This window comes from Candoia aspera, chromosome 12, assembly GCF_035149785.1.
Source record: "Candoia aspera isolate rCanAsp1 chromosome 12, rCanAsp1.hap2, whole genome shotgun sequence".
In the NCBI taxonomy this organism is placed as follows: domain Eukaryota; kingdom Metazoa; phylum Chordata; class Lepidosauria; order Squamata; family Boidae; genus Candoia; species Candoia aspera.
Window position 1 is genome coordinate 7,706,951 of NC_086164.1, and position 1,153,433 is coordinate 8,860,383.

The 1,153,433-nt window shown below is 38.8% G+C and overlaps 1 protein-coding gene across 1 annotated transcript; it reads left to right on the forward strand.

Moving 5' to 3' along the window:
* The first annotated feature begins 217,088 nt into the window (after positions 1-217,088).
* On the forward strand, positions 217,089-728,617 carry PCDH11X (protocadherin 11 X-linked). The gene is made up of 6 exons (XM_063313613.1): positions 217,089-217,628; positions 256,526-256,573; positions 263,441-265,927; positions 443,827-443,898; positions 584,575-584,773; positions 728,241-728,617. The coding sequence occupies exons 1-6, from the start codon at positions 217,089-217,091 to the stop codon at positions 728,615-728,617; spliced, it is 3,723 nt and encodes a 1,240-aa protein (XP_063169683.1).
* The last annotated feature ends 424,816 nt before the right edge of the window (positions 728,618-1,153,433 follow it).

Sequence of the window (1,153,433 nt, forward strand, 5' to 3'; positions counted from 1 at the left end):
GAATCCATTTCTAAATGGGCTTAAACACTGGCAAAGGTGGCACGGATGGAATGGATTAAGCCTCTGCAAGGTTTAATGCACCCTGCTTGCATCTTAACCCTCCCAGCCTCCCCAAATGCCAAATGTTTCACCCCATCCACTGGAAGGCCCTCTGGGAGCCACAAAAGGGATGCTGGTGGGCTGAACCTCACCTGTGGGCTGCACTTTTTACCCTTTGTGCTTGGACAGACAAATAGTTGGATCAAACTTACCCTACAAAGAACAGAATAATATGTTTCTTAATTTACTCAATACTTCTTTGTATATAGCATGGGACTCACCCCTAGACCAGAAGGCGTCATTATTCTGCCTGGTCTTTTTTGTTCTGACTTGGCTCAACATGGTCCTGCAAGTACTTGACTGGGCCTCTTCTTTCTACTCTATGGAAGCCATAAAACTCCAAGAACATGCCAGAATTCCTCCAGGGAGCTTGAAACCTTTCACAGAAAGGTGCTCACTCAGCATGACAAAAGAAGGAATGAGACCCAGGTATACCTCCACCCCCTTAAAATATAGGGGAGGCTTTTCCCCTCCCCCCTTATTAACTTGCCTAATTAATTCTATGATGTATCAGCTTTCTCAGTTTAATTCAGAGTTGTCAGACTGCAGTCACTTTTTGAAATAATACATTCTGTAAGGTTAATTGCATTTAGGGAAGACCATTTTTTTCTACTGGGAGAGTGACTTCAAGCTGATGAAAACTGAAAATAGAGCCTCCCAGCTTAAGCCTGGCCTGTAGAAATAGATAGAATGTGCTGTGCCTGAAGGGAAAGATGAAGATGTTTGCAATCTAGTAGTCTGCATTAGTAAAGCAATAATGGAACTTTAATTTTGTATGCATATATGCTTATGGTACTGTTGCATGTAACCCTTTCAGAAGAACTGTAGGTGATTTTTTTTTTTTTTTTTTTTTTTTTGAGATTTGCAGGACTTCCAAACTTGGGAATATGTCCCAGTTTTGTGGAATATTTACACCATTAAAAGGAAAAAAAAAAGTGTGTTTTCCATGGACAGCAAACTATACAATCTCAATATTTTAGCTCTTTGCTCTGATATCTAACATTAGCTCATGTATTTACAGTAGGTGTCAAAATACAGTTCCTAGGGTAAATGTTTTGCGTTTAAGATTACCACGAACGTTTCTCTGATGTGAGTCTTTGAAATTAATCAGAAGAAAATCTATAATTGATTACAGAATCATAAAAACAAAGAAAGCAGGAAACCTCTGGGGTTCTGACATGAAACCTAACATTACACGTCTAAGCAGGAAAAAAAAAAAAGAACTCCCTAGAAGTAATATGAATGATCAATACTACACTGCAATGACTTGTTGTACATAATTGAATAATGATATACCCTAATTTTATGTCATGGCAAAGACAAAACTCTACTCATATTCTCGCTGCATTCTCTTGAATTGATTATGATGATATGCCCTCCAGTCAGGGTCAACTCTTAGAAACCACATAGATAGATTTTCTGCAGGACATTCTGTTCCTAACCTAGTTTTTAGGTCTTCCGATGGGGCATCCATTGCCACTGTAGCTGAATCCATCCACCTTGCTGCTGGTCGTCCTCTTCTTCTGTTTCCTTCCACCTTTTCCTTCCCCCAGAAGTGCGGTTAGCCCCCTTCCTTCTGGACTTCAGAAAACAGCTGAAAATCTGGTTTTGTCACCATGCTTGGAGTGGGGAGAGGAAGAGCCATTCCTGGGGTTGGTTGGCTCCCAAGTCCTGCCGGGACCGGTCTTATCCCCTTATGGGTTGCAGTAGATCTGCCATCACCTGAATTTTATGGTATTTTATGCTGGTATTTATTGCTTATTGATACTATTTATGATTTTATTGAATTTTAACTGCTTTTATTGTGGACCGCCCAAGGTCCCCCATGTGGAGGAGATGGGCGGTGATAAAAATATGATAAATAAAAAATTATGGACTTCTCCAGAGGGGTAGGTCTTCATACAATGAGTCCAAAAGTAGGATAATCCAAGCCTGATCATTTTTGCCTTGGGTGAGGACTCTGGACTGATTTCTTTGATGATCCATTTGTTTGTTTTCTTGGCTGCTGCCCAGTATAGGTGCCTGTTTGCTTTAACTGTGCATCTAGAATGACTGTTACACCTTGGGTGACCCTGTAGAGAATATATACTCTTGGCATACACTCCTGACATTCTTTGCTGATCCCTTCCAGGAACTCCCCACCACCACCACCAACAAGACTTGCAGGGCGGGGATGTCTTCTCTTGCATCTATAGATGAAAATTATGGCTAAGCATCTGATGGGAAGGCAGTGAAAAGCAAAAGTGGAAGTCAAGTGCCACTATAGTGGGATCTCAGAATGGAAGTGTACACTGGAGATATGATCATGGGGATCCAAGAAGTGTGTATCAGAGGCTACAATCTGATTGTATGCTAGTTCAGTTGGAAGACATGAAGATGTGGCAGGTGGGGGCTGTGCTACTTTTGGCAGAACTGATTATGAGATTCGCCTACAGCAATGTAGGGACAATGGTTGTGTAGGAATTTCATGGAAGTGCATGTACCTTTTTGGGGCAAGAAAGAAATAAGGACATGGTTGTTCTTCAGAAATAAGCAAGTGATAAAGGTAATGTCCTTTCATCACAGGTTCTCTTGGCCTATAAGCATTAACAGAAGTGTCAAGTGCCAGCACTACTTTTATACTACCATGAATACATCAACATTCTGTGATACCCACCAAAACTTCCAGGTTAGGGTGTTAATGCAAAGTGCCTTTTCAGAGTGACTGAAACTGTAGGGGGCCAAATCTAGTTTTCATGGTCCTGGTTCATCATGTGGAGGCTGGCCATTTTTTTCATCCAATCAGAAAGCAGCATGAAAAATCAGCTATCTTTACTGAGCTGTAATACTGTTTAATGTGTTTAATTCTTTTTCTGGCTCAGGTCCTTGGCTTGATCCCCAGATCCTGATTTAGGACTATTGTATCTTGGCTAAAATAATTTGGATACAGAAAACCTCAACTTTTTGCTGCCATTTTGTGATGGCTGCAATTTTGCAGCCCATGTACAGTAGCCTCATGGTCATCTTTACCTGTGGAACAAAGGGTACCCAAATCCTGGAGGCAACATTTTTTCAAATAGCCAGTTTGGTCTAGTGGTTAAGGCACCAGGCTAGAAACTAGGAGACTGTGAGTTCTAGTCCAGCCTTAGGCATGAAAGCCGGCTGGGTGACCTTGGGCCAGTCCCTCTCTCTCACCCCAACTCACCTCACAGGGTTGTTGTTGTGGGGAAAACAGGAGGAGGAAGGAGTATTAGGTATGTTTGCCCTCTTGAGTTATTTATAAAAATAATAAACTCAGGATAAAAAAAATCTAAATCTAAAAATCTAATAGAATTAAGGAACACCTGGTGTGATCATCAGAAGAAACAAAATAGGAAAACAATGTTCAGCAAAAATTAAGGTCCTTCATGTCAGATTCCGTTTATTCCCCTCCTTCTTCTGCAGCAACTTAGCATATCCGCAATTCTTATTTTAGTGCTGGAATTCTTTTATAAAGGCAATGGTTTGTTTGACATCTATTCCAGTTTGCATTCTTTCAAAACCTCGTTGATATGAGGAAGGAGTTCCTATTATATTTTATAATAGGAAGGCATGAGTTTATTCCATTACTTACTCGAGACTCTACATATTGGAGAAATAATGAACCAACCAAGGAGCCAGACATGCTAACTAGATGCACACCTATACAACCAGCCAGTGTAAATGTAATGAGACATATTGATTTTATATCTATAACCACCTAATGCATTTTACAGCAGGATGGTGGAACTTTTTAAAGATGAAAATGGCTTAGGCAAAATCTGTGTGGAGCAAAAATTATGTTTGTGTGTACAACATTAAAAAAAAAAAATCTTTCTGGAGTTGATCTCAATTCTGGGGATTCCCTTGATGCATCCTTATAGTTTTCTTGGCCAAAGTATAGAAGTTGTTTGCCAGTTCTTTCTTCTGGGATATATTTGTTTCTTTCTTTGTTTATTTCCCATTCTACTCAACTATTCTGGGATTTTCTCATGGTCTCACATCCATTATCTTGCCTTATTTAGCTTTTTTCAAGATCGGGCAGGGTCAGTTAGATCCTGGTACCTGTACTTTAAATTATTTATGTTGATACGAAGCTCAGCATCTACCATGGGTTTCACTTATGCACCTGCAACTGGTTTGTGTGTTCATCAGTAAAAGTTCATGGAAGTTTGATCAACATTAATTGACGGTCCAAGTCCATTCCCTTGTCTCACTTTCAAATAAATCCTGTTTATGTATGTATCCTGGCCAAAGTGAGAGTACTGGTGTTCGGTTGTTGTCGTCGTTGTTTTGGTAGGTTTTGCTCTTGTGGGCTGGAGGGGTCTTCAGTGAACTTCTTTTCCTTTAGAGCTAGTCCTACTTAAAGAAGATTGATGTCATTCCCATGTCTGCCTGTACAAGATTGTAAGTAATAAAATATTGTTTCTTTTAAAAGTTCGTCATTATTTCTGGGAATAGAAATACAAAAAGGGGAAGGCTGCAGCAGGCAAAGCAAACTGCCATTTCCTATCCTGCAGTGTAGGCAAAACCAGTGGCAGAAATGAATTGGGTAAAGAGAAAATAAAAGTGCAAGAGAAATCAGTGAGGAAGGAGCACTAAATTGTAATAGATGCTTTTAAACTTTCATATAGAATCTATAGACCTTTACCACAAATACATTTTAGACTGACATTGTAATTGACTTCATCAGTCCTGAAAATTGTCATTACTAGTCAGACAGGCTGCCTGCACAATTTCTGTAGTTGGAAAATAACATTAGCAAATGCTTATTGTTAAATGAAATTTTCTAGCTACAATTTATTCCTCAGAATGGACTTTATTTCATTGTATTTTAAAATATGCACTGGAAAAATAAAATAAAATCGGCAGTACAGAGGAAGGCAAGATAAAAGTTTAGCAAGCATGAAAAGCTGCTTGGTAAAAAGAGATCCACAAAGTTCACAGCATCCAGGCACATCATTTAAATACAGTTAGTCCTGTCACCACTGGCCCTTGACAATAGAATCTTCCTCAATAATGGAAGTTGGAGAACTTCATTTGGTCTCTTTCTGTAAGCAAATGGAAGTAATTTGCAATTAGACGAGCCTATTATGTGGACCGAAACACAAGCATTATCCCTTGAATTGTGCATATCTCTAAATTTTGCTATATGATACATAAAGCATGCATTGGAAGAAAAATTACATACAATTTAAATGCATTATTATGCTTAAAAATTAGCAGAAAACAGAATGCAAGAGATTAATGATTGCATGGACATTCATGGATCTGTTCATCCCTGTCCTGAATGTCCTTACCTAGCTAGGGAGGATGTTTTTTGGGGGGGATATGAAGTTGATAGACTTCCAAATTAACTGATGTTTTTTCTGACACACTAGGGAGACACCACTGCAAGTAGGGAATGGTATTTTTCTGGATGTAAGATATTTACTGATTCAGTAGCAAGTCTCAATTTTCACTATTTAATCACATCCCTTTTCCTTTCTTTATCCTGGAGAAGTTCCAAGGCATAAGAGTGCAGAAGATACATCTCTAGCAAGCAGAGATGCATCAACAGAGTTCACTGACTCATAATGGTTAAGAAAATAACTGAGATTGTTTGTTTGTTTGAGAGAAATGGTATACAAATATTTCACATAAATATGCAGAGAGGAGAGTGGAGAGAGACTTCTGTTTTAAAATCACTGTCCTTGAATGATTATATTCCTACATTATTTGGGGCTAGATTTGTATCAGTTTTTGATCCATGTAATCATGTTCCTTAGGTATAGCCAATTCCCTCAAGATCTACTAACTCATAACTTCAAACTACATATTTTTTATGGGGAAAAAATCTATACTGACCCTACAATCCATTAATGATTCCATCTATGTTGCTCAAGACATATTATTATGGATTTATTCCCTTTGATGGTGGTGGATACGTTCCAGAGTCAGAAATATAAGAACTATGATCCTGGCTAATTTCAGATCAGCAGCATGAAATGAAGATACCACAAATGAAATCTACATATCTATTTATGCATCTGTCTTCACATTTATTAAAGTTATATCATTTTAACTTACAAAAATCAGGGGAAAATCAGATTTCCAACAATAATAATTTCAGCAGTGCATCAAAAAACTCCATAGTTATTACAAAGTAAAACTTCAGGTCAATAGTTAACTTGCCACTCATTACCTATGGCTTTAAATGTCCTTTTGTTATGATGAACAGGATCTCAATACCAAAAGACACCTGTGTGGAATAGCTGTATTTCTCTACTTGCTGACTGCTTCTGCTCAACCAGCAAAAATGTAATCTTAATATTGAAAAAGTAGAATTGCCAGAAATAGCAAACTTTGTCAGAGATAAGAAGTTGGGAACATTTAGGAGGCCAAATTGAGAGATGAAGACCACAAGCAGTCAAAAGAAAAAGAAAAACTAAAATAAATTCTGGAGATGGATCTGTTTCTCCTCCTAACCATCTTCACTTATTCACACTTATTTTTTTTCCTATTCAGCCTACACATGCACAGGAATAGATACACGCTATTGGAATCAGTAATTACTCATTGGATCTATTCTTGGAAATAGTAATAAAATGGAAGTATTCAAATTAGTGGCCTTCTAATCATCACCATGACACGCTGTTCTTGTATTTGAGTAGAGAAGAAGATGATAGTCCATAATAAGAAGACTTGACAAAGTGTCTACATTCCCATGGCATGGGGATGATATGATTCCTTGAGCTTAAAACCAAACATCTGAACTACAAAGATTTGCTTAACTGCTATGTAACAGAATGGGAAAAAAAATGTCTGGTAGAAAGCTTCAGTTTAAAAAAGAAATTGTTTTGTAAATCTTGTAAGACATCAAATCCCAAATGGAATTGTTGTCTGCAGTGTGGATAAGTGTTTATCATCAGTCAGTTCAGCTAACAATAATATTGGTATCACAAGATGGGGACATTGCAGCAACATAAGTGAGCACAAGTGTTCAAAATATGTAAACATGTTCTTGTGCAAATTTTCTTGAATTCTTTCTGTAAATAAACATTTGCACATTATCTGGTTTGGTAAAATATGCTAATGTATAATGAAACTCTTCAGAAAAGGATCGTTACTTTGTCATGGTGCTGGAGCTTGAGCACCTCAGTGATGCCATGACCTAAACCGTGAAGGGCCACCCAAGACGGGAACGTCATGACAGAGAGGTCAGACTAAATATGATCCCTGGGGAAGGTAATGGCAACCCACCCCAGTATTCTTGCCGTGAAAACTAAATGGATCAGTACAACCAGAGATATGTCAGTATACCATCGGAAGATGAGACCCCCAGGTCGGAAGATGGTCAAAATGCTACTGGGGAGGAACAGAGGGTGAGTTCAACTAGCCCCAGATGTGATGACACAGCTAGCTCAAAGCCGAAAGGACGGCTAGCGGCCGACGGTGCTGGTGGTGAACGGCGAATCTGATGTTCTAAGTATCAACACACCATTGGAACCTGGAATGTAAGATCTATGAGCCAGGGCAAATTGGATGTGGTTATTGGTGAGATGTCAAGATTAAAGATAGGCATTTTGGGCATCAGTGAACTGAAATGAACTGGAATGGGCCACTTCACATCAAATGACCACCAGATCTACCACTGTGGACAAGAGGACCACAGAAGAAATGGAGTAGCCTTCATAATTAATAGTAAAGTGGCTAAAGCAGTGCTTGGATACAATCCAAAAAATGACAGAATGATCTCAATTCGAATTCAGGGCAAGCCATCTAACATCACAGTGATCCAAATATACGCCCCAACCACAGATGCTGAAGAAGCTGAAGTAGAGCAGTTCTATGAGGATCTGCAGCACCTACTGGACAACACGCCTAAAAGAGATGTTATTTTCATCACGGGAGACTGGAATGCTAAGGTGGGCAGTCAAATGACACCTGGAATTACAGGTAAGCATGGCCTGGGAGAACAAAACAAAGCAGGACATAGGCTGGTAGACTTTTGCCAAGACAACTCACTCTGCATAACAAACACTCTCTTCCAACAATGTAAGAGACGGCTTTATACATGGACTTCACCAGATGGACAACACCGAAATCAGATTGACTACATCCTTTGCAGCCAAAGATGGCGGACATCTATACAGTCAGGAAAAAACAAGACCAGGAGCTGACTGTAGTTCAGATCACGAACTTCTGATTGCACAATTTGGGATCAGACTAAAGAGATTAGGGAAGACCCACAGATCAGCTAGATATGAGCTCACTAATATTCCTAAGGAATATGCAGTGGAGGTGAAGAATAGATTTAAGGGACTGGACTTAGTAGACAGGGTCCCGGAAGAACTATGGAAAGAAGTCCGCAACATTGTTCAAGACGGGGCAACAAAATACATCCCAAAGAAAGAGAAAACCAAGAAGGCAAAGTGGCTGTCTGCTGAGACACTAGAAGTAGCCCAAGAAAGAAGGAAAGCAAAAGGCAACAGTGATAGGGGGAGATATGCCCAATTAAATGCAAAATTCCAGAGGTTAGCCAGAAGAGATAAGGAATTATTTTTAAACAAGCAATGCATGGAAGTGGAAGAAGACAATAGAATAGGAAGGACAAGAGACCTCTTCCAGAAAATTAGAACCATCGGAGGTAAATTCCAGGGAAAAATGGGCATGATCAAAAACAAAGATGGCAAGGACCTAACAGAAGAAGAAGAGATCAAGAAAAGGTGGCAAGAATATACAGAAGACCTGTATAGGAAGGATAACAATATTGAGGATAGCTTTGACGTTGTGGTCAGTGAGCTAGAGCCAGACATCCTGAAGAGTGAGGTTGAATGGGCCTTAAGAAGCATTGCTAATAACAAGGCAGCAGGAGATGACGGCATCCCAGCTGAACTGTTCAAAATCTTGCAAGATGATGCTGTCAAGGTAATGCATGCTATATGCCAGCAAATTTGGAAAACACAAGAATGGCCATCAGACTGGAAAAAATCAACTTATATTCCCATACCATAAAAGGGAAACACTAAAGAATGTTCAAACTATCGAACAGTGGCACTCATTTCACATGCCAGTAAGGTAATGCTCAAGATTCTGCAAGGTAGACTTCAGAAATTCATGGATCGAGAATTGCCAAATGTACAAGCTGGGTTTAGAAAAGGCAGAGGAACTAGGGACCAAATTGCCAATATCCACTACATAATGGAAAAAGCCAGGGAGTTTCAGAAAAACATCTATTTCTGTTTTATTGACTATTCTAAATCCTTTGACTGTGTGGGCCATAACAAATTGTGGCAAGTTCTTAGTGGTATGGGCATACCAAGTCATCTTGTCTGCCTCCTGAAGAATCTGTATAACGACCAAGTAGCAACAGTAAGGGCAGACCACGGAACAACGGACTGGTTTAAGATTGGGAAAGGAGTACGGCAGGGCTGTATACTCTCACCCTACCTATTCAACTTGTATACAGAACACATCATGCGACATGCTGGGCTTGAGGAATCCAAGGCTGGAGTTAAAATCGCTGGAGGAAACATTAACAATCTCAGATATGCATATGATACCACTTTGATGGCTGAAAGCGAAGAGGAACTGAGGAGCTTTATGATGAAGGTGAAAGAAGGAAGTGCAAAAGCCGGCTTGCAGCTAAACCTCAAAAAAAACAAGATTATGGCAACCAGCTTGATTGATAACTGACAAATAGCGGGAGAAAATGTAGAAGCAGTGAAAGACTTTGTATTTCTAGGTGCGAAGATTACTGCAGATGCTGAGTGCAATCAGGAAATCAGAAGACGCTTAATCCTTGGGAGAAGAGCAATGACAAATCTCGATAAAATAGTTAAGAGCAGAGACATCACACTGACTACAAAGGCCCGCATAGTTAAAGCAATGGTGTTCCCCGCAGTAACATATGGCTGCGAGAGCTGGACCATAAGGAAGGCTGAGCGAAGGAAGATAGATGCTTTTGAACTGTGGTGTTGGAGGAAAATCCTGAGAGTGCCTTGGAGTGCAAGAAGATCAAACCAGTCCATCCTCCAGGAAATAAAGCCAGACTGCTCACTTGAGGGAATGATATTAAAAGCAAAACTGAAATACTTCGGCCACATAATGAGAAGGACACCCTGGAGAAGATGCTGATGCTAGGGAGAGTGGAGGGCAAAAGGAAGAGGGGCCGGCCAAGGGCAAGGTGGATGGATGATATTCTAGAGGTGACAGACTCATCCCTGGGGGATCTGGAGGTGTCGATGACCGAAAGGAAGCTCTGCCGTGGGCTGGTCCATCAAGTCACGAAGAGTCGTAAGTGACTAAGCGAAGAAACAACCAATAATGAAACTGCCAGTGTAATGAGACATTAGTTTCTTCTCTTCTTTACAAGTGAGGACTTATTTTACCCTTGGTAAAGACATCATATCTGTCCAATGCATAGCACCATGACACAATTAGATAGACAATATATTCCCTAATTGGCTGAAATCATGCATCTAAGGAATAAGGATATGGACATTTATTCCTGAATCACTTATCTCCCATCCATGTTGCTATGTTCCAGCTACGTTGTTTTATAATATGCCTTCAAAACAAGACCTAGAAAACTCATTATATCACAACACTGGATTTATATGAGATTTCTAAGGTATTTGACTATGTACAGTCTTACCCTGTGCCATTTCCCCATTATGCTGTTTATTTTTTCAATGAAATCAGTAATGCTAATTCTCCATCTTCTCATTGTTGTTTATTCGTTTAGTCACTTCCGACTCTTCGTGACTTCATGGACCAGCCCACGCCAGAGCTTCCTGTCGGTCGTCAACACCCCCAGCTCCCCCAGGGACGAGTCCGTCACCTCTAGAATATCATCCATCCATCTTGCCCTTGGTTGGCCCCTCTTCCTTTTGCCTTCCACTCTCCCCAGCATCAGCATCTTCTCCAGGGTGTCCTGTCTTCTCATTATGTGGCCAAAGTATTTCAGTTTTGCCTTTAATATCATTCCCTCAAGTGAGCAGTCTGGCTTTATTTCCTGGAGGATGGACTGGTTGGATCTTCTTGCAGTCCAAGGCACTCTCAGAATTTTCCTCCAACACCACAGTTCAAAAGCATCGATCTTCCTTCGTTCAGCCTTCCTTATGGTCCAGCTCTCGCAGCCATATGTTACTACAGGGAACACCATTGCTTTAACTATGCGGGCCTTTGTTGTCAGTCCATCTTCTCATAACAACCCCATTAATGCATGTTATTACTACAGTTCTGCTACTGTGTGTCTGAATGGAGTCAGTGTAATCTGCTTCAGGGTTTAATTGCTAAGTGGTTGCCTTATGAATTGCAAATCTATCCATTAGGAGGAGATTCACCAACCATTTATGTGATGGTTTTCCCTTTCATTTCAATGGGACAACAAAGGCATGCATCTTTTGTGAACTGCCCAACTTAAACAACATAATCTTGATACCAGTGGCCCTCACTGTTTGCTGGGGTTCCATTCTAGCATAAAACTACAGACAACAAAACCAGAAATCAATTCTGTGTCTATAGTAATTGGGGGGTTAGGTTTGGGACTCTTTTCCCCCAAGCACCTTCTCCCTCTTCTTCTCACTGCATTCATCTGTGCAATGTACTTGTATTTATTCCTACTTCTCCTCACTTAATAGTGGTGGATCTCTCTGGGTCAGCCCAGTTATGAAGCTAAATAACAGCTGGCCACTTTCTTCTTTGGAATGATTTATTTGGACAGGGAAAGAGGGAGACAGTTTGCTCATGCCAAGTGTTTTTTGCTGGCTTCTCAGCTTTGAAAGGTTCTTTTATAGTCTCTATGGAGGGACCTCTTAGTTGTGCCAGTGGGTGCTTGAGTAGCCCATGGATAATGAGGGACACCTTTATTGGAATAAAGATACTTATTTCTGTAGTAATAACAAGATCCTCCACCCAATCACTTACTGTATAGGAGTGAGTTTGTCAAGAGCTGGGAATTCAGACCTCAATTTATCTAAAAGGATCCAACAAGTGATGTCCTTCAAGACTTTTGCCTCAGGAAAACCTACAGAACTCCAAGCTGTTGAGTCTTCATAACAATAGAAGCTGTTGTGCCAGCTGTTCCCTTACATAATTTACTCCCACTGTTAATTGTGGTCCAGTTATTCCTCTGATACAATCCTTACTGTGCAGTTTTGATCTCATGGAGGATTGTATCAGAGGACACATTCAGCTGTTCTTCTTCAGATTTTCTCCTATTAATACAAGGAGGTCAAGATGGGGCTGAGACCATGTCTCCATATTACTTTGATGCTTACAGTTAAGAATGAAATTGTTCCCTAATTTCTAAGCTCACAAATAGGGTAGAGGAATTTGCACAAAGCAGTTGTCTAGAATAAGCCATAAAAACATGGGATGGTTAGATATTACCCATGGGGTCAGTTAACATTTTGGATATTTCTATTTTGCTTGCATTTGTTTTGCTCTCTGGTGCTCTGGGAAGTCAATTATATAAACCAAGATTAGAGAAATAATGCAAAGAATATTCAACTTTTGACATATTTCTGCATATACGCACTGGGTCCCAGTCTGCTTCTGGGTCCAATTCAAGGTGTTGGTTATTACCTTTAAAGCCCTACATGGCACAAGACCAGGATATCTGAGGGACTGTCTCATCCCAATTATATCGACCCGCCCCACCCAGTCATGCAAGGAGGGCATGTTATGGACCCTATCCACAAAAGAATTCCATCTAGTGATGTCTCAGAAGTGTGCCTTCTCTGCAGTAGCTCCCACTCTTTGGAATGTCCTTCCCCCAGAAGTGAGACAGCCCCCCTTGCTCCTGGACTTTCGAAAAAGATTAAAGACCTGGTTTTGCCAGCAGGCTTGGAATGGAAGGGGGAATAGCAGTACCTGGGGATGGCTAGTGCCCTAGAGTGAGTTCAGATGGGCCTACTATACTCATGGTCTGATAAAGAACTGTTGCCCAACTAGATTCTATTACATTCTATTTTTACTGTATTTATTGTATTTATAACTGTTTTGACTTTTTAATTCTAATTTATTGTAAACTGCCCAGAGTCCCTCCTTGTGAGGGAGATGGGCGGTGATAAAATTTGATAAATAAATAAATAAATTACAACAATTTCATGATCCTGCTGGATTCAGTCTTGTGACCTAACATTTAGGGACTGTGTAACACATTATGTTAACTGAGTGTTTGTTTGAATGCGAAGTCCTGCCATGTATGCTAATAAACATTTTTAAAATTACTCTACTTCCTCATAATTCCTTTGGTAAGGTTTTCCTATTTTGTATAATGAATTCTGCATAACTGCATTATGAGCAATGGCGAGATGTTACTCTGCATGCCAAAGGCCTTTTCTGGATCATGGACATCTTGCTGTTGAGGCTTCATCAAAAATTACTCAACTTTTGCAGGAGTCTCTTCTTAGGAAACTAAATTGGGTTCACCACACAGACTCTATATTTTGTATTCTGAAACAGTACCATGCCAATTGCCTTGTCTATGATGCTCAGGGCATACAATTGACTAAAACAACTTCTTGACCCAGGTTATACCTGAGACTATCATGCTAACAAATATCAAATTCTAGAATATATTATTACTAATGTGAAATGGTCGTGCAGCAGAAGAGACTGAGCTGCATGAAGCAATTTCCTTGACATTTTATAATAAGCAGGAACTGTGTTCCTTCAACATAGGCAAAGGTTGTATCTCTGTCAATAGATTGCCCTGCCTTTTGTCTTCATCCTCAGCTACTGACCTCAAGGCTTCTTCTTTATTTAGTTTGAAATCTGCACTTACCACTTGTTTTACAAAGAATTCCTCTTGTCTAGACCCCAAGGCTGCTGGAATAAAGATGCAGTGTAGTATGGAAAGTAATATCCAGATTAAGACATGCATAAATTCAAAGAGACAGACTATAAAATCCAAAATTTTATATTAATGAATTCAGGCTAAATATGAAAACAAAATATGTATTTGTGTAAACAGTTTTTTTTTTTCCTTGTACTTCCCAAATTAAAATCATGGTAGCATTTTAGACTGGGCACATATTTCAGATGGACGGATTCATCATCAAAGCTTAAAGTTTATAAGATCAAGTAATGACTTTCATTTGTGAATAGTCCTAAATAGGCAGATAAGGAAAAATAACTTGAAAGCAACACCATCTCTATTTAAGACTTCAGGAAAAACATTCATATCATCCAGTCATTTCAAATGCCATAATTTTAAAACATATTTCAATTGAGTCTGTTCGTCCAGAGTTCCTCTCTATTCTGCATTGATCTGCTGCACCTAGGATATTGCATCCACCGTTGGACATCATGTTTTAGGAAGGATATTGACAAACAGGAGTGTATCCAGAAGACAGCAACCAAGATGATAAGAGGCCAGGAAAGAAAATGAGAAATGATTGGAGATGTTGAATGTATTTAGCCTGGAGATGACTGCAGGGAGGCAAGATAGCTGACTTCAAGTATCTGAAGGTCTGTCATGTTGGAGATGGAGCAGGATTGTTCAGAGTTGGTCCTAGAGACAGGCAAAGAACAATGGCTTTCAATTACAAGTCTATTTTGGTTGAACATCAGAAGAAATTCAAAATGACAAGAGCCGTTTAACATTGGAACAGATTATCTCAAGAGGTGGTTGACTCTTTTTTGTTGTTAAACAGAAGCTGGATGGCAATTTTTCTGGAATGTTGTAGTAGTGGAATCCTGCATTGAACAGGGGGTGGGACCAGATAGATACCTTGCCACCCTTCCATTACATGATTGTAAGAGAAACCTCATAATATATTTGTATGTGTGAACCATCCCAAAGCCTTCCTCATGGTTCTTCATTATTAGGGAAAGCAATAGTTAACCCAGATATTGACAGGATACAGCATGGTTGATATCCACGCACTAATACACAGATAAAACATGACTGTTCCTTCAGGCATAGCACTTGGTTTTATGGAATCAGCAGATACATTTGTCTGAAGTTATGAAGCACACAGTCCAGGAGTGAGGAAAACTAAGTTTAAATCACTACACAGACCCCAAAAACTAACAGTTAAGGTGTTCAACATCTCTGAGCTATGACAGCTTGCTCTGTGAATAAATCCGAGGATGTGCAAGTCACATATACCATACTGAGCTCCTTGGAGGTCAGAAGCAATTCCATTTGCTTTGGAAATGGAATGGAAGGCAATCATTTGATCTACTTTAACTTTTTTTTTAAAGGTGCAACAAAGTATATCTTGTTTTCCTGGCATCGGCATTTTAATGGCACATCCTGAAGATGCACTTTCAGGTGTGTCTAATGAACACGTGGGCCCTTAAGCACCACCTTGAGCTTCCAAATGGAAAGCTATTAAAATGCTGTTCGGTGAATACTGGGGGCCCTGAGCAGCAATTGCATTTTTACTGCTCAGATAAGAGTTGAATTTAAAACAGTTGTACTGCATAATCTGTTTTTGTTAGGCTTTTTTTTTTTTTTTAATATACATGGGCAACAGTAATTAGAAAAGTCCTGGTCAGAAACTTTCCGAAGATCATAAACAGAGGATCGGTTGGAGATTGTGTTGAGATGGGCAATTCAACAGCTCCTGCATGAGCACTTTGGCAGCACGTGGACCCTCTCCACTCATGCCAGTGAAATGCAGCTTTTCTCCCTAAATTTCAGGGCAAGCTACCATTTATAAGCTGAAAGGCTAATTTAAATGTTTTCATATTTCACTTTTGCCTTATTTTTACTCATCCACTGATGTTGCATCAGAAGCCTTCTCACCATGATGCCTGACTGAACAGAAATGCCAGCTGTTGTCTTTGGCCATCTAAAGGATAGTCACCCCAGAATAAAGAAAGTGTAACACAGGCTCCAGAGATCTTTTACTGTGGATCCTGTGTTACACTTCCTGCATCATCATCTCTTTGAGGTCACCGGAGGAAGTAGAACCAAAGATGTAGGCTCCTTTTTTTTTTTTAAAGCATGTTTAAGGGACAAGATGAGACAAGATAAGCCACAGTGCTGTATTCTAGGTCCTAAAGTAGAATGTTCGAAAGGTACAATAGATTAGCAGAACCTAAACGGGTTGTATTTGGGATAGGAGCATATCATAACAGATTAGAGATGGGGAGATAAAATGTTTATATGTCCTCCCATACAGTTATTTACCATAGAAACAACACTTGCATAACAGGAAAAGATGCTGCATCCTCACTCAGAGGCATCTGCAAGGAGAAGACAGTGAGGTGGAGGGCAAATGAAATAAACAGCATCATGTTGTGATGACAGCTTTGCCCATGTTGTATGAAAGGGATGGAGTTTGCATCATGATGGTTCAGTGTTGTGTTTGTTAGTTTGTTTGTTTACAGAAGCATGGGAACCTGCAGATGCCTTGGTCTCCAGCCCTGGCAATTCATTACCAGCACAGTAAAGAAGAAAGATGGTGCAGGGGAATCTTGATAGGCTTGTATAAGAGAAGTTCATCTGCCATTTTGGAATATGTCAAATAGAACTCTTAACTCAAATCCAGGATTGGGTTGATACAGAACATCTCAGGTTCTTGATTGGTAAAACAGATAGCTAAACAAACCACAACAAAACAACAACTGAAAAATTGGATGGGTTTCAAAGCAACAACATTGAAGATCATTTAGAAGATGTTTGAAGTTGAAAACAACAGTTAGAACTAAAGTATTCAGCTTTACTTGGTATTTAGTGCTCTTTTTAGGTGACATAAAATCCTGTTCTTCCAGCACAAGATTCTGCTCAGAAGGGGTAAAAATGCATTTTCCATATATTTCTAAAAAAAGAAATAGGAGCCAAAATTACCCAAATTTGTTTGAGTCTGTAGTGTAAATGGAAAGCCTTGTTAAGCATGTTAAGTCATGCTGTTGTCTATTCAGAATGCAAGTTTGTTTTTTCTAAAGAAGCAGAACATTGATATTTTGAAAGCAGAGACTACAACTTGAAGTTAAAACCACACATTTAATCCAGTTTTCCCCTGTTTGATTTCTTTTCTTTGCTTATCAGTGGGGTATAGCACAACAGAAGATTTCTCCATCACCTCCTCCCCCACCCCTTAAGCAATGTAGTGACATCACTGTAATAGCTAAGAACATAATCTGTTGCCTGAGCAACAATTATTATGGCCCAGAAAAAAAGAAAAAAAGAAAAAAATCAGTAATTGCCCAGGACAAAAAAATAGTGCTAGCAAGGAGAGAGCATCAGGTAAACAGATACTACTGCAAAACTCTCTGCAAATCCTAATGGTGAGGAACCTGTACAGAAAGAAGGGAAGGGAGGAATACAAAAGAATAACCCAGTGTTTTAGACATATAATTAAGAGGCAAAATGGAACTAAAATGAGTGGGATTCTTCCCCTATAACAAAGAAGCTTTCAATTTCAATTTCAAAAAAAAAAATCTTTCAGTTTAGGGGAACGTAAATAATAGAGTAATCCAATAGACAATGACTGTGAATTAAGCCCCAGTGAGTTGATGATCAAGGACTGTTCTAGATTTTTGAATGATGTGCCTGGACCATATTCCAGAACTGAGCAAGGCTAAGATGGTGAAGTGGCCAGTAGTTAGACAATCTTTAGTACGGAGATGTATGTATGTATGTATGAATTAAAACTGTATATAGACAGATTTAATTGACTTTCTGTCAAATTGTTACTGTATTAAATATCTTCAGAAGATTATTCTTGCACAATTTAGGATCAGACTAAAGAGATTAGGGAAGACCCACAGATCAGCTAGATATGAGCTCACTAATATCCCTGAAGAATATGCAGTGGAGGTGAAGAATAGATTTAAGGGACTGGACTTAGTAGATAGGGTCCCGGAAGAATTATGGACAGAAGTTCCCAACATTGTTCAGGAGGCGGCAACAAAATACATCCCAAAGAAAGAGAAAACCAAGAAGGCAAAATGGCTGTCTGCTGAGACACTAGAAGTAGCCCAAGAAAGAAGGAAAGCAAAAGGCAACAGTGATAGGGGGAGATATGCCCAATTAAATGCAAAATTCCAGAGGTTAGCCAGAAGAGATAAGGAAGTATTTTTAAACAAGCAATGCGCGGAAGTGGAAGAAGACAATAGAATAGGAAGGACAAGAGACCTCTTCCAGAAAATTAGAACCATCAGAGGTAAATTCCAGGCAAAAATGGGTATGATCAAAAACAAAGATGGCAAGGACCTAACAGAAGAAGAAGAGATCAAGAAAAGGTGGCAAGAATATACAGAAGACCTGTATAGGAAGGATAACAATATTGGGGATAGCTTTGACGGTGTGGTCAGTGAGCTAGAGCCAGACATCCTGAAGAGTGAGGTTGAATGGGCCTTAAGAAGCATTGCTAATAACAAGGCAGCAGGAGATGACGGCATCCCAGCTGAACTGTTCAAAATCTTGCAAGATGATGCTGTCAAGGTAATGCATGCTATATGCCAGCAAATTTGGAAAACACAAGAATGGCTATCAGATTGGAAAAAAATCAACTTATATCCCCATACCAAAAAAGGGAAACACTAAAGAATGTTCAAACTATCGAACAGTGGCACTCATTTCACATGCCAGTAAGGTAATGCTCAAGATTCTGCAAGGTAGACTTCAGCAATTCATGGATCGAGAATTGCCAGATGTACAAGCTGGGTTTAGGAAAGGCAGAGGAACTAGGGACCAAATTGCCAATATCCGCTGGATAATGGAAAAAGCCAGGGAGTTTCAGAAAAGCATCTATTTCTGTTTTATTGACTATTCTAAAGCCTTTGACTGTGTGGGCCATAACAAATTCTGGCAAGTTCTTAGTGGTATGGGCATACCAAGTCACCTTGTCTGCCTCCTGAAGAATCTGTATAACGACCAAGTAGCAACACTAAGAACAGACCACAGAATAATGGACTGGTTTAAGATTGGGAAAGGAGTATGGCAGGGCTGTATACTCTCACCCTACCTATTCAACTTATATGCAGAACACATCATGCAACATGCTGGGCTTGAGGAATCCAAGGCTGGAGTTAAAATCACTGGAAGAAGCATTAACAATCTCAGATATGCAGACGATACCACTTTGATGGCTGAAAGCGAAGAGGAACTGAGGAGCCTTATGATGAAGGTGAAAGAAGAAAGTGAAAAAGCTGGCTTGCAGCTAAACCTCAAAAAAACCAAGATTATGGCAACGAGCTTGATTGATAATTAGCAAATAGAGGGAGAAAATGTAGAAGCAGTGAAAGACTTTGTATTTCTAGGTGTGAAGATTACTGCAGATGCTGACTGCAGTCAGGAAATCAGAAGACGTTTAATCCTTGGAAGAAGAGCAATGACAAATCTCGATAAAATAGTTAAGAGCAGAGACATCACACTGACTACAAAGGCCCGCATAGTTAAAGCAATGGTGTTCCCCATAGTAACATATGGCTGTGAGAGCTGGACCATAAGGAAGGCTGAGCGAAGGAAGATAGATGCTTTTGAACTGTGGTGTTGGAGGAAAATCCTGAGAGTGCCTTGGACTGCAAGAAGATCAAACCAGTCCATCCTCCAGGAAATAAACCAGACTGCTCACTTGAGGGAATGATATTAAAGGCAAAACTGAAATACTTTGGCCACATAATGAGAAGACAGGACACCTTGGAGAAGATGCTGATGCTAGGGAGAGTGGAGGGCAAAAGGAAGAGGGGCCGACCAAGGGCAAGGTGGATGGATGATATTCTAGAGGTGACGGACTCGTCCCTGGGGGAGCTGGGGGTGTTGACGACCAACAGGAAGCTCTGGCGTGGGCTGGTCCATGAAGTCATGAAGAGTCAGAAGCGACTACACGAATAAACAACAAATGACTATGTGTATGTGTATGTATATGTATATGTATCTCTACAGTGTCTCTACAGTATCCCTGTCTCTGTCTCTGTCTCTGTCTCTATCTCTATCTCTATCTCTATATGTAATTTCATTATAGGATCATTAGTATTATAGACAGAGCCAGTTTGGTGTAGTGGTTAAGGCATCAGGCTAGAAACTGGGAGACCATGAATTCTAGTCTCACCTTAGGGACAAAGTCAGCTGGGTGACCTTGGGACAGTCACTTTCTCTCAGCCCTAGGAAGGAGGCAATGGCAAACCAGTTCTGAAATCTTGCCAAGAAAACTTCATGGACCTCTCCAGGCAGTCACCAGGAGTCAAAAACTGACTTGAAGCCCCTCCACCCCCACCACACCCCCAAAAATGTATTATAGAAGCAGATAACACTTGGTTTAGTACTTAGGAATAAATGTAGTCATTATAGTCATTGGTATCAGAAAAAGGATGAAACACAACAAGGATTGTTGTAGCCTTGCAACCATTTAGCAGCAAATGAGAAGTTGAGCACAGCTGTCAACATATACTTGTGGACTGGCACAGGAAATTAACAACCAGAAGCAGATAAAGTACTGTGATTTTTTATCTATCATTATTGCAAAGACATGAGGGCATTTAGGTGGAAGAGTAGAAATTCAACATAAAGAAAGCTGATTGCACATTGCAAGATGAAAATTAATCATCTCAGTAATATGACATGGAAGTCTACTCAACAGAGTTGTCCCCCTCCCCCCCCCCCCCCACAGTCTTGGCAAACACTTTATAGAATTATTCTCCTTATTTTTATTTTTATTTTTTGGACAGGGGGTTAGGTTTTGAGGGAGCTGTACTAAGAGAAACTGAAGCTAGGAAAAACAAGACCAGCCTTTGGAGTGCAATTGTGTCTTCAAGAAAGCATGATTGAGCTGGTTCTTCAAAGCAGTGTGGGAAGGAAATGGGACTATTGAAGCAGAAAGTGGGGATATTACAAGTCTCTTTCTTCTTCTTCTTGCCTTCCAACATCTATAGAACACAAGTTTTATAGACCCAAAGCTATCTTTGCTGCACAGACTAAGCAAAACAATAATAAGAAATATGCCTAGTGGCCAAGGAAAATCTAGGTAGATTTTGTGTTCTGCTGAGAGAACATAAAGCTGTATCACAGCATCCTGTTGTCAGAGTTGGCTTTCCCATATGATTCTGGGAAACTCACACGCAGGTAAGAGCCTGTTGAACCTTAGGAAGTGGACAGAGTTCTTGTAGCTGTTAGTTTGGCCACTTCTATGTTAGATCCATGCCCCTCCTGGCTAGTCAAGGCTGCCTGGGAGAGGACACGTGATTGGGTCTGGGAGGTGATTAATTCCTATTTGAGGGAGGGGGTGGTCTCACCAGTTCTTAAGGAAGCAGTGGTGCACCCCCTTATGAAGGGGCCGCTTGACCCAACCAATCTGGATAGTTCCTGTCCAGTCTCCAGTGTGGTCACACGGTCTCTGGATGAAGTGGATTGTCTAGACCCCTTTCAGTCAGGGTTCAGGTCAGGATATGGGACTGAAATGGCATTGATTGCACTTTTGGATGAGCTCTGGTGAGAGTGGGATGCAGGCAGTGAGACCATCCTTGCTCTTCTTGGCCTCTCGGTGGCCTTCAATACCATCAATCATGATATCCTTCTGGATCAGCTTCAGGAGTTGGGGGTGTGTGACACTGTGCTGCACTGGTTCTCCTCCTTCCTCCAGGGTCAGTTCCAGTTGGTGTTAGTGGGAGGGGAGAGGTCCAGTCCACGGTCCCTCCTGTGTGGGGTGCCTCAGGGTTCGGTTCTCTCACCCCTCTTATTTAACATCTAGATGAGGCCGAGGGGTGTGGTGATCCAACAGTTTGGGGTGAGGTATCATCAGTATGTTGATGATACCCAGCTTTATATCTCCACCTCAGGCTGTCTGAGTGATGCTGTGGATGTCCTATCTCAGTGCCTGGAGGCTGTAAGGGCCTGGATGGGGAGCAATGGGCTCGGGCTCAACCCAAGCAAGACTGAGTGGCTTTGGGGGTTTGGGCATCCCAGTACCAAGGTTTTTCCATCTTTGGTCCTGGATGGGGTGGCACTGCCCCAGACAGACCCGGTGCACAATTTGTGGGTCCTCTTGGACTCACAGCTCCTGCTGGAACCACAGGTGGCAGCCGTGGCTAGGAGGGCCTTTCACACCTCCAGGTTTATTTATTTATTTATTCTTCAAACTTCTATTACCACTCATCTCCCCCAAGAAAGGGGGACTCTTGGGGTTGTGTGTCATTTGCAGTCATTCCTAGATCAGGAGGCACTACTCACTGTCACTCATGCCCTTATGACCTCCTGTTTGGACTATTGCAATGCACTCTACATGGGGCTGCCCTTGAAGAGCATTTGGAAGCTTCAGCTGGTACCAAATGCAGCTGCCTGGGTTGTAAATGGTGTTGGCTACTTAGCACACGTAACACCACTGCATCAGGTGCTGCATTGGTTGCCAGTGCATTTCCTTGTGCAATTCAAGGTGCCCATTGTCACCTTTAAAGCTCTTCATGGCTTGGGACTGGGTTACCTGAGATGATCTTTTCCCTGGTTGTTTCTAGCTGTCCAATGGGCATGCTCTGGGTCCTGTCAGCCAAGGAATGTCAGCTGGTGGGAACCAGGAAATGTGCCTTTTCTGTTGTGGCACCTGCCCTCTAGAACATGCTTCCTCCTGAGATTAGGATGGCCCCAAACCTTTTGGCTTTTTGGCAGGCCTTGAGGACCTGGTTTGCACCTGGGCCTGGGGCCCCGAATGTGTGAAGGGCCCTGTTTCATGGTTGCGCTAACACCAATGGCTTTTAAGGTCTCTCGGCTGTATTTATATTTGGTACTGTTTTTTATTGTTTTTATTGTTTTGCTGTTTTTATTATTGTTAACCACCCAGTCACTGGTTTGAGATGGGCAGCTATGTAAATTGAATGAATGAATGAATGAATGAATGAATGAATGAATGAATAAATTTGGAAAGTCAGGTTTACCGAAAGCATAAGATGGTTCCATGCCCTGCCTGTGACGAACCATACTTTGGTAAATTCCATGTTGGATTATTGCATTTCATTAAATATGGGGAAACCTTGGAAAGGCTCCTGCACTAAGGTTGCTAGAATTCTGATTGATAGGCCTACATGAAGAATAAATAATATTAGGAGAGATGGACAAATAGTTTGACCTAACATAAGCAACTTCCCATAAATTCTACACGATAAATTACCAAGAACTCTTCTGAGTTGCAGTTGTTTCCTTGGAAAGAGATAATTGCTCATATGAGCTATAATTTGCCCATCATTACTGCTAGATATCACATTTTCCCTTAATCCCTATTTGTCCCTCATTCACACACACACACAAACACACAAATCCAAGTTGATTGCAACAGAAGTGTGATAGTGTTTACTGTATCAGTCTACTGAACAGCACTGTGGCTAATTTAAAGAAAAGAAGCAAATGGCTTAAGAAAAATCTAGGCACCAGCAGCCCACTATTCATTCATATGCAGATCAGGAAAACATAGAGTTTCCCCTTTAAATTTAGAAATAAAATTCAAATGTAATCGATGTTGTTCTTACCACCAACCATGGAAGCATATGCAACCCTCATCCTCCAGGCTATCCTTTTCTCTTATCTTCTCATTGTAGTTGATAACAAACACAGTGTATAATTGGACTCTGATTTTGTGTAAACTCGTTAAGATGTAGCTTCGGGTAAACCAGTTGGAGTGCTTTTAACTCTTTGCACTGTTTCAATCCTTCTCCTTCATCATGCGTACAAAAAGTTATGGGTCATAACGAGCAGGATTAAAGGAAGGAAGGAAGGAAGGAAGGAAGGAAGGAAGGAAGGAAGGAAGGAAGGAAGGAAGGAAGGAAGGAAGGAAGGAAGGAGCAACCATTTTAAATGTAAGATCAGAATGTTAAAATAGGCCAGTATTTAATGATGGTTTTGAAACAAACCTTAATTGTTCAAGATGAATTGAATGATAGGCACACACATATACATTCCATTTGACAAGAGATGGCCGAAGTTCTGAGAATTGCTTAAATTTGTAGCTGAAACCATCAGACTCCAATAAGCCAAGATAGCCAAAAGGATATCTTAGGCTCAATTTCCCAAACTAGGCATGAATCTAAAATGAGTCAGTCAGGCTCTTGCATACCATTTTTCACTTTCTGGCCCCTCAGAAGCAGTTTGAAGGTGAGCCATGGCCTTGGAATTGTGAGAAAACCATGATCAATGTAAAAATGGGATTAAATGAATGTCTTTGCCCTCAGGCTACATTTTAATTTCAGGTTCTATATATTTTCTTTGGTTATTTCTCCCCAAATCTAAGCCATTGTAGAAGGGGTATCTGCAAAACTACCAAAGAACACTGTCAAATAATAGTGATGTTCTGCTACATCACAGGAACTGGAAGATGGATAGAACAAAAGCTGATATTAAAGAGAAACAGGCCATCTCTAACAAGTTTAGGTACCTCAACGGGGAAATTGTTTTGGTTCTTGTTCCTTTTTTACCTGCCAAAAAGTTTTTGCCTGCCAGTGATAGTCATGCACCAGTCAATTGCATCCACTTATTTTGGCTGTCTCATACTTTGTGCCCCACAAAATGGGTTAGGGCTTATTGACTGATGGTTGACAGTTATCTCTGCAATGCATGTATCCACACCATAACCATAATGAGGGTATCCCACAAATTGATTATATCCGTGGTGAGCAAAAACTTGTTGGACATGAGATTTTGAAATAGTATGTGGGAAAGACCTTGGGAGACTAAGCAAAGATACACTGCGAAAGGAATGGTCAGATAAGAGACATCATAACCTGCAACTGGATAGTGGACAGGGCAAGAGGCTCAGAAGGGACCCTCCCTAGTTTCTCCAACTGTAAAGGGGTGGGGGGAGGATTGTACTTTCAGACTTGCAAGATTCTGTCAATGTAGCTTTACAATAAAGTAGAATTAGCTCATCTGGTTGTGATTCCTATCTGGTTTACCCCAGGAGGCTGACATCAATCTTGCAAGTCTGAAACTACAATCCTACCCCTCTCATTTCCTTTACAGCCTGAGAAACTAGGAACAATCCCTTCTGAGCCTCTTGCCCCACCCACTATCCAGTTGCAGGCTAAGCCGTCTGTTATCTGACCATTCCCTTGGCAGCATCTCTTTGCCCAGTCTCTCAAGGTCTTTCCCACATACCATTACATATTTTAACATTAGTGCCAGACAAAAAAGGAACAAGAGCCTTTCTTCCAGTCATTATGAACAGAAATGATGTTGAGAGTTCATGAGAATGCAATGATAATCCAGGAGCAGAGCAAACAGCATGCATGGAGGAGAAATTTTAAGTGTTTCCACAGCAAGGGAGAAAAGGGGTTAGACCAGTGTTTTTCAAACCTGGCAACTTTAAGATGTGTGGAATTCAACTCCCAGAATTCCTCAGCCAGCAATGAAGTTGAAGTCCACACATCTTAAAGTTGCCAAGTTTGAAAAACTCTTAGTTAGACAGTCCTCTTTGAGTATCACATTTCCAAGCCAAATAACATGCAGCTTCTACTGTGGGTTTTCATTATTTTAACGTGATGCCATTTCAGACAAACCATTTCAGATCTACTTAGATTTCCAAACAGACTTTTGGAAGTTCTTAGATGCATATTTTGCTGGTAGGATAAAAACTTGACTCCCTTTTTGCCAGTAATGCTTGAGTGAGAACTCAAGGTCTGACACAGTACTCTAAGGAGCTTTATGTCAAGCTGTTCTTCCAAACTGAAATTCCAGGCTGGTCCAGAATATCATTCACAGTTCACTGTCTGCAGCTAACAGAACAGGGCATTTCATGCTCAACTTTCATCATCACTGCTAACAATTGATTTGCTTCTAGGCTTGATCTGAGGTGCTTGCTTTAACTTTGAAAGCCCTGAGAGACCTCAGGCCAAGGTTTCAGGAACTGTTTCTATGAGAATTTAACTCAATCTCTAAGTCTTTTCTGTTGCATCCCCATAGAGAGAAATTAAACAGCCTTCTGTTCAAGTGGTCCGCAAAGCTTTGCCAAGACGTGAGGAATGGGACAAGAATGTGGGCAGGATGGTGCTTAACACTTTTGAGAGGCCTGAGGACTGTAAACTGGATGGCGCCATCATCACACATGTGGGTGGAGTTGGACTTACTGGGGACTATTAAAAACAAAACAAACAAAAAAAGCCACATGCTTAGTCTAAGACTTGGGGCACACTTTTCATTGCTCTCCCACCTCAAACGGGAGGAGAAATGGATGACTAATTTCAGCCACCATGGTAAACGTTTTCTGAAGGCTGCTGAAAGTGGACTTGGGATGTTCAGGCTACCCTAAAACATAGGGAGATCTTCTTAATGTGACACTGATAATTTTTATCTTCTTTCTTTAAAAAGAGAGAATTTTTGTTGAATGCCTCTCAGATTAAAATTTTCTTGCCTTCATGAGTTGGAGACCAACATGACTTGGCCGCATTTTTGAGTAATTTTGCTACAAGTGGAACCTGGCCGAATTTTGAAATCCATTGTCCTTCCCACATTAGAGGCAGCGTTTTAAAGGGGCAGACTGAACCAAGAACACCAACCAAAGTACAGGTGTCTTATTTTCCATTGCTTCTCTTGCCAGCAATTGGAAACTTGGCAAGGATTTCTCCCTGATTAGTTTTTAACTCACACCTGAAGGGATTAGAACAAAGTGTTTCAAAATGCCTATTTTTAAATCCCATTATCTGTTAACGCTAAATCTCCACAGTGTTTCTTGCTGAAAAGAAGCAACCTCATCACTTGAGTGAAAACCTGGATTCAGAATTTCCTCTGTTGCTTCCAAATATTATAAATCAGCCTAATTGAATTGAATCTAAACTGACAGTTGCTACCAGTAAATACAGACTGTTTTCCTAAGTCTTGGATGAGGATGCAACAAATGAAAGAGAAACGCACACACACACACACACGTTAGAGCTTGCTTCCTTCTGTGCAGCTACTTTATTGTGGTGTTGGGAAATCTGGTGTTCCACACAGCACTGACAACAATCTATGGAGCCATTTTTATTTTCTTAGCCTGAAATGCTGACCCCATTTGGGTAATGGGAATGCAGCAAAAATGTTGGGTTTCCAGCAGCTCCAGTTCTATGATGTGAATAAAATCACAAATATACTCAGTGAATGACTGCCTTATCATTCTCTTTATCAAGGGATTCTTTGGCATGATGGATATTTTTTTCTGCCAAAGAGACAGAAAAAACTGCACACAACCACAAAACTTACAAAATGATCCAGGGGGATTAGAGCAGCAAATACCACAGGCAATAGAAGAAATATTTGGTATTAATAAAATATAGTGTTCTTTTCCTCAGCACTATGCATAACTATAATAAATAAGAAAGGGGTGGGCAGGCCCCAATAGCTAGTTTCTGAGTGATTTGATACATTCAAATGTAAAAATACATTTTCCCCATCCCTAGATTATCTGCACATTAGCTCCGTGGAAGAGTAGAAGATTTTGCATACAGAAGATACAGGTTTAACCCCTAAAAGGATCCTATATGAAAGTTGTGAAACCCACATCCAATCAGAGGAAATCTGACAAGTGATCTAAGGCATTATTATTTCCTCCTCCTCCTCCTCCTCCATTTCTCTGTTTATATAAATACTCAAGATATTGTAGAACAACAAAACAGCTTACAGAATGTAAAACACAGGAGTAAAATAAATACAGTTTAAATCAATATTATGCTTTCTTTATATCTCATGCTTCCATTCTCCACAAATCTCTTTCCTTACATGTCCTTCTTTTTGGTCATAACCCAGCCTAGATATTGTGTGATTTTTTTTCCCCTTCAAACATCCTCATTTTACTTTATCCCTCCCAAACTCACTGACATTACTTCTCTCTTGCTTTTCCACAGGCTGTTGACTACCAAATTCAGCTTTTCAACCAAATTCCTACTTTGCTTTTCTCTCTCTGCCACTTTGTCTTCAAAGTCCTCTCTTCACACCGATCTCTTTGTCTTGCACAGTGAAAGTGGAAGAATGGATGACTTATGGAGTTTGGAATTCCTGTCTGGACCAGAGTTCAGGTTATGGAATGGATGTAGAAGTAGATTCAGTCCAATTTTGTGTGTAGACACAGCTCCTAATCTGAGCAGAAGCATCACAGCTGGGTAAGGAACAAAAGGGTGAATGGCAAACTATTTTCTAGAGGAAGCCATTTCATCGCAAACCAGATTTATTTATTTATTTATTTATTTATCATACTTTTTTCACCGCCCATCTCCCCCACATGGGGACCCTGGGTGGTTCACAGTAAAAACAATTTAAAATTCAATAAAATTATAAATAATATTAATATTCCAATAAATATAAAATACAATAAAATCCAAATAAGGGCAGATCAATTCAGCCTATAAGGGATAAGGCTGGTCCCTGCAGGGCTAGGGAACTAACCAGCCCCAGGAATGGCTCTTTCTCTCCCCACTCCAAGCATGATGACAGAACCAGGTTTTCAGCTGTTTTCTGAAGTCCAGAAGAGAGGGGGCCAACCTTATTTCCGGGAGAAGGACATTCCAAAGGGTGGGAGCTGCTGCAGAGAAGGCCCGCCTCCTGGACCCCGCCAGATGGAATTCTCTTGCAGACGGGATCGGTAGCATGCCCTCTCTGCATGACTGGGTGGGCCGGGTAGATGTAATGGGGATGAGACGGTCCCTCAGGTGACCTGGCCCCATGCCATGTAGGGCTTTAAAGGTGATAACCAACACCTTGAATTGGACCCGGAAGCAAACTGGTACCCAATGCAGCTCACGGAGCAGCGGAGTTATACGTGCTGATCTTGAAGCACCTAAAATCATCCGTGCAGCTGCATTTTGGACCAGCTGTAGCTTCCAGATACTCTTCAAGGGTAGCCCCATGTAAAGTGCATTACAGTAGTCTATATGGGAGATGACCAGGGCATGAGTGACCGTTCGAAGGGCTTCTCGCTCCAGAAAGGGGTGTAACTTGCGCACAACATGAAGTTGCACAAAGGCCCTTTTGGCCACAACTGCCACCTGCTCTTCGAGCAGGAGTCATGAGTCCATGAGGACCACGAATTATGATGAAGCCTAGAAGGATCACCTCCTGGGAACTTTATAAGACAATATTAGAGACTGAGGTAGTTGCTGGAGGCAATGTCCATTTCAGCTCATCGTGTGTCCCAAACCCCAGAAGCTTTGATTGTGAATTACTTATCCAGATGTTTTGACCTTCACCTGAACTTCATCATGCTTCTAGAACAACCCTTTTTGTGTAAGTTATTATCTTTCTTGGCTCTTGATTTATGGATTAGTTTTGGATAACTCTTTGTGGTAATATCTCAGTAGGACTGATTTACTAGTTTTTGATCTCAGCCCTCTGATTATTATTTCTCTTATTCTCTGCATCTTTGTGGAGAAACAGGGACATTATCTTAGGGTAATCTGTTTGGGCCACAAACTAATGGTGGGGAAGAATGAATAGATGGGAGTGTCCAGAGCAAAAGTGAATGATGCCAACCATTTCTTCTCTTGCTGACATCTCTTTTTCTTCACTCTCTTCCCTCTTCCCCACCCCCACCCTCAACCTTTGAATGTGCTCTTCTATCTCAGAAGCAGCAGGCTGCTGGATAGCTCCTACAAGAACTCTGAACTGTTGGCTTCCAGAATTGGAACATCACACCTGGGCTGCAAAACTCCGGATGATCACTAGGTGGCAAGAAGGAGATTTAACTATTTTCTGCCATCTAGTGGTGCTCCAATTATTTCAGTTAGGCTAACAGACATAGAGAATTAAAGCCACAGGTTGCCCACCAATATTGTTAATTAATGAAGGTTAACCCAATTTAATAAAGAAACAGACAGCTGTGAAAGTTTTCAGGTGATTCTTTAAAGAACTTTGAGAATTTGGGGGTTTCTCTTAATGGAGAGTTGCCAGCTAGAGATTAAAGGAGTACAGCATTCTTCAGTTAATGGAAGCACTCATTGGACATTTAAGCCAAAGCTGTACTTCTGTTTCTCAAATGACTGGCTGGAGTCATCATCACTGAATGATGACCCAGGAAACCTACGTGGTTATAGTGTGGAACTCTTCCTTTACTTATGAGCTGTCAATCTCTTTGTTCTATGTTTGGTTTTATTTTATTGTTATTCCTGCTGCTGAGGAGTCTTTTAAGCGACTAAGGAAGAGTAATGTTACAGGCACTCCCAAGTTTGACTTATGGTCCCTCACTCACACACTCACAGCCTCTTGAGGCACACAGATTTTGTAAGCCCGCCCCCCTCTCCTTTCTACCTGGGTTTTCCAGATAAGTGCAGCTAGAGCAGACAAGACACAGCCCTGGTCAATGGCCAGGTAATAATTAGGGACAGACACAAATCACTTTTAGCTGAACACTGAGGCACAACAGGTTCTTTGGAATACACAGAGACCTAGTGAATTTAAAGTAACAGCAAAACTTTACTGGTTATAATGTAAATTTGCTCTTTCTCATATGCACAAACACTCATCCACACCTACCCATGTCTTTCTCAACTAGGCTGCCAGGCACTAGCTAGAGGAATGAAAGCCAACAAATCTGAATCCAAAGATGACTCAAGGAGTGGGTGGGCTTCAGGACCCCTTTTTACCCCCAAAGTTCTTGTTTTGTTGATAGCTGGGATTGGGGTATTTCTCCATGTGCTCAGGCCCAGCTTCCTTTGTCTGGTTCAGGTGACATTTTTTCCTTTGTTTCCTTAATGACTTGGTTCCTTCTTAATTACATCCCCAAAGTGATCTTTTAGGCAAGATTCCTGGCTTGTTGTCCTCTCTGCTTACAGGCCTGCTTCATCTTTAGTTACAGCAGTCTCATCCAAGTCTCACTGTAATGAAGAGAATAGCTCTTAAATCATATATTTTGATGATCAACAGTCCATGGCACTTCACTGGATATTGTTTGTCAGGGCAAGGACAGAACATATAGGCAGTCTGTTTGGTAGTTGCAGTTGAGAAGGGGAGGAAAGCTGTGTTTCTTCCTTGTGCTGCAGAACCTATCCTTTTGATTCTGGAGGTTTGAAGCCAGAGGAGAGATCTACATGTTGTTACTTAGCAAACATACATTTTCCAACAATACGTTTGTTGTTCAACTATAATGCACACCTATGGGGTGATTTTGCAGGGAGGTGTAGTTAATAATACTTCTATCTCTGCCCATTAGTGAAGGTGGCCTCAAACAGCTCATTTAAACCCCCTGCTATCTCATAACATCGTCCAGCATTGATTAGGGAGGTAGATGCAAACAATTGCCAGAGTTTTGATTGAATGGAATGAATTAAGCATTGCCAACTTTTCTCTACAAATGACCATTTACACCATGTTACCATTACAAGGCCAGCACTGGATTGTTGGACCTGTAAACAAGTTTTTACAAAACTGCAGAGCTGGCATTGCCTGAGTGTTTACTGTGGCTACCGCCCCTTAACTTTTCTACTCATGCACATATAAATAAAACAGATTCAAAAATACTCCGTATTTCTCACCCCCAAAGCAAAATGAATACCTGCTCCCCTGAACTTCCCACCTGTACCAAGAATTGCATCAACCCTCTTGCTTGTTTATCCATTTTTTTCCAAAGCCCATGCAGCTTGTTCTGTGCACCAGCTGTTTCTAAATAGTGTGGTTGTTGCACATGGACTCTGTGTGTGTGGGTGTGTGTGTCTCATTGTTTTTGCCCTGCCCTTTCTATTATGAGACTAATAAAGAAAGAATGGATAGAGGGAGGGGGAATCTGCTGTAGTAAAATGGGGGGCCACATACAGCTGTACTCAGGACCACCAGCATTAGCCATAATGACTTCTTTCTGATCTTTGGTTATGAATTTGTCTTGGTAACAGCAGAGCAGTAGGTATCTCTTAAGCAACCCTTTGTGTTCTGTTTTAATACTTTAAAGTTTAGGCTGGTGGCCCAGAACATAATGAACATATGTTTCTAGGTGACAACAGAGCAACACAACATTACATTATCCAGTTTCTGAATGGCAGAAAGGACCACCAAGGGGAAATGGAAGGGCATCTGTCTGCTTTCAATGTTTGATGTTTGTTTCCACCCCAAATCTATGCACATTTAGCCAGGAGTAAGTGTTGCTTTGTTTAACTGAGCTCACTTCCAAATAATGTGCATAGACCAAAAGCAATGAAGCTAATCTTGTGTGCATTTACTAAGAAATAAGTCCCAGTTGGCTTAGTAAGACTTAATCTCTAAGAAAGGTATGTAGAAGTGCCAACGGTAGAGGGAGGGGATTGAATGGGCTTAATGAAATATATAGTTTAACCTTTAAATTCCACCATTTTAAACAAAGGATGCCCAGTACCCTAGAAACAGTAACTAAGTGGGTTGGAATTGGCCTTAAGCATATAAATGTCCATTTTCAAGCAGATTTCTTATAGTTCACAGATTTTCAGCAAAAATGAGATGGAGACCTGAAAGTGAACACATGCAGGAGTGTTGCTTGATGCATCTAGGAACTGATTTACCTATTCTTCTAAGTGCCATGCAAATGTAGTATAAAAAATGCTGTGAGCTATTTTGGGGGGAGGGGGGACAAGAATGGATAAATCTAAAGCCTGTGACTGGTAGAATTAGTGCCAAAAATCCATCCTCTATCCCTTTTCTGGAACCCCTCTTTCTTTCACTTGTTTATATTTTCAACAGTGCAAAACCTTAACTGTATGCTTTACTGCTCAAGTAATAGTTAAGGCCTTCTAGAGGAAATACTAATGTTGGCTTCACAATAGAAGTAATATATAACTTTTTTTTTCCCGTTGGAAGCCTTCCTAAGTCCCCAGAAAGTCTAAGTTCATCTAATTGCACCCCTTGCTATTCTTCTTCTCCTGCCAAGTGGGCTATCAGAAGGTGGGAGAGGGCAATCACGCTTGCCAGATTCCTGAATAGATACTTGTAAATGACTTTTGAAATGAAGGCAAGAATGGCCAGTTACCCACTCCTTTTCAGTTGGCACCATAGGGCTCTGGTTTATAGTGCTTGTTGTAATTGTGAGTGCCTGTTATTCTCAGGAAAGAATGCATGAAGCCATGAAAGTCTTTAAAATGCACGTAAAAAGGTGTTTAAAAATGCCACTCAGCTTTCCATGATGTCAGCCTATTTAAGAGTGTATTTTACTCTCCTAACTACTTTCTTCAATTGTCAAGAAGCTTCACATTGCAAACAGCATCGCAGAGGTAGAAAAGATTCTGAAAGGACACAAAATCAGGGGGTTGAACTAGAGCATCTTCTGTAAGGGGGGAAGAAAGGAGCATTTGATAGCTAGTTTTAATTTTGGTGGTGGGATGTGAATGCGACAAAAGTCCATCTTGTAATCCAAAAGTACAGAGAAAGTGGGTCAAAAGATTACTGTTTAGTACTGAGCAGAAACTGTCCCTCCAAATTTGCTTCACATTGGAAGTGATGAATATGGGCCCAGTTGTATGATTTGTTAAGGATGTGTGTAGGTAGGCATGCCTACACACAAAGCAGAAAGTTAGTTTCAGAGTTGGGGGTTCTTCCAGCATTTCAGTCACAGGATATTTCATTTTACCTTTTATTTGCCTTTGAACTAACATTTACCAAGAACTACCTTCAGGCCCTACCTTTGGGCTTCTCAGAGACATCAGATAGACTATAAGGGTAAGCAGATACCTGAACTAGATGGGTGTTTAATCAGATCCAGCAGGGCTGTTGTTAGAAAATAGTGCTTTACCACTGCCATCAGCTATTTCATAATAGCTGCTGTTTCTCCCCCACTATATTCCCTGGAGCTATAGCTATCAAGCTCAATTTCACTCTGTGTCTTATTTTTCCAACTTTTCATTCACTTCAACCCATCTCTTTATCAGTATGAAAGCTGGATGGATCTTTTTGTATATATTTATACTTTTTAACATATACTTTTGTAAATCCTTTGCAAGATCTATACATTTTTGCCTATTACACTGTGATTTTGTTTGCATTACCTCTCCCCATGTACACATTTTTATATGTCTTAAATTGTAGATTTTATTGTACAAAATTCAGTGCATAACTTTCTGAAAGGCAGCCAGTCCTAAATATTAAAAAAAAAAAAAAAAAAAAGGCTAGTGGACCTGAAGGATTCAGCCTTCAATTAGATTAATTGAAGGCTGAATCCAAACTCCTTCCTATTTGAAGGGGTGGGAAATGTTTAAAATAGTGTTACTATTTAACACTGCAAATTATCTAAGATTAACTTGAGCCTGCTCTAACTTTGTGTTGGCATGGTGGGTTGTCATTCCTCTTCTCTAACTGGGTTTTGGATAAGATGTAATTTACTCCTTCTCTTGACCCACCATTTCAGTCCCCCCCCCTTTTTTTTTTTGCCTTGCGATGTCATAAATATACCCATGTAGTTTTCTTAGCAACAAAGTAGAAGCAATGTCCCATTCCCTTTTCCAGAAAGTTAGTTCAACTTCCCAGTCTAGTCTAAAGCCTTAGTATTCCCTGCGGAACTCCTGGTAAGTATTAACAAGTACCAACCCTGCTTACTTCCAGGTTCAAAGAAGGTCAGCCAAGTACCGCCATCTGCAGGAAAGCAAAGGATGTTTACACATCTAAAATAGAACAGGAAGTATACTGGCAGTGGCCAGCACTGCACTCAGGGGATTTGTCTCACATTTAGAATCAAGCACAAAGATGGCTACCCTATTGAGACACTAATTTCTAGTACTGCTGTGTAATTAAGCTCTCATTAGTTAAATACACAACAGTGTCAGATGGAGAAAAACTGTGGCATTTATTGCAATTATTGTGATTTTCTTTTTCTTTTTTTGTAAATGCTAAGTGGTCAGAAATGTATCCTTGTGTGGCGCAGAGTGGTAGGCAGCAGTATTGCAACCAAAACTCTCCCCGCTACCTGAGTTCAATCCCAGTGGAAGCTGGATTCTCAGGTAGCCGGCTCAGGTCAACTCAGCCTTCCATCCTTCCGAGGTCGGTAAAAGGAGCACCCAGATTGCTGGGGAAGGTGACGACTGGGGAAGGCAATGGCAAACCACCATGCTATAGTCTGCCAAGAAAATGTTGTGAAAGCCCCCAAAGGGCCAGACATGGCTTGGTGCTTGCACAGGGGACCTTTCACCTTTCACCTTTTTTCAAGTGGCCAGAAAGCACAGCTTGAAGGAACATTGGCTTCGCCCTAATTTATCTTATAGAGAAGCTATCTTCTGCTGCTGTAAATGAGAAGTGAATGGATGTTTAAGTTACTTTTCAGGATCATTTCAGAATGATCAAAAACATGCCTTCCATTCTCTCCCCCTTTGGTGATTTCTCAAGTGTTACTATATGTGGAAAGGAGTCAAAAACAGCTCATTCTTTCTCAATAAGGCCAATGTTTCATCCATCAGTTTTCATTGATATAATTATTCTACTTTCTTACCTTCTACTTTTTCCACTACAACTGGAGCTCCTATGTTTTTCAGAGCTTTTCCCCTAGGCAAGTTCCATTTTCCCAATAGTTTGAATTCAGAAGGTGTTTACTGTACCTTTGTTCATGCATGCATGGGCTGTTGGTTTTATCTTGAATTACCACAAAGCTTGTGATCATTTATAAAAAATCAGAAAAGTCCTCCTTTTCCACATAGAAATAATTAATCTCTGCAGGATCCAATACAATGGTGTCCATCAGTTGTGTGAATTTAATCTAGTAATGCAGATTATTTTGGGACCATTGCTCTAATTTCTGTACCTAGTCCCAATATACTAATGACTCAACAGTAAAATACATTGAAGACACAGAGGCGTGGGGTATGTTCAGATCCATGATAGTAGTCCTAAGATTGGAAGCCTGAAGATGCAGTACTTGAAAGTCCATACCAAGTTCTCCCAAAGGTTCCAAAATCCTAGGATCTAAAACTCACTAAATCAGTCAGCTCTAATTCTTGATCCACTCCTTAGGCAACCAAGTCCTCAACTGCAGAAGCATTGACTGGTCCTTTAAGGATCCCCATTCTGCATCCTAGGCTTACAGCTAGGAATAGTCAAGGGTTTGAAGATTAAAAATCCACAACTGGGATTATGACTCCACCAGTGCAAGCTGCTTGTGCCTAATGAGCAGATCTATGTCCATAGAGTTAATTTCTGTTGGAAGTTGAATAATATTTCATAAAACCTGAAGGGCTTCAGTTTAGAGAAGGTTGGGCTAGTCAAATAACAAATTGAACAGTAATCTTTAGGGGTTAATAAATAATGCCACAAAGAAAATGGTAATTATAGTCCTTTAGGTAAGGCAACTAAAAATAGCTGGTTGATTCGATTAACTGCCAGGCTTTAGTTAGAAACTTCATTACTATCATTGTACACCAGGCATAATGTGGAATGACAGAATGTGAGTTGTTTGAGCTGTTAAAACCTTCCTCACTCTTCTAACCTCCATTAGTCCCAAACCCTGTTACTATTGAATCCTTATTTTGTTAGAAAATTGCCAAAGAGAGAACATCTCTAATGAATGATGCAATTGCTAAATACTGGGAGCAGCAAAGTTTGATTGGTTTTACAAAAAGAGCTGATGAGTTGTCCTAAGCTTGGTGTTAATGTCGCAAACAGGCAACATGATTTCTCCACTCTTGTTCACTAGTCTCATTTCTGATAAAAGAAGGAAATAACGAGATGACTGGGCTGTTCATGAATAAGAATGTGTTTCCCAAAATGTCTCAGTTAAAGCTGCAAAACAAACAAAAAAACTAAACCCTGATTATTGCGTATGTGTGGGGTTTTTTACATATCTTATTTAAATAGCTATCCCCTAACATAAGTTATATTCATGGCTCATAAATGAATAAATCATTAAAATGCAGCATAAACCTGGGAGACTCAAACACTCTTAAGCTTCTGCCGGAATAGCCATCCTCTGAGTCTGGGCAATTCACTGACCCCTAAATAACACACAAAGTGTTAAACCAACAAAATTGGTTAAAACCAGCCAGGTTTAGCATATGGTGGGTTGAGAATACAGTTCTTAGGAACATAACTGACCTCATAAAATACATTATGTGAATATAGTTACTACTTTTCAGCCAATCTACTTCATAAGGTATTACTGTGGGGATAAAGAGGAAGTGCTATGGGCATCGATGCCACCTTGAGTTCCCAAAAGAACCCAAATCTAAGGAATAAAATTCACAAACAAACAGAAAGTCTTCTCATTTATGTTTATTGATTTTATTTTAAAAATGTTTGCAGACCACCCCAATCATTTATGACTCGGTGGTGAACAGCAAGGCAAGAATAGAACAGGAGAAACAATGGTAACAAAATAATCAGCAATGCAATGAACAACTTAAAACAAAAATGAACCGAAAGTCGCAGCCAAAAAAGAATAGATTATTTAAAGGGCCTGAGTAAATAAAGGGTTCTTATTTATCCAGTGCCAGTTCTTTAGTGCAGATGGCAACAAAGACTAGAGGGCACTGCTACCCACAGTTCTCAGCTCCAAGCACTCATAAACATCAGCATACACTTGGGAGAATTACAGAAGGATCAGCACATATTTGGAAAGTCATATTTAAAAACCTAATGTCAAGGCTGAGTCACATTTAACTAAAACTCACCTGAGGAAGTTGCAGAGAATCAAGGGCACATTACAGAAAGATACATAAAACCAACATTTTTCTAGCATGACATGTTAGCAGATTGCTAGGAAAGCCTTTGGCCCAGGAGAGATCAGAAAAGTCACGCACCAGGCATTTCTATCAAAATAAATTTATTTACAGAAAACAAACATATTTAAAGGCTCTTGCATTCTTACAGGCTCTCAGTGAGAGCTGCTTAACTCTCTACATGCCTACACAGAAGGGAAATTGAAACTAAAACAAGTCCAGCCAAGTTCTTCCACCCAGGTGCAAAAAAATTAACATCTGAAAAGGGGATAATTAAATTCAACCTCTTCACCCGCCAAAATGATTAGTCACCATAGTAACCTTAATCTGTAGTAGAAAACATATTAACACTCCCCTTTTTATACTACAGAATAAGATGCAAACCAATTTTCTTTGACAACTCTGTATGTCTTTCCATTCACATTATTTTACCATTATCTCCCCTTTGGTTTAACAGAAAGCTACCATCCTTCTTCCTGTGTATTTTCAAACCTAGGTTATTTGTTACAGTTCCAAGGCTTTTTGTGAAATGGATTTTCATGCAGGCTTCAAAATCAAGCCTTTGTTTTTCTGTTGATGTGAACAGCAGCAAATCATCAACATAAATGCACAGATACATACAGCCTTGTTTGTCCTTCTTCATATATACACATGGATCTGCTTTTCCTTTTTCAAAACCAAAATTCTGCAGTTTTTCATCTAATTTTTGGTTCCAGGATCTAGCAGCTTGTTTTAACCCATAGATTGACTTCTGCAGTTCACAGACTAGATTCTCCCCTTTTTCATAGCCAGGGGGTTGCTGCATGTATAATTTGTGGTCTAAATCACCATAGAGAAATGCAGTTTGAATGTCATAGTGGTGAACTGACATTCCTTTGAGTGCAGCAATTTTTAACAGTAATCTAATTGATTCACCTTTAGTAACTGGTGCAAAAGTCTTGTCAAAGTCTAAATCTTTCCTTTGAGTGTTCATCCCTTTTCAGTTTGAAAACCCACCTACAACCTAAACAGCATTCATTTGGAGGTAGATTTACCAGTTTCCATGTTTTATTTTCTTTCAAGGATGCTAACTCCTGTAGCATGGCAGAATGCCAATTTTGTGCAATCTCAGGTGGTAAAGCATTCACTTGTTCTAAAGACTCAGGTTCTGTGAATATGTGAAAAGCCTTTACTGTTTCAGCATGAAACTGTGATGGAGGAACGCCTTTATTACTTCTCTGAGATCTGCGAGGTAATACAGGGCTTAAATTTTGACTCCTATCACTTTCCTGAGAAGCATCTGTCTCATCAGACAGATCTTCAGTTTGCTTTTCTGGTTTAATGTCCTCATCAGGCAAAAGATCACCATCAGCAAGTCCTTGCTGTTCTCTTGTGGTGGTCAGATCAACTGGAGAGCTAGAATTTAATCTCCCCCAGTTTTGTTCAGCAAAAGAAGTGCGTTTGCTAATTATCAGTTTCTCTCCCACTATGAACCTGTAGCTCCTCTGGCTTTGTTCATAGCCAACAAAGATGGCTTTCTTTGTTGTGGGGCCTCCTTTCCTTCTCTGTTGTTTTGGAATATGAACCCAAGCAGTGCTACCAAACACTCTAAGATGGTTTACCTTTGGTTTCACACCATAAAACAAATGGAATGGAGTGTCCTGAATCACAGAGTTATACAATCTGTTTTGTACATAACACACAGTAGATATTGCCTCTCCCCAATACTTAAAGATAAATGTGAATCTTTAAGCATGCATTCCATTGCATTTTGCAAGGTTCTGCCCTTTCTTTCAGCAACACCATTTTGTAAGGGATGTAAGGGTTAGAAAGAATTTGTTCTATCCCCTTTTCCCCTAGGAACCTTTTGAATTTGTGAGAAAGGTACTCTCCTCCTCTATCACATTGGAGTGCAGATACAGGCCTAGGGAATTTTCTATTTGCCCATGTCACAAAACCTTTAAATTTCTCAAATGCCTCATCTTTATGTTTTAAGATGTAGATAAATGTGTATCTTGAGAAATCATCAATGATGGTCATTGCATACCTTGCTTGTCCAAGACTTGGAGCAAAAGGACCAATAATGCCAGAGTGTACAATTTCCAAAGGTCTAGTTGTAACTCTGTCACTGTGCTTACTCACAGGAGCTTTTAGTGTTTTGCATTCTTTGCAAACTACACAATCTAAGTATTTGTCCCAGGGTTTTATCTTTAGGTCAGCACACAGCTGTGGCATTTGTGCTATATACTTGAAATTAGCATGACCAAATCTCCTGTGCATCAGGTGTACACATTGGTCATGATATGGAGTGTTGCCAACTGCAGCCTTGCAGCTTGGCTTCCTTGCATTTTGCACAATGTACAAGGAGTCTTTTAATATACCAGTAGCACACAATTTTCCATTTTTACGTATCTCACAACCATTTTTCTTAAATGTGATGACATACCCTGTTGCAGCCAATTGTGCCACAGATAAAAGGTTTGATTGTAAATTTGGCATATACAACACACCTTTTACAGTTTCTCCCAAGCAGGATAAATACAAGTCACCTTGTCCCATAATTTTGGTCACAGACCCATCAGCCAAAGATACACTTTGTCTTTCAGTTTTAGACAGTGACACAAAAGAGCTTTTACAATTACATAAATGACAATTGGCCCCAGAATCTAACACCCATACATCAGAATTACCCTTCTCAGCAACCTGGGCAATTTGGGTTGTCTGAAGAGCCTTCTTCTGTGTTGCCCTTGTGTTCTTCTTCTTTGTCTTTCTACTCTTGGGTCTCAAGACACAGTCTTTCTGCAAATGTCCAGCTGAACCACAAGTGAAGCATCACTGGCTGGCTAGAGCTGTGGCCTCAGGTTCCTTTCCCTTCTTTTCCCTTGTTTTCTGGTACTGCAGCTTTCCAGAAGAGATGGGGGGGGGATCTTTCCTCTCTCTTCTCCCATTCAGCAAGTAAGCGCTGTGTAACATACGATGAGGTGAGGTCTGCTTCAGGCATAGCCTCCAGGGTACAAATCAGTGTGTCCCACGTTTCATTCAGTGAGGACAGGAAGATATAGGATTTTGTGAGAGGTGTAAATTCCATTCCTCTCTCCTGCAACTCAACAAACAGCTGCTGAATATAATGCAGGTGCTCAGGAAGGCTATCTCCTTCTGCAAGGTAGGATTTGTACAGCTTTTTTGTCAGGGTAACTTTACTCCCTGCTGTTGCCTTTACATACAAGTCTCTCAAAGTGTCCCAAAGTTGCTTTGCAGACTGCATACCTCACATATGGACTAGCTGATTGTCCTCAACTCCCAGGATAATGGTGGCTCTAGCCCGCTCATCCTGTCTCAGCCATTCAGCACTGGGATTTTGGGGAGTTTGCTCACCAATTGGCAGCCAACAATTCTCTCTGCAAAGATACATCTCCATCTTCAGGGCCCAGTTCAAATAGCTGGTCTCTGATAGGTGCTCTAAAGGCATCACTGAGGGCTGGGAGGTAGCCATGGCTTCTTCCTTCTTTTGCAAGTCACCTCAGCTGGCTTCTTTGTCCTGTGGACTGGCAGTTCCTGGAAAATCTCCAGGTGGCTCCAAAGAAAATCTTCACAGGTCTTTGCTACCTGCCTTTAAATTGTGCATGAGGTGTGGAGCTGATCTCTCTATTCTCTCTGGGTTTTATTGGGCTTACTGGGCTGTTTACTGGGCCCATAACCTGTTGGCAGATTGCTAGGAAAGCCTTTGGCCCAGAAGAGATCAGAAAAGTCACACACCAGGCATTTCTATAAAAAAATAATTTTATTTACAGAAAACAAACATATTTAAAGGCTCTTGCATTCTTACAGGCTCTCAGTGAGAGCTGCTTAACTCTCTACATGCCTACACAGAAGAGAAACTGAAACTAAAACAAGTCCAGGCAAGTTCTTCCCCCCCAGGTGCAAAAATTAACATTCAAAAAGCGGACAATTAAATTCAACCTCTTCACCTGGCCAAAATGATTAGTTACCATAGTAACCTTAATCTGTAGTAGAAAACATATTAACATGACAAGTGGGTAAAAGGACAGTGAACTCCTTTGCCTGTAATGTACAGTAATCCAGTTGCAGAAGCTTCCATAACTGCTGGCTTTGAGGGGAGAAAAAGATGGAAAAAGAAAGATGTGTTGAAATTGGCATACGATTTGATGTTGATCCTTTATGTCTTTTGAAAGGAAATGTATCTAATGAGATGATGATTTATTTATTATAATTTAAGGTGGCGAACATACCTAATACTCCTTCCTCCTCCTATTTTCCCCACAACAACAACCCTGTGAGGTGAGTTAGGCTGAGAGAGAGTGACCAGCCCAAGGTCACCAGCCAGCTTTCATGCCTAAGGTGGGACTAGAACTCTAAGTCTCCTGGTTTCTAGCCCAACACCTTAACCACTAGACCAAACTGGCTCTCTGATGATGATGAAGAAGAAGTACTTCAGGATGAGAAAATGTACTGTCTTTTCATATTAGCCTTTGTCATCCATGTTTTTTTGAAATTTTCCACATAATTTGTAGATAGAAAAAAAATGGGTAGACAATTTCTCAAAATTTCTCCAGTGGACATTGAAGGTCTCTAACAATTTCTCAAGGACAGACACTTCCTTCTCGTGGGGACAGTACCTGCTGCTAAGAAATGAAACCTTGGGAGGGAATTTCCTCTTGTTCTCTTCCCTTGGGAAAGAATGAAAGTGTAGGAAGCCAGGAACATTGAAGACTCCAGCGAGAGACTCTGGAGAGATGACAGTGCAACGAAAGGGGACATTAACAACCACACCTTAGTGACCTTGGCTTTAAATAAGTACTTCACCCCTGATAATTTCACTTGGGAGGGAGGGAGGGAAGGGCTACAACTAAAACACAGAAAACTTGTAGGGGAAAATAGCAAGATAATTTTTCTGCTGGGCAAAACTCTTTGCAGTTTTTCTTTCTTGTTCATACTCATCTGCTTATCTTCTCTGCTTTTGTACATGTACTTCCTCATTGTCACAGATTTATTACCCCCTCCCTTTCTTTAGCCCTGTGTGAAATTTTCTCCTCCCAATTCTCAGACAGGATGCAATCATTCTGTATAAACTATTACATTCATGTAAGATTATACAGACTTGGTGGAATGGGGGAATATAATAAACTGAGCTTAATTATTCATTGAGAACAAATGAGCCCTGTGAATCTCATAATTGACATTTTTTATCCTGAAAACCTGCTCCACTGTGAACTGCTTTGGTTTCTGCCCTGCAAAGGATTGGTCATAATGTTCTCATTTTGTTCACCTTTTGATTTCAAGGAATCAAAGGTGTCCTGTTGAGCAGTGTTCTGTGAATGAGAATAAGGTCCAGAATGAATTGCTCATACAATCCATGCCAAGCTAAGTCCTTGATGGCTCCCAGTGGCTGTGTATGCCTTTAACACAAAACTAAGCAATGCTTGGTCAACCTTATGGATCCATCAGCCCTTCCTAAATAGGTCAGCAGAGAATACTCCGGTTTCCCTTTCCCTGTTGTAGAACTAATGGTCTATCATTCCCACAATGCAAATAAAAACTAATAATTGTTCTTGTGCTACTGAGCATTTTTCTAGGAAAGGCACTTCAACCTGGAAGATTTGAGGGTTTTTTGTTTTTTGTTTTTTCCTAGCACAACAGCTTCCTTACTATTAACTAATTCAGAGCTGAGCTGGCACAGAAGCTGAAAAGCAATGGAATATGGAAATTTTCTGCAGCCTGTTGGACTCAGAAATGGTGATGCATGTAAAAAACAGAAATATGTCACAGGAGTAAATCAAAGTGATACAACAGAGTCCAGAAGCAGCGAATCAACAAGATGATGATCAAATGGTGAAGAAGGCCCCAAAAGAATGGCTGGTTACCAGCTGAGAGTGTTCTACTAGCCAGAAGTTTATCCTCTTGCCCAGAGAACTCAAAAGTAGAATGCAATTTTTGTCTTTACCTTTCCAATTTGTCTCCTGAGATCCCAAATAGAAAACTCTATTCCTGCCAAAAGAGCTGAATGTTGCCTCCACCCTACTTGGGAACAGAGATGTGGAAGAAATAATCCCTCCTGAGAAATTTGATTTTGGTGCAGTGCTGAATCTATATTGGATGCTTTAGTTCCATGCTAGACTGCCTTTTGGGCATGGGGATGGTGAACCAAGTTCTTATAAGCATTTGATTTCTTCTTCTCCCCACTCTTCTCCAGATAGATAAATAGATACTTTATTGATTTAGTCTTTTGACCATATCAAATATGAAATAAAATAAAATAAAAACCATTATAAATATACACATAAAATGAGTAGATACAAATAAAACTGTAATACAAATTCATATCAATCCGTCACCCCTACAGTCAACTCCAATCTGATCTAAATAATCTGTCCTCTTCAAGATTGCCTTTGATATGAAGAGTGCAGTCTTGCTGGTAATGAGCTGGTTCTTATCCTGTAAAAGGTAAGAAAGTTTATGCTGGCTGCTCCAGTATTTTTTGTTTTTTTAAATATAACTCTAAGCGGTCGGTCCTTTCTACAGAGTATAATTTGCAGTCAAATAAGATATGTGCGGCATCTTCAACAGCTGGGGCACCACAAATATAGAATCTTTCTTTGTATGGAACTCCTTGGAACCTCCCAAATCATACCATAGAATCTAATTGGTCCAAACAAGCTCTAGTAAAAACTCTTCTGAGATATTGGGGCAAAGAAATTGTTAAATACTTTTCTAATTGAAAGACTGATTTGTGTTGGGCCAGCCACTTCAAGGACTTGACATGTGTAGGGGATGCTATATCCTCTTGGGCAGCCATGTCCAAAACCCTTTGTTTGAAGCTTTTCTTGGCCTTCAAATCTAACTGGACTGGAAACTGAATTGAAAATCCATATTGCAAGATGGTATTGGTTAGTCCTTCAGCAAAGGATCGTTACCTTGTCGTGGTGCTGGAGCTTGAGCACCTCAATGATGCCATGAGCTAAACCGTGAAGGGCCACCCAAGACGGGAAGGTCATGACAGAGAGGTCAGACTAAATGCGATCCCTGGGGAAGGTAATGGCAACCCACCTCAGTATTCTTGCCGTGAAAACTAAATGGATCAGTACAACCAGAGATATGTCGGTATACCATCGGAAGATGAGACCCCCAGGTCGGAAGATGGTCAAAATGCTACTGGGGAGGAACAGAGGATGAGCTCAACTAGCCCCAGACGTGATGACGCAGCTAGCTCAAAGCCGAAAGGACGGCTAGCGGCCGACGGTGCTGGTGGTGAACGGCGAATCCGATGTTCTAAGGATCAACACACCATCGGAACCTGGAATGTAAGATCTATGAGCCAGGGCAAATTGGATGTGGTTATTGGTGAGATGTCAAGATTAAAGATAGACATTCTGGGCGTCAGTGAACTGAAATGGACTGGAATGGGCCACTTCACATCAAATGACCACCAGATCTACTACTGCGGACAAGAGGACCACAGAAGAAATGGAGTAGCCTTCATAATTAATAGTAAAGTGGCGAAAGCAGTGCTTGGATACAACCCAAAAAATGACAGAATGATCTCAATTCGAATTCAGGGCAAACCATCTAACATCACAGTGATCCAAATATACGCCCCAACCACAAATGCTGAAGAAGCTGAAGTAGAGCAGTTCTATGAGGATCTGCAGCACCTACTGGACAAAACGCCTAAAAGAGATGTTATTTTCATCACAGGAGACTGGAATGCTAAGGTGGGCAGTCAAATGACACCTCGAATTACAGGTAAGTATGGCCTGGGAGAACAAAACGAAGCAGGACACAGGCTGATAGAATTTTGCCAAGACAATTCACTCTGCATAACAAACACTCTCTTCCAACAACCTAAGAGACGGCTTTATACATGGACTTCACCAGATGGACAACACCGAAATCAGATTGATTACATCCTTTGCAGCCAAAGGTGGTGGACATCTGTACAGTCGGTAAAAACAAGGCCTGGAGCTGACTGTAGTTCAGATCACGAACTTCTTCTTGCACAATTTAGGATCAGACTAAAGAGATTAGGGAAGACCCACAGATCAGCTAGATATGAGCTCACTAATATTCCTAAGGAATATGCAGTGGAGGTGAAGAATAGATTTAAGGGACTGGACTTAGTAGATAGGGTCCCGGAAGAACTCTGGACAGAAGTTCGCAGCATTGTTCAGGAGGCGGCAACAAAATACATCCCAAAGAAAGAGAAAACCAAGAAGGCAAAATGGCTGTCTGCTGAGACACTAGAAGTAGCCCAAGAAAGAAGGAAAGCAAAAGGCAACAGTGATAGGGGGAGATATGCCCAATTAAATGCAAAATTCCAGAGGTTAGCCAGAAGAGATAAGGAATTATTTTTAAACAAGCAATGCGCGGAAGTGGAAGAAGACAATAGAATAGGAAGGACAAGAGACCTCTTCCAGAAAATTAGAAACATTGGAGGTAAATTCCAGGCAAAAATGGGCATGATCAAAAACAAAGATGGCAAGGACCTAACAGAAGAAGAAGAGATCAAGAAAAGGTGGCAAGAATATACAGAAGACCTGTATAGGAAGGATAACAATATCGGGGATAGCTTTGACAGTGTGGTCGGTGAGCTAGAGCCAGACATCCTGAAGAGTGAGGTTGAGTGGGCCTTAAGAAGCATTGCTAATAACAAGGCAACAGGAGACGACGGCATCCCAGCTGAACTGTTCAAAATCTTGCAAGATGATGCTGTCAAGGTAATGCATGCTATATGCCAGCAAATTTGGAAAACACAAGAATGGCCATCAGACTGGAAAAAATCAACTTATATCCCCATACCAAAAAAGGGAAACACTAAAGAATGTTCAAACTATCGAACAGTGGCACTCATTTCACATGCCAGTAAGGTAATGCTCAAGATCCTGCAAGGTAGACTTCAGCAGTTCATGGAGCGAGAATTGCCAGATGTACAAGCTGGGTTTAGAAAAGGCAGAGGAACTAGAGACCAAATTGCCAATATCCGCTGGATAATGGAAAAAGCCAGGGAGTTTCAGAAAAACATCTATTTCTGTTTTATTGACTATTCTAAAGCCTTTGACTGTGTGGACCAGAACAAATTGTGGCAAGTTCTTAGTGGTATGGGGATACCAAGTCATCTTGTATGCCTCCTGAAGAATCTGTATAACGACCAAGTAGCAACAGTAAGAACAGACCACGGAACAACAGACTGGTTTAAGATTGGGAAAGGAGTACGGCAGGGCTGTATACTCTCACCCTACCTATTCAACTTGTACGCAGAACACATCATGCGACAAGCTGGCCTTGAAGAATCCAAGGCTGGAGTTAAAATCTCTGGAAGAAACATTAACAATCTCAGATATGCAGATGATACCACTTTGATGGCTGAAAGTGAAGAGGAACTGAGGAGCCTTATGATGAAGGTGAAAGAAGAAAGTGCAAAAGCTGGTTTGCAGCTAAACCTCAAAAAAACCAAGATTATGGCAACCAGCTTGATTGATAACTGGCAAATAGAGGGAGAAAATGTAGAAGCAGTGAAAGACTTTGTATTCCTAGGTGCAAAGATTACTGCAGATGCTGACTGCAGTCAGGAAATCAGAAGACGCTTAATCCTTGGAAGAAGAGCAATGACAAATCTCGATAAAATAGTTAAGAGCAGAGACATCACACTGACAACAAAGGCCCGCATAGTTAAAGCAATGGTGTTCCCTGTAGTAACATATGGATGCGAGAGCTGGACCATAAGGAAGGCTGAGCGAAGGAAGATCGATGCTTTTGAACTGTGGTGTTGGAGGAAAATTCTGAGAGTGCCTTGGACTGCAAGAAGATCCAACCAGTCCATCCTCCAGGAAATAAAGCCAGACTGCTCACTTGAGGGAATGATATTAAAGGCAAAACTGAAATACTTTGGCCACATAATGAGAAGACAGGACACCCTGGAGAAGATGCTGATGCTAGGGAGAGTGGCAAAAGGAAGAGGGGCCGACCAAGGACAAGATGGATGGATGATATTCTAGAGGTGACGGACTGGTCCCTGGGGGAGCTGGGGGTGTTGACGACCGACAGGAAGCTCTGGCGTGGGCTGGTCCATGAAGTCACGAAGAGTCGGAAGCGACTAAACGAATAAACAACAACAATTGGTTAGTCAGGCCACCCAGACACAAGATGACATATTATGCATCTGCTCTTCAAAACAAAGCTTGGGTAATCTGTCTGAGTCCATGGCCAGGATCTTCAGCCAATAATTAGATACTTCTGTTACCGAGTGGCTTTGTGTGGGGGGTATACCTAACTCTGTTCCTACTGCTCGAGTTGATGTTGACTTGTCCAGTTGCATTTCAGAAAAGAGGACTGTATCTGTTCAAGCAAAGGGACATTTAAGGGACCCCTCAATTCTGCACCATATGTGATCATTGGGACATTTTTACTGTTATATACCTTTATAATTGGGGTTAACAATCCTGGGTAGCTGTGGTTGATTAGCTGCCTTAAGGCATTGGCACAGGCTGTAGCCTTTCAGGAACTCCTCTTGAAATGAGGGAGCCATGATCCAGTTCCGGTAAAAACAAGCCCTAAGTATACATAGGACTTAACCTGGTCTATATGTTCCCTGTCCAGGGTCCAGTTATACCTGATCCTCCTCTTCCCAAAAACAATTACCTTAGATTTGTTGATGGACAGGAAGTTAAGTGTGCAATACATGCTAATCCTGTGTAGCAATCTTCTCATTCCTACTTGGGTATGTGACATCAGTACCATATCATCTGTGTAAAGCAGTATGTTTACATGTTTATTTTTGATTTTAGGCATATGTGTATCCATTGAACATAAAAACTTCAGGATGTCACTTATATATAACCCTAACTCTTCTCCAAGGACCATGTGGTACCCACCCTCCATTTGAGCACAATAGCATAAAAGCAGATGCTAGTCAGCATTGTTTTTTTTCCCCCTTGTTCTACCTGGCTGGTCATTTTTCAAGGAAGTTTTTCCACCTGCTGCACATTACACATTCCTATGCCGCTTTCATTAAGGTTTTTATTGAAAAAAAAAACACTTTCACTTTTTTTGTGTACAATGCCCTCCAATTTATTCATTTTGGATTTTTTTTTTAATTATTAAAAGGCATTACAGCATTCAGAAAGATAAAACTATTGAAGTTTAAGCACATTTTGATTTATCTATAGACTGGAGCTCTGTGATTTAGGTTAAATTTGCATCAAATAAAGACTGGCCTAATGTGTCCTCCATTCTCCTAACCACAGCCCTATCCTGTGGTTTTTTGTCTTTTTTTCCCCAGTAAGGAGAAGTGAAAAAGGTTCTCCCATATCTGCATTCAGTTAGCAAAACTGAAGGAGGAAATTTCTTTTTTAATTCAAACATATTTATGGAGACTCCCTACTGGTTCTCAAGTCTACTAAAGTTTATTCATCACCTGTCATTTTTCTTCACCATATTATTTCCTGGCCTTCACTGAAATGAACAAACAAGGCAAAATACAATACAATTGTGGTATATTTATACTTTTTACATTCTCTGTCTTTGAGCATTAGTTTCATTGTCCTTTAATGGTTTGTCCTGCTGAGGAATATTTCTATTTGTATCATCTTCTGTAAAAGATAAACCTTAATTACACCTCCAACAGGCCCAGAAGAAGTCTTAATATAACAGGATAAAACTTACACCTAGATTAAAGCAAGTACAACCAGTTTAGCCTATAGTGTGAACGAATCTGATGTTCTGGTTTATTATTTATTGGGAACAAATGATCAAATGAGCTCTGTGAATCTCAAAATTGAAGTATTTTATCCCGAAAACCTGCTAAAGTGTGTTCTGATTCATACAATAGGCTAAACTACAAACCCTCTTTTACCTTATTCTGGTATATTCTGCAAACTACACAAAAAATGATACAATTTATTTATTTGTTTATTTGTTTGTTTATTAGATTTCTCTGCCACCCATCTTGTGTACAATGACTCTGGGCAGCTTACAAATAATAGAAATAGCAAATCACTAAAACAATTCAATATAAATAAATAAATAAATATAAATACAAGATACAAGATAGATATAAAATATAAGATATAAAATTCAGGATGGGAAGCTCTTAACCTTGGTGCCCTCACAGGGCCAACCACCCCCATGAATAGCTGTCACCCCTCCCATCCCAGGCCAGGTGGCATAACCATGTTTTTACTCCCTTCCAAAAGGCTGGGAGAGTGGGGGCCTGTCTTACCCCCGGGGGGTAGCTTGTTCCAAAGGGTGGGCGCCACGGCAGATAATGCCCTCTTCCTGGACACTGCCAATCAGCAACCCCTCATGGACAGGGTCCATAACATGCCCTCTTTGCTTGACCGGGTGGGACGGGTCAACGTAAATGGGGTGAGGTGGTCCCTCAGGTATTCCCTCACCTTCGCTATTTCCCAATATTTCATTCCATTCTTCCTTTCTTTACATTTATTTATATGCTGCATATTCTAGTGAATTTAGGCAGCTCATATCATATTTTTCCCCCCCTTTTTTAATGTTTGAACCAGCTTTTCTCAGCCTGTTGGCCAATTTGGCTGGCAATTTCAGGAGCTGTAGTCCCAATGTATTTGAAATTCAACAGGTCGGGGAGGGCCAGTTTAAACAAAGGTGACAGGGCACCAATGATCAAAGAAATCTGCTTTGGGGATAAATTTATTCCACTAGATGGCAGTCCTTTTATCTAGATGTTCATGGGTATTGCATTTGTTGAATGGATACATTTCAAAGACAAAGGAAGAACAGATTTAATTTCTTTATGGAGATTTTTGTCCGTTCTGAATTGAGGGCAGTTTCTACTTTGAGCTCCCTGATAACCAAACTAGCTGATCAAGAGGTGGTGTGAGGGCCACAATATAATATATAGCTTCAATATTCACCCAACCCAGTCAACCTGAAGGGTCAGTAACAATGGAGAAAGCTTAACAAAACAAAACAGAGGCTGAACGTACCCCTGGACTTCCAGTGGCATATACTTAGCCCTAGAAAGTTCATAAATATGCATGTGATACTCAGGAAGCTACATAATATTAAGGACCCTTGAATCATATTTTACTGTCAGATTCTGCAGTGTTACCCTTCACTTATTTCAGTGGGATCTTAAAAGTTAAGGACACCAGGCTGGCCCCAGGAATCTCATAACTTTGGGCACCTGTTCATACCTGAAAATGAGAATGAACCTGAATACATTCTCATATAGATGCCAAGATGAAAAACACAGCCCCTTTGCTTTCATTTAAATGGAGGGGACCAGAAAATAACTGATTTATAACTTTGATGTTTCATTTAGTTAGCAAATCAGAAGCTTTGCCAAGTTGTTTTCCAGCTTTGGAAACCTATCCTGGTATTTCTACAAGATTTTTAGTTACAAGGGACTTAGTTTTCTTTCATCCTAAAAGCATTCTGAGAAAACAGTAGTACATTATATCTTTGAGTAAAGTTAAAGCTATCATAGTAAAAGCAACCTCCATCTGAAGAGACATAGAAATGATCAGCATTCTTCCCATAAACATTTTGGCTAAAATGAATTGTCATTACGAACACTGAGAAAAGGATCTATTTTTCTATCGCAAATATTGAAAAATATGCAAAGCTTGCTACTTGCAGCTGCCACATTCTATGGTTCATCTGCAAACTACTGTCAATCAAATCCTGATTTTGGGTAAAGCTGAATTTAGTCTGGGTTCAACTAAAGCAAAAGTTAATATTTGCTTTAGGTACTTTAGGGTGTTTTCTTCCTGTTCACAAAAGGTTTAATGTAATATGAAATGAGACTGTTATATCTGAGATGATGCTAAAGTAATATGTGCAGTATTTGTTTTGTGACTTTCAGTCATGCAGTCTGAATATGCAGTCACCCAGTGATGAATGAACACCTACAGGTAGTCCTCGCTTAATGACCACAACTGGGACCAGAATTTCAGTTGCTAAATGAAGCAGTCACTAAGCCAATCTGACCAGATTTTACAATCTTTTTTGCAGCAGTTGTTAAGTGGATCAATGTGGGCATTAAGCAAACCATGTGGTCATTAAGTAAATCACACAGTTCCCCATTGACTTTGCTCACCAGAAGTCGGCCTGGAAGGTTGAAAATGGTGATCACATGACCATGGGATGCTGCAATGGTCATAAAAGTGAACCAATTGCCAAGTGCCCAAATTGTGATCATGTGACTGTGGGGATGCTGTGACGGTTGTAAGTGTGGGGACTGCTTGCAAGTTGTTTTTTTCAGCATCATCCAAACCATCACTAAATGAATGATTGTGTCAGGGTATAGAGCTAAGAACCATGCTGAGACCCAAAGATCAAGCTCTAGCATTTATTGTTCTACTCTACAAGACAAAATCCTGCTAAACTGAGCAGGCACTAGCAAATCCTACTATAAAACCCCAGAAAGCTAAGGCGGTTCTCTTCTGGTCCTCTTGATTGGAAACCAAAGAGATTCATTACTGTGTGTGCACTTTTCCCCCTGGAGAAGGCCCCCCTCCTCTTCACCAGCAATCTCCTTAACAGATTGTTAAGTGAGGACTACCCATATAGACTTGAACATCAAATGAAGTGATGTATTTGTATGAATCAATTTTCAGAAAATTTATGAAAGGCAGAAACACTTTAGTTTTGGAGTCTCCAAAGTCCTTCTCTCTCTCTCTCTCTCTCTCTCTCTCACACACACACACACACACACACACACACTGTTCACACTGTTGCAAAAAATAAATTGTCCTGTCAAGGATCCACTTTTGATTGAAGCAGTTATTCAGCCATAATAAAGAAACTGCTGACACCGTGAGCAGTGATCTCTTTGGGGAAAGGCCTAATACACTGATAGCGCACATACTTTATGTGCAAATGTCCCAAATTCAATCCTTGGTGTTTTTCAGATAAGGCAGAGAAAGGCACCTGAAGTGTTCCTGTAAATCACTGTAGGCAATTCACATAGGGTTACCACCCTATAGGTTGATCAAGTACGAAGCAGGTTCCACTGATGCTCCAGAACCCTTTGTACAAATGAATATACCTATAAGTGAATTCCTATCCCAAACTCATCATTTGAGGAGTCTAAATTCATGACGTCTTACTCAAGTACTTATATCACTTCATTTGCATGATGATGTCATCATGAATCTATCATCATTTCCCCCTGCCCTCCTCTTGTAGATGCCTTTTCAGCCTCCAATAATATTGACTGTGGACTCCTGGATATAATATCTATAGCAATTCATATATTAATAGAACTTGTTTTTAACTTCCCTCACTATTCCTTAAATATTCCTATTCATAAAACAGCACTCCATGTCCCCTGAGACTTCTCATTCCACAAAGCAACTGTGTCAAAAGCCAGTGTAGACCTCATAGGATTACATAAGCATCTTCCATTTACTTGGAAGCCCCCACCCCCCCAAAAAATGCATTGCTATCTTATGCTCCTAGAATCCTCTCTTGTGTCAAAATGGACATAATCTATATATTATATCTATAACATAATCCACCCTAACTTTCAGATCCTCATCAAGGATGCACCTTTCATGTCCTCATCAAGAGCACATTACAGTAATCTGGTTTTCAGGCAAACTTCTGTTCATGTGGGAGTCATTGCATCGGCTTCAGAGCAGCATATTAAAGAAGATCCAATTACAAAAACAGCATAGCACAGCATTTACTTTAAGGGAGATTATTCTTGGGCATTAAACTTGTCACATTCTATGACCACAAGTTGACGCTGTAATAATAATACTAAAAAAATACTGAACATTTCAATAATGCTGATGAAGTTGACTTGATGAACACATGTTCAGTCATGAGCAGTGGCACAAGGGGGTTCTCTTTGCACTAGCAAAGAGGAAGAAAGGAAGAAAGGAAGACAATGTAATTAGCATAACACATAATTACCATCACATTGTGATGCCAAGTTAGTTCGGGCATAAATGTGTCAGCAGTGACAGCTTACATTAAACTGCTCCTTGCATTTGGATAGAATCGTAACATGATGCTAATGATCAAAGCACTGAAGGAAACAGAAGTCCCGGTACCGAGGCATAAAAGTAATCAAAATCTTCACATCACTGCAACCATTCTCTGGGTACATTTGCATGGACCTAGCAGTGCTATGAATGGCATTGGCAAGTTACAGGATAAAGAGATCGACGCCTGGCTTTGGAATGCATTCACATTCTGGAGTAGCAGAACCAGATGCATCCCAGAACACTGTTTTAGAGAAAAACACTGTTCCAGCACAAACATCAAACACAGAGGGACAGTAGTAATATCAGTACCGTAACTAATATTGACTTCATTTTGAAAATAATAATAGAGTTACTACAGGCAACATGTGCAGAATAATAAATTAGTAGTACTGGCATTAGGCTCAGAGGAAAGTATTAATAATAATACAATCATTGTTCTTAGAGTCCTAGTAATAGCATTGCAGGCATCAGGCTCTGGAGGCTACTACTAGTAGTACAGAATACTAATAAACTTGTACAGGCACATAAGTCTATTAATGCATCCAAGTCAGAGAAATAGCAATACTACAGGCATAAAACCCAGTGGAATAGCAGTAGTATAAGTTAGGGCTACCAGATCTGGACTGTAAAACTTACATTACCACTAGAAATAATTATCCAACAATACTCACCCTTTACTAGATTTTGCAAAGCTGCTTTGCAAAATACGTTTGCCAGAAAAAAAAATGAAAACAAACAAAGAACACTGCTTGCAAGAAATGTGTCCATTAAGAATAGTGTGAATAAAAATACTTCAGTTATAAGTATTGGCATCATGGAAACTGATGCAAAATGGGACAGAAAAACAAATGAAGCACTGGAAAATGAGAAGATGAGCAAGATCAAACATGACAGGTTCATCCATCCCTTGGCATTATAAATTATTCCCTGATAATGTCTCCCAGGAGAATGTTTAATTGTGGAACTCTTCAAACAGTTCTTGGTAAGTCCGTGTTTCTGGTCATGCTGGCTCAGATATTGGATAAATGTATTCTGTCTATACTCACTTATAAGCAATTGATCTCAAGAGAGAGAGACATAGAGCTTATATTTCTGGAAGGGTATTTTGAAAACATTGGTGGAAATTGCAAAATCTATTGTAATTCTCCATCACAAAATTGCTTCAAATCAATCTAAATACAATCTTCTTTGGAAGGAGTTCACTTTTAACTCCCATTTCCATGATTCAGGATGTGACTCTTGGTTCCTGGAAGTCTTCCAGAACAAATGTTGACTTCAGACAAATGCTTTCTGACTCTGGGATATCTTTGTTTATCTTGCAACTGAGATTTATTATGTTTTTTTTTTTTTTTTTATTGGAAGCTCAAATATCTTTCCAGTAATCTTACACTGACTCTGGGCTAGGTGTCTTCAAGGGATAGATCTAGATTTGGGACAAGGGGACAATATACATGGGCCTTCAAATCTTACTGAACTACAATTCCCAGCATCCTCCATAGGTTATTACAGGTTTTGCATTCTTGATAATAGTTTAAAACAAAGTTCCTAATGGGAAACATATACCAAACACACAAGATTGATCTTCTGATCAGAACAAGCTTTTAATTAACATCTGGTGTGATAAGCCAATTAAATCATTTCACACAATAGGTACCAAAATGGCTAAAAAGGTAGAGCAAAACTGAATTCCTGCAGGTAAAATTGGAGGTTTCTTGAGGTATTCAAGAAAATCATATACAGTACCTGTGGCTGGCTGGCTGGCTGGAGTTAAATAATTAGCTATTTGCAGGACTCCCAGATTGTTATAGGCCTCTACAGCAACACAACTGGCTGACAAGTTCAAGTGATTAAATGGAATTGTTTGAGGAAAAAAAGAACTGAATTCCAAGGAAAAACAGTGAAATAGGTAAGTTGGATCTTCAATGGAGTTAAGCCGTTCTTTCTCCTAGCCAGTCAGCCATGCCCTATTCCAGAATATTTTATTCCATTTTTACTCCCTGGTAGATTTTTGAGGTATGACACTTCTCCAACAGCCTGCCAGTCTTACATGCCAATGAACAGGAATAACAATCACTAGGTATACATAAGTCACCAATGAAAGTGAATATTTGTAGCTCAGGGTTGAACTGTGGAGTCCTTGGTGCCCTCTGAGCCTTGTCGTTTTCTTGCAGACGTTTCAGAAGTTGTTCGCAATGAAGATCTTGCCTAGTCTGGCAATGAAACAACTGCAAGAAAACACCAAGGCTCAGAGAGCACCGACGCCATACCTAAGTCAATTTGTGTCTTGTTCATTTCAGTTTGCCAGTTACTCAAGCATAAATTTATGTTCCATGCCCCATAAGGAGTCATTAAATGTTCTTAAATTTCTGCACCAAACAAAATATTTCAATACCCCTATTCTTCATCTGAACTTCTTCCCTAAATATATCACCAGAATACAGATTCAATCAATCAATCAATTGATATGGTGGGCTTTTTTTGAGGTATTCTTCAGAGACTGGAGTTCCTCTGAGATGCATAATCTCTCATTTTTAAGGTAATTATTGCCATTTAGGCTATTTAAGGTCTACCATATGGATAACTTGGTTTGTAATCAGTCTGATAATATATATTGATACAACAATATAGTGAATTAGGTGAGTTTGATCAAACACGTCAGAATTTCTGATTAAACCTTTCTTACTGTTTAGATACAGTAAGTAACTTCCCAAACTAGATTAGAACCCCAGCATGTTTCTATTTTACTGCTGCACTGACGTTTTACGTTTATTTCATATGTGTGTTTTTTTAAAGTAAAACAATGGGATGAACATTGTATATGAAACAAGCTTTGTGAGATGAATGTTGTGAGTTGCTATTACTAAAAGTGAGAAGGAAGGAAAAAGAGACTCATTCAGTAGGACTTTTTACTGTAAAAAGATAATACAAAAGAGCCTCTTGCATGAATTTAATTACGAAAGGACAGACTGGCAAATGCTGTAATTTGGCTAAAAAAATAGTCTGAAAGTTTTTTATTTACAAAATGTCCATTAAAAAGATGCCACAGTGTCTGTGAATCTAAAATTAATGGCCTACCAATATAGAAGCCCTGGAAGTTTATGCTTACTGTCCAATTTTAACTCTCTTCGCAAGTTTATGCTGGAAAATAAAGGGCAAAAGCTATAATGATTTGAAAGCTGTTCTTGGGTGTGTGGTTGTGTCTGTGTCTGGGTGAATATTTCTAAGTTTATTCATGTATAGTGTGTGTGTGTGTGTGTGTGTGTAAATTGAGCAATGTGACTGAATCACATTTCCATGATTTTTTTCACCCTAAATTTTAAGCCATTGGCAAGGGTGAGTCAAGGTTCCTGGATTGTGTGAATATGTTTCACTTTTGTTCCTGTCCAGTTCTTGAAATCCTTTCCATCTTTTATTAATTTATTTTTTCTCTCTTATTGTATTTTTTTTTCTTGTTTTTAATGTTTTTACTTGTGAGCTGCCTAGAGTCATTGGGTGTCAGGCAGCATACATAGTCAATTAATTGATGATGATGATAACAAATAAACTGAATGTGCAATGTGTACCTCCATTAGGTAGAACATTCTCATTGCATTTGAGATTACGTCCAGTGATACAATTCTGGTTGTTCAAACATGCTGCTGATGTCTTAGCCATGCTCAGAACTAACCTCTTAACAGAGTTGTGGGGAAAACAAAATGTCTAAACTCTTATTTTCCTCTTACTGATTGTAGGCCCTTCTGTGAAAAGTGATTTCCCCCCTGCCCTCTCTGTCTTTCCCCATTTCTCTGCTCCCAACAGTAATATTGAGGTCTTCATAGAATAGGAGAAGTTATGACAGTTGTGAGCAATATATGGAAGAAAAGACAGAGATTAGAACTAAAGGTACAGAAAAATTCCAGAACTTCAACTAATGGCTGTAAGATTTTCACCATAACAATTACACCCAAAAATGTTCTCTGAAACAATTACTTCTAAACACTTTTTCCCATCAAATTGCTTTTTTTCCCCCCTTTCTAATGTAGGAAAAAAAATTGGTACATGGGTGTGTGTGTGTGTGTGTGTGTATATATATATATAGGAATTTTAACTGCAATAGTAAAAGCTAATACAAACTAAACTTAGAGAAAGAGAAGAAAGAGAAAAGAAAGAATATAATAATGAAAAAGAAAGGATTATACAAAGAAGTGACTTCTGACTTTTATCACAATTATAAACATATAACTCTTCACCCCTTAGTTTCTAAAACCATCACTTATCTTTTATTATGACTTGCAATAACCAGGATAGCCAAAATAAGTATGTTTCCCATGAGAAGTTTTTTATTTGTTATAGTTAATTCCAAAATCTTATAGTAAAAGTCAATATTCCAAATTTATCTGGACCCTTAATCCATTTAAAACTTTCTTAGATTAAAATCTTCTTTAGCTTTTTGCTCTTTATTTCAAATTCTTTAAGTTCCTAAGCTTATAATTGTCTTTTCTTTTGTTCATGGTTGAAGATAAACTCACTTGATGAAGACTTTTCAAACTTGTCATTCTGAATGTCTCTAATAGCTTTAAGGTGGGCAATTTCTGAAAATGATTAGAAAATGCGGTTTGCGAACTTAGTTTCCTTTAAAAGGCTCCTCCTTTTCCAAGCAAGATGGCTGATCCCATTGTCTCCTGGTACTCAAACCCATGGCAAACCACTGTCCTGTGGTCTCCTTGTGAGGAGAAGCCATCCAGAGCACATCCAGAGCACATATAGGAGGCAGGCCTTCTTGGCAGTGGCACCTGCCCTCTGGAACATTCTGCCCCTAGAGATGAGGCAGGCCTCTTCGCTCCCAGCCTTCTGAAAAAACCTGAAAACCTGGTTCTGCTTCCTCACCTGGGGTGGAAGGGGCAACAGTTCTACTTGTGGGTGGCTAGTACCGTAGATATCTCTCCAACGAATAAGATCTTTGCCTCTTGGATTTTATATTTATTTTATCTTTATTTATTGGTTTGTTATATTGTAATTTATATGTTTTTAATTCTTGATTTTATTGTAAACCACCCAGAGTCCCCCTTTTGGGAGAGATGGGCAGTAATAGAAATTTGAAAAATAAATAAATAAAAATAAAAATGTAGGTGATCTCCTGCCCTCTCCTTATCCAGAGAGGTTCCAAGGAACTGGTCTACTCACCAGTTCCTTGGTCTTTGCCGTGGTCATCAGCTCCACTTTTGCAGAACCATCTTCAGTTCACCAAACCTCCCCCAGAAGTTGGTACACAGAGTTTTTGATGTGGGGATAAAATCAGGGAATACCCCAGATTCATCTTCTTGAATTCTCGAAGAAATAGTGGTATTTATTGTAGAAATGCAATAAATACAAATAAACAAGCATAAAGATGGAACATAAAGATATGCACTTGAATGGTCAAAGGTATACAGAAGATAGGGTAGAAAATGCCAGTTACTGAATCCAAATAGGGGAATTAATTTTATATGTCATCCAGAAAATAGCAAGATTGGATGACACCTAATCTTTCCACCTTAATCTTTGGGACTCTTCAGGTAAGGATTCCCAAAATCTCAGTCTTGTTCCCTCCAGACACTTTTCTCTTCTTCTGTTGTTTTGAATATGACAGCTATCTGGCTTATCAGCAATGACCCATTTTAAAGGCCATGAGCATAGAAATAGAAATGACCTTTAAAATTATTGTCATCTGCCACCCAGAAGAGTTGCACACAGACCTCGTATCTGATCAAGTAGCTGGTTGCAGTAGAACTCTTTCTCCTAATTCATTTTTGAGGGAGAGGGGGCAGAGGAGACAGGAAGGATGCTACAGTTCTGAACAAAGTGAAGGTTTGTTAATGTTGAAATTGTCTTCCCTGTATAATAGGGTGAGTTTCAACAGTCATTTGGGAAATCCATGCATATTGATGTCCTTTAAGTACAGAGGTGTTTGGTGAGACAGGGCAGAACTTTTGGGAAAGTATAGATGCAAGATGCTATAAGGATGTTGGAGATAATGCTTATAGTGCAGCAAAGGGCAATGGAAATGGATGTTGAAGCATAACCTATTGAACCTTTTGCTCTTCAATAGAACATTCCTTCCACATTATGCTCCCAAAATTGTCTAGAATGTGGAAGGCGACTGAAATAACTTGAGATAAAAGTACAGTCTTGTTGCATCTCTAAAAGTACATTGAAACCATTAAAAGGGAGGGAGGAAGGGAGGGAGGGAGGGAATATTTGCTTTGGAAATGTATAGCAAGGCCAAGTCATATCATGGGGGATACCTTGGGATGGTTTCTGCATGCAACTTCACAGCATTATGACTACAACATCAGATGGTTACTTGCATGTCTGAATGGACTGTGATGGATTGATCTTTAGAGACAGAACTTTCCTATCACTTCACAGCACGTGCAATGATTCTTGCTTGATTTTAATTGTTATAAACTACTCATGCTCTTTCAGCAAAAAGAACTGCTTTTCCTACTACTGCTCATCATTATCACTGAGTTAGCTCAGACAACAACCGTGCAGTTTATCATATGCAGCATAAGTACATATTTGTGTGAATCAGGTTTTAGTGGGATAGCATGCAATTTAGAGGGTGAAGTTGGTGGAAGATCAAAGCAGAACAATTTTATTATGTAAATTGAATTTCTTACCTTAATACTTGATATTACACAGTGTTGTTTTATAGTAGTCTATAATGGATTATGTTTTTATTAAAGGGTCCTAAGAGAGGGGGGAATTACAGCATTCTAGAGAGGCAGATTCCCCCCCCCCTGATTTTTTTCTTTTCTTTTACTTAAATACCTACACATTTTGAGCATACATTATCTTGTGGATGATGGCAAAAGACTGAATATTAATCCTAGGGCGAATTAGATCAAAAAGACTATGAGATACATTTAAAGGATGATTTTATAAATCAATCATGAATTGTATTTTATAAAGTCTAGACTTCACTGTAGCAAAGAGGCATTTAGGATTATTAATACTTTACGAAGCTTAAAAAAATATCAAGGGTTAGAGTGAAGAGAGAGCTCTCCAAACAGTAACCAATTAGCAAATAAGTAAAAAAAAAAGTGGGGCCAGGGGGGAGAAGCTTGGAGATATGTCCAATCATGATTAACTAACCTCACTGAGTCAGCTAAGATGAGCTGGGTGCCATTCAGAGAGACACAGTAATCATGTATTCCTCATTTGTGTATGTGATTCAACCTGCATGCTACTAAAACACTGTGAATGAAACATGAAGTAGAAAATTGAAAACTGGAGAAGTATCTTCCATTGCTTTACCAAATGACAGGTGTCTTCTTCCTTGGCATGCACTGCTCCCATGTGTCAGACCTCCAGCTAGGCTTGATGCTCCAGACACTTCACCCCATATTCAGAAACTTAAAGCAGAAATTTATAATCATGATATGGGCATGTAAGTTGTATTATAGATAAGATAGGAGCCAGATCGACCTACTGAAGAACCCAGGGATCCTTATTATCTCTCTCTCTTGCCACACAGACATAAATACACACATCTCAGGATTTCAGTTCTAGGTCTCTTTTTTCTACATTTCTGAATGAATGGAAATTTGGCTATTCTCTTCCCAATTTTGGGAGATTTTTGCTCAGTGTTTATCAAAAGATTCTGCCTACCTTGAAGTCCATCTCAGCCATTTCAGTCCTGATACCATGGAACACTTGTTCTTTGATTCTGTGAGGCAATCATCTCCATATGGGAACTATAGGAGGACCGGGAGACTTATCCAATAAGTCAGTTGGCCTATAGGATATTGATGTGATTCATCAAATAACCTAGAAAAGTATGGATAAAATTTCAGTGGGGTCAGATTACCAGGCTGGAAAAGAAATACAGCATAGAACATATCCTATTTTTTCTTGCTCCATTCAGTTTGGCTGCTTGGATTAAGTTCTAAGACAGGCTGGGAGAATGAGGTCAGTGCCATTGTCACAGAGTTGCTGAAGAAGAAGGAAACTCACATAAGCAATACAATGTCCTTGCCAAGCTTCAACAATTCACAGAACAGGATTCAATGTATTCCTCAGTCAGAGAGTATGCTTAATCCATGGCCAGTTGGAGAATCACTTCTTTGAAGGCTACTGGATTATTTATAAGCAGGTCAGTTTATATATAATTTATTTTGTTTGTTTGAAACTTCCAATCAATTATACATTGAGATAAAGCCAATGTAAATGTTTCTTCAACAAACCCTTGCATCTGGTTCCATACACAAACATATACACAGTTGTTGTTGCAACATAAATGGACTTTTCACTTAAGAAGAGCCAATGCTATTTCTTCCCAGATCTTCCTCAGAGGCTGGATACAGGCTAAATTTGTGTGTACCACACTGTTTCCTCTTGGGTTGGCTCATGCATTTGGTTTGGCTACGTGGATCTGGAATTCTTTGTGGGTGTGATGCTAATATTTTTTGACAGATAAACAAACTCTTCCATGGCTTTAGTCTTCTGTGCTGCAAATGTTATTTTAGAAGGATGAGAAGAAGAGGGCCATAACTTGAAGATAGAAAGCATTGTCTCTCTCTTGGCCAATACAACACATAAATAAAACACTTGGTTCAAATAAATGAAAAGTAGTTTGTTTTTTTTTTTAAAAAGTGGTTTCCGATAACCCAGCAGTGTTAATAGTTTTTTTTTCTTTATTTCTCATATATACTTATGAAATTTAACAAAAAAAGGTCACATATACTTCCAAACCGCTTATTTTCACTACTTAGTTGGATTTAGTAACCTCTCCATATAAAAAAACAGTATTTTTTTAATCATTCCTTCTAAATTTCACTTCCAAAATTTCCAAAACTGAGATGAAAGGAACGATTGCAGTTTTACTCGGGGAATCAAAGGTTCTACTGAGTAACAAGTTAAGTTTCCTAAGAACAAGAATAAGACAGAAGTTGGGTTTGTGTGTCAAGATAAACTATAGTGCAGTGTGTTTGGGTTGAATATAATATGTTGCCTGACCTGCCATCATGGCATATAAACTATAGTTTATGCTTAAGATTATACTAACTCAGCCAACAGTGATTTATTCAACAAACCATGAGTAAAATAAATCATAGCTAAATAGTGCATGAACCAGGTCATAGATTCTTTAAATGTAGAGATAAAGTCTGCTATGATATCAACAGCCAGCCATGATCAGGCCTGTGGATTTGAGCTGTAAGTGGCTTGATCTCCAGTTTAGTGTTTTTGCTTTGTGGTAAATAACTCACTAGAGTTTAATAAATAAGATAGTTGGTATTTGCCACACAGAAAAAGTGTCTAGAATGTATAATGTTATTTTGAATCTTTGCTGGAACACAAAGGGACATTTTATCATGTTTGTTGGACATGTAAAAAAGCCAAAAAAATTGGATACAAATACATATATTAATTCAGGAGGTTTTAAAGGTTAAAGTACAACTGAAACCAGAGACTTTTCTTTTGGGACTAATGGACAAGCGACTAGAAAAAAGTCATGGAACTTTGTTCTTATATATGATAACTGCAGTGAGATTATTATATGCACAACAGTGGAAAGTTTCAGCACTACCCACAATGGAGGAATGGCTGGTGAAGATGATGGAACTTGCAGAGAAGGCTAAATTAATGTCCTTGATTAGAGAAAAATCAATAGCTTAATTTATGACTGACTGGAAACCCCTTATAGACTTTTTGCATGAAATGGAAAAAAAAATGCACTTATGACTTGTGGTTTTGATGATTAGGAAAAAAAAATGATAATAGAAAAAAGTGAGCTTTTTTGTCTAATTGTAGAATAAGAGATGATTTTGTAATCATACTTACATTTGCTGCAGAGAAAATTGGAAGCTTCTTTCTATTACTTTTTATTCTTTCTCAGTGCACTTGTGTGTTAGAGTCTAATAAATAAGCACATTCGTTATTTTTTTTTCCCTTGGGAATTGGGTTACCAGGAGTCAATTCACTAACAATCTAGCCCAAATGAATTACAAATATGAATTCTGAACTTTGAAGTTCTGACCAAACTTTTTTTTGTTGTTCAAATTTACAAATGAATTGACCTTCAGCATGCATTGGATGGTTTCCTACCTGACAACGCTGCTGGGTAGTTTTACCTTGAAGTTTTGTTTATAATCAATGAAATGGGATTGTCTTTGATAGAGAGGAAGAGTAACTTGGCATGAGATTGCCTAGATGTCAGATTCAGCATTAAGCTTCCGTAACTATGTCCCTGATGATGGTACTTGAGTGAGCTGAGGGTTTTTCTTGCCATTTACTGTCAACAAGATATACAGCATGTAACAATTACTGTATCCTCCACATCAAGCAAAGCAAAATTCTGTCCATTACATCATGCATGATTTGTGGGGTTTTTTCCCCCCTAGGAACTCAGAAATACATCTTTCTTGATGGATTTGGAGCTCAGCTGCCCACACACACAAAAAAAGTTTTATTTAAAAAAAAATCCATCAAGACATGTAACCAAAAGTAGATTTGTGTCTGCCAAATCTTCTGGCCCATGGTTTTTATCAACAATTTGCAATGGCCTTGAGCACAATAGTTATGGGTGTGACAGCAATTCTATTACAGAACAGTGTTTGTTATTCAGAGGCTTAACAAACCAGTCCTGCTCTCAAATTGGCACTTACAGTGGGAGACAGGGGTAAAATTTATTTGGACAGCATTCTACCTAAAAAGATCTTTTTGCATTAAATTGCAGTGGGTGAAAAATGAGTGACATTTCTCATCCAGGAATATTTATATTGTTCAAGAAGGGGAGAAATCTTCAGCCAAATATTTATTTCTTGCTGAAGACCCTATGCTAGCAGCAGAAAGTGTATAAAGAAGATTTCAAATACAACTCATAAAAGTACTATAAAATTGTTCACTCGGTGGAATGTGTACTAAGGTTTTATGAATATAATCATACCTGCCATTTCTACCATGTTCACATACAGCCTTTTTTTCCTGTCTCTGTTTCTTGCAACAATCCTCTCTGACTCTGTCTCATCAGAAGATGCGAAAAGATTGTTGTTCCAGAGGAAGCCTGTTTGTTCTGGACTCAGATGGAATTTGCGGACAGAACTAGTGTTTTCTAATTCCAATTCCATGCCTACTAGCTAGACACCTGTGTTTGAAGATCCTTCTCAACTGCCATGCTCATGACAGAAATGCCCCCGCCAGGAAACAAAGCAATGCACAGAATGGCGAAGTACAAGGCTTCAACTTCTTTGAGTGGTGGCCAGGGTTCTTTCAAGAATTAGTTCTTTCTGACATCAAGAACATTAATGAGTTCCAGCTGAATTTGAGTGGCATTCTCTACTGCTTCTGTATATAAACTCAGGGAAGAAGGCAGATGATTGCTGAAAAATTCTGAATACTTTTCTGTGAGTTTATGATCCAGAGTCTTCCATTAAGTTCCTGAACTTTGATCTGAAATAAGACAACTTTTTATTAGTTTATCATTGTCTTAATAAGGAGGAAACTCAGCCAAAGGATTCATTTGAAACTCTCCAGGGTCCTGAATTCTGCTTCTCTCTCTTCATTGCTCGCCTTGACCTTCCTGCTGTTCTTGTCAATGCTAATTTCTCCTGGCTTAACCTTTTCTGTTGTGCCCAATTTCCTCAGAACCTCAGGATATGCTGATATGCAACACACACCCATGTATCATGGTTCCTCTGTTTCAGTGCCAAGACCTGAAAATCACAAATAATCCACTAGGGTGGAGCACATGAAGCAAGACATTTGTAATTGTGCTTGTCCAATTACTTGGCTACTGTTGTATCTTCTGTGCCAGCCAGCTAGCAAAGCTGAAGAATGTAGCTAATCATTTATCAAGAGCCAGCTGGCTTGCCTCTCATAAGATGTTCTTATTAGATAACTATTAGAAATCACTCATCTGGTCCAACATGCTGCCCTTTGGTAAACAAAGCACCCACATTAACATGATGCAGTCATGATGCCAACTTTGAAGAAGACATAAATCTGGTACTGAGGCTGAAAGTAGGAAAGCATGGAGGAAATAAAAAGCACAACTAGAACTTATGTAGCACATGGTTAAAATCTTTCTCCTAAAAGCTGGAAGAGGAGACCTATATGAATAAATTGGCTTTGATATGTATATTCAAATGGGCAACATCAAATTGGTTAGATGCCCTTTTCAATACAAATGGTGACCTGGATCATAAATGAGGATGATTTTTACAACCAATGGAGTGCTACTGGAGCTGAACCAATGTAGACAGAGTCATCATTCAATCCAGTAAATACTACTCCAGAGAGTGAAAAATATGCAAATAGGCGATAAAGACAATGTTGATGATGATAGATATAGATAGATGACAGATGACAGATAGATGATGATAGAGATAGATGGACAGACAGACAGACAGAAAGATAGACAGACAGACAGACTCCTGACAACTATATGGACAAGTCCATGTGTTTTTCTAGGGAATTTTTCATAAGTGACTTGCCATTGTTTTGTTTTTTTCCTGGGGCTGAGAAAAAGTGACTGTCCAAAGTCAAACAATTCATTGGTTTCAGTGCCTAAGGCAGAACTAGAATTCAGATCCCCCTGCTCCTAGTCCAGTACGTTAATTACTACTCCAGACTAGATTTCAGAATATGAATAGTCTAGTACTAAAATGGGAAGAAAAAAAAATACACCTGCTACCCTTTTCTTCTTCCTATTTAGGCAGAGAGGAGCTGATGTCTTTTGAAGTAATCCTTGCTCCCTACTCTTGACAATTTCAATTACAGTGTGTAAAAAATGCAAGGAAGGAAAGCTTTAAAAGTGATAACATCTTGGATACTTCAGGCTTTTTCTATTATAACTTGAAGAATGGAAATTTTTAAAATCTCAAATAAACAAATAAATAGGAAACTGCCTCTGAAATAGAGCATACTGCATGCAGCTTGGACAAAATTATCTTTTCGTAGTTATAGACAGGTAGACTATTCCAGGTTCACCTTAATAGCACACTAATTAAAAACTGGAAAAAAAAAGCTCACTTCACTTTCGTAAGCAAAACTGTCACTTATTTTAATTTTTTGCAATTAAGCTTGCTTAAAAAATATTCAGATGACTAAACATTTGCTTGAAACCAGAAAAACTTCCCTAGCAAGAATTGTCATTAAAATGTAAGAGTTTCTGAAGTTGTTTTTGATGGCAGCTGAGATTGCATTTAAAATTGGGGAGGGTGAAGACATTTAGAGAACGGGAAATACCGCTATAGGAGACAAAACAATACTTTGTTAGCTACACGTAATTATAATTTTGGTTGCCTGTAGAAACAGCTCTCAACATATTAACCAATCATCCTCAATTTAATTGAATTTTGGATTGCATACATCATTTAATCTCTATCGGATAATTAACTGATTGTGTGTTCTGCAGTACCCAAAGAAAATGTCTGGCTTTTAAATTAAAATGCTACAAAGATCATGGGAGCCTCCAATGACCAAGAAAGACATCGAAGAAAAACCAGAATCAGCAAGAAGCTTTGCGTATTTGAGAAGATATCATGCTCAAAAATAATTTTATTTTACTTGATTCAATTTCACTGGAGCCAAAGCTCTTTTATCTGGTGCCCCTAATGGATGTTGCCTGAGTTGTTCATCTGTAAATGATATAAGGATTTTTTGAAGGCTTACAGAAAACAAATGAATAATTAAATTAAAAGCAAGACCTTGAGAAAAAGAGAAACAAAACTACCCAGGGAGTGAATAAGAAATTTATCCTGTGGGGCCATAGTTATGCTGGATCTATGGGCTGAAAGAAGGTAGACCAGTAAAGTGGCTAAGGATCAAGAGGGAAAGCTGATCACACTGCCATTTGGTGCATATAACGGAACATGATTTATCTAAATGTAGTTTGCATATGATGGTCTGTCCTTCATTTTGCCATATAATGAATTGAGTGCCCATGTACCAAACAAGAGATAGGATGGCAACTATAGGATTTAGGGTGGCAACAGTGCCTTGTTTTATCCCATGTTGGCTTTCTGTTCATTCTTCTACCACTTAGAGATCTGTGTGTATCAGTCAGACTGGAAATAAGGGCTGATTTATAAGGCATGTGATTTATAAGCTGACAGAAATACACTGTATCAGATTCTCTTGCCACTTGGATTTATCCATATTCTTATTTTTACTCTTATTTTTATATTTATTTATTAGAGTAATGATATATTTATATATTGTACTTATATTGTATGTTCACTGTTTTAATTGACTATTTTACTGTAAACAACCCAGAGTCTCCCGATGGGAGAAGATGGGAGGGGACAATTTTAATCAATCAATCAATCAATCAGTCAGTCAATCAATGTTTACTGTTTGTTGCTTTTTTACTGTGTTTTTAACTATTGTTATCCACCCACAGTCACTTATTTGAGAAGGGTGGCCATATAAATTGAATAAATGAATGTGCAACTGGCAGATAAATAGGGGAAGTTATAAAGGAAACATTGAAGGGTCAAGGGAGAACATAACACTTCACATTACCAAGGAGGAAATTATACTTTTTTTTCCACCTCCCCCCCGCCCACCCCGATCTTTTGGTGAATCCAGAACAAAACTCAGCAAACTAAATAAAAACAGAAATATTTGTATATATTTCTTCTAAATTCTTCCAATTTGCACACTTTTGCATGCATTTTTCAGTGTAGTTCAATGCTGTTCTGTGTATAAGTGTACATTTATACATGCATATTGTACATACATAATAATATACTGTCTCTCTATCTTTCATATAGAAATACAAGTGCACACAAACACACATTGACTGAGTTCTGAAAAATATGAATTTCAGCATTCACATGTCTTCCAGATAATATATTTGGAAGGTCTGAAATCAAGTGCAATTTTTTTACAGAAAACACTTCAATGTAATGCATTTCCCATCCATTTGTACCCATTGCTGATTTTCTTCTATAAGCCATCAGTTCTCTGCATTTACCCAGGAGACATATGCAATATATCAGCCCTTCATAATATCTGGAAGACAAATAGGAGACTTTTCCAAGGATATGTCCAAGTACCTACCATTATCAAGCAGTACATTTTCCTTGAAGATGGTGTATCTAAGTCTTGCAAGTCAGTTACAATACCTTGGAGCCATCTCATCCATATAGAATTTTCCTGGCCTGCGTGTGCATGTAGGGAGGAATGATTAGGGTCCTGTCCCTGCAAGAAGACAAGGGGATATAGATCTGAAGCCACCCATTTTCTCTTATGGTCCCTGTGCTTTGGAACACATTGCCCCCCAAGGAATACCTGACACCCTCCCTATTTATTTGTATATTTTTTTAAAAAAAAACTGTACAAATGTTTGCATAAATAAATAAATGCACAAATGTCTTCAGCAAGGGAGGTAAGATTGTTTCAGTCAAGTGGATGGATGGTGGTTGAGTACCTAGGGTGGCTATGTTGCTTTTAATTCATTCTGATTTTGATTGCTTCATTATGGTTTTAATATGTTATTATTATTATTTAATTGTAAGCTGCCAGAACTCCTCTGATCTGGGTGATATACTGTATATTTATATAAAGAATTGGAATATTTCCTACCAAAAGATTACAGCTGTTTTCTAAGAGCTTGCTAAATAAGGACAAAAAACAAATTAAGGTGATGAGGGAGGCTGGGGTGGGGATTATCATCCTTGTTCAGTTGGATGCTTTCAAAAAAGGTGAATTTTAGGTTTTTGGAAAAAAGAACAGTGCCTTGCTTTACCCCATGTTGGCTTTCTGTTCATTTTTCTACCATTTATAGGTCTGTGTGTATCAGTCAGACTGGAAATAAGGGCTGATTTATAAGGCATGTGATTTATAAGCTGACAGAAATACACTTCAGCTTTCCATTCCTACTGTTCAGTAGGTTTGTACCTACAGGAATTTAATTTCTCTTCCACTTTTTCTGTCATCTGTGCTTTGAATTATCATTTGGTATATACTCTATTATTTACCTTACTTTACGCTACCAAAATCTATGCATGATTTCCCACAGCTGTATTTACAAAGAATTTGCTGTTTAAAACATAGGAGGTGGAATAGCATACAGGCATGTGGCTTTTTCTTGTAACTTCCAAGGTGACTCAAAAATCTGAAAACACTGAGGTGGGGCATGGTGTGGTTTTCAGTGCCAATACTGGATCAAGAATTCATGTAGCCTGCATTTGAACATTCAGTGCATCCCAGTGGAACATTTAAATTCTGGATCTCAAGAGGCAAACAGAATGCAGCATAGTGTGAGAGTTATACCAATGGCTGTAGCATCAGCAGCTTCCCTATGAAATGGGAGGGATGGAAAGGGGGAAAAAAGGCACATTTTAAATTACAGTATAAGCCAACTCTTTCCAACTGCCCCTTGCAAGTAAAGCTGCTGACAAGCTGTATGACTTGAAGGCAAATTAACAGCTGTCTAAGCTGCTCCGATTTGGCATCCAGATGTTTGCAACAGTGGGTTGTCTCCCTAGAAGCTTCCTTGTTAGATTTTCCTTGCAGCATTTATGAGCTAGGAGGAATAGATGTTGCCAGCTAGCAGTCATTTGGTTTACTGCTGTTTCAACAATTTGGATGACAGGCACGCGACTGGCAATGATGGCATTCAGTGTGGCTTAAGCTTGGCTTGAAGAAGACAGAACATTCACTTGTAATTGGCCTGAATACATCCAATTTATTTATGGGGACGGAGGAGAAACCTCTCTTTTGGCTTCATCCTCTTGTTTGTTGAAGCAAACCAGGATTGCTGCCAGCCACTCCCCAAAAGAGTGATAAGATTGTATTTGATCTTAGAGAGATCCTAGGCAGACTTTGTTCCACACCAGGCCAGCAATGCCCTTAGGTAAACATGGGAGCTTCTCTGCAGAGTGCAGTTAGATAAATCAACAGGAAAGGAAGAAAGTTTGATGCACACTGAAAACTGCTGGGGGAAAACTAAGGCAGCAGAATGTAATTATCTCAAGTGCCATTTGTCTAAGCCAACACAATCATCATCACCTTGGCAATTGTCAAAATGATGGGAGGATCTTCCAAGATAGAAAATACTTAATGCCTGATAATCAATGACAACAGAGTGAAAATCACAGATTTAGAGGGGGTGGTGGTGGAAAGATGTCCTGTATGTTGTTATCATTGCATCCTGGTGATGCAGAACAGGATGGAAAGTCTCAATATGCAAAAGCAAGAGCTAAAGAGCTAAAACATTGTGTTGAATTTAACCTGTAGGCAACAAGAAAGAGTCAGTCAGTTTTCAGATAAGAAATAATTGTGGAAGGCAAACCCACTCTGGTAATAGATCTCACGTAACTCTGCCATAAATGTCTCTGGTGGGAGAACTGTCTCTATTTATGTTTATTTTATTACACACATTTGTATACTGCTTTGCTCAACATGACTTGACACAGCCTGATCTAGACCCATTATTAGAAATCTTGTGGTTAAAAGGTCTACATGGAAAGTTGGAATATAAACATACAGTACGTGGTGGGAAGAAGTGGACTTGTTCTGTATTGCCCCAGAGGGCAAGGCCACTACGAATGGCCTGAAACGTTGGGAAAGAGATAGATATTAGGAAAAAATTACTGAGGGTAAAAGCTGTCAACTGCTGAAATAGACTACCTCATGAAATGGCATGTTTCCCTTCACTGGAGGATATCATATAAAGGATGGATGGCCACCTGTCTGAAATGTTTTAATGGAACTTGCACTGAACAGGGAATTGGACTAGATAACTTCTGAAGTCCTATGATTCAATCAGATAGAATGCCAGCTGCATGGCAATTCTTATATCATTAGTACGAGACTTAGAGTGAGACCTGGAAGAGAGAGAGGCTAAACAATGTGGGAAATATTCTGAGAAGGACAGTCCTCCTGTCTCCCATAACGCTACTCTGATCTACACAGGAAAAAGTTCATAGAAATGAAACGTCTATGATTCCTTCTTTCCTTCTTTATTCAAGAAAGAAGGGTTATTGAGCTGCAAATGAGAAAGAGCAAGTTGTCATATACTAACACTTCTCAGTGGACTGAAAAACTTCTATCAAGTTTGAACCTGAAATACATAATGAAAGAAACAGTATTGAACAAATCACACAAATGGTACACATTCATTAATGTTCAAGCTGTCTTATTTAGGACATTTCTCATTTCTCCTTATGGGGAAGAATAAGGAAATGAAGGTCACTAAATTCACAATAGATCCAAATGAAAAGCAAACTAGAACAGATAATGCAGAATATGGAAACTAGACCAGCACCTGAGGATTAAGTTAGAGGGTTAATTAGGAGCTGGATTTCTCCCTCCATGGCACAATAGGAACCTCTCTTGATCAGTAGAACTTGGAAGAAAGATGAGGGCTTTTCCCTCCATACTTTTGTTTATTTCACCCTTGGATTTTTTTCCCCTTTCATTAAGCCATAAACCATGACTTATAAACTACAATGGTTCATATAGCATGCTAAAGCTAAACCAGATAGACCATAGCTTGATTTCACACAACCTGTGAACCCCGTTCAGAGTTAATTGACTGGTTGTTGGAGGAAAGAGAAGGGTGGACTATGTTTCACCCAGCTTTGAATTTCAACTTCACTGACACTTAATGATCACTAAACTATTAATGTGGACCTCACCTTAGAGACACATAATACTCAGCTTCTGATCCAATGTCTTAAATATTCTTTGCTGTTTTGTCCTTCTTGTTCCCTTTATTGTTTTGTTTATCTTATGGCCAGTTGGCAAAAGAGGTTGGGGTGCAGAAACTATATGCTTACTCCAGTTCCCTACATATCATTTGCTTGCATGTTCCAGAGAAACATCTGTGTTTGTTCACTTTGTAAATGATCAGCAGTTGTCCCCTGAGTGAGGTAGGTGCTCTAAGAAAGAATAAATATGAAAATCTTGCACAGAAACAGATACTGCAGTATCTACAATGTCTACTGTTTCTAAAAGAACTTCACTTCCAAACTGTGCCAATAGCATACCGAAAGAGATTTTAAAGCCAATTTTCATTTTCAAAGGACAATATCTCAGTATGGCTGTGCTATTTTGATAGGATGAACTGGGAAATGTATGGTCCGTCATGCAAAAAGGAGCATGATGGAAACCTATATTCATATATTATTGTGAGCCAGCAGGATTTAAGGAGCAAGCTTAGGGAACACAAATAGGAGGTTTTTGTTTGGACTCACAAACTTTACAAGGAGAGAAAGACCACAATAAAAATAAAAAGTTGCCTTTCATGTAAAAAAAAAAGCTTCTTATGTGATCATTTCATTTTATCCTGACAAAACCGCCCAGAGTCCCTCAGTTCGGAGGAGATGGGCGGTGACAAATTTGACAAATAAATAAATAAATATAATCCTATGAATGGTTCCTCCTCCTCCTCCTTTAGCCTTGAGGTCATTTTTTTTCACTCCTGGCCACTACCTTGCCAGTTTTCCTGGCAAGATTTCAGAAGTGATTTCTCATTGCCTCTTTCCTAGGGCTGTATATGTGAAAGACAGCAAGAGGCTCAGAAGGGACCCTCTCTAGTTCCTTGGACTGTAAAAAGGAGAGAATGGGAGAATTGTACTTTCAGACTTGCAAGATTCTGTTAATGTAAAGACAAGATTCTTTACAATAAAGTAAAATTATCTTGTCGTGTTTTCCATCTGGTCTACCTGATAAGGCTGACACTGAGACAGAGGGACTGGTACAAGGTCCCCAGCTGGCTTGGTCTCCTGGTTTCTAGTCTGGTGCCTTAACCAGTACACAAGACTAGCTCTGTGAATGGCTTAGGTTGAGAATAAGTGACTGAGCTTTGTGGCTGAAAGGAGACTTAGGCCTTCATGGGTCCAGTCCCCAACTCCCTGTTTACCCTAGCTTTTATTTAGGGCTGAAAATGACCAGTTTGATTAGGAACAGAAGCATATTGTGTAATAGTTTTAAAATACAGAGTGAAAGAGAGAACATTACCCCAATAAACATTCCTAACTGGAACTCTGAGGGAATAGCCAATATATCAGACTGGAGGAAATTGCACAATTCTGGTCAAGTCGGAATGGCAGGAGATGAAACATGATCTCTCCCCAAAACTACCACAGGTGAACATAGCTGTTTTCCAAGAAAAAAATGAAATATGCATTTTCTTCCTCCCTGTTCACATCAAGTCAGGCCAGGTCTCTGTTCCAAGTTGTACACCCTAATACGCATTTATTGTTGTAGTCTGCTCCTTCTAAGCACAGATGGCAAATCTCAATTCCAACAATGTAGAATAAACAGAACTTAATTTGAAAAAGGGAAAAGGAAAACCTCAACCATGGTCCTGCTCTCTCAGATTTCCATGATTCTGTTTTCTTTCTCATCTTAGAATGTGTACCTCCAGCTTCTACTCAACATGTTAAAAGAGGGGGGGGGGAGGAGGGAGGTAAAATAAACTTGAGAAAGTCTGCAAGTTCTTTGTGAAAATATCTTCTTTTATTACTCCATTGGCCCAACCACCTCTACTACCAATAGCCTGGACAGCTTTCATAGCATACTGACATGTTAACTATTTCCTCCTCTCTCACACACGGTCATGATTTTATACAACAGGCTTTGTCATAAACCATGCTGGCTGGCCTTGAACAGCTAGAATTGTTGCCCACTCTCCCATTTGTGCTTGGAAAGGGAAACAAAATGCCAGGAAGGAACACATATATTTCATCCTCTTGGCATCTCTGGTCCCATTGATATGTACAGCTGCAAAAATGGGTAGGTGGCCCTTTTCCATGTAGCTCTAGCTGGATTTGGGGCTGGAGGAATGGACTAAATCTATTCAACAAAGGCCACATAACCCACAGAAAATGCTGTCGGTTGAGGATATTTGCCTCCTACCCCCAAAAATAAAATAAAATAAAAATCTCTCTGTAGCTTGCTTTTCCAGCAAAAGTAAACCTTTGAAATCAAGGTACCAATGAGTAGAGTTTGCTTACCAAGAGTAGTGCATGGGTATTTCCTTCCTTCACTGAATTGGCCTGAAGAACTACCAGAACTACATAGTCAACATATTAATCAAGAAGAAACTGTCATGTAAGAAGTCAGGCTATTGCTTGCTGTAGCTCTCAGCTAAGCTATACAGGATATTCCAAGGTGCTTCTGTATTGAGAGGATTTGCCGGTGATGTCACCGCTGCCCGGGGGACGCCCGAGGGGGTTCCTTTCATGTCCCTGTTATTTTTCCACTGAAGTGGGAAATATCAGTAGTAGATATCAAGTAGATGAATAGGTACCCACTGAAGTGATATCTATTCATCTACTTGCATTTGCATGGTTTTGAACTTCTAGGTTAGCAGGAGCTGGGACAAGTTGACGGAGTGAGCTCCCGTGCATGGCTTGCACTCTCAGGTTTCGAACTGCTGAGCTGCCAACCTTAATGGTCTTCTGACTCAGCATCTTAACCACTGAGTCACTGCGGACCCTAGCAACAATGGTAAGGCTACACATTGAGTTTCCCAAGCAAGCTCACTATCATCTACATCAATGTTTCTCCAGCACTGTCAGGCACAACTTCTAGACATGTGGACTTCAACAACCATAATTCTCAGCAATATCCATACCACTGAAGTCCACACATCTGGAATTTGCTAAGGTTGGGAAATTCTCATCCTATGGACTACATAGACTAGTAGCAGATCTTCAGAGTATCAAGCAGGTATCTTCTCAGAACTTCCCAGGGTTTTTGGGAATGGAACTTGTGAGTTCCTGCATGTGGAGTATATATATTACCACAGACTATTGCTGTTCCCATGAAACTCAGATCCTGGTCTATAGATAGGAAATCTGTTTGAAAAAAAAAATACATATGCATATACATATACATATATATACAGTATACATGTGAAGGTCTATCTATGTAGTTATCAACAGTTGACATAATTTGATGACATATGATCTATGTTTGTGTGTGTGTGTGTACTGTAAAGGGAAAAAAAGAAATTGGAAGTTTTGGATTTTTTACAGAAATAGGAGTGCTTTTTTTTTAAGGCAAATAGGTGTAAAAAGTCTCTAATGACCTAGTATCTTCTGCTTTTCAGACAGATAGCTGCAACTGTGATATGTTATCAAAAAATTAAATCAAAAATTAAAACATCAGGGAGTTTGGCTAGCTGGTTTCAGGGACACAACAGTCAATATGATCCACTTCTTTTCCAATTTTCTGTTAGAGGAGATTTTGCTGAAATAGCTTCAGAGTTACATTATTTGCAACAAGGCTGCTTTTTCCATGATATTTTCTACCATTAAAGTAAAGGTATTAATTAAACAATTGGGACGCGGTGGCGCTGCGGGTTAAACCGCTGAGCTGTCGATCGGAAGGTCGGCGGTTCGAAACCGCGCGGCGGGGTGAGCTCCCGTTGCTCGTCCCAGCTTCTGCACACCAAGCAGTTCGAAAACATGCAAATGTGAGTAGATTAATTGGTACCGCTTCGGCGGGAAGGTAACGGCGTTCCGTGAGTCATACTGGCCACATGACCCGGAAGTGTCCTATGGACAACGCCGGCTCCAAGGCTTTGAAACGGAGATGAGCACCGCCCCCTAGAGTCGGACACGACTGGACTTTACGTCAAGGGAAACCTTTACCTTTACCTATTAATTAAACAAGTATTAATCAAGTCATATTTAGTCAAATTAATAGTGTATACAAATCTTATGCTAAAATACTCAGAAGTTGGAGTATTTTTGCAACACAGATAAGCAACATGTTCAGAAGGGAAGGGGGAACAGAACAAGAGGAAGCATAATTAAATTGAAAATCAAAGGACCCAGAACTTTCCCCAGGGGCATCTGCAGGGAGAAATAAAAAGGTCAAGATGAAGGCTGTGACCAAGTGATCACAGTTCCACCCCGTTTTACATCCCTCCTAAAAGGGGCAGGGCTTTGATTGCTTGCTTGTGGTTGCCACCTTGACTTTTTTCATCCCTCTCCAGAATACTCTGCCATTCTTCTCTCCAGTAAGAAGTCAATGTCATTTGCCAGAAATGTGACTGACAGAGTGGCTACATTCATCCTGGAGGCCCCAATTGTATATGATAAAAGCATCATGGGCATCAACCTTCTGCCAGGAGTGTTGCTGTTCCAAGGAAGCAGTAAATCCCCAAATACTGCATTCCAAAGGTAGATTTTCTTGTGAGTCCTCAGGATCAGACTTCATGCATTTGCAAGCCATGGGATAATTTAGATTATAACAAATAAAAGAAAATGTCTAGGACAAAAACTGTCAGTGACCCCAAAGGTGCTAGGAAATGAAGGAATAATGAGAGGACAAGACCATCCAATATAAATTTGTCTTATTTTATATTTGAGAAGTTGGGTTCTTCCAGTGTCAATGTTTCTAAAGCAGTTCAACAAACAATACAGAACAGCAATAATACAAGCTGAAGATGGAAAGGAATATAGAAAATATAATCTCACTGGTCGCTACTACAACTCTGCTCTTACTACCACTGTGTCATGAACCTCCCAAGCTAATACTCTTTCCTTCAGTTTTAAGGGTCAAGGGGAGTGAAGAAAAAAAATCCAACTAGTGAAGTCTTCTACTATATCATCTTCATGGATTATTTGCTATTACTCCTCCCTTGTGTTCTAAATTGTTGGTGAGGGTTGTAGCATTATACTTGCTGAGCTTTCATGAAAACGACTAGATACCTATCCAGGTAGTGCATTCTTAGGAGGTTAGAAACCAACAATATTCCTTCTCCTCCTCTTTGAATTTGGCTGATTCTTCTTAACCAGCCTAAAGGCTCAGCTTATCTCCTTCAGACAGAAGGCAGTCAAAGGCTCATGATTGCTAAAGTCCCACCAACTTCATTGACACATTCCAGAAGATGGGAAGGTTGACACAACAGAGAAGCTATAGTATGTGTGCTTTTGGTGCTAAAGACCAGTCCCACCAGTAGAACCAGGGACCTTTTTTCCTTGTAGAATTAATGGGAACCAGATCCTGGAGAAGGAGAGGAGCTGAAATTCTATCTGAGATAACTTGTGATGTCTTGGACACTTTTCCTCCAAAAGCCTTCTTTGTACTATATATTAATTGTATCCAGGAGTAGGGAATCTCATTTCCGATATTTTCAGCTACAATTTCCACAATGTTTTGTCATGGTTGTCATACCTGGGAATGATAAATAGTGAAGTCCCAAGCAAATAAGTTGTCTTCCCCTAATATAATAAATCCATCTTCAGGCCAAAGCCAAAAAAGCAACAGTATTTCTTAGATAATCAGCATTAATCTAACAAAAACTTGAAACCTGTATTGTAAATATTAGCAAAAAAAATGGACTAAGGAAGAATGGCAGAAACATAGGTTGTAATGTGCAGATAATGGTCCAGATAAAATTTCTGGATTAAAAGTGCATATATCACCTATTGTGATACTTTAAAAGCACAGTGAAGTGACTATCTATTTAGCTATATCTCTCCTGGAATTTATACAGCAGAGAGTAATAGAATATATATTTACTTTCAAATGTCCTAAACCCATTAAAATACAAACAGATATATTCTGAATGGTTTCTTTGGGCTTAAATCCAAACAACACCATAAAAGGATATCATAATTTATCAAGAGGAACACATTTGCATTTAAATGCATATTTTGCGGAAGGGAAGGGAGGAAGGGAGGAAGGGAGGAAGGGAGGAAGGGAGGGAGGGAGGGAGGGAGGAAGGGAGGAAATTCCTGCTTACATTGTACTTTTTATTACCATCATCTAAAAATGAGGCAAAAAATTGAGATGGTGAACTCAATACATATGTAATATCAGTAGCATTTTCCCATTCCCCATTCTTTACAAGGTAGTATATTTTAATGAAACTTTGTGAAAACAAAGTAGCTCTTCTGGTTATGTAGAGGAAACAAATTGTCTTTGAGGGGTTTTAAAAAGGCTTTTTTAGAAAAGTGAATAAAGATGTCTCCATTCCCAAATCTCTATGGAGTGTATTCCAAAGAGAGGGAACAGCAACAGAGAACCCTCAATCTAAAACTGCTGATAGATTAGCTCATGGCAATGATAGACAACCTTCCTTTGTTGATCTCAGTAAGGGTGGAGGTTCACACAGAAAGAGGCATTCTCTCAAATGGCTTGGATTGAAACCATGTAAAACTTTAAAGGTAATGCCAGCACTTTGTGTTTCACACAGAATTGTCTTGGCAGACCATGCAAAGTTTTAACTACTGGTGTAATATGCCTCTTCTCCTGTTTCCTGAGACCAACATGGATGCCATGTTGGATACCAATTCAAGTTTACAAACAAGATTCAAAGGAGCCCTCTGTAGACCTATAGCCAAGACTGGAAGTTACCAACACATCCACCAGAGTTTTAAAGTCGTTCTTTCTCAGAAAGAGACCAGTTAGAGCATCAAGAGCATGAAGCCGATAAAAGGTATTCCTCACTATAATCTCCATCTGAGAAAGCAGAGAGAGGCATGGATCCAGAAGCTCCCCGAACTGTATCTGCTATTTCTAGGAAACAGTAATCCCATTCAAGATAGACAATCTACTATCGTCCTGAATTATCACACACATACACACATACACACACCCTGAGCAGCTCTATCTTGTCTTGAATCAGTTTCAATTTATAATCCCTCATCCAAGCTATCACTAACAGCACTCAGGCAGGCCGTTGTTTAGTGGACCCACATTATTTCCTGAAAGTGTCACAAAGAAACAGACCTGGGTGTCATCAGCATACTGATAGCACCCAATTCCAAATCTTGTGATGATCACCTGAAGGAGTTTCATGTCATTATTGAAAAACACTGGAGACAGAATGAAGTCCTGAGGATACCCTGTAATAGGTCCTACTTCAAGAAACTGTCTCCAGGTAACACTTGGAGACTGAAGTGAAATCGCTGTAAAGCTGTGCCTCCCATTCCCATTTTTTTCATGGACAATGGTAATAAAAGTTGTTGAGAAATCGAGGAGAACCAACGTATGCCCTGTGTTGATCCAGAGACAAAGGGGGGTTACAAAGTAATTCTTGTATTTGCAGACTCTGCTTTGTGAACCAGTCTCAGCATTAATATTTGTGGAAATACAAAATAGGTATAAATTGAGCATCACTATATCCTAATTTGAAAATGTGGCCAGTCATCTTGCATTTGATAGAAGGTGGTAATATTGTTACAAATACGATTTCCTTTGTTTCTTAGCATTTTTATATTTAATTTGACAAAAACAAAAACAAAAACACTGTGACAGCTATCAAATGAATCACTGTAAACTATTACAATAGTTTATTTGCTTATCCTCTATGTTTAAGTAAATATTTTATGCCTGAAAGTATCCAAACTGGAAAAAAAAAAAGCATCTCTGTTTTTGCTTTAGCAGAGATGTTTGAAAGGCTCCTTGTTTTGTAATGTTTTTCTTTTGTTTTACTGTTTCATGGAGATTCCCTTTAGACAAGGGATAACCCTTAAAATCTACAGTTGCTTGTGTACAAATTCTTTTGCTGGTATTATATGCATGGAAATGCCAGGAGACTCCAGTGGGCTGACATTTAGATTCCTATAAAACTGTTCCCTAACAAAAAGAATTGAAATGCTATTTTAGTTTCAGGTTTCAAATAACAACAAAATTCATTGACATTTGTTGCCTGTCAGGTGTTCTTCATTTCAGAAATATTCCAGTTTTATTATATATGATATACGGGAAAATTAATACCAAATAGGATTTTTTTCCCTGATGTTATTAATAATAACTGAATAATAGCTCAGCTGGTTGTAATGATAGGCTAATAAAGAAACAACTAAATGAGCTCGTCCAAAATGCTTATTAGATTTATCATTGGGATCATAGCATTACATCAGATATAGATCTTTATATAATATTACATGAGTGAGTGAGGAAGCAAAGGAGCATCAAAACATTTGGAGACAAATTATTTGGATAAGGTGATAACATTTTTCCATAAGATTCAGCAGCAATTCTCTTTTGTGTAATGAAATCAAGGATTCTGCAAAAAAATAAATATTACTATGAAGAGAAACCCCTTTGTTATAGGAATGAATTATTTAAAAAAAAATTCAGTTCCTGCATCAACACTTAAAAATATGATCAGTGTAAGTGGAGATAGGGCAAAGAAAGTATTGTTTTGTTGAAAAACAACTCAGCTTTGTCAATGCCTTGGAAAATAACCTACAAGTTTATGTACACTCATATAAAGTGCTGGGAAATTTGTGATATTTTAGGAAACAATCATGAACAATATCTAGTTGAGAAATAGTACTGGAATGTAAGATGTAACTGGGTGCAATTGAATGTGATGTATTTCACATATCTATGTTTTCTAATGTAATACAAATAAATTTAAAGGCTTCAGTGAAGAGACCTAGTCATCTTTGAAATCTATTCCAGAGATCTCAGTTAGCAATTCTTTCTTTCAATCACAGACCACTATAAAATATAAAAAAAATTACACCCCTTCCAGGAATAAGACTTTAGGATTTAGGATAACATTAATAACCATGTCATAGAGATTACTAACATAGAATTGTAAAAGTTATAACATTATGATCTATTATTATTATGTAGATTTCTTATATATTTGTTCTTATATAATTATAAGAATTGAATTTACAATTAATGTGAAAGCTAGAAAGACTAAGATGTGGTGATACAACAGAAACAATAAAAGAGTAGCATAAAATAAATGAAATAACTTTAAAAAAAGCCCTCTAAAATAGTGCACAGGACCATCTAGGCTATATCGTCATCTTCTCATGGATTTCATGACCTAAGAAATTCATGAATACTGTAAGACCACTACAAACAATTACAGGAATTATAGTAGATGGCCTACTGTTCTGATGGAATTTCTAATAATGGATTTCCTTAGGGTAGGTAACTAAGACTTTGTGACAGCAATTTTCTCAGTGTTGTCTGTAATATATGTACCTAATTCTTAATCTATTAATTCAGTCTACCTGGATTAATTTTTCCTACTGCTTCATTCCAGAATAGCTATAGTTCAGTGCATGAGCAGAAGTTCCTAGTTTCTAATCCAGGTACTTATTGATAGGTCAGGAGGATATCTGGAAAGCCACCAGTGAAGCACTTCTAGGCTAGATGGACCAATAGTATCACATCAAACATGAAATAATTTTAAACAACGATTTGTTGAATAAAATATCTGATAAATACATTGAAAAATCCAAAATAATACATGGCATCAGACTTCAACCATCCTCCAGAAAAGCTCTTTTGTTTTTTTTTATACTTTTTCTGGAAGGCAGACAATGTTGGAGATAAATGAACCTTTCATGGGAGGTCATTCCAGAGGACTGTCCTCATCACAAAAAAACAGCCCTTCCAGGATTCAGCCTTCCTAACCTTCTGATAATGGGGGACAACCAGCTGCTTCTCCTTGGCATGATCAATCTGAGAGGTGGCTGCGGGACCTCACAAGGATTTCCCAGCAAGAAAAAGCAGCATGAACACCAATCCAGAAGCCAGTGCAGCACCCACAAAACAAGTGTAATATGTGTCCACCATTAAGCACCCAAGAGTACCCAGGCCACTACATTCTGCCCCAACTGAAGCTTCTGGTTAGTATTCTAATAGGCGGTGATGAGGGCATAAGCCACTGTAGTCAGATCCTTCTGGCTCAAGTAAGGATGCAGCTGGTACACTAGACAGTGCTGGGCAAAGGCCCCCAGGCCATGGCCTCCGCCTGCTGATCCAGCAAGAGCCACCAGCCCAGAAGGACCCTCAAGTCTCAGACCTGCTCCTTCAGGGTCAGTTCATATTTATCCAGAGACAAAACAGGAGGTGTGGAGGAACCCCAAGGTGCAAACAGTAGCTCCATCTTGCTAGTGTCAATTGAATCATGTTCTGTCCCATCCAAACTCTCAGAGCACTGAAATACCAGGACAAGACTTCAACGGTATCTCCAGTGTGGCTCAGGGTCACTATATACAATTGGGTATCATCAGATATTTGTTGTGTGCATCAGGCCTGTGCTGTAGAAAAGAAGCCTAGAAATAAAGAAGAAAATAAATAAACAAATAAAGCTGCTGTACAACCAGAGAAAGGGGGAAAGTCCACCTCCACATATTACCAGAATTTCATATTCTTTGGAGCTCTCCTTGGGTGCATAATATAAAGATGAAAGGAAGAAGCTCATTTGTAATTTCTGTGCTTGGAGCAGAATATGCAGCTTACATTTTGCTTCTGTAATCAGATCCAAATATTTTCATTCTCAATTTGAAATGTGTCTGCCTTACTACTGAGGCTGTCTGACACATTTGGGGGTTTTAATAGATTGCTACAATAAAGTGACAAGCTGTTTAAGGGTTATTGTGTTGTTTTTCCCTGTTTGTAAAAGCAGTTACAAAGGTCATGGTTTTACAGTGGAAAATTATCAGTTTGCAACTGAGCATTGATCTCACAAAGGCTAATTAATTGCAGTGACGTGATGTCACAGGGAGAAGGAAGCCCACAGATAGTAGATGGCTTAGTTTGTGTAAAGAGGGAATGAAGTGTGTTGCCTGCTTCACTTTTAAAATATTTGCCCATGCCTCTTCTTTTTAAAAAACTCTGATATTTAACAAAAAGAAAAAAAAAAATACATTGGTGCATGATCTAGCAATAAATAGAAGCCAGATCGCTAAAGCCAAAACACTTTAATCACCAGAGAGGTACATACCACATCAAGGATAAAGTATGTTATATACATTCAAAAGATTAAGCTACTATATATAAATGGAGCAAAGGCCACACTCACTCGCACTGATGGTGTTACCTAGTTGGGTAATGAAATGTCTGCAAGCAAACAACCAAGTCAGAGAGCATCAAGGACTCCACAGTTCAACCCTGAACTACATATATTCTCTTCTATTGGGATATTCAAAAGAGCTGGGAAAGATTTGTCTGAAATCTTAGAAAGCTGCTGTTTCACTTACAGGTAGACAACACTGAACTGTATTGGCCAATTATCTGAATCAGTTTGAAGATATCAAATTTCACAGTGCCTTACTCATTTTAATGAAGAACCTGATGCATACTCTGACTTTTCCTTGATAGCATCTGCCATTTTTTCATTCTCAAAATACCTCAGAATGATGGTCAGGCAGTAGACAGAGAGGGAGGGAGGGAGTCTCTAGTCTCCTTAATTTCTCTGCCTTCACCAACTATGGCAGAGAATTACAAGAGGCTATTTATATTTAGCTTTAATTGCCAGGATAGCAAACATGCTTTTAGTGAGGTTCTTTCCCTAAATTACAATTACTTGTTCCTTATCATGATTCCTGCTGCTTTTTCATTTCCTTCTCCCTCAGTGTTTAATACAGGCCATCTTCAAATGTGCACAGGTGGACTGTTCCTCCTCCTCCTTCTCTTCCTCCTTCTCTCTCTCTCTGTCTCCCATTTCTTTATGTTTAGAGAAAACTTTATCCTAATCCTTGAAAGGAAGCATCAAAGCTGAGTAAAGGCAGTGTGACCCTCACAAATGGGCAACAAGGTTAGCCCTGGAATTCTGTTTCTTCTCTACTTCGTTAGACATATATGCAGTCTAGGTTGGGGCCCATGAATGCTGGAAACAGAAAGTGCAAAATAATGAAGGGATTGGGGGTGGGGGTGTGATGAGGAGGATGGGAAGAAAATAAAGTTCAACTTGAGTAACTTCATTCTCTTCCACCCAGCCACCAGTTTTCTTTTCCCCTCTTGCCATAGTACTTTGTATCCTACATTTCTGTTTTTATTGATCAGAAGAGATCAATAGGTGACCTCACTAATGAAAATGCTACTCAGTTACCTATCTCAGTTCAATACCAGATTGAAAAGGGCACATTCTCCAATCTTTTCATCAATGCATGGACAATCAGTTCTGATTGTTCTTCTGCTATGCTGTACCAAGAGTGCAAGAAAGTTAATCCTGCCATTATGTGGAAGGGTAGTGTTACATTTTGACATCTGTGTACTTTTTGCAGTTCTTTTAGATTTCAGTGCAATTTTGGCAGAGGGTTCTAATGTTGTGTTTTGGGTTTACCGGCTCCTGCCTTGAGAAGCATCATTATATGCAGAGATATCCATTCAATAAAAAACTTTTCAATAGGAAATGTTCTATCCTACCACAAAAGTGTGTTGTGCAGTAACAGCTTCCCTATATAGTACACTGCCCAGAGCCCCACCTCATGGGGGAGATGGGTGGTGATAAAAAATTGATAAATAAGTAAATAAGCAAATAAATAAGCAAATAAATAAATACATACGTACATACATACATACATACATACTTCTATATACAGAATACCATGCAGCTCAAGTAAACTAGAAACTGGCTATTATACAACAGGTTAAGATGGGAATACAGGGTTACTTGAGGGACCATCTCTCCCCAGCTGTTTCTACCAGTCTGATGCAGTCAGCCACTATGGGCATGCTTTGGGTCCCAATGGCTAAAGAATACCAGTTGGCAGGGCCTAGAAGACATGTGTTTTCTGCCATAGCACCCATCCTATGGAACATTCTCCCTCTAGAGATCAGGATGGGCCTGACCCTGGTGCCTTTTCATAAGTCCTTAAAGGTCTTTGTGCCCAGGCCTGAGGCCCTGAGTGTGTGCAGGGACCAGTTTCTTGGTTACATTAGTGATTATGTTGTATGGTTTATTCTCAGCTGCTATGTATTTTATTTTTTCTAATGCTTGTAATAGTTTTTTATTTTATTGTAATTCTGTTCACCACACAGAATCACTTGTTGAGATGGGTGGCCATAGAAATTTAATTAATAAATAAATAAACAAAGGAAAGAAGTTGTCTTACCACAAGTCTAATTATGTTGCCCATTTTTCTGATAAAATTCTTGGATTCCCTGCCGTCATGGAAGAGAAGGCCTTGATCAGATGGATGACTCCCAGATGTTGATGAACGATCATGACATGATCTGTGGTTCTGAGATAACCCAACAATCAAACTAAGAAAATCCAGCATAGCATCCTATGTGGTGTGCATGTTTGTGTACAAGATTTCCCAATGTGCTTGTTCGGTATACTTGTTTTTCCTGAGAATCATTTCAGAAAATGGGGAGAAACTCTGGACCTTCAAATTCAGTTTTTTTGTTTGTTTGTTTGTTTGTTTAAAGAAGTATATATTTGACAGCAGGAAGGTGCTTTCCCAATATAATTCACCTAATAAAAGCCAAGGTTGGTTTTTGCCAAGTTGTATAATCATGCCAGCCCAGAGAGGGAAGTATCTGGCAGTTAGAGTCCACAAAGTGAACATTCCTGCCTTGATTTCCAATGTGTTAAAAAAACAATACAAAACAAAGTACTTCCTTTGCAGTAGTTTACGACAGATTTGACCATCTGTACCTTAGCAAGCAGGCAGAACTGGCTAAACTGATTTCCTTTGTGACCTTTTCAACTGTCAGCTCAAAACAATTTAGTCTATTTTAAGTCATTTGAGAGCACTGTAAACATTATCCATGGGGATCAGGAAGGGCTGTCTAAACCCTGACCTTTGAAGCTGATGCTGCAGGGTTGGATGGAAGGTATTTGGCTTTTAGTTATTTTAGAGCAGGATGATAAAGGTCTCCTAACCCATAGAAACAGTGAGATTTATTTTGGGTGGATGAGGAAGAGAAAGCAGAAAACATTCATGCGATTTCCAAATTTTAGCACAGTGGGGGTGGGGGGAGTAGCACTGCATCCATATGCAACAAAGACCCAGTGGTCATTTTCTGCTCTAAATAGCTATTATTGTGAAGGAAAAAATGCAGCGGGACTTTTGAAATTCTGCACTCTAGCATAGATTAAAAACTGGAAAATACATGATGATGACAATGATGATGATGATGATGATGATGATGATGATGATGATGATCTAACCCAAACTGTAATCAAAACAGTTATCATATAACACACAGGAAATCAAGCATTTTTGCATCCTCTCCATTCAAGTGACCAAAATGAAGACTGAGCTTTAGTTTGTCTTAGTTTTTGAGGGGAAAGCTGGGCAATTAGTGGATAGCGGCCTTGTGCAAAGAAGAGAGCTCCTTTTTTTTATAATAACTGTATTAAGTTTTTAAAAAATAAAAATAAAATCAACAGGAACGAATAATCAAGAAAAAGAATAGAAAAGAGAAAGGAATTAGTTCTAGAAATAGCTCTAATTCCCGTTCTAGTTCCCATTCTTGTTCTAGTTCTAGTTCCGGCTCCAGTTCGGGTTCCAGCTCTAGTTCTTAAAAGAGCACTTTAATCCAGAAACAGTGTACAGAGTGGAAATAGATTCTCCCCCCAACTCCACCTGGAATGAATGCTATATATCCTGGCTCCGGTCTAGCTCTAGTTGTAGTTCTAGGGTTCTAGTTCTATGGTTCTAGTTCTATGGTTCTAGTTCTATGTTTCTTGCAGTTCTAGGGTTCTAGTTCTAGGGTTCTAGTTCTATGGTTCTAGTTCTAGGGTTCTAGTTCTATGTTTCTTGCAGTTCGAGGGTTCTAGTTCTAGGGTTCTAGATAGAGCTATCAGAAAGATCACCTCTTCACCCTCTGTTTCTAGAACTGTACAGCACACAAGGAAACAGCACACAAGGAAAGACAGATGGGGAGAGAAGAATGGAAAAAAGCAAGCTTAGGTACTACTTCAAATCCCCCTTCTTATCATGGAGAGCTGGGATGAAAATAGTCTGAGAAACAAGATAGAAGATTACAGGCTAGGTAATAGCTGGGTAGAGCTATTTAGAGCTTTCTATCAGAAGTTATGTAATAGCCTTGCTCCTCTCCTCTCCTCTCCTCTCCTCTCCTCTCCTCTCCTCTCCTCTCCTCTCCTCTCCTCTCCTCTCCTCTCCTCTCCTCTCCTCTTGCAAGGCCCAATGGACAGATAAGAATGCTTCTGCTGCAAACTGACAACAGAGATCCAGCAACAGGTGACATTCATTTGCTGTCCTGGTTCTTAATACCAACTTACCTCCTCACCATTTTGTTGGTGATGCTCATTTCTAAGGGCAGTAAATTATAACACCACCATATTAACCTCACCCAGCAGACTGAGGCAAAGACCAGGGGAAGATAGGTTTAGAAATTAGGACAAATTGGATCATTTTTCTCTTGGAATGTTACATTTCTGATATGGGCCGTTAGAAAGTGATCACTCTAAAACTAGAACGATAGAATTACAATAGCAAATTAAACCACCATCTGCTGTTAAAATGTAAGCATGCTTGCTCTGGTGATATGCTATTAAAGCAGATTTCACTGAACAGATTTCCGTTAGTGTTTCTTTAAATGACAAAATAATGAATTACTTTCTTTTATCCCAACAATTCATAATATTGCCAACAGAGACAGCAGCAGTCCAAGCATGGTCTTGGGATATATAGCATTCATTCCAGGTGGAGTTGGGGGGAGAATCTATTTCCACTCTGTACACTGTTTCTGGATTAAAGTGCTCTTTTAAAAAGTTCACACAAAATTTTCACATTTCATTAGTATTTAATTACATTCTTTTAAGCTAATTTTCTCTCGACATGCATATTTCTCAAAGTATTTTCTCTCAACATATTTTAATGCCTTTTGCTATTTTCTTTCTTTCTTCTTTCATTCCTTTTTTTTTCTCTTTAAAGCCTAAACATTTGGAGAGAGTGGAAGCTGGCGAATAATTAAATTCTGATATAGTCATTATTCAAGGAGTTATGAATGAGTTCAGTTTTTATCAGGACTCCCAAAGTTGGAATTCCAAATATTGTTAGTTCTAAGGCTATTTAATAATCAGTCTTTTTAGAAATACAAAATCTGTTACCTTATGTCATTCAGGGCTGGGTGCCTCTAGTGTTTAAGGAATCACAAAATACAATGTAGATTTCTTTGTGCTGAAATACACAGTTGACCTACTAGAGTGGAACCAGACTAAGACAATGAGTGAAAAATGCAGACACTTGTAGATGCCAAATTGGCAGATCCCTGTTTGGAATTTCATTGGTATGTGGCAGTCATTATGCAGCTACTCAATTAATGTGAATTTTAATGGGCAGCTGCCTCAGGATGTTGTACTGGTTGAATTCCAAAGAAATATCTAGGTCATGGGCTTGATAAAGTTTCTTATATGCTTAGCATGGGTTTGAAATAAAATGTCTCATATTCAAAAGGGGGGAAATTGCTCTCTGCAGCATTTTGAAGATGGCACTGTTAACTTGCACTGTTTCACAAACTTGAACTCAATAAATATACCAGCAACATTGCAAAGAATTCTACTCATGCTCAGCTGGTAGTGTAAACTTCAGCAGAAAGGGACACCTCTTAGTAGTGGAATTATGCTGCTGAGAAAGGGAAGAAGAATTTGGGGCTGTAGTTTATTGGTAAAAGTGTCTTCTTTGCACACTGAAGTTCCCACAGTCAGTCCTTGATATCTCCAAATAGGAGATTGTCCCTGGAATTTCAAGTCCCAGCAGGGGATAATAAGAACCAAGAATGGCCAGGAACTTCTACAAGCAATTCTCATTTCCTCTTTCTGCTGCTTTCATTAACAGTAAGATCTAGACGTTTCTTTGTAATTTGGGATACTGGTTGATTTGGCCTTTATGAAAGTATCAGTGCGGGTTTGGGAAGGAAACAGAGGGTGAAGAGGTGTTCTTTCTGATAGCTCTATTGCAACACTTGGCATTTGGCCAAATGGGAGAATGGATATATCTCCCCCCCACCCCCACACAGGAGCATTGTTATACAGATTGAATTCAGGAATTATGTCCTTCAAATAACACTTAGAACAAAGCATTCCATTAAGGCTGCTACATGAATGGAAGTTGTCATCCAGCATCTGCCAGAGGCTCTGTTTGGTTGAATCTCATTGAAGTTTGCATTCCATTGATCTTTGATATATCTAAATGTGTCCTTCTAGCAAAGTGAAGCAACTAATCAGAGCAGTGTGAATCTCACTGTCCACCTTGCTGTTTTTTGACATGCAAGCACCACAGTGGGTCACTCCAGGGAGCATACTCAAGATAGTTCCACTAAATGGTGTTACTTCATGAAAGCGTAGAATGGGATGATAGTTGTGTTTAGTAATATCCAAGGCCCTTACGTATGCCTAAAAACAAGGAGGTACACTGGAAATATTTGGATATGTCTCAAAATGTGATTCTTCTAAACCGCCCAGAGTCCCCCTCTTTGGGGGGAGATGGGCGGTAATAGAAATTTGAATAATAAATAAATAAATAAATTCTTCTTCCCTTTCTCAGCAGCATAATTGCACTGCTAAGAGGTGTCCCTTTCTGCTGAAGCTTATACTACCAGCTGAGCATGAGTAGAAGAGTTCTAGAGCTGTTGCTTCAGCAATGGTATAGGATCATATTGATTGATTGATTGATTGATTGATTGATTGATTATGTGCCATCAAGCCAGTGTCCACTCTTAACAATGACATAAATTTTCTCCAGGAGGATCAGTCCCCAACCCAGTTCTTCATGTCTTCCAACAGTGCACCCATCACCACTGTAATCTTGCTGCTGGCCGTCCTCCTCTTCTCTTTCCTTCCACCTTTCCCAGTATTAGAGCCTTCTCCAGAGAGCTAGGTCTTCACAGAACATGTCTGAAGTAGGATAATTTGACCCTAGTCATGTGTGCCTTGAGTGAGAATAGGGTCACAGTAAGAAACAATATATATGCTAGAGACCTTATCTTGTTGCTATTCAGCCACACAATCTCAGAAGAAGTATATTTCTCATGCAGCAACTGGATATTTTGCCACCAGCCCTGAAACTCCTGCATGGCTTATCCCCTTGAAGGTGATGAGTGTGAGCTTGAGATTCCTCTAGGACCCATAGAGATAGCTTTCTGACCTGAAGTTGAAATATTAGAATCCAAAGCCTGGGCAAGAACATAAGCTTCTTAGGGTTGAAGCTATGTTACAGTTCTCAGCTTTAAATTTAGGAACTGGGCATAGGTTGTTCTTGAAACCAGGTAAATATGAACAAACTCCTCTAGACAGTAGCATAGAATGACAGTTTCAAAAAGTAACATTAGCACACATTAAACATCCAGTTTCAATGGAAAGCATGCACATGCAAGTGGATCAAGCACCAGTGAAAACTCAGTTTTCATTGTCCACATACTTAGCTGCTTAAAGTCCACACTGAGATGGTTTAAATAAGTGTTGTGTTCATTGTTCTTTGACCAGTCACAGTCCAGTCATCACTATAATTGCAACAGTCACTGGAAAACAATGCCTAAACAGAGTGGTGTAATTAAAGTTGGATATGGAACATGCTCCGTTTATGTTCTTTTCTTGTTAGATGTCAGTGGAACAAACACTTCACACTTTACTAATGATATTTAAAAAAAATAAATAAATGATGTGGAGACTACCAAATCAGTGTGGTGTTTTGAAGTAACTCATATACACCTTCAGCATCCCTGGCTGCCACTGAGTACCCTTCTCCCATCTGTTCCTTGTTCCGTATTTGTTTCATTGAAAGCACTTTTCAATGGACTTCTTCTCCTCTTTTCTCACAGCCTTATACTGGCAGCTTTTGGAATGGTGGGATGATATTTGTTAAAAAACAAGTTACAGGACCATTCTGAAATGGTAACACTGGAAAGTAAGAAGATGCTTCACAGGTGGCTGTATCCTGAAGCTCATTGTTCAATAAATATGTAAATCAATCAATTTATTGCTCTCCTCAGGCAGAAATGTTCCACGCATTTATGAGTATCACTCTCAAATGCACGGAGGACACTGCAAGAGTTTACTGAGGGGCAAATGAGGGTAAAAAAAAAAGACACTGAAAAGAAAAGAGTATTTAGGATGCTGCCTGGTGACAACTGTCTTTCCTCCAGTATATTGTCTTAAACAAGAATTCTTATGGAGGCCAGATATGAGGTAGAGATACGGGTGAAGGCACATTCTGCCTTACTATCTTTACAATCAGTCCAAATATGTGGTAGAAAAAAATCACAGCAAGTTTCCATGTTGTTTTTATTCCTTTGCTGTTTGCCTTTGTTGTTCATTTTTCCTTGTCAGCATGTGATTAGAAAAGAGTTTAACTACCCCCATTATATTTTCACCTCTTTACTCAAAAGGGTCCAGACACTTAATCACCTTCCCCTTCCACCTACAAATCTCTTTGAAATTCCAAACTGATTTCCCCTATTTTGTAAACGCTCCCAGTACAAAGCAATCTTCATTATGCTTTCTCATTTCAGGTTCAGGCTAGACAGACTCCTTTAACAAAATAACATTTGGACTGTAAAAGGGAAAAAAGGTTTCACATGTATTCTGTGCCTGAATTCCAGTCATGGTTTTGATACATTATAAAAGAACTTAGGACTTGCTCTGAAAGAATGAGCTACTGAAGACTTTTTAAAGGGATGCACATTTTGTGTCAAAGGAAGCTTGTGGGTGAGAATGGCTTGATATAAAAATAGGGATTAAAATGCTACAAGGTTCCATTTTGTTTTCATTACACTACTTCTCAAGTAACTTAGAAAAATGCCATTCAGATTAAGATGACAAAAATGTGCTTTAAAGACAAAGAAAGGAACAGGCAGTGTCACAGAAGTGGAAGGGCCTGACAATTTACAATGACCCAGATAATTTGATATAGTTCTATAGGAAGGAAATGTAGGGAAAGGCAAGGATAATGAATGAGTTCTGAGTAACTAGGGGCTTCAAAATATATATATACATGGAAAGAGCAATAGAATGCCACCATTTGGCAAGAATCATTGCCATCTGATGAATAAGTGGCAGTCATCTTGAAGGAACAATTTGATGTTCTAATACATTCCTTCTTTCTCCTATTTCCCCTACTCCCCAAGATAGATAAAGTTCAGTTTTAAGCTTTTCAAACAATAATAATAACAGAAAAGGGCCACTTCAGCTATAACCACAAGAGTACAGAAGACACTACCTGAAATTACTTTCTACTCTACCATGAAAAATAACATTTGCAAGCCAGAAATCATGTAGGTGGGACATTAAGTATGAGTCATTTGCAATCAGTTCTCATGCAGACAAGAAGGTGGCTAAGAGGAGGATGGAGAAGACCAGTACAATTTGTCTGAGGCATATTATTTTGACATCATCAATCTCCAGATGACGTAAGGTGAAGGAAAGGCTTATTACTGACTACTGAAAATTCCTATTATTCTTGTGAATGTTCTTACTATGTACTGTGCTGACAGTGTTTCTGTGTTCACTTCCTACACTGATTTCATTGTTTTGCTGCTGCATTTTAATTTAATGTGTCTTTCAAAAGTAAAATGTCTAAGAGAAAAGCACTCCTCTAAACTCTCTGGGAAAGAAGAGAAAGTCATATAAACAAAATATAACGCCAATAATAAATGTGGAGATATGAGCATTATTATTGTATGAGCATTATTAAAACTAAGGCTACCAGTTGTGAAGAGGTTTGGGTGTGTGTGTGTGTGTGTATGCAAGCAATTTCAATTGCTTTAAAATAAAGTTACCACCTATATGGTGCAAAAATTCAGATGATGACTATATCATAGCAAAAAGATACATTTTTGCTGTCCCCTAGATTTCGCATTCCTGCTATATTTTAAAGCAATTGAAATTGGTTGCTACTCTACAGAGATTTTTAAAAACAAGGTACTTGCTTGCAGATTTTTGGTGATCCATTGTGTGCATCTCTGCATCTGTGCAGAATGATATTATATAAACCATCCACAACATCTGGAGGACTCCAGGTTAACTACATTATATGAACAAGATTAACTGTGTTACAGAAAGACATTAAAAATAGGCAGTCCAGAAGAAATTACTGAAGTGTGATTCAAACATTAAGTATTTCTCTCTCTCCAATAATCTATCTCAAGTTGCTTTCAGCCACCTATCAGAGGAATGCCTTTTAGAATACAACGTGACAGAAATCGAAACTGAAAACAATGGTTTTGACAGTGGAAACTCTAAAATTAGCAGTTAGTTCTCATATTGCTTAATTGGTGACACTGAAGTGAGGAAAAGTAAAAAATCCAATTAAAAAAATCACTAACTCACATTTCAGCCATTTGAAGCCTTTCATTTGTCAGCCTTTCAAACAACTGTTCTACTCCAAAAATGACACCAAAGTCTAGTAAGGAAATATAATTACTGTTTTAATTCCTTAAGTGAGCTACACAATTGCAAGTATTTTAGGCTTTAATTAAAACTTGAGGAGAATACAATAAATGTACAATAAGCTGTTGATAAAAAATGTCTTTGGTTTATGTGTTCCGGTAGAAGGATTATAAGTAGTTTGGAACCCCCCTGATTCATTGTATGTTCTTTTAGAAAGCAGAAACATAAACCACAAGTATACATAAAAATATTATTAAAAATGCAATATATATTTGTGTGTTTGACTGTTAGCTTTGGCAGCCCACCGCAGTTTTATTGGGGGGGGGGGACATTCAAGACAAGGGATTAATTAATTTTTTTGCATTAGCAAAGACATTCCTTTGCTCCAAAAGTAATTAAGGGTCTGGAATAATCGGACTGAATGATATGATCATAGGTGTCCACTCTCCAGTTTAATGTATCTGTCCCTGCTACAACTAACTTATAAGATATGGATACATATGGAATAAAAATTGCATAACAGTCTCACATAAATATTGGAAATCCAAGAGTAGTTTATTGTATTTCCCTATGTGATGAAGCCACTTTGGTGTAGTGGTTAAGGCACCAGGCTAGAAACTGGGAGACAGGGAGTTCTAGTTCCACCTTGGGCACAAAGGCAGCTGGGTGACCTTAGGCACTTTCTCTCAGCCCTAGGAAGGAGGCGATGGCAAAGCACTTCTGAAAAACCTTGCCAAGAAAACTGCAGGGACTGGTCCAGGCAGTCTCCAAGAATCAGACATGATTGAACAGATTTTTTTTTTAAAATGTGCTGACAGAAAGAGATATAATAATGGGAAACTAAGTTGTGGTATCATGCCTTTCTATTGTCACTCGTTCTCCATAACATCTTCAGGTAAACAATCTGGAGATGAGCCGTGCTGCACAAGGAAGGTGGTTTTGACCTACAACTTCTTTGCCACGGCCAGACTGGCTCAAGATGATGGGAGTTGACGCCCCAAGCAATTAGAGGGCCCTTGATTGCCTATCTTTAGGCTATGTTATGTGGATATTAAATTAGATCTTCCTATCCTGCAATACTGTGAACTGATTCCCAAACTGAAAGTCATCAGAAAACAAGCCATATTGCACATTTTGTTTGTCCCTTGCTAAAAACCCTCTAGAATAATTGACAGTTCCCCCATGATCATACTCCCTCTTCAATAGTTTCTCTGAAGACATGTCTATCAGAAAAAAAAAAAAAAAATCTGACAGCTATGCTGAGGAATGGCTGCAGATCTAAGAGCTGGCTGTGGATCTAAGAGCAGGCCCTCGATCATGTTGGCTCTATTCATACCTCTCCAAGTCGCAAAACAGGCTAGTGTTGTATATCCAGACTCCAGCTTACATTGCTTGTTCTTTCAGCTGCAACATCTATGATAAAAATGGGGATATGGATTAGTCACCAATTTCCATTCAGGATAGGGACAACGTGAAAAAAATCAACAAAAGTTTAATCTCCAATGTGGTAGCAGCATACAAATGGATCAGGAGTGAAACATTTTGCCCCTGATAGTAACATTGGTGTACAACTAACGTGATTGGAAAAAAAAGTATGAACACATCATCTTGTCTCATCTCATTAAATAAAGTACTGACTTTTTAAAAATTGCTAGCTGCAATTACGGACTCTCTCTGGTTATCTTACTCTTTAAGTAAGACTATGTAACTAACTGTGGATTCTGTTTCTAATTTAATTTGCATTTGCTTGAATACACACATACAGTAAAAGTTGAAACCTAGCAATTGTACTTGTAGTGGGTGCTTTTACACCTGCAACTCCTGCTGTTTTGAGTTTATTATGTCTAACCATAAGCAAGGCAAACTAGGGCAAAGTTGCCAATATTTGAAAATGATGACTCCCTTCCTCAAATATGGGAAGTTTACTCATCAGGAAAAGTAAACAGTTCCATGAGTTACACTTGAGTCCTGGGAACTATATGGACATTTCCACATAGTTTTCTTGGCAATAATATAGAAGTGGATATGGATTTCCTAATGATCTCCCATCCAAGGTCAGATCCTGCTAGGTGTTTTGAGGGAATTAGAGATAAATCAGTGGGAGAAGGATACCCTTGTCATATCTTGCTTGTGAGTTCCAAAATATATATGTTTGCTCATTACATCACTCAGAATGTTGGACCAGATAAGCCTTTGATCTGATTCAACAAGATTTATAATACATTTTTTTTATTTCCTATTCTTTCTGTAGACTGTTGTCCACCCATCATAAAGTGGCCAAGATTGAGAAACACTGCTGTAGACTGTTTATTTGCACTTATTTCAACATTTTTTTTTTCATTGCAGTTTTCTAAGATGGTGTGAGCTGAGGGTCAATGTTAATTTCAAATCTTGTCTCTGCCATGAACTCACTAGCTAACCATATGACACAGATATAAATGACATAAATATTGTCACCAGAGAGGTAGATCAACCTCTTCAAGCAAGACTATAGCTTCTCATCTGGCTGTATGGTATTTACATTTTTCTAAGTCCCCTTCTAATTGCAATATATCCGGGCTTGAGTTTTCATTCTCATGTACTTTATAGGTTTTCTTTCAAAGCGTAGAAAATAGGTTCTTTGAAGACAATCCAGATAGCTTCAGGTCCCTGAGAAACAATTGCTCCTGAAGTATCAATCAAAAGACATTGCCCTTCTGATAAATTGGGGGCAGAAGTTCTGCGTAACCAAAGCTGCTTGTGAAAGCACCAGAGAGGATGGAGGCCAGATTCAGAGAACTGGAAAGCAAACCTACAAAGACCATATGTAGGAAGAGGAAATAGCCTTTCTCCAAGAAAAGATAATGAACATCAGCAATCACTCAGTGATAGGTGGGTGGGGAGAAAGAATGGCAAGTGATCCAGCCTGACATCAAGTGGTTCAAGGCTTGCAAGGAAGAAGTGACAACTTAAGAAGTAAATCTTCACTCAGCCCACATTCTTCTAAAAGGTTCTGAGAAAGACATCAGGCTGCCAAGAATATGCCATTCAAAGATAACCAGCTACGGATTCAGACTGATATTCTGTGTCACATGTGGGGCATTCAAACTCCCTATATTTTGACCCTCTAAGGTACTTGTTAAGAAGATCACTGGAACATTTTGGTTCCAGGTACTTGTTAAGAAGATCACTGGAAAATTAGCCATTCATAAAGAAGCATTATTATCATTATCATCAGAGAATCTACTGTTTGCATCTGGTGCTTCTGGATCCAGTGCTGTTGTTTATCTCTGTAATGATTTTTATCACTCATGTTTCAGGCTTGGATATTTATATTTATGGACACTGTTTGCAGGGATACAAACATCCTGAAGTTATGCTTCCCATACTCAACAAGAATAAATATTACATGCATACATACATGCATTCAAGAGCCAGTTTGGTGTAGTGGTTATGGCATCAGGCTAGAAACCAGGAAACCATGAGTTCTAGTCCTGCCTTAGGCACAAAGCCAGCTGGGTGACCTTGGGCCAGTCAGTTTCTCTCAGCCCTAGGAAGGAGGCAATGGCAAACCACTTGTGAAAAACCTTGCCAAGAAAACTGCAGGGGCTTGCCCAGGCAGTGTCCAAGAATTGGACATGATTGAATGGATGTGTATGTGTGTGTGTGTGTGTGTCTATCTATCGATCTATGTGGGTGCATATGTATATGTATATGTATTACACAAAAGTTTATCCTTAACAGTAAACCCTGGGAATTACTCCCAAAGCCTGTTTATTTATCTGTCTGTATATTAAATGGGTGACTTCCCTTCCTCTCCTTCCCAAGGGTGTTGTTAAATTTTAATTAACATTTGTTGTTAAGAAATCCTTGAATTAAGAGTGCAATGTAAGTGTGATTATTATTATGGGCTAATTATAGCCACTGCCATCATAGCAATACTGTATTTAATTGCATACACATTTTGGAAATCTGAATTTAGTAAAGTAAGGACTGTGTACACTCCTGCCAATGAGAGAGAAAATCAAAAGAAGGCCGAATATGTCAACAGAATGTGGCTGCTACTGTTGCCTCTGGATTCCTCTTTCCATAATACATATAAGACCAGAAGATGAACAAGGCCATATTTGTCAGTCTGATTGAAGCTGGTATGGCTATTACTTAGCAATGAGCCCTGTTATGTTCAAAGGGGCTTGCTTCCAGCAGTGCAAACATATGTATTCAGGTGAACCTCTATGGTAGACTTACTTTATCTAGCCACAAAAATTCAGGTGCCCATTAGTTGGCAACAAAAAGTAGCCCTTTTCTATGGAAAAACTATCAGGATTGCATCTTTGGGCTGGATTGTTTTGGTCCTCAAATAGCAAGGAGGCTCAGTTCTCAGGATTTTCCTAGCAAAGACAGAATCATTCTGATCAGCATCAGTGCACAGATACTGCTAGCCAAGAACTGAGCTCGTACATCATACTAAGATGTAGTTTAAACAAGTTGTTTTGAATTAATCCTAACTGGCAGGATTGACCCAATAGGCTAGTCTATGAACCATGGCTTGTATATCATAATGACAAAGTTCACGCAACATGCTAAGCTAAAGCCATTGTTGACTACACTTGATTATATAGACCACTGATCTGCCTTGATAAAAGCCAACTTCCTACATTGCTACATTCAGCTAGGGTTTTTTTAAAAAAAAAAAAATTCTATCCCGCCTTTATTATTTTTATAAATAACTCAAGGTGGGGAACATACCTAATATTCCTTCCTCCTCCTATTTTCCCTACAACAACAACCCTGTGCAGTGAGTTCGGCTGAGAGAGAGTGACTGGCCCAGGGTAACCCAGCCGGCTTTTATGCCTAAGGAGGGACTAGAACTCTCAGTCTCCTGGTTTCTAGGCTGGTGCCTTCACCACTAGACCAAAGGATTGTTCCTGAGAATTCGATGCATGTTTAGCTGTGACTCTGTGTGAACCGGTTCTCAGGTTTCACATATTTTCACAACATTATTTGGAAATTAATTAGCATTCTGCTTCTTTTCTGAAGATTTGTAATCATGCTCATTCATTCAGCTTGACAGAAAAGGACCGCACATTGCATGGATCCTTCAGTCTGGGCTCCATGTATTGGGTGAACCTAATCATTGCAGTTAGTAAACCATGGTTAATGTCTTCCTGTGATGAATGAATACTGCCAACTGTGGGGATTTCAACAGACTGTGGATAAACATAATGGCTTAGTATAAAGCAAGACTTTAGGTGCCCTTTTTATGGAGTCACCTCACTAGTACTGTATAGCTTCTTAGTTCTCTACATTTTAGTGAACTTCCAATGGAAGATACCTGGAATACCTGGAAATTGGGAATTGGAAAGGACCACAAAGATCATTCAGTCCAGCCCTCAGCCATATACAGGAAAACCACATAAACAATCCCTAAGAGATGGCTGAATGAAATCTTCTCATGGATCTGTGTTAGAATAGGAAATATGAGTAACTGGAGAGTCTGCAGATTGTGGAAGAGACATGCAATAAATCAAAAAAAGAATTCTCAGTCACGTCACAACCTTGAAAAGATCTCAAAAATGCCACCAACATCGCAATAAATTTTTTCAAAGAGGAAAAAAAAAATCAAGGAACTTAGAAAACTGTTCTAAGTAATAAAATAATGTTAATAGCTTTTTTTAAAATAGGAGCTTCTCCTGGTAATATAATGCTAGTTGCAAATGACCAATGGGGGACAAATTTCAACATTGAGAAAGAACACGTTTGATGCAAGAAATAATTGCAAGCTCTGACAAGCAGATTGTTGAAATGGGATGTAATCTATCCAGGGGTTCCTTTATTTCCACAGAGCATTTTGTGACTGCAAAATCTGATGATTTTTTTCCCCATCATGATTTCATGTATTTTGAAGAAAATAAAACCTCCTCCCCTTAATATCCTAAATAATGGTTAGATGGCTGTGATCCTTTGCTGGGCATAACAACAACAACAACAACAACAACAGCTAATCATCATCATAATCATCATCACTGAATCTCAGCATAGTCAGGCAAACATGTTCAAGGTTTCTTTCCTCACAAATCTACAAGCTGCTGAAAGATCTTGGCTGTTTTTCTATGAACATCTTGTTGTGACTGCCCCATAGTGGTGTATCCAAATATAAATGAAGGTTGTTTTGTCACTCCAATCCGCTCTTTCTACTATGATTGCTGGTTTAGCAGCTGCATGAGAAAGGGGAAGTTAAGGTGTGTGTGTGTGTGTGTGTGTGTGTGTGTGTGTGTGTCTTTTGAGCAAGCCTCTGTATCCAGGCTAATCATCTACATTTATAATGGAATACATTAATAATCCAAAACTACATTTTATTTTTTATATTATTTGATATTGATATTAACATATTTTAAAGATATCTATTTTGATATTTTATTAAAGATAGATTTTCCCCATTTTAATAGGCACATTAGATTCCTCATCTTCTAAACAGCACGTTAGAGAGCATGAAACAGTGGTGCATGAACAAAAAGAAACCGATTTGGAGATCAGACGGTGCTGGTCATAGCTCAACATCTTTCACCGGTAGTTTACATTCTTCCTTTTTTTTAAAAAAAGACTTTATTAATGTTTCAAAGTATAGATCATAAACAAAAGGGAGAAAAGAGAGAAGAAGGATTAAAAGAAAAAAGACCAACTAAAAAGTGCAAAAAAAATTAGGAAGAAATACAAAAAGAATGACTTCCTACCTTCTCCAGCACAGATACAAATACATAATACATTAACCTCTTACTTTAATTCTAACCATAATCAACATTATTTCTATAAACTATAACAACCTAATCATCAAAGCCCAAAATCAAAACTTCATTTTTTTTCAGATACAAGCAAAAAGTCCAAAAGCTGTTTCCACATAGAGACAAATCCTGCCAAATTATACAGGTAGTTTAAAGTCTGAAAGAATTAATACACATCTGTATTTATAAGCACCTCTCACTATTTTTTTCTTAATTCTGGATCAGAATCTGCAAATAACTGTCTGAACAATGCATCAACCTGGCTTGAAGGATGACAAATAGGTTAACAGGACTTTGACCTCTATTTTAACTGTCCAATTTAACTTACATTTTAGGGCAGAGTTTCTCAACCTTGGTCACTTTAAGATGTGTGGGCTTCAACTCCCATGCTGGCTGGGGAATACTGGAAGTTGAAGCCCACACATCTTAAAGTGGCCAAGGTTGAGAAACACAGTTTTAGGGTGTAGACAAATTTACAGGACAGTGCTGAGCAGCCTTATTTGTGGTGGAAGAAACACACTTTGGACTGAGCGGGTGGTTGGGTGGGTGTCATAGAGAAAACAGAGGTGATGTTGTGAGTGGGAAGGAACAAAATTTTCTGCTTCATCTTCTGAGAGCTATAAATGCCTACCTCAATCTATGTTTCTTCTCCAGGCTTGTGGTCAGGGTTTTCAAACTATATTTGGAAATCACAGATAATGGACTTGGGCCTTTCTGCACACAAACAGGTGAACTATATAGTCAACTGTGCCTCTTCCCTGAAGCCTCTGAAGCTGGAGAATTGAGGATTAGGGAAATCAGTAATGGTGATGGAGGGATGGGAGAGATCTTATGCTCATAAAAGCCATGCTCTTGTTGTTTGCTATCTCTCTGCAACTGAGGAAGAACATAAATACCCAGGTAGCCATATTTGGAAACCAACCCTTGGGCTGCTAATTATAATAGTCCATGCTGAATAGGCTGGGTTCCTGATGTTTATCCTCTTTTGTTTTGTTTTTTTCAATTCCTGTTATTTTAATCATTCAAATGCATTCTCTTTCTACTATGGGATAAGTGAGCAAGTATACCTGACAAATACAATAGGTATGTACACATGAATGGGTGGGTTTATCCTTGATTTCCATTGATTCCCAACTATTCAACTGATTCTTTCTGACCCTGCTTTTGTAAGGTATATTTTAGCAAATTTCATGTCATGTCATGTCAGATCTTCATGGAGATTTAAAAAAAAAAAAAAAAATCAGTGTGCCTACCTACCATTATGCATGTTGGTCACCTCTTCTTTGCCTGTCAGCCCAACAGTGATCATTGTTGCTTTCAAACAAGGAAGTGGAAATTACTCATTTTGAATCTAGGCAGATGAGTTTTCTTCAATATTTTCCTACTGTGATGCAGGACTACAGACAGGAGTCAACTTTTACTAGTCTTAGTGCAAAACACATAACCTTCACCAAACAGAATCCAGATCTTTAGGGGCAATTTACCTGGGAGAACAATTTAACCCAAACCTAGGTTATCAATGCACCTCATGATTGGCGATTAATGAACTGTTTATGAGTCCCAGGCTAAATTTTTTGAATAAAAAGTTTTAAATGAGCAATGGGCTTTTTTGGTACTTATTTGAGTGGTCTTCAAAGTTTTACACATAGGCATGATCCAAGTGCATAATATGAGTTACACATTTCTAATATACACAATGTTTTCTACCCTTCACAGCCTTCACAGTCTAATGCAACTCAAGCCATTTTCTCTGACTCGCTATCATATGACTTTGTTTTCGGTAATCAAGAACTGAATACGAACAAGATGGACACATGCTTAAACATGTGCAATAAACATGCCCAGAAAATGTAAATTTAGTTTGCAATGCTTCTCCTTTTGAATTAATAAAATATTAATGTTCTTTGGGACAAGTATGGGCTCATTGGACCCTGAGGAAATATGAACCTGATTTACGAAGAGAGTAATTTCCTGGTTTGGCAAACACATGCCACTTTCTAAGTAGCGTTGAAGAGAAGGGTTCCCCCCTCTTTGTCTTTTCATTGTGCAGGCAATCCCTCAAATTATCAGCCCAAAGCTCTATTATATAGACATATTTCCTGGCTGGATAAAGCTCTAGTAGCTGGGAAGAAATGGATAGAAAACAGAAGCCAGATGCTTGGGCAAAAGAGCTGTAAAATAACCAGGAGGATTTCAACTGTTTCCTTGTGTTAACATAAATTAAAAATGTGGACTGATGCGAACAAAGCTATAAGTACACTGTGAGGGTTCCAAGTGGCATAATAAACCACTTAAGCTGTGTTCTCTGGTTTATTACAATGTCAAATCCCTTGATGTGAAAGCCTTTATAATTCATAGCAACCTGAAGTACTTTCTCAGTCTCTTTTTCATTGATGGAGCTGCCAGGAATCCCAAAGGCTGGATCTGGATCTATGAACCTCATGATTGCTGTGCTCCATTCACAAGGAAATAAGCTGGATTCACACATTGTAGTTCCATCATTTGGCTTTGCTTTGTTATGAGAACCCAGCCCCTATAGTTCATCAACCATGGTTTATGGCTTAGCACGTACTGTGAACCCAGCCATTTGTGATGTAGCCATAAATCAAAGTTAAGCAAATCATGGTATGGTGTGCTTTGTGAATCCAGCCATAATGTTTCCCTGGGTTTCTACATTTCCCCAACTATCTAGTTTGGTTCTGACTTCATGGGGAACAGACAACATGGCTTTGTTCTCTTATTACTTTTGGATGTTATCTCCCTATTATCTCCATTCCTTCCACAGTCTGCCTGAAGAAACTTGTACTTGCTGCTTAGAATTGGCCCAAGAGATTTTGCTACCTAAGGAAAAATCTTTTCCTATTTCCATTCAACCTATTTAGACCATGTAGGAGAACTCACAGAGGCTGGGAAAGAAAAAAGAACATTTCAAAACATGACAAATAAAAAAAACTGATGGACCTGTCTCTCTTACCTAGGGAAGAACTGTTAGCCCTTCAGTTATGTCCTAACAAGCAGGAACCACGCTGAGATGAGGAGTAGGTCTCTAGTGTTTTATTACTGCTACAGTAGACAGAAAATCCTACCAAACTGGAGAAGCGTGAGAAAACCCAGACAGATAAACCCCCAAAGTCAAGGTGGGTCTGCTCTGGTTCTCTTTGAATGACAGCTCAAACTCTCTAAGCTACGTATGCGTTTTCCCCCCTGGATAGGGGCCCCCTGCTGCTCACCATCAGGACTCATGACAAGTTATATGAGAAAGACATTCAACCAATTCTCAGAGGCCCAGTAATAAATGAGGGCTGGAATTTTCATAAATTCATTTTCCAAGGTTTGGTATCCTAACCCCTCTTTTTCCTGGGATTAAACCTGATTACTGAACCTCCATGTGAATCTTGCTTCCTTGTTGTGTGTTGCTCTTCAGGGGTTTGAAAAGCCAACTGAAGAGGCCTTAAAACTTATTTTAATCCTTAGTAAGTAGTCCTCTACTACAGTTGAGGCAGTGGGCTGGCTGAGGTAGCATAATGCACAGTATAAGGTTGTGCCATTTAACAAAGAGAAGCTCAGAAGAACCAGTCAGGAAGGTATCACTGTGGTCTCCCAGAATCTATAACCAAAGGTCATAAACCTCACTGTACCTAACACTAGGACTAGTTGTAACTCTGCCAATTTCTAGCGTGATTAATACTGAAATGTCCTGAGAAAAAATATCTGGTCTGTAGCCAATATCTTACCACATAGCAGCTTATCCAAATTTGAATTCCTTTAGCAGTTTCCAATAGTTCTGCTTTTTTGAAATGCTTTGTGTAAATGTTCCTGTCCAAACTCTGATCCTAGGTACGTAACACCAGCAGACAGTTGTCAAGGAAAGTGGATATATACCAGAACATTTATAACAGAGCTTTGGAACTCTGGAATATATCCACAATGGGATATGTAATAGGCTGAGATAATGGGTCTTTTGACTGAAAGAAGAAAAAAAAAAGGGGGGGGAGCTTCCCAATGGTATTTATCTACTCAGATCTATCAGAAATAAAATGTCACATTCCTAGGCTGCTTCATTTCAAAGTAGCCTGATTTTGGAATGACATCCACTTAACATGGCTCCATATGTAAGATTATATTTGTGTGATATGCATCCTTCTGTTCATTCTTTAAAAAAAAAAGTTTGTGCATGTGAGATTCTTGATGCAGAACATTGACTTGGGGGGGGGGGGGGTAGGAGAATTTCCTTAAAGCATCCATCATCACAAATCAAATCAAATCAAATCAAATCAAAATCCTTTATTATGGTCAATGACCAGACAGCCTTCATTTACTGTTGTATCACATAATTCCTCTGCATGATCTCATACAGTATATTTCATATGTTTCCATATGGTGGCATTTTTAGCCAGGAAGTCAAGATGTCAAAATCTACAGATAAACCAAAAGTATTTAGTAATCAAGGAATCAAAGCCAAAGTACAGGTTGCTGGCCAATCCAGGTACGTACTATCTGATATCCGTGGATATCTGACATCCGTGGATATCAGAGAATAAATCTGACAGCAAAGTTATGAGAACCCCGGTAATACAGTAGGGAACAAGAGGGGAAAGCAGCAGATTCTAGAGAGTGGGAGTTTCCTAAGCATGCCATCTCAGGTGTATGGAATATAAAGTTCAATGGGACTTATTCTAAGGCATTTTCTTCCTTAAGTCTGCAGTATCATTTCTGTAAGAGCAGTAAACCTAGGCCTTCATCAGAGTATTTTGAAACACTGCATATTTTCAATGTTGTACCTGATACAGGTTAGCAGGACAGAAATAGAGAAAGTGAAGAAGTTGTTTTTCATCTCTCTCCCTGCCCCCTGATGTGAGAAAGAATTAGGTATCAGGGCTTGCCACATTTGGGGCTGAGATTTCTAAGGAACCTTCATTGGCTCCTTTCAGAGAAGTATGCTCCTAGTTAATGTCCAAAGTAGCCAACCACAGAGGCAGGACAGAGAATCTAATGTAAGTTTTCTTCCTCTTAGATCAGAGACTTCCTTCTGACTTCGGAGGTCAGATTCCAACCAATCTGATAACCCGATGGATATCATCTTGGAGGTGATGGGACTGCTTCTCTATCTCAAAGCAAAAATCACCCTTCAGCATGAAAGATGATGCAAGAACTGAAAGGAGAAAAGAGAGGGCTTAACTGAATGGCCCATGATTTCTATTCCATAAAACCCAAGTTACTCCTTGCATCTTTTGTTTAAAAATGATCAGGTAGCAGGTGATGGGAACAACCTTTCCATAAGACCCATAAAGTCACTGATGGTCAGGACAGAAGTGAGCCTATCAATTTCATGAATATGCATGTGGAGGTAGGTAGGTAGGTAGGTAGAGATAGGTGTGTGTGTGTGTGTGTGTGTGTTTACACACACACACAAAAACCTTGCTGATGCCTCTCAAGTTAAACCTAGGCACTATGTATGCATGTGTCTCAACTGAGACCATTGCATTCTGACATACTTCACTCAGATATTGTGTTTGGTTATAAATTGGTATACAGTTCACTCTGAGTTCCTGTATTACTCGTGAAAGTGACAGAAGCGATACTTAAATCACCAGTGGTTAACTGAAAATGAAAAGCTTGAAAGAAATCTATCTGCTTTCCCCTCTCCTCTAAAAGAAAAGAAAGAAAATGCTATTTTAAAAAATAAGTATGGCTTTTGTTCTCATTGACTAATATTGCCTGCTACTCCCCCTAGTGAAGCTGCTCTAAAAATGAAAGTTGTTTCTAAGATTTGCCTGAGCAACTTCAGTTCCTCTTCTTAGTTATAGCTCTGAATTAACATCTTCACAGCTTAAAATGCAGTTGCTAACAACACTGGGGAAGTGTGGCAATAAATCATATTCATCTAAGCAGTAGGATCAAGAATGGCAAAATGTAACTTTGGGCCCAATTTGTTGCAGAGGGAATTCCAATTACTGTGATTATTTTCTTGCAATTGCTGCTTGATGGAAAGTTGTAACAATCTCAGGGAAATGCATTTCCTCCAGAAACTAGTCATTTTTGATAACTAGGGCCCAAAATGTGTTAACTGCCTTTTCACAATGAGCAAGATCGGTGCTAAAGCATTGGGAATTTGTAACATCACTGGCACCATGCTCTGTGTGAAGCAGATGTTTGCAAATCATAAATACAGTGTACACACAGAGAAAAACCTTGTGGTTTATAAATTATGATTTATGGCTTAGATTTCTGGCTGTATGAAGCAAGCTTATTGTAAACTACGGTTAATAAACCATGACAGTATAATGTGTGAACAGTTTTGGTTTTTTTTAACAAAACTTAAGATTTGATAAACATAGTGTTCCGGTTTTCCCGTTACACTAAATTATTGTGCATGGGTTCACATGTCATACAAATGTCCAAAAAATCCCAAGCCACATTACTGCTAATCATTATATATAAATGATACTACAGGTACCAACCATGCACAATTTATTTCTCATGTTACTTCCATAGTTAAAACAGTTAAAAGAACCACTAGCATGCAAATCTTTCCTTTCTTTTTCTCTTCCATTCTCACCTCTTCATGTTTTTTTTAAGAACCCTCAAACTCCCAGGCCTCTGGTAGAGCACCTGAGGTTGAGGAAGACACATACTAGCTATAGGGGTAAAAAGGGAATTTTTATATACATACATACATATACACAGTATACATATGATGTGCCTTGTGGCCTCAAACTGAATAACCTTTTCTTCACCCCATATCAGGAAATGCAAAACTCAGGAATTCAAAGCTTATTTGCAAACACCTGCTTATTGAACGACAAATGGCTTCTGAACATGCAGGAAGAGGCTTACAGCCTCAACCTCAGAGTGGGACTGAGTTCTATTAATGGGGGGGGAGGGTAATTAAGAGGATAGGGTATATGGTATCATGGAAGAGAATGTGAAAAAAAAAAAAAAACTGGGTAAGGATTTGTTGCAAATACAGTGACTAAGTTCTTAACAGCTGCTATCTCAGTCAGAAGGAAAATCCTGGGGGTTTTGTCCTGAACCTGTGGAGATTTTGTTACCCGTTCTCTGTTATTCTCTAGTTTTGTTCTGCTTTACTCTTTACTTACATTATACTTCGATTTTCACTGTATTTTATTCTCTTTTGTTTTGTTTCTTTTGTTTCTTTTATTTTATTTTATCTGCTGGTCATTGACCATTTTATTAAAATAAATATTAGAACTTTTTTTGGGGGGGGGGCTCTTCCTGTTGTCTATAAAAAAGGGGGTAAAATCAGAACTTTAATCCCTAATGCTGTAAATCTTGCTTTGTTTTCCCTTTGGCTTCTGAAATTTCAGCCGGTGTGGGAATATGGTTTTCAGCTTGACTGCACAGGGATTGAAAGGCTGGGGGAAAAAACAAGAGTTGTAGGTCTGTCTTTTTTGGTTTAGTTTGCTTTAATGAAAATTGAGCTTCACAGGATGCTGAGGCCTGCACTGGAGATCACACTTCTATGAAACAACTAAATAAGCACCAAGAAAAACCCAACATTGCCTTTTCTTTAGTTGTGCTTTCTGGGGGCAACATCACAGAATGGAACCACTCAAGTTCTGTTTCAGACTGAAGGCCCATCTAGTCCAGCATGCGGTTTCCAACAGTGACAAGCTAGATGCCTCCAAGATGTCTGCTGGACTTCTCCCATTGCTAGATTTATCCCTCATTAATTTCTCAAAGCTCTGTTTTGATCCAATGAAGCCAGTGACCATCTCCCCGTGTGGAATGGTAATTCCATATAGGTTCCATGCATTATGTGAGTAAATGTCTTGTTTGTTCTGCCGTAGCGTCCTGCCAGTCAAATTTATTGCATAAGGGGAAACAGGAACAGCTTTCTACTTTCTCCACATTGTGCACTAACAGTTAGTGACTTTTTAAGAAGTTAATTGTTCCAAATACTTTAGCCTTCACTTTCTCCCTAAAGACAAAATGGCAGGATGTTGGTATAGCTAAGGCTTCATACTGTGCAGAACCTTGCCTAACCCAAATGTTTGTTGATGTAAATAGTATTCTTACAATAAATCTTCTGGGACAAACGTTTGTCTGTTTACTTGCTAGTCTGACTTTCTGAACTAAGTAACACTGGAAAATATTGCTTTGCACCTCAGACAACAGGGAACTGTGTGGCTATATTTAAATTGGAAACCAAACAAAAATTAAGTGATTCACCACATCTCAAGGGTGCCCTGGGTTTGCAGAATGAGCTTTTCTATACCACTTAAGCATTGCGGGCTGGCATTTGCCAGCATTTCTTTGAAATATTAAAAATAGTGACATTTTGTTGTGGGAAAGAAAACTTCACCCCTTCCATGACTTGAATCATTTTATCAACTAAACAAATCTATTTCATTGACAAAATAGATTCTCTTGCACATTAATTTCATAACTAAAGCTTGGTATGGTAAACCATAATGGGAAAAAGGTCAGTAATGACTAACCATAAGGGGAAATGAACATTTCTGGTATTTGTCAGTGAATTAGTTTTAATATTGAGCAAGTGCAAGAAAATGGGGTTGCAGGGGGGAAGCTAAATGAAGGGGAAAAAAAAAAAAAAAAAACTAAGAATGGTTAGCCATACTTCAAATTTTGAAGCCAGGTCCCATCTGAGTTCTATAACAGCCAAATCTAACATATAACCTGTAGTTGTCACTGGTCTGAGATAGGCGGCTATACAAATTGAACAAATAAATAAGTAGATGTGCGTAATTAAAAGACCTGGCTTCTCCACAGTAATAGAGTAGGTTTTATTTTTTTAGAATGAGTTTTATTCTTTCTTGATTGGCAGTTCTATTTTCTTCTAGTAGAAAAGCCTGAGAAAGAATTTCTAGGGAAGCCCATCTCATATTTTTCCATTTTAAATTCAGCATTGGGGTTTACCTGAGTAAAACTATTTAATGCATGAATCACCTCTGAGTGCTTTCTCAAAGTAAAATTCATCTCAGATTTGCCAGTCAGAGTGTGTTTTTGATACCACTGACCTCAGGGAATTAGTTAGGGTGGGCGATGATCAAGAGACACTGAACAATCTCATATTGTTTCTGGTTCTACTTAATTATCCATTTGGTATCAGTTGCATTACTGTCATGTTCACTGTTTCAATGTGCACTGTACATCGTAACGTTTCACATGCCGTGGTGCTGATGCGCGTTTCTGTTTGGGAGGGAGCTGCTGTGAAACCTTGTACCAAGCTCTGTAGGTGAAATCAGTACAATGGAATGTGTTTGGGTTATGTTCTCTGTTCAAGGACTTTTCCCACAGACCATCAGAAGCCGTTAGGAGCACCTGGGATTGTAAACTTGGGAAGATTCTATGGGGGGAGGGATCTCATTTGTACCGAGGGTTTTTAGTTTGCATTTGGCGCGCTTTTATCATTCTCAGCTTTCTTTGTGATCCTGCATGCTATTCTTTAATAAATCATATATCTTTGCATTCCTGCTCATGAGTCTGAGAGTGTTTTAGAATAGGCATTCATTACATAAAGCTGAGAATTAAAAACCCTCTTCACTGCTGAGCCTATTCTACAGCACCCCAATCCTGAACGCCCCTTTGTGGTCCAAGATGATGCTTCTGACTCCTCAGTTGGGGCTATATTGTTACAGAGATATTCTGAAAATCACTTAAGACCCTGCGCTTATTTGTCCAGAAAATTTTCTGAAACCAAACGCCGGTGGTATGTTTGGGAAAAGGAGGCTTTTGCTGTAAAAGCCACTTTGGAAGCCTGGCGTCACCTCCTGGAAGGCGCTAAATGCCCTTTCAAAGTTTGGACCGATCACAGGAATTTGGAAGCCCTCCGAACCCCCCGGCATCTCAGTCCTAAACAAATTTGCTGGGCTCAATTTTTCAGTCACTTTAACTTCCAGTTAAAATTTATTCTGGGAAAGAAAAACTTTCTGGCTGATGCTTTGTCACGTTTACCTCAGGACCTTGACCACATGGCAGATGTGGTTGGGACTGTTCTCACTGAACCACAACTGGGCTTAGTTGCTGTCACCTGGAGCCAGACCCGTGCGCAGGCATCCCTGCCCCCAACTCAGTCTGGGAAGTGGAAAGTGCAAGTTCCTTGCCAATTACAGAAAGAGTTTCTCCAGGCACTGAAATCTGACACTTGGTTGCTAGCTAATAAAGACACTGTTTCTTTTGAAAACGGTCTGGCATGGGTGCAACACCACCTTTATGTACCCAAAACTTTACGACCTGACATTTTACAGCGTTCCCATGATGATAAACTTGCTGGGCATTTTGGTTTTGTTAAAACATTGCATTTGGTTCGTCATCAATTCTGGTGGCCCACCTTGAGACGCGATGTAAAAGACTATGTGGCTTCCTGTCCTGTTTGTGCAATGTCAAAGCGAAAAGGGGGGAAACCGCAGGGGCTTCTGCAGCCTGTGGCCAGCCCGTCCCATCCCTGGGATGAGATTTCTATGGATTTTATTGTGGATCTTCCTCCCAGTCAGAAGAAAACTGTCATTTGGGTTGTAAAAGATTTTTTTTCCGAACAAGCCCATTTCATTCCATGTGCGTCCATCCCATCGGCCCCGCAATTGGTGTGCCTATTTCTCATCCACATCTACCATCTCCATGGTAGCCCATCCTGTTTGGTCAGTGACTGAGGGACACAGTTTACTTCCCAGTTTTGGAAATCATTTTTAAAATTGATTGGCACCAAACAGGCGCTGTCCACCTCGTCCCATCCTGAGACTGATGGATCTACTGAGATTTTGAACTCTGCCCTTAAACAATTTCTTAGAGCATACATTAACTACCATCAGGACAATTGGGTGGACTTGCTGCCTTTTGCTGAAGTGGCTTACAACAATGCTCTCCATCAGAGTACCGGGCAAACCCCTTTTCGTGTGGTTTCTGGTCACAACTTTGTTCCCATCCCTGAACTGCCACAACCCCCTCCCCAAACATGTTCTGCCTCTGACTGGGCTGTTAAGCTTGCTGATTCCAGGCCGGTGATTCAACAGGCTTTGGCTGATGCCCAGGCTGCTTACAAGTTTCAAGCCGATAAGCATCATTCTTTGCAACGTGGTTTCAAGATTGTGGATCAAGTGTATCTATCTACCAAATTCTTCAAGTCCCCACAACTGTCATGTTCCCCGTTGTAAGGCATATGTGCATCACAACGGGGAACATGCACATTAGGAAAGAGGAAGGGATAAGCATAATCCCTTAATCACTCACATATCCCTCAAGCACCCATATCCATAAAGGAATCACCAACATAATAGAAATGCCCCTCAGACCGGACTTGGCACCCATAGAAAGATCGGGGGAATGCCTTCCTATTACCCCAGGGGACACACCTGCACCAGACGAAGGTGAGGAAACAAAGGAGAATGCCGGAGATCGCCGGAATCGCCCATCAGCAGACGCATCACAGTCCCAAAAACCCATCTGGTCCTAGCTCGAGGGTCAACAGGGGGTGGAGTAGGACAAGGTCTGCCACCGGGGTATAAACAGGACACTCTGCCAACACATAAGGATTCCCGTCTTTTTCATTGCATGCATACTGTTCCAATAAAGCCAGAAATCCTTAGACCCTCTAAGTGAGTCCGTGTCTTCCTTGGAGCAAGGCTGCCCTTGACAACAACCACCTAAAAAACTTGCTCCCAAGTTCATTGGTCCTTTCCCTATTGTTGGTCTTATCAATCCAGTTACTGTTAAGTTGGATCTACCTCACAATTGGAAATGCTTGCACCCTGTTTTCCATTGCAGCTTGCTCAAGCCTGTCCACCACTCTTTCCGCTGGCATCCCCAACCTCCTCCTCCTGCTCCGATCATGATTGACAGCCAACAGCACTTTGAGGTCAAGGAGGTTGTTGATTCTTGCAAGCTTCGCAGCACCCTCCAGTATCTGGTACAATGGAAACACTTTCCTCATCCTGAAAGGGTGTCTGCTCGTCATGTTAATGCTCCTGATTTAATTCGCCATTTCCACTTGGTGTACCCTTTAAAGCCTGCTGCTTAGTGTTTTCTTTCTTTTTTTGGGGGGGGGCAGTATGTCATGTTCACTGTTTCAATGTGCACTGTACATCGTAACGTTTCACATGCCATGGCGCTGACGCGCGTTTCTGTTGGGAGGGAGCTGCTGTGAAACCTTGTACCAAGCTCTGTATCTATGTTCATTTCAATGGAATGTGTTTGGATTATGTGCTCTGTTCAAGGACTTTTCCCACAGACCATCAGAAGCCGTTAGGAGCACCTGGGATTGTGAACTTGGGAAGATTCTATGGGGGGAGGGATTTCATTTGCACCAAGGGTTTTTAGTTTGCATTTGGCGCGCGTTTATCATTCTCAGCTTTGTGATCCTGCATACTATTCTTTAATAAATCATATATCTTTGCATTCCTGCTCATGAGTCTGAGAGTGTTTTAGAATAGGCATTCATTACAATTACAGAGGAAGAGTTGGATCTTTATTTTCCCATTCCATCTAGGGTTTCATTATTTTCAGATTTTCACTTTATTTGTATAATATGTAGTGTTTTGAATTATCCATGTAGACATTGTCATGACCTTCAGCTCTTGGCCTGTTCAACATGCAGCTGGTGATTCTGATAATGCTCAGGTTTCTTCCTTTAGGGAAAGGATAATCAGTTCTATATTCAAGCCCTTACTCAAAGAATACAATCTTGCCATCACCCTCTGACTCAAAACTTGAACTCCCTATTCCCACCATCGCTATCACCACCATTAGCAGGATCTCCGTTTCCTCAGATCTCAGGAGTCTTTTAAAAGTGGGGACATTTACAACTGTATTTGTTTGTTTGTTTGTCTGTTTGTTCATTCATTCAATTTATATACCGGATTTATTTATTATTTATTCAATTTATTATACCAGATGTTTTTGACCATCCAAAATAGTATGGAAATTGGGTAAAAGTTTTGCTCTGGATGGGGTTCCAGTCCTCCTGAAACCCTAAGTGCACAAAAGGGAAATATTTACAGGGTCACCTTTAGTCACTAGAAGGTCAGACAGCATCAGTGGCTTAGAACTTGGGGTTCAGATTTTGTTATTCTCTCAGTTGCGACTGTTCCTGTAGAGGGACAACCTGGCCACAGTAATTCTTCCTTCAGTAAATGTCAAGTTTAAAGAACTGCAATATGCTCTGTCTGGGGCTGCCCATGAAAATGATATGGAAGTTGCAGCTAGTGCCAAAAAGGAGGGAAAAAATGCAGCTAGACTAGTCAGAACAAAATTAAGAATCTATCTTTCACAGATTTTGAAGAAGCTATATTGGCTGCCCATGTACTCCTGCTCTGAGCACAACGTGTTTGCAATTATGTTTAAAGCCCTAAATGGTTTTAGGGCTTTAAACATCATTGCATTTCCCACTGTATACATCCTCCAGAGTATTAAGATCAGACAAGGAGGCCTTCTTCTGTATTCCACTGTTGAAAGCAGCACATAGAGATGTAAACGAGGACTTTTCTCCTTTGACATACTAATTGAACTATGCTTGCCAGCGCCCAGGTCAGTGCCAATATTGGTTTTATTGCAGCATCCAATGTAGATCTGGCTATTCACCCATGTTTTCAGATCTTAGTGACGATAGATTGGTCTTTTTATGCAGTTACATGGAGTGTTAGTGCTCCTGGGCTGTTTTATTGGTTGTTTTTTGTTGCTTTGTTTCAAATGATCATGTTCCATCACCAATCCTATCGGTAAGGAACAAAAATATGCTCATGTTAATAAATAAAAATAGTACTCTCTGTTCTGATTATCAGAATAAACTCAGGAGGCTGCATTTCTGAATGGAGTTTTCATTTAGTTACTCATACGGCATCTCTGTACAGTGATTCTGTGCCAATTTAGCCTTCCCCAAGCAGATTCAGGCTGTTCAGGTTTTAGATATTGGTGGATGAATGGGGGTTTCTACCATACCTTAATCTTTATTAAAGGCATTTTATTATAACAGTGCCAATTGTCAGGAGTCAGTTCTGCACTGGGCAGTATAGAAATGCCTGTAATAAATAAATAAACAAACAAACAAATTTGAAAGTGTCTCTAATTCTACCATGTCAGAAAGTTGAGCCACTTTATTTATGGCTCAGTAATGTTGAAAGAGCAGCAAAACAGGCTTCATCCTGTTTGGTTTTAGATGCTGGATCCTTGCAAATCTCTATTTTCCTCTTGGGTAGAACTCTTGCCTCATCCCTCCTCCTGAGTCTAGAGCTTCAGGTCCTGAAAGGAGAAAGCTGGCTTGATGGCTGTACAAGTTACTCTCAGTAGTCTGGCTGAAGCCAGATGAGGCCATGCTCTGGCAGTGTCCCTTTCTCTTTTCCAGGAGACCAGAAGATGAAAAATATCCATCCTTCCTTCCTTCGCATGAGGGGCTTTTTGTTCAGATAGAAACTTTAGCATCATGCAGTGGGGCCAAGGATTTTCACTACTTTTCTGATTTGATAGAAGTGGATAATACCAGATTAAAGGTAAAGGTAAAGGTTTCCCTTGACGTAAAGTCCAGTCATGTCCAACTCTAGGGGGCGGTGCTCATCTCCGTTTCAAAGCCGAAGAGCCGGCGTTGTCATAGACACTTCCGGGTCATGTGGCCAGCATGATGACACGGAACACCGTTACCTTCCCGCTGAAGCGGTACCTATTGATCTACTCACATTTGCATGTTTTCGAACTGCTAGGTGAGCAGGAGCTGGGACTAGCAACGGGAGCTCACCCCGCCACGCGGTTTCGAACCGCCGACCTTCCAATTGGCAGCTCAGAGGTTTAACCCGCAGCGCCACCACGTCCCTAATACCAGATTACCTTCAAACTATTTCTGACTACTTCAAACTATTTTCCTTTTGGGCGGTGAAATCAGAGATGAAGTCTAAGTGATCGTACCTAATGGCATAGATTCTATGGTTGTGATTGTCTCTATTAATAGTAAGCTATGAATGCATGACAGTTAGTTTATTGTATGACTGTTGATTTAATGAAGACATATAATGCTGAATAGGTTTGAATTATGGACCGTTTTGCATGAATATGGAGTTGAAAGTTGGTTCCTAAATCTATTAAGAGTGGTATATGGTGGAAATCAAATATCATGCTTAGCAAATGGTTCAACAAGGATCAAGGAGTAAGACAAGGATGTGTAATGTCCCTCTGGTTGTTTAATGTATTTATGGATTACATAACGACCACTTAAAGGTTTGTTTGTTGGAGACATGATTGTGCAAGTACTTTTAGATGCAAACAATGCCATATTGTTGTTTGAAAATCCAAATGATGTGCCGCAAATGTTAGATTATGTGATGCAATGAGGAGTATGGATCTGAAAATTAATGTATCAAAGGTCAAGGTACCTCTGTTGAGACAGGAAAGTGGAATGGATTACTGCAAGCTATATATAAATGGTGAAAGCTAGATCAACTAGATGAATGATTACTAAAGATGTGAAAGTGGATGGAGAGATTTTAAGACATGCAAATTCTGATAGAATTTAGTCTGTTGCAAGGAATCAAGTTTGTTTTTTTTTAAAGAAGTGGATATGGTTGCGTAGAAAAGCATGCTTCTTTATACTTTGTTATATGGAAGTGAGAGCTCAGTATGCCAGGAGAAACATAAATGTAAGCTACATGGGTTACTTAAGTTTGCGGTAGAACAAGCAGAATTACGGATCCAGAATTGGTAATGAATGTGGATTGGATCCAGTATTTAACAGCCACCACAAAAGAAGCCTATTGAGCTGGTTTGGTGATACAGAGAACATAAATTAGGGCTGAACTGCAAAGCAAATATGTGACAGGAGCATGTATGGGTTGAGAGGAAAGGGAATACCAAGAAACTCCTGGCAAGATGGAGGTGATGTAATCATCAAAAAGAGAGAGCTGAGGTGTTTGAAAAAACAAAAGGCAATGTTTGAAGCCTCATACAGATGTGGTAGAAGAAAGGATGGTTTGCAAACATAGAATGATACGGAGAGGTATGTTGTTGGAAATTAGATACCAATTTCCTTCTCTTTTCCCTTTTCTTTTGTCCTTCATTTCTTTTATTAGTTCTTACTCCTTCTCTCTGCTTTGCAAAATGTTGCTTACTCTGATGGGTATGACGGATACGACATGTACATATGTATGTAACTGTTATCTGAGGCTGTGCCCATCGTGGGGCAGAAAATTACATAATTGTATCTGTGACGTAGAAATGACCTTTACTTCTGTCATTCTTTCCCCAGGAAATGTCTCCCATATTACCAGAGGAGAAAATACAAATTCCCTCCTCCTGTTCAGTTAGACAAGCTTCCATCAAAGCCCCTCATACCTTTGTTTCCTTTTTTGGTTTGTATATATGCCTGTCCTAACAGCCAGGAACCATGCTGAGACAAGGAATAGGTCTCTAGTACTTTATTACTCTTCAGCAAAGGATCGTTACCTTGTTGTGGTGCTGGAGCTTGAGCACCTCAATGATGCCATGAGCTAAACTGTGAAGGGCCACCCAAGATGGGAAGGTCATGACAGAGAGGTCGGACTAAATGCGATCCCTGGGGAAGGTAATGGCAACCCACCCCAGTATTCTTGCCGTGGAAACTAAATGGATCAGTACAACCAGAGATATGTCGGTATACCATCGGAAGATGAGACCCCCAGGAAGATGGTCAAAATGCTACTGGGGAGGAACAGAGGATGAGTCCAACTAGCCCCAGACGTGATGATGCAGCTAGCTCAAAGCCAAAAGGACGGCTAGCGGCCGATGGTGCTGGTGGTGAATGGCAAATCCGATGTTCTAAGGATCAACACACCATTGGAACCTAGAATGTAAGATCTATGAGCCAGGGCAAATTGGATGTGGTTATTGGTGAGATGTCAAGATTAAAGATAGACATTTTGGGCGTCAGTGAACTGAAATGGACTGGAATGGGCCACTTCACATCAAATGACCACCAGATCTACTACTGTGGACAAGAGGACCACAGAAGAAATGGAGTAGCCTTCATAATTAATAGTAAAGTGGCTAAAGCAGTGCTTGGATACAATCCAAAAAACGACAGAATGATCTCAATTCGAATTCAGGGCAAACCATCTAACATCACAGTGATCCAAATATACGCCCCAACCACAGATGCTGAAGAAGCTGAAGTAGAGCAGTTCTATGAGGATCTGCAGTACCTACTGGACAACACGCCTAAAAGAGATGTTATTTTCATCACAGGAGACTGGAATGCTAAGGTGGGCAGTCAAATGACACCTGGAATTACAGGTAAGTATGGCCTGGGAGAACAAAACAAAGCAGGACATAGGCTGATAGAATTTTGCCAAGACAACTCACTCTGCATAACAAACACGCTCTTCCAACAACCTAAGAGATGGTTTTATACATGGACTTCCCCAGATGGACAACACCGAAATCAGATTGACTACATCCTTGGCAGCCAAAGGTGGCAGACTTCTATACAGTCGGTAAAAACAAGACCTGGAGCTAATTGTAGTTCAGATCACAAGCTTCTTCTTGCACAATTTGGGATCAGACTAAAGAGATTAGGGAAAACCCACAGATCAGCTAGATATGAGCTCACTAATATTCCTAAGGAATATGCAGTGGATGTGAAGAATAGATTTATGGGACTGGACTTAGTAGATAGGGTCCCGGAAGAACTCTGGACAGAAGTTCGCAACATTGTTCAGGAGGCGGCAACAAAATACATCCCAAAGAAAGGGAAAACCAAGAAGGCAAAATGGCTGTCTGCTGAGACACTAGAAGTAGCCCAAGAAAGAAGGAAAGCAAAAGGCAACAGTGATAGGGGGAGATATGCCCAATTAAATGCAAAATTCCAGAGATTAGCCAGAAGAGATAAGGAATTATTTTTAAACAAGCAATGCACAGAAGTGGAAGAAGACACTAGAATAGGAAGGACAAGAGGCCTCTTCCAGAAAATTAGAACCATTGGAGGTAAATTCAAGGCCAAAATGGGTATGATCAAAAACAAAGATGGCAAGGACCTAACAGAAGAAGAGATCAAGAAAAGGTGGCAAGAATATACAGAAGACCTGTATAGGATGGATAACAATATCGGGGATAGCTTTGACGGTGTGGTCAGTAAGCTAGAGCCAGACATCCTGAAGAGTGAGGTTGAGTGGGCCTTAAGAAGCATTGCTAATAACAAGGCATCAGGAGACGACGGCATCCCAGCTGAACTGTTCAAAATCTTGCAAGATGATGCTGTCAAGGTAATGCATGCTATATGCCAGGAAATTTGGAAAACACAAGAATGGCCATCAGATTGGAAAAAATCAACTTATATCCCCATACCAAAAAAGGGAAACACTAAAGAATGTTCAAACTATCGAACAGTGGCACTCATTTCACATGCCAGTAAGGTAATGCTCAAGATCCTGCAAGGGAGACTTCAGCAATTCATGGAGCGAGAATTGCCAGATGTACAAGCTGGGTTTAGAAAAGGCAGAGGAACTAGGGACCAAATTGCCAATATCCGCTGGATAATGGAAAAAACCAGGGAGTTTCAGAAAAACATCTATTTCTCTTTTATTGACTATTCTAAAGCCTTTGACTGTGTGGACCATAACAAATTGTGGCAAGTTCTTAGTGGTATGGGGATACCAAGTCATCTTGTATGCCTCCTGAAGAATCTGTATAACGACCAAGTAGCAACAGTAAGAACAGACCACGGAACAACGGACTGGTTTAAGATTGGGAAAGGAGTATGGCAGAGCTGTATACTCTCACCCTACCTATTCAACTTGTATGCAGAACACATCATGCGACATGCTGGGCTTGAGGAATCCAAGGCTGGAGTTAAAATCACTGGAAGAAACATTAACAATCTCAGATATGTAGATGATACCACTTTGATGGCTGAAAGCGAAGAGGAACTGAGGAGCCTTATGATGAAGGTGAAAGAAGAAAGTGCAAAAGCTGGCTTACAGCTAAACCTCAAAAAAACCAAGATTATGGCAACCAGCTTGCTTGATAACTGGCAAATAGAGGGAGAAAATGTAGAAGCAGTGAAAGACTTTGTATTTCTAGTTGCAAAGATTACTGCAGATGCCGACTGCAGTCAGGAAATCAGAAGATGCTTAATCCTTGGGAGAAGAGCAATGACAATTCTCGATAAAATAGTTAAGAGCAGAGACATCACACTGACAACAAAGGTCCGCATAGTTAAAGCAATGGTGTTCCCTGTAGTAACATATGGCTGCGAGAGCTGGACCATAAGGAAGGCTGAGCGAAGGAAGATGGATGCTTTTGAACTGTGGTGTTGGAGGAAGATTCTGAGCGTGCCTTGGACTGCAAGAAGATCAAACCAGTCCATCCTCCAGGAAATAAAGCCAGACTGCTCACTTGAGGGAATGATATTAAAGGCAAAACTGAAATACTTTGGCCACATAATGAGAAGACAGGACACCCTGGAGAAGATGCTGATGCTAGGGAGAGTGGAGGGCAAATGGAAGAGGGGCCGACCAAGGGCAAGGTGGATGGATGATATTCTAGAGGTGACGGACTCGTCCCTGGGGGAGCTGGGGGTGTTGACGACCGACAGGAAGCTCTGGCGTGGGCTGGTCCATGAAGTCACAAAGAGTCGGAAGCGACTAAACGAATAAACAACGAACAAACTTTATTACTGTACATTAGACAGAAAATCCTAACAAACCGAAGAAACGTGGGAAAAACCCAGACAGATAAACCCCAGTGGTTAAGGCGGGTCTGATCTGTGTCTCTCTGAATGGCTGCTTAACTCCTCAGTACTACGCATGCGTTTTCCCCACTGGATAGGGGCCCCCTCCTGCTCGCCATCAGCACTCATGACATGGCCCTTGTGAAATGAGTGTGCGAGAGAGAGAGATTGAGAGAGAGAGAGAGAGAGAGAGAGGGAGCGCAAATGACCAGTATTATAAGCAGCTGCCTCTTGCTTAGGAAAATTTGGAGCCCTTCAGTAACCTTTTGACAATGGGTTTCTTCAGATCAGCATCTCATTTGGATGCTGCCTCGAACTCATCAGAAATTCTGGATGCATACTTCAACAGGAGAGCCTTCACTTCCTTGAAAAAGCAGCAGTGATCGTTCTTCTTGGCTGAGATGCTGTAGATGACTTCCTGGCTTCACCAACGTCCATTGTGCTTCTCCCGAAAACACTTCGTTAGTCAGATCTTGCTTTCATCATAAAGGGAGGGGGGGTGGAGTTATATTATTCATTATCTAAAGGGAAACACATACACATTACAACAAGTTCAAAGTTAAAAGACACAATGAAATACAGGAATTCTACCGGCATCTGGTGATGTTGTGGCAGGTAGAATACTGGGGATGCCAGGGAAACAAAATAGTTTGTTCCATCTATATCTTGTTGATTTATTTTGCCTCTGGAAAGAATAAGCCAAGTAAAGGCCAGGCCACTGGCAGGGTCTGTGTTAAGTACAGTATGGAAAATTTAGCCAAGCATGATATGATTGTCATATATTTGACAGGTCATTCACTATGACTTCAGGCATTTCCAGCTGGAGAATTATATGAAAATTATGTAATAACCCTGACTAGTATCTTCTGTACTATTTCATTTCATTTCAGTGTTTCTGTGCTGACTTTCAGAGCCAAAGTTCTCAAGATAGACTGCAATCAGTGGCTTAAAAACAATTTAAAAAAAGCAGCAGCAACATATTAAATCTTAAATTAGAACAGCAGTATAAAGCATATCCTACCCAGGAGTTAGATAAAACAAATTAAACAATTTAATTAAAATAGAGGAACAGCAATAATTTAAAATCCAGATCAGCATCTTTAAAAAAAACGGGAGAGAGAGATCAAAGTAAAGTGGGCCATAATACTCTTTTAAAAGAGATGTAAATGCTTCAGAAGTGAGTTTCTCCAGTTTGGGGTCACAACTTAAATCTTGTGGCCTCCACTTAGATTGAAATTGGGGGTCACCAGAGGTCCACTGATCAGAGTTGGAGAACTAGTGGCCTAGAACAGTTCAATGAAAACTGAAAAGAAAAAAGAAGGGAGATATTAGAGATGAGAACTCATAATTCAGATAGCAATTGAGCTGTTTGTGAAGCTTTTCAATTCTCCAAAATGTTCAGCCATGAGGTATGTGAGAAGAGACCCAACTTCTTTAGGTACATCAAGGATGCATGTTTGCATAGATCAAGTTTCAGTCTAAAGAAAAGAGGAATTCTTACCTTTACATTTCAAGAGGCAGTAGCAAATTAGAAATGTGGGACGACTTTATGCATGTCAAGCATGTGCTTATCTATTCACATGTAAAACAGGAACGTGGGGTCTACTTTTTTGCACAAAATAAAGCCTTCAGCATAGCAGAACATCCGTTCTCAAATTGTCTTGTGTTGAGACTTTTTTCCAACTCTGCTCTGACATCAGAATTAAACCAGGCAAGGAGAAAATAGAGAATGTTCTCACTCTATGTGGTAATATGACAGAACTGTAATAAGATTTTTTTCATTTTAAGCATAAAATCTTTTCATGGGTGGCATTTTTTAGATACTGAAGTTCCTTTAAACAGGAACTTTTAGAAAACTAAGTAATGCGAATTCATGAACTTATCTCCAAGTTAAAGAGTTATATAACCTTGCAGATACAGCTGTCAGGGAAGAGGCATAAACATCTCAAAGACAAAGCAAAAAGCCACTGGAAGCCATGCTGATTCCATTATTTACGAGACACTGATGTCCATGCTGTAATGTCTTCCATCAGTCGAAATGCTGGTGGAGGCCATAGCTGGGTGACCTTTGAAAAATCCCACATAATGAAGTCAGCATATTCTGCAATCCCAAGATCTTCCTAAACTTGCGTACCAGAATTAGTTCCATTGATACTGCAGAAGCAAAGGAGGCTTCATTCGTACATACATACATACACACTTCAAGCCATGGGTTGTATTTCATGAAATGCACTGCTATAAAATGAAATCTTTTGGAGAATGGACATAGAAACAACTGGGAATTTGCCTGGTCAAGTTTATCTGTGATCAGGGTTATGAATGCAAATTTTTGAGAGGGTAGAAATAGAGCAGACATTATTAGTGTTTATATGTGCAACTGCAAGGCTGTAGATTAAGGGCATCCATTGGGGAGGCAAATGATGAAAGCAGTATTGCAACCATATGATGTAAGCTTTATTCATTGTGTAGATGAGTCATGATATTGCAGACTAAAAGGGTGGAGCTGGCATGCATTGATGCAACACTGCTTTTGTCATTATGACAGAAGCTTCCAATCTTGTGCAAGCCTCTAGACATGCATGCCTATTGACACATGCAAATTTGAAGTGTACTTGTGGGTGTGTATGTATACATACAGTACACACATGTCCCTTTGACATTACCGTCATATGCATCTGGATAGTGTTGCTATCCAAAGTGAGAATTTCAACAGATGCTTATATTTCATTCTGTCTTTTGTTATGGTGTTCCATTTGGGACCAAGATCTTTTTGTAGTCCATTTCTTTATCTTGTAGCTGTTACCTAAGGAGGACCATCACCTATTTTCAGGTAAATGTATCATGTGTCCTGCCTATTTATATTTCCATTTTAATGCTATGTTGATGGCTTCTTTGAAGCTTCCTCATTTCTGATTTGATCTCTGAGAGAGAGCTTCAGCATTTGTCTTTCCATTGCTCACTGCATGACTTGAAGCTTCTTCATCAGAGTTCACATCCATAGATCCACACTTCACATAGATCAGGGCTGGAAGGATCATGGTGCTGAAAGTATACACATGCAGGCATGAAGGCCCTGAACGTTATGGGAAAAAAAATGTACAAGATCAAGAATTACATTTTGTGTGTGAACCCAATCAAGATACAGTGTTTGTAAGCTTCACTGAGTACTTGGAAATATAAAGTATTGAAAATCAATCTGACCTTGTCTCTCAAAAGCCTTTCACTAGTTGTCTGTTAATATATTATTTAGAAGAGACAAGAGGAACTTTTGGCCCCAGATATGGCTGGAGTCCATGTTCCAGCAGCCTCAGCCAACATGAATATTGTGCAGGAGGACATACTACAAACTTACATAAGGCCAGGAAAAGATGGAGTTTAACTGGATTTAATTATAAATTTAAATAAATTTAAATGAATGAAGTACCACCAACCTTACATTACAATTGTGTAATGGGATGTGGGAATGACCTTGGGAGACAGGAGGAAGAGCCACAGACTAGATAACAGTCAGATAAGCAGCAGCTAAGTCCACAGAAGGAATGGGGGAGTCTCAGAAGGGGCCTTCCCTAGTTTCTTGGACTGTAAATGCAAGGGAGGAGAGATGTACTTTCAGACATTCAAGATTCTGTTAATGTAACCTTACAATAAAATTAGAGCTAGTACTTCTGGGTGTGCTTCCGGTCTGGACTACCTCACAAGGCTGACCAATTGCTTCTTATGTATTTAATAATGTCCTCCTTCTGACACATAAAAATGACATTTCAGTGCCAACCTTTAGAAAGGAACAAAGGGCTATATCCAAAGTTTTGGTAGGCAGAGTTTGAAATCTAATCTCAATCTTATGGAAGAGAAGAGGCATTCAGCGAATAGCCCATTGTGCCCAAATGAATTTTTGCTTAGAAAAAATAGGGGGGGGCTATTATTATTCCAGTGGGTGCATTCTTTTGGGGCCCAACAGAAGAATTCCCTGGTGGGTGAAAAACGTTCTGTCGGCTTTTCCTCAGAATAATAATCAAGGAAATGAAAGACTTTCTAAGAAGAAGTTTTTAAATGAATCTTCCTGTAATTGCTGGGTACCAACACAATTTTAAATGAAAATAGCAGGTAACAGAATCCTTTCTGATTGAAAATACCTTTTTTCAAAAAGAATGTAATACATAGGATACCTACAACAAGCTGTGCTGGGTTAGCATGTATTAGTTTGAAATGTATAGCTTGCCTCTAAAAGTTAATTTAATGTTACAATAAAGGTATTGTTTGTTCTTGAATTTTTGCATGTCTAGACTGCTCTTGGGATCTATTTTTCCCTCTACCTAAGATGTGCCATAAAGCATAGCAGAGAGAAAATATATTTCCACATCCTCATGGACTGCTATTATTTTACAAGCCATTAACGCCCCCAGAGATCTTTAAAGATTCAGAGAGCAGTGTGGTACATGACATACAAAGTTTAAAAAGTTGGCTTTAATGCACAAACGGAGTGGCTTTTCATTGTGCGAACAAGGAGAACCTTTTTAGTAAGGGGAGTCAGTAAAAGTGAACTTGGTAAAGCCTGTGTTATGCCTTCATTGTATAACTTTAAAGTTTCTTGACCCCACACCAATTTCAGTGTTGTCATTCTATTGATTTTTCTTCTTTTTTTTTTAAGTTGTCCACAGAATGGAGGTGTGATTGACTTTGCGCCTCTAATTAAGCTTTGCTTTGAAATTTTCATGACAAATTCACTTCTCAGAGTCTCCTTTTGTTCAGGGGTTTTGAACATGAGAGCTGTAAAACACACAATACATTCCCTTTCACCTTGAATTCAGTGGAGAGAAGGAATTCTACTGCTAAAAGATCAGCTCCTCCCTTTGAAATATTCTGTGTCCTCAACGTATAACCAAAATCTAAAGAATATATGCATTAGCATAGGCATTGGCAGATGGGTTGGTGGCAGGAGCAAATGCTGTCATCACCCAGATTATGAATCTCATGTGCTTGCATCAGATGTGATATTATATAAATGTCATTTGTGTGATATCATGATTCATGTGTTATTTTGACATCATGTGGCCTGTAATGTACATATCTGTGCACATCTGCTCTGCGCACATCTGGGATAATTTGGAAGAAAGACTTTGAAATGCATGGGAGCATGAGTGCAGCACCTTTTTAAAACCACTGCATCTTTTTTTTTTTACAAGAGCCTGAAAACAACTGCAGCTGCTTTAAATAAACATATTAAAGATATGGATACTTTAATAAATTAATTCCTTAAAGCACTCATGTCTATTTTTAGGTTCCTGTGGAAGCTTGAAAAAAAGATATGGCTGCTTTAAAGAGATGCTACACTCACATCCCATGCATTTCAAAGCTCCCCTTCCCATTTTTTAAACACTTACAAACTAGTGTTCATGCATACATTTATGTTGATTGAGATTCATACCCTTGTTCTTGATTTCATAGTTATAAATAGTATCTCTTTGAGGAAATTTAGCCATTTAGGAGACATTCCCCCTGTAAACATACAAGTTACAAATTGAGAATAAAAGTTTTATATGTGGTGGGTTGCTTCTGCACAGTAAACTACTCTGGGCCTTAGGAAGTATTCCTACATAATAACATGTAAGATTAAGTTGTATGACATGAGATGTTTGCAGCAATGATCACTGGCTTCAAAATGGTGGATGTGACCAGATAATCAAAGCCCCACTCCTTTTTTACAAGTATGTAGTACATGCAGAGCACATTGAAAAAGGGCAAGGCCTCAGTTGCATCCACCATTTTGAAGCAGTGAATGTTGCTGATGTCAGCCCTCCCAGGTAAACCAGGCAGGAAAAATGACCAGATGAGCTAATTCTACTTTATTGTGAGGCTACATTAACAGCATCTTGCAAGTCTGAAAGTACAAATCCCCCACCATCTCTTGTTATAGCCTGATCAATTAAGGCAGATCCTTCCTAAGTTTCTTTCTCTTGCCGTTAAGCATCTGTGGGCTCCTCCCCCTTTTATCTGATCATTCCCTAGGCAGCATTTCTTCCCTTTATCCCCCAGGGTCATTCCCACATACCATTACAGCTGTGGACACCTCTGACATGGCATTAAAAATAAGCCACAATTTCTCCTTTCTTGCCCAATGCAATGAAGTCCTGAGAGATTCCATAAAGCATCAGCCTCTGCAGAGCAAATAGACGAAACCTCTACAACCACAGAATCTCATCTTTTGAAGCATTAATATAGTTAAAATGAACCCTTGCTAATGGCTACCTTTAGAAATATAATTAAAATGGGTGGCAGTCAGCAATGTGTTTTACCATGCAATTATGAAGGTTTTCTCTATGGTCCTTCTGATGTTGCGGGACAACTCCCATCATCCTGGGCAGCTGAGCCTCCTAGATGTTACAGTCCCACAAAATGCAGAGGACAAGAGTTTGCCCACCATTGATTTGTTCAAGAGGGGCAGGCAAGAAATGAAAAAGGGAAGGGGGGGGAGCATGATGCATTCACTTTTCCTTTGCTTAATGAGATTCATTATGGCAAAAAAAAAAAAAAAGGTAATTACATTGTCATCACCAAGTGAGCTCATTTGCTTCATGAAGCAATATTTACAGTTTTGTGCCTCCCCCCATGTCTCTAACCCTGAAATATAATTAAAAATCCAGCACTTGGTCAATGGTGAAATCAGGTCTCTGAGGCTTTGGTTAAAACCCAAGTGTTGCTGTTGGTTCACAGTGGTGAACACTGAGGAGAATTTTTCCTCACCTTTGCTCTCTAATTAGAAATCAAGGGAACTGGCAAAAAACTCACACCGCAGCAGAGGTGATGAGGAAGGGAGAAAAAAAAATATATATCTATATCTATACAGCACAAAAAAAAAAAGTGTCCCAAAGTTTCACATCTATTTTGAACCATACCTAAGTAAGTGGCAATGCTTCCTTTCTTTTTTTTTAAGAAAATGTAATCAGTATGCAGTCAAACCCTTAACAATTTTAAAGAGCTGTTTATAAAGTATCTCTAGATACTTTATAATCTCTAGAATATTTTTTAAAGCTTTTGTGCATGATGTATAGCAAAAATTCTCTTTCTTACGTGTCTATCCTGCACTGACTTTACAAGACTAATCATGGATGGAATTCATTTTAACGAAAGTTAAAATAATCAATACTAAAAAATAAACCATGTAATAATGAACAGCATCCTGGAACAATCCCATAAATAGAAATCATGGTTGCTTTTAAATCTTGGACAAGGCACTTGGCTGAAAATTCCATGTTGGAACTCAATGCACCTGATGACCACCATGTTGAACAGTGCTCTTTTCATTCATGGGCCATTTTGACACAAGCCCATATCTACTTACTAGACTTCATACCCCAAGCCCCATCCCTCTCCATTGATTCAATATTATCTGGTGGTGTACAACTCCCACCATTCCTGTCCAATTGAATCGATGAGTATGTTGGCTGAAGGAATGGTGGGGGGTGAAATCCAATACATCTGCAAGGCTGGGGGGTGGGGAAGCCTGCTTCAGAAACCCATTTTACCAGATAATCATAATCTTAACTTTCCCTGACAAAAAGGCAGGAAAGATTAGCACAAAAACACCCCAGGAAATCCCTGCATACAGTAATTTCACCAGTGTAAATGGACTGCACATACAATATAATAATAGCCAAGGCATGTGATGTTGAGTCATTTGATGTCTGAAACAGCTGCTTCAGAATCCTTCTTGATCATCCTCACTAATTCAGCAGGCACGTACTGGAAGGCAGCAGTGATATTTTTCTGATATTTTGAGAAATATATACAATGCAGAACTTACGGCATGATGAATGCAGCGGGGAGGTTCCTAACAGCAGATTCTACTTTTCAAGGCATCACACCATGTTTGTCTGATACCTCTGTGTGTTTTTGTTTTATTTTTTAATCATCACATGCTTCCTCTAGATAAGAATGTTAGGAAAAGAGAATGCTAAAGCAACTATTAATCATTTTGTTTAGCAAGCATCAAACTTCAGGCTGATTGTAAATCTCAGCACAAGTCTAAGCAACCCTCCCAAAATTATGAAATACTAAAAATTAAGCCAGACTGCCATTGTTTAAAACTGCACCTACCTGATTTTGTCTTATCCCAAGCAGGGATGAACTGCATTAATACTTGAACTGGAGGCCACGAAGAAATCGCAGGTTGGCAGGCTAGACCAGGAAGAAATACATGCATAAATAAATATTCCAGAAGGCCATGACAAAACCCTTCCATACTGTTACCAAACAAACAACAACCTACATGGAGTCATCCATGAAATTACAGGATTTTATCCAGAATTATGTTTCTATTAGGGGATTTATTTTTTCTTACTACCTTTAATAGCAATGCTTTTCATAGCAGTTTGATCTGCACTAAGTAGCACCTGTAGTTTTTAGCTTCGTGCCATGAAATGCTCCTTCACCTATATTTTAGCACCTTAATTTTGTGTGTTGGGTGTGTTTTTTTTCCAATCAGTGTAACATATAACCACCAACAACTCCCAATGTTTATTTCTACACCATAAGAAGTTTCTCCTGCAAATTTTGCTACAAGCTTCCACCGAAGACATAAGAGTAACTTGACCATTTTCTCAGTCTGCTGGCATATCTAGATGTAAGCTGTTGCTATTAATTAACATCATCACTGTGATTATCATTTATGCCTCATTTTTTCTACATGCGATCCTCCCAAAAGCCTTACAAGGTAGGTTGTTTTCTGATTGTGTTCACACATCACACTGAGCTATAAAGTGGTTGGATTTGGGCTCAGGGTCTTGGGTGAATGTAGCTAAACCAAAGTTCATTAAAAGGGCCTTGGAGTAGCAAACTATGCTTAGCATGAATGAACTAGGTCAATGATTGTTTCATAATAACCTCCTGAGATTCACAGTTGAATGGAGTTTGAACCTGAATCTGCTCAGTTTTAGACTAACCACCACACCTTATTAGCATAGGAATTGAAAGTGGTTGAAGACGAGGGAGCAAGAAGCTAATAGCAACTGTCAGGAAGAGTGAGACAAAGTATCTGCTGCAGATTTTAAGGTGGAGTGTGTGTGTTCATCACATTTCTCTGCTTTCAGCAGCTTGATAAAAAAAAGTGCTCTGAGGTGCATGGAAATATAATGGGAAACAATCACAGGTGTGTTCCTATATGGAAAAGATTGTAACTCAAAGGCAGAGGGTGATTTTACTTGCTGAGGAATCCCTGCTCCAACTTCACTTTCCAGCCAGGGAGCAGGCCAGGAGAAAGACACCTGCCAGAGATCTTCTCTATTTCTGCTATGCAGAACCCCACAAGGCAGGCAGCTTTCCATGGAGAAAGCATGGCAGTTCTCTTCCCCATCATAATGGAGTGATGAGCTGCACTTGCAGAAGTTTCTTTGCTGCACCACAATGAAGCCTGCAGAAATGGGGTACAAGTGTTGTCCTAAGACACGGCTGGCTCAACCCTGGTTCGTTGAGTGACTCACCGCTGCTGGGTTTAGCCAACGCACTAAGCCAAAAACATGTTCAGGACTGAGGCTGACTCTCCTTGGACTCCTGGATGCTCAAGACAGAAGAGTATGAATGGGACAGGAGTCTCCCCAAAGCAATTCGGTTGTCTGGCTGAGCTATCACTCTCTTTGCGCAAAAAAACAAGTTAATCATTTTAGTGCTGGGTGGCTATCTGGGATTTCTGGAAGTCCTGAGAGTCACCACCCAATTCCTCCTGGGTCTTTCAGCTTCCAGAGCGGGGAGAAAGCAAAATGTTAGTTTAATTGTTTGGCGGAGTCCCGGCATGTCAGAATACAATTGGCTTTGTGCGGGCGGCTTGGCATGCAAAACGAACTGTAGAATACCGTGCGACCACAGCCTGTGAGTAGGGAAGAGGATGGAGGACTTTGTATTCATATCCAAGCTCAGCCATGAAACTTCCTGGGGGGATTGAAGCCCTTCCTTCCTTCCTTCTTGCCCAGACACCTCCCGGAGCTATTGTGAAGATAAATCTGACCTGTCTATGGAAGAAAGATGGGTGGGAAAAGAGATACAAATGAACGGACGACTTTTCTCTCTTTCCAGAGGAATCCCCTGTTGCTATGAGTGGAGCCATTGCGGGTTTAATCCGTCGCAGACCCAACTTCTCGCTACTTCCACCGGGAATACCGCGCTGACCCAGCTCTAGCAGACGGGCGCCTTCTCCATCGGAGCCATCAAGGAGCGCCGGAGACCGCCCTCGCTTTCTCTGCCCTGCGCTGGATTCCTTCACTTGCTCGCCGCGGAGCTGAGAAGCCGCCGCGGCCGCTCGCAGAAGCCTTTAAGACCACGGGGGGAGGTGGGCGAGAATGTATGTTTAAAAAAAGTCCTCCTTCTTCCCCCCCTCATTTGCATTTCCCCCTGCACTCCCCGCCCCTTTTGCAGTGATGTCAGTCGCGGCGAGGACTTGCTGGCGCTGTCGGGGAAAGCGGAGTTCAGACGCCAGCAGCTGAAGCGCGGAGCCGATGCAACCGCCGTGTGGAGCCGCGGCAGCGGTGCTAGTAGCGGCGGCGGCGGCGGCGGCGGCATCAGCAGCGCGTAAGCTCCGGGCGGGAGCGTGCTCCGAGTTTCCAGCTCGCCTTCGGGGGCAGTTCTGCGGATCCACGCGCCCGCCGAGCCGTTTGCGCGCAGGAAGGGGACCTCCGGCTCTCCTGTCTTCTTCTCGTGGGGAATATCGCCTCGCTTCGGGCGTCGCACGTTTCCCCGCCGGTAGCAGCGGCAGCCGAGAGTTCTCTGGGGGCGCGCGCCTGCCAAGAAGACCCGTTTCAGCCGCTTGGGGCTGGCAGTAGCCGGAGGATTTTTCCGCTTCGCCTTCTTTCAAGTTTGCGAATCTCCTTGTGTAAGTTAAACGGAGCCGCTCGGCAGCTGCCCGACTTGGTCGCCGTCTTTTCTTGCGAGCATTCCTTTGAATCTTGGCGAAGGGGCGGGGGGCGATCTCACTTTTCCTTTCCTTTATTACAGCCCTAACTTGCCCGCCCCTCCCCGCAATTGCAGAGCGGGGGATGTTGGCATCCCCCTTTCTTCGCCCCTGGATTTCACTTTGGGGGCACCAGAGCCCCGTCCCGCTCCCGTCACGTTCGGTCCCCCCTTTCTGATGCTAGGGAATCTCCTCCCCTGTCTTTCCATCCCCGCTCTCCTCCCTTCCTCTTTAAACGTTGAGCAGACCAAGGATTTTCCCGTGGTGCGCTTTGGGTCTGACTTGAAGGCAGCGTGGCGAAGCATGGATAGGAAGCTGATTTAGCTTGGTTTGCACGGAGAGAATTCAAGGTAAGGGAGGGGGGAACCGGCTGATGGAGATAGAGAGGGACGGAGAAGGCGCTGAATGGCGAGCAACGGCGATTCCCCCAGAGAAAGCATCTCTCCCCACTCCCCCACCCGTATTGAAGAGCCTCCAGGGAATGCGCCGCGATGAAGCGAATGGGTAACTCTTCCATCGGAAGAGAGCCTCGGCGGCACAGCTTCGCAGTCTTCTAGGCATGGGCTGATCTGTCGGGGCCCGTTTGTGCCTTGCATTTCGCCGGTGAGGAGGGGCGGGAGGGGTGGAGGAGAAGGCAGAAGACAGGATAGAGTGCTCAGCTGCTGGGAGGGTTGATCAACTTGTGGATTAGAGATAGGGAGACACACGGGCACCTATCTTCCCTCTTGCCTCTTCCCTTTCACAGTGCAACACCTTCACTTCGATGAAAGCAGTGCAGAATTTGGGGGCCGGGCAGGGTGCAGATTAGGGTTGGGGGTGCAGGAAGGCTACATACCAGTGGTGGGTGAGTAGAAGGCCAAAGATGTGGCATCTTTGGTAGGTGGAATGGGAGTCTTGTAATGGAGGCTGCATTTGACACAGATTGCTTAAAAAAAAACAAACACCACACTGCTGGAGTACATGCATGTGTGTGTTTGTGCAAGAGAAGAGGAAAAAACTAAGCAATGTGCTGGATTGTAACTGAAGTTCCTTAATGGAAGGATTTTCTTGAGCTCATGTGATGAAGTTGCTTATTTGGAGTCTTTGAATAAGATGTATCGCAGCTAGGAGGGGAGAGAGAAAAAAAATATATACGGATATACAGTCCAGACATTTAGTTGATTTGGCTGAACCTTCAAATGGGTGGAAAAGGAAATCCAAGCATGGCAGTGTTTAAGCTGACATCTTGGGGTGGATGTTCTGGGCAGAGAAACTGGGAGGAAGATACTTTTGTTCCTAGTACTGCTTCTTTGTCATTTCCAGCAGTGGTGAAAGGAAAGAAATAAGCTGGACTTACCACATCATTCTCCACCTTTTAGAAATTGGCTGTGGCATGCCTCTTTATTCCTGCTGGCTTGAGCGGAAATGTAGTTTGGCTACAGGGCAGAGGTTTCTGCTGGCAACCTTGGTACAGTAATAACTTGTAAAAAGTAGTTTTGAAGGTCAGTAATGAGTAGGCATTACCTTCTCCATGACCTTGGGGGGCAGGAGAGAGAGGGAAGGAGGGGGGGTGGACTATGGAAACACACAGCATTGCCTTAAATAGCTTGAGCTCCACCATGTCTCTACAATGAGCAACCAGGAAACTGCTGGGTCTCAAAGTGTCAGAGTTTTGTTTCGGTCTGAGAAAGCGGGTTGACGAAGGGATCAGGTTCATCCAAAATGCAAACACGCCTCTCTTTAAAATTTAGCGTACTGACCTTAGGCAAATGGAAATGATAGATGCCTTAAAAGCCAAAACCATATGCAAGGAGAACTTGTGCCATAAGCAAATCAACTTTTTTTCCCCCTGTTTATGGAGGGTTAGCAAATGCAAAGTGAAAGTTGCTATGCCAAGTGAAATATGCCCAATATGGAAAAACAGATAAGTTTTTTTTTCCCCTCTGTCCTGAATGCCATGATACCTTTGTGCATATATAGGCAATTATCCCTATATTGGTTACTGGTAATGTGGAATGAATTATTTGTTCTTTAGGTGGAGTGACTATGTAAGCCTGCAAGTTACACAGGCTTCTTGATGGCTCAGGAACAGCTGCCTCTTTGGTAAAACCATCAACAGAACCATGGAGCCCTGTGCTAATTTCTAAGATGCAAATTTATCAGAACAGATTCTAATAAAACCCTCTTGGATTGTCAAAAACTATTTGTTTCTACATTTAAAATGTGAATGGGAGCCTGTGTGATGCCTTCATCCTTGAATGCTTTCAATACTGTAAATTTTGCATAAGAAGGGGGGAAAGAGAAACAAGCCAGAATCTATAATAGAGGAACTCATCTAAGCAAATAATCCCACCTATACAGAGGTACTGTTGGAGGGGGGTGATATGGGGGGAAGAAAACAGGAAGTGTGTTCATTGCAAAGACTTGATTGGAATATTAATGACTAAAATCCTGAGAATGCAAGAGTTAGCTGATAGGAGAAAGGCAAGAGTGAGCTGAGAGGGAAGACTTTTTAAATTTCTAGGCATGTTCTGCTTCAGCTGTGTCTGTAGCTGAATCTGAAGATAAAATTGAACATTACTTAAGCCAATGATTCTTGAAGTCTTTTTTTTTTAAGGTTATAAGAGGATCAACTCTATTATGGGAGGCAAGTAGCAAACTGTTGTTGTTGTTGCAGGATGTGTGAATGTTCACTGTTTAAATTATTCTGTCAAATGAAACTGAAAAGACACAGATTTGCTTCTCTCTCTTTCTTCCCCTCCTTGAGGTGTTTAACCATTCAGATCTTTGTCTGCATTTTAATTCTTTTTCCCACCTGAATGAAAGGTGTTATTGCTTCATAGCTCTGTCATTCCTCCTAGCAAGATTCCTTTTCCCTTAAATGTGAGCAGGAGAATACTTTGCTACACCTAAAGGATAATTTATATTCAGCATAGAAGTGCCTGCTTAGTACAATTGGCTTTCTACATCATAGCTTCTGCAAAAAGGGAGATCAAAGATTTGGACCTGTAGCTGTGCAACACATTTGTATTCTGTAAGGCCTAAAGGCAACCTTCTACACATCCTCCTTCCCTACCAATAGCCAAGATAATGTTAGTTTCCTTCCTTTCTAGTATTGACTGGTTTGCGGGGGTGGGGTTGGGCTATAATTTAGTCCTACAACTTGTATTCTGACCTGTAAGTTGAATGAATGGAGTTCCCATGCTGCCTGCACTATTATGTTCTTGTACAATATGTTTCTGATGAGCAAGGAAGCACCAAGTGGTGGAGACCTGAGGATTTGCGGGGAAATATCTTGATAATTTTTTAAAACTTGCATTTGCCCTAAGTTCTAGACATCTAGTTGAATCTAGATGCTTGCTTCTGCAATACATGGGTGCTTTGCTTGATTTAGCAGGGTATCACTGTTTTTGAAGTAAAGGAATCATGAAATGTCAGATCTTGCTAGATTTGTTTTCTCTCTGGATATGCTAATGTTTGTAGACTAATTTCTGATAATATATCTGGATCTGTTACTGGTATTCAAACTGAATCAAAGTCTACTGTAATAGGAAAGGAAGCCATAAACACCAGCTCAAACAGTTCAGTCTCAAGTTATTATAGCATGGTTTTTTTTAATTTTGAAGTGCCTTAAACCTACCACCTTGTTCAGGAAGCCAACTATGGTTAAGGCAGCTTAGAAATTAATGCATCTACTTTACTGGTATGTTATGTAAAGCTTTATTGTCTCCAAGAAGAGAACAGAGAGTCTTCTACATATCTCTAGAAGAATTAAACTCTCCTTTGTCCTGGATACTTTCTGGTTTTAGTAACCTTGGGTTGCTTTATCTGCAGTACAATCCTAACTTTGAAATTAACCCTATTGAGTGTAATGGGGCTCATTTCATTCTAGCATGATCTAAGATTCCTACCTGAATAAGAGTGGTATAAATGACTAAATTTGCTAGGTTATAGTGGAAAACACACAAACATGCATGTTCCAAATCCTATAGAAATACATTGCCCAGTCTGCAGGCTTGTTTCTTTTGCCATTCCACACATGGATACCTTGTATTAAACATTCTGCAGTAGGGCTTCTTAGCGTAGCAGAGTGAGGATTTTGAACATGACGCCCTGCTTTGCAGCGGCTCTTTGTTCTCATCTTAACTGTGCTAAGAGTATCCCTCAGTAGATGCTTCTATGTTAATTGCTATATAACTGGAGGCAGTTTTAATAGGAATACCAACTGAATCAGTAAGGAAGCAACTCAGTTACCCATGTTTAAGATCTAACCCTACATTCCCCTGAGCTTGAGTCACAGGAAGATGGGAAGATGTTAGAGATCCTGGTTTTCAGTTACAAGAACAGTTGCCCTTGATGGACCACATGTCCTTGGGAAGAAGATGATTCTTTGTGCTGAGAGCTCTTTGTGATCCTTGATCCATTTACAGGTCTCGCTGATGTTGAGTTCACAGCTTGGATAGTCCTATCATGAAGTAACTGTGGCACTGAAGCATCAGATTTTCCGCAGTTGCTTTGTTTGAGAACAAGTCTTGGTGATGATGTCATTAGTATGTATCCCTAAGCATCAAATGCTGCAGCCATTTTGTTGGCTACAATGGCCAGGTGTGTGAGACTGAACCTTAGCACCAACTCTTGTCAAAGGCGGATGCTGCCAGAGGAATGAATTGCTTAGACACAAGAATGAAATATGGAACAGAAAATTTTTAATTGGAGAGGTGCATTCCATTATCCCAGGAGGCTTGCAAAGGAGAGAGAGCTTTTCATTATTCCAAATAGTTTGAAAGTCAGTCTCTTTCAATTATTGTCCCTGAGTTTATTGGAGAGACTTGACAAGAAATTGTATAAGTTGCTATTACTCCTTTCTGCTTGTAAAATCCCTGTTAGCAGGTTTTAAACTTCACTTGTAACTCTTTGCTGTAAGTTATGGAATGAATAAAAATAGTCTCTCTGGAATATCACACAGACATTTTGTTTTATTTTAGACTCAATTTTTTTTATCCCACACCAAATTGCTAGGGAAAAAAAATCAAGTTGTACCACTATGCTATTTCTAAATATATGTTAAAAACTAGCTATATGAGTCTATTATGTTTCAATGAGAAAGAAGAACTCAGAAAATAGCAAGCATGTATATATATATACAGTATATATATATATATAGAGAGAGAGAGAGAGAGAGAGAGATTGTGCGCCTGCACCTTGGAATGTATCTGGAAATCTGCTTCTAAGTTAACCCAGACCATTGCTGTTAAGCATGCACTGTATACATTTTGCTTCATTTTTGATGAAAGGTTTCCTTCCTGGGAAGAACGGGCATCATTCATTGGTGAAGCACTCAATATAGGATGAGGAAAGACTCAACCACAAAACTCTGGGGATCTACTCCACCTGCTGTACTGAGTTCTTGTCCTTTAAAAAAACAAAAACAAAACTAGGTTTATGCATCTTGCTAAATCTGGTTTAAATCTGTTTGATCAAACCGCAGCAATCTGGTTCATTCAGTGTTCGCTATACTTTATGTACCATAGTAAATTAAAACCAAACTATGTTAGGGTTTAACATGATGTATAGACCTAGCCTAGAGAAGCTACTTTACTGGCTCACTGAGCTTATCTTACCAAAATATTGATATATTTGTTGCCTAGGACATGAAGACATAAAGGGTAGATTGTATTGAATTCATGTGATAATTTCAGTGGTGTTTCGTCTTCGAAATTCCTAAGATATTTTGCAGGAAGAGAGGGCTCCCAGTTTGGCTTCTGATGTGTTTTTGTGCAGACAATAATTGTGACATTTCTTTATAGCAAGGAAAAACAACCTGTAGCCTTGAGGTTCGTACCATTCGGTGACAATGACCATGTGCAGTGAGGCAGCTGGGAGTTAAAAGTCCAGCATTTTGAGGGAACACTGTTTTCCCATTCTATGGGAAAAGCTATTCCATGTACTTGTTTTCACCGCGTTAGTTATGGAATGAATACGCGTTACTGTGTGTGACAGTGTTGCAAAGTGAGTTGAAGCCACAAGTTCCACTTGTTTTTGAGGAAGCTACAGAAGGCAGGAGAAGAACTTTTTAAAATTAAGGTCTTGTTTCCACTGCATGAATTTATTTATAAATCTTTGCCCCCCCCCCCCTTGTTTTTCTTAATTGTACAGTCATCTCTGAGGAATTTAGTTACAACTGATGCTATGTAGAAGAATTAATAGAAAGAGTTGACTGCAGCTTTGGCTTCTATCAGTACAGTGGACTATGAGCAAAATGTCAGTGAAATTGTGGTGAAGAGCCTGATTGACCTGATGACATTCAATATAGTGATGCTTTATTCATTTTTCCCATCAAACTTGCAACAGAAAAGATTGTGGTTGGGTTCGGACACTGCACTAAGCCATAATGTGGCTTACCTGGTTTGGATTTTTGGTGTTGTAGGAACTCATTCAATTATGTATTCAAGAAATGGACAATTTAGGACCCCAATTTGTGCATTGTACTTTAGAATGAAAGTTCTAATGAAGAGAGAGATACAAAGAGCCAGTTTGGTCTAGTGGTTAAGGTGCTGGGCTAGAAACCAGGAGACTGAGAGTTCTAGTCCCACCTTAGGCCTGAAAGCCAGCTGGGTGACCTTGGGCCAGTCTCTTTCGCTCAGCCCAACTCACCTCACAGGGTTGTTGTTGTGGGGAGAATAGGAGGAGGGAGTATTAGGTATGTTCGCTGCCTTGAGTTACTTATAAAAATAATAAAGGCAGGATAGAAAATACATAAATAAAATCCTGCTCTGAAAACTGGGTGGTGAGTCTCTTGGCACTGCCTGCCAAATATTGTAGCATTGCTGCAGATATAGAGCTAAAGATGAACAATATGGGATTGTTTATTGGAAAATAATAAAGTTGGGGAGACCCTTGATTAATGGCAAAGCACATGGCTTGCGTGTTAAAAATCCTAGGTTCATCTCCATGTAGCAGTCATTCTCAGATCTGTCTTAAACCATATTGTGAGTGATAGTAAGCAGCAAAGTAATACTGTACTCAATGTACCAAAATCTGATTTGAGATATGCAAGGTGAAGGGGTAGCATACCAAAATTAATACTGGATATAATTCATGTAGGATGAGCATTACCTCTTGGCTTTTAAGGAAGAGTAAATAATAATGACTATGTTCATACATCACACTTAGCCATCACAGATTTGCTATTTTGTATTTAAGGTATTGTGTGAACCCAACCTGTTGCAGTTTATTCAGTAAAGCATTATAAAACAAATGGTAACCTAGTGTGATGTGTGAACCTTGTCTATGCTGGACATGACCTCATAGTCTGAATTGCCAGGGATAAGAATTCAGTACAGTATGTGCAAATTAGTTTACTGCATGCGGGGAGAGAGAAGAAATGGAATGTATACTTAAAAAAACTCAGTTTGCTCTTTGATAAGCTTTGCCTGCATACCTGTTCAGAGGTATATTTGTATACCTGTTTCTAAATCAGCCCTTGGCAGTTTGAATTAAACTATCACTGAAATAAGGCATTGCAATTAAAATCTTAGCTTGTGCTATAGAGCAGCTTGCAATAATCAAACACATATGGCAGTTTTCTTTCTAATGTCAGCAATTCTGAGATTGTGCGGACCAGCATGGTGGTTTAAGGAAGTTTTTAAGCAGCAGCTCTTAGAAATAAAGAACTTTGCATTTATTGAGGATGGATGCACTCTGTGGATAATTTCTGCTTCAGGCACTGCCACAAGGCTGTGTGGTGTTGGCAGTCAAGAAGCTCTGTGTGATTGGACCTGTTTATGGGGTAAAAGGCTTGCAAAGGTTATAAGCATATAAGAGATCCCAGCTGTGCTTGGAGTGGTTTTATGGTATGGCTCTTTGCAGTTAGTGAGTCTCATCCTACTTTTTTAGCTGAAATACTACATGAGTATGTCTTTTCAGCTGTTCAAGGAGTTACAAGACTGAAACATGAAGTTAAGTTGTGACCTTGTGACTGCAGAGAAAGCAAACTTCTAATGTCCACACATCTGTGCCTAGAAACTTAAACATAGAGCTGTACATCATGAGTAAGGATAAACTCAGGCATGATGCTCTTGGGAAATCTGGTCTTCTTTACCATGACGTTGCACATGCTGCTCATTTGCATGGTGTTTGTTGTTACTCTACATGCTGATATAAAGTTTGCCAGCATACAACCAGGCAAAGCCTCCTGTCTTATCTCTTATACTGAGGAGTTTTATGTAATAGAGATATAATGCAGCTACCAGCATCAGCCTTTAAAATATCCCAAAGTACTTACAGTGTGGTTTTTTCCCTAGAGGAGTTTTTACTGGTGAAACCACAGGCTTTTCATCAGCCATCCCTGGGTTCAGCCTTCCTTCCTTCCTTGTTGATGGAAATATTGTTTGTTCTTATTTGGACTTTCAAATGGCAAGGTGAGGGAAATGGGATCAGGTGCAATGGGCAGAAACACCATCTAGCATTGTTAAAAAATACTATATGTTAGCATTTTTGGTGCTCTTGAAAGCTTTACTTATTTAATAATGCATTTATAAACCGCTTCACATGAAGCAAAATATACCCTGTGAAATAGAGGATGGGATGTGAGAGGGGAAAAGTGTCCCCTCCCCCCCAAAATGTAGAAAATAAACCATAATTTAACTATCTCTTTTGTTTTGTTTGACATTTTGGCTGCAAAAATATGCCAGGGATTAGGAAGGATAGAACAGAAGATGGAAAATGAAATTGAATCTTCCTTTTCTGGATGGAAATTTCATCTTTGGGGTCTTGGTTCTGACTTGAAACTTCTATTGGAAATGCTACGATCTACTGAAACAGGGTGGGAACTTCTATTCAGAGGACTTATATTGGGGGCCTCTGTCTGTATCAGCTGCAATATACAGTATAGCTGCATCCCTGATAAGCTGGAGATGTGAAATCTGAAAGAAAAATACCGATGCATTAATGGAGTAATTGCTTTTACTCTGTCAGTCGTTTAAGTGAATATTTATCTGGCAGTTGGTTTTCAATGAAGCTGCTTTATAAGGGCTCATAGTGATTTTGCTAATATAATGAAAATATTTCATGAAAGAAGGCAGAACTCTTTTCTTCCCTGCCTCTACTTTTCTTTGGGTTGACAATGGAAGATCTTTGAACAATTTCTCTTCTGAATTCTCCAATCTGGCCAGTCAAAACGGTTTCTTGATACTCTCTTTTTGGTAAGTGGTGTTTCGAGAGACAGTGTCAGCTCATGATTACATTGTGGGACCCAAGTTCAAGTCTCTGTTCACCCATGGAGTACATTGGGTCATTCCCTCAGTGCAGCTTCCTTCACAGGGTTGAATGTTCTTTGGATAAAATGACTCCTATGAGTTCTCAAGAAATAAAATGGCAGAAAAATGAACATACTCTACAGGAAGAACTTGCTGTTGTTTTTAACACATTAGTCCAAAGAAGTCAATAGCATTCTTTACTTCTGTGAACAGAAAAGTGAGGAAGCTAAAAAGAATTAAGGCAAATCATTCTATGTCTAATCTGTTGCTGTTTAATAATAGCAGGTCTGCTTTTTGGTGTCCATCCACTTAACATTTGTTTGGATGGTGCTCATTTACTTTCAGCTGGTCTGTTGAGGTCATCACACCTCCTGAATGACTTCCCAGAATAAATCTCTGTATATTCCCAATGAGTATCTTGTTTAAATTAGTTAATAAGATTTATATAGTTGCCCATCTCTCACAAGTGGCACTGGGTGACTTACAAGATTAAAACAGACAAACCAAACAGAACCTCCCAGTGCCCAAAGATAAACAGTTGACCCCACTCACCATCAATAGTTACAGTGCTCATCTCCACCTTGACCCAAATGCTTGGTGAAAGACTAACAGGGTTGGGGCTGCCCAAAGTCACTTGTTGAGATGGGTGGCTATAGAAATCAATCAGTCAAATAAATAAATAAATCTCTGTGGGGATGCTAAAACAAAACAGCAACCTTGGTTCTCTTCTGGGTCTTTTATCATGGAAAAATAAATGTAGTATCCATGTGCTTTTTGTGTATGGATTTTTGGTTCATACCAGGGCATCTGTAGTTAGAAGGCTCTTTGATTAAGAATTTCTGGAGGCAGGGGAACTGTTTACTGAAGTCTCTGGAGAACAATTAGGATAGTACTTTATAAGTATTCAACTGGTCACAAGGCACCATCATATGTTCATTCATATCGTTGTTCTCTGTGGAAATTTCTTTGTTTTTGGCATTCACACATTTGTTAAACCAGGAGGCTCCTGAATTCTTACTGGAACACTTGAATCAATCTCTTGCTGTCAGAGAACATGAATCCAAGGGTTTGAATCTTGGAGAAGCATGACTGTTGTTGCCTTAACTTTGTGCTTTTCTAGAGTAGCTACCATTAGAAGAACCAGTATGGCTGCAATTGCATAACTCATGCAGAGGCACTGATTCACAAAATGAGTAATTCCATGTGGATCTCACAAAGTTGCATGTGCAATTGCATTCCTGCTGATCTCTCCATGGGAATCATGTGTTGGGAGCATTCCTTGTATGAACCAGTCCTCTGATTAATGCTAAAGGTGAATACTCAGGCAAATGAAACTTGTCTTCTGGGAACCACAAGGATACATCTGTGAAGTTCTGTTGTCAAGATTGCCATCTTCTGATATGCTTTCTAGTCTTCCCCATATAGCCTCCAACCTTGATGGCCTCCCATCCAAGTACTATCCAGGTGTAAACCACCTTAGCTTTTTTTTTTTTTTTTTTTGGTGATCAGCCAAGGTTGGCCAGGTTCTGCCTCCTGCTATTACTTATTGACCCTTTTTCTCAACTCCTTCCTTTTAAGTAGCTCAGGACCCTAGAATCTCAGGTTGAGGTTTATTTTGCTTGTTTTGCAGGGCTACAGCAACATCTGATCATAAAATAAAGATACGAAGAGCTGATAAATGTAGTCTTGTCTCTACTGAGAACAAAGTACCTGTGGTAGCTTCTTGGGCTTTTGGCTGTCACCCAATTCCTTTGACCTATTATTCATATCTGACATCTTCAGGGTACTTGTAACATGGCATGTTATGTTCCTACTTGTTTTGTATTTTTTTTTTAAACTAGTGAAGCCATTCAGCAAGTTCCTTGAGAAAGCAAAAGAGAAGATGGTATGCTATTTACTCAAGTAAGTGTGTTCATGTGCATGTGAGATTATGGTAGGTGTTCAAAACTGTCGCTAGGATGAACTAGAGCCAAGGTGAAATTAAACCTTATTTAAGACATGGTAACCTTCCACACTACTGATTTATAGCATCACCCAGCCATCACTATGCTGATATAAAGCCTGTCTACCTTATGATATATCGCCACAGCGATGACTGGTTGATGCTATAAATTGCTAGTGTGGAAGTCCTCATAGTTAGCAGTTCTATCTTTCCTCCCTGACTCAAATTCAAGAGATCTAATTCTGAGCAGAACCCTAGTGTGTAGGTGGAAGTTGATAGGAAACTGTAGCTGATTGTCTAATGCTATTCTGGTCAAATATAGGGCCTGGTACTTGTCATTTTTAGTGTTACAGTAGGATCTGTGTGTTTTTAATGCCAAGGAAGTTGAGACGCAAGAGCCAAAATAATGATGAAAAACCTAATATGGTGATGGGAAAATAGAGAGAACTTTGTTTTGAGTTAATATATTTTATCCCTACCCATTAACATCACAATTAGCTAGATCTTTTGGCTGCAGGTGGCTGGCTCATACACAACTGTCGTTGTTCACCTCCAGCTTTTGAGTTAAGGCAGGGAAACCTCAAAATAAACACACTAACCTGTGAACTTTTTCCCATCTGTGCAAGTATCTAATTTGTGCTTCCAGTGAGCTGAAAAAAGCAACAACATCAACATCAACTTGCTTTTCTTTTTTTCTCTCTCTCCCACCCTCCCTCCCTCCATCCATTCCTTCCTTTTAATTTCTCTGGCTGGATGGATTTCTTGTTTGCTGAGATTGCCTTTCAATTGGGCCAGTAATTTCTCAGATTCTGAACTTGAGTTGCCAACCGATAAGAGTTTGTTAGAAGGAGGGTTGCATTCTGGTTTTAGTGTAATTCCACTTTATTTTGGTGGTGGATTAGTGTGAGAAGTAGAAGATCCTAAAGCCTTAAATAATATCAGATTTATACAGATGGGTATTTGAGTGACTTCCCCATAGATCACGGTCTTCAAAATACACAGGCTTGTGTTTCAAAGCTGAAAGTTTGCAAGGCTGATCCAAGATCACTCGGGATGATGATGGGATCTTGCCATTTTAATCACAGTGAGAATGCCTGGATGTGTACCAGTGTCTGTGCTTATTTTGTTATCTTCCATACTTATCTGCTACAAATTTGAGTTCCTAGGCTGAAGCACTAGCATTTGTGTAATTTGGATATCCCCATCTCTTTATGACTTTGCAAAGACCTGTTCATATAAAAACATGGTGTGCTCTAATGCTACAAGTTCATGCTGCCCTATGGCTTTGCAAGTAAGGCATATACGTCAATACTATTTCCATGTTTGTTTGTTTGTTTATTGTGTTTTTATACTGCTCATCACAAAATGACTCTGGGTGGTTTGAAACAATAGCAATTGAATCTATTAAAAAGATACTCTATAAAAATATAAATCTACAAATATAATCACTCCAAAATATCAAATATCAAATAAAACATATAAATCCAAGATGGCAAATTTGCAGTCTTGTTGAAATTTCCTGAGGCTGCGTCAGGGCGCCAACCACCCCCATGACGAAGTGTCCCCCCTCTTACCCCAAGTGAGGTGGCATAGCCACGTCTTGAGGCCCTTAGGGAAGGCCAGGAGAGTGGGGGCTTGCCTTATCTCTGGGGGTAGCTTATTTTAAAGGGCGGGAGCTATGTTCATTGTTTTCATGCACAACAATGTTGCAATGAAACCCTTAGGATTGCTGGTCATTGTTATAAAGCCTGTGCTGCTATGAGATCCAATGTATCCGTGTTATATTTCTTTTCCACTATGACAAATGCTCCCAAGGCATGGCACAGTAGAAAGAACCATGAATCGGAATGCTTGAGGAATTAGTCCACTGTGGCTTGTGACACAAACTAATCTGATACCCATCTCCCTGACTAATGTGCAGCTCAGCATGCAGTTGCCCTTTGGATTTCATGCTTCTCCAAATTCTGCAGTGCAACTCTTGGCTCAGGCATTTGGGAATTTCTTACACAAAATAGCCTGATGTGCATATGGTGTAAAGGAAAAAGCATTTTTAAATGCAGTTGGTACGTATTGTGAATGTTTGTGCCTCCTCTTCTTCTTCTTTCTTTTTGAATACAGATTCCTGTGAAAATGGGATGAAATGGATTGAAGCAACAAGCGAACATGATATAGACTGCAGATAAAAAGATCTCTCCCTCTTTAGCCTATATATTTAGTGTATATATTTATATATTTGCCAGTCACTTTCTCTCAGCCCTAGGAAGGAGGCAATGGCAAAGCACTTCTGAAAAGCCTTGCCAAGAAAACTGCAGAGGCGTGTCCAGGCAGTCTTCGAGAATCGGACATGATTGAACTGGGGGGGGGGGGTAGACACACACGTCACATTCCAGAAAATGTGATACACATGTCTTCTTTAGCTCACCTTGAAAGGAGCTTGATCCTTCATGTGTATGCCAAGCCTCTCTTTGGTTACTGACAATATTTTTGCTCATAAAGCATTTTAAAAGCAGACAACTTCTGAAACTGCAAACTGGCATAAACAGAGCTAAGCCCAGCCTCCTTAGGGAAAACTTTTGATTTAAATTTTCTGAGGACTCGTTCCTTAAAGGCTGATCCTCACAAAGGTTGGAGAACCTTTCCTTCCTAGGAGAATATCTGGTAAAATGTATTTGTCTCACCATTCGCGAATTTACCACTTGCAAATTTACCACTTGCAGATTGTGTAGGGACTTTCAGCAACCCATTTACACTCAACTCTGAAAAGTTTTAAAGAGGTGGGGAGGGGGTTGGCATTGAAATGAAATCAGCAATAGGCAAACATAGTTGGCAGGTATAAGCTTTCCATCGACAGAATATTCTCTCTATACATACATACCAGTTATAACAACTTGATCTGACTATGCAAAAACACTTGAGCTGAGCTAAATTGAATCAAGTTGGATGAATAATATATGGATCCACACACCTGGAACAGAATCTGTTCCCCAACATAAATGAACAGAGTTGAAATGTATCTAAATTCTCCTCAGACTTTCAAAAGACTGCAACTCTGGAGGAGAGTAGAAATATGCATGCTGAAGTCCATCATCACCAGCTCTGACCACTCGGTTTCAATGGCAATAAAGTAAAGTAAATTGAACTGAATTCTATGTGGTTTGCTAAACTATTGAATAAACCATAATTAGCTTGATTATTACAAGCCAATACTCAGCCATCATTAAGGTTTCATATAATGTGTAAATCCAACAATCAAAGTGTTTGCTATATATAAAACCCTGTATTGTTTTGTTTTGTATTGTATTATATTATATTCAGTATTGTAAATGGCTTGTGCCAGATAGGTTCACAATTAACTTTTCCTACAGTTCTGAAGTCTGTTTCTGGTCGTCTTTGGAACTTTCTCCCCCTCTTTTTCTCTCTGCCAAGTTTTTGAACCCTTCAGCAGTTCAGAAACCTTGTCCTTTGGTGTATTGAATATTAAGGTTGCTGCCTTTATGCAGCTTGACCTGGGAGTTAGTCCTATTGATTTCATTGATTTTAATTCTGAGCAGTCATGCAAAAACACTACTATGAACACAGGGAAGCCTTAACAATGTTGGCTGCACTTACTTTCTTTGGGCAGTGCCCCTTGATCATTAGCACCAACTTTTGCTAGAAAGCAGCCAACTGAATTCCTGATACTTTTCAAATGACTAGATGAATTAAGATGAAAGTTGGTGCTCAGTATGTTGCTGCTTGACACACACTGATAGTAATGAACAGCGATTGAAACCATGTTCTCCTTCTGGTGCTCAGATGCTGGAACAGACAGTATGTTTCTATAATCCTTTGGGGCATAGTTTTTTTCCGTTAACCTTTCAATTACAGTTTAGCATTAAAAGGTCCATTTGCCAGAAACTCCTATTTGGATATGCCCTTAGTTTCACCTCCCTGTGTGTAATTCATCTTGGCATGCACATTGCTTCCAGAATTTATTGTATTACAAACTTTTTGAAGGAAATAATTGAAAAAAAAAGGTTTTTAGAGTTAGTGATTTTTAGAACAGGGTGGCAGGTGGTGCCATATGACTCTTGCAGGATTAACAAAGTTCGGAAAATGCTGTCATTTCAGTGTATTGGATCTCTGTCATGATTGAGTCATTGTCAAGCAAAAAGTCTTTGCCTTTAGCTGAACAAATTGTGGTAGGCATTAGTGGATGGCGGTATCAAACAGAAACAGCTGAGCACATTCTGATCAGCTTTGGAATCTTAAGTGATTTAACGAAGGAAGGAGGGAAAATAGAATTTTGGCTAGCAGAAAAAGTCTCCTGTCACTTTCTACTTTCATCCTAGCATTCAATGATATATAATATTTTGGTCTGAAAGAGAACGAGAAAAAAAAATGCACACATAGACACACCAGAACAAGAATAAGAAAGAAGAGGGAGCAAAATCTTGGTTATACTGGGATATGATGAAAGAGAATTTCAGAGGGGTTCAAACTCTTAAAATATACATCTTAGGTTCCTTAGGTACTCTTGTGCTTATAGGATGTGGCATAAGGTTCCTGAGGTGGATCGAGCAGAATTTGTTTAATGCAAGCCATCTTCCTGGTTTCTATTGCAGTTATTTTGAGGTGTGAGGGTGGGTGGACATGAGCCACCGAGAGGCATCTTCTCTGCTGTGTGGCTGTGATGGGGAAGTAACTGTAGTGATACTTCAGTGTGGGGACTAGAGAAGGATGGGCCAGGCTCTAAATATAAATGAAGAAAAGGAATTGAATCATTTAGCATGTTGCTTCTAGGCAGACTGACAATGGAAAATAAACTAGCTCTGCCTTGAAGTTGCTGAAACTAACCTACTCTATTACGTCAGGGCACCCAGCTCTTTTAAACTGTTGAGTAAGTTCTTAAGCTGAAGATGTGCTATTTCTCCCTCCCCAGTCTACGCCTCATACCTTCCTCTGGAGTCATTTAGTGACTAAATGACTCCAGTGCCTTCCCAACCAGGTATTCTCTGGCGTTAGACTTCAATATCCAGATTGGCTACAGTAGCTCTAATTATTAGCTGAGAGAAGGGATGGGGAAAATCAGTTTAAGACCAGTTCTCGGCAGCAGGCCTATACTGAAGAGAGTACATAAGTATTCCCTCTGGGTTTGTTCTTGCAAATTTATTATTAGTTGTGCATCATAGACAGCAAATTCATATCAAGTTTCTCAGAAGAGATAGCAACGGAACTGTGATCATTAATTTAATTGACATAACTGAGATGAAAGGTTCTGTTATTAACTGCCCAGCTTATCTGTCTTTTGTTGAGTTTTGTTTAAATACAAACATTTATAGAAGCTGCATGTGGCAAATGGTGTAAAGGTGTGCTCCTGGCTCCCAACTAGGTATAATGTGTTAATTTTATGTGCAAATTGGCTCATGTGCAAGTTTAACAGCTGACTAAATTAAATCTTGTGCAATTAAAGATTAGCTGACACATTTCTGCACTGGTTATGTGTGGAAAGGAGGGTCTTTCTGTGGTTACCTGCATTTGTGTGCCTTGGTTTTGAACCACCAATTTCTAGGTGGGTTCCATCTGCAAAGAGATCACCCATTGTGGGGGGTAGATGTGCCCTTTCCGAAAGGATATGGTCTTTTCCAAAGTTTTGCTTACAGGTGAGTGGTTTGTAGGTTGCAGTGGTACTGCTTAACAGTAGTTGAGGTGGTGACACACTGAAGGTTCCTTATTACTGTTTATAGTACAGGTGCCTTGCTACTGATTGACGGGTACATTATAGAAAAGGGAGGAAATAATTTGTCTCTGGATTTTAGCAAGGTGTTTGACATGGCATTTCCCTGAAATATTGGCAAGATAGCAAGGGTATATTTTATATCTTCTAATGCAAAATTGATGTGGAAAATGGTGTGCTGCACAGTCTTGCAGAATTGAAAAATGTTCCTTCTTGGTATTAGAAACAGGGTTTATAATGATGATGTTCGTTCTCTGAAACTCATTTGTAAGGAAAACTAGCTAGATCTGCCTTTGGAAATGTATTTCAGGAGTGACACAATATATTTCTCTTCTGCATTTCTTGGAGGGTTAAAACTAGACATTAGCTTTTTAGCAGGTTTGTAATTCTTGCACATTCTTTCTGTATTTACTGGTAAAACTTCCAAAGCTTCTGCAGCAATTCTGTGTTTGGGTGGGGTTGGCTCAGAAGTTATGTCAACTTCAAACTCACTTGGTACCATTAAGTATCCATCCTCTTGGTCTCTGTTGCAGCATATATTTAATCCATATTTGTGATTGCAAGACTTATTATTTGCAAGAGTTATTGAGAAGAATGTTGATACTTTCTTGTATCCAGATTTGCAAGTTCTAGGAAGGAAGAGATGGGAAAGGAACAGCCAAGATTTACATGTAAACTAATAGGTATTCATATTAAGGATATTTCATCTGTTACAGAAATAAACACATTCAACTTTAAGGCCCTAGAAGTCATGGGTCTATGCACACAGACTGTGCAAAACATTTTTAAGTTAAATGCACAAAAGAAATATACTTACCATATTTCTATAATATGTTTTAAAAAGTAGCTAAGTAATGAAATTAAAGGAGATGGAGGTAAGCCCTGCTGAGTGAGACTGGGGAGATCTCTAATCTTGTATTCAGTTTCTCACCATGACTGAGCAGGCCTCTTGGAGAAGTTTGCATTTCTTGTTTATAGGCCACAGACTGCACCTTAGCAAATAGTATCAATAGCATGCTGGTATAACCCATGGGTGTCAATTATTCAAACTGCTTGGCCAAAAAACATAGTGAAGGTTTGACAAAGGGCGGCCCTACTGTTAGTGAGGTAGCATGAGATGGTCATCTTGGTGAAGAAATCCTGGGTTTTGGAAGAAATGAGTTGTGCCATGTTGCTTGCTCTACCGTTCCTAAGCCAATCTGCTGCACCCAGATGTAGTGATGAATTCCATCCCATCAATAGTTTTGAAAGATTCAGCTGCCTGGCCTGGGGAAGGCAATGTTTTATTCATTTTCATCAGCAAACTATGTTGACCCAGCTCTGCTGTGAAGAAGGATCTACAAAGCTGTTGGCAAATAATTCATTTTTTTAAAGTTACCAACAACTCTGATTTAGGAATTGGCCAGTTATGTTGCAAGATTATATTTTTCCTTCTGAGGAACTTTGTTTTGTTGATGAGTCAATGGTGCCTCCTCTTTTACTGTTTTAGAATGGCCATTTTCCATGGATAATGTTCTCTTGTACACCATCCTATTTTTACTTTTTCTGGTCTTCTACCTCCACTATCTTTCAAACTGGAGTGCTGAAGTTCAATCATGCAACATTACCTTGGCTTGATTTGTCAGACGCACAGGGAAAATATGAACTCTAATTTCCCTTGAAACAACTTCATTATTAGAAAGCATTACCAGAATATCATTTGTTGTCAAGAAAAGCAATCCCTGTTTAGGTTTTTAATTAATCTCTTGAGAGACTCTGCAGACTTATTGATGGAAAATATTGTAAATACTCTTGGGGGGGAGGGGGAAGAGGAAGAAGACAAAAGCACAGGTTTTTAGAAATGAAGAAAATGTATAATTCACAAAATATTTCATTTTAAAATTGTATCTTGGAAGCTTTATGAGGAACAGACCTAGTCTTGCTTGAGCACCTTCACTAGGAAAAGCATTGGTAGACTTTTAATTTACCTTAATAGGTCAATTTCTTGATGGTCATTTGGAGATCTCCTGAACTTAGGTCTAGCTGTCCAACCTGACTTCTTCACTGACCAGGGCTGGATTAAGGCGAACTAATGCTCTAAGCATAGCCCAACTGTGGTACCCCTTCATGGAAGCAAAACTCTCATGCCATGAGATGGAAACAAATGTGGTATCTGATGACACCTTCAAACCAAACTTTGAAACTTTAGTCACTCACCATGCAAAATAAAACATTTTTTAAAACAATGCAGATCAAAGTCAAACACAACAGGTTAGGACAACTACCAAAAAAAAAAAAATCAACTAAAGTTGAGTGTGGCAGTGAAAGAGTTAGGAGCATGATAGCTAAGGGAAATTTTCTGTGTTGCCCCCCTTTCCTTGGTGCTGTAAGCACATGCTTATTTTTGCTTAGTGGTTAATCCAGGGCTGCCACTGGCGACACAGAGCCATACTTCTATGAAAATAAAGCATCAAACAACTCTTAGAATTCTCCCTGCAGAAGTGTCAGTGGTTAGACATGGTGTTGATGAGTAGGATGCCTTCTATCATTTGCTATTGCCAAAAAGGCAGCAGAATCCAGAAAACTGGAGGTGAAGGCACACTCATAACACTGCTCTCTGATCATGTCAGATGAAAAGTCACAGAAAATTGCCACGTTATTAAACAAAGGTGATCGTCTTCTTCCTCACCAACACACAGAGAAAAAGGCTGAGAGCAAATTCAAGGATTGGAAGAATAAATACTCTACTGAAATGTAATTAACAAACCTATTATTTTAAGCTAACTTTTCTTCATGTCTCTTCCAGGCAAGGTAGACCTGGAACTGAATATATATACAGCACTCCTAAAAACCTTTTAAGGTGATACAGAAAGTTTAACTAGCACAGAGGTGATATGTTTGCAAGGTGCTCTATGGGGCTGCTGAAAAATATGGACTTTGGAAGCTCTTTCCAAAATGGAAATTTGAAGGAGGGAAAATAACGGCTGCCTATCAGAAATAGAGGGGGAAAAAATAACTTCCCACCATCCATGTCAGATTTTCACAGTTAGCTTTTACCCTTCTCTGCTATGCAAGGACTGATAGGCAAGCAAGTATTTAAGAACTACAAATGGTTCTTGAGGATATGTGGTAGGGAGAGCCCCCAACAGTTCATGGAAGAAGAGAAGAAATGTCCTCTTTGGTTGTGTCAACTTTGCATGTTCCATGGCTTTCATGAAGCCATGGCTCTTTAGGCACTGGGGACTTAGCTCAGTTTGGAGGATGGGCATTGGTATACCCCTCTGTTGTCTGATCTGGACCTAACTAATCAAGTGAAGCCAGGAGGCTTTTCTGTGCTGCAGAACCCAGGGATCAACAGGGACTGCTCTGGGATCTAGGAAGACTGTGTTTCTGAGGTTTAAGGAAGCAGCATGCTAAAGGAAGTAATTTTACCTCTTGAACGACTGATAAGCTTCCTTGGTCTGTAGCTTCAAGTCCATCTCAGCATAAGGCTTCAGCAGGCCACTGTCACCTTTCTGGTCTAGGCTCAAGTCTTGTTCAGGAGATCTGACCTTAGATGGTTCCAAGAGCTTTCTTTGCAAAGAAAGAGGACCCAGAGCTAGCCACCAAGAGGCTGCAGCTTCCTCTTGAGTGATTTCAGCTAGATATGGAGAAAATTAGGGTGTCCCCCCACCCATCTGGCTGGTCAAAAGTGAGTCAGTGTGTGTTGTTCAGAGGAGCTTCTCTGTCATACTCTTCTCAGGGACAAGTGCACAAAAATGAATCTTAATATTGCCTTTAACATTTTGCCTTTTGTAATCAAGGTGATCAGCACTGACAAGATTTGTAATCCAATCAGTTTTTCAAGCAGATTCCTGTGAGCTCGCTCCACTTCCAACACTGGAAGTTTTATCCTTATGGGAAACATTGACATTAAATCTGAGCAGAAACTCACATCAGCAAGTCAGGGAAGGGAAGTTGAAGGAGGAGAATTCCTCATAAGTGTTGTCTTAAAATAACCCAATGTTGCCTTTAATATATGCCATGTTATGAAGACTTTTCTAAAATGCTGCAATATTACAGTTTCAGAGATGAGAGTCTCTCAGGACCAGTTGAAGGGCAGAAGGTTTCTTCTTCAATTTTAGGTTCTATTATACCTCCCGGTTTCATGCAAGGCTCATCTCCTCCCCCCTAAAAAAAAAAAGTTATATTTCTAATTGAAGTTTTTCAGATGTCTAGATCAAGATGACTTTGACCTATCTAGTAAGCAAGATGCTCCCTGAAGCAAGAGTCAGATTTAAAACCAAGCAATGCAGCGATCAATTGTGGAAGTCCTTTTTGGCATTTTTCCTTGTCATCAACTTTACCGGTTGCAGTGTCTTATCTAGAATGTTCTCCATTCAGCTTGCAAGAATTCAAAAGCTTATACATAATGCCTAATTAAGCATGCCTTCAAATAATTCCATCTGATTTCTGAGTCAGTTGATTTGTGGACACCATGCTTCTAATCTGTCTATTGGACTTGTACAACTGGGTCAGGTCATCCTTCAGAAGCTTAATTATTTTATATGCATGCAAAGCACTCCTGAAATGTTGACTCCTCATCCCTCCTGTCACAAGAGCTTGCAAGTTTTTAGGAAGAAAGCCAGAAACTATGCTGAGATTTTGGCAGCTACAACCAAGTGTTAAGGTTAACAGCTTGCAAGTAGCTGCATGTTGCCATTATCTAAAAGCCCTGCTGTTTGGTGAAAATGATGGCCCTAATAAGATAGCTGCATCTTCTTTTTTTCCTCCTTTTATTCATTTGAAGGGGGAAAAAAAATAAATCTTTGCCAGCTCCACAGTGACACTTAACCTGAACACCAAGATTTAAAAGTTGGACAGCTCTTCCAGAGTCAGTTAGAACTATTAATGAATTCTGTGTGTGTATTTAGTTTGCCTGGGGGAAAAAAAAAAGCTTGAATACCACACTTGGAAATAAGTCTACTCTAAGAAATGAAACTGCAGAGAACATAATCCACAGTTTATCTGTTAATGACCTATGTTCTCCAGCATGGTTAGTCTAAAATGATGCTGAGCTAGCTGTGTTACTGCAGCATTATTTAAAATGAATCTGAAGCCAGATTGCTTTTTCCCTGCATGTAAGACAATGCAAACTTCAACATATCCATCTTTTTTCAGCCTGGCAGCAGCACAGACAATACTGTTGGCACAGATTTTTTTTTTTCCCTTTAAAACCTCAGATCTGCTTTCAAGGGTTTGAGGATTCTCTTGAGCAATTTTGTGATTCGTACATAGAATTTCAAAGAGGGAGAGGAAAGGGGAGTCCCACAGTGTGAGCAAAAATCAGTTTAAGGAATGCTGGATGAAACCTGGAGAGTTTCTCCCAAGGGAAGCTGGGAGAGTGTTGTTAAGGCAAAATCTCCCATCACATAATATTAACAATAACAATAATTCCATATCTTCTCTGCTTGGGCCCTGTGGGGAATCTGTAACTTGAAATATTTATATAGCATAGTAAGCCATGATTTGCTTTCTATTCCTAAATCCAATCAGTCAGGTTCAGATAACAAGTGGAGCCATAAGCCATAGTTTACAAACCAGAAAAACTTAGAGTGCCTAATGTGATAAATCAAAACCAATGAACCACACATTATGGCTTATGGCGGTGTACTGTATGAATCTAACTGTACCTTAAGGAAGTCGTGGAAAAAGATTAGTGCTGAAAACTTACTCTCCCTCTTACTAATTTGTTATGACTTTGATCATTCAGAGATGAAATTTCTAAGATTTCATTTGCACATCATGCTAAGCCGTGGTAGGCTTAGCACTGGTTTACTGAATAAACCATAAGTAATGAGATATCAGCCTCCCAACCAAATGCAGACTAGTTAATATGATCATATTTCCAATAGCTATGTATGGTTGTGAAACTTGGACTTTGATGAAGGCAGATAGGAGAAAGATAGATGCTTTTGAATTGTGGTGCTGGAGATGACTGCTATGCATCTCATGGACAGCGAAGATTACCAACAAGGAAGTCCTAGACAGAGTCAAACCAAAAATATCCCTGGAAGCCAAGATCACCAAACAAAAACTGTCATACTTTGGTCATGTTATGTGAGCCGACTCACTCGAAAAGACAATTATGCTGGGATTGGTCAGTGGTAAAACAAGAAGGCACTGCCCTAGGACTCACTGGCTTGACACCATCAGAAGGGACACTGGAATGACTTTGATGGAACAAAAGGAATCTGTAAGAGATAGAAAGGCATGGAGAGCATTGATCCACAGAGTGACCGAGAGTTGGACAAGACTGAATGGATAGACAAGACAAGAAATGAGATTTGCAAACAGAACACATGATGGCTTAGTTTAAAGTTGGGGAATCTGTGGCCCAAAGATCCTTTGATGCCTTATTTTTTTTAGTAGTATAATGGAAAAGGAAACATTTGATGCTTCCTCTCATCGCTTCTTTTGAGATAGGAAACAATATGAAAACTGTAGAGTAAGTTCTTGGGTAGGCTCAACATCATTCAGAATAAAACAAAACAATGAAACAGACTTCAGGAGGAAATATCAGGCCTACCTATTTTGTCAAAATCATTGTGGCCCTTGAATTCCCCCAAACATCAAGGGAAGCTCCCTATCACCAAAATGGTGTTCCCTGCTGACATAACATATAAATGCAGTAAATGAGATGGGCTGTGTTGCCCACTGAGGGTGTCCATTTTAATTATTTACTTTATTTGCTCATTTGTGAAATCAATAGGGAATCTCACCAAATCTTTTAGTCAAATAGCAAATATCAGAGCCCTTTTGCTCCTCACTCGAGACATTGGGAGACTGAAACCCCCTGGTAGTAGAAACTGTATTTGGGTTCAGTCTAGGGCAGTTTCCCATGCTCCTAAATCCAGTTTGAATGGAAGATTCTACTAGGAATTAGGTATCAGTATTCACACATGATACTGAGCTATGACACAATTTGGTTTTTTTTTTGGCTTAATGTACCTATAGCCACCTACTTAGCTAATCACACCATTCCAGCTGAATAAACTATGGCTAAAATGAGGCTCAGTGTTATATGAAAACCCAGTCAGAATATTTAAATGTTGCTGTGCTTGAAAAATGGGAGGAGCAATGAATCTTCCTATCTAGATGCTGAAAGAATGCACAAACTGAAATCACCATTGGTGTCCTTTTAGCCTTGGGCAAGGGAGGCACATTAATATAGATTTTTTTTTTTTAAAGGCCATGCTTTGGCTGAAAGCTGAAGTGAAGTCTCTTAAGGCAACTTCTTGGATGAAGAAAGTGCCTCTAGCAAATTTGGAGCGGGACCAAGACAGCAGGAGTTCTATTTGTTTTCAACCCCATGATAATCAATCTGAATTTGGAGCTCCCTATAGCATTGTTGATGCAGAAAATCTCTTGTAAATTATGCAGCTTAAACACCACAGAAAAAACAAGCCTGTTTTTAGCCTTGTTGGAGCTGTTAACTCCACTAACATGTTCTTCAGAAGGTAAGAATACAGTCATTCTGACCAAACACCATTGGAAAGCTCCAAGCTTGAGGCTAGAGTCAAGGCGAGTGTTGAGTTTTAAGCCAGCACTCCAGCTGCTTAACCTGATTTTTAAAGGTCTTTATATGAAGAAAATTCTATTTTTCTTCTTCCAAATGTGAAGACAAAAGAACCTGGAAACACTCCTGGCGTGCAGCGTTTGTTTCAGCCACTGTGAACAAAGGTGTCCATTTTATATTCCCCCTCAGAGGTGGGGAGAACAGTTGGTCTATTTTTTTTTTCTTTGATAAATCTGACAGATCTTGAGGCTTTATCCTTGGCTGATATACATTTGTACAGAAATTCCTTCACTTGCATGTCTCTCATCCCCTGAAATACGGAGAGTTAAGGAATCTGGGCTATGTCATTGCAATGAAATAAAGATCTTGTCTTCAGTTTTCACATGCCCTGTAGGTGGAGCAAAAAAGTCAAGCTGTTTCTCTAAGGTGGTGAGTTACCTTTCTATGTACATGAATTCTGTGCCAGCGAATGTTCAAACAAGCCTGTTGGGTTTCCTCTGTAAGAAATAAGCGTGCACGTAGCTGTCTTCCAAAGAGAAAAAAGAGAAGAGCACATGGAGGATAGCTAGAAATACACACTCCATGTTCATTTATAATTTATGTAATCACAAGAAGATTTGCATTCAGCTTAACACAGACCTAATTGTGCACATTCATAATAGTTGCATGAATAATGGTAATCGTATTTGGCTGAGCCATGATTTGTTTCCTTGTGGGGTTAACACAATATGCTTAGCCAATCCAGCCACTGATTTTCTCATGAATATGGAAAAAAAAATATATGAATGGAAGGCACAGGCTGGAGAGCCCATTGCAAATTCACTGTCTCCTGCTTTCACAGATAGGCTTTGGAATGATTATTATTACACAGTTGAAAATGGTTTGATGTCTCTGTTATTTGGGTTTACATATCATGGTAAGCTGCAGTGTAGTTTGTTTGGGCTTGGCTTAGTGTGTTGTGTAAATCCAGTCAATTAGGGCTTGATTAACAAGCATGGTTCAGCAAGCAGTGGCTTAGCATGGTCTCCAAAGGTAGCTTGTATGCATTTCCTCTGGGATGTTACAGTTGTATTTTGCCTGCTGATTCAACTGCTGATAGTGGAACTAATTACATTTTACTGCATGTGTTCAAGCAGAAGCTGGGCAACCATCTGTCAGGATTGTTTTACTTTGAACTTCTGCACTGAGCAGGAAGTTGGACTTGATGGTCCCAATGGCCCCTTCCAACTTTATAATTCCCATATAAGTTCCTAAATGGTGAAATAATTAGCAAGCATTTCAGTTGAAAGTGGTGAAATCACTCAGCAATTTTGTGGTTGGAAGACCTGAAGGACCAGGTGGAAGACAGATCATTCTGGAGAAGGTTGATCTATACAGTTGCTAAAAGTTAGCACTAACTTAATGGTGCATAATTAATAAGCTGTGGAGCCCACTTGAAGTTGCTGCAGTGCTAACAAAGGGATTGAGTGTAACGACGTTTACAAAAGCAGGGTTTTTCCTGATGTATTAGGAAAATAATATTACAGGGGAGATGGTTGGGAATTTATACTTCATGGGAGAACAAAACTTTTTCAGCCATAGCCCATAGTGAAGAGGGGAAATTCTTGGAACGGTTCTGCATAGAAACAATCGTTATTTAGTAAGAAGGCATATGTTACAGTAGACTTGTTTTCCCCAAACTAAGTTTGAACTCCACATCACCTGCAATGGAGTTATTTGGGCCATCTCTGAATTCAGTTTTGTAGTTTCCAAATTAGTTTCATGCCTCTCCTGTGGTACTCCAAAGCACCAAAGCCTTTTAAGTTGTATGATGTAGATATAAATCAAAGCTGCACACTCCTTGTTTAACTAAGCATGACTTTGTACCTCTAACTGGTGTATTTCTAATCCCTTTGTATCTCATTGTGATCTTTTCTAAACTAGATAGATGTTAAGGAAATTTACCTGCAATGGCAAAAGCACTGTCTGTTTATCAAAAATAGAAGGTTCGTGTATGCTCAATACTGTATTGAATGGTGATCGGTAAAAGTCATAGCAAGGAAATAAGACATGTGGCAGTGGCTAGATATTTTAAATGAACTGGAATGCCCTACTGCTTCTCCTGGCAAGGGTGCTGGGAGTTGTAGTTTAGCAACATCTGGAGTGGCATAAGTTCCTTGCCCCTTGAATAGGTCCTGGAAAAGTTGGAATTTAGTTATGAATTAATGTGGCCAAACTTAGCCAGAATGGCAGGGTTTAACCTCCATGGGTGGTTTCATTGGGAGCAAGTAGGTTATAAATATAAGAAATATTAAATAAAGGTTCCTCATTCCAGTCAAAGTGCCAAGTGATTTCAGTTTGCATTTACAAATATGGCAGTGTAGAATAACATGTTATAATTGCTCAGTGTTCTATGCAAAGGAATGCTCCCTCTTTTTCTATCCTTGATAATCAAGACTCCCCAAATTCCTATTTTCTAGTTTTGGAATTTGTTTGCACTGATTTTTTTTTTGGGGGGGGGAGTTAATAGTTCTATGCCATCTCTGAGGAGAAACCTGCCTTTGAGAAATGGTTCAGGATTTTTTTCTTCCCCTTGAGAAATGGAGAAAAATGGTCTTCCCGATTTTTCTGTCCACCAATTGCAAATTGCAGAATGCCAATTGAGCCCAGCTGTAATTTTAATGCTGTCTGCTGCAGGCTGAAATAGTGTCTCCTGTTAACAATTTCAGAAAACTGTGCCTGAAGATTATCTGCTGATCCTTTGACAGGATTCCACATTCATAAAGGAGGGAGAACAATTCTGGCCTTGCAAGAGTGGCACTTAGATGTATCAAATGTTCATTTCTAGGCCTGTTTATGGAATACAATTGACTTGACTGTGGAGGGCTGGATTTGTTAAACAGTTACCATAGTAACCTGTTACAGCAGTACGTTGGATTTTTTTGCTAATAAAATGTGTCTTCCTTCTTTATGCTTTGATAGGCATATCTATCCATCTAGCTGTATCTGGTTTAATAGGCATATCTGTCACTGATACAAAAAAAGTTTTTTTCTTTGTGGTGTTTTCAGATCTTTTTAAAAGAGCTGTATATGGTCCCCCCCTGCCCTTGTTGCATTCCAGTTTGGAAATTTTTCCAGGAGAAAGTGCTTTTAGGTTCACTACTTCATCTCTAAAGGAGAGCAACAGCAACTGCAGCAGAACGTTGCTTTGGGTTCCTTAAAACTAACAGTTCGAGGTGGGTTGTCTTTACTGAATAGTCTTCCTTTCCAACTCCCTTGTAGCACCTGAGGCAATTTGAATACTTGAGGTGTCAAACAAGCATCCCTTCTGGTGCTTGTTATTCTCTTAGAATAGCATGGTGATGCAGAAATAATGCCATACATAAAGTATGGAATGTCATTCTGTAACAGCCAAGAAGTAAAAGTAGATCTAATGCCTATTTTAAGAAGATTGTTTTCCTCAACCTAAATACAGCACATGTCCTAATTAGATTTCAGTGATGAGACTGCAGGGATGTGAAAGCAGAACAGGTAAGTTAGGACCGCGGATGGGCAATGATGTCAATGTCCATGTTTGGAAAGACATGAACCAGATATGGAAGCTTTTCTGAAAGATGCAGGACAGCAGTAATCCATGACTGGTATGGTAGGAGAAAGAAGCTTCCAGAACTGGAAAGTTCCTGTTTTTTGGAATTTCTATTTTGGCCTGAATTGTTTGCATTTCCCTTCTTTTGTCAGCTGCCATGATGATACCTAGGAGTTGACGTCTTGGCACAAAGTATAATTTCAGTATTATTAGGTGTTGGTGGGGATACCCCATATATACTTTCCAGTTCCTGGATGACCAGCCAGGGCCCAATACCACCATTCATTGAACAGTTGCACGGCCACTTGCTGCTAATAAAAGTAAGTCTACAAGAAGGTGTTCCAAACTGAGCTTGGTGTGATCTACTGGATGTCTTATCTTACTTTAATTCCAGTTCCTTGTCTGCAATAAAAAAACATGCCCAAATAAAATAAAGAGCTTTGTAGTATAAAAAGCAGGAGATATGTTCCTTTCCTTTAGAAAGTGGCTTGTTTATGTTCCATACACACGCGCGCACACACACACTTGAGGCAGAACAGCACACAGATACTCATGGTTTTAACTGCTTACAAGTCAGCATGCTAGTCTGTTAATGATGATGGCAGTGAAACTACTATAAGATATTGATTGTCTGAGATTAACTGAACAGCATGAGGGTGTGCCAGAAAAAAAGTGTTTTGTAGAGGTTTCTGTGTTAGGAGTGTTGGTATGAAATAGCAGTTAATGATGAGAGAGGATTGAGTGAGTCTAGAAAATACTGGCTTTTCTTTAGGGGCCAAGATGAAATAAGCAGTCAGAACTCAGCTCCCATGGATTTTTGTTTGTCTGTTTGCATTGTACTCTGTTGATTCCAAACTCAACAGTAATTTCTGCAACTTTTCTTAGTTTCAAAAGGTGTCTGTCATACATCAGGAGAGCCACAAAACTCACAAAAGCTCAGTGAGTGATCTGGGCCCATCATTCTTTCTCAATCCAACCTTGAGTTCTTGAATGAAAGAGAAATTAAATAAATACAGAGAGGTTCACACACTAAAATATAGCTGGCTTAATTTGGGTTTAACCTGTTTAACCTGTAATATAGCTGGCTTAATTTGGGTTTAACCTGTGGTAATAAAGCCATGGTAGTTGGTATGACGTAATGTGTTGTATGAATCCAAACACTTTTTTTCCCCATAAATTGTGATTAATCAATTCATGGCTTATGATGATGTGTACACCCAGTCATTAAGTCAGACTAGCTTGTGAAGCTTCAGCAAAGGATCGTTACCTTGTCGTGGTGCTGGAGCTTGAGCACCTCAATGATGCCATGAGCTAAACCATGAAGGGCCACCCAAGACGGGAAGGTCATGACAGAGAGGTCAGACTAAATGCGGTTCCTGAGGAAGGTAATGGCAACCCACCCCAGTATTCTTGCTGTGAAAACTCAATGGATCAGTACAACCAGAGATATGTCGGTATACCATCGGAAGATGAGACCCCCAGGTCAGAAGATGGTCAAAATGCTACTGGGGAGGAACAGAGGATGGGTTCAACTAGCCCCAGACATGATGACGCAGCTAGCTCAAAGCTGAAAGGACAGCTAGCGGCCGACAGTGCTGGTGGTGAACGGCGAATCCGATGTTCTAAGGATCAGCACACCAATGGAACCTGGAATGTAAGATCTATGAGCCAGGGCAAATTGGATGTGGTTATTGGTGAGATGTCAAGATTAAAGATAGGCATTTTGGGCGTCAGTGAACTGAAATGGACTGGAATGGGCCACTTCACATCAAATGACCACCAGATCTACTACTGTGGACAAGAGGACCACAGAAGAAATGGAGTAGCCTTCATAATTAATAGTAAAGTGGCTAAAGCAGTGCTTGGATACAACCCAAAAAACAATAGAATGATCTCAATTCGAATTCAGGGCAAGCTATCTAACATCACAGTGATCCAAATATACGCCCCAACCACAGATGCTGAAGAAGCTGAAGTAGAGCAGTTCTATGAGGATCTGCAGCACCTACTGGACAACATGCCTAAAAGAGACTTTATTTTCATCACAGGAGACTGGAATGCTAAGGTGGGCAGTCAAATGACACCTGGAATTACAGGTAAGCATGGCCTGGGAGAACAAAATGAAGCAGGACATAGGCTGATAGAATTTTGCCAAGACAACTGACTCTGCATAACAAATACTCTCTACCAACAATCTAAGAGACGGCTTTATACATGGACTTCCCCAGATGGACAACACCGAAATCAGATTGACTACATCCTTTGCAGCCAAAGGTGGCGGACATCTATACAGTTGGTGAAAACAAGACCTGGAGCTGACTGTAGTTCAGACCTCAAACTTCTTATTGAACAATTTAAGATCAGACTAAAGAGATTAGGGAAGAGCCACATATCAGCTACATATGAGCTCACTACTATCCCCAAGGAATATGCAGTGGAGGTGAAGAATAGATTTAAGGGACTGGACTTAGTAGATAGGGTCCCGGAAGTACGATGGACAGAAGTCTGCAACGTTGTTCAGGAGGCGGCAACAAAATACATCCCAAAGAAAGAGAAAACCAAGAAGGCAAAGTGGCTGTCTGCTGAGACACTAGAAGTAGCCCAAGAAAGAAGGAAAGCAAAAGGAAACAGTGATAGGGGGAGATATGCCCAATTAAATGCAAAATTCCAGAGGTTAGCCAGAAGAGATAAGGAATTATTTTTAAACAAGCAATGTGTGGAAGTGGAAGAAGACAATAGAATAGGAAGGACAAGAGACCTCTTCCAGAAAATTAGAAACATTGGAGGTAAATTCCAGGCCAAAATGGGCATGATCAAAAACAAAGATGGCAAGGACCTAACAGAAGAAGAAGAGATCAAGAAAAGGTGGCAAGAATATATGGAAGACCTGTATAGGAAGGATAACAATATCGGGGATAGCTTTGATGGTGTGGTCAGTGAGCTAGAGCCAGAAATCCTGAAGAGTGAGGTTGAATGGGCCTTAAGAAGCATTGCTAATAACAAGGCAGCAGGAGATGACGGCATCCCAGCTGAACTGTTCAAAATCTTGCGAGATGATGCTGTCAAGGTAATGCATGCTATATGCCAGCAAATTTGGAAAACACAAGAATGGCCATCAGATTGGAAAAAATCAACTTATATCCCCATACCAAAAAAGGGCTTCAGCAAAGGATCGTTACCTTGTCGTGGTGCTGGAGCTTGAGCACCTCAATGATGCCATGAGCTAAACCGTGAAGGGCCACCCAAAACGGGAAGGTCATGACAGAGAGGTCAGACTAAATGCGATCCCTGGGGAAGGTAATGGCAACCCACCTCAGTATTCTTGCCGTGAAAACTAAATGGATCAGTACAACCAGAGATATGTCGGTATACCATCGGAAGATGAGACCCCCAGGTCGGAAGATGGTCAAAATGCTACTGGGGAGGAACAGAGGATGAGCTCAACTAGCCCCAGACGTGATGACGCAGCTAGCTCAAAGCCGAAAGGACGGCTAGCGGCCGACGGTGCTGGTGGTGAACGGCGAATCCGATGTTCTAAGGATCAACACACCATCGGAACCTGGAATGTAAGATCTATGAGCCAGGGCAAATTGGATGTGGTTATTGGTGAGATGTCAAGATTAAAGATAGACATTCTGGGCGTCAGTGAACTGAAATGGACTGGAATGGGCCACTTCACATCAAATGACCACCAGATCTACTACTGCGGACAAGAGGACCACAGAAGAAATGGAGTAGCCTTCATAATTAATAGTAAAGTGGCTAAAGCAGTGCTTGGATACAACCCAAAAAACGACAGAATGATCTCAATTCGAATTCAGGGCAAGCCATCTAACATCACAGTGATCCAAATATACGCCCCAACCACAAATGCTGAAGAAGCTGAAGTAGAGCAGTTCTATGAGGATCTGCAGCACCTACTGGACAACACGCCTAAAAGAGATGTTATTTTCATCACAGGAGACTGGAATGCTAAGGTGGGCAGTCAAATGACACCTCGAATTACAGGTAAGTATGGCCTGGGAGAACAAAACGAAGCAGGACACAGGCTGATAGAATTTTGCCAAGACAATTCACTCTGCATAACAAACACTCTCTTCCAACAACCTAAGAGACGGCTTTATACATGGACTTCACCAGATGGACAACACCGAAATCAGATTGATTACATCCTTTGCAGCCAAAGGTGGCGGACATCTGTACAGTCGGTAAAAACAAGGCCTGGAGCTGACTGTAGTTCAGATCACGAACTTCTTCTTGCACAATTTAGGATCAGACTAAAGAGATTAGGGAAGACCCACAGATCAGCTAGATATGAGCTCACTAATATTCCTAAGGAATATGCAGTGGAGGTGAAGAATAGATTTAAGGGACTGGACTTAGTAGATAGGGTCCCGGAAGAACTCTGGACAGAAGTTGGCATCATTGTTCAGGAGGCGGCAACAAAATACATCCCAAAGAAAGAGAAAAGCAAGAAGGCAAAATGGCTGTCTGCTGAGACACTAGAAGTAGCCCAAGAAAGAAGGAAAGCAAAAGGCAACAGTGATAGGGGGAGATATGCCCAATTAAATGCAAAATTCCAGAGGTTAGCCAGAAGAGATAAGGAATTATTTTTAAACAAGCAATGCGCGGAAGTGGAAGAAGACAATAGAATAGGAAGGACAAGAGACCTCTTCCAGAAAATTAGAAACATTGGAGGTAAATTCCAGGCAAAAATGGGTATGATCAAAAACAAAGATGGCAAGGACCTAACAGAAGAAGAAGAGATCAAGAAAAGGTGGCAAGAATATACAGAAAACCTGTATAGGAAGGATAACAATATCGGGGATAGCTTTGACGGTGTGGTCGGTGAGCTAGAGCCAGACATCCTGAAGAGTGAGGTTGAGTGGGCCTTAAGAAGCATTGCTAATAACAAGGCAGCAGGAGACGACGGCATCCCAGCTGAACTGTTCAAAATCTTGCAAGATGATGCTGTCAAGGTAATGCATGCTATATGCCAGCAAATTTGGAAAACACAAGAATGGCCATCAGACTGGAAAAAATCAACTTATATCCCCATACCAAAAAAGGGAAACACTAAAGAATGTTCAAACTATCGAACAGTGGCACTCATTTCACATGCCAGTAAGGTAATGCTCAAGATCCTGCAAGGTAGACTTCAGCACTTCATGGAGCGAGAATTGCCAGATGTACAAGCTGGGTTTAGAAAAGGCAGAGCAACTAGAGACCAAATTGCCAATATCCGCTGGATAATGGAAAAAGCCAGGGAGTTTCAGAAAAACATCTATTTCTGTTTTATTGACTATTCTAAAGCCTTTGACTGTGTGGACCATAACAAATTGTGGCAAGTTCTTAGTGGTATGGGGATACCAAGACATCTTGTCTGCCTCCTGAAGAATCTGTATAACGACCAAGTAGCAACAGTAAGAACAGACCACGGAACAACAGACTGGTTTAAGATTGGGAAAGGAGTACGGCAGGGCTGTATACTCTCACCCTACCTATTCAACTTGTATGCAGAACACATCATGCGACAAGCTGGTCTTGAGGAATCCAAGGCTGGAGTTAAAATCTCTGGAAGAAACATTAACAATCTCAGATATGCAGATGATACCACTTTGATGGCTGAAAGTGAAGAGGAACTGAGGAGCCTTATGATGAAGGTGAAAGAAGAAAGTGCAAAAGCTGGTTTGCAGCTAAACCTCAAAAAAACCAAGATTATGGCAACCAGCTTGATTGATAACTGGCAAATAGAGGGAGAAAATGTAGAAGCAGTGAAAGACTTTGTATTCCTAGGTGCAAAGATTACTGCAGATGCTGACTGCAGTCAGGAAATCAGAAGACGCTTAATCCTTGGAAGAAGAGCAATGACAAATCTCGATAAAATAGTTAAGAGCAGAGACATCACACTGACAACAAAGGCCCGCATAGTTAAAGCAATGGTGTTCCCTATAGTAACATATGGCTGCGAGAGCTGGACCATAAGGAAGGCTGAGCGAAGGAAGATCGATGCTTTTGAACTGTGGTGTTGGAGGAAAATTCTGAGAGTGCCTTGGACTGCAAGAAGATCCAACCAGTCCATCCTCCAGGAAATAAAGCCAGACTGCTCACTTGAGGGAATGATATTAAAGGCAAAACTGAAATACTTTGGCCACATAATGAGAAGACAGGACACCCTGGAGAAGATGCTGATGCTAGGGAGAGTGGAAGGCAAAAGGAAGAGGGGCCGACCAAGGGCAAGATGGATGGATGATATTCTAGAGGTGACAGACTCGTCCCTGGGGGAGCTGGGGGTGTTGACGACTGACAGGAAGGTCTGGCATGGGCTGGTCCATGAAGTCACGAAGAGTCGGAAGCGACTAAACGAATAAACAACAACAACAACAACAACAACCAAAAAAGGGAAACACTAAAGAATGTTCAAACTATCGAACAGTGGCACTCATTTCACATGCCAGTAAGGAAATGTTCAAGATCCTGCAAGGTAGACTTCAGCAGTTCATGGAGCAAGAATTGCCAGATGTACAAGCTGGGTTTAGAAAAGGCAGAGGAACTAGGGACCAAATTGCCAATATCCGCTGGATAATGGAAAAAGCCAGGGAGTTTCAGAAAAACATCCATTTCTGTTTTATTGACTATTCTAAAGCCTTTGACTGGGTGGACCATAACAAATTGTGGCAAGTTCTTAGTGGTATGGGGATACCAAGTCATCTTGTCTGCCTCCTGAAGAATCTGTATAACGACCAAGTAGCAACAGTAAGAACAGACCACGGAACAACGGACTGGTTTAAGATTGGGAAAGGAGTACGGCAGGGCTGTACACTCTCATCCTACCTATTCGACTTGTACGCAGAACACATCATGCAACATGCTGGGCTTGAGGAGTCCAAGGCTGGAGTTAAAATTGCTGGAAGAAACATTAACAATCTCAGATTTGCAGATGATACCACTCTGATGGCTGAAAGCGAAGAGGTACTGAGGAGCCTTATGATGAAGGTGAAAGAAGAAAGTGCAAAAGCTGCCTTGCAGCTGAACCTCAAAAAAACCAAGATGATGACAACCAGCTTGATTGATAACTGGCAACAGAGGGAGAAAATGTAGAAGCAGTGAAAGACTTTGTATTTCTAGGTGCGAAGATTACTGCAGATCCTGACTGCAGTCAGGAAATCAGAAGACGCTTAATCCGTGGGAGAAGAGCAATGACAAATCTCGATAAAATAGTTAAGAGCAGAGACATCAGACTGACAACAAAGGTCTGCATAGCTAAAGCAATGGTGTTCCCCGTAGTAACATATGGCTGCGAGAGCTGGACCATAAGGAAGGCTGAGAGAAGGAAGATCGATGCTTTTGAACTGTGGTGTTGGAGGAAAATCCTGAGAGTGCCTTGGAGTGCAAGAAGATCAAACCAGTCCATCCTCCAGGAAATAAAGCCAGACTGCTCACTTGAGGGAATGATATTAAAGGCAAAACTGAAATACTTTGGCCACATAATGAGAAGACAGGACACCCTGGAGAAGATGCTGATGCTAGGGAAAGTGGAAGGCAAAAGGAAGAGGGGCCGACCATGGGCAAGGTGGATGGATGATATTCTAGAGGTGACGGACTCGTCCCTGGGGGAGCTGGGGGTGTTGACCAACAGGAAGCTCTGGCATGGGCTGGTCCATGAAGTCACGAAGAGTCGGAAGCGACTAAACAAATAAACAACAGCAACACAAGCTTGTGAAGGCTGATGCATACTGTTCCTATGACTTTCTGGATTCCAAGATTATACTTGGTCATTGTACTGAAAAGAAATGCAAAGCATTTTCATTAATTCCTGATAATCGTTGCTATAATTCTCTAAGGTAGGTGGATATTAGGCCCATGTTTTGCTAGTGGGTGCTTGCTGGTTGTAATTGAGTAGATCAATGTTTCTCAACCTCAGCAACTTTAAGATGTGTGGACTTTAGCTTCCCCAGCCTGGCTGGAGAATTCTGGGAGTTGAAGTCCACACATCTTAAAGTAGATTAGATCTCACTGAAGTATGAAAAAAAGTGAAAGGTCCCCTGTGCAAGCACCAAGTTATTTCTGACCCTTTGGGGTGACGCCACTTTCACGACATTTTCTTGGCAGACTATAGAGTGGGGTGGTTTGCCATTGCCTTCCCCAGTTGTCACCTTCCCCAGCAAGCTGGGTGCTCATTTTACTGACCTCGGAAGGATGGGAAGGCTGAGTCAACCTGAGCTGGCTACCCGAGAATAGGGTGTCTAAATCTGCAGTGTAAAAATGTGGGCACCCATTAGGAGGCAGCAGAGGTACAGAAAACCCTGTACCACCACCATCTAAATTTGTTCTCCTCTACTACCAGTCTGCTACTCCCTATGTTTTGTGTTATCTTAGCATGTGGATGAGTAGGAGAGGGGAGAAAAGATCAAATGGAAGTGAAATATAGCTGCAGATGGCACACAAATCTTGGTAATGAAACTTGTTTTGATGGTTTTTTTCTTCTGGAGCAGCATAGTCGGCTAAAATGTGTTTATCACAGCTCTCCCCTTTCTGCCCTTTCATTCCTATTACTTATTTTCCTTTGATGTCTTCTGTCCTCTGGCAACCCCTCACTTCCAACACACCATCTCACTATCTTATCAAAATGATGCTTAATATATGTCTCTATCTCTATCTCTATCTCTATCTCTATCTCTATCTATGGCAAATATGGAGGCATCTTAAAGGAACATTGAGGCATATATTCATGTACCCCAAAAGCCCATTCAGTTAGCATAAGCATTGCTTCTTAGTTTTGACTTCTCTAGCCTTTATATAGGAAAATGCTCAGTACAATGTAATCTACACATTTCTAAATGAACAAAGAATTGACTGTGGATATTCTTTTGATGTTCCCTTTTAGTGTTAAAAATGATATTGTCTCTGGCTGAAGATCAGTTTGGATGCATGAATAACTGAGCAATTGCTATAAATGAAGGCGTAAACTGCCTCTCAGAAAGAAAATTGTTCTGGAGCTAATACAAGGCTACAGTGCTGTTTGGCACTTCTTGATCTCCTGATTCCAAGCAATGCGTACCTCTATATACAAAACCATGATTTCAGCATCAAATAGTCTGAATAGATGAAGGATAGGCCCTGTTGCCCCTAAACAATGCACTTGCCAAGTATCATATCTGGCCTAGGGCCCAACTAAAAGTGGCACCGTTTATGCAATTAGAAATTGTGTGAATGTGTTTTGTAAATCAATAGTAAATTAAGAGTTCTGATTGGATTCCTGCTCTAGTAATGGGTAGGGAAGTTTTAAGTATTTGCCTCTCTTCCAAGCAATCTCTGTTTAGTTGCAGAAAACATTCATGCTGTTACTAATTGTGTAAATATCATTTCTAACTTTTACTTGAGAGATAAGCAGAGGCCCTGAGATGTGTTGGTGAAAGTGTTGGACTAGGACTAGTGGTTCAAGTCTATCCTCAAACATCCCAAAGCAAATAAGGCCATGTTCTCAAGTGACAATTTATATAAAAAAAGACTTAAATATTTACACAGAAAAATGCTAGAGTACAGTGGGCTCAGGACTTGCATTTCATAGCATTCTGAATCTGCCTCCCTTGAGCTTTCTAAAATGCATAATTAGTTTGTATGAATGTAGTTTAAAATTATTGACTATATCTGCAATCTTGTATGTTATATACTACTTAGGGTAAAGAAACTCTTGAATATTTTGCATCTTGTTCAAAATTCTTCAGTGTATCATTGCCTACTGTAATTTCTTTGATTGTTGTGAGCCATCCAGAGTTGTTGAGAGTCAGGTAGCATCAAGTTTAATGAATTATTATATACAGAACAACATGAAATCACAGCTGCCAGTTCTTTACCTGGTGTTGGCCTTCATTTGCATCAAGTTCTTCCCAAGAACCTAAGATGTCTTAATGTATTGACCTAGTATACATGTGGATCCAAGCAGTGTGGCCTTTTGTAATTGACAGATGGAAATTTTGTCAATGCACAGATTTTCTAAGTGCCATCCAAGGATTTTTGGTAGGGCACCCAGTGTGCCGATAATCACTGGGACCACCTTGGCCAGTTTATTCCATAATCTTTCAACTTTGATTTTCAGACCTTGATACTTTGTGACCCTCTACAATTCTTTGTCTTCTATTCTACTATCCCCTGGTATTGCCACATCAATTATCCATACTTGCTTCTTTTTGTTATTGCTATTGCTATTGTTATTAGCAATAGTACTTCTGAAAGACTAAGACTAAAATCTTATTCACAGTTAAATTCAGTAGGGCTTTGTTCCAAGTAGACATGTGTAGAACTTCATTGTTCAGCTGCCATCTTCTACTCCAAAAAAATCATTCCATTTCTTGGTTGTGACTCTGAAGCATGTGCGGTTTCAGTTAAATTTTAATAATCAGCTTTCCTCCAAGGAATCTTGCTTATGTGATTCTATTTTTTTCCACCTCCATTTTTGTCTTTCTGCAATGTTGATTATTCTTTTGCCAGGCTAAATTTTCCTGGCTGCAGCATCTTCATTAGCAAAAGTAAAATATTTTTCCCAATATATTCTTCCTCACCAAACTGACCAAGATAATTGTGGTGATGATGATGATGATGATGATGATGATGATGTTGCTGAATTTTCTATAAATCAATATGCTTCTTTCATGAATATAACTTCTGTCTAGTCTGGTGGAAACTATATAAGAACATAGAATATCTATCCTGTTTTAGTTCTGAAAACTTTTTTCTAAGTTTGCTATTGCTGCATTAAGTTTTTCTTATTAATAAATAAAAACGTTTGCTGCCTTTTTACAAAAAAATTGCTAACAGGGTATTATTAATAAAATGAGTCACTCTAATAACACATTTGGGATATATCTCATTACACTGTTAACACCACAATTTGGTATGTGGCCTGTAGTATGATTTATAGCTGGTTTGTGGTTCAGGGGATTAAATAATTATGGCATAGATGCAGGGACAACATATGGACAAGACAAGAATGCTTAAATTTTTCTCTCCTGAGGTTTGCCATGAGTGTCTCTACAAATCTTTTTTTGACACAAGAATATGTGGATACCATGAGAATTGGATGAGAGTAATCCTTTTATTTCACCACTCTGAATTCCCCATTATTTGAGTTATTTCTCGACTATACAAAGAGCTTATTTCTCCAAAAAGAAAGAAAAATAAACAAAACAAAATCCCTCATGTTAGCTTGTTTTTCTACAGTGAACAGCTCTCTGATAAATTCCTTCTGATTTCTTCTCAAATTTCATTACGTTCCAAATCACTCTATCGCTGGTTTTCTTTACATACTTCGTAGGAGCTGGAATCTGGCTACCTTGGGATGTTAAGTTGGGACAGCTTTTGGTGCTCAGTATAGTAAATGGATAAAACTTAACACACTGGTAAAACAAAGAGTTGCACTTCATTGCTGCTATGGATGAAACTCTGCCTTTTAAAAAAAAATGCTCATTGTGTTCTTTGTATATTTCACTGGACCAAATGAAAGTTGGTGGTAGTGGATTGGGACTCTATGAGCAGAGTACAAATTCCAACCTGCAGAAATTTGAAAACATATTTTTATAGTGAATTGCCCCATTATCAAAAATCTTCCATATGACGAGTTGCAATTTATACTTGTTTCCTGGATCTTTTAAGTCAGACAAATAGGAAGCTACTTTAAGTAATTGTGCCATTATTTTTCATAGCAAGTTGAAGGGTCTGTTGTTTGTAAAACAGTGAAAAGTAAAAAAGCAGCTTGTGGAGGACAATACCTTTTAGGAATGGAATGGAATGGAATTTCCATTACCATCCAGATCGTCTGAATGCTAACATAGATGTATTGCTTATTGCTTATGTATTGCTTATTGGGTGTTAGGTAATTCTACAAGCATTTGCTTCCTCAGGCAAAGCGCTTGTGAAGGAACTGGTCCACCATCTATTTGATTATAACGTATAAAGGCTTTAACGTGTACTCATTGCACATCTCAATACTTAAAAGAACTGCTGCTTGGACTGAAGGTTATCTGGTATTGAGATTTTGATCCACCAGTAAACAGTATTTAATTTATGGTTTGATGGGTTCTCTCTAGAGTATTCATATGGTTTTGTGTTGTGGCAGCTCACTTTTAATCAATCTGATCCAACTGGAACATCATTTTGATTTTTAGACAGCACAGTGAGATACGATTTAGCTAATATGTCATCTAAAATTACAAAGGATTGGTATTTGTATGCTTTCTGTACGCTTAATGCTTTATTCCCCTGCTATGAATGCATATGCCATACTTTCAAAGGAAAGAAAAGGTTGTGGAGTGCTAGGATATATTTTATACAGCTGCGTATAGTTTCTAGAGGAACAGATAAGCATTAAGGCTTATACATCTATTGCAGTCCAGTGGTGGTACACATCTTGACCTCTGGTGAAGCTACAATAAAAAGACTAGAACTAGATTGCACAATTCATGTTATTGCATTCTTGCCTTTCAAAAAGCAGGAAATTGCAAACTGAATGGAATTGCTCAGACCTGGATATATCCTTGCTCCTCTGAAAAAGCCTGGCACTCAAAAAAATTACTGTCATCAGAATTTTGATTACATACAGAAAATAAACTTTCAATTTTGTCTGTCCCAGGATAATTCATAATGACTCTCAGGATCAGCCACTGCAGTGGGTAATACTTGTTTTGTGGGCTTCTTTTTCAATGCCTTCTCTGACGTATAATAGGTCCACAGTTTGTTGTGACATATAAGCAAACCTTGGCTTACTGGGAGGTGAGAACACCTCTGTGCCTAATCTTGAATTGTGGAGTCCTTGGTGCTCTCTGAGCCTTGTTGTTTCCTTGCAGACGTTTCATTGCCAGACTAGGCAACATCTTCAGTGCAAGAGGTTCTTCAGTGCAAGGACTCCACAGTTCAACCCTGAGCTACAAATATTCACTTCGATTGGCTAATCTTGAATCTCCGGCAGGAGATGAAGAGTATAAGTATAAGAGTTAATTAAATGTGAGGGCTGATTGAGCTATGGCCAACTGCTATAAAGCAGTTCTTCTACATGGCCAATCTAAAAATCACTCTTTTGTGAACTGATAAGAAAGCCCCATGTATCTGTAACTATTATTTCAGATACAGTGTTTGTAAGATGAATGTTCTGCCAAAAAGCACTTAAAGCAGTTTATTGTGGGGAAAAAATTCTATCTTATCCATCCATCCATTTATCAGTTTTATATATTGGAATCAACCATTGTGCTTCTCTGGAGTTGATGTGGATTGTGGGCAGGAAAAGTTCATTCTTGGTGGAGGTACCATCCTAGTGGAACAGCCACCACCCAGAGTCCCTCTTTTGGGGGAGATGGGTGGTAATTAAATTTGAAAAATAAATAAATAAATAAAATTTACCCATATTCACAGAGATCCTTCTGGTATGAGCCTTATGAGAAGGGTTATGAATATTTTAAGTTTTTGTTTGTTTGTTTTAATAATAAAAGTGGATGCTAATCTACTGATATTTTTGTAACTTTAATGTTAGTTATCCATTCATAAATTAGGAAACAGGACATTGGACTAGATTTGAGCTTGGTTATTTGTTTTATTTATTATGCACCACTCTGTGCTTCTCAGCTGCAAAACTGGTGGAAGAGGGGTTGTGCAAAAGGGATATCTAGATGCAAATCTCAGGTAAGAATAATCTCTGTAATTCTATGAACCTTTGATTCTGGCCACACCACTTGCTGAAATGCTGGCTATGACAGACTTTGGCTGAGGAAATCCAGCTCAGTAGGAAAACAAACAGAACTAGCAATCTATCCTTTAAATGCTGTGGAATTTAGTTTTAATGGCCAATGGTAAAGCAGTGCAGTGATTATGGTCTACGGCCTCTTCCAAGCTGTCATCCCTGTTCAAATTAGTTATGTGAATTTTGCTAAAACCTATGGTTGCAGAGAAATGTATATACAATTAGTTATGTGGAATATTTGTTTATCAATTTTGCATGCTATCATAATCACATAATACCCTTCTGGTGTCATAACAAAATGGCATAAAATTCATAATTCACATTCACAACAGCTTAACCAACCAAGTCAAAGTGAACACTTTCTCATTCTCCAAACTATTTTCACTAGCCTTTGGAATCTGGGTCAATGTCTGCCCCAATCTGGCTTTTGAAAAATGCTGCTTCTAGGCCCCTACTCCCATATCTCCCCAAAATGAGGGAAATATAGTAAGAAACCTGTCTGTCTGTCTGTCTGTCTGTCTGTCTGTCTGTATCTATCTATCTATCTATCTATCTATCTATCTATCTATCTATCTATCTATCTATCTATCTGGTTTAATTCTACTTCGCAGAAGCCATCTTGAATGTCTTTATCCTCTGAGATAAAGGGCCACAGTGGCTCAGTGGTTAAGGCTCTGAGTCAGATGAACATTAAGGTTGGCAGCTCGGCAGTTCGAAACCTGAGAGCGCAAGCCATGTGACGGAGTGAGCTCCCATCAACTTGTCCCAGCTCCTGCTAACCTAGCAGTTTGAAAGCATGCAAATGCAAGTAGATGAATAGGTACCACGGTGGGAAAATAACAGGGACATGAAAGGAGCCCCCTCGGGCATCCCCCGGGCAGTGGTGATGTCACCAGCAAATCCTTTCAATACAGAAGCACCTTGGTAGGTGCTTCTGACACACACACACACAATCCCCTGGGAGCCAAGCCATGGATTAAAAACAGTGCTTTGAATTGCACCCAGCCACAGCCCAGGTATAGCACAGTTATCTCAGTACATGGTGATCAAAACATGAACCATAATTGACAGGATCTCCTGCTCTAGGGAGGACCACAATTGGTGTGCCAGACACAGCTGGCAAAGCCCCCCTGACCATGACCTCCAGCTGTCCATCCAGCAGTAGCTGTGAGTCCAGGAGGGACCCTGGAGTAGTGTTTCACTATCACAATCAGTAGATAGTAGCAAGTAACCTAATTTATTACAATGATGTTGGGATAGCTTTAGGCCCAGTGGTAGGATTTAGGAATTCTTAAAGTGTGAGAATGTATCATGGGCAAGTTCTGTTTGATAAATAAATTTCACTTCACAAATTAAACTGGGTCCCCAGAACTATTTTTGGTTGGGCCCCTTTAAAAGTTACTTTCACACAGCTAATAAGAAGGTGGACTTTAATATTGTATTGTCTCTTTTTCTATCTGTTTATATTGTGTTGCTAAGTGAAATGTACCAACCTATGTTTTGGGAAGTGCACATCTCACATTCTGCCCTACTTTCTAAGAACTCCAGATTGTTTCTAACTGGAGTCTCTAACTTCAATTCATGCTTCTAAATGGAGTTCACTTTGTGCCACACTTAATTGAAAATGGGCTTCTCATGAAGATGTCTTAATATCCATGCCTACATACAGTATTCATGTTTATGCATTTAACATGAAAACAGAAAAAACAGATGCAGGTATTTAAGATATCAAAATCGTATATTTACAAAAGTAAATTATTTCTAGATACTTCTTTCTGGAGTGTAGGAGTTATCAAGATTTTACATTGGTATGGGGTTCTTTGAGTTGGAGTTGATTTGGACCCTAATGGTGCAATTAAAAAAAAAAAACATTTTGGCTTGTTGCAAGTAAGCCCCATTTATACCTCTAATGTGAGACCTGGCCTCTGTGACACTGAGCTGGCCTAGAACTTGGTCACTGACGCCTCCACCACTTTATCAGTATGAGATACAGTAACTGTTCCAGCAGACTGGTGACCTTACTTTGCTTGGTGCTGTTATAAGAATGCAGATCAACCATCTAACCCCTTCATTTTCATAAATGAAAGTCAGATTTGGTAGAAAATATAATATAAATGGACACCTTAACCATATTATTCCATTGCCAGATGGAACTACTGTAAGAAATGGCATGTAGGTAACCAAACCCATATCTGGGTTTTACTTTTGACGTGTAAGGAGCTGAATAGTTTCAGATGGAGATTGTTTACTCAGTAAGTGCTGGATCTTCTCTGTTTGCCACAGGTGGGCAATTACAGGTAGGTTTTCTCCCTGATGATGCCTGCTCTCTGGAATTCTTTCTCCCTTGATTGACATGTGGTACCTGTTAACATGGGTTGTAGGTGCCTGCTGAAGGTTGACATCTTCCCTGTGTGAGCAGTACAGACAAATGTGGGGTTTTTCCTCCTTTCCCCCCACCTTTTTAATGCCAATGATTTTATATTAACTTTTTTAGTTGTAATTTTACTGTAATTTTACTCTGTAATTTTACTCTGAAAAGATTGCATATGAAGTGGTATAAATATATATGTTAAATAAAAGGTTAGATACATTTTTCAATTTTTTTTTGCAAAAGCTGGAAAGGCACTCGGTGAACTGTGGCTCCCATCCTCCTCCTCATTGGCTATACTAGCCAAGGTTGCTTCAGTTTGTAGCTCAACAGCATCAGAAGGACTGTAAGTTGCCTAGCCCTGTGTGGCAGGCATAAGAATCATTTCTCCCCTGTGCTCCATGTTTTACATCATTCTGGATGTTACCCTAAAATGACATAGTTGTTGAATGGGAAATCTGCTATATCTTACACAAAAAGCAGAATGGCTAGTTGAATGCGAATCAAGTTTGATTAAAATTAATGAAAGGCCCAGACCCAACTGATTTTAGCTAATACTAACAACAACAAATCAACAACAAAAGCCTTAAATGTGACCTTGATTCATGTATCCTATTTCAATTTAAACATGCCTCTTAAACATTTTGATTTGAAAATCTGTTAATATTGCAAAACTTGGATATATTTCTCATGCTTGCCAGATATATAGTGGTTATTCTGGCAATTTGTATTGGTTCTGTGTGTCATCTGTTCCCATCTCTTTTCTATAGCTCTGGATCACAGAAGTAAAGTCAAGGTATAACTCCAAATTAAGCCAGAGGATTCTCACCTGTTTCTTATTATTGAACATCAAATATTCTATCTGTGTGTAAAGATTTTCATATAGTTCAACAAGCTTAGGTACCTTTGGGCATGAGAGAAGCTTTGCAAAATTATGATTTTAAAGGCTCACTGCAGCTCTTCCAATTATGTATTTCTCCCCATTGCTCAACTAGGAATTCATAAAATGGGAATAAAACTTTCACTCTCAAACAGTTCTTAAATTTCCTGTCCTTGTTCTTGCACCTTAGAGCATATAGTTAACCTCTGCCACTATTGCAGAAACAGCTATGAGTTTCTGGGCAGGGGGGAGAGAAGAAGACCAATTTTGCCCTGAAAAGGTCCAGGTTGGGCAACAGCTTTAGAACGAATAACCATGGTGTCACACATGAATATACAAGCTTTTCAACTCTCCATAATTCTACAACAGACCAAGCCGAAGAACAAAGCAAAATAGAACAATGAACTAAAGTCCAGAAGTCAGTGCAAATACTGTGTCTGTGACATCTCCAATGCTTAGAGTTGGGCCTCTTTCACTGTCCTTAAATTATTCAGATATATTCTGCCTGTTTCTATCTTGAGGCTGAATTTGTGTTGCAAACACATTTAAAAGGGCAAAGATTTTATTTTTTAAAAATCAATCAATCAATTAATTAATTAATATTTCAAGTTTCACCACCTCCCATCTCACTCAAAGAGCGACTCTGGACAGTTTACAATAAAACTAAAAATAAGTACAGATTAAAATACAATAGAAACTGTGTTTCTTAAATAATATGTATATGTATATGCAAAATATAAAATCCAAGATGGAGATACTAAAAGTTCTTAATTCATGTAAAGATGCATTATCTGTTGATCCAGGGGAGAGGACTTGTCCTAATAAATGTAAGTTACAGAGGGGTAAATTTTGGCTGGACGTTAGCAGTTGATTGGGAGAAACACCCAAGGGTGATGGGCTTTCCTTCCCCAAACATCTTCAGATGGAGGCAGAATAACCATTTGGGTGTTTTCATTCTGAATTTTGTGCAATGAATAGAAAGTGGACTTCACTTACTACTCATTTTGCATGCTGCTCCACTGAAAGTGGACTTCATTTACTACTCATTTTGCATGCTATGCCACTGAAAAGACTGACTGACTCATTTATAAAAATCCAAGCAAAGTAATAAAAATAATAAATAATGGACAGTAAAGTCAGTCACTAAAAAAACTGGCAGAAGATCACCTCCTGCTGTCCAAAATCTCAGATGAGAATAAAAACCTTAACCAGCTACCAAAACTGAAAAGTTGCTGGGCTAGAACTGTGTCCACCTCCAACTATATCATCTATGGAGTTTCCTACAGTTCAATAGTAATTATCATTTTTTTCAGCAACTTTGGTTTGCAAAATAAAGATGGTGATACTGTACTTGCTCACCTTGAAACTAATTGACTAAGTTCCTGAGAAAGGAACTATTATGAGTGCTTGGAAGCTGTTCTATAAATGTTAGGTAGCAATATCATACTTTTGGTACAGGTTTTTTAAACTTTCCATCAAATTTATAAAGTGCTACCTTGGCTGTCCCACAGGCAAAATATGAAAGGATGTTAGGACAAAGAAATATCACAATGCTCTTTAAAAGTACGGTAAAGCATGAATCAAATTGAAGAGTGTACTGTGACTCTGATGGGGAAAGATGGAGATCAGCAAGCAAGTAGCTGCGCTTGAGGAAACTTGTTTAACATCAGGCTTGCAATTTGTTACAAGATTTCTGTAACTCAGCAGATGTGTCCTGTGATCAATTATTGAATTAGCATACTCCTATAACTAGACATATATCAGTAAAATCAATAACACAGCTATTGTGCACACTAATTAAATACAGATCATTATAGCCCCATTTGTTGATTGGAACTGCATGGGTGGTGTGAGGATGAGTTGGTAAAAGTCATGCTATGGTCAGTTAAGAAGAAGTAGATCAGTGTTGGTGAATATGAATGAAAGGAGGAGTCCTTTGGGAGGAAGGAAGATATGTATATATCTAGATGATATAGAGATATATAGAGAGAAGGGGGAGGAATGTTGCTACAAAACAATCATCTTAGCTGTCATGATGCACTTAAAAGAGGTATCACACTTCATTTAGAAGGGATCTGAAACTTGGGCTTTTAGGCTGGCATTCCTGCAGCTATGCCATATACTCATCCTGGCCCAGTGGCTCATAAGCCAGAGCATTTTATTTATTTATTTATCATATTTCTTCACTGCCCATTTCATGTTGCATTTTGAATTTAATGCTCCAATGAACCCTGATCCTTACAATGTTTTACACTAAAGAATGGTATAAGTAAACAAACAAAGCAATAGTGTACAAGAGTAGAGATAGCAACGGCTTTCTGTCTTACTCTTATGCATTTTATCCCCACTCTGACAAATTATCTCCTTATCCTTCTCTTTTGTGCTGGGATAATAATAATTAAAAAATAATGACAGTAGCAAAGGCTGAAGGTATTATTTCTTGCTTTCTGCACTAGCTAAAATAAGGTTGGTTGGTGTTAGCTAAGCTATTACTGCCCTTCCTCCTCTCTGTGGTGTGTCATTCTTTGTCCAGTGAATTTGTTTCTAATACTTTTTTGGTGTTTGACACCTTGTCCAAAGTTCCTTGTCCAACAGGATTCCTTCCTGATTCTGACTACGTCTTATTTTTTTAGTCATGAATATTAAAAGAGGAGGTTTTTCCCCTCAGAGGTCCAAAACTGAAGCCCACAGGGATTTGTTAAATATTAAAGGTAAAGGTAAAGGTTTCCCTTGATGTAAAGTCCAGTCGAGTCTGACTCTAGGGGGCGGTGCTCATCTCCGTTTCTAAGCCTTGGAGCCGGCGTTGTCATAGACACTTCCGGGTCATGTGGCCAGCATGACTCACGGAACGCCGTTACCTTCCCGCCGAAGCGGTACCAATTAATCTACTCACATTGGCATGTTTTCGAACTGCTAGGTGAGCAGGAGCTGGGATTAACAACGGGAGCTCACCCCGCCGCGCGGTTTCGAACCGCCGACCTTCCAATCGACAGCTCAGCGGTTTAACCCGCAGCGATTCACATATACCACGAACACATAATATTCTTGGCATCTTAACCAGCAGTTTATTTTCGGGAGAGAAAAATCTCTCCCTTCTGAGTAATCTGGTATAAAATTAGCCTTATTCTGATTATTGCCCTACATGCTACAGATGAATTTGAATATTATTTGTAATCTAAAGTGATTAATTGGATATAGTTCTTACTTTTCCAGTCTAATAAGGTGTGGTGGACTTCAGTGCTGCCGCTGATTGATTGATGTGGGACCGGACCAAGAAATGATGCTGAGTCAGTGTATTCCAACCCTAGTTCTTTAATGCTCTCACCGAATAGACAGAATCTTGCCAGACTAAAGCTATCCTAACTCATCTATGGGGAAATAACCCAGGAGAGTCTAGGGCAGGGCTACCCTGACTCTCTTTGACCCCCTGCCAATGCTTTCCAAACTCTGAGCCCTCTTATCAGCTTGGAATGCGTTCCCTCCTTCCTGGGAATCAGCGGCAGCGCCAATTCCACCACATAAGGCTTATTAATAAATATACTTGCAAGGCAGATACTGCATTCAGTTTGAAAAAAAAGGGGGTGCAGTTTCTTGAAAGAGATAGAAATGTTGAATGAGATATATTTTAAAGAAAAATCTTAAATCTCTGCTTACGTGAGGTGTTATGTCTGCACTGGTTTGTTTTCTGTTCTAGAAAAAACAGCTCTATACTCGGAGTGGTGCAGCAAAATCGAAGCTTTCCACAAGCCCAATTTTGATCGGAGTTCAGCACTAGGAAATCTGTCAGACACACACGTGTTGAAAAATTCCTCAATAGATCAAATTTTCTATGCTATATAGAGATAATCCACTCTGCAGTCTACTTACTGTACGTGTTTCTCACATTTCAGCAAATGAGACTGTGTTCACAAAAATCTTCTTACCCATGCTTTTTAGAGCCATGGTTTACTCAGTCCAGTTTTTTGGATTCACACAACACCTTGAACCATTAACTGAACTCATGGGCTGGTTTCAGGCAACTCATTAAACTAAGGTGTGGTTAGCTACTTTGTTTCTGTTTGTCATGAATGTGTACATTACATCTTCTCCTCTTCTGACTCTGACATCCTTGAAATATTTTGAGAATTCAGTTCTAAGATTCTGAGATTCCAATTTAATGAGTGTTCAACATGTGGTTCTACCCTCACTCACCAAGTTTGCTTTAATGATATCAGATTCCTGCAGGCATTCCATGTTCAGTGCAGTTGTCTATAGGAGTGGGCCTTAATCCTGCTGCACTCATGTGGTGAGTATTGTTACATTTGGTAATGCCTGAATGGGGCTAAACATAAAGTAGAAGCTCAACTGACAGATATGGAACTCAAGGGATAATGTAGCAGAACTGAGGAATCCATTTATCCTTTTTCGCCCTTTATGTATGTTTTATTTTAGCTAATCTAGTTGCATTGGAAATGACAAGGCAAAATCTTTGCAAGCCGAAGTAAAACTAAGACAGCCATTTCCAAAGTTATGACATTTATTATCACATGCATTTGTGTGGACCATAGTCCATTTGACACATGCAGTCCTGAGAGAGGAATATAATACAAATGTATAATCGCTGGTGTGAGGTGGGGGTGGCATCCAAAACAATGAGATTTCAGAAACAGTGAGAATGACTTACAGTATATATAAAATAGCCATGGATGAGAGAATGGATGAATGTGGCAGCAAGTTTCTGTCCTGATAAGGTAGGAAGGTGACTTTTCCACTGGGGATTTAATGCTGTGTTAATATGATGGTCAGTGGTGAGGAATGCTTAGAGATGTAGTGGAGCAACATCTAATAGGTCACAAGCAGGGATGCCAAAATATGATCCACCAGCACCCTTTTCTGGCCCCAGACTAGTGGTGTGTATAAATGAACAATTTGGGGATAGAACATTGTGCTGTCCTCCAGAAAACGCCAATCCAACTATTCCAAATACTGTGAAAATAGACCTCTCTGGTTCCTGTCTAAAGTAGCACGAACCACTTCCTGTTCTGGGTGAATTGCTTTTTGGAAAGTGTGGCCCAAAGTAACCAAATCAAACATTCCAGTGATCCTCAGAATCTTCCGTTCCAAAGCAGGATGCTTTGCATATCCATTGTCCGGATTCCCTGAGTAGGGTCATGCCATTGGTATAACTTGGGGCTGAGGGGTTAAGAATCTAAGTGTGTGTCTTTAGCTTTACAGAGGAGTAATGTGCCATTTCCTCCTTTTAAGAACCTGAGTCACCCCCAGACTGGGATCCTGGCTTTACCAACTTTCAGAAGGTGGCAGGTCATGCAAAGTAGATCTATGGTCTGATGGAACCTGTACATCCATGTACTAAACTAGTATTCCCAATGTGCTGCATTTAAACAGTTCTGGAAGAAAAGCAAATGTGAGAAAAGCAACCGGCTACTCTGTCTTTAATCTTGATTATTTTCTTTGGCATCACTGGAGGAGGAAATAATGTTAATTTGGGGCCTCTCATCTATATCTTACAAAGAGGTGACAATTTTATATAATGAGCCATAATGGTGACAAAATACCTTCTCTAGTCTTATGGGCAAACACTGTGTCATTTTTCCTTAATTATGTGCCTTTTTATTGAGTAGAGCAAGTGATTTAGAGCTAACAAATACCGAAGTAAACAAAAGAACCCAAAGACTCAGATTCTTTCAAAGTTTCACTTACTACATTTGAGTAATTCTACTGATACCTAAACTGAGCCTAGTGTTTGATTGCATAAAAAAACATTGATCTCATCTTGTTTCCAGGGGTCTTTCTTAGACCACTATTATCTCCTGCTTGCTTTGTGTTTACTGTATCTTTAATAAACTAGATAACTGTGAAGTCCATATTACATCAAACTAGATTTGACTTCTGTAGAGATACAAAGTGCGTAGAGGATGAGGATGATATTCCCACCAGTCAATACATATCTAGGTTGTTCACAGGACAGAAAACAAAAATGCGCTTTTAAAACATGCGATAACTAAAACAGAAAGCTGCAACAGAAAGCAGAATACAGCAGACAAGCCTTAATTTCTAACAATAGCAGAATAAAATTAGCATCTCGGATGACCCATGTGCTTGTATTTCAGAGAAAGTGCCATTGAATGGAAGGAAGCTTATTGCTGAATAAACGTACATGGGATTACACTGTAGAGTGGAAAGGAGCTAAAGGAACTCTGTCGATAAAGGTCTTCACTTGGTGCTGAGCCCACTCCCCAGGCATAATGGTTATTGGAAGGAGGCAATGGATGAGAAGTAAGCTTTCATGGTAATTGCTCATTGAGTCAGTATAGCACTGAGTGAGTACAACAGCAACAACAGGCTTCCACTTTTATAAAGCTCTCTTTAGAGCACCCAGATTTTTGAAAGTTAAGTGGGGTGAAAGAAGCCAGGAGGAAGAAATATTAATATGTGAAATCTCTCCTCTTTTTTTCAGTGCTTTGAAGATGACAATACATAAGGAAGATGTTAAAAGGGTTTAATTTTAACATAAATTGACCTAATCCATACTTTCTGAGCTAATGTGTACTACAGAACACAATTAACATTCTCCCCCCAATTGCTTTTTTTTTTTTTTGTACTTCTTCAAATTTCATGATGTATTCTTCAGCTTAAAACTCCATACAAAAATACCCTTGTTTTACAAAAACACAACTGCTGAGATAAAACTATGTACAAAAGTATATCACAGTTATGAATCTGGCTTACCATTTATTAACTGGCTGGTTCGTATTTATGCCAAGGGAATGGGTTCCCTCCCCATCTGAACAGATTTCAAAGTTTAAACAGGGCTTGTTTGTTTGTTTCTTTATATGTAATTAAGATGTCAACCCAAAATTCTCACTCAAGGCGCACAAATGACTAGGCTCAAATTATCCTTCTTTGGATATATTGTGTGAAAACCTAGCTCTCTGGAGAAGGCTGTAATGCTGGGAAAGGTGGAAGGAAAGAGAAGAAGAGGATGACCAGCAGCAGGGGGATGGACTCAGTTACAGTGGTGATGGGTGCACCATTGGAAGAGCTGAAGGACCAAGTTGGGGACAGATCGTCATGGAGAAAATCTGTGTGGTTGCTATGAGTCAACAATGACTTGATGGCACATAATGAATCAAAATCAATATGAGTGCTGAAAATTCCCAACCCAGACAGTGCAGTTTAAACAGGAATTTGGCAGAGAAATCTAGTGCCCCATTTAATAGATTGAGTGAGGAGGTCTTCAAGTATCTGACTCAGAAGAGTGGAATTCATAATACCAAGTTGCTTAATTACATTACTACGTCCAGTGGGAGAGTTCCTTCAAAATAAGTAAGCCTTCAAATCTGATTTAAAACAGAGCTGGCAATAAACAGACTCACAAGCAATCTTAACAGTGTTGATCTGAGAAGTCTCTCTCTCCCCCCACCCCCACAATACACACAAGAAGTGATGTGTAAACTCGTTGTGATGTATGGTAATTGCCTTATGCTATTATGATCTCCCTAAAGTCTTTGTAATTGTTCTTCTTTCTTTACAAATAAGGATGAACACCTGCAGTTTTAAAAATACTTGTCACTGAAGTGGTTAACCCCTCTGGGAGTGTCCTGTTTTAGAAGCTTACTCACTTCTTTTGTAACAAGCATCTTTGTCTTTCCTCCTTGTGATCTCTGTCTTGCACACTCGATGTACGTTTTTGCTTCCTGGATAGAAGTGGATGATGGGATCAAAGAGGAACCCAAACATCATTGCTTAAGCAGGGCCTCTGCCTTCCTGGAAAACATCCAGAGTGGCATTTTTGCTCCGTAACAACCCCATAATGTAGATCTCTGGCTGATAGTGGCTTGCCAAATGAAGGCTCATAAGTTAAGTGGTAAGTGCCTTTGCCACAAATATTTACGAATGCTTAAGTCTGTTAAAAAGTAAAGTGATAATGCAGATGTATGTTTGCAAATGCACAATTAATGCATACAGAGAGATCTTATCCACTTCTGCAGTCTAAGAGGCATATCACAGTTTCTTGCATGGCTTGCTGGCTGCTCATCTTAGGATCATGATCGGTGCAAGTATCAGTAACATGAATACAGGCTTAAAGTGACCGAGAACAGGACAGGTTTCTCTATTTTTAAAAGTATATTAGGTAGCTCAAAGATATGAGGCTACGTTCTTAATGCCTCAATTTATTGCCTAAATGCATTAACACCCTAGCTCTGATGGATATATCAAAACCTGCTAACCACCTCGCAACTGGCTCAAAGAAGCTGCTATTGCAAATATTTATTTGGTATTAAAGGTCTGTCAGTTTTGGGGTTATCCCTGCATAGTTAGAGCTTTGTGATGGTTATCTGTCTGTCTGTCTGTCAGTCTTTCTTTCTCGCTCACTCGCTCGCTATCATTTAACTGGTTTCAACTGTAGGACTTGCCTGGTTAGATGAGAGACTGAATTTGAGCTGACACAGAATGTTTTCAGTCCTTTCAGCAGAATACCTAGAAGCAAGGGGCTTGCTTCTGAAGGATGATTTTCAAAGTTCTTCATCTGATCTGCAGTTCTCAATTTATCTTGAACCCTTTTCAACCCTGCTGAATAATGCAGTATCTTTTGCCTGATTTGGAAGTTAAGCAGGAAGCTTTTCATATAGCTAAAATGGCCCTGTGCAACTTATCCAGGAAGCTTTTTGGCAGTGAAATGCATTATCAAGGGATGAGATGATTCTAACTTATTTGGCAATGTCCCAGAAGATTCTGGACAGATATTTGTTTGTTATCTTTCTGCATTAAAAGTGGAATTGGACAAGAAGACTAAAAAGTTTCTTCCTGCTAAGCCTCAATGGAGAAATTTGGTATTCTATCAAAGAGCAGTGCTCAGGAAATGGGCTTAGTTGTAGAAAATTCAATTACATTATTTTTTAACTCATGCAGCCACTAAAATGAGGCAGAGATTGCAGGCCCATGAAACATATATTTTGGTCAGCTCTTTAGATTTCATTATAAGAGATGTCCTATGAAGCTAGCCTTTCTCTAAGGAGGTCAACTGCAGTAAATTTGGGCTATGCTTTAGGGGGAGATGGATTTGCATATAGCATAGTGCTCAGCAACTTTTGGGGTTTAGCTAGACAAGGAGCTAATTCTCAGTAATGAAGTCCCACGTAGGCAAAAATAAGTATTTCCTATTGTTGAAGATGACAGGGCTGAGTACTGATCTGGATTAATTTTAAGTGAGATGGTCACAGTTCCTGACTTTGAAATGCATATATTCTCGCCATGCAAATATTCTACTTCTGAAACCGATAATTCTGTTATCATTAAGAACATACAGTAATCCAAGATACTTAATTACCTTGCCAACAGGAAAAGGTAGGAAGGAAGATCTACAGGGTGAATAAGGGGAAACATATTTTCAGTGTAGCTCAAATCCTGAGTGCATTTTGCAGGCCTTTGCAGTGTTTTTTGTAGTATTCTATCTCATATAATTAAAACTGTGTTTTCTTTTGTTTGGGGTGTATAAAGGGACAGTAGATAACCATGCTTCTTTAACAGATCAGGCAACTGCTTTGCATCCATTTTGGCAGTTGCAATAAACAGGGGAATTTAAATCCAATAAACATATATGGACTGTGTAGGTCCATTATTTGAAGAGTGCAGTGTTAGGAACAGCTAAGATACTGCACAGAGTCCTCAAACTCCCAGGCCTTTGGTAGAGGACCCGAGGTGGAAGAAGACACATACCACCCATAGATGTGAGAAGGGAATTTTTTATATATATATTCATATTCATGAGATCATGAGTGATTGGAGGCCATGCAACAGAAGTACAAAGTAAGTTAGATGGACTTAAATTATGATACCGGTGAAATACAACATGGCATCTCTTGGAACCTAATCCCTAGGTATTGTACGAAAACCATAGTAATAAAGACAGTCTATGATTTTCTGTGTCATTTTATAACACATACTCTTACATTCTGCCTCCTACTCATCCCTGCATTATTCATTCTTCAGCACAGAAAGTCAGTCTTTTTAATTCATTATATATATATATATATTAAAAAAAATAATTTTAATCCATTATAGGTTATAATTGCAGACTTGAACATGCCCAAGTTCATGGGTGCAATAATACAGTTTTCTTAGAGATATTACAAAATCAACTTTTTAAAAAGAAATGTTTTGTTTACATTAAACGGTTCTGATCCTCCAAGGAGCTCTATCTTCTGTGGTTGATGGAGGAATCCTGGAAGATACCTCAGGTCTGTAGTCACTCTTTTATCAGAACTTTATTGTAAACATGGTGGTCCTTCATTACAGGACTTTCAAAGCTCTATCACTAGAAGAAGCCATCCATCCTATATGAACCCCCACAAACACACTCTTATAGTTCTTATGCCTCCAGTATAAGGTCTTTTTTAAAAAATCTATCTTTTTTGTATATTTAGACATATTTGCATATTTATTTATAATATTTGCATATTTAGAAACATGGATTTTTTTTTCATATCCATTACATATAGATACATACTTTCCAAATTTTGACTAGAGGAGAATACTTCTTAGTTACTTATTGTTAATTTGTTTTGCTCTCTTTATTGTCAGAAACCATAAAAAAAACTAGTAGACTTGATCAAGTAATGCCATACGTATTATGGTGGAGTCCATTTTGCCTGCTCTCTAGATCTTTTCCTGTTGCATGTTTCTTTAAAACTATAATTATGGAATTGATATTTTGGGCTTCTGAAGATCACAGAAAAAGATGGCTTGAATAGTTAAGCCTTCTTTTGGAAGAAACATGATATATGCTGATTGAAATATTACAGTATTTTTGACTTGCACAATGAATAGCAATATTACATTTTATTGCCCAGGTTCCCTCCTTGGGAGGGAGATGGGTAGTGATAAAGTTTGATAAATAAATAAATAGCATTAGTATATTCCTCTATAATCATAAGATCCTATATTAAAACTTTCTGAGCAAAAGATGCATAATAAGCAGATCTCCAATGCAGTCAAAGTTGATGACAAAGATATGGTCAGCCTGAAGGAATGTCTGTTTTCCATTTTATTTAACGTTTTATCCAGAATGTCATTTTTTAAAATTTTTATTATTATTATGGATGGTCAGAGATAGTTGTGGCATTATTCGTTCACGTTCATAACTTCAATAGATATTCAAAACCAGCCATTTATAATCAGCATTTAAATTTGAGGCCCTTGCAGTATATTTGTCAACTGTAATAGATTCTGATTATCCACCTTTCCCCTACTTTAAAGTGGGCAGCTTTTCAGGAATTGAATATGCTTTCATCACATGTTATTCTCAAAATAATGTGGCATCTTTAATAATACAGTTAGCTTGAAAGCCATCTGAAATCTCTAAGTAAATTTCTACTGTCCAAAGGACCATGGAACATAATGGTAGTTCATATTTATCTAGGTTTGCTTTAGGAAAAAAAAAGTCAGAATGACTTTCCATTCATCATAATGCCATTTTATCTCCTTTTCAAAATAAAGGGATGGATGGATGGATGGATGGATGGATGATAGACAACTAATAAAGCTGAATATTCTGATATAGCTTCTTGTTACTTTAGAAGACATTTTGTCTATTTGCAGTGGGTTGTGCTCAATATGTTGTACAAGCACACAACTATCTGGAGGAGACCCATCTATCCCTGACTAAAAGAGCACCTGGCCTGCTGATCTTTCATGTTGCCTTCAACTTCAGTCTGCATTTTGAGGTTGCAGGAAGTCAGCCTCCCAAACAACATTTGACCTGTAGCAGAACTGGGCTATTTCCTGCATGTGAGAGACCTCACAAACACAATTTTGGAAAGAGCAGGAGAGTTTTAATTAAGATTATGTATCACTAAGATGGAGGATGTTCACAAGTTTGGACAAATGATTGCAAATGTGTTGCTTCAAACTACTTACCAATACATCGGTATTAAGCCTCAACACAGGTACCTAACCTAGTGTTTCCCTTGTAAGCCATATCTAGAACAGGAACAGTTTAGGAAAGGTTAGGAACAATTGCTTTACCCATGCATCCATTTAGCAGGCTTAGTGTATGTATGCCTCCTCCTTGACAACGTTGCTAACTTGGCAGTGCTGGCTCCTGATTTGGATGGGTTCTTTGAGAAGTATCCTGTAGCTAAGGGATCTTGCTACTCTCACTAAAACCAATCCACTGTGCCATCCTCCTTGGAGAACAGTCTGCACTTCTAACAGGTGCACAGAGGAGAAGCTCAGGTGCACAGGGACAAGTTCTATAGTATTCTTTTGTCTTCCTTTTGTTGTGGTTTGTTCAATTAAAGAGGTCAGATGAGTAAGGAAGGACAGGAAGGGAATTAGCATTAGGTCCTTTCTTTAGCCCCTCATCTCTATACGTGCATTTTTGGATTTACATTATCCGATCTCCAGTAGTAGAGAATAAATGTAGTTGAGAGTTGAGAGGTTGGGTTATTGGTGATCCCCAGCTTTGTTTCCTAACAGACATTTTCATATAGATGGACAGGTTAGGTAACATCACTGAGGCATGGGAGAGTGGAGTTTGCTAGCCATTTGTACTGTATATCGCTTGCCCTGCCAGTCTTGGTAGGGGTGTCAGGTTCCTCCAAAAGATAAACATGGAACAGCACCACATCAATCAATCAAGGAAGAAACAATGCCCTAATTAAGGAACCATCAAGGAAGAAACCACATTGCTTGGCACAAATACCAGATGCTGCAAAAAGAAAAGAAAAAAAGAAAAGATGAGGACATGTTATGCCTTTCCTTCCTAGTTCATTTTGGCCTCTGCTGCATAAGAAGCTTCCACTCCTCCCCTCCTTGAATAGCACTGTTTTATTAGAGACATAATCATCATTGCCAACATGTAATTTTTCAGTTTAGAGCTAGAAAGCCATTGATATTTTGTTGCATCCCTTGTAGGGATGATTATAGTTTAGTTGACAGAGATGCTACAAAGCAGCTGTGGTCTCATTTCCATCTTTCTGTACTCACTGCAGTAGACTGTGATGCTGTAAGGCTGAGGGGAAGAGGATGTCTTTCCAAAGGGCAGGTAGCCACCCTTTAAAAGGAAGAAAGAGCAGATACTTTAAGTGGCTTAGCTTATGACTAAATGGCCAGGAAGATGCAAGAATGGGAATTTTCCAATGGATATAGATACCCTTTTGAAGGGTGGAAATCCATTCATAATAATGTGAGCCATAATGTGTTGAAGTGGGCTGGGCTAAGGTCCCCCCCTCCCCCCCTGTTTTTTTCTGGTAGCTTTTCCATGAAAAAAAAAAAAATGAAAAAGGTACAATTATAATTTGTGCCATCTTTATTCTTTTGACATACAGCAAAATCACATCTTGCTGCTTTTAATTGATAGGAAATGTGCTTTTCTTTTCTGGAAAGCAAGTTCCTCTTGTTGGTGAATAAGAATGTCGCAATGTCAGACCAAGAAATGCTTTAGAAATGCTTTTGTAGGCTAACTATGACATAATTATTCTAGTACAGACTGTTTAAACAGTCTGCGTTACTCTGTTCAAAACTTTTGCTTTAGTTTCATTAATATCAGTTGAAAGTACTTAACAACCTAAGCTCAAAAATGTTTGAAATTTTGAAAGCGTCTCATGAGCGTTCCCACCAAATGGTTGCCAGGGGAGGCAGTTTATCATTTACTGTACAGGTAGTCCCTGTTTAGTGACCATAGTTGGGACCGGCAGCTCAGTTGTTCAGTGAAGCGGTTGCTAAGTGAAACCCGAGCGCACTTATCTTACTTCAGCCTTCCTTTGCTTTACAGACCTGTGAAGGTTGTAAATGCAAGGATTGGTCATCAAGTTACATTTTCTTCGCCGTGGTAACTTTGAATGGTCACTAAACAAGGCAGTCGCTAAACAAGGACTACCTGTAATCTAAGTGGTGAAGTGGTTTTTTGAGCATCTTCCAGGATCTTGCTTCTTCCCTATTTATTTTACCCTTTCTCCTGTTTTTTGTTTGTTTGTTTGTTTTTAATGGGCAGAGAAACTATATATCCAAACAGTGTTGTAGCCATTTGCAATGTTTATTTTCTCACAATGCCTCTGAGAGGTTCAGATGCATGCTTGCAAACAAAGGTTATAACAGAGGCAGACATTTTGCTTAGTAGCTTGCCAGCTTCCACTTTATAAATAAATAACTGATAGAAAACAGAGGCTGCCTTGGACTAAGCCCAACTGCTGGTCTCAATAGAATAATAGTGTTGATAATGGCTGGTAGTGGCTCTCCAGAGTTTCAGGCTGGCATATTCCAGTGGTGCTCAGAGGTGCTGGACTTCTACATGGAAACCTCTGATACTGAGCTCCAGCTATTCCCTAGGACTCTTTGACTGAGAAACATCACAGCAGCACACAGCCTTCTGTCCCTCACTCCTTATTTTAAAAGATCTTTATGCCATGAGCCAATTTAGAGTAGTGGTTAAAGGGACCAGGCTAGAAACTTGGAGACCATGAGTTTTAGTCTTGCTTTAGGCCCAGGGGCCAGCTGGGTGACCTTGAGCCAGTCCCTCTCTCTCAGCCCTATGAAGGAGGCGGCAATGGCAAAGCACTTCTGAAAAGCCTTGCCAAGAAAACTGCAGGGACTGGTCCAGGCAATCTTTGAGAATCAGACACGATCGAACAGATTAAAAAAAAAGAAGCCATAGCTTTGTAAATCAGTAGAGTTTAGCAAGTTTACATTTGATCCTCAGGCTTCCAAACTTGAATAGCATCTCCCAAATAATAAGGGCATTTTTAAAAGGGGGGTTGTATGCATAGTTTAGCAGGGCAAAAATATGGGGTATTTATTCTCCAGAGTTATTTTTAGGCTCATTTGATTTAATGTCAAATTTAACATAACTAAGGGCATTGGCAGAATCCTTTGAGTGAGAGAAGTGGGTGTGCAGGCCACTCGTTATCCCCAGGCTGCAGGACAATTAGTGCTACAATTTTATAATAGAGATGGAAATGGTGTGTTACTGTTATACATGAAGGACATAGACTTTTGTCAACTTTACCATTGCATTGTTATTTCCATTTATAATAGAATGAATTATATTGCCCATGACATTGTTTGCCATTCTGTAATAAAAATAAAGAAATAGTGTCCTAGTGATTTCCAAAAGGATAGTGGAAAGATAATTATTTTTCATTTGTGTTTTTCTAATAGATGCTGCAGTTTCCTTTCCTTTCCTTTCCTTTCCTTTCCCCTTCCCCCTTTCCCCTTTCCCCTTTCCCCTCCAACATGATGGAAAAAGCAAAAACTGTCTGCCAACAGAGTTGATTATGTCAGATAAAACTTTGGCTACTGTTAATGGTTATCCCTTTTCCCCTGGAGACATTCAGTGAAATGATCTTTCAAATTTCCCTTCCACTCAAGACGTTCAGGAATCTTAGAATCATAGAATGTAAGGTTTGGAAGTGACCTTAGAGATCATCAGCTCCGAGCCCCTGACTGGTGCAGGAAGCCAGTACTATTACATCTGTAACCATGGCCAACACTTCTAACAAACAAATTCCACCACCTCCTGAGTGAGTCTAACCCACTGTTGGACAGATCTTACATTAGGATTTTTTTTCTGATGTCCAACCAAAATCTGCAACCTTGTAATTCAAGCCTTGTAATTCAAGAATAATTTGTTATTCCTGGTCTTCTTCAAACAGCTTTGAAGAAGTTTACTCCACCTTCTAGTATCTAGAACATCTAGTATATGGATCTATATTGAGTATAGTGCTAGTATCCCTTTAATCAACTTTTCCAGGCTAAAAATTTTCATCTTACTTTCTCTCAAGATGGTATAGAATAATATCTTACTACATTTTACTACTTTTATGATAGTATGTAGTTATTGCCTTAGTATTAACTCTGAAACATCACATATAGATTTCACATTCATATTAATTATAACTTACATGGTAACTTTTGGTTTTAGTTCTAGTTGCCTTGTTCATAGTCTACATTCAATATATAGATTGTTTTGGGGTGTGTGTGTCAAAATTCTATAGTTTTAAATCTTACCTGATACTGACTTTGGACAAAAATAAATACGCTTTTTATTGAATCAAATACAATTTGACTTGATTCAATAGACCTCAGGCTGTCTTTGTATTAGTTGTTTGAGATATAGGTTTGCTATTTAGATCCTACTTGAACGGATCTCAGACAATGATGGGCTAGAACTCCTTTTTTTTTTTACCAGACCAATAAGATATACAAGGGTATTCTGTACAGCCATATTCTTTAGCTGAGATAATTTTTGTTCCACTGAAAAATTTCATCATTGATAATTTCCAGTGAAGCAGAAAATAAACTGCTTAAATTCATTTTAAAGGAAGGTTTTCTTTCTTTCATAGCATCTTCTTACACTGATTCTGCATTTAAAGTGATGTGGCATCTAGCTTGTGCTTAGGGGAAAGTGTATTATAACTTGTATGGGACTTTTTCAACAAATGGGTTATGAATTTGTACAGCTAGTTGGCAAGGAGGTATGCTATCTTGGATGCATTTTGCTATGTTCTGTGGAAACAGAACACTCCTATAGGGATCATGCTAGGCCACAATTGGTTACTGAGCTCCCTTTGATACTCTGGGCAGAAAGGCAGGATATACATTGGAAAATGAAATGAATAAAAATAATCCCTATGCAAAGGAGTCTTATGAAGTTTGGCTACTTAATTACTTTCTACTATAATTCTTCTGTATCTATAGATTAATAGGAATGGCTAAGATTTTATGATCTGGGAATTAATGAGAATTTCTAGAGCTACATCTGGTCAGTATGGACCATTGTTTTTATAATTTTCTAGCAACATCCCACTTTTTCTAGAATGCTGTGGAAGAGTTTCAGCAGGAAGAACCATCTTGACCCAATGCAGATCTTTCTTTGTCTACCTCACAAAGTTTGAGGCCCACTCCTGAAGACTCCTGTTCAAGAATAAACTAACTCTGTGCCATTTCCTTTTTCACACATGAAATCTTTAGGTGCGCTATTGAACCTGTTTTTATTGGATGCATTCAGTTTGGATCTATACTGAGTTTCCTCTGTTTTGCTTATTGCTCTAGTGCGATCACTCTGCATGTACTTGCCCATGCCACATCTTTCAAGCTTCAGCCATAGAAACTGTTGATTAGTGTGACAGAGTGCTATATGTGGAAATAAAATGGTCCTGCCAGTACGCTTTGCCAACATGCATTAAAATTTTGATTTGCAATTTCAAGACTATGTTTCACAATAATTCTGGCTGTTGTTCTTACTTTGAGTAGAAGAAGTAATACAGAAACATGAAGTCCAGGAAATTGCCGAGTATGAGGCAGTTTGGAAAACAACGAAAATCCCATTTCAGAAGAGATTGCATCTCCCATGGTCACTTCAACAAATGGACTACATAAGTCTGCAGCTTTGTTAGCAGTATTTTTTTCATTTCTGCTGGGTTCATCCTATTAAAAAAAAGGAGGAGGAAAGTGCTGATAGTGATGTGTCTCCACATTTAACACAAAATTGAAAATGGTAAAAACGTGTTGTTGGGTGTGGATTGACCTTCCCCCCGCCCCCCAGGATAAAATTAAGGAAGGATGCATACCTTTCTTTGAAAGATTATTTATTAAATTCTGCCTTTGAAGAGCTAACATTTTGTTTCTCTATGGAAATGATGCTTAGTATAATAATAAATCTATTTTCTAGGGCAGCCAATCAAAAAACTAATTCTCAGGAGTAAATAATTTATCTTGGGCTAATCAATGGATCCCTGATATGTCTGTTGCCAATTGTTATTCAAGGATATCTACTCAGATGGAACAGCAATAGAGTAAAATAAAACACAATAAAATACAGGTTTTTTTTTTTCTTTTTTCCCCTTAGCCTTGGAGTGCACTGCAGCCCCCAAAGTTCTTCACTGTTTTTGAGACCAAGGCTGATAAGAATTTGAGTTTAGGCACATCTGGAAAGCGTGTGTGGGACTTTATCAAACTGATAGCTGCAAAAGTTTTGGGATGCCATGTTGAGGTCATACAGCCTGGTGTTATGCCTAATCAAAAAGATAAAATGGGAACAGAACAACACATTTTATTTATTTATTTATTGCTCACATTTATATGGCAGCCCATCTCACACTAGGCAGCTCTGGGTGGCATACAACAACTATAAACACATAGCTTAAATGCTAATAGATTTAATGATTTAATGATACATACAAGTTGTTTCTTGAGAGTAGGTGAAGGAGTTGAGTGGGATGCACAACAGAGAGGCAGTGGTGCTGCAGGATTTGTTTCTGGCAGGAAGAAAGGAGTGTGGGTTTAACTGCAGATGTTGGAATGGAGGAGACAGCACAGAAGAGGCTGTACCAGCAGAACGGTTGAAGAGTGGGAAAAGGGATAAGGGATGATGGATGTGGTAACAGGATTAACATTCCTGAAATTTGACGACAGAATTTGGGTGGATGCTACGAACCGTGCCTGAACCCTCAGTGGACAGTATGTGAGTTGTTTACCTATGATGTAGAAGGCTGCACATAATACTATGCTATCTTCAGTTGGCGGCAGTGATGGGACCATGTCCTTCCAGGACAAGACAAGCTATACCAGTTCTGTCTGGATGATTAGAGATATTCCTTCTGTATCAAGGAATCCTGGTTAACTTTTCACCAGATTTTGCAAACTAGCACTTATCCCTTGGGTTAAACTGTTCTTTAAAGATAACCATAAAAATATTTCTCCCAATTTATACCCCAGTGACTTTTTCAATACTTTCAGTAAGAGAAACAGAATTTTGGAGGAGTACTTAAGAGAAGGTAGGCACAAACTTGTCATGTTTCTATGGCTGCATATTCTCAGTGTTTATATCTCTAGTTAGGAGGCTGAAGATTAGTGGTTATTAGCAATGAAGTGACTTGATCTTTTCCACCTCCAGACTCATGCAAAACTCCATTGGAGCAGTGAAGCTACGGGATTCTATTTCTGCCACAAATGACAGAAAAATTAGGGTTCTGTTTTTCAACTTGCCAATATGATAAATGTTACAATCCACCATTCTTTGCCATCTTGCAACTACTGTACTTAAGTAGAACAAAGAAGAGGTATAACATCCAGTGCAGGTCCAGCATCAGCTTGAGTGAAAGATATCCATCTTCTTGTAATTTTTGATATTATTAGTCCCATTTATAAGGAGTTATTGCTAAGTAGGAGGTATATGTAAACAATGAAAGGGAAAAAAAAATGTTCTTTCCTGAAAGGCCAACCTCAAGAACCAACTCTGAACTTTTCCAATAGCTTGAGAATCTGTTTATATATGAAACTTGCTCATAAATCTTTTCCCAAGGAAATGCTGTTGAAGTTCAAGGATCGCATCACCAGACCAACTGTATAAAGTTGTAGTAGCTCCAGGGGAAGAAACAGACTTGGTAAATTTCAGTAATTGCCTTCTACCCTAGACAAATTCTCTTACCCTGGTGTTCAATTTTATCAATTATTTCTTTATTCTTTTCCCAAAGCTATTTTAGAATCCTGTTGCTGGCACAGAATTCCAGTGATGTGAAGAACAATCCCTCCACTTAGCACCTATAAAGTACTTTGGGGATCTTTCAGGATGAAAGGAACCATATACTTAAATTGCACTATTAAGTAGGAGCAGTAGCAACATTTTGCAAGGGTGGGCTTTGAAAACAATGGGATGGTGAAATCTTAATCTATTTTTTCCTTTCATTAGCTACAGAAAAAAAAAATCACAGATGAAGATGGAATGTGTTTGGGCACAGAAAGTTTCAAATATGTTCAAAGAGAACCTATTTATTGTTTAATAAATGATTTTTGGGGTTTTAAATAATGATGAATTTCACCCTCTAAAATTAATGTGTTATTGCTAAAGATGAGCAGATGGCTTCTATCTTCTTAAAAGCACTAGTAAATGTTGAAATCTCATGAGAACTTGATGGACTCATTTAGGGTCTTTCGTATTTCCGTTTTTAAAAAAAGAATAGCCATTGCGTCCATTTAAATTATTTTCTGGTTTGTTAAATATTATCTTTCCATCACTTTTAGTCTTGATCCATTGACATTTCTGTACTTTCAGTTACATACACTAAGTCCACTGGTTCATTTCTAACTCCAATAGAAGAGAATATCTGAAGCTCAGGGTTGAACTGTGGAGTTTTTGGTGCACTCCGAGCTTGGTTGTTTGCTTGCAGACGTTTCATTCCCAACTAGGAAACATAATTGGTGCCCATTGTTATCTCTATCTACCATCTAGATTTGTATCTCCATGCATTATTTTGCTGCAGTTAGTTGTAAAAAACTTCACCCAGCAAAGATGGCCTTTTAATAAGCAGAAAGCTAATGTTGAAACAGGCATGGAGCTGATCCAGAACTCGGTTTAAGGTTTCCCAAAGTATGTGTGTGTGTGTGTGTGTGTGTGTGTGATTTGAAGTAAACTGATGCTTCCTGAATAGGAAATGTAAAGTAGGTAAAGGACAGAAAAGAAAACAAACAAAAAAATCACTCCAAAACTTGTGTTGGGTGAAATAAAAAAGCATGATGATGTGTGTTTGTGTAAAACAAGTGTGAAAGAGGAGAAAAAAAACAAGCCTATGCAAATAAGAATTATGAAAGACTACTGATCGAGAGTTGGTGTTTTAGGAAAGAAGAAAACATGATTTTGATAATACAGTTAAGAGGGATGTTTCAAGTCTATTGGTTTTTGAGGATGGAAAGTTTATTCAACAGTTTTTCATTACCTTGGCAAGATATATCTGTCAGCAAAAATTAGCATTTTATGTTAGGACTTTGATGGAAGGATTAAGAGAGAGGCCCCAGAATACTGTCTGTGGCTCCTTTTCTTTTCCAGTGATGGTCAATATATTCTGCCATTTGGAGTATTTTTTTTTAAAAAGCAAAAGCAAAACCAATCTAATAATAATGGCAGAAAAGGACACTTCAGTGATAAAGCACGTGTTTCACATCTGGAGGACCCCAAGTTCAGCCTTTAACACATCCACAGGGAAAATCCTTGTCTGCTACACCAAGAAACAGCTCCTAGCTAAGATATTACTGAACTAGATGGACCAGATGTCGTTAGATGTCTTTCTGCATTTCATATCTTTTTATAGAGCCTTCTTACATAAATTATAGATCCTTAATGGATTTGGATGGCCTGGGGAAAAATAAAATAGATGCAGTGAGAAGACTTGAGCAAAAAAGATAATATTTGGTGTTGCTCACTTTTGCAAGAAAACATTTACTTAATTTGACCACCAGTATTAAAGGCCTGTAATTTGTTCTATGAATTCTGTATGTAGAAAGTTGGGGCTTCTCTTCAATTTTACTATAAGGTGCTCTGGGATTAAGGCTTAAGGATCATACAGAGCCATTTGCCATTTGTCATAGACTATTTATTTCAATTTGAGGACTAAGCCCAGATGTCTGAAGTAATTTAAGTCAATGAAGGTGCTGGATGACTTGTTTCCCACTGTGACCCCTTAGCTCTATTCATCCCAAGGTCATACTATTGTTTGCTAAGCTAAGTATCATGTGTTATCTAGAAATACAAGGAAACCAAATGTGAATAATATTTGCAGCATTCATTCCATGTAGTAGTGATAAGAACCAAAAGTTTGTGCCATGAAGACAAGAACTTAGCATCTCCGCTCCATCCCTGAGAGTTTTAATGAGAAAACGAAGAAATAGAAATTAATGGGTACGCCGTAACAGGTTTCTCAAAAAGAGAGCAATAAAAAGAAGGGTGGTGGGTAAGTGGAACAGCTGCACTCTCTGACTTCCAGCTTCAAAGGAAGGGGAAGGAAAAAGAAATTATTACTGTGAAAAGTAAAGAGAAGGAGGGAGTTACTACCAGTCTGTCCTCTATTCTGTCTGGAAACTAGGCAAGGGGAAGATGATTTGTAGTACTGCATATTGGGCACCCAGCTGGAAAGCATGCAAACTTAACAGGGGAGAAGCAGAGATTCTGGAGAGGAAATTATTTATTAATTTATTAATTTATTTATTAGTCAAATTTCTATCACCGCCCATCGCCCCGCAAAATGGGGGGACTCTGGGGGGTTTACAATAAAATTATCCTTTTAAAAGGATTGGCCTATAAAATCACAAAACAAACAACCAAAATACTAAAACAATAAATATAAGTATAAAATCCAAGTGGGGGAGAATTCCACTTCTCTAATTCCATTAATTAATTAATTGATTTTAATTCCAGGGAATGTTGGTATTTCAGGGCAGTTACAAAGTTTGGCAGTTGAAGGCCATAGAAATAATGGAGTAGTCCTGAAATAGCAGTCGCAAGGCATAGAATGGAATGCCAAGCTTAGGGTGGGTTTGAAAGTGGAATTGGCAAGACATCTTTTACAGCCCTCAACTTCTAGAGCCGTGTTTCTCAACCTGGGCAACTTTAAGATGTGTGGGCTTCACTTCCCAGGGCTAGCCAGGGAATTCTGGGAGTTGAAGTCCACACATCTTAAAGTTGCCAAGGCTGAGAAACACTGCTCTAGAGTTTTAAGTAGCAAATCCAACAGGCAGTGCAATAAGGCTTGAGATCAGAACAGGAAGGAGGTGTAAATGAAGAAGTCTGCACCACGGCTGAACAGATAATGGAAGACTCTCCTCTATTTCATTAGGGAATCACATTGGAGGACTTGCAGCTTGAGTCTAGATCATTTGGACAAGAATTTAAACAGCTTAAGTCAAAAATGTGCCAGCGTTTTGTTCTCTGAGAAATCTATCTACTGGTTATATAGCGTTCAATGCGGCATAAAACACTCTTGGTTTCTTAGAATGCACTAAACTCTTTAGGAAAATGTTTTGAGTTAGGAACCAGATAATACTATTTGCACTATTTTAATCCCTACTGACATTATTTATTATTTTCCCCTCTGTTCTGTTCAGCTTTCACATTCTGCCAGAGGAAGTGCTGTAAGAAACTGAAAAGCTCTTTGCTTTGCTCTTTCATTTTTTTTTCCAAGTTGGACCTTTATGAAGATATTATGCTCTTCTTGTTAATGAGAATGTTTGCAACTGCTGAATAAAATATATACTTGCTGCTGCTTAATGCAGAAGTTGCATAGCTAAGCTTTTGATTATGATTTCCAGGCTCACAAAACAAAATAAACCCCTTTTTAAAAAAAAAAAAATGTACACTGGGAAAACTTTAAAATTTTTGCAGCTGTAATAACTTTTAAGTTTATGTGCTTCAGACAGACAGACTATGAATACTTCATAAAGAACACTTGCTGTTCATATTATGTGGGGAAAAAGACAAAAAGCAGTGCAACTAAAACAAGAGAAAAAAAAAGTTCTCATTTCATGGTGGTTTAGGATATGGAATTTAGACTAAGCAAATTTAAAAATGAGACAAAATAAACAATATTTTATATTAGCAAGAAAGCTATTTTAATAAAGATTATTTCCTTAGGATTGTCAAAATGAACATGAGATGTTAGTATTTCCTGAGTTGTATTGACATATAATAAGTTATTGGGATTTTGCAATAAAGTACCTGAACTGGAGTTTTTCTTACACTTAACAGCAAAGGAAAGGACTCTTGATCCATGCTAGCTTTAAATCCAGGATTGTCCACCTACCCAATACCAGTCTCCTAAGGCCTTCAGAGATTCCTTCAAAGAAATCCAGGAACCTGGTTTGGAATTCTGCAGGAATCTGCCAGAGATCAAAGGCAGCCTGTAGAATTTCTTTTCCGGACTGCCTCATCTGAACCTACGATAAAACTTTCATTCTTAGCAAAAGCCTACTCCATCTGTAATATTCTTTAAAGTCTCTTGTTTTCATGAACGGAGGCTGCAGCAGGCCTTTGAATCACCTCTGGCATTCAGTAGTAAAAGGTCTACCCAGAAGACAGACAGTAGTAGGAAGGAGAAATCATCATCATCATCATGTTTATTACAGCCCTAAGGCCAGAGACAATAAAACTATATAATAGCAACAATCTTACATTAATATATACTACAATCCAAAATTAATTAAGAATGAAAACACTAAAATGAATTGAAATAAAATCATATGTTAAGAAATTCAGAATCTAAGTGATGGTGCAGCGTATTGTGCAGATGGTAGCACAAAACTGGGCAACCTCGGAGGATATTTTTGGGTCCTTGTCTGAAAGAAGTGCCATTAGGTAGAAGTCACTCTCCCTGCCTGGAAATTTCTTCAATAATGGATATATAAGGATCTGTCTAGAGCCCTTATATAGGGAACAATATAACAACATATGGCTTAGGGTTCCTACTGAGCCGTCACCACATGGACATAGTCGAAGGTGCATAGGAGTACCCTTGAAATGTCCAAAAAGGACTGCTGAGGAAGGAGAAAAGAATCCATCTACAAACAATGGTTAGGGAAAGGAGGAGCTTGAACTTTCTATAGAAAGCTCCTGGTTTTGTCCTGGTTTTTGCTGAGGCAACAGGTTTCCTTTTGAGCTTGTTAATATCAAGTTTCTTGCTTCAGTCTCTACACCAAATGCCATGCATATTAAATGCAGAATGCGCGTTAATTGTCACATTTAGTATGGCTCTCTATGCAGCCTTGATTCAGAGACTTTATTAGATGTGCCTAGAAATGAAAATTGCATAAACAAGCTGCTTTATAGGTATGTCCAGGGACTTCAACACATTGTAATTCATCTGAGAGGGGAAAAGAAAGGGGGGAAGGAGAAAATCCTTCCGATCAAGTGCTTTTGTTTTGCTTTGTTTTGTTTTGTTTCTCTTCCCATATCTTATCAAAGCAGAAACATTTTCTTAACAGATTCTAGGAAAATTATGAAGCTATATAGACAATTCCAGGAGTAAGTAAATGGAAAAAAAAATGTTGCATTTTTAACTTGAAGGTTCCTCTGTGGGCTCTGTCATCACTGTACTGTTCTGACTGTTCTTGCAGAGTTTTCATTGGCAGAAATGGATGGCTTGTTTGACATTTCACTTTGTGGGAAAGTGCTAAGAAAGAAATGTAAAACAAAGAAGAGAGAGATCTTCCTACTGAAGAAGATGGAATCTGAAAGGTTCTCCTCAACAACTAAATAGAACAAAAAATAGACAAAACCCCTCATTCATTTGATGTCATGGCTAATAGTATGAATTGGAAGGCCCACTATTTAGTTTTTTCTGTTGGGAAGAGCCATTTCTCTTAACTCCAGATGCTGTTTATAAAATGGTTATAATAATTGCTAAGAAACCTCCTTGACAGAATTGGTTGCAAGGATGAGTCAAGTAATATTTGCTTTGTCACCTTGAGAAATTGGAAGTTGTATGTATTTAGGCCCTATAGTTAGAATTGCATGAATCTTAAAGGGGGCATTTTTGCTTTGTCATTTTTCTGGTTGAAATGGAATCAAAACAGCTTGTTGAGAAAGGAGACTCTACCTTGAGCTTTATCAAAACTCAGGATCTCATTGAAGCAGGTCCTGGATGATTCATGTTGATCTAATTATTTAATTATTGAAATGGACAGAAATTCTTCCTGTTGGTTGGAGATGTGATAGAATGTGAAGGTGACCTTGGAAGATGGGGAGAAAAGATGCTGCCTAGGAAAGAATCAGATAAAACAACAACGGACTCATGGCCAGAGAAAGAAACTTAGGAAGGACCTGTTCTAACTACTCAGGGAGTAAATAGGGAGGGTGGGAGGTTTGTACTTTCAGACTTGCAAGATTCTGTTAATGTAGCCTTACAATAAAGTAGAATTAGCTCATCTAGTCATATTTCCTGTCTGGTTTACCTGGGAGGGAAGATTTATCTTTATTTATTTGTCACATTTTTATCACCGCCCATCTCCCCCACAAGGAGGGACCCTGGGCGGTTCACAATAAAAACAGTTTAAAAAATCAATAAAAATCATAAATAATACTATTAATAAATATATAAAAAATATCAAATCCAAGTAATGGCAGATCTAGTTCAGCTCATAAGCCTGTAAGGCCAGTTGAAGGCTGGACTAGGGAACCAGCCAACCCCAAGAATGGCTATTCCTCCCCCCAGTCCAAGCCTGGTGGCAAAACCAGGTTTTCAGTTTTTTCCTGAAGTCCAGGAGAGAGGGGGCTAACCTCACTTCTGGGGGAAGAATGTTCCATAAAACAAGATAAGTCATAGAAAAGGCAGCCCATCTAATTACACCCCCCAGTTAAAAATCTAAATGAAGGAAGGGATGGGTGAATGATTATGATTTTGCTCAGTTTGGTTTTTTTCATCATGGAGTTTGTTCCATTCCAATTCTTCATAGGTTCCCTTCTGCCCCCCAAAGATCTGCATATTAAGTTGATGTATACTTCCACATGCATGTTCCTCAGATAAATCTAATTTTGTAAATATATTTTTCTACTACATAAACTAATTTACAGTTCGGGGGGGAAGGGAGAAACTACGTAAGTATCGACACACTGTATAACTCTTATGGCCTATATATAGATTTGTGGCTGAAAATGATAGGAGCTGCAGTCCAGGAAATGCATCTGATGGTTTTTGGGGAGATCTGATTTGGAATCCCTGATCGCCGGATATTTGGGGCTTCAAAACTAGACACCAGGATTTGAATTTAACCCAGGGATTTGGTTTGATTTTGCTGTTACAGTTCTATATTGAATTTTTCCCTTGGTATAATTTCACTGCCCTGGGAAGTCCTGGAATTGAAGCTGTGACATAAAAATCTAGTAGGGAAATACAATCACCAATATAGTGCTAAAATGTAACAGTCCTACAGGAGGCACCATTCGTCATGCTCCAAATGACACGAGAAACTGAAAATCAACAGGATTAGTTGTAGGCTGTTAGAATTAAGCCTGTATAGAGGTGGCATGGTCTTTGCAGCTGAGGCTTCATAAGGCATTGCAAAGTTGAGCCCTTAATTCACCATCATGCAGAAATGAGAACAAGAGAAGGAAATGGTACGCTTACTGTGCACTCAATTTGAAATGGCCTTAAGATGACGGGAGAAAGAAACCAATATTAAAATAAATTTTCCCCTTAACAGTATTAAGCTGTAATCTTGCAATCCAATTTTAGAACAGCATATCTACCTTTTGTGTTTATTGGAAAATAACACTATGTTCGGCTTAGGTTCAGTATTGGTCTCTTTTCTTCTTCTCTCATTCTTTGTAGTGTCACATTTCTCTTTGACAGACTGTTTTATGAATATATTTATGTATAAGAAAAAAAGGGTGTGTGTCAATTGTTTTGACAATCTGGAAAAGGATACACACACACACACACACACACAGGCTAATTTATGCACACGCATACAACAATATGGCTATAGTGATTAAGGTGCTAGACTAGGAACAGGGAGATCTAGATTCTGGTCAGGCATGGACATTTTGGGCCAGTCATTCTCACACCTAGACTGGGAAGTCAAAAAAACATTTACCTACCACCCTGTGCTAGGGTATTGTGATAGACTATAGTCCATAACCTTGAATGACAGGCCCTTTTCCTGCAGTGAATTGATTTGGCCATCCCCCCCGCCCCCTAAAGATAGTAAATTATACATCAACGTCCTGAGCCAAACCATAGATGCTGTGGAAGTCCTGAGGGGCTGTGAGGATATGTAGGCACAAAAGAGCTCAGAGTAAACAATCAAGATGGAGTTATTAGTTGTAAGTATCTTGTAACATCAGTCCCAGTAGTTACTCTGCTTTGGGTCATATTACCCCCAGAGGAGGCAATTCATGACTTGAGAAACCTTCTGGACTCTTGGCTCCTATTCAAGCAGCAGATGGAATTCATTGCCAGAGGGCCCTGACCTAGCTTTGGCTGGTGCATCAGTTATGGCCCTGACCATAATAACTCATGCCCTGATTGTTACCTGACCGAACTACTGCAGCATGTTCTACGTGGGGCTGACTTTGGAGATGTCCTGGAAGCTAAAACTGGAACAAAATGTTGTAGCAAGAGTGTTGGCAGAAGAACCCACCAATGTAGAATAACACCTATACTAAAGTTGCTTTGTTGGTTACCAGTAGGCTCCTGGGCCCAATTCAAAGTGCTGATCATTACTGTTAAAGCCCATATGGTGCAGCATCAACACTGTTGCTGCATCTGCCTTTTAGAATGAGCACCTTTTAAGGTTTGGGCTGCACTGACCCTATTAGCCTTTCATGGAGCCGTGAAGACCTGACTTTTCTCCTGGGTACTCTGCCAGGGTGGTCATTAATCCCATTCTGCTGTGAAAGTGAGTATCTCACTTTTCCTGTGGGCTCAGGTACAGGAAAGTGACTGAGAGTTGGTTATTTTTTTGTTTGATTTTGACCATTTTAATTTTTTAAAATTGATGTACGCCCCCCAGAGTCATAGATTATGAGTTGGCCTTATACAGTACATTTTCTACCTTCCTAGGTCTATCTGGGCATCTAACGGGACCCTGTTAAAAGTCCACCTCCCATGGGATTTGTGTGGTATGGGATACATGACTTTTCTGGACAGCTCCCATGGAGGTACACACAGTGCTTACCTTATTAATCTTCAATAAGCAAGTCAAGGTTGTATTGTTTCAATGAGCCTTTGGCCCTAAGAATTTTATGAGCATGTATTTTTGTTTTATGCATTGCTGTACAACACCCAGGGTCCTCCAGGACCGGGTTGGGTTATAAAACTTGTAAAGAAGTGAGGAAATAAATAAATATAGTGACAACTTCTTAAATCTTTGAGCCTAAGTCCAAACATTCAAATCTACAGTGAATACTAGATGCAATACCTGAAGAATAAATAACTTGGGGAAAAGTTATGAATTTTTGAGGGGAAAAACAGCAGCACAATATTTGTATATTGCTCTAAGTCAGTGTGTGCTAGTATACAAATTTGTTTAGCTTCTACACTGAACCTATTTGGTGTTGCTTCAGAACCCAGGAGTTCTTGGGTCAATAACAAACCGCTTTATCAATACTGCTTTATCAACTTGTTTGGATGGATTTGACAATAATTACAGATTTAAGACATATTGGAAAACTGTGCTTTTTTAGTTTGTGTATTCATTTGCATTTAGGGCAAAAAGACATAGAATAGTGGACTGCACGCACACATTTTTTGCTGGGTCTCATTGTCATATATTAAACCATGATTTCTTTTTTAAACATGGCATCCAAATGTGAACATGTGTATACCAACTTTCCCAAGATGAATAAATATAAACACCTATTTTTTTCACTTACCTAACCATATGTGCATCATGCTTGATACACCTATTATCACCCTTCACTTATTGGTGAAGGTTTTTCTGGCTTATAAAATGCATTCACTATCAATTAGGCACCTTTCTTGCTGGAAGAGAAAAACCGATAATGGTTGATAATGTGATTTTATTTATAGACTTTCTTTTCTGCTTGTTCAATATTAAAACAATTCCAAAGCAAGATAAAAATAATGAAAAACAAGTACATGGTTTCCAATAGGTTAAACAATTAAAGAGTCCCCCTTTTAGGGGGAGATGGGCGGTAATAGAAATGTGAATAATAAATAAAATAAATAAATAAATAAAAACTCTGCAGGCATGTTAAAAATGTGTGAAAGTGTTAAACATGGGACAGTAATTCCAGAGAAGGTCAGATAGGTTCAACAACACAAGCCGAAATAAAAGTCTAGCAAGTTTGTTAATGTTAAGCCGGATCCCAAAATATAGAGGGCTCAACACCAATTTTAGCCAGCAGGAGTTCCAATGGATATGTATAACAAGAATTTCCTCTCTCTGGTGTCCATAGGGCAAATCTGATGGAAACATCTACTAGATGTGAGCTGGTGGTAGATATATATGGGAGTCATATATGGTTTTGAACATCATTGCCAGTACCTTGAACTTCACTCAGTAGTAAGCAGTTATGTAAATCTTAATGAAGGACAGTATCTTGGCCTTCATAGTTAATTAAAGCAAGCAGTTCAAGGTTATTAATCAGTAGTAGCAATAAACGCATAAAACAGAGCTGTAGTTTCTAGCTCAATTTGAGCTACGCAGTTCTTAATAGGAGCCCGAACTTTTCTATGTAATCATTTCTGGCTTTTCACATGAAGGTGGTGATGTTCCTGTGGACCAGGTGGACTGTATTCTAATTTCCTCATCTTGGGTCCTCCACTGATTGGAGAATTAACACGTACATTACAGAAAAGCCGACCCACAAGCTCATTATGTAAAGAGGGATGGGTGGTCCAGGTGAATGGATTTATGAACTCTAAGAATAGGAACAATGGTGGATTAGCACAACATAGGGTTTTTTTTTTCTTCCCTTGTGTAACTTAATTTTGAGAAATAATAAATATGTCTCTGTTTTGTGAAATGATCCCACTGTGGATTTGGGAACATCTAGTTTTGGGAATATTGCATCACAACATTGGGATATCATTTGACTTCTGGGTGTCAGAAATTGTGCCACAGAAGTCCAATTTCAGCAACTTAACCATAGTCTTATAGATTTTTTTTTTCATTTGAAAATTATATGTTAGGTATGCTGATCTTTTCTTGCATTGTGTTTTTGGTGCCAAGTGTACTGCTTCATTGCTTTAATTGCTGTTGGTAAGTGCTGTGTTGAACACTGATCTGTGCCATTTTCCTGCATTACAGACTTTTTAATGGGCTGTAGTTTTTCCATCTAAGTAAATTGGAGTAGATGTCTTATCAGCAGGGAGTGCTTCACCTTTTCTTCCATGCTTTTTGTCCTCATTCTGTGCATCTGATGCTCAAGCACAAGGCCTGGCTGTTTGCTTGTGGTCTTGCTTTGCCCTCTATTTTCAGAGTGTTACTTGTTTATCAGAGAAGTTAATGCAGCATGTGATTATTAAACGGATGGCAGTTCAGTATATCTCAAATATTTTTAGCTCAAGTATCTTCCCCAGGCATCAAAAATGCAAGGCTATTTGAGGGCCAGGAGGAGGGTTGTTGGAAAATGCAATGTAACCCTACTTTGAATATACCCACATTGGAGCAAAAAATCATTTTTAGGTGCTAGATGACCCAAAGTATATATTTATTGCAGTTCCATTGCCAGTAAAATGAGTTAGGATAATGATTCTAACTTTCAACTTCTGTACTTCTCTAGTTTCACTTGGCCCATCATATTTCTGGAGGAGAATTCAGGAATTTGAACAGCTAAATTTTCAGCCACTTTTATAAGATGCCTGATGCCTGCAGAAAGAATGAGAACATGGCAGAATATTTGGTCCTTTTCTCATGTTCAAGTTCATAGCAGCAAGGAAACTGCTGCAAAATGCTGTATTCCTATGTATTTAAGTATCTTTCAAGCCTTGCAGTATTAATTTCTTGGCATCCATTTTCACTGCCCATCCCTTAACTTCCAAACCTGAGGTATACACTTTAAAAAATAAGTGTGTGTGTTATAGTGATGGCAAAATTGAACCAAGCCCAGGGTCTCCCAGGGTCACAAAACAGTAGCGTCAACATGAAAGCCCTGTTGAGTAGGATCCTGAGAATTGCAGTCCCAATACTTAAGAAAGACATCAGATAAGGAAATTCCATTAGAAAATTAATATTTTTGGTAACTCATGCTACTCAGTGGTAAATGTGTTGTTTGCATGCAAGAATGTCCCAGTATCTCCATTTTTTTTTTAAAGGACAGCTAGAATATGAAGGTGAGAAAGACATGGTGCTTCTTATTCTGAAAACCTACTTTTAATAAGAATAAGTATTACTTCACAGACTAGACTGAACTATTAAGGGGTACAAATTCACTTTTTCTGTCTCTGAGGCAGGCAGTGGTTCCTCCCTCCCTGCTTCTTAAGTAGCAGATACCAGAACTGGCAGAGTAGACCATTCATAGCCTTCAATTAAACAGTAAATAGCTGAAAAGTTGTGTGCATTTGCTTCGCAAGTTCTGTTTCTGCCTTGGTTCAAGGAAGGTCTTCTCTCCCCCGCTACTTATTTTTCTTGCTTCTCTTGATCATTCCATGTGTCTCCTGCCCCTTGTTTTTACCCATCCAAACTGGCAAAGAACCTGAATAAAACATGACATTTGAGATGTTGAAGAATGATGTTCATTGTTCGCAAGCAAAACCTTTCTGGATCTCCTCCCCACCTTTTGCAAACAGACTAAGCCACCAGACTCCTAATAAATCTTGCTGCTGCTGTCCATGGTATAAATTTGATAACCAGCTGTTGCTAGCCATCAGTGCAGTGAAGAAAAGAATTCTCATCACAATGTTTTCTTTTTGCTCTTTTTGGCTTGGAACTTTGCTACATCAAGAGCTTGCTCCGTGGGGGTGGATCTAGAAGGGGGAGTTGGTGTGGAAGGTTCATGCTCTTTCTGAGTGCACGCACATCCTACTAGGGCTTGAGTGACACAGATTGCTTGTTGAAGGAGTACTTGGTTTTGACACGCTGATCTGAGCTTCAGCAATGTTGGAGTCCAGTATGGATCAGCAACAAAAAACGGTGTTGGAAATAATTATCTCCCAAGTTAGAATGTCTCCACAATAGCCCTGATATGAACTGGTTAAACTCAAAACCAGAAACATATAACTACAAGTAAGAATTCTCCTTTCAGCTCTCCCAGTTTTTTCACCCCTTGCCCCACTCCCAGTAGTTTGCTCTAGCTGGTGGATTTTTCCTCTAAATATTTTTGTTGTATTTCTGCAGTTCTTAGGGTTTTTCTGAGCATGCTGGTATCTTCTTTGTGGATGTGGGTGGTGTTGTTTTAGCTACATACAGGCCAACCAATATGTAATACAAAGTCACAGCTGGTATGTATGATTTATTATTTTTATATAGCATCCTAGCAGAGTGGGGTATATACTGCCTGACTGGGCATGCTAGAAAGCTGCACTCTCATCTCGTGTTCCCCAACACATTTCTTTCCTCTCCAACAGGTGCCTGGGACCATGGGATGATGGAAAGTGAAAGAGAAAGTTAAGGAAATTTCAAGCCAAAGCTGTGCTTTGCAGGAGTCCAAAGTAAATAGATGTTGTGCAAGAAAATATGATGTTAGAAGAGGAGGAAGAGTTTGCACTGCTCATGAGTGGAATGTTGCTGGCCATTTTTAACATTTTTGTGAACTAAGTGCCTGTTTTCTCAAGGTGAACTCTGATGAAAAATATGAAGCTGTTTTATATGGAGACACACATACTGTAAGCTTATATGGTTGGGATTTGGTGGTCAAATTTAGACTAATCCTGAAATGGTGACAAGGCTTTAGGGAGAAAGGGCATGGTGAGATTAAACACAGATATATATATTAATTTTACTTTTCAACATGATCAGTAGGATTTCCATGTTCTTTCTATCTATCATCTCTCTATATCTATCCATCCATCCATCCATCCATCCATCCTTCTGAAGATACTCTTTTCAAACAATGTCTACTTAATTTATGTAGTTATCTGTCACAGAATATGTCCTAGGATAACCTTAAAGGGGACTAGTCTTTTTTTTTTTTTTGATGGGGGGAGTTGTCAATATTAGCTATGATAGCAGTGGCAACCAGAAGATACTAAGGAGCATCAGCAATTCCTTTCCTATCCTGCTTGAAGGTTTGGTCATTGTGAGAGACAAGTGCTTGAGTATAAATGGAACTTCCAGAATTGTGCTGCAGGCATCTTCTGCACAAAACTCAGTGGTTTCCTAACTTCTTTGTACCCATCTTCATTTTTCAATTTCTTTAATATCTTGCCAAACATTCTTTGTTGCTAGACAACACATCTCCTCCTTCGGTGGTTGTTTCCATAGCACCCCCTTCAACCAAGCTCAAATCTGTGGGTATGAGATTCTGCCTCTTCTCTCCCCCACTCCACCCCAAGCATTACACTGTTCTCCTCCTAGATTGACAAGAGGCTCCTTCTGGTTAACTGAACTGCTAGAAAGTTGTCACTCTCAATATTTTAAAAGTTGCAAAAGCTTCAGCTGAATGAGTTTGCAAGGCAAGGAACAAATTCTTTAGTTCCAAATTGCACCCACTTTCAAACCTCTGTTACAAACCATTGATGGCAAACACTGCTGTAATAAAAGATTGTTCCCCATTCAATATATACAGTAGATGTAGGTCAGAAATGTGTCTTGGTTTAAATCAGCATGGATTGTGGAAGGTCATATTTGTACTGACTTGACAAAAGGTTCAAGATTAGGATCACAAACATGAATGGCCTGGTCCAAAGACTTATTCTGCCAGCAAATAACTTTGAAGGCCAGTTTAGAAAAGGTGTAGATACATATGTAACTTTTTTGCAATTCTGGAACATTTCCTGTAATGCATTATCATACAGAATAGAATGAATGACATTGTTAATTTGAAAGCAAATGTTATTTGGGGCGAGGGAAGAGAAGTAAAAGGGAAGATATAACAAGCTGCTGCAAACATTATTTCAGGAATCATCCTGAAAATATAAAAGCAGTTCAAGGAACTTAAGTTTATAATTTATCTGCTGAGTCTTGCTTTGCAATTTAACTCCCTTTCTTTTTAGTGGGACCCTCCACAAATTTGGGTAGTTTGTGAGATACAAAATTAGTAGCTTGTCAGGGGTACTGTGATGGCTATTACTGCAAGGGGTTCTAATGGTATACATGCACACACACATAAACACACAAACACACACAAACACACACAGATACGTATACATATACATGTATACATATACACACACGAGTGCATAGGTGAAAATGACCTGGGTTAATAAAATATGCTTGTTATTTAATTTATATGGCAATCTTCCTCCCAGAGGTCATTATTAGGTTCAAGGTGGAGAAGATATCCTAGATTACTTGATCTGATTAAAGTAGACTGCCCAGTGATAACCCTCAACCTAATTTTTCCAGACAGGGCAGATTCATGCAGAAGAAGATAGTTCTTTAAAGCCTATGTTTGAATCCATTCACCTCCCCAATGGGAAATGTAAGTCATAATTACAAATAATATTATGAAGGTATTTCCTTTATGGGACTCAAGCTTTACTATGATAATTCTGTACTTTGTAGTTTCTCAAGTTTTATCCCCCTTCCCCCAAAATGCTTGTATGAAGTGGTCCTTGGACCAACAGGTAACTAAATAAATGCAAAGATGCCATGTTCTGTCCATGAGAATTTCATGAAAATTCTCTTCTCCTTTCAGAACTTCAGAAGCAAATTCCTTTTCATAACATTTATTTATTTTCTATCCCACCTTTATTATTTTTATAAATAACTCAAGGCGGTGAACATACCTAATGCTCCTTCCTCCTCCTATTTTCCCCACAACAACCAACCTGTGAGGTGGGTTGGGCTGAGAGAGAGTGACTGGCCCAAGGTCACCCAGCCGGCTTTCATGCCTAAGGCGGGACTAGAACTCACAGACTCCTGGTTTCTAGCCTGTTGCCTTAACCCCTAGACTAAATTGGCTCTCCAGTTTTGCATTGGAAAAATGTAGGATAAGGCCACTGATATAAGAACAGTGCTATCAAAGCTAGTGAATCCTCAATAATTCTCTTGAACACTTGTTTTCCACTGAAAATACTTGACAATATAATAAACTAGTGTGCTGCGTTTCTTCTTTGTTTGACAAACCACCTGCACCATATGCTTGGGGCTTATCCTTATGAGAAATTCTAGGATTATATTTTTATATTATAATGCTGCTTCTCTGTTTACCATTTAAATTAGATAGTCTGATACTATGGTCTTTGTTTCCTGGTGACCTTTCCAAAAGTTGTATTTAAAAAAAAAAAACTTTTATATGAATATTTTAATGATAATTGTATTAAAAATAACAAACTAAAAAGTAAAAGAAAAAAATACAAGGTGCAGAAAAGAAAAAAAAAATAGAAAAGATCAAAAATATAAGAATATAATAAAGAAAAGGAAAAGAAGTACATAAAGAAATGATTTCCCCCTTCATCCCAAGTATAAACAATTGTAGGAAGTTATCACCTTCTCTTAAAATACAACAAAATATCTCTTCTTCCCATATCCCATCTCTTATCTATAAACAAATCCATAAAATCTCATCATTTCAGTCCTGATGTCAGTGAAAGTCCATTAAGGGTTACCAGAGATAACAACATATCTATTTTAACCTTGATCAAACAAACCAACTTTATATTCCTTCCTTTTACTTCTAACAATCTTGATCTTTAGTCCCTTCAAATGATGCCCTAGAATTTGATTTATTTTCATTTTATCTTTGTCAGAAGAATTCACAAAATTCTTCAAAGCTTTAACAAGCCTTTTTTTTAAAAAAAATCCAATATAGGAAAACTATCCAGGTCACTCTCTTGGTTTGTTATTTGTATATCCCTTTTAATTTTTAAGACATCAACCAGTTTCCTTCATATGTCCAGTATAACATCTTCCATATCATTCCTGTAGCCTGTCATTTTAAAATCCACCTTCAAATCAGTCTCAATGTTGTCAGGTAAAACTTGTTCCTCTTCCATAACATCTTTTAAACATGGTCTATCTATAGAGGCAGACACTCTTACAATTAATTTCTGGATCCATTCTTCAAAAATATCCTTCAATATGTCCCATGTTAAAATATTTTACTTCATTCACTATTTGTAAGTAGAGTTTGAGTGTTCTTCTCCTTTAATTGTAATCTTTAGTTCCTTCTAGTTCCCTCTAATGCCCAATTTTTAAATTCTTATCAAGTTTTTCTTTTAAGAATTTAAAACAAAAAGATGTTTTCCATAGGAAGGATTCTTTATAAGTAATTCTAAAACCTTATTTCATATTTATCTGGACCCTTAGTCTATTTGTAATTTTCTAAAATAAAAGTTTTAATCACCCTTTTGCTGCTTATTCAAAACAAATATGCTTTTTTAAGTCCTTAGACTTGTATTTAGAACTTCTTTTGCTAAGGGTTGAAGGAAACTTACCCAGTGCTATAAAACTAGCCAATCCAAAGCTTCCTAATAGCTGAAAAGCAGTTAACAAGGGATTTCCAGAAGTGTATAGAAAAGGAAGTATGCAAACCCAGTGTCCTTTTAAAGGGGCTGGCTGCAGTTTGAGCAAAATGGCTATTCCCTTGTCTCCCAGAGCTGTAAATCTGCTGGAGACCACTATCTTGTTGTCTGGAGTGCTTGTGGGAGATCTCAAGTCCTCCCCTTGTCCACAGAGGAATTATGGAAGAGCTGGTCTACTCTCCAGCTCTTTCTTCTGTCATGGTCATCAGCTCTGCTTTTCATGGACTCATCTTCAGTCCACCATTTCTTCCATGGAAGTCATGAACATTTTTTTTTTTCCTCCCAGAAAGAAACTTGCTTGAACTTCTACGCCCATCCCAATATTAACAAGCAAAAGAATTGTGGGGCAGAAGTTTGTAGAGCTCGCATACAATTAATTTTCGCTTCCTGAACCAGTATATGAATGTTCTTTCCCCTTTTTTTTAATTGAATTTTGTTCTTGACATTCAGTAGCTTGTATATTGTGCAAAACTGTATACAAAGCTGCATACTAAAACTAATTAAATAAAAACATACAAAAACACATACAGATTTATCATTTGCATAAATGATAAATCAGGAAAAAAATGAGCAGGAAAAACTTCATTTGAAGAAATCTGCATGAATGTTTAAATGGAAAATTTTGCAGAAAAATGCAGAAATTCAACTTGGTATAATTTCTTTTTTGCTGCCTACAGACCTTTGTTTTATCTTTATAGATTTACAAGCATGTTGAGTACAGAAAAATACGTAGAAGGGGAGAGTCTGTATTGAGCTGTCTAATCCCAATGCTCAGATGGCAATTGGTCATTTATTTTAATAAATGGATAATTTATTAACCATTTATTTGGTTAATAACCAAGCCGTATCTCGTAATCCCTCATTCTCGATTGTTTAATGCGTCTTTCTTTTATTGTTTGGCTAGCTACAATACAGTCCAATTTAAAAAAAAAATGGAAAAGAAATGCTTCATGAACACGGAACAATATTCAACTGGGAGGGGGAGAGGAAGAGACCATATTTTTATGGTGTTTAATTCTTCCTTGCAGTTTTGCTCTGAGAAAGTATATATTTATTGTACCCCCGTGTGAGCATAAATCTTCTTCAGCCATTAATCTGCAAGTGCTTTGTAATCATGAAGGTATCTAACCTCACCATAGATATACAACAGACACATCCTATTGAGCACCACCATGGCTGTTTCCTGACTTGACAATCTATGTTAGTTATCTATCTATCTATCTATCTATCTATCTATCTATCTATCTAATTTGTCCCCGCCCATCTCCTCCTGCCGGGGGACTCTGGGCGGTTTACAACAATCGATTAAAAACAATAACAATAAAACACACAGAATAAAATACAATAATAAATAATATAAATAAAGGTAAAAATAAAGAATCCAGGTGGTGAAGAATCTAAAACAGTCCAAGTGTGGGAGGAGTGGTCTATAGCAACTATCCCCATGTAGATCTATTCCCCTCTCCACCCCAAGCGAGGTGGCAGAACCAGGTCTTCAGACTCCGCCAAAAGGCCAGGAGCAATGGGGCCAATCTCACCACCAGGGGCAGCATGTTCCACAGGGTGGGAGCTACTGCAGAGAAGGCCCGCCTCCTGGACCCCGCCAGATGAAATTCTCTTACAGCCAGGGTCCGCAGCATGCCCTCTCTGCACGATCGGGTGGGACGGGTTGATGTAATGGGGAAGAGGCGGTCCCTCAGGTAACCTGGCCTCATGCCATGTAGGGCTTTAAAGGTGATAACCAACACCTTGAATTGGACCCGGAAGCAAACTGGTACCCAATGCAGCTTGTTCAGCAGTGGTGTTACATGTGCCCTTCTGGGGGCACCAAAAACAGTTATGCTTGTGCATACACTAAACTTGATCTAGAATATAAGGATATGCCAATCCTAACATGCACAATTTGCAAGCTGCTTAAGCTTTATATGTGATGTGTAGTTGTCTTACCTGATGCTTTAAAACCGCTGTTGAACCAGAGGAAGTGTTAAGAGGAAAACAAACAAAGAAACAAACAGATGAAAAATACTTCGGGGAGTAGCTGGGGTTTTCTCTTAAAGGAAAACTTTAAAAAAAATTATCAGTGGTCTCACCTGAAATATTTTTGATTAAAGAAGTTGTACTGAGTTTGATACACTGAAAAGGAAACACACTAACTGTTAGTTTAACTGACAGTTTATGATTTAATAAGTATCACAAGTAAATGTATCTTACTTTTGAGTAACAGGGATCCAGAAATGAAGTGTTTCCCATACTTTTAGATCTCAAGCAAGGAGAGGGTATGGACTTCTGATTGACTTTTGTGCACAACCACAGAACTACAAATAGCTTCATGCATCAAAAGGTGGCTAATCAGAATGTGTAGACAGATATATCTGTCTTGATTCAACATTGATCTGGGCATACTAATTTTCTGTGTGGATGGGATATGTTTGGGTCATATTTCAATATAAACTGACATAAATTTACCAATTCTTAATGAGATATGGAGTCATAGGATTGGATTGGTGAAGTCATAGGATTGGATCCAGACTTAGTCATGCTTACAGAAGATATGTTGAACAGAAACCTTAGTGTATTAATCATTCTTATATTATCCCTATCCACATCCAGTCAATGGATTCATTCATTCATTCATTCATTCATTCATTCTGTTTATGTACCATTTTTCCTCCCAGTGGAGCCCAAATAAGAGAAAGATTGCCATGCAACAGGTACCCAGAGTGAAATTAGTAGGAAATAAAATGACTTCATTGTCCTTGTTTATTCTGAAATAAGAGCAAATCTCTGGAAGAGACGTAAGCTGTGATAAAATAACGTGTTTGAGTGCTTGAGTGCTTGGACAACTATCTGTGGTATCCTGCAGTAGTTCTTAACACATGGTATGTGATCCTAACAATAATGGATTTTACAGATTATGGGTACATTAAGTTGGAAAGCAATGAGCAAGGTCAATGTGTGGCATGGAAAACTTGTTACCGGCCCACAACCAGCCATGATCTCTTCTCTACAGAAGCCAACAAAGGTAGTCCCTTTGAAATGGGGACTAAGCCAATTCTTTGCATGATTATAGACAAACTTGCCATTTGTTTCTACTTTTGGAAGCTCCATTTATTACTTCCAAATTCCTTTCATCTGCTCTGGGCTAAATCCTGGCAGATGGGCATCACTGTGATTCACTCTGCCTGCCTCCCTGAGTGTTTCACATGAGAAAACAGACAGGACTATCTGTGCTTTTAAGAACCATCAGGCAGCATTGGTCTCCTAGAAGCTGGATGGAAATCAAAAGAGGGGAGATTGTTTTGTCACTTTCCTGAATAAAAAAGTCAAGTCAAGCTAAGCTGAGCTTGATTCCTGGTGACTTCATGAACATATGCATGTAGATTTCTTGACAGCAATACAGAAAAGGTTTGCCACTCCCCCCACCCCCCAATATGTTTTTAATGTCCTTCCCTAGCCTATAGCCATAGTATTTAATGAATGTTTCCCATCCAAGTATTAAGTAGTCCTGATCCTGCTTAGCTTCTGACCCCAGGCAGGATACACTAAGTGCTGTCATCCATATGTCCCAAAGTTTATGGTCATTGTGAAAGCAGAACAATGAGAGTAATAACTTTCTGTGGTTGTTCATGGATCCTCTTTGGGGTACTGGGCATTGCCTTCTGAATGGGGTTCCTTCTTTGGGGAAGCTGTATTAGAAACTACAACTGGATGCATGAGGCCAAACATCTGCTTAGTGAAAGCCCTGGTGTAGATAGGATTACTGATTCTTCATCTCGGTCCTTAATCGCTAAAGACATGATAGGCATGTTCAGTCTATTATCAAAACTTGACCATTGAGCTAATGAGAAAAGTGGGAAGCAATTTCTGATTGTATCGATTGAAACCCTTCTGAGAAATCCAAATGGATACACTGTGAAAAAGTAGCAACTGCAACTGTGATGTTTGACCTTGGTCTAGTTTCTAAATGAATGTTGACTATTATGGTACAATTTCTTGGTGAACTGGGATTAGCTTCCAGGTACAGGTGGCTGCTGGGAAAAAACAAACAAACGGATCACTAGAATTCCCTTGCCAGTAGCCTGAATTAACTGGATACAGGGTTTCACTGGGTATGTTTTTTTTTTATCCTTTATATGCTGTGCAGTCCTAAAGGTTATATTTCTTACTGTCATGATTTGCTGCTTCTTTCCATAGGTGTTGATGAATGTATGTGGTCCTGTCCTGTAATGATAGGGGGAAAAAAACATTTGAGGTTACTGGTCTCTCTCATTGCATTTTTTAATCCAATCTTTTTTCTCTGTCTCTCTTTTTTTCTAGCTCTACTTGGTGTTCAGCTGGACAACACCTTAGCTGTCCTGGAGATGGACTTGCTTTCTGGGACTTACCTCTTGGCAGTCTTACTAGTCTGCATCGTGTTTCAGTCGGGTGCTCAGGAGAAGAATTATACAGTCCGGGAGGAGTTACCAGAAAATGTCCTGCTTGGCAATTTGCTCAAGGATCTCAATCTGACACTTGACCCTGATGTGCCCCTTTCATCTCCTCTTCAGTTCAAACTTGTGTACAAGACTGGTGATGTTCCACTTGTCCGTGTGGAGGAGAATACCGGAGAAATATTCACCACTGCCAATCGCATTGATCGGGAAAAGCTTTGCTCTGGCATTTTTAGTGAGAACCGTTGTTTTTATGAGGTGGAAGTCGCAGTTCTTCCTGATGAAGTCTTCAGACTGGTCAAGATTCGATTCCTGATTGAGGATATAAATGACAATGCTCCTCTTTTTCCTTCAACAGTCATTAATATCTCTATCCCTGAGAACACAGCTATCAATTCCCGCTATTCTGTTCCATCTGCTATTGATCCTGACATTGGAGTGAATGGCATTCAACACTATGAACTCCTTAAGGTGAATGGTGGTCCTTTTCCTGAAAAGAATACTCTCAGTTTTTCCCCATCCCTGTTCTCTTACTTTTCTTCCATTTCCTCTCTCCTCTCCTCTCCTCTCCTTTTAACAAAGGAAGGCAATGGAATGGTTCTCAGATAATCATCTATTTTCTAAGCATTTATCTTCTGAATGTCTTCTGTTACCATGTACTTTTCTATTTGGCTGAAAGACATATCACTAAAAATGGTAGGATGGGGGAGGCCACTTTGGCTTGTGGGCTGCACCAAAAGTGTGTGTGAAAGTGACTGGGTATGCACTTGCTTCTTCTCATCTGAGCACAATTTATGCATTATCAAAATTAATTCTCCATTCTGCGTTTAACCACTGGCACGTGCCATCTATCATGTGGGAGAGTTGCAATGTGGGAAAAAAAAGACTTGGCAGAGAGGAAGGTAGATAGGAGGAAAAACATAATCTCCCCTTGCTGCCATCAATGTGTCCTCAGAATCCCCATTAAGATGGATTACTGGATATGGTAATTTATCCAGTCTTGCCATCCTATAATTTAAAGAAGTAGGGAAATTGTGTTAAGTTCCACACAGCTGGGCAAGTTCAAAGAAACGAGATCTGCACAGATTTCAGTAAGGTACCTTTAATATTGTCTGGAGTAAAAAAAAAATGTGAGGAATTTTCCAGCCTCATTTATAATGATTTCATTCAGGTGGACTCTCTTTGAATGATGTGAAATGCTTCTTTGCATGTTTCTGGCCCCCTGGGTTGTGTTGCTGTTTATGGGATTAGCTGCCAATGGACTCCCCTTCTGTCTTTTTTTGGCCATGTCTACTCACCCTTTCATTCTTTTCCAAGCCTCCCCAGTCTCTCAGACATACAACCAATTTGCATGCCCTCTCCCACTTTGGTACTACTGCGTGAAGGCTAAATGGTCAGCTCCTTAAGAGATGCTATGCTTAGATATTTTTCAGAACTGGAAGCCTTTAAAAAAATATGATTAATTGCCAGGGAGAAGCTGGATGTAGGGATGATGCTTAGTGAACATGGCCAGCAGCTTTAGCTGTGAAACATGAAAACCAACAAGGGAACCCCGTGGAATAGATATGCACTGAAGCAAATTAACTTTCTCAGAGAAGCAAAGATGAAGCTTTCTATCTGACTAGCTCAGTCAGCATGCTTTGGTAATGCTTGGGTAGGTTAACAGAAAAGGGAAATGAAATCTTATTCCTTTACACACAAAGGAACCCTAACTAGGCCTTTTCTATAAAAAACAACCAGAATGGCTGGCTTACAAATAGGTGTTCTATGCATTCTCTGGGTGGTTCTCTCTCTCTCTCTCTCTCTCTCTCTCTCTCTCTCCCTCTCCCTCTCCCTCTCCCCCCCCCCCTCTCTCTCTCCCTCTCCTAAACTTGACCATACTGATATATGGGAAGAAGAAGGAGCTGTTCACAGTAATTCTATTGAAAAGAAAAAAAAAAAAAGATGGCTGTTACTTCTGGTATTTTTGCTCCAAGATACTAAGGGAATAACTTTTGCTTCTTTGCCAGTGTCAGTGATATATTTCAGCCCTATACATCTGTGTAGAGAGGAGGGAGGAAGTATCCTATCTTCTTTGCTTCTCCATGCATTTCGACTAAGTGACACTCAGTTAACCCAGGGCTGTCCATTCTGACTAACTTCCTTTCTCCAACCTTCTAGGAATTTCTGGAAGGTCCTAAACATGAAAAGATTGGGACTCAGACTTGGCGTCATATTCCTCCTATGTCCATTGTTCCTCTTTCACTAGACATTGGAAATCTCCTTTTACAGATCTAATCATTGGTCTATCTTGCTCATTATTATCCTTCCTGTAGAGCAATGGCTGTTGCTCTTTAGATTTCAGACAAGAGTTTTTCATGCCCTACCTGAAAAACCAAATCTCTTAAATGCAAAGCTTTAGTTTATTTGCATCTATCTGCTTCCTTACTTGGAACTGATTGAGATCTCATATTGGAAATTGCTTAATGGAGGTGGTTCTGACTCTCTCTTTATCTTCCATTCTGATCCTGTTGTGACAGGTATAAACACCCCCCCCCCCCCTCAGATGGATACATAAAATCAGTCTTTTCAACTAAGGGAATAGTTTTGATCCTTTACTTGCACAGATTTTTTTTTTTCCTTTATGAAATGACTGAACTGATCGGGCTGTGTCAAGAGCAAAATCTTGTTTAGTTTTGCTTTCAAATGGTTTTCATTACTGGAGCAATTTCTCCCATGCTTTCTGATTCTTCAAACTTCCTTCTACAAGTAAACTGCAAGATAAATTTCCCAACTTTATATCTTAGGAAGAGTTTGATTCCTCAAATAAATATCTGGGCATTCGTGGAAAATAAGAACACCGTCCAATAATTAGATGGTCTCTAAATGTTTTGCAAAATGTATCTTAGCTTCAGAGTCTATGATAACCAAAGCAACAGTAGCACACCTGTTACCTGTGGACAAACATTGTCTAGCTTCTTGCTGGTTAAAATGAAGATTAATGAAAATTGTGAGCAAAATGCATGGAATTTATTCATTTGTTTTGGAGATTTACATAAATAGATCTTTGTAAAAAAGGTAAAGGTAAAGGTTTCCCTTGACGTAAAGTCCAGTCGTGTCCGACTCTAGGGGGCGGTGCTCATCTCCGTTTCAAAGCCTTGGAGCCGGCGTTGTCCATAGGACACTTCCGGGTCATGTGGCCAGCATGACTCACGGAACGCCGTTACCTTCCCGCCGAAGCGGTACCAATTAATCTACTCACATTTGCATGTTTTCGAACTGCTTGGTGTGCAGGAGCTGGGACGAGCAACGGGAGCTCACCCCACCGCGCGGTTTCGAACCGCCGACCTTCCGATCGACAGCTCAGCGGTTTAACCCGCAGCGCCACCGCAAAATGCATGGAATTTATTCATTTGTTTTGGAGATTTACATAAATAGATCTTTGTAAATTATTTAAAATGATGCATTTTTATGTGTCATAGGGTAAAAATTCAATTCAGTTGAATAGATGGAACAGGAAAAGAAAACAGCAGGATTCTTCTTCTTTTTAAGTAGACTTAGTTGCTTTTTGCTTGATGGGAAGAAGAAAGTGCTTTTGTAGCTCAGCTACAAATGCTTCCAGGGAAGAAGAGGAGCCATTTAATGAATGAGAAGATATTAATGAGGGTTTTGAAACAGCTGAGTTATTAGATAGCTTTTTTAAAAGAAAAGTAAAAGTAAATGGAAGAGCAAAACGAATCTGACTTTTATCCAGCAAAAGAAAATAAATAGCATAGTAAATAAATGGCTTTGCCAAGAAATATTTGCCAGCAAATATAGAGGGATAATGGAATAAATGAATGAATGAATGAGTGTGTGTGTGTGTTTGTGTGTGTGTATGATGAAAGGTGAAAGGTCCCCTGTGCAAGCACCGAGTCATGACTGACCCTTTGGGGGGACGCCACTTTCGCAATGTTTTCTTGGCAGACTGTAGTGGGGTGGCTTGCCATCTCCTTCCCCAGTCGACACCTTCCCCAGCAAGCAGGGTGCTCTTTGCACCAACCTCGGAAGGCTGAGTCAACCTGAGCCAGCTACCCAAGAGAGAATCCAGCTTCTGCTGGGATCGAACTCAGGTCGTGGGGAGAGTTTCAGTGCCACCTACCATTCTGTGCCACATGAAGATAGATAGATAGATAGATAGATAGATAGATAGATAGATAGATCCATCCATCCATCCATCCATCCATCCATCCATCCATCCATTACATTTGCTTTGGCCAAGAGTAGCAGTTCTGGTAAACATTCTGTAGGGTTGGCTCTGCTATTTAGTAAAGGTGAGACAGCTGCTTCAGGCAGCATATCTCGAAGAACAGTAGTAAGTGGTTTGGAATAAAAGTTATGAATGCTACTCATTGTGCATCCCATGCACACAATAAACTAACATGTTGTCTTTGGATATGGTGGAAATTACTGTTTTTTCTCTAGTACTGAGACCAGATTCAACAGCCATTCCAAGCAATATCTACTCTTGGAGTTGATAGGCATGAATGTCAGGTTATATAACTCATGATCTAGGATTCTTCAGGCAGTGTTTAAAAGCTGGTCTAATGGTGTTGAAACTAAATCATGAGATGTGAATTTGAAAGTCCTAGTTGGACTCATATGTCTACTATGAACTCAATCAGGGCTTTAGTGAAAAGGTTTGTTCTGCAATATGGGAAAATGTTGAATACATTTATAAGGTTGCTAAGTAATTCTTAGAATATAGGACATGTAGAATTTTTTACAGTGTGCAAAAGTGCTATCAGAATTGATGACTGGATTTCACATCACATGGTTTGCTTAAGCATGGTTTATTTGCTGCATTGGGCTCATAGACTTCTCAAAATATACTGAGCCAACTTGTTGAGGCCATTCAATCCTTTTTTAAAAAAAAACTGTTCAATTCTCAGAGACTTGAATTGTGTCCAATTCTCAGAGACTTCCTGGACAAGTCCCTGCAGTTTTCTTGGCAAAGTTTTTCAGAAGTGGGTTGCCATTGCCTCCTTCCTAGGGCTGAGAGAAAATGACTGGCCCAAGGTCACCCAGCTGGCTTCATGCCTAAGGCAGTACTAGAATTTATGGTCTCCTGTTTTCTACAGTAGCTTGTTGCTTCAACCACAACACAAAACTGGCTCTCTGTTCAATCCTTACTAGTGCATTTATTTTGCTGGGAAGGCTGGTTCTTTCATTTAGGGATTTTTCCCATTTGATTTGTTCTTTCTGCTGATATTTCTCTCTTACAAGAGAACATGATATTTTGGATGTGGGGTTGGGAGCAGACAGTATCACAGAAGGAAAAAGAAGCCCCTCTTCATTCATCCAACCTAACAGTGTAGCCCAAGATCCACCTGGATCCACTGGTGTATCTGTCCTTTACTAGTGTGACTGCTTGCAACAGTGAGATTGTTGTCATAAACTGTACCTCTCCAGCACATTTAGATGCATACTATAGCAGACTTGATTTAACAGTGAACTTTTCAACTCATTAACATAATCAATGCATTGCACTGCTGCCAATTCTATCCTTAGACCTCTCCAAGCACTCCAGCAAGATTTCATTTGCTTGCTTTTAATAAACTTAAGGTGTTGGTTGTTGATGGCTCCAGACCAAGTTGTTGAGAAGGGACACTAATACAAATGTAAATGCTGATGTGCCAAGAAACTGAAGAAATCACTCAGACCTGTTTCACATAGGCATTGATGAAGTCCATTAATCAGTTTGTGAATATGATGTGAACAATTTTTTTTAGTAGATGTCATTGTAAAATGATAATAAAGTGAGTCAGAGCCAGATTCTAAATACTTTTAATTGAGCTATAGGGAACAGCTATAGTAAAGGATAAAGGGAAAACCCGCTAAGAAGATATTTCTATTTTAATACCATACAATTTCTTAACAGTTATGGTCCACATGTCACAATATAAATGTCGAAATACAGTCATGAGAGAGAATCATAACCATAAAAAAAGTCCATTTGACTCAGATGAATAAGGAATGAGTTCATCTCTTCTATTTTGAATGATTAAAATGCATGGAATTCATGATATAGCGATGGACCATCTAGCTAAGTGTGTGTGTGTTTAAATAGTTGTGATAGCAACAAATAGTTGTAATAGCTAGAAATATTTATTTGTATAATGGGAGTATACCAAAGGCCAGGTGTCAATAAATAAGGGTCACCATCTTCCAAAAACCAGCCTGCAACTGGTTGATTCAATAATGCTGTTACCATGTATTCATGGCAAAAGATTGGGACATGAATCCTAAGCATTGGATTTTGGTTTGGCAAATTGAGGATGCTTCCCTTTTTCCCTTTGTTAAACAGTTTCCCTTTCCTGCTCACTAGTTTATTTTAAAGATTTATAAATAATGTTTTCCCAAGGCAGTTTACAGCAACAAACTCTTATGCACCAAAATATAATGATAATAATCATACATTAATACAGTACTGAAATGCACACAATAGAAATCTAATAAAACATTAATAAAAGAACTGCAGTTAAAAATATCACCACAGAGTATTAAAATCCAATTCTGTTATAGCTAACACTTAAAGTGAAACATTCACACCCATTCAGGGGTGGCATAAATAAATAATTAGGGCTTTATTAAAAGTGGGCAGCACGAATCTGACACACCCCAGATGGTAGACTATGCCCAAAGTCTGGCGTCACTGTGGGAAAGGCCTCGTTCTTTGGGGGTTGATGAACAAGAACCCTAAAGGGAGGGTGAAAGAGAAGAGATTCCTTTCTAGTGTGAGCAGATTCATGAAGTTGATTCAGTCTTTCAATTAACTCAATCCCAAAGTAGTGAAGACACTATACTCAACAAAATCATTTCTACCTAACGTATCTGTCTCTTCCCTTGTTCCTCTCAAATACTTATATCACCATGTCACTCCCTTTATGCATCAAATATTGACTAAGAGTCCCCAGGGAAGGAATGCTATTATGAGTATTGCCAAAAAATGATATGAGAAAAACATGAATGCTAGATTAACTATAGACTTGCCACCTGTTCTGTTTTTCAAGGGACAGTTCATTACCTAAGATAAAATGTAGTGTAGTGTCAATAAGTAAGGTAGTTTGCTCCTCCCCTTGGCCTTGGGAGACCTCAATGTTGGCTTGAATTTAACCTGAAATCCATATAAATTGTTTGTGTTATGTCATTCAGCTCTGCTATTTGCTTTGAATAACTATGGAAAAAAAATGGAGCAGCATACTCATAAGAAGCACCATTGAACACAATGAAACAATCATGAGCCATTTAAATCTAGTGATCCAATAGGTCTAAGTTACAAGTAATTTAGCCTGAGTGCTTCTCATTCAGTGTATAACTATGGTAAATACATTTTAGATGTTACAACATTTTCATGTTCAATGACATCTGGCATACACCATTTTATTAAAGCCTTACAAGGTGTTCTATTATTCTGAGAGCACTTCAAGTGGCAGGCTTCTTTAGTTATGATACAGAATTGTATGAGTCAGTATTTAGGGCTTTAATCAAGCTCTGTGGTGATATAGTTCCATATCAAAGTGCCGAAAACTATCTTATTGTTAATAAGTTGCTATCCCTCAAGCTCCTTTCAAAGTAGATTGGAAAGGCATTGTGAAATCTTTGAAGATACTTTAAACAGCTGGGGAGGAGCATTTCAGCAGACCCCATACGTCTTCAGTTCCCCCCCCCCATCCATCAGAATGAGTTAACTAAATAATGTGTGGGTATACACACCCTATTTATTCAACTTGGAAAGGCTGCAGAATGACCATCTGTCTTGGAAAGAGAATTTGTATGGCCCTATTCACAACAATGTCTGCTTTTTATAAAGCACCGGAAACACTCTGCCCTGTTTTTAACTTCTAAACAGAATATTTCAAGGCAGAGGGTGCAACAGAATGTGTTGCTGTTGTGGCACTTTAATTCAATCAGCAGTGTAATTCCCCATAGGAGTATGTTGCAGATTCAAAATATTCATGGATGGGCATGTCATGCTGTCATATCAATTCCCCACAATGATTATAGCAGCATTTTCTCTTAATTTGAAGGATCTGTGCCTCAGATTTATAGCCCCACATTATGCATTTTCCCAATCATTTGTGTTTGTGTGTGTGATTTATTTATGTTTATTTATGCCTTCATTCCCTTCAGCATGGAAGCCATCTGGGTCACTTTGGGCCAGTCACTCACTCTCAACTCTAGCCTAGGAAGTTAAAAAACATCTACCTACTAACCCACACTGTCATGAGTACTGATGGCGAGCAGGAGGGGGGCCCTATCCAGGGGGGGAAACGCATGCGTAGTACTGAGGAATTAAGCAGCCATTCAAAGAGACACAGATCAGACCCGCCTTGACTTTCGGGGTTGATCTGTCTGGGTTTTCCCACGCTTCTTCAGCTTGTTAGGATTCTGTCTTATGTAGCAGCAATAAACACTAGAGACCTACTCCTTGTCTCAGCGTGATTCCTGACTGTTAGGACACACACTGGGCTAGCATCATAGGTTATGGTCTATAACCTTCAGTGAAGAGGCCTTCATCCTGCAGTGGGTTGATTTGGGCTCTGTGTGTGTGTGTGTGTGTGTGTGTGTGTTAAATTAATTGCCAAATGAAGGTTATGAATTCACAAAAGGGTTTTGCAAGTAAGTTCTTTATGTGTGTATATCTGCATGTGTAGCAATGGAAAACCACTTCTGAGAAATCTGGCCAAGAAAACTGCAGGGACTTCTCAAAGCAGTCACCAGGAGTCACACATATACTCGAACACACATATATGTATTATACTACATGTGTGTGTTTTTCATGTAGTTTTTCTTGGCATTAAGAAATGCAGGAAAATGGAACTGGACAGAGACTGTGTTATCCTCTGTTTCTACAGATATGTCCATTTCTTTAAAAAAAAGCTGAGAAGTTGCACTCCCATTTAAAGCAAGTTGAGGGAATCGGTATATGTAGCACATACTATAATTGTAACAGGTTTGATTGCCACCAAAGGTATTATTGTCCCCATTGACAGAACAGTATTCAAAGTCCTCTTTATGGCTCAGGTCAGATATAATGATCCCAGCCCTATAAACTCAAGAGTTATTGAGCTGTGAATAAGCCTTTGCCCCTTCCATCTTCATATTCTTAACCTGATTTATTTAAATGATAACCTCTCATTATACTAAAATTGAGAAAATTGTCTTTTTGCAAAGCAGAATATAGTATATACACCTTACTATGGTCTGAAAAGTGGAATTAGTTAGAGAAAGGTAGATAACCATGGCACTTATAGTACATTATAAAGAGGTGAGCCACTGAACTAAGAAACTGAAAAATCTAAAGTTAGATGGTATTTTCCACCCATCAAGCACTTTTGTTTCTTTCTCTTGTGATTCTTACTCAATGGATTGCCCTATTTGGATGGCTGCACTTTGCTTATGGGGGGAGGGTACCCAAAATTCTCTTTAATAGCCTGATTTCAGAACTTCTATCTTCTATCAATTATCTCTTGTTTCAGCATTCAGAGAGCTAAATATGGTTCCATTCTAAGTTCTGGTTGCCCCTATTCTTAGTATTTTCCAGTTACTGGGACTATAACTCCTTTCCCCATGCTGGCTTGGTTTGGAGCCCAAAACATGAGACATAGGAGGCCTATGCCCGCTAAAGGTTATTTGTGGGTTGTGCATTCCCTATTCATTTTTTTTCCCTTTTCCTTTGTAAACAAAGCAAAATGCAAAACTGGTATTACAAAAATAAATATCATCAACTCTTATATTTATGTAGGTAGTTTGGGGTGTAACATCACTACCTGAAGAGCTTCACTGGCTGCAGTTCAAGATTCTGGTTGTCACCTTGAAGCCTGACATAGCTCAGGGCCTGGCCTGAAGATCCCCTTCTCACTGCTGAATCTGCCAGTGAAAATCTATCCAGTGAGATCTGGGACAGAAGTCTTGTTAAAAGTCCTGTCTCCAAGAGACTGTCATCTACAGTGATCCCCTTGTTGAGTGATGCCCTCCTTATTTCTTTATTTCTTTACTTATTATTCAAATTTCTATCACTGCCCATCTCCTCCCTCCCAACAGGAGGACTCTGGGCAGTTACAATAAAATTAACCATTTAAAACCATCAACACATAAATTACAAGGCAGGCAACTGACATAATAAAAATAAATAAATATAAAATCCAAGTGGCAAAGATTACATTTGGTAGGGAGGACTCTACAACACCAGCCACCCCCAGGAAAAGCTATTGCCCTTCCCATCCCAGGCGAGGCAGCAGAACCAGGTTTTCAAATCCTTCTGGAAGGCTAGGAGTGAAGGGGCCTGCCTCACCTCCGGGGGCAGAATTTTCCAGAGGGCGGGTTCCACTGCAAAGAAGGCTCACCCCCTGGACTCTGCCAAATACAGTTCCCTCACCAACAGGGTCCATAACATGCCCTCTGTGCATGACTGGGTAGGACGGGTCAATGTTATGGGGATGAGACAATCCCTCAGGTAACCTGGCCCCATGCCATATAGGGCTTCAAAGGTTATAACCAACACCTTGAATTGGACCTGGAAGTGAACTGGCACCCAGTGCAGCTTGCACAGCAGTGGTGCCACATGTGCCGATCTTGGGGCACCCATAACTGCCCACATGGCCGCATTCTGGATCATCTGAAGCTTCCAGATATCTTCAAGGGTAGCACCATGTAGAGGGCATTGCAGTAGCCTATATGGGAGATGACAAGGGCATGATGATTGTTTGGAGGGCATCTCGATCCAGGAAAGGACGTAACTGTCATACAACACGAAGTTGCAGAAATTCAGACCTGGGTCTGACTGCCACCTGCTCTTCGAGCAGGAGTTGTGAGTCCAGGAGGACCCCCAAGTTCTGCACCAGGTCTGAATGGGGCAGTGCAACCCCATCCAAACTAGAGATGACAACTTCCCAGATACCAAGGAACCATAAATCCACAGCCACTCCATCTTACCAGAGCTCAGCTGAAGCCTGTTGTTTCCCATCCAGGCCCCCACAGCCCCCAGGCACTGAGAAAGAGCAGTCACCGCATCACTTACCTCACCCGGGATGGAGATATATAACTGAGTATCATCAGCATATTGATGGTATCTCATCCCGTGGTGACGAATGATCTCACCCAGCGGTTTCATGCAGATGTTGAATAGGAGCGGAGAGAGAACCGAATCCTGCGGTACCCCACAAAGGAGGGGTTGAAGGTTGGCTCTCTCACCTCCTATCACCACTGATTGAGACCAGCCCTGGAGGAGGGAGGTGAACCAGCGCAAAACCACGCCACCCACTCCCAACTCCCTGAGCCTACCCAAAAGGATACCATGGTTGATGGTATCGAAAGCCACTGAGAGGTCAAGAAGAGCCAGGATGGATGCACTCCCTCCATCCCACGTCTGCCAGAGATCATCCATAAGCATGACCAATGCAGTCTCTGTCCCATATCCCAGCCTGAAATCTGACTGAAAGGGGTCTAGATAATCTGTTTCATCCAGAATCCTTTGGAGTTGTAACGCCACCACTTTCTCAACCACCTTCCCCAAAAAAGGGGAGGTGGGAGACTGGATGAAAATTGCCCAGCATAGTTGGGTCCAGTGATGGTTTCTTGAGGAGGGGGTGTACCAGCCTCCTTGAAGACAGCCAGGACCACCCCCTCTCTCAAGGATGTACTAACCATCTCCTGGACCCAGCCACATTTTACCTCCTTGGCTGCCTTCACCAGCCAGGAGGGGCATGGGTCTAAATGACATATGGCAGCCTTTACAAGCCAGAGGATCCTGTCCATTTCCTCAGGCCCAACAGGATCTAACTGTTCCCAGATAACAGGGTAAGTCCATTCCCTCGGCATCTCCTCAGACTGTGCCCCATGCTTAGAGTCCAACTTGGAATGGATCTGAGCGATTTTATCCTGCAGATGGTCAGAGAACTCCTCACAGCCCTGTAGGTGGGACACTGAGTCCACCTTACCTAAAAGAGATTGAGTAATTTTAAACAAGGCCATTGGGCGGCATTCTGCAGATGCAATAAGAATGGAGAAATATTGTTTCTCCACTGTTATCACCACAAGGTAGGCCCTGATAGTGGCTCTAGCTTGTGTCTGGCCAGATTCGGCCTTTGTCTTCCTCCATCTCTTAACTCTCTTCAAAACCCGCAACTCCTCCGTAAACCATGGGGAGTGTCAGGTAGAGAGAGGCAAGAGAGGCCACACAAGTGTGATCCAGCCAGGACTGTTGGCAGATTGCTAGGAAAGCATTTGGCCCAGGAGAGATCAGAAAAGTCACACACCAGGGATTTCTATAAAAATAATTTTATTTACAGAAAACAAACATATTTAAAAGCTGTTTGCTGAGAGGAGAGATTTCACTCAGCTGCATATTCTCTGCAAGTCTACACAGAAGGGAAACTGAAACTAAAACAAGTTCAGGCAAGTTCCTCCCTTAGGCAATGCAACCATTAACACGTGAAAAGGGGACAATTAAATTCAACCTCTTCACCTAGCCAAAATGATTAGTTACCATAGTAGCCTTAATCTGTAGTAGAAAACGTATTAACAAGGACCTCCACTGGACCATGCAGCAGATCCTTGGGTATAACCCCCAGCTTCTTCTGAAACCATACTGGGTCCATTAGTCACTGGGGGCAGACCAATCAAATGGGTCCTGTCTCCATGAGCAGTGGGATGGCACAGGAGAATCTCAGGGCCACAAGGGCATGGTCTGACCATGATAATGGGGACAGGTCTAACTCTCCCCTCAGATCACATTGCCACTGCTCAGACAAGTAAACCAGGTCCAGGGTGAGACCCTGTCTCGAGTCAGGTCCTGAATAATCTGGGACAGGCCCATGGCTGCCACAGTAGCCATGAGCTCCCAAGCCGCCTCTGAAGCATGCCCCAGGGATGGCAGGTTGAAGTCCCCCAGAACCATAAGCCCTTTGAAGCTTTGTTGAAGATGTTGAGATTTAGCTTGCCCCTGGTAGAGGAGAATCAAGTGGATGTTTGTGGATAGGAACAGTCTTGATGGTTGCAGGATTATTTATATATATATAAATAATATATATATTTCGGATTTCTGTCACTCCCCATCTCCCCCGAAGGGGGACTCTGGGCGGTTTACAACACAATAAACAAATTAAAACCATAAAACATAGATTACAATACAGACTATCATTATAAATAGATAAATATAAGAACCTTCTGGCGAAAAGCTCTCATTCAATGGTGAGGGCACTATGGCACCAACCACCCCCAGGAAGAGCTGTTGCCCTTCCCATCCCAAGCAAGGCAGCAGAACCAGGTTTTTAAATTCTTCTGGAAGTCTGGGAGCGAAGGTGCCCGCCTCACCTCTGGGAACAAAATATTCCAAACGGTGGGCGCCACTGCAGAGAAGGCCCGCCTCCTTAAAATTGTGTTTGCTGGTGTCGGTAAGCAGTGCAAAGCCTTTGAGAACTGAACAGCATAGAAGTTGCAATAAGTATGTAAGCAAACCAATCCTTAGTATCTGTTTGCAGTAGTTTTGTGGTAACTTTTCCAAAACATTTTGTTGTCTGGGGATTGGGAGATTTGCATCGAAAGCTTTGCATTACCAGCATTTGAAAAAGCGAATAGAGAACTTAAGCCTAGCTTGTGTTGCGGACGAAATAAAACAGCAATTGGTTTTGTGATTCATACACTGACAAACTTGACAGTTGTAACTTCTGCAATTGTGGTTCCATAAAACCTTAGCCATTGCCATTTACATTTCTGTCTACTGTTTCCCAAGTATGGTTCAGTTAAATTATAGCATATATTTCAGTTTGGGAATTCTTTGGGTTTCTCCCTTACAATTTAATTTCCTAACCTAGCTTCTTTGATTTTGAGTTAGGTTAATACTACATTTAGACAGTGACATGCTGTGCCTTTTCTACTGCCATCAGTGTACACAACCATGAAACACACAGACATGATTTGTAAGCAACAGCTGTATGCAGATATGAGGCTGAGGTTATTGCCTTTAGCTGGGTTTCGTAGTTAAATCTAACTTTATAACACTTTGGTTATGAAAGAAATCACAGTTTATGAGCCAAGCTAGCAATCCTGATTCAAATTGATTGGGCAATGGAAAATAACAACAGTGGAGAGGAGAGAAGGACATACAAAATTAATTTTTATGGCCTAGAGGATGTGATTTTTCTTCACTTTACACTATTGCTGCTCAGAGCTACTTCCTGTTAATATCTGAAGGAGGCAGAAAAGGAGGAGGGAGACATGGAGACAACGGATGTTACTGATTTCAACTGCAAATACCACCCTTGTGGCAGATATAACAACCTAATGGAATAACTCTGACTTGAAAATAAATTGAATTCCCATTACAACTGGCCTGATTTATATTTATTTATTTTGTAGAAGCCGGCTGCCCAACCACTATAGAGTTGTGCTGCAGACTCTTGTTTCCTGTGGAGAAAAGCGCGAATGATAAGTTTCTTAAGCCCACCTTGGAGATGAAGCGTCGCATGTACCTCCCTAGCTCAGCGATTCATATGCATGGATTCTCAGTCCAATGTGCTGTGTGGAGGGGGAGAGATAGGAGGACAATGAAGCTCTAGTCTGGTCCTTTAAGTAGGTCATGGACTGCCTAGAGTGGTTATTATCAGCAACCACCTTGTGTGGAAAACAAAACCTGTCAATGTGGAACTCTCTCTACTTGTAAACAAACCTTTATGAAGGCTGGCAGGACTTGCTGAAAAATATGGAGTTTGGCATAAATAGGATTAGGTAACTTCTGACTTCATTACTGCAGGCTTCTTGTAAATAAATGGCAACCTGCTTGTGCCCTCTCCTCTTTTATGCACTGTGGAATCTGCAGTGATGACTTCTTGCTGACTGTATCTCTGAATAAAGAGTCCCATCACAGTAAAACAACAGTGGTAACAGCCACCGGTGGTAGAAATGCCACATTTTTATTCTGCTAAATGGAATGAGGTACACTATCAAAATCCTGCTGCAATGACTAATCTAATGAAATACGTCATTTTTCAATAGTTCCAGCACCAAACAAATAAACAAAACCTCTTTTGTTGACTAGGACATCATTTGACTTTGTTGGCAGAAGAAACTTCCTGGAATAATAATTTTTTTGTTTGTTTGTTAGGGTAAAAGATAGTGGATTAAAGTGCTTTTCAAAGGTGATAATCCTTATCCTAGAGAAAACGGGGAGTGTTGCATTTGACAAAGAACAAATAGAAGAACTTTACAGGAACTATTAAAAACTCTCCGATGAAAAAAATTAGGAGACATGAGGCCTGCTATGAAAGGTATGATCCTAACAGGAAGAAGGTGTGATTACTTGGTTAATCTCTATAGCTGGTTTACACAACTGTGATCTATTGAGCTTGAACACACAACTCATTTCTCTTCTATAGTGGACTGACAGTTCTTGATATTTCTCTATTGAAAATTTTAGGGAGATACTTCTTCCTGATTTTGTAATCCAGGCAGGGAAAGGAGATAAATGTAGGCTCAGATCCAGGGCTGTGGCCTCCAGTTGCCCCACTCATTTCTAATTTGTGCAGGCCTGCACTCTAGGTATCCTTAATACTGTCCATTGATTTTTATGGGAGTGCTCTGTGCATTTAAGGAATTGAACACAAGCCTTGTTGCAGCCTTGAGTTTCCATTAACATTCCCACTTTTTGGACTCATGAGTTCAAGTTTTGACAGAACTCATGTAGTGTTTAGACATGAATTTTTAAAAAGGCCATTATTGGCTATTCCCTAGCTTGCTCGCTGAGTGTGCTTCAAGCGACTGAACTAGCTCCTACAAAGAAGCCGGGAGATTTTCTTACTAGGTCTGAAAAATGACACCTGGAAGACAAATGGGAGCTGTCATAGCTAAGCCTCTGAGGAATGCCTTGCAAGCACAGTGGCTTTACATAGCTAAATTTCAGCGTGCCGCATCAAAAGGTTCTTGCCCTGAAGGTGCTTACGAGGGTTCTTGCCTCTGTCAGGAATCATAACTACTGTCGATCATAAATTTATTTTAAACATCTTTCTCTTCTTGGGATTTTCAGGGCAGTTCCCCTAGGGTTTATCACAGTATACCCTATATACAGCTCTCTGTAAATGGCTAATTATAAGCTGTGAGCAGAAGGAAATATGGTTGACCACCAACCAGTGCACCTTTACCTTTGGTTACACTTTTGGGAATCTGTATAGAATGAGCTTAAGCATCTTTTCTTAAAGCTCATCACCGTAGAATTAGAGATGAGAACATCCCAATTTTTTTCAAGATCACCCATCTTGTGAGATTTCAACCATAGCGCCTTGAACCTCATGGAATCTTGTGAGAGTTTGGCCTTTCTGTGAGAATTTTCCATGAGCTTCCTATTTCTGGTGATAGTGCAAGGTATTAGCTTCTTCTTTTAAAAAAAAAAATCAATTTCAGTATGGCTGCAGACCTCACATGGAGATGCAATAAATGTCCTGCTGATCATAAATAAAATGGAAATCACTGCAAAGTTCAAATTCACAATACTGTCTGTTGCAGCATACTGCTAACATATCTATTTCATACTGTTTTAACTTCTCTACCTTCCTCATAAGTTTTAGGAAATCGTTATAATACTTTGCTTTGGGATTATAGCAGGGATCTTGAGGGTCAAGAAAGCTATAATTCCAATGGTTTCACTGTGAGCATGTAGAATGTAACTAGGTCTTTAAGGGAAACCAGAAAAGAAGAAGGGTACATTAATTAAATATATCATTTTAGGATTTCCATAATTGAAATCACTACATGACCTAAAACAGCCACTGCATAATCTTCAGAAATGTAGGCAGTGTCAAGATTCAAGCAGTGGATATTTTGGAATGTAGAAACCATGAAATTTAGAAAACTTGAGATAACTGATATTTTCCTTCTTACTTATCTCCTTGTTTCGATGTTTCATTACTCATTGTGATTTTCCATGTCATCTATCTCCCTGTTTCCATAGATGGCAGTTTCTGAAAGATTCAGATAAGCCAGCATTCAACACTTTCTCCATCTTGTTTTTGAGAGGAGGGGACTCAACCTTACTGTACCAATTATTTCTTCCATCCTTCCCACTTCTTTAGCCAAGTGCACTGTGCTTACACCCCATCCTGTTTTTACTTGTGAGTCTTCTGAATCAACTTCAGGTGACCAACATCAGCCTATCCCAGTTCCTCCTTTGGCTTGGATAGCCCTTACCTGCTTGTGACTCCATTCAAAACCAGTGAGCAATGGGTACAGCTGTCTTCATTTTTCCTTCCATTGCCTGGAATTTTCATTGCACAAATCTGGGCATCCTCAGCTTTCAACATTCCCCAGCCAGCATGGCCATTGCTGAGAAGTATGGAAACTAACATCTCCATTGAGGACACCCAGACTGAGAAGGGCTGCCCTAGGCATCAATCCATTCTTGGGCACAACTTGGGTCATGACGTAGAATTGTACAAACCATTTACAGGGGCATTTTATGGAGGCGCCACCTCCAGACACATTGTTTGGAACAGCAAGGATTTGCATAATCATGAAGGTTCAGCAGTGGCACTCAGAGGATCTCCTCATCTAAACATAGCATGTGAATGCACAGAAAACTCTTGCTTGTTCATTACATTTATATCCCACCTTTATTTTGTACACTTTGAGGTGGTATATATAATGTTCCCCCTCCCACTTCTCTACAACAACCCTATGAGTTGAGATACGCTGAGAGAACACCTGGCCCCAAATCACCATGATGGCTTTCATGCCTAAGGAAAGAACAGAACAGAACAGAACAGAATAGAATAACTTTTATTGTTCTGTTCTGTTCTGTTCTGTTCTGTTCTATTCTGCTTAGTGCTTGATTTTCTTGGGTATCTGAGAATAGCTGGGCCCTAGGCAAGTACAGATCAAGCCCTTGGAATCCCCTTTATTAAAATCAGGTTTAAACCCAGAACACATTGATAAATGCAGAAGATACTTTCATATCAAGAGTTAGGGGGTCTCACGATGTTTTCCCTAGTTCCATTGCAAAGCTTACATCTCTTAAAGGTTTTAAATAATATTGTCGTCTCCTACTGTATTATAGTTAAACGTTATGGTAATTGAAAAATCCACGGCATGTTGGTCAATAACACCATGCTCCTTCAGGGTATTTTAAGGCATCACAGCAGGGCAATAAATAAATAAAATCCCAAACTGTCAAGTTCTATTATGTTAACATTCCTACAGGGCATTGTCAAAGACAAAGAAAAGTTGCTTTCAGGCAGGGAGGTTTGGAAATTCAGGGCAAGGGGACAAATCAGCATATCCCTTGACTTTCAGGGAAGTGGTTTTCTCACTAGCTGTCAGAGAGAAGTAGTGAACAGCTTAGCTTGTCTTTGTGTAGGAGGGATGATAGGCTGAAGCTGGAAGGGACAAAATTGCAATGTGGCAACTCTCACTTCATCTGTCTTAATGCGAGCTCAGTCTTTTGCTGATGTCCACGAGGATCAAGTTCACTGGGAATTACAACAGGCTCAAAGGGGAGAAAAAGGGGGTGGCAGTGGCTCATTGAACCCACTTGTAATCATCACTTTACAAATCTGAACTTTCTGCTACTTTTCTTTTTAACCTCCTAAAATTGGATTAAAATGTACATTTCCTCTGCAGAAAAGCAAAACAATCAATAATAGGAGCCTTCAGGCCCACACCTATAAATCACTATGAAAGGCTGAACAGAAAACAAATCGTATGATACGATGGCATGATAGTGCCATGTGTGTGTACGCACACAAAATATAGCTGCTGGCTTTTGAATAACAGTGAAAGCTGCTAAAAGTGAATGCAATCCTATATACGTTCTCTATAGGATTGATTTTACATCCAAAGGATTTTCATAACCAATTATCTATAAGCTTCCTGTGAACCTTCTAAGCTGTAAGAGGAATTTCTGTAGGAATGAGATGAAAGGCCTGGAGACAGATCATAAACAATAACAATTCTAACCTTAACCCAAATTCAACCAGATTGAACAAGGAGCAATTATGGAAAGAGACACATGAATAGGTATTTGTTAGATGACTTGTTTGTTGATCTTACAGTATTCTTTCAGCTTAGAGCAAAGTTAGGAAACCCAATACTCTCCAAAGCAAAATAGTTTAATTTCATTCTCTTACAATAGTGCAAGGTAGTCAAAGCATCTGGATGGCAAGGCTTTACCTACTTCTGGGGCAGGTTATGTTGATGAAATACCAGACTGAATTCATGCCCAGTTGCCCCTTACTATAATAGCTTTTAAAGGACATTTTCTAAGGCTTCCAGTCCCAAGACAAGTGGTGATCAGTGATGACACCTGATATCTGGAATTCTCTTTGCAAAACATTCCTTAAGCACAATATGAGGTTTGTTTTAGGAGATACAGATCTGTTCATTTACCTTGAGTTTTCAACTTCCCGTAGGTGTCGCTTTTAATTTGAGCAGTTTTGGCTTTGTTATCAAGTCATTTGTTCTAGAATATTGTTGGACCACTCCAGACATAGTTCGATCAGCATGATTTGGAAAAGGAATGCAGTGTTCTAGAATTCTCCAGAATATTCAGTTCCCAAAACAATGGGTGTGTATACCTAGCAAATTTCACTAAATCAGTTTTATAACTCATGTCCTGAAGCTCAGTTGGTGCGTTCAAAACCATTGCAACAATTGCTACAATTTAGAGGACTTGGCTGAATTCCTGTTCAATGCTAAGATAGGATTTTAATGATGGTTTGTTAAACAAATCATGGCAACATGCTTACTAGGCAACACTAAACCATAATTGATGGGTTGATGCATTATTAGGTCAAAATTAAAGAAAACTCATTATGACTTAGAACATGCTTGAGAGCCCTGCTTCAAAAAATGGATGGGCCAAGGCTTGTTTTCAAAGCAGATTTCAGGAATTGTAAGGGGTCAAAAGGGTGGTTTAAACATCTGTGATATGCGCATTCTCCAAACCCACAAGATTAAAAAAAAAAGTTGAATGTTTGACCCCATCTACCTGGGATGGGGTTCTGTAAGGCTGCAAAAGTAATGGGTTATGGTGAGACGTATGCATCCCCTGAGCTGTTCTTTTTGGCATGCTAGCTTCTGCCTAATAAACTAGATGATTAACAAACAGTGACTAAGTCAAAATTCTTAAACTTCTGGTCCTGCTGGATTAGTAAAAAGAAAAAAGAAAAGGCGGGGAACACCCACAAAACTAGTTTACATATAGCAACACTAAGCCACTTTCTATCATGACTTTGCAATGCGGCCATAATGGTGTAATTATAGGGGTGAACTGGAAGACATTGTGTTTGTTTTCCTTGAAAGTAACATTCAGCCACTGTCTCTTGGCATAAAAACCCAGGCATAAATTGTAATGGACTCAGTGAATCAGCCTTGGTGGGATGTATTCTTTCATGGGTCTGATTTATTTAAATAGGATGTGAGAAACTTACAAAAGGCATGGCCATTATGCTATATGCTTGGGAGCTGACAGGAGCATTAGGTGCTGCAGTTTGCAGGTGCAGGAAGCTTAAAACCCTGCTTTTCTAGTTCTCTAAATTTTGCATTGCTGCAATGAATTATAGGTGGTTCTATAATTGTTGTGCTTTACCAAAATGAATTATTGGCAGTTTTTTTCAACTAGCAACAGCTTTAGTGCGCTGTGTAGCAGTGAGTTATTGAGAGATTTCCCAGATAACTGCTTAACTCCTACCTTCTTTCCCAGTTTATCAATGGTGGTCCCATGAATAACTGTTGGATTCAGCTCTTGCCATTGTGGTTATCAGCTTTTCCTTAAAGGGCTAACAACCCTCCAGGGCTCTGCCCCTGGAGTATTTATGGACCTTTCCTTGATAACTGCCTGCTTTGGCTTTTACTGGAAGGATCACAAACATGAATGATAATGGAGACCTTCCCTCAGTCTCAGTGGGCCAGATACAGGGCCACCTTAATTTCTCTCCCCAGCAGATTTGCCATTTCTAAGCCCCACTTGTTTTCTGCATCCAGAACTTTATTTCTTTCATCTTTTGTCATTACTGCCTTGTTCTTTCCTGTCTTCCCCACTGTCAGCTTCAGATTGTAAACCCTTTGGGGCAGAGCAATATCTCTCTGGGTGTTTGTGTATATGATTATGCAGGCTGATGACACTTAATTATTCTGCCTGCCTGCTTTCCACAGCAGTTAGAGGGGTTAGAGCCATCATGTTTAATTTGCTTTGGATGAGAGAGTGCATGGAGACAGAAGATGTCTTGGTACAACTGGCTTCAGATGTGCAATCAGAAAATGTGGAGGACCATGGCAGGCATGGCTTCCAAGCTACAGTTTCAGCATCAGACAGAATATCACAGAAATAAACCCTGTATTTAAGATGCCTTCTGCCAACTCAGTTTCTCCATGTCTTCAAAATTACCTTCTACATGTACAGACACAGAAACATGTGTACATACTTCTCTCCTCTAGTGTTTGATGTGTATTTCATATCAATACACTGATTGATTGGCTTTTGATAGTTATCAGTGTCCTTAGCTTTCACATCCAGTGGTGAAATTTCAATCAAATCTACTGAGTTATTAAGTTATTAGCTTTTCACGAGAAATGCAACAAATCTTGCAAAGGATTGTTTTTAATTCAAACTTCTAACTTGAAGAAGGAACTCCATCAAAGAAAACACTTTTTTAAAGTAAAGTATCCACCCTCTACTTGATTATTTCCTTCATCCTCTGCCTTCTCCTCTCTGCTTGTTCCTCAACAGTACAAAAACTTAATAGCCTTGTTATCACCTCATTAACTTGGCAGAGCTGAAAGATATATGCCAATTACATTTGCTCTTCAAGAGATGACATGATTAATGTTGCTCTACAAAGGCAAAGAAAAATTCCTGGAGCTGAACTGTCCTGTATTCTCCCTTTGTTACACCACCATTTTCTGTCATTAGACTCTACAACAGTTTGCTCAGATTCTCCTAAAGTACCTGGGAAGTTAAAGCTACTCAGCAAAAGCAGTGAACATGGAAGATTAATCATTATAATGTGCCCAATTGCACCTAATCCATGAGGAAATTTCACCCATATCTCTTGAACTTTGACCAGTGTGGGAGAACAATTCATTAAGAGATTAATTTCTGGATCAGGACCATTCTTCTGTTCCATAATTGCTATTGATTCAAGGTCTGATCTGAAGCCCACTGAAGTTGAACATAGCTTTTGGCTTCTTACCAAGATATTTTGAGCTGTAATTATATTTAGGTGTGATATTCCACCCCCCCCCTGCACAACTTTCCAGTATTGTTTTCTTTTGTTCTGCAGCCCACAGACTGCAAAAGGATGGAAAGAACTAAACAGGTGGCCTGCTTTATTTTTAAAAAATAATTCAGAAGGTTGGGAGGGGGGTTGCTTAAAAAAAAAGGAACATAAATATTGATGCTTTTCTTGCAAACTATTGAAGCAGTTTGTAGAATCCTTTGGAAGAAAAATGCTGTAATCAAGATGGAGGAATTGAGGGCTCAGGGTAATCTATCTTGTTTGCATTGTTGCAGAACCACGCAGTGCTTCGCTCAAACTTGTTATAGCTTATGGACGTTGTTTGGAGAATATCAGAAATAACAGTCCCTGAATGCCAAAGCAACTTTTGTAAGCAATGATTTTGCAATCTTTATGTTTCAGCCCTAGCTGCAATTGAGAAACGGTTTCCTTCTGAAGAATTGGGCTTGAATGAAATAGTTCCAGGACTGTAGAACCATCAAGATATATATTCTTGTGTCTCAGCTTTATGGTTAGCCAGTGTCCTGGTTATAAGGATGCAGTTCAGTAGGTCAACATTCCTACTGTGCATGGGTCTGGAACATACCTGGCTTATAATAGGAATGGGTTATCAAATGGTTAGGTCTGTTTCTTGGAGAAAACAATCCAATAAAAGTAACAAATGAAGATTGTCGAGAAAGGCTGAGGGGTGAACCAAGCAGGAAAGAAGTCAGAGAATACTGTTCCATTGTGCTAACTCATCCTTCACTTACTCCACAAGAGATTTTCTGTGTCTCCCCAGCATGTCAAAAGTTAGGGGAAGCAAAAAGTATTTATCAATCGAATATAATCTGGAATTAGCTGCCATGGCATGAAGTAATGATCCATGGTTTGGATGGCTTTGAAAGAGAACGTATCAAATGAAGAAGCAGTTCAGAGTTAGTACGCTTCTGATCAGCCTCTATCAACCCATATTCAGTCCACATCAGTTTCCCATGTTTTCAGTTGGTAGTTCATTTTGTCGAAGATGTGGCTCATTCTGTAGTTAAACAAGGGGACAACACTAAGAAAATCTGCATGGTTTTCGCAGTCAACTTTGCAAACTGTATGGAATTTTGATGCAAGACATATTTGAGATTAAACCTAGTGCTTGCCAGTGCCATGACATGTTCTGTTTTGAAGATCATGCATTTCTGCTGGGGAGGGGAGAGGACGGCAGGGGAAATTGATTTCTTTAGCAGCCTCTATACTAGCAATTGCTGGAGAGGAATAACAAGAGAGAACTATTGTCTTTCTATTCTGCTTTGCCCCAAAAATATCAACTTGCCCAGAAACAGGTTGATTTCGGTGACGAGCCTTTTCATTTAATTCTGCACACTTCATATGCTTACGTAAAACAGATTCTGCTCCCATAATATTGTCATATCAAAGATTAACACTGGCGTGCTTGTTGTGAGCTAGTTTTATTTTGGTACTCTTCCCTTTTTATATTCTTGTATGTACTGATCTTTTTTGCACAATCCATAATAGATGAACTGCACAAGCTATTTGCATCAAGGCTCAGTTGGAGACCATGGTTTGAACTGTACTTGCTGTGACAAATTGAAGGCAAATCATGGCTTGCAGGAAGCTGTGAACCAAGAAAAATGAGATTTTCAGAATGTAAAGGGAGGGACATTCAATATTAAGCACATATACTAATTCTTTTAATTTATTATTTATTTTTAATCAGTACTTTGGCACTTGAAGTTAGAAGATAATGCAACACCTATGTTTTTTGGAAACTTAGGCATTTCCTAAAGTCTACTTGGCTATGTCTTTTGAGAATGAAGGAGGCTTGAGACAATACATCCAAACATAATTGCATGGTGTGCAGAAAGATGCATTCTCAAGTTCAGAGTGATGACCAGCTTTAAGGACTGTGGTTCTCTGTGATGAAACTTAGCGCACAGTGTCTAAAAGTGAGTTGCTCTTACACTTCTCCATTTGTAGGAACCATGTTGGGAATAAATTCTACTTCAGAATATTCTGATAGAATAAATTTATTGACTAGCCTTCATACTGGTGTGTGTGAGAGTAGTATTGGTCTGCCAGGAGTTTCTGCAATAGCCTTGGCATTTCTCAGTCTATCTTTATACACAGCACAGAGTAGAAGCATTTGTGGACAAGGCTCTAGTATGTGAGTGGAATTTTAATTATGCTAACCCATTTCAGAAATAGGCCATTTGTTTCGGTTAAACAGCGCTATCTACTTCCAATTAGGCTGTGTTAGCGTGATCAAAGATTTTATCTGTCGTGTGTGTGTGTTATACAACCCCCTTCAGTGTTAAACTTTTCATCTGCATTAATGATGGGGAGACTCCCATTACTGGTAATCTATGTTTATTTATTTTTTTCCTCATTCAGCAAACTTGGAATAAATGGGAAGAAAAAAATAAATAAATCTGGGACTGTGTCCTGTAGATACTTAGATGTGTTTTGCCATTCTGCAGAATTGATATCCTTAGACAAACATTTGGTTGATGATTATCTAGCATGAAATAGAAAACATTTGGTACATTATATGGCATGACTGATACAAATACCTTTTTAAAGTTCTCCAGAGAATTGGTGGACAGAAAAGTTGGGTGAACATTTAAAAAAAATGTATATATCCAGGGGAAGGAGGCAAAGAGATTGCAGATCACTGAAGTGATAATGGTATAAGGAAAAGCAGGATGTTGACACGTTGCTTTGGTCACTTTGTGTAGAAGAGTACAGAAATAGCCTTGGAGATTCAATATGGAAACATGAACTTAGCCCAGAAAACAGGAAGGGGTGAAAAAGAAACTCAAGATTGCTCCATCTTCACTCTCTTTGGTATAAGAAGGAGGGAAAGGGAAATGGTATTGAGCTTTCAAGATTCTTTTATTATACCCTTTAATAGTAAAGTAGAGTTCTAATATTTCTTGTGGTAGCTGTTTCCTGATCTGGACTACCCCAAAGAATTAACACCGTGCAACTGAGTTATTTCAAGAATACAATAGTCTAGCTGTGAGAGTTTTGTGGAAATTCTTCTTTCAAAGGTTTACTAAAGCAAATTCTATTTCCTCAATTAAATGGGAACTTTTAGTGAACACCTTCAGGGACATTTCACTGACTGATGCGGTATCTCTACTTTCCCCAATCTAGTGCCTTCTAGGTGCACTTCTCTTGCTAACAGAGAGAGTTATTTCTTCTCTGGTTCCTGCCAATCTAAGGGATGAGCCAAAGAGGAAGAAACACAACAATATTAGAAGGCTCTGGAGGTTGGCAGCCTCCATGTCATGCACTATGGGCTTTGGCAGATATTAGATTAATCTGATCGCTGACCCAAAGCTCTTGTCTTGCCCCAAATCCCATCCTTCTGGGCTCCCATCTCTTCATAAATTGCACACTTTGCTTTTTAGTTGTTAGCAGTATTACAATTGTATGGAGTATTTTTTTTTTTTCATCTGTCAGCAGTATCAAGTAGCATTTCAAAAAATGCAAGGAAAAATGGCAGCAGCACCATGGACTACCAACCTTATTTTACAATGGCTGTGTTTCTTGCTTGCTAGGAAAGTTTTTGGTCTATGTGTCTCTTCCACCCACCTCTTTCTATGCAATGATATGACAGACAATACGTGGGTTATAACACAACTGCTAGGTTATAACCCAAGATACGCAACAGAATTCAGGTCATGAAAGGTTGCCTAGCAAGAATTTGACCCAGTTGGAGTTCTGGGGAAATGACAATAGATTTGTCTATGATTTTATCTCCCACTGTGGGATTAGGCTTTGAAATGATCCCAGAGCATTCTAAGAGCAGAATGATATTTCCCCCCTTGTCTCCACAGTAAATGCTTGTGTTTATTTTGAAATGCTCTGTATTAGTCAATAATTTAACTTCCTGTGACATTGAATATAATCAGCACTATAAGAAGAAAGATAGCCATTTTTTAAAAAATAAAGAACTTTATTATTTTTCGGCATATAGTTAAAATACAAAAATATAGAATACAGAAAAGCTACAGTACAGAACTAAAGAAAAAAGAAAAACTGTAGAAGTGCAGAACAGAGAGAAAATAGAAACAGAAAGTGACTTCTGACCTTCTCCAGTATAAATATGAATACATTCACAAATGTAATATCTTACAATTAGTTAAACCTTAATAGCATTATTTCTATCAAATCAAACCATTGAATCATTAAAACCCAAAATCAGAACTTCATTTTTTTCTGACACAAGCAAGTAGTCTAAAAGTGATTGCCAAGTAGAAAGAAATCCAGAAACGGTATTTTCTCTTATCAATGCTGTTAACTTGGCCATTTGGGCCAGCTCCATCAATTTAATAATCCATTCTTCCACTGGAGGCATTTGTGGATCTTTCCATTTCTGTACATATAAAAGTCTTGCTGCTGCAATCAAGAGATAGCCATTCTTATTTGCTGCTTAAAGGAGGGCTTGTCATTTTCTTCTGGAGATGATGATGCCCTTGACCTGCAAACACTTGTCAGAGAAGAATGAGGACCCTGAAAACCTGAAATCCTGCTGGGAGGTCCCAGAACTGAGCAACAGACTTGGGAATTATCTGTACCATAGCATTCTCAGCTTGTTTAGAATAAGAAACCTAATTGTTTTCAGACCAAGAGCTACTCTGGAGAACTGTGTAGGGCCAGGGCCAGGCAAAGACTACATTTGATTTATTTACTCCACTTCTATTCTGCCACAACCTGGTGACTCTCAGTGGTTACAGGGTCACAATAGAAACAACAACAGGAATAAAACAACATAGAATCCAAATTGCAAAACCAAAATGGTTGGAGTAATAGTAAGAACAACAAGAGGTGCAGGTGATGCTACTGAAAGGTTCTTTGACAATTTGCCATTTTAAATGACTTCCTAAAAGTTACCAGGAAGGGCCCAGTCTGATCTCAGCGGGAAGCCCATAGTGTGGAGAACCATCATGTTCTAGCTTTGGCTCCCCTGACATCCCAAAAATGTGGGACAACAAAAAGTCCCTACCTACATGGTCTAACACACTGGGCCAAATCCAGTTGGAGGAGGCACCCGTAGGAACACAAGTTCCAAGTCATGACTTTATAGGTTAATACCAGCACTTTTAATCTGTACTTGGACATGAACCTGAAGTACAGGGGCCACAGTTAAGACATGGGCTGTTACATTCTGAACTAATGGCCATTTCCAGGTAGTCTTTAAAGGTAGCCCCATGTAAAGTGCATTGCAATAGTCTATGTGGGTGGTAGTGAGAACCTAAATTACTGTCACTAGCTTTTCTGCATCAACTAAGGAGGCAACTGGCCAGTGGGACTAAATGTAATATGTTGTAATGAATTGATTAATTACAGTTCATATGACCACTACCTACTTTTAAGATAACTTTTTGTTTTGTGTGCTGTTTTTGGTGGAGCTCTGATGGTTGCATTCAAAGTTTTTAGGAGCTATATGTAGTTCTGTTGTTTATCTCCAGTTTACAATCTTGCATCATCTTCCTTCATCCAGAACATTTCAGGTTGGTCCATGACAATGTGCCTAAAATGTTTCACCCAAATATAGAAGTGCAATATAATAAAACAACAACTATATATATATATATATATATATATATATATATATATAGAGAGAGAGAGAGAGAGAGAGAGAGAGGGAGAGAGAGGGAGAGAGAGAGCAAACTGCTACAGCTTATGCAAGTTAACATAATAGTAGAGGGAAACATGCTAAAAGTCTAAAGACAATCTGACTTCCTTAAAAGAAAGGCAGTTTATGTACTTAATTAGAACTGCCAAAACATGGACAAGCACATTCATAGGGTCATTCCCTTCAGGTTTGGAATTCTTTTCCCTGGGACGTCTCCAAAACCTGCACATCTTCTGGAAGCAGTGTGAGATATTTTAACTCAAAATGGCTTTGGGCAGTCAGGAATGGGATAAATTGATTAGCATACTTATATCAGCCCATGGATCAGGAAATACTAAGGCACTGCAGAGCTTTGAGGAGATGCTTCATTTCAGAGACACTTCAAGCATGGAATGTCTTTGAAGTTCATTCACAAACCAACAAATCCCTCTGGCTTCTAAAAGCAAAGCAACTGCCCCGCTTTGATCTTCTCCACAACTTCCTCCAGCCCTTGCAGTCACCCAGAAAGTCTTCATGCACAGTTTTCCACAATTGCACCTAAGCCTCTTCTGGTGTTTGCAAGCACCTTGGTGATGTAGGTTCTGTTTGCGTCTTTGCCTTGCTTTAGCCACCTCACCCAAGCCCAATAGTATGCAAGTATGCTTTAATGCTTGTATTGAAAGAGGAAATACACCTATGGATGTTTTTGAAGAGACATGGGAAAAACCTCTTGTGTGTTGGTTTAACACCAGGTACTAAAGATGCAGTTAGATCTTTATCTCAAAGAATTCCAGGCAATGTGCCTAGAATCATCTTTCTACCTGGACCCACATTTGTCCTTTTCCTGCTTTGCTCATTTGTTCCCTTTACTTTTCCCAATCTCATTTCCCAATTCCAACCTTTCCAGATGTTCTCCAGCCTCATAATTATTAGTTTTACCTGAATCTTTGAAGACTCCTCTTCCAAATCTGCTTAAGGCCCAACTCACAGTATCCACATAACAACCCACCCTGTGTAACATTAAACACTGAACTCTTTCTAGTTCTCTGGTTGTCCATCATTACCTCCATTCATCTCCATGGCTGATGTGCAGAAGTACAGCTCTTTCAGAAATGTACCACTGCTTTGTACCAGCCTGAAACATGTTGATGATAAACGGATGAGCAAAATCTGTTATCTGGAATTATCTTCAAAAACAGGCAATAATAAAAACATTAACCACACACATCAGAGAGAGAGGCATTAATCAATGCAAGGAAAAAAGGCTTCTTCCTTTTAATTTCATCTCAGGAAGGTCCTTTGAAAGCCACAGTTTAGGTATAAACCAATTAATTTTGACAATATTATTTTCCCTTTCTACCTTAGGAGATTAATAGAAAGTATATTATAGGCTAAGAAAAGACAGATTAATATATGGTTTATGGTCAAACATGGAAATCATAAATCTACGTAACATCTGTCTCCAACTTGACATCTTCTGGTGATGTTGATTCATATCTCCCATATGTAGATATTACAGGAATTGCAATTCAACGTGTTTGGAAGTCATCAAGTGCATATTTATGCATATATGGATTACTACAGCTGGTTCTGCTCCTTTTATCTGTTAGCACTCTGTGAGGTTTAATCAGTACAAAAGACAGGGACTTGATCATATCACCCTTGTTAAAGAAAGCTAACTAAACCTACTGGTTATTTTAGGCATGTAGTAGAATCTTTAGAAAAATCTTTTGGAGATTGGTTAACTGGATATTTTGTAATCTGGTTGCTTGAGAGTTTTCTTCTAATCTATCTTGAATATCCTATTTTGTTTCAATTTTTATTTATTTAAAATATCTAATCTGATATTGATTTTTATTGATCTTATTTAGCTGCTTAATGATGAAAAGGTAGGATGTAAAGGTTTATTAAGTAAATCATACAGGAATATCTATATTTATAAAGGAACTGAGTAAACAAGAAAATTGAGTTTAAACATCAATCTAATTCAATAGCAATCTTTTATGAAGATTATGTGTTTTTTCTGCAAGGAAATGCTCCAAGTCATCTAACTTAATTTTGAGTCACCAAATAATTCTAGTGTCTAATGAAACAAGTGTTTTAAAAAAAAATGGACAGAAGGGAGAAAAATTTTTGGGAGGGGATTTTATGTTATTTTCATGCTAATAATTTCTATTAAAATGATTTGTCCTCTGATTAGTTGTTATTGTTGTTCAAGAGCTGGAGACATTCATTCTAATCCAGCTAAATTTAATGTACACTTCCTTAATTTCAAAAGTTTGAACTAATATCTACATTTATGGCTGACTGGAAACCCCTTATAGATTTTTGCATGAAATGGGAAAAAAAAATGCACTTATGATTTGTGGTTTTTATGGTTAGGAAAAAAAAAAAAGGATAAAAGAAAAAAGTGAGCTTTTTTTGTAATCATAGAGTAAGAGATAATTTTGTAATTGTACTTATATTTGCTGCAAAGGAAATCAGAAGCTTCTTATTTCTATTTCTTTTTTATTATTTCTGCACTCCCTCCCTCCCTCCCTTCCCTCCTCATTAGTGTGTGTTAGTTTTATGTTCTTTAAAAACTTTCAATAAAAATTATTAAAAATAAATCCAAAGTTTGAACCGATGTGCAAATAAAACTGTGCACTTATCAAAATTTTCTGATGCTGTTTTCAAAGCCAAATACATGCATTAGGGACGTGTGGGCCTAAAAATGCATACACGAAAATATGTGTTCAAAATGCATTGCATTAAATACTTTTTTTTGCAAACCTATTTGATCTAAAAGTGTGTGCAAAAAGAAAAGAAAAGAAAAGAAGGAAGGGGAGCTATGTTAGGACAATCTTGTCCAAAACTGTATACAAATGCACATGCAAAGCTTTGCACACTTTGCTGTTTTTATGTTTAGTACAAGAAAGAGTGTTCTCTACCTTCATCTTTTTTTTTTGTTAAATGTTCTTGGGTCTATGTGAGAAAGGCAATCTACTCTAGCTAGTCCAACAACATATGAAAATTTAGGGTCATCATGCCCTAGCCTTCTCTAGCATTATTAAGGGGAGAAAATAGAAATTTGGCTATTGTTTTAACTAAATTAATAAAGAAACAGTAATTAGTCTATATAGTTAATTGATAAAATCACTGCAGTCAGAAAATCAGAAGACGTTTAATCCTTGGGAGAAGAGCAATGATGAATCTTGATAAAATAGTTAAGAGCAGAGACATCACACTGACAACAAAGGTCCGCATAATTAAAGCAATGGTGTTCCCCATAGTAACATATGGCTGTGAGAGCTGGACCATAAGGAAGGCTGAGAGAAGGAAGATCGATGCTTTGGAACTGTGGTGTTGGAGGAAAATTCTGAGAGTGCCTTGGACTGCAAGAAGATCAAACCAGTCCATCCTCCAGGAAATCAAGCCAGACTGTTCACTTGAGGGAATGATATTAAAGGCAAAACTGAAATACTTTGGCCACATAATGAGAAGACAGGACACCCTGGAGAAGTTGCTGATGCTAGGGAGAGTGGAAGGCAAAAGGAAGAGGGGCTGACTAAGGGCAAGGTGGATGGATGATATTCTAGAGGTGACGGACTCGTCCCTGGGGGAGCTGGGGGTGGCGACAACCGACAGGAAGCTCTGGTGTGGGCTGGTCCATGAAGTCACGAAGAGTCGGAGGTGACTGAACGAATAAACAACAACAACAACAAAAATATATTGTCGTCTTAGAATAGTTAGGGTTAGGGATCAGACAAAATCTTAAATAAGACTTAATTGAAAATAACAACAACAACAAATTTCTAGTGAGTTTGTGTCCCAATAATTGTCTGTGTGTGTTTGTGTGTATCTGTTTGTTTATTTACAAGAAAAATCCTGAGAAGAAAAATCTATTCATCAACCATGTATTATTCACATTTTTTAAATCATTGTCATGCATTCCTGCCATATTTCAGTCTCAAGAATCCCATCATCATTTCTCAAGAGGAGCTAAGATGTTACTATGGTATCATGTCAGATCACTTTCTTTACTTTGAAATCTGGAAGGTTGTGAGCATGCAAGATACTTTATATATATAAAAGGACAAAAAAGAGTTGCTTGGCTTTGGCTTCTCAGTAGACAGAAGAGATCCACTGTGAATAGATTTTTCTTCTTAAGATATTATTATTATTATTATTATTAATAATAATAATAATAATAATAATAAAATTTATATACCACCCATCTCACTATAAAAGTGGTTTTATATTAGTGTAGTTTTATGTATACTTGCCTCTATAAAAGAAGAACAATGACCATTAATCCATTATCATGTCTGGATTTGGGTGTTGATAGAATGAAGAGGAACTGTTTGATTGTAAGAGCATAAATGAGGTCAAGAGATAGCTATCTTGCATCCTTTTTTTCATGCAGTGACCAACCAAAGAGGTTGGAAAACACAGTTGCCAATCAGCTGCAGAGCTGAATCAGTACAATGTCTCACACTGGCACAGGATCAAACTATGTGAAGACATCTCTTACACTGCTCTAGTGTTCTCTCCCAGCACAGCCAAAACAAGGGTTGAGAATTCTGCAGTGACTTTCTATCCAACAATTACAACTTCCATGCATGGTATGTAAGATCCAGTATATCATACATGGCTACAAATTGCCAGATAAATGACTGAATAGGTAATACCTGAGTGAGAAGGAAGCAGCACATTAGACTGTAGTCTTTTGATTTCACATTCCTAGAAGCCTGAATATCATCAGAGAGAGAGAGATTGAGACACATTTAGACTTTTAATATTATATAGATGACAAGCCTACTGAAACGTATGAACTTTCTTTATGACAGATATCTAAGCCCACCTTTTATTGAGCTAAACCTGACACATCAAGCATTGCAACATAGCATGGTTATACAGTCTTCCTGGAGAGGGGGAGAGATATTCCTCCTTGATGAAGTGACTCTCTATTTTTTTCAAATAAAATAAATACAATATTCTGCAGTTTTTTAAAACTGCATCTCTCTACCTTTCTTCTCCCAAGAGCTCATTATGATTAAATGGATTCTTCCTACTTTATTCCTCCTCTTATCATGTCTACAGTATGATTCTATGTAGCAGGTGACCTCAGTGAAACCTCAGAATCACCATGTAATGCTTGGATGACTGAATCAAAATATGAATCGAAATTTCCCCAATCTTAGTCTAACCACTGTCTCTGCTTTCCAAATCTTTATAGCTATGATAACAAGGCCCATAAAATATCGTGTTGTATTTCTCATCAATCAAGTGACCATTCAGCATCAGCTAGTCTTATAAAGTACAGCGAGATTCCAGTAGATGGTTGTATAATAAAGTAACCAAGAAGAAATGAATAAGAAAAAAGCTTAAACTCCAGTCTCTTCCAAACCTTAACAGGCTTAACAGTGAAGAAAAAGAAAGAAATTGTCTCAACTTATAGTCTGTCAGGATCATCTTTTTCTACCTCCAAGGGAATCCCCATTCTTCAATTTAGCAATTATATCCTTATTGTAAGACAGATAAAATTACTTTTGGAAATCCTTCCCACTCTCTAATTCCCTTGCCATTTATCGAAGGGAGTTTTTGTCATACTGTGGATTTTCTTTGGTGACTTGGAAGTTTCTCAGTTCCTCCTGTCCCCAGTTTTCGAACTATTATAGAACAACCTTCCCTAATTTGATGTCCTTCAGGTTTATTGAAAATTCAGCTCCCAGAACTGGAGTTGAAAGTTGTAACCAACTTCCTGGAGGGTTCAGAGTTGGAGTTGGTGGTTCTAGGATCTGTTCTTAGCATATTCAATAGTAAACAATGCTAGCATATTACTTGCCTTTAGTGTTTGCCTTTCAGTTGACAGTCTAATTTCTTTCTCTATAGTAAATATCTATCACTGTTCTTCCATACAAATGTGCATCCCACCTTCCTTTCAGCCAACAGATGGCACTCAAGGCAGTTAATGAAAAATACCAGCGAAGTTAAAAAGCACAATTAGCACTGTAATTAAAAGCAAATTAAAACACAACCACAAGAAGAGGAAACATTTCCCCTACCTAGTTGCTCGTATCCACAAAGACAACAGAAACTGTCTGATTTAAAAAATGATGGTGGAAAGGTAATAGATAACTGTGAATAAGGATCAGATATCCTGCCAGATGTTGCCGGACTTGAATTCCCATCAGTGCCAACAATCATGATGAGTGGTTAGACTAGCTGAGTTGGAGTCCAGGAATATCTCTGCAATTATCATTCCTCACCCAGTTAAGCAAATAAGATGTGAAAGCTATAAATATATAAATAAAGATGCAACATCACTTACTTATTTAGAATTTCTCTGTAGGTTTCCATTTTAATCAGAGCTGTGCCATGATATATTCAGAATGGAGTGAAGTTATATTTCACGATTTGCACTTCGTTCTTTTATTTCTTGTATACATTTCATATTGCAGTTTGCTTACATCTTTTCCAAAAAAGGGTTCAGTCAAATAAAAAGAAGAAAAGAATAGAGTGAAGTGCAGGGGTTTTTTGTTGTTCTTTTTTGGGGAAGGGTCAATTACATAAAATAATAATGATATAAAATAAAGGAAGAAAAATCTGTCAGTTAAGAATTTGACTTAGGTGCTCCAATCTGACAGTTTTGTAAAAGATAAATCTAAGAGAAGGGACTTAGGGATTCAAAAGGAGACTGGTAAATGAATGCACTGTACTATGAGCTTTATGTTCAGGAACCTACCTCGTTAGATCTTACCTTACCCTCCCTCAAGTCACATTCAGTTTTCAAATCTTTTTGATATCTCTTCCTCAAACCTTGGTCAGATCTTGCTGACAAAGTACTTTAGAGATGCTTGCACATCTGTTCTCTCTGCCTCCCCCTCTCAAGTTACTAACTCAAAGTGACGATCATTCTTAAAGAGAGAAAAGGCAAAAAATCTAGAAAGGGTTGATTCCTACTCATATTTAAGTTAAATATAACTGATTCCCATTCTGCATTTTTTGTCACTTTCAACCTGAATGCTAATGACTGCCTTGTTGTCAGCTACTGAGTTGCATAAGTGATGAGAAGATTGAACTCAAGTCTCCTTTGTCAAAGTCTGGCATTATCAGCATAGCATACATTGCCCAGATGCTTCCAACCCTTCCTGATGCAATGAACATCATTTTGCCAGAATGGTCTGACAGTAATTGCTTCTGTAAGTTCTTGCAAGCTTCTGTCTGTATTGTCAATGAAACATCTTGTCTTCTGTCAAACTGTGTGTGTTTTTTTTAATTGACTGTGATTTTTCCAAGCACCAGGGTCTTCTCCAGCAGTTCTTGCTTCTCTTTTTTTGATTATGGATTTTATTAAGTTTGAAGAGAAAGATAAAAGCTACAAACAACAACAACAAAAACCTACAAAAAGAGAAAAGAAAAACTAAAAAGGTATGAAAACACAAAAGAAAAAAAAATCAACATTACAGAAAGATGTGACTTCTGACTTTTAGCAGCAAGGATATATAATTTTTTTCCATAATCAATCACTTACTCTACATTAAACCAAAATCACATTATTTCTATAAATCATTCCCCTTTAGCACATCATAAAAATCACTAAGTACAGTTACTGACTCCCGTTATATTAAAATAAAGAAAAAAGAATTCATGTAAACCTGTAATGGTTGCCTATCCTAAAATACTCTCAGACTCACAAGCAAAAGCTTAACAAAATATGGTTTATTTAAGAATAGTATGCAAGTACAAAGAAAGCTGAGAATGAGAAAAGCACGCCAAATGCAAACTAAAAACCCCTCGGTACAAACGAGATCCCTCCCCCCATAGAATCTTCCCAGGCTCACAATCCCAGGTACTCCTAACAGCTCTTGACGTTGCGGTGGAAAAGTCCTTGAGCCGAGCACATAACCCAAACACATTCCATTAAAATGAACATAGATACAGAGCTTGGCACAAGGTCAGTAACATGGCATGTGAAACGTTACGATGTACAGTGCACATTGGAACAGTGAACATGACATACTGCCCCCCGAAAAAGCTAAGCAGAAGGCTTGAAAGGGTAAGCTAAGTGGAAACAGTTTACTAAATCAGGAGCATTAACGTGGCGAGCAGGCACCCACTCAGGGTGGGGGAAGTGTTTCCAGTGGATGAGATAGTGGAGAATGCCCCAAAGCTTGCGGGAATCAACAACCTCCTTGACTTCCAAGTGTTGTTGCCCATCAATCATGATCGGAGCAGGAGGACCTTGAACCTATAGTCCAAGAATTCCCAATAAGTCTCCCATCCAAATACTAACCACAGTAGTCCCTGCTTGGGTCCTGAGAATAGCTCTGGGTAGCTGCTGTTATCACCTATTCAGGGCTTAAAATGCAACAAGATGACATTAGCTTCCTGTTCTCATAGTTTTCAATCTCACACAGTGTACTTGGGCTTTCTCTTTACTAATTAAAAGATGAAGTTATTTATGGTTGTAAAAGTTGTGCAACACTGACATTTTGAGTCCAAATATGTCCATTTACATTCATGTGTTGGAATCTAGAGCTATTATTTTACCCATTAAGTAACAGAGGTTATGTTCAAATTTAGGCCAGTCACTATCAGAGGTTGTGAATATAAAATGGAGCAGAGACAGCGCGCACGCGCACACACACACACACAACTTTCTCTATATATCTATATCTATATCTCTCTATCTATATCATCTCTCTCTCTCTCTCTCTCTCTATCTATCTATCTATCTATCTATCATCTATCTACACACACACACACACACACACACACACATTACTTTGAGCTCCAGGGGAAAATGTAGAATAAAAATCTAACAAATTACAGTAAATAACATGAGAGCAGATGGTTTTTGAACATGGCAATCAGCAGCCATGCAAGAACACTCATTTAAGTTTTTGTCCTTTTTAGATATTCTGTTGGTAGCCTCAGACCTCCTGACAGCAGTGCCAAGCCTGTGGTCTAGAGACTCCATTTATGGTTTGAGATTGGAATGTAAGGAGAAGGTTCCTGGTCCATTCCCAAAGCACTACACTCAGGGATCTATGTAATATTACCAGTTTGGGGGCTAGGCCCTGATATTATGTTTGTTGGGAGTATCTAATCAGATATGAGACCACCACATTACTTACATCATCCTGCCTCCCTTTATATGAGAGTCACAAACAGTGGCATCCCACCACCATAATTCATTAAAAAAAAAATAGTCAGACTTCAAATGGCCCCTTGGCTGCAGAATCAAAAGTCTTGAGATGAATTTTAATGTGCTAATAGCACTTCACTTCTATGGCTGTGGGATAAGCATATTATACAACAGCAAATACTTTCCTGTTAGCTTTTATCATCACAGCAATATAAAAGTGGAAAATACACCTCCCCGCCCCCAAAGGAAATTTGATGTTTCTGGAATCTTCCTTCGGGCTGTAGAAACTGCTGTATTTAGAGCAAAGCACAGTCATAACTGATATTCTAATCTGTCTTTCAAACATGGAATCAGTCTCCTGTTTTCTGTGGTTTATATAAACACCTCTGTACAGAGCTAATAGTGTGTGATGGAAAGAAGAATTAGTTTTTTTTTTTTAATTCTTCATTCCTTTTCAACTTTTAATTCCTCTGACTTTGTGTGAAGCAAATCAAGCAGAGACCATGGAATGACCTCTACAGATTTTCATTATTCTCTTTAATAATTACTTAATACCAGAATGAAATGGTTAATTTGTATACACATTGCCTGTGTTCCTGATATGATAGTTAATGACAGTGTATGGCCTTACATTTCAGAATTTATGGAAATCTGACTACTTCCAGGGTACATCCCAGAAGACAGAGGATCTGGGCCCTTTATTACATATTGTCTAAATGAGAATCTGGTGGGATCAGTTTCTATTAATTGTCCTCTGGGCTGTGTCTTGACAAATATGGTATCTCAAAGGTGTTGTCACAGATCACCATACCTCATATCACACTAAAGTCATTATGTGATTGGTCTGGACTTAGCATGTTATGTAAATGCAGTTATGGTGTGCAAACCATGGTTTACTGCAGTGTGCAAAGCCAATCTATGGATATGCAGTCTGCCTTTCCCTCAAGTATAATGCATATGTTTTCAGCATGCTTAGCTGGGAAGATATTTCTGCAGAGATTGATGGGACTTATTCAAACTCATTGGCTTGCAGACTTAATGATGTTATTAGATAAAGATCTTGTTCTCCATCTAACACAGAGTATAAAGTGCTTAAGCTGATTGAAATCAATGTCTGAAGGCCACTTAACTGGATTTCGACTACTGTGTGTTACAGTTTGCATGAGAGTTTGGTGCAGTCTACCAGCTAGTCCAAACTTGACATGATGCCAGACAGCTTGAAAACTGGCGTTGTCCATTTAGAAGGAGGGTTGTTGAGTCTCTAAATATGTTATCTCAAAATACTACAGCTTAATTTTGTCATCTCTGCAGATTCTGCACTTGGGCAGTTCATTGCAGAATACAGTGATATTTAATAGTGATTCTGGAAGCAAATCAAGTTGTATAACTTTAGATTGGTAGCCCAATAAATACTGTACATCATATACGATGGTCACTGTGTTCAGTTTTTCCTGCTAAAGACTTACTACATAATTGCATGCATCAAGAGCAAGGATTGCTTCGTAATTCTAATTCTGCTAGACCTATTACAATATTTTTGATGCAAGACTTGACAACTTTAAACAGCGTATATTCTCAAACAACCCTAATGTAACCAGCCATTTGAATTGCTCTTCCCTTGAATGAAAACTGTGCTTTTCCCGTCAACCACCCTTATATTATTTTGAGTTTACGCTTTACTATTATTATCCTGCATTAGAATGAATAGTTGATATGTTACTTAGAAAATTCTGCACAGGTTTGCATCAGGGAAGCAACAGTTATGTTAGAAGTATGCTAGAGCTCTCCAGCAAGGCTTCCTGTTCTCTCTCTCTGTCTGTGTTCCAAGCAACACTGATACTATTTTCTGTTTTGGCAGCCCAACAAACATTTGGTATTGCTTATAAAAGTAGGAGAGTTCTAGGACATCATGGATTTGCAACTCACCCCGCTGCAACAAGTGAATGCAAAATCATTGGCTGATATTCAACAAAAAGTCCTTCTTATTTGGGTTTGATGGGGAAAAGCAATTTTAGATTTTCAGATTCTAAGAGGTAGGAATTTGCAGGTGCAAAGAAGAATGATGAGACTGTGGACTATGTCTATATTGCATGTTTGAATTGGCCTTATTGTTGAATCCTGTGCATTTTTAAAAATCCAAGTTTATTCTGTATTTCAAGATCTTGGGTTGCTCTACCATCACTATAAAGAAATAGTAGGGAGATGCTGAATATTGAATATTTTCCTTTAGATTTCAGCAACATAGCTGTATAGGAATGAAGGAATAATTTTAAAAGTTTTATTTGGATTAAGAATGTTCTTTTTTTCTCCTTAAAAAAGCTGATTCCTTTTGAACCATTTAAAGAGATACTTTCTCATTTTTGTATTTACATGGCAGCCCAAAACAGCTCTGAAAAGAACCTTTGGATCCATTACAAATGAACAGGTAATTACACACCCACACTCAGATACTCACTCCCCTTTTATTATTTAAATATAATCAAATAATTGTGTATTGAAAAGGCCACGGGCATTTTTCAAAATGCTAAATCTGAAAGGGTGGGTGTTGAAACATGATTTGAAAATGAATGAAATGTTTATCTAAATTTGAAATTGTGACGGTAAGTGTATATATCAATAAGTCAATGTGTTATTTAACATCTTCAAAGAATCTCAGTAGGAAATTAAGTTTTTTTGGTTCCGCGTGCCATCTAGCATTAGAGCTTTTTGATACCTGCATATACATCACTAAATGTCACCTGAAAACCCATCATTTGATAGCTTGAATAGGTTCTCACTGAAAAATAATTATATTTCAGGTGATGTGATGCATCTGTGAAGTGACGTGTCCTTCATCTGTACTGATTGTTACTTACTGTAGCAGTCATCAAATTATTTATATTCTGATCAGGAAGACTGGGATACATTAGCCATTGTCATAGCAAGATTGTAGAACTCATGTTTAAAATGGAATAGTGGAGCAATCTTGACTGTGATGCTGAAAGGCCCAGTGTGGAATATATGTTTCGCCTTCCTGCATATGAAAGTGGGGAGAAGCATGATGAATCCCAGTTTAAATTTATTTATTTCTTATTTTTTACTATTTGCCTGCTCTTATGCATGTTTGCCATTACACACTGACACATTCTTGCTGTCGCATGCTTGCATATGTTTGCTGCTGTGCACTAATATAGTGACTTAAATAATATTTTCCTCTTTTAAACTTTTTTTTCCTCCTGCTGCCCCTGTGCAAGTATTTTGAAATCTCAAAAAAAGGGGGGAGATTTGCATCATGAGTCTCCCCAACCTTTAGAACTTCATTGCTAGAGTAGAGAGAGGACAAGTATCTTGCTTTTTCTGATACTTTTTTAAAAGAAAAAAAAAATAAGGCTCTCGTCATATGCATGTGTTAAATAAAAACAAAATGGAGAGTCTCTGTGTGAATTAAATTCTCTGTCTTGTAGTTGCAGAGCTACAGACAGAATAATCAATGCATGAAGGTCAGATTGCATACAAATAAAAAAGTGTATGGGACACTTTCTCCCACTTCTATAATCCTTCCTTCCTTCCTTCCCAGTTCTGCAAGCAAATAAAAAACAAATCCCCCAAATGTGCCTACAATTATCAAACTGTTTACTGTAGTGCAAATCCTTTTGAAATGACTGGGATTACTTTTAAGTAAAGAGGCTGAGACATTTTTAAAGATGTGGCTGACTAAAAGCATCAGGTCCTTCATGTATACCCGGCCTTTGGTGTAGGCAGCCCAGCTATAAAAAAGCCCTTACAGTGGGATTTACAATCAAAGTTCAGGAAAAGGGAGAGAGAGGCAAATTAGCAGAAGTGTGGACAGGAAAGATGCAACAAGGGCTGGATATGATCAAATGTTCGATATATTTAGATTTAGAGTGCCTTGGGGATTAAAGCAGAGGATTAAGTGACAGCATTAAATCAAACCACATGAGGATGACTTGTAACAGATAACTGCTCATTTAGTATATGATCTGGAAGAATTCATACATTAACTCCAATATTTATTATACCAACTTGGATGTTTAGGCATTTTCAGCAGGTGGCAGCAGCTAACCAATCCTGGCTGATCTTGGAAGATAAGCAGGGTTAGATCTGGTCAGTAGTGGGATGGGAGAATAGGAATTCCAAGTGAGAAAACACCCCATCATAGGGCAGTGGCAAATCACTTCTGAATCACTGCAAAAGAATACTGCAGTCACCAAGAAGTGAGTTTGACCCAAGGGCCTTGTAATCTTTTGCCATTGTGGTAGAGTTAGATCTCCTAGTTGTAGCTTCCACCAAGCATGATCGTTGCATCTGTGGGATCACAAAATGTTCTTGTTGTTTTGAGCTGAGTTGAACTGTACCTGGCTGAAGTGATGTCCAACAAGACGCATAGTGATCCCGTTTTATGCTATGGTAGGTGCGCTGATACTCTGTGGAGCTTGGGAATGGACCACTTTACCATGGCACAAACTCTTGATGAAGTAACCACTATTCACACAGATATTAAGCTGCTGTGGCTCAATGCTATCATTTTTCTGCTGTTTAATACATAGAACAGGGGAATGGTGCATCAGTAACTTTTCGGGTTTGTGAATGCTTTGATATTTTACACGCCAAATAAAACAGATTCAGGGCAGGGGGCATTGTTTGGATGCTGTTTTTGCTTCCTCCTTTGGGTCAGCTGAAGGACACACTGATTGCCTCAGGTGCATTTTCTGCATGTTGAAGTTGGCAGGAGCGAGGACAGTTGTGAGCCAGCTGGAAACTGTTTCTATGTATTTAGGAACTGGAAGTGGTGGTAATGTGAAAGAGACTTAAATTGTCTCAAGCCTCACATGTGAAAATGCCCAATGAGTTTGTTACACTTTAGACTACAAAACTGTGGGCTTCTCTGCTCTGGACTACAGGATTGCATTGCACCAGGGAATGACATCTAGGAACAGCAAAGAGAAAATTGGATGCCCCTTGTTACTTGTTTCATGTTTTCACCTGTCTTTGGTGTTTCTCTTTTTTATATATATATAGTAAATTGCATTAGGTTTCAAGGAGAATAAAAACTACAAAAAAACAAAAAAAACTACAAAGAAAGGGAAAAAACTAAAAAAGTGGAAACACAAAAGAATTTTGTGGCTTCTGACTTTTAACAGCAAGGATATACCAAAATTTCCATAATCAATCTCTTACTCTATATTGAACCAAAACACCACATTATTTCTATAAGCCGTTCCACTTTAACACATAATAAAAAAACACTAAGTACAGTTACTCCTCCCCCTTATATTAAAATAAAGGAATAAAGTTCATATAAACCTCCTAAACATCTTTCTCCCCTCCAAAAGATAAAACATATTTAATTATTCCCTTCTTACCACCATTCCATACCTTTCTGTCTACCACTGTTCTATGCATTTCTGTTTTAATTTGATAAGAATCAAATTAAAAATCACATAACTTGTCTGCTATTATACTTAATAATACAACAATTTTAATAATCCCAATTGTAATAAACCCCAAAAACAAAGACAATTCAAAACAGTAAATCCAAATCTTCAAAGGCAAATAGCATCAATCAAATCCTTAAAGCAAACCAGATGAACATTCTTCAACCCTTATCCCACTTCAGAATAAACCAAAGCAGTTACATATCTCCAGAATGTGCACCGAGCTTTCCTCTTGAAAGAATTAAACAGCCCAACTGCCCCGCTCGAAGATTCCAGGTTCTTTTCATGGCATTCCACCAGAAGATCAATTTCACTTATGGCTTGCAGATCACTCTCTCCCTTAGTTTTATCCAGCTGCATTATCCAACCTTCATCCAGCTTCTCGATAAAAATCCCAATCTCAGTCTTTCTTTTTCAAAAAAACCCAAAACTTTCTGTTGCTCTTAAATTCCTCAATTTCATCCACCACATCCCCAACCTGATGGCACATTTTAGATCTCATATTTTCCACAATGTCTGTCATGAGTAAGGATGGCGAGCAGGGGGCTCCCATCCAGACTGTTAAGCACATGCGTAGCACTGAGGAATTAGGTAGCCATTCAAAGAGATACAGATCGGGACCGCCTTAACCTTTGGGGTTTATATGGCTGGGTTTTTCCCATGCTTCTTCAGTTTGTTAGGATTCCTGTTATGTACAAGCAATAAAACATTAGAGACCAGTTCCTTGTCTCAGTGTGTTTCCTGGCAGTTAGGACAATGTCCTGAATATCTTGCATAAAAGCTTGATAGAAATCAGAAGAAATCTGTTATATATAGATATGTAAGATATGTAAGATATGTAAGATATGTAAGATATGTAAGATGGATGGATGGATGGATGGATGGATGGATGGATGGATGGATGGATAGATAGATAGATAGATAGATAGATAGATAGATAGATAGATAGATAGATATTTGGTGATTTAGAAACTGGGTGGCTGGTCTTCGTGTCCCTTTAAGGCTACAGCATGGCTTGGAAAGTGATGAAGTCCCCATCTCCCAGCTGGCTCTTATCAGTCACACACGAAACACTGTTTGCAATCTTCTGGCTACAAGCAGCCGTCCGGAGGACAGATGGGGTGTTTCCAGGTATTCTCCTTGATCCAGAGAACATTTCTGGGCTTCAAGAAAACCTGCTTGAGCCTGAAAAAAGTTGCCGCATTGCCAGCTCCACCCGCTGAACCAGCGGGCACAGCTGTTCAGTCCGCCATTCCCACCGGAATGTCTTTGGTGTTTCTCCATTATCACTCTCTTCTTTGTTTGTGGGAAAGCAGAACTGGCGCTGTTCCTTTTGGTGCCTGTCAGCACCATTTTCCATCACTCAAAGAGATCCTATTGATCAATGCTAATCACTTCTTCCTCTATCTGGGAAGTGTTTGCTGTTTTACTTTTTCTCTTTACTTTTTTTTTTTTCCAATGGGAGGGTCACCATTCCCATGTTTATATGCCTATCTGGCACTGAAATTCTTGTATTCCTCACTAGTTCTACAAAAACATTGTTCTTGTATGCTATAGGCAGAATTCATTTCTATTCCTGCATATTTGTTTTACTATAACAAGGAGATACCATGCCATGACCAACAAAACCTATTGCTGGTTCCTTCTCATTCACCATGCATTGATAACGGCTGCATTATTTGTAATATTTGGAATGCAGATTTTTACTGCAGCCATGAAAGGCACGATGATAAAGACAATTAGGAGTCCCTGTTTTTTTTTTTTTTTAATCTTGATTGGCTTATAACAATCCCACATGATTCAGTTGTAATTTGGCCATTTCTGTTTCAGATGAAAAGTTGCTGGGAATTTGTACTTTTTAAATAGGGCAATCCATGAATATGGCAAATATTTAATGACAAAGAATATTCGATGACTGGGGGAATCATGTTGAACAAAATAGCTGGCAGTCAGATGTTAGATATGCAAAGCAGCTGTACTGTGTGACTGAGGACAGCTGTATTGCCTGGAGTCTCATATTCATCCATCCACAAGTTTTTCCAACTTAAAGATGTGTCACGTCATTAGGCTTTGGACTTGTATAAGAGTTAGGGGACATTTAAAAAGTTGAAAAGTGCTGAAAAAAGCTGATTTGTTGTGAGAACATTTCACAATTCAGCTACTAAGCTTAAGGACATGGTTAAAAAGGTTAAAAAGATAAAGTCTCCCTCAAGTCAAGCTTGACTCCTGGTGACCTTACGGACCTGACTAGTTCTTTTCTCAGCAACAATACAAAATTATTGCTTTTGTTCTTTTCAACTTGCTTGTCTAGCCTACAGCCTTGGTATCTCCTGGCAGACTCTCATCCAAATACAGCTTATGTCTGATTCTGCTTAGCTTTTTTAACATCAGCCAAGTTTACTTAGGTTCTGCCACTTGCTGTAACCAGCTGGGTTGCTGGAAGGCCAGTTTTGGTGTGTTAAATACTGGACTAGCATTCTGAAGCTTTTTATTGTACGTCTACAAAGGTAAAGCTTTTAGACAAAAGAGGATCCCACCCAGAAAAAAACCCACTAGTATATATACTATTAAATGAGGTGGCCATCTGTTCTCTGTTACTGTATAATGTTTCCATTACTCTTGTTAGCACATCACTGTTTCTTCTTTAACAAAGATGGTAAAGAAATAAATGTGCAAGGTGTAAACAGGAGGAACACATCAGTCAAAAGGCATGTAGTCCATGTTTGGATGACATGATGGACATAGCTTATGGTTAGTTGTGAACATGATTGATTGCAAACAACTTCCTTGTTTAAAGCTTCTCAAATTCCAGCTATCACCAACCAAAGAAATAAACCCCAAGGAAAGAGCTGATTATTTTAGCATGTGTCTTTGGTTAGTGAAGGTGGGAGTCATGGGTTGATGGTGCAATATGCCTTAAAGAAGTCAATGGCAGATGTTTTCATCTGTTGTCATCCATCCAGAGTCACTATACTGAGATGGGCAGTTCCATAAACTTCAATAAATAAATAAATCTTTGTTGATAAGCCCATGAGATGATGGGAAGGAACTACCCAGCATATAGATAACCAGAAGCTATGCTTGCCATGTCATCGACATACATCCATCACTGAATGCAGATACATGCTTCTTTTTGCATTTTCACCAAATACTGTCATATATAAAATAAGTCTTTCTGAATTGCTTTCTTTCTTTTTCTTGCTGAATATATTTTAAAGCATTCCTAAACCTTATTTTCAAAATTGTCTATATCCAGTAAACAAACACCCTTTTTATCTCACAGACATTTTTTTATCACAAAAAACACTATTAGCTATTTATTATTACTATTTTTGTAAGCTTGTTGGTTCTCAATTATCACCGCTTTCTAAGTTTTGGAAATCTCTGCAAATTATCCTTTGGAAAATATATTGATGAGTGCCAGGCCATTTGGTGGTAGGGATGGTGGAGGGGTGTGTATTAGTGACATTTCTAAACAGGGATAACCACACAACCTCAAGCCCATATATGACTCTTGAATGAATACCAGCTCATTGGATACATAGCTGATGTCACAATATTCTTGAGTATACTGAAACTTAAGAATTTATTTAATTCAAAGTACCATAACCTGTAATTACATGTTAAATCATTTCATAGCCGGGTTTACTAAACAAGATGACCCAATGAATTAAGCTGGATTTATTTCCAAGGTCACAAGTACTTAGAATTGCATCTTCTTTAGTGGTGTCACACCAAGCATAAAAATATGTGAGAAAAAGCACATTGATATTTTTCAGGGGGGAAAAAAAGGTATGTTCTGTTTATAAGAGATCTATGCAATAATATATTCCCTTCTCTATTTCTATGGCTTCTAGGGTCAAAATGTATTTGGACTTGATATAATTGAAACACCAGAGGGAGACAAGTGGCCCCAGTTGATAGTACAACAAATCCTTGATAGAGAGCAGAAGGACACCTATGTGATGAAGATTAAAGTGGAAGATGGTGGAAACCCTCCACGATCCAGCACTGCCATCCTCCAAGTCACTGTCACTGATGTTAATGACAACCGTCCAGTATTCAAGGAGAATGACATTGAAGTCAATGTTCCTGAAAATGCACCCGTGGGTACCTCTGTTTCTCAACTTCATGCCACAGATGCTGACTTGGGGTCAAATGCCCAGATTCACTTCTATTTTAGCAGCCTGATCTCCAGTTTGGCCAAAAGGCTGTTTGCCATAGATAACACCACTGGCCTTATCACTGTCAAGGAGCCATTGGACCGGGAGGAATCTCCGGTACACAAATTAACAGTTTTGGCGAGTGATGGCAGTTCAACACCCTCAAGAGCAACAGTAACGGTGAATGTCACAGACATTAATGATAACATTCCGTCAATAGACACAAGGTACATTATCAATCCAGTGAATGGGACTGTGTTATTGTCAGAGAAAGCACCACTCAATACTAAAATTGCCCTGATTACTGTAATGGATAAGGATGCTGATCTTAATGGCAAAGTTACTTGCTTCACAGACCATGATGTACCATTCAGGTTAAAGCCAGTGTTCGATAATCAGTTTCTACTGGAAACAGCTACCTTCCTAGACTATGAGGCCACCCGAGAATATGCCATAAAAATAGTGGCTTCTGATTCAGGAAAACCACCCTTGAACCAATCTGCAATGCTCCTCATCAAAATCAAAGATGAAAATGACAATGCCCCAGTGTTCACACAGCCTGTTATCGGTCTCTCTATTCCTGAGAATAATGCTCCTGGAACCCAGCTGACCAAGATAAGTGCTACAGATGCAGATAGTGGCCGCAATGCTGAGATCAGCTACATGCTTGGATTGGATGCACCCCCTATTTTCAACCTGGATCGCCGTACAGGCATTCTGACAGCAGTGAGAAAGCTGGATAGGGAAAAACAGGATCGGTATTCATTCACAGTGCTGGCTAAAGACAATGGCATGCCACCTTTGCAAACCAATGCTACTGTGACTGTTTCAGTTTTGGACCAAAATGACAACAGCCCTGCTTTCACACACAATGAATATAACTTCTATGTGCCAGAAAATCTACCCATGTATGGCACTGTTGGACTGATCACTGTGACAGATGCAGACTCTGGAGAAAATGCAGTAGTGACCTTGTCTATATTAAATGGCAAAGATAATTTCATTATTGATCCTCTCACTGGAGTCATAAGGCCCAATATTACTTTTGACAGGGAGCAGCAAGGATCTTATACTTTTCAGGTGAAAGCAGTGGACAGTGGCCGGCTACAACGCACATCAACGGCTAAAGTGACTATCAATGTAGTTGATGTGAATGACAACAGGCCTGTTTTTGTCATTCCTTCAACAAACTACTCATATGACTTGGTTCCAATGTCTACTAGCCCTGGTTCTGTAGTGACAAAGGTGTTTGCTGTTGACAATGATACTGGAATGAATGCTGAGCTCCGCTATAGCATTATTGGCGGGAATTCACGGGGATTGTTTATGATTGATCAGTTTACAGGCAATGTCACTTTGAAAGAGAAAGTCATATCAGCAGATCATGGATTACACAGACTAGTAATCAAAGTCAATGATTTAGGGCAGCCTGAATCCTTGTATACCATAGCATTAGTACATTTATTTGTGAATGAAACAGTCACCAATGGGTCATATGTTCAAGAGTTGGTGCGCCGAAACATGGAAACACCAGTAGGCCAAAATGTTGGTGATGGAGACATTACCCCACAAACCAATGACTATGTCAAAATCATCATTGCCATTATTGCAGGCACCATGACGGTGATATTGGTCATTTTTGTGACAGCTCTGGTACGTTGTCGCCAAACACCCAGGCACAAAGTTGTCCAGAAAAGCAAGCAGAGTGGCGAGTGGGTTTCTCCAAATCAAGAAAACCGTCAGATCAAGAAGAAGAAGAAAAAGAAGAAGCGCTCTCCAAAAAGTCTTCTTCTAAATTTTGTGACCATTGAAGAATCTAAGCCTGATGATCCTAGCCATGAACACATCAATGGCACGTTGGACATTCCTGTAGAGCTAGAAGAACAGACTATGGGAAAATATAACTGGGCCACCACACCAACCACCTTTAAACCTGACAGTCCAGATTTAGCAAAGCACTACAAGTCTGCCACTCCACAGCCCACATTTCAAATTAAACCTGAGACTCCAGTACCACCGAAGAAACACCATGTCATACAGGAACTCCCTCTGGATAACACTTTTGTGGTGGGCTGTGATTCCCTCTCCAAGTGTTCTTCCAGTAGCTCGGACCCATACAGCGTCTCTGAATGCAGCTGTCAAGGAGGATTCAAGGCTCCTGGCTCTGTTCACACCAGACAGGTAATGCCAACTTTTGTTTTACGTCTTTCTGTCTGCTTTATCCCCCTCTGTCCTGCCTTATTTTCTTCTTTTTATTACATTCTGCCCTTAGAATGTTTATGTTTGTATTTACACACACACACACACACACACCTGAACATTCATGCTTGGCTAAAGCACTGAGAAGTAAATAGTTTGTGATTCATCAGTACTAAAAGAAATGAAGTGACTCTTGGCTATGAGAAAAAATTGATTGCTGAATGAGCATGTTCGGGGGTAACTCTGGTCTGCAGATGGCAGTGTGGCACTTCTTGCTTTGCATAGCGTAGAGAGCAGATCTGCAGAACAAAAGAGAGGTTGCAGTCCATTCCATACTAGCATGGTATGCTTGAGGATCTAAGGAATCTGGGCCAGATGCGGTAAAGCTCTGCAAGATCTCATAAGTGGTTCTTAACACTAATGGAGTCTGGAATTGCAGACTCCCTTCATTTAGTTGGATCAGTTCCTCAAGGTCTCTCAGAAGCAGACCAAAGTTTATCCCTCCCCCAATATAATAATTCTTAAGGGATTGAGTGTTGTTTACAAGACTAGAAACTTACACTGCTGTATAGATTCCTAAAAGTTAGGTGTTCGACACAATCAACAGAATGAAACAACCCTGAAGTTAATCTTGGGTGTAAGTAGGGTAATCACAAATCCAGCTTTTGGAAACAAGCACACATGTAAATCCATGCTCTTGTCTACATATAGGCTAAATTGTAGCTCTGATTTGCAGGTTAGGATAAAGAAGAGAAAATGGACTCTTGTTAACATGTTGCTTTTCATTTGGTAAAGATAATGCCATTGAAGCACAGTTCTAAATAGACATGGCAGAAAGTGATGCTGTGTTAGAAGTTTTCAGATGGGAACATAGATGTTCCTGTAATTGCTGGAGACTGTCACTTTTAAAGGAACCAGAATCTCATTTTTATTGGTGTGCACATTTGTCACTTGGGAGAGCAAGATAAAATCACATTTGAACTTTTGTGGGAGGAGGTAAAAAATTGTCACCCAAAACTGTTTCAGCTAGGAATTAAGTTCTTTAATTTTGCTTACTTTTTTGTATGCATCTGTCCATTTGGAATGTAGCAAATGTTGAAGGAAATTGCAATTGTGGCCTTCTTAACCTTTAGAATAGGATGACTGTACTTTCTCTCACAACTAAAAACTGTAATTTCAGGGCCATAGTAGTGTTATAAAAGTGGCCAATTTGTCTTTAATGCAAATGGTCCCAAACCAACATTCTAACTGTACAGCTAAAGTTTGCCTTAAGCTATAGAGTAGGCATCAATACTTAAGATGTCTCCCAAAATTTGGCAACCAGAAAAATCCCTGTCCTACTTATTTTATATTGTTGTGCTGTCCATGCTGGTCCCTGATAGCAAAAATATACCCTCTAAAGTATAAACTCCAGGTGCTGTTTTTTTTTTCCCCCTGCTTCTTTTATACATATTTTTTTACCATTCCTGACTATTGCATTTTATTCTTTCTATCTATCTATCTATCTATCTATCTATCTATCTATCTATCTATCTATCTATCTATCTATCTATCTATCTATCTATCTATCAAATTTGTCACCACCCATCTCCTCTCACCAGAGGGACTCTGGGCAGTTTACAACAAGATAATCAATAAAACAATAAATATACAATAAAATTACAATATACAAAAGTGCACCATATAAAAACAATTACAAATAACAGATAAATATAAATAAAGTCCAGATGGCTGTGATCTAATTTGGTCCCTGCATGGGAGGGGCACTTTAGGGCACTAGCCAACCCCAGGCATAACTATTCCCCTCCCCGCCCCCGGCCAGGTGGCAGACCCAGGTCTTCAAGTTCCTCTGGAAGGCCAGCAAATTTTCCAGCAAAGCTGCAGTAATTAAACCAGAAACCTTTATGTTGATTCCACTGCTTGTTTCAATATTTTCTTTGTGCACATCCATTCTTCTCCCAGGCTGTATCCTCATGTTATGTCTCAATATAAGCAGTCCAAAACAAATCCCAAGAAGAGCGTGAAGCACTGTCATCTTGGTGGCAGTAACATCACTTATGAACAAATAAGTTCTTTCTAGGTTCCTTGACTTTAGAGAATTTCAGTAAAACCAAAGGATCAGAAAGGGTTCTGAAGCAGAGAAGGGATCCCTTGGGTATGTGATATCTTATAATGATGTGAAAATTATATTTACAAAACTTGGAACCTGCTGTACTTCAGACAGCAGAGTCTAGTGGACTTATGGCTGACTTATGTTAAATAATGCAGTTCTCCGGGGACATATATGCACAACAAACCTATATTGTTTTTTTGAAAAGTAATTCACTTCACTGGTCATTGCTTTTCCCACTGAATCTGGGGATTCTAACTATTCAGTAGAAAATGCAGCAACTACAGTATTATCCAAAGATCCTGGAAGGAGAAGAAAGGGATGTTGAAGCTCATGGTACACCTTATATCCTGCTAGGACAGTTTACATGGATAATTGTTCTGTTGAGCTGAACCTTCCAAATCCTCTGTGAACACTATATTTTAGCTATAGGAGGTCAATGGCTTTTCTTCATACTTTGCTAATTTGCTCAATTTTTTTTCTCCCTATTTTGCTTCTTATTTTATAATAAGTAGTACTGTGCCAAACATTACTTCTGTATTTTTCCACCACTTTCATTTGTTTTGGTTTTAAACATGCAAAAATCAGTGACATTCTCATGGATGGGTTATAAGTTTCTTTAACTTACCTCATTTATGGGGTAGCTAAGGGGCGTGTCATGGGGGTTTAACCATCTCCACAACAGTGGGCAGTCTCCTGGGCTTTTGATACCCTAGTAGATTGCAAGGGAAGAGTTGGACAAAACACCTCCAAAATTAGTGATAGAGGGATATCATCATCATCATCATCATCATCATCATCATCATCATCATCATCATCTCCAGCCCTCCACTCCCAAAACTTGTTCCAACTATTTTAACACTGTGAGAATGAGATAGAAAAAAAAAATTAGTACTCTTGCATAGGAGTAAAACTTTGGGGAATTTGGTGGACAGATTTGGGTCAGTATTAATATAAACTGAATTATCAACAGTCTCTACTTTACTGTAGCCAATATTTAGATGTGGGAGATGCCCCCAGAAAATTGCAGACAAGGAATAATCCCCGCCCCACATCTATCTAAGGCAAAGTGCACTAATTCAGCCAAATTAACTGAGCACATAGGGCAGATTATGAGATCACTAGCCAAGTAAGTCCCTGACAATAAACAATCAGGAATGAATGATTTGCTCTCATTGAATGATGACAGTTGCCTGAGGCAGACAGCTCACTCTACCTAATGGTAGGGCCAGGTCTACTGGCAGCTGATATTCGACAAGCCAGTATTTAAAATAATGAGGGGAGATGTGTTGGTTAAGGCAAGGGCTTTTCTCATGCTGTTTCTCTGTTTGCCAGCTCTGAACGTCTTCGCATCAGCTGTTAAGTACTGAAGTCGTACACAATGATGTTAAGCCAGCAAACATGGAAATATGGGCATAGCACGAGAAAGCCCTTTGTCTTCCCTCCCTGATTGCTGAAGAATTTTATCGTCTGACCTCCAGAGGGGTTTTCGAAGTGGCGCTGCACTGTTCAAGCTGCCCTACTGAAAGGTATTCAGGGCAAGAACACTAACAATTGCAAGGCATGCAAAGGAAAGGAAAGGAAAAAAAAAAGACAAAGAGACTTTAGAACATTGTGCTTTAGCTGTTCTATAATGTAGGTTTTTTTGCTAACAGAAAGGGGGAAAAAGTGATATTCACCACCACTCTGTGTGAATGGTGGTAACTATGAGATAAACCTTTCATTCTCTTCTGTTGCTTGTAGCTGCATTGTCCTAAACTGATTCATTCCCTTAATTTATTTATGTTCCCAATATCTGTGATCCATTCCTCCCATTCCTTATTCATATTGGAAAAAGGAGCAATAACACTTATGCATATACACTTTAAATAGACAATGGTAACTTTCTTTATACTCTCTGCATTTCTTGATAAAATGGATTGCTTGTGTGCTTCACAGTGGAGGGAAAATGTTATTTATTTTTGGAGTATTTTATAGGAAGACATGGTCACTCTCAGAGTAGCTGAATGCAGGGTGGTTGGGTTTTGTTCTTTATTTTAATTTACAGACTTAGTCGAGATTGGTTCATTTCAAAGCTGGTGATCTTCTTGGCATGATGAAAGAGCAGTTCCTCACTCATTCCACATATATCGTATAAGATAGGAAAGAAAATTTCCATGTACAGGCTTCTCTTTTAAGAAGAGAAATTCACAGGATCATCCGCCCCCAGATTAGAAAGAGTCTGGTAGCACCTTTTCAGGCTTACAAATAAGACATACCCCAGGAAATCAGATTGGCCCTGAGTCTGCTGGCCTTTCATAAAGCACTGAAGACGACAATGTGCTTCAGAGTCTGGGGATCAGGAAGCTAGAAGGCTTGTTGATTTTTTTGTTTGGGTTTATCCTCAGTGATCTTTTTTAAAAAAGAAAAGAAAAGAAAAGAAAAAAAATCTTTACTAATAGTGTTTTTTTTAAAATGTTTTAATGTGTTGTTAGCCACCTAGAGTTACATTCATGAAATGGGCAGCCCTATAAATCAATGTAATAAATAACAAATAAGTTTTTGTGAGCTGCTGCTGTTGTTGTCTGAAGCTCATCTGAATATACTACCAAATTCCTTCTGATTTTTGGATACCATAGATGCTCGCCTCCTACAATCCTATCCAAGAAGAGAAAAGAAAAGGTATGGGAGGAAAGTGATAATGCAAACTAGTCTTATGTGCATATAGAGGGGGTATGGGATATCCTCCTGACATGTTGTGCTCATTACTTAGGGTGAAGTTAGTATTTTAAAGAGAACCTACACTGGTACAATTTACACTGAATTCCACTTCTCAAATATTTATATAAAAGTGCTTGCATTTAATATGATATAAGGCTGTTAAACATGGGAAAAAATAACTATAAGTATTGCAAATTTATACTATTGCTACCTAATGTTAAAATGGCTTCCATCTTAGTCAATTCTGGGGAGAAAAAACCTCCTTAATCTATCTTTATTGGCATAAGATGGTTTCATTCTTTATTGTTGTTTATCACATATTTAAAATGTGTACTGCTATGTCTGGTGCAATTGCATCAGTATGTTTCCTTGTCTCATCTTTCAGGCAATAAGAAGTAAATCATTGTATACTTTATGTAACAATCCTGCCTTTGTTGTAGAATGTAGAAGGCCCACATGGAAAAAAACAAACACACAAAAAATATGACAGTGGATGGTCCTCTGAACAAACAGGCTCTCTGCTTAAACAAATTGATTCTGTTCTTTCCTATAGGATTTATTGGATAGAACCTCTGCAAGCTTGCTCTTGTTTTCCTTTAAGCAGAAAAGGGGCATAAGGCTATTTTTATTTTTTTAAACTATTATTATATGGGTGCTATTAGAAAATCCAGTTATTAGGGGGAGAAAAGAGGACTATGTCCCAATCAAATACTTTTTATTTGACTGCCAAATAAAAAGGAAGTCTTTTTGCACATTTTCTTACTGTATATATACCAGGAAAGCAGAAACACACACACACACACACACAGTTTTATCATTATATGGATTCCATGTCTTTGTCTGGAGTTGTCAGGAATTTGCATTGAATCTTCAGAAAGTGCAATGTATAGTGAACACTAAATGCATCGTATGGCCCCATTTCTTTTCCAGCACACACTGTTAAGAGTGCCTAACTGAAGCTTAATATAGTCTATGTAAAAATGCTTCCTCCACTTCAGTTCTTCCATTAAAAAAGAAAAGAGCTGTAAATCCATGATGAGCATAGGAGCTTCGTATGTCCACTGGAATACACAGTCCTAAAGGAGGATCTTGACCTTTGGTATGTCTGAATAAAAACACTTGCACGCAATAGCCTTTATATTTAATTGAAAACTCAATATCTAATGTAACCACACTTTAAGCAGATTTGCTGTATGATTGATTCCACTTCCTCACCTGTCAAACAGTAGATTGTAAACTAGATTTTAGCACGAATTCCCACCATATATTGACTATTGAACTCTTCTAAAAGGAAATGGTTATTTGGCTCTCTGGTTTGAAAAATATAATAAATCATACAAATATTGATATATTGCCATTGATAATATTGTGCAGCATATTTTTAGATTTGGCTGTGTGGGGGGTGGGGTGGAATATTTAACATGTTACAAGGAATTGAATCTCTTTGGTTTCATTAGGGATGAATTTCCTCCCTAATTATCTTTCATGTTTTCATATTGAACATAGGATCCCAACTGGAAGAAACTGCTGGTTGTAAGAATACACCTTTTTAAAATACAGATATCACATGCATACAGAATAAAGAAACACAAGTTTTTCCTCTCTCTCCTAATTAAATGCAGATATTGTGTTTCAAGACTTGCTGTTCAACATAAAGATTATGTTTGAAGCACCTTTCTCCAGATCACGTGCCCTCCAGATGTGAACATTTCAACTCCCAGAATTTTCAGCAATGCCCAGTTGATCTCTACACATTTGGGTGATGTCCAGATTGGGTCAGGTTCCAAGAGGCACAGACAAATCTGTTACTTTCTGTGATGTTCACATATTTTCAAGCATCAGGGAATTCCATTCTGTTTTAAATCTGTTAGTAATGTGTTGTTTTTTTCAAACATTCTGCATGGATATTGGTGCACATTTTATTTGCAATGTATTTTGTTACAAAGCCTTTTTTCCCAATGTACACAGTTCCCTATAATTCACACCTGTAGGTTTTATACACACACACACACACACACATTTATGTATGGTGATTTTTACTGTAGAACTGCATCACAAAATTAGTGTGAAGTCTGAAGGATAATTATCTTACATTATTACTTTGGAATGTGTAAATGAGCTGAGCTTGTATTAAAATGTAAAGTAAATGAAATTCATCCCCATGGGGATCAGGTGATGGCAGGAAGACCAGATGGGCTGGACTGTAGACTATAGGACATGCTTAAATTTTAATTCAGTTGTGATGATTTTAGGAAGTGGCTAGACACAATAAGATAAGCCAACTGGTGGGGGGAAGGAAATGCCCCAAGAAAGAAGGACAGCTATAGTATGGGAAATAGTCCATTGATTCAGCTATCATTTACTTGGGTGGATGAAGTATAGTGCTAAAGCTACTTTGAAAAAGGACTCTGCTTTGAGAAGATGAGAGTATTACTCGTGATCACAGCTGTATGCATATTGAGTTAGCAATCTGGTCTAGCAGGAGAGTTGTCCACCCAATTCAGAGTTAAGATAAACATGTCTATGGAAAGATGCACTAGCAACTAATAGGCAGATACTGTATGCTAGTTCCCACAAAATGCTAAGCCATAACACAGAAATATAGAGGTTTAGATGAAGGTCTTCAGCCCTTTGAATCCAGCCTCTGGTCCAAAGCAGGAATCTAAATTAAAGTATCCTTGACTGATGGCTTGGTTTGAAAGAGAGCCCATTACCTCTCTGGATAATTGGTCCCACTGTCAAACTGCTTTTGCTGTAAGGAAGTTTTTGTCACATTCAGGAATCTGCCTTCCTCCACTTGAGCCATTATTTCATGTCCTGTATTATTCGACATATTGTCTTGAGCTTGAAATGTGGGATCTACCTTCAAGTACTTAAACAGTGCTATCCCACACAACCCTCTCCTTGTTTTATGTCAAGGCTAAATGTGCACAATTTTGTCTTTTTTTTTTTCATAATTCTCTAGTCATTCTTATTAGCCTTCCCTGAACCCTTTTCCTCAATCTTTTTAAAAATGTGTTCCTTAGAACTCAACACAGTATTCAAGGTGGGGTCAGACCAATCCAGAATATAATTATGCATTCATGCATTTTGGAAACTGTTATTCCTGATGCACCCTAATATTGCATTTTTCTGTTTAGAAGTCACACGACAGTGTTGATTCATTTTAAGCATGTAAACAAGTAGAATTTCAAGATTCTGTTCACAAATATTACTGCCAGTTCAGATACCCGCCCCCATCCCATTCTGTGTGCTTTATATCTTTGTTCTAAGTGAAAAGCTTTGCATTTGTCTCTATTACATTTCCTTCTGTTATTTTTAGCACATTTTTTTCCTAGACTTTGAAAATTATTGTTTCTGTCTTCTAGGATATTATCAGTATCACCAATCTTGTGACATCTGAAAATAACACATTCTTTCTCTACAACTTTATCCAATTCATTAATGCAAATGTTGAATACCAGGCCCTGAACCAAATCTTGTGGTCTCCTAACCAGTTCAAACTATAGTTTGGTTTTGGCTGACGTTTGCAACAGAGTACAATAGTTTATTTGACAAGCCATGATTTTTTTTAAAAAAAAAAGACGGGATTTGTATTATGTGTCAACACAGCCTGTATTTTATATCACTTCTAGCAGTTAATGCTTCTCAGTGATCCAGGTGATGAACTTCTGTATTCTTCCTCCCTTTGAAGAGGATTGAGTTCAAGAAAGCTATCTTTCCAGCATTTGGCTTTGCCGTGGACTTAAGTCTGCACCTTCTCCTGTTGAACTGAGGATGTAAATATTATTAGAAATTTGGCTATTGGACCTGGATCTTAAGTAGCAGTAGGGAGAAGCAGCCCATATATACTGTAAACCTGTTGCTAAAAATACATACTAAAAAAAAATAAATAAAAAGTTGAATAGAAGTGGGTCATAAAAAAAAAAAAAGTAAGAAAGTTTGTGGTGGTAGAAAAACCAGGGTAACGTACCTAACATTTTTTCCCTGTGTTTCCCTATATATCACCTGTCACTATGTCAATTGTTAGGTGAAGAAGCATGCTTTAAATAGTGTTACATCTTTTTGTCGTATTTACTGACTTCTATCTAATATGTTTGTCTTTCCAAGGGCATTCATCAAAGCCAACAGCTATTATCTTGTACTAAGGCCCAGTTCACTGAGGCAGTGAAGAGACACAGAAGTTAAGAGGAACATAGATTTCTTATTTTTAGATCGTGTAACTCAGCCACAGCATGTGGCTTTGTGGCATCCCACAAAAAAAAAAAAAAATGTTCTCTTCCTAAACCTTGTGTGTACTTTTATGAATAGCACAAATGGATGAAGAAAATCAACTTTTTTTCTCCCTTTGTGTAAGCCTTCGATCCTGCAAAGCCATTTGAGAACATCAGCTCTGGTCCTAAAGAAATAAAGGGTTTTTTTTGGTGGGGGGGAGGTGGGAGATACAGGTTTATAAATGCTTAAGAGTAGACCTTGATTAATTGCTTTGTTAGCTTGGGGAGCTGAAGTCAAAAGCTAAGGCCTAGATCTTTGTCTAGCTGTGGCAAATCTTTTCTATTATTAGTTCTTCATCATTAGATATTAAATCCCCAGAGACTGATTGCCATGAGCACACATATGTTCAGTGGGTCACCTTAGCACCCTGAGATGGAGTAACATTCCACACCTTTGAGGTCTGCAGGAATTTGCACTCAACTGGCTCAATGTCTGCCTGTTGAGTGTCTGTCTCCTGAGTATCTGTCTACTCAATGTCTGTTCATTGATGTCTGTCTACTCAATATCCATAGGCGAGAGCAGTAGGGGATGCAGATCACAGGCAGGTGGCCTTGATGAGATGCTTTCTCTTCTGGAGGCACCTCATCCCATATATCTAAGATGTCTCACACCACACACAGGATTATGCCTTGACTTTTTCTTGAGATAGAGCCCACTGTCCTCAGTAGGCGGTTCTGTCTTGCAAATGGTGATTTATGTGAATACACAGTGCAAGTGATGGAGATACTCTTACTGATTGGGAGTGGAGCGGCTCTCCGTTTCAGAGAAGCATTTTGAAGGGATGGTTCAATCAAATACCACATACACCAATGTGTCCCTTTGAAGATTTTCATAACCCTAGTAAATAGCTCATTTTATTTGCTCATGGTGGACATTAGAGGAATGCAGTTTTCTGGTTTGAACAAGGATTCAGGTGGTTTGATGCAGCTACACTCATTCCTAGAGAAATGAGCAGATGTTAAAAATAATCTTCTGTTCTTGGGTATGGGATATTAGTAATACATGGGCATTTTGGTATCATTTGGAAGAACAGTCTCTGCTAATTCAGCAAGAAGCTTTAAGAATGAAACAAAGTGGCTTTCCCCACCTTTTAGGCAATGCTAGTCTTCCAAATCTTGAGAAAGACAGACCAATTCTGATGGTGTGGGAAACATAGCTGGCCTCGTCATTAAGCATGGTGAGGCACTCAGCTCAGACACCAAATTGTGCCCATGATATGAATGACTTGTACTTTCTTTCTCTTAATCAGAAGACAGCAGTGTGGGCCAGCAACACTTAACCAGGATTTGCTGAGTCTATGTTGTGGCAGTGATTTTTACAGTTTTCCACCTAGAGAGAGCCAATTTTCATAGGATCAGTGTAGAACTTCATCTTGATCACAAGAAAGGTAAGGGACAGTAATACTTCAGTGAGCTGTTTTCATGATGCAGTTGGCTGGGGGAAGTGGAAGTTTGGTCTGTTTAAAGCTAAACTGGTCCCATCAATTAACCTCTTTTTGAAGTTCCCCCATTGACTCAGTGAAGCCTCATGATACAGAGCTTGTGAATAATACTCGAAGATGTTCTTCTTCTGGGAGGTGATCGTGGTGATGAGAAAGAACACCTCCAACCCACTCCTTTATCTTACCAAATAGGAAGCTGAATTAGTAAAAGTACTGTAAATTACCTAATACTGCATTGGGCTTTTGATTTGCCTAATACAGGGTCATCTACTCCAGCATGGACATTTTGAGAATTCTGGGACTTGAGGTTCAGACAATCAGGAGGTTACTAAAGTTGAGAAATGCCAGTAGCATCTCTCCAGATATCATACAGGACTTTGTTTTGTTTCTCTCTGGAGTTGCCAAGGATTAAACCTTTGTGCACAAAGCACAAAACTAAGGGCTTTATTTATTTATTTATTTTCATACACTCCATAATAGCATCATGCTTCCTTGTGAACAGTTTTGCAATGAATTTTTCAGTGTACTTTAGAGTGGGGATTTTACAGTGTGATTAAAGAAAAAGATAACCATAATGCAAAGCTTTTTTCAAATGAATGTCAGAACTCAGGTACCCAAATGTCTACTGAATGGCTTCTCAAATGCAAGGCAGTGGTTCTTTGTAGAAACTGGACTGGAAAATGAAACTCAAAGATAGAAGGCAGTACTCTTAAGGCCTGTAGTGGACAACCTAATGCCCCAAATTGATCACTGAGGATGAGGGGAAAAAAAATAAAAAAAAACTCCATTATAGGAAGTTTGGCATCTTGTTTAGTCAGTCTCTGTTCCAGGAAGTAAGTATACTCAGCTTCCCTCCTCTGAAAATTCAAGGACACCCTCATGTTAAGAATTGTGATGTCTTATGTCTCTCCATGTGAATAATGCCAATTAACAGCAAGTCAGCTTTCAACAGATCAAAGCAAAGACTATCACCGGTCATTCAAAACTGAATTCTGCCAGCTCAGAAGAACAAACAAGCCGTGAGTTTCTGCCATTGAAAACAAACTCCTGCTGGTCTGTTGGATAAATGCCACATTTATTTATTTATTTTATTTGATGGGTGTCGGGCTGTGAAGGCTTAAAGTGCACAAACTAGAGCTGAAGGGTGGAAATGTACCCCCCCCCATGACAGAAGATGGAAGACTGTAAACATGCTCTTCTACCATTTGTTGCTCTTCATGATGAAAAGCACAGGCTGTTTTAATATTTATGACCTTCACAGTCAAAAGCTGCCCAGTAATATTTTGTTGCATGCATTTGTAAGTTACCTGTAATTTTCTTAAGTTCCTTGGGCTCAACAACGTATTAAAAGGAGGGAATACATTTGGGCTTGAACAAGAAGAACACTTTGTTTCAATGAACATATATGTGGAAGCCTTTAGTATCTTTGGAAAAATATTGCACAGCAACATCAAGTATAAGATTAAGGACTCCTAGTGCAGGAAAAAAAAATCTGTAGGGAAGCCTATGATGAGCCAGTTCACAAACATAATTTTGGGAATGGAACTCACATGTTCACCTAAAGCCTAATGAGTTTGCTTGATTTATTTTTGTCTTTTTTCCACAAACCTTATCAAAACAGTAGCATTCGTTGTTCTTAACAGACATACTGATTATTCCTAACATGATCAAAGCTACAGTATATACAGACACATGATTTTTGCATTCTAGTAGGAAATTCAAGAATCACAGCCAAGTGAGCATTGCATCATGGAAGCTTACATTTAGACATATTATTTTTATAGGGAAGATTAGTTATGGAACAAATAAAATGAAAAGTGTAACACGGTTGATGACAATAATATAAGAGAGTTTCCTTGGCTATATGGCAGGAAATGTGCACGCAAATCCTTTGAAATATTATGTCTATCATATATGGCAGCCTAATTATTAAAAAGCATTTAGCAACCAAAAATGATAGATTGGTTACAGTTATTTGGCTTTAAAACACTAACTTGGCAGAGATGAATATGTGCTTAGTTGTTTACGAAATTCCAGCATCTGTCCTTACAATCCTCTTATGAGGGAAAAAAAAAAAAATCATTTCAGAATTAACAAATGGCAACACGGATTTTGAAAAGGAGATGAAATCCAGCAGATTATCCACCAGGGAAAGATTTTTGTTTTTCCTCTGTTAACTGCTTTTAACCTTTCTGTTAAACTGGATTCATAATTTGTAATATTTCAAACGTTACTGAGACTTCAGCCGTGAAAATTTTAAAAAGGCACTGGATAGCTTCAAGAAAAGCTAAAGATACATTTACTAGATTTGCAAGACAGACGAGTGTGTGTGAAGTCTTAAAACATAATTTTTTTTGTAGATGAGGTTACTCATCCTATTCCAAGGAAAGAAGAGTTCTTTATAATTTCTGAAGAACCTTATTAAAAACTGTTTTCCTCCAAACTTGCCTTGGGCATCCAGGGGGTGATGGTCAAAAAGTCAAGATGGCAGCTATGACTGTGTGATCAAATCTCCCCCTCCCCTCTGCTTATGCCCCTGTTGATTCCTATTCCAAATTAGGTCATATACTATACATAACAATACTGTAAGTGAAAACCACAGGGCTTTAATATTGAAATGTTATTTATTTGTGCATTAGATATATGTCCTCCCTTTTATTCAGGAATTCAAGACAGCATACACAATGCTCTCTCTTCCTATTTTTCCCCATGTTTGATTCCACACCCACAATAAAAACCTTGTGAGATGGATTGAGTTGAGTGTGTATGACTGGCCCAGATTCACTCAGCGAACCTCCATGAACCTCTGTGATGGTGGGAGAATAAGAGTCTGGGTCTCCCCATTCTTAGTCCAGTACTTTAACCACTACACCACAGTGACTCCACATACATAAAAGCCATCACACAATCCCAATTCAGGATGCTAAATCCAGTTAAAGAATCAGATTTATAATCTGAGCTGTTAGATTTTACATATGCACCCCTAATGTGGGTATTGTACTTCTAACAACACAAGGCATACTTTTTCTCTAGCTGGATTAATGCTCCACCTGAGGTCAAGGCAGCACCAACCCTTTCGGTGTTCAGGAGTGCTACAAAGATCTGACTGTTTCAGAAAGCGTTTGGGGATTGGTGGTCTTCTCCAAGCCATTCATTCATTCTTCCTTTAGTTCTCTGTTTTACTTTTGTATTATTGAAAGCTTCTCAAAGTTTTGAACTTGAGTGGCATATCAGTTGCAGAAAGAAATAAGTAAAATAAATAATAGTCTGGATAGCTGGAAGGTAAAGCATAGACTTGGTTCATAGTTTAGGGATTATTTTAACCTTGATTTTGTGAACAAACCATAGTAGGATGGTCCGCAAATAATCTTGTGCCATAAGCCATGTTTACAAATTAAAATGTCTAGGGTATTATTCACTAAGCCAAAACCAATGAAACATATTATGGCTTAGCAATTAGTTAATCCAAGTCATTATCTCACTGTTATGCATTGCATACAACACACAGGTTGAATTAGAGACTGATATTAATGGATCCATCTCAAGGTAGGTTTCAAAGATGAGCTGTGCCCTTTCAGTTTAGATGGTAGAATACCATAATCAGCTGTAGCTTTACAGGATTACTTTGGGGGCACAGCTTGAATGATGCTTGTTTGTTCATACATCTGAAAATTTAAGCATTTTTATGTTTGGTGGGGAAAGAGTAACCAGGATAAAACTGAGAAGGTGACGTAGTCCTCTAAAAAGGAGTGCTAGTGTTTGTCGAATCCCTAGTAAGACTGGATCAAGACTTGCTTTATCCAACCTGATTTCAACATAAGGAACTGGTTCAGGGCATCTAAGCAAAGTACGAACTGTGAAGAGTGGATGGTCATTAACATTTGGGAATAGACATTGAAAAAGGTCCCTCTTATAGGATGGGATACACAGGATGGGAGAATCTGTATAGTCTATTGGAAGGATGACTGCTGAAAAATATTATTTGCATTTTTTATGCTTATATAATGATGTCCTAAAGGCTCCTGATGTTCTCTATAGTATACGTTGTTTAATCTTAATCTTGTTGTTTCATGCTTTTCCCTCTCCTCCTCCTCCTCCTCTTTCTCCTTCTCCTTCTTTCTTTTTGGAATATTCATGGGATGGATTATGAGATGTACAGTACTTTACTGCCATGGTTGTGGCAGTAAATATAATGCCTTATGTATCATATCATATTACATTATTCATTCTGTCTTCCTGAAAATGCACCTACAATGAAAATGAGCGATATTCTTACTCTGGTCCCTTATGTAGCACATTTAAATGAGAAACAATGTATCCTTCAAGGTACATTAATTTTGTTTTCTTTTTGCATTAGGCATTGTACAATTTAGTAATCCTTTAAAGAAAAAAATGGCAGGCAGGTATTTCAATTTAGTAACCGATTAGAACAATTTCCTCCCCTCAAATGTCCCAATTTCTAATGGCTCACAGTTCCTTTCCTTTCAAATGTTTGTTGCTAGTGTAGGAATCCACTCCTGTGTCACTGTCTTTCTTTTCTATCTCCCTGAATCCTAAAATAATACGAAGGGTTATTAGGTAGGTTTAAGCAAAGCGACTCTCTGGAGCCCATCACTAAATATCCTCAAGGCTTCTGAAATCACAAAGAATGGTCTGTATATATGCATACATGTATTTAAGGAATGCTGTCCTGCCATTCTAATACATATGCATTATTCAAGCTAGCCTGTGACATCTAGACATTCAAAATCGGTGCAATGTTGAAAATACTTGCAAAAAATCATTTGGAAATATCATTTGTGTGTGTGTGTGTATGTGCGTGCGTGCAAGAGAGAGAGAGAAAGAGAGAGAAGCAGGAGATACACTCTACTAAAGTGTATTATGCTCATGGAAAGTATGTCTGCCTAAAAAAGAAAAGTCTTAACCCTTTAGTGGAACACAAGCAGAGCAAATACCACAGGGCCAGTTTTAGACCTAAGCAGCCTAGGGCACCAAATTTCAAGGGGCACAAACATTGAAAAGGCTTCCCAAATAAATAAATAAATAAATAAATAATAAAAAACCCCAGTATCAGCACATTCTGTGTGCCAGCATGCCCTCTCGAGGGTTCAATGTAATTTTGTAGAAAGGTTGCCATATGACAACAATGGGTGCCGATGTAATTTGAAATATTTATTGTGATTCACAGTAATCGGGTGACAATATCCAAGAAAAGAAGCAAATTGTCCAGCATAAAGCTCAAAAACTAGAAGAAGAAGAAGAAGAAGAAGGAAAAAAAGAACGAGGGGGGCCCTTTTTGAAATTCCTAATAAAATTGGAAGGTGAGCCAGAATATGACTTTGCCCAGGGTGCCAAAACGTCTAGAGCCATTCCTGAGTACCATTTGGTTTCCTGTGATAGGGACATCCTAAAGGTAGATGTGGGCACTGAGAAAACCCATTTTCTTGTCCCAGGCAAACAGGCTGCTGCCTCAAGCATTGACATAGAAGAAGGTGGCTCCATCATATCTTATGGAGAGGGCATTCCTCGAAATATCCTGGGCCTAAATTCTTTTGGGTTTTGAAGGTCATCACACTGTCTAGGACTGTGCTTAGAAACAAACTTAGAAACAAACAATCCCATAAAAAACTGGTGTGACATAGTTATGTTTGCAAATGCCATCAACATTTCCTGGCTACATTCCAGACTAGGTACAGTTTCTCAAGGTTCTCCAAAGGTAGCCTCAAGCGGAATATTGCAATTATTCATTCAGGATGAAATTACAGCATGTGTCTCCATGGAGACCATCAGGAATAGACATGCTTGGTTTAGCCGCTGAAGCTGAATGAAGGTACTCCTGACTACAGCAACCACCGGAGCTTCCAGCTGCAAAGCTGAATCCAGAATAACCACAGACTGGGAAAATGATTCTTCTAGCCCATTCCTAACAGGTTGAAGTCTCATTATGTAGTTGTTCATGTGTTCTTCTGTCTTTTCTATATGGTACAACAATCCATACTCTGCTACCTGACCCATAACAAAGGCATCCATTGTATGTATGTGTCAAAATCTGCAGTCTTTTGCACATTCATGCACATACAGAAAGGGTAGGACTTTGATTGTGATGCCCACCACTAACTTGCAGATTTTATCCCCCTCCCCCCAGATGGGGAAGGGGAGAGAGAGCGACAGAGAAAGATACAGGTAGTCCTTGCTTTACAACCACACTTGGGACCAGAATTTCAGTTGCTAAGTGAAGCAGTCATTAAGCAAATCTGACCCAGTTCCATGACCTTTTTTTGCAGTGATCATTAAGTGAACCACATGGTTGTTAAGTGCATCATGCAATTCCTCATTGATTTTGCTTGCCAGAAGCTGGCTAGGAAGGTTGGAAATGGTGATCCCATGGGACACTGCAATGGTCATAAATGCAAACTGGTAGACAAGTGCCCAAATTGTGATCATGGGGACACTGCAATGGTCATAAATGCGAGAACCACCTGTAAGTCTTTTCTTTTCTTCAGCACTGTCATAAGTCCATACCATCACGAAACAGATGGTTGCTAAGTGAGGACTACCTGTATGCCTTTGTGTCAGTGTTGACTACTGGGGGCTGCTTGGACAAGTGCCTGCCATTTTCTTGGCAAGATTTCAGAAGTGGTTTGCCATTGCCTCCTTCCTGGGGCTGAGTGAGAGGGACTGGTCCAAGGTCACCCAGCTGGCTTTGTGCCTAAGGTGGGACTAGAACTCCCGGTCTCCCGGTTTCTACCCTGAGGCCTCAATCACTAAACCAAACTGGTGTTTTCCCCTTTTTTATTATAGGGGTAAATTTATCTTTGTTTTTGTTTTTAATATTACTTCATTAGAGAGCCTGCCAAACATCTCACTGTATAATGCTGTGCCCTAAATGATAAGAATGTAAGAAATAGTCTATTGACTATCTATCTCTCAGAGATTTTGGAGTGATGATAGGGGCTTGGTGCTCTTCAGTGTACTATTTTTCCTTTCCTTCCAAGTCAAGCCAACTTCATTGTTATGGCAGCAATAAACATTTCCAAAACGTAACAGAGTCTCTTTTCCTATCAGGGTCCAGGGAACCTCTCAGTAGGAAAAATACATTCAACATTAAAATGTTGCAATTAATCAAGTAAAGCCCAAAGTTCAACATCTTTTCTGGCATCTTAGCATGTCTAAAGCTATGTTCCTTGGCCTTAGAGGAAGGGCCTCAGTAGAGCAGCTTGCAGCATTGAGGTGTTCCCAACACTGATGTCGCAATAGGTTCTCAGGTCTATTACTCCTATAGCAAAATTGCTAATGCAGAGAACTGATGAAGACGTATTGCTTGATTTCCTTAGCATGGATAGGAGTGATGTTTGAATGGTTATTTTTCCCATAGAAAGCTACACTTGTTGACCTGTGGCCCATTTTCAGTCAAGGATTACTATATGGCATTCAAAACTGTCTGTTCTAGAAGTTGATTCAGTAAACACGTATCAACAAAGGTGCATTTGTGCATCTGTGCATACAAATATTTGTCAAACTATTCAGTGCTTCTGTATAGACAGAATCTGAACACAATTACAATGCATCAATAAAGAAAAAATGGTTTTGACTTGAGTGCCTTTATAGTCTCTGAATTGCAGTTCACACCTCTCTAGCGGTGCAAGCAATTTTTCCATTTCTTCTAATGCCTCAAAAATTATAGTCTTTTTCTCAACAATAAATCTAAATTACCATCTTCCTCCTGCCTCTGTCTTGTGCCTCCGTCCTACACATGCCTCATAAAAATCACTTCTGGAAATTTCCAGGCTCATTCAACAATGACCAGTGTAAAAGCTACAACAAATTTTGGATCCCAGAAGGGGAGTTCCTGCATGCACTTTGTACTGCACAAAGCCATACTTAAAAATAAAATAAAATAAATGGATGGATGGATGGAAATCAACGTCTATTTAAGAAGGAGATGTGTTGTTCTCGTGGACTTGTAAAAAAGCCCGAAGTTTCTGGGTTCAAATACATATAATGATACAAAGAATTTTAAAGATCAACGTTCAATTGAATCCAGAACTTTTCTTGCTGGGATTAATGGACGGCCAATTAGAAAAGAGCCACAAAGGATTATCTTTATATATGATTACTGCTGCGAGATTATTACATGCACAAAAATGGAAAGACTCTGAAATGCCCACAAAGGAGAAATGGTTTGTGGAGACCACAGCATGAGCAGAGATGGCAAAATTAACTTGTTTGATTAGAGAAAGATCAACAACTACATTTATTGGTAACTGGAAACCCCTTTTGGACTTTTTGCTCTAAAAAGAGAAAAATGAACTTGTGATTTATGGGTTTGAAGATTAGAAAGAGTAGCTCATGGAAAGAAGGAAATTGTGATGTAACTTTGGAGAGAGAGGGCAAAATATAAATGTATTTATAACTGCAGTCAGGAAGATCAGAAGCCGATTCTTTAGAATGTTCGTCTCCTCTCCCCTCCCCTCCCCTTTCTCCTTTCTCCTTTCTTTTCCATTATTTACTATTTTTTGTTTTTATCTTTATTTTCTTTTATGGTTTTTACTTGGTTAAACATTTTGGATGGAGGGATGGAGGGATAGATTGATTGATTCTTGTCTTGTTTCATGTCAGAAATGCAGGAAATAGAAAGGAGGAAAGTATTAATTAAAAGTTAAAAAGTTAAAAACATTTAATAAAATTATAAAATTTATATACTGTAGCTCTAGCCCAATACTGGGCCACATTGATGGCAGAGGTGTTTCCAACCAGTAAGTCACTCTGTGGGCATGTTGGTCCCAAAGGGCACTATAAAAGATGGGTAGTTGTTTGAATATTGCTGCATTCGCAGCACATATCCTTGCCCTCAGGGAGAAACCCCCATTTTTCCATATAATCTTTAGTTCTGGTTAAATCAGTGTGATTCTATCCAATTATGAAGGTGTTTTACTTGAGATATCCATCTCTTTAATTGTTCTGTTTGAGGTGTAGCAGCAATCTCCTCAGTGCAGTCTAAGAAGCTCCTTCTTGACTTCAATCTTTTTGTAGGAGGTACTTGGTAGGGACGCGGTGGCGCTGCGAGTTAAACCGCTGAGCTGTCGATTGGAAGGTCGGCGGTTCGAAACCGTGCGGCGGGGTGAGCTCCCGTTGCTAGTCCCAGCTCCTGCACACCAAGCAGTTCGAAAACATGCAAATGTGAGTAGATTAATTGGTACCGCTTCGGCGAGAAGGTAACGGCGTTCCATGAGTCATGCTGGCCACATGACCCGGAAGTGTCTGTGGACAACGCTGGCTCTAAAGGCTTAGAAACGGAGATGAGCACCGCCCCCTAGAGTCGGATACGACTGGACTTTACGTCAAGGGAAACCTTTACCTTTACCTACTTGGTCAAATAATGGGTGTGCCAGATTGTGTAACACCTTTCCATGTTCCACACCTCGTGCCACACTCCTTCTAATGCCTGGCAGATGGATGGATAGATAGATAGATCATTTGATGTAATTGAAAACATTTGATGTATGTGAAAACATTTCATTGAAAACCATGGACAAAATTAAAAGAAGAGAATGCTCAATTTGCTGGGAATTTTAGGTATATTATCTAGGAAAATCCATGTCAATATTTCCCATGCTAAACCCAAACATGTCTTGAATGTTCCTGTTTTTAAATTAAAAATGAAGCTATGTAATAGATTGATTTTCAGTAAGAAGGGTCTCTCAAACACCTTCTCTTAAACTGAATGTATGAGAAGAACAATCACTCTTAGAATGTTGCCTGCAAAGAAATCTGATTTGTGAATACATTTCTGGTGAACCGTAAGAACTAAGTGGAGGCCAGTCACAAAGAACTAATAAAGTAAGAAACATGCATGCATGCAACGTTGCTTGTATGTACAGCTTCCAAGTACTACCACAAGTCAGTCTTTAACATGTATGAGCACTGTTGCTCTTCTGGTGGAACTTTAGAAGATTTTAGGAGGATTTGGAAAGAAAGCTGAAAGCCCAACAGTCTCATGAGGGCACCAATCACTTTCTATTCATAACCTAATGACAGATTTTTGAAAGCATACTCTGTATCTGCAATTTTATGTAGACTGTTAGGAAAGATTATATGGACTGCTTGAATGTGCCAGACAAAAGCCATTTATCCATTTTTGGATTCTTACATTTTAACTACTGAATGCACAGTGTTCAGTTCACATTTACATCACAGAAAAGTGCCACTATTTACATTCCCTGTATGCAGAGAAATGGAAGAGATGATTTCTCTGGGGATGAGGGGTGAGCAGGGGGGAAGACTTCCAACATTCTCTCTCTCTCTCTCTCATTTTTATTAAAAGTTTTAAAAAGAAAGATAAAAAGTACAGAAACTAATATAGAATAAAGGTAAGAAAGAAGAAAAGAAAGACAAAGCCAAAAGTGCAGAAAAAAGAAAAAAAAAAAAGAAAATATAAAGAAGTAACTTCCAATTTTCTTTACAGCAGTCATAAGAAGAAGTATAAATTTACCTCTTACTCTATGGTTACAGTGTAACTAACTTTTTTGTATAATATATTTTTTTTCTAATCATCAAAACCATAAATTATGGTTTTTCATTTTTTCTGTTTCATGCAAAAAGTCTGTAAGGGGTTTCCAGGCACCAATGAAAGTAGATCACCCTACGAGAAAAGTGTCTTTTCTCGAATCAAAAATGTCAACTCACAGGATTATGATCTGAAAAGGCTTTGGTAAAATCTCTACTTTAGAGATCTTAGTAACCAAATCCTTTGAAATCCAAAGCATGTCTATTCTTGAAAAAGATGTATGTCTTTCTGAAAAATAAGTATATTCTCTTGAATTACCATTTTTCTGTCTTCATATGTAAACTAACCCAAAATTGTCCATCAAATTAAAAAAAAAAAATGTTATTGTAAGCTGCCCAGAGTTACTGGTTTGAGATGGGCGGCTATATAAATTAAATGAAGGAATGAAGGAATAAATAAATAAATAAAGCTTGAGTTGTTTTAATATTTTTCTCTGAAGTTCTATCCAGTTGTGAGGAAATCACTCCATTCCAATCCCCCATCAAACACTATTTTTTATTAAACCATATTAGTCTCTCTATAAGTTGTGTGTAAAATGCTACTTTATCCTCATTTGGGTCATAGATTCCCAGTACCATAGTCTTAACTCCATGTAAGTCAATTTCCACCCCAATGAATCTACCATGCTCATCAGTCAATACAAGTTCTGGTTTTAGTTGGGAATTGAAAACAACTCCCCTTCCTTCCTTCCTTCCTTCCTTCCTTCCTTCCTTCCTTCCTGTTCCTGCTGAAATAAATTCTTCACCCAAATGTTTATAACTCAGATATTTTACATCCTTTTTTCTAATATGAGTCTCTTGTAGGAAAATTATCTTGTTTTGTTTTGTTTTTTTTAAATGATGAAAAATATTTTTTTCTCTTTTGAGGAGTATTTGCTCCATTTATGTTCTGTTAGGCATTTGTAATCCATGATCAAGCCAAAAATTTAGAAAAAATCAATACCTGTAGCGCCTAGTTCAGTATCCTCCCTTTCGAAACTCTGTTGCCTCTGTCGTAATTTTTGTGTAGTTTCTTCTGATACCTCCATTTGAATTTCCTCCAATTCTTCTTCAATTTTTTTTTTCTAGAAATTCTCTCACCTTTAGAACAGAATTCAAATGGAATCTGAATTCCATTTGCTGTTAAAAAGTAAAAATCACACCTTCCAGTTTCTCCCATTTAAATGAAATCTTTTTCTGCATTAATCTTTCGGTAAAAAATATGTATTTTCTCTTATAGAGAATTCTAACAGGAATTTCTTTTAGGACAATTATATCTGCATTGTCAATCTTCAGTCTTGTATTAAAATGCTGCTGCAAAACTTGATCCCTTGTCTTCTACCTAACAAAATGCACCGAAACATCCCTTGGAACATTTTTTGTTCTTGCAAGTCCTGAATTTATTCTATAAATTGTGTCTATTTCCACCTCTGTATCCTCATCTTCCCAATCCAAAAAAAAAAAGCCAAAGCTTTTATAGTTTTTTTTCCCTAATGTCTCCATCATGTCTCTAGGATAGCTCTAAGTCTCAAACAGATTTCCTTCTTTGTCAATTCCAATAAAGCTGGATTACTGAGTTCTCTTTCCAACTTTCTATCTATAATGTCTTTCTTACTCTCCAAAATGTCCACTTTGTCATTAATTTGTTTTATATCTCCAGAAACTTGTTTCTCAGAATTTTCCATCTTTTTAACTTCTTTCATTTCTTCTTCCATTCTTTAGAAGTCTTTCATCTATTCTTTTTTCAAAAGCTATAATTTTAGTATATTCTAGAGGTGACGGACTTGTCCCTGGGGGAGCTGGGGATGTTGACGACCGACAGGAAGCTCTGGCGTGGGCTGGTCCATGAAGTCACGAAGAGTCGGAAGCGACTAAACGAATAAACAACAACAACATAATTTTAGTATCAAGTGACTCAGCTAGTTTGCTACCAAGTTGGTCAAACATCTTCTGAAGTTAATCTGGTGTGATTCCTCTTACTGCTAGCTGTTCTAACGATCCCCTCTTCCCCTCCTTTCTTGTTGCTTTTCATGATGTTACCATTATATTGTAATCCAAAAGTGAAAGTGTCTCAGACAAGGGAAAAGGAAAACACCCCCCCCCCTTGCTCTTTTATCTTCCTGTGCCTTTGATGCTTTAGTTTCTAATGACACTGTAATTTCAGTCAACGTCATATCCACATCTCCATAGTAACAGTCAACCACATGATCTACTCGAATTACACTTATCTTTCATTTTGTACAATCCACCAATTGTCTTCTAATGAGAGACAAAAAGCTTTCCCACAGACATCCAGTTAGCTTGCCTAAATTAATTACAATTTATTCCAATGCACTTTCATGAAAAAATAATCTTTAAAAAAATCTTACAAAATATGTCGCCTTTTTACATTTTAAACTTTCTTAAATCATATCTTGGTTAAGCATTTTTTCCCCCAAATCTTTAAGTCTTTAAGTCCTTGAAGCCTCTTTTTAGTTTTGTAATCCAGAAAAAATGAAACTCACCAAGAGGAATCTCTTAAATGTCGTAAGGAAAATATATCTTTATCTGTAGAATAATTAAATCTAAAAGTGAATAAGAAATGAGGTTCAGGGCTTGTTGTCCATATAGGTTACATTACAGCTGTGAGCCCAGAAGGTATCCCATGAATCCCAGCCCCACAACCTCTGTTCTTGCAGTTTACTCACAAGGAACAGCTGCCTGGATTAAGTGGGTTATCTCATGATTTCTCCTTTATCTGGAGGGATTTCAGCATCCAGTGTTCACCCTCTGGGTGCTGATCTCTGCTGTAATGCTATCTTTGCTTCTAGTCCACCATAGACCTCACAGGAAGCTCCTGATTTCCAACAGTTTCTCAAGGGAGGACTTTCCGTAATGGTTATGCTAACAATCAAGACTACTGAAGGTCCTTGGGAAGAGTCAACTCCTGATGTCCTGGCATGAGAATCATTGGCAGCCAAAGCATCCTTGCAGAGGGGAAGGTTCAGTGAAAGACAAGCCATTCAAACCCAAACTTTTATTGAGTTGAATTAAACAATGCAAGAACATCCCAACCCTCTTCCCCATGAGAATTAATTCAAAACTCTTTTCTACTTTGGACCAAGTTCAAAGCAATGTTTCCTTCATCAAATTGAACTAGAAAAGGTATAAAAAAATGCAAATTCCCACCCTCCACCCAAACTTGGCACTTTACTTTTTCTCATGGAGAAAAAGACACCTTGAAACTGTATTAAATTAAGAGAGATGTTCCTCTTCCTTATGTATTATATTTCTAATCCACCTAATAACAAGAATGTCTGTCCAATATCTTACTTCGGCCAGCTTACATGTCATCCTCCACATTTATCATGCATTTAGCTTTACTTTCAAAGGGGTACATTCACAGCCTTTGGCATGGTTAAGGGGAAAAAAGGTAACCAATTCTGCCATAGTAGTAACATACTGTACATTGTAGGAGATAAAGCTCATTAAAATTTGTCATTTTTGTCTAACAGGATAAATATCCTGCCAGTGACACTGGGCAGACATTAATAGGAACTGATGGATGGTTTCCTCTGTGAGGTTAGCTATAATTAGAAAGAAATATCAAGGCAACATTATTATAAAGCATTGTCATGTTGGGCATTTACAATTATTGTTCTGTGATATCTCCCAGTGTGCCATGATTGGCTGTAGAGTTGGCTAAACAATAATTATATTTATATGCATTCACTGGTGTTCTTTGGTGCTGGCGAAAAAGTCTTTGGGAAAACAGAATTTGAATAACCTGGAATGGGATTACTGTAGTCTGATTAACTTCAAGGAAAGGATGAGATGTGATCCCTTGCAAAAACCAGAAAGATCTGTGATGGGTTATTACTGTTTATGTTGTCTTGCCATCTTCCTAAATCAAATACATTTTCTCTCCAGGCAAGTGGAGTGGGGGGTTGGGGAGAGAATAATCCAAGAATAAATCAAAGTTATGCTATAAATGTCTGTTAGGATGAACACCCAGCACCTTTGCTTTTGTCTTATTAAGATGAAGAGTTACTGTCAAAGTTTGATGAAGTTCAAAGTACCAAGACTGTCACAAAACACAATGTATATCAAATGCATCTAGCAAGGAAAAAAAAAGAAGAAGGAAAACTGCTTTATTAAGATGAAATCCTGATGAAAAATGCCATTTAGCTTTGATTTCCTAGCAAGCGGGTCCTGAGAGCATTCAAGACTGTAAATTATATTTAATGGAGTTCATTTGTATAGATTGAACTCTGAAGAATCCATCACCCAGTTTTTTTAATATGAGGAAAGCAGGTTGGCTGACCTTGGTGACAGGAAAAATAGAAAATGTCACCAGCCTCTATGTAGTTGTACATGTCATTACAAACGTTCAGATGCTGGATTCTTTATTTAGCACATTGGGCTTAAATGTGATGATCCATGGTTCAAGTTAAGGATGAGCTGACTGCTATCTGGGGATGTTTGATTCAAATTCAGGGCTGGAAAATGGGGATAAAAGGCTTCCTCAAATTGCAAACAGCAATTTCCCCAGAAGATCCAGTGGGTAATGTTATATGATAATACGGCATCGGTCAAATGTCTTAGAGGGCATTTCTGGTAGGAATAAAATGGTGCTCATTTATTCAGATTACTATCACTGAGTATCTAGCTTCACATTTCTCTAGGACACTAGTGGGGGGAAAATCAGTGAAGGATCAAAGCAGTGGCAGACTTTTATATAATAATTAATAAAAAATGAAATATAGATATTTCTAGCCAGTCATAGCAAGTTCTTAGTAAGCCCACCACTTCCTAGTAAAGGATATGAAAGAAATCCATAATGATTTTTTTTTTCCCTCAAGGGAAATGGTGTGATTTACTAAAATGAAGTCTGTTGTGGCATAGATAACTATGATCATGAAGTCCATTATTGTTTAAAAGCAGTAGACCTATATATTATGCTGGATAGTTACATACAAATACAAATACAAACACTGGAATAATTATGTAAATCATGGAATCAGCCAGCATTATATTATGCTGAACAAACAAACAAAAAATGTGGAACAACACATGCAGATTTTCACTCTTTAAAAAAAAAAAAAATGCAACACTGATGGAAAACATTGCCATACAAATATATTCAGCAATGATGATGATGACTGAAGCAATAATGGCAATCGTTGCTTTTGAATGTTCCTGTGATGGTTGCCCTTAATCCAATAAAAAAACAGATTCACCAGCCAGGGCTAAGAATATCTGGTTTATTGAGAATTAGCGTTGATTGCCTCTGTCCTCTTCCTGTGTCCGGAGCAGGTGTGTCCCCCGTGGTAATGCAGAGATGTCAGGGAGATAGGATGATGGCTTCCCGGGTCAGGGCAAAGGTATGGCTCCTTTGTCCTTTATCTGTATTGTCTTTCAGTGCTTAAAGGATTAGCACTGATTCTTTCCTCCTTCCTTCCCTTATCCGGAAAGGCATGTTCCCCGTTGTGATGTATGTGTACATCACAACGGGGGACATGACAGTTCCTCAAAGACACTGCCTCAGTCCTCCTTTGGTTTGACCTTCAGATTCTTTATAGGTTATTTCTAGCAGTTGGTGGGTGATTTCCTCTTGTACCTTGCTTGGCCTGGGGGAGGTTCAAGATTGAGGTTTCCAGCCTTCAAGCCTTTGCCTGTCAATATCTTCATGGCCCTCGAGGTACAGGATCTATCCTCAGGCTTTCTTGGCATTGATGGCTGTTAGGTTTTCCTTGTATGTGGATCTCCCCATAAGGTGTTTCCCATTCCTTCTACTTGAAGGAGTTGTCATGGGCAGCCAGTAATGACTCAGGCTATATTTTGCCTGATCCACTCATCCCCAAATGTATCCAAGAATCTCTTGAATCAAAAGTCTCATTTGGAATGAGATGGTGCTAAAATTTAAACTCAGCAGCTTCATTGTAGAGTCTCATTTGAAATTATTCTGTTCTTGTCACTGTGGAAGCACAGCAATTTTCAGGATTGTTAGATGGAATAAATGTGTTCTTTTATTCATCTTCCCCCCACCCCCGTCTAAGTGTAGCTGCTTGCAATGTCTGACTTGTGCTTGTTGTGTATAAACAGTCCAGTTTAGCAGAAAAGTTTACCCTGGCATATTAGGGATCCAGGTGAGATTAGGATTGTGTTAAAAGGTATCACGGTTGACAGAAGTAGATATAATATAGACTTGGTACCAACGTTTAGGTTAGTTTCTAGATTGCTACTTCTTTGTTGGAGAGCCTGTTTGTTCTAGTGGTTAAGGCACCAGCCTAAAAACTGGGAGACTGGGAGTTCTAGTCCACCTGAGGCACAAAGCCAGCTGGGTGACCTTGGGCCAGTCCATCCCTCTCTCTCATTGCCTAGGAAGAAGGCAATGGCAAGCCACTTCTGAAACTTTACCAAGAAAACTGCAGGGATTATTTGGTTGGTACGTTGCTGCTAATGAACTGTTGTTTCAGGTTAGGAGCTGTCTACAAGGAAGGACAAGCTGGATGACCAAAATGTAGAAAGACATGTAGCAGGTGCACAGAACCTCCCCTATGATTATTGGAACTGCTGGAGGAGTCCTCGAAAGAGAAGCAAAGTGAAGCAATTTGGGTGCTTTGCTTCCCTTTTAGAAATGTGGGGACTGTGTTTTTTCTTGAAGCAGCTGTGAAGAAATGTTTCCCTTGAGTCTTTGTCAAAATGAAATGCCCTTTTGAAGATTGGCACAGCCCTAATATTCATGAAGGGATAAGTGATGGTGGAGAGAAGAGAGAAATAGCATTTTCCCTTATCCTCTGCCAGTCTCATTAGAGTTCGGCAGATTAGTGAGAGTCCTTTGACAGTGAATGCTGAAAAAGACCTCTCTTTTTCTGCTGTCGGTACTGAGGGGGCCATCTGTCACCCTCAAAAGCTTTCTTACATTTTCAACCATATAGTATCTGTCACCTTTTCATAATTAAGATGAAGTTGAAGAGTTCTGATTTAATGGAGAGGTATTCTCTCTGTTCAGGTTTCTTCTCTTGGCTTTTAAAATTTGGATGATGGATAGATCCAATGCATGAATCTGTAATAGCTGCACTATGACAGCTAAATAGATGTGCTTTGGTCTTTGTTTTCTTTTGTGAAGGAAAGCCATTGCTAGCATATGTAATGTTCCTGAGTAGAATCCACTCAGTGTCTTTCAAATCTAAAGGAACCTCTGAAAGGCACGGAATTAGCAACTGGGATTTAGGAATTGACATACAAAAAAACAGAAAGCAGAGGACAGATCTCAAACTCCAGGGTGATCCTCTTCCTGGAGCATTTCCCATTGCCTGGCCTGCATGTCTACACAACACACAACATGCTGGCCTGCTGGGCAGCATCCACAGCTTGTACTGACTGTTGTTGCAGGCTGCATGCAGTGACCTGAAGAGCAGAAAGTTTGAGACTTCCAAAGTAGAAATTCAGTAGGGCTTGAGGAAAATATGGTTAGATCTCAGTTTCTCAAACTTAGTTCTGGAATGCTGAGAAGAACAACTCTGAGGTTCTGCAGAACGTCCTTTTTTTTTTTTTTAGCCCAAAGTTGGTATAAATGGGCAGACCTTCTGGATGAGAGGTTAGGAATTCTAGAGTGCTGTGCATGTCTCTAGGACAGGGGAATTAGATGTTATCCACTTTTCTTTTAGTTCCTGTTTGGTTTGGATTCATGTTTATTGCATGTAAGATGGAAAAGAAAAAGGAGTAAGGCTATGTAAAACATCAAATGTGTTTCTCTGTGGCTTACAAAGCTATGAAACTACTGGGTGAAGCAATAACTTCCACATACTTCAAAAGGCAAACTGGGGAAACTCTGTTGTTTCAACCTCACCTTCAGGATTTCTCTAGCAGTCCTGGTGTCTGAAAGATATTTCTGTGCATTTATTCCCTTGAATCTTCTGAGTGCTGGTTGTCACCTGGGCCTGGCCCACCTCTGTGTCTGCTTTCTCCAAATTCAATCTGTCCATCCAGTAAGATTTGGGAGAGATGGCTTGATGAGGATTCCACCACTGAGGGAATGTCATCTTCAGGGACCCCAGGCTCAAGGTATCTCATTGATGGACCCCTCTGTTCGGAACAGCTCCCCCAGATATCCAGACCATCACCTTCTTACCACATTTCTGAAGAGCTATAAAAACTTTTCAACGAGTCACTTATGGATGAGTAAGATCATGCTATCCCCAAATGGTTGCACATCATCTTATTGACTTTAGATGTAGGAATTGGTTTTAATCATCTTACATTAATAATGTAAGGATGCTTAAAGTCTTTTGAAATGGAGCAACCTATAAATGCCTAAACATCTGGCTGACAGTGTGAAAGAGAGAATAATTAGTAATAGTAGCAGCAGCAGCAGCAATAACGAGTTTTATGTAAAGGAAACCTCAGAACCTGTTATCTCCTCTGAGGCCAGAGGACAAACAATGCAAAATTGAATTACATTTATTTGTTGGTTATGTTCATATCCTGCCTTTTCTCCAGAACCTCAAGACAACTTGCATGGGAACCTCCTCTTATTTTATCCCCAGAAAAATAATTCTTTGAGGTAGTTTAGACTGAGAGATATTGATTTATCAACCCAATGATCGTTCATGGCCAAGACTAGATTTAAACCTGTGTCTTTAACTCAGTACAGATACTATCTCTTATGCCATAATAATTCTCCATATGTATGTATTGAACAATATGATCTTATATATTCAGTTAACTAAAAGACCACTTTTCATTTCGGGAAGCTCCTTCTCCATTAGATAGGTAGCTTCTAAGATGGTCTTTCTCTTTCAAGAAAGCAACAAATCACACAAAAGCCGAATGTAAATCAGAATAAAACAGGATTTATTGAAAACTAGAATGAGCTATAGGCAATACTAATTTGGGGTCAGACAATAGTCAAAGTTCACCAATAGATGAGAGGTGTTACTATTTTTCAGAAAACAGAAGTGGCCAAAGAGATTGTCCAGGGCTAGGACTTACTGAGACAACCCTGCCCTTAAGATCTCCACTTTAACTTCACAAAAAGAAAAGCAAATTAAGCTGTAGTGTCAGTGTGATAACAAATCAAATAAATACATTTCAAGGATATGCTCCATTAAGCTACAAATTCTTTATATGAGAAAATGAAGGAAACAAGGGGGAAAAAATCTATTGCTATTCTATTAATGGCCTTCTTCTCATTTTATTAAAGGGAAAAAAAATGACATTTCAGTCCAGTAACTGTCATTTAACGGAGAGATCATTGCAGGTGCCCCCTCCCCCCAGCAGAAAACTGTTGACATATCTCAGTGAATGGAAGAAAAAAATTCTTGTTATCTATATTCCCCACCCCGCTTTCTTCTCCCTCTTTTTTTTGTTTTACTTTATTGTCTGTTTGCTCCTTATTTTATTTAATAATTTGTCTCAAGTGAGATTCGTTTACTCTTCTGGAATCTTCTTCGACAGGGCAATGATTACAGAAGAATTCTATTACCTTTGCAATTTGTGATAGGGTGGGAGGAAATAATTAAAGAAGAAAGGGAGTGTTTTGTTTAGCACAGTAAGCCATATTCCTCAGAAATGCTGGCAGCATTTGCAAATTGTTATCTGCTGTATTTTTTCCATCCTAAGGCAAATTCTGCTACACAGCCTCCAAATTCTGTTATCAGTATGAAGAACATCATATATGCCACCTTTGCAGCATGTTTTTTTTTTTTTCCCCACTAAGAACAAGGAAAGATGTTGCTTTATGCAATGATGTACTTTTCTGTACTTCATTCCCTACTATAATGTGATTATGGCACTATGCTTCTCAAATTTCCAGGTGTTATTGTCCCAGTCCCATTAATAACTCATGGTGTTTTATTGATTCTCTTCCTCCACTTCCCCATTATAGTTCTTGGACTCATGATGTTTTATGGAATCCTCTTCCACCACCACTACCACCCCTAACAATTCTTCAGCTTTCCCTGAACCTTCTGATATCCTAATCTGGTCAGTGGGTATCGTTTTGTGGTAGATTCAGATCTTCCCATAGATAATTAGTTCATGTCTATTTAGGGCAATAGGAACAGACAAAATCTGTTGTGAATCTGCATTTAAGTTGAACTTGCAATATGAAGAATGGTATCCATTCAATTATAACTGGTGATTTAAATAATTAAATTGAAGCAGTTGGAAGGTTTGATTTAATAAAAGTGGAACTGCAAATGCACAAACATCTGTCAGATCTTCAGGTCATCTTGATTTGATTCTGCGTCTCAATTTGATTCCAAGAGGTAATACAATGAAATCCCCTTTGAACCCAATCAAAGCTTTATACAGTCATAGTATTAGAATATAAGGAGTTCTTTCTCCTCTTTCTTCCACTATTAGTATTACCATTACCATTATTATTTATGTCTCTCAGTTCTACCACAGTTAACAAAAACTGCTACATTTTCCTTTTCCTTTGCAATAGATTATGTACACAGTTTCTCAAACCGAAATGCTACAAATGACACAATGAATGTCACAGTGAATGCAGCAAAAATCTTCCCAAAAGCTAGGAGTAAACAGGAAAAAAAAAAAAAAAAAGGTTGTGCCCACATTTGTGTCTTTGCATAATTGTTCCCCTACAGCTGTGGATCCCCGGGGTCTGTCAAAAAGGTTAAGAACAATATCCCAGCCACCAAAAGATTGCCCAGCTTTGCTTCAATTTTCCTATGAAAAACATCTTTAAGAATATGGCTAAATCATTCTTTTCTTAAGAAAACTGTCTCTCCAAAGTTTGACCTCACTGGTAATTGTGAATTAAGGCCAGTCCCATTGTGAGTAGATCAGAAATGGAAACCTTTAGAAATGATAAATTGCTCTGTCGAATGTTACCAGTTTATCATGTATTTAAAGAATTTGAATGAGTTTTATGGGGTTCTTGTAAGATGAGATTTCATAATATTGAATATATCTTCTTAGAGCTAACCATGAAAGCATTTTCCTCTCTAATTCTACTTGTCATGCTCCAAAAATGAGGAATAAATCCTTAAAATCTAAAAGAGAAACTTCTGATGAGTCACTTTCATTTTTCTCCCAACAGTGAACCACAGTTAGAAGGAAGGATTCCAATAGAAAATGTAAAATGTAAGTGTAAAAAGATGAGTTTGTAATCTTAAAGGGTTATATGGGGTAAAAATACTCAGATACTTCCCCCCCTTATTCCCTCTTATGATTAACATTTCCTCAGTGGTACCTGGTGAATAGCATATCTTACACCCAGCATTTGTTTGCACTTCTGATTCCTCATTAAATCTAGGAATATTTGCAAGGAAGTAAATCTGCTTCTGCATTTGCATACAATTAGATTTGGCTTGAGAAGCACACTGAACATCCACATAACATCACCCAGACATTGTTGAAATATAGAAAGCCTGTGGCCATTACTATTATTTTGGCACAGTGAGATTTGGATGGCTCTATAAATTGCTGGTGAAGAAATGAACTTCAAAGCAATTACAGTCATCCTGTTTTTCTGAAAGTTGTTTGGGGGGGTGGATTATGAAAACTTTGCTGATAAGGAGAAGATGGATGTCGTTATATCACTGGGAATATCTATATCTATATATCTATATATCTATATCTATATCTATATAACTATATATCTTCAGCAAAGGATCATTACCTTGTTGTGGTGCTGGAGCTTGAGCACCTCAATGATGCCATGAGCTAAACTGTGAAGGGCCACCCAAGACGGGAAGGTCATGACAGAGAGGTCAGACTAAATGCAATCCCTGGGGAAGGTAATGGCAACCCACCCCAGTATTCTTGCCGTGAAAACTCAATGGATCAGTAAAACCAAAGATATGTCGGTATACCATTGGAAGATGAGACCCCCAGGTTGGAAGATGGTCAAAATGCTACTGGGGAGGAACAGAGGATGAGTTCAACTAGCCCCAGACGTGATGACGCAGCTAGCTCAAAGCCAAAAGGACGGATAGCGGCCGACGGTGCTGGTGGTGAATGGCGAATCTGATGTTCTAAGGATCAACACACCATTGGAACCTGGAATGTAAGATCTATGAGCCAGGGCAAATTGGATGTGGTTATTGGTGAGATGTCAAGATTAAAGATAGACGTTTTGGGTGTCAGTGAACTGAAATGGACTGGAATGGGCCACTTCACATCAAATGACCACCAAATCTACTACTGTGGACAAGAGGACCACAGAAGAAATGGAGTAGCCTTCCTAATTAATAGTAAAATGGCTAAAGCAGTGCTTGGATACAATCCAAAAAATGATAGAATGATCTCAATTCGAATTCAGGGCAAGCCATCTAACATCACAGTGATCCAAATATACGCCCCAACCACAGATGCTGAAGAAGCTGAAGTAGAGCAGTTCTATGAGGATCTGCAGCACCTACTGGACAACACGCCTAAAAGAGATGTTATTTTCATCACAGGAGACTGGAATGCTAAGGTGGGCAGTCAAATGACACCTGGAATTACAGGTAAGCATGGCCTGGGAGAACAAAACGAAGCAGGATATAGGCTGATAGAATTTTGCCAAGACAACTCACTCTGCATAACAAACACTCTCTTCCAACAACCTAAGAGACGGCTTTATACATGGACTTCACCAAATGGACAACACCGAAATCAGGTTGACTACATCCTTTGCAGCCAAAGGTGGCGGACATCTATACAGTCAGTAAAAACAAGACCTGGAGCTGACTGTAGTTCCGATCACGAACTTCTTATTGCACAATTTAGGATCAGACTAAAGAGATTAGGGAAGACCCACAGATCAGCTAGATATGAGCTCACTAATATTCCTAAGGAATATGCAGTGGAGGTCAGGAATAGATTTAAGGAAGTGGACTTAGTAGATACGGTCCCGGAAGAACTATGGACAGAAGTTCGCAACATTGTTCAGGAGACGGCAACAAAGTACATCCCAAAGAAAGAGAAAACCAAGAAGGCAAAGTGGCTGTCTGCTGAGACACTAGAAGTAGCCCAAGAAAGAAGGAAAGCAAAAGGCAACAGTGATAGGGGGAGATATGCCCAATTAAATGCAAAATTCCAGAGGTTAGCCAGAAGAGATAAGGAATTATTTTTAAACAAGCAATGCGCAGAAGTGGAAGAAGACAATAGAATAGGAAGGACAAGAGACCTCTTCCAGAGAATTAGAAACATCAGAGGCAAAAATGGGTATGATCAAAAACAAAGATGGCAAGGACCTAACAGAAGAAGAAGAGATCAAGAAAAGGTGGCAAGAAGACCTGTATAGGAAGGATAACAATATTGGGGATAGCTTTGACGGTGTGGTCAGTGAGCTAGAGCCAGACATCCTGAAGAGTGAGGTTGAATGGGCCTTAAGAAGCATTGCTAATAACAAGGCAGCAGGAGACGACAGCATCCCAGCTGAACTGTTCAAAATCTTGCAAGATGATGCTGTCAAGGTAATGCACGCTATATGCCAGCAAATTTGGAAAACACAAGAATGGCCATCAGACTGGAAAAAATCAACTTATATCCCCATACCAAAAAAGGGAAACACTAAAGAATGTTCAAACTATCGAACAGTGGCACTCATTTCACATGCCAGTAAGGTAATGCTCAAGATCCTGCAAGGGAGACTTCAGCAATTCATGGAGCGAGAATTGCCAGATGTACAAGCTGGGTTTAGGAAAGGCAGAGGAACTAGGGACCAAATTGCCAATATCTGCTGGATAATGGAAAAAGCCAGGGAGTTTCAGAAAAACATCCATTTCTGTTTTATTGACTATTCTAAAGCCTTTGACTGTGTGGACCATAACAAATTGTGGCAAGTTCTTAGTGGTATGGGGATACCAAGTCATCTTGTCTGCCTCCTGAAGAATCTGTATAATGACCAAGTAGCAACAGTAAGAACAGACCACGGAACAACAGACTGGTTTAAGATTGGGAAAGGAGTACGGCAGGGCTGTATACTCTCACCCTACCTATTCAACTTGTATGCAGAACACATCATGCAACATGCTGGGCTTGAGGAATCCAAGGCTGGAGTTAAAATTGCTGGAGGAAACATTAACAATCTCAGATATGCAGATGATGCCACTTTGATGGCTGAAAGCGAAGAGGAACTGAGGAGCCTTATGATGAAGGTGAAAGAAGAAAGTGCAAAAGCTGGCTTGCAGCTGAACCTCAAAAAAACCAAGATTATGGCAACCAGCTTGATTGATAACTGGCAAATAGAGGGAGAAAACATGGAGGCAGTGAAAGACTTTGTGTTTTTAGGTGCGAAGATTATTGCAGGTGCTGACTGCAGTCAGGAAATTAGAAGACGCTTAATCCTTGGGAGAAGAGCAATGACAAATCTCGATAAAATAGTTAAGAGCAGAGACATCACACTGACAACAAAGGCCCGCATAGTTAAAGCAATGGTGTTCCCCATAGTAACATATGGCTGCGAGAGCTGGACCATAAGGAAGGCTGAGAGAAGGAAGATCGATGCTTTTGAACTGTGGTGTTGGAGGAAAATTCTGAGAGTGCCTTGGACTGCAAGAAGATCAAACCAGTCCATCCTCCAGGAAATAAAGCCAGACTGCTCACTTGAGGGAATGATATTAAAGGCAAAACTGAAATACTTTGGCCACATAATGAGAAGACAGGACACCTTGGAGAAGATGCTGATGCTAGGGAGAGTGGAGGGCAAAAGGAAGTGGGGCTGACCAAGGGCAAGGTGGATGGATGATATTCTAGAGGTGACGGACTCGTCCCTGGGGGAGCTGGGGGTTTTGACAACCGACAGGAAGCTCTGGCGTGGGCTGGTCCATGAAGTCATGAAGAGTCGGAAGCGACTAAACGAATAAACAACAATATACACACACACACACACACACAGAGTGTATATATACATATCCCTTACTGAGTGTAGTGGTTGGATTTGACACAAAAGAACAAGGAAAAATCTACAATTGCTTATTTACTGGGCAAAGAGAACAAAATGAGGTATTTAGGGTCCAGGAACTTACAATAAAAATAGGTTTTATTGTGTTTGGCTTAGCATGTAGTGTGAACTCCTTCCCCATTGTGCTGTATAAACAATAGTTTAGGCGATTATATGGACCAGCCAATTCAAGATGGTTGCACTAGAGAGTGTACAAAATAGGAAGGATGTTCATGTACTGTTCTGCTTTAACCAGATGTGGGAACGATAGTTCAGGTGACAGAGCTGATGAGGATATTAAATACATTTTAGTTGCAACTGGTTCAATATGCATAATTAGTGATTAGTATAGTAGTAAGAGATTTACTATTCTGGCTCATTCTAAATCAATCTTAATTTCCTAATTGGGGTTTCCTGGTTTGTTGGACAGTTCACCCAAATAAAATCAGAGCTGAAATGTAATCATCCAAATTATGTGTCCCACGGAGTTCCTGGTTGTTGTAGAATTTGACCTGTGGGTTCTTCTGCATCATAGTTTAATCCTTTAAGCCCAATATCAGGTGTATCTTAATGCTCAACACTCCCTGGATACAACCTTGGTTTCACCTGCTTACTGAAAGAGAATGTAATGAGAGCTGAGAAAAGTGCAATTAGGAAATCTAATAGCAGGAGACAAGTATTTCAAATGTAGTTTGGGTAGTTTGAGATGACCCACCCTACTGAAGCAGATGGAGAGGGGACAGTTTTCTAGGTTAACCGACTCTCCCAAACTGATCGTATAAATAAATCATCCAGAAGTCTGAATAACAAAGCTTTGATGAGTAAATCTATCAACTCACAACTGATTGTTTAAATGCAGAACTGCCAAAGACAGTGGGCAGATGGCAAGACTGGCTTCTTCTCACTTAGTCATAATCAACCAGTTAAGTTTGAAATCTCCCCAAAAGATGATCTACCTTCCCAAGTTCTTCCCTCCCTCTCTTTCCTAGTCTATTTCCTGGTCTATTTTCTACCATAGTCATAGCTGCCCAAAGGAAGGTCTGCTGGAAAAGATCAGCCTTCAGCATGTCTCTTCACAGGAAATATGTACCAAAAGACTGGCATTGCTACTGAGAAGCAGTGTGTCCTGTTCTCAGCTCCTTTCACCTCCCAAAAGTGAGGCACTAAGATCAGTTTTTCTCTAGCTGAATTTTTTTTAATATATAGTTGTTCAGTTGTGTCCAATTCTCAGAGACTGCCTGGACAAGTCCTTGCAGTTTTCTTGCCAGGTTTTTCAGAAGTGGTTTGCCATTGTCTTCTTCCTAGGGCTGAAAGTGACTGACCCAAGGTCACCCAGCTGGCTTTATGCCTAAGGCAGGACTAGAACTCATGGTCTCCTGGTTTCTAGTCTGATGCCTTAACTACTACAGCAAACTGGCTCTCTAGATGACATAATAATTTGGTCCAATTCTGGTTGAACAAGCAGTCCTGTAGGTACCCAGTGCCAAGCCATAAAGAGCTTTTTAGATTAAAACCAGCTCTTTAAATTGCACCATGACTATAACTACTTTGGATCTCTTGGAGAAAGAACAACCCACATTCATTGCAGTTTACAAGCTGTAGACCTTTGTAAAAACCAAAACTCATGAACACATCATCTTTCTTAGAGGAAGGAAGGAAGGAAGGAAGGAAGGAAGAATGGAGGAAGGAAGGAAAGAAAGAAAGAAGGAAGGAAGGAAGGAAAGAGGGAGAAGGGAGGGAGGGAGGAAGCTTTCCTCCTGACCCCTCACTTAAACAAACAAAACATATCCCAGTTATTTTAAAGGCAGTGCCAGTTTTAATATTCTTAAATATTTACATCTAAATCTATTTTCTTTTTACACAAATTCATCATCTCTATCCTTGTAATGAAAAGAACTAAAAGGCAGGGAAATATGTAGGCTACACAAAGAGAAAATAAATGATCAGTTATTGATTTTGTAGAAAATAATAAAAAAAACCTTGTGTGTGCAGGAAAAACAATTATGGAAAGAACCTGAACTTTCCATGACAAAGTTAATTTGGTCTTAAAGTAATTTGTACCAGCCCTGGCAAAGGTTCAGATTGACTACTTTGCCAAGACTCAGATGATGGATTTTTTTTTCTCTGCAGCAATAGATAATTTGGATTCTTTTCATCGTTTGCAAAATAAGTGTAAAAGTAACACTAATTAAAACCATTTCCTACTGAATAATCTCATGTGCATCACCATCCAAAATTTAGCTTCAAGGGGCTTACAATGACAAAGCACACCCAAATACAGTCTATTCCTTTCAGTTAATTTCATTAGCAGGACTTCTCTTTGACTTGATGGGAATGCTCTGATTTTCCTCCAGAGTACATTAGAGCACAGAACGATTAACAGAGCTGTAGAAGTAACCACAGCTTGGGAACAATGTGAAGAAGCCTCAGGGCATTGCACAAGATCCAGGACAATTTGTAGATGTTCAGTGCAATGGAGTATAAAATAGGGATCCCCTGCTTATACTGGAGGCATTTTCTTGGGGGTTCCAGCCAAATCCCTGATATGCTAAACAATTCAAGCTTATAGTTTCTCCTTTATACATATTGAGTGTGTGTGTGTATCTGTACATAGATTCAATGGAACATAATAAACAGGGCCTCTCTTTTCCTTCTTTGTTCTTCGGACATTAGCAAAAGGATGACACATTCTCATTCTCTCTCTTATATACAGCAATTTTAAAGTTTCAGTTCCCCTGGCTTTCATAAATATTATACTCAAAACAGTTACCATACAACTGGACAGATTTTCTTTTTATGAAAATTCGAGCTTGTATGTACAGTACAAAGTTTCCCATTAAACGGGGGTTGAAGAATCCCTATGAAACACCAAAAAGCTCCTACTTTTGTCTAGCCTGTTGATTTCTGTCTATTTTTACATGGGACGATGTAGGACTGGGAAATGGTAACGATGTGGCTTTATCATTCTTTCTTATTATCTACACTGGTGATTTCACACTTGTATTGGTGGCTTGCTGTGCTAATAATGAGGGAGGTGGTAGGCCCATTTCTCTTGGATAAATTCTGTTAGGGATGCTTGATGTGGATTTCTAGTAGGGGTTAGGCATGTTGGTCTAAATGGCCCTTCCATCTTAAGGAATCTATGAAACTTTTAAATGGCTTCCTACATTAAGTCTCCTTCTGCTGCTCCTGTTCCTTGGATATGCAGCAGGATTTTTGCTGTATTTGCTTGGTTATATAGGCATAATACAAACACCCCACCACAATGGGGAAAATAAAATAACACTATTATGTTAAGCCTAACTACTTTTGTGGGGGGGTGCCTTCGAGTCAGTTTTTGACTTCTGCTGACTGCCTGGACCAATCCCTGCCTGGACCAATCTTTCTTGGCAAGATTTTGAAAGTGGTTTGCCATTGCCTGCTTCCTAGGGCTGAGAGAGAGTGACTGGCCCAAGGTCACCCAGGTGGCTTCGTGCCTAACACAGGGCTAGAATTCATGGGTGTCCCAGTTTCTAGCATGATGCCTTAACCACTACACCAAACTGACTCTTGTCCAATTTGGACAAGCTCAAACTATTCACACTTCAGCCAGTTTTGCATTGCACAGAGAGCCAGTTTGGTCTAGTGGTTAAGGTGCTGAGCTAGAAACCAGGAATCTGTGAGTTCTAGTCCAGCCTTAGGCATGAAATCCAGCTGGGTGACCTTGGGCCAGTCACTCTCTCTCAGTCCAAAGTGTTGTTGTTGTCGGGAAAATAGGGGGAGGAATGAGTATTAGTATGCTCCCTGCCTTGAGTTATTTATAAAAAAATAAAAAAGTGGGATAAAAATTAAATAGATAGATAGATAGATAGATAGATAGATAGATAGATAAATATTGGTTGAGTTTGGGGGAAAATAATGCTGAGCCTCAACTTTTCAGAGCCCAGCCAGTATAGCACTGCATGTTTTTTTTTCAGTTTTTTGGAGAAAATGTATACTGGGATGCATAACTTTTATTAGTGGAGAGAGGGCCTGGATAGGCTGAGGACCACACTTCGAAAAATAATCAGGCCCAGGACACAAATTAAATGGAATTTCCAAAGCAGATTGTACAATAAGTCTGTATATATTTAAGAATTATCCATTAAATAACTGTCACCCAGCTGGGCAAGATTGTGTAATCAGAATTACACAGATTTCAGTAAGGGATTTTAAATGCTCATCTTGTAGTAAATACAGAACCTTGGAAATGGCAAATAAAGTTTCCAACCTCCATTTATGTTGAGTTAATTAAGGAAGAGTATCTAGGAAACTTCTGAGTTGTTTCTTTCCACATTTCTTGCCAGCAGAACCTACTGGCTGATTATGACATAAGCTACCAGTGGAGTCCCCTTGTATCTCTTGGTGATTTATGTATAACTTTCCTTCCATCACTCCCAACTTGGTGACATTTTTTATCCAATCTGGTGACAGTTTTTGGCTGTACCTAAATCTTTCCCATGTTTTACACTGCCCTTCTATACCTTTGCTTGCTATTTATGTATAAATGGAAATCTGCAGTTTCTCATGCAATTTTTTATTAAAAAAATACACTTAAGAACATTATTCTTTGAGATCAGTAGGCTGTGGTTAACATTTTCTCCAAGCTAGACTATTTCACTGGCTTGTGTATGAATTGTTACTTTAGGGGTGGGGTTTGGGTTTGGTCTTTTAGAGGATTGGGGAGATTGTACAACGAAATCCCATAAGGTTGGTTTTGCAAAACAATAAATAAATATGGGGGTGGACCCAAAAACCCTGCAAAAAACTCTAATCAAACTATCTGCTGCCTTTGATTTAATGGAACCTGTGAGGCAAAATGTAGAACCACCCTGTCTTATGAAAGTAGAAGATAGTAGAAGGGAGAAAGGACTGCTATTTATCAGTAGTTATTTAAAAGAAAATGAATATTAGTCAGGGAAATATGTAGAATGAAGAAAGAAAAGAGAAGAAAAAGGCTGCCAGACCCTGATTAAAATAACTCCTGCATATGTGCTTTGGCGGGGGGTGGGGGGGGACATGCACCTGGAGTGAAAATAATTTGATTAAATGTCCCATGTGCTAAGGTAGCTAGCAAGTAGATTTCACACTGTTAAGGAAAGATATTCAAGCTATTCAGCAACAGGATGTAGGTTTTTGTGTGAGTACGTGTAGGCATGTGTTTAAAGTGTTCATCTATGTCTTTCCCTATGCTTCTATGAACTGGGCCTTTCCCCCTTCTTTTTAGTTTCTATTCTGCATCTGTTACAGATAGAAGACAAAGGTCTTCAGACCTTGCGGTTTGCATCAAGAAGTTAGTTCCAAACCCTGCACGCTCCCGTTTCTTAATTGTTTCTGCACATTTTTGCATCTGATCCTGACTCCCTGATCCTGCAGGATTCTGGATCATTTTCTTCCACTCCTATCCAGGAGAAGTCAGAGCAAGAATTCACATGATTGCCTCTACTCATTCTGAATCCAAATCAGAGTGAGGGTAAGGAATCTGGAAGATAGCAGTGGAAAGAACTTGAATGGAGGATAATGACCTGGAGCAGGAGAATGAATCATTGTAACTTGTTCCAAGTGGGGTGATCACTAACATTCCCAACTTTTAAAATTTTTTTCCAAGTCTGCAGACAGTGGATGAGGTGCTGAAACTGATGGAAATGGTGATCTCTAGATGTGTCTATTTTCATTTTTCTCTCTGTGTCTCTCTCAAATAGAACAATTTAAATCCTGACAGATATCTATCAGTTGATTGTTTAATAAACATATCTCAGTCAGCTTCTTTTTTTCAGAGACATGAAGGGGCTCAATCAGAACATTCTCCCATATGCAAAAATCCTACTTTGTTATAGTTCATGTTGAAGTCCTTGTATTTTCTCCTTCTAGGCATTATCGTTGCTGGTATTACAATTTTCCTCTATCAAAGAGTGTTTTAATTAAATTATAATTAGGAAGTGAATGCATACTATGCATATTTTGTCCTGAAAGGAAGTATGTAAGACCCAGATGTTGTTGATTTTTTAAATGCATACAGGGAAGTTTTAATTTCCCTAGACTTAGAAGGGATCATTTGATTTATGATTTATGATTTCTTAATTGATGGGTTCTGTTTCTAAAGCCATACCTGCAAGAAGAGAGACTCTCAGAAATGTCTATCTCTGGCTCCTCCTTTTGAATTTTAATTTCTAAAAATTAAATCTCCTGCCCTTTAATTAGTGAAGATTGGATGCTCCCCAATATTCACTCTGTAAGTTTGTCCACTCCCTGAAGTGTTCTGGTGAATGAGTGCAAAAGGCATTAGAACAGCAGGAAGACATGGCCAGAAAGAAAGAGAATGGATTCACACTTCACACTAAGGACACATCCAGACATCCAGTTGAATGTGTTTTCCACCAAACTGTGAGGGGCACAGGAGTATACTGGCATAATTTGCTCTCTCTACATAGCTGGTCTTTTTAACAGCGAAACGTCATCCATATCCAAAGAATAAGGTGTACTCATTCCTCAACTATTCTCCCCAGCCGTTTTTTTTTTTTTTGGGGGGGGGGGAGTTGTGGAGTTTTGTTTTTTACTCCCTGTGAAAAAGAAGGAGGAAATACCCCTTCAAAGAGAGTAATTAATGCTACCAACTCTGTATATAGGATTTGGCTCACTGTTAATTTAAAATATAGAGAGGGCAGGTGGGGAAGGAGATTACTATCTCAATGTGTACTAGTAATGTGTATTACTAATCAATACACATGCAGATTTTGCCCTTTGCTTTAAGCAGCAAAATCTTTTTATTTATTTAATTTTTTATCCCCCCTTTATTATTTTTATAAATAACTCAAGGCGGCAAAAATACCTAATATTCCTTCTTCCTCCTATTTCCCCCACAACCCTGTGAGGTTGGTTGGGCTAAGAAAGAGGGACTGGCCCAAGGTCACCCAGCCAGCTTTCATGCCTAAGGCAGGACTAGAACTCACTGTCTCCTGGTTTCTAGCTCAGCACCTTAACCACTAGACCAGACTGGCTCTGTTTTAGGCTAGCTTTGATAATAATTATCTTTAGTGGGTAAGCAGCCACATATATTAGCTGGGTATCAAAACCATTAAAAAAAACCCTTAATGAAATTAATTAACAGAGGACCCCGCTCCTGATAGTGAGTTACTAACCTTTAAAAAAAATTAACAGGACAAGTGGAAGATACTACGTATGTGAGAATCGGATGCTTAATCTTCTAGTTTAAAAGTAGCTTTGGAAAAAGTTTAATATATATGTCTCTTCTGAGAACATTTAATGCATCTTTCCTTATTCATTTACTCTCAATCTATAACCTCAGGAAAGACACAAAGCAGAATTTTAAATGTGAACATTTTCAGAAGTGTTCGCTTTTTTCCCCTCTTCAAACTAGACAGTGGCATCTCTGTTACTGATTGAAAGATGGATTTATCCTTAAGGTCTCCCCCCCCATTTTGTCTCTTAAAGAAGATTTCCTTTGCCAAATCAACTATCCTTCCTTTGTCCCCTAAAATCTATACCTGTTTAGGAATTACAAACACTTTAGCTGACATCTTAATTACTGCAATCCCATCTGAAAACCTTAATTTACTTGCCAAACAAGAGATAGTAAAAAAAATAAAGTGCCTCAGTTGTGTTGTACCTTATGGGATCTCGAAAGCACAGGAACATCAGTAAAAGTGTATTTCTTCCCCTGCAGAAGAATGTGTGCTACACTTTAAAATGAAAGAGAAGATGGAACAAAACAAAGCCAGCAAAAGCAGATGGCAAAAGATGGTGGCATTATAGTTTTCTGCTTATCTCATGAGAATAAAAAAAAGAACAGTTGATTATAATCAACATTGTTTATTTCGCTGCTTGACTTCCTAAATACCAGCGGCTGGATTATGAGCTTGTCTGGGGATAATCAGTAAGGGACTAGAATGGTTCCTGTTTTGAAAATCCTTTCTAACCAGTTTGAGGAGGAATCTGTGCTTTGCAAAGCTGATGCTTTTAATTCCTGATTAGTGCTATTTGAAAAGCTGAAGAAATTAACTGGGCAGACAGTAATCAGAAAGCACAAAAGAGAAACAGTGAGGGAAGATTGTAGGAAGATATTCTCTCTTAGTTATTAGCCTGATGAAAAGGCACTGTTTGCCCCCCTTTGTGATGCCAAGGAGACATAGATTTGAATGGTAAGAAACAGAAATCCTTAAAGCTTGCATTGGATTTTTTTTTTTCTCATTTAAAATACATATCAAGAGTAGCCCTCCCCCAGAAAAGTGTCAACAGTGGCATTGGTGAGATTTAATACCTTACTAATAATCCATTCTAATAATTAATATGGGTAAACAGGGGCATGTTGAAATCTAAACTGTACCCCCTCTGAATAGCTTTATCTACAGGAAATAGTTTGAAATAAGTTCCATAAACTTGCAACAGTTCAATTAAAAGCCACAAGGTATGTCTGATTCACAGCAATTATATCTCTGAACAGTGTGTCTATAGCGAAACGTAGTGTTTAGAATAGTATCATTGTATTATGAATGTTCCTGCATTCTAACTCCTGCTGATGACCGGAGATGTACTCTAGATCGGTAATATGATGACTGCAGCAGATGTGACATTAGTATTTGGTACTGTCAGGCAGCTATGGAGAACAGATGTTGAAGGAAGGCACATTACCAATCAGATACCTCACTTATGAATTGCTGGTGGATTCCACCATTGATGCTGTTCCTTGCGATTTTATTCTTCTTTCTTTGGAGCTTCTCTTATTTCTTACAGGTTTATCAATCACCTATTGTCCTAACAGTCAGGAATCACGCTGATACAAGGAGTAGGTCTCTAGTGTTTATTACTACTACATAAGACCGAAAATCCTAACAAACTGAAGAAGCGTGGGAAAACCCAGACAGATCAACCCCAAAAGTTAAGGCAGGTCTGATCTGTGTCTCTTTGAATGGCTGCTTAATTCCTCAGTACTACGCATGCGTTTTCCCCACTGGATAGAGGCCCCCTCCTGCTCGCCATCAGTACTCATGACGCCTATGATACCTTAATCTCAATTGCCAATTCAATTGTCAACTCAGTTGTTAAGCCAGACCTCAAAATTTAGTTTAAGTCAAAATGTTGTGGCATCTGCTTCTTTATGAAATGCATCTGTTATTGGGAAGCATGCATAGACAGACAGACAGACAGACAGACAGACATGATAGATAGATAGATAGATAGATAGATAGATAGATAGATAGATAGATAGATAGATAGATACTGTAGGTAGGTAGGTAGGTAGGTAGGTAGGTATAGGTAGGTAGGTAGGTAGATGAACCTGAAAGGGATAAAAATCCATATGACTAAAATGTTTAATCAGAATGTCAAATGAGGACAGGGTTTTAAGATACTGAATATGTTTAAACTCAGGACAGTGAAAATTCTTCCATGCTACCATTTCCATTCCCCAATGAATGTGCAAGGCTTCTTGCAAGAGCAGGTAGGAGTTGAATGATTGCCTCAAAACTGCCTTGTGAAGTAAGAATTTCCATTAATAGGAGAATGCTTCAATATGCAATATGTACAAGCCAACATCATCTGATCAGAAAAGGTCCAGAGCTGATTTTGAACTGGTCCAAAGTCCTCATGAATATATGCCCATAGGTAAAAGGGGAGTTGCTGAGATACAAACAATAGAAATGTCTTTGAATATATATTTCAGATCTACCAGATCTGGGCTGCAAATATATGGGTAATCAGAAGATAGCAGCATGGAATTAGAGTTTTCTGAAACTGTTTGCTCTCATTTAATGGTCATCTGGATCTGGTATCTAATACATTTCCTCTAGGAGTATGAATCAGAAACTCAGATATTCATGTTTAATATAACTTGATTTTTATTTAATTCATATGCGAATTTGGGGTAAGCAACATTTCCTTATTGCGGGAATAGACATACTAGGACAAGGGGAAAAAGTTGAAGAAAATAAAGATAGACATCTGCAGGTGGATGTCACAAAGTCCTTTTCATACAAAACAGACTTGAGAAAAGGGAAAAAAAATATTTAGGTCATAAATCTCTGTCAAAAGAAGACTTTCCTAGTATGTTAATTAAAACAACAACAGAATTCATTTATCCAGGCACCCTTTTCTTTCTTAAAGGACAGCTAAATGTTATGCATTAGAACAGCACAGATGAAGCTTTGTTTTGTCATTTAATGAAGAATATTCACTGGCAATTTAGTATATCAAAGTTTATAATTCCAGGGTTAGTAAAATAATTCATTCTTCTTTTTGTGCATTTGGGAAACCCAGGGAAGTAATGTTACTTAAGCAGAGATTCTACTGTATAGACATTTGAACTAGCAATATCTAGTAAATCAGTTGCCATAGAAATATACATTTTTTAAAATTTATTTTTAAGCCGAATGCCTAATAACAAGCTAAAAGGCCAAGGAGTGATTTTGTTCCACTGATTTTGTCAGGAATAGTTGTCCTTGAAAAACAAACAAAACAAAAAACAAAAAACAGTGGTATTGCATGGCGGAATGTTGGCCTAGGATGTTGGAGATCCAGATCGTAATGCTCACTTATCTTGGAAGCTCACTGGGTAACCTTGGGATCACGAATGTCTTTTAGCTTAATCTACTTTCAGCCTTTTCATGTTGATACAGTTGGAGATGTTTATTATTGATGGATGGATGGATTGATCAAATTTATATAGCTGCATCTCACATATGTGAAATCCTGCACATCATCTTGAGCTCCTGAAAGTAAAGGGGGATAAAAACCTCTGAGCTTAAAGTCAACTCTGTACTGTAATCTATGTATTCATTCAAGACCCACTTCTCAATATAGGAAGCTATTTCCTCTCCCCTCTTGAATCTTTTGATTAACTGACCCAAAGTCTTCCACTGAGTTTCATTACTGTTTGTTTTATAAGAACAACAGGATTGGGTTGCCTGTCTACCTCTATTTATCTGTAGAGAGCCAGGAAGATGGCCTTGAGGGAAATAGGCAAGAACTGTTATATAAGCAAAGAGGACTGAAGCATTCCTTAAGTCCTGGGAAATGAGGTAATATTTGGAAAATGCTTTAGGAGGCTTCTCCCTGATTCACTGGGATAGAAGAGGGAGGGGAGGTAAAACACAATCAGGCTTGTAAGATTGATGTCAGCCCTTCGAGGTAGACAAGATCAGGAAACGTAATACTAGATCTATACTTTATTGAGACGTGCTATAATAACAGAATCTTGCAAGCCTAATGCTAACACTACTACTACCAATCCATATACTTATATGGGCATCAAATTAAACAATTCAAGGCAGTCACAATCGATCACGTTCCAAGGCTAACTAGAACAATGGAAATACAGCTGTAGTTTTCATGATATATGCTACATATAAGTTCCTGTTGTATGGGACACGGTGGCACTGCAGGTTAAACCGCTGAGCTGCCGATCGGAAGGTTGGCGGTTTGGAACCGTGCGGCGGGGTGAGCTCCTGTTGCTAGTCCCAGCTCCTGCTCACCTAGCAGTTCGAAAACATGCAAATGTGAGTAGATTAATAGGTACCGCTTCGGCGGGAAGGTAACGGCGTTCCGTTCAGTCATGCTGGCCACATGACCACGGAAGTGTCTTCGGACAAACGTCGGCTCTTCGGATTTGAAACGGAGATGAGCACCGCCCCCTAGAGTCGGACATGACTGGACTTTACGTCAAGGGAAACCTAAGTTCCTGTTACTTATTTATTTATTTATTTAAATCTAAACCACATTCTGGGTATATTCCTAGGCCCATCACATATATTATAAAAGTTTATTACCATATATTCTAAGTAGGAAGAAATGGGTGGCTTCCATCCTCAAAGGATTTCATAGGAAACATTCCCACTGTTTTTTTTTTTTAGTAGTTTCCACCTTAAGGGTAATAGCCTAAGTCAATCAAATCTGCCCCCCCCCAAAAAAAAGGAAAAAAAAATACGACCCAAGAACTTACGGGACTGATCTGTGCAAGATCCATATATCTCATTTTCCCCCAATGAAGCAGAATTTTTAAAAAGGGGTGTCAGGGGCTTGGCAAGTACTAGTATAATGAATAAATGCAAAGCAACTAGAATAATTTATCTTAGTTCTATATTTGGCAGAATACTTGGAAAAGAGAATATTTATTTATTTGAGGCCAATTTTATAAGAAGCAGCTTGGTAAATCACATACTAATATAATGCAAGAAACCCAGTTTAATGAATGCTAGAAATCTGAAAAGCAAGCAACAGAGGATAATTTGCAGTATACGCTGATCCCTTCAAAACAAGAGGCAACAATAAGGATATATATGAACATATACAGTATGTTTATCAAAGGTATGCACAAGAGATAAAGTTTGGATCAGGGCCTGCTTTACAGCTTTAGAAAGAGTCCAGTTTATCCTGACCTGATTTGGAGATGTTCCACTTTGAATTGGGCCTGTATCCAAACCTTCTTTACAAAACTCTGAAACTTTACAACTCTTCTCTTTTACTACAAAGGGGGGATCAATAAATAACACTAACCTTTCTGCTTGTGGACAGAAGTGAATGAAATATGTAAGCATATTGACCCTTTAGAAATTGGTGAAATCACCTTCTGAAATGTTTGCTGATTGGTGCATTCTGAAGGGCTTAAACTCTATGTTTTTAAAACATCCTAAAAAGCACCTTTTTTAAACACACAATAATTCCTTTTTAATGGCTTCGGTTTGAGTTTTGATTTCCTGTTACATTATAAGCCCCTGACAAACCTCAGTAGTTGGTGGAGTAATAAGTTTAATACATTTTTTTTTTAAAGTTATTTTAAGAGAATCAGGTATAATTAAATAGTTTTCAGATGAAATGCTTAGGCATGGTTATCTCATCCAAAGGGTCAAAACTTGCTAAATTTCAGACACAATAAGTTTTTTTCTAGAAAAAATAATGTATTATTATTATTATTATTTAAAAAGGAACTGATTAGTTTGGGGAATTGACTTGCAAAACATCAGAACAATAAATTTAGGTATATATGCAAGATTTTGGAGGGGGTAGTTATGATGGTTTTATGTAAATGGCGCATATTACAGAGATAAAGTAAAACAAAACTCTCCTTTGAGACTTGAATAGGAACTGTCTTTTGGCCAGTGGAGGGGAGAATCACTTCATGGTTGCCTGAAGAAGTGGCAACGACCTGCTTCATATATACCACTAAGTCATAAATTATGCTTTAAAATATAAATTGGAGACTAGCTTGCCTCTTCAGTAGCGTGAAAGTTTTCAGTAGCTAAGAATGAAAGGATGTTGGTGGGGAAAATAACGGTCCTGTACAGAAGATAGTTGAGGATGGTTTGGACTGGCTTCAAAAAAGAAAGCCGCTTTGGTCTAGTGGTTAAGACTCCAAGACAGAAACCAGGAAAACTGAGTTCTAGTCACGCCTTAAAGTTTCTGTTTGTTTGTTTTTGTTTTTAAATCTGTTCAGTCATGTCCGATTCTTGGAAACTGCCTGGACCAGTCCCTGCAATTTTCTTGGCAAGGTTTTTCAGAAGTGGTTTGCCATTGCCTCTTTCCTAGGGCTGAGAGAAAGTGACTGGCCCAAGGTCACCCAGCTGGCTTTGTGCCCAGGATGGGACTAGAACTCATAGTCTCCTGGTTTCTAGCCTGATGCCTTAATCACTACACCAAACTGGCTCTCTGCTCTAAAGATACCTTTAGCTTGATCCACAAGTGTCCTGTTTTTAAATTAAAATGCTAGCAGACACAGCTTTCATCATATAAATAATGCAAACAACACTATGATTTAGGCTGCATTGTTAATTCAATCACTTAAAGCATTCTCATCACAGCTATAAATGTTACAAGAAGCCTCCCTTCCATTTCTTGTACTTCCCAATTCCACGTAGAGTCAGTTTTGTCAATTATTTGTCCAGGTCAGGTCATTTTTCCTTACCTACCTTTATTTTCTCATGTAAATATGACCTTTGTCTCTCAGTGTATTGAATTACATTTCATTAAGGCCACTTGTCTAGGTTAGGAATTAGTTTGGGGGAGAAAAATGATCTCAGTAGACAATTGACAGTTGGGTTGCTCCAGCAAAACCTATTTGGGAAGAAGAGAGGAGAAAAAAAAAGCCTACGATTTTACAGCTCAATTTACTTTCTCAAAACAGCTGTCTTCCAATTTTGAAGAAAGCAACAGTTTCTGACCTGGGATCCTTATCATAGGTGTATTTGGTATGGGCATAATAATTACTATATTTCACCCAAAATAATCCTTCCCCCACCCCCCAAAAAAATAGTATATATTGCAAATGGCATAGACAGGATAGATTCACTGATACAGATTTTTTTCCCTTAATATTCCCATTTTCAGGAAGTCTCATGTTCAGCCCTGTCTTTATTTTGGGTGAATAGGAATAGGCAAATTTAAATAGTGGGCATGGTTGATACAGAAATATTGGCCTCTAGAATTCAAACACCAGAAGTTACAGTGGGTGAGAACTACATGAGTTGGAATTTTTTTAGACAGACAGATGATAGATGGATAGAGATTTCCCCTGCCTCTCAAATAACAAATAAGTTGTTTCATATGTGCATTGTCTGGCAATGCGAGGTTTTGAGTTTTATCTTTTGCAGGCATTGCAATAGGTTCTTTATGCCATGTTGTCAATGATTCCATTTAGTAATATTCACTCTAATGGGTCTGCAGCTATAATCCAGTAGCACCAGATGCTTCAGTGTGTGCTATTAAGTGCCAATATAAAAAACATCTCAGTTCTGTAATTTAGATTCCTGGAACATAATTCTGAGCTAGATGAAAAGATAGAACTATTTCCCTTTCCCACCATCGTTAATATATATTAATATGCTTGCTTTACTTATATCTCATTTGTCTACATTTTGTAAAGCAGTTGCTAAGATCATTAGAAAGATGCTGAAGTTTCAGATTAAAAATGCTTTATTTCAAATGTCAGATGTTTCCCAAGAAATAAGAATAGCACTAAAACGCTTGCTATGTGATTGAAATGTTTTATATACTGCTAATCATAATTATGAAAAGACACATGAAAATAAATTTTAAAACCAGAAAGGATTAGTTAATACAGATTTGTTTAAAAAGGTGAAACAATTTTGTCACTTGACTGAGAAAATTAGATAGGTTTGAAAGAAGATTATCCAAGTGTACCAGTGATGCTAGTAAAAATAGCACATGTATTCTCCCCACTGAATATTGAATACATATAATAAAGCACAATAAATGGAAAGTATCTTATGATGATACCATGGACATGGCCTCTGAGATGAGCATGTGCAGAACATACTGCTCAATATAAGTATATCCCATTTTTGAAATATTCAAGGTCCAAATCATTTAGAAGAGAGATGGGAAGTCTGTGACAATTGTTGAATTAATTGTTGCTCATAAATATCTGGAGGTTTCCTGCCCTGATTTCCTGTCCCTGATTTAAGTCTTTAAAACATGATAGCCAGATAACAAGGGAAGAATGGGGTGATATTCTCAGTTGTTGAATGCCACTCAGCTCTGTAGCCCCCTTTTTGTTCCATCTACTTAGTTAAATATACATACATACATACATACATACATACATATTCATATTCAGTCCTTAATTTCTGGTAGATTTGCTTGCTAATCATAATGAGAAAGAAGACATTAAACAGCTCCTACATCCTACATTCCTACCACAATGCATTGAAATATAAGCTACTTTGTTGGTTTCCCAGGAGGCCATTGTGGTGGAACCTGGTAATTATAAGTTAGCTAGTACTCTACAAGAACCTGCCCCTGAGTTAATAAAGCTGGTGAACCGTAAGGAAAGATGTTTTGTGACAAAACTCATCAGAGCTATAGACAGCAAACATGTTTCTTGATTACTCCAAATGCTGTGGAACTGATATATGGGGGATTAATAAGCATGGTCCTGGATGGTCCATGATAGGCACAAAAGTTGTGTGTTTCTTTATTGCAGGTCCTAGTTGGAGCCTCTTCCCATTAAAGTTGATTTGTGATTTTCTATACATCTATTCAAATATAGAAATCCATATCTATCAGTGCCATATCATGTAAAAAAGGCTCTGAATTTCTTTCTCATCCATCCTTACATCTACTCCACCACAAAAATGATTTTTGGCATGATTTTCCCTTCAGGCAGAAAATATTCTTGGCTTATAGAAGGCAACTGAGTGTTTTCTTCCGGGGGAATACTTGAGTTTCAAGAGTCCTGATTTAAAGCAGACTGTGAGCCCTATAAGCCAATGCTTTAGCAGAAAGCTAGAAAGACCCTGCCCAGGGGTGACTGATTGAGGCTTTGCCACAACCAGATTTCCTTGAGTGAATGTATTATACACTGAATTTATATAAGTCATTTTGCTGCCCGAGGCAAAGGACAACATAGCAATATACCCTCCCTCCATCTCATAGACAAAAGCCAACCTTGCAACTGGATTGTACTTCAGCTCTGGCAATCAGATAGGGTATATCCATTATCCTTGAAGTAACTGTCTGTTAAGGAATGCAGCATGGGCTAGCGGTAAAGAGAACACTCTTCTCCAAGACATGAACAGTTTGGGAAGCTTAGGAACAACAGCTCCTGATTCACTGCCTTCTTTTTGCCCAGTAGTAGGGCTGGCTCTATATTTCTTACCATCTTTCATTCTGAATTAAAATATTTCATTCTAATGTCTATATTAACTGGATAATCCCACTGCTGCTGCTGCAAATGTGTGTGTGTGTTGTGTGTGTGTGAATGATATCTCTTGAAAATGTGGGGTAGCCAAGTTAATACTGACTTCTACCCTGTCTTTTTCCCAATTACTCTAGTTACCATGATACAACAATGTTTTCTGAGATATGGCGAGTCTCCTACACTTATCACCTGCATTACAGTGCATCCACCCTTCTCAGGAGGATTATAAACATGTCTATATATTGTGAGGAAAGGAAACAATATGGGGAGTCCTTAATCAGGAGGACAAAGCAGACTAGGCAGAGATTTCGAAGTATTGTTTAGCCTTCTTTGAGGCACGTCAGAATTACTCCAGCCTGCAGATAGCTGGGTTCAACAGTACAGGTCATTGTGTTGACCCGCAACACTTTATCAAATGAGTGCATGCCCTGACACTTGGTTTTATAAGACTTTTTTTCTTTTTTCTTTTTGGCTCTGGTTTTCCAAGGTCTTCCTTTGACACGTACTAGCCTAGAAAAATGATTAAAATCAAATTTGTCATTGAAATGGCTTGCTTGCACAGCAGCTACATTGTGTATCACTCCCATGACAGTTGGCTGAATCATCTATGTTGTGAATAGTCTTGCAATATATGGCTCTTTTGTGGCAATACTAATCACTACCCCAAGATCTGTAGATCCTGGGAGAATTAATCTCCTGCAGGTTGGTTGAAGGGGGAAAGAATGTAAGACAGATGGCAAAATGAAATAATGTGTGAAGTTTTATTTTATAAACTGTGATTAATTCTATTTTCATTTTAGAACCCTAGGGTCTAAAGCTTTTTTCTTTTAATCCCCAAACCTTATGTGAGTAAATATGGTGGCACTTAAAAAAAAATATCCAAACTAGAGCACAGCATTAGCTGCTTGTATTTATATTAGCACATGCAGGTATTCAGGATTAGTCAGGAGACTATAATTTGCATCTGAATGTGTAGGTAGATTTTGAAAACAACAGCAATAACAAAGATTCTCAGATAATTATGAATATTGCTAAATAGAATCTCTAACTTGGAAGCAGATTAAAACAATATACTTGTTAAGATTATTGATCAAATAGGCAAATTGTGTTTTGTTACTGAAACAGAGAGTAAGCATCCTATTTGTTGTTGTTATTGTTAAGATAACCATTGTTAAGTAAATTTAAGACTTCTGCCTGCCAGATACTGTGCACTACCTTAAAGGGGGGAGAGGAACTCTCAGTGAAAATCCCTGCCCCACAAGAATAAGTGAGCCTCCATTTATATTATTACCTGCCTGTGCCATAAAAACATATACCCCAAAAAGCAGCCTATATTTTTGATACGGACACAGAAATAAATCACCCAACTATTTGTTACAATCAAAAATCAGAGCACAGAAGCAGAAATGTTTTAATTCACCTCATTCTAATCCTGCTCATTTTTCAAATTAGGTTCAGTGATGTTTCCAAGGTTCTAATAACATCATATGAGAAATGGAAAGCCTATGGAGCTTTATAGAAAACCTTACACCAGTTGATCAGAAGCAGGACAGCAGAGAATACAGAGAACATGAGCAGCTGTTGTTGGGATGGAACTAAAAATGAAACTCAACTATGCAGACTCATGAGTTTAGAATATTTCATTATGTTTATTGATAATTTACAATTTAAGGATGCCCAACTCAACGGCAACATTAGTTTTGTTATCCCTGAAAGTGTCATAGTGTACACCTATTGCGGCAGGTCATGCCTTTTTACAGACAAAGCTAATTTATCCTTTGCTTCAGAGAGCAAAATGTCTGGGAATGTTACTATACAATGTTGCATAATGGAAAAAGTAAGAAAAAGATTCTTAGTCTTGTTAGTGTGCTTTCTGTGCTTTAATGGAGATGGAGCCAGATGTTGTGCACCCAATTCTGTTATTTAGCACTACTTCCAGGTCATAAAAGGATTATGAGTTAGAAGGCATATTGAGTTTAACTATCTGTAGGGTGTTCTGCTTCAGATGATCACATGCTTGAAACCTCCCTCATTGTTACAAGATGTCTCATGATACATATAAAAGTCTGCATGTTTTTGTGACTCAGTAGTGTTTAGCTCAAAGAGAGCATATTAAGAGGATTTTTTTTTATATAATCAAATTGACAACCCAGGAAAAGCTGCTGAATGCCATTGGGGCTTGTGGTTTTGTTGTTAAGCTTCAAAGATAACTTTACATTGTTAATCATATAAATAATTAGCATTTGCTATTCACTGGGGCCAAGCATTTACCAGGTTTTAGCAGGAACTAATTTGGGGCTTTTCCCAAATGTTCTCCATGCTTCTGTTCTAAAATAGCACTTGAGGAAGATGAATTTTCAAATTTTCACATGGATTCAAACAGAGCAATATAGTTTGTTCATCTGTTGTTACAGCTTTCCCAATATTCCTTTCCCAAGTGACTAACAGTACAAGTGATAGAGAACAGGTCATTAGAGACAGTTCCCCTTCAGACTGTCTTAGATTAAATGTAAGCAGAGTTGCTGTTGTTTTATTTCTGAATTAACCGTAAGTCAATAAAGCCCTCTTCTTTCCTTCCATTACATTTCTTTTTTCAAATGGTCCAGCTGGTTGTGAGTTATTTGAGAAAACAAGGCAAGAATATTCACCACTTTCTTCTAATCTTCAGTGATAGGATATAAGGCTTTGCAATGTCTTCTACTTGAACATGTAGTTATCTGAAGTCCTACTGTAATATAGCTTAGGAACACTGCATTTCCCTGGCAGCAGTGCCAAACCTCCTGAACGGGGGATGGCAGTAGGGAACAAGTTTCTTTTTCTTCTTTCCTGGAGAATTATTGTCATGTTCTGTAAATGAAAGACAGAAGAGATTTCTGATCGATGGATGGAGAAGATAAGGAAAGGAATTAGTTTCTTGACTGGAATAGTGGTGGTGGTAGTGGTGATGGTGGAGGGAAGTAAAGTATAGGATTGGTGCATTCATCTCGACTATGAGTAGGATATTATGAACACCCTCCCCTTCCCCCTGAGCTCACATACTTTGAATCATGTAGACTAACTTTATTTCTTAAAGGAAAAAAAAATATTGAAAGTTGAAGGGTGTTTGTTTTACAAAGGGCCTTCTAAAATTTCATTTCTGTCCGACTTGAAAATGACTACTTTGGGATTAAAATACCCAGTACTCTTAAAACAATGTGTTTTCCACTTCTACAATGTCAAGGGTTTTTTTTTGTTTTTTTTTCCAGACAAGGTGTGTGATTTTATGTTAGCCATGCTTGAGATGAGCAGCTTTAGGCAACATTTCATGGCTCTCATGAATATTACAATTTCTGCCTACATTTTTTCCATCTCTTAGAATTCAATATTAGTTCTACTTCATTTCACCTAAGGCTGGCCTACTTGAAGATTTCTTGATTTTTGGTTTTTAAAATGCTGAAGTATTGCACCTGTTAATTCTACACTTAAAAGCATCTGCTCTGTCAAGGCCTATCACAGTGAACTAGATTGCTCTACTTTCTTCCTTGATGGTAACTAGATTAACATCCTACAGTGGATCACTTGATTAACAATAATCTGTGAGCAGAATAACTAGTACCCTGTCTAAAATGCAAAAATCAAGTTGGGAGTTCAAGCAACACTGGGATAGCTGGGGCTCCTTTCCAGGGTATTTAAGTGTGGCTCCACTCTGCTGAAGTTCTCCTGAATGATTCTGCTATGTGTTACTGTGATTAAATGTGTGGAAAAACTTAGGAAAAGTGTTCTGTAGTTAATAAGAATTATTACAATTTTTGTTTTGTCTCAGACAAAACAAAACATGGAACTGTGTGAAGACTGAGGTTCCTGCTGGCCTATGCTATGTATCTGGCAAAAAGGGAAACAAACTCAGAACTTTCATTTGTTTGATCTGTCTGTGCTGGTATGATAATGAGCATTTTATTTAATGTTCTTATTTAATGTCTTCCAGATAGGGAGGAGGCCTGCATCTCCATTAAAAATGCAAGCTGTCAGAGGTAACAGAATATTTAGGAATATTTGGGACTGTATTAGAGTGTGAATAAATTAGCATTGGCTGGGTTATTCCCCTCCCTCCACTTTCTTTATATAGTCCTATCTTCAAACAACAATAATACAAATAATTGGGTTTTCTGCTATTGAAAACCTGGCAAGATGGTAATTTCAGGCAAAAGGGTGGGGGATGAGGAAAGTTTTGTATGCACATGCATTCTAAGAATAGCCCTGTGAAATGGTGTGGAATGCAGAAAGACACAAACTCATAGGAAGAACAAGTAATTAGCATTCCCAGTTTAATGAAGCCAGGTTTCCTTTGCACATTTTCCAGAGATGGCCATCCATTACAGTTAAGTTCACAGCAACCCCAAAGCAATGTAGTCAATGTTGGTACCTCCCTTCTTCCTCAAATTCTAGCTGACTGCAGCTGCATAACCTGGAGCAAATCTAGGGCAGATTGACCACTACTATTTTACCCTTGAATAAATCTGTGTCGCTAAGAAAATATGCCTCTTTTGTGGATCGGTGTCTAAGATTCCAAAAACGTGAGTTCCAAACGAAGAGTAAAGATGGTATCTTCACAAAACTGTGTCTGCAATGATATTTGGAGGGAGTGAAGGAGGTTAAATACTTTTAAACCAGATGTTGTTGATTTACATATCAGTTTCTTGAATTGACATTTTGGCAGAGCTCTCAGAATTATAGCTCAGCAACATCTGGAGGACCACAGATTCTACCTTCTTGCCATAATTGGCTGCCAAACATGGCCAGTGCACAACACAAAGAGCTCACTGAAATGGCTCAACATTTCAAATTCTCCTTGAATATCACACTTTTAATTAATACCTAGTTGATCAGTTTCATATTTTTATATAGGAGGGCCGGGAAATGGACCTTCATAATCCACAGGGGCGATCAGAAAGTTGTAGACCGCTGGAGAGTGGAGAGTGTAATGAAAGACACAGACATAGAACTTGGCTACCTTCTAAATACAACAACTGTGCATCTCATCCATGAGGGTTTCACTGGCTTTCACCCAGGAAATGGAAAGAGAATGAATTGCAAAAGAAAGACATTTTCAGTACAGGTAATCCTCACTTAACAACCATCCATTAGTGATGGTTCAGACTTACAATGGTGTTGAAAAAAATGACTTATGACCAGTTCACTTAATAACTACGTGTTCACTTAATGCACACAATGGTTTGCTTAACGACTGCCATAAGAAAGGTCATAAAATTGGGTTGGATTCGCTTAATGACTGCTTTGCTTAACAACTGGAATTCTGGTCTCAGTTGTGGTTGTTAAGCAAGGACTACCTGTATGGCATTAGAACTGACTTTTTGACTGGAGCTACTTCCCCTTTGCAGTGCACCCCTGACTGGCTGAATCCAGGACATTTAACATGCAGACCAAGCGTTCCCTGATCCAGACTGGTATTTAAGATTGTTGCTGGGAAGAGAATTGTGTGAGTTTCACTCTCCTATTTTTAGTGCAGGGATTTGCGCTGACACCTATAGACACCAAAAATTAATGTTGATGCTGTTATCTGCATGAATGGCAGCAATAAATTAACTTCCCAGTGCAGCAAACATTAACTTGACTATTCATCTTGACAGAAATGTTGATTCTATTAATACGGATGAGTAGAATGAATTGCAGGAAGGGTAACACTTTGTTCATAATGGCATTGTTTTCAAGAGAGATGCTTAATACATATTTATTTGTTCCATTATTGATGTCTGCCTCCACTCTGCTTTAATAGGAGTCATTGCATAGAATGCATGCATGTTACTTTTTTAGAAAAGGTAGTTAAAATAAGGATTATTTGAAAGAAATGAAGTATCATAAGGTGTTTAATTTCAGTTCTTGCCAGCATGTTTTAAGAGTACTTATGAAGCCATCAAAACTCCTGGTTTTTGTTTTTTTGTTTTAAATACTACTTGATGGAAATGACAAGACTGCAGTACAAATTTTAATCAGGAAAAAATAGTTCATAAGCAATAATAATTTGATTGTCTGTTTGAATTAAATGCCTTTGCATGATTTCCTTGCTCTTCCATATTTTCTTTCTTATTAAGCTTAATAAGAAGAATAGGTTTTTAAAGTTTTTTTTAAGGTATATCATAGGTTGGATTTTGTTGCATGGTTTTTTTTTCCTTTTTGACAAGCCTCCCTCATATCGTACTAGTAGCTAAAAACTAGAGTTTGCAAGAGCTTGTTCAATTTAAATGGTGCTGAATATTGCTAGATTTTATGGGTCACTGCATACTTTCATATAGTAAGCTTGGTTTTTCCTCCAGCTGTCTTTGAATATAAGATAGATAACTAAACCTGAAACAGCCTTGAAACCCTTTATTTCATTTATATATTTAATTTTTAAACTCAACCCAATTTAATTTGATTTGGGGACTGTAGCATCACACTTTTATGTATGTGTGGTATTTAACAGAGTAGGATGCAACAAACAAAGGATTTTGCTTTTCAACAATTCCCTCTGGAAGGCATAAGTAGTTAGCAATTAAGAAAATAAAACAAAGCTACCCTGAACATCTACTGCAGGGGATTGGCAAGCTCCATTGAAATGGACATAGATGACAATAGTGTATGCTTCTGAGAGATGCACACAAAAAAAGTCGTTATCATTATTATTATTTAAAGAGGAAGCTCACATCAGAGAACTGTATATTAACAAGTCTGTGCTGAAGAAAGGTATATATATAAAAAAAAGACTGACATGGATTTTTTTAAAAAAATTGTGAATTGTAGTTTGTAGCTATGTACATTTGAGGCAGAGGGATATGAACATGAATGCATTTTTTTCAAGATTTCTTTTTAAAACACTCAGTTTCTTTAAAAACTCAGTGGATCAGATTTGTGTCATGCTAACGTGAAGAGTAAAACAGAGCAGATGTATACCAATCTGCAGATCCATGTAATAATTATTGAATAGGGCAAAATCCACTGAACATGTGTTCCGCCCAAGACTTACATTAATGCATATAAGTCCTCATGACCATACTGGTGCATATTCATCTCTTATTATGACTGTCTGTAGCTTCCCTTTCTTTTTTGTTCCTCCCACGCCAATACTATGACACTGTGACAGTCTTCTCAAGGAAGGAACTTTATTTGCACATAATGCTTTGTATAATTCATTTTAATATTAAAAATGAACTTAACAGTGCCTCATAAACAGTAAGTTAACAAGGCCCAGAGATGGGGAACAGATTTGTTTGGTTCTTAGCAAGACAGGATCAAATAAAAAATCTACGCCTAGTTAATACTTGCATAAGAAACTACCAGAAAAATCCAGGGCTCTCACTAAAACTGGGTAGTTGAAAAAGCAAGCTAGGCAAGGGGAATGGTAAACCACTTCTGCATCTGTGGCCAAAACCATATGACTGCATCCATGTGGTCACCATGAATTGAGATCAACTCAAGAGAGACTTACTATCAGATTTCACCATAAATGGGGCCACCGGGGAACTGTAGTGTTATATATGTATTTATGTATGTGTATGTGTGTGTATACACACACACACGCACACACACACAAACATACATACATACATACATACATGGAAATGAAGTGGGCTGTACTGGCCAATCAGGTCAAGAGCCTTTGAATGCTTAGCTCTTGAGAGTCCATTTTTGATTAGCTGTGTCTGAGACACACCGTTTGAATATCATGTTTTTTCCTGCAAGGTTTGTGATATTTAACAGTTGAATAGCAGCCAAGTTAGATAGAAGATACCCCTCACAATGCTGGGAATATCTCTGTACAGTGATTTTGGTTGGGGCAGGTTATGCGAATTTCAGTTGTAATAAGATCTTACCCAAACATTCTCATAAGCTAGATGGAAATGATGTGAGATTTTAAGGGGAAAGATAGGACAGTAAGGATCTTTCCACTGGTTCTCTAGAAACCTACAGCCACCTTCTTCCTTTTCCAGAAATGCCTCCATCAGCAGCCATCCATCCAGATTGCATGGTGAGACAGGGATGCCCAATCACTGGTTCCTCTTAGACCACCTGCCATTAAGGTGTGTCCTTTTTTGCAGAGTTGTGACATTACTTCATTAAATAGTGTTATAAAGAGCATTTGTACCATTTTATATGTTCTATGCTCATTCCACAATTGTTTTCTCTATAGTTTTTCTCTGTAGTTGTAACCATGTGTATGAGGGTGTGTGTACACACACAAACACACATGAAACATGATATGACATGAGAAACACAACTTTATAACATCCTGTTCTCACAGCACTAATGATGTCTGGTGGTCCCCACCCACATTACTGATTTCCAAGTTCTCCAACTGCTGAACATTGACTGACTTTCAACCTATTCCAACACACACACTTAAGAATATTTTAGCAGGTGTATAGTACAATTGTGCATCTGTCTCCTCAGATATCAGATCTATTAAAATAAATGGGATTCATTCTCAGGTAAGTTTATCTAGGATAACAGACTTAAATTCCCAGTACACTGGGAACTTCAACTGCATACATTTATTATCTGACATTGCATACACCTGAATTTGCATGAATTTACACCAGTGCCAATAAACGTTTCATCCCCTTCTAATTTGACTTCAACTTCTGGAAGAGTTGAATGCAAAATAGGGTAAATCCCTTGGAGTTTTGATAGAAGGTGATCCTTTTGTGTCATCTCACTAAGATGATGAGGAAGAGCAGGGGATTAGTAACTAAGATGTATGAAGACAGATTGAAGGAACAGAGTATATTTAACCCTGAGAAGATAAATTTGAATGGGAATATGACATCACACACAGGAAGGTCAAAAAGCTCAGTTCATTGTCATTCCAGAGATCAAGATAAGGAACCAGAGTCCTAAATTGTATTAAAGCAGATTGCAAGTGAATGTTAGGGCAGAGTTCCTAACTGTTTAACAATGGTACCGGTTCCTAGAGATGGTAGGCTCTCCTTCACCAGATCAGGCAGAGACTGGGCAGCCATGTATCAGGGATGCTTTAATTTCCATAGAACAGCTGTTGGATTCAATGGTCAAAATACTCCCTTGCAATTCTATTATCTTTTTCTAGAATATGCAATTCCTGTGTTGAAAAAAACATGCATGCATAATACAGTGCCCTGCAATGCAGTTTCCCTATTTACAGATTGCAGATGCTGATAATCTTGTAGGATAATTGTGTCCTACTATTCTATCATCAGTGAAAGAACCTTCTTAGCTTTTAAAGAGAGTGGGGGTTCAAGAGTATCGTTGAAAAAAAACAAATACTGCATACAGCAAGATGATTAAGAGCTTTCAAGCATGTGTAGTAGTGGACATGATGGGATTCATAGGCGCTGGAGCTTTGTAAGTACATCACATTTTAGCCTACACAATATTGGAAGATGTGAGCACAGTGGAGCTTTTGCTATCATTACAGCCACTGAAAACACTAAGTAATAACAATGTGGGGTTTGCAAACTCCTTAAATTCTCTTTGCCTTGTCATAATTGGAAGCAAAATGAAAAATATTGAATGCAATTCATTTTTAGGAGATACATACAATTGTTTTTAAAACATCATTCTGACAGTATTACTACTACTCTTTCTTGGTCTATAGAAATATAAACTGGGCAGCAGAAAGCAATGCACATATCAATAATTCTATTTACTAAGCAAACATCTTCCAATTCCTTTCCAGTCTGCAGTGTGAATTGTCATGCTGTTTCTTTCAATGCCACCACCAACAGGCAGATGGGTTACAACTGCTACCTGTCTAGTGCCATGAGGAACTAAAGGGAAGTGCAAGATGGTGAAGGTTGACCCAGAAACCTGGAGGAGGATTTAATGTTAACTTAAAATGTGCAATTCTACATGCATTTTCCTGGAGGTCCCTGCCATTGACACAGTGGGGCTGTAAAACAGATTTGCCCTATTAATATTGTTATGCATGGTGCATAAAGGACTGGGTTAATTTGTATTTATGTAAATATGTGGAATGCATTATTGTATTAGGTTGGTAATTGGGGGCAGAGAATTGGCAAGGATATTTTCTTCATTGACTTTTAGCATTAAATACAACTCTAAAGAAAGAGCAGGACAAAACATGTCTTTCAAATAAATTCAAAGAGACTTTCTTTTCTTCTGATTTTTTTTTTCTTTCCACCTGGGGAACATTGCTTCATCTCTGCCTTCAAAGGGTGCTGAGACTTCATTTAACAATAGCCTGAGGTATGGTAGCAAAACAAAAAGACTTTCAATTTTGTATCCTTGAAGGTTTTACTTATTTATTTTAAGAACCCCCACCAAATCATCCAGAAGAGAGTCTTTGCTTGATCTTTCTTGGATGGAAATGAATGTAGGGAAAGCTGAAGGATTTTTGATTTGGAAAGAATTAGTGCATAAAGTCTGGATGTGAAGGAGAGTGGATGGGAAGGGGGAAAAAAGTCTTGGAGCTAAAGATGAGAAAGGGACACTAGGAAGACAGGGGAAAAAAAAACACAACTCCAGGCTTGCACTTGTTTTAAAAGCAAGAAGCGAAGTTCCCAGCTACAGAAGACTTGTCAGTTACAAGGATAATGAATCCAGCCTAGAAGATAAATGCTTCATCTGGAAGAAGCTGGCTGAAATTTCGATACAAGGGGCTGTATGTTCATGAAAGCTTTGTCCGTAATGATAACACAGCTGTTACTTCTCAAAAAACCGAGCTACCTCACCTTTAGCAAGCAATTTGTCTTCTTGACTCAATGCATTATCCTTTTAAGTGACATTATTTTTTGCCCTGATCTGCAGGTTCACTTGCAGAGATTTGACAGCAAACTGCAAACTAGTGAGTAAAAGTGTGTGTCTTAAGTGCTGATAAAAAGTGGGCTGACTGGAGGCACATGCATGCATACTTACACACTTACAAATACTCACATACAAAGAGATATTTGTATACATGGGTTGGGCTTGAGCGTAAGCTGGAGACATGAATGCAAACCTTTTTTTTTGGAGGGGGGAGACAAAACAACAACAACCCAAAACCTTTCAAAGCCACAAATAAACAATTGCAAAACTGGCTGTCATTTTGAAGGATCCTTAGTTCTGTATTCCTGGGTGGATCTAATCATAGATTAGTCGGACTAATTTAATTTCATTCTATTTCTCATCCTCCCTTTCTCTCTTCCCATTTCTTCACTGGTCTCCGCAGAAACCTGTCTGCATTTTTGTGCTTATTTCTCCTAATAGACACATTCTGTATACATTTTCCCCAACATGCACTTTTATTTATTTTTTTGTTTGTTTGTTTTTGTTTTTAACAAGCAGTATCTCACAATACAGGGCTTTTTAATATTATTTACTAATATCACATTTCTATAGAGTTCCCTCTATAGTCTGCATTTTGTAAGCATATAATTGGCATTTCAGCATCTGAAGGGGAAGAAAAGATAATTATCACATAGCTGTGTTTCAATTCTCATATTGGTTTGGAAGTGTAAATGAGGTAAGACTGAATAACTCTCTTCCCATCCCTAGCTTTGTGGGGTTTCCCCTTGGGAATCTCCTTTGACACACTTTGCAAGGCAGTAAAACTGATCAGTATCAAACATAAGGTTGATTAGCAAGGCCATAGTAGGGAGCTATGAGTTAAACTCTGCCTTACAGAGTTCCTTACATTTGGGTCCCAATTCTGACTGGGCTGTTTTTTCACTTTAAAAAGGAAGAAAGAAAACTCAGCAACATATTTAAAAGAATCAGTGTGGTGTAGTGGTTAAAGTGAATCAAAGAAGACCCTGGTTCAAGACTGCCCTCAACCATGGAAGCTCCCTGGATGACTTTGGGCCAGTCAATCTCTCTCCACCCAGCCTACTACAGGAGTGGTTGTTTTGGGAAAATAGATGATGAATGCTACATACCCTGCACTGGGTTCTTGGAGAAAAGGCAGGGTGAATCAATGAATTTAAAGCGGAACTGCACACCTGGGGACCACTGAACGCATCCCCAGGAGAACTCCAGAAATGGTTGTAATTTTTGACAAGATTGATGATTGATTATGCACTATCAAGTCAGTGTCGACTCTTAGTGACCACCTAGACAGATTTTCTCAAGGGTGCACATTTTAACATGAGGGGAGGAAAAGTATTAAATGGAGATCAAGATGTAATGGGCTGTGAGAATACCTTGAGGAACAGGATGAAAAGCTATAACCACGACAACAGTCAGATAAGAGAAATCTGAGTCCAAAGCAGAAATGCAATTTGAGAAAACATCTTAGCACTGACCCTCCCTAGTTCTCTTGTGGATTTTTCTGTTTTATTTTTTTTTCCTGTTTTCAGACTTGCAAGATTAATGTCAGCTTTTTGAGATAGACCAGGCTTGAAAACCAAAGTTATAAATACTAAAGCTACCTTTGTTATAAGGTTACAGTAACAGAATCTTGCAAGTCTGAAAGCACCCACCCCCTCCAAAAAAAACGCTTTTGATTTGAATGCAAACACTTAATACATTTTATTAAGAACATGGCTTTGCTAATTAAGGAAAGTGCTCAAAAATACTTATTGTGTCTAGGCTCTCTTAATCAGTGCATCACAGAACTTCAGATATGAACTTGCATGAAAGCCCATTCTCTTCTGTGCTCCATTTTTTGCTACTAATTAACAATGCTAATGAGCGTTGTTTTTTTGGAAGTGCCTGCAAGGATGATTAGGCCATAATAGGGACTGGTTATTAGGGGTGTGTGGAATAGCCTACATCAGATCCATGTCAGTATCACAGATATCACATTACCAGGGTGAGGAATGGGTGGGGACCTGCACATGTTATGTACAACTTTTTCTATTCTATTCAGTTTTGTAAGGAACTTACTTAACTGTTGTCTGAAAGGTTGGCAGCTCTGTTTGAACAACTGTCCAGTCCCATCCCAGATTAATGGTAAAGAAAATTGATTTGGAGTCTTATATAATCAAGAGAACTTCCTTCCTTCCTTCCTTCCTTCCTTCCTTCCTTCCTTCCTTCCTTCCTTCCTTCCTTCCTTCCTTCCTTCCAATGTTGTTTGCATTTTGACAGACTTGGCAGGTAATCCATCCCAAATATTCCTCCCAATCTTGGAGTGACTGAGTAACAATTCCCTGTTTCACTGCAAAAAGTATTCAAGGCCTCCTCTGCAGCTTCAGGATAAAATGTTGATCTCCTCCCATTCAATAAACAGTAGTGGCACACATACTGTGTTAAGCGTAATGAACAGAAATGTGGAAATTTATCTGAAAGTTGGGAATTACAAGCATTGAAGTAGCACCTTTATCCATGAAATTAGCAGTTTGGCCATGTCCATAGACTCAGCCCATTATAAATGCAAAGCTAGCAGTACACTTTATGAGCTCCATAGATAGCATTGAAATATCCTCCTCACATATTTCCAGTACACACTTATCCAGTCTATGGGGCACTAATTCAATAATTGGAGTACAAATTAAATAACTGCTGCTCTTGGCTTTTTTGTTTGTTTGTTTTGTTTTGTTTTGTGTCTTTGAATCATTGTTGACTCCTGATGACTGCCTGGAGAAGTCCATGCAGTTTTCTTGGCAAGATTTCAGAAGTGGTTTACGATTGCCTGCTTCCCAGGGCTGAGAGAGAGGGACTGGCCCAAGGTCCCCCAGCTGGCTTTGTGCCCAAGGCGGGACTAGAACTCCCAGTCTCCCAGTTTCTAGCCTGTTGCCTTAACCACTACACTAAACTGTCTGTCTATTCATGTGGCTTACTGAACCATAAAGTAACCACATAATTCAATTAGAGCATCTAATGTTGATGATGATGATGACGATGATGATGATGATGATGATGATGATGATGATGATGATGAGTGCTTTCAATCAATGTTGATTCCTGGCAACTCCCTGGACTAGTCCCTGCAAGATTTTCAGAATAGGTTTGCCATTGCCTCCTACCTAGGGCTGAGAGAGAGGGACTGGCCCAAGGTCCCCCAGCTGGCTTTGTGCCCAAGGCGGGACTAGAACTCCTGGTTTCTAGCCCAGTGCCTCAACCACTACACCAAACTGGTTCTTGCTCTTGGCATTGGGGGATGAAACATTTGCTCTTCAGATACTGATTCAAAGGTAGACTTTTGCCACATACCTTACTCCTGTTGTATACGTGTAGCCTGAGCAAGCCCTGTAGCATATTTTGATTTAATATTGTCTTTCAGCCAAAATTATGTACTCTTCCTAATTACCCTGATAGTGTCAATTTAGTTTTGGGTATTTTGGATATTTGAATACTGATTTCCTTGTGCTGGTTAATGACCGCAATAAAGACTACTACTACTCACTCCTGTGCTTTGCCTTTCCATATTGCCTTTTCTTTGGGGTATTATTTACACTCTTGGTTTGCCCTCAGTATGTTTCACTTCAGTTGTGGATTCCTTAGTACCACAAAGCCCAGGGTGTAATGTTTATTTAGAACCTAAATGTTAGACCAATATTGTTCACATTATGCCACAAAATGGAGCATTCAAAAGGAAGTATGCTCCATCTGATTCCTCTTGTCCTATTTCTGGAAATAAAGATTTCTAATTTCCACCTGCTTTTTCTGTGGGGAAGGTTTGTTTCTTAGCAGTTACACCTGCATCAATTTTCTTTGACAGAGTAAACAACTATCACCATAACCCTATTTCTATGCCGCTGAATCTATAATTTTTCCAACCCTGGTTCACTTAATTGAGTTTACAGTTGAAAAGAACAGCAAGCAAAATCAACAGAACTCTTTTTTCTCCATTTTCACTTATTTATCCATTCCCCTCCCCCTGCCTATGCCTGAACATAGTTTTCAAACTGACTATTTTTATAAAGCCATGGAAACATTTGACATATTAAACTAAAGAAACTTTTATGCAGGAGAGCTGATATCTCCCTGTTTTCTACTATCCATTTTTCCTCCAGAAAACCCTCAGGAGAAATCTGTTGTTGTTGTCGTTTTTTCTAAACGTATTTCATCAGAAAAGTGGCAGCTGAAGAGTTGCAGATGGTAAGATTATAGATACAGATATAATATTTGTTCTGGTTGAGATTAAATACATTTTTCACAAGAGGATTTAAAATCAGAGCGGGAAAGAACAGATGAGGAGAGGCTGAGAGCTGACACCACTCCAGAAACTCAAAAGATAATTCTAAATTTTGCTTCTGTTATTTTGAAGGAATTTGAACTGGCATATTGGGTGGGGGACACAGAGACACACACAGAACTAAAATGCCAAATATATTGCCAGATAGAGAGTTCTTAATACTGCAACAAACTATTTATTTATCACTTATTGTAAGAATACATACTGTATATCCTATCTTTCTCCAGAAATTCTTCACAGAGGTATGCTTGTAGTAGCTTTGCTGTAAATGGACTCTTGCACATTTTAGTTTAAGTTAACAACTAATTTTGAATCTTTGCGTGACAACTTTTTAAACCATGGAGATGATTACTTTTTATAATAAGAACAAAATTGAGATGTAATGCCCATATTATCTTAGAAAAGTATGTTAGGCTTTCATAGATTGTAATATTGTGAGTACAAGGTGAATTATTTAGGCAAAAGTGGATTTATTTAAATGAAATCCTCTTCTGAAACTCCTATTCTCCCTTTTCTGAAGGAAGTCTGTACGGTCATGAAAATATAGTCAGTTCAAAGTGAAAGGCCCAACAGCTGTTGTGAGAATCATAAAATCACAGAATTGTGGAGCTGAAATGGCACAATGATATTCTAGGCCAATCCCCTGCAATATACAAGGGGGGAAAAAAGATTTAAACCATCAACAAGAAATGGCTGTCTAAACTCATCTTAAAACACTCAAGAGATACAGAACCTACAACTTCCATAATGTAATAATCTCTCATAGAAATTATGCAAGAAAACTCAAGGAACATATTATTGTACACAGAAAGTCTTCTCAAAGATTTCTTAAATAAACATGTCTCAGGGTAATGTGAGATATGTACCTAACTTTGAAAAGAGTTTGAGCTGATCTATGGTCACATTTGACAAGACATCACACCAGAGTTTGAGACTGCTCATGTCAGAGCTTTTGCTTTGAATTACTCTAAGTTTTATTGGGCTCCCTCCTCCTGCTGAATAGGGAAATCAAGATGGAAAAATGCTGATGTTTGGAATGAAAGCAGTGCCTTTGAAGGTGGGGTAACATAGGACATGCCTTTGAGTCTGTGAAATTTGCACATTCATTAAAATAATGAGCTTTCTGAAATGGGTAGCACTTTTAACTGCAGTGTTAACAAATAGGAGAAAATGGGCTCTTCTTATCTTTGGCTGTATTATTGTGAGAATCGTTTTAATAACTTTTAGGTTATTAAGGGAGAACATAGTTCAAATAATTCAGCCTGCTTCTGTGTCTGTAATAAGCTGGTGGGATACATGATATTTCACATAACTTGTAATATGCTGATTTTCTATACGTCATATTTTCTTCCCAAAAATATAGTAAGAGTGCAAAGTGTGCTCTTGTTATTTGATAAAACCATAACTTTTAAATTAATATTGAATGTGCAATAAACAACTAGATATCTACTGCACATATTATAAGTCTGAGCTTTTGACAATGTGTTTATTGGGAATAAAGTCAGATTCTTCAATAGAATTTGGCATGCATGCTACAGATAGATAAAGTATCTAATGAGAGTCAGTTTGCCACCAAATGTAATCCACAGTGCCATTTATTAAGACATCCGTAGGGATTTTGCTTTGATGCTAAAATATTTTTGGTGCAGTCCACAAACTTTCCATTTGCCTAAGTGACATTTTGCATAAAAGAAAACTACAGATGAATGTTTTACAGTTCTACTTCCTAGCATGTTAAAGTTCAAGGGAGGTTTTCAGCCACAAATATGATTTGCAAACATCTCTTATGCAGATGGAGGAGAAAGTGAAGCTCAGATTCATTGGGATTTTGACAAGCTGGTACAATCTTTGCAGGTTAGATGCATGACCCCCTGTTCTCCACAGGTGAAAAAAAAATGTGGAGGTTGAAAGATGAAGACATGGTTTCCCTCCTCCCCAAACCCCATGTTTAGCAGAGGCAGAAATTCCAATTTTTCACTTATTTTTCACTGAGTTCTGCCTTGCTTCATCAACCAGTTGTGTACCTTACCAGCATTTCTCTCTTCTGACTTTCTGGGCATCATTTATCAATACTGCCAATGCATTTTTCCCTCTTTTGTCTTTTTTATCCAGCAGACTCTTCTGGCTGCTTTTCATTATTAGAAAATCTTCCTTAGACCCAAATCTAAAATTTTGTCTCCAGTGTGTGTGTGTGTGTGTGTGTGTGTGTGTGTGTGTGTGTGTTAAAGAGGGGGAGTGGCATTTTGCTAATCCTAACTCCTTTCCTATCCAAAATTACTAAAAGAAAAGACCTTAGTGGCCCAATTTATAGACAAGTAGACAATGAGACACATAGTTGTTCATTTGCTGTACCATCTTTAAAAATGCCTGTGTAGAGTAGAAGTAGAAGATTTAGCTCTTCAAAATCTGGGTTTGAGTCTTTGTCTGTTCAGCCATTTTGGGGAATAACTGTGCACGTTAAATTTGATCAGAGCCTATCAGTGGGCATGTCATTCAATCCATCAACTTTTGCAGAAGCTTAAGATTCAAAATCATCATCATCATCATCAAGCTTTGGATAATTCAATATATTAGGCTGTAGATATAACCAATGCATGCATCCTCTAGAATGGATTACAATCACTGTACCACCGTGGTTTGAGCAATATTTTTCCTTGACCTAAAGCCTGTCAAATGTGTTGAGGCTCAACTACCATAATTTCTATGAGACCATGTCCGTATTAGCTAGGAACTACAGAAGTTGATATTGGGAGGGCCTCAAATAAAGAGGGAAGCTGCTTCAGAGATACCCTCTAAGGAACTATACCTGGTGCCTATAGACAGTTGTTGGAAAACCTTCAAGAGCACAATATAAGGAATGCCATTTCCAGGTTAATAATTTCTTGCCATTTTTGAAATGACATTAACAGTAGCTTTCCCCAAGAGTTATGCGCTAAACACAAGCTTTTTCCTTGTACTAAATATCCAGGAAAGGTTATCAAGTGAAGCTACAAATCATGGCAGACAAGTTGGATTGAAGCAGTGCCTCACTAAACAAGTATAACAACTTGCCAATGACTCTTAGATCATAACATCATAACATCAAATCCAATTTGCAATTCATTCCCAAAGAGTCATAGCTCCAAAAATGGATGCAACAGAGGATTTAATTCAAACAACCTGGGATTTGTGCAACACAGCTGTTTCCTTGCTTTCTGTAGGGATTTATATCACTTACAGTAAGGACAGCAGATGCTTCTTTGCCTTTCAGCTGGCTTCAGTCCTGAAGTCTGTGTTTCCATCAAAGCTTTCAATGCTTTGCTCAAATTAGCTTATTTCAGAAATGTTAGTCTCAGCATCTCCATTAAAGCCTTTTAGCAGAAGATTTCCTTTGAATAAGACAGGAAAAGATTGAGTCTGAAGGAGCCAAGGTACCACAGGGGAATTCAGCAAAGGAAATGCAGGTTTCACTAGCCATTCTTGTAAAAGGAAGTAGAGAGAGAACCATTCTAAGTGAAGGAAAGGGATCAAGCAAGAAAATGAAGTCAGAAGACAAAGGGAATGTAGAGTTGATGTGAACTGGTCTCCATATGAGTCAGGAGATAGTAGAGAAGCACAAAGAATTCATTATACAGAATAATTCAGGCTATTTGTATGTTTATGGAGGGTTCAAAGTCTACTCTTACCATGCAGATCATGTCCTACTGATAGATACTGATAGTAGGTCCTTTAATGGAACAAAGCCATGATGGAGATTGTAGCTCAGTGGTAGAACACTATCTTCCAGTGGTGGAAATTATGCCTGATTTCTCCAAAAGTGGCTTGAAATCCTACAATGCTAGTGCAAGTGGACAAGTTGAGAACTACATGCAAGCTAGGATAATCTCCAGAGGTTCACAAGGTGCAGATAGTACTGTTTATTTGGGGGAGAAGAGAAGTTATTTCATTTGAAAGAAAGAAAAAATGATCATCTAGTTTGAAAGGATGAGTTTAAAGTTTCTTAGCAAGAAGATGTGCCAAGTCTCTGTAGGTCAGAAAGTGACAGAATGTGGGTCTTGATGCAAAAACTACATTTATGTACTTGCATCAGACATTAGCAGACAAGTATTTAAAGATGGCATTTAAATTAGAATGCCGCTGTGCCTGGGCCATCATTTTGATCTCGGTTAGCTGCATACACTCATGTAAACATGTGCTGTGAATGTGTTGGTGACAGTGATTGTGGGTGTGAATGTGTGTGGCTGTGTTTGTGCAATGTGATAATATAATCTGTACAGTGTTTCTTGTCTGTGGCTTGGCACAATGTAAAACCTAGCCATTGCAAACCTTAGTTTAAGACTATGGTTGTGTGAATCTAGTCAATGGTGATCTTTTTTCAATAAAACAGGGTTAAGCAGACCATCTGTGTAAAATCAGCATTAGTATACTAGATTTTCCTATGTCCCCCAAGGGTGGCAGTAAATATTTTGATATATTCCTAGGATACCCTGATGCTCTTTATAGATAGAAAGGTGTTGATACAAGGCACCAATGGGGAAAAAAAGGACACTAAAACAAAGATGGGGAGTTTGGAGGTCAGTACATCTAGGCCACAAAGTTTGGGAGAAATAATTCTATTGCCACTAACTCATTGACAATGGCATTTTCTGAACACCATGTCAAAGGGAGAAATTGGGGTAGCAAATTCACACTTGGAATATAGCTTAATATAGCTTAAAACTGAAGTTGGTAAACCAATTCCAACCATTCTGTTGTCAAAAGTGACAAATCCTCTAGTGAGACTAGAGGCATTGCTTTTTTGCAAGTCCAAGTGTTCATGGTCTTGCGCTGGCGCTGTTTCTTTCACTGGAGCAGGCATAACACAGAACCATATGAAGAATGAGTAGTTGTAATGGTTGCCTAATCCCAAATAGTCTCACAAGCCTGGGCTTAAAGATAACTGATTTATTAAAGGAATAGTATGCAAATACAGAGAAAGCTGAGAATGAGCAAAAGCGCACCAAATACAAACCTAAAAGCCTTGCCTTCAATCCAGTCCCGCCCCGAGCACTCGTCAGCCACCACCCCCTCCCAGGTGCTAGCAACTGTTACATCTGCCTGGGAAAGCAACCTTGAACAGAGTTGCAAACCCAAACATACATTCCAAAGGAGCAAAATAAGGAGCACAGCAATAATGGAAAATACCAGCAAACGTTCAAGCATGTAAGACACGGAAGAACGGTTTGACATGTGAAACGTTACGATGTTAACAACGCATTGAAATGGTGAACATGACAGTAGTGCATGGTATAATAAGATCTTCATTATGAAAGCTATCAGTCAGGGGAACCTTCCTTTAGCTTCCTCCCTTTGATGAACTGGATGAAAGGAGGTGGTAGAACAGAGGAGAGATATAGTCTTTACAGGAGATTCCTGGGATTGCTTGTTTCTTTGATTATCGTGGAGCCATCTGCCTCCCTCAAGATTTTCTTTTGGGAACTTGAACATAAACAAAAGCATTAAACCTTCTCTTGAAGTACTAGGCCTTGTCTTCTTCCTCCTTTCCCTCTCCTGCAATAGGGTGGGATGAAACCCTAAAGAAGCATTAAGAATACTTGAACTTTTCTAGTCAGATAATTTAAGCCTCTGGAAAATGCTAGCCTTGTTCTCTCTCTGGGTTCAGTCTATGCTTGGAAGACTAGGAGGGATTATGTCAGCCAGCAACAGTCTATGTCTGCACCTTCATCTGAAGGTTAATTTGCTAGAAGATTGTGCGTTCTGACATACCCCAGGATGCCCTGATTTTAAATAGCCTTCCAGTGCAGTTCCATTGTCAGATTTGGAAGAAGGACTTCCTTGTCTATGCCCAGAGTGTTCCTGGCTGCCCTCTCAGGTGACCCTTCTGGTGGCATGGGCAAGAACAAGTAAAGGCATCTGTAGCTTAAAGGTTGGAGACTTCCTTCAGTTCCAGGCTGAGAAAAAGGAATACCACTTTTTCTGGCTCAGGTTAGTTACTTCTACAGGTAGTCCTTGACTTATGACCACAACTGGGACTGGAATTTCTATTGTAAGTCATTGTGGTCATAAATCGAGTCACCGGACCTGATTTTACGACCATTTTTACACCAACTTCAGCAAATCCAGCTTCCCCAATGGGCGTTTTTTTGCCAGAAAATGTGACTGTGGGATGCTGCAACCGATCATAAATGCAAGCCAGTTGCCAAACGCCTGAAATTTGATCATGTGACATTTTGTGACACTCGGAAGTTCTTTAGAGGCTGTAAAGCACCCATTACAGGCTGTGGTAGCTTTGGACCATCATTAAATGAATAGTTGTAAGTAAAGGACTACCTGTATCTATAACTAATAAACTTGCAAACCTTACTGTGCTTTCTGAAAATTCAGTTTGGTTAGGGAAGTTGTTTCAGTTTTGGTGGAATCACAGAGCTAACCTTCGTGAGTCAGTGTGAATCCTGAACTTTAAGTTTATATATGAAAAACATACCAATGATCAAATAAACCAATGCACAGAGAGAAATCACCTCCATTCCCCCCCCCCCCGCTCTAATATCTATACTTTCCCACAGTAAATTTTGAGCATAATCTGAAATAACCTGCATGATTTATTTTAAAGCTAGACTGATTCTTCCAAATCATTTTGTTTGTTTTATTTGTTCCTGTAATCTATGAGACTGTTGATTTGTCCCTCCACTACCACCTCCCACATACAAATAATCCAGTGTAATTATTGTAATCAGTTTACATGCTGTAATCACATTAGTGGAAATGATTGTAATATATAGACATCACCTGGACTGGTATTTGTTTTAATATGAGGAATCAATAATTCTCAAGTGAACACAACTGTGTGCTGATTATGTATTCAGATAATCAGATATTAGGTTGCTTTTGATTAAATTAACTGTTTGGGAGTTGGTTTTCTTTAGGTTAATAACCCATTGCAATTATGAGGCTTGCAGATTACATGCCTCATCCTTCTCTATCCTGATGCCTTCCAGATGCATTAGGACTGTAAGTTCTCAATTTCTGGGAATTGCCATTATTTGGACTATGAACCTTTTGGTTGAAAATGCATACCCATGATGCACGGAGAGCCACAGATGAAGCTTTTAGCATCCAAGATAAATCCTTCCTCACCTGGATCTCCATAATTAATATTGATGCAACAGCAAGCACTTTCATTCCCTACGACAGGTTCAAACTCCAGATACTAGCATCTCTGGTAGAACGAAGGCATTCATTCTCTCTGGAGAAAAGATCCTTAGAGAGTTTCTCAACTCCACTACTTCAGCAGTACTGGGGGTTCAAACCCTTTGCATAGCCCTTCAGTCCAGTCTGTATGGCACATTGAAATGTGTATTGAAAGGGGTTCTTCTGCTTTTATTCTTTTTTTTTTTTGGGGGGGGGAGTAAAAATAGTAAGGCCAGTGTGATGAGAAATTGCTACCCTTGCTTTGATTTGGCTGCTGGCCCAGATAACACCAAGCTCTTGCAGATATGGCCCATGAGGAAAATGGAGCCATGGATTGCAATAAGGTCATATAGAGCAGGAGGCAGTATCTGGAGGATTCTCTCATTAGGAAAGCTCCTGTCCTAACAAGGTACTCTAGTAGCCCAATCTTTTAAGAACTTTAGGATTTCTGTATTCTGGTTAGTGTGTTCTCCATATTCTTGGATCCCCAAGTAACAGGATAAAATGGTGAGGGCCGTTGTCTCAAAAGCAACTTGTCTCAAGGTAGGTCAGATCAGGAAACCAGTTCTAGAACTGAAGAATTAGAACTCTGCTTTACCAAGATAGGCTACAATAATGGAATCTTGCAAACCTGATTGTGCTTCTCCTCCCTCTTATACCACAGTGAGTCAGGAAGTGACTCGCCTGAGTCTCTTCTTAACACCATCTTCCTTTTCAGGACTCCATGAATTCTTCTGTCCTCTTTGATGACATAATGGTTTCTGAATATTTGCTTCAAGTCCGTGTCCCTGCACTCTACAGAAAACAAAGTTGTGCAGAAGTTCACATTCTTAGCCTGGGAGTATATAAAAGGAAGTGCTGAAGATCCTCCCTAAATTAGGGTAACCTGTCTCTTGCCAGATTTTGAGTTCCTCTTGGATTGATCCAAGTCTCTTGAGTCAAGTCCCATTTTCAAAGGAATGTCTATGACAACTTTCCAAGAAGTGTATTTTAAGAGTAGATAAAGAACTCCAGTGAGAACATCTCTAAAAAGTAGGTAAGTGTAACTGAAATATAACTTACTACCATCCCCGGTCTTTTCTTACAAGATCACTCCAAGGGAGAATAGGAAGAGTGAAATCTTATTATAAAGAGCTTATGACCTAAGCTATTTCCTCAGTCGTTAGCATTTTCACCAAAGGTAATGTGAATGCAAAATGCTAATTTTACATTCTATTATTTTAAGAAAACTAGAGAGCTGGTAAGTGACTGTTCTCTGAGAGGGGGGGGGGTGTTTAGTTCCTCTGCTAAAGAGTCCAAGAACCCTGAGCCTGAATAATCCAAACAAATGAATTTGATTTGCATACACAATCTAATTTTGCATGTATATTGTGTTTGTGATTTAATTATGTCAGTAGCTGGACAGACAACTATTGTACTTCCAATCATTTTTATGTCATAAATTGATTATTTGATAGACTGTGTTCATGACTTTTTGTTGAATACATTAAGTAATTTATCACTTAATAAAATTACAATTAGATCATCCCTGTACTCCTACTGGGACATTAAAAAAAACCATAATAGCAAGCAACAGCATTACACATGCACTCACAGTCAACATCAACACACAATCAACACACAAACAAAAGTCCAAAGACAAATTCATCAGTTCATTACAATCATGCTTCTTACAGCCTATATCCTTTAAAAACGTAATTTACATTTAAATCAACTAGCTACTCAGACTGCCAAGCTCAGTGACAAGAACAACAACAACAACTGGAAAAAAAAAATTACAAAATATTGGGACTTGCAGATTGAAGCTAAACACCTATGGAAAAAGAAATCCATTGTTATATCAATCATGATTGTTATACCAGTTGTGATCAGAGTAATACCTAAAGGACTCCCTCAGTATCTGGAAACATTGGATTTATTGGACCTGAACACCCTAATTTTACAAAAAAACAAAAACAAAAACACCCAGCTTGGAACTGCCTGTATTCCTGGACGCTACCTTAATAATTCTTAGGTCCTTGGTTAGGACTTGAATTATTAAGTTTCCACCAGTCTTAGACTGTGAATCTAACTGTAGATTACCCACAAATCATGATCATGATCATCATCATCAGTATGTCGCCCAATGACTCTGGGAGGTTAAATTGACAAACTTGCACTGTATACTGGTTCAACAGGTAACAATAGTGGGAACCTACTAATTCCTGCATAAACCATAGGCCATTGCAATACTTTGCCAAGCCAATAGAACTGAAAACCAAGAATAACTTCTAAGGTAGCTGAGATCTTCTTTTCCTAAGTAGAATAATCAGTTTCAAAGCATTTAGTTCCAAAAGTGGGAATCAATATTGGAATTGTATTATTTTACTGATGGAAATTTGCAACTAGTAGAAGGTTTTGAACCAGTGGTGGGCTGTGCTCAATTCTGTGTAATGAGAAAACCATATCTTGTGAATTTAAGAATGAAACAAACCAAAACTAGTGGATGTAATTTAATTACACTTCATTTCCCATTTGATTAATCGTAGCTTTTGTTATAGAACATTGAGGATGGGATTTTCCAAAGGATAACATTTGCTGTCAACAAGTGATGTCAGATATCACTTTCAGGCAGAAAGACAGGATATAAATCCAATAAATAATTAAGTAAATGCATATAACATACAAAATTTACACACTGCCCCAGCTAACCTTGTATATTATTTATAGTGGGCTTTTCAACTTAGCTAGGAACTTCCTCATTCATCCCTGCTCTGAAATGATGCCCTTGATTCACAACCTTGGCTTCAGTATTTCTGAAAATAGTCTTAGGGGATAGTTACATTAACTTAAAGCAAAGCAAAATTTTACTGCATCTAATCGAATGGGGTTAGAATATGACAAATCATTCTTCATTCAAATGGCCATGCTGCTTATCACCTTGATGTTTATTAGTAAATCCAATCATCCAACATTAACATCCCCGTACTCACACACACACACACACACACACAGTCATGCATGATTGGGAAGGGTTATGAAATTAAGAATCATTAGTCAGAGAGTGAAATAAAGAGTGTGCTTTTTGTTTGAGATTTTTGTTTGATTTTTGTTCTAATGCATCCTAGCATCTGAAATATAAATATGTGTGTTCCATATGTTTGCAAACTTGGAAGATTTCCCAGTGATTAAGATACTCAACCTTTAACACATGTTAAGCATTAAAATATAATTGTCAGTAGAATTTACTGACATGCTGAAGAATAAAGAGTTAGGGAAATGAAAAAAAAAAAAAGCAAGCAAGCACAGAAACTGCCAGGATATGAACATCTCTGGGTAACACCAGCATTAGTTCCATACATGGATGGGTTTTCTTTCTTTCTTTTTTTTTAAATTGCTCTTGTTTATTCTGTTATCCCATTTTACACAGTGTAGTGGTGTAGCAGTGTAGTAATGAATTAAGAAGAGATAAAGGCATACTGTGATGAGACAGTGATGGAAGCTGATGCTACCTTTCTGCAAAACACATTGTTAGAGTTCTTGGTGCTCTCTGAGCTTGGCTGTTTGCTTGCAGACGTTTCATGATGTTACCTAGCTGGGTCATGAAATGTCTGCAAGCAAGCAAGCGCGATTAGAGAGTACCAAGGACTCCACAGTTCAATCCTGAGCTACAGAGATTCTCTTCTATTGAAACATGTTGTTACAAGTATACCAGGTGAGCAGGTGGGAAGTTAGCACACTGGCAGGCAGCACTAATTCCTAAAACATCAACTGCTGTGCAAGACAATGAAGATTACTAAGGCTGTGACCAATAACACTTCTGTCTCGATGCAAATGGAAATTGCTCATTCTCTTATCTTGTCCTGTTCCTTCGTTTCACTCACCCCTCATAATATTAATTGTCCTAGCTTCACTGATAGCAGGTTTGCCCTGACTTCTTATTTGACTTTGTCCACAAATCTGCATTGGCTATTAGTAGCCTCATCCTACTAATTACATTAATTGCTATGCGTCACTGAGCTAATACTGTTATTAATTCCATACTAGCTAAGATGCGAAGAACACTGTCAAAAGTTGGATTCTCATATTTAGTTCTTCTCTGGGTTGCACCTGTGATATACATCAACTTTTCTCAAAATTTGCAGAAACCCAACCCCTTAGCATGCCAACAGAATTTATGTGACATACCCACACCCCAAACAAAGCTGATGATTGTGTGGGCACATCAAGAACCATGTCAAAACTTGGGTTGCACTTGGTTTTCTAATCTGACCACCCAAGATGGGAATGAGCACTCCTGCTTTATCTGTGCAAGTCTGATCATCTTTGTTTTTTTTTTTTTTTGCACCCCCTCATTTTTTGGGGGGTACCACCTTGCAGCCCTCTTGGGGTCACTACGCACATTTTGATAATCCCTGATCTACACTAATCCAGGACAAAAGCCTCTATGTAAGAGGGATTATGAAAATAAAATGATCATAATTTTAGTCTCCCATGATGTAGTTTCTCTTAAATAAAGGAAATGGTGAAATAAATTGTGCACAGATGTGAACAGTTTGTTTTGTTCAGGGAAACATATTAAGCTGGTTATGAGTTTGAAACCTCTAAGCAGATGGAACATATATCTGATTTAAGTAACTATTCATGTCCTTTTTTTTTTCTCCCAGTGCTTAATGGTTGGGTGTCCTAAAGTGGTCAAAGAAAGATTGGTTCACCAAAAAGAAATGGTTGCATTTGCCTTCACTGCTGGAATAGTTGGTATGTTTGTTTTCCCAAGTCATCACACACCACACAAGGCTGTGGCCTAGTTTGGAAGCTATTTTGTCCTCTGAGTGGATCCCCCCTTTTCCCACTGTTACTGCACATTGCTAAGACATATCTCAACCTGCTGTTAGGTTCATTTACTTTGCAACAACATAGCCTCTATTGATTTAAAAGCTAAGTGGGCATTTGTCCTTTTGGTCAGAGTTATACTAGAGAAACATAATTGTCCTAAATAGCTTGACAACAGTACATAATTGATCACCCCAGATGTAATATATGAAACAACAGACTGTGTCTTGCCATTCATGCATGTTATAGATGCTCAATCTATCTTTCTAATTTTACCTAATGTAACTTAATGTTTAGGGACTTGAGGAAATCTTAAAGTTACCAGGCTTCTTGTCTCCAAAGTTCTCTCCTTTCCCCATGCAACACAAATTACCAGGAAGAATAAACATGGGTCTCCATGGCATAGAATATTTGGAGAAATCTTGAATTGAATTTTCAATGGGACTGTCCTTGAAGGTCATCCAGTAGCTACCATAGGTCCAGAATGCAGTGGTGCAGGTAGTTATGGGTGTCCCTCGATACATCCACATAACACCATTACTCCATGAGCCTCACTGGCTTCCTTCAAGCTTCTGGGTACAATTCAAGGTGATGGTTATCACCTATAAAGCCCTACGTGGTATGGAATTGGGTTATTTGTGGGACTGTCTTCTCCCAATGATATCTATTTGTCCCACATGCTTTAACAGAGTGGATTTCTCTGAGTCCCCTTCCTGAAACGATGTTATCTTATGGAACTGTGGATGATTCTGCCCCCTCCTCCAACATATGGTTGGGTCAAACACTTCAGGCCTTTAGAAAAACAGTCAAAACTTGATCCTGTTTCCTTGGAACTTGAATCAGGATGATTAGCGCTCCTGTCTGAAAGAGTACGGTAAACCTGAGTATCTGATTGCCTATTAATTGTTTAATTTGTTTTAAGTTAGTATTCCTTAATTTGCTTTTGACATCTTTTTTTATTGGTTTGCTGTATGCTACCCAGAATCACACTGTTCAAGTTGGACAGCCTTATAAATGTTTTAAATGAACAAACACACAAGCATATACATACTTGGAGAAGAGAGAACTCTGTAAAGAGAACACAGTAACTAAGGAAGATCAGATCAGCCTTTTGAGCAGTTTGCATGTTAATTTATAATCCCCTTTTTATCAGATTGTTAAAGTAATAACATTTTTAAACTCCTGTAACTGCTATCACTTGTGTCACCATCACCCCAGAAAATTAGAATTTATTTCAGTTGGTGAATTTGAGCTTCTAACTGGCATCACAGTTTGAGCGCCTAACTTAGCACACAGTAGGACATAAAATGTTGCACCCTAACCCTGGGTTAGCAAAACACAATTCCTGTGTTCACATAGCATGCTATGCCCAAACAAATCAACCATATAATGACATAATCTGGTGATCTGGTTTATCCAACAAACTAAAACTGGTTCTGGGCTCCCACAAAATGCTGAGCCTCAAACTAGCCAGCTCCCTTTTAGCCTAGGCTAGCATAATATAGAAGGTCTGCCACTCTGTATTTCCTGATGGCTTATCCTTGTCTTTCCCCCTGTTCCCTGGTTTATATCTTATGATCTTTAGGATCATGAAAAACAAATAATCACTGTTTCAGCCAGTATTATCTCATTGAAACCATTCTCTGCATTTGTCCTGGATTCAGCCTGCCCCAGAAAAAGGATACGCAGCAATTAGGCTATGCATTAAACTGCAAAATTAAAATGAGGTTCATGAGCTGTAAAGGATCTACATAGTGTTTGTTCCTCCTAGAAAAGAACATTTGTAATTGGAACTGGAAAGGCTTGTATAATTAAATCAAGCCATATAACATAGACAACTTTATGCTGAATGGAGAGAAAAGAAATTAACCAGGCCCCAAGATTTTGGTTGATAGATCGAGCTCTTTCCTATAAGTTTCAGAAAAAACGCTTGCCTTTTCTGACAGAGGCTTCATAAATTGAAGCATATTTTCTCCCTTCTATTTCAGAGCTGTTGTTTTTTTTTAAATAAAATAAAATTACAAAGGGTCCTGTATAAAGGAACAACTGTATTTACATGACCCTATGGCTGAGATGGTGTCAGGACAAGAAGCTAATTATTGGTCCTTACTAATGTTATTTAGCTGTTTTCCTGCCTGGCATACCATGTAAGGGAAAACAGTGTTATGGGTTTGTATACCGTAACTTATTAATTGGTGAGAAAGTGACCTAACTAAGAACCAGCTTGCAACAATTAAAACAATAAAAAGGAACAACATTGGAATTTCAGAAGGATGTTTGCACTCTTGCTGCATAATTATTTAGTCCCCATTAAATTCTCATCAACCAGAAAATGCTCCCAGAACTCCTTATAAAGTTTGAAAATAAGTGCCCTCAAACATATAATATAAAAGACATGACCCAAGAGGAAAAGATATTGGGAGGCAAGAAGAGAGAAGTAAACTCAGACACTACATTTTTAGAATGAAATCAATTCAAGGCAAAAGAGCGGTCAAGAAATGCTAGTCTCAACTGAGCCAATGGATTGGCCTCCCCCCCCCCCCCATCTGCTATAATACTATGACAGTTGGCGGGCAAAATCAGATGGAGTTGGCTTCTCATCAAAGCTGATGCTGTTCCCTCCTTTTCTTCCAGATGGAGTTTACTTCTTAGCAACATCAATAGTGTTCCTGCTTCTTGTTATTGTCTCTGTTGTTGCCACCTATATTGAGAAGTTTGGTATATTCCATTGAAAATAGAAAATAGTCATGTGCTATAACAGTTGTGTTTCTCTACGCACCTACGACTTGTCCCTTCCTCCATCCCCTTCCCCTTTCTTCCATCATCTAATAGATAGAAGACATTTGTGCATAGATAAAGACAAGCCATGATAGAGATGAAACCTTCTTATATTTAACATGCTTGTGTACCTAAGAATCTGGCATTTGTTTCACATTATCCTCCTTTCTAGTTGGATTATGACCAAGCATTTTAAAATAAATGTAGATTAATGAATCCCTGCATATAAGACACACTCCCTTCCTAAATGAAGCCCATTTCATGGTATTGAACTGGTCTCTTACTTGATTTTGGTAAGAAAAAAATTTGTACCATTTTTTTTCCCACTACTAAGTGTGGTTATTTGGAAGAACATCCTTCTGTAAGACTGATCAGAGCTGAAGTCTTCATCCTGCAATTTAAGATTTTTTTCAGTGTGAAGTCTGATACACTTATATTGACCAGTCCAGATCTGTTAAGTTTCACTTTTCCATAAGAAGTTCAGAATGCAGGGCACATATCTTATTGAGAATCTCAGGCCTTCCTCTTCTGCTTCGTTTGCTTGTTTCTAGTCCATATGAATGTAAAACTGCACTAAATAACTAGATAAGATTGTAATTGATTGGGAATTTTATTATGCTTGCTTAATGCCTCTTGTGACTCACAAGCCTGCAATAATTTGTTGCAGAATAAATAGTACCCATTTAAGATCCATTTGCAAGATGTATATAAATTTTGTACTGCCTGAATGTTTCAGTTTTCATTTCAGCCTTGAATTTGATCCATTCTGTTTTCTTGTTAAGTTCTGCGGCTTCTTTTTTTCCTCCTAAATCTAATTGATAATATCTGTGCATTTTTTTCCTTGCATATATTTATATTAACTTTTTTCTTTAAAGAACAAATTTCTAGCAGGAGATTTTCCCTAATATGTTGTGATATCCACATCTCCTAACATATACATTTTGGGCCATTTTCCCCTAATATAAGCAATTTTCTTTGCATTGCATATTTTTAGATGTGAGCTATGTTACAAAATTCAGTAAAGTGCAGCTTTTACTGTATAATTCTGTTTGGATATGCATTCATGTTTGAAAAATATGAGTTGATAAGTTTGCCTTAAAATGCAAACCAAATGGAAGAGAGATATAGATAGCTAAGTATCCTAGGGACTTCAGGATTGTTGAAAACAGATACATTTTCTAACTGTTCTTGGTATGATTTATAAGTATGAAGTAGGTTATGATTTATAAGAACTATGTACGGTGTCTTAGAGAAGAATAAAGCTGATGTATGGGCTCTCAATGTTCAAAATCTCTCTTCATGCACATTTTTTGCTCTCATGATAAGCAAACCAATATAGGTAACCCTACTTACTGGAATGGCAACTTTCTTTGCTAAGGCAGCCTGTCCAAAGGACCTTTTTTAAAATTTCCATTTGATCTTCCTTTTTCTCCACAGTGCAATAATGGATGATGCCATTTTTAGAAGCTGACATGTTAGCTAGGCAAGATGGCTTTTCAATGTCCCGCAAAAAATGATGAAAGCTTAATGAAAGTTATTTTCTCATAATAGTTCCAAATTGGTTTTCTTCTCTGAGCAAAGTAGCCTGTGGATTGGGTGTGAACTTTTGCCCTGCCTTGGTAATCCAAAAGTGGCCGTGGTAAATGCAGAAAGCATTGTAAATGTGAAGCTTTGAGAAAACACAGGATTCACAGAGCTGATTTGTGCTGAATGTATTCTGCACCATCCCCATAGGAAAGGAGAGTGAGATTTCTATAAGGAAACTGGAAATGGGCTGGAATTGTGAACAGCAACCAGAGTCTGTTTTGGTCAATAGAGGGGAGGTTCACTACAGCACAAAGCAGTGAAACACAACACTGAAATGTATGATGTAAACTAAAGACCTCTTCATCACCCAAACACAGATATCAAATAAATCCTTGAATTAAACTCATCATAAATGCACCACAGTGCCTAGCCTGATGGCATTAAAGTAGTGATGCGGAGGTGGTGGTGAAGAGGACCCATAAACATCTTACCTGGCAGAAAAGTTAAGAGTAATAATTAATAGACCACTTTACAGTTCAGAGTTCAGGAATTTATTGCTTCACCCCATTCTTCATTATAAATGGCATCATAAAAAGACAATGGAATCTATTCACACCTTGATGCACCCACCTGAATTTCATTAGCACATCGGTAAGTTCTGCATATACATTAAGAAGCCAGTAAAAGTCTTCACTAGATTTGGAACACTGAATTATGCAAAAAGAAAGACAGAGCATAGACACAGAAACTGGGTTTTCTTTTTGTCTAAGACAATATGTCTGATATTGAGATAGAATAAGGGCTACACAATCTGGGCTGTAACAATCTGAATAATCACCAGGTGGCAACCAAAAGTTAGAACTTTCTTTATGTCTTTGCATCCATCTAATAATTGTACAAATTTGGTCAGTCCAGATCAACTGTCCTATCTTAGAGTGAAGAACCATGCTGAGATGGTAGCTTGAGTCTCTAGCATTTATTGTCCTACTCTACTAGACAGAAAATCCTGCCAAACTGAAAGGCTGTGGGAAAACTTCACAGATAAACCCAAGAATCAAGGCGGGTCTGCTCTGAGTTTCTTTGAAGGAAAGTTCAAAGCCTCTAAACTACACATGCATTTTTCCCCCTGGTTAGGGCCCCCCTCCTGCTCACCATCAGTACTCATGACATCAACTACCTTTAATATGCATGATATTACGCTGTCACACAAATGCAGGACACTTGTCAGTTAGAGCTTCTCTATTTTGTCCTCCCTTTTCTTGATTTTTAGAAGTGGTTTGCCATTGCCTCCTTCCTAGGGCTGAGAGAGAGTGACTGGCCCAAGATCACCCAGCTGGCTTCATGCCCAAGATAGGCCTAGAACTTACAGTCTCCTGGTTTCTAGCCTGGTGTCTTAACCACTGCACCAAACTGGCTCTCTAATATGTATTTTACTATAGAATAATTACTTCTGTTTCGTGACCATATGGTTGGCTGAACTCTTGAAATGAAACTGATAGTACAAGAATGTACATAAAGTATGGGTTATAAATCTTATCAAAAAATCCAGCATGTGGCACTGCATAGGCCTTGAAGGTCCCTTCTGTTCTTACTGTTGTAGATTCATTGCTGGAGCAGACCTAGGCAAGGCCACAGGTTAACTCTTGCTGGGGAAAAGAGTGCTTATGCACTACAAAAATAAACTTTGTTTCAGGGAAACTTGGGCTGCCCACCCACCTGGAAAAGCTTCCTTTAGACTGAGTATACCAGGAGCTACTTATAATTCTTCATTTGGAAATGATTAGTAGAATGAACACAGAGGCAGCTGCTAAGACCAACCTTCTCACTCTATGATTTGTTCAAAGTGTCAATATAAATAGAATATATCGTTAGGAAATACAGCAGTCTTCTCACATTTTCTTCACTACCAATAAGCAGTGAAAAAAGAATAGTGTAATGTTCAGTGAACATAGGAAGGATGTTATTTATTCAAATTCCAGCCTCCTCTCTCTTTGATAGATATGATAAAAGAAACAAGAAATAAGAGAAACAAAAACTCTGTGAAGGAGTGGCAAGTTCATTCTGACAATGGCATAGCTTTATCCCCAATTCCATAGTGGTCAGGAACTGGAATGGGCATGTTTCAAACTACGGTGTGAGGATCAAGAAAGATTTCATTTATTAAATAGTTTATAGTTTCATGAGCCTTCTTCTTTCAACATAAAGACCAACCTGATAATAACATACGGGTTTTAATATGTGGATCAAAGAGGGGAATTTCATAGCAGGCAGGGGTGTCTGCAGAGGGTGATTAAAAAAACATCAGGACAGTGGCCATAAACTTAAGATTGAAGCTCTGCCTGCTTTTTATGTGCCAAGGAAGGCCCTTGAGCTTTTGTTGATGGAAAACTTAGTGGCCAGACTTTTGCCTTTGGTCACCATGCAATCATGTTGATCTTATGCCATTACCAGCTTTGCTGAATTTCTGTTTGCTACTTGCCTGGTTTTAACTCCCTATACAGTTTCAGAAACCACTATCTGATTGTTGGAAGATTCAGTGGGTGAGCATAAGAGAAGGTTTTTTCCTTGTAGTGCTCATGATAGAGGGGAATGCACTCCCCATGACAATATTCTACCTTCCCTCTTAGAGAATCTATTCCCACTCATTTCCTGAAGACTTTAGTTTCCATGGACTTTTAAAGTATAGGATTGATGCCAGTTTTAATTGCAGCAACTACTGACTAATAGGTCAATTTTGCAATGGATTTCTCCAGCTGTTTTTAAAAGACCACCTATGTCTAGTTTCTACTTGCTATTTGATGTGCCAACATAAACATAGCCCATACTTAGGACTGTAATTATTGATCATCTTGATCCCTTGCAGCCTTTGTGGCAGGAGGGGGAATGTCACTGCAGCCAGTATCCCATGGAGGACATGATTGGATGTGTTCAAGCAGAGGCTAGACAGTCATCTGTTATGGATGCTTTAATTTGGATTTTTGCCCTAAGCGGTAGGTTGGCCTCAATGGTCCTGTCCAATGTTATGATTCCATAATTCTAAAGGCAATCATCCTCTGAAACATCAGTTTTGTATTCAAGGGGGAAGGAGAAGAGTTGGGCACTCAAACGGCTGAATGTTTCTTTTTATAAATATGAGTGGTTTTTTAATAATGAACTATTATTGTAATAAATATGCCAATCAGCTCAACTTTGATTTCTGCCCACTAAATGAAACCCTTTATACATAAGCCAAATAGATTTAGGACTTTAGACTGTGCTATACATTATTTCCTTCCCTCTTTTTTTTTTCTCTTTCTACTGTAACCAGAAAGTATAATAGAGGAACAATTAGGTTGAATGCAGAAACCAATCTTCGGTAAATGTTCTTCAAGTTTCCAGCAAAGAGCCTGAGCACTCTTCATGGGGTAGGATTATTTTTCAGAAGTAATATTAGAATCAAAAGTTAATCTGTGCAAATTGCTTCTTAAGATAATAATAATTTTGCATAGAGATACAAGACAAAAATTATAGGAGTAATGTGAAAAAAAACGTAGGAGCCTTTAGAAGGAGGGGGACTTTGCCACATCCTCTTTGAGTGCTTAAAATAATACTAAAATATAGTAAAACAACAAGAAACCTCCAAGATCTATACAGACCTTTGCTACAGTTGCAACAGAATCTAGAGGAAGTAGATTATTTGGATCTCTTGCAGTCAAGATTATGGTTATGGGTGGTAACGATATAGGTTGCTTTTGTGGAAGACCTCTGCAGTGACCATCCTGTCCTATTAGGGGCAATTGATACCACAGGCCATCGTATCCTGGTGGACCGCCTGTGAGGACCGGAAATTGGTGTCACTGTTTTGCCATGGTTCTACTCCTTTGGAGTGCGCAGTTCCAGTGAGTAGCGATGGGGAGAAGTAAATACTGTAAGTCCTTGGTTAGTCCGTTATGGGCTTGCCCTTAGTCAGGGCTCCACTCTTTCCTGTGTGTTAATTAATCTGTTTGAGATTTTGAGAGCAGGTCACCCATTAGTTTGGGGAGAGGTATCATCTGTATCTTTCCACTCTGGGCCAAGCAAGGGATGCTTTGGAGGTCCTTACTAAATATTTGGAGGCAATAAAGAATTGGATGGGACACAAATCCCAGTAAGACAGAATGCTTGCTTTTGCACAAATTGGTTTGCTGCCAGCCCCATTCACTCTGATGGGATGGCATTCTCTGAAAGAATTCGAAGGTCTCCAGACTCACAGCCAGGGACCAGAGTAACCTTTGTCTGGTTCTGGCTTGTCTACCTTTTTTTTTTAGAGCCGGAAAGCTTAGCAATGTTGATTTATGACTTCATCCAGGGATTGCTGCAATATGCTCTACTTAGGACTTCCTTTGAAGACCCCTCAAAATCTAAAATTGATGCAGAACAGAGCAGCCCATATACTATCAGGTGACACCTGCTTTAGCAGTACAACAGTGATATAGTAGGGACCAGTGTTACCAAGTCCAATTCAAGGTGTGCTAATGACTTGTAAAGCCCTATGTGGCTTGGTCTGGGTTAACGTAGGGATTACGTCCTCCATATAGAACCTGCCCATATTGTATGTGTCACTCAGGGGAGAATCCTGGAGGTTCCTACCCATCACAGGACTGGAGACATCCTTTGTAGCCCACCCAGAGAACCAAATGTCCCCAGTGCTATTAAAACTTAGGAAAGCAGAAAGATCCAGCTTTTTCAACACAACCTAGTTCCTTCAACCAAGACATGTTTTTTTTTTTTTTTTTTAAACTCCTTTTGTTAAGGATACAGTGAAATCTCAATTGATTAAATAAAACAAACCAAACAAGCTGGGCAGGGGTGTCCACAAAAAGTCAAGGTGGTGGTGCACATAAAAGTGGGTGAGCTTCAGTTGCACCTTGACTTTCTTTTACCACACTCTGCAGATACCTTGATGCTGTGTTACACATACCTTACATACATTCTTGTACCATCAATTTCATTTCAGCAGTTCAGTAAACAGATACAACTAATCTACTGCTGAAGCCTATCAACTTCGAACAAGGTTGGGGAATCACTGATCAAATTTAAACCAAGGGGGATAAATATATAATTAAAAGATGATTCCCTGGAAAAGGGAAGCATCCTAGGCTAGCTTGCTTGCTGATCTCCTAATCCCTCCCCTATTCAGGATATTTTCATTTAAATTTAATCAACTTAAAATGTATATGAAGCCTAAATATGTATATGAAGCCTAAACATACTAATAATTTAATCAGGTCTGCCCCATGTACAGAGCTGTGAGACGGCAGATTCTGAGTGAACATGGCCTGACTCTAGCCAGCATGGTCAGTAGCAAAGCTGGGCCTGGGAACGACTTATCAGATGGTGCTTGGTTGAAGCAGATCTCTATCGGTACTGCATTTTGTACTGCAAAGCTTACATGTTTTGATGGCTTGCTCTTTCATCTCACTCACAACTCCAGACTCACTTGTCTTCCATCACAGACAGCAAAACACACTGCTCATTGGTATTCCCTGTGCAACAATGTGTCTTCTCCAGCACATTGTAGTATTTCAAGAGAAAGAAATCTATTATAGATTTCTTGTTCACCCTGAGCTATATATAGTGTGTTGAATAATTAAGCGATCAAAAATCAAGACATATACTTTCTTACATTAAGGAATGAATCTCTCTCTCAGCTTTAGAGTCATGCTAAGCAAGCCGAAATACAATCTCCTTGGCCACATATAAAATTGGCTAAGAAAATTAGTAGATATCAGAATGGAAATAATGACAATATGAAATAATGATTAACAGGAAGCTATTGAAACTTATTGATCAAAACTGATAGCATTGTATTTGCAACGTAGCAGTAACAGAAAGAAGTGATCAAACTGTAATCTCACATAATGTATATCTACTCTGGATGTGCCAGATTGCAGGTATTCACTGGAGCTAGAAATGTGACATTGTCACTGATTACTTCATCTGAACAGGAAAGTGAGGATATGGCAATTAAATATCACAGCTTTTCATTAAGAAAACTCTGCAGTTTCAACTGCTAGATGCTCATTTTCCCCCTCCTCAAAGATGAGGAGCAGACCAGGAAGAAGCATCAATATGACTGAGAGCTAATTCAACCACAGAGAAGTGGGTGGCGTGCAAAGGACACAAGCAGGGTTTTGTTGTTATAGAAGTGTCCCACACTCCAAAACTTGGCTGGGTATTTCAGACACTCATTCTTGTCCATTTTTCTCTCAACGTTTATCTTCCCCTTAACTGCCCATTCCCTCTCTCTCTCTCTCTTTTTAATTTAAGGTTCCTTAATTCTTCTTCCAAGCTGTCTTCTTAGATCCCTACTTATAAATAGGAAATTTGTGCCTTCAAGTCAGTGTTGATTCCCAGTGACTGCCTGGCCAAGTCCCTGCAGTTCTGGGGGCAAGATTTTTGGAAGTGGCTTTCTGGAGCCATCTTCTTCTTAGGACTGAGGACTGGCCCAAAATCACCCAGCTGGCTTTGTACCTAAGGCAGGATTAGAACTCAGCCTCTTCTGGTTTCTAGCCTGATGACGTGTGACATACTCATCTAAGAGGTCTAGACGGAATGCAAATTCTCTCCCCTATTTTTTTTTTTATTTTCTCACAGCAACTCTGTGAAAGAGTTTCCATGGAGAGACTACAGGTAGCCCCAAATCACGCAGGGAGCTTTGTGGGGTTTTAAACAATGCGGTCCTATCTGTCCTAAACCAATACCCTATCCATCACGTTGAGGCTATGGGTTGGCCTTTGCAAGTGCCTCAGTATCAAGTTTATATTTCATATTATATCATAGTATGCTTTTTTATTATTATTTTAGCTTAATACATTAGGTTAGTCCAGGCATTGTGGTTTGTAAACTGTGGTAACTGATTCACCATGTTGTGTGAACCCAGATAATTGTGACTTATTTAACAAACCATGGTTAGGTGCACTGTGGCTGAATGTGATGTGATAATACAGTCATAATGCAATAGTCCCTCCTTTCTTTTTTCAACCGGAAGAGTGACCTTTATCAAAATGTGTCTGGTGATGAATAAAATGCCCAGGTTCCCAAAGACAGACAGACATTCTCCAGGGATTTGCAATATGTTTTGAATCTTAAACAGTGATTCTGATCACCCCAGTTGTGAACTTGGAATGAAGCTGTTTGAAGCTCAAAGGAATGTCTAAAATGGCTGGAAAAACTGTATTAAACTTGAAATAATTATTTCAGAGTTGAAATGGAGTATTTTCAAGCTTGAAACATTTGGAATTCCAAATGTTTTGCACATCCTTCATGTGCTCTCATAAGAGGTTATTAGATTAGGGCATAGCTCCTGGGGACAACGGTGAAACATTAACTTTTATAGTACATGTTTGTTTTGTGCCTAATTCTTAGCATTCATAAGTCTGAACTATTCTACTCTATTTCTGATATTTAGATATCCCTTTTCAGAACTAATTGGGTAGTACATAGCCACAAAATGATATATGTTAATCACATATATGCCTGTCCAATCCTTTTATAACCTCTTCTGCCCAAGCATTTGTGGTTCTAACAACTGTTAGGATGTGTTTTAATAGGGTAATATCAACCTGGACAAGTATTTAAACCAACACTGATTGATTTACCCTGTTTGATGTATAATAAATCACACAGGAATAAAAATCACAGTGAAAATTCCATTAAACTTCTAAGGCAAAAAGGATCCATAAATAAAACAGTATGAAATGCCAAGACAGCTGTGGTATGCTGTTTCTTTATCTTTCAAAACTGAGATTTAAGTTTGTTGCCAGGATCAGCTTGACATTTTTTTTAAACATGAGAAATAAACACACTTTCTCCCAAATCAGTTACTTTCCACAAAGTTGCATTCTGAAATGAAATAACTTAGCTGTGCATTTTTTCCTCCAATTTTTAAGTGTCAGGCATATCTAAAATATAAAATATGGAAAAGTTTAAATGGATTACAAATGATGGGTGCAAAATGGGGATGAGAGGAGCCTTAATCCAACCTTGGATGAAACTGAGGTAGAAGGAATGAAGTTTAAAAGGAGAGATCTGTGGAGAGATCTGAATATACTAAATGTCCCTGACCTGGATCTCTCCAGTAATGTTGGATTTCAAGCCATATAATTTCCCATCAGCCTGACTTTGGGTCATACAAATGACAGAATTCTAACACCTGTGGAGGAATCCAATTTGAGAAGATTTATTAACCCCATAAACTGTCCTCAAACTTTACACAAGGTTAAGGCATCCATGATTTCTGTATGGCCACTATTTTGGATGCCTGAAGGACAATTTGTCCTTCAATGACACATGGAGCAATTAAGACATGGAAGATCTATTTTTTCCTTCCTCTGGAGAAATTCAGAGGAAGTGTCTATCCAATTTCTCTATCCACAAATGTGGAAGGGCATTTTGAAAGGCCATTTGTACCTTGCTCAGTATTCATTCTGCTATTTCATTATCACTAAATTTCTTGATCATCCTCTTTCCGCAGATACACTGAATGCAAAAATCACAGTTAATACAATGCTTTTCTTTAAAAATATTAATACTATATATTTTGACTTTTTTTTCTTTTCCTCTCTTCTTTTTCACTAAAGACATAATACTCTCTTAATATTCTCCATATGCTCAGATTGTTTCATTATATCTTCCTGAAATAAAATACTCATTTTGGTTTCACTGGTAGCATCAAATGATGACAGGGCATATTTTATTGCTTAATTAATCCACACCCTGGGTGTACTAACAGTCAGAAGCCTTCAAACTGACACTCCAACTACTGGTCTGTGCATATTAATAGGGCCCTAAAACATAATTCAGAGTGTTTTAATGTTCCTGATACTTGATACTATTACAATAGAGCCATTATGCTGAACAATTTATTTTATACTAGTGACCAAATATCTTTACTTCTAATGTAGAAAGAAATGCATCTTTGTCAGCAATAGCCATTTTGATGAGATGGACACATGGAAAGATTCAGATCTGTTTTGTCCTTTCCTTCTGTCACTTCTAGATGGGATGTGATTGGTTAGGTTATATTTATTTTGGAGTTCCTTAAACTGAGATACAGTAATTCATTTAGCTTCCCTTGTGACTGCCAAAGACTGGGCAGAATGCCACTCACTATATATGGGCAGGATATATATTGGCATTGTTGCTAATAGTAACTCTGAATTATCACAGTCAGTCAATGAGAGATACATGTTTCTACTGACTTGGTCTCTAATTGTATCTAGAAAGGTGCACATACCTGGACTGGGTGAATGCAGGAAATTTGGTAGTCCCTTCTGCCAACTCCATTTGATTAACTCCACATGGATGAATGGGTGAAAGTCATATAGTCATCTATCTGGAAATGTTCTCACTGTGTGTGGTGAAGCTGGCAAGGCTGGAATTTGAGTCTAAGACCAAACAAGTCTGATATGAAAACACTGTGCAGTTGCTTTTAACATCCAAAGCTGAGAAATGATCATGAAAAGTTCATTACCATGTAAGGGTAGGAGAAAGAGATGCCAGTTTAAACTCAAAAACGGACATACAAATGTGACTAGAGCCCTAGATTCTAGAGTAGTTGATTTTTATTGTTAAAAGAGCATTTATGCCTGCAATAAAAACAATCTATCTATCTGAACCAGGTCCTTGAACTTTCTACTGTTAAGCCCAGGAATGCACATTTTCATTCACAATATTTACTACTGTTCTGAGGATGAAGCTCTCACACTCAGTTTCCTCACATACAAGACTTTTCTAAAGTAGAGTTGCCCAGCAAAAAACCAGAAACAAACAACCACCCAAAACTTGACAGCTCAAATTTTTGAACTACTTGTTTGTCTACTGTGTATCTGTATCTGTATCATCGACATCAACATCATCTATATCTACATCTACATTTACATCTACTGTACATCTACCTACATCTACATCTACATCTACATCATCTACATCTACATCATCTACATCTACATTTACATCTACTGTACATCTACCTACATCTACATCTACATCATCTACATCATCTACATCTACATCTACATCATCTATCAAAGCCTATATTTGGGACAGGTCAACAGAATATTTGGGCAAAAATGAACATCAGGAGCTGTATAGTTGGGAAAATGGAATTGAAGGAATACAGAAACCTAAAGGATAAGCAGAAATTTAGAGCATTCACGGAGAAATTATGTTGGCTTGCCTTGATTTGCCTATAAATTGTTTAAGGTAGAAGCTTATACCTTGTATCCAGGCCACATCAAGCAGAAAAAAAACTTGTTATTAGCATTGTTTTTCCCAGAATTCATCCGATCCAAAAATACATCCTTCCTGCATACTGTGCACGTGTGTGTGTGTATGTGTATACACACTTCAGATCAGCACAGTTCTTTTCAGGCAACAATAAAAATGAAGAAGTAACCTTTGCAGGCCTCGCTTGTCTGAAAGTGTCTCAATTTGTGATAACTGTAGAGCAAACTTTGATTCATCAATTCTATCTCACCAATCCATTTATTTTCATATTAAAATTGCATATAATATGCTAGAAAATGTGAAACTTCTAAAAGTATCCATTTTTCATTATGCCTTGGTGTTGTCTTTGGAGAAAGATAAATACTGAAGATAGAAAATTATTTCTGAACTTGTGTGTATGGCTATATTATAATTTCAAACTAAGCCACGATTTTACAACCATTTTCCAATAAATCCTTGAAGAAAACATTTTTGGACTGCGTTACTGACATAATTTTAATTATATGTCTGTGATTTGCATCCTGCTTTATATATATATATATATATATATATATATATATATATATATATATATATATATATAGTCAGAAAGCCCACATTCAATTAAGTGATTATTGCTTGCAGTCAGTTTCCATTAGAGATGATTTCATAATGGTACCTAAACTCTAAAATGAAAATAGGTTGTACAGAGAAAGTGATGATGTTCTTGAAATTAATGTCCTCTTGGGTTATGTGTGTGCACGCTTAATTTATTTGTTTTATATGGATACAATACTTGGTGCTTAAAACAGACTTGACTGATAGGTAACATTCTGCATAAAAACATACTGATTTCCTGGAAGAAGTAATACAGATTGAATCTATTTTTCCCTCTTTTTGTTGTAAGACAATTCTTTTCAAGCTGTGAAATGAAATATAAGTGTTATTTTTTTGCCAGGGCTGGGAATCTGTATGGTATAAGTACATCTAACTAAATGCTTCATAAGCCAACAAGTGCCACTTTGAGGCACTTGAGGCTTCAACTTATTTTCATAACTCCTTGAGCTGTTGTTGTACTTCAAAATTTAAACTGCAAAATTAAACATTCACACTGTATTTCCAGGAATTTGGACAGTTCCTTGTTCCAAGCTATCATCCTAATTTTATAGAGGTGATGCATGGCTAAAAATTGGAAGTAAAAAATTATGCAAGTTTCGTAAAGTTAAGCTGTACTATCCTACCACCAGTACCTCATCTCCAGCAAGCAAACATTAAACAGAGGTTGAGCCTTTTCAAAGTTTGCTGGCTCTGAAAACGGCAAAGTTTATTTCTTATATATACAGTATATTAGGTGCAAGGAGAAAATGACCCACGTTCAGTATTTATGTAAAAAACTGAAACATCACATTTATAAAAACTCATGTTCTTCAGTGGTGTTCTCTCAACTGATACCTGGAAATATCTTGTGGTCCAAAAGAAGCAGAGAATAGATTAGCTGGTCAGAATACGAACCAATCTCCTGGCAGATCCTTAAAGTTCTACTTAAACCACAGATTTGGATTTTAGTGGGTTTCTACACAAGGAGTTGCTCCTTACCATTTATTTATTTATTTTATTTTATTTTTACCCCATCTTTATTATTTTTTTATAAATGAGGCGGTGAACATACCTAATACTCCTTCCTCCTCCTATTTTCCCCACAACAGCAACCCTGTGAGGTGAGTTGGACTGAGAGAGAGTGACTAGCCACAGGTCACCCAGCCGGCTTTCACGCCTAAGGCGGAACTAGAACTCATAGCCTCCTGGTTTCTAGCCCAGCACCTTAACCACTAGACACAACTGACTTTGCCTTAAGCATAAAAGTTATATACAGTGGCAATCAAATCACTCCTGCAAATATATGTAGTCATATTTCACAGTTTCTTGGCTCAAAAATAAACCTTGACATTAGTATTTTGATTCCTTAATTTTTCTCTGGCTTAGATATTAGAAGAAAATTTTCCACCTATCAACCTTTCATCTACTCACCTGCCTTCCATCTAGCTATTGTTTTAGCCCAAAGAAAGAGGTCTGTTTTATTCTAATAAGTACAGTGAAATAAGGGAAAAGGGAGAAGGAAGGAGGGTCAGTAGATGCTGTACAAGCAGAAAGTAGGTGGCCAGCTAGGAACCATGGTGCAGCTTTAAAACACAGCTTGGAAAAGATACTATGCAAGGACCTTTGTTGAAGTGAAGTGCTTCTCTGAGGATCTGCACAACTGTTACCTCTATCTATAGTAGAACAATCAGGGCATTCTTCAGAGGCTATCTATCTGTCCTACCCTTCGGTTTCTGCACCACTCAGGTACAAAACAATAAAATATTCAGGCCTAGTCACTGACTGTAGTAGTGGCTGTTTCTCATTCTATCCATTTGGATGATCCTCCATATATACTTTAGAAGCAGGGGGTTAAAAAGTAGTATGTAAAAACATGAGGCTCCAGGGCCTTAGCATACAGATGAAACTCTGCAGTAGATAGAGTTTAATTGTGGGAAAGTATGGTACGGATCTGTCTGGGAGAAGCTTCCTTTCTCTTTTTGAGCATTTTGAACAGAGATTGCTCTCATTTAAGGCTAAGGGAAAGAACAGCTAAATGTTCTGTAATGTCTTGGCTCTGACAATAATTTTAAAAAAGCCCAGTCATCAAAGGAACAGAAAAAAATGTATATACTAACTCTTAAGATCTTAAGAGCTGGCACCAAATTTAAAAGGGCCTGTGTAAGGGCCAGGATTTAGTCAATGATCCTTAATAATTTACCTGGTTACAACAGAACACTGTAAGCAGCACTGAAAAACTTGTTTTGGTCTGTCTAGTTCTCATAATCCTTAGTGACGTAAGATCTAAAGGGAATCAGAATTCTGGCTAGATCCACCTCTGCCTTCTAGCAGAAATGGCAGGAATTTGATGACTCCAGATTGGCTCTTTTCCTGCTAACAGGAGCAACTAGGCAAACCATGACTTCTCCTTCTACGGTTTGTTTATAACAATGTAAGAGCTTGTTAGGAAGAAAATAAGCCAGAGTTCTCAGCTTGTGCATCACATTAAGCAAACCACAGAAAAAGCTTCCACATTTTGGTTAGTTGCTTGTGCTGGCAACTAAACACTCTAATTTGTTCATGGTAAGGCAGAATTTTTCAGATGGTATACATGGCAAAACACAAGACAGGAAGATGTAGACAAGTGGGATCCAGGAGAAGCATAATTATCCATGTGCCCTCATCATCTACCCAAAGATACCACATGTTATTGGCAGGAACAAGTACAATTTCCTTTAACTGTTCTTTTGGGTGCACCATTGAAAATGCAACTTGTTCACTCAAGCTTTTAAGATTCCCTCCCTTCGTTTGTTTTTTAACGTTTTTTCCCTTGTGTTATTTTATAGTGCTGCTTTTAGGCACGTTCATTTTCTTATTGGTGTTTGCTTTTTTAGGCATGTTCATTTTCTTATTGGTGTTTGCTTTTTTTTCACGGGTGGAATGGAATGGAAGGCTTCCAAGACTGAGAGATGGGATGTGAACATTTCAAGCGAATATGTTAATATAGGAATAGCTGATGAAATGTTAGAAACTGAGCGCGTGTCCTTTTCTTAGGACAATGTGCTTCATACCATCTTCCCAAATTGCTGATCCTAAGCAAAGGCAGAGTATTTCACTCTGAGGCTGACTATGAGGAATGTGACTGGATTACTTTTACTTGAAAAGGCTCCCTCTACGAAAGGAACTCATACCCTGAATACCATGGTGCTCCCTGCATGGAAGCACTTCTAAAGTGGACTGTTTTTCTATTTGAAGGAGAAGGACAATGCAAGAGGGAATACTTTGGGGGAAAAAAACTTAGAAAAAATGGTTTTCCTTCCAATTTGTTCCCATACAGTAAAACTTGGTTTAAAATACATGTGCGTGCACACGCACACACACCACACACTTATTTGGTAGTTAAAGCAAAGTTTTATTAGGCCAGTTTTCCACTTGGGTTCATCCTATTTCTTTTAGGAAAATTACACTGGTCAAGGGAGGTATCATGTGTAACTAGGCCAAAACTTTGAAAATAGCAGATGGGTTAATGAAGTCCAATAATGTATTTTGTTAAGGGGGAGAACTGATTAATTAGTTTCTTCTGTTTGTTTATCCATCTTACATTTATGATCTTTACAGGGGAATCAAATGCAATATGTAACTATATTTCAAGGACAGAAAATCTGGTATCCTTCAGAAGTTTGAAAGTTAGGCTCACATATCCTTTGCTATTGGCCTGGATGGCTATGGCTGATGGAATTTGAAATTCAAAACCTCTAAAAGGGAGCAGACTTCCTATTCTTGCTACTTGGGAAACTGTTTGATGAAGTTACCAGTAAGTAGTATAAAAACCACTTTGAATTCAACCTAGTTCAAGTTCAAGGTACCTATTTTGACATGGAAATAATTGTTTCAGAGTCACAATGGTCCATTTTCCATTTCCAATGGGCTGTTACAATGGTTTTGGATGTACATCAAGCCTGAAACAGCTTGGTTGCATGTTTGAGGCCCTCTTCTTTGGAAAAAACAAACCAACAAACCAACAAAAAAGGAAATCTTCCACAGGAGTCTAAACAGGTCAGCTGTTTTTAAAACTAATAGATAATTCATCAGTTGATCTGAACCCTACATACCTCACAAACCATATCCAAGTTGTTCACAGCTGCTAGAATCATCTATCCCTTCCAGAATTTTCTAGGGACGGTGTATGCCATGAGTAGGCCTGTGTCAGCAGATCTTTTCTCCAGCCAGTCCTTGTCAGCCTTTACGTGATAGGCCAGACAGGAAACAAAACCAGATGAGCTAATTATATTTTATTGTAAGGTTACATTATCAGCATCTTGCAAGTCTGAAAGTACTTTTCTCCCCCATCCCCTTTTAGCCCCAAAACTAGGGAGGGTCCCTTCTGAGCCCCTTGCCCCACCCGTATTCCTGCTGCAAGCTAAGCTGTCTTTTATCTGACTATGCTCTTGATTGCATCTCACTGCCTTGTCTCCCAAGGTTATTCCCAAATACCATTATAGCCCTGGATTAACCATTAAGCAAAATAAGAACATGCTTAGAGCACCAGGGAAAGTGGGGCATCACAGCGTTTTTTTTCTCCCTAGCTATTATGCCTTTACTTCTTCCGCTGCCACACTGAACTTCAGTCATTTTTTTTGAAATCGTCCTTATCTGCCATGTTCAATTTTAACCTGCATTGTTAAAAAAAATGTTTTCTTTGGCATGGTAAGTAACTAAAGTTCAAAATTTGAGTCTTAATGCCTTGTCAGTTAAGCAACTGACTTAGAGGGACCCTTGTGGGCTATGCGTAGGGCATCACTTAGCCTTAATCTGGCCCTGTATCCAGTGTATCTGCACACTCTGGTTGTTGACCAAAGAACCATTAAATAATAACCTTCAGTGTTCAAGCATTATTAGCATTGATCATCATTCTGTTTATGGTTTATTCTTAATACATAGGTGTTCTTTTATCCTTTAAACACCAGTACAGTCTTTTGCTTATCTATTCAGAAAAAGTCCCATGAGTTTTAGTTGGGTTTTATTTATTTATTTATTTTTATTTATTATTCTCATTTCTATTACCGCCTATCTCCCTCCAAGAGGAGACTCAGGGTGGTTTATTCCTAAGTAAATATGTGTTTTATTTATTTAACAGTGAGGGGCATCCATGGGGAGGTCAAAAAAGTCAAGATAGTGGCTGCAATCATGTAATCAAAGCCCAACCCTTTTTATGTGTGTTGCATGGGCAACACATGTGAAAATAGGACAGGTCTTTGCTTGTGCAGCCCTCTTAACATTTTAGACTTCTCCAGATGCCCCAGTCACAATTTTTGTAACCCATCCAAATCCATAGATTCCGATAAAACAGAGTGAATTTGAATAAAAAGTAGAAAAACAGCCTATAATTAATAGAAATCTCCCAGATGGCCAACAGAAACCTTCAATCATAGCTAAAAATATGTGGAAACTGTGTCCTTTTAAAAGTTTTATGAAATATCAGTAAAGAAGGTGCTGCTGGAACTTTCAAAGACAAGTAGTTCCCAAATGCAGATGCCATAACAGTGAAATTCGGACGCATGAGTCATGTCCCCTTCACCCTCACATAGAACAGGATCTCTAAAGAGGCCTTCTTGGAGTGTCTTGCCAGATAAGCAGTGGCAATCTTGTAGTACCTGATGTGCAATATTTGCATCCAGCTTGTAATTAGCGCTTGATTGCTTGTGCTTTCACACCTTACAATCTGCAGTTGTCTCTAGTTCTAATAAGGTACATTAGTTTCTTTATAAACATTTGACAAAACTGGGCAACCCATATGGAACATAAGAACTAACTTTTGCTTTCCTTCCCTCTCCTTCTCCATTCCTTGCATCCCATCCTGTCCCTCCCTTTCCCACCCCATCCCATATTATTTTGCTATGGTTTTTGGATTGTTTAGCATGGATAAAAAACATCTTGTCTACAGATAAATTAAGGACATCACTAAATCCATTCCCCTTTCTTTCTTTTTCTTTCTGTTTTTTTTCCCCCTAAGTCCATCTCTTGTAGGTGCTGGTTTTAAATGTGTCTGATATAATCCAGAGTTTTCAAAAGGGCAGGGAGGTGAGCAAGAAGCTGTCAGACTGTTGCTGTCTTAAAACCTGATCCTGGATTCTGCTTTGAGTTCAATTCTCTGTTAAAAAAGAAATACAGAGAAATCTGTGAGACCTCTTGAAGCCAGAGAGTACAACCTCATGTTGTCTCTTAATAGTATTGCCAGACTTTATCTCTTGGGACAGAAACCTAGGGTTGTTTTTATGTGCTCTGAATTAGAAGTATTCCTGAGGGCTAGTTCACAGATGCTCGTACATCACTTCATTATGGTACAGACCTCTGCAGATATCCATTATAAACATGGGCAAAGTTGATAACAAAAACACTCGTTCTCCAGGGCTGAAAAGACACTGTTTGCCTGTCAATGCCTCAAAGCTGGAACACAGAGTATACATACATTAGCATTTTTGAGCCAATTTGATTTTTATGTTTGAGTTGTGTCCTGGTTAATAATATCCATGGTGCCTTAATCTAGTTTCAAGTAATTTGAAACTCCTGTTCCTGCCTCTATTTTCTAGATTTTGTATGACATTCAATGGGGAGGGGTAAAAGTAAATATGTAATTCAGTCAAGCAAGACTCTTGGTGACTATATCAACACCAAGACCTTCTGGGAGGTATCATGGAAGTGGCTTGTAGCATCTTCTCCAGGATCTGTTGTTATTGTTGTAGTCATTTGCTACTCAAGTCAACCATATTAAAATTTCCAGGTACAGCTTACTCAAGAATTAACCATGGCTGACCCTGCCTGGCTTCCAAAAATAGCCAAGATCAGTTAGCTCCTTCTGAGATGCTCTGTGACACTGTCTCTTTGATGGTGTAGAAGCAGAAGAATATAGAGATGGTCTACAACAAATCTACAGCCTCAGATATAAAATGCAGGATTTCCCTCATTCTGCAGCAGTTCACACAAACATGCATGCAATTATAGCCAAATGTCTGAGAAGTGATTTGGGAATTTGCAGCAATTCATTTCAGACTTGGAACAGTCAAGCTAGATTCATATGCATGTGTGATGCAACCTTACTGAAGTGGCTGCTGAGAGTGTTAACTAACTCCCCTACAGGGGGCACTGTTGGAAATGGCATTAGGGATCTTAACCATGGTGATACATGTTGCAAATCGACACTGGCTATCATCAGAAAGGGACATCAATGCACAAACCAAGTTGATATCCTTGCAAGAGTTTCCTTAGAAAGAGGCATGACTATCTCTGATATTTATTTTTTATCATTTTTTTTTTAAATGCAGGCGGTATAAATATCCCTCATTAGTGCAACACAGCCTGATCTGTGAATATTGAATATCGCCAAGCTGAAATATTATAAATGCTAACTAACCATTTCCAAAGATCAAAGCAATCAACTTGAATAATTTATTTACATGTAACATTGGGGGGAAAAGAACTTTAAAGAGTTTTCATTTCATGAAACATCTTGGGTTTAGATAATTGCCCCTCTGGAGGATTATCATGCACACATAGTCTCTCTCTTCTTGACCTATTTTTTTTTCCACCCAGGGGTGAAGATCCTTCTGACCTTTTAGTTTACTTCAGCATTTCCACTCCTTAGTGTATCTTCAATCACAGACATGATTGCCACATACTGTCTTCCACACACCATTTTTCTAAGGGCTACTGGGAAGGTCTGATCATCCTTTCCTGTTTGATTATTTGCTTTTAAATTAATGATCTGTTATTCATCAGATCATTTGCAAGCCTTTGTGGCCATACAAACATTACCCTTGTAAAAACACCACAGTTCTGCCCAAGAAGTCTTATTCATTTTTATCCTATCTGCTGCTGGATTTCCTTTGAATTAATTCACATCATAATGGAACTTACATTTCTAGAACTACATCCAGAAATGTAGAAGTCGATACCATGGAGTGATCTGCACTTTTAGAATCTCAGTGTTTTTATTTTTTTTTTTAAAAATAGTCCTCTTGTCACACAGAGAAGCTTGAAAATGAGGGGGCGCTGGACAATGGCAGCTGAAAATCCAATAAGCCATATCAGAGATTAATGATCCATTTGTCACAGATGTAAAGCTCAGAGCACTATAAAACTTTTTTTCCAGCAGCAGTTCATCAACCTCAGCTTTCCCAAAACCCTAAATAGGTTCAAATGTGGTTAGTATTTCAACAGAAGGCCACAAGGAAATCCCAGGGTAATTGGCTGGACTGGGAAGATAAACAAAAGTGGGGGTAATGTAGAAATTTAATATTTGTAATACATTTTTGAGCCAGCTAGTGCAATTTGAGATGAATAAGGCCCTGATTATTATTAAGCTCTGCCAAAGTGTGGTCTCAGAATAGAAGGAACAGAAGAATATACACATACAGATTATTGTGACATGGACTGGATTTCTACCAAACATCTGTTGCTACAGCCAGCAATGTTAGTGTATTGACAGTTTAGTCTCCATTTAAATCATACACTCAACCCAACCGAGCATTGTTCCAAGATATTGTAGATTAAAAGATCCCACTAGAGAAGAAAGTATTTATGAGGAAGAAAACCAGCAAAGTAGAGGATTCAAAGAAAGAAAGAAAGAAAGAAAGAAAGAAAGAAAGAAAGAAAGAAAGAAAGAAAGAAAGAAAGAGTGTGCATGTGTTTTTAATGACTTCTCTAGTTGAGTTCTGTTGTCCCTCTCTGCGCATATACTTACCCATCTCTTTCCTTTTTCTCTTTCGTGTTGTGTTTGATCTCCTCCTAAAAGACACTTGCTCTAAGCATGTACCAAACGAAAATCTGAGATAGCATTATAGCATAACATCTGTAAATTATTTAAATTTCTTATCATAAATTTTAATTTTGTACTGAGCCACTTGCTAATCCGACATGAAGTTAAGCACTCTTTGCAAGATCTTCCATCTTTGTGAGTTTTAAGCAGGGCAGGCTAGCAACGTAATCTTCTTTCTGAACTTCCAGCTTCTTAATTCCACTGTGAAATAAATTTAATACTGGAGAAGGTTTAAAGCACTTACATTTGCCAAATGTGGAAAGCACTAATAAATTCATGCAGAAAGCTGCTTTTGCATGGTAAAACGACTACTCAAAATACAGCAGAGAAAGTAGCATTAAGATTTCTATGAGAATTCTGCAATGGAATGGAATTTCTGCTTAAATAAGCTTCTATTTCCTCTTGATGTGAAGACAGCCTCCAATATTGGACATCTGAAACATAACGATTTCTTCAGATTGAACAAGGACTCTTCTATAATCATCTTGGTGTTACAAATAACAACAAACTTATTCACAGTTTTCTTCCCCCCAAAATGCTTTCTGTATCCCCCCCCAAAAAAAAAAACTTTAGCTGTCCACTATAGGACATGGCTGGACAAAGATCTTTAAAAATCTCAGCAATGTTAGAAGAAAAACCAAAGTTTGAGCCCTGGTAAGATGATAAAATTAATAAGAGCAGGGTCAAGAATCAGAGTCAAGGGCAACCACTTTCTTAATTGTTCCTTATTATTTTCTTACAATGGATGTTTTAATGCTGCATAGTTTTTGGATTTTTTTTAGTGTTGATAACCTCCAGAAGCCCTTGCAGATTATGGCAGCATTAACATTAATTAATGCCAAGAGTTTAGCAACTGGAAAGCATCAAGGAACTTAATTTAGCAGAAGCTGAGTAAAACAAGATTCCTAACATTGACTGTTCCATAAAGTTCACGCTTGGGACTTAAGGTTGAGCTGATAGATTTGAGCACCAAGGAGTTCTACCATAATAGAAACCTTAAGTTATAGTTAAGTTGTTTATGCTATAGGAAAGGTGTTTCTGAGAGAGGTACCAAGTACATTCATGAGTTTGTTGCAGGATTCCATGAAGACATGGAACAAACTTGATTCTCTGCCTGAAAACTGTAATTCCTCCTCTGTCATCCTTGGTGATCCTACCATTACTACTTGTCATGAGTAAGGATGGCGAGCAGGGGGCTCCCACCCAGACTGTCAAGTGCATGCGTAGCACTGAGGAACTGTTCAGCCATTCAAAGAGACACAGATCGGGACCGCCTTAACCTTTGGGGTTTATATGGCTGGGTTTTTCCCACGCTTCCTCAGTTTGTTAGGATTCTTGTTAAGTACTAGTAATAAATATTAGAGACCAAGTCATTGTCTCAGTGTGTTTCCTGGTAGTTAGGACACTACTGTTGCTATTAACTGTCTATTCTAATCTGACAGCATTCATCCCACTGGCCTCCTTTCTTGGAAAATCCACTGAATAAATAAATAAATAAATATTTATTTATTTGGGTACCAGTTTGTTTCCAGGTCCAATTCAAGGTGCTGGTTATCACCTTTAAAGCCCTACATGGTATGGGTCCAGGTTACCTGAGGACCCACCTCACCCCGATCACATCGACCCGTCCCACCCGGTCAGACAATCCCTATGGAGCCTGTCCATGAGGGATTGGCAATTAGCAGGGTCCAGGAGGAGGGCCTCCTCTGCCATGGCTCCTGCCCTGTGGAACAGCTTACCCCCAGAGGTAAGACAGGCCCCCACCCTCCTGGCCTTCCAGAAGGAGGTGAAAACATGGCTATGCGACCTCACTTGGGATGGGAGGGGGGATATCCATTCTTGGGGGTGGCTGGTACAGTGATTGTGCCAAGTACAAAATCTGATTCCCATCTTGAATTTCACATTTTATATCTGATATTTTTTATAGTTTTACTGCTATTTAAGTATATTTATACATTATTGATTTTATATTGTATTGTTTTTTACTGACTGCTATTTTATTTGTAAGATGCCCAGAGTCATTGTGTACGAGATGAGCGGCAGAGAAATTTGATAAATAAATGAATGAATAAATGAATAAATAAATAATAACATATCCCGCTTCTCCTTATCCTCATCTTTAAGGAAGAGCAGGGCTCCTCCAAGGCATTTATTATATTATTATATATATTATACATATATTATATATTATATATAATATTATAATATTATATGTTGTTATATTATTATATTAGCATTTCTTCTCCATAGGACATTGGCCATGTTTGCACACCACCCTTACCTCCATAGCTTATTGAATTATCCCAAGTCAGGAGCCAATGAACTATAATCTGGGTTTATGAGCTGGATTTGCACTATTAAGATAAGATGTCATTGGCTAATTCATGGTTCAGTATATTGTTCAAACACAGCCATGGAAAAGGACAATATATATTTGTATTGCATTTTAAATCCACAAGTCGCTTAAGATGCCAAATGTCGTGTACCACATCAGGAAGGGATGGGAAATATGTAGATCTTCAGATGCTGTTGGATTGCTGGTTATCACTACTGGGAGCTAAAATTGAAGTATAACTGGAATTCCATATCCAAATTGCCTATCCCTGAATTAAGAACTGACATTTTTGCCTCCACTTGTGGCCAGAATGTGCTATTCCTTCAGCCTTCAGAAACAATCATCCCTATCTTCATCCAAGCTGGGATGAAAAGATAGGCTCTTCTTTCAACCATTTGCACAACACATTCCAAGTACATTTAACTGTTTTGAATTTAGCCTTCTAAAATGACAGTAGTCGAAAGAATATAATTATAGCAAAGAATTGCCCAGTTTTCCTATAAATCTCTCTCCCCCTTGCTCTTTCTCAATAGCATGGGCTCTGTTCCTAACAAATGGAGGTAGATTTAAGAGAGTCATTCTTCATCTGACAGGAAATAAAACCATAACAAGTGGTTTTAATTGCTAATGCACTTGTCTTAAAAGGGCAATTGCAGGCAATTGTGTTATCAATAATTACTGAGATATGGTTAAGGAATAGAGCAGAAGGTTTGCTGTTTTCATCCAAATGGAGATCCAGTAATTGTCTGCTATATCCAATTGTAAAGTATAATGTTTTCTGAAGGTTGAGGTTTATGAGAGCAGTTCATTATGCGTGCCAAACAATGCTTTAGTTTGCTATTGTTTCTCTTCCAAGCGGATAGCAAGTGCTGGAGCTGCAATTGGGCTCCAGGGAGCCAGTGTCTGCTACTTGGTTAACCTTGTGACATTCCACTAAAAAGCACCAGCATCATTTTTTTGAAATACATAATACATGAACTTCTCTGATTGTCTAGCATTGATCAGCACTTGAATAAATTGAGCCACTGTCATAGGAAAAGCAGCAGCAATGTTTTGGTGGAGATACTGGGGTTTGTTTTATTTTATTTAAATTTTCCCCTTGTAGTAGATCAAGTGGCTTAGCACTTTCTTCTAAAACAGAAAGTCAATTTAAATGGTGGCATAGTTAAAAATCCCCTTACAAAAAACGAGCAAATGTTGTGGAGCCCTATTGTTTTGATGGGACACAGCATTCCATTTTCCTTCCTAGATGAGTCTGCCAGTATGGATTTGTTTTCAGACTTCTTGTCTTCAGCATTGTCAGATATGTCTATCTTTGCATTTTTCTCTCAGCGCTGAAACCCAGGTAGGCTCTCTAGTAAGATAATTGGATGGTGTGTCAACAGGCAAACCAATATAATTTGCCTGCTTTAGTACTCGACAGGGGATAGCATTAAAAATTCCAGCCTTAACTCTAAAAAAATCCAAGAGTCAGGCATATTTTTGCAATAGATAGATAGATAGATAGATAATTTCCTGTATAAAAGGAAATTTAAAAGAAAATATGCACAAGTAAAATCCTACATCTAACTGTATAGGGTAGCTTATTTAATTTGAGGCAAAATAGCTTTAGACTGTGGTTCCATTAGTAATCGGAAATATTTGCTTCTGGACTGATTCAGAAGCATCCTGATGATATGTTGTTTCATTTGGAAATAGGAGTATTTCTGATGAGAAGGCATGATCTCCAAGAAATCTTTTCTCCCTGTTGGGAAATTAAAATATGCCTTCAAGGCAATCTCTTATTTTAATTGAACAATGTCATGCTCTCTCCAACTTGAACGGCCAAGATTGGATTGCTTTAGGTTGTCCATTTTATCAAATAATTCTGGCTTTAACCAACAGGGCAAATTGTGTTTGAGGTAAGTTTCCCCACTGAATCAGTGGGGAAGGTGAAACGGAGATCTGTATAATACGTGACTTTGCTTGCTTCCACATGCTTTTCTTGATTGCTTGGGACTGGATCCAGATCCTTGTTTGGTTTTATGTATCTCTGTTGAGTAAGAAGGCTTGTGTTGTAAATCATATAACATGCTTTCTCAGCTGAGTTTCCAGCTGAACTTCTTTGATATTTATGCTTCCTATATTGTGGAGGAACAATCATGAGAGGTAGGTCAGAGTAGGAAATCTCTGGATGGTGATGCCCCAATTCCCAATGTATTTCAAGAAAATTGGACTTGTGAGCTGCAAGACAAACTGTTCCATGAAGAGTCTTTCTAAAAATAGAAAATAATAATAATTAAAAAAGAAAAACCACTGGAGGAAGTAATCTGATTAAAAAAAATAAACTTTAGCTTTATTAAAACATGCAAATAAAGAAGGATGTAATTTTGGCATTTATCTGGAGCTATTCTTGATCAAATTTCTCTTGAGACTGAAATGTTGAAAGTTGGGGGAGGCCTACTTCTCATACAAATTTCCATTCTTCAGGATGATAATTGAGTTTGTAGACCCCCTTAATGTTCTGAGATAGTGGCAACATTGACATTTTCTGAGAGTGGGCTTACCCATACTGTTTCTGACAGGGCTGGTTTTGAGAATGTAGATAAGTTTTTCTGGCTCTAATGACCCACTAATTATCTATTTAACATTATAACCCATACCACAGAATTATTCAGCAAATAAGACAAAAGGGCTATCAGGCCCTAGTGAACCTGTTTGATGAGTAGTGAAAGAAACAAAAACAACATGCATTAAAAAACCCTCATAAGTAGAGTTTGGATGACAACTTTAACCTCTTATCCCATATGCTATTCTAGGTTTTCCTACTGTTATAGAACAATAGCCCCTGCAATGAAGGCAGATAATTGGCTTATTCTGTTTCCTTAGTACTAATGCCTTTCAAATCAGGCACATGTTGCATACAGTTTGTCCAAATAAAAGCAGAATTATCAGAAGTAGGGAAAGACAGTGTCCCCTTGATTTACAGTTTGCACACATGGATGCTTCTTCCTTATCATATCCAAAATGGTTCCCTGGATGTCAGCTACTCCTGCCAAAGTGCTTACGTCCCTCCAGTCTTTACGGCACTTCCTAATAATTCATTTTGGAGTTAGCTGGGCAGTTTGCAGCCACTTTATTACCTATTAAGTCTTGGTTTTCATTTTCTGTATACCAGAAGAATTGGGGTGGGGGTGGAAACAAAACTGGAATCGCCATCCTGCTAAATATGACTTTCACCCCCCACCCAATCCTCTCAGTTATAGAAGAGACATTCATTGTCTACCTCCCTCTCCCCTCAAGCTGCATTCTCAGATTCCCTGTTTAGAATTCAGATGCTCTGTCTTCTCACTTGTTTGGCCATCTGCCAACTGGGTAATCCAGCTAGCCAAAAGCAAGAAATTGGGCGGAGTGAGGAAACTTCAACAGCATCCCAAATGTTGTAATTTCTAGGCTGAGAGAAATACACATTTCAACATCCTGAATATAATTCTTTACTTTCACAAACTTTTTTTTTTTTTTTTTGCTTTTTGGAGGATACTGTTTTATTATCAGTGTCCCAAATGTGCTTCGGAAACATAGTGACACGTGATAATGGCAGCAATTTCTGCAATTCAGTCATTTTCACTTGTGATGAAAGGTTAAATTGTTTTCAACTCAGATGCTCGAAGAGTTTGCTTTCCAGCCTGCTAAAAAGATTTCAGGCCTGTAAATATGCATTTCTCCTTCCTTGTGCTATTTTGTGTTTTGATGTTCTTCTTTTGGGGTGGGGGGTAAGTCAGGGGAGACAAACTCTCAACCCAAGGTCTTTCGTTGTCTTCAGTATCTGTGGTCCTGAGCTCTTTTTTTCCGTTCTTCTGAAACAATGAACATCTTTGCAATTGAAAGATTTCAATTGTGTTTTCAGAAAATAACGTTACCTTCTCCTTTTTCTGATTTAGCTTTTAGCTTAACATGTTCTGTATATGACAGAGCACAATATATGCACTTCAAACTAAAACTGCTTAATTACTCTTTTTTTTCCACCAATGAAACTCTGGGAATTATAGTTCTATGAGAGAAAGAATATTAAATTCTACATCTTTCATGATGCCAGACTATAATTCCCATGATCTTTGAGGGAAACCTGTGGCAACCGCTTTATTATTCTTACTGTTCTCCTTATTGCTGAATTCATGCAGACTGGTGGAATCGCTTCCGTAGACCTAAAGTCTGCCCATTTGCCAGCATTTGGGAATGATAACAACATCCTTCATGACTGCAAAAATATGGAGAGCCCATGTTGTGAATTCCCATGCCCATTTGTCCTGTTGACTCCGATCATAGTTCGTGAGGATACTGAGGTTTGGGGTGAATATTATTCATGTTAATGAGAAATGTGACCGTTAATTTGTCCCCAATTAATTTGTGCAAAGCTGTGAGAGACCCAGCATGACTTTGCCTCAGAATGCTTTTGACTTCCTATTCCAAGGAGAATAGCCTTGCAGCATTTTTTTTTATTTTTGCTTTTGGTGCCTTCAAGTCAGGGTTAACTCCAGGGACTACTTGGACTAGTCCCTTCAGTTTTCTGGCAAGATTTGTGGAAGTGGTTTGCCGCTGCCCGCTTCCTAGGACTGGCCCAAGGTCACCCAGTTTGTGCCTAAGGTGGGGCTAAAACTCACAGTCTCTTGGTTTCTAGCCTGTTGCTTTAACCACTACACCAAACTGACTCTCTCTTGCTGCACATGGCACATGCATTCATGACGGTTATTGGGTTGCAGATACTGTGAAAAGGAATCTTTAATCAACTCCACCCAGATGCCAAAGATTCAGGGATTGTGACTTTTAGGGTTGGAAGTACAGAAGGAGATTTTCATAGTGTGAACAAATCCAGCATTCGGTCTTCATTATGAATGAGGACAAAAGCAATGCCTGTATTAGACGTATATAGTCTGTGAGTAAAGAGCTTCTGTGCAAGGAAAGAAAGAAAAACATTAACACTGGTCATATTTTATACCAAGGGTTTTTTTTGTGTGTGTGTATGTGTGCTGTTTGCATGGTTTTGAAAATGTGTTTAACTGTGTGGGGGTGGAGGGATAGTAGAAGAACCATATTAAAAGGCAGTAATGTGGTCGACCTCTTGACCTTATTTTATGTGAATATACACCACCGTTTCCTAAGACAATAATGGCTCCCTTTGTAAAGAGTAAGGAATAATGAAGAAAGTGTTAAAAGCTCCTAGATTAATTAATATCAGTTTAAATGAGTTCTTACTCTGAAAACTTTAAATGATAGAGCACATTCATCTGAACTTTAGGCACTGGATTCACAGCTGAGTCAGCATACTGTGATCCATGATGGAGTCCATTATCTTTTTTTAATCATCAATCCTTTTTTTAAAATATATATATATATATATATAGTGAACAGACTGGGTTTGTTGTCTAAGGATTTGAGTGCTTCTTGTGATGAGAGCACAAGATCCGTTGCTATTCTTCCTCCTCTTCGTCCTCCTCCACATCTCCAATTGTTCTGTCTTCAAACCACCCACATGATTTTACCACATGTACTTCCTTCCACCTGCTATCTCCTGCTGTCTTCTCCTTTCTTCTACCTCCTGCTTGGATACCCTGCTGCTTTTTCTCCCAGCCTCCTCCTTCATTCAGGAGTTCCTGCTGGGTGTTCTTCATTTCTCCCTCCTTTTATTGTTGTCTGCACCCAGCATCTCTTTAATTTCCAAAGTTTGTAAGCATGCTGTTCTCTCTCTCTTTCTCTCTTCCGCTCTCTCTTCCTCTCTTTCTCCTTCCTCTCTTTCTCCTTCCTTCCTTCCTTCCTTCCTTCCTTCCTTCCTTCCTTCCTTCCTTCCTTCCTTCCTTCCTTCTGTTTTGCCACTAACCATGTCTTACTAGCACTGGTTGGAGGTGGCCTAAGGATGCATCCAATAGTTTTTTTTCTTGGTTATGGCTGGGAACCAAAAGAAACCCTTGATAAGCTAAAGATAATCCAGTGTTGGCCAGCCAGAAATGGAATCAAAGCCAAGAAGATTGCTTTGACAAGCTGAAGGAATGTGCATAGGAGATCCAGAACAAGCCAAGATCATAAAGAACACATATGCTTCTCCATGCCTAATGTCAGATAGGGATTATTGTGACTTAACAAGCAACTGCAGTGTTAGAAGCATAGAGCGTCATAAAGAACAGGCATAAATGCCACAGTCAGGGACTTTTCCTAGGTCCCAGAAGTTGCTGTTTTGGGGAGTTCCTCATCATGTAAGTATCAAATAGTAACTCCAGCAATTCCTTCTCATCCATAGATTCCTTTTTGGTAGTACTACTCAGCACAATTCATCCCTATTTGCAAGCTGTAAGCCTACTGGGTCACTTGTACCCTATTTGCAATTGCTCTACCTCCTCACTTAAGTCAGGAGTCTGAAGCACTTCTTCAGATTTACAAATCTTATTAGAAGGTAGCTCATGAAATCTTATGTCTTTTCATAAAATGTGTTAGACTGAAAAGATACTACCAGATGCATTGTAATTTCTGGCTATGGACTAACAGGCTCTCCTTCTATGACATCTCTGTACTTATGAACAATGACAAGTGTATTGTTTCCCACAGGAGCCTTAGATTCATGTACCACTTCTTTCCTTCCTCCCATGGCATAGGTAATAGATGGTAAGTTGGGTTAGAGTATGTTATTTCATCCGCAACAGAGACAACCAACATATGAGCCTCAGCAAGCATCCATAGGAGTCCCCTACACATTATGGTCAGTGGTGAGCTATGATGGGAGTTGCAATTTAGCAACATCTAGAAGACTAGTATATGTTCAATAAGTATAAGGTAGTCAAAGTGGCTCCCCACCTCCCCCAGTATATTGATTTTGTATTGCATCTGCAATAGTCTAAGCAACAAACATTACCAAATGTTGATCTTCAAACTGCAAAGGGCTATGCTGTAGATTATGGCCATGTTTAACCCTAATCAGCAGCTAAATCCTTTTGTTGCATACAATCTACATGCCAAATTTACCTTGCAGCACATGCCTTATACCAAATGCACTCTTTGCTTTGCATCTTGAGCAGCTTCACACAGCACCAGCCTGTTTCCCTCATTTGACCAAAGAGAGATCACTGAAGCTCTGCTTTTAATTGAGCTTTATTTCTGCTATATTTGGTAAGGCAGGGATCTCTGTGGGCTTTCAGAATGTTTGATTTAAGCCCTCTACTAACCTTAAACATCCTGATCTGGTTTTAAACCATTTGAATACTTTTAATGTTCTCTTAATTATCTCAACATTCCACCTACCTAGCAAGTTAGCATATTTGGTCCTCAGGATGAATTAAGGCTATTATTTCAAGTGACTCTGAGGCATCTTTCTCCCTTCCCTCTTTTACAGGCACGCACCAACACACAATGGGCAATTTTGAAAGCCTTAAAGACGTACTGTATACACACTGCGTTCTTAGCTCCTTGATCACAGGCTCTACGGGCTGTTGCTTGTCAGTTCAGCAATTGTCCCTTGTAATTAAAATCCAATACTGCTTTCCCAGAGTTTTTGCTTACAGTTTGCTGTTCTTGCATTGTACATTTTTCCTGTTTTCATCTGAAGCTCTTAATTGTGTAGCTTTCAAGCACAGTGAGAGAGTGAGTTTGCTTACAGCCTGGTAAGCCCCCTACCACCCACGCCCCCTCCTCCCCCTCCTCCCCCTCCTCCCCCTCCTCCCCCTCCTCCTTCTTCTTCTTCTTCTTCTTCTTCTTCTTCTTCTTCTCCTCCTCCTCCCCCTCCTCCCCCTCCTCCCCCTCCTCCCCCTCCTCCTCCTCCTCCTCCTTCTTCTTCTTCTTCTTCTTCTTCTTCTTCTTCTCCTCCTCCTCCTCCTCCTCCTCCTCCTCCTTCTCCTTCTCCTTCTTCTCCTTCTTCTTCTTCTTCTTCTAGCAAGGCTTTCGGTTCCTATAAAATGTATAGTGCAGATCAATCATCTGAATGAAGTATATAAATAGGAATCTTTCTAATAGTTTATGATTAATTCTCTACCTAGGGAATCTGGAAAGTCAGTGTGGGTAGAAGGTTCTTCCATAACAGTTCATACAAAGCATTCTACTGATGGAATTTCTGAAAAATACACTCATAGGGGAAAAAACAAACAAACCTGGAATGCTTGAAGCTTAATGGTGTCCAGAGTAGTGAATTTTAGCATTGACATGTAGCAGACAGTTCTGAGCTACAGCACCAACACATTCAGAGGTCACCATGTTGGGAGAATCTAGTGTAGGTCATGATTTAAGAGTTCACATTAGAATTGCTTCTGGATTTTTATCTCATTTTGTATATTCCATTCTCCTCCTCCAAACACTACCTTATTTCCAGTCAGTATTTGTCTACAATATCCCGCAATATAAAAAGAAGTTTGGGAGTGAATGATGATTAATTTTAATACATCTGAAAACAAAGTTGGTATACTTGAGGCTTTATACTCTTCCCTTCTCATTTCCTTGTCCTAACACCTTTCTAATGGCTACAAATAAAGGCTACTATTATCATAAGTTAAAATAGAGTAGAAGTTTTATTCAGTCTGGGCCACTGACCGTAATACAGAATTTGATTTGAATTTGATATAAGTAAAATAAAGTAATTACATCAGAAGCTTTGGGGATATTGTCCTAGGCTACAAAGGGAAAGGTGAAGCCACTAAAAGTACTAGAGATTGTCTTGGAGGCTTGTGTCATCCATGGAGAAATGGTGCCATGTTTTCATTGTCCATTCCCTGCCAGGTGCCTAGTCTGGGCCATCCCCTGAGCAAGCTGTTTCATATCAAGATTATTTTCAAGCTGATTATTTACTGAAATAAAGACGACAGCCTATGATGATTAGAAATAGATAAGTTGGCAGGACTCCATATTGTCAGAAACAGAAAAAACCGGATCTAAGCCTAATAAATTGCAAACTATAAATTTGACCGGGAAAGGCTCTTTACTTAATTTTTTAAAAAATTACTTCTTCTGTGGGACTGAAATCTTTCCTATAGGCTCTCAAATGATAACAGACCACAAGTGTTCTTGGGAGTGTAAGTGTGAGAGTGAGTGCACATGACAAGAGAGAAAGAGAGAGGGATTACACATCCAAACTTACATACTGCATTAGTCTGATATGAAATCAACTACATTCCACTTCTCAAGTTGAACTGAACTGCGGAGCAACCTTTGTAAGGAATTTGGGGATACAGTGAGATGCAGAAAGATGCTGGACCTGTTAGCCCCCTTCCCCTGCAAAACCTGTATTTTGCATTTGTTTTTTATAGAAAATGGTAGAGTGGGGGAGAAGGGGGGAAGAGGCATTGAATGACTGAAAAGTCTACCATCCAATTAGAGGGCCAGTATAGCAGGAGTTCTCCAATTATCAGAAGACAGATTGTTGATTTTTACATAGTTTTCTTCTATATTATACTCTGTTTTTTGTCAGAACCAGGCCAAGAACCACGGACCACTGAGTCAGTCTTCCAACTCTAGTTCTTTGTTGTTCTCACCATATAGATGGAATCTTGCCAGACTAAAGCTACTCTAACTAACCCAAGCACAAATAACCTGGGAGACTCTAGGGCGAGGCCACCTCGAGTCTCTTTGCTTTCCCACCCACAGCCCCCGGACTACTCAGAGTTCTCTTATCTCCCTGGAATGCGCTCCATCCTTCCTGAGAGCTAGTGCCCGAAATCCACCACATCACCCCCCCACCCTTTCATGGATGCATTCCATCACATTTTGTTCTCTCTGATTTAATGGAGGATAAGGTTTGAAACAAGGGACGCGGTGGCGCTGCGGGTTAAACCACTGAGCTGCCGATCGGAAGGTCGGCGGTTCGAAACCGCGCGGCGGGGTGAGCTCCCGTTGCTCGTCCCAGCTCCTGCTCACCTAGCAGTTCGAAAACATGCAAATGTGAGTAGATCAATAGGTACCGCTTCGGCGGGAAGGTAACGGCGTTCCGAGTTGTCATGCTGGCCACATGACCCGGAAGTGTCTATGACAACGCCGGCTCCAAGGCTTAGAAACGGAGATGAGCACCGCCCCCTAGAGTCGGACACGACTGTACTTTACGTCGAGGGAAACCTTTACCTTTACCCTAAGGTTTGAAACGATTGCTGGAGTCAGAGTCAGAGGACAGAGATGGATGTAATTTGTAGCTGTTTTGCCTCCCTGATTTTTTATGTACTTCAGGAATCCTTATTCTTCAAACCAATCTCAATTGTAACTTTTTTCTCCCCTGAAGTCCAATGTTTTTGGTGTTAATCCATTTCAGACAATTGGCAATGAGATGGGATGTGTTGAAGCGGGGGGGGGGGGGGAAGTGCCATTAATTCAGTTTCACCACACCCCATGCCTAGCCTGCCATTCTGTTATTGGCAGAGTGCTACTTCCATTGAGATGCTCCTATGGAACAATTGGATACTTGTATTAAAACCCTGAAGTTTTTATTTCTATGTGTCTTATATTTTAGAAAACTTAATCATTTCTGTTTCAGCTGCTCAGGAATAGTGTGTTTGTGGTGAATGTGGTTAAAGGCAGAAGGCCGTTAAGACCTGGCTGTTCCCTCAGACATTGGGTCAGGATGGGAGGTGACCCCAGAATTTTTGTTGTTGTTGTTGTTGTTGTTTTTTGAGAGTTTTCTGCTATGGTGCTGATGGTGTGTTAGCGTTTTAATCTTGTGTTTTTGTTATTTGTGTGTTTGTCAGCTGCCTAGGAATGTTTCATGTAGTACAGGGGGCCATATAAATAGTTCAGGTAACTGATTAAGGCAAACACAGTATTTATATCATCTTTGGAATGAGAATCCAGTGGTTAGGGCAAAACAGTATTTAAGTTACATTTAAAAGGAACTTCATTTAGAAAGAGATGCAGCCATCTAATTTACAGATCAATTCTATAGGTGTGCCTAGGGTTTTTTTTTTTCCCCTTAAAAAGAAACCTCTCTCTACAAACTATGTCACATTCCTTTGTGCTTTGTGCTGAAAGCAGCTTAAGCAAGCTGCACAAGACCATGTGCAAATGGTATATAGGACCACCTTTGCATATTAATGAGCAGAGCAGAAAAACTATTCTAGCTCTTCTACCCTGCACCCAGGAAACATGGCAATTAGAGGTAGGCTGTAAAATGGTCAGGAATGGATACACACACACACACACACACTTCCTGAACATTCACAAAGCTTAATTAATTCGTATTACCCTTTGCATTCACCTAATGTCAAAACTGGACTTTGAAGAAGCAGGATAGGAAGAGTACTGACACCTTTGAACTTTGGTGTTGGAGAAGACTCCTGAGAATACCATGGGCAGCCAAGAAAGCAAACTGATGGGTCATCATACAAATCAACCCAGGTTTCTCACTCAATGCACAAATGACCAGGCTCAAATTATCTTACTTTGGACACATTATGTGAAAACCTAGTTCTCTGGAAAAGACTCTAACTCTGAGAAAGTTGTAAGGAAGGAGTAGAAGAGGATGGCCGGCAGCAAGTTGGATGCACTTAGTTACAGTGGTGATGAGTGCACTATTGGGACTTGAAAGAACAGATTAGGGGTAATTTGTCATGGAGAAAGTCTATCTGTGTGGTCACTAGGAGTCAAAAATGATTTTATGGCACATAATTGAGAGCCAGTTTTGTTTAGTTGTTAAGGCAATGGGCTAGAAGCCAGGAGACTGAGAGCTCTAGTCCCACCTTAGGCATGAAAGCTGGCTGGGTGACCCTGGGCCAGTCTCTCCCTCTCAGCCCAACTCACCTCACAGGTGGGGAAAATAGGAGGAGGAAGGACTATTTGGTATTTTCACTGCCTTGAGTTATTTATAAAAATAATAAAGGTGGGGTAGAAAATAAATAAATAAATAAACAATTGATCAATCAATCAATGTCAAAACATTAGTAGCATAATATATTTGCCCTTAACATTTTCAAAAGGTATAGTTGAGCATCATGGGCATCTCTTATATTTTTCCCTTTCTCAAGTGGCCTACGCTAGCTCCCTGGATCCACAGAGTTCCATATCTATTTCTTCCAGTCTGATAATACATAGAACACATCTTCAAACAAAGTTAATCTCTTTTGTCATAATATGGATGCTATTTAAATCTTTGATGTACTCTGTCATTAATAAAGTATGTCATAACATACAGAAGAAGGTAATATAAGGAACCAAAAGGATATAGCAGCTTTATGCTGCCTGATAAAATCCTTTATAAGACTTAAGAGGATTACCATAATATAGATATAGAAAGCCAGCTTTGTGTAGTGGTTTAAGGCACCCAGCTAGAAACCAGAGGACTATGAGTTCCAGTGCCTTGGACTGCAAGAAGATCCAACCAGTCCATCCTCCAGGAAATAAAGCCAGACTGCTCACTTGAGGGAATGATATTAAAGGCAAAAATGAAATACTTTGGCCACATAATGAGAAGACAGGACACCCTGGAGAGGATGCTGATGCTAGGGAGAGTGGAGGGCGAAAGGAAGAGGGGCTGACCAAGGGCAAGATGGATGGATGATATTCTAGAGGTGATGGATTCATCCCTGGGGGAGCTGGGGGTGTTGATGACTGACAGGAAGCTCTGGGCTGGTCCATGAAGTCATGAAGAGTCGGAAGCGATTAAACGAATAAACAACAACAAAATGAGTTCCAGTCTTGCCTTAGGCACAAAGCCAGCTGGGTGAATTTGAGCCAGTCCCTCCTTCTCAGTTCTAGGCAGAAGAAGGCAAGGACAAACCACTTCCCAAAATCTTGCCAAGAAGACTGCAGGGACTTGTCCATGTAATTGCCAGGGGTCAAGATTGATTCAAAGGTGAGACAGAGATTGACAGACCAACCTATTGGAAGGCTTCAGTGCAATCTAGAGCCCTGTTATACTGTACAGAGGATCTCTCTTAATAAAGGAACCTTTTTATTGTAGATGTCTTCTATGGATGGAGCATGACAAAAATGATATGCTCATCCTTACTTTTAATCCCTTTCTCTGCCTTCTACTATAATAACTGAAGAGTCATACATTTTGATGAGCAGCTATATAACTGAAGGAAGGAACTCCCCATCTGCTGGATTTTCTGGATACATAAACTACAAATAACTAACTGGTCAGTCTGTATACCATCAGACTTTATTGTTATAATGGCCTTTTTCCACATTTTGCTTAGCTTTGCAATATCTTTATTACACACGCACACACACAATCTTTATAAGAAGTTACAAGGCTCAAATTTAAAGAAAAATAAAATTTCCTGGAACATTAATACAAGCTTTTTTTTTTTAAAAAAAGGATTCAAACTACTAACTCCTATTAATACAAAAAATGAAATGCTAAGAATCCTAAATACCTAAAACTAAATGACTAAGTTATAACACTCCTTGGTGAATATACTAATGTAATGTGCTAATGTAATGAGTTACTAAACTACTAAGTGAATATACATCCATATATGTAAAACTTCACATCTTCTCTTCCATTTTCAAAGTGTGATGTATTTTCTTCTGTAAGGCAAAGGCAGCTGAAATAAATGTTGCAACTGTCCTAAAAATGTTACGATTCTGGTCTGACAGTAAAAAGCAGAAAGATTGTTGCTGTTCAAAGGGCAGTGAAGGAACACCTGGGTTTTTGTCTCAGGTTCCTCCAAGTCATAAGGGAAGGCTTGCTCTGCAAAAGAAGTGATGTAACACATCTTCCGTCTAGTATTGCAGAGGGCAAGACATTAGAGTGGGCCACGGTAAAGTTTCTACACTGTGTTGGAGTGTCAATACTAGGTTGAAGAGTTTCCTGGTTATTTCCTTCCAGATTTAATTGCCTGATTTACTCAGCTCTACCTGGAGAGCTACGTCAAAAAAACAATCCCTGCTGGATCATGACTCTGTGGTCAGGATAGCTATGTGGAAGTTACGGTAGCACAGCTCATTCCGAATTCTGGCTTTCAGAAAAAAGGGGAAAATATCAAGAAGGATTGTGGCAGCCTGGGAATCACTGAAAAAGTGAAACCTGAACCAGAAAAGGAGGTGGTTTGTGAGGACCTTAGATTCCAGAGGAATCACCCAGCTTCTAAATAAAGTCCTGCAACTGAAAATACAGGAAGGTATGCAGAATAGCCCTTAGAAATCTGGACTGAATGTTGTCTAAGGGCTTTAAGGGCCCAAGAGTCATATAATATCTGGCAGATAGATTTGCTTTAGAGAGGTTTATGGAAGGAACATTCTTGCCTCTTTTAGTGTGAACAAAGCCCAATAGGTCCTGGTCAAAAATACATTTAATTTGTTTGCCCCAGATTCCAGATGGTTGGAATACTATCCCAAGCTATTTAAATGAGGAAACCTTATTTATATTATTATTGACATTTACCTGCCATTGATGTTTGTGGCATCTAAATCCCTTAAAAACAACAACAGCAACCACATGATTTTTGTTTTAGAATACTTTATGGCAAGCTTTTTCTTCTGTATAGTGATCTGCTACAACCTGTAGGCTTCTTCTGAGGCCAAGCTGAGTTAAGGAAAGAGTGGCTACATCATCAACATTGAGAAGCACAGTAAGTTGTCTGTTGTTAACTTAGGATATGTGTGTGTGTAAGATTCTGCTTTGGTTAATGTGGTGACCACACAGTTTGAATAAATGTTGAACAGTGGGAGGGCCAGAATTCGCCCCTGTTTCACTCCTTTCTGAATTAGATATTTGCATGAATGGCCACTAATAGCACATCTAATCTGTGTAACCTGTTTCATGCAACATCTTAATTAAGTGAAGTAAACTCTGTTTTATGGATAAATGAAACAGTGTCCACCAGAACTTTTGTCTAGGGATGGAGTCAAAAGGTTTACTTATGTGCATATTATTCATATAATTTACTTGGAAATATTCCATGTATGAAATACTTCCTCTTAAAACAATCAGAAGACAGGCATGTTGAGGGATGATGTGCACCATCATTAAATGCATGATGTACACCATTATTTAATGCAGTTAAATAAATATGTCTATCTCTCCCTCTCTAATTTTATTTATTTGACAGTACTTATAGCTCATTCCAATCCCAAAGGACTGGTGGTGAACAACATCTACAAAATTAAAAGCAGAAGAATGATAAGAAGTTCACACAGACACCACATTTGATTTTAGCCCAAAGGCCAAAAAGCAATAAATTAGAACAATAAAAGGTAAAGGTAAAGGTTTCCCTTGACGTAAAGTCCAGTCGTGTCCGACTCTAGGGGGCGGTGCTCATCTCCGTTTCAAAGCCTTGGAGCCGGCGTTGTCATAGACACTTCCGGGTCATGTGGCCAGCATGACTCACGGAACGCCGTTACCTTCCCGCCGAAGCGGTACCAATTAATCTACTCACATTTGCATGTTTTCGAAGCTGGGACGAGCAACGGGAGCTCACCCCGCTGCGCGGTTTCGAACCGCCGACCTTCCGATCGACAGCTCAGCGGTTTAACCCGCAGCGCCACCGCGTCCCTTAATTAGAACAATATCAAATAATAAAAAAAAAAATCACAACCATAAAAAGCAAAGACATTGCTCAATAAAACCCATATCAGGCACCTGCAATAAGTCAGCTGGGACCAAAATCATGCTGGAATAAAACAATTTTAACCTGTTCCTGGAATTACAGCAGGGGAGCAATGCATTTATTTCTGGGAGAGAATCCAACATAAGGTGGGAGCTACTGCAGCAAAGTCCTGCCATTTCACCCATGCTCCATGGACTCACAAGGGGAGGGAGATCTTAACAGGTCCCCTCTCAATGTCCAAACTAGATGGGCAGATACACTTCTGGCAGAGCATTGCTTGATGTATCTGAGTGCTGGGCTTTTTAGAGCCTTAGAGGTAATGGCAAGTACTCTGAATGGTGCTCAGAAGACTTATGGCAATGAATGCACTAACTGTAATATACTATAAACATTCTATATTGCTGGGGCTGTTCTGCGCATAATCTTGCTGGTGGATTTTGTACCAGCTGCATGTTCCAGGCTGTCCCCAACCTCTATTTACACCTTTATCTCTGTACCATTTTGATTGCCAGTGAATGCGTGCAATTGCAGGTGTACATTTTCCATTTAATTAGCATTAACCTTAACATATGGGCCATGCAGGAAGAACATGATAAATCATATATCACACACAGACTATTACTAATGCAGGTTTACATCACAAAAGGATAACGAATTAATTTGCACAGTGGTCCGACTGTAGATTTCCAATTCCAAATTAGCAAAGACACCATTATGCTGATATTTTGTACTTAAGCAATTTGTGCCTGGAATCCTCCTTCCTTTGGCATTTTGCAGCTTACTCCTTTAAAAAGGCTTTAGAAAAATGGATTTCTTGGAGGCCTTTTTTGAATAATTGAGATTTATGGAAAAGGCGACGCGGTGGCGCTGCGGGTTAAACCGCTGAGCTGTCGATCGGAAGGTCGGCGGTTCGAAACCGCGCGGCGGGGTGAGCTCCCGTTGTTAATCCCAGCTCCTGCTTACCTAGCAGTTCGAAAACATGCAAATGTGAGTAGATCAATAGGTACCGCTTCGGCGGGAAGGTAACGGCGTTCCGAGTCGTCATGCTGGCCACATGACCCGGAAGTGTCCTATGGACAACGCCGGCTCCAAGGCTTAGAAACGGAGATGAGCACCGCCCCCTAGAGTTGGACACGACTGGACTTTACGTCAAGGGAAACCTTTTTTTTATGGAAAAGGCTGACATACTATCTTCTATCACTTTCTGCATATTGACATGGAGTTCACAGTTAGTGATTGCACAGTAAGCAATCAACAAAAGGCCAAAGTTCTAAGTGTCTATATTTTAAATTCATTCCACTTTGTTTCCACATCTTAGATTTATCACTGAAGCTTTCAGTGTAGATTATGATAGCATACCCTTCAGATGTATCTTTCTTCTCTGATGAAGGCTTACTTGTAATCCCTCAGACCTGGTAATTATATAATGTGAAGTTCACATTCTAAAGGCCATAGATAAAACTCAGAAGGATAAATTGAGAAGACCTTCAAGATTACCTGGAGAAAAATAGTTGGCATCCAGATTTTTTAATTATTAATAAGTGTCTTCCTTGTTAGAATCGTACAGGTAGCTTTTTTATTTCTTACAATCCTTAACCATTTTTTTAAATTGTAGAATATAGTTGGCTTACAATGACTTCTAAGGGGTTCTCAGTTTGTTGGCTGTGACCCACTCAGAGATTATTAACTATTTAAGTAGTGGTCACTTAAGAAAAATGATCAGGCTTAAGTAGGCAGAATGGAAGCAAGATCAGAATTAATTTGTGCCTAGCATGGGCAGAACTGCAGCAGACCAGGATCTGCCTATGAATGAGTTCCGAGAGGTGGTTAAACCCACGGGTCTTGTCATTTGTCAAAGCTGTTTGCCAATCACAGCAGTGCTATCTTTGTTAGATGGTTGTCTGCCAGCTGGTGAAATTTGACATATTATTTAGAGTGCCTGAGGAAATGCAGGTGTTAGTGTTTAGTGTATTTATTTATTTATTTTCTACCCCGCCTTTATTATTTTTATAAATAACTCAAGGCAGCGAACATACCTAACACTCCTTCCTCCTCCTATTTTCCCCACAACAACAACCCTGCGAGGTCAGTTGAGCTGAGAGAGAGGGACTGGCCCAAGGTCACCCAACCAGCTTTCATCCATTAATTTAAATTTCTAGCCACTCAACATGGAAAGGGTTTAGTTGGGTGGTGAGAGAAAGTGAAAAATCAGTCTGTGATCTGCACTGATAAAAGTAAGCTTAAGCTTTAGTCAAGAAAATATGACTAAATATCATTCAGTAACTGGTACAATTATTTCTCATCCAACTTCACTTAAATGAAATAATTCAGTTATTGTTTTAGTTTAAGAAGCCTTCTTGTAAGGCATTCTGAATGTGTTTGTGTATATGGCTTTAGCTATATTGAAGTATATTGAAGTATTTAAGAAACCCGGAAGTTTAAAAGGTCCTTCTTCAGGTTGCTTATTTAAAGAGGCTAGAATGCAGTAGGGCAAACTTTGTGTATGTAATTGTCCACCACTATGAGATTTTTCACCTTTCTGTTAGCAGAAATCTGTCAGACATACAGTTGGTGTACTACGTTCTAAATTTCCTTCATGCAAATGACTCACATTGAAATGCCAAACATTGTATCTGTCATTAGTGTAAATGGGGCCATTTGATTGTAACAGTTAATTTAATACTTGTTAGCAATTTATTCAGTGCAGTTAAAGACGCACAGAATTAATTCTCCAGAGCACTCATATTTGGTAGGATTTGCTGTAATGCACATTGAATTCTGAATCTATGCATACGGTAATTTAGTAGTCAATACTTTGGGCATAAATGCATAATATCAGTTATTAGCATGTTGAAGCAGTTAAATCACTGCATACACCAACATGTTTTGGAGGATATAAACACCTAGCTATACTTCAGTTAAAAATGGTTCCGATAATTTTATTTCCTTATTAACCAGCACCCACCCCACCGCCAAAAAAAGGGTCTAGATTTTCTCAGATGAATATTGCAGGACAACAAGTTTTGTTTTGTTTTATTTTGGCAAAGAACTCTGTAGAGGTGTTCCTGAAAAAGAGTTTTGGGTGTCTATAAAGACAACGATCCTGCTTAATCCTAGTAACTGGCTGATATAGCATGCTTATTCTGAACAATCATATATCAAACCTATATCCAAAGCTGTATTAAATTAATAGTTCTAAAATATAGTAAACTGAGTGGGAAGCGTGCTTCTGTAACCAACATTAATTTCAACAATACATTTTTTTTTCCAACTGAGATGCAATCATACAATCAACTGCCTAGGCTGACCCATTGCAGTTAGATGTTATGTTGTTTGATTGGCTTAGAATGATGTGTGAATACAATAATTATGGTTTGAAAACAATTTTAATGGGTTAGTATAATGTGTGAGCCAGACCCGTATGAGATATTTAATAAATCATTATTAAAACAACTCATGACTCAGCGTATATCAATTCACTGTGGGAAAGAGAATCTAACTTGAAGTAACAAAGTTAGGAAAGAACTTTGCCTAACTATCTGAGATCAGAATATCTTTATTTATGAGCAACAGTCTGCAACATGTCTTTTCCATAGGGATGCATTAGGGGATTTTAGTCTGATATAGTTCATTTTCAAACACACTCATTCTTTTTCCAGCTTCTCCCCCAAATTTCATCCCATTCTGTCCAGTTTTTAGAGAGTTATCCTGCTGATGGACAGACAGATGGACAAAGTCCTGAGCCCCTTTTCCTAATTTTTTTCCAACATTCTTTTGTGTTGGAAAGAATAAAAAACAGAAGCTGTCAATAGTTCATATGAAAGTCAATCCAATTACAATATCAACAGCTGTATGTCCACATTACTAACAGAACAATTATTGAAAATATTGATTAACCAGTTGGAAATGTTCCTTGACAGTGGAATATTACCAGTATAATGGCCAGGAAAAGAAGCACTGCAATTAGCAGACAGATATCCCAGGTTCATTCTGGCTGGATATGATAGGCACTAAATTATAATGGGAGTCATTTCTCTATTCTTTAACACATTATGCCCTGGTAGAATACTTCATTTGATCCTAGATAAGGGGTAATGTTTTTATGAATGTGATAATGACAATGTTATTACGTGAGAGAAGCATTTTCAGAAGACTAATCTATAAATGTTAAAGGTAAAATTATTTTAAACTTAGCTGTGTACAACAACCTAAAGAAACTGTAATACAAAAAACACAACCAAACCCAATTTATATATTTACTACTTGCATTCTGTCACATTAGAATGTAAGTGTGAGGATGGATGGATGGATGGATGGATGGGTGGATATTCTCATTCCATACAGCAGGGTTGTTCTGCTAATGGTTTAAAAGTTATTAATTGTTGCTGTTTACCAAGATAGTAATATGACAACAACTGTTCTATTTCCTCTGCAGTAAATGTGCAGAATAAATCTTTTATTTGTTTTCCCATTTGCAACATCACATATTTATTTATTTATTATTTAAATTTATATCATTACCCATCTCCCCCAACGGGGGACTCTGGACGGTTTACAATAAAAGTAATAATAAAAACATATAAACCTTAGTTACAATCTAAAAATATAAATAAGATAATAAATATAACATCCAAGAGGAGATAGAATCACAATCAATAGGGGATGCTATGGCACCAACCACCCCCAGGTAGAGCTGTTATCCTCCCCATACCAAGCAAACCAGCAGAACCAACATATTATAATCCATGCCAGTTTTTAGAAGCATTTAAAAATCCATGCAAAAGAAGACAGGATTTGGGTGGCAAGTTGTATATGTTTTTTACATTAAAAAACATGCCAATGAAGCTCAGATCCAACTATGTTTTGCTTGTTGATGTGTCTTTTGTGTTTGTTTAAAAGCAGTCCGTCTGCCAATATTGTTCAGAGGATCTCAAGAGAATAGATGCTTTATGTGGTTGCCAAGTAGCATCTCTTTGATTAAATACATCAATTAATTCTGCAGTAATCTAAATAATGAGATCCCTTAAACTCTAACCCTGCTTAACACAGTAAGCATGTTTTAGATATGGTGTGTTTTGTGTCTGCTCATTTTCCATTACAAGTTGGACATGGATTGACCATGATTATTTTAGAATATTTATTTCCTAGTCAGAATTCATGGATTCCTAAATGTAGAGAACAGACATCTTGTATACAATCAGGAAATTCTAGTTGATATCAGGCAGCTTCAGATCAGGGGTACACAAATCTGACAAGATCCCATTTGAATCTGTGATTTGATTATATTCAATTCAGTTGATGTAGCTGAGTCAATTCAGATTCTTGGTTTGGAACATTGACTCAAAGAAATTTTAAAAAATCAGATTGATTTAATAAAACTATATGTGCTAAAAGTCAAATTGGCAATTGGAAAGCTTTTGATTGATTCACAGGGATGAAGACAGATCTTCAGAGCAAAGCTTAGCACATCCCTTACTACAACCCAGTGGTCTAATTTAGAACTTTGATTAAAATGGATGAGCAATCTATCTCTCTCTTTCCATATGAACCCCGTGGTGTCTTTTCCCAGATTCATTGAATAGCTGTAACAACAACAACAACAACAGTAACAGTACTTTCATTTTTCATTGTTAAAAAATAACCCTAACTGGATTTATTGTAATTACTTTTGCATCAATTTCTGTATCCAGCTGATACCTGCTTCTTATAATGTGCTCTTGAAGAGTGATCATTGTTAAGGATCACATTATATTTCTATCTTGCTTCCTTAAGGATCAAACCCCTAAGAGGAGTCAAGTTGAGTCACTCAGATTCAGGTTGAAATAAATTATGTTTAAACAAAGGTAGACAAGCAGATCAAGTCAGGTCAGATCACATTCTAATAAGTCAGACCCAATCAGATATGTCATATCAAATCAAACAAGGCACAACAGATCAGATAAGTTGGATCTCATTGGCTTTGTCAGAGTAGATTCCAGTGAATCACAGTCAGCACCCTGGAGAGTACTTGATGCATTTTGCAAAATAGCTGGCAGGAAAAAAAAAAAGGTGACTGAGCAATGGTTAAGATAATCCCTGAGCTGAGTGCATTTCCTGGTGACAACATGATGTAGCCTTACTGTATTCTTAGTAACAGTACAGAATTAGTTTGCCATTGCCTTTTAGCTTTCCAGACTAGTCTATAAACTTGATTGGTCTCCCATCAAAGTATTAACTAGGCCCAGTCTTCCTTAGCATTCAGGCATAGATAAAATGCCAGATGCTGTGACTTTCTGGCACATATTTAAAACCAAACCAAACCCTGGAAGTGAAATAATTCCATCTCTCTGGAAGAGCTGTCATTGGTCCTTAAAAACTTATACATGATCCAGAGCCACCTTTTCCTACATGCCCTATATTAGAGCTGAGGAATCTGTGGTCCATAAGATGGTACTGAATTACAATTCCCAACAATGCCAGTCTGATGGTTAATGGTTAGAGATGCTAGGAGTTGTAGATTACCAATATCTGGAGAAATACTGGTTCCCTACCACACTCCACTTGCTTCTTCAGTACACCGTCATCCTCATCTCTCACATCAGAGTGAAGGTAACCTATCTTTCTTTATATTTCTTGACGAAAACCTACAACCAAAATTAGATTTAATCAAAACAGATTAAGAAACAAAGCAATGAAAACAGTCAATGCCCCCGCATTATGTAGGGTTGGAATGCTGAACTAGTTCTGTGAGACACAGCTTCAGGTCCAGTATTATTTATAGAAGCTCAGTGAAAAGTAGTCACTTAATCACTGCCTCTCAGCCTAATTTATCTAACTTGTTTGTTATGAGGATAAGTTTCAAGCTGAGATCCTGGAAGGGGAAAGGTTGGATACAAATCTAAGAAATAAATCAGTAAATGAAGAATAAAAACCAACAATAAAGTCATCTGAATTCTTACAGCATAATATCTGAACTGATTCATAATTAAGCCAAAGTGAAAATGTTTCTTAACCTAGTTTCTAAAACCTAGAAGTATAGGAGATCAGTCAATACAAAAACAAAAACATAGGAAAAAACAAAAGATAGGATTGCTGGAGGCTTAATGTGATTAAGGATCAATTCAATCATAGATCATTCTAAATGGGGAAGAGGTCCCCACACAGTATAGTTTGGCTGGGTTGCTGGAGAAGCCAATTTGTCCTCAATCCAGATGTTTAGGAAGCCCCTGCATGAATTAACCTTATCTCACTCATCACTCAAATGCCATAGCTATTGCTGGTTTTGGTTCCAATCACACTCTGCTCCAGTCATTCTTCTGTAGGAATGTCATCTCCTGATCTATATAGGAAGGATAGGTCATTTTTGAAGACACTCCATGGCATCTTTCTTTTGGCACTTCTTTATGTGCTAAAATAGCTCTTACCTTGTGCTGAGACAACCTTGCCAGGGCTGTGAAACTGCTGTGCCAAGTCTTCAAGCACAAATCAAATTGAATTATTTGCACAGGCTGAGTAGTTTTGTGGACAATCTAGAGGAATGGTAAAATAGAAATGTATCTGTTATAATACACATTTTAATATATTCATGAGGAAATAAAGATACATTAAAGATTGAACTTTAAAGATGGCCAATAATGAATGGCCAGATTGGAAACTGAATCTCCATGCACTGCTAATATTCTTCTGGTTGTATTCTTGATGTCATAATATCCTTTCCCCATGAGAATACTGCTTTGCAATGCATCAGTTTGTTGTGCTCTAACCTACAGTATTTTTCTAACTATGTCGCTTCAAATAAATGTTCTTTTTTGTTGAAATTGAGAATAGTGTGTTGTTTTTTATCAATCTGGCATGAGTCCAGATCTGCCTATGGGGTGGGGGGATAAGGGGGGGTGAGGGGAGTAGCCAATTCTGTATTTTGTCCTGGGTGCACAGTTAAAGCAAGCAGGCATATCCACATCTGGACTGAAAGGGGTTGGCCTTTTGAATGCTAAAAAGAATGGAGTTTGGCTGTACAAAAGAGCCCTTTCTTTACTCAATTGATCGCAAAGGGATTGACAAAGTAATGAGTTAAATACTAGTAGCGACAGTGACTTGGCAGGCAATTGGTACAGAGATTGTGCATGGAACAATAGTTCACTCTTTGCCTTGGATGTTAATTACATAAACTATTCTGTTAAAAGGGTTGGGGGGAGAATGTTGGATTCTAGAGAAGCTGCTTTGTGTGAGAACTTACACTGATGCACAGCTGTAAGCTCTCTCCACCCTAGGGAGAAATCCCTGAGACATGGATGCATCTGCGTTCAGTAAGATTCAGATGGAAAAAAAAAAATATCCTTTAGAGTAATTCCCTGTTTACTAAATTCAGCTCACCAACTGATCAGCAAGTCTAACATTACCTACCAGTAACTGTTTATTATTGCTTTCTCCAAGACTTAGATTCATTGTGAACACAGGTATGTGTAGTTATCCTTGCAAGGAAAAACAGCACCTGCTTATCTAGAACTGCCCTCCTCTTGAGCTATTGTTCTGTTCAGCCTCTGATTAGATAGGACAGTGCTGTTTTCACAGAATTGCCTCTTCCTTGGATTCGTCCCCCAAATGCTCAATGTGAGAGGGAATCAGCTGAATCTTTGACCTCCTGTTTTGCAGACACAATAAACCCATAGCTGTGATTACCTTTCAGACCAACTGGATATCTCAGAGTATTCTATATGAGCACTTTTCACTTATTGAGGCTTTGATGCTCCATTTTGGTTCATTTGGGATTTATAAAAAAACAGGGATGAAAGAAGAAATGAAGAAAATTGGATGATTAAAGAGAACAGAATGATGTTTGGTTCAGTGCCCAGCCTGGAGCATGAGTCCCTTGAATCTATAGGGACTTATTCATTCAACCATTGCAGCAAAGAGTAAGGGACTGGAAAGGAAGGAGAAGGTGCTTAGATTCACTGACTTCATAACACATAAGGGCCTTGAGCTGTCCCCAGGGATCTGACAAAGCAATGCAAAGGCTGAGCTCTGAAAGGGAGGTGGAAGGAATGCATGCCTAAGTCAAGAAAGTAATTCAACTATTTGCTTCTCTCTCAAATAAGAATAATGCATTTAATTAGTTCTTCATTGAGACAAATAGGTTGTGATGAGGCAGTGGAATATCCCAGGAGAGTGATGCTAATCCCACTTGTAGTTTTAAAGGCACTGATGTGTGGGCAAAAGACAGATCACCAAGTTTATTGGGAAGAATGGGGAGAGGGAGGCAGGGATTCCTCCAATAGAAGACAACAGATATTTATCTTTCAAAAATGTAATAGCTGTTTTTTCTTCCTTTGAAAATAAAATAAAATTAGGGAAGGTGGGAAGCTGTTTTGATGGAAGAAAAATGGGATGTTAGATCTCTCCCTAGGTTTGTTGACCCAGATAAATGGGGGAAATTTAGAAGTGAATGGCGATCATAACTAATTGTATTCTGTTTTATGTAGGCTTTTTTTCTACTTTATATGATCAATTTGTTTCATTATCTGAATTCTGAACACAGTATCTTACCAGATAATGTATCAGTTGCTTTGGTATTTAATTAACTTCCTTTTGTCCTTGCTTTTAAAACTTCAGGTTGATTTACACACCCTCAAATGGAAAACATAACCAACAGAGTTCCACAAACACCCCAACCCCAAGGCATAGGAAAACAGCCAAGTTTATAAAGCCGTTCGCAACATCATCAAGGTGGGAACCTCAAGCATCTCAGATAGGATATCATTCCAGACAACAGAATTCATTTCTGATTCCTAAGGCTAAGGAAAACTATTCTAGAGTTATGTTACTATTTCCATTTCAAGTGCCATACTTTTATAGTGTTGATTCTTCACCTATTGATTATTGATATGTATGGATATTTTTCCATGGGAAATGGCCTACATTTTTCATAAAATTATTAGCAACCTGATAGATGAATGCAAAATAAATCCAACTGAGCATTTAGAATGGATGTGATTGAAAATTGTAAGGTACTTTTTAAGGGGAACTATCCTTAGTACATAATTTAAATGTATATGCCTACAACTATGCATACATATATACATGTATACATATACATGTATTCATATTCATATATATTCATATAGTCTTTTCTAAATAATGCAAGGGAAGTTTAAACTATAACCCAGGTTTCCAACCATTTGAAATTAAACTTCCACACTGGGTATGTTTAAATATAATATTTCAGTCACATGTTGTATTTCATTGATTTATTTCTCCCACTTATTTAAGCTCCCTCATAATCAAATACTTTAAGCTATTGAAAAATGTTTAAACATGTACATTACATAAGTTATACAGTAATATTTAATATAAAAATGCATGCGTGTTCACTAAACATATATTCGATAGAATGGATCACACATACATCCCAAATTTAGTTTGAGATTGGCACCAGGTAATTGTGTTATATTGAATTATCTGATTTGTTCCCTGTCCTTCTATCTTAGTAAAAACTTAAGAGCTGTTATAACACATAGATAAATAAATCACAACTTAGTGTGATATGGGGAAGTTGACTTATATCCCACAAGGATTAACTAATTTTCAAAATTATAATTTATTTACTTATTTATCAAATTTGTCACTGCCCACCTCTTCCCACCGGAGGGACTCTGGGTGGTTTACAATAACATAATCACTAAAACAATAAATATATAAAATGCCTTATAAAATTATGTATTATTAATAATATAAATAAGAGTAAAATCCCAATGGCTTCACTATTCTTTGAAATAAATCATATTACACTTTGCATGATTAACAATTAGATGGCAGGGGAAAAATAATAATCTAAAAACACCCAAGCTAATACTGGCCACCAGTCACTGTAACTTACCTTCAAGGTTATTTGAATTCTTCACAATCATTGTTAAGTAATTTGATAATTAACAGGAGATGTATTTTTTATCCCAGCCACCTTCTAGGATGTATGTTCCAGTGCCGGTGCATTTATTGTTTTATGATGATTATCTTGAAGGATGTTCCATAGCATACAGATTCTGTGGATAATGAGTTTGATTACTACCTTGCTAGTTAAATGACTGAGCTTAAACAGGATTTTTCTTGCTCAGATGTGTTGCTTAATTCACTTTCTTCATGAATGCATGAACTTTCTGTATGCTGTACACTTCATTCTTAAAAAAATATGTCTGTGTGTGTGTGTATTCGGGAATTGCAATGAGAAAGTTTTCTTTTCTTTTTAACAATATTATAATAAAAGAAAGTAAGTGAACAAAATACTACAAGACATAGGTTTGAAGAAAGGATTTTTAAGGTGTATGTACATAATAGAAAATATTTTGTTCTAGGTACACACCATTCTTTTCAGTACAGTGATATATAAAATATACTTGAGAAATTTGCAAATTCAGAAGTATAAGCGTTTTGTTCCTGATTTTATTTTTACCTCTACCTATAGCTAATATATTTCCAAAGATCAATTACATAAATAATAGTTGGTAATTATTAAGTTATACCTGGGAATCAAGGTCTGCATCAAAGGGCAAAGAATCTAATCCTACCCCAAGAATAACCAGGGTGTGTTTGCGTACAGATAAGGAGGTATTTTTCCAAATGAATGATTTGGTTTCTAACAGTGTCATCAATTGTGGTAGGACACTTCAGTAATTTGATGTGAAATTGTCCCATGCTTTTATAAATAGTTTGTATTCATATTCTTGAGGATCATTATCGCCCCATTTTTCAGGGTATACTTGGCTGTTAAAATTGGCAGTGCTTAAAAGTCAGATCTTGTCATATTTATATGAATTGTTGCTCAGACCAATAGCTGGATCAGCAAGTATGCACAAGAACGAGACAAAGTACTTAGTTTATTAAAGAGGGGTGGAGAAGAAAGCTTTATGTTAAGGGATTATTAAATCCTCATCTATGTTGAGCAAGGACACTCTTTAATTTTGGAAAGTGAATCTATAAGCCATATTCCAAGATGACTCTTTCTTTCTAGTCTGAAAATATTGTCTGTGTTTTAAGGAACTTTCAGTTGTTAATAAGACTAAAAGGTCATGGTCAAATGCTGCTAAAAGTCTTCAGTTAGACAATCCCTATACATTATTGTGTGTGTGTGTTTGCATGTGTACCTTAGAATCTGTGCAAGTCCTAAGTCTACTGTAGGAATGCTTCAGGATAACTTTAACACAGCTAAAACAATATGTGGGGCAGAACAAACACTCCACTTCAGAAGAGAATGGACAAAATAAATAGGGGCTTATCCATTTTTAGCTTCTAAGGCTCTTTGGAAAGTGAATACAGAAATATCATGCTTGCCTTTCCATCTTTCTATCTTGCAGCTGTCCACTGCACATCTCTTTTCCACTCTGTAAAACTGAAATTTCATGCCAGTTGGGAATGAGGTCAGTCTGATGTACTCCTCCCTCTCTTTTATAACTCAGAAATAGAATCCTTGGTGGTTGCACAGACCTCACTTCAACTCAGAGCGTGTAATGTGAGGAAGTTAAAGAACAGAACTCACAGGAGGGTTATTCATGTGTTGTAGGCACTATTTATTTCTGATATGCAGTGGGAGATCTCAAGGATCTGTTCTATGTATAACTGAAGTACAACTGGAATAGGGTATGAGATGATTTGGATTTGCTTCCTTCTTGCTTTGGAAGACAATTTTTGACAAGTAATAAATATTTCTCAGCCAGCATAACCATCTTTCACTCTTCTATTTCTTTGTGGATTTTGCTTTCATTTGATTTATTTAGTTTCCGATTGAGCTCAAACAGGGAAGTGCTACCTTCAAGGAGACTATCCAGCTCTGCAAAACAAACAAACAAACAAACAAAACAGAACAAAACCACTAATGAGACTTTGACAGAAATAGAGCAAAGCCTCTGTCAGTTTGCCAGTGTTTAACAAAAGAGATGCATATGTGTATTAACTTAGAAAAGAAGCTTAAAAGGGTCCAGTCCTTGCATGGCTGTCTAAGATCCTTAGAGCTTGTTGCAAAATCTGTTATCCATCAGCTCTATGTAAAGTGAGAGCAAAATAACAATGGAACACCTTCTTGACATGATTGCCCCATGCTAAAGATGTTGGAAGGAGGCAGCAAAGTATTGGAAGAGAAAGGTACATCACTACTGGATTTGTTTTTCAGTTGTGTTGAAGATAGTGCTCAACATCAAAATTAAAGACAATGCAGTTGCTAGCCCAATCAGCTTTTGCACATAGAATGATGCTTATTGAGTGTAGAGTACCAGCATGTTGTTTATCTTTTGCAACAGATATTTGAAGCTGGGTCTTAATATTTCACACACACTCTCACACATACTACATTGAGAGAGAGATCTACAAATATGGGGCCACCAGAAATATGGAGCAACTCCATACAGATTGCCTATCAATTCATTTGATTTTAATAAGGAGCCATAAACAGAATTTCTGAAGTTTGTCTTATGGTCACACAGGCACACACCAAATACAGATACTTATTCTCTCTCTCTCTCTCTCTCTCTCTCTCTCACACACACACACACACACACACATACATGTGTTAAGTCTGATCCTAACAGAGTTAGATATTTTGACTGAGTTTGATGTATTTTGCATTGGGAACATTGAAAAAAATGTGTTCCTCTTCTCTGCTTTTTTTGCTTCATCCTTCCTCTGAACTTGATCACTCCATACTATGCAGGGGAAAAATGACCCTTTTCTTCTTCATGGTGCATTACATATAGCAGCCCCAATGAAAACAAAACGATTGAAGCTAGTTATAATTAGTTTAATTTCCACTGCTTTCAGTGAGTCAGCTAGGGGTGGATTGGCTCCAGCACGGTGAAAAAATAATTGTGTTGCAGATCAACCATTTTTTTTAAAGTAACGTATTTTATTAAAAAAAAAAAAATGTTCAGAAAACTTCAGCATGGTTGGAGCCAGGAGCAACAATACATATTTCTTTTTCTTAACACCATTCCCTTGTGAACAATTGCCATTTTCAGCAACAGCCACATAAGACTTGTAATACTAATTCCATTCTGAAGAAGCCATCTGTACAGAATGCAATTCAAATTGGAGCCAATTCACACATAAACATACCTTTCCCTTGTAAACATTTCCCCTTAAAAATAGATTACATTGTCTTCTGAGTGTATTTCCTTCAGTATTAAACATTATAGTGTAGTCTGCTAACTTTAGATTAAAATCTTTGCCTTCTTGAATGTTTATTCAAAGCAGATGCAGTCTGCATAATGAAATTAAATATTCCTTTAGATTTCTGATGTATTTTAGACAAAGAGAGGGCTAGACTTTGACTAATATCTTTGATGATGTTGACTTTCCAGACATGGCATAGATCTGGGTTTTAAAAAATTAAAAATCCGAACATCAAAATACTATTTAAAAAAAGTTCAAAAAAAGTTCAAAGCTGTAAAAGTTCACAGGTTTTGCCAGATGGTTGGCTATGTAAGCATATAATATGAAGGGAGGGAGGGAGGAAAAGACAGGAAGTATTGTTTGTTTTTTATTTTCAGAGCAGAGTAAAATGGTGGAAGTTTGTCTTGGCACTTTTCCCTTTGTTCCAGACAAAAAGCAGAGACAAATTATTTTATTATTGCGTAAGATAAAATATATATATATATAAAAGTTAAATCATAAAGGATAGATGGTTTTGATATTTTGGTTCCATAAGTGGAGCAGGGTTGGATGCCGTTGTCATTAAAAGGAATAATCACTCTGAAAACATTCTTCACTGTTGACTATTCTTTATCCTGTCACTTGCAACATGCCTTTCAGTGGCCAGTGAAAAGCCCTGGTGATGGTCACAAGGAAGAGATGAAAACACATTAAAAATTGTTAATCCAGTTACTCAGATTAGTGGTCACTGCCACACTTTAGTAAGAAATCCTGCAAATTAATTACAAATCACAGGGACAGAGCAGCATGAAAGAACCAAGAAAAGTTACATGGAAAGCTGAAGAAACCTCATGGAAATTTTAAGAATGAGAGTGGCTTTGGAGGAAGACATCAAGGGGGCTTCCAAACAGAGAAATAATGGAGGACAGAAAGAAAGATATCGTCACAAATCTACTCCTAGATTCTGCTTTCTGAATTGTTTGATCACAGGGATAAATGGAAAGGCATTCAGTTTAATGGAAAAGCTTAGAAAAGGTCCATTTGTGAATGAAACTGCAAAAGTAAATCTGGCAAAATACAGTCTAAGAGGCTTTTGTAAAAGGATAATATTATGAGTAAAAGGAAAGATGACTTTTTGTAATGAAACAGGTGCTTTCAACTTGGCACTGCTGATTGCCAAGTGTTTAGGTTTTCTTTTCCTTTTCTTTTCCTAGAAAGGATGTAATTTCCCATATTCTACAGCTTTTCATATTAAGCTGCCACTTGGTTGGCACCTGTGCTTATTTTGACCTGGCAGTGTGTATTGTGGAATGGGCATAATGTCTTCCTAGCAGATGTCTGTTGTGGGATATTGGCCAGGAAATTGAAAGATACTAAATCACTCCTGGGAAACCTTTCCTTACTTTTAAAATATAGAATGGCTCAGAAGCCATTTTTGCTCTCCTCGTAGGAAAATTATCATACAAAGCCATAATGCTGTTCTTTATTTGCATAAAACCAGCCATTGTTGTTCATAAACCACAATTTATGTCTTAGCATCCAATGTTGTTCAATCAATTGGGGCTTGTTCAATGAACCAGTGTTAAACCATGGTATAGATGTGTTGTGTGAATCCAGCATAATTGTCTCTTGCTTATGTAGTGTCTACTACTCTTTCTGGATTACAGGCACTCCATAAGCTGATTTTTGCATACATTGGATCATGTGTCTCATGCCTGTGTGGACCCAACAGCCACCATATTTGTGCCCTTTTCTATTAAGTCAGAGGCCAAGTCTTAGGTAACATGGAGACTGCTTGTATTTAGGAATTTTGGTCAAGCTACTAATGCATTTTTCAAAAGTTTTGCTTTGCATTCCTATTTGGAAATCGTGTTTCCTGTTTTAGTTTGTTTAGTCAGTTCTTTCTCTGAAACCACTTTTAGAAAAGTGTGCTTCAGCTCCATATGTATATGAACACATATATGGGGGGATATTTATTTATGTATCTGGGTTCAGGTTTTGCAAAATAGAAAATTGCATGTGATAGGTACTGTCTCAGCACTGTAAGAACTTTGTATCTGCAGGCACCACTGAGTTTTTGGAATGTTATAAGGTAATGCCTTTCTCTTAGGAAGAATGGACAATTTGTAGAAGAATGGCCACATGCAAACCATCCTGTTGTGATCCATCCTTGAGACCTGATGCCCTCAGAATGCAAACCTTCAGAACCTCTTCTTACTGTTTGAGAATGATGGAGTAACGATGAGCAAAGTTGTAATGAGACAGAAAGAAATTTGGCAACCGGAAGTTAGATCCGGACCACGTCAAATCGAATCCAGTAGTCTGCATAACAAATAATTTGACCTAAAGCCTTAATGAGACATTGAGAAACCAAATGAAACCAAACCAAAAGGAGGGAGGAAACAAAAATGGCATGTTATATTATGATGAATACAGCCCTACTATATAATGTTAAAAAGAACAAAATGTGGTTTGGAACTGTAGGACTAGGAATATCTGGGACACATCCAATTTTTTACTACTCTCTTTTCAGAGATCTCCTTCTTCTGCCATCTAGACCACAGCCAATCCTATTCAGAAAATACTCCCTGACCCTTTATGTACCAATTTTGGGTATCTCTAATAGTAATATAGGAAATAAGCTGCAGAAAAGTTGGCTTGCACTATTTTCCTTAAGCTTGCTTGTAGCTGTGTTTCACCTGTCCTTTGATATTTGTTAAAAAGTCCCTTTAGGCATGAAGGAACACAAACTTCAGTCACCTTGATGAAAACATTTTGATGAGATTGCCTGTTTGAATCAAGCAGACTTTGCTAAAGAATATACATGTTATTGAAATTCTGCTTGAGGAAAACTTAAATGTAAACCAGAAGAGAACAAATGCATTGTTGATGAACCCTCAAATGTTCTTTGTGCTATTTAATTTGCCTTCTTGATCACAATCAGCTTCTTATTCAGTAGCTCAATCAACAGCCAGGGATCCCCCCCCCCTTATCTCTGACTTCCTTGGTGTGTGTGTGTGGGGGAACCCTTTCAATATGGTGTGATTTTAATTATTTTCCCCTCTTTACTTCCCAACCATGGCAGTTTGTGTTGTAGTTGTAGGTGTAATAGTAGTTGTATTATTATTGTTGTTGCTGATCTCATAGTCAACAACAACAATAATGCATTATTAATGTATTATTAATTTATTATTAAGGACCTGGGACAGGCAGATGTTGTTGTTTAATAATATTGAAGGTATCATCACAGGATGTGAGCTGTTCCAAGTAAAGCTGCCTTTTGCAATTGACTGATGGTGATTTTGTCAACACTGATGGTATTCAAGTGATGTTCCAGATGTTTTGGAATTGCACCCAAGGTGCCTATTACTACTGGTACTATCTTTCCCTACTTTTGCCACAGGATCTATTTGCAGGTCTTTATATTTTGTGATTTTTCTCCAGTCCTTTCTCTTTTATTCTGTTGTCTCCAGGCATTGCCGTGTCCACTATCTAGACTTTTATGTCTTTCTTATCAACAGTTGTTATGTTTGGGGTGTTGTGTGGCACATGCTGGTCTGTTTGAATTCTAAAGTCCCAGAGTACTTTAGCTTGTTCATTTTCTATTACTTTGTCTATTTTGGGGTCCTATCAGTACTTGCTTGCAGGCAAGTGGTATTTCTTGCAGATATTCCAGTGCACCATTGTTGCTTTGTCATCCCCTTGTTTGTAATCAGTCTGTGTGATCATCTTGCAGCAGCTAACCAGGTGGTCCACTGTTTCTTCAGCCACTTTGCAGAGATGTCATTTGCTGTCCGTTGCTGTCTTCTCAATTCTGGCATCATCATCATCATCATCATCATCATCATCATCATCATCATCATCATCATCATCATCATCTTAAATGGCAGAAAACATATTCATGAGTTCCATTCCCAAGGTCTTAAGTTTAATTTGTATGTAAGTCAGAACATACAATATTTGTATGTAAGCCAGAACATAGAATATAAGTAGTATTGTGTAATTAACTCAAACCATTGTGTATTTAACTTGAATCATTGTGCATTTAACTCAAATTTTGCTACAATACGCTCCCTTCTTAACTATGGGCCATCTGTAAACTGGACATTCTTAACCCGGGGACTACCTCAGTATACATCAATCACTGAGTGATTAAATATAGTGATGGTAATGAAGGAAAAGAACTCCAGTTGAGATTTTTGTTATTAAAGGCCTTTGTATCCTTAAATTTTAGAAGTGTTAAGGGGATACTTCAAAATATCCTCTGAAAGGAATGTAATGTGCTGTTGATTATAGCCATGTTTGAATAATTCAGAGCCAGATTAATGCTTCCTGCCAGAAGGCTGTACTTAAAAAAAAAAAAAGTACAAAATGTGTGTCTGTGACTTTGGGATTAGGTTCAGAAATTAAACTAACCCAGCATTCCAAAAACTGGGCTTCATCTGTATATTATCGGCCAACTTTAAATGGTGGCTATGAGGAAGGGTGTACTTAACACATTGTACAGCTTGTTTTCTTATAGCTTAGTCACCTTTCTCAACTTTTTGACCCTGGAGGAACCCTCGAAATATTTTTTCAGGCCTTGGGGAACCCCTGCCCATTCAGGCTCAAATATAGGCCAGAAGTTACAAAATTATTATATTTGTTTCATGGGTAGGCCTGTATATGCATTAACAGTGTTCTTAAACTGAACATAAGGAATGAACCTTACCTCTTTGATGTGAAGTTGCCCAAATTTGAAATATTTTTTTAAATAAATCATGATCTCCCAGGGAACCCCTAGTGAACTCTCATGGAACCTGAGGGTGCCATGGAACCCTGGTTGAGAAACCCTGGCTTAGTGTATTCTATGAAAACAGTCACTTGTAGATTAGAAACCATAGGTTATAGTTCTGTATATGTTATTGGCATTGTCCTCTGACTTTCTAGAATCCACCTTAATGTGTTTTCTTTGTATCTGCCTTCCTCTTCCTGGTGTATTAATCATGCAGGCTAGAAATCATGGGAGTGGCACCCTTGCTTTCCCTGAGTGTATTACAGTTCCTATAAGATTCAGCAAGACATGATGTTCTTTTGATAGGCATTGGACAAATGCATCGAATTAGAAACTGGATAGAGCCCATAATGAATTCCATAATGGTGTTCTCTCTTCCTTAAATGAAAGGTGAGACAGTGTCTTGCTTTTGTTGTTTTAATTTGTTTGTTTAATTATGAAGACTAGGAAAATCTGAATGGAACTGTAATTACTACTTTGAGACAGAAAAAGTATGGAGTAGTCATTAGTTCCTTAATTAGGATGGAGTTTTGGATAGAGTTTTTAAGCTTTTAAACATGATGATGATGATGATGATGATGATGATGATGATGATGATGATGCCAGAATTGGAAAGACAGCAACAGACAGCAAATGCCATCTCTGCAAAGAGGCTGAAGAAACAGTGGACCACCTAGTTAGCTGCTGCAAGAAGATTGTGCAGACTGATTACAAACATGGAAATTCTGGTTTGGATTTTAGATTAAATTCTAAACACACCTGAAGGGCTGGGAAATATGTGACCATCCAGATGTTGCTGAACTATAGCCCCAACTTCTGTTTCCATGCTGACTAGAACAACCAGTTGTGCTTCAATTTTGGAAGATTACAAGTTCCCCTCTGTTACTCTAGCAAGCGATTTTTAGTATGGACTACTGTATCTGGAGTGCAGAAATCCATTCAAACCATTAGATAGCAGCAAAGTTATAGAGAAAATTACCAGCCCTAGTACCCTCAGTATCTCCCTACTTGGTTTCTATTGCATATTAGATTGAAAACATGCATTCCAGCATTTATTTAAAAAGCTGAATCTTGGTGAAGAAAACCAATAAACCCATAGGGGAGAGAGAATACAGGCTATCATGTAAATCCTCCTTAGTTTGCGGATTATAAAACTGATATAGCATAGCAGCTCTTTCAAAGCCATTGCAAGTCTATTGTGTCGCCATGCATGTGACAGCTGGATTAAGCCTGTGAGCTAAGAATTCACAGTAATTATTTTCTTAATGCTAAATAGCATATGTACAGTATTTCATTCATACACACACACACGCACACACCACACATACACAATCACACACACACAATCACACACCATTTTAGAGAAAATATAAAAACACGGAAGGAAGAAAAAAACACAAAGAAGGGATAAAAGGGTAGGATAAATATCTATTTCTAAATATCTAACTCTACCACTCCATTGCCTTTATAATATGCAAATGCATGAGCCAACACTAGAGGACAACTGACCTTCAAAAACTGTGAAAGGATAAGAATTTGATGCTTTCAAGAAAATTTCAGGCATTTAAGGCGTTCAACTGGCCCTTTACAACTTTCAAAAGGGTGGAGTTAGGTAAACCGTGGCACATTTTAAACATGATGAGTTAGCTATAATAGCTCAGTTTATAATGCTGTTGTCAGGGGAACGGCGAAGAGAACCATGCTGAGTCAGATGCAGACTCTAGTTTTTTTATTATTCTCTACAGGTCCCTTAACTGAGCTGAAGGGAAAAATCCTCTTGTCAGTCTAGGGTGGGCACATCTAACATTCTTCCTCGGTCCCTTCCCCTTCTCCAAGGAAAACAAACTATGAGAACACTTGTCAGCCTGGAATGCACTTTCTTCTCCCACCATGCTGATCTCCATCTCATCATCCCACCCCCCCGGCCTTCAGGGAGAAATTCCACCACATCTGTATCATAAATTGTGATTTGTCAACCATAACAATGAAGTTTAATGAGTGCAGCATGCATTCCCAGTATCACTAACTAAAGGTTTTAAGATAGCAGGGTGGGGAAAAATCTCTTTGGGGACTCTGTCATCAGGTTTTCCATGCAGTTAGAAGTGGAACCAGCCTGGCTTACTGCCTATTATTAAACTGCACTAATGGCTCAACCACTGTGATGCCATCTTTAGTGGAGTATGGTTGAATGGATCAACCTGCATTCCACACCAGATTCACATATACCCATTCATCAGTCCATTTCATTCCATTTCTACATTAACGTGTTAGTAAATACTTAGTTTTGTTTTTTTAAAAAAATAACAAAATATACAAAATTGTTTTTTTCTCCCAAGTTGCAGATTTCTAAATGCATTTTAGCCTAAAAAATAGATGGTTTAGGGGTGGGAAGCTGAGAATTGCACTACAATATTCAAAAAGTGTGAAATCAGAAATATAACCACATTCCAATCTGCTTGTTTGTGCAGTGGGTGCGGATCATGTGGTTTTACTTTGAAGTGTGAGCTGAACAAAATTCTGCAACGTCCCTAAACTGGAATAGTCCAGCTGTCTCATGGTGGAAAATATGAGAAGACTGAAAATGTGAGAACTGTAACATAATTCATATTCGTTGAAATCCACTCTACTTCATAACAGTTTAATTAGCCTTTGCTTCCTGTCATGTAATTCTCTTTAACTGTGATAATTCATCTCTGAAATGTATGAAAGTTAAGCTCTTATAACATGAGTCTTAAGTGAAAACCCTGGATGGTCCATTCTGATCAAGTACTGCAATTTATCATCATTTTAAGCAAGGCATTCTGGCTTAATCCTATTTTATTTTGTATTGCCTGGACTGCCTATCTTCCTGCCTGTTTGCTTGCCTGCTCAGGTGACATGTTAGGAGTGTCAATAAAGGAGGCCCTTTATCAGTGGCCCTGTCACACATCATATACTGACTGGAAGTCACACTAAGTTATGCTTTGTTTACCCTCGGTTTCTTAAATAAATCACTGTTTGGTTGGGCTTTCCCAACACACTTAATACATAAACCATGTTTTACAAAGCACATTGTTTGAGATCACACAATGCACTAAGACCAAACCAAAAAAACAAAAACAAAAAACATTACATGGTAATTTAGTGTTTTGAGAGCCAATGAGTTGGAAAGCCAATATTTTTACCAAGAATATTTGTATAGGCTCCCTTTATGATCATCTTGAATTAACATCATGCTAAGCCAAGTTTCTTTTATAATAATGGTTTGTTGAACATGCCATAGCACCTTATTAATTGATTGATTGCAATTGTTTGTATGCCACCTACTCTATGGAATCAGAGTGGTTTGTGGAGCACCATAAAAATATCACCCATGAAATATTGTCAGAATCAAATAATAAAGAACCAAATCAAAAATCAACAAAATCCTCTAAAGCAAAACAAAAGAAAAACCACATCCAGAATAAAAACAGCTGCCCAGATGCACCACTACCATTATTTTCACACCTTCTGAAAGACCAGTTTGGGAGTGAGAGGCATCTTTCCCAAAGGGAAAGATGTTCCCTGATGTTACATTTGCAGCAGAGAAGATTTGCTTTTGGTCCATAATCTTTCAGCTCTTTTGGTGATGGTAGTTAATTTGGAGGATATGATTCCAAAATGTCCAGGAACCGAGCCATAAATGACTTTATAGGTTAAAACCAGGGTTTTAAATTGGACTGAGAAACCCAGTAGCAACCAGTGCTATGGCTACAGGATGTTATACTGCTAAAGTAGCTTACACTAATTAGCATGGGCATTTTAGACCACCTACCCTGCATTTTGTTTTAGACCAACAAAAATAGTTGTGAATTGTCTTCAAACACAGCCCTACAAAATGCTGTTGACTTAGGATGGGATCACATATTGAGCTATACCACTATAATGTTGGTTTTGATTTGCTGTGCCATATGAGCCCAATCTTTGCAATTCAGAGATTTATTATAAGGTATAAATTGTGGCTTAGTTAGCAAATGGTTAAATAAACCATGGTTTAATGCAATATGTGATTCAGGTCTCACTCAGAATGATAAGTCATAAACTGTTTTATAGTCTGCCCTGGCTGGATTTAGGTACCATATTAAGCTGAAACCAAGTAGACAACATTATGACAATGACATATGTGAACTCAGCCAGTGGCTGAAAAACCAGGAGATTAAATCATGAAGCAATCATGCAGATAGAATAGGCTCCTCATTGCAGATATTTGTCATCTATCTTTTTGATGCAAAAGATCAATTTCCCACAACCAGCTTTTAATATTAAATTGTATGTCTCTAAAGAATGAAGGTACTCTTTTCAAAATCTATCTGTCCCTCACTGTTTCTGGCTAGAGTTATTTTTGTAATGTGACATGGCAGTTTTCATCACCGAATCTTGAAAGTACTATATTGGAAAAAAAAAAAATGTCCAAGCTGGACTTTGACTTCCTGCGAGTCAGCATCAACTAAATATAATTTGCTCTTTTTTCTTGCTTTTTTCCTAGCATAGCCTTTCTAGATCGTTGTAGAAGGTCAGAGCTACCTAGAAAAAACCACAATTGGTGGCAGTGCTGCAATAAAGTTAGAAGAATTGAGCAGTCTGTGATGAAAGAGCCCAGGCAGGATGAGTTTGCAGCCAGCATGACTACCTCTAGAGATCTTTAGAAAAAGAATCCATGCCTACCATCTTTCGGTTTGCTGAAACATACAAGTCCCCCGAATAAAAGCATGTGGTCCTTCATGTGTGCCTAGGACCTAGTTTTATTATTTTAGGCTCTATCTATCTATCTATCTATCTATCTATCTATCTATCTATCTATCTATCTATCTATCTATCTATCTATCTATCATCTCCATTTTTAATGCTCCATTCCTTGGAGATGATCCATTATGAATATGATGTTACACTTAGGCTGGGATGAGACTACCCAACCTGAAAAAGCATTCTGGGCCAGGGATGCTATTGCAAAGCCTCTTTTAGGAAGTACCTTTTGGGCATTTTAATGTGTTAGAATTCTAAAGAAGGAAGGACATCCATTTTACTTTATTGGATCAAGCTAATCATTCCATCTAGGAAACACAGGTTATGTAAAATTTGAGGTGAACACCTTTGGAAGCTGGAGGTTTTATTTCTTGGTTGATTGAACCTTAATCCTCTAGATAGATCAGTGTTCTTTGAGCTGTATAAAGATAAAAATACAGCAACTAAATTTTGCAGTGATTGCCCAAATAAATAAAATGGGGTTTGGAGATGTGGGTATCTGATCACTTGGAACTGCTTCAGCATTCAAGCTCAGGGATAGCCCTCAAGTAAAATGTACTCAGGACCATACTCTAGGCACCAGCAAATTTGGGGAGAAGATTCAAATTTTAGTGTAAATGACAGTAAATATTCCTAATGTGCATCTGTACAATAAAGCTAGTGTGTGCAAATATAAGCCTTGGCCTATTTACTTATCTTTTTCCAGCCTTCTCTAAGGGCCATTGTTCCTTTCTTTTGCTTTTGCTTGGCCTCTTTCCCTCCAGTTTAATAGGAAGTGACTTTCAGCTGTAACTAGATGCATGGAGGAAAAAAATGAACACTGCTGACATCCCTTAGTTCTTTTCTGTAACCCCAAAGCTAAGATTTGCATATAAACAGGGGAGATCTTTCCCAGTCATGGCATTCCTTCTTATCTCTAATGGATTTGGTATTTAATAGTATATGCCCTTAGGATCCAAGAAACCAAATTTCCTACTTGAGAAAGCAACACCACACTTGAGAACATTTAGGTTTGGTGGTGCCTGTTTTTGTCCTCATTGTGTGCTGAGCTTCATTCTCTCTCCCCCACCCTGTTGTAAGAAGAAGTGAGTCCTAATGTCATGTGAAGGGAAGAACAGCTAAAAATGATTATATAGGTACTGTCCCCTACCCAAGAGACAATAAATATATCCTTTAGTTTATTATATAGTGACTGGGAAATTGTTTCATAACTTATCTGCCTTCCTTCTTCCTTTTGTTTTTGAATAGAAACAAGGGTGGTGTTAAGTGCTTTCCAAGGTTTGAATAATAGTGGGGGGGGGGAAGACCCTGAAAAAAATAGTATGGTGTTAGTTTTTTAGTTTGTTTTGTTTTCTTCTTTTTTATTTTTTTTAAGGGAGAGAAACTACCATCCATCCATGATGGGTACTGTATGTCTTCTTGGCCAGACATAATTTGCTTAACATTGCTGTTATCACAGAAATTCATACCTGACAAAAGAGGCAATTAGTTTGCTGAATGACAACAGGAAATGTCAGCACTAGTTGTAAACTATGACTCTATTCATTATTATGTTGGCAATGCTCATCATTAGGAACAGTGCAATAATCAGTTTCCTGTCTCTGGAAATCTGCAACTGTTTTTTTTTCCCCCTCCCCTTCCCCAAACACCTTAATTTCAGTCACAAGTACTCTTGTTTCACCTGCTATTTTTACGCCACCTCTTTCTTCTTCCTCTGGCCCTGGGATGAGACAATAATCTCAGATGAGAAGCTGAAACATCTCCCAAAATGGGTATTAAAAATGGAAGGTGTGAATGCTGACATATCCAGTCTTTGCTAAAACACTATTAATAGATGTCTAATGAAATAGGAGACCCAAATTTGTTTGAAAAAAAGAAGGATAAACACCATGGAGTGAACGTCAAAGCCACCAATGTATCATTAACACACAGACGTTTCTTACACTGGAGCTGAAAGCAAGCAATTAATATTTTTTTGGATTGCTGAGTCTCCTTTTTTTAAAGATGCAGTATCTTGAGAAAGGATTTCAGGGTGTGGTTTTTAGAGAACTTTCCTGCTGATGATCATTTGTTGGTCATCTGGTTAGATGCTTTGTACAACTCCGCAGTGCCTGAGAACTTTCTGAAACCATCCTCTTTGAGAAGACAGTGTTTGTGCAACTTTGCTAAGAGGCAACCTGCCAACAATTATCAAAACAAAACAAAACAAAAATGCATAGAAATTAGAAATCAAAAGAGGGCATTTAGACAGTTTCTGGATAACCAATCTACTTTAGATTAGAGGTCCCAGTGTCTTCAACACAATGTAAGTCCAAGTATAGTTAGATGCTAGGTGGAATGTTCAATCTTTTGACTTGCCATTAAGTTCTTGCTTCTAGAAATAGACTTGTTGATCGTAGATTTTTCTAAACACTATAATGATGTTACACATAAAAAGGAAAAAAAAAGAAGTATTTATCTCTGGGGCAGAGAAATACATGAAGTGTTAACAGCTACTGGACATTTCAGAAAAAAGATAGCAGAGCTAATGGCAGAAGGCTGACATGCCGCTTAGAACTCACCCACCACCCAGAAACAATGGGGGTGGAAATATATTGGAAAGGAAGTTGTGACTATGCCCAAAATGTGTAGGGCAATTAAAATAAAATGTCCATCTGGCACACTGAAGAAAATCTGTTTTTTTTTTTTTCTTTTTCTTTTGGTTTTGTCAACCAATGGCCCAACCTTATTATTGTCATTGAATAGGTAGACATTATTTGTGTTCACCTCCAAGCTCTGACTTTCAGTTTTCACACTGTTAAATGGTTATATTGTTTCATATTCCTTGCTCAGGTGTCTTTTGTGGCTTGGTATACAAATAAATCTGAGATGATATGGTTTATGGGCTAGATGGGACATAAATCACGAAATATTCATATTTCTGGGCTTCTTCAGAAATTAACATAGAGTAAGGCTCCATAAAGGCTCCTTTAATTGGCATGACTTTACTCTTTCTGATGTGATGTGTTTCGTATCATTTTGCTCATTATATTAGTCCCATTTTATTTCTGATACCCAACCTATACTTAATCTGTGCATTGCTCTGTTTTTCTTAAACCAACCCATTTTTCCTGCCCTTTTCTTTTGTGGATGAACATTGTCAAACAACAGTATTGGTCCAGTGTTAGTTCTTTCTCCTTCTGTTCCCAGTTTTTGTTGTAGCTAATTTTACCAGTGTTCTGTAATATCTAAACTAGGAAACATGGTCTAATCATTACTCTGAAGGTGGCATATGAAGTGATGGATGATACTGTCAGTGAGCATTTTATGCTCACGACACATTTGGTGATAGTTAATATCAACCCCACATATATGAAGAACATTGTCTTCATTTCAGATTCTTTGGCTCTGGCTGCTTGAGGTTCACTACTGGAGATGACGCCAGATTCCAGTTGTGACATCCATCAGCAAAATTGCACTCTAATGACCTGTCAAAACATTACTTATCTGGAAAGCATACAAGTCCCATTGTTTTCACTTGACACCCTGGATGGCTGCCAGACATGAGACCTGGGAAAGGCAAATGTGCCTGAAGAGGGATTAACTAAATACTTTGGCAATAACTTTCAAAAGTTGGTTGCAAGGCAAATGTCAGTAACTGTATTTGGCATTCAGTGATTTTCAGGGATGTTAACTTTCAAGCTCAATTGACTCCCTCGCAGCTATATTTTATCTTGAGCACAAAAGTTTGGGAAGTGAGGCTAAAGAGCTATCATCCTGTGTTTCTTTCCAGTAGTCTGCATAACTCCTGTCAAGTGTACAATGGTTTCCTGGGCCAATATTAATAATAATATCAGCGGCCCATTTCATTCTGCATGTTTATATGTTGAACAATCTAAAAACAATCAAAGCTGTACCAACAGTTGGCTTAATTGTGTCTTGGAAAATCTAGAAGCTGTTATCATTGGTGCAGTTCAACAGTGAGTAATTGGATGAGTTGAAGCAAAGGCTGGACACCCATCTGTGTGGGATACTTTAATTTGGATTCCTCCTTGGAGCAGCAGCTTATATTCAATAGTCTAACTATACCCTCCAACACATAACAATGAAAATTGAAAAAAAAATAGAAATAAAAACCCCATTGGTATTATCATATATGTGATTCACAACCTGTAAACTGAAGAGCAGTATAGATTCATTGATACAAGTGAAGAAAAGAAAATATTCAGCTTTGGATACAAAGCCAATGTGGCATTGTCCTCTAACCCGATTTATTTCCAATAAACCTTTTGGATTACATCTCTCATAATTTCAGAAATGAAACCACACTAAACCACAGTCTGGTTTATTTCAAAACTATTTCATGTTTTGAGTGAATTCAGTCACTGAAGTTTGTAAATCATGGCTAAAACAAGCTTAGCAGATGGCATATGTTTCCTTTCCCATTGTTAAAACATGAGATGGTTTCTGGTGTCATAAAATGGCACCATTTCTTTGGAGTTTCCTGATTTATGGAAGAGGGATATAATTCATTTTAACATGGTCCCAGGCAAAATAGTTCTTCTGATTTAAAAAAAAAGATAGTTGCACATGGACCTAACTTAAGCCATCTTTACACTTCACCTCCAGGGGACCTGATTGTTCTATATTTGTAATACATCTCTCCTTTTTTTTTCCTTCATGAAAGAGAGTCCAATGATTCAGCAGGCAGTTTCATCCTTGTACTTTTCTGTTAATCTTAAAATAATAATAAACATACCTAGGTTGTCCTAACATGACATGTCTGTACCTTTTCCAGTTAAAGCAAACATTTTTTCTTGTATTTAAAAGGATCCTATCCATTATTCATTGGTAAAAGCTTGCTGTTGGGCTGAAATACATAAAGAAAAAAAAAAGATTACAAAAGGAGACTTTACAGAAAAGTAGACCTGTGAGATAACAAAGTTTAAATCTGTGACTGTAAAAGCATTCTACTTTCAAGACTGAAAATCCTTTGTATTTGGACTGGCTGTCTAAAAGAAAGCACTTTTTGTTTGGTTTGGTTTTTCATGCCATAAAAACTCCCAACAAAACTCTGGATCTTTAAGTTCCATGTTCCAAACACTGAAAATGTAGTTTCGCTTTTGATGATGTGGCAATCAACCTAAATTAGGCTAGTAAGATTTTTGTCCTGAAAGATAAACATTCTTTATTGATCTATGTTGTTTTCTTTTAATTTTTATTTGTGGTATTGGTGTGTGTGTGTGTCCAGACACATGCACACACATGCACACACACACTAAACCCCCTGTAAATTAAGTTTGTGCCAAGGCATGTTGATTCAAGCCATGCTGAATCCTAGACAAACAATTTAGACTTCAAAACAGTGTGAACATGGGTTGTCTTCTTTAATTATTGGCTGAAATTAATGTTTATCCCAACCGAGGTGATTGATCTGATAATCAAGAATAACTTTCAATCTACAAGGAAGGTACATATCAACGAAAAAAAAGTGGCTCTATATGGCTTCTCTTGTGAGATATTACAAAGGATGGATATGATCAAGCAAAAAAAGCTCTGAAGGATGACAGCAAGGTATTAATAAGGCCCCAAGGCAATATAAGTCTTAGAGGATGATCTTCATTCCTATGCCAGATGATTATTGGTCAATTTCTAATGAATTATAGAGATTCAGATCATTCTGCCCAGGCTTGATGCACTACCTTTAGCGGTCACTGATGGCAGATACCAAAAGGATCCCCACCATGAACTCCTCTATCTATGTGACTCCCACGATACCCGATGTGTGAGATATTGTACTATACTATAACTTTTATTACGACTTACAGTATGTGCCATATTAATTGGACACCTCATGAAAGAACTGCCAGGTAGAGATAATGAGTAGTATATTCTTTCCACCTAGCAGACTAGAGAGATATTGTTACCCATGATGAGGTCAAATTTTACCTAAATGCTATGAGAACATGCAGCAAATATTATCCAACATGGCTGAGGGTTGTTGTTGTTGTTGTTAATATTATTATTATTATATTCTTACATAGATTATTTTGTGTTCCTTTTGGGATCCTCCTTTACCACTTAATGTACAAATGATTAGGAATCTTATGTGGATTGACTATTCTGAGCCCATAATAAAGTTATTCATTATATATACTAATTAAGCCCTTGTAAAGTAGGTTTGTGTCAAAACATGTTGATTCAAACCATGTTTAATTCTGAGCAAACCATTTAGACTTCAAAACAACCTGTTTCAGATGTGAAATCATTCTGTCTGAAATGCAGCATGGGCTGTTGAGGGGGGCAGGATGTTTTGCTACTATCCCAAGATCAAAAGAGAGTGTTTTGAGCTTAAGATACTCTCCATATGCCCAAAACAACCCATTTCATGCTTGAAAACAGCCAATTTGTTCTCAGGGAAAAGGCCATTGTGAACAGAAAATGGGTCATTTAAAATAGAGATGTTTTGAATGTAGAACAAAGTCAAAACATTTTGCACAGCAGAAGTCATAATCATTGGCCAAAAAGGTCTAACGTGGCTAACAGTGAAGGGCTTCACTCAACAAATTAGTGTTCTGAACTCAGCCAGATTCCATAAGGACATGGAAGACCAGAGGCCTTAGGCATTGGCCCTTAAGGTAAGAAAAAGGCATATGAAACAAGGCAGTAGAAGGCCAAGCCACTGAGACCTAAAACAGACCAGAGAAGAAACAAAATAGGAAGAAGTTAATAGCAAATCAGCAAGTACTGTCAAAAGTATGCTTTGCAGTCCCCTAGCAGTGATGAATACTGACACCCTGAAGAGTTGCTTCCCTGAAATCAGAATTTTTGTCAAGGCAGTCAGACAATTGTGTACACATTGTTTCATGACTGGAAGGTGAAGCTGATTGTATACAACAGACAGTCATGTCTGAGGAAGGCCTGCATTTTTCAGCACAGTAACTAGAAGGGATTCGCACACCAAAATGATATTTTTCATGCCAATAGTGGATCAGGAATTCTGGTCTACTGATTTATAGCCCTAATGTTTTCCTTCCCTGCTAGGACTTGCATCATTTCCTGTTTACATTTCCTGTGTGCAAGGTCACTCAAATTTTCTGCTTACCATTACTTTATCAGCAGTGATTTACTTCAATATTTTGTGACAGACCCTTTGCCTTCAGAAATGTTAGAACCTAATGAATGTTTCTGTGGTATCATCATGAACATCTTTTGAGGAACAAAATCCTTAGCATTTGTCTATACTATACCTTGTTAGGTACTCTATTTGTGGTAGGAAATTGTGCAAATCGTATGCATCGCTACCTTGCAAAAAAGGTTGGATTTCTGTGCTTGTGGGGTGTTTAATAAAATGTGTGCATCCTGGGGAACTATAAATAAACATGTAAATGACTAATGCTCTTCAGCAAACCTATGCAGACACTTGGCAAGAGCTGAAAGTTCATTGGTTGCATTTAGTTTTAGTTTAGCCATAATAAATGAGTCCTGAGATGAATCCGTAGTGAGGGACATACATTTTCTAAAGCAAAACTGAGGATGCTAGCTATATATCCATTAATGATCTGAATACTGCTGCCTGCCTTATGTTAGTTGCTATTTCCAGAAGGCTTCCTGTTTTTTTAGGAAGAAGGTTCTGCAGTCAAACAAACCACAAAATACACAGATAGATAGACAGACAGACAAATTCATTTTATAGATTTTATCTTCCTGTTTTCTGGCTGTAATAAATGATCTGATTTGAGATAATTATGTCTCTATGTGCTTAACAACATTGTTCCTGTTTTCTATTATCACTGTTTGGTATTCAGTTTTCCCATCTTTCCAATAATGGCTATTCTCAACAGAACCGTAAATGAAACCAACAGGCTGAGTTTGCACAAAATATTAAGCCATAAAAAAGCAAACCAAGATTAACCCAAATCAAACATAATGTATTATACAAATCATCTTAGAAGTCCTCACCAGACCTGTTTTGAACACAACCAATAAAAAACCAGCAACATGAAGAGTCTTTGGTCTAATACTCATAATAAGTAGAATAAAGGTGGTGGTTGTTGTTTTTGCTAATGGGGAGGCTCCTGTTTTCTTTTTCTTAAAAGAAAAAAAAAGTCCTACAAAAAGGAAACCCACTTTTGCCCCCCTGAACATAATTTTACTTTTAATATTAATATTGAAGATGCCTGGATGCACATTACTATCACTACATAAAATGCTTCCACATATTTTAAAATTGGGAATGCATCCAAGAACCTAAATGCCAGACAAAAATATAATGTTCTCAGGACTAGAGAGAAATGAGTCATTTGTTTCTTTTAACAATGACAAAAAGAAGAGTGTGCAAGAAATGGGAATGAGAATTGCGTAATTTCCTTTTAAGAGTTTCTCTTTTATTAGGAGTACTTTGATTTTATTTAAATTATATATAATGGTTACAATATCTGGATGGTACACTTCTTTAAAAAGGAGAGGCACCTTTTAGGAAGTATCAAACTGCTGGTATTAAACATGCTATGTATCTGTAATGTGTGCTTTGATGGACTACTCCTTTTCAAGTAGGTGTGAAAAAAACAAACTTTTAACATATTTTGCAAAAGGAAGCCTCAGTGTGTTTGGTCATGCTGAACTAGGGATAGTATTGGCTAATATGAACAATTCTTTAGCAATTTATTTCTTTTTTTAGAGTTATATTCTGCCTTTTGTCTGGAAGCTGAAGATGGTACACGTAATGCTCATTTTTCCCCTCAACAGTGACCATGTGAGACAGGTTAAGCTAAGGGTGATTGGCCACAAGCAATCCAGTGAACTACCATGGCTGAGGATGGACTATTGCAGATACTGGGTTATAAGAAGCTGAACGTCGTATGAGTGTGTAGAAATGGAACACATTTCCTTTAAGTCCTATAAATGACTATTCTGTTTTTTGCATAAATCTGCCTCCTAATTTATAGGACAGTCATTTAGCCTGTGTACAACGTTAAAACAAGTGGGCAAATCCTTAGATTACCACCTACCGAAGTTGACAGTTTGCTACAAGGAATGAAATGAAAACAATAGTTTCATGTTCCCCGTTGGCAGAATATAGATTTACTTATTTCATTTTCATAATATTGCCTCTGGTTATATGTGGAGAAGTAGACAATACAAAATTCCTATTAAATCTTTGTACATACACAACAGGGTGGGAGAGAAGAAAAGTGTGAGCAAATTGATATGGTTTGTACCGTACCCTGCAGGTTAGCTCACATGATTTATTAAGAGTTATCAATATTCTATAAGGTATAGAAAAGCAGGAGGAAAATACAAGAAAACACTAGTAAAACTTCAAGGTTTTCTCAGGGGAATAACAGTGCAAGGGTATATGGTTATCTAGAACGTTTAGATGATGATGATGATGATGATGGTGATGGTGATGGTGATGGTGATGGTGATATTTTTAAAAAGCATCCTTCTACTTTTCATGGCTGACATTTTCCCCCCAATTTGAAATCAATTTTTGCCTTCTCAGCTGGAAAAATTGCATAGTTGACTTGAATATAATCTTCTTGGATATATCGTATTTTGGCCCTGAGATTTTGAGAGAGCATAAGAGTCGAATCTGGTGAAGTGGGAATCTGATTCTCTGGCCAAAGAAAGGTGTTTATAAACAAGAGACAGACCTTCAAGGCTGAAAAACAGCTATCTTAATGGCTATTGGCTTGGAAAGGTGGAACGAAGAACCCCAGGATTTAAAGCTGGGGACTTATAGGGAGAGAGTGCAGGAGCTTCGGAGGTTTCTGAATTCACAGTGAGAACCAGCTTGGTGTGGTGGCTAAGGCATCAGGCTAGAAACCAGGAGACCGGGAGTTCTAGTCCCGCCTTGGGCACAAAGCCAGCTGGGTGACCTTGGGCCAGTCCCCTCTCTCAGCCCTAGGAAGGAGGCAATGGCAAACCACTTCTGAAAAACATTGCCAAGAAAACTGCAGGGACTTGCCCAGGCAGTCTCCAAGAATCAGACATGACTGAACAGATTAAACAACAACAATGACAACAACAACACAGTAGTAAGTCTACTTATCTAACCTTCTTGTTTCTAGCTGGGATATGGAACAGTATGAGAGTTTAATCACGGTAGCTGATATGAAACCCTGACACAGAGACCCAGTAACAGGGGCAGAATCCACAATATAAAGGCAGATAGAAAACAAGGGATCTCAGGTTTACTACTACTTCTATACTGTTGCCAAGAAAACTGCCCAGCTGTATTAAGGATGTCAACAGCAACAGCAACAACAGCAACAGGATTTGAACTCACTTTGAGGACATTGTTATTATTTTAGAGCTCTGCAAAGCATTTGAAAGAGATGCTTCAGAAGACACATTCGTGTGAACAAAGCACCTCTCTTCAGAATGTTAAAACAGGCATATCTTTTGCAAGGCTCGTATGACTGCTTCAAAAATCCCAGTAGAGTTTTAGTCCATGCATTGCGTGCACACACACATATGCACACACACACAAAAACAATGGGGGAGGTAAGGTGGGAGGGAGCACTTTTTTGAAGACCCCTATGAGCCTTGCAAATATGTGTGCCTCAACACTTCAAAGAGAAGTGCCTGGTTCACACTAGTGTACATTGTGCTATCAACCCCTGGAGGCTGCTGATACGGGTAGTATAAAAATGCTCCCTGTAAATTGAAGCATCTCTTCTAAATGCTTGCACAACCATGTTACTGTGAACTTGATGCATTCCTCTGTGCATAAGCTTCCTGGAGCTTGGTTGGCTGCATTGGGAAAGTTTGTTTGTTTGTTTTTCCTTTCACCCTTAAAGTCCTTTATTCTTCACAATTGGTAAGAACAGATGACTGTTTTATGTCAGCCAGAGAACCCTGGTAAAACCTGAAATTAAAAATGGTCCTCTGTTCACCTTTATTTCCCCCTTCCTTTGTATTAGGGCTTTGTATCAGGTTCTGTTTCAACAGGCTGAAGTGCTTCTTGTAATGAAATATGTCTAGTCACGCTGCAAGTCTTCTTACAGGATATTACTTCCAGCATGAAGAAGACACCTAATATGTGCCCAGGTTTACAAGATTCAGTATAAGTTCAAGAAGCAAAAGGTGGACATAAAATTATTAGCGTGGTTCCTACACAAACACAGAGATTTTTTTCCCTCTGTTGCTTGTTTTGTATTTGTTTTTAGTTCAGTCATGGCAAGAGGGAAAATGGCAGTGCAGGGGTATTGCAAATTATCTCTTTCTAAGGAGCAAACATACCTCCATCCTGAATACTCTTTGGAAAGCAGTCAACCTAATTTTTCTGCAGCGTCTCCTGCTTGGGTTGGCAAAATGAGGCATTCACTTTTTAAAATAATGTTTATACTGTATATCTTCATCACTCACAGTTAGCATGCACATGCTTGATTCTGGGAGGGGAAAGTATTTAAGATTTTATGTGCTGCCTGCAATGTGTTATGTTTATGAGTGGACCTCAGAGTGGGGCATAGGCATTTTGTCTTATTGATTGATTGATTGATTGATTGATTGATTGATTGATTGGTGCAGAGAGAAGGTATGCTCTCTCGCTGTTGCTGGTATGTAGAAGGTAATATATCAGTTCAGCTCCAGCCAAGCAAACTCATGGGGTGACACTGAGGCCAGTCAATCTCTTCTAGCCCAAACTACTTCACAGAGGGTTGGTGTGGAGGTGGAGGTGGAGGTGGGAGTACCATGCCTGCCATCTTGAACTCTTGGAGGAAAGAAAAATAAAACAGAATAAATGCAAAAAAGATTTTTCACCCAACTTGTGCCTAAGAAATTGAGGGGAGGGTTTCTCTGAAATTCTGCAGGAGAAGGAGAGTTGTAAACAATTTCTTAAGAATAGTGTTACGACTGGGGGTGTGGCATTTAAGAGAGTTTCCATCATGATTCCTTTCTTTGGGAAGTATGAGAAACTAGGGAGGCTCCATCCAGGAGAGGCTGTTGTCCAATAAAAGCCAACATATTCAGACACAACCCTTGGTTTGTGTTAGAATTAAATAATGCACAAAATACCACAGTCCATCCTTGAGGATTTATCCAACCATCTCTTTGACCAGAAAATACGAAGTATATTCTCTTTCACCAAAAGGAGAAGTGAAGGGAAAATGCAAGATTTTTTTCTGCCTAGCATTAATGTAATATTGTTCCAAGGCATTCTGTTGAAAGGCAAATGCATTTATTGATTGATTCCATTTGTACACCAGTCCTTAAGAAACAAACAGAGAGGTAAGAGTAATACAACCATGATCAAATGTAACTGTCAGCCAGGAAGATTGCCCAGGAGTTTTGTCCCTATCTGGAAAATAGACAAAAATGCATTCATATCTTGCATCTGTAAATGTTGCTGTGAAATGGACAAGAGAAGTAGCAGGTGAATTTAAAGACAAAGAAATGGTAAACCATTTCTCCGCCTCCATTATTATTCTTAGTTGATGATGCTCACCATTTAATTCAACTTTCTTTTTTAGTATAATGTTATTAATAATTTTGATTCTAATATGAAAATCTAATACAAACTAAATTTAAAGAAAGAGAATAGAATAGAAAGAAAAGAAAAAAAAAGGTGCAAGGAAAAAGAAAAAGAGAGAGAGGAGAAAGAAAAAAGTAAGAAAAGAATAAAGAGAAAAGAAATATATAAAGAAGTGACTTCCAACCCATTTAATTCAACTTCCTATCAATCTGTGCATATAGCCTGCCCTCTACTGATTTAAAAACCAAGAGGAAGATTGCCCTTTTGATTAAGATAATTAACGGCAAACTGTTCTAAATATATCTCAGCAGCTGCTGTGTGAGAAATGGAAGGCTGCATACCACATCATTCTTTACCATTTATGTCCAGGCAATTACACGTCTGTGTGCTACAGACAGCAGGCATCCATTCACTGGTTTGAACTATAACGTCTAGAAATCTTAGGGAGCCTTTTCATGTCCAGGGGAATCTAGATGTATGGACATCAACTCCCAGAATTCTTAGTTGGATTTCATACATTTGGAGTATGCTGTTTGGAACAAGCTATCCTGGGGAGAGGGTTCACTGAAAACTTTAAGAAACAAGAATAGGACAAACAAAAGAGGTTCTGTGACTTTCTAGGGAAAAGCGTAAGAAAATAGAGCAGATTGTGTTATGATTCTGGATAGGTTACAATATTCACAGTTGCATCAGAATGTGAGGCCTCCCAAAGGCAAATATTTGCAGATGAAGATTTGCATTCTTCACTTATGAATCCACCTTTTATTTCCAATCTTCACTGGAGGACCTGTAATATGTTCACCACTTGCAGAGGATGTGGACCAGAACACTACAGCTGAACATTTTCTTTTCAATTCTGGAACTCAATGCATTGATGTTTGTCTTTGATCTTAACTGTTTTGCTTGTTGGTGTAACTGTTGCTGTTTTTATCTGAATTTGGTAGATTGTCTTGAGTGCGAAATATCCAGAAGTGTGATTTAGTTGTATAATGATAATTCATAATTCATGTTTAGCCTAGTTGTGAGAACTGAAGACACAGCTGTGACTTTTTTGCAGCCATGTGATCCTTGTATAAGGAGGACTATTACCAAACCATTTATGTCTCTGTGTAAAGTTTTATTGCTTTGGAGAAGGTACCATTTCTTCCAAAAGCAACACAGAGGATTGTCTTGTCAGTTTTGAGTTGTAAACGTCATGTATGAAGTCAAGCCATCTGAGTTCTGTAGACTGCACAATGCTTGCTAATGAACTGGATGTTTTGCAAACACCAAGGATTTCATTAGAGCAGAACAGCTGAAATGTGAAGTCCTGCAAATGTTTTTGTCACTATTTCTGAATAAGAAAACAACATTGCAGCAGTAGATGTTCACTTTAGCAAACATTTAAAAATTACCAGGGATCAGACAGTGAGGATAGCAGACATTTAATAGAATATTTTTAATGACACCTCTATATACAATATGGTTTATAGAGAATAGGCAGCATGCTTCTGTACATTGACCAGTGAGCTGATGCACCCTGCTTGATTGCTTCCACTTGATCAATAACAGGAACCTAACAGCTAAACAAATCTTAATATTTGCTTCCAGGATTGTGTGTGATGGAATCCTTTTTGGAGCCAATGGATAATTACTCTACAATCAAACATTAATTTGAGAAGAAAATGTTCTCAAAGCTACAGATGTTGAAGAAAGGGTTCAAGTTCATTTTTGTTTCCTGCTACAATGATTTACTCATCCCATAACTGATTTCAATGTCCATCTTAAAATAACTGTACATTCAGTAGACCGTCTGTGTGGTTTGATCCTGAGATCAGCTATGGATGACCCATCTCTCTCTCTCTGTCTCTCTCTCACACATGCACACACATATATTAACTTTCAGTTATTTTAATTTAAAACTGAGGTAAACCATGATTTAGAGAGAAGTAAAAAGCACAATGATATATGGACATATGACAGAGGAAGGAAAATAACCAAGTGTTTGCATAACTTTGCCATATGCATTTTGCTTTTGCAGAGGAAAACAAGGGATGCAATTATACTCTTATATACCCAAATGAGTGATATATTTAAAAGCTAACATACAACAAACCAGAAGCAGCAGTCCCTGTTCACTGCACAGTGATGCAATAATTACCCAGTAAATATTGACTAAGATTGTGGATAACACAGAATAATGGTTCATCATCTGCTTAGAGCTGGATCAGCCATTCCTGTTCAATTCTGCAGAAGATGGAGGGTTTTCCTGACCTTTTCACAGGAATGCTTGCAGCATCTTCTTGTTTAGTGGGGCTTTTGTTTCTTGCTATTTTCCCCATATATTCTAGAGGTGACGGACTCATCCCTGGGGGAGCTGGGGGTGTTGACGACCAACAGGAAGCTCTGGTGTGGGCTGGTCCATGAAGTCACGAAGAGTCGGAAGCGACTAAACAAATAAACAACATTTTCCCCATGCATTCCAACTACAGAACAGTATAAGATACATGGTAGGATTTTATATATAGGTTTTGGTGGAAAACCTGCAAATCGAATTAGTTGTATGCATGTTGGCAGCTGGTCCCTGTGACAGATACTTTCTTCTCTTTCTCATTTAGAGTGATGAAAACCCATGATCCTATCATGATGGACAGCTGCTGCAAATCACATCTTAAAATGCCAATCAGAACTCAACTGCATTAGGTTACCCAAATAGCTTCTCTTCTGATATTGCCATGCATCACTGGATTAAAAGTAGGATGATTATTATATACAGTTCAGACTTCTTGGAACTTTAGCAAAGTTACTTTAACCTGCCCAGTAACCATCTCCCTTGAAATTTTCCAATCTTCCTGAAAATCACTGATTAATCAACATATTTCCTTTATGTGCCATCAAGTCAGTGCTTACTCTTAGCAACCACATACATAGACTTCTCCAGGATGATGTATCCCCAGCATGGCTTTTCAGCTTCCAACAGTGTACCCATCATTGCTATGATTGAGTCCACCTGCCTTGCTGCTGGTTGCTCATTTCTTCTATTTCCTTCCACTTTTTCCAGCATTACAGACTTCCCTAGAGAGCTAGATCTTCTTATAAATATGTTCAAAATATAATAATTTGAGCCTGGTCATTTGTGCCTTAAGTGAGAACTCTGGGTTGATTTGTTCTATCAATTTTCCTTTTTGTGCTTTCCACAGAATCTAGATGCTAGCCTGATACCAGCTGATCTCATTATCCTCCTCTGAAAAAATAGGAATGTGTTAATTCGTGACACTTTTATACTTCTTTTGTTTATGTGAAAAGAAAAGAAAATAACAGTGGAGTGATATATAGGTTACTATTGACTTTAGAAACTTGTATGTTGTTATGATAATGGGAACTTAGAAAAAGAAACTGCATGGACATTTTGCACAATCAGTTGGTCTTTTGAGAATCTTTGCACCTAGATTTCCCACGTGTAATACAAAAAGAAGCCATTACTTTTGGCGTTTCTGAATTTCATCTTCTCCCTCGAACAGATCAGGATGAGGATTAGAAATCACGTGTGGTAGTAGGAGAAAAAAATAGATGCCTTGGGAATTCGATACCACACAGACTAAATGACGGACGAAGGCTGTACTTTGAGTTTTGATGAAAACCTGGGAAAGTTTTGAAATGAGAAATGTACGTCCGCTCGTAAAAATGTTCTGCTCATAAAAATGTGCCTTGTCAGTCAGTGCAAACAAGCCCATAAGTAACTGCAGAATTACTCAACATAGCAACAGCTGCACCCCAGTTCTGTGGACAAAATAAAAATATTGGTCCCCTTGATGAAATTTGGTCCTGTTACAAAGAGATTGGCTATGTAGAAGAAATAGTGCTTTCTTTTGTGTTGTATTAAAAATTCTTGCCTTTCCAATATAAATTGGAGATATAATAGTATGACCTCCCTCAATAGAGATTGCTATAATCCAATCAGATCTGGAATTATATATAAATCATAGGAGATGACAAGGTAAAAGAACAGAACAAGGGTACCACCTTATGAAAACAAGCATAAAATAAGCTTTACTATATGTTAATAACTCAAAATAACTGTTGGGCTGCTTCAGAGTGCCTTTCAATAAAAGGGTTGGCATTTATGTAAGGGTCTGCAGGGTTAGCAATACCAACATGTAGATGCAGTTTTTTAAGTGGCTAGTAACAAGATATAAAATTAATTTGTGTGTCTGTGTGTGTGTGTGTGTGTTTGAAAATAGGTATATCATGGATGAGAAAGATACTTTTCTCAGATGTGAAAGTTGATGGTTTCTGCAGGGATATATCAGTATTCCTTGAAAAATAAATTGGCTTTGACACTGAGTTTCCTAGTCATCTCTTCTGAAGCTTCTTCAGAGCAGGTTGGACTGGAAACAGACAGACACAAATTTCCATGAGCTTCTGATGCAGGAAAGCAATGACACCATCACAGAATATTTCTACTGGTTCCTGAATAACAGAATGCAAGCTGTATTTAGAATAATCAGTATTCATTTTCCTGTGCCTTTTTCTCCTGTTCACTATACATGAAAAGCTACAAGCGATTCTCTTTTGGGCTGGATATAGTCTCCATCTGGCTTGTTTTGGTAAAGACCTGATATAACATCATGTTGTTAATTTTTGCCTATGTGAGAATTAGCTCTCCATAATTTCCATTGTACTATAGGATGCAAATTTATGCACACTTATCCATGAGTATTCTATGCATAGAACTGGACTTGAAACAACTAATCCAATAGGTGTGTCTCAGATCTACCGGCATTTCCTTGCTACTAATTGGAGTGTCAAGAAATGCTAAATGCCATTCTTCCTGCTCCTATTTTACAACAGAATGACTAGTAATTCATTGCTTCCTAAACCTACTCTCCCTAAATCTGTTTTTGTGTAACGTGGATGCTTCTGTAGCTATTGGATCCCTGTGCTGAAGGCTTGAATCATTCATGGCATTTGATTCCTTGAACTTCTCAGCATTCAAGCATCTAGATAATAGGAAGCATGCTATGCAATCATTACTTGTCAATTTTCTTCATAATTTGGGCTATTCTTTTTTTCAAATAAATGACTTGCAGTGAATTTAACTCTTTGAAGGTAATTGCATCTGTAAAAGGCAACAACTACCTTGGCTTGCCAGTTTGAAAGGGTTTACATATCATCTCACAGCTTCTGATTCATTACCTCCAATATTTCAGAACAGCTAAAACTGAAGGACTATAGCAGTGTTTCTCAACCTTGGCAACTTTAAGACATGTGGACTTCAAGTTGAAGTCCACATGTCTGAAAGTTGCCAAGGTTGAGAAACACTGGACTATAGGAACTTTCACAAGTTAAGTACATGCAAACACTGTGCCTTCTTATTTTGATGTTCTCTTATCTTCTTCCCTAATTATGCATTTGCATGGAAAACATAAAGAGGGGAAAAAGGTTTTCCCTAATGCCCTGAGTCCTCATAAGCTGATCTCAAATATATGATCCAGACATCTCCCCAGGTGTTACTATGACTGTAGCACTGAGTTCCATGCAGATGCTAATGGCATTATTCCCACCCACCACCCTCAAATTGCTTTTAAGAAAATACATATTTGCAGTGGGTGACAGAAGGTTCAGGAGCTGTCCATCACCTGGAACAATTCCTGGGATAGCAGCTTGAGAATGTAATGGAGGAGGCCTTTTCCTGAGTGCTTACATTAGCAAAAAGGTTAGGCATCCCCGTCATTCCTCATCATCTCTTTGTTGTTCCTACCAATATATAATAGGACATAAAATAGGCATTCACCTTATGTTAAATGTGCATCACTTGGTCTGCTTGCCCTATGTAACAATGTTGTTCCGCCTTTATTAACAAGTAGCTTACTGGGGGAAAGTAAAATACAGTACAGGTAGTCCTCAACTTACAACTGTTGGTTTAACGATGGTCCGAGGTTACAACAGCTTCAGAATGGGTGCTTTATGGCCTGTAAAGCACTTCTGAGCATCTCAAAATGTTGCCCCCCCACCATGATCACATGATCACATTTCAGACACTTGGCAACTGGCTCACATTTATGACCAGTTGCCACATCCCATGGTCATGTAATCACATTTTGTGACTTTTTGCTGTTTTCTGGCAAAAAACACCCATTGGGGAAGCTGGATTCACTTCACCACCATCATAAAAATGGTCCTAAAATCAGGTCCAGTCACATGGTGAGTCAACTTATGACCACAACAATTTATGATGGAAATTCTGGTCCCAATTTTGGTCGTAAGACGAAAACTACCTGTATGCATACGGGGCAGCTTTGTAGTGATAGCCGAAACTGCACTTAGTGTGGTTTAGTTTCCATCAGCTGAGACATCATAGAGACATGTTGTAGCAGAAGATTTGTGTTAGTCTCTAGTAGCCAAAAATCAGGAGTCTGATAGCTCCTTTTTTAAACAACACATTTTATTAAAAGGCATAAACTTTTTGAACTAAAGCTCACTGCATCAAATGCACACAGGGAATGTGTAGCACATCTTTCTGAATCTTAGAAGTCACTCTGTTGCAAAGGTCATGCAATATTTCACTTCCATCATCTTCTGACCCTGATATGATGTCAACACTTGCACTGGAGAAAGAGTAAGGTGGAAATATCGAGGAGCCACAAAATCAGGGTTTGATGACCTCTTTTCTTTTTCCCCCTACTGAGACCTATATTTCCTCAGGGAAAACAGTTTGAATGACACCCTCTTTTTTTTATCTTTCTGACACTTCCACTCTCTCCTAAGAGGGGCAGATAACCAGAGGTCTGAACTCATCTTTTGCAGACAGTTTTTGGAAATCGATCAAACGTCAATTAGCCTGAAGGCCAGATGGATATAGTCTTGTATTAATAATTTCTAGACCAGGCATGATGACTGAAGGGTGAGGGGACAAGGTAAACATTATGCTGTACTTTTCTGTCTCTTTTGTTCATTTGGTCGGTTTCCCATCTTCACACTTATGCCAGCCAGACTAACACTGTCAGTGACCTTCCCTCATTCTGAAGAGGAGGCTGTATTCACCTGGTTCGAAGAGTAATTCCTTTTTCACCTTGCATTGAGATGTTTTGGACAGCTTAGCAGGAACCCATTTCGGTTCCCCCTGCCAATCCTTATTGTCTTCATTGCTCTGAATTGGTCTGGCTAGCTCTCAGTTTTCCAAGCAACATCAGGCTTACAGAATGCTTACAAACCAAAGAGTCCCTGATGGATCTCATGGGATCTTTTTTGCAGCAGGCAGTAACAATATATCAAACCCATTTAGAATCAGCAGGAGCCTCAATCTTCACTGCCAGACTGAGTCCCATCCCTCTATTTACTTGCAACACACAAGCTTTGATCTTTCTTTCACTGCAGTGCAGGAGCTTTGATAGAAAGCTTGGATACACATTGTCAGAACTGGGGGCCCTTGCCAGGGGAAGTCAAAATTTCAAAAGACTTTATGCTCTGAATAGAATTATTCATTTGTGGGGCTGTCCATCTGCTCTCACCATGGACTGCTGATACCACCCAAAGAATAACTAGCTCTTGTTTATTTCACTAACTCGGCTAATGATTGCCAAAGGCGTTGGGAGAATCAGCAAGGTGACTCTCATTAAGAAGACAAATCACTTTCCCTCCCCTATAATTTTCATTTGATTGCATATTGGTGTGGCTATAATGGAACAGTAATTTCCAAACATATTAGGAGCAGATTGTGCCTTTAGGCAAAGCCCTGAAAAAGGTGATGTTAAATGTACATAATCCAAGGGGGGGAATGGGAGTGCCTTTGTGCCACTTTGGACATCAGATCATTTCAGAACTCCCTCTATTTTAATATCCTATTCCAAACTTCCATTGAAAGCATTATTTAGCAGTGCACTGGGCTCTGCATAAGATGCAAGCATATAGAAACTGACAGAAATCTTTACAATCTACTTATGAAGAATCAGATAGTGCAAGGAATCCAAATGCAGTAAAGAAAGGTGAGACTGAGGATCAAAATGGAAGCTAGGTGAGGATCAGAGAAGTTTCTGTAAACAGGATCAGATGGATGGGATGTGTGAGAAAATATCATTCAAAGAGACCGAGGAGGAAATAACTCTAAATGTTATACCATCCAAAGGAAAAACAGCCTATGTGTAAAACCCTTATTTATTTTTGGGGAAGAGGGCAATTGTTTTAATCCCATTAGTATTGATACTGATTTTGATTGATGTTGATTCTGCAGTACTATACCATGTGAAAGTGTAAAGGGGAATTATAAGTATTTAAAGCTTTTATTTGTTTCACTTTCTGATAGTGAAATGACAAATACTGTGTTATTTTTACCATTTTTTCTGCTTTGGTTTGCAAACTAAATACAAAATAATTACGATGTTAAATTAAATCAATATTTGACAAAGAATATGTAAGTTTGATTTTGACTTGTTTCAATCTTAAAATAATTCTGTCTAAGTCTATCTGCTGAAGATTGTGAGAACTTGGCCTTTTCCTAGCTATGAGTTAGCCTATGAAACTTTCCTTCCTTCCTTCCTTCCTTCCTTCCTTCCTTCCTTCCTTCCATCCATCCATCCATCCATCCATCCATCCATCTTTCTCTATCAGAATGAGTTGCTTGACTTTCTCCTTTGAGTTCCTGTTTGATTATATCACACATCTATTTTTCCTTAGATCCAATATCAGGGGGGGGAAAAAAGGGTCCATCACTATTATCTCCTGCTTTGGCAATGTTATATATTTGAGTGAGTGAGTGAGTGATTGATTTTGTGGTCAAAGATAAAAATAAACATACCAGAAATGCTCTCTCCTAACAGTTAATAAAGTGAGGCATTATTCAACTTATCTTTTAAAAAAATGCTCATAAAACAGAGTTTCTTTGGTATTGCTTTCTCCTCAGGGAGTTGTAGAGCGTGGATTGGGTTTCTCTGCTTAGGACAGTTTGGATCTTATAGTGACATTAAAAATCACAATCTGCTGCGTGAATATTCACCAGTGGAGGGATTGGTCAGAGCTCTAAGTTGAACTGCATTATTCTTGTCTAGATGACCTCTTTGTGTGGCGTGATCACGTCATCCTTCTTGACATCATTATGTTTGCTGTGGAAAAGGGGAGGGAGAAGAGGATGGTCCTGCAGGGCGCCATCATAATAACATGTAATATTCATCCTCAGTTTAGCTGTGATTCAAGAAGTCTCTGCTCATTTTCAGAAAGTCTGGTCTATAATTTACCAGCATCAACCTAGCAAAAGAGCAAAAAACTTGAATAGGGGGTGCGGCCCTTAAAACTCTTTCATAAAGATTAGTGTAAAGTTTGACAATCGACCATAGAAGCATCTGGCAAATCTCATGGAAGGCTTTGTTAAACTTCCTTTTGAGCTTTCCTTATCATGTTAGTCATTCTTCCTCCCACCTTACCCCACTGCTAACTATTATTTTCCCCAGACCTAAATCCATACTATATTTAGAGGTAACTGAATATATGGAAGAGCAAAAAGATGATTCCTCCCTCCCCATTTGAAGGTATCTCAGAGGATTCAATCTCATTATATTGTGTTCACTGAACCTCTTGAGGATCCTACTATAAGCTTGCTTGCTAGAAGTGATGTTTTTCTGTTATGAGAGAGATAATTTCAATATAAAAAAAGGTTGCTATTGGCTACAGCAGTGGATATGTTCGTTGGTTAAATTTTCAGCTGTGAAGATGAGTTGGAATAAAGGAAGAGGTCCCTAACTATTATTGCTCAGCTGAAATACTCTAATGGAAAACTTGCACAGGAAGAAAAATCCTATGGAAATTTTACCAATGCAGATCCTACATAGATTATGCATCTTGCAGAAGTCACCCAGTGCTAAGAGTTATTTAGGACAGTACGTGAGTTGTATATTCAACCAATCAATCAATTGATTAGCCCTTAGGCCACCTCAGAATGTATATTAATCTGGGCAAATATAGAATGTTCCACATAGGGCTTTAGCATCAACCCCATAATCACATCCTCTTGTCCTCTCTGGGCAGCTGAGCCAAGGTCTCCAGAATCAGCTGCAGCACAGCTCAAAACTGCCATTTTGGAATTTGCCTAGAGAGTCTGTACTGCAGCTGACAACAATGGGGAAAGTGCCTACCTGCAAAATTACAACAGTATGCCATTATCTTAGCTTTCATTGGGGATTTATATGTAAGAGGAATGATGCCTTGATAGCTCTGCTGCCAACAGGTCACATTCTGTTTGCAAAATGACCAAATATACACACAGCACATTGAAAAATAGGAAGCGGGAAGATTAGCTATTTACACCCCCCTTTCCCATGAAGAGCAAGAAATGGGATTTTTGTTACTGCAGGAGCTACTGCAGCCCAAGAAGCAGAGCAGTAAGAGAATACTGATTTTTTTCCCCCTACTCTCCGATTGATTGGTTGAAGTGAGTGCTGACTGGCTTATGTTGTTCTGTGCTTATATCCCAAAGTCTTCAGAAGTGAAAATGATCACATAGCCAGCTTCAGAATCTTTTGAAGGGAACAGGAAATGAAAATAGTTTTATGTAAAAGTGTCCATAAAGAGCTCTGAATGAAGTTTGAAGGGATATTCGAAATAAATGTCCAAAGTGTTTTTCGTGAAAGACAGTTTCCTGTGAGTATCTGAATGTAAAAAAAAAAAGATCCATTATAATGGACCAAATTGGTTGGCTAAGTTTAACCTGGCTTTCAGTCTCTCTACATCTATTTAATAAATGTTCCAGTTAAATAAGGAGAAAGAGAGTAAGAAATCATTCCATAGGTCTGAAGAATATATTTTATATGCAAAATACCCATAATACTTATTCAATCCTCAATATTTCCAAGTGGGTTTTGAAAAACTCCTACCTTAAAACTTTGAAGAGCAGCTGTGTGTCCATGCCAAGAATAGTGGTTAGAAAAAAACAGTGTTTTGATCTAGCCTAAGTCAACCCCTTAAGTGTAATGTCTGTTAAGGACTTACTTAAACACCACTCCACTTTTGTCTTATCAGTCAACGGGTTGACGAAGAGTAGTTGGCATGTGATGGAAACTCAATTTGGGTGTCAGAACAGAGAAAAACTGACACAAAACAACATGGTTTTCTGCCTCCACCCACCCCCAAAATTGTGTAAGTCCTGTTTCTTCTTTCTGAACTTTGATTAGGAATTGGATCTGCTGAGTGGTTAACCCCTTAGTCTCAGCTTATACATTAACTTCAGACTTCATCAGCTTTTGCTTTAAGCATAAGTTGGCAGTCACTTCCCCTTACTGAAATGGCTACAGTTGACCTGGCCACTGCTGCTTTTGACAAATGTCTCCAATTAAGGATAGCACTAAAGAGCTACAACCATGTGGGTTGAACCTAGGTATCTTAAGGGAGATCCATGACCTTCAAATCAACATCAAGGGCTTTTCTGTGTCTTACCCCTACTGGTAAGAAAGGACCTTCTTGGCTATATGAAATTCCCTCCTTTGGTGCCACCTTTAAAACTTCCTTATTCACATTCTATGTCAAGAAACATGAAAAGTGTTGCTGGTCTTTTCATAATTAATAATGTTTTTTTTAAAAAGGGTAGAATGATAATTTCATGTTAGTCATCTTGTCAGAAAGGGCTCTGTAACCAAAAGATTAAATAAATGATATCCTTCAGCTGTCTAAGAGCTATATTGATTCTTCAATTAAGTTCCTTTATTTACTTACGTTTTTTTTTTTTCTCCCCAAACACCAAGGACAACTAAAGTGACACTTTATGGTGCCATACACTTTTACAGATGAGTGTGCAATAGTTGAATAGAGAGATGAAGAAGGACAAAGGATACTTTTGTGCAGAAATGTGATGCATGAGTACTCTAAACAGTTCCTTCCGTTAGAAGCTTCCCTGAGGCATGCAGTTTGAGCCTGTAAAGCTTTTTTTCCCCCACATGTAAATAAATAGATTATCATTTCACTCTTATGTAAGTTGTCTCCTTCTCTGCCTAGTAGTGACTGCAGGCAGACATGATTTGCAATTCATGTGTTTTATGGCATCATTTAATTGGTTGATCTGAAGGGGACAATAAGCATATTTCTGAACAAACAGACACTTGACAAAACAGTTTTAGATCGAAAAGAGGCTAGTGCTGCCTCTGCAGAATGGTTCTGAATCATATCCTGCCTGTGGTGATGAGTATTTGGTCAGTCACAAGAATTACTCGCTCAAATAGATATGACAGAGTTGCTTGTAGAAATAATTTCCATTATGGAAAAATCTTACTCCAAACAACTTCATTTCCTGCAAAATTAGTACTTTGGTGAATGGTCCCATCATTGACATAGTCTCATAGTACCATATCCTGAGTGTTTCCAGGGAAGAAAAAATTGTGTCTTCCAAAATGATTCATTCTACAGGATATCTATCACTAATCCATAGTTAAAATGGGTGGATTCCACATGGAGAAGGTCTTTATTCTATTCCTATTTTTATTTTATTTATTTCTCAATCTCCATTCAAGATGCCAGAGTTCCTAAAAAAAGCCTGAGGTATATAAACAACACAGTTCAACACAGTTCAACAGCAGGTATACTCATGAATTCTCTTTGAAGGAACAACTACCAGTTACAATCAGGCACCATTTCAAACTACCCATCAGGAGCAAATTCCATTAAAAAGCCATTAAAAGACAGATTCCATTTTAAAACAAGCAAAGGCCATTCATAAGGGGTCAAGCAGATTTTCTGAAGAGGAAAATATAGAGAGAAGGACCACTGCTAAAAAAGTGTCTAAGTGGGTAATAACTTCAAACATGTCTGTAAAATAGTGACAGTTTTATACAGGTACAGACATCCTTCGAATAATCTGAACATCAATGAATTAGGACTTTGAAAATCAAAGCTTGTGTTTCATATTGGGCCAAGAAATGCATTGGTACAAATGTCACAGGATTTCAGTAATGTAAAAGCTTAGCCTCCATGTAACCTAGATGACTGAATTCTGAACCAAGATTTCTAGTCCCCAAGATTATTAACCATTTTCAAGGATATACAGTAAGTAGGATGCAATTTAGTGATCTCTTCTGGATGTAAAGCTAGCACATATAATTAAACCCTTGGTTACTCTAAGAGGTTCCCCACAAATATTGACTCAGATCTTACAAGGCAATGTACAAGGTGAATCCATCTATTCAAATTCATGGGTGAAAAACAGAAATAAAATTGCTATCCACATACTGGTTTCAGCATAGCCTAATGTTCTCTAGTGTCTCATTTTAGTTGTAGAATAACATGAGAGCAAAATATAACTTTACAGAATATCCTCTAATTAAAAAAATAAATAAATCATGAAGTAGGGAAGAAATTTCCCAGCTTCCATGGACTTTTTGCTGAAAATAGATAAAAATGAACTGGTGATTTCTGGATTTACTGTTTAAAAAGGCCTGTCTATGGAGAGAAGGAACTAGGTTATGCAGTTTTGAAGGAGGAAAATGGTGCCAAGTATGTCTATAATTGCTGTAAAGAAGATCAGAAGTTGCTTCTTTAAGTATCTTTTTTTCTTTTTTCCTTTTCTTTTCTTTCTATTGTTTCAACACTTTTTTATCTTTCTTTTTTCCTACTTTTCTTCTATAATTTTTCATGTTTATCTTTTAACTTTGTAAAAACTTTCATACATACAGACATACAGACATACAGACATAAATATCCTTCTCACTCCTATGGGTGGTCTGTGTCTTCCTCAACCTCGGGTCCTCTACCAGAGGCCTGGGAGTTTGAAGGTCTTGTGCAGGATCTTAGCTGTTCCTAGCACTGCACTCTTCTGACCAAAGAGCTCTGATGTTGTTCCTGTGATCTGTTGGAGCCTCTCTCCCAGCTTGGGGGTCACAGCCTCTAGTGTTCCTACCAGCATTGGGACCACTTTGGCCTTCATTTTATATCCCCTCTCATTAGGTCTGCTGTTGTAGTAGCATTCCATCAATTCCAAGTTCTCTGTCTTGTCCATGTATGGTTTGTTCCAGTAGCCCACTTATTGTCAGATTGTCCTAGTTCCCCAACATCTGACACAGACCTTGTTAAACTGGGCAATGTCTGAGCCAGCATGACTCTCTTAGTTCATGTCACTCTCATATTTGAGGTAGACAGGTGAAGCGTTAGGGGGTCTTTGCCCAAGGACTCCTACTGGTAAAGTAGGTAGAGCCCCCAGTCTCCGGCCCCAAAGATGGCATTCTAACCACTATGCTATCCAGCTGCTACAATATATATATATATATATATATGAATATATATATGAATTAATATACAATATACTGTATGTATGAATTAAGACTGTATGTGTGTGTGTGTGTATGTATGTGTGTAAGTATGTGTGTGTGTATGTATGTATGTATGTGTGTGTGTATGTATGTGTGTGTATATATATATATATATATTCTTAACCCAGGGACTACCTGATTTATGTTATGGTATGTTAATATTATTTATATCAGGTAGTCCCCAGGTTAAGAACTCCTGGTTTACGGATGACCCACAGTTAAAAACAGGGCCTATTGTAGTAAAATCTGAGTTGAATACTCAATGGTTCGAGTTAATTACACAATACTACTTAGAGTATACAGTATTATACAATAATACTGTTCTGTATTACAAATTCGGCACGTATGAAGTTTCCCAGTTTCTGACTCATCCAGAAGATCAGGGCTACCCAGCATTACATTTTTCAAAACCGGCTCAGCCAAAGTATTGTACAGGAGACCACAATCAGACCCTAAATTTGCCTTGCCTTCCCTAGCTTGGGTGATACCTGCCCCTCCTACATATAGTAGCTCTGTTCATGGAACCCGCTTACCTACAGTTAGCTGAACCATAGTTACTCAGTTATTTGCATGACACATAAAATCATAAATTATTAACATGCCTGGGTTCATGCAACATGTAGGTTAAAATGTGGTTATCTAATTTGGTTCAGTGAATCATGTTAACACATCCTCTGTTTTTGTGAAAGTATCTCTGGACCTAATTTTTCACAAGGTTTGTAAACAGATTCTAAGTAAGGCTTAAACTAGAGCCTTTTAAATGTGATGGGTAGAACTCAGCCTAGTCTTGTTTTGCCCTAATTGGTACAATTAGCACTTAAAAGGATATAGAAATCCATTATCTTTCATTATGAATATAATGACCCTTTCACTGTGTGAATGTCGAAGAAAACCACTTCTGTGAATGCTCTTTTGGATCCTTATTTCTTCTGTGCTCTCCAAGCATCCATACTCAATCTGTTTGCCAGTTACCCTTGTAGGTTATTTCAAAGTGCTATAGTTTTAAAAAGTTACTTGAGATTTAGTTAAGCATGCTATTATGAGAGCCTGATTTCTGCTAACATCCATGCTTCATTGCCAGGGAAAATTTTATTGGTCCCAGGATTGGGGCTCTGGGAGCTGTAAGCATGCTGTTGAAGCTATAATGTACCATTCAGATCAAAATCAATCATAGCATCTTCATCTCATTATGGATTTAATTTTCTTCTGTGTATTAAGCTTAAATGTCAGATGGCTAAGAACATAAACAAAGGAACAGTGGTTCCCTTGTTTCATGAGATCAGGAGCCAACAGTTCTTTGTGGTGGAAGTGAATATCTGCAGGTGTGTGAAAGAATAAGAAATTGCTGGAGGCTTGTTCACTTGGAATTAAAGCAGCAAAGACATATACTAAATCTTTTAGTTTCACTGGTTTCCAGTAGAGTGTGGTCACTGTTTGCAGTGAAGGAGAGCTAGTATCTCTACATACCTTTAGAAGAGAATTTAAGTTTTGTTCTGTGAAGGAGAAGCTATATGTGATGTGGTAGATTTCTCTTCTATCTTTGGCCAGTCTGCTGCACAGAACTGAAAACCCAATTCAGTTTCTGAGAAGATAGTCCCATGACAGATCAAGGACTGAATGGTGAAGAGAACTGAATGTAGACATTCTCCTGGATTTCAAGTGTAGGGCATTTAGAAGACTATAGTGTGGAGTGGGCTTCTAGGACCTGGGCCTCTGTCATCCAGCCTGCAGGGCCTTACTTCTTGTACTGGTCCCTCTATATCTGTCCTTCAGGATTGTGTGAATATTACCATGCCAGGAAGATGGGCAGTTAAACTTCAGCGCCAATTCAGACACCAAACATTATGAAGCCTTCCCATGCAAGCCACTTTCTCAGAAACTTAAGTACCAGATTCATTGAGGTTCATAAATGTCACATTTTCTATATTCATATTTAGAAGGTTACAGGCAATATTTTGAGATGTGTATTGAAGAAAGAACTGCTGTAAATAACTGCTTTTCCCTTGGTTGGTGATTTCAGTTCTGCACCGAAGCATATAATGTCTTCTGGGATAGGATTTTTCTGTGAATTTTTGTTTTCACTCTAGTTTCCATTACATCAACTACAGTTCTTCTGTAGAGTCCTATTTCTGCATCAGTTTGTACTTTTGTCCAGGAATGCATGAATATTTGTATGAAATTTCCTGTTCATTTCTCCAAGTATTCAGATTTTACATTCACTTTTTTTGGCATGCTTGAGTTTGGCAGACATATTTTTCCCATTGAAAATACACTTTTGTGTGTGATTTGTGCTCTCAATTTGTTATGTTTTAGTGGCCAACTGACCCCAACATTATAGGAGCTTCACCTTCTCAAATGGACATGCATTTTGAGTTGTTTATATTTGGCAAGTCCTAAATTGGTATATTTAGGTAAGCCTTTTTATCAGATGGGAATCTAATTCACTGTACACTGCTTATAGGAAGTGCCAAATCACCTTGGAATACCAACAAATGGGTCCCATAAACAGATGAATTATTTATTTATTTTTCTGCCCCACCATTATTATTTTTATAAATAACTCAAGGTGGGGAACATACCAAATACTCCTTCCTCCTCCTATTTTCCCCACAACAACACTGTGAGGTGAGTTGGGCTGAGGGAAAGTGACTGGCCCAAGATCTCCCAGCCACTTTCAGACCTAAGGCGGGACTAGAACTCTCATACCACGCCTGATTGGCTCTTGGGCTGAGAGAGAGGGACTGGCCCAAGGAATACCCAACTACTTTCAAGAAGTGTCCCCAGTGAAGTGTCCATTATCTACAATGTTGTAAAAAGCATTTATCTGGGATACTTTTCAATACTACTACTACTACTACTACTACTAATAAAAATAATAAAAATAATGGTAACCTACAGTTAGATTCACAGTCATAGGCTGGTGAAAACTTAATAATTCAAGTCCTAATTGAGGATTTAAGAGTTATTAAAGTTATCTGAGGATATGGGCAGTTCCAAGCAGGATATATCTTTTTTTGTAAAAAAAAAAAAAACGAGGGTGTTCAGTCCAATAAATTCAAAATGTCCAAATAACAAGGGAGCCATTTAGGTATTGCTCCAATCATGATTTGCATAACAGCAAATTTCTTTTTCCATAAGCATTCAACTTTGATCTGCAAATCCGGATATTTCGTAATTTTTTTGGATTGCTTTTCCTCAATCCTAGCATCATCCGATATAGCAACATCAATGAACCAGACTTTCTTCTTTTCAATGCCTGTTATGTCAGGCATGTTATGAACAAGATGCCTGCCTGTTTGGATCCTAAAGTCCCATAAGATCTTAACTGACCCATTTTCTAAAGCATTCTCAACTTGATGGTCCCAGTGGTTCTTGCTACATTCAAATCCAAACCTCTGGCAAAGTTTCCAGTGATTAATTTTGACAACTCGGTCATCATGCTGCTTATAGTCAGTTTGTGTAATTTTGCTGCAGCCACTGATTATATGGTCAATTGTTCCATCCTTTTTACTACAAAGGCAACATTTGCTGTGGTTCGTTACATGGAGAATTTTCGCTTTTGTGCAATTAGTCGGCAAAGCTTGTTCTTGAGCCACTAAAATAAAGCCTTCGGTTTCTTTCTTTAACACTCCTGATCTTAACCAGCTCCATGTGAGGTTTTTCCTTCTATATCCTTCAAGTACTGGCCATGCATTGGCTTGTTCTTCCAATTAACAAATCTGCTTTTTATTGTTTCTTTTCTATAGTCCCCTTTTCGGGAGAGATGGGCAGTGATAGAAATTTGAAAAATAAAAATAAATGAATACTCAGCCTTCACCTTTGTTGTTTTCAGAAGCTTTCCTTGATTGACTTCCTTCAATAAGGGTCCTTTGCTTTTCTTGATATAGTCATTCAAGCCATATTTTTCTTCCTCCATAGCTTGTTTCACCTATGAGTCCTCTACCCACTTCAGCTTTTGGCAAATGCAGCCAATCAATGTCATTTTTTGGGTGTAAAGCCTGGCACAATGTCATTCGTTTTCTTTTTTTCTGATCCAAGTTATCAAGTTCCATCTAGGTCCACTCATCAATTCTGGCAGTATATCATATAAAAGGGATTGCCCAGGTATTGATTGCTTTGATGATGTTTCTACCATTTAGCTTTGATTTCAAAAAAAATCCAAACTCATTTAATACATTTGGTAGAAGTACTTTTTTTTTACTTGATTGTCAATAAATTGGAGCTTCCAAACCTCCCAAATATGTGTAGCCTTCTTCTGGTGCTACTGCCTTTATCAAATCTTCGTTGTCAAGCTGTATTCCATCATCTTCAGCAATTTTGCCTGCCTTTATGATGTAGTTGCACACTTGTCAATGCCAAATTGCATTCCAATATCTTTGCTGAATTCTTTTGTGCTTTTTAGCAAGGAATTTAGTTCAGCCTTTGTTTTTCCAACTAGTTTTAAGTCATCCATATAGAGTAAATGTGAAATTCCTACTCCTTTGCCATTGCTTGCTTCCTAGGGCTAAGAGAGGGTGAATGGCCCAAGGTCACCCAGCTGGCTTTGTGCCCAAGTTGGGACTAGCCTTAATGATCTCCCAGTTTCTAGCCTGGTGCCTTTAACCAGTACACCAAACTGGCAGCTATTACTTATTGTTATTGTTATTGTTATTGTTTTATTGTTATTGTTATTATTCTCTGTGTGTGTGTGTGCGCTCACCTCTATATCTCACCCTTTTTCGAAAGCTTTCATCTAATATGTCTTTGGCTGCTTAAAATCCTAGTCAATGCCCTTCAGGAAATCAGGAAAACATTTGCTGTTTTCCAAATCTATGGTTCCACCATATAAAACTCTTTAAACAGAGGTTGAAACTACTTTCTGGTGTTGGAGAGGAGAAGGAACAGTGCAGTGTTTGCCATTCACTGCAGGCTCTGTGTCTGGGTGAGGACCTGCAATATATTGACACAAGACTTTAGTGAAGACACTCTGGAGGCTGTGGTAGCACCTGGGTCCCTGGGCTCATCAAATCCAGAGCATTTATAGGCGGAATTGAACAATCATTATGTACATTAGCAGGTTTTTGCAAGGTGGCTGGAAAATGAGATCTAATTTCGCTGGGGAAAGGAACAGCCTGCCTCAGCAAAAGAAATGGTTTCCAAATGACATCGATTCATTTCAGCATGGAGTATTTTCAAATTCCATTCTCATTCATTTATTTATGTCTAAATAGGGACCAGCCATGGATTCAGGATTCTGTAAGGTGGAAGGTCAATCAGCTATTAAGTTCCACTTTATTTCCCAAACACGGTTGCTCTTCATTAAAGGCACTTTCTTTTCTTTACTTTTTTTCCGGAGCATGTAGTAAAACCACAACAGCAGCAACAACAACAATCACTGTGATTCTGTATATAGATGTGCCTGAGGGAACTGTGACTGTATCTTCATCTCTGTATTTTTGTTTTTATCATAGGCTGATAAATTTGGAGGGAGCCCTCAAAGTGGAAAAGAGAATTAACTTCCTCCCTTGCCCACTATCATTCTGCAGTCAGCAGATCCAAAGTGGTTTTGTGCGTGTGTCTACCCGTCTGTGTGCATACCAACATATCTACAGAAATTATGTCTCAAGGCATTTCATTACATACTTCGTGTTGTTTCTGTTGTTTACAAATCATATAGGTTCCTGAAGCAGCCACCTTTTCATTTTAAATGAAAGAATCTGATTCCTTGGTTTGCATATGTAGAAGGGATGTCCTTGCATTTAGACAAACCTGGAACCATCAGTTGAATGAGCAGATCCTTAATTAGATTCTGAAGCTGCCCAACATGGGTTCCTGTCCTGCAGTTGGAGGATTTTCTTTTCTTCAAGATAGCACTAAAGAAATTCTTCCCTGTGTTTCTCTACTGCAGTGTATTAAAAAAAAAGAAGAAAGAAAAAAGTTACCTTTCTCTGAAGTTCACAACCCTATTATTCTTATGACTGCACAAGTTATCTCAGATATTTTTTTTCCACAATTGTAAATCAGATCTGTGTGTGAGCCTCTAAAATAACTAACCACAACTATTTTCCTCTGTTTCTCTCTTTCTTCTCAAAAGCATTCAAAAGATGTAGGAAGACCTCAGACACCATTAAAAGAGACAAGTCTAGAGTCATGGACCCAACCACCGGTAAGCAAGAACATTTAATTTAAGCATATGTTGCTTATGCTTTCCTGGTAAAGGAGATGGAATTCAGATGCTTCAGTTTGAAACATGCATGAATGCACTGGAATAACCCAGTGACAAAGGTTCATGGGGATAATATTTTTACACCAAGCTGTCCCCTCTTATCCTTAGTAGATGATATGTTATATTATAAACCACCATGTAGAAAGCTCTCCTGAATGTTCTGCTTATAGAACACTTGATTGAGGACATTTCTCCTTAAATCTTATTCCCCAAAGATAATGTTAATGAAGAAACCTATTTCTTTGAATGATTTTTTAAAAATATTTATTTTGGAAAACATTAGCCAAACTGTCTTCCATAGCCCTTTTCTCCAATTGTTTTGGGCTACAGTATTCTTACTCACTGAACATCCTCACACGGACTGATGGTTGAGTGTACTATCTGTTATTTGCGTTATCTTTAACCTACTACATATCAGCAGGAGATTATGCCATCAAAGATTATTCCACAGTTATGAGGATCATACAAAATATTCTGGTGGTGCCCTTCATTGATGGAGGTTTCTCCAGAGAAGTGGGCATGCATTAAAAAGCCTTTTTGTTCACTTATCCACTATGGCCTGGAGAGATATGTTGTTGGAGAGTTATAAAACACTTAAATCCATATACCTAACATGGTTGGGAGGTTAAAGAAACATATTACTGAGTCCTGCTTCACCACAGAGATGGGGAAAAAAGTCAAATCATTGATTTCTTCCACATGTATGTAAGCTCTCTACCGGCAGTGTTAATACCTCCCCTTAAAAAAAAAAACACTAATTTTCTCAGGACTAGCATAATCGGTTCCTTCTCCAGCCATGTTGCTGGCTTTACTTCATCACATTCTAATCTTTCTTCTTCAAAATCAGCCTCTTTATTGCTGGGATGTGGTGACGGTAATTAGTAAATGGATTTTGTTTAAGTTAAGTTTGGATAGTATTTCTATTGTCTTAAAAAGGATCATCAAAATTATAAAATAAAATTCCCTTCATACCCCTATGGGTGGTCTGTGTCTTCCTCAAGCTTGGGTCCACTACCAGAGGCCTGAGAGTTTGAGGGTTCTGCGCAGGATCTTAGCTGTTCCTAGCACTGCATTATTCTGGACAGAGAGCTCTGATGTTGCTCCTGGGATCTGTTGAAGCCACTCTCCCAGCCTAGGAGTCACAGCCCCGGTGGTCCCATAGGTACCACCACTGGACCACTTTGGCCTTCACTTTCCAGATCATCTCTAGTTCCTCCTTCAGGCCCTGGTACATACATACATGCATGCATGCATACATACATACATACATTTTTCTAATGAAAACTATAGATGCCATAAGTCTGATAGGACATGCTGTAACTCAAAAAGTACCAGTGTAAACTGGGAAGATGGACTGGGATGTTTTATTAATGAGACAGACCCAAGGTTTCCTTACAAGGAGAAAGGAAATGGTGGGGTGAAATAGTAGAGAAAGGCATGATTCCTAGAAGGTCAAAACAATTTTTGATAAGAATTCTTGAAATCTTTCTAGAATATCAAAAGGTAGCTTTGTGGCAATAAAGACAATTCACAGTAAATTTTCAGTTCAATCTATTTCAGTTCACCCTCCAGTCATGTTAATGAAACTTTATTTTACATGGCTTTAGAGCATCAAAAATTACTATCAGAACCAGGGTTTTCATTTTTCTAGCCCATTTCAGATGTCAACTTTACTTGTAGTCACAAAAGCTTTGTTGGCTTCCATCTGAATAAATTGCGAAGCTCACAATTTATGGATTAGTTCTCCAATTTGTGTCAAGGATGTACTTTAATGCTATTACCAAGATATATGTGGGATGTGGGGCCACACAAGCCACATGAGTGCGGACATATGAACATGGCTCATAGTCGGTACGATGATATACAAATTGCATTGGTGTGGAGCAGAAGCTACCCTGTGACAAACAGAAATGTACAAATTAAGTTAATGTCTGTGGACAGTTATGAGCAGCTCATTAACTCTGGGGATGGAATTCTATTTAAGTCTGCACAATGACAGTTAAAAGGTGAAGGCTTTTCAGATGAGCGTTTGAAAATCTTAAGGTCCATCAGTTTTGACCCGCCAGGAAAGGAATTACACTCATTCACTTCAAGGGATGGGGAAACTGATGAATGACAGCATTTGATGCACAACATTTAACTTGAAAATTGTATAATGTATTATAAGCAGATATTTCGGGATTGGCTATAGGGCTTAGAATTGTTCTGCGACTTATAGAAAAGCTGCTCCATTTTTTATAGTCGTTGTTTATAGATGATCTTACCCAAAGAAGGGGAAAAGGAAACAACATTTGGATTTGCTTATAATGACTCTCTTGTTTTGGTGAGCTCTTTTTCTGTCTCCTTCTCAGAGATCCTGGCAGTTGTAGCCTAACATATTTGAAGGGCCACAACCTGGAGAAGGTGGACCTACACTGATCCTGAATAATTTGCTCTGCTGGGTTTTGTCTTGACCTTTTTCATGTCATTTGGAATTATTTTTGGTTAAATGTATTTAGGTTAGAGTTACTATCATACTTAGTACTTGCATCAGAAATTTCCTCTTCAACAGGCATGTATTTCTTTTTTTTATTTGTACAGCTGTGTTCCTTGAGATAAATTGCAATGGATAACTCCTGTAGACCAATGTGTGGGTGCACATGCCATACTAAGCCACCATGTGTTGGTTGATTGTATCTTACCATGTGTGAACACAAAGCTGTTCATGAATTGTGCTTTACAACTTAGTGTTATGTGAAAGAACCATCCATGATGGCTTGTTCAGGAAACCATGGCTAAAATGAATTAGGTTGATATGTTGCCCCTGATATAAGGAAAAAATGATTGAAGATTGTTTAAAGCAGAGGCTTTAAAGTTCTTCTTTTTTTCTTGAAAAAATGTAATTCAGAACAAGTGCCATTGAAATTATGATGTATAATTAAGGTAGAGGAAATCCTTTAAAGCCAGACGAATTTCTCAATTCTGTCTGCTGTAACCAGATGAAATGGCAGCTTAAACATTTACAGTCTTTGATGTGTATCGGGTTCATTGTAAAGGAACTTTAGTATAATACACAAAGGCTGTATTGTTTGAAATTGAGAAAAAAGGCTCTATGATGATCTTCCTTTTCTTTTCTTTTCTATGACCCATCAAAATTACAATGTATTCTCAAATTATAGCTTTCTCTTTGTTCTAGAAGATCACCCAGTCTCTCATCCATATCATCATTTGCTGTGTTTATGCTGCCTTTTGAGAAGGTATGTGTTAGCTTTCTCTTGCCTAGAGACACATTCAGACAAACAAATCTTTAAAAATTGCAAAATGAGTGAGCTCCTTGAACTTACAGGCAAATGCACTTCTCTTGCACTCAGAAAACTGTAGAAAGAAGCTAACTTAAACCCAGTTAACCTTACCTTTCTGTTCTGCTCACACCATAGTTAATTGTTTCCAAACAATCCGTTATATGAATCTATAGGTTAAATTTAGTTTTGTAACATGGGTTTTTTTGAGGCACTTATTTTCTACTTTGGATACACAGAGAAATCCTCAGACACATGCAAACAGTCCTTCCTTCCCTCCTTCCCTCTCCTCATGCAACTGAATGGATGAATGAATAGCCTTTATTATGTTCACTGACAAGTAAAATGTACAGTTTTACAATTAGCTGCATATCCCAGAGAAATACGTAATTGTTCCTATAAAATGACACTAAATAATGGCAGATGCTAATAGTGAGACAATAAGAAGAAACATGAAGAAGAAAGCAACTAAGATAATTATACGGCATTAAGATCCCCATGAACTATGATACCTACAGTATAAAATACCTTAAATAATACAATAGTTAAGTACTGAACTACTACTTTAATATGCCATTATTTTAATATGCTACTAAAATTTTAAAATTTGAAATACTAAAATATTTAAGGTGAAAACTATCAAGACACTTTATTGAATTATTTATTAAGATTTCAAGTCCATGCCACTAATTGACTTCCATGAGTACAGGAATGTAATCCAGTAAAAATCTTAACTTATTTACATAACTAAATCTGATGATTCTCAAGGGACTGCTGTATTTGGCATACCCTTACACAGAATTTTGCTATTTGCAAAGTAAGTTTTGAAACCTGAGAATATCAAAGCAAGTAAGAGTGAGAACACCATGATTTGTTGTTTATTCATTTAGTTGCTTCCGACTCTTCATGACTTCATGGACCAGCCCACACCAGAACTTCCTGTCGGTCATCAACATCCCCAGCTCCCCCAGGGACGAGTCCGTCACGTCTAGAATATCATCCATCCTTCTTGCCCTTGGTCGGCCCCTCTTCCTTTTGCCTTCCACTCTCCCTAGCATCAGCATCTTATCCAGGGTGTCCTGTCTTCTCATTATGTGGCCAAAGTATTTCAGTTTTGCCTTTAATATCATTCCCTCAAGTGAGCAGTCTGGCTTTATTTCCTGGAGGATGGACTGGTTTGATCTTCTTGCAGTCCAAGGCACTCTCAGAATTTTCCTCCAACACCACAGTTCAAAAGCATCTATCTTCCTTCTCTCAGCCTTCCTTATGGTCCAGCTCTCGCAGCCATATGTTACTACAGGGAACACCATTGCTTTAACTATGTGGACCTTTGTTGTCAGTCTGATGTCTCTGCTCTTAACTATTTTATCGAGATTTGTCATTGCTCTTCTCCCAAGGATTAAGCGTCTTCTGATTTCCTGCAGTCAGCATCTGTAGTAATCTTCGCACCTAGAAATACAAAGTCTTTCACTGCTTCTACATTTTCTCCCTCTATTTGCCAGTTATCAATCAAGCTGGTTGCCATAATCTTGGTTTTCTTGAGGTTCAGCTGCAAGCCAGCTTTTGCACTTTCTTCTTTCACCTTCATCCTAAGGCTCCTCAGTTCCTCTTCGCTTTCAGCCATCAAAGTGGTATCATCTGCATATCTGAGATTGTTAATGCTTCCTCCAGTGATTTTAACTCCAGCCTTGGATTCCTCAAGACCAGCATGTTGCATGATATGTTCTGCGTACAAGTTGAATAGGTAGGGTGAGAGTATATAGCCCTGCCTTACTCCTTTCCCAATCTTAAACCACTCCGTTGTTCCATGGTCTGTTCTTACTGTTGCTACTTGGTCGTTATACAGATTCTTCAGGAGGCATACAAGATGACTTGGTATCCCCATACCGCTAAGAACTTAGCTCAATTGGTTATGGTCCACACAGTCAAAGGATTTAGAATAGTCAATAAAACAGAAATAGATGTTTTTCTGAAACTCCCTGGCTTTTTCCATTATCCAGCGGATATTGGCAATTTGGTCCCTAGTTCCTTTGCCTTTTCTAAACTCAGCTTGTACATCTGGCAATTCTCGCTCCATGAATTGCTGAAGTCTACCTTGAAGGATCTTGGGCATTGCCTTACTGGCATGTGAAATGAGTGCCACTGTTCGATAGTTTGAACATTCTTTAGTGTTCCCCTTTTTTTGGTATGGGGATATAAGTTGATTTTTTTCCAATCTGATGGCCATTCTTGTGTTTTCCAAATTTGCTGGCATATAGCATGCATTAGCTTGACAGCATCATCTTGCAAGATTTTGAACAGTTCAGCTGGGATGCCATCGTCTCCTGCTGCCTTGTTATTAGCAGTGCTTCTTAAGGCCCATTCAACCTCACTCTTCAGGAAGGCTGGCTCTAGCTCACTAACCACACCGTCAAAGCTATCCCCAATATTGTTATCCTTCCTATACAGGTCTTCTGTATATTCTTGCCACCTTTTCTTGATCTCTTCTTCTTCTGTTAGGTCCTTGCCATTTTTGTTTTTGATCATACCCATTTTTGCCTGGAATTTACCTCTGATGGTTCTAATTTTCTGGAAGAGGTCTCTTGTCCTTCCTATTCTATTGTCTTCTTCCACTTCCGTGCATTGCTTGTTTAAAAATAATTCCTTATCTCTTCTGGCTAACCTCTGGAATTTTGCATTTAATTGGGCATATCTCCCCCTATCACTGTTGCCTTTTGCTTTCCTTCTTTCTTGGGCTACTTCTAGTGACTCAGCAGACAGCCATTTTGCCTTCTTGGTTTTCTCTTTCTTTGGGATGTATTTTGTTGCCACCTCCAGAACAATGTCCATAGTTCTTCCAGGACCCTATCTACTATGTCCAGTCCCTTAAATCTATTCTTCACCTCCACTGCATAATCCTTAGGAATATTAGTGAGCTCATATGTAGCTGATCTGTGGATCTTCCCTAATCTCTTTAGTCTGATTCTAAATTGTGCAATAAGAAGTTCGTGATCGGAACTGCAGTCAGCTCCAGGTCTTGTTTTTACTAACTGTATAGATGTCCGCCACCTTTGTCTGCCAAGGATGTAGTCAATCTGATTTCGGTGTTGTCCATCTGGGGAAGTCCATGTATAAAGCTGTCTCTTAGGTTGTTGGAAGAGAGTGTTTGTTATGCAGAGTGAGTTGTCTTGGCAAAATTCTATCAGCCTATGTCCTGTTTCGTTTTGTTCTCCCAGGCCATGCTTACCTGTAATTCCAGGTGTCATTTGACTGCCCACCTTAGCATTCCAGTCTCCTGTGATGAAGATAACATCTCTTTTAGGCATGTTGTCCAGTAGGTGCTGCAGATCCTCATAGAACTGCTCTACTTCAGCTTCTTCAGCATCTGTGGTTGGGACGTATATTTGGATCACTGTGATGTTACATGGCTAGCCCTGAATTCGAATTGAGATCATTCTGTCGTTTTTTGGATTGTATCCAAGCACTGCTTTAGCCACTTTACTATTAATTATGAAGGCTACTCCATTTCTTCTGTGGTCCTCTTGTCCACAGTAGTAGATCTGGTGGTCATTTGATGTGAAGTGGCCCATTCCAGTCCATTTCAGTTCACTGACACCCAAAATGTCTATCTTTAATCTTGACATCTCACCAATAACCACATCCAATTTGCCCTGGCTCATAGATCTTACATTCCAGGTTCCGATGGTGTGTTGATCCTTAGAACATCGGATTCACCGTTCACCACCAGCACCATCGGCCGCTAGCCGTCCTTTTGGCTTTGAGCTAGCTGCGTCATCACGCCTGGGGCTAGTTGAACTCATCTTCTGTTCCTCCCCAGTAGCATTTTGACCATCTTCTGACCTGGGGGTCTCATCTTCCGATGGTATACCGACATATCTCTGGTTGTACTGATCCATTTAGTTTTCACGGCAAGAATACTGGGGTGGGTTGCCATTACCTTCCCCAGGGATCGCATTTAGTCTGACCTCTCTGTCATGACCTTCCCGTCTTGGGTGGCCCTTCACGTTTTTGCTCATGGCATAATTGAGGTGGTCAAGCTCCAGCACCACAACAAGGTAATGATCCTTTGCTGAAGGAACACCATGATACTTTGGGAAAAAATAGTTATTTGGGAAAAAATAGTTATTTGTGTTGGCTGTTTATGGAGTACATATGACTAGCTAGAAATTCTGCTTTGGTCTTCCTGCTGTCCATATCAATTAGGTTCCATTTCAGTATATTCTTTCCATGGTCATGTCTCATTCTACCAGCTTTCTATGCCATTTTTGCCATACCCTAACTTTCTAATGTTAATGGAAGGATTCTGCCAAAATCAGCAGTGCTAAGCATTATGATAGGAAATTCAACTTTAGCCAGACATTACATATCTTCACCCAGGCCCTAGTATTAAATTTGGGCAGGCTTACCTCCAGGTGGAGTGCTGCACTGGTTATACAGCATGCCACTTGGACTGGTCATGCAAAGAGTAAAGTGAAGAATCTGCATGCATCTTTATGAATCTGTCAGCCTTGTGAGGTAGTCCAGACAAGAAGCACACCCAGATGAGCTAATCCTGCTTTATTGCAAGGTTACATTAACAGAATCCTGCAAGACTGAAAGTAGATTTCTCCTCTCCTCTCCTTTTAGTCTCTGGAAAACTAGGGAGGGTCCTTTCTGAAATGCTTCCCATGCTTTTCCTCCACCTGCAGACTGAGCTGCCTCTTATCAGAATGTTCCCTAGGCTCCTACTGTCTCCCAAGGTCATTTCCACATGGCACTGCAGAATCTTGTTCCTATCTTATGAAGCTGAGATGTTGATTATCTGAATGCTGCTTTGGTTGAATTCTACTAATATGTGTCACTGATGTCTAACATGCACCAACTTCCACTACTGTTGTTCATTGTGCAGAGCCATTTATTTTTATACTGATTGTTGGATTGTCGTATGGATTTTGAATACATTGAATTCAGATGACAAACATCAAACTCAGTCTATCCGTCTGCATTGTACAAAGGAGATTTTCCACAGTAGAAATAGTATTTGTATTTATTAATAACAATGTAAAGACGGTATGGGATATCTTCTCAGTTTTTTGTTAATGGGTATGGCTTTAAGATAATCACTTATATTCTGTAGGTGATTAGAAGGTGATCTGAGGCACCAGTTATTCCGAATCAGTATTGACAGTTCTGCTGAAATTTACTATAATTGATTTTACAAATGACTGTGGGTACAGTGAATTGATTATGTCCAACAGTTAAGTGTCCACCTTGTGTCTGTCATCATAGCATTGCTGAGTTTTCAGAACATGCTGGGGACTTAAACTGAATAAATAGGCTTTTTTTTGTCAGGCTATATTTAATAAGGATGGGGAGCAGAATGGCTCCAGCTAATTTCCCTGTCTGGACATTTTTTTGGCTATTTGAAATGAGCCACAAAATCTCGTGTGTTATCCATACTTATATGTGGGAAAACGCAAGTGTTGTACTGGATTTTCGGGAAAATATAGACATTACTGGCAACCTTGAGCATCAGGTATAGTTTTACTAAGAATTATTACTCCCTTTGGTCATTTTAGCGTCTTCTGTCTGAGTCATAATTTGTGTTTTCCCCATGGTCCATGCTTTTTACAAATGCCAGTGTTATAAGGAGGCCAATGAGCCGGTAAGTTGGAAATTGAATCCCCTTTCAGAAAAGCTAGAGTACAACATGTTTACTCTTTTATTATTATACTTTCCCTCTGTAACTTCCTCCCTCTTCTAATGATACCATATCGCTACAGTGGCTGGAACATTGTTTTGCATGAAAATCTACTGTGGTTTGGGATAGTTCAAATGCCTTGTCAAAGCCATTGAGCTATAAATGAAATCTTTAGGAGAACACCCACACCCCCAGCAATCCATACTAAGTAACAGGAACTGGGGAGTTTCTTCGAACCTTGAGATCACTGTGGTAGGAAATGGATGGGGACTTATCACAATATCCTAGAAAGGCAGATTTATTTAGTTTTAAAGGGGATGGGAAATCATCCCATCCGAGTATTACATGGGTATGGCACCCGCAATGTGGCTGTATTGCTAAGAAAATTGAGTGCATTCTCCTGCAGATTATTTTAATATGATTTTTTTGTTTTAATTTTTTTAATGATTTTTGTTGTTATGTTTTTGGTTATTTTGTTGTATGGTTTTGTGTTTATAATGTTGTATGCCACTCAGAGTATGTATGCGAGATGGACAACTATATGCATTTACTTACTTAATTAATTAATTAATTACAGAGCAACCACTCATTCCACAATGACCTTTTATATTAATAAAAAGAAGAACTTCTCTGGAATGTTTTCCTTTCCTTCCCATCATTCAGCATCTCTACTTCCTTCAATATGTTCATGCAAACAATGCCCAACAAAACCTGGAAATTCTACAGGAGATATTCAGGAGTGTCTTCATTCCCATGTGCATGGCGTATTAAAATGTTAAACAATACGGCATTGTTTCACTTATGTTTTCCAGATCCTCTATTAAGTATGTGGCTGGCTAGTCAGCTCTTGGCAAAGATGTTTCTGCTTTCCTGTTAAAGGAAGCCCATAAACCATTTCTCCTTTACAGAGGTCAGTTAGCACAACATATCCTGAGTTTCTCTATAGTTATATTAGCTTAGGGAGCGATCTCTTTTAAATTAAATTTTCTGCAATTGTGTCCTAGATGCTGAGATCAACAAATATCCATTCAGAGGCAGAGCACACCAGTTTTATCACTGGCCACTACATTCCTCAGCTGCTTTTAAGTGGTCCCATTGGCAGGACATTCCTTGATGTTTAAAGTAGTGGCCATTATGAAGGACTATAATAAATTGATAAATAATTCCTGTGAAGGAACCTTGTTCCTTGAATCAGAATCCCAGTCAAATCTCCTTACCATTGATTCTGCCACCATACATGGCAACTGGATAACAACAACAACAACAACAACTGAAAATCAAAGATGAAAGATTATGGCATAAATCAGCTATGGTGGTCTCTGTGGTTATCAACACACTGGGTGCCATACCAAGAAACCTTGGACCACACTTAGAAAATCTGCACATTGACAGAATTTCCATCCATCCATTACAAAAGGCCACACTGCTTGGATCAGCACATATTCTACACCAATACATTATGACATCCTAGGTTCTTGGAAGAGCTTGATGAGAATGAAGGCCAACACCAGGTAAAGAACTGGCAGCTGGGATTTCAAGTTGAGGTATATATAACAACAACAACAACACACTTATGGAAAAAGAAATCTGATGTTATACCAATTGTGACTGGAGCCCTTGGAGCAATACCTAAAGGACTCCTTTGATATTTGGAAACTTTGAATTTATTGGACCTGAACACCCTAATTTTACAAAAGATCACCCTAGAAACTGCCTATATTCTCAGATGCTACCTTAATAATTCTTAGGTCCTTGGTTAGGACTTGAGTTACTAGGTTTCTACCAGTCTCAGACTATGAATCTAACTGCAGATTATTATTATTATTATTATTATTATTAATAATAATAATAATAATAATAATACATTAGCAGCCAGTATGGAAATACAGAGTCCTTGTCCATTTTCTTCAGGGAATGCCTAATATTCCATGATCTCTTGTGCCAAAATAGCAGGTTTGATGATATCATTAGTCTCTTCCTTGCTGACCACCCAGGAAACAGACACCTTTGGTAGTTGTGTTTTTGGCTGCTTAGTCTTAGCAGTTAGTTTTGTAATGAAGGGGCTTAACCCATTAAGCCCCTTCATTACAAACTCATTCTTTGGCACTTTCTTGGTTAAATGGTTGGATTCAGGAGTCCCCATGACAGGATGGACAATGCAGAATTAGTTCTATCCTGTGCATAACTGGATCTGTTGTGGACCAGGTTTGGTGTTCTGACAACACACTAACTCCCCATTGATCCACTTAAGTGCATTGTGGGACAGTCCCGTACATTTCCACTATTCCACTGTTACATTAATAATAAAATAGCAGATAACCAATGATATCCTTTCCCTCTATCTTCTTTCACACTTATCCGTCCTTTTAATTTCAACCAAATAATAATTTAACCTCATTTACCTTCCAGCCATTGGAATTATCTTACTCTAAAACACAAGAGTTGTGTTGTGATTAAACAGGAACACTTTTCAAGGGATGTTCTCAAGGCTGCGTAGTGCTGCCAAAGAAAAGTGTGTGACTGCAGTTGCCAGGAATCAAACTTGACTTAAGGTATTCTTCTTCAGAGCTTGTGTTTCAGTTAGTACAAAAAGTTGCCCTTCACACATTGTTCTTTTCAGACTTATAGGTGTGGCATAAGAAAGCAGGTGAAAAGGATTGCCTTTACCTCTCCATTGTATCTATTTTAAATATTGGCACAATCCTCAAATTCATAATGGAATTAATTTCACATCCACTTTGCCAGTTTCCAGTTGAGGCATCAAGGTTATCAGCTAATCACTAGTTGATCTGAATGGCCTTCACAATAAAGCTGAAGATATGATAGTTGCATGATATAATTGTGATGGTAGGGGGGAGGAGATGGAGTGCAAAGAAAGAACCACCTTAGTAATAGGAGGTAGGGCAGCTTGGCTCATTGCTAGGATAGGAATTGGCTCAGAAACACAAATGCAGAGCCTAATTGTACTACATTACAGCATAACTAATTGAGTGGAATGACTGGTGATTGTGATAGGCATGTTGGATTTTCCCCAAACACCATCTGCCAAGGTTTCCAGTATGGCTACTGGAGACAGAATTTCAAGGCATTCACTGCAGAGCAGTCTGCCTCCTAAGCACTCGCAATACCTCTTGATATATTTCTATGAATAGGGATCAGTTTCATTTCCAAGAAAATTTAATGTATTCCAAGAGCACATTGACCAGAGTAGAGAACATTGGCTCTGTGATGCTAATTTATGGTGCCTTCATCATTTCCTTTCCAGCTAGTTGAGCATATGCTAGTGGACAGGGCCTAGGAGTAAATATACTTCAGACAGAATTGGTTGCTCCGTTTGGAAACCTAGTTTAATAGATGCAATAATATATGAGCACTCATGTCAGCCACTGCATATCCACCTATCATCCCTTTGAGCTGAAGTCAATTTACAGGTGATACTGAAGGTCACAACACTCATTCATAAAATATTTTCAGGAAAAGCTTTCTTAGTATTTTTTTTCCATGCCTACTGATTAAACTTGCATTTGTAATTGTTTCCAGCTGGTATACTTACATCTGTGAATGCTTTATAGATTATGCTTAAATGCTAAATTCAGAACACTGGATCTTTTATTAGCAGTTGCCCTTACTTAAGTGATTGATTGGCCATGTAATAAGATGCAGGAGAAAACAGTCAGCACAGGAGATTTTGCAAAGATGGGAGGGGGGTTACCTTTAGGGACCTAGGTTACAATAGGTTTAATGTTCCAACATTCTCTATGGCATTTATTATTATTATTATTATTATTATTATTATTATTGGCACCCAAGTAGTGTGTTCACTATTAAGTACTACTTGAGTACTCTACTGTGCAGAGACTTGAGATATATTTGGCTTGACTGTTTCAATGAACACATCTGTCTTTTTTTTTCCTTATCACATCTCCAAAGGGGGTTGTAATAACAATCCCTAATACACTAAGATTGTAAATCCTGACTATATACTGTAACTGTATTGATAAAAAAAAAAGTCAGCTATACCAGCTATAGAACTTATTTTCATTTCTACTTACCACCATTTCTATTTTGCCTTCATCTACTTTTTTGGGTAGACACATGAAGGAGAATCATCCATTCTTGCATGAAAACTCTTCTCCTCTGCAATGTATTTTATGCTCTTTACAGTAGAGCAGCCTTTCTCAACTTTTTGAACCTGGAGGAACCCTTGAAATATTTTTCAGGCCTCGGGGAACCCCTGTACATTCAGGCTCAAATATAGGCCAGAAGTTACAAAATTTTTATATTCGTTTCCTGTGTAGGCCTGTATACATGCATTAACAGTGTTCTTAAACTAAAAATAAAGAATGAAACTTACTTCTTTAATGTGAAGTTGCCCACATTTGAACTATTTTTTTAAGTAAATCAGGATCTCCCAGGGAACCCCTGGTGATCTGTCGTGGAACCCTTGTTATGAAACCCTGCAGTAGAGGAATGATTTAGACTCTATTGCTCCGGGATTGTTATTATTTTCCAAGGTTGGGACAGAGAACTTTCTGTCTACAAACTAGTCTATATAATAGGGTGTGCATAGTAGAGTTATATGGAATCATGTGTAGCCTAGAAAATTTGGCTGGAGATTTTTTTTTTTTTCCCTTCTCTCTCACGCAGTTGGAATTTGGAGTCTTGAAGTAAAGTGCAGAGAAATGATGCTGAAGAAATAACTTTAAGACAACAGATAAATCCCAGAATTAGTTGCCAACAGATCTGTGGATGGCAAAGTCATTTAGAAATTGTAGACAAATTCCTGGATGAGAAACAGTATGATTTTACATCTTTATAACAAAACAGACAGATCTCAATTAGGAAAAAGTTCTGTAGCAATTTCAAGAGATTACTGGCTGTTTGTGGGGACTGGATGCATTTAAAGCAATTGGATTCTTTCCCCAAAATGATAAAAGGCAGTTGAGTCAAACTCAGCATGTGGTAACTAAATGGACATCAGTGCTGTCCACAAGGGAGGTTGGGCCAGAATTGGCAAGAAAGTCTCACGATACAAGCATTGCCACTTTTGAACATGTGTGCAACATTGATGCATATATAAAAGGGATGGGGCTTGCATTGTGACATTCTATCTGTCACCTTGCCAGTTTTGATACACACAAACCATAGATGCTGTTGATGGACACATCCATCCATGAAATTTTCTTGGCAATGGAATAGAAGTGGATTGCCACTGTCATCTTTTGGGATGTTTTTCAAGTTCCAGTGTATGACTTGGAAATTTCCTAGAGGAATCCCATTCAAATAATAAACAGGCCCAATTCTGCTTAGCTTCCAAGCTCAGACAAGATCAGTAGGTGCTGCCACCTGCTGAAATAGGAAGCTTGCTTGAAATAGTCTGCTCAGTCAAAAATTTGTAGAGGTGTTCCATTTGATAAATTTTCTTTTTTCTTTTTTTCTTTTGGTGGAACTGGGAGTGAGGCTATGAGATTTTCTTTCTTCATCTTGATGAGTTTGAATCTTTAATACAATTTCAATTACTGGAAAAGAATGGCTGAATAACATTTCTACAGCGATATATCTTCACAGTCGTCTTGCTTCGTTATTCGTACTACATTTCTTATAAGTCATTTTAGAAAGATTTTATTTTAGAAAGCTGGGTTATACATGATTTAAAAGAAGATATGAGAAAAAGCAAACTACAAAAGTTGCAAGCAAGAGGGGAAAATGGATTATCTTTACCTCTAATAGGTACACGTGCTCTGTGTTTGTGCACACTTGATACTGTCTAGGTGTTTTGGACTTCACCTGCTATCTGTCTCTACTAGTATTTATTTATTTGTTTGTCATATTTATTTACCACCCAACTCGTATTGTAACAGTTAGAGATTGCGGGTGCAACAGTCACGAAGCAGCTACGAATGCCAGCTTGCCTACCTCTCCTGTATCAGAGATTCAAAAACTGTCCAATCTCAGGCAAGTCAGGCAGAAATTGTGCTGGTCAGGGATCACCAGTCTTGACTTAAAATAGAGACTTATATAGGCTGATTTTTGTTACTGTTTCCTATGGAATCAGAAATCGCAAAAACAGTCTCCAGGTATCTCCTATTCATTTCGTTATTTTATGCTGAAATTGAATGTCAAGGCTTAATAAATTCCTTCCTTCCTTTCCATAAGGACAGAACTGTTAATTAATGTTTAAGATGCATTAGTGACCCTGGCAACAAACTCTTGTCACTACTTAAACTTTGACAGCACCTGCCAGAAATACTGGAGCCACTTCTGGTGCCTTCAATATCTGAGTCTGTTTCCAATGGCCGTTTGGGTAAGATGAAATAGCTTAAGGTAATGTAATCCATTCTGCTCTTTAGAATAATTAAAGCAGAGCCAATTTCAAATGGGATTTATTAGATTCTTACTTGAACACGTTGGGCTTCTAACCTGTGACCAGACTGGATTTGTTTTTAGAAAGTTCCTCTTAATTCGGTGGGGAGCTTCAGCAGATTTTAACAATCGGACTCTCCTCTCCCTTTCCCACCTCTCCTTCCACCACTGAAGAAAATGAGATTTGTTAATGACATCCTTTATTTTGGTATTCCTTTCTCTAATTTAAATACCAGGACTGTGTTCCCGATAAAGGCAGGTGAAAATACATTGTGCCTCGCTCAGAAAGAATTCTGAAATTGCCAAGTAAGAACACAATACACAGATGTGTTAGAATGATTTATACTAAATTACAGCCCCAAAAATTTCATGAGAAATAGGACTATTAGACAAAGAGCGTGTTTAGAAATGACTGTAATCTAGTATGTTGGGATCATTTGTGAGCCCTTCAAGTCAGAATTGTGCCATAAACTTGATAGCAGTCTTAGGCTAGTCTCCTTTATTTCAGTCTCCTTTATTTCATGTTGGCTTGCAGCATGGTTATTAGACTCAATAAGAGTATATGAGTATGCAATGCAGGGCTGAAAAGTGTTTTCTTATATTAATTTATGCAAATTGCACCCAAAATGAAACTATATATATATATTATCATCCTTGTAATAATTGCATGCAGAATGCAAAAGGTGACCCATTGAAACAGATTTGGCCCTTGAGTATGAAACTATGTTGGCAGTGCATTTTAATTGCACTCTCAGCCAAAAGGTTAGTCCAGCAAATGGACAGGTCGACTTATAATTTATTAGTATATTTATAATGCCATGAATTATGTGCATACAAACACATACACAATGTTACTTTTGCACACGTGGACACACACACACACACACACATCGATCTGTTTCTGTGTCTGTTACAATAGATCTGGCTACAAGATGGAATAGTCTGAAAAAGCCAATTACAATATAATTGTTATTGTGCTGCATGATAAAGCTTATTATGGGTTTTGTCACTATAATCTTGCCAAACTCTCCTGTAGTTAATACATTTACAGTATACTAATGAACTGATGTGGACATAGGAGCTCACACACAACATGCATGCCAGACCTGTCATAAGTTCATTTTCCCAAAGAAGTAAAAGCCCAGAATATACCTGAATCAATACAGAGTTAAAATAAATGTCAAAAACCATTGGAATGCTGTTAAGATTCAGAAAATAAAATAAAACTGAAGCTGATGGATTCATTAGATGGAAAAGACCCAACAAACTGAGCTATGAAAAAGAAACATTGCCATGATTGGTTCTTTAAGAATGATAGAGTATTGTCAGCTAACAGCAAAATATAAATGTTTAAAAAAGGGGGGTTGGTAGAATGGACAGACAAGGCATGAATAGAACCAGGTCAATCAAACTGGGAATGGTGTAAACATTGCATAATATTTCTGTGTTTTGCGTGCTTACAACAAATCTTTGTCATGATGGTAGTTAGCTAATGAAGGTGATTTTTTTTTTACTTTATTTTAAATTTTTTCACTGCCTTTGTGTGTTTGTGCATGTGTGTTCTTGTTAAGGCATCACTGAATGGGTGCCTGTTTGGATTTCTCCTTCTGCTTTTGGGCAAAAAGACAGTTCTTCCTAAATGCATAAAGATGCATACCATTCAGGGAGAATGGCTAAACTCACGTGTAAGCCCCATTGAACACAATGAGGTTTACTCCGTAGTACTTGAATAGACCATCTCCAGGCATATTTTGACGAACACACAGTGTTTTCAATCAGACTTATTTCCCTTTCTGAATGAATGTCTAGTTGCTGATTTAATGAATAGAATTGGTCACTAGGCTACAAAGTGTTTTAGATCTGGGTATATGATTCTGTGATGACAAAAGAATTGTTTCGAGCATATTCTTCAGCCAATTTCCAAACAATCCTAAAAGTATCAATGATTTAGGGCAGTGTTGCTCAACCTTGTCAACTTTAAGATATGTGGACTTCAACTCCCAGAATTTCCCAGCAATTCTGGTTGAGTCCTGGGCTTGCAATTGGAGTATACTATGATAAATGGAAATTGGTCCTTGAAGATTGGGAAAAAAGGGTATACATAAAAATGCTAAATGGTCTTCAAGCCTTACAAATCCAGTTCCTGGGAATTTTGGCTCAGATGGGAGCAAAAGTTAGGATATGTTCAATTTTCCTAGAAAAAGAAAGAACACAGAAATAACATGGAAAAGATCTTATCTGGAAAGCTGAAATGGAAGTTGTCAGACTGAACATACTGTATGTAGGAGGAAGGAGAGGTAGAGTAAATTAAGGACACAAAGTAGATATGGTTTGTTTTTTCCTTTTTAAATTGTGATGATAGATCAGAAAAATAAAATTTAAAATATAAATTACAGAACAAAATTAAAATTAGTTGAGGGGGTCAGCTGACATTGTCGCTTCACTGCTGCAGAGTAATAGGTGGCGATTCTCCTTGTAATCTCTTGATTAGTGTCTGATAATAATAGTTTAGTATAAAATTTGTCTGTTTTGCCTGGAAATTGCTAGAAGATCTGCATGGTACTTTTGGAAAACTCTGTAGTAATTGCAGTAATGACTGTTGATGTTTATACAAGTAGGACATGCCCTCAACCACATGTAACATCATTTCAATTATCCTAACTGCAAGAGTAAACTTACACAGTGCACTTCTTGGGTTACTGAGCTTCAGGACTCCCCCATCTACTTTCTCCCCAATACCAGTCCATAAAAGAATTCTAATGCCTACTGGAGGTTCTTGCTTAAACATCTAAGACATGCAGTGGGAAGGTCCTGATACAGAGCTGAATAACAGGCTTTAATTATGTCATAAGTATTTATAGAATTTGTTCCCTAACATGCCAGAGAGATGTTGTAACAGAATGTACCACGCGAGACAGTTTATATTTGTCTGTTTTAAAAGAGAAAAGATTCATTATTTAACCACACAATTCTGAAAATGAGCCATGTGTGTTACATCTTGTCATAATCCTCGTTGTTGTTGCTGAAGTTATTGTCATTTGTTATCTTTTTGTTTCAGTGAGTTTGGCTATTTCTGTGGAAAGGTGGGGAAAATGCATTTGAATATAGAGCTAAAATGTAGGGACTATGAGCTAGAAACAAGCATTATACATTCCTTTCTTATTTCCTGGTTAATGCTTAGAGTGGAGATTTTTTTTTTTTTTCCAGTGATACTCTCCTTCATGAGTCAATGTCCTGTGCCCTTTCTTTCTTTCTTTCTTTCTTTCTTTCTTTCTTTCTTTCTTTCTTTCTTTCTTTCTTTTATTATTCCTTTTTATTTTGTCATTATGGGAGCAGAGCTGTGCCTCTGAAGTCTACGCAGGATTTTTTTGTTGGCACCTGCCAAGAGGTTGGTTCACCATCAGAAGTTGCCTTTAGAATGTCCCTTTTCCTCAAAGGGAAAGTAAAGGGGCAAAAGGTTCACTGTTCCAAGAAGCAATTTTGCAATGTTGTACAGAGCAAACTTGAGTGCATTCAAACCTCAAGCATTAAATAGCTGCCAACTACAGAACAAGTGATTGCTGATCAAACAGTAGCGACTTTACAACATACCTTGCAGCGTATTTCATCACATTCTCAGCTCCTTTCTGTGCAGTCGTTGTCAGCATAAACATGGGAGCTGGTTATTTTTTGTTTTGCTTTGTCTTTTTCTCCCCCCTTCTCTCCCACCCCAGAAGGGCTTCAGTTTCCTTCCAAAGTGCTTGCAGTAATGTCTGTTCATTTTACAACTGACTAATTCCTTCCACATCAGCTTCTGGAACTGAAAATGCATGCTTTTGAAAATGCATCTTGCTCTGGGGGTTATTGGAGACAGCTTATTTCCAAACAAGTAATTGTAACTGATAGGTGGGCCTGCATTTCAGGAGTATTTCAGATTAGTAATATTTTTCTGAAATTATTTGTCATACACCTCTCTGAATACATCCAGTATTCTGCACAAACCAGTACTATATGGTTGTGTTATTAAAATTATATTTAAAAGATAAATAGAGAGGTATAGGTAAAGGTCTAATGGTTAAGAGCCAGCTTGGTGTAGTGGTGAAGGCACCAGGCTAGAAACTGGGTGACTTTGAGTTCTAGTCCCACCTTCGGTACGAAGCAAGCCGGGTGACTTTGGGCCAGTCACTTTCTCTCAGCCCTAGGAAGGAGGCAAGGGCAAACCCCTTGTCATGAGTCCTGATGGTGAGCAGGAGGGGGCCCCTATCCAGGGGGGAAAACGCATGCGTAGTTTAGAGAATTTGAGCTGTTGTTCAAAGAAACCCAGAACAGACACGCCTTGACTTTTGGGGTTTATTTGTCTGAGTTTTCCCACGCTTCTTCAGTTTGGTAGGATTTTCTGTCTAATAGCAGTAATAAAACACTAGAGACTTCTTCCTCATCTTGGCGTGGTTCTTGCTTAGTCAGGACACCCCTTATGAAAAACCTTGTCAAGAAAACTGCAGGGATTTGTCCAGGCAGTCTCTGAGAATTGAACACGATTGAACAGATTAAAAAAAAAAGTATGGATATAGGAGATACAGGTATTAGGGGTAGAGGTAGGGGTAGGGGTATGGATGTGAATAGAGACAGAGAAGAGATAGAGATACACACATAATTTTGCAATCGGAATAAAGTATGAAGGATTTTAAAAATAGTTTTGTTCAATTAGCTCTCCTGTGCATATATGTATACAAAGACAGAAATAAAAGGAATGTATGAAAGGAAGGGAGAGGCATAATGTTGTTACAGAACTTATCTATAACAGTAAGGGCTAGAACATGAACTTTCTATGCTAAAAGAATAGATAATTTATCCAGATTATATTGTGTGGGTGGAATACCACCACTCCAATTAACTTATTATGTAATGTCTAGATGCTATATGATATTATTATTGTTGTTGTTGTTGTTGTTATTTGGAAATATGAAAAGTTCCATGACTGAAATGCTCAATCTTTCAAACTTTTTGAGTTTGAGAAAACTGTTCCGGGTTCAGTATATTGCGGATTTAACCTTGAAGGATTTGTTAGAAGCAATTGTAGTAAAACATCATTGTTTAACACAAACATATGCTGGTGTCACCCCTTCAAGGTAGACCAGACTAGGATGCCAAAGTTATGAATGCTAATACTACTTTAATTATAAGGTTGCAGTAACAGAATCTTGCAAGTATAAATGTGCTTTCCCCGTCCCTCCTTTTATTTTCGTGAGAACTAAGGAGGGTCATGTCTGAGATGTTTTTTTTCAAATTACATGTCTAGCCTGGACTCAGATTTCTTTTATCTGACTGTTGTCTTGGTTGCAGCTCTTCCTCCTGGTCCTCAAGGTTATTCCTACTTCCAACTAGCTTATTTGATGTACTGTAACTCCTGCAGTGCTAAGCCTCTTTGCAGCAGTAAACTAGTTAAGTGTATGAATTTCAGAACCCCATTTTGACTTTTGGAGGTCTCCCATTCAAACATTAGCCAGGTTCAATCTTGTTCATTTAAGAAAAAAATAGTTAAGATTTCTAGATGCTGCTACCTATGGCAATCCCATGGCAGGAGAATGGAAATCCACAAGACAGCTAAACTTGCTACCAGTAACCCTGATACTTTGGCAGTATTTTCTTCTGCTTGTAGAGGTTGTTTAAATTCCTCATCAGAAGAAAAAAAAAAAAAAACATTGCTCATTTCCAGATAATTTTATTTGAAATTTCACATGTTGGCTCAATACATTTTTAATTTTTGTAGTCAGATTAGTGCAAGTGTGCTCTCCCTCCTCTTCCCAATTCTGCTTCTCTTTTCCAGCCAGAAGATAAAACAGGGCAGGTAAAGCCTTCCGCTTTAATTGCTGACAATTAAAAGTCCCAGTAGACCAGTTGCAAAGTCTCCTGTGGCCATCCCACTTCCCATCCCCAGATCAGCTGTTGAATGGCTATTTGTAATCACAGTTTATTGCAATAACATTGATGGTTTATTTGTACTACAGGGGGGTCCTGCTTAATATTCTGTCCTCTGCTAAAGTGTGTGCTTTCTCTAATCAGAAGGGACCAGTTCTCTTGCCACGTTGGCATCTGACCAGGGACAGAAACATTCACTTTCCATTCATAGAAATGATGTGATGGCATAAGGAAAACTGGCCATGCGGAGACTGAATTGAATCCTTCTGATTAGAAGCAGATGCTGACAGTCTTTCCTATGGCAACATAAGCCATCATACAGCACAGTGTATACTGCTATCTCTGGTTGGGCATGTGTACACCCAGAGGGAATTAGCTTCATTTTGTCTTTTTGTCCATCCCTGATTCCTTCTGCTCTGTGTTTGTGATGTGAAAGGAAGAAGGAACAGCTATAAAGTGAGAAACCAGGAGCTGACATTTCTCTTCAACCTGATTACTAACAAGAATATGACATGTTGGCTCAAATTAAGAAGTGAAATGTCTACTTGCTGATATTGTTTGGCTGCTCTGAAACTAACCAGTGGTCAACATAAATATATATCTCCTAGGTTGGTGACACATATTCTATAGTGTTCAGATTGGGTAGCTGGATCCAAAGCCTGGTGTTCTTCTCAGTTCTAACTGAAGACACCACATATAAAAACATGGCACCCCTCCTAATAACCTATTCTCTCTCATCTACTCTTAATTGAACTCAAACTTGGTCACATGCTTGGTTCCAGGAACAAAAGAAGATGCCCCAAATGTGACAATGTTATTTGTCCATTAAGTCTAATATTGTTCAGTAGATTAGTGTAAACTTCTCACTTCCAAGACCCCAATTTTCCACATCATATCTTAAATGGAGATTTATAGATTGAATATGGGGTTTTTATTTATTTATTTATTTGTTTATCGAATTTGTCGCCGCTCATCTCCACTGAGCGGAGGAACTCTGGGTGGTTTACAGTATAAAACAATAAATATATAATAAAACTTCAGTATAAAACACACTATAAAACAATTTCACAGAGCTACCAAATATAATAAAATCCAGATGGCTGTGATCTCATTCAGTCATTGTATAGGAGTGGCACTTCAAGGCACTAACCAGCCCCAATTATGACTATTCTCCTCCCTACCCCAAGCCCCAAGATGTTTTGCATGCCAAACATCTTCCACTAGTGAATGATGGCTCTTCCTTATGAGGCATCTTCAAAAAATGTATCTCATTGTACATTGTGGTTCTTTTTTTCCACAGGTACAAGGATATGCTGGGATATGCTGGGAGGTAGATTGAAAAAAAAAAGTTGTCCTTCTACTCTGTGTGTGGGTTTTAAATAATTTTTTTTATATGTTGCATTATGGATCTTAGGCTTCTCTAATCCTCTTAGGTTACACCACAGGAAGAAAATTCCATAATTGCAGCTGTCCTGAAGGATGTTGAGTTTTATTTACACTTAAGATCCACACCCCCAAAAACCCCTGTGTTTCAGGGTAACACAATTTTACATTTGTAAGCAACTTCTCTTTGATAACCAAACAAGGTCATTTTCCCTAGGAAGTAAAATTTAGCTGCATTATATAGGCCTGTGGATTTATACCAGTCTCTTCTTTCTCCCCTCCAATATGTAAGAAGAGGTCAAACATGAGGTACTTTAATAGCATCCAATTCTAACATTCAGGCAATCTGCACTTATCTCCAGCTTTTTAAAATACGTTTTAATTCAGAAATACTGCTTTGAGTTCTTGAGCTTCATTTCACCTTTATATGGATATACAATATATTATTCTATTAATTTGATAATCACATTCTAGCTTCACTTCATGGTATCCTTTCTCTAAATCAAGCAATTAACGACCGTTTAAAAAAAACATATGATTCCATACAATGGATTCAGATTTAATACAGCTCTAAAATCCAGTGACAGAAACCAGCTGGAAGCTAAATTAGAAGCATAGAAAATAAGATTTGGCATAATATGCCTAAAGGTAAAAAGTCCCTTGACTCCTGGTGATAACATGGAGACGCTCATATTGTCTTCTTGACAACCATATGGAAATGGCTTTTTATTGCTTTCTTTATCCCAGTCTACTCTTGGTGGTCTCCCATGCAGATGTTTAATTCTCCCAAAACAACGTGTTAATCCAGCCCACCTACAGGCACTACTGTCTTTTTTGCACTGAGCATTACAAGCCAGAAATACCATAAGTGTGTCCTAAATATGTATCATTCACTTCTTCTAGAATTTTTGTCCAAGAGCCCTGGATTTTGGAGTTGGCACTGCTTTAGGCTTCTTCAGCTGGAACAAAAACTCTCTGTTTCATATGTTTGGGGCACCCTATTTTTAGCCATTCTAACTCAATTGTGTATCACTTTGTTCCTCTGAATTTCCAGACAGCCTGATAGATAATGCTGGCCTTATCTCATGCAGTAAATGACAAGATGTCTGTCTGAACAGTGTAATAGAAACCTAGAGCACTTTATTATTCCCCTTTCATCATTCATTGTGGTTATTTATTTACTCGGGTAACCCAATTTAGCCCCTTCCAGCACATCCTGGACGGTGAGTTACATCACTATTTGGTGGGTAAAATCTTTTGTTTTCCCTGGGAGAATGCAGCATTGGATTGTGATAAATTAGTGAGCATTAAGCCTTTCTCTCATGGTATTAAATCACATACTTTTGCAACAAGAGCATCAGATGTAATTTTAAAATAATGATGTTCCCTGCAGTACAGTGTTTCATCTTTCTAACTTCAGAGCCCCTTCTCTACAATGAATGGTCTGCCAATGAATCCCTGTGATTTGAGAATAATTCTTAGTAGTGATGCACGAGTGCTGTATTCTGTTCAGTTCTGACCCAATCTTGCTTTCTGAGAACTAAACTAGACCTTCCCAATCAGTCCTCCTATTTTATCTTCTCCTATTCCCAAATATAATTTAGGAGAGAAAGAGAGAAATTAGCGATAATTCCAACCATCTTCTTAAGTCTCACCTTCCTTGCTGTAAAAGGGTGCATACTAAGAAAAGTATCCCTTAAAATACTTTGCACCTACTTCTGTAAGCTGATGCAGAAATGAAGAGAAAAAAAAATCCCTATATCAGCACTAGAGATATTTATCTATTTCTAGTGGAATCTGCTATAAACTGAGAAAACTGGTGGGAGAAGGAACTAAGCAATTAATGTCTGAGCTCATAATTTCCATGCTGCTAAGGAAGGTTTTTAGAGGTGGACAAACCACTAGGAAAGCTGCCTGAACTTCTGAGAAAAAATCTGATAGGTTTCGGTGGAACTCCTGAGCAAATTACTATTCTATACTAGAGAGATTTTCTTCCTCCTTCTACTTGATATTTCTTTCCTTCTATGCTTACAAACAAGCCAAATGGTGTGTTCGTAGTGCCTTGACCCACATTAAATGGTTAACATTTCCCATGCTTGTAAGGCCTATTAGCTTAGAAAAGAGGTGTTGCCTAACATATGATATGGAAAATGTTCTTTCAAAGCAGCCAACACATTGAGTTACTTGTATTGCAAAAAGAAGGAAGGAAGGAAGGAAGGAAGGAAGGAAGGAAGGAAGGAAGGAAGGAAGGAAGGAAAACAATGTCCACCCCTCCAGAAATATTTCTTAAACTGTGCTGTGATTTTTAAATCCCTAAATTATGCACCTATTTTATTTTTTACCCAGGTGCAAATTACTTTTCTTATGTCATTTTAGTCTGTAGCTTCCTTTTGACAAATTAATTCTTACTTTTCTTTATTGAAGTGTGTAAATATTTTGGAGGGGAGGAGTCAGCCAACCATGCTTATTTAAAATTGTTACAGGTTTCATTGGGAAAATTCAATCTTTTCTTCAAGATAGATCTTTCTTTCTTTCCCTCCCTCCCTTTTGCCTTTGTTCCAAGAAGACAGTAAGTAGAAGAAGTCCTTAAACTCATAATAAGAATGACCTGGAGATGACTGTAATTGGAGAATAAACAACTTCCGTGTTTTTTTGTTTTTTTTTAATTTATTCATTAAAAAGTGCCCACATTTGTGCAGGATAAACAATAAAATAAAGACACCCCTCCCTCCCCCCAAAATTGCCTGACTCTCTTTTTGTGAGCTTTTCAGTTCTGTGGCTGCCCAAACTAGGTACTTGGAAGATTCTTCCTATGTAGTCACTGATGTCATAAGTTTGTCTTCCACATGTTGCCTTGCAGTGATGGATATTGAAGTTGAACACATCTTTGGAATGACATTCTTAAAAATATATATATATATATATAATGATAGAGCTTCTGGTTGGTATAAATCAACACTCTTCATCAATAGGCAGTGTTGACTATATCTGTCTTTTATTAACTTATTTTTCTCATTTGTGTTCTTTTATTAAACTTATGAAAGTGCTTAATGAAGATATATATTACTATTTTTTTTTAAAAAGCTTTATCTGAAAACTAATACTACTTTCTGTTTCTAGTAGGAACAAGATGACCAAGAAGAAAAACTTGCTGCACATTTTGCTCTTTATCCAAAGCTAACTTCTCTGTTAATACATTTTGTCCATGATGTCTTTCCTCCCAACCATGTAAAATTCTTCAGGGGAAAAATATTTTTCTTCACACAGTGCCTCTGATGATTAATACTGAACCAGGTGATAAATGCACACAAAAGGGTGGCAATTACAATTCCATTAATCACTTAATAATTGGGGTCTATTGCTCAGTTACAACTTCAGGCTGTTGCATCCAAAGGAATTAGGAGAAAATTCCTATTCATCACCAAGGTCCCTGGCCCTCATAAAGGACTGTTGCTAACAATAGATCTAATCATTTTGAGATGTGCTACAATTAAAAGGCTGTGCGATAAAGGAGACACAGCCCTTGTCTCATAAGACCTGGAGAAGGAACCTCTTCCTTTACATCACTGATTTAACATTAAATGTCATCCATTAAATCTCTGAGTCTCTAGAGGCTTATAAATGTTTGAAATCTTTAATAAACCCAACTTAACGTGCTGCCTGAAATCAGTAGAGCAAGCCAGTCTCCAGTACAGAGGGATATTTGTTCTCTGTAACACAAAAGAATCATATTTTCTTTAAACTGTCTTTTGTTTCTTGTGCATATAACAGTCAAACACATGTTTTACTAATTGAAGAACCATGGGTTACAGGCAGGTTGGCAGCACATGAAGAGCTCTTTTAGATTGGATTGGACCAAAGGGGCGTGTAATCCATTCTTCTGGACTGGTTCCTATACTGGGCCAAAGTATTTGTCCCATGTGTCTTTTAGCATTTCATGGAGGCAAATCAGAAAACGTCCCCTTGAAGATTGAGCTAGTCTTTAGGGGAAAGAAAATTAACATTCTAGTTCAGACTGTACATGTAAATTGCCCTATGCACTTTTATTCTAAATCTCTATTGATGCATCTAAACTTTATCAGTGAATGAAATAACCATCTTAAAAAAAAGATGTCTAAGAAAACCATCTATTACATGTTAAGAGCAGAAAGAAATGGTGACTGGCCCAAAAGGTGTTCAGTGAGATTCCATGGCAAAGGATAAATTGAAACCTCTTATCCTTGGATTGAATCCAAACCTTAACCACCAACAAACACACCTGAAGAAAGAAATCTATTCCATCTTTACTGTGTATCTGCTAGTAACTATATAGCATTTATAGAGATACCATTTTGAAAACCAGATGAAATTAAAGAGCGTAAAAGGTAATTCAGCTGTTCAGTAGAAATCACTGCAAAAGCAACTGTGACATGTTCACTTACAGGAAAAGCTATATTATTGATAATAACCTTAGGCTCAGGTACTTTGCAGAACTCAGTATTAGAATTTTACCATGGCATTCCCTATTAATAATTAACCTGAATTAATCTGAAAGTGTTTACAAAAAGGTTTTTTTTAAAAAAAAATCAATAGTATTACCACCACACTATCCTAAGAATATTTCAACTATGTCCACTTCTTGGAATAGCCTGCTACCTAGCCATGTTGCTTGGATTCCTGATTGTTTGTTTTTGCATGTCCTGTTACTGGTATGCCACATTCCCTTTTATTCTGATCCAGCTGAAATGTCTATCTCCAAGGACCGCATTCTGAAAAGATCACCTGCATATAAACCATCTGTCCTGACTACATTTCAGATAACCCATTGGCCACTATATAACTTTCTCTTCTTACCACTCAGAATGTGCTTTGTTTCCAATAATCCCAAGCACTACAGCAGTTATCCTATTCATCTCCCATAACAGAGGACATCGGTTTTATGATTTGCATGATTCATGCTCTTGAAAAAAAGTCCTTGGGCATTTCTGTGCAGTAACCATGCCAATGCTGCATGCTATGCTGTCTCTTTGATGAAAGGGGGACATACGTGGTCCACACCCTGAATATCTCTAAACTGAGCATGTGTTTCTGCTGCCCTTCTCAGTAATGCTTGTGATAATGTTATGTGTGATATTTCTAGTCTAGTTTTCACATCTGTATCTGTTTTCCTCTCCCCCATAAATTAAAACCGATTTCTTACATGGTTTTATTTTTTGGATGCTCACAACAATGTTGATATTATGACTCATCTTCCACTGAGTTTATTTTGCATTATCTCTGGGTGTCATCCCTAGAACTTGTTGGCTGCAGATGAGTTGGATAAGAACACAAAGATTTCAATACAAGTTCTTCGTGTGTCAAGACTTGGGCATGTCAGTGACTGTAAATTTGATTTTATTGCTAACCCTGTGCCAGAAATGTACTTGCTGGTCTGTGCAATTTCTTGCTGATAGTTCCTCAGCTGTTGTTTAAACAATTATGTCTATAATTTCTATGGGGAAAAAGAGGAAGCCTGGCAGTGTTTTCCTTTCTGTTTTCTGTTTTCTGTTTTCTTTTTTTAATTTACGTTTTAAATGTAGGTATGCCTTACAAATTTTTTTTAATGAGAAAATGTGGTTAATATCCTTATAAATGCCTTTTAAGTTGTCATCCTCTCCTCCTCCCACAGGAAAAAAAAAATCTGTTTATTGACACAGAGGGTATTAAAAAAAGTAGCAATGTATCTAAAGTACTGTTGAAATATAATTTTCTGCAACTCGAAAGTGTTACATTAAAATGCATGATTTTACAACCAGCCAGGTGGTAAAAATGCAACTTTTATAAATGAAGCATACTATTGGAGAAGAAAAACATGAAGTTCTGATGAGAAATATTGCCCAAGTGTTATGGTGATGCAAATGTAGAAGACTGGATTGTGAGAGTGCAAGTCTCTCCAGGACTTTAGAGAACAAAGAAAGCAGAGACACAGGGTAACTTTTGGCATCGCCAGGCTTTTTTTTTTTCCCCCAAGAGACCTTTCTGGTTGGGGAGAGGGCAAGCATTGGAGGAATGCTAAGAGAAAGAAAAGGCATAGTAGCAAAACAAGTATAAGGGTGTGGGGGGCAGGGGAACAAATTAAGTCTGTATATCTTTAGATTATCCCTGTGTTTTCCTTGTAAAAATCTTTCAAGGAAATGTAAAGGCCGATAATTAAGACAAGCAGAATTTCTCAGGAGGATCTGAAAAATCTCTGTGTAGAGAAGAAGGAGCTTGTGGCTGTAGCTGGCTCAGAAAATATATGGCATTAGGGACCCAGAGCTATTAAGAGAGATTAAGAAGCTGTGACTGAGACTGTGTGCGATTGAGATGTAGATCCTCGATGTAAAGGTGTGAATACACCTGCATTTGGAGCAGGAGGAGGAGGAGGAGGAGGAGGAGGAGGAGGAGGAGGAGGAGGAAGTTCCCTCTCCCTCACACACACACAGGCTTGGAACATTGGCCCAAACTGATGTATACTTTCAGTGAAGTTTATACTGATTGTCTTAATGGGCTGTTTTTACATCAATGCTTAATTGCCATGCATTAACAGGATGGAAATGGGTGGTTTATCTTTCCACATCTCATTTTAACACTGCAGTAATTGAGAGAGATTCCAACTAGTTCCCTAAAGTAATATTCCCAGAGTTCACTGAAGAGAGTTATGAAAGCTTATTTGATTTAAATATAGACATATTGTGAATATCTTTCAGGGGGGCTTATGCATGTATGTTATACCTTCATCTGGGAGAGAGGATAACCTTGAACTCCATGAACTGAATCCGGGTTCTTGCATGAAATAGATGCTATGTTACTAGTAATTAAGCCAAAGCCACCATATTCTATTAGAAAATTAACTTCTTGGCAGTGGCAGTGAAAGAATCCATCTTTTGAATTTTTTTTTAATTTAAATATTTTTGGTATTTTCGGGTTGCTGCCTAGAGTTACTATGATAATTGAAGCACTTTATAAGTTGACTACATACATAAAAATGCTTAAGGGATAGAAATTTTTGTATATTGGACTACCCAAGAAGGGCAGCTAACCCTGAGTTTTGTGTCCTTTGTAGGCTTTGTTGCACTGAACATTTCAGCATTACCTTACTGAGGATGCTTTACAAATTACAGGAGAAGTTACAGATTTTACACATGCAGTGAAATGAGATTAGAAAGCCAAACTTTGCTCTGAAATAAGGAAGCAGAGGAAAAAAGATTTCTTCTTCTTCTTCTTCTTCTTCTTCTTCTTCTTCTTCTTCTTCTTCTTCTTCTTCTTCCTCCTCCTCCTCCTCCTCCTCCTCCTCCTCCTCCTCCTCCTTCAGCCAAGTTCAGATCAAAGGTTCTATAAAAGGAGAAATAATTGTTACGTTGTTGTGCAGGTTGAATATCTGTCTTCTCCATGATACTGGCAAATAGTGTAGACTAATAGGCATATAATAGCACTCTGTAAGTGCTTGAGATTCAAAAAGTGCATATGTGTTTGAGGGACTATTCTTGCCCATGGTCATTGTTTCTTTACCTCTTGTCTCTACCATTTGGTTAGAAAATGAGAAAGCAAGCAAACTAATGCACACCTAGATTACTCCAAGTATTTAATAACATTGGCTATGCCATTGCATCATGGCTCCCAATATATAAAACTGGTCCATTTACCAGAAGACTACTGCTTCTCTTCCAATATTCCATTGAATGTAGATATTCCACTGAATTATACATAGAGAGCACCAATGTTAACTTCTGTATTGAATATAATAACAATTTAAAAAATAAAAAGGAAGAAAATGTTTATTTATTTATTTAGCACATTTTTCCACCACCCATCTCAAATGTGACTCTGGGCAGGCTGGACTCTGGACTCTCTGCTTGCATCTTGCTAGATCCATAGGAAAGAAAGGATCTAGCAATTCCAGATACTGACTTCTCCTCCTGTTAATATTTCTGGAATGAAATTCGTACACATCCAATAGTTGATTGTGTATGCATGCACATAGGCATGTATTCACTAAATTCTGATTAGGTTTATACCCATTCTTCCATGCATGACAAAGATAATTATTTGAATAAAAATATAATTAAAAACACTGTGAGATTAATGCATGGAAGGAGATGGAGATCCTGTTTTGCCAGATGGAGCTTGTTCGATTTCTTTTAGTACAGAGTATGAAAAAAGAAGGTTGAACGTGAAATGATTGAATTCCCTTTTGATTTCAGCATCTCTTCAATGTGCCTCCACAAATCACCATGGCACCTCACTTCAAACTAGCAGAGCAGAGCAGATGCAGTGTCTCATGTGGCTTCTCAGTCCCATCAGATCCAAGGGGCTGAATGAGGCTGATTGACTCAGCCTCCATTTTTTGCCATGCTGATGTGGAGTCCTGTCCACATAAGGCAAACAATCTCATCACTGTTGATTGCAGTCCAGGCAGGTCTATTGTTCAGTTATAAATCTAAGCAGCTGCAGTCAAGCAACATATTAAGCTCAGTTTCCCCAAAATTCCTGTATCACAATGTCCATATGGATCAGGTGCAGTTCAATCCATAGAGCTTTTTTCTTTTATTTTTTGGTTGTGCCTTTTATTCTGATTTGACATCATGGCTTCTTCAGCTGTGGTTCTTCAGTAGTCTCCCAAGTTGTACTGAACAATTTTACATAACTTATGTTACAGCTGGGAGAAACGCTAAAGTCATTAATTCCATAGCAGAAGTTTGCTATTGAGTACCACAATTTGCTTCATGTTGATTAGAAGGTCACCATCATGGGACAGAATGGCCATTTGCAGTGGTAACCTTCCTTACTTATGAAAAATGTTGAATGTTTTATTCTGTATCACATTTTATTATATTAAATTTCTGGTCAAGACCATAATGAAGTCTAACTAACCTGAAGAGAATTAAGATTATTGTCCTTTGCCACAGTAAGATGTTCACAGAAAAACAGGAAGGTATCTTATGCCAGATTAGACCATTTGTACATGTTGGCCCAATATTATCTGTTACTACTGGTAGAACTTCTCCATGGTCTTAGATTTTTGCATCCTTTCCTATCAGTTCTACATAAAGGATCAGGGAGAAACTGGCTGTCCCTACCTATAAAGCATGGACTCAACTATCTGTATCAGAAATTGCAGTTTGGCTGAGAACCTATACCATGGCTTAAATATCAAGTGTCTTCAAGATGTCACCAGTTGCCTTTCCCCAAAAGCCCAGATAGGAGATTCTCAGTTATAGAAGATACTGCGAATACCATTCTGCCTGACCATGTCCACACTATTCAGTAGCTACTACTCCAAATTTTTGAGAAGGGGCATTTACATGTAGATCCTATAGGAACATCTACATTTCTAATTTTTTTGCCTTGGGGTGACATAGACTTAATGATATTAGAGCAGAGCTTTTAGATTCCTGTTTGGCAATTGTGCTAGCTCTAACCTGTTTTCCTGTGGGAGCCCCAGCTCTACTCTATATGCTCTCTTTTAATAGAAATATTGGATACTGCATCCCTAGAGATGCTTGGAAAGCTGGCCATTAAATGGAAAGTATAATATACTTGAACATGTGTCTTGCCAGGCCTGAAAAGTATATCATGTGAGTGTTATAAATAAAATATAAATGTTAAGGGTAATGGAATAGGGCTGCCTTAACTTTGCTTTTCTGTCCTCATAAAATTTAACATCTTTCAAAGAAGTGAAAGTCAGCGGTGAGCTCTTTTTGTGTATGTGCATCGAAATGCCAACTTTAAAGTCTATTTCAGTGGGTAAAACCAAACAAAAACAGGCCATTTGCAGTTATTTAAAGGAAACTACTTCGCTGTACACTGCTATTTTTTTCTCCCTCACTGACATGAGTGGGTTTAAATGTGAGCACTTTGGCCTCCTGCTCGGATGTGGTTTTGGTGTTATTAAATATGTCTGAGGAGGTGAAAGCATAACAGAGTGTACAAAGCCCAGTCCATTGCCTCTCTCTATAATTGGTGATTATGGATCAAGTTTGCTGATGATAGATCTTGATGGTGCATGGTGGATTCACATTTTACAATGTCTGCAGAGGAGAACAACACTGTCTCAGTGATTTGTGCTTGGTGTATACTGTGTTGGGAAGGCTTGACTGTTACACAGGCAACACTAAAATCAAATAGAATCTTGTGCAATAAAAAGTAGGCTCTGGGCAAATACTAAAAATGAAAATTCAAAAAGGCATGGTAACAGATTTTCATCTCAACCAAGGGTTGGGGAGAAATAAATTAACCTTTTAATGAAAAATAATCTACATTTTGTTAGCTGAATCTATATGCAAATGCAATTATCCTCAGTTATGTGGACTTTTTTTTTTTTTTGGATTGGGCAATGCACTTTCAAAACAAAACAAATGCTTACAGAAATGCATGTTTATGGGAGAAGGGATTACACCATGCAGATTTGGGACCATAGCTTACATTTACTTGGGGATAGTTTCTGGACAGTCAGTGTGGATTTTCATATGGACTTAAAATAAAAGGCAAATAGATGCAGAAGTAAGATGATATTGAAATAACAAGGCTGTATCTGTATCTGTTCATCATCACTATCACTAACCATGCTCCATTTAGAGAAAAACTTCGTATAACACATATGTGGTAATGCTATATCTTAATAACATCTTTGTTATGCCAGTTGACTACTGCAGATCCAATGTTGTAGATGGAGATATTGCATAACTTGTTTTGTCAAACCAAATTATATATGAATCAGTTCAACTGAACCCCACTCAGTGTATTAACTGCCTTGCATTTCAGGGATACAAATAATCTGCCCATGGTATTAGGGAGAAATGCAGTCATTGTGAATTCTGATCTTACCTTCATAGTCCTGGGTGCCTTGGGAACACTTACTTATCCAACAGCTATTGCATTTTTCTGCCTGTGTTGACCTTTATTGGGTCAACCTAATACATATATTATGGCAATTCAAATATCATGAAAACATAAGCAGAAGTTTGGAATTTTGGGAGGTTTTTGTCAGGCAAGATAGTACAAGAAGCAAGTATAGGAGAAAAAGGAATAAAACTGGCTTGTTCTTTAAGATAACATCAAGGTTTCTGAGTGGCAATAAATAATGATTGATTATGGCACCTCACGGAAAGAGTTTTGAAAGACCATAAAAGTGTGTGTGTGTGTGTGTGTGTGTGTGTAGGGGTAGGACTTTACATTCAGCAGCACTTCAGAAAACAAACAAAGCAGTTTTCTGCACCCAGTGGTTCCTCTGGATGAAACATTTGAGGTATTGCATCCTTTTAAAAGCTCACTGCAAATACACCAAGGAACGGCAAAGTCAGCTGAGCAGATATGTGCATTCATAGAAGACAATTCTGCCAGAATTGCTACTGATGCAGTGATTGGCTTCTGTTAAGCACCATACCCAGTTGAAGTATCTTCCCTTCATGTACAGACATCACAGAGGAGTCATCCAAGTGGCCACACCAAGCCTTCAAAATAACCAGTGTCTTTATGTTTTGAGCTGTACGTCTAATTCAGAGTAATCCTCTGGATAGTTCACACAGTTCTGGTAGCAGGTGGATGGATGGTGGTGGTGGGAGATTTCTATATGTGATCCCTTCATCTAAACTTAATCTATGATATTGTGGTGAGCTCTTGCAGACACTTGAATGTACTCAGATTTGTTAAGTTTGTTTCCTGTGTCAAAAGAGAGAGAGAGAGAGACAGAGACAGAGACAGAGAGACAAGATAGTGCTGACAGTATCATATTATTTTGGAACCTTCTATAATAGTTATGTTATGATCCATTTCATCAATAAAAATGGGCCATTTTGGTGTCTGTTTACCATTTAGCCGTGACAGCAAAATGCCTGTAAGTTGAAGCAGTGAAAGGATGAAGCAGAGCAATGGGAAAGTCTTCCAGGGATGGCTTTGCCATGTAGTATCTTGCCCTTGGCTCACTGGAATACATCTTCTATGTAGCTTCTCCAGTGGTACACTGTGCCAGTCCTATCTTTTTGCTCTTTGGAATCAATCATCCTCCCCCTTCCTTTCCTATTTGCTTTATTGATTCCTGGCTTAAAGTGCACATGCATGTGTTTAGAATATCCCAAAGGTGTTTTGAATAGTGTCCACCAAGCTAAAGGGGAAAATGCACACACACATTTTGTGGCAGGCACTGTTTTTGTTTGTTTGCTTGTTTTCAGAAATTAATCTAAAGGTAGCACATGAAGATCTGATCACATCAGAAAGGTGCTGTGGGTTTGAACTGAAGGTACAGTAAGGGACATAGAGGTTTAATTGGAAGTTGTTTTTTCTGGGAAAATCTTCATGAAAAGAAGGCCATGCATTTATTGAAAACAAGAGGCACTCTAAGGTCTAAGAAGACCACATGAGGTCTTACCATTCTCCTTTGGCCATTCTTTAGATGTTTTATCCAAAGGAGGAACTTCAGTGTCCATAAGGAGGATACTTCCAGCTGTACCTATCACTTGCTGAGCCTAGGGCCAGTTCTGCTGTTGGATAGATTGAGGTGGCTGCTGAAGGGAAGCACAAACTGTTGGATGGGAGGTGTGTGTAACAAGTGGCTTGCCTCTGGCCCCACGATGGAGCCTTCTGTCTTCAGAAGCAGTTACATTCTGTTACATTCTGCTGTTGAAGTGTTATTGTACATGGAAAGGAAGGGGCACTATTTTTGAGGTGGGGAGGATTAGGCAAGCAAAACATTTTGGGCATGCTTGACTATGCTCTGTTGGACAGTATATTCAACAGGTTTTCCAGCATCACAGTATAAGGCATCACTAAAATGTCTTATCCATGTTTGTACAGTTGAGCATATGTATATTTTTCCCTGTTCTATTTGTGCCCACTATAAGCATTAGGGGTTGCTATTTAAGTACACTTACATAGAATAATAAAATAACATAATTTGCTAATTTACTTTTTACACAGTTATTTTATTTCTGACCCCTATTTTTAATTTCTGTAAGTTACCTTGCATGATGCAGATTTAGTAGATGGGTGGGATATAAATAACTTTAAAAAAACCCACAAAAACTGTATTGAAATGTTCAATATCAATACTGCTGTTTTTCTGGACTCTGGTGTTGTTAAATACCAGACAACACCAAATAGTGCAAATAGTGTTGTTGCCTTCAAGATGAATAGACCACTTAAAGATTATTTACAGTCAAATTCCCAAATATAGATTTAGTTATAAGGAGTATATGGGGGGCATACAAGGTTATCTTTATTTCCTGATCTTTTATTTTCTTCTTCTATTTTGTAAAAACCTCACAATTATACATTTTTTACAAGGCAAGCAATTTTGGCCTTCCTCTTTCAGAAGCTCAGCCTCAGTAAAGTATTTTTCCCTAAAATAGCCACATTTTCCCTAAAACAGCTAACCTCCACATTTAGCTGGCTAGAAATCTACAAGCTTGTACAACTCTCCATGTTCAGTTGCAGGAAGAAACATTTCAAGGTGATGTGAGCCAGAAGAAAAATATCAACAATCTGGACCTTCTTTGACTCAGCTTGCTTTCTTAAGGCCTGCTAAGTTGTCTATGGCCAGAGCAATCTGTGTGTGACCTTGAGAAAAGTTGCATCACTGGCTTGCACTTTGCACATACTATATAATGACAGCACCAAGCCAGAAACATCACAATTCTGTGTCTAATTAACTATTCTTGTTTGTGAAATGGAACTGATGTAGCTCCCATTCATCCATGATGCTGCAATTCAGTAAAGCTTCCATGGCTTCATAACATTTCGAATTTAGATCAATTATCAGAAGATGGAATAATGCTTTCTGTGCAAAGATACTGTTTTTGCCATACCCCAGTATCTATTTTAATGTGGATTTTGTCATTCATGCTCCATTTACCAGGATAATGTTGCTTGCCTCATTATGGGGGAAGTATATGAAGATTATGACCACTATGTCTGTTACAGTTGCGACCTGGTAGCTTAATATTTTGAATCATATTACTTTTTTTTTTTGCAATAGAGAAGGCTGGGAAATTTGGCACAATTCATTTGTTTTCCTTTCCAAATATTGCAAATACATTTTCTGCAACTAGCCACACTATTGCAGACAACATTTTTTCTCAGTGAAATGTATTCATCATTCAAGCAAAATGAAACAAACCAGCAGTGATCATGATGAAGCTTTAATATTTAAGATTAAATTAAATATTTCATATTTTAATTTTTTTTTTAAATAATCAATAGCAGATTGATAGCCACCAAGTAACATGATGAGTCATGTTGTTGGAGTAAAGTGGTTTTCTGAAGCTTTTGGGGCCAGTTCAGTGAAATCAACCCCAAATATTTATGCTTTCATATTCCATAATATAATGGTTATCAACTCTGGAGTAATGGTAACCAACTTTGGTTATTCAGCTTATTAGTAGACAGTAGTTGGTCATCACCATGATCAGTGATCAGCTTCAGAAGAGGCAGCTACTCTGTGAAGTATTTTGAGTCTTTATAGATGGATGTCCTGGGGTGGTGAAAAGTGAAACACTTTCATTAGCAGATGTACACTAATAGTACACTGTGAAAAAAGTTGACTGGGCCATATCATGGTGTTATGACACCTCTCAGTTTTGCTCAGTTCCCTGGTTGTTGAATATACTTTTCATTAGCATCAGCACCAAAATAGTCAAAAATATCTGCTGGGAATCAAAACTTGTTTTGCCATTATATAAAATTAACTCTCCTGGTGTGCTTAAAATGGCAAAAACCACAACCAAGAAGAAAAGGAAGAGGCTTTTGTGTAGGTGATCTTGTGGTCATGATTCTATGTTACCATAAAAAGAAGCCACAATGAATGGGCTTCTTTGTTTCTAACTATCTTCAATCTTTGGAGCTTATGGTGCATTTTGTTATTTCCCTCTTGCTAAAATTGCTCCTCACCTCACTTAGATGGAGAGTCAAAATGGTATCCCCGTTCAGTTTCCTTCCTGATTTGGGCTGATTGAACTCCATGTTGGCACCTTTTTGCTTAGGTGCTAATGTCAGAAACTTGAGTTGCCCTCAGGCCAGAAACAAATGACCACTCTTGTAAAAGAACATTCACCAAAGCTAAACTAAAGGTGGCAAGAAATGAACTGAGTGGGATTTCTCCAAAGAATACTATTTCTTATTTCAACATATTTGCCTGGGGTGAATTTACAGAGTGGCTTCTATCAAGCTTAGGTGAAGAGGGAACTGAAATACTAGTTTTTGGAACTGTTAATGTAAAAGTCCTCACCTGCCTCTGGCCATTCTTCTTCAAAACAGCTGTCACCTGTGTAGTTGGTGTATTTTGTAGAATACGATGATATGCAAGCATTTGAATGAACATATGTTAGACCACACTGTTTTTTCCAAGTGTCACACTGTGTCCTCCCTCCCTCCCTCTCTCTTCTGAAATATGAATTTCATCTTCGTGGTTTACTAGGGGGAAAATAGTCCATGTTCCTCCTTGGACATCTTCACCAGGTTTCTGTTGCCATGCCTACAGTGGATGAGATCTTAACTCCAAGAATAGCTCTGCATCAATTTAAGAGGCTTCTCCTCTTCTGAAATATGAGGAAAGAGTTAGCATGACAGCTAAAGCTGAACAGATTTTTTTTTTGAATCTTTGAAGGATAGGAACAACAACAACAACAACATGACAAAGAAGCAACAATGGTGCATTGAACTATCTGCAAGAAATGCCACTTGCCTGTAAACCAGAACTGGTGGGACCACGAAATAGACAAAGTAATAGAAAATGAAGAAGCTAAACTGCTCTGGGATTCAAACAAACCAGCATTTGCCACACAACACCTCAGACTTAAACAACTGTTGATAAGAGAGTCAAAAAAGTCTGGTTAGTGGACATGGCAATACCTGGAGACAGCAGAATGGAAGAGAACTGGAAAAAAATCACAAAATATAAAGAGCTGCAAATAGAAGTAGAACAACTGTGACAAAAGAAGGCAAAGGTAGTAGCAATAGTAATAGGCGCCTTGGGGGCAATTCCAAAACATCTGGAGCATCACTTGAATATCATCAACATTGACAAAATCACTATCAGTCAATTGCAAAAGGCAGCTTTACCTGGAACCGCTCACATCCTGCAATGATACCTTTAATATTGTTAAACAACATCTGTCTATCCCAGGTCCTTGGGAAGGACTTGATAGGTGGACAAAAATGCCAGTCTAAACATCTGGCTGACTGTGCGGCCAACCATAATAATAATAAATGTTTTGTTTAGTGTTGAGAGAAATATCTCTTTGGGACAGAACCTGCTAAGAACAACTAGCCTCTGGTAGTGGTATTTTTGTTTTAATGTATCTCTCTCAGAGATAGAGACAAAGACAGAGATATAATTATCAGAGTTATAGGAATAGGCAGATATAATTTTTCCATGGGAATGTGTAGTTTTTGAAGTATGGGGCCACTGCTTTCTTCCAACACTGTTTCTGGAATTAGGCTGTTTCAAATGTATTTCAAGTGAAATATGCTTCTCTGAGAGACACAGTGGAGGCTACTCATTGAATAATAAGTATGGTAGATAGATGACAGATAGCTATTCTCAATCCTTACGAAAACAGCAGAAGAGTTAAGTTCTCTTTGGGCCCAATCTGAATACATTAAATATGTAATCTTAATACATCAAACATTAAATATTAACATGTTTAGGCTGTATGCCTATGTCATGTTTTGCTTAGTTGCCTGCCTGCCTGCCTGCCTGCCTGCCTGCCTGCCTGCCTGCCTGCCTGCCTGCCTGCCTGCCTGCCTGCCTGCCTGCCTTGGATAAAACAATGTGGCACAGTGCACATTAAAAACATATCAAGCCCAAAACAATCCATATTTTGACATAGCACAGTTTGTGAATCAAGTCCTCTTCTATGGTCATGAATGCTTATAAGTTTGGTGCTATTTGACTCAATATCAACAGAGATACAAGTATGGAAAATTCCTATGTGCAGTGGGCCACCATCTTTTGGCTCTGATCTGTTGTGTATTGTCTGGAGTCCTTCATTATCTCATCTCCATGGTTCTGCTCTCTGAAGGTACAGTACTCGCTGTTTTTTTTGGGTTTTTTTTGCAAGTCATCTTTATTCCAATCACACACAATGGACAAAATCAAACATAAAAACCAACTTGCAAAGCCAAAGCAAAGCAAAGCAAACAGAGCCTTGCAAAGTAATGAGGATTGCTGATATGCCCTTAGTTTGCTCCTCAGCTCACTGCCTTATCCTGTTCTGTTCAACAGCCACAGATCCTTCATAAACTGCATCAGAATGAACTGGAATTACATATTGAGTTAACCTCTCAGTTCACTTTAGCACTTCAAAGCATGAATCAGAAGTTGAGGTGTGCTGAAGGTTTAACAAAGTCCTCAAGGGCCCTTGATATCTTTTGGATGGTGGAATTAGGGGGTCATCAAAACAGCAGGAAAAGTGTTATCTCTACATGTGCCTTTTGTAATTTTATGGTCAGGAAAGTCTGGCTTCTGAATGACCCTCAGTAGCTAGCAGGGGAATTGTTTCTGAATCAACTTGGAAATTGTCCATCAGCATTTAGGCAGAAAGTTATCTCAAACAAGACAAAACAAAACAAAACAAAACGTGAATGCTAGAACATGCACACTCATCATTTCATTTCCAAGTTAGGAAAATTATCATGCTTCACATTAAAAGAGGATAAGAAATTAGCTCTTCATCTGTCCTAACAGCCAGGAACCACGCTGAGACAAGGAACAGGTCTCTAGTGTTTTATTGCTGCTACATAACAGGAAAATCCTAACAAACTGAAGAAGCGTGGGAAAAACCTAGACATATAAACCCCAAAGGTTAAGGCGGGCCCAATCTGTGTCTCTTGGAATGGCTACCTAATTCCTCAGTGCTACGCATGCGCTTTACAGTCTGAGTGGGAGCCCCCTGCTCGCCATCCTTACTCATGACATCATCTCAACCCTAAACCAGTCTTCCCCATTTCACTGCCCTCAAGTTATTCTGGGATTTGAGTTTCTGGAATGTTTAACCAGACTTAGTTAATACTACTAGGCACAAGACTGGAAAAAATATCAGGTTGTTTTTTTTTGGGGGGGGGGGTTGGTCTATTGTAGCAAAAACAAGAAGTTTTGATGTCAGTCTTTAAGAAAAAACAAATCTACCTTTTTGTTAATTTTGATCCTCTTCAAAATCATATAGTCCTCATTCCACCCCAGTTGTGAGTGTCTCAAACATATGGATAGGAATAATAATCAGTTTCATATGTTTAATTTGCTCATGTACTTAAAATTGGGGAGTTAATGTAATTATGAATGCTCAGCTTATGATCTTATAATAGTAAGGAGGGAAGCTCTGAAAAGAGCTTCTGTGGACATTTTTTTCACCATGAGCAAAATATCACCATGTGAATTAGGCAAGTCTTCCATCAACATACTCACCAGGTGTGAACTTGCTTAGCCTTTCAAGATAGCCAAGATCAGCTAGATGCTCCCACAAAAACCCTTGAGATCTATCTCCCTCTCTTCTCATCTCAAAACAAAAACAGACACCATCCATGTATCCCTAGGCTATATATAAAAAATAATATCTGCAGAATTACATCCGCCATAGATCTTCCAACCAAACAGCTCATTACCACTCTTTAATTAATGAATAAGAATGTATGTGAACCAGGACTTACATTTAAGAAACTTGTCCAATGTAATATATGTTTGTAAAGAAAAAATATCTGACATGGATAAGCAACATGAGCACACATGCTGCATTTCCTATGAATGGGATATTGTTATTTTATTTTCTTTGGCAGAAGAGTTTGGAAGTTTCATAGTAACTCTGAAAATGTGTTAGCATCTCAGCAAATTAGCTATTTTTAAAACTGAGGTGATCAGGAAAAGGTGTGCACTATAACAACAGAAGAAGGAGAAAAGGTAAAATAGATAATTTCCTGAGGCCTTGTAATAAAGTCCATGAGAAATAACGAAAAATAAAATAAAAAATAGGGAAATATATTTTAGGAATATGACTTCATCAACTCTTTTAATTCACTGTAAGGAAGGGAATGAGAATTGTGCATGTCTTTGCGCCCTGAAATGAATATTTGAATCATGAAATTGCAGGCACTAAGTGGGACTTCCTAACCAGAACAAGGGGAAAAAGTCTATTATTGACAGTGCAAGCTGCCATATGCTCAGTTTGATCAGAATGGCAAATTCAAATGAGAGTCCTGCACTTTAAACAAGGTCATTGGAAGCTTTAGGCAAAATGTGATGGGCTGAATTACCTCTTTTTTTTTTTTTTTTACGAAACATATTCTATTAACAAATAGCTGACAGTTCTAGAATTGCGCTGCCTGATCACAAAATGATTTGTTGAGACCAGCTTTATAGTTTGAACAGTTGATGCCATGATGGTATTCCTGCAGTTGTTTATTCTCAAGATCCACTCTTTAAAGAAAAAATCCAAAGAAGTTTTCTGCTCCCTATTCGTTATTCTCTTCTTCCCTCGGTTTTGATGATTTTGAAATGCAGTACTAAGAAACAGAGAGAAAAGACCAGCTAGGCTGTGCAATGGTGGTGCTGAGCCTTTTCGATCAATATCTTGTTGAACACATTACCCCATGATGTCTGAAACTTCTCCTATGCAGGGTCCAACAGAGGTATTCAAAGTATATATTTATTGTGTATTGAACTGTGCAGCAACTTTGCATTATTGTTGTTGCTAGTTTTTCTGACAGAGAATGATATTATTTTCATTGGAGACTCCCTAGTGGTGTCTTTAACACCAAAAGTATGTCTGCATTGAAGAATGCCAGACAGAGCTACAGATTTCTGTTATGCACTTGTTTTGAACAAACTTCCCAGAGCAGCCAACCATACAGTTTGTGCTCACTCTCTCCTCTCACTTTTCCTATCTCATGAGCATGCACACACATACACACTCAGCTATCAAGGATATGCAAAATTGGATGACACTTTCAAGCATGGTAGCATGCCGGATGTCAGACCTCCTGGTACAAGAGTATTTGTGCTAGTGATTTTAATGTTTTTTAGAAGAGCTTCTTCTTGCTCCCACACTCAAGGTAGGTCAGGTCAGGAAATAGATCCCACAAGGACTATTGAAACTCTACTGTTGTAGGAAGTAACAACAACAGAATCTTCTGTTTCTTTCTGTTTTCTCTTATGCCATGCAAAACCAAGGTGGGGTTGTTTTAAGTCTCTTTCTCACACTTCCTACTTTCCCAAGGCTGAGATTTCCTGTACAGTCTCTTTTATCTATTAATGCTCTTTCATTCCTTTGCCAATGTTATTGCTGCCTTCCTCAGCTACACCCACAGCATAGTAGTACACTGGTAGTACACAGACATTTTTATAGTAATGGTGGGGGAAGGCGTTTTTTTCCCCTTGTTTCTCAAAACCTCGCCATATGTGATAGTTTAAAATCAGTTCTACATATTTTAGTCCTTGCAAGGAAAGACACACCTTCTATATAAGCTATAGATTCCAGAAAAGGGGGGGGAGTGATGAATCTCAAGCTTCTTCTGTGGGGTGATAAACCACAGCACTATAGCTCCAAAGAAGGGCCAGCCAATTAGTCATTGGTGGATTTCATGTTTTGATTTCAGCCTGTAACACATCGAGTTTGTTATATACAATTTTTCCCCTTCAGATCTTAGGTGTTACTTTCGTTCACTTCACTTTTCTTGCATGTTTTCCTGTTCCTCATGCTAGTCTCCTCTGAGGATGTGTGCTGTACAAGTACTATTTTATAATAAAAGTTCTCGTTTCTTTACTGCAGCTTGAAATAAGTGAACCCTTCTCCTTCCCACAAGAAGAAGGTGTATGTGTGGAATATTTACTAATTTATGTGGTTTGTCCTGTGAGACTAGGCTGAAGCTGCCATAACCGAAAGATGAAGCAGGCACGTAAGCAGAGAGGACAAAAGCCAGGAATCTTGTCTAAAAGATCCCTTCAGGGAGGTAGACAGGAAGGAAGCAAGTTGTTAAGGAAAAAAATGTCACCTGACATGTCAACTAGACAAAGGAAGTTGGGCTTGAGCACAGGGAAACCCCCACCCCAATCCCATCAACAACTACTTGTGAATCAACAAAGCAAGGACTTTAGGGGATAAAAGGGGTCCCAAAGTCCACCCACTCCTGTCGTCTTTGGATCCAGACTTGGCGGCTTCTGTCCCTCTAGCTACTACCTGGCAGCCTAGTTGAGAAGGACATGGGTAAGTGTGAATGAGCATGTGTGTGTGTGGGAGGAAGAGCAAATGTACCTTGCAACCAGTAAAGTTTTGCTGTTACTTTAAATTCACTGGGTCTCCGTGTATTTCAAAGAACCTGTTGTGCCTCAGTGTCCAGTTGGAAGTTATTTGTGTGTGTGTGTCCCTAATTATTTCCTGGCTGTTGACCAGGGTTGTTTGTCTTGTCTGCTCAAGCTGCAAGAGTCACTTGTTGAGATGGGCGGCTATAGAAATTGAATGAATGAACGAACAAACAAATAAAGGAAGAAAGAAAGAAGCCGCCCCTATCTGGAAAACCCAGGTAGAAAGCAAGGGGGGCTGACAAGATCCACATGCTTCAATAGGCTGTGAGCGTGCAAGTGAGTGACCATAATCTGAACCAGGGAGCAGCATGTGTAACAGTCCACCATCTGAAACCCAAAGGACTTAGCTTATAGAACTTACAAACTGAAACACAGTATAAAAATCACTGTTATCATTGATTAAACTAGTAAAAACTAACCCCAAAGGAGTAACTGTTTGATATGATGATGCTGGTTATAATTCATTCAGAAACAGCCATGTTTTCACCTGCTTCCATGATGGTAGAATCCATCTTTGCCTGAGGGGCAAGCTATTCCAAGGGATGGGACCTGCAACAGGAAATGCCTGCTATCAGGCCCCGTCCCTTTGTTTGAATACATTAAGCAGCAAATTGATTAATTGATTAAATAATATGACCACCCATCTCACAAGAAGTGACTCTGGGTGTAAACGTTGGGAAAGGCAGTCCCTAAGATACTTAGGCACCAAACCATGTAGTGTTTAACAGGTAACCAAAAGCATCTTGAATTGCATAAACCTACTTGTAACTAGGGCAGCACAACAGAGGTGCAATATGGCAGTATTGCAACAGAACACTAAGCATGCATGCCCCTGCATTCTGGACCAGTTAAAGTTTCCAGGTAGTCTTCAATGGCAGCCCTATTTAGAGGAAATTATGGTAATCTAATCCTCTCTAGGACAATGGCATGAATGATTGTCTTCAGTGCATCCTGCTCCAGGTAAGGCCACAATTAGCTGAAACTGGGTGAAAGTCCTCTTGACCATACCATTTGCTCTTCAAGCAGGGGCCATGAGTTCAGGAGAACTCTGAGATCACATGCCTGCTCTTTCTGAGTAGCATAACCCCATCAAGAGCATAGACGCTACAGTCCTGGAATTGTGCAGCTGCTAATTCAACAGCCACTCCAATTAGGTTGACTCTACCCCTGTTTTTCCCCCATCCAGACCTTGACAGCTTCTAGACTCTGGGCCATAATTTCCATTTCATCTCCCAAAGAGCCTGAAGTAGAGATGTGTAGCTGAGTTTCATCTGTGTATTGATGATATCTCACCCTGAACTGCTGGACAATGTCACCTAGTGGTTTGATGTTGAACAGGGTAAGGCAAAGAACTGAACCCTAAGGCACACCAACTAAGTGCTCATGGGTCTCACCTCTCCCTTCAAAACTAGGGGGCAAAAGTAAGGATTGGGACCATCACTTTTCCCCTGAAAATACCCCCCCCATTCCATCACTATCATTACCTTCTTCAGTTAAACTCCCTCTGCTATTGATTTCTTCCCACTCTCCCCAGTATCTAATGTAAGTCACATGGCTATTGTAATGCTAGGGACACCCATTTTGTCCAAAACTAGCAAAAGGGGAAGGCTGAAAAATTTGGTCTCACCAACACTAGGATGTGTTCTCTGTGCTCCAAAGAAATTCCAGTGGGCTGAAAGAAATCATAATGGGGCTTCTCTGCTTTCGGGTTAGAGGGTTCCTAAACCATTCACTGTGATTTATAAACCACAATTTACGCCATTGTGTGATGTGTGAACTCAAATAAATATGGCTCATTATGCTTCGTTCTACCTTCATTTGTTGTTGAGTTTGTACTTCATTTGCTGCTATATTGAATAACGTGTCCAGTGAATCTTACTTTAAGGCACTTTGGCTATTATTGGCATTGGGGGTGCATTTGAAAAAAAAGCTTTTTCATCAGAAAGCCGGTAATCAACAGAGTCACTAAACTTCTGAAAGAGACTTTGAGTGGATGATCCATCACTGCCATTTGCAACTTTAAAAATCCTCGGTGCTTTTCAGCTCAAACCAATTGTCTATGTCCTATTGTCTGTTAAGAAAATATTAAGAATAATGGTGCTTTAATGCAGCATCCTTCCTTATTTGAAGCAACATTTGATGCTGCTTGATGGAATATGAAAGCAAAAAAAAGAATCGAGTGTTCCATGGGGGTGGTTCAGCTGAAGCAAATGGAAGCTCCTAGCTCTGTTTTCATTTGAAGTGGAGAGGGAGGAGAGAGCTTGAATGTAATATAGTACTACTAAAAGCAGTATAGTTTGAGTATTTTCCATTCTCTGCTGCATTTAATCTCTGCCTACCACTTTTTTTCAAGGTAGCAGTAGCTGTATTAAGTTAACAAAGACAATTGCCAACAAAGAAAAGCAACGCATTTTGCACATGGGGTACAAGGTGGAAAGAAGGGCAATAAATGGAATACATAAAAGTATATTTTACTGTGTGTAGGATTCCAGGCAGCTTGTTGTCATTCAATATTAGCAGCAAAAAGATGTGTTGGAACAAAGACATTTACATTTGCATGAACCAGTGCCTCAAAGAGACTTGAACTTTAATGTCAGATTGGAACTAACCTATGGCACAATTCAACATCTTAGCTGCAGCTCAAGTACGTAATTGGTGGGCACCTGCTCACTGGGTTCACTAGTTGCTTATGAACTGTGCCTAATTCCAAGGGTTTAGCGATTATTATTTACTTCCTAACTTTGTATCTTTCCTTTCTGTTCATCCTGAAGAGGATTCATCAAGAGGAGCAGAAACAAAGTGCAGTTTTTTCCTTCAATCATCAGGTCCCAAAATGGAAGTGAGTTTAAAGCATTAATTAGCAGATGGGTGGATGAACTGTGTTAACTGTAGGGAGAACAAAAATGATGCTTTTGTTTCATGGGTTGAAATAGTAAAACAGCCTGGTCATCTAAAGGAAATGTTTCTTTAAGGATTGTCAAACTCTGTGATACCACATCCTCCTAAAATCATATGATTTCAGTGACAGAATGGCCAGCTTTTGGTGGCACAGCATTTTCCCCCAACAACTAACAATGGGAATGAGAGCAGGATGTCCCATTTCCACCTTTTAAAATCCCAGTTTCCTTCTCCATATATCCCAATGTGAAATGTGGCCTTTTGCTGATGAATGTGTTTCTTTGTTATTTTGGGGGGAGAGTTGGGAAGGAGCGGTTGAAGAATGTTTAAAAGTGGGAATAGAAGCAGTTTGCGTCCCAGAGGCTGATCACTCCCATTTACATTATTTTTTTTTAAAAAGTCCTTAAAAAAAGAAAACAGGAACAAAAGTCAAGATTTTGACCCTCACCAACCCTCAGGTAAAAACACCCAGCCATTGATCTTTCCATTACAATGAATGGGTGGGAGAAAGAATCTGAGGATACATACAAATATCCAGATTCTTAGCCTTTGTAGAAGCTGATTTTTACTGTGAACTAAGAGTGCTTGCAACAACTTAGTCACAAGCTTTAGTGATGTCAAAGTGATAGCCTGTGCCTCATGACATCATCGCACAAAAGGGTCAGTTATGGAATAGCATCATGGCCTCTGATGCAAGTAGATAGACCACATGTGTCATCACTCCCCATCCACCCGTTCCTGCAGACACCAATGGCCGATTGTATCTCCAATAAAATATCTTATCTACTCAGGCCAAGGGACGCGGTGGCGCTGCGAGTTAAACCGCTGAGCTGCCGATCGGAAGGTCGGCGGTTCGAAACCGCGCAGCAGGGTGAGCTCCCGTTGCTCGTCCCAGCTCCTGCTCACCTAGCAGTTCGAAAACATGCAAATGTGAGTAGATTAATTGGTACCGCTTCGGCGGGAAGGTAACAGCGTTCCGTGAGTCATGCCGGCCACATGACCACGGACGGGTCCTTAGGGACAACGCCGGCTCCAAGGCTTAGAAACGGAGATGAGCACCGCCCCCTAGAGTCGGACACGACTGGACTTTACGTCAAGGGAAACCTTTACCTTTACCTTTACCTACTCAGGCCAAGTCCTTGACTTCCTTGAAAATGCCAAGTTCCTAGAGAAACAAACATTGCTGGTTTGGGGGCCAACTGACTCTGACTTCTGATCACCATCCAAAAGTTATTGATCAAATAACATGAGTAAGGGACAAACCTTTCAACCTTTCCCAACCTTGTAACAGCAACCATCATATCAGGTAGTGATGTAAATGATTGGGGATACCTGAAATTGTAGCCCAAATAATCTAATAAGTATCTCCAGAATGGGACAAGTTAGGGTAATTTAATCCTGCCTTGCTGGAAACTTCAAGAAAACATATGTCAATGGATGGAGACAGAGTTCCAAGCTACAATGGTAAAATAATTCACATACAGCTTCCTATTAAAAAAAAAAAATATTAGTATGGCTTACACATAATATTAGGCACAAATGATGTTTGACTGTTATGCAAGTGGGATGTGCAAACCCATCCAGGCTATGATATGGATGAAAGTTAAATCCACACTATTACGGCTTGTTTAACACATTGTAGCTTAGTGATATGTAGGAACATGACTAATGGCACATGTTAAGTATTGGCCAGTAAGGCTAGATGAATTTTTGTTCCTGATTTCTATCTGTGCCATAATAAGCTGCCTCACCTGGTTGCTGGAAACACGAACAAAATAAGGATTAAAAAAGCAATTGGTACAGTAAGAGCTCTCCAAATGAACACCAAGAATTGTGATAATAACAGATGAGTAGCTTCTATTTTGTTGTCAAGTGGCAGCTGAGTTCAGTTGGCTACAATCAATTCAAATAATCAGGTGTCTTTGAAGAAAAATACCCTCATTTGAGGATATGTGGGTGGGTTGGGTTGGGTAAATATAGTTATACCCAATCACAAACCTATTCTAGTTCAATCTAACTTCCTCTTCATCAGCTGGATTTCATGTATACTTAAAAATGTGAACATAATAAATACCCAGATTTCTTTTCTTTTTCCTTTTTTTTAAAGTGTGCATGTCCGTGTAGCATTATATACAGTACATTATTACTATTTAGCATGATTGCTGTTCTTGTTATTCTTATGTGAACATAGTAAATACCCAGTTTTTTTTAAAATCCTTTCCTTTTGATGTATGCACTATTCAATCATACATTTGGTATGGTTGGTATTGCTGTTATTATTAATACTTGTCATGAGTAAGGATGGCGAGCAGGGGGCTCTCACCCAGACTGTCAAGCGCATGCGTAGCACTGAGGAACTGTTCAGCCATTCAAAGAGACACAGATCGGGACCGCCTTAACCTTTGGGGTTTATATGGCTGGGTTTTCCCACGCTTCTTCAGTTTGTTAGGATTCTTGTTAAGTACTACTAATAAATATTAGAGACCAAGTCCTCGCCTCAGTGTGTTTCCTGGTAATCAGGACATCAATCCTAACAAACTCGTACTCCCATCGAAAGAGGGAGGAACAAGCAATTAAACAGATACGTTTAGAAATGTCTTCAGAAAACCAAGAAATGCGGCTCGCCATCCAGCAATTAGCAGCAGCCCTACAGCAACACCAGCAACAAGTAGATCTCCAGATCAACACATTACAAGCTGCCATGCTACAGCAGTTGCAACAACCAGCTCCGATTAACCCACAACCGGCACCAGCAGCAGCAGCAGCAGCAGCCCCACCGGTAATGTTGAGATCACAGGGCAGTCTACCAGAGAAATTTGGAGGAGAAGCAGGACAGCTGAGAATCTTTCTCACACAGTGTACTATGTTCTTCGACAGCAGACCCGCAGAGTTTCCCACAGACAGAACCAGAGTCACCTTCATCCTAGGCCTGCTGAAGGGACCAGCGGCCAAATGGGCTATTCCCATGGTGGAGAACAACGATCCGATTCTCAACGACTACCAGAACTTTTTGGCAGGCTTCCGAGCACACTTTGACGACCCCATCAGAGAGGCCACGGCCAGCCGGGAGATTCGGAGGCTCAAGCAAGGTAACAAGAGGGTGGGACTCTACATTGCTGATTTCAAGTTGTTAGCAGGAGATCTGGACTGGAATGAGAGTGCATTAAAAGACCAATTCAAACAGGGGCTGGATGAGGAGATTAAGAATGAATTGGTGCGCCAGGGAACACCAGCCACATTAGAAGCCCTATATCAGCTATCGGTGGTCATAGATGCCAGGCTAGAGGAGCTTAGGCAGATGCAGCCGGGGAGAAGCAAGACCCTCCGAGCGTTTTCAGGATTCCCAACTCCCCTTGTAGCAGCCTCTCACTCAGCACAAGAGGAGCCAATGCAGATTGGGACAAGCAGGAGACTGATTTCCGAGACTGAGAGGCAGAGAAGGAGAGAGAGAGCCCTGTGTTTCTACTGCGGAGCCCAGGGGCACATGGTGAGAACTTGCCCAGCGAGAGGCCAAACAACCCAAGTAAGACCCCCAGGGCAAGCAGCTGAAACAGGACCCATCCCCGCCTCTGTTTCCAATCAGGGAAACTCCGTTGGTCTCCCTCCCAAGAGCTCAGCAGGGAGACCGTAAATCAATTAAGGAGGGCTCATTCCGAAGATTCCAGGCAAGACTTTTACTACTTACCCGTAAAAGTCCAAGTCAACCCAGAGCACCAGGTCAAGCTAGAGGCCCTCGTGGATTCTGGAGCTTCAACTAATTTTATTGATGCACAGACCGTACAAGACTGCAACATACCGACCAGGGAATTGCCATGCCCCATAGAAGTAGAGACCATTGACGGCCAGCCCCTCAAGGCAGGGCCGATTAGAAGGCTCACAGAACCGGTGCAGCTGACAGTGGGAGACCACACTGAGTGGATCCAGCTTTATGTTACTGCAGCGCTAAATGTGCCGGTAATCCTAGGCACGCCTTGGCTGAGGATCCACAACCCGTTGATGAACTGGACTACAGGAGCAATCTCCTTCCCAGCTAAGGAATGCCAGCACAAGAGTCAAGCCGCTCCACACTCTCCAGCAACCAACGCAGTCACAGTAGCAGGGGGGGTCCACTTGCCAGCCAAGTATGCAGATTTTGCAGACGTTTTCAGCGAGCAAGAGGCCACAGCACTACCCCCCCATAGGGACTGTGACTGCACCATTGAGTTGTTACCAGGAGCCAAGATCCCAGCAAGGAAACAATATCCCATGTCCCCCAAGGAGTTAGCCACCTTAAAGGATTACTTGGACTCCAATCTCCAGAAGGGCTTCATCCGACCATCTACGTCCCCAGCGTCTGCTCCTACCTTCTTCGTACCAAAGAAGCCCGACCCGTTGGCACCTGCAACTCAAGAGACACCCATGAGAGTGGTCCACGACTTCAGTTTCTTAAATAAACAAACAAAGAGAGAATCCTATCCTCTGCCCTTAATCTCGGAGCTGCTAGATCGCTTGCAGAAGGCACGCATGTTTACCAGGTTGGATCTCAGGAGTGCGTACAATCTGATCCGGGTGAAAGAGGGGCACGAATACCTGACTGCCTTCGACACCAGGTTTGGCAAATTTGAGTACCTTGTTATGCCCTTTGGCTTGTCTAATGCAGGAGCCATATTTTCCAGATTTATGAACCACGTTTTTGCTGATTTACTAGACAAGTACATGGTCGTTTATCTAGATGACATATTAATTTTCTCTGAGGATGCCACAACTCACGTAACCCATGTACGTAATGTTTTGCAAAGACTGAGAGAGAACAGGCTGTTCGCCAAGCTAGAGAAGTGTGCCTTTGATTTAACTGAAGTACATTTCCTGGGCTATATAGTATCCACAGAAGGCATATCCATGGATCCTGCTAAGGTCCAGGCAATTCTCTCTTGGCCACCCCCCCGAAATGTTAAAGAGATACAAAAATGGCTAGGATTCTGTAATTTCTATCGCCGTTTTGCCCCGGCCTATAGTCATCGGACCAGACCATTCACACAGCTCTTGAAGAAAGGCTCAAAATTCGTATGGGGGGAGAGGGAGCAAGCAGCGTTCCAGGAGTTGAAGCAGCTTTTTGCTTCCCAACCGCTCTTAAGGCACCCTGACCCCACGAAGCCATTCATAATGTACTCAGATGCTTCAGACGTTGCCATTGGGGCAGTGTTATTGCAATATACAAACAGGGCAGAGAATACATTGCTTCCTTGTGCCTTTTTCTCACGCCTACTCTCACCAGCAGAGAGAAACTATGATGTGTTTAACAGAGAGTTGCTGGCAATTAAAGCAGCATTCCAAGAGTGGAGGCACTGGCTAGAAGGGGCAGCCTTTCCGGTGAAAGTTTGCACCGATCACAAGAATTTACAGCTTCTACAAAACACCAGATCCCTCACCCCACGCCAGATCAGATGGAGCCAGTTTTTCTCCCGTTTCAATTTTGTCATTTCTTATGTGCCCGGGGCGCAAAACTGCTTGGCAGACGCCCTGTCTCGATCCTTTCAGGCAGACCCCCCCACTCACCAGGAAGTACAGGCTGCTATATTACAACCTCACAACTTTGATCAGCCGATGAGGGGGAGCCAAACGGAGAGTTTAGCAGCAGGCAGCCAAGCAGAGGACCTATTTGCAAGAGCCAGAGCTCAGCAGCAACAGGACCCGTATGCCAGGGCCAGGATGGATGACCTCCAGAGGGCCCCGCAAGACACTGCCTCCCCATTCAATGTGGAGGCAGGAATCCTCTGGCATAGTGGGCGATTGTACATTCCCCCTTCATTGAGGGAAGAAGTACTGAGACTGTGTCATGACCACCAAACAGCAGGCCACGGAGGCGTTTTCAAAACTCTCCATAGAGCTCTGAGAGACTACTGGTGGCCTAAGATGGTTGCAGACATTAAGGGCTACGTTGCTTCTTGTCACACCTGCAGACGAGCCAAGCCTCTCCCAGGGAAGCCCACAGGACTCTTGCAGCCCCTACCCACCCCCAGTAGGCCTTGGGATACGATCTCCATGGATTTCATCACTGATTTACCCCCGGTCCAGGGCCTGACTTCCATACTGGTGGTGGTGGACCTTTTCACAAAGATGGCACATTTTATTCCTTGCAAGGGCCTCCCATCTGCACCAGCCACCGCGCAGTTGTTCATAGACCACGTTTTTAGGTATAGAGGCATGGTGAATCACTTGGTGAGTGACAGAGGCCCACAGTTCACTTCCAGGTTCTGGAGGGCCCTTTTCCAGTCATTAGGGGTCCAGATCCACCTGTCATCAGCGCATCACCCTGCCAGTAATGGGCAGGCCGAAAAAATTAACCAGTGGTTACAGCAGTATCTCAGGTGTTACACCACGTATCGGCAAGACAATTGGCCAGCCCTGTTGCCCATGGCAGAATTCACTTATAACAACTCTGTGCAGTCATCTACCCAGATGTCTCCGTTCCAAGCGCTCTATGGGGTTAACCCTCAGGTGTTGCCCACCTCCTCCCAGCAGGGAACTGTTCCAGCAGCAGCTGATTTTCTTAAAGAGCAACAAGCCGCACAGGAGTTGTTAAAGGAGCAGCTGAACAGGGCAAAGAGTGCTTACAAAAGGGCGGCAGATGCTCACAGGCAGGAGGGGCCAGCGATCGCAGTAGGAGACAAAGTGTGGCTCTCTACCAAGTTCTTGATCTCTACCAGACCCTCCAAGAAATTGGACTCTAAGTTCGTCGGCCCTTTCACTGTGGTGCAGCAGATAAATCCAGTAGCTTATCGTTTACAGCTCCCACCATCCATGAAGATCCATCCAGTGTTTCACAGAGCCTTGCTAGCCAAAGACCCTCCCCCAAGTAACTTGCGATCGCAACTACCCCCCCCACCTCCAGTAATTGTGGAGGGAGAGGAGGAGTACGAAGTGGAAGAGATTCTGGACTCTAGGAGGAGGGGAAGGGGCATCCAATATTTCATACACTGGAAAGGGTACCCTGAGGAGGAGCGCACGTGGGAGAATGCCAGAGATGTACATGCTCCAGCACTGGTTCATCGATTCCATCAGCTTTTCCCTCACAAACCCAAGCCTCACACTCTACCCGAGATTCCTCTTTCGGCTGAGCAGGCCGAAGAAGCCCAAGCTGAGGAGTTCGTGAGTGTGTATTTCCCCCCGCCCCTGCCTGAAGCCTCGACTCCAGTTACAGAGGAGGTGGGGGAACCACAGCCCTCAACCTCGGGCTTGCATTTCCCAGGGGGGAGGGGGGCTGACCCTGCTAACTCTCTAGATGTTTTTCAGCAGCAGCCACCTGGCTCGGAGGCGTTATCGGATTGGGAGGGCAGCACCGCTTCATCCGTGGAGGAGTTGTCCTTTGAAGAATTGCCTTCTTTGCCAAGTTCTCATGAGACTTTACAAGCAGACAACATATCTTATCAAGACTCTGGAGGGGAGGGGTCTGAAATGGAATATCAATCTGGAGGGGAGGGTGATGTCATGAGTAAGGATGGCGAGCAGGGGGCTCTCACCCAGACTGTCAAGCGCATGCGTAGCACTGAGGAACTGTTCAGCCATTCAAAGAGACACAGATCGGGACCGCCTTAACCTTTGGGGTTTATATGGCTGGGTTTGCCCACGCTTTCTCAGTTTGTTAGGATTCTTGTTAAGTACTACTAATAAATATTAGAGACCAAGTCCTCGCCTCAGTGTGTTTCCTGGTAATCAGGACAATACTCACTGCTTTAGTGGATGAAAACTGAGAGGAGAAAATCTGATACGGAGTTCTAGATAGCGTACTTACCTGATCTTGGGAAGGAAAAAAAAAAACTAAACAGGATTGTATCTGGTTACTATTTGGATGGGAGACCATCAGCAAATCTCAGAAAACCCTGGGCAACTGAAGAAACAGACCCAAAGAATGTAATGCCAAATCATTTCCACATTGTTGCCAAGTAAAATATGCATGTCCAGAAATGGAACTCAATTTGAAAGAGTCAAATTTACTTTACTTGCATGTCTAGTTCCTTGATGAGATTTTGTATTACTTCTTTTTTGTCCAAATAGTTCCTCAAGTTTCACTAGAATGGAGTTGATACAATTTAACCTGATTTGCACTCATTCAAGACCCAGAGTGCTCATTAAAGAACCCTGCCATTAGGTTTCTGCTTGAGGTTAATGTACTCATTCAGTGGGATTGCTTGTGAGAGCTGATATCTTCTCAATGAGGGTGCAGGTAGAGCCTCTTGGTTTCTTGGGGAGTAATCTCTGTGGTGGTGGTGGGAAGCATACCAGAATCACACCAATTGTGTAGGTATTTGCCACATTGGAGTACCAGCTGAAATATAGATCCATACAGCTTCCTTGCCTCAGAGTGAGGATGCCCCACTTGCCATTTCCAGAGACATGTCCACATGCCACCATCTGTATCTTATCATCTTCTTGCAGCTGAGGGTGGCTTTTGATGTTTCACTCTGGAATTGGTATTTCCAGATGCTGCATGCAATGTTGGGTGTATTGATGGATATGGGGGATGCAGCCTGAAAAGATATGTGGCTGCAATTGATTCTTCTACTTTCCTGTGGGACAACCTACCCATCCATCTTGATCTGTTCTCCTGCTCCTTAACCCTCTTGTAGATGTGAGGGAGACTGAAACTGTGGCTTCTGCAGGTTTCCTTTCCTTTCCTTTCCTTTCCTTTCCTTTCCTTTCCTTTCCTTTCCTTTCCTTTCCTTTCCTTTCCCAGAGCTGCTGGGAGCCAGGTGGCATATACAATGATGATTACAATGATGATGATGATGATGATGATGATGACGATGGCAGATTGGTCACTGGTCAGCCTTGGGAGTTCAAGTTCCTAAAAATGATTAGCTTGTTTGTAGTTTGATGCATATAATTGAAAGAATTTGCCTTCTCTAGCTGCTTATAGCCCTTCCAAGAAGCTGCTGCCCCCAGGAACTCTATCTTCTCACTTCTTCTCTTCAGACAATGTTCTTAGGATTCCAAGGATAGTTTACAGCCCCCATCTTGAACTGCAGAGCAAAACCCATTTCTCTAACACTACCTCTTGTCCAATGGTTGCACATATCTGGACAACTTGACAGTAGTCCATAGATACGAACAACTCTATCTCTTTGTTGCCTCCAAATGCTCAATAGGTTGACTAGTCAACCTGTTGTTATAACATTTTTTTTTTTTAAAGAAAAGTTTGATTGGCCAATGGTACAATAGGAAATAACAAAGCAAAAAACACAGTGCAAAAAAAGGAACCAAAGCATTATGCAGGCCAATTGGAGGAGAATTTTCTTATGGTGAATGAGGTTGATTGACTGGAATTTTAGGTGAGGGAACCACTATATTGTACATTAAAGCTGCCTGGACAGCAGTGTAACGAAGGCCAATTCCAGGGGGTAGCAAGATTCAGGACAGCATGATTTCCTGAGATGAGCATGGCAAATGCAGCTGTGGCCATTGCAGAAACCCTGCATGTTTTTCCAATACTTGCTTTGTGGACATCCACAATGTCCACAGTCACATTAGTTTCAACTCAACAGTTCTACCAGCCATGCAACCAGAATTAGAGAATCATATCCTTTGGAAGAGATTCAAGAGAATCTCCAGGAGACTCCAATAGCCTGAAATACTTTGTTCTTCCCTTCCTCTGTAATATTAAGTGCCACCTTTTATGCTTATCTTTGTAAGTGAAGCAATATCTCACCTTTACCAAAAAGATAATGATAGTGTTTGTCACTCAGAGTAAAATAGGTTACATAGAAAACATTATTACATCTGTTATTTATTTACCCTTTCTCATCTCCACCCTTATTTCTACATCCTGCATACCCATATGTACCTAAGGAGATACATTTTGTGCTGTGTGTGTGTTCTTGTTTTTTTTCAGTTTCTTTGAAAAAATCTAGATGGTGAAGTTAGGTCTTCCAGCCTGCATTAATTCTTCTTTAAATATGAATGATATTAACATCAGAGTGTTCCATCATGACAGCTTATCTCAGGCTGCCAGTGACGAATGAGGATAACAGGACCACAAGAATGACAGGCCTAAAATCCCTCCTTGAAAGATCAGCATATAATATGCCACATATTCATCAAGCTAAGCACCCACCTTTTCAACATCCAGGACTGCATCCCCCATAAAGCTAGATCGTAAGTTGCTGACTGGCTGAGTACAGCCTTCTGTAGCAGAAAGAATAACATCTCCCCCTGCTGGCTGTTAAAAAATTTGGACTTAGGGCAAAGAGGAATGTAGCAATGTCAAGACTATTAGGGTCACCTAGTAGAATAAATTTGCAAATCTTTGGAAGAAGGAAAAATGTGCACAGTAAGGAAAGAAGGGGCTGTGTTTCTTGGAAAAACTTCCGTGAAAGAAATAAGTAAGCCCTGATGTTACTGTAGATACTGAATTTGCTGAAAAGGAGATATAAGTTGTTTACATGCAATGGCATACATCTTGTTTCCCTCAGCAGCTTATATTTTGATAGTAAATTTGATTCTGGACTGCACATCCCCTGTATACCTAATTGGGAGTATGTGTTGCTGAGCACAGTAGAATTTACTGCTGAATAATCATACATAAATTTTTGGTATTCAATTGATTATTTTTGGTCTTTTTTCTTCAGGTTTTGGTCCTGATTTTTATCCAATCACAATTGTGGATCTAGGAGTAGATGTGAACTTTGTTAAGTCCCTACTTAATAAAACTGCTTGCAAAAATTTGTACAGCTTTGTGTATTTTAGTAGAATTGGCCACAAGTATTGTTTGTTTTATGAGGTAGAAAAGAGGACAATATTCTGCTTGGAAAGAAAGACTGGAACCAAGATGGACAGACCTGTCTATCCCCCCATATTGTGTTGCAGTTCTCTTTAGTTCAGATTATACTCTTGGTATAGGTGGCTGAAAATATTTTCCTGTTTGTAATTTCAACAGTGTGTTTACTTCATAGATTTTCCCTCAGTTGCTTATATGTTAAATCCTAGTAATAGTACCTTGACAAAGGATGAGACTTTTTCCATTCTAAAACTTCAAAGCTCTTAAGTATTTACAGTTGTGCAGTTGAATCTATGGATTGCCTATGTCAATTTCACATATATTGCTTTGCTGTTGTTGTTATATCAAATGTCCTATGTCTTTTTAAACCACTGGATAAGCCATTTATCATTTGCACTTTTTCTGATATACACACTGTGGTATAGGGATTCCCCATATGTTCACAACTACACTTAATAGGCACATTCTAAAAATACAAATTACATGTACATGTACACACACACACACACTTCCCTCCCTCCCTCCCTCCCTCCCTCCCTCCCTTCCAAAATGCATGTTTGATATAAATGTTGGGGCTTTTAGCAGGACTGTTTCACTGCTGTTTCTCCAAGACCCAACAGGTTATGGTTTGAGAGATCATCTCACTTGGAGCCGAACCAAATCAGCAGTAGAGTTTAGGGCTGTGCAACATGTTGGGTTCAAAGGCAAAAAGGCCCTCTGGAGTGTGTGGATGTGCTCCTGTCTAGGATTGTACAGCTGCCCTCCAGAGTTGCAGCACAACCCAGGAAAGGCCATCTTTGGTTTAAAGAGTTGCAAAAACTGGTGTTTACAAGTGACATCCATATAATATGCCACAACTTAGAATGTCATAGTTTTTTTAAAAAAAATCTTAAATGAAATTACATCTTTTCAGTACGAAAAGCAATCTGGAAGAGAGAGAGAGACCAGCCAAATGTGTGTGATGCTAAAAAAAAAAAAAACATTTGGCATGGAAAAAGTGCCCAGGATCTGTCCCTCTGTAGCAGATAGCTGGGCTTATGGGAAAAGAGAACATCTGAACCCTAGACGGATGGGTAGTTTAACTGAACTTAAACCATCTTTGTAGAATCTTATACAGAGTGTTGGACCACCTGAGTATAATAAGGTAATGTAAGCCAAACTTTCTCATGATCAAAAGTGATGTGTTCACAGATGGTCTCCTTTCCATTGTTTTATTGGTGCTGACCCAAATGTACTGTTGTTTTATCCATCTGTCTTTGGCCCACAATACACTGGAAAAACACAGTTAGAAAGCCTAAACGTATTACAGAAGTATTATTTGGTTGGCTTGGATATCTACCCCCTTTGAAATGGCTGACATTTTATATCAACTTATCTAAATAGGCACACAAGCCTGCCCCTGAGTTAGAAACAAAATCTTCTGTGAGCTACCCTAACCCGTCCTTGATGACTGTATTCTCCAATATGAAAGCTGGAGAGTTCAGTCTGTGTTTGCGATGGTTCTGTTCTTTTCCCCAGATTTCTTTGTTTTGCTTCGTTTTGGCAGTTCTTCAAATCTGGATGGATAGAATTGATAGTTTCTTTTAGGAAGAAAACTCACAGCTTGGAATACCCTGGTATTCCTTGTCTCCATTTCTTTCCGTGATTTATCAAAACTGCTGTGGCTGTTTTCCAAATGCATCAGATACTTGGAAGAAACCACCAAATTTGCTTCAGGTAAAACTTGCATGCAAGTATGGAATGTTATTTCCCTACTTTTACCTAATCACTTCCCAATCAGTGCCAGGCAAAATATTTTGTCTGCTATGTCCTCATGACATTGCTTCTCCCTTGCTTCCAGTCGCTGAGAGAAACAGCCTTAAATTCTCCCTAGCTGTCCCAGTGTTAAACAGTACCTACTTCCTTGCCCTAACATTGTCCAAGGTCAGTTTCAAAGTTGATAAAATCTTTGTCATGTGTAACTTTGACTGCAGAGACATGAAAGAAGGCAATAGAAGGACCAGAACAGCAAATGTCATGCCAATTCAAGTATAGGGGGTAACTGCAGATCAGCAGCTGGGAAAGGTCTAAGTCAGATTCATGTCTGAATAGAAAATTGAACCAAGGTCTCCATGCCTTTAGTCTAATATTTGATTGAAGGGATCTGTGGTTTCTGGGATACCTATCATTCCCCAGAGCTTTGGGTGTCTCCTAATAAACCCTTAAAAACTAGCCATTGGATTGTAATTTTAATGTAACCCAAAGGAAATGTGATTAAATACTAAATAATTAATAATTAAAATAGTAGGACATTACATTCTTCCAGGAAGTTTTTTTTCAACCTCCCAATCTAGTCTCTTATCCATTCTGCCAGCCTGCTCCAACCCTGTTTAGCTTAGCTTAGTTTAATTTAGTTCTGTTTTTTTCTGAGATCAGCCAAAGACAATTAGATGCCACCATGTAGAATTACATGGTCCTTACCGAAAAGCATCCTGAACTGAAGACACTACTTCCCTTGAGCAGAAGAACATTTTAGCTGCTATTTTATAATGCACAGATGATGCTGTGAATCAGATCCCATATTATAAGTGGTTAGAAGCATGATGCTCTCTGAGAAGTGTGGGGGCATTATAACAGTATAACAGCCCCCAAAACTTGATACAAATATTTAAAATCAGGGTACTAAAACATATTTATCACCTGCCTTGTCATTTTAATCATGTTTACAAATACATTTTGTTTTCAATTAAGTGAAGGTGAACCCCTTTGCTTCATGTTGCAAGAATACTGCCGTTGTAATTAGTTCCTTGCATGGACTTTATTACACTTAATTTTGCTGTTATCTCACATAATTATGCATTTCCAATTATGTACCTTTTTTTTCCTGCTACAGAGTTTCAATTATTATTTAATTTGGAGTAATTTTAGGGAAGATCTCACAAGTTGAAACTCATTGAGACAATATTATCATTGGTCTAAATACCCAAAGCAAGTTGGAATGATTCCATGGCATCAAACAGCAGGATCCAATTTTTTCCTTTGGGATAATCAGCCATATAGAATGAATTGAAATTATTATGATTATTGACAGAATTAGATGGCAAGGAATACACAATGTCAACATAGCTGCATTGGCCGTAAGTCTGGACATATCTTTTGAATACTTTGAAATAGCTCATTGGATTTCTGTATTGGTTTGCAAATACATTGGCAAAATGTATGTATTAAATTTAATACAGTCACTCAACATCTACTTCTCTGCAATAGCTCCCGCCCTTTGGAACATCCTTGCCCTGGAACTAAGGTTAGCCTCCTCCCTTCTGGACCTCAGGAAATGGTTGAAGACCTGGTTTGGTCACCATGCTTGGAGTGGGGAGAGGAGGAGCCACTCCTGGGGTTGGTTGGTTCCCTAGTCCTGCCAGAACCAGTCTTGTCTCCTTTGGGTGGAATTAGATCAGCTGTTACTTGGATTTCATTATATTTTATACTTATATTTATTGATTATCAATATTATTCTGATTTTACTGAATTTTAAACTGGTTTATTGTGAACCGCCCAGGGTCCCCTGAGTGGGGGAGATGGACGGTGATAAAAATGTGATAGATAAACAAACAAACAAACTCTAAACCTTGGTTAACAAAACAACTGCTATCTTCATAGAAGATGTTCGTACCCAAACAACCATGCCTTATTTTAACGATCACCCAACATGGTGAGACAATGGTTGGGTTCCTGTAACATATGGAACCGCAAACTTCCCCATGCATTATAGTCTACTGCATTGTGAAAATCTGCATTTTATTGAAAATACAGCAATAGCCTCAAATCTTTAGAACTCTCTTCCCTTTTGGCTAAACAAAGTCTTATTAAAGATCTGTTGAGCTTCACAACTCTTCAGTTCTCTAGGTTTGGGGGGTTACATTTATCTCATGGTGAGACCCTGACCATGAAGCCTTTAGCAAGCTCACTTGTGTGCCCAGGCACATGATTCAGTAACTTTAAGTAATGTTGAAAAATATATTTGCGTGCTTTGAAAAAATAGAACCCTAAGTTAGCAGAAATGTGTAGTGAAGTCAGATTTTCATAAACCTCAGTCTTGAAGCACAATGAGATAACCACCATGAAGAAGGTTACTTCTAACAGAATCTCCCTTGATTTCTCCTGGGCTGTCCCCATTTATGAAAACCAAACTTTTAAGTTTGAGATAATTTTACTTCCAGTTTATAAGTTAAGGATTAGATTTTATTTATTTATTTATCTATCAATCAGACTTCCCCACTGCCCAACTCGTATACGATGATTCTGGGTAGTTTACAAATAATAAAAATAACATATCACTAAAAAGATACAATATACATATAAATATATATTTATATTTATATTATTTATATATATTTGCTGTGAAACCTAATCAGTAAAGTATGCTTCAATGGCAAGTAAGAACATGTCACCCAACAATACAGAACGATAAGGGGGGGAAAAAAAACTTTGTTCCAAAACATGTATCTAAAATATATTTTTCTTACAAATTAGATTATTAAGAAGTCAATTATATAATTAGTACCTAATAATGGCATTTTCTGGATCATTTCTTTCAAACAGAACCCAGTTGTAATTAGATCACATTAATGCATTACGATTAAGCTTCTGTGAAAAGCTGCTTGACTCGTAATCATGCCTACATGTATTAATGGTGATACATGGCAGGAGTTAATGCTTTCTATTCTTTCCTGTCCTGTCTCCATGCTGCTTGTCTTTAATCACGAAGCTGGTGTTTCCTGGGCACATTGCAGAATCAAAAGAGGGAGATATTTCAAAGCAAAGAGGGAAAACAGTTCATGTTCCTACACAATAATGAGGATAAGAGCTTTAAAGATCTGGTGACATGGGTTGCTCTTTGTCGCCTTTTGCAAATGTATCAGCTCGGGTCACAAGGGTATTTCTTTTCCCCACATGTCTTTTCTCAGCTAAAGGTAACAAGGAAAGTTAGTTATCCAGTGTGTGTGCATTTTTCTGCTGAAAGTTCATCTGGCCTGGTTTCTCTGGCTCTGCTTCAGGCCAATGCTGCAGGAGGAGACCCTGGTCAGCCTTGTTTGTTTGTTTGTTTGTTTATTCATCAGTTTATCAAATTTGTCACCGCCCAACTCCTCCCACCAGTGGGACTCTGGGCAGCTTACAACAACAGTAGTCAATTAAAACAGTACATATAATACTGTTTAGTATTATATTTAGTATAATACAATATATATATATTGTAGGTTTGGGGGGTTACATTTATCTATATATATATATATACATTTATCTATCTCTATCTCTATCTCTATCTATCTATCTATCTATCTATCTATCTATCTATAGTATAATACAATATATACAAATATAAATACCATTAATAAATAGTGGCCTCCTTCAGCTTCTCCAGGGCAAGTGAGCCATGGAGAAAATACAACTCTGTTGCTTCTCTGTTTTGAAGAAGTAATGTGTTCTATGTTTTACTATCATTCCTTGAGGACTTAATGGGAAAAAATTAGACAAGAGAAGGTGTTGACCTCAGCAAAATGCTCCGCACAATCCATTTTTGGCTTGTTTTGCTTTTAAATGAGAAGACTCAGCACAATGAAAGAGGTATTGACTATGGTGGATGTCACAGACTCTGAAGACTTAAACATATTATCAAGAAAGTCTTCTTGCATGTCCTTTTCTTCTTTCATTGGACAACACTTCTGCCTTTCCTAAGTTCATACCAGAACTTTGGTTACTGTTTTATCTATTTATCTCTGCTCTTACCTATCCCTCTCTCTCTCCCACTGTGTGCTGCTTCTTTCTAAAAAAAATGTATCAACTTGACTCCTTGCACTTTTGCCAAAAATAAATTACTGTGATTTTTTCCAAAGGGTTTTAACAGCTTGGATGGTCCGTCCAAGGGAACTTGATCCTGTGCAAATAGAAACAAATTAAATACAATTTTCAAAGCAATTTTGGACATGGGATACAGTTTGTTCTCTTCACATATTAGATATCAGGCCTTCTAGTCTACTTGATATGTGGTATGAACACCCTAAACCATCTCTAATATGCTACCAATTTTCATTTTCCCACCATTTTAAGGCAGCAAATGCATGACCATTTGTAACGTATAAAATAGGCTTCACCATTTAAAAACAAGGGGTGAAACAACATGCAAACAGAGAGAAAGAGAAAGAGCAAAACATTATGTCCTGTTCACTAGCATGTTACACTCTCCCCCCACCCCCCAAAAAAAATCACTGACCAGGAGAAATTTGTCTGACCCTGTTGTAGTTGCTTAATCTGACATTTAATTTTGTGCCCTTGATCTGTGATTTAATAGTATGACTCAGGCATAGATTTACAATCATAGTGTGAATGTGGCCTTCATCAATGTCCAGGAATCACTGGTAACAGTCAAGCTCTCCTTGATTAAAAAAAAGAGTTAGTTAGTTAGTTAGTTAGTTAGTTGTAATGGTCTGTGGGAATGACCTTGGGAGACAGAAGGAAAAGCTGCAGAATAGACAACCTTCATGCAAAAGGTATCTTAGCCTACAGATGGAGAGGTGGTGTGGGAAGTGTTTCGGGAGTGACCCTCCTTAGTTTTCTGGAGAGTAAAAGGAAAGGAGAGGAGAAATACTTTCAAGCTTGCAAGATTCTGTTAATGTAACCTTACAGTAAAGGTAGTGTCAGTACTCATGGTTTGTGCTAACATTAGTTTATGATCTCTGGCTGCAAATTAAAGTTGTTTGCCAGAGTAGAAGGTTTAATTGTGCATGCATGTTCTTTAAAGAGAGATAACTTCTAGATCCATTCTGGGACAACTTACTTTTCAAATGCTTCACTCTGGCAAGCTTTCTCACTACAGCCCAAGCTTCAAAAGCTTTCCAGGCCACATATGAGTCCTCCTCCAAAACACTTTAATGTACCTTGGATATTTATACAATTACAGTCCCTCTTCTTTTTACAGAGACCTTGTCTTGACCAAATTTGGAGCCTGGGGGGAGAAATATTGAAACTCTCTGTTAAAACTGGATAGCTGATATGAGATCATGTAGCTGTGTGTGAAAACATTAGGAGGAATGAGGAACGATCTTTTCTGTTGTACACAAGTAATGTGCAGAGCTCACAGCTGGAACGGAATACAGATTGTTAGTCACCACAGTGTTTCAAGTCATTCCCCAGCAACAGAGGATACTAAGGGCACTGAGAGAGAGAAAGAGGGAGTAATTTGTCAGGCCAATTCAAGGAACTTCTGTTCCCTACATCTTGCCATTCCCTGCCTCATATATTTCAATGCTACCTTCCCATTTTGTAAAATATATATAAAAAAGACAGAAAAATGGCTTGAGCTTTCTTCTTGTAATCAGCATAGGGAACAGCATATGGAAGGAGTGAGGGAAGAGGGGTTGAGCAGTTGCCTGCTTCTGGGCTGGGGAGAGAGAGATTAAAATAGAGAGAGAGAGAGAGGGATGTGAGCAGGCTAAAAGTGTGGGGGGGCACTTTGAGATTTTCAAGATTGTTGTCAGCTCTTTGAAGTAAGTCAGACTAGAAAACCAAAGTCATGAATACTAATCCGACTTTTATTATATGGTTACAGTAAGTATCCAGCTTAATTTAGGGGAGACGAGAAAAGCTACCTAGCATACAGAATTCTACTTCTTGTTCCTCTCTTCCATCCCAAATAGTCACTTGATTCTCTGTAATGTTAGGCTGGTATATCATGAGGTTGAAACTATCACAAATCAAACTCCACAGACAAGATTTTTTTTTTGTATCAGCTCAAATAGTTATTTTCAGTGGAGTCAATTAGATCTTCAGATGATGTTGAATATTGGATATGCAGCAGTAATCGAGGGATTTTTTTTTAAAAAAATGTTTCTTTATTTTATATGGCTGCCCATCTCAAGTACAAGACTCTGGGCAGCTAACAATTAAAACAGAATAAAAACAATAAGCAAAATTATAAATAACATAAAATTGCAGCCAAGCAACTGCACTAATGGTCATCCCCAATCAATATAGTCAAGAAATAAAGCTCACACTATCAGGACTTGATGGCAAAACCAGGTTTTGAAGGCCTTGCAAAAAGCCAGTGGGGTTAGGATGAGCCTACTTTCTGTGGGGAGGAGGCTCCAGAGGGCAGGCACCATGATAGAAAAGGCTCTCATATATAAGAAATGCTGAGAACCCAGATTGTTAATTCTGTTTCAAGAAGCTCATGTAGATGATTCTGAAGCAGTCGATCAGATCCGGAACAAGAAATAAAACCTCATTAGTGTTGACTTAACTACACAAAAGTCGCAATCCTATGTACCTTATCCTATTGACATTCATTCCATAAAGCTGAATAAGATGATGTGAGACTGCAGTCTTCTCCATGTGTGCTCAAAAGACTGCGGTTTTAAATCTTGCTCATACATGCTTGTGGAACCCATGTCATACTAGCTGGCTGAAGCTTTGAATAGCACTTTATGATTCAGATGCACTTTTTCTAACATTATTTTGATGTATCTCCTTCCTTCATTTATGTTTGGTGATATAAAATAGAGGTGAGAGAGATACATTACAACGTGAAGCAAGTTTTTCCCTTCCAGGTGTACATCTGTCATAAAGCATATTTCACTTTTTTTCCCCCTTAATGAGAGGGATTAAATTTCTATCCCTTACTGCATCCACAAGCCATTTGTATAGACTTCACATAGCCGCAAACCAAAGAAGATCCATCAAGTTCAATAAGAGCTTTCTTATATACCAAACTTGTGTTCTGCCGTTGAACTATGGCAGATATGAATAATACTTGTATTTCCCTTTAGCGCCAAGTTTTATTCAAGTTGCACAGAATCAGAAAATCATCTTGACTTCAGCCAAATAATACCATCCATCTGGAGTCCTGAGAGCTAAGACCCATCTTTTTATCACAATATTGTGCTCCATTATAATATTATTTCTTAATAGAATTGATTTCAATACAACGGGATAGATACTGAAAACGCTGCTCAGAAGGCAGAATTGAAACCTTGCCTTCCTGCCTATCTTTGTCTTTTCCTCCCTCCCACACTCTAAAATCCATCTTGTCTTAAGTTGATCAGATTGTCCATGCTCTTGGATCAATGGTTGGCAATTTGCAGGCTGTACTGCAGATAAGGTTGTCACATTTCTGGCAATCTCATCACTGCCAGTCAGCATGGCAGATATGTCCCTTTCAGGCAGACTAAGTAGATAGAGGAGGGAAGGAGGAACATGTAAAGGGTATAGTTTGGAGTGTGAGAAGGTAGACCAACGTTGAAGTGAGAGAGTGCACAAATTGCAAATTGCACAGCTTTGCAATTTATATGTGCATCTTCCAAGCAGTATCCACAGGAATGTTTTTAGATGTGTTAGGAGAAAGCTTTACCTGTCTTTATATGGGAAACAGATGAGATAATGTCATTCTTTCAACAGGCCAGCTTTTCTTCAACAACAACAACAACAAAATAGGAATTGACATGAGATTGGAGCCACTGTGAATTAGAACAGTCAGCAATAAAGAGAATAGATGAAGCCAATCTAAATCCAAGGAGTCAATTTGCACCAAACAGAGACATGGACATGAGAAGGCCTAGTTTTGCAATCCCTTTGCAGGAACAGCAGCTTTAATTGCTGCCATTGACCAAAGAAGGTTGGATTTTTGTGTTTTCTAGTGAATTGCTAATTGACATATCTCAGAAAAGAAATTGCACTTGTGGAAAGTCAAATATATTTTGATGGGGAAAAGAACTTGTAAAGCAAAAGATTCAGTTTATCCACATGTATGGTTGCTGATTAAGTAAAATGTTGGTTTTGTTTTCATTTTTTCTTTGCCTCTTGCAATGTTCAGTATTGACCAGCCTTTTCCATGGATCAGCTTGTGTGTGTGTGTGTGTGTGTGTGTTCACATTTCTAATTCCTATGAAACAACAAAACCCTTTCAGGGCTAGAACTGTCTATGGTCATGTCAAGAACCAGATTGGTGCTGTGTGGCAGAAGACATAAGCTGCATTCAGCTAAAGATGTAGCAGTAGCCATGATTTGTGTTCAAGGAGTGTCTTGGAATACAAGGAGTGTGTTCTACTCTAAATGTACCAGATATAAGAAGGTCAAAGGTCAGATATTGGCCACTTTGGGGAACCCTGCTTAAGCATCTTTTCATATCTAGACCAACCCAAGAACTAAAGTCTGTTTGGAGCTTCAATTCTTTTAACTCTACAGCTTCCAGCCCTGAATTAGGCTATGGTCATTCTTAGCCACTTTGGGTACTGATGACACAGCTGCTCTGAACTCTTTTCATCTGTGAAACTTTACAATGCATATATGGATGCAAATGAGTTGCAGGACCATGACCACCTACCCAGTTCCATAGTAGATGTATGGAAGAATTGTATAGGCTTATAAAAGCACATACACTAAAGCCCCTTTCTGGAGAAGCTGCAGCACAGTTTTCCATCTGTGTTCTGTGGAACCTTTGGGTTCTACAAGAACTTGATGAAGTTCCATGAGACACTAAGATCCCCCAAATGTTCATTTATATGCAGCCAATTTTCAATCACTAGAGTCTTACCTCTTGATCAGAAACTCCAGTATTTTTTTAAGCAATAGATACTGCATCCTGAAAAAAGTTTAACAATCTCTGGGCTAGATGGTATGTCTCAATGGACACATTCTAGGCTTCCTTCCATGTAACTAAGGAGCACCAGACATTTCTACTTCTGTATGTGCACTCTGCTTGCTTACTGAATACAGACAACCAGCATAAATACATGCCTGTAAATGGAAACCCATGCCTTGCTCAGATTGACTTAGGAGAAGAGATGGGGGTGCCCTGGGTGTTCCCTACATTTATAAAGTATTCATTCAAGGCCATCAGTCATTGTCAGGGACAGAAAGTGAATTGTTATAACATTAGGACAGGAACAATGAGGGAGAAAGGGAAGAACCTCCTTTTGCTCTGGAACAGTGAAGATGCAGACAAGCAGTCCAGTGAAAGCTGACAGACATTGTTTATATAATTCCTCCAATTTGTTCCCCTTAATGAAACAGCATAAGGTTTTGAGTGACTGTTAATTAACACAAGAGAGCCTGTCTAGCAATCCTGCCTGTTGGAAAAAAAAAAATGTTGCCCAGATCGATGGCAGACTGCATGGGGATCAACTGGCATTACTGGGACTTTACAAAATTACTTTTTTTTTGTTTAAAAAGAAAGAAAGCTGGATTTATCACCTGCAAAGTTGCCTAGGCATCAACTTCCATGGCACATTTCATCTCCTGGAAGGTAGGATGGAGGGAAGTAGAGTAATGCAAGCATGCTCAGGCTACATTAGCTTAAGCCAGTCAGCTCTGATCTGGCAATAGCATTGCCATTCTCCCCATCAGATGACCATTAAACACTATTTTACTTGAGAACTTAAAAGTTAGCATATGATTTGTTTTGTTTTCCATTTTCCTTCTCCTTCTGTTATCTCCAGTCCTCGCTGAAGGAGAAAGCAGAGGAGTGATGTCAGTGAACTTTTTGACCGCCTCTTGACATTTGAGACTGAGTCCTCCTTCTCCTTGCTGAAATGGTCCACATGCTGGGGAACCCTGATAAGATCAAGTCTGCAGTTGTGCATTGTTTTATAAAAGCTTTCAATTGAAGTTGGTTACATTGTCATTTAAAAAAAAAAAAAGTAAATGTACTTGTTCAGAGTGGGAAGGGCTACAGTGTACCTTTACTTGATAAATGTTAAATACCCAAAGATGGCCACTGTCAAGTTTCATTTCGTTTTGGACATTCTCATATCCACTGTGAATTGCTAGCATCACGAGGGAGTTAAAACCAAGGAGCACGGATTATGGTGCATGCACCCATCCTCAAAGTCTTGGAAGTTGCCCCAAGAACTGTTCCAAAGCTTTTTGCTGAATTGCAAATGTTTGTTAATATAACAGAAAGTCTGATAATTTAAATATGTAGGAAATATGGGTATTGGTGATATGTACTGACTTTAATTTTAATGAAAAATAAACTTACATTAAGTTTGCATGCTGTTCCTGTCCACCTTTGTTGTGGTCTTGATTCCTTTCTGAGTGTGGGCTGTAATATTCTGCACAAGGTCAGGAGGATATCACCTTCTTCTTCTCCATGCATCAATTAGTTGCTGGCATAATTTTTTTAATATTCTCTGAAACATTATTGCAAGACTGGGACTGAACAGGGAAAGCTTCACTGAAGCAGTAGGACATCTGGTGATTGTGGGCAAGTATTGCCTTTGTCAGGGAATTACAGGGAACTGGCCAAAAAGGATGAATATGGATACTGGGAAGATAAATTCTTCTCCACGTCGTGTTTCAAGCAGCCAGTGAAATCTCAGTGTCTGTGAACAGAATAAAGGAACTTGCTATCTTCCTGGAGACTGGACATGGATTTGGCTGTTTGGTGGAATATTCAAAAGCTTTGCCTACAACTGTGTGCAATATCTGTATTTATAAATGAATGCAAATACTATAAAATGCAAATAGGTCTCCAGGGAATGCCTTTAAAAGGAAACCAAACTTGAGTAAATGCTGTGCTTCTAGAACTTCCTCCTAAGTTAAGAGATGAGGTCTACCATCCATCGTCCTCCTCCTCCTCCTCCTCCTCCTCCTAAATAACAGAAGCAGATATTCCCTGTGTGTGCCCTCCCCTTTGGTTCTGACTTTACCTGAAAAGGACATAACTTCATATGGGGCAGAACTGGACGCATTATGAAGTGCAGTGCTCCTGATATGACTGAGCCATGCAACTGAGATATGTCTGTCAATTCTGAGTGAATGGCTCTGTGTCAGGGGGACCTGAGTTCCACACATCCAGCATTAGTTGAAGCAACGAGCTGAAAGCCAGACCACAGTGTTGATATTTTCCACCATAGTTGCACATCTCCTCACACATATGGTTATTCCTCATGAGCAGGCTCTAGAATCAAGAAAGGTGTGTGCCAGTTTGGCACAGTGATTCCCCTGTCGATTTAGCATTTAATTTATTTAACAACATTCTCCTGTGGCTACTCAGGATCTGCATTAAAGGACTACTCTTCTCCTTTCTACATTCTAAGCTTTTTGTTCATATTTCAGTTCCTACTCATCTTTTTGTATATTTATGGGGGGGGACACCCCTCATAATCACATACATTCTGTACACTTCACTTTCTTCCCTATCTATCTCTGAAGTGGGATTGCCACATTTTCAGGTCTGATAGAAGGGAAGAAAGCAGTCAGAATTTTGGCATCAAATCTAGATAGTTACTTGGGAGAAAGGGCCACAGAGCTGAATATATATATATATATCGACCGACAGGAAGCTCTGTCATGAGCTGGTCCATGAAGTCACGAAAAGTCAGAAGCAGCTGAATGAACAAACATATATATATATATATATATATATATATATATATATATATATATAATAAAAATAAAGAAGAGATGTATAGGATTAGAACAGTCCACCTTTTAAAAATGGCTAAATTAAGAATTAAAAACAGCATATCAGGAGAGAGGGAAAAAAAATCAAGAGAAAAAATTGTTAATAGCTGAGTAGATTAGATACAGATAGGGACAGGAATATAGAAGAAAACTAGAGAAATTGTGTTGGTCATATCAAAATAATTTTGGATAAGTTCACTTGGAGTACTCTATAGTCCTGTGAGAAGAAATATCCAAAGTCCATCTGCTTCTCTTCTTTATGAATTTACTAGTAAACTACTTGTGCCTTTCAAATGAATAAATTTCATCCTTAATATTTCTCCCTTTTATAGTCAATTTATAACACTTCCTTTACATCCCCCAGTTTCCCCCCCCAGTATTTCTGTGATGACGTCAGTCAACCAGGAATGCCCAACCAGTATTTCAGGAACCCCTGAAATATTTCACTGTTGTCTTTTGAAGCCCCCCACCCCTGAATTTTACTGTTGAATTGTCATATGAAGGGAATAATGGTAAATAGGTATTGGATAATCATAATTGTCTTTAATTAGTTTAAACATTCCCTTCTTTATCCTGACTATTTACTTTACCAGCTGTGGCTCTTAATTCACAAAAGTTTGCACGTTCTTGCCAACTCCAACTTTAAGTCTTCTAATGCTCTTTCTTCTCCAGTGTTTGGAGTTATCTCCATGCTATTTCAGTATCGACTCCATTTTTCCCCTTTATCCTTCTTTTATTACTTTGTTTGCAATAATGTTACAAGCATTACTCTTTCTCCTTTTTCCAGTTAATTTTCTGACTTAGAAATTATCTCTTTCTCAAAATTGTCTCAGACATATGGGGCAGTCACATCCAATGTTCATATGCCATCAAAACAATATTATTACCAAAACACATGGATTTTCTTGTGCCTACAGGAAGCTTCTAATGGACTTTTAACCTGTGAGTTTGGGATTTGGGATTATTTTCCCACTAGGAATACTGGGATTTATCAATTGAATCTCCACCCCAATGGAGAACATTGAACTTGCTCTGTATTAGGTCAGATTATTAGTTCACTAGTCGTGCATTATTGATGTTAACATTGATTCTTCACAGTTTCAGCCTGATGTTTCTCCTGCCCTGCCTGGAAATGCTCAGATTTTTTTTTTTAATTAATACAAAGGATCTATGTCTGTGCAAAAACTGAAAAAAGGTAAAAGGTGAAAGGTCCCCTGTGCAAGCACTGAGTCATGTCTGACCCTTTAGGGGGACGTCACTTTCGCGATGTTTTCTTGGCAGATTATAGCTGGGTGGTTTGCCATTGCCTTCCCCAGGAAAATCCAAGGAACAAGGAAAATCCAAATTTAGAACTAAAGATAATTGTTTCTCTTTCCTTCCAAATACATGATGACCCATGATTCCTTCTAATTGAATCTAGTAAAATGTAGTTAAAATTTAAAGAAACAAAATGTTGCCAGAAGAAGATGCTTATGGGTAGCATCCTTGCCTGCTGCAAGGATACATTTGCTGTAAATTAATAACAAATATAAACTCTCTTGATAAAACAGTTACCATCGCTGGCAAACACAATCATTTTAAGACCCCTTTATGTCTGCCATGTTATGTGCCATACCAAGAAGGGGAGAGAAAGTTTTAAATGAATTTCTGAGACATTCCAAAACATTTCAAACCTATAGGTGTCCTTGAGTTTTGTTTTGCAAAGACAAGTGCACATTTGGGGGGGGGGGGGAAATGTTGCATAATGTTTGCCTTTCTTTTGATTCAATCAGTGCGGACAAAACAGAAAGACACACTTCTTGCGAGTGGCAGTGGTTTCTCATGCTGCTGTGTTCTGTTGTTTGTTTCACAGTGTCCTGGTCTTTGCAAACAGCAGTAGCAAAGTATAGAGGAATGTCCTTCACTGGAGAATCCTTTACTCTGACTATCCAATCTTTCTTCTATGGCACAGAGGGAAATAAAGCTCAAAGAGAGTATTTGTAGCTCAGGGTTGAACTGAGGAGTCCTTGGCAATGAAACATTTGAAAGAAAAAAACAAGGCTCAGAGAGTACCAAGGACTCCATGGAAATAAAGCTCATAAAGACAGCAGAGAAGATCCAAAGGCGGATCCATAGCTTAGGTCCATGTGTCCTGTTTTCCCAAAGCATTATGGCTGAAGCACTGTACATGTCACTTGGAGATCATGAACACATTTTACACCATGTCTTTTTCCTTTGACTCAAAAGCTACTGGGAGGAAGGGTAGGAAAACAAATGAGTAAGGAGCAAAACCAGAAATGTCCAATAAGATACCTTATCCCTTAAATGGCAGTGGTTGCCGTGACTGTTGCTACGTCTCGTCTTCTTCCTCTTTATCTTTCCACCTGATACTCTGTGCATTGTCTATTTCATGCTAGAAAAGATAGGCTAGATACATTTTCACAGTTCAGGTAGGTGTATGCAGGAATACTCAATTTATTTCCAGGACCATGGGCAGCAAGGGTTATGATAGAATCCACAGAGTTATAAAAAGTGAAAGAAACAATAGCTTGCAAGCTGTGAAAATAGTTTTTGAATAATTTAGTATCCCTATAACTTAGTTCAGGTAGTCCTTTCCCTTCCCTCCTGTTCTGTCACTTTATTTCATTTCATTTTAAATCAAAGATGTTGGTACTCCAGGCTTCTGCACAGAAGTGCAAGGAGACTACTAAAAAAAGAGAAAAGGAATGGCCTTTGTGAATTTATGTAACGGTATGAAGTATTTGCTTATCACAATGCACTGGGTTGTTAATTGGTTAGTTACTTGCCTAAGCAAGCAGATAACATGCAACGGATGGGGTTATTACTTCAAGATGAGATGAAGGGTCAGGAAGCAGGCAATCCATTTCAGGTTAATAGCCATCCCCAGTGGCTTTAAGAGAAGGGTGGTTTTGAATGCAGGTGACTGGGAATGAAAAAAGAACTTATGTAATGGATTAAAGAGCCATGACTCTAGCAAAAGCTAGTGATACATACTGACTAAAGAGATGAAGTCATAACTTCATGCTGTCTAGAACATGCCTGATTTTTTTCCAACTTCATTTTAGCTTCAGTTTGCTATTGTTGTTGTTGTTGTTGTTCTTGACATGGAAACACAGCTGTCTAGGCAGCTGTAGTAACTGTATTTCAAATTGCCCCCCTTCCTGATTTATCAGGGGAGAAGGGTGGGGATGGGATGGGAAGGGAGGGAGGGAGGGAGGGAGGGAGGGAGGTGTAATGGGCAGAAGGAATAATCTTGAAGAACAGGAGGAAAACCACTACCAAGACAATGATCAGATAAAAGAAATCTGAGTCCGGGGCAGAACTATAATCCAAGGAAGCATCTCAAACAAGGCCATCCCCAGTTCTCATGAAGATTAAGGAAGGAAAGGGAGAAGTGCATTCAGACTGGCAAGATTGTGTTACTTGCAAGTCTACCTTTTCAACTTGCAAGTAACTTAAAAGTAGTATTAACATTCATGACTTTGGTTTTCTAGTCTGATCTATGTGGGAGAACGGAAGGAAGGAAGGAGATAAATAGGAGCTGCTTAGTGTGTTTGAGATTTTTTACAAAACCATATTTCTTTATAGTCACATGCTTGACAATTTCCACAGCTGGAAGACATAATATGAGAAAATGCCAACTTATCAAATACCTACCTGAATGCTGGTGAATTTGATGTTGCTAGTCTCTGAAATGTGTTGCATTCTTAAAGAAGAGGAAGTTCAGAGTCTTTTCTTTTCTTTTCTTACAGAACAAACCATGCTAGAGGTTTGAAGGGCATAGCAGGTATTACTATTTCAGACCCTGAATTCAAAAGGAGAAATGCCACTTGAGGGGGAAAAAATCAATGGTTATTAAAAAAAAAAAATATCACCATCTGGACATATGAAATTATGTCACATGGAGTCATTGCTCCATTTATTCCAGCACTGCATTCTCTGAACAGAAACAGTTCTCTCACATTAACAACAGAGGGAAAATATGTCTTTTTTTTCAGCTGTAGTACTCAAGATGCTCTTTACCAGAGTCATGTGAATATTCGATTTAGAAGACTGATTTGAAGGTGATTTGATTAAACCTCTAAATCTAATTTACTTTTCAAATTGACTTTTTGAATTGAATCATCAAATTGAATTGGATTCCTCTGGAGCCATATGGCACATACACAAATCGTCTATTGTTCAAATTGAATTGGTAGCCCAGAATCTAATCTACTTGATTCGATTATTCATTTCACATACCTGAACTGAACAGATTTTCTAAATCAGTTTGACGGTTCGGATCAAATCAAACCCATTATCCAAATCAACAATTTCGATTGGGTCTGACTTGATTCACACAGGTCTACTTTTTACTACTGATCTCAAGGATTAAACTTAAGACTTGCAAGGTATGTCTTTAGGATGTCCTTAGAAGGAGCAGATCACATTCATTTTGAATTGTTCAGACATCTCATTGGAAAACCCATATTCACTGAGGAAGATCATCTGTAATAGCAAATGCCACACTGTGTCAACTGCTGTTAAGAGATTTCAGGAGCGATATCACTTGAAAAACTTAAATCTGGCAAATATACAGTATGTCTATGTGTTTCCTTATCCAGGAATTTTAATTGCTGTAATATTTTGAGGATCTATACCTGTCAACTGTACCATTTCGGCTAGCATTACACTATTTTCATATGAGTTTGACTCACCAAGGAATAGAAATAATAGCATGGTGCTTTACTTCTAACACATAACTCTTGCATGAACAACCTGGTTGTAGATGGAGATCTAGTCCTCCTGCAATAGAAGAGAAGGAGAGATTCATCCTACTTTTCTCTTGTCAAGCTTACAACTTTGGCCATCATTGAGTTGTTCTTTCTTTCATTTGACTGATCCTCAACAATCTATACAGCAGTTTTCATAAAATCTTGAGGAATGAAGAAGTCCCTTAAAACTATTACAAACACTCATTCTTCAAAAGTGCAATAGCCAGTAAGAGACCGTCCAAACACTGAGTGACTTTCACTAACTAGCAATAACTTGGATACATTTATGGTTTGTGTTTTAAGAGTTTGCAGGTGTCCTAAAAGCTGTTGGTGGACTTCCTAAGGGTAAGGAAGGAAGGGAGTAGAAGTGTTCAATTAAATTAGATTGCTTGGAAGCTATCAGTAAGTAATAGTTTGTAAAGTTGCATGCTTCAAAAAAGAGAAGGTGGAGAAGGTGGTGGTGGTGGGGAAGAGGAGTAGGAATAGGAAAAAAAAAACTTTTCCCAATTTACATTTTTTATGTATACTAAGACTTCTAAAAGAAGTGGGTGGCCCAAGTAAACAGCACTCAGTTCATCTCAACATTTTCTTATTCTTTGGGATCCTCACAATTTACAGAGATTGGGGAAAATGGATAAAGCTTTCCAACCCCTAGCAGAATTGCTTTCTGTGTTAATGATTTGGGATTTTACCATTGGTTCAATTTCGCTTTGGACTTAGGAAGCTTTTAGGACGTTCCACCTCTCTGTGGCCTGAGGAGTGACCATTTCTCAACTCCTCAGTCATCTTCTCCTACCTCCAATCTAGCTCCACCTTATGGCTTAGGACCTGAATTGAGAATCAAGATGGATTTATTTCCATTCAATTGTTCCATTTAAGTTACAATTGCTATAGAAATATCATCTGTATGCCATACTGTGAACATTCAAAAAGTAATACATATTTAAGGCTTATGAAATTAGCTTATTTAATGGGGCAGATGGCAAGCAGAGCTAAATGAGCAGACTTTGTAGGTTTAGTGGCCTGTCTATCGAGCACTACCCAGAAAGGCATTTAATTCAAGCACTGTGAAAGTAAATTCTGATTCCACAAGGATGTTATCACGAAAGAAGTTGTGTTTACTTGTCCCTTCTCTCAGTGGCAACTTCTAGCAGAGCTTATGGATGTTTACAGTGTTCAAAAGCAATTACTTTATCTGGAGAAACCAGATTGATTTGGAACATGCAGTCATGCCACTGAGACCGCCTTTCCCAATTATTGTTGTTGCTGTTTGGCTTTCTCAGGCAAAACTTTGCTTTGGTTGTCTTTCTAGCCACTGATACTGACACATGCAAAGTCAATTTTTGAAGCCTTAATCATTTGTCCTACTATGGAATGGTAACCCATGAAAAAGTAAGGAGTTGACAAATTGTTCAAGCCATGGCCAGGCTGATTATTGTATTGCAAAGTTGGCTTGATCCTACCATTTCTCCAACTGTGACATTTGAAGAGATCTTGTTCTTAGCATTTCTCCTGCTTAGCTGCAAGGCCCATTTATTTCTCACCATGCTTGTCTAGTTCTTACAGTGAAGCTTATCAGTATATGGTGTGACAAGAGAAGTGTTTTTTTCAGCCTGCCTGTCACGGAGCCTGATGCTGATTAGGGCTGAAACAGAATGACTGGCCCAAAATCCCCCAAGGAGCCTCCATGCATAAGGAGGAACTAGAACTTAGGTTCCCCTGCTCCTAGTCTACTATAGGAGTCCCCCATTAGGAGGAGATGGGCAGTGATATAAATTTAATTAATTAATTAAATAAATATTAACCACTATACCATTCTGGCTGAGTAGAATTGGATATTCTGTTTCATACAAAGTGTTCAAGAAGCTGCAAGGAAAGTCACAGTAGTTTTGATTAAAGTAATAGAACATTTTAGGCTTACCAAGACAGTGTGATTCTTATGATGCTGTAAAGTCTTTTAAGGATGGCAAACTTGAGAAACAAGAACCATTCAGATTTCCATAAAGATCTTTATTGCTGGTAGGGCAAAGTGACAGAGTCTTGAAAACCTGCTGAAATAATTCTCCATATCAATTTATACCTAGCTTAATTATGGTGGAGTTACTATGAGTGTTTCCCCCATGATTCTTCCTTCCCCTAGGCTGAGGTATCTCTCATGTAATGGACCTGTGTTTCCTCTGCCCACCTCCCAGGACCTGCTACACATTCCATCACAGATATAAAGAAGACCCACTTCATTTCTCAATGGAATGGTAGCCTCCATCTCTTTGTTAGACTACTGCTAAAGTAATCCGATGCTGACCCAAGGTGTCCTGGCAGGAAAATTTTCCCAGCTATCATGGCAGAGAGTACATGCAATATTGAGAGAAGCCTTTGGTAGTTAGTGATCTCCTGTGGGGCCACTCCCTCTCATTCAGCTGAGGGGCTCTTTCCCTCCATGGCCATTTTTGTTGCAGTTGCCAGAGAAATGGGACAGCTGGACACGTCTCTGGTGCAGTTATTTTCTTCTCTGTCTGTCTCCATGCCTGTTGGAGAAAAGACCTCACTGCTTTTTCTCCATATCTAGTGAGTCTCCATACCTGCTGGTAAGGAATAAAACCAAGCAGCTGAGATTACTAGTAGAAACAACAGCCTTGTGGAATGTATTTGCAGAAGCCTGCTATTCCTACATGAGTCTAAAAAGGAACAAATAATAATAATAATAAAAAAGGTTGCCAGAAAACTTCCAGTCTCTCTCATGGCCAAAGAAGAAAGGGCCATGGAGGCACAGAGCCCAAGGGCTGGATTGGAAGGGGTGGTCTGTAGCAGGCCAATTGGAGCCATGCAGGTTGCCAGGTCCTCTCCACTCTCCTCCATGTGAATTGAAATGTTGACATAGGAGGTTGCATTGCATTTTCCATTGCAAAACTCCACTTCCCTGCCAAATCATGTTGATCTGGTTTCAGCCTGCCTCTGTGGAGGCACGCAGCCTCAAAAAGGTTAGCAGGCCATCTCAGCACCAGAGTAATGAAGGCTTTTGGGTGAGACTTTAGTGAGTTTTGGAGCTGAAGGTGATGTGAAATCTGGGTCTTCCCTATCCTAGCTCAACCCTAATCAGAAGAACAGATGTTGGCAATTATATATTAGAAAGATTCTGATCCAGTTAATAGAATGACATAATTGGTGGCCAAAGTAGACAGTGCTGACTGAAGAAAACAATATGGAGGCTTTTACCTTGAAGTCTATCCTTCTCTCACATTCCGTGCTCTTTATATGGAAACAGATAATTGTGCAGAGAGTGCTGCAGTGAACACATTTCTCCACATTGTGGCTTATTAATTATTTGCTACGCATCTGAGGATTAGGTTCATTATAGTCTCTTGCAGAAAACACTATTAATATGCAGCACAGCTGAGAACTTGTAATAAACAAACTGAATTAACAAAGCTATTAAATATCTCCGGCAACCAGTTTCTTTACATACATGGTTTATTTGAAAAGCATTGCCTCCTAAGATCTAATCATAACATTTCTCTTTTATACTTCAAACATGACAAGGGTATCAGCTTTATATAATTCTCCCCCCCCCCTTTAAATGTAAGTGGCAGTAGAACATTGAGAGATGTAACTAGGGCTAGGTCCTTCAACTAACCAAAGAGAAACTATGGTCTTAGATGTAGGAAGGCAGAGACAGTTGACCTCCAATGTCTTCCAAAAGTGGCATTCCAGCTACAGTTTCTTCCTCTCTGTAGCAAGTGGGCTGACTCTTTCATACTGCTGGGCATCTTTTCCTACGTTATTCTCTGTAATGTACCACTATAGAAAACAGCATGGGGAAAGGTCTCCAGCTAAATCCACAGGCAGAGAAACGAGCAGCTATAAGGCATTCTCTTGCAAGAATCAAGTCTGGACAGGTGTTGGACTGCATTTACGTGATTCTTTTGCTTTTTGTTCAAGTAATGCCAGTCAGAGCAGTAAGGGGCTAAGGGATGCTAGAGGACGAACCATCCGAGTTAAGAGTATGGCCCATAAGACGTTTGCAATCCAACTATTTCCAGTCTCTGATAAATGCCAGACACCAAAGAACATTCTTTTTTTTTTTTCCCCCCTAGCCAGGCTTGGCCAACTGTTATTAATGATAGACATCATTATCCTGAATGCTTTTGTCCTTGTGGTCCTCCTGGATGTAGGTCACATCTTTTTTATATTGCAATTGCTCTACGACTTAGGAGTCACCTTAATCACACTTTTTCTAAAACACCTGGCAGAGAAATTGCATATACTTTCCTTCTTCCTGGCATGTTGTTGGACCAACGTTATACGTCCAGGAACCAAATTTTTGCTTAGCAATCATGAAACCACACACAGCATTGTGGAGTATCCACCAAATACTTAAAACTATTCTGATGGCTACCCAGGCTGTTGCTACAGGTCTAGGTAATAATACACAACATCTGATTTGATGTCTAGGTTCCAGAAGTGAAAGCTTGTACAAATTAATCTGTTTGACCTCATATTAACAGGTCAATGTGACTTTTCTCTCCCCCATTAATGGTTCAGCTATTGTTGTTTCTTATTTTTAATGTTCTATATCTTTTGTTGTTGTTGTTGTTGAATTTCTGTTTGCTGCCTCTGACTGGTCAACAACTGTAAATAAAGTTTGCTACAATTATCATAAGATATTTGTGATTTCCTCTTCATTGTGTGATAAACATTCTAGCAAATGGCTGCTAAGAGAAACAGCACTGAAGAAGTAGGACATCAGGAACAGAAGGGAGTGGTCACAATGAACACCCAAAGGACAAATAGCCCCCCAAGACACACACACACCCCCCGCAAATCAGTGGTATTCAGAGGTTTTGACTCATTTGGGAATAAGAAGAAGTTCTTAGCTTTGTGTAGAGCCATTGGAATCTGCTCTGGAGTGTCTTCTGGAACAGATCTGGACACATGTTGAATGTTTCATTTATTAATACTGTATATTAATATGCGTTATTAATTAATGACACATATTAATTAATTAATACATATATAAATAATATTAATATTTTACCTAGCACATTTGCTTTTCTAAGCAAGTAACACCTAATATGATGAGTTGTGTATATATTTTCCTCTTAAAAACACATTTATATGTTTGTCCATTTCCTTGAAATACTTAAAGTATCCTCTGTAAGGATCCTAGGATTCCACCCCCCCACACACACACTATAACTCCTTACCTGGTAAAACTCCCAGGATTCTGAACATTTTTAGGCACAGTTATTTTTATCAGATCAGTATGATTTAGTTTCCTTGAATGTTACCAAATCCTGATATGCTGCCTGAAAATTTAGATACACTTTGACTGCCCAGAGATGAATCCACCAACAGTTATAACATTCTTATCATGTTTTGTGTTTTTATTCCTATTTTAGTTTCACAATATTTCATTTTAATTGTCTATCATATTATTTCCTCTGTCTACTGTACAACAAATGGCCTCACCTAATTCTAAAAAGTGTGGATCATGCAAGTTCTGCTTTGCATATAATTTTGGAAAGTGGGAATTGGGCAATATAAAAATTCAGCCTAAACAAATGTCTATTTTTCTTATGTATGACATGTTTATTACATCCTATTAAGGCAAGATGACTCTTAACAGCAACTTATATTTCCAATACTTTCTTCTTTTAATTTCCCCTGTACGATCTGGAAATAGCCAGCTTGATTCCATGAAACATTTGTGAAAAATAGGTTTTGTATTGCTTTCCTTTACTGAATTGTGTAAATACTCTTCAGAGAAGAGTCTCCAAGTATAGATAGACTGGATTACCATTGAGGTGTTTGTTCATCTTAACTGAATTCAGAAATAATTAGGCTTGATTGTATTTATGCATACAGTATTCTGCTTAAGCATTAAGACTTCCACTTAAAATCATGTTCACATTAACAACAACAAAGGTGGACTATGCTGTAATCTGGTAGTTGGTAATTTTGCTCATTAAGTGCATCCCAGCTGCATTTTCCCATTGTAGCCCAGTTTGGAACCCTCTGTGTCCTCTTTTCTTTCTAAATATTTCATTGTAAATTGGAACAGGAGAGAAAGAGAGAGAGAGAGAGTGTACGCAAGGGCATTAAGCTTTGACTCAAGAATTGTTCCTTTCTGAATTGTGAATGGGTTGAGTTTCTTCTATAATTGCCTATATTCTCCAACATATGTTAGTCACAGTTGGTGGTGGCAATGAAATACAGTCAGATGATGAAATAAAGGCAAGGGCTCCCTCTATCTATCTATCTATCTATCTATCTATCTATCTATCTATCGCTGTTTCAATTTATCAAATCCATGGGGCTTACAACTCATAACATAATTATCACATTAATAACAAGCCAGTAAAATGCATAACAACATAAAGTTCAAAACTCCACCATAAGCACAATAAATCCTCATATCCTAGCACCCATCATTCAACCCTTCTGTAAAAGGCATAACAATATTGTGACTTTTAAATAGCAGGGAAAGAAGTACTGAATCTTCTGGATGGCTAAGTTTGGATCCCCTTGTTAATATACTGCAGATTTAGGGCAAAGACAGAACTCTTCAAATATCTATATTTGATTCCAATGATTTCAATTTTGTTCTCATTACCTGGATTCTGCATTCCTTCTAACAAGCTCCTCTGTATCATTTATCAAAGCTATCTCTCTCCTCACCACTAAGTTCATTTTGGAAAATAAAAAAATGTGCTTAAGCACTTCCCTATTATGACTCTTAGTTTAATATTTGCTCTGCATTAATGTTGCTTTTGCAGACATCTCAGTTTGCGTATCTACAGTTATGCACAAAGAGTTCCACTGAAGCAGAAAATGAGTATCCCAAAGGCATTTCAGGAAGCATGGTTCCTGTCTGGCAAGACAGCATGTTGCTGCCAAGTCAAATATGTGAATTAGTCAGGTATGCTGTCATGAAAAATAAAATGCCCATAGCTTTATGGATTGCACGATCTTAAACATACCCTATGAACTAGCTTTTGGGAATACAAGAAGTAGGGTGCTTAGTACAGAGAGAACTTGCCTCCCCTTGCATTGCTGGTAAAGTTTGCTGCATTGAAAACACTACTTGAAGGATACTTGGGAAAGATTCAGTATTACCAGCAGGGGATGGTTTGGAAGGCTGGTGGTCTTTATAAGTGAGAGATGAGGAAAGGATAGAAAGAGGAGGTGTAATGGTTGCCCAGCCCCAATACTCAGACTCACAAGAGGTTGCTAAATGAAATCTGATTTATTAGGGATCTTAGGACAAATACAGAGAAAGCTGAGAATGAGCAAAAGCGCGCCAAATACAAACTTAAGACCCTCGTTGCAAACATACCCCGCCTCCCTACCAGCAGAGCCGCCCGTCCCAGGTGCTGGCAACCGTCAGAACTGCTAGCCTGGGAAAGTAACCTTGAACACAGGAGATAACCCAAATACATTCCAAGTTCACAGCCAAATACATTCCAAGTTCACAGCCAAAAGATAAATCACTCCCAACAGGACCCATCCTCCCGGCACAGATGAAACACGCATCCAGCTAATGACATGCGAAACGTTACGATGTATCAAACACATTGAAACGGTGAACATGACAGGAGGCCAGGTAAAGGCTGGGATGTGGTGCACCTGGGGGGGCCAGGCTGCCTTATAAGAGGGAGATATAGTTAGCCTTTCAGTGGAGAAGGAATGGCTTTCATGATCTGTTGTTCATTTCCATGTTTTTCTCTTTCATCACATAGGACAGCAGTTAGCTAACCTCCATGGGAGGCAACCAGAAAATTCTAGGGATAAATGCTAGACTGGGTAATTAAAGATCAACAGAACCCCTTATAATTGTTGCCAGGGATGTGAGAAAGGAGTTCTCACCAAGACCACCTTAAGGGAATCTTTCACTTATTGGGCTTTAAACTACTGGATTAGATTTATTCATTTTTTTATTTTTGCAAACTGTGTGGTATTTGTGTATTACTTGCTTGTTCTAGTTGCATGGATTGATAGACATTGCTACTTTGTATGTGCTGCTTGCCATAGAAGGAAGGGGTAGGGGAAGAGGAAGGAATATTTGCATTAGTCGTGTTTCAAATAAGTTATGGGGAGTTGCATTAAAACATATATTAAGGAAGTTGCATATAGACACGGGTGCATTTAGAGCAAAGGTGTTCAGATCTATCGACTTTTATGACATTATTAGTATTATTCCCAAGCAAAATTATGTGATCCTTTGTTAAGGCAATATTAATTTGGAAAAAAAAAGATGTTTCCTTGTGCAGAGTTAAACTGGTCTGTATAGTCAATATTCCAGTACTGACTGATGGCAGCTTTCAGGATCTCTCTCTCTTTTCCTGCTCAATTAAACCTGGGGAAACAGGGATGCAGAGCAGGTGCCCTACCATGATGCAATTCTCTGACTGGCATATCCATGTATTGACTGCTGTCTTGAACTACCTGAAACAATAAGCCAATCATGTCAAGCTCCCCCTTGGTTGCCTCAGGTATGGATGCAAATTTCTCAACACTGAGCAAGGGATGTCTAGTAAAGAATCTCTATTGTACACTCAGACCAAAGGCATTTCAAACAGTTGATTTCCTTCCGAGTGAAGGCTGCTGCCAATATTTTATACCCCCTTGAATTTAATCTCAGTGATTTTTCTTCCCATCCTTTCCATGGCTTAACAGAAGCCCTGCTTTATACTTCCATGCTGTGTGCTACATAGCAGTGAGTTACTTACATTTTCAACATTTCTGGCTTGGATAACCCTAGGTCCTAACATATTTTTCACGTGTCCTCAGAGCTGCATTAATTAACTATCTCATTGTGCAAACCAAATTGCCAATGAAGGAAAGTTTTGTTTCAGATAAATTATTCCTGGTTCATAAACAGTCACCCTTTTAGCTTCATGCTTGTAACTTCCCTTCCTTCACTCCCCATTATTAAAAACTTGATACACTGAGTAAATAACACAAAACTAATGTCAGAGGTCATTTTCCAAAGAATACAATGATTATAACCTGATTGATCAGGAGCAGAAATGTCTGTGATGGTTCATCTGACTGAGTTGGGGAGTGGTTGAATAGGGACCTTAATAAATTTGTCCATGTATTCCCCTTCTTATAAACTACAGGCATAATGAGATTATTGTTTAGAAACACATGTATAAAGTTTGAGGCAGCTCAGTGGGAAAAAAAATAATAAATTCACAGCTGTTCACCTTCATGTACAACAGATTGGAAATAAATTATTAATCAGGAAGTGGAAGAAGGGTAAATCTGTATGTTATCAGAAATTCATTTTTGATCTTTACAAGAGTTGGGCTCATGTGACTAATCAATTAATAATTGATTAAAGTTTCTTCCCAGTTTAGCAAGACTGTATATAATGTTTGTTTATTCTCCGCCGAGAACCATTTCCTTCTCTCTCTCTAGGGGGCCATGGCCCCATTTTTAGAGGAACAGTAGGTACATCTTTGATTCAAGTAAGTTTCCTCAGTCCATTCATATCACAGGAAACTGCTGGAAAATCTGGGAATACTTACGATAACTAGGATTCATGCTAGGGAGCAAAGATAAGCTGCCCGATTAAGTTTTGATCAGCTGCTTTTGTGATTTTTTTTTTTCCTGAGAAAAGTGGCAATTGCATAGGTACTGGGGAAGGCTGATATGTTTCACTGATTAATAGATTGTAATTTGCTTATTTAGAAGAAAATAGAACAGATGAAAACCAGCCTGAAGTGAACTAACTAATCATTTTATTTTTTATTTATTAATCAAATTTATCACCGCCCATTTCCCAAAAGGGACTCTGGGCGGTTTACAATAAAATCATCATATATATACACAGGACACAGGATTTTTACCAATATTATACAGAGATGCCAGGGACTAAATGAGGGAATCTGTTCTTTGCAAAGCCTTACCACTGACTGTTGCCTTTCCATTGCCAACTTTTAAGGCAGTCCCCTATAAAACACACTGTAGTTGTAGTAAGAACATAAGGATCCTTTTGGATCAAGCCATGACTATCCAGCATTTTCCTTCTTAGTGGCTAACCACTAGGAAACTTGCAGTTAAGAGATAGGACCCTATTCCTCTCCCACTGAACTTTCCCTGAAATTAATAGTCTTTGATAGAATGGTCCTCCGTGAATCTGTCTTCTTTAAGAATGTAAGGTAGCCATATAGGATTAGGCTAAGTCCCATCCTGCTCCAGCAGTTTGCCATTATATCCAACTAACTAGATGTCTCTGGTGTGCTCATAAGCAAGGATAGAGACATATCTTTTTCTCATTATTCTAAATATAGTCCTCATGCAACCATATTTAGAGGCATGTTGCCCCTAAGCCAGGGGTAACAGTGGATCTTCAAGACTAATAGCTCTGGACAGACCATCACAGGCTTTAGAATGAATGGCCATGATCAGGCATTTCAAAATAAGTCAGCTGTTTAAATCTTAGTGGTTCAATGCAGTGTTTGAAATGTAAATTCAAGTTTTGTCCTAGATGGACTTCTGTCTTCTAATTCTAGTATTAAATGTCCCCTAAAGAACATTTTCCATCCAAAGCAATAGATGTATGTCTTGCACTGACAAATTCAAAAATACTGTCTATGAAACAATTTAAAGCTCTCTCTTAAGTTGGAAATACTTTAGAAAGGTAGAGAGTGTTTATGTAGATACCTTGTTAGGTTCTCAGTTAGTAAGACATTTCTCCTAGAAATCCCATGTATAATCTCATGAAATCCATATCCTTGGCTTCTGCCAGTCCTTCTTTGTTTTGTACACAGGGCCCTGGGGAAATAAATGCATTTTTCAAATCCAGCTCCATCATTTGTGGGAAAGAAAGTGTGATCTATCTCTGGGTCTTTAATAGAAGATAGTTCAACAACATATTGGCCTTGTGTCAGCCCTCCCAGGTAAACCAGATGGGAAACACTACTAGATAAGCTAATTCTATTTTATTGTAAGGCTACATTAACAGAATCTTGCAAGTCTGAAAGTACAAACCTCCTATCTTCCCCATTTACAACCTGAGTAGTTAGGGCAAGTCCTTCCTAAGTTTCTTCCTCTGGTTGTTAGTCTGTTGTGGGGCCCTTTCTCCTTTATCTGAATGTTCCCTAGGCAGCAATTTTCCCCCCATCTTCCAAGGTCACCCTCACATTCTGTCACACCTTGCATCTCTTTTCTTTGAAGTAATTTTAGACAATTCAATTATAATATAAATAGTAAAGTCTCCATCAAGTCAAGTTCAACTCAGGGGACACATTCATGCTGTTATCCTGCAATGTGATTCAAATTCCTCTATTATCCAACAGCCATGGTAGTTTTGGCAGGCCTCCCACCCAAATACTAGCCAGCCTTGACCCTGTTTAGCTTCTAAGCTAGTCAACCAGGTGCTGCCACCTGTTGAGAGCAGCTCTGCTCTGCCTTGATTTGTTCATTTGCATTCTAATGCAGTCTGTTTATGCATCAATCTGTGATTCATGCTGTTTGGTGTCCTAAACCTGAGGCAAGAGAACTGATTTTTTTTTAAAGGCTTTGATTTTATACTTGGTCAAAAATAAGATGTGGAGTTGTTAGGAAGAAGAAAAATCTTAGAGGGGGTTAAGTTCAAAGACTTTCTTTGAGTCAGCTCAGCTGTAAACGAATTCAGTCAGAACAGCATTAAATTATACTGTTTGAAATTATATATAACATTTTTATTATTATTTTCTTTCTTCCTGATTATTGGATTATTTTCTGTACTCTGCAGTAATTAAAACAAACATTTAGAAAGATTGAGTTTTTTTTTTAAAAACCTCTGCTAATGAAATAATGTGTTCCTTTTTAATCACTCCCATTAAGATGTCACTATTTGTTAATGACTTCCTTGAGCTAAAAGCAGGCAGAACCCTTGATGTCGATACTCTATATTTTACATTTTATCTTGTGAGAAAAAATAAAACCATTGGCTTTGACCCACTGAAATAAAGACTGTGGTTACTGTTACAATGAGGTAATTATCAATTCATTCAACTGCTGGTGGCGATTTCTCTTGAGACTCAAACCTTCAACAGATCACAATCCAGGTCTATCCAAAAAGACCAGCAGGAAGACTTGCATAATGGTTCCTTCAAAGCAGGACTTTGCAGTAGATTTTGTTGTTTATTTGTTCAGTTGCTTCCAACTCTTTGTGACTTCATGGGCCAGCGCAGGCCAGAGCTTCCTGTCAGTCATCGCCACCCCCAGTTCCCCCAGGGACAATTCCGTCACCTCTAGAATATCATCCATCCATCTTGCCCTTGTAGATACTCCAGGCTATAACTCTACAGTGAGAACTTGTCAATGCAGCAGAGTTCTATTGTTCCTATTATCAGCTCAACACTGTAATGTGGTGTCAATTAAATAAATAAATAAATAAATAAATAAATAAATAAATAAATAAATAGGTAGAGGTGCCCTCAAATCAAGTTTCACACTTGGGCCTTGCAAAGGCACCCAGATAAAGCAGTTTTGGCAACAATATTGTTTGCATTGCCTTTTTAAAAACTTTTTTCCCTTTTACAGTCCTTTGATTTCCTTGGGTTATCTCATCAAAGTGCCAACTAAATCAGTGATCAGTTTAGCCCCCACCTTGTTGAGTTTTAGGAAAGCTATTATAACTGGACTTTTTAAGAAAAAAAGTCTGGGAGGGGATCCTATATGTGTTGGCACCCCCACTCTGAAATGTGTCTGGAGATTTTATGTTCCTTGGTGTTCATAGTTTTCTGTGTAGTTTTCTCTGGTATTATTAGCTTCTTTTGTGATATTGATTTGTTATTTCAACCTTTTTATCTGAAGGAGTAGACAATAAGCCACTCAGAGTCCTTCTGAACCAGAATGGCATATAAGTCCCAATAAATCAGTCTGTCAATCAATCAATTAATCTGACCCTGCTTAGACTTTTCAAGGTCAACCAAGGTTGGCTAGATGTTACACCTCTGATACAAAGTGGTGGGGTGGTTTTTATATGGAAGAGGGAAGTATTGAAGTTATCGTGTTTCTCTCAAACATTTCATGGCTGAAACTATAGATGCTTACTTAATCTGTTCTCATATTGAATTCCATCATCACACTGTTTTGTCATCCCTGCTTTGTTTTTTTTCCTAAAGGGCAAAGAGCAATGAACAGAAATAAATCTAATAAGTAAAATGGGTCAAGAGAAAGGATTCATCACCCTTCCCCAGTGCCTCGGCATTTAAAAAGAGATGGGAAGTCTCTTCAGTCTGCTTAAATATCTGCACTGGGGACATATGCTACTCTCTTTCATTCGGATTGGTTTTAACCAAACCTTCCATTTTAGGGGTAAGCATGAAAACCCATCATTGGCAGAAAACTTGCTGTGTTTTTTTTTTTTTTCCTTTTCACCTGAAACCCCTGCTAAATCCCCTCTTTTGGCTCCCCCAAGGAAAAGAAAAAAAGAAAATTGTGGTCTAGCATATACCACTATGCAGACTGATGCATAAAACAGTCAATAAGTCTGGAGTGGTAAGCTAAATGAGTGTATAAATAGGCAGCATGCTAAAAGGGTCTTTTGTCTTTTGTTAACTGACATTCTGATGTTGTCTCAATTAGGCGAGGAAGAGATTCCCATGGTGGTAATGCTTGTAATATATTACAAAATAAACAAAATCTTACCCTGATAATGAATCTCTAGTTCATATGGCAAAGCAGGAATTATTATTATTATTATTATTATTATTATTATTATTATTTACCATTGTTGACATTTTAAGGGAAATTAATTTAACTGTAAGTAAGTGGAGAGGGAGAAGAAAGGTCATGGTTTTTGTATTTTTTTTAAAGGCATTCATTGTCCTGTATAACAGAAATGCCTGTTTAATGTCACCAAAATCAAGTAGAACTGCCTGGGCTATTATAATAAAGCAAAGTAGAATGATTATCCACACAGGCACAACTGTTTTGAACTCAGAATGGACACTGATTTTTGTGTTTGGATAGCAGTACATGAAGACCAGTATAGCTTTGATGCAGACCATCAAATTTTCATGGAATCATAGGATTGGAAGGGACTTTAGAGGTCTTCCAGTTCAGCCCCCTGCTGAGGTCAGGAACCCTCAGACCACCTCAGCCAAATGGCTATCCAACCCTTGCTTGAAAACCTCTAGTGATGGAACACCCACAACTTCAGGAGGCAGTCTGTGTCCCATTGCTTAAAAGCTCCAGAAAATCCCTCCTTATTTCAAATTTGGATCTATCACTGTAAAGCTTCCACTCACTGATTCTTGTCTTACTTTAAGATGCTCTGGAGAATAAATCCACACCCTCTGCCCTGTGGCATCCTTTCATGAATTGGAAGACTGCTATCAGATCTCCCCTTAGTCTTCTCTTCTTAAGACTAAACACCCAGTTCTTTTAACCATTCTCTGTAGGATTTAGCCTTCATAGGACTTAACCTCCAAACCCAGATAACTGGCATTGCTTTTCTTTGCACTCTTTCCAGTTCCTCAGCATTCTTGTATTGTGGTGACCAAAACTGGACACAGTATTCAGGGTGCCTAAGTGCAAAATTAAAGATCATCTGTGCTATCCCTGTGTCGTGTTGTGATCGACCAATATTGATTAGTCACACTCTGCCTTGGAGTTTTCATTGTGCTTGAGAGAGTAAACCAAAGAAGCTTTTCTGCCTGACTTTCATATCCTTACATAGGCATGCATTTTTAAGACCCTAGTTCAGATCTCCTTTCAAGTTTCTCTCCAGATTTCAGATATTGCTAACCTCCAGCTCTTAGTCAAGTCCTCTGTTGTAGCAATTAACTGCAGGAATGCAGGGTTGAAAATAACTCCCAGGATGGTATAAACAACTTAACCCCAGTTCTGGATGTGGAAAGAAATGAGAATATTAAGACTTTAAAGTGGTCCTCTGAGAAAGCGTGTTAACTGGGAATATTTTTTTTCTTATCTTCACCATCTGCCCTCTTTTTCTGAGAATTTTGCCCCAGACATTTCCAACCTGCTTTTTAATATGAATCAATCACTATCGCTGCAAAGCAAGGTTTCTGTTCTGCTCTGTAATTCTTACAGCTGATATAAAAGACAGAGAAATTTACTGTTTGGCAGTCATTATATTATAATTATAGTTCTAATAGCTCAAGGTTTTCTTTTACAGTCTTATTGTGAGGCATTTTAAGACATCCCTTCACTCTGCATAAATAAAGAAGAAAATTTGGTACACTTTAGATTACAGTTGAAATGTTTGTGGCAACATTGGGGGAAAACAGAGTTCAGAGATAATGATAGTAAAGTACATACATATAAATTTCTGGCTCACATATTTCCATAGGAAACGTTTATTTCTCCATCCAGTTAAATACAATTGTCATTATGTCTGAGCTTGTATCACAGTTTCCTGATCATGGGAAAGGGCATTGGTGCTGTAATGGTGTTGCCATCTCACAAACCTCAAAGCACCTTTTGGAGACTGAATCCAAAGCCCTTTGCAGCCCCAACAAATGTGATACATTACAACAAGCAACATTTATATGCTACTTTTAAAAGTGTTTCTCCCCCCCCCCCAATCAGGAAGTCATAATTAAGTCTAGCCACAGCTTGATTCCATCCTAGTTAGTTGCAATGAGAGTTAAGGGTTCTGATCTTCTTCAATCCATATTGAAAGCAAAATAGAACAAATATCATCTGCCTGAAAACCACCTAGATATATCTACACTGGTTTTACCCATGCCAATAGAGAATTATGGGAGTTACCTTCCAACATAAATACAAGGGATCAGGATGGAGAATAGAGCTGCCCACTGGATTGGAGGCTTACAAATTACTTTAGCAGCATTGCCTACTCTCAATGCAAGCATTGCCCCTTGCCTGTGTGTGTGCAATGTCATGATGCCTGCCCCAAAATGATGGAGCTTGTGTTGCAACAATGTCATACTGCTTTTGTCATTTGTTTTCCTCTGTCCTGTGGATTCCTCTGGTAGAGAGGCTTGTGACCCAAAACACATAGTTGCACTGAAAAACAATTTTGGATATGATCGTCCTGTTTGCTTTTGCCTGTTCATATTTTAAGATTACAAGGGTTAAATGTACAGTGGTGATGTTCATCCATCATTCTTGTAAGAAAGCAACTGCCAGGTAGTTAGATATTTTTATTTTATTTTATTTTTTTTCTTGTAAATTCTCTATCATACTTTTACTTTTGAAAAACCTTGTTCTAAATTTCCTCTTTGCTGATTTGAAATCATTCATGTTTTTTTGTTGACGGCTTTACGTTTTTTTTTTTTTACTGTTTGTTTGTAAAACACAAAAAATGGTACAGAAAAAAATGTAAAAATAAGTAATAGAAAACATCTGTTCCAAATATGGTATTTACTCCCTGAATATCATTGCTCTTGTTTACTTATATACTTTGTCTTTTAGGGGCATCTTATCTACAGCTTATTGTTTTTTAGAAGTAAACCTTGAAGTTTTTTTTTCCCTTCCACCCATGTCTTTAGATATTACAATTTGGATAAATGGGAAATGGATTCTTCTTGTTTCTTATCCATAGCCTACTCCAAGGATGGGCTGTCAAGGTTTCCCATTTTCTTATATATTAAACAAAAATATTTTGAGTCAGCATATAAGTTAAACAGAAATTATCACCTCTTTTCAGAATCTGCCTGTAAGTTGTGATTGTTTTTTTTTTGTTGTTTTAAAGAGGAAGAAGTTGTTGTTTTTTTAATTTTCAGAAGACCATTTTTATTTTTAAAGCTGTCCAAGAATACTTGTCTATTTTAGAATATTCTCCGATCCTCTTTTTATACATATATATGTATTTTATTGGTGAAATATAACAACCAGAAGACATGCTGAAGTACAACCAAAATATAACAGTGCTAATAAAATCAGAAGAGTATACAGATTAGTGATTAAATGAGTTACATTTGTAGAAACTAAAATATATATCCATAAAGTGTTAATACAGAACAGGCTCAATCCTTTAACATATTATAAAATCTAGCCTTATAGACCATCTACAGTATTGCTCCATCTTCTCAGTTAGATACAATATGTAATTTCAATACAATGATATACTCTGTGTGTGTGTGTGTGTGTGTGTGTGTGTTACTTAGATTCTTAATATTCTATTACTTAGGTGCCTTAGAGTATTGAATATAGATAAAAGAAATAAAAAATGGATATTGTATCAATATTAATTACAGTTTTGGGTATTAGGAATAAATATTTTAAAACACAACATGGTTTAATGCTCTTCACGAAGAAGGCACATATAAAGAACATGCTAAAACTTTTTTCTTGAATAACTTCGCTAACATTTTGAAAACTGTTTTGGCTTTCCCCCAGATTCCCTAAAATTTTGCATTCGCAGATATCTTCAACCACCACCATTTTGCTTCAGATGGTATCCCCAGGTCAATCTATCAAACATTTTCTTTTCTTTTATCTATTCTGTGTTTGCTTTTTAAAAGCCAAAGTAAGACATCAGAATATAACTCACCTTACATTTGCAGAACCCGAAAACTCTGGAATGTAATCTGTAACCAGAGTTATTGTTATAAATAACATGCTTGCACTATTCCTGGCAATAGCTGGCAAGTGTTATTAAATAAGTAATGATTGGGACATCTCATTCAGATTAGCACTAACCCATTAAGTAATCTTAGAATTGATGGGGAATTGCACATTATTACACATTCATGTGGTTTGATTTTAATGCAGTATTTGATGCAAAAATGTGACATTAATGGCTCATAACTACCATCCTGTCCTCTCTGTACAATTTTTAAAAGCCTGGCTTGAGAAATAATTAAGTGTTAGTCAAGGTCTTTGTTAATCTTGGGAATTAGAGAAAGGAATAGTTAGAGCCAAGAACAGCCATGGGCGGAAGGAAAGAAGATTAAAAAGAAGATTAAAATCAGTCCATTTCACTGCATCTTGAATCAAGTTCCTAAGTGGCAGAACATTCAGAATGTTGCTCTTTCTTTCAGTGCAAACATCCATACTTATAACTATTTTTGAAAGTTGCCTTAGAGGTCGTTTCGTACAACCCCCTGCTCAGTGCAAGCTTCACTAAAGCATCTGTCATAGATGATTGTGCAGCCTTTATTTTGAAGACTTCAAGCAAAGAAGCTGATACAGTCAGGAGCTTCTTTCTGATGCCTAACCTGAACCTCCTTTTAACACATTTGTTCTGGTTCTTCCCTCTGGAGCAATAGAGAATAAGTTCATTCCTTCTTATATGAGACATCCTGCAGACTGCTATCATATCTCCTCTTAGTCATCTTCTCCATAGGCTAAATATACCCAGATCCTTTGACTTCCACAGGCTTGGCTTTCAAACTATCCACCATCTTGGTTCATGTCTTCTGAACTTGCTCCAATTTGTCACAGTCTTTTCTGAACACCCAGAACTGGACACAATATTCCAGAAGAGGTCTGAACAGAGTGGACAATTATTTCCTCTGATCTGGCTCTTGTGAATTTGCCATTTTAGCAGCTGCATCATATTGCCGGGTTATGTTTAACCTGTGGACACCCAGATTCCTTTCACATATACTACTGCCCAGCTATGTTGCTACCATCCTGTGCTCGTGCCTTATATTCCTTTCTAACCAGATTCAGAACTTTATATTTAAGTAAATTCCATCTTGTTCATTTCATCCCACTGATCAAGCCTGTCTAACCCTCTTTTTGAATTTTCTCTTTCATCTATGTAACTTATTAGCCAGCTTTGTCTAATTTGCAAACTTGGTAGATGTCCATTGAACTCCCCCATCCAAGTAGAAAATGTTGAAGATCCCACCAGTCAATGCTTCTCTCCCAGCAGGATCTATTAATGAGCCCTCTTAGGGTATGATCATTCAGACAGTTATTCTCCTGTCTCAGGCCAAGCACACAAAAGTACACGTAGAGGTAGTTGCAAACTTTTACTAGGTGAGGTTTTAAGCAATAGCAAGCAGCAAGGGAAGGTTATGTGCAAACGGACACATGCAGACAAGAGCAATCAAGTCCCCACAAGTCCAGCAAACTTGCCTAAAGAGATTAAAGAAGCAGGCACAAGAGTGGTCAGGGAAATCCAGGGGTCCAAAGAGTTAACAAGGTCATCACCTGGTCCAGGTTCAGAATCACGGTCCCACGAGTTCGCGTCCAAAGGCAAGGTTCACAGAGTCTGGGCTCGTGAACGGTTGTTTCCAACAAGAGGCTCAAGCTCATGGCTCTTCTTAAATAAGAGCAGTCCTGGTGTGGCTCATTTTGGAGGGTGAGGCTGCTTCCTAGCGAGTAACCTTGCTGAATTCCTTTGCTTTGCTCTCTCTGCCACTCGCCGAGCTCTTGGGTTGGGAAGGAATGCCAACTCCATGCCCTCCTCTTCAGGGAATGATGGCAGCTGACTCTGCTGATTGCTGGCCAGCCACGCCTCCTCTGCCTGCTCAGGTGGCAGTTCATCTGGTGACCATGGAGCTGACTGCCCATTATCTATGGCCACTTCTGGAGGTGGCTGCCCTCCTACATCTGAATCTGACTCCAAATCTGAGCCCACCATGACAATTATTAGTCCATCTAACAGTAGTGTCATCTAACCTATCGCTTTTTTGAAGGCTTTGCGAGGTCTAGATTTTATTTATTTTTTAATCCATTCAATCATGTCTGATTCTTGGAGACTGCCTGGACAAGTCCCTGCAGTTTTCTTGGCAGGTTTTTTTCAGAAGTGGGTTGACATTGCCTTCTTCCTAGGGCTGAGAGAAAGTGACTGGCCCAAGGGAGGTCTTGATACACCATGTCTATACAATTCTTCTGATCTACTAAACCCAGTGAAGGATATTAGGTTATCTGACTTGATCCTGTTCATTAAAGCTAATTCATGAAGTTGATATCCATGGACCAGAATTAAAAAGCACAAACAAAATATAAAATTCCAGCACCCTTGCTTAATTCTGAGTTAGTATGTGTCAGGATCAGTTCCAACAATAATGACATACAAAATACTAACTCAAATATAGTAATTAATGCCCTAAGTCATAGAATCCATTTTTCATCTGAGCTTTTTAATATATGGTTTTCAAAAAATTACATCTTGTATTTTAATTATTCTGAGCCACTTTGATTAGAAGTGTGGGCTTTACTGTAAAGAAATTAACACGAGAGAAGTTTTGCTTCGCTATGGAACTGAATCTGAGCAGCAAACATCAAGGAAAGGTCACTTCTTGATGTTTTGTCTGTATCCTTTTTTCTGAAGCTTAAACTCATCATATTGGAACAGAATGTTGGATTACACAGATATTTAATTTGATGCAGCATGTTTCTTCCCATGTCCTTATATTAATTTCACTCTCAGTGAAATCTGGTGCAACCAAGGAATGTAAATTACTTGTGCATCCCCAAAGAAATAGTTGGCTGGTTCTTCACTACTCAAAATTCTTCAGATCTTTTGATAAAGCAGACATTTCCAACCTTGCTTTAGGAGAATTCTGCTGCACCTCTACATTCAGTGGGTCTATTCTGTTCATTCCTTTTCTAGAAGGAAGCCCCATCCCTTTAGGCCATCTCAACCCTGGAAAAGAGTAATAATGCTTGTCAAAAATGGAATAGGTCAAGTGAGCCAATGGTGCTGAACACTGGTAACTGCATAACATTTGGCCCTACTTATATTCCAGCAGACTGCTTCCTTTTCACATCCTCCCTTGAAGGGCAACAGACTAAAAACGCATGATGTGATTTGCTGTCATTTATATTATTTCACATTCCTTTTCAAATCAAAACACATAAATGTCTCTTGGACTCCTGGGGTAGCTTTTTAATCTTCTTAAGTATTAAAAAAAGATTTATTGCAGGGTTTATTGTCTTCCTCCTTCTTTACTTTTAGGATAAGCATTAAAGTTTGATAATTGTGTTAATTATTTTTCATGCATACTCTTTTCAGTCAATAAAACAGTTGGCTAAGGATTTTGATGGGGGGGGCTTAAGGGATGGTTTTAAAACCAATTTATTTTAATTGAATAAGATGACTGCTGGAATGAATAATTTTAGATTGTTCACTGTTATGGTACAAGACCTATACAGCACTAGACATTCATATCTACACCCATATAGAATATATTGTGCTTATATTCAGTTGTTGAGCCACCTAATATGCTTTTGTTTTTTGTTTTTGTTCATTTCTAAATCAAAGTAGTTTTATTCTGGTATTTTAATTAACGATCAATCCTATTTTACATGTGTTATAAAACTGCCAACATCATCCCATTGTCATGAGTGCTGATGGTGAGCAGGAGGGGGCCCCTATCCAGGGGGGAAAACACATGTGTAGTACTGAGGAATTAAGCAGCCATTCAAAGAGACACAGATCAGACCCGCCTTAACTTTTGGGTTTTATCTGTCTGGGTTTTTTCCCACGCTTCTTCAGTTTGTTAGGATTTTCTGTCTAATGTAGCAACAATAAAACACTAGAGACCTATTCCTTGTCTCAGTGTGGTTCCTGACTGTTAGGACATCAATCCTAACAAACTCACTACTCCCATTGAAAGAGGGAGGAACAAAAAAAAAAAAAAGGAAGAGACATTTGGAAAAATGTCTTTGGAAAACCAGGAAAATCGGCAAGCCATCCAACAACTGGCAGCAGCATTGCAACAACATCAACAACAAGTAGATCTCCAGATCAACACATTACAAGCAGCCATGCTACAGCAGTTACAACAACCAGCTCCAATTAACCCACAACTGGTGCCAGCAGCAGCAGCAGCAGCAGCTCCGCCAGTAGTCTTGAGATCCCAGGGCAGTCTACCAGAGAAGTTTGGAGGAGAAGCAGGACAGTTGAGAACCTTTCTCACACAGTGCACAATGTTTTTCGACAGCAGACCGGCAGAGTTTCCCACAGACAGAACCAGAGTCATCTTCATTTTAAGTCTGCTAAAGGGCCCAGCAGCCAAATGGGCTATTCCCATGGTGGAGAACAACGACCCGATTCTCAACGACTACCAGAATTTTCTGGCAGGGTTCCGAGCATACTTTGACGACCCGATCAGAGAGGTCACTGCCAGCTGGGAAATTCAGAAGCTCAAGCAAGGCAACAAGAGGGTGGGAATTTACATTGCTGATTTCAAGCTGTTAGCAGGAGATCTGGACTGGAATGAGAGTGCCTTGAAAGACCAATTCAAACAAGGGCTGGATGAAGAAATTAAAAATGAATTAGTGTGCCAGGGAACACCAGCTACCCTAGAAGGTTTATATCAACTGTCTGTGGTCGTAGACACCAGGCTAGAAGAGCTCAGACAGATGCAGCCAGAGAGAAACAGGGGCCTCAGAGTGCTTCCAGGATTTCCAGCTCTCTCCGTAGCATCTCTTTACTCAGGACCAGAGGAGCTGATGCAGATCGGGGTGAGCAGGAGGCTTATTTCTGAGGCTGAGAGACAGAGAAGGAGAGAGAGAGCCCTCTGTTTCTACTGCGGAGTCCAGGGGCACATGGTGAGAGCTTGCCCAGTGAGAAGCCAAGCAAATTCCATAAGAGCCCCAGGGCAAGCAGCAGAACCAAGAGCCACCTCCACCTCGACTTCCAACCAGGGAAACTCTGTTGGTCTCCCTTCACAGAGCTCAGCAGGGAGACCATCAATCAATTAAGAAGGGCTCATTCCGAGGATTCCAGGCAATCTTTTTACTACTTACCAGTCATAATGCATGTAAACCCAGAGCACCAGGTCAAGCTAGAGGCCCTCGTGGATTCCGGAGCTTCCACCAATTTTATTGATGTACAGACTGTACAAGACCTCAACATCACGACCATAGAATTGCCACATCCCTTAGAAGTTGAGACCATTGATGGACAGAACCTCAAGGCAGGGCCAATTAGAAGTTTCACAGAACCTTTGCAACTAACAACTGGAGACCACACTGAGTGGATCCACCTTTATGTTACTGCATCACTTAATGTGCCTATTGTCCTGGGCACACCTTGACTGAAGATCCACAACCCATTGTTGAACTGGACTATGGGAGCAATCTCCTTCCCAGCTAAGGAATGCCAGAACCACAAGATTCAAGCCGCTCTTCTCTCTCCAGCAACCAACGCAGTCACGGAAGCAGGGGGGGGGGGGTCCAGTTGTCAGCCAAGTATGCAGATTTTGCAGACGTTTTCAGCAAACAAGAGGCCACAGCACTACCCCCCCCCCATAGGGACTGTGATTGCACCATTGAGTTGATACCAGGAGCCAAGATTCCAGCAAGGAAACAATATCCCATGTCCCCCAAGGAACTAGCCACCTTAAAGGATTACTTGGATTCTAATCTCCAAAAGGGTTTCATCTGACCATCTACTTCCCCAGCGTCTGCTCCTACCTTCTTCGTACCAAAGAAGCCTGACCCGTTGGCACCGGCAAACCAGGAGGCACCCATGAGAGTGGTGCATGATTTCAGTTCCCTCAATAAAGTCACAGTCAAGGAAAATTACCCACTCCCTCTAATATCTGATCTGCTGGATCGCTTACAGAAAGCACACATTTTTACTAGGTTGGACCTCAGGAATGCATACAATCTGATCCAGATGAAAGAGGGGCATGAATATCTGACTCCCTTCGATACCAGGTTTGGTAAATTTGGGTACCTTGTTTTGCCCTTTGGCTTGTCTAATGCAGGAGCAATATTTTCCCAATTTATGAATCATTTTTTCTCTGATTTACTAGATAAGTATCTGGTCATTTATCTAGATGACATATTAATATTCTCTGAGGATGCTACAACTCATGTAACCCATGTACGTAATGTCATACAAAGACTGAGAGAACAAGCTATTCGCCAAGCTAGAGAAGTGTGCCTTCGATTTAACTGAATTACATTTCCTGGGCTATAAAATATCAACAAAAGGCATATCCATGGATCCTTCTAAGGTCCAGGCAATTCTCTCTTGGCAACCCCCCCAAAATGTGAAAGAGGTACAAAAAATTCTAGGGTTCTGCAATTTTTACAGGAGATTCATAAATAGGTTTAGTGACAGGGCTAAACCTCTCACACAGCTTTTGAAGAAAGGATCAAAATTCTTTTGGGAGGAGAGGGAGCAAGCAGCCTTCCAAGAATTTAAGCAGCTCTTTGCATCCCAGCCGCTTTTGAAGCATCCTGATCCCACAAAGCAATTCATAATGCATTCAGATGCTTCAGATTTTGCTATCGCTGCCGTTTTATTGCAATATACTAACAAAACAGAGAATACATTGCTACCTTGTGCATTTTTCTCCCGCATGCTCTCACCAGCAGAGGGAAACTATGATGTTTTTAACAAGGAGTTGCTAGCAATTAAAGCAGCATTTCAAGAGTGGAGGCACTGGCTAGAAGGTGCAACCTTTCCTGTGAAAGTTTGCACCAATCACAAGAATTTACAGCTTCTACAAAACACCAGATCCCTCACCCCACGCCAAATCAGATGGAGCCAGTTTTTCTCCCATTTCAATTTTGTTATTTCTTATGTTCCCAGGGCACATAACTGTTTGGCAGACGCCCTGTCTCAATCCATTCAGGCAACCCCTGCCACTCACCAGGAGGTACAGGCTACTATATTACAACCTCACAACTTTCAGCAGTCTATGAGGGGGAACCAGACAGAGATTTTAGCAGTAGGCAGACAAGCAGAGGGCCAAGTTATAAGAGTCAGAGCTCAGCAGCAACAGGACCTGTATGCCAGGGCCAGTATGGATGACCTCCAGAGGAGCCCGCAAGACACTGCCTCCCCATTTAATGTGGAGGCAGGAATCCTCTGGCATAGTGGGTGATTATATATCCCCCCTTCATTGAGGGAAGAAGTACTGAGACTTTGCCATGATCATCAAACGGCAGGCCACGGAGGTGTTTTCAAAATGCTCCATAGAGCTCTGAGAGACTACTGGTGGCCTAAGATGACTGCAGATATAAGGGGCTATGTGGCTTCTTGTCATACCTGCAGATGAGCCAAGCCTCTCCCAGGGAAGCCCACAGGACTCTTGCAACCCCTACCCACCCCCACTAGGCCTTGTGATACAATCTCCATGGATTTCATCACTGATTTACCCCCAGTCCAGGGGATGACTTCCATACTAGTGGTGGTGGACCTTTTCACAAAAATGGTGCATTTTATTCCTTGCAAGGGCCTCCCTTCTGCACAAGCCACAGCACAGTTGTTCATGGACCATGTTTTTAGGTATAGAGGCATGGTAAATCACTTGGTGAGTGACAGAGGCCCACAGTTCACTTCCAGGTTCTGGAGGGCCCTTTTCCAGTCATTAGGGGTCCAGATCCACCTGTCATCATCGCATAATCCAGCTAGTAACAGGCAAGCTGAGAAAATTAACCAATGGTTACAGCAGTATCTCAGGTGTTACACCACTTATCAGCAAGATAATTGGCCAGCCCTGCTCCCCATGGCAGAATTTACTTATAACAACTCTGTGCAATCCTCTACCAAGATGTCTCCTTTCCAAGCACTCTACGAGGTTAACCCTCGGATATTGCCCACCTCCTCCCAGCAGGGAACTGTTCCAGCCACGGCTGATTTTCTTAAAGAGCAACAAGCCGCACAGGAGTTGTTAAAGGAGCAGCTGAACAGGGCAAAGAGTGCTTACAAGAGAGCTGCAGATGCTCACAGACAAGAGGGGCCAGCAATTTCGGTAGGAGACAAAGTATGGCTCTCTACCAAGTTTTTGACCTCTACCAGGCCCTCCAAGAAGTTGGACTCTAAGTTTGTGGGCCGTTTCACTGTGGTACAGCAGATAAATCCAGTGGCTTATCCATCCAGTTTTTCACAGAGCCTTGCTAGCCAAAGACCCTCCCCCAAGTACCTTACGATTGCAAATGCCCCCCCCCACCTCCAGTAATTGTGGAGGGGGAGGAGGAATACAAAGTCGAGGAAATTCTGGACTCTAGGAGGAGGGGAAGGGGCATCCAATATTTAATACACTGGAAAGGGTACTGTCATGAGTAAGGATGGCGAGCAGGGGGCTCCCACCCAGACTGTCAAGCGCATGCGTAGCACTGAGGAACTGTTCAGCCATTCAAAGAGACACAGATCGGGACCGCCTTAACCTTTGGGGTTTATATGGCTGGGTTTTCCCACGCTTTCTCAGTTTGTTAGGATTCTTGTTAAGTACTACTAATAAATATTAGAGACCAAGTCCTCGCCTCAGTGTGTTTCCTGGTAATCAGGACAGGTACCCTGAGGAAGAGTGCATGTGGGAAAATGCCAGAGATGTGCATGCACCAATGCTGGTTCAACTATTCCATCAGCTTTTCCCTCACAAACCCAAGCCTCACACTCTACCAGAGATTCCTCACTTGACTGAGCAAGCAGAGGAATCCCAAGCAGAGGAGTTCATAAGTTGGCAACCTCCACCCCCGCCAGAGGCTCTGAGGCCAGAGAGAGAGGAGGAGGGGGAGCCGCAGCCCTCCAACTCTGGCTTGCATTTCCCAAGGGGGAGGGGGGAAGAATCTTCTAATTAACTAGCTATTTTCCAGCAGCAGCCACCTGGCACAGAAGCGTTATCAGACCTGGAGAGCAGCACTGATTCTTCCTTGGTGGAGTTTTCCTTTGAAGAATTTCCATCGTTGCTCAGTTCCCATGGGAGCTTGGAGGGGGAGATGAACTCTCATGAGACCCTGGAGGGAGGGAGGAACTCTGGAAGGGAGGGGGCTAAAATGGAATGTGAATCTGGAGTGGAGGGTGATGTCATGAGTACTGATGGTGAGCAGGAGGGGGCCCCTATCCAGGGGGGGAAACGCATGCGTAGTACTGAGGAGTTAAGCAGCCATTCAAAGAGACACAGATCAGACCTGCCTTAACTTTTGGGGTTTATCTGTCTGGGTTTTTTCCCACGCTTCTTCAGTTTGTTAGGATTCTGTTTAATGTAGCAGTAATAAACACTAGAGACCTATTCCTTGTCTCAGCGTGGTTCCTGACTGTTAGGACACCCATATTATGATATACTACTATGTTGCTTTTGTACATGGTTAAGTAATCAATGCATTCAAGTATATGTGTGTGTGTCTTCCAATGTCATAAAGATTTTTAAAAATGTGTATAAGAACACAAGGGCTTGCTGTTCCTTAATTTTCATTAGTGACTAAGTTTGTGACAAAGCTTGCTAATGAGAAACCAAAGCTAAAAGCAGAAATCAATAAATGAAAAAAACTGGTTGTTTCCAAAAGTTTCTTCATCTAAATTCCTGAATTTTGGAGTCTTATTTTAATTTCCCCATTAAACCATTATCATCACTGTCATCATTTACAACAGAAGATAATGTGCAGCAGAAGTAGCATCTACTGTTCTTTGAGTTCATTCTAATTTGCAGTTCTTTTCTTTCCATTTTTTATTATCCATATTTATACCACTGGTTACACCCAAGATATTTTTAAAATACAAAGCATAAATAGGGTATTTTAATGTTTTAAACTTAAAATTTATCATTCACACAGGGAAGGCCAGGGTAGAAAGAGAAGTCTCTGTGGTGTGGCAAAAAAATATTATGAATTATTTATCTTCAATATTTCCTCTTTCTATATCGATGATCGGTATATATACATTCTTAAGGCAATGGGTATACTCCCACGGACAACAACCTTGAAAGGATGGCATACATAATTTTATCTGGAGAACACTAGCCTAGTATTTGACCAATGTCTAAGAAGGCAAACTGCAACAGTAAAACAATGAGCTACAACAACGAATATCTTCAAGGTTCCTTCCCTGGCACATTAAGGATCAGGTTCCTGACATGCTGGCTAATTGCATTTTACCACAACCTGTGAGCTAAATCAATGTAATCACCTGGTATAATTAGTCTCTCATTCAGCTTGTTGGACAAACTGGGAGAATTGGGTTGAGTAGACCATGATTCATGCAACCATGTATAAGTGGTATGTACATATACTAGTGTTGGGAAATATACAATAGGATTACGTTTCACTCTCTTCCCGGTGCTTTATTAAGTTTTCCAGCCCATACCTGGAATATCAAGGTGACAAAGTCTGGATGCAACCAGAGGTTTGGGGGGGAATCCTATCATCACTCCACCCTTGATATTAGAATTGGAATACTGAGCTTGGAACTACCATTAAAAAAAAAAAGTGAGGTGAGAAAGTAGGTTCCTTTGTAGGTCAAACTGGGTAAAGATGTCATAGCCCATCACTAGTTGCAAGCTAACATTAGCACATGATGAAAAATGTGCTTGAAAAGTCAGCCTTGATAGTTCTGGAAAGTAATTTCTGAAGGAAAAAGGCAACTGTGCTGTGTTATTATCTCACCTGATTGCAGCACAATTCATTCCCCCATCTAAAATGTAAGTAATTTTGTTCCAAGTAGAAATAATTATACATAACTAGAACATGAACTTCATTATGGAAATGGATATATTCAAGGTGGAATTACAAAGAAAACCTTAGCGTATTAATAAAACACGTCAAAGATGGTTATTTTCCCCTCCCAAAACTAATATGATTGAAACAAGTTTGCACTGCAGTAGCAATTATAAAAGAGCAAATGAACATTTCTACATGCAGATGCAGTGCATGCTGGCATTTTCCCAACATCTGTGTCACCATCAATCTGCCTTCAGGTATGCTGCTCAATGTGTGCAATGTTGTTAACAACAGACATAACATTATAAAACTACAATTAAATGAAGGTGGTTTGAAGACCCATTAAAATGTCATCTTCTGTTAGAGCCCCATTTACAGAATTTTAATAGGGTCTACATGGAAATTGCAAATACTGTTTCGTTCTGGAAAAGGTATAAGACATTTGTGAGTTCCATATGAGCTTAAGAACTGTCTTGCTGGATCAGATCAAAGGTCATAATTGCTACCTTGGTACCTTCAAGGGTGTTTTACTTACTAAACCCATGTCCCTTGGACATGCTAACTTAGAGTAGATCTAAATATCTGAAGATAACCAAATTACCCCAGTCAACGTTATATTCCTAAAAATGCCTCACTCCACAATGGACAATTTGTGGTCTTTAAGATGTTGGTGAACTACAACTACAACATGGGCGATATGAGGGATCACCGAGGTTGCAGTTCAGCCACATCTGGAGGATGACATTTTGCCAGAGACCAACTTGCAGATGCAATTGTATCTCTGTGTTTCCCATGGAGTCAGACTCGGAAACAAGAATTGCTTATGGAATTCTGGTCTCACACTGCAGCAAATAAAGCAGAATGTAATCTGGCTTTAATATGCACACTTTTCTTCAAGCAGCCTAGGCAGGCATTTCTCTTGTCACTCTTGCATTTTCATACTTGCCCCAAAGTCACATTCCCATTGCATCTCCTGATCAGACAGGGCAGATGTCTTTCTCTGGGACTGTATTTGATAAATGATTAAACACTGCCTTTAATTCTCCAAAGGAAATACAGCAAGGCAATCTGAATTACACAGTTTTTGTTCTTTGATGTGGGAGGACTTCAATTTCTGTCTTCACAAAACTGTGTGGCCATTTGAAGCAAGCAGTTTCAATTGCTCTTCTACAGGGAACCCATTAAACAACTTTTTGGTGCCCTGGAGCTATGGGAGCATCATCAAGGAAAGTCTGTTGTTCAGAACTGTTGTTTCATTTCTGGTTGGTTGGTTGGTTGGTCAGTGGTGCCAACAGTTGTGACATTATGGGAATCATTTTCAGAACTTTGCTTCATGTTTTTCCCCCACTGCTTGAAATAGTCTCCAACCATTCTTTCCTTGTACTCTTATCCTAGACATAATCAGAAGAGCCAAGAGCTTTTGTGAATGTTTCACGTTACTGGAGGGAAGACAAACTCCCTGTATGGTCATAAGCATTTCAGGATCTTTTTGCTATCAAGAGTTATAGCATATTTAGCCTCATTTTTAGGCAGGCAGCATCACTCTAGGATTGGGCCATGGCTACTAGAACTGACCAAATGAACAAAAAAAGCTTCCTGAAATAGCTTTGCTATTTGTGGCAGGTGAAATTGGGAATGCTATTTTGCCAAGAATCTTCTGGGCAGGGGAAAATTATCCAGCAATTTAGAAAAAGACTATTTCTCTGATCATCTGCCTCTGTTATATTCATTCAGTATTTGACTGAAATTTATGTTGTTAGTTTGTACTGGGTGATGTAAGAAGAAAGGAATTAAGACTGTTCAAGACTGACATTAACAACATATATGTACTGTAGGTTACAAAGTTTTATGAAGAAATAAAAATAAACAAAATAAGACAAGAGGCCTGAAAGGAGCAGTTGTCATGCTTGTCATTTTCTTCAGTAATATTAATGAGTTTATTCCCAGATGAACGTGACATCCTGAATCCTTTTCACGGTGGAATTTGGTAGTGGGAGTATTAGGTTTCATTTGAACAAGCTAGGATCTAAAGTTACCACCCATAAGAAACCAATATATTAAACAATGGCTTACAATTGGCTTATTTTGTAACTGCCATCACAATTCCCCAGTTGGGATGAAACATAGTGGGCCAGAAGCTTTCTGGCTTAATTGTGGCTTATGCAAAAGGAAGAATGAAAGTTGTCTATTTGAGGTCAAAAGGTTCACTCATAATTTATTAAGCCAAGGTATGATCATATGGATCAATTCACAGAGTCTATGGAACAATTCTTCATAAGGTTTATAGTAACTCTGAAGGATCCCCATGTCATTCTGTAGCAGCCTGTGTGGCTGTCTTTTAACTAAACACACCACACTTTTTTTTTTGCCCCACCTGATTTTATTTTTAAAATATTTCAACTTAAAAATGAATAGAGTGCTTGCATATAGGAATGAGTCATGGGTTTGTAGCATCATCGTGAATAACCCATCTGAACCCATTGACCCCATCTTAGAACATAGGGTACTCTGCTTGGCAGTGTGTCCATCTGGGCTGTCTGCAGGGGAAGAGACTCAGCCTTATTCCTTTATTTGCTTCACACACCTGGTGCAGTAATAAGTATGTGCTGCATTGCCTGATATCAGTTGTTTATGAATGGACATCTTCACTTTGGTAACCTGTGGGGTCCGTGTGCTACCCAGCATATGGCTGAAGTCCTTCCATAACCAGGACCTACATTGGTACTTATGTAGTGTTGACTGGAGATTATTAACACTCTGATGTTTAGATAACTTAAACCTTTAAAGACAAAGAAAAAAGTAAGTTTACGTCGATATTAACTTGATTTCTAAAATGGTAATGTTGACCACACAATCCATTAACTCCAGGTCTGCTTTGTATCAGTACTTCCTCAACTGCCAGCTCTGTCAAGTGTATATCCATCACAGTAATCTATTTGATGTATGGATTTTTAATCTCCACTTTTTTTTTGTTCTTGCTTTCTGTTTTTGTTTTGTTTTGTTTTGTTCTTTTATACTGTTGTCATTGTTGCTGTCTGACCTCTTTTCTTGGTCTAACAATATACTGGAGGCTTTTATACATGCTGGTTGTATGTCAGTCATCTTCATACTAGATCATTCCCCCCCTTCTTCATTTATGAATGAAGGTTTCAAGAGAAGCTTATTTTGCAATAAATAAATAGCTTTCATAACATACCGTTTAAAAACATGTTTTTAAAAATTCATGCTGAATGGACTTTTAAATCTCCTGGATATCACTGTAATGTTTCTCATTTAAATGGCACCCCATTCCTGTAAATAATGGATTTAGCTGGAGGTGAGACAGCAGAAGAGGTCACCCCCCCCCCATTGCTCAGCCTTTTCCAGAAACACAGTTCTACTTAGATTCTAATGACCTGCTTTTGTTATTCAGCAGTTCACATACCTCTGACCAATCATTACCCAATGAACATTATTTTGTGGGGATTGTCTATCAGTAACTCCTTCTTTCAATTCTTTTAAGCTTGTGTGGTCAGCGATGGTACTGAGCCATTATGTCTTCTTTTAATAGTAATTTTATTAAAAATCACAACTACAACAATAAAAAACTAATACAAACTAAAAAAGGACAAATAAAAAATAGAAGGAACAGAAAAGAAAAAGAAAATAGAAAATAGGAAAGAAAGAAAAATAAGAATCTAGTAAAGAAAAAGAAAAGAAATATATAAAGAAGTGACTTCCCCCTTCATCACAAGAAGTATAAACACTTTTAGTAACTTATCACCTTCTCTTAAAAAATAACCTCTTCTTCCCATGTCCCATCTCTTTTCTATAAATAAATCCTTAAACCCTGGTTGTTCAGTCCTGATCAGCAAAAGTCCATTAAGGGTTACCAGAGATAACAATATATCTATTTTAACCTTGATCAAATAAACCAACTTTATATTCCTTCCTTTTACTTTTAACAATCTTGTCTTTTGTTGACATCTTTTTTTATTATTTTCTTCAGTTTTTTCAAAGACCTTCTCAATGACTCTTGCTTTCACCTTATGTGTCCTAACAGTCAGAAATCACGCTGAGACGAGGAGTAGGTCTCTAGTGTTTATTACTGCTACATAAACAGAATCCTAACAAACTGAAGAAGCGTGGGAAAAACCCAGACATATAAACCCCAAAAGCTAAGGCGGGTCTGATCTGTGTCTCTTTGAATGGCTGCTTAATTCCTCAGTACTACGCATGCATTTTCCACCCTGGATGGGGGCTCCCTCCTGCTCGCCATCAGTACTCATGACATTATGTGTCCAAAATATCTAAATGTTAGCTTCATTATTAGTGCTTCCAATATCAGAACTGAATTATATTTCTTGCAATCCAAGACGTTCTCAGTCATTTCCTGCCAACACCACAACTCAAAGTCATAATTTTTTATTCAGCCTTTCTGATGGGCCAGCTTTCACTGCCGTATGTTAAAGCTAGGGGAAGTATGACCTTGATGATATGTAACTTTATTGTCAGTGTAATGTCTCTGTACTTCAATATATTTTGTCTTCATCTGTCATACTCTTTCTCCCAAGTAGAAGACATTTTTTTTTTTTTTAATTTCACCATGCTTGTGAATTTTGGAGCCTGGGAAGATAAAGTCTGTTACTATTTCAACTAAGTAGTGCTTTAACTACCTCCCATTAAATCAGTGTGTTGAGATATTTCATCCAGTTACAGGACAGTAAACTCTTTTTCCTCAAGGATGTCAAGATGATATACATGAAAGCTCCCTTATACACATGTGTATACCCACATACATTCTCTTTTTATCCTCACAACAATTCTATGAAACAATTTAAGCTGAGAAATAGCAGTTAAAGTCATCCAGAGAGCTTCATGTCTGAATTCTATCTTAAAATTGGTTCTCTCTAGCCTGACCCCAGGAGTTTAACCACTATATTCTGTTCTCCAAGATCTCAGTTCAGTAATCTGAATCATGTGCACTACAAGATGTTAGGCTCCCCAGAGATATGGACAAACATAGCTAGATCTATATATTTACTGCTGACAACTGATAGTTTCAGAGAAATTGGGAAAGTTAGTTCAGAAGTAACTCAGATTTTAAGCCTTGCAACACTGACCACTATAAATAAGAGACCTACAGTTCCTTTCACCTTTAACCCTAGAAAGATCTTTTGGATACTAAATTGATACTTGTCAACATTCTCTGCATTTCTCATTCTGATACTGTAAATCTCCAAGTTTCAACAGAACTTTCCTGCTACTAACTGAACCCCAGCACCAGCTGACAGCCTTAAATCAATTGTCAATTATCTTTAGCTATAATTACCAGACATTGAATCTGTGATCTTTTTCATTGAAGTACTGCATTTTGCAATGAACCTGCTTTAATAGACATGCACCACTAATATTTATTAGACCTAGCATTAGTAGTAATGATCAGGTTTTCAGGAGAAAACACACAGACACATATTTTTGGCCAACTTGACCAGTGCAAAGAATTACAGGTCTGCAGTTATCTCATATGTAACTCTTCTTAAATCAGTAATTATCAGATAATGGCTTCTTCTCTCATTTCTGCCCTTTAGGACTAAATCTGGTGATGCTAGTGAAATGATTGTAAGATATATTTTAAAAAAAAATGAAAGAGAAAGAGAAATCTGGCAGGTAGAAGCTCAAGTTTTAAAAAGGCATAGATTATTCAGTTTGTCCTTCAATGAATACTGGACTATTCCCCAAAGGGCATTTTATTACATTATTTATCTCTAGTCTCCCACAAGCGTACAATCAATAAAACAAAATGAGGCAAACAACATGAAACAGCAAAGTAAACCAAACCATATTGAATCTTCTGTAGATGGACAATCCCCATGCTCTGGCATATATTGAGCAAGAGAATAAATGTGCCAAAGCAGTCTTAGCACTGAAGTTTGACGAATCCAGCTTGCCCTTCTATGATTACACATCTTTTTTTAGGTTCAACCCGTAAAGGATTCAAGCTGACAGAGGATCTCCATTTGTCATACTAAAGATGGGGGTTGTGAAACGGGACATAGTTATTTGCAGAAGGAAGTCAGCCGTGTTCCTTCTGTTGTTCTCTGAAGGAATTGCAGTATCTAATCACACTTCTTTAATTCCAAGTCTTGGTGAAGCTAACAAGATCTATTCCAATGCCTGCCAAAACTTTCTGAAAAGCAATAGTGTAATTCTGTTTCTAAAAGGTATCAAGAATTGCAGGTAGACCCATCAAGAATATAGGTTCAGTTGTACTGCTTATTTATTTATATAGATGACAGAATAACAGCGAGCGCCAGGTCGGTGCAGTGGTTTAAGGCACCAGGCTAGAAACCAACATACTGAGAGTTCTACTCCTGCCTTAGGCACAGAGCCAGCTGGGTGACCATGAGCCAGTCACTCTCTGCCAGCCCTAGGAAGGAGGCAGTGGCAAAGCAGTTCTGAAATCTTGCCAACAAACTGCAGAGACATGTCCAGGAAGTCTCCAGGAGTCAACACTGACCGAAAGGCACACACACACCCAAAATAATAACAGAAAGGAACTCACCAACTAAATCTTGCTTTCTTTCATTGCATGTACTGTTCATGTTTCATTGCTGCAAAAGTCCCTGGCAATGAGTTCCCACTTGCTTTGTCTTTCAGGCTTCTCTGTGGTATTACAGCTTGAAAGAACTATTACAATCTCAACTCTGATTCTATAATTTCTAATTAAAATTCCATGGTCATGGGCTAGAATGGTTGGGCAAAAAGTCTGCTACCAGCCTATGAGAATGTCAGTGGAGTTCACTTGAGTTAATATTGGAGGTCTTTTTAAAGCATGCCTTTAACTACAGGTTCTTTTTGATTAAAACCGAGTGGGAAAAAGATCCATCAAACTCCATCAGTCTTTTCAGCACCACAAATCCCTCCAGCTCCTCCCCACCAAATACTCTCCATTTCTTCCCTTCCTTTCTTTCCTTTTCAGGTCAGACATTTGGAAGGAACAGTCTTTTATAACTATAAAATAATGTTTCCCTTTGCTGCCTAGGTCTCTGTCCACCTGATGCTTGTGTTTGTACTTCATCCTAACCTGTGATCTAATGTGTTTGTTTTTGGCTTCAACATGTTATGTTCACCAAGTCATTGTGCTTGGTTTGCAACTTGGCACAGATTTCCCAAACTGAGATTCCAGATGTTTGGACTTCAACTCCCAGAATTCTCAGCTATAAATATTCTTTTGGGGAATTCTGGAAGCTGAAGTCCATACATCTGAAAGATATATAGGCTGGGGAAACTGTCTTAGCATGTGGCTCAGCCCACTGTGATTTATTCAGTAAACCATACTTTAGCAAACCATAACTTAGTAAGATATATGAACCAACTCCATGTTGGGATGCAGTGTTTCGGTGTAGTGGAATCAAGACAACAGAAAGTCAGTAATGATCTAGTTTCCCTGTGACACAGAAAGGGAAGGCAAGAACTTTTAATGTTTTTTATTTATTTATTTATTTTGCCATAGGTCTGCCACAAATGCTAAAAGTAGAATTTAATTTGCAACATTAATACATGCATCAGGAAAAAAAAAATGTGACTAATTTGCTTTGGGATACTTAAGTAATTGATTCTCTAGCATTTTCTATGCATGTCACTGCATAGAAAGAATGTGCAATGCCACTGTTCTTTTTCTGTTAGCATCTCACCCTGCCTTTCTCAGCCCTGTCCATTTCTCTGTTGTTTCTTTTCTCCAGGACATGTGGTTATGTCATCATGCACTGTTGAGAGAATAACACCTTGAACTTGCAGAACATTAGCACATATCCTGTTGGTGGCCAAGTCATCTTCACCACTGAAAAGCTTCCCCTTTTTTCTTCTTTTCAAAGTCATTTTATGCTACTTTGCAAAGCCTCAATTCCCTTGGAAACCATTATGCTCATAAGTTGGAATTGCCCAAGTGAGAGTTGTTATGGTCTCACACTGAAGGTGTTGTGGAAAGAGATGCCGAGAGCTTGCATGAATATTTAACACACTAAGAAGGGTTGAATTATTTGCTGCATAAACCATACAAACAGTTTAAATTGCTAAACCAGAACTATATAAATTTACTTATGGAGTTGTGCTGTGTTAATGTGTTCTTTTCTGGGGATTTTGATGATGTTGTTTCATTGTCCATTTCCCAGGAATATATTAACAGAACATATTATTGAGTGTTAGCTTCTGGTAGTATCAGTTATGATGGGGGTAGCTATTCTTATTTTAGCCATTTATTTTCTTTTCATTTGTGTTCAAGAAAGCAAGACAAAGGGTAAAATATCATAAAAACATAACACATTGCAAAGCATGGTAGCAATTGCCAAAATCTTAATACATGCTGAATTCAAGGAGAGGTCCATTAAAACAATCAATCGAAAAATATAAATTCAAAGCAGATAAATTACAAGCTCCCTCAACTCAAAATTAGATTGCAGTAAGATGGACTTTGTCCTGATGTTCTCCCTGACCATGTCCTTGAAGCCCAACTATATCAGAGATTTTGGGGAGGCTATGAAACAAAACAAAGCGATAGCTTTGTGTACTAAATGGAAACTCAACCCAAGTGGGAAGAAATCTTGGAAGAAGCATTTCCAATTATTCAAAGGGACTCCACCTTAAATGAATTGATTATAAATGAAGCTGGGAAATTCATCTTACAGTTTCCAAGATTCTGTATTTGTCCCATATGACCAGTAAAAATGTTTTTTTCTTTTTTTTTCTTTTTTTCTGAAATCTAGGTAATTCTTGCTTCCTTGGTCTTGCCCAGCTGTTTGGGGCTCGACACTAATTATGTCCCTCTATCCACTTAGAATAAGGGTGGCCATCACATGCCTTATGGGTATATCCCACTCAAAAATCCTTCTTGTGGCTACTAAAGCTCCACAGAAGATGCCTTTGGGTTTTAGAAGGAAGGGCAAGGACATCTGGGATAGATAATCTCAATGTGAATTGGACAGAGGAGAAAAAAAAAAGAGGACTGGAGAGGTAAAGTCAAGTTTCTTTCAATTTTTTTCAATTTCATCAATGTGGCCACATAATTTTCTTGGCAGCAATGTGAAAGTCGTCTGCCATTGCCTTATTCTATTTTGTTTTTAATTGTTTGCTTATGTATTTTGTTTTGTTTTTCTTTTAATTTAGCTTCTTAGGATCATACAGTATCTTAGTACTAATTGGGACCAACTCTGCTTAGCTTTTGAGCCTAGACAGGTCACTCAGGTCCTGAAAAGGACAAGTGTTAGTTAATTTACCCACATGCTACTTCAGAGGCAGAAACAGGTCTGGGACAATAGGGATTAAGCCAAAAGCTTCATTGAACAAGGTGGCAAAAGGAAGTGTGCCTGTTGCATACAGCTGTTTGAACAGGAAAAAAAATCCTAATAAGTTTATGTACCTCTATCTTTTTCTTTTCTTTCTTAAGAAAGATAGAAGGAAAAAAGGAAAGTGAACTCACCCCATTCTTGGTTATAATTTTTATTTCTACTATTACCATTATACATTTCTACTGAGTTTTTCCTCCCAAACTCCCTGCTTATCAGCAATGATCAAGAATATACAGTAGAGTTAACATATCTGGACAACAAGTGTGCAAGATACTAATGAGGATTTCTCATTCAGGTTGGGAATGATGGGAAGTCTAGCAAGGAGCAGGATAAAGCCACCACTTCTTTTAGTGCCTTTGAAAAAGGAGTAGTCAATATGCTTGATGAAACAGCTGGATTTAAGGGTATTTTAAAAGACAGAAAGCATGAACTAAATGTGTTGTGCTATCAGTGTTTTTCTGGACTCCCTTTCCATCAGATTTGTTAGCAATGATGTAATGCAGAAATAAAGCATAGCTTCTAGAACTACTTGTATTAAAGAATAAAATAACTCTAGGAACTTGTCATCCAGTACAATCTACATGGTGAATATAGTTGACTTGATATATGTGTGTATGTGAGTGAGTGAGATAAAAGCTTGATTATTTATAAGGCATGATGAATCCAGAACTCAGAATTCTTGGATAAATGAAATATCTGAGATTCATAATGCATAAAAAGCTTTGCTTCAATTCACCAAACTTTAAGACTAGGCTCACTTATTGCATTATGACATAAACTTTTTCCCTCCTGGCTTAGTGTGTTTTGTGAACCTAGCCACTGCTGTTTACAATCTGTTGTTTGTAATGGAACCAGTCAAATTGTGGTTGATTCCATAAATCATGGTTAAGCAAATGATAGGTTAATGTGCATAATTACAAATTATTGATTTAACAGCAAAGTTCTGCTATTTCTCTCTAAATGCTCCATTTTTTTTTTTACTTTGAAAGAAATTAGAAAGTCATATCCACCAAATCATATCATTTTTACTCTTCCGCTACTCTTCAGCAAATGAACTGATTTAAGATGATATCATCTGTCATGCTTGAAGAAACAGACTTGTCACTCTGTTTTTTTCTTGTTAGCAAGATTTAAACTTATGTAAATTTTGGATTGCACCAGAGGAATCTGGGGAAGACAGAATTTTCTCTATGTGTTCAGCCATTGATTGAACTTGCATTTTACTCGTGTCCATGATTAATACAATGCATAATGGCCAAACGGGGAAAAAAAGGGGTGGGTGGGTGGGAATCCTGCATGCTTTATTCAGACAGGGATAAACTGTACAATTCCAGGCTGCTCACACCGTATTTCCAAGATTCATTCTGAAATCTGAGCTGCGAGAACCTTAGTTCTATTTATAGCTTTATGTGCAGATTATTCATTAAGAACAGTTACATATGCTGTTTATGGGTCTGTTGGTGATGAATCTAGACATCCAAGATTTAAGTATTTGGGAGTCATATGATATTAACCCTCCACCATCTGGTTATCATTTTGGGTACAAATCAAGGTTATGTTTTACTTACCTGTATGCTATATATACTGCCTTTATGCCAATGAACTGAAAGCAAATCACAGTATAAAAATAACATCATAATATTTTATAGATACAATGCAAAACAAGTAAATGTAGATACAGTAACAAGGAGCATACTTGACTGATATTGCTAATCAAGCCAATGAATGGAGACTTGGACCATCTCTACCTCTCCAAGGTCCATAGCTTGAATAATAATAGTGATAAAACAAGTTCTGAAAAGTCTAACTATCCTCACCCTTGGAACCATCCCACAACAGCTGGCGTTACTGCTGTAAGATGAGTCTTCATAAAATAATCTTGTGCACATACATTATTATGAAAAGAATAATAGGCTATCATAGGCTACGGCAATGCTTTATTTGTTATCGACTCTAAATCACGATAATCAGGTAAGGGGTATTCCATATACAAGCATTTAATATATACTGCTAAATAGGCAAATAGAAATGCATCTTAAGTGCTGTTTTAAAAGCATGTTCCTGCTTTCTCCTCATTCTTTCTTCTTCTCATTTATTTAGCCAGGCTTTGCTGTTTGCAGTTTTAGATAGAATTATTTTGAAAGTCTAATTTCGGATAGCAATTCAACCAGAACTGTCAGCTTACCAATGAAGTGATCTAAACTTGCATTTTCATCAGTTGCCATGATGCCACGAATAAGTTAATAAGGCTATGCCAAGCTTTTATCCCTTCCTCTGTATAAGAGTTATTCATCCCTTGGTTTTCTATCCATCCCTTTGTTTTCTACTTTTGACAGACACTCAAATTATATATATATATCAAAGGAGTAAACACATTAAATAAATAGTGAAGTGTCTAAATTTCCTTTTATTTATAGGTGTTTCGATCAAGTTAATCACTACAAAGTTACTAGGTGTCACTTCATCAGGAAAAAAAAACAAATGTTATGTCAGATGATCTGTCATCTTTAGATACATAATTTAAGTCTCTGGATCTCGCTTCACTGAGAGGCTCTCAGTAATTTTATTTTATCATGCTGGAACAATCCTCTACCAGACAATCATTATCATAATTCAGTGTCTTAGAAGCTTCTAGCAGCCTAGGCACACATCCATTCACTCCCCCTCCTCCTTGAACATTAAAGTAAAGGCACAATTCACTCATATCATAGAGAAAAAGACATTTAATTATGTAGTATTTAAGAATGAGAGTGGACTGTTTTCAGAGGAACCTACCAATTCTTGGTATTCACTAGTAGGAGAATCTGGGCAACTAGCAAGCTGCATGCAGAACCCAGCACTATGAACCCGCCCCACCAAAATTCATTGGGAAAATTCCAAATTTTTCAACACTATTTCTTCTCTTTTGGAGTTTTTATCTCTGGCAGACCTTCTGCTCCCAGCCTCAACATTACCACCAAAAGGCCAAAACTGGGCTGAAAAGATATCCTTTAGCCATGGCAATGTTAATAATGGTATCTGGTATAATATGTGTTGTTTGTGCCATAGTGAAGAAATAAATTTTATTTCTTTTATTCATTCCATTCTCACTAATCCATAAGATAACACAGAACTTCAGAGTTCTGGTAATTCATCCCCAAAAGTTACCATAGAGTGTCTATACTATTGTAGTAAATAAAAAAACTAAGCACTGAGGAATCTGGGTTACTATAAACATATACCACAAGTGCAATATTAAAACCAACATTTTGTTCCATTTGGAGGGGCGGGGGTAGAGTGGATGTCCTTTTGCATTTAATGGACTCTACTTTGTTTGTTTAAAGTAGGGCTCCAGATGCTAAAATCCAATAAAAGTGATGGATAGATTAGAATCCAATGAAAGTAATGGATTATTCATTAAAACTGCATTTCTGTTCAGTTTTATAGCCCATCCAATCGCTATTATTGGTTTAAAAATGCTTATCTTCTACTATTAGGGACTCGATTAGGTTATTTTAGACTCTGGATGCAAGAGGTCCTGGCTCTTGAGATGACAATGTGTATTACAGAAAAACTGTGATCAACCAATTCTACTATTCTTTCAACTAATTTTGCTGATGTAATGTAGAGGCTCTGGGTATCTGCCCCAAAATCTGCACCCTCCAGAACTGTGCAATTTACGCAGCAAATTATCTGAGGCTGTGCAACTCAGTTTAAAAAAAAAAAAGTTAATTCCCTCCTTCAACCCATACATCCCATTCCTGCTCCCCTAACTTAAATGAAATAGTTGAACATTACCCAAGAAAAAATTTCAGGACAGTCTTGTAAACATTCAAGGTTTCCATAAGAATTTATCCAGGTTGACATGATAATGCAATGCAAAAATGTACTGGTGGGACCATTTTAGCCTTTTACCTGCAAACTGTTGTTTCTCTTACTGTCTATTCTGTGGTTTTTGTTTATTTAGGGAAAAGTGGTACAGCTCAAAGTAAGAAAACATGGTTTGCCTAGAAAAGGTCCCAGGTTTTCAGACTGTCATCTCCAAATCCAGGGGCGCAACTAGGGTCTATGTCACCCAGGGCAAACATGGATTCCGCACCCATTTTGGTGCCCCCCAGTGCTTATTTTGGCACCCTGCCAGCATGGTGCCCAGGGCACATGCCCCGATTCCCCCCCCCCCCAGTTGTGGCCCTGTCCAAATCTGAAAATCTCAAGAGCAATTTGGCAGGACTTTGATCATGCACAACCTATGAATTTTGCAGCCTAAGAGGAAAACCCCTGAGCATCAAATTCAGAAAATTGTTGTTTCCTACTGTTTCAACCTATTATCTAAATACAGGATATACTGTGGTAAATCATGAGAAGGACATTGACCAGGTATGAGTACCTTGACCATTTATCTCATTTGCCTTTCTGATCTTCAAAAAGTATCTTAAACCGAAGTTTACTAAACTTCAATTTACTAAAAAGTTTAGTAAAAAAACACATGAAAACCAAACTTTTGCTAAATAGCATTTATTAGATCTAAAGCCTTAGTCCTCTGACTTGTTGGTATTAATCAAATAGTTCTTCATTTTTCAGATAAGCATTATTTCATTATGAAAGAAAGGAAGGAGAGACATCACAGGTAAAATCCAACATGCATGGAACAGTGAGCAGTCCCTTTCCACTTCCTCTAAATCATATTGACTGATGTCACTGAAAAGGCAATCTTCACAAGTGTAGAATAGTTGTGTACAGCAGGAGACCTTTGTGAACTGGAATCCTGATTGTGCAAGATTTGGAACCATGTATGGGAAAGCTCCCTGTTGCAGTTAATCATGCTGTACTCCGAAAGAGCACCTCTTCTGTGACATCACCAACGTGACTTGGTGAGATGTACAGTAGATTCCTCACTACTTTTTTGAAATTCTACGCAGGACCATATCATTGGATTAGGGTTCTTGAGTATAGATTGCCAACTCCTCCCCCTTCCCTTATGGTAACTAGCAATAAAGTAAAATAAAAAAGAACAAATGAAAAATTCTGGTTCACTAAGCTCATACCTTGTTCTTCCCTAATGTCTACAAAGACACCCATAGCACAAATCTAGCTTGTGCTTAAATTGGTTTGAGCACATTGCTTTTATGACTTTAAGAGAATTTCCACAAAGGGTTAGTGAGGGTAATGGCAACATTGCCATGCCAAGGGAAATATTTTATGAATATATTTCCTTGTCTGCATTACAGCTCCTAACAGACACAGTAATTGAAAATATATCTAAAAGCAATTTGTTTTTACTTGTATCACTCAAGTTCTGAAAGTCTCAGCAGCCCAAATTAAGTTGTTGAGCTTACAAGGGAACAGAGGAAGCCTTTCACCCAAGTAGTTGAGAAATCAAATGTTGTTAAAATTCCAATGCACACAATAATAAAAATAAAAATGGGTAGCAGGGTATCCATTGTATGAAATTGGCCTGACCTTGTCTGGCATGCAGCATTTCCAGTCTTTGAGTTAAGCAAGATGTTACAGGATTTTGTGGCCTTAGGTGCAAATAATCACTTTGTTTTTTTTTCCATTGTTGCTCTGGTGCTTAGAACAAGACAGCTTTGGAATGGATGCCAAATAAATTAATCTGGGTGCTTCTTGTGTGTAGCTTGAAAGGAAAGAGAACAGAGCAAAATTCAAAATGTTAGATGTGACATACAATGGATCTTTTCAAGAACTGCAGAGATTTCCAGGAACATGAATATAAAACTTTTTTTTTTCTTTTTTGAAGCTACAGAATGAATGAACTTTGCTGTCATGTAATTATGGCTAAACAAGTAACCACAGTTATCCAGTTTGAAACATGTGGGTATACTTTATCACTTGTTTGTTTTTCTGACTTTGACTCAGTGTTGACTATTGGCAACATTTTCAGAAGTGGTTTGCCATTTCCTCCTTCCAAGGGCTTCCAAGGACTGAGCAAGAGGGACTGGTGCAAGCTTAGTGCCTAAGGTGGGGGTTGTTGTTGTTGTTTATTCATTTAGTCACTTCTGACTCTTCATGACTTCATGGACCAGCCCATGCCAGGGCTTCCTGTCGGTCGTCAACACCCCCAGCTCCCCCAGGGACGAGTCCGTCACCTCTAGAATATCATCCATCTACCTTGCCCTTTGTCGGCCCCTATTGCTTTTGCCCTCCACTCTCCCTAGCATCAGCATCTTCTCCAGGGTGTCCTGTCTTCTCATTATGTGGCCAAAGTATTTCAGTTTTGCCTTTAATATCATTCCCTCAAGTGAGCAGTCTGGCTTTATTTCCTGGAGGATGGACTGGTTTGATCTTCTTGCAGTCCAAGCAACTCTCAGGATTTTCCTCCAACACCACAGTTCAAAAGCATCTATCTTCTATCTTATGGTCCAGCTCTAGCAGCCATATGTTACTACAGGGAACACCATTGCTTTAACTATGCGGGCCTTTGTTGTCAGTGTGATGTCTCTGCTCTTAACTATTTTATCGAGATTGGTCATTGCTCTTCTCCCAAGGATTAAGCGTCTTCTGATTTCCTGACTGCACTCAGCATCCGCAGTAATCTTTGCACCTAGAAATACAAAGTCTTTCACTGCCTCTACATGTTCTCCCTCTATTTGCCAGTTATCAATCAAGCTGGTTGCCATAATCTTGGTTTTCTTGAGGTTTAGCTGCAAGCCAGCTTTTGTACTTTCTTCTTTCACCTTCATCATAAGGCTCCTCAGTTCCTCTTCACTTTCAGCCATCAAAGTGGTATCATCTGCATATCTGAGATTGTTAATGTTTCTTCCAGCGATTTTAACTCCAGCCTTGGATTCCTCAAGCCCAGCATGTCGCATGGTGTGTTCTGCATACTAGTTGAATAGGTAGGGTGAGACTATACAGCCCTGCTGTACTCCTTTCCCAATCTTAAACTACTGCATTGTTCCATGGTCTGTTCTTACTGTTGCTACTTGATTCTTCAGGAGGCATACAAGATGACTTGGTATCCCCATACCGCTAAGAACTTGGCACAATTTGTTATGGTCCACACAGTCAAAGGCTTTAGAATAGTCAATAAAACAGAAATAGATGTTTTTTTGAAACTCCCTGGCTTTTTCCATTATCCAGCGGATATTGGCAATTTGGTCCCTAGTTCCTCTGCCTTTTCTAAACCCAGTTTGTACATCTGGCAATTCTTGCTCCATGAATTGCTGAAGTCTACCTTGCAGGATCTTGAGCATTGCCTTACTGGCATGTGAAATGAGTGACACTGTTCAATAGTTTGAACATTCTTTAGTGTTGCCCTTTTTTGGAATGGGGATATAAATTGATTTTTTTCCAATTTGATGGCCATTCTTGTGTTTTCCAAATTTGCTGGCATTTAGCATGCATTACCTTGACAGCATCATCTCGCAATATTTTGAACAGTTCAGCTAGGATGCCGTCATCTCCTGCTGCATTGTTATTAGCAATGCTTCTTAAGGCCCATTCAACCTCACTCTTCAGGATGTCTGGCTCTAGCTCCCTGACCACACCGTCAAAGCTATCCCCGATATTGTTATCCTTCCTATACAGGTCTTCTATATATTCTTGCCACCTTTTCTTGATCTCTTCTTCTTCTATTAGGTCCTTGCCATCTTGTTTTTGATCATACCCATTTTTTCCTGGAATTTACCTCCAATGTTTCTAATTTTCTGGAAGAGGTCTCTTGTCCTTCCTATTCTATTGTCTTCTTCCACTTCCATGCATTGCTTGTTTAAAAATAATTCCTTATCTCTTCTGGCCAACCTCTGGAATTTTGCCTTTAATTGGGCATATCTCCCCCTATCACTGTTGCCTTTTGCTTTCCTTCTTTCTTAGGCTACTTCTAGTGTCTCAGCAGACAGCCATTTTGCCTTCTTGGTTTTCTCTTTCTTTGGGATGTATTTTGTTGCCGCCTCCTGAACAATGTTGCAAACTTCTGTCCATGGTTCTTCCGGGACCCTATCTACTAAGTCCAGTTCCTTAAACTGATTCTTCACCTCCACTGCATATTCCTTAGGAATATTAGTGAGCTCATATCTAGCTGATCTGTGGGTCTTCCCTAATCTCTTTAGTCTGATCCTAAATTGTGCAATAAGAAGTTCGTGATCGGAACTACAGTCAGCTCCAGGTCTTGTTTTTTACCGACTGCATAGATGTCCACCACCTTTGGCTGCAAATGATGTAGTCAATCTGATTTCGGTGTTGTCCATCTGGTGAAGTCCATGTATAAAGCCATCTCTTAGGTTGTTGGAAGACAGTGTTTGTTATGCAGTGAGTTGTCTTGGCAGAATTCTATCAGCCTGTGTCCTGCTTCATTTTGTTCTCCCAGGCCATGCTTACCTGTAATTCCAGGTGTCATTTGACTGCTCACCTTAGCATTCCAGTCTCCTGTGATGAAAATAACATCTCTTTTAGGTGTGTTGTCCAGTAGGTGCTGCAGATACTCATAGAACTGCTCTACTTCAGCTTCTTCAGCATCTGTGCTTGGGGCGTATATTTGGATCACTGTGATGTTAGATGGCTTGCCCTGAATTCAAATTGAGATCATTCTATCATTTTTTGGATTGTATCCAAGCACTGCTTTCACCACTTTACTATTAATTAGGAAGGCTACTCCATTTCTTCTGTGGTCCTCTTGTCCACAGTAGTAGATCTGGTGGTCATTTGATGTGACGTGGCCCATTCCAGTCCATTTCAGTTCACTGACGCCCAAAATATCTATCTTAAATCTTGACATCTCACCAATAACCACATCCAGTTTGCCCTGGCTCATAGATCTTACATTCCAGGTTCCAATGATGTGTTGATCCTTAGAACATCGGATTTGCTGTTCACCACCAGCACCGTCGGCCGCTAGCCGTCGTTTCGGCTTTTAGCTAGCTGCGTCGTCATGTCTGGGGCTAGTTGAACTCATCCTCTGTTCCTCCCCAGTAGCATTTTGACCATCTTCCGACCTGGGGGTCTCATCTTCCGATGGTATACCGACATATCTCTGGTTGTACTGATCCATTTAGTTTTCACGGCAAGAATACTGGGGTGGGTTGCCATTACCTTCCCCAGGGATCGCATTTAGACTGACCTCTCTGTCATGACCTTCCCGTCTTGGGTGGCCCTTCATAGTTTAGCTCATGGCATCATTGAGGTGCTCAAGCTCCAGCACCACAACAAGGTAACAATCCTTTGCTGAAGAAGGTGGGAGTAGGCCTCACAATCTCCTGATTTCTAGCCTGGTGCCTTAACCACTGTATTAACCTAGCTCTCAGTTTACCACTTGCATTTTTAAAATGTCTGTACTGCCAATTTTTGTTTTGGACTGCTGAAACAGGCTGTATTGATTTGGTAATTTTGATTTTTGATGTGAAAATGGGTAGTACAAAAAAAGTCCATCTCACTCTCTCTCTATCTCTCTCTGTCTTGTTTATGCATATATGCCCTGATCTTCCCTTGCTTCAATTTCAGCCAGTTACTTGACCCATTAAAATAGGCCTGAATGTCTTTTCTTTCTTCAGTAGTGACTCTCATTTTATATGGGCTTGTGATGTCATACTGATACAGGATGAAGATTTACTTACTTTTCAAATTCATCATCATCATCTTCTTCATCATCATCACCTGCTATTATAGCCAAAGGCCAGAAACATAAATACTACTAAAGATAATAGAGGATAACAATGAGATGGGCAGTACGTAAACTGAATTACAATTATAAGAGACCTTGCATTAATTGGTGCCTCGGTTTCACTGGCATAGACCAGTAAAGGTAAAGGTAAAGGTTTCCCTTGACGTAAAGTCCAGTCATGTCCGACTCTAGGGGGCGGTGCTCATCTCCGTTTCTAAGCCTTGGAGCCGGCGTTGTCATAGACACTTCCGGGTCATGTGGCCAGCATGACGACACGGAACGCCGTTACCTTCCCGCCGAAGCGGTACCTATTGATCTACTCACATTTGCATGTTTTCGAACTGCTAGGTTGGCAGGAGCTGGGACGAGCAACGGGAGCTCACCCCGCCGCGCGGTTTCGAACCGCCGACCTTCCGATCGGCAGCTCAGCGGTTTAACCCGCAGCGCCACCGCGTCCCGGCATAGACCAGTAGTTTGGTACAAACCAAAGAAACCAAAGAAACCTAACCCTAAAGAATTTGAAAGTTGAACAAAGTAAGCTTATGCAAAAGTTGTCTGTTCTTCTAAGGTACTGGTGAAGAAAGGGTAAGATATAAACTTTAAGAATGTCCCCATATATTAGGGTCCCCCAACTGGTCAATATTGACCCCCAAGGGTCAGTGGGACTATCCAAGGTGGTCGATAAATGGCTGGGGGTCAATAGGTGGTTGATAAATGATGGAAGGTCAGTGGGGGTCAATTAACTTTTGGGGATCTCTAGAGCTCCACACCAGTCCCTAGTCTGGAAGGTGAAGTGGCTAGTGGTGAGACAGTGTTACCCAGGGTGGGATGGCTAGCCATCAGTGAGAGCAGCCTTGAGTTGCCATTATTATTATTATTATTATTAATTATTATTTTCATTTATATAAATGTTCAGGGGTTGTGAACAATCTGAAATGCCATAAAGGGGTTGATGAGCTGAAGAGTTTGAGGACCCTTGTTATAGATGATACATAAAATAACACATATTGGGCATGTTTCAGTATCCCTGGTTCCATGTCATAAAAAAAAAAAAAAAACCCACCTGTAAACATTTCAGTGCACTTTTATTTTCCATTATTCAGCTTTCTGCATTTTTTTTCCCCTTAACATGTAACTACCCCTCCATCACTATCCCATAGTGATGGACTTTCTATCTGGTATAGAAATCTCTGCAAGACAAATGTCAAAAGGTCAAAATGGCAGGCATAACCATGCAACTGAAGCCCCAGTCCTATTTATATGCATGCCACAGACTTTTAAAAGTGGCAGGACATCAATTGTGCAGTTGTGCTCACCCCCTTGACTTTTTGGAACACCCCTACTGGACACCCAGTAGGTGATTTTTGAACTGCAGCAAATAAGGGAATGTGGATGTGAGTGGACTTAACTCTTTGCTGCTCAGTTCACGCTGTAGCAAACTCCATTAAATCTGTAACCCACTTAATTTATATAACCCCTAATGGCAGGGTCTGTTTCAGGAAAACAAGTAGCTGACTTCATGTGGGAACTCTTTCTGAGGATGGTATCTTCTTTCAGATTGGCCATAAAGGGCACTAAAGATAGTTCCACAAATTAAACTATTTCTCATGCTTCCCCTTCAGAAACACGACCCCCTTCCTCTCTCAGAACTGAATCACAGTTGCACATCACATCTTTTTTAAGTAGTTAGTTTAATTGTTCATCAGTTGGTATGAGCTTTTGTTCTTTTGCAGCTCTGAAAACTTACTCACATCTGCTGCCTGTGTGGACACCTATCTGTAGCAATTATAGTAGTGGGGAGCACCATTCATTCATTCATTCATTCATTCATTCATTCATTCATTCATTCATTCTATATGGCCACCCATCTCAAACAAGTGACTCTGGGCAGCGAACAATCATAAAATCAATTAAAAACAAATTACAAACACAATACACACACACACACACACACAATATAAATATATACATCAGCCAAGCAAATTATAATCCATAGATCTCGACGTAGTTGTGCCTCTCTGTGGCAGATTTAATTGTAATCATTAGTAACAGCTCTAATTCTCTCTCCTGCAATAGAATAAGTCTCCTTCTCCTGCTTATTGGAGGTTTACACAGACATCAATCAGGGAGTTTTTAGGGCAAACATTGGGACTGGCTACATTTGTGTGACTCGCTGTAATTCATCCTGCATCTATGAAGAGCTCTATATTGAAAACCATTTTCACAGCTGATCTGACAGTACTTTTGTCGCCTTAGTGAACGGCTCCTTTGGTGAAAGACCCATTGTGGTTTTAAATGAAATTCTCCCTACCAGAGCAGAGCCAATAAGACTGGGTGCATTGTGACACCTAATCTTTCTCTTCCAGGTTGCTACCAAGGCAGTCCAATATTCACTTAGAGATTGCGCAAATGAGTGGCAGGAATGGGGTAGGAAGGGCCCAAAACCAGAGATGAAGCATTTCAAACACCCTCCACCAGCTCAGACCTCTTGTTGAGATTATGAACTTCTATAGCCCAGGAGAAAAAACTGTGCCATTCAGGCTGAGTTAGTTTTTCTCAGTTCTTGGAGCTGTTTAGCTCTTATTTGAAGAGCTCCTTTAATAAAGTTATCTCTGTTAGTCACTGATGCTGAATTTGGCATCACACCTCTTTGGCAGCAGCCAATTTTTCTGTCTTGTTAGAGCAGATTAGATCATTATTGTTCTATGAGTTGCATACACATGCGTGTCTTAGGAAAAAGTGCTAATAGCATCTCTGGAGTCCACTCCCACCATTGGAGTATGTAGAATTATGATTCATGAAGTTGTCTTACAGGTTAATTTGAACCAAAAGCTATGCCTCTCTATTTTAACAATCTAGTTAATGTTCAGCTCTACACCAAGTTTGTCTGTCATTTTCCCAGTTTGTATGTGTAGATATTTCTCTGAATGCTGCCAGTACGTAGATACTGTCCTCAGGAAACAATAAACAGAAAGATGCTGGAGTTGCTTGTTATCCAAAGCAGACTTTCCCAACCAAGGCATCATTTGTTGGACTTCGGTTTTCATGTTTCTGACCCACAATGGCCACACTAGCTGGATAATTGTAAGGCTGAAGTCCAAAGTTTTGGAAGACAACAAGACGGTGAGGGGTACTATAGATAACTTTCTTGTCCTACGTATTCTTTTCCCATTTGCAGAGCAAGAGTGTTCTTGGCTAGAGTTGGGGGAAATGCATAAAAGTTTAAAAAATGGGGAATTGCTCATTTCCTTCCCTTTGTCTCTATAGTATGTAATGCAATTCTAAAATCTTTCAGTATCCAGAACAGGCAATGTAGGTATTCAGGATAATTCCTAAAAATCCTTCTGAATACTGTTGGAATCTGCTGGTGCTATGCCTATAATACCTGATCAACTTTTTCTCTGCCCTCTCCCCCCCCGCCCCCCGGCATCCCCTCTTTTAAAGAGTCCTGCAGAACTGAAAAGCTTGTTCCTTATATTTGGTTGTCTTCCTGTAATGTTTTGTTGTGGGACAAGCTACTCTACTAACAGTTTTTTATTAAATTTACAGGTTTCCAGAGATATAAGCATTCAAGTTTAATTTGGCACCTTGTTCATATTTCAGCAAGGAAGAAAATGTCAGGCACCAACTGGTTCCAATGATAATTTGTCATGGCAACACCTCAAAATGAAAAACATGAAAGTAGTTAACTGTCAGGGCGTACCAATGCATCTTTTAAAAAGATGTATTATTTCAACAACGATAAAGTAACAAGCATTAACCAGAGCAATCCATCCAGGATTGAGATACCTTTGCCCAGTCTCACTTTCACTCTTTGTGAGTGTCTTCTTGGTGCTCTTCTAATGTTTTTTTTTTTTTTTTCCCCTCTAATGGATTTTAGAAAAGATGAAAGAGTATTTTACATTGCTCCTATTTTTAACCATATTGTTATTAACTGCATGCAGGCATGGACTAAAGTCTTCTTGGTTGCCTAGAAGTCTTTAGTGGAAGACTGGGATTTAAATAATACAGCCAATGGGGGTAGGGAGAGAAAGAGAGCGATTTCATCATGGAAATGAAGACATGTAATCCCAATATTTACTTTCAATTGTTTGTTCTGCTCTTTTCTCCATGTGAGAAAAAGAGACTTTCACCTCTTCCAAATCACTTTGGACAGACGTCCTTCCCAAGAGATGTCGCAAAAGTCTCTTTAAGAAGCTCACCCATATGCTTTCAAGATTGATAAGCAACTTTGCAAGTTAATACACTTGGAGGTCTATGTTTGGTTGGAGTGGCAGGGAAAGATATTGATTGGGAGTAGCAGCTCCTCTTGCTGCAAATTTCTTGGTGTTTTCCATTTGTGCTGTGGTCCCTGGAGGGGTGTGTAAATGTGAATGAGACAGCTTTTTGTTGTATGGTTGTGTTTGCAGTCTTTACTGGGAAGAAATCAGGAGCATTTCTCCTGACATTGAGTGGTTAACAAGACTGGAATGCAAATGATTGCTGGCTTAGGCAGCACTTAGGCCAGATTTCAAAGGCTAAAGGAAAGCATCCAAGCATTTAATGCAAACTGCACTGTAAGTACTAACTCTGGGGAAAAAAATGGGGTGGATTCTGTGGCCACTATTAAGACAACCACAAAAATAACACTGGCAGTGAAGCTGAAATCAGCTTTTCAGTGATGACTTGGAATCTGCTTACACAATGCCTAGAACACATGGTGAGATCATTAAAATATATATTTCTGCAGGATGGCTTTTAAAAAAAAATGGAATTCAACATTTATCTTCCTGTCTTTGACTTTTCAGTCATATGATGCTGGTGGTGTGTGTGTGTGTGTGTGTTGCTGATGGTAGTGTTGATGAAAATACTATTATACACATAATGACTTATAACACATTAGAATGATGTTGATATATTAATCCACTTGCTATTTTTTCTTCTAGAAAACACTCCAAACTATAGGCACTCTGTAGCATTCCTGTCTGAAATACAATTCCCAACGCTCCTAAGACATATGTCCATTATGAAGGACATAATTATTATTTATGAATTATGAAGGTTGCCAGGATATTGTAGTTCAGTAATATTTGGAGCAAAATATGTTACCTGCTCATGTAATGGCGGTTCTTTCCTTTGCTTTTTAAAACCCCAGTCCTATATAAAATTAGAACAGCATTTTTTTTCTGGCTGTTGAGTAGATCCAGAGTGGTGATTTTCTGCAAGATAGCATTTTTAGCTCCTCATAACCAGGGTGACTGTCCAGAAGATGTTTTTCTTCACTTAATATATAATATTTATACTTGCAGTGCAGATGACAAGGAGCTGGTTTACAGATTAAAGACAATCTTTATCCATAACCCCCAAGTTTGGTTTCAACCAGTGGCATCCACAGAAAATTGCAATTATATCAATACTTTATATCACATCAATACAATTATATCAATATAGTATAAGATGTGCCCAGTGATGCCCTTTGGATTTCTGCCCCAATATAGGTTGCAAAAAGTTTTTCTTTTAATAATGTTCAAAAAGCTTTTTCATGACAATGTCATCATGCTGTACACATCATCATCATCCCCAAATCTACCTGTAGACACGCATGATTTTAAACTCCAATCCAAGGTGGAATAGCTTATGAGAGAAGTAATAGGAATTCTCAGCATTTTTGCAGAAATGCTTTTTCCCTTCTCAGCTGCTGTCTTCCTTCAGAAATATTATGTAAAAAATAACATGGAGCAACTGCAGTTGTTAAATATGCCTGTTCTGGTGAGCACTGGTAAGCATTGCTGCCCTCCAAAATCAACAGGCAGTGCTTCAAGGGACCCGATCCAGCTTTCCTTTGAACAACAGCTGTTCTTTAAATGTTGTGGTTTCTCGCTTCTTAGGAAGAGAAGCCACAACTGCTACAAATTCAAAACAATGTTCACACCCTGTATTGCATTCAATTAATTCCCTATCAACAGCAGGCACATTTAAAAGAAAAAGGCTGTGGTTGTTTGGGAAGAGATTATTAGCACCTGCTACAGCAGATAAACTTGGGAATAATCAGAGAACACAAGTTAGGCCAGGAAAAGAAACAGAATTATTAAGAGTCGTCGCTGTACAAGAAGCTGATGATCTTCCCACCGTTTGCAAGACAGCAAAGCAAAGAGAAAGATATGGGACATTGACTGGATCATCACCTTGGGCTCAAATGCCTATTAATACTACCATGGAGGATCCTGTCTAAGACTCCCCATCTGCACTGTAGTGGTGCTGGTGGCCTTTATCTCAAAATAGTGATTTCTTGATAGTGAAAGATAGTATTTCCTTGTCTGAGCTGTAATACTTCCAGATATAGATGGCTGCATGACTAAGTGTTCTCCCATATATAAAATGAATGAATCTGTACAGATAGAAAAGTATCAAGCAAGGGAAGGTGGTCTTGTCTTGTCCTTCAAGAGCCAATTTTCTGTGCTGAGAAATCATTGTGGACTTCATGGCGAAGCCCAAAGGAAGTTGGTTGGATGTGACTTCCATAGAGCTAAGCTTTTAAAGAGTGGAAGCACCTTTTCCAGTACTTCCAGGAAAGGCACAGGGAATGTGCAGCATTCCAGGAAGTGGTAGGATTGAAGACTCTTCAAGGAAGCGTGCTGCTGAAAGCTTACCTTGCTCTTGTAGGTTTGGTTTCAGTTTTGCTCTAGCCATTTTACAGTCATCAGGACTCTCAAAAGTATTAACTGTGGCCTCTGACCACCAAGAGATGGCCTGCCTATAAAGCATATGAGATGATTGCTGTATCAGTCACAGGTCACATTCCTCTGGAGAATAATTTGAGGAGAGCTGCATGTCAACAGACCCTGAGCTAAAACTGCTTTCAAAAAAAAAAAAAATCAATCCTTCCTTCCTTTCTCTCCTTCCTCTCCACATAAAGCAAGCTTTTAAAACTGGGCTTGTAAAGAGGTTTTAAAAAAAAAAAAAAAAAAAACTTAGGTTACAATGCATAGGTTGCCCATCTTTGACCTAGTTAATTATTATTTAGTCTGACAAGGTCATACTGAGCTCAGAGTTCTCAGATGAGAATAGCAGGACCTGATTGGAAGGACATGGGAAACAACATTTGGGCCAATCAGTTCTTGGAATTGCAGGGCCAAATATTAAGTAACATTTAAGTGAGACCCAAAAGTAGAGGGACTGGACCTGCTGAAGATTACTCCAAAGTTTTTCCCAGTGCTGCTATTTCAAATCTCTTTAACTGAAAATATCAAAAGTACACTGTGGACTTCTGAATTAAAGCTCTTTTCACCTCAACATGCATGAATGCTTTGCTGATCCCATATTAGAATGGTCATCAAAGCTATTACACTATTCATGTATTCCAATTGGTGTTGAGTGTATGTGTTTCTATTACATATAAACTTCTGTTTCTAACAGATAAACTTTTACTGCACATACAGCTTTCTGGAGCAAAGGCAAAAAGTGACAGAGGGTCAGTGATAAAATCTTATCGTTTACTGAGTAATGTTTAGGCATAGCAGGCTTATGGAGGTGCAATTGAAAAGAAGGGAAATGTACATCTAGAAAGTGCAGAAGAAACATTTAGAACAGAATAATCAACCTGGTCAGTGAATGAAGAAAATATGGTTCTGGATGTATAGATATTCTGTCTCCACTTGGCCATAATTCAGTTATACAGCAGGGACAATATCTATTTATTTCTTTGTTCGACTACACAGATAGAAGGAAGGAAACATTTTGCCATCTCTGTTCTACTCCTGTTAAGTTCAAAAAAGGGTTAAAGTTGGATAACCAAAGGCCAGTCCCTTTAGGACTGTCCATGCTAATTGCTTGAAACATTGTTTCCAGTGGCTCTGGAAAGTTCTGTGCCTTTTGTTAGATAGGTTTGTAGATAAAGATAATGTAGCTGTCATATTAATCTCTCTGCACTTTTATCTCTTGCCTCTTGTTCCCTCTCTTCTTCTTTTTGCCTGTCTTTTGTCCTGTTCTGTCAGTTAACTTTTGATGTTTGCTAATGTTTAAATAAACATCATACTATAGCTTTGCTAGCCGAAACTTATTTATTTATTAATAATTAAACATCATACTATAGTTTTGCTAGCTGGACAGAGTGGTATATGTGCTTGCTCAAATCTGGATATGCAGATTAACTGGGAATATGATGGGTGCAAACTAAACTGAAAATTACCCACACTAATTTTCCAGCAAAAGATAGTTGTGTCTAACTACTGTCCAGTTTTTATTGCCTGATGCATTCCCCCAAGCCAATAAGACTGAGAAGCTTCTCATATTTTGTTTTATTACATTTTCAAAGAATTAAGGCTCCGATCATTCATATACACACTCATAAAAGTAAGTCCCATGAAACCCTGAATGCCTTATTTATAAGCAGATATTCATAGAAATCAGACTGTAAATGCAAAGCCAGTTACAACATGGGTATGAATCGCAGAAGCCACTGCTGGGATCAAAGCCGCCATGAGATCTTACCTTGTTCCATCAATTTGTATGTCCTCCTCCATTTAAAGCTTCAGTTCCAAACCCTGGTTTTAAAGTCTTCCCTTGAACAGAAAGAAGCATTGCCTGTCTTTTGATTGTCATATATTTTTCACTCAATGGCATTGAACAGTATATTCAGCTGATAAATTTGCTAATGGTGCATAGTCAGGAAGGATATTTATTCAGTATTGATGAATGATACTTTAAAGAATGCAAAGGAAACAAGCACAGCCAGGCTTAAAACTACAACGCATAACACAGGGATGACACAAGGAGAACAATACAAATATTTAACTGAAATGGGGCCATAGGTGCAATGGCCCCAAGCAAGGACATAACTAAGTTCCAGTTCAAGGAAAAAAGCTGGGACATACGAGAGTGACCAAACAGCAGTCTTTCCACTTCAGTGATGATGATGATGATGATGATGGTGATGATGATGATGATGATGATGATGATATCCACATTATGGAGGAAAGAAGAAGAAAATGAACACATGATTGCTGTTTTTCTTGGGAACAAATTGAATGTTGTAATACCAATTTCTCCCTATATACGCCATGTTTGTTATCCTACTGATGATAAATAGTTAGAGGACATTGCATACAAGCACTGATACCCAGTATTTCTGCTAAGTCTTCTTGGAAGAAGCAGGTGGAGAGAAATCCACCAGGGATCATTGCCTTCATGCCAACTCACATCCCTGGCTTTGCAGTTCAGACTGCAGTTGTAATTATAATTAATGCCAGCTCCATGGCTCACCATGCTAATTGATGGCATCTGTGAAGCTGTCTAATGGCTTCAGTTCCAGACTGGAGGTCAATAGGTAAACAGAGAACAGTTTGTTATGATAGATCTCACACTGGTTTCTGCTCCAAGATTGAAAGGAAACAAAGCAGGAGAGTTCTTGCCCTTCTCTCCACATATTGAAAGGCAAATACAATAGAGAATCTTTGGAGATCAAAGAGAAGTAAATAATAAGTTGATTTCAAAACTATCATAACTGTTCCAAACCTTCAGGTTTTTTCTCCCCCAACTTCATTTAATAGGCAGTGACATTTGTGTATGTTCTGGTGCACATTTCTCTGAATGTATGAATTTCTGTTTACAGTTTTACAAAGTGTAGAGCTCATGAAATTTCCTCCGATGGCTTCTATTTTTATGCATTATTTTAATCAATGTGTGCATGAAAATTTGGCCAAATTTCAAGTGGGAGCAGAACAATAATTATAGCTTTATATTTGTTTATGCATTAATTCAACACGAAAAATTAAATAAGATTGCTTTCAAATAGCAAACTAAAGACATTTTTCACCATCAAAATATATTTTTGTTGTTAGGTAAGTTAAATTGGGCCTCCTTTGTCATGGATATGTACTCCTTCCTTCTTCCTACCTACCTGATTATGAATCAAAACAGATGCTTCCTTTTCTTTTTCTTTTTTTAACTTTCCTTGGGAATTAGTATGGGATGCTTATGATAAGTTCTTGCAACACATCACAGACTGGGTAAATAAGTCACATACTAATATTATGCCATCAAATGTTTTAGAATTTTTAGGGAGATTTCTGCCTGTTGACAGAATGTGCTGATCTTCAGCTTTATGGATAGACTTTATTACATGGAGATCTAATTGGCAGAATTTAGGGATAGGAAGATTTTTAGCAATTTTAATAGCCCTAATGAAAGTCTTTTAAGAAGACACCTTTAAAATTTCTTGGACACAATGTCCTTTTATATATTCATTGATTATGTGCCATCAGGTTGACTCTTAGTGACCAGTGAGAAAAATGTCCTCATGATAATCTGACCCTAACCTGGTCCTTCATGTCTTCCAAAGATGCACCCATTACCAATGTAACTGAGCCCCTCCACCTTGCTGCTGGTCATCCCCTTTCTCTCTTTCCTTCCACCTTTCTCCAGAAAGCTAGGTCTTCACATAATGTGACCAAAGTAGGATGATTTGAGCCTGGTCATTTGTGCCTCAAGTGAGAACTCTAGGTTGATTTGTTCGATGATCCATTGGTTTGTTTTCTTGGCAGCCCATGGTATTCTCTAGAGTTTTCTCTGATACCTAAGTGTTTAAAATGAAATTCAAAGACAGGATAACTTTCTAGGTAACTTATTAATGCAATAGTGTACAAAATAAAAAATAATGATAATGAGTCAATGGGTTGCTGCCTGAAGTGGGAGCTAAAAGAATATCCTTCATGCTACTTTAAATCGAAGAATGACTAGTGACTTCAATCAATTAAATAGTGAGCTGAATGATAGGCCAGCCCTAACGTTAGGCAGAGTGAGGCAGCTGTTTCAGGTGACATATCCTGCAAGACTTTAATATATCCCCCAGTCAGTTTTATTGCCTTCAGTGGAGAATACTACATCATAGCAATAAGGAAGAAAAGATCAGTGTAAGTTCAGTCTGTTTGCATACAATGGGAGATGTGCTCTTTTGTTCCTTTCCTTAACCAGCAAAGTCATTCAGGCCTTGCTAATGGCCTTTTTTATCATTAAGCATATATTCTGAAGGATGCTAATGAAGGCTTGGGAAGTGAAGCACCCACCAACCATCCATTAAGTGACTGAACAATTAGGATTGGTTAGAAGTGGGGTTATGAATAGAGGCCTAAACACAGGGTGCTTCAAGCTACTTGGGAACCCTCCTTAGTCAGGATTCATGTTCAGTTGGAGTTGTCCTATATACTTATGTCGCCTATCTTTCTAAAGTCAATGTTGCATTTATATCAATCTTTGTTAGTGACAGGAACTTTCTGCCTTGCCTCTAGTTGAAATGGTGAATTGCTAAAGGATGGAGAAGAGGCTACACTTTGGAAAATGACATTTATAGCATGGCCCAGGCTGTGAGATTTGAATAAAGCATCACCAAAAGGCAAAACTAAGAACTGTGATTTATTAAAGACAGGGAGCAGAAAATAGGACTGGCCATGATAAATAAGGGCAGCCTGACTTCTTGCACATTCAGCTGTTCTGAAAGTTTTAGGACATCTGTCTTCACATTCAGAGTTGGAAACAAAAATTGCTTCTTCAGTCATACATGTCTACCTACCTTCAATTTGCTTTGCTCAGGACAATTTTAGGGGCTATCACCGTCCATATGGATCTGCCTTCATAAAGATCTGAATTTCCATGTCCATGGAAATTAGGCTGATAAAAACTGAAAAAAGGGGCTTTATTGTGATGGGACCCAAATTATGGAACTGTTATCCTAATGCTCGTAAAGCTTTATGTAAATAATTAAAATATGTTTGTCTGGGGGGTTTTGTTTTGTTTTTAATAGACTGTATGCTGGCTTGGAATTTTGGTAGGTGCCACCCCAAAAATCTGGAGAAAGCAAAAGGCATGGGAAGGCTGAAACAGAATAACCCAAACCATCCTTAAACTGTCCCCAGCCCAAAAAACACAGTATAAAAATGGCTGAAAAATGAAGATATGAACTAAAATAGTTTGAACCACATTTCAGCTGACATTGTTAACACCTGGGAAGTGGAATAGATACATTTATTTAATGTTAGAACTGCAATCTATAAACCAGGCACCGGTTAGTTATGTAGCAATGTAACATATTGCAGGGGCATTAATTATTTAATTCTGCTATTAAGCCTCATTTCAATACCTAATTAGCATACAATAACTGCCTTTCAAAAGTTAAATTAGATATCAGTGACATTTTGAATATTGCAAGATTGTCCTCCTCTTTTTTATATTTCCTGTTTTGTTTTAGTTATTTGGCTCTTTTGCGCTGTTGGTAAGGGTAAATGATGATAGTTTAATTCAGAGATGTTGTTTTGAGGGGAAAAAAATGATTAACACATCAAACTTGTTATGTTTTATGGCTTGAAAGAGAATTAGAATGATTGGGAGGTAATCACTTGGGTTTGTCTAATAAATAATTTAAGGTCACCTTTGATCAGTTTCCCGAAGAAAGACAGACATCACAACAATCTTCTTACTGTGTAAATTATTTCCAGAGTTCTGCTTTTTAAGAAAACTGCTATAACATATTGGAGGACCTTGAGTGATAATTTAGGCTAGAGCATGTTGAGAATTTTGCAAACGTAGACTCAAAGATGCAACAGTGACTGTTGCTGAAAATTCACCAATGGTTTTCTTTTCCCCTTTCCAGAAATGTGAATATTATGGAAAATCTAAGCTCCTGATTCCACTGGAGAGTTCACTGCCACCAAAGAATGGTTCAATATGTCAAGTTTGTTTTGGCTCAGTTCATCATGTCTCTAGCCTTCAGTTTGTGGTGTCAAAGTTCTGCATTAATTTGTCAAAGTATGCACAAAACTGGCCAGGTGCTTTTGCATGCATTCATGGCCTGGTATTGACATTTATGCAACCCTTTCCCTAATATACTTTCCATTTATATATGTTTAAATTTATTGTGTTGCTAAATACATCTTTTCTATAGGGCACACTTGTGAGTGCATGGGTAGTTGTGAACTGCATGGAAAAGTGAAAAAAAAAGTGTGGATGTTATCCTATGGCTGCATGGTGATTTCCTTCCTTATATGTTCAGGAAGGGCAAGTTTGCATTAAATTGTGATTCCCCCCTGCCCTTTAGATCTTCTTAGTGATTAACAGGAGTTGTGACAAAATTTAGGTTCAAGAAAGATGAAGCCCCCAAGGAGGATAGACAGTCTGTGGTTGCTCTTCACTTCTAAAGTCTCACAAGTTCTTCTTGTTCTTTTCCCTCGTTTCCCTGAGTATTTTCTGTGGGAAAACGAGATTTAGCAGCAAGAAGAAAGAACGTGTTGGAAGTGATGTGACTGCTTGCGGCTTGATTTTCAGATGTGCTAAGTACCAGAACACTGAGAAAAGTAAAAGAAAGGGGGCATTTCTTGATATTCAGTGCCTCTGACAGCCCATCCCCAGGTGAATAGGGCATCTTTAGATCTTGCTGGCCTTTTTCAAATAATAATGATAAAAAGAAGATGCAAATAGAAGTTATATGGCATTATTTTTGTTATTACTGATGATTTCTCCTCCTCCTCCTCCTCTTCCTTTCTCTCTGTTAAAGGAATGGTTCACCCAGGATAAAAGCCACTGAGCATCAGTGCATCCTGTGTCAAGCATCTCTTGGAGTTAATTAAGCATGTTGAAGAATAGTCAATGTCAACGTGGCTTTGCTTTAAAGAGTTTTTCCTTTTAAAACTCAAGATGGGGAAAATGGTATAACTTCTCTCCTCTTTTGAGGGAATTCAGAATTTTATTAACCTTTCTTTAAGGGTGGGATAACCTTTTCTGAATCTTAGATTGGCACAGAGAAGGATGTGAGTCCCTTTCTTTTTTAGGGAAGATAAACTTTCCAAGTTATTTTGAAAACAGCAAAGTGATGTTCATCAATAACACTGCTCAAGTACATTTAATAATATAAAAAATCCCTATGGGTGGTATGTGTCTTCCTCAGCCTCGGGTCCTGTACCAGAGGACTGGGATTTTGAGGGTTCTGCGCAGTATCTTAGCTGTTCCTAGCACTGCATTCTTCTGGACAGAGAGCTCTGATGTTGCTCCTGGAATCTGTTGGAGCCACTCTCCCAGCTTGGGAGTCACAGTCCCAAGTGCTCCCACCACCACTGAGACCACTTTGGCCTTCACTTTCCACATACCCTCTGGTTTCTCCTTCAGGCCCTGGTACTTCTCCAGCTTCTCATACTCCTGCTACCTGATGTTGCTGTCACTTGGCTACATCTACCACCATTGCTGTCTTCTGGGTCTTGTATACCACCACAATGTCTGGTTGATTGGCCAGTACCTGGCTGTCTGTCTGGATCTGGAAGTCCCACAGGATCTTAGCCCTGTCATTATCCATGACCTTGTGTGGAATATCCCATCTGGACTTGGGAGGGTCTAGCCCATAAACTGTGTAGATGTTCCTGTACACTTGGTTGTGCCATTCAGTGTATGCTGTTCCTGACTGTCTCTGAGGCCTCTCTGCACAGTGTGCCCTTCGGGTCCTGTCTAGTGTGGTAGACCCCTGCTTCTATGGATCTGGTGCTTAATGCCTGTTCTTGTGCTGCTATGATCAGTGCCTCAGATATATATATATTTATTTATTTATTTATTTATTTATTTATTTAGACGCGCACACACACACACACACATTCAAGTTTGTGTGACTCAGATTTCTGTTTTTATCCACTCAACACATACAAGCTGAAAGCTTCTTTTCACTTCTCATGTCCATTCAGCAGTGAGGAATGAGGTTCATTTTTTACAGTTTTCTGGCCAGCAATTGGAAAGGAGGCTTCAAGCTTACAGTGAACTGAGGCCATAGGACATTTAAGGCTCTTAGATTAGTGACTGGAAAGATAGGACAATATTTTGATACCTAGGTTTTCTAATTTTCTTGGAACAGGCATGTCCAATTAATGAGATTAATTAGAATTCTATGAGAAATCTCATGAGGAGGGACATCACTTTCCTTAGCTAGGTTATGAATGGACCATCCTCATGCAAAGGTTGTTGAATGACAGTCAAAGAAGGCATTGAAGAACTATTTCCCCTTTTCATCATTTGCCCATTGATTGCTAATGTGATGTAGTGGTGAAGGTGTTGGTCTAAGAAGGTGAGACCCAGGTTCTCATCCACCGTCATCCACAGAGGTTTCCTGGGTGGCTTGATAAAAGGAAGAAAATGGGAACCCTCAGAAAGGATTGGGAATATCCATTCAAATTTAGTTCTGATGTCAATGAGAAATTGCTTGGTAAAGGTGTTAAGCAAGCAACACACATTCTCAATGTTATAATTAAGGTAGGACTATATTGTTATATTAAAGTTGAAGTTTTACCATCAAAAATATAGTTTGAAATCCTAGGGATCTGAAAAATTAGTGTTTGTATATTGATTAACAATTTTGGACAATATTTACTCAGTGATGCTTTCTCAAGCCTCATTTCTATAATAATTATTTAATCCCCAAATAAAGTCCTAAATTATTCAGAAATATAGCCAGTGCATTGTGATGAAAGAACTTACACTAAAGAAACAATGTCCCGCATCTGTGAGCCTGATTTGCATAGGAAATATTTCAGATGTGCTTATATACTCTTAATTGAAAGTGAAGCTCCTTAAATCAAGTATAATTACTATAAGGGCATCAGTAAGAACAAAACCTTTATTTTCTCTTTTATATTACAATGAAGAAATTGGAACAAAATGAAATGAATCAAAGAACATTTCACACTTTAAAGAAAATATACCTTATTGTCTCCTTATTTAAATAATAATTTGGAACACTTCAGCATTTAATCTATTATTCAAACTAATTTATTTAAAAAGTTTAAAAGGTATTTTTTGATAATTGCACAACAGGGTATTTTTAAATATTTCTGGGAAGAAAATTTGAAGTATGAACAAAAGTATAAAATAACTTCTAGTTTGAGAAAACAGGCTTTAAATATTGTCATTCTTAAATTTTTACTTCTGAACTCCTCAACTGCTAAAATCTTAAATATTGTCTTTATATTATATGTATTAAAATAGTTAGCTGTCATTTTGTCTCTGCTGTCTTTTGAGCACAAAACCCTTCAATCAATTCAGTTTTTAAAAGGATGTTTATATTATCTGCATTATTTAACATGTGAAATATAAAATAATACCTAGAGACTTTTCAGAAGAAGTGTCTTGGATAGTGGCTATATCAAAATAGTGGCTATATCAAAAATAAGACTGGATTGATCTATCTTGTACACAACATCATTAAAAAAAATCCTTCTTTTGATGCACAGACAACTGACACATACTGTATACCATACGCACACACTGTTCTTCAGCTGTTTTATAGAACTGTTTCCTAGAATGATTAAAGCTAATATGTATAAGAGAACAGAGCTTCACATGTTGGCTTTTTCCCATATCTTCTCCACACAAATCCTTTAGGATCCACAACCTCTCATGGAACAGAAAGGAGTAAAGAAAGGCTTTATGTTTATATGTTATATATAGAATTTTGGCAGCATATTTTGGGTGTTGTCATGATGAGAGTATCAGTCCCAAAATTCCTTCTTAGGCATTTTGTCCCTATAGAAACCAAACTGGTGACGACAGTTTCCACGTTCATCATCTCCAAAGGATGTTCTTTAGCAGCCACTGGCTTACCTTTATTGTTGCTTGTTGGTTTGGTCAGACTTTTCCTAGATAGATAGGTAGATTTCCAAATTGTGGAGTCCTTGGTGCTCTCTGAGCTTGGGTGGTTGTTTGCAAACATTTCATTACTCAACTAAGTAACATCATCAGTGAGAATGTGGTGTTTGTTGCCTGTTTATATGCAGTAGCTTTATACAGATTTCCTAATTGCAGTAATATTTGTCAGATCTCCCTAGAGGGCTGGAAAGACGAGCAAAGCAATAATTCTCTCTGAGCTCAGGTTAATAAGACTGATTAGGGAAAAAAATAATAATAATCAAGGAATAATACAAGAATCCCAGCAAGTAACTTTGCTTTCAATGTGGAACCTATACATAGGCAATTCAATACTGTTAAATTCTGGCTTTCTTCCTCCCATGTTTTTGGTGAAATGGGGAAGATTTCAGTCTCTTCTGAGAAGGCAAATTATCTGCCTGGGTTGCTGTTTTCACAATCAGTGTGGGAATCTTCTCTTGTGCCACCATTTGTTTGTTTGCTTGTTTTTTAATAAATTCATATGGAACCTATGAGAGCCAGTTTGGTGTTGTGGTGAAGGCACCAGGCTAGAAAGTGGGAGACCGTGAGTTCTAGTCCTGCCTTGGGCACAGGGCCAGCTGGGTGACCTTGGGCCAGTCCCTCTCTCTCAGCCCTAAGAAGCAGGCAATGGCAAACCACTTCTGAAAAACCTTACCAAGAAAACTGCAGGGACTTGTCCAGGCAGTCTCTGACAGTCAGACATGATTGAACGGATTAAAAAAAAATGGAATCTTTAAAGAGCCCAAAGCATCCAAATAAAATAAATATGATGCGTTGGAGTGGTACTTTGCTTTACCAGTTTCCTGTGTAATTAATGAAGAAAAAAAATATCAACTTGGTCAGGGAGTCTGGTGGATGCTAGGGAAAGTGTTTGTAAACACACTGGTGGCCTCTGCCCTCATATTAGACACACCAGAAACTAACCGTAAGTAGTTAAAATAATACATTCCCGGTGTTGGGAGGACTTGCCAATTCCTTGGGAACACTGTTGGAACTCTGTGATTTTCTTCCTTCTGCAGTCCCAGCGCCGAGTTACATTTCATCTCCCCGATGGGTCTCAAGAAAGCTGCAGTGACAGTGGGCTGGGAGACCATGAGCCCAGCAGTACCACCAGTATGTCACAACCTTTGCCACTTGGTTTCCCGCAAGAGGATTACTATGAGCAGACCTCACCCAACAGTCGGACCGAGGGAGATGGCAATTCAGATCCGGAGTCCAGTAAGTTTATTGTATCTGGTCATATTTCCTTTGAAACCACTCCAGGGGAAGCCTGGCACGAGAGGGATTTAATCCAAGAGAAATGATCTTTAACTGGAAGCAACCAAACAAGTTAAGGTAAGCAGCTCATAATTCTGCCCAAAGGTGACTTGCTTTCTCTACCTGCAACTTTTAAAATTATTATTTTATCTTGGTTTGCTCGGTGTTATTATGAGACTCAGATGATGGATCCCAACTGTAACTTTTGCTCTGAGATGGGGGAAGTATAAAGCTTGGCAACCTGTAAATTTTAAAGCATACAGTACTAATTTTGGGAGGAAAAAAATCAGAGAACAAAATCACTAGGAATCAGGAGCACTACTGCTATAGGATCAAGAAAAGGGTAACATTTGAGCAAAGCCTGGCCTTGAGTGGTTCTGTTTTAATTTCAGTTACATTGTTGGGCAGAATACAAAGACAGACTTTCCATTTTGACTGGGCAATTGAAGAACCTAAAAATTTCAGCAAAGTTGACAAAGGTATGATACCCCAACTGAGTGATGATGATGATGATGATGATGATGGTGATGATGATGATGATGATGATTTGAGTGTAGCTGATGCTTCTAAACTGCATTTTTAAATATTTATTAATAGATAAAATAAAATTTTATATGATTTGTTTTGAAATTCTTATTGATCCAGGCAACCAATACTTCAGTTCTTACATTTAGAAAATCCTGAATTATCATGTTACTGTTTGATTTTGAAGCTACAAAACTTGGCATGGGAAGCTGTTGTTCATCAACTCCTTTGCAGCTGCTCTGAGATAAAGCAAAAGCCCAGAGTCCCCCAATGGGAGGAGATGGGCAGGGACAAATTTAATAAATAAACAAATAAATAAATAAATGTTTTTTTTTTAGCATCCATTGAAAAGCCAAGATGAATTATTGTTACTATTTTAGGCATACTGTATTTATTTATACTATTTTTAATTATGTGAGGGGGGCATCCCACTTGAAGCAAGTGCTGTATTGGTCTGTCAAAGACTCTGTTTGAGCTCTTGAAAATGATTTATTATTCTAAGTCACTCAGAGTCACTGGTCTGAGATGGGCAGCTATCTAAATTGAATGAATGAATGAATGAATGAATCAATCAATCAATCAATCAATTAATCTGCATTAAGTTGAAGAAGTCCAAACACAGTAGAAGGGGAGGATACGATCCCATCTGAAACAAATGAAATACTACATGGAGCCAAAGCATATCTACTCCATCTACTATTGTTAACATAACTACCTACTACAGGCAGTAGATATATCTTTGGATATGAGAAATTTTCACACAGTTTAGACTCACCTATATTTCTCCAGTGACTAATTATCTGACCCCTCATGTCGAAATTCAATACCAAGGATAATTAGTGTTGTGTAATGAAATCTTTTATATCCAGTTAATGTGATTTTGACTTCTCTAATCACTAATGTGATTTTACTATGCGCAATTGATGCATTTCCTGATAGTTTAGGAGATCTGAAAACTACCAATATAACAGAAAATAGACTCAAACACCCACAGTACAGTATTAGTGAGCTGTGTCAACAACATTAGTCAGAATAAGTAGGGTTAACCTCCAAGTGTTATTTCAATTTTTTTTCAAATGGGATTCCCCCTCCCCTTCAATCTTGCTTGGAATTATTTAACTTGATGTACATCTTTTATAATTTTAATTTTAAATAGAAAATATCCACCATGAGGATTACACTGAACTTCAGCAGGTGAATATAACAACTATTTCATCTAGCAATGTAGCATAATAATGTAGCAAATGTGTTTAAAAACAAGTACCTGGATATGGACAATCTATCAGACACTGTTTTTCCTGGACTTTCAGAACAAAGTACCATGCCAAATACTCCTGAGTAAACTTAGCAATTATGGGATAAGAGAAAATAACCTCCTATGGATTGGTAACTGTTAAAGAAAATAATGTAGGAAGAAAATGACATTTCTCATGATGAAGTTCCATCAATAGGGAAACTCTCCAAGCATATGTATTTGACTGGTGAATTTTAACAAGTTCATTAATAATATGGAGTTAGAGATGAGCAGCTAAAACAAAAAAAAAGAAGCAGCAAATAACTCCAGAAGTAATTCCCTCAAATGGGACCTGGGTAAGCAATTATAAAGTGGTGTTCCTTTGAGCAATCAGTTATTCCTAATTCTGTCTACACATTGTTGTGGGTTGAGCCAGTAGTGGCTGCAAAGAAAGGAATCTTGGAGTGAAAAAGGCCAATTCCATGTTGAGGATTAAAAGGAAGGAAAGGAATCAGAAATAAAACTGCCCAATATCATAATGACCTTCTTTAAAGTGAAATTATTTTGGAATGGTGTGTGCAGTTCTGGTCCCCCTGCCACAAAAAGGGTGTTGTAATGCTGTAGAGATACAGAAAAGAAAAATCAGTTGGTTCGCAGGGATGAAGCAACTCCCTTATGAAGAGGGGGAAAGGGTTATGAAATTCAGCCTGGTATGGAAAAATAATGGACAGGAAAAAGTTTCCTCTCTCTTTAATAATACTAGAACTAAGGGACAGTCAATGAAACTTAGTGGTGGAGACTTGGGATTTTGGTACCACTAGAGATGGAGATAGCTATCAATTTATACCATTTTCATAGAGGATTAAGCTAATTTGGGGAGGCTAAAGCACTGAATAACTATAGGCATAATGACTATTAGAGCTGAGCAAATTGACAGTGTATGCTAATGAGTACAGGGATGGACTGTACAGAACTAAATCAGTTCTGCATGAATGAAAAAAGATGTGGTTACTTTAATACTTGGAAAACAGGTGCTTCATGCCTGGTCCTGTAAATTGAAAAACACTTATTCCTAAGGATTTGCACAGCCATAATGCTATACATTGCTTTCTGTATTAAAACAGTCAACAGCCTGGAGGATGCAATTGTATCCTGTTTATCAGCTTCCCCTATGCATCTGGGAGGGGAATGTGTGAACAGAATGTTGGGTTACCTGGGTTGTTGATCTAGTCCATCACAGTTCTTCTTATACTATTAATTGACAATAATCTTGAAATACAATTGAGATTACATGTTGTTGTTTTTTAATACTACTAGACATATTATACATAATCAAGTGGTAAATGCTGTTACAGAAAATAATTACTTAGAAGGGTCATGTTTTGAAGGATGACTATATGCATTCTGTCTGGGAGCTGTCCCTTAACTGTACTGGTTTACACCATCTTCAAAGTGGCAAGCTAAAAATTAGTTTGCAGAGATGGAGCAATTAATCTTACCAAGACACTACTTTGTGATTGATTTTCTACATTTAATCTAATTACCCTCCGCATAGGTGAGAGAATGTAATGGCTGAACACTTTGCTACAGGCTTTGAAAAAAGTCAACCTTTTATGGACAACCTACAGTGAATGTCCCCATACATCATTTATAGGGTACTCGTTACTCAGATATTTGAATTAAAAGGGTGGAAATTGGTGAAGATCAAAAGATCACGGGTTGGGTTGAACATTCCCATTTTAAATTAGTGGATATTTTGTACAGTCATAATAATAATGTACCATCCTGTCTAGAGAACATGACATCTTAAGTCTTTAGGAGGTAGGTTCTATCAGATGCATCCATCTTTCTTATCACAGGGGAAGAATTAAGAAGCAGTTATGTGACGTTAAAAAAACAAACAAAGCAGACGAACTTCATAAATACAGATTGGCACAGATGTTCAATTCACACTTTGAACCAGCATTATGTGCTTTTTCCTAGGTGGAGTATTTTAGGTCCAGATATATACTCACAGATCTTTCTAAGAATGTAAGAAGAATTCTGCTCAGTCACACCAAAGGCTCATCCAGTCCTCTATTTGCAATGTTCAACAATTTTCTTGGTAAATGACAAGCAGGGCATAATAATTGGAAGATATAGTCATGATCATGCTAATATCAGAAGGATCATTTCTGTGAAACGTATCTTACCGCTAGTTTTTTTCAGTACTATAAAATAGAGTTCCATAGTTAGTTCTTGATTCATCCTTCAGGTTTATCTCCCTAACTAAAGGTCTCTTGCTCTCTTATAAAACTATATTTTGCTGCCCTTACATCTGCAATTTCTACAAGAAAATTTACTACTGGTGTCTTTACAAATTATTATGCACCTGTGCAGCTTAACAACCCTGCATCTATAGGTAAAAAATCATGAAATAAAAGACTGCCTATGAAAGAAAGCTGCTGCTGCTGCTGCTGCTGCTGCTGCTGCTGCTGCTGCTGCTGCTGCTGCTGCTGCTGCTGGTGGTAGTTAGGAATCAAGACTGGGAAGTCCTCTGGTTTCAAGGAAGGCTTGTTACTTGCATTGACCATATTTACTAGAGTGATTCATGTATTAATCACTAATGCATCCAAAATCAGTACGCCCTTGAAAGTTATCCAAAACTTCAAACAGTGGGAAATGCTGTGCCCAGACTTCCAACAACTGTATGTTTGATTGGTTGTATTGTAGAGTTCTTTTCTTGAATAAATTCCAGGGACATTCAGTTTGTTTCAGATCACAGTTCAAAGTCCTGATTCCTGCTGTAAATCCCTAATTAAACAGGGCCAGAATATATGGAAGCTAAGGCCTATCATCTATAGAGAATATGAGAAGATTCTTCCATACTCTAGCACTGAACATCTTCCACAGGGCACTTACATGACTGTGCAATATTAAAGATGCTTTTGTTCTGTTCAGTCTCTTGTGATTCCTAATTGTTCCTCTATTGTTTTGGATTCCTCTGCCCTGTGATTTTACATCAATTGAGATTTATTATCTTTATGTATCACATCAAGCCTCTGCAAGGGGAGGATCATTTGTAAATGTGTTAAATAATGCCCAGGTCAACATGGACAGCCATTCAGATAAGAAGTTCAGAGCTGAACATTCAGAATTGTGTTTTAAGGTGGGCAGCCATACAAATATTTTAAATAAATAAATAAAATAAAATAAAGTTATATCTTTATGCAGAAAAGTTAAACATGATGATAGAGGTTTTTTGTTGGCAGTTTGGGAAATGAGATTATTTTGGCCACCTTAGACCCCATAAAGATTAGATGCAATGCAGGTTTTGTAAGGGAAAGAGTGCCTGCTAGCCCTGAGTGTAGCAAGCCCTTATCTTGTCAATTCTGTTTGAAAATGGCAATCAAAGGGCTTGGCCAATAGAAAGTTGATGTCACCAAGGTCTGGAGTGTCACTGGGTGAACATGACACTGGGAATAAATAACTGTCCTTGCCAACAGAGAATAGGGTAGCCCTTCTCTTCCCGATGAACTTTGCTTCTTCTTCTTCTTCTTTTTAAGCCTACGCCATAAAATAAAGTTCATATGACATTAATATTTCTCTTATTTATGAAGGAATGAGGCAATTCTTTTTATGACTTCCTGTTTTTATTCTTACTGCCCTACCCCATCATTCACTCTATTTTATCTCAGGCTCCATTTTTTCTTGCTCATCTTTTGAGAATTAAAACAACATTGTCTTCCTCGGGGTTAATGTCTTTTATGTCTTTTCCACAATTCACAAGGTCTGGAAGCCAGGAATGTAGTTTCTCATGACATGTGTTTTTTCCCACCAACCTGCGCCAGCAGCCTCTTCAGAGGACATGAGTGAAAGGATGAGAGGAATAAAACAGGAAAGTTTTCTGTTTGGACATTAAAATCTCCCACATTTTTGTAGCCTTGTTTGGAAACCACCAAGTAAATGAGCAATTTTACCTACTTTACAGCAAATTTAGGCAGGGAATGAAACTCACCAGCATTCTTCCTGACTTTTGCTGCTGTTAAATGTCCAACATGTATCTCCATCCTGCCAGCAAAGAACAATACTTTGAAATAAAACAACAACAACAACAACAACAATAATACCTTTACTACCTGTGTTCAAATATAGGACAACAGTCCTGTATTTATTCACAGGATCTGTTAGGGTCCTACCATCTCTGAAATTAAGCAAATGAACGAGCCATATAAAGAAGACTGATATTCCAACTAACTTCCAAGGCAAATGGGTTCATTAAAGATCTCACCACATATGAAATCGACTCTTGCAGGGAGAGGATTTTTCAAGAAGAGCATAAATATATCTAAACTACAAATCCTGTTACATAGAAGTGAACATGTACCAAACCTAACTAAGTGCTCTTACAGCAGATATTCCAATCTACAGTAAGGGAATAGGCACAATTTGATGCAATCAGTATGCATGCATGCATGCATGCATGCATTTGAAGTGCTTATAACCAGGCCCAATCCCAGTGGACTTTGGGTGGTATACAGCAATATAATAAAATAAAAATACGTAATGAACATGATGATGAACACCTCTACTTTGAAAGAGAACAGAATATAGTTTGATACCTTGTTGTTTATTCATTCAGTCGCTTCCGACTCTTCATGACTTCATGGACCAGCCCACGCCAGAGCTTCCTGTCGGTCGTCAACACCCCCAGCTCCCCCAGGGATGAGTCCGTCACCTCTAGAATATCATCCATCCACCTTGCCCTTGGTCGGCCCCTCTTCCTTTTGCCCTCCACTCTCCCTAGCATCAGCATCTTCTCCAGGGTGTCCTGTCTTCTCATTATGTGGCCAAAGTATTTCAGTTTTGCCTTTAATATCATTCCCTCAAGTGAGCAGTCTGGCTTAATTTCCTGGAGGATGGACTGGTTTGATCTTCTTGCAGTCCAAGGCACTCTCAGGATTTTCCTCCAACACCACAGTTCCAAAGCATCGGTTTTCCTTCTCTCAGCCTTCCTTATGGTCCAGCTCTCGCAGCCATATGTTACTACGGGGAACACCATTGCTTTAACTAGGTGGACCTTTGTTGTCAGTGTGAGGTCTCTGCTCTTAACTATTTTATTGAGATTGGTCATTGCTCTTCTCCCAAGGATTAAGCGTCTTCTGATTTCCTGACTGCAGTCAGCATCTGCAGTAATCTTCGCACCTAGAAATACAAAGTCTTTCACTGCTTCTACATTTTCTCCCTCTATTTGCCAGTTATCAATCAAGCTGGTTGCCATAATCTTGTTTTTTTTTTGAGGTTTAGCTGCAAGCCAGCTTTTGCACTTTCTTCTTTCACCTTCATCATAAGGCTCCTCAGTTCCTCTTCACTTTCAGCCATCAAAGTGGTATCATCTGCATATCTGAGATTGTTAATGTTTCTTCCAGCGATTTTAACTCCAGCCTTGGATTCCTCAAGCCCAGCATGTCGCATGATGTGTTGTGCGTACAAGTTCAATAGGTAGGGTGAGAGTATACAGCCCTGTCGTACTCCTTTCCCAATCTTAAACCAGTCCGTTGTTCCGTGGTCTGTTCTTACTGTTCCTACTTGGTCGTTATACAGATTCTTCAGGAGGCATACAAGATGACTTGGTATCCCCATACCACTAAGAACTTGCCACAATTTGTTATGGTCCACACAGTCAAAGGCTTTAGAATAGTCAATAAAACAGAAATAGATGTTTTTCTGAAACTCCCTGGCCTTTTCCATTATCCAGCGGATATTGGCAATTTGGTCCCTAGTACCTCTGCCTTTTCTAAACCCAGCTTGTACATCTGGCAATTCTCGCTCCATGAACTGCTGAAGTCTACCTTGCAGGATCTTGAGCATTACCTTACTGGCATGTGAAATGAGTGCCACTGTTCGATAGTTTGAACATTCTTTAGTGTTTCCCTTTTTTGATATGGGGATATAAGTTGATGTTTTCCAGTCTGATGGCCATTCTTGTGTTTTCCAGATTTGCTGGCATATAGCATGCATTACCTTGACAGCATCATCTCGCAAGATTTTGAACAGTTCAGCTGGGATGCCGTTGTCTCCTGCTGCCTTGTTATTAGCAATGCTTTTTGATACCTAGCAATATACATGTACATATACATACACATATATTCTGGATTGGTCTTGAAGCATACTGATGGTCTTCTAGGTGAAAATAAATGACATACTCTGTATGGTTTGACCTTTAAGTAAAGCCCTGGATTAAATTGTTTAACCAATTTCAGTTTGTGCAAAGGCCAGATTACATAGTAGGTATGGATGGGATTTTTTGTTTGCCCCCAAAAATGGATCTCATGAAAATGCACATTAAAAAAAAAAATACAAATGCTAAGGAATGTAATCCATTCATTCTTTTAATGAATGAAAGAGAAAGAGAATTGACAGATGTGTCCATCAAGGCAATTGTCTAAGTGTGGTATTTTTTTTTAGATGTTTTAATCCCACGTTTATTGTTTTTTATAAGTAACTCAAGACAGGGGACATGCTCCTTGCTATTCTATTCTATTCTATTCTATTCTATTCTATTCTATTCTATTCTATTCTATTCTATTCTGTTCCTATTTTCCTCACAACAGCAACCCTGTCTGGTGAGTTGGGCTGAGAGAGAAGGACTGGCCCAAGGTCACCCAGCCAGCTTTCATGCCTAAGGCAGGACTAGAACTCACAGTCTCCTGGATCCTAGCCTAGTTCCTTAAACACTGTTGGTGTTCTTTTAGTTCATAAATGTGAGGCTTTTGAATACAGCCATTATTGTGGCATTCTGTTACATTGACACTTCCCTCCTAACCCACCCATCTGAAAAGTTTCATTTTCACAGTTGTATAGCCAGTAAGTATAAGCATATCATGGTGTTTTGTATGCTAGAATTAGCTGTATCTGTTGAATTTGGGCAGTGTGTATGGGAAAAAATACTTTATTTATGTTAAGCATGTATCAAAGTTCTTAAAGTTCACAAACAGGATGTCATAAATATTAGATTAAAACAAGAGTGTAAGAGAGGGAAAAAAATGGCCACCTTCATATAACAAGTGCAGAAAATAGAACAGATGTCTTGAATTTTGTTAGCTATTTTCAGGGGAGACTTATGCTCTTAGAAATATTCTTCAACCAGACTTGGACAGTCAGACTACAAACCAGTATGCACCATTTTAAATAAAAAAGTAAATCTCAAATATGTTTCATTTTCTTTTTTCTTTTTTTTTTAACATTTGTATGCAATATAATTTATCTTTCCATCTTCCTGATTCTGCTTTCCATCTTCCATTGGATGGAGATATATATATATTTTCTCTGTCCTTTCACTCCCTGCCTTCACCTTCAATTGTCCTACAACAATCTATCAGAGAAAGCATCTATAACATAAAAGAGCAAACATTCTTTGGAAGAAAAAGTTTTTTTTTTTAATAGATTGCACCGGTCTCCAGAAGTGATACATTGATTGAAGTAATTGAAGGTTAATTTATTTATCATAATCTATGGATATGTAGTTATTTGGGCACTTGTAAGTGTGTGTGTTTGCATGCCTGTATTGGACTTAAGTGGATGAGCAGACTTGGTATAAATGAAAGAGAATGACTCAAAATGATAATTTAGAAAATATTTAAATCTTCCTCCTTTTCAGTCCAACTGACCAGGACAAGTTACTGATATGATATTAATAATGTACTATTAATAAAAGTAATAATATAACAGAATTGAAAGGCAAAATTTGACCATTTGATAAATGGTCAATGTTCTCCATTTTAGGATGGAAAAAAAATAAAGCTTAGACAAACAGCCAAAATGCTTGGAAAACTCAAATGAGATAAGTCAAGGCACAAAACAGATAGAGGAAATGAGTTTATCAGTAAGGAAGATATATTGATGGATGTTTCTAAGGTCATGCATGACACTTAACAACAGATATATTGTGATGTTTCTGGAGTGCGGAAGAAGTTGTGAATAAACTTGGAGGTATTAAAGATATCAAGGTTGAAAGGCTTGTGTTGGGAAATGAACGGAAAAGATAAAAATATCTGAAAGGCCCAGCTCTGGGGAAAAAAATATCAAAGAACACAATTTCAAATTTCAATTTCAAATTCAATATGGTCTCAGATGATACGGGAATAAAATGTTCATCAGAAATTTGATATTGGCAAAAGAGGTTGTGGGCCATAACACAGCATGCTTTATTGGCTAAACAGATAGTTGTAGTTCAGATTATTATTCCCCAGCGTTTACAGGAGAAGATGGCACCACAGAACCTACATAGATAGGATGAGGACAACTTCATCTATACAGTGATATTGAATGTTGTCAAAGCTGTATCTTCTGTTATGGTCAGATGGAATTTTGAGATGTCAACATCAGAAGCCTGCCAAATGTAAAAGAGGTTCTCCAAGAAGAAGGTGGTACACCCTTGGAAGGGCAGCCCTCAAAGGAAGATATGTGTTCACTGTGACCTTGTCTGCTCACCTAATCAGGCCTGCAATGAACTGTTACAAATCAACCAGATATTAATGGTACCCATTGTTTAAAATTACTTAATTATAACAAGTATTAAAAGGGGCAAAATCCTGCAAGTGGGTTTTCTCAACAAGTGAAAACTCTTGTTATTAAATTAATATCACCAAAGTTTTAATTTTCAACAATGAAAAAAATGGAGACTGAGGAAAGTTTCAGTAAGATTCCACTCCTGTCAAAATAGAAGTTTCCACAGACCAGCTAGATTCAGAAACCTTGCCCTCAATTTTCTCTGTTAATAATGTATATGAGATGGGCAAGGTGAGGATTATCATCTGTCAAATAATGCATACAGTTGACCTCTGTTGCTGTTGAAGCTTGGGCTGGTGGGAGGGTATGAGATAGGAGTCCTGATCTAAATCTTCCATAAGACAGAGCGAAGCCTCTCTTACCAGCTCTGGAACATGGCAAAATGTTGGGTGGATAGAGTTGTGGGTTCTACATGACATTTCCTAATGTTTCTAACAGTCTGTTGCTTGGATGTTGTCCTCTGCCCTGTACTGAAATAATATAATATATACTGAAATAATAACTTATATATCCAGACTAGTTAGCTTCTGTTTAAACAGAAGTGTGCTACCATCCAGTTCCTAGGATAAAGGGACAAAATGCTCTGGGCAGGCCCTCCTGTTTGGGCCTGGCATTCATGGAATCCAGATCATCCCTATAAGCCCATAGATAAACAGAGATAGAGAATTTGTAAACTATGCTTGCATGGTTCATCCTTCATTTACAAAAAAGTTGCTATACTGAAAAATGCTATTCATAATAGCAGTAACTTATAATAAATATACCACTCAAACTGTCCATATTTAAACCTGTACAGAAAACTATTGTCTAGATAATACAAATCAAACCACACATTTCATTTCTTTCTGTTTAACTAATTCTCTGCTCCAGCTTTAAATGTAACTATTTTTAAAAATTCTTTGTAAACCACCCAGAATCGCTTTTGAGATGGGCAGTGTAAAAGTACAATAAATAAATAAACAAATAAACAAATTAATGGGCCAGTGACTGAGAAAATTAGGCAGTTACAGTTATACTAACAATGGTTGGACTTACCCTTTCCTTCCTTCCTTCCTTCCACATCATGTAGCTTAGAAGTGTGTTGTTTTTGGTTAAATCAAATATAAACTGCTGAACTCTTCCTACTGTGCCTCTGCAAAAACATCTGCACGTAAAGATGTGCCAAAGATGAACTGAATTAATTACACAAAGAAAAACAGAAGATTAAATTAAAGTCTGAGTCATTCCTAATGCAATCCAAAAATTCATATCATAGGTAATGAAGTTTGCAGTGATTTCTCTTCACTTACAAATCAACATGACATTTTTTTGTTTCCTTCACAACCTCCCTTTTTTAAATTAATGTGTTTCTTTCACAAGTGAAAATTGTTTTAAAGTATTTTTATTGTTGTTGTTATTGTTAGTACTTAACCTTAGGTTGACGGAGAAATTCAACGTAACTATAATATTGAATAGAGTTTGGGTTCTGCCAGTGCTAATTCATTCTCAGTCATTGTGCAATAAACATGGTGTTATCATTGTGTGAGAATTCTTGTAGCTAGATTGGCAATTTTAAGAAAATGCTTTAGATCAAATGAAAAGATCTTAAGTATTATTCTCATTCATTTCCCCAGCCTCTATTGAGCTCAGCAAGGCAGTGACAAAAATAAGCTGGAGATGCAAATCTTTTCTGAAGGAAGATGATGAGAGGGGGAAAATATTTTAGAAAGTTAGAATGCTCTGCTAAAATGATTTTCCTGAGCACACAGACATTGTGTAATAGTGGCTGTGTATTATGCATAGAGGAAGGATTAAAAATAGGGTTGCTTCCTGGCTGCCATGAGGGTTCATCAGATGTCTTTTAAGATTCCCAATGAGGTCAGTGTCTCCTCCAGGTCATAGTCTGACCTGACCACAGCAACTAAGTCCCCATTTTCAATTTTCCAAGTTGCTCCAAGTGCCTATGTGATATCCTTATGAGCCACAGTAGAAAATAAAAATTATGCCTTCTCCTAGATTCACCAGAACTTTAAGTTAGCAGTTAATATATAGTGATAATTTATTATAAGACAGACTTCTTGGCAGATTCTGGACATTGTCCTTTTGTGCTGCCAAAACTTGGTGGCCAAACCCAGAAAAACAGGGACATGGTTTCCTACTGTTTCAGGATTATTTCAATGTGATAAACCTTAGAAAAGGTGGAAAACATTGTGATAGGCTGTAATACTTTCAAAATAGGACACACATACATGCACACACACAGAAACAAATAATAATACAAAGTTCCCCAAAATGTATAGATCTGGGGAGATGAAAACAATTCACCATGTGCTACTACAGTATATTGTGACTTCTGCAGGGATATTCAGAATAGTTTTATCTTATCCTTACTGCACTGATACCCAGGAAGAATGGATAATTATCATGCAATCCTCCTTCTCTCATTCTGCTCTTAGAGGTGAGCCAGGTTAGGAAATAGACACCACAAGAAATACCGTAACTCTAATTTAATGATATAAGCTATCAATAAATCTTGAAAGCCTGATAGCCTTTCTTCTTCCCTCCCTCTTATACCAGAGAGAATCAAGTGGGGCAGTCTTGAGTTTCTTTCTCATGCTTTTCTAATTTCCTGTTTTATTAATTGTTGCCACATATTATTTTCTTCAAGGTCAGCTGCTTATCTTCTACACTCAGATGTGAATCATCTATCACCTGTTGTACAGATCTAATTTTTGTGTGGTCACAATGAAAACAACAGCTGATGCAGGCTGAACACAATTTTCAATTAAATTTTCTTTTTAATTATGTTTCATGTATCAAAATAAAATCAATGGTATTATATAGCAGATCCCTCTAGCATAACGTAGTCATTGCATGATGCTTATCTCTATCCCCAAGAAAATGCAGACCTCAACATTCCAAAACTTACCCATTCCTGCTCTAGGGCATTGTTGGAGATTAAAAATGGAGTCTTGTAGTCAGCCTACCTGACATGAAGGGGGATAGGCAATCAGTACATGGATCACCGGATGCATTGAGCATGTCAAATATACATATTTCAGGAAAGGTCAAGTCACAGGAACTCAATGAAACAGGTCATGTTATCCAAACTCTCCTAAAGAGACTGTACAAATCATCAGGTGCCTAAGAAGGTTCATATAAATTTTACTTTAAGATCATACAAATTCACATTTCTAGAAGATATATAAAATGATCATGCCACTCTTTTATCCCAAGTTCCATTTTCCCCTCTAAAAAAGTTGATGATGGAAAGTTGATTTTCTTTTTAAACACTTATCATTTTTATTTTCACACTTCTTTATTTTATCACTTTCATCACCTTGGTGTCTGATTGCTCACACTTGGAGGAAAATAAATAAAGAAAGAAAAGGTTGGGTCATTGTGTTGCAATGTGTAGAATCTGATAAATTCTTAATGTGTCCATAACATTCCATATGACTTTTATTGTGGAGTTGCTTGTCAAAACCCCATCAGCTTACCTGGCTGAAGACGCATAAATGAATAATGATAACCTGTTACACTGTATAATCAACTCTGCTCTGATACATTATTAAACATTTGCTCCTTTTTTTCCTGGTAGAAAAGCTTTTGAATGACAAGTATTTGGGAAAGAAGGAAGCTTGCTGGGTTCATATTTTGGAAACTAATCCTGTTCCATTGTTGAATCCATGAATTTCTAGTTTGTGATCATGAGCAGGTACCTTTGTGCTTTAAAATCCTTATGAGCTTTCTGACTGGAATTGCCAATAATTTTACTGACCACTGTAGTAAAATGTATTTTCTTTTTTTTTCTTTTTTAATTTGTTCTGGTTGTTCAAGTCTAAACTTAATGAGTGCATCTTTTATTTGCAAGAATAGTTAAGGTAAGACGAGGTAATGAATGTTCCATAGGCCTGGGATCTCACTGGGAGCAATTAATTCTTTGTTTATACAACAGAGTATTAAAAATATTTCTCAAAATATTGCTAGAAGATAAAGGTGCATGGATGGACACATGCACAAAACTTGATCTAAAAGAGAATTATAATATCATACTATTACCCTTAACAAAGCATTAAACATGATGGATCCTTTGTCCCCACTTTTCTCCTTGTTGGCTGTGGAACCAACAAATAATGTCCCATGCTTTACTTACTTATTTTTCTGACATATATGCTGCCAGATTTCATGGGACACCTGACAGTTGACCATGCTGTACAGATAAAACAACCCCAGTAAATAAATATTAAAACACCCATGGTAATGATTTGAAAAACAAAAACATAAGACACTCACAATAAGAAAACTAAACTAAATTAAAATATTCTCAGTCCTAAAGAATCCATACATACAACCTAGATGGCATTGATCTAATCTATAAATGTTGTCTGGAAGCATTTTCAGCAAAGTTTAGAATGAAAGCAAGGTGGGGACAGGTTTATTTTCACCTGGGAGTCTATTTGAGAAGGCAGATCCTGCTACCAAGAAGGAGTGCCTCTGTGTCTCAGCCCCACTCACCTAATGGATTCAGGGTACAGCCAGAAGCGTCCCTTGGGACAATGATGTCTGCTAGGTAGATTGTGTTTTAAGATTGTGTTCCTGCACATATCCAGGTGCAGCACTTTGAATTCCACAAGTATAACTGGCTCTCAGCACAAGATGTTGGTTAGCAAATAGGTTGCTGCATTTTCTACTTACATTTGTTGTCAGGGATGAAAATCTAGGTTCCCTTAATTTCCGGGCTTCCAATAATCATCACTGACTTTCTACCAGCTCCAATGCATAAAATAATAAGCAGAGTTTTACTGAGTTTTTAGTTTCATGTCTATGATCAGAAAGCCATGCTGATGAGCTATTTATGCTACAGCTGGACAAAGACCCTAAGAACAAAGTTCTGATTTCTTCCTAGGTAGAACTGAAAACTTCAGAGAAAGCCTGATAGAAAAAAATTAGAGATTAAAACTCTATGGAGGAGAGATGGTCATAGAGAACTCATCACACTTCTGTGTTTCAGTACTTCAATCTGGATAATTGAGATAAAAAGACTGAACCCCCTCAGCTGTTGCCACTCAGTTCCTTCCCAAACAGGATTTATTTCCTTCATCACTCATTCATGGATGGAGATTTTTTTTTTAATCAGTTCAATTGTATCTGATTTTCAGAGACTGCCTGGACACGTCCCTGCAGTTTGCTTGGCAAGGTTTTTCAGAAGTGGTTTGCCATTGCCTCCTTCCTAGGGCTGAGAGGGAGGGATGGGCCCAAGGTCACCCAGAAGGCTTCATGCCCAAGGCAGGACTAGAACTCACGGTCTCCCAGTTTCTAACCTGATGTCTTAGCTGCTACACCAAACTGGCCCTCTGGGTGGAAATTAGGACATACCTTTTCTGCCAGCTATATTAGATGTGAGCTAGAAACCCCCCAATGATGGCTAGATGGCCACAAAGAGGTAGAATTTTGTGTATCCTTTGCTGTCAGCCAGTGATCATCTGGGATTTTTGCAGTCCAGATCTAGGAGTCCTAGCTAACATTGGCAGCAACCACTGACAACTGTTGTTTTATTTTCCCAGAATGGTCTCAGAAATTACATTATTCTGAAACATGTATGGCTGCTATGTGCATTGCATAAGTTGTCTTTTTACAAAAATTACCCTCTGGAGCATTTTTCTCAAAAAATTAAATGGAAGCTGATTGGATTCTATAAACAAATTCAGTTTTCTTTCTGCGTGTCAATAAAGTGGGCAGAAATAATGGCTCAAGCAGATGGAATAACAAAGAAATAAAAAAGTCCTGCCCACTTGAACAAGGAAATAAGGTTTGTTCTTGATGAAGATTTGGAACTTATGCCCCTCAAACCTGACCCTGCCTGTATTTGCAATTTGGAATCTATTTGGGAGTCTTGCAAGTTTTGTTTGTTGAGAATATCTTTTTGTTCTCTTTCCCCTCCTCTCCTCCTTGAACAAATTTCCTTGTCATTGACTTTTAAGGAGAGACACAGTTTAAAAAAATGTTCAGCTTTCAGAAAATGAAAAAAAAAAAAAAACTGCATGGGGAAAATGTGTTTGAGAATGTATCTCTTAAGGATCCCCTTATTTACATACACAAATCAACTTCCTTCAGTATGTAAGAGAAATCCTGCTGTGCAAGCGATTTGTAGGACAGACATTCCCTTTCATCTGGAAAAGACAAAAGCAATTTTGTATTGGTGCTGGGTTTAGCTTCCCTTCCTTCATTCCCTTCTCCCATCTTATGGCCTTTCAATTGCTGATTAGAAGTACTCTTAACCAACAGAAATCAGCATGAAGCACTCCAGTTGCTTGGCAAAGTGAAAAGTTCTTGGTTCAGCATTTGGGTTCCCAATAGGCTTTTAATCAAGGTTATGGGAAAGTCCATAAACTTTCTGCTGAATATTTAACAAGTTGGAGGTCACAGCAAACACAACACTAGCAAGGACAAGCAAAATGAGATTGCAATCAGAAGAGCAGGAGAGACCCAGTGTTAAGCAGGTCTTTGTCTCTGAGATAATATCTGGCAGCACAACTATCAGACAGACAAGTTTCCCCCTCTCTTTCTTCAGGTTTCTTTTGTGAGACTTAATTTTCCATGTGTAAGCTGCCAATAAAGCAAAAAATTGATGAATAGGACTCAGTCGTTCGATTGATTTTAGTCACTGGCTTTTCTTCAAAATTGTGATTGAAATCCAGGCTAAACAATGCCAAAGCAGAATGGTTGTAACAGGCTTTTGTGCATTTTATTTTTCACCACACAAGTTTCCCCCACTTAAGAAAGGCTGGTTTTGCAGCCCATAGAGTTAGAGGAATAGCAAAAATAAATAAAATAAAATAAAATAAAATAAAATAAAAATCTAAGTCAAATATTTCCAAGCAGTGTTCCAGTATCAAGACAATCTGGTACCAGGACTGGAATGTAGGGTTTAAGTTACATGCTGAACATCAGCTTCCATTTCTTTCAGAGGACTGAACATTCACCCAGTTCTCATTATTTTACATAGACAACCCAAGTTAATAATTTAATCAGATGAATGATGCAAGACTCTGAATTGGCCAAGCATGTTAAAAATACTAGATTCCTGGTCCATTGTTCTTCTCAACCCCAAACCCTGATTTTAAGGTTCCTAAGCTAGTTCAAAAATGTGTGTGGCAAGTGCTGAACTGTGTTGCTAGTTTTTACCAAGTATGGTCACTCCATGGTTGGTCAAACTACAATCCCAACAAAATGAACCAAACTTCTAACCTTAACATGTAACTGTGCCAAAAATATCTTTCCATTTCCTCAAGTTTTCATCCCCTGCAAAAGATGTCTGGGTTTTCTTACTTTGTGTGAGAATTCATTTTAGTAGTGCTTATGGGTTTTGGAAATAGGGACGCGGTGGCGCTGCAGGTTAAACCGCTGAGCTGTCGATCGGAAGGTCGGCGGTTCGAAACCGCGCGGCGGGGTGAGCTCCCGTTGCTTGTCCCAGCTCCTGCTCACCTAGCAGTTCGAAAACATGCAAATGTGAGTAGATCAATAGGTACCGCTTCGGCGGGAAGGTAACGGCGTTCTGTGTCATCATGCTGGCCACATGACCCGGAAGTGTCTACGGACAACGCCGGCTCTAAGGCTTAGAAACGGAGATGAGCACCACCCCCTAGAGTCGGACATGACTGGACTTTATGTCAAGGGAAACCTTTACCTTTACCTATGGGTTTTGGAAGGTCGTGAAAAGTTCTTTTGTTATACAGTATATCGCTTGATGCGTGAATTGCTGCTACCCCAATCTGAAAAATAAAAAGGTCCATTAGAGGAGTTCCTTTGTGACATCTTCTGTTTGAATTAAACTGAATGTTGAGAATCCATGGACGTTGTATACCATGGAGAAGATTACTTGATCGTGAAAGATGGGACATCCATATGCCTTTCTCAACCAATTCCTTATTTATGTGCCAGAAGCCTTCAGCATAAGAATGTTGCTAAAGCCTTCTTCCTCTTTGGGGATGGGGGGAGAGATAAAACATAATTAATTTGCATGAAATTGAATTAAAATGATAGAATTAAAGGCCCAGGAAGTTTTCAGCACAGCACTAGCATAAGCAAATGTTTAATCATCTTTAGAACTACAACAAAATTGGATCTGCTAGAGAAGATATGTGCTGGGCATTGTTTCATTCAAAACATCAAAATGATTTGCAGTGTTCTTACTAAGTCCTCAGCTGTAGCAAGAATGCCCAGTCACCTCTGAAAAGATAGGCTATATCAACCCTCTCTCCAGCAAGCAGACAGAGAACAATGTCCGTGAGCCATATGCTCTTCCACTCAAATGCATGCTCTAGCCAAAGGCAAAGTTGGATGGAGGGCATGCAAGCCTTTCTCTTTGCAATTCCTCTTTATAAAATTGGAAAACACAGCAGGGTAAAATGAGGGAGGAGTTCTCTAGCTACTAAATCTGCCACGTCTAAGAGCTCTGGAAACTTACTGGAGGAAAATGTCCAGCAGGAGCAAAATGATTCCTTTAAGAAAAAAATGGTTCAAAGCTTTAAATCTGCTTTTCCCTAGCTGATATTTGCAAGTTGTTGCCTGGCAAAACTCACTGCTGTTTCTATTAGTAGAGTTTTCAGAATGTATGCATTCTGAATCTCAGAAGTCAGAACCTGAGAAACAACCAGGGATATAGACTATGGCTTATTACTGAGATGCAACAGGGAGCTTTTTTTTGGGGGGGGGGGTGTCACTTCCTAGGAAGGAAGATTCCCTAGGAAGATTCAGTAGACAGCCTAGGGAAATGGAGTCAGCTCAGGGATTAAGACTGCCACCTGCAATTCAGTAGCTTACCATATGAGATAGCTGTACTTAGATTCCAGCTCCTCCTGTCACATGTTATTTGTCCAAGACATTGCTAAGCCATCATCAAAGTCCTCTAAATCACTCAGCAGCACTTCATCTTTTGACAATAAATTCCAGAAATTAATTTTACATTGTGGTGAAGAATTATTTCTTTTGGTTTGCCTGGAATCACTTGCAAATCCATTTTATTAAAGGGCCCTGAGTTCTAATATACTGGCAGAGGGAGAGGGGGAAAACAATGTATATCTACTTTCTGGGACCTGCATTGCAGGGATCATAGGACTGGTTGGAATGCCCCTTCTGAGGCCCAAGTCAGGGCTGCCATTTTGCCTCTCCCACCCTCACAGCAGCTTCTGACTTCAGAAGACTTTCTTCCCAAATAAAAGCCTGTTGACCACAAGTGAATGGGCAGGTCAGAGTCAGCGTTCTCCTTAGTCTTCTCCCCATGTCCTCAAATAGCATAATACTTAGACCAGCTATTTCAAGCAATGGGAAGACCACCTTTAAAGATGGGATCTTTTCTTCCTTCTTTTGTTTCCATTTTCCCAACTTACAGCCAGCAGGGATTTTAAGCTTGTAAGAATGCCCCAAGTTTTTGGCCCATCCCTTTCTTCCCACACTAAAAAAGTGTCCAGCTGTTTTCAAAAGTAAAATGTGCCTCAAAAATATTATTCTCTCATTCAGAAAGGAAGAGTTTTGATGTTCTACCAAATCCTTTCACTGGTAGCGCCACACACTATCCTACATATCCATCATGATCTTGCAAATTCCATATTTAATTTTGGGAAGGGCCAGAAAGAAAGAATGATTTGGCTGTGTTGCATTCTTGGATGGGAGTCTAGGATCCAAGTCTATGGGGGCCGGATAAAAGTAAATTGGTTGCAAATCAGTCCCTTTGAAATTGCTGCATATGGTTAGTCAGTTAGCTTAAATCCTAGAGTAGAGAATGGGACATATCTAGAATTATCTTTGTTTGGATCTACTTATTAGACATAATAATGGACATAAATAAAACAACCACAATGAAGTCTGCTAAGAGACATTTTCCCATATTATCAATCTAAACCCAAGAGTAGACTGCATTGACAATTTTGATTTTTGCAAATATCAATCTACCTCATGTCTCCAACTGAATCTTCTTAGTGAGAGAGGGGAGGGGGAAAAAAAACAGGAAATATCTGTTTTAATTTAAAAAGTGAACTGCATGTGGTAGAACATAGAGATAAGTGAGGTTTGACCTGGTTAGGACATGGATGGGAAGCCATCAGGAATTACCAGGATTGGGGGCTAGATTGGGTAGCTGAAAAATAATCCACAAGAACTCAATAAAAAACCACTTCTGTCTCTGCGAAAGAAAACTACATGGACATGTTCATGCAGTGGCCAGGAACTGAGCTCAGCTTGAAGGAAACTTTACCTTCATTTTTTAAAAATTTCTCAGAAGAAGAAAAGCTTCTACATTCAAAAATCCATTTATTATTTATGATCAGTTTCTGGAATGAACTGTTATAGTTATGTCTGTTCTTCAACAGAAAGGCTGAAGATGCTGCTCTCCCTTTTTTTTATTCCTGTAGCAGTAAAAAAGAAAAAGAAAAGAAGGAAAGTGGGGGGAAGGGATTCCCCAAAGGGAATTGAAAAAAAATCCAACATCTCTCTTGGCTCCAAATAATAAAAGGCGCAAATGCTTTTTACAGAAAAGCTGTTTCCAAGCCTTACACTGGATTTTGTCTTGAATCTCTGACATGAAAGTGCTAACAACGCATAAGACTCTTATCATTATTCATTCCAGACCTGACACGTGCCCTATTCCAGGGCTCAGAATAGTGGCTACAGCTCAGTCTTTGAGAAAGATAAATTTAATATGTTGGCAAATATTCTCTGAATGGTTTCAGAGATTTATTTTTATCTATCAACCCTCTTGTTTCTACCTCGCCTTCCATCCCCAACTCAAGGTTCAATACATCACATTCTCTCCTTCCAGTTCTCCCCACAATGGCCTGTGAGGTAGGCTGAGCCGAAAGAGTGACTGGCCCCAAATCCCCTCCCAGGGGGCTTCCAAAGCTGAGGATGGGCTAGCCCCAGGGTCTCCTGCTCCCAGTCCCAGTGCATACTGGCCTGCAAAGCTGGTTTGCTTCACTGACCAGGAACTGAAGCTGGGCTGCTGCTCAGGAGGCAGAACATTTACCACGAACCCTTGCTACAGTGCATGGGCTTCATTTTCAGCCTTGCCCAGGCAATCAGAGGAAGCATTTCCCCTTAAAGATGGGGCACCAAGTGCAGGAGCCACATGGGAATGAGTCAAGGCCCTTTTAAATCAGCTTCTGCTAACATTTCAGGACTCCTTCCAGATGGGCATGAGGGTCCTTGCATCTTCCCCCCACTGTTCCTCAGCCAGTTACCTCTGACAGCCTCTGCTTTCTGGGGAAATCTATAACCCATAACCTAAAATCTATGGCTTTTAATTGTTTAATTGTTTTTAATGTTTGTATTGTTGGTATGGCTGTTTTATTGTTTTGGCACTGTTTATGTTTTAATGGTAAGCCACCCAGAGTCACGAACAGTTGGCTGTATATATTGAATGAATGAATGAATGAATGAATGAATGAATGAATGAATGAATGAATTGATTGATTGAATGATTGATTGATTGATTGATTGATTGATTGATTAAGTCACTTGGCCACTGATTGGTCTTCGTCAGCTGGTTGCTTTGATGATAAATTTGATCTTGGATACAATTCTTTGAGATGGGAGGCTGTCCATTTACTGCCTTGACCATTGGGTGGAAAAATTTGGAGCTTCCTTTTCTAATTAAGAAATCTGCTGTATGGTCTCTACCCCTATTATAGAGAATACCATAATTAGTCTCTTATTTTAAAATACTGAATTTACCAAGATCCATCACTACCTTTCAGCAGTCATATTTTTTATTAGTCTTATTAATGCTGTTTTTCTAATGTGAAACCCAGAACTTTTGTGGTCTGCATTGGGAACAGTTAGACAAATTTCTAATTAAAGCCAAAGGATAATATGAACAATTAAATGGTAGTGAAAATGCATTTTAGCCTGACTGCTGTTGAGCAGATTTTAAGGTCACTGATTTAAGAGCTAGATGAGAGATAAGCTATCCCAGTTAATTTGAAGGGAAAAGAGGGAGTGTTCTTAATAATCACTTGAAGTTCTTCTGGAGGCTGTTACAAGCTATTTAACCAGTCATATAGAATAAAAATATAAGATGATCATTATGATATGGATGTGAGACTCCTGATTGCTTTTAATAATTAGCCCAGCTATATATTCATTGTGATTATGGGTTCTATATATAGTCCTCCAGGTTGCATTATTCAGGCCACAAGAAGAGGAAATAATGGGTTTAAACACATCCTTCTGAAAAATTCCTCACCAATGGAGAATTATTACACCAGAAAGACTAACCAGATACTTTGCTTTTTTTTTTCCCCTTGAGGCACTAGTTTTCTTTATAAAATGTAATTTCCTTCCGGGGGAAAGCATTAACATTTCATTCCCCACCTTGAAGTTTAAATGAACTAGTCCATGAAAGGCTGTAACATATGATTTTACTGCACATAAAGATCAGCTGTAAGTAATTCAATTCAGGGTTACTGATTATTAGAAGATTTAGGATTAAACTTCCTAAATTATATTTCTGGGAATAGTTCCACTAAATACTTCTTACCATGCATGGAGGAGGAGGAGCAGGAGGAGGAGATGGTTAGGAAGGAAGAGGAGGAGGGAGGTGGAGAGAGGGAGAGAAGGAAGACAGGAGAAAGGAAGGGGAAGGGGGAGAAGAGAGACGAGCAGGAGGAGAGTGGTGAGGGAGAGGGAGAGGGAGAGGGAAAAGGAGAGAGGGAGGACAAGAGAAGGAGAAGGAGAAGGAGAAGAGGCAGCTGGGCAATTGTGCCTTGCTTTAATCCCTTTTTTTGAGGACAGAGCTGAAGAGTGACTTCCCCACAGGCACAGAAGCTTGTCTTATTAAATTAAGGAGACTCAACAATCTGATGACCTTGCCCTGTCATCAGGGCAGTCCACAGGAGAGGTCAATGATGTCAAAATGGGGGGCATCACTGGGTGATTGAACCCCTGCACCTTTTTATCTGCATGTGATGCATGTGACACACATTTTTTTAAAAAAAATTCTCTTCATTTTGATGTTGTTGACACCCCTCCCACCATGACCACCCCTGCAGATCCCCCGGCCTGTCACCTTGTTAATGTGGAATGTTTTGCCTGCACAAGGCAGCTCAGGTGCAACAAAAAGAAGAAGTTAATGACCCATTATTTTTCTCATGCTAGACTGCATGCGAAAATTCTTCTGGAACTTCAAAGTACCCCATTTTCTAGTTACCTTTTCAACTGTCCAGGCTGTTTGTTCACTGGGCATATATAAATTTATCTCATTCACTGCTCCAACAAAAGAGGGAAACTATTAGCAAAGAAATGGTTATTAAATACTGTATTGTTTTGGGTTGTTTCTGTTTTGTTTTGTTTTTGGCTAAACATCATCTTTAATGTGTTACTAATTTGTTATTGTTTCAAATAGTGATAAGTAAAGAAGATAGGGTTTCACTAAGTTGGAAAGAAAGAACACCATTCAAAATTGGTAAGGAGAAATAATTGGTGATTTCTATTTATAGGATGGAATATGATAAAAGGCCAATTATTTCTCTCCTGAATTCCAATTTTCAGTACAAAAAGGTATATAACAAGTGTAAGTCATAATGTTAGCAAATCACATTCATTAGTCAGTAGGTTAAGCTTTGTGTCTGAAATAAGACTGCTTTCTTCAAAGGAGGAAAATCATATGACTGATAGCAACAAGGAGGATTTTGTCTGATTGGTAGGCAAACAGATAAATTTGGACTTTATTTGGAGATACAGAATTTTATTTATCTGCTTATAAAATGTTTAAACCACCTCTGTCTTAAAAGACTGTAGTGACTTCTAGTGAGCCTCAACACTGATCTATTTAATCCAGTGTTAATACAACCTAACCATTCTTTTTTATAGTCACAACAGATTCTCTTGTAGCCTAATCTAGAGTTGTTATGGATTACCTAAGAGGTGTGTAATGTAATGCACCAGTTTTCATTTGTGTAAATCTCAAAGCAGTTTGCAAACAGAACTTTTAGGGTTTTATTTACCTATCAAACTATGAATTCTGCATATGTGTGTCTATTCTGAAACACTTGCAATGGCCAAAAAATGGTGGCTACATTCCAGACTACATATAGTAAAACCTTGATTTAACAGACCATTCAGAGGAGAAAGGATCTGTTACTCCTGAATGTCCATTAAATCTGAAAGTACAACATTTACAGTAAATTATGTCATTTGTGCAATGATGCCATTATGCAAATGAGGGAAATCTTGTCATTTGAATCAATTTACATCATTTGTATAATGTTATCACTACACAAATAATGTAAATTGATGCAAATGATGTAAATCTAATGTAATTTAAAGTACATTTGACTGCCCCAGCTGGATTACTTTGGATGCAGTAGACTTGTCCATTGCTTGAAGGGGTATCCAGATGGAGATTTTTTCCATTATTTTCAGGGTGCATTAGATCAATTCAGTCAATTTCTGTTGGAAATTCATTAATATAGTCTGTTAAAAAAAACATAATGTGGCAAATATTGTTGTGAGGCCTTGGGGGAAAGAAAGGATTAGAAAGGGTAGAGGTGCTGTGATTCATGCTGGAAAGTAAGCTACAGATACATCATTATCTGTAGTACAATTAGTACGACTGCAGTTCATTCAAGCTGCACCCAAGTAGGTGACCAGAATGATAAAATTTATCTTAATGAGAGCCAGATTAATAATCACATAACCATACTTTAATCAGATGACAAATTTACATACTGTAATTTATCTTAATGTTTGGAAGCCAGATTTGGAAACTAATCAGAATAAGCTATGGTTTAGTCCTTGGGAATTCCAGTGGTGTGGGTTAATTTGGGAAATTCAAACCACTTTCATTACTGCAAGAAAGAAAAAAAGAAAGAAAGAAAGAAAGAAAGAAAGAAAGAAAGAAAGAAAGAAAGAAAGAAAGAAAGAATCTCCTTGTATGTATGAAGAAGAATCAAAAGTATATTTACTTAATGGTGTGATATAGATTGGTATCAGTACAACTGTGAAGATAAATAGGAGGAAATAATTCAATGCATTTCCCTTTATTCGAATAAATGTGGTTCATCTTTTAAACTTGCGTTCAGGAAGGTTAACAGCATGATAAAACCTTGGTTTTTCAAAAGCTCTTATGAGAACAAGAAAATATGAAGAAACTAATTGCACTGGTATCATTGTTTGAAAAATAAACTAATGGGAAAGAAGATAGTTAAATTGTTTCATTCATAGGTTTTTCTATCATTTGTTAAACTGGATCTCTGGCTCTTGATACTGAAATTTACTCTCTTCCAAGATTTTAAGTCAAGCCAGCAAAAAGTGCACAGGTCTGGACTCATCAGCATAGCGCAGAACCAAATATGAATACACTTTTCTCACTTTAGCTATGTGGATAGTAGTACTTTGTCACCTCCAGTGACGGTGTGACATTTCAGACAAAGGAGCATGCAGTGTTGTCCTTCCTCCACTGCTCCATAAGATGTTTAAAGAATCTAATAAAATAAAGATTTAAAACAATCTTTAGTTGAGGGGAAAATATGTGTATATTTGAAATATATAAAATACATTAAATCTCACTATAGGTTTTAAAACCCCTTGTGTTGTGTATGGGTGGAGAAATTCTGTTTGCCACCTGGATGTTCATCGTTTTTTTACATAAAAAAAAAAGAAGTTTACACAAATATTTGTATGTTTGTTTGGCACATACTTTTGCTTAATATAGGCAGTTCCCATTATAATGCGTTTTTGTCAGTCTTTGTAATTAGAAAATTGTATTGCCAAATTTTAAAGTGCCCGTTTCAAAGGATAGCTTTGTTTGGCTTTGTTACTGCACAATTTCATGTAAGTTCATATTAAAAAATCAGTCAAAGTACCCCATTCCTATTTATACAAGTATTGTTCAACTTAACAAAAGCATGTCCAACACTCAGGATCCTAACATTGTTAGACTCTCATATTATAGCCTTACCTCCCTTTCCTTTCTCTTTCTTAAAAGGTAGTTCCTTGTGTTGCAATAGATGCCTTTATTTTCCTTTGTCATTCATGTGAACTGCTGATGAATTATATATACTACTCAAATGTCGCTACATTATCTATACAATTTATTCCCATAACTGTCCCTCCATTCTCTTTAGCCACCTAGTCCTCCATTGCCCATGCTGCATATCGGATTCTCATGAAGTTAGAAGTAATAATTCATAATGTAATTTGTTAACCTGGGAAGACCTAGCAGAAAAATGTCATTTCATTATTCTGAAAATCATAAAATGGTAACCTGACATATAATTAGAACAAGGGCTAATATTTTCTCTATACTCTGTTTATAACAATGTCTCTCCATTTGCACAGCATTGGGGTTTGCTTCCTAGTCATGTTTGTTTGATTTGCCTAAGATGATGAAAGAGCCACATTAGGTTAACACAAGAGAAAAAGAGAACCCCATATAGTAAAAACTTAAGAATATAAACAGTACCCTGCTGGATCATATCCCTGCCCCATCTAGTCCAGCAGTCTCTTCTCCCAGCGGCCCATCAACTGCACAAGAAAGCCTGCTAGTCTTCCAACAGATGACCTTTTGAAGCAGTCACCCTGCCATCAAGGCTAATAGCCACTGATCCCCATGACTTTCATGAGCTGGTCCAACCCCTTTTTTGAAGCTAGCCAAGCTGATAGCCTGCACCAGATCTAGCAGTAGCAAATTCCAATGTCTAATCACACACACACACACACTATATATATATATATATATATATATATATATACATACATACATACATACATACATACATACACATACATACATACATACATACATATATATATATATATATATATCCTTTTGTCTGTCCTGATTCTTCCAAACTTCAATTGTACTGGGTCACCTCTGTTCTTTTTTTGGGGGGAAGGGGAAAATAGCTTTTTGTTGACCACTTTATCCACACCATGCATAATTTTCTTAACCTCAGTCATGTCTTCCCTCTCATTCACCTTCTTTTTAGACTAAAAAGCCCCATATATCATGAACTTTCCTCATGGGGAACCTGTTCCAGCCTTTGATCACCTTAGTTGTCCTCCTCTGAACCTTCTCTAGCTTCACTGTATTGTTTTTGAGATGTGGCAACCAGAACTTCACATAATATTCCAGATGTTGCACCATTCATTTATATAAAGTAATTATGATATTGGCACCTCAAACCCAGATGTTGTTTCTTACTATTCTTTCTAATTACTGTTTCTTATTATCCCTAACAATGCTGTTGGCCTATTTTTTTTTTTTTTTTTTTACAGTGGATGCACCCTGGATTAACACCTTCATTGAACTGTTTACCATTATCCCAAGATCTCTTTCCTTATCAGTCCTGGCTAGCTCTGATCATATTCATTTCTGTGAGTAGTTAGGATTTTTTGCATCATTGCGCATCACTTTACACTTGCTCACATTGAATAGCATCTGCTGTTTTTGATGTCCACTTCCCTAATGTGCAGAGATCCTTCTGGAGATCTTTGCAGTCCCAGTTAATTAGTGATGGTGCAGCATTGTCTTAGTTTTAGTCAGCCAACATAATATGAGGATCAGAAGTATCAGCACAAAAATAACGTATGCGATGAAATGGAATTGATGGTTTGATATAATTATAAGGGGAAAGTTTTTGTTACATTTATTTTAAACCACCCTGATGGATGTGGGTGTGTATGTTGGTGTGTTTTCCCAAAAAGAGAAGACAATTTGGGTGAAATTCTTATGGTTGAGGGGTTCTTCAATTTACCCTATTTAGCTGAAGAGCATTTGCAGTTTTGTCTTCCACTGAACAATCACTCTCCAGTGATTTGCAGACTTGTTTGCTTCCTACATGTCAAGGGCATCACAAAGTAATCCTTCTCATTGGACTTTTTCTCCTTAGTGTGAACTTCCAGGGAAGACTACTGATACAAAGATATGCAATAACAGGGAAAAAATCCAACACAGATACACCATACTTCCACCTTATAACCTTAATATAAGCTCAAAGGGCTACCTAAAGAAGTTCTAGAGGCCTTTGGTAATAAGTATGTGGGGAAGTCACAAGTATGGAAGACCTTTATAAGCTAGAAGATTTTGAGCTGAGAACAGATTGTTCTAAGCTTTCTGGAAGTGTTCTAATCTCAAAGCAGACCAAATTAAAAGTGTTTTGCAACCCTCTAGTGGAAATGCAGAAACCTCTTTATCAGGAAAATTAAACTTTGGGAAAATCAAAATATTTCATCACAGTGTAAGTATGATGAGGAAGAAAGATTGCATACCAGTGAAACTATGTAGGAAGGAAGCCAATGATAATTAGCATAGCTGTTAATGTTCTTCTTCCCATTGTTTAAATTCAGTGGTTGGTGGACATCCACTTGGTACTATTCCTCCAAAATCCTTGTTGCTGGCCTTTGCTTTACTATTGAAGTGTGATGATTTTTTGGAGAAATGTGTGGTGTCTGGGTGACTTTTTCTCCCTCTTCCCTCTTCCCTTTGTTCTTGTTCTTGTTTTTGTTTTTGTTTGAATTGTTTTATTTAGATGCTGCATACGCATCTGTCAGACGTAACTTATTTGAAGCAGAATCAGTTTTCAAACAATTGTGGTACTGTTTCATTTCCTCTAGCCACTGCAGTATCCCCTTCCTGATATCTGAGAGACCACAACTATTTTAATTTTTCATAAAGCATTCATGACCTAGTTGTTTCAGCCTTTGGGATGCAATGGACTGGTTTTGCTCCTTCTGGAGAGTGAATGTGTTGTAGGTGTTGCTTGGCACTGGGGTACTTTGTATGGTTATATTGTTAGTTTTTAATCTGATTGGTGTTTAGAGGTCTGTAGGCCACTCAGTGTCAGACATGATTGGAACAACATATAAGCCTGAGTAAGTAAGTAAGTAAGTAAGTAAGTAAGTAAGTAAGTAAATAAATAAATGTTTTCTCTAGAGCATTAAAAGTAGGAAAGACAAAAGGGAGATAGATATTTGAATCTTGTAACTTCTGAAAAGGAGCTGTAGGGTTACATCATAAATTTCAGAGCATTGCCTATTAAATATGCATGTGATCTCCATAAATGTAATGGGGAAAGTGGATGTCTGAATATTTTCGGATGTGGAAGGTATCTTGTTTTGCATTAATACAGTACAGTTTCAGTTACAGATGGTAACAAGGAGACAGGAGAAAACCAATAGGACTTAGTTTCCAAATATATTTGCTATGGAAGAACTCTTTGATCAAATGCAGAGATATACCCTTATTTATGTCAGCTGTTACCAGGCTTTTAAACTTTTCTAAAAACTGTTTTAAATGGATAGTTTAAAATCGGGAAAATGTGAAATTAAATAAAAAGAGAACGCCTTCTATATTTTGTGAACAAGCATTCCTCCAAGGAATGGCAATCTTCTTGTGGGTTTTGAATAGAAGAACAAAATATGGAACTTTAATGCAATTCTTCAGAATGACTTTTAGTGTGGTATAATGGTTAATGCAGCTTTCTCCAATCTTGGTGGCCCAGTTAGATGTTTGAACCTCAGCTTCCTGAATTCTCAGCAATGTCCAAAGGTAAGATACTAGAAGGTTGAAATTCTTCATCCAGAAGCTGACTGGTGACTTTGGGTTAGACCCTATCTCTCAGTCCAATGTGCTTTAAAGGGTCTTTGGGGGATAAAAAGAGAAGATGGAAGACATTACCTTGAGCTCCTTGGAGGAGGGTTAGCTAGAATATACCAGTCATGTCATAGTTGTGTAAGTTGCCCTTAAGATCATCTGGATACCTGAAAAATTATTGCATACGTTTCACAATAATAAAGGTTATGCAGTTTGATATACAGAAATGTTATAAGCTTCTTGGAGATAAAAAGAGGTATTTTATTGTTAATAATAGTAGTAAACTAAATAATTTCATGTTGGAATGACTTAGAAGATGCACATGTATTAATTTTACATTGAATTAAATGTAAGTCCTCAATTAGAAGCCACACAAATAATTAGGAGTTGTTCTTCAGAGACCTTAAAGTAAACAGCGAAACCCGGTTATTTACCTTCCACAGTTAGAGAGGGGGTCAGGGCTGATGTCACTGGCAATGCAATGAGTAAAGGCTCATCTTTTGACTATTTGTGTATTCAACTGCAAGCTACATTCTACTTGAGCTCAGTGTTAACATCCTTGACCCTTACTTGGCTATAAATAATCAGAGATATTCATCAGTTGAGAGCAGAGACTGTAGAGAAAGATGGGATTTTCTTTACAGAGCACTGGGAGAGAAATAGTCTGCCTTCATATTAACTTTCATATTAGTGGTCCAGTCTACCGAGAACCTCCTTTAGTTAAGGCATACTTCAAAGAGTGTTGCACTGAAGAACTGCTAAATTCTGGAGAAATTAGCCAAAGAGTTTACAATATATACTTCAGTACTAGTGGAATGTACTAATGAAGCCAGTTTAGTGCAGTGGTTAAGGCCCCGGGCTAGAAAGTGGGAGACTGTGAATTCTAGTCCCACCTTAGGCACAAAGCCAGCTGGGTGATTTTGGGCCAGTCCCTCTCTCTCAGCCCTAGGAAGCATGCAATGGCAAACAACTTCTGAAAAACCTTGCCAAGAAAAGTGCAGGGACTTGTCCAAGCAGTCTCCGAGAAAGAGAAACAATTGAACAGATTAAAAGGGAAAAAAAACAAACAAACTAATGGACTACCCAAAGTGAACCTAATGTTTTAAATAAAAATAACAATGAATCTTTTGGCACCATACTGATTAACAAATACGTCACTGTAAAAGCTGTTCTGGAGCATGATCCACTTCATCAAACACATGGAGCAATAAAGGTGGTTATTAGTACTTTTGATTAGAGTCATTCCAGGTAGGGAGAACAAAAATGGAGGAGGAGAGAGAGAGAAAGAGAGAGAGAGAGAAGTAATTCTGGATATCTGGAATGTAATCTAAGGGTTCAGCTAGGACTTCATAGTTTTGTGTTGTTGTGCTGCTTGTTTATTGTGTTCTCTTACGGCACAACTTTTTTCAGACAACCACTTTTGTATATGCTATGAATGCGGTGGCCTTCTTTCTGTACTTTCTGTACTTCTGTACTATTTTCTTTAAAAGAAATCATATCCATCAACCAAAATATGGTGAAACCAATTTAATTAAAAATGCAATGTATGTCTCCTCCAGATGTCGTAATTCTTTTATGTAAGTAATGCTTATGACTCTTCTCATATTTAAGAATGGACATGGTGGCTTCTGTTAATTTGGGAGGTCAGGATGACTGATTATCCACATTAATTTAATGTGTGTGTGTGTTGAGGAAAGATGTGATAGGTTTACTGCAGTGCAATTTTACTTTGATAAATGAAAATTGCGTTCGTTTGGTCTTTCAACAGAAACTGTATCCAAGATCCTGTGAATAGCAATGAAATTGATTTTGTTTCCTAATCTAAAGAGGTTACATTTTCTCTAATGCCAGTCTTGTGAACACTGCCAAAAACAAGGAAAGGAACATTTCATAGTCAGGATTTCCCTTGAAAACAGGATGGAAATTCATCGAATTTTTCGAATGAGAAACTTAAAAAGAGGTCCAAATAGATTTTTTTTTCTTACATTTAAAATATACTTTAAATATAGGGGAGAGTTTCCTCAATTCATTTATTGCTAAAATATAAACATCTGCATATATTGGTCCCATTTTACAGAGTATTTGTTATCCTTTTTTTCAGCACAACTGCTATTCTCATACCTAGGAGGCTTTAATTCTTGCTGATGGGAACAAACCAAGAATCAGCACTGGACCCTTATTTGTATCAACAGAAGGCCCTAAATGATAATTTTAGAAAATGAGGGGAGGAAACATCTATAGTAGAGTAAAGAAAGAAGCAGGATAACACAATTAAATCAAAATTTGGAAGGAAAATACTAAAATTTCCAATCTGTTGTATCTATGGCATGACAATATTCTGTTAATCCACCTAAATTTTGATAGGAAAAAAAAAAAAGCTGTATTGCTGAAAAGAGTTTTTTATTAGCTTTGCAAGACAAAATTCCCATTAATAAAATACAATATTCCTTCTAGTCAGGAATATATTTACGTAAAATGGTAACTAGCTAATATCATATTACAGTATTGATATTTTAAAAATGCAAGCTTTAAAATCCCATTTGTGTGTATTTGGTGCCAGATCATTTTACAATAAAATATTATGCACTGTTGTGTTGACTATTAACTACGAGTCTTGGTACTTGTCTTTCAGTTTTCAAAGCATCAGCTTTGTAAAGTCTGCAGAGACAGAAATTAATCCTTCAATTATGACTGAAATGAATTCCATTACTGGTTGGCTACAACTGATTCTGCAAAATGCAAATCCCATTTCAGCCAATATGCTGCTCTTTTTGTTGTAAAATGGAATATATTATGGTTGATAAGAGAAATTCACTTTATAGTAGGTTACTTTAATATTTTGCGTGTAACAAGTCATGTCTCTGTGCAGATGTACATTGTAAAACTCCAGATTCAGAAATACTGAACTCATCTCATTATAGAGTTGAAATAATGTAGGCATTTACTTAAGATTAACGATGCATTCAGCAATCTGCTAAGCCATTTTTCCCCTGTGTAAAATGATCAGTCTGAATCTTCTGACTTCATAGAGACAGTCTATATGCAAACGTATCCTAGGCTTTTGATGCTGCTATTGTTTTCTCATACCACCATTCATTTTACTTTGTTTTATTCTTTGACCCTTTTTTGATTTGGCAGAGTGAATTTCCTCCCCACTAAAGGTACCCCCCCCCCAAAAAAAAACAGCTTTGCAAAGGGCTAATGCTCTGGCAGAGTTTGCATCCTTGTGAGCAAAGCTTTCCCGCTTTTCAAAACTTTGTGAAGCAATTTCGATGCTTTTTCAACCTGACATATTAAGGAGAAGTGCCAAGTTCAAGGAAGAAATGGGGACATCTCAGACTGGGGAAGGGAAAAGGTGTAAAAAGACTTTGCTGGTATGTGCATTGATCTCCCATGTGTCATTTTTTTTTTTTTAAGAAGCAAGTGTGAATTGTCTAATGCAAAGACTCCCTTAAGACACTATCCTCTTTTGGAACAACTGCTAAATGCACAAGTCCATTTTCTCTGATTGTCACATTCACTTCAAGAAGCTTACTTCTTCTCTCTTTCACTTACTAAAACAGATGTTCAGCCCTCAGTCTCAGATTGCTGTCCCCAGATTACTATCCAACATGTGCTACAAAATGGCCATATAGATCTGCTGTAAAGGGTATATAAGAAGCATAAGTTAAGGCTAAATGTAGAAGCTGCTTCAGGTAGGACTTGTCCAATTGGCATCTCTTTATCTTTATTTCCAGTGAAAAAGGGGATGAAAATGCATTGATTTTCTGGAATGAGATATTTAATAGGTATATAGTTAAGAAGTTATCTAAGGGTTTTTATTTAGTGCCTCTAATTTCTCCTTCTTCTTCTCTTCCCATAATTCCTTGAAGGTAGTGTCTCTCCAGAGGTAGAATCATGGTTACCATCACCTATTTTGGAAATAATACTGGAACATACCTCAGACAGGAGAGAAGATAAAGTGGTAGTTGTAAGAGTTAAGGTGGGTGAAATGTAACCCAGTGGTTCCCAGGACAGAGATGGCCATTATGTGGGCATGCAAAATGATTGTTCAGTTTCAGGGCCACAAGTGGTATGCCATGTATACATTCCTTTGAAAGGATAGGAAGAGCCTCAGGTTTGAAACCTGACAAGATTATATTCTTTTACATCTTTCCAGTGCAGTGGGTAATCAACTGCTGTGTTGGAGGCTTCATTCTTGTGTTCAGTAAAGATTCTGATCAAGTCAAGCTGTGCCTGAGCTGTGCCTGAGATATTCAGCCAAGTCAAATTCATACTAAGCCATACTTCTACTTGGGACTTGTCCTGCCCAAACCAAGGTCAGGAATCCTGTTAGTGGTACTGTTTCCATAAATAATGTATTAATATTTAGACTGCATCCACAGAGATATGCATGCATGCTCACACGTGGTATACCTCTAAGGATCCCTGAAGATGACATCTTCATCTCCCATGTAGTACCCACAATATACTCGGGGGATATAATAAGCAGACAGCATTACTTTCAAGAACATTTTAGTCCAAACTTTAAACTCTAAAGAGCAGCTGAGTTAATAAGTTGTCTGGAATAGCTCTTAGTGTTCAATGCAATCCTCAGAGGGGGCAAAGGGAGTCAGATCAATGAAGGCAGAGTTGTGGCACTGAGATGCAAATCCCACTTTCTTTCTATGTGTTGCAGTGTTACACGAATACCCCAAAGGGGTGCAGCCTGTGGTAGAACATCACAACACTGCTTTCATCTATCTGACAAAAGCAGTGAGATCCTGTAGATAACTGCTGTTTACATCCTTCTGCTGGTACATGTTACCTATATTTCTTTGAAGAGTTTTGGTATTCATGCAAAGTATTAATAGTATATTTATGACACTTCTACATAGGTGTCACTATGCTTAAGTTGTATTCATCAGAGTTTCATAGCTTCTCCTGTCTCCATACTTGGTTTTCTTAGGTGTAGATGTTGACTTACCTCAGTGACACATTATAGAAGACCACAGTGCAGCTCTAATAAAGATTCAGTCTTAATCAGAAAGATGGTCAGTTATTAACCTGCTAGGGAGCCTGCAGATTCAATAGCTCAGAACATTTGTTGTGGTTATAGGCTGAGGAATGGAGAAGGATCACCTCGCCCATGTTAAAAGTTCTTTCACATGCTTGTGCTTGGTTTCTTGAGAGTTCAAATTTATTTCTGAATGCCTGACAGAAAATACATTTTCGTAATCAAATATTTAATGACTCTGCATCTCACTGGGCATACCTGAAAAATAGTAATCATTTTGCGGAAGACCCTTATCTTTCTTAAGGTTCTTCAGGCAATCAAACATTCAAGCAAAATCAGGATATCTCATTTAGAGGTCACAATTTAATTTGATTTATACCAAATACATGTGTGCACACACCCACACACACAGACATGGCTGTATAGAGGGACTATTGCTGGGGCAAAAAAAAATAAATCATGGAAATGTAGTCTTTAGTAATGGCTATCACCCAATTGCTTGTGTAGGAACCCATCAGTGGATTCTAACTACTGCCAAATTACACATCATAATTGTACTTTTCCTGCACATTCGTGAATTGCAAACCTTGGATAAGAAAGCTACAGAAATGCTGGAAATGAACACAAATGGGAAGGTGTGCTTGGAGCAATCTGGCAGGAAGATAAAGGCTGAACTTACGCCTTGACTGGAATAACAGAACCTGTCCTATCTTAGAGCGAAGAACCACGCTGAGACGGTATCTTGGTCTCTTGTGTTTATTGAACTACTCCAGTAGACAGAAAATCCTGCCAAACTGAAAGACCATGGGAAACCCACACAGATAAACCCAAAACTCAAGGTGGGTCTGCTCTGAGTTTCTTTAAAGGAAGGTTCAAAGCCTCTAAACTACGCATGCATTTTTCCCCCTGGATACGGGTCCCGTCCTGCTCACCGGGTTCTGTCATGAACCTGCTCTCTCAGAACCATGAGAGAACCTGAGAGCCTGGGATGGGGGTGAGAGAATATCTTCATAAACTCATCCATTCCCTTCCCATGAGCCTGAGATGAGGATGTATTACTAGCATGTCTGCAAGGAAATAACTACGTAATTCAACCAGCTACATGATAACTTTCTATTCAGTTTAAGTTGAATGAGAAGCACATCCTTGAAAGGGAATGTATGAATTGACCTACACTGCTTGCATGATAAATTATTAAATAGAAAAGAATATATGTAGCTCAGGGTTGAACTGTGGAGTCCTTGGTGCTCTCTGAGCTTGGTTGTTTGCTTGCAGACGTTTCATTACTCAATTAGGTAACATCATCAGTGCCCAACCAGGTAACATCAACATCACTGATGATGTTACCTAGGTGGGTAATGAAACATCTGCAAGCAAACAACCAAGCTCAGAGAGCACCAAGGACTCCAAAGTATTAAATCTTGTTTTGTTTTGTTGTTGTTGTTTCAGCGGTGCAGTTTAGCCTTTGAAATGCAGCATGTTAAGAGACTGTGGTCTTTAATCTGGGAATTTGGTCTGCTTGCTTTGAAAAACTCCCAAGATGCTTGCATTTGATTCCATTACTAATTTATCACAATAAGCTGTGTGAGAGAGAGAGAGAGTGTGTATGTGTGTAATACATCTGTTTTCCAGTTAGCATTCCATATGGTCTGCGAAATGTCCTATCACTTGGACTTCTGTTGTTGTTTCTAAATAAGAGATGAGTGTAACACAAGATAGCCACTGCCTCTTGAGAGGAACTGGATCTTCTGTTTAAAATATAGTCTGACAATAGAGATTTGAAGTAAATTTCAGCAACAAAAGTAAGACTTTCTGTCTTGGAATTATATCAGTAGTCCTCAAAAACAACTGGCATCATGTGTGAGATCCAAATTTCCCTGCTGCAGGTATCTTTTGCAAAATGTCTTCTTAAAGCAACAAACTGTAAACCCAACTTACAGACATAAGCTCTCTTTTTCCACCCATGCTTTTGTGTTGATCTGGATATTAAAGACATACGGCAAAATGTTCCTTGCCAGATAAAAACAGGAAATCATAATTACTAAATGGAAATACATACTGCAATGGTCTCTTCCACATTACTGTGAAAATTTCACTTCTTGGGAATCTAAGGCTTATGTCTACAGCTTTAAGCACCTGGGACTGGAAGAGCATGGAACACAAGGGAGCAAATTTGCTCATCTTTTTAGTATGCTGAGACTCTAATTCAATAAGAGCCCACAGGGCAGATTAAAGGAATCCATGAAAAGTTCAGTGTATCATACTATCCAAAAGCCCACTTGTGAAAAACTACATCCTAGTTTTTGAGTACATAAGGAACTGGCATGGTTGTTTCTTTAGTCCATGGTTGAATTTTTGTTTGGCTTCTTTTCATGAGAGCTGCTCATAGAAGTTTGCATAATGCAAAAGCATTTAAAAAATGCATTGACAAGCTAAAAAAGCAGTAGTATTAGCTAACTGAGGTTTTGAAATTGATTAAACATCCAGGTCATCATGTAAAGATATGAAGTAAAGAGATGTATAAATAGAGATACTTTAGATTCTTTTTCTTTTTTAATGTGTGCTATGAAAGCTAAACCAATGGACTTAAACCAATGTGAAGTTTCTGTTTCTCTCCCCCCCCCCACCCCCACATGCATGCAGAAGAGATATATAACTACAGCCTTTTTAAAATGATTTTTATGCTTCCCTTATGAGACATTTTACAACTTTCAGAACAGGGACATAATTTTCTTTTTATATAGGAAGAGTAGATAATTGGCATTGGATCACATAAAAAAGCTTCACTCACCAAAGTGTGATATAGAAACATACAATGGAAATGACCCCCCATAGCAATGGAAACCTGTGGTCTTTATGCATATAACAAACTTCAATCCATGTACCACAGCCAAGCATTTTAAAAATAAAACAAAACAAAACATGGTGCTATCTGCTTGTACAAATGAATATAGAATGAGATACAAGATCAAAAATATATCAACAGATTATCATTTGAATTGATTGCTGCAGTATCTTAAGAATAAACAGTATCAGGGTTGGCATGTCATATGCAGACTCTCCTCCACAAGCTAAAACTATCATGTGAATCGAAGTAGCTTACTCAGGAGGTTGTAACACGGATTTAGGAAGAATATGAAAAGAGAAGGTAGACAAGTTCTTCTGAAAATAAAAAAAAAATGTTCATGACTTGGGACAAGTTTCTTCTTACAGGGAACTTCTGCATAAACAGGAGATGAATCCAAACCCACTTCAACCTCAAGGTCAGAATTTTGAGGCAACTTAGCTTTTTTTTCTAGATTTTGCAATCCTTCTGAGTCCTTATTTAGGAGGCCTCTTTCTTTAGGAGACAAATAATACAAAAGGCAATGAGGGCATTGGAACTGGCATTTATGACCCCAAAGCTGAAAACTGCAGCCAGTACAAGGTGCAAAATATTTATGTATGTGTTTATTATATTAGACTGCCATTTTGATGGCTCCCCCATGCTTTCCAATCCAATAAAGATAGATAGGCAGAAAAACTGGAATTAAAACATTTATCAGTAAAACCAGTGAACAAAAGTAACAATCAAAATACAACTGAGACACTAACTTGAACTAAAGGCTGCTGCAGATGGTTTCTGGTGGGAAACTAGTCCACTGCTCCACAAGATGAAAAATAAGAAGAAATGCTAGTTCTACCTTAAAACACGTACACACACACACAAACAAATCTAATTCTGGAAATTCAGTAAATGGAAATTTCTATCATTGCCTTTGAGAATCTTAATCCCTTGAGTCAACTGACAAACTGTGGACAGATTTTTTTTTTTTTAATGATGGAGTTATCTGGCATAATGCCCCTTTAAGTAATCATTGCAGAGCTCATTTTAATCAGAACTAAAATAACTTTTTTTTTTCTGTAAAAACAGGGTTTTAGATGGAGAAGAGTGGGGAAAAACTTATGAGATATTACAAAGCTTCCCCTGAGTTTCCTTTAAAGTTCCATGTTGGAATATGTTTTCAGAATTGTAGGAGTGGATTCTTCATTTTACCAGGCCTTTAAGTCTGTTCAAAGTGGCCAAGGCAACCATAAATGGAAAGGGTGGTTTCTGATATAAACTTAATGATAATGATAATAATAGATTCTGTGCCTTATTAGGATTTTTTTTCAAAATACAAGGGGGCTCAGTTTCTTTGACCAAGCAGAATTGCTCAAAATTCTTGCTAATTATATCTATTTATTTTGCCCTATAAACAAAAACGGGCAGTCATTGTGCTGCTTGAGGCTGTATACATAACCCCATCATTGATTTTGTTTCTTGGTCATACCTCCAAAATCCCTACCTTATCCTCTGGCTGCAAAGGTCAGTGCAAAGGTCAGTGGGAATTCATACTTATAAGTACTCTATATTGCTATTTGTATGTTGAAGGGGTATGGAAATTTTGACAGAATCCTGTCCACCCTTCAGCACAGAAACTCAAGGAGTGACTTTACTTCAGTCACATGCTCTCTCAGCCCAACCTACATCACTGTGGGGACATTGTGAAGGGAGATGGACCACCATGACTTCTTAGAAGAAAGTTGGGATATACAGTAAATCTATTCAATAATGTAGAAGCATAATGATAAAGCATCATCAGAAGCGGGAATAATGCTTCCTTTGCTCACTGAACAACCTGGTAACCAAAGTAGTAGTAATAATTATAATGAAAGCAAGAAATAAGCCTTCTATGGTAGATGAATGCCTTTTAAGAGCATAGGACATGACTTATATAGTTTATTAATCAAGGTGTCCTGTCTGAAGTATCTTACCAACATTGGCCAAATTCACCAGAGGAAGACCATATTGTATCTGTTTCTTATGTCTCATACAGTAAATGTCCCATATATTTTTCTTTGTCATTAATTGTTCATTCATAAATATCAGAATAATTTATTGTGATTAAGTCTCCAGCACCAACCCCCCAAAAGAATGGCAGAAGGAATAAACTTCTGAGACATCATACAAAACATCTAGAAGGGCAGTCCTGATCTGTGCTGCGCAAAAGAAATACCCCCAGTTGTCACAGGGAGACTTGTCAGGGGTTAATGCCAAGATTTGATGCTGGAAAAGTTGATGTTAGGATCTGCCTGCAAATCAAGTGTTTTGTCATTGAGCTGTGGCCCTTCTGTGAAACATCCTTGTTCTTTGTGAGAAAGGAACATTGTTTCTTAAGACACTTACATCGGGCACTAATGCAGGGAAATCAGTGTGGTATCCAACAGGTAGACCAAAACTTTCAACAATATGTGATAATAGCAAAAGGAAGAGAATATATATTCAAACGTGCTTCTGAGATGTTCAGCTAGAGAAGCCAGAAGTATGCAAAACTATGCCCATTTTCATCTGAGAAATGCTAGAGGGTATTTGAATTTCTTTAACCAGCTTTGGTATGTTTACTATTAATCCACAACACTATTCTTATACTGATATCTGGCTTTTTCTGCTAACTTCTAAAGGGCATAGTTTTTAGGTGTGTCTTCCTCTTCATACTGTTGTATGTCCAAAACCACACACAGACACACAGATACACACACACACTTTTTAAAAGGTCCTTTTTGAAGCCTTTATTTTGTAGCTGTCAACAGTTGAGTATCTTGCAGCAAGTTTATTTGCAGTGATGGGACCACACGTTTGAAATATTTGGCTTTGCCTTGAACCTCCTGAGGCACTGAATGAAGCCTGTGATGGAAATTAGGCTTACTGATTTTGCCAGAGCACTCCAAGGCTTAGGATATGTTATTACTAAACAGCATGGAGTCCAGTCCATCTGTTACATATTTCAGCCCCAAGTAAAACGACAGTCAGTCAGAAGTCATTTGACCAGTTTTCCAGATAACACACATACATGCTTTCATTTACGCATTCACTGAAAACTACTCTGCACAACTCAGTTTTCCAAATTCCAAAAAGTTTTTGTCCCCCCCCCCTCCCCAAAAATACTACCTGTTTTCCTGTCCCTGGCCCAAAGTGCCTTAGAATGTTTTGGCGAGGTGATTTTATCATTATGAGGATGGAGTGAAGGGTGCTGCTATTTGCTACACATGTCTTCATCATTCTTCAGCATTTCTGACTACCCATCATGCTGGTCTATCCAAGTGAGGTAAAGCAGGCCAAGCATGACTTCTGGAATTCTTTCCAACCCTCCAACTCCATAGTCAGAGGAGGCAAATATTTTCCAACCCTCCAACTCCATAGTCAGAGGAGGCAAATATTTTCTTCTGTGTAACGAAGAACTGTTTTATGACTACCTGTATTGATTGTGACATTCTAGTCCTGTGGTTAGAGATGAGAAAAATAAATAAATAACCAAACAAATAAATGTTTGGATTCCTTTTTAATGCAAGCTTTCCAGCTCTTGCCTTAGCAAGTGGCAATTCCTTATGGAGCTTCTCTGGACTCATAAGCGAAGCAAAAGTGGATCCTGTTAGTACTTAGATGGTACTAAATGATACTAAGTCACTTGCAAACATTAGGTCACTGAAATGGCTGGCTAAGAACAAAATGTCTTTTCAAACAGAAAAATACCTGACAATGGGTTTGACTCAATACCATAGGATAGCTCTTACCAGAGCAAGATTCGAGCAGCTAGATTCTATGGTCAAATATGGATGATTCCACCAAGTGCCGTATTTTGAGAGAACATGTGTTTATGGAACATCTGAAATAGAAGACATTGTGCATGTCATATTTAATTGCCAATTATATGCCCCAGCAAGGCCTTCAGACACTACTTGACAGAACTATTGGGACTGTAACAAATGACTGTTACTTCCTTCAGGGCACAAACACATATGTAGACACTAGAACTGCTAAGTTTATGGTTAGGGCTGTCCAATTGAGAACACATCATATAGAGCATATTGGGGGTGGCATGCAAAGGTGATGAATTCACCTAAAGATTTTTTTTGTGTGTGTGTTTTATTAATCATCTTATTATAAGCCTCTTCATTATCTTATGGTCTTTTATCTTACTCTTTTATCTCTATTTCATCTTACTGTATTTCATCTTATTTTATTTCACTCTAGTCTATTTTATCTTATATTACTGTATTTTATTGTGGCTGATGCCCAATTTTTTGATCTGGTCAATTGACTAATAAATAGTTATACTACTACTAGTACTAGTACTTAGATCGGAGACTAATAGAGAATATGAGTGCTAGGCTAAAGCCTAGATGGGTAGTCAAAAAAATATTGTAGACAAAGGCAATCACAACCCGCTTCTACATTTTTGCCAAAAATGTCCATGAAATCACTCTTAAGTTCAACTTTACTCAAAAGACACCTTACATTTTTTTTTACTTTACTCAACTCTTTCTCCTAAGACTTAAGTTATATATTAACACAGACATTTTTTTTTTCAAATCTTGTAATACAGTTTCCAACTCAAAAATGTTGAGTTTAAAAAAATCTAGGAAAGCATGTGCCTTCAGATATAAGCACTGGGAAAAATGAATCATTTTAGTAAAAGTCAAAATATTATTGCTTTAGAAAATATGTCTGTGGTTGGGAAAAGTAGATACAGATTTACATATATTAGGAACTGAAAATGGACTCAACAAGAAACTGGAAGGGCATCAGATGAAGCAGTTTCACTGGTCTTGGCCGTAAGTTGACTTTGGAGGTAGAGTTTGCTTCTTGCTCAGAAGCACAGATACTAAGTGGCTGCTGTTCAAAATGTATGACCAGTTGCTCAAATGGTATATGAACCTTCTTGGTAGTTAGGGATGGAAATTTGATTTGGTCTTTTAACATTTTTCATGACTAAACACTCAGCAATCTGTTTAAGTACAGTAAAATGGGTGCTTATTAGCGTTGCAATCAGCGGGAGATGTTGTAGGGTGACTTGAATTATACATCAAGAGGGACTGAATATTTTTGCACCTGTGGAGGAATGCTATTAAAATTAATATTGCTCACCGTGAAAACATATCCAGCCATTATTATGGCACATCATGTTTCAGTCTGTATTGTTTTTTGTTCTGACTTTACAACACGTTTTGACCTTCAGAACAAGCATTTTTCTGCCTGATCAGGAGAGGGAGGGGGGAAAAAAAGGGGAAAAAATCCAAGAGTTAGTTCATAATAAGTAAGTCTGGAATTTAAGGGAGACCAATTCAAGGCTCATTGGCAAACAACAGCACGTGGGGCATTGTCTGTATGAGAAGGCACTTCTATGTGCAGATATTCACCAAGAAGATTCTTCTGCTTAATATTTTCCTTCAGCAGGAGTGGCTCTGTTAAAGAAGTAGGCTGTGGAAAATATGAGGTTGACATTCTTGTTTTCATCTGGATTTCCCAGAATGTTCCACAACCAAGATGATAGATCTGTGCTGACTCTGCTCAAGATTTTCATTCTAGAAAAATCCATGTGCATGATTGATTTGATGATGACACATTCTACTCTAACAGACCCTTCTGGATAACCTTTGAAGATCCATTGTTAATTGTGCTTCCTTTTCTGTAGCAGAAATAATACCCACCCACCCATTTATCTATCATCACTTCTGCTAATCTGATGACTGTCTCTGCAACTTACTTTCTGGCTACAACAGGGCCAATCTGCTTGCTTTTTCAGCATGTGATTAATTTATAAAACTGTGTTTGTCTTCCCCTTCAGGCACCGAGACTAGATCTTTGACAACTGAATTAATTTAGTGATGTGTGTGCACTTCATCTTCTGTAGAAAGAGCCTCCCTGTCCTTCCATTTATTTTGAAAATCAAGCCAGAAAAAAATTGTGCATGTGCATGCAATGCCTGCGTTTTGGCCTAGATCAAAATTGCAACAGAAGTAACCAGAAGTTTACATTACAGGCAATGCTGCCAGTAAGACAGAGTGAGACAGACGTTCCTGTATTTGCCATAGAAATGTGTATAAAACAGCTGATGTAGCAATAAATTGCTAATTCTTCATGAAAACAAACGGGCCAATGTATTAATATATATATTTTTAAAGTACACTCCTAAAATGAAATTAAATCACACTTCTCATTCTTCCCCTTGGATATTTGTTTTACATAGTAAATCCAGCATATTAGCAACGAAAAGCAAAGCCTGTTATTGAGTTTAGCCTGCCATGTTCTTATATACTTGGCACCCATATAAAATCACATTATTCATAAGCTGTGCATTTATGCAGGAAGGGAAGCAGGTGCTATGCCTTTTGCTGACATTTCTATAACGTGCTGTGGGAACATTGCTTATGCCATCATTAATCCTCCTGTAGTTTAGGGTTATGATATAGAATTAGCATACTGTCTTAAGAGTTATCTGCCTCAAGTGTTAGATGGCATTTAAAGTAGGTGACAGGAGGCCATATATTGTGCAGCCTGCATTTATTATCTTATACACAGAAACACACACACATGCACCCTACTCCAGCAGTGAGTAAGTATTCCTCCAGTCATATTCTTCCGCTCGTGTAGCTTGTGAACCGAAGCCTGAAACTATCCTTATAAAAACCCAAATGTGGGTTTGTAAAGCATCAGTTGCCTTTCAGTTCCTTCACATTGTGGATTATTCTTTTAAGATATTCCATCACAAGGAGAAAGGGAGTGGGGGGAAACCTCCTATTCTACAAATTGATCTGATAATCCTTCAGAATTAATGTCTGGAATAACTTTCTCCGACACGCACTACAGAGCGTTCTCTGTAGCAACCCCACTTCCTCTGGAACCATTTGTACCCTGACACATGTGTGCCATAGTGTGACACCACTTTTTAATGGAATTCCAAGTTTTGTACTTGAAACGTAATTTAAGTCTTCATTTGCATCCTCTTTTGAATGCTTAATTTCTGCTAGCCACCTAGAGTCCAGCTTGTTTCAGGTAGTTAGACAAATAAATAAAAATGTACTGGTTTTTCCTTAGATATAGAGGGAATTTGTTTTCTGCAGATATACGGGGTAGATTGTACAAAACGTTTCAAATCTGAAACTTTTTGAACTTTGAGCTCCCTGTGTCAAGCTCGAAGCAGCTGATTCAAGTGCAAACAAGTTGGTCTGACTTTACAGGAAGGGTTCCAATGCTGATTTGACCATTTTGATTTGAAACGTTCCCATTTTATACTGGAAATGGGTGTTTTCCACTTAAGATGGGGCTGTTCCAGGCTTAGAACATTTCAAGGATATTCAAGGCAGCTGAGTGTTCAAGCTCAGAAAATAGTGGGAAATGTTTTGAGATCAAAAGATTTTGCACCCTGTGAATATCAGATCATGTATCATCTGTCCTCAGTGAGAATGAGGCCTGTAAGATACAGCCATTTCAGTGAGGAACTTGTAAGTTATTCATGAAATTATTGTTTTATTTTCTTTTGCAGGAAAAAAATCATTTTCTATCTTTAACTCCCTCCTGCTTTGATTTTAAGGAGGTTGAAAGACAGAACATCCAGGTTGTTGTTTATTCATTTAGTCGCTTCCGACTCTTCATGACTTCATGGGCCAGCCCACGCCAGAGCTTCCTGTCGGTCGTCAACACCCCCAGCTCCCCCAGGGACGAGTCCATCACCTCTAGAATACCATCCATCCACCTTGCCCTTCGTCGGCCCCTCTTCCTTTTGCCCTCCAATCTCCCTAGCATCAGCATCTTCTCCAGGGTGTCCTATCTTCTCATTATGTGGCCAAAGTATTTCGTTTTGCCTTTAATATCATTCCCTCAAGTGAGCAGTCTGGCTTTATTTCCTGGAGGATGGACTGGTTTGATCTTCTTGCAGTCCAAGGCACTCTCAGAATTTTCCTCCAACACCACAGTTCAAAAGCATCTATCTTCCTTCTCTCAGCCTTCCTTATGGTCCAGCTCTTGCAGCCATATGTTACTACGGGGAACACCATTGCTTTAACTAGGTGGACCTTTGTTGTCAGTGTGATGTCTCTGCTCTTAACTATTTTATCGAGATTGGTCATTGCTCTTCTCCCAAGGATTAAGCGTCTTCTGATTTCCTGACTGCAGTCAGCATCTGCAGTAATCTTTGCACCTAGGAATACAAAGTCTTTCACTGCTTCTACATTTTCTCCCTCTATTTGCCAGCTGGTTGCCATAATCTTGGTTTTCTTGAGGTTCAGCTGCAAGCCAGCTTTTGCACTTTCTTCTTTCACCTTCATCATAAGGCTCCTCAGTTGCTCTTTGCATTCAGCCATCAAAGTGGTATCATCTGCATATCTGAGATTGTTAATGTTTCTTCCAGAGATTTTAACTCCAGCCTTGGATTCCTCAGGCCCAGCATGTTGCATGATGTGTTCTGCATACAAGTTGAATAGGTAGGGTGAGAGTATATAGCCCTGCCGTACTCCTTTCCCAATCTTAAACCAGTCAGTTGTTCCGTGGTCTGTTCTTACTGTTGCTACTTGGTCGTTATACAGGTTCTTCAGGAGGCAGACAAGATGACTTGGTATCCCCATACCACTAAGAACTTGGCTCAATTTGTTATGGTCCACACAGTCAAAGGTTTTAGAATAGTCAATAAAACAGAAATAGATGTTTTTTTCTGAAACTCCCTGGCTTTTTCCATTATCCAGCGGATATTGGCAATTTGGTCCCTAGTTCCTCTGCGTTTTCTAAACCCATCTTGTACAGCTGGCAATTCTCGCTCCATGAACTGCTGAAGTCTACCTTGCAGGATCTTGAACATTACCTTACTGGCATGTGAAATGAGTGCCACTGTTCGATAGTTTGAACATTCTTTAGTGTTTCGCTCCTTTGGTATGGGGATATAAGTTGATTTTTTTCCCAATCTGATGGCCATTCTTGTGTTTTCCAGATTTGCTGGCATATAGCATGCATTACCTTGACAGCATCATCTCGCAAGATTTTGAACAGTTCAGCTGGGATGCCGTTGTCTCCTACTGCCTTGTTATTAGCTATGCTTCTTAAGGCCCATTCAACCTCACTCTTCAGGATGTCTGGCTCTAGCTCACTGACCACACCGTCAAAGCTATCCCCGATATTGTTATCCTTCCTATACAAGTCTTCTGTATATTTTTGCCACCTTTTCTTGATCTCTTCTTCTTCTGTTAGGTCCTAGCCATCTTGTTTTTGATCATACCCATTTTTGCCTGGAATTTACCTAGGATTTTTCTAATTTTCTGGAAGAGGTCTCTTGTCCTTCCTATTCTATTGTCTTCTTCCACTTCCGCGCATTGCTTGTTTAAAAATAATTCCTTATCTCTTCTGGCTAACCTCTGGAATTTTGCATTTAATTGGGCATATCTCCCCCTATCGCTGTTGCCTTTTGCTTTCCTTCTTTCTTGGGCTACTTCTAGTGTCTCAGCAGACAGCCATTTTGCCTTCTTGGTTTTCTCTTTCTTTGGGATGTATTTTGTTGCCGCCTGAACAATGTCCATAGTTCTTCCAGGACCTACTAAGTCCAGTTCCTTAAATCGATTCTTCACCTCCACTGCATATTCCTTAGGAATATTAGTGAGCTCATATGTAGCTGATCTGTGGGTCTTCCCTAATCTCTTTAGTCTGATCCTAAATTGTGCAATAAGAAGTTTGTGATCGGAACTACAGTCAGCCCCAGGTCTTGTTTTTACCAACTGTATAGATGTCCGCCACCTTTGGCTGCAAAGGATGTAGTCAATCTGATTTCGGTGTTGTCCATCTGGTGAATTCCATGTATAAAGCCATCTCTTAGGTTTTTGGAAGAGAGTGTTTTTATGCAGAGTGAGTTGTCTTGGCAAAATTCTATCAGCCTATGTCCTGCTTCATTTTGTTCTCCCAGGCCATGCTTACCTGTAATTCCAGGTGTCATTTGACTGCTCACCTTAGCATTCCAGTCTCCTGTGATGAAAATAACATCTCTTTTAGGCATGTTGTCCAGTAGGTGCTGCAGATCCTCATAGAACTGCTCGACTTCAGCTTCTTCAGCATCTGTGGTTGGGGCATATATTTGGATCACTGTGATGTCAGCTGGCTTGCCCTGAATTTGAATTGAGATCATTCTATAGTTTTTTTGGATTGTATCCAAGCACTGCTTTAGCCACTTGACTATTAATTATGAAGGCTACTCCATTTCTTCTGTGGTCCTCTTGTCCACAGTAGTAGATCTGGTGGTCATTTGATGTGAAGTGGCCCATTCCAGTTCATTTCAGTTCACTGATGCCCAAAATGTCTATCTTTAATCTTGACATCTCACCAATAACCACATCCAGTTTGCCCTGGCTCATAGATCTTACATTCCAGGTTCCAATGGTGTGTTGATCCTTAGAACATCGGATTCGCCATTCACCACCAGCACCGTCGGCTGCTAGCCGTCCTTTCGGCTTTGAGCTAGCTGCGTTGTCACGTCTGGGGCTAGTTGAACTCATCCTCTGTTCCTCCCCAGTAGCATGTTGACCATCTTCTGAACTGGGGGTCTCATCTTCTAATGGTATGCTGACATATCTCTGGTTGTACTGATCCATTTAGTTTTCACGGCAAGAATACTGGGTTGGGTTGTCATTACCTTCCCCAGGGATCGCATTTAGTCTGACCTCTCTGTCATGACCTTCCCGTCTTGGGTGGCCCTTCACGGTTTAGCTCATGGCATCATTGAGGTGCTCAAGCTCCAGCACCATGACAAGGTAATGATCCTTTGCTGAAGGAACATGCAGGACTGACCTATTTATGCTTTGTCTGAAGCATCAGTTTCATCCATTGAGGAATCTAGGGAAGAAAAAAAAATCTGCTGGATTAGACCAAAAACACATACAGGATTTTTTCCCTCTAATATCTAGCATTTAAAACATGCTACTTATGATTCTGGTGTTGGAATTTAGCCAGAATTAATAGCTCAATCTCTCATATATCTGTTAGTCTCCAATGATAGTGGAATTACTGCATTCAGTGATAGGAAATTTCACAATTTGTCTATACAAAAGACTGAAAAAAGAAGATTGTAAGGACATTTGGTTGGATGGACATACAGTTCTATGCATGTCTAAGATTCCAGTTGCACATGGAGAAAAGGTTGACCCAATTCTCTTTCCCTTACCTTTTCCCCTCTTTTCCCCTTTCCATCTCTCCAGTTGTGGTGTATATTTTTTAAAGGACATGCTTATTCTAATATGTAATATTAACCACCCAGAGTAACTGAGTCAGATGGCACAATGTTTAATATTTTTTTTTATTAATTTGATCATAAAATATGATAATAAAATAATTAATTTGATCACATTTTTTTTATTTCAGTACTATGGACAGCACTGCTCAAATTTTGTTTAGGCACGTTCTTCTGCTATTAATCTATAATACATTGGGAGTTAGTCCACTTAGATTCAAGGAGTAAAGAATAAACATCTCCTCAGTGAAGTGGGGCATTTTTGCACTTCTTTACTTAAACAGTGTCCAAGAAGACCATGCAGATGTACATCAGTTTACCACTTCCCTAACTTCTCATGTGCCCAGTATACTCCAAGAGAGGATAGCATGCAGGAATCCCTTCCATAGGACATTTTCAGATTGCTAAGTGTGGACAGAGGGGCTGCAGTGTGATGGGAAGATATGTCACAAAAAAACCAAGAATGCCAGCTTTAGCATTTTCTAATAATAATTAATAATAATAATTTCTAATAATCAAATCAGCTCAAAACACCATCAGCAAGGACCACACCTTGCAAGATGACACCAGCAGTTCTCAAGCTAAACCGAATAATTATATAAGCATTGAGGAGATTTTTCCCAACCTTAACATTGGGAAATGACCAAAAGTCAATTGATTCAAAAAGGCAGGATGTGAAGGACTAGAGTTTAAATCCTGGAACCATACACTGATAGCTAAACTTCTGTGTTCTGTAGTACACAGTTTTTCTGTGCATATATGACTCCATTCTTATCTACAGTAAAGTAACTGATGTAGTTCTGTTGAATGTGTGAGCTTTAGCTAGTGTTTGGTTTTAGTTTGTTTTGTTTTGTTTTGGGCCTTCAAGTCAGACTTGACTCCTGGTGAATACATAGACTATTCCATGCAAGTTGTTAGGTATTTTCAGAAGTGGTTTGCCAATGCCTTCTTCCTCAGGCTGAGAGAGAGGGACCAGCTCAAAATCACCCAGATGGCTATCATGCTGAAGGTAGGACTAAAATTACCCAATAGACCAAACTCTCGTAAGCAAGTTCCTAAATATGGGGTTAATTATCAGGAGAGTTAAGATTTATTGCCATGCCTGACACCCCAAGAGAAATGGAAAAGTAAGCATCCAAGAAATTAGACAGAAAACCAGAGTCCTCTTTCACATAGGAAGAATATTTCTGAGACATTGCAAGGCATATTTCAGCACAGTATTTGTTTTCTTTTAAGGGGTTGGCAAGTTCCTCTAAGGCAGAAAATATAAATCTTAACTGTGTCAGACAGTTCCTTCCTTTCTCTTCTTTGCCTCCAGCTTTAAGCCTTCACACTTTGATACTGGCAACTCATGAGGTCAGGTGAGGTCAGTGGATTGGACTCTAAGAAGAACCCCTGCCGTTTAAGGGAATAGTTTCTGCGAAAGGGTCTCTCTCTTGATTCAGATCATTATATCAGAAGGCTACACTGCAGAGATGGTTGTAGTATAATGTCCTGGATGAGTGAACTTTTTTTTTCTATGCTTGGTCATGACCCAAGAGTGGTTTTAAGGAGCAAAGGGTGGAATCAGTTGAATTATGAATAGGTGTTTCTGTAGCCATGTTCCAGCTGGAATATTGCATACCTAGCTCACAAACCAGAAGATTTTGTAGTAGATTGCCATCCATAAGATAAAACCATAAAATCAAATAAATAATATTTTTTTTAAAAAACGCACAATAATAAACAGGTTACCTTGACAGAGAGTCACTTAAAGGAAAAAGGCATGACCAGGATCTGAGCGTGAGAATCAACAGTTTGGCCTTCACTGTCCTCCAGGGGAAGGAGATTCCCAGTCTTGGGTGCCAGATCAAAGAAGGACCTTTCTTGGATCTCTGCCTAAAAAGTGGACTGGTGGTAGGTGGCTCCAAAGAGTATACCTCCATGTTTACTGCTGTAATTTTTGCTAGCTGAGTCATCTTCAAAAGCAGATTCAAGCATCCAAGATTGGCATGACATTCTAATGATTTTACTGAAAAATTAAAAAAAAAATACATACAGGACAGTCTTTGATTTTAATGGTGATTAGGGTTTATGGCCGTGGTTAACTGGTTATCCTATTAGAAAGTCCATTTATATGATTTAAACTTGAACACTGATGGAGCACACAAACACATACACAGGTTCACACAGGAGCACAGATATTGGCTTGACTCTTCCTACAGGGTGGTGGCAAAACTCCAACCAACAAGGGAAAAAAAAAGGTTGATTGGAATCTCAAAAATTCACTTGTTTTTCAGCCTTTTTGCTAAGAACAAGTATATACAAAAAATAATTATTTACAATGTATTTAAGCAACAATAAATCTGGGGAGTTTTTTCTACTTTTTTTAGCTGTCCCTTCCCACTTTTTTATGCTTGCCAAACTGATATTATCTCCTTGTTATCCAAATATTTTCTATTATGATGTTAGGTTTCAGGTAATCACATTTAAGATCTCTGTGCCATTTCGGTATCAATACAATCTCTTTTTCTCCCTTCCTAAGGCTCTTCACTTCATTGGCACAACTCTTCCAGTTCATCATGAGATTAGAGATTATATTTCCTATTCTCCCACCTGTCACTCCTCAAAATTATTGTTGGATTTATCTATATACATAGTTCTTAGCTGATTGATTTTGGTTGAATTTTGCTAAGGTTCTTTTTTTCTACTTGAAAATTTATGCATGTTTGCATGTATTTTTCTCCTACAATATACATTTTTTTACAGATGGTTTCCCCTAATATGTGTTTTATTGCCTTTGCCCAATAAACAGTATTTTTTTAAAAAAAATCATGAACTGTGTTACAAAATTTGGAGAGGGGCAGATATGAAAATGTAAACGTATCCCTGTAAGTTTTAAAAATTCTAACTGGATATATTTATATTAAAGCATATCAATGAGTGCCATCTAACAATAGAACTGTGAAATACTATCTCTTTTAGTGTGTCTGTGGCTGAATTTTGGTGCTGAAAAGTGGCATCCAATTTATCAAAAGTGTTCTTCCCCTACAAGAGACAGCTCTTTCTTTGCCTTCTTAACTGAACATTACTGGGTTCTGTTTTTCATTCTGAAATTCTGCTTAGATCAGGATAATGGGAAATGACCTTCCAGTATTAAAAAAGCAGCTACTGCAAGATCAAAATTCCTTAACTTTAAGGTAATGCTTGCAATATTTAAGAAATGTCAGGGGGGGAAAAAATCTTATATGATACAGTACATGCCAGATTGCAGCAATTATGTGTCTAGGTATTATTTTTTACCCACAGTTGTTGACTCCACAAATTCAGATGCTCCTCTTGTCATGTCAAACCATGTCACTTTCAGTGTTCTCTGGCACTGTTTTCTGATTTGGTTATGGGTCTTAAAGTCAACTGCTTTTCCAGGACTTGTGTTTACACTAGATTTGTCCTAGAAAGATGTCATTACAGTGACCTTTTGGCATGATCTGAATATTTTTGAATTTATTAGAATACCTACTATTGTCTTGCTTAGCATCACAGAGGGAGAAAAATCCATAGAATAGCTTGTTTATAGGCATTGCGATTGATAATGAATTGCTGTCATTAACATGTCCTTGAAAATATTTGCCTGTTACCCCCCTCCTTCTCCTGCACAGCTTAGCAACAGATCTTTGCATTCTCCAAGCTTCTGCTATGGCAGCTAGATTTTTTTTCTCTTCCTAATGTATGCTTGTATTTTTTTTTCCCTAAAGAAAGATGGGCCATCTTCAAAGCCATGGTTTATAGAAATTTTGTTACTTTGTTATGCAAAAGTAATGAGGCAATTAATCCATATCTCTTGAATGCACCTTCGGTTCTTAGAAATAATCATCTTGTATGCTGCTGTTGTGTACATAGTCTAAACAGTACACTTGTCAAATATAGCAATAATCCTAAATGATACAGTGTTCTGGAAACAAAGGCTGAAAGTATTTTAATAGCATTGCTCATTACCCAATGAATATTAATTATAGCAGAATCTACAGCTGATTGGCTTTATGTGGCAGGAGAGGTTATATTTCATCTCCAATGTCAAAGTGTGTTGAGAAAATGCTGATACCAAATTTTATCTGGGAGGCTGCAAATGACTCCATCCTGACCACTCCTGAAGAGAAAGGTTCTCCGTAAGAAAGCTACATCCATGATATACAAGTACACAATTCTTCATTTGGGCATGGATGTACAACATCATTTCCTATTTCTAATCTTGAGTTTAGCAAGTATCTTCCCTTGGAATTACAAGGCATCACTTAACTCTCTGAGTCAGGTTCTCAGCTGTCTAGCTTCAGTTTGGTGAGAGAATTTTGTTCTTTCACCTGTTGAAACAAAACACCTTGTTTTGATTTTACTTGCTAAGAGTTTACGTTTATTCAGGAAGACTCTTCAGATGAACCCTTTCCCCCTTATTCTGGTCAAGAGAATTTGATAGCAGAGGGACTACTAGGTAGCTGTTGGGCAAGGACAGTCTTGTTCTTCATTCAATTGACTGATTCCTTTTTAAAGCCTTCTAAGCTGGTGCCCATCATCACATCATGTAGTAAGCATATTGCACATTTTAATTATAAATTGTATCAGTTTGTTTATCCTGGATCTCAATCATTTAACTTCATTGGATGATCCTGAGTTCACTATTATAAGAAAGGGAGAAAACTCACCTGCATCCACTTTCCAACCATCAATAATTTTACAGATCTCTGCCACACCTTTGCAGTCATCCAGCATGTTCTGAATATATTATACCTCAACTCCTACAATCCCAAGATCCAATTATTCTGAAGGGCATCAACTGAGGAAGATTGTTGTCACTTTTTTTTTTTAACTAAGAAAAAATGAAAGAGAAGTTGTTACTCCCACCTTCCATGTAGATTATTCTTGCGGATTGGATAATACATCCATTTCTAATACACCATCTGGGGTAAAACCATTTAGACAAAAGCATATTCTTATATGGGAATAAGGATGAATGTGTGTCTGTGTGTTTTTTTAACTTTTAATTTGAGATGCTGTCTACATAATTTCCAATTGAAACAGTAATTTCCATAGCAGAGGTTACAATGCTGGTATCTTATTCTTCTCAACTATGCTGCTGTTTATTTGTTCAGTCGCTTCCGACTCTTCGTGACTTCATGAATCAGCCCACGCCAGAGCTTCTTGTCAGTCATCAACACCCCCAGATCCCCCAGGGACAAGTCCATCACCTCTAGAATATCATCCATCCACCTTGCCCTTCATTGGCCCCTCTTCCTTTTGCCCTCCACTCTCCCTAGCATCAGCATCTTCTCCAGGGTGTCCTGTCTTCTCATTATGTGGCCAAAGTATTTCAGTTTTGCCTTTAATATCATTTCCTCAAGTGAGCAGTCTGGCTTTATTTCCTGGAGGATGGACTGGTTTGATCTTCTTGCAGGCCAAGGCACTCTCAGGATTTTCCTCCAACACCACAGTTCCAAAGCATCGATCTTCCTTCTCTCAGCCTTCCTTATGGTCCAGCTCTCGCAGCCATATGTTACTACGGGGAACACCATTGCTTTAACTATGCGGACCTTTGTTGTCAGTGTGATGTCTCTGCTCTTAACTATTTTATCAAGATTTGTCATTGCTCTTCTCCCAAGGATTAAGCGTCTTCTGATTTCCTGACTGCAGTCGGCATCTGCAGTAATCTTTGCACCTAGAAATACAAAGTCTTTCACTGCCTCTATGTTTTCTCCCTCTATTTGCCAGTTATCAATCAAGCTGGTTGCCATAATCTTGCATTTTTTCAGGTTTAGCTGCAAGCCAGCTTTTGCACTTTTTCTCAGCTATGCATAGGGCAAATCTGAATACAAACGTAGACAGTAGGCATAGAGAAATATCTACAAGTACTTCTTGTGCATCAGACCAATGTGATATATTGACTTCCTGGCATTATGTATTGTTGCAGTGACCCTTTGCAACCCACTGTCAACCTTTGAACAGCCACTAATTAAGTTAGTTCTGTCAGAGGCAAAGGCCCAGGTCTCACATGATGATGATGATGATTGGGTTTTCTCTTTTTTAACCTTTTCAAAGAAATGCACTTCAAATTTCTACTAGCATCTTGAAGCAGATAAGAATACTAGGATTTTTGACTTTGAAAAGTTCATTTGCTTGGCAGCAAGGAGCTATAATTAAAACAAGACTACAAACACTAATCTATCATTCAATACACAAGGGCTTCTTCCAATCTTTGGGAAACAGCAACAAACCCCCAGCAGTAACACTTAACATGGGAAGACTCAACCAGTAATTTTGTTTTAATCTTTCTTTCTTTCTTCTTTCTTTCTTCTTTCTTTCTTCTTTCTTTCTTTTTCTTTCTTTTTCTTTCTCCTTTCTTTCTTCTTTCTTCTTCCTTCCTTCCTTCCTTTCTTCTTTCCTTCCTTCCTTCTTTCCTTCCTTCCTTCCTTCCTTTCTTCTTCCTTCCTTCCTTCCTTCCTTTCTTCTTCCTTCCTTTCTTCCTTCCTTCCTTCCTTCCTTCCTTCCTTCCTTCCTTCCTTTCTTCTTCCTTCCTTTCTTCTTCCTTCCTTCCTTCCTTCCTTCCTTTGATGGTACAGGAGTGGGAAAAATGTTGAAGTCTGAATCTAAAAAAAAAAGAATCTAGAGAGGAAAGGAGGATTTAGTGAAAACTCAGCAGCATACAACTTCTCAAATGAACATGGGAATTTATTTTACTTTATTTTTTTTTTACTTCTCACTAGATGCTTTAAAGCTTTTCCATGTAAGACCCAGTGAGGTGGAGCTTTATGTACCCACACAAAGCATATAGAAAAAGTTGCAGAGTTTCAATATGCAAACAGGTAAAAGTGAAATCTAAACAGACTTTATTTGTGAGAAAATCTTGTTCTGTTGTGACCTTGCTGCCAGCAAATGCATTGTTCATGCCTGAATGACATTTCTGACAAAATCAGCAGACAATCATGAACCATTTATCAGAAGTTCAGCTGAAGGAGATACATTCACAATGAGCCGTGATGGGGTCACTTTGGAAATACATTCAGATGTCCCATAACAGAAATATGAAAAGGTCTAATCCGTAAACCCATATTTAAGCCAATTTAGTTTTGTTAAAAGGGTTTAAATAAGAGGAATGCACAGTAATGTGCAGTGGTTAGTTCAGTCAGGAAAAAAAGTACCATATTATCGTTAGTCAAATTGCTATAATCTCCTCTGGAGTCCTTGGTGCTCTCTGAGCCTGGTTGTTTTCTTGCAGATGTTTCATTTCCAGACTAGGCAACATCTTCAGTGCTAGAAGGAAATGGGGTTTGCTCTCAGTTTATATATGATGGCTTGTCCTGCTTATGTTGGTGGAGGTGTTGTTCTCTCCTTGGGAGTTCCTAGACTGAGCTGTTGTTTGCTGCTTGGTTGATTGCCTGAGTTAATAGTTCCTTGATTAAGGTATATTGTGCTGTTTGATTGTTCATCTGGTGTTAATCCTAGTGTTAATCCTTGCATATCTGGGTGTTGATTGCTGGTGAGAAGGTGTTCTGGTCTTTTGGCTTTTCTATTGTCTCTTCTGAATGGTACATAAATGTTGTTTACCTCTATAATCTCCTCTTTATATGTTCTTCTCAGTTGTTAACAATGTACCATTCCTGGTTGCTACATTTAATTTCAGTACAATAAACTATCCTCACCAAATGCCTGATAATATGTAAGTCTCTACCTTTCAGTTGACTCAAGTGAATACTCAAGTGAAGCTGGTGAATACTTCCTTTAGAATGTCCTCTTGAGGATTTCCTATCAAGATGAGAGAGAGAGAGAGAGAGAGAGAGAGAGAGAGAGAGAGAGAGAGAGACAGAGAGAGAGAGAGAGATTTAAGACTGATCCACATGAATGTTAGATTCCAACTGTATGTTAGGAGATAAAGTGAAGGAAGATCATCATGTAAGTACCTTTTGCTCTATGAGAAAAGGTGAGATACTACATCTGATCAAATAAATTTGTTCAGATAGGCAAGAGACCCAGGTTGGTGTAGTGGTTAAATCACCAGACTAGAAACTGGGAGACTGTAAGTTCTAGTCCCACCTTAGGCACAAACCAGCTGGGTGACCTTGGGCCAATCTTTCTCTCTCTCATCCCTAGGAAGAAGGCAAGGGCCTTCTGACAAACCATGGCAAGAAAACTGCAGGAACTTGTCCAGCTAGTTGCCAGGAGTCAACAATGGCTTCAGAGTTGGTGGTTAAACTCAGAACATCTGCATGCTGACATCTTCTTTGATAAGCTCTGACAACCCAGCTTTGGATTACTGTGAAATACATAATTGGTTGACCAGAACTTGAATCTTGGCATCTTACATTTTGAATTAGGTCAAATTGAACGGTGAGAATCGGCTGTTCTGATTTTGTGATTGGATTGATGCATCAAATGCCAATGCTAACATCCAGTTAATGAGACAGCTGATGATAGAGATGTCCTCCCATGTTAGTTTCACTTCCCAGATAAGCCTCTGCTCAGCCCGTTTTGATTGCAGCTTGTGGATGTTGCTGATAAGCAACCATGTTTGTTATACACAGCTATTAAAAACCAGCATACAATAGCTTGATGCTATTTGGATTGATGTGAAATAACATTGAGAGCAGCTGTTAACATCTAAATGCATTTCTACAATTTTTTTTCTACAGCTAGGAATCTGTAACAAAAGCTGTGATACAAAATTAGATTTTCTATTGCTTTTAAGGCATAAAAGAATCTCAATACTTTACTTCCTTCTGCTCCTTAGCTGCAGCATTCTGCTCCGCTCTTCCTGTTTGTGTTTACTTTTTGTACAGCTTTAGTGTCTGATGACTGGTTGCCTCCAGTGAAATGAGTCTGACACCTTTCTTCTTCTGACATATAAATCCAACTTCACCTCAGAGTTTTCTTTACTTAAGAAAGACACCATTCATGGACTCTAAATTCAATTTACCATGTAGCAAAATGTATTCTATCCTTTCTCAGTTACAGGAGTATGCTGAATAACAATTTCAATGTTATTTTGGGGGGCATTTAACTTCTGTGTTTAAACCTATAAATAGTTCTCCATTAGTTTTTTTTGTTGTTTGTTTTTGTTTTTTGTTTTTAAGAATTTTTGATTGGGAAAGATTAGTTGTCTTTGAATGGCAAAATACAAAGAGGAATGTTTATGCAGCACTCATCTTTTGCAATGTCACCATGGGATAGAACCACTAGTTTCTAATAACTGGGTTTACTCAGAAGCAAGGAAAGGGAAGGTGAAAGTTATTGGTGATATTAGCAAGAGAAGAATTATAAGAGATCTGAGCCAATATTTTTAGCTCTTTTTGTGGGGGGGTATGTTTTTTTTTCCCCCTGGCTTTTCATCTGTACACCCTTCAAGATATCTTTGCAGAATTTTCTCTAAATATCTATCACTTTTAAAATAAACATATCTACCCCAAGATCTACCCATATGGTATAGCAAAATTAATTTAGCTCCAATACGTTTTGGAGCTAAGCTACCAAAACAGTTACACTCATGTCCTTGGTAATATTGAGCCCCACTTAAAAACAAACAAGCAAACAAAACTCTTTCTGCTGAAATCCAGTGAATTGGTCCCCTGAATCCTACCAACAAATAGGATTTAACACCTGCTCTTCACCCAATATATAAAAAATTCTCTTCTCACTCCTATGAGTGGTCTGTGTCTTCCTCAACCTCGGGTTCCCTACCAGAGGCCTGGGAGTTTGAGGGTTCTGCACAGGATCTTAGCTGTTCCTGGCACTTCACTCTTCTGGCCAGAGAACTCTGAGGCTGCTCCTGGGATCTGTTGGAGCCAGTCTCATTCATTCATTCATTCATTCATTCATTCATTCATTCATTCATATACATACATGCATGCATACATACATACATACATACATACATACATACATACATACTAGTATACTGTATCTCCCATATATATATATATATTAGTTTTGTGCCTTTTATAATTTTTAAGGTTTTTAATAACAGTATTAATATTGATTTGTATACATTGTTTTAGCCTTGTTGTATGCTGCCCAGATTCACTTGTCTGTGAGATGGATGGCCATATAAATATGACAAAATAAATAAATAAATGACTGCTTGCCCTTCTTCCCTTCCTTCCTCTCTGGTTATCATGCATGGGCGAAGGGAGAATGGTTCCCACTATGTCAGATGTGTCATGGATGCTTGTTTAAGAAACTGGCAACTCTGGGAAGCCATCCGGTGGGAAGATGCATGAACTGTTAGCATGTCTCTTACTTGAGCATCTAATTGTGGGAAGATGGATATTTCTTCTTATACCCCTTCTGTTCTGATTTTGATGAATCAAGTGTGGAGTGAAGCTTATTAGAAACCTGCCTCCTACTAGGGCCATTTGTCCCAGCCGGATTGAACTGGTTGTGTTACTATTTCTTTCTCACTTTGCCTTTTCTTCTTGTTCCTAGTTTGTTCCCACATCTTCTTTCCTTTTTTCAGACTCATTTTGTGCTGGCCTGCAGTTTTGTTATAGCTCTTTCTCCTTTATTTGTGTCTTTTTACAATTGTATTACCTTCTTCAGGTTTTAAATTCCCTTCTCAAGGGCAAGAAGACCCCTTCTTCTTCATCATCTTTTTAATAGTCCAGAGCTGCATTTAGCATTTTTAAGGGGCTGAAGACTGCAGAGTCTAGGGCCATAGCGACAGTGATCATATGTCCTTTATTATAAAGGACAGTCCATTATTTCATAAAGCTGTCCGTTAGATTTATTTATTTTCAAAAGCTCACTTTTGTCCTTCGTTTTGGTCATTTAACTATGAAAACAGAAAAAAAATATGGAAACTGAATTGTCTTTTTAAAATAATTTTACCTATACTGTTTGATTTTAGATATTTATGGGAATATGCGCTTTTGTAAAGTTTTTCTTGGTTTTGCTCTTGAATTTTCCTTCGTAAAGCAAAGCTATAAACATAAACAATTATATGTTTTTTTATCCTTATGGACCTCTTTCAGATTTGCCCCTTTTTCAGGTTTGTCCTTTATTTTTTTCTTAGAAAATATGGTCACCGTAGCCATGGCATACACATGGGTGGAGCTGGGTTTTGGGGATTTATTGTGTTTAAACTGTGATAAATCTATTTTTAGGCTTATAATATAGTTTTCAAATGTTTTTTTTACTTTCAGTTTTTAGCACTCATAGACTTCCAAGGGCAACCAAAATAGGACTCAGGCACCACCTTTTTTTTACTTGACCCCAAATATAGATCTGCTTCCATCTTATCTGATTTTTATCCTTAATTCAGTTACTTTCTCCATCAATAAAATGGGACTAATACCTCAAAGATAATGAGATAGAATGATTCTTGAGCCTTCTGCGTGTCTAAAAGTATATTCTTCCTAGTGGCGATACATTGCCAAATAATAGAAACTGTTTATGGCTTAGATTTAATTATGTCAGCCATGCTACATGCATTTTTTTTTTGTTTTTACATTTTAATTAATCAGTACAATCCCACTAATTAATGTTAGTTAGACTTCCGAGAAGGGAGGGTCCCCAACGTACATCTTGGGGCTTTCTACTATTTAATTAGCAAGACCCATTTCAATTCTACCTTGTTGTTCCATGTTAATGACAATTAGATATTATTTCTTCACCTTTAGATGTGATTTGTTTACACTGAAAACAAGGCTACAAACAAAGTCATCACAAGCAAAGAAAGGCTGTAGATGAATGAGTGAGCATGTGTTTCCTGTGCTGAAGATCCCAGATTTCATTCAAGTAGAACTGGGAGAGCCTTCTGTTGGTTTCAACAGTACTGAACTGGCTGGATCAAGAGTCTTAATTGATCTAAGGAAGCATTTTCTAAGGACTTCACTAGAGTGGTGAATAATGATAAGGGTCAACTTACTCCCCACAGTGATGTTCTCTTCTTATGAACCCAGTTACTTGCCATAAAATAATACTTTTCAGAAACTTTCTATTGAAATGGGCAAATTAGATGCATTTGTGAAAGGTTTTACATATTTTTCCAGGACATCAAAGCTTTTTGCAGACATCCGATTAAGGGATTCTTTCCTGAAAGTTCATATCTTGACAGGTAATGTTGATATGACTCATTAAGAAGGATTTGAATCGAAGGGAACTGTGCTTTTGAAAAATAAACAAATAAATGCAGCCAGTCATGGCAGCATTCTGTCATGCTTTTGAGTGAAGCAAGATGGAATGACATTTCAACCTTATTTGTACAATGATAAATCAAGGATGTGATAGGAAAGCCAGCTTTGTAGCCAGGTGTACGATGTTTCAAGATCCTGGAAAATGTGGTTATGCATATGTAACAGATTGATGTGTTTTCACATTTTCTTAGTAAGTTGCAATAGAACACATCAGTTTCAAGATCCATCAAGCCCATTGCATCTGAGACCAGCAGCTTCCTAAGGCCTTGGCCAATGGGTTTCTCCATCATTTATGTATTGATTAGAATTCTATTCCACCTTCACACAAAGTGATGCATAGCCAGCACACCTTCCTCCTATTTTTCTCCACAATAACCCTATATTGTAGGTTGGACTGAGAGAGAGTGACTGGTCCAAAGTCACCCACCCAGCCTCCATGACTGAGGGTGGGCAAGACCTTGGTTTTCCCATTCCAAAAACAGCACCTTAACAATTACATTACACTGACTCTCATCTGCTGTCTGATCATTGGCTTTGGGCTGAAAAAAAATTATTGACCCTGGGTCACACCATTTATTTTGGTGTTGTTTTCATGTATATAGATGGTACCATGAAGTCAAATTTTCCCTGTTAGATTTTAGGGGTGAGTTGGAGCTGGTGGATTTGTGTGTGTGTGTGTTTTGCTTTATAAACTATGTTAAGCCTGTTTTGAATTACATTTTGTGGAAAACATACTACCTATTGTTGATCTTGCTAATAGTCAGATTAATGGCTTGACAAGGTTCTAGAGTTAAAAACAAAACAAAACTAAACTAAACAAGTTCAGGGACTATAGTGAATCATGGGACCATGGATTGTCCATCTCTGTTGTAGAGAGGTGATGAAGAAGAAAAAGTTACATCAAGGATACCATATTGTAATAAAAGGGGAAGTCAAATCCACTGTATGAAGGGAGGAAGGAAGGAGGGAAGTCTAAAGCTCTCTAAGAATGAGGAAGGAAAAGCAGACATTTTTGTAAGGAAAACAACTATCAGAACAGTGAAGGATAGATTTCAGTACACTCTTCACAAAGAATTTGGGTGTATGTGTATTAAGATACAGGTTTCCCTATATCAAACCTAATATGATCTTTATTAAGAAAAAATTGAAAACACGGTGTTGCTTTAAATTTATCTGGGAGGACACAGTAGAAATAACTATTTTAAGTTGAGTTCAGCAAAGAAAAAAGAAATTGCATTTTAATTGCATCAAGATAACAGTTAATCTGTTGGGGGGGAATCAAAGCGTGCATCTGGAACTGGGCAAACATTCTCTTTCCTTTTGAATAAATTTGTTCTGAATATGCTGTGTCTTCCCATAGAGACTTTGACTTTATGATTTCCTCCCCCTCCTCCCTTTCTGCTTCATTTATCTTTGACATTTAATTTCCAGATGGGTCCATAATGTGACGGATACTTTATTTCTTAAGATATCCCAGTAGTGAAATCATTTCTGAAAACCCAGGAAGCTGATAGCTGCCAAATAGGTAGCTGTGTTTCACCCTCCCCCCACACCCCAGATTTGATATGTTTGCTGATTGTTCACGATTTATTTGGCAAGGTAGGCAGTCCGACTCCAAAATCAGGGGTTCATGTTATTTGTGTCCTGAAGCATGGCACAAGAAGAAACAGAAAATCATGATTTGACTTTTATTTTTTGCCTTAAAACTGTTGTACTCAATCAATTGCAACAACTGTATTTCTAAGCAGCGCATGATAAAAAAAAAAAAAAAGGTTTTATTGAAAGCCAGATTAAGCAGAAGAGAAGCATAAACATGTTTTAATATGATTTATTAATTCAATAATGCAGTGAAAAGCACTGATAATGAAATAAGAAAGAATATTGCCTTACTGATAGCAGGGAATACTGCATGGGCTATGCACATCATAAAGGTAGGAACTAAGTCTACATTTTTTATAACATATTAAAAAGCGTTACTGTATGTGGAAGCCTCAATTTATGAAATCCATGATGGTCAATACTATCAGCCCATCTGTGGACAAGTATGGCATAGGGAAGATTTCAACTTGGAATATATGAGAAGTGAATTAATGAATGAAATGTGGTGTTTGGATTAAATTGATGAGGTCCTCCGAAAAAAAGAGAAGTGAGGCATTTAAGACAAACAGCAGGTATAAAGCAGTGTACAGATATGGTGGAACCAAAAGATGATTTGCAAGTGAAGAAAAGTTTTGTACACTGAAAAATATTGGTATAAACTAATTTTAACTGCATTTCTTTTTCTTATCTCAAATCTTTCCTTCCTTTGGCTTGCTATTTCTTAGTCTTCTGCACTTTGCATAACATAGCATGATGGGATGCATATGCATGAAATATGAAATATTATTGCACACTGACTATCAGATATATCAAATGGATAGCAAGTTTATATATTAAATGCCCAGCATTGTCATGTATGGCTACCATAACAAATGCCAAAATTAAGAATCTAAATCTAATACTGAAATCAGGTTTTAGAGGATGTCAAAAATAGATACAATGCATTTTGTGAATTTGGGCAAATGAGGTAATGAGATTATCTGGTCAATCATGCATTTCAGAAATAATGTAGTTGATATTTAACAAAAATCAGCTATAAGCCCTCTCCTTGGCAAGAGGGTAAGTTTTTATCTTTTACCTTTATGCTAAGGGATCTGTAAATTATTATTTAACAATTGGCTTTTAAGTTCACACTGTTTTTTCCCCATTTTCCTTTCTTCTTTGAGCTTTTAAAATGTTATTTTTTCCAGCTCTGTAATGTCTCCCACTCTTTCCTTCTCATTAGCCTTATGATTCTGGTAATTTCCTGAAGAAAAGTTGAAGATAGTTGAAAAGTTATGACAAAGCTCAAGGAAATAGGGCACATTTTTACAAGAGGAATAACTGAGCAGTAAAAGCAAGAACAAAATAAATGAGTCAGATGCAAAGAAAATGATGTCCTTCTTGTAAAATCTGCCTTGTAAAATCTATACCATGTTTAATGTTGTGTCTGGATTGGATATGTTTTTCATTCTTGTTGTTAAAGTCCTGTCTTCTGTTCCACATGACTATGGTCTATACTTTTTTTTTTCCTGTTGCATTTGTCCCCTCCCACTTTTTTTTTCTAAAACTTTTCCAGGTCCTACTAATTTTGAATTATGTTCTCCTTCATTTTGCAACTTGGCCTTCACTGTCCAATGTGGCTTTGAAAGAATTCCAGCCCTTGGCCACCAAAAGTTTCCCCAGTTGTGCATTAGAAAAGAAGGGAAAAGATTCTAATTGCATATTGACCCTGGTGTGTATGTGTGTGAGAGAGAGAGGGAACTGTTAGAGAGAATTGTACAATTAGGAAGAGCTTAAAATGAAATGGGTCAGCATGAGGGGCTCCTTCTGTTAAAGCTCTTACCAGCAATAGTGTCATTAAAACAATTCCCACTGACAGTCCTCCGTCTCCTTCAAAATCCCTTTCAAACAACAGCAACAACAAAGGTAAAAGCGCTAATTATTTTTAGGTATGGGCAAATAGGTTGAGTGCTTACAATTGTTTAATGCAAAGTTCACGTATACAACTACACCAAGAGCCTGCTTTCTGGTGTATTTTCCAGACATCTGGAAGAAATTAATGGAGCAATGCCTAATTATCTTTTCTCATATTGAAGTGGGGGGGGGGGGGGGAGAAAGAAAGGAGAGAGACCCCCCCATTAATTGCATCTAAGCTTCTGAGTGACTTCTCAGAGGTGCTTTAGAACAGCTGACATTCTCCCCCTCCCAATCAGGAGATAAAATAAAACTCTAAACATTCTAGGCATTTGAATGATTCCTATTGATTTTTTTTTTTTTTTCCCAAATCGGCTTTTAACATTTTGTGTAAATACCTTCTCCTTTCCTGGGGACTGGGATAGAAATGCAATGATGTTTGGATATCTACAGTACATACCACTTCTCAAGTTCTGCAGTAAATATCATCCCTGTACCTCCCTTAGGTTTCTCTTGAGTAGACATTGCTCCAGGATTTTGGAAGGGAAGAAGTTGCCTTTTATATCAGAAACTCTCCTTTAATATCCCTGATTTGGCAATCCCTAATCTTAATCATACAGGTGGAAACAAAACCAAAACCAAAACCCCACCACCTTTTTCTGTTTTGGCCCAGAGGTATCTGACCTCACAGCCCAAATACATGCAGTGCATCTGTTTCTCAGAAAAGGCACTAAGTTTTGAAAACAGCAAATAGAACAATAATGTCAAATGCATACAGAAGACTTGGATGACTCGGTTTGAGAATGCCAGGAACTGTACCCCCACCTCTTCTGGAGGCCAGAAGATTGGGGGAGGTTATTTCCAGAAATGTACAGAGCTTTAAGGCATTCTGGATATGGAACCTATTCACCAATTTGGGGAAGCTATTTCATTTTATCTCAGCTTTTAAAGGTCTGTAGCAAAGAGCTCAGTGTTCATGATCCCTCATGAGAGCGTGGGGGCTTTGCTGAGAAATTGTTCTCCAGATGAAAACCGTAGCCACCATACCATATGGCATTAATGGATGTCCTCTTCTGCACTGAATGAACACTTTAAATAAAAGAAAACAAACACATGTGGCTGAATAGAGTTTAGAATGTTAAAGATACAATGATCTTACCCAGCACTTGCTAGCTCTGTGTATTCCCAAAGCTCCAAAGGAGCACATTAATCCACCATGATCCCTGTGAAGCTCATGCTGTAAGTAAGTATTATCACCCTATTACACATGATGAGGCTGTGAGAGAAAGGTTAAATGACTGTGCCCTAAGATAGACATGGTAATATTATATCAAAGGAACTTGGGATAAAAGTGCCCTGTTTTGCTTTCCTATATTATTCACCCTGTGGGATTGCCTTATTATCTGTGGGCATTCACATGCATATTGGATGCTTCTGAAAATTTAGCAAATCGAAGCATGACTAAGGTCTATAAATCTCTACCACCAAACAGTTTATTGAGCATGGAGTCACACTGTCCCCTTTCTCACAGCTGGTTGGACTGGAAGACATATCCTTTGATCTGAAAATATTTTCTCAAGTACAGTATCCATCATTTAGTTGCTCCTAGAGATGAGAAAGGCAATCTATGCTAGAATTATCATCTGTATCTTTATAGATTGTTCAAAAACATGGATTAGAAATGTGTTGTTGTTTTCTACAGGAAGCTGTGATTTCTGGGTTGCTTAATGTTATGTCAGAAAATGTGTCCTGTTTTTCATATTGCCTGCAACAGGGTGCATTCATATTTGTCCTTAGACATTTTCGGTGGAGCAAATCCTGTGTATTTTTTAAAAAAATTGTTACTGTTAGTAATTGTCTTCCCTCTTGTAATCTCCAGGAGCATGGGATAGCAGACTCTCCTTAATAATAATCTGTACTTAAAAAACAAAACAAAGCAAATGAAAAAAAAAATGATGATCCCCTTTCTTCTAAGATTTAGGTAAAAAAGGATGCACATGGTGAACTGTATAGACACTCTTTTGAAAACTGCAAGCAAAAGGAAAGGAAATGTGAAAACCTGGCTTTCAACTCCCCTATCTACAGATACTTAGAGCACATGCCTGAAAATGGGAGTAGGCTACACTTTGAACAAAAATAATCAGGTTTCATATTTCTTTTCAATGGCAATCTGGCTCCTGAACTTTGCTTAGAATTCATACCCACTGGACTCCATTCTGTATTATGCTCTATGGTTTAGAATGAGAAACTAGCAGAGAAGAGAATGGAATGTTGTAAAGTATTATGGGCTTTTCAGAGACTGTGAAAAAAGGCTAGTGGTTTCATCTGCACATTCTTTTTTTATCAGGAAAATGGGTAATCACCTCCCTGGTGCATCATTCAGTGATTAGCAAGAGGATCAAGCAGCCGGTTGCCAAGATTCATGTAACCTGATCCCCTTTCAATAACCCTGGTTAAAGGGGACTCTGTGAGAATCTTGCTTTGGGGTAGCAGATGGCTGCTAAGGGCTTAACCAGAAGGTGTCACAGTGGAGTGGGAAAGTGGCACTGGATGTCATTGTTATCTCCCTCATCCATTGTTAACATGTGGTGGGACAGAGGATGCTGACTCCTCTGTTCCACTGTGAAGCCGAATGGCTGTGTCAGATTATCCTGTGCCATTGCTTTTCATTCTGAAAAAGCAGGACAAATTGATCCAAATGAAATTCATCTCAAATTCATAGATCGGTATTGATGTTGCTCCTTCCTCAAGACTGATTTTTGTTCATAGCCTAATGACAGTCTCTTTCTAAAAAAAACATTTATTCATCTGATGTAGTTTATCCTGTATATAATTTCAGCTTCAAAGCTCCTATGTTACACTATGTCATGAATTACAAAAGCCTTTGCTGCACTTTGCCAAATGAATGGAATTTCCTGACCCAGATTGTCCCTCCACAAAAGCCCTTAAAGCTCACAATAACAACATTAATTTTAAGTTTATTCAAGCACTGAAAAGAAAATGCTGACAAGCACCTCAATTCAAAGAAGAAATGCAACATTTTAAGTGTTTCTATAGCTACATTAGAAATTATAGCTTTGAAATTTGGTGAATAATCACTTCACCAAATGTCTTTGTTTACATTAAGAGTGGAAAAATTGTCTGGAGTTATTTCTGTGCTATATACATAATTGCAATTTTCAAATATATATGGGTGATACAGATTCCTTTTCTATTTAAAAACCTCGAGCTTCCTGTTAAAGTCCTGGGTTCCTGAATAAAAATAACACTGAATATATACATCCTGCAAAAAAAAAAAAAAAAAAACCTGTTTCACCATTTCACTGTTTTTCGATTTGTGATGGTGCATGGTTATAACCAAATAATCATAAAGCAGATTTCTAATATCTAAGAATTCTCTCCTTCATCTGTTCATTGTGTTGGAAATGCTGGTCTCCTTAGATGCATGAGTGGTCTAGTACGTTCTCAAATGACCTATCTCATTTTGAAAAAAAAGGAGTAATTGAGTAGGTTGAATCTGCAATGAAGTATTTCAGGTTCCTTAATTGCTGCTTTCTTAAATATTCTAATTCTTCCAGGTTTATAGGGCTATAAAAATGCAAACCAACCATCCATCCATCCATCCATCCATCCATCCATCCATCCATCCATCCATCCATCCATCCATCTATCTATCTATCTATCTATCTATCTATCTATCTATCTATCTATCTATCTATCGGTGGGTGATTTTTGTTGGTTTGTTGGTTTGTTTCCTTGTTAGTAATGATATCATTTGTATCACAAGGATATTTTGCCTACTGGCCAGGTATACTAGATTATATCCACAAGACAAAAGATTGGTCTCTGCCTAGCTGTCATGAGTGCCGTTGAGCTAAAGTAATCAGCGCAATGGCACTCATGACAATGACAAGGAAATAGGTGAAGGGGTACAAGTTAAGTAGCCATCAACCCACAACGACTAACGGCTAACAAACAATAGATAAACGGATCACGGAGCCACCCAAGCCATCAGCAGCAATACCACGGGGATCGCCCAGCTGAAAGCAATCAGCAGAAGAATGAAAACCTGCGGATGGGCGATCCTAGAAACCCTCAACCAATGGCAGGGCAACGCATGGGACAAAGGGGGGTGACGTGACCGAGAGCGAGGGGGCGCTGACCGGCGCGGGGTATTTAAACCCCGCACCGGCGCGCTCCTGTCACTCTCAGCTTTTTCTAACAACGTTGTACCTATCCTGAAATAAACCAGAGCCTGCTTTGCAACCCAGTGTCTGAACGTTATTCAGAGGTAGGCAGCGCATGACATAAAGCTGAGAGTCATAAACTCAGCCTCGCCGAGCCCCACCGGACGACAACGAGCCGCGGGAGGAGTAGACGGCGAGAAGACCAGCAAGATGAGGCCGGAACGGCGCGGGCAAGGAGGGCGAGCCGCGCGGCAAGAGACAGAGGAGGACCGACCGAGGCCAGAGGCACCGCGGACTCCCGGAGCCATGGACGCCCGCCCCACCCGACCCGAGCCTCAGCTCCAACCCCAAGGGGAGATGGCGACGGAGGCAACCCGACCGCGGGAGGGAGCAGCACGACTTCCGAAACCAGCGGAGGACCCCGCGCCCCACATCGCACCCCAGCAACGGGCGTGGAGCGTCAGCCCCACGGTGCTCGACACGGAGGAGGACGACGGAGACACCCATCAGACGGAGGAGGAAGCGGACCCGCGGCGGAGGGACGATGAACCCCCCCCCCCCGAGGACGCGCCAACGGAACCGGCCCCAGCGGCGGTGCGGGCTGTGGACGAGGAGGCACGAGCTGAACTCGCGGCCATGCGGGCTCAGCTGACGGAACTCCGGACCATGCTCCAGGCGCTTATGCCCCCCGCGCCACCCAATGACGTCCCCGCACAAGCCCACACCCCGAGCGAAGCACCGAACCCACACGAGCCAGCGGAAAGCCAGCAGACGGCACAGGCGGCCGACACCACATCCCGGGAAGCGAGAGGCGGGGCCGCGCAAAACGCCCGGGCCCCAAAGGACTTCCCCATCTTCTTCGATGGGACCCCCTCAAAACTCTCGTTTTTCGTCACCAACGCTAGGGAGTTCATGGGGAGGCACGGACACTCCTATGACTCCGAGGCCGACAAGATCGGCGCCGTGGCAATCAAACTCCAAGACAGGGCGGCGGACTGGTACGTCCAACTGTACGAGTCCAGCTCCCCCGCCCTCGCCACCTTCCCTGCTTTCATCAACGAGATGAAAAACTATTTCGAAGACCCCCTAGCCAAAGTACGGGCGAAAAGCGCACTCCAGAGACTTAAACAGGGCGCACGCACGGTCCCTGACTACGCCCTGGAGTTCAAAGCCCTCGCGGGAAAGGTCTGCGACTGGTCTGAGACCACCCTGCTGGAAATCTTCAAAAAGGGGCTCAACCGCGACGTTCTCCAATGGGCCCTCTACCGCGACGACCCAGAAACGTTACACGGGTGGATCCACCTCGCGGGGAAAGCCGAACACGCGCACCGCACCTTCCTTATGACAACCACGGAAGACACAAACTACGTCGGGAAAAAGGTACCCGCACCACACGGGGGGATGGCCGGCCCCATATACCCTAAAAAGAAGTTCAACCGGGAGCCCTGCGGGAGGTGTGGCAAATTAGGGCACAAGACGGCGGACTGCTTCGCCAACCGACCGCCGACCAGCGCGCCCAAGCCCGCCCCGAAAATTAGCCCCAAACCACCCAACCCGGGGCCGCCCCCTCACCGCCGAATGACCGTGGCCACAGCGACACCGGAAGAGGGCTGGGACGCTTACTGGGGAGAAGAGGACAATACCGACCCCGACCAGCCGGCGGGAAATGCTCCCCGCTTGCCCTGAAACGCGTGGCGAGGCAGGCGGCGGGACAGCAACGCGAACCACCTCAACGAAACGACAAAAGCTCCGTAATATTGGCAGCAATTCAACTCTCTGCCGGCAACGGAGCCACCACGGCCGCGGCACTAGTGGACTCGGGGTGCTCAAAAAACCTTATCCACCCCGACCTAGTCGCCAAACTCGAACTCCGCTGCTTCCCCCTCCCCACGCCGCTGGCATTCCACCAGCTGGACGGCTCCACAGCGGGGGGGAAACCAGCCACGCTACAAACCGAGCCGGTCACCCTGCAAATGGGCACTCACACCGAGCGCACATCGTTCGTAGTCACGCCCATCGGACGGCCCATTGCAGTCCTGGGGATGCCATGGCTCGCGAAAAACAACCCGCGGATCAACTGGGCGACCCGCACCTTCACATTCGGCGACGGCGAGTATCGAGCACCAGTACCAGCTGGCAAAAGCAACCCCACGGTAGGACGAGCGGAGGCGACCACACAAGACAACGCCGCTACCACTGCAGACCTACCGGAACAATACGCCGACTTCTCCGAGGTCTTCGGAGAAGCAGAGGCAGACCAACTACCCCCCCACCGCAAGACGGATTGCCGAATCGACCTACTGCCCGACGTCCCCCTACCTAGACCAAAGATCTATTCGATGACCCCGAAGGAGATGGCAACCCTCCGGGAGTTCATCGATAAAAACCTAGACAGGGGATTTATAGAGCCAGCATGCTCACCGGTCGGAGCCCCCGTCCTATTCCGGGAGAAGAAAGACGGGACCCTACGGCTCTGTACCGACTACCGGGGCCTAAACGCGGCTTCCCTGTCCAACAAATACCCCTTACCCCTGGTGAAGGACATGCTCGCCCACCTGTCCACGGGCAAAGTCTTTTCCAAATTGGACCTGCGCGAGGCGTACTATCGCATCCGAATCAGGGAGGGGGACGAATGGAAGACGGCGTTCAACTGCCCCCTAGGCGCTTTCCAGTACAAGGTACTGCCCTTCGGACTCGCGGGGGCCCCTGGGGTGTTCATGCAGCTCATCAATGAGGTACTGCATGAACATCTGTTTAAAGGGGTCCTGGTCTACATCGACGACGTCCTTATTTACACAAAAACATACGAGGAACACGTAACCTTAGTCAGGCAAGTCCTCGACAAGCTCAGAAGGGCGCAGCTCTATGCAAAGCCCACAAAGTGCGAGTTTCACAAAGACCGCCTAGACTATTTGGGGTATCGAATCTCCGGGGACGGCATCGAGATGGACCCCGCAAAAGTCGAAGCGGTACTAAACTGGGAGCGGCCCCGCAACAGACGGCAACTACAGAGCTTCCTGGGATTCGCGAATTTCTACAGGTCCTTCGCCCGGGGGTTCGCTGAGATAGCCCTACCCTTAACGGACCTCCTCAAAACCAAAGGGGTGGGGGACACCAGACGCGCCAAGAACCCAGGCACAGTGCTGAATTGGACTCCCGCGTGCCAGACCGCATTCGACAAGCTGAAAGCGCTGTTCACGACGGAGCCAATCCTCGCGCACCCGGACCCAGAACGGCCGTTCGTGGTCCAAGCCGACGCCTCAGACTTCTCCCTGGGAGCCATCCTCCTACAAAAAGACTCCACGGGGCTCCTGAAACCATGCGCCTACCTGTCAAGGAAGTTCTCCGAGACAGAGAGGCGGTGTCTGAACGTTATTCAGAGGTAGGCAGCGCATGACACTAGCAAAACCAACCCAACAAATGAATCCTGAAATTTAAGGGGAAGAGCTTTAATAATCCACAAAGAAAGATTGATACAAATGACCAAATAAAGTCTAAATTTAGAATTTATCATTGCCACACAACTTGCCAAAAAAAAAAAAAAAAGAGGCTACAAAAGTTTATGGATGGGTTTGGCATGGGCTGATTAAAAAAGGAGGGGGGTAGAGGCAGGAAGAATTAAAGTGCTGTAGAAAAGAGCAAGTGAAATGAATGAAAGAAGAACCCTACTGAATCTGGCTTATGGCCCATTTATTGCAGCATTCAGTGTTGCATGGTAGCCAGACAGATTAATTCAGAAATGTCATACTCATGGACAGGATGGAACTAGCAATTCTGGTGACATTTCAGCTTTCTTGTAATTTTTGAAGCAGTAAACAGCCATCAGGAGGAACAGCCACTGAACAGTCAATTGAATGGATCAAAATTAATTTGTCCATTTCTCTTTTAAGGCCATCTAAAACTGGTGGTCATCACTAAAACTGATAGCAACAATTTTCATCTTTATTGTGTAACTATGTATTTATTTCCTGCTCACCTAGCAGTTCGAAAACATGCCAATGTGAGTAGATCAATAGGTACCACTTCGGCGGGAAGGTAACGGCGTTCCGAGTCGTCATGCTGGCCACATGACCCGGAAGTGTCTATGACAACGCCGGCTCCAAGGCTTAGAAACGGAGATGAGCACCGCCCCCTAGAGTCGGACACGACTGGACTTTACGTCAAGGGAAACCTTTACCTTTATGTATTTATTATAAACTGCCCAGGATTTTGGATAGGGTGGTATACAAATAGTTATAATGGATGTCCCTGAGTTCACCATTCTGAGAAAGGAGGAAAAACCTACCTATATCATGCATTATTTTAAATAAAGTACCCCTGTCATCTTTCCCCTTCCACCTCTGCAACCTAAAAAGCCACTGATACACTAGGGTTTTTTCCCCCCTAAGGGAGCTATTCTAGACCCCTTGTAATTTTGGTTGCCCCTTTTGTACCTTTTTATGGTGACTTTTTTGTTTGTTTGTTTAGGAACTTAAGTCATTTATTATTTATATTCGTTTTTTTTTAAAAAAATGTATATGTCTCTTATCCTTTCTTGCTTGATTTCCAAGCAAAGATCAAGCTAAAGCTTTGATGACCTCATAGGACAAGGATCTATCTGGGGGCCAAGGCCTGCAGGCTCCCCCATAAATCCTGCGTATGGTTCCCAGCAACTTCAAAGTTGCTGCTAAAGAGTCATTTTTAAGAGGGAGGAAGAAAGAAATTATTTGGTACACAAAGATTAGTTATTGTCCTAACAGTCAGGAATCACGCTGAGATGAGGAGTAGGTCTCTAGTGTTTATTACTGCTACATAAGACAGAATCCTAACAAACTGAAGAAGTGTGGGAAAACCCAGACAGATAAACCCCAAAGGCTAAGGCTCTGTGATCTGTGTCTCTTTGAATGGCAGCTTAATTCCTCAGTACTACACATGCGTTTTCCCCCCTGGATAGAGGCCCTCTCCTGCTCACCATCAGTACTCATGACATCTATATTCATTATGATTGATTAATAGGACTGAATTGAGCTTTGTTGTTCTTTATTCTTAAAATGGTTTGCAACTGTGAAGCCTGCTTGTGTCATCAGGATGGTATCTAGCCACCCTGTCTTTCTTCAGCCGCTTTCTCAGTTGCTTGTGGATTTTTTCAAGCATAGGGGTCTTCTGTAAGGACTCTTGCCTTTGATTTATGGGTCTAAAATATTTAAGCTTTAGCTTTGCTGTTAGTGCTTCCAGTGAGGAGTCTGGTCTTACTTCATCTGGTACTGAATTATTTGTTCTTCCTGGGGTCAACAATTTTCTACATCACCACAGTTCAGAGGCATAAAATCTTCATTCAGCCATTCCGATGGTCCACCTTTCACAGCTGTATGCTGTGACTGGAAAAACAGCGGCCTTGACAATGCATTCCTTTGTTGTCAGTGTGATGTCCCTGCACTTTGATATTTTGTCTACAGAACTGAACATAAATGAAATCAGATTTAGTTGTTGTTTTGAGCTTGCTCACATCTCTACTCTGGCCTCTCTTACTCCTTGAAGCATGCCCCTTGCGTGCTATTCAAAGGCTAATTAGCCTGGAAAAAAATGCACCCTATCCTACAGGATGACTCCTTTTAGAGCTTCTTTATTGTACCTTGACTGAACTTTTATGATTTCTACAGCACACCTCCACAATATGTAATTTAATAGAGGTGTTGACCTGTTTTTAATTATCAATGCAATAAAAGAGGCATGCAACCAAACAAAGCCCTTAAGCTGATGTTATACCGAGTGATGCTCAGCGTTTTCTCTTGGTAAGGTCTTAGACAAGTGTTAGAATTTTTTATATTTACTTATCAGGTTGGTTTCTGAGCTGGGACCAAAGAAACAGGCAGTTGCATGAAATTAAGTTCTTTATTCTTCACCCAAGAGCAAATGCAACAACATCAAGCTGTTAGGTGGGTTGCCGTGCAGGACCCCCTTCTTACAGCACATTATATATTCCATTCAACTCCTCCTGCAGAATACCACCCCTTACTCAGTTACCCATACTCCACCTTAACCTCATTCCATATTAGGGATTTCCTTCCTTCCCTCTATCATCATTCCATATAAGGGACTCCTTCCATCCTTGCTAGGGCACCTTGACTGTTATTAAACAATGCCTTTCCTCTGGAGAAGCTATCCTTGGAATGTATATCTGATCTTGTTTCTATGCACACAGCTATCTATCAAGGCCTGTAGGAAGGAAGAAAGTAAACAGAACTCTTCTAGGAAATGCAACATGGATTCAGGGCCATAATACAAGTGCAAATGTTTCTAACATATGAATACTACATAAATATATATACACACACACGCGCACACACACACACACAAATATATATATATATATATATATATATATATATATATGTTTGTTGTTTATTCGTTTAGTCGCTTCCGACTCTTTGTGACTTCGTGGACCAGCCCACGCCAGAGCTTCCTGTCGGTCGGCGACACCCCCAGCTCCCCCAGGGACAAGTCCGTCACCTCTAGAATATCATCCATCCACCTTGCCCTTCATTGGCCCCTCTTCCTTTTGCCCTCCACTCTCCCTAGCATCAGCATCTTCTCCAGGGTGTCCTGTCTTCTCATTATGTGGCCAAAGTATTTCATTTTTGCCTTTAATATCCTTCCCTCAAGTGAGCAGTCTGGCTTGATTTCCTGGAGGATGGACTGGTTTGATCTTCTTGCAGTCCAAGGCACTCAGAATCTTCCTCCAACACCACAGTTCAAAAGCATCGATCTTCCTTCTCTCAGCCTTCCTTATGGTCCAGCTCTCGCAGCCATATGTTACTACGGGGAACACCATTGCTTTAACTATGCGGGCCTTTGTTGTCAGTGTGATGTCTCTGCTCTTAACTATTTTATCGAGATTTGTCATTGCTCTTCTCCCAAGGATTAAGCGTCTTCTGATTTCCTGACTGCAGTCAGCATCTGCAGTAATCTTTGCACCTAGGAATACAAAGTCTTTCACTGCTTCTACATTTTCTCCCTCTATTTGCCAGTTATCAATCAAGCTGGTTGCCATAATCATGGTTTTTTTGAGGTTTAGCTGCAAGCCAGCTTTTGCACTTTCTTCTTTCACCTTCATCATAAGGCTCCTCAGTTCCTCTTCACTTTCAGCCATCAGAGTGGTATCATCTGCATATCTGAGATTGTTAATGTTTCTTCCAGAGATTTTAACTCCAGCCTTGGATTCCTCAAGCCCAGCTTGTCGCATGATGTGTTCTGCATACAAGTTGAATAGGTAGGGTGAGAGTATACAGCCCTGCCGTACTCCTTTCCCAATCTTAAACCAGTCAGTTTTTCCGTGGTCTGTTCTTACTGTTGCTATTTGGTCATTATACAGATTCTTCAGGAGGCATACAAGATGACTTGGTGTCCCCATACCACTAAGAACTTGCCACAATTTGTTATGGTCCACACAGTCAAAGGCTTTAGAATAGTCAATAAAACAGAAATAGATGTTTTTTTCTGAAACTCCCTGGCTTTTTCCATTATCCAGCGGATATTGGCAATTTGGTCTCTAGTTCCTCTGCCTTTTCTAAAGCCAAATTGTTCATCTGGCAATTCTCGCTCCATGAACTGCTGAAGTCTACCTTGGAGGATCTTGAGCATTACCTTACTGGCATGTGAAATGAGTGCCACTGTTCGATAGTTTGAACATTCTTTAGTGTTTCCCTTTTTTGGTATGGGGATATAAGTTGATTTTTTCCAATCTGATGGCCATTCTTGTGTTTTCCAAATTTGCTGGCATATAGCATGCATTACCTTGACAGCATCTTCTTGTAAGATTTTGAACAGTTCAGCTGGGATGCCATCATCTCCTGCTGCCTTCTTATTAGCAATGCTTCTTAAGGGCCATTCAACCTCACTCTTCAGGATGTCTGGCTCTAGCTCACTGACCACACCATCAAAGCTATCCCCGATATTGTTATCCTTCCTATACAGGTCTTCTGTATATTCTTGCCACCTTTTCTTGATCTCTTCTTCTTCTGTTAGGTCCTTGCCATCTTTGTTTTTTATCATACCCATTTTGGCCTGGAATTTACCTCCGATGTTTCTAATTTTCTGGAAGAGGTCTCTTGTCCTTCCTATTCTATTGTCTTCTTCCACTTCCGCGCATTGCTTGTTTAAAAATAATTCCTTATCTCTTCTGGCTAGCCTCTGGAATTTTGCATTTAATTGGGCATATCTCCCCCTATCACTGTTGCCTTTTGCTTTCCTTCTTTCTTGGGCTACTTCTAGTGTCTCAGCAGACAGCCATTTTGCCTTCTTGGTTTCTCTTTCTTTGGGATGTATTTTGTTGCCGCTTCCTGAACAATGTTGCGAACTTCTGTCCATAGTTCTTCCGGGACCCTATCTACTAAGTCCAGTCCCTTAAATCGATTCTTCACCTCCACTGCATATTCCTTAGGAATATTAGTGAGCTCATATCTAGCTGATCTGTGGGTCTTCCCTAATCTCTTTAGTCTGATCCTAAATTGTGCAAGAAGAAGTTCGTGATCTGAACTACAGTCAGCTCCAAGTCTTGTTTTTACCGACTGTACAGATGTCCGCCACCTTTCGCTGCAAAGGATGTAGTCAATCTGATTTTGGTGTTGTCCATCTGGGGAAGTCCATGTATAAAGCCATCTCTTAGGTTGTTGGAAGAGAGTGTTTGTTATGCAGAGTGAATTGTCTTGGCAAAATTCTATCAGCCTATGTCCTGCTTCGTTTTGTTCTCCCAGGCCATGCTTACCTGTAATTCCAGGTGTCATTTGACTGCCCACCTTAGCATTCCAGTCTCCTGTGATGAAAATAACATCTCTTTTAGGCGTGTTGTCCAGTAGGTGCTGCAGATCCTCATAGAACTGCTCTACTTCAGCTTCTTCAGCATTTGTGGTTGGGGCGTATATTTGGATCACTGTGATGTTAGATGGCTTGCCCTGAATTTGAATTGAGATCATTCTGTCGTTTTTTGGATTGTGTCCAAGCACTGCTTTAGCCACTTTACGATTATGAAGGCTACTCCATTTCTTCTGTGGTCCTCTTGTCCACGGTAGTAGATCTGGTGGTCATTTTATGTGAAGTGGCCCATTCCAGTCCATTTCAGTTCACTGACACCCAAAATGTCTATCTTTAATCTTGACATCTCACCAATAACCACATCCAATTTGCCCTGGCTCATAGATCTTACATTCCAGGTTCCAATGGTGTGTTGATCCTTAGAACATCGGATTCGCCGTTCACCACCAGCACCGTCCTTTCGGCTTTGAGCTAGCTGCGTCATCACGTCTGGGGCTAGTTGAACTCATCCTCTGTTCCTCCCCAGTAGCATTTTGACCATCTTCCGACCTGGGGGTCTCATCTTCCAATGGTATACCGACATATCTCTGGTTGTACTGATCCATTGAGTTTTCATGGCAAGAATACTGGGGTGGGTTGCCATTACCTTCCCCAGGGATCGCATTTAGTCTGACCTCTCTGTCATGACCTTCCCGTCTTGGGTGGCCCTTCATGGTTTAGCTCATGGCATCATTGAGGTGCTCAAGCTCCAGAACCACGACAAGGTAACGATCCTTTGCTGAAATATATATATATATATATATATATATATATATATATATATATATATATAAATAAATGAAATATATTTGTATTTAACTTCTATATACTGTATGTAAAATCTTCTATCACAAGGAAGGCCAAATAGCAAATATCCAAACTGACCACCTCAGTACAAATGTGCCACTGAGTGAAGCACTGATAGCATTTAATCACTTTTGGGAGGACAAAAGACTTCATTTAATTTGTATGGACAGCTGGGGGAACATAATATTTAAATAGTATTGCTTCACAATTTCCTCACTTCTATGAGAAGTGGTTTTGGTGGGATGAGGGAAAGGGGAAGGTTTTTAAAGGGTGAACATCAGAGAATATTAGAGATTTAGGTTATAATCCTGGCAATAAGACCTGCTGAACTCAATGAGATTTACCTCCATTGAAATGTCTATATGTATCATGGTATTTCATTTTATTGTATTTGCTTTGGGGGGGGGGTAAATATTGGAGCTATGGGATTAATAAACACCAGATGACTCTAATCTATAAAGGTGTATTGGTTTCTCCCAAACCAAACAGATTACAGATCTCAATATTTATGCAGGCTGCTGTTTGTTATCCAGCTGCAAAGCTCAAGTGTCTGACTGCTTATCTGTTCCCATTCCAAGCACAAAAGCCTTTCCTTCAACCTTCACCCAAGCAGGCTGATCTATTCCTCCTATAGCTCCTTGCCTCCAGCCTGCATGTGCCGTTAATTAAACAGTTGCATCTAAGTTGTACAAAAGTTTTTCCCTTAGCAATATTTCTATATAACTTTGCATGTTTCTTTTAAAGAAATGTTGGATTTGGGATTTTCCTCCCTCCCAGTTATTTCCACATTTATCACGGGTGACCTTATAAGAAACACACATTATGCCTTGTGTATAATGTTATATATATATGCACACACAAACACATACACAGGTGCACAAACTTGAACCTTTGCAGCATTGCAGCCCATATGGTATGCAAAGCCAGACACACTCTGAGAATGCCTGTGTGTTTAAACAGTGTGTGATGGCTGAACTCCGAGTTTTAGTTTGACGGTGAATATTTTAGCTCAGAAATTGAGCAGAACCCTTACCAGACATTTTGCTTCTAAAAATAAGATTGTTCTTATTCTTCCATGAATGTGGGCACTGATGCCCATGAATGCATAGAAGTCCCCCCTCATTCTGTTCAGATGGGTGTAGGAGGTTAGGTGAAAGTTTTCTATTGATCATGCAAAATGTTATGCTTTTGAAGCAGAGAGAAAATTATTTGTAAGTAAGGGAATGCACTATGTCAGTGGTTCTGTATAATTCCAATTCTTCTCACCTTACAAAAGGAATCAAAACTTACCTTTTCAACTAGCCTTTTAAGGTGGTTTTTAAATATTCATTTGTATTTTAATTATGTTTTGATGTGCCTTTATTCTATCATTACTTAGCTGCATTTTTCATGCATGCATACATATACCTGTATGTGTGTGTATATGTCTATAAGTGTGTGTGTGTGTGTGTGTGTGTGTGTGTGATATAAACAGCCCTGATTGCCCTGCTTGGGCAGAAAGGCAATGTATCAATCAAAGCAATGATTTTTTTTTTACTCAACAAACTATATAAGTGGAGTTCTTTGTGCTCTCTGAGCTTGGTTGTTTGCTTGCAGACATTTCATTACCTAAATAGGTAGTGAAATATCTGCAAGCAAACAACCAAGCTCAGAGAGCACCAAAAACTCCAGAGTTCAACCCTGAGCTACAGATATTCTCTTCTGTTGAAACTGTATAAGGTAAATTAGTATCATGGAAAGCAAAAATACAAGTTCACATCAGTGCTCTTAGATTACTGAAGTCATCTAGAAATAGAGCATTGCAGGTTATTTCCACATGGTCCTTCTTCTAAAGAGGCAATCCCTACTCTGAATCTTGGGAACATTTCAATCTGTATGTACAGTACTTCTAAGTAGATAGGATCTGAGCAACAAGGCTGTATTTAGATTGGATCACCTAGCTTGTAAAGAAGAATACCAGCATGCTTCAGGTAGAACAGGTTTTTGGTTGTCCTTCTGATATAAAGGCTGAATGTGACAAAATTGATTTGTACTGCTAGCAGGGAATTCTCCATGTGGTATAGGACTGACTAAGACTAATAATCAGGTCTATATTTTCCTTATATTATTATGTGAAAGCTTCATTTGACCAAAGCCATAATGAGCAGTGGAGCTTGTTATCTGTGAGCCCATCTGGTGATGACCATGGCATATGGAAGAGTGTGACTTGGAATATAAGAAGAGTGTACGGTAATGAGTTCAATTTGACAATGAATGAAATAGAAATAGATACATTGGTGTAAATCTAAAAGAACGCTAAAGGGCATAATAGATCTGAATGAAAGTGGGATGTTGTAGAGTGGAGCTGATGAATACACACTTGGGTGTCAATTTCATTATGAAAAACCTCAAATTACTGTCAGCAAGTATGTCATTTACAGTAGGTTGTTGTAAGTGGGCATGAAGGTAGGAATCCATAGCTAGGTGACAGTTACATGCTATGTTCCAGTGAATGGTGTTAATGGACAAGTCAGGGATGAACTTGCAGAAAGACTGTCTAACAGTCAGAATGAATGAGATCCAGGTGAGGGGGGAATCTGTTAGATGACATAAATGGATGGTAGAGAACAAAATGAGAGTAGAAAAAGGTTACTGGACCATTTGAAGATTCAGAAATAAATTAGAATGGTGACTGCTGAGTAACTGCATAGAAAAAAGGCCTCTTTGTTTTGAATACCTAGTTTAAGCATAAAGTCTATTCATACATACACATGGCAAAAGGAATGTTTATAAATCTAAAAGCATGATTGATTTGATTGTTTATATGGCAAGATTAATTAGTGAAATATACAAAAGTAATGAAATCAGGTTTTGGGTTGTGTCAAGAGATGTTGGGGATGAATGGATGTGGAAGAAAAGGACAGTGAAAGTAAAATGACTGCAGGAAGGGAAAGTATGGGGGAAAAACAGAAGGCAGTTTAACCTCCCAACAGAATGAATGGAAGGTGGATATAAGGAAAGGGAAAGTGGAAGGTCTTTGGAGCGGTACCAAAGTGATTATGTTACAGGATGCCACAGAATTGTTTGAGTTACACTAATGGGAGAAAGGATGCTTGCTGGAATAAGGGATTAAAAGCAAAGGAGAACATGAACAACCCAAGTAGCTTGTTGCTTTGCCCAGTGTCTGATTCTCTGTACAAGAGAAGGGTGACATTTCCACCCCTTCTTCTTTGGTCTAGGCTATTCAGGGTAAACACAACACTATCAAGCTAGCATGTCCCTGAAAGATCTGAAGCTCAGGAAAGTGGTGCAGAAGTGAGTGAGACAAGAGTTTCTTCCACTGGAGAAATAGTATTTCACCCTCTCCCCACTCCACCCCCCAAAATAGAAAAGGAGGAAGGAATATTGGTCTAGCTTTGTGTCCAAGAGGGAAATAAATGAGCTCATCTCTTCAGTATTACTAATCTTGTGGGAACACAATGTTCCAGAGCTGCTTTCAAATCAGCACAGAATCCTTGGGTGGAACTGCCTTTATACAGTGCTATCAACTAGACCTACCAAGGCAGGTAGCTGAAAACTGAGGATTTGAGTGGCCTGTGAATGACTCAGCTGAAGATTGCAGTCCACTTTTTCTCTGATCCTGAGAAACAGATGATTTATGAAATCAGAATATTTCTTCTACAGCTTGACTCATTTCTGAGATTTCTCACCAAATCAGTGGGCAGAGCAATTGGATGGATGATTTATTTGAATTTCTCCAGGAGCAGACATCCAACAATATTCCACCCATGAACATTTCTCCAGAATCTTATTATTCTTTTGTAGATTTTTCTAAAGCATTTAAATAATAATAATAATAAATTGAGTAAGAGTCAGAATGGGGGGGGGGGAATCGCAGGAAAACATCTTTGCCTAATGCTGATTCATTCTTCTAGATGCTAAAGCCTTCCAAATGCAATGGATGTATGCATCACTGAGATATGATAAAAACAGGAAACTTGGAGCTGGCGGAAGAAAACAATTGAGAAAGGAAAAAACAACAACAGTAAAACCTTGGAGGAAAAAAAAATCCAAACTATTCTATCATTTTTTAAATTATTTTTCTCTTCTTTCTTTTTTTCTCCTGTTTTATTTTGGTTTGCTTTCTTTTTCCTGATCTTTCATATGTCTTGAGGAGCCCACATTTCCTCAGGATATCATTTTCTTATTGACAAATAGTAGCAATGAAGTTAAGCTATTTGCCAAGAGAAGGCAACCAGCATTCATTTATATATTCCCGCAAAACATTGGGCTTTTCTATCCCAGCACCATGATTTGGATAAACAGAAAATGATACATCCTTTCAAAAACATACATTTTATACATATCTGTTTTGATTATTATCTTACTTTGTAAAAGTCCAGCAGAAGCAAGGCATATCAAAATTTAAAACAGAAAATCATTTACCAAGGTAAAGCTGTGGAAAGTAAAGACTGACAACAGTTGTTGAAGGGAACTGTGCCTCTTGACACTAAGCTATTCTGTCACAGAGCATCAACTGGGCCATTATGTGGCATGAGAGAGCTATAATAAATTGTCAGATTTGCTTCTTAGCTGAAATGACGGGACGGAAATTTGCTGTGTGTTTCAGGATGGAGAAAAGGAACAGGGGTGGGATATATCCCAAACAGCTGATTTCTACTCCTGGAGGACTTCAGCTTGACCTTCTGTATTGCTGCTTTAGGTAATACATAAAATGGATCCTTCTGACTGCCTCTTTTTATTTTAACTAGAGTATTAGTTTGCCTAGACATCTTTTTAGCTCTTCCTGCTTGCAAGATTACACGGTGTTTCATGCAGAGGAACAAGCCATTGCTAAGGATGTTTTGAGGACATGGTTGGGCTAATACATTTGATCCACTGCATTCTGGATGAGATGTAGGCCAGAAAAGATCACATCCCTGGAATGTATTTTATATGGAGATTTTTATGATTGTGATTGTGATTATCATCATCTTCATCATCATCACAGGTGATACTTCCTGCAAGTAGCAAAAATATGATAATGCAATTACATGCATTAAAAGGGGGCTACAGTAGCAATCATTTTTTTCCCCCCTACAGGTGCATTTAGAAGGAATTTTTTGCACCCCTGTCCCTATATATACTGACTACAGGGAAGTCAGTTTTGTTCATTTGTGGCCCAGTGTTATTAACAGTGCAGCAGAGACACCTTCTAAAGATTTGAAAATATCTATTATCTATTAGAAACAGGATGTGTTGGTATTTTTAAAGATTAAAAACTTCATAAGCTTATGTTTTTTATGACTGTACATATATGGTAAAGGTAAAGGTAAAGGTTTCCCTTGACATTAAGTCCAGTTGAGTCCGACTCTAGGGGGCGGTGCTCATCTCCGTTTCTAAGCCTTGGAGCCGGCGTTGTCATAGACACTTCCGGGTCATGTGGCCAGCATGACGACTCGGAACGCCGTTACCTTCCCGCCGAAGCGGTACCTATTGATCTACTCACATTTGCATGTTTTCGAACTGCTAGGTGAGCAGGAGCTGGGATTAACAACGGGAGCTCACCCCGCCGCGCGGTTTTGAACCGCCGACCTTCTGATCGACAGCTCAGCGGTTTAACCCGCAGTGCCACCGCGTCCCTATTACATATATGGTAGTTTGATGTTATTTTTCAAAGAGGCAATTTAGTTAATTTGCAGAATGGACTTAACATGTTGATGTGAATGTGCAGTTTGAAAGATACTTTACAAGGACCTCCATTGGTCCAAGCCATCAGCTTTTTTCTTCATAGTCCAATTTTTGATTGCTTATTCTTTGGAAAGTGATGGGGTGATACTATCTGCATTGTTTATGGGGCCTTCTCCCACAAAAGTGGAGAAGGACATTGTCCTGAAAGTTTACTCCTTTAGATGATTGGGAATCTCTGTTTGCAGTAGGTCATGCCAACTGCTATCGAACAATGGTGAACAATAGAATTCATCTGTTCTGTTTTGAGAAAGGCAGCTCAGCCAGTTTCCTTCACTGTTGGAAGTTCCAAGAATAGCCTCTTCACTTAATCTATTTCTTTTTTATGTGATAGTTCTAGAAACCTGTGATGTCCTTATAAGTATTATTATAGTCTTTCTTCAGAGTTATAAAAGTGTATTATATTGGAAGCAATACCCCTTCAAAGGTATTAGATCACGTAGTTACTGCTTGCAGTCCAAAGATACCTACTGTTTGTGCAGCCTGTGTAACCCTGGGGAGTCAGGCCTACTTCCCCCTACAACTCAACTGAAGCTGATTAGAATCAGTGGAGGGGGCTGAGATGCTTCCAGCATGCTCTCACTCCGCAAGTGAAGATCCAGAAAAAAAAGAAAATGTTTCCTCCTTTTGATTAGGTGAAACACTGATTTTGCCTACATCTTAATCACTGGAAGAACCTTATAAGAGGCAGTACTTCTACTACTAGTTGCTGTTAGAAAAGCACTATCTGCTTGGTGGCTTCTCATAGAGACCTAGTGGCCCCTGTGAGAATAGGTTAAATTAGGTAGGTCTGTGTTCTGTTGCAATATAAGTTGACTTACGTTATTATGCCTTCAAGATCAAGAACTAACTAAATGTATGAATTTTGAGATAACCCTGAGCCAAGACCTTTGCTCAATGACAATTATATAAGCTGCAGCTGGTTTTTTTAGGAAAAAAAAACAGTCATAGTAAGCAATAGAAATGATACAAGACTCTCACTCCAGTTTCTTGAAAGCTAATATAACCATTTGAAGTCTACACTGTAAGATTTCAAACACAAATTTATGAGAAGAAGTTATTTTTTTAAAAAATAATCAACCAGGAGAGTTCACAACTGAAGTGATGCACTAACAGATGGATCCATGCTTGCATATATTTCCAGTGCCATGCAATGAGATTGTAATCCCTTGAATCTAGCTCCCATTTTCAGCAGAATGTCCAATTTACAAGAAATTAAATGTAAATCCGTTAGTGAATCAGACCACAGAAAAATGTGCAATTCCTCTACACAGACATGAACTTCTGGGGATTGAAAATGATGTCATTTTTGCCAATTGAGTAATATTCTAAAAAGCACTGGGTGGACTAGTCAAGGTCATTCATTACACAACTAATAGGCACAATAGAAAAGACACTTGAACCCATCCATCTTATATTCCATTTTAATGTTCAGAACAAGCCCCACTAAAATGCAGGAAAAAAATATATATATTTTGTGCATTGTGTTGCATGTTAATCGGTCTCTAAATGGACAGAATTTGAGTTTTCACTTCAGGATTCAGATACATTAATCTCAGCCTTGTGCTCTGTTGTATGTGTCTCTCTGTATATGCAGAACTTGATACAAAGTTTTATCTTTGCAGATAAAGAAAATTTATTTTTTTCAGCATATTCCCCCAGGTTTCTTAGTTGTTTGTTTGCTTTTTTTTCCCCTTTAGTTTTTGGTTTCCTGAGTCATTCCACTTGTTTTTAAAAGAGAAGGGAAGGCTTCAGGTGGAAACCTCTACTTGTCAGTGATGGAAAAGTTAAGTTTCTTGAAGATTTCTTGCTTTCTCTCTGTCTTTAAAGTTCCTTTTGTGCAACCAGGGGCCATTTCTATCAAACAGAAATAAAATAAGGCAGGAAACAGTATGTAACAAACAAGAACATGTCTTGAAAAGTCTTAGCTGTAGGGCTGTCATGTCCTTGCATACTGATTTTTTTTTTCCTTAATGCCATCGGCATATTTCCCATCATTTAAAGAAGCTGTTCCCAAGCAGCAATGTAAACCTTTCTTCATCATCATAAAGACATTCAGCTTTCCCCAAAACACGGCACAAACACCTTACAAAGAAATACTTTTATTTCATATGAAGGTCTTCTCTAACCTGCTGATTAATCCTTCAAGTATTATAGTCACCTCCATCTTTTGCTGTTTTTCTCTAACAAATACAGTACAACGCAAACATTGGGTGCAGTTATGGCTACCTCATTTATGGAAGACATTCAGTTGACTTGATTTATATTTCAGCTTATCAAACAAGTGACAAACTTGAATGAAGCCTGGAACACTTCCAGGATGGTCCGAACAGCATCAAAATATCCCCAGTAAGGTTAGAATAGCTCTTTCAAACTTAAAATGGAGTGCTTCAAGCTGAAAAGGTTTGAAATTTAAATGTCTTTGCATACAACTAGTGGTCTGTAAATACATCTTTACTAGGTGTGCTCAAGTCTGTATGTCCTAAGTTTAAATTTTACATGATCTAGAAGTACCTTGACATTACTACTTCTGTTAGTGACTCAGCAACCCTGCCCCAAGCATGATTGAAAGAAGGTGAGAACTAAGGTGAGAACTACTAAGCCAGGATTAAAGGGCAGTACTTAACAGTAGCAGAAATTGTTGTCAGCTTCTAGCATTGCCTTAGTATTACACATTTGAGTTAAAATATGTCCTTCAAATGACAAAAAGGCATTGGGTCCATGCCAACCTTTTGGAGAAGTCTTCTGAACTTGCCCTCAGAACATCAAGTTGTCATGACCCTTCAAATCTTGATACTTTGTCTACTATGTGTGCATTCACATGCTCAGACAATGTGCTCAGATGACGATAGGCATACTTCCTTGTAGCCTTGGGCATCTGGTTAAAAGGAACACCTCATATGCTTCTAGAAGGGCTCCATGAATGATTTACATTGTCCAGATATTTAATATGAAAGTCCTATATTCAGACTGGGATTGTATCAGCTGCCCCATAACAGTTCTAGACACAATCTCAGGCATGACATATTTTGTTGGACACTCACCCCAACCCTTAGTTTTCCTGGGAAGAATAAGAAATGCTTTGAGAACATTGATTGTAACAGACCATAATTTCAAAGATCCAGATCATCCCAAAAATCATATACATAAGATTTCCTTAGCATCAGTCCCAGGAAGTCAAAAGCCATCAAAAGAAGGATTTTTAGTAGTTACTGGAGCTGTTGGCACTCCCTACTCATAAATGTAATTCCACACCAGAATGGGATCAAAATAAATAATGGCACTTATAAGTATATATAAATGTAAGTAGCTTTCACTTTCCAAACATTGATCCCCCAACCTGGGGCTCTGGAAAAATAAAGCAGGCTGAAAAATCTAAATGCAGAAGAGTGAAGCAGTTGCAGAGCTGACTGCAGCCTTCATCTCAAGTTCTATTAGATGTTTCAAAGCAAGAGGGAATAATGTCTGTCCACTGAAGCAAAAGTTTGGCAAGATGATGCAGGGCAATTTTAAGCCAATGGGTTTATGGCCAATCCAATACCTACACCTCCAGCAATTTCCACCCTATAATAACAAGAGCACAGGCTTGTTGTTATGCTTTTGTGATTAGAAGTCTAAGCTTTGGAAATGGAGTAAAATGAGAAAAATAGCAGATTAATCTCTTTTGGGCTGTGTAAACATAATTCTGCATATTGAATTGAGGGGACTGCTTAATCCCTTCCAATCATGTTTCTTCCAATTAACTCACAAGCTTTAAATACTTTCAGCTGAAGAAGCATGTCCATGTGTGCAGAAAAGAGAGGCGGGTGCTAATCCTGAATTAAAGTCCTTTCTGTTGGCACAAAGGCAAGCCACAAAACAGAAGTCCTGAAGTGGAGGCATTTGGAAAACAAAATAGAACAACAAGGAGGGAGGAGATTTTTAAACAATCCCAAGTGCTTGAAATGGGACAGAAGAAGAGCTGAGTAGGGAGGAAAGAAAAACAAAATTAGCATTAAAAAAAGCTTAACTTCATTAGAGTTTAGAGTTTGCTGTCTGAAACACTCACTGATAAGCAGACTATGGAGTAGAAAGTTTCTTTTTGTTTTTTTTAAGGGAGGATTTTTTATTATTATTATTGTGCAGTAATTTGGTTGTTCTTCCCCCCAACACAAACACATTTAATTTTATCAATTCATTTACTACAAATATTTGTGAGCCTGTTTTTCAGTCTAGGGTATCATACAAAGCATGGCAATGACAGTTAAATGGACTGAGTGCATTTATGTGTGTGTGTTCCTGACGTATTGGGGCTGGACAGACAAGAGGTCATTATCTGGATGGAAAAGCATCAAGAAACACCAGGGTTTATGAACTAGAACAGTGTTTCTCGACCTTAGCCATTTTAAGATGCTGGTTATGGTATTCTGGAAGTTGAAGTCCACCCATCTTAAAAAGGCTAAGGTTGAGAAACACTGAACTAGAAGGAGGCAGAGGAGGAGGGCAGCAGGGAAAACTCACTTCCATACTGTTGCCAGGAAAACAGAAAAGTGAATGACCATGTTGTCATCCGAGACTGAGCTTCACTTGAAGACATCTTTCAGTAGAAAAAAGAATAAATGGTAAATCATTAAAGGTCTATATCAGTAGGAGGGTTTGGGAAAGGATAAGGGATAATGAATTATTATCACATTGTTGGAAGAGAGGAGAGCCAGTTTGGTCTAGTGGTTAAGGCAACGGGGTAGAAACCAGGAGAGTGTGAGTTCTAGTCCTGCCTTAGGTGTGAAAGCTGGCTGGGTGACCTTGGCCAGTCACTCTCTCTCAGCCCTAAGAAGGAGGCAATGGCAAACCACTTCTGAAATTTTGCCAAGAAAACTGCAGGGACTAGTCCAGGCAGTCACCAAGGATTGGACATGATTGAATGGAAAAAAAAAAAAAAAAAGAGGAGAGTCTATGGTGGCAGAAAGCAGAAGGAATCTAGGAGCACCTTTGCTGACTAATACATTTTATTAAAAGGCAGAAGCTTTTGCAAGCTATAGTTTACCTCATTAGATGCATTAGGTGCATGTAGGATTTAAACTGGAGTGAACTGAGGAAGGGAAAGGTAGTAAAGGTAAAGGTTTCCCTTGACTTTAAGTCCAGTCATGTCCGACTCTAGGGGGTGATGCTCATCTCCGTTTCAAAGCCGAAGAGCTGGCGTTTGTCCGTAGACACTTCTGTGGTCATGCGGCCGGCCGTTATCTGCCCACCGAAGCGGTACCTATAAATCTACTCACATTTGCATGTTTTCAAACTGCTAGGTTGGCAGGAGCTGGGACTAGCAATGGGAGCTGGGACTAGCAACAATCCCGTCATGTGGATTCGAACCGCCAACCTTCCAATCGGCAAGCTCAGCGGTTTAACCCGCAGCGCCACTGCATCCCTGAGGAAGGGAAAAGGAGGGGAAAATAGACTAGTTATGCAAATGCAAGTTGTGTGAGACAGATTGCAAGTACTTGCAATTTTAACATTTTTAACAATTTCTTAAAAACAGTTTTAACTTTAATAATTTTGAAGTATTAAAAGCCCATTATGTATGTTGAAACCTTCTGAGGTTGCCTGCAACCTTTTGATGTATGGTATGTGGGTTCACCAATCTCTCACTCAGTGGTGGAGTTAGTCCTGTTTTTCCAGAACAGTCAGACTGATGTCTGCCATAGTGTCTGGGAGGTTGAAACGCTTAGATACAACTTTGTTTTTAGTCCTGGTACAAAATTTGTGTCCATTAGTTCTTTTGTGCAGGGTTTGTCCCATTTATCTTATGTAGAATCCAGAAGGGCATTTTGGGTAGATGATGGAATATATCTCATTCAAGGGACAGCATGTGAAGGGGACTTTAATCATGTATGTAGCCTGTGGTGGTGCTGTTGGTATAAATGTGAGCAATGTTGACATCTGGATTTGTTGCAGGGTCTGGTCCCCATGTTAGCATCATTGTCCTATTGTTTCTTGTTACTTGTGAGCATCTGCTTCTGGTTGAGTGGTTGTATGTATGCAAGTAAGGGCCTGCCACCCAGTGCCTGAGAAAGTACAGAGTTATTGTCCAGAATGAGCTGTGGCATAATGTGTTTGAGTGGTTTGAGTTGTAGGCTGTAGGTGGCACCAGTGAGGTTCTGTTGTTCAGTTTCTGAGGTCTACTGTTGTTGTTGTTGTTTTTAAAAAAATCTTTCCTGGGAATTGATCTAGCTGTATTGATCTGTCTATTGATTTCACTGGGTAGGTAGTTCTGCCTCCTGACTGCCTCGTTTGATTCCATCAGCTGAGCACCTCTGTCAAGTAAGTCAAAACAAATGTGGATGTAGCATAGAGCCTGGCTATAGGTAATAGATTTGGTGGTGAGTTCTGGCTGGAAGCATGTAAGTATGCATGGTGACCTGCAGGATTCTGGAGTAACATGATATTTATACGTCCGCTGTGTAGTTCATTCAAATTCAACCAATTTTCTATTGCAAGAACTTTGCCCCTTTAACAGGGGTTCCAAGAATTTAAAACAAATAAGCAAGCAAGCAAACAAACAAAAAATAACAGGTTTTGTGGCCTGAAAAAGTTTAAAGCCATTGCTCAAGATCATTCAGAGGTCTTTGTGAACTTTTTATAGATCCTACCTTCCATAGTTGGCAACTATGTGTAGAAAAGACTGCTATCTGAAACCCATCCTGATGCAACCAATCAATACAAAACTTAATGGCCTGACTCAATATAAGGCAGTTTTCTATCACTCTTTTTGCAGATTTCTTCTTCATGTGGGCAAACTGTTAATTAGATCACTTTCTATCTCCCCTAAGAGCATCTCTATCATTTACCCTGATGGTCCCTGCATCCTTCAAAGTGTTCACCCTTTTTCCTTTCCTTTCCTTTCCTTTCTTTCCTTTCCTTTCCTTTCCTTTCCTTTCCTTTCCTTTCCTTTCCTCCTCCTTTTTTCCTTCTTCTTTCCTTTTTTCCTTTCACCTGTGGTTTTAAAACCCATCCTTGTGCCCTCAAAACTGTTAACCTCAAATTTGGCACTTAAAGCACGGAAGCTTCCTGAAAGTCAGGGATACCTATAACTGAATTAGACGTTTTGTGATTCGTGTGTGAGCAATTTTTAATTGAGTTGCTTAAGTGATAAAGTTTAATGAACTAAAACTGAAAGCTGCAAGGGTGTCCTTCACGGCACGTCTGAACAGTTAACCTTGTTATCCTGCTGCTGAACTCTTCTTCCATTCTGTGTTCCTTTTCTGAGCTGTGTAACCTGCCTTTTGTACTTAACCTCATTATTTTTTAGAGCGATGGTCTTAGTTTCAAAGTGTTAGATAACGTCAAACCTAGTTTCTCCCTACAGACAACTTTCTCTCCTGGAGGATGTATTTATAGACAGGCACCAGCAGCTTTCTTTTGATAATGTTTTCAGGAATATGCATGCAGGAAACTATTACGCTAGACTAGAAATACACAGGTATTATCCAGACAAGATCCACTATGCATTACAAGGTCCACAGTGTTTCCATTTCAGTGTTTCATTTCACGCATTTATTTTTTTCCCTGGATTATTGTAGAACATGAAAAATGTTTTGTTTTCTAATTTTGACTTAAAATATAGGACTGTGGAACACTAAATATGGAACACAGTTTTTTGCTTTAAAAAGAGAGCTGGGGAAGACTAACACTAAATAATCCAAGACTGTACAGTATGCTACCTGGGCTACCATTTTATGGAAGTTTACACCTTGGGCCATGTAGTAATTTCCCAGAAGAGAGGGCTGATCATGATTTAATCATTGCTTTTGAGCATTGGTGACACAGGTAATCAGAAGGAGCGGTGCACCTCTTCTTCCTCTCTTATACATTCATACTAAATCTGTCCAGTTCAGCTCTTTGTCAAATGATAGAATGCACCAATGGGAATGAATCTAGTCAAGGAAGTTCTTTATAATCCAGATCCGTCTATTGTTGCTGTCTCTTCTAATGTTTAGGACTGCTTTGATTATTCCATCTAAGTCTTCACTCAGCAGATGCATTAAGTTCCAGTCTGCCCCATGCTGCCACCCCTTTATATCTTGCGAGCTGCCTACTTAGATCCAGCCTGCTGCCTGCTTTTTGGATTTCCCTTGTTTATGCTATCAGCCTGCCAGCCCTGATAGTTTGCAAAACAAAGAGACAATGTCTCTTTGTTGGTGCTGAGAGCCAAGAAAAGTTACTGCAATTAAAGTTAAGAGCAGCAAAGGCTGGTGTGGATGGATTCTCATTAAATTATTTGCTTTGTCCTAGTTGGCAAACAAAAAGAGATAATTAAATTGTGTTTGCAACAGTTAGAGTTTAACAATCTGCCTCTATTGCTTAGACAGAGAAGGAAGGACCCGTCCCTGCTAGAAACTTCTGAAACTCACATATAGGAACCAAAATATTTTTTAGCAGTGAACACATATATGTCCATTTGGGATGATAAATGGTTATGGTCAAGATCTCTCTCAGGCTATCTGCAAGGAGAGTCCCCATGCTGATGATTCCTGCTGAGCAAGTGGGATCTTAGTGTGCAGCCAAAAATTTCTTTGGCAGTAGCAATTTTGTTCCTATCATTATTTTATTTACCTGATTTTTATCACCGCCCATCTCCCCCACACGGGGGACCCAGGGCGGTTCACAATAAAAACAATTTAAAATTTCGATAAAATCATAAATACTACCAATAATCAATCGGTATAAAATGCAGTGAAGTCCAAGCCACGGTGGATCTGATTCAAACCATGAGGGAATAAATCTGGTCCCGGAACTAGGGAAGCAACCAGCCTCAAGAATGGCTCTTCCCCTCCCTATTCCAGGCAATGTAATGATTGCCTATTCAAAAGCACTATCAGACTCACACAAGGCTTTCATGGATATCTGATTTAAAAACGAATAGTATGCAGGATCACAAGCAAAGCTGAGAATAGTAAAAACGCAGGATGTCTCCCAATAAAACATCAAATGGCTTCCAGTCCCTCCCCACAAAGTCAACACAATTCCATGCCCTGCAGGTGCCCTTAATGGTTCCTGATGGTCTGTGGGAAACATCCTTGACAAGGCGAGATAACCCAAATGTGCATTCTTCACTCCTTGCATCACAGCCTGGTACAAGGAACAGGAGCAGCCCCCTCCCATACAGCAACTTGTGTCAGCACCATGGCATGGGAACCCATTACGATGTTTTCCAGGAACATTGGAACAGGGATCATGACAAGCAAGGTGGCAAAACCAGGTCTTCAGCTGTTTTCTGAAGTCCAGGAGGGAGGGGGCTAACCTCACTTCTGGGGGAAGGATGTTCCAAAGGGCATGAGCTGTTGCAGAGAAGGCCCACCTCCTGGACCCTGCCAGATGGAGTTCTCTTGCAGACGGGTCTGCAGCATGCCCTCTCTGCATGATTGGGTTGGACGGGTTGATGTAGCAGGAGTGAGTCCCTTAGGTGACCTGGCCCCATGCCATGTAGGCCTTTAAAGGTGATAACCAACACCTTGAATTGGACCTGGAAGCAAACTGGCACCCAATGCAGCTCGCAGAGCAAAGGAGTTACATGTGCTGATCTTGAAGTACCTAAGATCACCCGCGCAGCTGCATTTTGGACCAGCTGTAGCTTCCGGATATTCTTCAAGGGTAGCCCCATGTAGAGCACATTATGATGGGTTCTTCTCTGTAACGTTCTTCCTTCACTTGACAGATCCAAATCATGTGTCTCAGGACTAATTAATGCATTTATTTTTAGTGTGCTAAAATCTTCATAGGTTATACAAGAATTTTGGTGAAATGACCTCCATATTAAAAAGGCTGGTGGAAATAATCATTTCTTAAAAAAAAAAAAAGTTTATTATATGGGGAAGTGTAGTGCTCGTCTTCCTTGTTTGAACCATTTCAAAGGGACATAATTCGTGAAACTCCTCAGCGTTGGTCCTTCACTACCTGATCACACTGTTTTCTCATATGGCAGTCTGAAAATTGTGTGTGTGTGTGTGTGTGTGTGTGTATTTACACTGCTCTAGGAATCACTGAGAAATTTAGCTCTTTGTGAACAAAGATTCACACTGACTTAATGTGTTACTTCCAAGCTAATATATGGACTCGAAAGTGGATTCATACTTTCTGTGTATTTTGTCACAATTTTGGCTCAAAAAAAGGGTATCAGTAGATATTGGGGAAAATGCACCCTTTTAGAGAAAACATATTTTAAGCTTAGGATTTACAGTAAATATGTATTTAAATGCAGGTTGTGTGCATAGTTCAGGTTAATGCAGAAAGAGGATGAACAGACTTACAAGTGAACCCAGGCAAAAGGCACAGAGAAACTAATTTCCCTGATACTGGTAAAAAAATTCTCATCCACTTGTATTCACATCTTTGCTTGTGTATTTGTAAATGTTTCACGGATGGGTACAGTATAGGTAGTCCTCACTTCACGATTACAACTGGGACTAGAATTTCGGTTGCTAAGCAAAAAGGTCATTAAGCAAATCTGATCCAATTCTATAACCTTTTTTGCAGTGGCAGTTATGTGAATCATCATGGGCATTAAGTGAACCAAGTGGTTGCTAAGTGAATCATGAAGTTTGCCATTGATTTTGCTTGCCAGAAGCTGGCCAGGAAGGTAGAAAATGGAGTCCCGTAACCACGGGATTCTGCCATGGTCATAAATGTGAACTGGTTGCCAAGTGCCCAAATCGTGATCATGTGACTGAGGGGATGCTGCAACAGTTGTAAGTGTGAGGACTGGTCATAAGTCATTTTCGGCACCATTGTAAGTCTGAACTGTCACTAAACAAATGGTTGTTAAGTGACAGTTATGGAGGACTACCTGTACAATGTTTCACTGAAGTGTATAGATCTGTGACAGAAATATTCACCCCTTCTTCAAGTTTCATTAAGAGTGTCCTTATATATCAGTAAGAATCCAATGGATCTCTGGTAACTTTCAAATGGCAAAATATGTGAAAATTCATAAAATCCCATCAGGAGTAAATACATTTTCACAGGAATATATACCTTTGCAATCTGCATTCCCTCCACTATTCCACATACTGTAGGGTTGCTTTTCTTTTAAATCAATTTATTCATCGATAACTGTGTCATTTCCTGATCTGTAAACAAAAACAAGGAAGTTATTGTTAAACATTACAGAACATGCAGCAAGAATGTCCATATCCATCAATCCATTCCCTACCCTACATGTTATTTATAAGAATTTTAGTCTTTCAAAATGACATACGCTATAAATGCAACCCTACCCTTCAAGAAGAGATATGTCAATAAATGCACACCGTTTACACATGGGTGTGCATTTTGGGAGTCCCCAGCTAGAGCATACTCCCTAACAGATCTGCCAACAAGTATAATGTAACAACATTTTCATTTCCAGGTGGGTTTTTCATTTTCCAATCAGAGATTTAAGATAACATAATTCACAGGTTTGCCACAAAAATAGAACATCTCCTGACAGCTGTCACCATCACCTGGCAGGGTGCAGGAAAGTGTGAAGCGCATAGCACTTCATGCCAAAATCATGCTTGTTTAACAGAGTTTTAGGTAGCTGAAGATCTTTTTGACAGCTGCGATGAGATTGGCTCTTTTGGCAGGTTGACAAGGGGCTGTGCCCAAAAGCAAGAGTGAAATCAAACAGCCACTTTATTGCAAGATTTAAGAAAGTCTCAGTGGTGACTCTGGTTGCCTGGAGAAACAATTGTCCATCCCTTTAACACTTGTGATATACCATGTATTATCAAAGCTGGGGAGTTACAGAAGAATGAATGGAGTGTGAGGATGCTGATCTCACCACATGTGGTCACTATCTCATAGAATATGCTAAACTATATGGAAATCGTTTTTCCTTATCATCTAAGCTGAGAGGCAGGCTCTAGATCAGGTAGACAGGATGAAGGCTGATCAGAGGTTAGACCCTGAGAAGATGGATGACTTTTGGATGGGTAATTTCTGGATGATGGAATTAGGAAGGCTAGCTGTTTTGGAATGGTTTGCATTCTGCCAGAGGAGAAAATCTATAGCCTGGGAGTGTTCCTGTAGCTCCCAATCATAATGGAAACATAAATTGCCTCTGTGGTATTTTTTTTTTCCCAGCTTCAGACTGGGATGAACCAGACTTGATTGTGGATATATATACATATACATATACATATACATACATACACACACACACACATATGGATATGGATATCCTATATATATATATATATATATATATATATATATATCCATCCATCCATCCATCCATCCATCCATCCATCCATCCATCCATATGTGTGTGTTGGATATGGCTATATATATTGGACTACCTTTACAGCTGGTCCAGAAGCTACAATAAATGCCAAATCCCATGACTAGCTTGATGAATGAGCCCTCTAGAACATTTTTTTAAACCTTTCTGAAAGCATCATACCTATAACAACACAAAATGGCAAAAAAGCAATTGTGGTTCAGTTGTAAGTAGATTGTAAGTAACTTTTGCCAAATGATTTCAACAAATAAACAACGCTAGTCTCTTTCATCCCAAAGGGCAAAACTTCCCAGTAGTTAGTTACCCTTTTGCATGGATCCATGCAATTTCCATTCTTAGGCCCTGAAACAGAAAGGAAGCCATTAAAAAGATAAACCAATTTTTACTCCCTTCAATTTGAGTTCATTTGTTGTCCCTCATGTTAATGTCACACATCTTCAAAGAAATTACATTGATAGTAGTAAAAGGTCAGGTCAAACAAATGACCTTTTCTGCCTTGTCGTGTTTATACCACAGTTGTAATTAGTGTGAATTGTTCATGCTCTTCATTCCAAGCACTTGATCACACAAAATGCTTTGGCTGGCAATGCCAATTTGTCCAAAGCAACATCAGCAACAAAGAAGTTCAATTTCCAAACTCGCAATTGAAGGTTTTCGAGGTTTTAATGTTATGCTTTTCTGTCTGCTTTGCATGCAATGTTTAACTTGGATGATAAATAATATTTACGTATTCCCACATGCTCAGCCACATTTGCCAACACCTGCAGCCTCTCTTTTCTACATAATAATCACAATGCTTGCTTTTGAGTGGAACGTAAGATGACATACACTCAAGAGCATCTGCTGTGCAATGAAAGATCACCAAGAGGTATGATCCCATAACACCATTCATTTCCTCCATTCCATGTTTTATAAGCCTCAGCCATGTCCCTCTTAGTCATCTGTTTCCCTGTAGGCAGGCTGAAGCCTTTGGCATAACTCTCAAGACATTGGAGAGTAACTATCCTTAGCCACCCAAATTTTACAAAAATGATAAGAATATATTATTTCTCTATTTACTGTTGGTTCAGCTTACCTTTGACTAACCCTTTCCTATTGTTTTCCCTATGTGAACTAGTAGAGCTAGTTATATTATATGTTCAGTTATATATCCTTGGAATGTACAACTGAACATGCTTCAGCTTAACCCAGGGGGTGTGAAACTGGGTGGTGCTGTGACCAGTTTAAAGCAACTATTATTGGCTTGCAAAACACTGTCTCTCATTCGTTTGTTCGTTTTTATTATGCCAGGGTGCTGGATTGCCCAGACAGAAATAGTTAGCTCTCTTGGTGAATGAAAGTTTATAGAAGGATCTGAAGTATTTAACTCTGGAGGCATCACTGAACCACACTATGAGGATCAGAGGTGGGGGAAAAATGAGAATAATGGCTGAACATTCAAAATATTGCAGGCTATATTTTTAACCACATTGATTATGAGCACTATCATACATTCCTCTTTTGTTTATTTATTTGTACTTGGTTCTGCTTGTATATTAGAGGGGAAAACAATATTGTCAAAGCAAGTTCTGAGTGTTTTTTTATAAATCTTCAGTGTGTTGTCAGTGTTCAAACCACTTTCCATCGATCTTCCCAGCAGTATTCTGTCAGCCCCAGGAAGACCTATGGCAGAAATCCTCTCTACATCCTCAAAATGCTTGGTCTTTTGCTGCCTTCCACCCCACCCCACTTCCAATATTAAGTGGATTGGAATGGGATACACATCCAGAGCTAGAAGGTGAAATATTAAGATCTGCAGAACTGTATACTCCTTTGATCAAACTATTAGTCCAGATGATGAAAATCTAGGCTGTAGATGAAATTTCTATATGGGTGCAAAAGGGATTGTTTTAAAGTTCCAACATAACAAGAGAATGAGTCAATATTGATTTAGTTGGGAATGAAAGATCATTGACAGATTTCTCAAGATGATGAGCACAGATTGGTTTTCCTTGTTTCCTGCCTTTTTAGAAAAGCCCAGGAAGTATTCCTTTGCTTTGAGGTGGCTGCTTCATGCCAAGATGAATGGGCTTCCAACAATGAATTCCCATTTCTTTCATTGCTCAGAGTGATAGCGGAGGAGCTGAACACAGCTGTGGCTCTCTGCATTCAAGTGATAATCACTGCCCATTGCCACTCATTTTGAATGAAGAAACCACTGAAGGTTAATTTTATTGCCCTGTTATTTATTGGCACTCATACATTTTGATGAAGGGCAATAGTCATAGCATGCCGGCAATAAATTTGTAATTGATCAATGGAATGAATCAATCTCATTTGGCATAGCCTAAACACTACAATCCAATGGGGCAGGATCAAGAGGAATAAATTGCAACCAGGCAGAAACAGAAATTAATTTAAAAGGTTTTGTTGTTTGTAAGCCTAAAGCTGACAATCGTTCCTGTGATTTCTCTGGTTCTTATTATGATTTATGGCTTAGTGGATATCTTTTATTCCACTGTTTTGCATCTGTAAATTAAATACTGTGCAACAGTTCTTTCTTTTTTGAAACCTCTTAATTGCCCGTGTCATTTTGTTATTCTCCTCTTCCTGGAGAGGTTGCAAAAGCTGGTAATGCAAAACCCCCTCCCCATCCCCTGGTTGGGACCCTGCTTTTCATTTTCTTTTTTGCTGAAATACACAATGAGTTTCTGAAAAATGTTATTCCTAAAGCCAAGAGCTGATTAGATTATCCAGGAGTTGTTTGTTTGTTTGTTTTGTTTTTGGAATCAGTGATTGCATTAGCTGCTGTTCTAATGACCAAGGAAGCGATCTTCTGGAACGCAGGGTTTGCTCTTTCATTGTTTATTAGTAATATTTTTATACTGCCTTGTTTGCTAAAAGTCATCCAGGCAGTTCATAAACCTAGAGTAAAATGTTATAAAACATTTAAAAAATCAATAAACCCATTAGGATATTAAAACAATAAAACACACAAAAAATATTTAAATGATCCCATTCATGAGTCTTGAAATTGAAGAGCCAAGTGAATGGAGGGAGATGTGATTGTAATTCTGGATTGAAGAACAACCATTTAGAAACCACTGTTTCCTACTTGTCTGTCAAGCTTTCATCTGCAATCTGTTTTGTCCTTGAGAGAGTGTCTGTTTAGCAATACCTTCCTTGGTAAGATCCCACTTCACCATGAGACAAATAGTTTAATGCATTACTTGCACCTAAGCTGTTTAAAGTTTTAAACTGAAGTCCTTCACTCAGAACTGAGCCAGAAAACAAATGGAAACCAGTTTCAGGTCATTCCATACTGGTGCATTATGTTCTCAATAACCATGACCTATGTAATTATGTACTGATTGGAAGCCTAGCTATCACAGTTTCCATTAACTGAAGCTCAAGCATGGGCTTCAAGAATAGCTCTCTTCAGAAACTATTCCAAAAGTCTGAACATGATGTAACTGCACAGTTGTTTTCAGATAAATTCAGTTTCCAGTGAGTAAGCCATGGCTTAGATCAGCCTTTCACAATCTAGGTGCCCTCCAGATGTGTGGATTTCCAACTTCCAGGATTTTCAGCAATGGTCTTGCTAGTTTAAGAATTCTGGAAAAGAAGACCCCACATCTGGAGGGCACCCAAGGTTGAGGAACACTTGACACATGAGATAGCCCACAGCTTTAAAGAGCAATACTTCTAGGTTCAAAGATGCCATTTTTTTTTAAGTGTGAACATCTGGCAATTCTTGTTTCAAATTACACATTGTTAAGGCTTGTACCTAATGTTGAATCAAACATGCAAGGGTTGAGCTGCTGGCCAAGATTTCCTAGTTCCTGTGCCAAATCCATTACTGGATGGAAATGTTTTCTGTGTTTCCCCTGTAGGAATGATCTCTAAATGTAGCACAACTTCCCTCTCATGAGAAGGCCTAGTCACTGGACTCACACAGAGGTTTTGTGGTTGATCCTTTTATAGTTCACTCTCCACACTTTTTGACTTCCTTCTAGGCTTTCTAGGCACTGTTCAAGGCAATATTGCAAATTCCTTGCTTACATAGATTTAAGGTGATTTTAGGATAATGTAAGGATTATTCTCCAGGGCTCCCCCCACCAAAGCTAAGTAAAACTGAACAAAACAAACTCCTAATATTATCTGAAACACAGATAGCTAAAGGTAAGATTGAAGTAGGTAAAACTATTATGGCAACAATATGGAAGTCATGGACTGCAAGAAGAATTTGATATGGGTTCTACACAGATTCAGGGCAGAATGCATAATGCATAATGCTTGCCAAAATGTGCTATTTGTAATTAATTGATTTAATTAGAAATCTTAGATCCATTCTCCATTAGAAGTACTGTACAAGCAACTTCAGCAACAAGCTTGTGTCATGAACTCTAATGGATTAATCCTTTTATATTACTTGGTTTAATGGCCACAGCTCAACTCTTATTTACTTTTGACTTTATGAACACCATTATTTGCTTTGCAGAAGTCCCCGAGGAAGAGCATTTGCTGTGATACACCATTGAAAGCTCTAAAAATGCCAAAATAGCTCAATGAGAAATGATTACCACTTTTATTTAACTTTAGCTTAAACACCACAAATGGGATAAAGTCTGGTAAGATAAAGGAATGTCTTTTGTGCAATCCTGATACAGCCATAATAGACCAAGCATCACAAGGTATAATTACTGCTAGATGGTAAACCTCCTATAATGAGCTCCCACGAGCAGCAGTGCTGATGTCACATGCGTTGCACAATTACATCATTTGCATCATGACATCAAGATTCAGGTGGCATCACTTCTTGCCCTTGCCTTGCTGTAAGTGGGGATAAGAAAGTTAGAGAAAAATGTGTGGGTGTGGATTCTTATATAGAAGGATCTAGCTTTTCTCTGAATAATGTTCAATTCTCAGGTACACTTCAGTGAATGATTAGAAGTTTTAAGACTCAACCTCAACATATTCTCAGACTTTAAGAAGTCCAACTCTCATTAGCGGCATGGAATTCAAACCCTGATTTTGCCTAGCCAAACAAAAGGACTTTTGTTGTCAAGAATAATTTTGCCTTATAATTTGTTGCTTATGTAATCTAACAATTAGACAGATGTGACAAGGGCAGCAGGAAGGAGATTCCAGTGAGTAATTGAAATTTTAAAAATAAAGACTTTCTATAGCATCTATAGACTGTCTTTCAATCCATATAATAACTCTATTGTGTAAACCAGTATGATTTCTATCAAAGCCAATATTTACATATATATATGTATGTATAGTGTCAGTCATAACACCAGTGATGTACGTAGGTGCATTTTATATTTCTGTCATGATATCATTGTCACTTGCTGTCCCTTGTCACCCCATAGACAGCCACAGCTTCTATATTGTACATAGAAGGAGAGAAGTGGCTAGCTTCTCTGTCCTCTTAGGAAGTTCATAGCAGAGGTAAAATTTGAACTGTCTCCTTGTTCTATTTTTCAGTCTCCTGGGGACCAACTAGAAAGGAAAGTTTAAGCTTTTTATCTTTTTGCCCATCAATACTTTCTAGATATGCAAGCAAAGCTGTTTCCAAGTCTAACCTTTTGTGGGTTTAATTCCAACAGTGTTTAAATTAAATATTCTAAATCAGGGAAAGTAAAGATAGTTGAATTACAGGACACTAGCATGCCATAGCTTTCAATTAGAGATATCAGTTTCATTCTCATCACTTGGATGAGAACAAAACATGTATGCCCATGGTGCTCCTTCACCAGAAGGTCAATGGAATTTCTTCAGCTAGCATCAAGGGTATGATGCTGGCTGTTTACTTACTACAACTGTGAGAAAGTAAGGTGAGTTGTAGTAAGTAGGCAAAAGGTAAAGACTCCATCAGCTCTGGTGAAGACACAGGTACGTCCATGGCATTTTCTTAGCTGCAATACAGAGGTGGTTTGCCTCGTAATTTGTTACTCATGTAATCTAACTTCTGGATCTTTTCTTTCAACTTCCCATGTAGCCTACAGTTTCAGGAATTCTTGGTTGTCTCCTGTTCAGTATGGATACTGCTATCCCATCCACATGTGACCCATCTTACATTTTTGAAATTAGCCAAATTCAGCTATTGCTTCCACTTGGAAAGTCAGAAAAGTTGCCCTCAGGTTCAATTATGTCTCTGCTTAGGTTTTCTGGGATCAGACAAAATCAACTAGGCACGGTCACTTCTTGTGATAATATGTAAGAGAAGAATGAGGAGGAGGAGGAAAATAATAGCATCAATAACAAAATATCTTGGAGGTAAAACATGATGATTATGAGATATTCCTTCTAGATTCAGAGGAATTTAGTCTGTGTGGTAGTGTATCTTAAGCGTAATGGCTGAACAGGATCTTTTGGCGCAGCGAGGATTCAAATCGTCAAACTGAACTGTAATGGCACTTTGAAGAACAAAGTCAGTCCTCAGTGGCTGAGGATTTGAAACCATAGTTATTATAACTTATCATTTCCAATCTTTTCCTTCATCTCTCTGTTGCATCCTTGCATCTGTATCATTCTTCATCTGTCTTCTCGCTTTACCACCATCTACGCTTAGATTTCACCTTTGCTCTTCTTACCAGGGCATCTATTTTTTTTCCCTTGATGGCCACAATTCCTTAACTACTCTTCTGAAAATCCTTGGTACAAAAGCTTGCCTTTAGCATAGCATTTAGAGATACCTGGATAAGACTACCCCACCTTATCTGAATGGGTATTACTTAGCCTATCCTACAATTGTTCAAGTAAGGAACAGAATATACACAGACGCATGCACGCAGGCTAAAACTCCAGTGAATTCTTAGATATTCTGAGATAAGATAGAGGATACCTTTTTTTTTTCCCTAGAAGTTTCCTTTGAAGCATTGACATGACAAAAGTTAAATGAATTGCTAGAGAAGATGAAAGTCAAATAGCAGAGGGATAAAATATGGAGGCAGCATTGCAATATACTGATGGCTGCCTCTGATCTTGGAGTTCTGTTTCATCTACAAGCTAGTGCATTGATTTCAGAAATTTGGAACACTGCAGTGACTTCAACTTTATTGGGAAGCTTCAGCTTTTTCAAGTAAAATTTTCAATAACGAGCCTTTTGCCTGTCATGTATCCACTATCCATCCTTTTGCAGTTAGGATACAGCACCTAAAAACTAAACATGAAAAACTTGGAAATGTCCTATTATATGCATAGATTACCTTTATCTACACAGATAAGTAATTAGAGATAAATAAAGATGTACATATAATTTGGAATTTGTTTTTTTTTTCCTTCTTTTTCCTTCTGTATCTTGTCTTTAGATTGCAGGCCCGAATACTGATGCTGTGTCTGTCTGTCTGTCTGTTGATTGAACTGATACATGGACTTTCATCATGTAAGGGCCTTTAATATTGGGTATGGTATAGGAATCATGTGCTGTATTGCAACTTTTAGAAAAGTATGTTCCAATTCACTTATAGGTTCAGAAAATAGAAACTGGTTAAGGGCAACCTGAAATGCAAACAGTTTCTCTGCCATCCTAATGTCCATGTCCTGTAGTTAGAATAAAGGTTTACAAGTATCTACTTATTCAGTGTTCTTGGGTTAGTGTGTGTGTATATGTGGTAACGGCGTTCCGTGAGTCATGCTGGCCACATGACCCGGAAGTGTCCTATGGACAACGCCGGCTCCAAGGCTTTGAAACGGAGATGAGCACCGCCCCCTAGAGTCGGACACGACTGGACTTTACGTCAAGGGAAACCTTTACCTTTACCTTTACTATGTGTGGTTTAACCATAGAACAGAATGGGTCAATTTCAGATTTCTTTCTTGAGAATGGCCAGCCTTTTCAAGATATTCCTTGGTCACATTTTCTATCATGTGACTTGCTTCTATCAGCTTCTATTCCTGGTATATGTGTTGCTAGTCTTCTTTCATAAGAGAGTTCTCCAAAGAGTTCTACAATTAAAAGCTTTCTCCATTAAATTCTCATTCTGCTTAAGCAGTGGTGGGAGGGTGGGATCTCTCTCCAGTCTATAAATACTGCATGCAATAAATGGGACTAACTCTTTGTTCCATGCAAATCAGAGTGGGATGCCTTCAAAACTTCATGGAAATGTGCCTTGCAATCTCTCAGAATTCATCACTCAATTTCTCATCATTCTTTAAGGGGCTTCTGCCTTTCTGTCTTGTTCGTGGACTGCTTAAATGCTTATTTTGAATCTGGGTGATGGTTTTGAGCTGGCTTTATCAAAAGAGGTGGTGTAGGGTGCACCTGCTTCACATGTTTCTATCATTCTAAAGCTTTCCCATATTTCTCAGTCTGAAAAAGGCCAGTGGGAAGAGGGTGGTGCATGTGATTATCCGTTCCTATTATTTTGAAAGAAACACACAGAGAGTGCAGCTGTACATATTTGGTTGTAAAGTTAAAGTGTCTACATGGGTCTGTGGGATTGGTTGTGAGAGCATTTTTCCAGAGTTGGAAATCTGCTGTTTTCAAGTCATCAGTCCACTGGAGACTGCATAGAGACATTAGATGATTTTAGGATGCTGAATGAGTAAGGGCATCATAGTTAAGAACTGGTGGAAATGTCATTAAAATGAGAAAGCCTTTTAATGGTGGCAATAATAACAACAACAACAACAACAATCTATACTATAGGAATTCTAGCATAATATTATTTTGTTCCATAAAACACTGACCTGTTTCACATACATCCAGAAGTAACATCTTTTAAATGGCCAAAGAGAACAGGCACCCAGTTTCCTTTGCATTCCAGCTGCTTTTTCAAAACTGCAGCTATTTAACAAGAGCAATTGAAATGAAATCTATTACTGCCAAGCAGTTCAGATTAGATCAATTATTATCTGGCCAGAACAATTTTCCCCCCATTACCGAAAGCATGAGAATAGCTGCCTCTAATTTGCAATATTTCTTTTTCACTTTCTTCTTTTCTCAGACTAGAGTAGAGGTACAATTTTGGGAAGGGATTTTTTTTTTAACCAATTTTAGAAGAATCTATTATTTCTTTTTCTTCCTGCAATCTAATGCTGAGTCAACCCCCCCCCCCCCAATTCTCTACATGGTTTTATATCAGCCATCGTTTCCCCACAAAATTCTGAAATGACATTACATATGGGATCAAGACTCTTGTGATACACATCAGGCTGCCAAGACAATTGCAAACTGATTGTTGTAATTTTATTTCATATAGTAATAACACAGTCATATATGTGTGTTTGTGTGTCTTCACTGCCTTACTGGCCACTGGGAATTATAGCTGCTCAGGCCCAGGATATCTGGAAGTCACTGGGTTGGAGAGAGCATCATTGATGCAAGCTTGGCCACTCTATTCTAACTTTTTTTGAATTCAGGAAAATTGTGAGCTGCTTGGCATAACTGATAGTTAAACTATAAGTTAAATACATGAAGGGGCATAAAAGATTAAGCAAGAGGAATGTGAAAAGAAAACAACTTTATTACTAGCTGGGCAAGAAAGAGCTGCAGTTAGTAGCTGAGTATACACTAAACTCATTCTCAGATGTGTGGAAGCAGGAAGCTACAGGCTGACTAATATAAAAGCAAACCAGAATGAACAACTTGCCAGAAGACCCCATTATTTGACTCTCAACCTGAGCTATGTAGCTGTCACCCCAGGATCCAGGCTTGAGCCAAACTAGCTTGAGGGTGGTGTGTAAGTTGTATGAATAAGTGAATGCTTGCTTGCTGGAATCAATAATGGTTTATTGTCACTGAATTACTATGTCCTAAATTTTGCACTGCAGAAGATCTGGTTACCTCTCTCTGGAAGCAGTCAGCTGCCCCTATCCCCAGCAAGGCAGTGTGGAAGAAAGCAAGGGTATCCTTCTTGGAGCTAAATTCATGAGTAACGTTAATCTCTACTTGAAGTTTTAGGAGGAGTAAAGTAAAGCAAGCCTCTTGTGGCGCAGGTGGTAGGTGGCAGTACTGCAACCAAAACTCTCCCCATGACCTGAGTTAGATCCCAGGAGAAGCTGGGGTCTCGGGTTGCTGGCTCAGGTCGACTCAGCCTTCCATCCTTCCGAGGTTGGTAAAATGAGGACCTAGCTTGCTGGGGAAGGTGACAACTGGGGAAGGCAATGGCAAACTACCCCACTCTATAGTCTGCCAAGAAAACGTTGCAAAAGTGGCATCCCCACAAAGGGTCAGACATGACTTGGTGCTTGCACAGGGGACCTTTCACCTTTCATTCAAACAAATATAAGACTTGGTTGTAAGGATCATTGCATCTTAGTCAGGCAAGAGAAAACTCAGATTTGGCCAAAAAAAGGTGAAATTGACCCATGAAATTGACTCATGAAGAGTTTCATAAAATGATTCCTCAGGTTTGTCTCATGGAATCATTTCACTGATTCATCACAATGCAGAAGGAAATAAGAAACACATCCCACCCAACCCTTCTGATTAAAGACAGATTCTATTGTTATCTTTGATAGAGCCTGTTTTCTTTTTAATCCTTCTTCCTTCCTCCCTCCCTCCTTCCTTTCCTTTGGCTTAATGTCCATTATACTGTATAGTCAGCTGTCAGACATGGACTGGCTTTTATTGTCCATAGATAAACTGAACACTGCATTAAAGATGGATTAAATTATGAAAGCAATACTGATAAATAAAAACAATTCTTTTCACAGGATTTCTTAGGGCGGTGCTAAGATTTGAAAGAGATGCTTAGCAAAGGGGGTGAATGCAAAAGAAAGATTTGCTTGACAAACTTCCAATGCTGTCTCCGGTGAACTGTGTGCGTAGTGGGAAAACGCTTCCCTTGGTCTCTTAACAAAGCAAAGTTGATTTGCATATACACATGTCCACAGCCATCTGGGGCCTGCCTTTGAAACAGCCACGTGAACTTGAAAAGGCACAGTTGCTGCAATGTTCTGAGGAGGTGTGCTTCATCCCCACTAGCCCATTTTAGAGAACCTCTTTTAAATGATGGTAGTCTTTGAATCATTTGAAACATGGCAGAGATGATGCTATGCAAGGATTTCTCACTTAAATCCATTCTCATTACAAACTGTTTAGCCAGCTATACACCAGTTGTGACAGAGTTGGCACCTGTACTATGCACAAAGACAACCCTGGCAATAATGGACAATGTTGGTGACCCTCACCTTGGACCCAGCAGATGAGGTGATCCAGAAGCCCTCATTACAACTATAGCAGAGTACATTTATTTCCCTTCTTTGAGAACAAAAAGCTTTCATGGTCATCTTTCTTCATTTTCTATAGTTTATTGGTCTTCTCTACTGACAACTTGTAGCGTCTGGGAAAAAGGGAGAGAGCAGTGAATCCAGTAAATTGATGAAATCATCATCTACGCTCAAGAGGGAGGCATGCCAAAACTTACAGGAAAAATTACAGAGATATAAAGAGAATGTGGGGCAAATAATTAATCCACATTTTCACTGAAGCTCACTATATAGCAATTGTTCTACCAATAGCGAGGGGGAAGAGAAAGACCATCCAGCCCAGATGAAATGATAGGTCACATTTCCCACTAAACCTGCTGTGTTAGGAATACATCACGTCTGCCAAATATGTCCTCTGGTTCCCAAACATTATCATTTACCAAGGAAGATTCCATTTTTTTCTGTGCCATTTACAGGGTAATTTACAATGTATTAATCCAGGATAGCAGGTTTATTTTTATCTTTACTTCCTTTTTGTTCCTCATCTCCCCTTTGGCCTGCAGCCCCTTTGACTGCCCTCAACTCCTTATTTAGACAGCTTCATGGAAAGCATTTTGAGCTGATGCTTTCCCTTAGATTTTGACAAAAGCATGGGAAACCAGAAAGGGCTCAGACCACTGCAAAAAGGACACATAAAAGAAAATGCAGGATATTCAAATACAAGGACATGCTGTCTGCCTTGCCAACTGACTCATGAACGCTTTGTCTTCCCATCAAGGGAGTCTGCAGGGTGAGCTCACAAAAGCCAAGGAGGCAGCCACAACATAATAATTGAAGCTCCACTCATTTTTTAAGTGCAACCCTTACACAAAATGGGCAGAGTTTTGATCGCACTACCATGGCCTCCATCTTGAGTTTTTTAACAATGCCCTGCAGATACTTGTGTTTCCCATCATCTTCCCTAGGACTAAGTAACTATTTAAGTCTGTAACCTTCGCCATGCAAAGATACTCTACTTCTGTGCCCCTTAATGCTGCAAAAAGAGCTATGTTAAACTCCCTGTGTTTAATCTGGCTCTGTTGGGGGCGGTGGGAATACCTTGACTGTTTCATTTGCATCTACAAACTTGCTTTGATTTTTGGTGGGCTAGGTTAACAAACTACAATAAATCTTAAACCAGGTTAAGAAAACACAGAACCCTTTCTGCCTTCCAAATAAACCACAATGTTCACACAATGCTCTTATGGCTTAGTTTCACAACACAAATTATCCAACCCAGTATAGCCTAGCCTAGCTGTTGTGCCAACCCAACCACAAGAGGTATGTGCTATTCCTGTGGCAACTAAAACACTCAAATGTTGTTCCTGTTCTTTGGTATTCTGATTTGAAAGTCCATTGGAGCATCACTGTCTGGCATGTGATAAAAATCAACCTTACACTTTCCTTCTTGGAAGAAGAACTTTTTTGTGAATACTATCTGCCAAAAATCCTGGATGTTGAATTACATCATTTCTAAATGTTTTAAATTGAATCAGATTCTGCTTTAAAAAAACTAATAATGTATTTTAACACTATCTTTGGCCAAAGGATCTAGTTATATTTAATTTAAGGTATTAGGTTTAATTTTGTTGCTAAGGATTGCTGATGGCCTCCTGGAGGGTGCTAGTAATTTCTAAATTGCCTTTCTCTTTTATATAATATTGGATTGAGTAAGTCCATTTTATTCTAAAGCTGACCTATTATTTTTATTTTATTTTATTGGCACAGCATTTTTTTTTATAATGAAATTAACTAGTAATTGATCTTGTTTTCACCTTGCTACTGTTCATGTCTCGTTAGCATTAAGGTGCAGCTTAGTTTTTGTGGTTGAAATGGTGGGGACTTCCAAGAAATGTAAGCCAGCTAGTAGTGACTGTGAAAATCAATGGGCTGGTCTTTTCCTGGCTCACATACATGTGGTGTTCTTTCAGACATAAGTCTGGTCCATCCAGAACTCTGCCTTTTTTAATTACACAAATATTGCAAATTTTAAAATATGTGAGTATTCCCCCCATGAATTCTGTGCAAAGGGATTGCCATTTTTCTATGCTACACCACAAGGAATGTTGGCAATTGCTGGTTGTGTATTTGTAGCTTGTGGTCTTCCTGAAAACATTTGTTTGACCCCTGTTGGGAAAAGTAGAGAATCTCTGATCTATCTAAAGGGTTCTTTCTCTGCTCTTATGATGCAAAGAACCAATACCTCTTTGACATTTAAATCAGCAGAGACAGGCAACTGCAGGATAAATACACTGGGCATCCAGACAGATGTGCATATCTGTGAAAAGGTGGGTCAGGCAGGAATTCCTGGCATTGGAGGAAGTGTTAAAAACTGACCCTGATTTTATTTAGAAGCTGGAAGGTGTGAATTGGCTGGGCTTTCATATATACTACTTTGAACCTAGCCCTAATCTCTTCAACCCTTTGCTTGCACTACTCCAGTTTCATATAAGCCAAGGAACCTGGGCAAGAGAGAGTAACCTCTAGGTCACAAGCCAGATCCAATCATGGCCTGGCTGGGTAGAGTATTTGTGTTTTCAAACAAACAACCTGCCATGGATCTGAACTGGTTTAAAGATGATTGTCTTCTCCGGGAAACTAAATAAAGGATTACAGAGAACCAGTGAAGATGGCTGCTGTTTCTTGCCAAGATGCCTTGATAAACTGGTTTGAAAGTGACTATACAAGTCGTGAGGGGATTAGGGACAGCCAGATTAAGATCTGTAATAAAACACAGTAGCAGCTAGAATGTCCTGTAAAAATGTTGCTTGAGGTACTCGTTTGATATTGGAGGGTGGGGGGAAAGAAAAGAATTCTATTTAAATGCAGATTAGAGCTTCCACCTAGGAGTAACAGCTTGACTTTTTTTTTTAATGCAATTCCTTTCCCACTACCTCTCTTCTTTTTAAATTCCATCCCTTCAGGAACATTATCACTTTATACCATTTCCAGGTTTAAATATACCTGTCACAGCAGCATGATTTTGGACCATTGTTTCATTCTGTGGGGAATGTGTTGTCAGTAAGCAGTGGCAGGGGAAGAGATGAATTTGCCTCGGTAAGTGGTAAGGCACAGATCAATCACTGAGATTCACTGTTGGCCACCAGCAGTGAAGATAGCAGCCAGAGCTTTGCTTAGTCTGGATGATTGCTCAGAAACCGAATGGTGTTCAGTCATACCTGCAGCCAGTGCTGGCACTGTGGCAGAGGAAACGGTTGAGTTTCCCATTCTGTTGGTGATTAAATGGGCATATCAGCAGCCAAAGGTCATAGCTGTGTAGTAAAGCAGAAAGTTCCAGGTTCAATTCTCAATGCTTCCAGAAGGGGCAGGGGATATCCCTTGCTTGAAATGTTTAGGAGTCATTGTCCATCAGTAGTTCTAAGCTTGGTAGAGTAATATCTAAACTAGCCCAGAATAGCTCCCTATGTGGTACCTGAAGTAACACCCACTCATAGAAGGTGGTGACTTTGAGAGGATATTTTTTTTACACTGAACCAGAGCCATTTGCAGCTTGTTCCTCTGTTGGGTCAGGAGAAGATGAACATTCTTTAAGTCAGGAAGTTGTGAGACTATCACAATCACTTTACAAATTCTTTAGAGGTCATATGGTAAGAGAATCAGCTAAGACTGCTTTGCAGAGTAGAAAATAGTCTCAAGGTTAACGAGTTTGGTCTATTGGTTAAGGCAATGGGCTAGAAACCAGGAGACTGAGAGTTCTAGTCCCACCTTAGGCACAAAGCCAGCTGGGTGACATTGGGCCAGTCCCACTCTCTCAGCCCAACTCGCCTCACAGGGTTGTTGTTGTGGGGAAAATAGGAGGAGGAAGGAATATTAGGTATGTTTGCCACCTTGAGTTATTTATAAAAATAATAAAGGCCAGACAGTAAATAAATAAATAAAATGATTAGGGTTAGGGTGAAATTCTGACATTCAGTATCCCCTTGGGCCAAAATCATTCCTAATATCAACAGCAAAAAAATATTAACACAATATACAAGCTATTTCTCTGAAATCGGGTAGGTAAGTAAGCTTATCGTTGTAACCACAGGTTGTAGCAATATAGCCTGGCTGAAATCAAGTCAAATAAGGGGGAAGGAAGTGTGTGTGTGTGTGTATTTATTTGGGAGCATCATCTGCAAACCTTGTATTTTCTGATGTGAGAGGCATGCACAATTTCATAAAAAATGTGCTGGTCATATGAAGTCTCAAACTCCCTGGACTACAAGCTTGTATATACTGCAGTCAGTTTAATTCACTGATCTATGTCTATCTCAGACGGGTGCAAACTGTTTTGTTTAGTCAATGATAAGGGAAGACATAGATGTTTCCATGTGTTCCCCTAGTAAGCCATAACCATAAAAACAGGATGTGAAAGATTCCATCTTCCCTCTCTCCAGACTGAGTAAATGATTTATTCCCTGCACAGTAACGTAATGCTGTGTGAAACCCAATTGTTCTTAAGATCTGTTTTTAAGGTGCCATATCATCTCCCCACTCAAGGCAGCAGAAATGAAGAGTGCTAGAGTCAATGATACTAGATTGGTGGAAAGTGATTTAAAGTGATCCGAAGTCTTTTAAGTTAAAATAGACTCTGTAATACCTAGAGCTCTGAACAAAAATATCCATGGTAGGAATAGCATGATTGTTATTCGGTGTAGGACAAGATTCAGAATAACTGTGTTTTGCCGTATTTAATGCGAGCAGCCTATTGCTATGGAAAATTGCCAGATCTCTTTTTAGAGGGGAGGGGCGGCTAGGATTTATAGGAGGGGGTGCTTTCTTTTATCTGTCATCCTGGTGTTTTATCGCAGTCATCTCCCGTGACACTCACTGATCTTGTCAAAGCTAGAGTAACGTGATGTGCATTCTCCACAATTGAAACTCTGTTAATCTTAGCCTCCCTGGTTGAAAGGAAAGCTGGCAATGTCAGTCTTTTGCCCTTCTTCTTCTTCTTCTCCTTTTTTTTTCTCCCTCTGACTTGCTTGCCATTATTTCTCTGTGAATTATTGACATAAGTAATGACACTACTCCAATTCGGTGAATGTCATAGAATGTCATTGTATTGTGGGAGCCAGAGCAGGCTGGTAATGAGAAAAGGGCTGTATTTGATTCTGGAAAAAAGCTTGGATTGGAGTCTCCCTTCCTCATGTTAAGTCCTCATGTCCTTGGACAAGTTGATTCTCTCTTTGCCTCCATTTCTCATACACAATCTCAGAATAATAGTAGTAACTTAAGCACAATGTATATCATTGTCAGTACTTGAGAAGCTGATTGTCATTTGTGCCCTGTTAAATCTTTTGGTTAGATGGATGTTGCATTAATACACCCATTACTGAACATTTTCCTGCTGTCCACCTATATAGTTTGATTTGAATGATTTGAAATGCAAGGATTCCACCTCCCCACCCAACCCCATCCCAGGACCAGCTTCCTCAGTATCTTCAAAATTAAGGCTTTGGCTGGGGTATGAAGAATGGTGATGATATGAATAGATACGACATACTGATCTCCAAATTTTCTGATATAACTCCAGAATTCAAAGCATTTCATGTCTGACAGCACTTATTCATTCTTAATATTGTCTGTGATCTATTAGCAGTTGGGGATGGGCAAATCAAGCTATTTCATCTATGTGACTATTATGCATGCGTTTATTATTTTATTCCTATATTGACATCAATATTTGCTTAAAGAATCTGCACAAATTTATACACACACACACACACACTGAACATCCTTTCTCAAAATAATTCCAGTTCTAAATTTGTGTTTTGTTTTCATACCAGCAGAATAAAAGTGATTTTTGTAAAAAAAAATTTGAGCAGAGAATGACATTGTAAAAGTTGGGGAAGTGTACAGTCTGAAACAACATTATTTTAACATTATTTCTAAAGTACTGTATGTCTACCAGCAATTTAATTAATTAATTATATTGAAAAGATTTGTACAGCCACCCATCTTAAACACAACTCTGGGCAGCTCAGTTGCACTGCAGGTTCTTAAATGTATGAAGGAACCCTAAAAAACAGTCAACTAAACCAGGTAGAGAGAGAGAGAGAGAGAAAGAGGAGGAGAGAGATGGATAGACAGACAGACAGACAGATAGACAGGACAGACTGAAAATGAAGCTGTAAGACTTTTCAACCATGACTCTATTTAAAAGTCTAGAAAGAAGGATATGCCTAATTCTCTTCATGACCAGCTTTGGGTAATGCATTTCCTCTCCCCTTGCAGTAGACATTGAATTTGTCACCACATGGATTCCTAGCCTCATGCTGGGATCCATACAAACTCATTTCATAGCTGTAATGTGAGCGTGGAACATGGGCAGATGATCCTTCAGAGTTTTGCTTACATGAACAACCCACTCCAAGGGGTCCATTTACAGGGACTGCTAATGGAAAACCACCTACAGCTTTGGGGTTATTTTTGCAAGCTGCCAGGAAGCGTCTTATTCTCTTCCATTTATCTTCATCTTCCTCTAGGGAGTAAACTTACTACCAGATTGCGTCTGCTCTTTATTGCCCTGCTCTTATCTGTTGGGCAAGAGCTTCCTTCTTTTTAGAACTAGCACAGTGTGTAATTCCTGAAGTCTGACGCATAAAACACAGTACAGAAGGGATTGGAATGCAGAGCAATATAAAATGGTTGTGGGCCCTTGCTCTGTATTAGAGCTAACAGTAGCTCTTGAAATATTTCACTGGCAGCTGTTGGAGAAGACAGGGATAGCCTTCAGACTGCTGCCACTGAAAGGTGGCTATAACAAAGGACATGCACAGCAGTATGCACTCATGCAAGTCCTTGGTTCCTGACTGGCTAGCTACTTTTGCTGGTATAATCAGCTCATGTAGGTAAATAGCCAATTAGCATATGAATACAATGGATATACTGACAGAAATGCCTCCCCTGCCATTATCTGTCACTTTCTGGTAAGGATGCATTGGATGGCTTTGTGTTAACAAGCTATTCCATCAGCCATGGGCAATGAACATTCAGAAAGGCCTAGATAACATCTCTGATGCCTGAAAGTAAAAGTGTGCTGAATACCAGGGCTGGGAAAGTTGGAGATTTGCTATCTGTCAGGATAGACCAAAATGGCAATATGGACCAATTGCCTAATCAATACACAATGACAGTGTAACTTATCTGAGAAGATCTGTCAAGATCTCTCATCTTGTGAAAGATAAACGGGGAAAAAAAATAATTTGGGGCTATCGGCTGAGCTCACTGCCCTGGTTTATATAGCATGCCAAGCCATGGTTTGTTTATCATGTTTTGAATAAACCATAGTGGGTTGGGGTTCTCAAAGACATTAAGCAATAAAAACCCTATTTGAATACCAGAATGGCTTTATTCATGCAACACAATTAAAACCAAATTGCGGGTTCTGCAATGTCTGAATCCATCTTTCCTTGGTTTGCAATTATAACCAGGATTTATGTGTGCTATTTCCTAGAAGAAAGGGGTTGTCCCTTGGTCCCCCAACATCTCACTCAAGTATCATACACACACCACACAGTATAATATCATCTTTGGGTTTCTCAAATCTAGAAATAAACACACACAGAGAGGGGTGAACAAATACTGTATATACTTCTTAACTAAGAATTACACTTTATTAGATGTAGAGGTAGAGATATAGATGATGGAGGTAGAGGTAGAGGTAGAGGTAGAGAGATTTCCCTAGCCAAAAAAAAAAATCTCTTTTGCCTTGTTTACTCTTCTGGCATGGATCGCCAATAGCATGGCATTTGTTATTCATTGTGATAAAGCCATTAGGCCATTGTTCTCCAGCAGCAGCTACATCATGATTTGACTGTTGGTTTGTACTTGTGATTAAAAGCAAACTTGTCCATTCTATCCATCTCATTTTCCCCATCTTCCTCCCCCCCATACTCTATTGTACTATACTATATAAACTAGGACTTAATATATTTTGAGTTGGTTGGCTGAACAACAGACTGCAGACAAGTTCATTAAAATTAGAGGAGTCATGAGAAATTTGGATATTGGTTTACCAACAAAGAACTTTATTAAGTCATTGACTTTAATTAAGCTAAGGTGGGTAATATCAGTAGGTATACATCAGAGTTTGCTGCTGATATCTTCTCATCTCGATTCATTTACTTGAGTCCTTTTCTAAAATGACCTTTATTAAGGTAATTGATTAACTCTTTGTGGCTAACAGGGTTTTTTGTTTTCTTTTCTTTTTTCTTTCGTAGAGAGAAGATTAGACTTCCAGCTTCGTTTATAGGATTCTTAATGACTGTGAAAGGCAACTTGGGCTTGTTAGCGTGTCAATTACAAATAGACAAAAGCTTAAAATCAATGGAAAACATTGATTGTTTCAGTTCAAGGGTTTCTTTAATTTAGGGCATACACATTTAGCAGTGGAGTTCTAGGCTTTGTTACAATAGAAAATAAGATGCAAGAATTCCATAAGACTAGAATGAAACATTACCTTAATTTCTAGAATTCCTATGTAAACCTAATCAAGATGTCTAATGCTAATTTAAAGAACCATCAAGCACCAGCGTGGTGTGCAGAACAATATTCAACTCAGCTGAGTCAGGAAACTGACTGGATCATCTTGGGTCAGTTGTATATATATGTGTATGTGTATGTATATGTATATACTGTGTGTTTGTGTTTGTGTGTGTGTGTGTATTTATAAATCAATATATTATTGATTATATTCTTCTGAGAATGTGTGATTTTCTCGTATCAAACACAAAGGTTATTCCCTCTGACCTTCTTGCCCCACAACATAAGGTACTCGTCAGAGATTTAAAAATAACATGCCCTAAGCAAATGAGCGGCACCACAGGTCCTGAGAAGATCAAATGGTGGAAGTTACGGAACCTTAAAGAAGTGATGATCAGGAAAATCACATTTCCACCTATTGATACCGCCTCGAGTGACACCACATGGGCAGCATTCCTTGACTCTGTTACCACCATCGCCAGAGAAATCCTCGGCGTCACACAACCGGGCTGCTGACATACTGATAAACAAGCATGGCTGTGGACCAAACCAGTAGAGGAGGAAGTGCAAGAGAAGAAGAGAGCTTTTAAGAAATGGCAGACAGATAAGACTGAGGAAAATTGGCAGTATTCTGTGACTGCCAAAGGAGCAACTAAGAGGGCTGTTGCCAAAGCCAAGGCAGAACACTACCAAGACCTATATGACCATCTGGAAACAAGAGAAGGGGAGAAGGACATCTACCACCTGGCCAAAGCATGAAAGAAGGCCACCCAAGACATCGAGCACTATATGTGCATAAAGGACAAGGATGGCAAAAGACTTCAGGGCAAGCAGGAAATTCTGCAATGTTGGCATGATCATTGTAATGAGATCTCCAATATTGAATTCCCACACCCACCAATTCTGGTGGGCACACCAACCTATGGACCAATTTAGCCCATTATTACTACAGAAATCATTAATGCAGTAGATAGTATGAAAAACATGAAAGCCCCAGGACTTGAAGATCTACCTGCAGATTTCTGGAAATTGCAGGAATTCCGCGATATGGGGATACATTGGCTGACTGAGTTCTTTAATGCCATAATGAGTAATGGCAGTGTACCAACTGATTGGTCAACGAGTATAACAGTCCCCATATTTAAAAACAAGGGCAACCCAGCAGACTGCACCAATTACCGCCCAATTCGCCTCTTGTCCCATACTATGAAGATCTTGGAAAAAAATTTGGACCAGCACATTTGCAACATTGTCCAACTCACCATCAATCAACGTGGCTTCATCAAAGGATGCGGGACTGCCGATGCATTTTTGCAGCTTGCCAGCTTATAGAGAAACACCGAGAAGACCCAACCATTGCACATGGCATTCCTAGACTTGGAAAAGGCTTTTGACTGTGTTCCACACCAACTGATTTGGTATACCTTTTGTGATTGTGGGGTGCCTGAATTACTCATTGACTGGGTCAAAATACTATACAAGAATAGTAGTAGCAGTGTGCGATGCTCAGCTGGCCTCTCTGACAGTTTTCTGGTGACTGTTAGAATACACCAAGGCTCTGTGCTGTCGACGCTCCTATTTTTATTAGTCATGGATACCATCACACAAGACCTGCAGTGAAATGCACCCTGGACCATACTCTACACTGATGATGTCATGCTTGCTCCTACTACTAGGAATGAACTGCAGTGGCAAGTACAGGCATGGAATGACCAACTCAGCCATTTTGGACTCCACCTAAACATAAAACTGAGTACCTGGAGACTGTAACCACCCATGGGACACTTCAAATAAATGAAGAAAACTTAAAGAAGGTGGATATCTTTTGGTACCTTGGTTCCCATTTCCAAGATGACAGTGGCATCAGTAGTGATGTGCGAGCGAGGGTGAATGTGGCCTGGTTGCACTGCCGAGAACTCACCTGTGTGCTTTGTGACAAGCAAATACCAACGTGTCTCAAATCTAAAATCTATAAGACGATCATTCACCCTGTGGCACTGTATGGAGCTGAGTGATGGGCAGCAACAAAGGGTATAGAGAGCCGCCTCCATGTTATGGAAATGCATATGCTCCATTGGATATCAGGCATCTCCCTCCTCGATCAGGTCACAAATGATGACATCCGACAACAACTAGGCATGTCATTAATTACAGAGAAGATGAGAGAAAGATGGCTTCGTTGGTATGGACATGTCCTTAGAGCGGAACCTTCCACTGTCACCAAAATAGTCTACCATCTTAAAAGTGATGGCCAGTGGCCACGTGGGCAACCAGAACAGAGAGGGCAAGACACCATCAATAAGGACATACAAATTGAGGGTCTACGCCCCAAGGATGTGGACGATTGGGCAAAGTAGCATTTCAGGATCTAAAAAGCAGACCCCGCAATAGTGGGAAAATGCTAGGAAGAAGAAGAAAATAAATAAATAAATAAATTATATATATGTGTGTGTGTGTGTGTGTGTGTGTGTGTCTTTCTTTCAGCATTTGAAGACAACTAGAAATGTGAGACTTATTATGGTGCCTCTCACAAAATCTCTGCTATGGTGGAATGACTACTCACAGAACACCCATTTACTGGCAAACTAGTGAGATTACTCTCCATCGGCCTTTCTAGCATCTTCTGCAGTTGTTTTCTACTACAGCTTTCCCTTGTCTTTTTTTTTTCCCTGAGCGTCGAGGCATAGCCGCCCACCATTTTTATCTTCTCAGAGTAGCTATAGGTTCCCATTTAATCATTTTTAATTTAAAACAAAACTAATTCAATTGTTAAAGTAGGATGCCTGTGGGCACCAAAGGAAATATCTGCTGGTTCCCCAATTGCTTAATCTAGTTCACAGAGCTCCTGAAATGCACACCTTCCCTCAGGAAATAGCTGGAGAGGAACACATATAATCTAAAGCCTCATCATTTATTCAGGGGCTTCTAGGGAGAACTTTTCCTGAGTTTCACACACTGCTGACAAAATATCTGCTCCTTTGGAAACACGTGATGTTTTTCCTCAGGGATCTCAAATAATGGTGTTGGAGAAATCCATTGTGTGATTTTATACCAGATCCACTAAACTGTTATCATGGCCCTAAAGTCCCAATGTCAGTTAAGTATTTGCTTTCTTATATTTCTCAGCTCAAAACTATATATCAAAATGTGATATTTGGTGGAAGGGAGGTACAGAGATATCATACCTACACCAAGTAATGGATTAGGGAAAGAAAACTGTGTGTGGAGTCCTTGGTGCTCTCTGAGCCCTGTTGTTTTCTTGCAGACATTTCATTGCCAGGCTAGGCAACATCTTCAGTGCAAAGAGGGAGTGGGCCTTGTTCTCAGTTTATAGACCGTGGCTTGCCCTACTTATGTTGGTAGGGGTGTTGTTCTCTCCTTGGGAGTTCTTTGATTGGGCTGTTGTTTGCTGCTTGGTTGATTGCCTGAGTTAATAGTTCCTTGATGAGGGTGTATTGTGCTGTTTGATGGTTCATCTGGTGTTACTCCTAGTGTTGATTTTTGCATAACTGGGTGTTGATTGCTGGCAAGGGAGTGTCCTGGTCTTTTGGCTTTTCTATTGTCTCTTTTGAATGGTATGTAAATGTTGTTTACCTCTATGTGTCTGTTGATGGCTGCTTTGTCTGAGTGCCAGGCTTCCAGGAATTCTCTGGTGTTTTCGGATTTGGCTTGGTTTAGGATGCTCACAGTTTCCCAGTTGAAACTATTGTTGAGTCTGTTGATGTGTTGTGAGATTAAGGAGTTCTCATTGTGTCTTCTGACTGCTAGCTGGTGTTTGTGGTTGTGATCTGCTAGTCTTCTGCCTGTCTGTCCTACATAGTGGCTGTTACAGTCTTTGCATTATATGTTGTAAATAACTCCTGTTTTTTCTTCTCGGGCTATTGGGTCTTTTGGGTTGCTTAATATGTTTTGAAGAGTTTTAGTTGGTTTATGTGCTACAGTGATGCCATGTGGTTGTAACAGTCTGTTGGTGGTTTCTGAGATGTTTCTGATGTATGGCAGAGTTCTCCTTTTCATAGTTTCCATTGGTTGGGTTGTAGTGGGTTGGGTGGTGAGGCCTTTTTGATAAAGTTGAGCAGGTATCCATTTTATTGGAAGTTGCTATACAGAAAACTGTGTGTGTTGCAGAAATTTGCAGCATTTAAGCAAAATTCCTGGAAGAACTTCAGTAAAATCACCAAGCAGTTGAATGTTTGATCCTGGAATAGATCTGGGCATAGCCTGGGTGTACACATTGCTCTAACCATGGTGTGTTTAGAAGCTGCTGCACAAACAGCCAAGCCTGTGCAGTTGGCTGTTTGTGCAACAGCCTAAGCCAGTACTAAAGAAACCTCATTATGGCATAGTGTAATGTAGGGAGATGATCTTAGACTTATCAGTATAGAAAGCCATTTTCCATTCCAAAGGTTCATGAAGGATTTTATCAATTAAAGTGATTTTATCAAGTGCTTTCTCATGGATCTGCCTAGACCAAAAGAATATTACAAAAATCACATTTTTGGAGGAGCAGTGTTTCTTTTGAAATGGCCGACCCCACTTTTTTTCTTCCCATGTTTTATTTTCTATTCTTTCCCCCTCCCCGACACACACACACGTTTGCATATTCTCTCCAGTTGGCATATTTTCATCTTGCAGCTTTCAAATAGCCCAGTTGGTGGGAAGCCTTTTTCCCAGCCATGATAAATTATTCTCTGTCAGAATCTAAATCTGCCTTTTCAAGTCGCATCATTTGTGATGAATATATTCTACTAACGTGAATGTGAATTGAAGCACTAGCTCTAGAATGAATTAACTCTAAGCATATTAATGACATTTTGAGGGGAAGACAGATGAATTCAAGGGCCAAGGAGGTGGGCAGTGCAATAGCAGATGGGTGAATTTTTAATAGACATGGAATCTGCCATTTACTACTTTAAGCTTTGTGGGTAACTTTGGAAGAAAATGCAAATTGACTGGCTGCTTAAGTTGCATGAGAATTTTAAGCTGCCATCAGGTTTTGCTCTGGAAATATGAGGTTTAGAGAATGGGTATAATGGTTGCCTATTCTAAAACACCATCAGACTCATGAGCAGGAATTCAAAGATATCTGATTTATTAAAGAATAGTATGCAGGATCACAGAGAAAGCTGAGAATGATGAAAGCGCGCCAAATTCAAATTAAAAACCCTCGGTGCAAATGAAATCCCTCCCCCCGTAGAATCTTCTCAAGTTCACAATCCCAGGTGCTCCTAACAGTTTCTGATGGTCTGCGGGAAAAGGCCTTGAACAGAGAACATAACCCAAACACATTCCATTGTACTGATTTCACATACAGAGCTTGGTACAAGGTTTCACAGCAGCTCCCTCCCAAACAGAAACGCGCATCAGCGCCATGGCATGTGAAACGTTACGATGTATAAACTACATTGAATCCGTGAACATGACAATGGGATGGATCTGGGGCAAGTTTCAGATCATCTGGAAATGCTTGTTGTCACCTTCTTTACTCCCTTGCAGGCTTTCAACCAGTGGTCATTTCATTTTCCTAAAATGTTCCTGTGGGGACCTTCAAAGTAGCATGAGGATTAGGGCTGTGCAGCACTTCAAATGAAAAGGCAAAAAGGTACTTTCAAGTATTCTTGGTTGCATGCATAATACCTCTCTTAACTCCTTAGGCAAATATGGAAAGCTATTCTGTACCCAGGAAAGATGCAGCTGTCTTGCAAACAGGATCATTCTTGGGCATTGAGGACCTTCTTCTTCTTCTTCTTCTTCTTCTTCTTCTTCTTCTTCTTCTTCTTCTTCTTCTTCTTCTTCTTCTTCTTCCTCTTCTTCCTCTTCTTCCTCTTCCTCTTCTTCTTCCTCTTCCTCTTCCTCTTCCTCTTCCTCTTCTTCTTCTTCTTTTTTTCTTTTCTTTTTTGGCCTTTGAATCTGAAGTGCTTCACAGCCCTAGTAAGGATTCCACATACTGCCATCCTGTCAACTCTGAGTTGCTAATTGTATCTGCACAACACACCTATGTGTTGTAGTCTACTGATCTGACCCAGTGTTGAGATGTTGAGAAAGAATGTTTTCCATTCCTGAACTCATAGGGGCATGCCTATTCCATAATCATCTTTAAAGTGAATCAAGATGTAAACTGAATCAAGGTGTAAACATTGATCCACAAACTCTGTCCCCACATGCATTTAAATTCCAGATCATTTTTAATTGATACTTATATTGGAAATAAAACAGTGGGTTGCAAAGTCAATAACCTTCTCAAAAAACCATTCTCTGTCTGTGAACAGACAATGCAGTCCAGAGAAGTAAATGACCTGGCTGGTGGGCCAGGGGTGGGAAGGGGCCAAAAATATACTGTTGTTCTACACTTGCACTAAATTCATAAAGCCATCACTCGTCCAACATACAGGATTTCTAGGGGGAAAAAGAGGTTTAACTCCCTTCATGCAAGGGCTCTGATTTGATCCCTCATATTTCCAGGTGGGACTCAGACAGAATCCCCATCTGGAATGTTGCTAGTTAGAATAGACAATAAGTTGAGTAGTCTGTTGAAGTCTTCTTTCTGTGTTTCTTTGCTGATGAACCCTTAGCAATACTTAGCACTATCAGCAAATGAAATTGACTCAGACCATCAGCAGTGAGCTGTATTTCCCTGCCTCATCTCCTCACCCCTCATCCTCCCCCTCATCCTTGTCCCCCTCCCCCTCCTTTTCTTCTCCTCCTTCTCTTCCTTCTCCTCCTTCTCCTTCTCCTCCTCCTCCTCACATTATCTGCTGCACTCACCTGTATTTAGAGCCAAGATTGACCTCTCCTACTGATGTTTATGTGGGGGCTTCAGGAGTTGCTTGAGGATTCTTGCTGTGCAAGACCTACAGCACATATCTGCCTTGGAAGATTGATTACACACCTCCAATCTATGTTATCTTTGCTCATATCATTCTGAAATCTACACTGCCGTGTTTCTCTATTAGTCTGCAAACAGTATTATTTCAATATGTATAATAAGGATTATTTTGTCTTAAAATCACAAACCTTTTATTGCAACAAAGGCAACACATTTCACTTCATTGAAGCATGGGGTGATGCACTTTTCTTAACAAGGTTCTTTTCTCAATCACTTTTGGTACTCTCCGTAGCCAGAAATGGGCTTCTGCAAATGCACAGAAGCCAATTTCCTTCACGGAAGCATAACAGCTGCTTTGTCACCCAGAAATGGGAGGCCATGTTGTCTCATGAAGCTGCTTCAAAGGATGTTTCTCATTAATCTTTTTCAAAGCAAATTATCCATTCAAAGTTTTGCAGAATAGCAGCAGCTGACTGGTTTCATCTGGACTTGGAAGTCAAGCAGAATTGGGCTTAATTAGCACTTGGATGGGAGGTTATAAGGGAATCTCAGGATCATACGCTAGGCTGAAATATAGAAAGACCTCCATCTGAAATTGTGATGAACCTCTTCCACAACGTTGCCAAGAAAATGTAGACTGTCCATGAAATTATCAGATGTCTGTTCTAGCATGTTTTAAAATTAAGAGTGTAGCTCTCATGTTATATATATTCAAAATGTTTTTTTTTTCCCCTTCCAACCAATGCTAGTGTATAAATGAATTGTCTCCTTGCATGTGTTTCTAAACCAGCTTTCCTCAAAATGGTGCCTCCAGCTGGGTTGGATTTCAGTCCCTTAATTCCCAGGCATCTGGGACAACAAACTGGTAGTAAGGGTGGGTAATTGTAGTCCATGTTTGTACAGCACCAGGTTGGCAAAGATAGCTCTATGGGACATATTTCTCAAAGCCCTTTGGTTTTCTTTATGAGCTGGGGTCCACATCACTAAAAATCAGAAAAATTGACGAAGTGTTCATGAAGTTAATTTATGATCTGTCCATTACTTTAAGAGATGCGGATTCTGTTGGCAGATTGCTAGGAAAGCCTTTGGCCCAGGAGAGATCAGAAAAGTCACACACCAGGCATTTCTATAAAAATAATTTTATTTAGAGAAAGCAAACATATTTACAGGCTCTCAGTGAGAGCTGCTTAACTCTCTACATGCCTAAACAGAAGGGAAACTGAAACTAAAACAAGTCCAGGCAAGTTCTTCTTCCCAGGTGCAAAAATTAACATTCGAAAAGAGGACAATTAAATTCAACCTCTTCACCCAGCCAAAATGATTAGTTACCATAGTAACCTTAATCTGTAGTAGAAAACATATTAACAGATTCAATCATTTTTCACCAGAATTTCCTAAGATAGAATTCCCAAAGTATCCCCAAAGTTACAGAAACTTCTATATCAATGTTATACTGTATATGATTGGATACTGGTGGTAGTTGGATTACCCTATTTTAGATTCTCACCTATTTGGTGCTAATTTTCTTTATCAAACTGGATAAAAATGTCAGTCATTCAAAACATTTTAAGTCAACCAGATGTGAAAATTGCAAGGCTTGTAAGATTTCCATTTTGTCAGTTTGACTAAATCTCTTTGCTAAGAAATACTAGACTGATGTATCACCCAAAAGATTATCACCAAGATTAGATATGTGTATGTGCTTTACACGTTTAGTATCTAATAATCAACATCAACCCATGTACTACTGTAGCGTTGTCGGTTCAGCTATGAATGCATTAAAGAATATTTATATTCACTGTGTTTTTTATATATACAAATTTATTCTGGAAAGAAAATTGGATTACACATTTAGATGCAGTTGTTTATACTAAATAGCAGTTTAAACCCCCATAATGTTGAAGTTCATACTGAGGTCACATAATACGCATGGCATCAATTTATAAAAAGAGACATTGCAATGGTGTTGTGTTCCCTGCTTCATTTATAGATTTTTATTCATGGGAATCAGTGTTCACTTTAAATATATCACATAGTAATTTAGTTTTAGCAGATCTTTGATGAGGTTTATAGAGGACCAAGAAGATGAGGAATGAAGGAGACAAGGCTATGCTTTGGTTTTTATGTAGATATTAGAATTAAATAGCTAAAGCTTCAGCTTAAATCTGAGTTGAACCAATGTTTGTAAACATTTTCTGCAGCAATGAAAAGTTTGGCGTAGTTTTTTTTTTTTAAGTTTTCATCAAAAGATGGCAAGTACACAAAAATCACACCATAGAGATATTCTTTCTGAGGGAATATTCAGAACTGTAAACAGACATGGCTAAAGACATTTCCTCACTCCATAATTCCTGAAAATAATGAAAGGTATATGCTCAGATGCTTTTCTAAAACATATAATTGTCTCAACAGCCCAACAGTTCTGTGTAGTATATTAGTTACTTTTATTTTCCTAGTTCTGTGTTTCCGTGCCTCTGGCAGCTGAATATGATCTGGTGCATTCACAAGGGAAATTATAGCACATTAATATGTTATCACACTACTTCATATTTAGGTGCAACCTAATTGGATTGTAAATCCATTCACAGGGAAAAAGTTAGACAAAACCATTTTCATAATTGTGAAACTCTTTTAAAAAAATGGATGCCAGAGAGACAGAATTCAAAATCCACAATTTCAGACTGCATTACTCATAAAATAATATGAACTTCTAGCAAAGCTCACATTAACTGTATTCTCAAAACCTATTACAACATCCACTAAATCTGCATAGATTGTTGGTCCCAAACTGTATTGAAAGAACATTAGGGATAACAGATGTTCTTAATTAAAATAAATGCTGAATAAGTTTAACATTCCTCATTGTGCCCAGATAAATGAATAGACTCTTAGGATACTGTAGAAGTGCCACTATTTAGTGAAGAGACAATTATGCTAAAGGACAATTAACAATCTTTTTTTCTCCCAATCATCCCATTGATGTTGCCTGTATGAAGATTATTGAGAGGTCATAGAAATAAGGAATTGCCCCCAAATAATGGCAGTACTGTTATGCTTAACTTCAGAGTATTATGGGATAACAAAATTAATATGGGCTTTAGGTTGGGCATTTTGCTTCTTGCCATCACATTCCAAGCTGATTTAATTCTTTTTTCCCTCTACTGTTTATAGAGAAAGTTTCAGAACTGTCAATCCTAATTAAACAAAATTTCTGGCCACCTGCTAGAATCAGATGGAATAGTTTTTTGGTATTTCCAGGTCCAGCGGATTGAAGTTTAGAAAGAAAGGGGAAAAGAAACAGGTAGCAACATTCAAGCAACATTACAATGCGAGATGAATAGGAGAGAATTTTAATCTGGAATTTTTAAAGCTAATCACCTTGACAGTCTTGCCAAGATAGAAAATTCTGCTTGGGTCCCTTTTTTAATGTTTTTTTATATATATATATATATAGATTTTCTGGTCCCCCCCCCCGCCATCCTATTTATTTATATATTTGCTGTATATCCATCTTTACCTCTAAGAGCATAAGGCTGCATCCCCAACGCAGGACTCCCTTTTACAATTTTATCTTCATGACAATATCCTAGGGCAGCCTTTCTCCACCTTTTGACCCTGGAGGAACCCTTGAAATATTCTTCAGGCTTCAGGGAACCCCTGCACATTCAGGCTCAAATATAGGCCACAAGTTATAGAATTATTATATTTGTTTCATGGGTAGGCCTGTATATACAGTATGCATTAACACTGTTCTGTCCTGTTCAGACTAAGCACCAGACAGGTTCTCAACGAATATTCTTTATTAATAATTATTTACAATGCGAGACTGGGTTAAACAAGCCCAACTGGGCCGACTGGATCCAACTGGAGCACGAAGGCTGGAGGCAACAGTTCTTGAACTGGAATGGTACTGGAATGATGCTGATGCTGAATCTCTGACTCACTGGACCTGGAACAGGACTACAAACAGACAGGGATGAGCTGGAGGCTTAGACCAGGACTTGAACTCAGAGCAAAGTTAGACTCTGCTGGGGGTTCTGGACTAGGCTGGTTACTCTGAACTCTTGCAGACAAGGCTTGAAACCAGAACAGAGCTGGGCTTGGCTGGAAGCTCTGGACTGGACTGCAACCTCTGGACTGGAAACTTGGAGCAAGACTTGGAACTTGGATCTAGACTGTACTTGGCTGGAAGCCCCAGACTAGGCTGGATTCTCTGGACTGGAGATCTGGAGCAAGGCTTGGAACTCGGAACTAGGCTGGACTCAGCTGGAAGGACCTCATGGTCCATGACTCCGGATCCCGAACAGGATAGGTGTGAAACTTCTGAACACTCTAGAGTCTGCAAAGTGTGGTCACATAGAACTGTGGACAAGCAGCAGCACAGGAAAGCTGAAGCTGACTCATGCTGCTGAGGGGATCATGGAGATTCATGGCTAGAAGCAAGGTGGAGGCTGCTGGGCACCTCACTGGCAGCAGAAGCAGGATTCAATCCATCTTTGGAGTAGAGCCCAAGCACTGGTTCCTCTTTGGCCACAGACACTGACTCCGATACTGGTAAGGACTCTTCTCCCAAAGCTGCAGAGTTAGAGGATCGGTTGTCTCCTGCAGCTTGCTGTCCACGTGGCTGCCTTTTATCCCAATTTTTGGTGTGCTTGGAGTCTCCTGAAGCCAATTGGGTTGCCTTCTCCTTCATGTGCTTTTCAGCCTGTCTCTGGCATGCGCTGATTGGCGAATTCAAATCTTCCTCCAGATCTCACCCAATCAGCATTGTAAGTTCTTCCCACTCTGTTGAGTCATGCTGGAGTTTCGTTTCTCCAATTCCAGCCAAGTAAGTTTCCAATTCCTCCTCTGACTCGGACATAGTTTCACTTTCCAAGTCAGAGGCAAGCTTGGTTCTGACATGTTCTTAAACTAAAAATAAAGAATGAAACTTACCTCTTTAATGTGAAGTTGCTTAAATTTGAAATATTTTTTTTAAATAAATTGTGATATCCCACAGAACCCCCTAGTGACCTCTTGCGCAACCCCTAGTGACCTCTCGCAGAACCCTGGTTGAGAAACCCTGCCCTAGGGAGATGGGTTGGGTGGGGAAATAGACACCAGCCTAAATGTTTCACTGATGAAGAAACTTATGGACAGGTTTGCAAATGACTGAAGCTGAAAGAGAATGAGAACCAAAGAACTGGAGAAATAGTTGAAATGATTGAGGCAAAAATATACTGGCTTCACTGAGGCAACCAGAGGCATTTGAACAATGGGCCATCCTTTCCTTCCCACTGTTATAACAGGCAAAGGAATTCTCACAGGAGAAATCAAGTCATCCCCAACTGGAAAATAGGATTCACTATGACAAAGAAGTACGTGTGTGGCTAAATTATTTCCTGGTGTTGGAACTAACTAATGCAGTATTTTGCAACCTTGGTGGTTTCCAGATGGACAGACTTCAACTCCCAGGATTCCTCAGCCAATGTGGTCATTGCTGAGAATTTGGGGAGTCTATCCATCTGGAGGTGGCCAATGTTGGCAAATGCTGAACTATTATATACATGTAGGGTAGCTGTAAAACAATTTTTGGGAATGTCACCGCAGGAAAATGCCATATTAGCTGTTCCTTGTCTTTTGCTTGCTATCCTCTAATGTTTATTGATAATTAAGAAGCAGATTGGGATGTCATGTTAACAATAAGTGCCAAGTGTCCTTTTTATCCTTAGCCATGAATATGTAACATGGATCACTCTCTCCTCTCTACCCTCCAATGATTGTTCCATTTCTGTTGGATGACAAATGGCATCCTTCTCCTTGTAATGTGCCTGCAGGGTTAAATGACTTTATTATTATTAATGAGTCATTGCTCCAGCTGCCCAGAAATGAAGGAAATAGAAAACATAAGAGACTGAACTCTAAGTAATTACCAGCCTAATTATTACCTTTCCAATTTCATTTATCCGGTAGATCAGAAGGCTGTCAAACATCCTGCTCAGGAAAAAAAAAAGTCCAAAAATCTGTTCATTATTTTATCCACACACATACACATTAATACTCCACTAAAGAGATAACTAGAATGAATGAACTAGAATAAATTCAGATGATAAAAGCTCATGTTAAAAGCACCCTGTTCTAATGCCTAATGCACACTTGAAGCTGAATTTCCCCAATATTCCCTATTCTGATATATGATGTATATGCAGTATATATAATGTATAAAGAGTCAGTTTGATCTAGTGGTTAAGGTGTTGGTGTTAGAAACCAGGAGACTGAGATTTCTAGTCCCACTTTAGGCATGAAAGCCGGCTGGGCCAGTCCCTCTCTCTCAGCCCAACTCACCTTACAGGGTTGTTGTTGTGGGGAAAATAGGAGGAGGAAGAAGTATTAGGTACATTTGCTGCCTTGAGTTATTTATAAAAATAATAAAAGCAGGATAAAAATGCAAATAAATAAATAAACAAACAAACAAACAAACAAATAAATAAATAAATAAATAAATAAAAAACACATTGAACCACAAGCCATTACATTTGAGCTTAATGTGTTGAGTAAATCCAGCCCCCTGGATTTAGTTTACTTTTCAGTGTTGTCTGGAAAGCCAAAACTTGATTTGACTAATAATGCCATAGTTCAGTTCACCTTGTCTGCAGAACAATTAATTTAAAGCTCTCGTTCAAAGTGAGCACTGAATGTTGAGCTAAGCCTCAAGCATCTCTTGAGTTTTCTTCCCAGTTATGGGCCGAGACTGTTTCACTAGGTGAAAGTAAACTAGAAAGAGTAGTAGTAGTGGCAGCAGCCAGTCTATATCCTCTACTGTCCTCTTGATCCAATATTTATTCTGGGGCATTATGGGAAGATAACAGAAAAAGATGGTGCAAATTATTTATAGAAAATTCTGAAAGGGACTATTCAGGGAGTGAAATAAAAATGTCTTACTGGGAAATTTCAGATGAACTTTGTATGATTGTGCACGGACCAGCTCCTTATGTTCTAAGTGTAGAGGATTGCATTGGAGTCTATGAGAAACTAAGTATAGTTGGTAGATGCATTTTCTAAACTTATTTCATGTCCCCTTCAACAAGCCACTTGAGATGAAAGTGCCCTTTTCACAATATCTGATTATCTTAGATTTCTTTAATCTCACAGTGGTAACATACAACTATCCTCATAAAACAGGGGCAGGGGGAAGAGTTATCACAGTCCATCTAACATATGTACTTTTATTACTTATGCATGAGTTGTTGGGATTTTTTTCTTTTTATTTTTCTATTGAAAATAAATCTACAGATAATTTTCTTCCATACAGATAACATTTTTCCCCTGGTTAGTCATTGGTACATTTTAGAATAAAATTATTTTCAGCAATCTATTCATCATTTCAAAATTTATTTTCTGCATAAAAGAGAGGCTCAGATTACACTGTGATGTAAAATGCAGTTGTGTCTTTAATGGAGGGCATGGGTATCTCAAGAAAAAGTGGTTTAGAAAAACAAAATGATGTTCTCTTATTCGTATAATGAGTATAAAGATGTTACACAGTAATACAAATATACTGCCTAAATGCTGGGGGAGCAAATGAGCCAGTGAAAAATATTTTAGGAGAGAGACATGCTACACCTTAAGCTCATCCCAGGTAGGTGACAGCAATTCTTAAACAAATTAAAACTCTCATCAGCATATATATGAAACATCTAATTAATAGTCTAGTCCTTTTCAATAGACCAAGTATATTATCTTGAAAAATATTGTTGGTGTTTCTATGTTTATTTTATTGCCATAATTTCAGCTTTCCCTTTATTTAATTTGCAACCAATAATATAATATACTGATTAGATTTCCCTGTCTCAGTGCTGCATTTTAAACATCTGTTATAATAGGTATTAGAGGGTTGAAAAATGAGGCACAGAAGTGCTCACAGCCCTCAAAGCTCTATTAAATAAATTAAAATAAAATTTTTAATGGAGACGTCTCATAGGAGAGTCTCATGGTATCCTCACTCGAGTCCTAGGGGAGACCCTTAACTCAGAGACATGAGTTCTGATTTAAAGGTAAAATGCCACTTTGGACCAAGGAGGGACACGGGTATCATGTCTCTCTGCAAGTTCTTAAACAAATGAGAGAAAGGGAGATGCACCTGAGCTTGGGATAAGCTTTACATGCACAAGGCCACAGTCTCAGCATGTAATAGCATGTGGGAATGACAGGAGGAAGAGCTGCAGATTAGACAATGGTCAGATAAGAGGCAGCTGAGTCGACAGAAGGAATGGGAGTGTGGAAAACATCTCAGAAGGGACCCTCCCTAGTTTCTTGGACTGGAAAGGTGAGGAGAGAGAGATGTACTATCATAATTGCAAGAGTCTGTTTAAGTAACCTTACAATAAAGTTAGAGCTAGTACTTCTGCATGTGCTTCTCATCTGGACTACCTTGCAAGGCTGACACAGTGCTCAGAATCTTGAGGTAGACATGGGAAAACAAAAGTATATGTACAGATGAGGGATTTATTTTGTATGGATAGATTTCAATGCATATGACCTATGGCCAGAGGTGACAATGTGCCCACTAACATAGTTCATGGCATTAGCCAAGCAACCTGGTCTACCTAAGTTGACTTTTTTTTTTTTTTAAATGGGAATCTAGTGCTGCAAAGTCTCAGTGCTTGTAGTCCCCAGAGGTATTCTGAGGGAATAAAGTGGTGGATGACTGTATTTCATAGATTTATTTGTTTTCAGCTATATGGGTGATATATATCTGATTGAGATGTATCACCCATAGCGAGTGGATGGCTGGATGAGAATGCAAATAATGTAATCCAAATATTTCAAATTTGTCTGTTCCAGAAAATCTGGAGATCCCGTCCATGATCACTTGCCAGGGTTCTCTGGCTCTGGTCAACTTCAGGGCATGGTTGCTGCAGCTGATTAATTGATTAATTATCCTTTTTGGAAACTTTTATTATGGGGAAGAAATAGGTTTTGTCTTGGAAAGGCAACGTTGAGATGCTGGTTCTTATTTTTTCCATCCCATCCTTTCCACTAATGTTGTGCAATGTGATTAAGCAGCCTAATATGCAAAAGAGAATTGAAACTCCTCCAACCAGTTTATGAGAATTAAAATGTACTTTCCATTAATACGTTTGATCTGCTGACCTCTACTAATTATGCATGAATGCATGAGCCTTTTTATGGGATTTTCAAGGTTTTAGCCAGAGGACAGAATTCTGTCCTTCCTTGCATTCCTTTTACTTTTTTTTTTTTTTTTACTTTCCTTTTTCTTTCTGAGTAGCAGTAATGAAAAGTCACAGCTTCATACCCCCATGACAATAAAACGAGAAGAAGAGAGTTCAGATATGTGCCACACTCTTCTTATGTGCCCACATTTCGAATTGGCACAATTTTTTCCCCCTTTTTTTGGTAGAAGACAGTTAAGAGCCGTTTTTGTAACAACATAATAGCATATTTTGAAAGCTTAATTGAAGTCAAAATTTCTTCCCATTGTCATGTGGTTTAGTGAAGTGCTTTGAGCTTTCTGTTGAGGTTTAAATAAGTGCTAAAACAAATCTAGGAGAAAAAACATAATTGCGTCTGAAATCACAAAGCAAGACCTGAAGGCCTAATTTCAGATCACAAAATCTAAGTATCATCTGTGCTTTAGAAAGATGTTTGCTTTAATTTCAAGAGCTCCCTTATTAAAATGTTAGAGGACCAAATTTGAGAGCTTGTGAACCATCAGAAGAGAAAGTGAGCCATTCCATGGACAGTTATTGGAATTGGAGCAATCAAGGAAACAAGAGAAAATGAGTATTAAGTGATTCCCCACATTCAAGTGTCGCTACTGTTTTGTTTCCTCTAGAAATTCAGCACAGCATTGTTAACATTCTTTGATAACTGTTGAAACAACTTTCACCATTTGTTGGAAGTCTTTGGTGCCGTGTAAAATGCTTCTATTGCATGCTTTCTACTAAAAACACCCTAGAAGATAAAAATAAAAGAAAGAAAGAACAACAACTTGGGGAGGCACATGCTCTTCAGGGAATATGAGTCCAAAGTCTCTTGGGTGGCAATGTTTTTTTTTTTTTTTCCCCACTGTTCATTAGGTTCTGGCCATAAAACTAAGAGGAGGTAAGAATTCCAGCTGGGCTGATTTGCTATCAGACTGAGTTTCCAGGAATACTTTTTGAACAGACCAAGGTGAAATGCATCTTCCTTCCATCCTCTGAGTTTCATAGCAGAATCCCTGGAAACTTCCCTGCTGTTACCTTGGTTAAAATTGAAAGCATTATTAAAAGCCTGCACACAGCTATCAGGGCTTCAGCCACATAACCGTATTGTCAATGACTACTGAACAAATAAATAATTAAACTTAAAAGTGTATTCTACTGTATAATTGGTGTTAATTGGTTCTTAAACGCTTGGTTAATGAAGGAATGGAATTACACCACTGTTAGAGGGGATATAAATGTCTTCCTACAATAACCAGAGTTACCTTAATTTAATCAAGCAGCATGCAGTTTGCTAGCCATTGCCAAAAAAATTATGTAAGACAATTTATAGTATTGTATTGTTACAATTCCTATACAGAGAGGAAAAACTATACAGAACAACTCCAAAGGAGAGATGAAATCCTTCTTTGCTCATAGAGTTGTATCATCATATTAGCTCTTGATCTAGAGGTTGATAAATCGGTTCCTATCCTCCATATTATCTTTTCTTCCCATGCTTCGGGATTTCCAGAAATGTTACATTTCTAGCTGTTCCATATGCCAATTGCTAGTAAAGGTAAAAACTCACTTGAATTGAACTTGACTCCTGGTGATGCGGGTTCCTTGACAGCAATATGTAAGTGGTTTGCTATTACCTTATACTGAGATTTTGTTTTGTTTTTACTTAATTTCCAGTCTAGTTTACAGTTCTGGGAATTCTCAGATTCTTCTAAACAGGTACTAACCAGCTCCGATCTTGCTTAGATTTTTTTTCAACATCATCCAAGCTCAACTAGGTACTATCACCAGCTGTAACAGGCCAATCACTATAGATGACTAGATCGTATTTCCAAATAAGCACCTAGATAATCCAACATAGGAATCAAAGTGACATGTTGCCAAAAAGAAAGCAAAAATATTGATAGGGTTGCCTTATACTTCCAGAAGGACTTCCGGGTCTTGGAAGCATTCCATTCCCACCAGGATTCTCTCTCCAAGTCTGTGAGAACTTCAGATTCTTCTGCTTTCCTTTCTGTCACACAGAATGTTGGACTAGATGGGGTTTTCTGATGGGCAAAGGTTCTCCACCTGAGTGTGGAGAAGCTGTATTATTACTAGGGCTATAGAGATCTCACAATCATTTCTAAGAAAGAAGCATGTGGCCACATTAATTTGCTCCTCTGTCTAATCTGGTACTTAATTGTGGATTTTTTTTCTGAAAAGATACGTTTTTTTTTAAAAAAAGATAAAGATTCCCGTTTAGTCGTGTCCGACACTAGGGGGCGGTACTCATCTCCGTTTCATGGCCGAAGAGCCAGCATTGTCTGAAGACACTTCTGTGGGCATGTGGCTGGCACGACAGTCACGGAACACTGTTACCTTCCCGCCAGAGCGGTACCTGTTTATCTGCTCACATTTGCATGCTTTCGAGGAATTGGGGGCCAAGAATTAGGTCTGTAGGACATGGCATGGATTTTCATTAGGGAAGAGCTTCATCCTACACAGGAGGCACAACTCTCATGGTCAAAGGAAAGAGGCAAATGGTGCTTCTTGACAATGCTTCCTTCGCAGGCTCATTCAACATTTTCAACAGCTTTCAGAAGCACCTTGTCCTAGCTTAGAGCGAAGAACCACGCTGAGACGGTAGCTTGATTCTCTAGTGTTTATTGTCCTACTCTACTAGACATAAAATCCTGCCAGACTGAAAGGGCATGGGAAACCCTCACAGATTAAACCCAAAAATCAAGGTGGGTCTGCTCTGAGTTTTTTCGAAGGAAAAACGTTCAAAGTCGCTAAACTATGCATGCATTTTTCCCCCTGGATAGGGGCACCCTCCTGCTCACCATCATTACGCATGACACACCTGGACTAAGCTGCAGGAGAATCTTATTACACAGCCAGTTCACCTTGACAAAGAATTCTGCTGAATCTGCAGTATGAAACCTTTTGTCAAGCTCCCTCAAGCAGATGTAATTTTTATCACTTTTCTCTTTTTTAATATATCACACACACACACATACACACACATATGTATGTGTATACATATGCATATACATATGTGCATATACACACACATACATACATATACACATACACAAGTGCTTTCTACTTGTGCATTTATACCATGCATGCAAGCTGTTTGAAAGTTGCATAACTGTGAGAGAATATTATAGTTTTTCTTTCCATAAGAAATATATTAAACCATCTTTTGTAACAAGGCCATTTCAATTATGGTCCAAGTTACTAGAAGAACCTCTTAGAACTGCCTTTTTTCATAGCTGATTTTTTTAATGGCCATTTATATCAAAAATAGTCTCATTTTGAAACCAAAAGTTACTGTGCTGTAACTGGATATGGGCCTGTTAAATAAAAGAAGGTCTCCATCAATGTTTTAAGTTGGAACAGTTCAAAAGTGAGGCAGCTAATTAAATATTAAATGAAAGTCGTCGTTATTTATACCTACAATCAAATGAAATATGCCATCTTCTTACAGATGCTTGTGCTGCTTTAGGGCCAAATTATCTGAAGAAGAAGAAAAAAAGTGGAACCATTCATTACACTTGCTGATTTAAATATTTAAAGATTCAAGAGGAAGGAAATGTTTTTCATGTTATCCCCAAAGGGGATTAGGAGTAAAAATTCCAGGAAGTTTACTCTTACACTGTTTCTAGGAAGAAAAAAAAAATAATAATAACTGCCGTGTTCAGTGTAACAAAGAAAAGGCATTAAAGGTTATATTAATTGAACACAACCTTTGGAATGAACAAGGTAATTTTTTTCTTAGTATAAACCCAGATCAATTGTCCTTTATGTGTGTGTGTGTGTGTGCACATGCTCTTTATAATACAGCAAACAACCTGTTAACCACTAATGTGTATTCTACTTGTGTCCATGATTAAAAAGCTATAAAGCTTTGAAACTTTTAATCACAGTCCTACTTTTTTCCTCTCAAATGTATTTAAATTGTATCAAAAACCTCACATATTCATGGCAATCTGCTCCCAAAGGCATTTTATTATTAAAAAACCCTCCCCCCCAAAAAAAGGTAGAGCATATTATATTAGCAATAATTTTAGGGGTTCCTTGTTAAAGTGTCTGTGAACCTCATTAAAGAAAACTGACTATATTAAGAGACAACTTCTGCTTTGGTCTTCATTTTTACTGTCATTCTGGGTCTCTTACATAGCTAAAGCTGCTAAATTATGCTGCCCAAGTGACTATTTCAGGCCACCGGAGTGATTCTAAGCCATAATTTCCTCACATTAGACCTCACTTCCTGCATAGTCAGGAATACAACCTCTAGCAAGCAACCAGCACATTTTGTATTAGCTATTGGCCGACATGAGCAGTTTAAGCTTGTTGTTGGCATCACTTGAGTAAGTTCCTGCTGAGCTGATAACATTGCAATGCGCTACTATAGCTATTTAATAAGAAATGCTTCAGCGACCAAGAGACATTTCTAGCTGCCTACAGAATGATGCTGGCCCTGCCAGCTATGTATTCATGTATGTACTGAATTGGGAAAATATGAAAAACAGAATAGTTATGGCACAATCATGGCAATTTGCTTAATAGTATGCTAATTACTGCTTACTTTATGATGAAATAAGGGTGTGTGATATGGATGATTCTAAGTTCCTGTCAAGAAGTATATCCAATTCTGGTTTGACTTTTGTCAAGTCTTAGACAGACTTCATTAAACCACCACCACCATCACCAGAGCCAACTGCCAAAACCACAGGGATTAGATTATTTTTGTTTTGTTAAAAATAGATTAAAAGGGCTAGTTATGGCACTATTCAGACTGTTAACAGCCCCCAGACTAGGCATTCTTTATTAATATATTAATAAATATATTAATATTTGGGGGAGATGGGCGGTAATTAAATTTGAATAATAAATAAATAAATAAATATGTCCATAGGGATGTACAGGGGAACTCACAAAGCACATAGATCAATCTTCTGAGTGGACAGGACTCTTTTATGTTTACAACTTTGTGCATCAGAGCCCCACGTGCATTTTGGAAGTGCTGGACTCTAGGCTTGTTCATTTATTTATGTTTTTTTTTTTATTATTATTTTAATGTCACCTACTTGAGTGAGTCTAGGTAACTATGTAGGGGTTTTTTGAGGGGCACACTACCCAATGGTTTACAGTAGTTCCAGTGTCAAATTATCATCAAGGACATTATAGAGATACTCAGGTGCTTGCTTTCTATTCATAAATTAAATGTTCTTTGTTTGTTTGATTTAACTGCCAGGGATCTATTATGTGATTATGGTAGGTACAAAATGGGAGAGAGAGAGAAAGGTGTAATTGTGCTCTGAAAAACAGTAGAGGGAACAGACCCTGTTTATACATTTCCTCCAAAGTTTAGAGCAAAAACAGTTGCTCCTTGTAAATTGTCCATGCATGCATGCCAGTTGGCTATTAAGTCTCTGAAAAGGTAAAGGTAAAGGTTTCCCTCGACGTAAAGTCCAATCGTGTCCGACTCTAGGGGGCAGTGCTCATCTCCGTTTCTAAGCCGTTAGAGCCAGTGTTGTCCGTAGACCCGTCCGGGTCATGTGGCCAGCATGACGACACAGAATGCCGTTACCTTCCCGCCGAAGCGGTACCTATTGATCTACTCACATTGGCATGTTTTCGAACTGCTAGGTTGGCAGGAGCTGGGACTAGCAATGGGAGCTCATCCCGCCGCGCGGTTTCGAACCGCCGACCTTCCGATCGGCAGCTCAGCAGTTTAACCCGCAGCGCCACCGTGTCCCTATTTCCAAAACCCATAAGCACTACTAAAATGAATTCTCACACAAAGTAAGAAAACCCAGACATCTTTTGCAGGGGATGAAAACTTGAGGAAATGGAAAGAGATTTTTGGCACAGTTACATGTTAAGGTTAGAAGTTTGGTTCATTTTGTTGGGATTGTAGTTTGACCAACCATGGAGTGACCATACTTGGTAAAAACTAGCAACACAGTTCAGCACTTGCCACACACATTTTTGAACTAGCTTAGGAACCTTAAAATCAGGGTTTGGGGTTGAGAAGAACAATGGACCAGGAATCTAGTATTTTTAACATGCTTGGCCAATTCAGAGTCTTGCATCATTCATCTGATTAAATTATTAACTTGGGTTGTCTATGTAAAATAATGAGAACTGGGTGAATGTTCAGTCCTCTGAAAGAAATGGAAGCTGATGTTCAGCATGTAACTTAAACCCTACATTCCAGTCCTGGTACCAGATTGTCTTGATACTGGAACACTGCTTGGAAATATTTGACTTAGATTTTTATTTTATTTTATTTTATTTTATTTTATTTTATTTTATTTTATTTTATTTTATTTTATTTTATTTTATTTTATTTTATTTTATTTTATTTTTTTTTGCTATTCCTCTAACTCTACCCAACTATTAATTCACAAGGATTTGATACTTGCATATTTGCCAGTCCTGACCATTTCTTCTCTCCAAACAGACCAACGTTCAGCCGGTTGACATCTGAATGCCTTAAAAGCAAAATACAGCCCAAGGACAATTGTGTCCTTAAGACATTTAGCTTAAGACATTTAGCTTTTCCCTGATTCTACTACTACTCTGGAAGTAACGCAGGTTAAAATATATGGTTATATTTAGGAAGAGAAAGAACAAGAAAAACAAGCTCTGATGGACATCTACCTTGTACTAAAAGGTATAATATATGCTGCATTCAGTGTATTGACCAAAAATACAGTCTCTTTGTAGCAAGCAGTTTACAGCCCGGCACTGCCTGATAAATCATATTAATCTGTACTGGTAGTAAGCAACTTGGTAAGCAATTCTTCAAGTTAAGACTTTCTTCTGTTTGGAGATCACTTACTATAGTGTGTGTGTGTGTGTGTACACACACATACATTTTTATTTAACATATTTCTATGCTGCCACAATCAAAATGACTCCCAGCAGCTTACATAGAAAAAAGCTTGCCATATAAAATATACCCAGTACAAAAAGTACAAACACGATGGCGCTACAGCACATAATTCTGTGTGTGGAGATAGAGAAACACATCAAGAGAATGAATATGGTGTGGCATCTTTGCGAAAAATAAAACTTGTCATACCAAGAGCTGGTCAAGAAGATTGAAACTTAAGAGGGGGGGGGAGTGAATTGGTGATTTCTGGATTGGCTGATTAAAAGGGTTGAATATGGAATAGAGAGGAACTATGTGATGTAATCAAACAGAGGGAGGAGGGTTAATAAGTTGGTTTGTCACTGCTGTAAAAAAGATCAGAAGGTGCTTCTTTAATTATCTTTTTTCTTTTTTTCTTTCTTTATTCTCACACTTTCTTTTTTTTTCTTTTTCTTTTTAACTTTACTTTATATACCTTCTTATGTTTATCTTTTATTCATGTAAAAATCTTCAATACAAATTATACATGAAAAGAAAATTAAAACAAGAAGATTGAAACTTAGAAACTCTTTAGGCCCTTAGAAACATCTTAGCGCTGCCACTGAAGACCTCTATTTTTCAGGCCTATTTAACTTAATTATTTGAAATAGGGTAAAGCAGAAGTATAACTATTGTTCAAAATGAACTGGGGAAGTCCAGGAGCCCAGCAAGTAACTATTGGAGGTGGGGTGGGGAGGCAAATGGCCATTCATCATGGTCCAGGTATTGGTATTTGGTCCATGGAAACTCAAGTTCAAGTCCTTCCTTGACTCCATAGCCCACAGCTCAGGAGATGATTGTTGCCACTCATTCTCTCTCTGTTATTTTACATAATATGGACAAAGTTGTAGGAATACAATCCCAATAAACTCTTAGAGAAAGGACAGGAAAAAAACACTGGACTTTGATAATGTGGAGATGTACAAAGGCTCGTGTTATTATTCTGTTCTACCAGAAAATAAATGTTTGCTTATTCCCATGTAATAATGGATATTAGGGGTGTTCAAGCACATCAGATTTGATTCCAAAACATTCCTTGGAGCATGCAGAGCTATGAACATAGCACTTGTCTGCAGGTCTTTAACATGGCCATGTCTTTATCTAGGATCATACAGCAACTACAGAGAGCAACCAAATGCTGCACAGCCCTAACACTCCTGTAAGATCACGTAACCCAGAGTCTTAAATTGCTGAACTGCTGCATATTGCTAGATGAAACCTCCACAATCAAAGCCCTACAATTATTAAGTGTTCTCTCCAGCCTGAATTAGACTGGTTAGTTCTCAAACAGTTTAGATTATTTCTCAGCCATCTGAAACTCCTTCTACTATCACTTAGCCTAGCTGGAGTGACAGAAGGAGCAAACCTCAGGACAGGATGTAGTTGTTTTCATCCAAACCTAGAGTGCATAATTCAAACTTCTTAAATCAATATACAACTATGCCTTTGAAGGCTGTGATGTGAAAAGATTGATACAAAAATGCATATATTAGGGAAAGGTGTGGATATTAGTAAAAATGGCATACAAAGGATCTTAGAGCAAAATAGCTTGCAGAATTACTTATCCTGGGAAATATACATATATACATATATATATACATACATACATACATACACATACATACATACATACACACACACACACACATACATACATACATACATACATACATATACTGTAGTACCTAGCATAAGGCAAAAGCAAACTGAATTGCATGCAATTTTATGTACTGGTTTGAAACTAAAATTATGAAGTGATATGGAACAAGGATGAAAGGAAGTTAAGGCTGGAAAAAATGAGGCATTGGGTGAAACTGATACTGGCAGATTAGTCTAACCCTAATGCAGTCGGAAGGACACTTTTATTTCTTTTCTTCTGCAAGGAATGATACATTCTGTAGCCAAAAGTAGAGCAGGCTAGAAGGAAGAAATGGACAGGGTTAGGAGAGAAATTAAATTTCCCTTAATAAATTAAATTTTAGTTAATAAACATTAAATTACCATTGAGATTTTTCTTTCCCAGGTATTTAATGCATTTCACCTTCTGTCATATTAAAAATTGGAATTCATTGATAACTTTTGGACTGCCTCTGAGGACCACATCTACCACTTTGGCGATAACACAAGAGATCTAGGACCTCCATACCTGGGTGCATACTTGGGGTTCCCCAGGTTTAAGGAGATCAATACCAAAGTAGAGATTTGTTTTGGGTGGGGGGCAGATGTTTTACCTTGCATTCCAGTGAGGCTTCAGCTCAGAAGTGGGGATCACCTTTCAGTATTTACAGTTGGGGTGGAATTTGAATTGGGTGGGGTCGGTTGGTGATTGGAAGCTTCCTGGGAAGTCTTGGTTGATTGGTGGGTGGGAATGGTGCCAGACCTATCTTGACTGGTCTGCCTTATCAGTCTGTGGGGTATGGCTGGTATTGCAGTATGCTCGGTGCCCTGTGATGGACTTGCATTTTTTAATTAACACTAGGAAGAGGGGCTGTTTAGACAAGATAGCTCTTCCTATTTACTCTCACAAGCTGTGAGGTAACAAACTCCCTGCTGTAACCCAAGTAAGATCATTATTTCCCACTTTTATCTAACCAGGTGCCCAGTATGTGCTAGACAATTAGTAATGTAGTTAATCCTCCCTAATATGTAACCTTCACTTGCTGATGCCTAAACTAAGCAACTCCAGATGGGTGTAGGGGGGAGTGAGGCTGAAGGGCTATAAAACATGCCCACCAAAAGCAACACCTTTGTGAGCTGATTCCATGGAATTCCTTCCTTGCTGCTACCCAGGCTCATAGCAGCCAATTGGGGTAGGATCTCTCCAACACTGTATGTATTGGGACCTTATTAATAAACATTTATTAATTGGATTTGTCCTGGCATCTTCCTTCATGTTCACCTTCTTTGATATCCAACCTGCAAATGCTGAAGCTAGCCACACTAGGATAGGACAAAATAGCCCTTAGAGAATAAAACTTCTCACAAAGACTACTGCAGGGCCTATCAATGAAAGATCTTGATCTATGCATGATCTATGATCATTCAATGAATCTCAACAAAAACACCAGCACCAACCCTGCCTCTCTCTTAAATCTCAGAAGTTGGGGACCCAGCACTAAGGGGTGTTCAGCTAGCAAAACGGTCCTCACCATGTTGTTTTGCTGTGGAAGACAATATCATCAGGGCCCCATTTTATTTTTGTTGCAGAATTGCTATTCCAGAAATGTAAGTGGGAAATGAACAAGAAGATAACAAAACTTGGCGAGGGAGCAGGGAAGGGAAGTAGATTATGCACCAAAAGAAAGAAGATGCATTACACAGCAGATACTAAAGATATGGTAGCTGGTGAATATTCATAGAGAAGAATCCCCACTTCTCATGTTAGTGTCAGCCAGGTGTTGATGAATGTGATTCCAATGCAGCTTATTTCAGTGTGCAGAAAGGTGATATTTCATACCACTGAGTGTTTACTTCTTTTCCCTCCATACAAAACCACTTTTTGCATCCCAATTATATCTGATAGCAACTAATCTACAATAATAGAATAAGCTGAGCTTTTCCCCTCCTCAAAGGCAGAAACTAGAAGGGGTCCCATCTTTGCAATATGTTTCTGAAATTAGCTGTTAATTCCGTTTTTATGGGACTCCTACTTCATTGCCATTCCATTCAATTAATGGCAGATTCCTAATGGAATATTTATTTGCTTGCTTGCTTGCTTGCTGTAGCTCTGCTGGTCCAGTCCAGAGACTCTGAATGGCTAAAATATTATTAAGACTTTTTAGTCTAAAGCAAGTCTGGAGCCTTTTCAGTGATGGAGGTACCATCATTGAATTTTGTGTAATGGCCCAAGTAACTTTTTAAAAGTAACCCAAACAGTCCAGGAAAAAAAAAAAAAGATTGGGGGAAACTAGGATATATAATTGTTTGCAACTGTAAGCTAGCCGTATTAAGTCTGTTAGGGAACTACATTTGGCAGGGTCTAGGAGGTGGGACTTCTCTGCCATGGTGCCCACCTTATGAAGTATTCTCTGCATTATAACCCTGAAGTGAGGTCAGCTCCATCCCTACTTATTTTCTGGAAGTCCCTCAAGGTCTGGCTGTCATCAGGTCTGGTGGTCCCAGGGAACCAGTGAGATCTTGAGGAAGATCCCTTCCTAATCTAATCTCTTGTATGCCTTATGATTTATTAAACCTTTTAATAATGACTGTTTTTTTTAAAAAAAAAATGTTTACCATTTTTTATTGTTGTTGTACGCCACCCAGAGTCACTTCTTGTGAGATGGGAGGCCATATAAATGTGATATGTGAATGAATGAATGAATGAATCAATCAATCAATCCATGCTCATGAATGCAAAGTCATTTTGTATGTTGGACATGCTAGAGCAATAGTTCTTTTCAGTGATGTTTAACCTTCTTCTTCTCCCTCTTTCTTTTAAGCTATTGAGGTGAACCTCCAAAAAGCTCTCAATGAAGCTTCTGAAACCTGCACACAGGAATGCCTCATCCTTGGCCATTCTGACAATTGCTGGATGCCTCCTTCGTTGACACAATACCAGCAATCCAATCCGCCTTTGCCAGCTTTCGGCTTCCAACAAGGCTGGGCACGAGGAGCTATGTCAGAGGGAAGACATCCCAAGGATGATACAGAGAAAGGCCAAGGGGGACCTAGGCCTCAATTCTACAATGCCTGTGAAAGACTCTGCACCAGTGAAGACCCAGTCAAAGTTATTCCTCTGGCAAACTTCATACCTCCTGCCCAGGCAATGCCTGTATCTGGGAGCAGCACCACTCTGATCCATGAGCACCAGCTATAAAGGCATATCTTGACAAAGCAAGGCTATTTTGGGCTTTAAAAGTGTGAGTGTACATAGTCACAGCTTAACACATTTTTTATTTGTATGCAAAGCTCTTTAGGTTTGTGGATATTTATGTATATAGAATTCTGAATCTAAGCTGAAGAGCTGAGTCCTTATTAATGAGTTAAAGGAAATTCAGCTTACTCAGTAAGTAACAATTATGCAAACAAACATAACAAAATGAAAAACCCACAAAAGAATGTTTAAAAGAGAAACAGATTCAAAAGTGTGATTTCTTCCCCAAATAGCCGTAATCCATTGTAAGAGAGAGTTGGTCTTCTGAAGTAGAAATGGAACCATGTTTGGAGGAGAGAAATTTCAGAATGGCTTTTTGTTTTCAGGTTATCATCAGGTTATTTTGTACATGATACAAGCAACTATTTATTAGCATCTATCATGATGCAAACTTGTAGTTCTTCACAAGAGCATCTAAGCAGGAAAGTCACCCGCTCCCATTATGTTGGTCAGAGTACTATTGAGATAGCATTGTGAAATTGAACTAAAATATCAAAATTTCACTTGCAGGTCTCAAATGTGATGCATGCTCTATGTTTCCATGATATCTAATATGGTAAAGGGTGGCCTAAAAATAAATACATAATAAATTACTCCATCGGTCTGGATGCATGGAGACACAGTGTGTAGCTAAACAACTAGCCAAAAGAGAGCATTTATGAGCTGAGCTGCAATTTCTTAAAAGATCTTTCTTTAAAAAAAATAATAATAACATGTACAGCATTTTATTTATGAACCTTTTAGAAAAAGTTCACTTGGAAGAGGTTTTTTTTTTTACACGTATTCTATACTGAGACCTCACTTTTCTCCCATAAGCCCTAATCCAGTCCCCATAAGGCCCCAAAGTTCTTGACTAGGGCTTCCAGAGAACTCCAAAAATTGTTTAATATTATAAAAAGGAGGAAATTAACAAAGACATGTTTGGCAGATCAGCATGTAAACCATGCTTGATCTTAACTAAAACCAAATGTAGAAGAAGTACATTTTCTTAGGCCCACTCACATCTTTTTGACTACTGCCCCTCATATGCCTCAGAAAGATCAAAGACGTTGGTCTAGCTTTTAGAAGAACAACAGACCTGGCTTTTCAGCTGATACTACATGTCAGCCTGGAAAAACGTGATAAAATTCCCCTCCTAATTTCTGAACCCACAGTCAAGGTGAAGAATATCAAGAAACAATCCATGCATTACTTTAACATTCATTCTCTCATATCTTCTGGATGGCTTTGGACTTTTGCTTAGTTTGAGGTTTGCTGATATTGGACACTGCAAATACCTCTAGAGGGGAAAAGTACCTTAACTTAGTAAAAAGCTATATTATATCTCTGTCTCCTCCAACCATGGAGAATCAATAGATAATGTAGTATAGTGTTCTGTCGGCAAAACTTTCACTGAGGAACTAATGCTGAGCTGAAAGAAGCAGGAGGAAGCCCCTCCTGCCTCCTTGGGCATATTCTTAAACAGAATATTCCAGGGACATTTTTTCAAAGCAAAGAGAAGGTCTTCCTTTCCCAACATTTTCTGAGAAGTTTAGAGTCACAAAAGGATAACACAGCCTCTCAGATTGGTGGTTAATAGGGATTGATAAGGACAGGTGAAGCTAGCAAACTAGCTAGCAAACTATGATTCACAAATAACTTTGTATAAATATCTGGATTAATTACATGATATTGTAATATTGGTGTGGTCACATCATGTTATGAAGGGGGGAAAAAAAATAGTCCCTGAAACAGTTGGAGAAACATCAGTAAGAACAATCATAGACAAAAAAGCAGAATTTTATCCTGAAAGCTTTGCAGTTAAAAAAATGGTGCAGCATAGTAAGGTAGTAAAAGCATCATAGTATTTTACATGTAGTCCAATATTGTCCACCTCTCTATTATTCTTAGAACGTTCCTCATATCACATGCTTAATTTCAGACAAATACTCTATAAAAGATTTCTTCTTCCTAACATGTATCATTACTGTACAGGCTCTGTTCAGATGTACACCTAACAAAGACAAAAGCAGAAACTAGATATGTTTCTGTATCTTCAGGTTGTGCGCAAGGAGATGTCTGTCTTCATGGTAGCTTCCCATGTGAACCAGAAGCCTGATTTTGTAAGGTTTTAAATTGTATTGAGATTGTCCCCAAAGAGAAAAGACTTCACTACCACTCATGGAAGATAATGGTGGTAGTGAAGACACACATATCCATTCTTTCTTTCATCTTGTGCAGAATGCCCAAATAGGATTAATACCTCTCCTAAAATTGACTTGCAGTGAATAATTCTTGTTGGCAATCAGAGCAGTATTCCTTATCACTCAAAGGAAATAGTATATTGCTCCCTGATGGCAAACTATGGTCCTCAATAAAGTAACATGGGTGATGTTAAGGTAAATTGCCTCTTCCCATAGCTTCTACTTCATAATTTCATATACTGTAGCACACACTAAACTATTTAGGTGAAGAAACTCTTTTAACTTACTGTAGTAGATACAAAAGCAAATTGCCAACATCAATTTAGAGAATGAGAGAACTGGGGAATTCATGTTCAATTGATGTAATTATGAAGTACCTCATATTAAATTATTCCATATCAGTTCAAGGTGATGTTCCAGGATAGTTTAGGAATATCATTATCTTTCCATGTTCTAGCTTTCATATGCGTTGTAATGAATAGTTAGCAAATTCTATACTCATATAAAGATGCATTAGTTGTTCTAGCCTTCTTCTTTCATTTTGTTTCTCCCCAGCTCTTGATTCATGCAATCTGGTGTTTTCTGCAACCAAATAACCTATTATTTTAACACAATCAGGTACTTTTCCCAACTACATTTTTTTTTTACCATAAAAAGACAATCAGTGTGATGGGAAAAGGAAGCAATGTATGGTGTTTAAAATAAATAAGCAAACACAAACTAACACATATGAAGGGAATACCAGGTTGTTTCATTTTAAAATGTTACTTAAAATTCTGTAATTTATGAACAAAAATCTTTGAATGTACTATTGCTGTAATATAAAACTGCTTGTAAATTTATAGAAATTTCCCATTGTCAAAGGTCCCAATGAATGCTGAAAAAGCTTCTCTTCATTATGTACCCAGCAGGTATAAGTAGCTTTATATATTGTTGTTCCAACTGTTAATCGATCCAGAACACATTTTGCTTAATGTGTAAAAAGAGAAAAAAAAAATACAAGAAGATTTGCTTTTAATCTTCTGATGGTATTTAATTCATAAAACCACCAGCTATCTAATTGTGTAGGTATTCCCAATTTCCTGATTTTTTTTTTAGATGATATTGAAGCATTGGAATTCTGATGCATCTAAATTGTGAAGTACATGTTAATCCTTTAACTTCAACACAATCACTCACTGCTAATTCAAGCACAGTTAAGAGTTTGACAAATTAATCTCGAACTAATCGATGTTGACAAACATTCACTGATTCTTAAGTGTTAGAAAGTTTAATCTGCCCACCAAACCTTTTATTTTGCTTTGTTTTAAATACAGTATCATAACTCTAACTGTGCTTGTGTGTGCGTGTGCTCATGTGCGTACGAATGCATGCCCACACAGTAAATTGTGAAATACATTTCCTTTTGCTATTTAAAACTCATCTTGTAAATCCCTGAGAACTCAGTTTATATCAGTTCCTTTCCTTCCAAAAGCACATATCTGACCTTAGATGGATTTGTCACTGAAAAATGGAAAACTGGGAGAGAATTCAGTCAGCCCTTTTAAAAATCCAGAAGGTATGGAGTAATAGAACAGTGAATGGATCCTAAATCCCATTTGTTTGCTGTTATGTCAACAACACCTCAGTAATTTTGGAGAACTTAAAAAAAAAAAAAAAGCAAAGGAGGGCAGTGGGATAAAATGATTTATCCATCTTCATTTCTGCTCTCCTGAGTTGCACCCATGAGGGTTTTAGCTGGGTTGAAATGTTCCAAGCAAGGCTGGTGTGTTCAACTTGCAGCAAGCTGAGATGAAATGTCTGAAACACTGGCAGAGTATATTCTCTGTGGCCCAAAATTAATTACGGGGAAAAAATAGCACTTTAGAAGGATCATGTTAGAGTCTAGGGGAGACAATGTTTTGGATTTGTTTTGGAAGAGATGCTTTGGAATGTACGTGTGAATGCAGGATCTGCTAGTGACTCATTAAAGCAGTTAGATGTGGCTGCTTCAGTGAGTCACAGATACTGTAGGTTCTCCATTTGTACTCCTATGTATTAAAAAAAAAATGAATCTGATGCATTGGAGAGCCCTAATCAATTCTAGCTGAAGAACAACAATTTCATCCAAAGCTTCACCACTGTCAAAAAGCACCTTCTGCAAATGCTATTCAGTTAAGTCTACATCAGCTGCTGAACTGACATTTTTCTTCATTATGGTATAAAAATCAGAAACCAGACATATATTCAAACATCCCTGAGGAGTGAGTGTAAAACTCAATGATTTCTTTTTCATGGTTTGTACAATCTACCAGACAGTGACCCAAGAGTTTCTTTGTCCAGACAGAAGAAATCAACAGTCTGTAGAAAAATTTCCTTCTATCAAAAGAAAAAAAAAAATTGGGCTGTACTCCTCCAGAAATACACCACAATGAAGAGTACTTGTGTATGACTAATCATAATGGGGTTCTGAGCATATCAATCTTTCTTTCTTCCCTGCAATGCCAACAAACTTTACTAGCCAGGCGTATTTGACTTCCCATGAGCATAGAGGCTCCATCTTCTGAATTCAGGCATGAAGATAGCAAGACAAAATCATTGATATAAAAACATAGCTTTCTGCTATTCATTTGTACAGCTGAAGCAGTGGACTAGTTTTTAGCCATCCATCGGAATTAAGTGGTTCCATTTCCCAATGGCAAATTGAGAGCACTGCCATAGAAAATCAATACCAAACAGTTCAGAGTTAACACGTTTGAAGATCTTCATGGTGCCTGCTATGGCTGGGCATTGTCAATGAGAAAGTTATATTGGAATATGTGGCACGTGGCTATAAAAAATCAGAGGATTTTACAGATTTTTAAGGTTATAAAAAAGAATTAAACACATATCTAAAACCATTAGAAAAAAATGTACTAAGAAATTGGATTACTTAAACTCCTTACAGTTCCTTAAACTATGCATTCATTTGTCTGAAAATATGTATATTGTTGTCATTATAAGCTCACCATTGTCTTCATGATTCTGTACAAAGGATGTTGAATACCCATGATCACCCAATGATCCTCACTGAATTTGAATCCATCTCACCATGTACATATTATTATGGTATACTTTTATCCCTCTATCTAGAAATCATGTATTTTAGACTGATGTTCAAATCACTCAGAATGATGACTAAGAAATTTGGTGGCAGAGCTCTCCTAACTAAAAACAAGTGATTTAATCACATAAAGCCACAGGTGCTCAGAAACCCCATGCCCAATTTTAGGAAAATTGAAAAGGAGAATAGCAATTCTTCATGTCATTTAAATAGACGTGTCTGTGCTAAATAGCCAGAAGTATGTAAAGTGTATGTTATAACAACATTAAAATCAAGATAGGCCCTTTTAGCTTAAGAAGGTAGGAAATTGTCTTACTCTAAGACATTTGTGGGGGAGCTGGGGGTGTCGACGACCGACAGGAAGCTCTGGCGTGGGCTGGTCCATGAAGTCACAAAGAGTCAGAAGCGACTAAACGGATAAACAACAAAACAACAAGTCATTTGTCCATCTAGCTCATTGTTAACTCTCTCCAATGGCTAGAATAGATCTCACACAGAGACCTTTTCCATCACTTAATACTAAGACTTTTTTAAAAGTGGTGACACGATCTTAAAACTTTCTACACCTAAAGCATGTGGCACATTACTCAGTAAGAACATGGAGAACTTTGGCTAGCTGTTAATGAACGTGCAGCTACTTAAGTTGCAGTTCTGAAAGCAACTTGTGCATTGAAATGTAGCTATCTGTTGATGTTCAGATGTTCATCCCTCATTAAGAAATGTATTACTGAAAATAATGTGTAAATCCCTTTATATTATGATATATTGCCTATTAATGCCTGTACATTAGGAGCAAAGCATATTAATATTCATAAAAATCTTCATGTAACTGGGCAACCAAACTACTCTCAATATTCATATAGCACTCATTTCCCCACTTTTTTTTTTTTTTCTTTTCATTGAAGAAAAGTATGGATCCATGGGGAATTGAGCAGTGTTTGGACTTTTATTACCTTGTATTGCTTCTCAGCTTGCCTTGGAAATTTCTGTACAAATTTGGAAGAAGAGTATGGTAAATTCTTATTATTGACTCATTTTATTTGGTTAGGGACTTGGGGGAGGGGGAAGAAATGTATTTGTGGTACAACAAACTAAACCTCACTTCATGTAACTGCATACATTCCCATGCAAGACAGTGATATGCACACTTGCATTTAGGATGAACACTATGTATGAATTGCCCACCAAAGAAAGCTATGTCTGTACCGTATGTGTGTGTTAGCAGTAGAAAACAACTTAGTGCCACCTTTTGTCATTTCACTTATTCTACTCTCATTGGGAGAGAGAGAGAGAGAGAGAGAGAGAGAGAGAGAGAGAGAGATTCCATCATATGAACAAAGTCTCATTAAAATTTTACAACATATTTAAGGAAAAGTTTGGCCAATTAAGACAGGAAGCCAGCATTTCTCTTAGCTGACTCATACGTCCATGAACATCACTTGATTTATCCTACATATTTGTTTGGGGAATCTATAAAGTCATACTTCTGTAAAGTACTGTCAAACTACATCTATTTAAGGGTGAATCTGTGGCATTCTCCACAAGCCATGGACTAGTATGTGCTAATAGATTAATACCATTAAATCAAGGAAAGATTATTCTTACTTATGATTCTTCATGGCCATTTTCTTTTCTGTTCCATGTTGAAATAAAGACAGTCTTTAAAAATGGACTTAGAGAAATATTACAAGTATTCCTTCCTTTCTAAAGTAGTTTCCTTCTGAACTGTGAAAAATCTTCTGCCAAGAGAAAAGCAGTAAGAATCAAAATAGGCAACAGTGTATTTGGTTGCTTGACAATGAGAATTAATTTGGCTTTCTGGAAATACAAAAGCACAAAACACAGATTCATGCCATTTTATCATCTCTTGATCATATTGTACTACCCCCTGCCCCCAAGCAATTATTTTTAATTATTGACTTTCTTGAATCCATATCAACATAATGTATTTAGGAACATGCTTAATATTTAGAAAGTATTCGAGATGGGAAAAATGGTAATATTTTAGCACTGCATTGCACAAAGCACTGTGTACCTTGACAAAAGTGTGAGATGAATTGATAAAAGGACATTTTTCTCATCAACCTTTAAGGGTTCAGTGGGTTAGGAAAGTTCTGTGCACTGAAATTACAATGAGTTTTGTAACAAATGTATCCCTATGCAAATGAAGATCCTTTAAAAAACTACTTTGGAAGTTGTGCTCATCAGATTATGGCCTGGTCTTCTTGTTAAAATGATGACTTGGGTTTTGTGATCATAACAGGTCAAAGACACAGTTATCTATTTGGCAAATACGAAAAAATAAAATGATGCATATCTCATGTTAGCCCTAAGTCGGAAAGATAACTGAAAACCTTTTGTAAATATCTATATTTGAGTTTGTACTTCAGGGATATTTTTTTTCCTCACTTTGTGGCATACTAAAGGATTTGAAAGTGATTAAGTCTGTGTATTTGTATTTAAACCTACCCTAATCAACACTCTAGAATCAGGCTATTGCACATCATATGCTCTTAAGTCCAATAGCACTGGAAGTCCAGTTAAAACCCCTGTAGTTCTCTTTCAGGATATGTACAGCATGTTGTCTTGTTAATTAAGCTGCTTATTAATAAAATTAGAGCCACAAAACCAGCTGAGTGTCTTTTGGTGATTGATGTTTATCCATCTGATTTTTCCATGAACAGTACCCTTGCAAAGGTCAAGATTTCAAATGGAGACAAGGGTACAACAAATAACTGGCCATGCTTAAAAACATAGTAATCTCACTTTAGCTTGTTGGTTATCGTACGTTCTTACTGTTTATTCCAGATGTTTTTCTCTACTGAACTTTGCTGCAGTTCCGCCACAAAAATATATTAGGCCAGCGGTTTGTAGAAAATACTTCAGCTAGTCTAATCAATACTACCTAACCCCGAGAAACAAATAACTCTTATGGGCGTTATTATTGGTGTTCTTGCTTTCAAGCTGATGGATAAGATCTCTCCCTTTTGTGGATGGAAGAAACATTCCAAGGAACTGAAGGGAAGGTGTGTTCTCAGGTTACAGGAACTTGATTTTTCTTATGGGCAAATTACTGTATTTGACAGCCACTTTGTGGCCATCAACTTGCATGTTTCTCTAGTTCTATGAACAAATGCTGGCATTTGGCAGAACACTGGACTGAAACTCTATGAACTTTATCCTGGTTTCCCAGTAATAATTTAAATGAATAGAAAGGTAACATTTCCCCTCTGCACTGGTATTTGGCTTCTGAATATAGGTGTATAATATATCTGATTTCTTGCCAACCCAAGAATATACATTATATAATACTGTACTTGATATTTGATCAGATTAGAAACATTGAGCTTACTGCTTCATGAAAAATTCACTCAAATAATTGGCAAGAAAAATAAGTCCCTGGGATTTCAAGGAAGTATTTTAATTCAGAAGAACAATCCTGTGGGTTGAATTAGTGACTTTTATGTCATTATAGCAATCTAATTCAGCCTTTTGCAATCTCTTGCCCTTGAGATGTTTTTGTTGATGCCTCCCATAATTTCTAGTCAGCATTACCAGTACATCTGGATGACTTCAGGTTCATACATTCTGGAAGTAAACTGAAAAACCTACTGGACTGGATCCAGATAGGATATGATATTAATGTTAGTAAGATATTAGCATCTTATGATGATGAAGATGAAACACTTTTCTGCTGTATGGTTGGACCTTATTGCACAAGGTCATTGATTGTTCAGCCATGGCTTACTGAATAAGCCAAAACTGGATGGCTTAATTCATAGCTTAATAAGTTAATTAGAAGAATGAGGTTGATGAAATTTATAACATTTTGTTGCATTTTCTAGGGTTATTTTTTCATAGACAGTTTAGTGTAGGTTTTTTGTTTTTCTTTTTGTTAGCCATTTGATTTTTTTCTATAGCAGGATATGTGTTTTCTTTTAAAATATACAGTATAATATTTTTATTCAACAGAAGTAAAGTTTTACAGGTGTGCAAAAAAAGTTTGAAAACATGCAAATGTGAGTTGATTAATAGGTACCGCTTTGGCAGGCAGGTAATGGCATTCCATTTAGTCATGCCGGCCACATAACAACGGAAGTGTCTACAGACAATCGCCGGCTCTTCGGCTTTGAAATGGAGATGAGCACCACCCCCTAGAGTCAGACACGACTGGACTTAATGTCAAGGGAAACCTTTACCTTTACCTTTAAAAAAAAGAGAGAGAGACCCCAGTGGTGAAGGTGCTGAGTTAAATCCAGGCTCTAGTTCTCTTGTAGGTATGGAAACCCAACCTTTGAGCCAGTTACTCTTTCTCAGCCCTAGACTGGAAAGTTGAAAAAAAACAAACTATCAACTAGCAAATGGTCCATAACCTTCAATGAAGAGACCCTTCATGCTGCAGTGGATTGCTTTGGACTGAAAATTTACATATGCAGGTGCATGCACACACCCACACTACCACCACGACCACCTCTGCTGCCACCACTACTACTACTACATAATGCTTTTCCTTTTAAGCAATATCATCTGTAACACTTTAAAGTTCAATATAATTATGAGTGGACCTAACATTCTTAGCCAGAAACAATAGTTTACAACCACATTGGTTGGATGCACACAGCCTACTATAGATTATGTCATGGGTGAACCAGGTCTTTAGCTACAACTGCAGCAAGAGTGGAGAAACAATTTGCCTTCTTTAAAGTTAGTCACTCCCTCATGTCATTCTGCCTTCTAGACCACATATGCCAACATGCACCCTCTATTAATGCCATACCATATGCTGCTCCTTGATAGTGCCATGGATTGACCATCCTGGGCATCATTGATAGAAAACAGGTGATGACATAATTGCCCTCCTAACCCCACATAAAACACAGCAGTTTAATAAAAAAATCAGGTGGCGGCAGCAGCAGATTGTCTGAGAAATGAGTGAGCCAGGCATGGAGCTAAAATGCAAGTTCCAACAGCAGCCCCTTTGGAAGTTATCACAGTATCTACAGACAGGTCCTGGGATGAGTGGCAGCCTACTGATATTTGAGCAAGGAGTGTTGACTGCAAAATAAGAGTGAAAGGATGCCCTTTACTTACTTAAAAAAAAAAACAACTACTGGTTATATGCATGCAAATGATTGTGTGTGTGTGTTAAGGAAAGTGGAACTAGCAGATCATTTGCTGAAAGGCTGCTACCCTTAATCCATTTAATAAACTGAGGCATTCAGTCTACTACAGAAACACCTTCAATTAAACAAGCATCCATTATTTAAACTGGCTTATTGCAAATCTGTACGAATATTTCTGGTAGATATGCTCAACTTTTTTTAAAAAAAGAAGACATTTCATACTTTCAACCTGAGTGAGAGAGAGAGAGAAAGGAAGAACTACTGAGATACCTACCTGCACCACATGAAGTCAAAAGGAAGTTGCTCCCACTCCCATTTTGAATGAGTTTATTATGATGTGCAAACTTACAGATTTTACCTGCAATCAGTATCTTTGTATATATCAACCAAAGCTGTAATCTGCAAGATGTCTAATTGGGAGGGAGTTCCTTTCAGCTCAGTAGAATTTCCCTCTACATAAACATGTAGAGTCACATAAAGGCAGTCCTTGCTTAATGACTGTTCGTTTAGTGACTGTCCAGAGTTATGATGGCGCTGAAAAACCAACTTACCACTGTTCCTCACGCTTTCAACCATCACAGTGTCCCCACAGTCACATGATCATGATTCAGGCACTTGGCAACTGTCACACAGTCACATGATTACAGGTCTACCTGTAATAGCTACTATCCTAATCATATTTGCTGGGGTACATGCACTGAGTGCCTCGGTATAGCATTAGGGTACCTAATGTTTTAACCACTGGAGTATCTTGAAATTTAGTCCATGCTAATTGACTAGCTGGTTATCAACAAGTGCATGTGTCAGACTGTTCTCTCTCTTCCATCCCCTTTTTCTCTTGATGTATTTATGTGTTCATGGAGAGGCTTGGATCAATGAGTTACTGAATGACAAGCTACTTATAAAAGAACTTTAAAACTAAGTTAGCAGATATGCAAGTTTTTCCTGATAAGGATCTGCTTAGCTAGAGTGAGAGGCAGCCACACAATGGGGAAGGGGTTATACCTGAAGCTTAAGTCTATGTATCTAAAGTAACACATTGTTCCCTTTATTTTCAAAGAGGGAAGGGGAATGGTGCCATATGAAATAATCATATAATAATCTTAGAAACATTTCTTCCCTATCTGGAGAAACCAAACAAATGTGCATACTGATAGGTTTGAGAGACATCTGGTAAAGTTTGTAGGAGGAAAGCCATGTTAACCTATGTCAGCCAAATGTCAGAAGGAGTTGGTAGCATCTTTTCAAACTAACAAATATTGTTACAAGGCTTAAGCTTTCATGAGCTACACCAACATCAAATTAGGTGAGCCACAGCTCACAAAAGCTTGTGCCTTTGAATAAAATGTATTAGTCAGAAAAGGGACTATCAGAATCCTTCTGATCCAATAAAAGGAAGCTAACAAACTACCTTTTCTGGATCCACATTTTGACAATAAAATAATAATAATAATAATAATAATATTCTTCTTCTTCTTCTTCTTCTTCTTATTATTATTATTATTATTATTATTATTATTTACTGACCAAGAACAAAGAAATATTCTAAAATGGCAACCTAAGTCTTGGAAATGCAGAATCTGGATGATTTGGGCAGAAGTCTTTCATATTACTACTGCCTGATCCTTGTGAGACACAAAGTGAAGTCCCTTGCATGGATAGCATGCTTTGGGTCATCAGATGTGGTCCTTCACATTTAATTCTTACCTCCAAGCAGCATCCAGACTTGGAACCAAATCTCAGAGGAAGCTCAATAAGTGAAAGATTTGGTCTGCAAGGTTCTAACAAATTGCCTTGTTAGAGGGGTAGGGTGGTTTGAGTTGTTGTTGGTTTGTTGGTTTGGTTTGGTTTTCTGGAGATGGGGTGGCACATATGGCATTTTGAGAAATGTGCAAAGCAAAGGGCTTTCTCATATCTTGGCTGCCATGGATGGCATCTCCAGTCCTAACCCATCTATTTCCAAGAAGGCAAATGGACAAGATGGTTCTCCATTACCTGTCTACTGTAGTCTTCCAAAAAATTTCTTATCATTTGAGATCACCTTCAACTGTTTTGTTTTTCCTAGAACAGATGAACTGCTTCCTAACAAAGGAGTGAAAGGCAGTGTCTCATGATTTTATTTTCTAAGAATTGTTATAGCATGTCTACAGGCCCAGAGGAATAAAGATGGCACTGATGCAGGTCAGATTTTCAAGGATCCACACTTCCCACAAATGAATGGATATGCACACAGACGCGGTCTGCAAGCTAATGTGTGCATGTTTGTACAAAACTACAGATTTCCTGATTTTTTCCAGTTAAATATTTGTGGGTGGGTTTTATCAGAGGCAAAATTAGTTTGGCATTTTATTGAAGGAGTGTTTAATATGACTAGTGATGTCTTTTGTTGCATTTTTGAACAGAGTGCTCAAAATGTTCATTTGGAGTACAATTTGCAGTGTTTGAGATGTCTTGAATAATTCACACTTATTCATTTATTCTTGATTAGTGGATCTGGCTTGGCAAAAAAGGAAGTATTTATATTATTTTATGACATGTAGTATTAATAATGCATCTCTTTGCTCTCGAGCAGCTTTTTATTTATTTTGTTTAAAGAAAGCAATCAAAAAGGAGAGGATGTTTCTGAAAAAATACTGTTTTGGACACACACACACACACACTTATTTGTACAGGTTACTCAAAGGTTGAGCAACCTCAAGATGAGGCTGACTCCCTCAAGATGAGGTTGATTCCTGGGGATTACATGCCCAGGTCTGTACAGAATGCAAGATGTTTTGCTACTGATTTTTTCCAAGATGTTTTCTTGCTTTCTCTGCCTTCCCACTGTAGCTTATCACCCTGGGATTTCTGAATGGTGTCCCACCTAGGTATGAACCAGGTCTGATTCTGTTTAGATCAGCCATGATGAGCTAAACATTGCCACTTGCTGGGGCGCAACAAACACAATAGTTACAAAAGTTCCAGCAAAATACAGCCTTATCTTGAATAGTCTTCTCTTATACAGAGTCATTTCAAGTATTTTATTGGTTTGAATGATTTCTGAGCAATCATTCAGGAGTTTTCTATCCAAGGTGGCTTCCAAATCAACCTCAACTAAAAAAAAAAAATGAAACTGACAAAAATAAAGCACTGAGGGGTTATGGGGGAAGTAGACAAAAAATGATTTCTCCCAACTTGATACAGCATTATCCCTTGAGGAAAATATGAGAGTGAGATTACACAATTCCTGTGGAAGCATCAGATTCCAGTCTGTAGATACTCAGCATTTGGTTGTAAAGAAAAGAGAGAGGGAAATATACACACATTATTGGGTATGTGTAACCACCCTATCTTGCCAGCTTCTCTTTCAACAGCCATGTCGATAAAGCTGGATTTAAATAAATAAATAATTAAATCTCTTTACACATGAAAATTTCCAACATATAATTGACACCTCATCTCTCTAAACTCCAGGACACATAGTCATTTTTTTAAGCAAATGTACTTCAAAATTCTGGGAGAGAAAAGGAGGAAAAAAATTCTTCTCTCTTTTCTTTTTCATCCAAAAAGTAGTGGTAGTGGGAATAGTGTGTTTCAAAGCTTACTGGGAGTAGGCTGAGTGTCTCAAAGCAGAGCCAAAGATAATCTATTACATTATTGTAATAGATCTTTACCTCAATCTAATCCAACCTACTTTTGCATCAACATGTAATTGTCAGAAATCTAGCTAAAGGTATCGTTCAATTGTAGGAAAGGTACCTCAGAAAGGCAGGGAGATTTATTTCTCCTTGAGATTTTGTTTGGGTGGTGGTAGTTGCTCCCCCCCACCCGACAATTCTCATATCACAATTTCAGTCCCAAGGCAAAACTTTGGTTGCATTTTCAGAGAAGAACCTTTAATAAAATGTTCCCCTGTGTTGGCCACCTCAAGAAATTACATGACCAAGACACTGGGTCCATACAGTGGAGAAAGGAATATACTGTACATCAGTTCTTATGTAGGAATTTTAATTCAGTATTCATCCTGTACATATGACTGAAAGTCTTAAAGCTAGGACTTTAGACCAAAAGTCCACAAACTGATTTTTTGGGACCTACTGGTGGTTTCTAAAGCCTCAGTGAAACCCTGTAGAAGCCCTCCATTTTTTTTGCATACCAGCCAGCTAAGAATTAGATCAACCATTTTTATTTTTAATTACATTTAAACTTAAATGAAATAAAATAAAATTCAACTTTACTTCGGCCCAGTAAAAAAGGGTCCCTCTTGTTTTAGAGCAAGTACTTTCTTTAAAAGCAGAGCCCATGTTTAGATTCATGCATGCATACTCATTAATAGCCATATTCTGAAGTTATGGAAAGTAGTTTAAACAAGTTGGATTGGGCTGCAGTGGCTATCCAATCAAAGGTCTAAGTAAAGACAAGGAATGGGTGGATGACAGCTGAAACCTTGCCATTGTCCATCATCAGTCATGACATGGTTAAAAGACCGAGCAGAAAAGCATTGGATCACCTGTTCATTCTTCTCCATTGTATTCTATTTATACTTCAATAAAATTAAAATATATTATTTTCAGATTTGAAACTACCTATGTCAGAATCCACAATCAAAGAACTGATAGATCATTTGACCTTGTTCATCTGCCAGTTTGAGCCAATGCATGTAAAGCACCAGAAGGGAGGGGGGATTCAACAGGAGTGTGAAAGAATGGTGTTTGGGCTGATGAGGAGAGTCAAGGTCATATCAGCCAAAGACATCTGGAAGTGGAATGCCGGACTGCTGGTGCAAGGGCAGAAGGAATGTGGAGCGGGGTTCTGGCTTGCCTGTTTGCTTTAATTAGGTAGTTTAAGTGGGAATCTTTAGTTGTGGCTTTTTCTTCTATTCTGTACACATCTTCAATAAATCTGAATTCTGAATTTCAATTGATGCATGAGTCAGACCATTATTGGGACAAGTGTGTCAGATTCTTACAACTTGTAAGTTAAGATGTGAAAACTGTATCTCTCTCTCTCTCTCTCTCTCTCTCTTGTTTTTCTCTTCTTTTCATTAATCACCAGGTCTACCGAGTGCTCTTGATGTACTTTATCATTATTTAATGCAGATTCCTCAGCTGACTTCAAGGGAGGTTGAATTTTGGTTTGCACAAAAAGATGCCCATTTGGTTTATGAAAATGAATGGGAAAGAGTGATTCATCCAACTGCAGATGATCAGATGAATACCACACCAACATCACTCCTGCAATCCTCTGGAAATCTATTCAGTTTTTTGTTTTGCCCCAGTGGGAAGGAAACTCCTATTTTTCAATCTGTTTCTCAGAGCATTTCATGTCTTTTATTTTTAAAGAATTCTTTCCATGGATACTATGTCTTTTCATAATTCTGAAGCCTCCCTGGGAAATTTTCTAATGAGAAAACATCATATGGAAGGAACTCTCTCATGAGTAATCTTAGGATTTAATGGAAACCTGAGAAACAAGACAATGAAGAGGATGTACCCCCTTTAACTAGTTCATAGCTAAGCTAAGTTAAAGAAATATAGTACTTCATCCATGAGAATTTCACCAAATTTCTGTTCCTTTGGGGAGGGAGGGGGGAAAGCTTTATTTTCAAATAGACTGAATAAAGGTAAAATAGAAAGAAAGAAAGAAAGAGAGGGAGGGAGGGAGGGAGGGAGGGAGGGTTTAAAATGTAAGCAAAACATTTTAACTGGCAGAACATTGGATCAGATATTATGTGGATGTGAAAAGACCCACTTCCCCAATTTTTATTACTGTTACCTTAATGTCTGCTTTTCTGATAGTGGTGGATAAGCCTGAGTGACATTACATTTTTTAAAGCTATTTTAGCTACAGCTTGTCAGCAAAGTTGGGCATTTTTTTTAAAAAAAAGCTTTCTTTATGCAAAATCCCCAAGAATTTACATTGCTTTCTTCAACATGTCAAAAAAAGAAAAAAAAAACATATTAAATGCAAGCTTTTGAAAACTCAAACAGCACTGACACCCATCTTGATACAACTCGTCCATCAAGAGTAGACTAAGCATCTATCGGTCTGCAAATGTGTCTGACCATAAATAAGTCTAGGATGAAAAATAATAGCTTCAGGCTTGCTAGGAAAAGCAAATGACTTTGAAGGCTTTATTTTTTTCCTACCATGTTAGTCATAAGTGGCTGATCACGATGCAATGAAAAGTTATATACGGTGGGCTTGACAATCCATTTCCTTGTTGGTCAAGGAATTACAGGTCTAATGATCAAACCAGAACAGTTGCTGAATACAGACAAGAGCTACCCCAATTTTTCAGTGTGTTCATGGGGCAAGAAAAATGCTTAGGGATATGAATTTCTGATGCATGGCAGACATTGCAGGAGGAAGACCACCTTAGTCCACAGAGGCCAAAAGTCAGAGGAATAAATTATGTTTGTTAGTCTGAAAGGGTGCTACCAGGCTGCTCCTGATTTTGGTGCATAGCAGTGGCAGAAGGAATTATCTTTCCCCCTCATTTCTATAGAAGATTTTGTGCCAGCATGTTGATGCTCCTATCCTTTTCATACAGTCAAGTATTTACTTAACATTAATATTCCTGACTACTCTGATTGTGTATCATTGCTTCTTGGTGAGATGTGATATGGGCTTTATAGTCCTAAGCCTATAGCAATGTTGTGTTGTTAAGCTGGCATAATTATTTCATTTCACAGAAGTGGATTTCATTCAGCTGAAATAAATCAACTAGGGTGAAATTACTTAACCACCATGGATAAATCTAAAGAAGCTGCTTTCCATTAATGCCTTGCATTGTAGCTTGCAGTGCCATTTGAGCTGTTGAAATTACATGAGACAGCATGATAGGAAAAGGTTAATAAATGGAGAAGGTGAAAGAGAATGAAAGAGAATGCATTGACTAAGACCAGTGCAAACCATTCAACTGGAATGTAATGGATTTGTTCAAAGCAGGGCATATTTTGATAGAACAGCCTTCACCTCCTTGAAAAAAGTACGTTATGGTCCTGCTGAGACAGCAATATTTGCCCTTAATTTTGTGAATTATGCTAGTGAATCTACTGTAATGAAAGAAAAATCCTGAGGGAATCTGAGAGAGAGAGACAGAGAGAGAGAGAGAGAGAAGCATCACAGCAAACCTTAGTGATATAAGCTCTATATCTAAGCATCCAGGTAATTTTTAGATACAGTTTGTTTGTTTGTTTATGTTTACCATGTTGGGAAATTGGCACTGCCATTGAGTTTCCATCTCTTCTTATCAGAATTCCTTAGATTCCATCCAACTGAACTACTTTAGGCAGCTTATAACCTGCATACATTGAACCATCCACTAAGTCAATAAAATATGGATATCTTTAGAAAGTCTGTTGCTGTCATCTGACCTGCTTCATAAAAGCTGTGGGGGGGGGGATAAGTTTGACTATATAAGTTAGGTATATTATTCCTAATTGAGGGACCTGCTACTAAGAATACCATACCCCCGCCCCCATCTCTCTAGAAAGAGGGACCTGCAGCATTTTCTCCCAGCCATATTGCTTAGAGTAGGCAGAATCTATATGGAGAAGATAAAAAGGGCCCAAGTTATATAAGGGACTTTGGAGAATAGATACACATATTCCTCCATGGCTGGCCACTATTTCTGCTGCAAGTTCCTTTTGTACCATTAAAGAGGATAGGTGAGGTCATATATAATACACGTCCATGTGCCTGAGCAACTGGAATTGAGGTCCAAGGAAAGCCAAGTTCTTCATGGTTGCTGGCAGCCCCAGGATTGTCCACAGATCACTCTACCAGCGCTTCTCAGGATCCAGGTCTGAATATGTCTGAACTCTAACATGAATATATCTCCTGCTGGTAAGCTAACGCCTAGTAGGGCACTACATCCTCCTCCTCCTCTCCTCTATGTAGTTTGCCTGGTCTTAAGTATTGTGGTCACAGGGAGTCAGGCAAAATAGATCCAATTTAGGAACATATATCCAGAACCACACATTAGAGTATCCTTCTTACTATCCTTCTTATTATCTCCTCCTTGGAAGAAGTGGAGGGATACATCTGAACCACATCTCCAGTATTCCTCATCTTTGGACATTAGCTATTCTGGCTAAGCAACATCTGAAGACTGCAGGTTTTCTGTGTGCATGAATTTTGTCCTTCTTTTCCCCCATAACAGGAGAGAGGAACCCATGGATTACATAAGATTCCACACCACTTTTTTTTTAACAACCTTCAATGTTCCCTCTAACCAGTCTACTCATATTGGCTAATCAAACCCCAAGAACAGGCAGTATTGGCCTTTCTCCTGGGGAGTGCAAACTATTCCAATCCCAAAAGTGTTCTACTCTGACCAATTTCAAAAGTTCAGGAACACTTGGAATAGCTTGTTTTGAGGTCAAAACACTTCTGGGAAGCTCAGAACAGATGATGGAGTTTGGAATGATCCATGAAAGAGATTTTCTCTTTTTAAGGATTAGTTTAATGGTTTAAATCTTCAAAATAAGCCTCAAAATAAACCAAGGGAAACTGATTATAGTCTATAAATGCTCAGAGAATGATAGTCCTACCCATGCTCATGTCAGTGCCCCACCTACATAGAAGTTATCCATCTATTTGTCCACTATGGGAGTATAAAAATACATACACACAATGTCATGTTCACTGTTTCAATGTACAGTATACATCGTAGTGTTTCACATGCCATGGCGCTGACGCCAGTTTCTGTTGGGGAGGGAGCTGCTGTGAGACCTTGTACGAAGCTCTGTATGTGAAATCAGTACAATGGAATGTGTTTGGGTTATGTTCTCTGTTCTAGGACTTTTCCCGCAGACCATCAGAAACCATTAGGAGCACCTGGGATTGTGAACTTGAGAAGATTCCACGGGGGGAGGGATTTCATTTGCACCGAGGGTTTTTAGTTTGAATTTGGCGCGCTTTCATCATTCTCAGCTTTCTTTGTGATCCTGCACACTATTCTTTAATAAAACAGCTATCTTTGAATTCCTGCTCATGATTCTGATGGTGTTTTAGAATAGGCAACCATTACACACACAGAGAGACTCATGCACACACACACACACACACACACACTCAGAGAAACAGAGTCCTGTCATGTACGGATAGATTGACCTTTTTCTGTGGCACAAAACCAAAGCAATAATGGTTCCCTATGAATAAAACCTATCTCATCTCCATGTTGGATGTCGGCAAGTTGTTTAAATCACTGTACTTCAGAAAGAACTGTTGCTTTCCATGGCTGAAAATCCAAAGAGAATTGCAACCTCTGCAGACCCCAGATTGCTTGCAATATATCCCTTCTTGGAAAACAATGCACAAGATGTGATTTCCTGTGTTCTGCAAATCTCTAAAGCCCCTAGCAGAAAATGTCATGTGAGAAAAGCCACTTGATCTCTAATAAAACAGAAAAAGTTCAGCTTTTTAGAGGGCAGTGTGAAGGGAGACAGGGGTGAAGACCCTTTTGTTATGTTGTTTTCTATGCAGTTTTGCCTCTTTGCATAAAATCACATCTTTGAGTTGCTCGTTGTATATCAAAATTAGAACTTACGTTCCTGCATAAACGCAATAAAGAGGAGAAATAACACTACTTGTTCATTCTGCTCCTGACAGAGCAGCAGAATAAACCAAAACAAGACGAGAGTAAGTACATATAATATATACGGAGCATAATCTAATTACTTTGGTTGCGCTTCTTTTAAATGCGCATTCATTCATCACATAACTCTTACAGAGTTTTGTTTTTTTTTTCATGCATAGGAACTTGCATAAATCCTGTTTCCATTCCTCAAACAGCCTTACATTAAGAAGACTTAAACACAACAACAAAAAAACCCCTACATTTCTCACACACAGAGTCAAGTTGCTTCCAAATATCACAGAAACATGGCATGACGTTGGAGATTATCTGAAATTCAAGGAAAGGCATTTTTTTTTTTTCCTAGAGCAATTTTTCCTTGAGTACCACTACACATCTATAAGTAATGCATCAAATGAAATTCGAAGCACATTAAGAAGTTGTGGCTTGGGAGGAAAAATCCAAAGAACTTTGAAGAAGGTTAAAAACTTCTAATAAGACTGTTTTGTTCAGCATTGAATATACAGTGCATTTAGAAACTGCTTTAGAGCAAATCAGAGTAAATATTTCTGCGACCCAGAACTTGGTCCTCTGGACTTTTCCACGATCTCAGGCAGAAGACCATTCTTATCACCTACTATTTGGTCCTTCTAATGCACTCAACCTAGGATCTGTGGCATGGAAAACATTATTTTTCCTTATATGATGTTCCCTCCACTTTAATCTCAATAGTAGAATTTTCTAGGGAAGTGAGACCAAGAGAATGCACCCCTCAGACTAATTTCCTATGCCCCTCTTCATAAGTCATCTATGTGCAGAACAAGATCACTGGGTATTATCCCTACAGCTTGGAAGAAAAATAACAGTAGAAAGAAAGGGGAAGAGGTGTGTGAAACAGAACGGATGTTCCTGTTTATCCTTCAGCCTTCAGCCTCAGAACAGATGGAGCCCTCAGCAACAACAACAAGATTTTGCCCATCCATTTGCCCAGTCTTGAAGGAAATATAAAATTATGGACAATCCATAAACACTGCTACTTATGGTTTTAAGACACACTGGAAGTGTGTATGTTCAAAAAGTAGGCCAGGACACAACTGGGATTGTGCTAACTATCCAATCTCCATATCTTGACTGGTATTGGTTTATTCTGCTGCTCTGTCAGGAGCAGAATGAACAAGTAGTGTTATTTCTCCTCTTTATTGCGTTTATGCAGGAACGTAAGTTCTAATTTTGATGTACAACGAGCAACTCAATGATGCATAAAGCCTTAACATGCATATATCATGTGTGTATAAGCTCTGTGTCCTAACAGCAATATATGGACATTGGTTGGCTTCCCCACACTGATCACCATCCCTAATTCATGAGTTAAGATATGTTTTCAGTTGGTCAGACAATGTCCAGGGAAACAATGTCCTTAAAAGTTTTATTGAACATTCCATTTTATTGTACATCAAGATCCATAACAGCTTTAAAAAGTTAATGGGTGTGAATTTCAATCTTAACTGCACCAATTAAAGCTCCCTGATTAAAATGTGCTTCCATTAATTAATAAGTTTAATTTTTAGCTGATTCAACTGCCTGTTAAATTTTGCATCCTATAAAAATGCCTTTCACAAAGATTAATGTTGATTTCAAAGTTAGCCTAAAGTTAAGTTTGCTTAAATTGGAAATTCCCCCTCCAATAAGTTCTACTGAATGGTCTGAAGGAGATCCTGTCTTAAATGCTCATTTGTATAACTTGAGTTATAAAGTATACCACTAACATTCCCTCTCATGCTTATACACACATACACATGTGTGTGCACACACATGCAGAGCCCTCCAACGGTTTCAGAATTCCTTTCTTCAGAATAGAAAGAAAACAAAAGGCAGCTGACCATCCCTGTTCAGATAATTTTAACATCCGCACCATAGCTTTATAAATTCATCAAAATGCATTTATAGCCCAAGACCAAACACAGTAAAAAGACCAGCAATGTAATACAATAACTATAGAAAGGGAATTTTAAAAAATTGCAAGAAAATTCTAGAACAGTTAGCAACTAACAATGAATAACATAAGGGATGAACCAGAAGTCTTCTAACAGTTGTTTTTTTTTTTTTTTTTAACTGGTCCCTTCAAGTTAGTCTTGACTCCTGACAACTGCCTAGACAAGTCTTTGCAATTTTCTTGGCAAGATTTTTCAGAAGTGGTTTGCCATTGCCTCCTTCCTAGGGCTGAGAGAGAGGGACTGGCCCAAGGTCACCCAGCTGGCTTTGTCCCCAAGGCAGGACTAGGACTCCCAGTCTCCTGGCTTCTAGTCTGATGCCTTAACCACTACACCAGACTGGCTATAGCTATTGATAAGAATGTTGCCACCTTAAGCTTCTGAAGAGTGGTCACGCAGGAGAAGGGTAATTAAGCAGAGCTTAATTATTAACAGCAGGAAACAACAGTGGAAGAGAACTATTGTTCTCCTGTCCTTATTGTGAACTTCCTGGATGCATCTGGTTGGCCATATTTGTTACAGAATACTGGAATGGTTTAACTTTGGGCATAATCCAGCAGGTTCTTAAATGCTATGCTTAGCTTTTCATTCTCTGAACAGTATTGTTAAGGTAACACTACAGTTTATTAAATTATCCTTAAAAACTCTGTAGGATCTTCCTTTAATGAGCTAGAGATTTCAGTTCAGTTTCTCTGCTATCTAGTACCCTTCAATTCATGTTGATTAATTATAACAATGATCTATTAGAAGATTTATCTGGTAAAGTGAGGTTATTTTTTGCCAATGCTTCCAGCTTGATAAGTAGGTTTCTATTTGTGGTATGCTTGTCTGTATCTCAGTTTCCTCTTCTAATGATCTTTCCACAACCCTCAAAATTTTATCAGGTAATGGAATAGTAAGCATCAGATGTTCCCTTTCTGAAGAATTCCTGTATCTGATTAAAGCCATGGAGGCTGTTTACCATTCATGGGTTCCGACAATAAATTGCATTTAAAACATGCTTCCCTATTCAACATCCACCCAACAAATTGCTTTACAAAGAATAAGCTGCTTTATTTACCTAGTATATGTCCAGATTAAGATTTGGCTCTTTTAAAATATTTGGTTGTTAACATTGGGGGGGGGGGTGAGTCTTTGATTTGATGCATGCATTTTAAATGTTTTGATATCAGGCAGCAGAATATGAGTATCTAAAAGAAAGAAGTCCATCAAGAGGAAACTCACCCCTCCCTTATATTGAGGCATTATTATTTTGAAGCCAATCTATTTAAGAATATTATTCAGTCAATATCCATCTATAAATATACAAAGCAATTCATGTTATACTTCCAAAGAAAGAGATAAAATGGTACACTTCTGAAAGTATGTATTTCTGAAGCAGTGAAATGCAGGGAAACCTTGAACCAAGCCTGGATTGCAATGCAGGATAAACAAAAGGCCACTGCATTTTCCATGCAAACCACTATTCCAGATTCAGTAGACCAGCCCCTGTGAAATTGTGACATCTGGTTTCCTGGATTTTACAGTGTAGTGTGGTATTTAGCCTGTGGGAAAGCTGTTTCCAAACTGCCCTGTCCTCCAAGCCCTAAATGGCCAAGTAAGCTACAACAACGCCCCCTCCCCCATGTAACTGTCATCAAATTCACATCATCTCCCAAACTGTATCATTAATTAGTTGTTCCTTTTAAAAGTTTACTTTTATTAAAGAGAAAGTTCCCAGGCTTTCTTTCAATGTGAAAAACTCACACGCTGAGACTGTCTCTAAATAACATGGAAGACAGGGGGAAAAAAATCCAAAGGTTGTGATATTAATAAAAGAAATCAGTAGGAAAAAAAAAAAAATCAATGACATGTCAATGACAACGGAATGGAGCACTTTAAATGTGACCAGAGCTAAGAGCTGTCTCAGAAAGCTTCAGCCTGAGAATTAATATGAACTTTCTGAACTTTTCGCTATATCTTATGCTTGTCGGGAAAGTTTTTTTGCTTTTCCAACAGCTTTAAAGGCTATCTTAAAGGCAAGAGTAAACTGGTTAAAAAAAAAAAAAAATACTGTAGAGTCTTTTAAAAAGAAGACTTTAGAGTGCCATCTGGAGTTTTGGAATGATTTTCTTTTCTAGTTTGATTTTAAAAGAAAAACTCTGTAATTTCAATTTGGCCCTTTTTCAAAAGTTTCACTTTGGGAAAAGTCTCCAGCATGGAAATAAGCCTGCCCATATCTCCTCTCAAGGCACATAGGCCGAGTTCTGCAAAGTCTGCTAAGAAACTTGAAGGGAATCAAAAGGAGTGCAGAATAAATCAGTGCTATTCTCCAGAAATCATGGTAGGAAAATGTGCATTATAATCATGCTGGTTGACTTACTGATGAGGGTTGTTGTGATTCAGAAAAGATATGGCCTCACAGTGGATGATCCTGTACACTCACCTGGAACAAAAGATTTTGCTCTCAAACTTCTATGAACCTGTTATGCAAGATGTATAAAGCAAAGAGTAAACTTTATGTCATAACAAATACATTGGGTTTTTAAGACACTTGTTTATTAGCTTAGTCGCTTCTGACTCTTCATGACTTCATGGACCAGCCCATGCCAGAGCTTCCTGCCGGTTGTCAACACCCCCAGCTCCCCCAGGGACGAGTCCGTCACCTCTAGAATATCATCCATCCACCTTGCCCTTGGTCGGCCCCTCTTCCTTTTGCCTTCCACTCTCCCCAGCATCAGCATCTTCTCCAGGGTGTCCTGTCTTCTCATTATGTGGCCAAAGTATTTCAGTTTTACCTTTAATATCATTCCCTCAAGTGAGCAGTCTGGCTTTATCTCCTGGAGGATGGACTGGTTTGATCTTCTTGCAGTCCGAGGCACTCTCAGAATTTTCCTCCAACACCACAGTTCAAAAGCATCGATCTTCCTTCTCTCAGCCTTCCTTATGGTCCAGCTCTCGCAGCCATATGTTACTACGGGGAAAACCATTGCTTTAACTATGCGAACCTTTGTTGTCAGTGTGATGTCTCTGCTCTTGACTATTTTATCGAGATTTGTCATTGCTCTTCTCCCAAGGATTAAGCCTCTTCTGATTTCCTGACTGCAGTCAGCATCTGCAGTAATCTTCTCACCTAGAAATACAAAGTCTTTCACTGCTTCTACATTTTCTCCCTCTATTTGCCAGTTATCAATAAAGCTGGTTGCCATAATCTTGGTTTTTTTGAGGTTTAGCTGCAAGCCAGCTCTTGCACTTTCTTCTTTCACCTTCATCATAAGGCTCCTCAGTTCCTCCTTGCTTTCAGCCATCAAAGTGGTATCATCTTCGTATCTGAGATTGTTAATGTTTCTTCCAGTGATTTTAACTCCAGCCTTGGATTCCTCAAGCCCAGCATGTCGCATGATGTGTTCTGCATACAAGTTGAATAGGTAGGGTGAGAGTATACAGCCCTGCCGTACTCCTTTCCCAATCTTAAACCAGTCCGTTGTTCCGTGGTCTTCTTTAAGACACTACAGGGCTGTATTTGTGGTGACATGGCTCCTCTGAAAATGCATTAAACTAGTTGGGGCATGTAAACTTAAATTCAAAAGGCTCTTCTATCATGGTCCTAGAGAAGGACAAATCAACCAACATTCATTTTGTTCAGCTTCTCTCTCTCCCCCCCCCCCGCCCCCCTTCTATGTATGTGATCCCAGGAACAACATCAGAGCAATCTGTCCAGAAGAGCGAAGTGCTAGGAACAGCTAAGATACTGTGCAGAACCCTCAAAATCCCAGGCCTCTGGTAGAGGACCTGAGGTGGAGGAAGACACATACCACCCATAGGGCTGAGAGGAGACTGGGAGGTAGATGTAGATGTAGATGTAGGTATATGTCTAGATGATAGAGATAGAGATAGAGATCCCACTTCTGCAAGACTTGACGTTGTTAAGAATAAAAATCCAAAGCAAAATTAGAATTAGCACTTTTGTGTCACCATTTATATTATTTTAAGCAATTTTGCATCAGACAGATGGATAGATGGATAGGTGGATAGGTGGATAGGTGGATAGATGGATAGATGGATAGATGGATAGTTGGATAGATGGATAGATGGATAGATAACTATAGATACTTTTCCCCCTGTAACATCTCTTGTTTTGTGCATATTTCCCTATATGTGCATTTAATGTACACATTTTCAAACTGGGAAACCGTACTGCAGAATTTGAAGACATCTGAATAATGAAGGATAGTGTCTTTCCATTTGTGCATTGGCTTGGGCAAGTATTCATGGATCCATCAATCTGGGTTTTAAAAATGAAACAACTGGTTCCATGCACCAAGGAAACTTTGAAATTGCATCCATCTGAAGGAAATTTCCCTAATTTGTACACCCCACCCAACCCTAGAATTAATATTTCTGGCTTAAAATTTTGGCCAAGAAGACTGAGTCATAGCATATACTAAAGTCTTGATTACAAAGAGCTAAGTAATCTTTCAGCTCACATTTGTCACATTGCACTGGAGTCAATATAATTTTCACACATCTGATATTCATGGAAGAGCAGCTAGTTCAAGGTTAGAGTCCTTCCCAACTGTTACCACAAGAACTGAGCTTCTGTGCTTTCACTGTACTTGCTTAACAGGCAGAACCCCTCATTGAGACTTTAGGGAAGGCACAGCAGCCACTAGAATGTGGCCAGATTATCTATCATGGCTCTGAATTTCACCAGAAAATGCTGGCAGGTTCTCTGTTGCATCTGAGACCTTTTGAAGGAATACTCTGGAATCACAGGACTACTCTGTCCAGATTTGCAAATGACCTCTGTACTACAAAGGTGTTATTGTTACCTCATGGCAATGCTTTTTTTTTTTTTAAACTAATCTATCTCCTGCAATTTTAATGCAATCTGACTTGTTCAAGGGAAACTTTTAGCAAAGGATGAGCAGAGCTCAAACCCACTGCATCAAAAAATCATGGAACCTTTTGCAGACTGATCTACCAAAACTGTAAACACTTGTTTTCAAATTAGATATAGAGAAACTGTAGGAAAAGCACAGGGACAATAATTCTCTGGGTGTATTTGAAATTTCTCCCTTTAAAAATAGATGTATGTCTGTGGTTATGATCATGCATGCATGTGAGTATTCAGATGTAGCCCCTGGCATGTTAGCTAATAAATAAAATACATTCCCTGCCTTTCTAGAATACTGTCTTCCCCACTTTTCAGCATAAGAACTAGCAATGTATTGCCTTTTTTCAAGTTTTTCTTGACACAAGATTCTTTTCTTGCAAAGCTGTAGTTTTCATGTGCATTTTGTCTTCCTTAGAAAGAATGGGCTTTTTTTAGATGCAATCTGGCATACTTTCCAACAGGTCTATGGATTAAGAGAAGGTGCTGCTAATTCCCATTAATGAAATTTCATTTTGGAGAAGGAATAAATGAATGCAGAATGGTACTATATTATATCAAGTAACACAGACAAGGATATATGCTATTAGGAAAAGTAAATCACAGATGTGTTATAAGGCTCTAAATTTTTATTTATTCTATATTTACAAATTGTGAATGGCATGGGAACCATCAGGCATTTCCCTACTACTTTCATAGAGCATGATTTCTGTGCAAATATGCCTACTATGTAGCTACATAAGAAACAGTTTGCTAGGTATGTTTGGGATTTTGAAAGCATGTTGTGGATGCTCTCACAAAATGGCTGACATGGGGGAACCTGACACACTCAGAGAATGGGCACAGTGGAGTGAGTCAACCCCCCTCAACTTAATGTAGACAATTTAAAAAAAAAACACCATTGGGTACCACCCACCATTTTAATTTTCTAAGAAAGCTTTGGGGATGTATGTGACAGCCTACTTCAATATGCGTGTTCCATTAATAAATCATAAACTCAATCCCCTTCTTCTGTAGCATCTGTCAGATTATAATAATGTACCCAGCAGTTGTCTTCCTTTTTAAATATCCTTCAGACTTCATAATCGTGACATAAAATAAAGGTAAAATGCAAAAGGAATTATATTCAGCCACAGTTGGATGAAAATTAGTAAAGAAAATGAGCAACCTTTTTGGCTGCAGGAAAAAATAAAGGAAAGGAAACTGAACATATAAAAAAGAATCTCTGTTTCTCTTTCCATTTCCAGACAAAAGACCCTTTATGACAGGCCACTAATGTTTGAAGACCCAACAGCATTTTTTCCAGAAAGTATTTCAAATCTTCTTCACTGTTCCCTGGCACTTTTTCACAGTAGCCCTGTAGAGGGATAGATTTCAAAACAACCTAACAATCCAGGTGAGCAAGAACAACGAAGTAAGAGAAAACTGTATCCAGAATTTTATTTAGCATTTATTGGAAGCTGTCCATATTAGTTCTGAAGGCCTCTTGGAAAGATGAGGGGAAATGGAATATTCTTTATCGTTATTGCTGTTGTTGTTACTCAGAGTTTTATTTAGCATTTATTAGAAGCTGTCCATTTTAGTTCTTAAAAGCTTTTTGGAAAGGGCTAGACAAATGGAATATTCATTATTGTTCTTATTATTAGTTCTAGAAAACACAGCTTAAACAAACAAACAAAAAAATCCAATCCTTTTTATAGCTCAGCTTTTGAAAGAATGTGAAAAGGAAAGAGTGGCTGTCTCCATTCTGGAGAATTGCAGTATCATACTCACTATTCTTTTTTTGTTTCTTTTCTAATATCGGTATTGCTTTAATTTTGTTAAAATTCTTCAGTAAAAATTAAATATATATTGTATGTGTATGTGTGTGCATATATATATATATACTGTCATGATCACTGATGGCGAGCAGGAGGGGGCCCCTATCCAGGGGGGGAAACGCATGCGTAGTACTGAGGAATTAAGCAGCCATTCAAAGAGACACAGATCAGACCCGCCTTAACTTTTGGGGTTTATCTGTCTGGGTTTTTCCCACGCTTCTTCAGTTTGTTAGGATTTTCTGTCTAATGTAGCACTATAAAACACTAGAGACCTATTCCTTGTCTCAGCGTGGTTCCTGACTGTTAGGACATATACTGTACATATATACTCTGTGTGTGTGTGTGTGTGTGTGTGTGTGTGTGTATGTATATACATATACATATACATACACATACACTTGATGGCACATAATCATTCAGTCATACATGGATGCAGTCCACTATAGATAGATAGATAGATAGATAGATAGATAGATAGATAGATAGATAGATGTCTACATCTATGTATGACTGAATGATTATGTGCCATCAAGTCAGTATTGACTCTTAGCAACCACAAATATTTTCAAATCTTTGTCAGTTCTTAGAGACCACACACATATATTTTGAGTCCCGTAGGGGAGAGATGGGTGGTGAATAAATCAAATGAATGAATGAATGAATGAATGAATGAATGAATGAATAAATAAATAAATAAATAAAATTTTCTCCCTGATGATCTGTCCCTAACCTGGCCTTTCAGGTTTTCTAATGATGCACCCATTGCCACTGTAACTGAGTCCATCTACCTTGTTGCTGGTCATCCTCTTCTTTTCTTTCCTTCCACATTTCCCAACTTTATAGACTCTTCCAGTCAGCTAGATCTTTGCATAGTGTAATGCAAGTAGGACAATTTGAGCCTAGTCATTTGTGCCTAGAGTGAGAATATGGCTTGATTTGTTTGATGATCCATTGTTTTGTTTTCTTGGCTGTCTATAGGATTCTCAGGAATTCTCTTTTCCAATATCAATTCATGTATAGAAATAGCAAAGTAAACATCTATTGTCTCTGATTATGGACTTTTCATCACTCCTTTTTTTTTTAATTAACACTTCATTTCTGGAACACTTCCCACAGCTAGTTGGAACTTGAAATGGGACATCCTGAATGCAAAATATTACAGATCAAACACTGTGCATACCATTAAGGGAAGCAATTCTTCAGTAGAAGTAGTAACAAACCAGTGGTGGCTGGTGAAGTGGGTGTAAGAGGTTCAGGGTTTACTGTAAGTAGAGCAATAGCTAACTTTTCTATCCAGCTCTCTCTCTTACAAAGAGCAAAGCTGTCCACATTTGGCAATCTTGCACTGAAACACCTTCTCACCAAAAAGAAGACGTTCAAAAAAGTCTCTTTTGCACTAAGTCCTGAGACCCAAAAAATCCTTGAACCTATATTTTAGGGCTCCAGCAGCAAACTGCAGCAAGCCCCCTTTTACCCAAAAAAGTTTGTCAAGCAAAACTTGACAAACTTCACATCATTGCACAGAAAGGAAAAAAAAAATCAGAATAGTGGACTCCCAGTCATCCAAAGTATATTTCTTCATAGAAAACAGAAAAAAAGAGTCATGCAGTCCTCACTACCACCATTAAATATTTGCACTGAGAAAAAATAATCTCTATTACATTTTTGCAAGGAGAATCAGTTTTTAAACTACTAATGATTGCAGTCACACAATCACATATTTGCAGTTAAATAACAACAGCAAGGACTCACTTCGTTTATCTTCCCCACATTTTATTCTTTGAAAAGTCCAGAATTAATTCTCAGCTCAATGGGATGGAAGGAAATTAGCTGGTTCTGGGCCTGATGTTACAACCACATGATTCTAGAGAGGAAGATCATACATTGCACAAAAATTCAAGAAAATAAAACAAAAAATAGATATGATCTAGCAAGTGGAATAAACTAGAAGGGGAAAAAAGTCATTTCAAAGCTCCAGGGAAATTTAGAAGCTGGTTCCATCTATCTGTATGTCTTTTACATATTATCTGTATGTCTTTTGCATATTACTCAAGGTACAAGTTGGGGACCGTGGAGAACATGTCCAAATATAATGCACAGCCTTATTTCAAGACAATTGCAATTAAACCTATGGAACTGTAAAGCTTTTTTCTTTCCTTTTTCAAATGCTCAGAAAGAGTCATCTAGATGAATTCCATCTGCTGTTCTTTGGAATAAATTTGTCAGTATCAAACAGTTTCAGGGCCAAACAAATAAACCAGCAATAAACCATTTTTAACTTTATTATGGTCTGGTGCTTTTCTGCACAGAGGATTCCATCCCAACACACACACAACTGTAAAGAGCAATTACTTCTGTTTGCAAATAACAATTACAATCTGCCATGATTTACTGCTAAGCTAACATCCTTGATGACTATTCAGTTACTAATTATGCCATTTGTTGCCCCAGTTGAGCTCTGTTTTCTATGGCAAGTTCATTCTTGGCTCTTTTGTGAGTTCTACCATTGCTTTTTGCTCTGGATTTAATCCCAGGAAAAGCAATTCTGCCATCAAAAACAAGTCCAATATCCCCAGCTTTGTGAGATAGAGAGTCCAGATTGGTGCATTTCTGAGGAATTTCAAGCGTTTTCCTGTTTGTCCCAATAGGTCAGTTTTGCCCTGATAGAGGTCCACCCTTTCTGACTCTTCAGAATGAACATTGACAAAACCTTTATTATGACCTTTAAGCCAGAGAACACAATAAAACACCTAAGCCTGTAATTATTATTAATAAAACTGTTTTAGAAAGGCATAAAATGTAATAAAATCACATAAAATACATTATTATACTGTAATACAGATAGCAGTGTTGATCAAGAAAATTTGTGCTAAACTTCAACCGTAGGTAGGGTGGATACAACAATGGTAGCGTGAAATCAGGCAATGTGGAAAGAGATGTCAGGGTCCTGGTCAGATAGAAGCAGTGACAGATAGACATTGTGCTCTCTACCAGGTAGTTCTTTAAAATGGGATAAATATATAATTTCCTTGATTCCCTATCTCTAGCAACAAAGGGGAATCCACAGAGCCATCTTCACATGGGCATAACCACTGATGAAAAGGGATGTTTTTTATACCATCTCCACAGAACTGCAGAGGGTGGTGCATCCAACCTGGCCAAGGTAAAAGCCCAACTAAATTTCAGAATTAGAATTGAAGAGAGATAAGATGATGACACATGCCCATTTAAAAATAATCCATAAACTGTTGGATACAGTAGACCCTCCGTTAACTGGAACTCAAGCAACCAGCACAAAAATTGAACCAGAAAAGTAACGTCACTCTCAAGCAACCAAAAAACAAACAAACAAACCCAGGCACGCTCAAGCAACTGGCAAAAAATTCTGTCTCTCTCTGCTGCCATCTAGTGGGTATTAGGGTTTAATAGTAACTCTCAAGCAACCAGAAACTACATGTATCTGGCATCTACCAATCCCCATGGCTGCTGGTTACCTGAGAGTCTACTGTACTAGGTTTTCACATACTTTTTCAGTTTTGTAAATTTTGGTACTGATGGAAATCTGAACACAGTTTTTTTTAGCATTTTGCAAAATGGAAGTATCCTTTAATATACATTTTTTCCCCTCCAAGCAATTATCCTTATAGATAACACTTCAATACATAATATATCTAAGCATGCATGCTTATTTGAAGATCCTTTTGCCTGATATATGCATTTCTCAAGTTGTTTTTGCTTTTTAATTCCAGATGCCACCACAGTATCTCAAAAAGTACCAATTTTGGTATACAAGTCTTCTGTTCATATACAGGTTCAAAATGTGTGAGTTAGGTAGTTTGCAATAAAATGGGAACCCAACATAATTCTTCCCCACTCTATCTTATGATGATTCATTTTGAATTTTTTTTCCAATTATAGCTAGTAGAATTACAAAATTTGCAGATTTTTTTGTGAAAATTTCTCAAAATTATTCCAATGAATTCTCCTGGGCAGCAGAGCTTCCCTTTAACAATAATAATAGCAACTTAAAATGCTTGGGGGAGTCTTTTATTCAGAAGATACTTTCTATTGGAGATAAGGAAAGCACAGAAAATTAGACATGCTACATTGCTGGAGATGGTCAGAAAATGGAATGAATGGATGGATGGATGGATGAATGAATGAATTAATTAATTAATTAATTAATTAATTAATTAATTAATTAAATTTCTCTTGGGAAACATACACACAAACACCATTTTCCACCTAAATCAACTGCATCATATTTTTCACATGTAAGATTTTTTTCCCCTTGCTGGGCATGACATGCATGTCATTTCTTCTCTTTCTTCCACTTCAAGTTACTTATTTCAGGTGCTGAAAGAACAAAGTGGGGCTACCCAATGCTTTAGATTAGGTTCCACAAAGGTGCATTGAACTACCTGTCTGCAATTCTTTAAAGCAGCTTCATCTATTCCCAGGTTTAAGCAGCTGTGCAAATCTGGGAAAAGACATGGCAGCTTTAAAGAGCTGCAGAAAGGCATCTGTGTGTCACAAGGCACCTTTCTGAAAATCAATTTTAACTGCTATACAGATCTTTTAAATAAAAGCCCTGAAGACCAGCCAGATCCAGATCTTCTGCTGCCTACCTCCATGCACCATAGACTATTGGGGGTTGGTGGGGGAATTCTTGCCCACTTTTCTCAGAGTTGCCAGTTCAAAGATTGGGGTTCTCCTACTGGAAGATAGGGTTGAAATTGTAGCTATCATTTTTACTATTCTGTTATTCTGAACAATTATTTAGTTGCCTTATAGATATTGTATCATACTTTACTAAATCAATTTTTATGTCCCAAATTTTTAAACTTTAGCTTACAATTGTATGTGAATTGTTACATGATTTCATAGCATGTTTTACTTGAATCAGTTGTGACTCTTTTGTTTTGTTTTGCTGGTCAATGACCAAAATAAAATGACTGCCTGACTTGGCTATCATTGCAATTTTATTTTATGGGAGATGACACTCCAAATTTGGCATCCTGACTGGATAGTTTCTTCTCAAACCAAAAGCAGAATTTTGAAAGAGCACAAGATACACAAGTGTATACTTTTTGCACAGATCAAATTAATACTCTGCAACACAACATTATGCATGGTTTCATGCAACTGTAAATGTTAAGCAACTCTGGGAAGCATTTCTGTATTTTAAAGTCTAGCGCCTAGAATTATATTATATTTTTCAGACACAGGGAAGATGAGTGATCTGTCTTTGGTAATCATCCCTGGAACAAATCCATTGTATACAGGCCATCGGTTGACTGCATCCCATCAAATGTTTGCTTCAGTGCTTGCATCTAAGAGAGGATCTGGGATCTTTACCCCCAACACATCTGCATTGCATGTTCAGTCATGTGTCTCCCCACTTCCCCCAACTCCCCAGGATTGAATTTTAACTTGGGCATGAATCTTTATTTTTTACCGGGTGTCCTTTCCTATGTTTCATTCCTGAATGCAATGACATTTTTAAAATATCTAAAATCAATATTCCTTTACTAGAAAGAATGAAGCTGTTTTAGTCAACTGCATACTATCTTTTGGGTAGTTCGATTCTTAAGGTTATTCTGACATCACATTTTGTATATTTTTAAGGATAAGAAAAGCAAAAGCACTACAGCTGAAAGAATGAGAAAATATGTGAAGAACTCCTTATCTTGAGCTTTCTAAGCTGGTACATAAAAATATTATCGGCAGAAGTAGATGAGGAGTAGATTTTTTCTCCACCCACCCTGTAGGCACCAAGGAGTCAATTTTAAATTCAAATGTAAGGTCCTTTCAAGTCTTGCTCAAGGCAAGGTGTGGTGTACATAACAATATTGATCATGTTGGAGGACTCATTCCTCTCCTTCAGACTTGCAAACAGCTGAAACTTTACATTTCTACACCTAATTATTTACTCTTAGTTGGAGTAGTTACTTCTAAGCAAATGGGGAGATTCCTGAAATAACAAAACACATATGGTATTTCATGAAAAATACTTTTAATAAGTTTGATTGGATTTCTTGGTGGTGGTGGTAGGGATACATACTTCCATACTTTCTGTAGGCTAAAGGTTGTTGGAGAAGTGATGTTAATCAGTGATTCTTATACATTTTTGCATGTTTTTGCCATTGATAATTTGTATTTCTGCATTAAGGTATGATTAAAATAACCTTTCTCATAAAGAATCCAGAAAACCGCCTTATGCTGCATCAGATCATTAGTCAGATCAGTATTTTCATCAGGAAAATACTGACTTCTCCAGGATTTCAAGAAGGACTTATCTCAATCTTCCACAGAGATGCTGGAGAGTGGGTATTAGAACTTTAAAAACTTGTTTATGCAAGGCATGCATTCTGCCATAAAGCTATGACACATCTTGGATACAAACCAACTATTTTACCCAATCTCTGGTCATTAGAAACCAGAGGTTGGAGGAAGTGAGCTACCCTCCATAAATTTGAAAACATAAATTCTGGTGTAACATCTGCTTTGATGCTTGAGGGAACATTAGCATTGTCTGATAGCAAAGTCTGCTCCGGGTTGAGGTCAACTTCTCAATTTCATTGTCCTTACTCATGACATTCATGGACATTGAAGCGGTTGTTTGTTTGTTTGTAGCCATATAGAGGTGGTTTTGTCATTGCTTTCTTCTGCCATTTATTTATTTATTTATGTATGCATGTATGTATGTATGTGTTTGTTATTTTTCAATCTAGTCTCCAGCCTTGGTATTCCTTAGAGGCCTCTCATTCAAGTACTAACCAGCCAGACCCAGCTTAGCTTCTGTCCAATGGTCAGCCAGGTATTGTGACCTACTGAGGCATTGGCCTGGTTCTTCCTACCATTGGACCATCTAGCCCAGAATGTAAATAATGATGGTCAGTGACTTGCCAGGATTCAAAGAGGAGATGTTCCAGTTCTGCCTGGGAAGGTTGAACCTAGGACCTTATAAATGCTAACTTTGCTCTAGTACTGAATTAAAACTTCTACCTATTATATTTAAACACCTTATTGTCTGTCTGTCTGTCTGTCTCATTTGAACACCAAACTAAAAGTGTTAAATCTGGTGGCTGTATTTCATATGGAAATGCACAGAGATAACTTGAAAGAACACCTTATTTCTTTCATGTGGACTTGATAACTCTCAGGTCTTCCTTCTCTGATCTTTTTTTGAGTTCAGGATGAAATGGGGGGTGGGTGGGGGGGCTTGAACCATTTGAACCAGAAATGGATTTACAATGTTCAGCATTAATAAACTGTAACTAATCCCCCAAAACTGTTGTCCTTCTGTTGAACAAGACTTCAAATCATGCATAATTTAGTCCTATGTTAGTTCAGCGAGGAGTTTAAAAAATATCTATTTTCCTAATGCCCATTTGATCCTAAAAGATGCCTTCGCTGAAAGCCCATCCCTGTCACAAATATTGCATTTCACAAGACTCCTGATTTAGTAGCTCTACTCTGAGGGAATTCTCCCTTTGCCCTTTTATGCTCCATAACACAGTCAAGGTCTCCAGCCTACACTCACCTAAAAGGTCATACATCACAATATAACACAATCACAGAAAAACCTATTAGCTTACATTAAAAAAAAAAAGGTATGGAAGAGAAATCAAGTGGAAGTTTCTAAGCAACAGTGAAGGGACATAAAAAGGAGAGTTTCCTTATTGGTGGCTTCATGTTCATGTCTGTATAATTTTATAGGCAACAGTGCAGGAGGGATTTCCCATTGAATTCTTCTGAGATGTTTTTCAATTTCCCAGTTTAACTTGCACCTCTGGATTGTCAAGAGGTTTTCATCCAGGTGCTAACTAGAGCTGAATGCTTAGATTTCTAACCCAGACAAAGTCAGTGAGATGCTACCAACTGCAAGATGGAGTAGATGGGACCACCACTTAAAAACCTATGGCCACAGATTTGGGTGAATAAGTCTCTCTTGCATTATATTTTCTTAAATAACTTTTTAATTTCTTGAAATGTGTTTCATCATTATCCATTACTCAAAGGGCTTTATCATCTTTAAATGCGCACATTGAACAGTAATTATATTAACAGGGTGATTCTACTTGGATTAATACAGTATTCCGAGATATTTCTATCATATAAATATTGTACAAGAATTCAGTGTATACAGTATATCTGTCCATCCATTCCTCAGGCATCCTGAATCACAGATACCTGTTAAATAAGCAGTCCTATGCTCCCTTTGGAACTATTCAGGTACTATTCATGTAGCAGATTTCTCTGCACATTAGGAGATAAAAGTTGAATCTGGATGGCTTGGGGTAAGCTTTTTTGATTGATTGATTGATTGAGTGAGTGAGTGCCATCAATAATTTTTGACTCCTAGCAACCACATACATAGATTTTCTCCATGATGACATGTCTCTAACCTGGTCTTTCAGATCTTCAGACATTGCACCCATAGCCACTGTAACTGGGTCCATCCACACTGATGCCGGTCATCCTTTCCTTCTACTTCCTTCTGCCTTTCTCAGCATTAGGTACTTTTCCAGAGAGCTGGGCCTTCACATAATGTGTTCGAAGTAGGATAATTTCAGCCTGGGCATTTGTGCCTCAAGTGAGAACTCTGGGTTGATTTGTTCAATGATAGATTTCTTGATTTCTTGGCTGTCCACGGTATTCCGGGAGTCTTCTCCAACACAAAAGTTCAGAAGTGTCAATACTCTTCCTAACCTGCTTCTTCAAAGTCCAACTTTCTTTTCCACAGTGTGTCACAGGTAAGACCATAGCTTGCATGATTCTAATCTTTGCGTTTTGTATATCAGATCAGAAACCCTATTGTTCTACTGAGTCACCTTCAAAAAAGAAAAGAAAAAACATGTTACCCCCTACCATTGAAAGAAAAGGAAGGGTTATTTAAAAGGAATATGTGCGTGTGTGTGTGTGTGTGTGTTTTGGGGGAAAAAAGAAAATTGAATCATTTGCATTCCCACATTTTATTATTTACCCTACAGAATGTTATGACATTACTTTGCCTGGAGTCTTTATGATTGAGGCAGCTAATACATTTCAAGCATAAATAAATAAATATTTTTTCCCACAGGTTCTGTGAATGCCCTGATACATTTTTTCCCCTCAAAATAAACTGCATATTCTCTCAAAATACATTTTTAGTGCTGATTTTCACCAGCGGTAAACATTATCACCAATACAGGCATGCTTGTTTTGAGATTTGAGAACTACATATCAGCATTAAGAGAAATAGACAGATAAATTCCAATCTGAATATTCTGATTAATTGATTATGTGCCATCAAGTCATTTTCAACTCCTAGCAACCACATAGATACATTTTCATTTTATATTTTCTATCCATGTGGTTTTCTTGGTAAAAATACAGAATGGTTTGCCATTGCCTTCTCCCATCCAGTATGAACTGATGCCTTTGCCATTCTCACTAAAGTGGTCATCTGCCTCCAGCATCTTCTTATATCTCTCTTGCCCAATATAGGTGCCTGTTTGCTTTAGCTGGGCAGTTGGGTTGACCTTCACACCTTGGGTGACCCTGCTGGGAGTATATACTCTTGGTATACACTCCCAATGTTCTTTACTGATCCCCCGCAGGAACACCCCCTTCCACCTGCACCATGATGAGGTAACGCAGCAAGACTTGGGGCATCTTCAATCAGACTGAACAATATGGAGCATGTTTCTTTATATTTGAATGTGCAGAGATCTAGTTCCATATGCATCTCTATGAAATGGTGCTAATGTATGGACAGAGGCCTAGAATCTTTTCCAGGCAGGCAGGCAGGCAGGCAGGCAGGCAGGCAGGCAGGCAGGCAGGCAGGCAGGCAGGCAGGCAGGAAGGAAGGAAGGAAGGAAAGCTGGTAACTCAAGAAAAACTAAGACTGCACCAAAACTCCATGCAAAGCGCATCAACTCCTAAAAAGATGATGCTACCTTATGTCAAAAATAAGCACATATTTTAAATCCAGCTTTTATTATCCCTTAATAATGTTGAATATGGAGCTAAAGAACGATTACAGTATGAATGGCAGCCAGTCTAATTACATGGTGCTCAATTGACATTCTGACAGAATGATGCTATACTTGATTCTCCTTTTAAACCTTAACAGTAACACTTGCATGCAACAAAGCAATTTACATATCATATAATGTAAATGTTTATTTTATGCAATTCCGTCATGCTTAATTCAAACATTCCCTGGGGCAAATTATGGCAACGTATCATGCCATACAAGGAAGATAACTTGCATTACGCACTACCTCATCTGTTCCAAATGCCAGCAAACACTAATCACAGCGACTCTGCTCAGGTTAAACAGGGCTCAGAGCATATGCAAAGCAATATACTCTAAGCATGAATCAATGAATTTCATACACACACTAATTAAGCTGCCATCGAAACTCATGTTTTTAATACCAGCATTGATCAGTAAACTTAAGCATATCAATATGTTTAATTAACAAACCAATTTATTAGAGGAAAAGCAAACCCGCCTGTTCACCGATGCAATCAATAAAAGTAAAAGCGAAGCTAGTATGTAAAACATATTATATATTTGAATATTGGCTTGTTACATGCTTTGCTTAACTTCAAAGAAGAATTAAAATCTTTAATTCAGACCAGGACTACCAGGAAAAAGCCACTTCCCCAGGCCAGCTAAAGCTGTCCTTGTTCTTGCTTCAGCATCTCAGAAACACAAGGGGACAACCTGCAAATTTTCTCCATAGCTTGGCTACAACAATCCTCTTGCCTATTGCCTATTGCCTTTTGCCTATCCCCAAGTGGAGGAGAATAAATAAATATAAGAGTGGCATGAAGTTTTGATCCTACATCATATTCCAAAAGACTGGCCTTGTGATAGCATGGAGTCCTGCTTAGAGAAGGAAAAGGGGGAAAATCTGATGTCCATGAAACTCATATGTCCTCAAACACCTCCCTATGTACCTGCTAGATTCCATGCCACATTTAATCAGCTTAAAGCTTTATCTATGCATTAAATGGGAAGTTGCTGGCATGTGCAGAGCAAAGCAACAGCCACCAGCATAATCTTTGTTTCCAAAACGATGCTCCCAAGACTTATGTACTGTACTGAGCTACATCTGATTTCACCATAGTTAGTGAATAAACCACATTCAATTAACTTCACACAACCATGTCACGCAACCATTTTGCACAGTTCATTGAATAGACCCAATCACTGTGTCCTTGTTGTCTGGCCAAGGCTGGTTACTTCTAGATGTCTATGGCAACATTAGAATGAAGAGTCCTGTGTGAGGTTTGGATGTAAGCCTTGAAAAAGAAGATGCTAAGTTCTGGTATTCTAGAATGACTTAGTCAAAGACTCAATTTCCACCACTCTGCTCCCATTTCTAATAGGATCTCTCTCTCTGTCTCTCTCATTTTGTGGCTCAGGATATTTTGTCTGTTTGGGCAAAATTCAAAGTTATAGATCTCTCTGATTAGTGGGTTATTTATTATTATATAACCTCTTCTACAGCACTAGTAAACTTGCTGTTAAATTTCTTTCTGCTTTCTGGCTCTGCAGAAAGTGACCTCACATAACTGCCTTGAAGGCTCCAAAGAAGGGTGAAGATGCTGAAGGGGAATTATTTCAAAGCAAAATTGTTCTTCCTAGCAAGATGAAGGGGTGGGGGAGAATGAAAAGAAATGTATGGAGTTGGAAATTCCTAGTAGAGAAGTGTTAGGTTGCCCTGATTTCAAAATTTCTCCTCCTTTGTATTCCGGTCCAGTTCTCAAAGGAGTACAATATGATGAATTAAAAAAAAAAAATCATCTGTATGAACTTTAGCATTATTCTAAGTTCTGCCTTTTTACACTTGAAATATAATTGCTGGGAACTTTATATTCTTGTTCTAATCAGAGCCATGGTCACAAATGATGGTGATGAAATTTTTAAAAATGGGTGATTAAAAAAGTAGACATGGGATCCATTTTCAAATAACTTCTGGTCGTTACCGAATAGGTATCAACCCAATCTGAATTATGCTGAAGATTCATACCACTGAATCTTCTCAAATATCCTAGCTTTCTGTTTCTTGACAGAAAGATGTGTGCAAAAAGTTGTACATTGAAAGCTATTACAGGTCTTGCAATTCTTTCTGCATGGTAGAACCTTGAAAAGTTGAAGTTATGGGAACTATAATTTCCCTGTAGGCATTTCCCGTTGATTCCTATGTGGTTGTGTCTTAATCTATAAATAGGTTCACCATAGGAAAGATGGTGATTATTTGAGATCTTTCCTAGATCTTTTGTACTAGGAAAGATCTCAAATAATCAGGAGCATTTAGGCTCTCCTTTGAATTCAGTTTATTTTTTTCTTCTCACTGAACAGCTCTCATTTTGCATTTTGTCAGGAAGGTAAGACAAGGCAATGGGACCTGTCCAGACCCTGTCAGTTGACCATGGAAAATATGACCCTCCTCAAATGTTAAACTGAACAAAGAAATTCAGCAGGACACATCAGCTATTGTACACCCTAAATTTTAAGCAACCCAGCTCATGTGCATATTATTTTGCTATGACTTATTTTCCAGGTCATCTCTTTTAACTGTAAATAGACTGATGATAGAAACTATATTCAGCTGATTTGAGTTCATAGGATTAATCTTCACATTCTCAGATCCCGTTTTTCAGCCTCACTAACATTTAATTCATATGTTGTAGGCTAAGAAAACCTGAATATTATTTTTGAGGTTGGAAAACAAACATTGATATCTGTTATGCATGTCGATAGAATGACTTATCCATTCATCCTACTGGAGGAATTTGATCACTGCAAACACTTCTCTTTGCATGCAGATCTGCATCTTTATTAATTTGTTAATTCTTTTATTCTGTTATCAGATGTTTCAAGAAATATCTGTGCAAAATAATAAATGGGTGGTGCTATGCAAACAAGAAAACTTCTGCTCATACATTTTAAAGAGGCTGTCAGATTAAGTTATAAGATTATCATAAAGATTTTACAAATCTATGGAGAAGCAGATTGTCTAAATACTATTCTATGTATTTTCTGAAATTCTGACAACTCAAGAATCATTCCAGTCAGATTTCCAGACTTCAGAGCAGCACAGTTATTTGGATCATACCCCTGAAAATGGAAAGGAAAATTAAAACAGGCATTCCTAGTTTTCAAGAATGTATATAGAATACAATTCTAGACTTTTACTACTGGCCAACTGCTGTATTTCATTATGGAAGGAGGACATAACACTATAGCAACATTTGAACTTTTTTTTTTTTTGCAGGGGGGGGGGTAGCTTCATGCATTATTTGGTACATGCACTTCACTCATCCAAGCTTCCTTTTTAAAAAAAAAAATGCAACTTGAATAAGACAATGGCTGCATTCATACATAATGTTTCCATAATGCCACAGCTGAAATCACACATTGCATTAAGACAAGATAAACAAATCAAAACAGCTTAACATGATCTGCAAATCTCACCCACAGAATCACAAATGTGATATAAGAAACATAGGTGAAATCATCTTCAGAGCCAATCAATTTTCTTTATTATTATTATTGTCCAGTCTTATTTTAAATTTAAGCATATTTAAAGAAAAGAAAGATGAGGGGGATAATGCTAGAATGAAACATTATCTTCCTAATGCTCCCATTGTTATATTAGCAGAACACCCAAATGGCTTCAAGAAGTTTGAAGAACTCTGGGACTGGGTGCACAATCATCCTAAAATGTTTTCAGACTCTGATATTTAAAAACTAATTCATGCCTGTAATTGCCATGCTTCCAAGTGGAAATCTCTCCTTTATTGTATTTAGTTTTATCTACTATAATTAATACTGCTTGAATAAACACATGTGAGGAAAAATGACATTGTGTGAGAACAAGGACCTGTCTTGAAAGGATTATCAAATGTACACTTCTCCATTTACAGGATGGACACAGAAAGTTTCCTCTTTTCCCTTCTTAGACCATCAGCAACATATTAAGTTGAGTCCACAACCTGGTTCAGCAGGAATCTGTGAATATAGGTTTAGGGAACTCAGTGCCTGAAATCTGAGTAGCTCTATTAAAGCAATTAGTTCTGCCTAACTGGAGCAGATCATCTTAAGTATGAGCTGGTTGAACAAAGGGTCTTTTAAGCACATGCAAAGGTTTGATACAAGGTAGAAGTCTGAAGTGGATATACTGTAGCTGGATCCAAATGTAACTGTGGTTAGATCCAAACGCATTGAAATAAATAAGATTTAATTTAGTCATAACTAAGTTAATCTTTTGGGGGGACTACATTTAGTATGAATAATCCAAGCCCTTCTAATTTCCCCTTGGAAAACATTTGGAATTCTTTGAGAACCAGAACTTTTTGTCAACAGCAAAAATGGCTAGTGCCAACTTGGGCTTCACTAATAGACAATGGGAGGTCACAGTTTCATTGTACTTTGCACTGATTAGACCACTCTGGAAAGATGGTTTCCAGTTCTGGGTACCATATTTTAAAAGGGAAATGGAGAAATTGCAGTCAGTTTAGGGGAGGCGTGCCAAGAGGCATCTAGAAATCAAGCACTATAAAGGGCAGTGAAAGAAGCTTGGAAACTTAGATTACAAAAGAGAAGTTTATAATCTCAAATTGCGGTCATGTTCAAGAAAGAATCAGCTTCTTCCCTATTAAAACTGATAGTCGGATCTAGACAACAGATTGTAGTACAAAGGAAGGAGATTCAGGCTGAATATTAGGATGAATTACCTGATAATATAAATGTTGGAAATTACAACAGTTGGAAATTCTCCTCACTGGATGGCCTCCTGCACAGAGCAAAGGGTTGTGCTAGCAAATCTATAAGGTGGCTTCCACTCATACATTCTGTGACTGTATAATCTGATTTTAGAATTTTACAGGGAATAAAATAATCAGGATAGAACTTGAGGGTTTCAGTATGATATAACTGTTTTTCTCTCCCACTACCTCCTGAATCCATATGATAGACAGTATTTACACCAACAAAATGAAGTAGCATTGCATGCAAACACATGCCCAGATAGCTAGGGATGGTCTTTGAACATCAGTGGGATTATTTCAGAAGATGCAGCTACTTTAATGCTTCAAACAACAGTGATTTCTTGGGTTAATGTGCTTTGCAAACACTGCATTCAAGGGCTTTGTGCTGCCCCATTGTAAGTATCCTAGTTTCTTTACAATCATTGGCTAAGTTCCCATAATATAGGTTTATTTCTCAGTGAGCTCTTGACTAGAATGCTAACTACATCTTTTCCTGATGATACAGAGCTTTTTTTAAAAAATGAAAACTGAACGTTCAGGAAGAGGTCCTGAACTATCCACAAGGGTGGCATGGAGGTAGCAATGGAACTACAGCTCTGACCTGCAAATACTGTGGCCTCTTTCTAGCAGCTTCATTCACATGCACCCATCATTTTAGACGGAAGCCATTTTGTCTACTGTCTTCTCTCCTATTGTGGGACTGATGCAATTATTTGATCTGAATACTTCACATGCTTTTTAGAGGAGGGGAAGAAGTCACCACATTTGTTTTCCATTAAGAGAACAAAAGAAAAGAATTCACACAATGTTTCTCTTACCAGACTGTATCTAAAAAGTGTAAATGTATTTTCCTCAAGATCAGTGAGCCAAAAAGAAAGAGAGAGACAGGGACAGAGACAGAGACAGAAAGAGACGGAGAGCTATATTTTTCAAAGTCAGAGAAAAGATTGAGTTGTAGAGATTGCACTTCTCTATCTAGGTCACTTTTTCTCTTCAGAATGACAGAGACATCATGAAAGATGCAAGGGCCCAACTTCACATCTATGGCTTCATCTTATAGATAACAGTCAGTGTGATGCAGTGGTTAAGATATTGGAATGGCACTGAGGAGATGCTGGTTGACCCTCAGCCACAGAAGCTCGCTAGATGTCCATGGACAGTCCCTCTTTTTCAGCCCAACCAATTTCACAGGGTTATTGTTGTGGGTAGAGCAAACACTATGCATGCTGCCTTGAGCTCCTGAAGGAGAGACAATATATAAATCTAAACACTAAATAAATATGGAATGTCCAGAGTTGTCAGCCTTCACAAGATCCTTTGGCCAGGATTGAAAGCTTTGTTTCTGAAGCTCTTTTGCAACATGGAGCTCTAGACTTCGGAAGTAAGGGATCTCTTAATTTTCCCCACAGTTCAGACAAAAGTCTCTTCATCTTTCACTCCTCTCCCTGTAACTGCATTGACATAACATGCTAAACTATCACTTGCTTTCCCACTGTTTATCGAAAAAGCTAAAATTGGCTTAATTCACACCATACAATGAGCCGTAATTCATAGCTTAAAAATTATGGCAGCTAAGCTCACACAGCCATGTTTATGGTTCAGCATGGTGATGGAATTCTGCCTCACCTTGTTTCCAGTCAAAATCTCATCATAAACAGATTCAGGAAGAGTACACAATGCTTCAGAGACTACTTTCCAAAACTTGGCAGGACCAGGATAAACATTACAACTGATTTCATTTTCTTTAACTTAAGTTTAGTCTGAATTGTATGTCAGAATAAATGTTGGCTTTATGTACGTTTAAAAGCTTAAATTATTGCCTTCCTTCTAATGGTATGCTCTTCTCTCTCTCTCTCTCTCTCATATTCATATATACACATAATATATTTATATATTTTACTGAAGCTAGTCATATTCATGTTGTAGGTGCCCGGAGATCTGATTTATTGCAGTTTCCTTGAATCAATGGGTGGTGTCTTTGATTTATTATCTGATGTATTATATTCAACAGATGATGTATCTAATTCAGTAGGTGATGGACCTGGTTCAAAAGGTGATGCATCTAACTCATGTGATAGATCTGGGCTCTGCAAGGTAATATATCTCATTCAGCGGGTGAAATACCCCCATCCCTTCTATGATCTATCGGATGCACTAAGTGAGATATGGAATTCAGTGAGTAATATATCTCGTTCAATGTATGATCTGTCTCCTCAATGAGTAATTCATTTTCCTGAAATGATTATGGCTTTGGTGTGAGATGTGAAATGTAATCAGGTGTAGTAGCTTATTTCTCTGTACAATATCTGTTATTGTACTGCTTGTTAATGGAGAATTTTCAGAAACGAATGCAGCCTGGGACAGAGATGCTTTAGATGTAATTTCACAATAATTGCATTGTTGGGAAGCCCAGGGAAGTATGCTGGTAGAGCTAGCAAGTTCCAAAATAAATAGGCTGATGAATATGTCTAAAGGCATAGTCTGGATCCTCCCCTCCCACCTCCCAGCCATACTCTGTATTTCTGTCTCTTTTCAGTGAAGAAAATGTGACAAGAATTCTACTGGATTAGGTATTTAGCTCCAGAACTATGAATTTAAGATACAGAACTAGTTTGAAAAGTTGATTAAGGGTTGTAGGGACTGGAAGGCACATGTATCAGCTATAGCATAGGCTGGGGTCAATACTGGACATGACTTAAGGTTCACTCAGGAAACTGAGAATCTGAACATAAACTATCTTATTTACTGATCTTCATTGCTTAGCACCAGAGCCTTGAATCCTCCGTCTGAGAAGGCAAGGTTTTGCACGGCTGGGGAACTTTTACAGCAGACATGAAAAGGCCCAGGGACTGCAACAAAGTGGCGTATTGGACCTAATTTCTATAGTTCAGCATATCTATCGACCTTTATAAATGTTTCCTGTTTGTAGGTCCACAAAAGAATATGTGAATCCTCCATAAGGGCTTTGTAGAATTTCTTGCATATTCTTCATTATAGCACTCTCCTGACCTACAAAAATAAGGGGAGGTTTAAGAAAAAATGTCAGATCTCACTATCTATCTATCTATCTATCTATCTATCTCACCATCTGACTCACCCATTGATACCCAGGCTAAAAATACCACACCCTAATTTTCATCCAATATACTGAAGTAACTGGGGTTTATATAACACATTTGCACAGAATCTTTAAAAAACTGGGCAACTAGTCTGATGTCACCACACTGGCAATACCTTTTGCCTTTTCCTTTGCCTACAACTTCGTAAATTCTTCTTCTTCCTCTTCTTCTTCTTTTTTTAAAAGGGAAACCTGATTTTTTTTAATAAACAAGGTTTGAACTTTTAATGTAATTTATAATAATTCTTTGGAAGATTAAGCTTGTTAAGACTCTTAGCTTTTAAATTCTAAAGTACAGTCTTTAAATAAGCTTTTCTTTGCTGACTTGTCACCTTTAAGTTCTTTGCAAAAGACCTTTGATTAAAGTCAGCATTAGCTAAGCCTTTTCTTTAAATGGTTTGGGGGGAATTTAAATAGGTCCTAGTATTCTTCTCCCCTTTACTACCAAGTCTTTGCAGCTGCAAGTTAGGGGCTTTACTTTTATATTAGCTTATTACCTTTGAAAAAGTCATCTCGGATTTGATGAAGTTCAGTCTTCACTAACCTTTAAGATGTAAGGAAGTTCAAACATGAACTTAGCTTCCTGGTTGGGATATGCTGAATTTCTGAATTTTTCTATAACAATTAGGAAAGAACTCTTGGTGCCCTGTCTGTCTGTCTGTCTGTCTGTCAGACTGTCACTCTCTCCCTACTTGTGTTTCATATCTGCTGCAGAGGTGCTGGCATTAGTAGCAGTTGTACTAAGAACAATGTTGATAAATAAACAATAAGGACAATGGAAAATCTCAGTAGAGATGCTAAAATAAAATCTCAGCAAATTATTAAGAAACTTGTGGAACTGACATATCTTTAGATTTTTCTTAAAAAGTGGGGAAAATTGAATTATATGAAGGTAACAACTGGATTCATTAATCACCTGGACTTAGTTGCCATTTATGAGTTGCCATATATGTTAGTAATCTAACAGATTCTCCTCTTATCTCTTGATTGGCTAACTTTCCTTCCATTACTCTCCCAGCCTCCCCACAATCTTTCACAGGTTGAGTGTGTTGTATGAACCCAGCTTCATAGCATAATGTACTCAGCTAATTGTGGTTTATTCCAAAAACAACAACAACACAGAATTAACCTAATAACAGTTTCTCGCAGTGCATGAACCCTAACCCTAACCCAGATACAACCCTTTACTTTTGGCTAGAACACACTTCTAATTATTTTCTGAAGTATCTGAAACAAAGATGTTTGTTTCTGCTGCAGGGAAAGTATGTCTTCAAAGCCTTATGTTCCATGTATGTGCAACCTTGCCTTCTAAGGTTGGGCACATCAGAATCACTGATTATTAGAATTTGCCAGCTACCTTTATTAGTATGCATCTCCCACTTTGGGGTGTTTTCAGCTGTGTTACTTTGGGTTCGTTAACTTAGCAAGTGGTCATTACTTAGATAGTTTTATCTGCAATAATTGCTTAAGTGTTGTCATCATTTAGCATTTGCTTGTGGGAAAGTTCCAATGAAGTACTTTGATTTCTCTGTGGTGACCAGAATCACAAAACAATACCTTTTAAAGTCCCTTTACAACAATTTGGGGGTGGGGGAAGAAGAAGGCATTCTTTGGGAAGCATGCTTCATTGAGGATGGGACATGATTTGAGTTGTGTGGGGGAATGGGGTATGTTTTTTGTTTTTGTTTTGTTTTTGTTTTTTGGTATGTCTGCCCCTAGGAAGTTTGAGCTATTAAGAAGATTGGCAGAGAGCTAATAAAATTGAAACACTTATAGTCAAATCTTATTCCTGATGCTGCTAAATGGAAACTTACAACTTAACATAATAGGCAATTTAGCATATAAATGTGCCCCATAAAAGCTTGATGTTGGCAATGCAGAACAATAAATGTTAACCTTCGGGCAAGTTGTTATGGAGTGCTAAAGGCGTCTGCAATTTTAATGAACTTGTTTGTACATAGGAGGTATTGCCACTAAACACCAGAATTCATTTACCACCCCTGGTGGGACACCTTCAAAAAAATAAAATAAAATAAAATAATAAGCAAACCTTCTGGGAATAGCAATATGCAGTAGTCATTTGTCATGTCATAACTTGTCTCATTTTAATCTTCTGCTGTGAACTTCTTTGGAACTTCTTGTCCTTCCAATGTCTATTACAGGTGAATTTTGGGAAAAATCAGATGGTGTACATTGAAGGTACAGCCCTGGGTATGTGTGCAAGAGATTGTGGGCATGCGCCATTTAAAAATAATAATGCACTTTAATGCACCTGAAACACAGTGAAGTAGAATTAGTTGAGAATGGTCTACTTGGTAAGATACAATTTTGTCCCCCCCGTTTTTTTTTTTCCTTTGTTGGACAACTATTTGCACTCAAGCGAAACTGGCTGGACTGGATTCTATGTTCATTTCTCCTGAATAGGAACCATTAAAGCTAACTCTTGGATTCTTGAACTTTTTGGATTCACTGTTAGCAATAACTGATTTCCTCCATCTTATTCTTGTTTCCTCCAGCTTTTCCACCATCATTTTCTCTACTCGTAGATACTTCCTTTGTCAATCTTTTCATGCAATTGGGAAGATTGGATTGTAAAATCTTAGCAATGTTAGAAAAGAGTAGAGCTACAAAGGGATAGTGGAAATTTCTGGGGAGAGAAACATCCAACTGTATGGACCACAACTCCTCAGCCTGGATGAACATTTTTTGGAGCATAAGTTGATAGATTTGGAATTTCCCAAGGTTAAGAAATACTGACCAAAGTATTGAAGAGCTAAGGCCTTGGATATCTCTCTCTTGCACTGTCTCCCAATACTTTTTTTTTTTTTTTTAAATCTCAAATTATATTTGTTGCATTTACAACACATGTACACATTTTATTAAGCAAGTATGTACATGTGCATGTATTTAGAAAATGACCTATGGAAAATTATCATCTGTTTTTTCTGGTTACTTTCTTTCCCAAACATTTGTAAGTAGGACAGCATAAAAGCCAAGAAGGCAACAAATATAAAATAGAAAGACTTGATAACAACATCTGGATGATCAAAATCAGATTTTGATTCTATGATTGCATTTCCATGTAATTATTTGCAGCTAAAGATCTGCCTCAATTACCCCAAACTTTAAAAGTGTAATCAAAAACAAAATGCATAAGAAAAGGTGTATAAACAATTAAAATTCAAGTAAGAGTATATAAAAATAGGGCCAGTGAACAGATGCTCAAAGTAAAACAATGAGTGGCCAATTGAATACAGAAGGTCTGTTCTGTATTGCAAATGTCTATTTCAGGAGTTGATGGCAAAAAAGTCATAAACAAGAGTCCTGGACGAACCTCCTAGAAGGAGATTTCCAAAATTTCCAAGGAGCCAAGGGCACCCTCCTTTTATCTCTTTGACCTCAAATAATTCTTTGAGTTCAGAAATGTGAGAACTCATTCCCCAGGCCCAATGATTTGATGGTTTCAAAATTAACTGAGGGGGTTGGCAAGAAGGTCCAGTAGTAGCCCTAGAAAGCCAGACATAGTAGAGTTATTTCCCTCACAGAAGATCTACAATCCTCCTTGCCCCCACCTCCCAAAGAACATTTTCAATCAAGTAATGAAGTGGTATAGTTTTACCACCCTGAAACACAAAGAAATGATTGTTGAAATGTTGTACTTCGTTGTTTGCTACAAGTTACAGAATCAGGACAAGCAGGTGGTGATGGTAGTAGGGATTATACTGACCTTCAGATTTTTTTCCCCCCAAGCTAGAAAAGTTGACTTCTGCTTGTGTTCATCCTGAAAGCTCTCCATAATGTATATAGTAGCTTGCTGTTGTGAAATAGGATTCCTGGTACTATAATGGGGAGGTGACATTATGGACTGAAGGCCAAACAGATGCACAGTGTATCAGCTGCAAAGAGGATACATATTTGGCAAGAAGATTAGCTCAATATCACAAGTGCTTTGCATGAAGGAAATTCCAGTTTCAATCCCTGCCACAGCCAATTCTACCCAAGAATAATTGGTGATATCATATATCAACAATCCTCAACCTGGCAGTCTCCATCTCTCTTGGATTTTCAAAAGGCTTTCTGGATCAAGCCAAAGACATCCAGTGGGCAATCAGATGCATTTGCAAAGCTCACCAGCAGAACAGAAGAGTAGTAGCCATATGCTTTTTTTAGCTCAGCAAAAGTTGCTATTTGAAGCATTTTATTGTGATAATGTCAGCCACTGAGAGCCTACCATTTAAAACCATCCAAACTAGTTGCTGTCAAAAAGGCATTATGTAAATGCATACAGTTGAATCTCCCTGCATTAGTTGCAATGGATCTCAAGTTCAAACACTGGGAGTGAGAAAGCCATAAAACTGTTCATAATTTCCATATAATATCTGGTTATATAGAGAGAAACGGTGGCGCTGCAGGTTAAACCGCTGAGCTGTCGATCGGAAGGTCAGCGGTTCGAAACCGCGCGGTGGGGTGAGCTCCCGTTGCTCGTCCCAGCTCCTGCTCACCTAGCAGTTCGAAAACATGCAATGTGAGTAGATCAATAGGTACCGCTTCGGCGGGAAGGTAACGGCGTTCCGTGTCGTCATGCTGGCCACATGACCCGGAAGTGTCTACGGACAACGCCGGCTCTAAGGCTTAGAAACGGAGATGAGCACCGCCCCCTAGAGTCGGACATGACTGGGCTTTACGTCAAGGGAAACCTTTACCTTTACCTTATATAGAGAGAAGGCCCTCATATTCATGTAGGGCTCCCTTCCAGCATCAGAACCTCAGGTAACAAAACTGGATAACAAAACCTTGAAGAAAACATAGTTAATGCATGTACAAGGCCCATCCGCTATTTTGCTGAGAATAAAATGTGGCCAGGGGTGGGGGGGAAACCCTCGAAATGCCCCCTTCAAACAAAGCTATGGGCAAAAATCAAAATATGCAGAAACATGTTACAGCAGATTGTTCTGCATTTAACCAACAATGGATACATGAAACTGCAAATAATGGAAGTGTTAATAACAAGGGACACCTTTATTTCATCACACCTTTTTATCATACTTCCTCCCTCCTCACCAGCCTGCTGTTTAACTTTAAAGCCTCATACTCTATAGCCTTTCATAGTAGGGGAACTATTCTTGAGCCTTCATCGTATTGATTGTCTTTTTCAGCACTCCCCCCTCCCCTGTATTTTTTTTTTTTTTTAATGCAATGGCCAGAACTACAACCAGTATTCTAAACATGGCAGTGCCCCAAATTTGCTCATTTGGATATTTTGGCTTTGCTTACACCTTAGAGAGAAATGACCTTTCAGTAAAATTCTAACTGATTTCTTTTTAAAGATCTCAATGTGTTGTCTTGTGTTTCAATCAAGCTGCTCAGCAGCATTTTCTCAGTTCCATTAGCTGATATAAAGACTAACCTCTTTCCAAGGTCTGCATCCAAGGGTTATCTGCCTTGATTTCTTTTTTCACTTCTTCATTATAACTGGCTAGGAATGGGATACAGGTTTCAAAGCTGAGGGAAGTTGAGGGACATGTCCCCTGGCAGTCCAGCATTCAGCCTGATGAGTATCAATTCCTTTCCAGCTTAACAGTATTAAAGTGTTCTATTGGAATAATTCAGAAAATCCAGCCCAAACCCAGCATCCAATTGACCTAAGGATTGCACTGTTAATTTCAAAGACTAAAATTTTCTGAAAACTCCTCCAAGAGTGTGCATGTGTCTGCCTCCCCAAGATACCTGGAGAAATGAATCTGGACATTTCCCAGATGCCACTAGGATTATGAAGTCACACCTGGCAAATATCAAAACCAGCCATCCTTCTCTTGCTATTAATTCCTGCCATTACCTATGTTGCATGAAATACATGATTTATGCAAGAAAGGAACCATCACATAGTAACTTCTAAATTCAGCTTCCTCTTTTCCCCTCTGCACATTATTTATGCAGAGAAGAGACCTGTCTATTTGGTTATTTCTCCAGGTAAACAGCATACTTATTACATTCAGAAAACAAGTGACATTTACACAGCTGAGACAGCACTTCTTGTATTGGATTTGCTCACCCACATTTGTAATAAAGCATGAATTATAGATAGAAACATCTCCTGGTTTCTTGAAATTGTTAAGGAAAGCCTTTGCTGCCTAATTAAACACAGAGACCTCTGCCAGACACCTGGATGAATAAAATTACCCCATTGATCTCCAACATTGTTTTTTTTTTAAAAGTTGATATTAAATTGTGAAAGGTGAAAGGTCCCCTGTGCAAGCATTGAGCCATGTCTGACCCTTTGGGGGGACACCACTTTCATGTCATTTTTTGGGCAGATTATAGTGGACAGGAAGCTCTGGCGTGGGCTGGTCCATGAAGTCACGAAGAGTCGGAAGCGACTAAACGAATAAACAACAACATAGTGGGGTGGTTTGCCATTGCCTTCCCCAGTCGTCACCTTCCCCAGCAAGCTGGCTGCTCATAATATTATATTAATATTATTAAATATTAATATATTATATTATATATTATATATCACATTACATAATTTATATATATATATATATATATATATATATATAATAAATAATATAATATAAAATATATTATATATAAATATTATTAAATATTGATATTTTATATAATATTTATAATATTAAATTAGTTACACATTATTGATGTTCATCTTCAATTTTTGGAATAGACTGAGTGGCTAAATGAACTGAGCTACAATCAGTGTCTTATCAATGATATTGTTAGGTGACCTCTAAGCAACTGGGGCCCCTTAGTTTCCTTCACATCTGCAATAATGGGGACTTTTAAGGATCGATGAGGATGACTTAATTTATTGCTGGTCCATATTATAAGCCTGTTCCATCCAAGTGTGCTCATCCTCTGTGTGCTTAAAAAAAAAAAAAAGAAACCACAAGCATTTAGATTTATATTCATAAATCCAAGAAACAAAAGCCTCTGCTTGGGAAATTGGTGCACTACATTTCATCTCCCATTTTTATTTCCAGAAACACTTCTTTTGCAACTCTGTAAGGTCATTTATGTTCCTAGAGAAGATCCTTCCATTGGAACAGTTATGTACTATGTCTACCTGAAGGACACTATATGGGTTTCTAGCTGTAAGGTTTTGAACCCGTCTTCAAAGATGGTAGAGTACATCATACGGTACCATAACAAACTATCATAACATGGAGTCATACATGCTATGACAGCAAAGATGAAATTGTTACAAACACATGGAGATGTCATTTCAAATGTCATTTACAGTAATTATCTGGAAACCTCTGCCAGTCCAGATCCCCCTCTATGAATGTTTAAAGGAAATAGAAGGTTTTCTGCAGCAGATCAAACAAAATTACACAGCACGGTTGCATGATTAATTGGTTCCTCCATTGCTTTGGATGTTCCATTCATAATAAATGTGCACTTTATGCATATATAAACTTCAAGTTAAGATAGAGGGAGCTATTTTGATGCTGAAAGAGAAAGGTGTGATGAATGAAAGCAGCCAATATTTGTTAGAATTATGTACAGCTACCTATATATATATTCTCTATGTTCTAAGCAGATTTAAAATATAAAATTAGATCCTAAAAGTGTTCCTTCCTATGTAATATCTATCTCTAGATTCAGGCTGTAATGCAGATGCACAAAAATAGCATTTTCAATCACATTTTTGTTTTTGTTTAATAGAATGCAGGGAGGATGTATTAAAGGGAATTTTCATCTACCATTTCTCTGCTCCTTATGGAGAAATGGCCAGAAGAATCTGCTTTCTGGGAAGCAACACAAGGATTTAAGATCCAATGGATCGGGGAAGGATCATTCTTATATTTTCTTTTAGCATTACATTTACAGAACTAAAATGTGATATTACTTTCTCCCCAGCCACACTGGCAGCATTTGCTCTGAAGCTTGCAGAATATTCTGTTAGAAATAAATAGAATACTGCCACTCCCAAACTTCTCCTTGTGCCGTTGGGCATAGATGATTCAGTGAATAACATCTGAAGACTTTTGAGTAAGGCACCCAGCTTTAGGAACAGTTTCTTCAAAGTTTATGTGCCTCATGCTATTCTTCTGGAGTTTTAAATACTAGGTTATGATTTGTTTTTTTAAATTCACCAACATTAATTGGTATATTGTGATTGGGGGTCTTTTAGAGCCAGTTTGGGGAGTGGTTAAGGCACCAGGCTAGAAACCGGGAGACTGTGAGTTCTAGTCCCGCCTTAGGCACAAAGCCAGCTGGGTGACCTTGGGCCAGTCACTTTCTCTCAGTCCTAGGAAGGAGGCAATGGCAAACCACTTCTGAAATGTTGCCAAGAAAACTGTAGGGACTTCTCCAAGCAGTTGTCAAGAGACAACATTGATTTGAAAGCACCAACCCCCCCCAAAATAAAAATAAAAATAAAAACCCTAATCTGAAGACTTTCCTCCATCTCTTCCCCAGTTCCATTATTTTAGAATATGCCTTTCCTAGAAAGAGGGACATTTTCATCTTTTATGTGGGTGTTTGTGGGTCTGGGTGTGTGGGGAAATAAAGGTTTAAAACTGACCTTTTATTTCCCCTTCAGGAATATGAAACCTTCCCATATCTCTGCAGTAATTCAGCTAATAAATACATAAGCAGTATCAAAGGCTTTCCATTATGAGATGACAGACCCATGAACTATACTTCCCAGGTTCACTGCATCTATACTGCTTGCTTCCAAAGAAGAGGGAAATGTTAAGACATCATCAAAACATTATTTCATACATCATTTGTATGGACAGATTTGTGTTGGGAAAAGACATTAGAACATTCTGTTTAAACTGGAACAGTTAAAAATTAATGTAAACAGCCTCTGCTGGACTGGAGATGAGATGAAATAATGGTTATGAGGACATATCCTTTAAGAATGGTTAGCAAGACATCTTTCTGCTGTGGTTAGAATGATATCAGGATGACCGCATAGTCTTAAAAAGAATAGGCTAACAACCTGAATTAGGATTTCCAGGTGCATAGAAGAATAGATAACAATCCTTTTTTTATAAAGTAAGATCTTAATTTCTAGAAAACATCCTTCATAAAGGGTACCAGCTAACTGATAAATTGTGCAGTTCTGTCACATGCAGGTTCAGGAAAATACATGTATGAGTTCAGAAGGTATTAAGGAGCTAACAAAAGGGTGGTGTCATATGGCCATACCCTTTCACCAAATCCTTAACCCAAATTTGTATTTTTGTACAAGCCCCAGAAAAGGTACAACTTCTTTAAAAAACAGTGGACAGATAGTGAGATGGTGACCACATCAGATCTGAAGCACTGTGGATCCAAATATTGCACATCAATATTTTTGATGGAATTAGGAAATAGAGCAGATTAGACTCTGGAGCATCCAAGAGTTCCTAGCCAACATATAGGGCATGGTAATTTCCCATAAAGAAAGGATGCAACTCAGACCTGAAAAATGTACCGGTTGATTAAAGATGCTTCCAATGGCAAAGTGCCACAATGAACTCTGAGAGGGGCTTCCTTTGCATTGGCTGTCAGCACTACACAACTAAAGCTTTCAACAAAAGTCTCCAGAACAAAACTAACATATCAGTGGAAGTAGTGCCCTCAAATTACAGCAAAAGGTCAGAATTCTCAAAGTGTCAGATAGACTGCAAAGGGACCAGGTGAGATAAAATCATAGAAGGTCAAGAGCTGGTACTTTTGAACTTCACAAAAGTTTCCTAGCCTTCTCATATTTTGAACAAAATTTCAGTGTCAGTCAGGAGACTTTCATTGGTCAATGGGTAAAAATCCAAGGATCTTGGATACTAATACAATTTTGACAAACTAGCTACATTTCTTAAGTATGAATTTCCAAGATCCTGTTTAGCTTTTAGGACTAGAACTAAACCAAGAGGAAAACAGATTCCCCACAAACCTTTTTTCCCTCTGAAAGTAGAGAGAAGAGAGGAACTTTTACATTTCTTAGTTTTTGTATAGTGCTGTTCATTCTGAACTTGACTGTGGTAGTCATTAAGTAGAGACCAAATTCAACAATTTATCTCTTTGGATACCATATGCTTGAAATTTTCTCCCCCTGCAGTATAGAAATTACCTGTCTCCTGTTAGAAGACAAAAGAAAAATCAATATTGATGTTAGAGAAGGAAGCCTGTGCATTTGACTTCACAAACAAAATTCTTGTTTAAGCTCCAGGAACAGAAATGGTAATAGAAAAGATATGAATGCCTTGACTTAATTATCAGACTATACAGAAAAGCAATATTAGTTCAGCAGATGCCAAAACTCAGGACAGAAATGGTTTCTCATTTATTTCAGCTGAAAATATTTCAGCAAAAAATAAGGAGAACTGATAATGTTTTGACATTAGCATTTAAACTCTCCCATTGAAGAACCTTGATGAGGAAAAGAGGAAAAAAATAAAACTAGCTATGTTTTATTTCCATGCCAATATGTGCCTATAGTGATTTGCTGATCCACTGGAAAATTTAAAAAGAAAAACGAATTCTTCATTTTAAATGGCTATGAAGAAGCCATGAGTTTTCTGTCACTCTTTGGTAAGACTGATTGCATCAACTGTATAATCTTCCATCATTGTTTCCCTTCTCTGAATATTTTCCTATGTTCAGCCTGGTATCTTGAATATGGACTTTAAAAACAAATAATTTATGATGTTATCAGGATGGAAAAAAATAAAATAAAAAGTGATGAACTTGAAGCCCTGTGGTTTTTATTCCCCAACCCCACCTAGAAATGTTGGAAACCAATTCTGAACTAATTCAGTTGCATGCCTGAAAGCATATGTTGGAATGCATACTCAGAATTATGTCCAATCTTCTTTACATATATTCAGTTTACTGCATCACTAAGTAAATGGACCAGGAGACTTCGAGTTCAATTTTGGCTCATTCTGATTTTCATTTGCTATTGCCATGCCAACAAATTCCCAGGACTTTCTTCCCATAATAGTCTTTGCATAAACCACCCACGACATAGCATTTACTAGGATTTTCTATAGTAAACATATTGTGTTCAGTGAGATCTTCTCACTATGCAAAATACTCACCAAAGAAAGGGGGAAAAAAGAGAGAAAAAGAAGTTAATGTAATGACTCAATCACAGTTGAAAACTTACTATACAAAGCTTCATTTGAGTCAAAATTCACAGTACAGAATTTCAAGGGGATAGCTGAGCCTGAGATTAGAGGAATGAGTTGAGAAATTTGATATGGTTAATGCAAGAATTGACTAATACCGTAAGTGCAATACCTCTACATATGCAGGGACTGGACTAAAAATCCATTTCGTAAATTGGCTGTCCCATAGCACAGTGAAAACTTTGTCCAGGCAGATTATTCTCCTTGACTTCATTTTCCTACCTGGTCAAATTTCTTTCAAAGGAGAAGAGAATTTAAGAAAATTCTTATGGATGAAGTGGGATTGGGGTCTGGCTTATCAAGCTGCAAAGTGTGAATGCTCCTGTCCTTCTTTGTGATATCACCAGCTGGATGATCTGCATCCTCCCTGACTTGCCTCAGTTCCTTCCAATCTCGGGAGAAGACATCACAAGAGAATTCCTCCCTTGGAATTTTTCAATAGCCGTTCTATTGACACCACTTAGGAGAAAGGCTAAGCTTAAGGAATTGTTGGGCAATTTCTCTTTCCCTTGGATACATTTGGGGAAATTGGGCAGAGAATTTTGAAGGGCCATTTGAGACCAACCAGCTTTGCTTGCACAAAGAAAGCATCTCAGGTCAGTTGGAATGGGAAATAAACATTGCAGCTAATTCACAACCAGCTGTTGTTTGACAATTGTTTGCTCTGCTGAGATACTTCACCAAGAAACCCAGCAGGACCAGCTTATTGTACTTATCGTTGAAGCCATTTAGGGTAGTTAAGAAGGGAATAGTATGATACAACATCTTCGTTCTCCTCATCTCCCAAGAAAGCATGTTTATAAATCATAGTGCGTTAAAGTCCCATTCATATTTTTGTGGGTGGTTCAGACTTAAGAAACCATAAGAATTATTGTTTTCATTTTGGAATTGCATAAAGCACATATACATGTGTGTGTGTGTGTGTGTGTGTGGTGTGTGTGTGTTGCAGTTGTATGAATATGTGTGTACAGTCTCTGATTACCCCCCCATAGCTTATGATTTAGAATAGACCAATGCTCAGTAATATTATCAGAATCCTTTTCAATGAAATGTCTACAGTTTACAATAACAGGGAAGAATAGTGAATATTTTGTTTCCTAGCCACTGAATAGTATGGTTATAAGCACCTTTCCAGCATTTGTTCCTCAGACTACAGTACATCCTACTTACCCATAAACTGAACTACAGATTATATTCACCTGGAAACTGTGCCACTGGTTACACTTTCCCACAAATATCTATGTATACTGTTATGTTCTTTAATCTGTTGCTAGTAGTGGTGACATGATTAGCTGCTTGTATGCAGGGAAACCTCAACATGTTATACTCTGAGATATTTCTGCATTCTTATACCTTCAGATCAGCAAAAACCTACACTGCCAAAATGCACACAGTCCACTGTACGGGCAGAGAAATGCACACAAAAACAAGGAATACAGCTTGTGCCTTTGAAAAACAATTTACTAATATTTATCAGGTAGATTTTAACCCATTATCATGATCAGATGGCATTGCTGAACAAACATGTTATACTACAGTATGTCACCAATGAGAACATAAATGTGATAGTTTAACAATGACACTATCCAAAGGGAGAAAGTTGCCTTTTGTGCAGTTGAGGAAAGTTTATTTTGTATATTAACTTTTACAAAAAGAAACTATGAGTTATTTCAATCAATCAGTCAGAGTTTATTGATTAGCCCTTAGGCCATATCAGAATACAAGATTGAACACTGAATGTTAATAAAACTCTGTATAAAATTAATACAAAAAGACAAGTTAAAAGAAGAGTAAATAAAAATACAGTAGATATACATATAAGTGAAAATACACATATTTCCGTGTCACCCATACAGTTTACCCCGATCAACCCCACATTTTATTTATTTATTAATCAAATTTATCACTGCCCATCTCCCAAAGGGACCCACATATGTAGATCTCAAGCATATTGATTTGCTCAAATACAGAGCTGTATTATATGTTATGTTTGGCTCTTGGCCACACATAAAATACGTTGTTCGGATATGTGATTCCCAGTGGGTTGTTCATTTAATGTATGGGCCAAGTTGCAGATTTCTCTCCATCTTGTATAAAATTGCAAGTGAATAATATATATGCTATGTCCTCTATGTCAGGCACTCCACATATACAAAAGCATTCATTATAAGAGATGCTGTTAAATCTCCCATATCTGACCATTGTATCAAGCTGATCAAATCTAGCTCGAGCTATTTCATTTTTCCTCTTGTATCTCTGTCCTCTGCTACCTCCTTCTTTTGCTTTTTAAAGGCAGGTTTTTTTTTTTTTATTATTATTATTATTATTATTATTATTATTATTATTATTATTATTTTATTCAAAATATTCCTAAAATGCTTCCTTGCCCAATGGAGCCTTTAAACTAATGTACAGTTAAAAAAAAAAAGGGGGGGGGAGGAGAAACCTCTAGAAAAATGACATAAAATATTCCTTAGAATTAAGCCAGAATAATGTTAAAATCCATCAAAGGCCATCACAGGTTTTAATCATTACTTAAATCCTCCAAAAATGTAACATGTTACTTGTTGGTTTAAAAACAAGTGTAAAACTTAACAGCAGCTTTCCAGTGCTCCAGGTCACTAATGCAGCAAGAAGAGGTTCCATTAATGTGGAGATGAATTGGATAATTTGCTACAAATCAGAAAAAAAAGAAAAAAAATTCTCCAATACCTTACTTTCCATGAATGGTTTATGAAAGGGTTTTTCTTTTTTTTGTGTGTGTCTGCACTTATGTAAGCTGAGGGTTTTTTTAAAAAAAAATCATCAACTATAGCACTAACAAAGTCTATACTTCAGTAGTTTATTTACTATACTGAAAAATGACTATAGCTGCCCATTAAGAGTAATGATAACAACAACAACAACATCAGCCTATCTAGCCTAGTTTTTTCATCTCCCACAGTAGTAATCCAGATGCCTCTTGGAACTTCACATGATGGACATCAGAGTCACAGTATCTTCCACTCATATTGCCCAGAATATTGCCTCTGACACTGGAGATAAATGCTTAAGGTAAAACTGGGCTTTGGTTGCAGCATTCTGACCAAAATCTGCCAAAACTCATTGGACCTGTCCTTATTGTTAGAAGGGAATGTTGTATGTCGCATGGGTGTGACTAAGGTTGGTAACCTATTCTACACCTTTTCTAAATTGCTAAAAAGCATTATGTGAAAGTCTTGATTGACCAAGGCTATGATGAACAGTAGAGGTCAATATATTTAACTTCTATGACATATAGAAGGTTGGAGTATAAGAGAAAGTAAAAGGTAAAGAATATGCATTAACAAATGAAGGAAAAATAAATAAGACTCATGTCTATGAAACTAATGGAAAGTGGAAGGATATAAAGGATCTGAATGAAAGTAGCCTGATATTTTGGAAGTAGGTTGATGGACACATGAAGGGGTAGGTTTAATTTTGAATGTAAGAGCTAGACAGTATGTCAGAGGGGGTGTCATCTAGGTTGATGTCAGTCCACAATTTGAAGATAGTTGCATGCTATACTGTGGATGGTGATAATGGAAGAACTAGGGATAACTTTCAGGGAAGATTGTGCAGCATTTTACATAAATAAATGTGATCTGGGGAGAAAAAAAAAAATCTCTTAGGTAACTAGATGAGAAAGTACAGAAAAAAAAAGATTGGTCATTCAGAGAACTCAAAATGATTAGGAACGGTGACTATTAGGTGGGTATCTGCTTGGAAATATGTGGTTTAGGTGTAAGTCTATTCGTACACATGGAAAAGCTTGATTGTACATTTGTTGATTTAAAGAAAGCAAATAATAAAGAATGAATGAGTGCTGAATGAACTTGGGCTGAATACAAAGTGAGTGATCAATATAAAAAAAAGTATGTTGAGTTTGATCATATAAAGAGAATGATTGAAATTTGAAGTGCAAAATAAATATATGAGCAGAGGGTGAATGAGTCAAGAGGAAGATGACAACTAGACTATTTGTGGTTGGATGGAGCTGATGAGATCCTCAGAAAGAGGAAAGTTAAAAGAAGAGAAGGCAATGCATAAACATAGTGGAAGAAAGGATGGCTTAGGAGGATAGAAATATATGAGAGGTATAGCAAACAGTGTGAAGTAGGGCTGGTCACAGTTCCTTTTCTTTTTCTTAAATCATGCCTTTCATTTGCCTGGCTACAGAGGGGGAGAGAGGGAGAGGGAGAGAGGGAGGGAAGGAGGGAGAGAGGGCACATAAAGCTGCTTAGCCCAGAAGGAAATAGAATGAAAGGAATGTACATATGCACGCTTTGAAAAAAAAAACAGAAAGTGAAAAAAGAGAGGAGGACATTGCTGATTCTTTGAAAGAGAATCAGCAAACAGCATAGGCTGGGTGGATGAAGAACACCAAGGAGAGAAAGGAAGTCTGAACGGCGGGGGAAACAAAAGCAAGAATGGGTAAGGATAAGATCAGGTGAGAAGTCACAGTGAGTGGGAAAATATGAGGAGCACCCAAGAGGGTATCTTAACCCTCTTCACCCTATTCTAGCTGATTTTCTAGCTCCTCAAGGTCAACATGCAGGATAATTTTTATTTCTATGACTCTTCTTATGGTCTTGGAATTGGGCTGGAATGACTGGGCTTGGTAAAGAAAGCTTCTGGGTGCCTCTGCTTCGAGAACATTATATGAAGTTAATGTTTTGCTTTGAGATGTCTCTTACATGGTGTTTTGGTGGACATCATTTTATTGTTACCATTTTGGACTAAGAGCTTTTGCCCTCTGAACTAGCATTTTGTTTTCACCATCAAGAGGCTACAGACACAGTCTCTGGTTTCTAGCCCAGTCCCTTTAACTACTACATCAAACTGGCTCCTGTGAGCAATTAAATGTGTCTCCTGGGCCGATAAAAGCCAAACTTGTTACAAGGAACAGATGAATTCTATTTCTGCTTCCCAGCTTTGTATCAGCAGCCATCACTGGAATTTCCTTTTGTTTTGGATACCTGCTGCTTTTTATAGACCTCTGGGGATCTTCTTCTAGTCTGAGGATATTTTGGTGCAGGGTAGAGAAAGGAAAAAATAACTGATTCTTTTGTTTTTCCCCAAATCTGGAAAACTAACTGAATACTTTGCCAGCTTTTGACACAAATATTTGCATTCTTCTTTTCTTTTTTTTTTCTTAGGGAGCAGAAGATCAATTGTGCTGTAAACATATTTTACCTTCCTCTTCCTGTTAACTCCTCCTAGAGCAAAATTATTCCATGGGAGAGAGCAAGGTGTCAAGGTGGCCGTGTCATAATTCTCTAGCTATTGTCAAGAGAAAAGAGCTGAGTATATTTCATTGGTCCCAGAGCTGTATTTATTCAAAAAACATGTTGATTACCAAGATACATTAAAGGTGAAAAATAAAACAGTGTAAGTGTTCAGGGAGGGACTATATTCAGCGTGAGAATCCATCTGCATTGCAAAAGAGAATGCTGCACATGATAGACCCTTTCCCTTCATGTCCCAAAGGCTTTGAAACCAATCTTGTCCACCACATCTGAACCTTTCCCGTCATTTAGAATCAAATGAAAGGTTGAGTTTTGTGATCCCTTTGCAATTTAAATTAATCAAATTAACTCAAGCGTGCATGCTTATTCCCTTTCCAAATGGCCTTGCCTACCTCCTGTAAACTGGGAAAGTGTTATCTCATCATAGCCTATTATGCAAATACTGTTGCCTGTAACCATTTCTAATGAAGTGTGTGGTTTGACAGCTAATGTTTCCAAGCTAACAAAAAATACAACTAACCACTACCTACAATCATAAGCCCTTATTATAGGGGGATTAGAGAAGAGGCTGAGATTCAACCTGTAAAGTTCTAAGTCAAAAAGCATACCATAGAGAGTCCTTGAAATGTTTTCTCCAAAAAACCATCAGAATGCTGTTTTATACTTCCACCCTTCTCTTTGCTGTAATCATACCCACCCATCAATAGCAACACAGTCCCAAGGAGCCACTCAGATCTGCACTCAGATGGCACCAAGAAGATAATGCAGACTGAAGGCAGAAAGCTTTGCCCTCACACTAAATTCGGCTTTATGATGTTTTGTGAGAAGAGAGTAGGTTAAAATATTTATATGAATACATAAAGCAACTATAAGCTCATTTCTGCTCACTTGGCCCCCCAAAAGATGGGGGAGCTGATGTTGCTTTTGGCCACCTTCAACACTCACCATGCTGGCTGGGGCTCCTGGATATAGTAGCTCAGCAGCATCAGGTTCCCCACCCATACCATGAACTGTAGTTTTGTCAAACCAGATTACCTACTATAGCTTTGCAACTGCTAGAGCAGTGGTCCAAAATATTTTTTTTTCCCCAAATGATAAAACTCAAGTCTGTTCTACTTTTCATCTTCATTTCAAATCAGGAATTCATTATGGGGCTGTATAACATGAAAGAGAATGCTGATTGAAGGATGGTTACTGAAACACATGCTGGTTTGTTAATGCTAAAAATGATACAGTATATTCGAAAGGTCAGCAGATAAAACTATCCAGGCTGCTTTGCTCATGAATATATTTAATTTGCTCTTGCAAATGATTTCAAATGCATTTCACAAAACACATATTGGCTTCTCTAGCTTTTTTTTTTTTGCAATTAATGTTCCCTAATAATTCAGCTAGTCAGACTGTCTTAATCATAGTTCATTCTAGCATAAAACAAATCTTGCTGTGTTTGATGAGAACCAGGTCAACATGCCTTATTTCTTTTCCTGTACCTTATTTTGAAATGATTAATAAACTTTGCCCATTCTGAGTTGTTTAATGGATGAATTAAACAGAATAAATTTTGTTCAGAAGGATCTCTGTGTGTGTGTGTGTGTGTGTGTGTGTGTGTGCGCGCGCGTGTCACATCAGGGAAGAGGAGAATGTTAGAAGCCAGAATACAGAGCTTCTTGTGTTATTTTCCTTGTTTGCTTCAGACTCACAGGCAGATGCAAATTAACAGTTCCCAGTTCTCCATGGAGCACTAATTCCAGGGAGTGCTTTCCAAACTGATTACATGAATGATTGCCAAAACCTTTCAAATCTCTTTCTTGCAGTCGTTCAAACCCTTGCTGATCAGAATTGTCATTCTGAGGTGGGATTTGCATAAAAACTTTTTTGCCAACGGAATTCTTTTTTTAAAGAAAACTCCACCACCTCTATTCCCCGAAATTATACCCGCACGTATAAACCTCATCCTACCCAAACATGTTATGCTTCTTTGAACAAAAATGTTGATGCCTTGGTGCATTCAAAGGCCTTAATCCATTGGCTCATAAATATAAAAAAGAGTTCTGTAAAATAGTGAGAGTGATAAATGAAAACTGAAGAGACTCCCAGTTCAGAAACCTCACTAGATAGGAGCAAGGAGTTATACACCATTAGAGAAAAGTGAAATGTAAAATGTAAAACTTTCATAATTTGGAGGTTTGGAGGTTTCTATGCAGACAATTTGGAAGATGTTCTCGCATCTTTACACAATGCAATCCTCTTACCTTGCCAAGTGGCCACACAGACAGAAATGCCCAGCTTGAAGCAGAAGGCTTTCATCTTACTTCCCTGTATTTCTCAATTTTTTGTTTCAAACTCCTTAGCAAACATAGAAGACATCTTGGAAAACACAAATTACATTGCAGATTTAAACTTTAGAGGTCAATATCCCAAATATTCTTCACATCATATCCCTTCCTCCTGGGAAGCCTTGAGCATTTGGTACCTTGGGAAACCCTCTACCACTTTAAAGCTTCAGTGTAATAACCTGATTGCTTTTGGCCTAAAACAGAAGATTACAATTCTAAATTGTTCAGAGGTTCTATAATGGTATGTGAGAAAGACAGGGTGAAGACATGCTGCCAAGGGAATGGTCAGATAAGGGACAGCATAGCCCACAGATAGATAGTGGGTGAGGCAAGATATTCAGAAGTGACCCTCCCTAGTTTTTCGGGCTGAAAAGGAGATTATGGGGGGAAAGAATTGTACTTTCATACATGCAAGATTGATGTTGACCTTGTGGGGTAAACCAGATAGGAACCACAACCAGATGAGCTATTTCTACTTTATTGTAAAGCTACATTGACAGACTCTTGCAAGTCTGAAAGTACAATTGCCCCACCAACCCCTGTCTCCTTTACAGCCTGAGAAACTAGGGAGGGTCCCTTCTGAACTTTTTGCCTCACCCACTAACTATCTGCAGGCTATGCTATCTCTTGTCCAACCATTCCCTTGGCAGCGCCTCTTTGTGCAGTCTCCCAAGGTCTTTCTCACATACTATTGCAGATTCCCAGTTTGGGAGAAAGTCATACAATCTCTCTTTGCACATTGAACATGGGTACTGTGCCAAAAAAAAAAAAATGGAATTTATCACTATATGAAAAATATGGATCTACTGAACATGGGTTGTAATGGGGGAAAAAAAGTGCTCTTCTGTGTTGGAATGCCAGCATCACCAGCTCAAGTTGGACTGAAGATGTGTGTTGACTATCAAGTAATGAACTGGTACTTTGGAAATGTAATGAAAAGACTGATCAATATTAGATGAAGGTTAAGATTGTGTTTGAAACTGAACTGTTTTTTAATCTATGTTTCCTGTTTTTTTCCCCCTTCTGTATCTTTTCTATACTCTTCTTGCTTCCTTTCATATGCTATAATAACCATAATCAGAATGGAAAACATGCCAAGAATGGCTGCTTCTGGAATTCTTTACAACCCCTTAATATTAGTTTTGTCTGGTCACCTGACTGTGATGGAAGAGAGAGGGGCTTAGAATAGAGGAGATGAAAATATTCCAAGCCATTGTCCAACTGCCTCTCCCTTTTCCCTGCAGCCCCCAAACTGATTTGATCCGTTTTTGAACTAAAACTTTATTTTGCTGGTCTCACCCCTCCCCATTCTAAACTTGGTCTCATTCTGCTCAGGTTTCAGACAGTTATTTGCTGCCAGACAGATTTCAACCTTCCATTATGCAATTGCATCCTAACATTCCACTGGATTGGAAAATAATAATAATAATAATAATAATAATAATAATAATAATAATAATAATAATAATAATAATGGTTCTTCAAAAGTAGAGAAAACTTCTCATTAGAGAAGCTAACCTTCTCAGGTGGAGGCTAGTAAATGTGGTTATTTATTTATTTAATCTATATCACCACCCATCTCCCCAACGGGGGACTCTGGACGGTTTACAATAAAAGATAATAAAAGCTTATAAACCTAAAATTACAATCTAAGAATATAAATAGAATATATAGATATAAAACCCAAGAGGAGCTGGAATCCCAATCAGTAGGGGGTGCTCTGGTGCCAACCACCCCCAGGTGGAGCTGTTACCTTTCCCATCCCAAGCAAGGCGGCAGAACCAGGTCTTCAAATTCTTCCAGAAGGCCGGGAGTAAGGAAACCTGTCTCAATTCCAGGGGCAAGAGGTTCCAAAGGGTGGGTGCCACTGCAGAGAAGGCACACCTCCTGGACCCCGCTAGATGGAATTCCTTTACTGATGGGTTCTGTAGCATGCCCTTTTTGCCTGACCGGGTGGGACGGGTCGATGTGATGGGAATGAGACAGTCCCTCAGGTAACCTAGTCCCATGCCATGTAGGGCTTTAAAGGTAACAACCAACACCTTGAATTGGACCCGGAAGCAAACTGGTATCCAATGCAGCTCGTGTAACAGCGGTGTCACATGTGCTGTTTTTACAGCACCAATAACTGTCTGTGCAGCCACATTCCAGACCAGCAGAAGCTTCTGGATACTCTTCAAGGGTAGCCCCATGTAGTGTGTGTTGCAATAGTCTATATGGGAGATGACAAGGGCATGAGTGACTGTTCGGAGGGCATCTCGATCCAGGAATGGGCTATTCTCATTTGCCAAAAGTGGTAGAGCTAGAGCATTAATTCCTGTTCTCTAGCAGATAAATGGTGAAATATCTTACAGTAGTAGTCTGGTCAAATTATTTCAAACTTGTAGAATTCAATATCTTCCCATTTTAATATTGCTCTCCAACTCACAGATCACAGCCCTGTTATCTTTACTCTGTGATACTCTGCCTACAGACACAAATCAACCAGTGTTTCAATTCCTGTCTGAACTAGTCAAGACAATAGTAAATTATCACTTTAAATTACTCACTCATATATATGTCATGTCCCTGACTTTTCCCCTAATTAATCAATTGATATAGGCTTCCAAAGAAGAAGAAAATAAATTTGAGATTGGTAATTAATATAAGATGACTTTGCTGGTAACAAGAATGATAAATAATTGTCCAAGTTGTCAGGAAATGAATTTGCTTGTTTGGTTGTTGGCTACATTAAAAGTTTCTTCCTATTGTTATTAAATAATCTTCATTTTAAACTTCACGAAATAAAAATAAAATGAATATGGATTTAATATTTATATTACTTCATATATATTTACAAATATGTTATAAAAAGTAAAAATACAATTAAAATAAAATAAAGGTTGATAAATTATTATTATTTATCCAGTCATGTGCACATCCATATTATGCTCTTTTAAAAAATGCAGAGCTGGTTTCTAAGTACTTCTCTTCAAGCTTTCAGGCATCTTTTGTTTGAGCACTTCCTGATGTTGCCTGATGTTTGAGCACTTCCTGATGTTCATATTTTAGAATGGGTCCAAATGGGCACCTCCACCTCATCACTCAGTTGGTTTCAAGTTGGTGAGAAGTGTTTCATCAGTGAGATAAATCGTGAACTAAACCAAGAAAGGACTATGCCTACTAGTTACTATGCTTATTACCAAAGTAATGGGGAGAGGCTTAGTTGCTCTCTGAATGATTTGTTTGAATATATTGTTGCTGCCAGGGGGGTGGGGGCTGTAACGGGTTTTGTATTTGGGGTTTTATTTTTGTAAGCCAACCGGAGTCACCATAAGTGAGTTGGGTGGCTGTATAAATCTCATCTGTAAATAAATAAATAAATAAAATGCTGTACTTCACATGGCCAAGCAGGGCCACAACTAGGGTCTGTGTCACCTGGGGCAAATATGGGTACTGTGCCCATTTTGGTGCCCCCCCAGTGCTCATTTTGGTGCCCCCCCAGTGCAGCTCTCGGGATACATGCCCCGCTTGCCCCCCCCCCAGTTGCGGCCCTGTGGCCAAGGATATTATTTCTGTAGCAAAGCCTACAACTAGCCTTTCTTTTTCCCACCAAGGTGATGTTGAATGGCTTCAGAAATCCGTGTATGTTTGGATTGATTGATTTTCCGGAATTATCCTAAGAAGCGTATTCCCCAAACTCTGGCAGACATATTAATGGGACATTTATTTTTCCACTGAAGAAGATAGCCAGATTAAACAGGCATTCAAGAAATTTAATTGATGCTTTAGGATATGATTGTTCAGCAGTTCTTCACACCTATTGATTCTGCTCATCATTCTTCTCTTTGAAGATATCTCTGTATAACTTTTTATTGTTTCTGGGGCCTGAGGGGTAGGGTGGGGAGCAGTAGAAGCTTAGGAACAATCTTCCTGATAAAGCCACAAAGAAGATAAGCTACTAGTCTTGTCTCCTATGGAATAGAATGTGCTTCTTGGGTATATAGCAAAGAAACTCAGAACCGCCTTTTCCATACAATTTTCTCCACTCAGATGAGACTCTGAAGGCGCTGGATACAGTTGGTGTAATGGATTAAACATTTTTCCTCTCTGATGAAGTTCATCTTTTGTTATTTTTGCTATTGGTATTTTTGGGAATATGAATGAGAATATTACTATATCCCAATACTGGTTTATATTTTCCTTCTCACAAAAAGGAACTTTTCCCCCAGTTGGGAGAATTGGCTTCGTTGCAAAAAGAAAGATGAGATAAGCTAGGTTGAATTTTTTCTGTTGCATGTCATTTTGCTACTTCATTCAGTTTCATGGGGAAAAAAAAAAAACATTTTCATTTTTTTTCCTTCCCAAAATGTAGGTGACAGTAAGATTCAGATACCTTTTTTTTTTCCTTTTTAAACACATAAGAATATGTTTGTAGGTCCAGGAGTCTTTGCCCTCCTGAAAGAAGATAGCAGAAAAAAAGCAGAAGTAGTCAATAGTTACATATGTAAGATGAAATAAATAATTAACATCTGCATTCTCTGAACTTTGCAGGAAGAGACTAATCTTAAGAATGCCACCAAAAGTAAATTTGAAGAAATCCAAAAGGTTCCTGTGAATATTAAAAACAAAAAACAAAACCGAAAACATATTACCTGAAGTCTATTTTGGAAGCAATAACATCCATCTTGAAGAGGGGGAGGAAGGTAGCAAAATTAGTAAAATAGTGGACAAAGCATTGAAATAGAAGCCTTAGGGTTTTTTGATCTTTTTTTTGTGTGTTTTTGTACATGCATCAATATCACACAAACCTTAAAGAGGGGTGCACTTGTGTGGTAATGCTCCATCTACTACTTGCTGATTTTGATACACATATAAACACCAGATGCTGTTGTCTGCAAGGAAGAAAACTCTCAGGAAATTGGATGATAGATTTTGGCACAATATATAGGATGGTGATGATGATTCAAATATATTAGCTGTCCTTAGAGAAACAAGCAGGTCACAGAAAGTCAGGGCTTGTTATTAAATCAGAAACAGTTGCTTCAAATCAAACCCTTGAAAAATGCCAGACTGCCAGCTTCCCATCAAATTTGCAGAAAGCAATACAATATATTGGATGGTTTAAAGGGGGGAAAGGGATTTCAAGCATCACTATGAGACCTGCTCTACAAAACTTATTCAACCATCTTTTTGTTTACATTTGCACGTATAAATGTGATTTTTTTTTTTCCTTAAAAGCTTGGTCGGCAAGCTTCATCTACGTGAAAAGCAGAGTACAATCAAAAATACTATGTAAAAGTTAGTTGTCCATCTTTTTGAAGATGTATTTATCCTTCCCATAAAGAGAAGCCTTAGAAATGTCCTGAGACATACTACAGCCTTAGTGAGGGACATTGTTTTCTTTCATTTAATGGTAAATTTGAAAGACTTCAAATGACCAAAATATAGCACAGAAGGTAAGCTTTCAGAATCATGCTATCTGTATGTAAATATACAGATAAAAAGAAGTTCAGGACTATAAACTGTTCAATCCCATTTTTTTTTAAAGAAGATCTAATTTCATTCCTTACAAAAGTGAGGAATTACATTATTTGAATTAAAAATCAATGTTTCCCAGTTGCTTTTTGGAATTGGTTATATATATATATATACACACATACACATATACCTATACATACATACATACACACACACAACCATATACATATGGTTGAGAGAGAATGCAAGAATATATGACTGTAATATAAATGAATAAGAAACTAGCCAATAAACCGAAGAGAAAACCAACACCAAGATAGCTAAACCTCTAAACTAACTAACTAACTAACTAACTAACTAACTAACTAACTAAATAAATAAATTACAGATAAAAAAATTACAGATAATTGGCAAACCTCAGAGTTTGCATGCACATTGCATGATTCAACCCTTAGGAAACGTATCTAAAAGGATTAGGCACGTAAGGAAAGATTTGCACCTGAGAACTTACATGAGTGGCTTTCATGAGCAGAGGCTTGCTGATTCAGACCAAAGGTGGTGGTGGTGTGAATTAGGAAGGTACTTTATAGTCCTCTACTTTATTCCCCTGCTCAGTGCATAAATTCATCCTTTAAAGTGGCCCATTTGAAAACTTCCAGTCAGGAGCAGTCAACAATTCTTTTTAGGAGGGCTGCTTAAAAGATCTTACCATCCAGAATTTCCTCCTAATATTCAACATCTTTTCTTTCCTTTCCTTTCCTTTCCTTTCCTTTCCTTTCCTTTCCTTTCCTTTCCTTTCCTTTCCTTTCCTTTCCTTTCCTTTCCTTTCCTTTCCTTTTCTTTCAACTTGTTAATCCTTGTCCTGTTCTCACTTTCAACAGAGGTCCAGCCCCTCTTACTTGTGACACTGTTTTAATACACAAGGAGCACCAAAGCTCAGGCCCCATAAGGCAATCACAGCAACAATGACAACAACGACAACGATAACAACAAAAGTATTATTATTATTAGCCAGATAAAATGTTACTATACTTAGGAATGGTCAAAGTTAATGTGCCAAATGAGTAAGGAGGGTTTAGAAGAAAAAGGCAACCAATTCAAACATTCTATTCTATTCTATTCTATTCTATTCTATTCTATTCTATTCTATTCTATTCTATTCTATTCAATACAAAGCACAATGGAGATATTATATCCCATAATCTGGGCACAATACCTCTGTTAAGTCCTGAATTAACAAATGAAGCCACCTGATTCTCAATCACAATAGTGATTCTCTTGGAATGAGAACTGAAGAAAATACATCATTTGCAAGCTGGTCACAATTTTTATCTCTATGACCTTGCAAGTCTGTTGGCTCTGTCACTCTCCTTGCTTCTCTTTGTCCACTGGTGAGTGGCAGACTATTGAGCACCTGTTTAAAAGAAAATAAGGGAAATATATATATTTTTTTCTTTTTAAAAGAAAAACTGGGAAGTAAAAATGAGGAAAGTGTCAATCTGACAGGTAACACGAACAATAATTCAAAATGAAAATGCAATTGTCCTCAAAATTTGGTTTAAAGATTTTGCATGTAGGAAGATAAAAGGGCATTTGACAACTTAACTCATCTTGCAGCTTTGCCTCTAGCAACTGTCAAATTAGTTCCTAATGCAACTGGGAAAAACAGATTTGGCTTCAACAACGCCTGAGGATAAGTTAAGTTACTCATCAACAAACTGCTAAAAACATTACACATTTGTCTTTTGGGGCCTATTCCTAGATTACTTTGCATCTGGTGAGGAAGCCTTTAATTTATCCATTTCTATTTTTTGGAGATTTTGAATATGGAATTCCTTACATAGTAATTCCCCTCCCCCCTCTCCCCAACAATATATGATAGAAGTAAGTGGACGTCCTCGTATTAACCTTCAGCTCTTTCATATACTTTTGGCTTCAGATTACTTTTTTTGACTATATATCATAAAGACCATGGAGGAGAAGAGCACTTTTTTGTGGGATAACCAGTCACTAGTGTTGATCTTTCATAATTATATTACAGTTATCTAATTTCAGGATGAAATCACTACTTATACTTTCCAATAAACAAAGGAAAATGGTAAAAGTTCCAAGGTCACAGATTTCTGAATTGTTATAGTAGATCAGGGTTTCTCAACCAGGATTCCGTGGCACCCTAGGGTTCCGTGAGAGGTCACCAGGGGTTCCCTTGGAGATCATGATTTATTTAAAAAATAATAAGAAGTAAGTTTCATTCTTTATGTTTAGTTTAAGAACACTGTGAATGCATATTAGTACAGGCCCACACATGAAACAAAGATAATACTTTTGTAACTTCTGGCCTCTATTGGAACCTGAATGTGTAGGGATTCCCTGAGGCCTGAAAAATATTTCAAGGGTTCCTCCAGGGTCAAAAGGTTGAGAAAGGCTGTAGCAGATGGTTGAGGGAGCGGGGGAAAGGGAATAGTGACACATTATGAACCATGCTGAACAGAAATAATTTCTGCACTTCTGAATGCTGAGAAGCAGGTCAGCACCCAAGAGGGGTTTGATGGGAGGGGAAAATACTGTTCAAAAATCATTTGTTCATTTTGTAGCAGCTCTCTAGGGAGAAAGAAACCAACACTGTACACTAACTTGATGTGGGCTGTTTCTTTCTGAGGAGCATGTCAAGGAAAGGCACCCTGAGGGAGAGAAGAATGGAAGATCTGAAGTTAATGAATGTTGACAATGATTGCAAGTGATGTCCTTATTACGAATGACAAGAGACTGTTTTACCATATTGACATTGTTCCAGTTCACATTGTCTTTCATTTTGTATCAAAATGAAAAAGGGAAAGAAAGAAAGAAAGAGAGAGAGAGAGAGAGAGAGAGAGAGAGAGAGGTGGGGGGAGAGAAGAGGAAATGGAAATGGAGCATGGTTTTGTTACTGCTGTTATTATAACAATGAATAAATTCAACCCACTGGATAATTCAATTCACTTTTAGATGTTATATAATTTTAATGTCTATTTTATAATTTAAATATAGACTGCACCCTGGACCTCATTCATAGATGTTAGTTAGGTTGTTTTATAAAAGTATTTTAACTTTGTCTTAAATTATATTTTGTTTATTAACCATTAAGATAGATTTATATATATATTCACTGAGCACTCTGCTTCTACTGGTCTATGACCAAAATGAATTGAATTGAATAACATTTTCTCTCTTACATTCCCAACAGAATAAGACTTATCTATTTGCAGACTTTAAATCTATTACTTACGTTTTGTGCTGTCTCTGCAGTGGGGCGATAAGAGTCAATCCTCATCTGTTTCTCTGCTTTGTTGAATTTATGGGCTCCAATATCATTACTAGGACTGGCCTGGGTTCTTGTTGTGTCTCTGGATGACATTTTAGGCTGTAAGGACTGAGCCAGAAGGGGTGAGGCCAGTCACACATTGGAGCTTATTTCAAGAGCTGCCAGTTTGTCACCAACTTGGCTCCTCCCCTGCAGACTTCAAAAATAATATCCAAAAATGTACATTCTTTGTGTGGCTAAAAACATAGTAAGGGAAACAAAGGGCCACTGTTCCGAGTTTAAAATACTAAATATCAGAAAATATTGCTAGGAAAGCAAAACCCTGCCAATTAACTCTAATTAGAATGAGGGTTCCCAGTGGGGCTCCATGAGCAGTCCCTTCCAAATGAAAGACATCATTAATGAAAAGGCCTTCCCTGCATCTGATATCTGCTGCACTTCAAAGGGTGGAGAGGTAGAAAGTCCTTTGACAGCAATATCAGTAAAAAGGTGGATAAAATGCTAAGGTCAGCATATTGAACTGAGCTTGGAAATTTATCAGAGCCAATGGTTTTAGGGGTTACCTGTTAAATTTAATGAATCTTAAAACAGCAGGATCCTTTTTTCAGACTCACTCAGAGACCTGGAAGAAGACAGCGGAGAGGTGCTGAGCTCATGTGATATCCAAAATGCTACTTCCAAATCATTTTTGAAGTATGCACAACCCAAGTCACAACCAGAGCTTTATTGACCTGAGCAAGAGGTTTAAAAAGGGATGTCCCACTTCAGCCTGCAGGTGAAGATCAACCCTACATAAAACTTCCTAACAAGTCATTAAATCAAATCCCAAGGAAGATATGAGGCTCCCCCCACCTCAGATGAAGAGTTTCAATAGTTAAGAAGACTTATAGAGAGACAATCTTATAGAGAGTTGTATAACAGCAGACCCAAAACTAACAAAAAAACCCACCTTTCTCTGCCATTTATCAACAATAAAGCAAACATAAACCATTGACAGAAAAAATGCTAAAGAAATGCTAAAGCATCTCTTTTTCTTGAGTGAAGAAAACTTTTAGAAATTGGAAGCTGATTTCACCATACTGAAATTCATAATCTAAAATTCAAGTTCACCATTCATGGAATCCATGTAGTAACTGTATATTCTATTCCCACCCTCCTTTAATAGTGACTTTTTGATTTTTTTTCCCTTGTCTTTCTTCCATACTAAGGGAGACATAATGGAAACACCACAGCAAATCAATTTTTAGTTCTCAAGGAACTTCTGAAATCATAGCCAACAAAGGGGAGGAGGAAGAGGAGGAGGAGGAGACAACCCACTCCTCTTATGGACCATTGGGACAGAAGACAATTTTGAAGAGAAGCAAGATCTCAATTGTCATGGTATGTTGTCTTTTTGGAACGGTTTAATTTGGAAGCCAAATCAGCCAGAGCATTAGTGAAAATATCTTACATATTTGAAATAGCTGCCATTAAGAAAATAAGACTCACAGAAAACTGAAGCTCAAATCAATGAAAGCAAACAAAATATGTAGAGGAAGTGATCAAAATGGGAGCAAGGTTCCCCATATCTAATAGCCCGATTCCATTCTAATTTATTCCATTCTTTACTGTTGACAAGAAAGATGACAGCAATAATGGGCAATGAGTCCAATTATTTCCAGAAAAAAACAGTAAGATTGTTTGGCTTTTTTTTTTTTTTTTAGAGTGAGATTTGTAAAGAGTATATAGGCCTTTTGGGGGATTAGCATCTGTCAGAATTATAGCTTGAAGAGAAACAAAGCTGTGGGTTAACATTCAGCAACAACTAACGGCATCTATGAGCATTAATGGAAAAAATGTTCAGGTCATGTCTTCTTGATGATTAAGTAAAATTAATGGCAGTGAACCTTTGAATGGAGCCAATACATGGGAGAAAAGGAGAGAACCGATTTTATGTTGTGACTCAAATAGTTAACATCCTCCTAAATTATGGATAGTTTTTTTTTTTTTTTTTTCATTGCTGTTCTCATTTTACCAAAGTTCCCTCCATGCTGGAATATTATTTTGCCTTCTTACATGTTTTTTTTTCCTCCCAATATATGCATTTTTATATCATAAAATCACACAATTTAAGGACTGGGAAGGACCTAGAAGAACATCTAGTCCAGCTTCCTGTCTACTGCAGGAATGTACTACTGTAGAATTCCTGAGAGATGGCCATCCTAGCTGTGTTTAAACATACTGTTTTCTGAGCATGGAGATTTTTAGCAAGCACAATTTCTATAATACAATCACAAAATATGAAATATTCTTAAAAATAGACAGGTTTTTCTTTTTTCATAAGAGTGTTCCAGGAAATATCATAAATATGATACCAATTCCAAGTTGAGCCAAGATGGGATGTCATTCATCAAGCAAAACATTTTTCCCCCTTTCTGTAATTGTAACTGCACTTTGTCACACTCTTCTTAATAAAAAAATTGGTATAATCTGAAACCAAATAAGAAGAGTGAAGGGGAGGAAACACACATACGCATACATACATAAACATACATACACACACACACACAGAGAGAGAGAGAGAGAGAGAAATATAAATGCAATCTCTAAAATCATGACCCAGCCAAATTTTATCTCAGGCCACTTTAAGTGAGATGGATATGTATTGTATTTAATTCTCTCCTATTAAAAAAAGTGGGATTGAAGATGCTTACCTGGCTGCATGATGTGCTATTATTGATTCTACTACCCAAAAGATGAAAGGTCTTGACATGTTAATTAGTTAACACTTTTCTACCATATTTAATTTTTGTGCTTAGAATTTTAGTCTGAATGCCAAGGTAATTCAGCAAGTTAGATTTTGTATGCAGATAGTGCCAGTGTGGAGAATTATCCTGAGTTTCCCTGGTGTCCTATTCTATTTAAAGCCTAAATGGTTTTTAAAAATGAACTAATCATGTTCCCAGATGCATCTCAATGGCCAAAGTACCACACAGAAGGTTGGGCTACTTGAGCTTTTAGCTTGATCCAGCAAGGTGTTTCTTATGTTCTTAATCTTCTTTTCATAGGGGGAAAATTAACTGATTAGATGCACAAGCTAGGCCTAACAATCCTTCAAGAACATCTAGCAGAATTAGTCAATCATGCACACACCATTCCACTACAGTAGCAATTTTTTAAGGAGGGGAAAAAAAACCCAAAAGAGAAATTTCCCAATCTTGCATGCACAGAATGTGTTCTGAAAAGTATGGCATTCTAAGGCATGCTGCAGATTTTCTGTGAAAAATCTTTTGCCATCCAAGAACATGGTGAAGCAAAGTGAAAAACTCAAATAAAAATAAAAGGTGGGATTCACACCCCTCTAGCTGTAAATAAAGCATGGATGTGCTTTCAAAGCACTTGGCGAGAGAGAGAGAGAGAGAGAGAGAGATGCATTTTGAACTCCTTTCTTAACAGCTTCCCAAAGATGCTCCAATGGCTTGCAGTGGCAAGCAGAGGGGGTGGCTCCCTTAATGATTCAGCTGGAGAATGGGCAAGCTCTGCACCAGTATCAACCTTTTTATCTTTTCTGAGAAAAACAAATGAATTTTATCTCACTCCAGTTAGGGCTACTGAGTTGAACCAATGAGACAGAATAAATACCATGTGTAGTTCATCTTGTTTTCCAGTAATTACTTCCTAGTAAATTTCAATCATCTATACTCAGGTCAATTTATTTAATGGCCTGGATTTCAAAAGGGATTTCTAAAATGAGGACATGTCCTTTGAAATTTAATATTGATAGTGAATAAAGCATGAGAACATGAAGTCCAAGAGTTCTCGGCTATCCTTCTAAATGTGCAGGAGTGGGGAAATTGTCCCCCTCTCAGAGGTCCCAGTGGAAGCTGGATTCTCAGGTAGCCAGCTCAGGTCAACTCAGCCTTCCATCCTTCCGGGGTCAGTAAAATGAATATCCTGCTTGCTGGGAAAGGCAATGGCAAACCACCCCGTTATAGTCTGCCAAGAAAACGTGAAAGCGGCATCCCCCCAAAGGGTCAGATATGACTTGGTGCTTGCACAGGGGTCCTTTCACCTTTCGCCTTTCACTCTGCCAATCTTCCAGAAGTCCCTTAAAATATGGTGAGATGGCTATATTGTATGTAACATCAAAGATACTCTCTCCTAGTCTTTTTAAATAATATTAATATTTATATTATGGTATACTTTTTAATGTTTGTTTTTTATGGTCTGCTTTTATTGCATGCTGCCCAGAGTCTTATTCATGAGATAGGCAGCTGTATAAATGTGATGAATTAAATGAATGAATTACTCTAACAGGAAGACTGTCTCCTCCACCACCACCACCTCCTCCTCCTCACAAAAGTCTGGGAATCACCATTCTACTTTTCCAGAATTTATCTGAAAAAATACAAATAGGGGCATATACACTAGCATTTTTTCAAGAAATAGTCCAAGAAGATAGGATAGAATTAGTTGCCAAATTTCAGTGTCACAGCAGAAAAAAATACTTAAAAATAAAAAGAAGAATCTTCCCAAATACACATTATCACTTGCCTCTACTTTGACATATTTTTTCTTGCCTCCTGATTCTTTTTCAGGATCCCAGCTCCTGCCAACCTAGCAGTTCGAAAACATGCAAATGTGAATAGATTAATAGGTACCGCTTCGGCGGGCAGGTAACGGCGTTCCGTGTAGTCATGCCGGCCACATGGAGGAAGTGTCTACGGACAAACGCCGGCTCTTCGGCTTTGAAGCGGAGATGAGCACCGCCCCCTAGAGTCGGACACAACTGGACTTAATGTCAAGGGAAACCTTTACCTTTACCTATTGGGCTCCTATCATGATGGCATCACAAAGTGAAAGTCTTTATTTTATTTATTTATTATTTATTTATTATTACAATTTCTATCACTGCCCATCTCTCCCTGAAAGTCACATACATAACTAACTAAAAATTATTAAGAAATGTCTTGCCAAGAAAACTCAATACACAGCTGACACAAGCATTTCTGATGTGGCAAACCAGTATCATCTACAACAATCCCCTTTAAAAAAAAAACAAAAACATTTTATGTTCCCAATATCGTGTCCCAAATTCATCTAAAAAATGAGCCAAAATCTTTTGTCAGGACATTAGTAACTTCAGAGCTGCATCTGGGTCAAGGTGATGCATTGTCAGAGAAGACCAATGGGCTTTATCTTGTGTTAAATCATAGCCAGTCCTCCAATGTTTTATGTTCTGAATTGCAATTTCTTTTCAACTTTCCTCTTCCTTTTTTCTCATGCTTGATTACAATGCAGTGGCATGTTATGGAAACATTCCAGTTACATTTGAAAAGAACTTCACTCTCCTTTGTGAATTAATGGTTAGGGTAAATATTGATCATCTGCTACTGCCATTCTCATTAAGTCATTCTTCTGGAAATGTGGAAGACAGCAGATGGACTGAGGGACATCTATGAACTATTCATTATTTGTTAATAATTAAACAAGTTTGTTTCTAAAGAGAATGCTTTGGATTGGAAGTGTTCTGATGCTTCCTCTTTGCAGTAGCACGATTTACAGAAAAAGGTCTTCTCTACTGTTAGCACTTAGTTCAACTTCATCTTAAATATATCAATACAGTTATCATACAGGAAGCAACATATTTTACTGAGCCATTTTCTATTGTTAGACATACAATGAAAATTCAGTGACTGATTAAAATGGAAACTAGACACTCTTTCAGGTGTCAGTTATTAAATACTGTCAATTCAAATTACATACAATCACATCTGTTGGTTCCAAGTCATGTTTCTTTAAATGTAGCACTATGATCCAAGCCTAAGGAGTCTCAAACAGATCTTTTGTGAAAGCCAGCATCCAACCTGGCATCCTGTGTCACTGTATGCCCTGATTCACACATAACACTGAGCCATAATTTACTTAAATCACAGCTGTCTGGCTCCACAGGGATGCTAAACCCCAACTACCTACATTATGCTCAGCATAATATGTGAAGCTAATCTGTATCTATCATTGACCATTACTCTGATGGGACATTACTGTACCAGTATGGAACTTTATAGACACATTGTCATTGAATACCAGATGCAGGGAAGCAAAAGAGCAAATAATATGAGTTGATCTCTTAATTAAGCTCTGTTTGTGAGTTTCCTGGGGGCATTTGATTGGCCACTATAGGAGCAGGATGCCAGCCTCCATGGACCTTTAATCTAACCCAGCATAAGTTTTATGTGCACAGTTTAAAAGCATGTGATGTGAAACTTGGCATAGTGTTAAAATCATCAGATTAAAAATGACAAATCTACTAAATGACTTCCCTGTCTTATGAGTTCTGGGATACTTGGGCTGTGGTTAAAAGTCTTTACATCTCCCTTCTCTCCCTATTGTAAAAGACAAGCAACCAGATTATCAGTCTCTAAGTTAAATTAGGGAAGTTAAATTAACTTGATTTTTTTTTCTTCCTGGAAAGGAGAATCTAGAGGGGAAAATATATACAGTTTATGGATTGGTTTAGTATTGACTCTGCAACTCAATTATCTTATTATCTTTTCCTTAATGTTCCTGAAGTCAAATGAAGATGTTACAGGTAAATGGAAGAGTGATCCAATGGTAGGCTATACTTTATTAGAGGTATTTTGGCAGAGAACTTAATTTATTTAAAGAATCTCTCAAGTTTCACCCTGAAATGCATTCTTTCACATGGGGAGGATAATGCATTCACATGTTTCTGATTATTGCAATGCACCTTTTAAATGTCTTTAAAAAACAAAACAAAAAAAACCTAACAACAGTCACAAGGGTTGCAACTCAGTGGTATAACATGCTCAGAATGGTGCAGGTTCTGTCCCAAAGATTTCCAGGAGAGGCTTCAGAAAACCATTGTCAGTCTCTACAGCTACTACTGGGCTTGACAGACCTACTTCCAGATACAGTATATAGCATTTTTAGATATTCATATTACTGTAAATCACCAAACATCCTACAGTTTATGTACAACTCTTACAATAGAAATATGTTGATAAAACTTTTGTTGTTGTTAGTGTAAAACCACAATGTGACAACCATTGCTGCTGACAAGGACAAAAAATAAACAATCAAGCTGAGTATTTAAAATAATTTTAGACATTACTTGTTTTCAGGACAGAGATCCTGATAAACAAAATCTACATTTAGAATATTCATCTTTAATATTTCATTTTGCATTCCCGACTAAAGTAGTCTCAATTGTTTTCAGTCCCAATGATTGAAAAATTGTCCCTTGACAATCTAAGTGGATTGCCACTAATTCAATAAATTGTGATTTACTTAATCTATTGATTACCAGCTTTCATTCCCAAGATAAGACTTCTTACCTGTGGTTAATCTACATACTACTAAGACTCTCATTGTGTTTATGTTTGTTTGTAAAGCCAATTTAGTGGCCTGCTAGAACCACTAAAATTGAGCAGAGCTTATAAAACAGATGAGAAATTGGCACAGAAAAAGAATTATCTTAAAATAGCTTCAGTGAGCATGCCAGAGAAACACAGATTATTGCTCTTACACATTCAGCCCTCCCAAGCATAAAGAATCACATGCTTAGACACATTAGGATGAGGTAAGTAAAATAATTTCTTACTGACTTTATTGTTCCTTATGCTACATCCGTCTTGGTGGAAAAGATGAAGTTCCTTTGTTCTTCTTTCTAAGTTCTTAGTTTTGCCCTAAACTCTCAGCCCTACAGCTGCCAAGAGCTGCATGGAAGAAAGGGGAATTCCAGGCCCACCACATGGTGCCCAGAATGGAGGAGAGAACCACACATCCATGAGCTTGCTTCTGGTGGAGAAGGAAGAAGAGAGAGAGGAAGTAGGAATGGCAACCAACAGCTTCCTCAGAGCTGCATTGTGGGACAACTCAATTTACATGTTAATTCACATGCAAATGAGGCATGCTGGATTTGCCAGAACTTCCAACAGTTTTTACCCTCAGCTTAACCCAAATGGTGCATTATAGGGCAACAATTTCTGAATCAAGGTACCTAAAGTCTGCTAACTTAAAGAATATATAAAAAATCCAGGACCCATTACTCCTATGGAATTGAAATTTCCACAATGTTCAGACCAGTTTAATTTGCAAAGTTGTGTCCATTACAGCATCCCCACAGTCACACGACTGTGATTTCCATCACTCTCTGTCAGCTTCCCACAAGCAAAGTTAATGGGGAAGCTGGCAGGAAGTCAGAAGACGCTCCCACCCACTGCTCTTTTTGCCCACCTGTGCTCATTCTGTTTCTCTGCTTAGGTAAGTAAATATTGACTTATTGCTGAAGCTTTTTTGCCACTACAATTATTTTTCCATTTATGATATGGACTCTTTTTAGATGATCGTGGGACCATCCAGCATTGGGATAAAAGAAAATACGGTCAGCCTAAAATGTAATGTTCATTCTGGTCACATTAGACTATACTACCTTTCTTTCAAAGGATGATCCAATGGGCCACAGGGTCATCTAGTATTTCCTAAATCTTTTCATATCATTTTTAGACAGAGAAACACAGCAAATAAAATTGACACAGTGTAGATTTAGCCTTATATCCTTTTTGTGTCTACGCTTTAATTGGTTCAGTTTACTATTTCTTACTCCTTCTCTGCACTCTGATAAAGTTGTTTAGCTCAAATGGAGTAGCATGAGGAGTGTAATTATACAGTATATGTATATATCCTGAGATGCATTGGCAATCAGAAGGGGGAGTTGAACTGAACATTTTGCAGATCACACACAAAATCCAAATTTGTTTCTCAGGGACAAGACTGGTAGACCAAAATACAGGACACAGCATTGTTTAAATGCATTTTTGTATGCAGGACATTTTTTCACTGACTCAGTGATTTGTATACCTACATGGAAACAAGTCCCACTGAAATGGATATGAGTTGTTTTTGGCCACACATGCACAGCAATGGGCTGTCAGTCACTGGCATTTGAACAACATTGCAAGCTTCTAAAATATTTGCCTTATGTACTTACAAAAGGAAAAAAAAAGTTGTTATTTATTTGCATTGCAGAAGGAAAATCATGGATGTTCAATCCATGTTGAGTTTAAGTCATTAATTATCTTAAAATGGCATCCATGAAGGGTGACACTTGCAACTCAAATATAGATAAATTATATATTGAGCATTCTGAAATTAATCAGTTCTCCTTGATATAAAGTAGTATATTGTTCCCCTTAATGATATTGTTACCTTTCCATGGATTTACTCTATAGATAACCTGGTGTAGCTACTATACCAATCCCCATTCTACAATGCTACTAGCACTGTTAATTATTTTAAATGCTATTTTTTAAAATAATTAGTATCTTACATGAACTCTGTGTCAGGAGAACTGACATCCCTCCTTGCATATTCTTGAAATTGTTCTGTCTCCTTTTGCTTTACTCATTAATCACAATCTAACTAGCACTGTCAGAGTTGCCCCTTTGATGTCTCGTTAGTTGCTGCTGTCTTTCTTGTCAGCAGTTAATCAAATGCACTCCCTGCTGTGTGCAAAGCATAGGTTGATTAAAAAAAAATATCTGAGGTGATCTGGACCATTTCTTAAAGAAAGAAAGAAAAAAAAAAGCCCTCTTTAACAGTCTCATTTCCCCCCACACCCACCCCCTGCAATGAACTATTGGCATTCCCCCCGCCCCCCCTGTGGAAAATAACATACTTCATATAGAAGTAGACATAGGTTGGTGGCTGAAAATAGCTGCTCTGTTTTGTGGTCTCTCCCTTTAGATGGCATGGGTTGAAGTTCTCAAAATGTGAGCAAAGAAGAGACCCAGCCCTGTAGTAACAACTGTTGATTTATAACACAAATGTAGTCATATCTAATTGGGTGTGGGAGGGTCTACATTCCCAATCTAGGTGCCTTTGAATTCTTGTTGGGAATTACATTTCTTCTTTATAATGAGAAATTGATCTTATTTTATAGGAACCTGATATCAGAGATGGGCAGTTTTTAGTTCAGGGCTGCTATGTTTAAGCAATGATGAAAAGATAATAATTGGTGACACACATGTGCATGTCCTGGATTCTTCTCTTTCTTTTTGCATATGTGAGTGAGCTGTTGGCATTCCCCCCCCCCCCACTGTATTAAATCATGATTAGGCTTCTACTACAGTTTCTGTGTTTTCCTCCTCAAAAGAGTGGGAAATGGCACCACAAGAGTGCAGCAATTACACTGCCTTAACTTCAACAAAATGGATGAAGGAGGGTCTGGGGGTGGTGGAGGGCATCAAAATGATTCAGAGGCTGCCTGTAGCATTGAAGCTTTAGAATGGCCATCCTTGAGGAATCTTGTAGTCTGTGTTGGTTCTGAGTGGAACCTTTGATCGGTTTTAGCTTCTGTTTCCCTATTTGAAGATGAAAGACATGGGTTTGATGACTGTTTTGCTGGTAACCTTAAGGTTGGGGCAGCCTTTGAAGAAATGACAGATGGCCCTATCTTGCACCTGATAGTAAGTGATGTCTCTCTAAAGTGCCACAAAAAGGAATGCATTGAAACAACTTAATTGGCTACCAATTGCCTTCCAAACCCATTTCAAAGTGCTCACAATGGTGTGTATGAAACCTTACAGATTAGGACCAAATTATTTGCACTATGGTCTACTCCCCAAAGTCCAAGACATCCCATTAGATCATTCTTGAAGCACTCTTTTAGGTCCCATATAGCCCATATAGAAGTTACAATAACACCATTGAAGTTGAATAATTGTATGGAATTCCTCCAGCGTATTTCCTCTGATAAACACTATGGAAAGCAATTAAAATGGGTTCTATCTTCTATGGGCTAAACATAGGAACTAAGGAACCCATTGAATTCAAAAGGAAATTGGGACAAGCAGTACATAGATGCAGGTTCCTATAAAATAAGGTTCCTATAAAATAAGATGGATTTCTTATTTATTCTATAAATAATAATAAATTCTATAAATAAGAAAGGTAAATCCCAACAAGAATTCAAAGGCACCTAGATTGGGATCGTAGACCCCACCCCCCACTTCCAATTAGATATGATTACATTTGTGTTATAAATCAACAAGAGAATAATCAGATTGAATTATAGGACATAAATCATGCAAATAAATATGTAAATAACCAAGTTGGACCGTGAACCATAATTATCTGGTTTCCATTCATTTCAATCAGACTGAAACAAAAGATGATTCCCAATGGTGATATTCAGAATTAAGTTTCGCTGTTTATAAATGAATCATACTCTGGTTAGAGTGAAGAATTATTTCAAGCTTTGAAATCAACAGAATCATTTGTTGCTTGCCTGTCAGAAAGAAACAATTCTTTCCAATGCATTGAATAGGAAAAAAAAAAGCTGTTGTCAGATTTTTTTTTTAAAACATCAGTCTTTTTAAGTCAAATATGAGAACATCCAACTGAGATTACAGTGAAAGTTTCAGTTGTGTTGAAATGCCATTAACAGAGGCAAATATCCTGTAAAATGTTTAAAGGAGTGGAAAAATGCCCCCCCCCAAAAAAATCAGGAGGCACAAGGAACAACATCCATAGCCTCTCAGAGGACTAAAGACAGCTTCCAACAATTTTAGTAACGTGCTAAAGCACTAAGCTAACTCTAACCCACTTACCATTTACAAGCAACAGATTTATTTATTTTTTCAAATTCATGCCATTACTTCATCTAATTCACTGGACAAACGTAGAGGAGGAAGAAATGGAAAAAAGGGAGAGATAGGTAGTGGGAGTTGCCCATGATTGTTAACTAAGCAATAGTCAGGAGTGACAAAGACATTCTTGCAGTGAATAGCTAATTGACATATGTCTTGTGATAATAAATCTGTCTTTACTTTATTCATGTGCAATAACGTTAAATCTTTTAATGATGTCTAGTTCAGCTTTTCGGTAATAAAAATGACCTTGAAATTCCTTATCTTTGACCTCAAGATGGCAATCCTTGAGAAAAATAATCACAAAAACTTACAATCCCTCCAAGTCAGATCCTCCCCCCCCTCCTCCTCCCCTATATAGAGGACTAAATTTTATCCTACATGATTTTATCTACAGTGGAACAACAGGATGAGTTACTGAAAGTGTAGAAATGCTAAATATTGTTTGTTAGCAATCAGACAGTTGGCACAGCTTTCCTAATATGTATATTCTATTAACATATTTTTTCACTGTTGTAGAACTTTTAAAAACAGCCACATTAGCAACAAGAAACTTCTAATGGTTTTGTAAGCACATAAGCTTGTAAATAAAATATGTTCCATAAAATATTGATTTTTCCCCCCTTTGCAACTAAATAGATATTTTTTGCAGGATTTATTAGCACAGGTAAGATCTATTAGCAAAGGAATCCCACATCAATACTATCCTACAGTTGATCAGTCCCAATAAGCAGACTCTCTACAATTTATGAGCATCTTAATATATGGAAGAAAAATAATCTAGGTCACATACTACTTTCTCCAAATTAGTAAACATCAGATGTGTCAGAATAATATTTTCCAGAATTTCCAGCCACCATTGCGGAGAAGTTGCTAAATTCAATTCTCTGACTTTGAAAATCTGGAGATCCTGCCAATCCTTCATAGACAAATTTTCTGAATTGATTCATTAAAAAGGTCAACAGGTTCATTCAATTTGTAAAGTTCTTGGAAGATCAAACAGTCCTAAAATGTAGACCTCAGACTATTTTTATATATATATATATATATTGATCACACAAGTTGTCTATGGTTATCTATTTTAATATGGAACTCATACTAAAATACAGATGTTGTAACCTTTTGGAGTCTTACAGATGTTGTAAGACTCCAAAAGGTCCTGTAATAGATGATTTCAAATACACACATACACACACATGTTGCTAAAGAGGTGGACAAATTAGTCCTCTGCTTTGATCAATCTCAGCTATGACATTTTTTATTGTTGAAATGAGAAGAGACGATTTCAATAAAATGGACCACTGGTGTTTAAGCTATCCCCAAAAGCACAAAGCAGCAGCAGCAAATCAACATTTTATCAACTGTGATGTTTAATAGCATGGGGTAAAAACTAAATTGATCTGAAAATTGCTGCAACATGTTAGCTGAAGTTTGAAATTAAGTGGGTTTGGGGAATATTTTCACAGTAAAATAATAGTATAAAAATTGCAGCTCATCAAATTCTACTATTTAATTTAACTGTATCTGTTTATCTACAGTGGACACTGAAGGGATCTCTGTGCAGGCTGATGCTTTTGGATAACAATGTTCTGAATATGTTCAACCATCATTTCTAATCCTTTTGATATACATGATTGGAATTTAATATTGTCTATCTCCTTTGTCATCTCTGCAGCTCAACATGTATTTGGCCACTGAAAATACTGGGAAACATTGACCAGATTATTATTGACATTGGCAATGGCATGATTGAGATAATCTATTGACAATATCATATGCAAAATAGAACTAATCTGTATTTCCCAACATTTCTTAATGACAACTGCTCCCCAAACTCTCAAGACAACCAGAATTATTTGAGAGTTAGAATAAGCCCCATACAAAGAAAAATGACTGTGTTTTGGGCTTCATAATCTAGGAAGTAGGCAAATGAGGAACAAACTTCAAAATAAGTAAAAATCAACCAAATAACACAATGTGGGATAGTGATTCACTGTAAAACTATATAGTTGCTTTTGGTGATGAGTATCCTAAGAATGCCATGCTGTTATGTAGGAAGGTTAGATGACAGCAGATACTGTATAATGGGACAGGTTTTCAAACTTATCCTGCAAAATGATTGGTGTACCCCAGATCTAAATGAGCTTCCATACCCACAGCAACTTTCTAAAATAGATATACTGATACATGTTGCTCCATGTAAAAGCAGTTCCATTCCATTTGAGCCAAGGGAGCTTGCTATTTCACAAAAAGAGCTGAACAGAATAGTCACAGGGGAGAAGCCATTTATCACATTTTGCTGAAAGGTATGGCCAGAAGCCAGATAAGATGGTTTCCTTTCTGTCTTGGCTAGCTTTGCACTTCATATGTTCTCAGAGGTATTTATTTTGTTATTGCTCCAAAATTCTGAAGGCTAAGCTGCACCATTGGAGACAAGTGCTGGATTTGGCTCAGATTGAGTCTCAGATGGCTAACTAAAAGACAAAACGAGACTGGAAGGGAAGGCAATTCCAAGGTAATGCTTTCATTAAATCTTAGAAATGGGTAAAATTTTGCCACACTGCATGTTTCTGAAGCTTTCTGCAGTACCAGAAGAACCAGCATGGTATCTGCCCTGATTTGGCATTCTGTGGCTGTAGGAAACAAGCATGCAGTTGATACTATGAGTTACAGGATGAGATGCTGCAAGAAAGGGGAGATTTGTCAGTCCAAAAGATAAGTCTCAAAGGAAGTTAAAAAGTGAGTAATAGCTAGGAATAGGCTATAGTAGGGGGATAAAGTTTTAGCTTCCCAGGCTTCCCAGGGAAGCTAAGTGGCAGGCTTGTTCTCTTGCTCACATTTTAGTGGTAAACAGCCTACTCTGTATAAGATGTGAGAATCTGTTGGAACTTAAAGCAAGTAGGGCTTTGTTGCTTCATAAAGAAAATAATCATTTGAGAGATGTAGAGATGATAATTCAGTCCTCAAACTTCTCCTTGAATTATTCTTTTCCAACCCCCTTTAGCCAAGTGTACTTGCCTGGGTGAATTGGGGAGACTGAAACAATGCAGCATACTTTATTAGAGAGTATTTTCTACAGGGATTTCTGTAAGAGTTGCATTATGCCCCTTCTGCACCAATATCCAGGCAGAATGGATGAGTTCTGTGTTTCTTCTTTATAACACAAAACATTCTGTTATTTGCACAGTAGCCAAATTCTGTGTAGTTGCAGTGAAAATGAGACAACAGATGATGGAAACACCACTACCTAATGTTCTACTTATGCCTTTGTGTAAAGGTGCTGATTATTGATCCTAAAGATTCTGATTCTGATCCTCCTCTTTCTCCTCCAAAGTATAATTTCCTTTCTATTGGGGGGTGGGGTTATAAAAAACAACTTGTATTATATCCATATGTCTTAACTACAATTTCTTTGTATTTAAATGCCAGTAGATACCTGTTGGGTAACCAGATAATCTTGTATTGCCACCCAATTATGGAAAACAACCAGTTCAGTTCAATGTCCCATTTGAGTTTGCTATGTGATTCTGGCCTCTGTTGGAAAACTTCCAGAGAACTATAAGTGAAGCAAGCTTCCCTTCCTATTGAAGAAGCAGGGGAGTTCTCCAGCAAAAGATCAGTCTGAAAGATAGCATGATTACAGCCAAGAGATGGAATGGATACTTCATCAGGAACAGTCATTTGATCTTCTGTTTGCTAACATGTCAATGGAGCCTTATTCCACAGCAAATTTCCTCAGTCTGATATTTTTCAGATGCATTGGCTTGCATCCTCATCAGTCCAGCCATCATCAGAAATCATCAGGAAATGATGGAAAATGCAGCATCAAATATACAGAGGATGTTAGCTAATGAAGCTCATAATATGCTTAGCGGTTCCTTCTTTCAAATAGTATCTAGAACTCAGGACAGAGTATCATCTGTCAACTGTATTTCAGAGAAATGTTTTGAGCCAATTTTGTACAGCAGGTGAACACTTCTGGAAATATCTATCAGTGAATCTGCCATGGAAATTTCCCATCTGATTTTTTTTTTTCTTCAGAATGAAGAAAACTATTTTTTCAAGAAACCATAGTTTAGCATTTTTCATCAGTAATGTTGCTAGTATCGATAGAGTATTAAAACCTGACTGTTAAGAGGGAGCAGTATTATAAGTCTTTCAGACAGATAGATAGATTTCAAAACCTTCATACAGATGTCTTTTAAAGTGGCACAAGTAAAAAAGCTACCATCTGATCACTGGGGATGGTTCATCATAACTCTGCTATTTGGATTTCATTGAAAATGTAATCCCTTTTAACGCAAGGCCAAAAAGGTTGTGAAAGAAGTGTTAATAAATTATGGCCCAATTTAAAATGAAGCTGTTTTTGAGATGGGAATCTAAAAAGAGAATAACATGGTCTTCCCCATACCTTTCCATTTTCCCTTCAATCATATCTCATTATGGTTATTGAAACTGGAAACGGTAGAGAAATTGTTCCTTGTTCTTACTCATATGCCATTCTTCTTGATCCTTTCTATAAGCATTAAGTTATTACTAATGAACCCAGGAAACTGTTTGAGTGTGTACATGTGTGTGTGTGTCTGTGTGTGTATGTTGTAGGATTACTTTGCATATGCCTTTAATCCTATTTGATTGTTTTTTTTTTTATCCATATTGTCTACCAGCTGAGTTTGTACATTTATTTCCCTAGAAAGCTTTTAGTTGTTTGAACAGAGGTGAAAATTCTACTTGGTCTATGCTAACTCACGGAGATATAAACAACTCACCTTGTGATTTGATACTGCTATCCTCATATGATCAGTATGAAAATGCAGACCACTTATTAGCACGAAGAATGACAAACCTTTTCTTTTCAAGTTTGCAAGACTTTTATCAAGCTCTGTACAACTCAAACTTCAAAGCCAAAGATTATATAGAAGTAAAATAAATGGGTTATGATTTTTAAGACAACCTTTTGATTGTTACTGATCAATTGTGTAATTATAGGAACCTAGATATATAAACTAATTCCAAGTAAAAGGGGTTAAGATGGAGGTGGTGGTGGAGGGAGAGATCTTATTGGAATATAATAGGGGTTATTTCTTATTTAAATCTGATTTTTCATTATAATTGAATCATTAGACTTCAGGGAGCAATTAATGGCACAATAATTAGAATAAAAGTAGCTTAGATTATTAAAGACTTTTTATTAGATTTTTTTCCCTTTGTATCCAATTTAAATTAGCTATTATTTTCCTATGGAAAATATATGATATATGGCCTTAGAAAAAATGACTTGTTAACTTTTGTCATCTAGAATATATCCAATGGGATAGTGCCAGTCCTATCACAGCATTGTTCAGAATTTCATTTTCCCATCATCTCAAATTCTCTAATGATTATAACTGCAACCTTGGAAGAGCATTTTCGAAGTATGTAGCATGATGGCCAGTAGCGTTTGTTAATTTACCAGCTGCCATAACACATTTCTGACACTCTGAGCCAGTTGCTTTCTTTGATAGATTTATTGGGTGCCAAGCTATCACCCACAGACATTTGCTGTCCCCCATTTGTGGCTGCAAATAACATTGGACAAAGACAATTACTATTGAATATGTTCTCGGTCCATGTATTGAATTTTGAAGCAATATGTATCTGGGAACTACTGACATCCATTACCCTATACAACTTGTGAGAAAAAGAAAAGGTCTGTCTGTCTAGCAGCAAACAATTTCCAGGAGTGCTGAGGATCCTATTCTCACATGTTAAGCAACTGTCTTCCATTTGTTGGATCATTAGAGGTACATAAAACTTTCCCTTTCCATTGCATCTCATCAGAAAGTAATATTGCATGACTGAGACGTTTTTCTACAATAACAGCTGAATGTAATTTAAGAGGGCCAGATTTTCTGAATTATTCGTTTGTGCATTATTTCTTAAAGTAGAACAAGGGTGCATGGTTCCCTGTCAATATTACATGCCTGTGATATTTATCTACACATAGAAATAGATATGTCACTTTGGCACAAGCTAGGTTTTTCTCCCAGACACATGGGACAGAGGAAGCATTTATACTACAATAAACCAGGAATGTACAGTACATCCAAGTACAAGTTACAACCAAGAATCAATCAGTCTACAGCATCTGAAAGACATATGGGCAACAGGAGTGTACCTGAGATCATCATCTACTGACTCCTATGGGTAATTTCTCCAATTTCTCCAATGCACGTGCTTAAATGCCTTGTTGATTTGTGCATTGTATAAAGATGAGGTGAAGAGTATCTATTTCCTTTATTAGCCTGAATTCCACTGGTTAAAGCATCCCTCCTGAGTATCCCTGAGAGTTCTCAGTTGTAATGATGCTGAGTGGGGAATTCTGAGAGTTGAAGTCCACCCAACTTGACAGTACTTACTTTAGAGAGGTCTAAGCTGAAGACCTCAAACCAGAACATTAATCTTCTTTCATTCCCAAGTTAGACTGTCTTTTCTCCTTCAGGATTTCACCAGGATAATTAATGTATCTCCAAATTAACCAACAACAAAGATTTGTGGATAAATGTACTATGAACTAAATGGAGGAAAATGGCAAGGCCAGTTAAGAGCAACCATGCCAAAAGGCAATCAGGAAACAGCTTGCTCTTCTCCAACCCTACTAAGTCACCTAAAGAGGGTTGTTGTTGTTATTGAGATTTAATATAGCCATCCACTCCAGTAGATGTAGATCAGGAGTAGGTAGCTAATTCTATATTTAAATAGCAGGAGATAGAATGCACTGCTACTTGAAGAGATTGAACAAAGAACAGCACCATCTTATGAAGCCATGCAGTCATCCCTAGTTTAATTGTACATCCTTTTGTATAGGGAACCTAGCATACCCGCACCGTGCATTTTTATCTCCCTCCATTCCAGAAGCTTCTACATACAATCACCCATCTCCTAAAGATGAATAAATAGAAGTCTCATTTCGGAAGATTACATCTTTAGTGCCCACACATATCATGCACTGATTCAGTTTAAAAAAGACCAAAAAAAAAAAAAAATGCAGCCTGGCTGTGAAATTAAATAATATTGATGGATATTGAGAGTCATCATTCAGCCAGACAGCTGCAAGTTCTCCACCCCTACTGTACCTTTATTCTGTGTAATTGGCTTAATATTACAAGACATTATTTGGGACCTTTACAAGACTTTATTTGGGACCTCAAATCAAGTCCTTATTTGAGGATCTAAGAAAGCCAGTGTTTATAACATGTAAGCCATTGAGCAACACAGCCCCATATTTGAAAATGACTGAACATGAAAAAGAAATGTTAAACCAAATGTGAACCCAGACTTTGATAGTCCCATGCAATGGCGATTTTCCTGATTAGTTCATACCTTAAATTTCCTCTCCTATTGCCTGCATTTTCATCACACATTGCAATTCACTGTACATCAGTTGACAGGATACAGCAAGCAAGACCTGGCAAATCCTCATCAAGAAAAATTGTGCTGTAATTAGATGGGATTGTTCGTTAGCCCAAGAAATTAAAGAACACTCATATGGCATGAACAATTTAATGCAATCTTGCTTATTGTCTCTATGGTAATTCACTTCCCCTCTAACTCTCCCTTTCCAGTCTCCTGCTCTGCAATAATGTTTTGATTTTCAGTTTAAATTGTTTGGATTTCTTTTTGCTTGAACTACTTTACTTATGGCCTATAGTGAATGACTGGAATGCATTCCTTATTAATAGATCTTCATTGCTTTAATATTGTGAATTTTGCAACAATTGTCACAGAGACTGGATAGCCTGTAATAAATCTTGAATGTTTCTGTGTATCTGTTTTTTTTTTGCTTTTGGCTACCTTGCCATCTTGAACTGCTATGACATTCTGGAAGTATCCAACTGCAGGTTTAATCATTGTGATGAAAACTCTTTAACAGAAGGAAAATTGAAGCTTTTATACAGAGCAAGTTTGTATGAAGGGACTTGCTGAATATAAAAAGGATATAAATTGGAGAGACACGGTAAGGTACTAGAGCTGTATTATCATTAATAGTTGAGATAGTACTTCCAATGAATATAAATGTTGGTAAATTTTATTTTAGCTTTCAACCCAGGCATAAATCATGAAACTCATGTTTATGATCAACAAGGTCTTAAATGCTCAACTCCTGTGCTATCTGAAGACCCCCTTGGATGAACCCAACTTCCAGGTGGCTTGAACCAACACCCACAATCTTGAGATAGCATCATCAGTTAGGGTTTTTTTAGGTTGGGTTAGAATGTATGTATGTATGTATGTATTTAGATTTATTAGCCGCCCAACTCCAATGGACTTTTTTGAGTTTCATCTTTTGAAACCAGCATTTCCCCTCCTCTTTCTTTTCTTTTCTTTGTGATTAAGTGGGTTTCATCCTGCATAAAAAGTCCTCCCATCACCACACTATATTTTGCTGTAGCATCACAATGTCCTTCCTGCCTAGATTTGTCAGTTGGCTTATACATTTCAGAGAGAGAAAAAAAAAAAACTTTTTAGTCTGCTCAATTTTTAAGATGTCAAGACCGGACAACCTGCCATCCAAAAACTTATGTGGCTATTGACTTAGTTTCATGCAGTCCCCAGTCTAATTTCTAAAACTTTCTGTAAGACGTACGTTTGTTCCTCATGAAAGTGCTTCATTGACATGGTCTGTTGTTTGTGACAGAGAAAAGTTCAAACCTCTGGTGGGAACTACTGGTCTTTCCCCCGGCACATACTGTAGCTGTTTGGTGAGAGAAAAGAGGATGTGAAAGGAATAATTAAAAAAATAATTCAAAGAGGGAGGTGCCCCACCCACTTTGAGTTCCAATCTCTCCTCCTACAGGCTTCAGCTGTATTCGCCAAACAATATCCCCAACTTTACCTCTGACAGAAAGCAATACATGTTCTAAGCATGGTTTGTTAAAAAGATATAAGCCACAATTTGTGGAGTTTATAAACACACCAAGTCAAACAAATCATATTATCTCCTATTGTAATTAAGAATACTGATTTATAGAGTTACATTAACTAATTAACATGCTCAAACCCTTTTAGACCTTCTGTCATTTCTAACAGATAGGACTGATCTTGAAGTACCCAAGGATTGACTCAGAATAAATATATATGAGCATTCACCCTGTTATTTTTAATTACCTGTTATTTATCCTCCATTCTGGAAAGCTTCCCTCTTTCATAAAATGATATTTGTAAAAGAAATTAAATACATGCACACAGACACATACAGAGAAATCATTTCTCTTTAGCCAAGATTTTATGTACTGAGAATTTAGCCTTAAATGAACATTTATGAGAAACTTATGAAACTCTAGAAATGGATTTAGAGTAGCCTTGGTTACAAAACCCGGAACCATACAAATTTCTAATCTGTAGTATCATTTCACTGATTTAAACACATATACTTCTGGTGTGTTTTATTAATGTTCTTTGGATTTTCAAGTGCAAGAGAGTGAGAAAAACAACAACTCTTGGATATTATAATAGTCATCTTTTAAATAAACAGCATCTCTCTCTCTCTCTCTCTCTCTCTCTCTCTCTCTCTCTCTCTCTCTCTCATCTTCCTCTCTTCAAAAAATTAAACTGAAGTGTGAAAGTCAGACTGCTGAAAAGCTACATTTGAAACAAAAAGTTGCAGATTTATTTTTAAAATGTCAAGAAGCATTCCAGAAATCCTTCTCTCTCATTCTGTGTCAATATAAGGTACACATAAGATTGTACAGCAGTTTGATTGCACTGTAGTAAGTCAGCAGAAAGAGACCAATGTCTTTCTAAGTTCAGAAGCTAAGCCATAAAAAGCCACAAACCTACTTCCCAATATATCATTTTTGTTTATACTTCTACATTAACCTGCAATATACATGCTTTCTTAGTCTATGTAAGCAAATGAGAAAAAAAAAATATCCCTGCCCTGGGGAAGATAAAAATTTAGACTTGTATGTGTGTATGCACACATGGATATATACAAAGAAGTACATGTTTGTGTTGAACTTCACAGACGTGTTTATGAAAACTGTTGTGTATTCATTCAGTCGCTTCCGACTCTTCGTGACGTCATGGACCAGCCCACGCCAGAGCTTCCTGTCAGACGTCAACACCCCCAGCTCCCCCAGGGATGAGTCCATCACCTCTAGAATGTCATCCATCCACCTTGCCCTTGGTTGGCCCCTCTTCCTTTTGCCCTCCACTCTCCCTAGCATCAGCATCTTCTGCAGGGTGTCCTGTCTTCTCATTATGTGGCCAAAGTATTTCAGTTTTGCCTTTAATATCATTCCCTCAAGTGAGCAGTCTGGCTTTATTTCCTGGAGGATGGACTAGCAAAGCTTTAAATCTGGCAGAGCTGACCATTCTGCTCCTATTCCAAATCAACCAAACTGACATTTCTTTCTCAAACTGACCAGTAGGAAACAACCTGTACTTCATCCTGCTATCTAATTTACAATTGAGGGGTTGATGATGTGAAACACTTATCTCCTCAGGCTCTTTGCTACCACCTTTCAGCAGCTTGAGTTTGGACAAGTTTACTGTCACAATTAAAGCTAGCATTTACTTCTATTGGGGGACCTAACCCATTGATCACAGAAAGCTTTCTTTAAAAATCATCAGGAATCATACTGGGATATGTGAATATGAGCCTATTCTGTGACCTTCTATGGCCTTTTGATTGCAAGTATTAAACAGGACTATCTTTAAAGTGCATGACTTTTATGAGGCTTAGAAAAGAGTAAGATAAGTAAAACACATTTCCTAATCACCAAATAATTAAGAGAGAAAGAAAGCCCTTCAACTTGGAAGTAACTAATATCAAACATTTGAGACATTATAGCTAACCTGATAGGGGATTCTAGGCACCTGCACACCCAGTTGGGAAGCAACATTTCCCTTCTAAGGGTGGCCAAAGGGGATTTGCAAATCTACACATCACAGCTACCAAGGTCAGAAGCCTCCCAAGCTCCTAATTAAAATCAATGAAGAAGTTAACAAATAAAACTGAGATGAAAAATAAAAAGACAGTCTAGAATATGCAGGGATAAAAATCCTCTCACTATCTTAATCATAGTATTTGCCTAGACCTGTAATGAGTCACACAGCTCAGCTGCTGGTGCAATTAAGCTACAATCAAATATGTCAGTTCCATACATCAGGGTTTTGTTGTTGTTCTCAGTTAAATTTGTTAGTGCTAATTTGGGGCATAGACATGATGATACAGATTTTTCTCCTTCACCTCTCTCCACCTCTCTCTGGCTCTTTCCAAGGGCCAGGATCACAACTTCCTCAGACCTAAATGGCCAAATATCCAGGGCCACTCAGTAAAGTGAGGATCAGATTTTCTTCTACTCTTCTTTTATGGTCTGTTCAGTGCCCAATGATCAGAGAACTAAAAGAAAAGTTGGATTATGTTTATGGGAGCAGGTAGCTGTCTATGAATTGGTTTTGAATTTCTCATAACTTAAGTCTCACCAATCACTGTATCAAAGATTTTGAGTCCTCTTTGTTAATATGGAGAAGCATTACTTAGATTACCTCTGTCTACCACTGTGCTGGTAAAATATACAACTTGAATAGCATTGTGCTGAATTATCCATGACAACAGTAAAACAGTATTTACAATCTTTCTCCCTATGTCCTAACACTTCTACAACTGATGAGTAGAATCTAAGAAATCAAATTTAAAAAAAATCATTCAAAAAATCTCACGTATGATATCTTAAAATGCACTGTGGAGGAAATGGTCTGCTAAATAATATATTTTTAAAGAAATGCTACAGGGTTGGAGAATCTGCCTTGACCTGAGAACTGACCCTCAGGTCTAAAATCTCTTCTGGTGCTCTGGTCAAGAGGTACATTCATCTCTACTCCCATATACCAGTAGGGGTACTGTACTCCTTTCTTCATGGAGAAAATCTGTATAGTCACTAAGGATCAATACCAATGTGATGGTACATAATCAATCAATCACCTTCTTGAAAGCTAAGAAAGGTCAAATGTGGTTAGCACCTGTCAAAGAATTTCAGCATTGTAGGCTAGATTGGGAAGTTTAAAAAAAATCCCAGAAGGGAATAGCAAACTATTTCCATATTGCTGCCCAGAAACTACATAGAGATGTCAATGCAATCATTATTAATTCAAGTCCTCTGGCTATGCCCCGCAAGAACCTTTGTTCTCATTTGAGTTTTCTTCATCATAGTGACAATACAACAGGGAGTCATAACAACGCCTGGGATAAATGACTCATCTGCCTAATGAACAAACTTAGAAATGATAAACACACAGGTCAGTATATGTCTGAATCCACTGAAATCAATAAGCAGCGAGCCATCTTCAACAAGCTAAAAAAAAAGTATGGTAATTTTGTGTTATAGTATCTCATCTTAGCCTTTTTATTCAAAACATGGCAGTACGGCAGTAACAATCGCTGTAGCTTTTATGATGATGATGATATTTTTCTGATCAAACCAGCATCGTTATTAAAATTAATAATGTTAAATAGCTAGACTGTAATGAAGGTAAAGCTAACGATCTATAAAGCCTTGTTTTAAAGGTACACTAAATTCCGATTATATGGAAAATTGGTTACAGGTGATTAATTGTTTGCTACAATTTAATTTTCTTCATACAGACAGCTTTACTTCAGGAAGCTAAAATAAACCAGTAAGCACGTTGTAGACTAGCAACTTCTTCTTTCTCATTAATTTTCTTTATCTGATGTGCACACTCGTGCGCAAGCAAACAACTTGGCTAATACAGTTCTCTGTAAAACCTTTAAAAATGTATATTCTGTCAACACAATGTAACTAAAGGAACACAAGATATTTCTCATAAGTATTTCTGGTTCCCTTTGATGGATTTTTGGCAGAATACAGGTAGGGTTTGCTATAAATCTACATGTTCTTTTTTAAATGGCTATATTAATGCATAAATAGCTAACTGCTCTTGTGATAGCTGCAGGAATCAATGAATATTCAGAGGATGTGGATTTTTTTTGTCCTTGTCGTATGGCTTTAACACAAGCAGTCAATCTAAATTTCAACTGCATAGTAAATGACAAAAGGTTAATATAAATGGATTGTAAATCATTACTGCAATGAGGAAGACTATATAACTCTTGATTTTGCTTTGCTATGTCGTGTGTCCTGAACAAGACAGAAAAACAAATGGGAGCTCCATTGAGTTGAATTCAACTCCTGGTACCAACTACAGTTTTCTTCCCACCAACTGAGTTCTAGGAAATAATAAGCAGGAATTCAAGGGAGATAGAACCATCTACCACCAAAACATCCAGCTACTGTACAACCATACAGGAATATTTCAACAAATGTGATGATGTGCTGGGAACCTCAAAAGACTTCTGAGTCAAACTTACACCTTAGTTCATGTACCAGCAACATGAAGGTGGGTAGATGCATCTTTACAATTTTTGAGTTAACAATTACAAGCATGACTTGAACTGTGTAGCAAGGAAATTGGAAACTTTATTTATTTATCATATTTTTATCACTGTCCATCTCCCCCATGACTTCAACAGCACTTCAATCTTCCTAAAACTTACATATGGATATAACTGTAAATATGAAGACTTGAATAAAGATTTTGAATCAAGCGTTCCATTACTTCAAAGTCTGGGCTAAAATAAACTGAAATATATTGAAGGGCTAGTTCACCATTCCTATGGTGTCTGTTTTTAGGATTAGTTGACTAGGCAAAAGGTACGGTGTTTTACTTTCACTCTTTTTAACCAAGAAAAGAAAGAAAAAATCTGCCAGCAAATAGCTTTCTAGTTTTACCTTCCCCTTGCCCCCAGGACATTTGGAGTTAAACAGCTAATGCATCTTCTGGTGTCTAGTTAGCAAGCATCATCCAACCTAATTTCCCCCCGCCCCCAGTAAAGCAATACCAGTTATGTAAGATGACTCACATCAGGAACCGACTCTTCGCCTGAAGCTTCAGAAGATGGGCAGGAATTAATCCACATCACCAGGAACAGCAGTGAACTTCAGCATTTTTCAGCTGAAATTGTGTATGTCTATCCTATAAGTGTGTTCTGATTTAGCCAAGGTACACATTTGCATTTTTGAAAGGCCTCTCTCTCTACACACACACAAACACAGAGGGAAAGGAAGAGAAGAGAAGAAAAGAAAAGGAAAGGAAATGTGGTTAGGAAATGTGGATAACTGTCATTCCCTCACAATTCACATTTTCATTGAAACAAAAAAAGGGACTTAAATTTGATTTTTTTTTTCATTTCCTAAATCTTACAGATGTATGTTCTAGATTATGCCACAATCTTCAGCCAAGAACTATGTACCAGTCATAATCTAGACTTAAATGTTCAGAAATAGCCTGATTTATGGGTGACAAGCACAAAGAAGTACATTGGATTAAATAAAAGGGAGTGCCCCTAATGATCTTTGAAATTTCTCTTCCACACCTGTGTCCCATAAGTCTATTTCTGAACATAGTGCTGTTCTGAAACAGTACTAAACCCATGATCAAATGTAGCCTGGCCACCGAGTTGCAGGCATGGTGAAGGGGTTTAAGATGAAATAGGAGAGTTCTAGGCAGATCCTAGGCAGGTCTTCCTCCATGCCTGAGAATCTGTCAGCTGGACTACCTTTGAACATGGGTTTAGGACCATTCTGGTAGGGACATGGTGGACTGAACAGCTGTACTTGTGGGCTCTGTGGGCAGAACTGACAACATGATTGTTTGTTTTGGGAGCTCAGGCAGGTTTTTCCTGAAGCACAGGAGCCTTTTACCAGGAAAGGAAAATGCTCAGAATCACCCCATTTATCCTCCAGGACGGCGGCTTGCAGCCAGGAGATCGTAAACGTTTGTGCTCAACTGGTAAGAGCTTCCAGGTGGCTGGGATGTCACCATTTTCCAAGCCGTGCTGTAGCCTTAAAGGGACGTTAAGACAGGCCACCTCATTTCTAAATCACCCAATTTATATTTCTTTTAAGTACATGTACCCTAAGAGAGGCTTTCTACAGCAAGGAGAAGCAGGATCTCTTGGTGCTTATCATTATTTTTAGGGTCAATTTAATATATATATATATTTAATATATTTATATATTTATATATTTAATATATTTAATATATATATAAAGTTTTGGCTTGTTTTCCACACAAATATTAAGGAAGATTGAGAGTAAATAATTGTCTCCCTGTTATTATTTTTGTACTAAATTTGAAGAAATTAGCATTTTCCTACACATTGAATTGGTTGTTTTGAACTTTCACTTTTCTGCTTCTACTTTCCCTGGGGAATTGTCTGCAATCTCACTCTTGCTTAAATAAACACATTCCTTTGTATCTTTGACTTTCACTGGTTAAACTCTTAAGGGGTGCCATAATCTACTGTGTGAGACATGGACTACGTCAGACTTTCATTGAGACTTCAAGCAGATTTTTTATGATTCTTACCAAGTTTTTATGCAAGGCAGTCAGGATATTGTGGAAAATATGAGCTTTAAAATGTTTCATCTAGTTGGGGATGTCATGGATGAAACTGAGGAATTTAACAGCATCAGGAATGTCTCTTCAACTTCCGGTGAGATGCTGGAAGAAGATTGGATATTTGAGTTGAGGAAATTAAAGGAAAAGATTGAGTTACAAGCCATAAGTGAAATTGATCTTCTAATGGAATGCCTTGGAAAAGAAGGGGTTACTATGTATTGGACGTTTCCTGAAGAGAAGTTGGAGTTTTTGAGGGGGGCAGTTGGGCTGTTTTGATTTATTTAAGTAAAAAGCTTTGTGTGTATTGTGGGGATATATAAATGCTTTGGTTTATTTTGAAGTGGGATAAGGGTTTAAGAATATTTATCTGGATTGCTTTTAGGATTTGGCTGATTTAATTTATCTTTAATGATTTGGATTAAGATTATTAATGTATAAAAATAATGTCTGGTTTCTGGTCTGATATGATTAAGATTATTAAAATTGCTATACTATCAAGTATAATGGTAGACAATTTATTTTTTTTTAGTTTGATCTTTATCTATCTATCTATCTATCTATCTATCTATCTATCTATCTATCTTCTTTTTTCTTTTAATATAGAGGGAGAGAGCAACTATACTTAGTGATTTTTATAATGTGCCAATGATATGATTTATAGAAATAATGTGATCTTGCTCTAATATTGAGTAAGGGGTTGATTATGGATTTGTGTTTATCCTTGCTGTTAAAAGTTGGAAGTCACCTCTTTTTGTAACTTAAAAAAAATATATATATATCTTGTGTTTCTACACTTGTTAGTTCTTTTTTTTTTCCTTTGTAGCTTTTTTCCTTTGCTTGTTTTTTGTAGCTTTATCTCTGTTGAAACTTAATAAAATTCTTATTAAAAAAAAAAGACAAAGAAGAACATGGGTTTAGGACCCAACATGCTTGCAACCTGTCACTCAGGTAGAAGAGGATTCATAGCATCTTAACATAAAATGCAGAGTTGTATGCTTGCTTGCAAGTTGACATTTGGTGGAACCACATCACATGGTTTCTTTTCCTGAATGTCCATACTCTAGTTTCTCTTCAGATCATATAAAGCCTTTTTTTCCTGAATGTCCAGAACCCAACCTCACTCTTGTATATCGTACAGTTCCTTACTCCAGTCATTGACCAGAATCCTTCAAGTTAACAAAGTGATTAAGCACTATCTATTTAAAATGGAATAAAATATAAACATAAAATTGTAACTACATTATCAAAGTGATCAAGATGTCATCGGTTTAGCAGACAGTAGAACAAAATTTTGCCATGTTCAAGAAAACTGAATCTTGTTAGTCTGGCAGGAGTAACTGTATAGACAATAAGTAAGAATTGTCTGAGTACCTCAACAAATAGGAGTTATAAAACAGGCTCTTGTGCCTGTATGGAAGGCACAATATAACAAAACATAGTAGATTCAATGGGTTGTTCACCACAAAGGCACAGTCTAAGCTGTTATGGTATTTTTTTTGTATGCCTTTCGGAACAGCTGTTCGGAGGGCATTAAAGTGTGCAAATGTTAGTGCTCTTTGGAGTTTGGGAATGGTTATTTGATTTAAATGTCTTGGCAGCTAAAAGAAGGGGGCTTGACTTCTTAAAAGCACACTCCTTGACAGGGCAGACTGATCCTGTGTAGTTCATTTCTAGATCTCATGACAATACCTGCTGACTTGTTTACCCCATGACCTGATGATAAGATTACATTATGGGCCCTCCTTCCACTTTCATTTCTAAACCATCCATTTTTCCCCTCTGTGCAAGCTCCTTGCATTGCCATAAATACTTTTCAAGCAGTGCTGAGAAATTATACAGCAAGTTTTACTTAACACTTTATCCTGACATCTTCCTAGCTTTACAGGAGCGAGTAATGTACTAGTGATACTATTTTTACCCAATATCAAGAACAGTTTCAGTTTCTTGAACGATTCATTTGGAGATGTTGAGCTAAGGAATCTACCTTTCTGCAGCCACAAGGTTTTAAATGAGCTAAGGATGGCCAGAACTAACAGGACCAATTCCATAGTCTTGGCTTAACTTAATGGAGGGGTTGAGTTTCATTATACTGGTCAGAATAAATGATGGTAAGTTGTCATGCAATATAGTAGTCTTGATTACTGGTTGTGCGGTCACATTGGGACAATCTACCAAGAAAAAAATGATATCAACCTTATAACTGGTATTGATACCGTCTCTTTGTGTATGACTGCTGTACTCATCAGTTGTGTTGGACTTCTCTTCCTGTTGCTCTAAACAAGGCTGATTCCCAAACTGTGCAGGCTTTTGATCATTGCCACAAGGCCACTTTCATTACCTGGTTCTTAGGGTGGTTTATCGCTTTGTGTATGTTCTAACTCTAACATTTCTAACCAGAACAGGAAAAGCTCTTTGGTAAACTTCTGCCAGTCAGCATTCAAAAAGGTAGAGCAACATTCCTCAAAGTGGTCAAAATTGACTCCCAAGGGTCTATGGGACTATCCAAGGGGTTGATGTGGTTGTTGTTATTTGTAGTGCTATTAGTTAAAGTAGTATTTATTAAATTAGTTTCATATAATAAATGTTTGAGGGTCAATAAATAATCTGAAACTCCATAAAGGGGTTGATGAGTTGAAGAGTTTGGGGACCCTTGCCCTAGGGCAGTGTATCTGAACCTTGGCCACTTTAAGATGTGTGGACTTCAACTCCCAGAATTCCGCAGCCAACCTCAATTCTGGGAGTTGAAGTCCACACACCTTAAAGTTGCCAAGGTTCAGATACACTGCCCTAAAGGGACCAATTTAATCAGGGCTATCAGATATGAGCTATAAAAATCTAGATGGCGATGAAGAGATTTAAAAAAAAAAAAAAAAACTACTACCGGTCATATAGATTTTTGCAGGCTAGATGTGGTACTTGGTTGTTTCATCAAGATGGAAGGTATCCACATTTCCTTAGTTGCTATGTGCTTCCTTTTGACCATCCCTTGACCATGGTCATTCTATAACAAACAGTGCAATCATATATTTTCATTTATCTTTGAGGGAGCACAAGTAGATTCATCTGGGACTGACTTCTGAGAAGGCTATTAGAAGATGCCATCAGATGTAGCACATTCTGTTGCCGTTTGTTTCTTACTTGTGTATGGAGGCTAAGTAGAGATCCAACTTCCTTTTTTAACCATAGCATGAGGAGAAGAAAAACATCACAGGGGTGGCTGTGTCTTTTTTTTTTTTTTTAATGAGTAAGGGTCATAATAAACTCTGAAAGACAAGGAAAAACACCACTGCTCATCTTTTGACATCAGCTTTTACTGTTTCTGTGAACAGCTGATTGCAACACCACCTGAGATTCTCCAAATGAGTCCCAAATGGAAACAATGCTTAATGCCAGCAATTGCTAAGGGTTGACTGATTCATGGATCAGCATCTTCTTCAATCAGGCTAGGGAAAGAAAACTTCTGCTATGCCTTCATCAGGTGAAACAACTTTCCAGCAAGAACACTTCCATACCTTGCTTCATTGGTATAATTTGGGGTAACTCTATCCTATAATTTTACTTCCCTTCATAACTTTGGAATTAATTCGAATCAAAAGTATTCTGACTGATTCCCTGCTTTTGTTAAGGCATATGGCACAGAACTGGATACTGGACTTCACAAAAACGCCAATAATCTATTCATTTGATCTGAAAATATAGCCTATCATAAAAGAGTCAATGCAGCTAAAGCAGGGATTGTTGTTGTTTATTCGTTTAGTCGCTTCCGACTCTTTGTGACTTCATGGACCAGCCCACACCAGAGCTTCCTGTCAGTTGTCGCCATCCCCAGCTCCCCCAGGGACGAGTCCGTCACCTCTAGAATATCATCCATCCACCTTGCCCTTGGTCGGCCCCTCTTCCTTTTGCCCTCCACTCTCCCCAGCATCAGCATCTTCTCCAGGGTGTCCTGTCTTCTCATGATGTGGCCAAAGTATTTCAGTTTTGCCTTTAAAAGCAGGGATAGGCAAAGAGATATCCCTGAGCATCAATCTCTCAGCATATACCTCTTTTTAAGTTGATGATCAGCTTAACAAATTTGATAATAAAGGCTGTACCTTTGAAGATTATTTTTAACAATAATTGGCACATCCACACCAATGTATTGTCCTCCCAGACTATTTGAGATCTGGCAACCCTATGCTTATCTGGCTTTCTTGGTGGTGATTTTATTATTTACATAATACAATATAGCATAGATGCTGGGTAGCATGATTATGTGCAATACATAAATATGTACTATCTGTACATATTTGTTTAATAATTCAACTGAGGACAAAATTTAAAACAAAGACTTGATGCTTTTAATGAAGAATACTAAGACTGAACACTGCAATAGGAATCAGGGGTAGTGCCCTATGTATACACAACTATTCACAAATGAGAACAGGCATTACCACTATACTACTCTAAATTGTACTTGTTTATATAAAAAACACAAGTTTCATACATCACAAAAATGGTGGTAAGGGACAGAATAGTTGGTTTTCACTTATTTTTCTCTGTTCCCACAAAGCCCTTGTAAACTTAGGAAGCTGGTCTGATTGAAGTGGGACTAAATGTATAATTTTACTTTGTGAAAAAAAAAAATGAATATGTTAAAAGAGGTGGGGGAATGGATATTGATCCTAGAAATGCTTGCTGGATGGCACTTTTAAGGCAACTGCCTGAAGGATGGGAATGGATTATTGTTTGATGTAGCATGATCTGTTCTAGTCTGCTAAAGATCATTCATTGGTTCAAAACCACTTTTAACTGGTCTTAAGCCAAAGAGATACAGAAGGGAGAATGGGATAAATAAAGGTTGGCAGTTCAGAGGAAGCTGTTGTTGTTCTTGGTGTGTGTCTCTGTATGCACATATACATACATACATATATATTTCAATTTTAGCTTGCCTTTTGCTGAGTTCTACAAAAAAAATATGGTTCCTATAGGGCACAAGAAGCCCAATAACTTTCATGCTTAATAATCTTGTCTGTTAGGAGCCAATCTAATTTGTGGAAACAAACTGCTCCTCAGGGATATGTTATTTCAACCAAAACTGAATATATTACTCATTTAAAAAGTAGCAATAAAGATTATATAAGATGTAATTCATTATTTTTCTAAATGTTCCCCAGTTCCATTGGGAGGTGAGACTTAAACAGCTTACAGGAAACCAACCTTAATTAGGTTGCTTTTCAAATCAAATATAATATAATTTTAACATAAAAAACGTCACTCAAGGGAAATCTTTCCACTTGCGCAGAAGATTAATGAAGTTTAAAGGGAAAAACCGATAGCTCTGTGGGTGTTATTGGGTGTACATGTATGTGAACACATATGTACATAGATTTAGGGGTGATTACGTATTACACACAAATATGTTTCATTCAGGGAAAATTTGATTACTATGATCTTCTGCTTGTTAGAAAAAAAAAGTGTGCCTGAAGACATGTATGAGCTTACTCAAAAATCAAGACCATGATTTTTTCCCCTCCCATCTGCAAGGCTGAAGAACTTAAGCCACTTATTTCTGGGGACTCCTATCAAAATCAGTAAAATTAGTCTGAAAGAGAATAAAGCCTAAAGCAGAGGCATAATCCAGATATTTGTTTATGGACCCAAGTTTTATCACAATATTCATCAAATTTTCTGTTAGAATTTTCTTGAAAAATGAGAATTTAACTTTTGTAGTTATAAGTTTCTTCATCGAGAGCTAAATGGGTTGGATCTGAAAGGCTGCTGAAGGTGATGACAGGATACAAATGGAAAGTCATGAATGGCTCTGTTTTCAGGAATAGATGTCATTTTCTGTTAACTATCCAGGGTTCCTGTTTATCCTCTTGAGATGTTAAGATGATTAAAAAAAAAAAGGTTATCATATGATTATGTTGAAATAGACTGTGCCTTTTCTTCTCCTGAAATTTGGTGCCATTTTGGAGCTGGGGTGAAATAATAAAAATCATTTTGGAGAAGAACATTTATCTTAATAGCTGGGGGAATTCCGTGATTGATTTGCATATTTCATACACTGTCCTGTTGGCAAATGCCCTTGGAGTGATTTACAGATATATAAATCAAGATCAGCCAAGACATAACAATAGGTAAAACAATATAAATGTTTAAAAGCTGGCAGTAAAACTAACAAGCATCTTGGCAGGTAACCACACCTGGTAAATTTTCTCTGAGCTCAGAAAGTAAGCAGGCTTAGGCCTGGTTAAGAGAAAGAGAACCACCAAGGATGTTTTTAAGGTGAAACACGATCCAGATGGCCATGGCAAACCACCTCTGTATTGTTGCCAAGAAAACTGCAAGGACAAGTCCAGGCACAAAGTCAATAGGAATCACACTCAATACTTATTTTTTTTAGCTTGAAACTAATGAAAGTAACATCTTATTAAATTTCTCTTGGAAAAGAAAACTCTGATGCCTAAATATATATAGTGAAGATGCCAAACAGATTTCCCTAGGGAGGGCACCAGTACTGCCAGCAACGTCCAGAGAACAGTTCCAAAAACAGTCCTGACATCTGGATAGGAATATAAATGGGTCCTAAACCTTCTGCTTCTTCCCCCCACCCCACCCCAGAACCTTTTTTAAAAGAAACAGAAACCAGCAAATTAGTAAAACAGGAGAAGTATGGAACTGTGATGGAATGTGAGTGTGACCTTGGAAGACAGGGGTGGGGGAAGAGATGCTACCTAGGGAACAATCAGGTAAAGGAGAAAGGAGTCTGCAACACAGTAATGGCCAAAGAAAGAAACTTAAGAAGGGCCCACCCTAATGACCCAGGCAGTAAATAGGGAGACCATTAACTACAAAAATTGTGCCACTCTGTGTAATGGTTTGTGGGAATGACCTTGGGAGACAGAGGGAAGAGATGCTGCCTAGGGAATGATTAGATAAGAGAGGGCATAGCCTGAAGCTGCATAACGGGTAGAGAAAGGAACTCAGAAAGGATCCTCCCTAACTTCTCAGGCTGTAAAAGAGACAGTGGGAGATTTGTACTTTCAGACTTGCAAGATTCTGTTAATGTAAAGGTAAAGGTAAAGGTTTCCCTTGACGTAAAGTCCAGTCGTGTCCGACTCTAGGGGGCGGTGCTCATCTCCGTTTCAAAGCCTTGGAGCCGGCGTTGTCCATAGGACACTTCCGGGTCATGTGGCCAGCATGACTCACGGAACGCCGTTACCTTCCCACCGAAGCGGTACCAATTAATCTACTCACATTTGCATGTTTTCGACATTAAACTGTAAAATAATCTTACCATGTGAGAAATGCACAGAATTATAACTCAGCAAGATCTTGAAGTCCTTAGGTTCATAAGCTTATGATAGTTCCCAAAATATGTTCTTCCTACTCTTGTGATAGATGTTTCCGCAGGACCATTCTTGCTATTCATGTTCTCTTTGAGACAGGGAAGACACAAAGGAACATGAGATTAGTAGACTAGACATTTGCAGAGATCCATACAACATGTGTTTGCTTGTTTTAGAAACAATGAGGATTAATTGCTCTTTAGAAACATGGGTAGTTAATTTGGAAAGTCAAAAGTATGGGAAGTTCTTTCATAAGCATTCCTCTTCACTATTTTTTATTGCTGGTGTTGTATTGTATGCCATGCTAACTTAAGCCCATGTTAGATATCACATGCTTTTTTTTATTTCTTTGCAATACTAAAATCCTATTGCCTTTCTAAGGTCCAAACAATGAAACCAGTACTATTCATAATCTAGAAAGACCATACAGCTGCCAGTGCTTTACAAATCCAAGGACCAGAAAGGTTCTCCTTAATAAACAATTTACTAATTCAAAATGACAATTCTTAAAGTGAATACTTGCACCGACAGCTTGTCACACACAATCACTGTGTACGTAAACATTTATTACCTACTTTATAATATTATGCTTCAAAGCGGATTATTATGCAGATTTAATAAGCAGAATCTACAGTTATTATTGGCTCTTAATAACATTTGACAGCTGTCAGTCATTTCTCAGAATAAATTGTCTTCTTTAGCTACTCGTTTTCGAAATGATGGGTATAAACAACAACTTCTAAAAGGAACTGAACATGGATTGTCCTTAGCTGCCCTTGAGGCTACACATTTTCAGGTTGAGCAATTATTGTGAGGAAGTGGCTTTTGGAAGAGGTGGGACCAGTGGGCCAGAAATGTGTTTGTTGGCTGGTGCCTTCACACATTTCTGCAAAGTTATATCATGAATCCACCAGGTGCATATTCAAGGTACTTATTTATTTGTTTGTTAGTTAGTTAGTTTATTTATTTAGAAGGAATAACAGCAGGTCATTCAGAACTGGAAAATCCTGGAATAAATTCAGGTGGGGATTTCAAAAACATTATTAATACTATCCTGTTATAACCAAATAGTTATAGCTTTGATTCATAGATTTCATTAAATCATTCCTGGCTTGCTTTTGGGGAAAACCCAGTCATTTTTATATGTCACGGGTTATGTCAATGCAGTATGTGTAGCTGTTCTGTTGCATTTTTTGCATCCATCTGCTCATTAAAAAAAATAAAAAAAATAACATGGAAATTCACCATCCAATATATTATTAAATATGCATTGGGGTACATTTCAATATCATAAAATGCGCACTTTATTCAGTAATATTTTCAACTGAGAATTGGATTATAACTTTAGAGAAGTGTATCATCTGAAAGCGGTATTATTTATTTATTTGTCTGTCAAATTTCATCACCACCCATCTCCCCCAAAAGAGGGACTCAGGGTGGTTAAATTAGCTCAGGAAGTATCAGTCATCTCAATTTGCTTAAAAGTTGGTGGATTACAAAGCCTCAGTGGTACAGATGTAATACCATGGGTTTAGAGGAAAAGCTTATCTGCACCAGGCCAAAACTACCTTAGCAATCTTCTCTAAAAGTTTCCTTAGTTTTAACTGGAAAAAAACAAAGCATTCCAAACTGGAGTGTTATGATGAGAATAGCCTTCTCTACTACATTTGGCCAAGACTAAAATCTGAGAATTTAATTCTGTCGCTAAACTGATAACAGCAGTACACAGTTTACAGAATCTTCATAAAGGGAATGGAAAGAGTGTTCCCCTACAAGAATGTATAGGGAAGGGAATTGTTATATTAAAGTTATTGTTTTAATGTTTTAATTGACTAATTTATTGTAAACCACTCAGAGTCCCTCCTTGGGAGGAGATGGGCAGTAGAGTACAAGTTTGAGATATAAATAAATAAAAATAAATAATAAATAATTTTTCTTCTTGTTCGGTAGTTCTACAAAGCTACCTTCCTGTTTGATAGTTATACAAAATGAGGAAAGGTACCACTGATGCTTTTTTGCCCCACAATTCCAGCTTTGGTAATGGCTCCAGATTTATTCTTTTTATTTTAATTCATGTTATTCCTACATTCTCACCAGATAATCATATTTCCTTGTGAGGTGGATACAAGCTGTCTTTCTATTTTGATGCATTTTAGCTAGCTGTGGTTGCTTTAAAGAAGTGAAGATCTCTTATGTACATGCCCGTTTCCATCTGTCAGTTTTTATAATGATGTATTTTGTATCCAGATAAGTGTGCTGCACACTCCATAGACAATAAATAAATACAGCCAGGAGAGAGACAGAACGCTCAAGGTCTGCTTCACTATCAAGCTACTGTCATTTCCGCAAGCAATCTATACTCCTGCTGAGTGAAACAGCTGGTGTTTTAAAGTTATTATATATTTCTCCATCTCTGCCAGTGATGTCCTCCTCAAAACAAGGCATAGACTACAAGGGAGGAATTTGGGGCTCAAAGCATCATTTGAAAACTGACTGAATATGTCCAGCAGAAGCTCTACAAGGCATTGAAACATCATTCTTTTCTCAGTGCAAGTTACAACATCAGAGTATTTGTTCCTTGTCTACATTTTCTCACCTCAGCTCATTTAAGTGTGAAACAACATGGCCCACTCAGTGTGATGTAGTTGCCAATTATGTCAAATTTCTCCCACTTATTATTTATTGAACACATTTATAAGGCTGCTTGACTTCAGGTGACTCTAGGTGGCATATACTGTAGGATTAAAAACAGGAAAGGAAAACAAGCTCATCCAGAAAACACAATGGTTAAGAGGAAACCATTTCCAGAGGAAAACCCCACTTTTTCCTAACCCAGTCACATCCCAACCCATCCTACTTCAAAGTCTGGGAAAACATAGTCTTTTTATATAGTAATCACATCATGAATCCCCACCCTTCCCACGACAGGGAGGCATTCATAACAGTGATGTCACTTTATGAAATTTACAGTTGACTTCAAGTAATGCAATAGGGAGAGCCAGTTTGGGGTAGTGGGTAAGGCACCAGGCTGGAAATCAGGAAACCATGATTTCTAGTCCTGCCTTAGGCACAAAGCCAGCTGGGTGGCCTTGGGCCAGTCACTCTCTCTCAGCTCTAGGAAGGCGACAATGGCAAACCACTTTGGAAAAACTTCATCAAGAAAACTGCAGGGATTTGTCCAGGCAGTCTCCAAGAATCAGACATGATTGAATGGATTAAAAAAAAAAATCCAATAGGAGGTCTCACTTTGCTATCGGGTGAGTTGAACATCGGGTGAGTTGAACATTCAAATATACTCAGAGTGCTAATAGTTGAGGAGTGTAAAAGTTCAAAATGAGAAGTTTGATAACAATTTAGTAAGATCCTCTACTCTAAAAGGCTGTGTCTCAGAACTTAGCATGGACGGGCCATATGCAGTTGCTGCTTCATGTTAAGCATGATGGATAGTTCTGCCTCCCCAAAAGACAAGGCAGAGAGAAGGCAAAAATAAAATAGACAAAGCATAAAATAAAATAAATGAGACAAAGCATGAAATAAGATAAACGAGACCATGTTGCTGGTTTGCTTTAGAATCTAGTACCTGGATGAAGGCAAATCTGCAATTTGTAAAACAAACAAACAAAAAAATGCAATGGCTTTTATTCCTTTCTTTTTCAAACAGGGTGCTCACTGAGCGTATAGGTCTTTGAAGAACTAAATGCAAAGGCAGGATCTAAAGGTCTTGCCGTGACTTTGTAACTGAAACTTCATTCATGGAGAGGACATGATCAGACTCCTCCAATGGGTAATTATTACTTTTAAATTCCTTATATAATTGTTGAAGATGCTCATACACTATACAGTATGCTACACTACGCCTAGATGATGTAATGTCTCAGTTATACAGGTGTCACATTATTTCTAAAATATACTGTAAACATCCCCCCCCCAAAAAAAATCAGGATATATTATTTTTGTGGGGAACAGGAATTTTAAACATAGTAATAACATCATAAATCCTACATCTGTTCCACTTACATTTGGATGTTGATTCATTTTTAGAAATTCTAGCATGAATTATCAACAACTTTCTCCATAAAACTGGATCATCCTACAAGATCCAGTACAGGTTAGGATGATCCTGGGCTTCAAGTGAAATCTTTCCGTAGGAAGAAACTTGACCTGTGATCTTTCTTTTTCTTTTTTCTTTTTATCCCCAGAATAGTTTGTTGAAGTTTGACCTACATTCAGTAACGTGTAGACATTTAATGTGATAAATTAGCCTCCAACTCCAGAGAAAATCTCAGCTTAAGATATATTGTATATAACCTGGGCTTAGGGCAACGTTTTTCTTGCCTCTTGCTTTTCTTAGAAGTGCTGATCTGAATGTACAATCCGTATCCTGAAATGCACAGGATTTTGTTTGTTTTAATCTAGTAAGTCTTACATCAAACACATAACTTGGACTTTAGCAGTAGAATACATACATTTGAGAATGACATCCTCTCTCTATTCTAACAGTCATACAGTAAAACAGCTATCATGCTTTTTAGTAATTTGCAATTTATGGCAATTTATTCAGAACAAATAAACTCCCTCTTAAGCAACTCCTAATGCCTAATAGAAAGTTGTTGTAATAAATGGATTATTTTTAAACTCTCAGATGTGCATTCTTTTCACCTTCCCAGATTAGACATTGAAACCTTTCCCTCCCCTTGACTTTCTTCCTCTTTTTTTCTGTCGTCTACCATTAATTTAAAACCATTTTGCTTGTTTGGCACTTTCCTATGAACTTAGAAGGCATAGAAAATAAGTAAACAGTAGAAATACCAGAGCCAAGAAGAAAAACTTGCATTTCTTTCACTGGCAAATCCCAAAACTGGAATTACTCTGAGTTCTTAGAGTTAGTGCTCTGAGACCTTGCCAAGTACACAATTACAGCCAACCAAACATAATTGTTAACCAAAATACAGTGCTGAAAAGAAGAAAAGAAAGTTTGGCCTCTGGAGAGGATATGAAAATGAATGAGCAAAGAACTGCACATAAATAAAAACAGACAAGCAGAGCACAAATCAGGCTGTGTAACTTAACTTGCTCTGGGAGACAGAGCAAATATTAAAACCAAGCCATGCTTGAGTGAGCATTGTCCATCATGATAGTAGAAGCATGATCTTCCCTTTGCCTCACTCACTGGCTGTCAGCACCCCCTGAAATTTGCAGCATTTCAGGTACTGACACTAGTTTCCTTGACATAAGCCAATGATTTGTGTCCCATTCAATTTAGTTCATGTGAAAATACTCATAGCTTCTTGCCATATGTCAAAGGGTGATAATTGCATTGATCCACTTCACAAACAGGCTAGGAAAAGCCTGTTTTTTCTAGTAACGCAGGAACCAAAGACTGCCACTTTTTAAATTTAGAACGGTGGATCAACTGACTGATTTGATTCCAATCAGACTTGACAAAGCTATGCATAAACTTAGTGGCTGTTAAATATGCCAATAAATGAATTATTTTTGCTGTAATGTTGCCAGTGGAGATATTGATGGAGGATGTTTACAAAACCACAGGAAGGACAATCAAGCTATTATTTCCCTTCAGTATTGGAATGGATGAAGAGGTTTGGGTTAAAATGCAAAACATGGGGGAAATAGTTGGCTTTTATTCATTCAGGGATATATATCTTTGTTCTGCACACTTTTGTTCTATAATTCAATACTATGATTCCAAGACTAGCTGCAAGGAGCCTTAACTACAACACATCAGCATTGTCCAGAGAGATAGGCTAATGCACACGGAGACACAGAGAGAGTGATGGAAATCCCTGAGAAATTCTAGTAATGTTTGCATTGAGGAGGAAGTTCTAAAATCACTTCCAAGTGTTTGCTTTAAGCAGAAATTAAGTGGCATTGCCAACATAAACAATACTGGATTATCCAGTCTTAATTGAATAATAGCTGTTTATTGTTTTACTGTAAAACCCAGAGAATCAAATCACAAGACGGTCACTTGAACAGAAAAACAGCCATTTTCAATTCATATCCAGATAGTGTGGTAGCTTTGATATTGACAAAAAACATCTGGATTTTTTTTCCCTGTGGATTGCTGGCAGGGAAATACAGAATGTAAGAAGTGATGCTTATTCACCTAAAATGCTTCTGCTTGCTCCAGAAAGAACTCTTATTTCATCTTAATAGGAATAGCCCAATTTATCCTTGCCATTTTGCTTTTGGCCAAATTCAGTGACAATCATCCTCATACTAAATTCATGAATGTGTGGTGCCACTCCACTCTTCTTTACTAATCCAGCAGTTTCCTGGAGTGGTGAGATCTCAGAAACTTGCCTCAAACTGCCATATCTGTAAGGTTTTCTTCAGTTAAAAAACTCATATTTTTAGTGTTGGGCTGAAGCTTTCAGGATGATGTTTTTCAGCAATTGGAGGGATGAGAAAACAACACCCATGAGAATCACAGCCAAAAAGTTATAAGAAAGAACTTTGATGGGGAAACAGTTTGTATCTGGATATGATCATTTTTTGAAGGATTTAAATGAAATTGAGGAAGTCAGTGGGTGGTCAATATGCTGTTGAGACAGGATATTGTTCCTTCCTTTTGTTCCTTCCTTCAGTAGAAACTCGTGAGCTCCTGATGAGAAAGTACTTTTGTTTCTATTAATGGAACTTGCATGGACATACATTTATATCGTGAAATGGGAAAAGGGAGGAGATAGATGCAGAGTCAATGATGGGCCTCTTTCTTGAGTGACTGGCCTCTTTTCTCTCAAACACTCGTTAGAGAGGAATAATAGAAACTCTAAATCAGTTTAAGAGTTAACAGTGTCCTATAAAAATCAGTGATTGTATAAGAGGAGATGGTATTGTAGCTACGCTTCAGAAACTCAGCAAAATGTGTCTCAAAACTTGTGCCAAGGCAAATTCTTGGTATAGAAGCTGATGCTTCAAATCCTAAAGTGTTTCATTACATGCTTATGCATTCCTGCTGGCCTTCTGATGACTGGAGCATCAAATGATAATGAGTATGTTTGAATGAGAACAGTAGCTCAAAAAACACTTTCCAACATAGTTAGTGCTACATATTCAGTTGGGATTTTTTCTGTAATTTAGGTCAAGGGCAAACCCTGCCTAAGGGCTGTGTCCTGCCCTCCCTTTCCCATTTTCTTATGATCATGCAGCCAAAATGTAGCTGGAAATTGCCAAATAATGGTGGCATGAATTCCTGTGGATTTTCAGTAGGAAACCAAAGGAAATGTGTGTGTTTAGCTTAGCACATACAACTGAACTATAAAAACTTAATAAACTGGAAAAAAGGCCCCAAAAATTTCCACTCCTTTTGAGGCCATCCATTACATCACTGTTTTGTCACCTGCAGCCTCTACAGTCCAAAAATAAACAAGAAATAAACTGTAGTCTCAGATTTAGATGTAGGTACAGATTCAATCTGAACTGACTAAATGCAACTTTAGCTTTAATATAACAAATCCAAATTAGTGTGGCAACTTCCAGTTGTTTGCCCAAACATGGTCATTGCTGAGAATTTGTAGGGTAGAAGTTCACACTTTCTGAAGCTGCACACTTGGAAAACTCTGGTCTACAAATATAAATTGTACATGCATAGGAGTCTATCCACTCCCCCTTGAATGTTTTTAGCCATATTATTTCATTCTTCCCCACAGAGGTCAGGGAACACATGTGGACTCTTTGTATGAACATCCCTAAAGAAGATTCAGAGATCCCATTCAGCCATCATAAGAGTTTCCTGGCTGGCAAAAGAAATAGAGCTTAGTAGGTAACTAAATGCATTTACAGACATGTGCAACCTAAATAGAGAAGCAATAAAAAAGAAACTCATTATCAGAGCTGAAATACAAGGCTAAGAAGGATTCTCAGTAGAATCAATTCAATTCTCTTTATTCATACAGTACAGTCTGCATTACTGATCCCCTTGGTTATTCTTTATTTTTTCTCCCACCATACAACTGAGCTACCATTTTACTGTAGAAGAAGGAAGAAATGTTCACAATGAGAAAATTCAGTTCATCCCTGGCCAGTTAACCACTGTGTAAACTACAAGATGTTAGAACAAATACCCCTAACTTGGAACTTTTATTGCAGTTAATATTTCTCAAAAGTGGTTTGAGGTATTGACAAATCCCAGCTCTTTACAGATCATAGACCTGAGGCAGACTTTGTCCATAGGAGCAACAGCTTTTGAAGAAATGTTTTCATTGCCTTATGTAGTTGTGGGCCCAGTTCCAGACAGCAGTATCCTGTGTTGATTATTTTAGCTACATAAAATTTATAGGAGAATCTACTGCATTTCCTGCCAGATAAAGGAAGGCATTATTTCCTCAACGTCAGGTTTGGCATCTAGTCTAGAGTTCTCAACCATGCTGGTTCTAGAACCCAGCTGATATGAGTCCCTGGGGTGCACTGCACCACTCATAAATTAGGGGAGATAATAAAAATAAGTTTTCAAGAACAGGAGGTAAAACAATATGCATGGTTTGGAAAGTAACAGGCTTCCTAGGACTGAAATGGCCACTTTCCCTTTCATTCTACATGTTGTCACAATGACATTGGCTCTCCGTCATTTCTTGACTTTTTAAAACCTGCCTCTTCTAGCCACTGGGATTACTTACCCAAACATCCCTGGATTTATGCTAAGATGACACTGCAATTGTCTCTCTCTCCCTTTTTTTTTTACTTTTTTTTTTTTTATCAAGCCCAAATCATGTCAACCATTTTGATCAGCAACATCCCAACAGTGAGCCATAGTAGGGAGGGTTGAAAGGGCAAAGTACCATCCATCAGGCAAACCAGCAACTTGACTATAAGTCACATTTTGAGGGAAATAATTTCCAAAATACAAAATGCACCAGCAGGTTTGAATGTGTGCTCTCTAGGTAAGCTATTTAGAAAAAGCATTCTTCCTAAATGTCAGACTTGGACATCATGCATTTTATGGTACCAATAAATGATGCTATAAAGTCTTCCACTTTACTCAGTTATAATACCAAATAAAAAGAAAGAGAGAGAGCCACACTTAGAACTCTTACAATACCCCTTTTCAAGATTTACAGGTCTGGGTGCTTTCCTTAAGTTTCTCCTAAGGGATGTGTCAGAACAGAACAATTTAAAATATGTCTGATTGTAAAATAAAACATACAAAAGCAAACATGCACTAACTTAACTGTAGTCACAGGTTAACACCATTTTTTTTACTGCCCGTGAAACTGATTTCTAAAATATGGTAAGGGTTAAAAGGTGTCAGAAATCAGCACATGTCAAGATTTAGATCTATTAGGATTTTTTTTTTTAATTCCATCATATGATTTGGAAGCATAAAACCATTTATCCACAGACAAAAAAGTAAGTCAGTTAAACTTTTCAGCACAATACTACACATGAATATTCTGAACAGAGCTTATTCCCAGGTAAGGAAGAAAGCTGCTTCCTTAATTTGGTCCTTCATTAAGGGTGTGCTTCGGTCCCTTCAATTAAACAAAGTAATTTATCAAGACCTAGGAAGCATGCCTTCTCTGTCACAGCACTGTCTCTCTGCAGCAACGTCCCCCTAGAGAGCCACAGGGTTCCCACCTTGATGATATTCATAAAGTCACTGAAAATTTGGCTTGTCTCCTTGGCCTTGAGGCATGATGATGGTTGAGCCCCTGTAAGTGGTTTTGTTAGTTATAGAGTGTTTGCCTTCTGGATGCTTTTCTTTTTTCTTTTTTTCTTTCTTTTTTTAAGTTGTTCTTAAGCTACCCAGAGTCATTTGGATTGGATGGCCTCTAAATGTAACTAAGTAGATAACTAAAAATAAACGTTAAGAGTGAATTTTAATAACAGGGTAAACTATTGAAATAGGCTATATTCTAAGCAGATAAAAGTATTGCTTTGGCACACTTCATAGACAGATGCATATAACTTATCATTAGTGCTGGCGTCAGACACTCATCACTTGTTTATATCTGCAGTTTTCCTTTACCTGTCATAGAACCATAACAGTCAACTTGTGGGACATCTTGTCTAATTTCCTGCTTGACTTACAAAATTCAGAGTTAGAGTATCCCCAGCAGATAGCTGTCAACACCCTTCTTGAAGACATCTAATGAGGGAAAGTTTCTTCTTCCTTCTAGATAATTTGCTATTTACCATTCACCTGGTTGGATAGGACACTTCTAAGGTCCAGTGTCTAAGAGTGAGGAGGAACAAAGAATGGATTCTCCCCTTCATAGCTCTACTTCCTTGCAGGGAAATCAATCCAATGAACCTTGACACATCCTGCATATAGAATGGTAGCCCTTCATGATGTCTACATTCCTATAGTTTAGCACCATTAGACCCTAATCCCACCTGAATTTTAATTGTTTTAATTTTACTTATACATCACAGTAAGTAATAAGTCTAACAATTACATTCAGTTAAATTTGGTTCTGCTACTTTCAGCTGAGAATGAGTTTTAATCAAGTCTAAAAATCTGCCCATCCCTCTGCAAACTGAAATAATTCCAATAAAGGATATCTCCTAACGTAATCCCATGTTATACTTTTGACAGGTTTTTTCTCCTATTTCAGATGAGCACTGAGCTGAGACCAAATAGCAAACATCCAACTGAACAATGAATTCCCCCTCTTGCAGTTCTTTAATTAATGCATTTTTAGTGTTGCTGTTCTTTCTAGTTAAGCAGCTTTGTCCAAATTCCCTTTTCTTTGTGAGGGTGGAAAGGAATAGAATACACCCGTTTTCTATATGTCTGCATCAATGGACACTCTAATGAATAGTTGTGGCAGTTGTTTTAGAGGGAAAAATGGTTATATTACCCATTTACTGGGCAAATTCCAAGTTTCCAACCTGCTAGGCAAGCTTCAGGATTTAATTAACTGACTCTAAATATTTTGCAAATTGGAACCATCCAAAATATACATCAAGAATGTCAAACACCATTTAGAATTTGACAGTTGTAAGGCTAACCTGTGGATAGAGAAAATAGCACATGTTACCAAATGAAATATATATATATAAAAGATTTTTTTGTTCTTAGTTCTTAGAATGCTACATAATGTTTATATAGTCATTCTTAAGTTCTTAATCCATCATAGATGTAAAATAGTCCTTTTTTTTTTTAGTCGTTTAATTCATACACCACTGGTCACATCATTATTTTCTGTTAGCTGAAAATATCAAAGGCTCCCTGATTTAAAAGAAGAAGAAGAAAGATGATGAGGAGGAGGAGGTTAATAATAAAGAAAAAAAAAAAAAACATACCATGGTAAAGAATTATTGTTTAAAACTGTAATGCTTAAAAAACCCTCAGATATTTGAGTTGCTTTAAAAAAGTATGTTTCTCTCCATTTCCAGTCAATATCAATTTCTAATTGAGGATATAACAGCTGCTTGAGTTTTCTTTCCCTTTGAAACAAGTCAACACAAAAATGTTCAAAAACAACTCTTATGTGCATTGCATTCCTATGTATTTGCAGGCCTAAGAAGTGAAACCCCAAATGAGATCTATAGAAAATGAAAGAAAGGCAAACTATTAAACCAAATTTGTATTTCTTTAAACACTGAGAGATCTCCATGCAAATGAAATTGGAAAGTTATATAAACACTTCAATTTTCGGGAAGATCATCCCATTCCAGTGTGGAAACAGGACAATCCTGACCTTCTTCTGAATCTCCAAATTCTTTTTGTTCTGAAATAGCAGTTGGACCATATTCAAAATTATAGTATGATGGGGGGGGGGAAAGTATGGGAAATCTATACCTTTTAGCTTAGCTACTATTTAATAAGGTGCTAAGGAACCTATTTGTGTTCTACAAGGCATACATTGGATGGAAATGAAGCTGTTTTAAGAACCTATTTCTGAATTTTAACCTCTTACCCTACTTTGGCCACAGCAATGGGCCAAGTGTTCTGACTAGACTATAGTTAATGTTGCAGTTTCCAAAGTTCAAGCATCAAAGTGAACATGTAGGCAGCCTAGGAGCCAAAGTGGGAAGTGAAGCAAAATGTTGCCATGCAATGATCTCTCTTCATGCCATTCCATTTTGCTGCCTGTTTCTTTCTCCATTTTCTCTCCTTCCAACATCAACAAGCATCCAATGCCCACTTTCACTCTTCCTTCACTGGGCTGCTTTGAAAGTTCACCCCAAAGAACCAGTTTGGGCTAGTGGTTAAGGTGCTGGGCTAGAAACCAGGAGTCTGTGAGTTCTAGTCCCGCCTTAGGCATGAAAGCCGGCTGAGTGACCTTGGGCCAGTCACTTTCTCTCAGCCCAACTCGGTGCAATGTAGACTAGCCTCCTCATGGTGCACCCTGGGCAACATGACTTGTCATGGCTAAATGTAGTCTACACATCTGGCTGCTGGACTTCACAAGGATTTCCCAGCAAGAAGAACAGCATGAACACTGAAATGCTAAGCCATACGATAAAAACAAACAAACAAAAAACATAGAGTTGCTCCCTATATTTGTACTTTCAAAACAATAACTAAAACCTAATATGTATGAGAAAAGGAAGGAAGGAAGGAAGGAAGGAAGGAAGGAAGGAAGGAAGGAAGGAAGGAAGGAAGGAAGGAAGGAAGGAAGGAAGGAAACACTGAGTTAATTAACAAAATTATTGCACCAAAATGCCACTTTAAGAGGCTAAATATTTGTCTGTAAAACTTCCCCTGGTTATTTTTTTTTGCTGACTGGCAAAAGGCCTTCTTTATCAAGCAATTCCAGAATACCATCTTGGATTTTATATACCACCTTGGAAGATGTTCTTCTAAATTATCAGGTACTGGAGTTTTTGTCTCTGTCTTCATATCTGAGTTTCACAACATCCTAAAGCCATAATACAGGCTTGGGGATTGATATTTTTTTTTCTCTCCTTGAATGTGAACTGTAATTTCTAAATTGTAGGTAGGTCTTAGGATGTCAGGCATACTTAGGCAATTAGGTTTTATTAAAGATGCCATGAATAAACAAACAATAAGTCTGATGTGTGAACTCCACATGTGTATGTAGATGCAGGATTGAAATGTCTGAGATTCACATATACTAAATCATATAAAGCCAATTTGTTAATTTCACATCACAATAGGCCTTACACCATGTTCTACAATTCTTCTAGTAGACCAAGCAAGCTACAGGATTATTTAGCCCAAGATAACTCAACCATTGCAAGCAAATTATTTTTGTTGTTATCCCTTTAAATGTGGCTACAATACACAGTAGAATTATGCATGGAAGTTGCCTTAGTCTCATCTGAGGTTACTGTCCAACAGATAGAGAAATATCTTTCCTTTGTTTATATCCCTACCCACCCACTGTGACTCCTGATCTATTTCAATTGATCACATGCTAATAAATTGTATATCAGATCGCAAACACTCAGGTATCCAGGATTAGTTTCCATAGATACTTCTAAGTTTAGATTTCATAAGAGTTTTCTTCTGACCAAAGACAAGATTCTTCTGACTTCAGAGAATATATTATCTTCAGCAGAGTTAACCATATATGTGACAGAATAAGAAAGGTGGTTTTTTTTTTGTTCATTTGAAGTGATGAACCTTGGATCTAGATCCAAACCAGGGTTGAGTGGGGAAATATTGGAAGACCCTTCCTGGGCTTTTTAATGAGAAATAATTAAGGATGATTCAAAGAATTAATTCAAGCTTATCTAAAAACACAGTGAGATTATTCTTTCCATAGCTCTGGTTTCCTGTTTTATCACTTAAAAATAAGACAAGCAACTCACAAAAATGATATATTAAGAATGTTAAGTACTTTGGGTTTTATAGCCTTACTTTGACCTTAGTAGCTGGGGACAATTTTTTCACCAAAAGGCATGAATTCATCTAGGAGTCTTCATTCCCCAAACTAAGATAGTGCCCTTTGATATTTGTATGGCTCATTATTCAACTGTCTGGCAGAGTAAGAGAAATCAGGCTATAATAAATATCACAGTACACTGTTCTTAAATCTTTAGGGGCTATTGAATATATTTGGGATTTGGAAAACCTGTGAATTTCTCTCTCTGTGTGTGTGGGGGGGCATAAAAGTACTTGCTCATTCACAACATAGCTATTTTAGTGGGTGTGCACAGACATAAAACCCATTTACCTGAAAGCAAACTGGTATTTCCTAGCACTGCCTTGATCCTTCCACGATGTTACCTACAAGTATTTCCTCTCTAATGTCATCCAGCTATGGCTTTGGTGATATATCACTAATGAAGTAGACTTTATATTGCCCCAGTGATGCCTGGATGATGCTATCAATCAGCAGCCTGGAAATGCTCTATCACCCAGCATATCTTTGTCTTTTTGTCTAGGCAGGTGGGCACATGGCCAAAGAAGACTTTGGGCTGCTGTTCCTACTTTTAACATTATCTGAAAATGCCTTATTAGGGGGCACATATAGGACTTATAGGGAAGTGAGAAACATTCTTGCAAATTAAAAGATTGCTAGAGATTGTTGATTTGTTGTGGAACATACCTGCTTCCATTTATTAATCAACCAAGAAGCATGGGACCTCCTGAAACCAAGAGAAGCATCTATCAAAATAGAAGTCCATGCATATGTTGTAGATCTGAGTCATAACACAAACCAGAATGGGTCCAAATCCTGCAGAATCAATACACATTTTGGCATACTGAAACAAGCACTGGCTAGGCTGTTGCAGGAGAAAGACAATAGTAATCCATTCCCTGATCATTGGCTGGACTACTGCAACACACCTCTACATTTGAAGCTGGGGCTAGTACAGTGGTCAAGTTGCTATCAGATCAAACCCACTGCCGCAGAGTAACAATTTTGAGTTTGTTGCACTGATTGCCAGTAGGCTTTTAGAACCAATTCAAAGTGTTGGTGATTACATTTACATTCTTATATAACATAGTGTTGGGCTCCTCCAAGAACCATATTGCCAAATATAGCTCTGCTCATCAAATATCAAATAGGGTCTGATAAAAGTCCCACTGCCTTGAGAAGTACATGGAGTATGAAGGAAAGGGCAGGTCTTTTCAACAGTAGCCCCCAAGCTTTGGAATGCTTTCCCCCAACAGGTATGTCTGGCCCAAACCCTCCTTGTGTTTCCTTGAAGAGCATAGTGGATAATTTGTTATTTTATGGCTTATTTGTCATATACTGCCTAGAGTTAGAAGGAGTAGGGCAGCTAATAAATAAATAAACAAATTTAAAAATGCCTGATTCCCAACACCTCTAGGTGCTTTTAAAAGCTAGAACAATAAAATGAAAGAACAAATGTTCATTGAGAAAAAAGAAGAACCATGCAAAAGAAAACCAAATCTTATCTGAGTTCACCACCACCTTACACCAAGACCTGAGAAAATAACTAGGTTTTCCATGCCTTCCAGAGCATCATCAGAGTAGGAGCTATACAAATAATGTTCTGCCACCCAAAATTTCAGTTTGGGGTCCTTCTGTCAGATGCAGTATGAAATTGGCAGAAACATTTCTGTTGGGTCTATCACTTCTGAGAAATTCTAGTAATCTGATGATGCTCAAAGAAGAAAAGGTTCTCTGGTGTAGAAAGAGTGAAAAAAAACACAAATAAAGGATCTTGGCTCATCTGGCCCACCTTTTCAGTCTGTCCAGATCAGAATATACTTTATTACAGAGTTAAGCATTAGAGATTACTTTTTTTCTAGATGGCAGAGGACAAACCATTTTATAATTTTCAACACTGGTGTTATCTGTTCCTAACTGTAAAAGTACAATGATTTTCCTCTTCCCTTGTCCTAATGCAGGCAGAGTTATGAAAACTGGTTACATGCATCACAACATTTCCTTTGAAGGAGAGAGAGAGAGAGAGAAAGAAACACCCACCAGCTAAGGATGAGCTTAAATCAAGATGAAAGATTAGTGATAAAAAAGATGAATTATTACAAAAAAACAATTACAAGCCTCAAGGGGACTCTGAAAATATAGATATTTTATATATACTTATATAGGTATAGACACTTCTAAAAAAACAGCAACAGAAGCAAAAACAAAACAAAACAAAACAAAACCAGAATTTAATTACCAATGTATTTGTTCAATAAAATGTCTGGAACAAAAATGGAGGGATTATGAAGAAATATGACAAATACTTGGCAGTATGGTCTGGCAGTACTCTCATTCATGTCTAACTAGCAATATGCAATTATTATTTGCATTTTTTTCTACTTGGTCTAAATACAATGTTATCCATGGCAACTGAAATGTCTGGACGGGATCAGTCTTAATAGTCAATTGTCATATTAAGCAGAGGTTCTAAATGTTGTTCCTAACTCATATTCAAACCCGTGTTTACCTCTTGAACCACCCAAATAATTATTACTTACATACATACATACATACATACATACATACATACATACATACATATAAACTAACTGGAAGATTATGCAAATAGATTTAACTCTTTTCTGGATGGAAGGAAGGAAGGAAGGAAGGAAGGAAGGAAGGAAGGAAGGAAGGAAGGGCCTGTTTTTCACTAAAAGCAATCACAAAGCAGGGAACACTTACAATAACCTGTAAAAATTAAACTTACCTGTAATAAAACTAAACCAAGTAATCATACTCTGGTAGACTTTGATCATGCAACCAACAAAAATCCTCAAATGATGCAACAATTCATAGTTTGCTGCCCATGATAAGCTTCCCAAGCAAACTGTCATTCTAGTCTCTTTGCACCCATATCTACTTCATATAAATTCAAAAAGGAAAAAAAAAGTAGATTATTCAATGATAACTGAAACATCCTGGCTGTAGCTACCAAGACATATCCATCCATTTATATATTTATTTATACTTGCATATATACTCCTAACTACTCTGAGTGGCTTGCAATTTAGGAATTAGAAACAGTACAACAACAACAAAGAATCATAAGTGGCCTGAAGTTTATGTTTACAGTTAGTGTTGAAAGAATTTTAATATTTATGCACTGTAGGCCCCTCATGTTTATATTCCCCAAACCAAAATACTAGTGTTATTAAAGCACTGTGACTTCTTGTTGAACAATACATCTCTACTGAAGATGACTCCAAGTAAGGGTTTCACCAAAGTTATCAAAACTGTGAAAAGAAACTCTTCTTCAGATAGCTGAATCTTGAAAAAGTCTGAGCCATGAATGGGAATGGAAGATATCACTCCCAAAAGGTCACAAACTTCAACAAATTAGTAATAGGGAGATAAAAGAATGTTGCTATAAATTCTGCTGGAAAGATCACATTTGAAGCATGTGAGCTGGCTAAAGCAATTTGTTTTTTCCATCATAAAGAAACATTCTTTATACTTCCTACAACATGAGATTCTCTGGAGAGACTGATTCCTGATATAACCAGGGAAGAAAAAATGTATGTCAGATTTATACTGATCCACCCATCCTGACTTAGCACTCATACAGCCCATTGCCACATCTTCAGCAACATGATTCAGATGAGCAGGGAAAAAAAAAAAAAGATGAATATCACTGGTATATTGATGGCATTTCACTACAACCCACCATATTCCAGGGTTTCATATAAAGCCAATGAAGTAGATAACTGTGGAACGTGATAGTGTCATCGGGTCAAGCACCAATGCTATCATTTGGAACAGAGCTACAAATATTTATTTATAAAACGTATACCTTCCTGCTCATATAATGCATTCCAAGGTGACATATTCTTTTAGAAAAAGAAAATTAACTACAACTCAAAATATAGTAATGTGAAAACAGCACTGTAAAACTCTAACAATGAAATGCCTAAGAACATACCTTGCTTTACTGTACTACAGAAAGATACATAGTCAATAGTTACTGAGAGATCAAAGAAAACAAATATGATCACATTCCCCCATCAGTTGGTTTCCCATCATTTAGCTAGCCCAGATAAACCCTTGTTGTTGTTTATTCGTTCAGTCGCTTCCGACTCTTCATGACTTCATGGACCAGCCCACGCCAGAGCTTCCTGTCGGTCGTCAACACCCCCAGCTCCCCCAGGGACGAGTCCGTCACCTCTAGAATATCATCCATCCATCTTGCCCTTGGTCGGCCCCTCTTCCTTTTGCCCTCCACTCTCCCTAGCATCAGCATCCTCTCCAGGGTGTCTTGTCTTCTCATTATGTGGCCAAAGTACTTCAGTTTTGCCTTTAATATCATTCCCTCAAGTGAGCAGTCAGGATTTATTTCCTGGAGTATGGACTGGTTTGATCTTCCTGAAGTCCAAGGCAGTTTCAGAATTTTCCTCCAACATCACAGTTCAAAAGCCTCTATCTTCACTCATCCTTCCTTATAGATAAACCCTATAGATAGTTTAAAATGCAATGAAATACATGATCAAACTATTTGCATGTCACTTTCTGCAAAAGCTTACAAGACGGATGGTATTAAAAATTCAATAATTAACATTTAAACCAGAGCAAGAAATGTATTCAAAGATTTATCAGTGTGGCAGTAACTGCAACAGTAAAAATAGAGGAAAACAAGTGGAAAAAAAAATTCAATTATCCATTAAGAGTAAAATTGTCAGAGGAGAAATGTCAGTGTCATTTGTGTCTCCAGAGACAGCATGTTGTAACAGAAAAGAACCTGTCTTTGGTTGACAGCCATCTAATGTTTAAAGAGGAAAATGCTCCAGAGCTGAGCTTAATAAGAGGCAAGTTAGAGTGATTTTCCCCCAGACCTGGACAAAGTCAGTTGGAGATGCAGTTTAGTGTAGCAGTTAAGGTTGAGGTCCACACTCAGCCCTGGAAATTCATTTGGTGATTTTGGACCACTTTCTCTTAGCCCAATGTTCTTTACAAGATTACTTTTTTTTTGGGGGGGGGAGGGATAAAATGGAAACCCCTGTGTAATAAATATACATATCAGAACCTGTAATTTTCTTTGCATTTCATTTCAGCACCATCCATTCACTAGAGAGAAGCATCAGAAGGCTAGAAGAAGGCTATTAAAAACAAAACAAAACATGAATCCTCATGTTTAAAAAAATCAGAAATTAATACAAATACACTCAACACACCACCACTCAAATAAAGAAACATGCTGCGCTTATTACATTATCCAGGCCTAATGCTGTGTGTGTGTGTCCTTCTTTACCAAAAGTATATATTTTTACTTTTTATATCAAAGATATATCGAACCATTATTAACTGCATTAATAATGCAGAGTAATATTTTATAAGGAGGAGGATTCTCTGGTTGAGCTACATTCACTATTGAATAATAAGGGGCAAGAATGTTCTTTTATCTTCAGAACTGAGTAATTGAGAATTGGATAACCCATGGTTTGAGGTCCTCATTGCAATTTAGATGTACAATTAGATAAAGTGTACCTGAAACAAGGAATTTACTGGGTAGATGAAATTCTTTTTCCCACCCCTCTTAGCGCCTCAGGTAGAAGATGTATCCTTAAGAGCAGAAGTGATTAAATAGCAGAATACCCTTCGAGCGTGACTTATAAGGCTATTTATAGTATAGTTCTACCTTCAAGCAAAATGGTTTTTCAGGCTGTATATCCAGTTTATAGGGGGTATACCCAGTACTGTTGCTCTTTATGGGAAGCCAAATGGTGTTGCTGTAATTTGCTTGGAGCATTAAGCATGCCATGATTACTCTATTTGTGAAATGTATAAACTTATCTGAGTATAAACAGGCAATCATGAGCAGTATTTGTTCCCATTTATGTTAATCACTAATGGATTCAACACCCTTTTATTCCAGTACAAAAAAGGGCCCTGTGCATCTCTATGTCTATGCGCAAACCCCGAAAGATTCAGTTGTTAGTCAACAGATGGTGCATTTATACATTGTCTAGACCCAAAGTCCACAAGATTTAGTGTTTCAGTCAAATTGCCTTAGAGCCGAATCAAGTGTAAAGTCATGCCAACACAATTTTGGAACAGCTCAATGTTTTAGCATCACTTAGGGATACATGAGAAATTCACTCCATCTGAATTTCAACAGATTTATGCTCTTTGCATCTCCTGATGAATGTATACAAGAATTCATGCATATCAGAATCTACTTTTTTTTGTTCCCTGAAATTTGTGATGCAGTTTTCAATGCAAAAGGAAACACAAAATGCTGTATTGGTAAAAATCCATAAAAATGTATTTTTCTGAGGAAATTGCTTAAAACATTTGTGGCAGGGAAAATGTATACAAAATTGTGCATGTTGAGAAACCTGCTTGTAAAACATTGAAATTTTGTGCAAAATTTCATATATTTTGACATTTGGTAACAAAAGTGAAAGTAAATTCAAAGATTTTCAAAAGATTTACCCATCCCTCCTTATGAACTGACCATTAAGATTTCAGAATCTGGAGACCAACATCTTATTAAGTAAAGATCATCAGGGCCAGAACATATGAATCTATCTTATATCAGACACCCAATATAAAGTTTTAAACCCTAGGCATAGATAAAAAATATGAGTTATTTCTGTGTTCTTCTTTCCTTTTTTATATTTACATGGATTTTTCCCTGCTGGAGTCACCCACTTAATCATTTGCATTCACTTTTCATGGTCATCTAGGAAATTGCACAATTTTCTCCATCAAACAAGCATTTCAGAAGACAGCTAGCATACTGTCAACAACTCCCTGTTAAATTTGATAAAGATTTTTGCTGTCCCTTAATAATGATTACTTCACATTTGTTTGTTGAAGGTATGAAAGGGTGTAACTTCTTGATTGGACCAGTGGCGGTAACCCTTGTAAGATAAAATTCTCAGTTAACCATAGCTATGCAGTCACAAATGTTAATTGGACATAGCAAGTAAAGAATTAAATGGTCACTGTTTTCCATTAACTAGAATATTTATGTGATAATTAAGGCTAGTTTGGGGAAAATAAACACAACAATTATAGCAAATCACATTTTTTTACATACAGAATAAGCTCTTTTAGAGGGAAAAAAAACCAAAGGTCAATTTGTGCAAGCAATAAATAAGTGTCTCAATAGCAGCTGTGAAATCAAGAGCAGAGAGGTCTGGGAAGGTCCTTATGCTGTATGCCAGGCTGCTTTCTGACCTATCACCAACAGAATCACATGTGAAAGTTTAGCTACCTTGGGATTTCAGAAACAGAACAATGCAAGGCAGCTCCTGTTTACTTTGCATAACTAAAATAATGGGCTATATACAATTTACACAGAATAATGAAAGCTATTCTGCAAAAAAACAAACAAACCTCTTTTGTTGAATCAAATTGAATCTGAATCAACTCAAATCGGTTTATTACAGCCCTAAGGCCAGATACAGTAAAATATCCAATAGTAGAACCGTTTCATATATTGAAATGTATAAAGGAAAAGCAGTGGTCATAATAGGGTCTAAAAGTAAATGGGAACATAAAATAAAATAAAAATAGCATTATAAAAAGTGATGAATAAACGAGTATCCAAACTTAATTAATAGTGCAACATATTGTACAGATGGTAGCACAAAACTGGGTAACTTGGAAAGGTGTTTTTGAGCCCTTGTCTGAAAGAAGTAACAGTAAGGAGAACTCACACTTCCTGCCCAGAGATTTCTTCAAGATCAGATAAATGAAGGTCTGTCTAGAGTCCTTATGTAGGGAGCAGCATAGTAGCATACGGCTTAGAGTTTCTACAGGTAGACCTCGCTGAACAACCATTTGTTTAGTGACAGTTCAAACTTACAACTGTGCTGAAAAAACTGACTTATGACCAGTCCTCACACTTACAAACATTGCAGTGTCCCTGCAGTCACATGGTCACAATTTGGGTGCTTGGCCACAGTTCGCATTTATGACCATCACAGCATCCCATGGTCACGTGATCACCGTTTTTGACCTTCCTGGCCAGTTTCTGGTAAGCAAAAACAATGGGGAACCATGTTTTTCACTTAATGTCCATATGGTTTACTTAACACCTGTGGTGATTCATTTAACAGCTGCCGCAAAAAAGGTCGTAAAATTGGGTTGGATTTGCTTAATGACCGCTTTGCTTAGCAACCAAAATTCCAGTCCCAACTGTGGTCATTAAGCAAGGTCTACCTGTATTGAGCCACCAACACATGGACGTAACTGCAGAGACATAGGAGTGTCCTTAAATGTCCAAAAAGGACTGCTGAGGGCAATGCCTTCAGCCTGGCTAAAGCAAAAGCCTTCCAAAATTTCAGAATCATGATGGATGATAAATAAGAGGCTGAAGTGAAGCCTTTTGGAAGAATATGATAAATAATGAGGTGTGACACCTTGCTTAAATTTGTTTGGAGGTCTATATCCCAAATTTATTGTTTGAGGGCAGTTCTAGCATTGTCAAAACCTAATGAGTTTATTGGATTGAGTTAAACAATCTGCTTTTGTCAATGTTGTTGTGGAGAATCTGAGAGGCAGCTATCAGTTATCTAATAACTGGAAGTGAATTTTAGATGGTTGACCTACCTCTATGACAGAATACTGGTGATGGAGAACAAACAGACCATATGGGGAGGGCAAAGGGACAATCTTCAAGTCCAATTTGTGGACTCTTAGGCTGGCAATTTGGGGAAACAGAAATGGGCCCTTGGCTCTTTTTATTTTTTTACCTTGGAGTTTCTTTCAGATGCCAAACTAAAACTACAGCTAATGTTGGAATACGTCACAATAGTACATCTATTTTATGCTTGACCTTTTCAGCTCCCCTGTTCCTCTTTCTCACTCAACTTCATAGTTCAGAGAAGTGAAATGGAACAAAAAATGTCTTCACTGAGAAACAATGATGAGAACTCAAATCTCTTGTCTTTCTCATTCCAAAATCTGGAAGAGATTTAATGGTGTGGAAGAAAAGAAAATGTATGCAATATCAAACTCATTCTCAGAGCATGAGTTTTATGTAAGCTTCCAGAAAACATGGTGCAGGCTTTCACAAATTGCCACCTATTTCCTGGAGAATCATCAGACGTTACCACATTGCTGATTTTAATCCCTCCAAATTCTATTTTGTATAATGCAAAAGTCATACATCGCTTCAGGTTGCTTGGCTTCTCAGGCTATGTTTGTGTGGTGCCTTTAACCTGAACTGTTAATTCAACTGTAATCCATGCAGTGCCACCCAAGCTGATATTATAACAGTAGATGTAGCTACTACTGTAATTACTCTTGTGACACTTGTTACAACTTGTACCACTTTAGAGAGTCATGGTTTACTGGCAAATTGTAGTGGTAGTTGATAGATAGATAGATAGATAGATAGATAGATAGATAGATAGATAGATAGATAGATAGATACACACACACACACATATACACACACACACATTATACACACACACACACACAAATACAATACAATACAATACAATACAATATAATATATATATACACACAGTATATAGATAGATAGATATAGATATAGATGTATAGACATATATATATACCCTATACACACACACAGACACACAGACACACAAACACACTATATATATATATATATACTGTATATGTACATGCATACATACTATGTGTGTGTAAGTATGTGTGTGTATGTATGTATGTGTATGTATGTATGTGTGTGTGTGTGTGTGTGTGTGTGTATGTATATGTGTGTGTGTGTGTGTGTGTGTGTGTGTATATATATATATATCAGTTTATTTGGTCAATGACCAACAAAAGTTAAAAAAACAACATCAAAGTAAAATCAAACAGATGAGATAAAATGCTAGCATAACAAATGCTAGATACAGTAAAATAACACATAAAAATGTGACATACACTGCTATAATGGTGCATTAATTACCTGTGCAAGTGTAAATCTAAAACATTGCAGACTATGAAGTCAAATATATATCATCTAAAAGCAAGAAAACTCATATGTGTTAAATCTGAAGTGATAAATAAAAGAGAAGTGATTATTGCTGTAACCAATTGTGCCCTATTTTCATTGCAGCAACACAGAATTTGGCTACTGCATAGGTGATAAATGGTTTCCAAACTTCTAGAAAATGGTTCACATGGAAATTGAATGGTCTTCCTGGAAATTTACATATTAGGGGAAGAATGTAAGAAGGCCTGATATCTACATAGAGTTTACAATGTAGTAATACATGCAAAATGGTTTCGATCTCCTTGTTGCCACACGGGCAGCTACCCTCAGTTAATGGATTTTGGAGTATCTGCCTTGCAGCAGTGTGGAAGGTAAGATGTCATGCCTGGCTTTGAAAAATGCTCTTCTCAGCTTGGGGAAAGTTAGATTTTGCAGATATCTTGCTGGACCCCAAGTGCCCTTATTTATCCAGTTTCTGCCATCTTGGGGCAGCCTATTAACTTCAGTCTGAAATTCCACATCCCTTATTCTTTGAGTGAGCAGTTGTTGAGCTTGGTCATACCCTAAAGAAATTAGGAATGGCACAGAAAGCCCATAAAATGCCAACTTCTGCTCTATGGCCTGTTTTCAAGGAGAAGGAAAATAGTCTATTAAAACTAAAGGGATCAATCCGACTGGGAAGAATTGGATTTTCAGCCAGTAGTTTATCATTCACCTCCAATCCCTTGCCTGGATTGCAGGCATTCCTGCCTCAAGCCTTAACTGGGTGTTTGCTGTTCCATTGAGCGTGGCAAGGATTGAATTCAAAACTTCGCTTGCACTGTTTCTAGTGCATCCTTCTTTGCATAAATTCCTACTTGTGCCCCATAAAGGATTTGGGACAGTGGTTTGGCCTAATGCTGTAGAAAGTCCCTTGCATTGCAAAGGCCCTCTTTTTCATCCTGGGGAGCCAACTTAACCCCAAGACATACACTAATACAACTTGTGAGACACTGGTTCACAGATACAGCATCTCTGGACTGGTCGATCAGAAACTGTAATTTTTCTTTCCTATGCCTGCTCCTTCCCATGATGAAAAGAATAGAATATTGTACTGGCAACATCTCTGCTGTGCTGTCTACAGCTGCAAGATCCATTAGCCAATCCACACTCAGAGCTGTGACAAACCAGCTGTATGACAGAGAACACTATTTTAAACTTTAGCTTACAGCAAATTCAACTCACTTGCAATGATAAAGATGATAGGAAAAAATAGAGTTTTGTATAGTTATTCAGATTTTCAGTTAGTTAAGCAGTTTTATCACGGTGGCATTGGTGATGCTGCTGCTGATAGTCACAGTAACATATGTTTAGCTTCTGGTAGTGGTAAGAATCATACAATGGCTACAATATATGATTTTTTACAGTGGCAATTGTTGTAATCAGCTTTAGAACCAGCTAGCACTCATCATCTCAGTTCTGCCCGTATCTGGATCCTATCTACCTTTCAACCACAATTGATCCAATTTTGTGCTGGAAAAATGTTTGTTCCTCCTGGCATAGTACACTAATTTATTCTTTGGCAAATCCTACCACCATCACATTACCCACAAATTATTCCAGGCACCGATGATATTAGAAATACATCCTGTCTGGAAGCATGAATACACTTCTAATTACGCAGACAAGCAACTCTCTTTCTGCTTGCATTTCTGTAACCACCATCTTGACCATTTTTGACCCCATCCCTGCAGATGAAACCATCATGCTAATTCACAATGTGATTTCTCTTTGTTTGGAGCTAGCTTGTTCTGTGAACATTGTAATTTCATTTTGTTAACCTAGGTTTACTATTTTGTGTGAACTCAGACATTTAGTAGCTTTGGTGAAATATTTTGTTTCTGTTTGCCAATCCCTCCCCTCTCATAAAGAGCCTCTTTGCTCCTGTCATGGAATACACAAAGTCCTGAATGTGTTTCCTTTTCCATCAAATACTCCTAGCTATTGGCACCTGTCTAATTTATCAAGAGAATCTGTGTACAAACAACTAAAGGGCAAAAGTTTGAGTAGGCCCAAGTGTAGTTGCCATGGAGACAATTCTCCATCATTGTTCCTTCCCAGAACAAATGCCATTCGGGCAACAAGGCCAGAAGTGCCTGAAATCCTCACTAAAAATGCGAGGAAAACTAAATATATGCACGCAGATCTGTAATCTGCGCTGTTAAGTGTACAAGGACAGTTTTTTCTTGATGTCTTTAATACAAGGTCTATCCCTGTTCTAATTTTGAGTCCAGTTTGGTCTAGTGGTTAAGGCTCCAGGCTAGAAACTGGGAGACTGTGAGTTCCAGTCTCACCTTAGGCATGTAACCCTGCTGGGTGACTTTGGGCCAGTCTCTCTCTCTCAGTCCAACTCAGGGTTGTTGTTGTTGTTGCAGGGAAAATAGGAGGAAGAAGGAGTATTAGGTATGTTTGCCACCTTGAGTTATTTATAAAAATAATAAAGGCAGGATAAAAAATCTAAAACAAAACAAACCAAGAAAAACAGGATATCGAGGTTCACTTATAGGGATGCTATAAAGTGTAATGTTCCACAGAATGCTGAAATGCCACCTTGAATTCCATTTCAATTAATTAGGTTCAGCACCTTGAATGCAAAATAGTGATGCTTTGAGTTTTAATGTAAACTTAAATCCCACTGGGGAATTGTTGATGCAAAAGCAACAATAACACATTTTAGACAATGAAATATATAAAATATGACTTGATCAGGGACCTGGAGGCTAATTTAACTTCTTCCCTGGAATGAAGTTTCAAGTTATTTTGGAGGCCTGCTATATTAAGTGACCTTACCAAAATGTTTTGGTGATGACCTAACAAAGGTTTCTTGAAAGCATCCCAGCATTATTATTTTAATGATCACCACCCAGCAGAACATCCCTCTAAATGCATTAATAGTGACTTAATATATTTTAATAGGATAGCTATGTGCTCTTTGGGAACCCAATGTTGCTTTAGCCCCAGGATTCCACATTTCATTATAAATGCTTTAGGTGTATTTACTAAGCCATTTATAAGCCAACAGCTAATCTACTGAACCGAGTGAATGCATTTGGGGTGGGTGAGTACACGACATACCTTCTGTAGGAGCTATTAAACTAGTCCTAATAAGTCTCTCCTGATGAGGCTGAAGCAAAGACTCTGATGTGATTAAGACTGAAATAAGATGGAGAACAAGAACAGTGAAGCTAAGTAAGGCATCTAGGCTACAGGTGAAGAAGTGACAGGTTCAAGCAGTAATCCTAGCTGACAGTCAGATTGGCCAGAGTTCTTATCTCTCCCCTTGGTTAGTTTAAGGGATTGATATATCTCTGTGTCATTTCCTCACATGTGCTGTTTTTGGTACGTAAGTCTCTTGCTGATTCCTTTGCTACTCCTGCCATTTTTTTTGGGCAACAGTACAGAAAAAGTCACAACGGTGTGGTCAAAGCTCCGCCCCTCTGGATGTGATGTGCCATCAACACATGTACAAAAAGGATCATGCAGTCACAACTGTTGTCTTGAGTTTTTTGCCCCTTTGCTGTGGATGCCACTTAGCACAGAAGTGGTTCAGCACTTCCCAGCCTAGATCCTTTTAGTGGCAGCCAGGATGGACATTCCAAAAACTGAAATTCAACCATTCTGTCCTCATTGAAGAACTAGAGTATAGCAACTGCACTGGGGGGAAATGTATGAGAGGGAGATGATCAAACCAGCTCTAAAACGGGACCATTTCATGGATATGTACCATCCTTTATTCCCTATGTTTACTGCCACAGTCATAGATCTTTAAAAATAAATGAACAAAGTAAGGAATTATATCAGATTGTCTTCCAGTTTATCAGTTACCATCACAGTAATACAATTTTTGAACCAATAAATCAACCTTTCTTTCTTGTCTTAAAACACACACACACACACACTATTTGGGATAATCACAAACCTTCATATCCAATAATACACTCTCCAGAAATGTTTTTTTTAGCCCAAGATGAAAACTTAAGGGGAAAAAAAATTCCCAGACCTTTCACAGCTACATACTGATTTGCAGATCTGCTTTTACTGACACATTGTATCTTATCATACTTTTTTACTGGCTGCCACTGACATTTTTATGTTCCTCTTTATTTTTATTGATCGTTGATCAATAGTTCGCTATTAATAGTTATTGTCTTTTAAATGTTTTATTGCTGCAAAGTTGCTCTGAGAGCACTTACCAAATAGCAGGTAGATACAGTTTATAAATAAATAATAAAAAGAGTATGATTATGAATAAGCTGCATTTCTTTCTTCCTTTTTTTTAAAAAAAAAAATCTTACTCTGTTATCAGGTTTCCTAAAATGTGTATGCCTATTTTCTTCTAGAAAAATAATTCAGCACAAAGCAACTCCATCTCAGGATGACCTGCCTTTTAAAACTGTTCTTTTACAGTCTAACACATGTTAGGTTTTTGCCTCTGTAAATTAAGTTATTTAATATTTCCCTCTATAAAATGAATATATTTTCCTCCTTATAGGATCATTAATTAATTAATTATTTTTTTAGTGAGTGATGGAGCAGTTTCCGATGGGAAAAGCAGTAATCTGAAAAAGTCAGAATTCAATGAGCCAACATTGAAAAGAAATCACATTTCTTTTTCACACAATGCTTTGGGCAAGTCTTAATCAATGAGGGATACAACACATTTCATTGATTTTTTTTTTCTCTCCCAGTATATTTGGAGTTGTGGATAAGTGTCTCAAACAGTTTTCTAAAGTTGTCTGAAACATGTTTGTGTGGGTCTTTCTCCCTGTAGTTCAGCAGTGGTTTGTGCTATTAAGCTTCTTACGTGAAAGAGCAAACCAGATACTTATCATAATTCATCTACTTATGGCCTTCAGGAGGTATCACCAAGTAGACAATCCTGGCTGGTCAGGGTCACATTTGGTTACTGTTTGGATGGAAGACTACAGGGAATTCCTAGTCTAAACTAAGACTTGAATTAAAATGTTCCAGAAGAAAGCAACTACAAACCACTTCCATCTTTTTGCCAAGCAAAATATGGGAGCAAACTATGGAATGACTTCATGCCTATGTAATTATTAAGAATTGCTTATATATTCAGAGCATTTCTACTCTTGTTTTTGGCAGGAAAGGTTCCCACAAAAGTATACAGATCAATAAAATAAGATAGCTTCTGCCCTTAGTACAGAAAACTTGAGACATTAAAAAAAAGATGTTGAGAAGAGAAAACAGAAAGCAAAAGAACTTGAGCATCATTTCAAAGTTCTGCCACCTCATTCGGCTGCATGAGTGGAAGATGTGAAAATGGAAAAGAGGATTCTCTTAAAGTTGAGAGTGATGGAAATGTTCAGATGAGGAATGGTTTCGCATTCCCCACTATCAATGTCCCACCTTAACACTTAAGAAACATTTACGGTTTGTTTTCAAATAAAACCAGGTTCATATCAACTAATTGTGTGGTTTCCATGGAGAGCCACTGGCTATAAACAGAAAAACAGCAGTAGTTCAGACGTTCTCAAAGAGTATCAACATTATCCTTCCTAAAGAGTATTTGAAGAACCTAGATCTATCATCCCTTAGAAAAAAAATGAGTTTTTTTCCCCCAGCTGGTGTTGTAATATGTAATTTATTAGAATGATTCTGTGTTATCCTATAGGCAAGGCAGAAGGGACAAAGGAGGAGGAGAAGAAGGAGGAGGAGGATGTGACAACAGGGAGTTGCTATTTATTAAGTTACACGAAGAAAACTGTGGCCATTAATATTAGCATGAGAAAGGATTGTTAAAAGGAAGAAGTAAACTTTGCCAGAGAATACTAAAGGCTCAAGTTAGAGCTAATTAGTTTACTATGCAGCTTAATTTAAGCTCCAGTCTTAATGTAAAATTAAATTGTAGGTATAGTATGTCTGGATTTTTTTTTCTATAAAGACAACTTAATCTTGAAATTACAGGCTGAGGAACACTGCTAGAAATATGCAGAATGGGAGAATTATGATCCTTCTTGAGAGGAGTTCAGCTTTGCCTTTCAGTTTTGGCTGAGTTCATTGATATCCACTTTTTTTTTTAATCCACAGCACAATTACCATAAATGACATATATTGCAGGTCTTGACATGTTGAATAAAGCATGCTAGGCAGAAATGGAAGCCCAGATGCTTCATAAACTACTTTGACTGTATAAAACCATGGAGTTTGTGGTCCTAGCTATTCTAGAAAACACTGAAGTGGAAGAGCTAACAGCAGAGTAAGAGGTTATAATAACTACCCGTAACAAGGTACAATTCAAAGGAAACATTATTTTCTCCATCAACCCAATACGAAAACATAGATCCAATGCAATCCAATCCAATGCAACACAGATCCAACCCAATCTACCTGGGACGGCTAATCAAAATGAACAATGGTCAAAGAGAAGAACTGGTCAGAAGAAAGCTGGATGGGCTAGATACAACTCCATTAGGGAAGTCTTACAGAATTAGAAGATTGATGGAAAACTGTGTGCTAATCTTTTTAATTTGACTGTCATATCAGCAGTGCTATATGGAAGTGAAATATGGTCGCTAACAAAGGCAGAAGAGGAAGAGTTTTCAAGAGTAGTAAGGGCTGTGGAAAGATCCATGCTGAAAGTTTCTCTCTGAGACCCCATCCCAAGCAGCCAGATTAGAACATGAAGTGAAATAAATGATGTCATCGTCGAATATCGAAAGTGGAAGCTATGCTGGGCAGGATATGTCACGTGCATGTTGGATGGCTGTTGGACAACAGCAGTTGCTGAATGGTATCCAAGAGAAGTAAAACGATCTACTGGCCAACCTCCAAAGATATGGGAAGACCCAATAGTCAAGGACTTTGGCCAAGCTTGGAGAAGAAAAGCCAGAATTTGAGATGAATGGCAAGCAAGTTGCGACCAGCAGGACTCTGTCCAGTGACAGTCTGGTCAATCAAGGTGATCAAGGTGCTCAGATCCAATGCAACAGTAACAGACACTATTGCAGCAAATAGCCTGATACTAGGTTGACAAAAAACAGCCCAGGACTTATATGCAGGCCTTTAGAAACACACGAAGTATTTTACTCTTGTATACTGCTTTATTTATTAGAAGTGAATAACTTGGGATATGTTCTACATTTGGTTTCTTATATCGACACATCTTCACTTGGCCATCAATTGCATGTGAACTTGCTATCCTTCCTTCCCACATATGCAGAGTCAAGAGGAGTTTCTCATACCTTAAGTGGGCAGATATAGAAAAGCTAGATGACCTCCAGATGCATAGAGTCGATCTCCAGAATTCTCAGGAAAGGCCATGCTAGCTGGGGAATTCTAATTCCTTGCTGCCAATGACTGGTCATTCAAACTTTGGCAGCCCAGACTAGTCAATTCATACTGTGAGAAAGAAACCTTTTCTAATCTGCACATTTTGTAAGAGCACAAATGCTTGAGAAATGTCACACTCATCACCCTTTTTGGCGACAGAGCTGGCATATGATTTGGAAAATTATTCCCTGTTCAAAGCCAGTTTTATCTCATTCTGTGCCATTCAGAAGAGTTTCTTCATGCAACTTATTACAGCATGCCCTTTTAAGAACTCTTCATTAGATGGTGTATGTATTCTGATAAATACTTAGTACAGACATTCCTGTAACACAACTTTTCCTGGAGTGAATCTTAATCATAATAAAGGTAATTATAGCCATTAGAGCTGTCGAGTTTCCCTCCTAAATTAGACCTTACTGGATCTCATTGAAGGTTCAGATGAAGGAAACCTTTAATCAAATTAAGATATTGATGGATAGGCAATTCAAGACAAGGAATCAGTGATTAAATGGGAAGGTTTGTCATATGGGAACTTAAATGCAAGATTAATTTGTCAGGGGGAAAAAAGATCATTTTGAAGACTTATCTGGATGCAACTTGCCAAACATTGCTGGTGTTTTTCTATTCCCATTTCTGTGGTCATGGGTATGGCCAAGTGAACGGGTTGAAAGTGCCAACTGCACAATAGATTTTAATATAACCCGAAGGATATTATCATACTTTTATTCATATAAGCAGCTCTGCTGGCCTTTCCCTTTTAGCAACAGAAGGTATTTAGCCATAACTTCACTCTATGGATGTGTGGATCAATATAAATCTGTTCTATTTAATAGCTTATGCTAGTAATGAGGACCACTTTTAACAGATTTATTTTAAACAGATTGATCTGCATCTATATGTCATCTCCAGTTTTCTCCTAACATGGACATTTTTATATAACTTCCACTAATAGACATAGTTTTTAACATAAATCTCCCTGACACTATTTTGTAAAGCAAAGCCTAAAGTTAACTTGAAATATTTCATATGTAATATACAAGCTTTTTTTTTTTTTGCATGAATTTCCAAAATATACATATTTGGGGGATGGATCTCTCCCAAACTAATATATTTATATGGTGGCTGGTGGTTATCATTCCATGTAATATTATGCAGATACAGATTTTGCTGAACTGCAAGATTTCCCAGGAGAAATAAATGGTGATTTTTGTCACATCCCTCTCTCAGTCCCATCTATATGTGGCTACTTCCTCTGGAGATGGATCCATGACCAGAAGTGTAGGTTATAAATTCAGAAGTAAAGGTAAATATGCATGCAAATAGTGGTACCAAGCAGCCTCAGATTGCAATTTTGCAGCCTTTTGGATGGTCTGGGCTCAGTAAAAACAAACTATGATTTGGCTTCAGTACAGGTAGTCCTCAACTGTCATGACCATGATATTTTGGTTGCTAAACAAAGCAGTAATTAAGTGAATATGACCCATTTTTATTAGCTTTTGGGGGGCAGTTGTTAAGCAAATCACCATGGACATTAAGTGAACCATGTAGCTGTTAAGGACATCAAGCTGTTCCACATTGATTTTGCTTGCCAGAAGCCAGCCAGGAAGATAAAAAATGGTGGTCATGTGACCATGGGATGCTGTGATGGTCATAAGTGCGAACCAGTTGCCAAGTGTCCAAATCATGATCACGTAACCATGGTGACGTTGCAATGGTCATAAGTGTGAGAACCGGTTGCAAGCCAGTTTTTTCAACACTGTTGTAAGTCTTAACCATCACTAAATGAATAGTTGTTAAGTGAGGACTACCTGTATGACAGGTAGATACAGTTTTAGGAAAATAAATTTGGGAAGTAGCATACCATTCTCCAAAAAAAGTCAGACACAAATTGGAATGTTGGAATTACCTGGACTAACAGTGACCTGTAGTAAGAAGAATTATACACCTTGCCACACATTAGGGATATCCCAACTATAAATGTAAATACTGAACCCACAGAACTGGAAGAATAACAACAGCAAGAATAAAATCCTTATTTCAAACATCAGTTAAACTTCTTACTTTCTTCATTCTGCATGCAGGAGAAGACTTGCATCGAATTTGACTTAAAGAATGCTCTTCATGATTATGTATTTAGAGGCTCTATTAGTCTCCTGGATATGGAATGTAGTTTTCAATCTCAGTTCCTGTTTAATAAATATTTAATATGTAGCTTGAAGCTCCTTCGGGAAGAGCCTGCTCATGGCCTAGACTCTACAACATTGCTATGAAACACCTATTAACTAAAGCAAAAGCCCCGAGGCACACCTCTTGCTTTCCATTTCCCTCTCCCTCTCTATGCACACACCATATGTACCCACATAGGCAACTACCGGCTGAGAGCTGGGTCTTAATGGAATGCACATCATTATTTCTATGACTGCAACCGAAGAAAGAAGGATTAAGTAGTCAGAGATATCTATCAAAGGGCTTTTGTGAGCTGTGTTTTGGAAGACTCGCAGTAGAAATCTCTCCAGCTTTTTTTTTGTCTGTATGTGTGTGAATGTGTGTGTGTGAATGTGTGTGTGTGTGTGTGTATGTATGTATGTGTGCATGTATGCTCAGGTTTGGTACAAGTTGTGAAAAGATGGGGGGGGTGATATAAGCAAAAGGAAAGTTGTCAGGATTCTAAACTCTATCATGTTTTAAACTATAAATATAGTTTAAACTATATGCATCTATATGCATGGGTGCAATTTACAGCTTCTCAGTAGCTCCAAGCTATGGAATATTGAATGAGTTACTAAATTTCCATGTTACGGCTTTACAGGGATAATGACACTGCAAGCATCTACTGTTTTCTGCTATAAGAAGCATCATATTGCTTCCATAATGTTGCTAGCAGACCCTCCTCCTGATGTTTAATGGAAAGTCCCCCCCCCCCAACTGAAGCCCCACACTAACAGAGAACATAGTTTAAAAAGAGCAAAGAATTAGACTCTTTATTTCTTCTTTCCAAAATATCTTGCATGACCTTCTTCACAACTTTGGCTTGTTTGCCATCTTAACCTCTATGCCACAGAAAAAGCTAGGAGAATAATCCTGCATCCCCTTTCTGCTAACATAGCTTCATGTCGCTAGGGTGGGCTGAACTGTGTGAAAGTGATTGGGGTCCAGCGGTGAGAGATTTTGGATCCCAATTCCATCAGGACCTATAGTAGTTCAAGAATATGAGAGGGCAGACTATTCTGCCAGCTTAATATTCCTCATGGTTATGAATCATATGATTTTCAGGACCCCAATATCTATTAAGCAGAAGAAGATAACTTGAAGAAGTTGCACGGGATTTGGAACAACATTCAAATTGTAGCTGATCTGATCCTAACCCTAACAGCCACTTCATTTCAGTGAAGCCCAGAATTTCTGCAAAGCAACAGAATATGACTTAAGATTTAGGATTCATTGGAACCTGACAAACTTCATTTGATTTCACTGTGGAGAGAACACTTTGGGTTGGGATGAAAATATCTGAGGAATTTCAATTCACTTTGTGTTCATTGCAAGTCTACTGTTCATATTTGGTGAAGGAAGCAATAGATTCTATCATTGCTCTGACATTTAGCATCCCTTGGATTGTGCTCTGTGATTTGGGTAAAATTAAATGAAGTTGTGCCTCCCAGTTATCCCAATGACACATGTCTCATCTCTTCAGTCTGGATGTGGGCACAATAATATGCATCATTGGATTAAGTTTGCAGAGAAAGCACGTAAGATACCAAAGCAGTGTTTTCTGATACCATTTCAGTTCCAAATAAAATTTCTTGGAAAAAATACATTAAGGATGTATGAAGTATCATGATGAGATGTACAGGGTGGCATTTATTCCCCTTTATTAATCCATATTTTTCACCAGGGAAACTAGTAACTAGCTATGAAATATAACAGTGCATTGAAATGCTACATTCCTGTGATGTTTGCAGCCTCTATGCAGCTCTTTATAGGTAATATAATTCCAATAATTTCATTTGCCTTTAACTCATTATGGGGTGTCCTAATGTTTCTTTTCCAATTGAGCAGCTTTTAGATTCAAGGTGCCTTAATGAACCTCAGCTTTCTTTCACTCTCCTTTTGGACTAGTGGGAGCAATAGCTGCTTAACAGCTCCACAGGGCTCAAAGCACAGATAGAGCTTTGTGTGTTCGTTAGGACTCAATAAAATAGAGCACTAAAACTTTTATAGCTAAAAAGAATGGGTCACCTTGTTACCATCAAGGCAGGGGAATAGTGATGTCACATGTAGGATGTACATTTTAAAAAAAAATGGTTTATGGTCCAAATATATGTCTATAGAGCTTTTACCCACCACAATCAAAATCTGTAGAAAAGGTATCTGGAAAAAGAAATCAATGTAGTGGTGTTGTGCAAGCTTAATTACTGAAAAGTAAGACATTTGGATTTGTAACAATTTCCAAGATGGACCAAGGACATTCTAAACCATTCAATGAACACATTCATGCTATGGGATTTATATAATGAGGAATTTTCCAAGTCATGAAATTTATAGAATCTTGTTTCACAGCTGGGTGCACAGAGACTCTAATAAAACTAATACAGGTCTGGAAGACTTTTGAACCACTTTTCTCACTGTAATATGGTTGAGAGTCATATATAAGTAAGTTCTAGATATACTGTCTTCTAAAGAATGTGTGCTGCTCATGTAAACTGATCCTGATGTATACTGTGTTGTTTTTAGCATGCTATTTAGGAGCTGAAGTGGGAACAATCATCATCATCAACAACAACATCATCATCCTCCTCATCCAAGCTACCAGCTTTGACAGTGGCAAAGAAGTAGAACTCTTACCTTCAGAGGCAAGATAGAGACAGATACATCATTAGAAGAGAGAGGGCAGGGTGAGAACTGGCAGAGTCCTCTCCAAAAGGTGGATTTAGCTGGATTCATGTAAGTTTTCAAATTTCTCTCATATCTCTCAGGAAGGGATATGGCTGACTGAAAACCATTCCTCCACAGATGCTGTCTTCATGAAAGAGAAAGAGAGAGTTGGATGTTATACCTCCACCAAAATAGTTACCATATCACTACTAAATAAATAAAGAGAGCCATTTCAGTTTACCATAAACTCAGATTGGTTGACTTTAGAAAATGTATCATAATCCATCAGTCCAGAATAGAGAAAGATGCCCTATTTTAAACTGTAATTCCTGTTTATATTTAAACTTTAAAAAAGGAAGGTTGAAAAGGTATATGATAGCCCTGTCATGGACAACAAAGTAAAGAAATGGTTTGTTTGTTTATTTATTTTAATCATCATAAAATGCAGGGTACTGAATAATGAATATATGTAAGTGACATGAAAGCAGATTCCAATCCAATCTGGGACCAAGGACTTTGAGAAATGGTAGGCTTTGCTTCATTGTATGCATTGAGCCAAAGACTGGAGAATCTTCCATCGAGGATGCTTTAATTTGGATTTTTGCATTGAGCAAGGTAGGACTTTATGGCCTCAGTGTCTCCTTCCAGCAATGTCATGAATTTAAAACATTGTTCCATATTTGGTTTATCACATTGCTTAATGTCTTTCCACTCATTCTAACAAAATCAGTGCCTCCTGGGAAACACAAAGAATCCTTTGCAATTTATAAACTGACAGTGTCCTAGGACTCTAAAACAGAGATTGTTTTCTGCACAGAGAGCAATAAATGCCTTGTCCTTTCACCTACATTTTTTTAAAAATCCTTATGCATTCTATCACCATATTAACTTGTAATTTTGAAGCGTTTGAAGATCTTCATTTAGGAAAAAAACTCTGGAGGGATCTGACAGGCTAATTGCCAAATTATATTCCAGGATGTCATTAAAAACTTAACCTTGGTCCCAGACTGAACATGTTGGATAGGGATCTGAACATTACATATCTTCTGGGAGCCAGGTGCAGGTAAATATTAGCATTCAGTATCTTTTTTATTTCTGCTGACACAGATTTATCCATCATAAAAATGACATTTTCCTAATGAACATATCTAAAGAAGAATTATGTTTGCTAGGGGTCCTATTATGATGGGGCCTGAGGAGCTACAGGGAGGAAAAGGGTTATTGCAGAATATTCTGTACATTAACTTTTAGACCACCTTCTTCACCTTCCTCATATAAGCTGAACAAAGAACAGCCCTTTGGCTGTCACCATTTCTGATTAAACTGCAGCAACTGTTTCAGTTGCCTTTCAGAAAGCATGATTCAATCCTTACACATATTCAGGGAGATGGCAAAGAGATTCACATTGAAATCTTTTTTTTAAGAAAAAGCCCTTTTAAAAATCATGGGATATAGAGGGGTTGGATGTGTTTTATCCACTGTACCAGATGGTGAGGGGTGGGGGGCAGTGCTTCTATTTTCTATGCTTTTAGCATTTAATATGTTCTGGCATTCAAAGAAATGCAATGCCTTTGCCAAGATGGTGCATTTTTTGTAACACTTCCTGGAATGACCATGTAATGGCATGGTCACCATCACATGCATTAAATGTTCAGAATTTCAAGGTGCTGAAGGTTGACACAAAAATCAATGTGGATATTTATGCAAAGTTGATTCATTATTATTTGGAAGTGTGGAGATGTATACAGCTGAACAGAACCTGTATTCAGTAAAATAAAGAACTTTGATAAAGATAAAACTGCATCAGTATAAAAAGACAAAACTTGTATGTTGGAATCAGATAATTGGTATGAATAACATAATACGACAATGGCAATTCATAAAATTTTATCATTATATTACATATATATCCAACAGTGCAACATATTTAACTATCAGTGTCCCAATTACTTTGAAGGGATCAGCTATAAACAACCATAAATTAACTCCCTGAAAGTTAGATAAATGATTTTAAAAGTTAAATACATAATCTCCCCATGGGCAATTTCTATATTTTAAACTCTTTCCTAAGCTACATATGATTGTATAATTTACCTCCAGCCAGAATCTCCCACCAGTACTGTAATATTCTTCACACTTTTCAAATGTGTTGAAAAGTCTGCTTAAGTTCAAATTCATCTTAGCAAATCCATCCATCAGCACTAGTGGTCGTCTTGAACTGACACATGTATTTTCAATGACTTGATTACTGATGCTGCTGAAATTCAAATGTGAAGCTCTGGAAAATGATATCTCCCATGGCCCTTGGCAGTCCTGGATCCTATACCCCAATCTCTAGTTTATTTTCCAGCCTATTTCCTTACTGCATAAAACTCTGCTTTACCCATATTATGTCTGCTCAACATAAATGCGAGTTGACAGTCTTCACAGAGACAGTTGTTGAAACAAGCTGCAGCCTCTAGGCACAGATACTCTAATAAATACTCATACATTATTGTCTGAAGGTGCCATGAGACTTTTTGTCTTTGGAAGTACTTCTTGTTTAGTTAGTTTGAGGTTAACCCCAACTGCTTAATGAGGCACATTACTACATGGTACACACAGCTACATCTTTCAGCCTTTCTGACACTCAGTGCAGAGCATTTAAATTAAGGGCCTAAATGGTTAAAAGTCTATTGACAACTGCATTTTCCTCTTTAGGTGAACAAAACGCCAAGATACATTCTATCTCCATTAGCTCTGAGCAGATCCATTTGTCTCTCACTTAAAATGAAACAAGATCGTCTCTTCAGCAAAGGTAGCCCCCATTCCCACTATCGATGTGAGTTTGCAGACTACTAGTTCATTAAAATTAAACATCCATTTAACCACTGGAGTAATTAAAGTTTATCTATATCCTGTCTCTCTGCCCTTGCTTGTAGATGTCACTTGAAAGGTGTTGTGTCCCGAGATGGATGGATGGATCATAGATAGATAGATAGATGATGGATGGATGGATGGATAGAAAGATGATAGATACTGTATTTTTTAAGCCTCTGCATTGTGTCAGATTTTACAGCAGAGATAGCACCAACTTCATAACACTTTCCAGACATGGTCAGACCTCAATGCAATTTCTTCTGCAGAACCTGAGGGTACTTTACAGAAATGTCAAATGAAGTATGTAGCAGCTGACAGAAAAGGGGGGACTTCATTGACCATGACTGAATATACACTGATTCAGAATCCAGCCTGGATTGACATATCTGTCCATTTTGCTTTTCCTCGGACTCAGCTCAAAATGAATACATTAAATTAAGTAATCTCTGTCTCATTTATGAAAATATTTGCAAATGTTAAAAGGTAAAGGTTTCCCTTGACATAAAGTCCAGTCGTGTCCGACTCTAGGGGGCGGTGCTCATCTCCGTTTCTAAGCCTTGGAGCCGGCGTTGTCCCTAAGGACCCGTCCATGGTCATGTGGCCGGCATGACTCACGGAACGCCGTTACCTTCCCACCGAAGCGGTACCAATTAAACTACTCACATTTGCATGTTTTCGAACTGCTTGGTGTGCAGGAGCTGGGATGAGCAACGGGAGCTCACCCCGCCGCGCGGTTTCGAACCGCCGACCTTCCGATCGGCAGCTCAGCGGTTTAACCCGCAGCGCCACCGCGTCCAGCAAATGTTACCAAGCACTTAAAATATAAAAACTTTTTAAAATAATAATAATAATGATGATGATGAAACAATTCAACTTCTCACTCAGCCCTTGTGTATTTCTGCCTTGCTTTTACTCCTCCCCTGGGCCTGTCAGACTTTTATTAAACCCTCTAAGGACTTGCAAACAACTATGACCTTACCTGCAGTAGGGAGACTGCTCTGCAGGTACAGTGGATTTGTCAGATTGAGCTGTGAAAATATAACAGAAGCTGTAATGGAAGTTGTTCTCAGCATTAAATGAAGGGATAAACTTGAATTTATAGAACTAAAGAAAAAGTAATAACTGTGATAAGAGAAAAGTCCGCTGTCTGCTTAGCACCTATGTGTATATATAGTACACACATACGCACACAGACAAGATTACAGAAACTGATAGACATTTGTTAATTATCTTTTATCCTAAAGCTTTGTTTCTATAAATGACGTTTTCCCTCTACTTGTTTGACAGGGGTCATTGTTTCCCTTGTTTCTGACATTGGGCAGCAATGTCAGTTAACCCTCCTGCCAAATCATGATAAAATTAAACAACATGTTTGAGTGTCATCTGTTGTTATTCCCTCCTAGGAAAAACATATTTCTGAATGGAAGGGATATAGAGGTTGAAAGAGATAAAGATGAAAGATGATGAAGATGAAAAGAGAAACAGTGACCATTCAGAGCTGGGGGTGATTTTTATTGACAAGACTGAGTCCAGGAGCTTTGTGACAACAGAACCAAAGCATGACCCCTTGAGCTTCCGGTAGCCTCAAATGCATGTTCTTTGCAGATTGCCATCTTTAATACTAACATCCTTTATCTTGGCAAACATCAAAATCAGAGAGCAAAAAGAGAGAAAATGAGCAATTGATTTTCCAGTATTGTCTTAACCTGCAGCCTAATTGAAGGTCAGTGGGAACATTCCTGTCAAATATAAGGTATTTTACTATTCAGTGTGGCTACCTTGGACAAAGCCAGCCAAGCAGGATAACACCCCTACAGGCAGAAAGCAGGAGAACACTTTAGCCCAATGTCTCTAGTATTCTTACAAGGGAGTAAAAAATAGAAGGGCTTGAAGAAGCAAATGCAGTGTAATTGGACTTAATGTCAAAAGTCTTAAAGCATCAGGAATAGTTCTTGAGAGTGAATGAGAAAGAAAGGGTGGAAGTGTGTCTGTCACTTCAGCAATAATCCATTCGAAATAAAATTTGAACAGAAAGAAATATATTGTGTACGTGTGCATACATGTTTTCTAGTGGTTTTTACTGCTCACTGACCCAACCTGCTATTCTACCGTAACTTATAGAGAAGATGCCAAAGCAGTAGTGAATAATGAAGATGCCACTCCCTGCCCCAAAGGGCCTAACCATGGTGGGATATTGTAACTTCATTCATGCAAAAAGAGCTGAGATGTTCAGCAGAAACACCATATTGCTGGAGAGCTCAGATCTCTAAGCCACATGTCTAATAATGTCAGTTCCCTTCTGCTGAAATAGTATGACCTGCCAAACATAAATAAATATGATATATGCATGCACACCCCCAAACACACATGCACATGCACACACACGCTTGTGGAATTTCATTTTATTGTTATTAATATGTTTTTTTTTTTTTTACATAGGGAACATAAATGAATCACAGGTTCCTTTAATATCACTATCAAACTGCATTTCATCTTGAAGATCACATATGAAAGTATACACTTAGAGTAAGTTGCATATATTAATGCATATGTATGAGAAAATAACATACAGAAATGCAGTTTGGGAAAGATGAGAGTCAGATATATTCAAAATGCATTTGTTATAAAAGTTGCATATAAAAAGAAATTCAGGCTTTTGTCTTATAATTTTATTTAATATAACCAGTGTAAGCCTCAGTTCCTTTGAAGTTCTGATGTAGTTTATTGTTCCATAAAGAGCCAATCCCCAAATGAAAAGATACTTTTCATTAAAATAGTGTCTGGATGAATCTCCTCCTATACTACTGTTTCCTTCTGTTATGTTTAGATTATGCGACTGCATAGTAGGCAGTTGTGAGCATCTACCATTTTCCCTACAATGTCCCCAATTTAGTATCACTCTGGGGCATTTGGGAAAATATAAATGCTCATTTAGTGTCATCTCTTACCACTCCAGTTTAAGAAATTCTGGATAGAAGATTACAGTGAATCTGGCTGTGGAGTAATTCCCCTTCCCTTGGAGGTGGGGGAACTCACAAGTGCTAAATGCTGATTTGTTTGAGGAAATAATGATGTGGTAACATATTAACCAGATTTGGATCTGGATATAAGACTTTTTGGAACCTCATATAAGCTACATGTAAGTATGTATTTTAAGTAGGAGATACAGACTTACTGTTACTGATAGCAAAGAGAAATAGAGCTTTAAAAATTAGACCAAGGGCATGAACAATTATACCTGTAAGATTGAGTCAGTCTGTTTCAAAAAACATTTCAAAGTTTTGAAACAGTGTTCAAGGCTAGGTATGATCTACTGTTGATAAGACTGTGGAGTGATTTTCCTGCTGGATTATTCCCCTTTTCCCCTAATCCCTGTAGGTCTCAGCTTTAAGAACCACAGTGGATTTTTAAACCATCCCTCTTGTCCATTTGTCCCTCCATCTGCCACTCCACATATACACACATCACCTCCTATTTTGTGTTTTTTATTGCCATTGCTTACATGCTTTGCCTAATTATTCCACGGCTCACCAGATCAAGGCCTGAAGTTTGAATCAAGTTGCAGAAACCCAGTATCAGCAGTTATGCATATAAGATTCAAGTGCATGTAGACTTGCTCCTCCCAATACAACATTCAGCATCCCTTGAGGCCAAATACCACACTTAACCCTGAAACTTTATGGCAACGCCATGTATTGGATCACTGTTCTCCAACTTCATCTCTTTTAAAAACGAGAAATGCTCAAAACTGCATCAAGAAAACTCTTCGGGCAACATTATATAATCTAGAGTGCCTTCACACTCATAAAAACATGCCACCAGTCAAGCAGAAACCAAATCTCTGGTCACTGTTGAGTCAGCTTTAGTTTTGCTTTGGGCCTGTTTGTTCTTCCTTCAGCATCTTCAATGTAAATAAAATTAAAGCGACAAGTCTTACATATTTTAGTAAGCATGGATATGGCAGAGGAGGATAATCTGCAAGGTTTGCTTATTTCCATACAAATGAAATTAAGGGATGAATCATCTAACTCACCAATAGATTTCTGGGGTATCAAAATCTTTCCCAACGTAGTGTCATCCAGAGGTATCAAACAAGAAATCCACAAATTCCCAGCCTGCATGTAATTGTAACCCGAGTATATTTGGGAAAGACTGCTTTAAACTTCACCTGTATTTCTCCTTTATGCACCAAAACATACTTTCTACACTTTACAGAGTACTTAAAAAATAAATAAATAAGATAATCTACCTAAATACTCTAGCTAGGTCTACATCATCTTCTTAGTTAGTTTAGACAGATTTCTTTCAGACTAATGGTGCAAAGTTATCCATGTTAATTCCAAATGATAGGTAGGTCCTGCAATGTAGTTAAAGTCTCATTATTCTTTCTGGAAAATATAAAAATGCCAATTCTTTTGTACATTCCAAAATCAATTGTACTTTCCTGCTTGTCCTCCCAGGATTCTCATCTCTCCCGTCCCTCATTTCATGGAGCAGGAGAAATATTGATTTTGACACCCCTGATGTACCATCCATGCCTTGGCCTCTTCTTCAGGATGGGCTCCAGACATTCTATATTCAGTTTGAGAAGCGAGACATCAAGGAAAAGATTGATTTCTGTTAGTTGCAATAGCTTTAGAACCCATCAAGGAGATATCTGGGATGGCAGAGCACATGACCAGTATCTAGTACAGGACAAGCATTTGACTACAATAGTGTTTAAATACCCACATTTTTTAACTTAAAAAATGACATGTTTACCTCAGGCATTTGATTAAACCTCCTGTACAAAAATAGAATTTGATATAATCATTCAAGCACACAGCTGCTGGTGGGGAATGGAAAATCTCCAGCAAATGGCACATAAGCAGCTTCCTATGAAACTTGGAAACAAGGTCAAGGAAAATGCAGCATTGGAATAATAATAATAATAATAATAATAATAATAATAATAATAATAATAATAATAATAATAGGATTTCCAGATACAAACTGATAAGTCTTGGTGCATAACACACCATATTTAACTGTGGTTGAAAAGAAAGAAGTGTGGATAATTGATGTGGCAATACTAGGGGTTAGTAGAACAGAAAACAAAGAATTGGAGAAGATAGCAAAGTATCAAGATCTGACAATCAAAGTTGAAAGATTATGGAATACACCAGCAGCGGTGGTCCCAGTGGTTATCGGCATACTGGGTGCCCTCCAAAAGCCTTGGATGGCACTTAAAAAATCTGTGCATTGACAAAATTTCCATCTGTCACTTACAAAAGGCCACACTGCTTGGATCCACATATACAGTACGCTGATACATTACGACATCCTAGGTTCTTGGGAAGAATGCCAGTGAAGGCCAACACCAGCTAAAGAACTGGCAGCTGTGATTACATGCATTGTTGTAGAGGAGGAGGAGGAGGAGGAGGAGGAGGAGGAGGAGGAGGAGGAGGAGGAGGAGGAGGAGGAGGAATCTTGGAGGAGAAATAGATTAGGAGAATTTTTAAAGTCAGTTCTGCATTCTGCTCCATTCATGAGCTATTAACAAATTGCAGATATTGTAGGATTGCCCTTAAGAAGTCCCACTGATGCTCACAAATCATGGTAAACCCAAAAGAGATTGGCCTGTTCTTGGTTATCTAGTTTTTGATAGCAGCAGAGGAATGATAGGAACAGGGTTAACAGCTTGGTTCAAGCATTGAAATAGCACATCCTAGTTTGAATGATTGCAGCTTTTACTCTTCTGGAATATTTTGCCCCCTTCTTTTCCTGCTGTTACCTAGAGAATATTTTCTTCTCCTACTGTATAATATAATTCAAGGGAAATATAGTTATACACCAGCCTGGCAGGGAAATCAGCTTACAGTGATCAAGTAGTGCATCATTTTCGTGTGTAGAGATATCATGTCTTCTATTATGTGCTGTTACAATAAATAGTTTGCACACTTCTGGAAAAAAGAAGAATTACATAGAGGCATGTGGTGGGCAATTAAATGGAGGAATGGAAAAAAAGAGCATTAGATGCATATTTATCATCCCACAAACTCAGCAAGTGTGTTTACGAGAGATGCAGGAAGTAAGCCCTTCACCAAGGACATGGACTTTGATAAATAAGCCCATTTTATTCTTGCTAGTAAATGCTCATGCACTCAATACTTTTCACTTTAAGCCTGGGATGGCAGTTTCCCTGGAAAGCTGACAGCCAATGCATACAACATTCAGACTGTGAAACCAGCAGAAGCATAAAGACCATTTCCAGCAAAGCCAGAAGTAAGAAACAGGTTCTGTCTCAAATAACTGGATGTCAATGATCCCTATTATAACTGAGAGACAGATCAGGGACTGAAATGAAATTATGCACATAGGAACAGGCTTGAAGGTTAGGGATTGGATCAAAACTGGTAGGCGATATGACCTAAATTTGACTTGTTTTGTGTTAGGCACTGTGTTCCAACTTGGGGTAAAGCCTGAACCTGGTAGGATGGGGCAGTTCAGTTTTTTTTTTCCCTTTCTTTCTTTCTTTTACTTGACTCAAGGCAGGAAGAACATCTCTAAACCTGAAATCCTCTGTGAATATCTAACATCCTTGATGTTGTTTGGAAATAGCACCATGTCACAAAAGGGATTTCTGCAATTACTGCACTAGAAATGGGAAGGAATGTACTCCTTTTAGAATGTGTGGATGTCAAATGTCTTGCTTGGGAAAGGAGGGAAGAAAACCCCCCAAACAATAAGGATTAAGTGCACTCAGTGAGTACAGGGCCAGGGGGACTAGAAATGGGAGTGGAAAAAGAATGGAGTTTAATGGTTAGAGTTCTGCCTGGTGGATTTTCTTTGCAGTTTCCACTTCTGCCCTGTCAAAAAATGTTTACAATTATACCTTTAATCTGAGCATTTGTGGAAGAACAGCTACTTAAAAATAGACTTCTCAGGATCAGTCAACTAAAGCAATCGGACTAAGACCAGGGTAAGTTATATCAAATGTCTTCAGGCAATTTGCTTGCATGAGTAGCTTATTGAATTCATTGGGTTATGGAACACATTGCCACAAGATTTGAAAATGACCTCTCACTTAAATGTCATTTAATGGCTTGATGTATCTTGATCTACTAGGGAAAAAAAATAAATGAAAATTTAAAACATTTTGGAAAGAAGGAAGGAAGGGATGGAAGGAGGGAGGGAGAGAAGCAAGGGCCATTTCAGCTCAGTTGTAGCTTTAAAGAGATCATTACTCATTTAAATCCAAGTTATGTTTGGTTAGGTTATTTAAAGCATATTATTGATCACTTCTGTACCACTTCCTGCATGTGCTGCAATGGTCCACTAACTTCACATACTAATTCATTAATTCTTCAGTTAAACTGTAAAGAATTTGAGTTGACAGTTGGTAATCCAACCAAAGGCTCCCACTTATGAAATGGAAGTTGAAAGCATGGAGTGGGTGCTGAAAAATGTGCGCCAGGCACCAACCCAAACTTCCTACATTGATGGAAAAGTTCTAAAGACAGGCTTTGGATTCTTCACACCCTGATCTGAAGAATGAGGGCTAAGAGAGGAGGGAAAGTTGGTTTAATCCTGCAAGACAATGAAAGGAGACCTAGTATGATAAACAAAAAAAGATCCTTGCAGAAGTGTGTGCCACAATACTTGGGCACCATCAACATATCCAGTTCCCGTACAATCGTACAGTTGGAAAAGTCTTTGTAGGCCATCAAAGACAACCCCTTCCTCAGTACAAGAATCCATATTATCCATGCATGGCAAATGACTGTCCACTTCACCTCCTCTGTGAATAATTGGTTCTACGTTCAAACTGTTCCCAGGTTTAGAATGTTGAAGCCAAAATCAAAGTCCTTTATTTTGGTCACTGTTCAGCCTTACATAACATAAAACATAGAAGTAAATAAGATTTAAAAACAAAACAAAACAAATTACAGAGGTGAAACTTTCTTAGTTCAGTTAAACCGCTTTAAAAACTGAGATGATTAGCACTAAGGTTTCAGTGAACAAACCATCATAAAAACAGACAAAGAGAATGAGTAACAGTGTTATGATTATTGCTAAACTTGCAGCAAGTTTAACCAGGTCAAACTGTTCCTAGTAAGTCCTGCCAAGTCTGTCTGGCTATTAAACAAAACTTGATGACATTTTACCAGAGTGCATTGTTCTGTTCTGCTAAAAGATCATGAAGATAAAAAGAGTCAGGATGGCCTGGGTATTGAGTTAAGGGAGGTGTGGCCAATTTCTGTTGCAACTAGTAATAGGACTGACAGTAAAGAAACATGTGGGCTTTTGTTTTAATAGCTTCTGACTTAGAATGGCAAAGGCATTGTGGGATGTTTTGGAATCTGCTTTCCAGGATTGCAGTTTGCATTACAATGAAGAAGCACCACTGGAATTAGACTGTGCACATTCTGATGCTCTATATTAAAAATTCACTGTCTATGGTTCTTCCTGGCCAAGTCATATACCTTTGTTATTAGTGCATGAAGAGAGAAGCTGTTGAGATTCAGCTTCTCTTCGACCCCCCTTTTCCTTCCATTCTGAGTTAAAGGGGTCAGCTAACACATGTGGGGAAATAATAAGCTTTTGTCAAAATTAGAAGATGTTAATCCATGTGCTGGTTTCAACTTTAACACACACTGAGGAGATGGAAGAACATTCCTTAGGAACTTGGACTGAACAGACTCAGCCTTTGAGAAGCTAGAATAGGTATCAAGTTACAGTCCATAAAGCAGTTCTGGAATTATAATCTACCCCCGCCCCATTCATTGGAAGTACCTTGTTACAATTGAGGACAATTCTGCATCCTTCACTCTCTGACCCTAGAGAACAGATCTTGATCTTCTTCTGTATGACATATCTTCAGGCATTTGAACGGTGCTGTCAGATCCCTGTTCAGTTAAACATACTCCATTCTCTCAATTTACCACCCTCCCGATCATCCTTCTTGCCCATCTCTGCATCTGCTTCACTTTCTCTGAAGCTTTCTTAAAATGTGGTGCTCAGTATCTGTTAGGCTACAATGCAGTAAATTAATGTATTAATCACTGAGTTGTATGCACCTGGCCAGCATGGTTAGTTTATGGCTCAGTATGTTCCATTAGTGGAAGCAAGTGGGTTAATTCTGTAAATGCAAAGTTAAGTAAAACAGGTTGTGTGAAAACAGCCTTTCTTTCCTAATCCTAACCCATCTCCAAAACTAATTTAACTTCTGGCTGTAAATTCACTGCACTGAGCATTTTCCTGACATCCACACTTTTGTTCCTCGTGACTTGTTGGAAACTGTCAACCACGGGATCCCAGTGGCAGCATGTATTAAAGTCTTTCCTCCCATCCTCTGGATTTAGCTTTCTTTTCATGCTCCTTTTCTTCGCCTCTTTTTTCTATTTTCCCTGAGGCTAATAATTCAATCAAAGTTACTTTAGACTTTTAAAAATGCCTTACTTTCTCACACCCAGCTCCTCACATCATCCTCTGTTCTTCCTTCTTTTCTTCCCATCCATTACAAAATGCAATTCTATCATACTTCAGTGGAGACATTGGTTAACTTTTTTTTTTCTTTCCCCTTTTGAAACTACCTGAATTATCATCCTGACTTTTTTTTTTTTTAAAGGATGCTTGATCAAGTTTAAGGACATGTTGATATATCTCAGGGTACTGCTTGAAAAGTCGGTTAGTCATACAGAATGTGATTGGCTTGGTTTGAGTTTACCATGTTGTATGAACCCGGACATTGCAGTTTCTGAATCAATCTTTAAGCCTATGACTATTAGGTAAATCTAGCCAGATGTAGCATTTATTCAATAAATAATTACATAAGATAAAGTTTAGAAGAAGTTGTAAATCCAAGCTCAGGATCTACAGAGTCACTCTCCTACAGTTTTCAAGAAATATTGATCTTTCTCTATCTGAAAAGTGATCAGGCTGGAGAGGGAAATAGAAAAAAGGCTGGAAAATGGTGGTGGAACAGAGGCTAGTTTGCCCACCTTAATTCTTAATTCTCAAAAAATGTTGCCAAGGAAACTGCAGAGACTTGTCCAGGTAGTTGCCAGGAATCAAGACTGACTTGAAGGCAAAATAAATAAATGAAGAAATATATATAATATACTTGTTAAACAATACAGTCAAAGTTTAGTTCCCTGACTTAGTGACAAACCTAATCTTTCTTCTTTTAAAACAATGGGGGGTGGAGGAGTGTCTTTCCAGTCCAGTGCAAATTTAACTGAGAGTAAAACTGACAAAACTCAGTTCAGCTTCCTTCTGAGTAGACACATGTAAGCTTCCAAGGAGCTCAGTTCAGGATGGTTCATGAATTCTCAGCCAAAGTGTTATCTCTCTATTTACCTGAGATGTCAGAGACAATATGCTTTTAAAAATACATGAAAAGAGTTGTTGGCTAAGAAATAACCATTAATTAAAGCAGCTACAAGGCAGATTCCATTGGATTAGTTAATTTTCTTTAAGGTAGCCCACTAATGTAAATATTAGGCTAAAGTGAGTCACACAAGCAACAACATGTTCAATGGGGGAGGCGGAAATGAGTGTGTGTGTGTGCCATGAATCTTACATAAAGAAGAGCAAACAGTGAAAGGATGAATAAACCATTCTGGTGCCTGTAAGACCCAGCTGCTCTTCATTTCAAATTATGCCTGCTTTCCATCATAATCCACTGGACAGGGTAAACCTCGGTCTAGCTTGAATTGTTGGGGGTCATATAAATGACAGTTGTGCTGTTCTGATTGAAATAGCTTCAGCCACAGAGGCAGCATGGTTTGTCCTTAGATCAAGTCATGGAAGTTGTAGCCTTTATTAACCTAGGTTAACTCTGATCATATGAAAGTTAACCAGAAGTGTGCAGAGGGAAGGGATTTCCTTCTGCTTTATTATTATCAGTCCTCCCAGGTAAACCAGACGGGAAACATGACCAGTTGAGCTCATTCTACTTTATTGCTAGGCTACATTAATGGAATCTTGCAAGTCTGAAAGTGCAGATCTCCCGCAGTCCCTTTTTACTGCCTGATCAGTTAGGGTGGACCCTTCCTAATTTTCTTTCTCTGCCCATTACTCAGTTGTGGGCTCCTCCCTCTTTTATCTGATTGTTTCCCAGGCAGCATCTCTTCCCCCCTGTCTCCCAAGGTCATTCTCACCTTCCATTACAATTACATTTTGTGATCCTGGTTTCCAGATTACCTGAGCATCTTCTGCCAGCATCAAGTCTTTTGTGGCATACATTTCTCCCCCTGTTGGAGGACCCCAAGTTGAAATTAAAATAGCATTTTTGCCTTACTGTTCATCAATATCCATGTTTGCACACACTGTGCTTAAGTTTTTTTGTTTTTTTTTAATTGACTTTGTTTCCTCCAAAGTGTACTGGCTAACATTGTCCCCATCTTAAAACAACCAAAGCATACATGGTCTATTTTAAACATGATTTGTTGAATAAGCAGTAATGAATACGTTCGGTGTACTATGCCATAAACCATTTTGTGCAAACGTAATACCTTACTGTTTGCTGGTTTTATCTGCTAACTATAGTTATTAGTTTTAGTATTTATGGTTCTTTATGGCTTACAGCAATCTGATTAATTTTGTGATTTGCTAAATTTAAGCAAGCCAGTTGCCTTTTTATATTCTATATTTCTTATTATTGTAATTACTGTAGCTTTTTAGATTTCACTATTACATTATTGCATTTACATAGTTTTTTATATTAATTGTGCTCTTGTTTTTCCAGTTTTCTGGTTTTTAAATATTTTGACTAGTCTTGTGTTACAGTTAAGATTGTCCTTAGTGCATATCATGCAAAATATTTATTTTTGTGCCCATCTATGACCATAATAAAAATGTCTGTCTGTCTGTCTGTCTATCTATCTACCTTGTGCAAACCACAAAACCTGGCTTCAACAGCACAATATTCTTAAGCCAAATACATCCCATTGTACTTCATTATGTAATATATGCAATTAGTCACTATGTTCACATAGCACACTACATGTCAGCCATACAAGGTAGGTTGATTGATTATGTACCATCAAGTTGTTTTCAATCAGGCAAAAAAAAAAAAAAAAGACTCAAATGAAGACTAAAAACTACTTTTAAAAAAGATTGGCTATGGCAGTATACTTCAGCAAAGGATTGTTACCTTGCCGTGGTGCTGGAGCTTGAGCACCTCAATGATGCCATGAGCTAAACCATGAAGGGCCACCCAAGACGGGAAGGTCATGACAGAGAGGTCAGACTAAATGCGATCCCTGGGGAAGGTAATGGCGACACACCCCAGTATTCTTGCCGTGAAAACTAAATGGATCAGTACAACCAGAGATATGTCGGTATGCCAACGGAAGATGAGACCCCCAGGTCAGAAGATGGTCAAAACGCTACTGGGGAGGAACAGAGGATGAGTTCAACTAGCCCCAGACGTGATGACGCAGCTAGCTCAAAGCCGAAAGGACGGTACTGGTGGTGAACGGCGAATCCGATGTTCTAAGGATCAACACACCATTGGAACCTGGAATGTAAGATCTATGAGCCAGGGCAAATTGGATGTGGTTATTGGTGAGATGTCAAGATTAAAGATAGACATTCTGGGTGTCAGTGAACTGAAATGGACTGGAATGGGCCACTTCACATCAAATGACTACCAGATCTACTACTGTGCACAAGAGGACCACAGAAGAAATGGAGTAGCCTTCATAATTGTGGCTAAAGCAGTGCTTGGATACAATCCAAAAAATGATAGAATGATCTCAATTCAAATGCAGGGCAAGCCATCTAACATCACAGTGATCCAAATATATGCCCCAACCACAGATGCTGAAAAAGCTGAAGTAGAGCAGTTCTATGAGGATCTGCAGCACCTACTGGACAACACGCCTAAAAGAGATGTTATTTTCATCACGGGAGACTGGAATGCTAAGGTGGGCAGTCAAATGACACCTGGAATTACAGGTAAGCATGGCCTGGGAGAACAAAATGAAGCAGGACATAGGCTAATAGAATTTTGCCAAGGCAAGTCACTCTGCATAGCAAACACTCTCTTCCAACAAGCTAAGAGACGGCTTTATACATGGACTTCACCACATGGACAACACTGAAATCAGATTGACTACATCGTTTGCAGCCAAAGGTAGTGGACATCTATACAATTGGTAAAAACAAGACCTGGAGCTGACTGTAGTTCAGATCACAAACTTCTTCTTGCACAATTTAGGATCAGACTAAAGAGTTTACGGAAGACTCACAGATCAGCTAGATATGAGCTCACTAATATTCCTAAGGAATATGCAGTGGAGGTGAAGAATAGATTTAAGGGACTGGACTTAGTAGATAGGGTCCCGGAAGAACTCTGGGCAGAAGTTCGCAGCATTGTTCAGGAGGCAGCAACAAAATACATCCCAAAGAAAGAGAAAACCAAGAAGGCAAAATGGCTGTCTGCTGAGACACTAGAAGTAACCCAAGAAAGAAGGAAAGCAAAAGGCAACAGTGATAGGGGGAGATATGCCCAATTAAATGCAAAATTCCAGAGGTTAGCCAGAAGAGATAAGGAATTATTTTTAAACAAATAATGCGTGGAAGTAGAAGAAGACAATAGAATAGGAAGGACAAGAGGCCTCCTTCAGAAACTTAGAAACATCAGAGGTAAAATTCCAGGCAAAAATGGGTATGATCAAAAACAAAGACAGCAAGGACCTAACAGAAGAAGAAGAGATCAAGAAAAGGTGGCAAGAATATACAGAAGACCTGTATAGGAAGGATAACAATATCGGGGATAGCTTTGACAGTGTGGTCAGTGAGTTAGAGCCAGACATCCTGAAGAGTGAGGTTGAATGGGCCTTGAGAAGCATTGCTAATAACAAGGCAGCAGGAGTTGATGGTATCCCAGCTGAATTGTTCAAAATCTTGTGAGATGATGCTGTCAAGGTAATGCATGCTATATGCGAGCAAATCTGGAAAACACAAGAATGGCCATCAGATTGGAAAAAATCAACTTATATCCCCATACCATAAAAGGGAAACACTAAAGAATGTTCAAACTATCGAACAGTGGCACTAATTTCTCATGCTAGTAAGGTAATGCTCAAGATCCTGCAAGGTAGACTTCAGCAATTCATGGAGTGAGAATTGCCAGATGTACAAGCTGGGTTTAGAAAAGGCAGAGGAACTAGGGACCAAATTGTCAATATCCACTGGATAATAGAAAAAGCTAGGGAGTTTCAGAAAAAAACATCTATTTCTGTTTTATTGACTATTCTAAAGCCTTTGACTGTGTGGATCATAACAAATTGTGGCAAGTTCTTAGCGGTATGGGGATACCAAGTCACCTTGTCTGGCTCCTGAGGAATCTGTATAGCAACCAAATAGCAATGGTAAGAACAGACCATGGAAGAACAGACTGGTTTAAGATTGGGAAAGGAGTATGGCAGGGTTGTATACTCTCATCCTACCTATTCAACTTGTACATAGAACACATCATGCGACGTGCTGGGCTTGAGGAATCCAAGGCTGGAATTAAAATTGCTGGAAGAAACATTAACAATCTCAGATCTGCAGATGATACCACTCTGATGGCTGAAAGCAAAGAGGAACCGATGAGCCTTATGATGAAGGTGAAAGAAGAAAGTGCAAAAGCTGGCTTGCAGCTAAACCTCAAAAAAAACCAAGATTATGACAACCAGCTTGATTGATAACTGGCAAATAGAGGGAGAAAACGTAGAGGCAGTGAAAGACTTTGTATTTCTAGGCGCAAAGATCACTGCAGATGATGACTGCAGACAAGAAATCAGAAGACGCTTAATCCTTGGGAGAAGAGCAATGACAAATCTCGATAAAATAGTTAAGAGCAGAGACATCACACTGACAACAAAGGTCTGCATAGTTAAAGCAATGGTGTTTCCTGTAGTGACATATGGCTGTGAGAGCTGGACCATAAGGAAGGCTGAGAGAAGGAAGATCGATGCTTTTGAACTGTGGTGTTGGAGGAAAATCCTGAGAGTGCCTTGGACTGCAAGAAGATCAAACCAGTCCATCCTCCAGGAAATAAAGCCAGACTGCTCACTTGAGGGAATTATATGAAAGGCAAAACTGAAATACTTTGGCCACATAATGAGAAGACAGGACACCCTGGAGAAGATGTTGATGCTAGGGACAGTGGAAGGCAAAAGGAAGAGGGGCTGACCAAGGACAAGATGGATAGATGATATTCTAGAGGTGACAGACTCATCCTTGAGGGAGCTGGGGTTGGGGATGACGGACAGGAAGCTCTGGTGTGGGCTCATCCATGAAGTCATGAAGAGTTGGAAGCGACTAAATAAATAAACAATAACAACAACAACATAACTGGTAGTATAATACTTTAATTCTGATTGTGCTCTTCCTTCTCTCTTTTTTTATAACCATGTGAATTAGGGAGGTATCTGTCTGAGACATTTGCACATACTTTCTACATGTCCTGGACTTGACCTGTGTTTTCCTTCTTATCTCCTTGGTGATGGTTCCCTCCTCTTTCCTTCAAGGGCACCCTCTTTTCTCTCTACAATAAGTCATAAATTGTTCTTTACAAATCATAACAGATGGGTTCAGTGAACTAACAAGAAAATGTTACACATGCAAGGCATTAGATTAACATCAGTCACATTTTCCCTTGAATGGGTATTTGATGTGCAGATCAACCTTTAGAAACTAGGACCTGCCAGTTAGTGCATGAAAGCTGCCTTATAGATTCATTCTAAACAACTAATGTCTGTGAAGTACTTTCTGTCCTAAATCTCTTTCCTGTCTGTTTCATTATAACATCCCAAATCATTACAATCATAGAATGTAAGGCTTGGACATCACCTCAGAGCGAATCTGGTCCTTGCCCAGAGCAGGAATCCATGTTGTTTTCTCATGCTTCATGTTGCTTCTTGCACTTCTCCATCCTGCTTTTGAACAGAAAATGGTAAGTAGCTCCTTTCAATAAATTTGTCCAAGGGTTGAAAAAAGCACAGATTCTGCCTCCCCTTGTCATGGCCTAACCATCACTGCATTTATCACAATGTCCCCAATTTAGCATGTTAAACATCTCTTTCAAGAAACTCAATCTAGCCTGAGTTTTAGTATAATAAGAGAAGGAGAAAATCTTTAACATATATACAGGGGTAATGACCCAGTCCCAATGTTTTGGATTAGAGAAAATGGTTGATTCAAGTCTATGCATTTCACAGTCAACTCAGATGATGAATCATTGGGTTCAGGGTTCATTTGAATATTGTAGGAACAAACCTTTATATCATTAAAGCCAAAAGATTAAAGACTGAACAGCCCATCTTTGATAAGAGCTTAGTACTAATTTAGAATGTGGCAGGGTTCTTACCATATAGGGGTCAGCAAATAAGTTAATGGTACAACTGGGAAGTGTTATAACGTTCTCTGTAAACAACAGAAATCTTTCTCAATATTCAGAATTATAGTCATAATATCTTATGTCTACTGTGAAAAAGGGAAGAGGACAAGCAGTGGCAAGGTGGATGGATTACAGTGGTAATGGGTACACCATATATCTATTTAATAAATTTATATATACATGACTCTGGGTGGCTGACAATTAAAAGAAGTAAAAACAGGATAAAAAAAATCAAAATTAAAAAAAGAAATAGCTGCCAAGAGCATTCATAATGTTGATTGGAAGACATGAAAGACCAGGTTAAGGACAGATCCTCATGAAGAACATCTATCTGTGTGGTTGCTAAGAGTCAACAACAACTTGATGGTGCATAATCAATCACTGGGGGGAAAAGTGCAATATTTTTTCAACTCGTTGGACCCTGGAGTTGTGCCTTCTGTGTGGCTGCACCTGCTCTGTGCAACAGAATCTCCCCAGAGATCCACATGGCCCTGACCCTGTTAGCCTCTGGTAAGGCTCTGTAGACCTGGCTGTCTCCCCCAGGTATTTGGGCAGGAAGTTAGGTGAGTTCTTTTGGTGATGTGGCTTTTTATTCTGAGGGTTATTGTTTTTAACCAGGACATCATGAGCTATAGATTGTTATGATGGTTTTAATCTTCGTATGCCACCCAGAGTCAATGCTCTGAGATGGGCAGCTTTATAAATCATTCCAAATTGTTATAAGTGATTCTGGGAAAAGGAAGGAAAAGTTGTCAGGATTCATTTGTACTGGAGCTAGGAGCTCTTGTCCCACAGAAGTAGATGAAGGATATATATCAGCCCTTGCCTTCACTGGGGAAGAGACAGTAAAACCTCCATCACGCTGTCCTTTAATAAAACAAGGAGAAATAGAAAATACCAGCAGCCCCATTCTCTTCATGCCTCCCACTAAGTAAAATTAACCCAAAATCAGGAGACAAGAAAAATACTTATCTTCAGGTTGGCAAACAATCCTTGCAACCTCTGGCCCAAGGTTATTGGTCTGCCAAAAAGTGCCAAGGGAGGTGTTTTAGTTGGCAGTCTTTTCCCATGAGTTCAGCTATGACTAATCTGTTTCTGGGAAATCAGCCTTCTTTCTTGGTTCCAGCTCCATAAGCACATGGCCTGATGCACCACCACACATTCCTGCTTCAGGTACCTGCTGAAGGTGTTTAGGATCTCAGGCATTTGTATGTGTGTATATGTGTGTTTTTGTCCTGGTTGTGACAGTGAGTGGGATTCCAGGAAGGACTTCTCTAAGTCCTTCATTGCAACATTATTGTTACATAGGTTGGATTACAAACAATAACCATGTTGAAGCTATCCTACAGCACCATAAAGTCTTAACAGTATTGACAGGAATGTAGCTTCTGGTTAGTTATGGTTAGTTATATCAATCATAGTTATATCAATCAATACCAATCTATACCAAAAGACCCAGGAGCCCAAGAAGAAAAAACAGGAGTCATCTACAACATACAGTGTAAGGACTGTAATAACCACTATGTACGACAGACAGGCAGAAGACTAGCAGATCACATCCATGAAGACCAACTAGCAGTCAGAAGACACGATGAAAACTTAATCTCACAACACATGGACAGATTCAACCATAGTTTCAACTGGGAAACTGTGAACATTCTAGACCAAGCTAAATCCAAAAATGCTAGGGAATTCCTGGAAGTTTGGCATTCATATAAATCAGCCATCAATAGACACATAGAGATAAAACACATTTACACACCATTCAAAAGAGACAATAAAAAAGCTAAGAAGGAAACAAAAAGACCAGAACACATCCTCTCCAGCAGCCAACACCCAGATAAGCAGGGATTAACACCAGACAAACTATCAAGCAGAAAATAATACCCTGATCAAGGAACTACCAAGGAGAAAAATCACACCCCCACCAACACTGGCAGCGCAAGCTACTGTATGTAAACAGGGAGCAAACCCCATGCCCACTCAATGTTACCTAGTTGGATAATGAAACATCTGCAAGCAAATAACCAAACTCAAAGAGCACCAAGGACTCCATAGTTATATCAATACTATAAAAGGACAGAGCAGTTCCATTAAAAAAATATTTGGAAGATTCTCATTGACTGGACGTGCCTCTTTTCCAAGTGAGATCCTACTGCTGATCAATTCATCCGATAAAGATATATCCATTTAGCAACTAAATGAGTGCCTCAGTGTAGGAGAAATTTTAATGTGATACCAAGAACAACTTTTGAAAACAAAGGGAGAAGAACACAGGTATCAATTCTCAGGAGAAAAAGCTAAGAATGTTAAGGAAAACCTAGAACATTCCAATAAAGCCTGCAAAACCTACCTAGCAGAGCCCTAAACATATTATATAAGTTGTAGGCGGTTCTCATCCCTTGAGCTACATCAGACCCAACTTGCTTTGGGGCTACAGAGTGAGTGGAGGTAAAACCTTGTCTATTGATTGATTGCACTGCATTGCATTGGGGTGCTCTTTTTGTTTTTGTTTTTCTCCTTAGAGGACCATACTTCTCAATCTGAAAAAGTCCCATAGCAGGGGTTTGCTACAAGAATGTCCCTTGAAATTTAACTGAAGCATAAGCGAGTGGTAGATGTGACACTCAGATTTATCCACTCTTGGGACTAAGTAAGTTTAGTAACCCCACACTTCACCAATAAGAATTTCTCCATTTTTCCCTCTCTTTTAGGGAAATACAGATGAGAACAATTTCTTTGCCACTCTGTTGAAACAGAATGGCAAAGGACAATGAAGAACAGCAAAATTAAGTACAACACTTAAATGGACAGATTCATCTATCCACAGTGAATCATCACCAATGAGTAGAAGCATATTTCATCCCAGTGTGAAATCTTGGAGCAAATTCTCAAGAAAGGAAGAAAATAGAGTTTCAGTAAAATCAATGGTATTTTTTGAGGAAGTTCTGCAGTTAATGGGAGGCTTAGAAGAGGCTCTTGAGGCATCTCTACTCCTAACTTCCATTCACCAATATGTCCTTGTTAAATACAAACCAAATAATCAAAGCTATAATTACCAAGTTTTGTTTTATTTTATTTTAACTGAACACATAGAGACCAATACACTAGAGCATGGGGTTTAAAAACTAATGTCATTAATGCACTGAGACTGCAAACTTTTGTCTGAGAGAAATGTCTCCCTTAAAAGACTATGCCAAATTGATTTCTTTCTTTTAAAGGAAGGTTTATTTTAAAGCAAGCCCTGTTTTGTTCAGTGTGTATAAATGTCTTATGGTAACAGCCTGTCTTTCACAGTTAATTGTGACTTGTCTCCTTGGATATAATCATTTGCATAATTGTGATTCTTTTCAATAAAAAAGGGATTATATAATCTCAGAGAAGCAAACATCATAAAATTTAAATTTACATGAAATTAAAGTTAAGGGCACCATGGTAACAGTACTATTAACTTCCTCCAAAAGAATATCATCTTTAATATTACATTCCCTGTATTTGTTGAGAGGGGAAGGGGATTCCTCTTTCCCATCACACAATTCTCAAATGTCACACAGAATTAAACTATCAAGCCTCACTTTGAAGCTTCCATATTGAAATGACTACCAATTCTAACTTCAAGGAATATAATTCTCCTGAGATTATTTTTTTATGCTGTACAATAAAAAGGCCACAAGAGAATAATTAAAGCTTACCACTCATCATTCCCCTTTGTCACCACACCAATCTGGGACTTGTTATTCAAGAGCCTTAAGAAATCCATTCTTTATGAATTGTGCGGTGAACTCATCTCTAATTCCTAGATTTATAGGCTTGGTAGTTAGAAAATGGATTTTGTACTTCTTTGAATTTGGGGATGTAGAATTCAGACTCAAAATATGGTGAGGTTCACACATTCCCTGAAGTCACAATGGGACTGGCTGATTTCATACTTTCTTCATACTGGCTTAGCAAAACTAGCAAATCATGATTTAAACAATTGTTACAAAACATGGACCCAGTCATAGAACCACAAAGGTCTAGGACCACAAAGATGCGGACTCAAGCCCACATTCTGTCATGGAAACTCAGCAGATTACTTTGGGCCTGTCACTCTTTCTTAGCCCAATTGACTCACAGGATTGTTTTATACAGATAAAATCAGAAGACGGTGGCTGGTGTACATCTCCCTGAGCTGCTGGAAAAAAGGCAGAATATAAATCTAAGAAGCAGGCCAATAAATAAATCATTACTTTGTATTTAAACATTAATGAAAGCTTGTAGAAAAAAATGTAGAACTTCTCTGCCTTGTCCAAGAATTCACACTATACATTATGCTAAAAACATGTTACTTTTGTATGCCATGCTAAGGTTGAGGCCCAAGATAGTAACTTAACTTCAGAGTACAGCATATTCCAATGCTTTTCATACTGCTCAGTTAAAAAAAAAGGAAAAAAGAAAGAAATACGCTCTGAAAATGCAGAACAGTGTCTTTGCAAAATGATAGACTATCAATCGACATAAGAGCAAATTGCAAAGCTGTTCAAATGTTCAGATGACAGTAGAATCTTCTAACATCAAGCATTAGGAAAACTCTGAAATTGTCCTTTAAAATTGCCATGCTAATCTTCACACACAAACTATGTGTGTGTGTGTGTGCACACACACACACATAGTATGTATACACACACACGCACACAGACACAGACACATTCACCAAACAGTAAGTTCCACTGAATCCAATTTGTTTTAGATTGACATCAACAAACATTCAACTTCATTATTAGTCATCAATGATGGCTGACTTTATAAAACAAAGACATTATTAAACTAAAAACTTTATAAGAATGGTGTTTTTTTTCCTATGTGTGTAAAGGTCAAGCAAGAATATGATTAGAGAACATCACATAATTTTTATCTTCCTTCCCTCTCTCCCTCTGCCTCTCTCTGTCTTTTCTATTTTCAGATTTTCTTGTTTTGGGTTCCATACTGCTTTTTTACTGATTTGTGTTTAAACTCTTCAGATTACAAGAGAACAGAGGAAATGCATTCTTCAGAAAGGAATGTGTCATCTATAGTTTATAGAAAGGCTGTGTTTAGAGAGCATGCTTAATCAGTTCAAGGAAAGATAGAGTAGATACATTTACATAAAATTCTAAGCTTGCTTAAGCTTTGGTTAATAAAACCTTGGTTTTATTTATTTTTTAAAAATGGTTAGTCTGCTTGATTAGTTTGTGATTCAGTGTCTTATGTGAACTCAAACAATGGACTAATTCAAAGACCAAGATATTCACCAACGTGGGAGTACAGAGACAGGGTTGGACTTAGAGAAGGTTGTTCTTAAAGTAGATCTATGGACTCAATGGTGATTAAAACTAGTAATGAATAGCAAGCAGTATAGGATTGGTTAAAATAATAAGATAGCAATGTCTGGGAGAGGTTAAAAGTATTGCATGCTATACTTAATCATAAGCAAACTTGAATAATTCCCCTGATATCAGTAGAGAAAGGAAGGGCTTTACCCACTTCTATTGGGGCACAATTCCAAAGAAGCAGCTAGTAAAGAAGTGCCATGTCCCTGGTACTCACCAATCTCAGGGTGTAAATTGATAGGCTGGGAAACAGTATTTCAGCAAGGAATCTTAAAACTTGGGTGAGCTTTGAAACTTCTATTCTTATGCCTATCTAATGAGGCTAGAAAGTTTAGGCTAGAAAACGGTAACTTCCCAGGGAGTTATCCCATGAGATTTCTAGTTTAGTAGAGATTGAAACTGGTCTCTAAGCGCCAAAACATCACAATAGCTGTTTTAAAACATGCTAGAACAAACTGCTCTTGGCAAAGTGTCCTCTTACAATCCCCTTCTTCTCCATCAATGGATCCCCTTAATCAGCCTATTGGGAGAGAAACAGCAGAACAGCTCAAATGGACACTCCAAACCTCCATTATAAATTCCCATAATAAGCCCAAGCAGGCATCAGCAATGAACCCTGGAGGTTTAGCAACTGATTGAGGAATGCGTGTACTGAAGTTGATCCTGCAAGGTAGCTTGCTGGGGGAGACCTGCAGATCCATCCCATATCAGTTAATCAAATGCATCATGATAGTGATATCTAGGGAGCCTGATAAGGGTTAAGTCAGTCATATGGCTCCCACTTTAAATGGACTGTAGGGGGTGTTTACAGTGATAGAAATAGATGACTTCCAAAAGAACATGCTTGTGCCTCCATTCAGCCATGCAACCACCAGCCACGCAGATCAGATACACTTTTCACCCAGCAAATGAACCAACCTCGCCCAGATTGATATAAAAATCTTTTATGATGAACTTCATTGCAAATCAAGTAGCATTCAAGTCTCTTTCTTGTTCTTTTCCTATAGCTATCAATAAGCAATTATTGGTCAGCCCAATACAAAGCCTTGGACCATTCATTTGTTCAGAGCCAATGTTATTTTTAAGTCTGAATGTGAAGATGTACTGAAGATAGCAACAGTGCACAGTATTCAAAAATGTGTGGCTCAAAAGAAGGAGGGGTGCGGTGGGAAGAGGTTCTGATGCAGTAGATGGCATGAGATTATTTGGTTTCAAAATACCTGTGTGTGAAAAATTTAAGGTCAATTAACAGGTACAAATCTAGTGTGTTAGTTTTCAATATTGCAGATTACTTTTAAAATTAATTATTGGCTCAAGAATTCCATCCTACCTGGGCCTTTATGCAGATCTGTTCCAGAGCCTTCCAACTTAAAATGTAAGAATAAAAGCTGTTGAAAAGGTCATTTTTATAGACTCATTAAAATCACCTCTGCTGTAGTTCTTGTGTTGTGAAGAACTTGGATTTTGTTGGAACAGATATGTTTTATTTCCCATATTGTTTCACAGATGATATTACAGTATCAAACAACATGCCTTAAAGCAAGAAGCCACATTAGGAATAGAAAGGAAAGCTGTCTTACACCAGATATAACTGTTGGTCAATCTATCCCAATGACTGAATACTCTGATTTGTAAAGTTTAAAGGTGGGGTAAAGCTTATATTTAGTCAAGTGGACATGCCCCCCACTCCCCAATCTTATTTGCAATAGAAGAGTTAAAAAGGAGACTGTGAGCCAAAGATTTCCCATTCCTGAACTGCCCTTGTGCTATCTACTTCAACTGGTTCTTTCTGACAGAAGTCTGTTGACCTGCGGTCCCTTAGTCATCCAGAGAACAATGCAACCAGAGAGTTTTGATTGATTATGTGCCATCAAGTCATTGTTGACTATTAGTCACCACATAGATATATTTTCTCCATGACGAACTGCCCTAACCTGGTCTTTCAGGTCTTCCAACGGTGCACCCATCTTCCCTGTAACTGAATCTAGCTACCTTGCTGCTGGTTGTCTTCTTCTCTTTCTTTCCACCTTTTCCAGCATTATGGCCTTCTCCAGAAACCTACAGTAGGTCAACACATAATGTGTCCAAATTGGATAATTTGAACATGGTCATTTGTACCTCTAGTGATAACTCTGGGTTGTTCAATGATCCATTTGTTTATTTTCTTGGTTGTCCACAGTATTCTCAGAGTCTTCTCCAACACCAAAGTTCAAAAGTGTCAATACTTTTTGGAGCTACAAATAAAGCCTACCAACCCAATTCCATTCATAGCAAACATACCCAAAGTTTGAGAGATTTTAAAACTGAATTCTGACACATCTGAATGGAACCAGATTAGAGAAGGGTGACCAGATATTCTGATAGTTAATTCCAAAATGTAGAGGCCATCATGTTGAAGGAAGCAACTTCATCATGAAAGTTGAATCTCCAGTATTGTGATGTGGAATTCACCTCTGATTCACTTTGATTCAAAGTAGAATTCTGATTTGAAACTCCGAAACAGTTTGATTTGGACCAAAGATATGAAGGGTCCCATCAAGTTCATTTGATTCATTAAAACATTTGGTTTGGAAAAGAGGAACCAATACAATTAGAACAATTATTTAAATTGTTTCAATTATACTGTTTGAAGAACAGATTTGATTTGATGTATCTATTCAGTTCAGAGGTTTACTCAGTAAATCACCCTAAACAAAATTCTGTGCAGACCTATTAATTAATAGGCTGGTTCATGAACCTATTCATTCCACAGACAGATAATACCCAGGATGCAAATGATTTCATCATTTGCACTGGTGTTTTTCAATGACTCCAGTTATGCTATCTATTCATCTTGGAAAGAAAACAATTTGCTATACAGACTTCCTTTTTTCTCCCCTTTTTCCTGGATTACCCCAGTGTTTTCCACAGGCAAGAGTCGACAACATTAAGTAGCAGCTGTACTTTGAATTCGGCTTTTGTTACTTGCCTTTTAGGTCTCTACATTTCTTTTGCAAAGAAATCTGGAGAAACAGGTGCTAGTAACACTTCAGTTAAATGCCATCTCTCTACACCTTTTCTTTACAATTGGCTTCATTCTCCACTGCTCTGGACTTGCAATGGGATTGGTATCAATGTTCATACAGCTCAATTGGCCTACACTGGCACCTACTGACGGTTTTTGGTAACTGCATACGAAGAACGATGTATCACAATTACTTGTGTCACTTCAAGTTTTCATTTAGGAGACATCATATATTATCTATTTTAAACTGCTTTGCTGGAGGCTGTATTCCGCAGATCAGATAAGTACAACAAAATCAGTCAGTGCTTTCTTGAACGGTCCTGGATGTTACCTAAAACTTGTTTGGAAAAAAAGAAAAAAAAGGAAGGAAGCAAGGAAGCAAGCAAGGAAGGAAGGAAATCTGTTTGGAAAAGGAAGCCTAGAAGTTTCTGGTGCTAAAGGCAGGACAACATTTACTGAAATGAAAGGAGGTAAGCTCAGGATTTCAAGAAGCCCCACCACATATACTATATCAACTAAACCATGAAAGGAATAATTTTCAAGCCAACTGGATTCTGGGGATCCATTTTTGCTTGCTGCCTACATTCTAATAATTTTACCAGATAGCTAGCTAGTTCGCTTCCCTTGTGTGAAGTATTACTATTCTTGCCTTTTCCTATGTAAATTTGACAGATGAAGCTGATGAAAGTTCCGATAAAGTATTAGCCTTTATAGTTAAAACAAGAACAACAACTAATGTAAAAGACCAAATTATTCCCAGCTTGCCTAAATGTATAAAAAATATTGTTTTGTTGTTGTTCCAAGCATCTTGATTGGGTATCAATACACTGCATATACCTAATAGGTGGTGGTGGGATACTGGCATCAATATACTGCCTTCCAAGGTAGCCTCAAGGTTAGAGGTCCTATATTTAATAAAATGTGTTCTTGGGCATGGGGGTTGGATTGCTGGTTGAAGCCCATGAAGTTGTTCAAATGGTAGATTGTTTTTTATCTTGGCTGGCAGTTATATTATTTTACTGTGGTTATATTATTTGCAGTATGATTTTAATTGCCTTTAGCTGCCCAGAGTCACCATGGTGAGGCGAAGAGTTAAATCAATTGGATTAATGAATGAATGATATAGTATGGACATGCTTGAGTTAAACCTGGACTTTGGTTAGATTTGCAGCATATTGGCCAAAATATGTCAAAACTGACTGATGCTGTCCTTACCGTTAGCAGGGAACGCTGCACATGGTCCAAATACACCCATGGCTGGTAGCATAGTCTACCCTTTTCTGTTCCACTGAAAAGCATTATGTTAAAGCTTTATTTGATCAAAGCCATGATAGGTGACAGAGGATCCATGTGGTGATGACCATGGTATATGGAAGATTGTGACTTGGGGTGTTGGAGGAGAAAACAGTAAAGTGTATTAATGAGCAAATGGAAAGTAGATATGCAAGAGGAAGGTGGCAATGGATCTGAATGAAGGTGGCCTCATCTTGTGGAGTTGATGCATATAGCAGGCAAATGAACTAAAACCTGTGTCATACAGTACAGAGTGGTGTCATATTGGTTGTTGTGGGTGGGTGTGAATGTAGGTATCCACAGATAGTGATAGTAAAGGTAAAGGTTTCCCTTGATGTAAAGTCCAGTCGAATCCGACTCTAGGGGGCGGTGCTCATCTCCGTTTCTAAGCCTTGGAGCCGGCGTTGTCCGTAGACACTTTCGTGGTCATGTGGCCAGCATGACTGCACGGAACGCCGTTACCTTCCCGCCGAAGCGGTACCTATTGATCTACTCACATTGGCATGTTTTCGAACTGCTTGGTGTACAGGAGCTGGGACTAGCAACGGGAGCTCACCCCGCCGCGTGGATTCGAACCGCCAACCTTTCGATCGGCAAGCTCAGCAGCTCAGCGGTTTAACCCGCAGCGCCACCGCGTCCCTTACAGATAGTGATAGTTGTATGTTTTATTCCAGTGAACTGTGATAATAATACTACTTTTAAAAGATATGACTATTGGGAATCATAGTGCAATGTTATGGATGAATGTGATTCAGGGGAAAAATAATTATTCTGCTGGGTGACATGAATGTGTGGGTGGGAAGAAGAGAAGAGACTACAGAAAAAGTGATTGGCCCATTCAGAGACTCAAGAATGCATAGGAATGTTAACTGTTTTATGATTATCCACGTAGAAAAAGGTCTGGTTGGAATACATGGTTTAAGCATAAGATCTATCAAAATATATCCATGGCAAAAGAATGACTACCAATCTAAAATTGATTTAATAGTTTATTATTAAAAATGAATTAAAGATACCAGGTCACTGAGAAATCCTGAACGAGAGGTTTCAAATACTATATTTTAGTAGCATGAAAATAAGATCTCAGGGGAAAAGTCAACATGGAAGAAAGGCAAGTAAAGAAAAAGAGTTAAAGTGGGACAACCTCATGAATAGAAAGCAGTGGTCCTGTATGAAAAAGTATCAGAAGACATATCAATCACCCAACAGAATTAAGGGAAAACACACATAAGGAAATGTGATGTGGAGTTATGCTGAAAAAGTAAATTTGTGGAGAGACTGTGAATGAGAAAAAAGTACAGATAAGAGTAAGATTGCTATGGAAAAAATGAGGATGAGACGATAAATGCACAGTTTGTTAAGTGTCCTTAGAAAGGTGCTTGGTGGAATTCTTATGGTGTTGTTGGTTAAGAACTCAAACAATTTGCACTGGATGTTAGATAGGATAGGATGTTAGATATCCTATGTGATGTTATATAGGGTGTAATGAAGAATATGGACCTGAAACTTATTCATTGTTGTTTATGATGAGAAAATAGAGAAAAATAGAATAATTAGTATGTGGACTGTTTTCTTTTTTATAATAATTTTATTAAGAATCACATTATATAGACAAAACTACTACAAACTACAAAAGATATAAAATACAAAAAGATAAAGAAAAAAAAATTAAAAGTGCAAAACAAAGGAAGGAAGGAAGGAAGGAAGGAAGGAAGGAAGGAAGGAAGGAAGGAAGGAAGGAAGGAAGGAAGGAAGGAAACTTCCCCCTTCATGGACCACTCTCAGTTGATCCACTGATGCATTCATTTCTTTCTGGTGCCCTCCAGTGACCAAACTTCGACGTCATCTTATCAGTTATTCAGATGTAAACATAGATAGTTTCCCATGGGAAGGATTCTTTTAATTAACTTCAGAGTCTTAATTCAAGTCTTTCTAAACCCTTAATCCATTTATAACTTTTTAAAAATCAGCACTCTAATCACTTTTTTGCTGTATATTCCAAAAAAGAACATTTTTACAAAAAAAATAAACTCATAATCTTAAAGGATTGAATTAAAAACTCACCCAGTGAATATAATAAAACTTGTGATTCTGAAGGTTCTCAATCTTTAAAATCAATATTAAAATCCAAAGTGTTTAAGAAGTAAGGTTTGGTTGAACCTTAAGTCCATGGAGGCTATATGGGGTGGTGGTGGGAACTTCCAGTGAGGAATGATGAACTGATGTCCTGCAGAGCAGTGGGATATGTTATGGCTGAAACCAGTGGCTGGATGCTAGATCCAGACTGCCAAAATCTCTTCAGAAAAAGGAGAGATCTTTGAGATTGCCCACACTTACTCCAGACAGCTGTTTTATGTGAGTAGATGGCAGGAACCAAGGTTTCCGCAGCCACTTGCAATCAGCTGGGAGTCACAGGATTTCATCAAGCTTGTGTACTATTTTCCACTTACCATAAGATCTCTTAATTCAGGCAGGTCTTTTTTTTTTCCTCCCACCTCCTGATTTTTGTTCCTTGGATGTTTAACCGTTTTGCTTGGTGGAAAGTTGTTCTCAAAAGTGTTCAAGCTATTTTGTAAATCTTCACTTAGCACAATAAACCTATCACCTTAATATAGATTTTGGACGCTACCACAGCCTGGCATGTAAAAGACTACATGGATGCTAAATTGTGTCCCAATTCTCCTATATATTTAGCGGCTCTGGAATATACATTATGATTCTGATGGAGCAAATTTCTTATCCTTCCCTATGTCCATCATGGGTTATTTCACACTGCTGCTATCTGAGATTCTGTACTCAGAGATATTTGTGAATCATTGCTGAACTTTATGCAACAAAAATATGCAATCTATCACTGAGATATGAGTCATTTTCTCTATGGGAATACACATTCAGTGTGTGCCTTTCACACTGTATTCCAAGAACTAATTGCTGCCTAGTGTCATAAAGTCTGCTTCTTCAGGCTTTCTGTACCACAGTTTCATTTTGAATTGTGATATGCCATCTTCACAGCCTTGTCATTGCAATTGGTCACACATGGTACCTCAAGTGCTCCCTCAGTATCTTAGCCGAAAAATTTAATCTTGCCAGTCACAATTGCAGACTGTTAGTTGAAGGTAAAACTCTTCTGAACAGTATTGGGAGATAAAATCTCAATAAGAAAAGTTAGTAGAGGGAGTTCCCACTCTTCTGCTGCATCCGGGAGTTGTGGAAATTAGAATATTAGGTACAAAGACATACAAAGGTCATATTTCAAGTGTTTGAATTTTCTTTACTATATGTGATACCCCACAAAACTCTGGATAATACAAAGGCAATTTCAGTGTTCTGTTGGGATAGTTGGCAGCTAAACTTTGATGTTTTGTTATTTGCCACCCAGAGTCATTGTTGAGATGGGTGGTGGAAAAAATGTGATAAATAAATTTGTTTTCAGCACTTATTGTACACAGTATTTATTTTATATATTCTTTGAAACTCTGCTTGGATTCTCTGCCTAGAAAAAAACCTGTTAAAAAAGTCCAATATAAAAATACTAAATAAACAGTTGATACTGAGGTTCAGTGGTAAACTTGAATTAAAATCCAGGTCTCTCCAGAAGCTATTGTTAATATGCATGATAAATGTAGACACACCGAAAGTGAGGAAACCTTATACTTCTCATGATCTAAAAATTGATCTTTACATTCCACACATCAGATCCAATAGTATACATTTGCCTCCCCCATTCTCTGAACTTGGAAGATGTAAACTCCCCAGAACAGCATTAGCAAATGTGGCTGCTTTTCATTTCATTTATTTTCCCATCCTGTGCTCATCATTCACATCAGAAATCTCTTGTGTGCGCATATAATCACACTTTCCTCAGCAGAAGCTGTCCTTTTCCATTAGGGTTCAGCCAGCCCTCTTATATATTCACCAAGTAGGCAAGAAGTTCTTAAAACAAAAAAAAAAGAAAAGAAAAGAAAAGAAGAAAAGATAGCAATAAATAATTCCCTCAATGCTCTTCTTCCAAATAATATGACAATTCTACTCATCTGAATTTCTGACATGATGGACTTCTAATAGGTTATATTATAATGCTACCATGCAGGATTTGATGTAGTCATAAAGTCTTGCCATTCCACCCCTCTTGAACCAACAAAACCAAAAAAAGTGTGTGTGTCTGTGTAGGTGGGAGATTTCATGTTCTCTCTCTTGTGTTCTTAAGGAGGTGACCTTCATGTTCCTTCATGAATATGAAAGAAAAGATCTTAGCAGTTACAGTCCATCTGTTCTTATCGTTTCATACATGTCCCTAAATAGCCCCAATTGGGTTAAACCATTCTTTGTTTTTTACACCCTTTACATCTTTATTTTCAGTATCAATTTCTGATAAAACCAAGATGACAGGGGAGGGGTATCTAAAAACAAACAAATAAGTCCTTGTTTTTAGAGCTGTCTTGCAGAGCAGCAGGGATCTTATATTTTTTGTGAACTTAATGCACTTCCTAAAATTAAGTTTTTGGTATACTAATTTATTTCTCTTACTATTTTCTTCTGCTTCTATCTTCTAGGGATCTCATGCATTCTGATGCATTCTGAAAACAATTCAGATAACTGCAGATTTTAACATTTTCATAGGGAGATTAAGTAAGATTTTCTTTTGTCTGAGTAGCCATTTTAAGTTGATAGTTAACATTAGGCATGTGAGGTGACCATTCTTCAATTCAAAGAGGTGCTTTGCATGGCAGTCGCATCAAAGGGATGATTCAGTTTGTCAAAGGAATTGCTTTGCATTGCCTCTGAGGCCTTCTCTGGCACATCCTGTAGTTGGCAAAGGCTTCTGTTCGTGCACTCATGTGCAGAAATCTTCGGAGTGCTGCCCATAAGCTACAAGAAGCAATGTGAAGTGAAGCCAAGCAATGGTTTGAAATGGGTGCAGAATGAAAGGACTTTAGCACAGCTCTCCTTAACACATTTAGGGAGTCACTCCATGGTCAAGAGGACAGTACCTTTTATATTTTGTAAATTGTAAAAAAAAAGGCGGGGGGGAAGGAGGAAGGAGATAGACAGGATCCTTGGGTTTCCTTCCTCATACAGGCAAGGACTACAGTTCATTGTTAAACCATATGCTTCCTATACTATATCCTATAGCCATCTGTAGGTATCACTTTCTGAAACCATTGAAAGCAGATGAATGAATAATCAGTATATGATACCTTCATATATTTATTGAGAGCCATGCGTTCTCATATTAAAGTCCTACATTTGTACAGTCCTACATTTCATATCTATGTCTGATACTCTGCCATTCAGAATAGGTAAAACTGAGCCAGATAAACCAAAGCCCTGAATAACTATCAGGAAACTTTCTATATATCTATGTTTTGTGTTTGGGGGAAAAACAAATAAACGAACTTGATCAGAGGCCCAAGCTGCATTCAAACAATACCCACACACAGGTTAATTAAACATAATATGCCAACATGTTACTCTTGGTTACTTTTAACTTTGATTAGCAAGGTGTCTCTGTGTGTTTTGGTGGTTAGTATATTGTGCAAACCTAGACTGTTTGACTGATTTATAATTCAGTGTATTGGACAAAGCCAAGAAGTTGGTTAATTCTATAAGCAAATTAAGTGCATTATCTGTAAGCATTAATATTGTCCTTCTTTATTGAAGGCATTCACATAGGTTTCAATAGAGAAGCTATTGATGCATGTTTATGCGTGTTTTCCCTTTATTTTTCTTTTATATTTTGTCAACATGGCTCCATAAAACCTTCACGGTACAATATAATGTATCATAAAAACAACTAAAAACAGCAGTAAAAAAAATAAATCCATAAAACAACTGAAATCATAAACTCAATCTAAATCAGCTATAACAGACCATATTCAATTAAAACAGTGTTTTTCAAACTTGGCAACTTTAAGATGTGTAGACATCAGCTCCCATGCTGGCTGGGGAATTCTTGGAGCTGAAGTCCACACATCTTAAAGTTGCCAAGTTTGAAAAACACTGAATAAAAAGCTACTCCTATAGCTTGTCTTCATCCCAAAATATGCCCAAAATTCTACAAAGTTCTCCTTTTCTCAGATGTGAGTAACCATTGTGCTGAGGTTCTCCTACATGAAGGGAAAATTATTGCTCAATTGTTTTCTGTGTGTCATCTGAGTAACCCATAAAAATGGTGGGGTAAATCAGTGAAGGCATCCCTCTGGAGAATAAATGGAGGACTTCTATGGATCTTGTGTATACATAACAGAAAAGAGAGGGAGGGAGGGAGAGAGAAAGCACATCAAGCCCCATACAGCTGGGCAAGTTCAAAGAAGCAATGTAGATTTTGGCAAGGCAGCTTTAATACTAATCTTGGGTAGATTCAGAATCTTAGAAATTGTAAGAGAAGTTTCCCAGTCTCCTTATAGGGAGTTCATTAATGCAGAATCTCTTTGAATGATTTGAAGCACTTTTCAAATATCTTGCCACCTGGATTCAGCTGCCATTTATGAGATAAGCTTTCAGCTGCTGAACTGGACATCCAGTTATGAGGCTACTACTGCATCCCTTCAGGAGTTCTGTATATAATTGTGTGGACTGTGTGTATATATTTGACCTTCTTTTGTCATGTACTCATCATATGCTATATGCATGTGTGTGTATACATCATATGATAGCTAGATAGATAGCTGGATGGATGGATGGATGGATGGATATCTGCTTCATCCCCTATCTCTTGGCTGTTTATGTCAGATCTCTCTTTCATTCTTTTCCCAGACTCCCCACAATCTTTTCCAGGGCAGCACAAGGCAGTTGTGTTAGCAAATCTTGCTTTTGCCTATGTGTGTCCACAGGCTTTAACCTGTCAAATGTGTGTATAAACTATGGGTCTGTTCCCATTTTGCTGGGTCAGTGGGATAAAGATAGTTAATTAATTACAGAGAAGATGAGAGAAAGCCGGCTTCACTGGTATGGACATGTCCTTAGAGCGGAATCTTCCACTGTCAGCAAAATAGTTTACTATCTTAAAATCAATGGCCAGCGGCTGTGTGGGCGACCAAAACAGAGATGGCAAGACACTTTCAATAAGGACAAGCAAATTGAGGGTCTGCGCCATGAGGGTGAGGATGATCGGGCAAAGTGGCATTTCAGGATCCAAAAAGCAGATCCTGCAATAGTGGGAAAATGCGAAGAAGATGAAGAAGAAGAAGATTAGGAGGAGGAGGAGGAGGAGGAGGAGGAGGAGGATAAAGGTAGTATACAGAGCTCCCAAGAGACTAACTCATGCACAGGATGGACCCAAAGAGAATTAGCAGATTTAGCAAGACTTGGCAGCACAGAATATACTTGCCAAATTCTGACTGGCTACAGCAGCCAAGCTGCATTTCCAACTGTCCATCTGCCAAATGTGAAAAATGCTGTTGATGTCATGAGGTTTTGCCAGTATTTTCCTAGGTACTGGTAACTTACTGGAGAAAATGGATGTGGATCCAGTAACTCCCAGACTGGTGATTTTTTTTAATCTAGTTAGTCTGAATGCACACTGTCAAAACCACCAGTAAGAAGATTACCAATCAGATGAGTTTTTCTAACAGGGTGTAAAAGTGTGTAGGCTTGCACATGATACTTTTTCCTCCATTCATTCACAAGCCAAATCCCTTCTTACTTGTGCATAATGCATGCACATGGATTTTCATTAATGGATAATGATTGCCTCAAGTAGATAGGATTTTGGGTGGGGAAAATGGCTATGGTTAACATGCGTTATCTCTGATAACGCTAAACAAGTCATTAAGCAATGAATTTGCAACCTCCAATGATATATGAATCTAGCCCAAATGCTCACATATAAACACTTGGAAGAATAATTTTATTCTCGCCTCCAACATCTCTATTATGACACTACTGAAGAAATGCTGGGCCTTTATGCTGGCCCAGTTTTCTCTTCATCACAACTGTCATGCAAACATCAAAACATGTCTTGCTTTTGATGCATCTGCTTTTGTGATATAGGAGAGGTGGAAACTTTTGTAGGACTCCCGCACTATAAAGTCCATTCTGGGGGATCTTCTGGGTGTACAGCCTGAATTTTATGTGCTTATAATTTGAGGCATCCTCTTTTACCAGATATGGGCATTTCTAGCAGAGTTCTCTGCTACAGTTTGCTCCACATATCAGCTTCTACATAAGCAAGCCTTGAAAATTGTAAGAACCCTCAGGCTTCCAATATAAAACCACATTGTTTCTATGTATATATGGAGGCATGCTTACATAAATATTGTTTGCTAGTGAAATGAATGTAATAATTGGGCATACATGGCACTTATTCTTCTGATAAGAGGATGCCTCAGATTAATTACCCTGCTATCATGTTTTTGGCAGAGGGGAAGGCGAAGTACCCTCCTGTTTATTCTGAAGAGTAAAGGACAATTAAGGCAAATTAATAACAGTCTACTTTAAGAATCTGGATATAACCTCTTGACATGACTAAACTATATGAAAGGCAATATTTGATTTTGGATTTAACCCTCCCCATAAGCCTCTGTTAGAGAGCCAGTTTGGTGTCATGCTTAAGGCACCAGGTTAGAAACCAGAAGACCATGAGTTCTAGTCCTGCCTTAGGCATGAAGCCAGCTGGATGACCTTGAGCCAGTCCCTCTCTCTCAGCCCTCAGAAGGAAGCAATGGCAAACCACTTCTGAAATCTTGCCAAGAACTCTGCAGAGATTTGTCCAGGCAGTCAACAGGAGTCAACACTGAGTTGAAGGCACCAAAAATAAATGAAAGAAGTCCCTGTTTAGATGACATCAGCCTTATGCTCACATTCCTTCCTACTCCTTTCTTTAGAGATCCCTAATGGAGTGAAAGTCCCAGAGGTGGCAGCACCAACCTTGAATGGGAGAGATTTAAAAGGAAAAAAAAAAAATCCCAGTTTAATTTAGTAAAGAAAATCCCAGCAGCCAGCAATGGCAAGACACTTCCATATTGTTGCCAAGATAACTGCATAAGCAGGTATATGACATCATGAGGTGTTGGAGCCTTAAAGGAGATTTTTACTTTTTTAAAGGAATGGCAAGATTGGGCAGTTTCCTCCCTCCACTCTAGAAAGGCTACTGAGAATGGAGTTAAATAGAAAAACCTTCTTGCTCCCTTATTTATTTTTATTTATTTATTCAGTGAGTACAGCTGCCCATCTCAAACAAGTGACTCTGGGCAGCGAACAATCATAAAATCAATTAAACCAATTAAAAACACAATACAAAAAGAAAATATTAAATACATATAGCTGCTGAGAAATATTATAATCTGTAGATGTTAGCATAACCAGGAAATGGGGCCCTTCACATACTTGGGACCCTAGGACCGGGCATATAACTTATCACACCACGAAAAGAACAACTGAATGAGGAGTGTGTCATGTTTGGCCTCGATGCATTCCAAAACTGGAGAAATTCAGATGAAGGAGAAGTTCTGAACCCACCAATATCTGCCTTGTAGCATTTTTCTTCCACTGCAAAACAAACAAACAGAAACCCTATAGTCCAAGCACTGCCAAAGCCATAGCATTTCATAGAACAATGTTCTGCAAAAGCTCTCAGGCGTGTTAAGTACATATTTTGCATAAGTGTCCAACTTGGTGAATGTAATGTTTTCAGTATCATGACTTTTTGTGTGCTGCACTTTAAACCACTTGTGCTTTCTGCTTTGTCAGTTTTATGGCCTCAGTTAAACATTACAATTTAAATATATATTGGACTCCTGGAGGAACAGGAGATATCAAGCTGTATGGGGGAAAAGTATAGAAAGAGGTTTCAAAAAACTTTTGGGAAGTCACACTTGGCATGGATTTTGCTTTTCTTTACATACCAATGGAATGAAATTTTGTAGTGAGTTTGACCAACTCCTCCCCCTACATTCTCACCACATTTGATTAACAACTTCATGATATAAACACAATCTTTTAAAAAACTGCAAAGTTTGACTACAAGACTAATGGCAGAAAAATAATACCCATCATGTTCAAAAATATCAGCAATATATCTATTACCCCTGTAATAATTAGCAAAGCATACAGCAGGTAGTAGGGTCAAAACTTGTTCATATTTGGATGGAAACCTCCAGGAAATGACTAGAAAAAGATCATAGCAAATCACTTCTATGTTGTTAACAAGAAAATTACACATGGGTGTGGCTATTTAATCACTAGGAGTTGAGCTCAGCTCATGGGAGACTTTAATTTTATATTGTAACGTAATCTCACCAGATTCTAAGTTTCTCCATCATTGGCCAATGATATGGAGCAACTTCTGGAAAACTCCGAAACACATGAAATCACCATTTTAATCAAGGGTCCTGGCATTATGAAGCTTTGAGTCTTCAACTATATGTAAAAGAGGAAGAAGAAAAACAGACAGACAACCCAACAGTAAAACAGACTTACTGCAACTCTTAATGTGAATTAGGCAATCTTTTCTGAATTATTTTCTCAGGGTTGCATTCTTTTAACAGAACTATTCAGCTGCTCAGTGTGATGTAACCTCATAGTTTTAAAGCAGAAGTAGAATCAGTTGGTTAAAATAATTATTGTACCTACATTCATTGATTGGTTCATTCATTCATTTGGTTTTGAATAGAGAAAATGAAGGGAGGGAAAAGAACAATCTGACCATACAACTTCACAGAATTGGAAAGCTCAGATGAAACATGTATAGCCTGGGAAGAGTAAGTGTCCTACACTTCTGCAATGTGCACAAATGTCCATAAATATGATGTTGACATAACCTTTTGGGCTCCACTCCTGAACGGATATAAGGTGTGGAGTATTAGACCTTTCTCTACCCTACTCAAACCTTTTCCCTTGAGATTAAAACAAGCTTTTATGGATGGACCACAGATTTGGCATGGAGAAAATGGCTGCCATGGAAATATGTGTGTATTACAAAATGGTTGCTATCATGAGCACAGACAGTTATAAACTACCCACTTTCCAGGAGGCAATTAGGTAAAATTCCTGACCACAGTTTCCTCCAACCTCCCTTTCCCAGAAAGCTCTATTATCACCCCTGCAGCTTTTTCTTTTAGTTTTATTTATTTATTTAACACATTTATGGAGCTGCCCATCTCACAAACACATGACTCTGGGCGGCATACAACACAACAACAGTTAAAAACTCCATAAAAATAAATTAAATAAACAGATAAATAAACAGATAAATATACAGATAAAACCCAAGAAAAGAGGAGAACAAACATCACTTCATATTAGACAGCCACCTTGCAGGTTCTCCATAGGATCCCCAAGTCTGGTGAAAAAAACATGTTTCAAGGGCCTTCTGGAAGGCTAACAGAGATGGGAGCTAACCTCACCTCAGGGGGAATGGTGTTCCAGAGGGTGGGGGCCACAGCAGAAAAGGCACACCACCTGGGTCCCACCGGATACAGCTCCTTTGGAGATGGGATCCGCAGCATACCCCTCTTGACTAACCTGGTGGACAAGTAGATGTAATTGGAAAGAGGAGGTCCCTCAGGGTGTAATTGGGAAGAGGAGGTCCCTCAAGATTGGTCAGCATGCTTCCCATACAAACTGCTAATATGTAGCTCCTTTTATTTCTATTTTGTAAAAAGCATCTGGATAGGGAGTAAAGATGTTAGAAACTGGCAACTTGCTCTGCAGCATACCACATGCATTCCCAATGAACCAAAAAAATGGATACATTAGTAATTAAAATCAGAAAACTAAATTACCTGGTCCCAAGCAAATAGATGACTGGAAGACACTGAATGGCCTCTCCTGTGCCCCAGTGGTTGTTTCAGACCTAGTGAGAGGCTTTGCCCAAAATGGATCCAACTCCTCAGGCTAAGTTAGATCCAGTCTGGAAAACTGTGAGAAAATCTGGGCCTGATGCTTCATGGTTTGGAGGAAGAGAGAAAAGCTGGAGGATAAACTCAGAGGCTCTGGAAGTACACTCAAATCAATCAGAAGTTTCCAAACCATTTTGTGGCTTCTGATGTATTGATTAGTTTTCTAATCTTTTAAACTTTGGTTAATAACACAATTACTCCCCAAAAAATCAATGTCTTTTCCAAGCCTAGGATAGGGAGGAGAAACTTCAGGATAGGCACCCCTTGCCATAAAGGAAGGAGCTGTGATTCTAAAGTGTCACCTGGTCTAAATCTCATTAAAGTATTTTGATATTTTTGGAGATTGCGATTTCAAATAAAGATGAGCTTTATGTCCTGACACAGAGAGGAGGAGAGACAGATGGAAGATACACCTCCCCTCCCACACACACATTCACACACAATTCAGTCAATCAGATTGATCAAATCTATCCTTTCAATAGAAATCTTTGAACAGAATCTTCAAATTATATTATACAGTATATTTTTGAACTGATGTGACAATTCAATGAATTTCTGGGCATATTTTATCAACTCAATCCAATTTGAAGTTTAAATTGTAAATTAAGATCACATCACTTCTGACAGAATTACAAATTCAAATCAAAATGGATTGACTTGTCAAATTGCAAATTCAGACTGGATCTTGGCTGGTTTCAAGATAGATAGATAGATAGATAGATAGATAGATAGATAGATAGATATAGTTTCATTTTACAGAATCTCAAATCCATATATACTAGAAGATGAGCTAAAGACCATGAAACTTAACTCACTGCTTAAGATTCCTCAGGCAAATCTTCTTCATTGCTGAAGTGGGCTATAAATTCTAAAAGTGCTGCAGTAACACATGGAACACATCTTGTTCTCAACATCTAGCATACTAATGTTAAAGACAAAGAGATGATGTTCAGAGTGATGAACACATTAAAGCTGAAGTTCAACCCAAAGATTGCAAACGAAGAATGAAAATGACACCATGTTTTTTTCACTTTTGTCTAAAAAAGAGATTAATTAAAAGAGGATTTGTCTAATTCAGGAAGCTTACAGCTGTTATAGCAACTATTAATGATGGCTTTTTATACCACCGCCATGTCACTTAATTCTCAGTACTAATTGCTAGGAAACTTGAATGGAAGTGTACTATCACGCTAAAAAATATTAGGTTTTTTGCTTTATATTTTAAGTATTATTTCTTTAATATAGAATTGCAGAAATAAAGAAAACAAAACACAGAGTGGATGGAAAGAAAACAAAGCAGATACACACAAAAAAGACAAGAGGCTAAATCATAGTTAATCAAGTCCAATAATACTAAACAACACACACACACAGACTATAACTCAATTTTCAAACAAATATTGGTATCATGACCATGCAAAATAATATTGTCCATTTTTTCCTTTACATTAATATAAAACCAGTTCAAAGAAGATTGCTATTATATTCAAGAATGTTAGTTTTCCAGTGGTATCTGGGTAATCACAGAGGGAGCAGAAAGCAGGATTAGATAGGTCCTCAGTCCCATCCAATACATATATTCTTACAAAACCGAGCTCATTTTTAATACTGACTTTTCTGCTTCTGGTATAGATATTTGTATGTGAATTTCTGCTTCTGGTAAAGATATTTAAGTTTTGAACTGATTCCTTTGGGATGTTGATAGATTGCCTTCTATGGGAGCCTTTGCCTGATGGTATCACTATAAAGCCATTCTAGTCTTCTCTCAAAATTCAAAATATCCCTACTAACCCAGCAGATTTGATTCTGTGAGTGTCTTATTCTTTTTGATCGGGGATTTGATTTGTTTAGTGATGGTTTGGACTTCCGATGCTGAAAAAAACGACTTATGACTGGCCCTCACACTTATGACTGTCGCAGTGTCCCCATGGTCACATGATCACAATTTGGGCCCTTGGCAACCAGTTCACATTTATGACTGTTGCAGTATCCCATGATCATGTGATTGCCATTTTTGACCTTCCGGGCTGGCTTCTGGCAAGCAAAATCAATGGGGAATCATGTGATTCGCTTAATAGCCATGTAGTGCACTTAACACCCTCAGTGATTTGCTTAATGGCCACTGCAAAAAAGGTCATAAAATCGGGTTGGACTTGCTTTATGACAACTTTGCTTAGCAACTGAAATCCCAGTCCCAATTGTGGTCGTTAAGTGAGGACTATCTGTATGTGGATTGTGCAAGGAGGTGGACAAACTAAAAGTTCAGAATAAAACCTATAGTTTTGTTAAACCCTCCCCAAGCAGTTTACTCAATCTTAGAACCACTAAATTTAATGTAAACTTATTTTAGATGCATAGCAACTGACAATGGGCATAAACTTCTCACCCACACACACAGAGGCAAGCAACTTCCTTTTCTTGCCTAAACTACTGCAAGGTTCTTTTTTTAAAACACATGCAATCAATATATTTAAAATGACAGTAGTTACAAAATGCACCATGGAGATAAAGCTATTTGTCTTGTGACAGTTTAAGCTACTAATGCTGCCAGACCAACAGTTTTACTCTGAGTGTCAATTATTTTCTTCCAAGAAGGCTTTTGCCATTGCAAAAACTTCCCCATGTCCTTTTCAGTTACATGATTTCTTTGCACTAAAATAAGGAAAGGAAATTAAAAACAAAACCTCATGAAGTTTGTTTGTTTGTTTTCTAGCCTCTTCATTAAAGCTGAATGGAAGCAGAAAATCCAAGTGAGACTAGAACTGAACAAAATGTTTTAATAATCTACTAAAATAAGAAATTACAAAACACATTATTTTTAATACAGATCATCCATAATGTCAGTTCTTACAAGAACCTTCCTCTCAACTTCCTTTAATGAAGCAGAATGAGTTGATATATATATTTTCATGAAATATATATTTTTCATGAAAATTCCACATGCAATTCATTCCCAATTTCAGTTTTTACTTAACCCTGAACCTTTATCTACTTTATGTACTAATTAATTCGTTTGTTCATTCAACCCATGAGTTGCCCTTCAGTCAAAGCTCTGAGGGCATCATCCAAACTAAAATCATATAAAAACTGATACAAGCCAATTAAATGCAGTCTGTGTTAAAAGCAGCTTCAAAACCAAATGTACCCGAACAAAGAATAACCTGAATAATAAAAATTACCAAAGAGGTTTAAATAAAATATTCAGCCAAGAGGAAGGATTGATCTAATGTGCAACTTTAAATTGCAAGTGGTTGTGAAAACTGTACCTGAGAGAAGGAAAACTGTTGGCAGGATTTCTGAGGATATTTCACAATTAGGGGACAAAAGATGAGACCTTAATATCATTTCCCAAATGAATAATTTTCTGGTTTATATACAGATCTCCAACTATATATACACAAGCATACAAATACTGTTGCTACTGATAAAAAAGGATGACCTATATAACCCTCAGTGTGTGTGCAAATTGTGTGTGTGTGTGTGTGTCTGTGTGTATGCATTCATTCATTCATTCATAATCACAATCTATTTCCTATGTCAAGGCCGGCTCAAAGCAAATCTATTTTCTAGAGCATATTTTTGGCAGCAAAAATTAGCATCCATCTGGGTAGGTGGCTTAGATAGCCTTAAAACATTGATAAATGCTCTCCATTGCCATCCATTCCAATGGCAGATTAACCAAGTGACAACTGCTCTTTTCTTTAACTCGATAAGAGTCACCTCAGAAAATAGGTTTATTGAGCTAAATCATTTCAATATACATTTAGGATGAGGTTTCCTTTAATGGGAGGCAAGATTAAAAATGTGTGATGCGTTTGGAGACCAACTGGCTCACAGGCTTCCAGGAGATGCCAATTTATGGTAAGTAAAATTTACTTGGTCATTTATCGTTTGCAATTTGTAGCATCGCAGGTGTTGATTGGCAACTTGAAAACACTGTGTGCACAGTTCCTTCTGTGCTAGCCTCTGAGAATAAGAGCAGTGATAAATCAGATTCATCAAAATAATATGTACTGGTGAAAATATTTGAAACCTTTTAACTGCTACTGAACATTTTGTCATTGGACCTAAAGGGACATTTATTGAAATCAGCCATTCCTGTACACATTTCAGAACAAATTAATGTATTAAATGCATCCTGCCTTCTGCTGCTTATTTAACTTGATAGATTTATATCCTCCTTTCCTTTAGAGGTTCAAGAAGGCAGTACCCAACTATCTCCCCAACATCAGTTTTGTAAGGTAGGTTGAATTTGTGTGGTTCAATAGCCAATTTAACCTGGGCCTCTTTCCAATCCTAATCCAACCCAATCAAGAAGAATTCTATGTATCATCTGTCTGTCTATCCATCTATCTATTCATCCATATCTACACACACACTCACATACAGTATATATATACATACATACACACACACTGTTTATGTGTCTCTGTCTCTCTGTATGTGTGTGTATACCAGCCTTTCTCAACCTTTTGGGTCTGGAGGAACCCCTGCACACTCAGGCTCAAATATAGGCCACGAGTTACAAAATTATTACATTCGTTTAATGGGTAGGCCCGTATACAGTATATGCATTAATAGTGTTCTTAAGTTCAAAATACAGAATGAAAGTTACCTCTTTAATGTGAAGTTGCCCGAATTTGAAATAATTTCTAAAATAAATCTTTATCTCCAAGGAACCCTAGTGACCTTTCACAGAACCCAGGGTTCCACAGAACCCTGGTTGAGAAACTCTGGTGTATACACATACACACACACAGCTATCAGGAATGAACTGATCTAGCTTCCAGAGGCAAAACAAAAACAAAAACAATATAAAGGTAACCAAAGAGACTCCTCTTTTCCCTGTCAACCAGCTTCCCACAGAGAGCTACACCATCAGATTTTACTGCCAAACTTCCTGATCTGGATTTAGCAGTAAATCCTAGATCTAACACTTCATGCCTTTGGTTTGACTTGACTGAAGCACCTTAAACTCAGATCAGATGGATTAGAATCTTCTTTGCAGAAAAGAAGGATGCCTCTGAGACAGCAGTTGATAGTCCCCTAGACTGCAAAAAGTATAAGACTTTCACATTTTCAGAGTTCAAGCCCAGGAATGCTTCCTTCTGCCTTTCCAGACCAGTAAGTTAATTTGGCTGTGAAGCTGAATGGTTGTTCTGTGTTTACATCTCTAGTCTGGAATTGCTGCTTCCCTTTTTACTTGCCTCAACCCTTACACTTAGGCTACAGGTAACCTGGTATGGAAAGAAATGGTCCCAAAGACATGTTCAGACTAAGCCCTTTACTATTTTACAGTATATCATCAACACTTTGATTTGTGCCTGGAAACAGATTGGTAACTCTAGCAGCCAAGGGTAGGTGTAGAAGTGTCAACAAGCAAGAATCACCACATTTTGGAACAACTGCGGTTTCAGAACATTATTCAGAGGTAACCAAAAAGAGAATATATTGTAATAATGCAGTAGGTATAATTAAGGCCAGACAATATGTAGAGAGTAAGGAAGATGACCTTGATGGAAATATGCAAGAACCATTTTTTTGTTTATTCGTTTAGTCGCTTCCGACTCTTCGTGACTTCGTGGACCAGCCCACGCCAGAGCTTCCTGTCGGTCGTCAACACCCCCAGCTCCCCCAGGGACGAGTCCGTCACCTCTAGAATATCATCCATCCATCTTGCCCTTGGTCGGCCCCTCTTCCTTTGGCCTTCCACTCTCCCTAGCATCAGCATTTTCTCCAGGGTGTCCTGTCTTCTCATGATGTGGCCAAAGTATTTCAGTTTTGCCTTTAATATCATTCCCTCAAGTGAGCAGTCTGGCTTTATTTCCTGGAGGATGGACTGGTTGGATCTTCTTGCAGTCCAAGGCACTCTCAGGATTTTCCTCCAACACCACAGTCCAAAAGCATCTATCTTCCTTCTCTCAGCCTTCCTTATGGTCCAGCTCTCACAGCCATATTTTACTACAGGGAACACCATTGCTTTAACTATGCGGGCCTTTGTTGTCAGTGTGATGTCTCTGCTCTTAACTATTTTATCGAGATTTGTCATTGCTCTTCTCCCAAGGATTAAGTGTCTTCTGATTTCCTGACTGCAGTCAGCATCTGCAGTAATCTTTGCACCTAGGAATACAAAGTCTTTCACTGCTTCTACATTTTCTCCCTCTATTTGCCAGTTATCAATCAAGCTGGTTGCCATAATCTTGGTTTTTTTGAGGTTTAGCTGCAAGCCAGCTTTTGCACTTTCTTCTTTCACCTTCATCATAAGGCTCCTCAGTTCCTCTTCACTTTCAGCCATCAAAGTGGTATCATCTGCATATCTGAGATTGTTAATGTTTCTTCCAGCAATTTTAACTCCAGCCTTCGATTCCTCAAGGCCAGCTTGTCGCATGATGTGTTCTGCATACAAGTTGAATAGGTAGGGTAAGAGTGTACAGTCCTGCCATACTCCTTTCCCAATCTTAAACCAGTCCGTTGTTCCGTGGTCTGTTCTTACTGTTGCTACTTGGTCGTTATACAGATTCTTCAGGAGGCAGACAAGATGACTTGGTATCCCCATACCACTAAGAACTTGCCACAATTTGTTATGGTCCACACAGTCAAAGGCTTTAGAATTGTCAATAAAACAGAAATAGATGTTTTTCTGAAACTCCCTGGCTTTTTCCATGATCCAGCGGATATTGGCAATTTGGTCTCTAGTTCCTCTGCCTTTTCTAAACCCAGCTTGTACATCTGGCAATTCTCGCTCCATGAACTGCTGAAGTCTACCTTGCAGGATCTTGAGCATTACCTTACTGGCATGTGAAATGAGTGCCACTGTTCGATAGTTTGAACATTCTTTAGTGTTTCCCTTTTTTGGTATGGGGATATAAGTTGATTTTTTCCAATCTGATGGCCATTCTTGTGTTTTCCAAATTTGCTGGCATATAGCATGCATTACCTTGACAGCATCATCTTGCAAGATTTTGAACAGTTCAGCTGGGATGCCGTCATCTCCTGTTGCCTTGTTATTAGCAATGCTTCTTAAGGCCCACTCAACCTCACTCTTCAGGATGTCTGGCTCTAGCTCACCAACCACACCGTCAAAGCTATCCCCGATATTGTTATCCTTTCTATACAGGTCTTCTATATATTCTTGCCACCTTTTCTTGATCTCTTCTTCTTCTGTTAGGTCCTTGCCATCTTTGTTTTTGATCATACCCATTTTTGCCTGGAATTTACCTCCGATGTTTCTAATTTTCTGGAAGAGGTCTCTTGTCCTTCCTATTCTATTGTCTTCTTCCACTTCCGCGCATTGCTTGTTTTAAAATAATTCCTTATCTCTTCTGGCTAACCTCTGGAATTTTGCATTTAATTGGGCAGATCTCCCCCTATCACTGTTGCCTTTTGCTTTCCTTCTTTCTTGGGCTACTTCTAGTGTCTCAGCAGACAGCCATTTTGCCTTCTTGATTTTTTCTTTCTTTGGGATGTAATTTGTTGCCGCCTCCTGAACAATGCTGCGAACTTCTGTCCAGGGTTCTTCCGGGACCCTATCTATTAAGTCCAGTCCCTTAAATCTATTCTTCACCTCCACTGCATATTCCTTAGGAATTTTAGTGAGCTCATATCTAGCTGATCTGTGGGTCTTCCCTAATCTCTTTAGTCTGATCCCAAATTGTGCAAGAAGAAGTTCGTGATCTGAACTACAGTCAGCTCCAGGCCTTGTTTTTACCGACTGTACAGATGTCCGCCACCTTTGGCTGCAAAGGATGTAATCAATCTGATTTTGGTGTTGTCCATCTGGTGAAGTCCATGTATAAAGCCGTTTCTTAGGTTGTTGGAAGAGAGTGTTTGTTATGCAGAGTGAATTGTCTTGGCAAAATTCTATCAGCCTATGTCCTGCTTCGTTTTGTTCTCCCAGGCCATACTTACCTGTAATTCCAGGTGTCATTTGACTGCCCACCTTAGCATTCCAGTCTCCTGTGATGAAAATAACATCTCTTTTAGGCGTGTTGTCCAGTAGGTGCTGCAGATCCTCATAGAACTGCTCTACTTCAGCTTCTTCAGCATTTGTGGTTGGGGTGTATATTTGGATCACTGTGATGTTCGATGGCTTGCCCTGAATTCGAATTGAGATCATTCTGTCGTTTTTTGGGTTGTATCCAAGCACTGCTTTAGCCACTTTACTATTAATTATGAAGGCTACTCCATTTCTTCTGTGGTCCTCTTGTCCACAGTAGTAGATCTGGTGGTCATTTGATGTGAAGTGGCCCATTCCAGTCCATTTCAGTTCACTGACGCCCAGAATGTCTATCTTTAATCTTGACATCTCACCAATAACCACATCCAATTTGCCCTGGCTCATAGATCTTACATTCCAGGTTCCAATGGTTTGTTGATCCTTAGAACATCGGATTCACCGTTCACCACCAGCACCGTCGGCCGCTAGCCGTCCTTTCGGCTTTGAGCTAGCTGTGTCATCATGTCTGGGGCTAGTTGAACTCATCCTCTGTTCCTCCCCAGTAGCATTTTGACCATCTTCCGACCTGGGGGTCTCATCTTCCGATGGCATACCGACGTATCTCTGGTTGTACTGATCCATTTAGTTTTCACGGCAAGAATACTCAGGTGGGTTGCCATTACCTTCCCCAGGGATCGCATATAGTCTGACCTCTCTGTCATGACCTTCCCGTCTTGGGTGGCCCTTCACCGTTTAGCTCATGGCATCATTGAGGTGCTCAAGCTCCAGCACCATGACAAGGTAACGATCCTTTGCTGAAGCAAGAACCATTACCTAGGCATAAAGGGCTGAAATGTTCTTTAAGCCCTGGGAAATGAGATAATATTCAGAAGTGCTACTGTCATGAGTAAGGACCGATACAGGCCAATGCCTCCCTGATTCACTGGAGTATAAGAAAGGGGAGAAGATCCAGCACAATCAAACTTGCAAGATTCTGTTATGATAGCCAGTATCAATAACGTACGTTTTAGCCTTCCTCTGGAGTTGATTTTCTGGTGTGGTCTACCTAATGACACAATATCAGTGCATTGTTATGGTCACCTAGTTGATATTTGTAAATTATCGTTCTTTTGTTTGCACAGTATATCTGAAAGAATGAAGGGAAAAAAAAAATGCATTGCCATGCAAATCCAGGGGGACACAAATCATCTTATTCAACAGTGTTTGCCCTAACACAAACAGTGACTGTTATGTCAGTTGCTTAGAGACTTCAGAATTGAGGGAAGGGGGGACATGACTTGCTATCAGCCAGAGAACCGAAAGAAATATCACCTCCAACCAAATTAAAAAAAAAAAACCTTCCTAATTTAGATTCTACCCATAGCTCCTTTAATTGACCTCTGACCTTTCATACAAATGTGCCAATCTTCTTGTCCCCAGACAATAACACCTTCTCCAGTATTAGTGCTGTGGCAATTTTAAAATTGTGTATGAAGCACAAAGTACTGAGGGCATGCACATAAGCATTAATACCCACAGCCTCTCCTCTTCCAATAAGACAAGCAATGGAAACACACCAACCCTTCTATCTTGCAAAAACACCACCAGGTTGCCAAGTAGCTGCTTGCTACACATCAGCCTTTGTACACAACTGTTCAGAGAGTTGAAGGACAAGAAAGGTTAAAGAGCAGGAAGAAAGGTCAAGTCAGATAAGTAAAAGTCCATATTTCATGGAATTACTGGTTTACTTATCACTTTCCCTTGCAGTTTGACAGGCATCCAAGTGATTAGGTTAACTCCTTCAAATAGATTTATAGACGCCAGAGAATTTTTATTCAACTTACCCTTGTGGGAAAGTCTTGGTATAATGTCTTTATTGCTGGCAGTTGTGATTTTTTAAAGGTCTCACGGAATAATGAGGCCCAGGAAATGGTGTCAAAGCCATGTCGATGCATTCAGAGTTTCCGCTGCGAACAGCACAGCTGCACTAGGATCTGAACACAGATTCTCCAAACTCAGAACCTAGGTGCATGCATAAGATGGACATTAAAGCATACACTTATGATTCCATGGCTCATCCCTGTTTGTAACATTATGGTTGTGCAAAGCATCTCTTTGAAATGTTAAAGAGTTGCATCTTTTTCATAGCTAACCACAGCCATTTTCATGGCTGTTTTGGTGCTTTGAAGCACAGAGCTTGTAATGAAGAAGTCAGTTCATAGGCTGACTGTAAGATCACTTTTCCCTTGCCTCTCTGCCATACCCAAGCATAAGGCCCAACATGACTGCTGTGACCAATAAAAAGATAGGTGTCATGTTCACATTCTAATGTCTGGTTAACATTGTAACGTTTCACATGTCATTCTCTGTTCCGTATCCCTTCACCCGGGGTTTTTCCATTCTGTTGCCCTCCCTTGTTTTGAGGGCTTGGAATGTATGTTTGGGTTTGCGCTCCTGTTCAAGGTTACTTTCCCAGGCGCATCTAACGGCATTCAGCACCTGGGAGGGGGAGCGTCCTGACGGGCGATCGGGCGGGACCTGCCCACAAGCAAGGCTTTTAAGTTTGTATTTGGCGCGCTTTTGCTCATTCTCAGCTTTCTCTGTATTTGCATACTATTCCTTTAATAAATCAGTTATTTTTAAGCCCGAGCTTGTGAGACTGAGTATTTGGGTTTAGGCAATCGTTACATAAAGCTGAGAATCATTTTTTCCATTTTCCGCTGGCCCCATCCAATCCTTGGATAAGAGGGAACGCTAGCGATGACAGAACCTCAACTTCGCGTAAGTGAGGGAGGCGAAGAAGAGCGGGAGGTGGTCAAAAGCCGGCCAGCGCTAACCTCGAGAGCGCAAAGAGCAGCACGTCGGGAGTTGCGAGATACCCAATTGGACGAGCTGTTGACATCCATACAGGAGAGTCTCAGGAGTGAACAGAGATCTGTTATGGAAAGAACCACGGGGAGGGGGTCTCCCCAATTGGCCTGGGAGCACGAAGTCCCTCTGTCACCGAAGGTGGTGATAACCAACCAACCCCCGGAGGAGCCGGTCACTCCGGCCCGTATGAGGGCATTGGAAGATAAAATGGATTTAATAGTAACGATCCTCAAGGATCTACCCAGAGAGGATCAGCCCAGAGAGGCAGAGCCCACCCCGGAGGATTGGGAGGAAGAGCCGTCACAGTACCCCAGGCACAGCACCCTGTCGACCCGGGGGAGAAGTAAGACTCGATCAGCCCATCAAAGGGGAGAGCGAGAGGCAAGACCTCCTAGGGATCGACCACTTGTGGGGGCTCGGCGTACGCTGTCATTCGCGGCACCGCCACAGCCAGCTGAGCCGGCAAGAACCTTCCCACCATTTGGAGTGAAGTTTGATGGGGATCCCGCAACGCTCTCCTTCTTTATTACGAATGCCAAGCATTATATGGAAGATTGGGGTCGGAACTTTCGGTCTGAACACGGCAAGGTCAATTTCATTGCCAACAAGCTGAGAGGAAGGGCAGCGGATTGGTATGTGCAACTATGCCAAGCTGAGGCAACTGAGTTAGAGGACTTCGATGAATTTTTGTGGGCACTTAAAGAGCATTTCGAAGACCCCCTAGCTCAAGAAACGGCTAAAAATGACTTGCGGAAACTTTACCAAGGGTCCCTCTCAGTTGCCAAATATGCGTTGGAGTTTAAAGCCTTGGCAGGAAAAGTGGAAGACTGGTCTGAGCCAACAATCATCGAATTGTTCAAGCAGGGGCTTGAACCCGAAATCCTTCGATGGGCTCTGGGCAGAGATGATCCCAAAACGCTATATGGGTGGATTCAGTTGGCGGGAAGCGCAGAAAATGCCCTACGAACCTATGCCCATACCAAAGAGCTTAGACAAACACGTCTCGCTAGAGGAGCGCGCGCATCTGGACTTGCCAGCCGCCCCAAACCGAAAACCTGGGAAGAAGAGAGGGAGCAACGGTTCTCCAAGGGTCAGTGCCTCCGATGTGGAAAAGAAGGGCATCGAGCCACGTCGTGCCCGAGACGCCGTCCAGAGGAACGACAGACGAAACCCGCGATAAAGACGCCTGCTCCTGCTCCACCGCGAAAACTGAAGGCAGCCCTCGCGGAACTGGACCCCCCCGACCTACCCTTCGGAGAAGAGGAGGAAGAGTTGCAATTCGAGCAGCCAGCGGGAAAAGCCTACCACCTGCCCTGAAGGGCGCCCTAGGGCAGGTGGAAGAAACCGGGCGTAACCATGATTCGGTGAGTGGAAACTTTCCCACACTGACTGTTAAACTTAAGCTGGGCTCACAAACCAAAACGGTGGAAGTGTGGGCCATGCTAGACTCGGGTTGCTCCCGTTCTCTAATGCACCCTGATGTCGTAGCGGCTCTAGAACTGCCCACGTTCCCTTTGCCAAGACCCATGATTTTCACCCAGTTGGATGGAACTATGGCGGGAGGGAAAGCAGTTAATCTTTCCACGGGACTGGTCGCCTTGCAGATGGGCTCCCATCAGGAAAAGCTGCCATTTGTGGTAGCTCCAGTGGGGGGTCCTCTGGTAATTTTGGGGATGCCTTGGTTTGTGCAACAAAACCCTTTCATCAACTGGCTGCATAGAACTGTGACGTTTGCGGATGGATTTTACAAAGTACCCGAAAAGGACCTATTGGAGGACATGGAGGGTGGAGGGGTAGCGTATACCACTGTACAAACGCTTCAACCTCTTGAAGGGCTACCCAATCAGTACCAAGATTTTGCTGAAGTATTTGGGGAAAAGGAAGCAGATCGCTTGCCACCCCACCGAAAAACGGACTGTGCCATTGAGTTTTTACCAAATGTAAAATTGCCTCACCCAAAAATATACCCCATGTCTCCCAAAGAGCTTACCACGCTAAGGGAGTTCATTGACAAAAATCTGGCTAGGGGTTTCATTGAGCCTGCTAATTCCCCGGTAGGAGCTCCTGTCCTATTCAGGCCAAAAAAGGATGGGTCATTAAGGCTTTGTACCGATTTCCGCGGGCTCAATGCGGTCTCAATATTAAATAAATATCCTTTGCCCCTGATCAAAGATATGTTATCACATCTGGCCAGAGGTAAAATTTTCTCAAAACTGGATTTGAGAGAAGCTTACTTTCGCATTCGCATAAGAGAGGGGGATGAGTGGAAAACAGCGTTCAACTGTCCTCTTGGGGCTTTCCAATATAAAGTTTTACCATTCGGTTTATCTGGGGCACCCGGGGTTTTTATGCAGTTAATCAATGAGGTCTTGCATGACCACCTATTTAAGGGGGTACTAGTATATTTGGATGATGTATTGATTTATACTGAAACCATGTCAGAACATATCCACTTAGTGCGTCAGGTACTGGCTAAATTGGAAAAAGCAGAGTTGTACGCAAAACTGTCAAAATGTGCGTTTCATCAATCGCAAATTGATTACCTAGGCTACCGAATTTCAGCTCAGGGCATTGAAATGGACCCTGCAAAAGTAGAAGCTATTGTAGCATGGGAGCCTCCCCGTACCAGGAGACAATTACAAAGTTTCCTTGGATTCTCTAATTTCTATCGGGCATTCGCCCAAAATTTTGCAGAAATCGCCCTCCCCCTTACTGAACTGTTAAAAACTAAAGGACAGGGGGATACGCGACGTTCGAAGAACCCAGGCGCGCTCCTTAAATGGACTCCAGCCTGTCAGCAAGCGTTCCAAACGCTCAAACAACTTTTTACCACCGAACCAATTTTACAGCATCCAAACCCCTCTCAACCCTTTGTTGTACAAGTTGATGCTTCGGATTTTTCCATAGGCGCAATTTTGTTACAATCTGACCAATCTGGCGCTTTAAAACCCTGTGCCTACCTCTCTCGCAAATTCACTGAAACAGAGAGACGTTGGCACGTTTGGGAAAAAGAGGCTTTTGCTGTGAAAACGGCTTTAGAGACGTGGCGACACCTATTGGAAGGTACTTCCAACCCTTTTGAAGTCTGGACTGACCATAAAAACCTGGAAGCTCTAAGCACCAGCCGAAAACTCAGTCCCAAACAGCTGCGCTGGGCTGAGTTCTTCAGCCGCTTTGACTTCACTCTTAAATTTATACCAGGCAAGAAAAACTTTTTGGCTGATGCACTCTCGCGCAGACCCCAAGATGATGGCCCAGGGCCAACGGTCCAAGGCACCGTCTGGACCGACAAACAATTAAGTCTGGCAGCAGTGACTCGCAGCCAGACTCGAGCACAATCGACTCCGCCTCCAGCCGCTCCGCCTTCCAGCAGCTCACCTCCCTTGTCAATTCCCTCCGATTTGCAACAACAGTTGCTCTCCCACCTTAAAACGGATACTTGGTTGCAAGCCAACCGACACATGTTAACTTTCACCGATGATCTTGCCTGGCGCAACGATCGTCTCTATGTACCCGCAACTATGCGGAAAACCATACTGCAACGCTGCCACGATGACAAGCTAGCTGGGCATTTCGGCTACGTGAAAACTTTGCACCTCGTTCGCCGGCAATTCTGGTGGCCAACTTTACTCAAAGACTTAAAAGAATATGTCACTGCGTGCCCTGTATGTGCGGCGATAAAGCGCAAACCGGGCAAACCCCAGGGTCTCCTTCAACCCGTAGCCACTCCGTCGGTCCCTTGGCAGGATATCTCCATGGATTTTATCGTTGATCTACCCCCTAGTCAACGCAAAACTGTCATTTGGGTCGTCAAAGACTTTTTCTCCAAACAAGCCCACTTTATCCCCTGCGCTTCTATCCCTACCGCGCAACAGCTGGCACGCCTCTTCCTCATCCACGTGTACCGTCTCCACGGTATCCCCGCCCGTTTGGTGAGTGACAGAGGCACACAATTTACGTCACAATTTTGGCGCGCATTTTTGAAACTTCTGGGTACGAAACAATCACTTTCTACTGCTTGGCATCCAGAAACGGACGGATCTACAGAGGCTGTTAATTCTACCTTAGAACAATACCTCAGAGCTTTTGTTAACTACCAGCAAGACAACTGGGTCGATCTACTCCCATTTGCTGAGGTCGCTTACAACAATTCCATTCATCAAACCACTGGTCAAGTTCCCTTTAAAACAGTTTTTGGACGCGAATTTGTTCCCATTCCTGAACTTCCTCATCCTCAACCGCTCCCGGCCACCCTCGCTGGCTGGGCGGACTCTCTCAAGGACTCATGGTCTAACATTCTACTTGCCCTCCAACATGCCCAAGCTGCCTATAAACGCCATGCTGATGCAAAGCGTTCCCCAGAACCATCCTTTGCAGTCGGGGATAAAGTCTACTTATCAACTAAGTTTATCAAGTCCCCACAACCCTCTAAGAAACTTGGTCCTAAATTTGTCGGTCCTTTTTCAATTGTTGCTCAGCTCAACCCTGTTACGTTTAAACTCGATTTACCTCACAACCTTAAACGTTTACATCCTGTTTTCCATTGCAGCTTACTCAAACCCTGCCTGTCATCGGACCGTTGGCATCCACAACCCACTCCTCCACCTCCCCTCATGATCGACAACCAGCAACACTTCGAGGTGGCATCTATTCTCGATTCCAGACGCCAGCGCTCTACTCTACAATACCTCGTCCGCTGGAAACATTTCCCTCATCCTGAATGGGTTGCTGCTCCAGACGTCCATTCTCCTCGTCTCGTAGCCCAATTTCACTCTGCCTATCCTAACAAACCGGCTCCCTAATTTCTTTTGGGGGGGCAATATGTCATGTTCACATTCTAATGTCTGGTTAACATTGTAACGTTTCACATGTCATTCTCTGTTCCGTATCCCTTCACCCGGGGTTTTTCCATTCTGTTGCCCTCCCTTGTTTTGAGGGCTTGGAATGTATGTTTGGGTTTGCGCTCCTGTTCAAGGTTACTTTCCCAGGCGCATCTAACGGCATTCAGCACCTGGGAGGGGGAGCGTCCTGACGGGCGATCGGGCGGGACCTGCCCACAAGCAAGGCTTTTAAGTTTGTATTTGGCGCGCTTTTGCTCATTCTCAGCTTTCTCTGTATTTGCATACTATTCCTTTAATAAATCAGTTATTTTTAAGCCCGAGCTTGTGAGACTGAGTATTTGGGTTTAGGCAATCGTTACAATAGGTCATGCGTAACCCCCTTCACCTGACACATAGCATTTGTTTCTGCTTGACTCATCTTTGGCATAAATAAATGGTTAAAGCTGTGAATAATTAGATACAGTTCAAGGTAAAATTCACTTGATGTTAATGGTTCCATGGGTTATTGGTGATGGGGCAGAACATTTAGTATAGTCTTCACTCTACTCTCCAAATGGCTTGTTGGATGTGTTGTGATCTCCAGCCTTGCAGCGTAGATCATCTCCTTTTTTCAAAAGCCTATATCCAATGGAAACAAATTGAGCAATTAATCATTACATTTGACCAATACCATTTTATATCAGCGTATCTTCCAGTTCTCTCTAGTAACTATCCTACCAGCAAAAGCACAATTCTTCTTACTACATCATCCAGTGGTAGGATTTATTCTCAAGCACTTAGGACAGCAGCCCATCTTGTTTGCCCATTTTATACCATAAACTTTGTCTCATATTAATGGACTAATAATTAACTGGCTAATTCTGCCAAACTATTAAGAGGTATATGTAAGTCCACAAAGCATTTAATACAATCTCTTTTTTCTCCTTCCCACTGTATTCTAAGATCCTGAATGTAGGTTCCTTTGTGGGCAATTTCTTCCTGGATTTTGTTTTTTTAGTCTTTATGTTTGGAATTCAAAACTGATCAAGTATAAAGTGCAAATCCCCAGCTGGAGCAAACACAAACCAGGATTCTGAGGCTTCACAGATTCTGCTTTCCCCGTCCTCTATGAGATGTCCGTGAGAGCTATTTGTCCTGAATTGTGATGGTTTGCAAACTGGCAAGCCAATTCTTAGTCTCAGGTGCCTAGGAACCATCAAGTGTTTGCTGTTGATACATTTTGTTGATTCACCAGAGCAAGCTAAGCTCTGTGTCGGTAACTCGGCTGAAGTGTTTGAGTGCTGTGAGATTTCATAAAACATTGCAATAGACAGAGCATGAGCTCACATTGCAGATTTTTTTTTTTTTTTCATTTGCCTCGAATAACAGAGCTTCTTACCTGCTAGGGAAGTATAGCAAATAGTAAACATGTAACTTCTCTCCACTTGATCCAGGGAGAGGACTATTAGCTAACATCTAGAGACAATCGGATGTTATTAAATTCAAGCCCCCACGTACCTCTGGTTGTGTTTAATGTGAGCTACGGATAACCACTCAACAGGAACTCAAACTACAGCAATTACAGATAATGCCATTGTAGGAAAGACCTGCATCCAGAAACTGAGGATTAACTGCAGGGCTGGAGCTCTGGAAAAAGGAACAGTGAACTTGGGTTTGGGGAAAGAAAAAAAAAATGAGGAAAGGCCAAAGAACTACAAAAGGAGAGAAGATCAAGAATGGAATGAGATCTTTCAGTTGGAGAAGCTGCAGGATTGTTTTTGCTTGTTGGAAAGATATTGTAAGGTATTGACTTCTTATTCGTATTCTTATTCTTATTTTTTCAAAGTCTACTTTCCTTTTGAACATATTAGGGGTTTTCAGTAAGCTTACACACACTCTATTAACCAACCCAAACTCTAGACTAAATATATATATATATATATATGTGTATATATATATATATATATATATAAATATATATATAGGTAAAGGTTTCCCTTGACGTAAAGTCCAGTCGAGTCCGACTCTAGGGGGCGGTGCTCATCTCCGTTTCAAAGCCTTGGAGCCAGCGTTGTCCATAGGACACTTCCGGGTCATGTGGCCAGCATGACTCACGGAACGCCGTTACCTTCCCGCCGAAGCGGTACCAATTAATCTACTCACATTTGCATGTTTTCGAACTGCTTGGTGTGCAGGAGCTGGGACGAGCAACGGGAGCTCACCCCGCCGCGCGGTTTCGAACCGCCGACCTTCCGATCGACAGCTCAGCGGTTTAACCCGCAGCGCCACTGCGTCCCTTATATATATATATATATATATATATATATATATATATATATATAAAAATATATATATATATATATATAATATATAAATATATATATATATATATATATATATATATATATATATATATATAAATGTTAGAGTTTCTCTGACTGTGTTAATACACCCAAAACCAGTTGCTGTTTGGCCAAGACAGGTATGTAGAAAATTAAGTTGGTGGTGGATATATATACCATATGCAGGTATTTGTGCTGTGTATATAACCTGAATTTTGTATAGAATGTTCTCTGCGCAATTGCTCAGTATAGCGTGACTAGTTTATGTCTCACGTCATCATAAATGGAGATTTCATGTGGAAAAAGAAATCTGATTTTACATATGGTGGTATTTCGTATCAAATTCTGCCAGCATTCAGAACTGCAGATATGCTTATTACTGAAATGCTAAACAAAAATGGATCTTGATGCAATCATATTCAGACATCACCTTTTTGGCGGTGTTATATAAAATCCACATACGTATCAATAATTCCGAAAGTTGGAAATTGCCTATTTTATTTATTTATTATTTATCTACCATCTTTGTATAGCTACCCATCTCACAAAAAAGTGACCTACATATGATGCATAGGGACATGTTTCAATTATGGACTGAATTTTAGTCACTCATTATTTTTTTAAAACTGGGATCCAGAATAAGAGTACAATACAGGGGAGAAGAATCCACAACAATGATAAAGGAACTAAGGAATGGGAGAAAGAAAAAAAAAAAATGCTTATTTGTGCTTTTGGCTGAAAGAGCCAGTTCAAGGCAAAAGGCTACAAACTGGGAGACCGGGAGTTCTAGTCCTGCTTTAGTCATGAAGGCCAGCTTGGGTAACTTTGGGCCAGTCACACTCTCTCAGCCCTAAGAAGGAGGCAGTGGTAAACCACTTCCACTGCATGGATTTTTCCAGGCAGTCACCAGGAGTCAAGACTGACTTGAAGGCATAGAAATAATTAAATAAACTTATAGGCTAGACTAGGAAGTTAAAAAAAAAAAAAAGGAAGGCAGCAATGGAAAACACTTCCATAAGTTGGCCAAATAAAATGCATAGATGTCCCTATAAACTTACGAAGAGCTTAACACAAAAGAGACTTTGCTTTTATGTTTGTTCAGAATCAGATTCAGCCACCAAAAAGCTGTACTGTTCTGCATGAAAAAGAAGCCACACTCCGAAGACTTGAGCAAAGCAGAGATCGCTTCATGTCCTTCTATACTACAGAAGAATTCTAGATGTAAGCCTCTTTTATGGAGACCACCTTCTGATTTTTGAAACATGCAATTCTGCTTTAAAACTAGAAAGTTCCATTTGTCAGAACTGACTTAAATGAACTACTCTCCTGATTCTCGGCTAGCTGTATTTTTTCAGGATTTGTTCCAAGGTGAACTGATCTATGATCACTGGTGTCTGAATGAATGTTGAAATGGAATTAGCACTTATATCTCTATTAATATAATAAGCAAAGAGAAACTGTAGCCTATCATGTATGTTTCAAAATGCCATCAGTTAATTCATGTCAGGCTCTCCAGGATGGAAGGAAAACAATGGGAATGTAGTTTAGCTTCTCCAAAGGTGATTTCAGAGCTTTTCAGGAAGCACTGCACTCCCCCACCTCTTAACAAGCTAGAATTTAGGACACTGAGTCTGTCTTCAGTCTAATTTCCAGAACTCTGCCCCTTCAATTATTTAGTCCTCTGGCAGATAATTTCATTAGCCCCCTTCTGTGCCATAATTTGCTCTATTACATATATGCATGGGGGCTTTTTTTGGGGGGGGAGAGAAATTGCATTTCCAGCTGCTGCATAAACTGACCACAATAAATTAAGTGAAAAAGGTGGCTGCTGATAAACAGTCCAACTCAACCAGGAGGTGAACTCCTAACCTTAGGTTTTCTGTTGCTTGGTAGGTATCAGAGTGAGAAAAAAGACAGCAGAAGAATGTCCTCCATTTACAGACTTTCAAGTTGAACAAAGAGGCAGATTCATTGCCAAATGTTACTGAGACTAGGAACACTTTGGTGCCTAAGGCGCTGATAGGACACAAGAGGCCTTCTGCTATTTATTTGCAAATAGAGCTTTTGATACTTATAGATAAGTTGGATCCTCAGCCCAACTGTCTAATCTGTTAATTAATGTGTGTTACTGATGCTTCTAGGTCATTAATCATAAACAAAAATAGATTTGCATTTTTTAAAACCGAAGAATGCAAATCTTGGTCGTAAATCTGTGCTTCTTCAGAATTAGCTGCTATTTAAGAAATCATGTTTCCAAGTTTTAGATATCCATAGTTACAGTTACCGTTGTGGTCATGACAGACAGACAGACAGACAGACAGACATCTCTTCATGCCTATCTTCTCATTGAATGGCAGCTCCTGTTGCTTGCTTCCAATGTACAGATGTAATAACTTTGATTGTATTCTGGAAAACAATCTCAGTTCATATGGGTAAAAAGCAAAGGCAAACAGTTTCCTACGTGAACAGGAAGACCCAAACTTTCCAAAATTTTCTGCAGCAACTTTTCCAAATTAGCACCCTTCCAGGTGCACTGGGATTGCAAGTCCCAGAATTCCCAGCCAGCATAAGATCAAAGGTATGAAATTATATAGACTTCAGATTGCAAATTTATGCATGAGTGACCATTTCCATAGATTCTGAGGAATTAGTGATATTCTGGTACAGGAATTACAGAGACATCAGGAGGCAGTCTTTAGCATTTTCATAGTACTTTTGAGTAATACTTTTGAGTGATACAAAAGCTTCAGTAATCATTGCTGGTGAATCCCACCAGAATGTTGACTGAAGACATTGGGTTCCAGTAATTTCCATGATTCAGATTCTTCTGATATGGCATGAAACTGTCCATGCTGAAGAATTGTGAACACCCACCAAATTGCAGAGATTTTATAAACACTATTATCTTGCAAGAGAGAGGTGGGGGCAGGAAGTGAAAGAGAGGGGAGAAAAAACAAAAGAATCCAGGAGGTCATCTTCTCCCATGCTGCAAAACTTTGGAGTTGACCTGGGGCAGCAGGTCATAGTGGCCCTATGGCATCTCCTGGTTCAGAATCAGCCTGCCTCTGAGTACCAGTTGCTGGGGATGAACAGTAGGAAGTATCTAATGTCATTTCCTGCTTGTGGACATCTCAAAGGCATCTGGTAGATCATTATGTGAAATAGATTAGATAAGCTTTTGGTTTGATCCCTCAAGCTTCTTCTTATGTTGTGTTCACTAAAGAGCCAGAGGCAAAACGATAGAAAATTGTCCCTTCAGAGCCTTTGTTCTTGTACGTGCTTCTAAAGATTTTACCAGTGCTTGCAATTAAACATCACACACAGGAAAGCAAGAGACATTTGGCCAACAACTAGAGAGCTGTGAACAAAACATTTATGCAATTAAGCTCTGTGTAGGTCTTTCTCTGAATATCAGAAGATGCCACAAGTATGTAAGTGTTCCAAGCTTTTTAAAAAGAAAGGAAAAGAAGAGGAGGGGGAGAGAAATACTTCCTACTGTAGAAAGAAAAAGAAATGTTTCAGCTCAGCATTCAAGTGAGTAATGTTCTGGAAAATATCAAGACAGACATTCACTAGCAAAATAATAGCCAATGTGGCCTCAGGGGAGAAAAGTCCCCCATCTCTTGCATTAATCTAGAATTCTAAGACATATTTTTGCCTCTAGGAGAGGTACGTTCCCTAGGGGACCATAGTAGTTAAAATTCTTGAACAGCAGACACTTGTGCTAAGTAGAAGTGGCAGCACATGCATGCACACATGCATATACAGTGGCACCTGCAGCACTCACCAGTTTGCTTTGGAGATCATTTTGTCTCCATCTTTTAAAAACACAGGTCAGCAACATTGTCCTCAGACTGCAACCCCCTAGTCTTTTTATTGCATAAATCCTCAACATTAGAACTGGACCATTGAGCAGATGGTTTGTGACTGTCCAGTTTAAGGCAACCAAACTTCCTCCAACTTTCCGCAGCATCCTTATCATCTAGTACCTCTCCATCAGAGTAGACATTCTATACCCTGGGTTGCAAAGATCGAGAAACCCATTCAGTTTTATTATCTCAGGCAGAAAAAGGAAGGAAGGAAGGAAGGAAGGAAGGAAGGAAGGAAGGAAGGAAGGAAGGAAGGAAGGAAGGAAGGAAGGAAGGAAGGAAGGAAGGAAGGAAGGAAGGAAGGGTTTCCTTAGGTTGACTACTCCATTCTGCCTCATGATAGGGGTCCTGTTTCCATCTTGCATCACCCTGTCTACTGCCTGAAATGCTTTACCATGTGATCTGCTGTTTCTGTAAATATGTTCCCTCATTATTTCTAGTGAAATCAACAAATCTACCCATAAGTGTGCTCATGTAAGTTGAAGTAAGCCATTTGTTGCTTAATTGCAGAGAAAGAAGATGTGCTAATAAAGTGAGCAAAAAAACTGCTAGCTATCTAACCTACACTTTAAACATAATAAAAATGCAAACTCATGCTCCTGGAGGGAGAAAAAACAAAACCTTAGGAATGGTACATTGTATTAAAAAATCATTTACTTTTAGGGGGGACCTTTAAGCCCCAACTGTGTTTGCTAGGGGCAAGAAAACATTGTCAATGCGTACAGCATTACGTGAGCAAAAAGTACATTGCCATAAATCATTTTTATCTTAACTTTATTGATTATGATTGTGAAATATGTTTCCCAGGAATATAAGCATGGAACAGATGTTGAAGGCTTAATTTTTAGTATTATTGTATTCCATTAAAATCCATTCTTTTGGCAATTCTACATTGTAACAGGAGTTTAGCGCACTGGGAATTGCTTTATTAGCCACAAAGATCTATTATTTAAAAAAAAATACGTTCAAACTTTCTGGAGAGAAATACAAGGTCTCCATGGAGACTACATACTTCTAAAAGTTCTGATGCTTATCTTCTTCAACAAGAAGGCTGGGCAGACTTCATTAGGCCTTTTCTTTCTCTTTGCTTGAATTTATTCCATTTTTAATTGGAAACTCATTATATAACAAGATGAGGCCCAAACCTGTTTTTAATTTCCTGTGTGTTTTGTCATCTTAATTTGGGTTACCTTGTACCATGGTACAATAACCAGGAATGAAAAGAAAGGAACATTAAAAACATAGCAATGTTAAGAAGAGGATTATATGCATCAGAGAGAAAAAGAGAAAGAAGTATAGACTAGCTGTAGGCAAATGATGTGGCACATTTAAAAAAAAATCCATTATTGGGAAATTGCAGAGATCTGGTGATACCATTAGAGTTGCCATTTGCAAGTTGGGCAGCCATAGAAATCTCAACGATCGATCAATCAGAGTGACTGGGACCATACTGTTTAGTTGTGTTTTTTGTCAGTTGTTGTTGTTTTTTTTTAAGTCACAGCAGTATAGTATCAAATTGACCTTGGCTAGTCTCAGAAAAACTAAGTAAGGTCAGATAGCTTGGTATTTGTGTGTGGGGGGAAGTGGTGCAGGGGCGAAAGCTACAAGGAATTCCCTGAGCTGGAGACTAAACAATGAAGTTGAGAAAACAGATCTTGGTAGAAGGCAATGGCAAATCTTTCCGTATTATTAATAAGAAAAGGAGATTGATGTGTCCGTCAGTCTATACTTACCAAGATTTCAGATCAACTCAAGTGATATTGTCTCCTAACATTTTAAAACATTAATACACTGATTGTGGTTCTTTAAACTTGCATCACCGAATGTTGGTGATCTGCAGTTAAATTTTTCAGAGGGATCTACTTCAACTGAGGGGCTGCAGGTGGTCTGTGGACTGTAGATGTTAAATCCTGTTCTAGGTGAACTACTGTTATTTATTTTAATTAATTACTTTAAGTAACTACTATGAAAGTATTACAGTGCTTGTTTTTAATTGTTAATTTATACCCCGCCTTTCCTCCAACAGCTGGCAGATCATACTCCTCCTCCATTTTTTTTCCTCCTATCAATAAACCTATGAAGTAGATTGGGCTAAGAGTGACTGGCCTGAATTCATCCAATAACCCTCAGTCATGAATACTGGACTTGAATCTGGGATTCTCTGATTCGGATTTTAGAATCAGATTCTAACCACTGCATCACCCTGGTTCTCAATTCCAGTGTATTCTTTGCCGGTGTGCTGGCAACCACCCTTTGCCTTGTCCCAGCTTATAAATATTATGCAAATTTAGAAGGCCATATCTTGCCTACTCAGTTTCATTCCAACCTACATTTCTTTGAAAATATATATTTAGGATGATTGGAACCTGCAGACCTGCAACTAGGAACTGTGTCACCTGGGGCAAACATGGATTCCATGCCCATTTTGGCACACACACACCCCACAGTGTGATGCCCAGGGCACATGCCCTGCTTGCCCCCACCCCAGTTTCAGCCCTGGGATTGCCATTTCATACCCATAATGCAAAGTCTGCAGAATAGGCTGCAATATGATTGAGTACAACATCAGTCAAAGAGCTTCTACTACCACTACTTTTGATTTTGTAAGGCTATGTGTTTGGAAGAGCTGCCAGTACTCCATTTTAAGGCTTCTTCTACTTCCAGAGGCACAAAAACATAGTAGGCATCTCAGTTGGCATCCTCCAAAAGTCCAGCTGTTCTTGACTTTCCATACTTAAAAGTTACTTTCATGTCAGCCTTACCAGGTAGATCAGACAGGAAACATGACCTGATGAGCTAATTTTACTTTATTGTAAGGCTACATTAACAGTATCTTTCCACTCTGAAAGTACAAATCTCCCACCGTCTCCTTTGCAGTCTGAGAAGTTAGAGAGGGTCCCTTCTGAACCTCTTGCCCCACCCACTATCCAGTTGTGGGCTCTGCTGTCTCTTATCTGATCATTCCCTTGGCTGCATCTCTTGGCCCAGTCTCCCAAGGTCTTTCCCACATACCATTATGGGATGGGAAGGGAAGGGAAGGGAAGGGAAGGGAAGGGAAGGGAAGGGAAGGGAAGGGAAGGGATCCTTTGGGCTCCAAATAATCCACAGACATTTTATTCTAAACATAAGTAAAAAAAATATCATTGGCTGCAGACCAGTGCTCTCTTCTCTGCTTCTTGGCCTTTTGGCTAATATCAAGCGTACTATGTATAGATATCTTTTCCAAATTAGAACAAAGGCAAACAGGGGTAGTGGAGAACATTCTGCTGGGTTTGGACATAAGACAGAAGTCTGAGAGACCTTGTCACTACCCATCACTATCTTAAAGCACTAGACAAAAGGTTTATTCTTGGGGGAATATTTGTGTTTCAGTATATCTACTCCATTTAAAAAGTCTTGTGGCAAGCTAAAGATGTAAGAAGTTTACTGGAATATACATTTCAATAGACCAAATCCCAAGATGAAAAATGATCATGACTGGATCCTCTCATTAATAGAAGTGAATGTTGATATTGTATATTGCAACACATCTGTTCTGGAGTTCTGTTAGGAAAGGACAATGATTTTCACCTTTTTTTGGTCACCTTAATGATAACCCCTTCTTTTAAAAATAGCATATTTTCCAAATATCAGATGTTTGCAAGGCATTTTCCACCTGAGTGGAGAGTTTTAACTTCAAATCATTCTAGAGTTTTCAGAAATCTTCCATGTCAGCAGAAACAGCACTGATGAAATATGAATAGTCAACATTAATTAGTGGTAATGGAAAATTAAAACTTGATTATAATTGCAATGAATCTGTGACACACTGCCCTCACTAGAAATATATAAGGCAGCTAATTAATTATGGTAGTGTTATATTATTTTTACAATAATTTGTTAAAATATTTATCATTGAATCCAAGATAGTGACCGGGAGCGGACGCTGATTGCAGCTCCCGGCAGGGGGAGGATTCGGGTCGCTGAAAGCCCCGTGGGCCTTGTTACCAGCCCTCTCCCTCATGGGGGGCTTGGGGAGGACAGACAGACCCTGTTGAAATTTTGGGTTCTCTGGCCTTGATGCCTGCAGTCGGCATTGGAGGCAGCAGGAGCCCCCCCCCCCCCCGGGTGGAGCAGCAGAGCGTGGCGAAGCGGAGCAGAGGAACGTGGCGGACCTTGGGGCAGCTGTTCTCTGGCCTTGATGCCTGCAGCCGGCATTGGAGGAACATGGCGGACCTTTGGGGCAGCCGCTGACTCTATGGAGCCTCCATGGATTCGGGGAGACCTCTGCGGACCCGGGTGGACCCTGGATGCCTGGTTGGACTCGGAGTCCCTGGCGGATGCCTGATAGAATGCAGCAGTGTGTGCAAGGTTCTGGAGAGAATGCAGCAGGCCCTGGGGCAGTTTCCTTTCATGGGAAATGGTGGACACAGCTTCCTTGGGACAGCGGTGGACCCAGGTTGACCGCAGGAGATCTTCGGTGGGCCTGGGTGGACCCTGCCAGACCCGAGAGACCCTGGCAGATCTGGATGGCCTCCACAAGGTGGCAGAAGACTGGAGGCCTTGGAGGTGGAGTCCCATGATGTGGGCCAGAGGAACGCGGGCCCCTGGGTGGACCTTGTGATATCTGGCAGGACTCTGGTGGAACACTCATAGACATCGGTGGACTGGGGATTGTTGGGGTTCTCGGGCTCTGTGTCTGGTGGTCTGGGGAATGCCCGTTTGCTAGAAGCAGCAGAGTGGTTTGGTGGGCCCCTCAGAGTGAGTGTGGGCTTACCTCCGGGGGTGAGAGTACACGGAGGGAGCCAAAGATTGAATGGGGTGTGTAAGAGTACCCACTCCTGAGTGAGAGACAAGACGTGGGTAGGAATGGGTGGGGTGCCCCCTGTGACCAGTGAGAGTGGTGGTGGGGTGGACACAGTGAGTGAGTGGACGGGGGGGTAGGCTCCAACAGCGCCGAGAGCAGGAGCTGGTGCGCTGGAGGGCCTGCCTCCACCTGAGGTTGACTGAGGGTGGGAGAATGTGTGCATGGGGGAGGGGACACTTGCGTTATCCCAGGGTGGCCAGTGGTTCAAGAGTGGAGGCAATTGGGCCTGGTGACTCTGGGGTTTGTAGGGCAGGTTTCACTATTGAGGTGGTGACGGGCCGGGGATGTTACGATGGGAACTGGAGGGCAGGCCATTTCCAGGGAAGATGCTCCCAGTGTCTGTTACCGGTAGCGTGTTCCGGCCCTCCAGGTTCATACCCAGGTCCTGGTCAGCAAAGCCCTGAGGGCCCTGGTCTCTGGCTACTGCTTCTGAATGCCAGGTCAGTCAACAACAAAGCCCCCCTTATAAGTGACTTGATTGCAGAGGACCTGGTGTGTATCACCGAGACCTGGCTGGGTCAGGAAGGGGGGGTAGCCCTTTCAGAAATGTGCCCGGCTGGGTTTCAGGTGTGGCACCAGCCGCGACACTGGGGCAGGGGAGGTGGGGTGGCAGTTGTCATCCGAGAATCTCTAGCAGCCTTCAGGGGTGCTGCTCCACAGGTAGCCAGTTGTGAGACCCTGTTTTTCAAGTTGGGCACCTGAGAACAGTTGGGAGTGTTGCTGCTGTACCAGCCACCCTGCTGCATGGCAACCTCCCTGCCTGAGCTGCTTGAGGCCATCTCAGGGTTGGCGGTGGAGTTCCCCAGGCTTATGGTCTTGGGGGACTTCAACCTACCTTCCCTGGGGCATGCCTCGGATGCGGCTCAGGAGTTCATGGCTACCATGGCAGCCATGGGCCTGTCTCAGATCATTCGGGACCCAACTCGAGACAGTGGCCTCACTCTGGACTTGGTTTTCTTGTCGGAGCAGTGGCAATGTGATCTGAGGGGAGAGGTAGATCTGTCCCCATTGTCATGGTCAGACCATGCCCTGGTGGCCCTGAGATTCCCTTGTGCTGCCCCCTCCGCAGGGAGGCAGAACCCATTCAAGCCCCCGGTGACTGATGGACCCAGTGAGGTTTCAGAAGGAGCTGGGGGTTACACCTGGGGATCTACAGCAGGTCCAGTGGAGGTCCTGGCCACAACCTGGAATAGAGAAGAGGCCTGGGCCTTGGACAGGATCACGCCTGTGCGGCCTCTCTTGCCCACTCAAACCCGGCACTCCCCGTGGTTTACGGAGGAACTGCGGGTTTTGAAGAGGGTGAAGAGACGCCTAGAGTGCCGCTGGAGGAAGACAAAGACTGAATCTGACCGAACACAAGCTAGAGCCACTATTAAGGCCTACATTGTGGCGGTAAGAGCGGCGAAACGTCAATATTTCTCCACTCTTATTGCATCCATAGAATGCTGCCCAACGGCCCTGTTTAAAATTACGCGATCATTATTAGGTAGGGGGGCTCTGTCTCCCACCTACAGGGCCGTGAGGAGGAATTTGCTTAGCATCTGCAGGGTAAAATTGCTCAGATTCGGTCCAAGTTGGACTCTAAGCATGGGGCAAAGTCTGGGGAGAAGCTGAGGGAATGTACTTACCCAGTTATCTGGGAACAGTTTGATCCTGTTGGGCCTGAGGAAGTGGACAGGATCCTCCAGATTGTAAAAGCCACCACGTGTCATCTAGACCCATGCCCTTCCTGGCTTGTGAAAGCAGCCCGGGAGGTGACATGTGGTTGGGTCCAGGCGATGGTTAATGCATCTTTGAGGGAGGGAGTGGTTCCGGTTGCCTTTAAAGAGGTACTGGTACACACCCTCCTCAAAAAGCCATTGCTGGACCCTACTGTCCTGGACAACTTTCATCCAGTCTCCCACCTCCCCTTTTTGGGGAAGGTGGTTGAGAAAGTGGTGGCGTTACAAGTTCAGAGGATTCTGGATGAAATGGATTATCTAGACCCCTTTCAGTCAGGTTTCAGGCCGGGATATGGGACAGAGACTGCATTGGTCGCACTTATGGATGATCTCTGGCAGGAGCAGGATGGAGGCAGTGCATCCATTCTCGCTCTCCTTGATCTCTCAGTGGCTTTCGATACCATCGACAATGGTATTCTTCTGGGATGACTCAGGGAGTTGGGGGTGGGCGGCGTTGTTCTGCGCTGGTTCACCTCCTTCCTCCAGGGCTGGTCCCAGTCGGTGGTGATAGGAGATGATAGATCCGACCCTCGACCGCTGCTTTGCGGGGTGCCACAGGGTTCAGTTCTCTCCCATCTCCTATTTAACATCTACATGAAACCACTGGGTGAGGTCATCCATCACCACGAGATGAGGTACCATCGTATGCTGTTGATACTCAGATATATATCTCCATCCCAGGTGAAGTAAGTGATGTGGTCAATGCCCTTTCTCAGTGCCTGGAGGCTGTGGGGGTCTGGATGGGGAGCAACAGGCTTCAGCTGAACCCTGGTAAGATGGAGTGGCTGTGGATTGATGGCTCCTCGGTATCCAGGAAGTTGTCATCTTTAGTTCTGGATGGGGTTGCACTGCCCCATTCAGAACCCATGCATAACTTAGGGGTCCTCCTGGACTCACGACTCCTGCTCGAAGAGCTGGTGGCAGTCATGGCTAGGAGGGCCTTTGCACAACTTCAGGTTGTGCGCCAGTTACACCCTTTCCTGGATCGAGATGCCCTCCAGACAGTCACTCATGCCCTGGTCATCTCCCATATAGACTACTGCAATGCGCTCTACATGGGGATACCATTGAAGAGTATCCGGAAGCTTCAGTTGGTCCAAAATGTGGCTGTGTGAACAGTGATGAGTGCTCCAAGATCAGCACATGTAACACCTCTACTGCGTGAGCTGCACTGGGTTCCAGTTTGCTTCCGGGTCAATTCAAGGTGTTGGTTATCACCTTTAAAGCCCTACATGGCATGGGGCCAGGCTACCTGAGGGACCGTCTCATCCCTATAACATCAACCCGTCCCACCCGATCATGCAGAGAGGGCATGTTGCGGACCCCGTCTGTAAGAGAATTTCATCTGGCGGGGTCCAGGAGCGGGCCTTCTCTGCAGTGGTGCCCGCCCTGTGGAACATTCTACCCCCCGAGGTGAGGCAGGCCCCTTCGCTCCCGACCTTCCGGAGGGGCTTGAAGACCTGGTTTTGCCGCCTCACCTGGGATGGGAAGGGCAATAGCTCTTCCTGGGGGTGGCTGGTGATGTAGAGTTCTCCCGACGGAATGGAAATCTCCCACTTGGATTTTATATTTATATTTTTATTATTTTAATATTGGTGATTTTATGATGTTAGGTTTTAAGGTGAATTTTATTGTAAACCGCCCAGAGACCCCCTTTTAGGGGGAGATGGGCGGTGATAGAAATGTGAATAATAAATAAATAAATAAATAAATTTCATTAAACAGTCTACAAGAGAGAGAGAGAGAGAGAGTGCCAGGATGACATTACAGTTTTCTAATTTAGAGAAAGAAATTTCTTATGCACACTTACTTAATTTCTGTGTGGTTGTCAATTAAAAAAACTCTACGATGTTGTGTTTATTTATCACTGTTTAATCTTGTTATCCTCCAAAATAAGTATGGATGAATCTATCATTTTTTATTTCTCTCAGTTTCTAATTTTTCTTGCCTTGAGTATGGTTTTTCCTGTTTTTGCATTAGTCCGTGATTTTTTTGAAGAAAGGTTTGCATAAACTTGTCTGCACACAAACACACACACACACTTGCACACAAACTTTTCCTAATAAACATACTTTTTGTATACCATTTAATATGTCCATTTTTAGAAAGCAATTTCCTTTAACCCAATGTGCTTTGTATGTTTTTATTTAATTGTGGAATATCACTATCCTTGATGAAGTATGAAAGTCACCAGATAACAATGTTTCAGTTTGTGCACCAGGTCTAACATGCATACTATAGGTGGGTGACTTTGCATTTAAAATACAATTCAAATGAAAATTTGCCCATCCCTATGTCATAGCAAGGGACATGGTGGTTCTGCGGGTTAAACCGCTGAGCTGCTGAGCTTGCCAATTGGAAGGTCGGTGGTTCGAATCTGTGTGATGTTGCTAGTCCCAGCTCCTGCCAACCTAGCAGTTCGAAAACATGCACATGTGAGTAGATTAATAGGTACTGCTTCGGCAGGCAGGTAACGGCATTCCATTTAGTCATGCCGGCCACATGACCACGGAGGAAGTGTCTACGGACAAACGCCGGCTCTTCGGCTTTGAAACGGAAATGAGCACCGCCCCCTAGAGTCGGACACGACTGGACTTAATGTCAAGGGAAACCTTTACCTTTACCTTGTGTCATAGCAACAGAGGCTGTAGAGGAGCCTCACTGGAAGACATTGCCAGGAGGCACCACATGACAGCCAATCAAGTGAAATGCCTGTCCATATCTTTAAATGCCAGAAGGTATCTTGAAGACCATAGTCAGATTTGTACGTGAGTTAAGCTGCTGATCCAGCAAGGCTGAGTACCCAATTAGCCATCCTGTCTTTATGTGGTATTCAGAGGAGTTGGATTCACAACATTTTTTTTTCAAACTTGTATGTATGTATGACATCCTCCAGCTTCTGCATGCTGCCTCTCTTTCTTTCTTTGATTCTCAGTAATATTTTCTGGCTTTTCTAATCATCAGGTGAGTCAAGAACGACGGCAAATCATCAGTCCCCTCCAGCTGGTTTATGAAATTTCAGAATACACTCTTTTTTCACATATTTCCAAATAGGGTTGGCTTCAGAATTGAGAGGAATCCTTGGAAGAACATCTGATGGACATGCTCCTTCATCAGCACCAGGCGGAGAATGGCTATGAAGATAGTTGGCATTGTGGGGAATTTAAAATAGGGCTTTCCAGGTCCAGAGTGCTGATTATAGACAATGTTCTTCTTCTTTTGCCTTTGGATTTTGCTGGGATGCCTAGCAATTGTCCACATTATCTTCAAGCATATCTTTACAATGGTAAAAAGAAATAGGTCTTTCAAAAGGAAAGAAAAAAATAAAAATAAAAAGGGATCAGAAAGAGAAATGCAGCTTATAATATGACATGTTGTACTTCGTATACTCACCAACTTGTTTTTAAGCTTTTAGATAAGGGTTCTGAATGGTTGGAAAAGTTTTGAGAAATCCTATAGGTAACCCCTAGCTTAATAAGTGCACTGCTGTCAGGCCACACAAAGGTGGTCAACAGAATGAATAAAACAGTAGAGTGAAAAATCTATCAGATGTCAAGGGATATTAATGTCACCATCAGACTCAAATAAAATTCCACATTCCAGCATGTCTTCTCCAAGCATGAATGCACAATAGAAAACTGAGGGGGAAGGGAAGCAATAGATAGGAGAGAGAAAATTTGGTTCATTACAACCTTCATTCATGCATAATTACTTTCCGTCATTGTTGCAGTATTTCTTGAAAAATGTGTGGCTGAACATTTGACTGCACATGTAGCAAACAAAAGATTAATATCCATGGGCAACTGCTACTGGTCCCTGGATTACTTTCAAGGTTATCTACACAAAGCCACAAGATTTAGTGATGGATGTTAAGATAATAACCTGGGACACCAATTTCATTAGACATGATAGCAGTAACTGGTAAAAGGATGAGAGTTGGCCAAACTCACTTCTTCTTGCAAACCCAACATGGGAGCACTTGGAAAGTTAAAAATAAAGTTGCTATGAATATTAGGAGATGCTCTGAAATACTGAGTCCCTTAGTGTCATAAATAGCCCTTTCTTGGCTCTGTGGGTTGAACAAAGTAGCTTCAGGTACAGTTAGGATCAGGAGTGTTTTGTCCAGCTGAAACAGGTACTGTAAATTTTGAGTCAGTTATTTCTCTGATGGTCTAAGATTTGAGATGCTGCCTCTCCATAGATGAATCTGGTAGTTATCCACAATAGTTGGAACTCATACAAATATGTTGTACGACATAAGCTATATGTTGTTGCATACATCGATGTGATCTATGACTGGTTGAAATGATGTTGCAAAGAATCAGAAGCAATGCCAGAAACCAACAATGGAAACTAATCTGTAAAGAACATTTGTCCTTCATATCCTGCCTATGAGCTTTCCAACTGATTCTTACTAGAATCAGAATTATGAACAGGATAGCGTTTATCTGATACAGCAAACAATTCTTACATTCCAGTTGTTGACATCACTCAGGTATGCCATTCATAAAACCAGAACTATAAATATGGAGAGATTGTTCTTGGCAGCATCAAATCTCAGGAGATACCAGGTTGAAGGCAGAGATAAGGTAGAACTTGGAAGAATTGCCAGAAGAGACAGATAGGAGGCAAGAAAGAAAACATGATCTGGGAGAACATAACCCCAGATGAAACGGATCAAAAAGCCAGCAAATCCAGGATTGTTTCCTGTAGTGGGTATTGCAATGCTTCTTTGAAGCTTGTAAGTAGGACTTGAGCCCAATAGACTTTTCCCAGGGCTCCTATCTCAGAAAAATTATATTCAGTAACATATCATCACTGAGAGTAAAGATAAGGAAAGAATCCATTGAGGGCAGAAGCACAGCTGTGACAATTTTACACGATAGAATTTCCATCCCCAGCTATGGCTCTGCTGGCATCTGTTCTTATCATACTCCCTTGAAACAGCTGTGGCACCAGATTTTATTTTTTTTTAACCAATGGCATCAACTTCTGGGCTGCACAGCAATCAGTGTTTGCCATGATTCTAGTTCCAGAAAACTAAAAGAATATGCATGTAAGAAACAATTAAAACACACACAACCTATTTCATATTTATACATGTCAGTGACAGCAATGAGAAATATCCACTTGGCAGTAGATATTGCTGGGACAGAAGGCCAGTTATTTGATGTTCTACCCCAAAGCTTTCCAAAACTAACATGCAGGCTATTAAGCTCTGTGTCCTTTGGCTGAGCTGTTTTATTCAGATTCATGACTGCCATGGAAACTGAAGTTCTTATGAACAGTTTAAAAAACAAAGAGCCAAAGTATAATGTCCACCATTCATGGGTCAACAAAGTCAGCTGTAACATACTTCAAGCCTCCATGGACAAACAGTGCTTGTTGCCTGCTTGCACAGTTCTAATTTCCTTCTATCTCTCTTTCTCTCCCTCCTTCCTTCCTTAACTGACTCAGGTTAGGTAGTCCCTGGGTTAAGAATGCCCAGTTTATGGATGACCTATAGTTAAGAACGAAGCCTATTGTAGCAAAATTTGAGTTAAATACGCAATGCTACTTACACTGCAGTATACAATAGTACTATCCCTGCTTACATACAAATTTGACTTAAGGACAGACCTTGGGAATGGAACTTGTTCTTAAACTGGAGACTATGTAAGCAGTCTAGAAAAGGAGAATAGCCATCCAATCCTTGCTTCCTTTCGGTTTCCATCTATTTCTTCTCGTCCTTCCCACTGAAATATCTCAGAAGACTGTATCTAGCATCTTCGACATGCCACTGAACCTCAGAATTTACTTTCCAAAGCAACACACATATATCCACTTCAATTTGGAAATAACCTGGAAAATTGAATCAGTGTGATACAAGACTTCAAATTAAAACAAAGCAAGCTGATCTGATTTGTAATTCATTCAAATTAGAGCTTATGTATCAGTTCAGTGGGAGGCATTCTGAATAAAGATCGCAAACACTTAAGATAAAGGAAATGCAAAATTTGGCTTCCACAAAGAGCTCGTGTTGGTCCTGTATTCAGTGTGATGGAGAAAGCGTGTATATTTGTGCATCTGAACTAAACATGTATACTTTCCACTATAAGAGGTATAAGGATTATATTGACAATTATAGATGTGTTGCTGTAGGACGGAGTAGTTCAGTGGAAGAGATTGGTTAGAAAAGATTAAGGAGAAGGAGAAGGTGTTAAAATATTCTGCACCATCAACATGGGCTCTAACAGGGCTAGAAAGAGGGAACACTCTAATGTCAATACAAGATTGTCCTCTTGGGTTGAAGGGAGGGAAAAGATTTCAGGGCCTAAAGACACATGGGACTTACATTTTCAGACACCAAGGATGATTAATGTTTCCTAATGATTTTTTTCCCCTTCAGGGGAGTTGGGCATTTGCTTCTCAGATTGGCCTGGATGTTGTTGTTTATTCATTTAGTTGCTTCCGACTCTTCGTGACTTCATGGACCAGACCACGCCAGAGCTTCCTGTCGGTCATCAACACCCCCAGCTCCCCCAGGGACGAGTCCGTCACCTCTAGAATATCATCCATCCATCTTGCCCTTGGTCGGCCCCTCTTCCTTTTGCCTTCCACTCTCCCTAGCATCAGCATCTTCTCCAGGGTGTCCTGTCTTCTCATTATGTGGCCAAAGTATTTCAGTTTGGCCTTTAATATCATTCCCTCAAGTGAGCAGTCTGGCTTTATTTCCTGGAGGATGGACTGGTTTGATCTTCTTGCAGTCCAAGGCACTCTCAGAATTTTCCTCCAACACCACAGTTCAAAAGCATCGATCTTCCTTCTCTCAGCCTTCCTTATGGTCCAGCTCTCGCAGCCATATGTTACTACGGGGAACACCATTGCTTTAACTATGCGGGCCTTTGTTGTTCTGGATACCCTCCCCTTAATTTTCACAAGATCTTTCACAACCTAAGGAAATATGGAAGAGAATCTGTGGCTTAGAGGTATTATTATTATTATTTAAATATAACCACCTAAGAATAATCTAATATTTAAATGTGTGATACAGTGGGTAGAATATTGGAAAGGGGACATATAGTTTGAAATCCATCTTCTTGTCTGGGCATGTTTGGGATATTCTCTCTGAGTCTGAACTACCTCACAAGGTTGTTGTTATGGAGATGAACCTGGAGAAGAAATCACTCTGTATGCCATCTTGAGCTTGTGGGACCCATACAGTTGGGCAAGATCAAGGATTAGAAGCACACAGATTTCCATGAAGTATCTTGAATATATATATACATACATACATACATACATACATACTGTTCAATCATGTCCAATTCCCAGAGACTGCCTGGACAAGTCCCTGCAAGGTTTGCCATTGCATCCTTCCTAGGGCTAAGAGACTGGCCCAGCTGGCAGGACTAGAACTCATGGTCTCCCAGTTACTAGCCTGATGCCTGAACCACTACACCAAACTGGCTGTCCTCTTGAATATTAGTCAGAGGTAAATGCAGAACCTTGGAAATTATATGAGGGATTTCCCACCCTCCTTTATAGTAAATTAATATAGCTTCTGAACACTGTTCTTCATATCATCAGACATAAAATTCTCTATCTCTGTCTGTCTGTCTGTCTGTCTGTCTGTCTGTCTGTCTGTCTATCTATCTATCTATCTATCTATCTATCTTTCTAACCATTTTTATTGGGAAAACATTATTTTATCTTTTAAAAAGAATATGACAGGCAAAGGCATGCATTGCAAACCAACTCTAGCAGCATACTTCCTTTTATTTAAGCACCAACTTTGCTTCAGTAACTGCATCAAACTAGCCATGTTACATAGCTATAGATTGAAAAAAATAATCTACCTGCATCAACATCCCACTAGCAATATATATGGATGTGTTCATATATGAAGGCTTCTCTCTCTCTCTCTCCCCCCCCCCCCATCTCTCTCTCTCTCTTTCTCCTTCTCAAATCAACCTATTCAGTTTAAACAAATAACCTGAAATTTGAAATGTGCCTGGTAGGCAAAAGAACTGACATATTGGGTTAACATGAATTCTCCAAAAGCAGACTAACACACTAGCTGTTTGATATCTGACAAGTGGATTCTGCAGAATGGAAGAAATTTGAAGGAAATGACTTTATTTCAGTTGTCACATTCAGCAGATTTTCTCTCTTTGTTGCAGCCAGTCAAGGGCATCAGTTGCCATGATCAAGGCAACCTGGGTTTGTATTAGTTTGTTTAAGTCTCATTTTGGTAACACAAATATTTCAGGTCAGATAGCAATTAAGGCTATCCAATCAAAATTGAGTGTAGGTGTGACCTGCCTCAGCCCCTCTCCCCTCCCTCATGATATACCCCTGCTTGGAAGTAAAAGGAAAGACTGAGAATTTTCCATAGGACTATTCATTTTAGAGCTCAATAGACATTGCAATTTTTGATATCAATTTTTAGTATATCATGACCGGTTGTCATTAAATAATATAGCATGAAAACATAGCTTAGACACAAACAACTAGCCATTCTCTGAGCCTGGGGTAAAATGTGACTTCTGTCAAATTTTCACTAGCTAGCTCAACAACAATTTTCAACCTGATTCTTTCAGAGCAGCCTAAGTGCTGAGAAAGGGCTGCCTGATGTTCCTCAAGATGTCTCCCCTGCAGAAAATGGTACCAATTTTTAGCCTGCAAACATTCAGCAGCAAAGCAGAATTTAGAGGCTTGGCTGATGAAACAACTGTGGTGCAGGAGTCAGTGTCTTGGTTTGGGTGCTGCAGTGAATATACTGAAATGTAGTAAATCAAGGAAGCAATTAAAGTAACCTTGAAATGGCACAAACATCATTCTGGAATGAAGATCTGAATTAAGGAAGAAATTAACAGTCTCAGAAATGATGATGGTGATGGTGATGGTGATGGTGATGATGGTGATGGTGATGATGGTGATGATGGTATGGTATGGAAGATCTGAATCATACATGGAACAGATCTTCCACCCCCACTCCTTTGTTGATGCACCGTGCCCCACATTCTGCTTCATTCGTTTACAAGAAAATTCTTGGCTTAAAAATTTCAACCAGGGGAAGCTAAAATAAATATATTCCATCTGTGCAAAATTAATGCATTATTTCAAGTAGGATATTGTGAGAGAACAGGGCAGCCTACCTTCAAACAGCTGGAAAAAATGTCTGGCCTAAAAGCAGGAAGGAAACAGCAGTCTTGTTTCCATCAAAACTACTTCCTTCAGCTTTCAAAGAACTTCATTGTACAGTAAGTGGTGAGTAAACATCTAAAATTACTTCTAAAATAGCTGCCATCATTGGGCTTCTGGTCTGGGTTTGTTTATTGTTACAGCCAAAAGAAGAGCATAAATATTATTAAAAAGGGACATGCAGACAGAATAATAATTAAAAAAAAAACTGTAGATATCCCAGAACATAAAACAAAAATTAAAAGGGATGCAAATCTTTAACAAAAGTTAATCTCCATAAACTGTGCCGATCGGCAGATGACACATGAAGCAATGACATAAAACCTTGTAGGGTTAAGGATATGCTCAATTTTGGAGGGCTACAAATTGCAGATGTTTTGCCAGGCTTCACATCACATAAGATATAAATTAACCATACTGACTTGGTTCACATAACACACTGTGCAGAACAAACCAACATACCATTCTTAAGCCTAAGCTGTTGTCTGAATCCAGTCTATTTTGGTTTCCAGAGAACAATGGCTTGCAAAATCATGTGTCCTTTGAACAAGGTTTTCTGAAAGCTGGAAGGGAGAAAAGGAGGGAAATCTGCATGGGATTGAGGAAACTGCAAACCAATTCAATAAAACCCTGTTTTGTTCATGGTTACAACTAGACCAGGTCAGTACCTCCCCTTGAGTTAATAGCATTCATTCCACAATTATTTAGATCCTGTATTTTGCACAGCTCTTGCAATGAAAATAAAAGCTCAAAACGTTAAGGGTTAAAAAATAAAATCTCAAAAATATGATATCTAATTATAGACCAATCACTCTCATTAACTAACAACAATAGTACTGAACCTCCAGCACTAAGGATCAATATTTCACAATCTGATGCTAAACATACAAATAGACAATACATGGGAAATGTTTGCAGCTCTTCCCTAGGCAAATTCTTACTATATGATGTGACTTATCTGCTGTCGTCATTCTGTTGAAGCTTTGCCTTCAACTTTTCCCTTTTATATACAAAAAGCAACTAATTTGTCAGCTTACCAGCTTTAACTAGCCGAGATGAAGCTAAGCTAATTTAATAGGAACTGTTCAATAGTTTCGATCCACCTGACACTGTCAGTTAAGATTGTGTGACAGCACCTTGTCTTTCATTATCTCTAGCTGCTCTTTGGAATACTTGAATACTGATTCAAATAGCACATGTAGAAGTCAATAGGTCTGACTTTTCCCTGAAGGACATTCATTTGGATGCCAAAGGTGGTCATCTAAAAAAAAGTGCATCTGGGGAAAGTAGCAAATAAAAATAAAATGCTAATTAAGTACATATTGTTCAATAAGTCTAGAATCCATATGGGGTAGATTATAAATATTGTTGATATATAGAGTCAATCAAAGGAGAAGCCAGCTTTGGCGTATACCCCCCAAAGTTTTCTACCTGATGGAATTTACTGACTTTGGCTTTCTTTTAAATTATAGTCACAGTTTAATATGCTTTGCTGAAATGGAAGAGGAAAGAAAGAGATGACACAAAGACATACATACTTTGTGTTGTGTAGGTAGTTGCAGTAAGACCCATTTGCTCCAAATTTGGTTGGAGAACTTCTTATCTGCTAAAGGCTTTATCATGGATTGGGAACAAGTGTACTCGGGATTCTATCATTAGCCAAGAATGTAAAAGAAGTCTGTGACTGATTTTGATTGATTATGTGCCATCAAATTGTTGTCAGCTCCTAGCAGCCACATAGATAGATTATCTCCATGATGATCTGTACCTAACTTGGATTTTCCAGACTTCCAACAGTGTACCCATTGCCACTGTAACTGAGCCCATCCCCCTTGCTGCTGGTTGTCCTCTTCTTCTCTTTCCTTCCACCTTTCCCAGCCTTAGAGCTTTTTCCAGAGTGTTAAGTCTTTGCATAATGTGTCTGAGGTAGGATAATTTGAGCCTGGTCATTTGTGCCTTGAGTGAGAACTGTAGTGGATGTATTTTCATTCAAAATGCTGCAGTTCACAAAAGCAGACTTGGCCACAGCATGAACACCAACATTGAACCAAATCCTCTGCCATCTGCCATCCTTTACTAGACAAATTAGCACAACTTGGCATATTTTGAGGAATAGCAGTGTATTTTAAAGAAAGCTATGTGAAAAGCTCTACAGTATCATGGCATGGTTCTGTTATGGAACATAGCTCAGATACTTTATCAAGGGCCTTATTGCCATAGGATAAGTTTTTTACAGTGGACAGGACTGAAGGTAAGGGTGGTGGGACCAGAGACAAAAAAAAAAAAAAAGTGTGGGACAACCTGTCCTCTTCAAGCAAGAGACTGTTGGCAAAGGGAGAGATAGCCAATCTGTTGCAGAGACCCTCATCTTGAAGAGGACCTCAGTCTCACCTGACCTATTTTGTCTAAACTCAGAAGTAGAGCAGGGTCAGGCTTTGCCAGAGAATCCTACAACTGTAGGCTGAAGTGGGAGTGAGAACATCCTGGAAGAAGTCAATGGGAAAGGGGCTTTTGCTGTAGTTCCAACCAGAAATATCTCTGAAGAAGAGAGCAGTTTCCAAAACTGAACTATTAATAAACCAGAAGACTTGAAGAAGGTAGCCATTTAGGTATCTTAAGATTGGACAGCTCAAGACTTGAAGCAGATGAGCAACATTTTCAGTGGGACCCAGAAAGAAAAAGAGAACCAGAACAAACTAATGATTCTAGACAACGGTCATTTCTAAGAGTTCATCTAGAACAGTCCCTATGCATATATTACAGTAACCCAGGTTTGATGGAACTAAGGCTGCACTTGAAAAGGCATCTACCTCATGCTCAGTTGTCTGGTCCTAGAAATAATTAGCAACCTCACTCTTTTGAACAAGCAGTGGTGATCTGTGCTTTAGGAATTAAAGTGAATTTAAGCTCATGGTCTTGAAATCATCTCTGACATGGGGCTACCACCTTTCAGCATGCCATTTTCCATGCAAGCCATCTTTTCCCTAAGATATGAAATAATTCAATCAAGAAAATATCCATGCTGATTTAATAACAAAAGAACTGTGTCTCTTTTTGCTGCTCATGCTGCCATTTACATATACAGTATATGTTATAAGTTATGTGATCTTTGGTTTGATCAATGTTATCCAGGAATGGATGCAGTTGTGGCACCAGGCCAAGGCTGGGTTGGTGAAGGAAGCACCTCACATAATGGTCAAGCTTGGTAAGCCATGATCCACAGTTGTCCTTGAATTTTCACCTAAAATAAAATATCAAGACAGTATTGGGGTGCAATCATCCAAGGAATTAAAGTATCTGAAATCTATCAGGATTTCTTTCCACTCATGGTGTAATTAACCACAGAGAACTGGGAGTGGGCATGGATATATAGTTAAGAAAATGAGTTTTGACAGGAGAACTGGAAACATAATTCACCTGGGAATAATGGCTGTAGATGGTATAGAAACATCCAGAATCTTCTGGAGACATGCTTCAACTCTTTCTAAAGACAGTTTCATAATTAGTTCACCTCAGGCACTGACCCACTTAGAGGGAGGAAAAAAATGGCAGAGAACCCAAGCTTAATTTAAGTGCTTTCATCACTTCAAGGCAGGCTGGGTGTCAGTTTTTGTAAAGTGTAACCAAAAAAAAAAAAAGTACTGAGCAAAAGTCAGCATTATTAATAATAAAGAGAGAAATCATCCAGTTCTTTTCACAGCTCACAGGGATAGAGAGATAGATGTTCTTCATGGGCACATGGAGATGGTAACTTCATTTGAGCTTCGGATTGGAGGATACATATGTAGCAGAATATTAAATCTAAGTTAAATTTGATAAATGTGCAATCTGTTGGCGGAAGTGTTACAGATTTGTGTGCCCTAATCCAACCCCCTACCTCACAATTAGATCTGAACTGGAAGACTGCTATAACTCTAAACCTGCTCAGTATCTGAAAAGTAGAACTAAGCAGAAAATGCTCCCATTCTGACCAATCTTTCCTTAAAAGTTAGAATTATCCTTCTAGAATTCTGAGCAAAATACCTCTTTATTATATAAGGTTATGAGAGAGTAGAAAATTTGGAGCATAGTTTTGATCTCACGTTTTGCTATTGTTGAAAGAAGCAGTGGGTATAGCCCTACTTTTCAGAGTTTAAGCCTATTTGCTTCCGTGGAGTCCCTGGTGCTCTCTGAGCCTTGTTGTTTTCTTGCAGACGTTTCATTGCCCAACTAGGCAACTTCTTCAGTGCGAGGAGGGAGTGGGCCTTGCTCTCAGTTTATATACCGTGGCTTGCCCTGCTTGTGTTGGCGGGGGTGTTGTTCTCTCCAACAGCAAACAACAGCCCAATCAAAGAACTCCCAAGGAGTTCTCCAACAGCAAACAACAGCCCAATCAAAGAACTCCCAAGGAGAGAACAACACCCCCACCACACAAGCAGGGCAAGCCACTGTACATAAACTGAGAGCAAGGCCCACTCCCTCTTCGCACTGAAGATGTTGCCTAGTCTGGCAATGAAACGTCTGCAAGAAAACAACAAGGCTCAGAGAGCACCAAGGACTCCACAGTTCAACCCTGAGCTACAGATATTCACTTCTGTTTGTGTCCTTCAACCACCAGCATAAATGTGAGGAGAATCCATCCAGATCAGGCAAAAGTCCACCTGCTCCAACATCCTGTCACACAGTGGCCTCTCACATTCACCACAGAATTGGTAGAGCCCCATTTAAAAACCACTGACAGAGCTAATCTTCTTTGAATTCAAAATTTTAGCTGAAATATCACAGAGCTTTTGGGGAAATACCCTTTTTCAAAAGGTTGGGGAATTTTCTCCTCCCTGTAGCTGATGGATCAACCTCTTCTAGTTCATCTGCCACAAACAGATGGCAAATTGCAGAGTGCCACTTCATACGGCATTTAAGATTCCTAGAGAATAAACTGGGATTATCTTCCTGTATCTCTTTACCTATATCAATCTAGAGAGACTATAGCAAAGAAAACAACACAGTGCTGACCTCAACTATGAATTTATGTACTGTATTAATTATATCCTTCAGTTTCACTTACATATTTTAGTTAAAACTTTAGGCACAATGCTAACCACATTATTTGGGGTGTGGGAAGGGATGTTTGTCTAACTTCATACGTAACGGTGACAAAGCACAATCAGTCTGACAGGTGCTTTAATGCTAATTGTGTATGACTTAGTTTTTCTCCTGTATGCTGAAGAGCAGTTTATTCCTTCCGATCTGTAGGGCTGATCTTGTTTTTCCACACTTCTTTAGATGCTGCTTTGTTAGCATAATTAATGTAATTGCGTCAAATTATGTAATTACTGAAAATACATGTAATTGGTAATTATAATGTGTAATTACATAATTCAGATGTTTACTCATGTAAAAAAAAATCCTCACGAAGCTTCAAGAAGGTAAAATTAAAACAGACACGTGCTCTGTGCAGTTAGAGAAGTTTGGTATTTTTTAGGTCTTTTAATAAGCAATTCCACATACACATGTTTCATGTACCCCAAAAAGCAAATTAGTTTACATTAAAAACTAATTGGCTACAAAAACGAGACTTCTGAAAGCATGTTAATAATTTAATTATAGAAATATTTTGCATATATATTCTTCTATTATCTCTTTCTTAAAAAAGAGCTCTAATGGATGACTGATTTAGAAAGAACTAAATTTTTCATTGACAAATGAAATGAAACAAAAGAATATGCTCAGATAGGTAGTTAATAAATGGGATGCGGTGGCGCTGCGGGTTAAACCGCTGAGCTGTCGATCGGAAGGTTGGCGGTTCGAAACCGCGCGGCGGGGTGAGCTCCCGTTGCTCGTCCCAGCTCCTGCACACCAAGCAGTTCGAAAACATGCAAATGTGAGTAGATTAATTGGTACCGCTTCGGCGGGAAGGTAACGGCGTTCCGTGAGTCATGCTGGCCACATGACCCGGAAGTGTCCTATGGACAACGCCGGCTCCAAGGCTTAGAAACGGAGATGAGCACCGCCCCCTAGAGTCGGACTCGACTGGACTTTACGTCAAGGGAAACCTTTACCTTTACCTAGGTAGTTAATAGAATGAAGTAACAGAATTATTGGAAGAAAAACTTGATTTCTGATTGGTACCTAGCATACGAGAATCATTTTGGTGCAATGGTAGGCACCAGGCTGAAGACCATGAGTTCTAGTCCCACCTTAAGGACAAAGTCGCCTTGGGCCAGTCATCTTCTCTCAGCCCTAAGAAGAAGGCAATGGCAAACCACTTTTAAAATCTTGCCAAGAAACCTGCAAGCATTAGTCCAAGGAGACACCAGGAGTCAAAACTGACTTACTGTAAAGGCACACACATCCTTAGCATATGCTCTGTGTCCTTTACTGTTCAAAAGTCATTTTTGGATGTTAAAAATAACTAATTTTCACTGAATTTGAACCCACCATTAGTAATTAAAGTTCAATTCCATTTCCTTACTTTACAGATTTATTATAAAAATCACAAAGTTAAGTCAGCACAAATGGGAAATCCTTTGCATACATAAAGAAAAAGCATTAAGTATTTCCTTTTAATGCCATTTTAATGTTGTCAGTTGAATGATGTTGACTGGCTCCATGGCAAAACTGTTAATACAAGAGACATCCTTATTGGAAATTGACTTGGTAGAAGAGAGTAGCTTAGTTACTCTCTTCTACCAAGTCAATTTGCTTTTGAACTGTGGTGTTGGAGGAAAATCCTGAGAGTGCCTTGGACTGCAAGAAGATCAAACCAGTCCATCCTCCAGGAAATAAAGCCAGACTGCTCACTTGAGGGAACGATATTAAAGGCAAAACTGAAACACTTTGGCCACATAATGAGAAGACATCTTCACCGTGGAAAAGATGCTGATGCTAGGGAGAGTGGAAGGCAAAAGGAAGAGGGGCCGACCAAGGGCAAGATGGATGGATGATATTCTAGAGGTGACGGACTCATCCCTGGGGGAGCTGGGGGTGTTGATCAACAGGAAGCTCCGGCGTGGGCTGGTCCATGAAGTCACGAAGAGTCGGAAGCGACTAAACAAATAAACAACAACACCAAGTCAATTTCCAATAAGGATTGCTGCTATAGACACAAAATACTAATACTAGCACACTCATCTCTTTATTAAACCTGTTAGCACACAATTGTGTATTTGTGTGGTTAAGAACTACACTTTAGATAGGATAGCATATTGCAGAGTACACTCCAAAAGGTACATGCGTTCAGGGGGAAAAAATGATGATAAAGGTTGAAAAAACAGGAAGTAATTAATAATGGAAGATAAGTTCTAGACTTTGAAGAAAAATGAACAAAGATATAATACTTTTACAAGAATGTTGCTACAACCAAATGAACTCCTAAAGAGAGCAGTTGGCAATGCAACAATATCTAAGTCTAGGAGTTACTGGATTTTAAAGGACTTGCACTTTTATTCTGTTTACTGGTGCTTCACCTTTTGCTTTATACCTCTGTGGACAGAGGAAGAGATGATTTGTCTAGATCTGGGAATAGAAAGGTCTATAATAAGGACACACTGACAGTTGAGTTGTCCTCACCATTAGACTCAGGTGTTAAGGACTATGACACTGGCTTGGCTAGAAGAACTTGGCAAACAGAGAGTGGTGGCAGTGAAAATTATTGGGCAGATTTTAGCTGTAATTATCTGTTAATACTGGAGCCTCCCATGCCACAGCGAAGTAATAAGCTTCAGGGTGATACAGTTAAGCATTTACAGACTGTTGCATAATGACCTGGTTAAACTTCCTTAATTATACTGTTCTCTTTTTAATTCTATGAGTCTTCTTGAGTGACAGAAGTATTTTTGATTTAATGGAGCTGTGAATGTCTGCCAAAAATGAATGAGAGTTTAGATCTCTCTGTTGATCATTTGTATTAAACTGATGGTATATGGCTATCAGTTATGAACTACAACAATCTAAATGACCACTAGATGGTGGCAAAGAGATACAGAAATTTCTAATGTTTTGTGGCCATCTAGTGATCATCTGGATTGTTGCAGCCCAGATCTGGTGAACTGCACTTAAATAACATGTCTATGTCATGATCATCCACTGGGAAAACTACTCTGAACACATACACTTACAATAGTCTGTCTGAAGCAGAATTCTTTTGAAGCTGATTCTCTAAACCAAATCTGTCGGTTCTAGTTTTCTTATGGCTGAATTGCTCAATGGGAGATGACCCCACACTAGCAGATCTGAGTGAATTACCTTAAATATTTAACCTCTTAGATAATTCCTTACTGAAAACCCATTTGTGAACTAAGCATGAACAGGATTTGACTTTACTTTTTAAAACTCGGCAAAGCAGTGGGAGATATTTGTAACTGAAAATCTGTCTTTCAGCATGTAATTCTGAGCCACCTTGATCAAATTTAACTTTCAGTTGTGCCCAACTTTTGGTCACATAATTCCAGATATTTCTGTCTATGGAATTATGCCATAGACATAGTACTATTTGTAGTACTAAATCAGGCATGGACATCCTGAAATCTCAGAGATTAATTGGATTTTGTATAGCCTCCAAACAGCTTTTTAGCACAATTGCTAAAAAATTGCATGATTTCCTGACATTGTCAAAATGCACAACAATTGTTTGATAAGCCCCATATACCTTCAGCTCCCCCACATGTGGGGGGGAAAAAAGTCTCATCATTTATTTGACTGCTGTATCCTTTGCCTTTCCCAAAAGTTAAGCATGGCATCTTGGCCTCCCAAAGCTAGCTTACCCTGAATTAAACTATGGTTTGATTCTTTGATGGTGGCTGTGACCAGAACAAGTCTTCTGGCTTGAACTTTCAAGTCAGTTCATGAAGTTAATGACATCTGAAGAATTAAAACTTCCTAATTACTGATTGATTGATTTAGTAATAAAAAAACATAAAAATAGGATAATTGAAATCCAAACTCAATGCATGGCATCAGGACCCAAAGGCATCAGGACCCAAAAGCCCTCAGGAAAAGTTCTGTCTTCAGCTTTTTCCAGAAGTTGAACAATGTTGGACACAGACAAATCTACAATGGGAAGACATTCCAGAGGGCTGGTCCCATCACTGAAAAACCCACACTATTTAGGGTTAATTAGGGATCTGCTTCTTGGAGGAAAATTCTGAGAGTGCCTTGGACTGCAAGATCAAACCAGTCCATACTCCAGGAAATAAAGCCAGACTGCTCACTTGAGGGAATGATATTAAAGGCAAAACTGAAATACTTTGGCCACATCATGAGAAGACAGGACACCCTGGAGAAGATGCTGATGCTAGGGAGAGTGGAAGTCAAAAGGAAGAGGGGCCGACCAAGGGCAAGATGGATAGATGATATTCTAGAGGTAATGGACTCGTCCCTGGGGGAGTTGGGGGTGTTGACGACCGACAGGAAACTCTGGTGTGGGCTGGTCCATGAAGTCACAAAGAGTCGGAAGCAACTGAATGAATAAACAACAAGGGAACTGCAAAACTTTGTGGAGGCTTTATGTAGAACCTCCCTTCAAAGCTGCTTAAGAAAGCATTCCAAGGCTTCATCTTACATTCCCAGTAGTTGGAAAAAAGTTTCTGAAAATGTACTGTCCATGCTAAGAGGCTTTTCTAGTCATCATGTGCAAGAACTGCTGGACTTCCTGGAACTGCTGGACTTCCTGGAACTGCTGGATTAGACAAGAAGCAACTTGAAGTATATTACATTATCTCCATGGCATGCAGCATGGAGTTTAATATGAATTGATCTGATCTATACTTACAGACTAATCTGTGAACATAACTTGTTCTCCAGATTTGATACTTCCTGAATACTTAAAGGAATTGATTTAAAGACAAAATTTAAGGATGTAAGTGAAAAACAAAATTGCTAGCACAAATTAGCTGAAAGTAGTAAGTTTATCCCTCTAGGCTATCCCAATTGCTCTCAGGTGGTAGGTGGGAATATTTTTCAAATGAGTTGATCTAGTTAGTTTGATCCAGCCAAATCTAAGGCTCTAACCACAAGCTAACACATTTATTATGTCATAAGATTATGTGGACTAGAATAAGTCCATAATAAATGTATTCATTGTTTATGCCTCCACTTTTGGTTTTGTAAAGAAAAAAGTCTTGTCTTTTTCTCTGATGAAAAACAGTGGATTCCTGCATTGGGCAGAGGGTTGAACTAAATTATTTCTGAGGTCACCTTCAACCATTGTATTCTATGATCCATAGCGCTATTCCTAACACTGCTTCCTGTTCAAGAAAGTTAAGTGTACATCAGTATCCTTTTTTTCCCTTTTGCAAGATAACACTTGTTTAATATATATGAAATTAGTTATGATAAATCAATAATGTTGGGGGTGATTTATAATTCACCCAAATCTTGGCGGTGTTAATTACAAGCCAGCCTATGGCTTCATCCTAATGTATTAGGGTTACCATACCTGGCAGCAAAGAGATAAGGAAAACTGTAACTCTTCATGGCCATCCGGTAGTGGGACAGACTTTTCAACCCAGATATGACAGCCCTAATTGTATGTTACTAAGATCTTTTATCACTACACACATACAAACTATACAACATTTTCTTTCTCATTAATGCTTGGAATACTGTGATGATTTGTGCTTAATTCAATAATTGAATAAAATAAGATTAGCCAGCAGGTGGTTGTTGTTACGTGCAGTACCTAACCCCATTAACACTTTGCATGATCTTTCCCACTCATTAATTTTAGGGAAGTTGCTGTGGTTGAACTCCATAGCCTATCTTTTAGTCTCAAAGGAATAATTGATTTAGCCCACTTTGTGCTAGTTATGGACTATCAAATAAGCCATAACTGGCCGGGTTTGGAATAGGCACTTAACTAGGACACAATTTAGAAACTAAAGTGGTTAAATTCACATAATGAGGTAAGCCAAAACCAAATTATGACACCGCAAAACCAAAACTAAACCATTAAGCAGAAGCCTTCAGAATAACTCTAGATCAACTTCTTGTTTTGCTAACCATCCAGCTATTACCTCAAGACCTATGTAAGAGAAAGCCTGTCATATGGAAAATAATTCTATCAGATAAAAGGCAGTTTTCTACAGTGATTTGGTTGAAATATATTCAGGAGATGCACATCTGGTCCAAGGAGTCCCTGGTAAGATTGTAATTTGAAGTAACAAGCAAAATTTGGAACCAAAAAGCTCATCAAAATAGCCTCCAGATCCATTTGTGAGCCAGACCTGTAACTCCTGAGAAAAAATGCACTGCTAATTATCAAACTACAAATGCTAATGAGAATGGTGTTTTAAAAATTCACAGGATGATTTACAAACTCTGCATAATTTAGCCACTGATTTAGCAGGGGCATGGCAATCAGTTGTGAAGTCTTCACTTCTTGGATCTCAGTCTAATGCTGAAAATTTCCCTGGCTGGAAAGGCATTCAATTTCCCATAAGTTGTCCTTAAAACACAGCATTATGCGTAATTTAAGAACTGTTAAATGTTAGGAATATATGCAAGCTATAGAATGATGGGAAGAACTTTGAAATGGTAAAATGATAACCTTCCATGTTGTTTTTCATGTGGACTGAAAAGCAGGTAGAAAATTTGAAGGAAGTTATCCTCAAGCTGGCTGCATTTTCTTCATATACTCTATATTAATGAATTATGCAGATGAATTATGGTTATTTGAATACTACTCCTACCTTCCTTCTGTGGAGAGCACTTCTTCAGGTGTTGTGTAGTTGCCCTTCCCACTTTCTCTACTTTCAAGAGAGATCTTGAGAAGATAGCCAGGGCTTTCAATGTTAATGATTTTAGGGATCCAAAGTAGTTTTACTGCTCTTATTTCTATCTTTTGCATCTTTTTTTTTTATTACTAGCTAAAATGAATAAAAGTATCCATACACACACATTCTTACATACCCTTACATTCTTAAGTACAGTGTGGCCCTGCAGCATCTTAATCTATGTAACATCTGTAGCAGTCTTTCAAGTTCACTGCAAATACAGATTATCCACCTGGGATGTTTTATTGGAAATCTTGGCATGGTGATGTTCTCAGTGCACTGGGTGAACTTCAGAAGATCCTAGAATTGGCCTGTTGTTGAATTCCATTTTCAGCAATTTATTTCCTCTGAGAACCTTAGTGTTCTCCAAGACTACCCCATCTTTCTGCCTAGTCTTAAGGGAGTACTATGATGTATCCAGGAGTCCAATAGATGGTACTAGGTCCAGATTGTCCCCAACATTCTTCAGATCAATTAGCTCCCACCACTGACCGAGCTGAAGGATGCCATAGGACTCTCCAGTTCTTTGCCACTGTCCTTCAGCACTTCAAATGAACCATATTAAGTTTTGAAAATACCCATACAGAAATGTCAGTGATTTTTAAAAATTCTATTTAAAGACTATTTCAACAATTAATTATTAGTTAAATAAATAATTGAAATAATAATAAATAATTTAGACCTAGTTCATATAACATGCCAGGTGGCAATATAGTTGGCTAGCTTGCATATGAGTGTCTTGGGCAAACTATGTTTGCTATATTGTTCAGTATACTGCGTGAACTCAAGTAACTAGGTTAATCCAGTAAACCATTAAGTTAATACTCGCCGGTGTATTGTATAAACACAGCTCCATTCCACGCTTTGTAACTTCTATGTGTTCCTCCCCCCCTCTCTCTTTTTGTATTTTACTGAATACTAGGAAAGTAGAGCCAAACACATTTCCCAGGGAAACTTAGGCACTCTCCTGCATTCCAGAAAGTCAGGTTTCTGGCAGCAGGGAAGGTTTTCAAAATGACCTCTCCATCTGACCAAATGAACAGGGAGTTGTGCTCCCTGAAATAATCAGTATCTAAGCCATTTGGAACTTTAATAGTCAACAGCACTCTCTTTAAATTGTGTCAGATAAGCACATCACAACCAATGCAAATCTTACAGTGCAGGCATCATATGATTCCATGACAGGAGAATGTAATATGATCATTTAATACTTAAACATTTTTATATTGAAAATAAGAAAAAAGAAATTTCTGATACAGTGGCAGAATGTAGCTGGAGATGAAGTTATCTAGGGAAAGCAACACTTCTGGATCGTTACTTGAACAAATTAATTACATACCTTGTATGTAACAATAACAAATTAATTAAATGGTGGGTAAGTAAGTAGCTAAAAGCTAAAGTCAAGTGCCAGCAAATAAGTCTGTTTCAAGGTGTTTAAAACTACCACAATTTATTTAAAGACTCATCATATATTCTTCTTTCCATGCTATACTGAGACCTATTTTTCTATTCAAGGTCACAGGGCTACATCTGTCTCAGAACAATTAGGCTGCAGAGTTGAATTGAAACTCCATTGCCTGAAAGGTATGTGTGTGTGTGCACATGTATGTGTATACACACACACACACTTTTTTAAAAATCTTTTCTCTTTTGCTTTTGCATTAGGAAATCAAGGTAAAATGCTACCTATCATTCTACTTGAACTCTTGAGAAGTGTCAAACCAAGCCTTTCCACATCCTTTCACAGTTGAAAGAAGAGGTCAGAAAGGAGTCACTGGTTTAACAATTCTCCAAGGAAAGTGGAAAGGGTCTGCTTTCAGGCATTAATGATTAGATAAACTTTAACTCAGTCATTTTGACAGCTGCCAATCATGATGCTTACTTTGCCACTCCAGACAAGGACAATAAAGGTACAGAAGGACTCAGAGGCAAAGCTTGTTGTATTATTTTTCCAGAAAACTATAAGTGGCAATATACATTTATATTAAATTTAAGTGCCTACAGAGAATACCTGCTGAGGGTCCCCAGTTGTAGGAATATCCAGTAGGATGAAGCTCCCTTCCTACTGAACACCTTGCCCCAAGATGTGATTAGCTCATTCATAATTTTCTGAAACCTTGAAAAGATCTAACTACTTCAGAAGTCCTTCAGGGACTAAACAAATGAACTCTGAGATGTTGCACCATAATTGTTGTATTATATTGATGCATGTTGTTATTGTGTTGTTGTATCGCTACTGCTGAGTTTACTGCTAACTGTAAATGTCTGAAAGTCAGTTAGCTTGAAGCAGCAAGGATGTCATCATAAATAAATGAATAAATAATGGACAAGCAGATGTTTCAGAGAAACCACAGCAGGATGAGAGAACAATAAACCTTCTCAGCAACTGGTAGCGATGGCAGAGAGATTCATTAATTTCACATTTTATTAGGAAAGTATGTCACTAAATACTTGAACCACCATCACCTTTCAGTTTTCTGCAGTTTTAGTAATGCAGTTTGTGAAGCAGTTATTTGATTTTTTAAAAAATGCATCCAGAAGACTGCATACATTGGAAAAAAATGCATACATGGAGTTTTGAATGCACAACTTCCAACATCAGCATTTTTTGGATGCACATATCTTACGGTGTATACCTTGGATGAGATATCTAAATTGGGACATATTATCCTTTAGATATTTGTCCTCTTTCAAAACCTTTTAACTTGGTAGATAGTTCCAGTTTGTTTTTCATACTATGCCTATGACACGTAGAAAATATCTTGCACGTACAACATATATTTCAGTTAAAAAGAAAGAGGGAATTATGGCAAAGTCCACTGTTAAGCAGTCATGAGGACTAAAGTAAAATCAAGGGATCTAGATAACCTTCGCTACAGTATACAATACTTTAACAGATATGAATGCATCTGTTCCTTAATTGTAGCCAGATTTTTTTTTTTTTTTCGTGGTGGACCATTTGCTGACCCATTCTCAAGAACACTGATAAGGGATAAATTTATTGTTAAATATGCTAGTATTTACTAGTATATTTAACTCTTCTATAAGCATGCTCACCTCTAGGCTTTAGTAGATAGAACTAGCTCTAGGCATCTAGACAGAATTCACCTCCAGACATTCTCTCCCCAGTTCCCCCCAAAATAAATGGGAGCAATTGTTTTAACTAGATTATATTACGTTCTGTAGGCTTAGCATAAGTTGAACAAATAAATAACCATTCTTGTGGGTAAGGCAGGGTGGGGGGAGAGAGGGTTACTAATGAACTGCCATAAAGAGATATAAATTTATATTTGCTTGTATTGCTCACAATCTAGTGATCAGTCTAATGCAGGGAAAATTATTCTTCCAAATGCCATCATCCCATCTTCCCTTTCTCACAGAATAGACCTTTCTGCCTCATCATCACAGGCGCCGAGGCACCTTGGGAAAAATCTATTTACACGGAACTTTCTCTGGCACTGGAGTGCACAAATGGATTTCAGAGGTAACTGGTTTTGCCTTGGATCCACAATTTCATTCATTAGATCCCCTTTGCAGTCCATGCCTGACTTACTTGTTCACTTGATGATTTGATAACATCTGCATTATGACCTTTGGCGCTGCATTTTGCAATCTCTACTCTTCTGCAAAGCACTTAGTGGGAAATGAATAGTTATTCCCCATGGTCCTTTGGCAAAATCCTATAAATTGATAAATAACAGTACAGGCTGAGTTTACCCTTTTGGTCAAGGAATAGCCAAGAGAACAGATCAAATTACATGGTGAGTACAAAACATGAACTCAACCAGTATGGTTTGGAAGCCAGAATATATGACTTAGTGTGTTACATGGACATAGACAAATGTGGTTTAGATAACAAATGTTAACTAAAACAGACTTGGGTATCAGACTGAAAGTGTGGCCACAGTCAATATAGAAGTCAAGTCTCTATTTAAAGACTTATTTTCAACTAAATAACTCAGCTTTTATATCACACTAGAAGCACTTAGAACTTGGCTTGCAAGCATACTGACAGCCAGGGCAACACCACCCAAAAAAACATGCTATACTTATTGTTATTTGTTAGATTTATATCTTGCCTCTTTTCCAGGTGCTCAAGGCAACCTATATATATTTTCTCTTTTTATTCCCACAACAACCCAATGAGATACCATGACTGGGGGTGCTCCTGAACCTGGATGTCCTCAGTCCTCTTCCAGCACCTTAACCACTATACCACATTAGCTCTCACAGTAGTTTTCCCCATTCAGTGAACTAGTTTTGACATTTTACACTACCTTCAGTTTCTGGGCCAGTTTTTGAGGCAACCTACACGGAACATATTACAATAGTTTTAGAGATTAACAACAAATAAATCATTGTGGCCAAGCTAATCTTATTTCAGAACAGTCAGAGAAGCAAATTACAGATAGTCATAATCATTTGTTTAACTACTGTTCAAAATTACGACAGCACTGAAGAAAGTGACTTATGACTGGTCCTTGCACTTACGACTGTCGAGGTGTCCCCGCAGTCACATGATCAAAATTCAGGTGCTTGGCAACTGGCATGTATTTACAATGGTTGCAGCATCCTGGGGTCATGTGATTGCCATTTGTAACCTTCCCAGGGGGCTTCCAACAAGCAAAGTCAATGGGGGAAGCTGGATTCACTTAACAACCATGGCAAAAAAGGTCATAAAATTGGGCATGATTCACTTAAGAACCACATCACTTGGTGATGGAAGTTCTGGTCCCAATTGTGGTCATAAATTGAGGACTACCTGTAGCTGAAACTTCTACTTATAGAAGTCACCCAGGCCTCCACTGATAACTGTTCAGATAGGCTGACTGGTTGCTAGAATCATAAAAATTGCAACAAGAAACAAACCACAGTACAGGAGAAGCCACCCTACCCTGCTCAAAAGGCATTTAGCCAAACATAAGACAGGAGCTTCTTCTCCTTCCCAGCCAGACACTAATTAAATATAACTGAAAACTACACAGAAAGAAGGAAGGGGAAAAAAGCCCAATTAATTAATTGGCAACCTGCTGACACTATAATTAAGTTATGAAAATGCAACTCCCCTTCTACTAGATATTGAAAATTAGTCAATTGCATTCATTGGGAAAGTTCACTTGGCATCCTTATCACAAACTATAAGGGACAAGATAGTTCCATGTGTTCTCCCATCCTGCCTGCCCCCCCCCCATATTTTTTTTTTTGAGCTGGATGATTTAGGAGTGACAGAATAAAATCAAGTTGAAAGGCAAGAAGCCCTTCTCATGAAGGCTACTATATATATTCAAACTTTAAAGCAGCAGTAGATAGATTCTTGATCTTCACCCAACATAGGACCTTCTAAAGCTTCTGCAGGGTTGCCAATGGATCTAAGATATTTTTGGGAGAAGATATGGTCTTGGAGAAGTTTTAGCTGAAGATGTCCAGGTTTAAAAAAGACAGGGAGAAAGTGGCACCAAGAACACATTTAATGTGGACATTAGAAAGTTGGACAAAAGGCCACTGTGGTCATGAAGCTCATTGGTAACCTGTGCATTATCTCTTAGCCTAATGTATCCCTTTGGCTTTATTTGGTTTTTTTCTGAAAACATTTTTTTATCACACCTGTTATTATTTTTATAAATAACTCAAGGCAGCGAACATACCTAATACTCCCTCCTCCTCCTATTTTCCCCACCTGCTAGGTGAGTTGGGCTGAGAGAGAGGGACTGGCCCAAGGTCACCCAGCTGGCTTTCATGCCTAAGGCGGGACTGGAACTCACAGCCTCCTGGTTTCTAGCCCATTGCCTTAACCACTAGACCAAACTGGCTCTCTTTTCACCTAACTCTTTAGCTAAATGGCTCCTGGGACTGCTACGATATATTACTATTAGTATGAGACATTCCTAGCACTCAGACTTGCAGTCTAAAAACACCCCCTGTTCTATTAGAAACAAACCAAACCAAAACAAAACATGGCTGGGGAGGGAGAATAAAATAAAAACAGCTATAATGTTTGATTCCGTACTCCCTATCATGACTAGGTGGAATGAAAGTAAAAGTAAGGCCCAAATTTGGCATATTGACACATAGATACAATTTTCTTGGCAAGAATATGGAAGTTCTTTGCTATTGCTTTGTTCCAGGACTTGTTTTCACTTCCCAATCTACCCTACAGCTTAACACTGCCTAGAGATCTCTCGTCCAAGTATTCATCAGGTCCAAGCATTAACTCAGCCGTACTGAGACAGCTAAGATGAAAGCACAGACATGTATTCAGGAAACCTACTTGCAAACATGAGCTGTGTTATGTATGACTTGCACAACCTGCTTGCACGTCATACAATAAGGAAGGGTATGCACAAAAATGGGTACATAGAAAATCATATTCCAGAAAAATATCCTATGCATGTTTCTTCCTCTCAATATTTTTTGAGGGGAGTAGGGATTCGAGGAAGAAAAGTTCAGCAAAACTGAACTTCATAGATTTGCCTACTCCATTAGCCAGGAAACACGATCACAAAACTGAAAACAAGGATATGGATTATGCCAGAGCCCAGAAAAACTGTCCCTGCTAAAGGAAGGCTGAAGTGGAATAAAAAAACCCTTTATTAACTTTCTCTCCCCAAAGGATCTAATAGTTAACTTGGTTGACCTACTCACAGTTCAATGTTTTGATATTCCTGATGTGAAACAAGGTGGTCATAATGGTCCATCTTCTGCAGCTGGGTCTGTATTTCAACAAATAACCGAAAAGACCCTAATTTCCAGCCACTTTATTTATTTACATGATTTGCATCCCACCGCCTTCAACAGACTCCATTGAAGTGTCTTCCACTTGTCTATTTTATGCAAGGCTCAGAGTAAATGCTCACTTAATGTCCTGACAAGTTTCAACAAGAGGAATTTGTGCTTTCCCCATGTTTCACTGGCTAATGGAGCAATACTGGTGCTTCAGCTGAGTGGGCATTAATGGAAACCATCTGGCATTCTTTCTCATTCCCTTTCAAAAAGCAGTTCCCCCATCCTCCTCTCGCAGTATCCCTTGAAACCAGCTGCAAATTATGCCTCAATAGATTTCCTTCATTTTGGGGTGGGGAGGGGGATGGTAGAATTCCCATTGCCCCTAACTGCCACATTGATCTCCTGTTATGCTTATGTAGAAAACATTGATAATCTGTTGTAGAAGAAAATTTTCATAGAGACAGATGCATTTTAGATGCCTGTTTTGAAACATGAAAGTGATCAAGCAGTCCTTTAAATCAGGATATCTAGATGATTATATTTTAATCCTGGATGGTTAAAAAAAAGTTTCTCTGTCTCACACCCAGCTGAGAATAAATTGAGCTTCTTAATAGTAATGCCTGTTTTGAAATTCAGTTCCCTGTAAGATTTTCCTGGTCCTGGCCATTCTGCATGCTTTTGCCTCTCTTTTCAATGACAAGTGAAAATGATATTGCTAGAGCAGCTGGATGTTAAATGTGCTATTAGTAATAAGTTGACATTTAGTTCTTCTCCAGAACCACTGAGGTCTAGTTGACCTAAGACTGATCTGTGTGTGTGTGCCTTCATGTCAGTGTTGACTCCTGGCAACTTCCTGGACAAGTCCCTGTAGTTTTTCTTGGCAAGGTTTCAGAAGTGGTTTGCCATTGCCTTCTTCCTAGGGCTGAGAGAGAGGGACTGGCCCAAGGTCACCCAGCTGGCTTTGTGCCTAAGGTGGGAGTAGAGCTCACAGTCTCCTGATTTCTAGGCTGTTGTCTTAACCACTACACCAAACTGCCTCTCAAAATATATTCTAGTAGCGAAGAAAGCAATAGTTGAGAAGCAAAACACCTAAAACATTATAAGAGTCCAATTAATCTCAGTGCAACTATAATTTCTCATTTGGTTCCATATCTTGCCTAAAGACAACTCGGAGGTTTTTCCTTTAGGACATAATCTGAGAAGAAGAAAAGTCAGCTATATTTTGGTAAGAATAGCTAATGAAATAAGAATCACCTTGCTGTCTGCTATGCTTGACAGTTTCCCCCTTTTCTCATCCCTAAGCTGAGAAAGGCAGACAATTTATTGAATCCTTAGTAGGGTTATATGAATCATGCAAGTTCCAACTTAAACAGTTGGTTTGATTGAACAAGGGGGTGATGTGCTTGAATCACAACTTTGAATTGAAACTTTGCATAGCCCTAATTTCCAAAAAAAGTGATTGTATGTGGCTGATTAGCTCATCAAGCCAAATAAAGATCAAGGTTAACATCACATGGAGCCAGTATTTGTTTTAACCACCTAGGTTAAGTATAAAATATAAAATAGCTATAATTCTTTGTGGCCATCTAGCTGACATCCAGATTTCAGCAGACCATCACAGATCATAATAAACAGTAAGCCATGAATTTCAAACCACAGAATTTCAAACCACAGAATTTCAAACCCAATCATATACAGTTTTCAACTACATAGGAACTCTGTTGTTCATGTGTGATAAGAATTTTCAAATTTCAAATTTTAGAGAGATGGTCCACTTTATTATAATGCTTAAGACAGTACAATATTGATACCCAGAAATGTATGATTACAGACACATAAGCATAAGAGATTTAGACACATTATGAGAAGACCCATCTCCCTTGATAAGCCAACAACTCTGGAAAAGATGGAAGGAAAGAGGTGGTTAATAGAATCACTTGGAGTGGTAATGGGTGCAGCTTTGGAAAACCTGAAGGGCTTGATTTTAGACAGATCATCCTGGAGAAGTTCTATCTATGCGGTTGCTAAGAGTCAACACTATTTGATGGCACATAAGCAATCATTCAAAGCATGAGAGAACAGCCTGCAAACAAATATTACTCGAAGTCACTGCAACCCTAGCAGTTTGATGAATATTTTCACTAGGAAACTCCATCTCCAAACCTAATAATTCAAAACATACTCTAGTAGTGGGTTCACCATTAGAATCAAGCATAATAAGGCTTCAGGAAATAAATTAATGCTGGATGGTCATTAATCCTTGATTATTCCATCATTAATAATCATCATCTCATTTCTTCTTTTAGTTCTAGAGCCTCAAAATAGACTCAAGTAATTAAAAAGTCTCCAGCAGTGATGCTGTCTACATATTCAGTTAAACTATAATATTTGTAATTACCACCACCAACAAAATAGATTCAGTGTTCTTTCTTCTCAATCTTGCATCTTTTTTTGAGGAGAGGGATGAACAATGAAACAATGATAAACATTTTGTAAATGATACAATTAAATAAACAATACAATTTCTCACGTAGACAATACACAGACAAGAGTAAGATAAGTGGATAAGTCCAATTCTAAGCTGAACAAAATCTTCAAAGAATTAGGCTCTTCGATTCCCACTATGGACTTGCCAGAACCAGCTGCCCACAGACACCTGCCTCCTAAAGCAAACTCAAACAATGACTATTCCAGCTGGTAAATATTTTCCATAAAGAAAACTTCAGAGAACAATCTCTGGCTGTAACTGCAACCAGTGTAAACCAAATGGAATGAGAAAACAATTACATAATTCTTTGGAGAAAAGACGAAATAGAAAATGGATGTAGGAAAGATGTCTAGCCAGTTCTGTGCTTTGCACATCCAGACAAAGGTCCAAATCAATTGGTCAGTTCTTCATCCAACACATGGTAGGACAAGGGTTGGAAAATATTAATGCTGGACCAAATTAGCTAAATGCTAGTAAGCTGTCAATCCAAGCAAGACTCAGAAGTGAATGGGCTTTTGTATAATGTTGCCACCCTCTTCCTGAACATTGTTTGCATTTGAATCTTTTTTCTTCTTCTGAGTTTACCTTTGCAGAAGTAGATTTTTTTTCTTCTGAGTAGACTTTGATAATAGAATTTTAGGAGGAATCTAATGAGTGATCCTTTGATGACTTGGGTTTTTTCTCCAAGTGTACATCATGTTGGCTGTTAAGAGCCAAAGGAAGGAGGAAGACAAATAGGGATCAAAGTAAGGCTCAAATGACAATTGTCAGGGTGACCTGGCAAAGCATTCTTTCATCCTAGAACATAATGGTTCTGCCAGGGTTCAAGAATCTCTGGGCCAATTTGTATCTAGGATGTTTCATAGTTTTTCTTCCCCTTCCCTGCTTGTGGTTTGTTGGCTTGTTTCTTTGTTTGCTGAATGTTTGGAAAGTACATTCAAGGAAACTTACAGCTTAAAATAAATAAACCTGTCCAGGGAAGCAGTGGAAAAGATAGGCTTCAATTTGATTTGAGGATTCTTCAGGCTAAGGGCCCAGGACCTGACCTTGATAGTCTAGTTCTAAAGGTAGCACTGCCAGATAAGAACCTACCAATATAGAGCATTTATTAATTTGTAACACTACCAAGATTAAATTGCTGTCTAATTTTTTTTTCTTTCATTCCACATCTATTGGAATATAATTCATTTTGATACACAGCTGTCTCATACCATCCTTTCTATATATTGATACCAAACAACTATAATAATGCTAAAGGTGAGGAGGAGGGGGAGGGGAAGCCCTAAGGTGCAAATCTCCACATCTACTCAATTAAATTAGGAGCTCTGCCCAAGCACAGTTGTCAGAAATTGGTAGCATATTTCCCTGCCCTTCTGAGTCAGAAAACACATTCTGCTGTCCTGCATTCTTGGCCCATCAGATCTAGCAAGGAGAGCATGCTCCAGGTCCCTTCCATCAAACTGTGTCATTTTGTTGGACCCAGGAACCATCTGTATGGCAGCCCCTGCCTTGTGAAACAGCATCCCTACAGAAATCCAGATGTCCCTGACCATGTTAGCCTTCATAAGGCTCAGAAGACCTGACTGTTCTCCTAGGTGATTAGGCCTAGAAGTTAGACAACCTCTTCTGGTAATGCTGCTTTTAAGATTTAGGTTTATTCTTTTAACCTAGAGAGCCAATTTAGTCGAGTGCTTAAGGTGATGGGCTAGAATCCAGGCGCCTGTGAGTTCTAGTCCCACCATAGGCGTGAAAGCTGGCTGGGTGACCTTGGGCCAGTCACTCTCTCTCAGCCCAACCCACCTCACAGGGTTGTTGTTGTGGGGAAAATAGGAGGAGGAAGGAGAATTAGCTATGTTCACCACCTTGAGTTGTTTATAAAAATAAGAAAAGTGGGATAAAAAATAAAAATAAATAAATCATAGGTCAGATGGTTGGGGTTGAATGCCATCCAGAGTCACTATTGTGAGATATAATTCATCTAAATAAATAAGGTAAAAACTGCAGTGTAAGGCTAAAATATGCTTAACAGCATGTAGGTTTTTTAGGAAAATCCAACAAGACCCTTAACCCAGAGAAAGTCCAGGCCCACGCCTCTGTGTACTAGACAGCCCTGACGATTTGGTATCATTTCCTCATTCAACATCATCCTTGCCCTCTCCCAAATTACTAAGAAGGCCGGACTAGAAAATGTTCCCTTCCTGTGATTGAAATAAACCTGCCTCTCAATTAAACCAGGATAGTTTGGTTGCCCTATAATCCCGAAGGGGTCCAGCAGATACATCAAAAGGGGTTGATATTGTCTCATTTGTTCCTGTGCTTTTTTACTTCAGCCAAGCTTTCAACACCTCTGCATGAGACAACACTTAACATCTCATGAGTTCATACACATATGCTAATGATCGCTCTCGCACACCTGTTTACACCTCCCCTGCTGTTCAGACCTCTCACAACTGCCGTGTCAAAGCTGTTTACATTTTTCACTGTGGCACTTAAAGACCTCATCAAAATTAGTTTTGCAGGGTTTTTTTTTTTTTTTCTTTTTTCCCTCTTTTGCTTTCAATATTTGGTCTTAAGCTCCATTGGCTCGGTGAAAAAAACCAATGAGCAGCATGTTATGTAGGGATGAGACTCTACGAAAGGATTCAGGTGAATTCTTAAAACAAGAAATTCATACTTAAAGCTAAAATGCTAGACCTTCTTTACAGGGACATTGTTCTACTAAGCACGCTAAGACTGGCTTGCTGTCAGCGTAATACAGAAGCAGATAATGTGAGATGTTTCATCTGATGAAAACAATCCCACCCACCACTGTCAAATGCTCCTTATGGGGGGGGGGGGGAGGAAGAGAGAGAGAGAGAGAGACAGTAACAGGGAGATTGGGTTTACACACAGGTCAGCCTTGTGAGGTAGTCCAGACAAGAAGCACACCCAGAAGTACTAGCGCTAACTTTATTGCAGGGTTACATTAACAGAATCTTGCAAATTTTATTTATTTATTATTCAAATTTCTATCATTGCCCATCTCCCCCCACATGACTGAAAGTACATGTCTCCCCCCACATCTTTACAGTCCAAGAAACTAAGGAGGGGCCCTTCTAAGATGTTTGCCACTCCCCCATTCCTTCTGCAGACTCAGCTGCCTCTTATCTGACTATTGCCTAGTCTGCAGCTCTTCCTCCTGTCTCCCAAGGTCATTCTCACATACCATTACAACATCATATTTCTGGTGTATTTTGCAAGCTTGGTTTATTGTGCAAGCTCAGCCAGTTATGATTTATTCAGTAAACCCGAACTAAAGAAACCATGGCTTACTATGATGTGCAAAGAAGAGAAGGGTTGGCTTAGGTGAGAGGTGTGGTTGACAACGAATCTCTATGTGCTCAGAAACCATTCACTCTGCCCCACTGAGAGATGCAGAAAATGTTTTTCTCTGCAGCACAACACAGAAGTATCTTTTCTGACACTACACTTAACTGAAAATGTGCCTTTGCACCTGCGCAGAAGTCAAGTTCCTCCCTGGAGGGAAGCCATGGACTGTTGCTTTGCAATGCTGCTTCCCAGGAATGCTTCATGTGAGCTAAGCTTCCAAGATATGCAGAGCTCTAAAGATTAATACTCCTATCTTTTTTATTTTTTAACTTTATTTTTCACTTCTCCTTCTTCCTTTATTTGTTCAGGCATCACCAACCATTGACAGCCTCACCACTGCAAATCTGTCCTTGAAGGAACAAGAGAGTTCATCCCAGCATAAACGTTGCCTGCTTTTGTTTGATGGGGAAAAAGCCATTCATTGTCTATGAGATATGTAAGGGATTGTTTTCTTTCCTTGTTTCTGATTTCTTTTATTCTCCCCCCACCTTTTGGGGGGGGGGGAATTGGCTCATCTGAATGCAACATCAGATAGGAAAGTGGGAGTGCAGAAGATGCTCTTTCATGATTTTGTAGAACCAGACAAATAAAGCCTGAAATCCTACTGTGCAGATAACTCAGCAATCAATTGGAACCCAGCAGTTAATCGATGCACAGTTTCATCAGTGATTATTTTATGTACGGTCAGCCATCTGCAGCCTTTGATTTACAGTCCTATTGTCAATAGGAAACAGCTGGATGTAGTCCAAAAAGATCTGTAGAGAGCAGAGGTGTGCAGCTTCCTTTTTCAGGCTGTGATATGCACTGACCCTTGGGAGCTACTTTCTAAAAAGTAGGCAGGGCCAGAACAAAACTAAACTAATGGTCATCTCAATTTCTAATTGATGAAATACAATTAATTTGTTGTTTATTCATTTAGTAGCTTCCGACTCTTCGTGACTTCATGGACCAGCCCATGCCAGAGCTTCCTGTCGGTTGTCAACACCCCCAGGTCCCCCAGGGACGAGTCCGTCACCTCTAGAATATCATCCATCCACCTTGCCCTTGGTCGGCCCCTCTTCCTTTTGCCCTCCACTCTCCCTAGCATCAGCATCTTCTCCAGGGTGTCCTGTCTTCTCATTATGTGGCCAAAGTATTTCAGTTTTGCCTTTAATATCATTCCCTCAAGTGAGCAGTCTGGCTTTATTTCCTGGAGGATGGACTGGTTTGATCTTCTGGGAGTCCAAAGCACTCTCAGGATTTTCCTCCAACACCACAGTTCAAAAGGATCTATCTTCCTTCTCTCAGCCTTCCTTATGGTCCAGCTCTCACAGCCATATGTTACTACAGGGAACACCACTGCTTTAACTATGCAGATCTTTGTTGTCAGTGTGATGTCTCTGCTCTTAACTATTTTATCAAGATTTGTCATTGCTCTTCTCCCAAGGATTAAATGTCTTCTGATTTCCTGACTGCAGTCAGCATCTGCAGTAATCTTCACACCTAGAAATACAAAGTCTTTCACTGCTTCTACAATTTCTCCCTCTATTTGCCAGTTATCAATCAAGCTGGTTGACATAAACTTGTTCTTTTTGAGGTTTAGCTGCAAGCCAGCTTTTGCACTTTCTTCTTTCACCTTCATCATAAGGCTCCTCAGTTCCTCTTTGCTTTCAACCATCAGAGTGGTATCATCTGCATATCTAAGTTTGTTAATGTTAAATCCAGTGATTTTAACTCCAGCCTTGGATTCCTCAAGCCCAGCATGTCGCATGATGTGTTCTGCATACAAGTTGAATAGGTAGGGTGAGAGTATACAGCCCTGCCGTACTCCTTTCCCAATCTTAAACCAGTCTGTTCTTCCATGGTCTGTTCTTACTGTTGCTACTTGGTCGTTATACAGATTCTTCAGGAGGCAGACAAGATGACTTGGTATCCCCATACCACTAAGAACTTGCCACAATTTGTTATGGTCCACACAGTCAAAGGCTTTAGAATAGTCAATAAAACAGAAATAGATGTTTTTCTGAAACTCCCTGGCTTTTTCCATTATCCAGCGGATATTGGCAATTTGGTCCCTAGTTCCTCTGCCTTTTCTAAACCCAGCTTGTACATCTGGCAATTCTCGCTCCATGAATTGCTGAAGTCTACCTTGCAGGATCTTGAGCATTACCTTACTGGCATGTGAAATGAGTGCCACTGTTCGATAGTTTGAACATTCTTTAGTGTTTCCCTTTTTTGGTATGGGGATATAAGTTGATTTTTTTCCAATCTGATGGCCATTCTTGTGTTTTCCAAATTTGCTGGCAGATAGCATGCTTTACCTTGACAGCATCATCTTGCAAGATTTTGAACAGTTCAGCTGGGATGCCGTCATCTCCTGCTGCCTTGTTATTAGCAATTCTTCTTAAGGCCCATTCAACCTCACTCTTCAGGATGTCTGGCTCTAGCTCACTGACCATACTGTCAAAGCTATCCCCGATATTGCTATCCTTCCTATACAGGTCTTCTGTATATTCTTGCCACCTTTTCTTGACCTCTTCTTCTGTTAGGTCCTTGCCATCTTATTTTTGATCATACCCATTTTTGCCTGGAATTTACCTCCGATGTTTCTAATTTTCTGGAAGAGGTCTCTTGTCCTTCCTATTCTATTGTCTTCTTCCACTTCCGCACATCGCTTGTTTAAAAATAATTCCTTATCTCTTCTGGCTAACCTCTGGAATTTTGCATTTAATTGGGCATATCTCCCCCTATCACTGTTGCCTTTTGCTTTCCTTCTTTCTTGGGCTACTTCTAGTGTCTCAGCAGACAGCCATTTTGCCTTCTTGGTTTTCTCTTTCTTTGGGATGTATTTTGTTGCCACCTCCTGAACAATGTTGCGAACTTCTGTCCATAATTCTTCCGGGACCCTATCTACTAAGTCCAGTCCCTTAAATCTATTCTTCACCTCCACTGCATATTCCTTAGGGATATTAGTGAGCTCATATCTAGCTGATCTGTGGGTCTTCCCTAATGTCATTAGTCTGATCCTAAATTGTGCAAGAAGAAGTTCATGATCTGAACTACAGTCAGCTCCAGGTCTTGTATAGATGTCCGCCACCTTTGGCTGCAAAGGATGTAGTCAATCTGATTTCGGTGTTGTCCATCTGGTGAAGTCCATGTATAAAGCCATCTCTTAGGTTGTTGGAAGAGAGTGTTTGTTATGCCGAGTGAATTGTCTTGGCAAAATTCTGTCAGCCTATGTCCTGCTTCATTTTGTTCTCCCAGGCCATGCTTACCTGTAATTCCAGGTGTCATTTGACTGCTAACTTTAGCATTCCAGTCTCCTGTGATAAAAATAACATCTCTTTTAGGCATGTTGTCCAATAGGTGCTGCAGATCCTCATAGAACTGCTCTACTTCAGCTTCTTCAGCATCTGTGGTTGGGGCTTATATTTGGATCACTGTGATGTTAGATGGCTTGCCCTGAATTCAGATTGAGATCATTCTATTGTTTTTTGGATTGTATCCAAGCACTGCTTTAGCCACTTTACTATTAATTATGAAGGCTACTCCATTTCTTCTGTGGTCCTCTTGTCCACGGTAGTAGATCTGGTGGTCATTTGATGTGAAGTGGCCCATTCCAGTCCATTTCAGTTCACTGATGCCCAAAATGTCTATCTTTAATCTTCACATCTCACCAATAACCACATCCAATTTGCCCTGGCTCATAGATCTTACATTCTAGGTTCCAATGGTGTGTTGATCCTTAGAACATCGGATTCGCCATTCACCACCAGCACTATCGGCCGCTAGCCATCCTTTCGGCTTTGAGCTAGCTGCGCCATCACGTCTGGGGCTAGTTGAACTCATCATCTGTTCTTCCCCAGTAGCATTTTGACCATCTTCCAACCTGGGGGTCTCGTCTTCCGATGGTATACCGACATATCTCTCGTTGTACTGATCCATTTCGTTTTCACGGCAAGAATACTGGGGTGGGTTGGCATTACCTTCCCCAGGGATCGCATTTAGTCTGACCTCTCTGTCATGACCTTCCTGTCTTGGGTGGCCCTTCATGGTTTAGCTCATGGCATCATTGAGGTGCTCAAGCTCCAGCACCACGACAAGGTAACGATCCTTTGCTGAAGAATACAATTAATATGACCCCCTATTTGTGTTTAACCATTTTTGCATTCTATTGTGTTAAAAATCAGGATATGATGGTAACTTTTGGAAAAACTTGAGAGACGTTAGGTTATGAAGGTATACGGTATACCTAGTGTGCAGAGGATATGGAGGTAGAAGACAACTGCAGAAGACAGCCATCCAAAGACTCATACATCAAAGGGACATCTGACTTTATAGGGGAAACATGCTTATCTTATTTTTAATTTGGTTTAGTCCCGAATAGGCCAAACAAATACACAGAATAGCACACATACTTTTCAACTGCATCTTTTCTTGGAACGAATTGTGGGAAGATGTTCACCATCACCATCACCATCATCACTGGTTAAGTTCTGAAAAAAATGTTTAAAGTTGTCTGCCTTTTAATATAAAGCTAGATTACAAGATTACAAGAACTCTTTGGCAGTGAGCAACAAGGTCCTGTACTGACTTCTAAAACAAATGAGAAGATGGGGTAGGATTCCTGTTTTCAGAACAATTTAGGAAGCATGGGCATGACAGGTATAGCGTGCATGAATCAGAATCATAAATGAAATAATGGTGGAAATACTTTGTATAAATAGTCCTCAACTGTTTTCTTAACAGCAAGGACATATGGAGCATCGTAACAGAGGGACAGGCATCTTGTTCAGCAACAAAGCCATGTTGGCACTACAACATGAGCCAGAGGGGGGGGGGAACTGCTAATTTCCTAATGAGTTTCCTATAATTAACAAGATTTATGCAGCATTTCTGTAAACCTGGCAGATGCTAAACTACAGTTTTGAAACATTTTGTCCTGTTCCCCCCACCCCCTTACAATTTTTCATTAGAAACCAATACCTTGAAATGGAAGAAACCTCAAATCAGAACCTGGGCCAAGTTTGACATCCAGATTTCACAAACATATAATTTGTCCAGAGATAAATGTTCTCATCTTTCCATTATTTGCCATTGCAATGCTCTTGTAGTTCTGAAAGCCATGGTTTAAATGTAACTTAATAATCAGAAAAGACACCATACTGTATTTTAGCTGGGGTTATGTCAGAAAGCTGAGAAGAGCTTTTAAACATTTGGGGACTATTTAGTTGTTTAGTGTAGCCTGTTGTTCCTTAACAAAGTTCAAACAACCTACAGAGGTTGTGTGGGTGTGCTGGGAAAAAAGATCTTGAACCAAAACCTGTCATTCCTCCTACATGCCACCAGAATTCTGACCTAATGGTGGGTCTAATCCCATATATAAGTTTCTTTCCCCAGAAAAACAAGATCCTTCTTTTTCTTGTTGGCGTGATGGGAATGGAAAAATCTCAGTGAACGTTTCGGAGTGTGTGTGGGGAGGGTGGGGAGTCTGATTTGTTATTTGCTGCTTTCTGGAATAAACACTTCAAGTGGCCAAGTGATCTTCATCCTTTTCACCTTTAAAAAAAAAATCCCTGAACCACTTTCTAGCAACTTCACAGACCTGCCGGCAGATACACTCCTTAGAAAGCCCATTGAAGGATGTTAACGTGTCTGAATGCCAAGGGGGATGTCTGCCTGCAGTGATGCTGGACAGATTATACTTATTTTTATCCTTATCACTGTTGTGCTGATATTTCCAGCAATTTATTTATTTGCTTGTTTGCTTCCTTAGTTACTTTGCCAGTGGTGGAGGGGTGAGGTGTGAACAGAAATTTTTCTTGACATTTGATGACAGGAGAAATTCAGATAAATTTCTTTGGGAGTAGCATAGAATTGTTGAGGAGGGGGTGTTTTTAATTCCTCACAGTAACCTTATGAAATTGCAAATGCTCCAATCCACAGCATGACTGAGATCACTAGCAGAGCACCACATTGCCTGCTTATTGCACCATTTTTAGTTCATATTAAATTAAATGAGACACTGGCGTGATCTAAAACAAAGAATCATTTGTAGATACAAGAATAAATGATTAAGCTACTGCTTTGATGGCAGGGGGAGGCTATGGCTGTGGGGGTGGTGCAGGTTGGGTGGTTGCCAAATTCTGGCAGGTGCACCACCTGGAGTACAAAGATGTAGTGATGGTAACTCACAGCCTTGTCACCATTCATCTGGACCACATTCATCTGTGCTGCATACTGGCTTGCCTTTGGAGACCATCTAGAAGCTTCAGTTGATCCAGAATGCACTGTCAGCCTTATGAGGTAGACCAGACAGGAAACATGACCAGATGAGCTAATTCTACTTTACTGTAAAGCTACATTAACAGAATCTTGCAAGTCTGAAAGTACTTCTTTCCCCCTTCCTCTTTACAGCCTCAAAACTAGGGAGGATCCCTTCTGAGCCTCTTGCCACACTCACTACCCAGCTGTGGGCTATGCTGTCTCTTATCTTACCATTCCCTAGGCAGCATCTCTTGGCCCAGTCTCCCAAGGTCATTCCCACATACCATTACATCAACAGCCTGTTTGTTGGCTAGTACAAGCCCTTCACTCCTGGCCTTCCAGAAGAATTTGAAGACCTGGCTCTGCTGCCTCGCCTGGGATGGGAAGGGCAATAGTTCTTCCTGGGGGTGGCTGGCACTGTAGAACCCTCCCCACTGAATTAGATCTCATTGCTACTTGGATTTTATACTTATTTCATTCCTATTTATATCCCACTGTTTGTACTGTATTTTACACATTTTATGGTTTTTATTGTAAATTTTATTGTAAACCACCCAGACTCCCCCTTTTGGGGGAGATGGGCAGTGATAAAAATCTGAAAAATAAATAAATAAATATTATTCAAATTAAATTTGAATAATAAATAAATAAATAAATAAAATATAATTCCTGTTCTCTGAGCCTTGCAGTGGCTCCCCATGTGCTTCTGAATGTAATTAAAAGTGTTGGTTTTAACCTTTAAAGTTGTACATGGCTTGGCCCCAAAGCACTCGCAGGACCATCTTCTCTGACACATTTTGACTGCTCTAATTCATACATCCTGGGAAAAATTACTAGTGATTGCCCACTGGCATAGCCTTCCTCCAGAAATTCTACCAGCTTCCACATTGTTGGCTTTCCACAAGCTATTATTCTGGAGAGCATTGGGGGGTATGAAGTCTGGCCATTGATTTTATTGCTTCTATAATTGTTTATACATTAACTGCTGTCTTCTTATCTTCATTCTGATTTAGCTGTGTACTATGGATGTTTTACTGTGTTACTTGCATTGTCATTTTTATTTTTATTTTTATTTATTATACCATGAAAGTTTTATTGTATTGTTTATAGATGTATTGTAAATTGCCAAAAGTCTCTTTGATTGTGGTGGGCATAAATCAAATAAATAAACAAATAAATATGCATGTTTCTAAATTTCTTAGAAATTCCATAGCCACTCTTTGGGCGGGGGGTGGGGGAAAGGTGGTCAGGAATATCCTGATTAGTTTGCCTACTGAACAGTATTAGAAATGAATACAAATGGACTCTGGCTCATTAAATCCAGGGATTCTTAGTCCATGATCCTTCCTTCATCAGCAATAGTTACTTCATACTCTCAGGTGATTGCTTTAGATGGTGATGCTAGAAAGAATGATCATCTTCAAAATGCCACAATGCACTGTGAGTCCTGTAAACAGGGAGAAGTGGAAAAGAGGGAAGAAGATTCACATCTTACCACCCAAGAATGAAGCCATCTTATGGTGAGAGCCAATAATCAAGGAATGGAAAAAATAGTGAATGCACTGGTTGTTCTCAGAGAGAAGAGAATCCAAGTTTAGAAACTCTTTATCCCAAAAATGATACAGTCATACCTTATATAAGAATCCGATTGCCACGTAGCCTAAAAAAAGAGGGGGGGAAACCCTAATTTTAACTTCTTAATTACTGATTTTTGGAGTAGGGTCTGATTTTTGGAGGTTGGGTGTAATCTAATGTAATCTGGTGATTAATCCAGGTCTAAAATAATCTATGAGACATACACAATTATTTTTTCCCTACTTAGAACTTGCCATTAAACTAGACATTAAGAAAGAAGTGTAAATGACAGGCCACCTTTCCTAAATAATTTGCTTCAAATAATATCACATTCTGTCTGATTCTTCTACGTTCTTTAACAAATGCTGTACAAAATTTAAACAGCAGAGCCCTGGGACTAGTAGCTAAAATATGTCTATGCAACATGTTATGTGCACAAAGTCATCTAACAGCTATGTCACATGCAAAAATATACCAACTTTCTGAACTATGGTTTAGCAAACAAGGTATAAACTTGACTTAGCCCTTCTATTCTGTTCCTCCAGGCCACCTGCTTTGCCCATCATCTCAAACCCCACCCAGATGTTATTCCTGCCATATTCCTGGCATTATACTTTACGGGGCTACCCTTGAAGAGTATCTGGAAGCTTCAGCTGGTCCGGAATGCAGCTGAGCAGGCTGTTTTTGGTGCCCCTAGGTCAGCACATACAACATCTCTGTTGTGCGAGCTGCACTGGGTGCCAGTTTGCTTCCGGGTCCAATTCCAGGTGTTGGTTATCACCTTTAAAGCCCTACATGGCATGGGTCCAGGTTGCCTAGGGGACCATCTCCTCCCCATCACATCGACCTTCCCCACCCAGTCATGCAGAGAGGGCATGTTACAGACCCTGTCTGTAAAAGAATTTCAACTGGTGGGGTTCAGGAAGTGGGCCTTCTCTGCAGTGCCCCCTGCCCTTTGGAATATCTTGCCCCTGTAGGTGAGGCAGGCCGCTTCACTCCTGACCTTCTGGAAGGCCCTGAAGACGTGGTTCTGCTGTCTCGCTTGGGGTGGGAAAGTGGGTAACCATTCTTGGGGTGGCTCACACCCTAGAGCCCCTCCCACCAGCTTGGAATTTTATGGCCTCTTGGATTTTATATTTTATTGCATTTTATTTTTGTAATGTACTTTATTTTTATGGGATTTTAATGTTTATTGTTCTAGCTTGATTTTATTGTAAGCCACCCAGAGACCCTCTTTTGGGGGAGATGGGTGGTAATAAAATGTGAATAATAAATAAATAAATAAGATACTTCACATACTTAGCAACAATAACAACAAGGAGCCTGACAGAGAAATTGATTTTCTCTATACTAGGTTTACCATCACTGACTTAACAAGTGCCATGACATGAAGGACATTTTCATGAATCTGTACAACATTCACAACTTTAAGATAGTTCTATAAATTAGAAACTGGAACAATGGGCATAGTTGGGTTGACAGTGCATGAAACTTTTTAAAGCCTGCAATCTAAACTAATAAGGCACCAAAGGCATTCAAGGAAGCCTCTAACAAAGTTTTGCCAGATAAAATATCTTCTAGAACATTTGAAATGTGACAGACACAGTTGTGTAGCTCTGTAGCCTGCCATTAACTTATCCAGATGCACAGATAAACTAAAAATAATGGGAACAGAGAGGATTCTGATTGCTAATCAGGTTAGCATGATGGATTTTCTGCTGGTGGTCACAAAGGTTCCATCATCCTTGATTGTCTAAAATGAAGAATAAAACACAGGACTCACCTGTGCCTCCTAATGCCGTTCTTAGTGTAATAGATGTTTGCTGATTCAAAGTTCAGTATGAAATGGTATAATCAACAATATAGGAGACACTTGCATTCAACAGTACAAAAACATCACAATGTTTATGCAAAAAGAAACTTCATAAACCCTACTGTGAAATTATGACCTCCTTTCAGATATTCATGCAGAAGTTTACTACCATATGTACATAAGGCAACTTGAAGAGCTGTTCACACGTGTTCGTTGCAACCTCTTCTTTATTCTTGTGTAAACAGTGGCTTTGTAATTTCCCAGAAAAATTGTTTCCTTAAAAAAAGATACTTCTGTTCTCCTTCCTTATTGTGATGATCTACAGTAACACAGCTGGTTCTCAGGAACTGGGGAGCACATTCCAAGGAGGGGAGTGAGATAAGAGAACACTCAGCCCAGAGCTGGACCATGGGAAGACTAAGAGATTCAGAGTAGCCCCGCCCTACAGCCTTCCCAGGTTATTTCCCCTGAGGTTAGGAAGAGTAGCTTTAGTCTGGCAAGATTCTGTCTATACAGTGTGAGCAAATAAGGAACTGAAGTTTGGCTGGATTGATGCCTTGTCATTCTTGGGCTGGGCCTGACACTTATGCTCAGAGTACTTGAACATTTCTTGCTTATGTTTTTAGCTACTTTTTATTATTGGAGATGGCAGACAGTATTATTATTATTGGAGATGGTAGAGGGTATAACTGCTGATCTTTTGTTTTGCTTCCTTTCATATTTCTATTATTCTGAAGACTCCCTGTGTGGACATATAACCCAATTTGAAAGCACCCTATGTAAAGAGTTCCCTCTTGATGTGTTTTGTTGGAGTTTAACTACATGGGAAGCCAAGAAAAGAGGAAATTCTTTGGAAAGAGGATTGCTCAGTGAAAGCAGGACATTCACACATATTCTTTGGCTGATCACAGCTAAATAAGGGCAAGAGCAGCAAATCCCAAGCATAAGAATTTCACCAATGTTTTTTTTTTTTTAAATAAAGGTTAAAAAAACTTATTTACATAAATAAATGAGAATTAATAGAAGACAGTGCAAGATAATTTTTCCATATAGGATTAGTCTGCATAGTCCTTCCATCAAATCTTTTGCTTAGGGATAGGAAGGAAGTAGCCTTGTTAGAGCCTTTCCCACTGTTTTGGGAAACCAAGCTGTGACAAATGTGACTGCACCTGGTAAATTGGTAAATTGGTAAATCTGATGGGGATGAATAAAGGCCAGTTTGGTTCTCAGTCACTGCATGACTCAAGCTCAATGTTCTAAATCTCTAGCTGCCTGTTGACTAAGGTAATCTAATGGTATGGGGGAATGACCTTGGGAGACAGGAGGAAGAGCCACAGACTAAAAAAACCATCATGCAAAAGACATCTTCAGAAGCAGAGGGGCATGGGAAGCATTTCAGAAGGGACCCTCCCCAGGTTTCCAGAGAATAAAAGGAAAGGAAGGGAGAAATACTTTCAGACTTGCAAAATTCTTGCAGGTTATGTTAAAATAAAGGTAGAGCTCATATTCATTGTTGTGCTTCTCTGGAGTACAGGTAGCCCTAATTTAGCAGCTGCTTCATTTAGCAACCATTCACAGTTATGACAGTGATGAAAAAGTAACTTTATGACCAATTCTCACATTTATTTACAGGTCTGTAAAGCAAAGGATAGACGAAGTAAGATCATAAGCACAATCACAGTTTCAGTCATAGTCACTTAACAACTTAGTTGCTGGTCCCAGTTGTGGTCACTAAATGAGGACAACCTGTACGTTGAAGGGCTAATAGGTAAAGAACTTTATAATAAAAGCCACACTCATATTCTGTTCCCATTAAGTTTGGATTGCACTTATTAAAATAAAATACGTTTTCTCTCTCTCATTCCCTCTGCTTCTCATGTTAGCAGCATATATTATTATTCTAACAGGCGTTCTACAGCTTGGTAAAACCTTTCCCCATGTAATAACTTTGCAGGTATAAGTTGCTTTACTGTGTTGGGCATCTGGAGTAAATCCACCCATGGAATGATTGCACTTTTCTCACCCTGGAAAAATGGGCAACATAAAGGTCTTGTGCTCAGGGCAAGGATGGAAACATCTTTGGGCCACAAGGACTCTACTGATTACCTAAATGCAACTTGGGGTCTGCAAATATCCATATTTGTGTATGCGTGCACACAGTTACACACAAACATATATCCAATCTTGCCAATGCACACGTGCCCCAGATACTTTTTGTCCTAGGCCAAATCACTTGGTGATATGCAGGAAGCCTTGTGGCCTCCCTCTTTATCTCAGTAACTTCTCATCATCCAGGGCAGTGGCTCTTAAACTGGGGGCAATCACTCCCAAGGGGGACATTTGGGCATATCCTGGGGGTAATGGTACAATTTAGAATTGCTCGTTTGTGAGTCAAGGATCCAGTTTGGGACTCTCACTCCTGTGACACTTCTGCAAAACAACAGAGACTGAGGGTTTGGGCGGGGTGGGGTGGGGATGGGGGATTAATTTCAAGTTTTTGAGGTAATTGGGTCAACAGTTTAAGAACACTGATCTAGGACTATTCACTACAGTTAGCAACAGAAAACAATCAACCTTCGCCCAGAAAGCTGTCCAGCTAATACAAGAAGGAAAACACACATAGTGTCTAAATCAGCATCTGTAGTTCAATAATATTATACATCAGTGATTTAAGTTCTTCCACCAAAACTGAAAGCCCTGAAAATTCCTTTTGGCTGAAGCAGTCTGTCCCTGTCTTTTCCTTATTTTTCAAAAGGCATTTCCTAAAACTATTTTTTCTCTATATTTCACACAAGGTCCTTGGCTTTATGCTATCTGCTGTATTCTAGACCCCCAGGAGAATCCACAACCATTTAAAATGTAAAAAAAGTATATAATTACATTTTATCCCAGCTCTGTGGGACAAACCTTCCCCTAACACATCCCAAAATAAAACTGAACAAGCAAGCAAGCAAGCAAGCAAGCAAGCAAAAGCTGAAACTCAGAAAGGGAGGCATTTCAGTAGAAAGAACCTAACAGGAAATGTCTGAATCTCCTTTCCAACTGCAGTAGCCCTCTTCCATTCTGAACACCTTTTGAAATTGTTCATACATCAGTTGTGCCTATCTCTGCAAACCCTTTCAAAACATTCACACCTTCTTTCTCAAATAGCAACACCTCTTCAGATGACTCTTAAAATAGCTCATATAACTTAAAAAGCATATCTATTTACCAAAATATGTTTGTGTGTGTAATTACTTTAGTTATGGTTTGGGAAAAAAAAAAAAAAAACTAAATATTCAAATTGGGATTACTTTGCTTGTTTGTTTGTTTATTTATCTATTTGTTCATTTCCATCAGCAATGGGCCTCATTTTCTACCATTTGTAGGAAGCATCCCCCCCCCCTCCAGCCTGGCCTATGAAGATTTTAAAATATAGATTTATTCAAGAGGGACTGTAGCAGCATGGAAGATGGAGGCTAATAAACACCAGCACAGTGTGGGTTTGATTTTTATGCATAGCAACTTGGCAGCCTCTGAACATTTGCTGCAGAATATGGCTATGCTAATGCATCTCCCTTGTGAAGGTACTCACAAAGTGTAAATTTTTGCATGGAACTCAGAGAAGAACCTGCTTTCTGGAATCAAATCCTCATTGTCAACATTAATAACTCCACCAACAGGAGCGATTTTAAAGGCTACACCTAATCAATTATCATCACTATTGCAAAGCCCAAATAGGGATTGGAGAGGAGCTTAAGGATCCATAGAGACTTATAGAGAGATCTGGTAAGAGTAATAAATTTTGAAGGCATAGTTCTATAGCAGTGTTGTCTTTGTTTCTAACATAAATGTATTCCACAAAACTAATGGAGAAAAATAAATAGACATTAAATGCACTTTGCTTTTTTCATGTTCTTTGCACACCTCCTCCTGTTTGAGAAGCAAACATCATTAAAAACAATACCTTCCAATCTTTCTGACTTTCTTTTTTTGTTATTCTTATTCTTATTTATCCATCTTATCCATCCATATTAGAGATACTGGCTAAATCCTCACCTGAGCTATAGACTGAAAAAGGTAAATTCTGACTTGTACTTAGATTCAGGGAGTGCAGCTTTCCCATATCTTATTCCCTTGCATACTTGAGCTGGGCGCAATCAACCTTTGAAATTCTCTGTTATTGTTCTAAAAACTCTCCATGGAAAGAGAACTTATCCAACATTCTCATGTGCAGGTATGATAGCAGAGGTTTCATGGGGAGGGAAGTTACACAGCACTGGAGAAAGGTCCCTACATTCACACATACACGTCCCTGAGCTACCTTGTTAATTAATTGAGTGCAAGAACACTAATACTCCATCCACTGATTTCTGTGATATGGACTGACCCTTTGAAATATTTTAAGCAAACTCTCCTTCAAACGGAATGAATTGGGAGATGAAAATGCAAAGAAACTTCTCTTCCTACCAATTTTGCGTATCAGTTGCTTTTGCCAATTCCCACTGGATTTCCAAGATAAGTCAGGGAAAGCAGACGTGTTTAGTAGGATTGTCAGTCATTTGCCTTGGAAACATAATTATGGGAGGAATTATAAACATTTTGCCATTAATCCCAGCTAATCAAGGACAAACCTACCCATCTCTATTTAGAAGCAAAACAATTATTCATCATCAAGAAAACTACTGTTCCTCAATTTCCCCTCCCTGAATAAGGGTCTTTCAGTGCAAAAGAAGGGCACATACTCTTTAGCAGATTAAGATTGTTCTTTAGATTTGATTTTCTTTGGTTGGTTGATAGGATACAACCATTTAAAATATTTTGTACTTTGACTAGGATTTGTTTTCTCCCCAATCTTTGGATTATTTTAACGCATCATTTCATATTTACCAAATAAGGCATAATTGTAACAAGTTGTGGAAGGAGTTTGTGTGTGTTTATATGTATGTGTGTGTGTATGTGCATGTGTGTGTATGTGTGTGTGTGTGTGCATGTGTGTGTGTGTGTGTGTGTGTATATATATATATGCTTCATTAGCATTGTAAGAAGGATCCCCCCTCCCCCTGGTTTAAACATTATCTAAAATATGATAGTTATGATTGATTCAGTAATCAAATACAAAATAAATGGTTACAGGGGAAAGATCATGACTGATATCCCTGAAATATCCTAAAAGTTTTACATGGCCATATAGAAATTAGATATATCAATGAAATGTCATTCTTACACCTATTAGCTCTCGTTCATTTTCTTCCTTCTTGCAAGATGCAAGACAGGATTGTTTGAAATTATTCAGTAACTGACAATGTAAATGTTCATTTTTATATGCACTAGTGCCCATTTAGTATATGCTGTTAGCAATTTTGGGCCTTGTCTAAGTGCTGAAGTGTCTTGTCTAAGGGTATCTGCAGAGTATGGTTAAAAAAACAAATCAAAATAGAAGGCACAATGGTGTGATAAAAGTTCTGCCAGTATTTTATATCTGTGGGTTAGTTCAAGTGATGGTATTTCAAGAGATATTCAGGGAGAAACTTGAATTTACAATCCTAACCACCCATTTTTGGGTCCCCCAGAGAGTCATCCAAACTTCTCCACATGTCACAGGACTGCAATACAGAAAAAAGGGAAATGCACACCTGTCAGCCTTACTAGATGGACCAGACAGGAAACACAATCAGATGAGCTAATTCTACTTTATTGTAAGGCTATATTAACTGAATCTTGCAAGTCTGAAAGTACAGTTGTCCCCCTGTCTCTTAGGGAGGGTCCCTTCTGAGCCTCTTGCCCTGCCCACTATGCAGCTGCAAGCTATGCTGTCTCTTATCTGACCATTCCCTAGGCCACGTCTCTGGCCTCAGTCTCCCAAGGTCATTCCCACATACCATTACAACACCAGTCTAACTTCATAAAAAAAAAAAAAAAAAGCTGAGCCAAAACATAATTAATAAAACGGGTGGATCATAATGAAATAACGTTCTAGCCTACCTAGCAGATTTGGACAACATTCCGACATCCCTTCTTTGTTTCCATAGACTTTCATGTAAAAGCTGAGTTAGTACTAAATTCAACATTTCTTTTCAGCAACAAGGTGAAAGGGAGGGGGAAAACCCTACAGATTAGATTGTCTGCATGAGAGCTCAACCTGAAATCAACCCCATTTTCTTTTTTCCTCCTCTTGAACATCTGTGTAGCCTAATTATAATTATGCATGTTTTGAATATTAATTGTTCTAATGTCATTGATATAGAGGCTAGGATACAATGAATTGTGACTCTTCCGAGGTTCTGCTTTATTTATGGTTTCCTCCAGATGTTCCGATCATTTCGCTGAGATTTTTCCACTAGGAAAACAGTTGCTGAGACTTGTGAAATGCTTCCCTTCACCAACTGTCATGGAAATAATGTTCTCCCCAAACAGTAGGTGTAATCTCCAAGAATATCACCCCACCCCTTTTGAGTCATAAAGTATCTAAAGCATTTGCGTAGCTGCTGAGCCCAAGGGATTTTGCTGAGAATTATGCAATTACTGTAATTATTGGTAACTCTGTATATTGAGAGGGTTGCAAAGGAAAAAAAAATACATACTGGGGTACTTGACTAAATGTCTTTGATACTTATTACTTTATGCTGAAAGAATCCAGTGCTTTACTAGGATAAAAATTTTGTACCTTCAACATTTATTTGCTACATACGGTACTAATTGAGTTGAACAGAATTGTTTACTGCTAAACTACATGTGATACAAATTCATGTATTTATTTAGAAGATTTGTATGGCTGCCCATATTATATATGATACCCCTGGGCAGATAAAAAAGGATAAACAAATAACAATACATTAAAAAAAACCTCTTTCAAAATGCCAAGCATTATAGTCCCATCACAAAACTATAAATGCTAGCCTCCCCTCCCCTCCTGACCCAGCTTCTGGGAGAAAAGCTGTGTCTTAACAACCTTCCAGAAGGTAAGGAGGATAGGGGCCTTCTGCAGGTTGGTGGGGAGGCTGTTCTACAAAGTAGGTGCAGATACAGAAAAGGCTGCAGAATAAGAATGATGCTTTTCACCAAGTCTAGTTGTTGGCTCATCTATCCAAGCACCGTCTATGGTCTGGCACAGGCTAGCCAGGGACCAAGAATTTTTTCCCTATGACTTTCTCAGCAAATTCATGGACCTAGAAATAAAAGGAACAGTTTTATCAAAATTTTCAGGGGAAGAGGAAACTTTCCAACATTTCTCAAAGTCAGGACTACTCCTTAGAGGTATCAAGAGCACCATAATTTAAAAAAAAAGCTGTGTGGGAGAGCTTCCTATTGATGTCTCTTCTTGCTTTTTATTTGAAGGATGTGCAAAGGAGTAATGAGATAGCCTTGATGAAAACATGTGGCAGCTGTTACAAACCTCAGCTTAGCCCAGAAAGACAGGAAGGGGTGAAGAAGAAACATGGGTCTGGCCTGCCTTGAAACTCTTGGATATAAAAGGGAAGGAAATAGTTAACCAGTGAACCTATTGGTCAATTTCTCAAATGCCTTTTCCCCAATTAATGTGTCCCCTTCCACACTGCCTAAGTAGAAGGAGAGAAAATGGACATCTCATAGGAGGGACTACATCCAATCAGAGAATGTGTCATGTCCCCCGTTGCGATGTATACATACATCACAACGGGGAACATGCCTTCCCAGGGAAGGAGAGGAAGGAGGAAGGAATCAGTGATAATCTCACAAACACTTAAAGACAAATACAAATAAAGGACAAAGGAGCCATACCTTTGTCCTGACCTGAAAAGCCATCACCCTATCTCCCTGACATCTCTGCATTACCACGGGGGACACACCTGCTCCGGACACAGGAAGAGGACAGAGGCAATCAGCGCTAATCCCCCCCGATCACCCATCCAGACTCCGGAATCGCACCCTGATCACCCATCAAGACTCCGGATCAGGATTTTAGGACAATAGGGGGTGGGGAAGGATCAGGTCCACACCGCGGGTATTTACCAGATACCTCGCACGCCATGTGCTCATTCCCGTCTTTTTCTGTGTATGCATTCTATTCCCAATAAACCAGAAATCCTTAGCCCTAACTAGTGAGTCTGTGTTTCTTTGGGAATAAGGCAACCATCACAGAATGGGAGGTATGCATGCCTTTAAGGTGGACTCCCATAGTTGCCATGTGGTTGAGGCATTGTGGGAGCTGTAGTCTCATTATATCTGGAGGATCCAGGATGGAGAAGGCTGCAGTAAGCCTTGACCCATTATCACAACTCAGCACAGAAGATATATTGCATCATAACTTCTTTAATTTCTTAAGTGAGCATTGGGTAGAATATCAAATGTATCACTGAAGAAGCACCATTGGGAAAAAAGATTGAAACAATAATTGAAAAAAAAAAAGAAGAAGAGGAAATTATCCTTCATTTCAAATGTTAAATCAAAATAGTATCAAGGGGGGGGGGGGGTACAAAGAATGACCTCCCCCCAAAAAAACCCTGAAGTTCTTCAGATCAGCTACAGAAATGTGAACTTAATGGAGTCTATTCTCAAAATTATATAAACAAAAATGTTAATAAGCAAATGTGCAAGCAAATTCTTGCCCTGATTCACCTTTAAGAACATCATGCAGAGATAAAAAGAATTTACTGAGATGACCTGGAAAAAAAAATGAAGGTAGAAGAAGCAGAAAAGCTACTGATATCATACAATTATAGCTACTATACATCTATTTGCCCTCTTAAATCCATTCCCCTTAGAGAGTATTGAGCACAGGAAGGATAATTTCCCCAGGAAGCTGACATTTATTTATTTATTTATTTCCTATCCTGCATTTATTATTTTTATAAATAACTCAAGGTGGTGAACATACCTAATACTCCTTCCTCCTCCTATTTTCCCCACAACAGCAACCCTGTGAGGTGAGTTGGGCTGAGAGAGAGGGACTGGCCCAAGGTCACCCAGGCAGCTTTCATTCCTAAGGCAGGACTAGAACTCACAGTCTCCTGGTTTCTAGCATGGTGCCTTAACCACTAGACCAAACTGACATGCTTTCATATAAGTGAGCTTGGTTAGGAAGAACACAACACAAGGAGATTCAGCAATGTAATATTGGAGCATTGGAAACTTAAGTGATAATTAAAATCTATGTACCACTCACATGATGCAGTTAGATTGATATAATTCTTGATGGACCCTTCTATACATACTTTCAGCAAACAACTTCAGCTGTTCATATAGACAGTCTCCCACTTTCTCTCTATATACTTTTTCAGATGTTTGTTCTCTTTGCTGCTCAACATATGAGTGTTCTGGATAATCCACCCATGATATCACAGTAAGGACGCTGGCTGTTGCTGACAGTCACATGCTGAATATTTGAACAGCGAAACCAAGTGTACAGCTTATGTACAAGGGCTGCCACATTATCAGTGTTCTAGCTCACTTGGAAGACTATGTGACTTTGTTAATGCAGACATTTGTGTGGAATGCATGAGTGCTCATAGTAGTTGACCTCATTTAAATTATGTCAGAGGTAATAAAAAACAGCTTGAAATAAAAATTAAGCAGGATCAGATATGGTTGGTCCTTAGGTGGGAGATTCACCAGTAAATATCAGGGCAGTAGGCTCAACTGGAAAGTCCCCAGAATGAAACCAAAATCCCAGAAGAAGACAGTAGAAAGTCATATTGCTGCTAAGAAAACAACATGGATATGTCCATGATGTCAGCAGGAGTCAAGTTAGGAAACAGCAAAAAAATAAAATAAAAAACTTGGTGGTTCTTGTATATAAATCATATAAGTGTCCAGAATACATTTTCTCTCTCTTTTGCAGAAAGTCTCCTTTCTTAGAAGGAGATGAATCACAAGAACATCGACGTAAAAGAGGATTCCTGGAAGCATCCAAAGAATTTAGAGAAAACAGAACCAGAATTTTTTTGTGGAAGATTATCCTTGCTCATTCCTATCCACAGACTATGTCAGAAAGAAATGGGCCACCAATAATTCTTTGTCTGTGATTCATCAAATATAATCTTGGAAGGCGCAGTGGAACATGTATTCCAAACATGCCTTCTGTATTCCTCACCATCTCCAATTGATGGAGAGAAATCAGAAGAGATGTTGTATCCATGTAAAACTGAACATGGTTACAATGGGTTATGAGATTGGAAATCCTGTAACATCAAAGTCCCTGACTGCCCCTAAGCATTCAAATTGTGTCCTGATGAATGCCAGCACAGATCCTCTTCCAACCTTCTGGTTCATCTCAGAAAGGCCAACGTAGGCAGTGCCAGGGAACATGCCATCTCATTTTCCTTCTACAATTGTAGTTGCGGAATGCTTGAACAGGGTATGTGAGACTGAATTGCTCCACACAATCGCATCATATTCCTAGTGATACAATGCCAAATCCAAATATATATGGGTGGTAATAGAAATTTGATTAATAAATAAATAAAATCCAAATATCCTGTCTTACAATTGAAGAACAGCAGACATATTATATATAAAGAGAGATTTGTTTCACATCCATATAAAGGGTAGGCAATGTCTGATCAAAGCTTTGAAGTAGCTGACTTTTCTAAGCATAGATATTTCTTCACAGAACAAGCATAGTTAATAGTAAAGATTCCCCAGGGCTTTTTCTTGCTCTTCCCTGACCAGCTAATTTTGATTTGGCTGGTAATTCATGAGCTACTGGGTATAATCCAGCTCCAACTTTTACTTCTCCATCTTATTACCAGAAGCTTTTAATTAAAAATAGGGGACTTGGCAGAAATTATCTCCAGTTCAGGAACGGCAATGTCCTTATGCAATTTTATAAAGCCAGATAGAAAGCTGAGGACCCTATATGTGTGAAGAAAATCTCTGGCTCATCCCTTTGTTCCTTGTCCTTTCAGCCCTTACTTATTTAATTATTTGAAAAGGCATACACATTTTTCAAAAATAAAAATCTGCAGTTGAGAACTTGCCAGGTTAAAATCAAAACTAAAAGCAGTTGAGCCTATGGACAGGGATAAGAAAAAGACCACCACCACCACCACCCAAAAAGAAAAAAAGAAAAGAAAAGAAAATACAACTGAGCAGAGTGTCCCTCTGCAGGTGTTCAAAAACAACAAAAACAGCAACAGGAAACATAAACCATAAATGTGACCCATATTCTCTACCCAGAGGTAAACCATCTAAGATGAGCCTCCTTGGAGAAACTGTGAGAAGTTCTCCATTTTCATGAAATGAGAATGGATGAGGCCAGATAATATGGTTTTTCAGTGTTGGCACCAACTCCATAAAACAGTTTCCTCCCAGAAGGGAGATTGAAACCAAGCCTTTCCAGAGGGCCACCAGAGAGGTTGTATACCAGTTGGTGATTATTTTAGTTGGTTTCTGTATTTTGTTATGATTTGGGGATATGGCTGGATTGCCCTGCTGTTATCACTGAGGATGCTTTCATGTTTATTGTATGTTTCCATCCTTGTAACCCCCTCTAGAGTTTGGCAGCTTTCAAATTCAACTGATCAATCAAATACTTGCTATTTCTTGCTATTCTGCCCACTCCACTCTTGTCCTTTTGACAAGAAAGATCTGGAAGATGGGTGTAACTCTGCAGCTACAGCCTTCCACAGGACCATGAATCATGGACTGTGCACTAAGGGAGGGTGGAAACAGCATTCCACCAAACATGTCATCCTTGCTAGTGCAGGTATCATCCTCAGAGGGACAGGCTAGATCCACCCAGGTTCCTGCAGTCCTTTTCATACATTCAGTAACAAAATGTCAGAGGTCTGCTATGGTTTAAAATCCATTTTAAATGCATCCACAAATCTGGGTGACTTGTCTGTATTAGCAGAGCAGAAGTTTACTGTTGTTTACTGTACTGTACTCTAAGCTACTATGATCTCCAAGGGATACATAGACAAAGACTTCTTTCCCTTCATAGTGAGCTAGAATTGCTCAGATATAGCATGTGCAGTTGAAATATAAGATAAATCACCCAATCTATCAATTGCTTGGTGTCCTTTTAAAAAACAAAACAAAACTCAAAAAATCTCATTTCTGTCATCAAAACTAAGATGGTGTTATCTCAACAAGCCACTAAAGTTTCATTTCATTTTATTTTATTTTACAGTCAAATATCAAATTATACAGGGAGGAGGAAGGAGCAGCTCATAGTAAAACAACTAAGGTGTATTGGATGAGCATAAAAGGGAAAATCAGGTTAAATCGAAAAGCAATTAATCAGAATTGCTAGACTATTACATGGGTAATGAGTACAACAATTTCAACACATGTAGTGACCATTCTGGAGATATTTAGTGATTGGTCACCTAGGAGAAGACCAATAACTTCTCCTCTAAGTTAGCATGACTGAGGGTTAGAGAATCATTATTAATTTAGTTTCCTATTCCAAACAGAATGGACCTTACAAAAGCAGGTGGGAGACCTGTTTACAAACTTGTGCCCCCTCATAAGTGTTTCACTCAGACTTAGGATTTACTGACTTTAATCTAAAACAAATTGGCCAACAAAATAAATATTGGATGTTTGTCCTCAAAAAACTCCAAGCATGTTGATAAAACATGTGTGTGTGGGTTTGTGTGTCTACATTCTACATGATCATATTACTGTGTTATCTGCAAACACTAGTTCTATCTTCCTGCCCTATACTATCTGCCAACACTATCAGCCATTTTGTAGGGCTTATAAACGAAATGTAAAACCTTTGAACATGATGCTTTCTGCTTAGGTCTTCTTAAGTCATTCTAAATGTTACCGCCAGAGCAAAATATCTAGAAACATATTGAACTTATGAATATCCATCGGGACAATAAAAGCAAAAATGATTTTGCTTTCCTCTAGCAGATGGAATTCCTTTTGCCTATAGTGGTTCAGATAGCAGTCTCCTGGGAACAGGAGATACAGATCCCTGATGAATATGTCACAGTTCATAAGCTCTGCTAGATTCTCAGAAAACAAGCAAGAGGTGGAGAGATGTTTCTTTTTCTCTCCTCTCCACCCAAATTTGCGCATGCACTGGCTTTCTTTTTTAACATTCTCCCTCTCATTGTTCCCAGTGAACATTGTCATCTCCAACTAGGTGCAAGAGTAAAGCCTCCTCTGATGACTACTAGCTTTGAAGGTTCTACTCCCTCCTGAATCATGGCAGCATACTTGATATATTGGCTGCTGAGGAATAACAGTAGAAGATTTTCTGTCTATGCTTATTAACTTCTCAGATGTATCTGGTTGACTAATCTGTGTCCAGAATCTTAGACTTAATGAGCCCTTGGTTTGAATCAGCTTTTTTTAAGCACCCAACAACTTCTAGTTTCTTCTACTTCTACACAAAAAATCAGGAAATTTGGCAGCATGTACCATATACAGTATGCAAATTAAGTGAAGAGGTACAATGTATTTTTACAGTATTATGCAATTTTTCACTCTTGTAATAGCCTTTTTCCTGCTGCTGTTTTCCAGCAGTTACTGTGCAATTTTATGCTGTGCTCAGCAGAGCTGGGATAACTAAAATTAGAAAGCTAGAAAGGAGGACAGAGTTCAAAGAGTCAGAGTTCTATTTTCACCCAAGTGCTGGTAAATATGGCATCAGTGACTTATTAGTAGGTAAAGGAACACAGGTTTGGCTAGCAGAAGACAACTCCAACTGGGAGGAAGAGCTGCACTAGAATTCTGCATCGGCATCTGCAGCATACAGTCTTTCCTTGCATCCAGATATTTAAGTTGGGTGTTCAAATGTTCTTTTTAGGATTTTTGCAAACAGCCTTTTCAAAGGCAGGGAGGAAAATGGGTTTAATGAAGATAAAGTCTGTTAAATTCAACAAGGCTGGGAAGGGAGAAATGAGACAAGGCAGGAGACATAATCTGAAGCATGAGAACAAAAGACCTTCAGGAATGAATCACAAATACAAAGTGATAAATACCTATGATAGTAGGACTGACAGCCCAATAGTGTATATATCACAGGTAATCCAAAATGAAAACAGTATCATTCAATCTTCTAGTGCCTAAAAGGCCTTGAGATATTATTTGGTGATAGATAATCACTCAGTGACTTACTTTTTGGACAGTTTCGCTGATCTAGCCCCTTCCTGCTCCATGTGTCCTCCATACATACCAGTCTGTTTTAAATATCAGACTCTAAAGCATGGAAGTATAGAAAAAGGAATCTAGGTTTTAGAACCTGGAAATGCCCTTGAGTAATTTACCTCCTTGAGCTTCAGTGTCCCAAACTTCCTGTAAAGTTAGGCGGTCAAAACAAAAAAGCATTAATATTTATCAAAAGGGTTATGTTGCATGATACCCGTCTCCATTAGGTCTGTAAAAGTAAAACAAATTGCTCTTCCAACCACTGATTATATAGAGAAAGCTTCAAGGTGAATCAACTTTTCACACAGTTTCATTCCCCAGTCAGTGCTGAATGTATTTGTCTTTCAGATCAAGTCTTTTGTACAGGTGACACCCATCAAGTAGCTTCAGCCAAAATCTTGGACTTCAGTCAGGCATGGTCAGTAAATGCTCATAGTTTAGAGAGCCAGTGGGCAAAAGTACTGCTGCAGCCTCATTCTTTTTAATATATTTAAAATCAAGCAAGTATTGAAGGTATAAACAGCTGTCTACTCTGTTTCTTCTCTCCTGGACATCTGGGCTTTGCCCCCCATAAGGTCAACAGGGCAGACTAAGTAGTATTGGTGAAGAAAGAATATGGAGATGTCAAGCCATTAATTTTAATTTTAAGAACTGGTCTTGGCTTTACCCCTTTCCCCTCCTGCAGCTTTTTCCTTCTATATCACCTCTTTTTGGTTGATCTTCCATGTAGAAGGGAGACATTTGCAAAGCTGGGAAATGCAAAATGCCATTTTCTGATCAAAGCTGATAGGTGGCAAATCTGCAGGCTACTAAACGATACACAGACGCATTGGCCTTAATAGGTCAGCAGTAGTCAGACAAGTGAAGTACCTCTTGGATGCACTACTAAGGATGGGTGTCATGCTTTTCTGGGCATCTCTAATTCCACCAGTGATGAAAGATCCTTGCAGAGCAGGGCATAAACATCCTTGCAAAATTCTCTACTAAATGTATGGCTAGAGAAACTGGATGGAGCCTTTCTCTAATCCTCTTTTTTTCCAGAGCAAGGAGGGATTTTCCAACAATTGCTCATGAATAGGACTTCTCATCAGCAATGACAGAAGCACCACTAGAAAAAGCCTACAAAAATGGCTTCCTAAATTAAATTCTTAATTTCAATTAAATTCTTAAATTAAAAGAAAGGGAGAGAAAGGAGTCCCAAGGGCCAGTGAAGGTTTTATTAACCTCTCCTCTCTTTTTTTTTTTTTTTTGTTCCTGGTTTTTCTGCCTGCCCTTCCTTTCATGTTTTCATTGGGACTGAGTAGAACCCAGGGAGGCTGCAGAGCACTGGAGATCAGATTTTATAATGAAGGAAGGATATTAATGTATGCACACACACTCACACACACACACACCCCTTGGCTCCCTTCTCACTAAATAACTACAAGAATACCATACTCTTCTCTATGAGAATTTCACCAAAACTCAATTTTCCTTTAAATTTTAAAAACAAATGATCTTTTATTAAACTGAATGAGAACTGAAGTTGGGGTGGGGGGCAGAATTACAGGGGAATGAATTATCTTCTGTATTATTACTCTGGGCCTTCTGATCAAAATCAACCTGGCCTATTAAAATTTTAGAGCTATACCTGTTGCTGCCTATCAACTTAGATCGGAGATTAGCCTTTTACATTCCCCCCTTTCGAATATTTCTCCTATCTGCATGGAAGGCTGCACGGTCAGTGCTTCTCTCCTTGTGAGTGGTTGCATGCCTTGTTGAATATTTTATATGGCAAAGCTGAAAGGAGACAGAATAATGCACGGTGTTTACGATTATAGATGCAAAGAAATAAACAGTTGGTTACAAAATAATGGATTCTCAAAAATGCCTTGGACCTGACAGCTTTTAGGACGTCAGACGTAAAACCTGCTTACATAAATGAGCTATCATCGAGGCTACTGCTGTTGAATACAGTGGCCATTCTAATAGAAATAGAGAAAGACTCAGAACAGCTGTTTCTTTCTTTTTTTCCCTCTGTCTTCCTCATCCCTACACCAACTTCACCAAAGCAAAATGACTTTTGGTATTGAATCTTTCAAAGCCGAGCTCATTACTAATAGCAAGCCAATTCCCCCTGCAGTAATGCAAGGTTATAATGACTCAGATAAAATCAAGGAGGGTGAGATGTGTACCATTAGCCAAAGGAGAAGCACATGGAGGAGCTGCATCCATGTATCACTGAAGAGTTATTGTTCAGTGAAAGCCAGGATGTCTACACAGACCTCTTGGACCACATGGTCACTAAAAAAGGGTGGAATATCCAATAGAAGAGAATATCTGTAGCTCACGGTTGAACTATGAAATCCTTGGTGCTCTTTAAGTGGCATACCCAGATCTATCATTTCACAAAGAGCTGTCAAGTGTCTTCAGCACCAGATATATTTTTGGATCCTCCCCCAATCCTTCCACCTCTCCTTTGCCCATCATGATGTTACAAACAGGAACGCCGCAGTAAGGTTCTTATGATTTGCACAGATTCATGTTGTACTGTAACTGGTTGCCATCCCAATTCACAAGCAATTTCCTGATCGTCAACCTTGAAAACCAGAGGAGAGTTGCAAATTCCCATGTTACAGATTTAATTTTATTGTGTTTCTTCTTCAGGTACACTTAAATATAAACAATTGCATCCCCCCCTCCCATTCTCATTCAGTTTGATGAAAGAGAATATGAAAACCACATTTACATACCATTCAAAAGAGACAATAAAAACCTAGGAAGGAAGCAAAATGTCTAGGACACATCTCCTCCAGCAGCCAACACTCAGATAAGCAGGGATTAGCACCAGACAAACAATCAGGCTGAAAACAATACTCTAATCAAGGAATCACCAAGGAGGAAACTACACTCCCACCAAAGCTGGCAGGGCAAACTACTATATATAAACAAGCAGCACCCCCTACATTCACTGGCACTGATGATGTTACCTAGTTGGGAGATGAAATGTCTGCAAGCAAACAATCAAGCTCAGAGAGCACCAAGAATTCCATAGTTGAACCCTGAGCTACAGATAATCTCTTCTCTTGGATATTCCACCCTTAGATAGTGATCATGTGGTCCAAGAGGTCTGTGTGAACATCCTGTCTTTCACTGAACAATCATCTCTTCAGTGATACACAAATTCAAGTAGCCTTCCTTGGCTTTCCTTCATTCTATTTACAAAATATAATGAGATAAGTTTCTACTCAAGGCTTTTTCAGACTGAGAAGTGAGAGCATCCTGGAAGGGGCAGGGGGCTTCAGAAACTGGAAAGACACAGAAAAGTCATCAGGACCATCTACTGCCTTCAACAATAAAGCCAGCTCAGAATCTCCACCAAGAAGAATTCAAAAGGAATTGTCAGTGACCCTGAAGATAAGGTTTCAAAAGCTCCTTTTGCAGGGGAAGGAAACTTTTGAGAAATTACATAGACCTATTTTTTAACATAGCATTATGAAAAACTGACCACAGCAACAGGTAAAGCTTGACCATTAGATTCCAGGTGGAAAGACAATCCACCTTCCATCAGTCTGCCCAGCAGAAAGTTGGTGGTGGATCTGTAAACAGCTTTCAGTGAAACGAAAACCCAGTCTGAGAAATCAATCATTCCAAAACAAGAGTCAGTCCACGAACAGTTGAAATACCACTATTGGTGGGGAGAGAAGAACATATTTGGGGGAATTCTTTCTCTCTCCCTTGCGTGACTTATATCTGCCAGTCTCTACTTTAAATTCTCCGTAATGATTAGCTATTTTATCTGGGGATGTTAGATAAATGTGTTAGATTGTCATTATTAAATGCTTCTGAAAGTAATTCTGAACCCTGCAATTGCTCTACAGATTTATTAGAGCACTAGTTAGCATTGCTAATTTGCAACTGGCTATTTTTTTAATGACAAGCTGATAAAGCGATCTGTTAAGCGTGAGTGGGAAATTCAGTTGATGTAATATGTTCACTACTGCAGGGACCATTTGCATAAACATTTGGTAGGAGAAAATGAGTCCTCGGGCAGTTCTAAGCGCATTCTATTTGATAGGATTTGAACAGGGTTTGTGCAGCTTGAGTGATTCCTGTTATGATACATCCAAAGTTTCACCAAGGATCTAGAATTTGTAAAAAAATTGCCCGGCAGATAGTATAAGGGGAATAAGAATTTATGTTATGGTAAATATTATAAGACACGTCATGACCCAGCTTCCACAGCATGCTTAACCCAGTTAGCCACTAACTTAGACAGATCATTTGATTGCTAAATCTAGCAGCACAAAATCTTTTTTTATATATAAATCACTATATTTTGAGAATATTGGAAGGAAAGAGAGGAAGTCCCACCTTAGGAACGAAGCCAGCTAGGTGACCTTGGGCCAGTCACTCTTGATCAGCCCTAGGAAGAACGCAATGGCAAACTGTTTCCAAAATCATGCCAAGATAACTGCATGGACTTGTCCAGGCAGTCTCTAAGAGTCAACACTGACTCAAAGGCACAACCACCCACCCACCCACCCAAGGTCCATGTTTTGGCTTGGCTTATTCTGCTAACCAACACAGCACTCCATTCCCTGGTACTGGTTTGTGATTCATTCCTGAACAGCCCCTCTTCTCCTCCAAATAGACAGCATTTGAGCTGCAACTGGAAGAAGAAAGCAGCAGCAGATATTTCTGCCTGCTTATGTACTTGGCTTTAACTTGGGGGAGGGGGGAAGTATTGGGAAACTGATCCAAAGGAGGAGAAGTGGGTGAGGATGGTGAAGAGGGTGGGCCACCAAATGCATCCTCCTCATCCCTTCAAGGTAGCCCTGCAGAAAACCATGAAACTTTTGTTGTTACCTAGGCTGAAATTGTGCTTCCATTTCACTTTGAAGAAGCTTTGTTACTGGTACAATTGGGAGGCAACAGATAGAAGAAGACAGTCTATATTTATGGATGAAAATATGGAACAAAGATGATCACAATTTGCCTATAAATCAGATTAAATAGTACTTTGCAAAGACATCTTAATTTTCTAGCCTTATTGATCAGGCAGTGAAATTCTAAAGACTTCTCTCGTTCTGTCTTGCAATTGATTTTTTATTCATTTGACGTGACCTAACACTCTGCAGCAGCTTTATCAATCTAAACAATACTTTCCTTGACATTTTTAACAAGAAAAAAAAGCTAATTAAATAATTTCCTAAAAGCATACTTCAGAAAAATCAATGGATACATGTTTCCTTCTCAAAACATTTTGAGATTCTCATTAGTAGAAATTGTATACAGATTTCCAGTATCGCAATTACCATTAAATTTGCATTGGAGCTTTTAAAACCCCAATATTATTTTTTTAATATTTTTATTTATTACTAACAGCTGTTCAATTCTCAGTTTCATCAAATAGTTTCAAGATGGGGTGAATGAGGATATTCAAGTATCTGTTTAATGCATATTAAACTGTAATATATAATATACCTGATTTTATGCAATGAATGCAAAACCAACACATTTTCACATTTTCTTGTATCTTCCATGCAGGGTTTTACAAAGTGTAGCAATAAACAGTGGTTTTTGTATTTTTGGTTTTTGAGATGACCTAGAATCTAGTCTTTGGGCAAAGAGTCCATGGTACGGACACATATACTTTATCATACATGCATGCCATCCTTCTTAGTTACTTATAGCGTCATCTAAAATCATCCAACCATTGCCATTCTGATATAATGATAATGGAAGCAGGATTGTAGTGGAAAAAAACTCTTTTAACAACCTGTCCATGTTCAGAGAAAATCCTATTATTGTTTCGCTAAAGCTAGCCAATTACAGTGAACTATTGGTCTCCTGCTGTTAAGAGTAAACAGCACCAAAGACTTTGTCAACCAAGTTCTTACATAAGATTATAGAGACTGAATATCAGCATATAAATACAACACGTTTGACCATTGACAAAGAATGGTTTTACAGCTGGTAAAGAATACAGTTGTGGGTACGCAGGAATCTGAGAGTTCCTGTGTCCAGAAAAAGAATACTTTGTAATGCTGGGTATTTAGACACTGAGAAGCATTAATGCTAATTCAGCTGTTTGGTATTCTAAAAGTTTGACTCTGCCTCACACAGATCTGTAAATACACCCATTTTCAGCATCCTTGAGAATGTTACCATTTATGGAGACAAATAATTGATGAATCAAACAACATTCATTTATGTAACAAAGGTTATAACTCCAAGAGGATGTATGTTGTGGGGGAGTAATTGTGGCATCTATGCAGGAAAGATGGTTTAGTAATCTATTGTGGCTAGATACTTTGACCAAGCAAAGGTAGACATATTCAGGAAGCAATGATGACCCAGGTGTGATCATGTAGTAGGAGGCAAACAGGACAATAATACCCTTCACAGACTTTATACTGCCACAACAGTGCACAATTCAGCACTCTAGAGAAATATCCTGATTCAGCTGAGTGTAAATCAGAGCCTGTCCAATATGACTTAGGCTCAAATCCAAAATGAGAGTGGAAACATCAACAAGCATGGGAAATCTACAAGCATTTTTTTTCTTTAAAAGAAATACTATAATAATATGGGATGAAATTTGCAAACAGGACAGTATTGAGATTTTCATTAAGATCTCTGCCAAACTTCGAAAGGATAAGTTTAGTAATTTGGAGCTTAGGATCCTTGGTAGAATGGCAAAACTGAAATAAGTTGTTGAAAAGTATGATGTTAATTTTTTATGAGTATTTAGCATTCCATCTGACTGCCATCTAGAATCTGACACACCAGATACAACATTAACTAAAAAGCATATTTTTTTTGTAGATGTAGCAGTACCTGGGGACATCAGAATTGAGGAAAAAGAATTGGGGGGAAAAATACAAAAGGTAGAGATCTAATGATAGAAAAAGGGTAGGTTATAGAAAGACCCTTGCAAAGAATTCTTATAGTTATTGGTGCACTAGTTGGAATAACAAACAGAAAAAAAAAATATGATTATTATTACAAGAACTAAGTATTTTCATTATATCAGTTGCAAATTTACAAAAAACCCACCTTGCAGGGCACATTTTATATCTTACAACATTACTTGGATAATGCCCAGGTTCCTGGATGAAACTTGGATTTTTCAAAGAACATCAGCCAAAGATGTAATCCTTCTGTTTTTTGACTATATTATTATTTGGGACAGAAATAAATGGTCTCTATGAACAAAGAACACAACTTCCCTCCCCCAAAGCACAAGAAGGACATTCCCTGAAATTAGAAGGTAAAGAGTAAGTCATTCAGTTTCATTCATTGCTCACCTCTCTATAGTGTCCCCACCTAGTATTTTATGGAGAACAGAAATGGAAAGCAGTAAGGTTTCTTTCAAGACACAGAACCAGCATTCTGTAGTGCTCAGGTGTGTCAAATTGTTCATGAATCCTTCTAATGGCCTAGATTTCATTCTAGTTCATCTTGTGGAGCCACAGAATTAATCCAAATCACTATCCAGATTTAGGTTTGGTTGAATTGGATGTGCGTCACTAATACATACATACATATATGCATATAAATGAACTTGCTGCTCTTGGGGTACAAGCATTTTGTCCAAGCTTCACTTAGATCTAAAGGTCAATATGAATGCACTGACTAATTAAAAAAAAATAGACTCCTTTAAATCAAGTTTGACTTTTGGTGACTACATGTATACCTCTTCATAGTTTTCTTGGCTACAATGCATAAGTGTTTGCAATCGCTTTTGTCCAGGATATTTATTTTATCATTTATTTATTTCACCAGTATAGCCTACAGCCTTGGTGTTTCCTGGAGGCTCCCATCCAAACCCTAAACATATCTGACCCTGCTTAGCTTTTTCAGGCTCAGATAAACATTGCCACTTGCTGTGGGCATTGGCTAAGTATGAAACCCAGAATAAGAAATTTGTTCTACCATACCTATTTGGTGATATACCAGTTAAAAGCTAATATATTCCTGCCACATAACATAATCTTATTACTCCTATATCTGTAATCCCTAGTTTGTTGAAACAACAACACTCACACTAATTCAAAATTCACAACCCTTGTCAAATAGTTTGCTCTCAGCCATCTTTGCTGTTGTAAAAATGTCCATGTTGCATTTAATGTGGGTTGAATTATCCCATTAACCAGTGGTGAGTCTTTGGGGCATTTCAAAATTGTTTGGTCATAAATAGTGAATGCTTGGGACTTTACTAATTAGCAAGAACAGCCACTGCTGCATCTCATGCAAACAAAGAAATCCTCTGAACATGTCAGCAGCTTAGTAATAAATCAGCTGGAAATAGCTAATTAACTGAGTTTAAGAATAGCTTATGGACATTATGAAAGCAAGTACAAGAATCATAGAAATAAGTATGTAGGATGTGATTTTGTCCTGACTAAATACTGGAAGTATCACCCCCTCCCTTTTCTCCTTATATTGTAAAGTTATCTTGCCAGCTGACAATCTTAATTAACATTAACATTAGCAGAATGTTAGTATGTGTGGCAAGATGACCTTTCTTAACAATGAAAGCTGTTCTAAATTGCAGAAAATAAAAAATAACATATTTCAGTTCTCTGGCATCATCTCTGCACGCAGCAGGGTAAGGTGATAGAAAATAGAGCCTATCATTTTAAAGTGAAAGCAACTGAAATGCTTATCTGCATCAAAATCTCCTCCTTGAAAACTGGCTAAGCAAGGAACAAAGTGAGCTCCAATCTTTCTTCTTTCTACGCTAGATTTCCTGTTCCACAAAGATGCTTAGAAACTGCATCCTCTGCATGCATAGCTTTTGTAGGAAAAGAACCATGTTAGTCTATGATGGCAAAACATCAGAAGTCTGGTAGCACATTTTCTGACCAATGCATTTTATTAAACATTATCAGTTTTTTAGCAGCTCACTTCATCAGGTATACAGCATACGGTGGGTAGACTGATATAGGATTTAAACTGGAGTGAAGCATGAGGAGGAAAGTGAAGACAACTTCGTTATGCAGATTTATTTGTTTGTTTGTTTAATTGTTATCCCGCCTTTATTATTTTTATAAATAACGCAAGGCAGTGAACATGCACATTACGTGTGAGGCAGATGACAAGCACCTGATCAATTAAGGCGGGGAGGGGCACACAGAAAAATGCACAGCAATATTCTAAAAGGTTGATCACCAAGTCTGAATCCTATTACTGCTGGCTTTCCTATTTAGCTGGGAACAAGTTTTAAAATATCTCAAGAGGACATCCAAGTATGATTTAGTGAAGTAGCATCTGGACGTTCTACATAAATATGGAGGAAGAACATTTTCATGGCAGTTACAAGCCTAACTAGTAAGCAATTTCTGTACTGCACCTTCAGGTGGCTTGTTACAACTCTGTGGATAATTCAAATATTTATTCGCAAAATCTAAAGGTTGTTTTATTTAAAAAATGGACAGTTGTTGATGTTTGACAGACATAGGAAAGTGATGGAGAAATAGACCTCCTGCAGGTTGCTTCCAAATAATGGATATTTATTAAAACTTTATCATAGATATCTCTGTGATCACCTCTGTAGTCTTTCACGAAAGTCTGTGTGACAGTCCCAGTACTAGGATCTTAACTTAAGGAATTCTCCAGACAGTTCATTAGAAGCTTAAAGAATCCATTTATTAAAATCCGATGACACACAGGACAGTTGCAAAGCTCTGAATAACGTTTTGGCACCAAAGCATTCAAAGTAATTCCTTCTCTGTGATGTCATCCCTCCTCCCTGTCTGAAAAACAAGCTCTTTCTCACTCCTGATCTCCCCCTCCCAGTCCAGGTGTCTTATCAGCTCGACCTTGGCTCTAATGGTTTGTGAAGGAATGTGCTGAAGCAGTCTCTCTGTGTGCAAAGCTGCAAAACTGCAAAGCTGACACGGGTTTGTTCTCACCCGGCTGATATGTGTAGCAGTGCTTTATGGCAGGCATGCAAAGGGAGCCTGACAGCCTGTTCCTGCTGCATACTCCAAGAGCTGTAATAGAAAGCAATGCATGCAAACTTATATATACAACCAATCTGCAGTTGTAGAATACCCTTAATCTCATGGCTATTTGTTGATTTTATTCATCTGCTGTTACAGTTGCTTTTCCACAACTCAGATCTCTCTCTCTCTCCCTAACATAATTCTTTAGGAATACCTTGTACAGGCATGAAGACTGTCATGCTTTGTTGTTTCTACAGCAACTGGGTAATAAAGGGTTTGCTTTTTCAGATTGATCAAATGGTGGTCCATTGGTTGTGACAGAAATTGACCCACTGGTTTGTTGCCCAAGTCTGACATTGTGGGCTGAGAAAGTGTGACTAGCCCAAAGTCATCAAATTGGCATTCATGCCTAAGGTTGGACTAGGACTCACAGTCTCCTGGTTTCTAGCCTGGAGCCTTAACCACTAGTCTGAGCTGGATTTCTTACTGTATGTGTTACAGTATATACTACATTATATATGTAATTGTACTTATTTCCAGCTTCTGCTTTCCTGAGCAGTTTGTTTCAAGGATGTGTCCAGAATGTGTCTCCATCATTGGAATTTTGAAAAAAAAAAAAAATAGTAAGAGATGGATATCCTCCCAAAAGCATATCTGACTGTTAAAGCTGGGTAGGCAAGACCAAAGATCAATTAGGTTCTGGAGAAATCTAGAGGAGGCATAACCAGAGAACAAGATGAGAAAACACAAGACATGCTAAAGCTCACTTAGACCTTATTGCTGAAACAAAGATCCATTGAGGCAGGGAGCCTTCTTGTCCAGCATGGATGAGGTTCCTCACTGAGACAGTATTGTGAAACGGCCATTGACATGTGACGATGATCAACAGTTCATTACACAGAGGCACTTTATTTCTCATTAAAAAAAAAAAAAAAGTAGGAAGAGTCAGTAAGGGAAAGCCACCCTCTGTTCAGATGATAATCCACTTTAATGTGACCAATATGGCAGAATCAATAACAGGTAGAAAATACAAATTTGATCAACAGGATGCCTTGTTGCTCAAACATTAAGAGTGGTGTTTCAAGGTTCCCACTTTGTTTTCTCATAATGTAACAAGCTGACAAAATTTAAAATGCACAGGAAGAAGAAGAAAATTAAGACCCAACATTACCTGAGTAAATCCAATTTTCTAAATCCCATTTAGTCAACCAGGAGCAGTTTTCTGCCAACTTCAGCTGCTTGGCTTTCAGTGCATAATGAGATTACTACATCAGATAATGGTTGTGACCAGTTCTATTAGGATGCATAGTGCATTAGAATGGCTGCAGATATGTTCTGTAAATAAAATGGCTCTTAAGTAGATTGAGATAAGTTTTAATCCTTGAGCAGAAGAAAAGCTTTGGGATAGACATAATTTTTTAGTTAGGAATAACTGAAGAATGTGTTTTATTATTCTTTTTTATTCATATATCATAGTTCAGTACCATTGTCCCATAGAGCAGATAAAAAACAGTCTGGGAAGATGCTTGCCTGACATCTGGAGAGTCCTTTCCCTGACAACATCTGGAAGAGCCATTTTCCATCAGAGTAGACAAACGACTAAATTGATCAATTACCTGATCTGGTAGGAGGCAGTATGCTTTGCTTGCATACATGTAGTACTGATTTTGAAAAAAAAAAAAGTTAGATGGTATTGCTAACTGGACTATTCTCATTATTTATTTATTTATTGGTGCAACTTAGAGGCCCCACGGGCTCCCACTGACCCTGGACAGCTTACAGTTAGAAAAGAAAGAAAATACCAGAAAAGATAAAGATTCCTAAGGGGCCCCAAAAGAGACATACAAACAAAACAAAACTAAAACCATCAACAGGAGTTCTACCATCAACCCAAAGTAATTATTTGGACTGTTTCATAAAATCCTTGCATATTTTGTTCATATAACTATGGTTCCTGCTTTATTCCAAAACTTTCCAGTGGTGTGCCTATTTTGTTTTGCATATATCTACAGCAACAAGATAGATTCAGAGAGGAAATATTTTGCAGCCAATATTCCCCCCGCCCCCCTGCTGCCGAACACTGCAGTGGGCACATTAGGTGAATTAGTAATATATTACTGAAAGAGTTGGAGGAAAAAAGGTTGGTCCTTTTTCAGCTTTGGTTGAAGCCTAATGTACCTTACATCTTCTTGCACAGTAAATAAGGTGAATATTTGGGCCACTGAAAGTCAAGGTAACATCTAGAGATGCTCTTGTGGCCACAGATTGTCACCTGAGGATGAGTCTGTCCTGTGAGCTGTAAGTCTTCCTTTCCCAAAACAGACAATGAAATATATTTTGGATTCACAGCTACTGTTCCATAAGCATAGGCTAAGCCTGTATCTACAGTACATTGGCTGTTTCAGGTACTTTCCACTTTTATCAATAATTCCAAATGCGGTTGTACAAGTTATTCTGTGCAAAACAAATGCCTGACTTGATGGAATGTTCACAAGATAGTAATATATTGTCTCTGGAAGAAAAGATGCTACGTGGGAAACTGAAGGGCTGGAATACATCATCTTTATGTATTTGAAAGTTGACATGGAGCATGATGGATATGATGTTCTGAAAATGATAACAGATGTAAAGTGCAGTGTAGTATTCAAACTGTAAATATTACCCAATAGAGTCAATAGTCATTTTCTGCCATTATTTAAACAGACCTCAGAATGTGACAACACAGGGCAGATTTTATTAATGTTTTCCCCCAACCAGTGTGCAATAGGTAAGTTTTGAGTTATATGAGAAATGCATTTGAAAATGTAACTCTGAAGATCATTGTCATTTTCCAAGCCAAATGTAGTGCTATTTGGTCATACAGTAATTTCATCTGGGGGGTGTAGGATGGGGAACATAGAATTCTGTGAAGCATTTTCAGTTTTCTAGAATGATTATGAAAAAAAAATGAAATAAACTAGACCAGATGAATTAAGAAAAAGTATCTGTAACAAGAAACCTATTTCACCAGCACTGGTTTTAGTTTCCCTCATCGTTCATATATATTTTGTGCACTTTTCTATACTATACAGATGTTTGTGCTCAGTATTGAGGCTGCAAATGTCGCTGTGAAGTTCAAAAAGTACATTCTTTTGCCTATGGGATACTTCTGGAAAATACGAATTGGCTAAGTGGTACCAATCAAATATCTCTCATCCATCCATAATTCTGAGTCCCAGAAGTGTTGGCTGGAGCTTTAAGATTATTTTTAACAGAAAATTAAGATACATGTCTCATTCACTACATTTATTATTGTATAATCAGCAATTACTTGAATGCATTGTCTAAACACTTTCAGCATGACACGGCAGTGATGCAAACAGATAGTCCAATTCGGCTGTGTTTCACTGTTCTAAAGTCAGTTGGGAGAATGAGCAAGCCTCCTCCCAAAGCCCAACAGAGCAGAAAAACCAAAACACCACTGTTTCTTAATATGCAAACTCATTTTTCTCCAGTATGGTTTGCAACCAACCACTCAAACAAGCTGACAAAAAGAAGACATTTTTTCAGCTAACCAAACAAAAACAAACAAAAAGAAAACCCAACTCATCTCTAAGCAAAACCACAAGTCCATCTATAAGTTCTCCCCCGCAGAAGCTGATTTTTGCATATCGTCTATACTGTGTGCACAATTGGGTTTTCAGAGAATTGAAAGAGAATTTTTAATACTTGATATTGGCTGTTAATGACCATTTCTAAGTGTCTCAGGCACTCAGCGCATCCAAATTGAGAAAATCCTTCACGCTTCACTTTTTAAATGTATACTGCAAGCCAGCAGTTATTCTCTGTAGACTTGCCGCAATGACTGCTTAATGAAGAGAGCACCTACTTGTATCTTCAAGTAGAATATTGATAGTGGGCTGAAAAGGGAAAGGAAGCTTCCTCTAAGCCTAAATAAGGCAACAGCTTTTCATTTTATTTGTCTTACCACTTTTCAGGGATTGGAAACAGGTAGGACCACCTTTATTTTCCCTTTGATCCCCATGAGGCTGTTTTTTGAATAAGCAAAATGCATAATCAGATATCATATCAAATTTTCTCCTCTCTCCTGTCTAGCTTATTGGATGTTGCTGAAGGTTGTGAGAATTAGAGAATTACAGAGCCGAAAGGGGCCACTTCCAATCCCCCCTGCTCCATGCAGGAATCACAGTTAAAACACCCCTGACAGATGGCTGTCTGTCCTCTACTTGAACTCACCCACCAAATCTCCAGGAACTGGCTCTACTGGCCAACTGGTCTAACGGCTCATTCATAAGAAAACACATCTATTGGAACTGAGTCCCTCTGGTGGGATGAGCTGGGCAGTGACAAATTTGGTAAATAAATAAAAAAATAAATAGTGATTCTACAACTGAGCTCACATTTCACACTAAGTCAAGATTTGCTTAACCATAGTTTATTAAATTAATTATCATATTAAAAAAAAAAAAAGACAAGGAAGGAAATCTGTGGAAGATTTGTTCCCCACTTTTTGAGTCTTCACTTCTAACAAATATATATTATGAAAGCTTGTACTGTAAATGTAAGAAGACACCGGATCCGTTTTTCCCCTACAACGGATGGATATCCATTTGGAAGGGTTACTAAGGAAGGGCTGAGAAAGGATTTATGTTATAAATGTTGTCTGGTCTCTTGTGCTATTGTGCCACTTATATAAAATGTGCTGTTTAGATAAAAATTCCAGGCACTTGCCACTAGAAATGCTTAGTTCCTATTATCATATTATATGAACCTAACAAAGTATGTTCATTTGAACAAAACTGAAATGATTTGATATTCCTACTTCTCAGAATCCACTCTTTGTCATGAGTACTGATGGCGAGCTGGAAGGGGCCCCTATCCAGGGGGGAAAATGCATGCATAGTACTGAGGAATTAAGCAGCCATTCAAAGAGAAACAGATCAGACCCGCCTTAACTTTTGGGGTTGATCTGTCTGGGTTTTTCTCACGCTTCTTCAGTTTGTTAGGATTCTGTTTTATGTAGCAGTAATAAACACTAGAGACCTACTCCTCGTCTCAGTGTAATTTCTGACTGTTAGGACACTCTTACTTGGTACACATTCTCTTTTCCAACTTATGCTTCTGCCTACTCCTCATTTCAGACTTGGTGGTAGAGGTGGGCATACATTAGGATAATCAAAATAGCTCATATGAAAGCCGCCTCTTATTTTCAAGTTATCTGTATGGTAATCTATTAACAACATATTTGGCAGCTATCCACAATCTATCTTAGCAAAGTTAAAATTAGATGATATCTTCAAAACGAAGAAAGCTAACCTAATCTACAGCAAATAAGACAACCTTGTAAAAATGGAAACCTATTTAGAGAAACTGTAAATAATGATTATATCCTGTGCTCCTTGATGATTCTTTTTCCTTATTTGTTTTCCCTTCCTTAACACTTCTCATGTATTGTGGTACTGGGCTGATCAGAACCAGATGGAGTCTGTTCAAATGTTCATGACTTGCATTCAGCAAGAACGTATGTTCTTTGAATAATGGGATGGTTTCTCAGTGAACAGCAACCTTGCTTTAAAATGAAGAAAACTGAAACTATGATGAGACTTGAAGCACAAGAGAGAGACAAGAGCTAGACCTGTTCAGCTGGATGAGGAGAATGTGTATACTTGGGCCTATAGGAGGATATGATAAGTAATTAGCACACATATCACCCAAGTGGAAAAATCAGCAACATTGAATTTTGATTCATCCCAGCAGGTTCAGAAAGAGGGCCTACACCCCAAAGCAATTAATTTCCTACAAATCCTACTTCACAATACATTATGATAGTTCCCTCACAATGTTCAGCATTAAAGAGAGGGGGAAAAGCAATAAACCTGTTTCATGTAAGAACTTCCAGCACTCATTATTTTTGCCACTGACAGAAGGTGTTAGAAATGTTCAGAGAATGAGACGTCCATACTGCATACAATGTTTTTCTAAGCTCAATGTACTCTATTGTGTATCCTAATAATAGCACTGCATCTGTCAAGAAGGCAATGACTGCAGGTGCCCTCTGAAACCTCTACACAACCTTTAGCATAGCCACAATAAAATAAATAACATTAGAACATGTCACCTTTGCTTGAAGTTGTTTGTTGCCACATGCTTTTGGTTACTTGGCTAATTTTATCATTGCAAAACAGGTGTGTGTCTTGCCCCATATGCTGTATTCCAATCCAAGCAGCGCATCATTGGTTTTTCACATTTTATTTCGTTCAGTCATTATTTTTGACATTTATTTTCATTTGCAACTTTTCCTTATGAATCTTTTTCTGAACCATGGCACCTTCTGATGCAGCTGTCTTGTGTTCTGAACCTAAGCCCTTTTTTCAATGCATCTTTCCAAAGCTTCCCTTCTTTGGCATTTTTAGAGGATGATTGATAATCTTTGAATGAGAAGGAAAATGAAGTGATGCTGTTTATACCAGATTCCACTCTGTTCTCTGTATTTTACATGCTATTAGTACAAATTTGATATTCAGGCAGTGTTGGTCTAATTTTCTGGGGGCATCAGCCTATCCAGGTATTTGGAATAACTGTATCACCATTGGCTGATACAACATGAAAGTGATTGAGACTTCTGGGGAAGAAATGGTGAACTGAAGTTGGTTCCACTAAAAGTGGAGCCAACAACCTCAGCGGAATGAAGAGCTGGCAGATAGACTGGCTCTCCGTAATTCCTCTCTGGGTAAGGAGAGGACTTGAGATCGCCCACAAGTGCTCCAGACAGCTGCTCCTTGCAAGGAGACCAAAAGACAGCAGTCTCCAGCAGTTTTAGAGCTCTGGGAGAAAAGGGAATAGCCATCTTGCTCAAACTATGATCAGCACCTTTAAAAGGACACTGGGTTCACATATTTCCTTTTAAAATCACTTTTGGAAATTGCTTGTTAACTGCTTTTCAGCTATTAGAAACCTTTGGATCGACAAGTTTTACAGCACCAGATGAGTTTCTTTCAATCCCTAGTGAAATAAGTTTTAAATACGAGTTTAAGAACTTAAAAAAAAAACATCATTTGGAATAAACAGCAAGATGATGATTAGAACTTTGATTTTAGAAAGTTACAAATGGACCAAGGGTCCAGGTGGATTTGAAATAAGATTTTGGAATTAAGACTTAAATTTGACTTACTAGTGCAGAATGGAGCAAAATATTTTAACATTGGACATATTGAAGGATATTTTTGAACAATGGACCCAGAAGTTAATTTTAAGGTTAAAATAGATATGTTGTTATCTCTAGCAACTTTTAATGGACTTTTGCTGATCAGGACTGAACCCCAAGGCTTTAACGATTTGTTTATAGATAAGAGATGGAACATGGGAAGAAGAGATCATTTGCTGTATTTTAAGAGAGGGTGATAAGTTTATACTTTATACTTTTTGTGATGAAGGGGGAAGTCATTTCTTTATATATTTTATAATATATAATCTTTACTATATTCTTATTTTTTTCTTTTCTGTTTGTGGGCTGAAAGTTTATATATCCTTGGTGGAGTGGCATTTAGGAAGTTGCTGCTGGCTAAAAATGGTATTTCTCATAAGCAGAAACATAGGTTGCTGACTGCTTTACACATTTAGTTCAAGGTCCTCACAGTGATGCTCAAAGCCTTATGCAGCTTAGATCCACCAACTCCTGTAAGTTCCTTTCATGTTCTTTGGTTAATAAAAGGGGACATTTTGCTGGTCCAGCTACACATATTTCAACCTTTAAAATTATGTTGGCTTTTCCCATGGTGGTGCCTGTATTATGAAACCAATTGCTGTCTCCTTATTGAAGTATAGGAAAAAGCTATAAATATATCTGTTTGACATGCTCACAGCTTTTATGGATGTTATCCCTGCATTCTCTATTTAAAAAGGCACTGTGCTTAATTCCTGATGACTTTACAGTCCACATGAATGCAGGGATTTTTGTCTCTTTGTTTTGAGTTTTTGATTGTTTGTTTTTGACAACAGTAAAGAAATGGCTCTGCATTTTGTATTCCTTGCAAGATAATTTAGAAAAGAAAAGAAAAGATATCTTATATGCTATGTACTGCTGTTCATTTCATTTCCCAAATCTATGGAAATAATATGCTGGAAAAGCTGCCAACATTTCTTACCTGATTGTAAGACGCAGACTGATTAAAGGGCATTTCACAGACTTTAGCATATTAACTGTTTCCTGTTTGACTTTTGTAAGCTTGCAAATCATCAAAGGATAACTATATCATGAACTGACCCACTACTGCAACTGGAATAGAGATTTTGGGTAGCTCTATGCAATCTGAAATGATTGCAGGTAAACATTTACTATTTTTTTTAACCTGATCGATTAATATGCTAGCACAATTACTCTGGTTAATATAGCCTAAAGGTCTTGTCTTTTCTCATGTGAATTTAATAACTGTGGAAGAGATAGGTATAACAAATAGAATAGTTTGGGAAATGTAGTCTTTTAAACTGTTTGCAAAAGTTGATTTGTAGTTTGTTTCCAAACTGCTGTTACTAGTGGCCTGGCCTCTCTAAGTAAGTTACTATCAGTGAGATACTGTGTTTGTGCTCCAGCTTAATTTTCAGTTCAACCCACTATTTGTAAATGGCCTAAGAGAAGCCAATAAAGGAAGAACCAAGAAAAAGGCCTGGATGGAACATGAACATCCCCAGGCTCCTGCTGGCTTCATCGATATAATGAAAGTTGTGTCATGTTATCATGCTGCAAGACCTGCCCCTTGTGCATGTGTGTGTGTGTGTGTGACATCATGATACACACAGCTTAATTCTTTCTCACTCCTAGTTCTCTTGTCCATCTTTTAAAGGGAAATAAAAACAATTTGGTTTTACTGTATGATCTTGGGTACTCAGAGTTTGCCATTATTCTTTCTGTTTTACTAGAAGACATAAAAAAAAAATGATCTCAGTCTTTTCCTCCCCCACCACGTCTTATATCACTGTTGGCTTTTAATTTCTGGAACCAGTGGCACTGTTATCCTCCCCACCACCACCACCACCATCCTTCACTTCTTCCTGCCAGAGGGGGGGGGGGAATAGTATCTGGCCTCACGGGCTCCAATAGTTTATTGCAGCAACAATAGCGACCACAAGCCTTGATGGCTGCAGAGGTCTTGCCATGCTAAATATTTTCAGTGTGTGTTGATTCAATTTTTATTTCTTCAGCATCTATTGGAAGGACTGCCACAAGTGTTCTATCAGCCAGATGAAAACTTTGAACTTGTTACAATTTGGTCCAATTTGGCAAGGTAAAAACGCCTTTTCACCTTTTGCTAGGGCTACTGTAAGTAATAAGATCAACCCTGATGACAATTAAGGAAGCAGGGAAGCAAGGAAGGGCATCAATCTGAAGAGGAACAGGTTGAGCTAATCAGAGAAAGTAATTGCAGGTGGAGATATAAGAAAGGACCTCTCAAAATCCCTTTTTGTACTGTAGCCCTTTGGGTAACAGTACATTGTTATTCTTAGGTTTAGAGCATTTTTCTGTAAACAAATAAGTTTTGATTCTGTTATGGCTCTATAAAGCTTATCAGCAAAGATGTGCATATATGTACTGTATTTCTCTGAAGGCAGTACTGAGTGATGTGAATTCCCTTTTGGCTGAACACCAAAGAAAGGACCATCTTCAAGAAAGGAACAACATTACAGCAGCACTGAAAGCTATGTGAAGGTCATGATGGTGCTCAAGTCATCAGATAGAATATCTCCTGGAGTAGCTTAGGTTTTTACAGCATCGTCACTGATGCACCACTGATGTGTTTGTCAGCACAACAGGATTTTGAAGAGGTCACTTGCAATGTGCTGAGATTATCTTTAAGCAGGAGAACACTGAAATCATTCAATAAGCTAGACAGTAGCTTCAAAAATATATTGTCATGGATAGGACCTATTTCTCCTGTATGTTCTCCATTCTTAACATTTGGAAGCTAACTTAAGAAATAAAGATGGAGAAATGATAATAGTGATGGAGGAGGTGGTGAAATCTCTCTCTCTCTCATTATTGTACTACAATGCACCAATTCCTAATTTACTTATTTATTTATTCAATTTGTCCCCGCCCATCTCCTCCCATTGGGGGACTCTGGGCAGTTTATAATAATCAATTAAAACAACCTCACAACAAAATAGAATATACAAATATAACATTATTCTAACAAATAAATATAAATAAGAGTTAAAAAGTAAAAAGTCCAAGTGGCAGGAGAATGCAAAACATGTATGTATGTAATGAATGTAATATTAAATTAAACCATACTTTGCTTAAGTGTGGTTTGTCAAACCAACCATTTTACTTTTTGTAAAACAAAATGGCTCAAGATGAACATGGTCACCCCAAACCACATCACGGCTGATTCAGTGTATGAATCCTTGCTGTGTTTTAGCCCACACTGAGACAAGATTTTGAGAAGGAATCTCTTACTTCATAGCTTGGTCTCTTAACCTCAAACCATCTTAGTTGATAGTTCCATATCTACAAAACAGAGCCCTTTTTGTGACTATTTAATGTCAAAACTATAGTGTAGATTCTATGTTTAATAATAAAAGTACATATTTGTATGTAAATATATATACCATAATTTGGTGCAACTTTATTGTGAGGCTCACCACCACCCAACTTCTAAACTCAGCTGGAAAAGTGTATTGACCATTTGGAGACAACAGACTGAGGAGCAGATTGGCCCTGGATACAACAAAGACTGCTGCCTCTGAATTATAATAAGGGTATAGTAAGATAACTCAATACACAGAGATGCAAGTTAGAGCTTGTAGGTAATTCTGGATTTTTATGTTAATGATTTATTTTCCTTTAATGTTGTGGATGCTAATGAAGAAAGAAAATGACTTACTATTTAATTATATTTTTTATTTCCTGGAATAAAATAGGGATTGATTTTTATTATTTGGTGCCATTAGATTTCACAGCCAATGAGTTTAAAGAGATATATGTCACTTAATTCCAGGTGTCCAACTGAATGATTTAGTTTCTTGTATCTTTAATGATCAATTTAATAAATCAATAATGCTGTAAAGTGTAAAGATAAATTATTACAAATGAGGGCAATAAAGAAAAGATTCCTCTTTAATAGGAACAAAAGTAAGAGTGAAGATGAATTGGCTTCCAGGAGAAAGAGTCAAGGAGACAGGTAACATTTAGAAGGCATTTTTTAAAACTTGGACTCCTTTTGTTTTCCATTTTCTAGATCTTCTTGAATAAGTTGGAAAGTCAAGATGCAAATATAAATGAAGACCAGATTTGGTGACAGCAAGTCCAGGTTTAGTGTGTATGCTATAGTAATGTGTTTACTAATAGTACAATCTTATTTACTGTATGTTTATTTATTTAGAAAATGTATAGGGCTGCCTATCTCACATAGTGATTCCAGCAGCTCACAACAACCAACAAAAACAGTGTAATGAAACAGAACAATCCCTTCCCACCAGGTGCCAGACCAACCATACTATTGACCCTCTGACACTGATGTAGAAGAAAATTAAATTTAATGAGACTTATTTCTAGGAAAATATTTAGGGGAGGACAGCCTAAATATAGCAAATTAGTAGCTAGTATTTCTTTGAGAGTAAGAGCCAGTTAATATTAAAGATGATAGTGGATATCACTATCAAGTAGATGGGAAAGCTATGACAAGTCATCAAGATAATATGTCCGTTAATCAACAGATGTTTAAAACCCAGTTGGGAGGGACAAGATGGAGAAGCAGGATGGAGTATATATAAGCTGAAACTGTCTACTAATTTTGACAGGCTTCAGACAGCTGAAACTCCCCCAAAAAAGAAATTATGGTGTCTGTACTAAAATCTATCCATAAGTGAATGACCATCAAGCATTCTCACTGGATTTGAAATTTCACTATATTTCAGCCTTTTCATAGGCACTCTATTTTGGTTTTCAGTGTTTTAGACTTAAATACTAGATCATAATCATTCTTACTAGAAAAAAAAGGCAGGCTTGTAACCAAAGTTATAATCCTGAAATAATTTCTCACTGGACTACATTTATTCCTGGCTTTAAATATGGGGAGATACATTGTTTTATGTGATCTTAAGATTACAAAAAACTATACTGACCTCCTGTTTTACTAAAAACAAGAATCAGTCTTGAGATTGATATGGCATGTTAATTATTTACAAACCAGGGACAACAGTTTTATTGCTGGGGTTAAGAAAAATATATTTCTAAACAGAAACAAAGAAATGTGGGTTTTATCCTATAATTCTGCAATACCATTTCTATCACCACCTTGAGAATAAGATAGAAACACAGCATTTCTTTCTTTTTTGGGGGGAGTGGACTTGGGGAAGATAAATTTCAGCATAGTATTAATAAAAGTTTCAGTTTCAACCTTTTCTGTTATTTATCATTCCCAGGAATAAAAATCAAATCACTAATATAGAATACGGGTAGAACAAAGTACTATTTAAAATAATCAAAAATACTGAGCAAAGAGAGGTTGTTGTTGTTGTTTTTTTAAATAGCCATAAAGATAGAGGAAATCTATAAAGCTACTGTGTCTACCTTCACCTGTATCATTAGTCCATAATAACTCCCAATAAAGTATTAATTAAATAGCTTTTAATAGACTTTTTAAAAAAAAGCAAATGCGCTTGGATATATGTGTGAGTGGGTAGATATATACTTTTTAACAAATCTGGAGGCTGAGATAATAACATTGTACTTGATACTGTTTGGCAAGGAAGAGAGTTATTAGGGATGACAAACAGGTCAATGATAAATGTGAGGAAGGAGACTGAAATAATTTAGTTAGGATATCATTTATCCTTCATTTATTTTGTCATTAATTTATCATGGCATCTCTGACAGCTGAACTAATTACAGAAAAGATCATTTCAGTGGGAAATATTTAGAGTCCTAGTTGAAAATGTTATCCATAGTAAAGTCTTGTCCATGTAAACAGGGCACAGAAGGTCTGCCTTTAAAACTGGGCCATGAAAGGATATGTTGCTGCCTGAGGGGAACAGTAACGTAGTTTGAAGTATCCCATATAAGAGGGTGTATGTAGTTTAGGGTTGAACTGTGGAGTCTCTGGTGCTCTCTGGACTTGGTTGTTTGCTTGTTACCAACTAGGTAACATCTTCAGTGCTAGACTGAAGTGTAGATGTTTCAAGTTGAGGGAGACCACCCATTAGATGTGGATTACACAGAGCAAGGTGCAAACCAATCAGGTTAAGCTTCACAGAGCTTTTTGTAGATTATTATTTGAAATGAGGGGGTTTCTTTTGCTATCGTTTGCCATGGACTGGAAGTAGCTAGCCACCAAAATAGAGGTCCTTTCCATTCCACATACAGAAGCTAAGTGAGAACTGGATTTTTGACCCTGCAAAAGGATAATTTCTTCTAGCACACCAAGAATAGCAAGACATATCTTTAGATCGAAGGCAGGCTGAACAACATCCATAGTTCTGTGCAGAGGAATGTCAAAGATTAGAAGTGTCCAAATCCAAAATTATCCCATGTCAACCTTGGAAAGCCATCCTATAAGGTTGGGACATTTATACTCAAAGTATTTTATATACCTCTAATCAGTCCTCTTATGCCTTACTTTGTTTTATCAGTACCTGGTTCAGTTATTTCTTTTTTACTTACTACTAATGCCAGCCCCGTTAAAGATAAAAGTACAAGTAAAGTGTTTGGATCATACTGGACCAAAATCCATCTTCCAGTTTCTCAATCAAAATGCATCTTAAGTAATGTATTCAAAATAGACTTCTCTTTGGGGAGGAAAAAAACATTCTGAAAGCAAAATATGGTCTATCAAATTGAATGAGAATGACTGAAGAAAATAGAAACAGCCTCAGCAACATATCAGCATTGGTAAGAGTGAACAATCCCACAGTAATCATAACTTATCAAAATCACCTTAGCAAAGACGCACAGATGCATTTAGCCATGCCTTTCACAAGCCTTCCCCGTAATACTGTTGTGGCAATGGTAAGAAAGGTCAGTAAAAAATATGGAAAGCTCTAATCATGATAAAAGCACTTGAGGAAAATACTGATCAATTAATGTTAAATTATTTAAATAATTTAAATTATGTATTGCTCCCCTTGAACTATTACCCATTCTGCTCTTGAACATCCTCAGGCACAAAGATTCTCCAATTAAACAGAGGATAATGATGACCGATATATAACATTGACCTTCTCTTCCATACTTCATTCCATACTTAGTCATAAAAAAACTTCATTATCTCCTAAAAAAGCATGGCACTTGCATCAGATGCCAGAAGAGGTCCATCTGTATTCTTATTTATTTATTTATATTACCTATTTTGTCACCGCCCATCTCACTAAGAGCGACTCTGGGCCATCTGTATGGTGGGTGTATACCTTTTTTTTTTTTTTGAATTTTTAAAACATCAGCCTCTTTTTCCAGGTATACACAGCTGGTTGGAAAATTGTTCCTGGCTACCTTCTTATGTGGGTGCACAGACATCCACATTGTATAAGCTGTGATGCTTCCGCAAACACCTCTTTATGCTATTTATATATATGCTGTGCAAATCCTTCAAAGGTATCTGTCTATCCATTCAGTCTTGTCCAACTCTCGGTCACTCTGTGGATCAATGCTCTCCATGCCTTTCTATCTCCTACAGCTTCCTTTCATTCCATCAAAGTCATTCCAGTGTCCCTTCTGATGGTGTCAAGCCAGTGAGTCCTAGGGCGGCCCCTTCTTCTTTTACCACTGATGAATCCCAGCATAATTGTCAATAATTATTATTGTCTAATTATTATTATTATCATTGCTATTATTATTATTCAATTATAATTAATAATTATAATTATTAATTGTAATAAATATATTATATATCAAAATACTATCATAAATATTATTCTAGGAGATGTATGTTATCTACAGTATGCATGTGTGTATGATTGTTCAGGCATGTATTTGTGTGAGAGGATGAGTGTGTGTGCACATGCACATGCGTATGTGTGTATGTATATACACCCATGCACAAACACACACAATACAGTTCACAGAATACCAGAAAATCTCCAGCTACTGATATCATAGGTCTGTTCCTGACACAGCAGAATCAGCACTGATCATCCTCATGGGATTCAGGTTTTCCATGTTTTGGAAAAAAATGAAAACAAGCACTTTTCCCTTGAACCAACCTTGAATTCTGTCAAAGTCAATTTGAAGAATTCCATTCCTGCCTTGCATTTCTACTAGCACATTATGTATCGTTTGCACGCGGAAAGAACGTAGCTCTGTATGTCATTAGCATACGGTGTCTACAAAAGGCTGCCACACACAGAAAGACCTAGAAGGAAATCTCATTTGATTCTTCCAAGGCCAGACTTGGCAAAAGTAGAAATGTGCCCTGTTCTTTGGAAATTTCCATATAAGTTCAAGATCAATGGTGTACTTTAGATGAACCTATTTATGTCTCAAAACTAGTAGAAGGTTTTGTTGTGTTGTGTTGTGTTTTTGTGGTCGTCTTTCCTTTAGCCTTTTTCTTTTTTTCTTTTGACCTATAGAGAACTTTTATTGCTACCCTATGCCACCCTTTTCTATGATGCTTACTTTCGGGCAAGCATGCTCAGCTTATCAGGTAAAATAAAAAGTGATTTGAAAAAGTACAAAGAGGTTTTTTAAATAATAACTTTATTAAGTTTTAAAACAGAGAGATAAAATCTAACAGAAATTAATTATCAAGAAAAAGAATAGAGAAGAAAAAGGAATAAAGAAAGAGAAAGAGAGCAGAAGTGCAGAAAGAGAAAGAAAAGGGGAAACAAAACAGAAATACAACAAAGAATGACTTCCAACTTCTTTTACAACAAATATAGGTAGAACTTACATTAAACTCAGCTATGACCCTTCTAGTGTGCCTGGAAATAAAGAGAGGGGGGGGGAGGCGCAGCCAGATTTGCAAGAGTGATGTCACCCCTTCAAGGTAGACCAGACTAGGAAACCAAAGTTATGAATGCTAATACTACTTGTATTATAAGGTCACAGTAACAGAATCTTGCAAGTCTGAATGTGCCTCCCCCACTCTCTCCCTTCATCTGCAGAAGAACTAGGGAGGATCAACCTGAGACTCTTTCTCAAATTACATTTTTGCCTCAGACTCAAAGTTCTTTTATCTGACCATTGTCTTGGTGGCACCCTCTTCCTCCTGGTCCTCAAGCTCATTACATAGAGAAGGGGGAGAGGACAAGACCAGAACCCGTGGGTTTAACTACAAGGAATGGGATACAGACCAGACATCAGGAGAAGTTTCCTGATGGTACAGACTGCCAACTGAAAGGGCTTCCACATGAAGTGGTGAGGTCTCCTTCCCCGTACATCTTCAGACATAAACTGGACGGTTATTTGTCAGAGATACTTTAGTGGATCCTTCCAGTTCCATGGTTTTATGATTCTATGAGGCATCACAAAAAATTGAGGTGCCAAAAAGAGAAAAAGTAAAATGAAAGAAGGTTGGGTGTCACCAGTTAAATTTCCAATGAATATTCCTTGCAATGGTACCTGGCTGAATGGAAAATGCCCATGACAGATTCTCATCTAATGCAAAAAAAAACAAGTTGGGGGGAGATTTTCTTAAGACTGCAGCCAAGAGAGAAAGAGTTGGATTCATTTTTCAGGTCTATTGCACTCTGATAATTATCCGAATGTCCAGCTGGTGCTATTTGCATTTTAAAATAATAATAATAAAAAACCCTGCATGCTTAAGTACAAAAGACACATTTAACCTCAGATCTATATTGGCCCTTTGTTGCTTTCCCCACAACTCTCAGTATGCATGTTTTGTCTGTCTAGGTAAGTTATTTTGGGGCACAGTGAAGTAACCTCTCTGAGTGGTTATCGCTACATGGCCAAGCCTTGTTATCAAGAAAACTGACAAACCAGCTTCATATAATGGATAATGTATTTTTTGTTGGTCAGGCTTTCCTTGCTATCTGCTTAGCAAATTGCATGAATATCATTGGAATGACCTGGCTCAGAGTTAGCTGTTTAGCACTAAAAGCTGTGTGCTGGCAAACTCCACTCTCATTGGTAATCCTCTAGCAGTGCCATCCTTCCAGTACATTGCTTATGGCATAAATGCCACCACTGTCAGCTCAATTATGAAGGCATGAAGGAGCATCATCTTCCAAGCAATAGATACAAAGTGTCACACACAAAATACCACAGACAGGGCAATACTGGGAAGAAATGGGAAGGCAATTAAGCAAGGTCTGGAGATGTTCACTGGATTGCACTGAGGAATAAATACACACAAAGAAATCTCCACAAAGGAATGATACCAACCATAAGTTGTGAACACTGCCATTTAAACAACAACAAACAACTTTATAGTACTACAGCAATGTATGTTACTAGATCCCCCTATCTCTCAAGCTTTCGATTGCCTTTTAGAAGTTATGAGCGGGAAAGAAGAAGGCAGGCAGGTTGGCAGGCAGGCAGGCTAGTTCTTAGCTAGTCAACACGTTTTGAGATCGATTGGTACAGCCCAGGTGTTGTAACAGAGGGCTCTGCTCTACTCTGAGTTGACTATCTCATTTTTGTGGATCTGTCTTTCTGTCTTTCTGTCTTTCTGTCTTTCTGTCTTTCTGTCTTTCTGTCTTTCTTTCTGTCTTTCTGTCTGTCTTTCCTTCCTTCCTTCCTTCCTTCCTTCCTTCCTTCCTTCTTTCTTTCTTTCGACAGATTTTGATTCTTAGATCATTTTATGCATGTCTCAGTGTAGAACAATAAAATGAATACAGAAAATAGACCCTAACTAAAAAAGGAGGATCCTCATGTAAAAAGATTAGGGTAAAGGTAAAGGTTTCCCTTGACATTAAGTCCAGTCGTGTCCGACTCTAGGGGGCAGTGCTCATCTCCATTTCAAAGCCGAAGAGCTGGCGTTTGTCCGTAGACACTTCCATGGTCATGTGGCCGGCATGACTAAACGGAATGCCGTTACCTGCCCGCCGAAGCGGTACCTATTAATCTACTCACATTGGCAAGTTTTCGAACTGCTAGGTTGGCAGGAGCTGGGACTAACAACAGGAGCTCACCTCGTCACGCGGATTCGAACCACCGATCTTCCGATCGGCAAGCTCAGCAGCTCAGTGGTTTAACCCACAGAGCCACTGCGTCCCCTTGTAATAAGATTATCCTTGCAATATACCAGTTCCTGTTGCCAACAGATGACAATGTCCCTGCCAAAGGAACGGGCATCACCTACCCCCTTAACAATCTGTTTCTCTTTATGCTACAAGCACTTATTTAACATAAAGAAATGTCTAGGCACTCAATTTAGCCAACTATAGCAAGGATTTCTCTTAGATTACTCCTACCACAGCCCAAACTCCAAGGACTGCAGAAGACTAAACAGCTTATTCTTCTTTCTGGTTGTAGCCCTAATCATTCCTGAATTTCAGGGAATTTTAGATAGCTCTTGTGCATCAGAAGGAATTGCAAGTCAAAAGAGAAGAGAGAATATGCACTTCCACAATAAGTGGAAGAGAGAAATAAATTAGTTCATGTTAAATATGAATCCACATGGTTTCACACATTTATAGTCTAATACAGGAATTGTAACATGGTTCATCTCTGAAAGCCAGAGTTTTACAAATGTTGCAGTTAAATGTCACAGTTTCATATATATATATATATATATGAAGCAAATATGTACATTTGGGGAAATAGTGCATAAATTTCACAAAATAAGTCAACCTACTTTAATACGGGGGACAATTGCTTGGGGAGAAATGTGAATAATAAGCAAAACTATCCATCAATTGTGCATATATTTTCCAGCTTTTCTTTAAACAAGAAAAAGTTACTGGAATTTAACCAAACCCTCTATTTAAATATGATTTGTATGTACACTTTTCCACCCAAAAGAAGCAAGTCAATAAAATTCAGTTTGAAACAAATGAAAACCCAGATAGTCTTTGTTTAGAGACCAAACTGGGACCTGCAACTTGGTTCTTAAGTGAAGTGGTCACTAAATGAAACCTTGACTGGGCTTATGATCTTAGTTCAGCTTTCCTTTGCTTTACAGACCTGCAAAGGTCATAAATGCAAGGATTGGTCACAAAATCATTTTTTCATCACTGGTGTAACTGTTAATGGTCACTGTATGAGGCAGTCACTAAATGAGAACTACCTGTGTGTGAATAGGCATAGTTCTTCTTCTCTCCCCCCTCCCCCCCTTAGTTAAGACATGTCTGAGTTGGGGCATGCTGAAAATTCATGACATTTTGCAATCTATTTCATTGGTATTTGCTTTGGATGGCTGCAAATATGTGAATGGGAAATAGAGGTTAAAGAACAAATTAATAAAGTGCTTCCATTAGCTTGTAATTACAATGTTAGGCCTGTCCTATCTTGTAATATAATATTCAGTCACTGTCTATACTGTATGTACAAAAGGCTGCACATGTGGTTTCCAGAGAAGTTCTATGAACCAGCAACAACATACTCTGGACAACCTGTATAGGTCTATCTTGGCCCTTTGGTTGGAGTTAATTAGTAAGCAATTCAAGTGATAAATCCACAAGGCAAGATTATCTTGTAAAATACATTTGCAGTTCAAAAGGGTCAGAATTCTTCCCAGGAGCCTGAATCTAAGGGGAAAGCAGATGTATCATTGGTTCCAGGCAACAGTCAAGGTTATCTGAAGAGGCTTACATGGTTTAAAGCAAAATACCAGACATGAAAATCTGGATGGTAATATGGAGGATGGTGTTCTGGTAACCTCTAAATACAAGAAGCTCTCAGTTTCCACCTGAGTACAACTTGCACTGATCTGTAATGTTTTCAAGACCCAGGCTCTTCTCAAATAGAGCTGTATATGCCAGACATTCCTTCATCTAGCTGTAACTCTCTGCCTTCTTGGTCCCTGACTGTAACTGAGCAGGTGATAGTACTCTCTTGGGCTAGATAAGGAGAATTCTAGTTCAAAGCAGGCCTTGGACAAGGTTAGTGGACCTAATGCTGTTGCTGGGGCTGGGGTTTTCCAAACTCATCTCCCTGAGTGCCTTGTCATGGTCTTCCTCCTTATGTAAGGATGACTCTTCAGCTAGGTGCGTGTGTGATAAGAACATATGAATGACACAGGCCAAAAGTGGGCATCAGATTCACATTATAGCAAGAGAAGAATAAAAAACAAGTGGTTTGTTGTGCCCTATCATGCATATGGAAAAAATCAGGACAAGAAGCATTTCATGGAGATTTAAACTGCCTATATTATAGCACAGGGGCTTTGCTTGATGTTCAGTAATAGTCAGATTGCCTAATAATAATAATTTTTAAAAGCCTACCTACTGTTTCCTGTCTCCCATCCAAATCCCTCACACCCTGATATATCCTAGCTAAAGATGAGTGCTTTCTCAAGGGGACTATAAGGGGGGGGGGAGCTCTACTCCCTAAATTTTGCACCTTTCAGTATGTATCTGAATTTGGATGAGCTTCTTTTGCTGGGCCTAATATGTTTGTCAAGTTGCCTGTTTGTTTTCTGCAACTTACTGTTTCATTTGGCTTCCATTTCTGAATCATTTCTCTGGCCAGTTGGATAAGCCGAAGCTGCTGGATGGTGTTTATGAGTCTCTAAGTGAGAAAGAGGGAAGCTGATTGTGTAATTTCAGAGTGTGTGCAACTGCAAGCTGGGCTGCCCAATACAAGCATATATCAGAACTAAGCATGAACATGTGTCCAGTCACAAGGGGACTAACCAACTAAAGGGAGCAGGTGTGAGTATCAGGATCCAGCAATAGCTAAGCTAGGAGAACTGAAATGAGGTTTATTTTCAACCTCTTTCCAAAACTCTCATCTAATAAACAGAATTGCCGAGAAGGTTTTAATATAAAACTCACAGATTACCAATCATTCAACGCTCATTATATCTGCTTCTGAAATAGAGTCCAACAGAGCAAACCAAACATTTAACAACAGCCTGGGAGTTGTCCAACTGGCTTCACATATAGGGTCAACACTGGGGCCTACTGATTGGTGCAAGCTTCGAGTTTCTCTTAAGTTATGTATAAAAATTACAAAGAAAAAGAAATTAAGCAGAGGGGGCTTAGAAAGATTTCTTTCCATACATTGCCCTGAAAATGTCATGGTTAATGTAAAGCCAGATGAGACTGATTGGAGAAAATTTCTTATAATTCAGCCATATTCAAAGGTGCAAAATGATATGAGGATTCCAGCAAGAGAAAATGCTGCATTTTTAATGTGGTGGAAGTGGGTTACATGTTGAAAGGAGAGGCTGGAAAAAAACCAAGGCTTTGCAGTATGACATTTTCTAAACTCTTGTAAATCTGTAAGAAGAAGCATTTTTTATGAAAGAAGAGTATATTGCCCTGTTCATTAGTCTACCTTACAAAGAGAAAAAGTATGGTGCTTTGCTCATTAACATAAGATTCATAGAAAGCCTTTATATCTGTTTATTACTTTCCTTGAATGAATTCTAGTTCAGGTTAGAATGAAGAATACTAGGAAGATAGTAAAGGTAAAGGTTTCCCTTGATATTAAGTCCAGTAGTGTCCGACTCTAGGGGGCGGTGTTCATCTCCATTTCAAAGCCAAAGAGCCGGCCTTTGTCCGAAGACACTTCCATGGTCATGTGGCCAGCATGACTACACGGAACGCCGTTACCTGCCCGCCGAAGCGGTGCCTATTAATCTACTCACATTTGCATGTTTTCGAACTGCTAGGTTGGCAGGAGCTGGGACTAGCAACGGGAGCTCACCTCGTCACGTGGATTCGAACCACCGACCTTCCGATCAGCAAGCTCAGCAGCTCAGCGGTTTAACCTGCAGCGCCACCATGTCCCTCTACTAGGAAGATGCTAGGTTGATAATGTGGCAATTACAAAGTTATAACATTAAGGTGATTAAGGAGGTTCTTTAAAAAAAAGTTTAAATGGTCTATTAGAAAAGTTTATATGGGTTTATAAGGTCTTATGCTTTGAGTGTCTCAGGGTCTCCGTCTTTTCAATTCTGAAGCAAATTAGCAAGGAACTGTACCTTGCGGACTGATATATAGAGCATATTCACATTTCATACAGGTAAAAACTAATATGATTCTTGGTACAAAACTATATGGTACATATGCTTTTTCAACCATGTACTTTGAGTGTTAATGCATTTAAGAAGCAATCTGTTAGATACACATGCACACATGCACAGAGGCAAACACGTGATAAAAGTATGCAACTGCACTCAATAGGTCTCATTTCTAAGCAGACATGCACAAGGAAGCAGTGCAAGAAAAGTGTCTTTTTGAGAAAAGATACATGGAAAAATTTCCCCAAAGCAGATCTTCTGCAGCTCTGCCTACCAGCACATGATTGATGGGACCTCATCCTGATTTAATACATTAGAGCTGTTGGAAGTAGAAGCATTCTGTGTTCATGTGATGTTCTTGTGACCAGGAATCTGACATGAGCCATGATTAATGAAACAGATTTTATAACTGTAACAGAAAATAAATTTACTTATAGGACATGCATTGCAGGGATCAGCAAAGCCTAGCACTTAACTAACTATATCCTATCAAGAGAAGAGTGAAAGGAATGTGCTGTCTATGTGTGTTCCTGGGAGGAAAGGCAGGTGGATGTGACCTCAAGGTAGCAATCTCATAGGCAAAATGCATGCAGATAGATGAAGAGTGGATATAGAGTAAAGCTTGTGTCTTCTACCTATTGCCATGATGTGGTCAGTGGATCATAATGTGCTGAAAAGTCTGTACCATTAAATTTAGATCTCCAACAGGAACTGTCTTCCATTAATTCTTCAGGAAGCTACTGGAGAATCAATATACATGACTATCTACCTTGCAACAGAAGCCATTGTGTTTGGAATAAGCCTCATCTGATACTCCTTGATGCCCTTCTCACAAAATAGAATTTTATCTCAGACATAACTAAGAAAATGTCTGCCCCTATAACCCAGACCTTATGCATTAACTCTCAGGTACTCTTGATCTCAGTATAGGAGAAAGAGAAAGATAACAACATGTTCATGAGCTAAGTATTTTGCTCTATAGATGGTAGGAACCAGCCCAGGAAACATAAGTGAGTTGATGCTAAAATGAATTCTACAGTAGGAATGCATTTCAGCTGGGGATAAACTTGGTGGCTAGCAAAATACACCTGCTGCAAAGCAGATGCCTGATGGAGGGCAGGCATAGTCCTATTCCAATCCATAAATTCCAGGTTGGAAGGAACATTTCACAGCTGGCAATTGAAGAGAGCAAAAGGCACATTTGGTTGTGCTGGCATATCACCCTGTGTTTTATTTGTCAACAAATGTGTTTCATGATCCATCATTAACATTCTGATTGATTGGCCTGCTACCCTGGCACACAGCTCTTTTTTCTTCTCTTCTTCTTTCCAATCTACAATGCTGTTGTCTCTCAGAAATGTGTTTGAAGAATGACTGGCACTACCAACTGACTGGCAAAAGGAGGCATTGGCAAAATAATAACAAACCAATAATGTTCATTGCAGGGAAACATGAAACTATTCTATACACCTGGCTTAGAGAACCTTGTGGTGGTGTCTTTCCATAATATTTATTCCAAATCTTCCTGAAGCTTCCTAAACCTCTCTGAAAATAATCATATTCTTATAACATGGGGATGATCAGCCCTACGCTCACACAATCCACACTCTCTTCAAATGTCCAATTTTAATGCTTTAATATTATAACTTATTTCAGTGCATCCTCCTATGTAATTCAGAATAAATACAGTGAAAAGAAATCAAATTACACTGATGTGCAAGAGCTTGGGCTATAGCTGGCCTTTTTAAATTGTTGTAATGCAGTTGGAAAATTGGAGATGAGGGGCATTCCTAAATGCAATTGTACCCTTGGCTTCTGTAGTTCTTTCCCCACCCCAGATTTCAAAACTGGATAAAGCATGTAGGCATTTGCAATGGTTCTCAAGAGGAGTCATAAGCATATACACTCAACCCACCATTAACTTCAGTGGAAGTGAATTGGTGCAATCCACTAAAATGATTTCTGTTGCTGTCCAGATGTGCAGCCATGAATACACAACGCTTAGCATTCCCTGCTCAAAAAAGTGCAAAAAGCAGCACATATGGGGCAGGGGGAGTGTTTGTGAGCTATTCCCAAAGAGTAGAATTTTAGGAAAGCTGCATTTAAAAATATATATGAGGGTAGTTTATTTTAGGAAAGTTAAATTCAAATGAATATGAATGAAATGAATATTTGAATTCAGCTTTTTACTCATAACTATGTTTTATTTGATAAAAAAGCTGATAAGCAATTCAGCTCTTTCTTATTTTAAATAGAAACATGATGAAACATTGCATCCTGTTATATGACATGGTCTGGCTCCTTCCTTTTTTCAGGATTTGTTCCTTCCCCTTTGTCCTGGATCACTTTCACCCTTGTCTTCTTAATCTGTCTGGTTCTTCCTCCTTTCTGACTTTTCCTCCATCTCTCTTCCTTTCTTTCAGCTAGCTACTTCCTTGAATCATCTGCCTCTATTTTAAAGATGTATCTGAGGTTGGCTTTCTTTTATCAGGGATCCTGGATATATATTTGTTAGATTACCACTGCCATGATCCCTGGCCAATGGATTATCAGGTACGGTGATGGGGAAAAGAATCTGAGATGTTGCCGTGAGATCCAGGCAAACTGGGTTTCCAGTATGTTTGTCAGTGGCATCCAATTGAGAATTCCATGCAAGTGGGCATCTCTGATATGACAGCACAAATTAACTTCCCCCTAAATATTATATTGGTACTTAGTCAGCAAATTACAGTAATGACAAGTGTCTAAACATTCCCAAGAGTAGGTCTACAAGAGGTCATATACATCATTATTGTTTATCACTGTTACAGAGACACTTAGCTGTCTCATTTCCCTGCTCTTGGTTTGGAGTACTAATTTGAGGTGACCAAGCTAACAACAGAGGCATAGCTGCCACTTACTGCCAAGCCAAGAAAATACAACAGCCATTCCTCCTCCTCCCCCTCCTCCCCCTCCTCCTCCTCCTCCTCTTCCAGAGTTACTTAATTTTGTAACTTTCCTGCTTGTTTTCTTGGTTCTAACTGATAAGGCTATAGAAATGGGCTACACCATTTCCAAAATGAATTACAAATTCTCTTCCTCTCTGGAAGCCTGATAAGAACCTAACACCACAACAGGAATCACGATAATAATTGGTCTTTAGTGTCAGTGTGTGCCAATTAACTTCATGCTGAAAAGCAAAATTTAATTTAGCAAGGCATGATGTGCATAGCTGGAAAGGCTCACCCATCATTGACACTTTGTGGAAAAGACAGAGAGGTGTAAATCTTCAGCAAGGATCTTAGCCTGGGACAGAAATTATTCCCATGAATTGCAAGGAGAATCAGGCACATCATTATTAAATACACCACAGAGAAGTTTACTCATGTAATCACTTCTAAAAGACAGGTCCAGCTGGGTTGAAAAGGTGCAATTCAAACCTTACAGACAACAAGAGGAAAAAGAACAAGAGGAAAAACAAGCAATGGAGGGAGATAAGAGAGGAAAACCTGTATAAGTCATATATACCTCATTCTAAGATGCAGTATACGGAGTACACTGGCATTCTGTTTCATGGACTGTCACTATATATTTTTTTGCTTTTACATGACAAATTTGCTCATTATAGTATGTCTTTCCGATAATGAAGGACAAATCTGTCACCTTCAGTTTCTGCTTTTGAAACATTTCCCTCTTAAATTGATCCCATTTCCAGATCAGTTCCAGACTTTTCTTTTAATAAAAAGCATATGCAAGTGTGCATGCATCCTGTAATTTTTTCCTCAACCAATTTTTGTATGCTATTTTCATCACTATTTACTGCTATTTAAATGAAGAATGGCATTTGAGGAAGTCAAAATCTAAAAGATGATGGGAGTGTGGTTCGTCTTTTGCTTCAAAACAGAAGCAAAACAAAACAAAATGAGATGCATGCCCATTTAAATGTGAACTTAAAAAAAGAAAAGAAAAACAACTCCCATTTTTGCTCCTAGAAATGAAGTAAAATAAACTTCAAATGTAGAAATAGAAAAAGTTTGGCTTTTAAACAGGCCTAGCTAATTTTACCTATGTAAATGGAATTTACATAAGTAACATTTATAAAGTTTATAAAAGTGTATTAAAAGTATACAAATCCCACATTCAGTCACACTGATGATGTTACCTAGCTGGGTAATGGAATGTCTACAAGCAAACAACCAAGCTCAGAGAGCACCAAGGACTCCACAAATGGAATTTCTCTTTTTCTTCTGTTCTTTCCTCTTGCTTCCTCTAGAAACAGGAGAAGGGAAAATTCTGCTTGTCTCTAATTCTCCAATCCCCCCACACCATAATTTAAGGTTACCAAACTACTTTCCCCACAACTGTGACTTTTAGTTTTCCTAAAACAATTACTATTCTTCTGGCAATGTATGAAGCTCTGGGTCTATCACAAGAGACCAATTTGGTTGAGACCCAGTTTGGTGTAATGGTTAAGGTGCTGCACTAGAAACCCGGAGGCTATGAGTTCTACTCATCCCTTGGGCACAAAAGCCAATTAGGTGACTATGGGCCAATCTCCCTGTCATCCCATCCCATCTCACAGGGTGGTTGTTGTGGGGAAAATAGTTGGTTAACTTTAAAGATTATATGCACCATCTGGAATTGTACAAAATGAAGGTGGGATATAACTCTAACAACCATATTTTCCCCTTTTAAAATACCTGTTAGGTGTCAAATCTCTTCATTAAAATATGGTATGCTTAGTCAGTTTCATAAATACTTCTAAAAAATAATGTAGATTGGATGCATGGTTCTGCTGATGCTTTCTTGCATTGTCCCAAAGATTCCAGATACTTGTGGGCTATTATTATACACAGATCCTTGGGATTTAATTTAAGTACAGAAAGCCAAGGATGCTGCACATCAATGGAGAAATGAGAATAAAGAAAGACAGGACACTCAATGGCTAAGTACCATCCTGGTGAGTAAGGTCATTGCCAGCACTCACACATAAGAATTGCAACCACATTTTCTTTTGTTTGGGAAGTGGGAAATAGACAAAAATTGAAACTCACTCTTCTGCAGATGCTCAGAGAGGGCTATGCTTCTTGTAATGTGGAACCCTGAGTTACATATTTTAAAGAAAAAGACAGGACAGTCTTACCCTGTGTCCTGTGTTGACTGCCTAACTTGTATTTTTTGTATTTTTTTACCTTTACCCTTTTCACCTTCCTGATCCCCCCCCCCTTGCAGAAGGGAAAGATTGCTTAAACAAGCTATGTCTACCTGAGCTGCTCTTTAGCACAGCACTTCCCTAAAAGGTGCTAGCCACAGATTAATGAGCATCCTTGGCCAGCTTGTGCTGCTATCTGAAATTGAAGGCTTTCTTAAGTGGCTCTGGGCATGCAGCCGTCAGCATGCTAAGCAAGCAGCCAGCCCTAAAGCATTCCTTTCAATGGGTGTTCCCCCATTGTGTACTCTAAGACATTCCCTTTAATGTGTATTCTCCCACTGTGCACTTGCTTACTTTATTGTAATCTCTCCCTCTTCAATGAATGTAAATACAAACATTAATTTCCCCTTGCTAGAACTGAGGTGAGGATTCCGAAGGGCGGGGGAGTGGGGTAAAAGGCTATAAGATCTGTCAGTAAAGTTTCAGAGCATGAACCTTCCCCACCGCTTGGGCTCACCCAGCTGTTTGGGGTTGTACCCTTCTGATGCTGTAAGTATTTGGGTGCATTTCTTAATAAACTTTTGTTAAGAATTACTACCAACCTGGCATCTCTTTGGTGTTCTCTTTCTTTGGTATCCAACCTGCAAATTCTAAATTAAATGTCGACACACAGATAAACAGAGATGCTCTGATATGGACCTATTAACTGGGGTGTATTTGAGCCTTGGTTGACACATCTCCTAGCAGGAAACACTGCAGGTTGCATAGTTTCATGCACTGGAGTATCCCAATCATCAATATGAAATGGATATTCCTTCTGACTTCCCAGAATCGTCTAATATAAACAAATGTCCCTTTTATCAAAGGAATGCATTTACACTGTCAATAATAATAATGATAATAATGAAACTATTTGTCAAAAACTGGAAAAGCAGGTGGGGGGAATACCATGGATAAATAATTGCAAGAAATGAGCTGTCAACAAGAGACCCCTGTATACCAAGTAATAACAGAGATGTTATAAAATCAATAAATAGAGCAGCTGTAACAGCAGCATGTGCCAAAATATTTTGCCAGTCAGATTTGTTCACAGGTATCTGTAATAATAACATGTGTTTGGCTGAGAATCTTCAGAGTTGGAATAGATTTGTTTCCATTCAAAATTAACACATCACTCTTGGGGAAAAATGCATCTAATAAATACATAAATGGATTGGATCATCAATCAGCCACTAACTAGAAGCCAAACCATTGGTGATCTATTCCAAAATGGATTCATGGAAATGGATATTGAAATCTGTAGTTCAATTCAGTTGCCTCCTTCCCATCCTTCCTGAAATTTGCCAGTGCCCCACAATTTTGTTTGTTTAAAAAATCCTCACTTTAAAGACTATGTGAAGTAAAAAGTAGGTTTAATAACACAGTTCATGATGAATGCAACTCTTCACTTTGTCTACCTAGCCAATCCTTGCTCAAGAAATGTAAGTGATTTTTAGGTAAAGGTAAAGGTTTCCCTTGACATTAAGTCCAGTCGTGTCCAACTCTAGGGGGCGGTGCTCATCTCCGTTTCAAAGCCGAAGAGCCGCCATTTGTCCATAGACACTTCCATGGTCATGTGGCCAGCATGACTACACAGAATGCCGTTACCTGCCCGCAGAAGCGGTACCTATTAATCTACTCACATTTGCATGTTTTCGACCTGCTAGGTTGGTGATTTTTACAATGATAATAATACACCATGTTTGGATTTCTCATAAATAAAAATAAATGTTTCTTGAATTGCTGTTACATGGTGTTTCTGGAAGAAAAGCCACTAATTCTCCATTAATGCAGAATCCAAAGAAGGCAACTTGTCATCGTTCATATGTTTTAGATTCCAATGCCATTGGCTTCTAACAGCATGACCAATAGCACAAAAGCTTTATTAAAATCTTTTGGCAGTCCCTTTTTTAGAATGCACATCCAGATTTAAGAAAGACATAGTCAGAGGGCCAAATGACATGAAGTGGACAGCACAGCAGAGAGAGAGCATTACCCAATGTCTGAGGCAGCTTCCCATATCCAGTCTACCATACTTGAAAGGGGTTGGTGGTAGTCTGCATTACAAAAGACAGAGATGTAGCTTCTCCAGTCAGCACTATCCTTATCAAATAAGTGTGAATGTGCAAACACTTTTGGGTGAACGAGTGCCAGGAGACCAGGAAGGAATTGGTCAGTTGTTTTGAAAAATATAAGAGGATCCTGTCTCATATACTATCTAAGATTTATTATTTCTGAGAAAGCAATATAGCCATTTGCTTCAGTTCAGGAAGAGGCAGGCCCTTAGGAAATCACAGTATCAATGAATGTCTACTTTTCAATCCAAGGTATCAGTTTTGTTTTGGCACCTCATAACCTCTCATCCAACTAGCAGTTCTTGTTCTTTGTTCCTTGTATTAGTATCAGTAGGGGAGGACCATTTTAGAATGTTGAACAGGCAGGAGGAACCTGCTGTTTCAGAATGGGTCTGCTGTGTTTCTGCTTTCTTTTTTTTTTTTCTTTTTTTTTTTGAATTAGTCAATGAGGGTAATAAAGTTTATTGATTGACTGACCGATAGCATGGGTTTATATGAGTTCTAGTCCAAAGTATTTAGAGGGCACCAGGTGACTTCTGCCGGTCTAGATATTTTGAGAACAAATCTCTCCTATATTCAGAGGCTACAATCCCAGCATAAAATCTGTCACAATTAATATATATGTCTCTATATTATATTAAAATCCTCTTTTTACTATCGAGTATCCTAATATGTCTTCATTAGATATACTGTATATTTGTCCCAGGAGACTGAGAACTTTTACTGTTATAAAGAAGCCAGCTTTTTGAAGTCATTGATTAGCATTTCCCATAAGGAGACATTTCACATGGCTTTCCTGTAGAAGCGATCTCTTATAGCCACATCTGCCACTGAACATTTCAAAACTCATTTTTTTTCAGTCTTTCTCTCCCTCCCTCTTCTCAAATTTTGCCAGGCCTCCTGCCAGGTCAATTAATATTTTAGAAGGAATGCAAATAACCTCTGCCTAACCAGCCCTATCAATGTTTTCATTATATTTTATTTAGCCCCAATGTTCTGCATCAATTAAAGCTTCAGTCCAGATTTATAACAGGGAACACAGCAAGAGTTTATCAAATCAAAGGCACTGAGTTGTTTCTTTGTTTTGCTCTGGTGACATAAGTATTTTTAAAAATGTCATGCAGAGACCAAAAAAAAAGGATAATTAATTAATTAATTTAAATGACAAAGTCTGAAATCAGTAATGCCAAGGATAAGCAAATTGCTATGTGCTCAGGTGAGTAAGCAGTGGGATGCATTTAACTCAGTAAGGTGCAAGTTGTACACGCTGGCTTTGGAGAGATATTTCTTAGTAAATTGAACATAAATATAGCTCTTCTTTGTCTTCTTAGCATTCAATTATCAAGTTTCTTTAGCATGTGACATGGTGTGTTTTGTTTTTTTAAGGAATCCTTTCAGAAATGTTGTACTCATCAACATCTTTGCCCACACATTCACCACTAAAAAAAATGACCTACTGTCCCACAAAGGAAATTTGTTAAGTTGAAATTCAGAAGTCAAGGACAGAATAACAGAGATTTTGGGGTGTAAGCTGGATTTTGTACAGAACATTATCTCGCTGTTTGAATTATGGAAAAAGAAAATCTTTGTTCAATCTTGTGAGACACTTGCATCACTAAACATGGGAGAGGATATAAAGTAAAATGAGGAGCAATCAATTAAAAATAGTAGCTGGGAGTCAAGTGGCATATAAATTTAATAAATTGTTTGTGTTATTATTAAAGAACAATGTCACCCTATTCCAATAAATATGCTACATTACCATGCCATTAGACATGTCATCAGTTTCTTCCCACACTCTGCCTTGCAAGGGGAATGTGTGGCCCTACAGTACTATAGCTTTACGGACAATGGGATGGAAGCTGGAAGTTGTAAATCAATAAAACCTGGAAGGATACAAATGCCCCACATGATATATTTGGTATTATTTTTGAATTTTATTGAATTTTAAATTGTTTTTGCTTTGAACCACCCAGGGTCCCTCCTTGTGGGGGAGATGGGCTGTGATAAAAATATGATAAATAAATAAATATTTGAACCTTCAAACCTATCTTCTAAATGTAGATTAAGCATCATATAAATTTAGTAATAAAATATTATTCATTTTCTTAGATGTATATACTTCCTTTCCTCCAGGAGTGATGTATGTATGCCACTCAAACTGGCATACATAGCATTCTTTCCTCTCTTTATCCCCACAACAACGTTGTTAGGTAGGTTGGACTAAGAGAGCATGAGTGGCCCAAATTCATCCAATCAGTTCTACAGCTGAGGACAGAGGTGAACTAATTCTTCTTTGCTCATGGCTCAACCCATTAACCCAGTGTTTCTCAACCTTGGCAACTTCAAGATGTGTGGACTTCAACTCCCAGAATTCCCCAGCTAGCATGGCTGGCTGGAGAATTCTGGGAGTTGAAGTCCACACATCTTGAAGTTGCCAAGGTTGAGAAACACTGCATTAAACCATACACCACACTGGCAATTTAGACTCATCTTCTGATGGAAGTGATAACAGAGGGAATGACCTATGATTCAGTTCAGAAGGTGAAACAATGTTTCTGTTATTTGGCTTTTGAAGAGCTTGAATATACTACCTAAACTTCTTCCAGATATTTTACAGCATAAAATGTTAAAAGACGAATGGATGAGATACCAAATAAAACTGTATCCCTAAAGTGAATCAATGGGGACTATTAAAATGGGGGGGGGGCAGCTGATAAAAGACCAAAGCAGAGTGTCATTTTATGATTCAGTCAAAAATGGAAAAAAAATTGCAATGATGGCCATAATCATGTGAATAGAGTGACTTAAACAATATTGTGTTGGCATGAGTTGTTGCCAAGTAGTTATACCTGCCCATATCTGTACTGGCATATGTTATTTCTATCAGTCAGTTATATTTATGGTCATTGTCCACATGGAGAATGTTAGAATATCTGAATTGGACCTTCATTGTTATTCTCTCGAGTGGTCATGGTGTGTTGAACTTGACACCAAACAGTTGCAGATTAGAGCTATAAAAAACCAGTAAATGTTACTAACTACAGCTTAAGTGTAGTTAAGAATCAAGGTAATAATGGAGAACATGTTTACTCAGCTGGTATTTTCTTTCTAGCAAATGATTCCTGGTTTGTTTTAAGTGGCCCATATTCAGAGGTTGACTGTATCTGAAGACTTGACTTCTCTTTCATGACTGATACCTAAAAATGGATCATATTACGGGGTTCATTTTTGCTCTTGGTTAGTTTTGTGCATTGTGAAAAGCCGTCCAATTTCTGCATCATTCAGCAATTTGGAAATAAATACATTATTTGAAATGTTTCTCTTGTACTCATTGTCTCCAGCACATACTCTTTTGTAGGAATTTCTTTGATAGGATTGTTTCTGTATACAGTTTGAGAATTGAGAACTGGCTACATTCCAAAACTTGGAAAAGTTTATACTCTGAAAGATAACCATGTTTCAATCTGCATATTATTTCATGAAAATGCATATTTGCTTGCTTCATACTTAAAAAGTGTTAAAATTCTCCTCCATCCTTCACTGATATGCCAAATTTTATTGTTTAGATATGTCTTTGTCTAATCCAGTGTTTCCCAACCATGGCAATTTCCAGGTGTGTTGACTTCAAATCCCAGAATTCCACAGGCCATTGATGAGAATTCGGGGAGCTGAAATCCACATACCTGGAAGTTGCCAAGGCTGGGAAGCACTGGTCTAATCTTTCTAAATAGCCATCTACACATCTGGTCTCATAATAACTTGTGTTAATGACTGTTATAAATTAAATATGAGTTCATTTTGAAATGTCTTCTTACCAAGGAAAATGTTTCTTTCTTCCTCCACATCACCTCTGACTTTCTAATATAAGAGACAAACCAAAATAAACATACCTGGCAGGGGAGATACCTCACATATTTTAAATTTCCCCTTCCAACCATCTGTAGAAGTTTAGATGTCTCATTGGGCCTTTATCATCCTCCAGATTTCCACATCCCTATAAAACACACACACACACACACACACTAACACACAAATATCAAGTCAGGTTACCTATTGTACAGTATAACATCTGAGGACTATCAAGTCTAATAAAAAGTCAAATAATGACAGTAGTATAAGACCTCAATGGGCTCTACTGAAGCAGCATTAACGTAACAAAAGTAATCCAAAAAGGTAAATTTAGAAAGACTTAAGTAAACTCTTTTAAGTAGAACCTTTGTAATACCCTTATGAAGTAGGCCCATTTCCCTGTGCCTTACAAATGAAATTCTGCAGAAAAGCATCTTCAGAAGGGTATCTCCTGCAGATCTGGATATCTAGCAAGTTCACAAGACCTTCAAATAGACAGTCCCTAAGCCGTTCACAACCTCAAGACAAACATCTTGAACTTGAACACTTAACAGATTTGCTATTGCTTATATGGTGTCATATGAAAAAAACAAGTTGTGAAGGAAATCTGACTTGGCAGCTTTTCACTACATACTCCTATCTTCTGTCAGTTGGCAGGTGGTTATCAGGAAAAAAAGAGCTTTCCAGTGGTGGCTCTCAAACAGTGAAAATGCTCTATAGACCTGTATGCCTACTATTGTTTTTACAAGTCCTTATGCTCTAGGCAATGACAATTCTGTTCTCCAATGCATTTATGGTTTTTAGTAATGCTCAAGACTCTTTAAATTACCTTTTGCTGTTTAATGATGCTTTCACTGTTTTTTACCAGCTGGTCTCATGGTATGTTTGTTTGCTCATTTGTTTTGCTCTGCTATTTTCAAGGTGGGTATGGTTGTTATGAAGGTCTATATTTTGTTTTGATTCTGTTATTGCAGTGTTGCCTTGAGGCCATGAGCAATAAGGCAGGATAGCAATCTGATAAATAAACAAGCACAATAAAACCAAAGGCAGAACAATAGCAACAAGAACAAAAAAGTAAAATAAATTGATAGCTATTTTGAAATCTAAGGGGTTGTCATGCAGAAGATAAAAAAACTGATTCTCTGCTGCTCCAGGGGACAGTGGTAGAATCAATGGATGACAACTTCAGAAAAGCAGATTAAGGGAAAAACAGATTTGAAGAGAAGAAGAACCTTCCTAAGGTTGAGGGCTGTTCAGTGGTAGAACAGAATGCCTTGAGACACAGTGGATTCTTCTTCATGGAATTATTTAAACAAGTGCTCTATAGTCACCTAATTGAGATGCTGTAGTTCAGAGACTGTACAGAACAAGAGGCTTAACTAGAAAACTGTATTTTGATTCAATCCATTAACCCATCTAGCCAGTATTATTGACACTGTAGCTCTTAATAGGCACTTTCCACAGTCACAGACTGAATTTTTCCAGTCCTATCTGAAATTGCTGAGGACTGACCGTGAAGACCTCTTAGAGCAAACCAAGTTCTTTGTCACTGAACTATGGTCTTTTCCATCAACCAGCTTTGTACTTTTGTGTTACTAGGTACTCTCTTCTATCACATTTTGAAGAAGATCCATTCAGCTTTCTTCATACAACATGCTTTACCTGGTAAAGTGAGGATCTGGCAGATGCATTCAATAACGTACTATACCAAATTTGGTTAGTGCTGACCTTGATTAGTTTCTTCTGATTCAGCATGGCATGGAAAATCAGCCAATCTGGCTCAGTCTGTCATGTAAAAACTGAGTTGAAGGTGAATTGTGTGGTCAAAATGCAGCTAGGCTGCCCCCTTTTTAAGAGGATTTGTATGACAGCAGAAATTTCAGCTTTTTACAGCCAGATAAGCAAGCAGAATTAAAATAAACTCATTTTCTGAAAGAAGAAGAAGAAGAAAAAAACATTCTATTCATACTCATACTGCAATACAGGTAAAAATAAAATGTTCTTTGGGGGCTCTGCACAATCATACAGTAATGATTACTTCTGTTGTAAGCAATTATTAATGATGATGTGGTAAATATTTTCAGTACACATCTTTCCAACTTGCAAAGATCCCTCTGCACCTTGTCGTCTAGCAGGCTGATCCTCAGTGATCTCTTCTCATTTCAGATTCTACAGTGTGCAATCCACCTTGCACACTAATGGGGTGTTTGGAGGTTTGTATGTATATGTTTGGGTATGGGTGCATATATGTGTGGGTGTGTGTGGGTGTGTATAAATAATTTCCTCTGGGGTAGAAGATGTTCAAGTGAAAACAGAACAGTAATGATCATGAAGCAGATGAGAAAGCTCAGAGGCCTCCAGAAGTATGAGAGCAGTGTACTTGCCTAAATACAGAGGGGGGAAATCTAACTACACACACAAAAAAAAAAAAAAAAAAGACAGGACTATGAGAATGGGTCTCTCTATGCATATGCTTTATTCCACCTTCTGTATTACAAGAAGAGTTCATTCCATATTGAATCCCATTCCAACTCTATGAACTCATGGTGTTCGTTCCATCCTGAGTAATATCCAAGGTAGACAATCAGAAGATATTCATTTATTATCAACCATTATAATTCCTGAAAATTAGCCTCCTTGAGCACAAAAGGGCATTCTTCTATTAGTGTCTAATTCCATTTTATTAGAAACACAATATGCCATATATCTTTGAAGCTTGATTTTTTTTTCCCTTAGTAATTCCCTTAGTAATTCCCTTAGTAATGTTTCCCAGAGAAACATTTAAAAAAACATTTGCAAGGTATCTGAAAGCATTTTCAGTGTTTCTCAGAATAGGGAACAGTAGTAAAATACTTGGTTTATATGTAACTGATTCCTCCCGTAATATCTACAGTACAAACAACAGCATGTAGTGGGGCAGGAAAAAAAAAATCTTCAGAAATGTTAGAGACCTACTGGTGATCAGGGGAGACTACAAACCTCATTGAATTTGGTAGAAGGCATCTTGCCAGGCCCCAGAAATTCAGGAGATGTGTTCACACAAAACACCCATTTTCTGGGTTTGAATGACACATGAACTAAACATGTGAGTAAGGTCTGCATAAACACAGGGTTCAAATGTGATTGTCTGTAATGCTGATCATTACCCCACTCCCCAAGAGAGTTTGCTTGTTCCTGACCAGTGCCAAAAACACTGAGCAACTCTTTCTGGACTCTCTGTGCTTAGCAAGTTTAAGGAAAGTAGAAGTGAAAATAAGACGGTAGAACAGACTGAGCTGGCAGTCATTTGTCCACCAAGAACCAGGCAAAACTGAATGGCCCTTAACAAACTGAGGATTTCTCCCTAACAAAACTAATGTAGATTAATATTAATGTGTAAAAAATTACAATAGTAAACTAAAAATGTATTTCACCAGCCCTACCATAGAACTTCACATATTTCTGCTCTGATGAGAGAAAACAAAGGACAGAGAACACAGGGCAGCAAAATATAATACAAACTAAAGTCCACAGCACCGCCCCATGATAGAATGAAGCAGCTGAGCATGGTCTCCCATCCTGTCACATGGCCACCCAGACACATACACTCTGTTCCAATGTTCTGATAAACTAGTTGGAAGAGATAGAAGAACTTTACTGATTCTCATAGCAGGCTTTGAGAGGGGGAGACAGGAAGTCAATATGGGTAAGCTGCCTGGAGAAAGAGTAGAGATGGTTGGTGGACCTTGTTGGACTAGGTTTAGCAGCTCTAGAGCTGCTACACCCTTGTCTGTTCCAGACTGAGGGTGGCCTGGGATAAAATCAATGAAGACAGCTATGGGACCTGATCCAAAGGGGGAGAGATCATGTGCATGCAGGGTTTGTATTGCAGTGGAAGACTGAGGAAGACAATACCCTGCCAGCCAGAGAAATTGCCAACCAAGCATAATTAATGTCCTTACTTAACTCTAAAAAGGGATAGGGGTCGCACAAGTATGTACAAGTAGCCTTTACTAGTAGACTGTATTTTGCCAGCAAAGAAGTAGTTAAATCTGAAATGCTTGAACAGGCAGACACATGAATCATTGTTTTATTGTCTGCTTATCATAAAAACTTCAAGAAAGTGGGAGAGTGAGGGAAACCATCAGATACGATAGTTTAGATGCACTAACTGACTATTGGCTGACTTCAGAAAGAAATCTGCACAGCTGAAAGAAATATTCCTGATCTTGCTTATGCTAAAAGTAAAAGGGGAAAACAAATCACAAGATTTTTGGGTGCTGAGTCTCTAAGCATTTTCTGGGAATTCAAAATCGTTTTGATACCACTTCTCCCAAAGCACTGTGGTGGTTGCGGCTTTGGTATATTTTTACATGTGGTCAGAAAAACCCAACACAGACTTGTCTATCCCTAAGAACCTCCCCCACCCCCCTCAGGACTTTCTATGCATAGAAAAACCATATATACAATAACATGGATTTGGATTTGGAGATCAGAACAATTTACTGCACAGGAAAGTTGAACTGAATTGTTGAGCTTAACTGATTGGATGACTAAGGAAATCAACACTAACATTCAAGTTGAATTGTATTAATTTAAATGTATAATTGGTACTGGATCAAGGCTGACTTGTAAATACATAGTGTACAATCTTTCAAAGTTGCTTTGAAAGACATTTAAATATTGGATGCATGCTCAATTAGTTATAGAAAAAAATAGGGGTGGGGGTGAGTAAGCAAGGGAGACTAAACATGTATATTAGGAATCACTATTTGCAGAATGTTGTATCAATTCCCATTTATATTGATACAATCTGCTGCATTAATCTCTATTTATTGATGGTTGGACAAACTTATGATGCATAAAAAATACATCAATTTACAACATATTACAAATGCTACACATTACAGCACCGCTAAAGTTAAAAGTCTCTAAAACAGGACTGCAGTCTATAAAGAGATATTTCATAAATTCCCTTAATCTGCTTTTGACAAGATAAAGGTAAGAGGAAAGTCTCCCTCCAATAAAACTCAACTCCTGATAACTACATGGACACATCCATTTAGGTTTTCTTGACAATATTACAGAAGTGGTTTGCTATTACCTTCTTCTGTTTTGTTTTTTTTAACTTTCCAATCTATTTTAAAGCCTTATCATTAAAGCTGTAAGATGCTCAATGCATATCTTAGTAAAGTGTGAAACCAATATATGTTTAGAAAATCAAGTTGAGAGTCGAAGTGACGTTCTTCCAATGGACAATGTCTTTATTATGCCTTGCTCCAAGGCATGCCTTGCTTTATTATGCCTGCCTTGCTCCAAGATGGAAAAAGCTTCCTGAAGAACAATAACAGAACTATGCTCTGACAGACACATGTTTAAGAAGTTATGTTCACTCACTTTCAACAAATCTGGAGTATAAGAGAATGTACAATGAGCCCTCTTCCCTCCAATCTCAGCCCCATAATATCCACTGATCAACTGCTTTTGTGATGGAAATCTTTGAACTTCTTATTTTTCTGAAGAACCAATTTTTGCTGCTGTATCAAATGATTTAGCTACAAATCCTAAGACAGAAAGCACAAACTGAATCCTTGAAGAAAGCAGGCAGTGGCAGGAAAACTAGTTGTTCAACAAAGGACATTGCAGATACGTCAGCTATGGCCATTCTGGGATTTAAGCACTAAGAATAGGTCAAAGGAAGCAACAAAAGACAATGAAACTATCAAGAAGAAAAGAGGTAGTAAAGATGTGCTTGTTAGTGGGAAGATATCAGTTCTGGTTTTGGGAAATTGCTCTAAGTCTCAAGTGCTCTAGGACAAAAGGAAGTACTTACAGAACTAGCTCAGAGAACTCAGGAAAAGATTTGAAAATGGCTACTTGCTTTTGATGGCTTTAAGAAATTCCCAAAGGATTTAACTTGATCAATAGGTCACTGGTCATAATGGCTATTTACAATAACTTTGGTTGGCTTCACTCTTCTGGCTAAGGGAAACGTTTAAAACCACAATTGATGGGCTTCATGTGTTACTAAGCCAGAAATCAAGGTTTCCAAATTACAATAGCTGGGTCCAACTATATGAACAACATAAGAGGACAAAACCAGACAGGCTACTTTATTGCTTAGTCTAACATATGAAGCTGCAAAATTATAGTTGCTGGCAGTGGGATGGGAGGAGGACAAGAGGGGATAGGGCAAGAGCGTGACTGCCTCCATGTTTTTCTTGAGGGCTTTCTGAATACATCTAGGAGCTCACTAGGAAACATGGTGCTGAATTAGATAGTACTTTATTCTGATCCAAGAAGCCCATTGTTATAAAATGTGCAAACAGGCTTAAAGGGACAATGTTCTGTAGCTCTAGTTATCTCAAACCATTCACAACTACTGCATTTATCAGTGGTGAACAAGCATTTTGGAATTACTTCACTCAGAACCAGGAGATGGGCAAGGGATCATATTTCACAAGTGGGCAGGCTCGAGAACTTTTTATTTTTTCCTGGATTTAGGAGTGGCCTTATTGAGAGCCTCCTCCTCCTCCTCCTCCTCTTTTCATTGTTGAGTGTTTCTCACCTCAAAAATAGTGGGAAACAGTGTTACTGATTTAATGCAACTGTGGTTGGAAGGGGGGCTTGGGATCGCAGAAAAGTGGCCAATATGGCCTGGGGGGGGGGCAAATTGCCTACCACTACTATAGACTAGTCTCACTACATATTGTCCTTTACTGCTGTGTAACATCAGTTTCAAACAGTATTTTTAACCTGTATTAACCAAAATGTGGCCTTTTTCTCTATTAAGTGTAGCTGCAACATTGCTATTCACAACTGTCCAAATTTCCAGACCCAGCCTCAGGATTAGCATTATTCCTTTCTAGACTTGGCTTGTGATAGGAACATCAAAAGCTCTGAAGCTGCTGAAAGAGAAGGTTGTTTCAGCCACTGAAATTGAGGGATGACCCCTAGCCTAATCATAAATAACCTGAGTGTAATGTCTGATTTATGGATTTCTCAGAACAAGATCTGTCACTTATTTATAGAATTAGAGGGAAAGAGAGAAAAGTGCTCTTGCAATTGAATATATGGGGACTTGGAGGGATCAGAAGTCATCCATTTTGCTTCATGTTGATGGCCATTTATATACTGCTATTTTGTGTCTCTTAAAGAATTTGATAAATGGGTAATAACCTGCACAATAATTCCCAGGTTGGGATGCACCAAACCACTTATGCACCATAGCAGTTATTGGTGTTATTCAAGCTGCTGTTTAAGTTCAGGTGTTACTGCAAGGTATATACAACATTAAAGCTATTAACTTGAGAATTCAGATATACACCAACATTCAAAGCAGATAATTTGCATAATCTATGATGAATCCATGATAAAAATTACTATAAATAAGATGATCGGCAAGATTTTGGCTGATGATACTTTATAGGCTAGTTAACTAAATATTTCTTCATGTATTTATTTTTTGCCACCAAATATCCACATGCCTGAGATATTTTCAGTCTTTCACATCAAACCATTTGTATTTTCACATTTTAAAATAGCTAGATACAAGACACAAAGCATCACTGCATAATAGAAATATGCCTTTAAAAGAAATGTGCTATTGTAATTATTATTATTTTGAATAAGATGCCATCATATAATAATTTATCAATATGAATTATTCAAGCAAGGACCAAAGTCTCATATCTGCTCTTAATGGATTGTTTGAAACTACATGTAAAGTCATCTTGAGAAATACAATCACTTTTAAATAGAGCTTGAATCTTTACTAAGGACATCAAAATGGAATTTGGACTAGATAAGTGGGCAACATTCAAAATAAGAAAAGGAAAAAGAAAAAAGAATAGTCAGATGGAATGGATCTAAAATCAAAACATTCACAATGGAAGAAAGCTGAAGTATCTGGGTGCTTTGGAAGCACACAATATTTTGCATACCCAAGTGGAAAAGAAAGAAAAAAAGAAGACAACCTAGCTCTGAACTTGTAAAACAATGTAGAAACATCTTAAGATCAAAGCTGAACGACAGTAATACAGTTAAAGCTCCCAATACTTGGGCTCTCCCAGTGTAGCTCTCCACTACACAGCAGATATTATTGATGGGACACAAGGTGAATTAGATATTTTAGACTGCAAGACCCCAAAACATGTAACAATATTCCACACATTAAATCTGAAAAGAGAAAGAGATTGGTTGCACTTAACAAGGAGACTTGGTGGTCGTGGTTTGTTGCAAATGAAGCAGACAATGGAGAATGAAATCAGAGGTTTAATGATTACAGAAAAAGAAAGCAAAGACAGGATGTTAATAAATGTCTGCAAGGAAAATGTGACAGAATCAAAGGTGGCATACAAAACTGAACAGTTATAACAGCAAATGAAAACTTGGAAAAATAAACCTGGAAAGGCAGTTTATTGCTTGCTTAAAATTCTGTAGACACCTTTTGTTGAAAACAAAACCATACACTTTGTGTTGTGATTACCCGATTGAGCAAATATTTACTGGATGGGAAGAAATGGGTCTTTTAAATAATTTCTGTTCTCAACACATGCCACACGGTTTGAAACTGTGCATAGCATTTACATTTAAAAAAAAAATTATAATTAAGCTTGCTTCCCACTGCCGTTCTTCCATTGATGCAAAATGGTAAAGTTCAACAAATCCAAACAAACAGCAGCATGCTACCCATGCGGCTCTAGCAAAGCACATGCGACTGTGCTGTGGTGAATAATCGAAGCTCTGAGATCTTCCGAAGGGCCATCGTCTCTGCCTGAAGCAGCATCCAAAGGTACTGTTAAGATGGTTCCTTGTAGATGGAAGACTCTACATCTCAATTACATTTATGTGAAAATAAATAGCTCGGAGCAGTTTTTGTCCCTCCTAGAAGCTATGTCACTTCTTCTTGGAAGTCAGAGAATACTTGAGATTCACATTTAGAACAATCTATAATAGCTTTCCCAGCTACAATAATGGCAATTTCAAAACGTTTTATATGAGTCCATATTAGCTGGTATCCTTTTGCAAGTTTCAGTACTTCCTGTGAGTATTCCGTCAGGAGATAGGATTTTCTAGGGTACAAATGATGAAAATGTCAATAACTAACTGCTACTTAGTGCAGAGTGTGGCAGTATAATTCTGGGTTTCTGTTAAGCTATAGAAAAGTCCGGAAGGGGGAAAAAAATCATCAAGATTAAACTCAAGAGGATTTTGGATATGGTCAATAGTCCTCACAATTAGACCATTTGAAGTGGCTTTGGTCCTAATGTACAATGAAGATTCTTTACTACAGATAGTCCTCACTTAACAACCATTTGTTTAGTGACGGTTGAGACTTATGATGGTGCTGAAAAAATGACTTATGACTGGTTCTCACACTTAAGACCATTGCAGTGTCCCCACAGTCATGTGATCATTGTTTGGGCACTTGGCAACCAGTTCGCATTTATGACTGTCACAGCATCCCGTGGTCACTGGATCACCATTTTCAACCTTCCTGGCCAGATTCTGGCAAGCAAAATCAATGGGGAACTGTGTGATTCACTTAATGACCATGTGGTTTGCTTAACGCTGTGGTGATTCATTTAATGACCATGGCAAAAAAGGTTGTAAAATCATGTCAGATTTGCTTAATGACCACTTTGCTTAGCAATCAAAATTCCGGTCCCAATTGTGGTCATTAAGTGAGGACTATCTGTAATTGTGTCATGTTGCATATGAAGGCAATTTCTACCAAGTTTGAGCCAAGCAAGGGGAATCAGATGTTACCTCCTGTTTGCTTCCACATTTCAGTCAAAATACTTGACACCGGGTAATTTTCTATCATTTTTCACAGGGTCAAACCCTAACTGATGTTAATTGTGCAGCCAGTCCCATCATTATGGGTCAGAAGTGGCAGCTGTTTCAGATGACGGTTTTGAGAGGCAGTTATTGGAGAAGAAGGTTGCTTGTTATGCTGTGTCTGTCCCCAGAGGGACATAGAATACACAGTATAAAAAATAAAACACATAGCAGCCAGGCATCACCTAACCAACTGTTGACACAGCCAGGAAACCAATTCTTTCCCATGCCCAGGGCCATAGGCTTGGGCACAAAACCAGCAATATTTGGGGAAAAGGAACAAACTCTCACTTCCCATATATCCCTAACCCAACAAAAAAGGATGAACTCCATTTACACTGATGGGTGTCACCTGCCTTTCTTTGTGTAGAGAGTAATGAAGATAACCTTGGCAGAGATATGCAGGACCTATTGCTCAGGCAAAAGAGGCTGAAACACTTTTTTATGTCTAGAGCAATGAGATAACATTTGGAAGTGGCTCAGGCAGACACCTCCCTAATACACTGAAGTATAAGAAGGGGGACAAGGTACAACACAATCAGACTTGAAAGATCCTGTTTATTATAGCCAGTCTCAAAAAAAGTAGTTTCATTCTTCCTGCAGAGTTGATTTCCTGGTCTGTCTAACTAACGCTAATCTTGAAAATCTTATACTCTCTTTCAAGGTCTCACTTTTGTTGTTACAGATGACCTCTGATCCTCAGGGCAGGCCACCGTCCACCAAGCACCTTATTGCAGCATCGTTGCAACACCAACAACAGGTGGATTTACAAATAACCAACTTGCAAAATGCCACAATGAAACTAACACAATAGTTAGTTGGGGACAGAATTAATCTCAACTAGCAGCAACATTGCAGCCTGCTGCATAGCTGGCACTTCTGGATTCTCATGGGAGTTTGCCAGAAATGTCTAGAGGAGGCCAAGACCAATTCCTGACTTTCACAACTGTTAATGGCAGGTCATCTTCCTTACACTTTGGGTTTGAAAATTCATACTAATTTGTTTTCCTTTTTAGCCTTATCTATTTGAATTTATACCTATTTTCTTCTATCTGACTGCTGGCATTATGGCTGTAATAAAGGTTTGATTTAATTTGACTGGATGGAGAGGGGGGAAATAGATCCTTAAATTTGCTTTCTTAGACCTTCAGACACCCATGTTCCTAAAGTTGCTGAATAATATATCCTGCATTTTACTTACTTGCCAGTAAAAACTGAGATTTGTCTCTCATGAGTTGTTACCAGATTCTACTTCGTTGCTGCTTTTTTCTTAAGGCAATTACAACCATGCATGAATTAGCTCAGCAGTTCCACCAATCAAATCAACAAGCTTTATTTAGGGGGGGGGGGGTAGGGGATTTTTTTTTAAAATCCCTGAAAAACAAATCCATTCTTAGCCAACTCATATTTAATTTAGATTATTGCCTGAGCTAAGATATCTTGTTTTTAAGTTTAATTAATATCTATGTTTAAAGTTAAAACATCACATTAGAAAGCTGAGCTTGGTAAAACTGGCAGAAATTCCATGGAACACTGCCATTAGTGATTAATGAAGAATGAAGAATCAACCTGCTGAGTCACATGGGATAAATTTAGTGGGTTTAAAAAAAAAACAACATTATTACTATTCCACTTGAGGAATATAATAGATTAGAATTTCAGGGAAAAATAACATACGGACTTACATATAAAAGTTCATTGTGAACCCATCTTGAAAACTTTCTATTTAGAAGCTGGTGGACTGGCTTTTAATACAAATTATAACTGCTTTAAAAGAACTAAGTGATTAAAAAACAGCCTGACATTTAAGTTATTGAAAGCACACTATTTTTTTTCAAATTCTTTGTTCAATCGTGTCCAATTCTCAGAGTCTGCCTGGACAAGTCCCTGCAGTTTTCTTGGCAAGGCTTTTCAGAAGTGGTTTGCCATTGCCTCCTTCCTAGGGCTGAGAGGGAGTGACTGGTCCAAGGTCACCCACCTGCCTTTGTGCCCAAGGTGGGACTAGAACTCACAGTCTCCCAGTTTCTAGCCTGGTGTCTTAACTACTACACTAAACTGGCTGTCTTCTAAGCACACTATTAGAGACAAGTTCATTGATATAAATTTCAGTGTGGGTTTTGGACATTTATTATGTGTTTAAATCCTTATTTTTGTCAATAAAACGTTTTGTCTAAGGGAATCAGAGAGGAGATACCTATGATGAGGTGGAGAGAAGAGCTGAGTTAGTCTGTGCAACAAAGTAGACACAGAGTCTAATAGTACCTTCAAGACAAATCAACTGATTATATAAACAGCAGCTCATTTCATCAGATGTGTATGCATCTCACGGGTTACATGGTAAGAGCAGGTAGACAACATACTACAGGTTGTGGCTAAAATCAAAACAAGTTATAAAGATGAGTGGTCAAACATCTCTTGGAGAAAACAGGCATTCCAAAAATAGTCATCTTCAACCCAGTTAGTACCTGCTGCCAGTATACCAGTAAAGAGATTTGACTGGGGTTAGTGGCTGACAAGTTTAGGCAGACTGGATTAAGTACATTGTGGGAACAGCATCATAGGGCGAAATTCTGCTTTAATCATATCAAATATCATTCTGTTTCTTCATATCATTTTCCCTGCTTTACATAGATTTTAAGAGACAGATCATTCATTGCACATTTATTACAAGACTGCATTCCCATACTTTCTAAATGGCCAGACAGGGTAAGGAGAAGTGTGTGTGTGTGTGTGCGCTCGCGTGCGTGCAAATGCATGTGCATGTACACACACACAGACCATTGTACTGGTACCCTGAAAGAATAAAACATTAAACTTGATTTAATGCAGGGAATCAGTTTTCTAAATACAGTTGTGGTCATTAAATTACACAAAGGTCTCTTTCAAAAACGCGATGCAGCATTGATTGCCAGGCTCCCCAATTTAAAATCTTACTGTGTGCACAAGAATTTGAGTGCAGTTAGCTTTCTGCAGTCAAATAATATAATGCCACAAATCAGAAGAACTATTAAAGAGCTGGTTAGATTACAAAATGCAGCTGTTCTCGGCAAATTCCATCATTTGAATAATAAAATCACTGCGCAATTAAATGAGCAGGGCATTTCTGCTTTCCTACTGATAAACATTTAACAAAAGCTCTCCTCACAATTGCCACCTTCCTTCGCTTTTAGATAGTCACAGTAATATTGTGATATAGGAACTAGGTCTGATGCTAGTAAAAGACAGGTGGATACGCATGATTTTAGCTTATGTTTACAATCAGAATATTTGGAGCTTTTTTAAAAATGAAAAATTACAAATGAAAAACACAGGTAGTTTGTCTTGATTTTGTTTTGTTCAATGACACTTATCAACTGGTTAGCCCAAGATCTCTATTAAATCTTTGTGGTATCTAGCAATGCAACTCCATTCTTTTTCTTTTTAATTTTTTAACTATTTAGTTAAAAAGAAACATAGTAGCACCAAGAAAAAAGAAGAACAACAAAAAAGATGGGGTAATACTGTAAAATAATACAGGTATTGACAGCATACTTGAACAATATTAAAATAAATTGCACATTTCTACCAATGTATCTCCTGTGACATTCTATGGAAGCAAAATTTGGACTTGAAGAAGCAGGACAGAAAGAGAATTGACACTTTTGAACTTCGAAGTTGGACTCTTGACAACACCATGGACAGCCCCAAAACAAACAAATGGATCAAACCACCCACTCTCACTCAAGGCACAAATGACCAGGCTCAAATGATCATATTTTGGATATATTAGGTAAAGACCCAGCTCCCTTGAGAAGTTCATAATGCTAGGAAAGATGGAAGAAAAGAGAAGAAAAGGACAACCAGCAGCAAGGTAGGTGGAATTGATTACAGTGGCAACAGTTGCACTTGAAGTGCCAGGTTGCAGACTAATCATCTTATATGGTCACTAAGAAGCAACAATTGATATAATCAATCAATCAATCAATCAATCAATCACAGCAACTGTGGAAGTTGAAAACCACCACATCTGAATAAAAGTCTTACCTACTTCCATATCATCATTTTCCAAAATGCTACAAGAAATGTAATACAATATTTGCACAAGATACTTAACCAACTCAGGTAAAGATATAGCAGATGTATTCCCACAGCATGCTACTTTATGCCTAGAGCACTTCTTCCTTTCCAGGACTGTTACTACCATTGGGGACTTCCAGAATTCTACGTCCTAGGGCGTTTGTTGCTGCTTTCCAAAGGTAAACTTTGGCCTTACAGCATGTAGAAGTAGCTTGTGTAATTGACATGAAGCTGCATGCTCAAGCTACCTACCAAGCAATATATATGGCCAGAGGCACTCACAGATTTAGTTCCATCAAGATAATTACCTCCAGATATATTCATGACACCTTATATAACTGTTTCTACATAGCCATCATAATTAAAATGATAGTTCAAATTATTACAGTATTTATAACCAAGAAAGACTCTTACCCTGTATAAAAAGGTGGAAAGGAAAGGAAAGGGGAAAAGATTTTCTTTCAGCTATTATTGGATTACTGATTTTTTTTCAAACCCAAACCTCCCTTTATTTTTACTGCACATTACTGAACTTTCTTTAACCGTTTTTTTTTTTTTAAAGTAAGGGGATGGATGTACTTTTCCGTTAAACTTCTTGCAGCAGTTAATAAATTCCAAATTAACTCTCTTTGATCTGAAGCAAACTGTTCTTAATAACCTAAGGGGATTATCAAGGAATGTAAGGGTATAGTCAAATGTACCATCAGCAAAATCATAATGCACACCTTGCTCCATAAAGTTTTAAACTGGGGATAACTCTCTTAAAAATGCTCAGAATGAACTGTATATCTCCATAGGGGTGTGCAGCGCTTTTGAATCAGTGCCAAACACACCCTTCAGAGTGCATAGAGAAATGAATGAATTCCTGTCTGCTACTCTTTAAAGCAGCAGCATCTTTTCCCAGGATCACACTGCTGCCTTCCACAGGCACTTGCCACCTCAAGGAAAAGCACAGCTACTATCTTTTTATTAAGGTATTTCAGAAAAATGTTTTAGCTTCCTAATCTATCAACTGTTCTTGTTGTGAGTCAAATCTCTGAATAATAGAAGTATAGGGCAAGATTGTGGAAGGTGAAAAAATGATGTCAAATTTGTAACATTTATATTTTGTTATAAGTATATGTCTATTGGTGAGGGCAGGTAGTACAGGGATCTTCCAAGATCTTCAACACATCTGCAATCAGCATTTTCAACTAGAATTAGATATAAGCAGAACTAACCAGGAGTTCTGGAAAAATTACCCAGTGGAGTGAGACTGAGGACAAATTACTACTTGTTTATCAGGCACTTTTGATTCCAAATATGAAACCTTTCAGACAGGAATGTCCTACCTCAGCATGTTTACTTAGGAGCATTAGGAATACTCTTCCAAGCTGAGAGGCTCTGTAGCTGATTAAAAAGTTCATGAAAATTTCCAATTCTCTACAGACTTTTACATGGAGGTTTAGAATGTATAATTCCAAAGATGGAATTATGTATTTAGAATCTAGAACATACTGTATAACTCAAATGATGGAGTTGCTGCTTGTATATTATGATCATCTGACAGGTCTGGTGGTGCTTCACAGTTGTGTATCACTGCCTCTGAGGGAGCAGGTCCATCACTTGGAGATCCTCCTGGATTCAGGGCTACAGTCTAATTCAAAAATGGAGGTAATGCCTATGGAAGCCTTTGCTTAGCTTTGGTTGATGTACCAGTTGTGACCTACCCATAACAGGAAAACCTTGTGATAGTTATTTATGCCTTCATCATAACTATTGCAATGTGCTCTACGCAGGACAGCTTCTGAAGACAGCTTCAGTTAGTCCAGAATTAAGTATGCATGAAAACATTACGCCAATGCTTTTAGCCTAGCACTGGCTTCCTGTTGGCTTCTGGTTTTCCTGCATGGCTCTCTGCAAGAGACTTGTAGGACCACCCTCTCCAAGGTGGCCCTCAATCTTAGAACCCCATGAGAAACTGATTGTAGTTCCCTATTACAGGTCATGGGAATGAGATTCATGTGCACTGTTTTTCAGTAATTGCATCTGTCTCATTGGACAGCCTTATGGTGGATCTTAGGCTTGCTCCGATATTATACACCTTCAGGAAGCTATTAAAGATCCAGCTGTTTTGAAAAGACCATGGAAGATTGGAGTGACACAAGTAGATGAATGATTGTTGGTTTTTATTGGATTATTGTGTCTGATTTTACCATTTTGATCCCACCATTTTTACTGCACTATTGTTGTGTGTACTTTTTTTTTTATCACTGAGAGACCAGTTCACTGTAGCAGATACAACTGTATACAGAAACAAGTAAATAAATAATTCAATTAAAAATGCTAATTTCACAAGTTCCCTTTCATTCCTTTTGGGACCCCCTTCTGTATCTGGCTTGTCCAAGACATCCTTCCTTCTCTCCTTAATGAGCTAAAGATGCCTTGAACATCTTGAAATACGTAAAAGGATTCATAGTGTGCCTGACAAAATAGAGACTGATGTGAATATGCACAGTTTTAAAAGATGCATGCCTGCAGAGTAACTTTACCCACATTCTGCTATAAAACAGCTTTTCCCTTTCCCCCTACCAGCCTAGACTGAAACTGCTCATCACTAATGACACAAGTCTTCCTTAAGCAGTCTATAGGAACAGTAGGAACTGTTCTAGGCAAAGAAGCAGGCTAGAAAGTATGTCACTTTAGGACTTCTATGTGAACATCGCTACTACTCCCATCCAAACTTCCGCTTTTTAAAAAAATGTCAATAAATCTGCTCTTTAATGATCTCTGTGTTGCATTACTCTGCCCAGATATGAGAGAGAAATGGCATAATTATTGATGGCTGACTGCTCCAATATTGGAAAGGGAAGGCATATCAGAACTGGAAATATGGAGGATTGCTATAGACAACATGTTATATGCAGCATAACAACCCTGTCTACCAATACCTATGTATACTCTTGGGGGAATATGAACAGAAGGCCATCTAGACTTGGAGTGATTAGCAACAGGAATGATCCCACCACCCTCATGGAATGCTTGTGCATGTTCCCATGGCAATTTCTCTCAGCAGACTTTGAAAGGCCTTGCAAGTACCAGTCTGAATATCAGCTGTGTTCATGCAATGTCCTTGATGAGTTAATCTAGCAGCTGGTGTGTGTAGTACATGTTCAGCTTGGTTTTCATGAGAAATATTCAGCTTTTTGAGTTTTAGAATGCCTTGGAGTCTTCTATGGATTCAGTCCATTTGGATAGCTTGTGGTTTAAGGTGTTGCTTCTCAATCTTGGTGGCTTTAAGATGTGTGAACTTCAACTCCTAGAATGCTGGCTGGGGAATTCTGGGCATTGAAGTCCACACATCTTAAAGCCACCAAGGTTAAGAAAGACTGGCTTAAGGTATTGCATGATCCCAGCAAATTTAATTGTATTGAATAAGCACCTGAAGTGTGAGGTGTGAACAAAGTCATTTTATTGGAGGTCCATCCTGAAAGACTGAGGCTGTAGATGTACATATAGCTTGATGAAAGCCCTATTTAATTCAGTCATGGGCATTACTTAGTCCAGTTAATCTCTGATAACATCATTGCCTTATGCAGAAATTAGCATAAGTAGAAGTGAAATGAATTCCACAATGAGCCAACAGTTCTGCCAACAGTTAGACACTTCACCTCCTAGACAGAGCCAGCTAAATCAAGGGCAAATAAATAAGTATCTAGTTGAAGACAAGAGGAGAAAAATAATGTTAGATTAAAAAAGAAAAAGGAATCAAACAAAGAAAGGATGCTAAAGGAGAATGTGCTATAATGAGAAAGGTATTTTCTTTAAATATGAAACAATATAATATGACAATCTTTTATTGGAAGCAATTTGTAAATTAAATTAATCTATATTTTCTTGAATGGGAACTGTCATCTCACCTCCCCCCCCCCCCCAATGCTCAAGGTGTTTAATTTCAAGGTCTTTAAAGTTTGGGGAGATATTAAACTCAGTTCTAATATAGTAGCTCATATTCCAAGATTTAGTAAGCGGCTCATATTTGTTGCTTTATTTCCATTGCATTGGATTGTGTTTTAACTGGATTGTGGCTTATTCTTTAATGAGCTATTTGAAAGAAGGTTGACAATGTACCACATAGAAACTCTTCTGCACTTTTGTTATAACTTTAGCAGAATTTTAGTTCCTCACCTGTAGAGAAATGAGGTAAGAAACCTTTTAAAACTGTCTAGACAATCATTTCTTATCGTAGCAAAATCCATAAAGTTGTTGTGTGAAAAAGGGTGTCACGGAAAGTAGTTAGGGGTTGACCTTTACTTCACCAGAGTCAACAAGGCTCAGATGTCCTTTCTACTCTCTTCCTGTCTTCTACTCTGAGCAGACAATCAGGTGAGACCTTTAGTCAACCCTTGACAATATCCTGATGCAGATAAGGCCACAATGTCACCTTCAAAGTCATAACTTATACATGCTTAAGCAAGATACTTAAAGAAAAGAAAGATAGCCTGAGGCAACTCCACTTGTTGTCCCTAGTCTCCAATTAAAGAAATCTTATGTCAAGAGTTCCCTAGTGGTGATAAACAGATTAATTCAGGGTATAATATGGTATCACTGGTTATGTTGCTGGCTATAATCTTCACTATAGGACAGAAATAACTTACTGCAACAGTTTGCTTCTTTCAATATTGCTAAAAATATACATTAAAATAACAATTTCCTCAACTTACTGAATTGTTTAATTCCTTTTTTAAAATATTTTTTATCCCACCTTTATTATTTTTTATAAATATCTCAAGGTGGTGAACAGACCTAATACTCCTTCCTCCTCCTATTTTCCCCACAACAATCACCCTGTGAGGTGAGTTGGGCTGAGAGAGAGGGACTGGCCCAAGGTCACCCAGCTGGCTTTCATGCCTAGGGTGGGACTAACACTCTCAGTCTCCTGGTTTCTAGCCTGGAGCCTTAAACATGAGACCATACTGGCTGTATGCCACATCAATTCATTTTGAGCATAATTCTAGCTAGGAGAAAATGTCAAGGCAACACTAATGGACTCCATAAGATGGTGAAATGCCTCTTTATGATTTGACAGAGAAAACATTAAGAATGCTTCTAAAATTCTCTCCTGAAATTCTCTTCAGATTTGAAGAACCAAATGTTCTGACCTTTTATTGATTTGTTTCTTGCCTTGCCTTGCCTTGCCTTGCCTTGCCTTGCCTTGCCTTGCCTTGCCTTCCTTTTTTCTTTTTCTTTCTTTCTTTCTTTCAGTCTTTCTTTCGTTCGTTCTTGGGGGGATAGGCATTTTTTAGTAGGGAAGAGCATGCAAGTACTTCAGTAAAACAAGGCACAACCATTCAAATATTCTAATATAATGATCCAAACAACCTTATTTAGATTATCTTTTTTTAGAGAAGGGGAGGGGGTTATAATGCATACATACTCATGGGTAATGTAGATGAGAGAAGAAGGGTATGAAATAAATAAAATTGAAAATGTGTGGCCATTCTTTCTCTGATCTTATGCAATACAAAGATCTAGTTAGTCCTTTCCAAACACCTTTAAGACTTTATATAAGTTTATATAATGAAATATAACTTCCTCCAGAGGTGAAGCTCCTCTAATATCCTTGCCACTACATCTTGCTAGAATTGAAGCTACCAAAGAGAGAAAGAGAGAGAGAGAGACAGAGACTCAGCAAAGTGCATTGCAACAATTCAGTCTAGCTGTAATTTAGCCAAATTAACAAGTTATCACCTTCTCAGAAGTCCAAACTAGGCAAATGTATTCCACAACCTGAGCTTCCTCAGATTACAGAATGATTCTTTGGGGGAAGTTCAATCTCATCCAAAAGGACCTAAAAAGTTACTTTCTTCATTTCTTCCTAATACGAGCACCTAGATGATAATGATGATGATGATGATGATTTTTATTCTGCCTTATATATATAAAACTCAAGGTGGTGAACATACCTAATACTCCTGCTTCCTATTCTCCCCACAGCCACAACCCTACAAGATAGGTTGGACTGGCAGATTGGCCCCAAGTCACCCAGTCGGCTTTCATGCCTAAGGAAGGCCTAGAACTCATCGTCTCCTGGTTTCTAGGCCAGCACCTTCCCCACGACACCAAACTGGCTCTTATTTGTAATTTGTAATTATAGCCCCTCAACCATCCTGCTACCAATTCAGTCAGTAGCTTCCTCATGATGAAGTCAAAAGAAGCAAGTTAATTGCATTTTCCACCAGCATCCACTTTGAGGATTAAATCCTGAAACCCAAAATAAATGTCATCCAGAGCGTTAAACACAGTAACTCCATCAGAGAATGGGGGAGTGTGTTTCCAACACCTTTGAGATCATTCAGCTATTCAATGGAATACTAGCTATAGCTTTACCTAAAACAGAGAAGTGCTACACTAATCTGTGCAAATTAACATGGACTTTGTCTGCTTTTCTGCCATTTTTAAATCTGACTTCAGACGAAAAAGCGTGAGAGCAACACAGACTGAAGGAGAGCAAAGCAGCAGTTCTAATTATAGCAAGAAAATAAATAAAAAAAAAGAACAGTTTGAAGGAAATACATACATACATACATACATACATACATACATACATACATACATACATAAGAGAATATATGCATATACATACACACACACACACACTCCTAAGGTGGTTCATAACTTTCAAAAACAGTGTCCTTTAAAGATTCATTTCATACTGTTGCTGTTTGGTGCATAATTACTTGTTCAAACAAGCTCCCTTTTTTTGGACTTTAATCTTCTGCTGCCATCTTTTGGTAAAAGGAGAGCATGAAAAAACTTCACACATCTTATTTTTTTAGTGGAGAAAAGGTATAATTAGAATGAGCAATAGCACGGCACCTTATTTTTAAGGCCATTGTAGTTAAGATCTTAACTAGATTCCTCCCTGCTGTCCCCCATCTGTTTTCCAGTGCTAAAAGAGAATTATATGATTCATCAAAAACTGCAGGATAGAATCTCTCACTTCTAGCAAGAAAGCAAAAATGAATCTGGGGGAGGGGGGGTTGCAAAGGAATGATTATACATCTAAAAAGCTTAGTCATCAAACGTATTTTCAGAAGCAAGTTATAAAACAGTTTTAAAGGGGTGGGAGAAAGGAGAATCAGGGGGGGAAAGCCCACAGTCCATATTTCTGGGAAATGGAAGTGCTTCCCCATTCCTTTGTACACATAGATTTTATATATTTGTTTATGGGTGGGGAGAACTTCAGAAATTTGGCTCCAGAATATCCAAAGCTGCCCCTGATCCACTTCAGTATAACACCCCCTTTTCTATTATTACTTGTGTATTGATGCAGCAGAGTCCACTGTTAGAATAAATCAGTGTTTTTCTCAAACTTGGCAGTTTTAAGATGTGTGGGACCTGCTGGCTGGGGAATTCTGGGAGTTGAAGTCCACAGATCTTAAAGTTGCCAAATTTTGGGGAAAAAACTGGAATAAATCATCTACTTGCACTAGCTAAGAATTTGTATAATCTACCTGCAAGATCCAGTAGAGATATCCACTGTGCACCTACAGCGTCTCTGAAAAGTAAGTTACAAAGATGTTCTCATTGGTTGCCATTCTTATTAGAGCATGCATAACAGTTGCATTTTTCAAGTTTAATTATTTCACTCTTTGGCTCTTGTCTATTATCTAACCTCACATGCACAACTGACTGATAACACACCACAAATCTATCTATCCGTCTATGGAATCATATCCATTATGACACCAAGATACTTTCAATGAAGCGTGTCAATGTGGGAAGACTTTTTTCTTATTCATTTAGGCAATTCAGAAGCCATGATGGTGTTACCTATGAATTACAGCACTTTTACAGTATGTTGAATGTTTTATCATTGTATTTCATAGTGATTAATTTTTCTTACTGTTCAGATTTTTTGGCATTCAAATGTATTTTTTCACGTTTGTATGTAGATTGCTTTACAAGTGGTAATTTGTTGTTTATTCATTTAGTCGCTTCCGACTCTTTGTGACTTCATGGACGGGCCCACGCCAGAGCTTCCTGTCGGTCATCAACACCCCCAGCTCCCCCAGGGATGAGTCCGTCACCTCTAGAATATCATCCATCCACCTTGCCCTTGGTTGGCCCCTCTTCCTTTTGCCCTCCAATCTCCCTAGCATCAGCATCTTCTCCATGGTGTCCTGTCTTCTCATTATGTGGCCAAAGTATTTCAGTTTTGCCTTTAATATCATTCCCTCCAGTAAGCAGTCTGGCTTTATTTCCTGGAGGATGGGCTGGCTTGATCTTGCAGTCCAAGGCACTCTCAGAATTTTCCTCCAACACCACAGTTCCAAAGCATCTATCTTCCTTCGTTCAGCCTTCCTTACGGTCCAGCTCTCGCAGCCATATGTTACTACGGGGAACACCATTGCTTTAACTATGCCGACATTTGTTGTCAGTGTGATGTCTCTGCTCTTAACTATTTTATCGAGATTTGTCATTGCTCTTCTTCCAAGGATTAAGCGTCTTCTGATTTCCTGACTGCAGTCAGCATCTGCAGTAATCTTCGCACCTAGAAATACAAAGTCTTTCACTGCTTCTACATTTTCTCCCTCTATTTGCCAGTTATCAATCAAGCTGGTTGCCATAATCTTGGTTTTTTTTGAGGTTTAGCTACAAGCCAGCTTTTGCACTTTCTTCTTTCACCTTCATCATAAGGCTCCTCAGTTCCTCTTCGCTTTCAGCCATCAAAGTGGTATCATCTGCATATCTGAGATTGTTAATATTTCTTCCAGCGATTTTAACTCCAGCCTTGGATTCCTCAAGCCCAGCATGTTGCATGATGTGTTCTGCATACAAGTTGAATGTGATAGTATACAGCCCTGCCATACTCCTTTCCCAATCTTAAACCAGTCCGTTATTCCATGGACTGTTCTTACTGTTGCTACTTGGTCGTTATACAGATTCTTCAGGAGGCAGACAAGATGACTTGGTATCCCCATACCACTAAGAACTTGCCACAATTTGTTATGGTCCACACAGTCAAAGGCTTTAGAATAGTCAATAAAAGAGAAATAGATGTTTTTCTGAAACTCCCTGGCTTTTTCCATTATCCAGCGGATATTGGCAATTTGGTCCCTAGTTCCTCTGCCTTTTCTAAACCCAGCTTGTACATCTGGCAATTCTTGCTCCATGAATTGCTGAAATCTATCTTGCAGGATCTTGAGCATTACCTTACTGGCATGTGAAATGAGTGCCACTGTTCGATAGTTTGAACATTTTTTAGTCTTTCCCTTTTTTGGTATGGGGATATAAGTTGATTTTTTCCAGTCTGATGGCCATTCTTGTTTTTTCCAAATTTGCTGGCATATAGCATGCATTATCTTGACAGCATCATCTTGCAAGATTTTGAACAGTTCAGCTGGGATGTCATTATCTCCTGCTGCCTTGTTATTAGCAATGCTTCTTAAGGCCCATTCAACCTCACTCTTCAGGATGTCTGGCTCTAGCTCACTGACCACACCGTCAAAGCTATCCCCGATATTGTTATCCTTCCTATATAGGTCTTCCATATATTCTTGCCACCTTTTCTTGATCTCTTCTTCTTCTTTTAGGTCCTTGCCATCTTTGTTTTTGATCATACCCATTTTGGCCTGGAATTTACCTCCGATGTTTCTAATTTTCTGGAAGAGGTCTCTTTTCCTTCCTATTCTATTGTCTTCTTCCACTTCTGCGCATTGCTTGTTTAAAAATAATTCCTTATCTCTTCTGGCTAACCTCTGGAATTTTGCATTTAATTGGGCATATCTCCCCTTATCACTGTTGCCTTTTGCTTTCCTTCTTTCTTGGGTTACTTCTAGTGTCTCAGCAGACAGCCATTTTGCCTTCTTGGTTTTCTCTTTCTTTGGGATGTATTTTGTTGCTGCTTCCTGAACAATGTTGCGAACTTCTGTCCATAGCTCTTCCGGGACCCTATCTACTAAGTCCAGTCCCTTAAATCGATTCTTCACCTCCAGTCCATATTCATTAGGAATATTAGTGAGCTCATATCTAGCTGATCTGTGGGTCTTCCCTAATCTCTTTAGTCTGATTGTAAATTGTGCAGTAAGAAGTTCATGATCTGAACTACAGTCAGCTCCAGGCCTTGTTTTTACCAACTGTATAGATGTCCGCCACCTTTGGCTGCAAAGGATGTAGTCAATCTAGTTTCGGTGTTGTCCATCTGGTGAAGTCCATGTATAAAGCTGTCTCTTAGGTTGCTGGAAGAGAGTGTTTGTTATGCAGAGTGAGCTGTCTTGGCAAAACTCCTGCTTTGTTTTGTTCTCCCAGGCCATGCTTACCTTTAATTCCAGGTGTCATTTGACTGCTCACCTTAGCATTCCAGTCTCCTGTGATGAAAATAACATCTCTTTTAGGCATGTTGTCCAGTAGGTGCTGCAGATCCTCATAGAACTGCTCTACTTCAGCTTCTTCAGCATCTGTGGTTGGGGCGTATATTCGGATCACTGTGATGTTAGATGGCTTGCCCTGCATTTGAATTGAGATCATTCTATCATTTTTTGGATTGTATCCAAGCACTGCTTTAGCCACTTTACTATTAATTATGAAGGCTACTCCATTTCTTCTGTGGTCCTCTTGTCCACAGTAGTACATCTGGTAGTCATTTGATGTGACATGGCCCATTCCAGTCCATTTCAGTTCACTGACGCCCAAAATGTCTATCTTTAATGTTGACATCTCACCAATAACCACATCCAATTTGCCCTGGCTCATAGATCTTACATTCCAGGTTCCAATGGTGTGTTGATCCTTAGAACATCGGATTCGCCATTCACCACCAGCACCGTCGGCTGCTATCCGTCCTTTCGGGTTTGAGCTAGCTGCGTCATCACGTCTGGGGCTAGTTGAACTCATCCTCGTTCCTCCCCAGTAGCATTTTGACCATCTTCCGACCTGGGGGTCTCATCTTCCGATGGTATACCGACATATCTCTGTTTTTACTGATCCATTTAGTTTTCACGGCAAGAATACTGAGGTGGGTTGCCATTACCTTCCCCAGGGATCGCATTTAGTCTGACCTCTCTGTCATGATCTTCCCGTCTTGGGTGGCCCTTCACGGTTTAGCTCATGGCATCATTGAGGTGCTCAAGCTCCAGCACCACGACAAGGTAATGATCCTTTGCTGAAGTACAAGTGGTATAGCTATTTTAAATACCTACTTTTTTTTTCAAGATAAGAAAGGCTTTTTTAAAAGAGGAGGCAACTTTTGCAGTCTAGTGCACCACTGTGAACAAAGCTAGTTGGGAACAGAGCCAGCAACTCAAAATTTAATCTCCTAGACCGTAGAGAATCTAAACTTCAAGGAAAACTAAAATATTGGCACTAGCATATGCAAAGATCTGCACACTAACTGCCTTGACTGCAAAGAGTTTTGCTGCTCTGTTCACTGTGAAATTTACACCTGAACCACGGATTCTAAAGGAATCCTTGTGATGCCTAGTTTTCATGTCTTCTGGTAACAATTGAAGAGAGGGGGGTGGGGTACCTCCCCTTTGAGTCGGTTTTGACTCCTGATGACTGCCTGGACAGGCCACTGAAGTTTTCTTGGTAAGATTTCAGAAGTGGTTTGCCATTGCCTCCTTCCTAGGGCTGAGAGAGAGCAACTGGCCCAAGATCACCCAGCTGGCTTTGTGCCTAAGGTGGGACTAGAACTTATGGTCTCCTGGTTTCTAGCCTGATGCCTTAACCACTACACCAAACTTGCTCTTACAATTGGAGAGCTCCCTTTTAAAAACAAAATTTTCTTGGAAGGTAGATTAAAAAAAAAAATCTACTGAACATGATCAGTTGCACCGTAAGTTAAGACTAAGGACAATATGCCTTTCTATTATTGTTCCCTGCATTTACTCTGGCTTCCATGTTCCTGCTCCTTGCTTTTGGGCTTGTTAATGGCTTGCAACAGTTTCCAATTGGATGGGTGTTGATTCAATGACTTTTCAAAAGACCGGTCCCTGCTATAACCACTCTCTCTTAAAGTTATAACTTGCTTCTGAATACTTGTTTGAAACAAGTAAATGGCAAAAAGGCTTCCATTTTCCTACTGTCTCATTCAAAAGATGTTATAATTATTTTGGTGATGCTTTTGAACTGACTTCATCGATGCAAGATAGTGAAAATGCCATGGTGCTGCCTTGGTCTTTGTTGTTACAAATCTCTCCATCTTGCTGTAATTTTCCTTGATGGTCATAATAGCTTACCCAGAAAAAAAGAAGAAAAAAAAAAAACTCAGAAAACTTTAGAGGGCGTTTTTGCCCCATGGGATTTAAGTATAAGGAAAGTGCAGGCCACTGGAAAAAATGACTCTTCAGGGAAAGGTGTTCACAGATATCCTTTGCTAAGGATAAGAGAACTAAAAGAAGTTCACAATCCCCACACTACACCTACGCATTGAAGTTTACCTTTGGAGGGGAAAAATAACCCTCAAAGATGTTCTGTATGTGAGCAGAAAGAAAAGTATATACTAGACAGCAAAATGTAGGTGCACAGGTTTGACAGGACAAAACTTGGAAGTTTGAACCAGAAATTTCAGGAAAATTGTATTACTGTCATGTTACAAAAATCAAGACATAAATGAATCCAGATCTCATGACAGGGGTAGAAAAGAATTTCAAAATGGCATTTAAAATTCTATCCTTTGCCTCAGTAATCAAGTCCTGACAGGTAAGCAGGGTAGTGGCCATAACATTACTTTTTTTTTTTTTTTAAACAAAGTAAATTTATGCCAAATAATATATCAGCAGTAGAAACTGGGCCATTGGGCCATGTGGAAATTAATGCATGCTTGAGTAAGTGGCAAGTTGAGTAGGAAGGTGATGAGAAATGGCTGAAGGGATGGAGCAAAACAATCAAATTATGAAAGGGGAGGGAAGATGGAGGAGGCTGTATACTATAGTGCATCAAATGAAGCCACATAAAGCTGCCATCATGCAAATTGATTACATTTGCAGCTGGGGAAAAAAATGCTGATGGGCAAAGTAGCCTTTGGAACATCCTAGGAGATATCTGTCAGCCTTCTGAGGTAGATCAGACTGGGAATCCAATGTCATGTAGGCCAATCCTACTTTTATTGTAAAGCTATAGCAATAGAATCAGGCAAGTCTGAATGTGCTTCCCCCCTCTCTCCCTTTATCTTCATGAGAACTAGGGAGGAGCTTGTCTGAGATGCTTGCTCACATTACATTCCTGCCCTGGACTCAGACCTCTTTTATCTGGCCACTGTCTTGGTAGTGCCCCTTCTTCCTGTCTCTCAAGGCTATTCCCTCTGCCCTCAACAATATCCAACATATAGTTTGCTATTGCCAAACATTACTGTTATTTCAACTGCAGATAAGATGGCACTACAAAAGGCAACCAATCTTGTAAGGAGAAGGAAGATGACTTAATTGTGTCCTCTTCAGAACAATCCTAAAAAAGAAATACAGTAGGAATGACAGGGGCTTAAAGTTAGTCAGGATAGAATGACTTAATTTCTCAAATGCTGCCCATCTCCCATATTTGCTTCCATGATTCTCTCAGGGGTTGCAAAAAGAACAGTCCCAGATCAGAACGATCATAAGAAGTAAGCCTTCTATATCAGCAGTCATTACTTTGGAATGATCCTGCTCCAAAGGTCTTTAATTCTCCAGTTTTTTTTTTGTTTGTTTGTTTGTTTTAGTGTTCCCAAAGCCAACTTCATTGTTCTTGTTGTTTAGGTTTTGACACACACCATTCTTCTATTTTGAGAGGCTTTATCTCATTTGTTTTTATGAGTAAGGAAGGGCTAACTGTCCATTCTATTTACAATCCAGGTCAGTTTTTCATATCTTTAAACTTCTTGCTAGTCCAATTTTCAAAAACGCATATCATTTTAATTCATTTTAAAAAAATAAGCATTTTTGTCTGTATCTTTTATAAAAAATTGGTTTGTGTATATTTTAACTGAGAATACATATGTTTTAGAGTTGGTGAGCTGGCAGCATTGAAATTATTGTAAACATACAATTTAATAAATAAATACATGTAATGTGTGTACCCCGGCTACAATTTTCTATAACAATGTATACCAATATTTTCATAGATAAAATCATACGGAAAAAAATAACATGCACAAGAGGAATTTATGTACAGGCAGAATCGAATGAGAAGGTTTTCTAGGTAAGTACTTACATTGTCCTAATTCTCTATTTGTTAAGAATTTTAATCTCATACCTCACCAGAGAAATACAGGTTTCTGCTGTTCATAGAACTTACTCTAAATACATGGTGAACATTACCATTTTGTAATTCTTTTCTGGATCACATTTTACTTTGATCTGGAGAAGAATTGTGCTCCTCTCTTACCTGAAGTTGTTTTTCCACTCACCCCATCAATCTGGATTGGCTTTGAATAAGGTGAAATATTTTGGTGGTGGTGGGGAGATGACTTGGTTATTCAGAACCAAACTGATTCAAGCCTGTTGGAAAATGCCTGGATCTAATTTAATCAGAATAGGCTTCTGTTTACCCAAGGTTTTTCTTATTCCAGCAAAGAAATGAATTAACATTTTCAGTCTATGCCCCCTTTCACCTTGTGATTTCTTTTTTAATGGATTGTAATAAAAAAATAATGACCTTGGCATATATGCTCATGTATCCCTAGATATAACTAGGATTTTGTTTTAATATTGACTTAGAAACTAAGGAAGAAGTAAAGAACATTGGGGTACCAGCAACATACTCCATTTGATTAAGAAAGCCATTACACAGAATAAATGTTCATGCATTTCAGTTCATCACCACATTAGTGCCTATTCTTTTACATCTGGCTGATTCTCATCAATGATATGTCAAAACCATTTGTAAACTAATAACGCCCTAGTACAACTTGCCCCAAACCAGGGCCTTAGGCTGGTTAGGCTTTCAACTCCTGTGACCGTAGCCAACATGGTCAACTGGTTAAGGAAAGAAGACAAGAATTCTGTAGGTTATACGTCAGCAATTAATAAACCGCAGTACCTTTAAGAATAATGCTTTGAAGAATAACTTTTGTTCAACTCATATAAGACAGAAAAATGACTATTTAAGATCAGGCTAAAGAGCCACATATCTATATGCTGTTTCTAAATAGAGATGACCAGATACTCTGGGAAGCTCACAACCACAGAATGAAGTTGCATTTTTGACACACTAATTTGGGGAAAATAACTGTAAAGAATGGGGAGCAGTTAGCTCACCAAAAACTCTCTTTAATAAGCAGTAGCGAAGAATTAGCTCAAGCAAGCATTTGACTTGTATTAAAAAAAAATAACCTGCAGTAGAAATTGAAGTAGCATTCCCAACACAGACTGGGAAAAGGTTGGAATATACTATCCAGACAATTCATTCACATATGTTTCAGTTTTGGAAAATGAATGTTCATATTCCTTTTGGCTATTCCATGTTAATCTTGACTTACATTGTATATCATTCCATAGCTTGGAAGCCTAGATATTTTATGGCATTTATATGGCTTTAGATCACCTGTGAAGGATCTCCTTTGAGTTCCCTCTCAATCTGAAGTTTAAACTGAGTTCTTCTCCTGAGTAATTGGTCAGAAGGAGGGGATTACAGATCCATATGCCATGATGTAAGTTCTTTATTATGGCCAGCTTTCTTCATGATGGCCAAACTCAATCCTTGTTTCACAAATCTAAGTTCAAGTCCATCGTGGGTATAAAACCCAAGAAACACCTAGTTTTTAGTATACATGAAACGTAGTGCAAATATATAGTAGCTCCCAAAGAAAGACTTTTTACCCATACCTGGTTACCTTTCCTGTACTTAGCACAATGTGTGAATATAGTACAGAGTTACAAGAAGGAAAAAAAGTGAGTCATTAATGATGATCAGCCTACTAACAGCTGTTTATCAGAATGGCAAAGTGAAACGTATTTGTCAAAGGCAATCTATCTGTCTTTGTAAAATATAAGGGATGGGCAAAACTTTGGGGTCCTGGGAGCTGTAAACCTCTGGAACCACCTAGAAGGCTACTGTTAGAAATGGGACATGGACTGTTTTGTCTGATTTAGAGTGACAATCCAGATGCATGCAAAATATAGACATCACTTCTCTCAGCCCAGACGACAATAACTTACAACAGCCATTTCAGACCCCTGCAGATTCGTGTTTGTACAGAGATAAAGCTGCAAGAAAAGGTAGCAAAAATAAATAGGCAAATTTGTGAAGGCACAAATCACTCAGCTAAAAGGAAGCGTATAGAAGCTGGATCCTTCTTTATCCAGAATCCTGTTTGTACAGCTGTTTCCATTACAATAAATGCTATTACCTTTCCTTGCCTATTCCAAGCATTGTAGACAAGACCGATGAGGCCACTTTAAATCAATGCAAATATACACAATTTGAAATATTCCCCACCATTTATTTCTGACTTTCTCCAACAGAAAAGCAAACATAGGCCCTGAATACCTTCCAGATAGGAGAACTGCTCCCTGTAGATACCCAACAACGTATTCAGGTGGGACAGATAACACATTTCTTGGGTGTTGCTCACAGTAGCCTAACCGTAAAGCCTCCTTTATGTCAGAAAGTAAAGAACATAGTAAGTTCAAGCAACAAAATTATCCTGTGATAGCAGTTAAAAATTATGAGACTTTAATTTATTTTTGTTAGCAGGATTTGCGTTACAGCAGGGTTTCTCAACCAGGGATCCTTGGCACCCTAGGGTTCTGCAAGAGGTTCCCTTGGAGATCATGATTTATTTAAAAACATATTTTCAAATTCGGGCAATTTCACATCAAAGAGATAAGTTTCATTCTTTATTTTTAGTTTAAGAACACTGTTAGTGTGTATATATAGGCCTACCCATGAAACAAAATAATTTTGTAACTTCTGGCCTATATTTGAGCCCGAACGTGCAGGGGTTCCCCAAGGGCTGAAAAATATTTCAAGGGTTCCTCCAGGGTCAAAAGGTTGAGAAAGGGTGCATTAGAGGTAGCTGAGGCTCCAGAATTACATGAAGTCCCTGAAAACCTGGAATGATGCTTCTGCAGACTTTCAAAAGTAGTTACCAAACTCTTTAAAAAGCTTAAGGTGACCATAAATAAATAAATAAATGTATGACCAACAGATAAATATATCTTCAAATTGATTCAACTCCTGGTGACTTCAGGGACATGCCACTAGAGTTTTCTTGGCAACAATATGGAAGTGATTTTTCATTGCCTTTTTCTAAGTATTTATTCTTTCTTTATTGCCTACAGCACTGCCATCCAAGTTCTGCTTAGTCTGTTGAGATCCACTCAGATTGACTCAATACTGCCACCTAGCTAGGTATATGAAAATATTTTTGTCAAATTGTAAGGCTTTTTGTGACTGAATAGGAAAATTATTAAATAGAGTATGGGAATGAATACACTTAAAATGAAACCAGATTTAGGTTTTCTCCTAGCCTCATCTTCCACAAGTTGAAGTCCTCAGCATGTCAACTCAAAGGCTAAATCTGCCCTTCAATGCAAAAGAAAGTTATGCGTACTAGTTTATAAAGTGAAAATTATGAAGAAACATGTGGCACTAGAGAGGTTAACAAATGAATTATTCCTCATCATCATAATGGCTGAATATGCAAATATTATTCCAAAGCAGTTAAGTAATAATTGGATTAGCAACGATGAAATGAAATTGATTTACTGGGTTTTATCTTCTAGCAGAATTGGAGGTAAACACAGAAATGGGATTGTTTGTATCTCTTCAGACCAGACAAATTCAAGTAGACTTAGGAAATGGAATTTTCCCAAGACTACCCACAGGCATTCAATGTGAGAATGAATGGTATATTTGGAGGAATCCTCAATGGTAACCTTACCTCATATTGAAGGTAACCTTTAAAAGAAGGAGAAATCATGAGAAAAATATCAACACTGGTAAACATTTTTCTTTTTAGATATTAGGAATGGAGGAAGGGAGTGAGAAGAAAGTCTCCCACATTCGAAGATTTGTTTCTGTTTTCTGCTTTCTTATCATAGTCGCTAAAGAATTTTTTTTTCCCCTGTTGAAGACAGGTGAATCAAGTACTTCCAATAATCCATCTAGAATCATCCCAACTTTCTTGGACCATTGAGAAGATTTGGAATTTAGAGAGCACATCATGGATGCCTTCATTATCTGCAGTATGACTGCCAGAATTGGTGTGGCTAGCTGTTAAAAAGCCAAAAGGAAAAAAAAAGATATACATACCTCACCCAGACTCTCATCCTAATTTAATTTCATATATAATTATAACTGTATCTTCATTTCTGAGAAGATGGGTATACTTCCTAACAAAATACTTGGTTGCAGTCACCAAGTATTGCAATATTTTTTTTTATTATTTTCTAGAAAGACTTTTACACATCAGCTATTCGTGTAAGGCTTCTTGGAGATAAAAGGGTGGGTGTAGATAAATATGGGGCTGAAGGCTTGGTCTTGTCTTTCACCATCCCAGCTTCCCATTTTAACTATTAAAAAAAAATCTAATAAAAATCAGGTGGGGCAGGAAATCCATGGAAGCCACATTGGGGTCTCCAGAAATGAACAGAAGTGTGCTAGATGTCTTATGCTAGGTGGTGTGCCTTAACATAGCCATATGAATTCTAATTCTTTTCTTTTGTCTTTGACTTGTTCTTATTTTCCAATTCCTCTCACTCTATTAACATGTAAATTAAAGATCCCTTCGTGCCAGGCCCCATTTATTTTCTTTTACTTATCATATTTCATAAAATGTCATATACTTTAACAGTACTATGTTGATAGAAAAGAGAAACTAGATAATGATGTTGGTTATCCAGAAAAGGAAATGGTTCTACAGTAGCCTTCATATACTTTAATTATAATAAAAACCTGGTAATCAGATGGTAGAGTGATAAAAATTCCTGCTATTTATACTGGGAATGATAAAGTATAGAAGACAAATTAGACTTTTATCTCAGCCTATTAAGATCACACCAATTTATTGTCCTTTGCAGCATATAGAAAATCAAAACTGAAAGAATCACAGGAACATACAAGCCAATATGGGTTCAGAAAGAAGGCCAAGGAGGAGAAAAGATGTCAATATGAAAAATACTTTAATCAGCTCTTCTTCTGATGATGGATTGAGACAGTGTTTGAAAAAGAATGAGTGAGTGGGATTTCTTTTTTTCTTTTTTGGCAGGGGGAGCAGGAATTTGTGGAGGGTGAAGCATGACCAATCACACAACTTTAACTGAACCAGATCAGGATTTCCTATAGAATACAGTATATTTGCAATCTTCATTTTATTGTCTGAAAATACACACACAGAGTCCAAGCTCAATTCTACCACTTCTCTGCACACTGAGAAGTAATCTGAACCCACCAACCTCATTCACACAACACACTAAACAACAGTGTAATTTGTTTAGCTTTGAGAGTTATGTAAACTACCTGCCAGGGTTTATAAACTGTGGTTTAAGTCATATGAAATAAGCCAAATATTATTTATTCCAAAAGCACCTGTTGAACATGGTATAAGTTTAGCACTGGGTCCTAGTTAGGACCTTCAATCTTGCTTTCAGCCAGATATTCTGACAAACCAATTCAATGGTCTCTGAAAAATTATTGAAGCTTTAGGTAAAGGTAAAGGTTTCCCTTGACATTAAGTGCAGTTGTGTCCAACTCTAGGGGGCGGTGCTCATCTCCGTTTCAAAGCCAAAGAGCCGGCGTTTGTCCGTAGACACTTCCGTGGTCATGTGGCCAGCATGACAGTCACAGAACACCATTACCTGCCCGCCGAAGCGGTACCTATTAATCTACTCACATTGGCATGTTTTCGAACTGCTAGGTTGGCAGGAGCTGGGGCTAGCAACAGGAACTCACCCCATCATGCGGATTCGAACCACCGACCTTCCGATCGGCAAGCTCAGCAGCTCAGCGGTTTAACCCGCAGCGCCACCGCATATGGCTCTCTTGGAAAATCACTTAGCTGGCTAGTTGCTTTAAATCATACTATAGGCATAAGCCACATACTCATCCATTTTATGGTAAAAAAGCACCATTTATTAGTTATTATCAAACAACAATATGTATATTATTTATTTGTCAAATGTATAAGGCCATTGAACTCCATAGTGTCTCTGGGCAGCATACAAAACTAAAAAGAGTACAAAAGCAATAAAATAAAAATGAAAGAATAATGACATCCAGAGAGTGCAATAAAATATACAATCTGCAATACACATTCCCATAAGAAGCTATCAGCCCTAATCCAAGCCATGTTTTTAAGGACCATTTGAACAACAGTGGCATATGAGGCTGGTCCAAAGGGCAGGTACTACAACAGAGAAGAGTTGCTTCCTGGATCAGATCAGATGACACTGTTTGATTGATGGGACCTAGAACATGCCAATTCAGTCCAATCATAAAGGATGGGCAGAAAGTACTGGAGACAGAGACTCCCTCAGATACTCAGATACTTATGTCATAAAGAGCTTTACTGAAGGAAACCAGCACCTTGAATTGCACTTGGAAGCTAACTGGCAACCAGTGCACCTCACAAAGCAGATGTGTTACTTGGATATGCTGTGTTGTGCCATTAATGCCCATGCCATTGCATTCTGGGCTAGCTGCAGCTTCTCAGTGGTCTTCAGCAGCAGCCCCATGTAGCCTGTGTTTAAACAGTTCACATGCATGATGACTAAGGCATGAGTAACTGTCTGAAGATCCTCCTGGTCCAGGGACAGGCACACCTGCTGCACAAGGTGACCTGTGTGAAGGCTTTCCTTCTTCAAACAGGAGCTGAGAGTTCAGAAGGAAGCCCAAATTGTGCCCTGGTCCCAAATAAGGAAGTGCAACCCCATTCAGAAATAAAGAGGGACATTTTCTGGGTCTGGGTAGTTCAAATACTCACAGCCCCTATGACTGGTGGTTTTGATGATTGGGGTGTGTGTGGGGGGGGAAACCTGGATAATAGAAAAAGGGAACTTTTTTTTTTTTTTTGGTAACCATAGAGTAAGAGTTAAATTCATAATTGTACTGCGATTTCTCTGCACACTGAAATTGAAAGCTTCTTTTCTTTTCTTTCTTTCTTTCTTTCTTTCTTTCTTTCTTTCTTTCTTTCTTTCACTCTTTACTAGCTTGTGTTAGTTTTTATGTTCTTTGGAAAACTTTTAATAACATTTATAAATTTATATAAAACCAAGGAGCGGTGAGTATTTGTTTACACACACAGACACACACACACACACACACACAGAGAGTATATATAAACAAATACTCACTGCCCCTTGGTTTTGCTAGCCTGAGTCTGTTCCTCATCATCCTGATTGTTTTTGTGTTAATGAGTGAAATTACAGAATACATCCACATATTGATTTCAGCTCAGGTGTTTTTATTTCTTCAAATAATAAAATATACACATATTTGTGTGTGTGTACGTGTGTCTGTAATATATATATTGTATTGTATTGCATTGCATTGCATTGCATTGCATTGCATTGTGTATATGCATGTATGTGTACATGCACACACACACACAAACACAAATAAGGGGAAAAGTTTTCTGTAGATGCTTAATAAAGCTAAGTGCAGCCAAGTGAAACATTTCATACCCTTTGCTATTTTTTTTTTAAAGCAAAGTTCTTCTTTCCTTATTAAAACACTGTCATGCATACTGTGCAGGCAGCTTACAATTTCAACTCTGATTTTAGATTTTTTTTTCCTCTTATCTAGGGGAAAAAAAATCTGAATATGCAGTCCTATGATACATCCTAAAAGAACAAGTATAATGGTACCTTATTTGTATGCTATCCTTCAAGAAACTGTACTTGGTCTAATTTAATAATGGAGAGCATCACTGTATATTCTTTGTCGTTATGTTATGCAGGTAATAACTGTTTTATTTATATGGTGCTCCTATGCCAATTGATGCTTGAGGCAATTTACATTAACACACCACATTAAATTTTCAAGCTGATCTTAACAAGAGAGAAACAAAGGGAGAAATGAAAAGGCAGGTGGGGGGACATATAGTTAAGGCAACCAATACAAAGCTTTAAAAAAAATTCAAAAGGTTGTTATTGCTTAACAAGAGAATGAGTGCAAAATAAACCAAACAAGATAGTTAAATCATGTATTATCTTGTCAATTTGACTATAAATTAAGAGCCACTCACCATCAAGTTGGTGTTGACTCTTAGCAAGCGCATTGATAAGACCTTCTCCAGCATGATCTGTCCCCACCCTGGGGAACCTCCAGTGGTAGTCTGTTCCCTAGCATTAGGTCTGCCAACAGTGCACCCATCACCGCTGTAACTGAGTCCATCTCCCTTGCTGCTGGTCATTCTCTTCTTCTCTTTCTACCTTTGCCCAGCATTTAGAGCCTTCTCCAGAGAGCTGGGTCCTCACAGACTGTTTCCAAAATGCCTGGTCATGTGTGCCTCAAGTGAGAACCCTGGATTAGGATGAGAAATATTCTTGTGGCCAAAGGATGCATTTTATGTTGTGTGCATGTACCTGTCTATGAGCATGAGACTATAGGCCACATCTCACACATGGATGGATGTTTGTCCCAACAGCCAGGAACCACGCCGAGACACGGAGTAGGTCTCTAGTGTTTTATTACTGCTACATTAGACAGAAAATCCTAACAAACTGAAGAAGCGTGGGAAAAACCCAGACAGATAAAACCCAAAAGTTAAGGTGGGTCTGATCTGTGTCTCTTTGAATGGCTGCTTAATTCCTCAGTACTACGCAAGTGTTTTCTGCCCTGGATAGGGGCCGCCTCCTGCTCACCATCAGTACTCATGACAGTGTTGTTCCCACCCACCTCACCATACCACTGTGAGAGTTTTTTCTGTCTGTCTTTTCTTTAGTGCTGTGATATGCCAGTTTTCAACTATACTTTTCATCTATTTCCCATTTCCAAAGAACAACGCATCACATTACTGATTTTCAGCATTTATTATCCATATTTATCGGCCACCTGACTCCATCATAATTCTGGGCAATGTTCAGTATAAAGCAATTTAAAGCAATACAGTACTAACACAAACAATACAGAAAGGAAACATCTGGGAAAAAAATAAACATCAGATTCTGATAAACTAACCAATCATGGTCCTGCAGGAGGGGCAGGCTGGGGTTCTGATGACTGCAAAGAAAGTGACTCAAGGGCACATGCCACCTTGGAGTTATTGCATACTCTTCTCATAGAAATCACTTACCAAGATCATATCTGGAGAAGGGGTGGTGGGGAAGGGCTTTGGCTTAATGTCAGTCTGCCTCCCCATTTTCCTTTATCTTGCTGTTGTCACCAACTATTTTTTAGGAGATTGAAACACGGGGGAATCAACAGGCTGCCAGGAAGAAAAAGAACCAAGCAATTTATGTAGTTGCTTCTCTTACCAGAGAGAAAGAAAGCAAAGAGGCTGAAATAAATACTTTGCCACAATCAGTGGTGGAATGTGTCTATGAAGGGGGAGTTGATGTGATGGTGTACAGTAACACAGCTGGTTCTCAGGAAGTGGGGAGCACATTCCAAGGAGGGGAGCAAGATAAGAGAAAACTCAGCCCAGAGCTGGACTGTGGGAAGACTAAGAGGTTCAGGATAGCTCTGCCCTAGAGCCTCCCCAGGTTATTTCCCCTTAGGTTAGGCAGAGTAGCTTTAGTCTGGCAAGATTCTGTCTATACGGTGTGAGCAAATAAAGAACTGATGTTGGCTGGATTGCTTCCTTGTCGTTCTTGGGCTGGGCCAGGCACAATCTGTTTTCTAGTTTTGCAAAACCTACTTTCCTCCCTCCCTTCCGACATACCCTGATGATCACATAAAATATAAGCAAGGTCTATCCAAAAACCTGCATAAGAAAACGGAATTTGCTCTTAATGCCTTGACAACAGATCAACAAAACTTGAGAACAGAAATACCTGTAGCCCTCTACATTCTTGGCTGCCTATTCTTACAAGAAACTATGTTTTACATGTAGGAAAGAAAAGGTGCTGTGAGAGCTGGAGTAGACACAAACGTCGTTTCAAAACTTGCCCCCACCCCCAATGTGTGAATTCAGAAATAGGGTGGATGGTTTGTCTGGATTTCTCTAGCAGAAGGAAAATAAAATATCCAACATTTTTTTTCTCCTTAGTGGTCACAATAGCTTCAGTGCACACACATGCACACACACCCCACAAGAAGCAATACCTTTCTGATGTCTTCCCTTGGGGTTCCTTAGGAAGCCAAGGAGGCTGCAGAGGGCTGAAGAGATGATCGGACAATGTCATGACCTCGTTGCAAGGCACAAAGAGCCTCACAACGTGGATCATGATCATTAAGAAATAGAGGAAGGAGATAATCAAACTAGGGATTAACACAAGCACCCAAAAGCACCCACACCCATGGACCCATAGGCAGCTGAAAAGAAGGACGTCAGAGGAACGGAGATAAGCTGCACCTGGTGCCCCGGAGGACACAACCGACGCTGGGAGACAAAGGAAGACACCGGGAAAACGCCCAGGCAGCCATCAAGGGTCCCATCAAGAGGGATCGGGACAAAGCAGGGTGGGGAAGCCCGGGGCAATACAAGAGGGTATAAAAGGGGCACCTCCACACCACCTACCCCGTTCCCGTTTTTCGTTCTGTCAGCTATCATTCCAATAAACCAGAAATCCTTAATACCCATTAAGCGAGTCTGTGTCTTATTGCGAAGCGAGGCTGACCCTGACAGACAATGAAAAGCAGGATATTCACACACATGCCTTGGTCTCTTCACAGTTAAATCAATGCAGGAACACCACACTCAGGCATAAGAATATCGTAAAGTTACTCTCCTCCTTCGAAAGAAATCCAAACTCAAATTCTATTTCATCAAACTGAATGAAAACCGATGTATATCAAAGACCCTTTCCAGTACTAAGGGCAACTGTTGTGAGTGCCAGTGTGGCTTCTAGAGATTGATGCCATGTGTACAATCTGCCATGACTTCTAGATAGAGATTGGCCTGCCTTAGGTTGTGGAGGCCTGGACATAACCCTTGACTTAAACCCTAGTTGTTCCATCAAAGATTTTAGAAATACCTCCCAGATTCCAGCCTGCATCCTACGAAGTGTATGCAGTTTTCTTTAAAGGCCCTTTCTGCATCCAGCATGCTTTCTTCAGGTCATCTTGCTCCCCTAAAACGTCCTCCTGGAAAACAAACAAATGAATTCTCCTGAGTAATTAAAAAGCAGATAGAGGATGGCACTGGTAAGCTCTATAGGGGGAAAAAGGGAAGAGATAGCAATTATGTATATTTCTGTAAGCCGTCGTTTGTATTGTACACAGAGAGAAAATTGGAGGGTCTACTTCAGCTCCCTTAAAATATGCAAGCAAAGGAAAGCAAATAGAGAGGGCAGGCAGGTATTGATTGCCAGGCAGCACTTTGCAGGATTTGGAGATTAACAGGATGTGCCTGCACTGCCTGATAGGAGGCAGTGAGCACAGAGCAGCTCAGAAATTGATGATCTACAAACAAGAGGGGCAAAGAGACTTCAAGCAGGGGGGAAAAAAAGTTTTGAGACTAAGAAAGAGGATAAAGACTTTGGAGGAAGTTTGAATGTCTAGCAACAGGTCCATCCCTCCCAAGATTTAACAGCTGGGCTTGCACAGCACACTTCTTTGGCTACTGCAGTAAAACAGTTTCCGAGTTTCCACAATCAGTTAAATCACATGTTAACCAAACACTGGATTCTCATAAAAAAGAAGCCAAGGTTAAACTTAATCAAGCCCGTGTGGATATGACTGCTAGGTCTTCAACTGACCTGCTTAAACATGTTGTGTAAAACTATCCAACTTGTAATGAACATTTACAAAGCTCAGACAGCAAGGCACAGTCCCTAATGATTTAGGGAGAATCTTCCCTCTGATTTCAGAGATATTGGGCTCCTTTTTGGAAAAGAAAAATCAGGATTTTCTTTTGAAGTTTAAAAGAGGGTTTTTCGTTCAAGCCACTTGGCACCCTCCAGATACTTGGGGGTTCCATGCACACATCAAACCAACATAGGCAATGGATAGGGATCATGGGACTAGTTTCAGTATGGTTGAGATGCATCAGCATAATCACAAATACTTCCTATTTTCCCACAGTGTCTCCAACACAATTTGCAACCTGCTTCTCTGGCTTTGGATAGGAGGTTCCCCCTGCCCCATTTGCTTATGCTTGGAAAGCTTCAGTTCCTCTTTTCCTAACCTAAACAAACTCTAGACTCGCAGACAGAATGAAGAGCGGCCTGCCTTTTACTTGAATGTCACCGACAAAATCTTTGTCAAGTGGAATGATAGTTTCTTATTTCTTTCCTCTCTTTAATATGACATATATTGTTCAGCTCAATTTGCTGGAGATTTTTAGATATATATATAAATATATTTAAGGAACTCAGTCCCCTTCCTTACCATAAAAGCCCTGCAGGAAAATAAAAATTCATATTATTGCATATTAAAATGATGGTTGCTGTTATACACAGATTGGAACATAATGTGCTTTAGAAAAAAAGTACATGCAGTCCTTGTATTGAAATAAGCTGATCTATAATTACAATAGAGACAGACTGAGTAGCTAAAGCATGTTGTTGTAACTTCACAAGGCTGACTCTATATATATTTGTTCTAGCATTCATCCGTATGCAAAGTGCTTTTGTAATTCTTCATTCTGCTTGCATACACCCCTGCAAAGCTGTTTGGTTTTTATCTAAGAAGACAGCAATAAGCAACCTTCATCTTTCTTACCTACAACATTCCTGACAAAGCATCACTTGAGTTTGGCACACACATCATTTAGCCCATTAAGCTGTTTTGTTCAAAATAGCAACTATGACCCCCGAAAATTGCTAGATGAAGAAAAAAAGAAAACAAAATGAAAGGGAAAGAAAGGAGATTCCAGTAATCCAGTGGCCAACATTACTGCATGATTAGAAACATTTTTTTTTTTAAAAAAAAATAGCTATTTAAAAATAATAAAAATCCTAAGGGTCAGGCGTTGCATGAATCTACCTTCAGTAAATCTTACTTCTTTGAAGAATAACTGTTATTCCAAGAGAAATAAGCTTAGGTATTTTTCTGTTTCCTTTTGAGTTCTGATCCAGAGGCAAAGAGGAAAAGAACAATTTGAAAGTATTGAGAATTTAATTATGCTGTGAATAGAATGGAATCTTCTTCTTCCTTTTTTGCATGAAGCTTTATTATTTTTTTCAGAAAATAGAATGGAATCTTCTGTCAGTAGGTTATTGAACCCTAGCCACCAGAAACCATAAAGAGCCATACAGTCTTTTAAACTCCTTGGGTCATTCTATTGACTATCTAATGAGTAATAAATGTTAAATGACATAAGATCAGAAAAATTGGGGGGTGGGTGGGGTGGGGGGAATACCACCACAGCTTCTAAACAATGCAAGAGGCATAATTATTAATACCGAATCACAAAGAAGAGAGGGAAGACTCTGAATGGTTTTCATGACCAAGCAGCAGGTCCCAGCAAAAAAGAAGCACTGAGGTCACTTCAGAAGCTTATCTCAGATGAACCCAACATGGTATCCTCTTCTGGTGCATTGGGAATGCAGCTTCCAGAATTCCAAGTCTTGAATCAATTTGGCTTGAAATTCTTTGAGTTCCAACTCCAACACATCTGGAAGGCACCAGGCTGGGGAAAGTCCACCTGTTAAGTCCAGCATTCTGTTTCTCACAATTGCCATACAGATGAACTTGGGACACCCACAGCCATCTGATTCTAATTCAACATGGATTCTACTTCTTCAGCAACTACTATCCAGAGGCAAACTGCCTCTGAGCATTAAGGTATCATGAGATCATTCAGGTTTTTGGGGAGAGAGCTTAACAATGTGAATAGTAATGATTTGTTTCTCAAAGGTTTCTTAGGGGCCCTTTGTTCTCAGTTTCACTATTCATCCACTTCTTAAATGCCCAGAATTTTCACCCATAGCACCAGATAGCCTCTGGCTGCCCTTCATAAAGTCATAAAACTGATTTGTGGCCCTCAGCTCCACAGAAGTTGCCCAACTCTGTAATAGAGAGTTATTTAAACAGCCATATTTAGGTTTACATTAAGATAATATCAGTATACAGTTTCTAGGGTTGTTGTTTTGCTTTTCTTAAAAAACAAAACAAAACTGCTGCTACTGCTACAGTTCATAGATCATTTCTGTCCAATATCAGATAATTCAAACTGATGAAAATCTAGGAGAAAGGCAACTATGCAAGATGGCTGATAGAAGCAAGGTAGAAATGCAGAAATTCAGGACCATGGAGAACAACTAAAGTGTGGAAGGACAGAGATAAGACATACTACCCCAATACTGATTTGAAGGAACTGGCAGAGGTTTGTTCATTTGTTCATTCATGAACTGCCTCTGCTGTCTGTTGTAATAATCAGCTTCTTCAAGGTCTGGAGGTCTGAGGACAGGGAATCATGGTGAGAAATGTCCTAACTGTTGATTCCCTACTTTAGAAGCAAATAACTGCCTTACCTGTGATGGTCATTGTCTGTGAATTCAATGGGAAACTATTAGTAAAACCAGCACTGGTTTGCAAGTCAATTCTAAAGTATTTATTGGCCCAAAGAGAACAATGGAGGCCAAAGAGGAAATGGGGTGAATAGGCCAGATTGTATTATGTCCTCCTGAAAAGAAATAGGGGGCACCCTGTGAGGGTTCTTTGCTTTCCAAGGACTGGACTTGGAATGCAATAGGCCACACAAACACTCAGCAGCAACCTAAGCCTTTTGAGTGAGAAAGAATATATTGGGTGTGCAACACCAATATATCTTATTTAAATCAAATCCCAAATTTGTATTCTCTAAAATACACACACATCCACTACACACACAGCTGAGAAACACTTCACTCAGAATACTTTAAAATAGTCTTGGGTAATAATTAAAGGGAAGTTATTACACACACATTCCTTCTACAGATATCTCTTTATGCTAAGTATGGCAGTTATATCCTGAAATATTGTGAAATTAAGAAACTTCTAAAGTGAACACAGTTGGCAAATGTGAGAAAATTGAGCAATTCAGAGACATTCTCAGATTCAGAAGAATGGTATTAAAAGGTACTCTTTATAGGAACAAGATTGCAACAATTGAGGAAGGATAAATGAGATGCCAGGGGAAGAATGGCTTTATCAAGTGTTCTGCTTAGCTGACAGCAGGCCAGCAAGGGAGAGAGGGGAGCATGTCCTATTCCATATAAGATTTAAAAGAGACAAAAACCCTAGGCCAGTATTACATACTCTGAATGGCAGTGGCTGTCCAACCTGCAACATAGAAGATCTTTACCTGCCGCCTGATTCTTACAAGTTGGAAAGTCCTGGCAGTCAAATGGAGTTATCTCTGTGCTTTGTTGCTGAACTCTTTCAAAATCTGTTTCAAAATCCCCTCTGAAAGATAAATGGCTTCTTTATGTTTAAAGTTGTTTCATACAAAAGCAAAACTGTCCCATCAGAAATAGTGTTACTTTACCACTCAGATTGGTTCAGTTTCCAAGGACCAGGTTAATGCTCTTCTCCCAATTTTTATTCGTCAATTAGAAATACCAGGGATAGGAGTACCACTTCATTTGAAATAAGGCCTCCAGTCTTCTCTCTTTCCAGTTTATTTACCATCCCATCATTTCCATCTCACTTTCTAAATATAATTGTGTTGCACAGAAACAACATTCCACAAAAGATGTCCTATGAAACAGTTAAGCTTCATGCCATTCATGGCTGGCTGTACAGCACTGGAAAAGCAAGTGGGCAGGCAGAAGTCAGCATGGCATGGAAATTCTCGACCTGAAGAAGTTCTATAATAGGAAGCTTTTTTTAACCAGATGCTCTGCAGATCTAGCTTTCATTCTTGGAGGACTTAAGTGCAGAGGTTGGATTATGACAGACAGATGGACAGATGGAAGGATAGATGGATGGAAGGATGGACAGACAGATGGACATACGTACATTCAGGCAGACTGACAGAATGACAGATGTCCAGATGGATGGAATGACAGGCGGACAGTTAGATGGACTGACAGCCAATGGAGGGACGAACTGGCCTACTGAAGGATAGACATAGACTATCCAAGACTTCATTATTGGCATTGTTGATATTTCATCTACTGTTTTCTGATTCCATTCTTCAAAACTCTTCTTCAGTATTTTACTTATTCTAACGTTTTGCATCATTTTACGGATCTATGTACCTTTCCTCTACCTAAAATCTTTAGTCTCCTTTAGTGTAGGATGTACAAAGCTTTGATGTATACTTTGCTTCATTGGTGCTTCACAAGAAACATCCCTTTGAATGTGCCCACTGCCTCTAAAAGCAAAGACAAGATATTGCATCACTTCACTGCTTGTTCTGTCTAAAGCTTCCTCCAACATATTCATCGTCTGTCAGAGGATATTGTGCATATCTGCTGGAGAAGACTTCAGGAGCACCATAAAGCACCTCAACAATATCAATTGTACCATTGCTGCATCTTCTTGAGGCAAAGTAGTGCCTCCTTGCCAGTTTTCAGGCATGAATTGTTGGACTGTATGCTATTCTATGCAAATTTCAAGGATCTGCCCTGAGTGGCTCTCAATTCAGAATGAATTGGAATAAGACCATTGGTTCAAAGAATGGAATGAAATATAAAGAATGCCAAAGAAAGCATATTTATATGGAATCCATGTGCTGCTCCACCTTCAAGTGACAGATGGATGTCATGGATACTCTGAACTCTTAACAGAAGTGACTTAGGAGCATTTCATCCAAATTTAGAACTGCATTAGAAATATTAAAAAATTGCAATGGCTGTAGCAGGCATGTTAAGTTGAATTTATCTACTTCCCCAATGCCTGCCTTTAGACATAACGACACAATCTGATTGAAATGGGAATTATGACTTTTTTATATAATGAAACACTGAAGGAGGATTTCAAACACATGCTAGCTGAGCTCTTAGAGACCTCATTAACATATGTCCCATATAGCTCAGCTTCTGTAAGAGCTGTAAAGCATTTACAATTGTAATATTCTTATAAAGAGGGTGGCAAGGAGTTTTCAGACTGCTTAATGCTTGTATCTATTTAAATGCTGAGAATGTCTGACAGAGTTACTTTGGATGGATATGGACCTACTGAATAAAATGCCAGGAGATTTGGTGATAGAACTCTTGAAATCCCACTGTGACCAGTTTGATCTACCATTTGAGGATATTGGATCTGTGCTTCTATCTGTGGTTATTTAAATGCCATTTTTCCTAGATAGAAAGATGGATGTTGCTAGGACACCATCTGATTCTATTGCTATCATTATTACTCAGCTTCTGTTACCTGTGATATAGACGAACTACCTAAAACAATTAGGCCTTTCTGAAGTGCATTGGACATTCTGGTTGATGAAATATGCTATAGCTGTTCCTGGATTATAGATCTCAGAAATAATGAAAAAATTCCCTAGAGAGGTGGTACTTCCTCCTGTCCCTAAGAAGCAATACCGAGACACTGTTTTTGTAAAGAAGTCAGTATTCAATTTTGCAGCAATCTTTTGACAATGATGGTGCCCTTAAATCTAGGTAGACATAGAAGAAACTGATTAATGAACTCAATTCCTATCTAATTTCAAGCCCTGTTTAGGTCACGTGGTGGATGACTTGCAACAAGGAATGGATTAGAGAGGAGAAAACATAATATTATCCTTGACCTCTCTGTGAGTTTTAATGCTAGCAGCTAAGATATTCTTCAGCTTGGATGGACTGCACAACACAATATTGCACAACACAATATTATGCCCTTAATCCTTCCTCAAGAATTTATCTCAAAAAGTGATGCAGGGAAATGTCTTCCCTTTGATCTAGGGAGTGCAGAGTGCAGATAGATACTCTCTATCCTGAAATCAGCAAGGTCACCTGAAAGTATTGGCAGTATACTGATGACCTACAGCTCTACTGTTTTCCATCTATGAATCTCAGGGACACTGTAGGATTTGACCTGGTATCAGAAGGTAAGTATTGTATAAGATAGGTAGATATGCAGAAGGTGAAACATAATTCAGATGGCCATGGAGAAACAAGAACTTATCTCCAGTATCCTCCTCCTTCCTCTTCCTTCTCCTCTTCAAATATTTGTAGATTTATATCTAACTTGTTTCTGGATCCTCAAGGCTGCTACATTTTATCCCCACAAGAATTATTCAAGATAGATTGGTTGAAAGACAGTAAGTCACCCTGTCAGTTCTGTGATCAAGTAAGGATCTGAATTTGGGTCCCCATTCCAAGTCCAAAAGCTTAATTATTGGACCACATTGGCTGTCTTCAGGATGGCCACCTGCATGACTCATCAGAACCAAGTCTGCAATTTGGAACACAATTTAGTCCCAACCCAGTCTTGAGGTGAAGACTCTAAGAAGGAACAGCAGAGGTTTCCCATTAGCAATTAGGCCTTGAAAGCAAAACACAGCATTGCTCAGATCAAGGTCGCTGTTTCTTCTGCTGTGGTAACATGTGTTTAAATGTGGCTTATTTATAAATACGATTAGAAATATAGCATCCCTTGGTTAGTGATGCATAAAAGTGCACACCTTTTGTTGTTTTCTTGTTTGTTTGCTCACTACCCAGATTCTTGGGGAAGTTTACAAATATGAAACATACATACATCTAATTGGCTAGAAGCAGGAGGAGGAAATACATAAAAGGACAGAATGGGACTATCTCTTAATTTTTCTGGAGATACATCAGGTCACGTCCTTTATTGTGCTTTACTTTATCTTTCCTAAATATTCATCCATTTCCACCTCCCCTGCAAGTACTGAATTGCTCTAAACAATGAAAAAGTTTGTGATTTCAATCTATCAGTGCTCACTGCTGGATAAATTATAATTGTTCTGTTGCAATAAAAGAAAAGAAAATAACTTCAGAAGCAATAAAAAAGGAGATTAATTAACCCATTTATCACAATACACCAAACAAGCCAATGATTTTTATAATTATCAAAACAACTCAATTTTTTGCTTTGGTACGCAAGCTTGTTTGAGCAACTGAAATGAAAATCATCAGAATTAGTTACAATACACTGGCTACCAAAGCATGACAAAATTAAACTGTTACAACCAATTAATTGAACTTTATAAAGCTTTTAAAATATTTTTTTGTTTATTAGCATTCCTGTGGGGTTAATGATGTAGTCATACTATGGCTAGGAGGAACAGTTAAGAAAGGAAAAGAAAGGAAAGGAAAGGAAAGGAAAGGAAAGGAAAGGAAAGGAAAGGAAAGGAAAGGAAAGGAAAGGAAAGGAAAGGAAAGGAAAGGAGGAAAAGATAAAGCAGATTATATTAGCTGTGTGTTAGGAAGTCCAATATGACTTCTAGTAAGTAAATAATAAATCATTCTCAAAAGCAATCCATTGGAAACATTAAATTTATTTACTTGCATGGATTTTATCATTAACCAGCACCATCCTTCTCCATCCTGCACTACGCGCCATGGGAATGTAGGAATGTACTTTGGGGATAAGACTTTAGTATTACACTAGACTCCCAAGAAATTCTTCACTCTGAAAGAGGTATTCTGAAAGAGGTATTCCTTTGCCTCTTTCCCAGGAAAATATAGAATTTTGAAGAAGCATCTCACTGCATCTATTCTACAGAATATATCAGGTGGCTGATGAGATTTCTGTGTGTGGATGTGGATTTAGACATGCACTCACACAAACACACCCTTTTACTCTTGGACCACTTTCTGGACTGGCCACCTGACCATTGCTTTTGGGGGATATCACACAGTTGTACCAGGCCCTCCAAATCAAAGCCCTGTTTCATTGCAAGCATATGCAGTCATTTTGAAAGGAGACCATCTCTTGTACTTAGTACAGTCTGTGCAAAATTCCCCATAGCACTTTTTGTTTCTTGTCAAATCCATCTCAATGATTTTAAAAGTTAGAGGAAAAGAAATATCCAGCATTTCTTTGCATGTTGATACTCACCTAGACATTTCTGCACCTGCTGGATAAGTCTTTTGTCATTAATGAGATGCACATCTCTATCTCTCCAGAGCCACCAGATCTTATTTGGCTCTAGCCTAAAGACATGACTTGGTCAAAGTTACCCAGAAAACTGTAGTTCCAATGTTTGAATGATCTATGTTTAAGAATAGCCCTTGAGCTCCTTAAAAGCTCTCAGTTGAGATCTTGATCAGCTTGAGACTCAGCAGCACAGAAGAAGACTCAGGGTCTAACCATAAGGAATAAATCTTTAGAAACACCAGGACTTTATTGCAAAGACTTTGATGCCAGACAATATGACAATTTTAAAGTATTTATAGACAGATTCACAGATGGAATTAGCAGTGAGCTGTTAACTCAAACCATTTGCTCTATATTTTATCAATATCTGCAAACATTAAAAAGGCAGAGGTCAATTGGGGTTTTCATTATTAGGATGGAAAAGATACAGGTAATATCTGCAAAGATTAAACCAGTTAATTTCTCAACAGAAAAGGCAGCCAGCAATTGTTTTGCTGAAATAGCTAATACCCTTCCACTAAAAAGCTTACCTTAAAAATAATGGCAGCCTAGTTCTATACTTCACCAAATTAATGTTCACTTTATATGATCTACAGAGTAGATTCACACATCACACTGGCTAGGCCATGGTTTATTTAACCACTGTTGTTAAATAAACCACAATTTTGCTGGCTCACATGACATTCTAAGCTGTAACAGCACATTCAATGACACTCAACCTGGAAGCACTTCAGCTAGCACTGTGGGAGAAGTTTCTTCTCCATCTCTTTCTACAGTACTTCCTAAAGGAGTTCAGGTCTTTTGATCCTTTCCCATCATTGGTTCCTTCAGGTGGGAGGGAACCAAAGAAGCAAAGTGACATTTCCTTTCTTTTCACCAGCCTCTCTTAACTACTCATGAGCCAATGAGAAATTAGAAGAGACCAGCACTGAGAAAAGAGTTTTTCCAAGCCATTGGCCTCTCTCAGGTAGGAAAGCAATCCAAAAGAGATTTATCTGAAGCCCACAGTTGAGCTGCCTAGAACGGGAGTCCTCTCTTACGTGCCAAGAGAGCTTCGCACTGGTTGTCCTCTTACATTATGTTGCATTCTGTACAGTCTGCATTCAAGTCACCTAGTGGGGGAGAGTCTTTAGCCAGTAAGGGAAGGCTCCTCTCAGCCTTGTTCCATACAGGAAATCTGATGGAGAAGACTAAGATGGGCTCTGAAGTAGCTAAAATACAGCAAAGCAGGCCAACACTGTATGGGTGCTTTGCTTTCAGTTTAGAAGTGAAGAGAACACTGTCGCTTCATGTTTTTGTTGTTTATTCATTTAGTTGCTTCCGACTCTTCGTGACTTCATGGACCAGCCCACGCCAGAGCTTCCTGTCGGTCATCAACACCCCCAGCTCCCCCAGGGACGAGTCCGTCACCTCCAGAATATCATCCATCCACCTTGCCCTTGGTCGGCCCCTCTTCCTTTTGCCTTCCACTCTCCCTAGCTTCATATTGCTTCATATCTGCTCCATATATTAGCCTTGATAGGGTGCTTCATTCAAAGCTTCATCAAAGCTAAACACCACTTCAATAAACTTTGCACAGCCCTGGTAGAAAACAGATGAAAACTATAGCACAAGCCTGAAACAAGTAACTGTAATTAACTGAAAACCTTCCAATTCCCCAAAAATTGTCTGATCTAATGTGCCAAGAAAAAAATGCACAGAAAATCCTCATTGATGTATCAGTTGTCGCCATCACTATAACTGGGCAAAAGTCAAATGTTGGCTGGCTTTAATCAATAATTCCATCTCTTGCCTATCTTGTGAGATGACTCTACCATGAGGTTGGTGTGATTGACAAGAAAGTGTGGAACACCAGGTGGGAACTGACAAATATTCTGAGACATTTTTTCACTCTGTCTGCTCCTAATATTTGTAGCTGCAAACATGATTTCACACATATGTGGGGAGGAAACACAGACACACAGCTCTTGCTCCCTATCAGAATCTTTTTACAAATAATAATGCCCATATTTTTGAATTAATGTCAACCAGTCTTGTATTTTCAGCAGACAGAAGCTGTCTTGAATGTACCTAGATCTGGAGAATTAGCACTGCCTTGCTAACAATTGACATGGCAATATTTTGATTCATTCAAGGTCACACAAATCATCCTGTATTTTTAACTCTCCTTTTCAAAAATGGGATTCATGATCTTCAAGATTCTTGCCAATGTAAAAAAAAAAAGTGTCACATGAAAGATTGGTAATTCAAGGCTATATATACAAATTTTGTTCATGAACAAAAATAGCATTCTGTATATACGCACACAAACACACAGAAACATACATATACACCAAATTAAACTACTTCCATAGTAATTTGATTTCTCCTGGATTTCATAACAATGTGATGGATGACCAAGCTTCTCTAACATACAAATCACAGCATCATTAAAAAAAAAGTACATTGACCATGATGCCTCAAAAAAATATTGACAGTTATGCTACTATGAAACTTAAGTGCATAAGACTGAGTTGTACTCCTGTACACTTTGTGCAAGGAATACAGAAACCAGGAGTTACTCACTGATATATTATAAAAATAGCAATAGTTCACTTATGAAAGCCAATGTATAAAGCATTATTGCCATGTTCCTCACCACTGCACTGGGAACTGAAGAACTTTACCCTTAGTATCTTGCGTATCAGTACCTTGCATGTTGGTGGGATGAGGACAATATGTTGGTTGGCAAAATAGTTTTTAGTTGGAGATACTAGCTTGCATAAAACGTTGTGAGTGTGCTTGAACAAGCCTGGTTTTTGGTTTCACTTGGACATATTGGTCAAAAAGTGCAAAAACTGACTGGTACTGTCTTTATTATTAGCAGGGGATATTACATGTGTGCCAGATATATAAAAAATGCTGGCAATGCCTCCTACACATTCTTTATATTACTAAAGCAACTTAGTTGAAAGCCTTGATTCATCTTAGGCAGAAGATATTTAAAACTATGGGCCTATCTGGTGATGAATATAGCAGATGGGAGGCTGCAACTTGGAATGTAAAACGAATAAATGGAAGCAAGCATTTGTTAAAAATGAAATGAAAAAGAAACATATGTATCTTGTATACCTGTGGAACAAGAGAAAGGGAAAAGGTCCAAATGGGCATGGACTGCTCTTGTACAGTAGAGTGATGAATGTCTGCAGAGAAATAAACTTGTAGGTGTAATTTCTCAGAAATAAGGATGTGTAGCTATTCTGATCCAAAGTAGAAAAGTGCTTTGGCAGGGTCATGGATCTTTTCCTGCACCTGGGGTATCTCCTTAAAGAAGCCATACCTTTTCTTTCTGGTAGGCACCCAATGTCTCCATAAGTCCTTACTCAAACACGCATGTTCTTGGAACCACAAGGCCACCATATGAGCCCAGGAAAAGGCAGGGCTTCTTTACAATGGCAGTGAGTGTTTGAAACAATGTTACTCTTTCCACATACACAGAGAAAGGTAGCAAGTGTGGGTGCAAACACGAGTGTGCATCTGCATGTTTCTGTGCATGTGCATGTGTGTGTGTGCTTGTGTGAAGTGAGCCTGGGAAACTAATGCAGCTTTAGAAAATTCAGGCCAGATTTTTGCTCTTCAGCAGATCATTGAGAAATTTATGAATATTAGGAAGTTTATTTTATGCCAGATGAAGTAGAGAAGATGCTTGATACAGTGACTAGCCTCTAATTATAGAACGTTTTATATGAATGTAAAGTTGAAAATAGGCTCATGAATGCAATAAGAGCAGTATAAGATGGAAATAAAGCATGTGTGGGAATAAGTGGAATGCTTGGTGAATAATTCAGCATTGAGCAAGGTGTAAAACAAGGATTTGATTGTTTAATGTGTTTATGGATGAATGTATAAGAAATGCTTGCTTGATGAGGTGTGATGGTTGGGGACATGAGATAGATGATAGATAGATAGATATAGATGGAAGATAGATAGATAGATGATATAATGTGTTATTGTCTAAGAATCCAAATTATTTGCAGTACATATTAAATATATTGTATGAGGCAATGAGGAATATGTATTAAAAGCTAAGAAAGTTATGTGCGCAATGAAAAAAAAAAGAACAATTGCAAGTTATATGTAAATGACAAAAAAGTTGAGCAAGTAGATAAATTTGTGTAACTTGGCAGAATGGTTACTTTCTACTGTGGTAGAAGCTAGGGTAATTTGCAAGGGTAGAAAGCTATAGAGCATTATAATGAATAGTGCTGGTATAAATGAGATTTTTTTTTTTCCTTATCTCATGCCTTTAATTTATTTGGCTCACAATTTCATATTCCCTCCATGTTGCCTATTTTGCTTACTCCAAAAGGGAATAGCCTAATGGGAATAAATACATATCTTCCTTTGCCAACAATGAATATGCTCCAAAAAGATTTAACAATCAAGGAATACTCCAAAGCATAATCTGCTGTCCGAAATAAAACTGCAGGAGCCAGTATGTGGATGCAGAAAACACTTCATTATGCACAAGGGATCTTCCAGTCTCAGGCAATACTTTTACTCCAATCCAGTGCATATATGGAAACTATATATGCATCATTTTCTTACTTTTAATTACTGATAGATGCTTCATTAGAAGTCTGAGTGAAGGACTATACAGGAAAGTCATTCAAGTCTAGAGATTCCCTTTCATTTAAATGAATATGGCGACTTGGTGTTCAGGAACCCAGGACTCTAGAATCATTCAGCTACTCCACCCCCACCCCACACCAAGTTTGCTAATGTGCATCTGTAACCAGATTATCTAATGTCATAAATGCAACCAAACCCTATTGCACCATTAATTGAAAAGAATGAAAAACAGGCTGCTGAAATATTCATCCCATTATTTCAAAACCATTTCAGTTAATCAGTTATGCATGCATTTTCTGAAAGTGCCAATCAGTTTGAATAATCCAGCTTTGTCATACCTTTTTTCCTTTCCTCTGCACACATCCTGGTTTGTGTATTGTGGCTCTTATTCAGTCAGAATCAATCTTCTGAAGGATAAAGTTCTCTTTGTTGAAGATTATAGACTGTAATCTACCATGCTGGTCTAGTGCAAACTGGAAAATAGATGTTTTCTTACTTTCCTTCCTCGGTCTAGGCCTGAGAGAGTGTGACTCCCTCGAAGTCACCCACCTGGCTTCTGTGTCCACAGGAAGATTAGAACTCAGGTCTCCCCACCCCTAATCCAGCACCTTAATCGCTACACCACCCTGGCTCTCATGTATATGTATATCTGTAGGTGTGTGTGTGTGTGTGTGTGTGTACATGAAAGGAGATTGTCATAAATAATATTTAAGTAAATGTTTTGCTGGCCAGGAATATTATATGCACAATTCAATCCACCTTGATGAATACTGATTTCCTGTTTAAAACAAAGAGGAAGTCATAGTGAGAGGAGAATAGAGAACAAATGCAATTTCTTCACTACCATCAAGAATAAATGTTCAAGGGAAAGAGAATTTTATTATTTATTTTTAATTTTCAACTTTAAAGCCATGATATGACAACCTGAGGCCTTGCGATGTGCATTCGGGAGGTCTTTGGGTGTGCCTAAAAATATCCTTCGTTTAGAGGAACAATCTAGCAAATATGGAGGAAGGGTGGATCTGAAGCATAAAGCTAAACCAACCTTTTTCAAAGGGTATTTCAAGGTCCTTATTAGAGTGCATTCTATATCTCTTATTTGAGATAGGTAAAGGTAAAGGTTTCCCTTGACATGAAGTCCAGTCGTGTCCGACTCTAGGGGGCGGTGCTCATCTCCGTTTCAAAGCCGAAGAGCCGGCATTTGTCCGTAGACACTTCCTCCGTGGTCATGTGGCTGGCATGACTACACGGAACGCCGTTACCTGCCCGCTGAAGCAGTACCTATTAGTCTACTCACATTGGCATGTTTTCGAACTGCTAGGTTGGCAGGAGCTGGGACTAGCAACGGGAGCTCACCCTGTCACGCGGATTCAAACCACCGACCTTCCGATCAGCAAGCTCAGCAGCTCAGCGGTTTAACTCACAGCGCCACCGCGTCCCATCTTATTTGAGATAAGTCTCCCTAAAAACAGTTTCCAAAAGGTTTTATTGTATACTCAAGAACCAATGTCCCATATAAATTGCAAGCCCTTTGTCAGCCTTGGCTTAGACAGGGTTTAGACATTGCACAAATTCACAGTTTGCAATTAGCAATACCTATGAATTGCCATAAAAATGTTCAAATCATGATCTTAATGGCTCAAGTACTGAGACTACTTCCTGGAATTCCTGAAAAATTACTCTCTCCTAGTTTTAAATAAAAATAATCCAGGTCCTGAGATTGGAAGGCAATGGATCTGTCATTGGATATCTCCTTAATTATCTAAACAACATCTGAAACAACCAGATTATTATTATTATTATTATTATTATTATCATTATTATTATTATTATTATTATTAAGTATGGGCATTATTGTGATCAGGCAGGACATGCACATCTCTAATTATATATGAGAGGGAGAAAGACTGCTTGCAAATTGTGCCTTCAAGAAATAAAATCAGCTTTAATTTTTTCAAAGGTATTAAAAACCCTAATATACAAACCCACATGTAAGCATCTTGCCTGGGGCACCACTTGGACTATGCCAGGTCTACTATTAATCAATAAACTTAAATGTGGGTTTCCCGTGAAAAACATGCTATTGTTTTCAGCAATGCATTTTTGCTATTGAAAACTGCATTCATTGATTAGGTGCACTTCCACTACATTATTTTATTAGAGAAATGTCATCCAAGAGAGCCAAGTCCTTGTTTCTCCTTTTCCTTATTATGGACTGGTACAAAAGGCCAATAGTGAGATTATGCTTGGTGGGATTGCATGACCATCTGGATTTTTTTTTCCCCCAGTTGTAAATAAAGTGGCATTCAATATTCTCTGTTATAAATGGTCATTAAAACTTGCAGCTATTTTATGCCTGCCATGATGTTGAGGAGAGTGGAAAATATAGTTGGATAAAAATAGCAGCAGATTAAGTTTTGAGGATTATAAGCATATTTGCTTATATAGCCTTCTTTTTTTGTATGCAGCTAAAATTGATGTGGATAAGGATTGATCTGATCTGCCAGTAATATTCCAAAGGTTTGACACCCCCATCTTAAAATAGGTCTGGTATATATACTTTGCCACAAAGGCAATCATTCTCAGAACTTTGTCTTTCTTTAGCAAGAGAGAAAGAACTCAGAAACTCCAGACTATGAAATACAATGAAGTATGGAGCCATTTAGCAGCTAAACAGTTTCATACACAGCATGTCATTACATTGACTGAAAACAGTGATTGAAGTCACATATTTCACTAAGCCTTGATGTACTTTCCTTGTTTGTTTCTTAGTGTGATTTGTGAATTCAGCCATTTTAGTATGGAAATCATGGTTTAGCACTTACCATGTCACAGAAATCCACCCAACTGTAATTAATATAATAAGACATTGCTAAACATACTTAATGTGATATATGGCTTCAATCAATGTGTCTGGGTAGAAATGTAGCTACAGAGAATGTTGGTTGTAGAGAACAAGGAAAAGGTGATTTTCATCTCCTTGGAAAACATGACAGACTTAATCTCAATAAATTAGCTTGAGTGTTTGTTTCTCCTGTGAAGATTTATATGCCCAGCATTTACCTCTAAAGGCAAGGCTTTCTGTTTCAGAAGAACAGCTGAACGCAAAACACAAAGGGAATAAATCTACTACAGAAACTTCCAGTTGGTACCAAGGAATAGCGTGGAAGCTTGGAGGTTATGCAACATGTCTCCAAAATGTATCATTTCACAGTAATAATTCACTCTGTGCTATGCGGGTCCCCCCCCCCCACATCTTTTCAGATGCTCCTCACAAACCCAGAAGCTGTCTAGACACTTCCTCCCACTCAGAAGACAAGGAAACATTTTCACCAGCAAAGGAACAGTTTCCTCCACAATTCATGCAAAATGGGAGTCTGTGTTACAGTTGTCCCACAAATAACAAATTATTTGTTCTTTTTAACTATCAAGCCTGCTGGTGCACATAAATAACAACTAAGACAGCATCAAATACTCATCCATTCCTGTTTTCAGGACTGAGGTGTTTCATTTAAAAAAGAGGATACTTTCTCAAAATAGCCCCATAATATTTTATTGACATCCCTTAAATTCACTTCCCCACTTTGTTTTTTGTTTGTTTGTTTGTTTTTGTTGGATTCCATTATTTCTTCAATGAGCTGCCACTTCATTGTTGCTTTCCATTGTATCCATCAAACTTTCTTCTTCCTTACAATAGCTGTCCAGTGATCCCAGCCAGTGTCCAGTGATTGCATTGTGAAACAGAGGGACCTCACAACATATATAACAATCAGATTTCATTAGATAAGAGGTAGACAAAAGCAATTAACAGTAAGGACAATTCTTCCTAGAAATAGTCACACACATCACCAACCTGTCACCAACCAGTCACCAGATCAAAAATATAGGAAGTCAGAATCAATGGATAGTCCAAGGTTTAAGCAAAGAGATTTTGAAAGTGCAAGGGTCCCTTCAAGAATCAAGAGTCATGGTAATAGTAACAAGAGAGAGACCAATGTTTTAAATATCTGGGGGTGATTTTTCACTCAAAAGATGGGAGTAAAGCACATACCAGTTAGGTTATACAGAATGGTGAGACACATGTCATAGTAATGAACTAGAGGAGACTGTTAAAACCCATTTTTTGCTCAAATTCCATATGGTGCTGAACTTGGATCAGGCTCCATATTAACCACTTACAAGACAATACAATCAATGTTTTTGTAAAAAAAAAAAAAATTCAGGTGATCCATTGGATACCCTGTGGCCATATAGAAACAAGTTTACGGAGACCATCAGAGTATTGAGAAGTATCTTCAAGTTATGGCAGATGATTACCTTCTTTCCACAGGGCCTAACTCCCATTTCTGCTTGACATGAATAGGTCTGTGTAAACAATCACTGAATCAAATTGATTTTCTGAACTGAATCTGAAACTTAAATCAGATTATTGAATCAAGTGCCTTTATGTTAATTCCGATGCTTCTGTGCACATACAAAAATGACTTTTCCCCCTGAACTGAATCAGAAGTCCAAATTAACCTACTTGATTCAGTATAAACATCTGATTTGGATTAGTTTCCAAATCAACATGAATTATTAAATCAGATCAATCTTTTAAATCAAACAGATTATTTGATATTTTTCCCCTGAATTTCATGAGCCTAAGAATTAGGTTTCTGTCAATGATGTCTTGTTATTGCTGCCTTATAGTAATAAATGTGATGTGAAATGTGTGGACTTAAACTCAGTGTCTGCTTCAGTTAAAGAAAAGCAGTTTGGGATAAGACAAGCTGAGGCACATGCACATATTTTAGTTACATGTATTTAGGATCAGTTAAGATATAAGGACTAGATAAATAGAAAGCTAGTTTGTTAGTACTGGCTTCAGGCTACAAGAAGACTTTGCTATTAATTCAACTTGCCCATCAATGTGATTTGCAAAGCTAAAAGAGATATATGTTCCATGCAAGCGAGTTATTGATTTCTAGTGACTATAATGAGATATAATGTAGGCCATTTGTTTCTTTCACGAATGTAAGGCATATTGGAGAGGCCTGCTACAGAGGCGAACCAAACTTTTTAAAGTTCTAAATCAATAACATTCTATTGTTTCATTGCATTTCATTAAGTATAAATGATCACCTGAAATATTGCAAAGCGGGAAAGTGCTGAGGCTTATACCCAAAGTAATTTCAATTATCCTTTTACTTCAGACATTTAGACTGCTAAGTTATTCTTTCTGATTGTATTAAGATGTTATTGCCTCTTTATTGCCAGTAAAACAGTATGTTTTCCAAGGCTCTTTATTATAATCTGCCAAAGGGACATCTGAATATGGAACAAACAGTTTAACAGTCCCCCAAGAGACTTTTGAATAGTGCTGAGCCTGGTAAAATACAACACATCTGTACATGAAAAGAAGCAAATGTTTGAGGCAGCATGTACAGCTATGTTGCTCTTAAAATGCAGCATAAATATTCATCTCTTCTATGCACTACACTTTAAAGAATGGTTGGGTGCTTACAGAAATGTTACTGTCATGCTCTCATGACCCAGCTATGACCTATACTTAATCTGTGCTTTAATTGCAGGTGGGCATCCTTTCCTCCTTTTAGAAGAAGCTGGAAATTAATGAACCAAAATATATGAGAAATCATTTTCCTGTGTTTTCCAAGCCATACCAAATTTGGCCACACACTCACACATGCACGCAGCTAACTTAAAGCTTTTATGTGCGGATGGGGTCCACAAATCTGATAGCAAATGTTTGCTCCCTGGAGTGGAAAATGATGATGATGAGGAGGAGGAGGAGGAGGAGGCGGTGGAGGAATTAGATTCATATGGCTGCCAAATCAGAAGACTCAACGTGGCACATAGAGTTAAAAACTTCATAAAAATACATGACCAAATATAGAAATACCGCACTGGGGAAAATATCAAACCAGAAAGTACCAGCCACTCATCATCAACCAAGCAGGGTCATGTGTGCTCCAGTCTCTGGCCTCTTTGAGAAGCTTTTCTAAAGAATCAAGTCCAAGTGACCCTGGGAGGGAAATGGTATTCCAGGGGGCAGGAGGGGTGACAAAGAATGCATGCCTTCAGAGTCCCACAAGATGGCACTGTTAGGTGATGGGAATCTGAACATGCTCACTCTATGGCATATTGTATAGAGTGAGACAACTGGAGAAAGGTGATCCTATACATAACCAAGCTGTAAGCCATGGAGGGCTTTAGAGATGACAACCAACATTTTGAATGCCATGCTAAAATCAGCTGGTAAAATTGCACTGAGAATTCCTGAACTAGACCATTATGGACATTTTATTTTACTCCATGCTTAAAACATATGGGCTGGAATTGGCTGGCAGGATCAATCAGAAATCTGGAACAGCAGCAGAATAAAGGAAGTTGTATCTCCTCTACTGTTGCCCCACTTTAAGTGCTTATCCCATACTTCTTGCTCTTTATTTCTCTTTGGCTTGTTGTGAAATAACTTTCAAGGTAGAAACCAGCCTCCTCTGATGTTCAATATGGATTTTCTTTGTTTCAGTTCTGGTTCACGTACTAGAATGCACCAAACTTTGCCCCAATTAAAAGGAAAGGAATAAGGTGATTGTATCTGAGAGGGAGGACAATTAAGGAAAAAAAACCCAACATGTTTGCTTTAATCACAGATTAATCACATATGTCTTCTTATGCTTCAAGAACTCAGCCACTTTGGCTTGTAACCTTTAGCACATTATGTGAACCCAGTCAATTTCAAATTCTACAAACCACAGCTAAGTAAAACATGGTGTAGTGTGATGTGTGATCCATATATTCTTGAGCCAACATATTCCAGAGCTTAATTATGTACTATAGCCAGCCTTTATTCACTTGGCTATCAATATCAATCCACAACCCTGAATGTGGTTAGAGACACTAACTGTCACAACTTGTGCTGCTATTGCAGATGATGCAAATCCTTTGGAGGAGGTTCCCAAGTATGCAGCACTTCATTTTTAAAACCAGGCCACACAATCTCCTATTTCCTTCAAATTCCTTAGCAAAATTAGCAAGACTTTAAAATTCATGGATTTCAAGTCTACGTATCACATTTGAATGGAACCACACATGAGCATATGCTTATGACAGATTACCATATAAAGCTTACTGAGACATTCATTGCGTGAAATTTGCCTGTGAAACCTGGATTTTACATTACTGGAAAAGTTCACTATTGCATTTGAATAAAGTATTCATGCATCCACTTTTTGTTTCTCTGTAGCTTTAGAATGTCATTACATTCTACATGCATTTGTAAAATTAACAACCTCCACTAGATTGTAATCTTGGCTACAAGGCTTCATAACCTCTTGCGATTTAAAGGCCATGATACGACATAAAGCCCTATAAAAACACAGTGTGTAACATGGAAATAGCTTTAGAAGGTCAAACATTGATTTGTGATGGGAGGGTTCGTCATGAATGATGTAGCGAGTGCTATGTCACCATTCTTCAGATGCACTAATAGAAGCAATCATAACTATATTTACAGTTTTCCTGAATCATTGTAACATTGCCATATCCTGAGAATTGTACAGAAACAATGGATTTCACCGACTACATAATCACACAAATTAATCGATGCATACAGACGGTTCTTGTTTTATATTGGACACTTGATTACAAGCAACTAACACTAAATGCAAATGTTATTTACTCCCTGGGAAGTCATATGTACAGTTATGATCCCTCTAAACATGCAGGGTAAGAATATAGCTAGGAACCTATACACCTGGGAATCCAGTATTCCAGTACATAACTCGATGAACATCTGATTCATATCTATGAACCTGTTCGTAGAAATTGAAAATTGGGACTGGGGCAGGAGGTGGGGCTTCCAAACAAGTATTTCAGATGCTCAACCTGAAAACCATCTGCCAAATTCCTTCCTGGCTATGCTGTAAGATAATTCTAGCGACAGTTGTATATGCATATGTTTGTGTAACTAAATGGCAAGCCTTGTCCTACTCTACCTTAACACTAGAGATGATGGGGGAATGATAACCATATATGAGAACATAGCAGTACTAGCTCTATTATTAATCAGAAAGAGGCAACCAGCATTTTGCAGCAGATTGTGGTGGGTGGAGTTTAAGTTGCATATACTACATGGCTGCTTGTCCCCAAGGTCTTCTCCATGCCTTGTGACACCTCTGCCACCTCTGTTCTCAGCTAGAGGTGTAAAAATCTGGCAAAATTCAATTCAGATCATTGATTTGATTCAGACCCATGATCCAGTCTGGACTTCAGAAAATCAATCTCATTCAATTTGGACATTCAAATTAAATTGAAACATCAGATCAAATTGATTCTATTCAGAGCTCCAAAGTGAATTAGGGGGAAAGTGCTTCAGTCATCTGAATGGATTCTGGGGTAGCTGATTCAATTCAAACTGACTTGCCAACTGAAAATACCGTTCAGTTTGGAGGATGACTGAATGATCTTTGAACTGGATCTCCAGAGTAGACATTCATACAGTCATAAGCTCTACCGCCCCAGTTCATTTTTTCCCCTCTGGTTGTCTCTCTTTTTTCCCAAGGCAAATGGCCACAGTTTAAAAAGGAAAAAAAAAAAAAGCCACTGGATTGCAGTTATCAACTATTTTTATTCTTTAAGAATTTCTATGAAGCTACAGGGCATCAGAGGGCTGGCGGAAGGAAGGAAGGAAGGAAGGAAGGAAGGAAGGCAGGCAGGCAGGCAGGCAGGCAGGCAGGCAGGCAGGCAGGCAGGCAGGCAGGCAGGCAGGCAGGCAGGCAACATTTTTAAAAATATAAAGTATCTAAAGAAAACTAAAGTGAGTTCCAAGGTTCCATTCTATAAAAGGTAAAGGTAAAGGTTTCCCTTGACATTAAGTCCAGTCGTGTCCGACTCTAGGGGGCGGTGCTCATCTCCGTTTCAAAGCCAAAGAGCCGGCGTTTGTCCGTAGACACTTCCTCCGTGGTCATGTGGCCGGCATGACTACACGGAACGCCGTTACCTGCCCGCCGAAACGGTACCTATTAATCTACTCACATTTGCGTGTTTTCGAACTGCTCAGCTGGCAGGAGCTGGGACTAGCAACGGGAGCTCACCTCGTCATGCGGATTCGAACCGCTGACCTTCCGATCGGCAAGCTCAGCAGCTCAGCGGTTTAACCCACAGCACCACCGCTATATTCTATATTCTATATTCCATTCTATATTGAAAATGGTTCCAAGTTCCCATTCTATATTGACATGGGCCAGATTTATGCTTTCACACATAACTAGGATGACAATCATGTCTTTCAGTTTCTTGAGCTAATCTGCGGTTATATATAGCTTTGTAGCAACCTCACTTTCTACATCTGTGCCTGCCCTATTGAACTATCTTCCTTCCAAGGCTCAAATGGCTCTGACCCTGTTAGCTTCCCAGAAGGCTTTAAAATCCTGTTTCTCCCCAGGTACTGGGCCAGGATGATAGGTTAGCTGATCTTCTGGGAGGTGGAATATAGTTCTGGTTGACTCTGCTTGATATATTGGTTGTAGAGTTTGTTTCTTTTGATTTGGTATGGGTTCTTTTTGCCTGTAATCATCATTTTCTGTTTGTTTTTTTATTTGAGGTACATTGCCCAGAGTCACAATTGCGTGACTTGCGTAGCTATGTAAAATTTCTAAAAACATCTATGCATACATACATAGCCTGTACACAATCAGTCATGCTAGGCCATTTTTTCTGCAGTGTACATGTATGTGTGTGAGTGTGCACATGCATTGAATAAGTTTAATTAAGCTTAGAAATATCCCACAGGATTGAAATTTTACCCACCATTTTCAAACGTCCTCAAAATTTCTGCATTTATGAACCTCTAACTGTGTCTTTGACTTTGCTTTGTACAACATTAGTTGTAGTAGCTTAAAATGTTTGCAACCTGCCCCTTCTTCCTCCCACCACAAAATATTAGGAAACACAAGCTGGACAAACTTATGCTGTGTCTAGATGCTACATTTCAAAGCCAAGCCATGCAGAGTTTTAATTGGCCAATAATGCAAAATGCTTTTAAGTGCTAATTTTGAAACACAAAACATCAATTATGGATTGCATCTGTTCTTAGTGCTTATTTTGCAATTGGATGAAATATTGATACTTCATAAATAATGATTTTTTTTTTTTAAATAATGTGGAATTTTTACTGGGTAAAAAGCGGATGCTTTGGTTTACATTTACATTTCTGAGACATCAGCCTTGATCCTGAGTAAAATACATAGCATTTCGTGTAACAACCAGACAGGGATGGATGGATGGATGGATGGATGGATATGCATGCAATAAGTATGTAATGTGTATGTCTATTCATATATGTGTGTGTGTACATATGTCTGTATATATGCACACACAAACACAGAGAGAGATATTTTCTTCAGCAGCCAACATTTCATTTCCAGAAGTACTAAATACTTTTGCACATTAAGTTGAAGACCTGGCTCTGCCACCAGGCTTGGGGCAGGGAGGAGAATCGACATACCTGGGGTTGGCTAGTGCCTTGAAGTGCCCCTCCGACATAATGATTGAAGAGATCACAGCCATCTGGATTTTATGAGCTGGGGTAGTTAAGAAATTGTTTTAGTTTTAATGGGGTTTTATTCAAATTCTATTGTATATTTATTCGAATTTTTATTGTATATTTATTCTATATTGTAAACCACCCAGAGTCCCTCCAGAGGAGATGGGCGGTGACAAGTTTGACAAACAAACAAACAAATAAATAACATGGTACAGCAAACTGATGGCTAGCATATAACTCATGCTTAATTAATTAATTATTTCTTATTTTTGTTTTCCCAGCTGAGGGACTCAGATGAGCATTTCTGAAAATAACAACAATAAAAACAATAAAAATCAAGCAAATTTGCCTGCAATTCCGGCATGAACTAATAAGCTTCCATGTGCTAAAATAACATCTTTGATGCCATGCTGTAGCATGAAAAATCAGCTTTATGTCTTTTTTCCCCAGCCTTTGAAATGGGAAAAACAAACAAACCTACAAGCCAGGATTACTATGAAAGGTGTAGGGTTAACCCTTTCAATCAGTTCTTCCTCTATTGCTTCTCTTCCATACACTGCTGCTTAGAGTGCATCTGTAGTATGAGCAACTTGAGTCGCACACTCAAGATGTTGCTTCCTGAGTAGATACACTGAAGTTCTCTCTTCTTATTTCCTGTTGAAAACTTAAGGTGGAACCAGTCTACATTCAGTCCTTCTGATTAAAGATTTCAAAACAGTCATGCTGGGCTGCATACTGTACTCCATTGTTCTTTGCTAGAAACCTATCATATAGAAACATCTGAGTTGCCTCCTAGAAAATGAGATGCATGAACTTCAACTCCCAAAATTCCTTACTCAGCATGGCCATTGGACCATCCAGTTTACTAATAGCAGCTTTCAGATTTTAAGGCAGGTTCCATGTCAACCAAAAGATAGGGAGAAGTGAATTTGGGGCCTCCTATACACAAAGTGTCTGCCTTAGTACTGAGTTGTGGCAGAGCTTGACAGTAGAACTATTAGTTAAAACCTACCTCTGTACGGCTGCTCAAGCATCATCCTTAGTGCTCTGATGAGCATCCTCAACTAGCTTTAGACTTTTCCTATGCAGGAGCTGACTGAGGTCCTGAAGCCTTGTAACAAGCCTGCCCTGATGTGAGAATATATGTATGTATGTATGTATGTATGTATGTATGTATGTATGTATGTATGTATTTATTTATTTATATTTATATATTAAATTTATACACTACCCATCTCACTATAAAAGTGACTCTGGGCAGCTTACAAATAAAAAGTCATAAAAAAAAAACATTGATAATGATGATGCTATCCATTCAATCATGTCTGATTCTATCCTATCCTATCCTATCCTATCCTATCCTATCCTATTCTATCCTATCTTATAGTATTCTAAAAATACAAAAGATACAAAAGATAGAAGAAGATAAAAAAGGGAAACTAAAAGGTGGATAGAGAGTCTTTAAGTCACCAACCACCCCCAGGGCTGCTGACGACTCTTGGATGCCCAAGCTAATTGGCAGAGCCAGGTCTTGACACTTTTCCAGAAGGCCAGAAGAATGAGGGCCAACCTCACCTCAGAGGACAAGATGTTCCACAGGTCAGGGGCCATGGCAGAAAAGGCTCTCCTCCTCGACCCTGCCAGTCAAAATTATTTAGCCGATAACATGCCCTTCCTGCCAGATTGGGTGGGATGGGTTGATGTGATTGGGATGAGACAGCTTTATTCTTAATACATCCCCATTAAATATCCTTTGATTATCCAACAGTAGACAACAGGTGAATTTTTAAGAAGGTTCTTTCCTACTTTTATTTGATACTAGAAACAAAAAGCAGTATCACAGCCTGGCTTTTGTTACTGGGAAAAAAGAAAAACTTACCTGATTTCTACCCTGAATTATTTAGAATTCCATGACAATATATGTAGATCTTAACTAACTTTATACATCAAATATTAAGGTCTGCTCAGGACCCTCTTTCCCAGGAAATTGGCCCAAGATTTTTTTGTCCCTCTATAATAGTGCGAGGAAGCCAATACCAAACACACACACCATATTATCTATGCCTGTCCATGCTTACTATGTCAGCAAGCAGATCAATCAAAGGCATTAAAAAGAAGGAAAGGAGGTCAAAAAGGAGATTTACGGGTTTGAGAACAACAAGGAGAGATGATAGTTCTTCATCTTCCTGTCAGAAATTATAGCAAAGCTAATCTTACCAAGAACATAATAGCTTGTCAGTTAGACCATGAAGAAATGCCTCTTCTATCCTTTAGACCCTTTACTTTTCAAAATTACATTCTGCTTTAACTGAGGCTCATCAAAGTTTCCACTGCAAACAAGAAAGAAATCCTAGCCAATGTGGTCAGTGTAACTAAAATAAGAGAATGAGAACACAATCTGTTGTTATCATCCAATATTCTGAAATATTAGAAAGGCCAACTGTAGAGATCGATAGCTCCAATTACCCATAATACTCATGTTAGTCAAGGCTTTGATGTCCTGTGACCTATACTGCTTTCTGAATTGCACCTGTACAAAATTTCATTAAGACTTTGCTTACATTTTCCTTGGAATTGTGGGGGGAAAGTTCAGAAACCAGCAGATCCATTATAACTTGAAATTAATGTCTAGGTCCAGCTGTATTGATGAATATGCATAAATAATACTTTACAATTTCATTCTGGTCACTGATGTGATTAAATTTGAAATCATTTTGTTTGTTTGTTTTCTGGAAGAACTTTCCTTTCCAAGTTTAATATATGTTTCTGCTTTTTTACATGGGCTACATTTTTGATGTCTGTAAAATATTTGCATTTGGTTTATATATTTAAAAATGCTGCTTGTAAATAAGTGAAATATAATAACTCTCACCTTTTTGGTTCTCTCCTCAAAAACAGGTGCTTGCTGTACTCCAAGGTGTCAGTCTGAAGTTACATTACTTGCAATTTCTCCGAAATTTTGCTTGCTAAACAGCCTTATGTTTTTCTACCTTAGTTTGAAGCTCCATGAGCACTTCTTTTGAATTTCTCTTCATCGTGTTTTAGAACTTACTTATGACTTGAACTGATAAGAGGATGCAACTGATGGAATTGCTGTTTTCCCATTTTCCCATTATACTGAAAGCCTCTTTGGATTCTCACACTTCCCACTCTGAAAAAGAAAATGCGGGATAAATTATCAGTGTGATATACTGTAATCTGGAAGCTATATAAGTTTGATGGAAGCTGGGCTAATAAAGCTTAACTCATTCATTAAAATGCCATGTACAACTTCCCTGCCCACATCCCCAAAGCATCACCAAGATTGGTTTCATGAACTAGATTCAGGTCAGAATTCTTTCTCTTTAGGCTTCTGGTATCTGAGGAAGCAGGACACATAAAGCAACAAGCAAATCCATAGGTCAATTCTGATTTCAAGCATATAGAGGTGTATATTTGTGTGCATCTGAAGGAGTTTTTACATATCTAGAATGTGTGCTGTGAAATATTTCGGTTTTGAAAAGAGAGGTGGACGTGGGCGATGAAGCATCTGCATACTATCTGAAAAACAGGTAGGTTATCAGCTTTGAAAAGATTATTCAGCTATAGCGAATCACTAATTTTTCACCATGGGATCTACCATAAGTGAGGGCTTACTAGAATTGTCTACTTGCAAGCCTAATTGTTGTGAGGATGATTCCCCCCCCCCATTATATATATATATATATATTAATACTCCCAGCATGCTTAGGATTGGCATCTCTTGAGAAGCAATTAGCTGTGCCAGGACAAGAGTCAAGCATGTAGCAATGTCATTTCCTCTACATTAACTGTCATAATTAATAAAGAGTCTGCAGCATGCTGTCACAGGTCACCCAGTGGCTGAACTAAGTTTTCTCTCCATCAGACTATTTGAATTTGCACTATCTGCAAAATCATAAGGCTGGGCTGAAGTACTGTAATTAAAGTGGATTTATTTTCAGGAAGATTAAAGAACAGTTCTTACCCCCATGCGTTCAATTTACTAATTGCTTGGAATTCTGTTCTATTCAACATAAGCAAAATTTCTACAGTGTCGTATTTGTGACGGAAACAGCCATGGCATAAGACCTATCATGAGGCAGTAGTAGAATGAAGTTACCATTCTATATGGTACACCACCCTTTCTTCTGTGCCTTGGAATGTCCCATTAACTGTCATGACTTTTCCTGGTCTTTCCACTGACTTCTATACCTTAAATCAAGAATAGGCATTCGAGGTATACAGTGAATATCTCCACTGCCATCCATCTATCCACTCTGAGTTTGTCAGTGATGTTAAGTAAAATATGTGAAGCTGGCCTGCTGTAAGCAAAATGCAAGTGTCTACCCTCATATGTATTTAGAAGAAATGCTCAACTGGAGGCTTTAATAGAAGATAACCATGGAGGATATCTGCAGCCCAATTCTTTCTTTGGAACCATATCCATTTTTTTCCAGGAAAAATATGAAGGATCCCCAAGGACGTATGAAACCTCCTAGAGGTTGGTGGAGAAAAAAAAAAAACTCACTTATTTGCCCTCTGGCAAAAGGGTGGTTTGTGACTCTGGCCATTCCCAGCACAGGAGCCATTCTGGGAATAAATAACATCTCTGCATCAGCCATTTTCTGAGTCTACTTAAACAAACTCTCCAAATTCCCAAATTAACAACCAGCCCTAAAGGATTCTCTATCTGTGCCTTAAACTGGATGGAAATAGAGATAATTTGCTCAAGAAAAAGAAGTTTAATACTTTAAAAAGAATTGAACAGAAGGATAGAATACCAGGCATGAAAAAAGAGCACTGATTACAAAATCTGTTTCTTCCTGCTTCATGATGTTTGATGAAAAATTCTAGGTACACCACCATACAGCATATTTCAAATCTTGAACCAGAACTGCGAGTTTTATTTAGTATTCTAGCCAGCTAAAGATTTGGTTGATCAAAATTAGCTTTCTGCTTCTTAATTCTGTGATGATGAGAATGGAAAACATGGATTTTTGAGTTGAGCTGAATTCTGGGGTGCTAAGGAGAACAAAAGGCAGAAAACAATGTGACTTTTCATTCTAAAAGCAAGTACAAAATTTGCTTTTTGCCCAATTCTCCTCCATTTTCTCTAGTTTCTTCCTTGGTTTAAATGTGATTAGTAAATATGTTGGAAGGAAGCTGTTTAATCACCTAAAAACTAATCCCAGGTGTTCATGCTGTCATGCCAACAATATTTTGCATCATTATCTGACATGGTTTATAAAACCCTTCACTAGGGACATTTTACATAGTACCCCCCTTATCAGTTCCCATTCAATTAGATGAAAGGCAATTGGCTTTAATTTCATTCAGAGGAAAGAGAACTTTAGAGAATTCTCATGGCTGGTCTTTCCCTTTTATTTAGTAGCAAAGTGGCCAATGGGTGTCCCCTAATGCTGTCTTTCATTGCACCACCCTCTCTCCAATATTCCATAACTTTCCTAGCTTCCTATGTATCAGTTAAATCCTATCTCCAGACATTATGAAGGATTGTGCTGCTACTAATATTACTAAACAGGAGCTCTGCACTTGAGATGTTTTTTGTTTGTTTTTATTAAATTGAAGAAATTTGGTGGAACCATCTTCTCAATTCCTTTGCCTGCAAACTTGCTAGACAATTCCAAAAAGACATTTGCATATTGAATACAGCAGGAATACACATGCTACATACATTATATGTACTATATTTTTCTATTACTACTGCTTTCTTTCTACTACCTTTCTCTATGCTCATTTGGTGCTCAGGAGATGCTAACTCAGAGCTCCTGCTATGCTCATTCAGTAACTCAAAGAACAATGTGTATTCACTTGCATTATTAGCATGCAGAAGCCATTAAGGAAGGTGGAATGACAACTTAGTCCCAGGAAAGGGGAAAATGTCAGAAAGAAACTCAGAATAGTCCCTTCTTGATTCTGTTTTGTATAACAGGGCCAAAGGGAAATTCTGGCAGATTTTCAAGATTCTGTTACAATACCCTACAACAAGAAAGTAGCATCCCTGTAATTTTTGTGGTGTCTATTTTCTGACTTGGCCTTACCTCAAAGGACTGCCACCATAACAACATATGCAGAGTCTTCAATTGTACTTAGCAAGAACGAACAAATGGTCCCTAATGAGTGCCTGTTGTATACATTATCAAATATCTGTAAATGTCACTTTGACATTTTTAGATGCATACACCAAATGCATACCATCTGATTATATCCTGGATATCATCTGCAACAAGATGTCAGAATCTCAGACTGTAGATCCCAATTCCCAAGCTTTAGGCATCCTTGTAAAGGCTAGAAAGCAGAATTTAAAGTGTGCGTGTTTAAAGTTCAAAGGGAAAAAGACACAGGGCAAACTACATTTATGCTAGACCTCTTTGTCCTCCCAGATACTATTCAAGTCATTGCTACTATTAATAAAAAATAAATAAAATAAAAAAGGTTTTCTCCCATGAATATTATCCTGAATATGAGATCAGAGCAGTATTAAGCACAGTATTTTGTGAAGTATTTTAAAATATTTATTCCAGTCCTCTTTTTCTGTTTGTCTCTCTTTCATATCTCTGATGTCATCTCATAATGTAAACGATAGTTGTAGAATAATGAATATTTATGTATTGCTCAGCTGGGAAAATTAATGCAAATTAAACAATTTTAAATGCTGGCAATATTTGCTTAAAGCCCATCTCTTTCTAAATGTGTCCTTAATGCAATGTTAACTCCTGGAGTCCATTAGAAAGCAATGGTGGCAATTTCATCACTACACTCCAAAAAAATTGACTCCTTGACATACGAAGCGTCCCAATTCATTGCCATGCATGCTTGTGGAAGCTATCATCTTTAAAAACAAATTAAAAATCAGGATTTGTACATATTACCACTTAAGCCTCTAGGTCCTCATTCTTCACCAATTTGGATTAAAGTTTGTATTGAGCACACAGTACTAAATACAGATGTCCTGCCTTTTCTTTAATCAATGAAAATATAATAGCAACAGGTACAAGTTGCAGCATTAAGCTATATTTTAAAAGAATCTTTACATTACTGGGGGGGAATTGTAAAAATCATCAAGTATTTCAGGATGACTGATGTCTCCTTTGAACCTAGGTTGTACTGTATTCTTTTGTTTCCATCTGGCTTGTTATTCTGCCATCTCTACCGTTTTTTTATTCCTTGTTCTTATTGTCTTATTTTCATGCTTTAAATTATTTGTAAACAACCCAGAGTTGCTGAGAGCTGGGCAGAATAACTCTATCATCGTCATCATCATCGTCATCATCATCATCATCATCATCATCATCATCATCATCCAACTTCTATTAGGATGCTTGAGGAATTAAATAATATACGTTCTTTCAAGTATCAACTTTGTTTTAATGTTGTTGTTGTTGTTATTTTATTGTAGATAGATGCTGTTTTATTTTTGGGTTGTGAGATGCCCAGAGTTTGGTTCAAGATGGCAGGCTATAGAAATGCTTCAAATAAATAAATAAATAAGTAGGTAGGTAGGTAGGTAGGTAGGTAGATAGATAGATAGATAGATAGATAGATAGATAGATAGATAGATAAAAGAGTGCTGTGCCTCCTGGATGATCTGTAGATTTCAACATTGAAAAGTGATGTATACATCTGTCTACAGTGACAAATTCATAGAATGTCCTGCCTCTAGCTTTTTATCTTAAAGACCTTAGTGTACCTTCCCTAAACCCTTTTCTGTTTCCTGTTTATGAGACTCCATCTCTTCTATTAATCACTTAGTTGCAGGGAAATCTTACCGGCAAAATAATAGGAACTGTAGGAAATGCTGCTTGTAAGGGTGACTGGGGTGAAATCTAGAGAGGGAATTCTGATGGAGAAAAACAAATCTGGCTTGCTCTGTTGAGGTCACTCCTCTGCAATCTTTACAAGTCCAAGCGCAATGTTAAGAAAGTCATTTCATAGCATTTCAAACACTAACTGTACAGATTTTCAGAGAGATGCTTTTCTTAATCCTGCTTGAAGTTGGCAGCAATTGAGGAGTGGGGTGAATTTCCTTTCACCCAATTTTCTCAACAGCTGCAGGAAGGTATCCCCAAAACATAATTGCTTGAGCAGTTTTATATCTGAAGTTAACAATCCCTTCTAAAAGCAGTAGAAATTTATTTGCTGCTGTCAGAAGCCCCTGCTAAGTAGACAATGCAATTTCTCTTTATACAGCTTGTCAGTAATGCTCTGTCATCTCAAAAGAGCTTTCTCTGGAAGATGAGTGAAATTTATGTGCCGCAAACCAGATTGTGGGCAGCCTTGGGAACAAGTGACAAACACAGAGTTGTCCTAGAGAGCCTTAAGGCTGTGTATAATCTTAGAAGTTATGTCATTTGTGGAAAAAAGGTACTTGCGATGTCATCAATTGGATCAGAGAAGGTAGATCTATTCAGAGATATATGAACTCACTCTGAAATTTTGGGAATGTTTACAGTCCAGATAGCAACAACAGATCAGAGAACTTCTCAGCATGGCACAAGTTACATAGAATGCCCCAATCCAAATGATAATTTCTCAAGGGAGGAAGATCCACTCCAACAGTACTACACAAAAGACAGAGTGTCAAATTAAGATGAATATTTGATGCTGATTTGTGTGGTTTTGGTGCAGCGCTACACTGGATTCTAAAGAGAATTCAAGGTGTGAAGAAATCCAGGGTAATTCCAAAGAAGTTCTCAGCATCTACTCCTATGCCTTCCCAGTCTGAGAATGTAATTCTCCCATCATTTGAAAGGTCAGATTCAGACTCTTCCATGGGTTCAGTATGCAGGAGTCTCAGGCTTCAGGAACTATTTGTTGTTGTTTATTCGTATAGTCGCTTCCGACTCTTCGTGACTTCATGGACCAGCCCACGCCAGAGCTGCCTGTTGGTCGTCAACACCCCCAGCTCCCCCAGGGACGAGTCCGTCACCTCTAGAATATCATCCATCCATCTTGCCCTTGTTCGGCCCCTCTTCCTTTTGCCTTCCACTCTCCCTAGCATCAGCATCTTCTCCAGGGTGTCCTGTCTTCTCATGATGTGGCCAAAGTATTTCAGTTTTGCCTTTAATATCATTCCCTCAAGTGAGCAGTCTGGCTTTATTTCCTGGAGGATGGACTGGTTGGATCTTCTTGCAGTCCAAGGCACTCTCAGAATTTTCCTCCAACGCCACAGTTCAAAAGCATCGATCTTCCTTCGCTCAGCCTTCCTTATGGTCCAGCTCTCGCAGCCATATGTTACTACAGGGAACACCATTGCTTTAACTATGCGGGCCTTTGTTGTCAGTGTGATGTCTCTGCTCTTAACTATTTTATTGAGATTTGTCATTGCTCTTCTCCCAAGGATTAAGCATCTTCTGATTTCCTGACTGCAGTCAGCATCTGCAGTAATCTTTGCACCTAGGAATACAAAGTCTTTCACTGCTTCTACATTTTCTCCCTCTATTTGCCAATTATCAATCAAGCTGGTTGCCATAATCTTGGTTTTTTTGAGGTTTAGCTGCAAACCAGCTTTTGCACTTTCTTCTTTCACCTTCATCATAAGGCTCCTCAGTTCCTCTTCACTTTCAGCCATCAAAGTGGTATCATCTGCATATCTGAGATTGTTAATGTTTCTTCCAGAGATTTTAACTCCAGCCTTGGATTCCTCAAGCCCAGCTTGTCGCATGATGTGTTCTGCATACAAGTTGAAAAGGTAGGGTGAGAGTATACAGCCCTGCCGTACTCCTTTTCCAATCTTGAACCAGTCTGTTGTTCCGTGGTCTGTTCTTACTGTTGCTACTTGGTCGTTATACAGATTCTTCAGGAGGCATACAAGATGACTTGGTATCCCCATACCACTAAGAACTTGCCACAATTTGTTATGGTCCACGCAGTCAAAGGATTTAGAATAGTCAATAAAACAGAAATAGATGTTTTTCTGAAACTCCCTGGCTTTTTCCATTATCCAGCGGATATTGGCAATTTGGTCTCTAGTTCCTCTGCCTTTTCTAAACCCAGCTTGTACATCTGGCAATTCTCGCTCCATGAACTGCTCCATGAACCTTACTGGCATGTGAAATGAGTGCCACTGTTCGATAGTTTGAACATTCTTTAGTGTTCCCCTTTTTTGGTATGGGGATATAAGTTGATTTTTTCCAGTCTGATGGCCATTCTTGTGTTTTCCAAATTTGCTGGCATATAGCATGCATTACCTTGACAGCATCATCTTGCAAGATTTTGAACAGTTCAGCTGGGATGCCGTCATCTCCTGCTGCCTTGTTATTAGCAATGCTTCTTAAGGCCCACTCAACCTCGCTCTTCAGGATGTCTGGCTCTAGCTCACTGACCACACCATCAAAGCTATCCCCGATATTGTTATCCTTCCTGTACAGGTCTTCTGTATATTCTTGCCACCTTTTCTTGATCTCTTCTTCTTTTGTTAGGTCCTTGCCATCTTTGTTTTTGATCATACCCATTTTTGCCTGGAATTTACCTCCAATGTTTCTAATTTTCTCTTGTCCTTCCTATTCTATTGTCGTCTTCCACTTCCGCGCGTTGCTTGTTTAAAAATAATTCCTTATCTCTTCTGGCTAACCTCTGGAATTTTGCATTTAATTGGGCATATCTCCCCCTATCACTGTTGCCTTTTGCTTTCCTTCTTTCTTGGGCTACTTCTAGTGTCTCAGCAGACAGCCATTTTGCCTTCTTGGTTTTCTCTTTCTTTGGGATGTATTTTGTTGCCGCCTCCTGAACAATGCTGCCAACTTCTGTCCAGAGTTCTTCCGGGACCCTATCTACTAAGTCCAGTCCCTTAAATCAATTCTTCACCTCCACTGCATATTCCTTAGGAATATTCGTGAGCTCATATCTAGCTGATCTGGGGGTCTTCCCTAATCTCTTTAGTCTGATCCTAAATTGTGCAAGAAGAAGTTCGTGATCAGAACTACAGTCAGCTCCAGGCCTTGTTTTTACCGACTGTACAGATATCCGCCACCTTTGGCTGCAAAGGATGTAGTCAATCTGATTTCGGTGTTGTCCATCTGGTGAAGTCCATGTATAAAGCCGTCTCTTAGGTTGTCGGAAGAGAGTGTTTGTTATGCAGAGTGAATTGTCTTGGCAAAATTCTATCAGCCTATGTCCTGCTTCATTTTGTTCTCCCAGGCCATACTTACCTGTAATTCGAGGTGTCATTTGACTGCCCACCTTAGCATTCCAGTCTCCTGTGATGAAAATAACATCTCTTTTAGGCGTGTTGTCCAGTAGGTGCTGCAGATCCTCATAGAACTGTTCTACTTCAGCTTCTTCAGCATTTGTGGTTGGGGCGTATATTTGGATCACTGTGATGTTAGATGGCTTGCCCTGAATTCGAATTGAGATCATTCTGTCGTTTTTTGGGTTGTATCCAAGCACTGCTTTAGCCACTTTACAATTAATTATGAAGGCTACTCCATTTCTTCTGTGGTCCTTTTGTCCACAGTAGTAGATCTGGTGGTCATTTGATGTGAAGTGGCCCATTCCAGTCCATTTCAGTTCACTGATGCCCAGAATGTCTATCTTTAATCTTGACATCTCACCAATAACCACATCCAATTTGCCCTGGCTCATAGATCTTACATTCCAGGTTCCAATGGTGTGTTGATCCTTAGAACATTGGATTCGCCGTTCACCACCAGCACCGTCGGCCGCTAGCCGTTCTTTCGGGTTTGAGCTAGCTGCGTCATCACGTCTGGGGCTAGTTGAGCTCATCCTCTGTTCCTCCCCAGTAGCATTTTGACCATCTTCTGACCTGGGGGTCTCATCTTCCAATGGTATACCGACATATCTCTGGTTGTACTGATCCATTTAGTTTTCATGGCAAGAATACTGGGGTGGGTTGCCATTACCTTCCCCAGGGATCACATTTAGTCTGACCTCTCTGTCATGACCTTCCCGTCTTGGGTGGCCCTTCACGGTTTAGCTCATGGCATCATTGAGGTGCTCAAGCTCCAGCACCACAATAAGGTAACGATCCTTTGCTGAAGTCAGGAACTATTAGAGGACCTTTAAGTCAAAATCATCAGCAAGGTGCTTTTTATGGCCTCAGTTGAATACAATCAAGCCTTGGGACACCTCTTACCCTGCAAATTATATCAGCTTATAATTTATTGCATGGAGCTTTCCAAGGCCCTGATAGTGCTAGAATCCAGACCGTTCATTCTGAGTGCCTTCCCCTTGCTGACGTTCTTGAGTCCTCAGCCAAGCCAGGACATATTGGGACCAAGTGGGATTGATCTTTCCAGTACTGTTTCATTCCAGAAAATGGTTAATATGGCTCCTTTGCAGAGTTAAGGGACTTAATGCCCTTGGACTGATTCCTAATCACAATCAGTCTCACTTTCCAAGTTGAAGGCCAAAAGCTGCTGTTTATGCCAGTAGCATTAGGCTTGCTCAGGAAGAGGAGGAACTTGCATATTTTGTATTATGATCCTAATAATATCCCGAGGAAAGTATGTAATAGGAGAGACATTTGTACTGCACATTTACTAGCTAATTGGTATTATGGCAGCACTATCTTCTGCCAGGTACTTGTATTCTATTTCTGAACACTTGGCTGAACAGCTCCTGTACCCTTCTGTAAATCTCGACAGCTACCTTCTTCTGGTCCTTTTATGCATCTGCTAAAGAACCCAATGAGAGAACACCAACAGTTCTGGTCACCCATGACTTTCTTTTTATTCACTTTCTTTTTATTTTGGGGATTGTATCAGTAGACGGAACCAATGCTGATGACCAGAAATCCTGAACAATAAAGGAAATCATATTGTTTATATGCAGATCAACCACTAGACATCTCTGATGAAGAACAAGTAAAATATGTTGAAAAAGCTCTCTGTCTGATCCTTAGACAGACACTTGCCAGTCAGATTGAATAGCAGTCATCTAAATGAATGAAGGTTCACATCTGCTGGGTGGTAGACTCCCATGTTACTTGTTCAGTTTAAAACGCAGTCTAATTCATCATTATATTCACTACACAACTGCAACTACAAAGGCAGCATTTACTTAGGCTATCCTAGTTTTAACAATGTATTTGGGTTATTATTTGTCTTTCGTTTGAACATAGTGTTTTGAGCCTTGTATTCTAATCCACTATCAATGGTACACGAACTCAAGGGTTCAGACCTCAAACTGTTGAACTGTCTTCTGGCAGAAGTGTTTCCAGCTCTTAGCAACCAAGTTGCTACTTTTGCTCTGCTGTCATTTAAACTCAAAAAGGAATACTTAAGTTCTTGGTTGTAGCTCTGGCTTTATCTCATTTTAACCTTCTTACATTTTTTTTTTTTTTTACCCATTTACTCATGTCCAATTCTGGACAAGTACCTGCAATTTTCTTGGCAGGGTTTTTTGGAAGAGATTTGCCATTGCCTCCTTCCTAGGGCTGAGAGAAAGTGATCACCCAGCTGGCTTTGAGTCTAAGGTGGGACTAGAACAAATGGTCTCTCGATTTCTAGCCTGGTACCTTAACCACTCAGGGGGCATGGTGGCTCAGTGGTTAAGATGCCAGGCTTGTTGGCCAGAAGGTTGCAGGTTTGTCAGTTCGAGACCCGAGCACAGTGTGACGGAATGAGCTCCCACACTTGACCCAGCTCCTGCCAACCTAGCAGTTTGAAAGCATGCAAATGCAAGTAGATAAATGGGTACTGCTTCAGTGGGAAGGTAACAGCATTCCTTGACTTGACTGTCATGCTGGACACATGACCATAGAAATGTCTTCAGACAATGCTGGCTCTTCAGCCATGGAATGGAGATGAGCACTGCCCCCTAGTGATGGAAACGACTAAACAGGAAACTTTACCTTTACTTACCTTGACCACTAGACCAAACTGGCTCTCATCTTACATCTAATACTCTTTTTTATTATTTCATTTTACAATCTTACTATTCTACTATACTTTATAATTTGTTATAGGTTATGACCTGTTATTACAACAATAAACTTACTTACTAGCTCTTACTACTAACACTCTGCATACAGCAGGACAAGAGTTAACAAATGGCTAAAATCTTGAAAGATTTTAGCAATCTCTTTCCCCTAAAATAAGAGGATAAGTCCCTGCTCAGGTGAGAATGCCCAAATCTCAAGAAATTTAATTCAAGAACATCCCAATCTCACAAGATTTGGTGCTAAGAACCTAGTTATCTCAACATCTTGTGAGGTTCCAAAGGTACCTCCTGGCATTTCACATATTCAGCACTGCCAGCTCTTGTAATACTAGAATATCTAACAAACATGAAGCAGAATCAAGTAATCATCTTAATTTAAATGTATAATACAATACAATGACAGTTTTTTTTCTGTAGGTACTGTTTTGGCTCTATGCAGCCCACAAATACTGGAAACCATAGCATTATAAGTGCCTAAACAAGGCACCACACAAATGACATCAAGAACAGGAAAAAGAAAAAAAACAGAATTGACAGTAGTGGCATTTTCACTCTTTGTTTTTGTTTTTGCTTGGAAAAACACATGCTTACATTACTTGAATGTCTGTCTTACAACCTCATGCAATCATACTGTGGACTGCAACAAAGGGAATATGAAACAACAGTTTCCTTTCCTTTCCTTTCCTTTCCTTTCCTTTCCTTTCCTTTCCTTTCCTTTCCTTTTTTCCCTCCAGAGGAGAAAGTTGGCAAAAGGTTTGGCTCATCCTGTATTTGGCTGGTTTCTTGCTGAAAAAAATTCTTTCTAAAACCGATGACATTTAACAATTCAATGTGCCAAACAGGCAAGTGACAACAGCATTTTCAAAATGATCCCTCTCAGCTGTTCAAGCCTTCAGATGAGGAGGCGCAGAACTGCAGGTTCTGAAAGTCAAAACAATGTTGCATTTAATAATAATAATAATAATAATAATAATAATAATAATAATAATAATAATAATAATCAAATCTCCATGGTCTAATTGCACTGAGAGTGAACGGAAGCCCCTTTGTATCACTACTCCATGTTTTGGTTTGTAGATTTCAAAAATGAATCTCTCATCTATTTCCAAAAGTAGAGATTGTTGCCATTTTTTTTATCTGGAAGTTTGGTTTGCTAACAAGAAGTTGTTCAGGTTTTGATTTACTTTTTCTTCTCTTTTATTTTTCTTTATTTAAAAACCCTTCACATACTACAGTTCCCTGAACTGACTGAGAAAACTTCAGAAATACATTTTTTGAAAATTAAATTCAGGATAGAATGAACAATCAAAAGCCATTATCTATTCTGCATCTAATGCAAAAACAAAAACAAAAAAATTAGAGCATTGTCTGACCCTGTTTTCTGGTTCTTGACAAAACACGAGAGGTTGAATTCATATTTGGGGGGGGGGAATCTAATGGGACTAGTCATTCATGGCTGACTTAATTCCTTTTCTTTCAGTGGGTCTATTTTAAGGATGGATGGTTGGATATATAGATGTAGATAGATGATAGATAGATGTGTTCATTCTGATCTTTATCAATATAATGAAAGATTGATAATATGATTTCATATGGTCAAGATTTAATTAAATATTTAAAAACTAAATGTAATTAATACTTAATGTCAAGCCCAGCCCAAGAACAACAAAAAATCAGTCCAGCCAAACTTCAGTTCTTTATTTGCTAATGCTGTACAGACAGAATCTTGCCAGACTAAAGCTACTCTACCTAACCTCAGGGAAAATAACCTGGGAGAGCTCTAGGGCGGGGCTATTCTGAATCTCTTAGTTTTCCCACAACTGCCCCCTGGACTATGTTTCCTCTTATCTCTTTCCCCTTCTTGGAATTCCTTCCTGAGAACCAGTGGCACTTCCAAAATCCACCATGTTACAGCAATAAAATTAAAACAAAATTAGGAAATGATGATGGGGGGGGGGGGTTGTATTCTTTTGATGATTTCAAATGGTCCTCTGGAGTTTTGCAGCCCAGATATGATAGAACCATCTTATCATTAGGAAGTTTTTCTTAACATTTAACATCTTACTTCCTTAACTTAAGGCATTATTCTGTATCCTGCACTCTAAGATGAGAGAAAACAGGTCTGGATTTTCTCTATGACAGATTCTTTAATATTTGAAAATTGCTGTAACATCTTCTCACAATCATCTTTTCCAAAGGCTAAAAGTTCTCATTTTCCTCAATTACTCCTTATAAATCTCAGTTTCTAACCCTGTGATCATCAAGATACAAGGAAATATATTTGGACAGTACTGACAGATGCTCTCAGGATGAGAGTAGGCAGGTAACCTTGGAAAACCATGGTCTGGAGGTACATAGAGACACAGATACATAGAATTTGTCTCCTCTTTCAGGAATGAATTGCTTAGGCTCAGTGGAGGTTATTCGGTTCCTAAGTCTTATATATCCAAGAATACTGGCTGCTTTGACTGTCAAAACCCTGGTAGAAATACTCATAGTTCATGTCTATAACTATGTGTTTCAGGGTTTCAGGATTGATCTATGAGGCATTTCATGCAGAGTGAATGCCAACATTATGGATGGCTTCAGAATTCAGATTTATCTTGAAGGCAAGGTTTTGGGTTCAAGGTGGTGACTTCATAACAGCACATATATTATACAAGAGTCAAGGTATTTTTCCATCTATCTCAGAGCGTGCTCATGCAATGACGTTTAGAGATTCAACCAAAAGGATTTCCCTTTCCCTGTTCATTCTCCTGCACATGGACTCTTCTGCGTGTCTATCATGCTTTCCACTATTGAGTCATGGCATTCTCCTAAACACAACACTACTTTAGACTCAGCTATGGTGAACGAGAGACCAGGACACCAATAGGAATTCCCAGTGTTATAAAAGCAATTAAACTTTCTTCTAACATAACTTAGATGAATGTGAATCTTTCATGATATTATTTTCACAACATGTCAAAACTCACAGAGTGGTAGAAGCATTATGATCACCATGCACAGGTAACAGCAGCTTAAAGACACCATCATTCACCCAAAGGGGGGGGGGCTATTTTGAATTGGCACCTTTCTCATCTTGTGACTGTATTTATCCTTGCTGCTATCAATTGCTCCCATTGATTTCTTCTAGTGTATTCACAGGAACAGCTGCTGATGTGAGTGAATGAATTAAGTCTTTACTCTTTTTTTCTCTTGTTATCAGGATGAAGGGGAAAAACAGCTAAGCAAGGAAGGGATTGATTTTCCATGGGATCAACAGGCTTTCGTACAAAATTCTAATCACTTTCAGCCACACGTTCCCCTAGGTCCTATTGTCGCTACAGTTGGGTATTTCAAAACTCTTCACTGAATTTGAAAGCAGAGAAATTGGGTGCACAAATTACTGAATGGAGAATTTCTCTGAATTCCTCTAGGGCAAGGAGAATTTCTCCAAATTCCTGAAGGACAGAACTCTTTTCTAGAAGCATTGCTAACAGGGAAAGAGGGGACATCTGGGGGGAACATTAGGAGGATATTCCTTCCGTGTCTTATCGCCTTCAATGTACTCATCCTTGAAAGGATTAGGACTGAAAAATTCTAAAAGACCATTAGATAGCAGACAAAGTCCCGCTTTTGGGGGAGAGGGGCGGTAGCAAAATTCGATAAATAAATAAATAAATAAATAAATAAATAAAAGTGTGGGATACATGTACCTCTTTGCTGCCATCTAGTGACCATTGGGATTTTTGAAGCCCATATAAGGTAGCCATAACAAAGCTATTTGCATGGAGGTCTGAAAAGGTATGATAAGTTCATTTGAATATACAGGAAGTCCACAATGGCTGGCCAGAAGGACTTGCTAGGTGAGCCAAAAAGCAGTATTCAACAGAACCAGCTTCTGAAGTCAATAAAACAGTAAGCAAGGCATTAAGATGTGGGACTCTAAGTTGTCTATCTGTCTGTCTCTCTCTCTCTCTCTCTGAGGAAGTAAAGTCCAAGAAAGTTCCATGAAAAGCCAAGGGAATGGTATACTAATATACTAATATGTTTTAATCTTCTGACACTGAGCAACAAGCAGTTGTTCAGCTCTTTTGTGTCCATTGAATGTAAAATCCCTACTCCCAAAGAGTCCTTCAAGAGAATTCCTAAAGATCCATCCAGTAGTGCCCCTTTTGGGGGGGCTGGAATTTTCTTGTACAACCTTAGACTGTCTCTCTAGAAAGCTCTGGAAGAATTGCACCAGCAGAATTTGATACTACCTTCAACTGGAGCTCTTATAAGACAAGATCCCCAGCTGCTAGTATGACTACATGGACTGCCCCTGAATGTGCTTTGTCAACTGAACACATGACTATCTTTGGAAAGAGCTATGCAAAATGTACATGGCCTCATCTCCAAAATCCACATCGTACTAAGAATGCAAGTGTGGAAGGCATAGGGAATGGCCTTGAAGGACAGGAGGAAGAACCACTACCAAGCCATGGTCAGATAAGAGGAGCTTGAACCTGGGACAAAAAACTAACTTGAGAAAACCTCTCAGACAAGAGGTTCCTAGTCACCCAAGATAAAGTGATGGAAGGGGGAAGCAAATTCAGACTTGCAAGATTCTGTTACTATGGCTCTCACAACAAAAGTAGTCCTGACCTATATGGCATTGGTTTCTTAGCAGAAGCCTTGTAGGGCTGACATCAAGTGATTACCTTCATAGAACTTGCCTGAAAGACAAACTTTTGCAGATACCATATTGTCAACCATGGAAAGAATATTTCTACTTAATTTGTTTCTTTGCTTTCTTTCAGGCAGTAGATTTACAAGGGGACAAGAGCACAGCCATGGTGGCTGGAAAGGGGAGGACAAAAGCCAATGTTAGAAATAGAGATGAACAACTCATCGATTTTGATAACCCCCATATCTGTATCGTTAAAAATGTGCATTCTGTGAGTTTTATTTCGGAAGAAATTTTCAAATGTTGTTAAGAAATCAGAAAATGAGCCAATCAAGTCTCTGAGCTATCCGCACCCACCAAGTTCATAGATACAGCTCCCAGCATGGAGAGGATCAGGTTGAACCTGCCTGCTTGTATGTGTTAAAGATGAAGGAAAACCTATCAGTTTGAAAAGATGTGTTCCTAATTGCAGCAGCACAGGCTGAATATGCAAAGTTGAAACCTAGACCTTTCTGAGGATTCTAAGCTTTGTGACCATATGGACAAATCTCTCAGTTACCCTTCCTTCTCCAGTGGTGTGTTTTGTTTCTGATCGAAGTCCTTCCACTGAACATTTAAAAATATGACTCAGGCTCATGGAGTCCTCAGCTGCAGGATGGCACAACAATTTCCCCTAATATGGCATGCCCAGCCTGAGCCTTTGAAAGTCATTGATTAGTTGGATTGAAATTGGACTCCTGTTCAAAGCTTTAGTCATCCAGAAGTATTGGAATACATCCAAAGGCTATTGTGGTGAGTTGGCGGAGAGTTGAAAGATATTTACACCAAGTCAGTCTGCAAAATTTAAAACCATCAGAGATTCCCCCAACCACTCTATTGAATCGCACATTCCTTAATTTGACATTTTCAGCCACTCTAAATTCTATATTTCCTTATACTAAAATGTCTTTATGGTCTGTTAATGTTGCAGCCTTGCTGCCATTGTCTCTAGTGGAATACTGCCATCTAGTGCTTTATATGGGTAGTAGCAGCTGGGACCCACAATAGCTTTGAAGGTTAGGTGGGTTTCATGCTACGGTTGCCTAAGCACATATTTTAATCCACATGATTGAATATACTTGCATGTATGTGACCTTATTCCAGGGCACCTCTCAGTAGGAAGGCATGGAATGTGTAAATGACAAATATGGCATGTTTTCAGACTACACAGTAAGCACAGTGTTTGTCTTTTCCCATGTTTTAGAATAGCAATAAGGAAAATATGCCCACATGCTGGCCTTAAGGCTCAATTATACATTTAAAATTCAGATGAATGAGTCCCTACCAGGGGAAATCAGTATACAGTCAGAAAATTCCACACAAAACTATGTTTTACCAATCAGAACGCCCAGGTTCAAATAACACACTAACCCAAAGCAGTCAAACCACATTATGGAGTAGCATAAGATATGAACCAAGAGGTTGGTGTCCAAGTACTTCTCCTCCTATCCATTGTGCTATAGGAATCATGAGCTACCAGAATTGTTACTAAGAACTCCCGTGTTTCTATAGCTTGCGTGGTAGCTCTTCAAATCAGAATGTTCCCCGAACAGCACAGTATCCATAATTTGACCAACTCAACACTCTGTTAATTTTCCCAACCTGCAACAGCTATTCAGATATGGTGGAGATTTTGCTTCAGCCACAGGAATACCTAATGCAGAAGTAGGCCATTTGCTCTTCCCCACATTTTTCTCTTTTTTGCCTAAAATCCAGACGCACCTCTTGCTCTTAGCTTAGCTGGTGGAGGCTGATATGAATTAAAATTCCATTCCAATCTGGTTGCTGCTCTAACTTTTAACTTAAGCTTCAAGAGTGACAGCTAAATAGCATTGGAAGTGGAACTAAATGACTTAGGTTAGGAAGCACCGGCACAGAATTCAAAGCACCTTGGCTCCAAAAAGCCTTGATCAGATCTCTGATTGCAGATCTCAGTATAAAAAATCCAGTCCTTGCATACAAAGGACCAGAAAAGAAGTCACTAGTACACCATATGCATGGCATGGCAATTGTCCTACGTTCATTTGCCATTGAGGCAAAGCAAGCTTAAAGCCTTGGAGAGCTATTGTGTCTCAGTCCAGACAAATTCCAGATATGTGGACTTCAACTTCCAGAATTCTCTGGAATTCATATACTGCCTAGGGAAGTCCATACCAGCAGGAGGTTGCCTAGTTTGTAAACAGTATAATCAATCAATACTTCAATACAAAATAAAGCAATTTCTGATGCCCAAAAGCTAAAACAAAACAAAACAAATAGTATTTAATAATTCACACATTTGGTCTCTTTTAGCTATATGTTTAAACCAATATTCTTAACAATCATTCTCCAGGCTATACAAGCTGACAGAAGTGCTTTTAAGAGTCACCATAACCTATAAGAATGGACATTTTCTTTATTTCAAAAAAAAAAAAAAATGATGTTACTTTTTTACCTCATTTGTTGGATCTTAACAGAATGCCTGTCATTTATTAGTCCTCTTCAAACTGTGCAGGAAGTCCATAAAGCAATTATTTTCCATTGGCAAGAGATGGTCACATTATTGAACAATTCCATTTCTCAAATGAGATAACTAAGTCATTAGCATTTCTATTGGTTCAACTAATGAAACTCCAGACTTCTCAGTCCCCATGTCACAATAAAGACAAAAGACTTTGGAAGCTCTTATTGATTGTGGCAACACACATTATTTCTCCCCATCCAAGGTATTTGTCTTGGATCACTTAAGGACAAAGTAAAACAAAACAAAACAAAACATTAAAAAGATGAAGAAAAGGAAAAAAAGCTTATGCAAGAATAACTAAATTCCTAAGAAGCATGTCTAGGCTCTAACACATGTGAATGTTGTGTAACTTATTGACTGAGACATCATTGGCCACTCTACTGGATGACCTGTGTTGTGAGCTGGATGGGGGGAATGTCCTTCCTTGCTCTTTAAAATCTATATGAAACAGCTGGAAGATGCCATGCAACAGTTTGGGGTGGTGATAATACCCAATTATGTATTAGTGGAGATCTGTCCTATGATACTATCCCAGTGTTTGGAGGCATTCATTCATTCATTCATTTCCCTTTCCAAGGCACAGAATACTAAGGGCAAGCATTTGGAATCAGTTATGAGGAGAGGGGTAAGTGACTACAATTACAAAAATGAAAAGAAAAAAATTCTACCTCCACCTGTCTCAGAGACTGAATATGTATCTTCCTGCTTCTCTTCAGTTCAGCCTCTTCCTTTCTCTCCATTCAGCTGTATGGAGGAAAGAATAGATCCTACTGAAATGAAACAAAAAAGAAAATGGAATTGCCACCATTGGAGAGGGCACACAAAATTCATCTTTGCCTCCAGTAGCAAAATAACTTGAAGCCACCTTGAGATGAAAAGATGTTTTAGCCAGAAAGGCTAACTAAAGTTGCTGGGTCAGTGAAAATCCTTTTATATCAACAGTGACAATTATCCAGGAAACTCAGAGCATTCAAGAGGAGCTATAAAACGATGCCTGGTCTCTTACTGATGTGACTCAAAGCACTTTCTGACATCCAGTGGTTAGCCATGAGAGAGGAGCTGAAAATAGATTTACTAATGGACCAGGTCACAATTTTACAATAGCTAGCCTAAACAAAAATGCTAAAAAAAGAAAACAAAAGAAATTTATGGATTGCTTCTGTGTTTTTACCACTCCATAACTTTTTAGAAAAGCAGCGTTATCAATCCAAATTATCATAAATGTCATGTTAGATCAAAATAGCATCAGTGTTTCCAAAAGGAGATCTCCCTAACTAAATATAGTAATGATTAACAAAATAGCATAGTATCAGCAGGGAAAAAGACTGTGGGAAGTTGTGTTGTTGCCACTAATTTGTGCATCAACACTTAATTTAGGATTTACAGGACAGTTACCAAAGAACAATAATACCAAGGGAGATACCAGGAAGGCAACAAACTTGAAAAGTTTATTAAGAAATCTTCCCCAAATATACTCACAGTGCCAGGGGGTCCATTCTTAATGTGCTGGATGAGCCCAAATTTCAAGGATGGTCTCCAGAATTTGACTCACAAAGGGGTTGCTTTCATTGGGCAAATTTTATAGATTGTAACCTCTCTTTCCCCCTCTACCCACAGATTTGCTTAGCAAAGGAAAGTTAGATATTAATGAAGATTAAGTGTCTATCAGGCATTGGGTCCTGCTACACAAAAGACAGAAAAGTTTGTCTGATTTGGGTGAGAGCAAAAAGTTGGTTATCTCATGACTCGCAAGAGTAAATAGGACTTGCTAGCTTGTCTAAGCAGCCTCTCTTCCAGGTGTTAATTGAAAAATGCAGGTCAATCACAGGACATGTGCACTCTTAAAAGCTGTATATTTGACAGTGTAGTTAACATACTTTTTCGACTAGAGCTATCCCAAAAGTGTTGGGAAAGTAGATTGACCTATGCCATTAGAATAACAGGTGTCTTTTATACAAGGGAATGCTGTTTCAAGATTTGTTTCAAAGGCTAAGCATAAATTTTATCATCAGATTTTTGTTTGTTTGTATATTTAAAGCAGCCTCCTAACAATTATTTTACGTGATCCCTTGCTGAATTCAGAATATTCTATACATCCCATTGTCTAACCTATAAGCCCTCCCCCACCCACTTTCATCCAGCAGAGATTTTCCCCTGGGGGGTCTGCACATGAAGGCAGACATCACAGATGCAGCTCAAATGGCTCAGAAATAATCTTCTCAAAAATCTGGGTGCAGTTAGAGAAAAACCAAACTGAAGAAAGAGGAAAAGCTACAAGGAGGTTATTTCTGGAATGCATAATTCTGATAATTGGTTTTCATGGCACATTTTAACTTGTTCAAAGTTCTTCATATAATTGCTCCATAGAGGAACTCTTACAGCGGTTCAGTAATGTAAGTCATTATGCCCAAATGGGAATCTCTTTGGGAATGGTATAATTCAACCTGCTTATTTTGCCACAGAGGAGCAGAAGGTTTGGCAGCTACCAATGAAGTCATCACCTTGATGGATTAAAAGTTATTGCCAGTGCACTGCAAAGAAAAACACAGCTTCCTCCACTGCAGGATTGGCTCGGAGGTTGGCAGCTGTGATGGCTTCTTTATCCTTTAACCATTCCTGCCACCTTAAACAATGTAACGTTTAGGTTCATACTTGTAGGATGGGTGAAACTGTGTATGTGTATATACCCACACCCACACATATATGGGCTTCTTGAAGGGGTAGAGTCTGAATTAGTTATTTTAATAGTTGTGTTGCTTCCATCACTATGCAATTTAGTCTTAAGTAAACAGGTCTGGTGGTCTGTGTTTTACCATGACATCCCTAGTTTTTTTAAATGTGTGCAGAAAGAAAACTAGAAGCTCTGGCTTTATTCTTGACAATGCACGGAGCTTGGTAACAGCCAAACTGGGAACTAAGGTTTGCATATGTATAATTTAATACAATAAGCCAGCATTAAGCTGGAGCTGTGAGCAAAAGACACCTGGAAATTGTCTAATCTGATTTATGGACAGAATATTAACTGACTATTTTATTTAATTTTTGCAGGACTATACTATCTCAAAGTTTGGTTGGTATGTATGAAATCGATCATAATCAGCATGAGAAATGCCACATCAAATTATTATTATTATTATTATTATTATTACTACTACTACTACTACTACTCTGCCTCCTTTTGTTGTTGTATTGACAGCCATTCTGTAGAAATGTAATTCTAGGGCACTGGAGGAGATAAAATGTTAGTCATTGTACATACAAGTGAACTAACAATGGAGAAAATTGGAAGAAACATGATGAGTGGGACCAATGGAGGGGAATGAGAAGATTTTAAGAATGTCCTCCTCAGCTTTATTAAACTTTACATTGCTAACATTATAATTCCGTCTGTTAAAGATCAGTGCTTTCAAGGCATTGAAGTGATTGTCAGCAGATACTTATTCACTAGTACTGATGGATTAGACCTTGTGCATAAAAGATAATGTCTCCCAGAAATGTCTTGCCTACCAGTGATCAGAGTTGCTTCTTCTCCAGCAATGCTGTGAATGTATCCTTCTGGACTTTATCAACCATAATTACACCACCAGGCTCACTCTAGGCTTTCATTTCAAAATCTATTATTTCCTTTGGTCTCAGCTCAAGTGACTATGATCAATCTATTCCCTGCACAATCCTATTTATTTCGGCTCAGATATAAGCCACATTGTATCCAGTGGGGCTATTTACCAGGGAGATGTAGGATTTAGGAATCACCTAAGACCAACGCGGTGGCGCTGCGGGTTAAACCGCTGAGCTGTCGATCGGAAGGTCGGCGGTTCGAAACCGCGCGGCGGGGTGAGCTCCCGTTGTTAATCCCAGCTCCTGCACACCAAGCAGTTCGAAAACATGCAAATGTGAGTAGATTAATAGGTACCGCTTCTGCGGGCAGGTAACGGCATTCTGTGTAGTCATGCTGGCCACATGACCATGGAAGTGTCTTTGGACAAATGGCGGCTCTTCGGCTTAGAAACGGAGATGAGCACCGCCCCCTAGAGTCGGACACAACTGGACTTTACGTCAAGGGAAACCTTTACCTTTACTATGTATCTCTACTTCCATCCCTCCTAACCATAGAAGAGTTTAAATACAGAAATCACAAAGTAGTAACCAAGGGTGGGTTATCTTCCAGGCAAAATTCACTTTTGTAATCATTGCCACCCTAGAATTTGTTACATGAGCTAATTAATTATCGGGCTAAAATAATTATTAATTGCAAGATGTATTGGCTTGATAATGAGATTCTTTTATGGCTTTTATCTGCAGGTGTATAAATCACACTGCTGTTAATTACACTCAGTAGCTTTGGAAACCATGGGGCATAAAGCATTCAAATTTCAACTCCTAAGAGTTCAGAGAAAATGATAAATCAATGTTTATTTCACATGCTTTTGGCTTCTCTGAGATGGCTGTCCCATATTACACAAACATACATTTGTATTCGCACCTTCATTTTTTAAAAATGCAAATATAAACAAATTATATATTATCCTATGAAAAAGGACCTTTGTATGGTTATCCTAGAATCTCTACAGGGTGAAAAAGAATACTTCAAATGTCTGTAAAGAAGTTGGAATGATCATAAATCACAGCACAGCTTGGGTCACAATTGGACAAGACTCCAATGTAGCTGACGGGTTGTTACTGAGAGCACCAGATCTGAAACAGAGGGACAAACCATGACTGACCAACAAAATGGCTACACTCATCCATCACTCTATAGTTTGTAGATAACCCTAAATCATAAACAATAGCATTATGCCAACATGTAGTTGACAATGTAGCATTCTTAACAACCTGAGGTTTCATCAGAGTAATGAAATGTGCCTTATGTCTTCTTGATGCAAGCTCCATCCTTTATACACTTGTGTGTAATGTCACTATACAAGTTCAAGAGGGGAGGAGTTTGCCCTGTAATTTGGTAACACATGTGTTCCCCCACCACCACCACCATCCATAATGAACAACAGAGTTACTGGTAGCCAACACAGCACTGCATTGGGCTCTGGTTGCTACAACAGATCCTGCCTTTTCCTCCTCTGTTCCCTTCCTGCTCTGAATTATAGAACAATAGCAGAAAAGAAAAGATAGACGGCTACACTGAGAACAAGACAGATCTAACTGGCCATGACAACTTACTAAATCTTTGTTGTTGCTTATTTGTTCAGTCACTTCCGACTCTTCGTGACTTCATGGACCAGCCCACGCCAGAGCTTCCTGTTGGTCGTCAACACCCCCAGCTCCCCCAGGGACGAGTCCGTCACCTCTAGAATATCATCCATCCATCTTGCCCTTGGTCGGCCCCTCTTCCTTTTGCCTTCCACTCTCCCTAGCATCAGCATCTTCTCCAGGGTGTCCTGTCTTCTCATTATGTGGCCAAAGTATTTCAGTTTTGCCTTTAGTATCATTCCCTCAAGTGAGCAGTCTGGCTTTATTTCCTGGAGGATGGACTGGTTTAATCTGTATAACGACCAAGTAGCAACAGTAAGAACAGACCATGGAACAATGGACTGGTTTAAGATTGGGAAAGGAGTACGGCAGGCCTATATACTCTCACACTACCTATTCAACTTGTATGCAGAACACATCATGCGACAAGCTGGGCTTGAGGAATCGAAGGCTGGAGTTAAAATCGCTGGAAGAAACATTAACAATCTCAGATATGCAGATGATACCACTTTGATGGCTGAAAGTGAAGAGGAACTGAGGAGCCTTATGATGAAGGTGAAAGAAGAAAGTGCAAAAGCTGGCTTGCAGCTAAACCTCAAAAAAACTAATTATGGCAACCAGCTTGATTGATAACTGGCAAATAGAGGGAGAAAATGTAGAAGCAGTGAAAGACTTTGTATTCCTAGGTGCGAAGATTACTGCAGATGCTGACTGCAGTCAGGAAATCAGAAGACGCTTAATCCTTGGAAGAAGAGCAATGACCAATCTCGATAAAATAGTGAAGAGCAGAGACCTCACACTGACAACAAAGGTCCACATAGTTAAAGCAATAGTGTTCCCCGTAGTAACATATGGCTGCGAGAGCTGGACCATAAGGAAGGCTGAGAGAAGGAAGATCGATGCTTTTGAACTGTGGTGTTGGAGGAAAATTCTGAGAGTGCCTTGGACTGCAAGAAGATCAAACCAGTCCATCCTCCAGGAAATAAAGCCAGACTGCTCACTTGAGAGAATGATATTAAAGGCAAAGCTGAAATACTTTGGCCACATAATGAGAAGACAGGACACCCTGGAGAAGATGCTGATGCTAGGGAGAGTGGAAGGCAAAAGGAAGAGGGGCCGACCAAGGGCAAGATGGATGGATGATATTCTAGAGGTGATGGATTCATCCCTGGGGGAGCTGGGGGTGTTGACGACCAACAGGAAGCTCTGCCATGGGCTGGTCCATGAAGTCACGAAGAGTCGGAAGTGACTAAACGAATAAACAACAACATGGACTGATTTGATCTTGCAGTCCAAGGCACTGTCAGAATTTTCCTCCAACACCACAGTTCCAAAGCATCGATCTTCCTTCTCTCAGCCTGTTTTTTGGGGTTGGGTGGACTTTAAAGTTATGGGTCAGTAGGAGCTATTGTCTGACCCAGTTCTTCTCTCTTCACTACTAAGCTTCAACTGAATAACTGTTATCACTTTCTTTTATCTCCAGGACTGCTGGGGTGGGGGTGGGGGTGGGGTGGGAACCTATCTTTGTTTGTAAGTTTGGACTAATGTCTGCAAGAATAACCCAAGCCATGGGCTGTAGCATTTACCTATCAAGTTGAGCATTTATTACTTCATTTCACTAATATTATCTCCTTTGCCTTGCAGCAATTGTCCAGAGTCTTACACCCTATTACTTGAGATTATTTAGCTAGAAATCCCAGGGAGCACACTTGTGATCTTTTAGAAGTGGAGCTTGCATTTTATTACTAACTACAAAGTTGCTTCGGAAGCCCCATTGCTGAACCTTTTGTAAATGGTTGTTGAAATATTAACTAATACCAACCATATTAATGAAGCCTTAACTTAGCTTCCTTGGATAGCAAAACTGACATTCCCTAATATTTGAACCCACTTCTCTGAGAAATGTATTGTAAAGAGTTTTGCTGTGGCTTTGGAAAAAAATATTCTAGGTTTACTCCGAGATGTTTTCAGAGATTTGGATCTTAGTGTTATTAATTGATTAGCAATTCTATTGGCAAGAATTTGCAACGGTGTAATCTTGCACCCTGGATAGACTCTTCCTCCCCATCATCCTGTTTCTATGGCAGATACTCAGTGACTCTGCAGCTAACTCTTCCTTATGCCTGATTTCTGCAGGCAGGCAGATAATGCAGCAACAAGAACTGAGGAGCAAGAAGATTCCTGCTTTCTTAAATCTAATGTTTCCCAAATATCAGCTGTTACTTAATCTTCTTTTTTTTTTTTCCAAAAAAAATAGAGGCATGTGTCACTTGTACATCTAACCAGTCCACCTAGAAAATTCCCACACAAGACTCAGGGTCCAGCCTTTTCTTACAAAAAAATAAAAAATAAATAAAAATCATAAAATATTAACAATGAAGGAATGTGGCTGCTACTTACACCACAGATATGAAACTAAATGGTCTAATATATCTTCAGTTACGCTGAAATTTGATCAGACCATAGCTGTAAAGTGTTTCTATTTTCCTACCACATTGTCAGAATGACATCAGTTCCCCCCCCCCCCATTTGTGTTTGTTTTCTAGTTCCCTCTGTTGTTGTGAGAGGGCAGAGGGTGCTGCTATTATTTCTATTACATGCCTCTCCTTTATTCTGCTCCTCCCTGGCTGTCACTGCATCTGGTCTGAAGAGGTCCAGTGGGAGGACATCCCTCATGAGATCTTTCCTTAGGAAGAGACGCCAGAGATCATTGAAGAGATGATTGTACTGTGAATGACAAGACTTTTTTCCCTACCATACCATACTGTATATTTTTCAACTGTTTTGCAACTCAGGTAGATGCAGAAACATCACACCAGATCCACAAACATTTTCTCAAGTTTTTAGTGGGTGGTGGGGTGAAGAAGAGGACAGAAATTTCATTTCCACCAAAATGATTAAGAATGGTTGGAAGAGTGTCTGTGTGTCTGTGTGTGTGTGTTGGCACAGCACCAATGTGAAAACTACCACTTGGACAACCAGTGTGATGTTGTGGCAAGTTCAGTGTCATGGGGGCAAGCACAGAAAAGACCCAGAAGTCCATCCCCAAGGGGACTGACCTATCTCACAGGGTTTTTGCTATGGGGAAAAATTGGAAGAGGGAGTACAATATATACCTTCCTGAACACCTGAAGGAAAACATCATTGTCATCATAGTGTAGGACACAAACTAATGCACACCCACAATTAATGACAATTCAGAATCAATCGGTGGGGAGAGAAAGGTTAATTACTGCCAAATTACTAATATGCAGTTCTTCAGTTGTGCCACTAATTCCTTGGCATGCATGATATTACTTAAAGTATGATAAACTTCTCTTTAGCTCTATATGATTATGATAAATTCCATTTATATTAAATTCCATGTATTTGGCCCTTAATGATGCTGATTTTATTTTGGTTTCCCTAGATATGTCTACTGTGCAAGTTACAGTGTACTACTCTCCCTGGCAGCAGAGAATTGCTAATCCTTTCAACATCCCTGCAGGATAAGGGCAGATGGAGAAACAGACCACAAAACATTTGAACACAAAACTGTGCAAATGCTCTACAGTAAATGGGGGCCATTAATGAGCCTGTTCACTTTTTTATTATTATTTAAAATCTATTTAATGGAACCCTTTGCCGAAAACGTGATATAGATCCAGCCCCTTCGAGAGCAAAGTGGTAAGAAAGTTAATATTGTCCATTAGTAGCTGAGCAGTATTCAGAGAGCAAATGAGCATCAACCAGTCTTTTATAACTTAATGATTTTTTAAAAGAATCTAAATTGGCAAATCCAACTCATATATGGACCAGAATATGAATTTTTAAGAAACTTCACAGAAGTATCACATGAATGGGTCCTAAACTGAAGCATATGGTAGGCATGTAAGCCTGCCTCCTCCCTGCTCTGAGATATAAAGATAGCCCAGTAGCAGAAGAGGAGGTTCAATGGTTCAATCTCTGATGTCTACAAAGGGCTGGGGGAAAAAAAAAACCTAACATTTACAACAGCAGTTCTAAAGATTTCTGTATAGACAATACTGGACTCATGAGAATACAATTCTCTCCTGGTATAAAATAATGCTTAAGAATCCAGTTCTCAAAGGTGTTCTTTTCCTGTGAAAGAACTTTCTGTTGTTCTACTAGATTCTCAGAGTGCTTGAGAAGTCCTTTCAAAGTTCCACTTCTTGATTTTATTTTTGTGGTAGAGATGATGAAGAATGCTACTGCTAGTATTGTTGCTTTCTGTTAGTCTCTTACTGCCCACATTGAGAAAGGGCCAGTGAGAAGATATTCATAATGATGTCTCCCCTTGGGATTTAATTTAAGTATGGGAAGCTGCAGAGATGAGTATACCATGAAATATAGGACACATATTTTTGGCCATTTTATAGCTTAGTAAGTACCAATGCACCATACTCCATCCATGAGAATTTGGTCTACAGTTTTTTTTGTTTGTTTGTTGTTGTTGTTTTCCTTTGAAAGAATAGAAGAAGCAAATATTAAGTCCTTAACTTGAGTAAAAACTAGTAGGGGAAAGTGCAGGATAACTTTTCTGCATGACCCTTGTATTAATCAGCTTCCCGTATTCCTACTAAACTACACGCATATGCAAGGATGTTCAAGAACAACTTCAGTTATATATATATATATATATATATATATATATATATATATATGGTAAACTGATACATTATGTGCCATCAAGTCAGTGTTGACTCTTAGAGACCACATATAATTTTTCCAGGATGATCTGTCCCCAACTGGCCCATCAGGTCTTCCTATGGTATACCCATCACTGCTGTAATCAAATCCATCCACTTGTTGTTTGGTCTTCTCTATAATTACTTGTATTCTCTCTCTCTCTCTCTCTCTGTCTCATGCACACACCACACACACACACACACAGTCAGCAGGCCAAAGATGGATTTCTCTTCTGCCCCACCTGCCTCTGATATTGTGTAGTTCCCAGAGCCCAAGGAAAGATAGAAAACATCTAAGTCCCCTTAGATGGTGTTAATCTCTCAGAATCCTTGGATACCTCTAATTCACTATAATGATCCTTAGGACAACCCTTTTATCTCTCTCTGAATATATAACACTTAATTATCATTATGATAGCTGGAACCCTTGCACCAATCATCTATGAAATATAACTGGTGCCATATCACAGGAAAATATATTGCTGCAACCAAATTAGCAAGTAGCAGTAGTTAGTCTTCATTAATGACATAGTGTTTTTACCAATTTTAACTCTAAAGCATCGTCTACTGCCCAAACATGATGGGACTTCAGAAGCTCACTCTGTGGGGTCTTAGAGATGTGTCTGCAAGCGTGAGACTAATTAAATTCTATTTTTGGTTGTTGTTGTTTTGCAATATTCCCAGTCATTCTTTTATCTTCCTGTTTTCTTTGTTAAAGAAACATAATGTAGAATTTCTTGTGTAAAGGTGTCTTACATTTTCTGGATGGGGAAGAAGAACCAACTATATAAAGATTCACAGTTCCTAGATCAACAAAGGTTTACTGCATTCCAGATAAACATGAATCCATTCCTGTCCAAATTACTTTCCATTTCATTGACATTCACTGTATTTTAATGTGAGCAATAGAAGCAGGGGAAGCAAGGGAGGCTGAACATTAACTGTACAAGTGTTGTACAAAAAAACACTTCCATACATACCTATTGGCTATCTCATTAGTAAATAACTGCAAGAACAGTACATACACCCATTAAAATTTGTCTAAAATCCTCCTCTTGAAAGAGATTTTGGAAGACAATTCTCTTTTATTAAAGAGAATGAGAGAAAGTAAGGGAAGAAATGCAGAATTTCTCTTCCCAGCACCACTGTCAATCCATAATTGTGCTGGCTATCTCAAGATGGTAAGGGAAGCGGTGGCGCTGTGGGTTAAACCTCTGAGCTGCTGAGCTTGCCGATCGGAAGGTTGGCGGTTCGAATCCGCATGACAGGGTGAGCTCCTGTTGCTAGTCCCAGCTCCTGCCAACCTAGCACTTCGAAAACATGCAAATGTGAGTGATTAATAGGCACCGCTTCAGCAGGTGGGTAACGGCGTTCCATTTAGTCATGCCGGACACATGACCATGGAAGTGTCTACAGACAAATGCCGGCTCTTCGGCTTTGAAACAGAGATGAGCACTGCCCCCTAGAGTCGGACATGACTGGACTTAAAGTCAAGGGAAACCTTTACCTTTACCTTTACTATCTCAAGATGGTACAGCTGTGAAAAAAAAAAAAAAACTGTGGGGTCCTTATTCACACAGCTCCAAAGCCATGTATGAGCCTGTACATAAAGTAGTAGCATAGGTTTGTTTTCCATACAATCAGGGCATCTTCATTTTTCCACAAGCCAGCTAGCTGTCTTCAGAAGAAGTTCTGCTGAATCAGGAATGGCAACAGTGACTCAATCTGTACAGCTGGAACAGCATGTGGAAAAGATTCCAATGTCTCTTCCTTGGCTAGATTTGCCAGGTCTAATTAAGACAATCTTAACTATAGAACATCAGTTTCCCAGGACTGAATGCATCCTATCTGGAAAAAAAGGGAAAACTTAAGAGTTTGGATTTGTCTATGACGATAGACTATCCTTTTGAACAACTTTCATCTTAACAGCAATTCTAGATTTGGCAAGCTAATGAGCCCACATCATTTATTTACTTTGCATGCAATTATCCCCAGTAGCTAGGGGAATTGGGGAGGGTCACAGGCTACTCCAATAGAGGTAATGGAAGACATTCTTCATTTTTGTTCTGCATCACACTCCAAGAGAACACACGGTGGCATGTGATTGGCAAAGTGCCAGATGTGAATATGACACATTGCATATTTCCTTGAAAAAGGACATGGCTTATGTCAATTTGGAGAGAAACAGAGTGAGTGAGAGAGAGAGATGCCTTCAGGTCAGTGCTGACTAGTCCCTGCAGTTTTCCTGGCAAGGCTTTTGGAAATGGTTTGCCATTTGGGTTGAGAGACAGTGACTGGCCCCAAATCACCCTGCTGATTTGGTCCCTAAGGCAGAACTAGAACTCACAGTCTCCTGATCTCTAGCCTGGTGCCTAAATTACTAGCACAAACTGGTGTGCACATTCAGACGCACCAATCAGAACATGTACAGTTATTTTGCAGACACTGCACATGCACTCTACTTTTATTTCTTCCAGTATCCCCAAATGTTGTATCAGCCTAGGGATTTGTGGATATAATAGATAAGATCGTGACTCAGTTTCTGAAATACTCAAATATGAGTCAATACAAGCTTCAAGGAGTCTAAAGTGAAATGGGTGGTTTTGGCCCTCCTTGTAATCACTTCACATTTCCAGAACTTGTATACAGACCATTACACAAATGTGCACTCACATGGGTTTTCCCCATAAAGTTTGAAATGCAATTGACAAAAAAAAAAGTGCATACAAAGGAAAAGTACACAGAAAAGTGTAATTTTAGTATGAACATTAGCCTGAACATCTTAGGGAAATGTCATATATAAATGTTTAGAGAAAAGCACATATAAGATTATGCATATTAGGAAAAATGAGCACTGGAAATATGGGAAATTATTGAAACAAACTTGTTAGAAATATCCCTGGGATGTAGTGGCTATTTAATAATTATAATGCAAGAAAAGCTAAGCATGGAGGTTGGCCTCAACACCTCAAGTGGCTACACACCAAGTGTTGTGAAATTTAAGTAGGAGGATTGAGCAAAACCTGCTGGAAAATTCATCTGTCTTGCAATCTCATAAATTAACTAGCACTTCAGTTCCTTACATGATAAAAAATAAGTTTTGAAACTGCATAAAAAAATAAAATTACCTTCTTCTTAGGTTTTTAAAAACATCTTTATCTTTTGCTCTCACCTATGTTAGATTTTCATCTCAATAGCTCTCATGCTTAGTCCCCTGTTGCCTGGTGCCCAAAGGGTAGACCTGACTTTCACATATACTCTTCCAAGATTTTAGATAAATCTTTTTAGATTAAAAAAAAAACATCATCTCTAATATATATTTCTGGGACCTAATAGTGGACTTCCTTGATTCTAAGTACCCACTTTATTGTTGGCTTCTTCAAAGAGAGATTGAGAGAAGAAAAGCATCTTGCATAATGAACATCTGTTCTTCATGTCATTAGGTTGTCCCTTTGAAACTCAGTAAGTAGCAAAAGAATGGCATAAACATGTTCAGAAAATGGAATCAAGAGAATCTAAAGATAAAGTTGTCCTTGGACTGTATCACTTCAAACAACAGATGGAAGAAAATGTTCTATATCTGATCAGGCATTGGTTCAGCTAACTCAGTGTAGCCTACAGTGACTGGCAGAGGTTCTCAAGGGCTTGGTGAATCATTTTACTTCTACCTGGAGATGGAAGGGATCCAACCTGGGACCATCTGTTTGCAAAGCAGGTGTTCTGTCATTGTCCTACAGTTCCTCTGCTGAAATTTTTTAACTCAGAAATCAGCACAAGCAAGATTTCTAGTCTGAATTGACTGGGCTGTGCTCCAGGTCATGGGCATTCTAACCAAAACCTAGGAGAGCCACTGATTCTAAACTAAAGCCTTCCCAATCACTGTCTGAAATGATGGGGTAGGAAAACCTGACTGTCCAATTCTGAGAATCTGTAAACATGTTGAGTTTGCAGTCAAAGGAATTTAATGTAGCAAAACCAATAAGTTATGTTTTTCATTATAAAGTGTTGGACTGCAACATTTTCTTATAGCATGATGCTTTTATGGTGGCAAGAGAATAAAATTGCATTTGCATAACTGGTTTATTATTGTGTTTGCTTAATGTCATTGGGAATTTTAATCCTGTTAAGACTAAGCAGAACATTGTGGTAATAATAGCCTCACAGATTTATTAAGGCTTTCTTAGACATCAGAGTGCCTAAACATCTCCCTTTCATCTGTCTTCATCATGCTTAGACAAGTAGAATGCACTGTAATCCCTTCCTCAAAGCAAAAATATACTTACCTTTGAGCTAATTCTCATTCTGTTCTTAAGGACATATCATACAATTGTCTATACAGGTAGTCCCTTAATTGAATGTCCATGTTAGCATGTCAAATCAAACAGGTTTTTTTCCTCCCACTAGCCTTCAAACTTCTCCATGGGGCCATGATTAGATGGCCTGGTTAGAATGAGTCTGAGGTCAGAATTCTTGGGATACAGTGATGTCTTAGAAAATATGGTTAGTTTGTTTTCAGAATACAAGTAATTTAAAAGGTACAGTTATTGGATTTCAATAACTGGACTTAATGGCTTCACAGAGCCCTCTTTAGACAGCCAATGTATTACATTGCTTGTGAAACACACCTAACGTTATCATTTCTCTTTCTCCTTCTCCTTACCCTGTACAAATGCTTTTGAATCTTTCAGCAGTGGGAAAAATAATCAGTGATATCTCTGAGCTTATAAATATATCTTCCCTGAGCATTTGAGGTTTCACATTTAAAAATATAGCACTACAGGAATAAAATGGAGTTTGCACCTGATAGCCTGATGCTAAATGGAACATTGCTGGAATCAAAATCATGTTGGTGTAAAAGTGAGTAGTAATTTTGTTTTTGAAGTAAACATGATAGCAGGAACATCTGTAATCCTATAGAAGTCTACTCATTTATTCCCATTGTATAACATTTTTTAACTGGGGACAGGGGAGGATGCCATGGCAATCAAAGTAATTATTGGCATGATCCTGTCTACCTAAATGTGAGGCTGAGGGTATCACCATCTACTGTCTCTGTGGACATTTGAGACATTCTAAGTTTGAAGTCTCAGATTTTAACCCTTGTCGCACTACTGCCTAATAGGGGGAAACAACAATTTCATAGTAAGCAACTGATAAAAATAGACAATTAGGACAGTAATATAGTCTGAATTTGTGAGCAGAAACAGAGACATCCAGAAACACATTCAGGCAGAAAGTAGCAAGAGTGAAACAAGGAAGGGAATCAAAGAAATTATACACCCGTCAGTTCATTTGTTTGATGAAGATCAAAGGAATAAAGCATGAACATTCATTGGGGCCAAAGGCAATGGTTAACTAATCAGATATTTAGAATTGAGGCAGCTGAATGAGTTCAGCAAGACTCATCTGAAGTTTCCAGTGTTATTGAAATGCTTCATTGTCCCTCTAGGAAAATTTCTAATTTCCCAATATAAACCAACCCTGCTGAAAAGCTTCTCATGTTTCCAGGTAACAGGCTAAGGTCTGACTATGTTAAGCAAATCTTCTTGTTACAAAAGTTTAAGAACTATTGTATAATGGGATGCTAGAACACAGCATCAAGCGGAAAAGTTATTACTCAATGAAGAGGAAAGCGAGGCTGCAAAGCTCACATGAAGCATGATAAAACTGGGTTTGGGATTTGGGAATTCATTCAATCTAAGGTTCTTTACCATATCCAGAAGCCAGTATTACCAAGCATTATGGACTCCCTTGCAGCCTGAACATTAAGCCTTGACTATGAGCGCACTGCTTCACACAGATTTAATTTCCCCAAAGACAGAGGGTGTCTGCCTTACCAGTCATGTTGAGTCAGCTGTTGAATTTTATTTTATCCAACCTTATATTTATCAAAACAAGTGTTGTATAAAAAGCAATTCCAAGACTGTTTGGTATTACTTGTATTTCAAGTTTTGTACAGGTCGAGCAGGTGCTAATGGCAGATTCTGCCACTCAGGAAGAAAAAAAGAAACAGGCTGCAAATCAAAATCACAACTTTGAGATATCGATTAGTGAAAAGAGTTTGCAATGTCTCTTCCTCCCCATCCTTCTACATAATAAGAAGAAAAACTCTTCTGTTAAGATTAAAGACAAACCGTCAGCATTAAAGGGAAGGCTGTTGAACAAGTGAAGAACAAAACGTCTAGCTCATTTCAGGCTGACAACCAAGATTCCCTGCTTTCATTAGAGTTTATTTATTTCTTTATTTTTTCAAATTTTATTTTTCATTTTTTTTCAAATTCTCCCCCAAAAGGAAGGACTCTGGGCAGTTTACAACAAAATTAACAATTAAAACCAGAAAGATATTACATACAATAAAAACAGCTAAATATAAATAAAAACATAAAAATAGATATAAAATCCAAGTAGTGATAGGTGGAGAGGGCTTTATGGTGCCAGCCACTTTCAGGAAGAACTATTGCCCTTCCCGTCCCAGGCAAGAGTTACTTCAGGAGTTACTTTATACCAGCCATGGAGAACATTCCAATGTTGAGCCTACTTCAGGGTATCAATACTCACTTATGTAATCCTAAAGAACCTATGGTCCACCCTGTGATGTACTAACCTGCTCATAAAATTCTGTGCAGGGTGTTTTGCTCATGCATCAATAGAGGGTTGATATCGGTTAGGTGATTATCTGATTGAGTTTCTGGAGATAACAATATTTCATCAGATGGCTTCCTGCAGCCTTCAGAAAATCAGAGGGCTGAGGTATAACTCTGTCCAATAGAAGAAAATATACGTAGTTCAGAGTTGAACTGTGCAGTTCTTGGTTGTTTGCCTGCAGATGCTTCATTACCAAACTAGGTAACATCATCAGTGCACCAAGAACGCCATAACTCTCTCTACTCAAAGATTGCCCAACCCTATTTGAAAGGCTATAGTCTTACCTGTTTTTACTTGGAAGGAAGTCCAAAGCATCTAGTTAATCATAAGCTGCTTTATTTTCTTTTTCTGTAAGACAAAGAGCACTGATTTGATTAGGTTACACACTTTATTTCAGAATGACCCTGTTCCACCCTCCTAGCCCACATTCACAGCAAAGTCCAACCTTTTTGTACTGCAATTTGAAAAAGCACCTTTCATCCTATGATGTTCTTCTAGAGTATACAGTATACTGCTCAAGTTAAATATTTTTTTCCATGACATGCTGAGCGAATGAGAGTCTATAGATCTCAGTTCAGCCATATTTATAGGACAGCCCTTTTGTTCTTTTCACATCCAAAGAAAATCTGGAAGATTTAATTTATCCAGTTTCAGGACCCACCAAAAAGCTAGAGAATGACTCTTAATTTATTTCTTCTTGGGTCTTAGTAGAAAGGTAAATAGACTGTCTATTAGATCTGAAATTACATTTTACCAGTTCCTTGGGATATCCAAGATCTCATCATCACAATAGTGGTTAAAGTATGGCAGCCATAAAATGTCACGTCTGTCAAGCCATATGATTCGGAGCCTGCCCACATTAGATTTACTCTGGGTGAATGTCAATGCCAATGAGAGCTGCTAGAAGAGCAGGATTTTTTTCTCTCTCTCTCTCTCCTCTGACAAGCACTTAACAATAAATTGTCTGGCTGATGTAATAGCACCAAACTAATGACTTCGTCTGTGTTTTTATGATGACTTGAGCAAAGAAGTTTGCTTGATTTAACACCGAAGGCAGAGATCCCACCATCCTGTCCACATATCACTGTTGGATACCGCTGATTTCAAACAGAGTTAGCATTTTGCTAAATCAAGTAACAGAGAAACAGAACATCCACATGAATACGTACAGAGATGTGCACACATATATAACTGTGCATAGACCCATGTCCTTCAGTGTGCTTATTTCTATGTGGTAACGACAAGGGGAAAACATTCTTGTCATTTTAAAATATAGCTCTAAAGTTCTATTACAATAAGCAGGTTGCACGGAATCCTCTTAATCATAAAGTCTCTTAATTTTTCCTCTCCCCAATTTAATATATGTGAACCTCCCCCTCTTCTCTTGGCCATATTGCAGGCAACATCAATAATTGTTTTTCTTAGCACCAGCATAAACACATGGAAAGCCACTTATAATTCTTCTTTCCTCTTCTAGTTTTTCCAAGCATGTCTCTTCTCAGGGGTGCTGATGACCCTCCCAGAGAGTCACTCCTGTGCCAATTGCACCCACCATCAAACATTGTACACAGCCTCCTTTTTGAAACGCAGCAAGCTCTATACAAAATTTATTAATTCATTAGTTCCATTTTGGAAGCAAGTCTAGGTAATTTGGAATAGAAAGCTGGAAAATAATTTATGTTGGGAAAAGTCTGGGAAACATCCTTAAGAGAGGAGAGATCTGTAGCCCAAGCTTCTGAAATGGTGAAACTGACCTATCTGGAGATATGGCACACCGTATTAGCTGATTAATTGTTTTCCTTGGCACTTAATACAAATTTTAATGGGATATGAAAAGCGATAGAATTTGAGCACATTTAAAAGGCTTTAGCTTTAACTCTCTGGAACCATTTGCATTACATTTTCCATATAAGTGTTAATTTGATTACTATTCCCAATGACAACATTAACCAAACTCAGTGTGCAATAATAACACAATTATGAAAATAAAAATGGATTCTCTTGCCACCTTAGAAGTACTGTGTTAATTTTAACTCATGCAAGAATAGCAATGTGTTCTTTTTAAATGAAACTATACTATATAACCAACAATAGCTTTAGATTATTTTAGAGTCTTGTCTACTGTGTCCCATTGCTGGGTCTCTTAATATACCCATCCCTGAAAGAGAATCTCTAATTATTATGTATGCAAACCTCATGCAAAAAACCATTATGGCATCTCGTTCTGAAATAAGCAACAGTTTTGCAAAAAGCCCTAGCTTGCTTGCTTGCTTGATTGATTTGACCCTATATGGCAACCCGTTCTCAAACTTTTGACCCTGGAGGAACCTTTGAAATATTTTTCAGGCCTTGGAGAACCCCTACACATTCAGGCTCCAATACAGGCCAGAAGTTACAAAATTATTATATTTGTTTCGTGTGTAGGCCTGTCTGTATGCATTAACAGTCTTCTTAAACTAAAAATAAACTTACCTGTTTAATGTGAAGTTGCCGAAATTTTAAGTTTTTTTTTTAAATAAATTGTGATCTCCCAGGGAATCCCTAGTGACCTCTTGCAGAACCCAAGGGTGCCATGGAACCCTGGCTGAGAAACCCTGCTATATGGTATAGTATTGCAAGCAACACAGCTTGGCAAAAAATGTGATCAGATCTTTATTTTATCATGAAACTTATTGAAGGACTTTAGATGAGCTGCTATCCCCCAGCTTAAACTTCCTTCAGATTTCAAGGAAGGAAGGAAGAAAGGAAGGATGGACAGACAGACCAGGACTCCTTAGAAGAACAGTGGGGATTAAAAAAAAAAGTAGTGATCTTCTTGAGTAAAATTAAAAATTGATGCATGCTCAAAAGGTAGGAAGATATTTGGAGATGTCAAATTTAACGAGGCAAGGCTGCAAACCTATGAACACCTATTTAGGAGTAGTAAAGGTAAAGGTTTCCCTTGACGTAAAGTCCAGTCGAATCCGACTCTAGGGGGCGGTGCTCATCTCCGTTTCTAAGCCTTGGAGCCGGCGTTGTCCCTAGGGACACTTCCGGGTCATGTGGCCAGCATGACGACTCGGAACGCCGTTACCTTCCCGCCGAAGCGGTACCAATTCATCTACTCACATTTGCATGTTTTCGAACTGCTTGGTGAGCAGGAGCTGGGACGAGCAACGGGAGCTCACCCCGCCGCGCGGTTTCGAACCGCCGACCTTCCGATCGACAGCTCAGCGGTTTAACCCGCAGCGCCACCGCGTCCCTGTTTATTTAGGAGTAAGTCCTATTAAAATTATGAAGTAAACATGCATAGGATTGCACTGCAAATCTCTAGTTCCTGCCCTAACCAAAATAAGTTTGCAACCTAATTTGAATATTATGCTATGTTATGGTGTGGTTTGTTTGGTATGATGCAGGAATCCATGCCTATAGCTGAATAATGCTGCAATTGCACATGATCTTTGCTTATGGTTAACTGAGCCATGGTTTATTCAATTAATCCAACTTTCTGAGTTTACATGACACATTCAGGCATATGATAAGCACTTGGATTGAGTGTACACAATTTGTTTAGGCCAGTGACTGGCCCATCTGGAGGTCACTATACAAACCAAGCCACCATGACTTGTTCAATAAACCTTGGTGAAAATAATTATTGTTTACTATTACGTGTAAATACAGTCTCTGAGTAACTGTTCAACCAAGCATTCTGTTTTATTCATTTCACCTTTACATCCAAATATGTTATTTTCCACAAGGTAACATTTTTCATGAAAACATAGGGAAACTATGGCTATGAACCGAGTATCTCTTACTTCAATAAATAAAGGATGTCTCAAAAAAATTGAGGTGAGGTGAAGCTTCTGTTAATCAAAAGTAAAACTTGAAACCACCCAAGTTAATTGTGGTAAATTCAGTAAGCAGTGGAGAGAAATGGAATAAGCAGCACATAAAATATCAATTATGGGCCCCAGAAACTGTGCCATATTGAGTTAGATTGTCCTATCTAGCAATGTCCTGCCTGCTCCATGGATTACAATTGGTATCTCAGAAACTTAGAAGCAGACCATGGAGAAGATCCCAGGTAAGGATGGAGCACCTTTGTTTAAGGTTGGAGAATGTTCTGCCTGAAAACTTAAAAAAAAAATGTCAGTTTAACCTGTCAGTCAGCAATACTGATTTACTTACTCAGCTTCAGTATAAGAGAATTTCCTATGTTGCTATCTGTTATAGCTTTTATCACATGGCTGTTACTACTACTACCTTACAATTGTGGTCAAAAGTTAATACGAGGTTCACCAAATTTGTGTTTGCCTAACCAATAGGTGTTCTGCTCAGATAATTGAAATACTATGGTCCTCTCTGTCTATCACTTGTTCTTGTGAAGAGAACATTTGTTCTCAGTCCGTCTTAAGTAGTCTTCCTCATTCATTCATTTCATTCATTCATTCTGTTAAATTTATTATGGCAGCTCACTGCTGAAAGCTCTGGACAGCTTAAAACATTCTAATGAATAATTTAGAATAGTTTAAAAAGACGTGAAACAAAACATAACAGCCCAGTCTAAAAACAACCATACCAATAAAAATACAACACAAAACATGGTAGAGATTCTACAGGAACAGTACCCACAGGCTTAGGAACAGAGCCAGGTTTTAAAGAGCTTCTGGAACCCCAAGAGAGTGGGTGCCACATGTATGTCTGGGTGAATGTTGTTCCATGGGCCAGAGGCAGCAACAGAGAAGGCATGGTTTCTCGGTCCCACAAGATGACAACCTTTGATTGAAGGGACCAGGAGCACACCCACTCTGCCCAAATGTCCTGGGCAAAAGATACTGGAGATAGACAGTCCCTCAGATAGCCAGGCCCTATGCCATGAAGGTTTTATAGGTAACTATCAGTGCCTTAAATTGTACCTGGAAACCAACTGGCAGCTACTGCAGCTGATGAAGTAACAGTGACATTTGGACATAACAAAAAGTGCCTGTTACTGTTTGGGTCATGTTGAACCAGCTGTAGCTTCTGGATGGTCTTCAAGGGCAGCCCCATCTATTTCTTTTAAAATAGAAATGGTTGGATCTCTTGCATGCAACACAGAACTCCATTCCTGTGCATCCCTCCTTCCATGAGATCTCCAAGACATCAAACAAGGAATCTCATGACCTGCTACACAATCTTTTAAATGGGAAGGACTGTGTCAGGATGAAGCAGTCCAGAAGCAATAGTTAATGGCATCTGGATGCCACACCTGAACATGGATTAAGTAGTATGGGAGAAGTAGAGCTTAGACGTGTGTATAGATTAGAAACTTGTAGCTTTGAGCACTGAAGAACAAAGGAGGGGGAGAAGGCATGCATTCCATTCACTGCCAATAGAAAATGTTTAGACGAAGACTGCATCTCAAGGTCGGGCCTGGTACTGTTTGGAATGAAGAAACACCTGAAAATTAAAGGGAATTTCACCAGGCAGTTAATTACAGAAAAAAGGAGGGGGAAAGTAGGAGAGTTACTGGAATGTTTTTAAGGGAAGCTTTGGACATGAAAAATCATTTGTGGCTTTGAAAGAGTTTGAACCAGATCCTAATAAAAGAACTTTTCATATACCTTGTATGGCGTGTACTGGAAGTTATTGTTGTTAGGACTGAAAGGACCAAGAACCACACAGACTGAGAACTCTATATGAAGGGCTTCTCCAAATTCTGCTGTCATAGCCCCTTTCCCTGCTAGTGACTTACAATATCTTCAGCCCTTGATGAAGTGATATACAACTTATTACCTATGCTGTTCTTTGGGTGCAATGTTGTAAATCTCTAGATCGTTAAGTTGTGAGTGGCGAAATTACTATAGTCAGACAGAGGATAGAGGGGATGAAAGAGAGTTGTGCAATACCTGGTGTACAAAGTTTTGGAAAGAAAAATGAGTAGCTTGATAGCAACCATACATACACACTGTATCTAAGAAAGTATATGAAAATCCAGAGCAATAATAATAATGTAAGACTTAAGGTTTTCTTTGAGTCACTAGGTTAATGCTCCAGAAGAAGAGATAAGCACTTCAAAGACTCAGGGAAAAAAATAACATATCCAGAATAAAACTAACCCATCAAAGTGTTACTAAAATTGAATCACGTGCAATTGAAAATATTTTCAATTGGTTTTTTATTGAATTTTAATATCATTTTAATGGGGTGGTTTCATTCTAAATGTATTTTTCTTTTCCCAGGGTCTTTAAAAGGAGGTCGGGGGGGGGGGAGGCATAAACAAAGCAATCCCAAAATCTTGATATCTATTTTTGCTCTGTTAAGAAATTACTCCATGGTCATTCTGGTATGGGTAGCATGGATCAGAAGGAAAAAAAAAAAAATGTGACCTCTCTAATTTGTTTGTTTAATAACCAGATGTCAGGAAACCAAAAGACTGAGTAGATTCTCACTTCTCACAAACATTATATTCCATTTCTTCTGAGAAGAATGTTTTTATTAGACATCTCCCTGGATCATTTAGAATCTTAGAAGGCTCTGCAACAGAATAGCTCAGCATCTCCCTCTAGGTATACAACAGCTCAAATCTAGCTTAGAAGTTATCCAAACTCATGAATTTCTATTTTGTTTTAGAAGAGGCAGCTAAATGAAGAAGTCTGTGAAACTGCCAGAACAAGAGCTCTAATTATTATCCGGCACCAAGAGGATGCAAACGGAAGTTTCAAGCAAATGCAGAAAACAGTGCAGGCATCTCTTTAACTCAAATGCATGTGTTAGCCCAGGAAAAGTCACAACATTTTTTAAGGAGGTGAGGGCAGGTATGGTATGCACACCCATATCCCTACTGAAGCACCTCTTCAGCTTTGGATTCAAAGCACTGCATATTCCTAGATTGTAAGTAACTAAGTAAACATTTTATGTGAACACAGCTTTTCAGTCCTTTGGTGCCAATGCTATAACTGCCCCTTGGCTCTGTTCTTCTACCTTACCTAGTACTACTGGACATTTCAATCATTTCAATCAATAATTCAACAACAGTTCCTTTGGCCTTCTTGACTCTGGCATATGATCCCCATTTTCACCGCCAGAATTATCTTTATTTATTTATAAACAATTTAAGAGCCACCCCATCTCACAGCAGGGACTCAGGGCAGCATATAAAGCTTACAACCACCATAACAATAGAGAGAGAGCAGTTTGGTGTAGTGGTTAAGCACCAGGCAAGAAAGCAGGGCACTGTGAGATCTAGTCTTGCCTGAGGCACAAAGCCAACTGGTGACCTTGGGCACTCTCTGCCAGCCCTAGGAAGGAGGAGGCAAGGGCAAACCATGTCTGAAATCTTGCCAAGAAAACTGCAGGGACTAGTCAACAATGACCTGAAGGCACAAACAAATAAATGCATATATGTATATCTCTCTCGGAAATCATGGAGAATTGCCAAGGGTCAGATACGACTAAATGGGTAATTTGATTCGATTCGATATCTCTCTCACTCCACTTAAGCAGTAATCCCCAGAACAAAAAGCCATATCAGCAACGGAGGTCACCTTACTGCCAGGCCCAAATGTTTGGGGGAACCAGCCAGGCCTTCCGATCCTTATGGAAGGCTAACAGTGTTGGGGCCATCTGAATCTCTGGAAAGATGTTTCACAGGGCAGGTGTGAAGGCACATGGCTAGAATAGGGCCTCCTCTGTGCTGGCATCCAATGTTGGATTGTCTTTTTAAGTTTTAGTCAGGTGTTATTATGCTTAAATACTGTATAATAATATTCCACATAGCTTTTCAGTTGTTTCAAATGGATTCGTTGTTTGCCTTTTAGTAATATTGCTATATGATATATACAGTAGTTATTTAATAGGAGAGATGCTTTGAAAGGCTATATATAAATTTATCCTTAAAAGAGGCAATTGAAGTGCAGAGCTGCTCTCCAGCTTGACCTGGGATTTCACAAGATGGCCCCTTTGAACCAGATTCCTCCAACAAAGAACCATAGTTATACCAGATGCCCTAGACAATTCACTGCTGGCACTGACAATATAGAAAGTAGATACTGACTGAAAAACAGTAGAATTTCTATCCAAATCAGGTTGACCCCTTTCCTTAAGAATGGAGAATCCTAAATAAGTATCTTCCATACAGTATGGGTGGGAAAGTGAACTTAAACAATTGGGTTCTACCAAGGAGAGTGGGACTTGTGCAGACTCAGTCTTCCAAAGATGGCACAGCTTTTGGTGTCTCCCTCCCCACTCCCCCCAAAATGTTTTCTTTTTATGGAAGATTTGTTCCTGTCCTTTTTGCTTTCCTTAACCTTCAAGGCAATCAAAGAGTTAACTTGAGGAGCTGCTGCATTTCTTTAGATACACATTGCTATCACTGATACTGCTTCTGGGAAGAGATGAGCCCAGGTAGGACACATATACACCTTCAAATTACCTGAAGACATTCCAATTATGTAGTAATTACTACCTCCATTAGGTAGTTGTCATTGGTATTCATTCAAACTCATCAAGCTTTTAGCAGGCTACCCAGGAGATGTCCTATACGGATATCTTTTCCTGCTATATATACTCCAGCTTCTTGAAGCAACTACCTAGTCCATTTCTGAATAAATTCCCTTAACAGCAGCTTAGTTAACCTATATGTACAAATGAAATTGCAAAGCCAGGAATGAAAATTGCACTGAAAGACAGGGAATGAAATGGTTTCCCCCCCCCCCCATTTCTCCCAGCCTAGAGTAAAACTTCAATCTACTTCTCAATAAAGATTCTCTCATAGAGAATTCATATCACAGCCCTCCCATGGCCTCTAAAGTTACCTAGGGTTGGGCTCACATACAATCTGTATATAAGTTATGACCCTGGCTAATCTTTCAAAACTCAAGACAAGTTGTACTTGATTAGGACTTTGACTGGGAAGTAAAAACAATATTGGAAGAAGGTAATGGCAAGCTATTTCCAACCTGTTGCCAAAAAAGCTACATGGATATACTGACTTTTTTAGTAGTAGTAGTTATTGAGAGAAAAAGACAGAAACAGGCAATAGGATACTCTAACAGTCATGACCAAATGCAGTGGAGAATTCTGATTGTGCTATTATTCTCTTTCCTTCACTGAGCATACTCCTTCCTGAGATAATTTGTCACAACGGCAAACTTTCATGGCCCCCCATTTGTTGTCTTTTGATCCCAGCCTAGGTTGGAAAACCCCACTTTGGGAGTTACTATGCTAGTCAGAACAAAAGTAAAATAGATAGTGGCAAACACTCAGTCATTTTTGTTTGCCTGTCTTTGTATGCAACTTTCCCAAATGCATTTTTTTAATGCAATCATCTCCAACAGATGCATTTTTTGTACACCGTTCTTTGATTTGGGATTCGTTTTCAACACAGATGATCAAGGATTCCATGGACTATGTCTCAGGTGCAATTAGTTCCATTTTCACAAATCATGCCATTTGTCTTGAAAAGAAATACGTGACAAATTTATTTTTATGTATAAACTGCATCAGTGTTATTAACAAAGGTAGAACGGGATCCTAACAAAAGGACTAGTGTCTGTGTCTGTGTCTGTGTGTATGGAGTTTGGAAAGGAAGTGTTGTGAATATTAGATTAAATTAATGTAAGGATGGAAAAAAGAGAAAGTGAGTGTGTTATCACACTTGATGGACTTACTAACCCAGTTTCATTGGCAAGAATAGTCAGTAACTGAAGTTGTGTCATACCATCTATGAAGGAAATTCTTTGCCACTATTTTCTTCAGACAATTTACAGTAAGTCCAAAACAAATGTTCAATATATCATCTGTATCTGTATCTGTATCTATATCTATCTTCCAGTCTGTAGAATCAGCAAGTTTTATGCACTGGACTATTGCCACAAACAAAAACATGAATAACCAATGTTAAAGTCAAAGGTTGATTAACATCTCTTTGATATTAGAAATTTCATTCTGTTTGGACATCGTTCATGTATACTTGTCATTCTGTCATATTCATCTACTTCAACATGACTCAGAATTAGACTTTTTCATGCCATTAGCTTGTCTTCAAAATTACTGCAAAGCAATTTATACTGTCAACCACTTTTTGGCTAATACGAGCTATCATTTCTTGTCAATTCACACCACAATTAGGCAGCTCTGTGTAGCTGCTGGAAATAAACCAGTGGACAACATTAGCACCATGGAATAATGTTCCTTATTTTTACTGCTCCTTTAAAAGCATAT

Excerpts from the sequence above, each read along its gene's own strand:
- PCDH11X (XM_063313613.1), top strand. The coding sequence starts at position 217,089 with ATGGACTTGCTTTCTGGGACTTACCTCTTGGCAGTCTTACTAGTCTGC. Across the intron at positions 217,629-256,525 it reads AACACTATGAACTCCTTAAG|CCCAAAACAGCTCTGAAAAG; the intron begins GTGAATGGTGGT and ends TTTACATGGCAG. Across the intron at positions 584,774-728,240 it reads CAATTCAGATCCGGAGTCCA|CTATTGAGGTGAACCTCCAA; the intron begins GTAAGTTTATTG and ends CTTTCTTTTAAG.